General features: G+C 40.8%; 3 protein-coding genes, 1 long non-coding RNA gene and 3 pseudogenes across 8 annotated transcripts; 5 read left to right on the top strand and 2 right to left on the bottom strand.

Moving 5' to 3' along the window:
* Positions 1–119,102: 119,102 nt before the first annotated feature.
* LOC121483183 (60S ribosomal protein L17-like) lies at positions 119,103–119,669 on the bottom strand. The gene has a single exon (XM_041741525.1). It carries the CDS (start codon positions 119,667–119,669, stop codon positions 119,115–119,117), a length of 555 nt encoding a protein of 184 aa, XP_041597459.1. The 3' UTR covers positions 119,103–119,114.
* A 16,899-nt stretch (positions 119,670–136,568) lies between these two features.
* Positions 136,569–137,376, top strand: LOC121482683 (annotated as a pseudogene).
* Positions 137,377–185,759: 48,383 nt separating this feature from the next.
* LOC121483254 lies at positions 185,760–188,825 on the top strand (annotated as a pseudogene).
* Positions 188,826–274,870: 86,045 nt separating this feature from the next.
* Positions 274,871–789,419, top strand: FGF13 (fibroblast growth factor 13). Of its 5 annotated transcripts, none has more exons than XM_041741581.1 (7): positions 274,871–275,133; positions 301,134–301,346; positions 586,770–586,937; positions 720,314–720,424; positions 725,870–725,973; positions 786,500–786,698; positions 787,992–789,419. In XM_041741581.1, exons 2-7 carry the CDS (start codon positions 301,298–301,300, stop codon positions 788,126–788,128), a joined length of 768 nt encoding a protein of 255 aa, XP_041597515.1. In that variant the 5' UTR covers positions 274,871–275,133; positions 301,134–301,297; the 3' UTR covers positions 788,129–789,419. The 5 variants fall into 5 exon arrangements, with proteins under 5 accessions (XP_041597515.1, XP_041597514.1, XP_041597513.1 ...); XM_041741580.1 differs by lacking the exon at positions 274,871–275,133 and adding an exon at positions 299,823–299,987; XM_041741579.1 differs by lacking the exon at positions 274,871–275,133 and adding an exon at positions 300,326–300,457.
* A 27,000-nt stretch (positions 789,420–816,419) lies between these two features.
* Positions 816,420–952,308, top strand: LOC121483515. The gene is made up of 3 exons (XR_005985740.1): positions 816,420–816,535; positions 938,254–938,373; positions 952,254–952,308. It is a non-coding gene; the product is annotated as an uncharacterized LOC121483515 (long non-coding RNA).
* LOC121483514 (putative MAGE domain-containing protein MAGEA13P) lies at positions 908,496–909,539 on the bottom strand. The gene has a single exon (XM_041742127.1). The coding sequence runs from the start codon at positions 909,537–909,539 to the stop codon at positions 908,496–908,498; it is 1,044 nt and encodes a 347-aa protein (XP_041598061.1).
* An 89,151-nt stretch (positions 952,309–1,041,459) lies between the features above and the next one.
* LOC121483106 lies at positions 1,041,460–1,043,750 on the top strand (annotated as a pseudogene).
* Positions 1,043,751–1,153,433: the final 109,683 nt, after the last annotated feature.

The following is a 1,153,433-nucleotide window of genomic DNA, read 5'->3' as shown; positions in this document are numbered from 1 at the left end:
GTGCACAATGGGAATGTGTCAGATTGTGGCAGAGGCAGCTTGTTAAACTGCTATTAAGAGCTGTACCCTATTTTCCTCCTAGGAAAAGGCCAATTAAAAATTTTCTGGGAATTGACAGTTGTGACATGTTACCATTAAGATGGAGTTTGCCATTAAATTAATGTCTAACTCTACTTGCCTGACATCTATATTGTCTCTTTTTGGACAAAATGGAGCCTCTAAAAATGGTTTGTTTAAATGTCACAATACGCTTTCTTCCAGTAACCGCGACCCCAGAGAAGAATTTTGAAGCAGCTGCTGTTGTCAAGTGAATAAAATTGAGAAATAATACCACATTCAAATAAAATTAGCACTTTTTCAGGACTAATATTGGAAAAAGCTAAAAACCTCTGATTTCTTTCTGAGATGGCTTGATTTTTCAATCAAGGTTAGGTGGTACCTTGATTTTTCTCTACTATATTGCTTTTTACAAATCTTGATTTAATTTTTAAATTTAAGGATAAGGTAATATAAACACTTATTTTGCCCATGCCTTATTAAATTATAAAGCAAGAAGGAAGCCTAATGTTGAACACCTGTTAGATGTCAGGATCTTTATATACGCTAATCCCTTAAATCCTAGCAACAGCCCCATGAAGTAGGAATGATATGTTTGTGACAGGTGAGAGAAATTGACAGTTTGTAATTAGGTTCTATTGCTTGTCCAGTGCACACAAATGTTAATTGGGGGAGCCACAATTCAAATATAGAATTTTCTCATTTCAGAATCCTTGTGATAAGCTACTCTGTTGACACCTACCTCTTAGAGTTGTCAGGATTAAATAAAATAAGGAGTGTAAGGTATTTAGCAGAGCAATATACATGAATTACATAAATAACTCAATAAAAGGCAACTGCTGTCGGTACCACTACCACTATTTCTGCCTCCCAGGTAGTTGAGATTGGCTAAAATACAGGCTGTGTGAATAACTCACTACAGAGTCTGAATCATTAAGATATATTTAATGTATCAGCAACGCTGGGGCTCCTGGGTGGCTCGGTGGTTGAGTGTCTGCCTTTGGCTTGGTTAGTCATCCCGGGATTCCGGGATCGAGTCTCACATTGGGCTCCCCACGGGGAGCCTGCTTTTCCCTCTGCCTATGTCTCTGCCTCTCTCTCTGTGTCTCTCGTGAATAAATAAATAAAATCTTTAAAAAAATGTATCAGCAATGTGCTAAATATGAGCTTTATACCAGAGCCTTTTTCACATTCTTATTCTCTTTCCATCCTGACAACATTGTAGAGTTGGTAGTTTTGCTCTCTCTACTTTACAGAAGGGAGACTGAGCCTGAGAGAGATGAGTTAATTTGCTTAAAGTTAAACCTAGGTTGCTGAAGGGGAGGTGGGTGGGAGGGTGGGGTAACTGGATGACAGGCATTAAGGAGGGCATGTGATGTGACAAACTGTAGGTGTTATACTAAGTGTTGGCAAATTGAACTTAAATTAAAAAAAAAAGTTAAACCTAGGAAACGGCAGAATCAGAACTTGGGTCCAGGTTTGTCTGATTCCCAAATCTATGCTTTCTGTGCCCCACCTTCATGCCTCTCTGTGATTGTTAAGAAAAAATTACTGAGGTTATTTCTGAACCTCACCCACATGTTGTACTGTAGAAATAATACCCTCCACTCACTAGGCCATAATTTATGTGGATCCATTCAAAGATCCCACTAAAGAGAGTTTGGTTGTGATCACAAATTTGCAAGGACCATTATAACTTCTATTGAAACGGATTTGTTCAGTTTTTCTATAATGTGACATAATCAGTTGGAAGAAATCTGCGCGTGTTAAAAGCTCTGATTAAAGTCTTTGTCAGCCACCAGTTCTGATCTCTGTGGCTTCAAAATGGGATCAGAGGATGGCTCAGAATTCAATGCAGACCCAGTTCTCAGAGCATGCTTATGGCTCAAAGGAATACATCAAAGGGTGGTCCTGAGAAATTCCCACAATGCACTTTCCTGGGCAAGATAGCTCAGAGGCTTGAATAGTGAGGGCTGTGAAAGGGGAGCAGTTCTAATTAATCCATAAAGAAGAGCTTTTGAATATAAACAGTTTACTTTTCTTCACCAAAGCCTATGGAATGAGAATGATGATTAAATATACAAAGAATACTAAAGTTAACAAATTACTCTGTATTTCTGAGGTTGAAAAAGCAATTACTGAAAATGGTATTGGAACAACTGAGTTATTAGGAAGAGATGTGTTAGACTTCTCCAGATTTGCTTAGCCATCCACAAAACAAGTAACCCTCATGCTGCAGTATATCTGGGAAATAATTATTGCTGTCAAATGACCTCTTGGTTAGCAAGCCAAGCCAGCATACCCAGAAGATAAAATCCCAAAGAGCCCACCTGCGCAGAGCTGGGCAAGAGAATCTCATGCCAAGAATGATAATCTTTAGGGGGCTTTGCTGGAACAATTTCATCTCAACCTTTTCACTTCTCTCTGGGTCTTGCCTAGCTCAAGGAAAGAAAGCTTCTAGCATATGTCTCAGCAAAACACTCTCCTGCATTTCTCCAAGAGAAACAGCCCCACGAAATGATGGAGGTATGTCCTAGAAAGCATCGCACGATTTTTAGAGATGGGTTTATGTTACAGGGCATAACAGTGGGAATGGAATTGTTCCATTTCCATATATCAAATTCTGTAGGGAAACCATATTATTTTCCTCTATTCAATGAACTACTGAGTATTCTCTCAGCCCAGAGATGGCTCTGGTTGCCACGCTCTGCCTTCCCCAGCCTCCAGCCTATGGACTCCGTCCCAACCAGCCCTGAGGCAGAAAGGAGGTTAAGAAGTTCCATCCCGGGGAATCCCTGGGTGGCTCGGTGGCTTAGCACCTGCCTTCGGCCCAGAGTGTGATCCTGGAGTCCCGGGATCGAGTCCCTCATCAGGTTCCTTGCATGGGGCCTGCTTTTCCCTCTGCCTGTGTCTCTGCCTCTCTCTCTCTCTCTCTGTCTCTCATGAATTTAAAAAAAAAAAGTTCCATCCCTACCATCAAGTGAGGCCTGGACCTACTTTTGCTACAGCTTTACGTTCACTATGCCTGAGGTGAAACCCCTCTCCCCCAGTTAGGTGATATGACTGGGCTATTGCCTAGTTTTTCTCCACCTGACCCACCAGTTCTCCACTGTCATAAACCAGGCTGTGTTCTCCTTTACCCATTCTTTCCCTGGAGCCTGGAGTTAGCCTTTATAATCTCAGCTGCTCATCACTTCTCAGTCTCTTAGCTAAGATCAATCTCAGCTGCTCAGTTTCCAGTTCTGCAGTGCTGATGAGTGCTGCCAGCTGCCTTGGCCTGTCGAAGCTGGCCCCTCTTAAGAGTCCTAGAGCCCCATGAGCCTTGGAGTTATATGTAGTGGACTCTTGGCCACTTATTCAGAGACCAGACCTTTGCCTATTCAAGCTTTCTTCTCCACTCCTCTAGCTCACTGTAGAGGTCCTGTATGGCCCCTGTCTGAACTTGCACTGCTTTTAGATCATTGTGCATAGATGGATACTTGACCATCTCTGTGATATGATGGAGGCATTTTAGTATCATGGGAAGAACAGGAAAAGAGTAATTTTTCTAATTATAGTTAGCAACTATCTTTTTCTTCAAAGACCTTTCATGTGAGTTGGAATAGCTTCTCTTACATGCCATTTACTGACAGGTCTCATAATTTTGGGTGTGTTCAGGAGCTCAAGGCAGACAGTTGGGACAACAGACATGAGTTCAAGTTGCAACTCTATTAATTGTGTAGGACCTTAGGAAAGACTCATCACTCTACTGGATCCTAGTTTCCTCACCTATGAAAATGGTGGTGATTATTGCTATATATACCTCATAATAGTGATGAGATTAATGAAAGATTGGATGTGAAAATGTTTTGTGAACTGCTCTTTATCCTGTGGAAGAGAACCTTGTGAATGAATAGAACTTTATAAACTAGGACAGCTGAGTGGCTCAGCGGTTGAGTGTCTGCCTTTGGCTCAGGGTGTGATCCCAGAGTCCTGGGATCGAGTCCCACATCGGGCTTCCTACATGGAGCCTGCTTCCCTCTCTGTGTCTCTGCTTCTCTCTTTCTGTGTCTCATGAATAAATGAATAAAATCTTTAAAAAATATATAATGAAGAGTAGATCCTGTATTAGGATCACTAATTTTTTAAAAAGAGAACTTTATAAACTGTTTCTTACATGTGAAGAAATGCATCAAGGTATCAGCCCATCTAGCGACCAAAAAGTCTGACCATCAACTGACTGGTACTTATAAGACAAATAGTGGAGTTTCATATTTTAGCTTGAGATGTAGGCTTGTGACTTGGTGCATAGAAAATCAAAGATTATGGATTTGATTGCAGCCAAAGTTTGAGGAGGCAGCATGTAGGTGTAAAAAGAGCACAGACTTTAGAGTTAGGCGACCTGGGTTCAAATCTCAGCCTTGCTATTTAATGGCTAGATGAACTTGGGCAAATTCTCTCTGAATCTCTTTGACTCTCAATCTCATCAAAATACTACTACCCCTCCACTATTGGTTTTTTAAAAATCCAATATGATGGTCTTTGTCTATTAACTGTAACATTTAGACCACTTATATATAATGTATTTATGAATATATTTGGGATTAAAATTTTCATTTTATCGTGTAGTATTTTTGGGACCTTTTCTTCATCTTTAAATTATTTTTTATTTTTCTGTTATTTTCCCTTTACCAGTTAGAAAGTTACGTACTCTTTCTGTCCATTTAGCTATTAGCCTATAAATTATGACATACATGAATAACTTATCAAAGTCTAAAGTGAATCATAACTTCTATCCTACTCCCAGATACTATAAGAAATTTGGTACTTATTTATATTTTGTTCTCCCCCTGCCTTAAACTTAAATATTTTATTGCCTGGTATTTAAAATCTATCATGTTGGGATGCCTGGGTGGCTAAGCGGTTGAGCATCTGCCTTCAGGCCAGGGTGTGATCCTGGAGTGCCGGGATTGAATCCCACATCAGGCTCCCTGCACAGAGCCTGCTTCTCTCTCTCCCTCTCTCTCTGTGTCATGAATAAATAAATAAAATCTTAAAAGAAGATAAAGTATATTATGTTTCACTTTTTAATTCCTTTTTTATTTTTATTTTTTTACAGTTTCTTTTTTAATTTTTAAAAATAAATTTATTTTTTATTGGTGTTCAATTTGCCAACATATAGAATAACACCTAATGCTCATCCTGCCAAGTGCCCACCTCAGTGCCCGCCACCCAGTCACCCCCACCCCCCACCCTCCTCCCATTCCACCACCCCTGGTTCGTTTCCCAGAGTTCGGAGTCTTCCATGTTCTGTCTCCCTTTCTGATATTTCCCAATTGTTGTTATTGCTTTTATAGTCAATATTCATTTATATTTGCCCACATTTTTACTACTTTGTTTATTCTTCATTCCTTTTTACACCTCAAATATTCGATCTAGTATATTTTCTTTTGGCTTTAAATCCAAAGCCACCTGTGATTCTGATAGGGATTGCATTGAATTTGTAGCTAAACGTGGAGAGTATTGCCATCTTGACAATATTAATTTATCCAGTCCATAACCTTGGGAGGTTTTTCTATTTATTCAGGTCTTCCTTAATTTCCTTCAACAATATTCTGTAGTTTTCAGTGTACAAGTATTGCACTCCTTTTGACAGATTTATGCCTAAGCATTTTATTCTTTTTGATATTATTATAAATGAAATTGTTCTCTTAATTTCAGAATGTACATTGATAGTATATAGAAACACAACTGATTTTTGTATAGTAATCTTTAACCTGCAACTTAGCTGAACTTTTATTCTAACAGTTTTTTAAAAACACATTTATTTATTTTAGAGAGAGAGAGAATGTGCATGCTTATACACAAGTGGAAGGAGAGGCAGAGGGAGAGAGAATCCTCATGCAGACTCCCTGCTGAGTGTGGAGCCCAATGTGAGGCTCAACCCCAGGACCCTGATATCATGATCTGAACTGAAATCAAGAGTTGGCTGCTTAATTGACTGAGCCACCCAGGTGCCCTAATAGGTTTTTTTGGGGGAAGGGGCAGGATTTATTAGGATTTTGGGTTTATAAGATTACATCATCTGTGCATAGATAGTTTTATATTTTCTTTTTCAACTTGGTACCTTTTGTTTCTTTCTCTCTCTCCTTTTTTTTTTTGCCTAATTGCCATGGCTAAATCTCCAGTAAAATGTTGAATAAAAGAAATGAGAGCATACGTCGTTGTCTTGTTCATGATGTTAGGGGGACAGCATTTATATTTTTTCACTGGTGAATATAATGTTACCTGTAGGTGTTCATAAATATCCTTTTTCAGGTTGAGAAAGTTGTCTTCTGTTCCTAATGTGTTGAGTGTTTTTATCAGATTTTGTCAGATGCTTTTTTTTTGCATCTATTGAGATGATCAGGTGATTTTTGCCCCTTATATTAATATATTAATATGGCTTATTACATTAACTTTCATTTTTTAAATTAAGTTTTTATTTTAATTCCAGTTAGTTAATATACAGTATTATGTTAGTTTTAGGTCTACAATATAGTGATTCAACACTTCCATACATCACCCTGTGTAATTTTTAAAATTCAATCACCTAGAATTCCTGAGATAAATCTCTATGGTCATGGTGTATAGTCCTTCTTTAAAAAATAATTAATTAATTAATTTTAAAGATTTTATTTATTCATGAGAGACACACAGAGAGAGGCAGAGACACAGGCAGAGGGAGAATCAGGCCCCATGCAGAGAGCCCGATGTGGGACTCGATCCCAGGTCTCCAGGATCAGGCCCTGGGACAAAGGCAGCGCTAAACTGCTGAGCCACCCAGGCTGCCCCAATAGTCCTTTTTATATATGCTGAATTTATTTTGCTAGTACTTCATTGAGAATTTGGCATCCATATTCATAAGATATATTGGTTTGTAGCCTTATTTTCTTGTGATGTCTTTATCTGGTTTTAGTAACAGTGTGTATAATTGTGTTTTTGTTTTTGTTTGTTTTGTCTGGTTTTATAATCTTAGTCTTTTACTTGGAACAGTTAGCCCCTTTACATTTATTGTAATTACTGATGTGACTGAGTTTATATATATCATGTTATTGTTCATTTTCTTCTTGACCCATCCATTTTATATTCTTTTTATTACCCTTTATAAAAAAGATTTTATTTATTTATTTGAGAGAGAGAGAGAGAGAGAGAGAGAGAGAGAGAGAGAGGAAAGAGAGAGAGAGCATGAGAGGGGTGAGGGGCAGAGGGAGAAGCAGACTCCCCACTGAGCGGGGAACCTGACCATGGGTCTCAATCCTGGGACTCCAGGATCACAACCTGAGCCAAGGGCAGATGCTTAACTGACTGAGCCACCTAGGCATCTCTTTATTACCCTTTCTTACTTTCTTTTGGGTTAACATAAAAATATATTGTGCTGGTTTCTTCTTATAATTTGCAGTATATATATATTTGCAATTCTCTTAATGGTTAGTCTAAAGATTATGACATGCATTTATGAATTATTTCATTGGAATACAAATTTTTATTTTGCATAATCCACATAACCTTAGAGCCTTAGAACCTGTAAATTCTATTTACTTCTGTTATTGTTGTCATTTTGTTATTAATATTCTTGATGATATTCAATGTGAATTCTACAAGGCAGTGTTATTATTACTTTGTGAAGTCAATACTTATTTATATTTACCCACATATTAGTCCATTCTTGTGTTCTTTATTCCTTCCTGTGTTTCCACATTCCTTTTGGGATCCTTTTCTTCTGTGTCAAGGACTCCCCTTATTTATTTTGTGTAGGGGCTTGAAAAGGTTATATACACTTTAGATATGCTTTTAGGGTCATCTAGTCCAATAGTAACTGAAACTCCCTCAGACATTTAAATATGATTTTTGTAATGTATCCATATTTAATTAGTTGTTACAGCAAGAGTATTTATTTACTGTGATTTATTGTATTCTACCTGGATGCAGAAGTTGTGAGATTATTCTCAACATCTGTTTTTGTTTTTTAAGTAGACTCCACACCCAGCATGGAGCTTGAACTCGTGACCCTGAGATCATGAGTCAATGGTCTACTGACTGAGCCAGGCAGGCATCCCAAGACCACTTTTTTAAAAAGTAAGCTCTATGCCCTATGTGGGGCCTAAACTTATAACCTCAAGATCAAGAGTCATATGCTCTACCAACTGAGCCAGCTAGGCACCCCTAAATGTCTGTTTCTTAAACTTGATTGTATCCTGCCTGGAGGTAGGAATGTTGACTGGTGTGCTTATTTTGGGTTGTCTGACATTTATAAGTTACTTGGAAATAAATTAATGAATGAATAAGTGAGATAATGTCTGTAAACTGCTGGTCAGTTGGTAGGTACTTGATAAAATAAATGATGCTTCTCTATCCTAACTCCTTCATTCCTGTCCATTACATATCATACTAGGGTGGGGACTAAAATCTGCACCTATTATCAATTATTTTTGCCTGATGATGAATAGAGGGCAAAGAGAATGGAATGGAATACTTACTAATAGATACTACTAATAATAGAATATTCTATTTGAGTAGAGCAAGTAAAGACATCAGAGAAGGCTGCAGAGCTAGGATGTTGAGGTACAACTGACTAACCTTACTTATGGGTTTGCTGGAGCTCAGTAACTGAGAGCATGAGGATTGGCCTTTTTCATTTTATGGTTTTGAGACTTGGATTGCAGTACTGGATGATTTGTGAAGTAACTACTCTCCTATTTCAGCTGCAGAAATTTGTTTAGTTGTACTTTATCTATTTATGAATTCAAACTGGAGGATGCAATGATAATCATTTAGCATCTTCTCTGTGTAAGAATCTGCAAATGAGCAAAGGAGCCTGGGGAAAATGAGGTGCATAATGTGACTATGGATAAAAGGAGCAGAGAAGACCCCATTCTATCTAAGTTAGATAATAAAGTTTTTGATATATAAGAAAATAGTGCTGTATAAGTAGCTGGCTTTCAATATCTATCTCAGATCCTTGTAAAAGTAGCTGCTGCCTCCCTGCATTCTAGAATCAAGAACTGCATTGGTAGGATATAGCCAATTATAAGGCAGCCAACCACTCTGGTTTATCAATTGTTATGACACGATTGAGGGTAAAGGATTTGTACTTGATCATTTTTCAGAAAGGATGTTCTAAGAGACACTCATTGGCTTGTCTAAAATTCTTAAATTATTATCCTCAAAGTTGTGACATTTTTAGAAGAGAAGCATCATATTGCTTCCAAAGATAATACATCATAGCAGATGAAACATAAAAGGAATTTTTGAGTGATTCAACACAATGATGTTCTTTTGCTTTTTAAAGCACTTTATTTTGGGAGGGGGAGTCAAAAGTTTCTACATTTTAACAATTCCATTTGCTCCTCCATCTTGAGAATCAAGTTAAAATAAGTTTCTCCTAGTTCTCCCAGTAGTTTGGCTTATACATGGACAGCGTTGTTAAATTTACAGAGCTCACTCCCATTCATTTTCTTTTGTATCTCATAGTAATCTTTTAAGGTAGGGGAAAGAGTAACTATCTGTCTTACAGGTATGGAAACCAAGACTTTGAGTCCCGGCTAATGTTCTTGCCTTTATCCTATAGTGCCATCCAAGAAGCTGGGTTTATGTGGACAAGCTTAGTTCAGCCGTTTTAAGCCTCCACATTTCACTTTTTAGTATATTAGATAGGAAATGAACATGAAATCTTGCTGGATCAAAAGACCTTTTTTCTCAAATATTTAATTAGACTTGTATATAGCAACTGACCTTGAACTCTGCTTTCATCTGAGAGGTCCTGACACAGTAAAATAGGTCTAGAAAGAAAAATATCAAAAAGTAAAAAAAAAATGCAGGTTGAGATGAAATGCTTGATTTAAAGAAAAATTCTTGCAACAATAGCTTTCCCACTCAAATGACAGAAATAAGTACTGAGAAAGGCAAGGCTTTATAGTAGAAATGACAAACATGATTATTAATTCATTAGTAAACCACATTTCCCTCCTGTAGCATTGATCATTTTCCTTCTATTGAATCTCATCTGTTTTTCTGTTGATGATGAACTATCAGATGAAAAAATAATCAGGCTTGGTAACTGTCTATAACTGATTATATTCATTTGATGTATCAAAATGAAAAGTTTTCAGCCAGAGGTTGTGTGACTCTTTTTTTTTTTTTAGGGTGGGAAGAATGGCAGAGGAAGAGGGAGAGAGAATCCCAAGTAGACTCTGGGTTGAGCTCAGAGCCTGACATGGGGCTCAACCCTACAACCCTGAGATCATGACCTAAGCCAAAATCAAGAGTCAGACACTTAGCTGACTGAGCCACCCAGAGGCCCTTGAATCTGCCTTTTTTGTATGGTTAATTGAATTGTCAATAGTGCTTCATCGTAAGTGTTGCAAGTTATTTTTATAAACCATTAGGCCTACAAAACTGCCTTTTCCCTAGTAGTAACCTCAGAACTGGAAACACCTCTGCTCAGCCACCTCATACCCCTTCTTGTCTCTGTTGCTTCATTGCTGACTGGTATAAGGTGTGTGTGTGTATGTGTTCCCCAAATAATTGGCTGAGTGAACCTTTTATTCAGTGTATAGCTACTTTAATAGCCTTATTTTATTCTGAATTTACTATTGCCTTGGGATTTAAATTAATTTATTCATGTAGTGTTTATTGAGCACTCACCATGCAGTAGGTACTATTCTAGGACCTAGAGGTAAAGAAAAAATAAGATAGGAATAATTCTCTGACCTCATAAAATATACATTCAAGTGTCAGGGGAGACAGAATCAAACAGTAAATAAAACATACAGTATGTTGGTGAATAGTGCCATGAAATAAAATAAAGGAACATAGAGGGACAGGGAGTATACCTGTGGTATATAGGAGAAGGTGACATTTGGAATTGGGTGACAAAGGAAGGCCTCACTGATAAGGTGCCATTTGAATAAAGATTTACAGTAGTTGAGGGAGTGATTCATGCAGACCCCTGGGAGAAAGAACATTCCAGGCAGAGGGAGAAGAGCAAGTGCAAAGACTCTGAGCTAGGCCTACATATAGACAGTTATATGAAATGCCAGGTGACTGGAGCTGAGTGAGGGAGGTGGAACATTGTAGGAGACAAAATCATAGATCACATGGAGGTCCAGGATCATAGAGGGTTTTATAATCCATTGCAAGGATTTGAACCTAGATTCTGGAAGAAGTTGGGAACAATGCCAGAGTTTGCACAGAAAAGGGGTATGATATGACATGTGTTACCTAGATCACTCGACCTGCTGTATTGAAAACAGATGTAAGGAAGCATGGGCTAGAACAGCTCATTGAGGAGGCTCTTTTTAAAAAATTTATTTATTCATGAGAGACACAGAGAGAGAGAGAGGCAGAGAGAGAAGCAGGCTTCATGCAAGGAGCCTGATGTGGGACTCAATCCTGGGACTCCGGGATTATGCCCTGGGCCAAAGGCAGACACTCACCGCTGAGCCACCCAGGCGTCCCTGAGGAGGCTCTTATAGCAGTTGAGAGCAGAGATGATGGTGGCGAGACCAGGGTGGTAACCACGGAGGGAGTGAGAAATGATGGACTTCTACATGTATTCTGAAGGTATTGCCAGTAGGCTTTTCTTATACGTGAAGTATGGGTGTAAGAAAATGAGAGGAGTCAGGATGACTCTAAGGTTTTGGCTTAAACAACAGGAAGGATGGGATTATTATTAATGTAGATGGGAAAATTGAAGAGGAACAAGTTTTAGGGGAAATTCTTGTTTTGGTTTTAGATATGTTAGATTTGAGATGCCTGTTCAATATTCAGGTGGAACTATTGAGGCAGCTGGATACACATATCTGGGCTTCAGAAAAAATATATATGTTTGGGAGTTGTCTAAAGATAGATGGAATAAAGACATGAGACAAATGAGATTACCAAGAGAGTTAAGTGTAGAGAAGGGGAGATGTCCAAAGACTGGGCCCTAGGGCCCTCTATCATTTAAAGGTCAGGGAGATGGGGAAGAGCTGGCAAAGGTGACTAAAATAGAGATGACAGTGAGGTGATCTTAGAAACCCCAAGTGTGTCCTGACAGAGTAAATGCAGAACAAAATTTGTTTCCAGGAGTCCATCACTCTATTCAGTCTTTGGTGGAGGGACTTCAGAGTGTACTACGTATAAAGGGACTCTCACTTATTTTTCAAGTTTGGAGGGAGATAATCCCCTGATAATTTGGTTACAAGATGGCAAAGATAGTGGGCAATGACAGACTGTGTCAAAACAACTATTGTAATGGAACCGCTTTTTGTTCTAGTAAATGCAGTGTGTTTTAATTAAGACATTGTTGCATTCCATCATCATGACAGGTCAGTTTAGTACTTTGCCAATTTTTTTTTTCAATTTGGGGATAGAGTGGGGTAGGATAGGGATGTAAAGGTCAGCATGAAGCAAGAGAGACTAACCATTTGGACATTTGACATCGTTTATTCTGACATTCAACAACAGGTTACACAGAAGAGGACCAAAAGCTGTTTTTCCTGTCTGCCACCATTAAATGTCATGTCATCAGTGACAGCATGGAGGCTGATTCCATATTCCTGTTTGAAGAGCTATCCTTGATATACAAATGTCTTCTGAAGCAGAAGGTCAAGGCCATGTGTATTATGAATTGAACACTCAGCCCCACTTTTGGTTCTTTGCTCTTTGAATTTTACCTTCCCTCAACTTGCCTGCCAGTATCTGTCAATTGTAAGAATCAATTTAGAAAATCAGTGAACAGGTGCAAATTCTGAGAATACCTTTAAGTCCCAGGTGAGCTTCCCTAAAGCACAGTGGCACTGCAGCATCCTTGCTGGTACCTAGGAATAGTACTAATTAATTTTCAGTGCCTTTTCCCATCTGAGAATTTTGGTCCGAAAGACTCATTTCTAAAAGATGGCCTGGAGCAGATTTAAGCACAGAGCCCTTTAATTGGCGTGAGTGAGCAACAGTTGGACTTTCTGAATTGAGTTCTTCCATGGTTAACCAGAGCGCATAGAGACAGCACTAATTGCCTCTTAGTTCCCAAAAGGAGAAGAGGAGAGGGGAAAAAAGAAAGCAAAGCAGTGAATGGTCTGATTGAATTAGTCCACAGGCATTGTCTCTTGGATTTGTTTCTTCTTGTGAACCCTACTTTGAAAATAAAATACTTGAATTATAAACAGATAGTATAGCAGTTGGACTACATAACAATTTTTATAATTTGATATAAAGCTTCAAAAATCTGTTTCTGTCGATTATACCTGGTAGTGACAGGGCTTAATATTTGAGCGTGTCAGGTTTTCTGAAACCTTCATTTTTTTAAAGATTTTATTTATTTATTCATGAGAGACACACAGAGAGAGGCAGAGACCTAGGCAGAGGGAGAAGCAGGCTCCCTGTGGGGAGCCTGATGTGGGATTCGATCTCAGGACCCTGGGATCACGACCTTAGCCAAAGGCAGATGCTCAACCGCTGAGCTACCCAGGTGCTCCTGAACCTTCATTTTCTTTTTGAGATAGACTTACAGAACTAGGGCTCTTTTTGATTTAAAAACTGAAATATTCTCTTGGTTATTACACATGCATGCACACACACAGAAACAAAAGGTTCTGGTTGAGAGCTTTTAATTTCAAATGAGAACTGTCAAATTAGTGAAAGAATAAAGAGTATAGGGTATGTGCTCAATTATAAGATACCACATTTTATATGGAATGACTCATGCTCTTAAGCAGGTAAGCTATATATAAACTCTTTCCATAAATACGTACTATGTGTAGGAATCCAAGAGAAATTGTGATGGGAGAGAGAAGAACTAAGAGTGCCTCTGTGTTGTATTCTTGAGGCCACTGTTGTTCCTGGTTACAAGGCAAGCATGGCACCCAGGGGGCTTTTGGGTCACACTCTGTTCCCTTGCACTGCCTTGCTAAAAAGATCCTGGGGAAAGCACTTCAAGTTTCTCCATTAGCTTTCTCAATTTGTCGAAATGAATATGCTAAGATGTGGCAAGAGCCAGACTTTACCAAGTTCTAGGTTAGCAGCACCAGGGCTGACTCCATAAAGCACCACTAGAATCTCTGGAGCCCTGGTGGCAGGCCAGTCACCACCGTGTCCAAAACATCCATTTTCAAAAATGCCCATCGCATGCTTGCACTTCATCTAGTCACTTCCAATTTTGACAACTAGGTTGAAATACTGCAGTTTTAGGCAATAAGACATCCTTTTCATTAATTATAATTTCTCTTTATCTGATGAGGTATTGAGGTCCCATGCTTAATTAACTCCTGCTTGCCATAGCAGGAAAGGAGGATGGGGGGGAGGCTTTGCCACTGTTTTCTCTGAGTGTCCTCTTATTGATTGGAGTATGCACAGCTGCAAATGGAGGACTCGTCTTTGTCACATGCCTTGACTCAGGTTTTGGCTTTGTTGACACTGCTGTTCAGTGTCTCCCTGTCTGTCTGTCTGCACCGGCCTTTGCTTCCTGTTTAACCTCAGCCATGCAGAATAGTGTGTGTGGAGTTCAGATTTAAGTAGAGACAAGGCCTGGTTATTTAGTCTCCTTCTCTTTAGATCCATCACTCAATCATTGAAACATTTTTTAAAAGAAACTAAGAAACTAAGGGAAACATCCTGTGATACTTTGTATCAAGTGGTAAGTAGTCCCTGAGAATTATCAAGGGGTAGATAAAACTTTTAAAAAGTTATAAAGCTATAATTGCAAGTTACTGAAGAAATAGGCAGGCTTCTGGAGAATCTGGAATAAGATTTGGGCATAGGTGATGAAGCCGTCTTCAGAAATGCACATAACTATCACTTGTCCAGATCTTCTCTCCCCTTCTCATTTGTTTCAGACGTGGTGTCCTCCCTCCCTCCCTCCTTTCTTTCTTTCTTTCTTTCTTTCTTTCTTTCTTTCTTTCTTTCTTTTTGGGTGTTCTATATGTTGGCAAATCGAATCTTCCCTTCTTTCTGACAACTCCCACCTCCTCCCATTCCCTTCAGGACTCTCTTCTATCTTGTACCTTCTCTTCATAGTTCTTGAAGTTTTCTTTTTCTTCTGGGGCCTTTCTCTTACCTGGAAAATATTCTCTAGCTGCCACTGGACCCCAGCCAATGCCTGTGACCATAACACATCCCAGATCTTATCTGCTTTTAGTCTGCTTTCTGTACTTGCTACTGAGCTGAAAGTGCTCCTTCAGTAGGTGTTGTGGATTGAATTGTGTTCCCTCAAAATAGGCATGTTGAAGTCCTAACCCTCAGTACCTCAGATTGTGACTATTAGAAATAATCTATATAGAGGTAATCCACTTAAAATGACACATTCTTCAAAAAAAAAAAAAGATTTTATTTATTCATGAGAGAGAGAGAAGGAGGCAGAGGGAGAGGCAGGCTCCCCACAGAGCAGGGAGCCTGATGTGGGTCTCAATCCCAGGACCCTGGGATCATGACCTGAGCTGAAGGCAGATGCTCAACTGAGCCACCCAGGTGCTCTAGAATGATATCTTTAAGGTGGGCCCTAACCCAATGTGATTGCCGTCCACATAAAAAGGGGAAATTTTGGACACAGGCAGACATGTACAGAGGGAAGACCATCTATAGGCCAAGAAACACTGGAGACTACTAGAAGGTTGGGGAGTAACAAGGAACAGATTCTCACTCACAGTTCTCAGAAAGAACCATCCCTGTCAATACCTTGATCTTGGAACTCTAGCTTCTGGAACTGTGAGACAATACATTTCTGTCGTTTAAGCCACCCAGTGTTGGTACTATTGTTATGAGCCCTAACACACTAGTACAATGGGCACAACTATGGCTTCCTAATAATTAAATTCAAAGGCCCTTTCTTATTCTGGTCAACCTCTCTGTACCTTTTAGCCCTATTAGCCACCTCCCTTTTAAAATTCGAGAGTCAGCATGGTGAAGTGGCATAAATCAGAGCTCTGGGGTTAGGCCAAGCTGGGTCATTTAATTCAATTTCTCTACATCCATTAAATGGAATTTGTATCTACCTCAAATAGTGGTTGTGAGGATTACATGAGCTAGTGCATGAAAAATACATGTTTTCCAATAAGCACAATATAAATAAAAACTAAATGTAGCTCTGTAGCCAAGCTGGGAAGGACCTAGACACTGAGGAGCTGAGATGACATGTCAAATGGTAAGACCCTGGAAGTGAGACTCTTGGTGGTGCTTTAGCCAGGGTTGGTATTTGCTCTTCTTCCATGCTCCTACCATTCTCACTGTGCCTAGCAGGCTGGATACTTTAATTTGTGTGTTTCCTTTCTTATTAGATTTTGAGGTCATTGGTAGTGGACATAGTAAATATTTGATGAATGAAGAAAGCACTGAATGGAACAAATCTAACAGAGCATTCTTGGCCACTCCAAGGGCTACGTGCTCATACTGTTGTGTCCACACTCAATGTTGAAAGTAGTGAGCCGTATGAGTCTGCATGATAATAGAAGCTGCTGTTAATAAATTGATCATTTGGATTAAAATGTGTTTTCCTGAAGTTCTTAGCAAGTCTCTTAGCAAGGATTGAATTTTTAAAAATTATTTTTGGTAAATTATTATTGTAGTCAATCTGAATGATGAAAATGCACTTTCAACATAGTTTTTGAAATTGTGTATGCTAGTGTGTCACTGTCACTTCTGTGAATTCATCAGATTTGTCCACTTGTGCCACTCAGATGCAGAGATAACATCAAGATTCACCTTTTCCTTTTTTATTTTTTTTTAAATTTTTAAAATTTTTTATTTATTTATGATAGTCACACAGAGAGAGAGAGAGAGAGAGAGAGAGGCAGAGACATAGGCAGAGGGAGAAGCAGGCTCCATGCACCGGGAGCCCGACGTGGGATTCGATCTTGGGTCTCCAGGATCGCGCCCTGGGTCAAAGGCAGGTGCCAAACCGCTGCGCCACCCAGGGATCCCCTCCTTTTTTTTTTTTTTTAAAGCAGTTTCTCACTTTAAAAGTTCAGAATGCCAAACCAGAAAGAGCATTCAATTTATGGGCTTAAATTCTATTGACAGTAATCCTAGAAATCATGAATATGAGTGGATTGGAACTTAGTAGTTCCTCTGTCACCTCAAAAAGTAGGCTGACTGTGCACAAGAATGGACTTCTGCAGCTGATACTCATTTTCCATAATGAACAGTCTAGAGGCTTTTTGTATTCCTTATTGCATGAGACTCTGAGATAGACTTGCATTGATTTTCTTGTAATTCAAACATAAAGGTTTCCTTTCACGTCAATCTGAGGGCTCTTTTCTAGTTATTCAGACATCTAAATAGCTTTTCAAACACTTCAGTATTTGCTCATTTTACCCACAGCCCCTCTCCTACCCTCCATTTATTCTAGTCTAGGTACAAATATTTCTCCGCTCAAATATAGAAATTAAAAAATCATGGTAGATTTTTCTAGTGCTGTTCATTTCAGGCTTTATTATGGAGCTTAAGAAGCAGTATTTCTACTTCACTAAGAAGGTTTGCATGGCTGGATAAGATAGTAAGCATTATAAAAAAGTAAGCATTAATAAAATATTAATAAGATTTAAAAAGAGGCAATGGTTGTGTTACCCCCGCCCTTGAAAATAAAAACCACCCACAACTCTATGGTCTTTGACAAAGCAAGAATGAATATCCAATGGAAAAAGACAGTCTCTTAACAAATGGTGTTGAAAAAACTGGACAACGTCATACAGAAGAATGAACCTGGATCATTTTCTTATACCATACACAAAAATAAATTCAAAATGGATGAAAGACCTAAATATGAGTCTGGAAACCATCAAAATCCTGGAAGAGAACATAGGCGGCAACCTCTTTGACCTTGGCCATAGCAAGGGAAGGCCTCCTGAGGCAAGGGAAACAAAAGCAGAAATGAACTATTGGGACTTCATCAAGATAAAAAGCTTCTGCACGGAGAAGGAAACAATCAACAAAACTAAAAGGCAGTCTACAAAATGGGAGAAGATATTTGCAAATGACATACATATCTGATAAAGGGTTAGTATCCAAAATCTATAAAGAACTTAAGAAATGGGCAGAAGACATGAATAGATATTTTTCCAAAGAAGACCTCCAGATGGATTACAGATACATGAAAATATGCTCAACATCACTCATCATCAGGGAAATGAAAACTAAAATCACAATGAGATACCACTTCACACTGATCAGAATGGTTAAAATTAACAACATAAGAGATAACATGTTGGCGAGGATAAGGAGAAAGGGGAACTCTTGCACTGCTGCTTGTGAGTTAGGGACAAATGGGGCTAAGCAGGGCTAGGTAGGAGGCCAAGGAAGCGGGCTCACAAAAATCCCCAAAATGCTGAGGTATATAAGGAAACCAGAGATAAGGGAACAAACCAGTCCACCCCGCCCTAAGGTGTAGGTGGGGAGGGTGTCTTGTTATAATAGCTACTTGTAACCAATAAAAAAAAATCATCAGACTCTAAAAGATGTCTAAAAGACATTAAAGATGTTATCCATAGTCCTTACTCAATGGTGATATCAATAGTTATGTTAAAAGGATTTAGGTTCCCTGATTAGGCTCTCAATAAAAGACTGCCACTACAAGCCCTCAGTGGCACCCCTGTTAGGACCCCTCTCACTCCTGAGAGCTTTCTCTGTATCTTTGCTTAATAAATTTCTATCCCTTTACTCACTGTCCTGTTTCCGCAGGATTCATTCTTTGACTCTGTGAGACAAGAACCAAGCTCTCCTGTATCACTTGGAATGCAAACTGGTACAACCGCTCTGGAGAACAGTATGGAGGTTCCTCAGAAAGTTAAAAATAGAACTGCCCTATGATCCAGCAATTGCACTACTAGGTATTTACCCAAAGGATACAAAATTACAGATTCAAAGGGGTCTGTGTACCCCGATGTTTATAGCAGCAGTATTGATAATAGCCCAACTATGGAGAGAACCCAAATGTCCACCAACTGATGAATGGATGAAGTGGTATATACATACAATGGAATATTATTCAGCCATCAGAAAGGATGAAATCTGTGGGTGCTGGGGTGGTTCAGTTGGTTAAGCATCCAACTCTTAATTTTGGCTCAGGTCAGGTCGTGATCTCAGAGTCAGAGCTCTGCATCAGGCCCCATGCTCAGCGGAGAGTCCGCTAGAGATTTTCTCCCTCATTGTGTCCCCTTCCCTCTGCTCACACAATCTCTCTCAAATAAATAAATCTTTAAAAAAAGAATGAAATGTTGCCATTTGCAATGATGTGAGTGGGGCTAGAATGTATTATACTAAGTGAAATAAGTCAGTGAAAGACAGATTCCATATGATTTCACTCATGTGGAGTTTAAGAAACAAAACAGGGGAACACATGGGAAGGGGAAAAAGAAAAAAAGGAGAGAGGGAAACAAGCCATAAGTGACTTTTACAATAGAGAACAAACAGGGTTGCTGGGAGGGAGGTGGGTGAGGGATGGGCTAGGTGGGGCACGGGCATTAAATAGGGCACTTGTGAGGAGCACTGGGTGTTGTATGTAAGTAATGAATCACAGAATTCTACTCCAGAAACTAATATTGCACTTTATGTTAACTAATAAAATTTACATTAAAAAAAAAAAACCCGTAAGGTAGGGAGTGGCAGGAAATGAAGCTGAACAATGAGGCATTTTTTCAAGAAAAAGGAGTAGATTGCTTCCCAGCTCCAGGCCAGATCCTTGGCCTAACTCTGACTTCACTGAGTGCAAGTCCAGTGTACACTTTACTCTAAAACTCAGTGTACAGCATACATAATCAATATCCTTTTGTATCATATAACCCAGATCTTCTTTTAAATACCTTGGCATGCATGTTCTCATATTAGTGTTACTTATAACACTGAAAAATTAGGAACAGCTCAAATGTCAAAGAGTACAGAACTGGTTAAACTATGATATAACCATGTGATTTTATGTTATATAGCTGATAAAAATCTTTATAAAAAGAAATCGAATGGCATGGGATGATGTTCACCATATATCAGTAATGAGGAAAAAAGCAAATCACACAATCATAAGTATGGTAGGAGCCTAGTAAAATATGTACATACATTCACAGAAGTCTGGAATGTAATTTTTCAAATTGTTAACGCTGGCTACCTCTGGGTTGTAGAAATAAAGATAGGTTTTATTTTTGTGCCTTTTAAAATATTTTCTATACTTTTGGTAATGAACAGATATCAACTTCACAATCAGGAAAAGAAAAAGAGAGGATACCACCTCCTGTAAACACTATTATAGTGGGTTGAATGGTAGACCCCCCAAATATATGTCCATGCCCTAACCCCTAGAACCTGCGAACATGTCATTATCTGGAAAAATGTCTTTACAGATATAATTAAATTAAGGATCTGGAGATGAGATTGTTCTGGATTATCCTGGTGGGCTATATATACACACACACACTATCTCTTCCTTATCCATCCATCAGCTGATGGACATTTGGGTTCTCTCTATAGTTTGGCTATTGTTGATGATGCTGCTATAAACATCGGGGTACCCATACCCCTTTGAATCTGTAATTTTGTATCCTTTGGGTAAATACCTAGTAGTGCAATTGCTGGATCATAGGGCAGTTCTATTTTTAACTTTCTGAGGAACCTCCATACTGTTGTCCAGAATGGCTGCACCAGTTTGCATTCCAAGCAACAGTGCAAGAGTTGCCCTTTCTTCTTATCTTCGCCAACACGTGTTGTTTCTTGTGTTGTTAATTTTAGCCATTCTGATCAGTGCGAGGTGGTATTTTATCATGGTTTTGATTTGTAAGGGTTTTGCTTTCTTTTTGTTTTAATTTGTAAGGATTTTAATGGCTGACTAGGACCTCTGCATTTTCAAAGGAGACCCATTGACTGTCACCATTATATGGTCTCATTCATTTGGGGAATATAAAAAATAGTGAAAGGGAATAAAGGGGAAAGGAGAGAAAATGAGTGAAAATATCAGAGAGGGAGACAGAACATGAGAGACTCCTAACCCTGGGAAACGAACTAGGGAGGGTGGAGGGGGAGGTGGGCGGGGGGCGGGGGTGACTGGGTGATGGGCACTGAGGGGGGCACTTGATGGGATGAGCACTGGGTGTTATGCTATATGTTGGCAAATTGAACTCCAATAAAAAGAAAGAAAGAAAGAAAGAAAGAAAGAAAGAAAGAAAGAAAGAAAGAAAGAAAAAATAAAATATCTGCTTAAAGTGGCTCCCAAATGATATTGGCATACTTGGGATATATTATTATTCTCTTAGTGGAGAACGAGAAATTCTTTATAGCAGTATGAGGAAAAATATTCCCTGGTGTCACTGAAGACCTCAGATGTAGATAATTTGTAGATATGTTGTTGTTCCAATTTGCCAAGGAAGTAAAGATAGATCATTAGTGACTTGACTCAGTAGACCATGCGGCTTTATCTCCCATCCCTTGCTAACAATAATCTTTAGGTGCTGTGTGCCTTACCCCCGTATCACTCTGCTCTACCTGAAATGAGGCCCTCCTCCACCATGGTTCTCTTAGCCTAACTCACTCCTCTCCCTTTCTCCTAATTGTTCAGCTTTGGCTCAAGCATCACGTCTAAGAAATCTTTTGTGACCTCAGCTTCTCAGCCTGGGCCAGATACTAGGCCTGGCCTTTTGTACTTCTTCTTTAGCATGATCTCACCTCTAATTCTGCTCTAAGCACAGTGTGTGGAAGTGATCTCTTTGTGGAGGTGGGACATTTTCACATTCATGTTACCTGATGATACGGTTTCCACAAGACAAAGGAAAGAGAAAATTAAGCAAACTTTCCTGTGAATGGGATATTGTGTATGGCTGAATAATCTCTGCAAAGAAAAGGCTATAATAAACCACTGCCATAAAAATCTTTTATCTTCTGCCCACCAGATCTATATGCAAAATTCCCTAAACAAAACTCTCATTTTCTATTGTAAAAAAAAAAAAAAAAAGGTAGAAGCTGATGAGAAAAAGTTGAGCAGAGGCTTACATTACATTTCTCCCAAATGTAAGAAAATGCCTGCTTTGAATGATCATAATAAAAAAGGCTCTGTTTGGCTCTTTTCTACTGTACTGTGAGGTACTTGAGCGTGGCAACCTCTGGAATCCCTGCACTTAGTGCAGAGTTGGGAGATATCCTTTTTTATGGAATAAAAGAGAAAATAGTATCCTCATGGTCCTGTGCTTTTTGTTCAGGAACTGAGGGGAGAAACAGAGCAAACAATTTGGTACCAGATCTGCCATTTGTCTGGATTAGTGTTCCGAAGCCCTTTAGACAAGACCTTCCTATCACGCATCTGAGAAGCACGAAAGCATGACAGGATTTTTAGCAGGTGAGAATGGGGAAAAGCAGATTATACTTTCCCTTTTCAGCCTAGAAAAAGTACCAGCAAGGAGCTTTATGCTGGGAGGGCGGTAAGGACACCACACACAGTGGGGGAATCCATTCATAGTCCCTCTGTGGTCAATAAACATGGGCATTTGCTAAGAGACTAATCAACTTCAGGTCCTGACATCCCTCCACAATAGGACCCAGGATTTCAGGAATGATTGATAGAAAGTGGTGCACCCAGGCATTTTCAAGCTATACTACTCATGCTAAAACAAGATGGGAGCTGTTTTTCAGTTATTGCTCAGACCCAAGCACACAGTTGTATGAGCTTTCTGGAATGGGATAGAAGAGCTATGATTCCCAGTTAAAGGGTCCTCGGGCCAAGCCAAATGGTATCTTGGAACTGAGTCTCAGGAAGTTCTGATCCTGGAAGGTGAGGGTAATTTATAGCTGGCAGGGGATCCCTGGGTGGCTCAGCAGTTTGGCACCTGCCTTCGGCCAAGGGCGTGATCGTGGAGTCCTGGGATCGAGTCCCATGTCAGGTTGCCTGCATGGAGCCTGCTTCTCCTTCTGCCTGTCTCTGCCTATCTCTCTCTGTGTGTCTCACGAATAAATAAAATCTTAAAAAAAATTTATAGCTGGGAAAGAAAGCAGGATAATCAAGAGCCACAAAATTGACCAAATAGGTCACTATGCTGGAACGGCATTGTTAGCTAGAAGCCAGATAAGCATAAAGGAGCAGGCAGAGAGAGCAAACTGCAGGCTGCCGAGACAGGTGTCACAGGTCATTCCATGGACATAGCTGCCTTCTGTGTGGCCTGGTATGCTTCAGTGGTGAGGGGTATGCTCCTAAAGCTCTAGAATCACAGTCTTTCCTCTCTTCCTGGCCCAGTTAGGTTAGCCCAGGGCTGACAACCATCAGAAATTGTATGTTTTGGGGTGCTCTGAGATTAGGAGACTCCTGCCAAATGCAGTGCTTAGGATGAAGGGTTAATTTGAGGATTAATGATATGATATCCTTTGTAAAACATAGAACATCACACACTTGAAGTATTTACTGAGCTGTATGTATTGAGTGCAGGACACTCTAAGGAGAGTAAGGAAAGTATGGAAATGGGTATTACATTCCATGTTCTCAGTAAATATAGTGTGGCAGATAATAAAAGCAGGGAAAGCTATTAGAAAGCATTAGTCGCGTTCCAGGTAGAGTGCCAGGTAAAGGAGGGATGTGACAGGGAATGAAGCTGGAACAATAGGTCGGGGTAAACTCCATTTGCTGGCCAGATTAGCTATTACTCATAATGCTAGTTGGATGATAGTGTATAGAATATCTTGGAAGTGTGGAAGGCAGCTGGCTACTACAGTAGTCTAAGAGAGGAAGTGGGGCTGACTTACTCTGGTGGCAGTAGCAGTAGACTAGAGGAGGCAGGACTTATAGACATATTGGAAAGCTAAATTACCTTTGACTTGTGATTTTTGGAAATAAGGCCGAGAAGAAACAGATGACAGCACATTTGTAGGCCTGGGTGACTAGATGAGTAGGGTCACTCATAGGAATAGACAAATCAACTGCAGTCATTCATTTGAAAAAGGAGATTTGCCTGGCTTTGAACATGTAAACAGAGATCCCCAAATGGCAGTCAGAAATGTGGAGCAAGACTAGGGTAGATCCCACTGCCATAGGTTCCCATAGATATGTGTACTTTCCCTGTCTCTACACTTGCTACCTCTCCTTGTAGCTAGATGTGTAACGAGTTTGTGTTAGCTTTGAGTAGAGATGGACTTGGCTTGCTCAACGTGTACCTGAGAAATCATAGGTTCACAATATTGTTTTTTTGTTTTAAATCAGGGAACTAGCGATTGGGAGAGAGGTCAAGGCCAAGATTGATGGGTTATATTCACAGAAGTGATCCTTCAAGCCACTGAATAGAGGAAAGAAATCACTGTGGAATTATTCTTAGTTGAACTGTCTTCCCAACATTCCTGTGTTAAAGAGATAGCATCCAGTGCCTCAGAGTGTGACCTTATTTGAAGACGGGGTCTTTATAGAGGTAGTCAAGTTAAAATGAGGTCAGTAGGATGGGTCCTAACCCAATATGACTGGTGTCCTTATAAAAAGGGGAAATTTGGACATAGAGGCAGACATGTATATGTATTCATCAGGATTAGCTGGGTAATATTACACTAAATAAACCCTAAATTTCAGTGTTTTTTAGTCCATTTCTCAGAAATGCTGATTTCTCACTCATACTGTATGACCATCATAAGCCAGGGGAGAGGTCTCTGACTTGGGCTGACAGAGGCTTCCGTAATCTTACTCTGCCTTATGGAACATGATGTCTCTTTCATTGCTGCTTCAAGGAAAAGGTGCATGAACATTTTACACTGCTCTTCTAAGCGTATGTCCCAAAATGACATGTTGCTTCCATTCACAATTCATTGTCCAGAACTAACCACAGGAGCTTACCTGGCTGCATGGGAGTCAGAAGTGAAGACTTTCTATGCCTAGAAGAAGAGGGGGAAACGGATATTGGTGAGGATGAGTCAGGTTTGCTTGGAAGATGCAGAGAAGAGTGGTTTAGCCTGAGAGGGAACTGAGCATGGGTGTAGGCCAAGGGAAGGGTGCCAGAGGAGGAGGATTTGAAAGGGGAAAGAAGGAGGGTGAGGAAAAGGGAGAATTAATAGGATAAAGTCCTAGAAGAGGGATGGGCACAAAAGCCCCACTTAGGATGGGCATAGCCTTGGAGAGGAGGGTTGTGTTTCTTCTTTAGAGTCAAATGTGAACGAAAGAGGGAGAATGAGGCCTGTGAGCTTTTGTAGGGCACACAAATTCTCATCATCACCATTAGCAATATTATTCTGAGACTTGACCTGTCCTTCCTTTCTCCTTTCTAGTTTTCTATTCACAATTCTTTCATATGAGAGTTCAGACAGTTCCAGCATTTCCAAAATTAACCCAAGACGATTAGTCAACAGGACTAAATTAGCGGGGCATTTCAAGAGTCCATTGCATCTCTCTCATCTTAAAGGTGAAGGTCAGAGTTGAATCAAAGTAGATACTTAGAGTCGCCTATTGAGTGGCAGTTTGATGTTTTCCTTTTTGGGTTACATTTTCTTATTCGAGGTTCCAGAGTGTCAGCTCTCCTGGTCATTAGCATATTGTTACAATTTGAATACTGAATTACCCTACTGGGTTATGGAAATGGTAATGCTGTTGTTTCCACTGTACTTCCAATTCAGAGTTATGAGCAACAGGATTCTAGATCTGCAGGAGATGATGAGATAGGACCATACTAAACTGACTAAAGTAAATGAAAAACAATTTTTCTATTTTTAAAAGCCCACATCAGTAGCTGATTATCCAGTTGCTTCTTTACCACCTAGTACACTCATCTTGCATTTGAAATGTCTGTCGTCTTGTTTCATCCTCTATGGACATGGAAAACAACTGTACAAGCCTTTATATATATGAAGACCATTATTATTTTGTCTTTACAGTCTTAATTTCAAACTCAGAATATCTTTTCTCTTTACCACAAGTGTATCAAGTGGCTAATATGTGCCAGTTACTGGGGCTATAAAATTAATGAGAAGATAAATCAGTCTGTTTTCACAGAACTTGTAGGGGAGGAAAAATAATTTTCCCTGCACGCCTCTAGGTTCTTGGCTGAGACCCTGATCCCCCATCCCTGAAGAAAAAGTTTAATGACATCTACACCTCCAGTATATAGAGGCTGCTTTCAGGCAAACAAGCTTGAGCAATGAAATGTGGAAAAAGCCCATCGGATGACCCATCTCAAGATATCCATAGGCCCTAACTGACCAATGGGCTACTTACAACAACCAGGCACAGTTACCCAAAAAAAGGGACAATTCCATATGTTGTCATATGTCCTCATCTTCCTCCTTTAAAATACAGCCCCCACCCCCGGCCTCATGGCAGACAGCCTCTCCTCTGCTGGCCTGTCTACAGCTTCCTTGTAGTGTATGCGATAAACTTCTATCCCCTTTGGTCTGCCTCGGGTGAATCCTTTCAATCTTCTGCGCCATTAACTTCTTTTTTAATTTTTTAAAAAAGATTTTCTTTATTTATTCATGAGAGACACACAGAGAGAGGCAGAGACACAGGCAGAGGGAGCAGCAGGCTCCATGCAGGGAGCCCGATGTGGGACTCGATCCTGGGACCCCGGGATCATGCCCTGGGCCAAAGGCAGGTGCTAAACCGCTGAGCCACCCAGGGATCCCCCACCATTAGCTTCTATATGATCATCGCCCTGCATTTGGGGGCCCCCAACCAATCGGACAGATACCCCATTTTAACACCACACTGTATACATGGGAGATTGCCAGGATAACTGAATAACTCCCCCAGAGAACCCAAACTATCACTTTAAATACCACGTCCAACTAAAGACAAAAGGCGTTGGGAGTGGGGAGGGGAGCCAGATGTGGGAAATTTTCAGGCAAAGCAGAGTAAAGGAGGGCAACATAACAACATAACAACATAACAGATTATGTTATGTCTGTTGTTATGCAGATTTAAGTCCTGCCTTCTCTATTTTGGTAAGAGTTTCTAGAGATTTAGTCTTCTTCCTCTTCCAGGTACTGAGAGGGGGAGACACTCTTACAAATGGAGATTTCCCTTATAAATGTAAAATCCTTTCACAAAAGGGTCACTTCTGCAGGTTTTCATAGCTTCTCCAATGTCTGTTGTTTCTTAAAAAATAACCAGTTCAAGATAATCCATAATGCCAAAGAAACATCTTTTGGGGTGACACATTCTGCTCCCCTTCAAACTCATAGTCTAGTTGGAGAGAGTCACACAGTATATTCTGGTGGTTTCTTTTCCTGTGGCTTAACAGTGGTAGGTGCAGAACAGTGGAGCACAAAGAAGGAATAAATTTGCCCAGAGCCATCAGGAAAAGCTTCACACAGCTGGTAACAGTTGACCTCAGTCTTAAAGTCTGAGTTGGGGTTCCTCTCTCTCTGTGGTCTGTAAATCCTCATGAACTTGACTTCCCTAATCTTTAGTTACAGAGCCACATTCATAGGCCCAAATCTTCCCATCTTCAGGTTTCACCCTATCCCTGTGGTGGACTCTGATCCCGCCCAATACAAATGTTCTTGGTGAGGGCCGAGGACTGTTTTACTAAGGTGTCCCTGAATCCTTGCTGGCGGCCACCGAATCTTTGCTCTTTGCCCTGAGGTTTATCTCCTGCAGTAAACCTGCTTCTCTTTTCTGATATTTCTCCATGAAAATTCTGCACTGGGTTGGGGGAGGGCTTCACTACATCCCAAACCTTTGACTTAGAGCTGTGTGGAGTATGCTTCTCTGAAGGTTTGAAGACCTGGAAAGGAGGCAGGATTGAGGGGTGAGTGGGGACTGAAATTCAGCCCATGAGCGACTTACCAAGCCCTGTGCCCCAGCTGGGTCCTTGGAGGAAGTGGTACCTTTTTCTAGATAACTCAAATGTTTGGTATGGATTAGTGACAGCCCAGAGAAGGATTAACACTCTTAGTACAGCTAAACAACCTCAAACTGAAATTCTTAAAATATTTATCATTTCTGTTCTGGGTCGGATTGCCACATTTAGCAAATAAAAATATAGAGCACCCAGTGAAATTTGAACTTCAGATAAACCATGAATTTTTTTAAGTATGTCCCAGACAACATTTGGGATGTATTTATACTAAAAGTTATTCCATCTTCACCTGAAATTAAAATATAAGGTCCAGTTAAATTTGATCTGCAATCCTTGCATCTGCGAGACACTCTTCAGACCTCACTTATATTTGTGATTCAGTTGTCTGTTGTGCTGCTCGGCTTCTGCCCCTTCTCTCTCCCTCTCCAGGGCCTTTTTTCCTAACCACCTCATTTTTTTGTTGTTGTTTCTTATGGAGAACAGTTTAGCTGTTAAGCTGGTCTCAGCCTAGACCATTCAGGCTCTGCCTAGGAGCTCATGGTCATAACCAAACATGTTTTATGAATTAAATGAACAACAGTTCTCTCTTAGAGAGGCATCCTGCAGCCAGTTCGAAGTCCAAAGTGTCCCTGTTCTTCAATATAGTTGTGTAGCCAGACACTGAGCAGAGTTCACGAGGGAGGGTTGACCCATCATTGTTATAATAGTTGGCCCATCTTTCTTATGATGAATAAACAAATAAATGTGCTAACCTTAGTTGGGGAAGATAATGGCACTTCTGCATTTTCAATCTGACAATTGAATCATTGAGCTCAGGATGTTAGGACCGAGGGAGATTATTTTAGAGATTGCCTAGGCCATACTCCTTCCTCAATTTGTAGATAGAGGAACTGACCAATTGGGAGTGGGGAGGAGGTGGATGTGATTTGTTCAAGGTCACACAAGTTCATGTTAGAACTTGGACTTCCCTGGATTTTGCAGGGCCTATTCTTGTCTTTCAGGAGATGCAAATGATTTGGCAGGATTTGCTTTTTTCAAAGAAGTACCCTCTCTCCCCTTGGTTGTGATTTTGTCTTGTGGTTCTTCTGTATGGTGCTAAGGGGAAGGGAAGCTTCACAGTGTGCTACTCAGCCTCCCCGGGAGAATCTTAAGTGGTATGTTCCTTCCTAGGCCTCCCGTGCCCATCTCTGTTGGACCTCAGTGGCAGGTGCCCTGGGGGAGTTGCCTGCCCTCCACTTATCCTCCTGGTTCTGCCAGAGAGTTGGATTTATCCATGATGATTTTCACATAAAAACAAAAATGAAGGAATCCCTGGGTGGCTCAGCAGTTTAGTGCCTGCCTTCAGCCCAGGGTGTGATCCTGGAGTCCCGGAATCAGGTCCCACATCAGGCTCCCTGCATGGAGCTTCTCCCTCTGTCTGTGTCTCTGCCTCTCTCTCTCTCTCTCTCTTTGTGTGTGTCTCTCATGAAAAAATAAATAAAACCTTTAAAAAAATGACAGCTGCATTTACATCATCACTTTCATTGCAAGGAAGAGTAAGCACTCAGCTCTAAGTTGAAGTGTAGATGTCTTCTCATTGCAAATATATGCCCAGTGTGATTTCATGGCCAAAAAAAAATATGTTTTTAAGTAAGCTCTGTACCCACTGTGTAGCTTGAACTCAATGCCTCTGAGCTCAGGAGTCACACACTCCACCAACTGAGCCATCTAGTCCCCCCTCCAATATTTCTTGTCAATGTGCAATGGTGCAGAAATTGCTGTTTCTCCCTCAGCTCTTCACCGTGAAGCCATTTTGCAAGGGCCAGTCCAGCTGAAAGGGTTTCTTTCTTGTCACTTTTGTTTTTCCCAACTTTGTTGCTTCACTAAATGCAAAACACTACTTCCTGACCTTTCGAAATTAGACCATGCTGCTAAAGGGAGCCAATCAGTCATGCTGCAAAAAGACTCAGCCCCTCTGGGGAAGACTTGGACATTTTTAGGACTTCCTTGTCTTAACCTCCCCCTGGTGGTGAAAAATAATCCACAAACATTCTGTTCAGAAGCTGAAAATTTAAGGGGAGGTAATTTGAGTGTCATGGTAACAAAATGCCTTCACTCACACAAAGGTAATGCTTTTGCCTTTTAAATACAGAAAGATAAATGAATATTTCTTTCACCCTCCATTACCTGATCATTACCTAGCTGCTGCTACAAAGGAGCCTGGGTTTTCTTGCACAGTGTATTTATATATGACACATTTCACAAATGTCATGAAGTACCATAATCCATAGATCAACACTGTGTGTGTTCTTTGGCATTTATGATATATATATGCTTGTGGCTGTTGGAATTCCAGGGGCCAATGAGATGGGATGGAATAGCTTACTGTGGGGTGACCTGCTTGGGTGGGGAGGCCCAGCCATGTGGGAGGTAAAAGAATTCACGTAAGGCAGAACACAAGAGATAGAAGTTTATTGAATATACCACAAAGGAGCAGTGGGCAGGACAGCAAAGGAGAGACTGTCTGTAATGAGGCAGTGGTGAGGGACCACAGTTATAGGGTGGAATGAGGGAGTATGGAATGGATGGAATTTTCCCTGTATTGGTAATCTTAGGAACTATGGCTGGTTGTAATTTGTCAGTTAGGACCTATGGCTGTTTCAGGTTGGGTTGCTTAATGAGCCCATTTGCATTTACTCAGTGATCACTGTGGGCCCTCTTGCCTCAAACAAGTTGCAATTGCTCAAGCCTAGTGCCTAAAAGCAGCCCCTACACCTACTTCTGGCCGACCTTTTCCACCTTCTGTTTGCTGGTTTTCATTGACTATGGGATATGAAAATCGGATGTTTGTATCTGTTAGAACTTTGCCCAAACTCAAGAGTGAAGGGTCCCAGAGTGAGTTCCTTGCACAGAGAAGGCATGAACACTCAGTAACTATGGAATGAACAAACATTACAGAATTAATGCAGTGTATTTCTCTAGTGTCTATACTTTATAAAATTTATGTTGGCTGTTCAAAGGAATTTTATGCTTTTTTTATTTTAGGTAACTTCTTCATGGTTGAAGTTGATTGGTATGTAGGCTTTAGAAAAGTTAGAAATTAGTATCCTATTTGTAATTCTGGGGATGAAATTAAGAGAGGAAACAATGAATACATTAAAGGTTATCATAATAGAAAATGTTTTCTAAAAATATGTGATCCTTTCCAGAAGCTTAGCTCTGCAGTGTGCATCTGTCATTTATGAAAGCTCCTGTGCTGAGGAATGATGAGGGGGGATACTTTTAATTGTAATGTACTTTAGAACTGTTAAATATCTAGCCCTTTTGTTCATTTGAGATCTAATGGTGTACATAATACATTTTTCTTGTTTGCTACCATTATCAAACATTCGACCCATTTTGGGATTGCCTATGCTAATGCTGCAGGACATATAGAGGTGATTAAGATATAGTACTCTCAAGTTGATGACAGCCTATTAGGGAAAAGTAGCTATGGACACAGTGTTGATGACAAGCATAGATGGAGACCTATAGTCTGGGCCTTGCTTATAAAGGCATGACACTGAACTTCATGTGTATGAGTTTATTCATCTGTAAAATAAGAGCTTTTTTTTAATTAAAAAAATGTTTTGAAGTAAACTCTACACCATATATGGGACTTGAACTCACAACTCCAAGATCGAGGGTCACATGCTCTACCAACTAAGTCAGCTAGGCATCCCTGTAAAATAAGGGCTTAGATGACATGAAATTTAAAGTCATCATTCAATGATTTTAGGATAAATACTATAAAAATGTATGACCCATGAGATTAGTATTCTTTGTGTCACTCAGTGCTATTTCTTTAGTATCTGCCATAGAAGATAGCACACAGTAGCTGCTCAGTTGTTAATGACTAAATTCACAGAAAACATACTAAAGAACTCAGAGCAAGGGGAGCTAATTTTTGGATTGGATGATCATTGAAGACTTTATGGAGGGGATGGTATTTGAAACAGACACTTAAAAAAGATGTTTGTGGGCACCTGGGTGCCTCAATTGGTTGGGTGGCTGACTCTTGATCTCAGCTCAGGTCTTGATCTCAGGGTTGTGAGCCTCCAGCCCCGCATTGGACTCCTGCTAGGTGTGGAACTCACTTAAAAATAAGTTTAAAAAGATATTTTCAGTTTTCAGGTGAAAATTTGGAATGGGGTGCAGTTGAAGGGACTTCCAAGGAAGGCTATATGGTGTAGTGGGAAAAATACAGGACTTCGAACCAGAAGATTTGAGTTCAAATTCAAGCTCTGCCACTTACTGGAATGTGTCCTTGGGCAAGTCACTAAAGTTCTCAAAGGCTCAGTTTCTCATGTATGAAATAGGGGTGATGATACCAATTCCTTGACAGATTAGTTATGAAGATTAGATGAGATGGTACAAAGTGCTCAAAAAATTGCAAATCTGAAGGAATAACATCATAGAAGCATGGAGTTAGAAAATGAAGAGTATGTCTATGGACTGGTAGATATTCTGTGTCGGCATAGGGTACAGTTGCAAAAGAAGTTGGATTTAGGCTTGTAGAAACATGCATGATGTGGTTAAGAGCGTGGAGGAATCTTCTTTTTCCTTCTCATTAAATTAATTCAGTCATTTTCAGCTGAAGTTTCTTTACCTTTCTGCATGTGTTGACAGGGCTTTAAGAGAAAATTCCAAAAACCACTAAACTTTCTTTCCCCCATCCACTTTTATCTGCAATTAGCCACAGGTGTTGAATGTGCTTAATCCTTTTGGAAATAGGTAGCGTTCAAATATTCAATGATTCTAGTTTAAGTTACTTAAATAGATAAAAGTACCTAATAGACATATAATGGTAGGGGTGCTTCTTGGTCCAGGTCAGCTCTTACCATCTGAGACTGTCTTTGGGAACCAGGAGCACAGGGGTAGTTCTCTAAGCAGGACATCTCTCTCTTCAGAGACCCCTGCTAGCTGGGATCAGATGGCTTGTGTTCCAATCAGAACAGTTCTCCAGAAATGTCCATGTGCAAATCAATGATTGATTAATGGTGATTCACTTAAGCTTCTTTTAGATAGCCAAGGTGTCACCATGAAGGAAGGCTGAGGGAGGCCTTTAACAGCACCAAGAATCACCAGCAAGCAAAGCCAGTGAATTATTGACCATTATTTTGTCCTTTCATTTCTGCTTTATCCAAAAAAGGATTTTGAAGTGATGTAATAAAACAGTATAAGATAAAAAAAAATAAGTGAAGGCTTTCGGTGTGGGGATGGAAAACAGGAAATGGGCACATGCTTGTCCTTGGCTGTGTTCTGGTGAAGCTGAGTATGACTTCTCAACCTGGCCCCACCCTGGCTTTGATGGATGATTTCAGTTGCATGAGCACAAGCTCTTCCTGTTCTGACAGCCTGTGACTTGGAATTTCTGGCAAGATCTCTATTCTAGTAACATTGACTTGAAGACTTGGATCTTTACCAGTTTATTGGGTACCTCCTGTGCCAGCTCTCTTGGGTCTCTCTCCAGGAAGTTGGAAGCTTTGGCTAATTAATGCATATGGGAAGTACTAGGCTATTCTTCATTCTCACTCAGAACAGGGGTCTGAGTGTCTGTTGAATTGGATACTTATCACCTCTTAGGTTATCCACCTCATAGGATCAGAATTTATAGGAGGTATTGGCAACCTGTAAGTAGCTCTGGGCTTCTCACTGAAAGGATTTTCCTTCTCCCCATTAGACCTTTGATGATTTGTCTAATTTGATAATAGTAGTATCATTCATGTAGTCAATAACATTGAATGCAGTCATCATGATTATCACTAATGATAACTCAGGGCTGTACTAAAAGACATTACAACTATTTCCTGGTGAATGTACATGTGAGGAGTCTGACTTAGTGTCACTACCCAGGGAACTGTAGCATATCAGCAATAATATCATTAATAATTTGGTTTATGTTGCAATTGTCAAGAAGAGTTCAGAATTAATGTTATGGATTTATTTAGTTGACTTTCGAGGTACAGCCTAATACTACTTTTCTGGTTATCACACATCTCAATTTTTAATCATGGACTATCTTATAGGATTTATAACAGAGAATGAGAGATTCATTTTGCTAATTCATATGCTAGACTTCTAAATGGAATGTGATAGAAAGGAAAGACACCTCTAGATCTTTACACCTCCAGATCTCACTGTGGCATGCACAGTGTGGAAACTGAAATGATGAAATGTTTTGTTCTGGGGGGTTTTGGTTGTATTATTGCCAGACATTCAATGATTCATGTCCTGATGAGTTTTAGAAAGTTCTGATATAATTTTTCTATTTGCCCTTGTCTCTTATCAAAATTTTCCTTATCCCCAAATCAGTTTAGTTATTTTCAGCTAAAGTTTATCGTTCTGCATGTGTACATGAGTTTATTTATTTATTTATTTATTTATTTATTTATTTATTTTTAAGATTATTTATTTATTTATTCATGAGAGGCAGAGCGGGAGAGAGAGGCAGAGACACAGGCAGAGGGAGAAGCAGGCTCCATGCAGGGAGCCTGACGTGGGACTCGCTCCTGGGTCTCCAGGATCATGCCCTGGGCCAAAGGCAGCGCTAAACCGCTGAGCCACCCGGGCTGTCTGAGAGTTTTAAAAAATTATATAAGTTTCAGTTGGACATTATAATTTGACACTTGAATATGCTACAAAGTGATCATCCTCTAAAGTGTCATTACCATCCATCACCCTACAAATTGACCTCCTTCATCCCTTTTGCCCACCTTCCCAGCACTTATCCCTTCTGGTAACCACTGATCTCTTCTTTGTATCTGTGAGTTTGTTTTTCTTTTCTTTTGTTGGTATGTTTGTTTTTTAGATTCCACATCTAAGTAATATCATGCAGTATTTGTCTTTCTCCTTTTGACTTAATTCATAGCATAAACCTCTCAAGCTCTATGTGTGTTGTCACACGTGGCAAGATTTTTTTTTTATGGCCGAGTTTTATTCCAAGGTATAGATACACCACATCTTCTTTATCCATTCTTCCAGTGATGGACATTTAGGTTGCTTCCCTATCTTGGATGTTGTAAATAATGCCTCAGTGGTCACAGGCATGCATGTATCTTTTCAAATTGGCATTTTCATATTCTTCAGATAATTACCTAGTAGTGGTATAGGTGAATAATATGGGAATTCTATTTTTTAACATTTTATTTATTAATTTGAGAGAGAGAGAGAGAGAGAGAGAGAGAGAGAGAAAGCACAAGCAGTGGGTGGGGCAGAGGGAGAGGGACAAGCAGACTCCATGCTGAGTGCAGAGCCCAACATGGAGCTTGATCCCAGGACCCTGAGATTATGACCCGAGCCAAAGTCAGGTGCTTAACCAACTGAGCCACAGGTGCCCTGAAGATTTTATTTACTTATTTAGAGAGAATGAGTGCATGTGAGCAGAGGGAGGAGCTGAAGGAGAGAAAGAATCTCAAGCAGGCTCTGCACTGTGGGGCTCAATTTCACAATCCTGAGATCATGACCTAAGTGGAAACCAAGAGTCAGACGTTTAACTCACTGAGCCACCCAGGAGCCTTGGGAATTCTATTCTTAATTTTTTGAGGAATATCCATACCATTTTCCATAGTGGCTGCACTAACTTACAATCCTATGAATAATATACAAGGATCTCTTTTTTCCATATCCTCTCCAACATTTGTTATTTCTTGTCTTTTTGATAATGGTCATCTGACAGGTGAGGTGGGATCTCACTGTGGTTTTGATTTGCATTTCCCTAACAATTGATGTGGAAAATCTTTCTATGTGCCGATTGGCCATCTGTAGGTCTTCTTTAGAAAAATGTCTATTTAGAGCTTCTGCCTATTTTTTGAGTTCTTGTTTGTTGTTGAGTTGTATAAGTTCTTTATGTGTTTTGGATATTAACCTCTTATCAGATGCATGATTTGTAAATATCTTCCCCCATTCAGTAGGTTGCCTTTTTGTTTTGATGATGGTTTCCTTCACTGTGCAGAAGGTTTTTAGTTTGATATAGTCTCGTTTGTCTATTTTTGCTTTTGTTTCCTTTGCCTTTGGAGTGTGAACCACAAAAATGTCGCTAAGACCAATGTCAAGGAGCTTCTTGCCCATGTTTTCTTCTAGGAATTTTATGGTTTGGGTCTTATATTCAAGTATTTAATGCATTCTGTATTAATTTTTGTGTATGGTATGAGATAGTAGTCTAGTTTCTTTCTTTTGCATGTAGCTGGCCAGTTTTCCTAACATCATTTCTTGAAGAGACTGTCCCTTTTCTGTTGTATGTTCTGGGCTCCTTTGTCATAAATTAATTGTTTTTGTATGCATAAGTTTATTTCTGGGCTCTCATTTAATGTTCCATTGATCTGTATATCTGTTCCTATGCCAGTACCATTGTGTTTTGATTACTGTAGCTTTGTAGTATAGTTTGAAATCAGAGAGTGTGCTATAGTGAGCTTTGTTCTTCTTTCTCATGATTGCTTTGGCTATTCAGGATTTTTTATGTAGGTCCCATACAAATGTTAGCATTATTCTAGTTCTGTGAAATATGTCATTAGAATTTTTTTTAAGATTCTATTTATTCATGAGAGAGAGAGAGAGAGAGAGAGAGAGAGGCAGAGACATAGGCAGAGGGAGAAGCAGGCTCCTTACAGGGAGCCCAATGAGGGACTTGATCCCCAGACCCAGAATTGTGCCCTGAGCCGAAGGCAGATGCTCAACCACTGAGCCACCCAGGAGTCCCATGTCATTGGAATTTTGATAGTGATTGCATTGAATCTTTAGCTTGCTTTGGGTAGTATGAACATTTTAATAGTATTTTCCAATCCGTGAACATGAAATATCTTTCTACTATTTTTCTGTTTTTACTTTATCACTGTCTTATATTTTTCAGTGTATAGGCCTTTCACCTCCTTTGTTAAATTTAATCCCAATATTTTATTCCTTTTGATGTAAATATAAATGAGATTGTTTTCTGATTTCTCTTTCTGATACTTTCTAATTATGTGTGTAGTTTATTATATATGCCAAAACTCAGTTCTGATAACTAGCAGAAGTCACGTGAAAGCTTTATTCAGCCAGCTTTAGGCAATACCTTGGGGTTAGGGGAATGAAGGGACTATGTTGAGGGACTTACTAGACCCTCCTCAGTGGGCAGATATTGAGGGAGAAGCATTGGAAATAGTAGGGGAAGTTAAGAGACAAACCAGAGTTATAGGTTACGTTCCTAAGGTATGGCTATCCAGCAAAGGAAAGTGCAGTATCTCATGGGGTGGGGTGAATTCTTCTTTGCCAAAGGTTATATGGAAATCTTTAAAATTCCAGCTGAACATATGTGGGTTGGAGGGGGGCATGTGGCAGGATTGGGTGATGCTTTTAAATCAAGTAGAGAATATGTTTTGGTTCTTTTGGAGAAGGTCCTCAAGCAATAGATGGATCCACTGAGGACAGGGTTTAAAATCTTATAGGAAAGGCCTGATAAGTTATAGGTGTGGTATGGCTGGTTTACAGAGGTGATATTAACTCCTAGTAGGAAACTGGGACAGAAGCCCATGCAAAAAGACTACCAATTCAGAAAAAATTCTTAGAATATTATAACTGGGCATTTCAGAACTTAGTTCTACTCAATGTACATTTACCAAGCATTTGTAATGTGCCAGATTCTGAGCCAGGCATTAAGGGTATATAATGCCCATAGATTGTATGGAACTGAGAGGCCAGTGGATATAGTACATACCAGGCAGACCTGGGATCATATGAGGGCAGCAAGACACAGTCTTGATCCCATCTCTTGGTTTAGCTGGGGCTCCCATATGACTCTGAGGCCTAGTCAGGATTGGTTTTAACATTTAGCATATTCCCTGCTTAGCTCATTATCACACTTAGGACCTAAAGATAGATTAAAAATTTATAGATAAGTAGGTAGCTTAAAATGTGTAGGTGGATGGATGAATAGATGGAAAGAAACAGATAGATACATATATGGGCTGAAATGAAGCTCAGCAATTCCAGCAGAGGTGGGTTACAGAAGGCAAGGGCTTAACAGTTTATAGCAATTAAACACACTTTCATCCTTGAAGAGTTATGCAAGGAGCATTTAACACTCAAGATATCAGTAAACAGATTGGTGCAGCTTCTTGTCACTGTGAATGTTTTCAGAGCTATGAAAAATCTATAGCTGGCTAAAAATCCCTGAATAATCTTGCTTAGGATCAAAAAGCTTTCATTAACATGTTTAATCTGTGTAATGAAATCTCAAACTATTTTTTATGCCTTTATTGCTTCAGTAACCAAAATCTCAAGAGAACCCAATGAATTAGAATGTGACCTAAAATCAAGAGCAAAGATTCATCAATCAAAAAGGAAGATTATTTGGGGAACAGAAATGGTTTGAATACCAAAGAAGCAGTGCTTGTTGACAGAAATATATGTTTGTAACTATTGTTTCATTGATCATGAAGGCCACAGAACAAATCAAGATCCTGTGTCATATTAAAAAGAAATTTGATTTTAGACTTCCCTCTACCATCTTGATTTTCTGGAACTTCAACTTATTCTCTATGATCCTTGGTGCTTTGTTGACTCCTTGCCTTAATCCCCCATTTGTGATCTTCCCCATCTTTTCCCTCCTAAGTTTTATTGAGAAATAATAGTCTCCATTTTTTTCATTTTAAAAATAATTAATTAATTTAATTAGCCAACATATATTACATCCTTAGTTTCACATGTAGAGTCCAATAATTCATCAGTTGCGTGTAACACCCAGTGCTTATCATATCACGTGCCCTCTTTAATGCCCATCACCCAATTACCCCATTCTTCCACCCATCTTTCCCCCAGCTACTCTCAGTTTGTTTCCTAGAGTTAAGAGTCTCTCATGGTTAGTCTCCTTCTCTGATTACTTTCCATTCAATTTTTCCTTCCTTCCCCTGTGATCCTCTGCTCTGTTTCTTATATTCCACATATGAGTGAAACTATATGATAGTTGTCTTTCTCTGGTTGACTTATTTCACTTAGCATAATACCCTCCAGTTCCATCCATGTCCATGTAAATGGTAGGTATTCATCCTTTCTGATGTCTGGGTAATATTCCAGTGTGTGTGTGTGTGTGTGTGTGTGTGTGTGTGTGTGTGTACATCACATTGCCTCTACTGATGGACATCTCAGTTCTTTCCACAGTTTCGCTATTGTGGACATTGCTGCTATAAACACTGGGTTGCAGGTACCCCTTTGGATCACTACATTTGTATCTTTGCGGTAAATCCCTAATAGTGCAATTGCTGGGGGGTAGAGTAGCTTTATTTTTAACTTCTTGAGGAATCTCCATACTGTTTTCCAGAGTGGCTGTACCAGCTTGCTTTCCCACCAACAGTGTAGGAGGGATCCCCTTTTCTCCACATCCTTGCCAACATTTGTTGTTTCCTGACTTGTTAATTTTAGCCATTGTGACTGGTGTGAGGTGGTATCTCATTGTGGTTTTGATTTGTACTTCCCTGATGATGAGTGATGTGGAGCATTTTTTCATGTGTCTGTTGGCCACTTGTATGTCTTCTTTGGAGAAATCTCTGTTCATTTCTTCTGCCCATTTCTTGACTGGATTGTTTTTTGGGTGTTGAGTTTGATAAGTTCTTTGTAGGTAGATCTTCGATGCTAGCCCTTTATCTGATTTTTCATTTGCAGATATCTTCTCCCATTCCATAGGTTGCCTTTTAGTTTTGTTGACTATTTCTTTCTCTTTCTCTTTTTATCTTGATGAAGTCCCAATAGTTCACTTTTGCTTTTGTTTCTCTTGCCTTTGGATATGTGTCTGGAAAGAAGATGCTGCAGCCAAATGTTATTTTTTTCCCATACTCTGTCTCTCCCAGATCAAGTCATTAACAAACAATTTTCAAATCACAGTGGCTTAACACAATAAATGTTTATTTCTTGGTCATACAAAATCTAATGTTGATGTTCCAGGCAAATCCGTTGTCATGGGCAGCCTTCTTCAGTCTCCTTCCACCTTGTGATGCTGTCATCTTCAATATGAACCTCCATGGTTACTGGATTAGGGAAAGAAACTGCAAAGGTGGAATGCTTGACGGTCCAGACGTGGTTCATACTCTACTTCTGCTTTCATTCCATTGGCCAGAACTAGTCACATGGCCTCACATAGCTGCAAGGACTAGGAAATGTAGTCCTTGGCTGGACAGTTCCTTTCCTTTTTTATAGATTTTTTTTTTTAAATTTTTATGATAGTCAGAGAGAGAGAGAGAGAGAGAGAGAGAGAGAGAGAGAGAGAGAGAGGCAGAGACATAGGCAGAGGGAGAAGCAGGCTCCATGCACCGGGAGCCCGACGTGGGATTCGATCCCGGGTCTCCAGGATCGCGCCCTGGGCCAAAGGCAGGCGCCAAACCGCTGCGCCACCCAGGGATCCCTGGACAGTTCCTTTCCAATGACAACAGTGAACTTTGGTGTGCTGCTGGCTGTTTCTCTTTTACCATCCTTTGAAAACATTGTTCCATGAGAGTGTTTCAGCTCTTTTTTGGTTCCTAAGTGAGCTGTTCTGTTTGTAATCCAGCTGATCTATGGATAATCACAAAATCTTCCACAAGTCAAAACCACTGGTAAGAAATGCAATCCTTTCTTTGAATTTAAATAATATATCTTGAGAAGAATGGGTGCCTCGTTATATGTATAACTGCAACATCATGTATGCATTCTGGAGCCAGAAAACTCCTTTTTAAAATTGGACCATCACTTAGAGGATAAAAATAACAAAATGCAATAATTGACAATGATTTCAGCTCAAATTTTTATATTTGTTAAATATCATGAATTTGGGGAATAAAACCTTGATTTGCTTTCTCAGACAGAAGCTGGGTGTTGATGGGCCCAGTTAAGTCCCATGAGTTGTATTCTCTGGTAGTAGTTTCTGACACATGTATAAGAGTGACTCTCACATTTTGGTAAGGAGCCTCTGTCTTAAACACTTTGCTCTGGGGTCACCTTTCAGCATAACACATCAGCAGAAAAAAGGCTGAATGTATACATATATGAATGGATCCTTCTAAAGGCTGAAAATACTGCATTTGATTGTCCTGCCTCCTTGGATTCTATTAACTTGCAGAGACCAAGGAATAACCTGGGGTTCTTAATCTTCTGCACTTAATTCAGGTCCTGTTATTTACATAACCATTTATTTCCTACAAGGCCTGCTGTTCTCCAAAGATAGGGAAATGGTTAAATAAATTATGGTTCATCTGTATGTTGGTGTATTAAGAAAGCTTTAAATTTTGTTTCTCAGAATTTTTAATGGCCATAAGAAAATGCTCATTATATAGTAATTAGTTTTTAAATATATATAGAAGTGATCTCAATTTGTGTGTGTGTGTGTGTGTATGCATGTATAGCAAAAAAGATTGGAAGAAAATATATCAAAATGTCAACTGTGGTTATCCTTGGGCAGTGAGATTGTGGGTGACTCTCAGTCTTTATATTTTTCTGTGTTTTCCAAAGTTTAAAAATGAGCATGAATTACTTGTGAGAAAAATGTTAGAATACCTGTCAATCAAGTCCACCATCTACCCATTCTTGTGGAAATTACTAGAGGCTAGTAGAAAGGGGAACTTTGGCTACCTTAAAGTGGTTGAATCCTGTATCTTTAAATGAAAAAAAAAAAAAAGAATGACTTAGCATCCAAAAAATTGTTTTATCATTTTTCCCTTCTCTAAAATTTTACTGGTGAAACTTTCTAATCCTTACAGATAAACCTTTCCATGTCGAACTACAGTTTTGCTTTTTCATAGCAGAAGCTTATTATAGAATAATAAGTTGTATAAGCACGTGTCAGAAGTGTTGTGAAATGTGAGCCTCCCGGTGGATAGCCTCAGTCTTTTCTTTTTTTCATAGGAGGAGCCAGTAACATAGGCTTGAGAATCCTGGGCCACAAATCTTGGCTTTGTTATGCAACTAGCTATGTAAATTGGAGCAAGTTACTTAAAGTGTCTGAAGCATTGTGTCCTTATCTATAGACTATAGATAATACCTGTTTTACAAGTTTATTTTGATGATTAGAGATAATAGATAAGCCCGGCTCTTACTTGCCTAATTGCTCAATTGCTTAAGCAGCTTATTTGCTGTTGCTGCTGTTTTTGTTACTACTACAATTATTACTACTGCCACTGCTATGGCCATGCCTTCCCTTCCACCAGTAGAGATGGTAATTCTGTACACTCTAGCTGTGCTGAAGTCGGCCAGGTCAATTTGAGTACTCTAACTTCTAGTTCCAGTCAGGGCTATATTCAGCTGTTTTCCAAGAGCAGGACAAACCTTCTCAATCATTGCCCCCTCTCTCCCATCTAGCAATTAAGAAGTTAAGTTCTAGTGAAGCAAGGAACATCGAGTACCACCTAAGTCTAGCCCTCAAGCCCACATCTTTTCTGATTGTTGAGTGTTTGTAGGATACAGATTGTTAAATATTTTTAATATTACATCTGATTCCAGTCAAATAAAAACTAAGGGGACTAAGGACGCCTAGGTGACTCAGCAGTTGAGTGTCTGTCTGCCTTTGCCTCCAGAATTCTGGTATCAAGTCCCACATTGGGCTTCCTTTGTCTATGTCTCTGCCTCTCTCTGGGTCTCTCATGAATAAATAAATAAAATCCCTAAAAAACAAACAAACAAACAAACAACAACAACAACAAAAAAACTAAGGGGACTCATTTATTTCCTATGTTACAGTGGAAGACAAAACCAAAATGGCCAACTGTGTTTGAACGCTGAAACCTCAAAAAGAAGATTTCCAGTAACTATAAGTTGATAGATAAAATCTTTATTAATCCTCTTTTTACTCTGTGAGTTCCTCCCTCAAATAGCTCTGTTCAGGGCAGTATTGGTGAATGCAGCTGCTGTGGTCCTTGGGAAGCATCTTTTTTTACAGAGAGGGAAGACAGCATTGACACCAATTGGAATTTTTTCATTTTCTAAGAGATAAAATATATCTCACCACAGGCAAAAAACAACAAATAACTTCCACAACCTTCTTAACTATCTATTCTCTGGTTGAGATTTTAGGAGAGAAGTCAGAGACTGTTAGGAACCATGACACTACATGAACTTTATGTGTGATCTCTTATGTACATTGTCTGACCCCATTATTACATTGCAAAGCAAGATCAATGAGGACAATCTCACTCAAGCATTAAATTCTTGAACTGTCATCCATATTCTTATGCATTTTAATTTGAGAGCTTGGTTATAATTGCATTAAGAAGGGAGAAAGATAAATCTTCCTTGAATTAGGTGATCTGTATGAGATATAGTGTGGAATACTCTCCAAAAATAATTTTAGTCTAACCCAAGCTCTTAGAATTAAAATGTCTTGACTGTAAATTTATCTACTGTTCTCCAGGCACCTGTCTGGCTTAGTTAGAAGAGCGTACAATTCTTGATCGCACATTGGGTATAGAGGTTACTAAATAAATGAATAAACATAAAAACTTTGTCTTCTCTCTATCCTAGAAGGAGAGTAAAGGATGAGATTTCCTTGCCTCTGCATAGAGTAAATGAAGGAGTACTCTCTTATGGAATTAAAATTTGTGTCTCCTCAAAATTCATATATTGAAGCCCCAACTCCCAATGTGATGATATTGGGAGGTGGGCCTTTGGGATGTAATTATGATAAACTGAGGTCATGAGGGTAGAGCCCCAATGATAGGATTAGTGCTCTTATAAGTAAAGGAAGAAGTACCATAGCTTTCTCTCTCCACCCTGTGTAGATACAGTGAGAAAAGAAGGTGGCTGTCTATAAGGTAGAAAGAACCAAATCTGCCAGCATCTAGATCTTGGACTTCCAAACTTCCAGAACTGTGAGAAATAATGTTTGTTTTTTAAGCTGTTCAATCTATGTTATTCTGTGGATGCCTGGGTGGCTCAGCGGTTGAGAGTCTGCCTTCAGCTCAGGGTGTGATCCTGGAGTCCCAGGATCCCCATGGGGAGCCTGCTTCTCCCTCTGCCTATGTCTCTGCCTCTCTCTGTGTGTCTTTCATGAATGAATAAATAAAATCTTAAAAAAAATCTGTAGTATTCTGTTACAGACAAACTCTGTGACACCCAACCTTTCTATAACGTAGGTTCAGTTATATTGCTGGCCCAAGCACACACTCCAGATACAGCAATTCTGTATTGAAACTGATATCAATGCTCTCCTTCAAGGCTAGTGTTATATTGGGGTTTTAGGTCTCCATCTTATAGGGATAGGTTTCTTGTAGGAGAATGGATTTGTATTTTACCTGGGTGAGACAATTAGTGATGCCAGAGATTGCTGGTCCGTGCCTTGAGAAGTTCTTCACTAAGATCAAGTCATTAGGACAGTGGTTAAACTGAGCTAGTCAAGGTAAGTCCAGGTATTGGAGCCAGGAGAAGAGAGATCATCTTTTTGAATATCTGTTTTTGTGCCTGGGGAATTGACAGAACAATGTTAGACACTGTGGACATAGAGATAAGATAGTATTGCTCTCTAGAGACTCTTGTGCTACCAGCCAGGAGAGGCCTATGACAGTGGTCATTTGTTTTGACAACTACTTGAGTGTTTCTGCTATTTTTAAAGGTGAACCATTTCAAGCCTCCCCCGCTCCCCCCGCCTTTGGCCTACCTTGCCAGCCAATCTGCAATTAAGGATATCAGATTGTATAACTTTAGCTTCCAACCTTTCTGTGGTGTTTAAAACAAATTCTGCTATTAATATTTAATCCATAGGAATGTATTTTGTTTTCTGAATGTTCCTTTTTAAAATAGCATTGTGTCTTGTACACATGTACTATAGTCTTTTATCCTCATTTTATGGTGTTTAGGATGGAACCATGTGTGGGTTCAGTTCACCACAACTGGAAGCCTCCCAACATACACCATTTGAGCCTTTCCTAGAGACTAATGAGGTCCCTTCCCTCTCTATTCAATGACTCCATCAGACTTAATGCCCATTTAAATTCCAGCCTACTGGACTGTGTTCCCTGCAGTTCCAGCTGCTACTTTTAAAGGAGAGGACCTGCTTCACACAAAAAAACCACTGAGATACAAGTTTGGTTAGTTTGTTTTCTCCCTGTACAAGTCTTGGTCTAGTGGGTTTTGGAATTGGATGGAATTGAGTTCAGATCCTAGTACTGTCATTTACTTACCACGTGGAATAGAAAAAAAAAATCAATTGACTTCTTTGAGCCTGAATTTTTCTATCTGCAAAATGGACATAAAATCATTATCTAAGTTTTAAGGAAGACTATCTTGGAGAGGAAAAATTTACCTTTATCCTTCAGGATTCTTCTGGCTAGTCTAAGAATGAAATTGACATGAGACAGATTACTAGGAGAAAAGTGAACAGAAGCTTAGTAACATGTGTACGTCCTGTATACATGGTTGGGACCCATGAAATCTGAGTAACTCCCCGAAATGGCGGAAGCCATCACCTTAAATACCATCTCCAGGTAAAAACAAAATAAGTTGTTGGGGTGGGGAGTCAGTTATGAAAAGTGACCTGGAAAAGCACAGAAAACAAGGGTAAAGTTGTTAGGCAGATTTAAGTCATTGCCTTCTCTCTTGATGACTGAAGAGAGAAATTGAATCATTCCCCTCTCCCTGATACATCCTTACAAATGGAGATTTCCCTTATACATGTAAATGTCCTCTATAAAAGAGGTAACTTCTCAGTTTGCAGAGCTTCTGCTGTGTCTGCTGTTTTTAAAAAATTAGCTGCTTAACATAATCAATATGCCAAAAAGGCATATCTTTAGGGTGGCAAAATTTGCTCCCCCACAACTATGTAAGTTGAGAGTTTAGCAACACTTTACAGGTTACCAATGCTATAATAGATACAATAAAGGAGAGTTCTTCTTTTTTTCTTCTTTTTTAAAGATTTTATTTATTTATTCATGAGAGACACAGAGAGAGGCAGAGACAGGCAGAGGGAGAAGCAGGCTCCATGCAGGGAGCCCAGTGTGGGACTCGATTCTGGGACTTGATCCCGGGACTCGATCCTGGGACTTCAGGATCACACCCTGGGTGGAAGGCAGGGGCCAAAGGAGAGTTCTTCTTATACTGATATAAGGCAGGGGGAAAGGCTGAATAACTGTTTATGTGCACAACTGGTTACCTCAGGGGAAAAAAGCAGGCAAATCAGCTATTTGGTATTAAATGCAAAAGAAATATGTTATTAGATACTTCTAATTAGTCTAGAATTGACTTGTATAGCCATTTTAATCAGGAGAGACATTTGTGTGGAAAATTTCCCTAAGTTAAGACAAATGAATAATTTATTGTTTTTTTGTTTTTGTTTTTGTTTTTTTTAGAGATTTTATTTATTTATTTGAGAGAGAGACAGGGATAGAAACAGAGATAAGTGAGAGAGAGCACAAGTGGAGAGGAGAGGGAGCCCCAACGTGGGGCTCAACCCTAGGACCCTGGGATCATGATCTGAGCCAAAGGCAGATGCTTAACTGAGCAACCCAGGTGCCCCTAATTTGTTGGGTTTATCAACACACCAGCATCTTGAGATTAGTGGCTTACTAAAGTGGCAGCATTTTCTAGTTGAAATGTATCAACTATTGGGTGTTTGCAAATCTATTTCAAATGCAATGAATAAGCACAGAGAACTTGTGTGGCCCTTTTCTAGGCCATGAGATGAGAAGGTAGAGGGATGAGTGATAAATAAAACATATATTGTCCCTGCTCTGAAGGAACTTGCAAGAAGGGCTATGAGATGGATACTTATGTCACTATAACCAGCATAATACACACTGAATAAATTCTAAGAGCTCACAGGTGTCAGGGGTTTTCCCCCTTGCTATAGTTGTGGGTTGGAGGTGGGGATGGTATTCTGAAGGGAGTGGGCTTTCATCTGGGCTTTTAAAGGACATAGGCTTCTTGTTTGTATTCTGTTATGAAATGGTCAGTCAGGTGGTCAAAAGGGGAGGCCGAGGGGATGCTCAGGGAAATATATATATTTTTTGGAAATAAAATATTTTATGCTTATATGTACTAGAGACAGGAGTCACCACTCACCACATAGGGCCACATGAGGACACCAGGTAGTCAGAAGGCAGAAGGTGGGAATTGAGGGAAGTTTTATGTGAGGCCTTTATTGGGTTTCTGAGGGAAAGGCAAGGAAGGGTGAACAGTTTAGGACTGGCTCATTTGAATATTTTTCATGGGCTTTGAGCAGTAGGGATGATCTCTAGCTGTCTGGCCACTTACTGTGGGGTGATTAAGGCACAGTAATATTGTTTCTTGGGGTGTAGGGACCAGACAGAGGAGAAATGGCTCTACATTAGTTGGTTTGCATATCAAAGGCATGCTCCTGGCTGGCCCTTTATTATCTCTAAGAATTAGCTAGTCTAGGAGGGGCTGACCGTTTTCCAGCAAGAAAGGTTTTTTAGGCTGTCAAAACACCATAATATATAGAAAATTTAAAATATTTAAAATTTACTTTGGCTTATCCACATTTTGACTTCTGAATGTATAGTAAGCCACCAGCACAGTCAGCACAAAAGCACAGGAGGCAAACTGGTAACAGGACTTCTAACATGAGAAGCAAAGCTGTTCTTAGATGTGGTTGCAAATATTAAGGTTGATGATATACAGCCCCGTGGCCTTCTTTTGTCAGGGTCTGGAGGTCTGGGTCAGCTGATCTCCGACAGGCCCAAGGCAGCTGTTCTGTCTAATATATCTTTGCTTGAACAATTGGATTAAGGTGATGTTTTGATATATTGCTAGTCATCTTTTATAGCCCCCAAACTCTGACATTCTTGGCTTCCTAGATGATTGTATTCCTGCTAGCTGTGGCAGCCCTGTGAGTGCAGCCTTTTGAGAGTCAGAGGAACATAAATACACTTCCTAGCCCTTATCCGGGAGTGTTCTGAGATTCTGCTGAGTATAACCAGCTGTACAGTGGGCATTTGGCTTCTATTTGCCATCTTCTTGGTGAACTACTTTAGGAAGGAATACTGATGATTCACTTTCTTTTTTTTTTAAGTTTTTTTCCTACAGATTGGAGAGGTGTATTATTTTTTATTATAACAGGTGGTAAAATATTAGCATTAAAGAAAAATTCAAATCAGACTCTGATAGCTCACTGGTTTATTACGGTAGATATTTGTTCCTTGATTATTAAAGCCTAATTGCTAATGGTAGGGATGAGGCTCTGTCTCATACTCAGGGACTCTCACAGAATCTGCCATCTTCAATACATGATGTCTTGTTACTGACATGCAGCTGGCAGACAAGGAAAGAAACCACATGGGACATGTGTGTGGACCAAACAGGGGGGCCGCTGGCATAAATTCTACACAGGTCAATTGGCTAGAACTCAATCACATGGCTCTACAAGGATGCAAGACGAACTGGGAAATGTACTCACAGGGCAGCCTCTTCCCAGCATCAACTTACTTTGGTGTGGCTGCACATAGCTACTGTATTCAATTTGGCATCATTGCACTTATAATTATTGGGCATCTTACCTTTTCACTTAATATATTTTAAAAAAAATTTTATTATAAATTTATTTTTTATTGGTGTTCATTTTGCCAACATATAGAATAACACCCAGTGCTCATCCCATCAAGTGCCCCCCTCAGTGCCCACTAACAATGAGACTGAAGAAAGAGAAATTAAGGAGTCAATCCCATTTACAATTGCACCCAAAAGCATAAGATACCTAGGAATGAACCTAACCAAAGAGGTAAAGGATCTATACCCTAAAAACTATAGAACGCTTCTGAAAGAAATTGAGGAAGACACAAAGAGATGGAAAAATATTCCATGCTCATGGATTGGAAGAATTAATATTGTGAAAATGTCAATGTTACCCAGGGCAATTTACACGTTTAATGCAATCCCTATCAAAATACCATGGACTTTCTTCAGAGAGTTGGAACAAATGATCTTAAGATTTGTGTGGAATCAGAAAAGACCCCGAATAGCCAGGGGAATATTAAAAAAGAAAACCATAGCTGGGGGCATCACAATGCCAGATTTCAGGTTGTACTACAAAGCTGTGGTCATCAAGACAGTGTGGTACTGGCACAAAAACAGACACATAGATCAATGGAACAGAATAGAGAATCCAGGAGTGGACCCTCAACTTTATGGTCAACTAATATTCGACAAAGGAGGAAAGACTATCCACTGGAAAAAAGACAGTCTCTTCACTTAATATATTAAAACCTTTCCTATTTGCATGGTTTGCATGATTATTTTTAGTGCAATTATATTCTATTGATGAATCATAACAACTTAGGCCATTTCTTATTGGACATTTATTTTTCTGATTCTGAGAATTGTACATATTCTGTGAATATTCTTCTGCTTCGATGTTTATCCCCGTTAAATCGTTTTCTTAAAGTAAATTCTTGTAAGTTGAATTAGTGAGTCAAAGAAGATGGCTCTTACATATTGCTATCCTGCTTTCAAAATAATGTTTCTGGGGAATCCCCGGGTGGCTCAGCGGTTTAGCACCTTCCTTTGGCCCAGGGCGTGGTCCTGGGGTCCCGGGATCGAGTCCCACATCGGGCTCCCTGCATGGAGCCTGCTTCTCCCTCTGCCTGTGTCTCTGCCTCTCTCCCCCTCTCTCTGTGCCTCTCATGAATAAATAAATAAATCTTTAAAAAAAACCATCATGTCCCCCCTCCAAAAAAAATAATGTTTCTGTTTACAAGGCTGTCAGCAGAGTGTGGAGATTCTAGTTGCTTTTGAGCCTTATCAGGCACTGAGAATTAAAACTTTGCTTTTCTGATCTACAGTCTATTCCCTAGCTATTACTTAAAAATTAAGTATTAAATATTTGTGGAATGTTTCTTGGTCAAAAAGGGATAGTGAAAAATTCTTCTTCCCAAGTGGTTGAATGAACTGTGGCACATCCATACAATGAAATATTATGCAGCTATAAAAAATGAGGGAGATTTGTAATAAAGTGATTTGGAATCATTTCAAGGCTGTATCTTCCTCCCTTTTTTAAGAGAGACACAGGAGTCTTAAAAGGAGAGACACTTTTAAGTTCACACAGGAGCACAATGGAAGGTTGGGAGAGGGATAGTGAGAGAGGGAGAGAGAGAATCCCAAGCTCCATGCTCAGCACTGAGCCCAATGCTGAGCTTGATCCCATGACCTGAGATCATGACCTGAGCCAAAATCAAGAGTTGGACAGTCAACTGACTGAGCCACCTAGGTGCTTAAGTGAAAAAACAAAGCACAGAAATCTATCCTTCTATGCTATCCTTCATGTAAGGAAGAAAGGGTTATAAGAAAATGTACAGAGACCTACTCCTTTGTACAATGGATACAGGAAGGATAGATCAGAAACTAAAGAGATAGGGTCTGGATGAGAAAACGATGGAATGAAGATAAGAATGGAAATGAGGCAGTAGATATGAGTAGGCAGTGACACTTCTTAGAGTTTATCTTTTTGTATGGCTCTGATTCTTAGAATGGTGGTAATGTTAAGCATACCCAGCCCAAAATGAGTGATAATTAAAATCAACCAAGATGGGTGGGAGGGAGAACCCAATTGGTGGAATACAAGTAGTGACAAATGAACCTAACCATATTTTAAATGAATAATATAACCACACTGAAGGGTACGGTGAGAAGAGAACTGACCTGTTACTAGTCTCCAAGATGGCCCCCAGTGATCCCTGCCTCCTGGCTTTACATCCCTTGTGCAATCCCTTCCTTTTTTTTTTTTTTTTTAAGAAAACTCTATGCCCAATGTAAGGTTCAAACTCAGGACCCTGAGATCAAGAGTTGCATGCTTCACCAACTGAGCCAGCCAGGCGCCTCTGTGTAATCCCTTCTTGAGATGGACTAGATGTAGTTATTGCTTCTGGTGAAAAGAATGTGGCAGAGGTGATGGGATGTCACTTTTGAAATTAGAGTACAAAAAGACAGGAGCATCAGTCTTAGGCACCCTTTCTTTCTTGCTTACTCTTTTTTGTTTTTAAGATAGAAGCAGGGGGAGGGACAGAGTCGGAGAAGGAAAGAGAGAATCTCAAGCAGGTTCCATGCCCAGTGCAGAGACTGATGTAGGCCTTGATCTCACAACCCTGAGATCATTACCTGAGCTGAAATCAAGAGTGGGATGCTTAACTAACTGACTGATCCACCCAGGTGTCCCCATCTATTGTATTTTTAATTTCAGTTATCTAGTTCTTCATCCTCTGACTTGTTCTTTTTTTTTTTTTTTTGGTTTTGCATCTGCTTGTTGAGGGTCTCACTGAAGTCCTCCACTCTCTTTTTTTTCTTTTAACTCCAGTATCTTTGTGGCCATTACTTTAAATTCTCTGTCAAACATATTACTTATCTGTCTTTCATTTAGCTTCTTGCTGTGATTTTGTCCTGGTCTTTCATTTGGGACATATTCTTCTGTCTCCTCATTTTTGTCTGTGTGTCTATTTCTATGTGTTCAGAAAATTAGCTACGTCTCTTGCTCTTGAAAGTAGTGGCCTTTTTTTTTTAAAGACTTTATTTTTTTATTCATGAGAGAGACAGAGAGAGAGAGAGAGAGAGAGAGAGGGGGGGGGGGAGACACAGGCAGAGGGAGAAGCAGGCTCCACGCAGAGAGCCTGATGTGGGACTCGATCCAGGGCCTCCAGGATCACGCCCTGGGCTGCAGGCAGTGCTAAACCGCTGAGCCACCGGGGCTGCCCGAAAGTAGTGGCCTTATGAAGAGGTCTTGTAGTGCGCAACATCCCCTGTTACCAGAACCTGATGCTTCAGGGATGTCTCCTATGTGTATGTTGCTTGTGCCTTGTTGTGGCTGAGCCATGTTTTCCTTCAGTCCGATTATCTGCAATGGTGCACTGCTTGTTGTGGGCTGGGTCTAGTCCCAAATATAAAAATATCCATTTGTCCATACTGATATAAATAAATGATTAAATGAATAAATGGTAGGTCTCTCAGTCTCTTTGAGCTGCTATAACAAAGTACCATAAAGTGTACGGCTTATAAACAGCAGAAACTGATTTTTTACCTTTCTGGAGAGTGAAAACTCAAAGCCAGGATGCCAAGATGGTCCAGTTCTGATAAGTTCTGGTAACCTCTTTTGGGTTGTAAACTCCTTTTTTTGTGGGGAAGCCTGGGGGGCGGTTTGCAAACTTCTAACTTGTCTCCTCACATGGCAGAAAGAGAGCAGCAAGCTCTCTCTTGACTCTTTAAAGAGCACTAATTCCTCATGACTCATCTAAGCCTATTTACTTCCCCATGGCTTCACCTCCTGATATCATTACATTGGAGGATAGATTTCGATACATGAATTTTAGAGGAACACAAGCAACCAGTGCATAACAGAGAAGAATGGATAGTTCTTCTTTATTTTTTATTTATTTATTTTTTTTGATAGTTCTTCTTTATAGAAGAATTCCAGTTACTACATGTAGAGTGAATGAGCAAAATACAAAATCACCATTAGGTAAACACCATAGTGATAATTATTTATTGTAAGATCCACTGATGGATTCAAAGAAATCAGTAGGTGAAAATTTGAGGAAAGATATTGGTGTATAGTCTCAAAATATCCCAGAGGTGTTTATCAATTGCAAAGGGAAAAATATAGAAACTAATCAAAAGTCACCTACAACAAGTACTCAGGATTAACATCAGCTAATAAGACACATGGGCATGATGTACCTGATATGAGCACTAAGAAAGGCACAACATGACTTCTGTGGCATTCATGCCACCACCACGTAACCTCAACCTGGCCATGAGGAAAATCGGACAAACCCAAATGGAGGCTCATTCTGCAAAATAATTGCTTAGTTGTCTTTGGAAGTGTCCAGGTCATGAAAGACAAAAGAAGACTGAAGAATTGTTGTAGATTGGAGAGGAATGAAGAGAAATAACAACTGAATGCAAGGTGGGATCCTAGAACAGAAAAAGGACATTAGTGGACAAAGTAGTGCAACTTGAATACAGCGTGTAGTTAATAGTATCTCATTAATCTTAATTTCCTGGTTTTGATGATTATACTGTGGTTATGCAAGACGTTAACATTAGAAGAACCTAGATAAAGGGTAGATTTGAACTCTCTATGGTTTCTGCAGGGTTTTTTGCTGGGAAAATTCTTTTCTTTTTTTATTCTTTTTTTTCCAATTCTCTATATTGTTTGTTTTCTATTCCATTACTTCATTCTGTTACCTTTTAATCTTTCTTCAATTTTTTACTGGTTTATTCTGTTATTTTTATAGCTTCTTTTTTACATCTTTCATGATTTTATTTTATTATTATTATTTTTTATAAATTTATTTTTTATTGGTGTTCAATTTGCCAACATATAGAATAACACCCAGTACTCATCCCATCAAGTGCCCCCCTCAGTGCCCATCACCCAGTCACCCCCACCCCCTGCCCACCTCCCCTTCCACCACGCCTAGTTCATTTCCCAGAGTTAGGAGTCTCTCATGTTCTGTCTCCCTCTCTGATATTTCCCACTCATTTTTTCTCCTTTCCTCTTAATCCCCTTTCACTATTTTTTATATTCCCCAAATGAATGAGACCATAAAATGTTTGTCCTTCTCTGATTGACTTATTTCACTCAGCATAATACCCTCCAGTTCCATCCATGTCGAAGCAAATGGTGGGTATTTGCATTTCTAATGGCTGAGGAATATTCCATTGTATACATGAACTACATCTTCTTTATCCATTCATCTTTCGATGGATACCGAGGCTCCTTCCACAGTTTGGCTATTGTGGACATTGCTGCTAGAAACATCGGGATGCAGGTGTCCCGGTGTTTCATTGCATCTGTATCTTTGGGGTAAATCCCCAACAGTGCAATTGCTGGGTCGTAGGGCAGGTCTATTTTTAACTCTTTGAGGAACCTCCACACAGTTTTCCAGAGTGGCTGCACCTGTTCACATTCCCACCAAAAGTGCAGGAGGGTTCCCCTTTCTCCACATCCTCTCCAACATTTGTGGTTTCCTGCCTTGTTAATTTTCCCCATTCTCACTGGTGTGAGGTGGTATCTCATTGTGGTTTTGATTTGTATTTCCCTGATGGCCAGTGATGCGGAAGATTTCCTCATGTGCTTGTTGGCCATGTCTATGTCTTCCTCTGTGAGATTTCTGTTCATGTCTTTTGCCCATTTCATGATTGGATTGTTTGTTTATTTGCTGTTGAGTTTAATAAGTTCTTTATATATCAGGTTGTACTACAAAGCTGTGGTCATCAAGACAGTGTGGTACTGGCACAAAAACAGACACATAGATCAATGGAACAGAATAGAGAATCCAGAAGTGGAACCTCAACTTTATGGTCAACTAATATTTGATAAAGGAGGAAAGACTATCCACTGGGAGAAATACAGTCTCTTCAACAAATGGTGCTGGGAAAATTGGACATCCACATGCAGAAGAATGAAACTGGACCACTCTCTTTCACCATACACAAAGATAAACTCAAAATGGATGAAAGATCTAAATGTGAGACAAGATTCCATCGAAATCCTAGAGGAGAGCACAGGCAACACCCTTTTTGAACTTGGCCACAGTAGCTTTTTGCAAGATACATCCATGAAGGCAAGAGAAACAAAAGCAAAAATGAACTATTGGGACTTCATCAAGATAAGAAGCTTCTGCACAGCAAAAGATACAGTCAACAAAACTAAAAGACAACCTACAGAATGGGAGAAGATATTTGCAAATGACCTATCAGGTAAAGGGCTAGTATCCAAGATCTATAAGGAAAATTCTTTTCTAAAGATCTCTGGTCCTATCCTGAGGGCACAACTTGACTGGTTTTCAAGGGGAGGAACTTGATTCCGAGTCTGGTGAATATTTTCATAGGACACACAGACTTATTATATTTTCAATGGGTTAGTAATCTCTGGATTTGTAAGTCTGTAAGTAAAAATGATCTTGTATCACTTGACCTAGAACCTCAGAACTATGCTGTTTCTGCCTGCATCTAAATAGGTGTTGTTTCTCTCAGGCTCTACTTTGGGCTATATTTAATGACACATGGTATGCTCTTGTATGTTGAATGGTAAAAGGCCAGGACAGTTACCAAAATTTCTAGCATACTGCAAGAGTTTTGCAGAGCTATTGCCACTAGGATCCTTTTGCTTTCTATCTATGAATAGCTCCTAAACCACTGTTGTAAACAATAAAAGCCTTGGTTGCTCCTTTAACTCACCAGATAGTTTATGTCTTCTGTCAAGTGTTCTCTTGGCCACAGTTTGTTTTACCACAAGGAGGAGGAGAAAGAATTACATGTTGGAACAGTACAGGCAGCACATGTTCAATAACTTAAATCAATTGGAAATTGCCCTAAGTGATGACCCTGTAAAGCTGTTCTGACATGGAAGACTTGCAGTGAAAGCCTCATTTTAGGGTCAAAAATAAATATTTGGCTGTCTTTCTCCCTTTCCTCTTTATCATAGATTGACCCTCTAATTCATTTTAATAGGAATGAATATAATATAAAAATGACATAGGCTAGCTATAAAAATTCAAGCAATATAAAAAATATAAAGAATATATTTTTAAAAATCTGCAATCTCAGTGCTCAGAAATGAATGATATTATCACACTTTGTAGCCATTATTATAGATAGTCCTTTCTATAAAGATAGAAGTATGAATGGATGTGTAGGTGTGCAGATAGAAACAAATTTAAAAGAATTGGATCATATAGAAGCATGTCATTATTTTAATAATAAAAAATATTAGATTTTATTTTCCTGAATTTAACACAAGAAAAATAAAATAGAGCTGAAGAAATTGCTGAACGTGAGATAAAACTTTCTTTGCCATATGAGACCTTGGTTCCCAAAAGATCCCTTTAAGGTTAAAATAGATTTTAAAGATCATTAGGAGACTGATGTAATTATTTGTTATAGGACTCTATATATATTTTAATTTTAACAGTATGAATGAGCTTACCACCTTAAAAGACTAGATATTTAGTTCTCTCTCTCTTTTTAAAGATTTCATTTATTTATTCATGAGAGACACAGAGAGAAGCAGAGATATAGGCAGAGGGAGAAGCAGGCTCTCTGCAAGGAGTCGGATGCAAGACTCGATCCCGGATCCTGGTATCACAACCTAAGCCAAAGGCAGATGCTCAACCGCTGAGCCACCCAGGCATCCCAATATTTAGTTCTCTTACCACTTGTCTCACTTCCTTCCCTCCACATCTGTTTTTTTTTTTAAAGATTCTTTTTTATTCATTTATGATAGTCACAGAGAGAGAGAGAGAGAGAGAGAGGCAGAGACATAGGCAGAGGGAGAAGCAGGCTCCATGCACCGGGAGCCCGACGTGGGATTCGATCCCAGGTCTCCAGGATCGCGCCCTGGGCCAAAGGCAGGCGCCAAACCGCTGTGCCACCCAGGGATCCCCCTCCACATCTGTTTTGCTGCTTGTATTGGTTTTATGTCATCAAGGCTTATAACTGTTTATGTGTTCTTTTGAAGTTACAATTCCCTCAGTAGTTTAAATTTTATGTTTAATTGGATTCAATGCTTACTGTCCCATTACCTTATCTGGTTGTGTGATCTTCATTAGTTTCCCCCCCTTGATGGGGTGAATTTCATTATCAAATAGTACTTCTTTTGAGAGGAGCTCATTAGGGCTACATTTCCCAAGTTTTTAATTTATTCATATTTGAGAATATCTGCCTGTTGTTTTTATACTTGAACAGTTGGTCTGGGGTAGGCGTTTTGGAGTCCTATGTACTTTTCTTTAGGATTGTCTTCTACTAGCACTGAAAGTTTCCAGGGAAGAGTCCGAGATCAGAAAGAATCCCACTCCTCCCGCTGCTCCCTACCCCCCTTGTAGATAACTTGTTTTTATCTGCCTGGATACCTAAATAGTTTTTCTTCATAGTTCAGATTTTTTTAAAGATTTTATTTATTTATTCATGAAAGAGAGAAAGAGAGAGACAGAGACACACGCAGAGAGAGAAGCAGGCTCCATGGAGGGAGCCCAATGTGCGACCCAATCCCAGGACTCCAAGATCACACCCTGGGCTGAAGGCAGATGCTTAACCACTGAGCCACCCCGGCATCCCAGATTTTTTAAAAAATATTTTATTTGTAAGTAATTTCTATACCCAACATGGGGCTCAAACTTACAACCCCAAGATCAAGAGTCACATGCTCTACCAACTGGGTGGTAGAGCCAACAAGTTACCCCTTTCATAGTTGAGTTTTATTACTCTCACCAGAATATGTTTTGATGCTGGTTGCATTGTGTCAGAGTTTCTTGGTATACAATGTGCCCTTTTGGCTGGAAGATCCAGTTTTTCTCTCTGGGAAATATGTCTTATTTCAAAGACTCAATTGTTGGGTCATCTTTATTTGTCCTTCATATCTATTATCTTTTCTTTAGTTGTTTAATGTCTTTTTCCCATACCTACACTGTGATATCATGATTTATAATGTTAAAAACCAAAATTCAACCAAGTAAATTTGAAGATCTAGTTGGCTTTATTAAATGATTGATAAATTAGGCAGCTTTCCACCAAGCAAGTAGAGTGATGCTCTGAGTTGTACAAAATTGAAGGTTTTATTAGGAAGAAGGGTGGGGCAAGCAGTTATTAGAAAAAAAAGGGAAAGGATTGTATCTGGCAAGGTCACCTTACCTTCGGGGGCATCACAGTGGGTCTTACCATGTCAGTACTTCATCTCTGGGGAGTGGAGAGGGCCCATGTGACAGATGATCTTATTGGTGTTGGTCAGAAAATTCCAGACTGATTAACTTAGAATTGTTCTCCTGGAGAAGTTGAACTGTAATTAAGTCTTGGTTTGCTGTCCTAGGGGCAAGTGACTCTACTTGGGCCTATTGTGTTTTTTTTTTTAAACAATAATAAGAAATATGTATATTTGGTCTTTGTCCAGTTTTGGGCACAAAGCTCCTAAAACCCTTGGAATTTCTTTTTTTTTTAAATTTTTATTTATTTATGATAGTCACAGAGAGACAGAGAGAGAGGCAGAGACACAGGCAGAGGGAGAAACAGGCTCCATGCACCGGGAGCCTGACGTGGGATTCGATCCCGGGTCTCCAGGATCGCGCCCCGGGCCAAAGGCAAGCGCCAAACCACTGCGCCACCCAGGGATCCCAACCCTTGGAATTTCTTAAGTGAAAAGAGTTATAAGGGTGTGTTATGTTTAAATTAATAGTGACTTTTGGAATCCCCGTAGATTACCTAAGAATAGAGGCTGACCACCATAGGAACCAACCTGGTAATTAGAGGGTTGGAATCTTCAGTCCCACCCCTGTTGATGTTGGGGCATGGAGAGGGGCTGGAGGTTGAATCATTTACCAATTAATGATTTAATTGGTCATGGCTGTGTAATGAAGCTTCCATAAAGCCCCAGAATAACCAGATTCAGAAAGCTTCTGCATTGGTGAACATGAGGGAATTTGGGGAGAATTATGCTCCCAGGTGGGTTGGAAGCTCTATGTCCTTTCCCACATACTTTTCCCTATACATTTCTTCCATCTGGCCATTCCTGAGCTTTGTCCCTTTGTAATAAATCAGTAATCTAGTAAGTAAAATGTTTCTGAGTTCTGTGAGATGCTTTAGCAAACTAACCTACCCAAAGGAGGAAGTTGTGGGAACCTCTGATTTATAGCCAGTGGATCAGAAGTACAGATAACAACCTGGACTGGCAACTGGCATCTGAAGTAGTGGGAATGAGAACAATCTTGTAGGATGGAGCCTTTAACCTGTGGAATCTGATGCTCTCTTTGGAGAGATAATGTCAGAATTAAGTTGAATTGCAGGATACTCAGTGTTAGGAGAATTGTTTGGTGGTGATTAGGAAACCCCTCCTGCCCATGTATTGGAATTGGGATCTGGACAGTTACCCACTTTCATTAATCTCAAATCTTTCCTCCAGCAATCGATTCTGTTTTCTTGTCATTTCCTATTTATTTTTTATAATCTGTATTAGGACCATTTTAGTTTTTATTTTCTTGGTTCCTCTGTTTATCGCCTCTGTTTTTGTCTTATATTTTAATTCTTGTTTTATTCCCCCCTTTTTTTTATTAGCATGAAGTATTTCCAGAAAAAATAAAAACACTGCTTTGGTTTTTTAAGTTTTGTTTTCACCCAGATTTGCTGAGTTTTTTTCTTCCATTCCAGTCCCCTTTCTTCCCTTTCTTTTCTCATTTTCTGCAGAGTTTTCTTGCTTTGTAATTTTACATCTCACTCTTTTTTATTATTGGCAACTTTGTCTAAACCTTTTATTTCCTCTGCAGTAGGAAGTGATGGTGGTCTTTGATGCCATTCCTACTTTACCTAGGTCCATCTTTTAAACCTCAGTCCCATGCTAAGGTATAGCTCTGGATATTGGTTTCTGTAGCCTCAGTGCCGGAGGAAAGTTTCTTTAGCTGAAGTGGTGTTACTGGTGGAGAGCTTGGCTGGTGCAGTATTTGCAGAAAAACCTGTGGTGAGGACTTTCTCTTTTAGGATCTTGTTAAATGTGTTAGGGCCCCCCTATCCACTCAGGGATGTATTTCACTAGTGTGGGCTTTGACCTGTTTCTTCATCTCAACACACTGCTTTGGAAAAGGTGATGAATCCTGATGGTTTTTGCTGTCATTGCTGACGTCCCATGGGGACCAGTGTGCCACTTCATTCCATTTCTCTATAAGTTGAAGGTCATTTATAAAACTCTCATGATTTATTGGACTCGTCTTCCCTTTCTTCAGTTCTGTTTCTGAGATGTGGGATTGGGATCAGGAGTCCAGTGAGGGTATGCTCTGCTAAGATTCACTATCGCTTACCTATCTCATATCTTTTCCTCCTGCCTTTCCCAGCTTAATTTACACGCTGAATCATTTTCTTGGTCCTTGTAGATACCCTGAAATCACTTGCGTCCATCTCTCACATGGCAAAACTATAATACTGGCTAAATGCAATGCTGCCCTCTCTGCGCATTCACCTGTGGCTGAACGTGGCTGGATAAACACATAGCCTTGCTGACTGGTTTCATGAACCTCAAGTGGGTCCTTAGTGCCACCTAACAATCTCACTACTTTTCTCTAGTCCATTTGTGCACCCACTCTCCCAGATGACTGTTCACACATTCTCCTCTCTCCTCAAACACCCAACACCTCCTCCCTCAAGTTCCCTCTCAGATAATGTTCATGTTTCCTTCTCCACTGAGAAAATTGAAGCGATCAGAAGAAAACTTCTGCAGACTTCTACCAAAACATCTACCCACATACATTCATGTGTACTCATATTTTCTGCCTTCTAGTTACTAAAGATGAATTTCCATTGCTTTGAAAGCCAACCATTCCATCTCTGCATTAGATTCTATCACCCCTCTTACCTACTCAGGGACATCTCTTGCTAGAGATTGATTCTTTCTCCTTCGTGTATTTTTTTCCTTTATTCTAGATCAGTTTCAGCAACATAATGACATGGTTTAGTCCTCTGAGTTTAAAATAGACTTCTGGGGCACCCCAGGGTCATGAGTTCAAGCTGCATGTTGGGCATGGAGCTTACTTTAAAAAAATTGTCTTCCAGGGTGGCTGGCTGGCTGGCTCAGTTGGTAGAACATGCAATTCTTGATCTTGGGGTTGCAAGTTCTAGTCCCACATTTGGTATAGAGATTACTTTAAAAATCTTTTAAAAAATAGTCTTCTGTTGACCCCACTTACCATCCCATTTTCCATCTCCTGTTTACATAAGAATTCATACAGTTGTCTACATTAGCTGTCTCCCATTCATCTCTTCCCTTTCTCTCTTGAGCCCACTCCAGAAAGGCTTTCACTCCTACCATTCCATTAAATTGTCCTTCACAAGATGGTAATGACCTCTTTCTTTCAAACTTAGTGTTTTTTTTTTCTCAGTCTTCATTTCACTTGATCTATTAGCAGCATTTGACACAAATTCAGTATCTCCTCTGCTTGTAAACACTTTATTCACTCAGCTTCTTAACAATAGAGTCCACCTTTTTTGTTTTCCTCCTATTTTACTAGCCACTCTTTCTTAGTCTCCTTTAGTTGTTCCATATCATGCTCTGACTTCTTGACTTTGGCATGATGAAAGCTTAGTCCTTGGATTCTTTTTCTTTATTTAAACTTACTCCCTTGATAGTCTTATCCAGTCTCATGGATTTAAATACCTTACATGTGCTTTCATCTACCAAATGTGTATCTCTTGTCTGAATCTCTTCATCAAACTCCATGCTTGTATATCCAACTTCCTACTTGACATACTTACTTGGATATCTAATAACCATCTCAAAACTAATATGCTGCAAATAGGACTCCTGATCACCACCCATTCCTCATACCTGCTCCATTAACAGTCTTCTGTATATAATTTAATACCAACTCCATCTTTCCTTTTTATTAGGTCAGGCCAAAAACCTTGGAGTTCACCTTGATTCTTCTCTGCCTCATATCCTCTTATACACTATATCCAGTCCATCAGAGAATTCTGTTGACTTTACCCCAATTGATTGATTCCCCCCCTTTCTTTTTTCCTTTTTTTCTTTCATTCTGGAATCTGACAACTTTTTCTCTCTCTCATCACTATCATCCCAGTCCGAGCCACCGTCATCTTTTATTTGCATTTATTGCATTAAGTTCCCCACTGTTCTCCCTTCTTCCATGCTGCCCCCTATAGTCTTTTCTCAGAGTGATTGCTTTACTAGTGCATTTCTTTACTCAAAACTCTACAGTGGTATATGTGACCCACAAGGCTATACAGGATCTGGTTCCTTGTCTCTCTTAACCTCATCATCTGCTTTTCTTTTTCCTCGATCATTCTATACCGGCTTCCTATTCTTCACTATTTCTCAAATATGACAGACACACTCTTAACTGTGGTATCTGCAGTTTACCTCTACTTGGACTTTTCTGATATATGTTAGCAGTACTGGGCACTGTAGGCACTCAAATGTGTAGAGCTGAATTCACTGAGTTCACAAATTAAGCAATAGATTTTCTGAATGTAGAAGTTATAAGAGCATCCAGCAGATCCAGATAGTCTCTTTATTCTTCATTGTATTTTGGCTTCATTCTTTCCCTTGACTCTTTTTTTCATGTGTTCAGCAAGGAGAGGAGAGGACATTAGCTCCTTTAGATTCAGATCATAGCTCCTTTCCTCATATGTGAGAACTCACCCTTTCAGCCTGTTATGCACAAACACCAAGGATTTTATCTTGCTGACATTAGCATTCTGGGGCATCTGCAAAATATGAGTATTTTCTTGCTTTCCAGTTATCAGAGCAATAAATGAGTGCTCAGAGGTACATTTAATCAGTTTTCTTTTTTTTTCTTTAAAGATTATTTATTTATTTATTCATGAGAGGCACAGAAAGAGGCAGAGACACAAGCAGAGGGAGAAGCAGGCTCCCTGCAGGGAGCCCGATGCAGGACTTGATCCTGGGACTCCAGGATCATGCCCTGGGCCAAAGGCGGCACTAAACCGCTGAGCCACCCAGGCTGCCCTTTAGTTAGTTTTCTATTGGAATATTATTTCTGGAACTCATAATCCACCAGTTAGAACATTACTGCTCAACAAAAAACATTGCTTTAGTTTGGAGGAACAATGTTTGGATTGCAGTTTCCCTCATTCTGCTGGGTAAAGCCCTCGCCTTTGGTCTGACACATATGTATTTGTCTATGTTTCATTTAACAAATACTTGTAGTGAATCCTGACTTAATGCCTATGGAGACCTACTTGTGTGTTTACAGTTAACAACGTTGCTTCTAACTAATTAAACTCATTCTTAACTTTTTTCTCTAATGACTTTTCTTCATTTAACATGTATGTGCCTGCAGGGTTACTCTGTTATAAGCCTGTGTAATTTTTTGATGTCTGATCTGACTTTCAAAGCTTACTAACAAATTTTGCTGTTGGCTACCTCTTAACATTGCAATGAAATGCAGTGGATATTTAGTTTTAAGTCTTAAATGACATTACTGTGATGGGTAAATTGTATTCATTGGTAAGGAAGATTTGGAAAAGCAGTTGGTATGGTTGCAATGTAGCTCTACTTTTTAGAATCTCTTCCAGGTATATGTTGTGGGTATAAGTATAAAGACAAATGATAAAGAATGAGGAGGATAAATTTGTCAGATCTCTTATCCCTTGGGCTTATAAAATGGATTTTTAAGGACACTGCTCATATTCATCTGGTCTAAGAGAAAGTAACTTCGTGTCAAACACCTATTGGTACTACTTGGAAATCAAAGATATTGCTGTAGACATTACAGCTTCCATAAAAAATTCATTCTGCAAACACTTTCATTTCTGGAATCATCACTTTTTTTGCCTTTTGTTTTGTTTTTTTTTTTAAATCTTATTTGACTAACCTGTAAAAAGTGTTATGCCAGGGGCAAATCATTTATTGTGAAAAAACATATATTATTAGAATTTATCTGGCAACAAGCACTGGGACTTTGAAAACTGAAGAACTCATGAAGTGTTCTTATTTTGGGGGTTGTTTTCCTGCTTACTATGTACTAGCCTCTATCTGAGAAGTGTTTTCTTAGTAAGCTGTGTAGGTCCTGGGACTGTATTTCTGTGCAGTTATGTGGCACTTGATTGCAGTTATAAAACACTTCTAACGAGTCCAAGTTGTTTGACATATGCAAAAGTATTCCTCTCAGAGGTTTGAAGAAAAATACTATGTTAAATAAGAATCAGGTTATAGAACTGTGATGTACTTTTCTCAGCAAAGAGTGGTGAGGATATATATAACTATGTATATATAACTACAGTTATGGGTTAAACTGTGTCCCTCAAAAAGATACACTGAAGTCCAAACCTCCAGTACCTGTGAATATAACCTTATTTGGAGAATAAGGTCTTAACCAAGTTAAGATGAAGTCCTACTGGAGTACAATGGGCTTTTATCTAATATGACTGCTTTTCTTATAAGGAGAGAAGGGACCCTGACACACATAGAAGATGGCCATGCAAAGATAGAGACAGAGATTGGAGTTATGCTTCTGCAAACCAAAGAATGCCTGGGGGTACCAAAAAGTGGAAGAGCCAAGGAAGGGGCCTCCATTAGAAGGTTCAGAGGGAAGATGACCCTGCCAACATCTTGATTTCAGACTTCAAGCTTCCGTTACTGAGGAGATTAAATTTCTGTTACTTTAAACCACCCAATTTGTGATACTCTGTTACAGTGGCCCTAGGAAACAGAAAAAGTTACTGAAAAACAGGCAGGACATAACTCTCTAAAATGCATTAAAATTGCCTACATGAGGGCGCCTGGGTGGTTCAGTCGGTTAAGTGTCTGCCTTCAGCTCAGGTCATGATCTAAGGGTTCTGGGATCCAGCCCTGTGTCAGGCTACCTGCTCCTTTGCCCCTCCTCCTTCCTCATGCTCTCTTTTCTGTCTCTCAAATAAATAAATAAAATCTAAAAAAACACACACACACAAAAAAACACCTGCCTACATGGAGGCATAATTTGATGAACAATAAATTTCTAATTATGGCACTCTGCATATATTTCAAAAGTGAGAGGCAACTGTTTTTGTTGTAATGCTCCCCACCTGGTTTAGACAACAAGCAGAGAGTTGCTGAGCAGATGTGAAAGGAATCTCAGTGAATTTGATGGTCAATGAGAAGGCTTGGTTTCCCATAGCAATTTCATTTTCTAATATTGGGCATCTTGCTCTCTGGCCCTAAGTCCGCTAGTCAAATTAGTACCATAGCAATGATGACAGCATCTGTGTCAATGAGACAATGTAGTACAATCCACTCTGTAATCATGGAGATGGTTCAAAAGCAACATAATTAAAACTTGGATACCGAAGTTTCAGGATTTTCTATCATGAAAAATGTAACCTTTAGTCATGAGTGCAGAAAATTAGACAGGTTAGTCAGCCCTAGTTATCTTATATTACAGGGTTGCCAGCTGTAGGCGGTGTTATAAAAGTTGTGCCAGTCTTATACTGAATCTTTACAATATGGACTGACATCAGGGACCCCCTTCTAACTCCCTGTCTAAACAAGATGAAATAAAAATAAATTCGTGTTCCTAGGTCTCACTCAGCCTGTATGTAGCATATTCATCCACACTCTCCTTTTATAGAACATAGCCGATCTCTTTGGCATTAATGTTCCCCTTTCTGTTTAGCACTAGGTCATCTTTGCAGGAGGAATTACATGAATGGTTTTCCTTCATTACATATAAGTAAAAAAACAAACCGTTTTTTCAAAGTTGGCAAACACAAAGAAGAAAAGATCCTAAATATCATTGGCATCATTATCATGATCATCATCAACAGTCACTTATTTAGGATCCACTGTGTAAAGTAATTAATGTCTTGGGAATACAAAGAAGCTTAAGGCATTATGTACTGGCTCTCAAGAGCTGACAATCTAGTTGGAAAGACAGAGCATATAGAAATGAAGTAACAGTGTGACCTGTTATGATTTAAATGAATGAAACTTTTAAAAAAAGATTTTTAAAATTTATTTGAGAGAGAGAAAGGTAGTGAGTGAGAGGCAAGCATGAACAGAGGTGGGGAGACGGAGAAGCAGCCTCCCTACTGAGCAGGGAGCCTGATGTGGGGGCTTGGTCCCAGGACCCCAGGACCATGACCCAAGCGAAAGGCAGATGTTTAACTGACTGAGCCACCCAGGTGTCCTGAATGAAACTTTCAATAAGTTATACCAGCAGTTGATGGGAGATAGAAGTTTGCAATGAATTGTAGAGTGAACAAAGATTTCATGGAGGTGGGACTTGAGCTTGAACCACGGGAGATAAATATAGCTGATTTAAGAGGAGGTGGTAGGAGATTTTGTCTCCTTGTAGATGGAAGGAGTGTGGTGAACAAAACCCTGGACAAGGGAATGCATGAGGTATGTTTAGGAGACCACAGCCAGATCTGTTTGATTGGATTGGAAAGTTCCTAAAGGGGAGCAAATGGAGGCTAGATTGTGAAAGATCTTGAATGTCTGACTTAGGTTTTTTTAACCTGACCAGCAGGAAACTGCTGAGCATGAGGATATTTGCAAAGCAATATTGTCAGAGGTGTGACTAAAGAGAACCAAGTAGAAACTTCGGTGATACTTTGAAGATCTGGACTAAGGCACTTGGAACCAACAGAGTTGACTGATGTAACTGCTATCATTAGAACAGATTTTGGAGAGTTGACTTATTGGATTTGGGAATGGGCAGAAGGAACACGGGAAAGAAAGTAGTCAGAGATTCCTCAGACTTTAAGTTACCTTTTACACCAGCTTAAGAATGTTTGTATTTATTTTTTAGCCAACAATTATTAAACTCTGATAAGGCGGGATCCCTGGGTGGCGCAGCGGTTCGGCGCCTGCCTTTGGCCCAGGGCGCGATCCTGGAGACCCGGGATCGAATCCCACATCGGGCTCTCGGTGCATGGAGCCTGCTTCTCCCTCTGCCTGTGTCTCTGCCTCTCTCTCTCTCTCTCTGTGACTATCATAAATAAGTAATAATAAAAAAAAATTAAAAAAAAAAAACATAAACTCTGATAAGGCGTCAAGCAGCATGCTAGGTATTGAGGACATAATGATTGGTAGGGAATGGTTCTTAGTACCGAGGAGCTCACACAGAAACTTTTCAGTAATTAAAATCTGCCATGGCCAATGCTTTATCTAGTTAGTATTCATTGACTTTATCTAGTTAATATTCATTGATTCCTATCTTCATAGTGTGATAGATCCCTTTGAGAATCCAAGGAAAGCTACTGTTTAGAATTTCCAAACATACACACAATAAAGCACATGTGCCCATCCATAAACCCAGGTTAAGAAGTCTTATTATAGATCCAAGTGTTGGGTGTAGAGATTACTTTAAATAAATAAATAGTTAAATAGTTTTTACTTTCAGAACTTCTTTTACCTTACACTGTCTTTTACCTTACATTGTTCCCGGTGATAAATGTACAGTAATCTTTATTTTTTCCCCCTGTAAGTAATGTGTCTTTTTTTTTTTTTGAAATCTCTGGCTACTTTTATTTATTTATTTATTTTTTGTTTCAATTTTTATTTTATTTATGATAGTCACACAGAGAGAGAGAGAGAGAGAGAGAGAGGCAGAGACACAGGCAGAGGGAGAAGCAGGCTCCATGCACCGGGAACCCGACGTGGGATTCGATCCCGGGTCTCCAGGATCGCGCCCTGGGCCAAAGGCAGGCGCCAAACCGCTGCGCCACCCAGGGATCCCTCTGGCTACTTTTAAGACTGTTTCTTCCTTTCAGGAATTTGGAATATGCCTTGATGTTCTTTTTGTTGTGTTTCTGGAGTTTGGGATTTGTTGAGCTTCTTGAATATGTTGGTTTATAGTTTCCAACAAATTAAAAAAATGTGAGTCTTTGTGTCTCCAAATATTTCTTTAGCCCCCCTCTGCCAGTCTCTTTTTTCCTTGTGTGTGGGTTTAAAAATTTTAATTCCAGCATAGTTAAGATACTGTGTTATATTAGTTTCAGGTGTACAATATACTCATTAAATAGTTCTATACATTACTCAGTGCTCATCATGATAAACGTACACTTTATTTATTTCACCCATCCTCCCATCCACTTCCTCTTTGGTAACCATCAGTTTATTCTCTGTATTTAAGAGTCTGGTTTTTGGTGTGTCCTTTTTTTCTTTGTTTTGTTTCTTAAATTCCATATATGAGTGACATCATATGATATTTGGCTTTCTCTGACTGAGATATTTCACTTAGCATAATACTCTCTAGCTCCATCCATGTTGTTGCAAATGGCAAGATTTCATCCTTTTTTTTTTTTTTGGCTGATAATATATATATATATATATATATATATATATATATATATATATATATATACCACTTCTCCTTTATCCATTCATTTATTGAGAGACACTTGGGTTGCTTCGGTAATTTGGTTATTGTAAATAATACTAAAATAAACATAATGGTGCATACATCTTTTTGAATTAGTGTTTTTGTATTCTTTGGGTAAATACCCAGTAGTGGAATTACTGGATCATATGGTAATTCTGTTTTTAAGTTTTTAAGGAACCTCCATACTGTTTTCCACAGTGGCTGCACCAATTCTTATTTCCAACAACAGTGCATAAGATTTCCATTTTCTCCATACCCTCACCAACACTTGTTTCTTACGTTTTTGATTGTAACCATTCTGACAGGAATGAGGTGATAATCTCATTGTGGTTTTTTTTTTCATTGTGGTTTTGATAAGCATTTCCCTGATTATTAGTGAAGTTGAACATCTTCTTATGTGTTTGTTGACCATCTGTATGTCTTCTTTTTTTTAATCTTTATTTATTTATGATAGTCACAGAGAGAGAGAGAGAGAGAGGCAGAGACACAGGCAGAGGGAGAAGCAGGCTCCATGCACTGGGAGCCCGACGTGGGATTCGATCCCGGGTCTCCAGGATCGCGCCCTGGGCCAAAGGCAGGCGCCAAACCGCTGCGCCACCCAGGGATCCCTGTATGTCTTCTTTAGAGAAATGTCTCTTCACATCTTCCGCTCATTTGTAATTGGATGATTTATTTTTTTGGTGTTGAGTTGTGTAAATTCTTTATATCTTTTGGACACTAACCTTTTATTGGATATGTCATTTGCAAATATCTTTTCCCATTCAGTAGATAATCTTTTAGTTTTGTTGGTTGTTTCCTCTGCTCTGCAGAAGCTTTTTATTTTGAAGTACTCCTAATAGTTACTTTTTGCTTTTGTTTCCCTTGCCTCCTGGGACATACCTAGAAACATGTTGCTATGGCCAATGTCACAGAAATTACTGCCTATGCAGTCTTCTAGGATTTTATGATTTCAGGTGTCACATTTAGGTCTTTAATCCATTTTGAGTTTATTTTTGTGGATGGTGTAAGAAAGTGGTCTAGCTTCATTCTTTTGCATGTAGCTGTCCAGTTTTCTCAGTGCAATTTGTTGAGACTGTTTTTCCCCACTGCATAGTCTTGCCTCTTTTGTCAAAGATTAATTGACTATATAATTATTTTATCAGTTCTAGCAGTTTTTGGGGGAGTCCTTAGGGTTTTATTTTTTTAAAAAGATTTTATTTATTTATTCAGAAGAGACACACACAGAGAGAGAGGCAGAGACACAGGCAGAGGGAGAAGCAGTCTCCATGCAGGGAGCCTGACGTGGGACTCGATCCCAGGTCTCCAGGATTGCGCCCTGGGCTGAAGGCAGGTGCCAAACTGGTGCGCCACCCAGGGATCCCCTTAAGGTTTTCTATATACAATATCATGTCATCTACAAATAATGAAAATTTTACTTCTTCCTTACTGATTTGGATGCCTTTTATTGCTTTTTCTTGTATGAGTGCTGTGGTTAGGACTTTAAGTACTATAGTCAATGAAAGTGATGAGCATGGACATCCTTGTCTTGTTCTTAACCTTATACAGAAAAAGTTCTCAGATTTTACCGTTGAATATGATCTTAGCTGTGGGTTTTTATGGCCTTTATTTTTTTTATTTTTTTTATTTTTATTTTTTTATGGCCTTTATTATGTTGAGGTACATTCCCTCTAAACCTACTTTGTTGAGGCTTTTTATCATGAATGGATGTTGTACTTTGTCAAATGCTTTTTTCTGCATCTATTGAAATAACTTTATGGTTTTTATCCTTTCTCTTATTGATTTGATGCATCACATTGAATGATTTACAAATATTGAACCATTTTTACATCCTGGGAATAAATTCCGCTTGATCGTGGTGGATAACTTTTTTTTAAAGATTTTATTTATTTATTCATGAGAGACACAGAGATAGAGACAGAGAGAAAGAGAGAAGTAGAGACACAGGCAGAGGGAGAAGCGGGCTCTACGCAGGGAGCCTGATATGGGACTCAATCCCGGGTCTCCGGGATCAGGCCCTGGACTGAAGGCAGCGCTAAACCACTGAGCCAACCGGGCTGCCCAACTTTTTAAATGTATTCTTGGATTTGGTTTGCTAATATTTTGTTGAGGATTTTTCCATCAGTGTTCTTACTGGTATTGGCTTATAGTTGTCTCTACGTGGTTTCGATATCAGGGTAATGCTGGCCTCATAGAATGAATTTGGAAGCTTTCCTTTCTCTTCTCTTTTTTGGAATAGTTTGAGAAGAATAGGTATTAACTCTTCTTTAAAAATTGGGTAAAATTCACCTGTGCTGGTCCTGGACTTTTGTTTGTTGGGAGTATTTTGATTACTGATTCCATTTCATTGTTGGTAATCAATCTGTTCAAATTTTCTAGTTCTTCCTATTCAGTTTTGGGAGGTTATGTTTCTAGGACTTTTTCCATTTTTTTCTAGCCTGTCCAATTTGTTGGAATATAATTTTTCATAATATTCTCTTAAAATTCTTTGTATTTCTGTGGTGTTGGTTGTTATTTCTCCTCTTTTCTGATTTTATTGAGTCCTCCTCCCCACCCCACTTTGTTTTGATGAGTCTTAGTAAAGATTTATCAATTCATTAATCTTTTCAAAGAACAAGCTCCTGCTTTTATTGATCTGTTCTATTGTTTTTTAATTATTATTATTTTTTAGTTTCTATTTCATTTCTGCTCTACGTTTTATTTATTTATTTTTTCCTTCTGACTTTTTGGGTTTTGTTTGTTCTTTCTTGCACCTTTAGTTGAGAGGTTAGGTTGTTTGAGAATGTTCTTTTTTTTTTTTTTAAAGATTTTATTTATTCATGACACACACACACTCAGACACACACACAGAGAGAGAGAGAGAGAGAGGCAGAGACATAGGCAGAGGGAGAAGCAGACTCCATGCAGGGAGCCCAATGCAGGACCCAATCGTGGGACCCCAGGATCACACCCTGAGCTGAAGGCAGATGCTCAACTGCTGAACCATCCAGGCAACCCAAGAACATTCTTGCTTCTTGAATTAGGCTTGTATTGCTATGTACTTCCCTTCTTGAACTGCTTTTGCTGCATCTCAAAGATTTTGGGCCATTGTGTTTTCATTTTAATTTTTTTCCATGTATTTTTGATTTTCTCTTTGATTTCTTGACTGATCCATTCATTTTTCAGTAGCTTTTAACCTTGATGTATTTGTGATCCTCCCAGATTTTTTTCTTGTGATTTCTAGTTTCATACTGTTTTGCTCAGAGAAGATACATGGAAGACTTAATCTTTTTGAATTTATTGAGACTTGTTTTGTGGCCTAATATGTGATCTGTTCTGGAGAATTGCATGTGCTCTTGAAAAGAATGTGTATTCTGTTTTATGATGGCATGTTCTGAATATGACCGTTAGATCCATCTGTTTCAATGTGTCATTCAAAGCGACTGTTTTCTTGTTGATTTCCCGTTTGAATGGTCTATCAATGTAAGTGGGGTGTTAAAGTCCCCTACTATTATTTTACTACTATTGGTTACTTCCTTTATGTTTGTTATTAACTGCTTTATGTATTTTGGGTGCTCCCATTTTGGATGCATAAATATTTGCAATTGTTATATCTTGTTGGATTGTCCCATTTATGATTGTATAGTGTCCTTCTTTGTCTCTTGTTAGAGTCATTGTTTTAAAGTCTGTTTTGTTTGATATAAGTGTAGCTACCTTGGCATTATTTTCACAGCCATTTGCATGGTAAATGCTTTTTCATCCCTTAAATTTCAATCTGCATGTGTCTTTAGGCTTGGAGTTAGTCTCTTGTGGGCAGCATATAGATGGGTCTTTTAAAAAAGATAAAGAAGATAGATGTTTATTGAATATCCTGCAAGGTTGAGGCAGACAGGATAGTAAGACAGGCTGGGTCTTTTTTTTTTATCCATTTTGTCATCCTATGTCTTTTGATTGGAGTGTTCATTCCATTTGCATTCAAAGTAATTAGTAATAGGTATTTACTTAATTGCCATTTTGTTACTTGTTTTATGGTTATTTTTTCCATTTCTTTTTTTTTCTTGCATTCTCTCACGATTGGCTTTAGTGATATACTTGGATTCATTTCTCTTTATTTTTTGTATATCTATTACTGCTTTTTGATTTGTGTTGAATCACTATATGATACGTGTGAAACTAATATTACATGTGTATAGAGTACCTAGTTACATTGTTAACTAACTGGAATTTAAATAAAAACTTTAAAAACTTTTTACATCACAGTATTTAAGTTATACTATATCAAAGATAAGAGTGAATGTTGCTCAAGGGCTTTACCTCTTTTCCTGGGAAAGGAATTGATGTGTTTTTTGTTGTATGCAAGTATCTATATCATGTTAGGTGAAGCTCTGACCTTGTTACTATCTTTATTTGGAGATTAAGTATGGTTTAAATAGAACCCTATGGGTGCCAAGTTGAGAAGGGGTGCATTTGTGATGGTTGATTTTATGTGTCAGCCTTAGTAGGCCACAGATACTTGATTAAACTTTCTGAGTGTGTCTATGAGGGTGTTTCTGGATGAGATTAACATTTGAATTGACGGACTCTCTCCCCAATGTTGGTGGGCCTTATCTAATCCTTTGAAATCCTGAAAAGAACTAAAAGGCTCAATAAGTGAGAATTCATTATCTCTGCCTGACTATCTTCCATCTAGAACATTGATCTTCTTTTGCCTGTGGACTTGAAGTCAGACTGGAGCTTAAACTTGGGTCTGGTGGTTCCCAGGCCTTCACATTAGGACTGGCTAGACACTTGGCTTTCCTGTCTCCCGTTTGTCAACTACAGATCTTGGACGTCTCAGCCTTTTTTTTTTTTTTTTTTTTTTACGTCTCAGCCTTTATAATCATGTGAGTCAACAACTCCTATAAGTTTCTTTATCTAATATATATTCTCTTTCTCTGAAGGATGTTGATACAAGTAATAACTTGCTATAAAATCTAAAAAACCTCGGTGAATTTAGTATATATTGCTTCTTCACTTAATGATCATGTGCTTGGACAAAACTTTTACCTTTTACAATATCGCCCTTCTGTGGTTCCAGACTCTGCTCAGATGTGTTTGTAGGATGTTTACAACTATAACTTGGATAAGCTCAGCTAGGAAGCATGTTGGGAATTCAGTGAATGATAGGAAGCTGGGACTGAGGGAATTTGGGGCAGTGGCAGTGAGGAAGGTAATAGCCAGTGGTGCAGTGTGCATTGTTCTAAGGTCTTTTGTGAGATCAGACTTCTGTGAATAGCAGTGACCATGACATCTGGTATCTCAAGAAGTGGAATGGTTAATAGGAGGCTGCAATCAACATTAATTACAATTTCAGGTGATCCATCTGTTTGTAACAGAATGCCAGTGAGTAACAAGCTTGGTTAACTTAGTAACAAAGCTGGAGTAACAAAGGAAAAGAGGTTGTCAAGAACTTTGGTAGATGTCAATCAAGTGGGTCAAATCTTTGGACAAGTTTCTAGTCCCAGCAGAGGAACCTGGTGGGTTAAGTGGGAACCAGCAAAGGTAACTAAATATATACTGTGGGTGTGAAGAGAATATTACAGCTCAATAGAAATGGGGATGCCCAGGGCTCATTCCAGTAATCCCAGGTATAATTCTGTACCCTGCCCCGTGGTCCCGTGGTACTATTTGTTTTATTTCAGCCCCTTTAATGCAAACCAATGAAGGAGTTTCAAGAATCTGACAATCAGATTAATCATTCCAACCATCCTCTTGTAACTTTTACAGATTTATAGCCTTCTGAAGGGGACTACAATATGATTGGATCAGGAATTATATGAGCTTGAACCTGAATGAAAGAAAAGGAGATAATTCATCATGAAATAAACATGAGAAATTAGAATCTGAGCTCATGCCTCTTTCTAATAACAAAAAATGGAGCATTCTTATTAGGTGACTGGTCCAGGGCTAGCGTGAAGCAAGCAAGGTGCCTAGAATTTGTGTTCTAGATGCCTTGCTTGCTCACCCTAATAGTGGCCCTGTTGGTTGACAAGATTGCCCCAAAGTTATTTGGTGTAAAGCCTAAGAAATGGGGGGGGGGGAACAGCCAAGACGAGATAAAAGTTGAAGAAGGGAGGGGCACCTGGCTGGCTCAGTCAGTAGAGCCTGTGACTTTTGATCTCAGGGTTGTGAGTTCAAGCTCCCTGTTGGGTGTAGAGATTACTTAAAAATAAAATCTTTATAAAAAATTGAAAAGGGGACACCAGAATAGTAGACATTAAGCTCTGTGTTCTGGAGTTAGAGGGCCCAGTGGCAACAGCAGAGATGAAAAGCACTAACATGGAAGGGGAACTAAACATTCTCACAGGAGAGTGAAATTGCTCAGTGTTGATGGGGGGAACCTGAGTTGTGAAGAAAGTAGGATGCCAAAAGCAAAGGCTATCTAAAACAGGACAAGTGAATTCAGAGTCTCTGCGTGTGTGTGTGTGTGTGTGTGTGTGTGTGTTATTGACAAGGGAATAGTCAGTGTCCTTTTTAAATAGCTATTTCTGGACTTAGTTGTAACATTATACTTTATGGTCATGTATTTGCTTGTTTTTTTTTTTTTTTAGATTCATTTATTTATTTGAGAGAGAGAGACACATGAGTTGGGGGAGGAGCAGAGGGTGAGGGAGGGTCTCAAGCAGACTCCATGCCTAGCATAGAGCCCCACAGGGGGGCTCAGTTCCACCACCCATGTGATCATGGCCTGAGCTGAAATCAGGAGTGGGACACTTAACCAACTGAGCCACCCAGGTGCCCTGCCATTTGTTATTATACCTGGATTTAAATCAGGAGCTATCCCATTGTAATATTGGGCAAGTTGCTTAACATTTCCATATTTCAGTTTTCTCATCTATAAAGTTGTGCTAATATGGCACTTAATACATATAGTTACCCTGAAAACTAAATGAATTAAGGCACATAAAGTGCTTTGAATAGCACCTGCATATCATATGACATTCAATAAATATTGTTGCTGCCACTACTGTTGCTGTTGTTATTAGTAGTAGTGTATGAATCTAATTATAGCAGTATCAAAACATGTATATAATAATGACTATAGCTCTTTTTTAAGATTTATTTTAGAGACATTATATGGTTTCATTCATTTGGGGAATATAAAAAATAGTGAAAGGGAATAAAGGGGAAAAGAGAGAAAATGAGTGGGAAAAATCAGAGAGGGAAACAGAACATGAGAGACTCCTAACTCTGGGAAACAAACAAGGAGAGGTGGGCAGGGGGATGGGTGATGGGCTCTGAGGGGGGCATTTGATGGAATGAGTACTGGGTGTTATACTGTATGTTGGCAAGCCAAACTCCAATAAAAAATATACAAAAATAAGATTTATTTTAGTGAAAGCGTGTGTGAGTGGGGGGTGGGGAGAGAGAGAGAGAGGGGAAGCAGATTCCCTGTTGAGTAGGGAGCTGGATGCAGGGCTCCATCTCACATTTGCTTATATGGAAAGTTTACTTGTCTTAAATATGTCATTTTTAGATACTGTTGGTTGAATAAAATGTTACCATAAACTGAGATAAAATATTCTAAAGTTGTCTCTTTTGATGTTAATGACAAAAGAAGAGTCTGTTATCATACACACACATTCTCCTAGGCAACATTTCTGCTGGCATATTTTCTATGAGATGGTAGGTGCACCCAAACCTGCTACTCATAAAACTAAGCTCCTGGGGCCACCTGAGTAGCTTAATTGGTTAAGCATCTGACTTCTAGTTTTGGCTCAGGTCACGATCTCAGGGTTATGAGATTGTTGGGCTGCACACTCAACATGGAGTCTGCTTGCCTCTCTCCCTATGTTCCATCCCCTGCTCTCACACACTCTCTCTCTCTCTGAAATAAATAAGTAAAATCTTTAAGAAACAAACCAAAACTAAACTCCTGATCTCTTCTGAGGAACTCCAGTCCCCTATAATTAGATAAACCACCATGGCTTGGATTTGAGGGTAAAAACCATGGCCCTCTCATGTATTACTTCATCATTTCACTTTAATTGGAGGGGGATGTTGTTCCCACATGGAAGAGGGTACCATTATCAAGTTCCTTGAAGGAAGAATTATCCTAGGGCTTGTGGGTTGCTCCGTCACCATTCAACCTCCAAGTCTATCCTGAGACCAAAGAGGTATATGTAAGGCTCAGTAGGTGGGTGGAAAGTACTTGGCCTCAAAGTTTGGAAAACCATGATATATATTTTTCCAACTCTATAACTTGCTCTATGAACTTGGACATATCACTTAATGTCTCTGGTATTATGTGGTATATGAATTCAGTTTCCTAGTTCATAAAATAAGGATAATATCACCCTTTCTGTCTATCTCACAAGATTATTATAAGGATCAAATAAGGTATTAGATAAAGATATGCTTTTGACCTGTAATAGGCATTGATAACAAGGCTTTGCTCTAACACTATCTCATCATTCATTCACTTAACAAACATTTACTGATTACTGAATACATATTGGACACTCTTCTAGGTTCTGAGATACAGCAATGAAAATAATATACTTTCTATAAGGGAGCTTTTATTTTACTAGATAGGAGAAAAACAATAAACATGTTTATGATATCAAGTAGTAATAAGAAAAATCAGGTTAAGAAGATAAAGAAAAGTGGATGATAAGTAACAGGGCTATTTTATTATTTTATTTATTAAAATTTTTTTATTGGAGTTCAATTTGCCAACATATAGCATAACACCCAGTGCTTATCCCACCAAGTGCCCCCCTCAGTGCCCATCACCCAGTGACCCCCCACCTCCCGCCCACCTCCCCTTCCACTACCCCCTGCTCATTTCCCAGAGTTAGGTGTCTCTCATGTTTTGTCACCCTCACTGATATTTTCACTCATTTTCTCTCCTTTCCCTTTATTCCCTTTCACTAATTTTTATAGTTCCCAAATGAATGAGACCATATAATGTTTGTCCTTCTCCGATTGACTTATTTCACTCAGCATAATACCCTCCAGTTCCATCCATGTCAAAGCAAATGGTGGGTATTCGTCATTTCTGATGGCTGAGGAATATTCCATCGTATACATAGACCACAGCTTCTTTATCCATTCATCTTTCGATGGACACTGAGGCTCCTTCCACAGTTTGGCTATTGTGGACATTGCTGCTATAAACATCGGGGTGCAGGTGTCCTGGCGTTTCACTGCATCTGTATCTTTGGGGTAAAACCCCAGCAATGCAATTGCTGGGTTGTAGGGCAGGTCTATTTTTAACTGTTTGAGGAACCTCCACACAGTTTTCCAGAGTGGCTGCACCAGTTCACATTCCCACCAACAGTGCAGGAGGGTTCCCCTTTCTCCACATCCTCTCCAACATTTGTTGTTTCCTGTCTTGTTAATTTTCACCATTCTCACTGGGGTGAGGTGGTATGTCATTGTGGTTTTGATTTGTATTTCCCTGATGGCCAGTGATGCGGAGTATTTTCTCATGTGCTTGTTGGCCATGTCTATGTCTTCCTCTGTGAGATTTCTCTTCATGTCTTTAGCCCATTTCATGATTGGATTGTTTCTTTGCTGTTGAGTTTAATAAGTTCTTTATAGATCTCAGATACTAGCCCTTTATCTGATGTCATTTGCAAATATCTTCTCCCATTCTGTAGGTTGTCTTTTCGTTTTGTTGATTGTTTCTTTTGCTGTGCAGAAGCTTTTTATCTTGATGAAGTCCCAATAATTCTTTTTTGCTTTTGTTTCTCTTGAACAGGGCTATTTTAGATAGGATATGTAGGAATCAAGGGGCCAACTTATAAGCAGCTGAAAAATTAAAAAGAATTAAAGCATATGGAATATCAAAGAGAAGGGAATAGCATAGTGTCTCACAAATTGCCACCCACAGCTCAATCATATTTTAGTGCCAGGTGAGAAAAACTTTTTACATGTGTGTGTGCATGCATATGGTTTCAGGGTTAACAGGTACATGGGAGGAAGTTCAGGATTTATGGAGTGATATCCCTCCAAGGATTTTGAGATCTTAAAAAAGAATTTGGTATTTTCTTAATGTAGTGGGAGAAATCACTCGATGAGTAAACAAAGTTACAGTAGCACATTGTAACACACAGCATGTGACTGATAAAATGTTTTGGCAATTGATACTATAGCATTGCCAATGAGGAAAGCCTGTTTGTACAACCAGTTGAAGAAGTGAGAAACCTTAGTGACATGATCTCGCTTTTGTCTTTTGCCAAAAAATGGAGCAGGGAGGTAGATTCTCTCTTGTGAAGATGGTTGAGACTGATGCATTGTCTTATACTAAGCGACATAGGCCCTGCCTCCTGTGTAAATTATTTGGCTTCAAAACAAAAGTAGTATAGGGGATGTGTTCAGGAAATACTGGAGTAAGGAAGAAGGTCCACAGTCTTCTTGAGCAGCTCATTCTTTAACCATTCAGCTCTAGGAAAGCTAGCTATAGCACCAAAGCCAGACTGAATTAGAAAAATCAATCTAGAGGTGCGCCTGGGTGGCTCATTCAGTTAAGTGGCTGCCTTCAGATCAGGGTCCTGGGATCAAGCCCAGTGTCAGGCTCCCTGTTCTTGGGGAGCCTGCTTATCCCTTTGCCTCTGCCATTCTGTGTCTCCCATGAATAAATAAAATATTTTTTTAAAAAAGGAAAAGAAAGAAAAATCAATCTATTAATTTACAGTGAAAATATAACTATCAAATGATGACTCGTGTTCATATTAGAGCTTTACCTTTTTGGGAGAGAAAATCATAGCAGGAGTACCCTTCTCTACTGCACTGGAGGTGTGCAGTTGGTTGGTTCTTTCTTTTAAACTTTTATTTTAACAAAATAATTTTTTTTAAATACAAAATCATTGTGAGGAACTGCCATGTACCATGTATCCATTGCTCAGATCCATCAACTATTTACATTTTGCCCCATTTATATTCTCTTTTTCTGTAATTTATATCTGTCTGTACACAAGACACACATATATGCATGTGTATTTTTTTCAAATTATTTCTTTGGGCATCCTCTTTCTTTTACAGGGCCCCCCTTAATATTTCTTGCAGAGCTGGTTTGGTGGTCACATGTTCTTTCAGTTTCTGCCTATCTTGGAAGCTCTTTATCTCTCCTTCTATTCTGAATGAGAGCCTTGCTGGATAAAATATTCTTGGCTGCATGTTCTTCTCATTTGGGACCCTGACTATATCCTACCAGCCCTTTCTGGCCTGCCAGGTCTCTGTGGAGAGGTCTGCTGTTAATCTAATACTTCTCCCCATATAAGTTAGGGATCTCTTGTCTCCTGCAGTAACTCCTGCAGCTCCCTGTCCGCAGGGGCCTGGATGCTCTGGGGGTGGGGGCGCTGACATGCACAGCTCGGGGCCGCCCGGCGGCAGGAGCGTCCTCGCTGTCCTGGGCTCTCCCTGCCTTCACCTGTCCTGGGGGAACCACAGGATCGGGGCCGAGTCCCCCGTTGCCCTGGGCTCCGGGGCCTGCGGCCCTGGAATCGCGCTCCCAGGGCCGCGCAGCCCCCTCCGCGCATGGAGCCGCCGCCTGAGCTGCTCCCAGGTCCCCGCTGGGTGCGCTCCAGCCCTTTTCCGCGCTCGGCCCGCAGGGTGGGTGCTCTCCCTGGGGCGCCCCTCCTGTTAGTGACCCTGGGAACCTGGGGGCTCCACTGCCCCTCCTGGGTTCTGCCCAGTTTCCCTGAGCCCTTCTCCCTCTAGGAAGAATCCAGGGCAGAGTTAAATTTCCCGCTTCCCCAGGCGAGGCTCCCCTGTCCCAAGGCCCCCGCCCCCTTTAGCCTGGCTCCTCGTGGGCTCCTCCTCCACTGGATTCTTTTTTAGTTTTTCTTTTCCGCCTTCCTACCTTGTTAGAAGCGAAAACCCTTCTCTCTGTCCCATTCCGGCTGTTCTCTCATTAAATCTCAGGTTGAATTTGGGAGCTGACTCCAGGGCTGGAGAGCTGGCCGCGGCCAGTGGGGTTGTTCCTCCTGGTGTTACCCTGTCCCTCGGACAGAGTGGGGCCACCAGGGAGCAGGGGCCTCACGGGGTCAATAGCTCCCCCTGAGCCGTGCACCTGGCAGGGGGCAGGGCAGCTTCCCCAGGTGCGCACACCTGAGAGTCAGCACAGCAGGCCCCACCCCCAGAGACCAGCTGGAAGGACAGGGGAAGAGCGAGTTCTTGGCGGAGCAGCGCAGGAAAGCTCCAGGGGAAGTCGAGGGGCTTACAGTGTATAGAACCAGAGGGTACCCCTCCTTGTTTTTTTTTCCTTTTTCCAGTACAACTCGTTTTTATATCAGACTTTAAATTTCGAATTATTTTTCTCTTTTCCCACCTTAACAACAATATTTTCCCACCTCTTCATTTTTAAGTTTCTTCCTTTCTGACTTTCACATTCCTATGATTAGAGGTCTTAGATATATTTTCCACTTCTAGATTCCCTTCAACATACTCAACTTAATTTTGGGAGATATACAAGATATGTATTTTTTGTTTTCTCTGCCTCATGTTGTTTTACAATGGTGGAAGTTGATACCTCCTAAAACATGACCAGCATGCACCCAGAACCAAGTGGTATACTGTGCTGGTTCATTCTGTGAGATTCCTCATTCCCATTCTGCCTCCCTCTTTTATCTTGTTTATGTTTTGGAGGTCAATGTTGGGGCCCTCTACAAGTATTTCTGGTTTATGTAAATTTGGAACTAAGCATCTTCTAACATACAGAACTTAATATACTCAGACCAAGAGGATCACCATCTAGGACCCCTCAGGTAGACTACATTCTCCCTCCACTACAACTTCTTCACCACCAACACTTCCAGTCTCCTCCATTTTTTTCTCCTTTTTTTCCCTCTTTACTTTTGCTTTTTTCTCTTTCTTTCTTTCTTTCTTTCTTTCTTTCTTCTTTCTTTCTTTCTTTCTTTCTTCTTTCTTTCTTTCTTTCTTTCTTTCTTCTTTGGGATTCTTGGCCTTTTATTATTTACTCTACTTTGTTTTAAAATTTGTTTTTCACTTTAGTGGTCCTTTATTTTATTTCATTCTGATCTTTGTTTTCAATTTCTGGGCTGTGACCTTGGCAGAATCATCTAGAGTGGAATTTACATAGGTCATGGTTGACATTCTTGACTCCACCCACTCATACAGAAACTCTGCACTGAGCAATATGACTACAAGGAAGAACTCATCACAAAAGAAAGAATCAGAAACAGTACTCTCTGCCACAGAGTTACAGAATTTGGATTACAATTCAATATTATAAAGCCAATTCAGAAGCACAATTATAAAGCTACTGGTGGCTCTGGAAAAAAGCATAAAGGATTCAAGAGACTTGATGACTGCAGAATTTAGATCAAATCAGGATGAAATTAAAGATCAGTTAAATGAGATGCAATCCAAACTGGTGGTCCGAACGACGAGGGTTAATGAGGTAGGAGAAAGAGTGAGTGATATAGAAGACAAGTTGGTGGCAAAGGAAGGAAGCTGAGGAAAAAAGAAAAAAACAATTAAAAGACCACAAGGAAGGATTAAGGGAAATAAATCACAGCCTCAGAAGGAAAAATCTACGTATAATTGGGGTTCCAGAGATTGCCGAGAGGGCCAGAGGGCCAGAGGGCCAGAAAGGGTGTTGAACAGTTTTTATTGATTTTGGTTGGGGGGACCTCTCTATCTCCTGGATCTGAATACCTGTTTCCCTCCCCAAATTAGGGAAGTTCTTGGCTATGATTTGTTCAAATATGCTTTCTGGCCCTCTGGCCCTCTCGGCAATCTCTGGAACCCCAAAATCTATAAAGAACTTATTAAACTCAACAGCAAAGAAGCAAGCAATTCAATCATGAAGTGGCAAAAGACATGAACAGAAATCTCACAGAAGAAGACACAGACATGGCCAACAAGCATATGAGGAAATGCTCCGCATCACTGGCCATCAGGGAAATACAAATCAAAACCACAATGACATACCACCTCACCCCAGTGAGAATGGTGAAAATTAACAAGACAGGAAACCACAAATGTTGGAGAGGATGTGGAGAAAGGGGAATCCTCTTGCACTGTTGGTGGGAATGTGAACTGGTGCAGCCACTCTGGAAAACTGTGTGGAGGTTCCTCAAAGACTTAAAAATAGACCTGCCTCACAACCCAGCAATTGCACTGCTGGGGATTTACCCCAAAGATACAGATGCAGTGAAACGCCGGGACACCTGCGCCCCAATGTTTATAGCAGCAATGTACACAATAGCCAAACTGTGGAAGGAGCCTCGGTGTCCATTGAAAGATGAATGGATAAAGAAGCTGTGGTCTATGTATACAATGGGATATTCCTCAGCCATTAGAAACGACAAATACCCACCATTGGCTTCGATGTGGATGGAACTGGAGGGTATTATGCTGAGTGAAGTAAGTCAATCAGAGAAGGACAATCATTATATGGTTTCACTCATACGGGGAATATAAAAAATAGTGAAAGGGATCATAAGGGAAAGGAGAGAAAATAAGTGGAAAAAATCAGAAAGGGTGACAAAGCATGAGAGACTCCTAAATGATCAAGGGGTAGTGGAAGGGGAGGTGGATGGAGGGATGGGGTGACTGGGTAATGGGCACTGAGAGGGGCACTAGACAGGATGAGCACTGGGTGTTATATGTTGGCAATCTAACTCTAATAAAAAATATACAAAAAACCAATTAAAAAGGAAAAAATATATAAATAGATAACATGTAGGAGAACCTTGCCTTTTTTTTTAAACCTTGCTTTTTTTTATATAATTTGTCCACCTTTGGCTATTACTCAGCAGATTCAAGTCATTTTAATTTAGGGATGTCTGGGTGGTTCAGTGGTTGCGCGTCTGTCTTTGGCTCAGGGCGTGATCCTGGTGTCTTGGAGTTGAGTCCTGCATCAGGCTCCCCACTGGGAGCCTGCTTCTCCCTCTGCCTGTCTCCTTACTTCTATATATGTGTCTCTCACAAATAAATAAATAAAATCTTTAACAATAAATCATTTCAATAAATCATTTCAATCTTTAAAAAATAAATCATTTCAATTCAGTGTTTTTTAAGGTAGTTGGGTTAGTGTAATTATTAAATTATTTTGACTTAAGTCTACCATTTTGCTTTTTTGTCTATTTGTCTTCTTTTTCCCCATTTATTTCTCTTTTTCTCCTTTTAGGAGGTTAATTGATTATTTTTGGTATTCTATTTTAATTGCCCTATTGACTTTAAAATTTTACCTTTTTACTATTTTCCAATGATTACTCTACAGATTGCAACATGAAACTTTAATTTTGGTGGTCTACATAGAATTAATACTGCATTATTTCACATAAACTAAAGGAACTAACTTCACAATTTTATTTAACCTCATCTTTTGTCCTATAGTCTTCATATATATTACATCTATGTATGTTTTAAACACAAAATACTAAAAATTTAGGAAATAAAATTATGTATTTTTATATTACCTACATATTTACTAATTCAAGTGCTAGAGATGTGAGTTTTACCATTTGGTGTCCTTTCCCTTCAGCCTGAAGAACTTTCCTAGGTATAGTGGTGACATATATTCTCAGCTTTTTTTTTCCATTTAAATATTAAAATGTCTGTTTTGTCTCCATTTTTTTTGTCTTCATTTTTGAAGGATACTTTTGTGGATGTAGAATTTTGAGTGAAAAATTTCAAGCTTTTTTCAGCATCTTAAACATGTTATTTTTTTTGTCTTTTGGCCTCTCTGTTTTATTTTTTTTGCACTTTTTTTTAATTGGAGTTCGATTTGCCAACATATAGTATAACACCCAGTGCTCATTCTGTCAAGTGCCTCCCTCAGTGCCTGTCACCCAGTCACCCCATCCCCCCTCCCACCTCCCTTCCACTACCTCTTGTTCATTTCCCAGAGTTAGGAGTCTCTCATGCTTTGTCACCCTTTCTGATTTTTCCCGCTCATTTTCTCTCCTTTCCCCTATGATCCCTTTCACTATTTTTTATATTACCCATATGAGTGAAACCATATAATGACTGTCCGTTTCCGATTGACTTACTTCACTGAGCATAATACCCTCCAGTTCCATCCACGTCGAAACAAATGGTGGGTATTTGTCCTTTCTAATGGCTGAGTAATATTCCATTGTATACATAGACCACAGCTTCTTTAAATTCATCTTTCGATGGACACCGAGGCTCCTTCCACAGTTTGGCTATTGTGGACATTGCTGCTATAAACATTGGGGCGCAGGTGTCCCGGCGTTTCACTGCATCTGTATCTTTGGAGTAAATCTCCAATAGTGTAATTTCTGGGTCGTAGGGTAGCTCTATTTGTAACTCTTTGAGGAACCTCCACAGTTTTCCAGAGTGGCTGCACCAGTTCACATTCCCACCAACATGCAGGAGGGTTCCCCTTTCTCCACATCCTCTCCAACATTTGTGGTTTCCTGCCTTGTTAATTTTCCTCATTCTCACTGGTGTGAGGTGGTATCTCATTGTGTTTTTGATTTGTATTTCCCTGATGGCCAGTGATGCGGAGCATTTCCTCATATGCTTGTTGGCCATGTCTGTGTCTTCTGTGAGATTTCTGTTCATGTCTTTTGCCACTTCATGATTGAATTGCTTGCTTCTTTGCTGTTGAGTTTGATAAGTTCTTTATAGATCTTAGATATAGGTCATTTGCAAATATTGTCTCCCATTCTGTAGGTTGTCTTTTCATTTTGCTGTTTCTTTTGCTGTGCAGAAGCTTTTTATCTTGGTTAAGTCCCAGTAGTTCTTTTTTGCTTTTGTTTCTCTTGCCTTCATGGATGTATCTTGCAAGAAGTTGCTGTGGCCAAGTTCAAAAAGGGTGTTGCCTGTGTTCCTCTCTAGGATTTTGATGAATCCTTGTCTCATATTTAGATCTTTCATCCATTTTGAGTTTATCTTTGTGTCTGGTGTAAGAAAATGGTCCAGTTTCATACTTCTGCATGTGGCTGTGTTTTCTTTTGGGAATCCAGTTATCATTTGCATTATTGTTTTCTTATATATCATGTGTCATTATGTCTTCTCATTTTCAAGTTTATTTTTATGTTTTCATCACTTTGAATATGATTGATTCAAGTGTAGTTAATTTTTCAGTGACAGTTGTAGGGATTATTGAAAATGTTTATATAAAAATATGTTTTAATTTGAAACAAAAATTTACATTATTGATCAGTATTTAACGTCAGATTGAGTTTTTTCCTTTGCATTAACTGTACCTCCTTTAACATTTACAGTTTTTAATTCTTTAAACTGGGTAATGAATTTGATAATGATACTACAGTACAACTGAGTATAAAATCCTTCTAGGCTTTTACTATTCTTTTCATTAGTTCACAGATGTCTTGCCCTTAAGTGACTGGCATTTATAACATATTTTTTAAGTATTCAATTTAACTTGTTTAGAATTAAGACTATTTTTATAGCAGTTTTAGATTTCTTAAAAAAAAATTGAGGGAAGGTACAGAGATTTCCCATATACCACCTGCCTCCCCACAGGCATAGTCTTCCCCATTATCTGTATTCCCCACCACGGTGATACATGTGTCAGTGGAGGTTCATCATTTGTAACAAATCTGTCATCACCCAAAGTCCATATTTTACATTATGGTTCACCCATAGTGTTGTGCATTCTATGAGTTTAGACAAATGTATAATGATATATATCCCTGATTTTAGCAGCTTATGGAGTATTTTCACTCCCCTAAAAATCTTTTCTGTTGTGCCTGTTCATCTCTTCTTCCCTCTTCCAACTCTTGGCAACTACTAATATTTTTATAGTCTCCATAGCTTTGCCTTTATATTGCTGGAATCATAAAGTATATGGCCTTTTCAGATTGGTTTCTTTCACTTAGTGGTATGCACGTAAGGTTCCTGCATATCTTTTTTTGTCTCAATACTCATTTCATTTCAGTGGTGAATAATGTCCCATTATCTGGATGAGTGGCAATTTATCTCCTCACTCCCTGAAGGGCACTTTGGCTGCTCCCAAGTTTTGGCAGTTATGAATAAAGCTGCTGTAAATGTCCACATGCAGGTTTTTGTGTGGACATAAGTTTTCAACTCTTTTGGGAAGTACCATGGAGTATGATTGCTGGATTGTTTGGTAAGAATCAGTTTAGTTTTATAGGAAACTGCCAGACTATTTTCCAAAGTGGTGGTGCGATTTTGCATTCTTACCAACAGTGAAAGAGAATTCATGTTGCTCCGCATCCTCATCAGCATTTGGTGTTGTCAGCATTAGATTTTTACCATTCTGATAGGTGTTAGTGGTAACTCATTGTCTTAATTTGCATTTCCCGGATGACATGTGGTGGGGAGCATCTTTTCATATGTTTATTTGCCATCTGTATGTCTTCTTTGGTGAGGTATTTATCTGTCTTTGGTCCATTTTGTAATTGGGTTGTTTGTATTCTTGTTGAATTTTAAGATTTTTTTTGTATATTTTGTGTACTTCACAATTTTTTTCAAGTCTATGGATTTTCTCATTTTCTTGACATTGTCTTTCACCTAGCTATTGAGTTTAACTTTTATACAAAGAACAATGCACATTTTTACTAAACTTGGTTATTTGATTTAACTAGTATTTTAATTAAATCTGATAATGATAATTTGAATAAATCGACTGGGTATAAAATGAAACATATTTAGTATGCACACAGCGTAATAGTGGAAGCAGTGTGGGTAAATATACTAGAACATTGCTTTTTGTCCTTGGGCATTCAGCATACTATGACCATTGGACAATATATTTTACAGATGGAGCAAAGTATTTCATTAATTTTTTGAGTAATTTAAATGGAAATTGTTTAACAGAGATTCTGTTTTCCTTGGGAACTTTGGAAGAGCAGAAGGATACTTGATTAAAACAAAGTCATAGCAAATGGATTTGGATAATACTAAAGTGTATATTCAACCAGCTGTTGTGACCAGATAAATTACCCTTTTACATTGTAGGGATATTTATACCTGCCAAGTCATCTGTATACTTAAGTCACCAAGATGCAGGAGACATTCAGTCCCACTGATTAGATGGAGAATGTTATGGACTGAAATTAAAAACATGGGGAAAATGCCACGAATTAGGTACTACAGAGGAAAAAAGATAAAACCAAGTTATGCCACATGAAGCTTTTTGAGTATGAGGAAATAACTCTAGGACTCACACAGATGGTAGAGGAGTAGGAGGGGATTGGTATAGGGGAGGCTTCAGACCTACTCCAACTGCTTACCCAGAGCAACTATAATTTTTATCCATATACCTTTTGGGCTTCTGCTTAAAAATTCATTGAAGAAGAATTATGACTTTAAAAGTTTTTAAAAATTTCTGTAGAGGAATGGAAATGGAATAAGGTACCCAGTAATTCACAAGGTAAATATATGAATATAATTTCCCATGGCTTCAGATATTAATTTCCACTGTATATAGAATGGGTCATGACCAAAGTGACCTTAAAGATTTCATACATGGAGTTAATATTATCTCCTAGATTTTGCTGGGATATATGAGTGGAATTCATGATTAGAATACTGTAATAGGGGACACTAGGTGACTCAGCGGTTGAGCACCTGCCTTTGGCTCGGGGTGTGATCTTGGAGTCCCGGGATCGAGTCCCACATTGGGTTCCCTGCATGGAGCCTGCTTCTCCCTCTGCCTGTGTCTCTGCCTGTGTCTCTCTGTCTCTCATGAGTAAACAAATAAAAAACCTTTTTAAAAAACCAAATACTGTAATAGATGTATGCACTTTATCTAAAAAAAACTCATAGGGGTTTAGAGTCATAAGATGTACCTCACAATCTAAATACAAAGACACAAGGAGAAACATGAAAAGCAAGTGGGTGATGATATTTCTGGGAGAATAGTATGGACTTTTTGAACTGATAGCTGTTTTGGATAATGGTTACATGGTAACAGTAAAAAATATAAAAACAAGATAGAGCAGTGATGGTACCTTTCAACTATACTTATAATGGCCAGAGTTCTTCTCTTGCATAGCATCTGGAAGGTTCTTTACTTACCTTGCTGGCAATTTTGACTCTCAAAAAGAGGGCTTTGTGTGCTTGAGGTTGAGAAAGACATCCCATAAATAACAACTTGTTACCTCTTAAATACCTCTACAATAGTATTGGTCAAAATAGCAATACAAATTAATTTCTAGAAGTTATCTCATGATTTGCAGTGACATTATTTTTGCAGATGGAGGACCCCTCTCTTTGTGATGGTGTGTCCACTTTGGATTCTCTTTTTCCTTATGCTTTCTAATCAGTAATAGGAACTTAGGCCACATTCTTTCTTAGAGAAGGCCCCTTTATTAGAATTTCTTCCCTCTGCATCCTTAAACTCATCTCTACAAACCAGCCACATTAGAATGGTCTGGCAGGACCAGGATGGGGCTAGGGAGAAGTGCTTTAATTCTCAGAATTGGTTTTTCTGTACTACCCATGGAAGATTAAGTCAGAAGGCCAGCATTTGGGAAGGGAATGCCACCCACATTGTGGGTGGGAAGGTAGGTTGGACAGGAGAAAGGCATCAAGGCATAGGCTGCATGGCCTTTTCCATATCTGAGCAAAAGGAATTCTTTTTTTTTAGATTCATTCATTTGAGAGACAGAGAGGGAGGGGCAGAGAGAGAGAGAGAGAGAGAGAGAGAATCCTCAAGGAGTTGAGTACAGAGCCAGACACTCAGCTAGATCCCAGGCCCCCAAGATCACCTGAGTCACACAGGTGCCTCTGAGCAAAAGGAATTATTAAAGCCTCACCCTACTAATCAGATAAAAGAGCCCACCCACAGATTTGGGACAGTGTTCCAGCTCACTGTAACCAGTAGGTATTTGACTTTAATGTTATATTATTTAGTACAGTAGTACTAAAGTCAGTGGTACTGATTCACAGATGCAAAGATCTCAGCTTAGGTACATTGTACTAAAATTAAGAGAAGTAATGGTAACTGTGAAAGATGAGGAGTACTAGTGTTTATAAAAGCAAAGAAATGGAATGGGTCACCTAGCTGGCTCAGTTGGTGGAACTCATGACTCTTGATCTCAGGGTTGTGAGTTGAACCCTATTTTGGGTATAGAGATTACCTAAAATCTTTTTTAAAAAACAAAGAAAGGGGAAGCTGTGCACAAAAGCCCATCATAGACTGTGATTTCAGAAAGTTCAATAAAAAGTATTAATTCATTGCCCAAGACTCTAGAAAGGGAGATTAAAACAGGGAGATTAAAGCTCAGATTGAGTTGAGAGTGTCAAAAGAAGACAGTGCATGACTAAAGTGCTTTTATCAATACTGAATGGGAACATTGAAGAGATGACTTAATTCTTTTAAAAATATTTTATTTATTTATTTGAGAGAGTATGAGCTGGTGGTGGGGGGATGGGCAGAGGGAGAGGGAAAAGCCGGCTCCCCACTGAGCAGAGAACTCAACGCAGGGCTCGATCCTGGGGTCCTGGGATCATGACCTGAGCTGAAGGCAGATGTTTACCCAACAGAGCCACCCAGGCACCCCAGGTATAATTCTTAAGGCAAATGGCATATGATAAGAAATGGTGTCAAGAAGGCTGATTTGCTTAAATTTTTATTTTATTCCTCTCCCTTCTCTCAAGAGAAATGGCCTTCAACAAATTCAACCCTGATTGATAGTGGCCTCCATATTTCTTCAGGTCATTGTAAGCATAAGGACAACCACATCATAGGTTGTGATTGCTTTCTGCTTTACTGCCTCCATTCTTGACCTGCCACTAGCAGCACCATTCTACTGCTACTGGTAAATAGCAGTAAGAAGCTTAAATGTCACCATCCCCATAGCCATCCCTGGTGCCATTTGCTGCTAATCCTCTGCTTTCTGTCTAGCTGAGAATAATCCTAAATTGTTTCTGCGATGTTGAAATTTGGTAGTTAAAGGCAGCGGTTTGGGGTCAGAAAGACTTGGATTCCAAATCTTCACTACATACTACTTTATGAACTTGGATGCTTTCTAAACTCCAAGCCTCAGTTTTCTAATCTATCAACATATTCCATACTTCCCAAAGTTTCTGTGAAAACTAGAATGTTTTAAAACCTAAAGAATAGTGTCAGATTCATGTTAGGAGCTTAGTAAATATAGATTTCTATGTCCAAAGTATCTCTGGATACTTGGTCCTTAAGAGATGATATTGTGTTCACACAGTTGCTGTTTGCCTTAATTGCAGGCCCAATGCCTAGTAAGAAATTATGTCTCATGAGTCCTAGCCTGAAAATCCAAAACTTAAAAGTTGCTTCTGAAGCAGTTTTTTGATCATTCATTTTACTGCCACCTAAACTCAAAAGTGTGCCAGCTTACTTAAACAACAAAGACTGCCAAGTGTAAAAACCTTTCTTTTGGAAATATATTTTTTGAAGACTCAATTTAATTTAAAAATTATTGATGATCCTCTTTATATCTGTCTACATTCTTTGGCATATCAGAGGGTTTGGCTGGCTGTATGCTCCACAGATGGGCTCCACTATAAGAAAACCTAGTAAAGCAAAAAATCTGAATTTATAGATCATAATCAGTGTTACCTTGCCTCAGGGGTTTTCAGTGTGTGTGTGTGTGTGTGTGTGTGTGTGTGCGCGTGCATATGCATGTGTGTGTGTGTGTAGCCGCAGGTATAAGATTACCCTTTAGGGGTTTGTAAAATGATATATATTCCCATATTTTTCTTCTCCCCTTTTACTATCTCTAAAAGTATTTTGGCAGTAAAGCATGTATCTCCTTAGGGAGCAGCATGAGCAGCTTAAAAATTCAAAAAATTACAGGTGACTCTGAAACAATCCTAATGTATTTGCTTTACCAAGGTTTTGGTTTACAAAATTACTTGTCAATGATGTCACAGAGAAGGTACATATTGTAACTGCACTCATTGAGAAAATACAGCTAAATTTATAATGACTCCTTTCACACTCTGGAAACCTATCTACTGCCTAATGTAAGGAATGTGTGGAAGTGTGATTGTCACTACAAGCTCTCCAAAGCATCCTCTCTTTCAGTCAGCATTATTTTCTTACTTCTGTCAGAGAAGAGTTAGATGTTGGAGAACAAGGAAGGCATGAGGGAAGGAGTTGTCTACAAAAGGATTTGGGGTACTATATTGGTTATTTTCACCCTCTACCTATTGTCCATCCATAAAGCATAGAAGGATGTTATGCTTTCACAAGGAGGTGACATTTAGGCTGAAACCCAAAGGAACATCAGATTGGGGCAAAAGGACAAGAACTGGCAGAGAGCAGGACTGGTAACTCCATCGTGATCACATGTCTGCTGTTATCCAGAGACATAGAACCAATAAGAGGCATATATCTCTATGTAGATATGTCCCCTCCCTCTGTGTCTGTTTGCCTGTCTGCCTCTCTCTCTCTCTGCTGGTAACTCATGTTTGTGGTAGGAATGCAGACAAGAGATGAATGGAGCTCTCCATAAGAAGGAAGGAAAGAGAGAGTGAAGGAAAGGATAAATGGATACTTTTGAACATTTGCCACTATAGGGTTTGAGGGTATGACACTGTAACATTGCCTGTTTCTCAAAAAGCGGTATAAATAACATAGCCTGTTTAAATCTAGTTAGGTGCCCTCTGGCCCATATGAGTATAGATGTTAATCAGTATGCATGAGTTCAAAACATGTCTGACTAAATTTGACAAAGCAACAGGGAAAGGGTTCATTTTCATAAATGCTATTGAGATAACTTGACACTAGCATAGGGAGAAAGTAACTTATACCTATATCCATGCAACATATCATGATCAACAAAATAAAAATTAAAGTGTCAAATGTTTAGGAAAATTTAATTACAGGGAAGAAGAGAAAATAGAGCAATTATGGAGTCTATGGAGGGAGATAATGTTTGACTAAAGGAGAAAAATAAATTATAAAGGAAAAGATAAGCAGTGTGATTGAACAGAAAATTAAGAGAAGGAGTCCAAGATGGCAGAGGAGTGGGAGACCTTAGTTTCATTTGGCCCCAGGAATTCAGCTATATAGCTATCAAATCATTTGGAACTGCTGTGAACTCAACTAGAGAGCTAAGAAAATAGCTGCAACTCCACAAATAGAAAAGCAACCACTTTCTGCAAGAATGAAAAGACAGAAAACTTATCTCCAAAAAGGGAACAAGAGGCAGTACTGACTGCAAGGGACCGAACCAGTATGGACATAAGATGTCAGAACTAGAGTTCAGAATAACGATTATAAAAATAGTGGCTGGTCTTGAAATATGCATAGAAGACACTAGAGATAATCCCTTTCTGGAGATATAAAAGAACTAAAATCTAATCAAGTTAAAATAAAAAGGCTAATAATGAGATGTAATATAAAATGGAGGCTCTAACGGGCATCTGGGTGGCTCAGTGGTTGAGCATCTGCCTGTAGCTCAGGTTGTGATCCCTGGGGTCCTGGGATCAAGTCCCACATTGGAATCCCTGCAGGGAGCCTGCTTCTCCCTCTGCCTATGTCTCTGTTTCTCTCTGTGTGTCTCATGAATAAATAAAATCTTTTTTAAAAAATGGAAGCTCTGCTAGGGTAAATGAGGCAGAAGAGACAAATAATGATATAGAAGACAAATGATGGAGAATAAAGAAGCTGAGAAAAGGGGAGATAAACTACTGGATCACAAGGGGAGAATTTGAGAGATAAGTGATAGCATAAAGCGAAACAATATTAGAATAATTGGGATCCCAAAAGAGGAAATAGAGAGAGGGTTAGAAGATATACTGGGGCAAATTATAGCAGAGAACTTCCCTAATCTGGGGAAGGAGACAGGTATTTAAACCCAGGAGGCATAGAGAATGCCCATCAAAATCTATAAATTAGGTCAACAGCCCAACATATAATAGTCAAACTTGCAAATCTCAAAGACAAAAAATCCTGAAAAGCAGCTCAGGACAAGAGATCCATAACCTACAAGGGTAGAAGCATTAGATTGGCATCAGGCTTATCCACGGAGACCTGGAAGGCCAGAAAGGACTGGCAAGATATATTCAGGGTGCTAAATGAGAAAAATATACAGCCAAGAATACTTTATCCACCTAAGATGTCACTCAAAATCAAAGGAGAGATAAAAAGCTTCCAGGACAGACAAACAGAAACTAAAAGAATTTATCAACAATAAACTGGCCCTGCAAGAAATATTAAATGGGATCCTTTAAGCAAAGAGAGCCCAAAAGTAACATAGACCAAAAAGCAACAGAGACAATCTACAGAAACAGTGACTTTACAGGTAATACCATAACACTAAATTTATATCTCTCAACAGTTACTCTGAGTGTAAATGAACTAAATGCCCCAATCAAAAGACACAGAATATCAGATTGGATAAAAAAGCAAGACCCAGTGATATGCTGTCTGCAAGAGACTCATTTTAGACCCAAAGACACCTCTAGATTGAAAGTGAGGTGGTTGAAAACCATTTATCATGCTAATGGACATGAAAAGAAAGCTAGACTGGCAATCCTTATATCAGGCAAATTAGATTTTAAACCAAAGACTATAATAAGAGATGAGGAAGGACACTATATTCAATAAGATCTAACAATTGTAAATATTTATGCCTCTAATATGGGAGCGGCCAGTTATATAAACCAATTAATAACAAAATTGAAGAAACACATTGATAATAATACAATAATAGGGGACTTTAACATCCCACTCACTGCAATGGACAGGTAATCTAAGTAGAAATCAACAAGGAAGTAAGGGCTTTGAATGACACACTGGACAGGAAGGACTTAACAGATATATTCAGAGCATCCCATCCTAAGGAAACAGAATACACATTCTTTTCTTTTTTTTTTAAGATTTTATTCATGAGGGGATCCCTGGGTGACTCAGCAGTTTGGTGCCTGCCTTTGGCCCAGGGTATGATCCTGGAGACCCGGGATCAAGTCCTGCATCGGGCTCCTGGCATGGAGCCTGCTTCTCCCTCTGCCTGTGTCTCTGCCTCTTTTTCTCTCTCTGTGTGTATAATGAATAGATAAATAAAATCTTAAAAAAAGTTTTATTCATGAGAGACAGAAAGAGAGAGAAAGGCAGAGACATAGAGGGAAAAGTAGGCTCCCCATGGGGAGCCCAACATCAACTTGATCTTGGGACCCTTGGATCACGCCCTGAGCTGAAGACAGACACTTAACCACTGAGCCACCCAGGCATCCCAATGCACATTCTTTTCAAGTGCACATGGAACATTCTCCAGAATAGATCACATATTGAGTCACAAATCATGTCTGAACTGGTACTAAAAGAATGGGATCATTTCCTGCATAATTTCAGACCACAATGCTTTGAAACTTGAACTCAATCACAAGAGGAAATTTGGAAAGAACTCAAATACATGGAGGCTAAAGAGCATCCTACTAAAGAATGAATGGGTCAACCAGGAAATTAAAGAAGAATTTAAAAAATTCATGGGAACAAATGAAAATCAATACACAACTGTTCAAAACCTTTAGGATGCAACAAAGGTCTTCCTAAAAGGGAAGTATATAGCAATACAAGCTTTTCTCAAGAAACAAGAAAGGTCTCAAATACACACCCTAACCTTACACCTAAAGGAGCTAGAGAAAGAACAGCAAGTAAAGCCTAAACCGGCAGGAGAAGAGAAATAATAAAGATTAGTGAAAAAGAATCAATGAAACAGAGCCCAAAAGAACAGTAGAACAGATCAATGAAAGTAGGAGCTAGTTCTTTGAAAGAATTAATAAGATCAATAAACCCCTGGCCAGACTTATCAAAAAGAAAAGAGAAAAGACCCAAATAAATAAAATCATGAAAGAGAAGAGCTCACAACCAACACTGAAGAAATACAAATGATTTTAAGAACATATCATGAGGAACTATATGCCAACAAATTAGGCAATCTGGAAGAAATGGATGTATTCCTAGAGACATATAAACTACCAAAACTGAATAGACCCATAACCAGCAAAAAAATTGAAGCACTAATCAAAAATCTACCAACAAACAAGAGTCCAGGCCTGGATGGCTTCCCAGGGGAATTCTACCAAACATTTAAAGAAGAATTAATACTATTCTTCTGAAGCTCTTTCCAAAAATAGAAATGGAAGGAAATCTTCTAAACTTGTTCTATGAAGTCAGCATTACCTTGATCCTAAAACCAGATAAAGACCCCACCAAAAAGGAGAATTATAGATCAATATCCCTGATGAACATGGATGCCAATGCTCACCAAGATATTAGACAATGGGATCCAACACTACATTGAAAGGATTATCCACCATGACCAAGTGGGATTTATTCCTGGATAGTAAGGGTGGTTCAGCACCTGCAAATCAATCAATGTGATACTCCACATTAATAAAAGAAGGGGCAAGAACTATATGATCCTCTCGATAGATGCAGAAAAAGCATTTGACAAAATACAGCATCCTATCTTGATTAAAAAAAAAAACTCTCCTCTGTGTGGTGTTAGAGAGAACATACCTCAATATCATAAAAGCCATCGACAAAAAGCCCACAGTGAATATCATTCTTTATGGGGAAAAACTGAGAGCTTTACTCCTAAGGTCAGGAACATGATAGGGATGTCCACTATCACCACTGTTGTTCAACATAGTACTAGAAGTCATAGCCTCAGCAATCAGACAACAAAAAGAAATAAAATCCATCCAAATTGGCAAAGAAAGAGTCAAACTCTCTAGTCTTCACAGACAACATGATACTCTATGTGGAACACCCAAAAGACTCCACCCCAAAATTGGTAGAACTCATACAGCAATTCAGCAAAGGGCAGGATGTAAAATCAATGCACAGAAATCAATGGCATTCCTATACACTAACAGTGAGACAGAAGAAAGAGAAATCAAGGAGTTGATCCCATTTACAATTTCACCAAAACCCGTAAGATACCTAGGAATAAACCTAACCAAAGAGTTGAAGGATCTATACTCAGAAAACTGTAGTACACTCATGAAAAAAATTAAGACACAAAGAAATGGAAAAACATTCCATGCTTACAGATTGGAAGAACAAATATTGTTAAAATGTCTATGCTACCTAGAGCAATCTATAGATTCAATGTAATCCCTATCAAAATACCTTCAACTTTTTCACAAAGCTGGAGTAAATAATCCTAAAATTTGTATGGAACCAGAAAAGACCCTGAATAGCCAAAGGAATGTTGAAAAATAAAACCAAAGCTGGTGCCATCATGATTCTGGACTTCAAGCTCTATTACAAAGCTGTTGTCATCAAGACAGTATAATACTGGCACCAAAACAGACACACAGATCAATGGAACAGAAGAGAGAACCCAGGAATGGAGTCTCACCTCTATGGTCAACAGATTAATCTTTGACAAAGCCAGAAAGAATATCCAATGGAACAGAGACAGTCTCTTCAACATATGGTGTTGGGAAAATTGGACAGCCAAATGCAGAAGAATGTACCTGAACCACTTTCTTACCCTATACACACACAAAAAAACCTCAAAATGAATGAAAGACCTAGTGGTGAGAAAGAAATCTTTCAAAATCCTAGAGGAGAACATAGGCAGCAACCTCTATGACCCTGGCCATAGCAACTTCTTGCTAGACATATCTCTAAAGACAAGGGAAACAAAGGTGAAAATGAACTATTGGGACTTCATCAAGATAAAAAGCTTTTGCACAGCAAAGAAACAGGCAAAAACAAAACCAACGGACAACTGACTGAATGGGAGAAGATATTTGCAAATGTCTTATCAGATAAAGGGCTAGTATCCAAAATCTATAAAGAACTTATCAAACTCAATACCCAAAGAACAAATAATCCAAACAAGAAATGGGCAGAGGACATGAACAGACATTTTTCCAAAGAAGACCTATAAATGGCCAACAGACAAGTGAAAAAAATGCTCACATCACTTGACATTAGGGAAATAGGAATCAAAACCACAATGTGATGCCACCTCACACCAGTCATAATGGGTAAAATTAACAATTCAGGAAATGACAGATGTTGGCAAGGATGTCAAGAAAGGGGAACCCTTTTACACTATTGGTGGGAATGGAAGCTGGTGCAGCCACTCTGGAAAACAATATGGAAGTTCTTCAAAAAGTTGAAAATAGAGCTATACAACCCAGCAATTTCACTACTAGGGATTTACCCCAAAGGTACAGACAGTGATCCAAAAGGGCACCTGCGCCCCAATGTTTATAGTAGCAGTGTCCACAATAGCCAAACTATGGAAAGATTCTGGATGTCCATCAACAGACGAATTGATAAAGAAGTGGTATCTATATACAATGGAATACTACTCAGCCATCAAAAAAGTGAATCTTGCCATTTGTAATGATGTGGATGGAACTAGAGAGAGTTATGCTAAGCAAATAAGTCAATCAGAGAAAGGCAATTAGCATATGATCTCACTCCTATGTGGAATTTAAGAAATAAAACAGGATCATAGGGAGAAACAAAAAAAATAAAACAACAAAATCAGAGAGGGAGACAAAACATAAAAGTCTCTTAATGGTAGGAAACTAACTCAGGATTAATGGAGGGGGGAATTGTGTAACTGGTTGATGGATATTAAGGAGGACGCACAATGTAATGAGCCCTGCGTATTATATAAGACTGATGAAACACTGAACTCTACTTCTGAATCTAATAATATGTTAATTAATTGAGTTTAAATAAAAAATAAACAGAAAATTGATATAATTAAAATACAACAAACCAAGATAAAAGTTAGGTGACAAAATAGCAAGTTATATTTAATAATCTGATGGCATTTCTGAAAATATTGAGTTTTTATAAATTTGAAACAAGTCACTGTAGATGGTGGTCAAAGTATATGAAGAATCAAAAAAAAGTGTATGAAGAATCATTACATAAGATGAAACACCATTAGTAAATTAACACAGGGATCAGTGTGTAGTCTTGCCAACAATTAAAGAAATGCAAATTAAAACAATGATGAAATGTCACATTATAACTCTAAAGTTGGTAACAATAAAAGGATATTAATAAAACTAGTAAGACAGCTTTTGGGGAAATTGAAACATTTATACATTTTTGGTGACATAGTAAATTATTTCAGTCAATTTGATGAACAGTCTGGCAGTTTTTAGCAAGAGTCATAAAAATGTTCATACCTTTTTACTGAATAATCTCACTCTGGAGTATTTGTTTTAAGGATATAATTCAGAAGAAGGAAAGCATTATGGGTTATTTATGTATCATGGAAAACTGGATATATCCCAAACAGCCATTAATAGAGATGGTTATAAAATTATTGTATTTTGACTAATGGGCTTGTATGCAACCAATGAAAGTGATAAATATGAACATTTTTGAGACAGAAAATTATATACAAAATATTAAATAGTAACAAATTATAAGAGCCTATGTTAAGAAGGTCTGAAGGGGCTAGAGGTGTGTATTCTCTATGATCTATTAAAATTGACCTACTAGGACTCCCCATCCATGATGGAGCCTCATATTAAGGAAAAATCTTAGCAGTTGAATGCAATTTGAACGTATGAGCAGTAATAGAGAAGAGGGAAAGAGAACGTCCAGATAAGAGGTGGGGAAGGGAAACAGATCTAAGAAATCTCAGAAAATGAGAGGCCAGATTGTTTAAGAAAGACAGAAGATGAGACCCTGTAAAGTTAGAAAATCTTTCTGAATTCTTCCTCTTTCTAAAAGTTGAGTCAAACTGGGACACTGGGTAGCTCAGCAGTTGAGCCTTCAGCTCAGGGCATGATCTCCAGGTCCGGGATCGAGTCCCACATTGGGCTCCCTGTGAGGAGCCTGCTTCTCCCTCTGCCTGTGTCTGCCTCTCTCTCTGTGTGTCTCTCATGAATAAATAAATATAAAATTAAAAAAGAAAAAAAATAAAAGTTGAGTCAAACTAAATTGACATTAAAGTAAGCAAAAGAAATGTCTCATGTTAAAATTTCATGTATAGTTACTATAAGAAAGGAGAATAAAGAGCAAAATAATACCCATTCAGAACATGGAAACATATCAGAAAAGGCATGATTTAAAAACAGATCAGGGACACCTGGGTGGCTCAGCGGTTGAGTGTCTGCCTTTGGCTCAGGGCATGATCCTGGGGTCCCGGGATCGAGTCCCACATCGGGCTCCCTGCAAGGAGTCTGCTTCTCCCTCTGCCTATGTCTCTGCCTCTCTATCTCTCTGTGTCTCTCATGAATAAATAAATAAAATCTTAAAAAAATAAAAACAGACCAATATTGCCATGTATTAGTTTTTGAAACCCAAAATACATAAAAATGATAACAAAACATGAAAGAATTATATAAATCAGAATTAGACAAATGCATAAATGTTAGTACCAAACTTGAATGAGAACTGGAAATAGTTGGGAAAGTTCAAACTAGAAATGAATAATAAACTGGAAGAAATACAAGAGGGAGTAAGCACAATAAATAATGCTTTAAGAGAAACAGAAGATTAAGATCAAGAGAGCAAGATTTGTACACTCTGTTGACTGAGCCACCTAGATGCCCTGAGAATGAACTTTAGGTAACCAAAAGATCTGTATATATTTCTAGAGATATGTCAACATACGGATTAGTGGTGAATATTAAATATATTCTACAAGTAAGTCTAAATGAGAGTTAAAAGGGAGATAATATATGATGAGACATTGTATATGTGGTATAATCATAAAACAAATGGGGGAAGGAAGGGGTTAGCACATGCCAAATGTTTAAACTAGTCAATAATGATCTTGGTGGGGGCAGTAATAGTGTTGTTATGCAAGTATTACTGTGTGTTATAGGAGTGTGGAATAATCTGCAATATTCTCAATACTAATATCACCCTCAATGAGGGCAGAAAATGATTCTTGGAGAGTGAAAAAAAATTGACACAGAGTTCACCTATTGCAAAAAGACTTTTCCTTGGGGGTTTTTGTTAAATTTATTTAGGGACAATTGTTTAACTTCTCTTCTGTCTGAGCCAGTTAAATGGCACAAACAATAGCTAATGAAAAGCAAATGGGGCAAACTTTGGCCAATCCAAAAGCTTAAAAAAAAAAAAAAAAAGACAGCTGGGGAATGAGCAGTCAATAGGGACTTTGAAAATTTCCAACATATTCCTGGGAATTTATCTTTTTAATTTATTTATTTTTAAAAGATTTTATTTATTCATCAGAGAGAGAGAGAGAGAGAGAGAGAGGCAGAGACACAGGCAGAAGGAGAAGCAGGCTCCATGCAGGGAGCCCGAAGTGGGACTCGATCCTGGGTCCCTGGGATCACGCCCTGGGCTGAAGGTGGCGCTAAACTGCTGAGCCACCCAGGATGCCCTATTCCTGGGAATTTAAAGGACACATTCATTTTTAGGGCTGGTACATGCTCAATAAAAGCACGAGAAGACCCTAAACTCACTGCAGACTCACACTTGTTCTCTGCACAAGGAGGAAGACTGAGGCATAGTTGAAAACTGCCCAGCTGACTGTTGGAAGTGGGCCGCAACATGCACACACAACCTCTGGGAGACGACTGGGAGACTTCATGGTCCCAGACATCTGTGTACTCATTAACAGAGCATTAAGCTACCCAAGCGGAGACTTCAGCGACCACACACACAGCAAAGAATGCTGACTTCACGTAATTAGTGTAGGAAATTCTCCAAACAAATAGCAGTGGCAACAAACTGTGGTAATGATTGTGAAAACACTAAAAACCACTGAGTTGTAACCTTTAAAATGATTAATTTTATGATATGTGAGTTACAGCTCAGAAAACATCATTCTCGTCAGAGTGAAAATAAAATCGTAGAATGTGAACATTTGGAAATTGAGCATCAGTGGCTAGCTAACCAGGCCTGGGACTGATCCAGACCTGACCCTGCCAGGATATACAGAGGAATGTGGTGAACCTCACCAGGAGTATGCAGTCAGCAACATGCGGACACCGGAGAGCTCTGGTAAACAGCAGGAGCTCTTTGCCATATAAATTGTACAGAAGAAGAAATGGATTAATAGAGGCTTAAAATCAAGTTTTTAAAAAATTGGGCAGGATTATTCTGTAGTGCCTAGTGATTGACCGTTGGGTGATGAAACCATAAGGAATACAATGACATAATAACTCTACAATTGAGGCTAGTGGTTATATTTGGAGGGAAAGAAGGGGCTGTGTTTGGGATTGGGCATTTGGCAGAGTTTCTGGGGTGGGCTTTTTTTTTTTTTTTTTTTTTTGGTCAGGATGGTGGTTACAAGGCTATTATTCACATAGTTCACTGAGCTCTACTTTTTTTTTTTCATGCAGTTTTCTGTGTCTGTTTTAAAACAAGAAGAGGAGTACCTGGATGGCTTAGTCAGTTAAGCATCTGACTCTTGTCTTCAGCTCAGGTCACGATCTCAGGGTCATGGGATCCAGCCCCTTGTCAGGCTCCGCACCCAGCATGGAGTCTCCTTGTCCCTCTCCCTCCCCGCTTGCCCCTTCCCTCTCTCTCCCTGAAATAAATAAATACAATCTTTAAAAATTTTTGAATAAAGCAAGATAAGAGACCTACATAAAGCTAAAGGTTAGAAGAGGTTAGAAGGACAAAATATGGGTTATGGGCATATGTCTTCAAGTAAAAATAATAAGACTAATTATTAGGAATTGACCTTATATCCCATCCTAATTATTGCAGTGGAGGAATTGTAAAGGAGAATGACCTCACACTATATCTAGAATGATATTTTGGATAAAAGGAACTGTGTCCTACTATGCTAAAAAGGGAGCCTATATAATTGGGCCACTTTACACAAGAACATCCATCTTATACCCATGAATTGTCCAGGATGAATTTTTAATTTAGTCAGCCTCTACAGTCATTTTTCAAATATTACAAACAATGGGACCTTTATTTAAGAATGTCATGTTGATTCAGGATCCTTGATGTAGAATTTCAAGCTTCTCCATACCCAAGGGAGTTCCTTCGACCAGTTATTTCAGATCTCCCCTTCTCTCCTCAAGCCTCAATTCACTCCTAGTCTTAGCAGATGACCTCTTCTACTTTGTGGAGACTCAGTTCCTTGTGTGTCTTCTTATCTCAGCCTCAACACATCTGTGCCTCTATACATGTTTATTGTTCTTTCCGTTCTTACAGGAAGAACAAGGGCAACATCCTCCTCTCTAAAAAGTGGTCCTTCTGTCTCCACCTTAGTTTCCAAATGTGTGTTGAACACTTCAATCTTGATACATTGCCATGTACACCTTACTTTCATCAAAGACATCTCTAAAGTATGTAGCCTCAGAGACTGGGAGATTCTCTATGCCACTGATGCCAACAACAGAGGTGTAAGGGAGATGATAGAAAAGCTGGTTTTGGGAAATGAAGAGTTCCATTTGGGATATGATCCATTTGGAAAAATGGCAAATGAGCACAAACTGAAGATCCTTGGCCTGTGGTATGCCTGCTATTAACCTGTCACTGTTATGCTTTATTTAAACAACATTTATTATTCACCCAGTATGTAAAAAGTAATGCCCTAGGTACTGTGGGGCAGGGTGGACACTGAGATGAGTGAGACATAGTCCTTGTCTTCAAGATACTAACAATATGTAGCTTATTTTAATATTTATAATATACAGGGCAGTCGATAAAGTTCAGGGTGGGATGAGTGGGAACAAAAGAATACTAAGTGTGGGGTAAACATGGAAATAAGCATTTGACAGTTTTCCAATTGGAAAGTTCTAGGCAGCATTGGTGTGTTCTGTACTCAAGAGTCTTTCAGAACAGGTGGAAGAAAACATAGCTATTTTGGGCATTACTTTACCCCTCTTTAGTATTTCAAAATTCCTTTTCTTTTCCCACAGATGCTGTGGGAGGTAGATACAAAGACATAAAACCATAGCACCTGACTTCAAAGAGTTTACATTCTAGTTGAGATAAGGTACGTCTATGAACTTAGAGACAAATCATGAATTAAAGGGTGCCACAGAAGTAAATATTATTGAAATGCCTTTTATGAGTTAAACACTATTCTAGGAATGAGAAGAAAGATACCAAGATGATGAAAATAGATCCTTGCACCTATTGTGGTTAAGCCACGTTGATCTTGTTTTAGTTCTTGGAATATGCCAAACAGAATCTGATAAGATTTAGAGAGCAGTGATAAAAGCTATTAGTAAAAGCTGGGCTTTAGCAAGATTAACCTGAAAACATTTTGTAATAAAGGCTGAAAAGAGACAGTGAGGTCTAATAAGGCATTGGAGTTAGAGAAGTGAGAGTTAATACGGGGTCTTATCTGTCACGGTGCATGAATATGTACTTTGATGTCAGACATACGTGGGCTAGAACATCAGCTCTGCTGTTTATGAACTGCTTGAACTTGGACAGGTCACTTGTCCTGTCTGAGACTCGCTCCATGTACTAGTCAGGGTTCTGCAGAGAACAGAATATCAATATGTGGTGATTTATTATAGGAATTAGCTGATGTGATATGGAGGCCGAGAAGTACCACAATCTGCTGTCTGCGAGCTGGAGAGCTGGGAAAGCCAGTGGTATATTTCAGTGCTGGTTCTGAAGGCCTGAGGACTGGGGGAGTTGACAGTGTTACTTTGGACCAAAGGGGTGACAACCAGGAACACAGATGTCTGAGGGCAGGAGAAGGTAGATGTCAGATGTCTCAGATCAAGAGACATCTTGAATGATGAATTTGTATGTTCTCTGCCTTCTTGTCCGTTCAAGTCCTCAACAGATTGGATGGTGCCCACCTGCATTGGTGAGAGCAATCTTCTTTACTCAATCTACTGATTCAAATGCTAATCTCACTCAGAAACACCCTCGTAGACACACCCAGAAATAACATTTACTACCTATCTGGGCAACCGTTAGTCCAGTCGACAAAAAAACAAAACAAAACAAAAGCCATCACAGTACCTTCAGATGTTGGAGATGAAGAAGAGGGAACAGATGGGAGAGATACTCTGAAGGTAGAATATAGAAGACTTGACAATTAGTGGTGGGCAGTGAGGGGAGTGGAGGAGTCAAAAATGTCATGTCTTTGGACATGGATGACAGGGATGTCATTCATAAGTCCAAGGAGCAGAAGATGAGAAAAATAGGTGACGATGGCAGGCAGAGAGCTGGAAACTTAGAACTCTGGAAGGTGTTTGGGGCTGGGAATAAGTTTTTGGAGTCATACACAGAGTGTTTACTCTTAGGATGGCAGGAAGCTGTACGTATCTTACCTTTCCTCCTCAGCTTTCTGAGAATATTGAATAATGTACACAGAGATGAGGAAATCTGTAATCAGGGGCATATGCATTACTTTCAGAATCAGCTCAAAGGGCAGAATAGCTATTCATAGTGATTTATTTCCCCTGGGCCCTGATTCCCCTAACTGTAATCGTCACACTTAAGACAAATGGTGAACTAGATGACACATGGGAGGGCAGAGGTATAGGATGTGTCAGTCTTGTGAAGTTCCTAAGATTGGCTGTTAGTGGTTTTCAGCTCTGAGAGCCCAGACTTTCATCACTCCATGTTCATCCTCTTGCACAAGCTTGGCACATAGCAAGTGCTCAATAAATATCTGTGGGATACATGGCTATTGAGTTAATACCAACCCTTTAGTCCTGATGATTTTATCTTGGAAATATCTGTTCATTGTCTTCCTACAGCCATTGCCCAAGTTCCAGAAATAATGAAAATTATTTCTCATCTGATCTCTGTGGAGTCGAAAAGGCCTGGGGTTCTGGTCCTGATTCAATTCATTATAGCTCCTCGACTTGATAGAACTGTGTTTGGTTTATCTCCCTTCTTCTGAAACAAATATTAAACAATTCTCAACTAATGAAAATACGGCCACGGAATCACTGTGAGTTTGGTAAAATCCATGATTGATGCTGATTCCTTTGACAGAATGCTACTTGTATCTTAATGTTTCCATATTACAATTGATGGAGAAGAGAGAGCATTGTTTTTTGAAATTTCTCGACAAAGGAGAATATAAATGTCTTCTAGTCCTTTGTAAATTGTTGAGAGGACGTGGCAAATAAAGGGAAACCTGGAAGGTGCTCAGTCACCAAAAGGAGGTCCTTTGGACTCTTGATGGTAAGAGAACACTGATATTTTTTGGTTCTAGAGCAAATGGACCTCATATGTGGGTTTAGAGCTCAAGCAGGTGATTTATAGACCATTAAGAAGCAGCCATGCTAGGAAGCTTGCAGGAAGACAAATCTGCCTTGTTTATTATGTATCTCTAGCCCCTAGCACCGTGCCTGGTAGTGGTTACGTGATGTTCAGTTCGGTGGTCGTTGCCCAAATGAAACAGGGGGAGGGGTGCTCCTATATTTATGACTGAACTGAGTAGGATACTTGGCTTCTTGTCCTGGTTCTGCCACTCTACCACTTCTGTGACCTTAGGAAAAATCCTTTCTGTTCTTGGGACATCAGTTAGCCTATTAAGAAAATGATTTTCTTTGTGTTCTCAGGTTCTGCAGCTTATATCGGTAAGTGTGGTTTTTCACAACGAATCTACAGAAAGTCTCCCCAATTTGAATAAACTCTTGTTACAAAGCAAGGCACAGGAGCTGACTCTTTCAGTCTGACAGTACACAGTGTGATGTTTGGCTTCATCTTTCTGCCTTAAAAAAATTGTCCTCTGTGTGACCAGAATGTTGGACTCTTGTGAGGCCATATTAAAGAAGTAATCCTCTGAACAGGATAAAGACATGTCCTTCTGCAAACCCTTATTACCACCCAGAATCTTCAACTGCAAACCAGGCAGTCATTTATTCATGAGGCCATGGCATCAAGACATTCTACCAATGAAGTGTTCTGTCTCTGGTATAAAGCTTGTCCGAAGTGATAATTAGAATAGAGGCTCTTAATAGTAGAACCATTCAGTGTCAGCCTCAGGGGGCTACTAACTCATGTTGGAAATTCTCTCGGCTGCTTTTAATCAAGAACGAAGCTACAGAGACTTTTTAAAGTTGCTACTTCAGTAGGGAAAGAACAGTACAAACGTTGCTACTTTAATATGACCTTCAGCTTCACAAAGCATCATGGGAACTTTTTCCCCCAATGGTGCAGAGCAGGGATCCCAAAACAATTTATTAGAATGGGCTTGTGTATCTTGAAGCCTTATCTAATTGGCGTTCAAACCTGTTGCTGTCTCTTCTCCTTTCTCCTTATCTCTAAGGGCTCTCAGCAGAGAGGAGAGAGCATCCATTAATCACCCCTTCCCTCTCCCTACACACATACTTGCATGCACATGCTTACGTGAAGATGCCCACCTCTCCCATCCCATTCCACCCCAAACCCTAAACACACTCGGGACCTTGGAATAGAATTGTGTTAGATGTGGAAAGGACCAGAAACATCATCTGGGCCACCTCCCTCCTTTTATAGATGGGGAAGCTGAGGCTCAAGAAGAAGCTGTACACAGCAAAGCCAGCACCCAAACCCAGGTCAGGTGTTGTCAGTTAGCATCACGTTTCTATATTTCCCCACCATGAACTCAAGGTTTCAAAGAAGTATAGAAGCTTTTCAGTTCAACCCAATATATACATTATTCACTCTCTTTGTGTATGAAACATTATCCTAAATCCTTGGAGATATTCTATAGGGGGTAAGAACCATAATCCTGGTCTAGTGGAGGTAAATGGAGCTGTATATAAATGTGTTGAGTACAAGCAGATTGCTAAGTGTTTATATAGACGCACCAAGTAATTTGGAGATTAAAGTCAGAAGAGATTTGTACAGGAGTGAATTGTTGGTTGGAGGTGCCTGCTCTCAGTTTCATGAAGAGAAGTTTCATGATGCTTTGAGAAGCTAAAGATTATGTATTAAAGTATTAGCATTGGCATTGCTCTTTCTCCCCTTGTTTAGGGAAACTTCAAAAGTACTTCTAATTAAAATAAATACTATCCTTTAGCGTCAGCAAACATCAAGAAATGAAAGGAATAAAAGTAGGTAGTTTGGGGAAGTGCAAGGAAATAGAAATATGCATACATTACTGCCGGAAATTATGAGAAATTTCATAGTGTATACTCGGAGCTTTAGACATGCACCTATCTTGTTACCCAGTATATTCGACTTCTAGAAATATATCTAAAGGAATGAATATGAGTTTGTGTGTTTAATTGTGTACACACACACTGTGTATGTAAAGGATGAATACAAGAAATATTACAGTACTAAGTTAAATCAAGGGACAAGACAATTGTTCTGTTAAAATATCACTATATTTTTATATACTCATGTGTATCATACATAACCTGAATGTAGACCTGTCCTGTTTTTACCAGGTGTCCACCTTGAGGTCAGTAACATATATCATATTAAAAATACACCCACAAATCGAAGTCTAAAAATAGACAAATGATGTGAGTTTTAAGGATTCATGGGAAGATAGAGTTATTTCATTTGTCAAACAGCAAAACCTTTAAACCACTTTCCCTTTACCCTTTCTCCCTCATCAATGTTTGATGTCCTTCTGTAGCTACTTTTCTCCTTTTCTTTTCTCTCAAACCCCTTCAGAGATTCTCTCCCTTTCTGTTGCCAACATCTCCTTTTTTTCCTCCTCTACTACCATTACCACTGTAGCCTTCTTTGGTTCCCTAGTCAAGCATTATCCAATAGAATTTTCTGCAATGAATAAAATGTTTTCTAAACTTCTCTGTAAAGTATGGCAGTTGCTAGCTACATGTAGGTACAGAGCACTTGAAGTGTGATTATTGCAATTGAGAAATTGTTTTAGTCGGGACACCTGCACCCCGATGTTTCTATCAGCAATGGCCGCAATAGCCAAACTGTGGAAGGAGCCTCGGTGTCCATCGAAAGATGAATGAATAAAGAAGATGTGGTTTATGTATACAATGGAATATTACTCAGCCATTAGAAACGACAAATACCCACCATTTGCTTCTACGTGGATGGAACTGGAGGGTATTATGCTGAGTGAAGTAAGTCAATCGGAGAAGGACAAACAGTGTATGTTCTCATTCATTTGGGGAATATAAATAATAGTGAAAGGGAATATAAGGGAAGGGAGAAGAAATGTTGGGAAATATCAGGAAGGGAGACAGAACATAAAGACTCCTAACTCGGGGAAACGAATTAAGGGTGGTGGAAGGGGAGGAGGGCGGGTGTTGGAGGGGAATGGGTGACGGGCACTGAGGTGGACACTTGACGGGATGAGCACTGGGTGTTTTTCTGTATGTTGGTAAATTGAACACCAATAAAAATTAATTAAAAAAAAGAGAAATTGTTTTAAATTTTATTTGGTTTTATTCTTTTAATATTTATTTTATTTATTTATTTTCTTTTTCAAATTATTTTTTTAATTAGAGTTCAATTTGCCAACATATAGCGTAACACCCAGTGCTCATCCCGCCAAGTGCCCCCCTCAGTGCCGGTCACCCAGTCACCTCTATCCCCCGCCCACCTCCCCTTCCACCACCCCTCGTTTGTTTCCCAGAGTTAGGAGTCTCTCATGGTCTGTCACCCTCGCTGATATTTCTCACTCATTTTCTCTCCTTTCCCCTTTATTCCCTTTCACTATTTTTTATATTCCCCAAATGACTGAGACCATACGATGTTTGTCCTTCTCTGATTGACTTACTTCACTCAGCATAATACCCTCCAGTTCCATCCACGTTGAAGCAAATGGTGGGTATTTGTCATTTCTAATGGCTGAGTAATATTTCATTGTATACATAAACCACATCTTCTTTATCCATTCATCTTTTTTTAAAGATTTTATTTATTTATTCATGAGGGACACAGAAAGGCAGAGACACAGGCAGAGGGAGAAGCAGGCTCCATGCAGGGAGCCCGACATGGGACTTGATCCTGGGTCTCCAGGATCAGGCCCTTGGCTGAAGGCAGCACTAAACTGCTGAGCCACCCGGGCTGCCCCTCCGTTCATCTTTTGATGGATACTGAGGCTCCTTCCACAGTGTGGCTATTGTGGACATTGCTGCTATAAACATTGGGGTCCAGGTGTCTCTGCTTTTCACTGCATCTGTATCTTTGGGGTAAATCCCCAGCAGGGCAATTGCTGGGTCATAGGGCAGATCTATTTTTAACTCTTTGAGGAACCTCCACACAGTTTCCAGAGTGGCTGCACCAGTTCACATTCCCACCAACAGTGCAAGAGGGCTCCTTCTCTCTACATCCTCTCCAACATTTGTTGTTCCTGTCTTGTTAATTTTCCCCATTCTCACTGGGGTGAGGTGGTATGTCATTGTGGTTTTGATTTGTATTTCCCTGATGGCCAGTGATGCAGAGCATTTTCTCATGTGCTTGTTGACCATGTCTATGTCTTCCTCTGTGAGATTTCTGTTCATGTCTTTTTGCCCATTTCATGATTGGATTGTTTGTTTCTTTGGTGTTGAGTTTAATAAGTTCTTTATAGATCTTGGAAACTAGCCCTTTATCTGATACGTCATTTGCAAATATCTTCTCCCATTCTGTAGGTTGTCTTTTAGTTTTGTTGACTGTTTCTTTTGCTGTGCAAAAGCTTCTTATCTTGATGAAGTCCCAATAGTTCATTTTTGCTTTTGTTTCTTTTGCCTTTGTGGATGTATCTTGCAAGAAGTTACTGTGGCCAAGTTCAAAAAGGGTGTTGCCTGTGTTCTCCTCTAGGATTTTGATGGAATCTTGTCTCACATTTAGATCTTTCATCCATTTTGAGTTTATCTTTGGGTCTGGTGTAAAAGAGTGGTGTAGTTTCATTCTTCTGCATGTGGATGTCCAATTTTCCCAGCACCATTTATTGAAGAAACTGTCTTTTTTCCAGTGGATAGTCTTTACTGCTTTATCGAATATTAGTTGACCATACATTTCAGGGTCCACCTCTGGGTTCTCTATTCTGTTCCATTGATCTATGTGTCTGTTTTTGTGCCAGTACCACACTGTCTTGATGACCACAACTTTGTAGTACAACCTAAAATCTGGCATTGTGATGCCCCCAGCTATGGTTTTCTTTTTCAATCTTCCCCTGGCTATTCGGGGTCTTTTCTGATTCCACACAAATCTTAAGATTATTTGTTCCAACTCTGAAGAATGTCCATGGTATTTTGATAGGGATTGCATTAAATGTGTAAATTGCCCTGGGTAGCATTGACATTGTCACAATGTTAATTCTTCCAATCCATGAGCATGAAATATTTATTTATTTTAGAGAGGGAAAGAGCATACACGTGGCGGAGGGGCAGATGCAGAGAATCTTCAAGCCGATTCCCCACTGAGCATGGAGCCTGATGTGGGGCTCCATTTCAGGACCCTGAGATGAAACCAAGAGTCAGATGCTTAACCAACTGAGCCACCAGGCACCCCACAAATTTTATTTAATTTGAATGTAAGTTTAATTAACCACATGTGGCTATTAGGTTTTTGAAATATGGTTAGTGCAACTGAGGGAGTTTATTTTTAATTTTATTTAATTGTAGAGAATTTAAATTAAATTACCCATATGTGGCTAGTCACTATCATATTGGGCAACACAGCTCTAGTGCCTTCATAGGCAGAAAAAGCTAGGTTTCCTCTGGATCTTCAACTTTGCTTCGTTGAGTTCAGAGTATTTGAGGGGTGACTCAATGACTGTCCCTCAGCATCCACCTTACTTAGAAAATAGTGGAAAGGGTAGGAGGCATTGTAAATAAGCAGTAATTTTAGTTATTTTCACAGGTATCCACAGGGAAAAAAACAGATATAAATGAAAGTCATTGTTATGGTTAACTTGGATAATGATGACTTCTTTTTACTTTTCCTGTTTTTTAAGTAATATAGAGTGGGCATATATTACTTTTATATTTAGAAAACATGTAAAACAAATATTATTAAAATATCTCTCATACATGATTTAAAAAATCAAATTAAGGAAGGCAGCTTTTCAAGGGTCCTGTAACCAGTTCCCAGAGCAGTCTCTCACTTGGCAAATGGGGAAAAGCCCAATGGCAGGCCCCTCTGGAGCAGAGCCCAGGAATGGCATGTGTGTACATTCTCCCAGCTGCTTCCTCACATCAAATAGCTAACAAACCAGAGCTCCAAAGCCAACCCAGTTCCCACTGTCATCATTGATGAAGCCTGTACACAGATGGAGAAGTAAATAAAAGGGAGAGGTGGTGAATTTTCTATATTTGACCCAGTTACTATTTTTGCCGAATAAGGAGAAAAAAGCTTGGGATTTCAAGCATGAAGAAATAGATCCTGATTTTGTGAGCAAAATCTTGCAGCTCTCTTTCTTTTAGCCCTTACTGGATGTGTGTTTCCTTCTTGGAATCAGGGCAGAATTTAGCAGAATCCATGTGGACTCAGAGTTGTGACCTTACAACCCAGCCCAGAAGAGGGGGGCTGTTGGAGTTAGGCCCAGAGGAACCACACAGAGGGTCTGAAGAAAGCCAACTGACCTAGAGACCCATGGAGTAGACATGAAACTGAAACTTTCAGTTTAATATTTAGAATTGTCATTACCCAGCCTCCAGATTTGGATTACAAAGCTTCTTGAGAAAAGGGGTCCCCTCTGAAAATGGCAAATACAGAGGCAGTAGGATCAATGAGGCCTTTGTGCAGTCTTATATCTGGCTTAGCCGTACCAAGGCCAGCCAAATGCCCATTCTTTGGCAGTATCCTGTCCCTCTTCAAAGTACCTCCTCCTCAGAATACAATGCCAGAAGATAGCTGTGACCCTCATTTACTCTCTGCCTGGTACATGAGAACTGTAAGGGTTCATGCTTTGATACCTTCTAGCATTTTCCTTATTTATTACAGAGCTCTCAAAGGCTGAAATGCTTTATGATATTCAGAAGTATGAAGCTAGAAAGAGGCAAAATGTTATGGTAATTGGGGGTTACTTAGGGGCAAGGGGCAGGGCCTTTCCACCATCACAAAAGCAAACATTTCACATTGTACTTGCTTGCTGTGTGGCTTTATAGGTGAGCTGCTGTACTCTGGGCCTTGTTGTATAGCAACAGAAGGTAAACCACATTTTAGCTTTTGATTTTGTGTTCATTTTCACTAGTTATTTTTAGTTTTAGGTTCAAGTCTAGGAAAACTTAAAAATCACTCCTTCCTGAAATAGCTCTAGTTCCCTGAAATTGGAAAACTAAGATGCTCTCAAGTTGCATTGATGATTATAAGACATTCTTTCTATTAAACAGCCAGAGATTAAGTGAGCAGGAAATAGACCCTCTGGAGTCCTGAGGTGTTCAGTGTCTCTACTCTGCTTGATCATATTGCTCTTGAACAGTGCCCATGGAGCAGTTTCTGAAATGTTTTCTTCTGGCAGACTTCAAGTGGCTCTAGAGAGGCAAATGCACATGTTCCTTGTTTATTATACACAACATGGCTACCAGTGGGTTCTTGACACCATTCATTACAAAGCGCTGTCTTATCTCTAATATAGAAGTGCCTTGAGGTTATTACTTATAACATGCCCACAATGGGCCATTCAGCTCTCGGTTGGCTAGAGTCCAGCACTGAAGACGCCAAGGACATAGATTTAATCCCAAATGGACCATCTAGCTTTAGATAGGATAGAAAGTTAATAGTTTTGTGCTTCTAGATTGCAGCGGTCCCATTACCTTTCAAGTTGCAACACAGTATGCTCATTCAGTAGGACTGTGACCTGGAGTCCAGCCTGACTAAGGGTCTGTAAGAGGTTTTACCAGGAGGAAAACAGGGGCATGATAATTCACAACTCTAGGTCACAGTAGAAGGACCATATTAGGAAAACAGTGGAACCAGGAGATCAGAGATGAACCCCAGAGTAGTGCAGGTGTTTGGCGGGGCATACCCAGGGCCTCAAGTAGGAGATGGCTCACCACACAGATTGAGTATGGGAGCTAAAGAGTGGTGGGTCAAGGAATGGTGAGTTTGTGTGAAGGAACTACCAGAGTTGTGTAAGGAAAGTCTAAGAAACCTTACTGTGCCTCTAGAATATTTCTTTTTCTCCCTCCACCCCAGATTTATTGAGATATAATTTACATATGATATTGTATAATGTGATAATTTCATACACATATGTATTACAAAATGATTACCACAATAGGGCCAGTTAACCCATCTATTGCTCCCATAGTTACCATTTTTTTCCAGAGTATTAGAACTTTTAGGATCCTACTCTCCTCCTATACTTTCATTTTTTTAAAAGATTTTATTTATTTATTTGAGAAAGAGCACATGCACATGAGAGAGAGCATGACTGGGGGTGTGGTGGGGAGTCAGGGGCAGAGGAAGAGGGAGAAGAAGACTCTCCGCTGAGCAGGAAACCTGATGCAGTACTCAATCCCAGGACCCCAAGATCATGACCTGAGTGGAAGGCAGACACTCAACTGACTGAGCCACCCAGGTGCACCTCCTCATATACTTTCAACTATGTTACTATTAATCGTCGTCACCGTGCTGTACATTGGATCCTGGAATATTTATTATGCTGCTTCAGGACTCTATTGGTGTTGCCTCATTTCTGAAATTTCCAGACCACCAGTCTCCTATGGAGGCAGAATTTGGTATGATTCAGCTCAACTTCCATAGGATCCTGAGATTACCCCTATTATATAACTAACCACATTGTGTTTTACTTGCATTTGTATTTTCAGTTTCTCCCAGTAGACAGCAAGCTTCTTTGTCTTTGGATCCCTAGAACCCAGATATCATATAGGCTTAATGCATGTCTGTCGGCTGACTGAATGAATGAAGGAGTGGAGAAACAGGGATGAAAAAAAGAAGAGATATGTGTGGATTCTTAAAGAATGAGTACATGTTTGATAGGAAGAACCTGCTGTGTTCTGGAGAGAGGGAGACCTTACACTTGCAACCAGCAGAGATCCCCAGAGGCCGCTGTTGTGGAAATGGATCTCTAAGGGTCAGGGTAGCAGAAATTCCAGGTGACTTCCTAGAACCTGATATACCACTGCAATTTAAAATTTTGGATTCACAGTGCATTGCATATGGCAATCAACACCTTGAAAATTTTCAGAAACCCTCACTGGTCCTTCATGAAGAAATAAATGTTGTGGCTATATTTGTTTATCTCTGCTCTCCTCTCCCCATTTTGTCTGTGGTTGCATAATGTCCTGGTTAGGGGTCCATGGTTGGAGTCAGACCGAAGTAGTTTTGACTCCTGTCCCCATTGGCATCACGTCCTAATCTCATGCCATTCTGTAAGCCTCAGTTTCCTCATCTGTAAAACAAGGGTGTTAGTACCTTCCTCACAGGACTGTTGATGGTGAGGGTTAAATCTGCACATATATGTAAAGTATATCACAGTGCCTGAAACATTAGTAGGTGATCAGATGACTATCTGGAGGGTGACATGTCAAATACCCTTAGTGGTCACCTCTGGCCAGTGTGACTTGGGAGGGTGGAGGAAATGGAAGACTTTCATATTTGACTGCTGTATTGTTTTAAATTTATAGATGGCACAACTTACCTTTGTAATTTTTGAAAGTACCCCCAAAAAACAGACACAAAAGAAACTGACCTCCATGTCATGACCCTAGAGAGTCTCCAAGAAGGAAAAGAAGTCAGAGGTTGTCCAGTCTGGGGATCCCTGGGTGGTGCAGCGGTTTGGCGCCCGCCTTTGGCCCAGGGCGTGATCCAGGAGACCCTGGATCGAATCCCACGTCGGGCTCCCGGTGCATGGAGCCTGCTTCTCCGTCTGCCTGTGTCTCTGCCTCTCTCTCTCTCTCTCTCTGTAACTATCATAAAAAAAAAAAAATTAAAAAAAAAGAGGTTGTCCAGTCTGTGCCCTCTGCCTGCCATAAGTGCAAGAAATTTTGTTACCATCACCCTGAGATGCATACACTTTCTATTGCACATTCTTTAGGGCAGGAATTCATGTCCAGGCCATTTCATTTTTCATACAATTGAAAATGCTAGAAAGTTATCTATTTATATTGAGCCCAAATCGGTCTGCCTGGGATGCCCTCCCATTACACCTACTCAGTTTTTGCCTTGTGGGGGCTCCCAGAATAAGTTTAATAGATTCTGCTGTGTCTGATACCTTATGACAAGCCTTGATAAATTTAAAAAGAATTCTCCTGTCATTCTGAAATGATCTCTTTTCATAAAATCCCCAGATGTTTCAGCTATTCCTCTGAGGATATAGGCCCTCCCCCCACACCGTCACAGATTTGGTTCCGTGAAAGTAGACATCAAAATGGACTTCAGGGTGCAAGCCCTTTATTATGGATCAATGCTTGTGAAAGGATCAAGGAAAAAACCGATTGCAGGAAGAAGTGGAATTACAGTTCAGGCTCATCAGAGTTTCAGCTAACCAGGCAGGGAGCTCCGGAGAGAGTATTACCTGTCAGAGTTGCCCAGTGGCAGGCTGAAATGGCTAGGCATTGTGCTCTACCTCCCTCAGTCTCCATGTATGGGACGTATCACCTCGAATGAGGCAGTTCCTCCACAGTTGAGCCTGTCTGCCAACTGCACTACTCACAACTGGGTCACAAGTCCTTCTTTGGAGAAGGATACGGGTTAGCACATTCCCGTATCTATCACAGTCTACCCATTGTGTCATGTTGATTCAGTTCTCCACACAAATTCACTGACTGCCTTACCAGTTCTAGCATTTCAACTTCAACAAAAGTCTTCAACATTTCAACTGGGTGATCTTTGATCCTTTCTATGCTTGTAGGAGCCATCCTATTAAGGATTTCACACCATTTCCAGGGGTCCTCCCCAGGGTGTTGAATCCTGTATCTCTGGAGAATATTCACAAGTCAACAGACTCTTCATATCTAATTTTATGATTCCCCTCACCTTATCAAGCAACCTCCGAATCTAGCCTCCTGTGTCATTCCTCGAGGTCCTGTGGCACATGCTGCCTCTGCCGTATGGAACACCACCGTCCCAGCTAGGTTATGCCACAACTTAGCCTTAGTTATAGGTCTAGTTGTCAGGAGAGGGAGAAGGGGATACTAAGGAAAGAGCCTGCTGCCTTTTGGGTAGAGACTTTTGAATTATGTCCTGGCAATGACACGGAGAACTTACTCTTACTTTGATGGACCACTTCTGTAGGCTCACAAGGTTCAGAAGTAAGGACTATTTCCTCCTTAAAAGCTTGATACATCTTGCCCACTGGTGCCTGCCTTGCCACAACCACCCTCTCAGTTCTGGTGAATGTTTTAACACCCAGACCACTACTTTGGGGTGGGAGCCATTTGTGCCTCACCTATTACTAGTGAGGGGATCCTCCTTACTGCCTTGGCCGTGTGTGATCCAGCTTCAAAGACCTATCTTATTACCTGCTTCCTTGGACCACTCCCAGCCCCAGCTTCTTTACACTGGGTTTCTTGGAAGCAGACACTAAGATGGAATTTAGAGGACAGGATATTTTTTAGGGACTGACACTTGTGAAAGGAAGCACGCTTGAGTAGAGGAAGGAGTCCAACTACAACAGAGGCCAATATAGCAAGGAGCCCTGAGGCAAGTGTTACCCTTCACAGTTGCTCTGTGACAGGCTGAAATGCCCAGACCTTTTTATTCCCAAGCCCTCGGCCACTTGGCTGTTGCCAGATGATGATGGCAGTCTTGAGAAAGGCATCACTTCAGGTCACTTTGCTCTCTGCAGGCATTACCTCAGGCAAGGCAGCTCTCTGCTTCTGAGGCAGACCCTGAAGGAGCTGACAGCTGGAGGCCATGTGTGAGCACACTTCCCACAGGTGGGCAGCCAGTCCTTCCTTGAAGCGGGATCTGGGCAGTGTGTTTGACACTGCCTATTGACTCATTATATAGCATGTCTATTATATAGCAAGCTTTACGCATTTTAAAAAGCACACTCTTTCTACTGCTACAAGTTGTTCTTCCACTCTTCCTTAGCTTTGTGCCGATGTTTGCTGGTAGCTTGGTGAATGGAATGCTGGGAGTCTTGAGCATGGCCCTTCCAAAGGAACTGCTCCCATAGTACCAGCACATTCCATTTACTAAGCTCAGGTCCGTTAAATACCTTCTAAGAAAACACTGATTTCAGGATGCCCAAAGAGCCAGTTTGGGGCTCTTTGTTATTCTTCTCCTTTGTCCTTAGAATCCTGAATACAACAAAATGTTCTTTCTGGCCAGGTGAAACTAGGCCATAATTAGCCTTGCTCAGGGCTCTCAAATGTACAGGCAGCCCTGGATCTTCATCTTTAATCTGGAGACCAGAATCTCATGTGCTTTTCAAAGTGTGCAAAGCATGTTATATAATACTCATTTCGGTGTTGGCTCACAGCTGAGATTAAACCTTGACTGATGAATGAACCTTTCAGATCTAAAGGCAATAGCTAAGTATGAAAATCCTTGAACTGGCAGCAGCATGATAGCGTCCATGCTAGGAAAGCATAAGCAGCTTTAAAAACAAGCATTTTCTGCTAATTTTAGCTTTCCTACACTGTAAGAAGACTCACCAATTCTTTGGCTCCATATTTAAGAAATAATGAGATCCGCTATGCTCTTACCCCTTATTCTTCATTTTCTCACATGAGTGGTAACTTTTTCCAGCCAGCCACCATCAGATCCTTACTTCACGATCTGCAGATTATAGCCGTTACTATCATCATTATTATAGAACACGATCCTGCCCTTGCCTGAATATTCCCCACAAGCCTGCTATCTTCGGGACCCCTTGTCTAAGCCATTTCAGAATTCTGCACTCTGACAGCCGCCATCAGCACTCACTTAAAATTCAGTGACATTATATTCTTTTGGTCTAGTGTGTGCCTCTTCTGTTCTCACTCTACAAAAGAGAAAATGTGTGTGTGTGTGTGTGTGTGTGTGTGTGTTTATGGCATTTACCAGCAAATCCAGTTGCTACACTTTCAAAAAATATCCAGAATGTGATTGTGTGTACTCAATATTTTATATGTAATCTCTAGCCTGGCCCACAGCCAGAGCCTCCTAACTGGTCTCTCTGGTCACTCTAAGTGATCTTACTTGCTCCAGTAGCAGGCTGAATGATTCTCGAGTAATGCGAATGACATCATGTCACTCTCCTGTGCAGAAGCTCCTGACCACTTGTGATTATATTTGGAATAATACCCAGACTTCTTGCCATGTCCCACGAGGCCCGTCTGACCTCTTAAAGTTCATCTCACTCTCCTTTTCTCATGGCCTCAGCCATGCTGGATGAAATGAGTTAAGGCAGATGTTATAGCATACACGATGGGACATTTCCCATAGTCCTGGAAATTTGGCTGAGGCTCAAAACCAGGAGAAATGGGTGTTAAGTAAATTAATAATAATGAAAGCTTGCAGCCATTCATCACTTACTATGTGCCAGGTATGTTCCTAAGTGCTTTCACATGGGTTGACTCATTTAAACACAACCCTGCAAAGCTGGTACTATTATCACTCGCAGTTTGTAGATTAGGAAACTGAAGTACAGTTTCCTGAGAGCTAATAGGTCCCTTGTCTGAAGCCATACTCTGAGTACCAGAGTCGAGAGCAGAACCCAAGTGGTCTGGTTCTAAGTCCATGCTCTTCATGGCCACATTTCAGCTGCTCTTCACAGTGTTAAAGGTTCAGCCAAGGAGCCACCAAACATACTTTTCCAATATTTGCTAAACTGTGCCTTTTGACCCTCCCTCCTTCCCCCATCCAAGATAAGCAGAAGAATTTGGCTTTTTGAAGATAGGATAGTCTTGGAAGAGAGGGAATTTGTATTAATGAGGTGCTATCAAGCCAAGTGGGGGTTTCCACTTGAGGAAGGGAGTTTCCTTCCTCATAGGAGGCCAAAGACTCCTTATGTTCAAGCCACGTGAGACTGCGCTGCTGATGTGTCCTGGAGTATTAGTTGTACTGAGCTCTTTAATGGCAGGGGCTGTCTTTTTGGGTCTCTGTATCCACAGTTCCTAGCACAGTGTAAGGTAGGGGATAGGAGTTCAGTACATGGAGTGAGGCACAGATACACCGGGGAATTTGCATGTAGAGCACTTCCTTCAGCTGGCTGAGGAACATCCAGGAAATGAGATGGATGGGTTGGGCCTTGAGCAGCTTATGATCTAGACAGAGAGATGGAGAGTAGAGAGCATATGAGAGAGGGAGAGGGAGAGAGAGAGAGAGAGAACAAAAAGACACACACAGAAGTCCAATCACCAAGTATGAAAACTAAAGGAAATCAGCAAAGAGGGCTTAAGAGAGTTGTAGTTATTGTAATCTTCGTTTAGTAGTTGTCAAAATGAGATGCAGAAAGATGATAAAGGCCAGTGGATTTATGCCCATAGTGCAATCATACAAAGCAGGAAGATTCAGTCACTTTGGTTTGCTGGGTCTCATCTCCTGCTAATTCCTGTGATTCACGGGGCCCCAAAGACATGGGGGTGTTATTGCAGGAAAAAAGCTTGATAATGAAACTTGCTGGAGAATAATGACTACGTCTTAGAGCCGCATCTGATTTCACTACATCTGTGCCCATCAACTCGGTCAGCAGTACCAGAGTCACTTGAAGAATTGTAGCCAGAGTTAGGGAGGCTGCCAGCTATGACCCCTGCAGCAGGCACTAGAGCTGGGAAATTGAGTAAGGAGGTGAGGGAGACGGATATACTTTTGACAAGAACTGCGTGCAAGGGGATCAAAGAGGTCTTTTTACAGATAGGTGGCATGGTAGTATAGACAATCACCTCTGAGTTAGGGACATTTCAACCACAGTGTCTGGCTTCCAATTCTGACTGCTTTTTTTTTTAAATTTTTATTTGCATTTATTCTATGCAGAATTTACTCCCGGGCCATAAGTTTTTGTTTCTTCAGTTTCTTCTGGGATACCTTTTTCTTCTGTGCAACCTCCTCTTCTGGTTTAGGAACAATCTGCTCTTTTTCAGTAAGAATCATCTCGATGTGGCAGGGAGAGCCCATGTATGGATTAATCCGGCCATGAGCCCTGTAGGTTCTATGTCGCATCTCGGGGGCTTTGTTCACCTGGATGTGCTCAATGACCAGAGAATCTACGTCTAAACCCTTAAGTTCAGCATTACTCTCTGCATTTTTAAGCATGTGCAGTAAAAATTCAGTACTCTTCATGGGCCACTGACCCTGTGTCCAGCCCCACTGTTTGGTCTGCGCACATCTACTAACTCCACCATTGTAGCGATGGAATGGCACACACTGCTTCTGCAAGGTGACATCTTTAAGATACTTGGTGGCTTTTTGAATATGCATACCCTTGATGGCCTGGGCAGTTTCATGCATGTTCTTAAAGTGAACACGAAGATTTGAACCTCTCGACTTGAATGATTTTGTAGGGTTTTCTGGGTCCAGCGAGTAGCGAACCATCTCTGGATGTCACCTCAGGTCACTCGGGGGAAGAGCCAATTCTGAGTACTTTGTAACTGTGATTAACTTATGAATTCTAGCACCGGCATGTGACATGTTAATTAACTCCTATGTGACTGTTTTCTCATCTGTAAAATGGAACTATTAACATTGCCTACCTCATCAAATTGTTATGAAAGTTAAATGAAATAGTGTATGTACAGTGCTTGGTATTTAGTGGTGCTTAACAAATACGTCCTTTTATTATTAACTCCTACCAGTATTTTTGAGACTGTGGTTTCAACCCATTAGCAGGTGAGAAAAATCATTTAGGTAGTCATGACTTGGATATTTCGTTAATAAAATAGCATTGGGTGAAAAATATGAGTGCCTTGAATGCTGCAAATATTGTTTCATGAAACTTGTGGCAGATATTTATGTGTGTGAATGTGTAACACGCATAGATACAGGTATCACAAACAGATGCACACACAGGCATATGCAAAAATATGCACATAATTATATGTGTAAGTATACACATACACTTATACAAACATAAACCTAAAAACACATATTCCTGTGTTTATACATAGTTGCACACATATTTACAGATATACAAATACAGACACATGCACATATATACAGATACAAAATATCCATATGTATATACAAGTGTGTAATGCACAGATACATACAAGCATGCTCATATAAACATATTCATCTAAACCCATACACACAACACATACATGCATTAATGTACAAATATACATACATACTTCCCAAAATACAAATGAACATACACACAGTATACACACATATACAAACATAGCATACTTATCCAGATACATGTTCACACATATGCTGTTGTGGACACACATGTATACATCCACCCTCATACCACATGCACAGATACAAGGACACTCATGTATACCTACACAATACATATACATACATACACACAGAGCACTATTTTGTTGGCATGAGAACCAGGCTCTCGATTTCAGATATGCCTTTGCCTCTGATTCATTTTCAGACTAGATCCATCTTCAGACCCTAGCGCACTTGGTGTCAGTGGAGAAGAATATCACACCAGAAGCATTTTAAAATAATTATTTGCGGATTTCATTGCTGCTTTTAAACCAGTTACATTCATATTACTTACCAAAGCAAAGATTTTAAAAGTAGCTTTGACTGAATTCATTTACAGTTTTGCCTTTGAATCTTTAAAAGGAGGAGAAACAAAAGATGTCAGTAGCTACCTCTTCAGCCAAGGAAGTACACTTGGTGGAATTACTGAGTTTGGCTAACTACCACTCAGAAAAGACTGGTGACGGGTGCTTGGCTGGCTCAGAAGAGCATGTGACCCTTGATCTTGGGGTCATGAGTTCAAACCCCATGTTGGGCTTAGAGATTACTTAAATAAATAAACTTAAAAAACGACTTGGGGCACCAGTCATTCCTATTCAGATCCTTTAGCTTCTGGAGATGTTTGTACTGGTGTTGTATCACCAAAGCTTGACTCCATGAGACAGACTAATGCTTCTGGGAATTGTTTCAACTGACTAATTCCAGAATGGCTGATCCCTAACTAGAATTCAAGGAGAAAGGGAACTTAGATGAACAACACATATTACAAAAACAGAGAAATCCCAAATTAGAAGACCTTTTATATTTATGCAACATAAAGGAATTTTAAGATAAGTGACTAGAGAATATGAACTGTACTTTCAAACTGTCTTTTAAAAAATGTATGGAAGAGAAGCTCATGGTCTTCATTAGGTTGGAGGAGAGGGAAGTACTACAGGTATGTGAAAGCCAAGAATCCTGGACCCCTCTTCTGCGGTGATGGAAAAGGCTTGGGGAACTCTAGGCTTCAGTCAATATATGAAGGATGAAGGGGACATAATTATAAATGTTGAGGATGTAGAGTACCAGGTAGAGAGACCCAGTAGAGATAGTCACAAAAAAGAAGAATTTAAGATTATCCTGGCACATTTCCAACTTGACTTCTTTGTCCCCCACAAAGAAATCATCCCTGTGTTGAGTCTGAAGATACTGAAAGAATAGAAGACAGCCTCTGGTCTCTAAGAGCTTAGAGTCTTACCCTACCTTTACTCTGCCCGTTCCAAGCTTGCTACCCTAGAGCCTAGACAGAGATGGCTAGCTGTCTGACTAATCTTGTTCCCCTTCCACCATATGGAGTGGTTGCTGGAAAGTGGCTGCATACCCAGGGACTTCATTTCCCAGTCTTACAGTTTGATGGGGTCATGTGACTAGTTCTCATCAATAGCATTAGAGTGAAGAGATGTGTATCACTTCTAGGCCAATTATGTGCATTTTCTACATTCCATTTTCCCTTTTCACTGGCCTGATGCAGAGGAGCATGGCGATCTGGGAAGCCATGTATTGAAGATAAAGGGGCCCCAAGTAGAAGGAGCCTGGGTTCCCGAGTCGCTGCTTAGAAGACAGCTACCTACCTAATAATACCTATTTGGGCTTTTAAATGAGAGAGAAATGAACTTCTATTATGTTTGAGCCTATCACATATTTGAGTCTTTTTTTCTAATAGTTACCCTACTCTAGTTAATACAAATACTTTATGTGAGATGTATCTTTCTGGATTTATAATTTATATCAGAACATTCCCTGAGTTTGGACATTGTCTTAGTCCGTCCAGGCTGCTATAACAAAATTACCATAGACTGGGTGGCTTACAAGAAAACAAATTTATTTCTCATAGTTCTGTAGGCTAAGAAGTCCAGGATCAAAGTGCTGGCCGATTCCATGTCTGGTAAGGGCCCACTTCCTGGTTCGTAGAAGACTGCCTTCTCATCATGTCCTTTTTTTTTTTTTTCTTTTTTTTCCCCACCATGTCCTAATATTTCCTAATACCATCACATTGGGAGTGGATGTCAACATACAAATTTTGAGGGGACTATTCTGTCTATAACAGTCATGGATTCAAAGTAACATGAGGCTATCTTAAACCCTCTCTGCTGATTTTGGCTGCTAGTTCTTGTGCTTTGCAAGTAGGTTAAAGATTTTTAATAAAGGAGACAAGCAGCTGAATTACTCTTGACGTTAAGATACTTTACTTGGTACCAAACATGTAAAAATTATTAATTTTGTTTAATAAACAATTTAAAAAACACTCTGCCAGGCACTGTTATAACTGCTTTATACATATTAACTCATTCCATTTTGTAAACACTTGTGTGAGTTAGGCTCTATTAATGCCTCTGCTTTACAAATGAAGAAACTAAGGTGCACAGAGATTAAATCATTTACCCCAAACCACACAGGTAGTCAGCGGCAGAGTGGGGAGAAAAACGCAGACAACCTGGTTCCAGAGCTCATGCTTTTATCCACCACAGCAGATTGCCTCCATTAGTGGATGAGCTCCTAGTAGAGAGCAGATCCGATTCTTTCCCTCAACCCTCATAGGGGTAATGATTTCTCAAGCAGTAGTCAAGATCATAGTTTTGCTTTGAGCAGAAGACAGCCTCCAATCCCCAAACTCTTCCTGAATTAAAAAGTAGATGACTGCCACCTACTGCCTCCATGATACCATTTTGAGTGTTCCTTGGAGGTTGCATGTGTGCAAAGGGAGGGAGGCAGCCAGCCCCACAGAGTTGCTTTGCTTGTGAGAATTAATAGGATCACAGCACACAGTGGTATGATTGCAAATAGAAATACTGCTCTGTTCAAACAAATCTGTTTCTTTCTTCATGCCAAGAACTACAGTGGGTAAACTTGCATTCAAATTGGCCTTGGTGCATACAGTGTTGCTTCTTCTGTAACAAACCCTTGGCCTTGGCCAGATCTCACTAGTCCACAGTCCTCATCAGTGAGTGTTCAGTAGGGCAGAAATGGACCATGGCACTGAGTTGTCAAGGGAGCTATGACTTTGGATGAGAGGGGCGCAGAGAGGCAAGTAGCCCACTACCTGCAGTCCTCGCTTGTCATCACTGAGACTGACTGAGGTTGGGTTGTTGATTTTCATATATCCCTTTCTGTATTCCTTACTTAGAAGTTCCTGTGGAAATTTTCTAACTCTTTTCTTTATCACTTTTTATTCCTAGGGTTCAACTCATCACTACCTCCACTAGCCCCATTATTGAGGTACTTCTTCATCCTTCTGTCTCTATCACTTCTTTAAAAATCTTAACATAATATTTCTACATGTTTAAATCTCTATATATAAAATCATGAGAAATTAGAGAATTAGAGCTGAAAGGATCCTTAGAAAAGACCTACCCGACCCCTCATTTTAAAATTAAGGAGGTGAGAGGCACCTGGGTAGCTCAGTGGGTTAAGTGCCCGGCTCTTGGTCTGAGCTCAGGTCATGATCTCATGGGTTATGAGATCAAGCCCTGCGTTGGGCTCTGCACTCAGTGGGGGAGTCTGCTTGAAGATTCTCTCCCTTTGCCCCTCCCACCATGTGCACACACATTATCTCTCTCAAATAAATCTTAAAAAAATAAAAGTGAGATTGTGAGGTCTGTGGTTGTGTGACCTGTTGCAGAGTTGTACACCTGGAAGTAGAAGTGAGTAAAACCAGTACTGAGGGGGCAGCCTGGGTGGCTCAGCAGTTTGGCGCCACCTTCAGCCCAGGGCGTGATCCTGAGGACTCGTGATCAAGGCCCACATCCAGCTTCCCTCTGCCTGTCTCTGCCTCTCTTTCTCTCTCTCTGTCTCTCATGAATAAATAAAATCTTAAAAAGAAAAACCAGTACTGAGAATTGATCTACACTTGTAAGTCAGGGCTGCTACACTAATGAGCCACATTCTCCCAGATAAAATATTGATGCTCTTTGGGGTTGGCCTCCTAACTAGTATACTTGGCAGAGTCCTGGCTACCATTCAAAAGGCCACATGATTTAATGAGCGTTCTGGGCTGGTAAGCAGAGGTTGTGAGCCAGTGCAAAAAGTTAAAATAGATACAATACAAACATCATCCATGCTTCTCGTCCTCTCCCACTATTGCCTGCATCCTAAGCACATCTCAGGTTTCTCCCTCTGGAAAACAATGAAATCACAAATAAACTCCTTCTCTTTTGAAATGCAATAATTCCTCAGAAACCAAATCTATGAACTTTCCATTTCCTTCATGTGAAAGAGTTTATGGTGTAGATTATTTGTAGAGCAACTTCAGCAGGCCACCTGGCAGCTGGTCACCTGGGGAAGTGATGAGCTATCAGGGGCCAATGGACTGTGAAAGCCAAACTTCTGCTACAAAATGGGGCCCAACTTAAGGCCTGGTCACCAGCCAAGACATGGTTCTGAGACACTACTACTGATTCTTCCAAAGCAAACAGGCATAGAGCTGTCAGACTAGTGAAAGCAAATCTATACATACTTCTGGGAGCATCTGAGTATCTCATATTGTGGCCACACAGTCCCCACTTGGCACTGTGTAACATGGAGACTCTGAGGCCACACAGAGCTAGGTGTGAATCCTGGGTATGCCACTACTTGCTATATGATCCTTGGCAAGTTATTTAATAGATCTTTGCCTCAGTATACCCATCTGTAAAATAATAAAACCAAACTTGGAAGATTTCTGTGAGATGACAAAATGAGATACTCTAGCTGTGATAGTAGTTGCCTCAAAAAATTGAGGATATAAGCACACAGTACAACAGCTGAGCTAGAAGCATGGAGGGAGTTCTCACTGGACTAAAGCTGAGATTCCTTTCAGTACCATCTTGATCTTACCTGCTTCTGTCTTTAACCATTTAGTGAAGAAAAGAAATGAGAAATCAGTTTGTGTCCTCTGAGTATGTTCTTGAATGAAGCTGTGTGTCCTGGTACTTAGAGAACTGGGCAGAAGCCAGTGATAATAGCTGGTATTTATATAGCACTTAGTATATGTCAGATGCTGTTTTTAGTGCTTTTATATGTTCATTAATTCACTTAATCCTCATAATGACCTTAAGAGATTGGCACACTTATCATCATTATCATCACCATTTTATAGGTTTAGAAACTGAGGCATAGAGAACTAAAGTAACTTGCTCAAGATCACACACCTGGAAAGTGGAGAGGCCAGCCTTGTACATCCAGATGCTGTCTCTAGGGTGTGTGCACACGGTCATTCCACCATCCTGTCTCAAGGGGAGAGAAAGTCGTCAAAGTGGGATCAGCCTACCTTTTGAAAACAGGCTGTGTTATGACTCTAACTTGGTCTCAGTACTTGCCAGGCCATTGATAAAGAGTGGAGTGTGATTCATTGACCTTTATGGCATATGTATGTTTGTTTGTTTGCTTGTCTGCCATCCCTGCCCTGTGTGCCTCATGTCAGGGCCAGCAAGAGCAAGAATGGTCAACATCCAGGAAATAAAAACTTTGGATTTATCCCCTTTCTTCTGAAAAACTGCAAATTGAGCCCTTTTTCCTACTCCATAGATTCTATTCTTGCTAACTCTTTAATGGACCAAGTCAGCCTTTTGTTGACATGAGTGAAGATAAAACCAACGTTCACCTTGTTAAGTCTTCTCTCCAGAGAAAAGTGAGCAAGCATGTTTATAAGTAGTGTAGTCAATTAGACTACAGTCGTAGTTTGGACTCCAACTGGACAATTGAACTGGTAATTGTAGTGAATTGGATCAATTCTAAGATAACTTTCAGCTACAAAAGTATATGATGCTGCCAGTGAAGATTGGGAATTCCAAGCATATTTGTAATTTCTGCCAATTACAAAAAAAAAAAATTAAAGCCCGTCTTCAAGAATTTCATAGTCTTGAACTTCACAATTTCACTGCAAAGGAGAAGCAAGTGGCAAGGAAAATTTGATATTTGTTGCCCTACATTCAGAAAACTCAAATGGTTTTAAATATTACAAACATTTTTAGAATCCCCTAGCCTCTTACTCTAGGTTTAGAAGGCTGATCAAAAATAAGTCAATAGTGGTACCTGGTTAGTTCAGTTGGTTGAATGTTCAACTCTTGGTTTCGGCTCAGGTCACGATTTCAGGGTTGTGAGATGAAGCCCTGCATTGGCCTCCATGCTCAGCTCAGAGTCTGCTTGAGGTTCTCTTCATCTCCCTCTGTTCCTCCCCCTCATGCATGTTTTCTCTTTCTAAAATAAATAAATCTTGAAAAAATAAGCAAATCAATAAGTAATACATGCATAAATAAGTAGCTAGTTAGCTAGCAATGATTTCTACCTAAATTAGGTCTCTCTCAGTTTCCATGACATTCAGTCTATGAGCACCAATATTCTTTTTTTTTTTAATTTTTATTGGAGTTTAATTTGCCAACATTTAGCATAACACCCAGTGCTCATCCCGCCATATGCCCCCCTCAGTGCCCATCACCCAGTCACCCCCACCCCCGCCCACCTCCCCTTCCACTACCCCTTGTTCATTTCCCAGAGTTAGGTGTCTCTGATGATTTGCCACCCTCACTGATATTTTCATTTTCTCTCCTTTCCCTTTATTCCCTTTCACTAATTTTTATATTCCCCAAATGAATGAGACCATATAAAGTTTGACCTTTTCCGAATGACTTATTTCACTCAGCAAAATACCCTTCAGTTCCATCCACGTTGAAGCAAATGGTGGGTATTTGTCGTTTCTAATGGCTGAGTAATATTCCATTGTATACAGAGACCACAGCTTCTTTATCCATTCATCTTTCGATGGACAACGAGGCTCCTTCCACAATTTGGCTATTGTGGACATTGCTGCTATAAACATTAGGGTGCAGGTGTCCTGGTGTTTCATTGCATCTGTATCTTTGGGGTAAATCCCCAACAGTGCAATTGCTGGGTCATTGGGCAGATCTATTTTTAACTCTTTGAGGAACCTCCACACAGTTTTCCAGAGTGGCTGCAGCAGTTCACATTCCTACCAACAGGACAAGAGGGTTCCCCTTTCTCCACATCTTCTCCAACATTCATTGTTTCCTGCCTTGTTAATTTTCCCCATTCTCACTGGTGTGAGGTGGTATCTCCTTGTGGTTTTGATTTGTATTTCCCTGATGGCAAGTGATGCGGAGCATTTTCTCATGTGCTTGTTAGCCATGTCTATGTCTTCCTCTGTGAGATTTCTCTTCATGTTTTTTGCCCATTTCAGGATTGGATTATTTGTTTCTTTGCTGTTGAGTTTAATAAGTGCTTTATAGATCTTGGATACTAGTCCTTTATCTGATACATCATTTGCAAATATCTTCTCCCATTCTGTAGGTTGTCTTTTAGTTTTGTTGACTGTTTCTTTTGCTGTGCAGAAGCTTCTTATCTTGATGAAGTCCCAATAGTTCATTTTTGCTTTTGTTTTTCTTACCTTCATGGATATATCTTGCTAGAAGCTGTGGCCAAGTTCAAAAAGGGTGTTGCCTATGTTCTCCTCTAGGATTTGGATGGATTCTTGTCTCACATTTAGATCTTTCATCCATTTTGAGTTTATCTTTGTGTCTGGTGTAAGAGAATAGTCCAGTTTCGTTCTTCTGCATGTGGATGTCCATTTTTCCCAGCACCATTTATTGAAGAGACTGTCCTTTTTCCAGTCGATAGTCTTTCCTCCTTTGTTGAATATTAGTTGACCATAAAGTTGAGGGTCCACTTCTGGATTCTCTATTCTGTTCCATTGATCTATGTGTCTGTTTTTGTGCCAGTACCGCACTGTCTTGATGACCACAGCTTTGTAGTACAACCTGAAATCTGGCATTGTGATGCTCCCAACTATGGTTTTAGTTTTTAAAACTCCCCTGGCTATTTGGGGTGTTTTCTTATTCCACACAAATCTTAAGATTATTTATTCCAACTCTCTGAAGTAAGTCCATGGTATTTTGATAGGGATTGGATTAAACATTTAAATTGCCCTGGGTAACATTGACATTTTCACAATATTAATTCTTCCAATCCATGAGCATGGAATATTTTTCCATCTCTTTGTGTCTTCCTCAGTGTCTTTCAGAAGTGTTTTGTAATTTTTAGGATATAGATCCTTTACCTCTTTGGTTAGGATTATTCCTAGGTATCTTATGCTTTTGGGTGCAATTGTAAATGGGATTGACTCCTTAATTTCTCTTTCTTCAGTCTCATTGTTAGCACCAATATTCTTGCCAAGATCTGTGCTTAGCCTTTAGGATCTTGCCAAGATCTGTGCTTAGGCAACATTTGCTTTAAGGTTTATAGGACCTGTAAGACAATGGATTCCATTATATTCAAGGAAAAAGAGGATTGTGGAAGCCAACAGGTGATACTGTATTTGATTCCTGGCATCAGTGTTTGGTGCTAGCCTTCATGTGACTGGGCACCTGGGATTTGATAGAATTAAACATGATATATTCATGGTAAATGGCCTCTAGCTACATTGTTCCTCAACAACCACTGCAGGTAACATTCCTAGACTGACCCTACTGAAAGGGTACCCCAAGGAAATCATTCCAATACAGAGAATATAGAAACAAGCAGGGTTTGAACAATGTGCAAATATTAATTTTGCACTTCAATAAACTTAACTGCAAAGCTCAAGAGAACTTTTTCCTGTGTCAGTGGGTCCACACCAAATTTATTTTCTCAAACAAATAGACAAACAGGCAAACATATAAATAGTACCTTTGTAGGGCTACCTTTGGGAAGAAAATAGAATTACAAATTTTTTTAGAGAGGGAGAGGGACAGAGAGAGAGTCTTAAGCAGGCTTCATGCCCAGCCTGATATGGGGCTTGATCTTGCAACCCTGAGATCATGACTTGAGCCAAAATCAAGAGTTGGATACTTAACCGACTGAGCCACCCAGGCACCCTGGGAAGAAAATATAATTAAACTTTTATGTGCAATTTCCAAAAAAAGTAATAGGAAGGAAAGTGTGGACTTAATTGTTAAAGTACACATGACTGTGAAATAAAATAATGTATAATAAATTTACTAAATGGAATGGTTTTTCTTTTTCTCTGGACCTATCATTTAAAAGTATATTCCATTTAGAAAATACAGTATACTCCTGATTCTCGGAGTTTATTAACAATACTTTTTTGATCAGATGACATCTCTTAAACCTTGTCTTCAATTTCTTTTTTAAGGTTTTCTATTTTTAATCGAATTGTGATTGGAATAGATCATTGAGAAGATCAATTGAGATAGACCCTTACTGTTAGCTTCGTTGTCTTTAAAAGGAAAATGTTACATTAGAATACAGGTTCTTAGTCTGGACTCCATGGATTTGGGCTGCATGAGGGGTCTCTAAGCCCCAGGAAAGTGTATGAAAAATTGTGTTTGTGTGTGTGTGTCTATGTAAATACATATGTGCAGTGTTCTGAAGAAAGAGTGTGTGGCTTTCATTAGAGTCTCAGATGTTCATGTAAACCCCAGAAAATTAAGAATTTCTGAGTTAAGTGCTTTCTCAGTTCCTGTGTAACTCTAAAGTTCAAAGAGATTTGCCAAGCAGATTAATTACAGCTCTTCCTTGGTTGATAGGAAATGCAACAGGTGGCTCAGTGAAGGCTGTATCTCATGTACCATAGACAAGCATAAATGAAAATCTGTGTAATGAGATAATCTAATGTATGATTTAAAGTAATAAGAACCAATAATTTGCAAGCTCCAATAATTTTAGTCAAGTTAGTAATATTAAAAGATTTCTTTAAACCCACTTTACTTTCAGTGTTCTTTATTATCATGCTAACTGCCTACTTCTCATTTTTTTTTCTGCACATCCACAGATATCCCATGGCCTTTCAGAGTAAGCTACCCAAATGCAGAATAAACATGTGAGGGAGACAAGATGAGAATGAAGCTGAGTATGATTGCAACTAGGTCAAATCTATTAATATGTGATATTTATGTCTCTGCATGGTTGAAGCTGCAAATCCTTTTGCATAACATTTCCTCTCGCTTTGATAGAAAATTTCTCACTCAAAATACTTCAAAACCATCATTTAAATTTTTGTCACCCCTGAAAATTTCATTTTTAAATGGAGCACAATGTTATCATGCTGAAATAGATGTCATAGGATTACATCACTTCGCATGGTGTGAAACTTTGTCTCTCTAGAGTGAATTTCACTGCTGCATATCAGAAATGTGTCTGTGAACTTGGGAGGGGGTTAGAGGACAGAGCTAATGAGGACAAGGTCACAGGTTCAGTCTCTGTAAAAGTATTAATTCAGTAATGTTCTCTGGCCACAGACTGTACCCCAACCCCAGCCAGAAGACACTTGGGGTTAAGGGAATCCAGGAAAGAAAGGGAGATGATTTTGTAAACCTATCCCCCATGACTAGAGAGACAACTCAAAGGGCACCCATTTTGTAATCTCCCAATGTCAGTGTTGGAGAGAACCTCAGAGCTCTTCTTTTTCTTCCCCATCTGATGTGCACTAACTTTGTTAAGTCCTTATTGAGTCTCCTCTGGAATACCTCTAGTAACAGGTCATTGCTTCTCAGTACCACTCATTCAATCTTAGAGCAGTTCTGATAAATTCTTTCTTATGTGAATTACATAAGACAGTTTACAGAACTGTCATTCTGTAAAGTAGTCTGAGGCCTTCACTGTGAGATCCACAGAATATTCCAAGCCAATCTTTTGCAAGTTAGGAAACAGCAAAAGGGTTGAAGTAGGGGCTTCTAGCTTTACTCCACATTGTCATTCTTATTGGCTTATGTCAGCAGAGAGAGTCCTTGCTTAGACAAGCAAGCATTAGAGGCAGAGGTCATTTTTCCCTTTATATAAAGGACTTGGCGTGAGGCACCTGGGTGGCTCAGTGGTTGAGCTTCTGCCTTTGGCTCAGGTTGTGGCCCCAGGGTCCTGGGATTGAGTCCCACATCAGGCTCTCCGTAGGGAGCCTACTTCTCCCTCTGCCTATGTCTCTGTGTCTCTAATGAATAAATAAATAAAATCTTTGAAAAAAAATAAAAGGACTTGGCGTATAGCATGTGGGAAGGGAATCTAAATTCCCTTTCAGGTCTTGAGGCCAGTTCCACACAGCTTGGTAATACAAAATGGACCATTAGGGAGATATCCTTTAACCCTCAGCCTGTAAAGAATATTGCAATGGAGCACTGTCTCAGATTTTGCATTTGGGACATTAATGGGTGGTCCATACCAGTCTGTCCTTGCTTCTCTAAAGAGCTTAGTAGGGAGACCTTTGAATGATAAGATTGACTTTTAATCCCTCCAGATAACATATATTAATTCATTCATCTATTCAAAAAGTATTTATTGAAGGCCTTCTATGTCCTTGCTGATAGGGATATAGTGTTGAGCAAAACAGATAGGGCCAACTGGGAGAGATAGACATTAAACAAATAATCACACAAAATAATGTATAAGTCCTAACCATTATTGTTAGAGAAATGAAAATTACAGATGATTTTCAGAGCCTATAATAGCCCTGACTTAGTTGAGGGCTTCAAGACAGGCTTGCCTGATGTTTGAGTTAACCTGTGAAGGATGAATAGGAATTAACAGGAAAAGATGTAGAGATGGGGGAAGCAGAGAGGCAATACCTTCCTCAAACAGAGAAACTGAATCCTCATACACTGGTGGTGGGGATGTGAAAATGGTACAATCACTTTGGAATCAGTTCATTAATTTCTTAACATAGGACTCAGCACTTCTGCTCCTAGAAATCTACCAAAGATAAATTGAAAACATGTTGCACACAAACACATGCATTCAAATGTCTACACCACTTTATTCATAATGTCTCAAAACTGAAAGTAACCCAAACAACTATTAATACATATGTAATACAAAATGAAATGTGGCATATTTATACAATGGAGTATTATTTTTTAATTAAAAAGAATAACTATTGGTACATGAAACAATAGAAGTAAACCTGAAGAACATTGTGATAAGTGAAAGAATCTAGGCACAAAAAATCCCTTTATTGTGTATGATTCCCTTTATTGAAATGCCATTAAAAGGCATATTTATAGAGACTTGAAACAAATCAGTGGTTGCAGGGGGAGGGGATACATGGATTAGTTGTTAAAGGGTATGAGCAAACTGAGGTGATGGAAAGTTTCTAAAACTGGATTGTAATTCTGGTTGTAAAACTCTATAATCTTACACAAGTTATTTTTAAATGCTTACAGTAGATGAATTTGGTATTATGTAAATTATACCTTAATAGAAGTATTAAAACTAAAATAAACACTTTTATAAAGGCTGACAGAAGCCTGGTCTGGGAAGCACCTTTGTCCCAGTGAGCCAGAGAGTCTCTTCCCTGCTGAGAGACACCAGGACAGACAGAAAAAACTGGAAAAAGGAACCTAGTCAATAGCAAGTGGCCAGATCTTAGAAACCTTTTTATCATCATAGGTAAAAAAATTCTTTACCTTTCCCCACCAGAAACACCATAGCAGTTGAAGGCATCAGTTAGGGCATCCCAACATACCCTTCCCTTCTCCCACTGATAACACCTTGCAGCCTGACCTTATGGTAACCCTTCTGTGTACCCCTTCATCAGTCAGCACTAGCAGGAAACACAGGGAGCCCCAGTGGCACCAGATAAATGAGGTAGCCCAAAATAACACCGCAAAGTCTCTGAAAACAAATTGCCATTGGAAACACAGCCCACAAAATTAGGCCAAGACCTGCATGCTAAACTAAAACAGGGTGACTGCCTGCTGAAATAAAAGAAGTAAATAGTTCTCAGAGTGTCCTAACATAATGAACAAAATGTTCAAGATAAACTTGAAAATCACCCATCATAACAACCAGAAAATCACAACTTGAATGAGAAAAAACAATCCACTCATGCCAACACTGAGATGAATCAAATGTTGGAATTATCTGACAAGGATTTCAAAGCAGCCACCATAAAAATGCTTCTGTAATCAATTACAAATTCTCTTGAAACAAATGAAAAAAAAAAATAGAAAATCTCAGCAAAAAAAAAAAAAAAAAGTAATAGAAAAGAACCAAATGGAAGTTAGAGAACTGAAAATTTCGACAACTGAAATAAATAGCATGCTGAATAGGCTTAATAGTACCCTGAAGATGACAGAGGACATAAACTTGAGAGAATAATAGAAGCCACCCATTTTGAACATCAGAGAGAAAATAGATTGAAAGGAGACAGAGCCTCAGGGACCTATGAGATAATAAAATATTCCAACATTTGTATAATCAGTGCCTCAGAAGGATAGGAGACAGACAGTGAAGCTGAAAGACTATTTGAATTTGAAGAAATGATGCCTAAAAAGTTGTAATTTAGCAAAAGACACAAACCTACCGACCCCAGAAGCTGAATGATCCATAAATAGGAAAACTAAAGAAAAAGTCTAAGACAGATCCTAATTAAACCTTTGCAAAATAAAGACAAAAAGTCTTGAAAGCAGCCTGAGTGAAATGACATATTATTACCTAAAAGGGGATGCCATTTCAAAAGTATATTTCTGATCTGAAAATATAAAGGCCAGAAAAAAGTGACATAACATTTTTCAAGTGCTGAAGGGAAAGAACTGTCAATAAATTCTCTATCAGTTGAAACTGTCTTTCAGGAATGAAGAAGAAATAAAAACATTTTCAGGCAAAGGAAAAGGAGGAGAATTTTTCACTAGCAGACTTACCATTAAATATTAACTAAAAGAGATTGTTCCAACAGAAAGATCACGATAAAAGAACAAATTTTGAAGGATTAGGAAGGAAGAAGGAAAAATGAAAAGAGCAGAAATATGGGTACTTACAATAGATTGTCCATTCTCTCATGAGTTTTATAAATCATATTTGATGATTAAAACAAATAGTATAACGCTAATACCCAAAACAATGATATTTAAAAGTGAGGAAGGTAAAGAGACCTAAATAGAACTGAAGTTTCCACAGTTGAAATGGTAAAAAACTGATACCAGCAAACTTTTTTTTTTAAACCTTTTTTTAAAAAGATTTTATTTATTTATTAATGAGAGACATACAGAGAGAGAGAGGCAGAGACACAGGCAGAGGGAGAAGCAGGCTCCATGCAGGGAGCCCGACATGGGACTCGATCCTAGGTCTCCAGGATCAGGCCCTGGGCTGAAGGTGGCGCTAAACCGCTGAGCCACTGGGGCCACCCCAGCAAACTGTTTTTTATTTTATTTTTATTTATTTTTTATTGGTGTTCAATTTGCCAACATATAGAATAATACCCAGTGCTCATCCCATCAAGTGCCCCCCTCAGTGCCCGTCACCCAGTCACCCCCACCCCCCGCCCACCTCCCTTTCTACTACCCCTTGTTCGTTTCCCAGAGTTAGGAGTCTCTCATGTTCTGTCTCCCTTTCTGATATTTCCCACTCATTTTTTCTCCTTTCCCCTTTATTCCCTTTCACTATTTTTTATCTTCCCCAAATGAATGAGACCATATAATGTTTGTCCTCCGATTGACTTATTTCACTCAGCATAATACCCTCCAGTTCCATCCACATCGAAGCAAATGGTGGGTATTTGTCGTTTCTAGTGGCTGAGGAATATTGCAAACTGTTTTAAAGCATGTATTTGTGGTGGCTGCCACTGGAACTTCCACCACTATAGTCACCAGCACCGGAAATACCAGGAGTAAGGGTCAAATTCGTTAACTCTGACACTGAAAAAATGGATTTTTTTTTTACTTCGAAAAAGTATTGTCATAACTTTATCAACATACTCAAGCACCTGTGATGCATTTCTCTTGTGGATGGATTAAGTCTTCTCAGCAGCCTTGCCTGACTCTGTCCAACTTCATGCTCCCTGCAGCTTATCTTGAGAAACAAATCAAAGCACACCTACTTAAAGGTCCAAACACTCCCCACTATAAGCAAGGAGGAACTCTGTAGAGGAAGGGCCAGTGGGAAAGGACAGCTAAAACACAACAGCAGAGTGTGCACAGCACACACTAGAAACACTTTCTGAAGTTTTTCTTCACTTTCTGTTGTTTCTTTTTCTTTCCTGCACAAAATGACGAGATAGAGAAATACACCACAAAAGAAAGAACAGGAGGTAGTACTCACTGCCAGGGATTTAATCAAGGTAGCTATAAGTAAGATGTCTGAATAATAATTAAAAACAATGAATATAAAGATTTTGGCTGGGCTTTTAAAAAACATAGGCGACACTAGAGAATACTTACTGTAGAAATAAAAGTACTAAAATCTAGTCAGGCCGAAATTAAAAATAGCTGAGATACAGTCCCAAATGGAGGCTCTAAAAATTAGAATGAATGAGGGCAGAAGAGAGAGTCAGTGATATAGAAGATAAAATGATGGAAAATAAGGAAGCTGAAAAGAAGAAAGAAAATTACTAGACCACAAAGGGAGACTTAGAGAAAACTCAACCATTCCATAAAATGAAATAATATCCGGATACTAGGATCTTCCCAGAAGATGAAGAGTAGGAGAGAAGGACAGAAGGTTTATTTGAACAAATTTATAGCTAAGAAGTTCCCTAATCTTGGGAAGGAAACAGGCATTCAAGTTCAGGAAGCACAGAGAACCCCTCCTCAAAATCAATAAAAATAAGTCAACACAGTGACATATAATAGTGAAACTTGCAAACTTCAAAGAGAGAATCCTAAAAGTAGCTTGGAACAAGAGGTCCTTAACTTACAAGGATAGACACCTAAGACTGAACGCAGACCTCTCCACAGAGACCTAGCAGGCTGGAAAGGACTGGCGTGATATATTCAATGTGCTAAATGGAAAAGCTATGCAGCCAAGAATACTTTATCCAGCAAAAGCTGTCATTCAGAATAGAAGGAGAGATAGAGTTACCAGGATAACAAAAATTAAAGAAATTTGTGAACACTGAACCAGCCCTGCAGGAAATATTAAAGGGGATCCTCTGAGCAGACAGAGCCCCAAAGTAACAAAGACCAGAAAGGAACAGAGACAATCTATAGGAACAGTGACTTTACAGGTAATACAATGACACTAAATTTGTATCTTTCGGGCAGCCCAGGTGGCTCAGCGGTTTAGCGCCACCTTTGACCCGGGATCAAGTCACCCAGGTGACCTCACTTCCCCGAGGAGCTGAGCCTGGCTTTCGCCTATGGCTCCGGGGTGTACCGCCAGGTGGGGCCCAGTGCAGACCAGAAGAATGCCATGCTGGACTTTGTTTTCGCAGTAGATGACCCTGTTGCATGGCATTCAAAGAACCTGAAAAAAAATTGGAACCATTACTCTTTCCTGAAAGTTTTGGGGCCCAAGATTATCACCACTGTCCAGAATGACTATGGTGCTGGAGTCTACTATAATCCATTCATCATGTGTGATGGTAGGCTTATCAAATATGGGGTCATTAGCACTAACATTTTGATTGATGATCTCCTCAACTGGAATAACTTATATATTGCTGGACGACTGCAAAAACCGGTGAAAATCATAGCAATGAATGAAAATATTGCTCTTAGGTCAGCCCTCGATAAAAATCTGAGAAGTGCTGTGACCACAGCTTTCCTCATGCTCCCCGAAAGCTTTTCTGAAGAAGACCTCTTTATAGAGATTGCCGGACTCTCTTATTCAGATAAAAGCCCAGAAGGACAATTCACTCAGCTAATGACATTGCCCAAAACCTTACAGCGACAAATAAATCATATTATGGACCCTCCTGGAAAAAACAGATGTGGAAGAAACTTTATTACAAGTTGCTCATGATCCCGACTGCGGAGAAGTGGTGAGACTAGGGCTTACAGCAATTGTGAGACCTTCTAGTATGAAACAGAGCACCAAAGGCATTTTCACTGCTGGCATGAAGAAATCAGTGGTTTATAGTTCACTAAAACTACACAACATGTGGAAAGGATGGCTGAAGAAAACATCCTGATTGTGCTTGCTTTTATATGTGTTATGTATAGATTAATAAAGTGATCCTTTCTGACGGAAAAAAAAAGGCTCCCTTCATGGAGCCTGCTTCATGGAGCCTGCTTCATCCTCTGTCTGTGTCTCTACTTCTCTCTCTCTCTCTCTCTCTCTCTCTCTGTCTCTCATAAATAAATAAATAAAATCTTTTAAAAATAATAAAAAAATAAATTTGTATCTTTCAATAATTACTCTGAATGTAAATGGGCTAAATGCTCTAATCAAAAGACAATAGGATATCAGAATGGATAAAAAAAAGACAAGACCCACTGATACGCTGTCTGCAAGAGACTCATTTTAGACCCAAAGACTCTCCAGATTGAAAGTGAGGGGGTTGAAAACCATTTATCATTCTAATGGACATCAAAAGAAAGCTGGGCTGGCAATCCTTACATCAGGCAAATTAGATTTTAAACCAAAGACTGTAATAAGAGATGAGGAAGGACACAATATCATAATTAAAGGGTCTATCCAATAAGAAGATCTAACAATTGTAAATATTTATGCCTCTAATATGGGAGTGGCCAGTTATATAAACCAATTAATAACAAAATTGAAGAAATACATTGATAATACAATAATAGTAGGGGACTTTAACACCCCACAACGGACAGATCATCTAAGCAGAAGACCAACAAGGAAGCAAGAGCTTTGAATGACACACTGAACAGAAAGGACTTAACAGATACATTCAGAGCATTTCATTCTAAAGGTAGCAACACACATTCTTCTTGAGTACAAATGGAAAATTCTACAGAATAAATCACAAACTGGGTCACAAATCAGGTCTCATGGGTACAAAAAGACTAAGATTATACCATGTGCATTTTCAGACCACAATGCATTAAAATTTGAAGTCAACCACAAGAAAAAATTTGGAAGGACTACAAATACATGGAGGCTAAAGAGCATCCTACTAAAGAATGAATGGGTCAGCCAGGAAAGTAAAAGAAGAATTAAAAAAACAAATGTAAGCAAATGAAAATGAAAACACAATTTAGAACCTTTGGGGTGTTGCAAAGGTGGTTCTAAGAGGAAAGTATATAGCAATACAAGCCTTCCTCAAGAAACAAGAAAAGTGGGGAGGAGGGGCACGATGGCGGAAGAGTGGGGTCCCCAAGTCACCTGTCCCCACCAAATTACCTAGATAACCTTCTAATCATCCTGAAAATCTACGAATTCGGCCTGAGATTTAAAGAGAGACCAGCTGGAATGCTACAGTGAGAAGAGTTCGCGCTTCTATCAAGGTAGGAAGACGGGGAAAAAGAAATAAAGACACAAAAGGCCTCCAAGGGTGAGGGGCCCCGAGGAGCTGGGCTGAGGCCGGGGCGAGTGTCCCCAGGGCAGGAGAGCCCCGTCCCGGAGGAGCAGGAGCTGCACCGACCTTCCCCGCGGAAAGGCCTCCCGGGGAATTGGAGCAGGATCCCCAGAAAGGCGGGGACGCCCTCGGGCTCCCTGGGACAGTAACAGAGGAACTGCGCCCCGGGAGAGTGCGCCGAGCTCCCTAAGGGCTGCAGCAGGCACAGCGGGACCCGGAGCAGCTCGGAGGAGCTTGGGCGGCGGCTCCGCGGAGGGGGCTGCGCGGCTCCGGGAGCAGCTCGGAGGGGCTCGGGCGGCGGCTCCGCGGAGGGGGCTGCGGAGCTCCGGGAACAGCTCAGCGGCGGCGGCTCGGGCGGAGGAAGAAGCTCCACGCGGAGAGGGCGGCGCGGGTCCGGGAACAGCTCGGATCCGGGAACAGCTCGGAGGGGCTCGGGCGGCGGCTCCGCGGAGGGGGCTGCAGGGCGGGAGCGCGAATCCAACAGCGCAGGCCCCTGAGCACAGGGCGCCGGGACACAGCCCAGGATCCAGCCTCCCCCCGGGACAGGCAGAGGCCGGGAGGGCCCAGGACAGCAAGGACGCTCCTGCCTGGAACTGAGCAGATCAGCGGCCCCGCCCCGGAGCTTCCAGGCCCTGCAGACGGAGAGCCCCGGAGCTACTGCGGGAGCTGACTCCGGGGTCCCAGAGCTGCCCCCGCCACTGTCGTATTTCCTCCTGGGGCCTCACGGGGTAAACACCCCCCACTGAGCCCTGCATCAGGCAGGGGGCTGAGCAGCTCCCCCAAGGGCTAAAACCTGAAAATCAGCACAATAGGCCCCTCCCCCAGAAGACCAGCGACACGGACCAGTTCCAGGGGAAGTCAGGGGACTTAAAGTATACAGAATCAGAAGATACTCCCCCGTGTTTTTTTTTTTTTATTTCTGTTTGCTCCCCCCACCCTTTTTCCCCTTTCTTTCTTTTTCTTTCTCGTTTTCTTCTTTTTTCTTTTTCTCTTTTCTTTCCTTCTTTCTCTCCTCTCTTTTTCTCCTTTTCCCAGTACAACTTGTTTTTGGCCACTCTGCACTGAGCAAAATGACTAGAAGGAAAACCTCACCTCAAAAAAAAAGAATCAGAAACAGTCCTCTCTCCCACAGAGTTACAAAATCTGGATTACAATTCAATGTCAGAAAGCCAATTCAGAAGCACTATTATACAGCTACTGGTGGCTCTAGAAAAAAGCATAAAGGACTCAAGAGACTTCATGACTGCAGAATTTAGATCCAATCAGGCAGAAATTAAAAATCAATTGAATGAGATGCAATCCAACCTAGAAGTCCTAACAACGAGGGTTAACGAGATGGAAGAATGAGTGAGTGACATAGAAGACAAGTTGATGGCAAAGAGGGAAACTGAGGAAAAAGGAGACAATTAAAAGACCATGAAGGTAGATTAAGGGAAATAAACGACAGCCTGAGGAAGAAAAACCTACGTTTAATTGGGGTTCCCGAGGGCGCCGAAAGAGACAGAGGGGCAAAATATATATTTGAACAAATCCTAGCTGAAAACGTTCCTAACATGGGAAGGGAAACAGGCATTCAGATCCAGGAAATAGAGAGATTCCCCCCAAAAAATCAACAAAAACCGTTCAACACCTCGACATTTAATAGTGAAGCTTGCAAATTCCAAAGATAAAGAGAAGATCCTTAAAGCAGCAAGAGACAAGAAATCCCTGACTTTTATGGGGAGGAGTATTAGGGTAACAGCAAACCTCTCCCCAGAGACCTGGCAGGCCAGAAAAGGCTGGCAGGATATATTCAGGGTCCTAAATGAAAAGAACATGCAACCAAGAATACTTTATCCAGCAAATTCTGTATGTTGGTAAATTGAACACCAATAAAAATTAATTTATTAAAAAAAAAAAACAAAATGGAAGGAGAGATAAAGAGCTTCCAAGACAGGCAGGAACTGAAAGAATATGTGACCTACAAACCAGCTCTGCAAGAAATTTTAAGGGGGACTCTTAAAATTCCCCTTTAAGAAGAAGTTCAGTGGAACAATCCACAAAAACAAGGACTGAATAGATATCATGATGACACTAAACTCATATCTGTCAATAGTAACTCTGAACGTGAACGGGCTTAATGACCCCATCAAAAGGCGCAGGGTTTCAGACTGGATAGAAAAGCAGGACCCATCTATTTGCTGTCTACAAGAGACTCATTTTAGACAGAAGGACACCTACAGCCTGAAAATAAAAGGTTGGAGAACCATTTACCATTCAAATGGTCCTCAAAAGAAAGCAGGGGTAGCCATCCTCATATCAGATAAACTAAAATTTACCCTGAAGACTGTAGTGAGAGATGAAGAGGGACACTATATCATCCTTAAAGGATCTATCCAACAAGAGGACTTAACAATCAACAATATATATGCCCCGAATATGGGAGCTGCCAAATATTTAAATCAATTAATAACCAAAGTGAAGAAATACTTAGATAATAATACACTTATACTTAGTAACTTCAATCTAGCTCTTTCTACCCTCGATAGGTCTTCTAAGCACAACACCTCCAAAGAAACAAGAGCTTTAAATGATACACTGGACCAGATGGATTTCACAGATGTCTACAGAACTTTACATCCAAACTCAACTGAATACACATTCTTCTCAAGTGCACATGGAACTTTCTCCAGAATAGACCACATACTGGGTCACAAATCGGGTCTGAACCGATACCAAAAGATTGGGATCGTCCCCTGCATATTCTCAGACCATAATGCCTTGAAATTAGAACTAAATCACAACAAGAAGTTTGGAAGGACCTCAAATACGTGGAGGTTAAGGACCATCCTGCTAAAAGATGAAAGGGTCAACCAGGAAATTAAGGAAGAATTAAAAAGATTCATGAAAACTAATGAGAATGAAGATACAACCGTTCAAAATCTTTGGTATGCAGCAAAAGCAGTCCTAAGGGGGAAATACATTGCAATACAAGCATCCATTCAAATACTGGAAAGAACTAAAATACAAAAGCTAGCCTTACACCTAAAGGAGCTAGAGAAAAAACAGCAAATAGATCCTACATCCAGTAGAAGAAGAGAGTTAATTAAGATTTGAGCAGAACTCAATGAAATTGAGACCAGAAGAACTGTGGAAGAGATCAACAGAACCAGGAGTTGGTTCTTTGAAAGAATTAATAAGATAGATAAACCATTAGCCAGCCTTATTAAAAAAAAGAGAGAGAAGACTCAAATTAATAAAATCATGAATGAGAAAGGAGAGATCACTACCAACACCAAGGAAATACAAACGATTTTAAAAACATATTATGAACAGCTATACGCCAATAAATTAGGCAATCTAGAAGAAATGGACGCATTCCTGGAAAGCCACAAACTACCAAAACTGGAACAGGAAGAAAGAGAAAACCTGAACAGGCCAATAACCAGGGAGGAAATTGAAGCATTCATCAAAAACCTCCCAAGACACAAAAGTCCAGGGCCAGATGGCTTCCCAGGGGAATTCTATCAAACGTTTAAAGAAGAAACCATACCTACTCTACTAAAGCTGTTTGGAAAGATAGAAAGAGTTTAAGTACTTCCAAATTCGTTCCATGAGTCCAGCATCACCTTAATTCCAAAACCAGACAAAGACCCCACCAAAAAGGAGAATTACAGACCAATATCCCTGATGAACATGGATGCAAAAACTCTCAACAAGATACTAGCCAATCGGATCCAACAGTACATTAAGAAAATTATTCACCATGACCAAGTAGGATTTATTCCCGGGACACAAGGCTGGTTCAACACTTGTAAAACATTCAATGTGATTCATCATATCAGCAAGAGAAAAACCAAGAACCATATGATCCTCTCATTAGATGCAGAGAAAGCATTTGACAAAATACAGCATCCATTCCTGATCAAAACTCTTCAGACTGTAGGGATAGAGGGAACGTTCCTCGACATCTTAAAAGCCATCTACGAAAAGCCCACAGCAAATATCATTCTCAATGGGGAAGCACTGGGAGCCTTTCCCCTAAGATCAGGAACAAGACAGGGATGTCCACTCTCACCACTGCTATTCAACATAGTACTGGAAGTCCTAGGCTCAGCAATCAGACAACAAAAAGACATTAAAGGCATTCAAATTGGCAAAGAAGTCAAACTCTCCCTCTTCGCCGATGACATGATACTCTACATAGAAAACCCAAAAGCCTCACCCCCAAGATTACTAGAACTCATACAGCAATTTGGTAGCGTGGCAGGATACAAAATCAATGCCCAGAAATCAATGGCATTTCTATACACTAACAATGAGACTGAAGAAAGAGAAATTAAGGAGTCAATCCCATTTACAATTGCACCCAAAAGCATAAGATACCTAGGAATAAACCTAACCAAAGAGGTAAAGGATCTATACCCTAAAAACTATAGAACACTTCTGAAAGAAATTGAGGAAGACACAAAGAGATGGAAAAATATTCCATGCTCATGGATTGGAAGAATTAATATTGTGAAAATGTCAATGTTACCCAGGGCAATTTACACGTTTAATCCAATCCCTATCAAAATACCATGGACTTACTTCAGAGAGTTGGAATAAATAATCTTAAGATTTGTGTGGAATCAGAAAACACCCCAAATAGCCAGGGGAGTTTTAAAAAAGAAAACCATAGCTGGGGGCATCACAATGCCAGATTTCAGGTTGTACTACAAAGCTGTGGTCATCAAGACAGTGTGGTACTGGCACTAAAACAGACACATAGATCAATGGAACAGAATAGAGAACCCAGAAGTGGACCCTGAACTTTATGGTCAACTAATATTCGATAAAGGAGGAAAGACTATCCATTGGAAGAAAGGCAGTCTCTTCAATAAATGGTGCTTGGAAAATTGGACATCCACATGCAGAAGAATGAAACTAGACCATTCTCTTACACCATACACAAAGATAAACTCAAAATGGATGAAAGATCTAAATGTGAGACAAGATTCCATCAAAATCCTAAAGGAGAACACAGGCAACACCCTTTTTGAACTTGGCCACAGTCACTTCTTGCAAGATACATCCACGATGGCAAAAGAAACATAAGCAAAAATGAACTATTGGGACTTCATCAAGATAAGAAGCTTTTGCACAGCAAAGGATACAGTCAACAAAACTAAAAGACAACTTACAGAATGGGAGAAGATATTTGCAAATGACGTATCAGATAAAGGTCTAGTTTCCAAGATCTATAAAGAACTTATTAAACTCAACACCAAAGACACAAACAATCCAATCATGAAATGGGCAAAAGACATGAACAGAAATCTCACAGAGGAAGACATAGGCATGGCCAACATGCACATGAGAAAATGCTCTGCATCACTTGCCATCAGGGAAATACAAATCAAAACCACAAGGAGATACCACCTCACACCAGTGAGAATGGGGAGAATTAACAAGGCAGGAAACCACAAATGTTGGAGAGGATGCAGAGAAAAGGGAACCCTCTTACACTGTTGGTGGTAATGTGAACTGCTGCAGCCACTCTGGAAAACTGTGTGGAGGTTCCTCAAAGAGTTAAAAATAGACCTGCCCTACGACCCAACAATTGCACTGTTGGGGATTTACCCCAAAGATTCAGATGCAATGAAACGCCGGGACACCTGCACCCCGCTGTTTATAGCAGCAATGTCCACAATAGCTACACTGTGGAAGGAGCCTCGGTGTCCATCGAAAGATGAATGGATAAAGAAGCTGTGGTCTCTGTATAGAATGGAATATTACTCAGCCATTAGAAACGACAAATACCCACCATTTGCTTCAACGTGGATGGAACTGGAAGGTATTATGCTGAGTCAAGTAAGTCAATTGTAGAAGGACAAACATTATATGTTCTCATTCATTTGGGGAATATAAATAACAGTGAAAGGGAATATAAGGGAAGGGAGAAGAAATGTGTGGGAAATATAAGAAAGGGAGACAGAACATAAGGACTCCTAACTCTGGGAAATGAACTAGTGGTGTGGAAGGGGATGAGGGTGGGGGGTGGGGGTGACTGGTGACGGGAACTGGGGGGGCACTTGACGGGCTGAGCACTGGGTGTTATTCTGTATGTTGGTAAATTGAACACCAATAAAAAATAAATTTATTATAAAAAAAAAGAAATAAGAAAAGTCTCAAATACACAACCTAACCTTACACCTAAAGGATCTGGAAAAAGAGAACAGCAAATAAAGCCTAAATCCAGCAGTAAAGGGATCAAATAAAGTTTAGAACAGAAATCGATGATATAGAAATAAAAAAACCAGCAGAACAGATCAATAAAGCTAGGAGTTGATTCTTTGAAAGAATTAATGAGATTGATAAACTCCAGGGCACCTGAGTGGTTCAGTGGTTTAGTGTCTGCCTTTGACTCAGGTCGTGATCTCAGGATTCTAGGATGAGTCCCATGTCAGGCTCCCTGCAAGGAGCCTGCCTCTCCCTCTGCCTATGTCTCTGTCTGTCCCTCTGTGTTTCTCATGAATAAAAAAAAAATCTTTTTTAAAAAAAGATTGATAATCCCCTAGCCAGTCTTATCAAAAAGAAAAAAGAAAGGACCCAAATAAATAAAATCATGAATGAAAGAGGAGAGACCACAACTAACATCGAAGAAATTCAAACAATTATTAGAGAATATTATGAGCAATTATCTGCCAACAAATTAGGCAATCTGGAAGAAATGGATGAATTCCTAGAAACATATAAACTACCAAAATTGAAACAGGAAAAAATAGAAAACCTGGACAGACCCATAACCAGCAAAGAAATGGAATCAGTAATCAAAAATCTCCCAATAAACAAGAGTCCAGGCCCAGATGGCCTCCCAGGGGAATTCTAGCAAACATTTAAAGAAGAATTAATACCTATTCTAATAAAACTATTTCAAAAAATGGAAATGAAAGGAAAACTTCTAAAATCGTTCTATGAGGCCAGCATAACCTTGATCCCAAAACCAGACAAAGACCCCCCAAAAAAGGAGAATTATAGACCAATATCTCTAATGAACATGGATGCCTGAATTCTCACCAAGTTACTAGCTAATAGGATCAACAGGATCCTATTAAAAGGATTATCCACTATCACCAAGTGGGATTTATTCCTAGACAGTAAGGGTAGTTCAATATCTACAAATCAATGTGATACTCCACATTAATAAAGGAAAGGACAAGAACCACATGATCCTCTCAATAGATGCAGAAAAAGCATTTGACATAATATAGCATCCTTTCTTGATAAAAAAAAAACTCCCTGCTATGTAGGGTTAGAGAGAATATACCTCAATATCATAAAAGCCATCTATCAACAGCTCACAGCTCACATATCATTCTTTATTGGGAAAAACAGAACTTTTCTCCTAAGTTCAGGAACATGATGGGGATGTCCTCTATCACCACTGTTGTTCAACATATTACTAGAAGTCATATCCTCAACAATCAGACAACAGAAATAAAAGACATTCAAATTGGTAAAGAAGAAGTCAAACTGTCACTATTTGCAGATGACATGATACTCTATGTAGAAAATCCAAAAGATTCCACCCCAAAATTGTGAGAAGTCATACAGCAGTTCAACAAATTGTCAGGATATAAAATCAATGCACAGAAGCTAGTTGCATTTCTATACTCTAACAAGGAGACAGAAGAAAGAGAAATCAAGGAGTTGATCCCATTTACAATTGCACCAAAACCCCTAAGATACCTAGGAATAAACCTAACCAAAGAGTTGAAGGATCTGTACTCTGAAAACTATAGAACACTCATAAAAGAAATTGAAGAAGACACAAAGAAATGGAAAAACTTTCCATTCTCATGGATTGTAAGAACAAATATTGTTAAAATGTCTATAATATCTAAACCAATCTATACATTCAATGCAGTCCCTATCAGAATATCATCAGCAGGGCATCTGGGTGGCTCAGTGGTTGAGTGTCTATCTTTGGCTCAGGTACTGATCCTGGGGTTCTCAGATATGGTCCCACATCAGGCTACCTGCATGGAACCTGCTTCTTCCTCTGCCCGTGATCTGCCTCTCTCTGTCTCTCATGAATAAATAAATAAAATCTTTTTTTAAAAAGCTGTAGTCATCAAGACAGTATGATACCAGCATAAAAACAGACACATAGATCACTATAACAGAAGAGAGAACCCCAAAATGGAGTCTCAACTCTATGGTCAACTAATCTTTGACAAAGCAGGAGAGAATATCCAATGAACAGAGACAGTCTCTTCAACATATCGTGTTGGGAAAATTGGACAGCCAAATGCAGAATGAACCTGAACCACTTTCTTACACCATATACAAAAATAAGGTAAAAATGGATGAAAGACCCGTGAGACAGAAATCCATCAAAATCCTAGAGGAGAACATAGGCAGCAACCTCTGTGATCCTGGCCACAGCAACTTCTTGCTAGACATGTCTCTAAAGGCAAGGGAGACAAAGGCGAAAATGAACACTTGGGACTTCATCAAGATAAAAAGCTTTTGCACAGCAGAGGAAACAGGCAACAACAAAACCAAAAGACAACTGACTGAATGGGAGAAGATATTTGTAAATGTCTTATCAGATAAAGGGCTAGTATCCAAAATCTGTAAAGAATTTACCAAACTCAATACCCAAAGAATAAATAATCCAACAAGAAATGGGCAGAAGACATGAACAGACATTTTTCCAAGGAAGACCTACACATGACTGACAGGCACATGAAAAAATGCTCCATATCACTTGTCATCAGGATAATACAAATCAAAACCATAATGAGATACTATTTCATGGATGAAATTAGCAATTCAAGAAACAACAAATGTTGGCAAAGATGTGGAGAAAAGGGAACCCTCTTACACTGTTGGTGGGAATGCAAAATTGTGCAGCCACTATGGAAAACAATATGGAGTTTCCTCAAGAAGTTAAAAATAGAGCTACCATTATGAAAGCAACATGAAGAGATAGATTCAAAAATAGTGTAAATGGGGAGCCTGGCTGACTTATTTGGAAGGGCATGGGACTCTTGATCTTGGGGTTGTGAGTTTGAGCCCCATGTTGTATGTAGAGATTACCTCGAAAGAAAATCTTTTTAAAAAAGATTTTATTTAGGTGCTTGACAGAGAGAGAGAGAGAGAGAGAGAGAGAGAGAGAGCACATAAGCATGGGCAGAAGCAGAGGGAGAGGGAGCAGCAGACTCCCCACCAAGCAGGGAGCCTGATGTGAGGCTCGATGCCAGGACCCCAGCATCATGACCTGACCTGAAGGTAGGCATTTAACTGACTGAGACATCCTGGCACCCCACAAAAATCTTTTTTTAAAAAGAATTAAACAAAAAATTATTTACTCCAGCGAGAGTAAGTGAGCAGAAGGAAGGGCAAAGGGAGGAGGAGAGAATCTGAAGCAGACTCTGCATGAAACACAGAGGCCAATGTGGGGCTTGATCCCAGGATTCAGAGATCATGACCTGAGCCCAAACCAAGAGATGCTCAATTGACTGAGCCACCTACACGCCCCTTAAAAAGAAGATCTTAAAAAAAAAAAACCACTGTAAATTAATCAAGATGGAACCATTAAAAAATCTCTAAGCAACCAAGAAGGCAAGAAACAAGGAATAGTAACCAGAAGAATTAAAAAGAAAACAAAAAATAAAATAGTAAATTTAAGTGTTAATATATCAGTAATTACATAAAATATAAATGGTGTTAATACAACAATGCAAAGACAAAGATTTGACAAGTAAATAAAAAAACAAGTCCCAACTATATGCTCCTTAAAAAATTTCAATGCTTTTTCTAGTTTCTTGAGGTAGGTTCTTTAGCTATTGATTTAAGACTTGTGTTCATTTCTAATGTAAGCATTTAGGGCTTTAAATTTTCTTCTCAGCACTATTTTTTTTGATGACAAGTAAATTCAATGGCATCAATAAATTGAAAGTAAAAGGATGAAAAAAGATGTATATTGTATATATTAATTTAAACAGGTAGATATGACTTAATATCTGGTAAGATAGACTTCTGATAAAAATTATTACAAAGAGATATTATAGAATTATAACTTTTTATAATCATGCAGGAAGAGATTACTATCTTAAATGAAAGTATGCCCAAAATCAGAGCCTCAAAATACATGAAGCAAAAGCTGATGGAGTCAAAAATGGTGATAGGCAAATCCCTAATTATACCTGAGGACTTTAAAACCTCCCCTCTCAGCAACCAATAGAACTACTATACATAAAATCAGCAAGGATATAGAAAATTTGAGCAATGCTATCAACCAACAATATCAAATTGACATATATAGAAGATTCCACCCAAGAATGATAGAATGCACAATTTTTTCAAGCACTTATGGAACTTTACCTAGATGATACACCATATATATTCTGGTCCATAAAATAATCCTCAAGACATTTAGAAGAATTCAAACTATTTGGTGCATTCTCTGACAGTAATGGAAGCAAACTAAAAATCAATAACAATTACAATACGAAATTTCTAAACACCTTGAAATGAAAGTATCGTTCTAAATAATCCATTAGTCAAAGGAGAAGTCTCAGTGGAAATAAAAAAAATACATTAAACTGAATGAAAATGAAAATAAAACACATCAAGATAAGTAGGAAACAGTTAAGTAGTGCTGTGAAGGAAACTTATAGAACCAAATGCTTAAATTAGCGATTAAGACAGGTCTCAAACCAATAACCTAAACCCCTGCCTCAGGAAACTAGAAGAGCAAAATATAACCAAAGGAAAAAGAGGAAGGAAATTATAAGATCAGAAATCCGTGAAATGGAAAATAGGGAAACAGAGAAAATGAGTGAAATAAAACGATAAATAAAACCAGTAAATTGATCAATTGAAAATTGGTCTCTAGCAAGACTGATGAAATTAAAGACAAATCAGGAATAAACTAGGGGATACCATTACAGATCCTACAACTAAGAAAAAGATAAGGGGATACTAGGAACAGCTTTATGGCAATAAATTTGAATACTTAGAAATGGACTAATTCCCTGGAAATCAAAAGTCCAGAGACCTAAGGTGAAATAGATAATCTGAATGGGTCTATAGCCATTACAGAAGTTGAGTTAATAATTTAGAAACCCTTGAAGAAAGAATTTCTAGGTTTCACTGGGGAATTCTATTAAACATTTAAAGAATTACTGACAATTTTATGTAACCTCCTCCAAAATAAAGGGAGGAAGTACTACGCAGTATGTTTTTTTAAACAACAAACATTGATTTTTTATAGTTCTGAAGGCTAGAAGTCTAAGATCAAGGTGCCAGCAGAGTTGTTTCTCGGTAAGGGCTCACTTTGTGGCTTGCAGATAGCTGCCTTCTCATTATATCTATGTATGGTGGAGAGCGAGGGAGCTCTGGCCTCTTCCTCTTCTAATGAGGGCATGAATATGATCATGATGGTCCCTTACTCACAATCTCATCTAAATCTAACCAGCACCCAATGTCCCTACTTCCAAATACTATCACATTCGAGGTTAAGGCTTCAGCATATGGATTTGGGGATGGAAGAAACACAAATATTCAGTCCATAACCTCCTTTAACAAGTTTTCATGGTAACAGAATACAAGAAATTCACCAAAAATTCACATTTATTTAAAAAACTATTCAGTAATTTCACTCCTCCCCATATAATTTTTGGGCACCTGTTAAGGAATGCCTTAGTAACGATGGCAGAGCTTCTCAGCACATTTTATGAGGACAATATTATCCTGATTCCAAAACCAGATAAAGACAGTACAAAAAGAAAGAAAAAAAGAAGAAAATGATAGACCAATATATCTCATGCATTTAGATGCCAAAAATACCATGAAAATATTAGCAAACTGAATTCAGCAATGTATAAAAAGAGTTTTACACTGTGGCCAAATGAAATTTATTCCAAGTTGCAAGGCATGATCGACATTTGAGGAACAATCAATGTAATCTGCTGTATCAAGAAGCTAAAGAAAGATAATCATATGATCATATCAACTTATACATAAAAAGCATTTGTCAAAATCCAACATTCATCAATGATAAAAACTCTCAGGAAGTTTGAATTGGAGAAGAATTATCTCAAGTTTATAAAGAGCATCACCAAAAAACTTACAGCTAACATACTTAATGGTGAAAGAATGGTTTACTTTTTTTTTTTTTTGGAGAGAGAAGGGGAGGGGTGGTTGTGTGGAGGGACTGAGAAAGAATCTTAAGCATGCTCCATGCTCAGTGTAGAGCCGACAAGGGGCTCGATCTCACAACCCTGAGCCACAATCAAGAGTTGGATGCTTAAGCAACTGAGCCACCCAGGCACCCCAAGAATGGTTTACTCTTCATATCAGGGACAAATCAGGGATATCAAGGATATCTGCTCTTGCCACTCTTATTCACCATAGTACTATAACTTGTAACTTCTGCATCAAGGCCAGAAAAATAAAAGACATACAAATTAGAAATGAAGAATATCTTCCTGTTTTGAGGTGACATGATTATATATGTAAAAAATACAAGGAATCTATAAGAAACTTTTAGAAAAAAATAAGTGAATTCATCAGAGTTGCAATTTATAAAAGCAAAACACAAAAACCAATCACATTCCTGTACTAACCGCACCTGTGGAAAAAAATTAAAAACACAGTACCAGGGTGGCTCAGGTCATGTTTCCCCCTCTGTCTGTGTCTCTTATGGATAAATAAAATCTTTTAAACACACACACACACACACACACACACACACACACACACACAGTATCATTTATAATCACTCCAGATAAAGTGAAATCCTTGGAGCAAAACATGTACACGAACTATATGATTAAAATTACAAAATGCTGGTGAAAGAAATAAAAAAAGTGGAGAAGCATACCAAGTTTATGGAATGGATGACTCAACATACTAAAGAAAGTAACTCTCCTCAAATTGATCAATGCATTTGATGTAAACACTACCAAGTGGGTTTTTGGAGGAAGGGGGTACAGATATAGACAAACTTATTCTAATTTATATAGAAAAGCATGGGCCCTGGGACAGATTAAAGAATGTTTTTAAAGAAGAATAAAGTGGGAGGAGTTGCTTTACCTGATAATAAGTCTTACATATACCTACAGTAATCAAGATAGTATGAAGAGGTAGACACATAGGTCAGTGGAATAACATAAAGAATCTAGAAACAGATCCTCACAAAAATATGCTCAATTGTGTTTAACAATTGTATGAAAATAATCAATGGGAGGATAGCCTTCTCAATAGAGAGTGCTGAAGCAATTTGACATCTGTAGGCAATAAAACAAAAAGCTTCCTCCTAAATCTCATACTCTAAGACAAAAATTAACTCAAGATATATTAGAGACTTAAATGTAAAACATAAAAGCTATAAAACTTTTAGAAAAATCATAGGAGACAATCTTTGAGAACTAGGGCTAGGCAGTGTTCTTAGACTTGATATCAAAGTGTGATTCCTAAAAGGAAAAATAGAAAAATTTAAGTTCATCAAAATGAAAAACTTTTGTTCTGTGAGAATCTATGTGAAGAGGACGAGAGATAAATTATGGGCTGGGAGAAGATATTTGCAAACTGTATCTGAAAAAGGACAAATACTAAGAATATATAAAGAGATCTCAAAACTCAGCAGTAACCAGTAACCACTGGGTGGCTCAGTGGTTTAGCGCCTGCCTTTGGCCCAGGGCACGATCCTGGAGTCCTGGGATCAAGTCCCACGTCGGGCTCCCTGCATGGAGCCTGCTTCTCCCTCCTCCTGTGTCTCTGCCTCTCTCTCTCTCTCCCTCTCTCTCTCTCTCAAATAAATAAATAAATAAATAAATAAATAAATAAATAAATCTTCAAAAAAACCCAAAAAACTCAGCAGTAACAAAACAGTTATATTATAAAATGATCAGGAGACCTGATGAAGAGACATTTCACCAAAGTGGATACACAGATGGCAAAGAAGTCCATGAAAAGATGTTCAACATCATTGGCCACCAAGGAACTGCAAACTGAAACCAAAATGAAATGTGACTACCCATCTACCAGAATGGCTAAAATAAAAAATAGTTACAGCACAAGCCTCCAAGGTATTTTGGAAACAAGGTTTCCAGCACTTTGGGGGGACTAGCTATTGTTAGGAAAAGATCATTTATTACTATTTAGCAAAAACTCCTTCATGAGACCCTTCAGATGTGTATCAGTGGGTCGTGTTGGGGATGATTGCCAACATATATCTTAGGAGGTAAAGATAAAGGAAGTTTCCAAAGGAATTTTTATATGTTCAGGTAGACTTATAGGATCTTGGGGGTTGGGCTAAGATTGCCTATTGCCCTTAGCAAAGTATTAACATTGAGGTAGCTGAGTTCCTAGAGGAATGTCACTCTGCCTGTTTCAAGGATTTGTCAGTGGACTGTAGGCCATACGAAAATTTAATTGCTGAAAAAATATAAAATGTTACAGCCACTCTAGAAACTAGTTTTGCAGAGTCTTACATGTAGTTTTCATATAACCCAACAAGGGCACTCTTGGGCTTTTATCCCAGAGAAATGGAAAATTTATGTTTATACAAAAACCCATACACAAATCTTCATAGCTGCTTTATTCTTTTATAATCAGATGTGTTAATCCATTGTACATCTGGCTCACCACAGCTTTAATCTTAATAGGGAAAAACTGGAAACAGCCCAGATGTTCTTCAAAAAGTAAAGGATTAAACAAACTGTGGTATATCCATACAATGGAATACTGCTTCTCAGCAATTAAAAGGAACCAACTATTAATACATGCAACAACTTGAATGAATCCCCAGGAAATTATGCTGAGTGGAAGAAAACCAATCCCCCAAATTTTTTAAAGCATGATTCCATAATGATATCATTTTTGAAATGACAAAATTTTTAGAATGGATAATTAATTAGCGGTTGCCAGTGATCAGGGTTGAGGGAGGGGGCAACAAGAGGGAGATGAGTGTGATTACAAAGGGAAACAAGAGGGATCATTGGGTAATTGGAACTGTTCAGTATGTTGAGTTTTGTGATGGATACCTGAACCTACACAGCAGGGAAAAATGTATAGAAGTAAACACAGAACACATACACACTAGTGAGAATCAGTAAATGTAGAGTAATTTGAATAAGATTGGTGGATTATATCCATGTCAGTATCCTGGTTGTGATATTATACTGTAGTATGCAAAATGTTGCCATGTGGGTAAACTGGGCAAAGCGAGGAAGTGATCTCTCAGTTTTTTCTTTTATGGACATAGGACTTTTCGATTATCTCAATAAGAATTTCAATTAAATGTGCTATTGCAGAAATATAGAGAGGAAATGAGGAAATTGGATTTGAGTGATAATGGGGGTCTCAATCAATGAATTAGTCAATCAAAAAAAAACAAGGTACAGGATAGTTTGTGCAGTATATTCATGTTTATGATTTAAAAGGATGCATATGTACACATGGGCCTCTGCGAGGTCTAGCATGGGGGCAGAGGAGATTCACTTTTTAAAATATGCCCTTCTGTGGTACTTGGCTTCTTTTTTAACCACGTGTGTATATTACTTATGTTAATTTATACTAAAAATACATAAGAACTAGGCAAAATATAAACCTCAGTGTTTTAAAATATGAATTTTTATGGTCAGTATTACCGTAATTATTACAAGAGGTAAAAGAATATATAGAGATCTTGTAGGGGGCAAACAAATTTTGTTGGAGGAGGAAGCTTTAATTGAAAAATGATTCCTGGGCAGCCCCGGTGGCTTAGCAGTTTAGCGCCGCCTTTAGCCCAGGGCATGATCCTGGAGACCCGGGATCGAGTCCCGCGTCGGGCTCCCTGCATGGAGCCTGTTCTCCCTCTGCCTGTATCCCTGCCTCTCTCTCTGTGTCTCTCATGAATAAATAAATAAAATCTTTAAAAAGAACAAAAATAAGAAAAATGATTCCTATTGCTCTGATAACCCCAAACCCCTAGGCTCTAGGCCAGAGCCAGTCGCAGAGGAAGCTATCACAAGGGAGTGTAATAAGTTGTATTATCAGCTTCATGGTAGTTTTTTTTTTTTTAAAAGGTTTCTGAGGACCCTGTATTTTGATGTCAAACTGTATGGAAGAAATGAATTCTTTGTGCTGGTGTTTTGTCATTTATACTGTCTCACTGATAACATTTTAAATCTGTTCATGAAAAGAGTCATATATAATTTAAAAGCTTATATCCTCCTAATGCTCAGGTATAAATATCAACGATATTGACAACGGTTGGCATCCAGTATTTCCTACCACCTACCGGAAGGGAAGAGATAACTGATGTTCAGATTATACAAATCAACTGGGCCTCATTCTGGGTGCATCAGAACTCCTGAAAAGGCTGATCCATTATGATTAAATGAGGAACAGCTATGGAACAGGTCTGAAGTACAATTAATTGATGTATAAATTCTCCGAGACCTTTTGAACTAAATGTAAGCCTCAGCCGTATGCAGACAAACAAAGGAGTCTTTGTGCAGTTGTAAACAGCTAAGGTGGTGGGTCACACTTATGTTACTTTGGGCCAAAGTGATTTAGAAAATGTTGTTTTTTTTTTTTTTTTGACATTGATGAAAGATCTCTGATAAATGACTACTCCACAGCAACATTTTCATCATAAAACCTATATGTTTGTCCCCTTTACTTTTATATCCTGGTTTATACCTTAGGAAGGACTTGACAAGCAGCTGATTGAAACAGCTGAAACAGCTTTAAAAACAAATACTGTGGGCTTTTGGCTCCCTCTTCCACAGATCTTAAGGTTTGGAAAGCATCACTTTGCAACATTGCTCTCCCTGCTTTGGTTTTGTTAAGTGATCACACTTATGCTTAATCCTCAGTGACTACTGTGCTCTGCCTTATATCATTTGAGAGACCTTTGCAAATGGAGATGAAAACTAATCTTGGTTCAATTCAGCAATGCAACATTTGGCTTGAGTAGAACGTGTCTAATGAATTGGATTGTAGTTAAAGCTAGTCTCTAGGTTGGCCCCAGTGGTTAAGGTAGAATGGCCACCCCCTACCCTGTTCTGATATCTGGCTTCCAGAGGAACTCCTGACGGGTCTGGGTGACTGACTGGTGAATGACTTGGGATTGCAGATAATTTCTGACTGTGCAAGTCTTGGCAACCATTTGTTTGATACTGTTTTCACAACACATTGCTCTCCTTTCCAGTGTGTTGGCCAATCTATCAGGACAACTTGACTTGGAAGACTTGTAGGCATCTCAGACTTACATTATTCCAAAATGAACTCAGGACCTCCCTTCCAAAAGTTAAGTTTCATCCCTCACCTCTTCTAGTTGCAACTCTAACTTCTTATTCTCTAGTCCCTTGTACACTCAGTGAACAAGTCCTGTTGATAATCTCTCCAAATGCCCATCAACTGTTTTCTATTCCCACTATCAGTGCCTTAAGTCAGCCCCATAGCATTACCCAACCAGATGGCTTTAACATATTCTTTTTTTCCCATTCTTGCTCTTCCAAGAAATATTGGTATAATATTTAACGTATACAGAGTTCTTATTGTGTACTGGGTATTTTCTAAGAGCTTCATATTCATTACCTTGTTTAATTATCACAACACTATAAGGTAAGTGCTGTTATCATTGCTGTGTTACAGATAGAGGAAGCTGAGGGAGAGAGCAGTGGAAATACTTGTCGAGGTTTGCACACATCTAGTAAGTTCCCCAGTCCATCCTGTATTGCAGTTATTCTCATGCTTTAGTGAGCATAAACATCATGAAGGAGGAGGATTATGCTAAATGCAGATTCCCAAACTCTACTTTTTGATAGCCTTCTGCAACAGGTCTGGAGTTTGTCAATCTGTATTTATACTAATACTACCAATTCTGATGCAGGTGGTCCAAGGAGTATATTTTGAGAAACACTGGTCCACAGCTTTTAGAGTGAACTTACTAAAACACAAATCTCATAATTTCATTCTCTGCTTTTAAACTTTTCAATGGTTCCCTGTTGCTTTAAGGACAAGTTCCAATCCCTTGGTATGGCATACAAAACCCTCTAAAAGTAGCTCTTGACAGGCTCTCCAGCTTAATCTTCAGTGCCTTCTTCCTATACCAGACTTCTCATAATTGCTTAGGCTATTCATTAATTCACTCATTCACCCCACCATCACTAACAAAGTTTTTACTCATGCTGTACTAGATGTGGAGATATAACTAAAAAGATAGAGTACATTCTCTCAAGAAACTTAAGCTAGTGGAGGTTCATTTTAAGAGGGCAAGTACAAAACACAACGAAAGCAGAGTAGAAGAAGCACTTAACTCAGCACGGGAGTCAAGGGAGTCATCACTGAGGAAGTAACATCTGAACTTAGACTTAAAGGATCAATAGAAGTTTACCTGATAGATGGTGGGAGGAACATTCCAGGTAGAGAAATGCAGCATGTACCAAAGTAGGGAAATACATATTCCAGAATCTATATACATATTTCTGTAATTCTAGAGTGAAATTATAAAGGGATGACAGAGAGTTGTCAAAGTTGAAACTAGACAGGTAAGTAGGGCTAGGGACTTATATACTGTAAATAGGCAGAAATTTAAGATGGTCTCCAAGATTCCTAGTGTTAACTGGTCTGGTTTTCTTGTTCAAATTCTCCTACCCCTTGAATGCAGGAGGCAGGACCTATGACTATGATAGGATATCACTCCATTGTGTAGGTTACTAATTCACCAACTTTGAGTTGATCACAAAGGGAGAGTATATTGTGTGGGTCTGACACAATCAAGTGAGCTCTTAAATAGGGATTAAAAAGTCAGAGACATGCACCTCTGCTGGCCAGGAAGAAAGAATGAAAAATTGTTGTGAACTGCCTATGGGGAGCACATGACAAGGAATTGCAGGTGGTCTTTAGCAGCTGAGAATGATCTCTGGCAAACAGCTAGCAATAAAATGGAGCCATTATTCCTACAAATGCAAGGAAGTGAACACTGCTGACACCTGAATGAACTTGGAAGAGAACCCCAAGCTTCATATGAAAATTATAGCCCTAGACCACACCTCAGTTGCAGGGTGGTGAGACACTGAGCAGGGGACCCAGTTAACCTATGCCTGGGAACTGTGAGATAATACATAATTGTATTGTTTTAAAGTACTAAGTTTGTAGTAATTTGTTATTTGACAATAGAAAGCTAGCATATATTTCATGCAAAAGAATTTAGATTTTGTGCACATTTGAGAAATATGAAAGGAGTCTAAGCAGAGTAATGCCATTATATCCACGTTAGAAAGAAATCTGAAAGCAATATAGAGAATGAATGGTAGACAGTGAAGGGGGAAATCCAGGGCATTTTCCTCTCATTTTTGTTCTACTTTGGACATCATGTTCAGTAATGGCTGTGCTTTCTCTGTGTTTCCTCATAGCGCTTGCCTACATGATCTCATCCCCTACCAAGTAGTCGCCACCATGGTTCTAGTTCCCACTGGAAGGTTACAAATTCTGGCCTACAATAACCCTAACTACACTTGTTGTTCTTTAATCCTTGGTGGGCAGGTAGTAACTAATCTCTGAGTTACCTTATGATTGCCATTTGACTTCCTAGCAATTTATTTACCTATTCAACCAGTCCTCTCCTTTAAAGTCCCCATGTTTGAAATTTCAAGAATGGTTTCTCTTTCCTGACTAGGTTCTCACTAATCCAGGTGGTAAATTGACAAGTGTGGGTGATTGATAATATGTAAGATGGAGTCGACAGTGAAGGATCTCAGACTTAAGAGTCTGAGCAACCAGCTGGATGATAATGCTGGTGACTTTTCACTGGTGAATTGAATAAAATATTTAAGTAATAAATGCCACTAGTCATACAAAAACTTGTTCAGAAAATGGAAAAGGAATTTCATTTAATACATTTTTTCTATGAAGTAGCAAAACCTTTTTACTGAAATCTTGTTAAATGTTGCAGAAAAAGAACTATAAACCAATATACTTAGTGAACACAGATGTAAAAGTCCTTTATAAAATATTAAGTTAAAACCAGCAATATGTAAAAAGAATTAAAGGAAAAAAGTATGATCATTTCAACAGACATAAGAAGATTTTGACAAAATCCAACACCTGTTCATGATACAAACCAAAACCTCAGTAGACTAGAAATGGAAGGAACCTTCCTCCATATGATAACCCACAGGTCTCATGATATTTAATGATTAAATACAAATACTTTCCCCTTAACTCAGAATTAGGCAAGGATACCAAGTCTTACTGCTTCTATTGAACATTGTTCTGGAGATCCTAGGAAGTCAATAAATAAGATAAATCAAAAGCATAAATATTGGAAAGGAAAACCTAAAAGCATCGCTATTCATATATAACATGATTGTTTATGTAGTAAATTCTAGAGAATATACAAAACAATTATTGTAACCTACTAAGTGAATCAACCAAGGTGATGTGACTCAATATAAAAAAATAATAACAGTAGATTTCCAATCCAAGATAATGATGTAGGAAGCCTCTAAACTCACCGCCTTCATGGAACACACCAAATTACACCTATTAATAGAATAATTCCTCCTGAGCAAGAACAAGGATTGGCTGAACAACTACTGAACAATCAAAGATAGAATGACAAGAGAACAGTAGAGAGACAGACACACACACCATGGTTTAAAAGAGTACCTACCAATAGGCATTAAAAAGCCAGCCAGCCAGTAGAAGTCACTAAGCACACATAGTCTGCATACACAAGATTACTCCTTCAATTTTAGGAGAAGTAGAAACAAACACAAGAAGTCCTAATCCATAGAAACAAACACAAAAAGTCGAGCAAAATGGGGAGACAGAAATATGTTCCAAAAGAAAAAATAAGAAACAAACTTAGAAAAACAACTAAATAAAGATAAGCAATATGCTTGGGAAAGGTCAGTATCCCTGATGAACATAGATGCAAAAATCCTCAACAACATATTAGTGAGCTGCATACAATGATACATTAAAAAAATCATTCATCATGATCAGGTGGGGTTTATTCCCAGGATGCAAGGATGGTTTAATATTGGCAAATTAGTAAACATCATATACCACATCAACAGAACAAAGGATAAAAATCATATGGTCATCTCAAAAGATACAAAAAAGCATTTGACAAAGTATAACATTCATTCATAATAGAAACTCAACAAAATGGGGTTAGATGGGACATACCTCAACATAATAAAAGCCATGTGAAAAACCCACAGCTAACATCATCTTCAGTAGTGAAAAACTGAGAGCTTTCTCTCTTAGATCAGGAACAAGACAAGGATGTCCACTCTTACCACTTTTATTGAATGTAGTACTGGAAGTCTTAGCCACAGAAACCAGGTTAGAACAAGAAATCAGAGGTATACTGGTAAAGAAGAAGTTAAACTGTTACTACTTTACTACTTGCATACAACATAATACTATACATAAAAAATCCTGAAGACTCCACCAAAAAACTACTAGAAGTAATAAATGAATTCAGTAAAGTGGCAATATACAAAATTAATACGCAGAAGTTGGTAGCATTTCTATACACTAACAGTGAAGTCACTGAGAAATTTTAAAAAACAATACCATTTATAATTATCCAAAAAAAATCACCTAGGAATAAATTTAACCAAAGAGGTGAAAGATGTGCACTCTGAAAACTACAAAATGCTGATAAAAGAAATCGTAGATGACACAAACAAATGGAGAGATACTCCATGCTCACGGTTTGGAAGAATTAATATCGTCAATATTTCTATATTACCCAAAGCATTCTATAGATTCAATGCAATCTCTATCAAAATACTAACAGTATTTTTCAGAAAACTAGGGCAAACAACAGTAAAATTTGTATGAAACTACAGAAGGCCCCGAATAGCCAAAGCAATCCTGAGAAACAACAAAGCTGGAGGTATCACAAGTCCAGATTTCAAGATATACTACAAAGCTATAATAATTAAAACAGTATGGTACTGGCACACAAACAGACACATAGATCAATGGATCAGAATAGAGACCCAGAAATAAACTCATTTTTATGTGATCAATTAATCTATGACAGAGGAGGCAAGAGTATATAATAGGGAAAGGACCGTCTTTTCAATAAATGGTGGTAGGAAAACTGGACAGCTACATGTGAAAGAATGAAACTGGATTACTTTCTAACACCATACACAAAAATAAACTCAAAATGAATTAAAGACCTACACATGTGACCTGAAACAATAAAAGTCCTAGGAGAGAGAACAGGAAGTACTTTCTTTGACATTGGCCATAGCAACATTTGTCTAGATGACTCCTGAAGAAAGGGAAACAAAAGCAAAAATAAACTTTTGGGACTACATCAAAATAAAAAGCTTTTTCACAGCGAAGGAAATGATAAAGAAAACAAAAAGACAACCTACTGAATGGGAGAAGATATGGAAATAACATATCCAATAAGGGGTTAATATCTAAAATATATAAAGAACTCATACAACTCAACACCAAAAAACAAACAAACAAACAAACAAACAAACCCAAAACCAAAACCAATCTGATTTAAAAATGAGCAGGGGCGTGAACAGATATTTTTCCAAAGAAGACATCCAGATGGCCAAGAGACACATGAAAAAATGCTCAATATCACTCAAATCAAAGTCATGATGAGATATTACCTCATGCCTATGAGAATGGCTAAAAACAAGAAGAAACAACAAACATGGCAAAGATGTGGAGAAAAAGGAACTGTTGTTCACTCTTGATAGAACTGTAAATTGGTATAACTACCATGGCCAGAAGCACGGAGGATTAAAAATAGAAACACAATACTATATAATCTAAAAATTTTATTATTGGGTATTTACCCAAGAAAAATTAAAATACTAACTTGAAATAACCTGTGTTTATCGCAGCATTATTTGCAATAACCAAGACATGGAAGCAAAGTAAGTGTCCATCAGTAGATGAATGGATAAGGAATATGTTGTGTATGTATGTACACAGACATATATGCACACACTGAAATATTATATAGCCATTAAAAAGGATGCGACTTTTTGCCATTTTAGATAAGATGGATTGACCTAGAGAGTATTAAGCTAAGTGAAATAAGTTACTGAGAAAGACAAATACCATTTGATTCCACTCATAAATGGAATCTTAAAAAAGGAATAAACAAAAAAAATCCATAAATACAGAAAACTGTTGGTTGCCAGAGGGGAGAAGGATGAGGGGCGGTGGGCAAAATGAAAGAAGGGGAGAGAGAGATACAGGCCCCCAGTTATAGAATAAGTCACAGGAATAAAAAGCAGAGCATAAAGGAGTACAGTCAGTGATAATTTTTTTTAAAGATCCTGATTTTTAAAAAATATTTTATTTATTTTAGAGATAGAGTACACAAGTGGGAGAATGAGCAGAGGGAATCTCAAGTGGACTCTGCACTGAGCATGCAGCCCAATGGGGGCTTGGTCTCATGACCATGAGATTATGACCTGAGCTGAAATCATGAGTCAGACACTTAACCAATTGAGCCACTTGGGCACCCCACAGTCAATGATACTGTAATAGCAATATAATGTAACAGATGGTGGCTATACTTGTGAACATAGCCTTATATACTTGTCAAATCACCAAGTTGAAACTAATGTAACAAAAAAAAAAAAACTAATGTAACATTGTATGTTAACTATCCTCAAATTTTAAAAATTATAATAAAATACTAAAAAAAATAAGAACTGAAAAAATAGTATATATTTATAGTGGCACAAAACAATTGAAAAAATTTGAGAAAACAGTTATGTTTATAATTGCATCAAAAACGTGATTTGGGGAAAAATAAGACATACATGAGATCTCTACATTCAAAAGCACAAAATTACTGGTTAAAGACTTGGTATTATTAAGATGTTCATTCTCCCCAAATTAATTGCTAGATTTGTCCAATAAAATAAAAATCCTGAAAGTGTTTTCTAAAATTTATGTAGAGGGATCCCTGGGTGGCGCAGCGGTTTGGCGCCTGCCTTTGGCCCAGGGCGCGATCCTGGAGACCGGGGATCGAATCCCACATCGGGTTCCCGGTGCATGGAGTCTGCTTCTCCCTCTGCTTGTGTCTCTGCCCCTCTCTCTCTGTGTGTGTGTGACTATCATAAATAAATTTAAAAAAATTTAAAAAAATTAAAAAATAAAATAAAATTTATGTAGAACTTCGAAGGACCTAGAATAGCCAAATTTCTTCCCCCTATCTTTATTGAGGTATAATTGACAAATAAAAATTAGGTATGTTTTAAGTTCAAGACTTGATGTTTTGATACATGTGTACATTGTGAAGTAATAGCCACAATCAAGATAATTAACATATCCATTACCTTGCATACTGTTTCTTTTTTCTTCTTTACTTTTTATGGTGAGAACACTAAAGAACACCCTCTTAGCAAATTTCAAGTATACAATACAGTATTTTGGACTGTATTCACATTGCTGTACCTTAGATCTCTATAATTTATTCATCTTTTATAACTGAGACTATGTATTTGTTGACTATCTCTCCCCCCAACAACTCCATCACCAGCCTCTGGCAACCACAATTCTACTTTGTACTTCTGTGAGTTTAACTGTTTTTGATTACACATGTAAGTGAGATCATGCAGGGGTGCCTGGGTGGCTCAGTTGATTAGGCATCTGATTCTCAGTTTTGGCTAGGGTCATGATCTTGGGGTTTTGTGTTAGGCTCTGTGCTGGGCGTGAAGCCTGCTTAAGATTCTCTCTCTCTCTCCTTCTCCGTCTTTACCTCCTTCTATCCCCCTCTCAAACGAATAATAAGAACATGCAATATTTGTTTTTATGTGGCTGGCTTATTTCACTTAGTTTAATGTCTTCCACGTTCATTCATGTTGTTGTAAATGGCAGATTTTCCCTCCTTTTTAAAAAGTGAATGATATTCTGTTGATTATGCATACTAATTTTCTTTATAAATTCATTTGTTGATGGGCACTTAGATTGTTTACATATCTTGGCTATTTTGAAGTAATGCTGCAATGAACATGGAATGCAGATATCTCTTTGAGATAAAGATTTTAATTCCTTTGTATATATATCTAGAAGTGGGCTTGCTGGATCATATGGTACTTCTATTTTTAATTTTTTGGGGAACCTCTTTATTGCATATTCATTTCCATACAATAAAGTGAATATTGTAGTAAAGCAAGTCAAATTATTTTTGTGGTTTCCCAGTGCTGGAGAATCTCTAGCAGACTCCCCACTGAGTGTGGGCCCCACATGGGGCTTGATCTCACAACCCTGAGATCATGACCTGAGCCAGAACCAAGAATTGGATTTGCTCAAGATTGGTTTGTAAATGTATAAAAGCTATGTTTACACCATACTGTAGTCTATTAAGTGTGCGATAGCATGTCTGAAAAAAACAATTATATACCTTAATTAAAAAATACTTTATCACTAAAAATTTCTAACCATTATCTGATCTTTCATCAAGTCATAATAACTGATCCCAGATCAGCATAACAAATATGAGAATAATAAAAAAGTTTGAAATATTGTGAGAATTACCAAAGTGTGACATAGAGATGTGAAGTGAGCAAATGCTATTAAAGATGTCACGTTGGTGGGCAGCCCGGGTGGCTCAGCGGTTTAGCGCCGCCTTCAGCCCAGGGCCTGATCCTGAAGACCCTGGATCAAGTCCTATGTCAGGCTCCCTGTATGGAGCCTGCTTCTCCCTCTGCCTGTGTCTCTGCCTCTCTCTCTGTCTCTCTGTCTCTCATGAATAAATAAATAAGATCTTTAAAAAAAGATATCACGTTGGTATACTCACTTGACATGGGGTTTGCACAAACCTTCAATCTGTAAAGAACACAGTATATATGAAGTGCAATAAAACAAGGTATGCTTGTGCTGTTTTCTAGTGGCTGTGTCCAATTACATTGTCATCAGCAGGACACCAGGGTTCCCTTTTCTCCACATTCTCACCAATACTTGTTACTTTTTGCCTTTTTGATAATAGATATCCTAACAAGTGTGAGGTGATTTCTTATTGTGGTTTTGACTCACATTTCCTTCATGATGAGTCATGTTGAGCAAATTCTCATACCTGTTGCCTTTTGCGACATCTTCTTTTGAAAAACATGTATTCTGGTCCCTTGCCCATTTTTAAATCAGGTTATTTGGAGGCTTTTCTGTTTGTTTTTGCTGTTGAGTTGTATGAGTTACTTACATATTTAGAATATTACCCCACCCTTATTGCTTGATGTATGGTTTTCGAATATTTTCTCCCATACTGTAGGTTGTCTCTTCACTTTGCTGAATGTTTCTTTTGCAATGAAGCAAATTTTTAGTCTGGTGCAATCCCACTTGTCTATTTTTGCTTTTGTTTTCTCTATATCGAGGTCATATCTAAAATAATAATTGCCTGGATCAATGTGAAGAAGCTTTTCCTTTATGTTAGTTTTTATAGTTTCAGGTCTTATCTTTTAGCCATTAACCCCTTATAAGTTGATTTTTGTATATGATGTGAGATATGGGTCTAATTTCATTATTATGCAAATGAATATCCAGTTTTCCCAAAATCACATTTTTTTTGAAGTAGGCTCCACACCCATCATGGAGCCCAACATGGGACCTGAACCCACAACCCTGAGATCAAGCAGTCAGGCACTTAACTGACTAAGCCACCCAGGTGTCCGCCCCCCCCCCCCCCAGAATTACTTATTGAAGAGAGTATCCTTTCCCAAGTATGTGTTCCTGCCATTCTTTCAAAGATCTGTTGACTGCAGACATGTGAATTTATTTCTGGGCTTATTATTCTATTCCATTGGTCTTTGTGTCTATTAGCATGCCACTGCCATACTCTTTTTGATTACTGTCACTTTGTAATATGTTTTGAAGTAAGGAATTGTAATGTCTTCAGCTTTATTCTTCTTTTTAAAGATTTATTTATTTTGGGAAGGGAGAGACAGAGATTGAGTGTTCATGAGTGGGGTGAGGGGCAGAGGGAAAGAGAGTGGGAATCTCTCTGAAGAGAATCTCCAGCAGACTCCCCACTGAGTGTGGGCCCCACATGGGGCTTGATCTCACAACCCTGAGATCATGATCTGAGCCAGAACCAAGAATTGGATGCTCAATCAACTGAGCCACCCAGGCACCCCCAGCTTTATTCTTCTTGCTCAAGATTGGTTTGGCTATTCTAGATCTTTTGTAGTTTCATATAAATTTCAGGATTTTTTTATTTCTGTGGAAAATGCCATTACAAATTTGATAGGGTTTGCATTGAATCTTAGACCATGTTGGTAAATATGGACATTTTAATAGTATTATTTCTTCCAATCCATGAACATGGACTGTCTTTCCATTTATGTATGTGCTCTTTAATTTTATTCATTGATGTTTTATAATTTTTGGTATACAGGTCTTCCACTTCTTTGGTTAAGGTTATTCTTAAGTATTTTATTCCTTTTGTTACTATTATGAATAGGATTGTTAGTTTCCTTCTCAGATAGTTTATTGAATGCAGAAATGCTGTTGACTTTTTTGTGTCCATTTTGTATCCTACAGCTTTACTCAATTTGTCTTAGTTCTAATAGATTTTTTAAAAGAATAGTTCCCTCTATTCCCTACACTCTGAAGAGTTTTGATCAGGAATGGATGCTGTATTTTGCCAAATGCTTTCGCTGCACCTGTTGAGAGGATCATATGGTTCTTGTTTTTTCTCTTGTTGATGTGATCTATCACGTCGATTGGTTTACAAGTGTTGAACCAGCCTTGCATCCAGGGGATAAATCCCACTTGGTCATGGTGAATAATCTTCTTAACGTATTGTTGGATCCTGTTGGCTAGTATCTTGTTGAGAATTTTTGCATCTGTGTTCATCAGGGATATTGATCTATATTTCTTCTTTTTGGTGGGATCTTTGGTTTTGGAATTAATGTGATGCTGGCCTCATAAAACAAGTTTGGAAGTATTCCTTCCCTTTCTATCTTTCAGAACAGCTTTAGTAGAATAAAAAACGGTGTGGAGGTTCCTCCAAGAATTAAAAATAGAGCTACCCTAGGACCCAGCAATTGCACTGCTGGAGACTTACCCCAGAGATACAGATGCAGTGAAAAGCAGAGACACCTGTATCCCAATGTTTATAGCATCAATGTCCAAACTGCGGAAGGAGCCTTGGTGTCCATCGAAAGATGAATGGATAAAGAAGATGTGGTCTATATATACAATGGAATATTTATTACTCAGCCATTAGAAACAACGAATACCCACCATTTGCTTCGACGTGGATAGAACTGGAAGATATTATGCTGAGTGAAGTAAGTCAGTTGGGGAACGACAAACATTATATGGTTTTATTCATTCAGGGAATATAAAAAATAGTGAAAAGGATTATAGGGGAAAGGAGAGAAAATGAGTGGGAAATATCAGAGAGGGTGACAGACCATGAGAGACTCCTAAATCTGGGAAAAAAACAAGGGGTAGTGTAGAGGGAGGTGGGCAGGGGAATGGGGTGACTGGGTGATGGGCACTGAGGGGGGCACTTGACAGGCACTGGGTGTTATACTATGTTGGCAAATTGAACTCCAATAAAAAATATACAAAAATGTTTTTAAAAGATTATTTCTTTCTTCTAGAGAGAGAGAGTATGTGAGTGGGGGAAAGGGCAGAGGGAGAGTGAGAAGGAGAGAATCTCAAGCAGACTCACGTTGAGCATGGAGCCTGATGCAGAGCTCGATTCACAATCTTGAGATCATAACCTGAGCCAAAATAAAGAGTCAATCAACTGAGCCACCCAGGTGCCCCTTAATAGACTTTTTTGTTGAGTATTTAGTATTTTCTTTATTTATGATCATGTCACCTGCAAACAGAGATAATTTTATTTCTTTCCTTTCTGTATGGATGCCTTTATTTTTTCTTTCTGTCTAATTGCTCTGGCAAGGACCTCCAGTGGTACTAGTCTATGTTAAATAGAAGTGACAAATATAAGCACCCTTGCCTTGTACTGGAACTTGGAAAGCTTTTACATTTTTCCAACTGATCATGCTGTTAGCTGTGGGCTTTTTACATATTTCCTTTACCGTGTTGAAGTATAGAATAGCCAAATTTTGAAAACAAAGAACATAGTAAACTCATATATATTAATTCCAGTGTTACTATAAAGTTTCAGTAATTAAGACAGTATGGTACTGGCATAGGGATAGAAAAATAGATCAGTGGAACAGAATAGGGATTCTAGAATTAAATCCAAACTTCTAATGTCAATTGATTTTTGGCAGATGTGCCAAAGTAATTCAGTTGGGAAAATAAGTTTTTTTTTTCAAGAAATGATACTGGAATAGTTGATAAACATATAGGAGAAAAAAATGAATCTTGACCCCCAACCTCTCACTATACACAGAATGTAACTCAAGGTAGATCACAGATATAAATATAATGCTTCAACTACAAAGCCTCTAAAAGGAAACAAGTGTTTTTCTAATTTGGGGATAGGCAATGTTTTTTTGTAGATAGAACACAGAAAGAAAGAAATCTAGAAGTAAATATTTTGATCAATTAGATTTCATGACAATAAAGAATTTCTGTTTATCAAAAGATACCATTTAAAAATGAATAGGCAAGCCAAACACTTGGAGAAAATATTCACAAAACATAGTAAGCATAATACAAAGGTGGAAAAAAATTTCCCTCTATCATAATATCTAATTATTCAGTTGCTTGTTTACCTGTTTTTTCTCTCTCCCACAGAAATGAAATTCCCATGAGAGCAGGGTCTTTTATCAGTTTCTAGTTCAGTGCACACTCTAGGTACTTATGAAATATTTGCCGAATAAATAAATAGTAGTCGTTCATTCAGTTAGTAGGGGCTGTGAGTGTACATTTATTCACTGTATGAGGGTTGACATCATACAAAGAGTCAACTTGGCTGTGTGTGGGAGGCTGTAACTGTGTATTTCTCACAGCTTAGGGTGGATCTGCTTTGTATTTCCTGTTGTTGACAACTCGAGATGTCTTTATTCCATGCCTTTGCCTTAGAAAGTGAAATTTGATGTTTGTTAGTCACCAGGATACTGAACCAATCTTTGAGGCTTAAATTATTCCTTGAGTTATTCCTGTGCTTAGCTAGCAACTAAATTGGAATGGTCCTAAGGTAAATCTTTTGGTTTGTAGTATGGCAAACCCCATAATTTTGTCATGGTTTCAAAGTTGTTTTCGCATATTGATGAGGATATCCAAGTTTTGCAAACTCCAGATGAAAGCACTTAAGCAAACTGCATACCATCTTCATATAGCGGCTCATTAACAAACGGGACTTACCAACCTTATCCTATATCCCAAAATGCCAGCAAAGATAGTGAACACTGGGAAAAATTTGGCTATTGATTGTTTATATACCAGCCAGTGTGAAAATTTTGCTTTCAAATTCTCAAAATCAATTTCCATTTATTTGCACACAAGTAAAGAGGGCAGGGTTTTGAACTCAAATTGGCACCTAAATAAATGCACCCGATAAATGCTTGCATTTGGCCAGCATTTCTAGCCACCATCTGGAAGGGGCGAAGTGGGTAATTTGCAAAGCTGTGTTTACTCTGAATAAATTCGAGAGATTCTATTTCAGTCCAATATATACTTAATAATAAAACATTGGATTAGACAAACTGAAGACTACCGTTAGAGACACTTGTTACAGATTAGCTAGCCTCAGTCATAGTTTCACCAATCAAAGAAGGGATAATAGCGTGCTAGGTGGTGTGAGGAGAAAGCGACTAAGCTGCCTCTGAGAAGAGGATTCATCTGTGCTCTTGAGTGACTATTCAACATTCCAGTGACCCATCACTGAAGAACTCTCTAACTTACATTTCATTACAACTGAACATTTCTCTTTTTTTTTGTATATATTTTTTATTGGAGTTCGATTTGCAACATATAGCATAACACTCAGTGCTCATCCCCTCAAGTGCCCCCCTCAGTGCCTGTCACCCAGTCACCCAACCCCCCCACCCACCTCCCATGCCACTGCCCCTTGTTCGTTTCTCACAGTTAGGGGTCTCTCCTACAACTGAATATTTCTTGAACACTTTCTGTATGCCAGGCACTAGGCTGCCTACTTAATTTTTACATTTACAAAAGGCTTTTATATGCATATCCTCATGAAGTACCGATCAAAGTCTGCATCATGAGCCCCCATTTAACAGATGAAGAAACTGAGGTCCAGAGGGGATCAAGTGATACCACACCACCAGTGGGTGGAAGAGTGGGATTCTGATTCTTCTCTGTGTCACTCCAGAGATTTGCCTTGTTTTTTTTTTCTTCCCTATCACAGATATAACATCCACTAAAAGATGTGGTAGACTTAGATGAAGACAGAGACTAAGATAGCAAGAGGTATGCCAGGGTCATTCAGGGAGGCTCTTCTGAGGTCCCAGGGCTCTAGTGCTTTTCTGGAACTATATCAAAGGTGTGGATCCTATGAGAACTGCCTCAGAGAGCCTGCTAATTTCTCAGGGAGCCATGCAGAGTGATCCCTGAGGTCTTCTGAAACCCACTCCAACCTGTAGGAATGTGTCCAAATCTCTGACTCCCCACCTGGGAAGGGAAGTCTTCAGAGATGAGTCGTTCTACCTGTACCTCTCTGAGTAGACTCTGTCTTCCCTCTGCCAGACTTCAGGACATCTGAGCTGCATATGACTTGGGGTTCTCTGAATGTTAGAAGGACCAGTGAAGACAGATCTCATCCTTCAGGACTCATTTGAGATTTGTCCTGATGGGCAAGTGGAGAGGTTGTAGGATACAGTTTTTTTTTCTTAGTATGTGCACAGGAAATGGATGGTATGGACCAGGGGCTGGTGGGGGCTTTGGCCCCAGGTTCAGGAGATTTCTGACTAAGAGCAGAGGCTGACTGCTTTTTGAGGGTATTCACTGATTCCATTATCACTGAAGGACTTGACAGATGGCTAGGCCTCTTTAGTTTCAAACAGGACAATGGCCTAACACCCACAAATCAGAGATACTTCCTGGAGTTTCAATATTTGGACCGGGATTCTGACTCTGCAAATCGTTCTGGAACTCAGGATTCATTGAAGCCTGTCCCTAGAGCGCTGATAAAGACCCAGGGCTCCAGGTTTGGGAACCTGGAGCCTAGGGATGTTATCAGCAGGAGGCTTTGATGCAAAGGGAGGCAATACTCCTCAGCTAGAAGGGCCCAGGCTTGAGAGCCAAATAGGCATGGGTTAAAGCTCAGTTCTGCTACCATTTAGCTGTGTGACCTTGAGAAAGTTGCCTAACTTCTCTGAGCTTTAGTCTTCTCATATGTAAAATGAGGATAATAATGATACCAATTTTAAGGGGCTGTTGTGTGGTTAAGGGCATGTAGAGCTCTTAACCCACCACCTGATACATAGTAAGCATTCAGCCAATGATGGTCAGTTTTATTATTGTGAAAGATCAAACCATTCTTCTCTGAGGTCCTTCCTAGGTCTACAATTCTATCATTGTGGAATTCAGATCTTGCTGTCTAGGTCTGAATAGAGGACTACCTTCCGAGTCTACTTCTGTCAGAAATCTACTTCTGCCTATAGCCCTGTGAGGACGGGGACTTAGTCTTAATCATTATGTGTCTAGTAGCTAGCACATAGTACTTGATACATGTTGAAATATTTAAATTAATCTATCAATCAGTAGATTCCCATGAACTCCCTTAGTGCTGTCTGACATTCCTGTTCCAAGTGCCTACTTGGTGACACCCACTTCCTCCTCTCAGACAGTTTTGCCTGAAGGCCTAGTTAGGAAAGTAGGCTTGAGAAAGGAGAATATGGTATTTACACCATTGACTCAGTCAATGAATATATTCATTAAGCATTGTTGGAAAAACAGTCTTATCTGTGCATGCAGTCTTTTGACCCCTACTCGGCTGCATAAGAATGGGCCTTCAGCCTGGAATGCTTTCTTCCCAACAGATGAAGTCCTCACAGCCCGTGCTGGGCTTATCTCCTTGAGTGGGGATCTTTCCCTGTTTCAGACTTAATGCGTACCCCTTTGTTCTACTTAAGCATGTACATCATATGATACCTGGCCAGTTTCACTGCTCTGTTCCCAGTGAAGAGAAGACAGGGTTCTTTGTTTGCAACAGGAGAGTGATGGGTGCAGACCTTCTCCCTGTGCACCAAGATCTGCCAGCCATAAGGGACTGATGCCCACTACTGAAGCTGATCTTACTCTGTTTTCTCTGTGTGGGTAAAGTGTTGTTCTATTGAGTGCTTGTACAACTCATATCTTTTTTTGGTGACCTCAAACAATGGCTGATATAGTGGACTGCTGTTCCCAGTGGCAGGCATTTTTATCCTCTGTTCTATACTGCATACAATGGGACTCCTTCCCTGGAGGTGATGACAGGTGTCACTTGCTTGACAGGTCAACAACCATCTAATATTTTCCAGGCATCATGGAAGTGAAATTCTAGGAAGGTGTAAAAGTAATTAAAATTTGGTCTCCTCACTCTAGGAGGGTCATTATTTATTAGGGAGTACAAGTACACAAAAATAATAGTATCATGTCTTCATTTGAACTAAAGCTCATTCTCATTACATTAAGCATAAAGTTACATATATCTTGGTTTCCTTGGAAAGTACTGGTTTATTCTTATTCCAGTGAAATGATCAATAGCACCCTTTTTACTCTCAAAAATGTCTTGATTTGAACCATAAGTTATGCGGTCAGTTTAAGCCACATGAGTTTCTCCAATATGCTGTATTGGAAGTATAACCAGAGTATTGTGTGAATCACAAATATTTTCCCTGGAGCTGGATGAGGGAACATGATTATGGAGGAAGTAGAGTTTGAAGAGCATTAAATAGAAGTTTTGGCAGCACAGGTGGTGATTATTGATGTTTTCCCTTTTCTTTTGTTATGAATATTTTTGTACTTGGATGTCCATAGCTAGGATCCAGGAGTCTTGATAAAAAAGCTTAGGGATCTACATTTAACTTCAGAAAGCATATGATAAAAATTTAGAGATTCCATTTATTGATACACCAGGAACTATGCCAAAAATGTCATGCTTATCATCTCATTGGATGTTTACAAACTTATGTGATGATGTCTACAAACTGTCATTCCCTTTCTATGGGAGAGGAAATGAATACTACATGAGGTTAAATGACTTGTTCAAGGTCATACCCAATCTTGATGGAGTCAAGGCTCAGAGGTCATTCTGACTTCAGAATTTACATTATTATTTTCAAAATTGAGGTACAATTCTCATATAACACCTAAGTTTAAGGTGTCAGCACATTGATTTGAGATATGTGTATGTTGCAGTATGATTATCACCATAACATAGCTAACAGCTCTATCACATCACAGAATTTTCATTTCTTTTCTGTGGTGAGTACATTGAATATATAATCTCTTAATAACTTTGAATTATGTTATGCAGTATTGTTGACTATGATCGCAAGGCTGTGCGGTAGATAACCAAAACTCGTTCATTGTTTTATTCCAAGTTTGTTCACTTTGGCCAACATCTCAATTTTACCCTCCCTGGCCCCTGGTAACTACTCTTCTCCTCTCTGTTTCTTTAAGTTTAGCTTTTTTTAGATTTCAAATATAAGTCAGATCATACAGCACTTCAAGGTTTATTGCAGAATTAATTACAGTAGCCAATATATGGAAACAAGCTAAGTGTCCATCAGCAATTGAATGAATAAAGAAGATATTTTCCTATACATACATATCTATGATAAAGTTTAATTTATAAATGAGGCTGGGACACCCTGGCTCAGTTGGTCAAGCATCTGCTTTCAGCTCAGGTCATGATCTCAGGGTCCTGAGATTCAGCCCCATGGCAGGCTCCACTGTTGGCAGGGAGTCTTCTTGTCCTTCTCCCTCTGCCTCTGCCCATTTCCTCACTCATGCTCGCTCTCTCTCTCTCTCGCCAATAAATAAATAAACTCTTTTATTAAAAAGAAGATATTTTAAAAAGAAGATATTTTATGTATCTTCTTTATTTACTTTTATATATCTTATTTTATACATTTTATTTACTTCTTCTATATGTCTTCCATATATATACAAATGGACTATCATTCAGCCATGAGAAAGAAGGAAATCCTAACATTTGTGACACCATGAATGGACCTTGAAGGAATTATACTAAATGAGGTAAATCAGAGCTCACATCCTTAAATCTTTCACTGTCCTACTTCCAGAAATACCCATAATCTGGAATCCATAATTGCCTGTACATCTTTCAATTTCAGTTGATCATGGTAACTGTCTTAGGGACCACCATATATTGAGTATCCATTCAATATCCACTCAATATCCACTCCAGGCACTTCACAAAACTTATTTTGATCTTCATGAAAACCCTGCTAAATAGGTACTTCTCATTTTATGAATAATGAATCTGGGGTTCAAGAGATTAGGTCCCAACTCTTAATTGTAAACTTTCCATTTTTCAAGATGGAAAAGAATGGTAAGCTTGGTAATGCCTTTGTGGAGTACAAGGGTTGTACACTAATGGATTTCATTAGGTACTTCCTGAGCTGGTAGGAAATGCAAAACCTGTTCTTTTTAATCAGTGGACCTCTGAGAAATAACATGGGCAGTGGAATGTTATCTCTTTGCTTTCTCAGAGTCACCAGCCATGTCATCCTGGCTAAATTCATTCCTCTTTAGGAGTTTGTTTCTTCATCTGTATGGTGGAGATAACTCCTACCTCACAAAACTTGCCAGGAAGATGAAATGAGAAAGTGCATGCAGACTATCTAGCCCAGCATCTAACTGTTCATTGCCCTTCCCTTCCCTGTAATTATATATCTTGCCTTTCTGTGGATAGTTGGCAGGATTCTGTTTCACCTTTGTAGTAGTTATGAATGAAATTCAGCTCAATGCTTTTTCACATGAGAAATATATAATTTTTTTACATTCGAATTTGGGTAAATCAGGGAAATTAAGGTGGAGCAGTTCTTTTTTTTTTTTTTTTTTTTTAAGGTGGAGCAGTTCTGTACTTGATTTCCCCCTCTGTAAAATCCAAGAATTCTGTGCTCCGAGTGTTAACATGAAGATACTAACCTCTCAAGTAATGTACATCTTGGAGGATTCCATAATTTGACCTTTTTTCCTTTATGTTTTTAATAATGCATACACAGAGGAGAAAGGCAAAATCTTGCGAAGGTTATACACTGAAGGATAAATTGCTCTTCCGCAACACTCTCAATCCCCCAGTCATCCTTCCTAGAAGTAACCACTGCAATTATTTCGTGTGTCTCTGAAGAGATACTCTGCTCACATACAAGCATATTTGTATATTTGTATCTTCCTTTTTTTCACAAACATGATCTCATATTCTACACACTGTTTTGAGCCTGTTTTTATTATTTAGCAATGTGTCTTGGCATTCTTTCTGTTTACATATGAATAGATTTCCCTCATTATTTTTAATGGCTACATGATATTCAAATATATGGATATCCTATAATTTATGTAAACAGTCCCAAAGTTGTTTATGGTGTTTTGCTATTATGAATAATTTTGAAGGCATTATCTTCATACACACATCGTGGCTCACGTGCACAGTCATAAGAAAATGGCTGTTACCAAAATTCCTAGATCAAAGTATATGTACGTTTACAGTGTTGATAAATATTGCTGAATTGTCCTCCAAACAAGGGTGGCTTGGTTTAATTACCACAAATAATTATTGAGGGTGTTTCTTTACATCCTGGAACCCAGTATTGTTTTGTATCCTTTTTAATCCTATGTTGGAAGATGATCATTTATTTTAGTTTAATTTAGTATCTCTTTTACTCTGAGTTGATCATCTTTTCATATATTTGAAAGTCATTGCTTTTTAAAAAGATTTTATTTATTTATTCATGAGAGACACAGAGAGAGAGGCAGAGACACAGGCAGAGGGAGAAGCAGGCTCCATGCAGGGAGCCTGATGCGGTACTTGATCCCGGGTCTCCAGAATCATGCCCTGGGCCGAAGGCAGGTGCCAAACCACTGAGCAGCCCAAGGATCCCCATCATTTTTTCTGTATATATATTCTTTGCCCACTTTTCTTATGGCTTATTAAATTTACTTGTATGTAAATAATATATTAAAAGATTTAGATTTTTTACTGTGTATGTTGAAGGCAGTTTGCCACTTTTCTTTTAACTTCATGTTATTTGTGGTATTTTGATACATGAAATAATTTTAATGCCTCTGTCTCTTGTTTAATGGCTTTTGATGTATGTATTATACTTAAAAACATTCCTGAGGATATAATAAATCAGTTTTCTTTGTTTTTTTACTTTACTGGTATCATTTTAAAGAAAACACTAACAGTTATTGATCTGATGTTTATTTTAGTATAAATGAGGCAGGTATCCAACCTCATTTTTTTTCAAATGCCTATCCAGTTGGCCCAATACTATTTACTGAAGAATTAATTTCCTCTTGTTGATTTGAAATGCTTCCTTCATAATCAGACATATATATACACACACGCACACATCAGATATATATATATTCTCTATTCTGTTCCATTGACTTTCTGTTCATTTACCAGCATCAAATTGTGTTAATTACACAAGTTTTATAATATTTTAATAGGTGTTCTTGCTAGCCACCTCTCACTCCTCTTCTTTTTCAGAATTTTCCTTGGGTTTCTGACAAGTCATATTTCCATTTGAACTTTAAGGGTGGCTGATTCAAAATAGACTTTTATTTGTATTTTACTGGGATTGTTGAGATTTACAAACATTCACAAGAGGATTATTTCAGTAAGAATCATTCTGTTGCTAATTTAAATGGCTTATTTGATTACATTTTCTAACTGATTGTCGGATATAGGAAAGTTAACGTTAACTTTGCTAAAGAATTTCCTATGAAGTTATAAAAAGTGTGATGGGGAAACATATGTGTTGAGTGTACATAATGAGCACTCTAGTTCCAGTTTTGAAATACAGACATATATAAAGCCTCCTAGAAAATATATTGATAGGACATGAGCCAAAATGTCAATCTTGATTATCTCTGAAAGGTGGATGATGATTTAAGATGATCTTTGTTGTGTTTTTTATATTGTTCTATGTTTTCCCTAGTTCTTGCAGTAAGCACATTTTACTATTATGTCAGGAAGAAAAGAAATATTTTTACAGAGTGTTGGCAACACAATTAAGAAATGTAACTTTGGAATATAATTGTAATGCTCCTATAGGGAGGAAGGGAACAATATGTTCAACTGCATAATCAGAGTAGACTAAGTGGTATAATAAATTAACACCAAAGATTCAGCAGCTGGAAATAATAACAGCTTATGTCTTTCTCTCAGTCTCATGTGGGTCCACAGGGACTGTGGCATGGAGGGGGCAGCTGTTGCATATAGTAGGATTTGAGGGGCCAGCCCAGAACTGATAGGGTCACTTCCATTCACTTTCTGTTGGCTAGCACTTAGTCATAAAGACATATCTAAGTGAAAGGGTCACTAGGAGGTATGATCTAAGTGTGTGCCCAGGAAGAAAAGAACCTGGTGAGCACTCACAGACTCTAGTTAGTCTAGTGAGCGATTCCACTTGTACACTAGCAGTTTTGCATCATTTTCCAGGGAAGTTATTTGGGTTTGGGAGTGTTCTTCCTAGGGAGCTTTCTTAAAGTTGTTGAGCATACCCAGAATAGTTGAACAAGTGGAGATGTACTCCACCCCCCAGGATTCCCATGCAAATTACTCGGTTTCTTGTTACCTCTGTCCAGCATTGAGCCATCTCCAAACTTAAGTTAAATTTTCAGACCCTGATTCCCTACCCCTCATCTGCTCTGGCTTGGCATCTTCATTTAACTCAGTATCTGACCTTTGTCTATGCTGGGTGCTACATTTTCTGTGTGCAATCCTTTGATGAACTGTCTACATTTCCTTTCTTGGCTGAACTCAATCCATCTCCTGCTTCCTGACCTGACACTGGGTTGTGAGGCTGACATCTCAAAAGGACGCTGTGTCATCTTACCTAGGGCTGATTACTTCCTGGAGAAGGAGGGAATATGTTTTCTTACACTGGTTTCTAGCGAGTGATCGATGTACTGCTTATAGTTCAGTTCATGCAGTCACCTGTCCTGGTGGCCTTTGGTACCCTGAGTTTGTGTAAGGAAGCTGATGGATGTGTGCAGTACAGCCCAACATGGTTTATCTGGAAAGGATCACTGGTGGACAACTGACACCATCACCTTCTCTCAAAATATCAAAATGCAATGCATGATATATTAAAAATATTCTGTGGGCCCATAAAAGACAAACCCTCAACAAATATCACAGGAAGCCAGGATCCTATTTCACCAGCTCTGTGCTTACACAGAAAGAAACTATTTCTTTCCCATAGGGGTTTCAGAGTATAACTCCTTTTTCACCCAGGACAGGTTTTCTGTGATGTGTTTTAAATGGGGCCTTTATTTAAGCAGTCTGTACTCTGCTCATGTTTTGCTTTCCAACAAGCTGCTAGATAAGCAAAATGCCTTGAGCCTAAGACCAACCTTGATATTGAAGTCTAGAGCTATTTTTAAAGTACCATTTTATTTCTGATTATAAAAGCAATGCATAACCATAACTTATGCTTTTGAGTACATACGAAGAACTCAGTACTGGGTGTGGTATTTTGCACACATTGACTAATTTTCACAGCAACTTTCTGAGCAAAATATAATTTCCATTTAATTTAGAAGGAAACTCCGGTCCGAAGATATCCAATGTCATGTTCAGGTTCTTACAGTTGGGAGGTGGTGTTGCTAGAATTAGGACTTGGCTTTTCTGATACTGTTGCCTACAAACCTTACTGCCACCAAATCGTGCCTCTATACGTGACTCTTACAGCAAATTTGAAAGAGGTACAATATAATGAGGAAAACAATAAGAATAAATATTACCATAATACCTTAACTTAGAGATATCTATTGTATTTGGTACATTTTTCCCAAGTCTTTACCCTGATGGTTAAAGTAATAGATTTTTTTTTTTGATGAACAGGTTTTATTCATGGTTTTGTATTCTGCTTTTAACATTTAACCTCTTATTGTAAGCATATTTTCAAGTCATTAAATTTTGTTGAAAGCCTTTTCATGGTTGCAAACCATTTGACTGTGCCATAATTCATTTAACCAGTCCCTTATTACTGGACATTTTTCTGCTTTCCTTTTTTGCTATTAGAAAACCAATTATAAATAATTCTACCATGAACCCATTTGACTATATTTTGATTGATTATTTCCTTGTTGTAATGCATATGTTTAAGGGCCTGGCACATGTTGTCAAATATAACAGATTCTCAATAGTTTCTGTATCAATCAATCATAATTGACCTTAATATACTTCATAATTGATTCTAACCAACACTAGAGGCATCTTTTTTCATATGGCCATCGAATACCAAATAGATCTGGATTTTTTAAAAAAGGATATGGATTATTTTTAAATGCCATATCTTTTTCCTTTTCTAAAGATCTGTGTCTCGAGGATAAAGGCAGGATTGGGCTTCTACCCCACTGGCTCAGGAAGGGCTTGATGACCTCAGGATACCTGAGGTCAGGTGGGATGGCATCTGCAACAGTACATGGCTACTACTTAGGAGGACCTACAGAACAGAGACTGAGGGCATTCTGTGTGGTATAAGGATTGTGCATAGATACAACATTTGTAGCTACATTCCATTTGTGAGATTGGCATTCTTGAATAAGGAAGAGAGGTAAAAATAACAGCCTAGAGAGTCTTCCAGTTTAGAGACTGAATTAAAAATACTACCCATTTGAAACTGTTGCGCCTTTTCCTATACGATGCCCTTGTAACTGCCCCCATAAGGCACACAGATTATACACTATTATCTTTACTTTATGGAAGATAACAGCAATAACAGTGGAAATTGATCCAGCACATACTATGGGACAGGCATTGTGCTAATACTTAGCATGTATTATTCTCCTTAATGTGCAAAAGTACCCTATGAAATAGGTACTGTATTTCATGGATAAGGACAATGAGATACAGTAATTTAAAATAACTTATTTAAAGTCCCTAGTTTAGGGATCCCTGGGTGGCGCAGCGGTTTGGCGCCTGCCTTTGGCCCAGGGCACGATCCTGGAGACCCAGGATCGAATCCCACATCGGGCTCCCGGTGCATGGAGCCTGCTTCTCCCTCTGCCTGTGTCTCTGCCTCTCTCTCTCTCTCTGTGACTATCATAAATAAATAAAAAAATTTAAAAAAATATTAAAAAAAAAAGTCCCTAGTTTAGCAAGAGACAGAACTGGAATTCAAACCTACTTAATTAATCTGTCTCTAGAGAAATCTCAGGGAGATTAAGGGCCACATTTAAAGTCTCCTAGAGACTAAGCAGATGAACTGGAACCCATGTAGAGATCTGTGTGTTCAGTGACTTTTCCTCTAACATCAAGGCTCCACTGAAGCCATTTGGATATGGTTGGCAATGTAAGCCCTCATTGAAAGTGTCCAACACTGTTAAGAATCTCTCAAGCACAGACCAGCTTTGCTCACAGAGGCACAGTGGCAAATATTAGTTTTGTTCCCTGACATCTGTGCATGCCCCTATGTGTGTTTTTACCTGTGGGGACCTGAAAGTTCCCACAAGCACCATTTACCAATGAGTAGGTAGAGAAAATGAGAGGTGAAATAATGTGTCCAAGGTCACATAGTTGGTAATGAAAGCAGAGATCATAAAACCCATCTTTCACAGCTGTTGAGAGCTTGCTATGCAGGTTGGAAAGTGCTCGTCACAAAGCAAGCATTTAGTAAATAATAGCAAATATTAATAACAATGATAATAATAGAAGTTATCCTGTTAATATGATATGGTAATGAGTTCTTCTGCCTCATTAATCCTGTCCTCAACTAAGGACCACTGGAGTCATTCTTTGTCTTACTGGACCAAACCCTACCTGAGAGATTTGACAATATTTATTCTACCTTGTATGAAGAATGCCTCTCAGGAAGTTGCTGATAAGCTTGGAGAAGCTGGCTAACCCCAATACCCTCATATTTGTACCAAAGCTACAGAGGCATCTAAGCAGAAACATTATGTCCAATGTGTCAACCTCACACATATCTTTGATAAGCAGAGGGAGGCACTTCTACTTTTTCACACTGTACTTGGACACAAGTCTGCCTAAGCATGATAGGAAGCAACAAGCTATCCAGTCTCTGCCATTTGAAGTATTGAATAGCAAAACCCTGTGGCAGTCTAGGAAACTTACCTCTACAGAATGTGCTGACGTAGTGGAATGGAATTAAATGGGACCTCATACCTAGTGTATATCACCACCAACATGTTTTATTCATCCTTGCTTACTGTGTGAATGGACAATTTTCCTCCCAGATGAAGAGGCACTCTAAGAACAGAGCTATAATTTTCTAAGGAGAATTACTGGGCCCCAGTCTTGAAGGAAGAGGTCATTTTGGCCAAGAGAAATGAATAGTTTTCTGGTATAGTATTCTCTTTACCACTAAAATATATGCTGTGTAGATTCTAGCTTGAGTTTTCATATGAGCGGTGAATGCAAATATTGAGAGGCTCTAGTCCCCTGGTATCAAAGCCATATATTCTAGTGAGGCTAGAGCTAGACATGGCTCCTGTTTGGAGTTCTGGCTATAATTATACTAGGGAACACTTCACTTCCATGTACATTAGATTAGTCTTCTCACTGGGAAATGGGAAAGCAGAGCAAGTGATGGCTCTCAAAGAGTCATAGTGAGAAAAGTGGGTTTGTATTATTAGCCACCCAGGGTTCTATATTGACATGCCCAGGCCAGCCATTACCATGAGAGCAGGCAAGAGAGGTATGGCAAATATTATAAACCCCATTCCCACTACCAAAATAAATTGTTAAACTAATAGAAGACTTGGTTCTTACTGAGCATTGACTATGTAAAGGAATATTATAGTACATGTCTTACTAACAGTATTGCCAAACCTCAAAACAATCATGTAGGATAGATACTATACTACCATCATACCCATTTCAAAGATAAGGAACCAAGTCTCATCAAAATTAATTTTCCAAGGACAGCTTGTAAGAGACAAAGCTAAGGTTGAACCTAAGTAGTTTTATTCCAGAGTCTCTGTGTTCTTAACCACTAAGCCCTGTTATGAAAAACAGGTGCATTGCAGTGGATAACAGATCAACACAGACATTTTGCAGTGTATTCATTAGAATACTTGTGACCAGTTCTGTGTGGAGCATTTCATAAAAAGTAACCTCATAGTAGCCTTAAATGTTAAGTATTATTATCATCTCCACATACAGATAAGGAAACAGGCATCCGCAAGGCTGTCTACTTGTACGGAGCTGAGACTCAAAACTCTATAGTTTTTCTGGTTTGAAAACATCAGCCTACAAGGAGGCTACAAAGAGGAATCAAACAGGGCCCTTCCCTGTTATGAATGTGTTTTAACAAATGAGGGATGACTTTTAACCTGAATCACTGTGATGCAAAGTCCAGGGCAAGTTCCATATGAGTAATGAAAATGAAAAAAGAGAAGAAGGAGAGAGGGGAAATAAGTGGAGGGAAGAGGAAGGAGGTAGAGAACGAGATGTAATCCAGTAGAAGAGGGAGGTCTCACTTCTGTTCAGGACTGGCTCCATGAAAGAAGAGGTATTACATATATCCTTGAGGGATGAGTGAGACTTGAATAGACAGAGCTTTCTTTTATTTAGAGCATGCTAGATGCTGGGCATTGTACTAGGAACTTAATCCATTAAGACTGGGTATCACAATAACAGTGTCATTATTTCTAGTTTGTAGATGAGGAAGCAGAGGCTAAGCAAGATGTTGCCAGATGTGGGTGACTGGCATGAACAAAGTCCTGACCCAGGGACCATGAATAGAAGTGTTGTTGGAACAGAGAATTCACAGGGATACTAGAAAGGTCCACTGGGCCCAGATTACATGAGTTCTGGTCCTCTATCCCATTGCCAATGGAAATAATGAGAGCTGGGTTTTAGGAAGATTCTCAGGCATTGGTGTGCAAGGATGAATTGAATGATACTAACTAGAGTGGGTAAAGACACTTCTTCTATACTCTGAGCACAGGGTAATAGGCACAGTCCTCAGAGGGCTGAGTCTGAAGTGAAGCTCTGTCCTTGATTAGCTGTGTGTTCTTAGGCAAGTCGTTCTGTGTATCTGGACCCTCAGTTGTCTCAGCTGTAGATGAAGATTACAATAGAATGTCCCTGTCTCACGGGGATGCTGTGAGGAGTAAACAAGACAAACTATGTTGAAATGCTGTGCCCAGCGCTTGACCCATCATAATCATAGGCTAAACAGGAGTTTCTATTTATTTTCTTCATGAAAAACACTGAGACCAGCTTGAAAGCTTGGAGGCTGTTATTGTAACGCATGCATGAGGTGATGAGAGCCCAGCCTGAGGTGGTGGAAAGAGAGGATGAGAAGAAAAGAAATAATGATGTTAAGTATAAGACAGCAACTCCTCCTGACATTGTTAGGTTGTTGAGGAAAACAAAATCTTACTTTAGCCAGAATATTCTGCTGTGAATTGCAAAACAGATTTGAAAATGAAAATTATCTATCATGTGGGCTATATTCATCGGGCTCTTGTTAGACTATAAGACATTGACTCCAATTTTGTAGTATCTGTATCATTCTTTAAGCATTCAGCACGTTGATTTCCTATCTCTTGAAGACTTTCCATTTTGCAACTATTGAAATGAAAGGTTTAAGATAAAGCAAGGGATTGGAGAATATATGAAAATGAGTCTAAAAATGGAAGATTGAGTTTCATGTTTACCACCTTTTATTCTGTGATTCAGAAAGACTTGCATTTGCATCATTTCCATTATGTTTTCTGAACTGGTATTAATGTTGTAGATATTAGGTCTGATATTTAATTAAAGGGATGTTGTCTGTTCCTGCTATTGCTGTCCAGAGCTATTAGTCACTTGTCTTAGGTGGCTAGAGCTGAATCTTGCTACCAAAAACCCATGTCAGTTATTTGATACATAAATCAGGTCCTGGAGACAATGAGTTTATGAATTAAAAAGTGTCAGACATACCTTTGATTTAAATATTCAGCCCACTATTAAAAAATCCTAGAATGCCAATCTCCAGTCCTTTCTTAAAAATGAGTTTATTAGCTGGTCATTAAACATAGTGTATATGCCACACAATTAATTTTATAGGAAGTTTGCTGAAGCCTAGATAAATGGACAATTAGCCTCTCTTCTGAGAACAGGTCTGTTATCATAATCACTAATGAAAACAATATTCACATGCATACATAAGACAAAAATGGCCCCTCCTTCTCTCTTAGGTATTTGTTATAGAAGCCAAAAGCTCAATCTGTACCATCTAGTAGGAGTAGTTCACTTCATTTTTTTTTCTTTCCCTTAGAGTGATAATCATGTTTTCTCATGGAGCTCTCTTATCTATATTTAGTTCTCCAGCTTCTCTTATTTGAAATCTAAAGCTTGTGTTTAACACTGGAATATACATATATTTTAAAGATTTTATTTATTTATTCATGAGAGACAGAAAGAGAGGCAGAGACACAGGCAGAGGGAGGAGAAGCAGGCTCCAAGCAAGGAGCCCGATGTGGGACTCGATCCCGGAAATCCGGGATCGGGCCCTGAGCCAAAGGCAGACGCTCAACTGCTGAGCCACCCAGGCTTCGCTGGAATGTATTATTAACTAGATTTCAAATACCTAGATAAAATAAAGAGAGAGCATATAGATTTCAGTAGGAGGCTTTAAAATCATAAATAGATCAATTATTTATAATGTGTCTATACATTTATAGCTTAAATATCTTTGAATGAAAAATAAGAAGAATGACATATGTGGAGATGGTCCATACTTCAATAATTGCTATAGACAATAGCATGGATGGATAAAATATAGAAAAGATAAAAATGCACAGCTGATCTTAGGTGGAATACAAGTTTCTGCATGGATCAGACACAGGAAAGAAAAGCCTGAGTATGAGTAGAGTTCAATGTTGCTGGGCTCCTGCTCTAGTAATAGGCAGTGATAGCCAAGAATTTAGGCCCTTTTGAATAAGATAGCTAACATGTTCCAAGTATGAAGGAGTATTAAGACTAACTCAAAGCTTAAAATCAAGGACTGGAAATAAGGGGCAGAACACTTCATCTTGACTCATGAAAGGAAGCTACAAAAATGTTACCTGAAAACATATTCCCAGCAAGATACAGGCCTTAGGAAATACGAGAATATAGAAACAGCCTCATGACACAGGAATAAATCAAGTTGTCCATTTGTTTGATAAAAGCATCTGCCAAGTCTCCAATATTACCACAGGACAGAACTTCTGAAATGACACTAATAAGGCCTCGTTCTGGAATAGGGACCTGTAGGGCTGGGTGGAGACCAATATAAAAATCTAGATGGGGGGCAGCTTGGGGGGCTCAGTGGTTTAGCACTGCCTTCGGCAGGGCCTGATCCTGCAGACCCAGGATCGAGACCCACGTTGGGCTCCCTGCATGGAGCCTGCTTCTCCCTCTGCCTGTGTCTCTGTCTCTCTGTCTCTGTCTCTCTCTTTCTCTGTGTTTCTCATGAATAAATAAATGAAATAAAAAATATCTAGATGGGAAGAGATGAAAGTAGAGACAGAACAAACAAGCCCTAGGCATGTCCCTGTTTTCTTTCTTTTTTTTTTTAAGAATTTATTTATTTATTTATTTATTTATTTATTATTTAGAATGAGTGTGAGCCAGGAGAGGAGCAGAAGGGGAGGGACAGAGTCTCCAGCAGACTCTGCATTCCACATGGAGCCTGGGGTGAGTCTCAATCCCAGGACCCTGAGATCATGACCTGAGCCAAAACCAAGAGTCCAAGAGGCACATCACTTTTAAGGCCACTTGCGTAACAGTAAGAGGAGATACCTCCTTCATTTTTGTGCCCTAGCTAACTAACTTTCCTTCACTAGGCCCAGCTAGGAATCTGTGAGCCCATGCAAATATAAATGAAGCATAAATAAATAAGTTAATGACAGTGCTTTCTTACAAAAACTGTTAGTAAAGATAGAAGGAATAATAGAGGCCTCTGAGCACATGAACTCTGAGATCAGAGACCCCGGTGAAACTAAACCTCTGTTAAGCTGAAGAGGCAAAAACTCTCCAGATGTCTTCTAATAATGACCAAGTTTGTATCCCAATGTCACAAAGAAGCACCAATGACCTCTCCAGGATGACCTCCAATGACCTGAAGACATTTACTGAAGTAGCCATGTTAAGTTTTCATAACATTTACTATCGAGTAAAAGTGAAGAGTGGCTTTCTTCTTGGTCGAAAAACAGTTGAGAAAGAAATACTAACAAATATCAATGGTGTCATGAGACCTGGCCTCAATGCCATTCTGGAACCCACAGGTGGAGGCAAATCTTCATTGTTAGATGTCTTAGCTGCAAAGGAAAGATCCGCATGGATTATCTGGGGATGTTTTGATAAATGGAGCACCTTGACCTGCCAATTTCAAATGTAATTCAGGTTATGTGGTACAAGATGATGTCGTGATGGGAACAGTGAGAGAAAATTTACAATTCTCAGCAGCTCTTCGGCTTCCAACAACTATGACGAGTCATGAAAAAAATGAGTGAATTAAAAAGGTCATTCAGCAATTAGGTCTGGATAAAGTGGCAGATTCCAAGGTTGGAACTCAGTTTATATATGGCATGTCTGGAGGAGAAAGAAAAAGAACTAGTATTGGAATGGAGCTTATTACTGATCCAGCCATCTTGTTCCTGGATGAGCCCATATTTTGCTCCTGAAGAGGATGTCTGAACAGGGATGAACAATCATCTTCTCCATTCATCAGCCTCGTTATTCTATCTTCAAGTTGTTTGATAGCCTCACCTTGTTGGCTGCAGGAAAACTGATGTTCCATGGGCCTGCCCAGGAGGCCTTGGGGTTCTTTGCTTCAGTGGGTTACCATTGTGAGCCCTATAATAACCCTGCAGACTTCTTCCTGGATGTCATTAATGGAGACTCCTCTGCTGTGGTATTAAACAGAGAGGACCAAGAGGGTAAAGTCAAGGTGACTGAAGAGCCTTCCAAGAGAGGTACTCCACTCATTGAAAGAATAGCTGAGTTTTATGCCAATTCTGACTTATGCAGAAAAACAAAAGAGGAGTTAGATCAACTCTCAAAGAGTCAGAAAAGGAAGCGCTCAGCCTTTAAGGAGATCACATATGCCACCTCCTTCTGTCAGCAACTGAAATGGATTTCCAAGCATTCATTCAAAAATTTACTGGGTCAACAAAACTAAAAGACAACCTACAGAATGGGAGAAGATATTTGCAAATGACGTATCAGATAAAGGGCTAGTTTCCAAGATCTATAAAGAACTTATTAAACTCAACACCAAAGAAACCAACAATCCAATCATGAAATGGGCAAAAGACATGAAGAGAAATCTCACAGAGGAAGACATAGACATGGCCAACATGCACATGAGAAAATGCTCTGCATCACTTGCCATCAGGGAAATACAAATCAAAACCACAATGAGATACCACCTCACACCAGTGAGAATGGGGAAAATTAATAAGGCAGGAAACCACAAATGTTGGAGAGGATGCGGAGAAAAGGGAACCCTCTTGCACCGTTGGTGGGAATGTGAACTGGTGCAGCCACTCTGGAAAACTGTGTGGAGGTTCCTCAAAGAGTTAAAAATAGACCTGCCCTATGACCCAGCAATTGCACTGTTGGGCATTTACCCCAAAGATACAGATGCAATGAAACGCTGGGACACCTGCACCCCGATGTTTCTAGCAGCAATGTCCACAATAGCCAAACTGTGGAAGGAGCCTCGGTGTCCATCGAAAGATGAATGGATAAAGAAGATGTGGTTTATGTATAGAATGGAATATTACTCAGCCATTAGAAACGACAAATACCCACCATTTGCTTCAACGTGGGTGGAACTGGAGGGTATTATGCTGAGTGAAGTAACTCAATCAGAGAAGGACAAACATTATACGTTCTCATTCATTTGGGGAATATAAATAATAGTGAAAGGGAATATAAAGGAAGGGAGAAGAAATGTGTGGGAAATATCAGAAAGGGAGACATAAAGACTCCTAACTGGGAAACGAACTAGAGGTGGTGGAAGGGGAAGAGGGCGGGGGGTGGGGGTAAATGGGTGACAGGCACTGAGGGGGGCACTTGACGGGATGAGAACTGGGTGTTATTCTGTATGTTGGCAAATTGAACACCAATAAAAATAAAATTATTATTAAAAAAAGAGCAAACAAAAACAAAAACAAAAACAAAAATTTACTGGGTAATCCCCAGGCCTCTATCGCTCAGATAATTGTAACAGTCATCCTGGGATTGGTTTTAGGTGCCATTTTCTATGATCTAAAAAATGATTCTACAGGAATCCAGAATAGATCAGGGGTACTCTTATTCCTGACGACCAACCAGTGTTTCAGCAGTGTGTCAGCTGTGGAGCTCCTTGTGGTTGAGAAGAAGCTCTTTATACATGAATATATCAGTGGATATTACAGAGTGTCATCTTATTTCTTTGGAAAACTGTTATCTGATTTACCACCCATGAGGATGTTACCAAGTATTATATTTACTTGTATAATATACTTCTTGTTAGGACTGAAACCAGTTGTGGAGGCCTTCTTCGTCATGATGTTTACTCTTATGATGGTGGCTTATTCAGCTAGTTCTATGGCACTGACCATAGCAGCAGGCCAGAGGTGGTATCCATAGCAACTCTCCTCATGACCATCACCTTTGTGTTTATGATGATATTTTCAGGGCTGTTGGTAAATCTCAGAACTATTGGGCCTTGGCTCTCATGGCTTTGGTACTTAAGCATTCCTCCATCTGGTTATGCGGCTTTGCAGTATAATGAATTTTTGGGACAAAACTTCTGCCCAGGAGTCAACGTAACAACGAACAATACCTGTAACTATGCAATACATACTGGCAAAGGATTTTTGCTAACCCAGGGCATCGAGCTCTCCCCTTGGGGCCTGTGGAAGAATCACGTAGCCTTGGGATGCATGATTGTTATCTTCCTTACAATTGCCTACCTAAAATTGTTATTTCTTAAAAAATATTCTTAAATTCCTCTTTAATTTACATAATTGATTCACACATTAAAAAGGGAGCATCTTGATTTAAGTGAAAAAAAAAGAAGGAATAACAGAAAATCACCATTTGGTAATTGTCAATGGATGACAAAACTATTGGTTTACATTTTGATGAGGATATTTACATGATTTGAAAGGATCTCCTCTACAAGGTACTTTGTAATAACAAAGGGCAAATAGTATCTTTATAGTGAAGAAACCAGAAGACATCATAACTAAGTGATCAAAATTAGCATCCCCAAGTAATGGGACACATAGGTAATTGTGTGTATCTTGGTTAGACGTGATAGGAGGGGTGTATCATTTTTGAACTAGCTCTGCCAAAATTATATAAACTGAATTGAATCATGAAGAAAAATCAAATCCTAATTGATGGACATTCTACAAAATAAATTTGTGGAATTTGGGATGTAGAACATAAGAATTGCTTTTACTGTCAGTATTAAATTATTTGAAAATGAAACAAAAATCTATATGACAATAAAAGTACTATACTACCAAAAATAGTTTTATCTTGCTAAAATGATAATTAAAGGTAATTTTACAATCTTTACTACTTTTAATAGAAAACTAAAAATAAATGAATTAAGTATTCAACTTAAAAAAGAAAAATAAACTGGAAATATGGAAATTGTAAAGAGCGGAAATTAATGAGTTTGGTAAAAGACAAATAAAATGACAGGATCAATAGAAAATTGGTTCTTTGGGGAAAAAAGAATGAGTACAACGAGAAATATCAACAACAGTAAAGAAAAGACTGTATTGGGGGGAAAAGAATACAACAATTATGTAGATAAATTAGAGATTTCAGTGATCATAAGCTATAATAAACCTTGTGCCCATAAACATGAAAACATAAAAGAGTATTTTCTTAAGAGGGGTGTCTGGGTGGCTCAGTCCATTAAACATCTGCCTTCAGCTCAGGCCATGATCCCAGAGTCCTGGGATCGATTTCTGCATCAGGCTCCCTGCTTTGTGGGGAGTCTGCTTCTCCCTCTCCCTCTGCTGCTCTCCCCTGCTTGTGCTTCTCTCTTTCTCTGTAAAATAAATAAATGAAATCTATTTAAAAAATAATTTTTCTTAGAAAAGGTATCAAAAATGACTCAAGGTAAACACAAACCTCTATAAATCAATAAACTGAATTGATAGTCAAAAATTTTCTACCTTAAAAGACATTAGGCTCAGGGAGTTTTACAGAAAAATGTTACCAAGTCTTTTGGGGTCAAATAATTACTCTTTTACAAACTGTTATAGAGAATAGAAAAAACAGGGGAGAAATATCTAAAAGATTTTGGAAGAACTAAGCAGAGGCTCCCGCTCTACCTGCGATTAAAATTTTCTATAAAGCTATAGTAATTAAGACACTGTGTCATGGTGCCGGGAGGGATGAAAATACTGATAAACTAGAGTAGAGAGACCAGTAATATACTCATATGTCTATGGAACCTGGATATGTGTGAGGTGGGATATATCAAGTCAGTTGGGGGAGGAAGGATCATTCAGTATGTGGTTCTACTAGAATTGGGGATGACATGGGACCAAATAAAATTAAAACTCAGGGTGCCTGGGTAGCTCAGTTGGTTGAGCTTCAGATTGATTTCAGCTGGGGGTCATGATCTCAGGGTCAGGTTCCACACTCAGTGTGGAGTCCGCTTGCCTCTCTCCCTCCCCCTCTACTTACCCCCCATATACACTCAAGCACACTCCACACTCTCTCAAAATAAATAAAATCTTTAAAAAAAGAAATGAGGAGAACATTTAAAAATATTAAATATCTGTTATAAAATATTAAATATCTGTTAATCATAATATGAAACCAAACACAGACCATCTTTATCATTATAGGACAGGAAAGTTGTCTTAAATAAATAAAAAACAAATCATAAAGAGAACAACTAATAAGTTTGATTCTGTAAAAAAAATTCTGCAGAGACACCATTGAATATCTTGAAACCATAATGTTGAGTGAAAAAACCATGTTACCTCATGGTGCAATTTAACATTTGTTAAATGTTGAAAAATACACTCATGGTATACATTGTTCATGTATGTATATATGTATTACAAAACAATTTTTTTTAAATTAACTTTTATTGGTGTTCAATTTACCAACATACAGAAAAACACCCAGTGCTCATCCCGTCAAGTGTCCACCTCAGTGCCCGTCACCCATTCCCCTCCAACACCCGCCCTCCTCCCCTTCCACCACCCCTAGTTCATTTCCCCGAGTTAGGAGTCTTTATGTTCTGTCTCCCTTCCTGATATTTCCCAACATTTCTTTTCCCTTCCTTTATATTCCCTTTCACTATTATTCATATTCCCCAAATGAATGAGAACATACACTGTTTGTCCTTCTCCGATTGACTTATTTCACTCAGCATAATACCCTCCAGTTCCATCCACGTTGAAGCAAATGGTGGGTATTTGTCGTTTCTAATTGCTGAGTAATATTCCATTGTATACATAAACCACATCTTCTTTATCCATTCATCTTTCGATGGACACCGAGGCTCCTTCCACAGTTTGGCTATTGTGGCCACGGCTGATAGAAACATCAGGGTGCAGGTGTCCCGACGTTTCATTGCATCTGAATCTTTGGGGTAAATCCCCAACAGTCCAATTGCTGGGTCGTAGGGCAGGTCTATTTTTAACTCTTTGAGGAACCTCCACACAGTTTTCCAGAGTGGCTGCACCAGTTCACAGTCCCACCAACAGTGTAAGAGGGTTCCCTTTTCTCCGCATCCTCTCCAACATTTGTTGTTTCCTGCCTTGTTAATTTTCCCCATTCTCACTGGTGTGAGGTGGTATCTCATTGTGGTTTTGATTTGTATTTCCCTGATGGCAAGTGATGCAGAGCATTTTCTCATGTGCATGATGGCCATGTCTATGTCTTCCTCTGTGAGATTTCTCTTCATGTCTTTTGCCCATTTCATGATTGGATTGTTTGTTTCTTTGGTGTTGATTTTAATAAGTTCTTTTTTTATTTTTTATTTTTTTTTTTTAAATTAACTTTTATTGGTGTTTAATTTACCAACATACAGAAAAACACCCAGTGCTCATCCCGTCAAGTGTCCACCTCAGTGCCCGTCACCCATTCCCCTCCAACACCCGCCCTCCTCCCCTTCCACCACCCCTAGTTCGTTTCCCCGAGTTAGGAGTCTTTATGTTCTGTCTCCCTTCCTGATATTTCCCAACATTTCTTTTCCCTTCCTTTATATTCCCTTTCACTATTATTCATATTCCCCAAATGAATGAGAACATACACTGTTTGTCCTTCTCCGATTGACTTATTTCACTCAGCATAATACCCTCCAGTTCCATCCACGTTGAAGCAAATGGTGGGTATTTGTCATTTCTAATTGCTGAGTAATATTCCATTGTATACATAAACCACATCTTCTTTATCCATTCATCTTTCGATGGACACCGAGGCTCCTTCCACAGTTTGGCTATTGTGGCCATTGCTGATAGAAACATCGGGGTGCAGGTGTCCCGACGTTTCATTGCATCTGAATCTTTGGGGTAAATCCCCAACAGTGCAATTGCTGGGTCGTAGGGCAGGTCTATTTTTAACTCTTTGAGGAACCTCCACACAGTTTTCCAGAGTGGCTGCACCAGTTCACAGTCCCACCAACAGTGTAAGAGGGTTCCCTTTTCTCCGCATCCTCTCCAACATTTGTTGTTTCCTGCCTTGTTAATTTTCCCCATTCTCACTGGTGTGAGGTGGTATCTCATTGTGGTTTTGATTTGTATTTCCCTGATGGCAAGTGATGCAGAGCATTTTCTCATGTGCATGTTGGCCATGTCCATGTCTTCCTCTGTGAGATTTCTCTTCATGTCTTTTGCCCATTTCATGATTGGATTGTTTGTTTCTTTGGTGTTGAGTTTAATAAGTTCTTTATAGATTTTGGAAACTAGCCCTTTATCTGATATGTCATTTGCAAATATCTTCTCCCATTCTGTAGGTTGTCTTTTAGTTTTGTTGACTGTATCCTTTGCTGTGCAAAAGCTTCTTATCTTGATGAAGTCCCAATAGTTCATTTTTGCTTTTGTTTCTTTTGCCTTCGTGGATGTATCTTGCAAGAAGTTACTGTGGCCAAGTTCAAAAAGGGTGTTGCCTGTGTTCTCCTCTAGGATTTTGATGGAATCTTGTCTCACATTTAGATCTCTCATCCATTTTGAGTTTATCTTTGTGTATGGTGAAAGAGAGTGGTCCAGTTTCATTCTTCTGCATGTGGATGTCCAATTTTCCCAGCACCATTTATTGAAGAGACTGTCTTTCTTCCAATGGATAGTCTTTCCTCCTTTATCGAATATTAGATGGCCGTACATTTCAGGGTCCACTTCTGGGTTCTCTATTCTGTTCCATTGATCTATGTGTCTGTTTTTGTGCCAGTACCACACTGTCTTGATGACCACAGCTTTGTAGTACAACCTGAAATCTGGCATTGTGATGCCCCCAGCTAAGGTTTTCTTTTTTAAAATTCCCCTGGCTATTCGGGGTCTTTTCTGATTCCACACAAATCTTAAAATAATTTGTTCTAACTCTCTGAAGAAAGTCCATGGTATTTTGATAGGGATTGCATTAAACGTATAAATTGCCCTGGGTAACATTGACATTTTTACAATATTAATTCTGCCAATCCATGAGCATGGAATATTTTTCCATCTCTTTGTGTCTTCCTCAATTTCTTTCAGAAGTGTTCTATAGTTTTTAGGGTATAGATCTTTTACCTCTTTGGTTAGGTTTATTCCTAGGTATCTTATGCTTTTGGGTGCAATTGTAAATGGGATTGACTCCTTAATTTCTCTTTCTTCAGTCTCATTGTTAGTGTATAGAAATGCCATTGATTTCTGGGCATTGATTTTGTATCCTGCCACGCTACCAAATTGCTGTATGAGTTCTAGCAATCTGGGGGTGGAGGCTTTTGGGTTTTCTATGTAGAGTATCATGTCATCGGCGAAGAGGGAGAGTTTGACTTCTTCTTTGCCAATTTGAATGCCTTTAATGTCTTTTTGTTGTCTGATTGCTGAGGCAAGGACTTCCAGAACTATGTTGAACAGCAGTGGTGAGAGTGGACATCCCTGTCTTGTTCCTGATCTTAGGGGAAAGGCTCCCAGTGCTTCCCCATTGAGAATGATATTTGCTGTGGGCTTTTCGTAGATGGCTTTTAAGATGTCGAGGAAAGTTCCCTCTATCCCAACACTCTGAAGGGTTTTGATCAGGAATGGATGCTGTATTTTGTCAAATGCTTTCTCTGCATCTAATGAGAGTATCATATGGTTCTTGGTTTTTCTCTTGCTGATATGATGAATCACATTGATGGTTTTACGAGTGTTGAACCAGCCTTGTGTCCCAGGGATAAATCCTACTTGGTCATGGTGAATAATTTTCTTAATGTGTTGTTGGATCCTATTGGCTAGTATCTTGTTGAGAATTTTTGCATCCATGTTCATCAGGGATATTGGTCTGTAATTCTCCTTTTTGGTGGGGTCTTTGTCTGGTTTCAGAATTAAGGTGATGCTGGCCTCATAGAACGAATTTGGAAGTACTCCATCTCTTTCTATCTTTCCAAACAGCTTTAGTAGAATAGGTATGATTTCTTCTTTAAACGTTTGATAGAATTCCCCTGGGAAGCCATCTGGCCCTGGACTCTTGTGTCTTGGGAGGTTTTTGATGACTGCTTCAATTTCCTCCCTGGTTATTGGCCTGTTCAGGTTTTCTATTTCTTCCTGCTCCAGTTTTGGTAGTTTGTGGCTTTCCAGGAATGCGTCCATTTCTTCTAGATTTCCTAATTTATTGGCGTACAGCTGTTCATAATATGTTTTTAAAATCGTTTGTATTTCCTTGGTGTTGGTAGTGATGTCCCCTTTCTCATTCATGATTTTATTAATTTGAGTCTTCTCTCTCTTCTTTTTAATAAGGTTGGCTAATGGTTTATCTATCTTATTAATTCTTTCAAAGAACCAACTCCTGGTTCTGTTGATCTGTTCCACAGTTCTTTTGGTCTCGATATCATTGAGTTCTGCTCGAATTTTAATTAACTCTCTTCTTCTGCTGGGGGTGGGGTCTATTTGTTGCTTTTTCTCTAGTTCCTTTATGTGTAAGGTGAGCTTTTGAATTTGAGATCTTTCCAGTTTTTGAATGTATGCTTGTATTGCGATGTATTTCCCCCTCAGGACTGCTTTTGCTGCATCCCAAAGATTTTGAACGGTTGTATCTTCATTTTCATTAGTTTCCATGAATCTTTTTAATTCTTCCTTAATTTCCTGGTTGACCTTTTCATCTTTTAGCAGGATGGTCCTTAACCTCCACGTGTTTGTGGTCCTTCCATATTTCTTGTTGTGATTAAGTTCTAATTTCAAGGCATTATGGTCTGAGAATATACAGGGGACTATCCCGATCTTTTGGTATCGGTTCAGACCCGATTTGTGACCCAGTATGTGGTCTATTCTGGAGAAAGTTCCATGTGCACTTGAGAAGAATGTGTATTCAGTTGAGTTTGGATGTAAAGTTCTGTAGATATCTGTGAAATCCATCTGGTCCAGTGTATCATTTAAAGCTCTCGTTTCTTTGGAGATGTTGTGCTTAGAAGACCTATCCAGGGTAGAAAGAGCTAGATTGAAGTCACCAAGTATAAGTGTATTATTATCAAGGTATTTCTTGAGTTTGGTTATTAATTGGTTTAAATATTTGGCAGCTCCCACATTCGGGGCATATATATTGAGGAGTGTTAAGTCCTCTTGTTGGATAGATCCTTTGAGTATGAGATAGTGTCCCTCTTCATCTCTCACTATAGTCTTCGGGGTAAATTTTAATTTATCTGATATAAGGATGGCAACCCCTGCTTTCTTTTGAGGACCATTTGAATGGTAAATGGTTCTCCAACCTTTTATTTTCAGGTTGTAGGTGTCCTTCTGTCTAAAATGAGTCTCTTGTAGACAGCAAATAGATGGGTCCTGCTTTTTTATCCAGTCTGAAACCCTGCGCCTTTTGATGGGGTCATTAAGCCCGTTCACATTCAGAGTTACTATTGATAGATATGAGTTTAGTGTCATCATATCTATTCAGTCCTTGTTTTTGTGGATTGTTCCACTGAACTTCTTCTTAAAGGGGAATTTTAAGAGTGCCCCTTAAAATTTCTTCCAGAGCTGGTTTGGAGGTTACATATTCTTTCAGTTCCTGCCTGTCTTGGAAGCTCTTTATCTCTCCTTCCATTTTGAATGAAAGCCTTGCGGGGTAAAGTATTCTTGGTTGCATGTTCTTTTCATTTAGGACCCTGAATATATCCTGCCAGCCCTTTCTGGCCTGCCAGGTCTCTGTGGAGAGGTCTGCTGTTACCCTAATATTCCTCCCCATAAAAGTCAGGGACTTTTTTTCTCTTGCTGCTTTAAGGATCTTCTCCTTATCTTTGGAATTTGCAAGCTTCACTATTAAATGTCGAGGTGTTGAACGGTTTTTGTTGATTTTAGGGGGGGATCTCTCTATTTCCTGGATCTGAATGCCTGTTTCCCTTCCCAGATTCGGAAAGTTTTCAGCTAGGATTTGTTCAAATACATATTCTGGCCCTCTGTCCCTTTCCGCGCCCTCGGGAACCCCAATTAAACGTAGGTTTTTCTTCCTCAGGCTATCATTTATTTCCCTTAATCTATCCTCATGGTCTTTTAATTGCCTGTCTCTTTTTTCCTCAGTTTCCCTCTTTGCCATCAACTTGTCTTCTATGTCACTCACTCGTTCTTCCACCTCGTCAAGCCTCGTCGTTAGGACTTCTAGCTTGGATTGCATCTCATTTAATTGATTTTTAATTTCTGCCTGATTAGATCTAAATTCTGCAGTCATGAAGTCTCTTGAGTCCTTTATGGTTTTTTCTAGAGCCACCAGTAGCTGTAAAATAGTGCTTCTGAATTGGCTTTCTGACATTGAATTGTAATCCATATTTTGTAACTCTGTGGGAGAGTGGGCTGTTTCTGATTCTTTTTTTTGAGGGGTTTTCCTTCTAGTCATTTTGCTCAGTGCAGAGTGGCCAAAAACAAGTTGTATTGGGAAAAGGAGAAAAAGAGAGAGAAGGAAAGAAAAGAGAAAAAGAAAAAAGAGAAAGAAGAAAAAAATAGGGGAAAAAGAGAAGAAAAAGAAAGAAAAAGAAAGAAAGGAGAAAAAAGAAAAAAGGGGGGGTGGGGGAAGCAATCAGAAATAAAGAAGAAAGAGAGGAAAAAAAAAAGCACAAAACAAAACAAAAAAAACAAAAACAAAAACAAAAACAAAAAAACAAAAAACAAAAAAAACCACGGGGGAGTATCTTCCGATTCTGTGTAGTTTAAGTCCCTTGATTTCCCTTGGAACTGGTCCGTCTCGCTGGTCTTCTAGGGGAGGGGCCTGCTGTGCTGATTCTCAGGTGTTAGCACTTGGGGGAGCTGCTCTGCCCCTGCCTGGTGCAGGGCTCGGTGGGGGTTGTTGACCCCGTGAGGCTCCGGGAGGAAGCCACAGTGGCGGGGGCAGCTCTGGGACCCTGGAGTCAGCTCCCCCAGTAGCTCCGGGGCTCTCCGTCTGCAGGGCCTGGGGGCTCCGGGGCGGGGCCGCTGATCTGCTCAGTTCCAGGCAGGAGCGTCCTTGCTGTCCTGGGCCCTCCCGGCCTCTGCCTGTCCCGGGGGAGGTCGGATCCTGGGCTGTGTCCGGGCGCCCTGTGCTCCGGGGCCTGCGCTGTTGGATTCGCGCTCCCGGCGGTGCAGCCCCCTCCGCGGAGCCGCCGCCCGAGCCTCTCCGAGCTGTTCCCGGAGCCGCGCAGCCCCCTCCGCGCGGAGCTTCTTCCTCTGCGCGAGCCGCCGCCGCTGAGCTGTTCCCGGAGCCGCGCAGCCCCCTCCGTGGAGCCGCCGCCCGAGCCCCTCCGAGCTGCTCCGGGTCCCGCCGAGCGCTGCAGCCCTTAGGGAGCTCGGCGCACTCTCCCGGGGCGCAGTTCCTCTGTTACTGTCCCAGGGAGCCCGAGGGCGTCCCCGCCTTTCTGGGGATCCTGCTCTAACTCCCTGCGAGCCCCTTTCCGCGGGGAAGGTCGGTGCAGCTCCTGCTCCTCCGGGACGGGGCTCTCCTGTCCTGGGGACACTCGCCCCGGCCTCAGCCCGGCTCCTCGCGGGCCCCTCCCCCTTGGAGGCCTTTTGTTCCTTTATTTCTTTTTCCCCGTCTTCCTACCTTGATAGAAGCGCGAACTCTTCTCACTGTAGCGTTCCAGCTGGTCTCTCTTTAAATCTCAGGCCGAATTCGTAGGTTTTCAGGATGATTGGATGGTTTTCTAGGTAATTTGCTGAGGACAGGTGACCTGGAGACCCTACTCCTCCGCCATCTTGCCCCTCCCCCCAAAACAATTTTTAAAATGAAGGGAACTTTAATACTGAATTCCTAACAAGAAAAGTGGGGAATCGGATTGTGAAGAATACAATGGGGTTCTCAACTTTATCTGAAATGTTTTCTTTTTTATTGAGATATGATTGACATATAACATTATTGGTTTCAGGTATACACCATAATGATTTGGTAGATATATATATATATATACACACATAAATGATCACAGTAAGTCTGCTTTGCATCTAATACCATACATAGTGACAAATTTTTTTCTTGTGAATAACTTTTTTAAGATATACAGTACAGTATTATTAACTATAGTCACAACGCTGACATTATATCCCATGATTAATTTTTTTGTAACTAGAAGTTTGTACATTTTGACCCTCTTCATGCATTTTGCTCATCCCACTCCCTTTGCTCTGGCAACCACCACTCTATTTTAGGAATTGTTTTTTCTTTGTTTTTTTTTTATTCCACATATGAGTGCATAAATATTTGTCTTTGTCTGACTTATTTCACCTATTCCATCTGTGTTATCCAAATTGCAAAATTTCCTTCCTTTTTATGTTGAATAATATTCCGTTGTGTATCTATCATCTATCTATCTATCTATCTATCTATCTATCTATCTATCTATCTATCGAGAGATACCACGTTTTCTTAATCCATTCATCTATCGATGGACACTTTGGTTGCTTCCATGATTTGGCTATTATACATAATACTGCAATGAACATTGGGGGTATATGCATCTTTTTGAGTTAGTGTTTTCATTTTTGTAGGATAAGTGCCCAGAAGTGGAATTGTGGATCGTTTTGTAGTTCTATTTTTAAGTTTTTGAGGAATGCCCATATTGTTTTCCATAGCAGCTGCACTGATTTACATTCCCACTAACAGTGCATGATGATTCCCTTTTCTCCACAGCTTTGCAGACATTTGTTGTCTCTTGTCTTTTGGATGATCACCATTCTAACAGGTGTAGGATCATATCTCACTGTGGTTTTGACATGCATTTCCCTGATGGTTAGTGATGTAGAGTATCTTTTCCTGTACTTGTTGGCCATGTGTTTGTCTTCTTTGTAAAAATGTTTATTTAGATCCTCTGCCCATTTTTAAGTTAGTTTTTTTTTTTTGCCAATTGAGTTGTAGGAGTTCTTTATATATTTTGGATTTTAACCCCTTATCAGATATATGATTTGAAAATAATTTTCCCATTCAGTGAATTGCCTTTTCATTTTGTTGCTGGTTTCTTGTGCTGTGCAAAGGCTTTTAAATTCAATTTGTTCCCATTTGTTTATCTTGTTTTTGTTGCCTTTGCTTTTCTTGTCACATACAAAACATCATTGTCAAGAGTGATGTCAAGAAGCTTACTGCCTCTTTTTCTTCTAGGAGTTCTATGATTTCAGGTATTAGATTCAACTCTTTAATCCATTTCAAGTTAATTTTTGTGTGTTGTAGAAGATAGTAATAGATTTTCATTCTTTTACATGTTGCAGTACAGTTTTCCTGGCACCATTTATTAAAAAGAATGTCCTTTCCCATTGTATACTCTAGGCTCCTGTGTCATAGATTAATTGACTGTATGTGTGGGTTTATTTCTGGACTATTTCTGTTTTATTGATATATGTGTCTGGTTTTTGTTTTTAAGTATTTATTTATTTTAGAGAGAGCAAGAATGGGGGGGCACAAGGAGAGGGAGAGGGAGAGAGATAATCTCAAACAGACTCCTCACTGAGCACAGAACCTGATGCGGGGCTTGATCCCCTGACCCTGAGATCATAACCTGAGCTGAAATCAAGAGTCAGTCATTTAACTGACTGAGCCACCCAGGGGCCCCTGATTTATGAGTCTGCTTTTATGCCAGTATCATACTGTTTTGATTACTGTAGCTTTGTCACATAGTTTAAAATTAGGAAGTGTGAGGCTCTGGCTTTGTTCTTCTTTCTCAAGATTGCTTTGGTTATTTGGGGTCTTTTGTGGTTCCATACAAATTTCAGGATTGTTTTTTCTACTTCTGTGAAAAAAATGCCATTGGAATTTTGAAGGTAGTTGCATTGAATTTGTACATTGCTTTGGGTAGTATGGACATTTTAATAATATCCAGTTCTTTCAATCCATGATCATAGAATATCTTTACATTTATTTTGTCTTCTTCAGTTTCTTTCATCGGTGTCTTATAGTTTTCAGTGTATAGGTCTTTTAATTCCTTGATTATATTTATTTGTAAGTATTTTATTCTTTTTGATGCTATTATAAATAGGATTGTTTTCATAATTTCTCTGATAGCTTGTTATTAATATATAGAAATGTGGCAGATTTTTGTATGTATATTTTGTATTCTACAACTTTACTGAATTCATTAATTCTAACAGTTTGTGGTGTCTTTTAGAGTTTTCTATATGTGGTATCATCTGCAAATAGTGACAGTTTTACTTCTTCCTTTCTAATTTGGATGCCTTTTATTTCTTTTTATTGCCTAATTGCTCTGACTAGGGTTTCCAATACTATGTTGAATAAAAGTGGCAAGAGTGGGCATCCATGTCTCGGTTCTAATGTTAGTGGAAAAGCTTTTAGTAAGATATTAGCTCTGAGGGGATCCCTGGGTGGCGCAGTGGTTTAGCGCCTGCCTTTGGCCGAGGGCGCGATCCTGGAGACACGGGATCAAATCCCACGTCGGGCTCCCGGTGCATGGAGCCTGCTTCTCCCTCTGCCTATGTCTCTGCCCCTCTCTCTCTCTCTGTGACTATCATAAATAAATAAAAATTAAAAAAATTAAAAAAAGATATTAGCTGTGAGTTTTTCATATGTGACCTTTATTATGTTGACTCATGTTCTCCCTATACTCACCTTGTTGAGAATCTTTATCGTAAATGGATGTTGAATTTTGTCAAATACTCTTTTGAGCATCTACTGAGAGATCATATGATTTTTATCCTTTGTTTTATGAATGTGGTGCATCAAAATGACTTGCAGATGTTGAACCATTCTTGCATCCCTGGAATAAATCCACTAGATTGTGGTGTATGATCCTTTTCATGTATTGTTACATATATGTTCATCCGGGATATTGACCTATAATTTTCTTTTTTGTGGTGTCCTTGTTTGGTTTTGGTATCATGAAATAGTTTTTATTTCTTAAAAAAATAAGGTTTGAAACTAATATGGCTAAAATTAAGATTTGATAATGCAGAGCATAGGTAAATGGATGTTTGCTAATATCATCTCTTCACATCTATATGCTTGAAATACCAATACCCCATATCCAACTGGTGTACTATAGTGGAAAAGCATTAGTCTAGATCATGGTTGAAGTCCACTTGCTAGGTGTGTGACCTCTGCCAGATGACTTAATTTCTTAGTATCTTAGTTTCTTCACTTGAAAATTGTGGATAATCGTAGTACTTAAAGTGTTGTTCTGAGAATTATATGAAATGATTCCTGTGAAGTGTTTTGCACATTGTGTAGTACATAATAAGTACTGAATGCACTCAGGCCTTTGTATCATTCTCAACAAATCACCCAAATTTAGATTTTTGGGGCCATCTTTTATTGTTTTAATAATGTTTCATTTTGAAATAATTTCATACTTGCAAAGAACTCCCGTTTACCCTTCACATAGATTTTACCACAATCATTCCTATTGTATTGTTTGGATTAAAACATCTTCTTGAATGGGAAACCAAACCATCATAGAGCCTATGCTATGGTGAAACTGGACTATGTGGAAGGTAGTATGTAACCATGGTTAAGATTGTAGGCATTGTATTTTGACAGGCATCAGTGGGATCTCAGCTTTCCTACTAACAATATGTTAGTTTCCTAACAATTCTTAACTAACAATATGTATGTCTCCTACTAACAAGATGTGACTGGGTAAGTCACCCAACTTCTGTGAGTCTAAGAGAGAAAAAGTTAGCACAATGTGGCAATAGTGGCCAGTGGTCCATCCTATGAATCAATAAGTAGCCCCTACATTTCTGAGCTGGGATTATCTTTGTAGCATTTTCTGAAATGCTTAGAGAGGCTTATTCTGGTGTGTGGAGGAATCTAGGGTATGGCATTTTTCTCTGTGAACCAGAGTCACATGAATGAGACTTAGATTCAGATGCCCGAGGTCAAATTTTAAATTTCCTGGATTTTTCTTTTGGAATGTGTGTGTGTGCATGAGCACACATGTCCTCTTGATTTGTTTGATTTTTTTCCGACCCATCAAACCCAGCTTCCACCTTATTCTCCTCCTTGTTCTCTGCTGAGGCTTTTAGATATGTCTGTTATTTTTCTCTTGGAGAGGAGAAGGCCTGATGGCATCGTCTGTGATGGGTTTCTGACTGGAGTGGCAATGAGTAAACGTGGCAGAAGGGATCATCCACTTAGGGTGACTTAAGGGGAAACAGAAGAAAGTTTTGGTCCTGTAGAACATTGAATCCCCAAAGTGGGTCTGAGGGACTTTGTCAGTCTTTCTTAGACAGTGTTTCCCATGTCTGTATCTAAATGAGAAAAATAGACAAGTTAGTGCATTTTTCATGAAGCTTTTTAAAAGGAATGAACATAATGGCATGTCCTCTGTTTTGAGATTATGTTCTTCCAGCTCTTTTGGTAATATAATGTCTCGCCATTTTTGAAATTATCATGGTAGATTTTTTCTTTTTAAAGTTGGGCATGGAGCCCAACATGGGGCTTGAACTCAATAACCCTGAGATCAAGACTAAGCTGAGATCAAGAGTCAGATGCTTAACAGACTGAGTCCCTCAGGTGCTCCTATCATGGTAGATTTCTAACTGTCCTCATTTGGTGATCAAACTTTGTAAATCTTACATATGTGTCCAGTATATCCATGGGAAATGTTACTGGTTCATAAAATCAAGAAATCTGGGGACCATTGATTCGGACTGCTAAAGATGAAAAATTTCTTTGAAATTAAGTGCCATCTCAGTCATACAGATAATTGAGGAACTTAAACTCAGATAGCAAGTTTGTAGCAGAACCAGGACTCGAACCACTTTGCCTGATACTCAGCCTACTGAGCCTTCTCCTCTGCCTTGCTGATCCAAAGAGAAAGAAGCACTGAAGAAAACATCCCTTGACCTTACCATATAACAAGTTTTTACTATGCACAGTTTATTTCCTGTTTTGTTTTAATTTCAGGAACTAAAAGAACAGCCAAAATCCCAATGGGAAATGATGATGCCTAAGTTCCCTGCCTCATAATCGTTAACCCTGTTGGAGTGGAGGCGGGCAATAAAATGGTCACTGAAGTTTTTGCTGACTTGTTTTCACTGTTGAGTCAGAAGAAGCACCTACTCAGAGCATTAATTTCTGATTACCCCTTAATCCAGCCAGGTTAGAAAATAGGATGGAGAAGAATAAGAATTTACGTATCCTTTTCAGATCGTTAAACTAGCAATGGCTTGCAGAAGTGGGTCAGTGCTATTACAGGGAGGAAACCTGTTGGTTTCTGAGTGCTACCTAAAGTAAGGAAATCAGCTTCTGGCCTAGGGAAACTGATGGGTGTGAAAACGATTCAAAATTGGACCATCTAAGTAGCTCACACCTAGAATTTTGACTACAGTGTCAGTATTATAGGGACCCTAGAGTCATGAAGAGGCACTGCTCTGAGAAAACATCTGTCTACATACACTCTGGTTAAATAAGACCTGGCCTTTGATTAGAAGGGCCTCCAAACATCACAGTGTTTTATACTAGTGTATTCATTTCCTATACCTGCTGTAACAAATCACCACAAATTTAGTGGTTTAAAAGAACACAAATTTATCATCTTACAGTTCTGGTTGTCAAAAGTTGAAAACAATCTCACTGGACTAATATCCAGGCGTCAGCAGGGCTGTGGTCCTTCTGGAAGCTCTAAAAGAGAATCCATTCCTTTCCTATTCTGGTTGCTAGAAGCTGCACATATTCCTTGTCCTGTGGTGGGATCACTTAACCTTCTGCTTCTGTTGTCACATTGCCTTCTGTCTTTCTGACTCTAACCCTCCTGGCTTCCTCTTATCATTGTGATTACATTGGTCCTACCGGGATAATCTCAGAAAATTTGCCCTTCTCAAGATCCTTAATTTAAAACACACCTGCCAAACCCTTTTGCCCTGTGGGGTAGCATTCACAGGTTCCAGGAATTGAAGATTTTATTTATTCATGAGACACACAGAGAAAGGAAGAGACACAGGCAGAGGGAGAAGCAGGCTCCCTGTGGGGAACCCCATGTGGGATTCAATCCCAGGACCTTGGGATCACACCCTGAGCCAAAGGCAGATGCTCAACCACTGAGCCACCCAGGCATCCCAGTTCCAGGAATTGAGATGTCGATCTCTTGGGTGGGGTGGTGGTGGTGATGGCAGCATTATTTAGCCTACCACATCTAGTAAAACTACTTTTTCAGATGAAATCATATGAGGAACTCCAATACATAAATTGCATCAAAGCAAAGCAGCTATTTTTTTAAAGATTTTATTTATTTATTTGGGAGACAGAGAAGGAGAGAATGGGAAAGCACAAGTGTTGTAGAGGAAGAAGCAGGCTGCCCATCTAGCACAGAGCCCAGTTGTGGGACTTGATCCCAGGACCCTGGGATCATGACCTGAGCTGAAGGCAAGTGCTTAAACGACTGAGCCACCCAGGTGCCCCAAAGCAGCTATAGTTAAAGTCTTACCCATTTAGTCTCTACTACTATCTGTGACAATCCCAGTAGGACCAGTTTGAATACAGCCAATTTATACCTGAAGAGAGGACATCATTTGGAAACACCCCAATCACCACATCCTTTGTGTTCATTTTATTCTTCAGTGAAACCAGATGCCTCTTGATGCTAATCAATTAGATCCATAGGATAAGAGACCTTGCTCATTTAGCCCCACATCACCAGACTCTGAGGTGCTCAATGTTTGTTGGATGAATGAATAATCAATTAATGGTGAATGGAAATCCTTAGGTAGCACCCGTTTCCTGTTTCCCTGCTGACAATTATTCATGAGTCAGACCTATAAATCAGCATTACTGGAAAAAATAAAAATGGAACTGTTCCACCTTGTGCTCCCTCACTATCTCCTGCCCCAAACCATTCATACACATGCACACACACTGAATTTAACTGCTTGTCATGAATCTTCATAGAATGTATTGTTTCAGATCTTGATCATGGACATCTTATTTGCACATCATGGAAATACAGTGGTATTGTGGTGTCTTTCTCTTCTGTTTCCCAGAAACTCATTCCTAAGGGCAAGATTAAAATGGGAAAGAGAATATTAGAGACAAAGGTGCTTTATAGGCAAGAATGCTACAGATGAGGATTCTAAGGCCTAAAGAAGGTAAAGGACTTATCCAATATCATAGAGCACATTTTATAATTTTATAGGCTCTAAACTAGAGCCCAGGTCTTCTGCTCCTGAATAGTGTTTTTTCCATTCATCCACAGTTGTGCAAAGCTGAGTAATTCTATCAAGAATATGTTTAGCCAGAGAGATCATAAAGTCTGAAGTTTCAAGGATGGTACAGTAATCTCTTATCTCAGTAGATTAAAATTGGCAATCTGGTGGCTCTAAGGCAAATACAACCTACAGGCCTATTTAATTTGTTTCAGTTTTTAAAAATTAAATTGATATGTCTTCAAATAGAACAGGCACACTCCAGCTCACCAAGAACCCACCACTCCCGTTGTCTTACATTTACCCCATTTCACTCACTTATATATTTGACCTTGTAGACATTTGAGTTTTTAGCCCCTGACATAAACAATGAAAATGTACAAGACCTGTCAGTGTCTGGGGGTTACAAACTCTATTTCCTAGTGTCTTTCACATTGTAAGTGGTATAAACATTTATTTGACAGACCATATGTCTTGAGGATTGATGGTTCAGAAAATAATCACCACAGTTAACCCATGTTTCAGTCAGTGTGTGAGCAGGGAGGGATGATCAAGCAGACCATAGCTCCTTCTTTCCTCTAAAGCAATCATCACTAACTTCTCACCTGGATATTTCCTCACCAACCCCTTTGGAATCTTTGAGTCTGACTCTCATTGAAATAAGTCTTGCATCACATATAACTGTGACTTTGGCAGTGTAACCTTACAGCATATGCAAAAGATGATTGTGAAGCTAGTTATCATGTGAATTCTTGGGCATGAGAAAAATGTTAATAGTGGGGGCGGAACAGAGCTCCAGTCTGGGGGGCGGTGGGAAATGAAATGATAATTAGAAACTATTGTTGGACACATACAATGAGATTTGGAGTGAAGGCTTTATTTCAGTTGGAATATGAGTGCCCAGAGTCTCCTCTTAGATACACCAGAGAACGGGTTCCGGGTAGTAGGACTAAGACTAACCCTACCCTTAACTGAGGTTGGGCTTCTGGTATCCTATTTTGCATATATTTCATAGCTTTTTGTACTAAAAGTTGGGCAGAGCCGGGGAAAGTAGGGGTTGACAGTTACCACACTTCTGGGTACATCATTGGCATCCAGTCAAAACATTTTAATTGGAATGGTTTGTTGGAGGTGATACCAAATCTACTCAATAGAAATATAATTGGTTCCAAGATGTGGTTCTGGGCTTGCACACTGAGAAATATCGAAACGGCCTTAGAACTTTAAGCATGGTACACCATGTAGAGTATTTTTGGAAAATCTGGTTTTATTTGGAAAATTGTATCTGATATTTGGTCAAGGTTTAAAGTTTCCTGGGCTTTGAAGTAATTCTGGCTCCTAAACAGTGAGCCTTCAAAAGCTTTGACTCTGCCACAGGGCATTGATGTGATCTATAAATGAGAAGAGAACAGTATGTGAAAGGAAAAAAGTGCCAATTTTGACATTAGATATAACAGAGAGAATTCCTTCTCTAATTCAGCAAGAGTCCTATCCCTTAGGAGCACAAGTCCAGGCAAAGTTTAGGAAAACGCATGAGCAGGAAAACAGGGTGCAGCACTTAACTGGCTCTGTCGCTGATGTCATATGGCTGGGAGACTGCCCTGTTTGCCTACTTCTTGGAGATAACATGTTGCATAAGTGATAGTGAGAGAAGTTCAGTTCACTCCAGAAATGTCACCTGGAAGACTGGAATACATAAGCTCCATGAAGACAAGAACTCTGTTGATGACACTGTTATATCCCTGTGACTTGGACTATGTGCCTGGCACACAGTTGGTTCTTATGGAGGCCTCCACAGGCCTGAAAGTAGAGTTCCATTTCATCATCCAGATTCTGAACAAGTTAAGACATACACAAAACAGGAAATATCACTTCATTAATGATGGAGGCCAGGCTAGGACACCTAGTTTAATGAGCAAGCAAGATGTGTCTGTTAAATGAATTGTAAAAATTAGGCAAATTTACCCACTTAAATAGAAGCAGCATGGGACCAGAGCAGGCTGCCTACCTGGAGGAGCAGAGTAGAACACCTGCTCCCATGAGTACAATTGCTCCCAATAGAAGAGAGGACTGAACTGAATTGAGCATGTCCAGTAATCTACTGAAATTTACCAATCCAATAAGTGTTCCTTGCCTGTGGTGCTCAATAAAGATTTTATAAAGCCATACATGAATGGTACCTGTGGAAGGTGGAAAGTGAACTTGAACTACAAAAGGTCAGAAACACCACCTGTAGTAATTAGTGTAGCCCAAATACTGACATTCATGTTTGCTGGAATAGAACTGGGATAACCCAAATGGGGTTCTTATGTAAAGATCTCCTTGGAGCCCACAGTAAGTTTCTATAGCAGACTTTAGATCGTCTCACACGAAAATAAGATGAGAGGAAGGACTTCTGGGGAAGGAGAACTAGAAAAACCTCTTTCACCCTCAGGTAAGGTGAATTCAACTGGGGGTCAGGGCAGAGGACTATGGATATAGCCCAAATAAGAGATACCAGCTTATGTTTTCTCTGATACCAAACTGGATGAAGAAAAAGAGATTCAGTAAGCTAAAGCAAGTTTTATGCTTTGTTGTGCTTTGTAGAATGCCTCTATTTTCTAGATAGGTTTCTCATTGAACTAATCCAAGACAACAAAAAGAAGAGCCAAGGGGCCTAATGCTATCAGAAGGAGATCCTTGCAAGGGGCCTACCTTGTTTCTGAAGACCTCTCTGATTGAGAGCCACGGGCTAGAAGGGGAAAACATTTGAATCTTCATTTCCTTAATGCACCAAGTTCAGTAGTTGACAGTGATTGGAAAGGATTGTCAGAAGGGGTGCCACACTTTTGAGATAATGACTAGTGGGTTCTGCACTAGCATTATTTTTCCTCTCAGGGAGGGTGTATGCAAAGAAATCACACCATCACCATATGCCCTGGTGTGCGAGCCAATGTGCTGTGCTCAACTGTAGCAGAACAGAGTTGACAATCTTGCCATCCACTAATGAAAAATCACCCACACTTAATCTAAGTCTGTTTTTGCTTACAAACTTTGCCTAGACCATCCCTGTTACTCTAAATGATATCTGAGAATCAAATCCTTCCTCGGTCTAGGATTTGCCTTAAATCCGAATGACCTGTCTAGTTTTCCTTATGTCATGACTGTCCATATTCTCTCAGTCCCGCTTAAGCTTTAGAAACAATTAAATTCATTTTGATATTTATAGATGGTCACTAATTCAACATTTATTGAGTGCCTCCTCTGTGCTCTTTATTTATTAATTTTTTTCTCTGTGTTCCTAAAGCCCTTTGCATACACTATCTCATTTAACACAACAACCCTGCAAGATTTATGGTATTCTCCCAATTTCCCAGATGAGGAATCATCTCATTAAAGAGATGAAATCACTTGCTGAAGTTCCACAGAGAATAAATGGTGGAGCGGGGATTCATACCCAGGTCTGTAGAGCTGCCAAGCTCCAGAGGCTCTTTCTAATAATATGCTCAGCTGCTTCCAGCTGCCTTTCTAGCTCATCTCCAGATCAGGGGAACTAGTCCTGTTCATGCGATGTTTACTTTGTTTCTTCCCCCAGTTGAAACAGAAAGAGAAGATGCCCCCATCACAGTAGGATGGGATCCTTGATGGTAAAGGTTGCTTACTCATTTCACCTTTGGAGAAGAGCAGAATAGTCCTCTTTTTATGTTTTCTGCTTCTTTCTCTGGAAACTACCATATATGAAGAAACATAACATTAAAATGTGGTTCAGAGTTTCTTTCAGTAGCTGCTGGGACTAACAAATGGCCTTATTTGGCAGAGCTTCCAAGCACAAAGTGAGGCTTTGTTCCACAGCAGAACCTCTGTAGATGTTTTAATCTAATCATCGACAAAGGTTTTAAATGGAGACCGAAGCAGTTGCATTCAAGCCTCTAGTTGGCAGAAGTATAGAGCCCCATCTCCCCAGATGGGTGTTAAGGTCAACCACCATGGGTCTGGCAAGTCCTGACCACCAAACTTGCCCATCCCTATTATGGAGGTCAAAAGACAGGGGAGGATGCCTGGCTGACTCAGTTGGAAAAGCATGTGACTCTTTGTGTCAGGGTTGTGAGTTTGAGCCCCATGTTGGGTGTAGAGATTTCTTAAAAATAAATAAACAACAAAAAAAGGAGGAATGGTGGGAGAGTAGGGGTGTTATTATTTCTCAATCTCTGAATCGAAATGTCCCAAAATATTGTTTTCTTAGAATATTCTTCCTCACTTGGGCGCTCAGGAAACAAGAGTGGGGCATCTGGGAAATATGAGCTTAGAATTACACAGTGGATTTCAGGGTCCTGTTGGAGTCAGGCAGTGTGTTCCAGAGTGTGGCCTTCTATCCCAGCTGACCCGAGATAAATCATCCAATAGAGAGTGGATCTCATATTACCCATTGGAGAGTTCCTGTAGCTCTGGTACAAATTGGTGTTTTTATTTCTGTAAACAGAAATCTTGTACAAATGCTTTCTCATTAAAGAAGCCTTGTTGGTGAATCCTTTTTGTAAACTGAAGAGACCTTTTATAATGCAAATAAGCTCCCTCTAATCTATCTGTATTGTTTCTGAGTTTGTGTGTAGGATTTTCTTAAAGAGGATGTATTAGTAATGTCCCAAATCACAAATATATTGTTTATGTATAAGCGACTCATTTTAAACACAGCTCACCTAGAAATTCATATCCCATTGTTTCTCTATACTTTTAATGAGTCTTGCAAAATACTGACTTTAAGAGCCACTTCACCTTGCAACATCAAGCTTTGGAATACTTGTGGGAGATTTTCAAAACAAAATAAAAATCAAGCAGATCTTGAAATAAAACAGAAGCCAGGTATCAAATATCAGGATAATGGCACTAAGATTTTTGTTTTTGCTTTTGTGTTTGTTTTTCCTTTAAAGATGAAGTAGGTTGCCCTGTGTTCTCCAAATAGTAGCAGAAATGTTTTCCCTTTTTTGGTTCTTAAACTGGAGTTAGGGCACTGATATCTTAAAAAAGAAAGAAAGCAAGCAGTTAAAACCAGGAAGTTTTGCCTTTTTTTTTTTTTTTTTTTTAGATTTCAAACCTCTGATGGGTGTTGAGTTGATGGGTGTTGAGTCCTGTTTGCTTCTTAGTTGACTAATTTGTATGTTGTGCTCCTTTGGTTCCATCTCGATAGATGAGGCAGAAACAAGAGACTAGAGAAGGCTTTGAGATTTGGTTATAGTCCTCTAAAAAAGAAAGTACCCATTTTTAAGTGGTTTTGGAAGAAAAGTAAGTTTGGGCGACAGCATTGGTCACTCTGACTAGAGATCTGTTTCACTGATCACCAGCAATAGCAGCATAAGAAGGACTTTATATATGAAGAAAGAGATACATTTTTTTCCTGAGGAGACATTACACATGGGCTGGTGATCCCAGTGTGGGTGGCCTCTTTCTTTTTTTTTTTTTTTTAATTTTTATTTATTTATGATAGTCACAGAGAGATAGAGAGAGAGGCAGAGACACAGGCAGAGGGAGAAGCAGGCTCCATGCACCGGGACGCCAACGTGGGATTCGATCCCGGGTCTCCAGGATCGCGCCCTGGGCCAAAGGTAGGAGCCAAACCGCTGCGCCACCCAGGGATCCCTGGTGGCCTCTTTCTTAAAGGATAGAGCTTTCTAGAAGATAACTAGAAGCAACAAGGACACAAACCAGCAAACCTCAGGAGAACCTGGGAGACCAGACAGTGAGAAGGAAGACTTCTAGAAGCAGATCCTCATCTGAGTCAGAGGCTGAGCCCCAGAAAAGGGAATGGAGACCAAGTCTATTGTTGTGAGGCCAGTGTCAAACAGTAATTGTTTTTTTTTTTTAATTTTTATTTATTTATTTATGAGAGAGAGAGAGGGGAAGAGACATAGGCAGAGGGAGAAGCAGGTTTTCTGCAGGAGCCTGATATGGGACTTGATCCCAGGCCCTGGGATCATGCCCTGAATCAAAGGTGGACGCTCAACCACTGAGCCACCCAGGCATCCCAGTAATTGGTTTTTAAAGTTATTTGTAAATTCAGGGACACTGGGTGGCTCCATCACTTGAGCCTCTGCCTTCTGCTCTGGTCATGATCCTGGGGTCCTGGGCTCAAGCCCAGAGTAGAGGGGTCTGCTCAGCAGGGAGTCTGCTTCTCCCTCTCTCTCTATCCCTCCCCCCGCAAGTCCTGCTCTCTCTCTCTCAAATAAATAAATAAAATACTTAAAAAATAAAGTTATTTGTAAAATCAGCTGAAGAGTTGTTGGTAAAAAGTGCCCAGCTAACTGAGAGGATACATTCCCCACATTTGGGGGTGGGGCCAAATGTTTTGCCCAGAACAGTGGGCAAAATTCCTAAAAGAATCCTCCAGATTCCAGTGCTCCCAGTGAACCATACAGGAATTTGTACATATCACATTTTGTCTTATTTTCCTTCCCCATAACTATATGATATTTTTGAGATGCCAAACTGGGTAGATAATACTCAATTATATTCCTAATAAATGCAGACACAACTAGAGAGCAAGAGGAACTATTTTGTCCAAATGTTAGTCACTAATGACATCTTTGAAACTAAACTTGATGAGAATCCTCAAAGGAAGGGATAATGGATGAACTCGTACAGTATAAAGTAAATCCAACCGCAATTATGCTCTGCTTTCTTATATAAGGAAACAACTAATTTTGAAACAAATAGAATTGCGATCCTGCATTTGGTTTATTTAATCATGAATTTATGTGGTTTTTAAATAATTACCCATTTCTCAGTGACATCTGCATCATCAAATTTCCTACCAACGATGGATCTGAAAGTTCTTGTCTGCCACTATGATAATCCAGCCTTGTGCTTTAATTTTTATGTATTCATACAAGGGTGAGGAAGGTAGTTCAAAGTTACCTGAAAAGGAAGGTATCTGGAGTATTAAAGAATCAGATGGGCTTCTTGAAGTCTAAATAGCATTTTGCTTCGGATAATTTGCTCATTCACTTATTTATATAAGTATGTAATTATAGCCTCAAAAAAACACATTTTATAGTATAGGATTGAAAAGTACTATCATTGCTGAGCCCTTCAAAAGTAATTGTTGGAATAAATTATAGCTAATGCATTACTATTAGCCCTCAATGAAAGGCAAATGACATGAAGCCAGCAAGAGGACCAAACTAGAGGGAAGTGGTAGTTATATAAATGATGCTCAGAACGCTGGTTGGGCTGGCCTTGCCCAGAGACCTGAAGCACCCAAGGAGCTGTACCGAGTGGGGTTCTGCTCAGCCATTAGCATTGTCCTTAGCACATGGGTGGGCCTGGGAAAAGGGCAAAGGGACATGTGAAAAACTGAGCTTGCCTTCTGGCACGTAATGCCAGTCACCTAAAGGGTACCATTCAGCTCAAGGGGAGAATGGGAGTTGCAGAGCTGGTACTTCAGCCTGTCCCACTACCTCTATGTCACTAAGTCCGGTGGATGTTTTTCAGTCCTCATCTTCCTTAGTATCTGCCCCAGCAGCTACTGTTGACCACACTCCCCTTGAAGCACTCATTTTCCCAGCCACCATTCTGGCTGGTTCTTCTCAGCTTCCTTAGTTTTCTCCTCTAGCTGACCTGTAACTCTTTGAGCTCAGTAGGCTTGTCTTCAGTCCTCCATGCTTACTTTCCACAGCCCCCAGGTGGACACTCTCACCCCTTGGCTTCAGTTACCATCTCTGTACTAAGCCAACAGAATTCAGATTTCTCTTTTCCTCTGAGCTCCAGATTCCTAAATGCAACTGCCCACTGCCATGCTGCCGGGGCACCTCTGTTCAGCACATTTCAAAATGGACTCACTGTCCACCCCCTCCCCACCGCCCGTACACACCTGCTCTTTCTGCTGTGTTTCCCATGTGAGTGAGCAGCTCCTGCTGTCCCCCGCCCCCCAAGTGAGCAAGCCTGCAAATGAGGCGTCCTTCCCAACCCCACCTCTCCCTCACACTCTACATCCAGTTCATCAGGTCTTTTCAGTATAACTCTGACCCCTCTCAAATCAACCCACTTTTCTCATTCCCTCTTACCACCCTCCTATCCCAAGCTACCATCATCTCTCACTGGACATCCTAACTGGCCTGAGCCCTGCTCTTCTGCTCGGCCTTCCCATAGCCCATTCTCCTCACAGTAGCTAGATCTTTTGAAAACATCATTCAGATCATGCCACTTTCTGGTTTAAAATCCATCAACAGCCCCCCCCCCCCACTGCCCCTGAAAGAGAGTCTAAACTCCTTATCATGAACAAAAGGCCTTGTGTGACCTGTGCCTGTGAAACTCATTACTGCATTTTGTACCATTTCTTCCCTTTGTTGATTACCCCCAGAGCCAGCCCAGAGTTGGCAGTGTCTCAACTCCTTAAACTTGGCATGTGCTTTCCTTTCTTGGGGCCTTCTCTAATGTTTCCTCTGCTTCTAATGGTTTCTCCTACCCACCAACCTTTATCCTACTGTCTTTGCCTAGGTAACTCTGCATCCTTCAGAGCTCAGACCAAATGTTACTTCCTCAGGGAAACTTCTGTGATCATTCAAGCTGGGTCAGGTCCCCATTATCTTCTCTATTAGCAACCTGTTCTTTTTCTTTCTATCACCTAGACATCAAGCAAGTAATTACAAGAAGTATATAATTACAATTATATAGTCCCCTCCAGTAGTTTATAAGCACCATATGGCCAGGGATGGTGTCTGCTTTTGAATCACCAACATATTTCTTACACTGAGCATAGGACTTGACACAAAATATGTGCTCAAACTATTATCCGGGAAAAATTTGAAAAAGAAATGTGAAGAGCAGAGATAACCCTATCAGATATTTACATGTATTCTAAATCTATTCTACAGCTGAAATAATCAAAACTATGATACATTAATAGTATACAATGTAGAATGTATAGGAAGTCACCCAGTGTATATAGGAAGTTACTATATGATCAAGTTGTTATTTTAGAAAAAGGATTTTTATCCATGTTTGGTATGGATCAATTGGCTGCCCATCTGTAAAAGAAAGAAGTTTAGTTTATATCTTCACATATTATACCAAAATAAATCCCACATGAATCAAATATCTATTTATTTATTTAATTAATTAATTTAAAAAAATTTTTTTATTGGAGTTCAATTTGCCAACATTTAGCATAACACCCAGTGCTCATCCCGCCAAGTGCCCCCCTCAGTGCCCATCACCCAGTCACCCCATCCCCCCGCCCACCTCCCTTTCCACTACTCCTTGTTCATTTCCCAGAGTTAGGTGTCTCTCATGTTTTGTCACCCTCACTGATATTTTCACTCATTTTCTCTCCTTTCCCTTTATTCCCTTTCACTAATTTTTATATTCTCCAGATGAATGAGACCATATAATGTTTGTCCTTTTCTGATTGACTTACTTCACTCAGCATAATACCCTCCAGTTCCATCCACATCAAAGCAAATGGTGAGTATTTGTCGTTTCTAATGACTGAGGAATATTCCATTGTATACATATTTTTAGATTGTATTTATTCATTGAGAGACAGAGAGAGAGAGAGAGAGGCAGAGACACAGGCAGAGGGAGAAGCAGGCTCCATGCAGGGAGCCTGATGTGGGACTCGATCCCGGGACTCCAGGATCATGCCCTAAGCTGAAGGCGGATGCTGAGCTACCCAGACATCCCCTGAATCAAAGATTTAAATGAAATCCTTAAAGTACCAGAAAAAAATGGGATATGGGAACAATCGCCTTCCCCAGCTCAGTGCCTGATAATAGTGAGTGAGCAGTCCCAACTTGTGGGTTGTTGACTGAATGATGGATTGATTGTCAAGTTCTGTACTTGATGCCATGTAGGGGCTGCCAATATGAGGGCCTGGACCAGATTTGCTGCATGTAATTTGTTTGGTTCTACCAGTGTTAAAACAGTTTTGGTTTGATCTAAAACTGGAAGATTTCACATAAAAACCTGGATTTCAGACTTTTACTGAAATGTCTTTTTAAAAAGTGCTGAATTCATGGTGGTTAAATAAGTAAGTGAATAGCTCTAATACCCGTTATTGTTACCTCTTGCCCAGTCGAGTGTTGTTTCTGATCACTGAGGGCAGAGACTCTGTCCCTCTTGCTTACCACCGTAGGCTTAGTGCCTGGCAAAGGGGTAAGGGAGAGGTTCAGGGAGAGGCACCAGCCTTAGCTCAGGGGTACTGAGTAAGGCAGCTATAGGAGCCTGCTACTGAATGCCAAACCTGTGGGAGGCCCATCAGTATTCTCAGCATGAGAAGCCATAGCTGGTAGGGAAGATTTGCCCAGAGGGAACTCCTAGAGGTAATCCTTCTGGGGCTCAGCTGTCCCAAAAGGGGCATTCAGAATGGGGACACTGAATTAGGCCCTCCATTTTCCAGAGTCCCATAGAAATAGATACCTCACCAGTGTGAGCATTGATAGTGAGGGCCTAAATGTCATAGGTAATGGGTGTGAGCAATAGACAATGAGGCAAGCTTTGAAGGATGGTTTAGGGGCAGCAGTGATGAAGGACAGCAAAGATAAATGTGGCAGGGAGTAAAGCTCCAAAGAATTTGGAAAAGGTAAGTAGGAGCTTCTCCGTATTGAATGCTTTAGCAGGTGCCAGGCACTGTGCTAAGGGTTTTTCAGGCATTCTCTCATTTAAGCCTTGAACAACTCCATGAAGTAGGCAATTCTTTATAGATGAGGTAATTGAGGCATAGAGAGATTAGGTAGTTTTGTCAGGGCCATGCAGCAAGTAAGGTAGCAGAGTCATCTTGAACTCCAGTATAGAGGCCTCCTCTCTGGACATAAAATAGACTCACAAGGCCTGGTATCCCTACGGGAAAATTGCAGAGGTTGGACAAGATTGCCATCGAGGGCCTTTCTTAGCATTTTCATCTGGCAGTGACAGCTTGTTTTCCTGGCAGAAGTGGCTGAGGCCCCTTTCAGAGCCTAGCTATGACCTCCCTGGTCTCACTGTCCTGTGCTGTCATCCTGCACCTAGAAGCCTCTGTTCCACTTCTGTTAGCTATCTGCTGCTGCAACCCCTGGTGCCCAGGGCTCTTCTACACCCCAACACCAGCTGACTTAAGGCCCATCTTCCCCTTGCAGAGCACCTTTCCTGCCTCCATCTCTAGTCTCCCAATTGAGGTTGCAAGGGAGGTAGTTGAGTCCGGGGGGCGGAGCGGGGTGAGGGGGTGGGTGAGCTTTCTGGTGATTGGATGCCCAGCTTCATGTTTCACAGTCTCATGGTATGACTTGCTTCCCTGCGTTAGCATGTCCTCTGGGCCGGGCTCTGTGCTAGATGCTCTGTACTCCGGTTATGGCACATGACACTTGCCACAACACTAAGGTAGACATAGTCATGCACATTTTATGTGTAAGCAAACCAAAGCTCAGGGAACTGACGTTGAAGAGCTCACATCTAGAAAATGGCCATTGATGGAACTCAGAGGCCAATCATTTTCCTCTTACACAGCTTTCCTGTCACTCTCTGTGTGGGTTTTGGCAAGTGACCCAGCCTTTCAAGCCTCAGTTCCCTCATCTGTGCGATGAAGATGATAATAGTGTTTAGCTCATAGGGTTGCTGTGAGGCTCACAACACATAGTGTGCATATCTAGCATATAGTGAGTGCTCCATACACTGTGGCTGTTGTGCTTTCAGTGGCTATTGTTACTATTATGGTACCATTACCACTGTGAGCTCTTCCAGCCATCCCTCTGCCCTCACAGCCGGGGATCCAGGGTATAAGAGCAAAGCCTCTTTGTGGCAGGGGAACATGGTGACATTTTGTCTCTCAATAGTCAACTTCCCCTTTTCCATCCCCTCTTCCGTGGGAGAGTCGGCTTCCAAGTCCCGCTCTGCCCAGGTGACGATAATAATGAGGTATCTACATAATAGGCGACGGAGTTGCTCAGGCCTAAGAAAATGTGAAATTCCTGAGGCTAGGCAGCCAGTGCCTTTAAATAAAATGGAAATCAAATGAAAGAAGAGATCCTCACAATTGTTTAAATCATTGCCTCTTGCACCTGCAGAAGGGAATATGTGGAGCTCACATGTTGAAATCTAATATGCGGGCTCCTAATCTCTTAGAACTGATTAATGAATTTTAAAGATAGAGCTTTAATTAAAACAGGTCTCTGTGGACAGAAAGCATGCTATTTTGTGAGCTCTGTAAATATTGCCTTTTAAACTAATAAGTTCAGTTACCAGAAATACTACTGCATATAAACAGTTGGCTTTTTTTCTTCGTGTGCTGTGGAAACATAACTAGATATTGAAGAGAGGCTGCCTGCATTTCAAAGCCTCACATTTGGCTTTCAAAATAATAGCAATGTAGATGTGTAGGGCATCTTTTTCCTCTGGAGCACAAAGAACTTTCCAGGCATGATCTCATTCTGTCTTCAGACATCGCCCCTATGAGGCTGACCTAAGGAAGACAGCATTCATTGTGGCAGCATTGCCAGGCTTTTTTGACTCGCCTCAAGACCTCCATTGCACCCCCATCTCCTTCTTCAAGCCACTGAGAAAACTGAGGCCAACCAAAGAGATGCCACAATTTCTTTCCCTTTCTCCTCACTCAGCCAGTACCACTTCCCTCTTGTTCTGGAGAATAAATGAGTGCTGTTTACAGTAACACCAATACCTATGTGCTAGGCACTGGGCTAAACATGGTCATATTATTTTATATAACCCTCCAAATAAACCCATGAGCTAAGTACTAATATTAGCCCCAGAGGCTACTCCACTCCCTCAGAATAACAGTCAAAGCCTTTGCAATGGGCTGCAAGTCCCTGTTAGCTCTTTGATCTCATTGCCTCCTCTCTCTCCTTTGGTTGGATATCTGAGAGACAGGTTAGTGCAGCAGGCCTCACACTTAGGCGTTAGCTTGCCACTATTTTAAAAAGGAGACCCTCTATTGGGCATCTTCTCTATGCCAAGTTTCATGCCAATCTTTTTTTTTTAAGATTATTTATTTATTTGAGAGACGGAAAGAGCACAGGAAGGAGCAGAGGGAGAGGGGCAAGCAGGCTCTGTGCAGTGTGTGGAGCCTGATGCAGGGTTCAATCCCAGGACTCTGAGATCAGGACCTGAGCTGAAACCAAGAGTTGAATGCTTGACTGAGCCACCCAGGTGCCTCCCATGCCAATCATTTTTACATAAGCTATTTACTCTTCCCAGAAGCCCTGTGAGAAAGCTATCATTATTATACCCATTTTAATAATGAGAAAACCAAGGCTTAGGCCAAGTTCTTTTCCCAAGGCCATAGATTTGGTAAATGACAGGGCCAGGGTTTAAAACCAAAGTGCCAGGGTGCCTGGGTGGCTCAGTGGGTTAAGTGTCTGCCTTTGGCTCAAGTCATGATCCCAGGGACCTGGGATTGAGCCCCACATGGGGCTCCCTGCTCAGTGGGGAGTCTGCTTCTCCCTCTCCCTTGCCTGTGCTCTCTCTTGCTCTTGCTCTATCTTTCAAATAAATAAAATCTTTTAAAAAATAAAAAAATAAAACCAAAGTGTCTACCTCCAGAATCTGTTCTATTTTTTTTTAGAGATTTCATTTATTCATTCATGAAAGACACACACAGAGAGAGAGAGAGGCAGAGAGACAGGCAGAGGGAGAAGCAGGCTCCATGCAGGGAGCCCGATGTGGGACTCAATCCCGGGACTCCAGGATCATGTCCTGGACCAAAGGCAGGTGCTAAACCGCTGAGCCACCCAGGCGTCCCAAGAATTTGCTCTATTTCCATTAAACCCACTGCCTCCCAAAGTCTTAGTGATGTGCATTCCTAACTGAAAATCAAACAGTGGAGGATTTGACCTTGGAGTATGTGGAAGAAAGCCTTAGCAGTAACCAATATTTGTGTTCTCCTCTTCTTAGGCACACAGCTCACTATATCCCCAGGCTCCCCTGCAATAAGGGGGTGGCCATGTGACTATTCTACATAAAATATAAATGGAGAGAATATGAACTTTGTCCAGACTTAGCCCTTAACAACTCCATGTGTTCTTCACTCCCTTTCTTATATATCAGACTGATGGGGGAGAACTTGAAGAGTTGAGGAGCCTAGGTCTAGGATGACAGTGAGGGAACTGCTCTGTCAAGACTTATTGTGACATAAGCAACAAACAATCCTATTTTTGTTAAGCCACCAAAGTTTGAGTTAAAAGACTAGCTTTGCTTACCCTCACTAATACAGAGGAAAACAATAATTTCTGGGTGTCCATAATATAGATGGGAAGGATGGAAATATAATAAGCCAAAGAAAGTAGACTCCCTAATGAGGAGAAATCTGACATATGGTAAGTGAATAACCTCCTTTCTCCATTTTCATGTATTCTTCCTTTTATTTCTCTCTTCTCTGTCCTTCAGAGGAATCAGAACAATTTTTTGAGAGAGAGAGAGAGAGAGAGAGAGAGAGGGAGAGAGAGAGAGAGAGGAGAGAGAGAGAGAATGCATACATGCACACAAGCGGGGTGGGGGTGGGGGAGGGCAGAGGAAGAGAGAGAATCACAAGCAGATTCCTCACTCAGCAGAGTCCAACGCAGGGCTCCACCCCACCACCCTGAGATCATGACCTGAGTTGAAGTTAAGAGTAGAATGTTTAACTTATTGAGCCACCCAGGCGCCCCAAGAATCAGTAGAACTTTGAATGAGACCATTTCCTCCCTATGTACAGCTGATTAAAAGCAGTAGACACCAATGAGTAAATAACTTCTGTGTATATGCAAACGCATTGATCAACCTCAATGTCTCTCAAATTGGTGGAATATGGGAGAGATATTTTTGAGGAGAAATCTAATGTGTAGAAGTCACTACTGACCAGTCAGGGGTCTTCCTTCCTCAATACCAGTCCTAATGAGACTTTCTGGAGATCAACCTGTCCTCCCAGTCCTCTAGCAGGGACTCTGACCCATGAGAGTCAACATAAGCAGCATCATTCCATTGGATGAAGGGAGTTCTGCCTGTTTAATACCAGAAACCCTAATGGAAACGGCTTTGGGCAGGAATCCAAAAGTCTTCTATATTTTTCACAGGTGACACAGAGGCTTACTGCAGCTTTCATCCACCTGTGGAGTCATTACTCTTAGATTTGGAGGAAGTTTTGATAGACTGTACAGATGCAGACACGGAGACCTCGAGTGGGTGGACATGACCTATTCAGCATCTTATAGCTGGTCAGTGCCAGAGTGAGAACTAGGTTAAAATTCACTGCTCCAGATCCTTCCAAAGCAAACTTGGGATTAATCATTTCATAAAGATGAGAAGTCATTTTAATTTAATAAATCTTTTACAATGTGCTAGGCTTGGAGGCATATCTTCCCCCAAACTCAGGGAAAGTTGTAGAAATATAGCTGAGTGAGAATCTCTTTGTATATATATTTATTTGAAGATATCAGGATGTTATAAATGAAGTATTTCTGAAATATTAATTTGGAGATTTGCCTGAAATCATGCAGTTTTTGCCTCAGCTGTGTTTTGTAAAAAAAAAAAAGTTTTTTTTTTTTTTAATTAACTTTTATTGGTGTTTAATTTACCAACATACAGAAAAACACCCAGTGCTCATCCCGTCAAGTGTCCACCTCAGTGCCCGTCACCCATTCCCCTCCAACACCCGCCCTCCTCCCCTTCCACCACCCCTAGTTCGTTTCCCCGAGTTAGGAGTCTTTATGTTCTGTCTCCCTTCCTGATATTTCCCAACATTTCTTTTCCCTTCCTTTATATTCCCTTTCACTATTATTCATATTCCCCAAATGAATGAGAACATACACTGTTTGTCCTTCTCCGATTGACTTATTTCACTCAGCATAATACCCTCCAGTTCCATCCACGTTGAAGCAAATGGTGGGTATTTGTCGTTTCTAATTGCTGCGTAATATTCCATTGTATACATAAACCACATCTTCTTGATCCATTCATCTTTCGATGGACACCGAGGCTCCTTCCACAGTTTGGCTATTGTGGCCATTGCTGATAGAAACATCGGGGTGCAGGTGTCCCGACGTTTCATTGCATCTGAATCTTTGGGGTAAATCCCCAACAGTGCAATTGCTGGGTCGTAGGGCAGGTCTATTTTTAACTCTTTGAGGAACCTCCACACAGTTTTCCAGAGTGGCTGCACCAGTTCACATTCCCACCAACAGTGTAAGAGGGTTCCCTTTTCTCCGCATCCTCTCCAACATTTGTTGTTTCCTGCCTTGTTAATTTTCCCCATTCTCACTGGTGTGAGGTGGTATCTCATTGTGGTTTTGATTTGTATTTCCCTGATGGCAAGTGATGCAGAGCATTTTCTCATGTGCATGTTGGCCATGTCCATGTCTTCCTCTGTGAGATTTCTCTTCATGTCTTTTGCCCATCTCATGATTGGATTGTTTGTTTCTTTGGTGTTGAGTTTAATAAGTTCTTTATAGATTTTGGAAACTAGCCCTTTATCTGATATGTCATTTGCAAATATCTTCTCCCATTCTGTAGGTTGTCTTTTAGTTTTGTTGACTGTATCCTTTGCTGTGCAAAAGCTTCTTATCTTGATGAAGTCCCAATAGTTCATTTTTGCTTTTGTTTCTTTTGCCTTCGTGGATGTATCTTGCAAGAAGTTACTGTGGCCAAGTTCAAAAAGGGTGTTGCCTGTGTTCTCCTCTAGGATTTTGATGGAATCTTGTCTCACATTTAGATCTCTCATCCATTTTGAGTTTATCTTTGTGTATGGTGAAAGAGAGTGGTCCAGTTTCATTCTTCTGCATGTGGATGTCCAATTTTCCCAGCACCATTTATTGAAGAGACTGTCTTTCTTCCAATGGATAGTCTTTCCTCCTTTATCGAATATTAGATGGCCGTACATTTCAGGGTCCACTTCTGGGTTCTCTATTCTGTTCCATTGATCTATGTGTCTGTTTTTGTGCCAGTAACACACTGTCTTGATGACCACAGCTTTGTAATACAACCTGAAATCTGGCATTGTGATGCCCCCAGCTAAGGTTTTCTTTTTTAAAATTCCCCTGGCTATTCGGGGTCTTTTCTGATTCCACACAAATCTTAAAATAATTTGTTCTAACTCTCTGAAGAAAGTCCATGGTATTTTGATAGGGATTGCATTAAACGTATAAATTGCCCTGGGTAACATTGACATTTTTACAATATTAATTCTGCCAATCCATGAGCATGGAATATTTTTCCATCTCTTTGTGTCTTCCTCAATTTCTTTCAGAAGTGTTCTATAGTTTTTAGGGTATAGATCTTTTACCTCTTTGGTTAGGTTTATTCCTAGGTATCTTATGCTTTTGGGTGCAATTGTAAATGGGATTGACTCCTTAATTTCTCTTTCTTCAGTCTCATTGTTAGTGTATAGAAATGCCATTGATTTCTGGGCATTGATTTTGTATCCTGCCACGCTACCAAATTGCTGTATGAGTTCTAGCAATCTGGGGGTGGAGGCTTTTGGGTTTTCTATGTAGAGTATCATGTCATCGGCGAAGAGGGAGAGTTTGACTTCTTCTTTGCCAATTTGAATGCCTTTAATGTCTTTTTGTTGTCTGATTGCTGAGGCGAGGACTTCCAGAACTATGTTGAACAGCAGTGGTGAGAGTGGACATCCCTGTCTTGTTCCTGATCTTAGGGGAAAGGCTCCCAGTGCTTCCCCATTGAGAATGATATTTGCTGTGGGCTTTTCGTAGATGGCTTTTAAGATGTCGAGGAAAGTTCCCTCTATCCCAACACTCTGAAGGGTTTTGATCAGGAATGGATGCTGTATTTTGTCAAATGCTTTCTCTGCATCTAATGAGAGTATCATATGGTTCTTGGTTTTTCTCTTGCTGATATGATGAATCACATTGATGGTTTTACGAGTGTTGAACCAGCCTTGTGTCCTACTTGGTCATGGTGAATAATTTTCTTAATGTGTTGTTGGATCCTATTGGCTAGTATCTTGTTGAGAATTTTTGCATCCATGTTCATCAGGGATATTGGTCTGTAATTCTCCTTTTTGGTGGGGTCTTTGTCTGGTTTCGGAATTAAGGTGATTATGGCCTCATAGAACGAATTTGGAAGTACTCCATCTCTTTCTATCTTTCCAAACAGCTTTAGTAGAATAGGTATGATTTCTTCTTTAAACGTTTGATAGAATTCCCCTGGGAAGCCATCTGGCCCTGGACTCTTGTGTCTTGGGAGGTTTTTGATGACTGCTTCAATTTCCTCCCTGGTTATTGGCCTGTTCAGGTTTTCTATTTCTTCCTGCTCCAGTTTTGGTAGTTTGTGGCTTTCCAGGAATGCGTCCATTTCTTCTAGATTTCCTAATTTATTGGCGTACAGCTGTTCATAATATGTTTTTAAAATCGTTTGTATTTCCTTGGTGTTGGTAGTGATGTCCCCTTTCTCATTCATGATTTTATTAATTTGAGTCTTCTCTCTCTTCTTTTTAATAAGGTTGGCTAATGGTTTATCTATCTTATTAATTCTTTCAAAGAACCAACTCCTGGTTCTGTTGATCTGTTCCACAGTTCTTTTGGTCTCGATATCATTGAGTTCTGCTCGAATTTTAATTAACTCTCTTCTTCTGCTGGGGGTGGGGTCTATTTGTTGCTTTTTCTCTAGTTCCTTTATGTGTAAGGTGAGCTTTTGAATTTGAGATCTTTCCAGTTTTTGAATGTATGCTTGTATTGCGATGTATTTCCCCCTCAGGACTGCTTTTGCTGCATCCCAAAGATTTTGAACGGTTGTATCTTCATTTTCATTAGTTTCCATGAATCTTTTTAATTCTTCCTTAATTTCCTGGTTGACCTTTTCATCTTTTAGCAGGATGGTCCTTAACCTCCACGTGTTTGTGGTCCTTCCATATTTCTTGTTGTGATTAAGTTCTAATTTCAAGGCATTATGGTCTGAGAATATACAGGGGACTATCCCGATCTTTTGGTATCGGTTCAGACCCGATTTGTGACCCAGTATGTGGTCTATTCTGGAGAAAGTTCCATGTGCACTTGAGAAGAATGTGTATTCAGTTGAGTTTGGATGTAAAGTTCTGTAGATATCTGTGAAATCCATCTGGTCCAGTGTATCATTTAAAGCTCTCGTTTCTTTGGAGATGTTGTGCTTAGAAGACCTATCCAGGGTAGAAAGAGCTAGATTGAAGTCACCAAGTATAAGTGTATTATTATCAAGGTATTTCTTGAGTTTGGTTATTAATTGGTTTAAATATTTGGCAGCTCCCACATTCGGGGCATATATATTGAGGAGTGTTAAGTCCTCTTGTTGGATAGATCCTTTGAGTATGAGATAGTGTCCCTCTTCATCTCTCACTATAGTCTTCGGGGTAAATTTTAATTTATCTGATATAAGGATGGCAACCCCTGCTTTCTTTTGAGGACCATTTGAATGGTAAATGGTTCTCCAACCTTTTATTTTCAGGTTGTAGGTGTCCTTCTGTCTAAAATGAGTCTCTTGTAGACAGCAAATAGATGGGTCCTGCTTTTTTATCCAGTCTGAAACCCTGCGCCTTTTGATGGGGTCATTAAGCCCGTTCACGTTCAGAGTTACTATTGATAGATATGAGTTTAGTGTCATCATATCTATTCAGTCCTTGTTTTTGTGGATTGTTCCACTGAACTTCTTCTTAAAGGGGAATTTTAAGAGTCCCCCTTAAAATTTCTTGCAGAGCTGGTTTGGAGGTTACATATTCTTTCAGTTCCTGCCTGTCTTGGAAGCTCTTTATCTCTCCTTCCATTTTGAATGAAAGCCTTGCTGGATAAAGTATTCTTGGTTGCATGTTCTTTTCATTTAGGACCCTGAATATATCCTGCCAGCCCTTTCTGGCCTGCCAGGTCTCTGTGGAGAGGTCTGCTGTTACCCTAATATTCCTCCCCATAAAAGTCAGGGACTTTTTTTCTCTTGCTGCTTTAAGGATCTTCTCCTTATCTTTGGAATTTGCAAGCTTCACTATTAAATGTCGAGGTGTTGAACGGTTTTTGTTGATTTTAGGGGGGGATCTCTCTATTTCCTGGATCTGAATGCCTGTTTCCCTTCCCAGATTAGGAAAGTTTTCAGCTAGGATTTGTTCAAATACATATTCTGGCCCTCTGTCCCTTTCCGCGCCCTCAGGAACCCCAATTAAACGTAGGTTTTTCTTCCTCAGGCTATCATTTATTTCCCTTAATCTATCCTCATGGTCTTTTAATTGCCTGTCTCTTTTTTCCTCAGTTTCCCTCTTTGCCATCAACTTGTCTTCTATGTCACTCACTCGTTCTTCCACCTCGTCAAGCCTCGTCTTAGGACTTCTAGCTTGGATTGCATCTCATTTAATTGATTTTTAATTTCTGCCTGATTGGATCTAAATTCTGCAGTCATGAAGTCTCTTGAGTCCTTTATGGTTTTTTCTAGAGCCACCAGTAGCTGTAAAATAGTGCTTCTGAATTGGCTTTCTGACATTGAATTGTAATCCATATTTTGTAACTCTGTGGGAGAGTGGGCTGTTTCTGATTCTTTTTTTTGAGGGGTTTTCCTTCTAGTCATTTTGCTCAGTGCAGAGTGGCCAAAAACAAGTTGTATTGGGAAAAGGAGAAAAAGAGAGAGAAGGAAAGAAAAGAGAAAAAGAAAAAAGAGAAAGAAGAAAAAAATAGGGGAAAAAGAGAAGAAAAAGAAAGAAAAAGAAAGGAGAAAAAAGAAAAAAGGGGGGGTGGGGGAAGCAATCAGAAATCAAGAAGAAAGAGAGAAAAAAAAAAGCACAAAACAAAACAAAACAAAAAAAACAAAAAAAAAAAAAAACAAAAAAACAAAAAACAAAAAAAAAACCCACGGGGGAGTATCTTCCGATTCTGTGTAGTTTAAGTCCCTTGATTTCCCTTGGAACTGGTCCGTCTCGCTGGTCTTCTGGGGGAGGGGCCTGCTGTGCTGATTCTCAGGTGTTAGCACTTGGGGGAGCTGCTCTGCCCCTGCCTGGTGCAGGGCTCGGTGGGGGTTGTTCACCCCGTGAGGCCCCGGGAGGAAGCCACAGTGGCGGGGGCAGCTCTGGGACCCTGGAGTCAGCTCCCGCAGTAGCTCCGGGGCTCTCCTTCTGCAGGGCCTGGGGGCTCCGGGGCGGGGCCGCTGATCTGCTCAGTTCCAGGCAGGAGCGTCCTTGCTGTCCTGGGCCCTCCCGGCCTCTGCCTGTCCCGGGGGAGGCCGGATCCTGGGCTGTGTCCCGGCGCCCTGTGTTCCGGGGCCTGCGCTGTTGGATTCGCGCTCCCGGCGGTGCAGCCCCCTCCGCGGAGCCGCCGCCCGAGCCTCTCCGAGCTGTTCCCGGAGCCGCGCAGCCCCCTCCGCGCGGAGCTTCTTCCTCCGCCCGAGCCGCCGCCGCTGAGCTGTTCCCGGAGCCCCGTAGCCCCCTCCGCGGAGCCGCCGCCAGAGCCCCTCCGAGCTGTTCCCGGAGCCCCGCAGCCCCCTCCGCGGAGCCGCCGCCCGAGCCCCTCCGAGCTGTTCCCGGAGCCCCGCAGCCCCCTCCGCGGAGCCGCCGCCCGAGCCCCTCCGAGCTGTTCCCGGAGCCGCGCAGCCCCCTCCGCGGAGCCGCCGCCCGAGCCCCTCCGAGCTGTTCCCGGAGCCCCGCAGCCCCCTCCGCGGAGCCACCGCCCGAGCCCCTCCGGGCTGTTCCCGGAGCCGCACAGCCCCCTCCGCGCGGATCTTCTTCCTCCGCCCGAGCCGCCGCCGTCGAGCTGTTCCCGGAGCCTCGCAGCCCCCTCCGCGGAGCCGCCGCCCGAGCCCCTCCGAGCTGCTCCGGGTCCCGCCGAGCGCTGCAGCCCTTAGGGAGCTCGGGGCACTCTCCGGGGCGCAGTTCCTCTGTTACTGTCCCAGGGAGCCCGAGGGCGTCCCCGCCTTTCTGGGGATCCTGCTCCAATTCCCGGGGAGTCCCTTTCCGCGGGGAAGGTCGGTGCAGCTCCTGCTCCTCCGGGACGGGGCTCTCCTGTCCTGGGGACACTCGCCCCGGCCTCAGCCCGGCTCCTCGCGGGGCCCCTCCCCCTTGGAGGCCTTTTGTGTCTTTATTTCTTTTTCCCCGTCTTCCTACCTTGATAGAAGCGCGAACTCTTCTCACTGTAGCGTTCCAGCTGGTCTCTCTTTAAATCTCAGGCCGAATTCAAAGGTTTTCAGGATGATTGGATGGTTTTCTAGGTAATTTGCTGAGGACAGGTGACCTGGAGACCCTACTCCTCCGCCATCTTGCCCCTCCCCCCCAAAAAAATGTTTTTTAATGAGTGACTAATAGCTGCATATCTATTTATCATTATTCAGTCATTAAACATTTAGAGGCCACTTATTGGGGAACTGTGCTGGGTGTTGCTTGGAAGAGTATGTGGATACATGAGCCAAAGAGAGTGCCTTGCTCTGTGGTACAAGCCATTAAGCTCTTGGGACCCATCCCCTGTATTCCTCCACAGGAGCCTTCCAGAAAGCCAAAGCAGCTTTGACCATACACCAAAGTCCTGCCTTCCCCTGGTCAGCACTCCTTTATCCAGGATCCATCTTTTCAGGTTCATGGATTCATTACTACTGTTTTCCCCACTACTGAGCCTCTTCTGCTTTAAATGGTCTGTCTTACTTTTTATTAAGCATTAAACTTTTTTTTTTAGCATTAAACTTTTTGACTTTTACATTATCTTGGTACAAGATATACAACATATAAACAAGCAAAAGGAGGAAAAAAAGTGCTAACTCCACCAATCACAGGAAACCACTGTTGACATTTAGTGAACATACTTCTAGTCTTTTTTTCCTGTGCATAGAGATACATTTGTAATTTATACTCATGGAACTATATTTCAGACACTATTTTATAACCAGCCTTTTGATCTATTATGAAAAGTTTTCCATGCCCAGAAATACATACTACATTTTAATTTTTATTTCTAGTGGCTATATGACATTTCACTGTGAAGGGTAGCTATAATCTACTTAATAATGTCGTTGAACATCAGATTATTTCCAATTCTTCACTGTAATGCATAAGTATTTCTGTATTCATCCTTATATATACTTTTTATGCCTGATATTATTAATAATGTCTAATAAATAATAAATAAAAATATTTAATTTATATTTTATATACAATATATTTCAAACTGTATACTAATAATCTTATAAGTTCCTAGAAACTGAATTTTTATATCAAGGGTTATATACTTTTTCAAGGTTCTTAATCCCTATCTGTTTTGCCTTTGATCCAGCTTCTCCTAAAAATATTGCCTCCCAGATTGCTCCAGTTTTGGCTGCAGAAACCTCAGACCAAATGTTGCCCCACCAGTCAAGACCTCAGTTCACACAGCCAGGTAACTATTGTCAGGGCTGAGGCTAAAACCTGCATTTCCTGACCCAGTTGACTTAGAAACATTTGGGTTGCTCCTGAGGTTTAGCAAAGGCTGCTGCCAGTTCATTCCTTCCCACCAACAGTGACCTGGCTGGTCCCTGGGAGAGGAGAACCTGCTCTGTAACAGGGCTTATTTTAGCATTTTTACCTATGTCCAAATGGAGATCACATTACTAGAAATACAAAAATGATTTATTGATTTTAAAAATGTGTAGCTGTCTCCATTCTGACTGCCCACTAAGGTGGGGAGAATGCCTTTAGAATGATTTGAAGAATGATATACGGATAAATGTGAAACAGAGTGAAGGGATAAAGGAGAAGCAGCCTGGTCTGGCAGAGAACAGTAGATCATGATCCTGACTCACTCTACCACTAAATCTCTGTGTGACCTTGAGAAGTCCTTCTGCAGAGCTGGGACTCAGAGTCCCATTGTGCACAAAGAGGAGGTTGGTCATTGCTCTCTAGGATTCCTGCCAGTTTTAATGACCTAGGATTAACAATAGGTTGAAATTTACCGCTTTTTCTAAACTATGAAGTTTATAGAGAGGGCAGGCATTTGAGGAAGTCTAACAATAGACCCTTGGTCCAGAGCATGCAGAGAAGAAATAGGATATTTTCTGGTCACTCTTATGAAAAACCTTTAAATCAGCTCACTATGAATTTAATGTGCCTTGGGATGCTTGGGCGGCTCAGTGGTTGCGTGTCTGCCTTCGGCTCAGGTCATGATCCTCGGGTCCTGGGATCGAGTCCCACATCAGGTTCCCCACAGGGAGTTTGCTTCTCTCTCTGTCTATGTCTCTGCCTCTCTCTCTCTCTCTCTTATGAATAAATAAATAAAATCATAAAAACGAACTTAATGTGCCTTAAAGCCTCCTGAATTGAACTAACTTAACGTACCTCAGATAAAATCTAAAATGCCATTTTTGTAAGATGTTCTCTTAGGTTACCATTAAGAAATTTTTTTAAATGCTGAAAATTAAACTATGAAATAATGCTATCTTACACATCAATTATGTATTCCAATATCGGTGATGTTAAAATTGAAAAATAAGTATACCTTAGAATCAGTGAAACAATATTAATATATTTCATGATGAAAACTTAAACTGCATTGACTATGTAAGAAAAATGATCTTGAGAATATCTAGCCTTCATACCCACAGACTTTTCTGTATTGTAGAGAAGAAGAGAGCCCAGAGAAGTAATGAGAGTAACCCAAATTCACAGAGACAGTATGGGACTGGAACCAAAAAGCATTAGAGGAGAGAAACACTTGCAGAATGGAGGAGTAAGGACCTTCAAAAAATACTCCTTAATGAAAGCAAGGGAAACCATGACAAATTGTCAAAATAAACTTTTCTACAACTCTGGTAATTAACCAAAGACTTGCAAAAATCCATGGAGCATTTTATTCAAGGGAAAACTGTATCTTGATAACATCAGAGGCCTCTCTTGTCTATTAACTTTCTGTATTCACATCCTCCTCTTCACAACTAAATGGCAGCCTTGAAAAGCAGTAGCCTAGTAGCTACTGGAAGGAGAACAATAGAGCACCAAACTGTGTAAGGCAAAAATAATAGAATTGCACAGAGAAATAGCTGAATCTACTACCATAGTTGAAGACTTCAACATCCCTCTATCAGAAAAGAATTGATCCAACAGGGAGAGTATCAGTAAGGACAGAGTTGAACTTAAAATTACCATCAATCAACTGGATATAATTGACATCTATAGACTATTTAATCCAATAGCAGCAGAGTACACATTCTTCTCAAGCTTACATGGAACATTCACCAGGATAGACCACATTCTGGGCCATAAAACACACCTTCACAAATATAAAAGAATACAATCACACATTGTCTGCTCTCACACAGCAATGGAATTAAACTGGAAATCACTAAGAGAAAGATAAACAGAAAACTCCAAAACACATGAAAATTACACAACATACTTTATTTATTTATTTATTTATTTATTTATTTATTTATTTAGGATTGCAGATTTTTTTTATTGGAGTTCAATTTGCCAACATATAGGATAACACCCAGTGCTCATCCTGCCAAATGCCCTCCTCATTGCCCATCACCCAGTCACCCCAACCCCCCGCCCACTTCCCCTTCCACTACCCCTTGTTCATTTCCCAGAGTTATGTGTCTCTCATGTTTTGTCACCTTCACTGATATTTTCACTCATTTTCTCTCCTTTCCCTTTTTTTTCTCTCCTCTCCCTTTATTCCCTTTCACTAATTTTTATATTCCCCAAATGAATGAGACCATATAATGTTTGTCCTTTTCTGATTGACTTACTTCACTCAGCATAATACCCTCCAGTTCCATCCACGTCGAAGCAAATGGTGGGTATTTGTCATTTCTAATGGCTGAGGACTGTCCCATGGTATACATAGACCACATCTTCTTTATCCATTCATCTTTTGATGGACACCGAGGTTCCTTCCACAGTTTGGCTATTGTGGACATTGCTGCTAGAAACATCGGGGTGCAGGTGTCCCGGCGTTTCATTGCATCTGTATCTTTGGGGTAAATGCCCAGCAGGGCAATTGCTGGGTTGTAGGGCAGATCTATTTTTAACTCTTTGAGGAACCTCCACACAGTTTTCCAGAGTGGCTGCACCAGTTCACATTCCCACCAACAGCTCAAGAGGCTTCCCCTTTCTCCGCATCCTCTCCAACATGTGTTGTTTCCTGCCTTGTTAATTTTCCCCATTCTCACTGGGGTGAGGTGGTATCTTCTTGTGGTTTTGATTTGTATTTCCCTGATGGCCAGTGATGTGGACCATTTTCTCATGTGCTTGTTGGCCATGTCTATGTCTTCTTTGGTGAAATTTCTGTTCATGTCTTTTGCCCATTTAATGATTGGATTGTTTGTTTCTTTGCTGTGGAGTTTAATAAGTTCTTTATAGATCTTGGAAACTAGCCCTTTATCTGATACGTCATTTGGAAATATCTTCTCCCATTCTGTAGGTTGTCTTAGTTTTGTTGACTGCTTCTTTTGCTGTGCAGAAGGTTTTTATCTTGATGAAGTCCCAATAATTCATTTTTGCTTTTGTTTCTCTTGCCTTCATGGATGTATCTTCCAAGAAGTTGCTGTGACCAAGTTCAAAAAGGGTGTTGCCTGTGTTATCCTCTAGGATTTTGATGGATTCTTATCTGACAATTAGGTCTTTCATCCATTTTGGGGATCCCTGGGTGGCTCAGCGGTTTGGCGCCTGCCTTTGGCCCAGGGCGCAATCCTGGAGTCCCAGGATCGAGTCCCATGTCAGGCTCCCGGCATGGAGCCTGCTTCTCCCTCCTCCTGTGTCTCTGCCTCCCTCTCTCTCTCTCTCTCTCTCTCCGTCTATCATAAATAAATAAATAAATAAATCTTAAAAAAATAGATCTTTCATTCATTTTGAGTTTATCTTTGTGTCTGGTGCAAGAGAGTGGTCTAGTTTCATTCTTCTGCATGTGGCTGTCCAATTTTCCCAGCACCATTTGTTGAAGAGACTGTCTCTTTTCCAGTGGATAGTCTTTCCTGCTTTGTCGAATATTAGTTGGCCATAAATTTGAGGGTCCACTTCTGGATTCTCTATTCTGTTCTATGGATCTATGTGTCTGTTTTTGTGCCAGTACCACACTGTCTTGATGACCACAGCTTTGTAGTACAACCTGAAATCTGGCATTGTGATGCCCCCAGCTATGGTTTTCTTTTTTAATAGTCCCCTGGCTATTCGGGGTCGTTTCTGATTCCACACAAATCTTAAAATAATTTGTTCCAACTCTCTGAAGAAAGTCCATGGGCTTTTGATAGGGATTGCATTAAACGTGTAAATTGCCCTGGGTAACATTGACATTTTCACAATATTAATTCTGCCAATCCATGAGCATGGAATATTTTTCCATCTCTTTGTGCCTTCTTCAATGTCTTTCAGAAGTGTTCTGTAGTTTCTAGGGTATAGATCCTTTACCTCTTTGGTTAGGTTTATTCCTAGCTATCTTACGCTTTTGGGTGCAATTGTAAATGGGATTGACTCCTTAATTTCTCTTTCTTCAGTCTCATTGTTAGTGTACAGAAATGCCACTGATTTCTGGGCATTGATTTTGTATCCTGCCACACTGCCGAATTGCTGTATGAATTCTAGTAATCTTGCGGTGGAGTCTTTTGGGTTTTCTATGTACAGTATCATGTCATCTGTGAAGAGGGAGAGTTTGACTTCTTCTTTGCCAGTTTGAATGCCTTTTATTTCTTTTAGTGGTCTGATTGCTGAGGCTAGGAGTTCTAGTACTATGCACAACGTACTTTAAATAACATATAAGTCAGAGAAGAAATCTCAAGAGAAGCTTAAAAATATTCTGAACTAAATGAAAATGAAAACACAACTAACCAAAATTTGTGAGATGCAGCAAAATCAGTGCTTACAGGAAAATTGATAGCATTCAGTTTATGTACTAGAAAATGAGAAAGATCTAAAATGATTATTTAAGTTTCCACTTTAGGAGACTAGGGAAAAAAGAGTAAATTAAATCCAAGGACTTAGAACAAAAGAAGTAATGACAATTGGAGCAGAAGTGAATTTAGAATAGGAAATTAATACAGAAAATCAATTAAACCAAAAGTTAGGTTTTTGAAAAAAGATCAATAAAATCTAGGCAGACTAAATAAGAAAAACAATAGACACGAATTAATCTCAGAAATGAAAGATAGCCATCACTGTAGATCCTATAGATATTAAAATGATAAAGGAAATCACAAGGATAATTAGAAAATACTTTCAAGTGAATGAAAATGAAAAGACATTATACCAAAACTTAATAGATGAAGTGAAAGCATTGCTCAGAGGGACATGCATAGCCGTAAACTCCTACAACAAAGAAGGAAGATTTTATACTTTTTTAAAAAAAAGTTTTATGTATTTGAGAGAAAGACATGAGTATATGGGAGGAGGGGCAGAGGAAGAGAACCCTCAAGCAAACTCCCTGCTGAGCACAGAGTCCCTTGAGGGGCTGGATCCCATGATCCATGAGATCATGATCCAAGCCAAAACCAAGAGCCAGACATTCAACTGACCGAACCTCCCAGGTCCCCCTTTTAATACTTTTTTAAAAAGATTCATTAAGAAGAAAGATTGTAAATCAATAATCTCTTTATACCTTAAAGAACTAGAAAAGTAAGAGTAAACCTAACCCTACAATAGCAGAAGGAAGGAAATAATAGTTTTTTAAAAATTAAAGAATGGAATTTGGGGTGCCTGGCTGGCTCAATCAGTAGAGCCTGTGACTCTTGATCTTGATGTTGTGGGTTTGAACCCACAGAAGGTACTGAAACATAAAATCTTTGAAAAGAAAGAAATTAAATAAAGAATAAAAAGAAAATAGGATCAACAGAACCAAAAGTTGGCTCTTTAAAAGATCAACAAAGGTGGCAAACCTCTAGCTAGACTGACCATAGAGAAGATTTAAATTACTAAAATCAGAAATAAGATTGAGGGCATTACTACTGGCTTATAAAAGTAAAAAGTATTATAAGGCAATACTATGACCAGTTGCATGCCAACAAATTAGATATCCTAGATAAAGTGGATAAATTTCTAGAAACATTCAAACTAGCAAACCTGAGTCAAGAACAGATAGAAAAATCTAAGTAGATCCATAACTGAGGTTGAATTGGTAATTAAAAACCTCCCATCAAAGATAGCCTAGGACCAGGTGGTCTCACTGATGAATTCTATCAGACATTTACTGAAGAATTCACACCAATCCTCAAACTTCCAAAACATAAGACGAGTGAATACTTCATAACTCATTCTTTGAATCCCCCATTACCCTATCAAAGCCAGACAAAGATGTTACAATGATGGAAAACTACAGATTAATATCCATCATGAGTATGGATGTAAACATTCTCAACAAAATACTGGTGAACAGAATCCAGGAGTGTAGTATATTAAAAGGATTATAAGCCATGAACAATTGAGATTGGTCTAAGGAATACAACGGATTCAACATTTTAAATAAGTAGCCAATATGGTTAAGTCTGCTAGGGCTGCCATCACAGATGGGATTTGCCAGTTGTTTACATTTTCCTCATTTGTTTCATTATTTTATCCCTCATTCTCATTCCCTCGCTCTCTCTCCATATATACACTCTGTATACACTATGACCCTTGAACAATGCTTGGGTTAAGGGCACCCATCCCCATGCAGTCAAAAATTGTGCCACACAACTCTTAAATATTACAACGTGTATTTCTTTTTTTTTTTTTTTTTCAACGTGTATTTCTTAATAACAATGCCATTCTCAGGGCACCTGGGTGGCTCAGTGGTTGAGCGTCTGCCTTTGGCTCAGGTCATGATCCGGGGGTCCTGGGATCCAGTCCCACATCAGGCTCCCTGCAGGGAGCCTGCTTCTCCCTCCGCCTGTGTCTCTGCCTTTCTCTGTGTCTCTCATGAATGAATGAGTAAATAAATGAATCTTTTTTTAAAAAAAGAGCAATGTCATTCTCTCTTTTTATTGCATATCACAGATTGGGTGGCCTAAACAATAGAAATTTATTTTCTCACAGTTATACAGGCTTCAAGTCCAAGACCAAGGTGCTGCCAGGAGAATGGGCAATGGGGAAAGGGTAGTCTTTTAACAAGTGATCCTGGGAAAACTTGATATTCACATGTAAAAGAATGAAGTTGGGGGGCAGTCGGTTAGGTATCTGACTCTTGATCTCAGCCCAGGTCTCAATTTCATGTTGTGAGTTCGAGCCCTGTGTTATGCTTAAGAAAAAATGAATTTGGACTTAAGAAAAAAAATGAATTTGGGCCCTTACCTTCTAGCGTATTGATTGACTCAAAGAGGATTAAATTGACTCAAAGGGGATTAAAGACCTACCATATAATAGCTTAAAATTATAAGACTCTCAGAACAAAATGGGAAAAGCCTCATGAAAATGTATTTGGCAATGATCTCTTGAATATGACACCAAAAGCACAGGCAACAAAAGAAAAAATAAATTAGACTTCATCAAAATTAAAAACTTCTGTGCAACAAAGAAACGCTATGAATAGAGTAAAAAAGCAACCCACAAAATGGAGAAAATATTTGCAAATCATATATTTAAGAAGGGATTATTATCCAAATATATATTTTTAAAAACCCTACAACTCTACAACGAAACAATTAAAAATTGGCAAAGGGCTTAAATAAGGTTCTCCATAGAAAATATAAAAATGGGCAACAAGCATATAAAAGATGCTCAACATCATTATTATTAGGGTAATGAATATCAAAACCACAGTGAGATATCACTTCATACCCATTAGATTAGCTGTTGTTAAAACAGTAAGTGTTGGTGAGGTTGTAGAGAAATTGGAAACCCTTGTGCTCTGCTGGTGGGAATGTAAAATGGTGCAAAACATATGGAAAACCATTTGATGGTTTCGGAAAAAAATTACAATTGCCATATGATATAGCAATTCTACTTCTGGGTGTATGGTCAAATCGATTGAAAGCAGGAACGTGAACAGGTATTTGTGCACCCATGTTTATAGTGGTATCATTCACAATGGCCAAAAGATGGACTTAATCCAAGTATCCTCAATGGATGAAGGCATAAACAAATGTGGTCCACTCATACAATGGAATGTTAATCAGCCTCAAAAAGGAAGGAAATCCTGACACATGCTACAACCTTAAAGACATTATGCTAAGTGAAATAAGGCAGTTCCAAAAGGACAATACTGTATGAGTCCACGTATGTTATCCAAGGTACCTAGAGTAGGTAAATTCATAGAGACTGAAACTAGATGGTGGTTATTGGGGCTGGGGGGAGTGGGAAATGAGGAGTTATTTAATGTGTAGAGTTTCAGTTTTGGAATGATGAGGAAGTTCTGGAGGTGGATAGTGGTGATAGTTGCACAACAATGTGAACATACTTAATTCTCAGAATTAAGGAATTTACAAAGAGTAAAGATGGTAAGCTGTATGTTCTACATATTTACCCCAATAAAAAAAGAGAATGGCATTGTTCTTTTTTTAAAAAAGATTCATTTATTTATTCATTCATTCATGAGAGACAAACACACAGACAGGCAGAGACAGGCAGAGGGAGAAGCAGGCTCCCTGCGGGGAGCCTGATGTGGGACTTGATCCCAGGACCCCGGGATCAGGACCTGAGCCAAAGGCAGGCGCTCAACCACTGAGCCACCCAGGTGCCCTGAGAACGGCACTGTTATTAAGAAATACATGTTGTAATATTTAAGAATTGTGTGGCACAATGTTTTCATCTTACAGTGGTTCAAAATAATTATATACATGCATGTGCGCGTGTGTGTGTGTGTGTGTGTGTGTATACACAAATCTGTAGCTGACCCTTGAACAACATGGGTTTGAATTGGTTAGGCCCACTTATACATGGATTTTTTTCAATAAATACAGCACAGTACTGTAAAGTATTTTCTTTTCCTTATGATTTTCTTAATAACATTTTCTTTTCCCTGGCTTACTTTATTATAAGAATACAGTATCTAAAACATATAACATGCAAAATAGGTGTTGATCAACTCTTCTGTTATCGGTAAAGCTTCTGGTGAAGACTAGGCTATTTATTATTTAGGTCTGGGGGGAATCCAGAGTTATACACAGATTTTTGACTGCATGGGGATGGGTGACCTCAAGGGTCAGCTGTATACGTAGTGTATATACAGAGAGAGAGTGAGGGAATGAGAACGAGTGATAAAATAATGAAACAAATGAGAAAAATGTAAACAACTGGCAAATCTAGGTAAAGGGATACAGAAATTCCTTGTATTATTCTTACAAATTTTTGTGAGTTAGAAAGCATATAAAAAAGAAACAAATTAGATAAATAATCTGTATAAAGTGGTTAGCATGGTGCTCAGCCAAGCTCAGTCTTACCCCCACCCCCTTTATTTTCTTTAGCATTGCCTGAAAAGAAAAAGAGAAAAGAGATTTTTTCCCCCCAAATTAGTCAGTCTTTCTTCTTACTCCATTGCTGGTACACAGGCTGCCTCCAGGGCTGTTATTCTGAGGGTTTCAGGATCGTAAGGGCAGGTGGCTGGATGGGTAGGCTGACAGTATGGCTAGTAGCTGAGCCATCCCAGGATACACTTAACCCTGTTGGGGTCATTTGTCAGTTTGGGAATCAGCTTTCTGCAGTGGAATCAGGAGTACCAAGGACAGGTCGTGGCCACTCTTTCTTATGCCCCCTTGGAACTGCTACCCTGAACATGGCAGTTAGAGAATCTCTCCCTCCAGGAAAGTCTGCTGAAACTATCATCATGGAGATGCCAAGATGCCAAGGACGACTGCTGTACTTGCTTAACACCGAGCAGCTGAGGGAAAGGGTAGTACGCAGAAGAAACGTAAAGCATGGCCCTTGCTTTCAAGGAGTTAACCATCTGGAGGAGGAGGAGGACGGGCTAACAATTGCTGTGCTAAATGCTGGTGGAAGTAGACCTAACTGTCCTTGACCTGGAAGGGCTGGCCAGACCAAAGAGGACACCGAGAACTTCTAAAAGAGATCAAGGTCACAGCGGAGTCTTTCTTGAAAGTACTAGAGGGAGTTTTGCCTGCTACCAGGCTGTGAGACATTTCAGTGGGGACAAGAGTGTGGGTGGAGGTGTAAATCTGCACTTCTCACTCTATGATGTACACAGGAAACACCTGGGCATCGTGTTAAAATGCAGATTCTGATGCCATAGGTCTGGGGTGGGGCTTGAGATTATGCATTTTTAATAAGCCCTCAGGTAATACTGATGTTGCTGGTCCCTGCAGAACAATCTTTGAGAAGCAAGATTATGAAGGAATGATTAACCACTTTGGTTGTCAGTTAAACCATTCAGCAGTCTTTTGAGGACACAGCTGTAGTAGAAACCCATGTAGACATGGTTTGTTGGTAATAGGGTCTTGAATAAAATTAGGTGTGTACTTGTGTACAATAACCAACATTGTTTACTATGTGCCAGCAACATTGCTAAAGCCTTATACTGATTATCCCTTTTTAAGTCTTTATGACAATCCTGTGAGGAAGACACTTGTCTTTTAGTCTTGGTGGCTTAAAAACAAAGGAACTTTATTTGTCACAGAGTCTGCTTAAAAACAACGGAACTTTATTTGTCTAGAGTCTGCGAAGTCCTAGCAGATTCACTGTCTGGTGAGGGCATACTTCCTGGTTCATAGACGGCTGGCTTCTTGCTGTGTCCTCATGTGGTGGAAGGGGCTAAAGAGCTCTCTGGGGTCTCCTTTATAAGGGCACTGATCCCAATCAAGAAAGCTCCACTCTTATGACCTAATCACATCCCTAAGGCCCCACCTCCTAATACCGTCTCATTAGGAATTAGGTTTCAACATATGAATTTTAGGAGGACATAAACAGTCCATAGCAGCAGTATTACAGTTGAGGGATTTAGCACAGAGAGGTTATGTAATTTGTCTATGTTTATACATCTAGAAATTGGCAAAGGCAGGACCTGTACCCAGAAACCAGAGCTCTTTAACCAGTGTACTATCTCAAGCCTGCAAATGCTTGTCCACCCAGAACTCTCCAATGCCAAATTCCAGGTATCATCCATTTAATCTTCTCTATGCCCAATACCTAAAATGATGTGACAATGTCTTTTGGAAAATGACAGAATGGGGATCCCTGGGTGGCGCAGCGGTTTGGCGCCTTCCGTTGGCCCAGGGCGCGATCCTGGAGACCCGGGATCGAATCCCACGTCGGGCTCCCGGTGCATGGAGCCTGCTTCTCCTCCCTCTGCCTGTGTCTCTGCCCCTCTCTCTCTGTGACTATCATAAATAAAATAAAATAAAATTCTTAAAAAAAAAAAAGATTTAAAAAAAAAAAAAAAAGGAAAATGACAGAATGAAAGAAACATGTTTTGAGTGAATGCTTCCTCCAGGCTAGGCTTGACCAGGACCTGTTACATAAAAGCTTCTCATTTAATTTAACCCTCACAACAGTCTTTTCAGATAGGTGTTATAACCTCCAGTTTATAGGCAGTAAAACTAAGGCTTGCATTGATTAAACAATATGTTTAAAATCATTAAGCTGGCACATGGTAAGAGAACCAGAATTTGAACTCACGTTATCTGACTCCTCAGTCTGTAATTTTTCTCACCTAACAGGCTGCTTTTGCAATGATCTTTATAAAGCCTTGGTGTCATATGATCCAATGAATACTACTTGACTTTGGCTCTCTAACATGTGTGCTTGCGCTGAATATTTACTGTATATGTCACCTCCTCAGTTCATAGGCTAGATATCCTGGTTATCAAACCTTGGCTATAATTCTGTTTTCAAGGATCCCTCTGCACAGCACATTTTCAGCGTGGGTGTGGGTGTGGTGAGTGGTGATGGAGTGTTGGTGGAGGCTAGTTAAATATATATCCATGTAAGCCGTATCTGGGGCTTTCAAGTTTGACAAACCTCCATGTTCTCTACATGCTCTTCAGTGGATTTTAAATGGTTATTTCAAAAAGTACATCTTGAACTTCACAGTGAAATCTGAGAAATCAAAGCAGCCAAATGCCACAATGGAAACAGATGTGCTACACATTGGGTGGAGCTTGTACTATGACTTGAACGAAATGTTCTCATTAGGTGTTTTTAACCGTTGTCAAGTTGGAATGAGTTATGTTAAATGAATTATTTAAAATTCACAGAAAAGTAGAGAGAATACTAGAGAAAACATACCTATGTACTCACATCCAATATTAACAAATGTTAACATTTTTCCTTTAGGTTTTTCTAATTTTTTAATAAAAAAATTATGTTACAGAAACTTCTAGTTTTTTTTTTATTTTTTTTATTTTTTTTTTAATTTTTTTTTTAATTTATTTATGACAGTCACAGAGAGAGAGAGAGGGAGAGAGAGAGAGGGAGGGAGAGAGAGGCAGAGGCATAGGCAGAGGGAGAAGCAGGCTCCATGCACCGGGAGCCCGACGTGGGATTCGATCCCGGGTCTCCAGGATCGCGCCCTGGGCCAAAGGCAGGCGCTAAACCGCTGCGCCACCCAGGGATCCCGAAACTTCTAGTTTTAAGATGGTACAATAAAGCAGTGATTTTTGAGTTTGGGTGAATATACCCCTGGAAATACCTAGGTACTCTGTACCATTTTCTCTCCATATGTATTCTCTCCTGAAATTGATCTGCTTGAGAAGAGATATCAGGAGGACTTAATAGACTTGCTCACTGATAGAGCATTAAATATAATTTTTGATGAAATATGACTAAGTGATCTGGGCATATAATACAGAAAGAGTTTAGGGAATTGAGTGACTTTGCTACACCAAACTCCTTCCGGTAGTTGTTTATGGGAACAAAATTTCTTAGCCCTTACATATACAAAAATGTAAAAGAGGAATAGAAATGGTGGTGTACTCTGTCTCATTCTGTCAAAAGTTGTATTAATTCAGAGATGCGTAAATTAATCGAGAACCTATCCTCACCCAATGCACTAAGAGATGAATTTACAATAAAATTTTATTTTTAGGTTTATTAGAAAATTTTAAAAAGATTTTATTTACTTATTCATGAGAGACACACGGAGAGAGAGAGAGGCAGAGGCAGGCAGAGGGAGAAGCAGGCTCCATGCAGGGAGCCTGAGGTGGGATTCGATCCCGGGTCTCCAGGATCACGCCCTGGGCTGAAGGCGACGCTAAACCGCTGAGCCACCTGGGCTGCCCCGGTTTAATATAAATTTTTATTAAAACACTTAAATTGGTATTGTCTTAAACAATTATATAATGGCAATAATAATAATTATGAATCAATCCAGAAGAAGAAATAATACAGAGAACATTGTGCTCATAGGAAATTTTTAAAAATTAATTTCAATTTATGTATATCTTTTTCTGTGACTTAATTATAGATACTCAAGTATAAAAATATAAAAATCTTGACAACAGAATGGATGTACGATGTCAAGGAAGAACAGGAAGTATATATATTTAAAGTAGATAATGGTAAATAGTAAATACTGATTTAATAGTTTTACTCACGGTATGTGGGAAATTTTATGCCTTAGACCTACTTACACATATGACCAAAAAATGTCATTTTTTTGCTCATTTTTGCTCATTTTGAAATGAGCAAAGTGGCTCATTATTCTTAGAAATTCTTTTGGGGAATGAGAACAAAAACACTTGAAAACCACTGAAGTAAAGACTTCACTGCCTTCTCTCAGAAACAATCTCAAATTAACCACGAGGAAAAGGAATCAACATGCGATCTGTTTACTTTGAGTTTAGATATGTTTGATACTAATTCAGTTTTTTTAATGCTTTTACTCTGTATATTCTTGATCAGTTTAAGGAAATACTTAAAAATATGATTAATTTGTCTGATTTTCACATTTATTGGTACCTACTGTTCATAGTATCGCTTTATTATCTTGACATTTCTACAGTATCTTATTAATGCCCTCTTTTTCACTTCCAATATTTGTTTTTTCAGATAACGAGCTTATGATGTTATTGATCATTTATACTGTTTTTATTAATATTTCATTTTGAATTTTTTCTATCATTCCCCTTTTTTTGCTTGTGTTTATTGTTATTTTTTCTTGCCTCTTGATTAGAACTTTTACCTCATTAATTTCAATCTTTGCATTTCCTAAATAAGTACTTAAAACTCTAAAATTTTCCTTTAGGCTATCTCAGTCCATCCAGGAATTGCTTTTTAGAGCAGGAGAGCTTTATAGTACAGCAGGAGATCACAACACTTAAAGATGAGGATCTTTACTGAAACCAAGAACAGCGTATTGAATTGCCATCTCTAGCAGCACAGAACCATGCAAAGGACATAAAATGGAGAATTAGGCAGCTTTGTGACCTGGGACAATGTATTTACCATCATCTGTTCTAGTAGCAGTACTACCTGCTAAGAATTCTTGACTTATTTTATGTGCCATTATAACTGAACTAATGTGAGTTCATTCCTAAGTGAGTTATAGGTAGAGATGACACCAGGTGGAGTTGTCCCACAAAGGAAAACTTTATTTGCTGCAAATAAGGGCATCAGGGGGAATAGCTTCCAAACCCTGACTCCCTGAGCAAAGGTGAGTGGGTTCCTTTTAGTTATAAGGATTAGGACAGATATTCAGAAAGGGGAGTTTTGTCATCCTATGTAGAGGTGAGCACAAGGTCACACATGCCTCATAAGGTTGTATGTTATGTTAATGAGGTTTGTGCTTCTCCTTGAGGGGAGATTTTAACATTATAATGAGATAGACATCACTATGGGACACTCTGCTGTCCTTCTGCCCAGGTGTGAGTAGGTGGTGGAGCTCAAACTGGTCTAGGCCAGCAAAGCTCTTTCTGTTGTTTGCCTCTAAAACCAGGTTAGTATTCCCATGAAGAAAGGGGTCAATGGGGGTCTTGCTGGAGGGAGACAGTTGTAACCTCATTAACCCTATGGGGCACAGTTTCAATCCTGCAAAAACAACTCAAGAATGTGTGTTGGGTCAATCTTTACTTTTTTAACGGCCCTGGGAGTTTAACCATTGACTCCTCGTCTCTGATGCAGGTAGGCCTGGCAGAGGCAGTTAGCTTTTGTATTCCCTCTGTTCCCTTAAAATCCTTAACTACTGATGTTTTCGCGTTTGTTTCTCCCAACACTTGCTAGGAAGTTCTGCAAGAAGTGTGCTTGGGCAAATAGGGCCACTGAGGATCAGGAGAAATAGCCAGGGGCCAAAGATGACTTCTCTTGTGTCACAGAAACTGTATCTCATCTTTCTCTGAGGCCCCCTAACTCGTTCTGTTTCCACTAAGACCTTAATATGCAGTAGTAGCTCATTAATCCTCACAGTAATTACATGATATAAGCCTTTCATATTTAAAGTGCCCCCTACTTTAGGGACGCCTGGGTGGCTCAGCAGTTGAGTGTCTGCCTTCTGCTCAGGGAGGGATCCCGGGTCTGAGGATTGAGTCCTGCATGGGGCTCCCTGAGAGGAGCCTGCTTCTGCCTCTGTCTCTGCCTCTCTCTCCTTGTCTCGTGAATAAATAAATAAAATCTTTTTTAAAAAGTTCCCTTCTTTAGAGATGGGGAAACTGAAGTTTTTTTTTAATAAATTTATTTTTTATTTGTGTTCAATTTGCCAACGTACAGAATAACACCCAGTGCTCATCCCATCAAGTGCCCACCTCAGTGCCCGCCACCCAGTCACCCCCACCCCCTCCCTCCTCCCCTTCCACCACCCCTAGTTCGTTTCCCAGAGTTCGGAGTCTTCCATGAAACTGAAGTTTTTAATGTTTAAAAGATCTGCCCCAGCTCACGTAGCTAATAAGTAGTACTGCCCTAATTAAAACCTTGGAAATCTGAATCTTGATCTGAAGTCCTACCATTAGGTTGTGATGCTTATGAAATGGAGACACTAACACTTATTCCATATGATTACTGGAAGATTACCTTAATCCAGGACATGCCATGATACAGTGATTAGCACAGGTGTATGAAATTCAGTACTCAGTAGGTAAATGTTGGTATATTTTACTAGTCATGTTGATGTCATTAGATCAATTAGGATCTTTTAATACAATGTTCATCTCATGTAGATACTGAACTCATCCTATCCCAGACGGATAAAGAAGATGTGGTTTATGTATACAATGGAATATTACTCAGCAATTAGAAACGACAAATACCCATCATTTGCTTCAACGTGGATGGAACTGGAGGGTATTATGCTGAGTGAAATAAGTCAATCGGAGAAGGACAAACAGTGTATGTTCTCATTCATTTGGGGAATATGAATAATGGTGAAAGGGAATATAAAGGAAGGGAAAAGAAATGTTGGGAAATATCAGGAAGGGAGACAGAACATAAAGACTCCTAACTCGGGGAAACGAACTAGGGGTGGTGGAAGGGGAGGAGGGCGGGTGTTGGAGGGGAATGGGTGACGGGCACTGAGGTGGACACTTGACGGGATGAGCACTGGGTGTTTTTCTGTATGTTGGTAAATTGAACACCAATAAAAGTTAATTAAAAAAAAATAGACGATATTTTTATTGAGTGCTAGGCACTATTCTCAGCACTTGACACGTAGTGACTTCGTTAATCTTCATATCATCCCTCTGAGGAAGGTACTGGCATTACCCTGGTTTTACAAAGGAAGAAATAGAGGCTGAGAGAGATGAAGTAACTTACCCAAGGTCCCTGGCCAGTAAGCCAGGATCAGAACCCAAGCACGTTGTTCTCCAAAGTGCCAAGCTATATGCTGCAGATGTGTCAGCTACCAGTGTTTTTACTCAATTCCATAATTATATGCTAGAGTTCATATTATGGGCCAGAGTTCTCTTTCAAATCCAGTGAGTGACCAGTGTGTACTCATTTTGCTAATCCTTTAATAGAGAGGTTGGAATAGGTGACTTGCATAAAAAAATCAGGCGAAAGACTTTGTTGACAATTCAGGATCTGATTTCTGCTGAGGAACATTTTAACATAATAATAATTCAAGATGTAAATTAGTGATTTTTTTCCAATGCAGACAGTACAAGTAAAACAGAAATTATGTTCCTCAGCAGTATCTGAATTAAATATACACATGACGTGAATACTTAAATGATATTTTTAAATGCAAATAGAAATGTGATAATTTAAACTATTGTTTGATTAAAACTAATCTTGGAATTAGTCATGTGTCCTATTATCACACCAAATGCAGCAGGGGTAAAATAAAGGAAATTAAAAAATGAAAAATTGTATATGAATGTCAAAATATCAGTGTATCTGAAAGTATTTTAAGGAAATAGAAATGTAATTAAGATTCTAGAATGTTGAAAAGATGAAAGTTGAATTGAACTATCCAAATCTCAGTAGTTACATGATAAGGTTGGGGCCACATTTATCTAGAGAGCTACTCTGATGAAGATGGGAAGGGTGAAGAGAAATTCAGAAAGATGATACATGAATATCACCCTGTAACATTCCTTCTTAACCATACAAGAGTTCTGATAGAGACCAAATTTAATGTATAAAAACATTTATTATTTTTAATTACATTAGCTATACATGTTCATATATACAAATTAGGAAAAGCAGGTAAGTAGATGTAAGAATTTAAACACTCGATCTGTCATTCAGACATATTTGTTATTTAAATCTTGATGTTTATCATAGCTCATTCTTACACACACGTTAGTTTAAAAAATTACTACAAATACTGTTTTAAGCTTAAAAATATTTAAAACACATTTTAATAAATAATGATCTACAATGTCTTTTTAAATGATCGAATAGCATTTCTTTATTTGAAAGAACCATACATTATTCATCTGGTCCTCTATTATTGGCATTTTATCTAGTTTGTGGTTTATATCTATTAAAAACACTATACCTGAAACTATTTACTTTATGTTGGCTAATTGAATTTAAATAAATAAAATTTAAAAACAAAAAACCTAATACTATAGTGAAGATATATTTTCAGGATACAGATCTTGTACTTTGTTAGATTATACGGAATTATTTTATGATTTTGGTGGTACTGTAAAAGGCATTACTTCATTTTAAATTTCAATTCCAATTGTTCATTGCCAATATGTAGAAATACATATTGAATTTTTTTTAAAATTGAATTTTGTATTTAGACCTTATATCCTATAAGTTTAAGAAGCTCATTTTTTTCTAGAAGCTTTATAGTAGACTATTTGACATTTTTCACGGAAACAATCATGTCTTGTAAGAATGAAGGTGGTGTTATTTCTTCCTTTCAACTCTCTTTTGATTGGAGAATAGGAAAAAGTATTTTCTTCTATTTTATTTGTAGCTAGGACCTTCAGTACAATGTTGAATAAGAGAGGTACAAGTGGACATCTCTGTGTTATTCCTGATCATAGATGGAAAACATTAACTCTTACCATTTGAGTGTGATAGAGAAATTGCTTTTAGAGAGTATCTGCTGGCTGTCGTTTTTTGTAGATGCTCTTTTACCAGTGTTAGGAATTTCTCTTTTATCCTTGTTTCTTGAGAGTTTTTAACATGAGTGGGTGTTGAATCTTGTCAAATATTTTTGTGGCATGGAGTGAGATGTTTTTAAAAAATTTTAAATTCATTGTTATAATGAATTACATTATTAGTCTTTTGAACTTTGAACCAACCTTACATTCTTGGGTTAAACTCAACTTGGGCATATTATATTATTCTTTTTATATATTATTAGATTAAATATACTAATATCTTACCAAGGTTTTTTTTTCCAAGGTTTTTTTATATCTATATTCAAGAGGGATGTTGTTCCCTGGGTTTTTGTTTTTGTTTTGTTTTGTTTTTTACTTTTAATGTCTTTGGTTTAGTATCAGAATAAAGATGGCCTCATCAACTGAGTTGTTAACTATTCATTCCTCCTTTGGCTCAATAATTTTCTTTGAGGAGGTTTTTAACCTGGGACTGGGGCTTTGTTTGTGGGAATGTTTTGACTACAAATTCTATATCTTTAATAGCCATAAGGATATCAGGTGATTTCTTTTTCCTGGATAATGTTAGTGGTTTTGTTTTTCAGTGAAAATTTCGGTTCCATCAGGTTGCCAAAATTATTGCTACAAAATTATTCAGAATATGGCCTTAATAATTTTTAAAGCTGTAGTTATAACACTAGTCTCTTTTGGGATGTTGATAATTTGTGTCTTCTCTTTTCTCTTTTTTTTGTATATATTTTTTATTGGAGTTTGATTTGCCAACACATAGCATAACACCCAGTGCTCATCCCGTAAAGTGCCCCCCATCAGTGCCTGTCACCCAGTCACCCCAACCCCCTGCCCACCTCCCTTTCCACCACCCCTTGTTCGTTTCCCTGAGTTAGGTGTCTCTCATGTTCTTCTCTTTTCTCTTGAGCAGATTTGCTAGAGATTTACCAGTTTTACTGATCTTTTCAAAGGAACAATTTAGTTCCATTGCTATTTTTTGTATTTCTGTTTTTTAATATTATCTTCTCTTGATTATTTCCTTCTTTTTGTTTGCTTTGGGTTTAATTTCCTGTACTCTTTCTAGTTTTTGAGGTTGCAGCTTAGATTATTGATTTAAGACTTATAGTTTTTTTCTAATTTATGCATTCATTGACTGCTGTAAAATTTCCCTGTCTACACTGATTTAGATGAACATAACAGAGTTTGACTAACGTATGTTTTAATTTTTATTCAATCAAGTTTTTTTTTATTTCTCTTGTAACTTCTTTCTTGTTTCCTAAGTTACTTAGGAGGAATCTCTTAATTTCCAAATATTTGGAGATATTCCAGATAGCTTTTGGTTTTGATTTCTAGTTTAATTATTTTTCATCCAGAGAACATAATTTTTTTTAGAGATTTTATTTATTTATCCATGAGAGACATGGAGAGAGAGAGGCAGAGACACAGGCAGAGGAAAAAACAGGCTCTCTGTGGGGAATCCAATGTGGGACTCCATCCTGGACTCCAGGGATCACGCCCTGAGCCATGGCAGACGCTCAACTGCTGAGCCACCCAGGCATCCCCAGAGAACATACTTTATATGATTTTAATTCTTTAAATATTTTTGAAGGACTTCCATTTCAAAGAAGATGGAGTAGATATACTTTATCGTATCTTTTCTGTTAAGTACAACTAAAAGCCATGGAAGTTATAGATATAACAAATATAAGAAGACTTTGAAACAAAGAGAAGACTGCAAACCATCTATGGACCTCAGGATCTGAGGCACAACATGATAGTGAATTCCCTGGGTTTCCCTTTTCCTTGTATGTCTCAGACTTGGAGCTGGAGAAGTCAGCAACACAGAAGCAGCAGTGGGCACATATACCAACCCCCCCAAAAAAGAAGAAGAAGCCTTAATAAAAGTACATTCTCTCTAGAAAAAGGACTAGAAAAGAGGCAGCCTAGCAGGACAGAATCTTTAAGATAGTACTGCTACACTTCCTCCAAACACCATAGAAAAAACTGTGGCCCTAGCCCCACTCATACCAGTAAAGACAGAATGGGGAGGCTAGAGTGCCACCTTCGCAGATTATAACAAGGTGACCCAGTACTGCCACCACGTCAGTGTCAGAGAAGTCCAAGTAGGGAACAACTTTCATTCCTGGAAGCTAGAAATGAGCCCACTACCTCATGGTGTCAGTGAAGATCATTTGGGTGCAGTAACAAGGATGTCATACCCCTTCAAGCCAGGGATATATTAATTGAGACCTAATGGGAAACCCAGAACTCCTACTCACCATTTTGCAGTAATGAGCTGCCTCCTCTTGACTGTCAATAGAGGCCAAGAAGGAAACTTGGATTTCTAACCCCACTTGTCAGCTATGGGTATATTTCACCCTCCCCCTGCCATAGTAGTGTCAGAAAACAATAACTAAGTTTTAAATAAACTAGATTCAAAGTTTCATAAACAGTATGAAGTTCCCCAAGTTTCAATAGAAAAATATGAAAAGCCAGGAGGATCTCAAACTGAGTGAAAAAAGATAATCAAGAGATGCCAACACCAAGCTGACATAGATATGAGAATTATCTGGCAAAGATTTAAAGGCAACCATCATAAAAATCATATGAAGGGGCAATTGTCCCCAAGTACACTCAGGAATAGTGAAAAAATAAAAAGGCATAGCAAAGAAATACAAAGTCTTAAAGGTATAGAGGATGCAAAGAAGAACAAAATGTAACTTTTACAACTGAAAACACAACTGGAATAGAAAGCTCTGTATGGGTTCAACAACAAAATGGTGGCAGGGGCAGGGGTGGTGACTAAGGAAAGAATCCATGAACTGGAACAACAACAAAGAAAATATACTACAAATATTTTGAGTAAAGCTTCAGGAACCTGTGGAACTATAACAAAATATCTAATGTTAATAAGAGTCCTGATAAAAAAAAAGGAGATTTAAAAAAGATAACAGAGCTGAAAAAATACCTAAAGAATAATGGCTGAAAATTCTCCAAATGTAGCAAAGACAGAAACAAGAAACAACTTCAGGAATCTGAACAAACTGCAAAAGGAGAATCCCAAAGAAACCCATGCCAAGACACATTACAATCAAACTTTTGCAAAATAAAGGCAATGAAAAAAATCTTTAAAGCAGTAAGAGAAAATTGACACCTTGATTATAGGGAGAAAACAATTGCAGTGAGAGATTCCTCCTCAGAGTCCATGAAGGCAAGAAGAACATGGCATCAAATTTGGGAAGTTTTTAGTCATAATTTCTTCCAATATTTTTTCAGTACTGTACCCACTCTCCTCCTCCTTCTCAGATTTCAGTGACATAACTGTTAGGCCTTTGATTTTGTTTCCACATGCCTGAGGCTGTGTTTTTGAATTTATTTTTTACTCTTTGTTTTTTTCAGATTAGATCATTTATATTGATTTATCTTCAGTTTCATGGATTTGTTCTCTCTTCTCCCCATTCTGCTACTGAGCCTATCTAGTCTGCTTTTTACTTTAGTTATTGTGTTTTTCAGTTCTAAATTTACTTTTTTTGTATATGTATTTTATTTTTTCCCAAGACCATCTTTTTAGTTATTCACCCTTGTTGTGGCATTTTTATAACAGCTTCTTTAAACAGATAATTTTTAAATAGCTGCTTTGTCAGATAATTTTAGCATCTGTGTCATCTTGATATTGCTGTCTATTGATTATTTTTTTCCATGCAAATTTACATTTTCCAGGTTCTTCATTGGTTTAGTAATTTGAGGTTTTTATTGGGTGTCTTAAATATTATATTATGAGATTCTGGGTATTGTTTAAATCAAATGGAGAATGTTGATATTTTACCTTTTGCAGATAACCAACACTGTCTTGTTCAGGGCACAATTTCCAACCAGGCTTCTGTGAGTTGTGATTTCAGTGTTCCATTTTCTTTAAAAAAAAAAATTATTTGAGAGAGAGAGAGAAGCACGAGCAGGGGGGATGGGCAGAGAGAGAAAAGGGAGAAGCAGACTCCCCACTGAGCTGGGAGTCCGACTTGGGGCTCAATCCCAGGACCCTGAGATCACGACTTGAGCCGAAGGCACTTAACTGACTGAACCACCCAGGCGCTCCAGTGTTACACTTTCAAAGCCTTTGTATGATTTTTGTATCTGTATCATCTAATGGCTAGTCTGGGACCTGAGTAACGGGCTATCCTTTTTTTCAATTTTCAAAGTCTATATTCTATTGCTTAGGGTCAGATTCACATGTGCACATGATTCCATAAACAACTTCATGGGTTTGATATCCTGATCTCTCTCCGTGACCTCATGGGTACTTCTGGTGCCCTAGGCCTCCCTATTTTGGTCCCCTGGCTCAATAGCTGGGGCTGTATTTACCCCATGTTGCTGTGCACTTCCCAAATACACACTTGGCACAATTTGTGGGAGAACAGAGAGGGAAAAAAAGCAAAGCAGATTCAGCCTACCCATTTTGGATTTTAGCTCCTTTGATTAAAAAGACTGGTTTTTCTCCTTCAGAGTTTTTGGCTCTTACCAGACTCTTCCTGCTTTTGTTACTGCTACTTCCTCTGATACAGAATTTCTTGAAGGCTGGAGTGTGAGAGAATGGAGAAAAAATTTTAAATGTGGACTTCCTCCACTTTGTGGATTAGCAAGTTGCTTTCCTACTCAATGAGCAATAACTATAAGGTATCTCCTGAATTTCTCTTTGTCCATGTCAATTCTCACTTCCAGGTTTTAGGCTGCATTAGGTCTAGGCTTGACGATAGCAGAGGGAGTAGAAAATGGTAAATTCACTGCACACTTGGTAATATCTTGAATTATGATCTAGTGCTTCAAACCACCTGCTAATTATTTTTCAGAGTCCTCAAATAGAAACTCATACATTCTATCAAGATTTTACAACTGATCTCAGTGGGAAAGAGCATAGGGCTATGCTTTCTCCAAGTTACTCAGAATTTGAACTTATCAATTGTCTTTTAAACAATTATAATGTAGAAAGAATATATTTTATATTTACCTTAATTTTTATTGTTCCTTCCACTCTTAGTTATTTACATATACCGAAATTTCCACCTAGTATCATACTTCTTCAGACTTTAGCATATTAATAATATTTGAAGTCCCTGTTTAAAAGAAATAATAATGTCCCTGTTTAAAAATTCCAACAAGTGGGTCAGCTCTGAGTCTGGTTGTGCTGATTATGTCATCTCTTCACTGTGTGTGTGTGTGTGGCAGGGAAGTGTGCGTTTAACTTGTTTTTCTGTGTTTCTTGTAATTTTTAAATTGATCTCTGGGCACTATGAGTAGAAGAGCATCAGGAATAAGGGTGAATAGTATTTAGTTTAGCAATGAGTACATCTCTTCTGCTAGCCCATTAGTATTAGGGGTTGAATCAGTCTAGTCAGTCATTTTGTGGGGTTTGGGTTTTGTTGTTGCTCTTCCCCTTAAATATGCAACCATCTTCAAGTTCCTCCAGATATTTTGTGCTGTTACTTTGTTCTTATAATGGGACTGGGTGCTGATGGGTTTTCCTCAATGTTTCCATTATCCCCCTTGGTAAATTACTAGTTCTGATACACATGCCCTATGGAGGTTGACTCTCTCTACATTCTTGCTAAACTGCTATTGCTTGTTACTTAGTGCTACACTCATAGTAGGGGATAGAAGAGTCTTCTTTTGTTTTGGCTCAGCTTCTTTCTTAGGCAAGTGCTGATCACTTGGGTCTCAAGGGTAGGGCTTTCTCCATGTTCTTTCCCTTCTTGCCTATAGTAGCCAAACTTTGCCTTGTTTTTGTGGTTGATCTGGTAGGAGAGTTCCTTCCCCCTTTCCTAGATGATATGGGCCATTATTTGGTATCTTACAGTATCCTGAGCCTAAGATGGAATCCTGCCCCTCCTATAGGGACAAAAGGTTCTTGATTCTATCTCTGTCCTAAAGTGATAGATTTCTGCTTGGAGCATGAGTAAAAAGATTTACTGTCATTCCCCTAGTGACTTAAAACTTTTGTCATAAAATAGAAGGTTTAGGGAAGCAGGTGTGACTTTATACTAGTTCCTCAGCTGCAGGCTACCTACTTCCTCTATGCCTATGTTAATAAAGTGAGTTCTTTCCAGTCTCCTGACCTCCCTTTAGTATTTCTAGCGAACACCCAGTGGAGGTCTGTGGAAATGACTGTGAGCTCTCCTAATGTCTATGGCTCTTAGCTATTCCAAACGTAGCTATTCCAAATATGCTCATACTTGGCCTTTAAAAATTCATTAGAATGGGGACCTCTGGCTAGCTTAGTACTTAGAGCATGCAACTATTGATTTCTCGACCATGAGTTCAAGCCCCACATTGGGTATGAAGCCTACTTTTTAAAAAAATGCATTAAAATGTTAGTTGATACCACTTGTGTGGCAGCCTCATTTTCCCTCTGCTGGCCAAGGATGAAATAGATCATGTGCCTCATTTCTAAGAGGGCTTAGTGCCCCTGGAACTCATTTTACTTGCTTTTCCTGTGACTTCAGATTTCTGTTGGGCTCAAGATATATTCTGTCTTTATAAATTACCCAGCATTTTTTCATTGTCAGAGTGGAAGTGATATTCTCTTACACCTTTCTACATTCTGAGTGGAAGTACAGTCTTGTGCATTTATCTTGAATTATTTGTTACTATAAATTCCTAGAAGTGCAATTGAAACAAAGGATATGCATAAACACATTTTTAAGACTTCTTTGTACATATGGCTAAATTGCTGTTGGGAGAATTTTGAACACATGCTTCCTTCTTCTACTGCTATAATAATCCAACATTATAATTTCCATATCAAAAAAGCTATCCATTTAATTAAGATGTGTATGTATTTAATTTAAAAGCTTTGTCTTGGGGCTCCTGGGTGGCTCAGTCAGGTAAGTGTCCAACTCTTGGTTTTGGCTCAGGTCATGATTTCATGGGTTGTGGGACGGAGCTGAATCATGCTCCATGCTCAGCAGGAGGTCTACTTGGGGATTCTTGCCCTTAGCCCCTCCCATGACTTGCTCTCATGCTCTTTCTCTCTTTCTCTCATAAATAACTAAATCTTTAAAAAAGGAAAAAAGAAAAAAAGCTTTGTCTTTTGAACTAAGTAAAGATATCTTTGAAAAACAGTTATGTATTACTAAACTAATGGGAAGGACAATAGGCTAGTATTGTCATCATTAAAACATTTGCTAATGAGATTTTTGGGGGACTTCAATAATCAATCCTTCTGAGAGAATATATAAAGATCACCTTTCACGAACTTCTGCCTTATGGGGAAAAAGTGTTTCTTTGAAATGCCAATACAGCTGAGATAAGCTAATGCCTCAAAACATAACTGGAAAGATAAGGGAAAATAACAGAAATAACTAATTGATACTGGGGGAAGAAGAAAGCTCAGCTGATCTCTGGATGTCACAGTTTGGCTAGATATCCAAATCTATTAACTTTCAAGTCATTTCCTCTTACTGCTCTATAACCTGGAAGTTGTTGAAATCATCTCCAAAAACACATTAGTAGCTGGGGCTCTGGCTCCAGATCCCTATGTGACCAGTCCTCCTCTGGTGAGCTGGTCTGGATGACCCAGACTGTTTTTGGCCAGACCAGAAGCAAGCTAAGCAAACTGCTCCTTTTCTTCTTTTCTCTTAGAGCCACTCTGGTTCTTTATTTGTCATCTGAGGGCAGAGGCATCCCCTATCCTCTGATCAAGACATGTTCTGGGGCCAGTAGGGAAATGTACCTCCACCCTACCATACCTTGCTAATAACAAGGGCAGTATGGAATGGTTAGAAAGATGCTGCCTGACATATTCTCCTTGCTCTTGTTGTTTTGGGATGGTGCTTAACAGCGGACCAGTGGACGTTAGGGGGCTACACAGAGCAAGAATGATACAGAGCAATCTGCAGGGTCCAGGGCAATAAAATATTAGAGGGAAACATCGGCACTTTGGCAGTCAGTGGATTCAGCAATGTCCACTCAGCCTGGGCAGACCAGGATGACTGATCACCCTACTGTATTCCCTCTCGCCCATTTATTTACAGAGCTTACTTATCTCTCTTCCCACCCTTCATGTTGTCCTTATAACTCAACCTAGGGGGAAGAAGTGGGATGTCATTTGCCAAAGGACTACCAAGAACAGGCAAGCCAAATGGCATGGACAGTCCATGCCAGCTTAGAACTAAGACTGATCAAAGATAAGGAGCAGGTCACAGATCCTTGGAACCTGTGAAGTCTCTCCCTGTCTACCTAGCATTAAGAAAGAAATAAAACAAGGGAGAGAAAATATCCTGGATTTTCTAAGTATTTACTTAAAAGAGAATAAAAAAGGGAAATCACCCATAAATGACTGAGTTTACTTTGAACTGGTAAGGTTAAGTTTCCTGTCTTCAGTAGATATAGGAGGTCTAGAGCTAAGTTTAATATGTACACATAGGTATTTGTTTCTCAAATTCACATCTGCAACACAAGACTGAGAATTTTCTTCTCTCTCAACACATTCTACAATCCATCTAACTTCCGACCAAAGATTTTTCTTTGGTTTCTAGGAAAGTTGTAGACCATGACATTACCTTGAGCTTTTAAAGCATCTGGATTCTAAACATGAGTATTACATTTGAATTCAGTTTTATTTCTTCTGCCCTGCAGCCCAAGAATAAGATTAACCCCTGCCCCCCAAAAAGGGGTACCTATTCTGCTATTTCCCTTTGTTGATGAACTAGTATGAGACAAACCCAAACCTGGGATTCCTGAAATATTCAAGTATGATCAATTATCTTTAGAGGATGTGTGGGCCTTGCACTCCCCTTGATGACCTCAGGTCAGCAGGTTATTGGATGAGTGATTTTCTGTTGTCTGTCCAACCATGCTTATCCACAAAGATCAGAGCTTATTCATATGATGAACAGGCACCCTCAGGCTCACTTCATAGGCCCATCATACCAAGCAAGATACGGAGCAGAGGGGAAAAAAAGAAAAATTTACAAAGCTAGCCAGAAGGCAACCCACAGGGAGGAAGGGAAATGCATGGTACCTTCTCTTCCCCTCTGAAAACACAACTTCCTACTCACTGTGTGTTTCCTGCCCACATCAAAGCTCCTCTAAGTCTCCCCATCCCTCTCCTCTTCCATGCTTTTCCTCTTCCTTTTGGGAGATGTAGAAAGATGGGGGAGCTGGAGGTTATACCTTGTGTCTCTAAAAGTGCCCACAGCTGCAATGATAATGGCTAACTTTCTATAAGCAATGATAATCTTCTACAACTGCACCAAGAACATGAACTTTCCTGAGAATGTTTGGGAAGGAGCAGGGTTATGTAGTGCCCAAACATGAAATATGAGGAAGGCAGAAGAAAGATGCTGGACACTTGGGTGACCAGCCATCCCTGTTTGCCTGAGACTCTCTAGCATTTTGCACTGAAATTCCTGCATCCTGGGCAAGCCCTCAGCATGGGAGATCCAGGATGATTGGTCACCCTACCATGTTCTCTCTTGCCTTTCTATTTACAGAGCTTACTATCTCTTTCCTCACTATTCATGTCCTTGTAATTTAGGTTAAGGGGAAAAAGTGGGATGCCCTTTCCAAAGGACTGCATCCTAAGCCTCTAGCCTTGTGATCATAGCTTTTCTCTGCTCTACACATGATATATGACCTTCAGAGGCATGGCATGCACTATAGACAACTACACTGTGCTCGAGAGGGCAGCACAACCAGGGTGGAGTGTTCTTAGGGATTTGCTTTGCCAAGATGCCAGAAGATGCCATGTTCTTTCTTTGAAGCCCCAACGTCTCTACATCCTCCTGGACCTGGATTGGAGCTGTGATGGGAGGAACCCATATGCCCCTGCTCTGGCTGAGCCACGAAGCCAGCTAGATCCCACTCTGTGTTCGGTGGGAATGCTGGGCCTGGCCCACCCAGAAAGCACACCAAGTCCACCCCACCTCCTCCAGTTCCCTTAACACTGCTTTCCAGACACCACCCAATGCCTCTAGGGCCAATAACAACCTGGGGAACAAGTGATACCTTTGGAAGAGCAGCCTGTCCCTACCTCCCCCAACATTCCTCCAAGGGCAGCCCCTCCAGTCCTTACAGGGTCACCCATGTGGAGAGATGGCATTCTCTTGTTCTTCCCTAGGGCATGGAGTGTGAAGTCTTCTTGGTTTCCTATAACTCTCTGTATATTTGTATAAATAAATGAGATTTTAATGGATAAAGGAGAAAGATGATATGGCCTCTGAATCTATACTCAGTTCCTGGGAAATGTGCTATAATTGCATCTTTCTCTTATACTACACAAGTACTCAAGTTAAAGATTTTTTTAAATAGAGAAAGTAATGAATCTTCCCTAATTTGTTTTTAGAGAAAGTAATTAAGTTCTAAATTACTTGTGACACCTCACAATTGTCCGTGGCACATAAGTATGCCACGCCACCACAATCGAGAACTATTTTTCTAGTTCTTTTCCACTCGAGGTATGTGTAGTCCATGTGTAGTAACATGGGCATTGCCTGGGAGCTTAACAAGAAATACAGAATCTTGGGCTTCACCCCAGGCCTGCTGCATCAGAATCCACCTTTTAACAAATACTGCAGATGATTCATACTCATGTTAGAGTTTAAGAAACACACTAGAGCAGTGGTTTGCTAAGTGCAGTACCTGGACCAGCAGCATCAACATCACCTGAGAACTTGTGAGTAATGCAAATTCCTAGGCTTCACCCCAAATCTAAAGTATCAGAAACCCTTGGGGTGGGGCCCAGCAATCTGTTTTAATAAGCCCCCTGCCAGGTGATTCTGATGGGAGTTCAATGTTTGAGAACAATGCTCTAGAGGATAGTCAGAGATGTGTGCTGAATGTGTTCCCATGCCGCTATACACAACACATGGCAGGCAATGCTTATCAGTCATGCCCTTGTGTCTGACTGAACCTCGTCATGGCCTCAGAACTTTTCAAAACAGCACTCTAGGAGCACCTGGGTGGCTCAGTCAGGTAAGCATCTGACTCTTGATTTCAGCTCAGGTCATGATCTCAGGGTCGTGGGATCGAGCCCTGCATTAGGCTTCATGCTGGAAAAGCAGCCTGCTTAAGATTCTCTTTCTCCCTCTTTGTCTGTTCCTCCCCTAACCCCCTCCCCACCCCACCCCTCGCTATTGCTCAAGCATGAGCTTTCTCTCTCCCTATAACAAAACAAAACAAAAAATAGCTCTCTAGTCAATCATGACCACTGTAATGGAGGTGACCGACTTGTCAGGCCAACATAAGGGGCTACAGGACTGCCTCCACAGTAACGTGTGTGCATATCTTAACAAAGGAGAGAAGCATTCTTTTGGGGTGAGGGAGGAGCTAAAACAGCCTCTGTGTAACATTTATGAAGATGCTAATAGCCAGAAGGATAAGGATTAGATCCTTTAATCTTCAGTCTCATAAAGCAATACCATGATAAATTCATGTTTTCAGTGGCAGTGTTCAAGAGACATTCCTGCCAAGCTTGTTCAGTACACTAACTCTGTTCTAGCCCTTGCCCAGCCATCTCACCCTTGTGGCTGGTTCACATGTTGTAACGTTACAGGGTAGGAGAGCCATGGCTGTGAGCTTGCTAGTATAGAAACTCACTACCCATTTGTAATACTCCATGACCTTTCCGATGTTTTTAAAATTATTATCTGTCTTATCTGTTCCATGAGCACAGAGATCATTTACCTGGCTCATTGTTCGTACTAATTTCCTAGGGCTGCCATAACAAATTACCACAGGTTGGGTGGCTTGAAATAACAGAAATGTGTTCTGCCACATGTCCAGAGGTCAGAAGTCTGAAATCAGTATCACTGGGCCAAAATCAAGGTGTCAAGTACGGCCATTCTCCCTCTAGAGGCTGTAGGAGAGAATCTGTTTGTTACCTCTTTAAGCTTCTAGTGGCTTCCAGAATTCCTTGGCTTGTGACTGCATCACTCTAATCTCTGCTTCTATCATCACATCTCTCTTTGACTTGGATCCCTCTGCCTTCCTCCCATAAGGACCCATTGTGATGACAGTGAGCTCACCAGGATAATTCAAGCTACCTTCTGCTCAGGAGCCTTAATTAAATCACCTCTTTTGCTCTGTAAAGTAATAATCACAGGTTCTGATATTCAAATGAGGATGTCTCTGGGGGCAGTCCTTAGCCCAGTGCACTACTGAATCCCCATCAGTGCCTGGCTTACAGTAGGCACTTAGTGAAACTATGTGAAATAAGTGAATGCAAGAATAAAGGAATGAAGAGGCAAGAGTAGATAGGATCACCTAGGAATTGTCATGACAGATCTTGGCAATTTATCTAGCTTTCCTGAGCCTCTGTTTCTTCATCTATAAAATGGGTGTGACAAGACCTACTTTGTAGAGTTATTGTAAGACTTATGTGAGCTACCATGCATAAAATTCTTAGAATAGTGCCTGTCATGTTATCTAATATAATTTACTATCTCTAGCACAAAGCAGAGGGCCAATCATGCAGAAGGTGCTGAATAATGTATGTTGAATGAAATCAGGAAAGAAGGCACAGACCTTGTTTTCCTGACACTCTTGGCTTGGTAAAGATTTTAAGAAAAATCTCAGAATTGCTATAATATCCAGAAGAATGTGAAAAGTGGCCTAAAAAGGGAGAATGAAAGCAACTCTGAGATGGGCCTTAAAGAACCAGATGGATTTCCACAGTGGGCACAGGGGCAGTTCAGATGGAGGATCTGCTTGAACGAAGGGATGCATGGTGCATGTCTCGTATAGCTGGAACCTCAATAGCAAGTAACGAGAGGAGAGAAACCCATAAAGTTGCTTAGGCTCAGACTGAACAGCCTTGAATGCCAGGCTAAGAAGTTAATTGAATAGGCAAGGGGAAGTCCTCAAAGATTTTTTTAGCTGGGTAAATTATGTATCCAGTATGTTTTAGGAATACTGACTGGGAAATGATGGATTAGTGAGAGGAGAGTCAGGGGAACTTGGCAGGATGCTATTGCACTATACTAGGAAAGGGTTAAAGAGGCCTTTGTAGGAGGCAGATGGCAGAAAGGACAAAGGAAAGGATGATTGTAACACATGTTGCAGGGATTAAGTTAATAATTTTTAGTAGCAAGGGATAGGGGAAGAGCACAGATTCCAGGCTTTCCCACTGACTGGCTGTGAGGGTTAGGAAAATTAAGTCCTTAGTGGCTCAGCTTCCTCTTCTGTAAAATGGGACTGGCTGGCTCACAGAAATGTTCTAAGGCACCCCATGACATGGACTACATTGAATAATTGTGACTCTGCTTGGCATGTGGAGTGTATAGGAACTATTTCTTTGAAAGTAAAAGAAACACAATTCAATTGAGTTTAAACCAAAAAAAGAGAGGAGTGTAGGGGCACCTGGCTGGCTCCGTCAGCGGAGTGTGTGACTCCTGATCTCAGGGTTGTGAGTTCAAGCCCTACCTTGGGTGTAGAGATTACTTAAAAATAAACTCCTAAAAAAGAAAGAGAGAGAGAGAGAGATGTGTATTGGTTCCTGTGCTCAAGCCAGGGAAGCTGGCCTTGGGGACAGCTGGCAATCAGGAAGAAGAATGGTTTTAGGCATTTGTTCTTCCTCCACGCGCCTCTCTTTATGTGTCAGCTTCATTCTTTCCTGCTGGAGGCTGGCACTCTCCATGTGGTGAGAAACCTGACCACAGGGCAATCTCAAGCTCATGTCTTTCCAGGCCACTGACCCAAGAACAAAGAATGTCCTTAGAATGTCTCCAGCTCCAATTTGTAAAATGCCAGAAAAGGATGTAGATTGGCCAGGCTTTTATCTTACCAGTGCCATTTGACCTCTGTCTTCAGCCTCAGTGGGGATGTGAAGTAGGGTACTTTCTAGAGTCACATAGTCACCGTGTGGAGAATACTTTCTCAAAAGACAGGTGGGGTGGAGCACCTGGGTGGCTCAGTCAATTGAGTGTCTGACTCTTGATTTCAGCTCAGGTCATGATCTCAGGGTTGTGCAACTGAGCCTGCATTGGGCTCCATGCTCAGCGCAGAGTCTGCTTCTCTCCTTCTCCTTCTCCCCAGCCCCATGCCCATGGGCAGGCACTCTCTCTCTCTCTCTCTCTTTCTCTTAAACCAGTAAGTCTACCTATATATCTCTATTTCTCTTTAAAAAGGAGAGAGAGAGAAAGGTACGGATCCCAGTTCAAGCCCCACCCACCTTGGATGTAGAGATGTAGGTAGAAAAGAAGATTCCCCAAGGAAAAGTCTGAGGAAACTTCTGAGACATGGGCAACTACCATAATGCAGGGCCCATAAGAGTTGAGGGTGATGAAGGAGTGAAGGTGGGCTAACAGTTCAGGCCTGATGATATCATTCAAAATGAAACATTGGGGATTCAGGAGATGGAGCTCGTGTGTTGGGGAATGTGCCCTGTGTGGTTATATTCCTGCTGCCCTTGACCTCCAGCATATATAAGGGAACTGCATTCCTAATTACATCAACTCCAGCATCCCTTCAATCCCCAGCCCTGCCTAGCTTTGTTAATACCTGGGCCTGCCTTGAGAAGCTTTTGGCCATTGGTAATGTGTGGCTCTGTTGAGCTTCCCTATTCTACTTTCTCACTTCTTTGTATATGTAGGGGGTGAGTGGCTCTGTCCTGATCCTCTTTTCAGCCATTGCCAGGAGGCATACACTTGATGGCTAATTAGACACTCCAAGCATGACTACAATGTGACCGAACTCTGTGCTTCATGCCAACTCATCCTTCTTCCCTCAGGTTATGTAATTTTTTCTCAAAAGTGTTATCAAATCAGGGCTGTGCAAGCCAGTAGCACCTCCTGGGCATTGGTGACCCTGGCCTTGGACTTTTCAGGTTAAGCAAGTGTGATAGTACTTTAATAGTGATGACAACAGCAGTTAGGATGAGTTTAAAGAGGAAGAGTCCTATATGGACATAGATAATTATCTTCATAAGACCTGTCTTCTTTTCAAAGTAGTCCCAGTCACACTCCTTAGATCATCTCCTTAGATCCTCACGATGACTCTGGGAGGAAGTTAGGGCTAGTGGAAAGAACATACCTGGCCACTTGAAAAGACCTGGTTTATATCAAATTTCCGTCATTCATAGGCAGGCCATTGCACCCCTTTGAGCCTCAGTTTCCCTTCTGGAAACAGAATAAGATCTGTATTGCAAGTTTCCATGGAAGATTCCTTGTGAAAAAATACAAAGTGCCTGACATAGAAGTTCAGTCAATCTCCATTCCTAATCTTACAGATAAAGGACGTCCAGGGTTATGATCATTTAGCTGTATTACCTTGGACCACTTACTAAACCTCTCTGTGCCTTGAGTTCCTCATCCATAGAGAGGGGAAGGGCTACTAATAATGTATTTAACTTGTAAGGTAATTATGAATGTTAGATCATGTATTGATTTGCAAAGCACATAGAAGGGTGTATTGCCTAGGGTCAAGACTCTATAAAGTAAGTTTCAGAATCAGGTAGAAACGACTCTGAATGCAACTTCACTACATACTAGCTGTTTGACCTGGGGATAATTACTGAAGTACTCTCAGCCTCATCTGCAAAATAAAGGTGATTGTATCATCTGCCTCCTACAAAGGCTTGTGAAGATTAAGTGAGTTAATGCATATACAACCCCCAGAACTATGTCTGGCACTAATTTGTAACTGATAGATTTTCCCCCTGACTCAAAGGTAATGACATCATTTTAAAACAAAACAAAACAAAACACCTTATCACCAGGCTCATAAGAGCTGGACTTTATTCAAAGAAATAAGACCCGTAGTGGTGGATTGAATGGTAGACTCCCAAAATAATGTCCACGTCTTAATTCCCAGAAGATGAGAATGTGATCTTTTTTAGAAAAAGGGTCTTGGCAGATGTAATTAAGTTAAGGATCTTGAAGTAAGATCATCCTGGATTGTCTGGATGGGCCCTAAATCCAACATTAAAGATCCTCCTAAAGAAAGGAGAAAGAGATTTGACACAGAGCCACACAGGGAGGTGGATGAGAAGATGACAGCAGAGATTGGGGTGCTGCTCTATGAGCCAATGAATGCCAAGGATTGCAGGCAACTTCCAGAAGCTAGGAGAGAGAGAGAGGCAGTGAATGGATACTTCCTCAGAACCTCCGGAAGGAACCATCCCTTCTGGTTTATAGAACTATGAGAGAATCTGTTTTTGTATGCCACCCAGTCTGTGGTACTTTCGTACAGCAGCAATGGGAAATTGATACAGAAGTTAAGCTACTGATACTAGAAGTTGAGCTAAGAGATCAGTTGGGGTGGTGGAGGTATTTTCTGGCCTGACACAGCATCTCCAGCCCTTGTCCTTTCAGGTAGAAGAGAAGATTCCCCAAGGGAAAGAATGACTTCTTGCCCTAAGCAGTAATCACATCTCTATGGTATGGTACCCTAAGGGGCTCCAAATAATCTAAGATGTTGGCTATAAAAAGACAGTTGGGAAATGAGGCCAGACAGACTAGCCTGTATGATAGAAGAGGTGCGCGCGAGAGAGAGAGAGACTCCATAGGAATCAAGAAAAGATCAATCTACCCTTTTGGCTACATTGTCGTCTCATTGCTTTTGAAAATTAAATTCCACTTAGGGAAAGGAAAGGGAACTATGACTTATTGATTGCCAAGTCTCTGCAAATGCTTTACACACAATTTTTCATTTGATTGTCACAACTACCCTGAAAGGAAGACAAGTACTATTGTTCCTCTCATTTAATCAAAGAGGTAACAGGCCCAGAGTCTCATGACTAGTGAGTAAGAGAGCTGAATTTTAAGCTTACTTGTGAAAGGGGGAAATGTGTGTACAAGTTTATACATATGCCATTATCTAGAAAGATACATTTTCATCATATTTTCCCAGGTATTATGACTCCAGAAGCTGAAGAACTCTTTTTGCTGGGGAATCCCACTGTTATTTTCCCAGTCTCCTCTGAGGTGTGCTGAGGTGTCACTTTCTTGGGCAAGTCTTTATTGATACTTCCCTCTAAAAATAATTAAGGGAACAAAATTGGTAAGGTACCCCTCCTGCATGCCTTTATACTATTGTTTCACTGTGGTTTCCATGCAGGTTCATACTTACTCTTCTTTTGGAGGAACTGTGAACAACCCAAGCATGGGTAGTATGTTCTCTTCATCTCTGTATCACTGACACTAAACATAGGCCTTAGTTAATGGGATGGGCCTGGCATTATGTTGGATGGATGGAAGGGTGGGTATATGGGTGTGTGGAAAGATGATTGGATGGATGGATGGGTGGATGAATGGATGGTTGACTGGGTGGATGGATGGATGGATGGATGAGTGGATGGTACAGGGTCTTTTCATGGTCAATACCCAGGCCTCTTTCCTTGTTTGAAAGCTTGTGATACATTAAGAAAAGAAGTAATAGCAAAGTAGGGTTAAAACACTTATGCTATGTTTACAATATTATTACTATATTAACAATTTTGACATACACTTAAAATATCACTGTAGTATAACTTTATTTGGATTAAATGAGTTATTACCTACAAAGGGCTCAGAACAGGTCCTGGAATATACCAAGTACTGTGTGTTCACTGTCATTGTTATTATTTAAAGATGATGTCAAAAGATGAACTTTGAGGCCTTCTGTGAATATGTGGCTTAGGCCCAGGGGCTTCCTTCCCTCACACCCCCCATACCACATAATCTGCCCTGGTGGATGAATAGTAGAGTAACTTTCTTCTTTGAGGAGCAGTTCTCATTTAATCCCTTTGTCTCATCTCTGAAAACCCTTCTTGCAGATCCAAGTTGAAAAACATTAGTTTAGCTAATAAAGTATATTATACTTTATGAAAATGAAAAAGACTTATAATCAGCTGTGGGCAATAGAAAGAGCATAGGTCTTTGAGTCTCAATGTCTACTCCTGACTCTGTCTTTAAGATACCGTGCAGCCTTGGCCAATTCCTTTCCCTCTCTGGCCTCAGTCTTGTTATATGTAAAATGGAATAGAGAATTAGACCAGATGACTTCTTTTTTTAAGCTTAAAATTTTTTTAAAATTTATTTGAAAGAGAGAAAGCACACAAGTGAGGAGAGGGAGAAGCAGACTCCCACTGAGCAGGGAGCCTGACTTGGGACTTGATCCCAGGACTCTGGGATCATGACCTGAGACAAAGGCAAACGCTTAACTGACTGAGCCACCAGGAGCCCCTAGACCAGATGACTTCTAAGGCTCATCTGGTTTTGGAAATACTATGACTCTCTCAGTCCACTGGTAGAACAGGATGGGCAGAATGAGGTAATAGCATCTTCTGATTCTTGAGTAAGGCAAGATACGACTATTTCCATTCCCTCACAAAATAAGAAGAGATGGGCCATTGGGAAGTTCCCAGGGACCTCAAGGAGTGAGGAGGATCAGAAGGATAGGATGGTTTAGTTCTGTTTTCAGGATTTCAGACTATGGTTCAGTTGACTAGTTAACAGATGCTTTTAGGAAAATAAGTTGGCTAGAATGATCTTGGAACATGGAAGGGTAGAACAAAAGAAGAAATAGCCATTTTTGCATGTGTACCATGAACCAAATAGGATGCTAGGTATTTCCAAATACATCATTTTTTTGCATTTTTTTAGAGAAGGAGAGGAGAGAGAGAGAGAGAGAATCTTAAGCAGGCTCCACACTCAGTGTAGAGCCCGACACAGGGCTCGATCCCACAGCCCTGAGATCGTGGCCTGAGCCAAAATCAAGTCAGACACTTAACTGACTGAGCTACCCAGGTGCCCCTGCATTTTATAGGTAAGGAAGTGAAAGCTCAAAGATGGAGTGCCCCCATCAGGCTGATAGACTTTCAGTTTCTTGTTCCTACTCTCTCTCCTACTTCCCTGGTAACTGGTGGAGCCAGACTGGTGATACACGAGTCCTTTCCTGGTGTGCCTGGCTCCAGGATAGCTGTTGGATGGTATTAATTATTTTAGTCTTTGTGATAGCTGAGATCTGTGAAGGAGGTTGGACCAGAATGATTTGACAAAAGAACCGAAGAAATACCAAACAACAAAAAATAAAACACTTGCTTGGCCCAAGTACACCTGTTTTGCTGCTCCCCAACGCGTGTCCAGGTTGAGGCCCTCCTTGTTTGATTAGACCAGCAGAAGAGCATTTTCCACCAATCCTGTGAAGAATTCTGTTGCTGCCACAAGCACAAGGCAAAAATCTCTGAAGGCCATCCCAGAGTTTCACGAAGTACCCTTCTCTCCACTGACCTCCTCCTTCCTCATCCTCATCCAGTGCTGTTTCCTCATCCTGCCTGGGCTTATTCCCCTCAAAGGTTTTTTTTAAAAAAGATTTTTATCTATTTATTCATGAGAGACAGTGAGAGAAAGAGAGAGAGAGAGACAGAGACCCAGGCAGAGGGAGAAGCAGGCTCCATGCAGGGAGCCCGACGTGGGACTCGATCCCTGGTCTCCAGGATCACACCCCAGGCTGAAGGTGGTGCTAAACCGCTGAGCCACCCAGGCTGCCCCCCTCAAAGGTTTTTGAATGTACAGTTGACCCTTGAACAATGCTGGGGTGAGGTACGCTGACCACCCGCCCCCTGACTCAACCAAAAATCTATGTAAAACTTTTGACACCCCCCTCCAGACTTAACAACGGATAACTTACTATTGACCAGAAACCTACTGATAGCATAAGCATTCAATTAACCCATACAGTTGACCTTTGAACAGCAATTGTTGGAACTGTGCAGGCCCACTTACGCAGGGATTTTTTTCTAATAAATACAGCACAATACTATAAATGTATTTTCTTTATGATATTCTTAATAACATTTTCTTTCCCCTAGCTTACCTTGTAGTAATACAGTATGCCTTACCTAGAGCACACAAAATATGTGCTAATGGAAAAGAGGTCTCTTTACTAAGATTATATCTTTGAGGTTCTCAGAGAGGGACTAGCCTGATAGAGGAGGGGATTAGCCCTGTTTCAGTTGGGTTTCAGTCATTTGCAATGAAAAGTCCTAACGGATACATTCAGGGAAACCCTCTCTCCCTCAGCTGTCAAACCAGAAATCCACTGGTCTCTTAGTAAGGTTGCCCTAACCTTTTGCACGCTGCAGCCGGAGGGATCTAAATAGCTGAGAGCTCAGGTCTGTGCTTTCTGCCTCTATGGATCTCTGCACCAAGGAAGCAGTTTTCTTCTTTCACCATGCTCCTTTAACCCAGCCTCCCTATCTCCAGAAGTGCCTATTCTGTTGTCATCCTCATAGGACATTTCCGACCCCAGGCTCCTGGGATGAAGGCCTGCTGCTTCCCTTGCAAATTTCATTTTCCCAGATGACAGTCTCTGTGCCTATTGAAGGCAATTTCCTTGATTAAATTCTTTTTAATGATGGATCCTATGGCTTCTGGAAGGCTGGGTTCCACCATTTACTTTACTTGACATTTTGAAACATTTTAGGTATATAACAAATGACAGCAAATAAAATCAGTACCCCTCCCCCCCATTACCTATTTTGTGTTTCTGGGAAGCATGTCCAGATAGCTTTAGGTAGGAGCTTCAGGGAGCAGCTAGACAGCTTTAGGAAGATACTGCTGTTTCCTGGGTTTAAGGGGAACGACAGCATTTTCTGTCTTTCACCAAGTGCTGCTCACTATGTCTCTTTTCTGTACCAAGCCATGTGCTTGGGGCTGAGGCACTGAGAGAGAGGGAGGGAGAGAAATGGACAAAGAAGTCACAACTCCTGTCTTCAAACCACACATGTGACCTTATTCTGGAGAGTCCACATCTGTCAGCTATTTCATCTTCTGCCTTTGTCACGGTGCTGCTGTGGAGAACAAGTAGGTTTATGGCTGGGGAAGCACCCCAAGAGTCTCTCGGGTGGGAGGTGGAGGTAGTAGTATTCTTGTGGTCAGTCTTAGTTACTTCCAGGATGATCCAGGGTCTCCTTTTCTTTGACTCTGCCTATGCCATCTGACCTAGGGGCTGGACCCATCTGTGTGAGGTCCCAGAAACAAAAGCATCTAGAAGAACAGAGATCACGAAGAGCACAGACCCAGCATAGTCACCTCAAATAGTAATGAGGAGTGGGGTACCATGACACCTCCGGTTGCTCATTGATTTAGCCTATGGCTTGTGCTGAGTGAAAGGATGTTATCCAGACTTAGTCCTCAGCCTGGTGAAGCCACTATACCCTTGCTGAACTGCTCAGCAAGCACTGGACACCAAATACAAATCTGATCTCACAATCTTCACTGTCCCCTAAACTTGTGCACCCCATCCTCATCCCCACCCCTTCCATCTAGCTTTTCTGCACAAAATCTTAGAAGTAATCCCTGACTCCTCCCACTCCTTTCTCATTTTCAAATAGACACTGAATTCCGTTCATTCTATTTTCTGAATTCTGATCTCATCTGTCTGCTTCTTTCTCATCTCCCTATTCCAGGACAGGCCACCACTGTCTCTCATCTAGTCCTCTGTAATAGTCAACTAGTTGGTCCCATGCTTGTATTCCTACCTACATTTAAAAAGGAAAATCAGAGCATGTCAACCCCTTTCTTAGAACATATATTGGCTTCCCATTGCTTTCAGGAGAAAGCCTCCATTCCTTACTATGATCTCTAAGGCTCTGTGTGTAATCTGTTCCCTCTCTGCCTCTCTATCTTTATCTCCTACCAAACTCTCCCTAAGTCTATGCGCTGCAACCTCACTGACCTTCTTGTGAGGTTTATCCTATTTCAGAGTCTTGCTTGTACTTGAGAAGCTTCCCTCTCAGTCCTACCCTTTCACCATCAACTTTCTTTACTTTCTGGTCTCTGTTAAGACTGGATTGACCTTCCTCTCATACCTCCTTAGTACTCCATATATTGTCTTCTTCACATTTCTCAAAGTGGATTGAAATTAGTATGCAATGAGTGGTTGTATGTGGCCCTCATCTTCCCATATTGAGCTCCATGAGGGTGGTGGCCATGGCTCTGCTCACCACTGGGTCTACAGGCCGTGGCCAAGGCCTAGTACAAGTGTGGCGCAGAGCAGGAACATGCTGACTCATCTAAGTTTGGTTAGTTTTCTAAACCAGTTGACATCCAATCTCTCTGCTTGCTGTAGCCCTGAACCTGAGTGAAAACCATTAATAAGTCCATTTTGAGCTACATTCTTTGCCTCAAATCCTTCTACTATCTCTCTGTCCTACTCAAAGCCACCATCATTTGTCTCATCTAGATTTCTACAGCTGCCTTTCTATCTGGATACCTTTCAGCTTTTTCTCCTCAAACTCTTTTCACTTACCTTAGACTTACTTTTTTTTATGCCACTCTCATGCCTGTGCTTATGCTGTTCTTTTCTACTGGGAATGTTCTTTCCTGATATTTCATCTTGCCCAAATTGTACCCATTCTTTAGGACATACTTTAATTGATAACCTTTGAATTTAGTTTTCTCTTATTCTCTCCTTCTCCTAGCTGAAAGAGATTCTCCTCCTCTTCTGAACTCCAATGGTATTTTTATCAGTACTTCCTTCATGGTTCTGATGACTTTCTGTCCTGTATTAGTGTTGTGAGTGAACAAGATAAACTCTGACTACCACTTATCTGGGCACTGGGAGCAAAAGGTCATCTTTCTATCCCCCTTGGTACCTGGCACAGTGCCTGCCACATCAGAGGGTCACAATACATGTTTGTGGAATGAATCCATGAACTCTCCTTCAGCCTCTTCCTCCCCTACTCACCTGACTACTCAGATATGCTGTATTAGTTTCCTACAGCTGCCATAACAAAGTACCAACACTGGGTGGCTAAAACAGCAGAAATTTATTGTCTCTCTTTTCAGAGTCTTGAAGTCCAAAATCAGGGTGTTGGCAGGGTCGATTCCTTCTGAGGGCTGAGGGAAAGATCTGTTCCAGAACTCTCTCCTTGGCTGCTAGTTGCCTGTCTTCTCCTTATAGGCAAACTTCTCCTTTACATTGTCTTCCCTCTATGCATGTCTGTCTTCATGTCCAAATTTCCCCTTTTTATAAGGGTATCAGTCACATTGATTTAAGGCCCATCACCCTAATGACCTTATCTGTTAACTAATTACATCTGCAATGACTCTATCTCCAAATTTGGTCACATTTTTAAAAAGATTTATTTATTGGGGTGCCTGGGTGGCTCAGCGGTTGAGCGTCTGCTCAGTGGTTGGGCATCTGCCTTCAGCTCAGGGCATGATCTCAGGGTCCTGGGATTGAGTCCCATGTCAGGCTCCTTGCATGGAGCCTGATTCTCCCTCTGCCTGTGTTTTTGCCTCTCTCTCTGTCTGTTATGAATAAATAAATAAAATCTTTAAAAATATATTTATTTATTTATTTTATAGAGAGAGATAGAGAGCACGATGAGGGGAAGAGGGGCAGAGGGAGACAGAAAGAGTGTTAAGTAGACTCCGCACTGAGCATGGGGCTCAATCTCACAACCCTGAGATCATGATCTGAACCGAAACCAAGAGTCCAGCACTTAACCGACTGCACCACCCAGGGGACCCCCAAATATGCTCACATTCTAAGGACTCTGGTTAGGACTTCAACATAAGAATTTTATGGGGGACATAATACAATCTACAACTTGCCCCCCAATCAAGACAAAGAAAAATTGCTCTTCAGGACCTAAACCTTAATTAATTCCAACTCTAGTCAAGTGCTTACTGTATAGGGGATGTCAAAGTAAGAGTAGTAGAATGAAAGAAATACATATTTCTCTGCCTATTTGGATCTGAGGGTGGGATGACAGTATAATAGTGCCTAGCATGGTTCCTGGAGCATAGCAAGTATCCTATAAATGTTTAAAGAATACAGTGATGCTATGGGAGTCAGTGGCCCCAGATTTTAGACTGCCAATTTTGCCACTTGTTTGCCATGTAGCACTGAGAAGTCACTTCCAGCCTCTCAGACTTAGTTACCCCACTTTAGGATCTTAGGGTCTGTCCAGGTCAAACACAGCCTGGCCATTCCTGATGGAATGTCATGGAGAAGAATAAAATCATGATCCACATCAGTGAAGAATGCTCTTGTCCTGCCTTGTCAGTTCTACAGCCAACTTGTTTGTGGACCTGTGGCCCCATGCTGGAGCCCCACATTCCTTGTTCTTGGCTTCCATAGCACAGGAAAGGTTGTGCTTATTTCACATGGCTGTCAGGAAAACTCTCTAGGTGATTCAGACTCTTGGAATTCTTAAGAGCAGGTACCATGACTTTTGACTTTTTTAAAAAATTATTTTTATTTCTCTGTTATAGAAAATTTCAAGCAGACATGAAACTTAAAGAGAAAAGTATAGTGAGCTGCCCTTACCAGTTACCCAGCTACAACAATCATCAACTCAAGGGCATTCTTTTCTTTAAAAAAAAAAAAGATTTATTTATTTATTAATTATTTATTTATTTATTTATTTATTTATTTATTTATGAGAGAATGAGTGAGAGAGGGGCAGAGGGAGAGGGAGAGAAGCAGACTCCCCGCTGAGCAGGGAGCCCACAACAGGGCTCAATCTCAAGACCCCAAGATCATGACCTGAGCAGAAACCAAGAGTCAGACACTTAATCAACTGAACCACCCAACTCAAGGCTGTTTCGTCTATATCCCTACCTATTTTGTCCTATCAATCATATATTGTTTGAAGCCATTCTCACACATCAGGCCATTTCATCAATAAACGCTTCAAGATATGTCTCTAAATGATAAGGTAATTTTATCATCCTATCATATCTAAAAATTAATGATTCCTTAACTATCAAATATCCTGTTCACATTAAAAATCCCTCAGTTGTGTCACAAATGTGTTCTTACCTTTGGTATATTTGACCCAGGGTCCAAACAGGGTCCATACGTTGTCTCTCAAATATCTTTCAATCATGAAGTTCCCCCTTCTTTTTTTGTCTCCTTGAAATTTCTTCATTGAAGCAAACAGGAGACTATAAACTCCTGCCTCTCTGTTTCCCTGGTGCCTAGTGTGGCACTAATAAAAGAATCAGAACTTAAATGATGTTGAGAGAATGAATTAACAGGTACGTGAAGGCTCATAGCCTCATCAGCCTGGTGCCTTGCTTGGATGGGGCTTCCACTTCTCAGCTGCCTTTGCCTGTTGTCCATCCTTGGACTGGTGTCTCTTTGTCGAGCCTCAGTTTCCCGGTCTGCAGAGTGGAGCTGCTGATCCCTGCCTTCTGCTCCAGCTCCTGGGAGGTTGTGACAAAGGCTGGGATTTTAAAAATAAAGCCTAAAACAGCTTTGAGCAATTGGTGCTATAAATACCAGAGGAGGAATTCTATTATTAAATGTCCTTTGTTCATAGAAGCTTCAGGCAGAGTGGTAAGGTTGAGAAGTAGAACCCCTTTTCTTTTTCTTTGGTGCTTTTAGGAGTGTGGTGACTAGAACAGGCTGGGCTAGGCGCACGCCCCAGGGTGGGGAGTCCAGTCAGCGCCGCTCTGGCTGGGGCAGGCTTGCAATATCCTATTGCATGCTGGCAAAAATAGAATAGCCAGGAGAATGTGAGGACGGAGACAACTGTTCCTGTTTTGAAAAGCGTCGGAAGGATGTAGCTACAGGTGGGGGTGAAGGTCTGCCCCTAAGAGCAAAGCCCAGCCAGGAAGTTGCTGGGCCCCCATGCTGGAGAGCTGAGATTTGGGCTGGACTCCCGACAGCACCCGTGGCCCCAGTGTCTGGTCATGTCACTGATGACAATGGAGAACTTCTTCCCTGGAAATTCTGCACGTGTTTATGAGTCAATTAGTTTTCATTCCAAACAAAGAGATCAGAGAAGCTCTGATGAGTGGCCAAGAACTGCTACAGAAGAATGAATAGCCAGTTAGGTCAAGTTTCAGCCTTCCCTGGTTTGAAGAGAATTCCATGCCAGCAGCCATGAGATATTGCTCTGGCTCATGCAAGCAGCCAGGAAACAAAAGAGGGCCTCCCCTTTGGGGCATATTTGACCTAACCTGTACTCCAGTGGGAGGCTTTAGGTGGTATTTCCCCCCCCCTACTCTCCCCTTACTCATCTCCTCTCTCACCCCCAGCCCCACTTTTTACTAGGTGGCACTTGTTGAGACAATACCTCTGGTCTAGAATATACTGGGTGTCCCTGTAGGGTGTGTGCTATGGGAATTACAAAAATCACAACAGAACATGGGAGTTTGCAAAATGATCACTAGGAATTTAAAAAGTAAATTTAAAAGTAATGAGGACCTAAATGTACCCATATGTGAAGTGGGAAGTTTTAAAGTTTCAGCCTTTTCTGAGCTTTCTGTGTGCCCAAAAGAGGAGCTTATTTTGGAAGTGGAAGAAGTATGATTTTTTTCCTCATCAACTCAAAAGTGGTTGAACCAATTTAGCTCGAACTATAAAAAGACAAAAACCAAATGCGCTCTGGTACAAGATTTCTGTGTGGAATTAGAGTGGAAGCAACTAGAGGGGTAAGAGCATGGAGACCTAGTGCCTTGAAATCCTGTTCTTCCAGCTGATTTTCTGAGGCCCACCAGAGGGTCTTAAGGGTGGGTTTAGGGCCTGGGGTTCTGAGTCAAATAGGCAACTAATTCAAAATAAAATCCTCTTTTTAATAGGAGGTTACTGGAAGTTTCCTGGAATCTGAAATTATTTTTCTAAGCATTCTCATTTTTGTGTAAAGCTTCCAGCACAACCAGGATTTTCGTTATGTGTTTAATGAATGAATTTAACTATATATTGACCTAAAGAAGGAAATGGTCTAGAGCCATTAAGAATACAACTTTGGAGACAGGTGCATCTAGGTTCATACCCAGCTCTTACCCTTATCCCCCTTTCTAGCTGCTTGAACTTGATGCTGCGCCTACCACTTCTTCTGTAGAACCCAGATGAATTTACGTCAGGCTTTGATAAATATTAATTAAGATGATAAACATGAAACACTAAGAATAGTGCCTGACACATAATGAAACCCCAAAATAGTGGTTATAGTAGTTGTAGTAGTAGTGGTATTTACAACATTGGGGATGGTCTGAGGGCTTGCCTTCATGTGCTTTTCTACCAAATCATCTAAATTAGTGTTTTTCTTAAAAAAAAAATTTATTGGAGTTCAATTTGCCAACATATAGCATAACACCCAGTGCTCATAGGTTAGTGTTTTTCAAAAAAGTAAAAATTTTCTGGTGACCAGCAATAAGAAATATATTTTATGTGGTGATCAAGTACCCATAAACACAGAAGAAATAAAAGTTTCACAGAACAATACTCACCCTTACTGTGTGCAATGCATGCTATTCTAGTCTAGTCTACTTTATTGTATTCAATTCTATTCTATTCTACTCTATTTATTTTATTTCCTTTCATCTTTAAATGTTGATACAGCCTGCTATATAGCTTTCACCACTATCTAATAGGTCATGGCCCACTGGTTGTTAAATGCTTACCTAGATGAAGCTGGGGAAGTCACTTAGCACTCTCAGGATCCCAGACAGCCGTCTTCTTCTGAATTAACACCTCTGGCTAAGGGTTTGGAGCCAAAATAGATGTTTCCTGAATTTTCTTCCCCATTAAAACTACCTGTTGGAACAATGAATGACAGCTACAAAGTGATTAGACATCAGACCTCCTCATGCTTTCACCATTGTTCTGGCTCCTGGATGAGGACGTTCTTTTCAAGACCCTTCTTGCCAGTCAGGCCGGCATCCGGATTTGGCTGCAGAACCTGGCACAGACATGCAAGTGCGTGCGTGAGTGCATGCATGCATGCATATGAGCGAGAGAGGGAGAGGGAGAAGGAAAAACAGAGAGAGATTGAGAGAGAGAGAGAGAGAGAGAGAGAGAGGGAATGTGTGTTAGGAATTGGGGAAAACAGGGAAAGGACTGCCAACTTCTCAATGTTTCTCTCTAACATCTACCTATCAAGTTTCTGCCAGATTGGAGGGGAATGCCCACTCCTCTGGGTAGTAACACTTTCCAAAAGGATCCTCCTTCTCTGGAGATGCCTGACACAGTGGAAAAGAGCCAAAGCACCAATAGTCGCCAGCTCTTTGCTCCGCCTCCCTGGTTTGGTCCCTTCGCCTTGACAGAGCCTTGGTCCCAGTAAGATGATCTGACCACAGCTGGTCTCCTACACTTAGAACAAGTTGGAAGCAAGAGAACTTGGGGAAGGAATTTGGTTTCACTAAAAATAGCTGCAATATAGACCCTGTGACTTACCACTCCTCAGAACAGTCTGATGTGAACTGCACAGGGTCCTCTGACCCCTGCGATTACTTTGGACTTTTTGCTTTCCCTGCTGGGAGCCCTCAAAACCAGGAGGGGCTTAGGGAGTTGGGGTGCTTTGGCTCAGATGCAGACTCTTGCAAATCTCAGAAACGCTCGATGATGATATGATCAAGAAGCTTCCTCCCCTCCGGGAGCGCGTGACTGTTGGCACTAATAACAACAGGTCCCTTTAAGATTTTAGTTCATGGTGGGATCTTGTTTGCTCCTCACTGCCAGGCCCATTGCGTCTCCACTTCTAAGGTAGGTGAAAACAAACTAACTGGGGAAATGCTACTGGAATTGTGATCCTCTTGGGTAACCCCTGCCTGGGTTTCCTTGGCCGAGGGCCGGGGGGGCAAATGTCAGGACAGGACGTAGCTTATAAATAAAAGTCTAAGTCCATGCTCCCAACACCCACAGTAATGTTTGGGAAGTCATTCCTGTCCTTGATCAAGCCACGGTAATGTTTGGCGATTATTTCCTTTTCTCTCACCCTCCCACCCAAAAACCAAGGTAGGTTGAAAGCTAGCAGGAAAGCACCTCAAATGTTAAATTTCACCCTTTATCAACTTCTCTACCTAAAGCTGCTTTATTGTAGATGCCCTGTCCTTCTTGTCCTGCTGGTAAATCTGAGAATGTGAATTTGGCTCAGAACATTGGTTGTCTGCGTTTGCCTCTTTTGCTATTCAGCCACAGAGATATTATAGAGCTGCCTAGAGTAGGGATTCCCATAATCCAGGCAGTCGCCTCAAAAGAGGGAAGCCAGTCCAGGTACACAAAAGATTTGCTTGGATTCCATTTTCTTCCTGAAATGCTGCTGTCAGAACTCATCTCTGATTTCTAGCCTGTTTATAGCAGTGAGCCTTGGAAAAGGACTTGGAATCAAAGGGGAGCTAGAAACTTTTAGGGGTAAAATTAAGAGCCCTCAGAGAGAAAAAGAAACTGCCTTAGTTGTTGGGAGGTGAAACACTAACAACTTCTTGCTTAAAGTTGACTTTAGAGCACTGTGCTAAATGAACTCCTGTGCCAACATTCCAGCTTGCCAAACAAAGGTGTTTTCGTGTAAGCGAAGAGACACTTCAGTAACAGATATGCTTACTTTAAATGAAAAGCATAATCTTAAAATATTACATGGCTGGAAGAAATGAATCTTCAGATGCCAACTCATCATCCCTGTGCATTTTGTAGAGGGATGGATTATTCTAACTAACACTTGGACATTGTATCCCCTCCTCACTTTTTTTCTTTCATCCATCTTCAATGTAGATGAGTGGATGAGTGTCCAAAGAGCATAAACTTAAAATCTTAAACCTAGAAGAAACATCTTGGGAGTCATATGGTGTGTAATTCTTATTGGAGGATAAGTTGGGATGAGTGACCTCAACATGGATACGCGGTGGATATTTCCGTTTTGAAGCCAGGGCTCTATCAGCATCACATCCTACTAGCACTTTCTCCTTTCCCATATTATTATTTTAAGGTTCATTTGTGTTGCTGCAAAGCTAGATGAAACATTTTGAATTATTTTCCCCATGTTGCATTTGTGCAGCCATATGGCATCATCAATACCAGGTGCTGGTCTTACCACCCAAACATGTTGTCACATCTTATTGAAAGTTGTCAGGGGTTTTGCATTCAAATTGGGTGTGTGTTTTATTGAAGCATCTTGGAGAAAGTGAGTCTCTGAAGGTTGCCTCCAAGTAGCACACTTGCCTAGTACTTTGAACAAGGGATTCCACTAATAAAACCTCCGTGAACAAACAGCTTTTCAGGAATGCATTGTCAGTAAAGCAATGATTCTTAAACTCCATTTCATGAACTAGTGCCAGGCTAGGTGCTCAGGAATCACCTGGATTATTTAAGAATATAATTTCTGGGCCACACCCCTGGAAATGCAGATTTAAAGGGTCTGGGAATGGATCCCTGGAACCCGGACTTTTAGCAAGCAAGCATTCTTCTGATGCATGGCCAGATTTGGGGAGCATTGTAAAAATCAATGTCCTCCTGCTTTTGTTTTGTTTGTCTGTCTCAAATCTCTCAATGATTTTCTTTTGTCCTTAGAATAGAAACTTTATTCCTTAGAATAGGAATAGCCCTAACCCATCTTTTGAATCTTATTCCTCATTATGCCTCTTCACCAACCCCTGCCCCCTGTCAAGTCAAACGGAGCACTTCCCATTTTGCTTTCATGCCCAAGTACTTTACTAATGTTATTGCCTTCGACTGCTGTGTCCTTCCTCACTTTCCTGCACACCCAAATATGCCCCACTATTTTTGTGGTCTATACTTTAGTGTGCATAAGAAGGACTTGGAGGACTTCTTTAAAATACCACTCCTGGGACTCACTTCTGAGGATTCTGATTCAGCAGGTCTGGAGCACCTCAGAGGTTGTGATGCTGACCTTGTTTTCAGAAACAGTGCATCTAGCTCAAATGCCCTCTCTTTCTCTAAGTAGGCTCTATGCCCAACATGAGGCTTGAACTCATGATCCCCCCCCCCCCATCAAGAGTCACATGCTCTACTGACTGAGCTAGCCAGGTGCCCCTCCAGTGCCATCTCTTTATAAAACTATCTTTTTTTTGGTATATTTTTTTATTGGAGTTCGATTTGTCAAGATATAGTATAACACCTAGTGCTCATCCCATCAAGTGGGATCCCATCAAGATTTCCTCAGTGCCCGTCACCCAGTCACCCCATCCCCCTGCTCACCTCCCCTTCCACTACCCCTTGTTCATTTCCCAGAGTTAGGGGTCTCTCATGGTCTGTCACCATCTCTGATTTTTCCCACTCATTTTCTCTCCTTTCCCCTATGATCCCTTTCACTATTTTTTTATATTCCCTGTATGAGTAAAACTATATAATGTAAAACCATCTCTTGAAGCATTCATGTTTCCCCATGTCAACTTCCATAGCATTTTGTTTAGAGCTCTGAAATTAAAAATTTCATTCTCTTTTTATTTGAATTATTGCTGGACATCATCATTTGCCTCATGTGACAAACATTCATCAAGTACCTAACATAAAAGGTGTATCTTTCCTTATAAAACCCAAGCTTCTTAGGAGATAGGATCTCTGCTCATTGATCTCTGGAAACACCTTGGGCATGACTGTGGAGTGTGTCAGTGGGCATAGCAAAGCTTACATCACTCTGCGGTATATGAGGCAAGGAAATCACCTATCCCAAAATAAAGCTTTATTTTCCCTAAGAGATGTGGATGCGAGGCAGGTCCTTTTTGTCTCCATGCCCCAAATCTGAGATTTATGCACAAGAGTGGGATCTGAGAAGTCTTCTGGGGTTGGGCAATCTCAGAGCACAGCGATGACTGAATTCCAGGGAGTCTTTTGGCTTAGGTAGGATGGGAAAGTACCGGCTTTTCTAAATACAGTAGTTCCGTCCTAAGGGAGGGATGAACACAGTACCAAGGGGTGCAGAGGAGGTGCAGGAGACATTGGGTGATGGGGATCTGCAGGGTCTTCCTCCACTTGAGATGGGCTTCCTTTCGTTGCTTTACCAGGTGTAGCACTGCAGCTCCTCTGGAATTGTTTGTCATTGAAATGCTGAGGCTCCTTAATTATTTTTAATTAACTTATATACATATAAAATAACTATATAAAACATATGTAATAACCCATGTTACTAACTTAATATGTACCCTTCCATGTTTTATTTTCATGTAACTATGTGAAACATGCATATGTACACATATATACATGCATGTGTCTTTTATAGAGTATTTTACAGAAATTATATCATGTTACACTTTTCTGCATTTTATGCTTCTTGCCGTTTACCTTACCGTTTATGAGCTGTGTGACCTTAGGGCTTCAGTTTCCTCATCTAGGAAATGAAGATGGTAATACTGCCTGTCCATAGGGTTGCTGTGAGGATTCATTGAGTTAAAATACATAGAGCCTTAAGACAGGGCTCTATGTGAGTGTTTGCTATTGTCATCATGACGGCCATTCTCATCAAACAAAACCTACAAATCGGCTGCACTTGATTAAGTTCATTCTTTTTTTTTTTTTTTTAAGTTCATTCTTTTTGATGGCAGCACAGGATTTTGTGATATAGATGGTGACCAGGTTATTCAACCATTTGACTTTTAGCAGACATTCAATTTGCTTCCATTTTTTGGTCACTAAAGAGCAACATGGCAATACACACCTCTGTATATATACCCTTGTTTTTCTTGTGCTAGGAAAGATTTCTGGGAATGGAATAGCTGGGTTGAAGGGTATACATATGTTGCTTTAAATTTCACCAAATATTGCAATACTTCTTTTTAAAAAGCATGTAACAAATGCACAGTTCCACCAATAATATATGGATGTATGTATAGTTTTTCCTGCGATCCCAGGAACAGCTGATTTTACTACTCTTAAATTTTAACAGTCCTATGGGTGAAAAGTGTCATCTCATTGTTACTTAAAAGTTGAGTTTCTCTGGCTACTCATGAATGTGAGCATTTTTTGAAAAAAAAAAAAAAACTGTTGACCATTTGGATTTGCTTCATATGTTGAAGTGGTTCTTCATGTGCTCTGCCTATTTTTGGAATGGGTTGTTTTTCCTTGTCAATTTGTAAGAGCTCCTTGTACATTATAGCTATAAGCCCCTCATCTGTTCTTTGCATGCAGCTATGTTTCCAATTTCTTGTTTTATTTTAACTATTGTGCCTTGTGCCAAAATTTTGAAAAATTGTATATAGCCAAATTTCTTTTCTAACTTCTGGGTTTTAAGGATTGGTTAAGAGGGTATCCTTACTCCTATGTTGTGCATGTAGTTTCTCAGATTTTCTTGCAGGGCTTTTACTGTTTCTATATGTAAATATGTCTTTTTCTAGAAACTGTATTGATTTTTGGCATAAAGTATAGGTTCAATTACATATTATTTCAAATTAATAGCCAGTTGCATCTGTATTGTTCATTAACAATCCATCTCTTTCCCACTGAAATGAAATACCGCTTTGGCCATGTATTAAATGCTTATATATGGGGTTCAATTCCACATTCTCTATTCTATTCCCTTATCTAATTGCCTATTATTCCTATGCCACTACTAAGTTTCGACTTGATTATGGTGACTTTAGGGTATATTCTGATATCTGGCTTGAGATGTGTGTCTCTCCCATTATCCTTATTTGTCATGGTTATTCTAAGGGTTTTATTCTTCTGTAAAAGTATCAAGATACTTATATTATGTCTATAAATAAATGTTCTCTTCTTCTCTTGAAAAATGTCGGGAATTTTAATTGGATTAAAAATATTGATTTGGGGAGAATTAAAATTTTATGATATGAAGTCTTATGATTTTTTCATTTATTCCTTTTTTTTCAGATTTTGTTTTATGTCCTTCAGTAAGCTATTGCTGTTTTCTTCACACTGGTCTGGTGCTTGTTAAATTTAGTCCTGTGTATTATATAGGCTTTTTTCATTATTCTGAATGTCGTTTTTCCTATATTCATTTTGTGGTGTTGATCCCTTGAATAGAGAAACACTGTCTTGTATAGCAAACTTGTATTTCTTTACTGTACCACTTGCTCTAAATAAGTCTCACAGGCTTTACTATAGTGCTTTGTCTAGATGTACAAATATACCATTAACAGGCAAGGAAATCTTTGTACTTTCTGATATTTATAATAGTTCTTTCTTTTTGAGGGGAGGGTCAGGTCTTTTTTTTAAATAAATTAATTTTTTATTGGTGTTCAATTTACCAACATACAGAATAACACCCAGTGCTCATCCCGTCAAGTGGCCCCTCAGTGCCCGGCTCTCTTTATATATATATATATATATATTAGACTTTCCAAGACAATGTTGAATAATAATAGGGATGGGGGGATTCTTGTCTACTTCAGTATTTTATTTGAACAGGTGAGTGTTTTGTCATTTGAAATAGTATCTTGCACCTGCTTTTGGTAAATAGTCTGTATTAAGAAATTTTCTTCTAATCCTGTTTATTTTCTTTTTTAAAAGATTTATTTATTTATTCATGAGACACACAGAGAGAGAGGCAGAGACATAGGCAGAGGGAGAAGCAGGCTCCTTGCAGGGAATCTTATGTGGAACTTGATCCCCAGACCAGTATCACACCCTGAGCTGAAGGCAGACGCTCAGGAGTCCCCATAATCCTGTTTATTTCCAAAATGTATTACGAATTACAGCTGAATGTATCAATTGACTTTGAAGCTTTTCTTGATATCATTATTCACATGATTTTTCCTCATTAATTAATTGATGTAATTAATTATGCCAGTAGATCTGCTGATATTGAGCCTCCTTTACATTTTCAAGTGTAGTCCTATATGTCAGTTAGTAATTTCTGTAAAACAAGCCAGCCAAATCCCCAGTGGCTTCAAAAACAGCAATCATTTGTTTTTGCTCATGTTTTCTTCAGGTTAGTTGGGGTCTGGGTGATAGAGTCTGAGCTTGGCTTAGTGGCTTCGCTTGTCACTTTAGGTCTGTTGATCTTTTGAGGCTGCTTTGCTTCAGGTTGTTGTGGCTGGAGCAGCTCTGACTCAGGTAACTCTTATCCTCCTACTTGCCAGGGCAAGTAGTCTAGCCAGGCTAGTCTTAAAGTGATTGCAGAAGCTCAGGCAGGAAGGAAGATGGAAATGTATGAAGCCTCTTAATGCATAGGCTGGGTAGTGAGACACTTCTACCTCATTTTATTTGCCCAAAGTCATTTGGCTTATTCTAAAGTTAAGGGGCAGAGAAATGTATTCCATATTGATGGCAAGAACTCCAAAATCACTTATATCAATAAGATGTTTTAAGTAAACCTCAGGGTAACCACAAAATAAAAACCTGTATTAGATATGCACAAGAGAAGGAAATCAAAATTTACCACTATCAAAAAGCATCAATTCACAAAGGAAGAAAGCAAGAGAGGAAGAAAAGAACTATCAAGATCCAGAAGACAATGAACAAGAATGCAATAGTAAGTCCTTACCTGTCAGTAACTACTTGAAGTGGAAATGAATTGAATTCTCTAAACAAAAGGCATAGAGTGGATGGATGAACAGAAAATCAAGACCCATGTATATGCTGCCTACAGGAGACTCACTCAATTTTAGGGCACTCACAAACTCAAAGTGAAGGGATAGAAAAGTACATTCCAAAAGAGAGAATGTGTAGCTATACTTACATCAGACAAAATAGACTTTAAGTTAAAAACTGTAACAGGAGACAAGGTCATTATATAATGATATGGGGGTCAATTCATTAAGAAGATATAACAATTATAAATATATATGCACCCAATATCAGACTACCTAAATTTATTAAGCCAACTCTAACAGATGTGAGGGGTGTTATAGACAGTAATATAGTAATAGTAGGGGACTACAGTACCACACTCTCAGCAGAGAAAGGATCATCCAGATAGAAAATCAATAAGGAAACATTGGACTTCAACTATACTTTAGGCCAAATAGACCTAAAATACACACACAGAACATTTTACCCAATAGCAAAAGAATACACATTTTTGTCAAGTGCAAGGAACATATTTCAGGATAGATCATGTGTTATGCCACTAAACAAGTCTGGCAGTTTAAAAAGATTGGAATCATACCAATTATTCTTTCCAACCATAATGGCATAAGACTAGAGATTAATGACAGGAGGAAAATTGGAAAAATCACAAATATGTGTAAATTAAACAACATACTCCTGAACAACCAGTAGTGCCAAGGGTAAAATCAAAAGACAAATAAAAAAGTATCTGGAAACAGATGTGAAAATGCAAATACAGTATACCAAAATGTATGAGATGTGGCAAAAGCTGTGCTAAGAGGGAAGTTAATACTGATAAATGCCTACATCAAGAAAAAAGGAAGATCTCAAACAACCTAACTTTATACCTCAAGGAACGACAAAACAAGAACAAACTAAGTGCAAAATTAGCAGAAGGAAGGAGATAACAAAGATCAAAGCAGAAATAAATGAAATACAGAATAGAAAAAACAATAAAAATATAGCAATGAAACCAAGAGTTGTTTTTTGAAAAACAAACAAACAAACAAACAGAAAAACCATGGACAAACTTTTAGCTGGATTTACCAAGAAAAAAAGAGAAAGGACTTAAGTAAATAAACTTATAAATGAAAGGGGAAGTATTATAGCCAATACCACAGAAATACAAAGGATCATAAGAGAATACTATGAACAATTATATGGCAACAAATTGGATAACCTAGAAGAAATGGATAAATTCCTAGAAACATACAACCTACCAAGTCTGAATCATGAAGAAATAGAAAATCTAACCAGACCAATAACAAGTAAGGAGATTGAATTGGTAATCAAAAATGTCCCAACACAGAAAATCTCTGCACAAGATAGCCTAACAGGTGAATTCTATCAAATATATAAAGAAGAACTAATGCAAATTCATTTGAACGCTTCCAAAAAATAGAAGAGAAGAGAATACTCCCAAACTCATTTTATGAGACTAGAATTGCCCTGATACCAAAGCCAGCTAAAGGTACAATAAGAAAAGAAAACTACAGGCCAATATCCTTGATGAATGTAGATGCAAAATTTCTCAAAGAAATACTAGCAAACTGAATTCCACAGAACCTTAAAAGGATCATATTATCAATAGGTGCAGAAAAAGCATTAGAGAAAAATAGCATCCTTCCATGATAAAAATAAAACCTCTCAAAAGGTTGTGTACAGAAGGAATATACTTCAACATAATAAAGGTCACATATGACACATCTACAGCTAACATCATACTCAAAGGTGAGACGTTGAAAACGTTTTCTCTAAGTTCAGGAATATGGCAAGTGTGCCCACTCTTACTACTTCTGTTCAACTTAGGACTGAAAGTCCTGGCCAAAGTGATTAATAACAAAAAAGAAATAAAGGGCATCCAAACTAGAAAAGAAGGAATATAATTGTTTCTGTTTGCTGATGACATGATCTTGTATTTAGAAAATCCTAATGACTCCACCAAAATCTCTTAGGACTAATATGTGAGTTCAGCAAAATTTCAGGATACAAAATCAACATTTAGGGTTGCCTGGGTGGCTCAGTCGGTGAAAAATCTGACTTTGGCTCAGGTCATGATCCCAAGGTCCTGTGATTGAGCCCCACATTGGGCTCTCTGCTCAGCAGGGAGTCCGCTTCTCCCTCTACCTCTCCCCCCTGCTTAGGCTGTCTCTCTCCCTCTCAAATAAATAAAAATCTTTAAAAAATCAACATTTAAAAATCACTTGTATTTCTATACACTAGCAATGAACTATGTGAAAAATAAATAAAAAACACACTCTTGGGACGCCTGGGTGGCTCAGTGGTTGAGAGCCTGCCTTCAGCCCAGGGCGTGATTCTGGAGTCCCAGGATCGAGTCCCACATCAGGCTTCCTGCATGGAGCCTGCTTCTCCCTCTGCCTGTGTGTCTCTCTCTCTCTTGCTGTGTCTCTCATGAATAAATAAATAAATAAAAATCTTTAAAAAAAAACACACTCTTATTTACAATAGCATCAAAAAGAATAAAATACTTAGAAATAAATTTAACCCAGGAAGTAAAAAATCTATACACTGGCAACAATAAGACATTGATGAAAGAAATTGAAAACAACACAAATAAATAAAAAAATATCCTATGTTCATGGATCAGAGGAGTTACTATTATTTATTTTTATTTTTATTTTTTGTATATTTTTTATTGGAGTTCGATGTGCCAACATATAGCATAACTCCCAGTGCTCATCCCATCAAGTGCCCCCCTTAGTGCCCATCACCAGTCACCCCGTCCCCCCACTCACCTCCCCTACCACCACCCCTTGTTTGTTTCCCAGAGTTAAGAGTCTCTCGTGTTCTGTCACCCTCTCTGATATCTCCCACTAATTTTCTTTCCTTTCCCCTATAATCCCTTTCACTATTTTTTATATTCCCCAAATGAATGAGATCATATAATGTTTGTCCTTCTCTGATTGACTTATTTCACTCAGCATAATACCCTCCAGTTCCATCCACGTTGAAGCAAATGGTGGGTATTTGTCGTTTCTAATGGCTGAGGAATATTCCATTGTATACATAGACCACAGCTTCTTTATCCATTCATCTGTCGATGGACACTGAGGCTCCTTCCACAGTGTGGCTATTGTGGGCATTGCTGCTAGGAACATCGGGGTGCAGGTATCCCGGCATTTCACTGCATCTGTATCTTTGGGGTAAATCCCCAGCAGGGCAATTGCTGGGTCGTAGGGCAGATCTATTTTTAACTCCTTGAGGAACCTCCACACAGTTTTCTAGAGTGGCTGAACCAGTTCACATTCCCACCAACAGTGCAAGAGGGCTCCCCTTTCTCCACATCCTCTCCAACATTTGTTGTTCCTATCTTGTTAATTTTCCCCATTCTCACTGGTGTGAGGTGGTATCTCATTGTGGTTTTGATTTGTATTTCCCTGATGGCAAGTGATGCGGAGCATTTTCTCATGTGCTTGTTGGCCATGTCGATGTCTTCTTTGGTGAAATTTCTGTTCATGTCTTTTGCCCACTTCATGATTGGATTGTTTGTTTCTTTGGTGTTGAGTTTAATAAGTTCTTTATAGATCTTGGGTACTAGCCCTTTATCTGATAGGTCATTTGCAAATATCTTCTCCCATTCTGTAGGTTGTCTTTTAGTTTTGTTGACTGTATCCTTTGCTGTGCAAAAGCTTCTTATCTTGATGAAGTCCCAATAGTTCATTTTTGCTTTTGTTTCTCTTGCCTTCATGGATATATCTTGCAAGAAGTTACTGTGACCGAGTTCAAAAAGGGTGTTGCCTGTGTTCTTCTCTAGGATTTTGATGGAATCTTGTCTCACATTTAGATCTTTCATCCATTTTGAGTTTATCTTTGTGTAAGAGAATGATCTTGTTTCATTCTTCTGCACGTGGCTGCCCAATTTTCCCAGCACCATTTATTGAAGAGACTGTCCTTTTTCCAGTGGATGGTCTTTCCTGCTTTGTCGAATATTAGTTGACCACAGAGTTGAGGGCCCATTTCTGGATTCTCTATTCTGTTCCATTGATCTACGTGTCTGTTTTTGTGCCAGTACCACACTGTCTTGATGACCACAGCTTTGTAGTACAACCTGAACTCTGGCATTGTGATGCCCCCAACTCTGGGTTTCTTTTTTCAATATTCCCCTGGATATTCGGGGTCTTTTCTGATTCCACACAAATCTTAAGATGATTTGTTCCAACTCTCTGAAGAAAGTCCATGGTATTTTGATAGGGATTGAATTAAATGTGTAAATTGCACTGGGTAACATTGACATTTTCACAATGTTAATTCTTCCAATCCATGAGCATCGAAAATTTTGCCATCTCTTTGTGTCTTCCTCAATGTCTTTCAGAAGTGTTCTATAGTTTTTAGGGTATAGAACCTTTTCCTCTTTGGTTAGGTTTATTCCTAGGTACCTGATGCTTTTGGGTGCAATTGTAAATGGGATTGACGGTTTAATTTCTCTTTCTTCAGTCTAATTGTTAGTCTAGAGAAATGCCACTGATTTCTGGGCATTTATTTTGTATCCTGCCACACTGCCGAATTGCCGCATGAGTTCTGGCGATCTTGGAGTGGAGTCTTTTGGGTTTTCTATGTAGAGTATCATATCATCGGCGAAGAGAGAGAGTTTGATTTCTTCCTTGCCAATTTGAATGCCTTTTACGTCTTTTTGTTGTCTGATTGCTGAGCCTAGGACTTCTAGTACTATGTTGAATAGCAGTGGTGAGAGTGGACATCCCCATCGTGTTCCTGATCTTAGGGGAAAGGCTCCCGGTGTTTCCCCATTGAGAATGATATTTGCTGTTGGCTTTTTGTAGATGGCTTTTAAGATGTTGAGGAATTTTCCCTCTATCCCTACACCCTGAAGAGTTTTGATCAGGAATGGATGCTGTATTTTGTCAAATGCTTTCTCTGCATCTATTGAGAGGATCATATGGTTCTTGGTTTTTCTCTTGTGATATGATCTATCACGTTGATTGCTTTACGAGTGTTGAACCAGCCTTGCATCCTGGGGATAAATCCTATTTGGTCATGGTGAATAATCTTCTTAATGTACTGTTGGATCCTACTGGAGGAGTTACTATTATTAAACTGTACATACTGCCCAAAGCCATCTATAAATTCAATGCTATCTCTATCAAATAATTTCAACGTCATTTTTCATAGAAATGGAAAAACTATCCTAAAATTCATATGAAGCCACAAAAGACCTCAAGTAGCCAAAGAGATCTTGAGAAAGGAGGAAACTGGAGACCTTACACTCCCTTACCTCAAACTGTATTGCAGATCTGTAGTGGTCAAAACAGTATGGTATTGGCACAAAAACATACCAATAGAAAAAATTAAGAGGCCACAAAGTAGGCAAGAATACTTAATGGAGAAAGCACAGTCTTTTCAAGAAATGGTGCTGGGAAAACTGGATACTTATGCAAAAGAAATGCAGTTGAACCCCTATCTTATACCACTCACAAAAATTAACTTGAAATGGATTAAGTATTTAATTATAAGGCCTAAAACTGTAAAACTTGAAAAAACCCCAAGACATTGGTCTTGGCAATGACTTTTTTTTATATGATGCCCAAAATACAGGCAACAAAAGTAAAATTAACAAGTGAGACCACATTAAACTAAACACTTCTGCACAGCAAAAGAAACAATCAGTAAAATGAAAAGGCAACCTAAAGAATGAGAGAAAATATCTCCAAACTATGTATCTGATGAGGGGTTAATATCTAACATGTCTAAAAGAAATTCATACACTTCAATAGCAAAAAAAGAAAAAAATTTCAATTAAAAAATGGGTTAAGGACCCGAATCAACATTTTTTTGAAAAAAGACATACATTTGTGGCCAAGAGAGGGTGCATGGCTGGCTCAGTAGGTACAGTATGCATGTGGTTCTTGATCTGGAGGTCCTGAGTTCTAGCCCCAAATTGGATGTAGAGATTACTTAAGAAATAAAATCAAATGTTAAAAAAATTACAATAAACTAATGTGGCCAAGACATATGTGAAAAGGTGCTCAACGTCAATAATAACCATGGAATTACAAGTTAAAAACACAATGAGATATCACCTCATTAGAGTGGCTGTTGTCAAAAAGACAAGAGATAACAACTGCTGTAGACGATGTGGAGAAAAAGGACCCCTTGTGTGCTGTTGGTGGGAATGTGTATTGGTATAGGCACTATGGAAAACAGTATGGAGGTTCCTTAAAAAAGTAAAAACATGGGGATCCCTGGGTGGCGCAGTGGTTTGGGGCCTGCCTTTGGCCCAGGGCGCGATCCTGGAGACCCGGGATCGAGTCCCACGTCGGGCTTCCGGTGCATGGAGCCTGCTTCTCCCTCTGCCTGTGTCTCTGCCTCTCTCTCTCTCTCTCTCTCTCTCTCTCTCTCTCTCTCTCTGTGTGTGTGTGACTATGATAAATAAATAAAGAAAAAAAAAGTAAAAATATAAGTACCATATGCCCCAGCAATCCTACTTCTGGGTATATAGTTGAAGGAGATGAAATCACCATCTTGAAGCCATACCTACATCCCCATGTTCACTGCAACATTATTCACAAAAGACAAGACATGGAAACAACCTAGGTGTCCATTGATGAATGAATGGAAAAAGAAGATATGGTGTATATATACAATGGAATATTGTTGAGCCATAAAAAGAAGGAAATCCTGCCTTTTGTGACAACAGGGATGGACATTGATGGCATTACACTAAGTGAAATAAGTCAGATGTAGAAAGGCAAATACTGTACAATCACATTTGTATGTGGAATCTGAAAACATCGAACTCATGGAAACAGAAGAATGGTGGTTACTACCGGCTGGTGGGGGAGGGTAGAAACAGATGTTGGTCAAAGAGTACTTCCAGTTATAAGATGAACGTGTTTCAGGGATTTAATGTACAGCATGATGGCTGCAGTTAGCAATACTGTTTTATTTATTTTAAAATTGCAATGAGAGCAGATCCTTAATGTTCTCATTATAACAACAACAGCAAAAAGGTAATTATGTGAGGTGAAGAATGGGTTAACTAATCTTAGTTTGGTGAACATTTTGTTATATATATAAAACATATATAACATATATATAGATTATATATTTCAAATTGATATATAGATTATTTATTTCAAATTGTCTCATTTGTACACCTTAAACGTACACAATGTTATGTGCCAATTATATATAAAAAAGGGAATTTATACCCCCCTAAAGCTGGAAAAAGGGGAATTAAGGTGCTTTTCTTTTTCTTTTTTTATATCCTGCAGTAATTTAAATGATATTGAAACTACTTGTTTTAAAAAACAAGTTGAAGGGCACCTGGGTGGCTCAGTGGTTGAACGTCTGCCTTCAAGCTCAGGGCGTGATCCCGGAGTCCTGGGATTGAGTCCCGCATCGGGCTCCCTTCATGGAGCCTGCTTCTCCCTCTGCCTGTGTCTCTGCCTCTCTCTCTGTGTGTCTCTCAGGAGTAAATAAATAAAATCTTTTTTTAAAAAAAAGTTGAATTAAAACAGATGAACCACATTGTTATGATGATTTTTTAAATTTTATTTTAAAAAATATTTTATTTATCAGAGAAGAGAAAGAGAGAGAGAGAGAGAGAAAGTAGGAAGAGGGGCAGAAGGAAAGAATCTCAAACAGACTCCCCACTGAGTGCAGAGCCTGATGCGGGGCTCAATCCCACCATCCTGAGATCATGACCTGACCTGAGACCAAGAGCCATATGCTCAACTGACTGAGTCACCCAGGTTCCCCAGAAAGTGTTTGTTTTACTTGCTTTTAGATAGTTCATAATTTTTCCATCATCCAACAAGTGTTTTAGGAGGGTATTTCTTAGTTTCCAAACAGTGACTTTTTGCATTTTAAAAATTATTCAAATTTTATATTTATTTTATATTTTAAGTATTTAACATTTAAATATAAAACTGTATATTCAAATTTATCATATGCTATGCTCCGGAAAGCTCTTTTTAATTATCTTTTAGAACAAGTACTGCCTTCCTCTGTCTCTTCCCTCTTCTCCTTCTAGAAGACTTCTTCAGGATCTCTGCACCTCTTAGATTTTCCTTATTTCCTTCTCGTGATATTTTTGGCTTTGTGCTTTGTGATTCTTCTAGTTTATCTTCTAGGTTAAGTGGTCTCAGCAGTGATCATCCTCTCATTCTGTTCATCTACTGTACTGTCTACTTAGGAATCATGTTGTGTAGTTCCAGAAAGTCTGTTTTTTTTTTTTTAATTTTTTTATTTATTTATGATAGTCACAGAGAGACAGAGAGAGAGGCAGAGACATAGGCAGAGGGAGAAACAGGCTCCATGCACCGGGAGCCTGATGCGGGATTCGATCCCGGGTCTCCAGGATCGCGCCCTGGGCCAAAGGCAAGCGCCAAACCACTGCGCCACCCAGGGATCCCCAGAAAGTCTGTTTTTATGCTGCACTTGAATCTCACCCTGTGTTCCTATTTTGTTATTCTCGTTGTTGTCGAAGTGATCATTTGTGTCTCCTCTTGCCAGTCTATTTCTTTAGGCATGTGTTGCTTAGTCAACCTTTTTCTGGGTGCTGGTTGGTTGCTGCACCCACAGAAATGGTTACAAAGTGTTTTGTCATCAGCCCGTGGGGGTCAGCTGACGCTGGAGCTTTCTAAGTGCTGGTAGGCCCTCAAGCTGTGGGAAGCCATCTTCTTCCCAGGCCTCTTCACATGGTCCTTCTCTACACTGACCTGCACTGTTACTTTATTCTTTCTTGGCCCCTTGGAGGCCTAGGAGACCAGGGACACAAGTTTGATATTGTTTTCCCAATGTCCTGGTGTCCCTGTGCTGGCCTTGCTGGCACTGGATCCAGGCTTTGCTCAGCACACAAGGAAGATAGCCTGACAACACTTCTTTGTATGAAATTCCCCAATGCCTAAGGCCTCACATCCAGCTCTTCTCCAGAGAACTTGATAGCCATTTGGCTAAGGAGGAACAGGTAGGTTGGAGTTGGAAATGGGAAATAACCCATGCTTAGGTCACCATCTTTCCAGAACTTGCTATGGTTTCTTATAAAAAAGAAAGCAGGCCTTTATATGACTGGACCTTGGTTCTATTACTTCCCAGGGAGTTGCTTTTTAATAACATACGGCCAGTGGTGAAGTTCAGGGTGAAACCTATATCAGTGTCTGGGTAAAAATAGAGCTACTAAAATATTGCAATAAGGGGTTAAGTAAATAAACAGAGAAATAGAAACACACACAGACACACACACACACACACACACATGCACACACAGTAGCAGTGAGAGGAGCTTAGGAGAGTGAAGGTCCAGAAGGTTCATGCCAGAGGATCAGACAAAGGTCTGTAATGACTTCAGTTAGAAGCAGTGGAGAAAGTGAGGAAGCCAGAATGCACTGGAATCCTGAGAAGTCACCCAGAAGGTGACTGGGGAGTAGAAGCTCATAGGGAGATCTGTGAAACTGTGCGGTCTGACTGCCACAGGCTCTTGAGCACAGCGACTTCTGCTTCATTCCCACCTTCCAAGTCTCCAGTGAGTTTGTCTCAGTGGCAAATGCTAACCTGGAGCCACATGGGCAAGGGGCCTCTGGGTACCCTAGTTCTGGACTGGAGCAGGAGTGGCAGTGGTAGCTGTGCTGAAAACTGACCACGTAGCACAGTACCGCAGAGGCAGGCCAAAGAAGAGCAGTGTAGGATCATAGATGTGGCTACAGAGGCCTCTCAGAGGACTTCTCTCCTTTCAGTTTCAGTGCCATACCTCTTCTGACTGGCATGCTTTGTTATAGCTCTCAGGGATGTCCTCTGACACCGAAGCTAAAGCGTTATGCACTTGCTAGTCATGGATTCTTCCAGAATCCTGTGGCCCCTGCCAACCAGTGCCAAGACAGGTACCTAAGCCTTCTTGACCAGGTCAGCAACTGGAAGTGCAAGTGCACAGCCTTTGGCAACAGAACGACCTGGGTTCGAAGACTGTCAGTGCGATTTGCCAGCTGTGGGAACTTGAACAGGTGAATTGCTTTCTCGGTTCTTTTCATTATTTGTAAATAAAAGGTAGCAGTATGTAGCTTTAGGGACAGGAACAAGGATGAAATGACAGTTTCTATAAAGCACCATCTATTAGATGCCATCCTCTGTTTTTGGTTGTTAGTCTTGTGTGGGGGACCCTCAAAGGGGGCTCCTCTTTTCCCAGCCTGGAGGCAGGGGGCAAACCTCCTTCCAGCGATCTGAGATGCTCTGTCCAGAAGCGCACAGTAGCAAATGTTTGCAGGCTGGGTGACGTAGGGAGGAGGGAGGCTTTATGTAACAAAGGGGAATAAATATGGGAGGGGGAGTAACAAGAAACAGTCATGCTAGACCCTGGCAGTGGGTGAGGGGATGAGAACACAACCCGGAAAATGACACGGGGGGCTGCGCTGCTGGAAGTGGAATGGGGAAGGGTAAATAATTCCAGAAATGGGCAACTGAGTAGGGAAGTCCCTTAGAGAAGACACAGGTGGCTACAGTATGGCAGGTACAGTCACGTCAAGAGTGTGATGGTACAGTCACTTCAAGCACATGCATGTCCATTCGGTGCCGGGTCAACCCCACCAACTGAGTTACACATAGTTTCAAGGGAAGGAAAGTGCAGGTACAACTGTCTCATCGTTAGAAACTCAGCTTGGCATTTGTTAACCATCTGCAGGTTGCTCCTCTTTCCCTAAAATGTAATAGCTATTTACAGTACCAGCTGGGTATCAGTGCTCTGGGGAGCAGTAGAAAGCCAAGCTCCAAACCCTGGAGCTCCAAAGAAGGCTCCAGGCAACTTCCCAAGAAGACAGGGAAGTTGGAGACAAAAGGCACTAGCAATACAGTGGAGATCACTTAAACTGGCAGAGGAAGAGGAAGATTCTAGAATCTCTCTTTGTCAAAAGCCTGGGCAAAAAGACAGGGTTGGAGAGAAAAAGAGACAAGTCACAGGCTGCGATCTCTGAAAGATGAAATTTATGAAGGAAAATATTCATTAGGGCTCAATGGCTGCTAAAGGAAGGGGGAAGAGGCAGGACTGGGCAGAGGGTACAGTTGAACCGCAAAGCAGGCCCAACAAAGCCTTTGGCCAAGCAAAATGGAGTGAGCACTGCCTGTCAGAGAACTTGTGTTGGTTCTAAATGGCCAGGCCTCTTTCGGTCACTGGATGTGGCCTGCCCCAGGAAGGGCGTGATCTCAGGTGAGGTTAGGATTCTGCAGCTGAGGCAGATTCTGAAGGAGCTGACATCCAGGGGTGGCCCACAGCTGGGCAGCGAGCCCTTCCTGGGAGGGGAAGCTGGATGGCACACACCTGTTTCTCCCACACAGAGCAGCAGGTGCTGGTAGAAGGTGAATGAAAGCCCAAGAAGCCCCGATTGAGATCTCTGCTCTTGCTCTAATGCTTGGCTTTATCTTTGGAGAAATTTTAGAGGCACCAATTATTCCATAACACTTACAAAATATGGAGCATCATGTAGGGGAAAGAGGGGGGACTTGGGAAGCAGAAGGTGCTACTTGAGTCTTCATCCTGCGTGTACCTTTTTCCTGCAATCTTCACCTTTCAGAGCTTGTTTCCTCATCTGGAAAATGGAGGTAATCATGGTCACTAACTCAGGGTCGCCTTGAGTATAAAGTTGCATACTTTGGATAAATATTACTATGGAGCAAGAAACCCAGTATATTGAAGAAATGATGTTATGATGATGAGGCTGCTTATCATGCCTTTGATGTGCTCTGTGCTGTGTTACCACAGGGTGGGCATGGAAGGAGTTCGTCTGAGCAGAGTTTAACCCAGTCCTTCTCATCTGGGAGTATACAATCTCAAGGATGCTAGATACGAGCAAATCAAAGTGGGCTAAGCACTTACTACCATATCCAAATAGTTTTCAACAAATACAGTCCTTCTATCTGAAATATTTTTCATTGGCATCACCACTGTAACCACTGGAATAGAGGCAAGAGCATGATTTGAAAATCTTCTGGAAATTGACCAGAGCCAAAGTCTTTTTAAAAATTTTTTTAATTGGAGTTCAATTTGCCAACATATAGCATAACACCCAGTGCTCATCCCACCAAGTGCCCCCCTCATTGCCCATCACCCAGTCACCCCCACCCCCCACCCACTTCCCCTTCCACTACCCCGTGTTCATTTCCTAGAGTTAGGTGTCTCATGTTTTGTCACCCTCACTGATATTTTCACTCATTTTCTCTCCTTTCTTTTTATTCTCTTTCACTAATTTTCATATTCTCCAAATGAATGAGACCATATAATGTTTGTCGTTCTCCAACTGACTTATTTCACTCAGCATAATACCCTCCAGGTCCCTCCACGTCGAAGCAAATAGTGGGTATTTGTCATTTCTGATGGCTGAGGAATATTCCATTGTATACATAGACCACATCTTCTTTATCCATTCATCTTTCGATGGACACCGAGGCTCCTTCCACAGTTTGGTGCTTGTGGACATTGCTGCTAGAAACATCGGGGTGCAAGTGTCCCGGCATTTCACTGCATCTGTATCTTTGGGGTAAATCCCCAGCAGTGCAATTGCTGGGTTGTAGGGCAGGCCTATTTTTTAACTCTTTGAGGAACCTCCACACAGTTTTCCAGAGTGGCTGCACCAGTTCACATTCCCACCAACAGTGCAGGAGGGTTCCCCTTTCTCCACATCCTCTCCAACATTTGTCATTTCCTGTCTTGTTAATTTTCCCCATTCTCACTGGGGTGAGGTGGTATCTCCTTGTGGTTTTGATTTGTATTTCCCTGATGGCCAGTGATGCGGAACATTTTCTCAGGTGCTTGTTGAGCCAAAGTCTTTTGTGTGTTATTTACTGGGAGAGACGATGGCAAGGTCCTCTGTTTCAGATGTAGAGAAAAACAGGAGCTTGCTGTGAGGAAAAGGCCACCTTTGATTACCTATTCCCCTTGACACAGAAGATTCTTGAATGCTATAGAATGATGGGGATTCTGGGTGGGAAACCAAAGCTGCCCAGTGATGTTCTTTGTTTGGGAGCGAGACTGAATCCTTGAACAAGGTATATCTCATTGTTTCCTTCTTCCCTGGACAAGAAACTGCTAAAACATTTAAAGATGTTCATTTTATCTCCCCTTTTTAAAAGTTTACTTGTTTTAGTAGTCTTCTACGTCCAAAGTCACAACCCTGAGATCAAGAGTCACATGCCCTCTGACTGAGACAGCCAGGTGTCCCTACAGATGTCCATTCTTGTCCAGCCCAACATCACATCATAATGGTCCAAATGCTCAATTTCAAGAGAGGCAGAAACGTCACATTTATGTGGATTGGAAAGGTCTTGGTAGGAAGCTGTTTTTGGATAAATCATTGACATTTGTTTTATAACTGGCACCCACTCTAAAAACCCATTCTGGTCTGAAAAGAAGACCAAGGAATGGAGACAACTTGGTCCCAAAATGGTTCTAGGAATCTCATTTCAGTTATCTCTTGCTGTGTGTAACAATTTATCCCCGAACGGAGTGGCTTAAAACAGCCATTATGCACATAAATCGGTGGGTCAGGAATTTGGACAGTGCATGGCAAGACTGGCTCTTCGCTCCATGAAGGCTGGGGCCTCGCAGCTCACAGGGCTGGAAGCTGGCTGGGATGGCTTGACTGGGGTCACATGTCAGAGCTTTGTTCTTGCCATCTGCTGGGTTCCTCAGATGGCCTTTCCATATAGCCAGCTTGGGTATCCTCATGACACAGGTCTCAGGGTGTCTGCCTTCTTATAGGGTACCTGGCTCCCCCCTCCCCCGGGAGAAAGGAGAGCTCCCACATCTCTTAAATGCTAGGCCTTGAACTGGCACAGCATCATTTGGGCCACATCCTATTGGTCAAAACAAGTCATGAGGCCAGCCTGGATTCAAGGGGCCTTTACCCTCAGAGGGTGGTGTGGCATATGCCATAGGATTAGGAGAAACTCTTGGTCACTACTCTACTTACTATTTCCGGATAGCTTATTACGCTAAAACATAGCAGCTGAAAATATCCATTTAGTTTTGCTAGGAAGCTTGTGGGCTCGGCGTTGGAGAAGGGCTCCACTGAACAGTTCTCCACTGAAGGGTCTCTCACCAGGTTGCCATCGGACGTCAGCTGGGGCTGCAGTCATGTGGTGGTTTGGGCTGGATGCCCAAGATGGGTCTCTGGCTTGGCTGGCGGTCAATGCTGGCTGTCGGTTGGGAGCTCAGCTAGCAGTGTCAGCCCGAGAGTCCAGAGGTGAGCTCTCCAGCATGCCTGTCTCAGTCGGCAGATTTCATGCACGCTGCTGGCTGGCTGGCTGGCTTTCCCCAGAGCACACATCCCAAGAGGCCCAGGCTGAAGCTGCATGGCCCTTTATAGCCTAGCCTAAGAGTAATAGAGCATCACTGCTGCCATACTCTATAGACTGAAGCAGTTACAGGCCTACCCAGGGTCAAGAGGAGAGGCCGTAGGGCCCAGTGGCCATGTTTTAAAACTGCCACAGTGACCATCTTTGGAGATGATCTTACCTAACTCTTTTGTCACAGAAATCCACAACTCAAGATCCCAATCAAAAGCAATGTTAAATGGTGATGTAGATGAACACTGTAGGGTTTGAATCAGAAACGAATGCCTTTCAGAGCTCTAGCCTTTGGATACCAAAGTTCAAATCGCTAAGATGTGAGCTGAAAAAATGAAAGTGACTTCCAACTCCTAGATCTTGGCCCGATGGGCCTTTCTTTATCTCAAGTACCCGGGCTGCAAGTGTAGCTTTTGCCAGGCTGCCTCCTTTTGAACTAGCTTTCTGCTGTTAAGCGTTTTTGCGAATGAAAAACACATTTGGTCCAGGGAGAAGCTGTCTTGTCACTAAAGCGTCTAATTTGGTGGTGCCTGATGACAATGGCTTTACATTCAGTCAGTCCCAACTTGCCAGGAAGAAGCCCTAAGTGTATCTGTCCACCGTGCCCCGACTCACCCCAACCTTACCCTCCCGCACAGACAACGGAAGCATGTGGCATCTTGCCCAGAAACATTGCTCAGAGCTGCCGGAGGATGAGTGAACCTGGGATCCAGAGGCTGGTGTCTTGAGGCATTTGGGGACTGGCATGAAACAGACACCAGAGAGATGATGGGGCCAAGGGAATGAAACTCTCAGGACCTTTTCTGTTTTCCTTCCAAAGATTCAAGCCTCTGCCCATTACTCTTGAAAGCAACCAGGCCTCTTCAGAGGTGTGGCCATGCGACATTTTGCTTTGGCATATTGCTTTAATTCCGGGATCAGGTTACTCAGCTCTACCAGATAACCCTTGTGCCGCGTGTTTTATCAATTATAGTGGCGCTCTCTCTTGTAGGGTGGGCGGAGACAGGAGGGACAAGACCATGTTACCATAGTGACAAGGCAACCAGAAGTGAAGAGATCAGTAGGGCCAATTGCTGGGTTGTTGGCGGAAGGCCCTTCTACCCCAAGGGAAGGGGCAGAAGGATCTGGGTGGGGAAGGGGAAGTGCTACAGAGCTGCACTAGATGCTTTAAGACTACTCCTTTTGGGCAGCCCCAGTGGCATAGCGGTTTGGCACCACCTGCAACCCTGGGTGTGATCCTGGAGACCCAGGATCGAGTCCCAGGTCGGGGTCCCTACATGGAGCCTGCTTCTCCCCCCCCCCTCTGTCTCTATGAATAAATAAATAAAATCTTTAAAAAAAAGACTACTCCATTTGGTTGTGGGGGAAAGACTACCCCCCTGAATGCCCTCACACAGATGGCAGATCCTCTTCCAGCTGACCATCCCAAATTACCAAGTGACCTGGGGGCACTGGAGCATGCGTTCTTGTGAGCCAATACCAACAACATTCTGTTCGTTTTAAACACAGGGCTTTGAAACGGGGAAAGGCCCCATGGCTTCCACAAAAGAGGCTGCCTGTCACCTCCCTGGTAGGGTCTTCAGCTTTGTTTAGATGAGATTGCTTATCCTGGTACTTTGTAATCCTTGGGCTCTGGCATGAATGCACACACTTACGATGTCACTGATTTGCCCCCGTATAGACGCACATCATGGTTTTGGTTTTGCATGTGGTGTCTGTTGTCTTTATCCTCTGATTATTTCTTTTGCAGAGTAGCTTATGGTGAAGAAACACACTTTAGTGTTCATGGGTAGACAGATTCCTCAAATACTCCCAAAGTGACATCTCAACTCATCTGAATCATCTTAACTAACCCAGGTTTATTCATATGTTAACTAGTTAATGTTCTTCTAGGAAGAGGGTAACATCTGGCTTCCAGGAAAGTCAGCTCTACTAGAGATGCCATTGGTACTAGGGTATGGAGGGGAAGGGGGAAGTCTTATCGGTGCTGAGAACTTGCCTGAAAATCTGGAAATGTTAATGTGGCAGGAAGGCTGAGATACTCAGGACAGACCTAAGTGTCATGCTTAATATTTCCCAAGACAGAGACTGACCCTTTCCCCAAAAGGTCTTGTTGCTTATTGGGGGTATGTGGACAAAGAAAATGTGTGTGTGTGTATGTGTGTGTACACACATACACACACACAAATTTGAATGTGTTGGGTTAAGGGAGTTTGAAAAGTTTTAGGGGTTTAGGTCTGGCAGAGACAGGTCCAGTAAAAATGTACCCCCCCAACCTTTCAAGAGTCTAGTAGGAGTGTTGAGAGACCATGTGGTGTTATAGAAGAGCACTGTCTAGAATGACAGACTCATCTCGTTCCTATCCTGGCTCTCCTAGTTTTTTTGTTTTGTTTTTGTTTTTGTGTAGGCTTCCTCACTTACCAGCTGTGTGACCTCCAGGCAAGTAACTAACCTCTCTGAGCCTCAGTTTTCTCACTTGTAAAATGGAGATAACAGTACCAACACTCCTTAGGGCTGTTGTGAAGATGAACTAGGATAATGATGTAAAGATTTTAGTGTGCTGCTTGGCACAAGGTAGGCACTAAATCCATGGTAACCGACTATTGGGTGTTCACTCTCTAAGGACTCTATACCATCTTTCCCTCTTTCCCTTTTCCTCTAAACTCATCCAAGTCTCCACCCCCTTTGATTTCTGGTCATTTGAAGAGAGATTCCTTCTTTCCCAAAGTACTGGTATTAATTAATGGTCTAACCTTGGGTTGGATAATCACATTGTGTCATCAGCCTCCCGATTATTAGATATAATTTACAGGAAAAACAGACCTGGAGTTCCTCCCAGCCCGAGGACGGAGGCTGCAAATTGAGTTTAGAGGGTTGCTGACCTTTAGACCCGGGCCGGCTTGGGAGGCAGCCCACTCTCCCGGTCTTGAAAGCCACAGCAGGCTCTTGTAATTGAGTTACCGCCTGGGATTCAGTGGGACTAATCCATCTATATAATTTCTTTGCCTGGTTTAATGCCATTAACGAAACCGAATTAAGGAGCGGGTGGAGTTGGGTGGGACGAGGGGAAACGGATTTTCTGCGTGGGAGTCGCTGCCCAGTCTCCACCGCCAGGCAGGAGCCTCGGGTCTGGTTAATGGACAGCTCTGAGGACCAAGGCACGGTAGCGGCCGCCCCCCACCCACCCCCAGCCTCTCAACCGGGAGCCGGGCTCCGGGGTCTCCGCGCGCCCAAAAAGGGACCATCGCGGACAGGGTTCCCCAGATCGCCCCAGGGCTGATTCCTGTCTACTCTGTACCCCCCCTTCCATTTCCTTGGCTCTATCTCCCTCCCCAGTCGCCCCCTCCCTTGTACAATTTTCCAGCAGTTTTCCTTGTAGTTGAAATCTTCGGGGTCCCTCCCTGTGTTTTGTCGCTAGCGCGCCCTAGGCGACACGCCGATCCCACTGATCCCTCTCCAGCCCTCGCCCCCAGCGCCACCTCACTCTCCTTGCTTGGGGTTGGCTGTCCTGGATGGTGGGCACTCTTCGCGCGCAGCGTGCCAACCAGAGCGATCAGCCCTGGGAGGAGGGGCCTGCGTGAGGGGGTGGGGGTGGGGGTGGGAGGTGGCAGCCGCCGCGGCCAGTTTCACTCTCTGCCCTAGTGACACCCGGATCCCAGCGCGCCCTCCTCCCTGCCCGGAGAGCCCGGCTGTCTCAACTTGGGCAGCTGGCCGGAGGCGACGAGTCGCCGACTTCCCGGACTGAGATTCCGCCGCTCGCTGCAGGCAGTTGCCAACAGCGGAGTCCCCAAAGTGTAGGTGACGGCTCGCGCGGGCCCGGGCAGCGCTGCGGGGACCGCAGGTGCCGGGAGCAGCGGGGCTGAGGGGCGGGGTGGGGGCTGGGGGCGCGACGGGCTTCGATCCCGGCGGCGGACGGCGCGAACCGGTTGCGGCGGCGCCCGCGGGCCCTGCCCGCCCAGGAGGGGCCGGGGACGCCCGGCCGCCACGCTCGCCCGCTCTCCGCTGGGCTCGCCGGGGCTCTGCCAACCGGCGGCTGACGTCGGCGCGCCCCTGCCGAGCTCTCCTTTTACTACAGGCGGCGGGCGGCTCCAAGTGGGCCCCGCCCTCGTCGCCCCCGCCCCCCGCGTGCCCACACCTTGCCGTTTATATAGAACGCGCCGCGGGCTGGATCGCGGCTCTCTGGGACCGGAGAGTTGTCGGGGAGCAGAGCGCGAGCGAGGGAGCGGGCGAGCTCCGAGGGGGTGTGGGTGTAGGGAGAGAGCAGGTAAGGGCCCTCGGTTCCCGCTCCTCTGTTCGCGAGCCACTCGGGCCCCCCTTTTGGCAAAATCACAGCAACCTGAAAATTGATTAAACAGAAAGAAAGAGGCGACCCTCCCCTCTCGATTCTCCGCGGGCGAGGAGCTGCGCGGCTCTGCGGTGTAACAGGCTCACACGTTGCTCATCACATGTTCAAACATTTCCCTTTCGGGGAGGCTCGTTATTTTTAAGTGAATATTTTCGTCTTTGTTTTGATTTTTTTTTTTCAACCTTCCTCGGGTTTTTATTTTGATTGAGTTGGCGGCCCGCGGCGGATTGAGAGAGGCGGGGGCAAGGAGCCCGCCGGCGCGCGGGCAGCCCACCCAGGCGATTCCCCGCGCGGCCCGCGCCGGCCCGGAGAGCGGCCCGCGCGGAGCCCGGGGAGGCCGGTGGCGGAGCTCGGAGCACCGGCCGCACCTCTCGGCAGCCCCGGGGGTTGCGAGCGCGGCCCTGGGCGAGCGGGCGGGCGGGCCGGAGCGGCGGGCGCGGGGCGCGGAGGGAGCGCCGCGCCGCTTTGTCTCTTCACTTCTGGAGCAAGGCGAGCGGCTCCTCCCGTGGCCGGCCGCTCGGGCTCGAGGCGGCGGCGGCGGCGGCGGCGGCGGCTCCTCCTTCACCCCTCTCCTTTCCTCCCCACTCTCTCGTAGGCAGCGGCGGCGGCGGCAGCGGTGGGGAAAAGCGGATTCCGCCCCGAGCCACACCGAGGGGAGCTCGCGATCGCGACTTGCCGCCCTAAGCACTCTCCGAAGTCCGGCCCGCTCGGCGAGGACTTCCGTCTCCTGGGCGACCCTTGTCAAGCAAGCTGGGATCTATGAGTGGAAAGGTGACCAAGCCCAAAGAGGAGAAAGATGCTTCTAAGGGTAAGCCCGCCCGCCCAGTCCGCCGGCTTCCCTTCCCTTGGTTTCCCTCGCCCGCTCGCGTGCGCGCCGCCCTTCGGCGGCTCCCTGCCTTCCTGCTGGAGCCTAAGATGCCCGTGACCTCTGCGACCCCGGGCGAGAAGGGAGTGGGGGGGCTGGCCGCTGGGGGGGCCTGGGGTTGCACCACTTTCCCTCCTTCCTCGTGGAATTGTCGCCCCGCGAGTGCCTCCAGCCTCTTCCACTCCCCCTCTGGACGCACCGTGGTGGCGCTGCGGGCGACCCGAGCTGCTGCAGCCCCGAGCGCCGGGAACAGCGCTGCCTGCTACCGGCCGGCCGCCTATCTGTGCGAGTGCATGTGTGTGCGTGTGCGCGAGTGTGCATATGTGTGCTGCGCGGGTGCAACATGGTGACATACTCAGGAATCTGCCCCACTCTCAGAAACCCAAGCTCCAATCCACCTTCAAACCCCTCTCCCCGCCCCCAATGCAAACAAAGAGCCTGGCCGAGACGCCAAACCCCTCCCCCCACGCTCCTTTTCCCCTCACACCACCTACTCCCCCAACTCTCTACCCCCTCCCCAGAAGGCAGGAGCTTGCAACCTTCGACACGCCGCGTGCAAAAGTGAGCAATCCCGGTGCCCCGGCGCCGCCCGCGCCGCGCCTCGGCAGCGCAGCCTCGCCAAGCCCCGGGAGAACAAAGGCTGTTGTCCCCTTGCCACTAGTGCCCAGCGGGAGCGGGCCTCCGCGGGGAGGGAGAAGAGTCCCCTCCCTCCCCTCTCTGGGGTTCAGCCGCCTGGCCCGGGGCGCCAGCCGCCGGTCCCCCGGAGTGTGCATCTCGGCCTGGGGCCTCCCACCGGCGGGTTGGGGAGGCGCAGCAGAGTAGGGCTCACACCCGGGGAGAACTCAGAAGAAGGAAGGGGGGGTTCCTTCTGACCCCCGCCGGCACTGGCCTTTGCCTTGCGAAGGACCCGGCGTCGCTCCGGAATGCAGACTGGAGACCGCATCCTTGGAGACCCGGGTGCGGGGAGAGGCGCAGAGAGGGGTGTGGTTAGAGCAGTTGGGAACCGGCAGGTGCCTTAGAGTCAAGCGTCGGGCGGCCACAGAGCAGACGCTCTAGTGGGCTGGGCCGGCTCGAGGGCCCCAGGCGCGCTGAACCGCAGCGACCCACGCCGAGTCCACGCCTCCCGCCCAAGTGGGGCTGCACAGAGGGAGCCCCGGCTTTCGTTGACGGAGCCCTTCATTCCTCCCTGCACTCTGGGGCCCCCTTGCCTCCCACTCCTGTCCCTATTCCTTTTTCTCATCTCCTCCTTCTCGCCTCTCCCCATCTGAGAGCTTCCCTTCCCCGGGAGATTCTAGGGCAGCACCAGCCCTCCCCCGCTGAAAGTTGTCAAAGTCTTCAGCTCAGGGCCTTTATCCTTGTTTCTAAATGGAGTGGATCTTTTCCAATTAGGCAAAGCGTTGAGGAAAGGCGGGCAAGTTTGGGGGGGGGGTATAGATCTGTGGTCCTGAGGGTCAGTGTTGCCACTGGCCTGGCTCAAGGCTCCACCCCACCCACTCCCAGCTGCTGGCTGAGGTGCGCAGATTAATTGAAACAGTCACTTAGAAAGTAGAACTCTGGGTGTGCATTTCCAGAGCTTTCCTGATTGTAGTTTGTCTTAAACAGGCATTCATAGGTTTAAGAGAAAATGCCTTCAGATTTGCTGAAAGGTTTTGTTCTGCCGTGAGGGCCTGGAGAGGTAACTGCAGTGGAAGATTGTAGCGCCAAATTGTTCTAGGCCAGTGATTCCCTTCTGAATCTGGGAGTACTTGAGATTTGTTTCTGGGATTTTAGTTCCCGATTTCCAGCAGGTGGTTACCTAACGTTTATTTTAGGTTACCTTTGGGAGGACCCTGAATCCGAATTCATTCATGGGAAGTGAGTTGCTGTTTTAGGAATATAATTTGCGATTGTCCAGAATGGAGTAACAAGTCTGGAAACATTAGGACAGGTTTCTGTAACTAGGTAATGATAATTTTTACTAGGCGTATGTCATAATATTTTATCATGTTGACTCACCACATTTGAAACGGAATACCTCTCTGTAGGAATTATGTAATTAGCATTTGGAATTATGGTTGTAATTAGAAGAACTTAAAGTAATTTTATAAGACAACTTTTAAGAAGGGAGTTTACTTTCCCCAGGAGATGGGAATCTTATGGCTGCTGAGAGCGGGAGTCCCATTTCTGCCTCTGTTGGTTGTTGAATTTAGAGCATTTTGAAAATAGTCAATGTGTGATAGTTAGCTTTTCCTCCTTTCAAGTATGTTCAAAGCCTTATGTGACCAAATTTTAAAGACTACTTTTTATGTTAGAGATGAAAGATACCAGGTCTATTTCTATTTTAACCAATAAAGTTTCCTGACCATATATCATGAAGAGGTTTGGTTATTTACACATTTCCTACAATTGGATCATTTTTAATATTTTTTTTGAGTTTAAGGGACTCATGAGCACACTCTTTGCATCATGGCAGGATATAGAATTGAACGCTTAATAGATACTTCGAATATACACATATATGATTTTGAACAGTGTGACAAATGGTTGAATCAAGTCAATTATTTGAATGAATTTCATAATCTGCTTTCAGAGCCTCCTGTTCATTTAAATTCAGCCTCCCACCCCATCATCTGGGGTTCATGCCCACAGCCTAGAAGATTATAATACAGTATAGTGTTTCTAGAGTTCTTAAAGCATAGATAGTAGGGAATCACTAAGTTATTTTGTGCTGCTGAACGAAATATGGCTTTCACACACATCAATTGCCAGTTGTATTTAAATGACATTTTCTTCAACTCATGAAGTGATGGGCATTGATCCCTTTATAATCTTTTCAGTAACATAGGCAGATGAGATAGTCTGTCCCCTTGGGGGGTGAGGTGGGATGGGAATCTTGATTTTGTTTGAAACTATGAAAATGGCTTCTTGTGTAGCAAATCACCTTTTGTGCATTTCTTTAGGCTTTGTATAAACTTTTAATTTGGCAGATAGGTGTATAGTTAGCTGCACTCAGCTTCTGAACAGGAGGACCTATTTCCATTTCAGGGAAGAAGAAAGCATAACATTTGTTTGTTCAAGTAGATAGTCCCTTAGCTTTGACTCACTCTTCTCTACCTTGTCACATAAAATCTTCTCGGCAGTTCTCTGTTGGTAAAGCACTCGGTTAAGGCTGTGTCTGGTTTACTGCAACTGTGTTATGTGGCATTCAGAAAACGTGTAGCCTGCTGACAGATAAAACCAAACCATCCCTGGATTGAGTAAAAGCGCTAGCCAATTCTCGTTTTTTGGAATTACCATTTGGCTTGTAGCTACCTGTTTGAAGTTGAGTATGTGTTTTCAACCTTGTGCCTAGGGAGAGCCATCTCAACCAGGCAAGTTTTGAGGCCGTGTAATGTAGGCTGTGGCTTCTCTTGGTGAGACGGTCTGTAATAGCGTCAGGCTGGGCTTATGCTGGCTGCCGGTGATGGACGACAATTCCATGCATAGCCCAAGAAGCCAGCCACTTGCACAGCTGTTGCTGTAATAGATTGTGGTGCCAGCATGCATTTGTGGGTATGGCTCATTTTCTGCTCCCTTCCTGTCCATTTCCAACAGTCTCTCTAACCATACCTAAGGACAAGGCATTGTGGTCACACAGCCAGCATATCCAGTATTGAACCACGAATGCCATTCCCAAAGATCATCTTGGTCTTGGTGGATTACTGTAATAGCTTCTGTCAAGTGTCTCTCTCAGATTTGGGCCAGGCAAAGCAGGTGTTTAGAGGTATTTTACCCACAAGAAATCATGACGTTGGTGACTTCTCACTAAAAACTAACAATCATAACCTACCTATTACTCATGTAGGGACTTGTTTTTTCACCTTGTGAATAAATCATCATGGACCAGTGGTTTTACAGAGTGTCATAAACCCCATGTTTTCTTCTATGCTGAGGATAGTGGTCACTGCCTTGGTGAGAGTGTGTGGCCAAGGCGATCTTGAATCAGAAGTGTTAGTCTTTTTGTGGGGATAGGTGTAGGAGAGGAGTGCACAGTGCCCCCCCCCCAGTCCTCTTCATTATGATTTCTAGTGGTGTGCAGCTTCTTTATTGACAGAGGCTGAAGCGAGAAGGAGGAGCACGTTGGGACATGGGTTAGGGTTGCTGTATCTTCTTCCTTCCTGAGTGTTCCTTGAAGTCTCTTTCGGGTACAGTTCAACCCATTCAAGGCGTTTAGGGTGCATCCTTGGGGTGGAGATGTGGGTGAGGTTGGAGGCGGGAATGGACTTGGGGTTGGGGACAGGGTGAGAAGCAGAAAGTGAGCTGTGGGTGAAGGGGTTGAGGCCCATGCCTAGGGCAGTGAAATGTATGGTGGCCCTGAGAACAGGATCAGAACAGGGGACAGATTGGGGGTCACAGTTTGGGTGGTAAGCTGGGGGGCTGAGTTGTGAGGCAGTGAGTAGGGAGATGAAGCTGTTAACATTCCAGGTCTCTTTGCAGCTGTGCTGTTTTATGTTCAAATCAACTCCTCATTCTGGGAATTACAATCAACACAGAACAACCAGAATGTGTTGCAGCTCTTCAAATATATCCAATAAAAAGGCTTTCTAGTGTCTGGTTCATTATGGCTTATATTTTTGGAGTTGAGAAATTTGAAAGGAATAGAAAATAATTGCCACGATTAAATGATCCAAGGAGAAAAAAACCCATGAATTAAAATCCTGCTGGTGGAGGGGATCCCACTTGACTCTTTCCTGGTCAAGCTTAACACGCATGCTTTTAGCATTTAGTAAGGAAGATAAACGTCTGCGTAAATCATTGTCTGTGGTCACCAATTTCTGTTTGCCTCTCTAGAAGACACATTAGCCTCAGGATTTCTCAGCACAGGCTGAGGAGTGGACTTAAGGTTCATTGTACTGGGAAACAGGATTCATCTTGGTCCTTATCAACTTGAAAGATAGCTTATCTGTTTGTGATATACTGGTTCTACAAACTCACTTGAATCAGATTTTTGACAGTTTTTTTTTTTTTACTGTGGCAGTTTTGTCACTTTGGTGAATGCCATATCTCGATGAACCACTCATTAGGGATGTGGATATCTGGGTAAATGCATTAATTTCCTAAAGAACGTGCAATAGTATATAGTGATCATTATGACCACCACGCCAGCCTGCAGATCTATTTTCTCCTTGAATTGGAGGGCCATTTATTTTTTTCTCTAAAGCAGTATTTTCCACTGCTCCTGAAAATGGCAGTTTCATATTAGGAAAGAGAGAAAATCTTGGCTCTTGGGGCACGATGGGAATGGGGACTAGTTTATTAAAAATCTGGGTTTGTAATAGACAAGAAACCCAAATTACAATGACTGTATGTTGAGATTACTGTAAGTAAAGGCAGTCCTTATGCCCTATGCTTGCCTCTGCCCTTCCAAATTACTTTTAGCATTGAGTTGCAGATGGAAACGGTCTTAGTGTCATTGGCTAATGACATTCTCCAGAGGCAAAGGGCAGAGAGGGTAGTAGGTATCCTTGTTGATTCTTTTATTTTATTTTTTAAAGATATTATTTATTTATTCATGAGAGACACAGAGAGAAAGAGGCAGAGACACAAGCAGAGGGAGAAACAAGCTCCATGCAGATTGCCCGATGTTGGACTTGATCCCGGGACCCCAGGATCAGGACCTGGGCTGAAGGCAGACACTCAACCACTGAGCCACCCAGGGGTCACTGATTCTTTTGAACTCTGGCAGCACCCTTGGCTTTGGTTGGTGTAAGGCTGGGGTCGACATTCTAGGAGGTGCAGTAGGGTTGGTGTGACCTGGGTTGCTTGCTTGGCCTGCCTGCTCTCACCTTTCTGTGGAGACCTCAGATCTGGTTTGGACAGTCACTATTTGGCCTAATGGAATTCTCAGGTGTACATGTCTTTTCTTTCTGGATCCTGTCAGGAGGGCTGGGGAAAAAAGAAAAAGAAAATATCTTTTGGTGAAAGGCAGGCCTGGTCAGAGGTCAAATTAGAAAATAGTTCATTAAAAAAATTAGAATGAACCCAATTTCCTTTTGGGTAATTGATGATTATACACAGTAACTTACACAGATCTTAAGTGTGCCTCTTGATTAATTTTGACAAATGTTTACACCCATGTAATCAGTATCAAAATCAAGATATAAAATATTTCCATCGCCCCAGGGAGTTCTCGCATGTTCCTCTCTTGTTATTCCCTCTTCAAAGGCAGCTTCTCTTTTGATTTTTGTCATCATATTTTAGTTTTGCCTGTTATTGAGTTTAATATAAATGGAATCTTGCAGTATGCCCTTTTTGTTTCTGACATCCAGTCACCTCTCCTTTCAGGAAGATTCCTTTCTCATCCTTTCTCTGGTTTCTTGGGGACTCCCCCAGTACAAAACCCTGTTGAGTGCCCATAAGGAGTATTTGTTGAATGTTCTTGGCAAGGTAAGGAATTCCATTAAGCAAGGGTATGTTCGATTCATCATTTAATAACAATGACAATAATCATCATAGTTATCATTAGTATAGTAGCTTCTAAATTACCGAGTACTTGTACAGTAGGCATTTATTAGTTTTACATATATCTCATTTAATCCTCACGACAGCCAAAGTAGTGATTAGTGTTTACCAGCTATAGAGATGAGAAAATTGAAGCTTCCACATAGAATGTAGCGTTATGAGGTCACATAGATAGTGGGTTGCACCTAGCACTGTGACTGGCATTGTAGTTATTAATGAATAATTGTGGAATACATGTACCAAAACTCATTGGTCCTATGCTATGTTCTATGTTCATTTCCAGTTTGTTGTCATATCAGAAAGCTGTCAGTTACAGAATGGCTCTGTCACTGTCTCACTTTGGTTTAATCTGATAGATGCCTGGGGATATTATCATTTTAACTAAGGATTGCCGGAGGCAGAGGTTTAACCCAAAGGAACTGATAATGTCTAGTTGACTTTCTGGCATCTAGGTTGGTTGGGAAAATACTTTGGGTTAGGGTCTTAATAGTTTTTCTAAGCACTAAGGGATTTGGCATGAACTATCTCCTGAGATCTTCCTAACAGTTCTATCAAGGATAGATATACATACTAATAGTATTCCCATTTGACAGATGAAAAAACTAAGTCTCAGAGACTAAGGCCAGTCTTAAGGTCACTCAGCTAGCAAGATGGTGGAGTGAGAGTTTGAGCCAAGTTTGACTGACTTCAAATCCACGTCTTTTGGGGGTGAGGGAGGGGCAGAGGGAGAGAGAGAGACTCTTAAACAGGCTTCACCCCCAGCCCGGAGCCTGAGATTGTGACCTGAGCCGAAATCAAGTCAGACACTTCACCAACTAAGCCACCCAGGCACCCATCAAATCCACCTCTTTACCACTGTGTCATAGTGTCTCCCTAGGCAACACAGGTGATTCTTTATCTAATCTTGGTTTGCACAAAGACAAAATTGCTCCCTGTTTGCCCCTGTGGGCATGGTTAGGAAGAGCATGCCTGTGTATACATGCATGACTGCTCTAGGGCTATGGTCCTCCTGCAGCTGAAAGAATCTCTGAACATTTGTTGGGTGACTCTTCCCTACTGGGCACTATGCTGGGCCTCTGCACACAGAGACAGAAGAAACTCAGCCCTACCTTATAGTTACCCTTCCTTTTCCTCTGGCTTTGGACGTTCTTTTCTTTTTCTTTTTTTTTTTTCATTGTGTACATCTTCCCTCAATTGGCCACTACTGTGACTTGTAAGATTTAAGCATCTGTCAGTTTGAAAATAATGGTGCTTTTCTCCAGAACTGTGTCTTGGAGTTTGTTTCACCTGTGTTCTAAAGATGCCACTTCCTCTTAATTCACTGCTGGGTAAAACTCCCAGTTGTTTATTTTTTTCCCCTATTACATGGCATATGCTTTCAGCCTGCCTCTCATCAGAATCATCTGTCTCATTTCCTTCTCTTTCTCAAGCCTGCCCCATTCTCTCTGCTTCCCTCTCTCCTTTTCTTCCCCCTCCTTTTCTTGTCAACAGATGTCAGTGGTTTCATTAGCTGAATGGGGTTCCTTAGGACATATACTGGGCTCATTGGAGAATTCTCATTTCTGAATTTTCTCCCTTGACAGCTATATTAACTCGAGTGAAGAAATCTACTCCTTAAAGTGTAGCTCCATGGAAGAGGCTTTTCACTACTTATTATATAACTCATTTTAAATGGAAAAATAAAGTGTGAGCTTTATTTATTTATTCCTACTATTTATGCTGCCTTCAGTTAGATAATATCTCCAAAAATATATCTTGTTAATGGAGACACAGCCTTGAAAGAGCATATTAATTATAGTTTTCCCAAAGTTCGGAATCCTGTAGTTCTCTGTGCTGCAGAACCTATGTTTAGGGGCTGTAATGAGCAGTAAAGGGTGTATCGCATGGTTGTAGGTAAGTTGAATAACAAACATGAAACCCAGGGCTCAAACATCCCTCCAAATTGTGGAGGTGGCATTTCTACTGCTCTTGAACTGGGGGCTAGTCAACAGATCGAGTTCTTAAAATATTTAGCTTGCTATTAAAAGTAGAAGTAAACAACCGAAAGAAGGCAGGCTGAGTGCAGTTCTTGAACATGCCTATAGATATTTTCAGAATCTTCTTTCAAGCGTGACTTTGAAAGTATTGTGAACTGACCCGCTTATTTTGCCTTTGCCTTTGATTCTCTGTGTGTCTGCTTGCCTCTCCCCTCGGGCTGCGGGGGGCGGGGGGGGGTCGGGACCGTTCAGACTTCCAAGGGCTCTTGCGTTTGCGCGCGGCGTTGGAGCGCTGAGGACGCTGGAGCCATTCTCCGGGCTCCGGGCAACGGGGCCGGCCGCTCCTCGCTCGACGCTGCAGGTCCAGGGAGTGTTCGTTTCCCGACCAGCCGGGGACCGGACAGGACGGTGGCGCTGGGCGCTCGGGTCACCCGCGTCCCTCGGTCGCCGTGGATCTGGCAGGCGGGTCTGTTACAGACCTCGGTGTGCTCATGAGCCTCGTGATGTGGCGGCTGCCTAAAAAAGAAACACGGAAAAGTTGTGTCACCGAAGGTGAAACTTGGCGAAGCGCTGCTCAGCGCCGGGCATGACAAAGCGCCTTCCAGGCGGCGGCGGCGGCTGTGCCCACTTGCCCGGTGCCCACGGCCCGGCCCGCCGGCGCGGGGACGCTGCGGAGGGAGGGGCCGCCCGGCCCGGCCCGCAGGCGGGGGAAGGGTTTCGCGATCGCTGCGCGGCGGGCGGGGCGAAGGGCGCGAGGTGCTGGGCTGGGTGGGGGGGGGGGCCCTTCCAGGCCCTCCAGGCCCCCCTGGCGTCCCGGCTCCCGCTACCCCAGACCCACCCGCTGCGCCTCAAAGGCAGCCCAAGGAGACAGATCCCCATCAAAGCCTTGAAGTCAGGGCTTGGCCACCCGGAGAGCTTTGCTTCCTCTAATCCTCACTAGCTAATTCGGTTTTAGCTGTTCAGAAACCTAGGAGGAGTCTAGAGCAGAACATTCAGGGCCGATCTGAATTCATTTGTGCGCTTTTTACCTTGCTTCTGTTTCATTGCACTGATTTTTTTTTTTTTTCAGATTTACAAAATAATGCATGTTGACCGGGGACAATTTGGAAAATCTTACAACCAGAGATAAGAGAGTATCACCCAAGGGTTCCAATCCCAGGTTAATTTTCTGAGATTGTCCTTCCAGTCTTTTTTTTCTCTGAATTTTAGAATACATGCATATACATGGGTAATCACCTTTGAGTCTCGGTGGGATCATGCAGTATAGACTTTGACCTGCTCTTTTCACTCAATAACATATTAGAATGCTTTTCTATGTTATTAAATAATCTTCGGCGCCATCCTTTTTAGCATATGCACTCTGGGTGTGGACTCGAGGGTGAGGAAGGGGAGGGATGGTGATTTTGTGCCTGTGGGTGTGAACAGTTGTTCTGTACCACCTTGAACTCAATCTCACTGGGTGCCACAAACATTATCAGGATTTTATAAATGTGCATATATGAATATGCATATATAAAGATACATAATATATGCATGGGTAAATCTGTAAACATAAAATTAAATGCATGTAGACAAACATGCATATGTCTGAATATATGGACATGCAATATGCTTAGAGTAAATCTTGAAAGAATTGACAGTAAAAGGAATCTCTGAGTGGTTGGTTGGCTTATAGAATATTTATAGTTCTCAAAAATTTGTATCTTCTATTTTCCCTACGGTGGACATATATAATGATAATAATCATATAATAAAAATAATATAAACAAAATATTGCTTATGAATTGTCTTCAAACTGCCTTTTCTGCTCCAGCTCCCACTGTTTCTTGATCTGGAATGTTCTACCTATTATTTCTACATTTTCTGATTCTCCTCTTCTTCCTCCAGGAAGCCTGTCTTCCACCCTCCCCATAGGAACTGCTTACCTCCCAACACTGGGCTTCTGACAGTGCCCATGGGCTACTTTGGACAAATCTCATGATGAACTTTTCACTTGCTTATGTTTTAGCTTCCCAACTAGATTGTAACCTCCTCAAGGGCCCTTTTCGCCATACACATGTTCAGTAAATGTGTTACTCAACCACAGCGGTCAACATCCTTCTTAGGTTTCTTTTTTTGGAACTCCAGACCATACCAAAAGCCCTTAGAATGGCAGCAACGTTCCATCTGGATTTAATCTTACTAATTTAATGTGGGGTATAATTTCTACTTTACAGTAGGCCATCGTCCACGTAAACATGGCTACATGGTTAAAAGCATGGATTTTAGAGACTTGGGTTCACATCTGAGTTCCTGTACTTACTCTTTGTGTGATCTTGGGCAAATAATCTTTCTAAGCTTCTCCAACATGGAAGATAGTTATATTTTTCTCACATGCCTATTTTAAATATGGAACAAAATAATGTATGGAAAACATCAAAGACAGTGCTAGCAACATTGGGTTTGGTCAGTGGTGATATTGATAATACACAACTAAAATAGTAGTAATTTCCATATTGATTATTTGAGTTAGAGGGTTCTTATTAGTAGGCTTGTTGGCAACTGAAACAAATCTATAGATTCACACATTTGACAGTCATACTCCAACTTAATGGATTTCAGTTATACTAATTCATCCATTAATTTGCTTAATATTTATTGAATTTTCTATGTACTGTAGACACTGCTGTAGACACTGAGAATACAGCAGGTAGCAGACAGATAACAATCTGTGCCTTCATGGAGCTGATAATTTTGCAAGTTTACTTTGAAGAACCAAACTATCATTACACCAAGCACTCTACTCCATGTTGGTCATATGTCAGTGAATGGTGCCCATTATAGTGCCCATCATGGCCACTGTGGCCCTGGCCAGGCCAATCTACGAAGGGGGCAGCCTGCAGGGAGTCAGACATGGGTTATTCATCTTCAGTCCAGGGATCACCACAGGAGAGCTTCCTGAACCTGCCTGGGCATCAGCATCACTTCCTCCCACATATATCCCCCAGCAGAGGCTTAGGAACCCATATTTTTTATGTCTCATCAGTTAAGTCTAAGGCACAGTCAGTTTTAGGGACTTACTGCTTCTGGGCAGTGTTTCTCAAGCTTGCCTGAAGAATCACCTATAGGTTTTGCTAGAGAAAAAAATTGCCTACCCTCTTCCTGGCATGCCGAATCAGAACTTTAGGAAGAGAGCTTGGTAATCTAAATTGTAAACAGTGTCTAGGTGATTCTTAATCATCAGGTGAGTTGGGAAAACAGTATCCTGGAGACATCAAAGGATCCCTGGAAATTAGGTGTCATTGGGGTCCATAGCTTTCAACTCCTCACCTATATCCTCATTATCTCCACAACTGTTCAGTGAGTTGGAGCCCTGACGGGTCTGCCCAGCATCGTTAATGAACTGTGTGCTTCGGGTCCTCGGTGTTCTCCTGGGTTGGATTAATTAACCTCTCACATTCCCCCAGCCCTGCTCACCTTGCCCATGCAGATGTTCTGTTTGGGACCTTCCTTTCTCCTTTGTGTTCCTCTTCTCTCTCCTCCTTGACAGTATCACCTCCAATTCTTCTCACTGCCTCCTCTGTAGGAGAAACTAAGGAAGGAAGAGAACTTCACAGCCTTGACCCTTCCAGAGAGGGCAGGGCTGGAAGGGAGCTTGGGAGATGCTCTCAGAATGGTAGAGGTGAATGCTCAGTTTGACCATTCTGGTGGCTTGAGCCTCTGTGGATCTTTATGGGGTGGGCTCAAGGAGGTGAGAGTGGGACTTCTCAGATATCCTTCTGCCAGTCCAGAGCACATGACAAGGGAACTCCCCTTCTTGGGTACCACCACTTTCCTGTCTATATCTAAGATGACGTGGGGGCGGGTAGGAGTGTGAGGGTTAGGTCAGGCCTAGGTACACCCCAAGCTCTTCTCATCCTCTAGGCCCCAAGTGGTGTCCGTATAATTTGCTTATGACCAATCAAGTGCATTCACCTGCTACTGCTAGTTACTTTGAGTTAAAAATGGTTCCTATTTCCCCTACGGAATTGGGGGTTCAGGCTGTATAGAATGACCTGGTTTGTATCACAAGAGCCTTTGGGACTTTGACAGATTTCACCATTTAAAAAACACACAGCTTTCTCCCTCCACCCCACTGGACATAAAAGCAACCTTTGAATTTGCAGAACAAAGAGCATGTCTTTAAAGGGCAGCATGCACAGAAAGGGAGGAAGGGAAGTAAGATAGTCCATCCTCTTTTCGGAGGCCATTGTCTCCAGACAAGTGACAAAACCGAACACCTTGGAAAATCTTGTATTGATTTTTAGTGCAGAGAGTATCTCCCTAGGATCTGAAAAACCTGGCCAAAGATAATAAACTTGTCCTCCTGCCTTTGAGCCAAAAGTTGAGTTGCTTAGTTTCCATGGCTGGAGGAAATGAGAGGAGTTGCCCTAGTGAGAGTGACATTTTTGCTAGGGTGCATGGCTCTTGACCCTATTGTGTACAGGTGAGGCTCAGTTCATGAAAGCTTTACTTGTGCAGATTGGACTCAGATGGTGAATGGGAGGTAGTTCCAGTATTAAAGGAGTTACTGTTTTATGAAAAGGTTTTCTTTTAATAGCATCATCTTCCATGTATCTGAATATTTCTTTGGGGACCAAGGATTACTTGATTAAAAATAAAGAAATAAACGCCAAGCCTGGAGGAGGCCAAACCCCCCTCCTGGGTTTCCTGCAATTCTAAGTTATTGCTCAAAGTGGCTGGTTTTGCTTCCCAGATTGTTTTTGAAACACTTTCTTTGTTTTATTTTTTAAAAGGATTTATATATTTTAGAAGTAGGGAGAGGGACAGAGAGAGAGAGAGTGAGAGAGTCTTAAGCAGACTCTGTGCTGAGCATGGAGCCTGATGCAGGGCTCGATCCCATGACCCATGAGATCGTAACCAAGAGTTGGATGCTCACCCAGCTGCACCATGCAGATGCCCTGAAAAAATTTGTTTATTTAAAAATTTTTATTGTAGTAAAGGGACAGCATAAAATGTACCATTTTGATGATTTCTAAGCATGCTGTTCAGTGGTATTATGTACACTGGGATTGTTCTTCAGCCTTCATCACATCCTTTACAGACTCCTAATCAGAGCTTATAGCTATCGAAAGGGACCATAAAAACCATTTGATCTAACTTTCCCATTGTGGAGAAGAAGGAATCAAACTCATAGAGAGGCAGTGACCTGTTCAGGGTCATAGAGCCCATTAGTGGTAGGGCCCTAGCTTAGTGCATTTCCTTGTACCCAAGCTGAGAGACTGAGCCAGGTGGCATCCTTTACCTGATAGCAGTAATCAAAGCTTGGCATAGATACTTAGGATGCTTCCCTGATTTTTAAAATCAGCAATCAATTGTTGCGATTTATGGCCAGAAGGCCCTTCAGGCACCATCTAGTCCAAATTCCAAATTTAAAATATTGGCCCTATTTGCTGTTTCTAAATCCAAATTGAACATCAAAAAGATGCTAACATTCTAATTTTTAAAATCTGGGCAAATTCTCTCCTCTAAATTCTCTTCTTCCAACGACTCCATGGCATTCCATGGTTGAAACCAGGTCCTTTGTGGGTGGCTGTTATTAATAAGCTTTCCTTGGGATGTTTACAGTAACTGCTGTGACCTAAATAAGATTGCTTGTATTGTTTTCCCCCCACAAAGGCAAGAACATTTTTAAAAAGTATGTTCATCTCCTTTCATTGTACTTACCCATGACTGAAAGAACTGAAGCATTGCATTTTTTTCCCTATCTATGCATTAAATGAAGAAGCTTTCATTAGAAGGAGTAGAGTATTTCTACACGAGTTAAACATTTGGGGCCTTTGTATTCCATAAGCACTTTTTCTTAAAGTAGAGGTTCATGACACTGTACCATGTATCTTTATAGCATGTTCCTTTTTTAAAAAATTTTCTTTTATTTCTAATTGTGGTAAAACACACGTAATATAAAATTTACCTTCTTAACCATTTTTAAGCATATGGTTTAGTGACGTTAGGTATACTCACATTGTTGTGAAACCTATCTTTGGAGCTTTGTCGTCTTGCAAAACTGAAACTCTATACACATTAAATAACAACCCCTACCCCACAACGCCCCTTCTCCCAGCCCCTGGCAGCCACCATTCTATGTTCTGGTTCTAAGAGTTTGGCTAGAGACCTTGTATTAGTAGAATCCCACAGTATTTGTCTTTTGGTGACTGGCTTACTTCACTTGACATAATGTCCCCCAGGTTCATCCATGTTGTAGCATGTGTCAGAATTTCCTTCCTTGTAAAGGCTGAATATTTCATCACATGTTGTATTAGGGTTCTCCTAATACATACCTATCTGTATCGATATAGATAGGTAGGTAGATAGATACAGATCCATAAGAGGATATTTACTATAGGATTTGGCTCACATGGTAATTGAGGCTGAGAAGTGCCGTGCTCTGCCATCTGCAAGGTAGAGAACCAGGAAAGCCGATGCTGTAACTCGCACCAAGCATGAAGGTGTGAGAACCAGGGGGTCTGATGGTGTAGCTCCTAGTCTGAAGTTGAAGACCTGAGGGAGGGGGCTGGTATAAGTCCCGGCGTTGGAAGGGAGCCTGGAGCTCTGATATCTGAGGGCAGGAGAGGAGGACATCCTAGCTGAAGGAGAGAGAGAGAGAGAGAGAGAGATAGATAGATAGATAGATAGAGAGAAAGAGAGGGAGAGAGAGATTGCCCTCCTCCAACCTTTTTGTGTTATTGGAGCCCTCAACGTAGTGTATGATGTCTGCCCACATTAGTAAGGGCCATCTTCTTTACTCAGTCTGTTGACTCAGATGCTATTTTTTTCCAGGAACACCTTCTTAGATACACCCAGAAATAATGTTTTACCCAGCTGTGTGGGCATCCCATAGCCCAGTCAATGTGATACATACCTCTTTGGGTTTTTCCAGTCTTTGGTTTTGTGAATAATGCTGCTTTGAACATGGGTGTTGGTTCTTTATTTTTTTCAATTGATGCGAGAAGTTGTTTTAACATACTCAGTTGGTCTTCTCAATCTCTAGTCTTAGATCATCAAAATAACATGGTGAATATAGTGAAGGAAGAGCCCAAACCCTCAGTGACCTGGAGAGTTCCAATGACTTGAAAGTTTAAGAACCATGAGAAGAGTGTATAGGGCTTTCCTTGGTCCTATTAGATCTATTTATTGTTTATGGTGTTTTCTTGTACAGTGATTTTTTTATAAATTTATTTTTTATTGGGGTTCAATTTGCCAACATATAGAATAACACCCAGTGCTCATCCCATCAAGTGCCTCCCTCAGTGCCCATCACCCAGTCACCCCCCAGCCCCCACCCACCTCCCTTTCTACCACCCCTAGTTCATTTCCCAGAGTCTCTCATGTTCTGTCTCATTTTTTTGTAGAAATAATTTAGTTCCTCTGTGATAGCCTCCAGACCCTTCATCCCTGCATTTGGAGTGGATCATGCCTTCCTGTGCTCTTTGCAGTTTATTTCCATTTCCTCTTTGCTTTGTATGTCTCTCCTACTATACTGTAAACTTCTTGATGCTGTCATTCTTCTCTGGATTCCCAGTCCCTCGGACAGAGCCTAGCCCACAAAGCAAAATGCAATAAATGCTAGTTCGAACAGAAATTTGACTCATTCTGTCATTTGGAAAATTTAAACTTCCTAGTTAGTCTTGGAACAATTTGACATTTTTATTTGTTTTCTCTGTTTCTTTTATGTGTGAGACATGGCTTATGTTCAGGAGCACAAATTAGGTTTAAATATGTGGCAATTAAGTTTTTTTTCTCAATCCTTTGTGGGGAATGGGAGAAACATTTGCTGAGTTCTTGGCATCGTATTGGGGAAATAACCAAGCCTGGACTTTAGTTTTGGTTTGGGTAGGCCCCTCTGATCTTCATCCCTGGGCAGTCTCCTCTCAACCACCTCCCAAGATGGTGAGTACAGGTGCAGTGTGAATGCTGAATTTGTATCAGGGCACAGATTTCCCACTCCATGTCTTGGCTCCTAAGCCTTGTTTTTCATGCCCCCCCCCGCCATCTTCTGAATCCTTTCTAACATCTCCGTATGTTTCCAGAAATAGAAATCTCCAAAAGTGGGCTCTGGTTTCTAATAAAGCCTCTCAAAATGTTTAATATGTTCTGTTCCCCATTGGTGGGCGAGAGTGTGCAGATGCATTTATTGCAGGTGATAGACAACACTTTAGAAACACGTGCCTGAGAATCTGGACACCATTCAGAGAGCACCAGCCATATGGCAGGCTCCGTGCCAGACTCCGGGGAAACTGATGAGGGAGAGAGCCCCTGTTCTGCACACATGGAGCTGATGGTGAGAGGAATAGACGAGGCAGCAGTACCTTTGTGCGGGGCCAATGGAGAGGTCAGGAAGCTCACAAAAAGGGAGCTAACGTAGTTGGGTAGGGGTAGTAGTGAGAACCTTAACCCAGCACCTGAAGATGGGTAAGGGTTTGCCAGTTGATGAGAAGACAGAGATATGTCCTGGACCGTGGGGACAGTAGGCGCAGAACACGCGGCTTACCTACACAACCAAAGGAGGTCAAGTATTCGAGAGGAGCGAGTAGCATAGTCCATGGGCAGCCCTTGTGTATGCTGACTTAGGCCACTCTCCATTCAGCGGACGTTCCATTGATTCCAGTATATCAAACCTACCATTTCTCCGTGCATTAACAAGCAGGTTCCTTGATTGGAAGAGATCCATGAAAAGACAAGTAACTCAGAATTCAAGCAGGCTCAGTGATAACTTCATAATGTACATGTTTAAATGCCAACTGTGAACAAAACCATAGGATATCATCTTTTCCAACGAATAAAACTCATTAGATTTTAAGTGAAATCCTGTTTGTTGCTAATGTTTGTTTGTTTGTTTATTTATTTATTTATTTATTTATTTATTTATTTATTGCTCATAGGATCCGAGGCCTTGGAGCTCTGTCCACTGTGGGCTCTGTGATCAGAATCTATATATGTGTTTGCAGTGTGATTTTTTTTAAATTGATAACAGGAGTGAGAGGTAACCTTTTAGCTATCCAGGATAGGGATTGTTTAGCAGTCAGACACTACCAGTGCAGAAGGCAGCTTAATCAACTTTATTCTTAATCAACTTTATTCATGCAAAGGTACATAGTCATATGGCTAGTATTAGTAGATCATGAATCTCTATTAAGGCAAAAGACTCTTGATAGTTACAGATATCATTCTTGAGAGCTGGGGATATGGTTAGGCAGGACACAACTCATTTCTGACTGCAGGTTACATCTGTTGGCTTTCAGCTTTGACTTTAGCAGTGGTGTGAAAGTGAGTGTGTATTCACAAATACTGCCCAGATGTTGCCACGGAGAACTTTCGGGATGGCTCCATTCATATCAGTTGTTCATGCACCAAACGTGTATTGGGTACCAGCTCCATGTCAGGCATGATCCTAGGTGCCAGTGATACAAAGGTGAGCAAACTAAAGGTGGTCTAGTGGGCAAGACAGACCAGGAAGTAGCCAATTGGGTCAAACACAGTGTGAGCAGTGCTGTAATAGAAGCCTAGGACACTGTGCGAACCCAGAGGAGGGCAGCGAACTCTGCTCTGAAGGGTCAGGGAAGGCTTCCGGAGGAAAGGACATTTAACTGAGATCAGGACAGTGAGTTAAGAGCTGAGCAGGCAAAGGGAGGGGGAGAGAATTTCAAGCAGAGGGACCATCACACTTGAAGACAAAGAAATGGGAGGAATAGAGGGAAGGAAGAGACAGGACAAGGCAGAAGGAGAGAGATTGCAACTATAATTATAAATGTGAATAATTGAATAACACTGTGGCTAGAGAGGCATGAGGTGCAGCTTAAGATGTAGGCAGGGGCCAACATGCAAAGGCATTGAGGGCGAGGAGCTTGAACTTCATTTTGCATGCATTACGAAGCCCTTAGAGGGTTGTATGGTAGGAAGCCCTATGCTCTGATGTACATTTTTAGTTCTGTCTGGGCTGGGACAGCAGTGAGAAAGATGGCACAGTGGTCCAAGCTCAGACTCGGGAGGGTAGGAATGAAGATGGACAACATCTTTAGGTTTGACAGCAGTATTCAGGGGTTGGAGGAGATTGGGTATAATGCTAATAATAACATAAGTGGTCCATTCATATCTCAGTTAAGGGGGAGAGAGGAGTCAAGAACAATGGCTCTCATGTTTCTAAAACCCAGTTCCCTCGCTGGCACTTATAAACTGCGTAATTGGGCAGTATCACCTCTCCTCTCCTTCTATTCATCCCCTAAGTCTCCCCAGTGTGAGACCCATTTTCACTGGTGACTGGTAATGACCCTGATTTCATTTATTTCTAAGGTACGTAACAGATCCTCAGTAAATGTTGATCAAATAAATGAAGTAACATTAGCCAGTCACCCCTCATATTTTATGCAACTACATTTCTCAGTTATGTACATATTAGCATACGCAGTCTCTCTTATCTACAGCTTACTGCTGGGATTATTATTTTCAAATGAGGACTAACCCCATAAAAGTGGAAATCAAACCTTAGGTGAGTGTCTTATAATGGTCCTCATATTGGAGTGGGACTGGAGAGCTCAAGTTTTATGTCCTACTTTACTATTCTCCAGCCTTTATTTAATGCAAGAGAAAGTCTCTTAAGAGGTTGATTTCAATATTCGTGTCTGCAAAATGTAGATGATAATGCCAGATTCTGACTTGAGTTTTAAGGGGTGCTATTATTAACAAGATAATAGCATTTAGCATTTAGTGTTTATAATAGACCATTCTCCTAAGAACTTAAGGGTGGGTGTCATTGAGGGTGGGCCAAGGCTGAGAATAGAAGCCCTTGAGGTGCTTTTCCATTGAGTGTGTGTCCTGACGGCGCCGTGGAGGTGAGACTGGACGTGCACAGCGGTTGCTGCGGTCTGGGGAGTCCCTCTGCCTGGTCTCGGGCAGCACTGTCTTCCCTTCTTTTAGAAACACCAAATGTTAAAGCTGAAACTGCAACTGGTAAGAACCCAATCTCAGTTAAGGAGAAAGGTGCAAATACTGGTATTGCCATTTACAGGGGCTAGATTTTAAGATCAGCGCAGTGTAGTCACACTGCTCGGGAATCATTGCATCAGGGGATTGGTGTCATCTGAAGGGTAGAAAGGAGAGCAGGTATTATGTCATGGGGTGAAAGGAATACTTTCTTATGCACAAGCATGCAAAGTAGACTGAACTTCTAGCTGGCCCAGTTTTATAGATTTCATGGATTTTGTGATTTTGCCATAATGAATAAATACATAGCTTTTGAAATTTTCTTATTGTTTTTAGAACATATTTATTGCTAGAGTGTTTGGCCTGGTGTTGCAATGTACTCAGAGGATGCTACATAGGTAGCTCAGGGTTGGCTCCAGCAGGATTTGTGAATTCTGTTAACATTGAATCTCTTTTAATGAGTTTCACTCGGGTGCAAAACAGAGTTAATACAGGTACTGCCCAGGGCTGGTTTCGTCTGTGCATGCTAGAACTAAATGGTTTGTGTTTGAGGCTATGATAGTGAAAGTTGGCCTGATACTGTGTTCTGGAATATGTATTTGAGTGTTTTCTCAGAGGAAGACAGTTATGTTAAGACAGAAATGCATTCTGAAATATAACATTTGTTCACTAACTTATTGAATATCTACTATGTACCAGGCACTATTCTAGGTGTACATGATACAGCAGGGAATGACACTTAGATCCCTGCCCTTCTGGGCTTATGTTCACGCGTGTACGTGTGTGTGTCTGTCTATATGTATGTTGGGGACATATAATGAGTAAAATATATGGGCAAAAAACTGTCTGGGCACCCGGGTGGCTCAGTCTATTGGGCATCCCACTCTTGGTTTCAACTCAGGTTCTGATCTCATAGGTCCCGAGATGGAGCCCTGTATCGGGTTCCGCGCTCAGCGGGAGTCTGCTTGGCTATTCTCTTGCTCTGCCCCTTCTCCCACTTGTGCTTTCTCTCTGTCTCCCTCTCTCAAATAAATAAAAAGAAAATCTTAAAAAAAAAGATATGTTATCCGTCAACAAATGTATGGAGAAAAATAGATCTAAGAATGTGTGGTGGTGGCGGTGGTGATTGGCTGCAGTTTTGTGTCTGTGGTCAGAGACGGACTCACTAAGATGGCATTTGAGTGAAAACCTGAGAGACAGCCATGCGGATATCTGGGAGAAGAGGATTGCCAACTTTTGCACGTTGCCTGGGGAAAAAAAGTGTCCAAGAATAAAAAATGTATTTTCTAGAAGTCAGGCAGTCAGGGCTGTTTCTTTTTTACCAAACAGGAGTGAAGCCATCCTTTCTGCATTCCTGTATAAATTGTGCAAGGCAAAATTTCAAGTGCAGCCTACAGTTATGTGAAACTTAAAAAAATGCAGAGGTTTTTTTTATTGTGTTCTCTGAAATCTATGTATATATGTACACATAACATTTGCATGTACTAAATTGGTCTGTACCCATGTATACACCTGCTTCGGTGTTGAAAACTACCTACCGATTTGCAAATGCAAGCATGACAAATTTTCATTCATGCAAAAGAAAGCATGAACCACTCTGATGTCTTGGAAGAATGGGCATCTCCCTGGTATGGGAGGTTCAGTTTGAGCTACTTTGGACCATTTGACTTCTGAAAGGAAGGAGGAGCATCAGTTAGGTAGACAGGCATCTCTCCTAAGGACCTGAAAGGTGCAGGCGAGTGCAGCATTGAAGCACTCGCATTGAGTAGAGTCAAAGCCATGAGGAGAGGTTCTTGTTCAGTATTTGTTGTGGATTAAGGCTGGAATTAATAGATGCATATTCCCTTTCTTTCTCAATACTGCATGCTTAACCCTTGCCACTTGTGGGTAGATAAGGTGGGAGAGAGCCCACTAGGTATGGAAGCGCCGAGTTGATTCTATACTGGGGAGACAATAAATCCAAAGTGAAAAATATTGGCCTCTCCTGGACAAGATCTGGGTATGTGATGCTTTATCTTTGGTACAAGCAGCCAGCTTCTTGTGTGCAAACCGGCCGAGCGTGGGAGTGGATGGGTGCTAGGACAGTAGTAGCTCTTGTAGTTGGGAAGGGGCTGCAGACAGGCTGTCTCCTCTTGTCTTTATTTAAGTGCTCATTTGCTATAGAAGGATTTGAATGGGATGAGGGAGGAGGAGGAGGAGGAGGAGGAGAAGGAGGAGGGAATGGTGTATATTTGTGGAAAGAGGACAAGAATTGGGTGCCCTCAGGTGAGCTTCTTTGTTTCAATGGGTCTCAGTTTCATGAACCTGTACAATGAGAGTAATATTTTAAAGCACCTACCAAGCTTATTGGAGAATAAAATGAGATATGGTATGTGATAGCACTGTACATGTACAGGGACTTTTACAAATGAATAGATTTGCTTCTCCAGAAGGCCTTTATTTTCTTATTTATTTATTTTTAAAGATTTTATTTATTTATTCATGAGAGGCATAGAGAGATTGCCAGAGACATAGGCAGAGGGAGAAGCAGGCCCCATGCAGGGAGCCTGATGTGGGACTCGATCCCAGGACACCAGATTATGACCTGAGCCAAAGGCAGATGCTCAACCACGGAGCCACCCGGGTGCCCCATCCAGAGGGCCTTTTTTGGTGGAAGATTGTTGCAAATGACATGTGGCCTTTTATTGGGAAATTTCCCTAAATTAGCGTTATTCACGTATGACATTACATGTTTGTAACTACTAAGATTACATCACTTATTTAATTTCGATACTTTCCCCACCCTACCCCAAGGGAACAAGTGGGCAATTTACTTTTGACAAATAAAGACAAGGTACTGTGAAAGTGACAGGCCCAAATCAGCAGGAGAGCTTGCATTTCTGTTGCCTTGCTGTCATTCAGGGATGGAAATATTATAGAACGTTTTATACCACATGTATTAGAACAGTCTGCAATTTCGCGGAAGCAACCTTAGGACAGACACTTCAGTTTATTTAACATAAAAGACTGATGGTCCCATTGAAGATCCAAGATAGGAAGGTTCAGCTTAAAATATTTCCAATTTAAAATGTTTAGGGTAATGCCTTCCATTGCCCCCTTTCAGGCTTTGCCCTTTGATATTTAAGTGAAGGAACCCGTGAGACTGCTCACTAATGTCACTTTTGCTGTGTGGAGCTTCAGTGTCTCATGATAAAGAGACAGTGTGGTGTAATGGTTAAGCACACAGTTTGTGCCTTAGTTTTCCTATCTGTAAAATGGGAATAACAATAGCACCTACCCCAATGGGTCGTTGTGTACATTAAATCAATTAATGTATATTATACTTAGATTAGTGTCTGCCATATAGTGAGCATCATGTAAGTGTTTGCTGCTATAGTTATTACTTAAACCCTCATTACCAAGAATATCGGCCTAGAGGGTCCCTGTGAAAACCAAAGTCTGGATTCTGTTAGAGAGGGAAAAGGGGGTGATAAAGGAATTCTGTTCTGTAAGGAACCAGTAGGATCTGCTGCAAATGTTCTTTCCTACCTCATCCACCTGGCAAAGCCCTTCAAGTCTCTTCAAGACCCAGTTCAAACATCTACCTCCCCTACGTTCCCCACCCTTCTCCCTAAACCTAGTGGATAATTCTTACTATAATATCAACACTTCATCAGTAAGTTCCTGGATTATCTCATTTACTGTACTGTACTCTAATCTGTTTGTGGGTCTCTCCCCTTCACTAAACGCTGGGCTCCTTGAGGCCTGGGACTGCTATAATTCCAGCACGGTGCCTTGGTACCCAGTAGTTACTCATTTTGAAATTGTGGGATAGCTGACTCTTGCTGGGCAGGAGATTTCTCTTTCACTGCTGGCCTTCCTGGTGGTCACTGCCTTCCCCACGAGACTAGCATAGAGCCAGCCCCAAGTTGGCTTGATTCACTGCCTGGCCAGAGGTGTGCACTCTGCAGTGGGCAGTTGGACAGCTGAAGGAGGCGGTCATCACAAGCAAGGTGGGTGGCGGTGATGGCTGGAGCAGAAAGAGAAAGAAGAGGTGGTTACGAGACAGTACATCTCTCCTTCCTGGAGTGAAGGGCTGGAGGGGGGCTGCTCTCTCTCCCCCTCCCTCCTGCTAGACTGAGGGCCTCGGGGCAGGGCTGGTAGCTCTGAGCCCTGCAGGCCTCTTGTGTGGCTTTCCCAGGGCCCCTCCTCCCCGGCGCTCACTGCAGTGGGTGCAGCTACATGAACAGGTGAATTTACAGCATCGTAAGTAATAATACCTACATGGTACTTTGTTGGCCTGTCTGCTCCTCACTAGACTGTGAGCCACAAGAGGTCAGGTACTCTGTCTTTTTTTTTGGCTCTGTTGAGCAGCCAGGGGTAAATGGTCGGTAAATGAGTAAATGAATAAGGGAACTGGTTTATCTTTCTGCTGTTACTTCTATGATCTGCCCAAGTACATTGAAAAACGTATCTAATGACTTGTGTATCAGCCGGCTTTTCTGTTTGAGCCGACCTTCATTCAGCAGAGTGTGGACCCATTCTCTTTCACTGGCACCTGGCACACAGGAGGGGTTCAGTTGAATTGAATGGTCCCCAAAGGAGCACGGGTGTAGGGTACTTTTGTTTTCTGGGTGGGTGTATTGGGTGGCAGGAATACAGATCAGCAACCCATAGTGCAGTAGTCCCTGGGGGAGGACATTGTGCCAACCTGTCCTGTTTAGAAGCCGTCGGGGCGGTGACCACACACAGTTACGTGGGCACCAGCTACATCAGGCAGCCCCATTACACATCCTCTTCAGCCGCATCTTGTGTGTACAGCCCAGCCCATTGGAATACCAATGCACATAAGGTGGCCGATCATGTTTGAGATCCTCTGCTTAAGTAGCTAGAGAAGTATATCCTAGCTGCGAGAATGAGTTCTGTCATCCAGTGCTTCCGTCCATCTCAATAGAGCTAAGAAAAAACATTAACCCCTAGTATTTCAGAAGACTCAAAATTTGAGGCTTCTGATTACTAGAATTTTTGCAGTGGCCATTCCGGCTTAGAACAATTTGGGCATGGAATGCCCTTAGGGAATATCAGTTCTAGAAGGCCACTATTTAGCCAAGTGCCCAGCATGGTTCAAGTTCCACAGATCGATAAGGCCTGATCATTGTCCCCAAAGAGTTTGTGTTGGTCTCTGGAGGGGTTATATCTGAAAGGTCAGGGAGCAACCATGAAACAAAGCTGTGTGTTTTGCACACGTGTGAGGTGTTCAGGAGGAGCATGCTGTGGGAGGGATGAACCAGGGAAGGCCCTTTGAAAGGGGGGAGGGCGTTAGTGATGGGCCCGGCCTGACAGGATCACTCATTCATTCATCAGGTGAAATTTATTTGATCGACGACTATGAGCCATGTCCTGTGCTGGATACTAGGGAACAGAGATGCATAGGACAACGGTCCCTGCTCTTGGTGCTGTGGGGACACATGGGAACTGCATTCCTTCACTTATCACTCCTTTGCGCCTCCATCAAACATCTAATAAGTGTGTTGTTTGAGTCTCAGTACTGGATATTGGGCATACAGACATGAATCAGATCCATATTCTAGGTAGATGCATATATTAAAACATGCAGTCAGCCATTGGCTGTTTGCAAAGCACTTTTTCACAGATGAGGCAGGTCTAATCCCTGTAGCCATCCCTTGAGACTGTTTCCATTATTGTCCCCATCTGGCAGATTAGAAAACAAAGGCCTAGAGCAGTTAAGCGATTTGCCTGTGATCCTGCTGCTAAGAAGCAGTAGCAGCCGGGTTGGGACATGAACCCAGTTCTTCTGCACGTTTTTCCTTCTGCCCTGGAATCACAGGATTACTTGATTCAGAACTGTATGAGCAGAAATAAAACTGGAAACCAATTGTCTGTGGAAAGAGATGCATCTTTTCCTAAAGAGATGCAAGAATGATTTCTCTGAATGGGAAAATTTGCTGTCAACTCAGGGAGAGTTATGAAAAGTTTGAAGACATGTCACGGGAGGGCAACAAAAGTACTAAAACTCAGAGGGGACCACATCTGGGTACATTGTTTCCTCAGTCCATGGTGAGATACCTTGGATTTACCATGATTTGTGGTACATTCTGTGCTGTTCTTTCTTGCCTAGGAGCCTACATGCAATTGTGGAATCCTTCCAGACTGACTCCTGAGGACTAAAGCAGTCTTAATATTTGGAGCTGACTTTGACTAAAAACTGAGAACTTAACCAGACACGAGCCATTTGCATGTGAAAACTCTTTCCCCTTCACACCACTCTTGGGATGGTTGTGATCTCTGCCTTTCCCGAATAACCAGTGCTAGGCCACTGACAGATGAGTCAATTGGCATCATGGAATATTGACTGTAGAGTTAAATGTTCTGTAAAGTAAAACTATTGTTATAAAGTCACTTGTGATATCTTAACACGTGCAAGTGTCAGGTGTCATTAATCTTGGCTGGCTTGCAATTTATAAATAAATTTTTTAAAAGAGAGACTTTGTTAGGTAGTCTGGGTGACAGATCTTTCTCTCCTTTTCCTTCTTTCCTCCCTCCTTTCCTTCCTTTCTTCTTTCTTTGGCTGAGTCAGTAATTTTCAGATAAGGAAAGAGATATAAAAAGGGTCTAGAACACTGATGTGCAGTTTATTCCCTCATTCTTTCCTGCAATCAGAGGATAAAGTAGGGAAATAACTGGAATGGGCTTGTGAAAAGAATGAAAGAAAGAAATTGACTGTGATTACAGACCTCACACCAAAATTATGATTATAGACCTGACACCCAAATTATGCAGATTGAGACCACACAAAACACATGGTGTCGTGTTTTTCTAGGCGTCGTTCGCTTGGTCTTTCTTTACAGCCCTTAGACATAGAGCTGACTGTTATGAAATTCCGTCTCTGGTAATCACAGTCCAGGCCTGCGCCCCTTTGAGATTTTCATGGAGAATGTCCAACTTTGCAGGAGTGTAAAAATTTCCTTATGTGACGTGGTGTGGAGTGTGAACTGGTGGCTCTAAGTTGGAGATGGGATTGTTGGGGTGTTAGCATGAAAATACCATATACTTGACAGCATTCTCTCTGGGGCTGTTAGAGCTGAATGGATAGAAATATCGATTTGGTTTAGTTAGAAGTCTCCTCTGGCAATATGGCATTAGTGCTGTCTCTCACATCCCTTCTTCCCATTTTCTCTGTCATCATCCTACACTCAGTGACCTTAGAGATCACTCGGCGTTCTAACAGTTGAAGGAACTGAGGCACGGAGGGGGTAAAGGATGTGGTCAAGATGTTTTTGTACAGCAAAATATAGCTTCTGGAAATGCTTTCCATTGATCATATCACTTGATCTCTAAAACAATTCGATGAGCTAAGTGGGGCAGGTAGTTTTATTCCATTGTCCAGATGAGACACTTGAGAGCCAGAGAAGTGAAATTGCTTGTTCAGGCTCAAGGAGATAGCCAGTGGCATCGCTGGGCCTAAAGCCCAGCTCTTCTGATTTCTGGTAGGATGCCTTAATGCCTCTGAATCCTTTTCTTTCAGAGCAGACACTTCTGTTGTGTTGAGGTTGTCAGAGTACCTCCTACGACATTTTTTGGGCGCTGTTATTCACTGGTGCTTGTAAACTGCCTTAGATTGTAATTAACTTTTAAAATTGATCGATATTTTGTTTCTCTAACTGTCTTAGTGCATCTGAGCTGCTATAACACAACGCCACAGACTGGAAAGCCGAGGTCAGGGTGCCAGTGTGCTTGCGCAAGGGCCCTCTTTTCAGTGCAGATGTCTTGCTTTGATGGCAGGAAGGGGCTAGGGAGCTCTCTGTGGCTGCTTTCCTTTTCTTTTTTTTTTATTTATTTCAGAGAGAGAGAGAGAGAGAGAGAGAGAGAGAGAGAGAGAGAGAGAGAAAGTATGAGTGGGAAGGGCAGAGTGAGAGAGAGAATCCCAAGCAGAACCCACCGGGCTTGGGTGCGGAGCCTATCTTAGGGCTCTATCTCACAACTGTGGCATCACAACCCCAGCCAAAACGGAGAGTCGGGTGCTTAACTGACTGTGCCACCCAGGGGCCCCTCTGTGGCTGCTTTTCTAAGGGTACTCATCCAGCTTCATGACCTAATCACCCCCCAAAGGCCCCACCTAAAACGGATACCGTTGGCATTACATTTTCAACATATGAATTTTGGGGAGGATGCAACATCCAGACCATCGCACTTCCCATATTATAATCTCTCTGAAGATTGGAGACAGGCAGGTTTTGTACAGCATCTAAATCCCCCTTGGTACCAACCACATGAAATATGCTTTATGAATTTTTGTTGAATTCAGCTGGGGGCTGGGCATATGTCTAACATAAATCCGGAAATTAAAGTGTTTTTTGGTTCTTGGCTGAATATGAAAAAAAAAAAAAAAACCACGGGTAATAGACTTTGCGAGTCTCTTAGCCTAATCAGGTGTTATGTAAAATTTGTATCTTGATTTGAGAAAATCTGTGTCTGCCAGCAGATCTTGACTCTGTTGGAACATGAATATACAGATTAATTTGTGGTTGCAGAATTCTGGCGGAGGGCTTGTGTAAGGAATACTATCTAAATTATCCTCAGAGCTTTCTGGTTTCTGCCAATAATGAACAAATTGATTTTGTTTCTCCTTTAAAGATTTCTGTGTCCAGAGCTTTGTGCACAGGTTCACGGAGTAATATTCTACTCCTCAAACCAAGACCTTGGAAACCTAGGATGGATCAAATACCTGGTTTCTGCTAAGAGCCAAGAAAGCAGAAGCGAGATTAGGCAGGGGTGGAAAATGGAGAGAGAAAGAGAGAGACAGAGAGCAAGAGGAAGGAAGAAATGGAAGGTGTGAGTGATGTGAGCAGGAGTTTGGCATAAGCCTACATTGGAGTCAGGAAACAAGGTCCCCAGGGGCCTGGCTGATTGTCATCTCCCCACCAGCTGGCCAGAAAGAGTTAATAAGTGTTCCTTTACTAAGGCTGGCCTTCCAGCCTGCTGCAGAACTAGCTCAAGAACTATCAAATTCATCACATATAACTTTCTACTCAAATTGGATTTGGGTCCTGATATTAAGGAATAAAAAAATAACTACTTCAAATGTTTATGAAAGTATATGGGATTTTTATGGACCAGTAGGGAATGTAATACAAATGAAAGAGAAATACGGAGTAGTGTCTGAATTTTTACGTTGGAATCAAATCCAGATGAAGCTAGTTTTAAACAACGGTATTTATGGAGGACCCACCGGAGGCAAAACACATTCTGTGTATGCTTTTCAGTTTGTTTGTTTTTATTTTTTTTCAAGAAAGAGACAGAACCAGTCACTTCCAAGTGACTTGAATGTTTATAAAGGAAAATAATAGAACAATGCATGTTCTTTATTCTTGAAAAGTTTATGAATCAGCTGCACGTCAAAGCAATATCATAATCACAATGTAGAGAAGATAATCCATTGTTTTCTTGCGTAGAGTTGTTAACATCTTTATTCATTCATTTGGAAATCACACTTTGAAAAGAAAACAATTAGCATGCTCTTTCACTTGACTGTGATAAGTCCTCCTTACTCAGGAAGCTGATTTGTTATTAATGCCTTATATATTTTAGAAAAAAAGCAGCAGACTTAGATATGACACTGGTTTTCGTTTTTACAAAATAAAAGTCATTATGGATGGTTATAAGGAGACAAAGCAGGTAGACAAACAAGGCTGTAAGGTAGAGCTTGGATTGGGGTGTAGGGTCTGCTCACAGCCCCATTTCTGCAGAGAGGAGATCATAGTCTAAGAGCATTCAGCAAGGGGTTGGATTAGAACCTCAGATCAGAAGATATTCATAGACATCCCCTACCCCTACTCCCTTGCACTTGTTTCTTTAAAAAGCCTTTTAAATATTCTTTTGGTACTCTGTTGTACAACCTACGAGAAATTAGGCATCTAATAATAGTTTTCTTAAGGAGGAAAAGGAGTACAATCTAGACTTTGCATTTCACACATTCCTAATAAGGATCCTTCTTTTAAAAATAGCTGTAAGAATGGATCCTTCTTCCGTCAAGCTTGCGTTGAGCACCCGCTGTCCGCTGTGGGGACACAGAGATGAATGGGACATATTCTGCTTGCTAGGAGCTCACTATCTGGTAGGCCTCACAGGATGAGACACACATAAAGACACCTTCAAAGGCCTCTGGGAATTCAGGGGAGGTGGAAATTGATTTGTGTTGGGGGTGGGGACTCATGGAGGAGGGCAATCCAGCTGGTCCTTTACAGGTGGGTTGGATCTGGATATGCAAAGAAAGGGGAGGGCAGAGGGAGCGGTCACAGGGTTGTGAAGGCATGTGGCATGGTGGCTACCTGGGAAGTAGGTTTTTCTTGGGGTGTAGGGCTTGGGAAAGGGAATGGACAGAAAGGTTAGTCATGTAAGCTGAAGCTAGATTGGTAAGGACAGCCTTGGATGTCAGGCCAACGATGCCTTTTGGACTTTACTTAGCTTTATTTACCTCTGCCATGCTAAGACAGAGCCAGAGGATTAGCTAGACAGCCTTACAAACAGATATTTACAGCATATTATGGCAAGAAACATAATAGAAACAAGTACAAAGTGGTTGAAAGCACAGAGGAGGGAGCCACTAAGTTGCCAAGGTGTAGAAGCCCTGGCACACTCAAGAAAGGCTTCATGTAAGTGATGACACTTAGCTGAGTCTCAAAGGATGGCTACGAATTATCCGGGGTATGAAGTGGGGAATAGCTTTCCAGGCAGAAGGAATAGTACCTGCAAGGGCCCAGAGGTCTGTGAACATCGTCATGCTGGGAAATGAAGGCTACTTTGGTAGAGACAGTGTAGGTATGCAGGAAGCGGGTAGCAGGAGATAAGACTAGGAAGAGGGCAGGGACCAGATGGTGACAGACCTGACAGGCCTGGCTAAGCAGCTTGAACTTCAAAGGCTCACATGCAGGAAAGAGGCCTGTTTGGATGCCTGCTTTAGAAACAGCACTCGAGCTGGGGTAGGGAGGGTGTGTTAGCACGAAGGAGGGAAGGGTGGCTTGCTGGGTGGAGAGGGATGGCAGTGGGACCAAAATGTGTGAACAGTGTCTGGGGCTTAGAGTCCTGGACAGATGGGGAGGGTGGACTAAAACGATTTAGGGGAATGGTTTTAATGCCTTTAATTAATACTACAGTTTTAGCAATAGGTCTCTTGGTTCAAAGGAAATCTCATACAAACTCTTTCGCCAGTTTGGGCACTGAGAATGCAGGCTTAGCCGGGGACAGTCAGCTGGCTTTCCTTAAATGCTCTCTCTGTCCTTGGTGGCCCTCTGGCGAGTTGTCTGGGGGTATTCTTTGATACCTAGGTCATCGGTGATCCCCAGGCATTCTGTCTGTACTCCAACCGGGCTACATTTATGAAAGGGTTTTTGGAGCTCTAGGAAGAAAGCAGGTAAAAGTGGTACCTAGGCCAGAGGGCAGCAGGGGGAGCAGGTAATAGGGTCGCTGCACAAAGGCATCTGGCTCTTGGGGTGAATGGGCCTGAAATCCAGATAGCGCTTGGCAGCCTGGCAAGGGTCTGGGCTCTTCTAGAGGGGATGCACTTTTGAATTCACCCCAACACCTCATGCTGTAAGCCCTGGGTGTTTGGAAAGATGGTGGGAAGAGGTGGTGAAAAGCAGGAGAGGATTGAGGAATGGAGTTGGATTCAAATCCCTGCCCCACACCTTACGAGGTATGTGACCTTCTCTTAGTTTTCCTTACCGCGCTGCGCGTACGGCATCAACTTCATTATCAAGCAAACGTAAATCATACTAGTATCTTCTTCAGAAGGATTTTATGAAGGTGAAAGAAGAGAATTTGCATAAAGTGCTTCACACAGGGCCTGCCACATATTAAGTGTTGGATACATTTTGGCTATTGATATTCTTATTTGTAATCAGAAGACTGTTTCCTCATTTACACCAATGGCTTCGGCTTCATCTCCTGATAAATGTCTCTTGAGTACAAAAAGTCTTGGTTCAACAGTGTGAGCATCATTTATTTGTAGTTATGTCCCATAAAAGGAACTCCAGGAATTAACACCAGCACTGGGTTTTGAAAATTCTTAGGAAATACTTCAGATATAAAAATGGTATGAAGGGGTTGCCTAGGTGGCTCAGTTGGTTAAGCATCTGCCTTTGGCTCAGGTCATGATCCCGAGGTCCTGAGATCGAGCCCTGTATCAGGGTTCCCTGCTCAGCAGGAAGACTGCTTCTTCCCTTTCCCTCTGCCATCCCCTCCCCCAACTTGTGCTCTGTCTCGCTCTCTGGCAAATAAATCAATAAAATCTTTTTTAAAAATGGTATGAAGAATAATCTAGTGAACACTACTGTCACGTAACTAAATATTACAGATACAGTTGGAGCTCCTTGTGTATCCCTCACTGATTGTACTGCCGTCCTTCCTGGCTGGAACTTACCAAGATTTCTGAATTTGGCACCAGTACTTACATGCGTGATTTTATATTGCTATTCCATTTAGAACTATCCAAAAGAATATATCATTTGTTTTTCATCATTTCAACTTTGTATAGAAGACCTCTTACTGTATTTCTTCTTTCACAGATCACTTTTTCCCCCTCAGTGTTTATCCAGCATAGATACTAATATATACTTGTTGCAGTACATGAGGGAGGGAAGGAAAACTTTCGTTACTTATTATGGAGAAGACCATTGCCTATTTATTGTAAAATAGACAGATTTTATATTTTTTTAAATAGGCATGGTATTTAAAATTGGTTTTCTGCATGTTAAGAAACTCAGATTTTGGAATGTTCTCTGATACACCTATAGGCCAGTCCTGAGTCCAGTGTGCCAGTGCTTGATTAGATGGCTTTATCAATGAAACTTCCAGAATTTTGTTTACACAACAGTCACCTGGATTTAAAGACTTGGCGTTTTGACTAGTAAGCGTGAGACTTTCATGCTTAGTAATATGGAAAACAGTTCAGTTCACAAGTGGTTATAACAAAACACCATGCATCTGGAAACTGCCCTCTCACATTTAGTCATTTGAGCATGAAATAGTATCGTAGTGTCCATTTTGAATGCCAGCATCTTCTATTTATGAAGTATGGTGTCCTCTCATTAAGCGTGATTGAATAATTTTTGAAAAGATGGACGTTTGTAGTTTATATTCTGATAAAGTTGGCAGATCATTACTCTGCAGCATTTGCACTTTGGCATTTGGGAGGGGACCTATGCGTTGTTATTTTATTTTATTTTATTTTATTTTATTTTATTTATTTTATTTTATTTTATTTTTTTGCGTTGTTATTTTAAAAGCAGTATATGTTATGGGCATTATGACATCAACCCTCATTTTTGCTACATGGAATTTGTCTGGTTTTGTGGGATGATAAAGGATGCCATATTTATCTTCAGGATCAAACATGTGGCCGATCAGTGCTGATATACACAGGCTCTGAGATTGAGTGCTGGGACTCCACACATTGGCGATTAGAACATTCATCATTACATATCACACATGAGAGATTGGGGCCACCAGAGGTTTGGACACCTGGCCATGTATCGTGGGGATGGAACTCATCTGGGAAACTGTTATTACCAAATTCCAAGTGAGATGCCCACATTCTTGAGGTGTTGCCACCATTCGTATCTCAGATATTGGTAATAGTTGCCTGGAATGACTTGAGATGGTTGACATTGACTGAGTTTCTACTTTGCTGTAAGTAGTGCAATGTTGACATATTGGCTTGATGTGTGTGTGTGTGTGTGTGTGTGTGTGCGTGTGTGCATGCAGGAACATAATTGCTGACTTGACTTTTGCTTTTCTTCATCTCTGTAATTAGAATATATTTGGTCTTGATGTTTAGATGAAATCTGCCATTTTCCCATAAACATTTTACTGTGTGTCAGCTACTATGCCAAGTACAAGGTGTAGAGAGATTATTTTACCCTTGAAGAGCTCACAATCCAGGAAGGGAGACAGACAGTGTACTTCCACAAGGCCTTCATTTGAGTTACGTGTGGTGTATTAGAGCAACACGGAGGAAGGGGATGTTAATTTCTAAAGGATAATCTTCAAGGGAGGCTTCTCGGGGGAGGTGATGGTTGGCATGAGCGTTAGTGGAGGAATAGAAATTTGCCAAAATGAAATGCAAAGAGAATACTACTTGCAAAGGCACAGGATCATGACAGGAGGATGAGTTTGGGAAGCATGTGTGGGGGGTAAGAGAAGGAAATCCGAACCTGGGCCAGGTATAAAGGACCTTTGTTTCATGATAAGGAGCTTGGACACTATCTCTTAGGTAGTGGAGAATTGGTGGAGAGTTTTAGATGGCAAAGTGGAATGTTCAGATTGGGTTTTAGGAAGAGCTCTGTGGTGGCTGCTTGGGGGAATTATACCTGAGATGATGGTGGAAGGCAGGGCCCCATTAAGATCATTATGATCTGGTCTAACGCAAAGAGCCTGGGGCTAAGTCAAAAAATACCTTGGTTGGAGTCCTTGCTCTATCACTTACTGGTGGTGTGACCTCGGACAAATGATAGAGCTTCTCTGAGCTTCAGTTGGCCCTTGGTGAAGTGGGGGTGGCAGTTTGTCCCTTGCAGAGCTGTCATGAGGACTAAATAATGTCAGGCGTGTGCTACCTGCATCACGGGCCCAATGCATGGTAGCTGCTCAGCAAATGCCACTTCCTTTCCTGGTCTCACGTCTGCATTCCTATCTTTTGGATGATGCCGAGAATAGTCTATTTTGCTCTGATATTTTCCCAGCATCTGTCTGGGTCTTGTTTTTCTCAGATGACTTTGTGGGGTTTATTTTATTGCACTTAGCTTTTGACTCGTCACTTCAACTTGCCCTAACTGGCAGCTGAAGGACCTGTTACTTTTTCCTCACCTTCATTGATGATGGCCTGTAAAGCTCAAAGGTGTTGGCTTGTGGACCACACTGTACTTGCCTTGCCTTAGATTTTAAGTATGTTCCTCATGGTGATGCACAGTAATATCTACAGGCAGGAAATTTGTTGGATGGCACTCTTTTTCCTGTAAAATGCTGAATTTAATTAGGAGTTGATGCTCCATTGGATCCAAACCATACTCACCAGTTTCCAAAAGATGTAACGAGTTACTTTCTATAAATGCCTTATAAGTTTCATTTCATTTCAGCATTCCTTTTATTGATTGTCTGTGACATCCAGGTCTCTGGGTCAACTGAGGCAGTGAGTGTTGATTCACACATGCCTGTGCCTTCCCCATACTTGCTTTCCATGGTGTCGAGAGGCATGTGAACTGCCATGTGATTGAAAGTAGAATTGAATGAGTGAGATGAATGAGCAGATGAGCTAGCAAAAGACTTGTTGTAGGAAAGCAAAGGAGGGGGACAGTCATCAGGAAGGGATCAGACAAGTGCTTCTTGGGAGGAGGTAGCTTTTGACGTGACGGTTGGAAGTTGAGTAAGACATCTGAAGGTGGAGAGGTGGCAAAGGAAGGGGCTTCACTCCAGGCCAAAACAACTGTGTAAGCAAAGACAAGGCATGTAGCTGAAGAAGAGCACGTTGTTCTTTGTGATCGGAGGATAGATGTATTTGAAGACAAGACCAAATACAAGAGCAAGGGTCCTGGATGGCCTTGACTGCCAGCTCTAGCGGCATACACTTGACATTGAGGGGGTCCTAGACATTATCTGCAGATTATTTTGTTGTGTGCGTTTTTAGTACATGCTCATTATGAGAAACCTGGAAAATATACAAAACATTCAAAGACAGCATAATTTACCCTAGGGAGAAACCACTCAAGTTTTTGGTGGATTTCTTCTCAGTGTTGAAACTGTTCAGTGGGGATCATACATGTTTACAGCTATACTTCTTATATTTTTCACCTATCATTTTGTGAACATTTTTTGATGCGTTTAGAATGTCCTTAAAACATCATTTGTCATGACTGCATACTGTTCGATCACATGGGTGTGTTGCATTGTATCTAATCGTTCTTTTATTATTGGCTGTTTCAGAAGTGTATAATTCTGTATTTGAGGGCTGTGATGAATGACTTGGTTAATCTTTGCATTGGCGGTGAAGGTTTTTAAAGAAAGGCATTGATACGATCCCATTTCAGTTTAAGGACGATCTTTCTGGGGGTACTATGAAAAATCGATTAAAGAGATGGAGGGATTCAAAGCAGGGAGAAAGGGTAGATTGAAGACTATTCCATTAGTGTAGGTAAGATGAGGGATACAGCACGCAGGTGGCAGTGGGAATGGAGAAGAGGTGGCGGACTGAAAAAGACTCCAGACAAGAAAATGAACAGGAATTAGGATCCATTGTTGGGCAAAATGTGGCTTCACAGTCACCGTTTTGTGAAAAATGCTTTGGAGTCTTGAGCTACCTTCCCACCCCCCACTAGCATTCCTGAGGAAGACCTTCCCAGGGTGGGCCCTGATTTTTGGTGAGCTCCCTGACTATTCTTTGCATACCAAAGTTCGAGAACAACTTACTTAGTTCTATGGGTTGTCGGGCTGAGGGCCTCAGTTTTTCCCTGGCTGGTAGGAGATGTCAGGTAGGCACTTAGCTTCTTCAGTCTGGAGCTTAACAGAAAGGTCAGCCGGTGCCCACTCAATGCATGGGTAGCTGATTGCAGTAATGGGAAAGCTGTCCATTACCACCAAGCATACCAGGTCCCTGGAGCCCAGCCTCAGGTGATTTCTTTGTTCTTGTTGGAGGAATCTTGGCTGCCCAGAGCTCACCGTGACAAACAGCCCCTAGCTGTGGCTTGTGACACCTTGGCTTAGCAGCTGTTACCAGGAGGTGGTCATTAGCAGAGGAGAAATCCCTAAATCACCATCCCAAGCACTTTCTGAAGAGTGTAGAGGACAAGTTCCAGAAGACTGTGTCTGTATCTGGTCCAGCATTCTTTGAGGGCTCATGCAAAGCAAAGAGGGGGAAATAGAAGTCTCAGGCAAGCATTTGCCACACTTGTCTCTACGCATCTGTTTTCCACTAGGCGTCTGCATCTCCGAGGCGAATGTGCTGCTGGTTCCAGGCTCCTGTGCTGTGACCAGAAGAGCCTTTGAATGTTTCTGCACTTCTTTCTGTATCAGACTTTACAGGTTCTTACCCCAGGACAGTGACTCAGGGAGTCCACATTTAGCTACAGTATCCTGAAGATAACTCACATGGGACAAGCTAGCAAGTCAAATAAGTCGCATCCTTATACCTCCTCCCATCTGAGTACTGGGGGATTGCTTTGCCCAAGGAGTGGGGACTTGAGGGGCTTTTCTTCTAGTAGGTACTTGACCAGCACTGACCTGGCAGGGACCTCCATGGAGACGCACAACTGGACTAGGCTTTTGGGTATCTCTAGCACCAAGTCCCAACCTATGAGTCCTGGAGCCTGAGGATGGTGGGGGTGACATGAACGCCTCATACTAAGTATGTAAGCTTATATTAGCTCTAGACTAAGTGATCAACATGCTCTGCATGTGTGCTCCTGGCTTTCACATGGATGTGCTTATGCTAGTCACGGCAGATGAAGAACAGAGGCTCTGGCATCTGAACACTTGGTTTGAGATTCTCCATCTAGAACACACCAGTTGTGTGATGTGTGATGATGCTGGACAAATTGCTTAACTTCTCTGAGGCTCAGCTTTGTTATCTGGAAAATGGGCACAATAATAATACGTGCCTCAAAAGGTTGTCGTCAGGCTTAAGATAGATTTTCCAAGAAGGTGCTCAGAGCAGTGCTGGGTACAAAGTGTCTGCTATATGTGCTACCCTTTGTTATTACTAAGGGACACATGAAAAGAATTGCTCAGTGCATCCTAGCTGTTTTTGGTTCATGGTTTCTCAGTCAAAGGACACAAAAGTACAGCTGCCATCACATCCGCAAATTAATGCAGAGCTGGGCTGGGGCCCAGGGCTCCTGATTCTAGTTGCCACGTTGTTTTGCTATTGTGGTCTCTTTTTGTCTCTTAAAGCCTTTGCTTAATGAAAATACATTGAGCTTTTTGTTGTTTTTGTTATTGTTCAGGACCTATGGTTGTTTAATAACCCCATTTTGATATTAGGGAACCCCTCAAATTGACAAGCAGGCACTGGGCACTTTCTTCTCAGGTAGTAAATGCAGAAGAGCCCTTGTTCGTAATTGTTTCTTTCTATGGTCGTGTTATATGTTCATCCGACCCTTTCCTGAAACCATGGACGTGTTGTCCTGGATACCTCTCTGTTGCTGATTTGGGGTTGGTAAATACACTGTTACGTTGCTGCTCCAAAAATGGTGAGTTATTGTATGCTTTGTGAGCAGCACAAAATGTTCTGAATAGAAAAAAAACCTGGTAACTCTAAGTAGGGCGATTTTGAGTCCCCTTGTCCACTCCTGCACATGTGCCTGCTTTCTGTATAGCCAGAACCTTGTTTCACTAGCAGCTGTCCTAGGAAGTCCTGTTACTACCAGGACCCAAGGACATGTCAACCAGGGTTAGTCAAGGGGTGTTAGGTCCTAAGTAAAATGAGAAGACCTTTTCTGTTATTTGTTTTTGTTTTTTCCTCAAGATGGTACCTGTGTTAGTTTCCTAGGATTGCTAACAAATTACCATAAATGTGATGGCTGAGAATAACAGAAATTCATTGTCTCACAGTTCTGGAGGCTAAACACCTAGAATTCAAGGTGTCAGTGAGCCCGTGCTCCCTCTGAGGACTCTGAGCAGGAGTCCTTCCTTGCCTCTTCTAGCCTCTGGCATTGTTGGCAATCCTTAGCATTCCAATCTTGGCTCCCATCTTCCCATGGCCTTCTCTCCTGGATGTGTGTGTCTCCTTTTCTCCAGTGACCAAATTTCCTTCTTCCTATAAGGACACTGGTCATTGGATTAGGGTCCACCTTAATTCACTATGACTTCATCGTACCTTGATTACATCTGCAAAGACTCTGTTTCCAAATAAGATCATATTCACAGGTACTGAGATATCTTTGATTGAGCTACTATAACAGAATACCATATGTAGTCTGGGGGGCTTAACTAACAAACATTTATTTCTCGTAGCTCTGGAGGCTGGAAGTCCCAGATCAGGGTGCCATCATGGTCAGATTCTTGATAAGGGCCCTCTTTCTGGTTTATAGACAGCCATCTTCTCACTGTCTTCTCACATGGTGGAGAGAGAGTGAACTCGGGTCTCTTTGATCCCTTGCAGGGACACTGGTGCCATAATGGGGACTCCACTCACATGACTTCATCCAATCCTAATTACTCCCCAAATTTCCCACCTCCAGATGCCATCACATAGGAGATTAAGGCTTTAACATAGCAATTTTGGGATGTTACAAACAGGCAGTCTGTAGCATAAGGGTTAGGACTTGAACACATGTGTTTTGAGGACACAGTTTGACCCACAACAGTAGGTATATCCTTTTTCTTTAAGATTTTATTTATTTATTTATTCATGAGAGACACACACACAGAGGCAGAGACATAGGCAGAGGGAGAAGCAGGCTCCATGCAGGGAGCCCAATGTGGGACTCCATCCTGGAACTCCAGGATCATGCCCTGGGCAGGCAATCAACCGCTGAGCCACCCAGGCATCCTGGTATATCCCTTTCTTTTTGTTTTCCTTATTCTATTTTATGAAAGGAGAACTCCCCTCAACCCCATCCAGTTAATGATATAGGAATAACTTGATTTGTAAATTAGGATGAAAAGCCATCGACTGCTAGAGCTGGAGGAGGAATTAGAAGATACTGTCCTTTTATTTTACCAACTGAGGCCTAGTGGGGGGAGAATATTTGGTTGAGGTCAGATATCTGGTGAGGGGTAGAACCTTTCATCAATCTCCTTAGGTGGTTTCCTCACTCCCAGGTCAGGTTTTTTTTTTTCTTTTTTTTTTTTGCATTACTTCTTGATAACGATGTTGACAGTTGTGGTTGAAAACCTTCATGGCTCACCAGTGCATCGAGGCAAATTCCTGTAAAACCAGAAATAGCTGAGAAAGTAGAAGCCAAAGTTGGTCTGGCCAATAGTTGGAGTTCTTGGCTCTCAATTGGGGAAAGGGGAGCTGACAGCCAAAAAAGCCCTTGCCAGACTCCAAAGTCTGTCTTCTGCCCATTTCAGCTTGATCCATCAATATTTTTATTGAGTTATTAACCTAAAGGAGGCCTCAGGGATTGGCTGATAAGAAGAGTAGGTAGTGTTCCTGCCCTCACAGAGCTCACAGTCAAGTGAGGGCTGAAACAGTGCTAGACTCACCTGTCTGCTCATTTATCTGAAAGCTGTGACAGAAGAAGGGCCTGACAGGGTCCCCCAGTTCAGCTGGGGGCTGGGGGTGGGGAGCCGAGACCCAAAAGATGATTAGGAGTTCCAGAAAAGGAAGAATGGAGAAGGGTTGGAGGTATAGGAGCTTTCCTGACAAAGGGAAGGTGTACGTGGGGGCTTTGGAGGTGACAAGAACAGCATGTGTTGGAAGAACTGAATGGAAGTTCAGTGGTGGTGGTGGTGGGGGCATGTCATGAATAGCTTTGCAATTCATTCTTTGGATTTGATTTGATTTCCCCTGAGGCAGTGCGAAGTCATTTCAGGGGGGTCTGGGTGTTAAGTAAGCATTCAGGATGGGGACTCCAACCCCTAAGTGAGAACGAGCAGAGCTTTATTCTGAATGAAGAAAGCATCAGGATAGCTCCATTCAAGGTAGAGCCACCTTTCTGGACTTTTCTCTCCCATATATGTGGGTTCACAATTAGCTGCAGCATCTTCTTCAGGCCCTGGAGCTAGAGAGTTCTCTTGAGAGCGTGATGCACAGGTTCTAGTCTGTGGTTCTGTTCTTGGAGGGGGTGTGTACGTGAGCATGTGTGTGCGGGTGCACACTCAAGTGCACACATACCCTTATGCTGGCCCACACAAGAACACTTAAAGCCTAGGACACATTGGCCTTGTTTTTTAACTTAATCACCTTGCTAATTGCCCCAGGGCCTCTTCCATCTTTTTGCAATAGTTCACTCGTTGCTTAGAGTTTCTCTGGATCTACTTTCACCTTCCTGCACAGGATTTGAGCTATGGTTTCCTCTTTGCCTGTCGATCTGAGCTTTCCATCTCCAGGGAATTCCTCAAATTCTAGTACAGGGAGCATCCTCTTGCCTCCCAATTGTTCACGGTGCTGCAATTAAATCCTGTTAGACAATGGAGATTAGCTCATTGCCTTTTTAAACAACTATTCTCCCCTAAAGAGCCCTTTTAGCCATTTTTTCCCTAAACCCCCCTCTCCATGAAATTTTAATACCAGAGATATGCTGCAGTTCTCGTTATGTATTATATGTATATCTGTGCTTCATATAGAAAAAGAATAAGGCTTACTTACATTTTGATAACATGCAGGATTAAGAATGCCATTTTAAAGATAAAAGTCAAATTAAAAATGAAAAAGCTAAAAAAAAAAAAAAATGAAAAAGCTACTACCAATAAACTTATTGGTTTATTTGTATTTGCAGAGTAACTTTTATATACTTAAAAATTGTAATGGGTCAAATTGTATATACAGATTTACAATTTCTAGAAATGTGTAATAATAGTAACGATGTGATCAGATTTTTATTTTTATTTTTATTTTTTTTAAGATTTTATTTATTTATTCATGATAGACACAGAGAGAGAAAGAGAGGCAGAGACACAGGCAGAGGGAGATGCAGGCTCTATGCCAGGGGCCCGATGCAGGACTCGATCCCGGGTCTCCAGGATCGCACCCTGAGCCAAAGGCAGGCGCTAACCCGCTGAGCCACCCAGGGATCCCCTGAGCCACCCAGGGATCCCCAAGATTTTTTAAAAATAATTCTAAACTGTTCTAGTAAAAGTAAACAAGTGGAAAAAATAAATTCACTTAAGAGCACTTTTAGTGAACTCTTAACTATTGTTTGAACTGAGAAAATAACTTCTAATTTATCTCCAAGATACTTATTCAGATCTTTGCATATGACATAATTAATGGTGGTTGAGTGACCTTTTTAGAAATAAATAGTGTAATAAAATATAAATTGAGGGCGAAATGTAAATAACATTCCCAAGGTAGCCGATGGCAGCAGATTGGCACACATATGCCATCTCTTGCTATATGATTTCTGGGATGAACAATCCATCCAAAGAAGGTCTTCCAATCACAACTATGTATTGATTATAGTTTTGTAGTACTGATCTTGTGTATGTTTTTTGTATCAACTATGAATTAATTGTCATTGTTGTTCATCAGATAGCTAAGAAAACCTAACAGGAGAAATTAAACTCTAAGCAATGGGATTTTGTTAGGTAGGGTGAAGTTCGGAGGACCACAAGCCATTGTAATATGTAAGTTTTTTTGCTTCCCTCCCTAAGAAACAACTTTCACCCTCTTGGAGTCTGTGTTGTCTCCAAGAGACTGCGTGGTTTATCGGATTATATCCTCTTAGGAATCTTAATTCCCTAATATATAGGGCCCAGAAAAGCTGGGTATTAAAAGGATAAAGGGTGGAAGATTAGAAAAGACTCAGGGCCTGAACCATGGCCCTGGGAGAGCAGCCCAAGTAGGGTACTGAAACAAGGGGACTCAGCCTACTTCAGGGTGTAGATGAGGGCTGGATCCACTAGGAAAACAGAAGGTGCACTATTTGCTAAGAATCCCAAGCCACCACCTCCAGACAAAGCTTTCTCTTCCATACCAGCTCAGCTACCTGAGCCCCAGGAAGGAGGTCACTGTGGATAGCTTGAGTTTGACTATTTGCACTTTAGGTTGCCAAAGTAGTTTTAATGTGAAAAGTTGGAGCGAGTATCTTTTTAAGATGTCCTAGTCACCACTTGTAGAAAATATTGCTGAATATAACTTACCTTTGATTGGAGGCTTAGAAGCTTCCTAAGAAGAATCAAGTCTTGAGGTATGAGGAACACTTTATCTACCAAATGCTCTGAGACCACTTTGGGTTCTTGGGCTGATGTTTCTGAGTTTTGTTTTTGTCTCCTTCCCTGGCAGGCTAGTAACTGTCACTTTGAGTTGTTGTTAGTGGCCTACTCATAGCACTCATTCTCCTTCCTGTCATTTGATGGTACTCAAATGTTCACCTGGACATCAGTAGCCAACCCTGTTAAAACTTTGTATCAAGTAGGAGAAAGGAAGGTTTTTTTTGGATATTTTTTTATTGGAGTTCGATTTGCCAACATATAGTGTAACACCCAGTGCTCATCCCGTCAAGGGCCCGCCTCAGTGCCCATCACCCAGTCATCCCATCCCCCCACCCACCTCCCCTTCCACCACCCCTAGTTCGTTTCCCAGAGTTAGGAGTCTCTCATGTTCTGTCACCCTCACTGATATTTCCCAATCATTTTCTCTCCTTTCCCCTATGATCCCTTTCACTATTTTTTATATTCCCCATATGAGTGAAACCATATAATGATTGTCCTTCTCTGATTGACTTACTTCATTCAGCATAATACCCTCCAGTTCCACCCACATAGAAGCAAATGGTGGGTATTCATCATTTCTAATGGCTGAGGAATATTCCATTGTATACATAGACCACATCTTCCTTATCCATTCATCTTTCGATGGACACCGAGGTTCCTTCCACAGTTTGGCTATTGTGGACATTGCTACTAGGAACATTGGGGTGCAGGTGTCCTGCCGTTTCACTGCCTCTGTATCTTTGGGGTAAATCCCCAGCAGTGCAATTGCTGGGTTGTAGGGCAGATCTATTTTTAACTCTTTGAGGAACTCTACACAGGTTTCCAGAGTGTTTGCACCAGTTCACATTCCCACCAACAGTGCAAGAGGGTTCCCCTTTCTCCAAAAACTCTCCAACCTTTGTTGTTTCTGTCTTGTTAATTTTCCCCATTCTCACTGGTGTGAGGTGGTATCTCCTTGTGGTTTTGATTTGTATTTCCCTGATGGCAAGTGATGCAGAGCATTTAGGAGAAAGGAAGTTCTTAGTGAGGAGCTGTCCTGTGAATAAAATTTTGTAGAAGTGTGTGTGTGTGTGTGTGTGTACGTGTGCATGCATGTGCACACTTGTGCACATGTTCTGCTCCTCTTCCTGTTATCATCTGAGTTCTGGATTGGTGAAATGCACTAGTAAGTTTTGTGCTGGATAAGCAAGGGATTGGTACACTGTCTTCTCAGAAGAGTTTATAGAAAGTAGACATATGAAGAAGTTTACCTCAGTAGGCCATTCAAGACTACTTTTAAAGGGTTTCAGCCTTGGATCAGGGAGTACAAATTTCCAATTCATAAAAAAAAACAACCCGTGGGAGAGCTAGGTTGTTGTGTGCATGGTGATAGGTACCTGTTCAAGGAATCTTACCAAGTAGCATTATCCAGTGGTGGTTTTTTAGAAGTACTAATTAACATTTGGTTGGGAAAATGTAATTACTTGAATGGGAATCTTGACCCAGATACTTAGCTGGTATTCTTTTTTTTTAAAGATTTTATTTATTTATTTATGAGAGATACAGAGAGAGAGACAGAGACACAGGCAGAGGGAGAAGCAGGCTCCATGCAGGGAGCCGATGTGGAACTTGATCCTGAGACTCAAGGATCACACCCTGAGCTGAAGGCAGATGTGCTCAACGGCTGAGCCACCATTAGTGGCTTACCCTTAGCTGGTATTCTTAGGCCACTTTACACTTAAACACACTTTTCTTTCACTAAACATACTAACTGGATATAATGTTTGTAGCCCTTATAAGTATGAGCACTTCAAATTTTCCACATTTGTACAGATCAGGTCCTTGTGTATTGACCCTGTGTCTACTTAACAGAGTATTCTCTGTATAACACAGTACGTGGGCCCTCTTGATGTCAATTCCATGTGTCTGGCTTAATTTTTCAACCTTTAATCTTACGTATTGTAACAGTATATATTACGCAGAGGGGTCTTGAAATGGAAAGCCTTTGAAATGGGGCAAGTTAATGATGTCTTAAGTCTCACAGTTTGAAGAAGGCAGTGAAAACATCCTGAAAGAATAGAGGAAGAGGAAAGAAAGGAAGGAGAGCAGAGAGAGAGACAAAGAATCCTCAAGGGGAATAATAAGGCTTTGCAAGTACATTGCCAAATCACCAAGACTGACAGCAGAAAAGGTCAAGGCCATTTTAACATCGCTGGAGATGAAGTCCAGGTTGCCTTTGAGAAGAATGCCGTTTTGACTAACTCAGAATTGTACTAAAGATGCGGTGTTGGGGACAAAAGGGAATCACTGTAGGGCGGAGGCCCTCTACCTCATTGTCTGACAGATTCTTGTGTTCTGGGCAGAGGGGGTTAGGGCCCTCCTGGGCCTGTCCCCATGAGTGTTAGAATACTCTCTAGGAATCCAGGCCTCTGGCAACCGGCAAAGCCTGCTGTGTGTTGAGGGCAAAACTGACATTAGGACATCAGGGACTCACTCATTCCTGCCAACAGCTCAATTACAGGTCTCCCCTTGTGGGTGTTGTTGAACCTTCCTGGCCTTTTAGTGTTAAAGACAGACATGCCATATTTATGTCTTTCTGGTTCTCAACAGACTTTGTGGTGCTTTACCGCAATATTTCATGGTGTGTTGTAACCAGTGGCCACTGCAGTAGAAGCATGCTGGATTGGTGCTGATTTGGGAAGGCATTTTTAGGGTAATTATATTCAGAGTCATTTTTTCCCTTTTATTCATTCGAAAAAAGCTGGCCTTTACGATTTATTGTGTAGGCTGCATACACCAAACATATCCTCTCACTGGGAAATTCTACCCTTCTTGCTGAGAAATTTTAGCATTAAATTATAGTCCCTAAGTATAAGGAGGCGATTCCTGGATAGCATTTGAACAGGCAGGTGTGTGTTCTGTATGGGGCTGACCATGCGGGGTGGGCTGAGGGAATAAAGAAAACAGGGAGGCAGAGCAGTTGTGGGAGGAGGGTAGGAGCCGAGAAGAAAGGTGGTTATCATCTACTTCTGTCTTTCATTTCTGCCAGCCTCTCCCATTTGGCAAGTAAGCATGTAAGTAGAAAGCCTACGAGCCTAGGCCATCCCCCCAGTGAAGGGAGCACCTGGCTACTCATCTGCATCTGCAAAAGGAAGGGAGGATGGTCACCTCCTGGGTGGTGGTACCTACTGGGTACCAGGCACTCCCTCATGTGCTCTGTGTGTTCTCCTTCAAACTCATGTCTAATCACAACCTCGGAATGGGACTTGATTTGGAAATAGGATTCTTGTAGATGGGATCCCTGGGTGGTGCAGCGGTTTGGCGCCTGCCTTTGGCCCAGGGCGCGATCCTGGAGACCCGGGATCGAATCCCACATCGGGCTCCCGGTGCATGGAGCCTGCTTCTCCCTCTGCCTATCTCTCTCTGCCTCTCTCTCTCTCTGTGACTATCATAAAAAAAAAAAAGAATCCTTGTAGATGTCATCAAGTTAAGATGAAGGTCACCCAGAATGAGGCGGGCCATAGATCCAACGACAGGTGTCTGTATAAGGAAAACAAGATTCGGAGATACAGAGAGATCTATGGGGCCACGTGAAGATGGGCACAGAGATTGGAGTTACGCAACTACAAGCCAAGGAACCCTACAGTTCACTGGCAGGTAGGGGAAGCTGGGAGAGCCTTTGGAGGAAGCATGGTCCTATAGGGACCTTGGTCTCACACTTCTAGCCACCAGGACTATGAGAGAATAAATTTCTCTCGTTTGTGGTATTTTGTTATGGCAGCCCTAGGAAACTAATACCTTCTGTAAATAAGGACTGAGGACAACCCGCGTCTTCTCAGATGCCATCTGTGGCCTGAGAAGCTGAGTCTTCTGCCTCACTTGCAGCACCGGTATTTCGTGGACCCCTGCGATGTGCCAAGGGCTTGGAGGGTTGTGGTGGCTAAGTGTGGTCCTTGCCCTCAGGAAGCTCTCTGAGTGTGTATATGGAGTCGTGATCACTTCCTTTGTATGGGGGGGGGGCTGGAAATGGACTTGGATTTTCCTCAGAGGCCCTGTAACACTAGGCTGTTAGCCCTGGGCTGCCTTCATCTGCTTATAGGCTCCTTGGATCCCCCTTTTTGGGTGTCTCTTCTCGATTCACAGAAGATTAATAGGAGATAGGCCAGTGTGAGGAAATCCAGATGGAGATGTGTCCCCTCCCCCAGGTGCTCTCACTTGATTCTTTCCTCACCCACAAAAGTTGAGGGGACAGTAGCTTAATTTTCCTTCCAGAGTGTGTTGAGATCTGGGAAGGTTTCTTAGGCTGGTAATATTTGATGTGGATTTTGAGGAATTTCACTAGTGGGAGAAGGGAGGGAGGCAGAGGGTGGAGGCATTATGGGTGGGGAAGGCATTTCAGGCCAAGGAAAGGGTAGGAGGAAAGGTGCCAGGCTTGCTGGAGCTGAGGTGCCACTGCAAAGTACCACAGAGCTGGAGTGTAGGTTGTGTGGCTCTGTAGGGAGTGGAGGGAGAGGAGGAAGAAAGGGAGGTCGAGGCCATGATGAGCAGATTTTTTTCTTTTTTCCTGTTTTTAACAGCTTTATTAAAGTATGATTGACATAAACAGCATATATTTCAAGTATATAGTTTGTTAAGTTTCGATGCATGTGTATACCGTGAAACCATCAAGATAGTGGGGGAACTGTGGAAGTCCTCCCTTTCCTAATTACATCTCTGGGTAGGACTGGAGTTTCCTCACACACCTCAGCTATAACAGCCTATCCCAATGAATCGAATGCAGAAGCAAGTGTGAAAATCCAGCTGTCCTCTATTAAACCAGACATTAAAAAGATCTGCAAAAATACAAGCCTTGGTACTCTTGCCTACGTTTTTGGTTGTTTTGAAAAATATGGTTATTTTCAGTAAAATGTGGTTATTTTTAATAAAAATTGATATTTATGTATCCACGTAATTATGTTATTTATATTCACATGTAGTAAGTAGGTTTATAATGGCTATTTTTAAAAGATTTTATTTATTTATTAGAGAGAGAGAGAGAGAATATATATGGATGAGCAGAGGGGAGAGACAGAGGGAGAGGGAGAACCAAGCTGAGCAGGGAGCCTGATGCAAGGCTCGTTCCCAAGACCCTGGGATCATGACCTGAGCCAAAGGCAGACGCTTAACTGACTGAGCCACCCATGTGCCCTATTATGGCTAACTTTAAATGCATTAATACCTGAATATTTTACAAACTTTCAGTTTTAATTTCTTTTTAAAAGTTATTTATTTGTTTATTTAAGTAATTTCTACACTCAACATGGGACTCAAACTTACGATCCCGAGACCAAGAGCCACATGCTCTTCCCGCTGAGCCAGCCTGGTACCCCTCAGTTTTAATTTCTAGTGTGATAAATATTGACAGATATAACCCTATAAATAAAGGCCCTTAGGGCTCCTTACCTATTGTTTCAAGAAATTATCCTTTATTTCCCCCCTGCCACCTCTCTATTATTTTTTAAGAATCTGAGATCACCACATTTGAGGATGGTTGCTATAGAAGGCTTTGAATGCTATGCTGAGGTTCATGAAATTGATTAATTAATTAATTAATTAATTACCTAAGTGGCAGGGACATATTGAAGATATTTCCAACAGAGGAGTGATGGGCTCTGCCTTGAATGGTGCCTCTGGCAGCCTAGAGACTGGGGAAGACTGCAAGGGTCCAAGAGCGGGAGAAGGAGCACCTGCCCAAGGGGCATGGCCCTGGGGGCTGGTGGGAAGTGCTCTGCCTTGAGGAGTATTTGGGACAGAAGGTACAATCCCAAGACATTGTTCTTAGAGGATGTGGTAGTGAAGTGGTCCCCAGAAAGGGGAGGGTCTCAGGGAGTGGTTAAGAGGGAAGCAACTTCTTATCTCCAGGGTTTCTGACTGGACTGTGGCAGCTCTTCCAAAGGAGGGGGCCTATTGCTTGGTCATGAGTAATGTGGAATCGGCAACCCAGATTACCAAGTAAATATCCAAATATAAATGTGCTTAGAGACCCTGGCTCTCTTATCAAAATCTGCATAACAGGGCTCTCAGAGGCAAGAGGTCCCCAGTGGCCTTTTAATCTCATGGGTTCCTTGTACTGTTCATCTGGCTTATCAAACGTAGAGGGAATGAAGTGTGTGCATTGCTGAGCCCTGTCTTTGCCAGTGTGTTGTTACGTGATTATTTTGAATGGCCTTACATCACTCTCCAAATTCTCATTCTTCTTCCCATTAAAGGAAGGCTAGCAAGACCTCTATTTGCCAATATCTCTTTAGCTTTAGCTCGTGTTCTATGTGGATGATGGCAACTAGCACCACCATAATGAAAATAACATTTCAATGAGTGCTCATTCTGTTCTTTTCATATATGACTGCATTTAATCCTCATAAAACCTATGAGGAAGGTATTATTTTTATTCCATTGTACATATGAGGAGGAACCCAAGGCTCACAGTGGACCACCATTTGCCCAAGGTCCCATGGCTTGAAAGGGGCCGCACCTGGAATTGAACCCTGGCAGATCCTTTGGTGCCAAGTCCTTTTTCTTACCCACTGCACCAAACCTAAAAGCCATAAATCATTTCTTCCCCCAAACTGTTAAGAATTAGAGAGGTCTACTACTTAGTGGCAGTTTTGAAGAATCATGTACTTAATTAAAGTTTCCTTGGAGAGAGTACTTTGTTATTCTCTGGAAGTTTTCACCTTGTCTATTTTTATTATGTGCAGTTCCATTTATGATGTTTTTATGTGGTCATGTTTTTATCTTTCCTTTTCTGTTAGCTGTCATTTTTATCTAGAGAACCTATAGCTGATTATCTATTTTCTCACATGACAACTAAAATATTGACAGTAAACATCTCAGTCATTGCTTGAAGCTTAGAAAAAAAATGTGGTAAAACACATTTATGATAACTCCGTTTTGGGTATTCCTGTCTTCATATTCAGGTGACAGGGGCATTTGTGAATAACGGGTGTTTATAGCACTGATTTATTTATTTTTTTAAAAAGATTATTTATTTATTTATTAGACACACACACACACACACACACGCAGACACAGACAGGCAGAGGGAGAAGCAGGCTCCATGCAGGGAGCCTGACGTGGGACTTGATCCCAGGTCTCCAGGATCACACCCTGGGCTGAAGGCAGCGCTAAACCGCTAAGCCACCGAGGCTGCCCTATAGCACTGATTTAGATCTCATGAATGGAGTGTGGTGATCTCACTTAGCCTGTGTGCTCCTCCGCACAGCCTGTACCTTGAGTCCTTGAGCCCTGCAAAGTCATAACTGGGCCTGAGCTCCAGGGAACTCTGTTTCTGGTTCTCAGACTAATCAGTATGTCAGTCCCAGGGTGCACTTAACCCCATGACCTTACATTTGCAGAAGTGAATATGGTTTGAGTTGTGTTATCAGGCACAAGCTTTGAACAATCAGTTAAGAAGTATTTGCTGAGTACCTACTATGTGCCTTTTAGGCATCAAAGTACTGAATAAGATATGATTTCCATCTTCATGGTTTATTGGAGGAAACAGAACATCAAAGAGCTAAATAGAAATAAGTTAATAAGAGAAGTAGAGAGGGCTCCTGGGTGGCTCAGTCGGTTAAACGGCTGCCTTCGGTTCCAGTCATGATCCCAGATTCCTGGGATCCAGCCCTGCGTTGGGCTCCCTGCTCAGTGGGGAGTCTGATTCTCCCTCTCCTTCTGTCTCCCTCTGTTCAGCTCATGCTCTTCCTCTCACATAAATGAATAAAATCTAAAATAGAGGAGAGAGAGAGAGAGAGAGAGAGAGAGAGAGAGAGAAGTAGAGAAAGGCTATAGAGAAGATATACAAGACTGGGAGGGCTGCCCTAGTCTAGGGGTTCCAAGAAGGCTTCCCCAGAAAGTGACTTTTCAGCTGGAATGGGAAGGATGTGATGGAGTTAGTCTCTGATGAGAAGGGAGGAGACAGCATTGCCCGTGGAGGGGTCAGCAAATGTGAAGCTCCATCAGTGGAGGAAACAAGAACATGGTAGAGAACTGGAAGTCCAACAGAGCTAGAGCAGGAGAGTGAATGGAGGGTGGCCCGAGGTGCTGCTGCCTTGGTATCTTTTTCTCTGGCAATGGGAAGTCCTTAAAGGAGTTTAGGCCTGGGGTAACGTGATCCAATTTGCATTTACATTTTGTAAAGGTCAGTGCAATTACTATTCATTCCACAAAAAAATTAATGAGCATTTACTACATTTCCAGTTTTTGTCCTGGGTTCTGGGCATATATCATGAGATAAAATAGACCAAAAAAGTCCCTGCCCTCATGGGATTTACATTCTTTTGTGTGTGCACGTGCATGCGTGCACCTGTGTGCGGTGGGGGAAAGACAGTCAAGAGAGCAGCAGGTACATAGAGAAGAGCAGCAGTGGTGCGGGAGTGAGCCATGGGGGAAAGGGTGCCCGTTTCTGTAGAGCCGTGCTGGAGGAGCTCAAGCAGAAGGCCACGTTTCGGCAAAGGCCTGAAGGAAGTCAGAGACATAAGCATGAGAGGAAAAGAATGTTCCAGGCAGATGAGAGCGAGGTATGGAGGCCCTCAGGAGGGAAGATAATGTGGATGTTTGAGGCCCAGGAACAAGTCCAGTGTGGCTGGGATGGAGTGAGCAAGGGAGAGTGGTGGGAGCTGAAGTCCCTGAGAGGGTAGGGACCAGGTTGTGGAAAGTCTTGTTGGCTGGGGTCAGGATTTCAGTTTTCCCACTCGGTGAGAGGGGAGCCATAGGAGGAATGGTATCAGGTGCATGATGGTTTGAGAAGACCCAACTGGTCGCTGCCTACCTCCTGGATTCCCTGACCACTGTCTCGTGGACAGAAGGAGATGACAACTTGGACCAGGGATTTGAGTGCAGGAGGCGAAGTCAGAATGACTTAGTATAGACTGGATTTGTAGAAGTGGAGGAATAGAAGCAGGGTATAGACTGGATTTGTAGAAGTGGAGGAATAGAAGCAGGGAGACCTGTGAACCAGCTTCCCCGGGGGATGCTCAGTGTGGGCAAGTCTGAGAGAGAGTTAGAGCACACAGCTGCCCCGAAGGACTCGCTGATGGGTGGGATGTAGGGAGTAAGGATATGACTCGCAGGTTTCTGATTGGAGCAACTGTGTGATGTCATTAACTGGAAGCACTAGACTCAAGTAAGGTGGGTGAACGATTCCACTTTGAACCGGGGTTGAGCTGGAGACACCTGTGAAACCTGAAAGGGGAGAAAAGGAGTAGCTCATTGGATGGACAAGTCGGAATTTCAGATGCATGTTGCACGCTGGAAATGAAGATTTGGAGCTGGACGATAAAGATATGAATGCAAAGTTAAGCCATGGATTATGGATGAGCTCATACAAGAGTAGAGTGTTTACAGAGAAAGGGGCATGACCTAAGCTGAGGAACGCCATTTTTTAAAGTTGGGAAGAGTAAAATCAGTAAAAAATGGAATGTCCAAGGGAGTGGAAGGAAAATCAGAATGGTGTTTGTCAGGTAAGCAGAGCATTTCAAGAAGGAAGAATTGGCCAGTAGCAGTTGCCTTACTCTGTTGCTTCAGTGAGTTTGTACACACTGTTTTTAGTCCCTAGGCTTTCCTTCTCACCCTGCTCTGTGTATTTCTCCCACATTGTGCCTCATTTGACCTTTTGTGCCTAGCATCTAGCATAATGCCTGACATGCAGTTCTACTTCAGTGTTTGTTGAGAAAATGAATGAATGGATCTGTAATGGACCCATGGCGATGACAGGTCTTTCTACATTTAGTTTTTTTCTTTAAGGTACATACAAATCATTTTAAGATAGCCAGAACAAACCATTTCTACCCCTTTCAATCACCATTGTACAGTTCTGGAAGCCTGAACACTCTTAGTACCTTTAATTGGCTGCCCTCCTTTGTGGAGTCTATGTTTCAACACTGTAAGGAGTTTAACGCTTTATGTAATAAGCTCTTTAAAAAATATGCTAACATTCTGTTGTATTTTGAGTGATCTGACCATTCTCAAGTGTCTCTGTAATCAAGAGAGGGCACATAGCTCATGCCCAGTTTTGTGGATTCCCAGGTGTTTCTTATAGTTTTTTGTAGACAGTGAGGTACTCAGTAAATCTTTGCCTGACTTGCAGGGTGGGATGATGACAACTCAATATATATTTTTTAAAGCAGGCTTTATTTATTTTTTTAATATTTTATTTATTTATTCATGAGAGAGAGAGAGAGAGAGAGAGAGAGAGAGAGAGAGAGAGAGAGAGGCAGAGACATAAGCAGAGGGAGAAGCAGGCTCCATGCAGGGAGCCCGACATGGGACTCGATCCTGGGTCCCCAGGATTGCACCCTGGGCTGAAGATGGCACTAAACCACTGGGCCACTGAGGATGCCCCTCAATATATATATTTTTTAAAGATTTTATTGATTTTTTCATGAGAGACACAGAGAGAGAAAGAGGCAGAGACATAGGCAGAGGGAGAAGCAGGCTCCATGCAGGGAACCCGATGTGGGACTTGATCCTGGGACTCCAGGATCACACCCTGGGCTTAAGGCAGGTGCTAAACCCACTGAGCAACCCAGGGAATCCCCTCAATATTTATTAGTAACAAATGTGATTTCATATAGACAAGCTCAAGGTTTGGAATCAGAAGACTTGGGTCAGAGTCCACACACTGCCTCATACCAACTGTGATCTGGACAAGTTGCTTGACATCCTTGAACCTCAGGTTCCTCTAATGAGAAGTGAGGGACTCACACCTCACTCAGAAGGTTGCTGGGAGGATCAGGTGAGGTTGTGCAGGCAAAAATGCTCTGTAACCTGGAACTCCGTCCCCCTGCAAGGTATGATGCTTATTATTGAAACCCTAGCCAGAACATTCTGAGGCCTGGGGAGACATGATCCTAACCCAACCTGTGCCATCGTTTCTCCCGTAGTGTATGTCTCTAAGATGTGACAGTATTAGGTGAGTTTTGGTAGCTGTCTCAGTCCACTGTGCATTTGGGTGTGAATGGAGAGAAGCTGTTCTTGTGAAAAAGGCTGATGGGCTATGGAACACGGATCTTCTTTTTGGGCCCAGTGTAGACCTGCCATGACCACACTGTTTCGTTCTTAGTGCGGAAATAGTCCCTGGGTTGTAGGGGGAGGGAGGAGCAAATTGGCTAGATCCCACTGCCTTGCTTCCTCAGCCGGCCTTCCCTAATTCCACACTAACTTCTCTAAGGCAGTGAGTGAGGTGAATGGTAACTTGGGTTTTGAATTTTTTTAAAGATTATTTATTTATTCATGAGAGACACACAGAGAGAGGCAGAGACACAGGCAGAGGAAGAAGCAGGCTCCCCATGGGGAGCCTGATGCAGGACTCAATCCCAGGACCCCAGGATCATGACCTGAGCCAAAGGCAGATGCTCAACCACTGAGCCACCCAGGCATCCTGTGAGTCAGGTTTTGTAGTCAAGTAGAAGTGGGTTTGAATCCCAGCTTTACAACTTATTGAATGTTTGGGCTTGAGAAAGCTACTTAACCTCTCTAAGCCCATTTGCTCCTCCACAATGTGGGGCTAATATGACTTCCTACCTCACAGGGCTCTTATGAAGAGGAAAAGAGATGATGCGTGTCATGTGCTTAACACAGCACCTGGTGTACCCAGTAAGTGCTTAATAAGTGGTGGTTGTCATTGTTATTATGGTTGATGTTGGTTCCAGTGGGTCTTTTCAACTTTGCATGGGGAAAGGACAGTCCCTACAGTCAATCTTGGGAGAAGGGAGCAAGAGAACTTCCACTGTTGACCTCTTACTCTATGACACAATGTTCAAGGACGGTGACTGGAACTTGTTCATCTCTGTAATCCCGAGGCCCAGTGTAGTACTCTGACCAGAGCAGGCACTGAATAAAGGCAGAGAACTTGAACTGGATATCTAAAGGTCACTTCACAGTGATTTGAAAGTTTTTCTCTAAACATACATGACCCCTTGGTCATTACATGAGTCCGCTGCTGTCCAGTCTCAATGTTAGTTCCATCAGTGGGTGGGAGGGTTGACACAATCAGAATGTTTTTGGGAGGAAGTTGGCCAAAGTGAACGAATGTTCCTGAAGTAGGGCCCGGGGACTCCGGTGCTTCGGCTACTTCCAGCTCTCCTTCCCTGGGCCAGGTCCCAAGTGGAGCCTTTTGGTGGGCTGGTGTCTGCTTAGCCTGAGAGGCACGGCTGTGCGTCTGGCATGTTGCCTGAGTTCGACATGGTGGTTCAGTATATAACTTAGCCATTGCCCCTACTAAGTAGCTACCTCAGGAGAGTGGCTGGAGACCAGAAGAGAACCGAGCAACCTCCACATCAGACAATGCATGAATGCCTCTTGAGAACTTTTAAAAATTTCTTTGGCACATGTCCTGCAAGTCGCGTAGCTTCTGTGGGTGTGTGTGTTTTTCTAGCCATGCAGTTTCTGCTGTCCTACTCTATTTGTGTGCTGCTTGTGTAATCCCCGCTGGGTAAGCAGTTGTGGGAAAGCGCAGAAGGCTTGAGGTCTGGGTCAGGCACCCAGAAGTGCAAATCCTCATCTTGCCATTTTACTGAATATGTTGTTTAACCTCTCATCCAGTTTCTTGTCAATAGTTAGAATAGCACCACGTATGATGTGGAGTGATTGTGAAAAGTCATGGGCTTACCAAGGTAAATTGACTACTTAAATGTCTGATATTTATTCATTCTTTTTGCATTTTTTGAATGCCCCCTCTGAGTCAGGCTCAGTATGAGGTGTTAGAGATTATGCTGAGAAGAGTTAGCATAGCAGGCCTGACTGCTGTCCTTCAGAAGCCTACATATAAGGTTAGTGTGGTCCTTGGCCAGCATCTGATAATTTGGATTTCAGGAAGGTTCCCACCACTCCTGAAATGATAAGAAGGCTCACTGTGCCTGAACTGTTTGTACAAACATTGTGGTTTATGTTGAATCTGGGGAGTCGAAAATTTTGATAGGTTCTTGGTAGAGTATCTGTATTACTGTCCCCAAAGAAAAACCTTGGACATTTAGTTGAGTGAGCTTCCCTGGTAGACAACATCTCACTTGACTAGTCATAGCTTGTGACTATAGGAATTAAGCATGTGTACTGTGACTTCCCTGGTAAAGGACTCTTGGAAGCTTGCATCTGGTTTCCCCCCTGGACTTCGCCCCATGTGTTTTTTTACCCTTTGCCCATTTGGCCTTGTATCCTTCTGTTGCAATAAATTATAGCCACGAGTGCAACAATTTGCCAAGTCCTGTGAGTCTCCTAGGAAATCACTGAACCTGGGGGTGGTCCAGGGGATCTCTGGTACATGGATAAAGATGTAAATGTAAGGCACATTCTTTGCCCTCAGAAAACTCACACTTTTAAATAGAAAGATCATCATGTAACTACTTACTTATAATATAGTGAGTGAGGTTAATGCAGGGGGCTGTGCTAGCCCTGAGGAGGGGCATTGGCTCTGGCCCCGGGGGGAGCTGGAAAGCTTTCTGGAGGAGTTAACATTGGACTTGACTCTTGAAGGGTAATTAGAAGTTATTTATGTGGAGCAGGAGGAAAAGACATGATAGACCTCTAAAGTCTAACGTGCTCTTCTGAATCATTTTAGATGCTCTCACTCTTTTCTATAATAGTATTTAATGGCACTAGGCTCACTCATTCATTTAACCTGGGTTGAGGACTGGCTTAGACCTCTATGTGCTGAATATTTGGGCTTCAGGAGTAAAGAAGAATGGCCCCTGCTTTCAAGGCAGGTCTGGCAGTTTATGGGTTGAAATGGTCGGGCTTTGAGGAAATTATGATGCAAGGTGATGCACACAATGATGAGAACACCTAGGCTAGCCTGTGGGTAGGGAGTCAGGTAAAGCATTCTGTGAGAGGCAGTGTCAAGATAGAAGGAGATGTAAGCTTCAAAGAAGACAGGAGAAAGGCATTCCAGGAAGAGGAAATCGCATATGCAAAGTCCCAGTGGCAAGACAGACCGTGATGTCTTCTGAGAACAATAAGTAGTTCAGTGTGTTTGGAGAGTGGCCAATAAGGGGTGGTAAGCAGGAGGTATATTTTGCAGGTAGTAAGGTCAAGTGTAAGGGAACAGTTGAAAAGATTCAGTTGTATTATGGAATGGGAAAGAAACTAGAGTGGGATATATGAAAGAGCTGTGGGCCAGGATGAAGGCACAAGTAAGGTTGGACAGCATAAATACATAGTAGCACCACTCCATATTGCTCCATGACATATGTTCTGCTGTGTTGATCTGGAGTTGTGGGTTTGCCAGGTGGGGGAAACGGGAGGAAAAGGAAGCACAGGAGTTAACGATGTTGCCAAAAGAGGGAAGTTCAGGACTCCAGTATCTAAGACGGAGGCAAGAGTGGCCTAATAGACTTCTTGGAGCCTTCGTCATCTTCTGACTTCTCTACTTTTGAAGTACCAAAGTGTGAGAGTCACAGGCTGAGAAAACTAGTGCCCAGAAAAAGAAGCTCTTTGAACTGAAGCTATCAGAGTTGAACTTGAACTGTTGTAGGTGAGTACTAATTCTGGAGGTCAACCTGGATGTATGGATGTGATCTCTGGAAAGGAGGAGAGCAAGGAACCAAGAGGGCTGAGGTCAGACGTCTTATCCACTTGCACACTGAAGTCATATTGGGTGCAGGTGGGACTTACGGTGGAGTGGGGGGACTGGGAGCCCCCAGCGAATGTGAGGGAGTGCCTGTGAGGCCTGAGGTGATAGTGATGAGGAGCTGGAGAGGGCATGCTGCATGGCTGTGACCTGGGACAGTCTCTGTTTTCGGGCTCAAGGGATGGACACCCCTTGGAATCTGTGGAACAGTAATCAGTGCCCTCTTTTCACTACTTGCCCCCCTATCTTCTGCTTTTGTTTTGCTCACTGTCCCCTACTTGACTTCACTGGGTCTCCTGCTGGGGCCTTTGTGCTTGCCCGGGGAACTTGCTTCCAAAGGCCAGGCAAGCCTGCCTTTGGAGAACTGCTTTTGTTATTCAGCAGTAGTGTTTCCGCAAAGTGTATTCCATGAAAATATAGGGCTTCAACATGGTTAGCCACGATAGGTTTCGTGGTCAAATACTGGCGAGCCTATATCCCCTTAAAAAAGATTTTATTTATTTATTCATGACAGACGCAGAGAGAAAGAGAAAGAGAGAGAGAGAGAGAAGCAGAGACACAGGTATAGAGGGAGAAGCAGGCTCCATGCAGGGAGCCCAAAGTGGGACTCGATCCTGGGTCAAGCCTATATCCCTTTTTAAGAAATTCATAATCTCCATTAGTACAAAAAGACCCTAAGACATTTTGCAGTAAGGAAACTCTAGTGTAAACCAGCTTTCCCATTGTACCTGACCACTGAAGCTTTTCCCGCCATTAACCTATGGAAATACATTGGAAAGTACTGGTCAGCTGTCAGAAAAGAATTATGTGGGTTTTCCCCCGATCAGTGGCTATTTATCTAGAAGAGGAACATTATGGCAACACTAGTGTATTTTGAAACTACCAAAATGAGATTTCCCTGCCTTTCTGAGTTTGAGTACCATGAATTACTGCATTTAGTTAGAATTAACACATTAAAATATTTTGTTTAGACTGTCATTCTTACGCTAAGTGGCAACATTAGGAAATTAACTAACAGCATTTCATTTTCCTTTGGAAGAATTCCCATAACTAAGATTAGAATCTAAAGAAGAAAATGCACATTTTTCAGGGTCCTCTTGCTCTTACTTTAATTAAAAATGACAACATAAATTTCAAACTAATCACATTATTTACTCTTAAGGTGGTGATAAAATTTCTTTGCAAATGCATGCAGACCATTCATAAAAATTAATGATATGCCTAGATTTAGATACATTTAGGTACATATTTTGAAAATATAAAAAGACAAAAGTACTAAAAAAACACTTTATGAAACCATAAAGAAATGCGAAATAAATAAGAGAAGTTAACAACACACTGTCTTAAATAACATCTTCTGAGAGAAGTGCGGAACCCAGTAACCCAGACTTTTTAATAAGCAAAACAAACATAAATATGAACATATCAAAATACTGTGGGATGTTGCCAAAGTGGTGCTTACAGGGAGATGCATTATTCTAGGTGTTTATGTTGCTAAGAAAGGAAAGGCAAAGTATAATGAATTAAGCTTGCATCTAGATGTTTTTGAATAGGAGCGATGTCAGAAGCCAGAAACAGGGGGCAGAAATAATAAACCTAAAAGTAGAAAGAAAATAGAGAAAAAGCTGATAAACTCTATAGCTGAGTTTTGAAAAAATGAACAGTGGTTTCATCACAAATTCATTAAAAGAGAAATCACAAATTCATTACATTAGAAATGAGACAGGAGATCTGATATCGTAAAAGATTTAGAAATCTGCAGATAAACAGTACTCTTTACTGTATGCTAATAAATCAGATAAATCAGACTGGGAATGAATGATGCCTCACAAAATTACAAAATATAAAAGCTCATGCAAGATTAACCAGAAAACATGACCAGACCAATTACAGAGAAAGAAACAAGACGTTATTAAAGTCTTACAGTGAAAAACTCAAACAAACCATGGGTATTTGGACAAAATATATTAATAGAAAGATCCCGAATTTTGAAAGCCATGGTATGGTACGTTTTGACCACCTACCATGGACTAGATCATATACAAACACACACACACACACACACACACCTGTATAGGTTCTGATCCATACTATGATTATATTATGGGAGCTATTAGTAACACCAGTTTACAACTCATATGTGAGGCTTTGAAAAGTTAGATGGCTTTCTTGAGTCACGTAGCATATAAGTGGTGAGCTAGGATTTGAACTCAGATCTATCTGGCTAAAAAGCTTATAAGGGTTTCCTATACTGTATTTTCTACAAGTATGAAAAAATCCTGTCTCCACTAAATTGTTTTTAAAGTTGAATTGATGCTAGTTTACTCAATTTCCAATTTACTTTTTGAGAAAATATGATTTCAACCCCCAAATTGGTAGGAAGTACAAAAAGAATTACAGGCCAATTTGCTTATAGATATTCATTCTTTATTAACAATTATAAACAGAAAATAATTCCACTTAAAAATTTATCTCTGACCAAGTGATATTTAATCTCGGAACACAGGACTAACTGATAAAATTAAAATCATTTTGACAGTTCATCCTATTAATAGGAGAACACAGTTAAAGTAAGATCTCAATAGATGTTGAAAAGGCATCTAATAAGTGGAACAACTATTCTCGGACAGTATATATAGCAGCCCAACCCCCAAAAGAGTCTGGTTTTCATATATTTAAATATAAAATCTAACACTGTCTTTCATAGAGAATAGAGTTTCATAAAAATTGGAAAAATTATGACTGATGATGGTAGGACTCTTACTGTTTTTTTTTTTTTTAACACTGTACTAGAAATATAAGCCATAGTCATTGGTAAGGAAAAAGAAATTTGATGAACACCATCAGCAAAGCAAGCCATAACTTTTCTTCAGTAGGCCTATCACTTATTTTATGCCAGGCTCTCATAAATACTGGAGGGATACCCCAGAAAAACTGCATTTCTAGAACATCCAAGGTTATCATATACTAGTTGTATAAATGAAATTGACAAACATCTTGAAATTTAAGGCAAATTAACACAAATAATCATGTTCCTGGTTGCAAACAACTGAAGAATATACTGAAGAAGAGAATTCATTTACAATGGAGATAAAATATATTCAATACTTGGAGATTAATTGAATTTGGGACATGAGATTTATTTAAATAAAATTATATAATCCTAAAGGGAAGAATAGAAGGCACTAAATAAATGAACAGAAAGATACTTTGTTCCAGTTGGAAAGACAAAACATGGGAAAGATTACCACGTTCTTTGAGTTAATGTAGAGTGTTAATACCTGCCAATTAAAGACCTGGTGGGAGACTTCATGAGATGTGACAAATTGCTAGCAAAATTCATCTAGAAAAAGAAGCAGTAAGAAATACGAAACAGTTTTTAAACTAATCATTTGAAATGATACTTTCTGTGGTGTGTTTGTTCGTTATTGAGTTAGTCTTTCTTTCCATATGCATCCAGTTCCCAGCACTGTGCCTGACTCATGAAAGGTCCTCTGTAAATACTGAAAGAAGAGGGGGAGGGATCCTTATTGTTTTTTATTTTATTTTATTTTATTTATTCATGAGATACAGAGAGAGAGAGAGAGAGAGAGAGAGAGAGAGGCAGAGACACAGGCAGAGGGAGAAGCAGGCTCCACGCAGGGAGCCCGACACGGGACTCGATCCCGGGTCTCCAGGATCACACCTTGGGCCGAAGGCACGGCACTAAGCCACTGAGCCACCCGGGCTGCCCGGGATCCTATCCTTATTGTATATAAGCTTTGAAAATGAGGTAGAGACTGACTAGTGGCTTTCTCCAAGGTGTCAGAGAGCTAATGAGATAAAACATCAGTAACTTGGCCTCATCTTTAAGCAAGCAGGCAAGAGTGGTCATAATCAGAAAAGAGAATTTTCCAGGATCTTGTAGCTTGCTGACATTTTTCAAGCAGAAGGGATCTGCCTCCTAGTTCTCTGCCTGGGCTTTTCCTCAGCACGCAGAGTGCTCAGGCACTGCCATCATGGCATTTAGTGTTTATTTGTTCCGTGAAGAGCCTGAACCAGGCCATGTTAACTCATGTTAACATAACAGGTATGCTTCCCCACCAACTTCCTTGGAGGATGGGATTTAGGCCTTCCTTTCTTTTTCCTCTATCACATCAATTCTGAAGCTGGGCTGGTTCTCAGAATCACCTGAGCTTTAAAAGAGACCGATATCTCTGACCTTAGTGATTCAGATTCTATAGGTCTAGGGGTATAATATGTATACAATGAATATATTATGTTACATGTTATATTACATACACACACATGCGCACATACATACATACATACGTATGTAAATTTCCCAGATTATTTTGCCGAAGAATCAGGTTTGGGAAGACTGGTTCCATAGCATTGGGCAGAGTATCTTTACAGGGGAGGCCCCTGCACACAGTTGTTGAATGAAGGGATGAAATTAGGCACAGTGTTCAGTGATTATAGTGCGTTGCTATGACCACATGGATGATTCATCCAGGTGCTGGAATATACCTCAGGAGCTAGTGAACACTTACAATGGAATGCTCTAACCAACATTTTCCTTACTTTAACTAACAATTACAGAGCATCTGCTAATTTCTACTAGGATATTAGCACTAGGTGGTCCCACTATATCCTCCGTTGACTGACTAGCACAATGTCTTGCACATAGTACGAACTCAACTATTTAATGAATGAAAGCAATATTTATTTTATACTCATTCTCACAATGACCCTTTAAGAAGGGTACTCTTCTTATCATTTCATAAATGAGGAAGTTGAAGTAGGCCGATGTGTTCAAGATCATATAGCTAGTGAGCAGTAGAGCTGTGGTTTTCCTTCATGTCTTCGTCATTCCAAAGCCCAAGTCCCTAAAAGTTATGTCATAGCAGAAGGCACCTCTCCAGTCCTTGGACTAGGCAGTGGCCAGGCCAGGAAGTACATGGATGCAGGTAGCACACACCCCAGGCAGGATAGCACAAGTGCTGGGGAGAATAACATGCAGCAAGGCCTTAGAGAAAACTTAGAATATGGTATCTGGAGATACCACTGTGGGGTTGGTGCCTGGAAGTTGTGGCAGTATATAGTGATTGGGAGTCCAAGTTGGGGCTGAGAATATGCATTCCAGGCCCTCAGAGATGGGGAAAGAATAAGACAGGAGCCCAGGCCTGGAGGAACCAGGGAATACCATTAGTCTTGGATGCAGAGGAACAAGACAAGAAACAAGTGACTGGATTTGGGGGACATGGCAGGGCCTGCCTCTAAGGAACGAGGGATGACTCCTGCAATGAGAACTAGAGGCCAGGGCCAGTCCTAAGGGTGATGCTGGTGCTAATGCTGACTGAGCTCCTGAAGCCGATTGTGTTTTCTGACTGAGAAGAGGCTGGGACCCAAGTGAAGGTAGTGCATGCCTGTGAGTCCAGGCTGAGGGACTATTTAGAGATAGAGAGAGAGGTGGACTTGGGACACAGGGCCAAGAAGCACCCTCAAAGCAGGGCTGCTCCTAAGGTGACCTCTAGTCCCAGACCAAAGTGAAAAGCAGTGACACGAATGGCAACCATTTTAAAATGGTGAGACACGGTTTTGACTCCTTCTGATGTGCTGAGGGTCACTGGGGAAATTATGACAGGCATATACCTAACGCTGGTCTCGGGGCAGGTGGCTACAGCTGGCTTACTTGCTCCTGAAAGGTGGTCATATATCTTGAAGTTAGCAGCTCTTGCTGGAGCACAGCTTCCCAAGGATGTGCTGAAAGAATGAGTTAAAGTGTGTTCAATGTGTTGTTCCCTTCAACCCTCGTAATGGTGAGAAGTAGGGGCCTGGGTTGCCTGTGGTAGCTAGTAGCCTCAGCTGTTTGCCCCGGCATGCTAAGTAAGGTGGGCATTATGTGTAGATGCCATGACATGAAAATGTTAGGGAAACATCACTGGAGCCCCATGCCTTCTTGGCCTTTTCTTCAGCACTGACAGTCATGTCCACTTCCACCTGTCCAGCAGCACAGTGGTCCCATTCAACCTTCTTCTTGCCCCAGACCCTTGAGTGACAACACCCTTCCAGTGGGCCAAGGTACTTCACCACAGCTCTGAATGTCAAGAGAAGAAGGCCATGTTCCAGATCCCTCCAGAGCAGGACATGGTTTGAAAAAGCCCCCCAGATGACTCTAAAATGTCTTCCGGGGAGACAGGCCATGTTCCTATCATTTGAGAATTACTACTTCCTGGAGCGAAGAGCATTTTCACTCCTCTGGTCTCCTCACTTCCTCTGATCTGGTACCATTACTGTCTCCAAATTATAGATAAGGAAGCTGACTCCTGAGCTGCTCAAGGTTCTCACAGTTAGAAAGTAGGGGGAGGGGCAGCCCAGGTGGCCCAGCAGTTTAGCGCTGCCTTCAGCCCAGGGAGTGATCCTGGAGTCCCGGGATTGAGTCCCACATCTGGATCCCTGCATGGAACCTGCTTCTCCCTCTGCCTGTGTCTCTGCCTCTCTCTCTCTCTCTCTGTGTGTGTGTGTGTGTCTCTTATGAATAAATAAATAAAATCTTTAAAAAAAAAGGAAATAGGGGGAGCCAGTAGTTAACACCTGGGTCTTCTGACTCCAAGTCCAGTGCTTTTTTTCTGTGGCACTGTGCCCTATCCCTGATATTAAGATTAGTACCTAAGAAGAAAATGTCAAGGTAAAAAATCAGGCCGGTGGACATGCTAGCATACCTCTAGGAAATAGTACTCGAGACATGGTGGGTGTGGTGCAACTGGTGGGTGATTGGCCAAAGCAAGGTATAGGGAGCTGGAGTGAAGGAGGTAAGCCCTTTGGAGAGGCAAGAGAATCCAACAGCTTTCAGTGTGGCTCAGCCAACAAACCCCTGGGTAAGCTGTGCTCAGAGCTGAAAAGAGCCTTTAGGGCTGCAGGCCTGGTGGATGAACCTTCTCTGCAAGCAGCAGGGGCAGGTTGGACTCTCCTGATGATGTCTCTTTGGCCACACTTGGTTGTTGGAGAATAGCTTCCTCAAGTGGTCCTTATTCTTACTGATGGGCCATGACCTTGACTTCGACAAGTGTCATGGCAATTGTTGAGTAGGGGGTGGTGTAGCTTTGCGTGACATTGCAGATGCAGCAGAGCCAAGCTCGTTCATTCCATCAGGATTTATTTAGTACTCTTTCTGGGTCAAGCCCCGCGTGCTGGGTGGTCAGGGTCCATAGATGAAAGAGTCATAGCCCCTGCCCCCAGGGAGGTCACTGTCTTGAGTTTCTGACACATAATTCCAACCCAGTGTGATTAGTGCTTCATAGGGTCATGAACTGAGTGCAGAGTGGGGGTAGGGGTACATATTAGAGGAAGACTCCAATGTCCTTGGAGCGCTGGTGGGGTAAGAGGTCTAGAAAGGTTTCCCAGAGAAGAGGACTCGAGCTGAATTTTGAAACATGAATGGGATTAGTTAGAAGGAAGGAGAGGACATTCTGGGCAAGGATCTGCAAACTTTTTCTGTAAAGGGCCAGATAGTAAATATTTTAGGCTTTGTGGGCCACTCTGTCCCAACTATGCAACTCTGCCTCGTAGTTCAAAAACCTGCCATAGTGTTCCAGCCATTGCTGCCTGCCGAAGCGCACCCTGCTGTATGAGGTTTAGGTGCACTGAGTGTTCCCATTTGACATGTGAGCAGACGGAAGCTCAAAGGTGTGAAGTGACTTGCTCAAGGTCAACCAGTGGCTTGTGTGTTAAGCACCATCACCCGAGCAGATGAGAGATCCCTGGCACTAGTAGCAGGGGCCAGAGGGACACATGAGATATGCAGGTAAGTGAGCTGGAGGAGGTGGACATGGACTAGGCCACAGCAGCCAGGACTGGTCCTAGCACTTGGACCAATTGCTACTGTCTACCCTGGTCCTTTCCACTTGCTGGACTTCCCCTTTCCGAGGCCACACATGGGACCTGGCACTCAATAGGTGCCCAGCCTACATTTGCTCCATTGATTTACTTAGGATTCAGCTAAGGGTTATGGGTCATTTGAAGTGCTGTTTGTAATATAACTGGAGTCACAATCTTTTGCTGTTTCCATTCGTTTTAATTGATGCAGCTTACTGCTCATAAAAACTAAGACATTCAACTCTGTGGAGCTACATCACAAACATAGGACGTCTTCCAGATTATATTGGAGTTTCCCCAAGGGGAAAAAATAGTTTTCATTCTTAACTAATTATTTTTTAAATGAATGGCAGGTGGAACACTACAAAATCCATAATTCTGTAAGCTGAAAATAGACCCGAACATCATTTTCTTGCCAAAGAAAAATTTACTGGTGTTAGTGACAACAGTTTTTTTTCCCCCTGGATCAGATTGAAGACATTTATGAAATAATCAGTCCTAAATATGAATCTTCCCACACGGAGGCTGTTTCTAAGGATACTTAAAAATACCCTTGAAGTCAGATGTGTGGCACTATCTATTTCTGTGACTTGCCCCACCTCGCTCCCATAATGGATTTCAGTTGGTTGAATCCTTGTTCCATGTCATACCATTTTGGCTTCATGATTTTGGGGGGAAAAAAACTAAAAGGGTTTTTTTTCTGTCTCATGGAGAGAAGCATAAAACAGATTATCTGGTTTTTGTTGTTGAACTCTTGTTTTAAAACCTGAAGACAGTTCACTGTCCATGCAGCTGGAGTGAGAGTTAGCAGTAGCACCCTCTCCCCAGAGAGTTCATTTGGAACCCCAGGCCGCCTGTGCTCATCCTCAACTCACTCTTGCCCACCCTCCACCCCCGGCCCCTGTTCACTCCTGTGTACCATTTGTCTTGTCTGACTTGATCGTGGTAAAATAGCAAAACAGCAAGTGTTTAATGAGCACCAACTCTGGGCCAGACACCAGACGAACGTGCTTTCGGTCGAGCCTCACAAAAACCTTGTGAGTGTCTTGCTGTTAATCCCATTCTTCAGATGAGCAAACCGAGACAACAACTGGCCAGAGTGAGTGGAAGCTGAGGGGCTCTGAAATGACTCCAGAAATGGTATCAACTTTGGAGCTATGATGTTTACATTTTGGTGGCTAGCCCACTTGTGGCAGGAAGTGCCTATGCTTAGTTGTAGACTCTACACTGCAAGGCACATAGGATCTAGACTTCTTGAGTAGTGTGTGAGTGTGGACAGTCTCGAAGTCAAGGCCTGTGTGGGTTTGGAGGCACTGAGTGATGTTTGTCCTAGGGAAGAAAAGACTCAGAGGAAGTAATAGCTCAGTTTCCATCTGATGGGCTTTAGCATGAAGAGATTTATTTTTATTTTTTATTTTTCTGTAAAGATTTATTTATTTGAGAGAGAGAGAGAGAGAGAGAGAGAGAGAGAGAGAGAGAGAGAGAATGAGCAGGGGAGCGGCAGAAGGGGATAGAGAAGGGAAGCTGACTCCCCGAAAAGTGGGGAACCCAACACAGAGCTCTATCCCAGGACTCTGAGATCATGACCTGAGCTAAAACCAAGAGTCAGAAGTTTAAGTGACTGGGTCATTCGGGTGTACCACAGTGAAGAGATTTCTTTGTTCGTTTATATACTGTTTGAATTGTCTCCTAATTTGCCCCATTGGTGAGGGAGAGATTCGTGCCATAGGGTTATGGGTGTGGTCCAACACAACATCTGCCACTGGACAGATGAGATGGACGACATTTTATTAGTTACATATACTCACAGCCCAGGGCAGTGGGCCACCGCCCTCCATGCAGTGCCACGCAGGAGTTGCACTTGTGAACAGAGTGAGCAGCCAGGGACTGTGGTACACAGAGTTTGCAGCATCAAGACAGGAGGGGTGCCCTGACTCTGGGAAGAGGTGATTGGCTTGTTTGAGTAATTCTGTAGGGTGGCATGGAACTGAAACTCACTACTCCCATGTAAGACAAGGATCTAATGGTGGGTGGTAATAATGCCTTGGAGGCAAAAGAAGAGAAGGGGATAGTGACTAGGGTGCTGTTTTAGCTGGGAAAGGCCTCCTCAAGGAGGTGACATTTAAGCTGAGACCTACATATAGTAGGTGAGCCATCTGAACAACTGCAGAAGAGCCTGTCTGCAAAGAGAAGAGTGGGTATAAAGGGTCTCTGCTCAAGATCTGCTTGCTGTGCTTGAGGACCAGCAAGGGGGCCATGGTGCGGGGAAGCAAGGGGAAGTGGGCAAGGGCCTGATCATGTAGGGCTTTGTAAGCCATGATGAGGATGCCAGCATTTTTAAAAAATGCAATTGCAAGCCTTAAGAAGATTTTGAGCAAACAATGCCATAATTTGACTTATTTTGAAAGGATCAGTGGTTGTTCTTTTGAGAGTAAACTTAGGAAGGAGGGCGTGGGTGCAGGAATGTTGCCTATCCCAGGTGAAAACTGAAGGTGGCTTGGATTTAGGTAGAGTTGTTTGAGAAGTGACTGGTTTAGGGCAGTGGTTCTCATCTGGGGCAATTAAGTTTGGGTGGGAGTCACGACTTCCAGTGTGACCGTGTTACTTTTGAGAAGGCTATTATTAATCTAAATATTCTTCAGAGGAGCTTGAGGAGGGGTAGCCAAAGAGGAAAAATGGGAATCAAGAGAGTACTGGGTATAGTTCCCAGGTACCCAAGTGTCTCAAGTGTCATTGAGAATTGCCTATTGGATTTGGCTATGGGGAGATCATTGGCGATCCTCACAGATGTGGTGCCCGTGGAGTGGTAGGGGTGAAAACATGCTTGGAGCAAGTTCTTGAATCAATATCTGCCTTCCTATGATTTCTACCCAGCAGCTCAACTTGCACATGGCTTTGGGAGGTCATGGAGAAGCTTGCATTTATAGATAGGGTATGGACTCCACACCAACTCCACTCAACTCTTGGCTATCCCATGTTATAGAGAAGGGGACTGAGGCCCTTTATCAAGCATGCCTTCTATTTCCTCTGTTCTGGTGCTTTGACATCTTGGGGACTTGCTGACCTCCGAGGCACTGCTGTTCCAAGGGCACCACTTCCTGGAGATAGTAAGCAAGTTGCCTTCCAGTGTGCCTTTCTCATGCCAAGCAATCAGTTCAGAGTCCATACCCCCAACCACCATCCACAGGGGGCTTTCACACTCCGAAGATTATTCACCTGCCCTAATTACTCTAGGGCCAGGTACCAGACAACTACAGGAGCCTTTCTGCCCCAGAGCCTGCTGAGATGATTAAAAGGTAGCCCAAACTAAATCTGCTAACCTCACGTCACCTGTTCCTTCCCAAGGAAAGCACAATCAAGGCTCTTGCTCACATTTTCTTCTCATTCCCTCTGCCTCCTGGCTGGCCCCAGTTCTTTCCCATGTGGCCCTGCTGGAAGGGCGTGCATCCTGCTTCAAGGGGATTGTGAGTACTGTAATGAACTTCCTTCATGACAGTCACTTCCGTGTCTATGTGTCTTACCACGCTTGATTAAAACAAATCCCGGGTACCATTACAGCCACCCAGAGTAGAAACTGCCTTGCTTACGATCACACAGGTGGTGACAGAGTCACTTCTGGAATCCAGATCTCCCAAAATACAGACTCATGCTCTTTCTTATTTCACAAACAGCACAGAGGCGCTGGTCTCAAGAAAACACTCCAAACACTTAAAATCCTGTCCAATCTTTTCATGGAGGATGAAAATTGGTAACTCATTCTGTGACAGGCCGTATGGATGAGGAATAGAAGGAAATGCAATAAATTATAGTGATGTCAGAATTGTAACATTGGCGACCCTTAGGGGAAATAAAAACAACAATAAATGATTATATGCTTCTCCCCATACCACTCACTACTATAAAACGGTACTATTAGATACAGAGTCATCCTTACTTGTCAGAAGAGTGCCACCTGAAATTATTAGTGAGTAAGGTTATAATTGTACATTTGTGATTTAAAAATGAGTAATATGCTTGTCATTTCTCCCACCTCCTCTGCCTTCATTAGTCATCTGTATTACAGTAGTGAACCTGGTTGTCAGCTTGGGCCTGACTGCAATCTAGGGCTGGGGAGGCAGGGGCTTAGGGAGGCCCAGGCTCTGCAGCTGCCCTTGGGGCATGTTCGGAAGTAACTGAGACCAGGGCAGACCTCCTGGTGGGGAGCCTCCTAGAGCAACCTACCTCAAAAACCACAAATACTTTTTCTTTGGCTAGAACTTGCTATATTTGGGGATGGTTTAATAAGCGATATAGCTGGGAAATGAAGAGAACTCATTAGGGCTCATTAGGGTTATGCGTACAGTGTGGTGGTCAAGAGCATGGACTCTGGACCCAGACTGCTTGGATTCCAATCCCAGATTCTTTCTTATTGGCTGTGTGACTTCAGGTGAGTTACTTAACATCTCTGAACCTCAATGTCCTCATCTGTAAACTTAGAGAGGATGGTCCCTGTCTTATATGGCTGTTAGGAGATGAGAGGAGTTAGTATACAAGAGGGAAATACAGGGATTAGGGAGACTGTATGGGACCTAGACTGCCTAAATTCAAATCCTCACTTGACCACTTCACTAGTCCCAGGGCCTTGGGAAATTGTCTTCACCTCTTTGTGGCAATGGTAATAGGGTTGTTGGCAGGATTAAATGAGCACCCTATGTCAAGCCATTCAAAGGTTGTTGACACATGGAAGGACTGTTTCAATGTCTGCTATTGTGACTATGAGTGCTAATTTCAGCCCATAGCTAAGGCAGCATGGACTACAAGAGTTGCAGACCCTGTGTGCTTCAGAGTCCAGAGGAACAGGGTAGCTCAGAGGCTGGGGGTTCAAGGAAGGTGTCACAGAGCAAGTAGACCCTAGGGATACTGCCTGGGTTGCTGGAGGGGAGTCGGGCCATGGGGCCTACCGGAAACTAGGCTTGGCTCCCTGTCCAGCCACTCATTAGCTGTGTGACCTTGAGCACCTCGCGTCACCTCTTTGCGTCTCAGTTTCTCCAGCTGCAAGATGGGGATGAGAACAGCACATCCTCAGAAGGATTAAGTAAAGTAAGTGCATAGCATGTGGTTAGTACTCAGTAAATGAAGATGTTGTTTATTGATCACCACTCATTCTCATGGTTGCAATGAGTGCAAGGAGTAACTCCTTATTAGCGGGCAGAGTTCCAGCTGCTGCTGTGAAAGGTGGGCAAGGCCATGGGTGCTCTGGCAGGAGAGCTTTGGGTACTAGCAAAGGCTGGTGGGGAGGGGAGTGGTGGAGAGAAGCTCCCCAGGCAGTTCTAGCGGTAAGGAGCAGACCAGTTTGGATCCCTTAGCAGCTTCCTGTAGCAGGACGTGTGGCTTAAGCTAGGCATTGAAGGGCATTGGATGCCAAGGCAAAGAGTTTGGTTTTTATTTTGTTGGCAGTAGAGGCTATAAATCATTGAATACGGACTATGTTGGGGGTTTCCAGAAGATTCTTTTGTTTTGCTTAAATATCAAAAGCCCTAAAACTAGAGTTGGATGCAGGTTCCTTTGCTGCCTATCTCCTCCTTTGTGGGTTGATTCTCCCAGGTTCCTCGCACATGTCCTTCTGTAAAGAAACGCTCTGCTGCTTGCCTCTGGCCATGCAGGATACTTCCTCCAGGAAGTCTTCTCTGATTCTCCCAGATGCCAAATGTACCCCTTTCCTCCTGTGGCCTCTCACAGCACTGTGTAGCTTCCGGAGACTCTTATCCCAGTTTACCGGGTAGCAAACGGTTCATTGCCTTCCCCATCCCCTGTGAACCTGGGAGCCCCTAGAGGACCTGGACTGTGCCTTGTTTTTCTTCTAAATTTCCTTGATCCTCTGCTCCCGGCCCCAGTTTAGTGCCTTATACCAAGGAGATGATATAAAGAGGATTGACTGCATGAGAAAGCAGGAAAAGGGATGCTTCATTGAGCAACCAAGTGGGCAGTGATTGAGGGAGGGCAGGAAGCTTGTTGTCTGCGTCCTGAGCAGCAGGAGGGTATGACCTCAGGCATCCGTGGGATGTAGTGTGTGAGTTGGGGGGTAGGGGCGTGGCTCTCTCTGCTCTCATTATGGCTGTACTTCTCATCTAAAAAATGATACTAAGAGGACTTAACTTGGAAGATTGTATGTTTTTCTGGATAGTAATGGGCTTCTTGGAAAATAGAAGCACCTACTTCAGCTTCTCTGAAAATATATCTGGGGGTAGAGCAGTGGTTTTCACACTTTTCAAAGTAGCAGGGTCCTTTATTCAAATGAAATTTTTAACTATGGCCAATAGATGAATGGATAGAAAAATAGATATATAGATAAGAATGACTGTGGACAGAGGCACCTGGGTGGCTCAGTCGGTTAAGCATCCTACTCTTGGTTTCAGCTCAGGTCATGATCTCAGGGTCGTGAGATTGAACCCCACATTGAGCTCATGCTTATTGGGGAGTCTGCTTGAGATTCTTTCCCTTTCCCTCTCCTTCCTTCTCTGCCCTTCTCCCTGCTCAGCTCTCTCTCTCTCTCTCTCTCTCAAAATCTTTAAAAAAAGAGAATGGCTATGGACAAGACACGTTCCTTCTGGACTTTGATCTCCTCTGTACCATAAGGGGTAGAGCTCAATCTGGATTTCCCAAACATTGACATTTTGGACTGGATAATTATTTGCTGTGTGGGACTGTACTTCTCATTGTAGGATACCCAGTGGCATCCCTGGGTTCTATCCACTAAGACACCAGTAGCATCCGCTGACCCTCTGCCCAGCTATAACAACTAGAAATGTCTTCAGACACTGCCAAATGTCCCCAGGGGACCCAAACCTTTTCCAGTTGAGAACCACTGAGCTAAATGGTCTCTGGTGCCTCTTTTTTTGTTTGTTTGTTTTCTTCTTTATATTCTAAATGGTTATACCTACGAGGTTCTTAGCACAGTATCAGGCACATCACACATCGTCAGGGATGGTGGCTATTGTTATTGTTATTGTTATTGTTATTGTTATATAGGTGCTCTGCTTCAGTAGACCTTATAGCTTGACTAGTCCTCATCTCATACTGTTGCTATTTCTAATGTCTAATTTGGTAACATATCTCATCTTGGGAAGGGAAATGGTCTACTTTCCTTTCTCATTAGCAGTCTCCAGGGCAGTCTAACCATCAGTAATCAGGTGGTTGCCATGGTGGAGACGGAACATGGTCACTCTGTACTGTTCTCCCTCCTGCTGTATGTTCTTCAATTTGGCCTTTCCTGTCCTCACTAACATGCCCCCTGGTGTTCTTTTCTCTCTTCCTGGTTAACCAGACACAGTACAAAATGGAACTTTTTCCCACTCCTTGGTTTTCCTTTCTTTACCAACTAGAAGCAAAAAGCATTCAACCCCCAGAACAGCTTCCAGTATTCCTTTAGGTTGCTGCCGCTGAAAGCCCATTAAAATCAGCTTTTAGGTTTGTAAGGAGAAGGGGCATTTGCCATTTTTATATTAATATTTATGTTTTTTTAAAGATTCAAGAAAATGCCCAAACAATATTCATGAAAAGAATTCAACCACTAGAATAGACAAATCCACAATGGAATTATTATAGTCTGTCATATATTAATTACCCAAAACAAGTTGGTCTTTTGGGATAAATGAGAAATATTTGTTACTGTATTTTCTTGATCTAGGAGGAAGAATACCAACGGAAAAAATGTGTTAGAAATGAACGAAATAAATTAAGGGTATTAATCTTAATGCCACAATATGAGCATCCAAATTTTGGAGCTTGTACATTTTTAATGAAAATGAGCAATAATCATTCACCATATCTTCCTTGTTAAAATTTCAGAGTAGCCCATGATCAGAGTCTGGTTGCTTTTGCTAACTTGCTGTTGAGACAGTTTTTGCATGAAGTGCTATGAAATGAATATTTGGGAAACACTTCTCTTTAGTCTTTGGCATAGGGCTCGGTACCCAATGGGTGCTCAATGAACTTTTGTTGAATGGTGTTAACAAAGTGATCCTGGCAATCTATACATTACTCATTGGGTTAAAAGCTCCTCATGATTTTTCAAAATGGGAGTAGATCTGATGCACTCACTGTATATCATGCCATATTTAAGCTACTTTGAATCATTTATTTGAAAAATATTTATTAAGCCTCTTTTATTCTAGGCACATGCTAGGAGATAGTAAGCCAAAAAACAGTCTCCATAGTTATAGAGCTGACATTCTAGTTGGGAAGACAGACAAGCAACAATAACAAAACCATAAAGAAATAAACAATTACATAAAAAATATTAAGAAATGTTATGAAAGGAACAAAGTAATATTTGAGCTGAGAACTTATATCAGAAAAGTCATTTAATACCAGATAACAGAAACTTCTCAAAAATAATAGCTTAAATATGTTTCTCTCACATGTAAGAAATCTGGAAGTGTGCATTCCAGGAGGTAGATAGAGTAGTTCCATGATGTTATGAGGACACAGATACCTTCTGGCTCGCTTTTACGTCCTCTGGATTTAGGATGGGGCTTCCATAAAGTCATTTCTTAGTCCAAGAGGTCTGCTGGCCTTCCAGTCAAGAAGAAAGAGGAAGAGAGGAGGTAAAAGGGTCTGCTTCACAGCTAAGTCAGTCCTTTGAAGAGCAATCCTTGGAGGCCCACCCAAAAATGTCATTTACCTGACATTTGCAAAGGAGTCTAGGTCCTACTGTTTTTTAGCTTGACATGTGGCCAGAATAGAATGGGGGTTTTGTCAGTAAGAAGGAAAGATAATAGATTTTAAGTAGTCAACTAACAGAATTTTCAATAGACTGGAAGGATGAGAAGGAGGTAGCCATGTGAAGAATAGGTGTACTGAGTTGGGGGGAAGGCTGAAAGGAACAGGTTTGGGAGAAAGGCAAGAGTTCAGTTTGGGACTCGTTAAGTTTGAGATGGCTGTTGTGGTTTCTGGTGGAGTTTTCAGGTTGATGTACCACTGAGCTCCAAGCTGGCATATGCAACTACTTACTTCTTGTGCTACCTCCAGGAATTCATAAAAAAGCTCTTATGGTTGGGAGGGAGAACTTAGAGATTTAACTCAAAGATGTATAACACACACACTTTTTAACTTAGATTGTTTTTTATGGAATTTGCTAAAAAGAGTAAAGTTTCCTGATTGAACTTCTTCCCTCTCTCTTTCTCCCTCTCTCCTTCCTTCCTTCCTTCCTTCCTTCCTTCCTTCCTTCCTTCCTTCCTTCCTTCCTTCCTTCCACCCTTCCTTCCAGAACTATCTGATGAGCACTTACTCTAAGTAAAGCACTATTCTAAGTTCTGGAGATAATATATTAAGAACCAAACAGAGATCCCTGTCCTCATATAGGGCATTTTAGTGGGATGAGACAGACAAGAAATAATATAAAAAGAAGCAAATTGTATAGGTCATGCTTTGCATAAGATTGAGAAAACATCATGGGTACTACTATTGTTATGGATTTTTATTGTGTTTTGTTTCTCCACTGATTGCCTCATTGACCACTCACATCAGTTGTGTGAGGCTGACTTCATTCCCCCATTGAACAGATGAGGAAACAGCTGCGAATGTGGGTAAGCAAGTTCAAATCCTTGCTCAGATGTCACCTCTTCCAGGAAGGCTTCTTGTTAAGTGTCTGTCTCACTCATGAGACAATGAGGTCCTTGTGGATAGGGACTGATTAGACGGAGTTTAATCAGTGGATCCCCTGACCCAGGACCTGGCATCTGGTCAGTACCCAATAAATGTCCAGTTGTTGAATAGAACTGGTTCAAGCTCATATACCTCACATTTAATTTTCTGAGCCAGGATTTGATTCCATCCAAGTGTGTTGAACTACAAGCCCGTGTTCTTCGTCATGTGAGCAGTTGCCCATGATACATCCATCTTGTACATTTAGATTTTATTTGTTTATTCTTCCAGACTGCCCTGGATTGTTAATAAAATATTACTATACTTCTAGATTTTAGATAATTGTGTTTTCTTTAAAGATTTTATTTTTAAGTAATCTCTCCACCCAACATGGGACTTGAACTTAAACCCTAAGATCAAGAGTTGCACGCTACGCCAACTGAGCCAGCCAGGTGCCCCAATAATTGTGTAACTGTGTTTTCTAAAGCAGATCCAGTTCCCTTTTTTTTTTCTCTTAATATAGTTGATTCACTTCAGGGTAAAACAATTTGGACTCTCCAAGGCAAATCATTCTGCACAAAAGGCATTCTCTCTGTGCCCATGAATTTCCTTTCATTCCCTTTAGTGAGCCAGCTTCCAGTGATCCAGGCCCTGAGGCCTGGAATGGAGACCTGAACTCTCTGCTCTTTTCTGAGGAGTTCATGATTAAATCACTTGATGACTCGCCATCAAAGGCTGTAAAGACATTAATTATTTAAATTAAGTGGGTGTTAAGAGAATCTGGAGTCAGTTTTTCTTTGCCTAGGGACATCAGCGAATCAGAGACTATTAGAGCTGGAAGGGGCCTTAGTCATCCCTAGTTCAGTCCCCCTCACTTCCCAGGAAGAGGAAATGGAGATTTAGAGTAGCACAGGCACTTGGCCAAGGCAAGCTGTTAGTGCCCCTGTCATCTGACTCCCACTCCAACACTCTTTCTACTCGGTCATGCTGATGCTCATGCCACACGTTAAAAGGGATTCTCACCCAGTGGAAGGAATTGTGAATGGACTCTTCTTCTAAAGTAAAGAGGTTATTTATTACAATTTAACCAGGTATTTCAAATATAATAAGCCAAGTATAGTCAACCCCCCAACCTGGTTGGAAATAGCATTCGCGTTACCTGCCACCATTGTAGAAGACACTAAGAAAGCAAGTAGACTTTTTTTTTTCGGATTCCTGAAAAAATATGAATGATTCTAATAAGGAAGCTGTGGGAAGTAGCCAAGAGAACATAGACTCTGGAGTGAGGTGGCCTGGCTTTGAATCACAGCTTCATAACCTACTAGCTTTGTGAGCCTTTGCTAAGAACCTTCTGAAAGCTGTAGGTGACCATGGCAGGTGTAGGTTCATATACTTGAAAGATGTGACAAGGGCTTACGGTGAGGGGGATGATGACTTGGTCTGGATCTCTAGAGTGTGAGTTCATTCCATGTGGTCTCTGTAGCTGAGTTTAGACTGTGATTATGATCATTTGGAGCAGTGTTGATGGATACAGCCCTCGGATATGCTTGCCTGTAGTTGGCCTTAGATGTGAACACTTTCTTTTGCTTTCATACTATTTTACTAATATTCAATAAATCATTTGCATTTTTTTCTGGAATAGGATCTTGTCTAAATGAAAAGAAACACACATGTGTACTTCCATGCATGTGTGCACATATACACAACTGCCATATGATTAAGTGTTGAGTTCATGAAATACTTATTGTGCTTATTGTGCAAAAGAATTATTCTAGACCCTGGGGATGTGTTTTAATGGAATGATCAGGAAAAACAGGTGAAGAAGGGGAAGAGAAAATTAAGCAGAATGAATTGAAAGGTGCTCACTGGTGGGCCAGCCATTGGCTGGTCCTGTGTATGCATTGTCTCACCAGATCTTCACAGCTGGCATATAGGGTGGGTACTATTATCACCTCCCTTTTACAGTGAAGAAACTGAGGCCCAGTAAGGGTTAGTAACTTGCTGAGGATCACACAGTAAGCAGGTGGTAGAGCTTGGACTTCAGCTCAGTTGTGACTGGCTCCAGGGCCCAAGTTCTTAGCAATCTTTGACAAGATTAAAGAGGCAGTATATTGGCTGCTCAGGGTAAAAGGCTTCTTTTTGGGGTAACAAGAATATTTTAAAATTAGACTATGGTGATGATTGTCCAACTCTGAATTAATACAAAAATAATTATATTGCATACTTTAAATGAGTGAATTGTATGATATGCATATTATTATTTCAAAGCCATTATTATAAAAAGGCAGGTTAACTTTGTGATTAGTTCTGATTGAGAGCTTACTTTGTGTCATGCACTAAGTGAAGAGTTTCATAAATACTACTTTATTAAATATCCTAACAGCCCTCTAAAGTAGGTGTACCATAATCCCCATTTTACAGATGAGAAAATCAAGGCTTGAGTAAACTAAGACTTGCTTGAGATCTAATAAGCATTGGAACCAGGACTCAACCCCATGATTATTTCACTCTAAAGCTTGTGCTTTTTCTGTCTCCTGAGAACTAGAAAGAGATTGGTATTCTTTTTGGTATCACAGAAATATGGCTTCAGTTTTTATTGGTTTTAGAATTTATCATCATTTCTACTACTAAAAGGTCATGGCATAAAACTTTGCAATGTTTCTGCCACATTACCACTCACATGCATTATTTGTTCATGTAGAAGAAGCTGGCATGAGTAGGAGTGTTCATCTAGCAGTTTAGTGATTAAAATTTAATATGTCAGGTATAAGCTGAAGATTGGCAAATGCTTCATGTCTGAGGAATTGAGAAGGGGGAAAATGTATTAGCTAGTTCTTGTGCTCACTTTCGGTAGTACTGAAGCATTTTATTTTAAATGTACTGCTCGTTTTGGGTGTTCTGTTTTGTTTCTCTTATGTAAACTTTCCCCATTTATGACACATAGCAGAATTTTTTTTTCTAGAAATAGATAGCATTCATAAACTGTAACAGTTTCATTGGGGAGATTTTCTGTGGCACTGCGACAGACTGTCTTGGCAGAAATACTGGAATCCTATAAAATAGAGTTAATATTGATATACTTTAATCAAAAATTTCCGTTTAGAAGCAATAAAATTGTTCATTGTTAGGCGGGTTCAGTTCTATGCTTATCCCTCCTCAAAACATCTTTAATCTTTGGAGTACGACACCATAACTATGTATCTCCAGATTTTCCTTTCCCTAGTAGTGATAGAGAACTCTTTTTTTAAAAAAACTTTTTTGAAGAATGACTGACAAATACAATTGTATACGATTAAAGTGAACAGTGATTACCAAGATCAAGATAATTAGCACATCGATCAGCCCACATAGTTAACATAGGTAACCTGTTTTTTTTTGTGTGTGTGTGGCAAAAATGCTGAAGACCCACTCTTAGCAACTTCCAATTATATGATACTGAATCGTTAACTATTGTTGCCATGCTGTGCGTTCCATCTTCAGAACTTATTCTTTCTATACCTCAAGATTTGTGTCCTTTGACCTGCATCACCCCATTTTCCCATCCCCCTGCCCCTGGCAACTACCATTCTATGAAATCTTTTTTTTTTAAAGGGGGCTTCTGAGGCTGGTGATGGCACTAGTTGCCCAGCCTTGCCTCATGGGGGTGGCGTACAGTTGCTCTCAGCCCTCTCTGATGACTGATAACAAGATCATGGGGTTCATTTTGTGGCATGAGTCCCCAGAAAGCAAACCTTCATCTCTTTCTGCTCTGGCAGGAGGTACCTTCTTATGCTCCCCGGACTGCATCCTGCCCATTCCTGCTGTGCCCCATGCTCAGGTTAGTCCCACTAGCTGGGGTGGGTTACTTTCTCTCTCCACTCCATCTCTGCCTTTTTTTGAGGTCTTACCCATTTGTAGCAATCAACATTCATCTGAGGGCAACAAAAGGTGCTCTTGCTGTTTTAGGCAGGTGAGTATTTTAGTGCTGTTAATTAGGTGCTTACAAAAATCGCTGAGATGGGGGGTGGGCGGGTTGCTGAAGGCTGGAACTCCTGGAAGGATACCCAGGATACCACCCCTGAACTGGCCCACCAAAGGGAGCCACTGCTGCTTTCGCATTTAGGGAGGTGGGGAATCAGGAAGCTTCTGCTGGAACACGGGGCCTCCGGGCACTTAGCTAGTGTAGTAGTTCAGGAGGACTGCCACCATTGCCACCACACTTGTCTCTCAGCACACACACAGCAAGCACCTGGACCCTGAAACATTGCTGTGGAGTACTCCACGCCTCCTCTGCTCTGCTTGCCAAGAATAAAGAAAACAAAACAACCGACGATATGGGAAGACGGCCTTTACCTCACTCGAGTCTTCCAAATATACGTATAATATACAAATACATGACTTAATATATGTATACACATATATACCCACACAAATACATGTACACATATATTCCCAATTTGCAATATATTAAAATGTTAAAAATAGATATGCCTCACCTATTCATATAAAAATGTATATAGCTTATGTTCCAGGCAGTGTTCTAAGCTTTTAGCTCTTGACATGTAGTCACTTAGTTAACTCTTTGAAGTAGGTATAATTATTGCCCCCACCTTTTAGATGAGGGTGACTCTATAGAGACTCTACCCTCACCCATAAAATGAGGCATGAAGAGATCAAAGTATCCTGCACAGATTGTAAGCATTTTCACCTACAAGACATATTTTGTGACTGCCCCCTCCCCCTCTGAAAGTTCTAGAATAGTGTTTGGCCCAAATGTTTACTAGGTGTTTGCTGAATTAGCTGCAAATAGATGTGTGTCATTGGTAAACTGTCTTCCCCTCCTTGGGCCTTAGTGTTCTTCTCTGAGAAAGGAAGGGCTTAAACTCCATGATTCCCAAGTTGTTAACAGTTTTATGTACCTGAGGACTCCCTGGTTGAGCTGTGAGGATTTCTGCAAGAAGAGCTACCATTGTCATTCTCTCACTAAGCCCCAGGCTCTGTTCTAAGCACTTCATATGCTTTGTTTCATTGGAGACTCTCTGTAACCATGTGAGGGCGGTTACAGTTGTTACACATTCCTGTATCATATGTGAGGAAATGGGTGCTCAGAAAGGGGAAGTGACCTGTCCCTGGTCACACCACTAGTGAGTGGCTTAGCTCAAGTGCCAAATCATGTCTATCTGAGCTCAGAGCCTGTGCTCTTAATAATCACTCAGAAAGTCTTCAGTTTCTCGAAGAGAATCACATCTGAGGCATGGTTTTGTCTTCTCCTCTTTCCTTCCCATACATTCTTTTTTCATCCTCACTCTTTGTCACCATCATCCAAAAACACTGCAGGTGCCCTGGCTTATATCTTAAGATTCTCACCCTTTTCTTGGTATTGAAGTGAAGAGTACTTTTGTTGGTATTGAATGCACTTGACATGTGTTGACAGCTGGGAGCTTTTTCCTTGCTGGGCTGGTTGTTAATAAACACTAATGAGCTGGTCCCTTCTCCCAGAGCAGGGACAGATACCACAGGAACTACTTCTAACAGCTGTCAAGAGAAAAAACTAGAAAAACTAAAAAAACTAGAAAACATTGTGGTTTCCACACCATATTATCCCATTTTTTCCTTGTGTTTATTATCTAATAGTCTTCTTTTTATAAAACCCATCTATTTTTGTAATAAAATATCCTTACTTTTAAAAAAGATTACCATGTATCATTGTCATCTTAAAGATCCATGTTTATATGCATGAAATGAGATCTGAAAATACATGCTCAAAGGTATTACCCATGGCTATATGTAGGTAGTGCAGTTATGACTTTGTTTACTTGATTCTATTTTTTATATGTATATTCTCATTTTTTCTATCATGACTTGGTGTGGCTTCTGTAAGCAAAAGAATGATAAAAACGAAGTGTTGACTATGGTCTGTATTGGCATGTTCTTAAAGCTGAATCCATTCCATGTTTTTCATCTGTGTCTTGTCTCTGAGCTTGTCAGATATGACACTTTTCTGTGTCAGCGACCCAGGCAGAGCCAGGGTTATATGGCATGAGGGTCTCATCAGAAGCCCAACTGGAGCATTGACCAGACTGTCCATAGCATAGAACTTCCAGTGACCAGAACTCTGTAGGTTTGTGGCTGTTGACCTCCAGAATATATTTTCGTACATGGTTTCCTGTGCCTTATTTGATGTGGAAACAGCAAAACTGTACCTCTCTCAGATCTGGAACTCAAAGGGAACTTGAGAAGGTACATTATTTTATGTCACAGTTAAACAGTGTTCCCTATTGGGAGTAAAAAGTATTACTAATGTTTGACAAGACTTTAGAGTTTCTATGGCCCATTCATTCACTTGGAACATCTCATTTGGCTTTCACAGTCTGCTAGATGGTTAGGACAGGGATTGTTATTTAATTTTACAGATGTAAAAACTGAGGTCCAGAGGGACTAGCTAGGAAGTGGCAAAGCCAAAACTTGAATCCACATTTCTCTACCACTTGATCAGTGTTTTCTTTTTTAAAAAATATTTTTTAAATTTATTCATTCATGAGAGACAGAGAGAGAGAGGCAGAGACACAGGCAGAGGGAGAAGCAGGCTCCATGCAGGGAGCCTGATGTGGGACTCGATCTCAGGTCTCCAGGATCACGCCCTGGGCTGAAGGCAGGCGCCAAACCGCTGAGCCACTCAGGGATCCCTGAGTGTTTTCATTAGTTAAATAAGATGATACTAGGTATTCAACAAACTATGGCTGCCTCTCCTCCTCTTCCTTTTCTTTACCATCATCTTGTCTTCCTCTTCCTTCTTCCCTCTTCCCCTTCTTCCTCCTTCTATTCAGTATCTTTGTGGGCATTTATATTTTATAGATTTTGAGATACTGAATATCCATTCCCGAGGGAGCCCTTATCATTCCCATGTGCTAGAACCCCCAGAAAAGGAAAGGTGACATCAAAGGCAAAAATCATCCCTCTCAGGTCTCCTTTTCTGTCTTTCCTCCCTCCATCCTTCTTCCATTCTTTAGTTAATTCTATAAATGTTTATTTTAAACTCTCCTTCCCAAGATTCAGGGAGATGCAGACTTAGCCCTGGCAGATGGCCTGAGAGGCCAGCTTTCATAACCTGATCCTTCTCTTTTCCGCAGTGAAGGATAAATATTTCACGATCAGCATATTTTATCGATGGCCTAAGGCTTTCTGATTACTTTCCATCTGCGGGGCCTAGTTTATTTTGTTGCCTTGGCTTTTTACGAGGTTGCTTGTATGTAATGCATCCATGACAAATAACCAGTTGCTTTTGTTGCAATGAAACTCATCTTAGAGGGGCACGTTATGATATGCTTTCCCCCTACAACCATAATTTTGGATATTATAAAATACCATCTATAAGTACCACTCCAAGGAGCCTGGAGCCCCTTATGGTAGTGCCTAGCATGTGCCTCTGTAGATCATACTGTGTTATCCTTGTCAATATACTTGTCCACACCCCTCCTCCTCTCTCTACTGTGTATTCCTTAGGGGTAGGACTGCATCTTAATCACTTTCATATCCTCAGGGGCTGATACATATTAAAAGTAAAATAACGATGAGAAAATAACATGGCCTGTGTACAAAGGATATTTTATAAGCTTCCAAAGCCTTCTGGAAATATCCCAAGGCTTGAGTTCTGCATCTGTTCAGCGGGTACAATAGTGATTTTACAGAGTAGCTCTCAGGGACTCTTGCTGTTTACCCTCCAGCTTCTTCTTGGTCTCCATGGTCTCCTTCCTGTCCTTCAGAGCAGTGCTTGCAGTGGCACATCCAGCCTCCTTCACACTTGGCTATGAAGAACTTAAAATCCATTTGTAGATTGAAGGCCCATTTTAACTCTATATAGCCGCTTTCACATATTTTCATTGGTAAATTTGGAGTCCTAAGTAGATCTTAGAAGTTGTGTCTTTGTTCACATATTCTCTGAGCCCAACCCAATAAAACTAATTTATTAAAATATTTAAATCAGCTACCAGAAAGCATAATGAGGATATACATCTCGGAGGCCCAAATCGATGATCTCATGCTCCCATTCCATCTGTGAAGACTGGTTCTCCATCCGCCCCTACAAGTTTGAAAGTACAGAGGCCATGAGACCCTAGTCAGCAGGAAATTACAAAACCTGGGCTCCTACAAGCAAAGCCTAACCTTTTCTTTAGAAGTTTACAGCACTGGACTTAAACGAATCCATATCGCAGGTATTGTGAGTGGTAGCCCTGGATTTTGAACACCACTGCTGCGGCAGACATGCTGAATGGCCCTGGGTAAGTCACCAAACTTCTGCGTGGCTTGGTAGAGTCATCTGACAAATGGGTAATCAGTCTTGAGTGCCTCTGTGGAGTTACAAGGGCAGCTCTCAGGCGCCTCTGGGTCTGGAATGTGCTCTGTCGGCTGGAGGGCGCTGTCACACACAGGGGAGGGATGTGTTTTAGGATGATGACTCAGTCACAGTCTTAGATTAGAGGCACAGATTTGCTTTAGCTCCAGTTAACAAACATACAGGATTAGCATTCCCATGCTGTGTCACTCCCATTACTTCTGGAATCCTGCCTGTGATTGCCAACAGAAGCCAGCATAGTGTTTCCCCTTGATGTGTGTGAAGCCAGCCGCCTTGGTTTACACAATGGAAGGGAATTTGAAGAATTGAATGAAAATCACATATTCGTACAGCAACTCCTATTTACTTAAAGGAAGTTTACTTTTTGCAGGAAACTTGAAGTGAAACCTGATGAATTATTGGATAGAGGAAAAAGTACTTTTGTAATGGAACTAATCATCTTCTAGCTCTTCTATAAATTTAGATTCTTTCATAAATTTTTTTTGTAGTCATGCCAGCCTGTAATGTATTCTAAAGTATTTTTTATTCTAAAGTATTAGAATGTAAAATCATGCACTCTAATCTATTCTAAAAAGATGATGTCTTTTAAATATTTAGTAAATAAAAAGCCCATATTTAGTTATTGTGATAGTAATTGCTCTTGTTTATGGGGTGCTTACTATTGGGCCTCTTGTTTATGGGGTGCTTACTATTGGACCCCACACGGTGCTAACTGCTTAATATGCTCAAATGTATTGGATCTTCACTATTTGCTAGATGTCATGAAGGTGAACTAGAGTCCTTTATACTGTATAGAGTTTGGAGCTGGAGTCATGAAGCTGGGAGGGGCCATAAGGGTTCAGAGGGGGACTCTGTGGCCCAGAAAGGGAAAGCAGTTTTCCTTAAGTCACTCAGCAAGTTAGTGGGAAGGCCAGGATTACAATTTCAGCCTATTGGTTCCCTGTGCCCTGCCTCTTCCCCATACCGCCCCGTCTCTTCTGCATGCGGCACTTCACGATCTATACAGGCCAGATAGTGGCAGTTGCAGGTTAAAGAATGAATGAATCACCAACAGGTTTTATTTTTTTAAAGTGTCCAGCAACCTGAGGCACCTGGGTGCCTCAGTCAGTTAAGTGCCTGCCTTTGGCTCAGGTCATGATCTCAGGGACCTGAGTTCAAGCACTGTATCAGGCTCTGTACTCAGTGGGGAGTCTGCTTCTCTGCCTCTCTCCCTCTGCCCCTCTGCCTCCCCCTAAAATAAATAAATACGTCTTTAGAAACAGAAAAATGTCCAACAGCCCTGAGTCCAGTGCCTTTTGTACCTGAGACTTGTTTAGTATGGCCAGATAGGGAATCCCACTGGAAAACAATGTTGATATTAATAATGGCCTTGGTAAAACGCAGTAAAGAATCAGAGTTTAAAATGGGAAAAAGTCGAAAAAAAATTGAGAATCATACATGACATAGTAGCGTGCTCAATATAATTTAAACCAGGGTTGGACAAACTTTTTCTTTTTTCTGTAAAGGACTGCATAACATTTGAGGCTGTTGTGTGCCATACAGTCTCTGTTGCAACTACTGAACTCTGCCATTGTAGTATGACAAAAGCCATAGATCATGCAGAAACACATAGCCATGTCTGTGTTACAGTAAAACTTTATTTACAAAACAGGTGGCAGGCTGGGTTTGGTTTCTGAGCTGTAATTTGCTGGCCTCTGAATTAAACAATCATACAAGGAATGTGAGTTGGCGTGCTTATGAGCACTTTGGAGTGCGCATTCTCCTTTTGTCAGGCAGGCAGGAAATGGCCAAGCTCAATTTAGGGTTAAGCAGTCCAATGTTGCCCCATGTCCCTGGTTACCCTTGGGTATGCCAAAGACCACATTTCTCAGAGGGTATTCCTTACTAATAGCCCGCCTATTAAGTTTCACTGTTCTTTTTGGAAACCCAGTGTAAGAAGTATTTTGAGCAGTGAAGTCACATCAGCTAATGTGTATCTCAAATGTAATGACAAGAAACCCTAGTCTTGGCCTCACCAGATACCAGGCCCTCTGAACTTAATCCCCTGCCCCCCACGTTGTTCTTCCCATTTGGTCAAAGGCATTTCTGAATAACGATAATGATAGTTGATCATGGTGGTTGATATTTATTGAGGACCTTCCATGTGTCAGGCAATTTACCTGACATTAATACACTTTTTTCCTAACGCTCTCATTTATCCATTTATTTCTCAGAAACCTGCCTTTGGGAATGTGGCCCCTGGCCAGACCTTGAGTTGTGAGGTTTGTTCTCAGTACCTCTTCTTCCTCCTTTATAAGCCCTCTACCTGCTGGTGGCCAGTGGCCACTTCACCTTTCAGCCAGGTCCTGTGTTTAGAATGTTTCTTTCAATCACAGACCTCAGGAAAGGTCCTCAAAAACTGATATTAATGCATTTTTCATCGTCGAATACTTACCATGACTCTATGAGGTAGATACTATCATTTCTTCCATCTTTTGCTGGGAAACTGAGGCTCTGAGAGGTTTAGTGACTTGCCCAAGGTCAAACAGGAAAAAGTGGCTGAGGCAGATGGAAAGCCCAGGCTGGGTGATGATAAAGTCTATGCTCTTTACCACTGTGCTGCACTTCTGTCCCGGTCTCCGGTTCTTAAGGGATCCTCATCTTCCTCTGAATCTGGGTCTGAGAATAGTTTCTTACTTCTTCCTGTCCCATGCTCTTGACTCTTTCCACTTGGACTGCTGCAGTGCCTCCCAACTGGCCTCAGCACTATTAGGATATATTTCATAAATTGCCTATGGTCTATTTCAGAACATTCTTATCACCCCAGAAAGAAGCCCCCAACCCTTCAGCTATCATGCCTCTATCCCCCTGTCCATGCTCCCTCCAGCCTTAAGCAAATCACTAATCTCCTTGCTATCTCTACAGATTTCCCTGTTCTGGAATCATAGAGAATGTGGACTTTTGTGGCTGGCTTCTATCACTTAGCATAATGATTTTGAGGTTCCTGATGTTTTCAAGGCTCATTCCTATTGTAGTATATTTCAGGATCTTGTCCTTTTTATGGCTGAATAATATTCCACTGTATGGATGGACTATATTTGTTTATCCCTTCATCCACCGATAGACATTTGGGTTATTTCTACCTCTTGGATATCATGAGCTTATTGGCCTCTTAAATGTATTCTGGACAGGACTCTGGTTAATTTTCCTAATGTGTAGCTCTTGTCATGTCACTGTTCTGATTGAAAGTTGTCACTGATTTCCAGTGCTCTTGGATATTGTTTAAACTCCTCTGAGTCTGGACTTTGTTATGGGAAGATGTGACATGGAGTGGGTTCTTACGCTGGGGGAAGGATGGCAAGGGAGCTTTGCTTTCCTGCACATGGAGCCTTCCCATGATGGTGCAGCCTCTGTGAGCTCTTCCTCCCTTGTCATCAGCCAAAGCTCTCACCTCTGTTACTGCCCATTTGGTCCTCGCATGTGGGGCTGCACACTGGGAGGGAGGTGTGCTTCCCTCTGTATCTCATTTGCTTGGCTGGACTGGGAATGCTTTGAGGTCAGGAATCAAGTGTAAATAATAATCCTGATTGCAAGTATGATAATAATACTTATCATCTGTTTGAGGCATTGTTATGGTGTAGGCCCTCTATGGGTCATTTGGTTGATTAACTAACCAGGCAAGTCTTCAGGATAAGGACTATTATTCCAATTTCATAGAGGAGGAAATAGACTACGAGCACCAAAGTAAGTTGTATTTGATGACTTAGTAGGTAAATGACAGGACTCTGGTCCATCGGACTCCAGAGTTTGTCATTCCACAATACCATGCTGACAAGACCGTCTTTTCTTGCTCCTCCTGCTCCTTGCCTTCTTCCTCCTCCTCCACCATCATGCATCACTCCCATTTTGCAGATGAGGAAATTAAGGCCCAGACAAGCTAAGTGTTTTCTCCAGGGTTACATTCTTAGTAAATGATGAAGCAGGGACTTTAAAATTAGAACTTCTGTCTCTAAGCACATTTCTACTCTCCCCAACTGTACCATGGTATTAGTGTATGTTGGAGCCTCGGCAAGCTGTTTGATGATGATAATTATCATGTTATAAAACAGTAGGGAGGAGAAGATGCACATACATAAACAAGTAGGGGAACTATAAGATACTATATTGTGAGGATTATAAATTCCATAGAAATTTTAGAAAAGTTATGAAGCTTTGTGGATGAGGGTATACTGATGTTAGGCATGAGTTTAGTAAGGTAGAGAGGAGAGAGGCAGTGGGGGTGGATGGGGGGAAGAGATTGACATCTTCCTCTGGGGCCATTCTCCAGGCCAGTCCTCCACATTGACCCAAATTCTCTAAGAGTTTGGGCACTGGTCTCACCACCACTGGGACAGCTGTTAAGAAAGAAACAAGTAGTTGCATAATATGGAAATGGATATGTGGCTCTATAATATGCTTATATTTCTCAAAGGGACAGGCCAAGGACATTATACATTTGGACGAGGTCCGTCAGTATCGCTTGAAGTTCTATTTTAAATAAGTTTGTTGTGGTGAATGTAGCAACACCATTTTCAGTGACTGTAATTTGTGGGAGAGTTCACAAAAGCAACCAGCTATGGCACCGAAGTATGAGTCACGCGCAGACGTAGAGCAATGCTTGTGGCGGTAACAAGTCAGCCCTCTCAGTAAGGGCAGCAGCCTGAAGGAAGGGCCACGGCCTGTGTAGGTTCTCCCCTTTCCTCGTTTTGAATCTGTGCCATGAAATATGGAAGCAAGACAGCACATGAGCCTGAACTCTTGAATTGATCCAAGTTCAGAATAGGCCAGCATGATAAGGAAATATGGATAGCCCTGTAGGATGCCTTGGCTACGTGCTTCCACGAGGTCCCCCAAGAAGCCATAGGAAGGAAAACAGCCCATGACAGATGCCTGAGCCTCTAACAGGGTGAGCCTGGGCTGGGTTGGAAGTGTACTGTTGCTTTGGGCTTTGTTTTGCATTCCTCTGAAAAGCCTTTCTGTGTCCTCAGAACAAAACCTGACTCGATTTTGATCAATCTGTCCTTTCCTAGGTACTTAACTTCTATTCCAGAGTACTGTTTTCTCCTCATCTTCTGAAACCATTCTAAGTATAGTGTCACAGAGTTGTTTCAGGGACATGTCTGGCGGTCTGCTCAGATATAAGCCGATTTTTTAAATCTGCAATTAATTTCATTTACTACAGTTTTAAAGGGAATAGACTGCGGCCTTAATGTATTTTTTTCCATTGCAGAAGTATTTTATATTTATTCTGAAGGTTTTATACTTCCTTGAGTTCTATTTTTTATTCCTCAAGCATAATAGTTCTTTCAGTTCTCTTGAAAGGCAAGATAATACCCAACCCATTGAATATTCTTTGGCAAAATTGTAAAACTGTTTCTCACCTAAAAATATGATACCATGTCTGATTAAAACCCACAAATAATAGCACGTGTTCAAAACTAATGCTGTAGTTGGAAAAGCAGTAAAATAAATCGCACCAGTTTATAGGTGCTTGCAGCAGACTATTCAATAGCTTTTGGCTTCAAAGATGATTAAAAAGTACATTTATCGATTTCTAACCAAACCACTATATTAATAATCTCTGGAGGCATAGTAGACTATTGGCTTCTTGTCAGAATAGCTTTGAGGAGAATGTAGCCTTTGGTTCTTCTCAGCAGAGGTCAGAGTTGGGTCCCTGAGTCCATTGCATTTATGGCTTAGCAGCTAAGTTTCCCCAATCTTGGTGGATTTCTACAGTTTGAAGGGGCATGAGTCATATTTGGGGACCGGGCAGACTCAGGGCATCTCAACCTTATAAAAGATTGCTCGTCTTGCTCAATCTTTGGTTTGGATGCTAAGCCATAGCTGCTACCTTTCTTGGCTCATGGTATTGTGGGAAAAGAGTAAAGGATGAATGGTATCGAGTCCTTTTCCCTTGGGCCGGCCAAGGAGGGTGGCTCACATATAAAGTCAGTGATGCCTGTTTCCCCTTTGGCAGATGAGAGATCACATCCCTGCACCTCTGAGCTTTTACTTTTCTTATTCTTTTTTTTTCTAGAGAGGGACAGGGTGGGGGGAGGGGCAGAGGGTGAGGAAGAGAGAGATTCTTAAGCAGGCTCCACGCCCAGCATGGGCTCCATCTCACCACCTTGAGGTCATGACCCCCAGCCGAAATCAAGAGTCGAACACTTAACTGACTGAGCCACCCAGGTGCCCCTGAGCTTTTGCTCTTCGAGAAAGTGGGAATTACTAAACTTTTCACTTTTCTTGGCTAGTGGATGGATCCTATTCTTTGCAGGTGTTCATACTTTTCTTTTTTTTTATTTTATTTTATTTTATTTTTTAGTGTTCATACTTTTCAAAGGGAAAAAAAAAAATCTTCCATTCCTCTTCCTGGTAATAGAGCTTCCCTGAGGGATCTTCAACTTAGCTTTCTAGGTAGTCTGCCTTCCTTGCAGTGGCCACCTTTTGGGGTTTGGTCTGCGCATCACATTCCTAGTGTTGTTTATTGTCAGTGTCGCTCAGAGACTCTCACTCTTCTGATCTGCCTGTTGTCCCCCCTTCTCCCACTTCCTCCTTCTTTCCTGTCCTTCTGCTCTCCTTCCTGTCTTTGGTCACTCCCTCTTACTCCCTTCTTCCGTCTCTCCATTCCTCTCTCTGCTAGGTGCTAGGGTGTCCTTACTGAGGTACCTATTTGGTAGTTTTTCCTTACCTCCTTAATCTTCTGCTTGTGTGTCCTTAGTACATGGCCTAATGTGGTGAACCAAGCTGGGGCCATCTGCTCTGCAGATCCTGCTCATACCCAGTCTTTGTGTGTCACACTATGCATACCACGATGGCTTCCAGCCCCAAAGAAGTAGTTTTGCCTCGCTGCTGGTTGCTGCTAGTTGCTGTGTGTGTGTGTGTGTGTGTGTGTGCGCTTGCTTGCTTTCCCCACTAAGGGGCTGGATGACCTACATGGCTGTTGGATTATTCTGGGAACATGGATGGCCCAGAGTGTGAGGCGGGTCAGTTGCTGCCAGTACTTTGGGTTATGGTTCTGGGCTCGTTAGACTTACTCATCTTGGAGTAAGCTGTTATTTTCATGACCAGAGGTCTTCCAGTATAGCAGTTTTCACACATTTTTGGTATTTTGCTCTGTATTCTTCTAACAGGACTTTTTTGAATCCTCACGGAAAAATCTTATACAAAGTCCATTACGTCCAACAGGTCACCCTGGGGCTGCTGTGTTTGAAGTGTGGGTGGAAAATTCAGTTCCTGTCCTCCTCCTTCCCCAACCCAGGGGCCCGCTGAGGGATTCCATGGCAGAATGCTCTGGGTCTTTGGAGCAGAGTTTGATATATTCCTGGACTGGTCCCCTTTCTTTTCAATCCATAGGGGAGATCCAGAGAGCAGGGCAGGGGAGAGGGCATGGTACAGAAAGGCTTAAGGGCAGAAAGTCGAAGTGCCAGGAACCAAAAAGATAACCCTTGTTCCTACTTTTATGTCAGTATTCTGCTAGCCAGGTGGCCAGCCTTGGGACACAGGATATAGAATTATTCTTTCGGAGACAGAAAAGGTCCTCTCCACTACTATCCCCACCCACCAAAGCCCCAGACAGATTGAGCTATGGACAGCAACTTGACAGGTTACCATGCCTTTGCTAGAGATTAGTTAAGGAAGATTTGTGCTTATCTTATGAAGATGTTATTTCCTGTATTTATTCTAAGAAGAGAAGCTGGGTCATTCAGACCCAGGAAAGCATATTTACTCAATACATCCGGCTCTGTTTTTCTAAGGCCAGGGCTAGGACGGGCTGTGCTGGCAGGCAAGAGTTGCCAGAGTTAGCAAGGTAGGGAGCCTAGATGAGACCACCAGTTGTAGCCTTGGGGGGGGCACAAAGAAAGTGGTTCCCCCATCTACTACTTACAGTTACAGAGCGGGGCTGTCAGGAAAGGGATCCTGGGGCAAAGGCCTCATTAACACGGAGGTGAAGGGTGGCTCTGTGCTCTGTTCAGACTCTTCTTTCTCTCGCCTTTTCCCCTGAGCTCTGCCAGTTGTGGTTATATAGTGGGCTTCCTGCAGCAGCCCCCAGCTGGCCGTCCTCACTGTCCCTGCAATGTTGCAGACCCTCCCGTCCCTTACCTGAACTACCAGGAGAGCGCAGCACTCATCTTTCTGCCCCCAAACTTTTTGTTTGTTTTTCAGTGTTTATGATGAAATGTACATATACAGAAGCCTACATGTACCATATGCATGAAGGTTAAAAGAATTAAAATTAAAAAAAAAATGAATCCCCACCTGTCTACTGTATAGCCTGGACAATTGAATAATACCGCTTATACTTTAGAAGCCTGTCTCTGACAGCCTTGTTAAATTTGTTCAATAAAAATCTAATGATTTATAAGATTCTTTTATTCTATATAATTAATCAAAGTATTAGCAAATAATGACGGTTTTATTTCTTCTTTTCCATTGTTCGGCCTTACTGCACCAGTTAATCCCTGCAGTGCAATGTTGAGTCAAGGTGGCACCAGCCCAAGAGTGTATCATGAACATTCCTCTTTTGTTCCTGATTTCAAAAGAAATTCTTATAATATGTTACCACTGAGTTATCATGCCTCCAAAATATTTAGTATGGATAGCTTTTATCAGGTAGCTAGTAGATTTCATTGTGGATGGATGTTGATTTTTATCGAATGCATTTTTCCGTACCTTTTGCGATGTTCATATATCATAGTTTTTTCTTTCTCCTTTAATCCTTTGAAGCAATGCAGTGCTTTACACTCACAGAATTTTTAATGTTAAAACAAACTTAAGTTCTTGGAAGTAACCCAACATGGTCATGATTGATTTTCTTTTGTAGACATGGCTAGATTTCATTTGCTGGTATTTTGTTGGGCATTTTTACATTTATTTTCACAAGTTAGGTTAGTGTGCCTTTTGTCTTTCTCTATTATTCTTGACTATTTTTGGTACCAAGGTGAAAGTAGCCTCATAAAATGAGTTGGGAAATATTCCTTTATTCTGTTCTCTAGAAGTGTTTGTGTAAGATTGGAATTATCTGTTTCTTGAATGGTTAGTAGATCTTGCTTATAAAAAAACCCTCTTGGATCTGGCATTTGTTTAATATGATGCTTTAAATTTTTAAAATGGTTATAGGGCCATTCTTGGGTCAATTTAAAAATTTATGGTTTTCTGGTAACTTGCATATTTCATTGAAATTTCTGAACTTTTGGGATCCCTGGGTGGTGCAACGGTTTGGCGCCTGCCTTTGGCCCAGGGCGCGATCCTGGAGACCCGGGATCGAATCCCACGTCAGGCTCCCGGTGCATGGAGCCTGCATCTCCCTCTGCCTGTGTCTCTGCTTCTCTCTCTCTCTCTCTCTGTGACTATCATAAATAAATAAAAATTTAAAAAAAAAAGAAAAAAAAGAAATTTCTGAACTTTTGAGTATAAAGTTGCTCATAACATTATCTGATCTTTTCTCCTCTGCTGCATCTATAGTTTATACACCTTTTAATTCTTAGTATTGTTTATTTGCCACTCTGCTTTCAGTTCTTTCTATTCCTTTTTGTTTCAAAGCCCACATAGTCTTGCTCTGCATTAAAAAAAAAAAAATCTGTTTTCCTATTCATTACTTGGCATTCCAGCCATGCTGGATTATTGCCTTTCTCCTGATGGATGCATAATTTTCTTAAGCAGTGCCTTCATTTATGGCCTTCTCACCATTTCGATCACTCTTTCCTACATCTTCATCCTTTGAACTACTCATTTCTCAAGGCTCATCTCAAATTCCACCTGTTTTATGAAGCTTTCTCCTATTTTCCCTCAAACAGGATGAGTATCTCCTTCTCCTGTGTTAATCGCATATTCCCCCAACTACTCCATACCAGGTCTCACGTTCCATTTTATATTTAATGAATTGTTCACATGTGTGCAAGCTCCTGCAGGTCATGAACCTCTGGAAGGTGAGATTCTGGGTTATTCATGCCCACATTCTAAGATCCTAGCGGAGAACAACTCAAGAGTCTGTTAAGTTCTATCGAGCTGAATTAAACCGAGTGGAATTGAACAGGTATTCATCCTTTGGCAAAATGTAAAGTTAAGGAAGTGAACCGTAGGCCACACATTGTGATCTTGGGTAATGTGAAGATGTCCTTACCTCTGAAAACTCCCCTTTCCTCAACCGGCTGAAGTCTGAAAGTCCAACATTTGAATCTCATTCGTCTATATGTGCTTCCTGCTTACTAAAAATGCTCCCTGGTCTAAGGAAGCGGACCTCTCACCTCTCACCATTTTCCCTGCTTCCTAACAAGTGAGTGGATTTGCTAGATCCTTGCAATACCGAGGAGACATGGACATGGAGCATCTCTTTGAGGGAACAAGGATGCAGAAAAAGATGGCTAGGCATACTCAGTTGTTCCACTTTATTTAATATCTGCTATATTCCAAGTATTATGCCGGGTTGTATGTAATCTTTGTACCAATTCAAACAGGTAGGTACTATTATCATCTCTACTTTTACAGACAAAGAAGCTGAAATTCAGAGAGAGTAAGCGATTTCCTCAGTGGTGTATCAGCCACCTGTTATGTGGGTAGCCTCTGCCTGCCTCCCATTATCCCATGGTCAGTTTTTCAGGTATTTTAGTGGTCGCATGTGACCTCCTGTCTGCTGACTGTTCTTGGAGACTGCTAGATGAGGTAAGAATGTGTGCCGCTGCTTGGGTGGCTTCCTGCCCCAATAGCATCTCTGCCTACTTCCCGACTCAGAGCTTCTGGGTTTCAGAAGGGTCTGGAGTTTCCTTCGAAATAAACATCGCTGCCTTGTCACGTCATTCCCACCTCATCTACAGGCTGTCCCTGAAACCTTAGTGTACAACCTCTGGATTTTGGAATCAACAGCTTCCTTGATCAGAGGGAAGGGGGACAGCTGCTTCCAAGTAAGCTGGGAACTAGCTCAGAGGGCCAACCAGAGACTGTGAATGTTTCGGTACTGTGTATATTTGGAGGCAATTTGGGGTTTACTGTTTCCAGGTAGTTGTCTGCTGGCTGGGAGAGCACATTTTCCTCCCCTTACCCCACCAACCTACAGAGCCAATTCAGGAGCTTCTAGATCAAGAGGCTTACAGGTCATCTGGGCCAAACCCATCATTGTGCAGATGAGGAGCCAGAGGAACAGAGAGGGGCAGAGTCTCACCCAGAGACACATAGAGTGGGAGTCAAGTCTGCATTAAGACTCAGGGCTTTTGATGGAATGTCCTAGATTGGGAAACTTTATTGCAGGCTACCCTTTTTTTAAGAAATAAGATTTTATTTATTTGAGAGAGAGAGATAGCAAGAGAGCAGAGCAGGAGGGAAGGGCAGAGAGAGGAGCAGGCTCCCCACTGAGCAGGGAGCCAGACACAGGGCTCGATCTTGGGACCCTCGGGTCATGACCCGAGCTGAAGACAGATGCTTCACCGACTGAGCCCCTCAGGCACCCCTGGACTACCCTTTCTTATCACTTATCTCTGTAAGGGAACATGCTTTTTATTTTCAGTCAGGCTGTAAAGTGCCTTGAAGACAGAAAGCACATTTTCTAATTGATTTTGGGCTCCCTATCATGACTCGCACATAGTTGGCCCTCAGTGGGGAGTTGGTGGCTTGATTGGGTCAGCCTTCTCCTCTTCTGACTCTTATCCCACAGGACTCCTGGTCTCTCTCTATGGCATTGCCCTCAGCAGATGTAGCCCTCTGCCATGTGTAGATCCTCTCACCCGGAGGCGGCCCCTCAGCAAACTGAACCTCTGTTAGCTCCAGTTTCAGGAAATACATTCCAAATTTTGTTTCTAATTCATGCAGATCTGTTAAAATGGTCCCTCACTGCATACACACCATGTGTGGTGTGTCTTTTTTTTTTTTCCACCTAACTCTAGAGCTATATGGTGATTCTTCACACAGCACTAGTAATATGTATAATTGTGTTCACCGTGTCCATAAGATGCAGAATGATTTGCTTATGAATCTTGGTTTTCTGGGTCTTGTTACTTTAAGAAAGGAACCTTCCCTTGGGATGTTATTCCTTTTTGACAAAATATTTTATTTATTTATTTGAGAGAAAGAGCACACAGGAGTACAGGCAGGAGAAGGAACAGAGGAGGGAGAGAATCTCAAGCAGACTCTGTGCTAAGCACAGAGCCTGATGCAGCACTTAGTCTCATGACCCTGAGATCATGACCTGAGCTGAAATCAAGAGCCAGATGTTCTAAAAAAAAATAAAACGTTTTATTTATTTATTTATTTATTTATTTATTTATTTATTTGACAGAGAGAGAGAGAGCGAACGTGCGAGCATGAGAGTGCACACCAGTGGGGGGGGGGAGGGAGAGAGAGGGAGAGAGAGAGAGAGAGAGAGAGAGACTCTGCAAGCGGAATCCCTGATGAGCCCCCAACAGGACTCCAAGATCCTGACTTGAGCTGAAACCAAGAATCAGCTGCTTAACTAACTGAGCCACCCAGGTGCCCCAAGGTATTATTCTTAACTGTAAGAAAACAAATAGACAGTATAGAGGGCTTGTATGAGAGACAACCTTATTTTTGAATGGGAGATCAGATTTCCTCCTTTTTTTCTTCATCTAGATTTTTATATTACTCTGAGGTGTTACTCCGGCATCCTCTACCAAGCAGAATTATTTTGGTCATTTCATCTTTCCCAACCTCAGTCTCTTTATCCATTGAGAGAGATAAAAATGTTGGGAGGATTCAATGTGGTAATGTCTGTCAAGGCCATTGGACATGGTTTATATAGTCCTCTGGGCAGTAGCAATGTGATTGCTCATTATTGGCAATTGTAGAATATAATAAAATTTAGTTGTAGAGGATTGTTGTAAGAGCAAAGCCACTGTTGTGCTCCCACACACATCCCCTAAGCCCAGAGTCCTGAGTGATACCCAGTATGTGTATCTTGGCTCCATGGAAACCTAACAGGCTGAGGCCACTGACACTTCCTGCAGTCTGAGGGCATTAATTGTCCTGGGCCGGAAGAGGAGGTTAGAAAGGCAACTCCAGTCCCCCGGGTGATTCTGGGATCACACCTTCTGTTAACATCCAAGTTATAGCTGTCCAAGTACCGTGGGAAGTCCAGAGCCCCCTTCAATATCTTTGAGAGCCCCCTTGCTTTCTGGTGGAGGAGGGAGCTTATATTTTTCTTGAGGCAGTTCCAGCTGCCACTTGTTTTTCCACTGTCCCCAGCTCTCTTAGCCAGAGCAGATGGTTAAAAGTATCCATGAACATCTTGAAATGTCTGAAAGTTGTGGGCACGTGCAGGGCAGTAAGTTGGAATTACCAAGGGACAGCTTTGGAGACGAGCGATCCCATGGATGTGTACTCTGGGGTGTAATTGTGACGACAGCTATCCCCAGCCCACTGGAGCCATATCTCCTACCTGGTGTGATGCAAAAGGCCAACTGGCCCATTGATTTTACATCTCTGTCCATAGGGATGATTTTGCTTGTGGTTGGTTCTGGTAAATAGTACTCCACAGGTGTTTGCGGCATGCTCCAGTGCTCATCTCTGGAAGACTTTATTATTTTTGTCCCTGCTGATCACTCCAAGCTCCTTTGCTTGCTGGTGGGTGTTCCATTTTTAGTCTTGGTAAGGGTTGTGCAGCAGATTTTGTTATTAGGAGATTTTGTTATAGATTTGAAATGTGTTTTACTGGTGTAGACAAGGCTTTATCAAGTAATACTGCCTTATCCGAAGATCAGTAACTCATCAGAGGGGAGAAAACCAAATCCCCCTAGCTAATTTTCAGCAGATATCTTCAACAAACATGGGAAGGTTGTGCAGATTGCTGTGAGTAGGTCAAACATCAATATGTGGTGCTGAGGATTGGTCTCTCTGGTGGGGCTCTTGGGTTTCTTGCAGAGTCTAGGAGCTCGGTGGATCTTCCTCTGCTCTGTGCCTTCCAGATACTTTTACAGAGTTTTATTTGGGAAATACTGACTTCTGAATGGACATATCTAATTGCCAAGTTGCTTTCTCTGTTCGCTTTGATCCTGGGAGGCGGGTGCTTTTTGTTGAGGATTGGTGCAGCGAAAAGCTCCAGCTAGATCCAAGACCCAGGAAAAGCAGTGGTCACAGACAACGGGATGCAGTTGTCAGTTTGGTCACAGCGGAAGGGCTGTTGTCTGGAAGTGGCTGGCTTCTGTCTGTGCATCCCATCCTCAAGTTCCACTGGAAAAACAGTTATGTTGTGTTGATGTGAAGTCATTAAAGTTTAGGACTAGAGGATGTAAAAAGGCACTCAGTCATGTAAGATTGGGCCAAACACAGGCCAGAGGGACTGAGTATTCTGAAGCTAGACAGCCCCATCCCTTCAGGGAGCAAGAGCCTCTTTAAGGAGTAGGTTGTGCATGAGCTGCTCCAGATCACCGAAGTGTCCCTGCAGTGAAGCGCAGCGCTAGGGGAGGAAAGGACAAGTCTGTGGAGCGGGCCCGCTCCTCTACCCTTTCTGGGTCCCTGCCACACGTTATGCCACTCTCGTCCCCTCTTGTCTGTTGCAACAGGCTCCTGACTCTTCTTCTCATTCCCACCGCCCTTCTCTTGGGCCTCTTCCCCCCGCAGATGTTTACCAGAAAGCAGTGCCAAGGGACATCTTTCTGAGGCCGGTTGTAGTTGTCTCGGTCTTGTGCTCAGACTCCAACAGTTCAGGGACAGTCTCCCCTCTTCTTCCTCCCATCCATGGGCTTCCCAAACAACTGGACAGCCTCAGGTTCCTCTGTTCTCCTTACTTGTACTCATTCCCAGCCAAATTGAAGCCCTGCGAAGCTTCCTGAACACCCCCGAAAGGTTTCTCCCTATGGCTCCCAAACAACCATAGCTGTTTGCATTTCTCCTTCTCATAATTTGACTCGTTGTTTGCTGATATCATCTCCTCTACTGACCTTCCCCTGCCACCCCGCTAACCGCTGGAAAGGATTTTTCTTCCTCTGAACTCACTTAGCCTGGTGCCATTCAGCTTCCTTCTTGGCTTGAATTCCTGTTGCTTATGACTTGTCCATCTCCCTCATTGGACAGTGAGCAAATTGAGAGCCAGGGCCTGTGCTGGATTCATTGTCATATTCCATCTTGGAGCACTGACAGAGCCCTTGGTAAATGTTGGAGTGGCCCCACCTGCCACTCTGAAAAGCTTTCAGAAACCCTGAGCTTCTTTGGGAGGCGATGAAAATGCATTGCTCCCCTTCTCAGGACTTCAGATTTCTGGTCTACCAATGATGGGGTGGGGGTTGTAAAGTTTGTTTGCCAAGGTCTTGGCCATTGCCAGTATTCCATGACCCAACTTGACAAGAACATTTTATGTGACTGGATTTTCTCCTTAGGGCCCAAATTGTTCTGTAGCATGGGCTTGTGCTACCTTTTGCTATCTTTGTATAAGGACAGAGACCAAGGGACGGCCTCTGTTATTTTGCTTTCTGAGACTCCAATTCTCCCAGTATTTCTAGTGCCTTTCTGATTTATGACCCTGGAAACCAAGGCAGTATTTTATAGCTGTGCAGAATCTGCCTAACATAGCAATAAGGCAGGTTGAATATTGGGTACAGTATCTGATAAGTGCTCATTGAAGCTTTGCTATTTCCATTATTATGATTAATAGTCACTTTACAGTAAGAAAAACCTGAGTTCAAGTTCTGGTTTGGTCACTTACTAGTGATGTGACTAGTAATAGAACTTTTTGATCTATAGGAACCTCTTCTGGGCATTTAACACTGCAGATCCATTGTTGGTATTAAGTGAGTTACTTCATATTAAACTGCCTAGCATGGTCATGGTGCTTGACACATCACAGCTCAAAAATGTAGTTATTGTGGTGGTGATCATGATTATAGTATACATTACAGTATAGTAGCCTAATAAATTAATCCAAAAGCCAATTTTAAGTGCCTATTTATTCTGGGAGCTATGAAAAGCACCTTAATAGTAATAGGGACAAAGATGATATTACTATTACCTGTCACTACATTTATTAAATACTTTCTCTGCTGTGAAAAAGAGATTGAAAGAGATCCCTGGAGGTGCCTGGGTGGCTTAGTTTGTTAAGCGTCCAACTCTTGATTTCAGCTGAGGTCATGGTGTCAGGTTTGTGGGATTGAGCCCTACATCGGGCTCTGTGCTGGGTGTGGAGCCTGCTTAGGATTCTCTCTCTCTCCCTTTGCCCCTGACCTCCCCACCCCACCCTTAAAAGAGAAGAGATCCCTGGATTGGAGACTCTGAGTAGGGTTATATCATTGACATTTCTTTTGAAGTCTGGTCCATGTCTACCTATGAATAGTTGTCAAGTTTAATGTTGGGAGTTATTTGGCTCTTTGGGATTTTTCTTTCAGATGATGATGAGTGAATCCAACTGTGGCTGGCTTTGTTGAATCTGCTTGGGAAAGCTCTTCCATTTCTTTCCCTTGTGTCAAAAAACCCCACTGTAAAATTGGCCCTGGCTCTAGATTGATTATGTGCACAGATGGGGCTGTGTTGACCAAATACAACTCCCTCCGCTCTCCTTCCCACTGAAGTTGCCACTTAACATATCATCATTGGCTTTCTGATAGACAGGAAACAAGTTGAGCTCCTTTGTCTCATTCCAAAGTCTAGGGAGTGATGTTGAATCCCATATAGGGCTTTGGAAGCATAGAGGACTTCGCTGGTATGGTGTGCAGTGGGTAAACCTCTGGAGGCTAGGATCCAGATTCAATTCAGATAATTCCCACCAGATGTATCCAAACTCATCAGAGTGACCAGAGCTGCCCAGATGTTTTCTAAAACCTGCCATTTGCAGGAATGGGCACACCAGCTCGGACTCCAACCGTTGAATGAGGGTGTCACAAACTGCAAATTGGTGACACGTACATTAACAAAGTGATCAGAAAAATCTTTGCTGCCTCTGTCATGTCAGTACTCCTTTGATTCCAAGTAGATCACTGGCAACCTTGCAGTTCAACTATGGAGAGATGTATTTGAGAGCCATTTGATCACAGACCTTCTGAAAAATTAATCTGTACAAAATACAAGTAAGGTATAATTTTCTTGGCTGTGAATAGAAAGCTTTTTTGTCCCTCAAATAAACAATCTCACTGGGTTATGGAGTTAGGGCATTGTGAGAGATGCAGATCAAGAAACTGCTGTGTTAATGACAGTGTTTTTGAGACTCAGATGAAACCTGGATCTTTAGCTTTCCCAGGAATAAAGAAGGTGTGGAGCATTACTGGGTTAATCCACAAGCATCACCTGCTTCTCATAACTGAAATAACTATTAAACAAGGATGAATTTGCTCAATACAACTCTCAAAACACAAAGCCAATGTACAGTGTATCCAAGGATTTTGGGTGCACAAAGCAAAATCAGGAACAGGGCATGAGGCAGAGAATTTGATCAAACAGTAGATAGTTATTTAAAAATAACTTTAACAGGGCTCAGAAAATAAAAGACTAGTAGTGGATTATTGTGGCAAGAACACTGTAGAGACACTTGGCTTTTGTAAATTTACTGCTTTTGTAAATTACTTGCATATTCAAGTTTGCTCTAACCTCAGTTACCGATTCTGTAAAAGGAAGTGGCTGGTCAAACTATCTTTCAGTTCTAACATCCTGTGACTATGAGGACATGATAAAAACTACATATTCATTAATAACACACATCCCTCTGAAACAAAGTGAAAAGTGTTCTTTTGGGGTAAAGGTTTTTAAAAAAAATTTAAAAAATTTAAATTCAATTTGCCAACATATAGTATAACACCCAATGCACATCCCATCAAGTGCCCTCCTCAGTGCCCGTCATCCAGTCACCCCATCCCTCCAACCTTCTCCCCTTCTGCAACCCTCAATTTGTTTCCCAGAGTTAGGAGTCTCTCATGGTTGGTCTTCCTCTCTAATCTTTCTCCACTCAGTTTCTCTCCTTTCCCTTATGGTCTCTTTCACTATTTCTTATATTCCATATATGAATGAAACCATATGATAATTGTCTTTCTCTGATTGACTTACTTAACTTCTTCCAGTTCCATCCATGTTGATGTAAATGGTAGATATTCATCCTTTCTGATGGCTAACATTCCATTGTATATATACCACATCTTTATCCATTCATCTGTCGATGGACATCTCAGCTCTTTGCACAGTTTGGCTATTGTGGACATTGCTGCTGTGAACATTGGGGTGCAGGTGTCCCGGCGTTTCATTGCATCTGTATCTTTGGGGTAAATCCCCAGCAGTGCAATTGCTGGGTCGTAGGGCAGATCTATTTTTAACTCTTTGAGGACCCTCCACACAGTTTTCCAGAGCGGCTGCACCAGTTCACATTCCCACCAACAGTGCAAGAGGGTTTCCCCTTTCTCCACATCCTCTCCAACATTTGTTGTTTCCTGTCTTGTTAATTTTAGCCATTTTCACCACTGTAAAGTGGTATCTCCTTGTGGCTTTGATTTGTATTTCCCTGATGACAAGTGATATGGAGCATTTAAAATTTTAATCTAGGGGAGCCTGCGTGGCTCAGTCGGTTAAGCATCTGCCTTCAGGTCAGGTCATGATCTCAGGGTCCTGGGATTGAGCCCCATGTTGGGCTCCCTGCTCAGCGGGGAGTCTGCTTCTCCCTCTCTCTCTGCCTCTCCCTCTGCTCCTTCTCTCTTTCACCCTCTCTCTTGAATAATTTTTAAAAAATAAAAATAAAATTTTGATTTAGGTGTGCAGAATATTTACATGTTGTGCACACACAAACTAAAGAGGCACATTTCCCACATCCATAATGAAGTTACCTGTCCTGCACTCAGTGTTAATAGCTTAATTTTAATTTTAATTTTAATTTTATTGAGGTGAAATTCACACAACAGCCAGCCATTTGAAAACATATGCTATGATGATGTTTAGTATATTCACAGTGTTGTGCAACCATCAGCACTATCTAATTCCCAAACATCTTCATCACACCAAAAGGAAATCCCATATCCATGAAGCTGTCACTCTCCGTTCTCCTCTCTCCCCAGAACGGCATCATTTAAAAAATGTATCTCTGAAGTGATTTCAAAGGGGGATTGGTTGCTTAGGAAGCTGAAGCGGGGAAAGCAACAAATATCCCTGCCTTTATTTCTCTGTCAGAACACATTTAGGGGACAGCAAGTCAGCACCTGTCAGGGAGACCCAGGGCTCCCTGAAACCAGTATGTCTGCCTCTGAAACCAAGTTTTGACTCCTTGGCAGACTTAGAGACTTAGGGTTAGGGACTCTATCTGTCATGGTGTTGAACAAATATAGTTTCATTCTTTTCTTTTTTAAGATTTTAAAAATTTATTCACGGGAAACAGAGAGAGGCAGAGACATAGGCAGAGGGAGAAGCAGGCTCCTTTCAGGGAGCCCGACATGGGACTCTATCTGCGGACCCGGGATTATGCCTTGAGCCAAAGGGAGAGGCTCAACTGCTGAGCCACCCAGGCACCCCCAGTTTCATTCTTTTAAAAAAAATCATTTAAAAAAACTCAGAAAATTTCAGCTCAGTCCAAAGAAAAAGCAAAAAATCACCTAAATTCCTAATATCCAGAGAGTCACCACTTAGTGTCAAGTTTTTGAGAAATTTTCCATACGTTTTAACATATATGCTATACATTTGCAAAAGTGAGGTCATGTGGCATACACTTTTTATTCATTGTCAAGGTAAAATATGTTAAAATTAATTCAAGAGTGGTTTATAACATACAAAAGACGACATCTGTGGTTCTTGACTTCCCTTTCTTCCACTCAGCGTGTATCTTAGGCCTATTTTTTCTGTCAAATATGCATTCAGAGCATTGTTTCAATTGCTGTCCAGTAATCTCTTACATGCTTATGTTATGATGTCCTCAAACCTGGCTCCGTTTTTGAATGTTTGGGCGGTTTCCGATCATCAGCTGTCATAATGATGCTGTGGCCGGTGCCGAAATTTGTGCCCTTATCTATGTATTAGTTCTTTCGCACAAACGTGAATACGTGCTTTTCGCTGCTGCTGCTGCTAAGGACGCAACATAATGAAACCAAGGCAGAAACTTACTCACATTCGAGTCTGCTATTGCCCAAACACACTTCAGGAGTCTTTTTTTATTTTACGAAGCATGCCCATACCCATTATTTCATTTAATACTACCAGTGGCTACTAGCTAATACTTATACACACATGTACTAGACATTGTGCTATGTGCTTTAGACATAGGGATCTTATTCAGCCTTTCTCCTTATGCACAATTATACCTTTGTTCTAGAGATGGGAAGAGTCAGGAGGTCCTCTAGAGAGATCTGAATTGCCCAACATATGACAGTGGTAGAGCCCAAATTTTACTTTTTTTTTTTTTTAAGTAGGCTCCATAGGCGTGGAGCCCAAGATGGGGCTGGAACTCACAGCCATGAGATCTAAGACCTGAGCTGAGATCAAGCATGGACGCTTAGCCGACTGAGCCACCCAGGTGCCCCCCTCCCTCAGATTTTACTTTTGTCTTTTGGATTCTAGATCCAGTATTCTTTCCAGAATACCACAAAGCCTCTGAATTACAAGATATTCCAAGGTGATATATGGACAAGTGAGTTCAATTCCATACTGGTTAACTTGGAAAATTCACCAATAAGGAAGGAAAGTGGCGTTCATAGACCATGTCCCCTGCCTTCCCAGTACAGGGTGGCTTCCTCAGGGGATGCCTGCCTGTGGTTGATTTCACCATGTGGTCCATAGAACTTAAAGTGTGGTGCCTGCCATGCTGGAGCCTTTCCCAGAGTAAGACTAGAGTGGCTGTGCCTGAGGTGGTCAGGGATGATTTATGGATGTTCGAAAGGGGCCAGGAGCAGAGAGCATTTAGGGGGAGAGGTCTCATTTACATTAAGAGTCACTGCGAATTAGGTTCTGGGGTCAAGGGTTCCAATGAATTTATCATTTAAAGGGCCAATAAAAGTTATTGAAGGACAAATTGGCTGAATTCATTGGATTGTTTCATTCTGTACTGAGGAACAAATGATAGTCTGTGCTGTTATTCCTTCAGGGAAAAGAAGCTGTAAAGTGAGACATACATACCAGTAGGTTCCTGGGGAGAATGTCTTCCTGGAAAGTAAGTTGGGGGCTATGGGAAGGCAGCTAAGCCTCCATTCAGGAACCAAAATGATGTTGGCACTGGGAGTCTCTGCCTGTTTTCAAGGACATCTGCTAAAGCTCCAGACTGTGTTCTGGTTGGCCCTGGTGCCTGGTGGCTCCACTGACCCAGATCACGGAGCCAAGCTGGTGACTGCAAAGATTATGGATTTACAGAGGTCAAAGCCATGAGGGTCACTGTAGATCATCTTAGGATACCGGCTTCCTGTGTTGATTGGTGAAGAAACCGGGGGGGGGGGGCAGACAAGAAAAGGTACTTGCCCAAGGTGTCCACACCGTGACTCCAGTGTCAGAGTTCAGTAGCCATGTTTGCCATCTCCAGTAAAAGTTAGATTCACTGCTGACACGGCGAACTAGATCACTTTTCTTCCTACTTTTTTTCCTCCCTCCTCCACCTCTTCTACCTTTGCCACTCCTTCTCCCTTCCCCCATCTTCCCTTTCTCTACCTCTCCCACCTCTTTCACGTTCATCTTGTCCATTCTCATGTCCTTAGTGACCTCTCTGGTGTGTATTATGCACACTATCTAATTAACAGGCTGCTTTTACATCGATTATGTCATTTGATCCTTCATCTGTCTTGGCCACAGTGCTCAGAAATGGAACATTTTATGCATAGACAGAAAGTGCGAGCCCAAGACCCCCTCCCCATTCAGGCTGGCTGGCTTCCTGAGCCTGGTGCAGATGGTATATATAAGCCATGGACTTCCTCCCTGGGATACTTTCTCTAGACATCTGAGGGTGGGACTTTCCCTGGCATAGCCTCAGGCTCAGTGGCAAGGAAGGAAGGAAGGAAGTTAAGAAGCTTTCCTGTCATTGGATCCGGATCCTAAATAGACCTTTGCTTGGCAAGCATACTTCCCATATTCCTTGGCTGGCCCAGGGTGTGGGCCCCAGTGCCTGGCACCCTTTAGCCAAGAACAAATTCCATGGAGACATCATCACTCACATGGATGCCCAGGGTATGCTTCCCTGAAGAGTGTCCCTTTGTAATAACCTAGCCTCCTGGGACATTAGACCTCTATCCAGATGATGAGGGGGCTGGGGAGGGAGGTAGGGGTATGGGATTGGGGGGCAGAGAGAGAAAAACCTATAAGCATGCAAAAGGTATTTTCACCCACAGTGAGAAATTCATGCTTTTCTTTCCTTCTTTCAGTTTTCTTGTTCATTCCACAGGTAATCCTTGAGTGCCAAGTAAGGGCCTGAAACTACTTTTGGCTACAGACTACAACATTATCTGCTAGGAGTATATATTCCAATGGGGTGGGGAAGACAGTAAAGAGAGAAACAAGTAGACCTATGTTATTTTATCAGGTCATTTCTGTAATATAATACTGCGAAGACACTGAGAGCAGGTGTGATTGTTGCTCAGTATGGGTGGAGGGTCATCCTTAAGAGCAGGGACACGTCATCCACAGTTAACAAAGAGCAGGCAAAGTTTACGGGTACGGATGCTGGTAGGTGGGTAGACATGGTATTGGAGGAGGTGGAAGTTCTCCTAATTGCTTCTTTTTTCTCACTGAAATCAGAAGCCAGGTCATCAGCTGGGAGCGGTGAGGAGGAAGAAAGAGAGATATGAGCAGAGAGGAGACAGTACAAAATAGTCTCAGGATGGGCAACCAAATGGATGGGTGTGGGAACAGAGCAGGATGCAGACAGCATGGAGGGCCCACACTTAACATCTAGGTTTAACGTCTTAGTTTCAAGGACAGCAGACAATGTAGTTGTGTGTTTTTCAGCCACGTTAAGCTGCCTGGGAGCAAGTGTGGAGTCATTGTGAAGAGTTGGATTTAACTGGAGCTCCTGAGAGAAGAGGCAAGGGGGAATTGAAGGTGTATGCTAGCTTCTTCTCGGCTTTGTCTCCCTTGGCCTCCTTACTGTGTCCTCGTTACCTTTTTGTGTCTTCCCTCACTTTATAATGTGGCAGGTGCCTGTCCTACACAAGTATGAAATATGCCCTCCCAAGTTACAAATAGATACGGTGGAGCTCCAGAAGAAGCACGTGTATGGAAGTCAGAGGGACTGGCACTGAGTTTGTAAGATATTTAATTTTAAGGAACTCTAAGGCAGGTATTCTGGGGAAAACTCCCTACGATTCTGCTTTTAATGATCCTCTGAGGTGGCAGGGTCTCCAGTTTGGTCAATGTAAAAGCCTCCTGGTCATTTGTTGTTATGGATGATCATGGTGATGAAGACATTCCTTGAGTCCTTACCATGAAGAAGGCATTTCCCTAAGCACTTTAGATGCCTAAACTCAGTTAATCTTCACCACAGTCATAGGAGTCACACTTGCTCCCAGGCAGCTTAACGTGGCTGGAAAAACACACAACTACATTGTCTGCTGTCCTTGAAACTAAGACGTTAAACCTAGATGTTAACTGTTACCCCCCTTTTGAGATGAGGTGAAGTAGCTTCTCCAATATGACAGCCAACCAGCTTTAGAGCAGGGTTTTGAACCGAGGCCTTTAGGATCACATAGCCCACATTGTTAACCACTCCAGAACCGCCCTTCATCACCCAACATTTTGCATGTTGTAGTTGGTACACTCATCTGTCTGTCTGTCCGCTCAGTTCAGTGCAACTCCCCCTATCCCAGCTCCAGGCTAAGTCACTGTGTCAGTTGCTGGGTGGGGAGAGGGTGTGGGTGGGGCTCAGCCACCAATCCTTCCTCCCTTCTGTGCTCATTTAGAGGTTCTAAAAGAAGCCAGAGGGGGAGTTGCCTTTGTCCCCGGAAGCTGCTCTGGAAACATGAGTTTAAGGCTCTTGGTATATATTCTGATGACTAAGCCCGTGGGACTGTGCCTCTGCCTTCTTCCTCTCTGAGACCTTTATATCTTCTGGGTTTGCTGGTTCTGTGGATATCAGGCTTCTGTCTTGTTCTTCCTGCTGTCATCCTACCTGCTGCCTCTTCTCTGAGCTCTCACCTTTTATAGGAGAGCCCGAGACCTGTTTCTGGCTCCCACTTCACTAGGCTTGGTGTGACAAATTGACTTCTTATCATACTTAACGCTGGCATGTAAAATAGAATATGCTTTGTGTTTACATACTGCTACCATCTCCTGTATCCATCTAGATCCGAGAAGCCTGTTTCATCAACATAAAACCCATAGAAGCCACGCATGCTGGGAATCGGTCCTCCATATCCGAGCTGATCAGGATGGATCGGTGAATTCTATAGATCGCATCTGTCCTAAGCAGCAAATTAGCTATGCTTGACTTCAGCTACCACATTTTGCCTGCTGTGAGCTTGCTCTACCCTCCTATGAAATGTATTTTCTAACAGTGCGGAAGAAATACACAAGATTGATTAGAGTTGGCCCAATTTGTGCATACTTCTGCCGTTATTATTGTAGCGGCTGCTTTAAAAGACTCAAAAAAATATCTTTCAGCCAATTTCGTTCCTCTATAAAGTTCCATTTAAATTTTAGTGGGTATATTTATGTGTAAATCGGATCAACTTCCAATGATAGCTCCTTATTGTTAGGGTTTTGATGTTTTGTTTGCCTGAGCAGATTGATTTGCCATTATGGGAAAACGTTTGAACTAAAAAAGTCCTCTGAACTTTGTTCCACTAATCTTATCAAAGAAAATAGAAGCAGAACACGTAGGCAGAAACCTGCAAATTAAATTGACTTTTCCAATTGAGATGTATTTGATCTGCATTCATTACGGAACTAGGGTAGTAGTAGCGTCTTGATTCGGCAAAAGCATGGAGGTTTAGACTATTTTCCAAAAGTCTTTAAAAATTCACTTGGGAGAAGAATAGGCAGTATGAACTGCTAATAGCATCTTCTCTTGGTATGAAGTTAGGATACCTCACAGATGATGTCACTGTCTTTCCAGTCCCATCTGTCAGACTCGGTGAGCACCGTGCAATGGTGCTGTCTGTGGCAACAGCCGGGCCAGCCTTGCTATGTGGTGACAGATTGTTCAGGGCAAGCCAAGAGTGACAGAAGTGTCAGAACGCTTGCAGACATGGTTTGCAGCCACGCGAAGGTACTGTTTCCTTTGCTTGACTCTCAGGGATGTGTTAGTCCGCATAACTTTATTCAGATGTGGAGAATTGTGCTAATGGTCCCAACTGCTGGCTTTCTTCCTAGCTCACACATTTTTCATCATTCTCTAATTTACTCTTAACTAGGTGTATGAGTCAGGACCACCGTGGGAACTAAAGAAAGAAAAAAAGAAATGCAAAAGCTTAAGCCCTAGTGGTGGTAGTCAAGTAGCTCAAGTCCATGTAGCTGAAGTCGATGGAGGGTAGGAGGAAAGAGGAAGTCACATGGACTTCAGTCTGAATCCTGGTTCCATCACTTGATAGTCACGTGCCCTTGGGCAAACCAAGTCTCATTGTCTTCATTGCGCAAGTGGGTAAAATGTTAGCGCTGCTTTCATAAGACTGTGGAGAGGGGTGAATGTGAGGTAACAATATCCAGTGGACAGTACATTGCAAAAAAAAATATGCCTAATGTTTGAGTGCTATTATTAACTGAAAACAGAAGCACCTTCCTTAAGTCGGTGCTTGGGAGCCGGTTTAGAGTCCATGCTACTACAATGGCGCTTTCTAAAAGGATGTATGTATGTAGGTTTGTATGTATGTATGTCATGTTGATGGTGTGCTAGGTCCTGAGGACACATGAAACACTGTCCCTACCCTGAAGAATTGAGTCACCTAATACTGTGTTCTGCTCCGTGATGAAGTGGTGCAGTATTCCAAATACAGTATTAACACAATTTTTAATACAAATTACAGTATTAAAAGTCCTTGTGGCATTCAGAGGTGGGTTTTATTGCTAATAAGCTGAAGCTTCCTTCTCCAAACACAGTTGTTCTTTATTTTATTTTATTTTTTTTTTATTTATGATAGTCACAGAGAGAGAGAGAGAGGCAGAGACACAGGCGGAGGGAGAAGCAGGCTCCATGCACCGGGAGCCTGATGTGGGATTCGATCCCGGGTCTCCAGGATCGCGCCCTGGGCCAAAGGCAGGCGCCAAACCGCTGCGCCACCCAGGGATCCCCACAGTTGTTCTTTAAACTAATCAGTAACAAATTTTCCACTGGTAATCTTTATTTTGATTATCTTCCAGTGGCTTTTTAAATGGGGGTGCATTTTATTGAGGCTCAATTGGCATTAATTGACTACTACCATATGGCAGGCCTAAGTTTTACTGATATTCATGACAGTCTATGAAGTTGTCCTCATGAAAATTTATGAGAAACCGAAGGCTCTGATAAGTTTAGTAATGTGGTCAAGGTCACATAGCTAGGAAAGTGCAAAGTCAAGATTTGAATCCGGACCAGCCTGACTCCCAAGTCACATTTTCTGTCCCCTCTTCCCCCGTGCACACAGGAGTTAAAGATGGGAGCTAATTCGAGCAAAGTTGAAGGACCATCAACTTTTGGCTGATACATGTGAACAAGGCTAGGTAGACAGATGTGCTGAATGCATGGATATGCTCAAGAAATATTACCTGTGTTGGGGTTAGAGATCCCTTTTAAGGTCGAGAATGGCCTGTGTGTTCTCTCTAGTGTGTTCCACTGAGTGGATCAAGTTTTTTTTCACAGATGAGCTCGATTATTGGTATTATGAATCAAATTAATACTTTGTGGTTATCAGCTGTGTGATCCTCAATACCACTGTTTTATATGGCTTTCAGTTCAACTAAGTCATCTCCATGACCTCTGCTTGAACTATGTGTGAGGTTGCCCACTGAATTTATATGCAGCTGAATTGAATACTAACAACAACACAAGCCCAGTAAAACAACGTGTTGTACATTTTGGTCCTGAAGTGTCCTATTAAGGTGCATATTAAAGTTTCAGAGGTGCCTCCTGCTGCTTAAATAAGGACCTCCAAGGGAGCTGGTGAGTAGGCAGTCAGAGCCCACTAGAAAACAGTGCCGTCAACGTCCAACCAATGCCCTGGAACTGAAGCTGTGTCATCCGTCCCAGTCAGCAGCCCACCACCCTGTCCTTTTGTAGAATAGGAAGTCGATCCCAGATCCCAAATGTAGTTCAGGTGCAATGATCCAGGAAGAATGGTCCTGCGGTGCCACAAAACCCAAAACTCTTCAAATCTGAACATTTCAGGGAGTACATTCTTTAGCAGGTAAACACACCTGTGCTAGGCACCACCTTCCCCATGGGCTGTGGTCAGAGGTTAGGCCAGAATACATCCTCAGAGTCTCCAGGGTGGACTTCGGAGGCAGTTTGCTATATGTGCCAAATGGCCCCGCCACTTTCAAGGCCTTGAAAGTTCTCAGAGTTGCCAGAGGATCATGGGAGGGTGCTGAGGAAAACATGGGACTTTTTCTTCTCCCCAGTTCCCGGGTGAGAATCAGATTCTTCCAGCCTCAGTTAAGTGATTCTTTTCACCTCTGCAGTGTTCAGATTTCTGTGCGATCATAACTCATTAGAAACATTATGATTGCATAGAATTGCATTTTATTCATACTAATACTTGATGTTCTTATTTCACTGGTCAAAGAGATGATGGAGAGAACACATCAAATCGTTAAAAGAAAAAAAAATTACCACCCACCAAGGTTGATTGCTTTGAAACAAATTAATCTCCCTGCTCGCAGAAGATGCTGTGGCCCTTCCCTTTACTTTTTCTTTTTAGGTTCTGGTGAGCATGATGGACAGTGCTTCACGTAAATTGTTAGGTATCCAAATGAGTGCAAATTATGCTTCCATACCAGTGCATTTATTCCAGTGATTGCACTGATTGTATTTGACCATGGGATAATTAGGCCACATTCAGATCACAAATTCCCACTTTATACTTTTTGGGTTTTCTAATCCAGGATGCACTAATGGCCTCTGGAGTGCTTTGGTGTTGGGTGACCAGAGAAACCAGTTGTATGATGTTCTTGCTAATGGGGAGATTTAAATGTAGGGAAGGTGGTCTCCACACACAGAGGCTATAAAATGGTCAGAGAAGGGCACCACCATAATCATTGGAGAGCACTCTTTCTTAGGGGTCATGTCTGATTGTTAGAGATTCAAACTATATAAATGAAGATAATTGGAGAAATACACATACACATGCCATTTGCCGTGGGTTTAAAATGGGTAATTTAATATACAGGTATATACGGGTCTAACATGAAGTTATCCATTCCAAACTAATGGGAAAATAGGCTGGAATGGAAAGACAGATTTAGCCTATGGCCAAACTGAGAGCCTTTTCTTTTTCCTCCATTCCTCTGCTTTCAGTTTTTTCTTCCATTTAATTATTTGAGTACCTCAGCCAACTCTGAGCCAGGTGAAGTGTATGACCTCAAAGATGTTGACTCGGAGGGATGGCTAAGTCAAATGCTACCTTCCTCCACAGTAGGCCAGTGGGCATTTTGAAAGGGAGCTACATGAAGACAGCCATCCTTATTGGGAAGAAACAATATCCTGATGGTGGCATTTTAGGTATTAGTAGGTAAGTGCTCCTTCTTCCCATGACAAAAGCTGTCCCTAGATGAGGGGCACTTGTCAGTAAGTGTCTCGGTAGAACTGAGAATAACCCCCTAGAGGCACCACTGGAATTGGGCAATGCATGTTGTGAGAAGGCCACTGAGATGACTGAGGAACAGAAGAGTGGAGGACAGAGTGGGAAGGTAGAATTTGGGAATAGGAGGGAGTATGGGGAGATTGAGTCCTGGTTCAAATCCTGGGTCTACTACTTATTTATCCATTAAAAAAATAGTCCTGGTGAGCCTCTTAGGCCTTACCATCTAGTCAAGATGAGAGACATTAATCAAATGATTTGTGCATTCACCAAACAGGTATTGAACTTACTATGTTACAAACATGGTCAGTGCTATGAAGAAACCTGACCTTGTCTGGAGCATCAGTGAACTTCACTGATGGAACTACACGACCCTCAGATGTGAAACTTGAGGTAATATGAAGAATGAAGAGTCATTTAGGCAAAGGTGTGTAAAGAAAACATTCCTGAGAGAGGGAAGAACAGGCCTAAGAGAATACAGTATGTTCTAATGCATTACATGAAGGCCAGCATTCCTGGACCATAGCAAATGAGGGAGAATATGGCAAAAGTTGAGGCTAAAGGGATAGGAAGTGAGCTGAGTCTTCCAGGCCTACCTGTCCATGGAAAAGTGAACATTTCCCTAAGAACAGTAGGAAGCCATTGGCAGGTTTTATGTAAGTTCATATTTTCATTAGATGACTCTGGCTATAAGGAGGTGGATGGTGGATGAAAGCAGGAGCCATGGAGGAGAGAGGGAGACAATTTAGGAGGCTACTTCAGTGGACCAAACAAGGTATGGTAGTGGTTTAGACTTGGGTTGATGCAGTGGAAGAGAAAAATGGATGGGCTGTGTGACCTTGGGCAAGTAGCTTTAACTCTCTTAGCCTAATTAGGCTCATTTTTTCATCTATCATATCTAGTGATTTAAAAGTGGGCTTTGCTGCTCAGATCATCTGCTATCTACAACCTCCCTTTAGATGCCAACTATTCAACAAAATGTTTGTCCACACTTGATATGAGGGAAAAACAGAGCTAGCTTGGAAGCCCTTAGAATTGTATTTATTACAATTCAGTGAGGCTGGTGGCCTGGATGAGTTATACATTTTTATGGTAAAAATTGGCTTTGAAATGAATAAAGAGACACTGACATAACACACACCTGTTATTCCTTTCACTCTTAAGTGCTAAACAAAAGAGCCAACAGAAGTCTCCCCAGCATTGCACAGTAATTAAATACAACTACGCTTGTATAGGATAACAGTATTCTATTTACTGATAACAGTAAATAGAAATTTGGTGCCAGCTATCTGAGGAGAAACAGTCCAAGACTACCTTTTGTTCTTATAGTTAGAAACATTTCCAACACAAATTCAAAAGAAAGTGCCTTTCAGGGTTATAGTGTCTTCCCTCAAACTTTTGCAACTTGGCATGAATTTCTTGCCAGCTCCTCACCCTATGCTTTGTAATAAGTTTGCTCAATGTCCAAAAAGGAACAAATGGCTCTGTGAGTGAAGATTTTGATTATAGGTATTCAAACAACTTTCCTGGTGGGAGTAGGAAAACACTGAAGCTACATGCCCAAACCTTTCAAATGGTTCAATTCCATTTGATTGATATTTGTTGTTGTTGGCGTAAATTCTCTGGGTAATGCTTTGTACTAGACATCTTCAGGGAAGACAGTAATGGGATTTAGCAAGCAAACAAATATTGGTTAGAATAGAGAAGATTTAAATAAATGAATGGCTAAATCAGATCCAAAGGATATGTATAGATGAGAGAATAAAATGATTAGAGAATAAAAATTGTTTCCTAATAAATAGGGCACCTGTACAAAGATTGACCTTGTATTAAGCTTTAAAGGAAATCTCTAATTTGGTATTATATAAACCAAGTTATCTGACAAAAATGCAATACTGTGTGATATCCATAACTATAAAAATATATTAAGGGAGAAAAAGCCCTGTTGTCCTTTTGATAAGTATATAAATCATTCAGTAAACTTTAACAAACATGTATGATTAATAACAAACAACAAAGCCACTTAACAAACTAGAAATAGATCCTCTGATGAAGGCTATCTGCTAAAACTATAGCAAATATTATGCTTAATGACAAAATATTGGGTGTCCATATGTCTCTTTGAAGTCAGGAACAAGATTGACAAGAAAACCCTTAAAATTAAAAAAAAATTTTTTTTAAGTCATCTCTACACTCAGCATGGTGCTCAAACTCGAAACCCCAAGATCAAGAGTCGCATGCTCCACCAACTGAGTCAGCCAGGCACTCCAAGACAACGCTTAATCACCTTTTTATTTAGCTTTATAAATGAAATCCTAACCAGCTCATTGGGAAAAGAAAGATAAAAGTTTTGAAAGTATATTGTTATTTTCATCCATGGCGTGATTGCACAGATAATGAAGAGTACCTGTAAACACTAAAAGAACTGATACAGAGCTCAACAAGTTTTCTGGATACAGGGTCAGTATAGGAAAGTCGTTAGTGCCCTTCTACAACATTAAGAACCTAGGAGAATACATGGATAAAAAAGATGTGATATATATACACACAATGGAATATTACTCAGCCATCAGAAAGGTGAGATTCAGAATGGAATATTACTCAGCCACCATTTACATCAGCGTGGATGGAACTGGAGTGGAGGGTATTATGCTGAGTGAAATAAGCCAGTCGGTGAAAGACAATTATCATATGGTTTCACTCTTAATATAAGAAATAGTACAAGAAACCATAAGGGAAAGGGGGAACTGAGTGGGGAAAGATTATAGAGGAAGACAAGCCATGAGAGACTCTGAACTCCAGGTAACAAAGAAAGGGTTGCAGAAGGGGAGGTGGGTGTGGGGATAGGGTAACTAGGTGATGGGCATTAAGGAGGGCACATGGTGAGATGAGTATGGGGTGTTCTATGTTAGCAGATTATTTAAATTTAAAAAAAAAGACATGCTAATAACCAACATGGCATCCACAATTGTGCATTGGTATCTTTTCTCCCACCTTGTAGTTTCTTTTAGATCATGTTGTTTTTGCAAGATTTTCCTTGCTTTCCCCACAGTAAGCTTGGGCCCTGAGGTTTGTTCTTCCTTTCAGTCAGGCCCTCTAAAAGGAAATTAACTAACTTAAAGCAGTGAACAAATGAAGAGGGAACAGGGCCACTGGAAAGAACTTTGAGAATAGCCCTTTGCAATGGTTCCTTTCTCAAGTTTGTAGTGACTTCAATTTAGCCACTGCTATGAAAATTGAAAACCCATTAGTGCATGTGTTTCCTCAGTTGAGTGTATTTAAGTAAGAAGTTCATTAAAGTTACTTTCCTTTTAAACCAACTCCTTTGACTTTTAAAAGCTATTTTGGAAAAGTTCAAGGAAAAGAAGTACTAAAAAAAGGAAAAAGGAAGACCGAAAGTAAATATAAATATTTCAAGACTTTAACAAGTAAATAAGAAACTATTTAAAGCTCTGGGTTCCTGTGAGTAGATTCATAGAATTGAGGGAAGCCATTCATATAAAAAAAATTAGTCTTTGGGCAAAGCATTGCAAGTGGATTTTAGAACTGTATTAAAAAACTGAAGTATGATATCATTTTGAGGAATCTTTGAAACTTATGAAGGTTGTTGAAGATTTGGTAAAAAGAGATCTTGATGATTATAGATATGAAAATATAGATGGCTATGGATCAATTTCACCTATTGGAGAATCCATTACAGAGGATATATGTTATGTTTAGTATGTAGATGAGTATGATAGCAAGTTGGTGGAAGATGGTTCCTGAATAATAAGTACTGAATTACCGAAGAATATGAGCCTCTATATAAAAGAAGAGGAAATTGTTGAAAAAGCAGCTTTGTCTATAAAGAAAAGGATCTTCAGGGCAGCCCAGGTGGCTCAGCAGTTTAGCTCCACCTTTAGCCCAGGGCCTGATCCTGGAGACCCGGGATCGAGTCCCACGTTGGGGTCCCTGCATGGAGCCTGCTTCTCCCACTGCCTGTGTCTCTGCTTCTCTCTCTGTGTCTCTCATGAATAAATAAATAAATAAAATCCTAAAAAAATAAATTAAAAAGGGATCTTCAAAGATGAGAAAATTAAAAAATACTGTCACTTCCAATAAACCTTCCCCTCTAAAAAAAAAGATGAAAAAAATAATGTTTAACATAAGGACAGAGTGACTACAAATGGAGAACAGGGAGTAATATCAATACATAACAAGCAAAACAGTATCAAGAAGAAACACTTTATATATTGAAAAAAACAGATAAAGTGTGTTTGCCTGTGTATGCAAGTGTGTATATGTTTGTGTGTGTACACATAATATGTCCTCTAAACCCTTTTAAGGAGAAAGAAACATGCCTACAAACAAGCATACATATTAGAAAAAAATAAAGGACCAATACATAGTCTAAAGAATAAGAAAAAAAACTTTGTATTTAGAGCTACCAGTTGAATGAGCCCTATATAGGGAAAGTGGAAGCTTTCATAGGAAAAAATCTTTCTGAAACATAGAAACAATGCCAGACTAAAAAGCGGTCTCTGAACACAATGGGAATTGTTCTACTTTAATGAAAGAATAAAAAGTGACTCTAATTTGGTAAGCTCAGGATGTCAGCTACTTTCAAGCACATAAGCTCTATTTCCTTAGCTGTTTATGTAATTCATGAATATATACACTAGAATTAGAGTTTATTTGCAAGATAAGTCACTAAATTGGAAAGGAAAAAAATCCATTCACAATAGCAGCAAAATCCATAATAAATTGAGAAATACACCTAATGAAATACATACCTTTTAAGGAAATATTGTGAAATTTTATTGCTGAGCATAAACAATGACCTAAACATAAATAATGGAAGATATATGCCAACTTAATGGTTTGGAAGACCCAATATCATAAAGAAGTCAATTCTCCACAAATGAACTTGTATATCAGTGCAGTTCCCATCAAACCCTATAGATTTGTTTCATGAGACTCGAAAAACTTGTCCTAAAATTCTTACAGAAAGAGACAAGGCAAATATTGGCCAAGATTCTCTTGAAGAAGAAAAATGAGATGAAGAGACTAGCTCTATCAGATATCAAGAATGGTTATTAAACCATATTAATAAAAATGTGAAGTTGGTACAGGAACAGAGAAGTGTACCAATAGAACAAAATTGAAATTCCAGAAGCAGGCTCACACCTATATGAGAACTTGGTTTATGACAGGGGACATTACAAATCAACAGAAACAGGATGAATCACTCTATAAATAGTCCTGGGAGTATTGGCTATTTAGATGGACGAAAAGGAAAATTCTTTACCTTCTACTATACAGAAATGTGAATTCAAGGTAGATTAAAGACCTAAATGTTAAAAGCAAAAATAATTTGCTTCTGAAAATTTTGGAGAATATCTTAATGATTTCAAGGTGAGGAAGGATTTTTTTTTTTTTTAAATCACAGAATGGAAGCCATACATAAAAGATTGGTGAATTTGACTTCATTACAAATAAAACCCTTAAATGATGAAATATACCACAAGAAGGGTTAAAATAATGAGCCACAGGCCAGTAGAAGGTATTTTTAGTTCTTACAAACAATGCAAGATTAATATCTAGAAGCTATAAATACTCTAAAAATCATTGTGGAAAAGACCATTTGTGAGAAAAAATGTGCAAAGGATATGACCAGCCAATTTACAGAAGGAAAAAGCTGATTCATCTATAAACATATGAAAAGTATTTAGCCTTACTAGTAATGAGTTACATGAAATGTGAGTTAAATTCAAAAGAAGACAATCCTTCACAACCATCAAATTGGCAGACATTAAAAAGCATGATAATGCCAAGTGGGCATCAGAAGGGAAGATAGAAGCAACTGGGAGCTCTGGTGGGAGCATTAATGTATACATCTGCTTTGGAGAATATCTTGGCAATATCTAGCAAAGTGGGAGAAGATGTGTGTACATTATTGTGATCCTGAAGTCTGTCTTCTAGGTACTTACCATGAAAAAATCCTTGCACAGATAAGAAGACATAAACAAAACTGTTTACTGTCCTATAAGAAATTAATATCCAACAATACTAGGAATGGATTAATATCATAAATAGCATATTTAAGGACTAGAAGACTATATGGCAGTTTAAATGAATGAACTATATCCACATGCATCAATAAAGATGAATCTGGAAACTATGGTTAGGCACGCAAAGCAACGTGGAAAAGTATTGGAAAAGTACATTTGTGCAAAAGGACAGGAAAATACATTTGGTCATGCCTAGAGGGTCTCTTGGGGCCTTTGTAGTGGGCCACACAGACCCCATAATGTTCCCTGAGGAGACAGTTGGAAAAGTTTAATATTATCTCCTGGTGCCTGAAAACCCGAAGCAGGGAAGTAGGGAGACCTTCCTGGACATTTTTACTTAAAAAACATTCTTCTCTTTACCCTTGATGAAAAGTGTGGTGTAGAAACACCTATTTTTTGTGGCAGTGACTCAGGTATGCTGTGTGGTGGCTGTCTGCTGGGGAGTTGAGGGGTCAAATGACTCAGGATTCTAGATGAAAAGGCTGAAGTTTACAAGTTGCCATAGAGGAGCTTAAATTGTGTGGTTTTTTTTCTCTTTATGCATCACTGAAAACATTTTGAAAGAAAAGGACTCTGTGGTTATTTTTTTAATCACTTTTGGTTGGTTTTTGAAGATCAGATAGTCATATCTCAAAATTTCAGAATTTTCAGGCTTTTGGGCATATTAATAATGGTAGTGATGCTCAAAGTTTTTCCCATTTCCCCATACCTTCCTCGCATCCCTTTTTTTTCAATCTCAGAACACGAAAGATGAAGGCACTTCTGAAAAGTAACTTTTTGGCTGATTAATCCCCTTGAACTCAGTGTTACTTTCAAAGCGAGAAGAAGGGGAGCCCAGCCACAAACCAAATCAGAACCTCATCTCATGTGGTGACCCTGGATCCTGTCACCATATTTTAGGTGATAGGATTCATGGATTCATGGATACTGGTGTTTGTATCTCACATCCTCCCTGCACACATGAAAGAGCATGGCTGGGTTATGTGTTTATTTGGAATTTTTTCTGTTCATTCTTGGAACCTGCAGTTATTATATATATTTGTTGATGGGCTGCTTTGTGCTAATTATAGAAACCATTGCGATATCATTAGTGATGTATGGACTTTTAAAAAAAATCTCATTTCTCACAGCGTTATTTTGGGGATCAGTGAACACTGTTTTAATATGACTGAAGGTGGTCAAATCAGCAAGCAATATAGGAAATTGGCCCAGCCCACTGTCTAAGAAAAGACATTTTAGTCATTAAATGACTACATCTATGGCTGTGGAATTTAAAAAAGTCCCCAAAGCCTCAAGAAGATACTTGAGCTTAGATGCAATTTTAGAATTTTCAATCATTTTGATCATATTTTTTGGTAAACCCCATGAGGGGTTTGGCTGTCTTGCTCACTGTGGGAGGTCCTAGCAAAGTGCCAGGCATGTGGTAAGACCTCAGTGTCTGTTCAGTGAATGAGTAGGTGGACAGAGCGTGGATGGATGGATGGATGGATGGATGGATGGAAGGAAGTGAGAATGGAAAGAGAGTAGGACAAATTTGATTTTAAAAGGGCTTTCAGGGCACCTGAGTGGCTCAGTTGGTTCAGCATCAGACTTGATTTTTGGCTCAGGTGATGATCTCAGAGTCATGGGATCCGGCCCTACATCAGACTACCCACTGAGCATGGAGCCTGCTTAAGATTCTCCCCCTCTCCCTCTGCCCTACCTCGTTCCCCCCCACCCCAGCGCTCTCTCTCTCTCTCTCTCTCTCTCTCTCTAAAAAGAATAAACATTGAAAAAGGCTTTCATAAAGAGGGTATTCACTTTGCAGGAACATTGCCTTTTATATTTAAAACATCTGCCCCTTCTTTAGATACCCAGGGTGCCAGCCACAGGATGCTTGTTATTTATGATCCTGAAAATATTCGAAGCCCATTCCAGGGACTAAGGGAAGAAAACCACATCAAAACTAAACCGCTTCTTTTCTGTTTTTGAGTTCAAACAACATTCAAGATGATGCAGGTATTTGATTGTATAGAGTTAGCATTTTCCGATAAGATAGAAACAGCTGAATTATAAATAGCCTCTAAGTTTTTTAGTAAACTTCAGGAGAATGACATTCATATAGCAAAGTGCACGAATCCTAAGTGTATGATTCACTACATGTTTACAAATTGAACCAACCATTCTAACTAGCACCCAGATCAAGAAAGGTTCATTGCCAGTACCCTAGAAATATTTTCCCTGACCTTGTCCGGAACTTACTCATCACCATAAGAGTAGTAATAACTAGAGTTTCAAACACCAAGAGATTAGATTTTTATTCTAGACATTTATATAAATGGTATAATATGTGGCTTTTTTTTCATTTAGCATCATAAAACTTTTATGGTTCATCCACATGGTAGCATGTGTCAGTATCCATTCATTCTTACTGCTGAATAATATTCTATTGTATGGATACACAGGGGGAGATTTGTTTTTCTTTTCTCTTCTTTGGCTATTGTGAATAATGTTGCTATGAACAATTATGTAGAAGCTTTTGTGTGGACATATGATTTCAACTATTTTGGGGTTATACCTAGTTGAATTGCTAGACCATATGGTAACTCTGTTTAACTTTTTGACCTGCTGCCAAATGGTTTTGGCTTCAAAATGGCTTCACTGCTTTACATTATTAGTTGCTTATAAGAGTTCTGGTTGTTCCACATCCTTGCTAACACTTGGTATGGTCAGTGTTTTAAAATTTAGCCATTCTGATGGGAGAAAGATGGTATTTTTGTCTATAGTTTGTGTGTGTGTGTGTGTGTGTGTGTGTGTGTGTGTGTGTGTGTGTGGCTTTTATTTACTTAGAAAATAACTCCAAAGCTAACTTGTACAAATTAACTGATCTTAGGTCATTTCCAATCCAGGCTTCTAATTGGAGCAACCAGTATTTCCCTGTCTTTTCTAAAAGATAAGGGAAAAAAATTAAAGATGAGGATAGACCCTTCAAGATTTAGCTCAATTGCTGTTTCTATTAGAAGGCCTTCCCCGAGTCTTCTTCACCAAGGCTTCTCTCTGAAGACCTGTTTGTTTTATGTGTCTTTTGGCACATGCTTGGCACAAAGTAGAAACCCAAATACACCTTTGCTAAGTGACCATATTTTACTGGTAGAGTCTTATTCTGCACGCTGTTATGTTGAAGAATATTAGTACCCAAGTTCTGGGAGGGCCTTAGAGTTCATCTACCCAATCCCATCATTTTACTGATGAGAAAGTGGAAAGTCAGAGAGAGAGCAGGCATAGCCAGACAACCTGAGCTTAGTGGACAGGTCTCCTGACTCCTCCACTCATCTTTACTTCCCCTCTGCTGCTAATTTGCAGAGAATGAAATTAATCTTTGGCAGGGGAAAAACACACAGGAAAAACAACAAACAAAAATGCATATTTCCAGGGCTTAAATTCAAAGTCAAAGCAGCAGCCCTCCTATCATTGAAAGTTTGTGTGCTCCAGCACTGAGAACTACCATCGTTTAGGCCAGGGAAAGGAAACTTAAAGTGACTTTTCAGCAAATACAGTTTTTAATGATACACATATAATATCTTGTTCTGTTTTATACTCTGATCATGATTAAGAATTTCAAATAGCTCAGGAAGAATTAAGAAGATTTACACCCACATTATTACTCATAACCACTTAGAGCCAAGAAAGAAATCTTTTTAAAAGATGTTTATTGCTTTCATACCAAATGAGAATTTGAATTAAAATGATTCCTAGCACAATCTTTCGAGTTGAAAATACATTCAGCAGTTTTCAAAATCTCTTGTAATAACAACGATGCTCTGTAATTTCATATTGTTGGTATTTCTTCAAAGGAGATTAGGGGAAATGCTGTAAACATGAACTTCCTAATCCTAATCATGAACTGACTGCCCTAGATCAATCTTGTTACACTTGCTCCTCAGATGGAGATGGTAACACTCAGACTGGCTGGCCAGGTTTCGGGGTTCGACCCCTTGGTCCACTGTGAATTGATATCAAATGGAGAAACCTTAGTTCTTAAGTAATTATCTGACCTTTAATTTCTAGGCTGTAATACATGATGATCATATTCCCATTTCAAGGAGAGGTATGTAAAGTACCTAGTACTTAGTAGATCTTCCTTGTCTGGTAGCTACTGTTAGATTCTCTGCTGGAGAAGGCTATGGACTAGAAGAAGATGGCTTTACTGATTCCCCAACGCCCCCAAATTATCTCAAGCTTGTCCATTCATTCATTTATTTATTGATAATAGATTGATTGCTTTCTAATCCTGTAAGTGTGGGGGTGGGGAGTGTGACACAAAAAGTTTCCACATTCAAGCATGTCTCATCCTATTTTTTATTATTTTTAGCTTATGATTTTTATAAATAACCATTATTACCAGTGCTAAGGTCTAGCATACTAAAACAGGGCTAACAGTGTTGTGAAGAATGATTCAATAGAAAATCCGATATATCACATATCATAGACAGATGAGCTGAAGTAACTCCTCCTATCTAAGTAAATGTTAGTAATAAAGCTGTAAAGACTTGTAATTTATACTGATTCCTGAATCTGGGATACCCTGTTGTTAGATCAATGGCTTAAAACAAGTGAAAAAATGTAGGATTTTTTTGCCAGGAGGACTTTAAGAACATGGCTGAAATCATTCATATGCTTAACATGGAACTCTTGGGAACTAGTGCTAACTCCTATTTTCCAGAGCAAACACAGGGCGAGGGAAATTGCAAGAAAGACTGCTAGGGGTGGAGACCTGGCTTCTAGTTCCAGATCAGTCACTACTTTCTAGTGTGACCCTGAACAAATCATTTTGATAGTGTGAGCTTTAGTTTCCCAATCTGAAATGTACTGATCTAGCCAAAACTCTTAATTATAAATTTCATGCTCTAGATTCATAGAGTTCCACAGAGGTACCTCAGAGATCACTGAAGGAGCTAGTCTGAGACCTCAACCCCCAAACCCAACCCAAGTGATTCCATTTTACAGTGGTTTATACATATGGGTTCTTCCTGGGGTTATATTTGAATAAAGGATTCTGAGGTGTAAGATTGAAAGCCACTAGGCTAAGCGAGCCTCAAGATTATTCATGTTTTAAGGTTCTATGATATCTAAATAACCAAAGTGGATACCAGTGACATTTTTCAATTACTCATATGTTAGCCAGCCTTAGGGCTGAAATAACAATGGTAATAGATATGCCCACTATACTATCTAGGTACATCTCACACCTTGGATTACTGGATTCAGCAGAGCATCTGAAACATCAAAGATATGTTGAATTTGACTTTATGTAATTTTACTGTTGCACACTTCTGTGTTCAGAGTATTTATTGGGGCTCTAAGTATATTTGGTGAGTCTTCAATAAGTAGAATGTTTGATTAACCCACACATGCCATTCCCCACCTATGCCAGGCAGCAAGAAGTTTATAGAATCAGACAGTGAACAGTTTCAATTTGGGGCAGTGCTTCTCACACTCATACAGAAGATGTCATGATGAAGAGCCAGAGAAGAGGCGTGTGTATTGAGTGTTGGTTGATTTTTATAGACATATAGTAAAGGCTGATTTATTTGTGGCATAGAGTTATTTCAGACAATCTGAATTAACTATGACTGAAAATGGTTCTTCTGAGCTATTCCATTTCCAAGTGACTAAAAAACCCATGCACAAAAGGAGAAATATAGATTTTGTCAGGATACTCCCAGCATCTCCTGGAAAATAAACAGGAGGTCTATAACATTCCATTTTAAAACATCGTGGTTTCCCGCTGAGTGACAGTAGTGCTATTAGTGTCATTGTACATGGGGGAGAGAATCTTGTGGCACTGGTGATAATTTTTTGTGCATTTCTCCATTTGTTTTCAGCTTCCATGTCTATTTCCCTATTCATTCCTTCATTTTTTGCTTTGCCTTCTTCCTCTATACGTTTTGATGCTCTTGATAGTTGACTACATTCATACATTTGTGCAATCCAGAACACGGATAGGCTGGCTGCCCATATGGAGCAAGGTTGCGTGTTAGGCAGTGCAGGGATATAGAGAGAATGATGAGCTTCTTAGTATATTATCACATTTTGGAAGGGAGTATTTTGAAGGATAGCACTGTAGGTGAGGTTCTTGTTTAAGACTAGTGAAAGAAAATCAATTATTGTATCTAAAATGGAGGCTGAGGGGGAAGACTTAAAAGACATGGGTTCTGTACATCCTTCTTTTATCATATCGTATAATATTGATATGCTAACATATGTTTCCTCCTTACTAGACGTTGGGCTCCCAGAGCCTAATGCACTGCCTGTAGAGTTGGCTCTGCCCATTATATTCAATGAATGAAAAAAAAGAGGTCTGAGATATAACTTGGGAGGGACTTTTCTAGAAAAGGAAAATGTGATAAAGATATATTGCTATGCATTGTTTGAAATTTTATTGATATTAAGGGTGAGGGAAATTTTAATTGCTTGGGCTTTGAACTACCATCAGGTAGTTGAGGTAAAGATTTAGACCCTTCCCAAGTATTCATACCAGTCTGACCCCAAAGGTAGTCCAAATTGTTCTCCTGACTGCCCATTATACAAGGGCACTGATCCCAGAAATCAGAAGGAATGTCATGGGATTCCAAAACTTAATTGCCATCTGTGCCATGTATGGCTGAACTATGAAAAGTCATTCAGTCAGCAAGATAGAAATAACATCTGCATAGGCAGACAACAAACTCAGACCACTTTCCCTGTGAAGTCCAGCTGGCATTGTGCCTCATGGCAAGTTCCTGCAGAGCAGAGGCCCCCTACCCAGAGTGGAGACCAGAAAGGGCAGGAGCAGTACAAAAGCTAGTTTTTTTGACACCCTTAACAAATAGGTTTCCACGAACTCATTCATTTCCATGGACTCAGGTTGGCAAGTCGGCAGAGAAGAGGGAGAGGGGATGAGTGACAGAGATATTTTATCAAGTTGAGTTTATTCCAGGAATGCAAGGCTGGTTCAACAATTGTAAATCTATCACTGTGATAGATATAAAGCAGAAAAGCCATATTATCAGTAGATACAGAAAAAAGAAAATACTTTATAGAGTTTTTAAAAAAAAATTGTGATCAAATACATAAAATTTACCATTTTAACCATTTTGGGGAGTATACAATTCAATGGCATTTAGAACTTTCATAATGTCGTGCACCTACCACTTCTGCCTAATTCCAGAACATTTTCATCACCCCAAAAGGAAATCCCTGAAGGAAATTGTATACCCACTGAGCAGTCTCCCCCATAACCCTCTCCTTCAAGGCCCTGGCAACCACCAATCTATTTTCCTTCTATGAATTTGTCTGTTCTGGCAGTTTCATATACACAGAATCATATAATACATTGCTTTTTGTGTCTCGTATCTTTCACTTAGAATAGTACTTTCAAGGGTTCACCCATGTTGTAGGATGTATAAGTACGTCATTCCCTTTTATAGCAGAATAATATTTCCATTGAATGAATATACCACATTTCATTTATCCATTTATTCGTTGATGGACATTTGGATGATTCTATTTTTTGGCTGTTGTGAATAGTGCTGCTATGAACTGTCAAATTTAAGGATTTGAATACCTGCTTTCAGTTCTTTTTGGTAGATATCTAGGAGTAGAATCTCTGGAATTTGATAATTTTATGTTTAACTTATTGAGAAACAATCAAGATGTTTTCCCCACTTGTGGCCCTTTTTTTTTTTTATTTATGATAGTCACAGAGAGAGAGAGAGAGAGAGAGAGAGAGAGAGGCAGAGACATAGGCAGAGGGAGAAGCAGGCTCCATGCACCGGGAGCCCGACGTGGGATTCGATCCCGGGTCTCCAGGATCGTGCCCTGAGCCAAAGGCAGGCGCCAAACCGCTGCGCCACCCAGGGATCCCCACTTGTGGCCTTTTAATATAGATTACCCTTCCCTGATTGGGAAGTGTGGCCCAGTGGATGTGCCTCACAGTTGGACAACTTACTCTTCCTCTTTGTGGTAGAATAAGTAAGGGGTGGGGGGTTGTAAAAAGCCAGGACTATTACTACAGCTGAAACTCATTCACATGTGCACCTAGGTCAGAGAAATGGAGTACCTCTACCCCCAACAGATGACACATAGCTGGGGCTGACATCCACATATTAAACATAAACTTACTGAGGACCTATAATTGTGGGAGTGTAACAAGCATTGTGAATACAGAAACAAGGAATGTTCATGTTCATGTTCTAAAAGCTGAGCATAGATCTTTAAGAAATGAAATAAATAATTAAATAAATAAAGCGATATAAATAATGCAAAATAAATAAATGAAATAATGCAATAATCATAATCCACGATACATTTAAAAATCCAATTCTCTCAAATCTAACATTATATGGTGATGGCTTTCAATGATAAGTGAACTTGCTCTCACACTATGTCCATTCATAAAATATTTAAAGGGCCATGTCCAAAGAAATTACATATAATTCAGTTGAGATGAGCACTGCACAAAATTGAATAAATTCCAGTGAATCATCTGTCTTTTAAAAATAATATTTAAATTAAGAAACCAAATGGGATCATTAGCTGTACTTTATTATTAAAATCAAACATTTTTTTATATAAATGGATGTTACTAGGTAGCCAATGTTCACTGCACTGATTATATTTGTCAGCTGAGAGAATTTACCATCATCATGTAATATGTGAATCTGTCTCTAAATTCCTAAGTGTGGCTACTGCCTGTGAGCTGATTATATATTCCCATACTCAGCTAGACAATTGTCAGGCACTACCTTGGATATCATACCAGCACAACACTCCATTTTCAGAATGACTCCTGGTCCAAATGACTAATTTTTTTGGGATCGGTCTCCACATACCCCAAACCCATGTTCCACATGAGTGGGTACTACGTTAGTGTGGACCACAGAGAATACCCATCTGTGGCTAAAATAACAGCACTGTTCTATAGAGTATAGCTTTGGCTTTTGAAATGGAAATAGACACAGGTAACATTGTTTCCTTTACTGCTCTTGTAAATTTTATTTAAAATCTTAGGTAATGTAGATATACTCATTCTTCTAGTTAATGGCTAAATGCCCAGTTTTGTCAGATACCATGATGCAACATTCTGACAGGTCAGCAGTTTTACTCAATTTCCTCTGCATGACAAGCTACTAAACACCATAAATAATTTTTTGAATGTCTTCGATAGAAGAGTGAGCATCATTTCCTTTTTAGGGAGTAGATCCTGGGGATCCCTGGGTGGCTCAGCAGTTTGGCTCCTGCCTTCGGCCCAGGGCATGATCGTGGGGTACTGGGATCGAGTCCCACATCAGGTTCCCTGCATGGAACCTGCTTCTCCCTCTGCCTGTGTCTCTGCCTCTCTCTCTCTCTCTCTTTCTCTCTCTCTTTCTGTCTCTCATGAATAAATAAATAAAATCTTAAAAAAAAGAGTACATCCTTTTGGAGTTTGGTATCGAAAATCTAGATGAATTCTACTAGGGCATTTTCCATGTTGTTCTTCCACTCACAATCATTAAGTGTTGTGATGTGTTGTTCAAATGCTGCTTTTACAATTAAATTAAAATCCAAGTTGATGTGGTTAATGTAATTGGAAAATACCCATTGGGGTTACCTGAAAAAAGTTAGGGACTGTGATCCAAGCAGCTGAGTTCTATTAAAGTACCTGGGTTTAACGTGGAAGAACAAAGCTAAGATATGGCCAAGAGCTGTGCTGAAAATACACTAAGGGCTTAGTAGATGCCAGTTAAATGGATGAATACATGTAATTAACAAAAAAGGAAAGTAATCCAGAATATAATTTTAGGTGTCAGTAGGAGAAGTCCATCCTGTGGAAGAAACTCAGATTGAAATTCTTGTTCCAACAAGCTCACCATATATGAGCCTTAGTGCTTTTGTATGCACGTTATAATCCTCGCTAATCCTCTCAAAAGTGCTATCCCATTCATTTAAATGTGTTATAGTAGAAAATAGATCTGCCTATTTTATTCCACATAATAGGAGATTTAAAAAAAAAAAAACCTTTGTTGTATCAGCATACATATTGGTCTATGGAATGTTATGTGAGCTTGGGTTTTCTTAGGCAACTCTTGATCCCCCCAGTCATCCCCTCCAAGGATTTTGATTCTTAAGTGTCCCTAGATGCTGCCAATCTAATCTACATCCTATTCCCAGCTGCTGAACATCTCTCTTGCCCTCTGTCTCTGAGCTCCCCTCCCCTCACACAAGTAATGCTTCAGTGAAACCTAATTCCTTATTTAGCCAGCCTTTTAGTTGACCTGTACACCGACAAGTGTCTTCAGCTCCCCTGGCAGGTTTAGTCACAACAGGGATGAGATGGGGCTATTGTGTGCCTCACTTTCCTCAGCACTGAAAAGAAAATAGCGATAGTATTTTATGGGGCTACCATGAGGATTAAATGGGAAAACATACTTGAAACACCTACTACAATCCCTGCACAGTAAATGCTCAGTTAATGTCACAGAAGATGATGGTGAGCACTAGGGTTCCTCATCAAAAAGTTCTCCTCAGCCACTAAACAAACGGCCTTGGGAAAGTAGCCCATTGATCTCATTTGATTTGTTTGAGAATGTAAACATTCAACCCTTTTGAAAATTGTTTGCCCATCCCTAGTTCTCCCACATGTCTCACATTCTTTATCTTTCCTTATGTTCCAAAGGGCCATTCAGAAATCTAATCTGCAGGTGCTGTCTTTGCTGGTAACATTACCTAAATGGGCAGGTGACTTGATTGATTTATTCATAAAATAGAGTGGTATGGGACAGTTGCCATTCTAGGGATACAGAGTGAATAAAATAACACCCTTGCCTTCAGGAACCTTCTATCACAGTCTCTTCACCAAGCTTTGCCCCATCCTAACCATTACTCTCTTATAAACTACCTTAGTTCTGCCTTTTCCAACGGTCAGCTCATTACCTTTGATAGAGAATGTAGAAGCAAAGTAGGAGTTGAAAATCTCTGCTTTCCTTTTTCTCTGTTGTTCCCAAGAACAAGCCTCACACTTTGTTTTTCTTTCTGTCTAGGAAATAACAGAATAAGTAATTTCTAGGTAAACCTTAACTTATTCTTGATGTCAGTGTTTCTGACTCCTTTCTAAGGGCTCTTGGACTTACTGATGCCAAGGACAGAGCTTTGGAATCAGATCAAGCTGGACTCAAATCTTCATTCCTTTCTAGCTGTGTGATCTCCAGCGAGTCATTTTGCCTCTCTGAGCCTTATTTTCCTCCTTGTTAATGAAGGATAATGATTACTGCTTTGTAGGGTTGTTGTGACCATTAAAATGAAAGAGAAAATGTCTATTAAGCACTTAGTACAGGCCTGGCACAAAGTAAGTGTGCAATAAACATTAGCTATTATTAGCAAGAGCTGCAGAGTGTAAAGGATGCCTGGTTTCAATCCTCTGTTCCAAGCTTAGTAGCTGATTAACATTTAGCAAATTACTTACTTTCACAGAGGATTGGCTTCCTTTTCTGTAAAATGAAATTTAATATCTACTTATCCACATGGTTGTTCTACGGATTAAATGAGATAAAATTTTTAATGATACAGCAGAACATGGTCTTTCCACTCTTATTATGTCTGTCATTCACTATAAACATTTTTTAATGTCTTGTGCTCGGCCCTGGAGGTACAGTGGAGAGCAAGATAGACATGATCCCTTGCCCTCCTGGAGACAAATTAATTAATTAAATAAGCACAGATGGTGAAATGTTATGAAGGAAACAAGCAGAGTTATTATAGAGAAGAGTAGTTGTTGAAATCAAAGGAGCAGAAAGGACTTCTTTTATGAGATGACATCTAAACAGATCTATGTAATAAGAAGGAACTAGCAATGGGAAAAGCATTTAAGCCAGAGGGAACAACGTATAGAAAGATCCTGACATGGGAAGAGCTTGGCCTTTCAAAGAGCTAAATAAAGCCTGAGGTCTTGATTATATTTTTTAAAAGATTTCATTTATTTATTTATTTGAGAGAGAGAGAGCAAGAGAGCACAAGAGAGCAAGCGCAAGGGAGGGGATGGGTGGCAGGGGCAAAGGTAGAAGCAGATCCCCTGCTGAGTAGGGAGCCTGATGCGATGCGGAGCTCGATCCCGAATTCATGACCTGAGTCGAAGGCAGATGCTTAACTGACTGAGCCACCCAGGCGCCCCTGTCCTAATTTTTTAGAGAGTACATGTACTCTTTATTTAGAAAAGTAAGGAAAAGCTATTGACATCATCAGATATTCTAGAGAGGTCAAGGGAGTGAGGGCAGGTAAGATTTTAAGGTGGTGGTCATGGTAAACTTTCCAAAAGTAATGCCAGTATTTTTATCAGGTTCCCAGCAGAAAACAAGTGTACACCCAGAAGAGTAATTAGAGGATAATTTAATGAAAGAACTATTTACATAGCTTTGGTCCAGGTTTAGGGTTAATGGTTAAAGGAGACCAAGAAGCAAAGGGAAAGCATCCAGGGCAAGCAACAGCAGGGACTCATTATTACCCCCTGTTCTGATGAGGCTGAGGGAGGGGTGGTTACAGAGTCTGAAGAGAGCAGCAGCTGTTTGGACAGAGCTGTGGCCTTTGGTCGAGAAACACAGGTATCACCAACCTGTAGCCCAACACCAAGAAATGTGGTAGTGAGGACGCATACCCCATGCTTCATGGACTCTCTTGCCAATGCGTCTTATTGGCCAAACCTCACTGGAAGTCAGAGAGGAAGGGAGCTGGGTTGATGTAGACCATAGAGGTCAACCTACAGGAGTGTATAGTGAAGTGTGGGGGGAGGGTAATGTAGGTATGGAACGGCACATGGGGGCTATCACACAGCTCCTAATATAGTACTTTGGAGGCTGAATAATGCCCCTCACCCCCAAGACGCCCACTGCCTAACCCTGGATAATGTGAATCTTACCTTATGTTGTAAAAGGGACTTTGCAGATGTGATTAAGTTAAGTATTTTGAGATGGGAAGATTATCCTGGATTATCGTCCACATGGGCCCAATGTCATCAGAATGGTCTTTATAAGGGAAAGAGGGGCAGAGATCAGAGTGACATGCAGCTGTGAGCCACAGAACGTGGACAGCCTCCCAAAGCTGGACATTTTTAATGATGCTGTTCTCTAAGGGATCCTCCCTTAGAACTTTCAGAAAGAACACAGCCCTGCTGACGCCTTGATTTTAGCCCAGTGAGACCTATTTTGGAGCTTGGAGAAAATAAATTAGTGTTGTTTTAGACACTAAATCAGTGGTCAGTTTTTACAGCAATTGGAACCAAATACAATAAGCTCTTATTTCCATGTGATTTTTCAGTTGAACAAGCAGGTTCATGAACATCACCTCCTTTTAATGCTCACAGCAACTCTTTGAGGAAGGAATTCCTTTTATCAGTGTATAGAGAGGGAAGTGTGTGTGTGGGGGGGTCAGAGATATGAAAAGGCTGTGCCAGGAAAGGAGGCAGCTGGAGATGGAACCAGCTGTTTTGACTCTAGGGTCAGGGTTCTTTCGCTTGACACCATACTTACTGAACCACTGTAGAGAAGTGGCAGAAAGATGCCAGGTTGCAAAGAGTTAAGTAGGTGATGAAGAGTATAGAGATAGTAGAATAGTGGTCTTTATTGGGGCTCATAGAGTCTGCCACTTGATCTGAGCCCCCCTATCTTCAATTTCAGGGTGTCACCCCTCACCTAAACCTGTGCTTGTTACAAAGCAGTGGTTTTCAAGCTGAGCATCATAGAAACTTAGGGCTCTTTGCAAGAGATAATGGGTTTCCTTCAGCCAGAGAAGTTCTGTGTGTATCTATTTTTAAAATATTAGACTTCTAGGTCAGATTTCACTAAAACCAGATACTGGGGTTAAAAAGAAGTTGGAAAATAAGGTGGTCATTTTGCAAATTGTCACTGTAGAAAATAAAAAGCAGCAGAAACTCTGGGGTGATGGCTAATCAAACCTCATGGACCTCAGAGAAAGGGAGGAAGAGCAGACTTTTTGGAGTCCCCCCCCCCCCAGAGGCCTGGCCTTCCAGCTTCCAAGCAGAGGATAGCTACGAGAAGCAGCAGAATGTCATGCATATGACAGCATCTGGGCTGTTATTTGATTTTTAAAGTGGATTATAAAAATTGGAGCTCTGTCACCCATGAGGCTTCGACACATCTGTGATGCCAGGGTGTTTCTGTTGCATTGGTAAAGGTCAAAATCAATAGAATTCTCCAAACTTCCCCTATTTTATGGGTCATGTGTGCTATTATTCCATAGATCACTAGTGAGTTTCTCTGTGATCCTTAAGTATTTGCTTGACATAAAAATGACTTTTAAGGTTTACTTACTGGTCCCTTGGCAAATGAAGGGCATTTCATATCTCTAATACCTCAAATATATCATCTGGGATGATGGCACATTGAGCTGTTGCTTTGCCTGGCTGCTGAGAAATGTGCTTGAGTTTCAAAGGGCTTCTTTTTGGGGTGGTGAGTGAAGAAACTATATTTTTCTGTCTGCTTCTCTGGAAATGCTCTTTCTCAATGAAGTGAGCACGTCAGAGAGCTATGTCCCAGAAAAGCATCTCAGGCCTCCTGAGCCCGTCTTCTCGGAATTGTACTTTAGCCCTAGATGCTGGACGTCCATGCAGCTCTGTAAGAACTGTCCATCAGAGGGGCACTGGGGTGGCTCAGTTGGTTAAGCGTCTGCCTTCAGCTCAGGTCATAATCCTGGGGTCCTGAGATGGAGCCACACGTCAGGCTCCCTGCCCAATGGGGAGCCTGCTTCTCCCTCTCCCCGCCCCCCACTTATGCTCTCTCTTGCTTTCTCTCTCTCTCTCTCTCTTTCTAAGTAAATAAAATCTTTAAAAAGAAAAGAACTGTCTATCAGAGACCTGTCATTGTGTTAGTGGTAGGGATGGGGTTAGGCACATTGTCCACTATATTCCATTCTACACACTTCAGAAGAAACCATGAGAGAGGGGAAGTTTTCTCTGTCCTCACTGCCAGGAAAACTGTTTCTTATAAGCAACTGAGGTGTTTTTTAACAGATGGGCATTTGTTATTCAATGGTCAGATCTACTGAGTAACAAAAACCATAGCTGTATATTAGAATTATGAATGCATGGCCCCACTCTCAAGAAGTTGATTTTTCTAGAGTGAGGAGCATTTCTAAAAGCCTTCCTCCCTCCCTCTAGTGATTCTAATGGGCAGCCAGAGTTGAGGATCACTGTTACAACTGATTGGCTTTCTTTGCTTTGGCTACTAGAAAGCTCAAAATCAAGTTTGGGGCATTTTCTAATAGTTATACAGGCCTTCATGGTATGCAGTTCTGAGTGTGTTTCTGATCTGGAATTGATCTTAGTGACATATTTGGATTTACCTTTCATCCAAATTTTTTTACCTATTTAAAATTTTTTTTTATTTATGAGAGAGAGAGAGAGAGAGAGAGAGAGAGAGAGAGAGAGAGAGAGAAAGAGAGAGAAAGGCAGAGACACTGGAGGAGGGAGAAGCAAGCTCCATGCCGGGAGCTTGACGTGGGACTCAATCCCGGGACTCCACGATCGTGCCCTGGGCCAAAGGCAGGCACCAAACCACTGAGCCACCCAGGGATCCCCTTTACCTATTTTTTTTTATCACATTGTCACTATGTATTGGAGCTCTTTTTAAATGATCTTTGATATGAGGCGGCAGATGGATTGGTAGATGGAGCAATGATAGAAAGATCAGTGCCATACAGTGTTTACAATGGGTCTGTTCCCTGCCCTGGGATATTTCCACACATTAGACGCTGCAAATAGCACTGTACTGGCCAGTCCTGCTGCAGAGGTAATAGAATACATTGTCCTTTGTGATGCTATGATAAAAGCATTCCTCTAGTTCTTTTACTTGTTATTTGAGAGGAGAAGTATTAGCAGTCTTTTTAAAAATAAAACAAAAGGTAATTTAAAAAATCATTCCCAGTTCTACCCCCACCCAACATAATGAAAACATTTCTTTTTCTTTCAGAACACCAAATTGTCATCAGGGGGCTTTTCTTTCAGCAAAATAAATAGGAGTGGAAAATTCAGCAAAGCAAATATATAAGGAAAGTAAGCCCAGTATTCAAGATGCCCAATAGCCACATTTTCCACCTGTGAATCATGGAGCCTGAACTCTACGCCATTTGTTTTAGTGGCTTCCTACTGTGCTCCAGACACCATGGTTTATAAGCTCCTCTAAGATAGGGCCCCCATTGACCTCTTCAACTCTCAAACCATTCATTACCAGCCCCTCACCCTCACTTTACTCATAACGTACTTATTTCAGTTTCTAGAACATGTTCTTTCTTGCCTCTGGGTCTTCACACATGCTGTTACCTCTGTCAGAAGCATATTCTCTCCCTCCTGCCCACATTCACCTGCTAGCTTCCCTTCATTATTTCCATGTTTTAGCTTAGATGTCATTTCCCACTGGAGCTTTTCCTTGAGTTTCCAGATTATTTCTCTGCTATAGCTATGTTTCCTGTTGGGCTCCTTCTCCCACTAAGTGGTGATTGCCAGATTCAGGTCTGTCTCCCCTCCTAGACTGTAGGCCTCTAGGACATTGACTTTGTTTGTCACTGAATTTCTAGCAGTGACCACAGTGGCTAGCACAGAGTTAAGTACTCAATAAATGGAATTGGCTATTATGATTATAAAGTATCTGTTTCCATGTTTAAAGGTGCTCGGTAAATGTTGGTAATGCTGATAGAAGTCATTTTGGGAGCAGGACAGCCATGATCGTTCAGTGAGAGAAGATAGAAGCTCAGGAAACATCTTGACTCTGTAGCCAGACATTACTTTTCCTGGCTCTTTAGATATTATGTTAGGGATAATAAGGCGTACAGCAATAGAGAGAAATCAGCTCATTCCAAACTAATTTTCACTTTTATTTAACACTTGCTCTATGCAGTGAAAGGTCATATTAGTTGGGAGCTTGAATGCTTTCAAGATGATTGCCTATTTCCACAACTCGAAGGAGCTTCTGGCTTTGCCCTGTGCTTCAGTCATTTGATCATGAGGTAGATGGTACCTGAAATATGACAGGTGGGAGGTAGAAGCACAGTGGTGGGTGTCATGAAATACCATGTGCATTTATATGGCTTTGTGTTTTGGCCAATAAGATTTTGTCTGTTTCCTTGTAAGAACACAGCTCTGTATACTGGAAAGAGCTTTGAACCTGGACTCAAACTTCGTACCTTTCTACTTCCTAACAATATTACTTTGGGCACATTAGTTATCACTCTGGGCCTTTATTTTCTCATCTCTGACATGGGGACAGTAACTTAAGCCTCATGGCCATCTGGGGAATATTTATCACACACCTAAATAGGTGATTGATAAAGGCTTGTTAAATTCAAATATCAAAAAAAGACCTACGGTATTGGGATTAATAAGTGTGAACCTTCTGGCTTTTCTCTTTCTCAAAGTTTTTGGGTAAACTTAAACATTTTTATTGTTACTATTAACATTACTTATTTACACAGTACCCTTCTGCAAAAAAAGATACAAAAAATGTCATGTAACTTACCTTTCCAAATAAAATTTATTTGTTTAATAAAGCAATAGCTGCCAGAAACTCTAATTCTGCTCTGCTTTGATACAAATGTGAACTGCGGATCTCCCTACAGAGCTGAGGGGGAAAAGAAGGCCTGAAAATCTCTCCAAATTAGCCCCTGAATATCAACTGCGTTTCTTTTTAAGTATAGTCAGATACTCTGCCTCTAGTCTTCTAATTATTTCACCAGGCTGGGGAAAGAGAGCTGACAAATAAGCCTGATTCTTCCTTGGCACCACAAAATTCAAAGAACAGAGAGCCCATTGAAGTCCTCCTCTGTTCTTTGGAATGCATTCGATCTGTCTCCTGAGATGGCAAGGTTGTGAACTTGAAGCAGGAAGGTTGTAGAGAAATGAGTCAAGAAACATCCATCCATCTCATTTGTCATGGCTCGTCTGGCATTCAGAGCCCAGCAGAGCAGGAAGCACTGAGCTGCAGAGTGCAAACATGAGCTCCCACTTGCTGCTACTGATGTAGCAACACTCCTTAGGCTACTCAGCAGCTTGGCTCATGCCTTCCTACCTGTGCCTCCCAGTGTCTAACCCAGGTCCTCTTTTGCTGGTAGCTCTGAAGGCTCTGCTCTTTCCTTCTTGGAATCTCTTTTAGTCATTTGCTCTCAGTACCTAACAACTTCTTTTCTTTTCTTTCTTTTCTTTCTTTCTTTCTTTCTTTCTTTCTTTCTTTCTTTCTTTCTTTCTTTCTGAGATGTATTTATTTATATGAGAAAGAGAGCGAGAGAGAGCGGGTGAAAGTGCGACAGGTAGGTGGAAGCTACAGAGGGAAAGGGAAAGACAGACTCTCAAGCAGACTCTGCCAAGTGTAGAGCCCAATGTGGGGCTTGATCTCATAACCCTGAGTTCACTACTTGAGCTGAAATCAAGAGTCAAGATGCCTAACTGACTGGACCACCCAGGCTCCCCTCTCAGTACCTAACAGCTTCTTGTGTAACCTAGCTGGGAACACATCATAGGCTCATTTGGGACTTTGGTACAGTACATGGAGACATAGAGCTACAGGGCTATCAGGGAGCATCCTAACAGCTTACTTGGTGGTTTTCAAACTCTGTGTCAAAGGCCCTATTGATGTACTCTGGAGGAGTATCAAGGATGTCATAGAGAGCAAGTTGGTGGGAGATGAGTGTCAAAGAAAGGCTGAATAGGAAAAGCTATGGGCAGCTTATCATTGCTTTGACCAGAGAAGTTCTATTTTTGTCTACACTTCATCTTTGACATCAGCATAAGATTTCATTTAAAGAAACAATTCTATGGCCAAAACAATTAGTCAGGAGAGCATTTTCTCAGTTCTGTTTCCTATCTATAGGAGGATAAGGATATGTTCATTATGAATCATATTATTTTGTACCTGTTGGGGTTGCATTGATGCATTTTCTATCTCAACAAATGGAATGTGAGCTTGTGAAGACCAAGGTCTATATATCCTGACTGTTTTTATGCATAGACAACTAATCATCTCTCACTGGGCACATCTCTGGTCAGAGCAATACTGGAAAAAAACACTGGGCTTGGCATCAGCTGAAATGAGCTCCAGATCCTATTGCTGCCAATTTCTATGTATGTTTCCATAGACAAATCACTTATCTGAGCCTTAGTTTCCTTATCTATAGAATGAGAATAATGATATTGCCTATTTTATAATGATCTCAGAGGGTTGTTGTGAGATAATGCATGCAAATAATTGATCATGGAATAGTATACTTGATCAAAATGTCAGTTCCCTACAACTTATTGCAGAAAGGGCACCTGCATCGTGTGGGAAGTTGAAATGGATACTCTCTCAGGTCCCTTGTGATTCTGAGATTCCCTCCTGGTTTATCTTTTATGCCCTGTTTCTTAGAATAACCCAGAAACTGTTATTTTCTTGCCTCAGATTTACTCTCAAACAGGCTTTGTGACTAGAATCTTGGGCAATGATTACTTTTTGCCTCAAAGGTCAGCTTTTAAAAAATGTCTTTAAAAAATATCCTCAGCTTCTTTGAAGAGATTTTATATCTTTATTTGAAAGTGGCTCTACATGCCCCTTAAGAAGGTGAGGAGACTGACCAAGACTTCTGACATGTTGTACTCTATAGGAAAATAATCTAGGGAAGCACACATTTATGAGCAGATACTATAAGCTTAGTGTTTGTGATCTGATTTGGCTTCACACTTATAAATAATTCAACCAAGTACAGTTCCAAACACTTGATCTTCAGAATGGATACCTTTTGACAGGCCTGTGGTAGCTCATATCCAAAGATGGCATCTAAATGAACCATGCTTCTGTGTATTGGGGCCCTCTCTTTGAACCTGGGCTGGCTTTTGACCAATAGAATGTGGTGGAAGTGACACTGCATGACTTTCCAGAAGCCTTGCAATTTCAGTCTAAGTCTCTTGGAATACTAATTCTGGGAGAAGCTAGGTACCAGGCAGGAAGTCTGACTACTCTAGTTCCATCGTGCTCGAGGAAGCTCAAATATTAAATAGGGCCACATGGAGAAAGAGATGTTTGACCAGCTCCCCACTGCTCCAGCCATCCTAGCTGAGGTGTCAGATGGAGTGAAAAAGCCATCTTGCACATCCAGCCCAAGTGAATCTTTACAGGACTCCAGCTTCCATCTGAGTGCAAGTTCTTACTTTGGGAGAGACCCAAGGTAAGAACTCTTAGCATAGCCCAGTTAATGCAGACAACTGTGAGACAATAAAATAAATTGTTGTTTGGAGCCACTAGTTTGGGGTGGCCTTTTTTCTACAGCAATAGATCACTGAAAAGGATGTATAAATCACACGTGTGTGGTCAGACACAAACACTGGTGAATTGTATGCAGTTGCCAGCAGAATAGCTGGTAGAGTTGTTGGAGGGCCTGATGGCTTCCTAGTGAAGGGGCCACACTGGTTGCCATTGACTCCATCTGTTGAGCTTTAACCCTCAAATCAAGAAAGTCACTTGTAATTGGGTTAAGACTATTGTGGCAAGAATACAGCTTATTTCTCTCCCACTGGACCACTTGGTATCCAAGTTTATACCTTCTTTCTTATTCTTAAGATAAGTGCTTTTTAAAAAAATAATATATTTATTTATGAGAGACACACAGAGAGAGGCAGAGACACAGGGAGAGGGAGCAGCAGGCTCCACACAGGGAGCCCAATGAGGGACTCGATCCTGGGACTCTGGGATCACACCTTGAGCCAAAGGCAGATGCTCAACAGCTGAGCCACCCAGGCATCCCTTAAGATAGGTTCTGTAGAAGATTTTGTGGTATGGTTTCTCCAAATTACTTGCCAGGCTGATCTCATATAACTGTTAAAACCAGGGTTGGCATAGTAGAGTCTGCAGGCAGACCACCTATTTTTTTGAGTAAATTTTTACTGGAAACAGCTGATTTGTTTAAATATGGTCTATTGCTGGTTTCATACTGCATTGGCAGACTTGAGTAGTTGTGACAGATGGTTTGGTGTGCAAAGCCAAAAATATTTACTATTTGACCTTAATAGAAAAGTTTGCCAAGCCCTGGTGAAAGATCAGTGAGTTAACTGGTTGATGACATTTTAGACTGTGTACAATATTATACTTAGACTGGTTCTGAGAACTTGACTTCATGATGAAGTTCTTCTAACCTCATCTTTTCTTGGGACCACCAAGCAGGTAAATTTAGCTTCAGTCAACATTTTTAAAGACCTACTATGCACTAAGTACCTAGTGTCTGGGTATGTGTTTTATATTATTCATTACTGCATGTAGTAATCCTGCAAGGTGAGTATTTTGTCTTCACTTTATAGATAAGAAAATTTGAGACTTTGAGAGAAAAAAATGATCCCATTAAGGTCATGTAGCTGCTAACATGATTGAGCTAGGATGTGAACCCAGTTCATAGGCTCCAAGTACTGGATTCTTTTTCCTGCACCAGTGCTTTTCAAATTTTATGTTACTTTTTGTACTTACATGTATGTATGTATGTATGTATGTATGTATGTATGTATGTGTGCCTGCAATTAAGTGTTTGACAGCAGAACCTTCTTTTACTCAAAAAATGCTATCCATGAACCCCATATATATAAAACAGATTAAGGCAAAAATTTTTTGACAAAAGTACTCTGTAATTATACCCCTCCTTCTTGCAACATGCATGCATGCATGTGTATGCCACTCCTCTCTCCCGCCCCAACTTCAACCTGAACTTAAACATATTGTGGACCTTTTTAGGACCTACAGCAAAAGATGGAATGACATGAGATTTGGTCCATTATTATTTGCTCTTTGTTTTTCCCATAGCATAGATATCTGATTGCTGTTTTGCCTCAATGCTAGTGACCTTCAAGGCATTCCATAAAATTGCCGCACACAAAAAAGCTCAAGGACTAATATTTCTGTTTGTGTGACTGCTTTGACCACTTCCAAGCTTCAAATTTCCCTATTCAAATCCAAAGTAATCTGAATAGTATCATTTGGTATTTTTTTTTGTTTTTTGTTTTTTTGTTTTTTTTTCATTTGGTATTTTTTATCTTATTTTAGTACATCCATGTGATGGAGCTTTATGTATAAATATTAGCAATTATGTTTATAATGATAGTAATAGGAGAAAATACAGTGTAATGCTGATAAAACTAAAGAACTCTGTATACATTATGATCTCAGCTTTCATGATGGATTTGGATCAGGATGTGTATTAACTCACTCAGCCCTAGGCAAATAAAATTGGAGAGACCTGTGCGGAAATGTTGATGGTCATCTCTGGGTGGAGGGGTTCTATGTGATTGTTGCTGTTGGCTTTAGACCTTTGTGTATTTTCCCTTCTTTTGAAAGCTGTAGAAACAGTTTGCCAAATATAAGTTATCTGTATGTACTATATTGTGATACTTTCTGATGTTGTTTCAAAAATTGGAGAAGAAATGGCTAGGCTGCAAGAATCTAGGCATGCTTCTTGAATTCTTCCTGAGTGTCCCACTGTCCTTTCATTCCTTGTCTGTTGTCTGTCTGCATATGTATGCCTTATTTACAAGGACATTAAAGAAAAGGTACAAAAGGCCCCTGACCTTTTATTTTGCATGTTTAAAGATTTATCTCTACTTACAGCCTATCAGTAGTGAGTGAAAACTTGACTTGAGATAAACCCGTTTGTATCTCAGACAGAAGTAGTGCAGATGTTAATTGGCATTATATGTTTTAAATGTCACCATCAGTGTGTTCCTTTGGATGTAAACTGAATCCATGCAAAATATGAATGAGATGTTATTTAGGCAGATAAATGGCTTGAGAAGTTTAAAGACTTAAGGACTCACAAGAGATGATGCGTGACATGCTGTATCGCTTTGGACTAAAAGTTTCCTGCATCATAAAGTGAATTGACGATGGAAGTAGATTTTTAAACATTAAAATTTTTAGGAAAATGACAAAAGAAGCTGTATCCCATTATGGAAAAGTGTTATATATTAATGCCACTCTCGAATTCCAAAAGATCAGTGTCATGTTATGTAAACATCTCTGTATCAGTTAGATTGTAAGTGACAGTACATTTTATAAGGTCTAAGGAAGCTTACATAAGAACAAATATTTTCCCAATACAATCAAATGCCACTTTGAATAAGGGGCACAATAGAAGAGATGCAATGGATATGTGTAATGTGTGCTAAATTTGTGATTGCCTTGGGCACTACTAAAGCCACACTGGGTAATTTCACTTGACAGCCAAAAAAGAGGAGCTAAAGAAATGTGGCAGTTTCACATCATGTGTCTATTCACAAACTCCCATGGTGACCTCATTAATCTTGGGGAGGAGAAGCACTCAAAGACTGGCTGCATAATGCCAGAATGACTGCTTGCAAAAATCAAAATCCAGTCCATCTGCCACTGGCTTTCTTTATGCTGGTGTTTGGCAACATCATAAAGGGGTGTGCCAAGGTGTGCTGGGTCACAGTTGGGGGCAGGGGAGAATGTTGATTGAACACTGGTTGGAGTGGCAGCAAATGTTTCCCATGCCTGCTGTGCCTGCCAGCCATGGGAGCTCAGGCTCTAGTCCTCCCACCTCTTTGCTGCTACTGGTTCTCACCATGCTGCCAGCAGGAATGACAGAGAGAAGAATGGAGGCCGCCATTGGGCCTGCCACCAGAGACAGTGGACTGCCATGTCATCATTTGCATACTTTGGTACATATGCCAGGGGATGCTAACCTCTGGCCTTGATCTTAGTACGCCAGGCAATTTATTGGATGGATACACTTTACTTACCTTGACTAACTTGATGTTTTTTCTTCAACTGACCCATTGTATAACGTCCAGGGAGACTCGATGACTTTAGATTTAGATTCAACAAACCTTTGTCAGGCAATGTTCTGGTCACTCTGGCACTTTTACCTCATTTAATTCTCATAGTATTTTTAGGGTAATGGTACTATTCCCATTTTTAAATGAATAAACCAAGGCCCTTTCTACTAAACTATGCTGTGGCCCTCCTTACTTTAGCGGCATTAATATTAGGAAGAATATTAACTAATAATTATGATTAGCTTCAGAGGAGATATTAATACTTTTATTAAAAATTACATAATGTGAGATAAAATTATAAGGCCATAATCTTTTAAAAGATTTATCATTGTTAAAATCTTAATCAGGCATCAAAAATTTTAACAAGGACACATTTCACTGGTGAAGTGGTATAAAGGCAGGGAAGTTGGGACAGTGGGAATTGAAATATAATGAGTAACACTGAGTTTACACGTGTTGATATCAGTCTTGAATTCTATGGCAGACATTACAAGAGAAACTATGAGTCAGATAGATTAGTAGAACCAGGAGCATGCATTGTCATGGACACCAGAGAAAGAGGAAACTTCAAGATGGAACAAGTGTTCAACATTGTATGCCTAGAAGAGAGGTCCAGAGTGGTAAAGTCTGAGAAGAGCTACAGGATTTTTTTTTTGAGCTACAGGATTTTGCATTTGAGAGACCAATGCTGACTTTACCAAGAGCCCTTTCTATGAAATGAAAAGGGCAAGAAGCAGATAGTGTAGACTGAACGGGTGAGCATGAAATGAAGGAAGAGAAACTGTTAATGAGTAGTTGGGTACTTCCAATTGTTTTGCGGGGGCAGGGAGAGGAGAAAATGTGGTTTCTAGAGGGCATGTCCTTAAGGGAGGGGCATTTTGTAAAACTTTAAAGCAATGAGGGGATTATAGCATACCTATAGTTTGAAAGGGAAGAGCCTGTATGGAGAGAATGGTTTGAGATATGGGAGGGAACTTGAGAGCCAATGTCCAAGAGGTAGACAGGAGAGGATGCGGACCAGGGCACGCAGGGGAAGGGTTGCTTTTGAATTGGATGAGGGAACTCCCAAACCTTATTCTTGAGGGAAGAAAATTATGAAAGATGTGATTTGTGAATGTTAATGTTGGAGATATGGAAAATTCAGGAAATCATAGCCAAAGGTGCCAATTGTGTTAGTGAAACAGGGGGCAAGTCAAATATTGAAATGGGAAGGAGTAGGGTTGAGTAAGGGGCTTGTGAATGAGACAGTAGAGGCTTAACAAGATCCTCTCCTGAGGGAGAATAGAGTATGGACTAATGAAAAGTACAAAGGGATGTTGCTGAGACTCCAGCAAAGGTTGGAGACCATGAATTTATCATGATGCTAAACTGCCTGGTTTGCATGACTTTCTCTTGCTGGGTAGATCAGAAAAGTAGATTGTAATATTGGGCCAGGGCTTGGAATTTGTGATTGTGGCAGAAGGACAGTGGTGGAAAGAAGCCAAGGGGGCTGGAGGGCAAGTAGATTGGATTTGTAACCATCAGATCCAGGCAGCGTAGAGCGTGAAGACAGAGTCTGGTAGACTCAAAGGAAATGCAGGCATCAGTGGACTGCAGGACTCTCAGAGGATGATGTCAGGACTCAAAGTAGAAAAGGGAGGGGGGGGGCAAACCATAATCTAAAATCATCCTGAATAGATCCTAACTGGAGAAGAGTAATTAGAATGCACAGAAAGCCATAGAGCTTGAAGGCAAGCATTTCAGGAGAACAGAAGTTTTTCCATAAGGATTTCAGGAATAATGATCATGACATTGGGTTAGTAAACAACAGGGCCAGCTCCCCAATATTCCAATATGGAGATATGAAGAATAGATGGAAGAATAACCAGAATGAGACTATAGGTGAGGAAGGGTAATGACCAAGGATGACACTTCTGGAATAGAGGATTCATTGATATTTGCTGGCCTGAGGTTGGTGCATGAGGCCCGTGGGGAAGTTTGTGGAGTTTCTCTACAACCTTGTAAGTTGTAGATAAGTAAGTCATGGGTGAGAGCTCTTGGGGTCTAAAGCTTGAGTCTAGATAAGGACCCCAAACTTCAAAGTTAGGTACTTTGTCCATATTTCTTACCAGGCCATCGGTGTGCTTGGATACAGCTTCTTTGACTAGCAGTATCTTGAGCACATTATTTCTTTATTAATACTCCATCTTCTGATTGCTTTTGTAAAGACTTAATTGATTTATTCTTGAGAGACACAGAGAGAGAGGCAGAGACACAGGCAGAGGGAGAAGCAGGCTCCTCACAGGGAGCCCGATGTGGGACTCGATCCTGGAACACCCTGAGCTGAAGGCGGATACTCAACCACTGAGCCACCCAGGCATCACTTCTGGTTGCTTTTGCTATTTATTTGTGCCCCTGCCTTATTTCAAGGAAGATTTAAGGCAGAAATTTAGTATTATGAGGTCCCTGGTGTGAAGCATTAATGGAATTGACTGGGAATGTATCATTAGTTAATTTGGAAAAGCCTTTCAGGGGGTTGAACTGGCCTTTTCCCCACCCAGTTTTTGGATATTCTGTAGCCTGAAAATATCCCCCATAAGTTTGTAAAGAGAATATAATATCCAAATTACTCATTTTACAACAGTCTTTTTTTTTCCAGGTTAAATATTTATTTATTTGTTTGTTTGTTTATGCAACAGTCTTTTTAAAAAATGTCTTCCAGAGAAACTTCCAGTCAAAATGACTATCTGTGGATCTCACTGATTACTGCTTTCCTACTGCTTAGTGGCAGAACTATATGTACCTGATGGTCTTCTGTGGGTTCACTGATGTTGCCATGGATGTAAAAGCCAGCCCGTCAAGAGAAAAAAAAAAATGTGTTTTTTTTTCCCCATGGACCTAAGCCAAAGATGTTTAAAAGTAGGAGAAGCATATAGAAACTCTTCAGAAGTTTTTTTTTCTTTAAAGATTTTATTTATTCATGAAAGACACAGAGAGAGAGAGAGGCAGAGACAGGCAGAGGGAAAAGCAGGCTCCATGCAGGGAGCCTGATGTGGGACTTGATCCTGGGTCTCCAGGTTCATGCCCTGAGCTGAAGGTGGCGCTAAACCGCTGAGCCACCCAGGGATCCCCCCTCTTCAGAAGTTTTATAGCACTACCTGACTGGGGTGTAGGTGGTAGAAATTTAACTTCATTTTTTCCTAATTATGAAAATAAGACATATTCATTGTAAATATTTAAAAACAAAGGCTATCGAAAATCAAAAAAGAAAAATCACCTTTAATCATACCAGCTGCAGATTTCCATTGTTAACAGTTTGATATATATTATTCTATCATCTTTATGTCTGTATGGTTTTTAGCAAAAATGAGAACGTAGCAAAACATTTTTTTCTTGTCTTTTGAACATGATCAAATGTCATTAATACTCTTCCACAAGATGATATTCAATATCATATTCCATTGATTTATTGTATTTACTTCACCAGTCTCATGCTATTTTCTGGAGGGTTTTTTTTCATCTTTTTAGAATTATAAATCATGCTGATATGAACATCCTTGAGAAGAAATTAATCTTGCACACATTCATGGTCACTTAAAAAAAATCCTTAGAAATATAATGGCTCGATCAAAGTGTCTTCTCTCCTTCTTCCTCCCCTCCCGCTGTGTCTTCGCTTTCTCTTTTTCTCTTTCTTCCTGCCTTCCTGTTGGACTTTCTTTTTTGGTTAAAATTACACTTGAAATCAAATTTATCCTTGGGATTTTGGTGCTGTGGATTTGTTATCAGATACATTACTAATTTACACTGGTGGGGAGGGTAACAAATTTTAGATCACGTGCCAAATCCAGCCTGCCTCTTGTTTTTGTCTGGTCCTTAAGCTCAGAATGATTTTTACATTTTTAAATGATTAGAAAGCATCTAAAGAAGAATGATATTCTGTGATATGTGAAAATTATATTAAATTTAAATTTCAGTGTCCATTAATGAAGTTTGGAGTACAGCCATGCCTAGTTGTTTTTATATTTATAGCCTATGACTCCTTTCATGCTCATATGACTGAGTTGAGTAGTTGCAACAGAGACAATAGAACCTACAGTGTCTAAAATATCTACTATCTTGCTCTTTAGAGAAAAAGATTGATAATTCCTGATTTAGGACAGAAGGGTCTAGAAAGTTATTATGGATGATACCAAAACTTTATTTTGACTCTAGATACTTTCCTTGTATACTGTTCTCTATCTTATATTGTAAACCTGTGCCTATATTATTTCTTCATCTGTAGAATGAGGGTAATAATGACAGTCTCACATAGTTTTTGTGAAGAGTGAATGAGTTAATGCATATGAAGTGCTTAGAGTAGTGCCTGACTTAGAACTGATAAGTACTGTCACTGGAGAGTGTGTGGTTGTTGGCAAAGTGTTCACTAATAGGGTGTGCCATTCACTTCAAAAGAGGAAAGTCCAAGCTTGTTTATTTTGGTGAACCTCATATATGTATGTTAGACACATATTTAACTTCTGAGACCATTGAAGATGCTCCCTTATTTGGCTGGGGTGGGAATTGTTCTTGATCAAGTGGCATCTTTGGGTTGCTCCCCTTTGTGGAAGTACCTTGGGTGTTTCTGTTAGTTGAAAGAGATTAAGTGGGTTTCACTTCCACTACAAAGTCACCGTCAGCATCACATGGATTACAAATGTTCATACCATCAACAATAGTAAACAAGGACAGTGAGGGAAATGATAAGAACTTGGTTGGATAAAGAGTGTATAAAGAAAGAGAAGAGGGGCTTGCCAGAGTAGAGGAAAGCAGAGAGAAGGGAAAATATTGGAATGCGATGAGTTTTTTTTTTAAACTTTAACTGGATTTAGGACAATGATTTTAAAGATGGCTGTCAGTATTATGTACCCAGAAAAGAATACAGGAAAAAATATACCGAAAACATAGGCTTTTAAGTACATCACTAGAAATGACTTCAGAACCCAAAGATTGCCATGTAACCAAAGGTTGGTTGTCCTTTTTTAAATAACTGGAGTCTTTTCTGTGCTTCTTCCCACACTCATCATTTTATCATTGCCTCCCATCTTAGAAGAAAACAGTCCCTCCTTTTCTACCAAGATTAATCCATTGGTCTTGTTTCCCCTTTTTCCTCTTGCTCCTTTGTCAACTGGTAAATCTCCCATCTTCTTCATCAGGTATCCCTTAATCTTCAAACATTCCTGTGATATTTTCTATAGAAACTTTATCACTGGGTCCTCTTTGGTATTTGAGGACCACAGGGCAGGAAATTGAATACGGATGAAAGAGGCCAGTAACTGATGTTTCCTAATACAGTCAGTTCTCAGTCTTCCAGATCGATGGGATGCAAAGTTGATAAGGCAACTATTTTTTCAAGTAAGACCTTTTAAGTATATACCATGCTTACTCTATTCAAAATATTTTAAATCCCATTACAATGTTTTCTTTGATCTATAAATTATTTAGATTGCTAATTCAGTTTCCAAACACACCGCCTAGTAGGTCTTTCTCTTTCCCTCCTTCCTTCTCTCCCTCCCTACTCCTTTGTGGTCATTTGATCTTAGGATTTTTGGAAAGAGCTCATGTTCTTTTTGAAAGCATTCCTTTGGAATTTTTGAGAATGTCTTTATGGCCAGTGTGTGATCAGATTTCCTTAATGTCCTACGTGCGCTTGAAAAGAATGCGTATATGTGAATTCTCTAATCATTGGGTACAGGGTTCTTTATGGTTCAGTTAGATCAAGCTTGTTAATTATGTAGTTCAAATTTTCTATGACTGTATTAATTTTTTGCCTGATTGATTTGTCACTTTCTGAGAGACGTTTGATAAAATTCTTCCACTATAATTGTGGTTTATATTTCCTTGTAAGTATGCCATTGATTTTTAGGTTACATTGATATATTTTATAAATAATCATTATATAATGAACTTCTTTATTTCTAATAAAACTAATAAACATAAAATATCAAATACTTACCTTTTAGAAGTATTATAATATATAAGGGATGGAGGCATAATATTTATTTCTTGAAGTTTATTTTGATTTTTTTAACTTATAAAAAGCAATCCCTGGTCATTGTGGGAATTATTATTATTATTATTTTAAGATTTTATTTATTTATTCATGAGAGACACACACACACAGAGAGAGAGAGGCAGAGACATAGGCAGAGGGAGAAGCAGGCTCCACGCAGGGAGCCTGATGTGGGACTCGATTCCGGGACTCCAAGATCAAGCCCTGGGCTGAAGGCAGGCGCCAAACCACTGAGCCACCCAGGGATCCCCCTAGAATTATTATTGATTTCTTTTATCCATGCATACATTTTAAGTACAACCCCATCACCCTGTCATAATCACTGCCAAGATTTCACCATACAGTTCTTCATTCTTCTCTCTGTATGTTTTTTTCTAGTTGAGATCATATATAAAATATAATAATTGGATCTTGATTTATTTAAACTTCACTTTACCATAAACATTTTCTCAAGTTACGACAGCCTATTTTTGGACATCATATTTCTATATCTTTAACCACCAAGGGATTTAAAATGGACTTTGGGATACAATCAAATATACCTAAAATAGTGAATAGAACAGAATCAAATGGTGAAGTACTGATAACAAAGACTATGACTTGAACATTCATCACAATTAGATGCCAGAGTTTAGACAATTTGAATTCTAAAACTTGAATGATGGTTGTAGTCCTTGGCGAAAACTTCATTCCAAATGTGGGATTTAAGCTCAACATTGCTCTCTTCCTCAATGCTAAGTCGCTTCTATTTAATGAAGGTATTAGAGCTGGCATGAAGCAGGCCCCATAATACAGGATGGGTGATGGAAGGTAGAGCAGGAACCAAAAATGTAAAGGAAGACCCATGAGCTTCACTCTGGAGGGAGAAGAAGATATGGTCCACTAATCAGGATGGCACAAGATTCTGGAGGACCTAGATTGTCAAGACAGTTGCTACTCTCTGTGCGAAAGACAGATGCTTGTGGCTGTGTTGTTGCCACATGAAGAAGAGGAAAGGAACTTTTATGGCTCCATTGGTCATGCTGTCTTAACTACAAATCTTTGCAGAGAAGGGAGAAGGGAGGAACAGAACAGAACCACTTTAAGAAAGCAAAGTAAAAACCATTAAGCTGATTCTACTGGTGGATTTGTAATTCTAATTAAGTAAAACCCAGCATATCTTATCCTTTCAAAGCTTTGAGGAAGTAGTATAATTATTCTGATATTAAATAGGAAGTAACCAAGGCTTAAGGAGGTCAGTTGAGTGATTCTATATGCCCATACCATTAGCCAGATCTTAGGGCACCTAGTTTGATGGTCTTTCCGTCAGTCTGCACTGCTTTTCCGGGCTAAACATGATCGTTTTTAACAATGGCAACACTGGTTGCTAGTATTTATATTGCACAACTTTCAGGCCCTTAAAGTATTAGTTTTTCCTAGAAAAATTCTGCAGTTCTAAATATCAGGGGGTAAAAAACCACAAACATCCCCAGAGAATACCAAGCTGATTATTGTTTTATAATTGACCTCCTTTTTTCTAGACTGGATTCTTGTAGCATTTTACACACACACACACACACACACACACACACACACATGCGCGCACGCGCGCGTGCACACCCCCCCCCCCCATATTTATCTAGGTGTGGATCTCTTTTCACTGGTTTCTCCTGGAATTTGAGGCACCCATTTTATCAATATGCTCGGGTTTTCCTTCAGCTCAGGAAAGTTATCTTCAGTTATATTTTTAACCATCACATGTCTTCTAGTTATTCTGGTTTCTTCCTTAGGAATGCCTATGATGCATATCTATTATCCTTTATCTCTTTGCCATGTTTTAGTCTTTGTTACATTCCAGAGATCTTCAGAATGTGAATATTTGCTTTTATTTTCTGTGGTATTAGTTTGCCTCTTAATGTGTCTCTCTTGACCTACCTTACCTCTACTTTTACCCTCTACTTGACCTACCTTACCTCTACCTTTACCCTGGAACTTTCATCCATCCAGTTGCTCAAGCCAGGAACTCTCTGTCTCTGAATACCTACAGATAATTCATCACAGTCTTTTCTATCAAACATCCAAAGTCTGTATTGAATTATTTCATTTCACAAAGCAAAATACTGGCTAAGGCAAGGCTGGAATCCAGGTCTTCTGGAATGTATACGATGGAAAGATAAAAATAGCATTGATTTTAGATCCAGGCACACCCTGATTTGTTTCCTGGCTTCACCACTCTCTGCCTGTGAGACCATGGACAAATTATTTTTTTGAGCTCCCATTTACTTCTTTATGAGAAGTTAAAATAGACACATTTCAGAGTTATTTTTTAAGTTGTATAATTCCATTTATATGAAATGCCCAGCATCAGAGAATATACTAAAAACCACTGAATTGTTCACTTTAAAGGGTGAGTTATATGGTTTCTGAATTATATCTTAACAAAACGGTTTAAAAAGTTAAAAAAAATAGTAAATAAAGGAAACGAAAGTTTCTGAGGTGACAGTATAGTCCTGCAAAAGCCCAGTCCAACTTTCCAGCCTCCTTGAGTTTGGCCATGTGATTCTGTGGTTCAAAAAAGCCCCATGAGTACATGGTCCTGGGCCTGGACAAAGTCCCCTTGGCTGCAGCATTGTGGCTGTGGTGGAAGGATTGCCTCCCTTTAGGAACTACTGCTGGGAAATTTCTACCCCTTTATGGATTTTGGTAGTTGCTTTTTGCAGCTTCCTAAAGTAAGCACAGTGCAAAAATAATTTGTCACCTGGGGCTTCATAGCAGATGGGAGCAAGTGGCCTCCCAAGGTCCCCATCTGAAAAGTTGAGATATACCTCAGGCCCCAATTTTCTAAGGGATTTGATCTTCTTGTCTTCACTGCCAACTTCTCTGGCCTGCTACTGCCAGTAATTGCAATGTGAATTACTTGAGACGTTTGATAGAGTTGTTGACATTTGATAGGGTTGAAGGCATACCTTTAAGGAGTTTGATTTGCTTATCTCCACTAAGAAAGATCCTCCAAAGTGGAGTTACTTTGATGCAGCTTTACTAGAGACATCTGACACAATCTGGAATATTTAAGAGTTGGGGACACCACCTTGGGCCTCCATTTGTAAGGGGTTACATTGTCTGGTCTCCACAGGAAAACATGACCGGGGGGCTGAAAATAAATGGCACATCTTGGGCCTTGATTTTGTAAGGAGTTAAATCTATTTTTTCTCTCCTTGAAACCATCCCGTATTAACACAGCACAAAGCAGAGTCACCTGATACAAATTTACTGAAGACATTCCATATGATTAGAAGGAACCTGACATGTGAAAACGTCCAGTAGGTCTGAGAAACCAATCCAGCATCATGATGTCCCATTTATAGGATTACTTGAAAAGTTAAGTGAAGTAATATGATTATAGTACCTAGCACACAGTAGTCTCTGAATAAATGCTAGTTCCTGCATCCCTACCTCTGGCCCCATATTAGCACCTTCATTTATACAACAAATGGCCATTGTGTATGTGTGTGTGTGTGTGTGTGTGTGTGTGTGTGCATATATACATTTGTACATAATAAATCCTCTAGGGTAAAATGAGTAGCTATTTGCGATTAAGTCATTTGAAAAAATGCTGAATACCTTACCACAGAGGACAGTTTTGAGCATTTGGTATGAGAGAAGCAAACAAATATTTTGGAGAAACATAAAATAAAATGTGACTTTGACTGAAAGAAATCAGTGCATCTGCATCTTTCTTAATAACACAGAAACTAAAATTAAGAAATGTGCATACTTGTATGGTGTGGGGGAAAGCAACTGTCCCTTGAGTGGCCCATTTCTTTTTGGATCTTCATGCAAAAGGCAAACTGGAGTCATGCTGGGACCAGGGAGGCCAGAGCAACCTAGATAGGACATCGGTGGGGAGGCCATGTGATTGGCCCTGAGGCACCTCGCAGACTGTCATCTCAAGTACTGTTGCGGAGCCAAATGCTGAAGCGAATAAAATATGTTCTAGTTATGCTTGGGAGACCTCCCAGGCCCAGCTGCCTTACTTTCCTCCTCCCTTTGCTTTCTTTTGCCAAGATATAATCTAGAAGGGAAAGTCAAGAGGAGAGGAGAGGGCTGGGCTGACTCCATCACTGAATTATATATGTTACAGTTTTATTTGCATTTGGAAAAGCTTGGGTTTCCTACCAGCTCCATGTTTACTTAGCAACTTCAGGATGGGAAGGGACTAGGAAGATGCTAGAAGTCCTGATCTTTCACTGACCTTGGGCAAACTGCTCTGACTCTCTGAATATTCACTTTGTTATTTACAAAAATAGAGGTAGGGACGATAATAACTTCCTACCTTTTCCACATATTGCTTGTTATCAAAATATAAAGCACCAAACTTACTAACTTTAGATGATATTTTAAAAGACCGCTTCACAAGACCACATAATTCACATTTAAAATGAGACGAAAAGCTATAGCTCAACTAAAAGAAAAAAGTTAACACAAAATATTTTCTACATATTAAAAAAACAGAGTTTTTTATTTTTAAGATGACATGTTGGTAAGGGTAGAGGGAAGTAGGACTTTCATTGTTTTCTAGAGAGGCTTGAAACATAATGCCCTTTCTGTGGACAACTTGGCTGTGTGTTTGAGAGAGAGAGAGAGAGAGCAAGCACGTGAGGGGGGAGGGCCTGGGGGAGAGGGAGAGAGACAGAATCTCAAGCAGGCTCCCTGCTGAATCTAGAGCCTGATTTGAGGCCTGATCCCATGACCCTGAGATCATGACCTGAACCAAAACCAAGAGTTGGACACTTAACCAACTGAGCCACCCAGGTACCCCAAGCCTTTGACCCAGGAATACGACTTCTTGGAATTCATTTGAAATAAAGGATGAAAGATGTGCAGAAAGCCATTTTTTTTTCAAGGAACTTTGGGGCAGGGTCATTTCTCACAGCAAAATGTTAGATATAATTTTTTTGTTCAATAACAGGAAGCTAGCTAAGAAAATGGAATGCATGAGGAAATATAATGCACTTGTTAAAAAGCATAGTGTGAAAGAATATTTACTGACCTAGAGAAATGTTCCCAAAGATGAAGATCCTTGTTTATGTGTCTTTCAGCACCTTATACCATTGTTTTTAAGAATGATGGCAAAGTCAACTATGTCATATGCTAGAGTAGGGATAGAACTATAATACATGCTCTGATGAAATATTAGGTGGTTAAAAACCCTAGATATTTTGTTTCCTAAATAAATCCATAGGTATATTGATGCAAATGCTAAGTGAAAAAATACCATATATTTAGTATAAATCACAATATCTATATATACTCATCATATGTGTAGGAAAGAATAAAATATCTTAAAAATCAGCCTTACAGAATAATGGGAAAAAGACATGAACAGGCAAAAAAGATCTAAAGATCGCCTTCAATTTAAGAAACAAAACAGATGAACATATGAAAAGGGGGAAAAAAGAGAAAGGGAAACAAAGCACAAGAGACTCTTAAGGATAGAGAACAAATTGAGGGTTGCTGGGATGGAGGTGGGCGGGTGATGGGTTAGATGGGGGATGGGCATTAAGGAGGGCACCTGTGATGAACGCACTGGGTGTTGTATATAAGTGATGAATCACTAAATTCTATTCCAGAAACCCAATATTGCACTGCATGTTCGCTAACTAGAATTAAGATTAAAATGTTTTTTTAATTAAAAATTTAAAAAATGAGGATGGCCCTCAAACATAGGAAAAATGCTCCAGCTCACTCATAATTAGAGAAGTGCAAGTGAAAGCAACACCAAGATGCCATTTCCCACCTATCAGAATGGTGACAGTTTCAAAGTATGACAACATATTCCGTTGCTGAGGCTGTGGGGAAACAGGTGCTGTCATACATTGCTGGTGGGAATGCAAACTGATACAGAAAGGGACTTTTTAAACTACCTAGTACAGAGGTTGTACAGAAGTTGAAAGCAGAAGTGTGTTCCTTTTTCTAGTGAAGTTTGGGAAAAGGCTGGTTTACAATATTCCTAAAGGTCACTGGAAATGTAAGTTATATTACATAAGATTGTCCGACAGGCATTTATAGGTACTTGAAACACTTTTCCAAATACTCCCCATCCCCTATTTTTTAATCATTAAAGAAACACATTCATGATTGGGAAGCCATCATTGTTGGTTTTGCTTCCCCTCCCCACCCAACTCTGGGATCTGATGCCTCTAGAAAATGTAAAGGGAGCTATAGAGCCATAAAGGTCAGAGCTGTTAGGACCCTTGGAGATGATCTAATCCATTCCTGAATGATCTAAAGGAAGAAATGAGCCCCAGAGAGTGTCAGTGACTTGCCCAGGGTCACACAGTGAGCCAAGCCTGGAAGAAAAGAGTCCTGACCAGAATACTTCATAGTCTCTTGCAAGGTACTGTAAAGTACGAGACAATCAGGCACACAATCTATGAGAGCAATAATAAGCTCTTCAGTTCTGTTCCACGAGAGGAACTCGTATTCTGAGTACCAAAGTTGAGAGAAAGTGTATACTCTATTTTTGTGAACATCAGGAATCTTCCCAGAATCCTTATGTAGCAGCAGTTCATTAGCAATTACATCCATAACATCATGGAAAGGCACCAACAGGTGAGTTGTGTGTCCACCACTAAATCCTGGACCAGCACCATTATCCTTTGCGACAGATGGTTTAACTCCCAAGTCTCAGTGTCCATGGGCCTTGCACTGGGCCTGGGACCTCCATTTCAAAGGCTTGCAGTTTGTGCAATACATAAAGATGCCTGAGGAGGGAGTTGATGGGGGCTAGAATCCAGCCTATGCCCTGCCAACGAAACCAGAGCCCTAACTCAGAACTGCCTCCTTCTACGAAAGGGGCACTGTTCTCCCATAGGCTCAGAATTCCTGTGCCTACAGGGCTGTAGCCAAAAAAGAGCTGAGGGGATATCTAATCCAAACCTTACCAGTTAGAGATAGATGAAGTGTAGGCTCCTAGTGGTTAAGAGACTGCACATGGTCACGTAGTACAGATCCAAGCCTAAAGGTCAGGACGGATAGTCCAGGACTGTTTGTACCATCAAAAAGGTTCATACAGTGCAATTCTGGAGAAAAAAAAGGGAAAATTTTAATTTCTCAAATTAAGAGGTCTCCAGGTCTGGACACATCCTGCCCAGACAGATTATTTTAAGATGCCCAAAAATTTCTCCCAGATTTATTTCTCCAAAATCTTTTACAAGCTCTGCTTAGAAATCTGTGCTAACGCTTCATTCAGTTCAGCGCTGGTCGATGTCATAGCTTTTTTGGGGATTCCAACCTTGAATTTGGGGCTGTTGTTGTTTTTTTTTGAGAAAGAGAGTTGGGGAAGAGCAGAAGGAGAGGGACAAGCAGACCTCTGTGCCCAGCACAGAGCCTGGGGCAGGGCTCCATCCCATGATGCTGAGACCAAGACCTGAGCCCAAATCAAGAGTTGGATGTTCAACCAAGTGAGCCACCCAAGTGCCCCAAATTTGTGGGTTCTAATGTGACATGGGGATGTGAACATGGTTTGAGGTTAGATGAATATTGCTTCTTATCCTGGCATTCCCCATGGTAGTTATATAACTCTAGGCAAGACTTTTAACCCCACTGAAATATGTAAATTGCTTTTTCCCCATTTAACAGTACATCACGAATATTTCCCCATGTCATTATTCTTTTATGTCATTATTTTTATGTCTGCATAATATTCATTGCGTGACTCAATATCAAATTAATCTGTTTCCTGTTATGGTTAGATGCCTGTGCTGTTTCCCGTATCTGTGATGATTTCCTTTGTAGCTCCAGCTCTGTGAGACTCCCTAGTTTTGAATGTTATTTTCAGATGGCATCTTTCCACTCCAGGTATCTATGACAATAGCACAAAGTTTCTTTAGCTTGGAAATTTCTAAATATGAAAAATCAATAATAATAGTTATTGTTTATTGAATATTACCGTGTGCCAGGTCCTTCCTAAGGAAATACTTTGGGTTAGGAAAGTTTCAGAGAAACACCCCCTGAGGCTCTTGTGTGAAGTGTAGCTGTGGCCAGCATAGCCTCTGGTGTACTGGCCAGGACATCTCAGCGGTAAAATAAAATCCCAGGACACCAAATCGGTTGACTTGCTAAATGGAGTCCTTCCCTATTGACAAACTGGCTTATAGGGGACAGAGTTTTTATTTTGATACAATTCATAATGAGCCCTTCCTGATCCTTAAATACAAGTACCATTTCTCTCTTGGTTCTTGGCATTGTTCCTGGTTGGAGATGTTAAAAATGTAGCATTCGTATAAAGGAAGAAATCTATCTCCCAACCTGGTATGACAAGACAGGATAGGTCTGATCCACCTATAAGTGGTGGCAGATGTCCAAGGATACAAGTTAAAGGGAAAGGGTAAAAACCCCAGTCCTCATTTTGCTTCTCAAACTATTACTTAGGGACGCCTGAGTGGCTCAGTGGTTGAGCATTTGCCTTCAGCTCAGGGTGTGGCCCCAGGGTCCTGGGATTGAGTCCCGCATCAGACTCCCCGCAGGGAGCCTGCTTCTCCCTCTGCCTGTGTCTCTGCCTCTCTGTGTCTCTCACAAATAAATAAATAAATAAAATCTTTAAAAAAAACTGATTAATTATTCTTATTTCTAATCTCCTCAGCAGTCTTCAGGATATTTGTATATGCCTTGCAGTGGCCAGAAAATGAAGTATAGAAATTCACTGAGACAGCAGCTACCATAGAGAAGGTGTCAGCAGGCATGCTCAGAATGAGGCTGTGGGTGTACAGTTTCCTCTTTTACCCCATACTTAAACCTCAAAACCCTCTTTATGCTAGTTCTAGGTCCTTCTTTTTGTGATTGTTTTTTTAAATGATGCAGCTGGATGGACTGGCTCCCATTTACCTAAGTTTTTTCTTAATCATGACATGAACACTTAACATGAGACCTACCCTTTTATTTTGAAGCGTACAATACTATATTATTAACTACAGAAGCTATATGGTACAAGCAGACTTCCAGAACTTACTTTCCTTACGGTTCTTGGTTCCAGAAGTAGAGGAAGTCCGGGCCTCCTGTGCAATGTACACGATGTAGCAGTCCTTTCCACCAATGCTCTCATACTCCCTCAAGCATACTCCTTCTGCATGCTAATGACACAGCAGAGTTGTTTGGAATGACAGTATTTACATTCGAAAACTGGAGCCTTTTAGGAAAATAGTAGCAAATTTTGGTACATTTCCAATCTGTGTGCTTCCTTACACATTTATGCAGCATGATTTGGAGATCCCAGCTGAGGAGCCTGTGATAATAGCCCATCATTATATAATATAGATCCATTCACTTTTTCATTCGTTCATTTAACAAATATTTATGGGGGACCTGATATGTGCCTGTTCACCTGTGGTGAGAATTAGAAGTCTGATTTGCTCACCTAATTGCCTTGTTAGTCCTGTTATAGAAAATAAGGCCATTGGAGGGTCCGTAGCATATGGATAGCTGAATCCAGAGAGCAGATGACGTTCACAGCAGGAGAGAGAATAGAGGGAGAAGAGAAGGGGCTTAATGAGGGAGGTACTGGTACGCCTAGATTTAAATGAGAGGTGTAGAAATGAAAAAGGGCCCACCAAGAGAACACATGGTGAGTTAGGTAGAAAATGATTCTGCTTATTTTTGTTAACTTAGGGAAGTCCTGAGAACTAGAGAGTGAGTAGTGACTGAGCTTCGTAAATCAAACTATTATTTTGATCTATGATAATAAAACCGGGCAATTTCCATTATAATGAGGAGATTCTTTCCTATCTTTAAAGGTGTTATAAGTTACTAATGGAATCCTATAGATTGGATTTTTGGCTCCTCATCAGCATTGGAAGTGAACTCACAAATGAAGAGCATATGTTTTATATATACTTAGTTTATCACTAAAATGCTGTACATGTATTTTATAGCCAAAACCTGAATAATAGCTATCATGAAAACAAATATTAACCTCACCCACCATCCCTGAGAAATTTCCAATATGAGTTCAAGAACTCATCCCCCCCCCCATGTATCTGAGTACAATTACCATCAGCTAATTCGCTAATGTTAACATTTTTGTTTGTTTATTCATTTTTTAGACCAGCAGTCTATCCACTATTCAAGCCAATAAGAAGTCATTCTGGTCATTGTTGAGGTTATTCAACTATGGGAACACCAGCCAAATCTTTGCTTTAGCTGAGGATTATCCGATTTTGAATTTCAAGATTTGATTTAATGAATTTAAGTCATGAATTACCTCTGTGGAGCTGCACATCTAGAGCTACTTGCAGGATTTGTGCCTTGCATTTTGCCGCTGATGCTGGTTCCAGCAGTCCTGACAGGTTATTCAGAAGAACCCAGGGGTTTATTAGTAGAGGAGGAAGAGAGTCTAAGAGCTAACACTCTAGGGGAAGGGGAAGGATGAGGCAAAGCATACAATGACCCTGGGCAGATCTGAAAATTTATTTATTTGAAAAAGTTTTAATTTAAATTCAATTTAGGTAACATATCCTGCATTATTAGTTTCAGGGGTAGAATTTAGTGGCTCATGAGTTACATATAACACCCAGTGCTCATTCCATCAAGTGCCCTCCTTAATGCCCATCACCCAGTTACCCCATCCCCCCACCCAGATCTGAATATTTAAAATAATGAGATCCCTAGAAAAGCAGAGGTGGCTTGCATTTCCTCCCACTGAAAGTGCTGCTGCCTTTGTGGCCATATCACAACATTCTTGCTCTGCCTTCCAAAAATCTTAATGAGCCCTTGTCTTTTGTAAGTTGTCTCCAGCCAGTTCCTTGGTATGTAGGGGTCAAATCTCCTGGAGTGTGGTTGGGCCATTGAATTCAGTACACACCGCCAGAGGGACACATGCGTTTACAGAGCTGTGCTTTGTTTTATTTCCTTAGAAGTGTTTTGAGGTTTTGTTCATTTTGAATATTTGTTGCACAAGCAACATTATAATGGTATTAAATATTTGGCTTGAAGAGATGGCAGGATAATGGGTGATTTTTAAAAAAATGTTCATTCTATTTCTGTTAATTTTCCATATTTCCTTCCTGTGACTCTTTATTTTGGTACACTTTTCATAATATCCTGTGACAAGAAAATCGAATATAAAATATTCCTATTTTTAAAGTGGATTCAATGGGAAAATTGGGTTGCTTTACAGAAGTTAACTCTAGAGCCTCTTTAGTGGGTATGCCAGCCTTCTCTTTAAAAATATTTCCATTATATGGGAAAATGTACCCTTTTCCCTTCCTATGTGTAGCAGTATCTACTCCTGGTGATATGGTGATTAACTGGATTTGCTAACCCAGCGGAGGGCATGTTCAGCTTTGACTACATGGTGTAGTGGAAGAAATTCAGGCTGAGGTGATGTAGAGTCTTGGCATGTCTGTGCCATTCACTGGTTGTTTGATCTTGGACTTTGCTTGCACTTCGGTTTCCTTATGAGTAAAATTAGAGAAATTATGACACATGAGTTCAGAGTACTAGTTTGGTTGTAATTACCATGCTCAGTCATGGAGCTGGGTTCTCTTAAGGAACAAAAGCACAGACAGGAATGATCCCATTTTTGGTAAGTTTCCATTCACACAGGCAGAAACACATGATGGTTAAGGGCATAGGCTCTGGAGCTCGGCTGCTTAGGTTTAAATCTTATTCCTATCACTTACAAGCTCCATCATCATAGGTGAGTTTCTCCATTTCTCTGTGCCCTAGATTTCTCATCTGTCAAATGGGATAATACAACATAACAACAAATGATTGTTCTAGGGGTAAAATAAGCTACTGTATGTAGAACCTGCAGATTCAAGAGTCAATTACAAACAAGGCGCTAAATTTTATTCAAGTAGTCAAGCTATATGGTATCTGTATAGATCACATAATACAGCAGTCTTTTTATCTCTTAAGACACCTTGTAGAAAAAATGCCATGTTTAATTTTATGACCAGAGGGCTTTTATTCATCAGCAAGATAATAGTTTCTCCTTATAAGATTATTCTAATGCTAATCATTGCATTGAGGAAATGGTATTCTAATTTACTAATTTATTTTTGTACAACAATGATTGAGTAATAATTATTCCATTCCTTTAAGACCAGTGTTTGGTAAATTAGCAATTGCATTCAGTAATCACTCATATTTGTAGACAACTGGCTTCTTAGGGTTTGGGAAGAGTCAAGGTCCTTTTGATGGCTTTTTTCTTCCTGGAGACTCTCAGCTGGAAGCCAGCACACTGGGGTGGGTGCAAAGCTCAGTGGAGGGTCCTCTCAGAGTCCCCACTTGTCTAGAGTGACCTTGGGCAAAGCCTTGAGGCACTTTCAAGCTCTTTTAACCTGTTCAGCCGGCAACAGTTCTCATCTTCTAAATTTTCCTCAGAACAAAAGGATAGTAGAGGATTTTGCTTAAGGGTCACTTTTATTTGTAATCTATGTGATAAACCAGAATAGCTGGGGAGGTATTGTTGCAGTGAAGTCCATCATGTTTACCAGATAGATTATGTGGGAAAAGCATCGGCTGAGAAACAGCTGACCTGAGTCCTGTTGCATCCCCTCCACTGTTTACCGGCCCCCTCTCCTTTAGGTATCTCTGGAAGACTGTGATTGGATGAGCTTTGTTAGCTCAATTGGGTAACACACACACACACACACACACACACACACACACACACACACGTACACATACACACACAGCCAAAAAAAAATTGCCTAAAAAACTGGGACATCAGTCCCTCTCTGTGAATCTGTGAAGCATTTAGTTCCTTGCCACATGTTTGCTGTGATCTAGACTTAGCCTCGGTTTTGTCTTCCACGTAGTCCTATGGCCCCATCCTAATGGCTGATGCTCATGTTCTTCCTTCCTTCACAGTGGCATCCTGAGGACAAGCATGCTAAAAGTAGGGGCCATGCCATTTGAGCTCTTTGGGAGGAAGCAACTATATAACAAAAGGCATTAGTATGAATACGGGCGATGCCATTAATATTTGCCCAAACTGCCTTAATCCTGTTTGTGCTGTAGGTAATTTTTGTGGCTGGGGAAAATCTCCAGTTGTATTTTTATTTTAATGAGGACCGATGACAGTGTCACTTCATAGCTCTTAAAGGGAAGAAACAAAACCAAATAAAAAGCCCCACACAGGGAACTGACACAGAAGCTTAGTACATCACGTTTTTACCTTGCTTCCAGTTAACACACACACACACACACACACACACACACACACACACAAGAAAATCAAATGCTGAGGCCCCTTCCAGCTCTGGTCTTCATTGGCACCAACTATTCAAAGCTCCTCATTTTATAGATAAAGAAGCTGGGGGTTCTGAGAGGAATATACTTTTCCTGAAGACTGTCAGCTAGGCTGGTGGCAGAGCCAGGATGAGGATCTTAGCCTCCTGATTCCTGAGTCGTGCCTTTTCCCACTCCAGCTTGTGCTGATTTTTCCTCCACCACTGGATCATACATGTTCAGGTTTCTCTTCTCTCAGTCTGTGAAGGCATGTATTGGATCATATTTGGCTGAAAGAATGATTTTTTTTCAACGTCCCTTGTACAGCTTCCTCTATGCCTTCTTTCTAAATGCCTTCCTGAGTTCCAAGCAGAAATCTGTTACTGAAACACAGAGTCCTTTTCTTCCCACTTCTTTGGTGAGAAATACACATTCTGAGTTTGGGCTTTATCTTTGGTTTTCCCTGGCATGGGTGTGCTGTGACTACAGGGACAGGCTGGATGAGGATTGTGACATTCCATAGGAGAAAGGGTTAGAGATAATGGCAAAGTAGAGAAAATAGGCATGAAATAGAAAAAAAAGAAGTGTAATTATTCCATTCACAAATATTCTCTTAACTTCAATCAGATTCATGAATTTTGACAGCACCGGAAAACTCAGATGATTTCCCCCACACCTGTCTGTACCCTATCTCTGGTCCCACCTGCATTCCTGACCTTAGGGACCTTCCCCCAACCCTGATTAAATCTTGCAGTCTGAAAGAGCCACTTCCACTGAGACTTCCATTCCATTCACTGAGACATCCATTTACCCCATTAGTCAAATCCTTAACTGTTGACTATACCTCTACCCTCATGCTCCCCAAAGTGGCCACACCTCAGTTGTACTGGAGGTACGCATCCTGACTCTTCTTCCAATACTTGCCAAACTACTCAGCCCTGATCAGAAGCTCAGTCTGATCCCTGATCCTGCCTAGCTACTAGTGACTGATTCTGGAAGCCACTTCTAAAGCAAAGATGAGAGCAAGGGAATTAAATGAACCAAGAGGTTGTGTGTGAGGGAGAGAGAAAAAGAAGGTGAGGAAAAGGGTGGGGAGTGCCGATTATGAGAGGTGCTTTGTGATGTGGCTTCTGAACCTAAAATTAATGCCCTGTGGTTTTGGATGGAGATTGAGGATGAGTTAAATAAATGATGTAGGCTGCTTCCCAAGTTCTAAAACTCTGTGGACTATGGACCAAGTGGATTCTTGGACATTATCATCTGAACCTGAAAGGAAGGACTGATTGAAAATTCTGTGGAAACCTATTTGTTGAACACAGGTATAGAACTGGTGTAGATAGTAGATAGTGTATGTAGTGTAGAATTGGTCTGTGGCCCTTCATGGAATATGTCCTACCCCTCTTCATGTCTTCCTCCTCACTCCTAGCATAACGGCATATAGCTGGTATGCAGTATTTGCTCAATAGAAGATCTCTTGTTTGGGAGAATTCTCAAATTTGTTAGCATGATACATGGAGCCATGATTCTTGCCTGCTTCATTTCATACCATTATAAGCCTCCTGTCTGATGTTCATACACACACATGCGCACACACACACACACACACACACACACGAACACTTCCATTTCAGCTGTGCTTCTTTGAGCCATATTCTTTTACATTTCCTTGCCTTTGCACTGGCTCTTTCTCTGTCTAGAATGACCTTTTGCCCTAACTCTCATTCAATCTTCCGGTCTTAGGACAAGCATCACTTTGTCCAAAAGATGTTTTCTGCTGACCCTACAATTCCCCCAGATGTTCCTTCTCTCTGTTCTCATAGTATTCCACTCTTAGGGCATCGTTGTCATAAAAGTGAAATAAACATAACAGTTTTGTTTCTGATCTCATCCCATATTGAACTATGAGCTCATGGAGGGCAGAGGCTGCATCTTATTCATCTCTTTCTATCCCTAGTGCTTAACCAAGGCCTGGCGCATATTAAGCCTTCACCATCTGTTTCCCAAAGATGTGAATGTAAACCTTTCTACTTACCTTGTCTGCTCTGTTTGACTCTTTTGTTCACCTCTTCTATTGTTTTTGTCCGTGAACAGAATACATAGATCATGAAGGCGCCAAAATTAATGAGCATTGACAAGCAAACCCTATTCATTCTTATCATCTAGGAAAACAAAAGATACCTGTATCTCTCCAAACATGAATTTCTCCTATGCTTCCCCTCAATTAGTGCCAAAAAGTACGTCTGAAAGCGTCTATAGTGCTGACTATCGTTACTACTCACTAGAGATTATTAGCATTTATCAACCAGCTGTTTCATGGGAAGAGCTTTAGCAATTGTTTTTGCATTTTTGTAGCTAATTGCAGGGACAAAGTGGATACCAATGCAAAATTTGGTTTTTAAAAGAAAACATTTTCTCTCTAATCAAATCCTCATGGTAAAGACAACATGAAATTATTACTGATCGGCACTCATGAGCCAGGGAGAGATGAAGGGGTAAATTCTTTTTGATTCCTACTTAATAAATTGAAAGGTAAGATGTCACATGTTTCAAGGAAATTTGCAGGATCCAATGATACAAATGCTGGAGACTTAGAATGAGATAAGGTTTGGCTCAAGGATTAAAAGGAATGGGTAAGGAGTGCTTTCTGAACATTATAGAAACCCAGACTAATAGAGCTGGAAAGGCTTCTAACATCTAGTTCAGTGATCCTCAAATTTTTTGCTCACATTCCCTCTAAAATGATGAAAGGATTTTGAAAAACTGCATAACTATTCACATAATTATTTTTATTTATATAAACCAGGAGCTTAAATTATTGCAAAAGGGAATGCCAGTCTGGGTCAGTGAGAAGAACATGCGACTCTTGATCTTGGGGTCGTGAGTGGAAGCTCCACGTTGGGTGTAGAGGTTACTTAAATAAATACTTTAAAAACTTTAAATGGTTGCAAAAGACATAATTTTCAGCATATTGTGTATTTTTTATAGCATTTAAGTCTATTTTTGTCACAACCTTGGAAATGGCTTAGTTAGCTCATTCAGTTTATGGAAAATGTCCACCATATAACCTCTAAGATTAGTGAACCCAGTCTTCATTGTCAAACCAATCAGTCAACTCAGATAGACTTTCTATTAGAATCTGATTTTATTATATTCTCCTGTGACAAATGTTACACTACCAAATTCTGACGTGAAGATAGGTAGGCAAGCCACAGAGCTTTGCCACGGTTTGTCAACTGGATGACATAAAGGCTCTGCCTCATCAGTACTTTTTACCTGAACACTTTGCTTTGCTCTACTGGGACTCTCCTTCAGGAGCTTCTCTGTTCTTGAATTCTTCCTTTGTTGTTTGGTACTCCAGAAGGTTTTACTCTCTTCAACAGTGCTCCAAAGTAAAATTCAGGATGGTCAAGGGGGTCTATCTCTCTTTTGTCAAACGGGAAAAGGAACACCCTGGAAGTGGAAGTGAGGAAGGAGAATCTATAAATGAGTGGCAGCTACCCCAGCCTACTTACTTTCAGGAAAGTCAGATACCCAAATTTGAAAATTTATGATCTTATGTACTGTTCTCTAATTTTCCTAATGTTTCAACTAAGCCCTAAAAAGGAGCAAGTACTGATTCAAAGCGGCAGTGCTTGTTAACCAGTGGTGGAGCCAGTCCTGGAATATAGATGTTTTGATTTCCTAGTTGGTGTGTGCTTCCTATCCCATGATGTCTCATTAATCTGCCCTACATTTCAGTGACTGTAGTCTCTTTAGACAATCACAGTGGAGTTTTCTCTTAGAAGATAAGAGGTCTGACCTTGACATTTCTTCACAGGGAGATGTGTAAACAGAGAACTCAGAGGTGGTAGTTATTTGTTTGTAACTGCTCTGACATTACTTGCAGGCTAAGCGGGTAGGGTTACCACTTAGCAAGCTTTCATTCAAATGTCTGTGACTTAACAGGTCTGTTCTATGTTCGTGGAAAAGGTACTTTTAACATGAGACCAAAACCTCTTAGTAGTTACCAATTTTTTGAAATGCTTACTGTTTACCTCATTTTGTTAGCTTCTGGGATTACGTTTTCCAAGTACATAAACTCTGTCTTGTTTCTTTACATCATAGTCCTCTAAAACACTGTTTTAGCACTATGATGCATAGATGTTTTTGGAATCAGAGTGCCTCGATTCCAATATTGGTTCTGTCACCTGCCACCAGTATGGCTTTGGGTAAAATATTAACCTCTCAATACCTCTGTTTCCCCGTCTGTAAAATGGGTAGTAAGGTTTGGGTATATGGTAAGAATCAAGTGCTTAGAAGTATAATTATAATAAGTACTCAGTAAGTGTTAGCTATTTTTATCGATATAGTTAAATGAAACCACCAAGTAATCTAATCTTAAGAGCATGAGGGGAGCTAGCCCATGAAAAGAAAGCAGGTTAGAAAGTACATTAAATTCACACAGAGGTAAGCTCTGAAGGAGAGAGAGCAGGCCTGCAGAAAGGAAGGGACTGGACAGTTTTATGGAAGGTTCGTCAAGCCACATATGAAATAATCTTTTAAGACCATGCTGACCAATAGAACTTTTTAATAGAATAGAAATGTTCTGTATCTACGTTGTCTGATATGGTAGCCACTAGTCACATGTGGCTCTTAAACACTTGAAATGTGACAAATCCTAATGAAAAATTGAATTCTTCATTGTATTTAATATTAATTAATTTCCAGTTATATTTAAATGGCCACTTATGGCCATTGGCTACCATTTTGGCTAGTACAAGTTTAAGACTCCAGCTTTGTTTTTGTCTGTTACCTTAAATCTTTGAGTAGTAAGATAGCTTAAATAGACTATGAGAATAGTGAAGGTAAAAGTGACTCCAGGATAGCAAGTGCCATGTGTAAGTAAAGGCCAGTTCCAAGTGGTATGCCATATGTCCCTCTTCTGGCTCTGTTCCTCCTTTCTTACCTCCTTCATCTCCCTCTAGACTGTTTCCTTTCTCACCTTTCCTCTATATACCCCTCCATCATTCCTCCTTGTTTCCCTGTGGTCAGGCCCCTCAGCCAAATATTTTGAGACCTATATCCTTACCAATTAAGTCCCAACTAATTAAGGTCAAGGAAGTGTATTAAGATACCTGTGGTACAATGGCTGATTGCTTAGGAATGGAAGCTAATTGTGAAAACGTTGCAAGCTGTGGCAAAAAGAGATCTTTTCCCACACTATTTCCATATGAAGTACCTTTTTCTATCAATTTACTGTTAAGTAGTAGATCCATTAAGTAGATCACAGGCAAAATCATTTAAGATTTTGTAAGACTGTTGGGGCACCTGGGTGGCTTAGTCGACTGAGCATCCAACTCTTAGCTTTGGCTCAGGTCATGATCTCAGGATCATGAGACCAAGGCCTGCGTTGGACTCTGTGGTCAGCATGGAGTCTGTTTGAGATTCTCTTACTCCTTCTACCTCCCCACCCCCTGCCCATGCTCTCTCTCAAATAAAATAAATAAAATCTTAAAAAAAGATTTTGTAGACTATCTACAAAGGCTACTACTGTATACCATAACTAGATACAGATGATATTTCAATGCCTTCCTCATCTCACGACATATTATATTTTGAAAGTTTAGTCCTTTAAGGGAAAGAAAAACATTTATTTTTTTCAAGATTTTATTTATTTATTCATGAGAGACACAGAGAGGGAAAGAAAAACATTTAATGTAAGTCAGGAAAATGAATTGCACTTAATGCATTTGGAAGACAAAGAAGTACTATCTGGACCCTACGGATTGAGAATCATGCATATTGTCATCTGAGCACTATTTAGGGCCAGTGTTTCCATGTGAACAAAGTTATAGACCTTCTGAAAACAACCCCTTTGTGCATTTCTAATATTCAGGTTAAAGTAGTTCATTGTTAGTATTTTGAATATCTTAAATGTGCACTGAGTCATAGTTAATATCTTAAATGGCTTTAACATTTGCTATTGTAAAAGAAGCTATTTTTTAGAGCACCATAAAAACTCTTTTATCTGTGGAACCCATCTATATTAAAATTATAACTTTATAGCAGCTTTCTGTGGGGGAAAATGGTGACTCTGACATTTTGTTCCATTTGACCATGGAGAAGAGGACCATAATTTCAACAGTCAAGTCCCAAATGCATTGTTGTGCCCATTTTCTTTATACAAAATGTCATTTCATCTGTCTGCTAATAACCCACCTTAATCCATTTTCAACTGCCACTTTTTCTTTCAAGAAATTCTCACAAGCACTTTTCATTTTCTTTAAAATAGAAGTAACTGTTGTAACTTCTCACACATGTTCATAGAATAAATGTATTTAGTAAAATTGCAAGTCACTCGGAAAGTCATAAGACAGTGGGCCTTGCTTTGGGGTGGCCCCCAGGGTTCAAGATCCTTTCTGAGTCCTGTGTCTACCACAGGTAATACAGTGCTAGAAGGCCAGAGTGAGAACAGTAGTTGCCAGTGAATGGCCATGAATGCAAGTCCAGGCTTTCAAAAATCTTTTTTTTCCTAATTAAGACAGTGTGAGAAGTATCTAATGAACAGTGCCTCAAAATCTAATACTGCAGGTCCCAAATAACTTTCTCAAATCCCATTTTTCTATATAGGTCAAACTGCAGCCTTTCCAGTATATTCTCAGTGCTACTACAAGCTTAAGCTCCCTAAAGCATAGCATAGTGTTCTTGCCCTTTGCTATTCTCTCAAACCTCTGTACCACCTTAATGTCTACCAGATACAGTCTTTTCTAACCTAAAAGTTCAGATTCTTTACAGTTGTGCTCTTACCCTTGTTCTCAGCCTTTCTCACTGTTCTACTCCCCTGAAGCCCCAGTGAACTGCTTTTGGTTCTCTTGTCATCCCCCATGCTTTTTGGCTATCCCCTCTTATTCATAGCATTCTTCCTCCAGGATCCTTTGCCTCCTCTGGATTCTGATGGCCAAAGAACTATCCATCTTCTAATCCTGCATCATATCCTGTCTCCTCCAAGGAACCTTCCCAGAGTCCCCAGTGGAACAATGGAAGGGCTTTTTCTCTGTAATTCTCTCATATTTTTACATTATGGTACATGGAAGAGCTTGAAATCAGCAGCCCTGGATTTGAATCCAAGCTCCACCATTTGCTAGATGTATGATCTTGGACAAGACATTGAACCTCACTTTCAGAGCCTATGCCTTCATTTGAAACATGGGGATCATAATACCTTCCCTGCACATGTCATAAGCTTGCTGCACACCTCGAAGGAGATAGTGCATGTGAAAGTTCTGGGTATACAATGAACATGGGGAGTGTTGTTCCTTTTGTAATTGTTCTTCCATTGAAAAACCAGCCAGCGCTGCCACGAAACAATCATTTTGAAAGGTTCAGAGAGGACAAGTGTGTCATGTAATCCCTTGGCATGATTATCAAACTGTCCCAGAAACTAGGGTTTCAGCCTCCAAACTCTACTTTCTAGTTGACTTCCAGCACCAGACAGGCCCGAATACATTAAGTCATACTACATGTTCTGATTTAGGGTTTGAAAATCAGGGTGGCTGTAGTTACAGCACTTGCTTGCACTAGTGAGTTCCATGAGGACATGAATCGCAGCTGGTTTAGCTCAGTGTCTTCTACACTGCTTAGCACCATGCTGATGCTGATACATACGATGTGCTTGTTCTCGTAAGTCTCAGTGAGCTGTGACGAATGCCAGAAACTTCTGCTGGAATGCGTCTAGCTGAAATCCTAGCTGTTAGGTTCTAAAACCCTTATTTTGCCAGTCTGATGTAATGTTAGGCGTTTCTCTTTCCTTAGTTGTCTTACAGGGTTGGGGGGAGGTGTCCCAACCCTCATTAAATATTTAAGAGCTGAAGACTTCAAAGTAGAAAGGAGATAATGACTCAGCGAAAAGGGAGTTGAGAGGTGGGAATGAGGTCTCAGAGTAGAGACATGGCAGGGTGGAGGACTTGCTGGAGCTCTTGTTCTCAGGGTCAGGAGCTCCTAAGCGGGCTGTATTATAAAATAACCAAATGGCACCAGCCAGGGAGATCCATTCTCCATCCCACTCGTTCTCTTTTGACCAACTCACCATGTCCCCAGCAACCAATAGCAAAGTTATGGGGTGGGGTGGAGGGCTTGCCTGGGTGGCCCAGTCAATTGTCTGACTCTTGATTTTGGCTCAGGTCATGATCTCGGGGTTGTGAGATCGAGCCCCGCGTCAAGCTCCAGGCTGGATGTGGAGCCTGCTTGAGATTCTCTCTTTCCCTCTCCCTCTGTCCCTCCCCCACCCACCTCCTTAAAAAGAAAAAGAGTTATGGGCAGCCTAGTTCTGTTAACACCATAGACTTTTCTGCTTCATATATTCTTTCCAACTTTCTCCCATCCCACCCTCTCCAATTCTGCATCCACCCAACTGCTGGCCTCTGATCCTTATTCTACTTTCTAGCCCCAAACTCACTATTGATGTGACTTTGATACTCAGGAAGAAATTGTGGGCTCAACCTTCAAATTGTCCTCTTGCTCAGCCTAATTCAGGTGTTCCAGCACTCAACTCCAGCATTGGCTAACCTGACAGGCTCTTTTGCCCCCCACTGAGGCCAAGGCAACTGCTGTGAGGAAATTAGCACGCCCTGGGTCTGGTGACCATTTGGGGGCTCTCTATCCTAGAGGCAACGAATGATCTGTTTGTCTTATCCTTCCCCCCTTCTGCTGAAGTTCAGATCTCATGAGCTGCAGTAGGCTAGCTCCAGCCCATCATGCTAACCTGAGATCAGGAATTGCTTTCTGAATGAGCTTCATGGTAATAACCTCCATGCCTGGACTCCAGTGATTTCTTCCACTTTCTACATCAAACTTTCCTTCATTCAGTTACTCACAAAATAAACACTAACTGCCATTCAGGTGGTGTAATCCTGTATGTCTCATGTATTTGTCTTATCTGTATAGCCAAAATGTAAGCTTCAAAGGAAGGATCCCCTAAAGGAAAAATATCAAACCACCCAACTGATTCCTATGATTCTATTAATGTGCTCAAGATAATATTAAAAACACCTAGTATTTATTCATCCCCACTATGCAGTAGGCTCTGAGTTAAGTGCTTTACATGGAACATTTTATTTAAGTCTAGCAGTATCCCTTTGAGGTAGTTGCTGTTGTGTGCATTTTCCAGATGAGGAAGCTGGAATCTTGAGAGTGTAAGTAACTTGCCAAAAGCTGCACAGCTAATAGACACTAGAACCAGTTATTAAATGTATCTCCATTTGACCTCAGGGCCCTGAAGTCAAAGCAGTAAAAAAAGTCTTACCTTTCCCCAGGGAACACTGGCACAGTTGGCCACCATGGTTAGTTCTGCCCAAATTTGCTTATACCAGGTTTCACTACTTTTCTAAGTAATATTCGCTTTCTGAAGTCTAGCTGAATAAAGTGCATTGTGAACAACTGTAGTACCTAAGAGTGTTTTATTCCTTGCCATATTTGAAAATAGAATGTGATTGCTGCAAAAAGTATGGGTAGTGGGTGGAAACTTAAAGACTCCGAAAGGCCACATGAAAACTCAAGTAGACAGAGGTTAGTTCAGAAATTATTTCTGCCATTCACCATGGAGACTTGTGTGTTAGTCACTAGCAGATGTCATAGGCCCACTTGGTGCTTTGTAGGAACAAACATTTCTCCGAAAGTTATATTTGGTATAAATAGAAACACTCTTGAACTAGGAGGATCAAAGGCTTTCATGGAAGGCTGTTTGTGGGGTATCTGAATTGGCACTGTTTCTACAGTACACCAATCCTTGGGCAGGGTTCCTCTTGTCCTGATCCCCATCTCATTGAGGGGAACAGTGTGACAGCATAGACATAGCATAGGCTGTAGGAGCCAAGAGCCTATAAATCCCAGCTGTGCCCCCTTTCTAATTGCCCGAGTTACTGGAAAATGGGGCTTGATGCCCAGCCTCCTTCTCTTCCCCATTCAGTTATATTAAAGAAAGCTTCTTTTTTTTTTTTAAAGAAAACTTCTTGAGAGCCAACCATGTGCCAGGCACTGTGCTAGGAAGTATGGCTATAATGGAGAATAAATAAAACATGCTCCTTGCCCCCGTGACACTTAAAATTTAACAGATTATACCTATCTTGCTGTCTTTCTTCTTTTCGTCCTTTTATTTTGGCATACCCGACCCAAGCATGCACACCTGCACATGTGCGCACACACACACATTCAGATCTCTGTGACTTGTGTCTATTTTAGTTCAAGATTGTTGCCATTCGCATGCACGGCCCTTCTGGCAGGTGAATCAGCCAGTCAAAAACAGGCTTGATTGATTTGCTTGAGTGACTTGCCTGCCAACAAAGTATGGATATAGTCCTTGAGTCAGGTGGCTTTCAGGGTTTCCACTGGTGTTAGAATTTCAAATTTAGTTCCCTGCTGCTGGTTATACAAGGGAGGCAATGACAAGCTATCAGCTCTGCAATTTGTTGTAGTGATGTGCTAATTAAAAGGCATCCCTAATACGTTGAATTTTAGGTTCAGAAGCCAGTGCTCTTATAAGAAAATGACACTAGTAATGAAAAATGCACTATGCTTTCCTGTGACAAATTACATAAATATGACACCTCACAAATTCATTTGATTTTGCAGGCATTATATAAGTTATATTGCTGTACTGCGATTATATGTGGCTGATGCATCATCCTCTTCCACAAAGTGCTCTGCCCAGTGGATTTCAAATCTCTGTGAAGGATGTTACCGATTAAGTCCGAGACCTGGAAGTCAGCCTGGACGTTTTGTTCTTTGCCCCCATCCTCCCCCAAATGTGTTTTATCCCAAAGTTCTCTTGAATTTGCTCCTTAAATAGGTCTCCTCTCCGTCCCCACTGCCACCACTATAGTTCAGGCTGTTGTCACTTCGGTCATCAATGACAGCAATGACATACAAGGCCTCTTGCCCTCCGGTCAATCCTCCTCTTTCTCTTTTCCCACCTGCTGCCAGCCTTCTTTCAGAATACATTTCCTACCATTGTGTCCCTTTCGTCTTCAGCGTCATTCAATGGCTCCATGTTGCCTACACAGAATAAAGCCTAAATGCCTTAGCATGATGTGTACAACTCTGCCCAACTTTGCCAACTCTATCCAGCTTCAACTCTCATCATCCCTGTTTATTTCCCAATCATACCCAAATACTTCCACTTCCAAGATATGGCGTTCATTCACTAAGGAGTTATTTATGTCTGGACACTGGGTATGCCTCAGTGAACAAAACAGACAAAAGTTCCTTTCTACATACAGCATATATTCTAGTGGGGAAACAAGCACGAACATTATTTTTACAACTTATCTTTTCATCTACCCTTTCTTCTGTCTGAGGAAACTATCTAGCCCTCTGTCTAAATATTGCCTACTCCCCTTTCAGGAATGAGCTTTTTTTTTTAAAGGTTTTAAAAAATTTTTTTATTTTTAATTTTTTGAAATACTTTTAAATTTAAATCCAATTAATTAACATATAGTGTATTATTAGTTTCAGAGGTAGAGTTCAGTAATTCATCAGTCTTATATAACACCCAGTGCTCATAATGTCACATGCCCTCCTTAATGTCCATCACCAAGTTACCTCGTTCCCCCGATCCACTGCCCCTCCAGCAACCCTCAGTTTGTTTCCTATGATTAAGTCTCTTATGGTTTGTCTCCCTCTCTGATTTCATCTTGTTTTATTTTTCCTCCCTTCCCCTATGGTCCTGTTTTGTTTCTTAAATTCCACATATGAGTGGGATCATATGATAATTGATCTTTTTCTGACTGAATTATTTCACTTAGCACAATATCCTCTAGTTCCATCCACATTGTTGCAAATGGCAAGATTTCATTTTTTTGATGGCTGAGTAGTAGTCCATTGTATATACATACATATATACATACCACATTGCCTTTATCCATTCATCTGTTGATGGATATCTCAGCCCTTTCCATAGTTTGGCTATTGTGGACATTGCTGCTATAAACATTAGGGTGCAGGTGCCCCTTCAAATCACTGTATCTTTGGGGTAGATACCTAGTAGTGCAATTGCTGGGTCATAGGACAGCTCTATTTTCAACTTTTTGAGGAACTTCCATACTGTTTTCCAGAGGGGCTGCACCAGCTTACATTCCCACCAATAGTGTAAGAGGGTTCCCCTTTCTCTGCATCCTTGCCAACATCTATCATTTCCTGACTTATTAATTGTAGCCATTCTGACTAGTGTGAGGTGGTATCTCATTGTGGTTTTGATTCACTAATCACTAATCACTAAGGCCAAGTGATGTTGAGCATTTTTTCCTGTGTTTGTTGGTCATTTGTATGCCTTCTTTGGAGAAATCTCTGTTCATGTCTTCTGCCCATTTCTTGATTGGATTATTTGTTCTTTGAGTGTTGAGTTTGATACACTCTTTATAGATTTTGGATACTAGCCCTTTATCTGATAAGATATTCGCAAATATCTTCTGTTATTCTTTTTTTTAATTTTTTTTTTTATTTATGATAGTCACAGAGAGAGAGAGAGAGAGGCAGAGACACAGGCGGAGGGAGAAGCAGGCTCCATGCACCGGGAGCCCGATGTGGGATTCGATCCCGGGTCTCCAGGATCGCGCCCTGGGCCAAAGGCAGGCGCCAAACCGCTGCGCCACCCAGGGATCCCATCTTCTGTTATTCTGTCGATTGTTTTGGTTTTGTTGACTGTTTCCTTTGCTGTGCAAAAGTTTTTGATCATGCTGAAGTCCCAATAGTTCATTTTTTTCAGGATTCAGCTTTTAAGCATTACACCTAAGGTAGACTGGAGCCTGCTTTCCTCTTTTCTCTGGACTTTTGCATCCTCTAAGTAGGGCTCTTATTTGTCATTGTTGGTTTGTCTTACCCAGCCCTCATGATGTTCTCCATTTAATGGAGCACTATCTTTTTTCAGTTTGTCTTCACAATAGCCAGAACTGAGCCAGCACTTCATCAGGACTCAAAAAATGTATTTTGGTCCATGAAAGAATGAAAAGAAGGAAAGAAGAGTGGAAGAAGGGAAGGAAGAAAACAAATTCTTTTCCATTTCTTCTTAGCTTGGAAAAATTTTAAGTAGTTTTGAATTATGACCGAGTAGGATTGCAGTCAAGAAAATGCCACTAAATTTGACAACTAATGATAATTTCCTAAAAAGTATGGAAGGAATGAACAGTCCTCTGTGATTTGGTGTATAAGTCATTGTCTCAACAGCTTTTTATTCAACTAAGAAATTAAGCGATATCTTTCTCACACACAGCTTAATTAATCTTTGCCTTCACATCCTCTATGTAATAATTGTCAGAATTTGTAAGACGTTAGAAAAGCAGAAATCACAAAGAAAATGAGTGATACACTCGACATACCAAAATTAAAAAAAAAAAAAACCTCCATCCATCATAATACCAAAAAAAAAAAAAAAAAAAAGACCCAGGTCTTCTCCAACACTCCCTTTCATTGGCTGTAGATGTTAAAGAGACTTCTGGTCTTTAAGAGTGTCTTCAGGGCTGGCTTCATGCATGTGTGAACTGTGCTTGGTTTAATGCTCTTCTGTCACCATCTTGAAGTTCTCTTTGAGCAAGGGACAACCCACTCTTTCATTTTGTACTGAGCTCCCCAAATTGTACTGAGCTCCCCAAATTATGTACCCAGCCCTGAATCTCTTGAATCATTCAAGAACCTCCCTGTTCCTAGTGATACTTCTTACATCAGGCCCACATGTGTGAGGCTTAGCAAAAGAATTAGGAAAGCACCTGCTCAGTAAATCTAGACTTAAAAGGGAGTATTGAGGGGCACCTACATGTCCCACACTTTGGCAATGTGCCATATATCCTGGCATTCGTTTATTTGTGCCTTCATTAATTTAACAAAACATTTTCCGATTCTACCCTTGGTGCCAAGCACTGACTGTACTTTGCGCTGGGGATAAAGCGGTGAGCAAAATGAGTGTTGTGAAAGTGATGTAGATATAAGTGAACAGATCACAGTACAATGTGGAGGTAAGTGCAGAGGGCAGCCCAAGCACAGAGCAGTGGCCCCTAACACAGCTTGAAAGAAGATTTAAGGAAAGCTTCTGAAGGGAGAAGACATCCAAACTGGCCTAAAGGAAGAAAAGAAGTAGATTTGAGAAGCACACCCTGGGAAGGGTAGTCAGGTCATGGAAACAGCATGCTCCCACGGGGCTGGAACAGCTGGCTGGCCTCTACTTGGGATGTTGACCCCAGTCCGAGCTGTATACTGCTGTGCTTGAATCCTTGGATGGGTAGAACTACATATTGTTTGATGTCCAGTATATTCTGCAGCAGAAGAAAGTGGAAATATCCACTGCATCCCATATCCCTAAGGCATCAGATCACCCATCTGGATATTTAGAAAGGCCCAGATTTCAAGTAGACTCAGATTCTCCTAAATTTATATGAGCCCTTGAAGAGCCAAGCTTCATTCTTAACTTACGAGCCATAGAAAAACAGTTAGTGGGCTAGATTGGGCCATCGTTTGCTGATTAAGACCCCAGATCCTTTATTTGCATTTGTTTTTCCTTTGCCAAGAAAACTTTCCCTCCACCTCCCTTCTGTCTTAGGGCTGTCCTCACTCTCGATGAAGCCCTCTTGCTCTCCAGATCGGGCTTGAACTTCATTCACTCCTGCTGTATGTCTCTATAGCATCCTTGGATCTCTCTTATCAGGTCATACATCATATTTTAATGTTTAACTCTCCTTATACACTGGAAACTGAATGGAAGCAGAGTCCCCAGCTGTATTCTCTTTCCACAGTTCAACCCATGCTGTGCTCCTAGCTAACTGCCTGCCTGAGAATAGCTGCTCAACAAGTGTTTGCCGAATGTAGGTATGAGTGAGTGAGAGTACCCCTGTCCTCATGTTACAGGTGATGAAAGTGAAGCACAGCTAGTTGATCCTGACCAAAGTCAAAGAACTGTTAGGTGGTGAAATAGAAATAGCTTTCTAGTTAACCACACCCCTTTTGTAAACATTCAGAGGGCGTGTTTGGAAGCGAGACAAAGAAAGCAAGTTAAATAGGACTTTCTATAAGTAAAACATCAACTCTGAAGATTCTGTTTGATTTGTTTTCTCCTTGTTCCCATGGGGAATTCAGTGAAATAAGGGATGTTAAATATCTGCAGAGAAAAGAAGTCCAACAGTCCAAGGCAGTAGGCAGCAAGGACCAGGAGGATTTGTGTAGGTGTGGGCTTCTGTGGTGAAGTGGGGACATGGAGAAGGTTGGAGGCATGCAATGACTTAAGTCACAGGAGTCACCTAGGCTGTGTCACTCCAGAGAGACCCTTCCATGGGGACTGGCTAGCCAGTACAACAGGAATAAGAACCTCTTAGGCAGATGTGTAGGGACACGCCTGGACTCTTTCCCAGGTAATTTGTCCCCCAGAGTGCCACACAACACACCAGTCTGTCACTGCAGGAGCACTGAGAGCAATGACAGTGGTCAGAGGGCCTTGCCAGGAGGAGGGTGGTTTCTAGCGGCTGCCCAGAAAGTTAGAGTAGGGATTTCATGACTCACAAAAAAAAGGACTCTGGGGCCTGAAAGACTTTAATCTTTCTACCGCTGAGTGATTTGAGAGAGTCTCTTAAGCCATGTTTATTGAGTGCCTACTGTGTGCCAAGAAAGTCAAATGGGGATTCTATTTCTGGTGGCTGAACTTTTCACTCCTGTCCCTTTTCTTCATCTTGAGTTGAATATAAATCTGATTTAGAGGTGAAAAGCAAATCTATTTCTGTGTCTGTTCATTCTTCATCCTCCTCTCCACTAAACAGTCCCCAGCAGCTGTGCCAAGCCTTTCTGAATGCCATGAAATCATTTATGCACTTTGATACTGTATTATGGAAGTATTAATTGTTTCTCCTCACTATAATGTGTTCTAATTAGCTTGGACAATGCTCTTAGTGTCCTCTTTGAAGAGACTCAGTGTGGCTTGCAATGATTTCTCTCATTCTGATATGGGAGGTTTAGTGATGGGCCTGATCTTTCCCCTGCTCTCCTTTTCTTCTCCTTTCTTTTCTTCTTTGTTTGTAGATATATATCTATTCCAATATCCTAATTTATACTCAATATAGATTTACAGTGAAATGGATTTATATGGTAAGGGGGCTTTTGAACATTCCATATCCCTTCTAGCAGGGATCATGGATATCTTGAGTATCTGATGAAAGATATTAACCCTTTCCCAGAAAAGTATAATTTTGCATCTCTGCATATAATTCAGCCTACAGGAGTCTCTTGATCCATGGATGTTTCCCCACAGCACATGAGAACTACAGATTTTTCCATGGTGGATCAACTCTACAGGTCATTGAGTTCACTAGATTTTAAACACATAATTCCCTGGTCAAAGGTAGTAAGGAAGGAGAGGCTGGGTGGTGCTCACCCTTCCCCTCCCCCAAAGTGCTTCCTAAGGACGTTCTGAGGAAACCCAGTGAACTAGTCCAGTCCCTTCATTCCTTTGCATGAGAATATTGATCCAAAGAGAGCAGAAATGACTAACACAAGGTCATGCATTCAGTCAGTGGCAGAGCTGAGATTGGAACCCAGGCCCCTAATCTCCAGGGCAGAGTTTCAACTATCCCTCTTTTCTCTTCTAATTGCAGACCTCCTACCACCCATACCACATTAGCGTCATGAAGAACCTGGACATGACACAGTTTAAACTCACAATTATATAAAGTCACCACTCTCTCAGCAGCAGGAAATGGAACTAAAGCTGACTTGTGTGCTGCTGTTCCATCAAGGTCTTAATCCTCTCTCATTTCTGCTAGTTCTCTTGTCCTTGTCACCTGCATCCATCCGGCAGTATGGACTTTAGTAGAATACCCATCACAATCAAAAGCATCCCCTGTGTCCTCAACAAAGCACCATCTCGTTGGTTTTCCACAAACACTCTGCCATAATTCTTAAAGAAGTGGCAGCCAGTTATGGTCCTGGCATGTTGCCTGCTTGGCTGCAGGTCAACCTAGCTAGGCAACCCAGGCTATTATTGGGCTGGTTCTACCCCCATCTTCCAACCTACTTTGTCACTGTCAGAAAACCTGACTGAGTCCCAGCTGTGGTCTCCAGACTCATTATGAACCTGAAAATGGGCAAACCAAGCCAAGTCAAGTCTGTTTTGGTCTCCTTTGCTGTTTGCTGGTCTGAGATGAGGACAACTTTGTATTCTGAATGTTGCATTCACCACTGATCCTCTATAACTCTCTGTTGCATGGAGAGAACATGGGAACTGTGGCAGGGTGTGGCAATAAGAGCCCTGGTTTAGCCACTAGCTATTGTGCAAGCCATGATTTAGTTCCCTCTCCCCTGTTTGGCCTCAGTTTCCCCAATAGGGGAGGAGGGATTTGCACCTGAACAAATTGTTCTGTATGTGATCTAGGACTTCAGTATATCAAAATTATCTTAAGAGGGTTTTTTTTTTCTTTTTTAAAGTACAGATGCCCACTGGAAAGTCTGAGGGGATCTAGAGTGTGGTCACAGATCTCTAGACCTTTCAAGTCCTCAGGTGATTCTGATGGGTAGTCAAGTGTGGGAACCGCTGATTTGGGAAGAGTTCTCCAGATCCTCCCTTCCCTGATTTCCTTTGGTCTTAGTACTTCTTACTTTCAACAAAATTCTCTCCCCATTAATCAGGCCCACCACTCAAACATGGTGGTTTTCACACAAAGTATTTGACACAAAGAGTATTTACAGTTTTTCTAGAGGACCTCAAAGATGAGATTCTCTTCCATGGAGAATTCCTTTTGTTCTTGCTTTAGTGACTTGGTATCAGATTTCAGGGGATGTAATACTAGAACAGGGTGAACTTTAAGGGATCACCTTTCTGTTGGCTTCCCCAGATGATCACTCACATCATCTTAAAACTGCATTTTCTCTATTTTATACTGACGCCGAAGTACTGAAGTTTAACAGTAAATGTAATGGAGTTAGAAGTACCTCAGAGTAGATCATAACAATAGCTATTGAGCATCTTCTAAATGTCAGTTGGTACCTGTATTTCCATAATCCTTATGATAATGCTTGAGATAAGCATTAATATTTTTAACAAAGATAAAGCTCAAAGAGGTAAAGTGACTTATCTAAGGCCACAAAGCTGATAAGTGATCTTCACTTGCTGAATGGGAAAGAATGATCTTTTGAAAATGCAAATTGGATATAGCTTTACTTCCTCTCTTAAAGTCTTCCAGTGACTCATTATTTATCCTTAAAAAAGTATCCAAACAACTGTATGAGGACAGTGGTTTTTGCCTGTTTTGGTCACTGCTGTATCCCCAGCAATGAGAACAGTACTTGACATATAACATAGGCTCAATAAATACAGACTTAAAGAAGAAGTTACATGATGGTGCCTGGATTCAACCCACGTCTGTTTGACATCAAAGCTTCCTTTTAAGTAGTTCCTCCCTATACACACATCTTTGACCTAGGTTAAATTTACATGCCATAAAATGTACTAATATTTAATTTGCATAAAATGTATAATTTAATGAGCTTTGACAAATCCTTGCACCTATGTAACCCACAACTCTATCAAGATCTCAAACCTTTTCATCACCCCAGATGGTTCCTTTTTGTCCCTTCCCGGTCAACTTCTCCACACACACTGGGGGCCAAAGCTTTCTGTTTTTATTTGCATCACATGTAAGTATTGTGTTTTCTAGAATTTCATATAAATGGAATCATATATGATGAAGCCCCTTGTATCTGTTATTTTTCACCCAGTGTGCTGGTTCTGAGATCTGTCCACATCATTAGTAGATAAAAGTAATTTCTTTTTATTAATAAGTAGCATTCCAACGTATGAATATACCACAGTGGATCATTCTCCTCTTGATGAACATTTGGATTGTTTTTAGTTTGGGGCTTTTCCAGATAAAATTGCCATAAACATTGGTGTTCAGGTTTTTTTGTAGACAGGCATTTTCATTTCTCTTCAGTATCTATCTAGATATGGATTTCCTTGGTTATTTCTATTTGGAAATAAATAGACTGCCATAGCAATGTATGAGAGTTGTGGACACCCCACATCCTTGCCAGCACTTTGATAATTGTGGTCCCTTTAATTTTAGCCCTTCTAGTGGGTGTGTCATGGAATCATTATGTTTTTAATGTGTATTTCTCTGATATGTCCCTGATGAGCACAGTTTCATGTCTCTGGTCATTCATATATCTTCCTTGTGAAGTGTCTGTTAAAGTCCTTCACTATTTTTTATTAGCTTGTTTATATTCTGGATGTAAGTTCTTTATTAGATCTTTGTTTTGTGAATATTTTTCCCCAAACTGCAGCTTGCTTATTATTTTTCTGCTCTTCTTGTGTATAGGATATTTTCATTTTGATGATATCTAATGTATCAATTTGTCAACGGTTCACATGTTCTGTGTCCTAAGAGATATTTGCCAGCCCCAAACCATGAAGACATTCTCTTGTAGTGTCTTCCAGAATTTCCATTTGAACAACTATAAAATGTACCCTCTCTTTGACCTTAATTTTTATGGTGGATACATTCATTCATCAGATAATTTTTATCAGAATGAGCTGATGGGAGGCAGTATACTGCTGAATTCAACAGGATGGCTTTCAAGTACGACAGACCTGATTTCAAATCCTGACCAGCATTGTGACCATAGCACATTGATCTTTCTGTGCATCAGTTCTTTAATTTATGTAAAGGGGATGATACCAACAGCTCAATTCACAGGGTAATTACGAGTATTAAATGAACAATTGTATGATCAATTCTAAGCACAGGGCATAACACATAGTACACCCTCAACAAACGGTTCCTGCTGTAGATAAAATAATTTTCATTCATGTTCTACCATTCTCACCAAGAGCAATTAATGCTAGAGGCAAATAAAGGGGAGTTGCCTTTTATGCCCTTAGCAGACTTGAAACGGAATTATTGAGCATAGAGATGATTCACCATGAAGAGACAGGCTGTAGTTATGGACATAGTTCTTTATATATAAGTCTAAAATCACATCTTTATACTTTTTTTGATCATTCATTTTATTTTTTTAAGATAGAGAGAGTGAGCACCCAGGCGGGGTGGGGAGGGACAGAGAGAGAGGGAGAAAGAGAATCCCAAGCAGACTTCCCACCAATTGTGGAGCCTGACGTGGGGCTTGATCTCACAACCCTGAAATCATGACCTGAGCCAAAATCAAGAGTCAGATGCGTAACTGACTGAGCCACCCAGGCACCCCACATCTTCCAGATTCTCCCAGCCCAGATATGACAGATACAATTATACAACTCCCTGGCATAAGAGGACATTTTTTTTTGAAACTGAAGTTGTGTAAAAAAACAAACACATGAAGTGCTTTTGCAAAAATGCAATTTGGTAGTTAAATGTGGTTACATGCAGGTGTTTAGGAGGTTTTTAAGTCATTGTTATAGAGTGAAAAGAGCAGAGTCTTGAAGATGAAACAAACATGAAACTTGAATTCTTGAACAAAGTACTTGATTTTTGTGAACCTTACTTGTGTCTCTAAAATGGAGTTTAAGTAAGTACTGGTGAGTGTGTTGTGAGTGTTCCATAGAATACAAGTGCACAGTGTGGCACATAGTAGGTCCTCAAAATGGTATTTATTGGTTAGCCTCATATTTAATGACTTCTATTACTACTTTTATACATAATAGCAAACGAAAGTGAGATCGAATTTCAAATGAGTTACATCCTAAGAGGAAAATAACATTTTTTGATGAACTTCTTCTCTGTGTTTGGAGAATATATTCACAAAATATATTTGTTTGATATGTGAAGCCGTGTGCAGATCACTCATTGATTTGGTGCATTCCTGAATCATAGAGGAGGATCCCTGGCTATTTGTCATGTTCGAATGATGGAAACACACATTCAAATGATTCTTTGTAATGGAGAAAAATGTGGTGTTTGCTCTGTACATTTACCCCTTTAACACCTTCCCTTCTAACATCTTCCTCTTGTGGTGGGGAAGGCAAAGGGAAGATGGTGCAGGTAAGTGGCTTTCTGCTACTACTACTGCTGCTGATTTCAGAATGAAGTGTATACACACAGCCAGAACATAGAAAGCTGAGCATTCCATCTGCATTTTGAAGGCATCAATCTGGGCCCTTCATGCTCTGGTCTCAACCTATCTTCTTAGTCTTACCTCTTTTCTTACCAGAGTAAAACCATTTACCAAATAATTCCCACGTCTTACTGTTTCTGCATCTTTGCTCATGCTGTTCCTTCCCCCTGACTTGAGAAGCCTTTCTTCTCATATCAGTTTGTTGAAACCCAAATGGCTGTACTGAGTTAGAGTTCCCCTGAAAGTCACATCCACCCAGAACCTCAGAATGTGACCTCATTTGGAAATAGGTTCTTCTTTTAAAAATACTTTATTTATTTATTCATGAGAGACACACAGAGGCAGAGACACAGGCAGAGGGAGAAGCAGGCTCCCTGCAGGGAGCCTGACGTGGGACTCAATCTCAGGATCCTGGGATCATGACCTGGGCCGAAGGCAGATGCTCAACCACTGAGGCACACAGGTACCCCTGGAAATAGGTTCTTTGCGGGTGTCATTCGTTAGGATGAGGTCATACTGGATTAGGGTGGACCCAAATCTAGCAACTGGTGTCCTTATAAGAAATCACTGACAACACAGAGGCTCAGACACCCAGAGAAGGCCATGTGAAGACAGAGATGGCAACTGGAATGGTGCAGCCACTCCAGTTGCCAGGGCATTTCAAGGATTATTGGCAACCACTGGAAGCCAGGAAGGATTCTCCCCTAGAACCTCGAGAAGAAGAATGACCCTGCCAACACCCTGATTTTGGACTTCTACCTTCCACAGCTGTGAGAGAATAAATTTCTGTTGTTTTAAGCAACCTTGTGTGTGGTAGTTTGTTACAGCAGCCCCAGGGAACTAAGACACCATGTTTCAAGGTCCACCTCAAATATGACACCTTCCCAGGTCTTCTCAACTAGATGTCATTTCTTATTCTTCTTGACCTCTGTAGCAATAGCATCACAGAAATATCCCAAACTTTGGTGCCAGAGAAATCTTGGATCTAATCCTAGCCCACCTGCTGACTGGATTTCTTCATCTGTACAATGGGAGTCATAATGTCTACCTTGTAGGGTTGTCATGTCCATAAATGTGACTCCCCCTACTCTCTTAATTGACTCATCCACTCTGCCTTACATACTGTAATAGTTTTGTTAGAAGAGCAGTAGTTCTGTTACTACTAGTTCAGGCGCTAGAGGGAACATGGATGGGTATGCAGGCAGTTTTGTCTACTGTAAGAATGCAATCCCTGGTAGAGACAAGCAGTGTTCAAATAGTCTACCTTTCCAAAATGAGGGTAGCAAGAATCCAGTTTTCTCTACTAGGAGTTCCAGCCATAAATTTGTAAATTGAGTTATAAAAAAGGGGGGAAGTCTGCTTTTAGTCTCAAAACTCTGGAATTATAAGATCTGGGGTGGCTTGGGTCTCAGGGGCTAAATGTGGAGCAAGACCTTTGGGAACATTAGAGCCCTGTACTGATTGCATAGCTCAAATATATGGTGGTCGAACATCCTTACACCTGGCTGGACATGATAAAGCCAGAAGTTCTTTACCTGGTGTTCTGGTCTGTCTTCCTGCAGAACACCTTCCCAAAAGGCCTCATCCCTTAAGTATTTTTGTTCTTTTAGTCCTGGAGCCTTCACGGCCAGGCCCAAGTCTCTTTGACTGTCTGGACTCCTCATTCCCCACCCTCACCAGTCTCTTCTAAAAGGTCAAGAGCAGCAGCATCCTTTTAAGACTTTTTAGTCCATCATCTCCTTTTCTAGATACATCATCAGAATTATTTGAGAGCCTTTTTGTGAAATCACACTGAAGTGCTGATAAACATTGATTTGCTCTCTGGTTAGCGTGGCCGAGTGAATAAGCACAAAACACCTTCCCGCTCTGCTGGGGAAGCCCTCATATTTGTTTGCTAGGTGCTGCCATAACAGAATAGCACAGACTGGGTGGCCTGAACAAGACACATTGATTTCTCACAGTTCTGGACGCTGGGAAGTCTGAGATCAAGGTGCCAGCAGGGTTGTTTTCATTGTCAGGTCTCTCTGGCTTGTAGATGGCATCTTCTCCCTCTGTCTTCCCGTGGTCCTTCTTTTGTGAGAGCACACATCTGTGTCTAAATTTCCTCCTCTTGCAAGGACACCAGTCATGTTGGATTAGGGCTTTCTTTACCCTAACAATCTCATTTTACCTTAATTACTTTCTAAAAGCCTTATCTCCAAATGCTGTTACATTCTGAGGTACTGGGGTTAGGACTCCAACATAAGAAGTTGAGGAAGACACAATTCAGCCCTTAACAGGCCTGTAGTTGTTTTAGGATCAGGATCAAAAGGCTTGGAGATCTCTTTGTGATGAATTTATTGTTTCAACTTGGTTCTCTAGCGATCACATCTTGTGAGGCCTGAGACTAGACTCATGGCATATACATAGATATTACTCAAGTACAACTCATGGGCTTTCCTTATCAGGAGAGGCAGACGAATCATAGAAGTTGACACTTGTTGAATACTACATGTGCCAAGCACCGTAATGGGATTTTTTATTTGCTCCTCGCAGTCACTCAGCAAAATAGATATTTATACCCTCAGTTTTCAGATGTGGAAATTAAGATTCAGAGAGGCTAAAGTGATTTGCTCAAAGGCACAAAACTAGTAAGTACTGGTGTTGGGATTTGACTGTAAATCTGTCTGATTGTAAAGCTGTGCCCTTTCTACATGCATCCCTTATCTGAAATTGAAAAACAAGTTTTTTTTTCTCATTTCAAGCTGTTGCATTAAAATGGAAAAAAAATACTTTTATGAAAGAGTTTCTCAGTGTTTATAGTCATCATTTATTCATACTTCCATTTATCCTATACCCATAGTTGACTATGCATTCTTTGTAGTATCATCTCACCTGGTGACTCTGTTTTAAAGCCTGTTATGTAAATTGCACACCTGAAGAAGTAGGAAATGGTGACAGCAAAGTAGCTAATTTTAAATTGAAAAGAGAATGAGGGGTGAGAGTGCACAGAGCCCTTTCAGCCACACCGGTGGAATGAAGTGATTCAGTTTCATCCTATGGCCTCTGCAATCAAGCTCCAGCTCACTTTGTCACAACACGTGGCTTATGGTACAGAAAATGGTCTGTTTCTGTGCCTTGTTCCCTATGCAGTTCTGTTCCCAAACTCTGAAAGCGATCAGAGATTATATAGGAAAAATCAGGAGCATCCCAGTTCTCTGGATGTTTTCTATGATTGTGATACATTTTGTGAAAGTATTTCTACCCAGTGAATCGATCGGTTCCTAGGGATGAATTCTTTGCAGAGGAAGGGGGTGATGGCAGTTCAAGGTGACAGATCAAATACATTTCAGGAGATTGGAGGGCCTGTTAAAAATGATGAGAGCAATGATAATAGCAATGCTTCGTAGTGTTGAATTCTTTACAGTTTACATGGATCTTCTTGGTCTCATTTGATTTTCACAAAAACATATTGAAGTAATCAGTCTGGGCTTGTTACATCTACTTTCCAGATGTGAAAATTGAGGTTCAAAGAGGTTAAATGAAGGCCAAGCCAACTCCCAAGTCTTTTGATCACCTCGACTCCCTTACTAAATTACTCTTTATAAGTCCAGCACACCGACTTCATTCACTTTCAACTCTTGAGCATTTCCAGGAGCATTTCCTCCCGGGAAAATTTATAAGTGAATTGGGGCCATGAATAATCACTTACTAGTTTCAAATGCCTAGTGCATGCCCATTAAGATAGGGGGGCTCTTTTCTGCCTAGGTTGTGTAAAGCAGAGCATTTAGTCAATTCAGTCCATATTCCATTCTTCCATCCACTGCTTTCCTCTTGCTGCTAATAATTCATAACAAATAGCCACTGTTTATTGAACATTAGCCATGTGTCAAGTGCTATCTTTGCATCCCTTCTAATTTTCACAAGGACCCTGAAAGAGAGGTATTGTAACCAAACTTATGTGAATTCAGCTTCTTGGTGAGTTACAGGTAGAGACTACACCAGATGGAGGGAGTTGTTGCACAAAGAAAGCTTTATTTGCAGCAAATCAGGAGATCACTAGGGAAATCACTTCCAAAGCCATGACTCCTCCAGCAAGGGTGAATGGGTTCCCTTTATTTAAGGTTAGAATAAATATTTAGAAAGGAGAGCCTTGTCATATATGTAGAGGCCAGCATAAGGTGGCGCATGGGCCCTGAGGAAACGTGCCTATATATACATTTTATGTTATCTAAGTGAGGCTTGTGCTCATCCTTGGGCTGAGATTTTAGTATTATAATGAAGTAAAGGTCATTGTTGGTCTCTCCATGGTCCATCTGCACAGGCATGAATTGGGGGTTGAGTTCAAGCTGGTCTGGGTGGTGTGGGCTGCCAGAGCTCTTTGTCCTGGGGGTCATTATTGCCTGAGGGGTAGTTTCAGTTCCCATTGTGGGACACTATGCCCCTTGAGTCTTTTGCCTGAGTTAAGAGATAAGCTGGAAAGAAGAGCTTAAGGAAAAATGTGGGACAAAGATTACTAAGTACAAGCAGGTGAGCAGTAAATGTCAGGTCTTGGGGTCTCGCTGGTGACAGTATTATCATACCTACCTTACAAATGGGGAAACTGAAGCTTGGAGTTGTTAGTAACTTTCTGAAGGTTATGCAGAGAGTAAGTGGCAGAGCCAGACCTTGAAGTCATCCAATCTGCCTCCAATTCATTGCTCTTAATCACTATACGCCCTAGACTTGAAGGAGTCCGTTCCTAAAGAAACAGATTGGCAAACATAAATAATACTCTTGGAAAAGTATATGGAATGTGTACCTGGAAAGTGGAATTGTCAACTTATCTACATTGTCTAATTAGAGAATAGTCTTCTACAGGTGGGTAGAAATCTTATGGTGTAAGCCACGCTTCTCGGTCACTATGAGTGCTCGGAGGCCTTCGTTGCTTATCCTGATATGAAATCATTTCTGACCTCATATCTACCTAACCCACTGAATTTTTTTCACATACCTATTACTTCTAGTTCATGTCTAATCACTTAATTGGAAACACTGACCAATAGGAGTCTCAGTTCCTGGATGCTTTCCTGGTGAAGGGTTAATCACTTCTGTTGGCAAGAGGTGTTAATAAGCATCATAATAAGGAGCCCTAGGTCTGTAGAGTCCTGGGTAGGCTGATCCTTTCCCCTAGGAATAGTCCCCACTGTTCATGGAATAGGCAGGAGTATTGAACTAAATTGCCTTCCTTCAGACTCCATTGCCTGAATGATCTGTAGACATTGGACTACCTCTTTCGTTGCTACCTATGATTTACCCTCACTGTGCAGGATATTGGAGGTCAGCATCTGTACTGGAGAAGCAGAGGAGGAGTCCCTACTTAAATTGTCTTGAAGATTTAACATGCTGTTAGGACTTAGAATATTGCCCAAGAAGAGGACTAGTGCACATCCACAAACTCGTCCTTACATAGCAGTGAAGAACACCACTTGTGGTATAAATGTGTAGGAAATGACAATCCAAGTACTCCATTACACCACAGGCCTGATATGGGACTGCATTTCTAACTGCAGTAGCTACCTTTTCCTAGGCTGTTCCTTGCAGGTACACTTGAACTTCTCCTTAGTGTAGGCTGCCTCTGTATACTCAATACCTCATCTCGGACTACGGACCACCAACACAGTCTTCTTTTTTTTTTTTTAAAAAAAAAAAAGATTTTATTTATTTATTCATGAGAGACACACACAAAGAGAGGCAGAGACACAGGCAGAGGGAGAAAGAGACTCCGTGGAAGGAGCCCGATGTGGGACTTGATCCTTGGTCTCCAGGATCACTCCCTGGGCCGAAGGCAGGTGCTCAACCTCTGAGCCACCCAGGTGTCCCCCACCAACACAGTCCTGAGAGCAATGGTGACCAACAGCTTTTGTGGGAGGCCAAAATAAGAAAAAGAAAACAATGTTTGGGATAAATAGTAGCCATTTCAAATACATAGGACCAAAAGGAAGGAAGAAAGGAATGACAGATGAATGATTTTTTAAAATTAAAATTGCTTTATTGGGGCACCTGGGTGGCTCAGTCCGTTGAGCACCTGCATTCGGCTCAGGTTGTGGTCTCAGGGTCCTGGGATTGAGTCCCACATCATGTCCCCTGCAGGGGGTCTGCTTCCCTCTGCCTATGTCTCTGGCTCTCTCTGTGTGTCTCTCGTGAATAAATAAATAAAATCTTTTAAAAAATAAAATGGCTTTATTAATCCTATGAGGGTGGTGGGAATGTTTATTCTTAAAATTTTAAATTACCTCTTTCCCAAGTAGAATAATACTAGTGAGAAAATTGCCACTGCTTTTCAGCTACTAAAAAATTTAATATCTAAGCAGGTCTGAGTAGCAGCAACACAGTAGCTGCTTTTTAATCTTTCATCCTGAAATTAGCCTGCCTGGCTCTACGATGTAGCCTATGATCTATTGGCTGCCCGGGAGTACTTTAGAGGATTTTAGAGCTGGAAGGGCCCTTGGAGATGATCCAGTCTAGTGGTTCCAAAAGTTTTCATCATCAAGGGCACCTTTAATTAATTTACACCTGCATTCCATGTTTTCAAATATCTGGCCTACTAAATAAATTACATTTATCACATCGTAATTTATTTTCCCATTGCTTTTTGCTCAGAGCCATTGATAACTGCCTGTTAGAGTATCTGGTCAGCATGAAATAATCAATATGACCACAATAAGCTGATAGAATTCCTTCCCAAAGCAAATGGTTGAGTTAGCCTGGGGTCTGCTAGACCTCTGGGATCTTTACAATCAATCCATCTCTCTTTGGCTTATTGAAATGTTAAAAATAGCTCTTAGAGCTCCCATCATGACCTTCTCTTAATCCTTATGGAGAGCCATTCATCTTCTCCTCCTATAAGGGCAGGCAGATGAGGAGACTAAGATTTAATAGCCAAAGTGATTGGCCCAAGGTCACATAGCACCTAGGACCAGAACTCATGTCTCCTGAGCCTCCATCCACTTGATCCACATCCTCGATTTGCACATGCTTTAAGTATAAGAGCTTCATTAATATTGTCTTTTCCTCTTTGGTGACAAAGGCTTTTTAATGAGGAGATGGGAACAAGAAAATGACACATTGTATCTGGAGAACTTTGAGGATGGAAATGTTGGGTACAGACCTTTTGGAGAACAGAAGGCACTGGGGAAGCTAAGGTGACTATGTAGTTTTCTGGATAGGGCATAGGATTAGGAGTCAAAAATACATTGTGTTCATTGTCTGGCTCTGCCACTTAGTGGCTGTGTGACCCTGGGTAGGTTCCTTATTACCCTGAACTTACCTGTTTCGCACATAGAGGCATCCCGTAGATATTTGATGAGTCCGTAGAATAGAGACTATGAAGCTTAACTCATGGGGTTGTGTGTATATTGAACGAGCTGACAGAGATGGAGTGGAGTTCCCATAATGTATCTAACACATAGGAGATACAAAAAATAAACATCCATCGTGAATTCATTAAGCAACCTGTAAAATAATACTAATAGTCAATTCTGAGTCCTGAATTTGTACCAAGCCTCCTTTCTGTAAATTGTTTTGGGCATCTCCCTAAAGAGTGTCTCAGGTGCTGTTGCTCTCAAAAAGATTCACACAGGCAGTCAAATAGCATCCCTGTCATTGTGTTTTAGTTTGTCCCCAAGGGCTGAAAAAGGCATGGAGTTATTCTCAGCAGTGAACCTCATGCAGGCTCCTCTTTTGCCTTCATCCCCTTTATGGTGCTGATCTTTACTAAAATGGTATTTGAATAAGAATACCTCAGGAAGGCTCATTCCCACTCCTTCTAAATGGAGTCCTAGTGAAGATCCACTCTTTGTTTTATTTTTTTTTCTTCCCTTAGTGAAATGGCTCTGTTACCATTTAGATGCCCTGTAGTTCCCCATATGGGACACATCCATTGGTCGTTTAGTTAATGACATTTTTGACAGGCAGACAGATAAACCTACTTCCTAGTAGGTCAGGTAGTGAAGTTTCAGTGGTACATACTTTATGTGATTTTTATTGGAATTAATATTGGGAGCCCTGCCAAACTCATACTCTTAACTTAGTGACATGTTGAGGCATGGGTTTCATTGTAGGGCTTTGGTTGCCATGTACTTCCTACACGTAGGGTGCCATTCATGTCCACCAGACTGAGCTGTGCACAGCCCACAGGACTAGATGGCCAGGCCCTACTCCACATTCCATATTGGAGCCCACAGGGGACCTCTACAGGCCCCTCTCACTGGTTGTTGGCTGTGAGAGTGAGCCGACACCATTCTCATGCACATTGATGGCCAGGGGAGGAACAGCTGATCCCGACTCATCTCTGATCAGCAGACTCTCTCACGTCCCCCACAATGCAAAAGGAAATATGTAGTGTGATTCTTATAAGGATTTAGGGTCAAGAGGAGAGAATTGGTGAGTTTTTCTCCTCCCTCATAATTTTAGGTAGTGTTGATATAAATTTCATGAGCAGAGTAGAATCTTGGCTGGTCTAATGCTTGCAGAAACTGTCAGGCTCAAATAAAATTTTTCAATCTTGTAAGTGGCCTAGAGCAATCTTGAAGATGAAAAGTTATATGTTGAATGGCAAAACAAACAAACAAAATACTCGAAGAGCACAATGTGCCGGTGTAATGAGAATTTCTCCAGTTTTGTTTTTCTTGCAATATTGAGGGTTTTTTTCTCCCATTGTGAACTAAGGGGATAGAAAATACCTTTGAGTCTAGTTAAGAATGGATTCTTAATTAACTGTCCAGAGATTTGTTATGTGAGGGGGAATTCTGAGAAGGGTTCTTTCTATGGACAGGAAGAATTAGCTCTTTAGCAAAGAAAAAAAAAAAAGGTGTACTTCTTCTTACTGGTTTTTCTGATCAAGCCAGGGGAGGAGAGTACCTATCCTATTGTTCCAGTGACCAGGATTTTTTAACCTGGAGCTATGGCTGAGTCACAGGTGACCTAGGTCAAGACTTGTAGGCCACCTCCACGATGTCCCTTTCTTTGCCAAATTGTTACGTAGAAGTGTATATCAAAAACACGCTCCAACTTTGGCTGTTTGGGGGGGCTTCTTTCAGGATGGAGATGGCACTATGTTAATTGACTCAGGCATGCATTTTGTTCCAGACGGAAGTATGCAGGAGTGGGAGCATGGGCTCTGGGGTCTATGCTCTGATATTTATTATATACATTGTATATATGATCTGGCGTGGATAGCTTACCCTCTCTCAGCCTCAGTTTGCTCACCTAAGAAATGAGGAAAATAATAATACCAATGTTTTGTGGATCAAATGAGATGCTCCATATAAAAATCCTTCTCAACATTCCAGGCATATAGTAAGTAGTTGCTTAATTAAAGGTCGATGATAACAACAGTGTTTTGTAGAATAAGGACTGTCTGGGTTTGTAGACTATTTCTTTGAATGTGACACTAATGAGAAGACCCCATCTTTTGGGCCACTGGGTCTCACTCAGGGAAGAATTCTGATGCACATCCACTGACTACAGGCTTAAACTCTGTCCAGTACTCGTTTAGATTGAGTATTTGGTTGCAAGGGAGTCCAGGTGAAACTGAGTATAGACACAGTAGTGAAGAGGGGGCATCAGGCACCTGTAGATCAACAGAAGTGCCCCGTTTTCAGAGGAATGAAAGGCCATGGCTACAACCCACTCTGGTCTCCAATTCCAGGAACAAGGACCGCCTAGTTGAACTGGATGAGGTTTGAGGACTTTGTCCGTATAAGAAAGCATTTGTAATTTGTGAAATATGAAACAGCATCTGTAGTTTCTCATTTTTACCAGGTGAATAAAGGTGAGATCATTTGACTTAGGTCCTGTCCTGGGGCACTTGACCCATGGCTTGGTTTCCATCAATAAATTTTCACGAGCAGCATTGGCAACGTCAACAGATGTCAGGCTAGGCCCAGATTCATTATTTCCTGGCAGTGCCTCAACCAAGCACGAACATCTTCAGATAAATCAGATTTTTGTTTTGTTTTGTTTTGTTTTAGGAAATGGCTTTAAATACCAGCCTCTCTTACCCAAGCCCTTTAAAAGCAAAATAAAATTAAAATTGCACTTAAACCCAACCAAGCTGGGGAAACAACAGCAAATGTCTCTCAAGGCTTAATGGACAAGCTTCTCATCAGAGCTTATCTGGCCTTCGTGTTATTCTGCACTCCAGCCCACATGAAGAACTGGGTAGAAAAGACTACATTGTGTTCTGCATGAGAGACTTACCTAAGCATCTAGGTTTAGGGCCCAATTTGTAATTAGACAGTTTCTTGGCAGTACATCAAGCTCAGCCTCAAATCAGAACATCTCTTGGGGAGAAATCTGTATTTAGATGTTTCATTTAAAAATTCAGCATTGAATAACAAAGTATTTTGTTGCAACTCCTACTTGATGCATTCCAAATTCTCCCTAACTCTTTTTTGATTACAATGATATCATTAATAATAGATGGAACTGGGAGGGTGAGAATGTGCCAGGGGCTAAGCAGCAAACAGAGGGCAGCACAGGCTGATCATTCATGGCTCTTTGGGGCTGGAGAATCCAGTGAATCTCAGGCCAAAAGCTTGCTACCCTGCCCCCCCCCCCCTTTCTGGATGCCTGTTATTTGCATCCTAGAACTGCTCTAAGTTGGCCAGGAGAGAAATGTCTTTTTAAGTAGTGGGCAGGAAATGAACTACTAAAAAGGTATTTGGCAAGCAGATTAAATTTCCCCGAAGGTTGGAAAAAGGACTTATTTTTTGTGTCTATAATGACAGCCTACTCTTCCTCTTCTCCCATTCTCTAGTGCCATTCTAGCCATCCCTCCATTGAGACTACTTTTGGTGAAGGTCGCCAGGGACCTTGCTACCTGTGTTACCTAATAGAACAGTCCTCTCTTTCCGCGTCTCCTTTGATCTCTCAGTAGCACCTATCAGTTGATTGCTGTCTTTTTTTTCGATTTACTTGATTTCACGAAGTTCTCCTGGTTCTCCTTCCTCATTGGACACTCTTTTGCCATCTCCCTTGCTGGCTTGCCCCCTTCTAACTAATCTCTGAGTGCTTGCCTCTGAGCTTTTTTCTCCTCCCCACGTGAACGCTGCCCCAGTGATCTCATCTGGTCTCAGTGCTTTCATGTTTTATGCAGTTTGGCTTCCATATTTCTTTCTCCAGTCCTAATCCTTTCCCCCAGTGTGTCGTGCCCAATATTTTCTCTAAAGCAGAATACTCAAGTAAAGAACTGTGGGGGCATTTCTCACTGTGAAGAACACCGATTGCTTACTGGCTTTCTCTTTTTCTCCATGGCCTTTGATTTTCCATGTCTAGATCATTCTCCTATAGGTATTCTTTCAGCAAATATTTTTTATTATAAATTTATTTTTTACTGGTGTTCAATTTGCCAACATATAGAATAACACCCAGTGCTCATCCCCTCAAGTGCCCCCCTCAGTGCCCGTCACTCAGTCACCCCCACCCCCCGCCCACCTCCCCTTCTACCACCCCTAGTTTGTTTCCCAGAGTTAGGAGTCTCTCATGTTCTGTCTCCCTTTCTGATATTTCCCACTCATTTTTTCTCCTTTCCCCTTTATTCCCTTTCACTATCTTTCAGCAAATATTAACAGAGAGTCTGCACGGTGTCAGACACAGTTGTTAGCTGCTGTAGAGATTGGGGATGGGGGGGGTAGACAATAGCAGCATACCGGGATATGTGGTTTCGTGGGATGGCAAAGAAGGATATGTTTATTCATGCAGTCATTAATACAAATACTCATTCAGCAAATATGAACTGGAAAGCTACAGTGCACCAGATGCTATGCCACACACTAGGTACACCGTGAGGACTGGGGCACAGCTCCTGCTCACAAGCAGCATACAGTTTAGTTAGGGAGTCAAAAGGCAATCATAGGCAATGTTAAGGGTCCCACAGAGATGATTTGGGTACAGGGATGAATATAGCTGAGGGTCTCAAATTCAGCCCTCATGTATTTTTGTGTATGTTTTTGTAGGCTGTGTTGGAAATACTGTTTTTTGCCAAGTCCCTGCCAGCTTGCCCCACAATATACACAAAGGAACCCTTTCTGGGGCTCTGGATCTCAACCTGACACTGTAACTCTAGTCTTGGTGAGCTGAGCTGGACTTCCAAGACCAGAAGGGATCATGATGTCTACATTCAGTCTATCTGGGTTTCTGTTAAGCTCTCTAAAGGAGAGGATCGGAGATGGGCTGGAGGGCGGGGAGGGCACCTCTACTCAAGCAGAGGGAGTCTTGGGCCTGCTCCTGTCACACTAGTCAGGTAGAGAGAGATGACCTGCTTTTGTAGGGAGGTGTTCTCTCAGGCAGAGACAACAAAAGCCATAGTCACTCTCATTCTTACCCCCACCTTGCAAAGACACAGATCTCCAATCTTTCTCCTCACCAAAGTGACAACTCTGTCCTAGAGCATTGTGACCCATGCCCCCACCCTTGGTCTTGCACTTTGTCAGGATCAGTTCCTGGAGTCTTAGTGCAGATAGGGGAAGGAGAGTGGTAGGCCATTGGAGCAAACTCCTCATGGAGAACAGTGTATGTGGATATTCATGGAAATTTTCCCGTAGAAGGTGTGCTTTCCTGGGGAGGAGCACATAAGAGGTGCTCAATTAATGTTTGTCGAGTAAATGACCGGATATAGTCTGAGCAGGAGTTAGCCTGAATCGATTCTGGCTAGCTGTTATGCTTGAACACTAGGAAAGCAGAGATGAATGACACCAGGTCCCTGGCTCGGGGGAAGGAGCTTAGTTCACGATCGAATGTGAGAGACTGAAATGTTAACAAGGAGATGCCACGTGGTCTTATAATTATTATAATCACAGCTAATGCTTATGGAGCCCTGGCTGTGTCCAGGTATGGCTCCATATGAATTATCTCCTTTCATCCTTACAATAACTCTGTGTGAGATGTTTTATTAGTTCCCACTCTTTGGTACAGAGTCAGTCACAAGGAAGTTAATGTTTTGTTTTTTAAAAAGTGACAAAGCTAGGATTAAAACCAGGCAGATGAACTCCAAAACTTGGGCTTTTCGGTGCTATTGACATTGCTTGTGGGTCTGGATGGAAGCTTCTGGGAGTTTTGACATGTACAGAGAGAGCTTTCTCTTGTGCAAGGAGAGGCAGCCCAGGGATGGAGTTTTAGGGAGAGGCCACGGAATGTCACAGGCTTGGGAGTCTGTGGCAGCACCCATGGCATAGACTGTGTGGCCTTCTCTCCCAAAGGTGACAGAGCCTTAGTGAGAGTTTTGAGATGATTTCATCTTTGCTCAGGTGCTACTTTGGGGCATTGGGGTCAACCAGTATGCCTGTCCCTTTCTATGGCCGTCAGAATGCCCAGGGGACCCAGGAGAAACAATCTGAGAGGTTCAGTCTTCACAAGTTTTTCTTGACCTGTCAGCCCAGGCAGGCTTAAATTCCTCACATTTAAAAGCACCAGGGCCTGCAGTTGTGCCTCGTGCACATCGGGATGAAACACCAGAGAGGTTTCATTATTCTAATTTGTGTGACGTTCTTAAAAAAAAAAAAAGCCCAACCCATAGTGATGTAGAGAAAGCGATTGTTAGGATGCAGAAGGGGGCAGGTATGACAAAGAAGGGCTGGGACGAGGGTGGGCTGGGGAGTGACAGATGTGGTGGTGCTTCCCCAAACCTATACACGTGTTAAGACTCATAGAACTGTGTGTTAATTTTGAAAAACAGAATTTTGAGAAGAACCAAGCGTACCCTACATAGATTTGATTTTTCACTTCTTACCTCCTCCTGTACAAAAACACAGGTACTCAAAGCTTTTAATGATCTTGCAGGGCTGGGAAAAGGATGGTAAGAGGAAGATTGCCTAAACCTGGCACCTGAGTCTTTTCAAGTCACGAGAAACGAATTTATCCTTCCACGTGCCATCTATATTGATAAGGTGTCGAAGGTCCTTATTTGTGAATGGCCATGAGAGCGATATGGGGTCTTGCGTGATGATAGTGTGCGCTCCAGGGAAGTAGCGTGAAGCTGGGTGGAAGAGCGTCTTGCCCGTGCTGCTGCCCGCAATCCTCACATGCTCTGCTTCCCAGCTGTGTGTCAGTATTTGTCACGACCTCAGTGGTTGTTTCTACTTGCGGGACAGAACAGGTGGATCTGGATTTACGTGGGCCCCTGATCCATTGGAGGGCACCCATAAAGTTTTCTGCAAAGACTAACGATTCTGGGAAGTTAGGGTCTGCTGCTACAGGGCCAAAGGACCACTCATAGCTGCCAAACTGGAGAGCTGTCCTTTCTCCTCTCCTTGTTCCTCCCCCCGAGGTCTCAGGTGTGCCCATGTCCAGGGCAGGGGTGAGAAGAGAGGAAAAGCTTGGTCACTACCCTATTCCGTCTAGACTAGCTTTACTAACACACACAGTATTTCTGCCGACTTCTTCTGTTATTGGCTGTGGGACTTTGCCAAGGCATTTAGGCTTCTTTGATTCCTTCTTCATCTGGGGCATGTGGATAATAATACTTGCCTTGCTCAACTCACAGAAGGACTCCTAGAATCCAATGGCAAAGTGCTGGGTGATAAAGGTACATTGAATAGGACTTAGGATGGGCTAGCTTGGATACCTACCATTTCTTTCTGTGGGATCATGTGATTTGATTTCCAGCCTCCTAAGCAACCAAATCACAGATGCATGTTTGCAACCTATGGCACATTTCATCCAGTTTATTTTCAAAGCTGTGAGCAGAGAGCCACACTCCCTGAGAAAAACACTTTTGAAATAAAACACAGGTTCCCGTCAAGGTACTCTGACACATTAGACAAGATGCCAAATTGTTACTGTGCTGCAAGAACAATTAGACAAGATTGAAGAGCAGTTTTTATCATTATGGCAATTCATTTGTGCTTGCCCACGTTCAAACCAGACATTTTTGAGGTGTGGTCATGTGGGATGAGAACATTCCTGCTTCTGCATCCCTATCAGCATTTTGAGGAGAAAGCATCATCTCCTGCTTCCTGACTGTGGGCCCATTCCCTCCTCTGAACTCCTATAACATCGTGCCACGACCACTCTTCCAGCTGTTGCTGCCTTTTGCCTTATGGCATCATTGTTCCTCTAGTTGCTGCATCCCCCAATTAGTCTAGAAACTCCTCTAGGGCAGCCACAACTCGCTCGGGGCTCTGTGAACAGTGTCTCATGCATTGCTGATATTTGGGACTGAGCTCTTGAGTTCAAAGTTGAAAGCCAAAGGGGTTGCACTGGAGTCTAACAAAGCAACCTATTTTTTTTTTCAGTTAGAAAAGTAAAACTGAATCTTTTGATTACAGAAACTTTTGAAATAGTAATTAGCAAAAGTATGATAATTAAAATTATCAGTACTCTACCACTTAAGTAAAAAGATTCATCACTGAATCTAGCTTCATGTGGCTCGCTACTGTGACTGATGTGAATCTACAGAGGACCGTGGCATGGTCAGTGTACTGACCTCAGTCCCCTCACAGACTGGTGGGAAAGGCAAATACATGAGCTTAGACCTGGAGGCAACAGGGAGGCAGTCCAAGTTCTGAGCAGGACGTTGACAAGACAAAACTATTTGAGGAGTATTTGTCTTACAGCAGTTTGCAGAATTGTGTGAAGAAAATGAGGCCTGAAGCCTAGAGGCCAGTTAAGGAGCCATTGCTAAGAGGCCACACATTTTACTATTTGGCCTTAAGATAAAGACAATGCCATTCACCCAGAGTGACCTCCTTCCCAAGTCACTCACCCGGGGGACTTCCAAAAGTGAGACTTGGAGGATGGCCTTTCTCCCTTCACATTTTCTGAGCAACAAGGAGCTCAGAGAGCCCCTCAGTGTAAGGGCAGCAGGCATCTCTCTCTATTTCTCTCTCTCTCTGTCTCTCTCTCTCTCTGACTGGCTGGGCTCCCAGGCCACACTGCAGAAGCCGAGTCCTAGGGGACAATACCTTTAACCCACAAGTCAGCCAGTGGGTGTCTATGTTAAAAAATGTCTCAGAGAATCTTCCCAGGTCTGTCACTGTTATCCTCTAAGAAATTCAGATTTTCTTAAAAATCTGGATGCTCCTGGTTAGAAAGGCATAGAACCAAAGACATATTTCAAGCTAGAAAACACATCAAGACCTCTCTTTTTATAGATGAGGGAAGGAGCTCTGGAGAGGTCATACTTGCCCAAGGTCTCATATAGTGAGTAAGTGATGGCGATGGGCCTCAAATTTAGCTCCCAGCTACTTTGAACAGCCCGGGCCAATAAATGGAAGTTGCTCACAAGCTGGAGGAAGTGGCTGAGCCTCTGCACGCCTCGGTCGTTGGAGCTGGGGGCCAGCAATGAAGCCCAGGCTACCGGGATTCCCATTGATTCTTGCAGACACCGAGCAGCGATTTAAAAACAAGAAGCAAACTCACAACTTAACAAACCAAGGCATGACACTCCTGGCAGACTTTTTGCCCCTTCTACTTTTTGCTGGGATTATTTTTCACCGTATTTCAGGGAACAGGTTTAGTTTTAATGGCTCAGTAAGCTGTGACCTGGTGTGGAAGGAGTGGGGGGATTCTTGGGCCGTTTTGTTGCAAAAGGGCCTAAGCTCTTCTGACTCTACACCAGGTACCTCCTATCTTTGTGGAGATGTTCAGATTTAAGACGACACTGTTGGGAGGGACAAGTGCACCACTGGAACTGATCTCAGGAACAGTCAGTGGCCATGAGCTCATTTACAGAGGATACTCCATTGGCTAAAGCCAGCATTTGGGAGGGGTGAGCTACTCTCAACTCCATGGAGGAGTGACCTTTATAATGTCGTGTGCGTTGAGGGGGTGTGCAGGTGGCAGCTGGCTTTTCGATCTGTGTGGCCACCTAAGCTGCTGGGAAACGCGCATGGGAAAACACTAGCTACAGAATCAGAGTGCATCTGTTAGAAACCGAGCTGTGGTCATTCTTTCCTATTTAGATATGTGATGGTTTTTATTTGTGCATGCAAACCTATTTTTGCATGCTGCAAAGCGCCCTTTCTTAGGCTCTTCTCCCTAGGCTCGTGTGTTTAGGGTATAGCTGAGTAGAGTACACACAAGTTTTTGGAAACAGTAAATTCTCCCATTTCTATATCCTGGGGTAAAATGAAAAATACACAGGCTTTTGTGTATCAGTTCGCAGAATTTGATGACTGTATTCACAGAGAGCTACATTAAGGCTTTTGGAGGCCTGGAGCAATTTGGCCATGGCGAGCTGTTTTTCGGTGTGGAAGACAGCTCAGCCCCCAAACTAGATAATGTGACATGTTCTATTTTTAATGAGTGTATTTTCCTGTTTCAGCTCAGAGGTGTTGGTTTTGATTCTTGACAAAAGGATTCTGCTCAAAATCTCCACTCCCTGGTGGATTGGAGTTTTCACAAAAACATCTGCACTGACGCAAAGGGGATTCAGACCATCCTAGACAGTGTTCACCAGAAGATTTCCCATAAACATCTGTAGCTAGAAGAGTCCCTGTCAGTCCCTACTCCACAGCTAGGGATGGGTCTGCAGTCCTCACCGCTGGCTGGGGGGAAATCGGCAGTTATTAAAAAAGAGGATTCTTGTCTATCAACAAAGAATCAAGTCTGCTATGGGCAAATGGGCCATAACCAGTGCCCAGGTATTTCTCTGAGTACCTCCTCCAGCACGTACTCACGCTTGCTGAGCAGTGTGGGTAGTTAGGGAGTAAATAGCCCCAAAGATGGGCCTTGAAGGAGAAAGACATGATGAGAATTCTGATTATGGTAGCAAATCCTTTTCAATTTATAATCCGTGAGATATTTACTCCAGAAGAGAATTGACTCGAGAGTCCCCCCCACCCCCCGACATGTCTACTGTCTTTTCTTTTCATTTTCTGTTTCCTGCAGACAACCGGTTATTAAATGGGGGATACATGTGTACCTCGGTGACCCAAGTTGCTAGGGATACATCAAGTGCATCAGCCCGGAGAGGCTGAGGGAGGTGTGGGGTATCTCCATAGCCCTTGACTTTTCAACTTCAATTATAAATCTGTTTGGTCCAGTTGTGGTTTACCCTGTGTGTGGTCCCAGTGATGGGTGCATGTGGTAAACAGCTACAGTGCAGAAGTTTCTCAGGCTGGTGTGTTATCCTGTCTACTAAGCTGCCCGGGAGGGGGATTTAGCAAGGGAAAGGAGGTCAAGTTTTATTTTTACTTTTTTTTTAAGATTTTATTTATTTATTCATGAGAGACACAGAGAGAGGCAGAGACATACGCAGAGGGAGAAGCAGGCTCCTTGCAGGAGCCTGATGTGGGACTCGATCCCAAAACTCTGGGATCACGTCCTGAGCCGAAGGCAGCGTCCCAGGAGGTTGAGTTTTATTTTTAAATTTTTTGTATATTTTTTATTGGAGTTCGATTTGCCAAGATATAGCATAATACCCAGTGCTCATCCCGTCAAGTGCCCCCCTCAGTGCCCATCACCCAGTCACCCCAGCCCCCCGCCCATCAACCTCCCTTTCTACCACCCCTTATTCATTTCCCAGAGTTAGGTGTCTCTCAGGGTCTGTCACCCTCACTGATATTTCCCACCCAATTTCTCTCCTTTCCCCTTTATTCCCTTTCACTATTTCCTATATTCCCTGAATGAATGAAACCATATAATGTTTGTCCTTCTCTGATTGACTTCACTCAGCATAATAGTCTTGAGGTCGAGTTTTAAAGTGTAGGTTCTTAAGTTCCTGAAGGGAGACCACGCTTGGCAAATGACTCTGACTTTATTTATTTATTTTTTTTTTGACTCTGACTTTAAAGAAAAAAAACTAAAAGACTTTCACATCTGTCCTCCCAAATCTCAGCAGAATGTTTTGTTCATATCCCTTTATTCCTGCCCATTCTCTGGAGTTGGGGGAGTCCTCTTTGTGGGGGGGGGGAGTTTGCCCCATTCAAAAAACAGTAGATCATATTTTCCATACTTTATGCATTTTACTAGCCCTCTACCTTGTTTCTGTGAACATTAAAATGAACAGAGCTCTATAACCTAAATTTTGCTTTTACTAAATAAGTGAACACAGTCATTATTAGTTGAATTCAAGTAGCTTTTAGATAAAAACATTATTCTATTATGGCATAAACACAGCAGAAATAAAAATCCGACGCCCTACCACAGCACATGTTTCATTGGGAGCTTGACAAATATGTTGGCCTCAAAGTAAACAAGCTATATTCTTTCCGACTCCCTGAAGCGCATTAACTCTTTCAGGCCACTTGCTGCTAGGCACCCAGTACCCTGCTGGCTTGAGTCCATGGCTTCGAAAACTATCAGTTTCCTGCCAAAGATTGGCTCAGAGACTGAAAAAGGCAAATTTAGACTCCATGCTGCATTTCTTAGGCAAGTATTTATTTAGCGCCTGTTCAAGCCAAAGATAGTGCTAAGGATTGGAAATATACAGAGAGGTAGAGAACAGGGTAGCCCCTGCCTTCAAGAGCTTTCAAGCTGTTGAGAAGATTGAATGCATGCACACATGCATGTGCACACAGACACACAGCTAGGGCAGGGGCATAATAGTTCCTGACAGTATATGCCTGAGGATCCGCATGAATGGTGTGGACCGCACAGTTGCTGTAGAGTATTTTAGGGAAAGGAGGTCATCGCTGTGATCACGGAGCCAGGGAAGGAGCTCTGGCAAAATGGAGCTTGAATTGGACCAAGGAGAACTAGGAGAATATTGTAAACACAAAGCAGAGGGAGTCATGATATTGCCCAACTAAGGCAAGCAGTTGTTTAGGGCCTCTTACGTGCTGAATGCTAGGGGCAGAGCGAAGGACAAGCCAGGCATTGTCTGGGCTGTCGGGCTTATCTAGTATGAGGACTATTATTTTAATTATATTTTACTGGCTGAGTTAGTACAAATGTGTAAAGTGCTGTAAAGAAGTGGAGAATCCATTTATAAACTGCTTCAATAAAAGAGGCGACCAGACTGGGGGAGTCTGGGAGTATAGCCTTCCCCAGATCCTGTGGCAAGACCCAAGAACTGGAAGGTCAAGGACCAACATTACTTGTTCCATCATGTCAGGTCATATAGACATTCATCTCTGCTTCTCACAGCACTTTCTCTCTCCTCCCCTCCTCCCCATACTAAATACACACACCCACACACACCCCTCCCACACACACAAGTTTTGTTTGCTTGTTTGCTTTTTGTTTTTCTGCTTTCACACACTTACGGCCACATCAACCTCAACTTTAAATCCACTTCCTAGTTCAAGGATCCAGCAGGGATTGGCCAGAAGTCCTGGGTTCTAATGTCAAAGTGGCCTCTCTTGGATCAGCTGTCCCAGTCAGCTATGCCTAGTGGGGCAAGTCATATGATCTTGAGAAGAGAGCAAGAGAAATGATTGCATTTGTGGTACAGACAGTCACTGTTGGGGGATAGAGCCAAAGCCCAAGCAGAGGCTAAATATCTGACTGGAGTATGTATGCTTGATAAACAGTGGGGCGACTGCTGTCACTGAAAACCAGGCTCACTGTGGTAGGAAGTGGTGAGAGGTGGTGAGATTGTAACTGGAAAGAGAACTGGAGTGGGCCTGTGTGTTAGGAGATTGTTTTCATGTGGGCAAGGGAAGTGTGCATGTCTCATTGGTGTTGAAGCATATTCTGACTGCCTGATGCATAGAGAAACGGTGGAGAAAAATCCTGCCCTGGCTGGGAAGCTGTGGATCTGGAGTAAGCCTTTTCTGAGATCTCTTCCCAGTGTATGGGTCTTTGATTTGAGGTCCCTTCAGATTCCTCTCTGAGAGTGATTTTGTTGATTCTTCTCTCCTGTGGGGAGCGTGGTGTCCCCTGGGGATCGGGAGACTCTGAGGAGGTGCAGGCACCCCCAGGTTTGGCCTTATACCTTCCTAAAGCACTGTGCCAACACCTACCCACAAGAGGACTGTGTCCTTCAAAGGCAGAAATGGAAGAGATTCAAAACTCTCCTGTGCTCCCCGCCACCATCTAGGTGCAATGCAATACACCGACGTAAGTAACACATACAAGCCAGTTTTCTTGGAGATCCCTGTTCCCAAAATTGGGTCAGTTTTTTTGTGTTATGCTTCTTGCTCGTCTTAGAATATTTAAATTATTTATTTAATTTAAAAATTTATAGATTTTACATGCATAAAATTTTAATACAGAAATTAGAATGTTTGCTCATTATGAGAGATCAGGAAAGTGCACACACAGTGCCTGAAACTCTGAACAGCGAAAGAGCAAGGTGGCATTTTGTTAGATTTCTTTCCATTATTTTTACCTCTCTGTGTCTCTCATGGATAAATAAATAAAATCTAAAGAAAAATTAAAAATAAAAAAAATAAAAAATGGGCAGCCTGGGTGGCTCAGCGGTTTGGCGCCTGCCTTCAGCCCAGGGTGTGATCCTGGAGTCCTGGGATCGAGTCCTGCATTGGGCTCCCTGCATGGAGCCTGCTTCTCCCTCTCTGCTTGTGTCTCTGCCTCTCTGTGTCTCTCATGGATAAATAAATAAAATCTAAAAAAAAGTAAAAAATAAAATTATAACAATGTAGTATGTACAGTTTTTATCCACTTTTTTCTATAGTTTATAATGAGCATTTCTCCATGTCAGTACATATTCCTGGTGGTTATAGTGATAGAAAAATATATTGAAATATTTACTTATTTGGAAGAAGTTGTCCACTTCCCCCTCCCAGATACCAATGCAAGTAAATATCTGTGTGTGTAAACATTTGACCACAGCTCTGTTTCCTTAGTCCAGCTTTCCAGAATTAAGTTTACTACGGGAAAGGAAGTGAAATGTTAAGGTCTTACTACAAGTTCCAAATTGCTTGCTACAGAGTGTATCAACTTATACTTGCATGGGCAGCTCATGGGCATCGCTGACCTACCCTATTCTTTCTGGTGCTGCGTGGTAGCATGGCTTGTAATCTGTATCAGCTGGATGGCTAGGAAGCTTCTCTAGGGTGGGTACTGTGACATTCGCTTCTTTAATGGTGCCAAACACATATCAGGCACAACACGCATGTTTGTTGAATAAACCCCAGTCAAAAGGGAAGGTGGTAAGATCTGTTGGGATGGTGTGTGATTTGCTCCAGGTGTATGGGAGAGTCAAGGGGAAAGTCCTTAAAGCCAGTGTAGGAATTGGCAGTGGAGGGATGGGATTGGGAAGTGAAGGGCTAGTGAGCCCATGGTGTGTTAGGTGCATCGGAATTTAATAATAAGCAAATAGGGACAGAGAGAGAAACTTCTTAAAGACACAGGTTCTCGGAATGCCTGGGTGGCTCAGCGGTTGAGGGTCTGCCTTTGGCTCAGGGCATGATCCTGGAGTCCCAGGATCGAGTCCCACATCGGGCTCTCTGCATGGAGCCTGCTTCTCCCTCTGCCCGTGTCTCTGCCTCTCTTTCTCTGTGTCTCTCATGAATAAATAAAATCTTAAAAAGAAAAAAGATATAGATGCTCTACTCCACATAGCAGATCCCAGGTGACTGCACAGTGGACTGTGAATCATTTCAGTCTAAAAATCAGTAGATTGAACTCTGGATCCCAGTTGGATAGATTCGAGGGTCCCCGGGACCTAGGGACAAAGTGAGTCTGGATAGGCTCCAGGGAGATCAGGTTGTAATAATAAAAGTCAGATTTTTCTATTCATTGGATTCAGTCATCCATTTAACAATTTCTTTTTGAGTCAGCTTTCTTTTCATAGTGGGGATGCCTTCTTTGAACATCACCTTGGGGCTCTCTCGTTCTGGTAGTTTGTTCAAATGCATTAGGTAAGGAAGCTGGTTCAAGGTTTGCACTCTGAGCCTGAAGGAATCATCTTGGCTTTCTAAGAGGCTACCTGAACAAGACTCATTCATTCTTCTCCAGCCACAGAGGCCTCCTTGCTGTTCTTCAGAAATGCCGGCTGTTCCTTCCTGAGGGCCTTTGTGCTGAGCCTTTGGGCCCTTAATGTGGAATGGCCTTTTCTCAGATACCCACTAGACTAAATCCTTCAGGGCTTTGGCTCATCTCTTACAATGTCAATGATGCCCAAATCGACCACCCAGTTGAAAACCACAATCTCCTTAAAACCCTCAGCTCTGGCACTCTTGATCCCCCCCTTATTCTGCTCACATTTTCCTTTTTTCCTCAAATTATACTATGTATTATACTGTACAATTTACTTATTTATTATGCTAATTACTTATTCCCCCCCACACACACACACACACTTTATGGAAAGAAGGATCTTTGTCTGTTTTGGTCATGTTGTGCCTCTGGAGTCCAAGCAGTGTTATATACCTAGTAGGGAGAGCATTATATATGTGGGATGAATAACTGATCATGGGATTGTCAGGTGCCACTGAAGAGGAATTTGGAAGAACAAGGGAGAAAAATCCTCTATCCCCTGGGCTGTGGATCAAAGTCTGATGAAACACCCTCCTCTATTTCTCAGGGGTGGTGGTCGTGAGATCAATAGGAGAATTGGGATAAAACTGGGGAGAATCAAGGGTTCGAATGTTCTGGACAGCTTTGTCATGCAGGCCAGCTTCTCAGAGCTGTTTACATGAGGGGCCGCATCTAAATGTGGAGACCAGATTTCCATGGCTGCTATTGCTGCTTTTACTACAATCTGAATCTTTCCTTGACTACTTCCCCCTCTGATCAGTGGTCTCAGCAAACAGATGCTCACTGCCACTTATCATTTGCATAACATGTTCCATAGCCCAACTGTGCCCTGCCTTCAACACCAGGATGCCAGAAGATTATAAGAAAAAGATTGAAGAGGAGTAGACTCTTTGGGAAGTGGTGCAGAAGCCTCAGTGTTGGGGAATGTGTGTGTGGGGGGGCATCCTGAGCAAGTTTTGAATTCTTTAGTGAATCTTAGGGCTGTTACTCATCCCTTTCGGGGTGTGGGTAATGGGATGCAGAGAGATCCACAGCTGGTTTGTGCTGAGTCATACACTTGTATTTGTACTTTGCCTTGCATGGAGGAATCCAAGGTTGCTTTACAATGACTTGGTTAAAATTAGCACTGTCAGAGAGCTCCTTAAAGAGTCTTGTGAAAAGCCTTCCCAAATAAATCAACATGGGCTTTAGTCATCCCCCTTGCTTCTTTCTTCAACTGGAAATGATTTTAATGTGAAGATGAGCCTGTAAGATTTTTGTGGTTGCCAGCTTTGAAAATACAGGTTGTGGTAAGGCAGAGGGGTGAGGTGGAAGGGGTCAGATAGAGGGTCAAATGCTGGCTTGGTCACTAACTTGCTATGTGACCTTAACTAAGTTCTCTAACTTCCCTGATATTCATGTGTTGCATAAGTAAAAATCTGAGAGGCACTGGCTGTGTAATTAAGTGGAAAAATGTATATGAAGTGTACTTCTTGGCACAGATGGGCCCTAAACAAATGGGAACAGAAATGATAATGATAACTGCTTTCCTTATATCCTTCAAACAAATATGTCCCAAACCATGCTCATCACTTCCTACCCTACTATTCCCATTGAGAACTGCTACTCCTTGAGTTCCCTGTAGCTGTCAGCGAGCACCATTCTCTCTGACGCCGTGATGGCTCATCATTTCCTTTCTATCACCACTGCCAATACTCTAGTTCTGCCTTTCATCACTTCATACAGTAGTTTACCAGTATTTTTTCTTGACTTCCCCCCTACCTCAACCACTTGGAAGTTTACCTACTAACATGGTCCATAGCTCCTGGTTAGGATATCCCTTATGGTTTCCATCCTATTCTGCTTGCTGGGTACATATTTGAGTTATTTGGGAATAGTACAGTACTGTGTGTCTTTCAAGGACAAGGACTTGATTGTTACATTCTGCTCCCTAACCTTTTGATCTGGGATGGCACAGAGTTGGTACTCTGTAAAAATTGGCTAGAATTCAAATATATGAGAAGCTGTGACCATTGTGTCCCAAGGATGTGTTTAATACCACTATTAGAAATGATCATATTTATTTCTTTATAACCATCTATCTGTCTCTCTCTCTTTCTCTCTCCTTGCTGTTTGCATTGTAGCCTCTTCCACTCCTGTGGCATGTCAGATAGGAGAAGATGCCCATATAGCTCATCATTCCCCAAGTCATGCCTCCAAGAGAACAGGGACCGTGTCTTTCTTATTGTTCATTGCTATGTCCCTAGCAGAGAGCCTAGTGCTTCTTGTGAGCATCTTTGCCAAATGTGAGAAAATTCAACAGAAAATGAAAATGAAGTCAACAGAAAAAAGAACTGAGATACAGAGAAGAGAGGAAGAAAACTGTTGACATTGCTCAAATCCTCAGAACCTGTCATGCCTGAAGCCAACTTGAATACCCCTCTCAGATGCCCCATTTGTGAGCCAATACATTCCCATTGTTATGAAAGCTAATTTGAATGATGTCCCTGCCATTTGCAATCAAGAGAGGACTGACTAATACACCGTTTCTCCTGTACCTCATAAAGCCTTGGGAAAATCAAAAGGAACATTTCATCAGCAAAAGGTTATAGGTTCTAGTGTTAAAATTTCTCCATGGTTATCCTCTTCTGCCTTGATCAATTCAGGAATGCAGAGATAGTGATGCCACTGGAGACAGGATGTCTTGGTAATGGGCTAAGGCACACCTGAGGTAGTGGGGAGGTTTGCTACTTTAGATAAAAGAAGTGACATTTGAGCTGACATCTGAATGCTGAGAAGCAGCCAGACATGTGCTTATCTAGAGGAGGCACATTCCAGGTAGAGGAGGCACCAAGAACAAAGGCCCAGAGACAGGAAAGAGGTTGGTGTTGGTTTGAGAACTCCACAGAAGGTCCATGTGGCTAGAACTTTGTGAAAGGGGAGATGGATGGGAATGGAGAGGGAGCCGAGGGAATGGAGAGGGAGCCATACATCTTTCAGGAGAAGGCATGATGGCGAATGATGAGTAGCCTGGGCATCTACCCCCTCTCATATGAGACAGGAGTGAGAATTGGCGACAACCAAGACAGTGAGGAAGTCCCATATTCATTCAATAACATCACCTGGTGGCTTGCCTGGCTGGTACTGTGTCGTTCGGTGTAGCTGTACAAGATGGCTTCTGCAAGGTTGTAGGAGCAAATCAATTGCTGTACTACCAACCTAAAAAAGTCAGTGAATCATCCTTCTGTTTTGATCATATAGTTAAATATATTCTGTTTGATCCTTTAGTAAGTTAGCAGAGCTGGGAATAAATGACTCAGGTTTGAGAAAGAAATTAACCTCTCACATTCACTAGGGCTTAATTTAGTGATTGCCTCCTCATTGCCCTAGATGGGCCAGTAGGATGCCCTATCTCAGTGTGAGCACCTTACTTTCAGAATGTTGCATAGTTTCCAAAGGGCAGTACCATAAAATATGAACTCATAACATTAATAAACTGGTATTATGAAGTTCATCATACCTCAAATATGCTGGCAATTTAATGGAATGTGAATATAATAGAAGTGCATTTTTCTTTTTAAGTCCTGGGACATTATGCTTGCAAAATACCTTGAAATCATGTTTATTCCCTGGCACTGAAAGCATCCCTAAATCATTCATGTGCACATGTTCTGAATAAGAAGTTTTACTGCAATTTAATTTACCTCAATTCAGTGAACACATATGAAGTGTCAGGTATGGATTTGCAGTGTGGACAGAAGACTCTTCCCATTAGGAAGAATGACTGGATGGGGGGAGGGGCAAGAAATGAAGCAGGGAGTCCTATTTTTTTTTTTTTTTGCTGTCTACAAAAGACTAATTTTATTATTTATTCATTTATTTTTATAAATTTATATTTTATTGGTGTTCAATTTGCCAACATATAGAATAACACCCAGTGCTCATCCTGTCAAGTGCCCCCCTCAGTGCCTGTCACCCAGTCACCCCCACCCCCCGCCCACCTCCCCTTCCACCACCCCTAGTTCGTTTCCCAGAGTTAGGAGTCTTTCATGTTCTGTCACAGGCAGTCCTATTAAGAAACACTTCCAGTCCTCTGGGGAAGGGAAAATATTTGCATGAGCTGCAAAGATGACAGTAGAGATGGTAAGTGGACAGATAGAGATATTTAGGGGCTAAACTATCAGGGCTTGGTGACAGATTAGATAGGGAAATAGGGAGCAATGGGAATCAAACGTGTGTCTGTGGAGTCTGTTCACTGATGGTACTTAGACTTGGGAACATTTGAGGAAATCTAGTTTGGGATGGTGCTGCCTAATGGATATCTGGAAGGCGGGTCTAGAGCTGAACATGAGGTTAAGTCTTGAAGATGCAGCATTGGAGATTACCACCACCACCACCACCCCCCACCTCCACGAAGGATGGTCACTAAGGCCATGGAAATGGATAGGCTCATCCTATAAGGAAATGAAGAGAGAAGAGAATTCCCACAGATTGAGGCTTGCAGAGAGAGTTCTATGCAGGCCATACTCCATGACTTTCCCCATGAGGTCCATCTTGATTTGGAATTCAAGCCTTATACAATGGAAGAGGGAAATTTATGGGAACATTCACATTTTGCCACTGGAAGCCTGTTTGATGGTTGAATGATGGACCTTAAACACTGAATATAAACATTGCTTCCACCAAAGTTACAGTTAGGAATCATTAATTTAACATTTAAGTAATATTAAGTATTTTTAGAAATGGGTAGTGATTTCTTAGGCTCATTTGGAGGCATAGCCAGCAGCAAAATCAGCTGTTGACACCCTGAACCATAGACCAAAATGAGGAACAATAGTGCAGGGATTTGTATCTTTTTTTTTTTTTAATTCCATAAGAAAGACCTGATTGGCCCGTTCTTTTGGCTGTTTTATGTGTGTAAATTTTATCTCCACAATGAATTTTCAGTTCTTTCGAAGCCTGGGTTCCACCTCATAATTGTGGCACCTTCTTGCAGCTCCTAGCACACTACAGGACTAGTGCAACAAAATTCACGTATCTCTTGTGGGAAAGACTACATCCCAACAAGTGCAATTATAAGGGCAGATGGAAAGATCTTTGAAACACCATCAAATCTGTTCATATGCCTGTGTGCAATATTGCAATCAAGCTGTTCCAGGAATATTGACTTCCTTCTTATAAATCACAAGATATATTTCTTAGGCTGAGGCAAAAAAAAAAAATCATGTGGAGAAACCATAGCTTCAAGGGCTCTTTATAGCTAGCAGTCAGAAAGACCAAGGGAATTAGCAGTCATAGAGACGGGAAAGAATAATTGTAAGACTTACCCTAAGGAATGTGGTAATAGCATTTTTTATAATACATATCCCATCAACATAGTCACTAAAGAGGCAAGGCCACTTTGGAATTAGAAATACCATAAAATGAAATAATAAATTTGCAAAGAACTTGATAAATATGCATAGTATCACCACCTAAGTTCACACAGTAAAATAAAGCCTTTACGTACTCTGGAGTTCATATTACACAAGTTCTGCGTGGTAGCAATGATGAGGGGGTAAATGTTCTAAACCAATTCATTTCTTATGACCTGTTAATTCCCTGTAGGAACTTTTTTTTTTAAAGATTTTATTTATTTATTCATGAGACACACACACACACAGAGACAGAGACGAGACAGAGGCAGAGACACAAGCAGAGAAGCAGGCTCCATGCAGGGAGCCCGACGTGGGATTTGATCCAGGGTCTCCAGGATCACGCCCTGGGCCAAAGGCAGATGCTCAACTGCTGAGCCACCCAGGGATTCCCCCTGTAGGAACTTTTAAGACATGATATTGTTGTCAGTAGAGTTTGCTTTTGATATAAGTCATACTTAATGGTTGGAAAGATTGACATTGGCTAATTCTTCAGTGTTACAATATACCTAGCGCCATGCTATGTGTTATATATAGATTATTTCATTTAGTCCTTAAAATAACCCTATGAAATAGCTTTTATCATTTGTATGTTTATAGACAAGAAAACTGAGGTTCAGAGGGGTAATTTGTCTGAGGGCATACAAGAAGTAGTGGCAGAGCCAGGTCTCGAATCCAGAGCTAAATCTAAGATCCATGGTCTTAAGAGCTGGGCTGGGACACCTGGCTGACTAAGTTGGTGGAGCATACAGCTCTTAATCTTGGGGTTGTGGGTTTGAGTCCCACGTTGGGTGTAGAGATTACTTAAAAATAAAACCATTTTTTTAAAAGAGCTAAGCTATACTGCTTACAGACTATATTAACTCCCAGCTATTAGTCACATTCATGCTCTATGCCAGGCATGTTATATCCATTATTTTAATTAATCTTACAAAAAGAAATCTCTATAAGGCAGGGATTATTATGCTAACTTGATAAAAGAGGAAACTCCTATTCTGAGAGATTAAGTAATTTTGTCATGGTCACACAGCTAGTCAGTGACAGATCTATGATTTGAAATTAGATATGCTTTAGTCACTGTACACAAGACTTCCTTGGGTTATCCTTTATAGCCCCACCTGCATCTTCTCCCCTCTCCCTAATCCCTGGCAACAAACCTATTCTCTCTTTAACCTGTGTTTTTCCTGTTACTGTTATTATTTATTATGGTCACAAAACAATCCAAACATAGAGTATTGGTACAGAAAATAATGTTACCTGCTCTTACATGCCCATCAAAAAGACAGTTAACATTTTGTCTACTTTGCTTCTGATCTACCCTCCCCATTTTGAAAATTATTTTAAAATGTTATATTTTTAAATAATTATAGATTTATAAGGGATTGTAAAGAAGTGTACAGGAAAGTCCTTTACACCCTTCCCTAGCTCCTTCCAGTGTTAACGTCTTACACAACTATAGTGTAATATCAAATCATTGATACAATCTTTAGAGCTTTTATTCAGATTTTACCAGTTATACATGCACTCATGTGTCTGTGTATGTATGTGTGTATAGTTCTTTTTTTTTAAGCCCAATGCAGGGCTTGAATTCATGACCCCAAGATCAAGACCCAAACAGAGATCAAGAGTTGAATGCTCAACCGACTGAACTACCTAGGCACACCTGTGTGTGTGTAGTTACACGTAATTTCATGTTCTGTATAGCCTTGTATAACCACCACCACAGTTAGCACACTCCACTATACACAAGACTTTCCCATGTTACTCCTTTATAGACATATTTGTCACCTCTCCCCCTCCCTCATCTCTGGCAACTAACCTGTTGTTCATATCTATAATTATATTATTTCACAAATGCTACATAAAAGGAATCATACAGTATGTAACCCTTTGAGGTTGGCTTTTTTCACTCAGCATGGTTTTCTTGAGGTTTCTCCAAGTTGTTGCACATAGCATGCTCTAGTATGGTATACCACAGTTTAACCAGGTAACCATGGAAGGACACTTGGACAATTTATGGTTTTTGAAAACAAGCCTTCATTTCTCTGGGATAAATGCCTGAGAGCGCAATTGCTGGGTTCTATGGTCTAGTCCATTTTCAGTTTTGAAAGGCACTGCCAAACTATTTTCTGAAGTGGCTGAACCTTCTCCCTCTTGTTAATTTGCATTTTCAAGATTATATTGGAAGTGAAACATCTTTTTATATATTCCTTGGCCATTAGGGCTTTCTTTTCCTTGAAATTCATATTATCTGCCCACTTTTTTCTGATGAGCTTTTTGGCCCTTTTCTTACTGACTTGTTGCAGTTCTTTATTTATTATTAATAGTTATCCTTTTTTGTTAAATATTACAAGTGCTTTCTGATCTGTGACCTGTTGAGTTAATTTTTCCAGGGTGTCTTTTTTGTGTACACATTTCACATTTTAATATAGTAATATTTGTCATTCTTTACCTTTATGGTTTGTGGTGTTTGTGATCCTGAATAGAAGTCCTTTTGCACTTTATTCTTAGGTACTCCCTTTAGAGTCTCAGTCTCTTGGCTCTTAATTTATAAATGGTACTAACACTCCTACTGAACTGATTTTGATGCACCTCACACATTAGAAGCAGTACATTGGAAGGGGTAGGGAAATTCTATAGACAGATACTCTGATGACAGCAAATAATGATTTTCAGTTCATGTCAATTAATATTACTATCTGCCAGCCAGTCGTTCACTTTTATTCATCCTTCAGGATTTAAGTTAATATCTAATCCTCTGGAAAGACTCCCTTGCCACTTCTCAAGTCTTGTTCTGAGCTCTTCCTTTATGTTCCCATGTCATCTCATGCTAGCCTCGTTATAGCATTTCTCACACTGCCATGTAACTGCACATTGACTCATCTATATCCCCCATATGGCTTCGGCTTCATGAAAGAAGAGATTGTGCCTGTCTGTCTAACAGATATATCCCTCAGTACAGTGTCAGATCCCATGGTAAGTGGTCAGTGACCTTCACTGAATATGGGAATGAGGGAGAATCATTTAAAATAAGCAAACACCAGACCTCACAAAGCATCGTGGCTTAGTGTACTTCATGTAGAGAGGCATTTGCTTGTGATCCAGGACTCCTTTTCTCCTGGGAGAAGTAGGCTGGCCAGAGCTCTGTGGGCTGAGATGCTTAGGGCAGAGAACAGGTGTCATAGGCTACAGTGTGGGGGGTTTCATGCTTAAGGCAGTGTGGGGCCTTGGTAACGGAGGGGGTCGGTTAAATTAAAGTGAAGGAAAGTGAGAGAGAACATTATGAACAACAAGCTTCAGTGCCAAGAGCTACATGAAAATAATAGTGAAGAACAAGTAGACAGGGACTCTTACATTATTTTCTGTGCTCTATGTAATGAGACAGAGAAGTGAGCCAGTTGTTTTAGGAAGGTTTTGCCCCAAGATGTTTAAACTGTCTGGTGGTATGGTTCCCCTTCCCCATCAGATACATACACGGAGACACAGAGACACAGACACATGTTCTTTCTGAGGGAGATGGGTCAGACCTCATAAAACTCCCAGCAGCTTCTGATTTCAGATGACGTGATCATGTACTCTCTTTTCGGAATCCTTGTAACTCATGAAAATTGTTCCACTGGCAAGCACGAAGAATATAGGGCCTCTTTTTTGGTACCTCATGCTGCTTTGGGGCTTCAATCTAATCACGGAGTGAGAAGACTCTTTTTAATTAGAGAGCTGAAAGCCGGATCTTATGTCATGGCAACCTGTTGCAGATGAAACACACACTCCTGGATGCTGCCGGGAGCAAAAATATGCCCATAGCAAGGCGACTTACAAGTAAAAACAGGAAAATAAACAGCAGAATTCAAGAAAGCATGAGATATGATGAACACAATCGGATAATCTTTACTGAACCAGAAGCAATTGTCCAGAAGTGAACTATCATTTAGCATTTGTGGTAAATTATAGGAAAGTAAATTCCCTTAAATAGGTCTTGCTGCTCAAAAAGTGAAGTGAAGGTGCAGGAGGCTCACAGCTAAACATGCATTTATTTAAGTCTTAGACTACTTAGTTATTTGGTCTAATGCTGCTCCTTTTCTTTTCTTTATTTCACCTTATTCTTGCATAATTAGCAGTGCTCTTTGAAGCCAGTACACAACTATAGTCAGAGTCAGCTTCAAAAAAAGCTTTTACGTTTCATATTGTCTTTCTCTTATGCTCTCCCACTTTCTCTCCTTCACTCTTGCTCCCCCCTCTTCTTTTTGTTTTTGTAATTTAGGAACCATCTGGCTTAGTAAAAGAGCTTTGGTCCTGAAGCTAAAACACATTGGCTCTAGTCGTAACTCTGCCCCTAACTCACCATGTGAACTTCTCCTATGTAAAAGTCAGTCTTCCCATGTATGCAGAGAGGATCGGACAACTCGATCTCTAAAGTTCCTTCTGCCTCTGCTCATATTGGTCTCATTGAAATACGATCACTGCTCAATTGGGTATTGATGTGATGTCTGAACAAGCAGTAATATCATTCTCCTAACTGAAAGTGCTTTTTTAAAGCAATCAATTTGTCAAAAATGAGTTAATGTGTTCCGCCTGCTTCATATTAATATTTCTATTAGTGATATCTCTGTCCACATCAGAAATAGGAATTTATAATCAACACAATATGCTGCAAGCTAGCCCTTCTCTGACTCATTGCTGCCCCCTTCTGATGGTGGTCTATTAGAATGTGGACCCTTAGCACTGTAGTCCAAACACTCCTGCAAATTTCTTTGTGTTATGAAGCCTGTTTTGTTTTTGTTTTTTTATCTAGTCTATCCAGATCAGAGATTTCAAATGGACTTCCTTCACTTGCTAACTCCAGTTAATTGGTGAAAGATGCCAGAAGTCTGTGTTCAGAAGCATTGTGAGGATTCTTTGGCCACTGTGGATTTAGAATTGTCGGAGTGGCTGATATGTCAGGAATTTGCCATCCCAGACCTGGCATGAGATTTTCAAGTCATCTCCTGCTGTCTGACAATCAACTCACTGGGATTTGTGGAGCAGATGTTGCTCTTTGATCGATAGGCCTCCCAAAGCTCTGGGGGCACCTTTGTGTGACACCAGCAGGACCAATTGAGGGAAATTACCCAAACATCATAGAGCTACTTGTGGTTCACACTTTGCAGCTTCTTAGGATCCAGGACAAAAAAGAGTTTATGGAAGTATTTGCGATGAAATGGATAAGAAGGAAGTGTGATCAGTGAGGGTGCTTGGACTAGAAAGAGATTAGAGAAACCGAAACTGTTCACCGTGGATATGTATCGATCATTTTTTGTATGCATATTCTATGCTAGACATTTGGAAAGGGAGCTTATAGCTAATCCTCGTGACAATCCTATGACTGAGGTGCAGAAGTTTTAGGTAGCTTCCCAAAGTTCACATGCCAAGTAATGAGTATCTTTGCTTCTCTCAGAGGGTGTAGAAATTGATGACAATGATGAAGAGAAGCCCATGAACTCATCAGCTGGAATCCTTGAGGATTTGGAATTCCTCACCTGTAGATCCTTTCTGACAGTGGAAGGGATGACAAGGCACAAGCTCCCGTTGAGGCTTTAGTGGATCAATAAATAATACCCCTTCATTCTCCAAGTTCTGAACAAAATGAGAAATAGTGAGGTAAATGGATATGAACATAACACCTTGATTTCTGATAAAACTATTTAGAGATCATGGCTTAGGTCCCTGGCCAAACAGACCAGAATACATGTTCCTTCAAGCAAGCAGGTTACAAGAGAAGGTGGGTGGGGAGCTGAGCTGAATATGCCCAGTTCTTTCTTCCAAACTTATAAAATAGACTGGTTACTCTGTCCCTGGGGAGGGGTGAATGAGCTCATGGAAAGAGACCACAAATGTTATACTGCAAGCCATCCTTCCACATGGAATCATGAAGACGGCAGAAAACATTTCGCCTAATAGGTACAGAGAACACAGTTGAATGGCTGAATCACATGGGGTCAGTCACAGCAAAGCAACGTTCTCCAGACCAGAGCCAGGAAGTATGGTCCTGACTTTGAGAATCTTCTAGAGTGGCCAGTTGGGTGGACGAAGTGAGAAATCTTAGCATATAACTCCTAATAAATGACTCCGAGTAGCAGTTTTCATATCATATCCTTCAGTGAGCATCTCTAGCCAACTCACCAAGTGTCCCTCCTTGTCATAGACGATAGAATCCTCAGAAATGCTCTAAGCCCCTCCCCCAGGGCAGAGATCGGCCTAGCAAGCCTCATAACTACCGTGTGTAAAGTGTGCGTAAAGTGCACATATGAACAGTCCTTGGAAAGAGCTGACAAGAGCTGTGGGCAAGAGGGTTGCTGTCCACAGCACTGCTCCCAAACCCATTGGCTTTTTAGCAGACATGGTCATGTGGTGATGGCAGCAGCGATTGGGGAGGGGCAGTCATGGGCCTGGGGATGATAATGCTAAGGATCTTCAGTCAGCTTCTCCCTGAAGTAGACACTGAGGCAGGACCTGAGCTCAAGTGGTTTACTTGGGAGGGGATTCCAGGAAGCACCATTATTGGAGTAGGGAGGTTTAGGACAAGGAAGCAAGGAATGGAAGGTTATTTAGCAGGTTCCAACTGCGGGCATCTGGGATTCAGTCATCCCGGGGATCGTAGGAGTTGTGCAGAACATGCCTCAGAGTTTAAGAAACTAGAGTATTTATTCACCAACTCCTATCACCAACTCCTGTGTGTTAAGGGCTACTCCTGGAAATGTCAACTGCCTGGCAATTACCAACTCTCCAGCCTACCCTGAGCCCAGGCTGAGCAAGTTCCCATGGTCAGAAAGTGCACTCTGGCTGGCAGAAATTGCAGGTATGTGAAGTAGAAAGGTGTCCATGTGTGCCGAACAGGGAGCACCAAGGGGATATGGGTAGGGTAGACACGGCACAGCATTTGCTGTGAGACCTGACGGACCTGACCAGGTGGATTTTCTAAGAGCATTAACCAAACCTTTGCTTAGAACAGCTTTCTTGCTACTTGCTTTCCTCTGCAAGGAGTTCTCACCAGGACTGTCCCAACCTGAGCATGAGGTTTGGTTGGGGCACAAATAAGAAAGGTTATATTTTTCCTTCTTTCTTTTATTTTTCTGTTTGTAAGGCAAGACAGGTCCAAAAGAAGCTCAGAAACAGCAGCAAGGTCTTGGCTTTACAAAAGCTTTGGAAACCATTAGTGGGTTTGGAAGCTGTCAACATGCTGTCAGGCAGATTGGTTTTAAAGAAAAAGGGCAGAGATAAATGTATCCTGAGCCATGGATGACCCAGCCCTACTGTCTAGGGAGGCCGAGAAGGAATGCATAGCACGAGGAGCTAGGCTTTATTCTTTGCGTGTGGGGAAAGAACAGGCAGGGGCCAGGGAGTTGGCCTACATTACAGTGTGGGGTACCTGCAAAATAATGGCAAGAGGAAGATTCAAGAAAAGGACTGGCAGCATATTTGTGGGAAAGGCAGTAGCTGCTCAGGGGAGCGGGAGTAGGTCAAACCATCTGCTCCAGTGCCCCTTTGCCGTCATCTTAATACTTCCTTGGCTATTAGCTGCTTGCTGACCAGGGCAGTGGTAGAAGTGAAGGTGGGGAGCTGTCTCCGGAGGAGCCCAAGACTAAAATCTCTGAGAGAACTTATGATTGATCTGTAATTAGTGAATGAAGTTTGTCAAAGGCACATGTAATATTTCTGTGGCTTTTTGTATTTTCTTTATTTATAAGGCCTGGAAGGGGAGGAATTATCTCAGTGGTCGCCTTGCTCTCATTAATGAGGCATTAGCTCACCTGGTTCAAGCACAGAACAAATAATCCTAACAGGATAGCGGTGAGAGCCTTCCCTCAGGGTCGGTCTGGATTTAACCCTGGGTTGGAGGCATGTTGCCTCCATTAAGTATTTCTTTCCGGAGCCTTATCTTTGCACCAAAATCCAAAAACAAGCTATTGAATTCTTCCAATCATTAAGGATTTGCAAAACCGGTCAAATCATATTATTTTTTTTGAAGGATGATTTAAAAATGCTAGTTATTAAATGTGGTAGTCCTTTTTCTGTTTGGTTGGTTGGTGGGTAGGCTTTTTTTCCCCTTCCTACCCTGTTTATCATTGTTAACTCTGGGTAATTTAATTCATTATATTTTCACAAATCCAACAGTAACCCAATTATAATTGGGGTTTCTAAATAGTAGAGGCTTTTTCTGCTCAGGTGCAAGAGAAGAAAATCATAATCATAATATGGTCCTGTCCCTAAAAGGGGAATGATGCTGTCTGGTTACAAATGGGTTTTAAGATGATGTAATGAAAGCAGTGTTTGCAGTTTATTGCTGTGGAATAATAGCCTGGGTTCGAATGAGTTGTCTTTGCTAGCAGGTTGTTTTCTCTTCATACCAGGATAATATAAGAGTGAAAAGCACATCCTCAGGAAATGTCAGCGCCAAATACTGGGTGCAGCCAGAAGAAGGATCAAGATACTCTCTCCCAGAGACTTGTATAGGGCTCTTTGAGGAGTTCTTCTTCCCTGGATGCAGCCTGAGGACTGTCCCCACCTTCTCCCATGCCCTACTGCCATTTTGCGTTGGGAACTTCAGGGCAAGGCAAAACAGAACCTCGATGAGACTCCAAATCTGACACCTTTGTAGTGACATAATCCCATGGGCTCAAACATAGTTGCACAGCAGAATCACCTGGAAGTTGATTAAAATGCAGATTCCTGGGCACTGGTTTCAGGATTTGGTAGGTGTTGGATGGGGCATGGTAGGTAGTCCGTGCTCTTCCATCCGCTCCTTGGCTTGCCCAACTTTGGTCAGTTTGTGTCAGTCTCTTCCTCGAGTCAATTAAATAATAGTGTGTTGATAGAAGAGGTTTTAAACTCTAATTCACTTACATTTTTATTCCTTTCCTTTGTACGGACAGCTGGCTGGTTGATTAATATGCCTTCAGAGCCCAAGTTTCGATGTCAGTGTCCTGTTCTCAGATCTGCCTCTGATTTGAAGGATGACCTTTAACATCTCCGTGGTTGAGTCTTTCCCTGTCTTTTGTGTGGATTTAACCACTCTTGTTTAGCATGCTGAATGCAAAAGGAAAATGACTGTGAAAGGTTCAAGATGTAAACTGCCATGGAAACATTATAGTGTCAGTAAAACATGGACACTCTGCGGACAAAGGGGGAGACAGATCAAGGGGATGAAACTTTCCACTCACCAATGGTGGATTAATCAGTCTCTCCTTGTTGCCTTAAATAAAGTGATTTAAGAGGAAATTACAGATTTGGGGACCAAATTTGCCCAAGTTATTATTTTTTATACCAACCCCAAACATTTTTCATAAGATGTATTGTGCTGCTTCTGGGATAGACACAAAGACCAATCTCTAAAAGAGCAGGAAGTTGTTTGCTAAGGGACCTCGGAGGAGGTGTTACTCATTATTCCCTTTCTCCGGGAAGGGGAAGGAGCTGTTCTTTCAGGATCCCTGTTGGGCATTTATACATCCTTTTTTAAGTCATGGATTTTTTTCTGAGTACTTTCCGGGGACAGGGGTCTTTCTCTGGGTGTTTATTATTCTGAGTGTTTTAGGACTTATAAATGTGGGGAATATGCAATCTCTGCTTTGACAAGCTCACAGCAATGCTTGGGAAGTTTAGAGTAAATGTAAATTATGAGTTGCTTGTGATACAAGACAGTATATGCCCTGGAGATTCAGAGCAGTGAGGGGTCCCAGCGTGTTGGGAGAATGAACAAATACTTCATGGTGGGAAACATAATTTAAGATGGACTCTGGAATTTAAATAAAATCTTGGAAGAAAAAAATAGAAATGAGCTCTGAAAAACACATAAAATGTGACCAAATGTAGACATTCACACTACAGGAAACAGCTAGAACAATGGCCTGGCAGTGGGCACAGGCAAAGTATATTTCAAATTGTCTTCAAAATCTACTGAAAGATTTTCAGAGTGTCTGGAAAAGGGGGTAATTTTCCCTTTATTGGCATAAGCTGGGACTTCTTTTTACTACTTAGTCATCCAGGGATTTATTAGGCATCACAACACCTCTCTTGCATAAAAGGGGCCTGGGTTGTCAGGGCTTGTGAACTGTAGGAAGGAACAAATCAGCCAGCTGTAGGATGCTGGTAAGGATCCAGCCCTGGGACAAGTTACCACAAGAAGTCAAGAGGTTTAGGAAAGCCAAGCAACCTGCGTCTCTCTCGGTGTCAATGAAAAAGCCTAGGCTTCAGAATCAGGTCAACCTGGATTTCAGGCCTGGTTCTGTGACTTACTTATCGGTGTTACCGTAGGCAAATGATTGAATAATAAAATATACTGTGCATGGTGTAGCTAGTATAGATGGTACCTTGTAAATTTCAACAAATTAATTGCCCATGTCATATCCGTAGAGGCCAAGTTTCAGAGGAGGATGGTGGATGCTCACTTGGGTTTCCATAAGGCCACGTCTGTTTCTCTTGCTGTTTTATAACACGTATGTCTCCTTGCATTTTTTAGCTGATGCTCCCATTTTGCTGTGCTTTGCCATTCTGGCCCTTACTTGAACTTTCTACTCTTGCTGGTTTTGCCCAGTCTGCATGGGAGCCTAACCGTAACCCTCCCGAGGTACCAGTCTTTTCTCTGGGCTAAGCTATGTTAATGTCTTCTTAAAGGTACTCCAGTGTTTGCATGTGGCAATTATTGCCAGCCAGTCTTACTGATGGTGGTCAAGGGTGACCAACCTGGTCGTGGCTGGGGGCCTTGGGCACTAGCTTGAAACCAGCCTGTGTGCTTGTTGACCTTGAGCTGGACTCCTCGGCCCTGGTAGCTCCTGACAGATGATGCCCCTTAGGCGAAGGTAGGAGGACCTGTGGGTCATAGCTTGATCAATACACTTGGTCTAGACACTCTCAAGAAGTTGGTGATCCAGAATGGTTCCCTTGGGTCAGCCTAGTACTCTTGGCTGGCCTTGAGCTGTCCACAGCACTTCTGAGCAGATTCTAGACTTCACGATAGACTGAGAAGTTGGTGTGTAAGACTACAAATACAGTAACTTAATTATTTTCAGAGATCTTTAGATCATGGTACTCTTCCTGATTCACATACATAGCCACCAACTACCCATTAACATATCTAGAAAATAGCTTCTCCATGCTTTAGGAAAATGTGCACATTTAATCTTCATAAACATGCTGCAAGATAGATTTATTATCTTAATTTTATTAGTACAGAAAATGGAGTTCAAAGAGATTATAGGACTCATCCACTGTCACTTAATAAGCAAGTTATGGAGTCACTCACACCACTTGGAAATGCTGCTGTTTTTCTACCACACTCACTGTCACTGCTGTTACTGGCCCTTGTGAGAGAAACATCATGTTAGCCCAAAGTTGGGGAGGAGTACCTTCCATAGGCTGCCCGTGTTCATCACAATCCAGTGTTAATTCAAAGCCCTGAATCTTAACGGCTCTACTTTGGGACTGAATTGAACTGGGACCATGAAACAAAGTCAGGAAGTTTCTTACTGACATGTCATTCAGTCTTACACCCAGGAGCCTGCCATGGGGCCTTCTGTCATCTTTCCCTCTCTCCTGCATTTAGAATTCTCAAACGGATCCCGGCATAATCACCACCTGCTCTCACTGGGGATTCTCGGCCTCCTCCACACTCACCCCCAAGCCTCCCAGGCCTCTGGCCCTGGATGGGAGTGACTGTGGTAGAGGCTCTTGCAGTGCTGATCATTATCTTTATGCCCCAGGGACTGAGGAAAAAAGCACAACAATAACAAATCCTTCTTCCAGAGGATTTGAAGTCCCTGAGTCACGGTGGAAAACCAGATAGAGACAGCTAGAAGCTCTGTGACGCCCCCAGCAAACTCTACTGCCCACAGTTTTGTTTCAGCCACATTGGTGGAGTTGCACTTAGCATGTCTGAGCAGACGTGGGTTCAAATACTGGTACCTAGGTGCGAGCCTCTCGGAGCCTGTTTCATCACTCACAAAGTGGGGGTGATAATGCATATCCCTGTTTAATAGTGTGATTGCAAGGATTAAATGAGATAATTGACATACTTTGTTATATATGTTTCTGATGAACACTCCAAGGCGGGATTTGAAATAAACAGATTGCATCAGCTGAAGGCAGATGTTCTGAATAGTTTGTTATTAATCCCACACATCAAGGCCCAAGACCAGGCTGACTCACAAGCAAATGTAGGATAATAGCAACACCTGCTAGCTCTTGGACTCAATGTCAGAACCCTGCGGAACGGATTAGCTCCTACAGCGCACGGCAACTCTGGTCAGTGACTTGAAATCGTGGTAATGTTCCAGCTCTTTAAATTGCCTAAATCTACTACTATTACCCCCCCCCCCCAAATGTGTTAGTAACACTGGACATTAGAGCTAAAGTCTCCTGCTCCAATTTCGCCTTTTCTTTTATAAATGAGAAGACTAAGGACCCAAAGAAGGGACTGTACTAGGCTCCAAAGTGACACAAGTCATAAATGATTAAAAATGACTTTTTTCTTAAATGATTTGTTTATTTGTTTATTTGAGAGGGAGAGAGAGAGAGAGAAAGAAAGAGAGACAACGTGCACATGAGTGCAGGAGGGAGGGGCAGAAGGAAAGGGAGAGAGAAACTCAAGAGACTCTAAGCTGAGCTTGGAGCTTGATGTGGGGCTCCATCCCAGGACGCTGAGATCACAAACTGAGCTGAAGGGACATGCTTAACTGCCTAAGCCACCCAGGCGCCCTTAACATGAGATTTTAATGCCAGTCTTTTATCTTATATGATGTCAGCATTCTGATTTGACATGCTTACTAGATAAACTCTGAAAAATATGGAAAATGATAAAGAAGAAAAAAACCACTCATAATCCCACTCCACAGATATATCCACTATTACCATTTGGGCATATTTCCTTCCTTTCTGTCTTCTCCCAGTGCATTTTCTTGCATCTACTTGGGGATATACTGAAACCCAGGTCTTCTGGCCTCACATGCGATGCTTTTCTTGACCATGTCAGGCTGCCTTTGTTTTATAATTTTCTTTTTTATCTTTTTAAGGATTTATTTATTTATTCATGAGAGACATAGATGGAGAGAGAGGCAGAGATATAGGCAGAGGGAGAAGCAGGCTCCTCACAGGGAGCCTGATGCAAGACTTGATCCGGGATCCTGGGATCACGACCTGAGCTGACGGCAGGTGCCCAACTGCTGAGCCACCCAGGCGTCCCATTTTGTATTTTTATTTATGTTTTAAACTAAGTTCTATATGCAACGCGAGCTCAAGCTCACAACCCCTAGATCAAGAGTCACACGCTCTACCAATTGGGCCAGCCAAGTGACCCAGGCTGCCTTTCTAATCAGCATCCTTATTTGATTTTTGATAAGCGGTAGTTAGGTTTTTAATTCTCAAAACCCAGTCAAGGTGCCAGTGACTTCCCAACCCTGCCCCTCCCCGCCCCCATATGGCTCAGGAAGAAAACAGGTGTAATTATGAGATCAGAAACAAATGAGATCACTAGGACGACCCAGAACAGAAAGCCAAGAAGGTACTAGATTCTCAAGGGAAATCCCCAAAAGCACCTCCCAGCCCTCCCCCTCGGGGAGCGTGCTCAGTGGCAGTGGCCACTATCTGAATGAAGCTGGGCCTCTAAGCCAGCCCTCTTGCCAGCTGGAAACCAGAGCAGAAAATGAAAAGGCCACAGGGGATGCTTTCTACAGTCCTGTTGATGTCGGGAATGTGATGCCTAGGCCCCCAGGGCATTTTGACTCAGCTTCTGTTCTTTCTCCTCAAGGTTGAGTTACTGGAACTCCAGCTGCAGCGCCCGCTTTAACTCCTGTCCCTTCCCAGCCCAAGATAACAAGATAACAGTCTTGTTATCAATCTGTTAGGGAAGGGGAGTGGGGGGGCGCTCATGGGGGTGTGACTGGGGGGGACCAACACAAGGCAGACCGTCCTTCCAGTTGATTCTGCCTTAATGGAGTGATGCTGTACCATCCTGTGCACTGGGAGAGAGTAGCTCCTGCTCCAGTTAGTTAAGCTGAGCTAAGAAGCTCCCCTGCCACCCCCAGCCGCCCCCCGCCCCCTGCCACACCTCCCCAAGGCTTTTCCTACCAGGCGTCCTATGCGCCTCACTGTCTCATCATGTGGCCACAATTCCTTGGGGAGGCAGGAGCCAATGAGACTATCCTGGCCGACTTGAATAATAGGAATTAAATGGGCTCGAGAGCCATGCAGCCTCTTTGTTACACAGCACCTTACTGAAGCAGCCATCTATTTTTAGAAGAGGGAAAAAAAAAAGGTAGTAGCTTACTCTTTAGGGATCGGCAGGTGGAATAACAATCTGCCAAACTCAAAAATTCTTTTTTTTCTCTCTTTTTTTAAAGCTGGGCTGCAAATGAGGCTTTTTTTTTTTTTTGCCTGCCATTGTGTGGTGCTGGCAGCAAAATCGCACAACCCTGGGAGACCAAAACCTGAATGCTGGGGGAAGGAGACACAGAACTGCAGGCCCAGGGAGCCTGCATCACCAGTTGCCTAAGTGATTAAGTTGAGGAAAAAATCGGTGGCTTGGTCCCTGGGAGCACTGAAACCTCAGTTCTCTCCTCAGATGTCACCCTCAGTGAGGTCTTCCCTGACACCAACTGTCTCTCTGTCCTCCATTATTCTGACTGGCACACATCACTACCTGACATTAGGCTTTCTATCTGCTTACTTATTTTTCTCCTTGTCTGTCTCACCAGCTAGAATGTAAGGTCCAAGAAAACAGGGACTTGGTTTCATTCGTTACTGTGTTCTCAGGGCCTAGAACCGTGCCTGGCACGTGGCAAGAGGCCACTCTCTCACCGTCCATTCATTGGTAAAGACTGAACCTAGTATCGACAAGACAATGAGTACACCAAGGGTAACAATATTTTCTGAATGCTGCACATGAACCCCCTACCCTTTCAGCAACTGCGCTCTCCTTATCCCCATTTTGGCAGTTCAGGAAATTTTGATTTAGGGCTTAAGTGACTATCCTATGTGACTTTGGGGTCACAACATGAGTAAGTGGCAGAGCTGGGCTGTGATCGCCAGCCTGGAGGCAAACCATGGCTGACAGGCCAGGCTGGGTTTTCATTCCCTGTATAATATTTTAAATTGAATTCTTTGGGATTTCTTTCCATGATTCTTCCCCAACTCTATAAAACTCTTTCACAAAAATGGCCTCATGGGGTGGATAAGCTTCCTTTGTATCTCTTTAACCTATCTCACACCCACCCACGAACTGGTCCCCATGAATCCAAACTCACAGAGCAGACTATGGCCATGTGGCTCTGTCGGTGGAAAGAGCCACATTCTTCGGCACAGTTGTGGCTTGCTGGCGAAGTCATACTGCCAGATAGATAAAGAGAGTCCCTTTCCTTGAAGATTTGGGAGCATTATATGTTCTCATTCATTTGGGGAATATAAAAAATAGTGAAAGGGAATAGAAGGGAAGGGAGAAGAAATGGGTAGGAAATATCAGGAAGGGAGACAGAACATAAAGACTCCTAACTCTGGGAAACGAACTAGGGGTGGTGGAAGGGGAGGAGGGCGGGGGGTGGGGGGGAATGGGTGATGGGCACTGAGAGGGGCACTTGATGGGATGAGCACTGGGTGTTATTCTGTATGTTGGCAAATTGAACACCAATAAAAAATAAATTTATTATTTAAAAAAAAAAAAGATTTGGGAGCAAAGATTAATGACCATTCGGACCTGCTATGTTGTTGACTTTCTCCTGCAGGAGATGTGGCCCGGGCCACCCTGTGTACTGACATGCTAGGGCCTCTTCCTCAATGTCTTAGTCACATTTATTTATCAAAGTGCAATGCGCATCTATTCCTCCTCCCAAAATAAAATGCGACGAAAATGCGTCAAACCCAAACACCACATCAAGTAAAAGCAGCCCACCAAACTCCTGAGGTCCCCAAGGGCAGCGAACATTGATATGTGCATTTGAAAGTCCCTAAAGCCCCCTCAGAGATCATTTCCTTCCCTGGGCTCTGTGGTTCTGTGAGCATGCTGGCTGGGGAAGCACAGGGAGTCTTGCTTGTTTCCATCCTGAGCATAGCTTATCCATGAGCAGCACTTGGTGCGATCCATCGTCAGAGTAGTCACATCATTATCTTGTGTTTATGAAAATTAAAGTCTCTATCATGTGTTTGTATTCTAATTAGCCAATTACAGAGTTCTGTTATTCCTTTTATTTTTTTTTTATTTTTTATTTATTTTTTTTTTTATGATAGTCACAGAGAGAGAGAGAGAGAGAGAGAGAGAGGCAGAGACACAGGCGGAGGGAGAAGCAGGCTCCATGCACCGGGAGCCTGATGTGGGATTCGATCCCGGGTCTCCAGGATCGCGCCCTGGGCCAAAGGCAGGCACCAAACCGCTGCGCCACCCAGGGATCCCTCTGTTATTCCTTTTAGAGGAGACCTACATATGAGAGAGAGAGAGAGAGAGAGAGAGAGAGAGAGAGAGAGAGACTCTGTTTCCATGGAAGATTCAAGGGGTCCCTGCCTTGTTATCAAAGGCAAGCTTCAGCAAAAGTTATTCCGTGGATTCTGTGGACAGTCAGATCCTTGGCCCAAGAATCCCCAATTGTAGGGAAATTCTGTGCTACCCAGCCCTCTCTGGACCTAGGTCCCTTCTCAGCGTTCAAATCACTTAGATTTCCTGAGCCATTCTTTCTTTCCTTCCAGTTGGGTTGCAACTGTATTTACATCTATTGTGAAACTACTGAGATTTCAAAGTACTTTTCTATCTTTCTTATTGATCTGTAGATAATAAGTAAATCCCTAATAGTACAGACTCCTGACACTTGGATTCCTGTCATGTAAGAGAAAAAATCTTTTTTTTTTTTTTTGCTTTCCAACTATCTTCCTTATTTTTTAACAAACTCTTACTTTTCATTTTTAAAAGATTTTATTTATTCATTCATGAGAGACAGAATGAGAGAGAGAGAGAGGCATAGGTTGAAGCAGGCTCCCCGCTGAGCAGGGAGTCTGACGTGGGGCTTGATTCCAAGACCCCGAGATCATGACCTGAGCCAAAGGCAGATGCTTAACCCACTGAGCCACCCAGGCACCTCATACTTCTCAATGTATTCCATCAGTTCAAGTCATAAATCATCAAGGAAGAAAATTAGCCCATGTGATTTGTTCTCTTGGAATGCACATGTCTCTTCTCCCAACTAGCTTGGGAGTTCTCACCCTGGTTGTACATGAAAATCACTTGGGAGGGCTTCTAAAAATTACCAGTGTGCTGGCTCTGCCACTGGCCATGCATGTAAGCCAGAATGTCTGGGGGGTAGGCTGAGGGGATTTTATTTTTTTTTTTAAGATTTATTTATTTATTTTAGAGAGGGGGACAGAGAGTGAATGTGAACAGGAGGAGGGTCAGAGGGAGATGATGAGAGGGAGAGAGAGAGAGTGAGTGAAAGAATCCTCAAGCAGACTTCCTGCTGAGCACAGAGCCCGACGTGGGGCTTGATTCTACGACCCGAAGATCATGACCTGAGCTGAAACCAAGAGTTGGCCACTTAAACAACCAAGTCACCCAGGCATACCCAAGGCTGAGGAGATTTTATTGTGTGTCTAAGATCAAGAATCACTGAATTACAGAATTTTCATTGTTCCCACCCAGAGTTTTACTGTGCATGCAGCCAGTGCTGTTGAGAACCACCGTGCTGGAATGAGAGTAGCTGATGGGCAGGTCCTCCATTTGAATCCTTCTGTTTTCCCAGTACCTAACAAAGAGCCTAGAACCTGCCAGGTGCTCAACACATGTATGCAAAGGATAATAGATATTCTAAATAATTCAGTTCGCACCTGTCACCTTGTGTCATTGTCGGAAATATTGTTGCTGTTCTGATCATGTTTCATTCTGAACCCAGCCACAGGCCCCCTCCCAGCCCACCCCTTCCCACCCAGACACACCAATGCAATTACAAAACCTGTGTCCTCCTGGAAATGGTGCTGTGCTTCCTTGGAACTTCAGCCGCACTGCTTCTGTGTCACCACACTTAAAATATCCTGACACAAGTCAATGTCCTTTTGACCTACTAGTTTGGAGTTTGGGGAATTCTTATTTGGAAGGAGCAATAATCATGATACAGCCTGAAGACATCTTCCTGTTTCATGAAACAATGATACAAACCATGTGAATGCAGATGCTTTAATTACTTGAGAAGTGTTCTCAGACTGACTTATAGTGTGAGTGAGATACGTGGGGAGCCTCCAAACACTAACACCCCAGGGTGCTGGGTTATGCCCTGCTAAACAGTTGTGGACGTCACTGCACCAGGAGAAACAGCTTCCCTAGATGAGGTGATTGCTTTTCAGCTGGTAGAGTATAGTTTTATTGGCCCCTGTTCATTTTACCATTTTAATTTTTTATAGACTTGTCAGTTTTCTTGTCTTCTGTTCTACAATAACATTTTCCAGCAGTATAGCAACCTAAAGATTTAACTATTGGCATATTCAGTAGTGGAAATTTGGAGAGCCACTTTTTTATTGATGTCCTAGAAGCTTGTTAGCAAGGGACAATCACCAATGCCTGGTAACTAGTATTTTTTTCCTGTTTTTAATTGTTAAGCTTCTTTTAAACTGGTAGAGATTGGAAATTGTTTCACTAGGAACCAGATCATTTTCCCCCTCCTTTTTCAAAAATAATCTCTGCACCCAATGTGGGGCTTAAACTCAACAACCCCAAGATCAAGAGTCCCCCACACTCCAATGACTGAGCCAGACAGGCACTCCTCCTTTTTCTTTCCACCATTCCCAGAAATAATAGCGAATCTCAGCTTCTCTGAAATTGATCTTCATTTAAACTCTTTTCCTACTGTAACAGATAATGAAAAGTTGACTGTCTAATCCAGTTCTCTAGATTCAAATATTAATCATCAGGCACTGATATATTCCACATGAGACATAACATTTTTTTTCTGTTGGTTCTTTTGATACTTAATTAAATGTCTTTTTTTTTTTTAACTAGGAGGATTTAGCAAAATGTAGTGATGGGTCTCTCAAAGGTGCCTATAAATGATTTTATGGTTTTATGTAAGCATTTAGGTGATACTGCACACCATTTATGTTTTGCTTTCACTACAGAGGCTAGTAGTCAATACATCTAGAATTCCTTCATAGATTTCAATAAACCACTGCCTGCATAAATGTCATTATGGTATTTAAGAATTCCTACCAAGGCATTTCTTTTTTTAAGATTTTATTTATTTATTCATGAGAGACAGAGAGGCAGAGACATAGGCAGAGGGAGAAGCAGGCTCCCTACCGGGAGCCTAATGTGGGACTTGATCCCTGGACCCTGGGATCACAACCTGAGCCAAAGGCAAACACTCAAAACACTGAGCCACCCAGGCATCCCTACCAAGTCATTTCTTATGCAGAGTTTTCATCACCATGGTTTTTCAGTTCTTCCTCTTCTTTCCTTCCTATTCGTTATTGCCCCGACAGAAAGTTGGGGAATAAGCAGAGCTCCAATTTGTTTTAGAATTTTTTTCCTTCCCTAAAAGTCGGTAAAAAGTTGATGGATGGAAAGTAAAAGGATTAGTGAAAATGAGATTGTGAGAATATCTTTGGAAAGAGAGGTTGCAAGACGGAGTGAATCCTGTTAGAAAAGGAAGGATGGGGGCTCCCGAGTGGCTCAGTCAGTTGAGCCTCTGACTCTATTTTGGCTCAGGTCATATCTCAGGGTTGTGTGATCTAGCTCCACATCGGGCTCCACGCTGAGCACCGAGTCTGCTTGTCCCTCTCCCTCTGCTCCTGCCCTGACCCAAGCTAGTTTGCTCACTTGATCTCTCTCTTAAAAAAAGAAAGAAAGAAAGGAAGAAATAAAGAAATAAAGAGAAAGAAAGAAAGAAAGAAAGAAAGAAAGAAAGAAAGAAGAAGAAAGAAAGAAAGAAAAAAGAAAGAAAAAGAAAGAAAGAAAAAGAAAGAAGAAAGAAAGAAAAAGAAAGAAAAAAGAAGAAAGAAAGAAAGAAAGAAAAAGAAAGAAAAGAAAGAAAGAAAGAAAAAAAGAAAGAAAGAAAGAAAGAAAAAGAAAGAAAGAAAGAAAGAAAGAAAGAAAGAAAGAAAGAAAGAAAGAAAGAGGGGCAGCCCCAGTGGCACAGCGGTTTAGCGCCCCCTGCAGCCCAGGGCGTGATCTGGAGACCCTGGATCAAGTCCCACGTCAGGCTCTCTGCATGGAGCCTGCTTCTCCCTCTGCCTGTGTCTCTGCCTCTCTCTCTCTCTGCATCTCTATGAATGAATAAATAAATAAAATCAAGAGAGAAAGAAAGGAAGGAAGAAAGAAAAGGAAGGAAGATCTCCTTCAGAGAACAAGGGGCAGATGAGAATGAGATTGAGTAACTATGGTAAGTGAAACATTCCCTCTGTTTCTTTGTCAGTTGATCGGCAACATTAAGAACATTTGTCAGGAAGACACGTAACAGGTGCCAACATTTGTAAGGAAGACACATAACAGGTGCCACGTTTACCCTTTGGTATAAGCATCAAAATAACCACTCTGGAATGCCCTGCTCCAGCAATCTAGCAGAAGTATCTGACATCATTAAATCTGCAAGTCAGTGGGCTCAAAGGTTTTTGAATCGTATCAAGACATCCCAGAACCTAGATTTCTACAACCAAGAACAGACTTCCCTTAGGTGTCTAGTTCTGTTATTTTACTGGTTTGTCTTTAAATGTTAAGACTTATGATTAGCTTTACAAATCTAAAGCTATTCCATTTCTCTACGTTCCTCCCAAGAATTGTAAGGAACTTGGAATGTTTTTTCTTTGATCTCCCAATCAGTATTTATTTAGATTCACTAGCAACTTCTTTGTCTGCCATTTGTTCCCTTACATTCGACTCCTTTCATTTGCATTCAGTTGCCTTCCTTTTGAACCATAGTATATCCTTGTAATGAAGTTCTCTAAGAAGTAAACTAAGTCTCCCTTTGTCTGAAGCTGTTGGAATGTTACTTTCACTCTTTGACTGATGGGTTAGAGACCCCTTAGATCTGGCTGCCAACCTTAGTACTTTAAAAACACTACTCCGTTTGCTGCCCATGAGAAGTCTTTTTTCAGCCCAACTGTCTATCTTTTGTAGGCACTTTTTTTGCTCTTCTTCACTTTGAATATTTTTTGCTTTTCTTCAAGCTCCTATAATTTCACTACAATGTACGAATTTCATGACAAAGGTATATCCTTCCTGGAACTTAGTATGTTTTAAGTCTGAGGAGTCATATCTTTTTCTTCAATTCTGGAAAATGATTTCCATTACATCTTAAATTGTTTTCTCTTTTCCCCTTCTCTCTGTTACCTCCTTCTGGAAATCCTGTTAGATGTCAGTTGGCCATCCTCACTTTGCCTTACATGCCACTAACTTGGTCTTCGTAATTTCCATCTGTGTATCTCTCTGTACTACAATCTGGGTTTCTGTTCTCAGAAAGCTTCCAGTTTACTTGATTCTTCAGATATGCATGGATTCAAAATAGCAAGGAATTCATTATTTAATTTTCATGATTTCTGACACCTTTAAACTAACTAGAAATTCAACTGGACTCACTATCAGTAACTGTGATGTGTGTCATCATGGAAAGAACACTGGTCTTGGATTTTTTCCTGATAGCAAGTGCTCAAGAAATGTCTAATGAATGACTGAATTGAAAAATGAATCAACAAACCCTGTGTAAATTGGAAAACCTAGTCCCTGACCTCATGGAGCTTACACTTTAGAAGGGAAGTCATCACATTGCTTTGTGATTTTTTAAAAAAAGATTTTATTTATTTATTCATGAGAGACACACACAGAGAGAGGGGCACAGACATAGGCAGAGGGAGAAAGCAGGCTCCATGCAGGAAACCTGACATGGGACTCGATCCTGGGTCTCCAGGATCATACCCTAGGCCGAAGGCAGCGCTAAAACGCTGAGCCACTCAGGCTGCCCTGCTTTGTGATTTTTGATTGACCTGTAAGATATATTGTGAGAACCAGTGGAAGGAATGAGAGTAAGAGAAAAATTTGCAGATGCAGCAATGTTTATACTGGATTTTGAAGGATCTGTAGGAGTTTGGGATGTTGATAATGCATGGAAGAGAGAAAAGAAGCACTGTGTATTCAAAAGCTCAGAGGTTCGCAAGAGTCCAGGATGGCTCCTGACAAGGGGACTGCTATGGACATAAAGGGAACATGGAAAAGGTGCATCAAAGTGGGGGGAACTTGTAACCCTCTGCCTGGCCCCTGCCACAGCCAGCTCTGTCCACAGCATGCTAAGCTCCCCAGTGTGCTGTGCAGGTTTCCTGGTGATGTATGACAGAGAGAAATGCACGATGGTCACCAAGCTTAGGGCCTGCAGAACTCCCAGGCTTGGGTAGGAATCCAGCAAGCAGCCCCACCCTCTGTGTCATAATTTAATCAACTGCATCAGTCCAGATGCTAAATACTGAAACTGGGGAGGAAAGAGGAATTACCAACTTCCAAAAAAAAAAAATTAGAAACAGATCTAGCATGCCTTTCTGCACATACTCGCTGATTATGTGCCAGACGATCTGCTGGGGATACAGCAGCGCAAGAGACAGACCACATCCCTAGTCATGTGCGGATTATGTGCCAGAATGAGGAGGTGTGTAAGACCCATGTGACCCAGTGTGGAGCGAATATCATAAAGTCCTAAATGCTCTGAAGAAACTACAGCAGGGGGAATGGGTGGGGAGTAACTGGGGGGGGCAGTTTCTTCAGCTAGGCGGCTCTGAGGTGTAAGAGTAAGACCTCAGTGAAGAAAGAGTGGTCCAGGCAGAGGGCAGAGGAGGTGCGAAATGCCTCCAAGGCTGACATAAGCAGCTTGTGTCGGAAGGACAGAAATGAGCAGTGACCTTGGGGGAGAGTCAGAGGAGATGAAGCCAGGAAGGTGGACAGGGCCTGTGTCATTTAAGGCCTCAAAGGCCACGCTAAGGAGTTTGGATTTCCTTCTAAGCAGCATGAGATACCATTGGATGGTTTTAAGCAGAGAAGTAACACAATCAGATTTAGGGTATAAAGGGTTGCTCTGGGGAAAAAAATTAAGGGTCGCTCTGGAGATTATGTGAATAACTAAGTAGAAAAGTGCAAAAATGCAAGTAGAGAGATAAATTAGGAAGCTAGCGGAGGAGTCCAGCAGAGCGCTGGTGGTGTGAAGATGATGAGCATGATCGCACCTGGGTGCTGCTTTTTGAGGTAGAACCTGCTCGTGGATTGGAATTCAGGGAGTGGTACAGAGAAACCCAGGTTCTGTACTGAGTTGCCAGATGGTGAGGCCTGGCAGGAGGAAGACAGGTGAGGGGATGAGGATCAGGAGTTCCAGCTTCCACATGCCAGGGGACAGAGGGTAACAGTGGAGAGATCTGTGTATGATGTGTGGTGAGGGAGTTAGGGCGTGATTCTGTGCGGAATTCTGAGTTACTGGAGGTTTGCACGCTGGTGGGTAACACAATCAAGCCTAAGGCATGTAAGAGTGTAGCCGGGCGGAAAAAAAAAAAAAAAAGAGTGTAGCTGGGCATCCATTGGGAGCCCTGAAGTGTTGGCAGATGTCTAGTAAAAATGGTTTTGACTCATGCACAAAAAGAATCTTGCTGACTTCTTTGGCCCGATAGGACCTGTGATCATCTGTAAGGTAACTCCTAGTTCTTTTTCTCTTCTCCCATTCTCTTTCTCTCAAACTTAGCTCCTTCCATGATAATAAACCCAGGGCACATGCACATAGTCTCATGTGTGTGAGGACCCAGGGGCACACACACACACATACATACACACACACACACACACACACAGAATCGTATCATTTCCAGTTTTCTGAGAATGAGCGATCTCACTTAGGGAGCTGGCCTAGCTCTCTGCTTCATGCCTCTAATTGCGGGCAGTCTCCTGGGGATGTGAGTTAGTTACTCACTTATTAGTAACATTAGGAAAGGCTAAAAATAGGCTTTTGGGGGAGGGGATGGCAAATATGCTGCATGGAAGTTTCTTTGGAGAAATCAGAGCCTTTGCCACGGCCTGCCACGTGTGTAATCATTTTTGTAACTCTGGTTTCTTTCTTTTTTTTTTTTTAATTTTTATTTATTTATGATAGTCACAGAGAGAGAGAGAGAGACGCAGAGACACAGGCAGAGGGAGAAGCAGGCTCCATGCACCGGGAGCCCGATGTGGGATTCGATCCCGGGTCTCCAGGATCGCGCCCTGGGCCAAAGGCAGGCGCCAAACCGCTGCGCCACCCAGGGATCCCCTCTGGTTTCTTTCTGCTTAGAGATATAGAAGGCTTCTCCAGGCATGTGTCATTTGGGCCCCAAAACATCAGTTCCTCATGAAACCTCACCACACTTTCCTAGAATGGCAACTTTGGTACCATTGTTCCAGAAATGGAGAGAATAATGCCAATATGACTGCAGTTTTGTGCTAAGGAACAGGCTGAAAAGATGACATTGCCCAGCCAAGAAGGCTGCTCTGTGGGATGTGAGGGCAGTGTACATCCTGGACAGTGTGCTTTGCTTTGCCTGGCAGGGGGAATTGTAATCGGCTTAACAATCATTACACTGAATATTGTATTTAAATATAGGCTTCCATTTCCTTGTGTTTCTCCTACTCACACATATCAGCCTCAGCCCACGGTCAGCAAGTGTTCAGGTTCTCCACGTTCTGATAAGCCCCCACCTCTACACACACACACACACACACACACACACTCATACGAGCTTTTTCTCTTTTTTTTTTTGTATCTAAGCCCTTCCAATACGTAAGCCACAACAACAACCGCCTCAGCCCTGAATAAAACACTAAATAAAGGCCAGAGGATCCAAGGGAAAACAACAGAGCACTGAATCCTGGTTCTGATTCTGTGGACCTGAGTGGATTGTGAAGGAGCAGGGAGGGGAGGACAAACCCACCAGCATGAAGGCAAATGCCAGAAAGATCTTTCCTCGGTGAGAGGAAATGTTCCTACAATTTCAGTGGGACAGTATCCTCCTGAGCCCTTGCTATGGGCCTAGGAGAGACAATAGGAATAAAGAGAGGGTGACAACAATAAATCATCAAACAGCATCATTCAGCTATTTCACTTGCCAGCTGCCCACTGAATGCAGAAGGCAGGTGATGCAGATTCTCTCCTTTCTTTCTATAACATCGCCCTGATGGTTCATGAAGATGTTAAAAGAAATGATTCTCCTTTTGATTTTCTTCATCTCACCAATCTGCTCCTCCCTAGCAAACTCGGGGCATTGAATCATCTCTTAAGTATTCTTGGAACCTTCTATTTAAAAAAAAGGTATGAATGCTTGAAAATAATAAGAGGGCATCGAGGAAAAGGGAGTCTTGACACGCTGATTGAGGGTGAACAAGGGCCTGTGTTTCTCCCTCAGAGAACCAAAGTATAAAGTGGGTGCGTGCCCCCCCCCCAGGGTCTGCCCCAGTGACTGAATAGAAGGAAGCGTGACAACCATCAATTCGCTTCACCACACGTATACTGAGCACCTGCTTAGCACCTAGTAAAGTGCCTGACCTGGCCCCTAATGGGTGTTCAAGAACTGTTTATGGACCACCTGTTCTTAGCTTCGATCCTGTGGTAGTCACCGATGACACAGGTGATAACACAGATAGTGCCTGCCCTCAAACAACCTACAGATTTTAGCTAGTTAAAAGGTATGCAATGGAATAAAGTAGGGCTCTTTCCCCTCCCTTTTGCCCTGTTTGTTCCCAGCTCCATTAGGAAATCTTAATTTGTGCTCTTATTGTTTTTTTGTGTGTGTGTGTGTGCTCTTATTGTTAATGTCAGAGAGAGCATTTTTAAACAGAAGAGTGAATGTGCCTCTTGTAGCTGGAGAAAGATCCCATGGCATGTATTTAGGCAAGTGGAATTGAACTTCAGAGGCCGCTGATATTATGGCTAAGCTTTGGAAATGTGCAAGAATTTGTCAGCAGTGTGCCTGAGAGCCTGAGGGGTTGCTCCATGATCCAGCAGGTGTCTGAGAGAGTCCCGTGAATATTTGGCCTCATCAAACAAACACATGAGCTTTTTAGTTCCTTTATCACGGAGGGAACAGTCTTGGTTCAGATCTGAATCTGGACTGGTGCCCTGGCCAGGGCATTCACATGACAAACTACTAGAGCTGGCCATGCAGACCCTAGACGTGGTGGAAGGACAGAGACCCATCAGCCCCATAGTGGTTTGGCAGGACGAGTTCTCTGGGCCCGTGTCCAGGTTAAACAAGCAAGTGTGCCCAAGAGTCTGGTGGCCTCCTAAAAATCTGCTCCAACCAGGCCAGTGGAAACAGTGCTAGTCCCGCAGACAGAGGTGTGGCAGTTGTGCAACATCTGCCATGGCTTGTTCTGCTGCTTCACTGGTGATTTCCCTTCTAGATTTCTTTTTTTTTCTTTTTTTTTTTCCTTCTAGATTTCTAACAACTGTACCTGATGTCTTGTGACCTTAGGGTCCACTCACATAATTGTCCATAGTAGTTAGCGATCAGTGGAGTGTGAGCCATTCCAAGCCTGGGATCCATGTTCACTTAGCCAAGCAAAGCAGAATTAAGCACCCTCCCTCTCCTGAACTTTGTACTGGATCAGGGATTTAGACCCTCACCGTCATTGTCCATCATCTACATTATCTCTTTACTCTTCTGCGTGATCTGCCACTACTATTGAAGCATTGGTTGAAGGATGAGTGGGAGCCATTGAGACGGAGGTGACAGAGGAAGGGTTGAGAAAGGCATCCCAGGCTGGGGAGGACCATGTAAAAGTCCCAGATGTGGAAGAGTAATTGTTTCCTTATTTTACAAGTAAGGTCACTGAAGTTTAGAGGAGCTGGAGTTTACATATCCAGTGAGCAGCAGAGCCCAGATTTAAACCTATCTGTGTCTAACTCCAAACACTGTTGTATTTGTACTTATGGCGCCTTATGAAGGCCAGGCTGAGGAGTTTGGATGTCTCTCGTAAGAAGTGGGCAGCCATTGAAAGGTGATGGAGGAGATTTACATGAAGGAAGCAATGTTTTAGGAAGATGAATTCGGTGACCATGTGCAGGCTGGATTAGCAAAGCAAGAGGCTAGTCATAAATGGTTTAAGACTCATTACTGTGTACTAAGCTACTGATATGTAATTTCCCCATCATAATATTGATAAGAGTTGTATTTTTATAGATTTTATTTATTTATTATTTTTTTAAAAAAGGTTTTATTTATTTATTCATGAGAGACACACAGAGAGAGGCAGAGATATAGGCAGAGGGAGAAGCAGGCTCCCTGCAAGGAGCCGGATGCGGGACTTGATTCCTGGGCCTTGGGATCATGACTGGAGCCAAAGGCAGATGCTCAACCACTGATCCACCCAGGCATCCCAAGATTTTATTTGAGAGCAAGCAAGTGAGGGAGAGCACATGAGCTGGGGAGTGGGGAGAGGCAGAGAAAAAGGGAGAATCCTCAAGCAGACCCCCTGCTGAGAGAGGAGCCTGATGTGGGACACAACTCCAGGACCCAGGGATCATGACCTGAGCCAAAGGCAGATGCTTAACCAATTGAGCCACCCAAACACCCCTTGAGTTGTATTTTTTAAAGCAGGTCTTTGCCCACTAGATTGTAAGCCGGATGAGGCCATGGACCATGTCTCTCTTCGTCCTTGCTTTGTCTTTGATGCCCATACAGTTTCAGGCACATAGTAATGCACAATAAATACATGTTGGATGAGAAAATTAATGCAGATGCAAGACAGTGAAAGAAGATTTGAAATGGTTTGGCTGACGTGAAGTAGATAAACATTTAAAAGTTAGAGTAAGGATGATAATAGCGACCATCTCATGAATACATGTTTTGAGTAAAGCAAGTGCCTTAATTACATTTTCTCAATTCATCTTCACAGCCACTGTGGAAAGAAAGTAGGTCCTATGATCATCCAAATTTAAAGCTAAGGAAATTCCCTTTCAGAAATTGTAAAATGGAGCATGGTGACGATAGTTGACAATGCTGTGTTGTATACTTGTAACTTGCTAGGACAGTGGATCTCAAATGTTCTCACTACACATGCAAAAAAAAAAAAAAGGTATCTTTGTGAGATAATGGAGGTGTTAAGTAACCTTACTGTGTACATCATTTCATAATATATGTGGGTTTTAAGTCATCATGTGGTACTTCTTAAACTTACACAATGTTAATGTTATTTGTCTACTCTATCTCAATAAAGTTGGGGGAAAAAAAGAGTACAATGTTTGGTTATGATACCAAGAAAAAGCTGAGCCAGCATTTGAATCTGAGTCTGACCCTAAGCCTGTAATTATAAGCATTATATTTGAGGGTCTGGGCGATCTTTGGGCCGAAGGTTGAAGCTAGGAAGTAAGGAAAGAATGTGCTCTCTGAGGTCCCTTTTGACTTATTAATCTGCGACTTTGAAGATTTGGGTTTGATTTTGGTAGCAGGCCAGTCTAGTACAGATGAGATGCCCAGCTGATGATACAGAAATGAGGCTTAGGGACGCCTGGGTGGCTCAGCGGTTAAGCGTCTGCCTTTGGCTTAGGGCGTGATCCTGGACTCCTGGGATTGAGTCCCACATCGGGCTCCCTTCATGGAGCCTGCTTCTCCCTCTGCCTATGTCTCTGCCTCTGTGTGTGTGTCTTTCATGAATAAATAAAATCTTAAAAAAAAGAAATAGGCTTAGATGAAAAGTTGGGCTAGGGATAGCAATTTAGCAGCCATCAGCATGCAGGCAACAGTTGATACTTGGAGAATCTTTTCAAGACAAAGATGTAGAGTGTGAAGACCACAAGCCCAAAGCCTTCACCTGGGCTGATATTTGTATTCAGCAGACTGGAGGAGGAAGAGGAGCTAACAAAGGATGTGCCTTACACAAGACCAGGCACCTAGAGTAGTGTAGACAGAGAACCCAAAACCATACCAGGAGAACCTGGAAAGTAGATACTCATCCCTTCCTGCAGTTGGACATCTGGGTAAGGTCCAAGCCCAATAGATTGGGCTAGAGCAGGGACCTCAGGTTATTTTTAAATATTTCTGGGCAATGATATGCATACCAAAGATTTGTTCTGAAGGAAATTGCCATGATAGAACCACTAACATAAACACACTTCCAAAATGAGCTGCCAAGTAAGGGGACCTAAGAGAAATACTGAGCACATATACAGAGCCAAACGGGGTCCTCTGTATTACCAGTCTGAATGCATAAGTGTGGACATATCGGGACCATTTAAGGGGCGAGACAAAGTTTATACTTGGGAGCTGAGTGAGGAGGAGTTACAAGAGGAAACAATTATTATTAGTGTTTCATGCTGACAAGAGGTCATATGGCCAGTAAATATACTAATAAAAGCCCTGGAGAGAGTCTCTTTAATTGTTATTTAATTGTTCTTGCTCTCAGTAGGCATAAATGAACACCCTAATGGTATTACTGTCCAGAGAATCACTAAGTCAGTATTACTCTGGGGTCTTGTCTTGTCTTTGGAGCCCTTGGGAATCGTCTTGCAGTCATTTATTTGATTCTGTGTCCTCTTACTTGGGCCACCCATCAGAGAGGACAGATATGCTCTTCCCCCTAATGGTTGCTGAAGCAGTAGGGGCAGTATTGATACCCACTAACACCCAACCACCTGTACAATATGGCCTTGCATGAGTATTTATTCTTGGCTCCATTGCAAGTTTTTTGCTTTATGTTCTAAGTAGTTCCTGGTCTTAGATTCTCATAATGTTATTAACTGAAAGGTGTCTCTAGAAGAATCACTTCTTCAGCCTGTCTCCTTCAGCCCACTTAGGACAAAAATATCAAATGTATTAAAGAAGCTGATAGTCATGCTAGCTGGACCATTCCATTCCATAGACTGAGACAGAAATAAATTCTTTCAACTTTTCTAACAGCTTCCCAACTATTAATGCAGCTGTTTTCATGGTGAGCCCTCCTTCCTTACTACAGCTTCATTGCCAGAAAGGAAGAGAAAAAAAGCCCAAGGGTCACTGAAACTCATAGTGATGAAAATATTAGTGTACTTCCACACAAATTTCCCTCTAACTGCCAAGAACTGTCCAATGTATACCCACTGTTTCACCCTGCCCATTCCTGATCTTGTGTGGTGGACATTTGAAGAGAACATATTCCACATATCCCTTACCCTCCAATGCCAGCAGCTACCTGTCTGCCTAAAATCAGAACCATCCTTGACATAGGATGACAGCTTTGGCAAAGAGAGTAGCAAGGCCTTTATTATCTGAGAGGTATGAGAGCAGTCGTTGTTTAATATAAATCATTATTTAGCTTTCCAGCTCCTTTTTGTTTTTTTTTCCATTGTGCTTAGAAAGGATACTAATGCGTAGATTTCCGAAGAGAGATACTCATATGCTCTCTGTTCGACACTGCCATTTTCTTGTATGTATGCAAAGCATCTTTGTCTTCTTTGCAGAATAGCAATGACAAGTAGATAGAAGGTTGTTAAAAAGAAACAAACATGATATTGGACTAAACACACACACACACACATACACACACACACTTTAAGTGTCTCTCAGGAATCTCAGCAGTGGTCAGATGTACTCTAAAAATTTGAGCCAAAGGGACTCTGGCAGTGCTTCATGCCCAGGGGCAGTATGGCTCTTCTACAAGGCATTTGGCAAAGTGGTGGGAGTGTTTTTGAGTTGTCACACTGACAGAAGGCAACTATTGGCCCAGGGAATCCCTGAGGAGGACACTGGCGAGGAGGGCACAGGAGAGTTCCTATGGGATTTCTTGGATTAGCAAAGATCAGTGACAGGTGGTTAAAGCTGCTTCTCAAAGTGTGGTTTCTAGATCATCAATACCAAAATTTCTTGGAGTGCTTGTTAAATAAAATACACTTTCTGGATCCCAACCAAGATATGTTGCATCAGAAGCTCTAGGAGATGGACCAGGAAATCTGTATTTTAACCAGTACTCCAAGTGATTTTTATGTGCACTAAGCCTTGAGAACCATTGGACTAAAGGATCTTAATTTTAAAAAAGAGGAGGCTGAAGGTTGAACTAATTGATCTCTCTATATAAAGTAATAGAAAAAGTTGGCTATCCTCATTGAAGAAAGTTGGAAGTAGGTTTGGACAATAGAAAGCAGTATTTAGTATAAATTTAGGGAGAAAGAAGGAATCATTATTTCTTCTTCTTTGAAAATATTTAGAATCTCATTGACTTAAACATGGCCCCAGCCTCAGAAGGCTTCACAGAGTCTATTCACAGAATACAATCTACAAAAAGCCAATAGACCTATGAGAAAATGTTTAGCTTCCTTTTCTAGTAATCAAGGGCATGCAATGTAATAAATCATTTATTTCTTAGATAAATATATTTTAAATAGATAAATATATTTATCAAGTTGGCAAAAGGTGAGTTCATTTGTTTGTATTTTACTGATAATACACATTGTTAAAGAGTATTAAGTTAAGGCTGGTATTCAAGTATACTTCTGTTGGAAAGGTACATTCAAACAATCTTTCTGGAAATCACATCGACCAGATGTATCTAAAGCCTTAAAATGTATATATCCCTTGATGTTGTAATTATACATCTAGAACAAAAACTAAGAAACTTCATTATCATTTGCAGATCTGACTTAGATGCTCATTGCTATCTTATTTATGATAACAAAAATGGAAACAACCTAAATGTTCAACATTAGGGGATTGTTTGGTAGCACATTATGTGGCCATTTAAAATTTAAGTGTATGATAAATTTTAATTAATTTGGAAAAATAGATAATACCTGTTGTGTCATGTTATGTGAATAGATTGAGATATGAAAGTTTGAGTGTAGTTGTATGGGAGAAAAATTAACAATATGTAGGAAAAAGGGCTGGAAGAAAAAAATAAGTGAAGATATCAACAGAGGATTATCTGTTGTTGGTGGGCTAGTGTGTAGCTATTAGCTTCTTTCTGCTTTTCCCAATTTCCAAATTTTCCACAATGGGCATGTGCAACTTTAGTAAGCAGAAGTTAATTTAAATATATCTGTGGCACAGACTAGAGGCAGAGAAGGATGCAAAGTTCTTTAATTACATTTAAGTAATTTGAGGTGGGATGGGGATCCTAGATTTCATTTAACATAATGTAATCAGTTCTGTGCCCCCTAGCTCGTATCAATATAGCATTATCTAAAAAGGAAATTTGTTAGTGCTTGCTTTCCCCTTTTGAGTACATTCTATTACTGGTCTCATATTGATCTAACTCATGCCATTCCCAATGGAAAGGTAGTTGGAATTGAGTAGCTCCCTGGGTGGTAGTGGAAAGTTGGGCTTTATTTATTTTAATTTACATTTCATGAATATCAAATAAATTAGATTGACCAGTAAATTTCAGTAAGGCATCAGGAACCTTTGCAAATGAATGTCACCTTTTGTTTAATTTTTTCTGAGTATGCCATTTGCATTCTATTCCCTTGAGCTATTTATTGTTTGTAGCCTCATAGAATTGCTAAATTAAATCTCTGTAGTGCCATTTATGAATACAGTACAGATGCAATGATATACTTATGGGGTCATTTTGGCAAGAAGAACTTGGTTTTTCGATAAATAAAATACAACTAAAAGTATTCATTAAATTCAAAACCACCAAGACCATAGTAATTACATTTGGAGATTAAGCCTGAAAATGTGAATCATTGCTACCGATTACATTTAAAAGACATTGATTGTGCATGTATGCAGCATGATTTTACAGATTCCCAGGAAAAAATAGAATGAATTGCTGCAAATAACAGGAATTGACAGCTAGAGATTTAGCAAAGCAAATGGGCTGTTGATGGTATGTCACAACATGTACTTTGTTCACTTATTTTGATAAAGGGAGTTAGATTCTAATTATTTATAGAACTCTCACTGCATTCTTAGTAATAATAACATGGTCTTTATAATCAGATACCTTTGACTCTGTCCTATGAACACGGGGCTGAAAAATAAGGTGTAGTAGCTCAGATACTGCTTTTCTTCTTCTTCTTTTTAAAAAGATTTAATTTATTTGAGATAGAGTGAGAGTACCAACAGCGGAGAGGAGTAGATAGAAAGAGGGAGAAGCAGGCTCCCCACTGATCAGGGAGCCCACCCAAGGAGAAGCACCATTCCTGGACCCTGAGATCATGACCTGAGCCGAAGGCAGAGGCTTAACTGACAGAACCACAAAGGTGCCCCTCTTTTTTTTTAATGAAATATTGCATCTGGAGACTAGTCAGAAAGACCTGGAAGAAGATTCTCGAAATCATACATGTGAAAATATTAAGATGCTTCTATGTCACAGGAAATAGAGCCTAAGGGGACCAAAGGGAGCCAACTTCAGATACACCTCTATCTCTTGATTCTGGTGGAGATGATACACACAATAGCCACTGGAACCCTTGCATGGGGAAGTGAAATACAGAGTTCAGGCTAAACCTACTGAATCTTGTTACAGAGTCAGTGGCTTGCCAGCCTTCCTGATGGATTGAACTAATAGTCTTTTCTTTTGCAATGATTTGACAGTCATTGCCACCACTTAGATTGTTGCTGTTATAATACAAGCTCAGTCACAGCTGCAATTCCTAACTATATGATAATCATTTTGATTTTCACACAGCCCTTTTTCTTCTGAACTCCTGGAATATTTATACCAACTTAAATTGTCTCCTTAGAAGAATTGTGTAAGATAAGCAGGGAAAGTAGTACACGTTCCCAGTCTTCTATCCAAACCCCTTGGAACCCAGTGCATTTTGGAATACAGAACTATTTTGGAGTGAGAATGGTAATAAATATTATGAAACAGAAGCTGTTCCTGGCACCCTGACTACCCTGATCACCTCTTGTGGGCTTCAGGTTGTTTCCTGGGCTGAAATGCCTTCATTATTCTTCTTTGTTTATTTTTAATCATTCTCCAGTGCTACCATGAAGCCTTCTCTTGCACCTGCTGTTAATATTGATCCTCACTCTGTGGAATTTCTGCAACACTTGTCTTCAGTACCACTGATTCCCTACTTAATTATTCTCTGTTTTATGTGATATGCATATATGTTTCACTAGTATACATTGTTTGCTTTTGGTCAGGCACTGTTTTTACTATTTTATATCCATCATATCACTTAATCCCTACAGCTCAGAATTGTCATTCTGGCCATCTTATAAGGTTCAGAGAGGTTAGGTAGCTTGCCACATGGCTACATAGTTTATTAGTGATGAGACTGGGATTTGAACTCAGTTCTCATATGAAGTCAGAACCTATACCCTATACTTAACTATTACATTGTTGGGTATTAATCTATACCATAAAAGAGCTCAAACTATAACTGGGAAGACAAGAGTTTTACATCGTGTATCTCATTTAAAGACTGAATGTTTGCATTCCCCCAAAATTTATATGTTGAAGGCCTAAGTCCCAATATGATGGTATTAGAAAGTGAAGCCTCTAGGAGATAATTATGTTTAGATGAGGTCATGATGATAGAGTCTCCATGATAGAACTACTACCCTTATAAGAGGAAGGCAAAAGAAAAAAATACTAAAATAACTTCAACCACATACAAAAGCTCTACACTTTTAATTCCCCTTCCACATTTTGTTTTTGATGTCATGATTTACATCTTTTTATACTGTGCATCCATTATTATATTATTTAGTTATAGTTAAGTTGTCACCCTACAATAGACTTTTAGTATGTTTTGGGTAACTTTCATGGTAAGTACAAAACAAAAACATATAGTAGAAACAAAAAAAAAGAGAATTCAAAGCATACCATTAGAGACAGTCATTGAGTCACACAGGAAGACAGCAAGAAAGGAAGAAAGGAACAAAGGATCTACATAGCACCTGGAAAGCAACTAACAAAATGGCAGTAGCACTCCCTTGTCTATCAATAGTAACTTTAAATGTAAATGGACTAAATTCTCCAATCAGAAGACAGAGAATGGTAGAATGGATAAAAACAACAACACTAGCACCACCAATAAAAAACAAGACCCAACTATGTGCTGCCTGCAAGAGACAAAATAGACTTTAAGTCAAAAACTATAACAAGACAAAGGAGGTCATTATATAATGATAAAGGGATCAATTCATCAAGAGGATGTAATAATTGTAAATACTTATGCATCTGACATCAGAGTGCTTAAACATATGAGGCAAATTCTAAAGGACCTAAAGGGATAAATAGACAGTAATGCAATAAGAGTAGGGGATTTCAATACTTCAACTTCAACAATGGATACATTATTAATACAGAAAATCAATAAGGTAACATTGGACTTGAACTACACCAGATCAAATGGACCTAAGAGACATATATAGAACATTCCATCGAGCAGCAACAGAATGCACATTTTCCTCAAGTGCGTAAAGAACATTCTGTAGAATAGATATTATAGGTAGCAAAACAAGTCAAAAAATTAAGGAGATTGAAATCATATCAAGCATCTTTTTAACCACAATGTTATGAAGTGAGAAATCAATAATAGGAGGAAAGCTGGAAAAGTCACAAACATGTAGAGATTAAACAACATGTTCCTAAACAACCGGTGGGTCAAAGAAGAAATCAAAGAGCAATCAGAAACATCTTGAGATAAAAAAAAGGAAACATAACTTACCAAAACTCATAGTATGCAGCAAAAGTAGTTATAAGAGGAAAGGTTATAGCAATAAATATCTACATTAAGAAAATAGGAAGATTTCAAATGAACAACCTAATTTTACACCTTAAGAAACTAGAAAAAGAACAAACTATAGCCCAGAGCTAGTAAGGAAAGAAATAACAGAGATCAGGGCAGAAATACATTAACTAGAGACCAGAAAGGCAATAAAAAATGAGTAACAAAACTAAGACTAGGTTTTTTGGAAAATTAAACAAATTGAATAACCTAGGAAAAAAACAGAAGAAATGGATAAATTCCAAGAAACACACAACCTACTAAGACTGAATCATGAAGAAATAGAAAATTTGACCAAATCAATCATAAGTAAGGAGATTAAATCAGTAATTAAAAATCTCTCAAGAGGGATCCCTGGGTGGCTCAGCAGTTTGATGCCTGCCTTTGGCCCAGGGTGTGATCCTGGAGTCCCAGGATCGAGTCCCGCATCGGGCTCCCTGCATGGAGCCTGCTTCTCCCTCTTCCTGTGTCTCTGCCTCTCTCTCTCTCTATGTCTATCATGAATAAATAAATAAAATCTTAAAAAAATAAAAATAAAAATATCTCAAGAAAAGAATCCCAGGACTAGATGGATTCACTGGTGAATGTAACAAACATTTAAAGAAGTGTTAATACTGATCTTTCTCAAAATCTTCCAAAAAATTAAATTGTAAGCAACACTTCCAAACTTATTTTAAGAGGCCCACATTACCCTTAATAGTAAAGCTAGACAGAGCACTATGAGAAAAGAAAACTAGAGGCCAATATCTCTGGTGAACATAGATGCAAAAATCCTCAACAAAATACTAGCAATACAAATTTGATCCCAAGTGAGAGTTATCCCTGGGATGCACGGATGGTCTCACATACACATGTCATTAATGTAATATACCACATTAACAAAATGGAGGGTAAAATCACATGATTGCCTCAGATACAGAAAAAGCATTAGACAAAATTTGACATCCTTTCATGATAAAAACTGTCAAGGGGCACCTGGGTGGCTCAGTGGTTGAGCATCTGCCTTTGGCTCCGGTTGTGGTCCTGGGGTCCTGGGATCGAGTCCCACATCTGGCTCTCTATAGGAAGCCTGCTTCTCCCTCTGCCTGTGTCTCTGCCTCTCTCTCTCTCTCTCTGTCTCTCATGAATAAATAAATAAATAATCTTTAAAAATAATAAAATTAAACTCCAACAATTTAGAAGAAATGTATCTCGGAACAATAAAGTCCATACATGACAACCTCACAGCTAACATCATAGTCAAAAGCTGAAAGCTTTTCTTCTAAAATCAGGAACAAGACAAGGACTCCCAGCCTTACCACTTCTATTCAACATGGTACTAAAAGTTCTAGGCAGAGCAATGAAGCAAGAAAAAGAAATAAAAGGCATTTAAATAAAAAAGAAAGCAGTAAAAGTGTCTTTGTTTTCAGGTGACATGATCTTATATAAGAAAATCTTAAAGACTCCACAAAAAACAGTTCAAAATAATAAATTTAGTAAATTTTCAGGATACAAAATCAACATACAAAACCCAATTTCTCTTCTATACACTAACAACAAACTATTCCTAAAAGAAATTAGGAAAAACAATCCCATCTACAATTGTATAAAAAATAATAAATTATTCAAGAATAAATATAACCAAGGAGGTGAAAAATCAGTACACTAAAAACACTAATGAAGAAATTAAAGAAACCACAAATAAACGGAAAGATGGATTGGAAGAATTAATATTTTTAAAATGTCCATACTACCCAAAGTAATCTCCAGATTCAATGCAATCACTATGAAGAGTCCAATGGCATTTTTCACAGAAATAGGAAAAACAATACTAAAATTCATATGGAACTATAAAAGACCCCTAACAGCTAAAGTAATCTTGAGCAAAAAGAGCAAAGCTGGAGGCATCACACTTCCAGATTTCAAACTATATATTACAATGCTATATTAATCAAAAAAGTATGGTATTGGTGTTAAAAACAGGCACATAAAGCAATGAAACAGAGTAGTTGCCCAGAAATAAACCCATGAATATGGTCAACTAAGTTTTGACAAAGGGTGGTCAGGAATACATAATGGGGAAAGGATAGTGTCTTTGATAAATAGTGCTGGTAAAACTGGATATCCACTTGAAAAAGAATGAAATTGGGCCCTTACCTTATACCATACTCCAAATCAATTCAAAGTGGATTCAAGACATAAATAGGAGACCTGAAACTATAAAACTCCTAGAAGAAAGCATTGGGGAAAGCTCCTTGATAACCATCTTGGCAATGATTTTTTGGGTCTGATACCAAAAGCCCAGGCAACTAAAACAACAATAAACAAGTGAACTACGTCAAACCAAATAGTTTCTGCAGAGCAAAACAGATAATAAAATGAAAAGGCAACCTGCAGAATGGGAGAAAATATTTGTGAGCCATATATCCCAGAAAGAGTTAATATACAGTGTAAATAAAGAATTCTTATAATTCAATAGCAAAAAACCCAAACATATAACCCAATCAAAAAATGGACAAGGGACCCGAATAAACATTTTCCCAAAGAAGACTTAAAAACAGCCAACAGATAATGAAAAGGTGCTTAACATCACTAATCAGGGAAATGTAAATGAAAACCACAATGAGATATCACCTCACACCTATAAGGATAGCTATTTTTCAAAAAGTAAAAAAATTACAAGTATTTGCAAAGATGTGGAGGAAAGGAAACCCTTATGATTAGAAGTTTGTACAGCCATTATGGAAAAGAAGGTGGAGTTCCCTCAAAAATTACCCTTATCTCAGACTTCCAGCTTTCAGAACGTTGAGAAATAAATTTGTTTCTTTTTTCTTTTTCTTTTTCTTTTTTTTTTTTTAGTTTCTGTTTCTTAAGCTATCCACTGTGGTATTCTGTTGTGGCAACCTGAGCAGGCTAAGTCACTTCCCTTAGCATATTGAAACAAAGCCAGGAACCTCTTGGGTGGTCAATATTTGTATGTTGTCTAATTGCTTACTGAACCTCTTTAAGGGCGACCATGGCATATCTTACTTTGGAACATGGAAAGTGTACTGAAAACATTTCTGGGATGATGTATTTTAATTCCAGATTGTGTAATTATGCAATAAAAATACAACTTGGCCAAGTTACTTAACCTGTGCCTTAATTTACTCACTTGTAAGATGGGAATAATAATAGTACCTCCCTCACAGGGTTATTGTGAGGAATAAATGTATTAATATATGCACAGTACTTAGTATGCAAAGAGAAAGCCCTAAAGGTTTCTGTTGTTGTTGTTGTTTGTGTGTACAGTTTTATACAAACTGGAAAGGGATGTTTTTGATGATGATACCAGTGGTCCATATGTCTTAGGGAAAGAGAAGTCCTAGCACTGTTTCATATGCAACTTGGCACAGTGCTTAATGCCTGACAGGCACTACAAAAATATTTGTAGAATGAACAAGTTCTGGAATGATCTCAAACTTCAAAGTGCTAAGATATCTATGTAGAAAAAGTTCAAAAGGTAGAGGTTAGATATCTTTCCCTCATTTAAAAAAATGATTGTGTTTCCAATCTATGCTAACATCCAGTCTTTCCCTCCATTCTGAGCCCCCAAAGCCCAATTTCTGGCTCAGCACCATGGCAGTGCCCCTCTTTCATGACAGATATTTTTCTCTTCTAGCCTTGATATACAGTTATAAGCAAGGATGCCACAGTAATAACTCTGTTCTCTGGCATATGAATGAGAATGATTTTTCTTGGAGCTCTCCGTGCCTGCTGCTTTGAGTTATTTGTCATTTCCTTTATGGGCCTGTTGAAGAGATCTGGGCTGTGGGATGTGTCATGAAAGCCACATGCATTGTCTTCTCTAAGACACCAGGGAGATTTGATGGGTTTTCTTTTTGTAGGATTCTAAGGAGATACCCCTCTAATCTTGGAAAGACTGCCTATTGTTACCCTTGAGATTTGTCATGGTGGCATCAAATCAAAAGACTTTTGTTCTGTTGGGAGGGAAAACAATCAAATATTCTTGTTGGGAGGCACCTTTGAGACCATCTGGCTGAAATATCTACCTAAGGGCATGGACCAAGTTTGCCTTGTTTTCCTTTTCATCCTCAGTGTATAACATAGAGTAGATATTTGATAGATATCTGTTGATTAAATGAATATTTTGCAAGCTGAGGTCTGGAAATAATTTATGTGGCCTATTTGGATTTGGCCATTTTTGTCTTTACTGCAGCAAAGAAAGCCTTTTCTCTCCACCTGCACCTCAGTCTGAATTATCCAGCTCTCTTCTGTACCCCCAACACATCCTTAATTTCCTCCATTGCTGTATAATAATGTCTCTGTCTTTCTGCCCCTTTTCGAATCCCTATAGTTCTGTGTCTGTTTTGTCTACTGCTGTGCTGAGCCAGTGGTTGGCGCTGAAAAAATGTTAGTTGGATGAACAATTTTAATGCCTATGGTGTACAGCAAAAACAATTACCATGCCACACGTCATATTTATGTCACACAGAGGACTTCTTGTTGACAAAGATATCAGAAGAATGGTGGAATTCATGGGACATCTACTAGGGGAGTGGTTGGTCATTGAGTTTCTTCATTTGCAACATAAGAACAATAATAAGAGTGAATTCCCAGGAAGGTTGTAGAGGTTCAGTGGGGAGATCCTCTAAAGGGAGCTAGTTCATGACTTTTATGGTAGCAGGCAAAATTTTGCTTTTCCCCTCACCTAAGTTCTATAAGCAAGCAGAAGAATGGGGAAGAAGCAAAAATGGCAGTGCCTTGGGAAGCAAGCAAAGATGACTCTCTTTCCTCCCCTTACTTCTTCCTCCTCCCCATCATCTTTGCTAAGCCAAAAGGAGTGGTAAAGGCCAGCCATCAACCTTAGAGAGTCTGGGAAGCACCCTAGATGAGAACCTGCTAAGCATGGATCTTAGAGGCTTAGAACAGTAGAGCACTAAGCCAGGTTCCAGGTAAGCTGGAGAAATGGGAGCCTAGGGGATCAAATGCTAGAGGTAGATAGGGAGGGTCCGAGGATAGGAACGTTTGTCATCATAATGAGGTAGATGGATGTCCACAAACACTGAGGTTGAGTGCTGGCTTTCTCAGTTTCAGTGTCTGAGAATCTGTTCTAGTACACGTTTCCTGTTAAGTAGTAGGGCTTGCAAAGTGATATTCTTAAGAGCATTAGATTGGAATGATACTACAGAATGGCAATAGTCTAACAACCAGCGAGATCTGTAAAAGGGCAAGGTAGAAAGGAGGATCATTTTCATTGCATCTGCTTCTCATTCATTCATTTACTTTTCCATTCACTCATTCATCCAACAGTTTAATAAGCTGTTCAAGTAGGTTAACAATTGGCCAAGAAACAAGAAATATACTGGTGATCAAGATAAACATGAGGCCCTGCCCTGGTGATATTTACAATCCAATGGGAAGGATGAAATCACCATACAAATGTAATGTAATTTGAGTTCCATGGAGGACATATAGGAAGAGCTATAATGGCAGGAGGAGCTATTAAGAGTCGGAGAAAGGGCATTTTGAGCTGAGAACTGATGGATGAATAGGCATTAACTAAGAAGCGGGTAGAAGGAGGAAGGAAATCATAAGAGACATTCTACTAGGCAGGGGGAACCAACATAAAAAAGCAGTTACAGGGATGCCTGCGTGGCTCAGTGGTTGAGCGTCTGCCTGCCTTTGGCTCAGGGCATGATCCCGGAGTCCCGGGATCGAGTCCTGCATCAGATCAGTCTCCCTGCAGAGAGCCTGCTTCTCCCTCTGCCTATGTCTCTGCCCCTCTCCTTGTGTCTCTCATGAATAAGTAAATAAAATCTTAAAAAAAAAAAGCAGTCACAATTGAGTGAGATAAATGATAAGGGAAGGAGTGGTTGCTACGAGAGCCACTGCCTAGTCTCCAAACAAACTTGAGAGAGGAGAAGGAGAAGGTACTGCAAGAGTCACTGCCTAGTCTCTGAACAACCTTGAGTTCAAGGGCAACAATTGTTATCCCTTTGAATGCATAAGGAAGTTGAGACTGTGACATATGTACGTCTTTAAGTCATTTATGAGTCATTATCAAGCACCAATTAGGTTTAAGTCACTGTGCCGAAGCTTTTTTTTTTTTTAACTTTTTTTTTTATTTATGATAGTCACACAAAGAGAGAGAGAGAGAGAGGCAGAAACACAGGCAGAGGAAGAAGCAGTCTCCATGCACCAGGAGCCCGACGTGGGATTCGATCCGAGGTCTCCAGGATCGCGCCCTGGGCCAAAGGCAGGCGCCAAACCACTGCGCCACCCAGGGATCCCTATGTGCCGGAGCTTTATGACCATGTTTAGATATGATCCCTGCTCTTCTTACTTTCTTGTAGGAAAGTAAAATGGGTTAGCCTAGGTCACAGAGCTGAGAACTGGTAGGGCTGAAACTTGAAGTCTTCTGACTCCAAGTCCAGCGCTCTTTCCATGTTGTCACATTGTGGCTCCACAAGGAAGAGATCTTGTCAGTCACATCCATGATGGCTCGGTCAGATGAGGCAGTTTAGCTTTTGTTCTAGCAGCTGGTGTTTCCCAAGATTTCATTGAGCATGTCAGGAACCTGGGACTATAAAAGGTAAAGTTGAAACAGAAACAGAATTTGGACAACACAGTTCAACTGTGTGACAACCATAGCTTCCTCTTTTTGAATTATTTCTGTGGAATAGACATTTGACACACATCATGGATCTAATCCTAATAACCACCCTATGAGTGAGGTACATATTCATACTCATTCACCTGTTTTATGAATGAGGATGCTGAGGCTCAGTGAGGTTCTACAGCATTGCTAAGGTTGCTCAGTTAGTAATTCAGTGCTTTAGAAAGCAAACCCATGGAGACTCCATAGCCCGTGCTGTTAGTTGCCATGCTATGTTGCATCTGTCTACCAGACTGGAATGAAGTAGATGACACTAGCCCAGAGACAAAGGGCAGTCTGGGACAAAAGCCAAAGATTACTCTTTGTGGCAGGACTCCCATAGTTGTTTAATAGGTGAAAAAGCACAAGGCATAGAAGAGCATATTGGCCACACCTGCTAATTTCAAATGTGAGGTGACTATTATTGACTTTGAGTTTCCCACTGTCTTGCCCATTGTGGTCATAATTTATAAGGCCTTTCTATTGTCCTAGTGTGTACTTTCTCCTAGTAATTAAAGCTACGAAACATAACTTTAATCCAGGCTGAATTTTAGAAGCTTGCTGAGAGGAAAGATTTACCTCAAACTTCATGTGTGTGTCTTGCTTTATGAAGTCCCTTCACATTCAATCCCAGTGAGGTTCTTCCTGTTTTATAGTCAAGGAAATGTAAGGCTGAGAAAGTTCAAGGTCATGTAACCAGGAAGGGTTTTAGAATTATTGCAGGGCTGTTTTGCTGTTGGAAATGGGCAAAAGCATATTCATTTTTTGGGAAGCTTATCACCACTTGCCAATTCTGTTTTTGTGCCCCCACTGGAATGAACTAGTCAGAAAAACATTTGACTTTTCAAAATATGTACTGTGTATGTAGGTGCACAGTGATTTACTAAGATTTATTTTCCATTCCAGATTCAGAAAACTCATTCAGTAAGTATTGATTATATTCAGAAACATTGTCATATGTATTACAGAAGTAATGCAAAAAGTAGCATGTATTATTTTCTAGGTTTCCTAAAGTAAGTAGCATATCTGGATAGCTTTAGTTGGTAGAAACTATAGGGATTTCTATTCAGATGCAACATATCTGGGTGAGGGTGGTGGTTTTGGTCCCTTTTAGGATATACCACATACCTTCAGTCCATTTAGATTTTATTTGTCTACTTGGTGTCAATGAATTCTCTCTTGCCGTGTCTTATCCCTCATGACTGGCAGGATCAGTTACTTTAAACATTTTCACTTTCAAAACAAACATGACTCATAACCCATGTGGATATGATGACTGTAGTTGATTTGGGGAACATTTGAAAATATGAAGTGGGAATAAACAAGACCATTACTGTAAATGTTTTTTTTTAAAGCGAACCTAATGCACTGGAAATGGTGTAGATGAAATAGAGGGAGAAAATGTGAACAATAGAAATATATCCCAGTCAGCTCAAGCTTAGGGGAGAGGGCATTATAATTAAGGAGATATTCATTCACTTTGTCAACAAATATTTAATGAACTGGGCATTGTTCTAGGAACTAGAGATACCGCAGTGAACTAAAAAATAAGTCAAAAATACCTGCTTTGTTGAAGCTGACATTCAAGAGGGGAAAAGAGACAATAAACATAAATAAAACACATTTTATGCCAGATAGTGATAAGTGCAATGGAGAAACATAAAGCAGGGGAGAGAGATGGTGTTGCTCGAGTGTGTGCATGTGTGTGTGGGTTTGTGAGTGTGCGTGTGTGTGTGTGTGTGCGTGTGTACGGCGGGGCTAGAGAAAGCTGAATAGAGAAGATGACATTCAAATAACGCCCTGAAGGAGGTAAGGGAGGAGTAGTGCAGATATACGCACAGAAAAAGCTCCATGTAGAGCGAACAAGTACAAGGACCGTAAGATGAGAGCACGTTCAAGGACCAGCATGGAGACCAATGTGGCTGGAGTGGAGTGAAGGGAGAGAATTAAGAGGAGATGAAGTTGGAGAGGTGGCAGGGAAGCTGGCCCACCCATGGCAGTAAGTTTTGTTTTCAAGGTGTCTGGTGGATGTTCAGCCAGTGGACACTGTTGGTGCCCTGCCCATGTTCTCTTTATTACTCATGTGGACCTATCCCTTAGCTGCTGAGAGCATCGCTTCCTAAGGCTCTCTGTTGCCCCCTTCTGCTCAGGCAAGAGCAGGAGGCCTCTTACCTGAGAGCTACTGCTTCCCCATCCCCCTGGGGGCAGTTCACAGCTCATGCTGGTTCGACCTTTTTGCCTCACGGTGGGTCCAACCACCTGATGCAGTTTGTGCCCCAGAACTCCTCAAGGGGTCCAACCACCTGATGCAGTTTGTGCCCTAGAGCTCCTCAAGGGGTCAGGTTAAAGCTAGACTCCAGCTGAGACCAGCCTTGCTTGGTCAGCTCCCTTCCTCCACCCTTTCTTTGATCACTCCGGCTTTCCCCAGAAGAATCCCTTACCTCAGGATCCGCTTTTAGGGAACCTAGCCAAAGAAACCAACTTGCAGCAATATGATTTCAGAAAGCTAATATGCTCCATTTTTCTTTTCAAAGGTCAACTTTGGGTTATATTTTATTGACCCAGGCACCCCCTGGTCGTGAGGCAGATCATCAATGCCAGTCTCTACTACCTTCCATTTAAGAAGCCGGGAAAGATATCTGTGAGCTAGATGGCACTTGAAGAAGTGCCATTGTTGACACCTGTGACGGTCTTTTTAATTCTTCTCAGCAGAGGAGGGCATTTGAACTAGTGTCTTTATAGTATTGTGTTACAGTGATTGATTTGTTTTTACATGGGCAAGTAAATCCACAGGAGAGTCCCTGTAGATGCCTCATTTTGGTTATTTGAAATCCCAGTCGATACATATTGACTTCCACCCTGTGGTCCTGCATTTGTGTGTGAGTGAATGCAGTACCTGCCCTTTTCTGAGAAACACCAGTGTTTTACACACCTTTTGTCTAACTGTAGCCTCTCATTCCTGGTCTCCACTTTAGGAAGGGGAAATAAGCTGTGGCTGGAAAATCTGAACCCATTTCAAAAATAATCAAGTGATAAATTTGCCTTTCCCCCACTTCTCACTAGTGTGGGCAAACTGACTTGGTCCTCAGGGACAATATTTCGAGAACAAATGTTTTGGGTAACAAGTGCCTGGCTATAAATCTGACCTTTAACAATTAGTGTGAAAAGAACTCCAGCTGAAGGCCCTCTCTCCTGCGTGGGCTGTGAATGAGCAAAGCCATGTTCCCGAAGGGCCTCTCCAACTCTCTGAGGTTCTCCACTACCCACTTTTGACACAGGATTTGCCCGTGTTCCTGAGGACATTTGATTCCCCTTTCACAGAGCCACGTGTAAACCACTGTATAAGAGACTTTGGAGTTCTTTGGGATCATTGCAACATAGTACCATCAAGACCTTAGTTAAAATACCCTCAGTCACAGTGGCAATAGGGGCATCTCTAGTGCTATCTAGCTCACAAATATCTTCCTTTGCTCCATGATACAATAGAAGGTAGTGAAGACTGGCATAAATGATCCGCCTCACCATCTGGGGTGCCTGGTTCAGTAAAATATAGACCAAACTCAAGCTTTGAGGAGAAAATAGAGTATATTAATTTTCTAAAGTTGTGTTGCTGAAAGTTGGTGTCTTAAGTCTGGTTCCCCCAAAGCTGATCCTGAGACAGAGATTCTCTGCAGGAGAACAAGAGTGAACAGAAGAGGCTAGGCTGTGGTCTCAGCTGGAGTCTAGTTTGAACCTGACCCCATGTATTCAGGTCCTTTTGCCCTGCTCTCTCTTCCCCCAACATACTCATCTAGAGTCCAGATGGTGTGAGGTGCCCTGTTTCATACCTCATTTAATACTACCCTGTGAAACAGGCAGAGGAAATGCAATTGTCCCCACTTTGCAGATAAAACAATAAAGATCCAGACACTTAAATGACTCACCTAAGATCACAAAGCTAGTAAGCAACAGTCAGACATAGAGCTCAGGTCTTTTTTTCCTAATGTTTTAGTTATTTATTTTTAAAGTAGGCTCCACACCCAATGTGGGGCTTGAACTCATGATCTCAAGATCAAGAGTCACATGCTCTACTGACTGAGCCAGCCAGGCACCTCGACCCCAGGTCTTTGAATGGTTGTGCCCTTCCTGAGAAAAGTGTTATAAAAGTGCAATGACTTATGTTTAGCATTCTGCTTGTTAATACAGTCATTCTGCTTCCTCCTGGTGAGGGGGGTGTCAGCGCATCTCTATTTATTCAAGCCACATCTTTGTTCCCTCCGAGTAATCTGTCTACGTAGTGCTCTCCTCATGAAAGCCTCCACGTAGCCTGCTGTGCTTCCCTTGCCATGGGCCCCCAAGCCTGGAGCTGTTGGATCGTGGCTGGGATGCACCTGTGCTTTATCTTGCATTCCTTTTCCTCTCTTGCATGGCCTCCAGTGTCCTTTTCCATCTCCAGCATCTGGCAACATATTTGCCTCTCCAGCTTATTACCTTGGCTCCTAGTTGATTATTATTGAGAAATGTCATCAATTAATGCCATGCTTTGTGTAGAATGCTGATCCGGACTCTTGAGAACCGGTCCCAGGGCTGCCCATGCTTATATACTGAGGCTCCAACCTATTCCACCAGGATTTGCCAAAAGCAAACAAGCAAATAGTCAAACACATTTACAACCCACCTCCTTATGTTTGGATCAGCTTGCTTCCAGTTCAGTTGGAAGGTTAAAGTCTTAGAGAGCAGGGGGCTGGTGGTGAGCTGTGGAGGGTAGGTAATGAGCAAGTACTCAGTGTCTGCTGGAGAAGTTGTTGGCTGTACCTTTTATTTTTTCTTTTACAGAGGAAGGAAAGTAGATCCCTCCCAGTGATTCAGAGCATCAAAGATGGCAGGGGACCTCTCTTGCCATTATTTTATAGGTGGCCAAAGGGAAGCAATTCCATTATAAATGTTGACTGAGCCCCTGGGAAACTTTCTAGGGACCTTGACTTACAAGACCTCAACGGGCTGTCTTTGTGGCCCATCACACCTAAGATAGGGCAGCTCCCTGGAATTTGATTCCTTAGGTAATTAATTGCTAGGCTTAGGCAGACACTGCACGGCCTCTGTTTCCGTGTCACCACTACCCTTGCACTTGGTTCTCCTTCTGCCCAGGGGTATATATCGGTGACATGCTGGCCAGGGCACAAACTGAGACTCTCACCTTAAATTTGTCCATTCTGTGTATGAAGTGGCCAAGCTGACTGAGGACAGACCCTGTGGTGAAGCTGGGTATGTGAGAGAAAGCTCCCACACCTCTGTGTAGATGCCAGGGCACCTGCTAGGTTGGCACTATGCCCTTTCCAGCAGGAGAGAAGCCTGGTCTTGGCAAAACACCATTTGTAAAGCAACCATTTGGGCTTGGGTGGCCTCTCTGGGGCATTTGGCTAAGGAGAGATTTTAGAGGCCTCCTAAATAATGCATATACCGAATGCTAAGTAATGTGTGGACCTCTAAATGACAGCATTCACACATTTGGGGTTATGTACAGCCGACTGTATTTAGATTCATGCCAAGTCCAGGGGGCACAGCTACTTATAATTTTCTCTCCAAAACATGGGAAAATTAGAGGTTTGTTACATTTTAATTCAATGAGGAAAAATACTACCATCTCCTCCAGCAACTAAGTATGTAGAGGTGCTGATTCAATCTTTGTGTTCTTCTCTGGAAGTACAGTTCCTCAGTCTGGTTTTGGGGACTCCCCCTTCAACTCTTTGTTGTTGCTGCTGTGTTTAATTTCAAAAAGGAAAAAGATAAAGAGTTGTCTGGAGTAATTTTCTCTCAAGAGGCAATGCTGACAGATCTTAATTGAATAATCCCTGTCTAATGGTGTTTTCTTTACCAGAGTTGCTTATAAAATCACCACTAGCCCTCAATTTGCCTAGCTCAGAAGGTTTTCAGGTTGGCTATGTTGGGCATGGTGTCCAGCATTGTGTGTCAGATGTTGGATTTAGGATCGGAGACCTGGTTCTGTTCCTAATTCTGGTATGTATTTTCCAGGCAGCCTTAACCAAATAACTCCTGGAGCCTCAGCTCCCCTCACTGTAATGATTAGGATAACACTTGCCTTGTTTATTTCACGTAATTGTTAGGAAGATCAAAATTAAATCAAAATGAGGAACTAAAGGGGAAAATAGTTCTTAAACTGAAATGCTAATAAACACATCGAATTGATTACTATTCTACTGGTCACATGTGACATTAGGTTTGGGTCTCCGCCGTATCATTATGATTACAGTGTTTTTCATTCACTGCCTCAGAACATCTTGATAGCATTCAATAGAATTGTTGCTGATTATTGACAAATTTCAATTACAATAATTACCTCAGAGCAAAGAGAGCACAGAATTATGTTGAAGTGTTGATTTTAACCTTTTCCAGTGTGTATTGACACATGGATATAAAATATGGAGGAAAAAGCAAAGTATTTTCCCATCCAACAAAAATGTACTCTCTCACAATACCGAAGGAGTCAGAGGGAAGTTTCCAATTCTGCAGACCCAACGTACTGCCTAGGACATGTGTGACTCTGGCAGTAGGGATGGTGAAAGCACCAAAACCCACAGTTACTGGATTTATGATTGGGATGGATAAGTCTCAAATCTGGAAAAAGAGGAAGTGAGATGGTGGGTGTTAGGAGGGACAATGTCCTGCAACATTTGAGTAGGTCTGCCTCTTGATCTTCTTGCTGCTAAAACATCTACGGGCTTTTCCACATCAGGCATTCTGGCAAGACACTTGTGAAGATTCATAAAATCGATCACATGGGAAGAATGCCTGTGACCTCTTCAGCATTCAGTAAGCAGTAGCTGCTGTCATCATTGATATTTTGTTATTATTATTACTATTTATCATTATCATCATCACAACATGAGAGAGATTGAAGCTTATATAATCAACACTTTGGGACACTCACCCAATCCAGAGTTTGCTTTTCAGGGCTATTCTCCTATTGACTATGAAGGAGTCCCTCATCTCCCAGCTGTCTCATTTCACAGAGGAGAAACTGGGACCCAGATAGGAACCAACGTGCTCTAGGTCCCACAGCAAGAGAGAGGTAGAGATAGGACCAGAACTTGGAGTTCTTTGCTTCGTGCAACTTTGCACATATCATTGGCTGTCTGCTCTGGCTCTTACATCACCATTGGAGACATGGGGATTTTGCAGCCTCATGGATTATGAGTCTTAACATCAGAAAATTCTATGAATCCTGTATTTCTCTTAACCACATATTACTCTGATTGCTCTGGGCATTTCCACTCCAGAGGGTGCCTGGCTCATAGAGGCTGCTCAATAAAAAATGTAGAAGAAAGGGGTGATTTCTGATTTTCCATTCCCCACAGCTGAAATAACTGAGCTCAGTCTCCTGTTTAATTAGCCTTTTGGTGGCAATGACTTGTGACCCCAGATTCCTGGTGGTATGCCTTGAAAAGGTTGATCTTCCCTCTCTTAGTTCTGATTGCGCTCCCAAATGCAGACCTTGATATCTTAGTTTGGAGACGAGTTTACTTTATGGACCTGGAGGAAAGCTGTTTTTAATGAGGTGGTATCACTTGTGCTGCTCTCTCATCTTGTGACCTCTGCCGCCTAATGCCTGACTCCCATACGTTGGCTGAAGATATGGCTCGATACAAATTGTGGCTGATAGAGATTTGGTTGGGCTTTACCTCCAAACCAGAAATGGCTTACTTTTGCTGTCTCTAGGAATTTTGTGTTAGAAAATGTTTGCACTGGGCTGGTTTTATTTGCATGGTGCACAGAAGAATGGAAGTGAGATAAGTGCTGACACTGCAGTATAGACCCACTTTGTTGAGGCCAGTGCCAACCTTGGACAGCTGATGCTAAAGATGGCAGCACTGCAGTTTGCCTGGGCTGTGTCTTGATAGAGCCATGTGTCTAGGTTTCTTCTCACATCTGCTTTGTGCCTGACTTGGAACTCCAATTGCAAGGGGTGGCTGCTACTGTCCTAGAGAATACAAATGTTTTCTGGGGCAGGCTTTTCCATCTTTTCTCCCAGCCTCAAAGCCTGTGATTTAGGGCAGTGGTTTTCAAGGTCAGTTTGAGGGAGGGGAAGCAGAGGAGGAAAGCCAGCAGGGCTCTCTCTGTACCCCCTCCTAAAACCAGTTCATTTATTGGGTTTCATGCAAGAGTTTGTTTGAAACAAAGTTCTACTATTGAAGGAAATTTGAAAAACACTGATCTGGTATACTGACTTCAGGCCTAAGTATCAGATGACCTGTGTTCTGAAACCAGCCCCATTCATGTGTCCTACAAAATGAGAGCTGAAGCTAACCACCAGTTGATTTTACATGGCTTGACTTTTCTGAGCCACAAAATGATACCATGCTTTTGTTGATGTAACACTTTACTTAGTGAGGGGCTTAAGGTTTTACTGGTTATCTATGAAGAATTTGGAACCCTTTGAGGGTGAAGGAGAAAGAAGGAGAATTAGTTTTTTAGAAAGTCCTGTGATTCCAACATGAAAGCCATTTGATTCCAAACTTCTCTTAAAAGGATTATTGTATAGAGCAACACTGCACACCAACTAGACCTAACAAGCATATATACAAAACACTTTGCCCAACAACAGAATTCATACTTTTTCTCAAGTACACATGAAACATTCTCCAGATAGACCATACATTAGGTCTCAAAACAAGTCGTAACCATTTTGTAAAGATTGGAATAACCAAAAGTATCTTCTCTGACCACAGTAGAGTAAAAATAAAAACCAATAATAGAAGGAAAGCTTGAAAATCCACAAATATGTATATATTAAGCAAACCACTCTTTTTAAAAAATTCCATTATAGTTAACATTCAGTGTTATATTAGTTTCAGGCATACAATATAGTGATTCAACATTTCTATACATTACTCAATGCTTATCAAGGTAAGTATACTCTTTAATTCCCATCGCCTATTTCACCCATCCCCCCACCCCCCTCTGGTAACCATCAGTTCTCAATAATTAAGAGGGTTTTTTTGTCTTTTTTTGTTGATATTCATTTGTTTTATTTCTGAAATTCCACGTATGAGTGAAATCATATGATATATGTCTTTCTTTGACTGACTTATTTCACTTACCATCATACTCTCTAGACCCATCCAACTTGTTGCAAATGGCAAGATTTCATCCTTTTAATGGCTAAGTAGTATTCCATTGTATGCATATGTACCACATCTTGTGTATCCATTCATCTCTTGATGGGTACTTGGACTGCTTCCATAATTTTGCTATTGTAAATAATGCTATAGTAAACACATGGGAGCATATATCTTTTTGAATTAGTGTTTTTTATTCTTTGGGTAAACACCCAGTAGTGGAATTGTTAGATCATACAGTAAGTTATATTTTTAATTTTTCTTTTAAGACTTATTTATTTATTTGAGAGAGAGAGTAGGGGGAGGGGAAGAGGGAGAGAATCTCAAGCAGACTCCCTGCTGAGCACAGAGCTTACACGGGGCTCCATCTCATGACCCCTGAGGTCATGACCTGAGCTGAAACCAAGAGTTGAATGCTTAACTAACTGAGGCACCCAGGCACCCCATGTTTTAAAATTTTTAAGGAACCTCCATACTGTTTTCCATGGTGGCTGTACCAGTTTGCATTCTGAGCAGTAGTGCACAAGGATTCCTTTTTCTCCTCATTGTTCCCAACACTTGTTTCTTGTAGCTTTGGTTTTAGTCATTTTGACAGATGTGAGGTGATATCTCATTGTGGTTTTCATTTGCATTTTTCTGATAATGATTGATGTTGAGCATCTTTTCATGGGTCTGTTGGCCATCTGTATGATTTCTTTGAATAAATATCTATTCATGTCTTCTGCCCATTTTTAATTGGATTATTTGTTTTTTGGGCATTGAGTTGTATTAGTTCTTTATGTGTTTTGGATACTAACCCTTTATCAGAATGTTATTTGCAAATATCTTCCCCCATTCAGTAGGTTGTCTTTTAGTTTTGTTGATTATTTCCTTTGCTGTGCAGAGAAAGCAACCCATTCTTAACAACCAATGGTCAAATAAGAAATCACAAGGGAAATTAGAAAATACTTAGTAATGAAAATGGAAACACAAGAGGCGCCTGGGTGGCTCAGTGGTTGAGCATCTACCTTTGGCTCAGGTCATGATCCCGGGGTCCTGGGGATCGAGTTTGCATCAGGCTCCTGATGGGAAGCCTGCTTCTCCCTCTGCCTATGTCTCTGCCTCTGTCTGTGTGACTCTCATGAATAAATAAATAAAATCTTTTAAAAATTGGAAACACAAAATATTAAAACTTACAGGATGCAGCAAAGGCATTGTTTAAAGGGAGATTTATAAATGTAAATGCCTGCATTTAAAAAGAAGAAAGACCTTAAATTAGTAAGCCAACTTCACACCTTGAAGAAACAGGGAAAGAAGAATAAACTAAATCCAAAGCTAGCAGAAGGAAGGAAATAAAAAAGATTAGGGTGGAGATTTACAAAATACAGAATAGAAAAACAACAGAATCAATGAAACCAGAAGTTACTTGTTTGAAAACAACCATTGAAAACAAAACTGACATGGGATGCCTGGATGGCTAAGCAGTTGGGCTCTGCTTTCAGCTCAGGGCCTGATCCTGGAGTTTAGGGATCGAGTCCCACATTGGGCTCCCTGAGGGGAGCCTGCTTCTCCCTCTGCCCACCCCCTGTGTGTGTGTGTGTGTGTGTGTGTGTGATGAATGAATAAATAAAATCTTAAAAAAAAACAAAACTGACAAAACTTTTACTAGCATGGCAAATAAAATAAGAGAGAAGATGGAAGTAATCAAAATCAAAAATGAAAATGGAGACGTTATTCTTGACCTTACAGAAATAAAAAGAATTAAAAGAGGACCTTAGAGAATAAAAAGTACTATGAACAACTGCAACAAATTAGGTAACCTAGATGAAACAGACCAATTCCTAGAAACATACAACTGGTCAAGACTAACTAATGAAGAGATATAAAATCTGAATAGGCCTACAACTAGTAAGGAGACTGAATCACCAATTAAAAACTTCTCAACAAAGAAAAGTACAGGGCCAGATGGCTCCACTGGTGCATTCTACCAAACATTTTAAGGAGAATTATCAATATTTCACAAAGTCTTTCATAAAATAGGAAAAAATACTTCCTAATTCATTTGATAAGGCCAGCATTACCGTGATACCAAAGACAGATGAAGACATCATAAGAAAAATTACAGACTTGTATCCCTTATGAATACAGATGCAGAAATCCTTAATAAAATACCAGCAAACCATACCCAACAGCATATGAAAAAGATTACACATCATGACCAACCTGGGTCTATCCCAGTAATGTAAAGGTGGCTTAACATAAGAATATCAATCAATGCATCATATTCATAGAATTAAGGAGGAAGAAATCACATGATTATTTGAACAAATACAAAAAAGGCATCTTATAAAATCCAACACCCTTTCATGATAAAAACTCTCAGAAAAACTTAGGAATATAAGGGAACCTCCTTAACATGATAGAGGGCATTTCTGAAAAACTCAAGGCTGACATCACACTCAATGGTGAAAAACTGAAAGCTTTCCCCCTAAGTTCAGGAACAAGACAAAGATGCTTACTCTCACTACTGCTATTCCACATTGTACTGGAAGTTCTAGCCAGAGCAATGAGGTAAGAACAAAAATCAAAGGCATCTGAATTGGAAAGGAAAAAATGAAACTATTTCTTCACAGGTAACAGATACCATATGTAGGTAATCCCAAATTATCCATGAGAAAGCTACTAGAGCTAATAAACTCATTGGGGAAAGTTGCAGGGTACCAGATCGACCTACAAAATCAGTTGTGTTTCTATATACCAACAATGAACAGTCTATAAAGCAAAGTAAGACAAGAATTCCATTTATAGTAACATCTGAAAGAATAAAATATTCAGGAATAAATTTAAACAAGGAAGTGAAGACATATACACTGAAAACTATAAAATATTGCCAAGAGAAATTAAGACCTAAGTATAAATCAAAAATCATCTTATGGTCATGGATACAAAGACTTAATATTGTGAAGATGTCGATACTACTTAAAGTGATCTACAGTCAGTGTAATTTGTATCAAAATCCAAAAGCTTTTTTTTTTGCAGAAATGGAAAAGCCAATCCTCCAATTCATATAGAATGACAAAGGGCCTCAATATAGACAAAACTATTGTGAAAATGTAGAACAAAGTTTGAGGACTCGTGTTTACTGATTTCAAAACTTACCACAAAGCTACAGTAACGTAAAACAGTGTGGTATTGGCATATAAACCAATGGATAAGAATTGAGAGTCCAGAAATAAATGCATACAACTATGTCCAGTTGATTTTTTTTGAAAAGCTGATTTTTTAAAATTTATTTTAGAAAGATACTGTAATGCATACACTATTTGCATAACATATTCTACAGAGTTTGGAACACCATCCCATAATCAGACACATTTGTGTTTCTGCACAAAATGTATGAATAGTCACTAAATAGGATAAAAATAAAAGGCTACAATACAAACAACCTTACAGAAAAAACAAACAAACAAACAACCTCACAGAGGTTCAAGTCAGGTTTTGCTGCTAAATAAGATACATAAATTTGAAAACCAAGATTTTCAGAGCTTTTTGGAGTTCAGATTTCAATAGAGGTAAAAATGAGTTATTAGACTACCCATTGGAGTCCTTTTTCTCCATGGAGATGTGATAACTTTATTAGAATGATGACAGGTGCTCTGGCAATGGTACCAAAGGAAAATATAATACCATGGAATTAAAGAAAAACATGCTAACTTATGTGGGAACAGAGATCCTTAACATGCTAAATCTGTAAACAGTTGCATAGACTGTAGGTACTCTAAAAAAGTGCTGCTCAGCACTGTAACTCTCAAGAAAACAGATTTTCTTTGTGGAGAACCTATTCCCATACTCCCTTTGACCTGAAAATGATGCCCACAGATAAAAAACAGGACACAATACCAAGATATACAGCTTTTTCTATATATATAAATATATTCCTCTCACGGTCACCTACAATCTACTTATTAATACACAACTGGAGACAACTTGTAAATTCTGGCAATATGTCAACATAGCCCTTTTGGATTTTGAAATATCTATGACATTTGTACAAAGCCATCTTAATCGTGGACAAAAGAATATATATATTTTCAATGAACCTCTAGGGCCTAACAGAAGGGAAAGATTTTGGAAAAACATGATCTGTTAATCAAAAGTTAAAAAGTTGGTTTTTTGACAAGGGTGACAAGTCGCTTCAATGCAGAAACAATTGTTCAATGGATGGGGCTGGGACAACTGGAATTCCACATGCAAAAGAATCACATTGAATCCCTACTTCACACTATATACAAAAATTAACTCAAATGGATTAACAAACTAAATATAAGAGCTAAAACTGTAAAATTGTTAGAAGAAAACGAAAGGATAGTTCTTCATGTTCTTGGATTTGGTACCAGAATTTTTAGATATGATGCCAAAAGCCTGAGCAAGAGAAGAATAAATAGATAAATTTGAACTTCATCAAAATTAAAACTTTTGTGCAAAGGACAGTGTCAAAGTGAAAAGACACCCAACACAATGGTAGGAAATATTTGTAAATAATATATCTGATATGTGTTTTATATATTAAAAAACTCTGTTTTAAAGATTTATTTATTTATTTATTTATTTATTTATGAGAGAAAGAATGCACAAGCATGGGGAGGAGTGGAGGGAGTGGAATCTGACAAGCAGATTCCCCACTGAGCAAGTTGCCCAGTGTGCAGCTCAATCCCATCATGACCCCGAGATCATGACCTGAGCTGAAATCAAGACTCAGATGCTTAACCAATTGAACCACCCAGGCACCCCTATATAAAGGACTCTTAAAACTCAGCAACAAAATGAGAAAAAAATGGGCATAGGCCTTGAACAGACATTTCTCCAAAGAAAATATGTAATATCCAGTAAGCAATGATAAAATGCTGAACATCATTAGCCATTAGATTAATGCAAATCAAAACCACAATGAGCTACCACTTCATACCCATTAGGAAGGCTATAATTTTTTTTAAAGGAAAATAAGTGTTTGTGAGGATGTGGAGAAATTGGAACCCTCATACCATGCTGGTGGGAATATAAATGGTGCAGCCACTGTGAACAACACTTTGGCAGTTTCTCAGAAGGTTAAGTATAGACTTACCTTATGACCCACCAATTACTTTCCTAAGTATATAGCCAAAGCATTGAAAACAGGAACACAAACAGATAGTTGTATGCCAATGTTCATTTCAGCATTATTCCCAAGAGCCAAAAATTAGAGACAACTCAAGTGTCCATCAACAGATGAATGGATAAACAAAATGTGGCATATACATATAGTGGGAGTTCTGATTCGTACTACAACATGTATTAACCTTGAAAATATTTTGCGAAGTGAAATAAGCCAGACACCAAAGAATAAATATTGTATCATTACACTTAGGCAAATTCAGAGATAGAAAGTAGATTAGAAGTTGGAGGGGGTGGGGAAGAGGAGAATGAGGAATTATTGCTTAAGAGTTACAGAGTTTCTGCTTGTGGTGATGAAAAAATTTTGAACTAGATATTGGTGATGGTTGCACAGCATGGTGAATATAATTAATGCCCTGAATTGTACACTTGAAAATGGTTAACATGGCAAGTTTTATGTTCTATATATTTTACCACAGTAAAAGATAGGAAAAAAGAAAACCTTCTCTAATTAAAAAGAAAGTTCTTCAAAAGTGATTATGTTATTTAAAATGAAATGACCGTATTTTCAAATCATGTTTTTCTCTGAAAGAAGAAATAAAGCTAACCACAAACGAGCTTCTTTTAAGAATAGAAAACTTCTCCTAAAAAAGAGGCTTTCATATTTCATACTCAGAATGACTTTACTTCAAGTGGAAGAAATGTTACTGACGCTTTAGTCTACTCACATTCTATTTAGAAATTTTTCTTTTGTTGTAATCCTTCTAAGGTGACTAATGCTAAATATTGAGATAATTGTTTTTCTTTATCATGGTAATCTTTATGGAACAGGTAGAGATCCATCCTAATTACTCTGGCCCAACAGCCTGGTCCTTCAGTCTTAACAATCAAAACCTCAGGATAACAGCACATTTGTAGCTGATAAAGTCCCTACCAATAAATATTTGGAGGCCGTGGCATAGCTGGCTTCTCTGTTCAGGATCTCACAAGGCTATAATGGAGGTATTGGTTGGGTTATCTTTCTTTCTGGAGGTCAGGGTCCTCTTCTAAACTCATGTGACAATTGGCAGAGTTCAATTGCTTGTGGCTATAGGCCTGAAGCCCCCATTTTCTTGCTGGCTGTCATCTGGGGGTCATTCTCAGGTGCCCAGAGTTCCTTGCTCCATGGCCCCCTTCTAAGGCTGCTCACATGGCCAGCAGGTGAGTCTCTCACTTTTAATGCTTTTGCTTAAGTCAGGCCCACCCAGATTTATCCCTTTTGCTTAACAAAATCAACTGATCTGGGAGCTGAATTACATCTTAATTTTTTTTTTAACTTTGCCATCTTCTGTTGGCTGGAAGCACATCACAGGTTTCATTCACATTTTAAGGGGGGGGGGGATGAAACAAGGGCATAACTCATTGGTTGTCACCTGAGCATCTGTCCACAATGTGGAGTTGTCACCCAGCATTGGTAGTAAATGGGGAGAAGAAGGATTATTCTTACATCAAGAATCAATGTGGCTAAGTTGCAGTTTGGTTAGAGAAATGGACAAATGATATTCTATGTCTCCCAGCTTCCTGTGGTGTTTGCATTAGTCAAGGTTCTCCAGAGAAATAGAAACAATAGGATTTATTTGTTAATTATAAGGAATTAGTTCACACAGTGATGGAGGCTGGCAAGTCCCAAGGTCCATAGAGTGAGTCAAGAAGCTGGACACACAGGAGAGCTAATGGATTAGTTCCAGTCTGTGTCCTAGAGCCTGTGAACCAGGAAAATTGATGGTATAGCGCTAGTCCAGAGGCCAACAGACTCGAGACCGAGGAAGAGCCTATGTTTCAGTTTGAGTTTGGAAGCAGAAATGAAGCTGATGATTCACTTCAAAGGTCATCAGGCAGAAGGAGTTCCCCTTTACTATGGGAATGTCTGCCCTTTGGTCTATGCAGGCCTTCAACTGATTGGGTGAGGCCCACCGCATTAGGGAGAACAGTCTCCTTTACTCATTTTACCAGTTGAAATGTTCATCTCATTTCACAAACATCCTCACAGAAATACCCTCAAATGTCTGGGCACACTGCAGCCCAATCAAGTTGATGCATAAAATGAACCATTACAGTATTCAATGATTGCATGCCCTTTTCCCTGACAAGTGGGACTAGTCCAATTATCATGGCAATAGGACTCCTCTAGTTCCAGATTTTTCCAGGAACCTGAATCGAGCCTGAGGGACTTACCTCAGATTGTTCCCAACAGCCGTGGCTGGAGCATATTACAAGTCTGGTTAATATACTTTAGTCCACATGCCTCCAGGGAGCTTTTGGGAAAAGAGAAGCAAGTGGTACTTGCTCAGGAGCAAAGAGGCAAAGGTGAAGCCAGGAACATGGGCAGGAGCCTTGCTTTCCTGGGGAAGCAGGCTCCATGGGGGGAGCCCAATGAGAGACTCGATCCTGGGACTCCAGGATCATACCTGGGCCAAACTGCTGAGCCACCCAGGGATCCCCGAATGTCCACCTCTTCACAGACAAAAACTTCATCTCCCAATGTCAGATTTATTTAGAATAAAGGTAATATTTTATTCTTCATACACCTTTCTCTTTTGACTTGTTTCTTAATTTGTTCCCAACTTGGACAGAGGGAGAAAGAGTGTCCCCGCCCACCCCCGCAAATGCCATCAATATTTGCGAATGCTCAGAATCATGGCTTCTAGAGTATTGGACAAGTCCTAAAACCTCTACAAGAACGTCAAATTCTGTTGGCCAATTTGACTTACAATGGTTACCACTGTTTTTTCATGGCCAGGATCAGTACCAGGAGACTTCTACTCCTAGGACAGGAAAAATGGTAAGGAGGAATGAGGAATAGGCAGAAAGGAGGGGAGACATGAGTGCTAGCTTGCCCCCTCCACGGATGGAAGGAGCTGGATGTTAATTTAAAAACCTTCTGCTTTTGTACTGGAGGGTATTATGCTGAGTGAAATAAGTCAGTCGGAGAAGGACAAACAGTGTATGTTCTCATTTATTTGGGGAATATGAATAATAGTGAAAGGGAATATAAAGGAGGGGAAAAGAAATGTTGGGAAATATCAGGAAGGGAGACAGAACATAAAGACTCCTAACTCGGGGAAACGAACTAGGGGTGGTGGAAGGGGAGGAGGGCGGGTGTTGGAGGGGAATGGGTGACGGGCACTGAGGTGGACACTTGACGGGATGAGCACTGGGTGTTTTTCTGTATGTTGGTAAATTGAACACCAATAAAAGTTAATTAAAAAAAAAAGAAAGGGAATATAAAGGAAGGGAAAAGAAATGTTGGGAAATATCAGGAAGGGAGACAGAACATAAAGACTCCTAACTCTGGGAAACAAACTAGGGGTGGTGGAAGGGGAGGAGGGCAGGTGTTGGAGGGGAATGGGTGACGGGCACTGAGGCAGACACTTGATGGGATGAGCACTGGGTGTTTTTCTGTATGTTGGTAAATTGAACACCAATAAAAATTAATTTAAAAAAAAAACCTTCTGCTAACAGACCCATAAATACAAAGAATAAACTGATGATTGTCAAATGGGAGGTGGTAGGGGAATGGGCAAAATGGGTGAAGGGGAATGGGAAGTACAGGCTTCCAATTAGGGAATAAATTATAAGGATGAAAGGTAAAGCATAGGGAATATAGTCAATGGCATGTAATAGGGCTGTATGGGGACAGAGGGTAGCTACCCTGGTGGCGAGCACAGCAGAACATACAGACTTGTTGAATCACTATGTTGTACACTTGAAACCAATAAAACTGTTTGTGTTAACTATATTTAGGGGCAGCCCGGGTGGCTCAGTGGTTTAGCGCCACCTTCAGCCCAGGGCCTAATCCTGGAGACCCGGGATCGAGTCCCACGTCGGGCTCCCTGCGTGGAGCCTGCTTCTCCCTCTGCCTGTATCTCTGCCTCTCTCTCTCTATTAAATAAATAAATAAATAAATAAACAAACAAACAAAATATTTTTTTAAAAAAAGAAGAGATGGACATTCTAATAATGAACCCCATAATTAGATGTATCTACCCAGCCGCAGGCAGCTCTGGATCATTGCAGATCCCTGTCTTACTCTTCATTCCTTTACCTGGCATGGACCTCTACCTGCAAAGCTTAAGGCATAGAGGAGCAGAGCAGAATGCATGCTTTCTGTGATGAGCTGGCTCCCAAGGAGAAAGGAAAAAGGAAGGGGCTAGGCTAGGGCTGCTAGTCTGTCTTTTAAGACCTCAGCAGTACCCCATCCAGGAAAGAGTGAATGATGGACCAGAGAGAAGCCAACAGTCTTATGCTAGTGAGCTTCATATTGAAAACATTATCAAGGAGAGGGAAGAACCCCTGACCCTTACCCTGAACTTAAGCAGTAAGAAGACCTTAGAGATCATCTGGTCCATTCCATTTGAGGTCCAAATTTGGGCTCATACAGATGGTGTGACTTATAAGGCAAGGGGAAGGCTACTAGGCTGGGCTTGGAGTCCGGGCACCTGGGTTCTAAGGTTGTTTTCCCACCATTCCTCTTCTCTAGTAGCACTTGAAGTGTTAGACTTGTTGGGTGGAGTCTTTGACATGGCAGAAGGAAACTAGATTTATAGAAGAGAAACAAGAATGGTGTAAAGGGTCAGGGGAATTGATTTCTCAAGAATGTTGTTTTGCAAACTGCCCATCATCATCTCCATCGATGCCATTAATACTCTCCTGCAATGTTAATGTTTGCTGGATACCTACTTGATCATATTCCATTTAGATGTATTTAGTCCAATGAGATACCACAGGGGAGAGCTAAGGGCGAGGTGGTATCTCTCCAATGTCTAAAGAACAGAATTAGCTAGTCCACAGTAAATATTTTCCCTCTGGGAACTATATAGTCCAAAAGGTATCTGTATTTTTTTCAAAAAAGGTATCTGTATTAGTGTTGCTAGATGTTGCATACTGTTACATATAACTTCTTTTTTAATTTATTTTTTATTGAAGTATAATTGACATACAGTGCTACATTAGCTTCAAGTGTACAACATAGTGATTCAACAATTCTATGGTAAGGGTAGTGCTCACTGTGATAAGTGTAGTCACCCTCTGTCACCATACAGTGTTAGTAGAATATTATTGACAGCATTCTCTGTGCTGCATTTTTCATTTCCTTGACTTGTTTTATAACTGGAAGCTTATACCTTTTAATCTCCTTCACCCATTTTGCCCATCCCCCACCCACTTCCCTCCGGTAATTACCTGTTTTTCTGTGTTTGAGTCTTTTTTTTTTTTTTGGTTTGTTCATTTGTTTTGTTTTTTAGCTTACACACATAAATGAAATCATATGGTATTTGTGTTCCTCTAACTGATTTCTTTCACTTCACATAATATCCTCAAGGTCCATCCATGTTGTTGCAAATGGCAACATCTCTTTCTCTTTTTATAATTGAGTAGTATTACATTATATAATATATATATAATCAGATATATATATATATATATATATATATATATATATATATATATATACATATATATCTCACTTCTTTATCCATTCTAGATGGAACTTCTGTTCATAAGAGTCTATGTTCCTAGAATGTGTACCCAGGATCCTTTCCACCTATACCACTACGTACTATTATCAACTCTTACCTAGATTATAACAGTGGCCTCCTAAGCAGTCTCTCTGCTTCTTCTTCCTTGAAGTCCCTTCTGTACATAGCAGGAAGAGTGAGCTTTTGAACACGTGAGCCAGATCACATCACTCTTCTGCCTGAAACCATGCCATGGCTTCCTGCCACTCAGAGTGGAAAGCCAGTTATTACCGTGGCCTGCATGAGCAGACTTCCCATTTCTTTTCTGACCTCCTGTCACTCTTTCCCCACATTCTCTCAATTCCAGCCACATTGACCTCCATTTTCTACAAAAATAGCGATTCAGGGGTGCATGGGTGGCTCCATGGTTGAGCGTCTGCCTTTGGCTCAGGTCGTGGTCCTAGGGTCCTGGGATCGAGTCCTGCATCGGGCTCCTTACAGGGAGCCTGCTTCTCCCTCTGCCTGTGTCTCTGCCTCTCTCTCTGTGTCTCTCATGAATAAATAAATCAAATCTTTAAAAAAAAACCCAGCAACTCCTACTCCTACCTCAGAGTTTTTGCATTTTTGATCCCTCCACTGGGAATGCTCTTCTCCTAGATGTCTCCATGGCTCAGTGTCTTCTGCACTTCGTTCTTCCAACATCATCTTCCCAGTGACTCTGTCCATATTATTTTGATGAGGCCAGGTTACACTATAGTGACAGAAAGCTCACACAGCAGACCCTTACCTTGTAAAAGATTATTTCTCACGTATATGGGTCCAGCAGCAATTCAGAGCAGCTCTCTTCCTGCGAGTGACTCAAAAACCCTTGGGGGATTCACCTTTCTGATTTGTTTACTGCTTATCCCCTCCCCTCAATGTGTAAACTCCATGAGGGCAAGGGTTTTTGTTTTTTTCCCCATCTGCTGTATACTGTATGCCTTCACTAGTGAGTGCCTGACATATGGTAGGTTCCCAGTAAGTATTCGTTAAAAGAATATTGAAAGGTACTATTATGTTGGGAATAGAAAATGAAAAGGCCAAAGGAAGCATCTTTGTACATAAATTTTCTTCTCAGGCTGAAGATCAAGATATGTCAATTCCATATGTAATATTTGATTACTGTTATTAAGTGATATTTAATTACAGTTATTAAAATAACTGTAGAAGGCTTATGAGTTATAAACCTGAGTTAGGTTTTCAGCATTAAACTTTGAATATTGTATTCGTTTTCGATTTCTGCCATAACAAATTATCACAGACTTAGTGGCTTAAGCAACATAAGGTTTTTATCAGAAGACAGACACACATATCACTGGGCCCAAATGGAGGTCTTGGCATGGCTACATTCCTTTCTGGAGGCTCTAGAGAAGGAGTGTCCCCTTGCTCTTTTGGGTTGTTAGCAGAGTTCAGTTCCTGGTTGCCTAGAGATCCTTGTTTCCTTGCTAGCTGGCATCTGAGGGCTTTTCTCAGCTTCTACAGGCTACATGGATTCCTTAGCCCCTAGCCTCCTTCCTCAGCATTAAAAGCCAGCCACAGTAGGTTGAGTCCTCTCATACTTTTAATCTGTCCTGCCACTTCGTTTTTTTCATTTCTTTGACCCACTCTTCTGCCTCCCTCTTTTGATTTTAAGAGCTCATCTGATTACAGTGGAACTACCTGGATAATCTAGGCTAATCTCCATCTTAAGGTCAGCTGATTAGCAACCTTAATTACATCTGCTGCCTCAAGGTAACATATTCACAGATTCCAGGGATTAGGATGTGGGCATCTTTGAGGGGTCATTATCCTGCCTATCACAGATACACAAATGATTATCAGATACAGTGTTGTAAGAATATAGGCTATAGGGGCATGAAGACCTGGGTTTGAATCCCACTCTGTGTCTTGATAGCTGGGTGATTCTAGGCATGTTCCTTAACCTTTCTAACATCGAATCTCCTCTGTGTCTCGTGGGGATAATAATGATACTTGTTTTGTGGGGTTGTTGTGGATATTAGAAATGATATGTGAAAGTGCATAGTAAACGCCCGGCACTCTATTTTACTCCTTTTAAAAATATAATGTGAGTACTCCCAATGTTTTAAATGTGAGCACCAGACCCAGCTTGGAGACCCCCCTCCAATGACCTTATCTTGAAAAGGATGAAGCAGACTGAGTGCTCTTTTGTTAAAACCTTACTTAACCAGCTGGGTTTGTAGGGAATGAGGAGGAAGTTTAATCTAAGTGTTTATGATTCATTTACACCTAAATCATTAAATGCTATTTAAAGGACATTTGATGGCTTGAGGCTTTTAAAATAATTGTAATTCCTTTTTCTTAAACAGAAATGCTGCCAAGAGTAAACAAACTCAAATACCATGTGCTTTGAAATTCTTCTCAAACAAATTTAGAGTGGGTTCTAACCTGGCACAATATCTTCTCCCATCTGTAATTCCTGCAGGGACAGCCCTCCTGAGAAGAAACACCAGCTCTATTTACTGAATGGAGAGTTAGAAACTGCGACAGGCTTGAGTGCAAAGAAAGAAGCTCATTGAATTAGAATGCTTCTTGTTTAGAATTATTTTCTGGATTTCAGCTATTGTAATTGGGGACTTTGTTGTAATGCTTTCCATTAGCTAAAAATGTGCCTCTTTTTTTTTTTAATGTGCCTCTTTTAACTATCCAAAGGGTAAGAATTCTTCTGCAGCATCTATGTGAGAACTGTGTTTCCTGGAGGTGTTGAGGGCCATTTGAGCTTGCACACTGAATAATATGATGTTGCAGCTGAACTGAACTAACTGCCTTTTGATGAGCTTGAGTACAGTTTGTGACTAACTAGGGAGAAAAGGATGTAACCAGTGCATATTTTAAATGAAACAAGACCTGCCAGGACTCACATCTTGATCAATTGGAAAAGCCTTCTCCTCTTTCTTTTCCTGGACCTTCTTTCTCCTTTACCACTTCTCAAATCACTGGCACAGTCACGTTATGTAGAATGCCAGGTAGCACAAAGCCACGGTGACATACATGTTTTTTATTGTTTATGAGAAATGGCTTTTATAGATCAGCCCATGTGTTGGTATTTGCTTTATGGTTCCTGCCAAAGGGTCAGTCATGTCGGGCTGCTAATGGATGTGAGTGAACTTTCATCCATGTCACCTTGGTTGAAGGAGTGCCAGTAGGTGATAGAGGCACATATGACCACAGAACACTAGCAAGAATGGGAAATAAGGGAATTCCTTTTGCTTGAAAATAAGGGTACTATTTCCTGACTAATAAAGTATAATGAGTTTGCTACTTAGTTACCTTTTGGGGACATATAGGGAGAGGGAGAGCTGAGTTTGATGGCATTCATCACTCTCCCAGTCATAATTTTTAAGCAGCATTATAATATTGTTTTCCAGTTACGATCACCAGGACCAAGGACTTCCTGGCTGTCAACAGAGCCTGTAAAGTGGGGTTTCCTGAGCTCTCCAGAGACTTAGAGCAACCATGAAATCTATATCACAGATTAGCTTTCAAAATATGAAATAAGAACTCTAGAGAAATAATGACAACGAGTAGTGCAGGACTCTTCAAGCATGCCATGTGAAGAAGTATGGTGTTGCTGAGCACATTTTCTAGGAGGATGTGGGTGTGGTGCTTGAGAGTGTGCTCTTTAGTATATTGGTGAGGAAACCCCAGTCCTCTGAGAGTTGGTGCTCTAAAAATGGAAACGATTGATAGGAGAAAATAGGCTTTCCCTAGCAATTTAGCCTGTGATATTGCCCAAGAAAGGTCTTAAGATCGAAGGCTGAGAAGACTTCAGGCTGTTGCTATGAGTAGCTATGACATCATTTTGTGAGCCTAACCAGAGCACCTTTACTAACAATTATTAAAAGCAAAGCCTCAGACAGACAGAGACACACACAAATAGAGCAAAGCTGACTGGAACAAACATGCATTAGACAGTGAATTATATGGGAACTGTCCCCTAGCTTATTGTGTCTGAAGAGAAAGGCCACTTATTGAATGATGCCATTGCCTCCCTATTTATGCATGGATGAAGAGGCAGAAAATTCGATGCAAAAGTAGTACCCAGAGTCTGTCTTACAGTAATCTTTACAGGCTGCCTAGAGTTTCAGTCTTTTTTTTTTTTAAGATTTTATTTATTTGAGAGAGAGATAGTGTGTGAGTGGGAGGGAGAGGGAGAGAGAATGTAAAGCAGACTCTATGCTGAGCACATGGACTAAAGTGGGGCTCAGTCCCACTACTGGGAGATCATGATCAGACCTGATACCAAGAGTTGGACACTCAACCGACTGAGCCACCCAGGCACCCATAGAGTTTCAGTCTTTAAGAGACTGGCCAGAAGCACTCTGCATTAGAAAGAAAATAAGTGAGACCAAATACAATTTTTTCAATGAAGCCAATCATAGGTAAACATTTTCTAGAAATTCCATATGTATGGGATGCCTGGGTGGCTCAGCCATTGAGGATCTGCCTTGGGCTCAGGGCATGATCCTGGAGGCCCAGGATCGAGTCCCACATCAGGCTTCCTACATGGAGCCTGCTTCTCCCTCTGCCTGTGTCTCTGTCTCTCTCTCTCTCTCTCTCTCTCTGTGTCTCTCATGAAAAAATAAATAAAATCTTAAAAAAAAAAAAAAGAAATTCCATACATCATTCCAGAAGAAATACCTTTTGTCAGTCAATTTACTGCTCTGTGAGTGGTACAGCCACCTTTTTTCTCCTGCGGGCCAACCCCCTACTTTGATTAGAAAACTAAAATGAAGATTGTGTAAGCCTTATGGAGACTAGGGAAAGGCACTTTTGCATTAACTGTGATTCAACTTCGGTCAATACTCAAGGAGTACTTCGTGTGTATGGAGTACCTATCAAGGGCTAGGCATTGTGCTGGATGCTTCTACCCACAAAATCTCTCTTAATTCTTAAAACAGCCCTGTTGAACACTGTAATTCAGTTTGGTCATCTATAAAAGATGGGATATGGATGTGCCCAAGGTCATAGCAGAGGTGGCAGGGTTGCCACAAATATACATTGAAGTGCTGCCCAAATAGTTGTTTGGCCTTGAGAGAGAAGGAAGTAAACCCAAACAGAGCCTGCACTGTGTGCCAGCCACTGTTCTAGGCAAATCTTGACTTCTAGGTGTGTAGCAGTCACCTCAGAATGTTTTGAAAAGACTGATGCTGATTCTCTTGGTCTGAATTTGGTGAGGCTAAGAGCCTGCATTTCTAACAAGCTCCCATGTGGTATCTGTGCTGCTGGTTCATGGCCTTCCTTTAAGAACAGCGGGCATCGGGATCCCTGGGTGGCACAGCGGTTTGGCGCCTGCCTTTGGCCCAGGGCGCGACCCTGGAGACCCGGGATCAAATCCCACGTCGGGCTCCCGGTGCATGGAGCCTGCTTCTCCCTCTGCCTGTGTCTCTGCCTCTCTCTCTCTCTGTGTGACTATCATAAATAAATAAAAATTAAAAAAAAAAAAAGAACAGCGGGCATCCCATTTTATGGGTGAAGAAACTAAGCCTCTGAGGGGGTACATGGCTTGCTCAAGGCCATACTGTGGAGACCACTTATGGTCTCAGACCTGGGATTTGAAACCAGGACAGACTGGTTGTAAGGCCTTTGCCAATACACCCCTCTGCATTCCCTAAGGTTTTTGAGACTTTCTCCTTGAAATATCCATTTGTATTCCTTACTCAATTATAGGGCCTAGCACCTGAAAGTCCCAGTTTCTTTAGAGCTCTTCCTTCTTTGCTCAGGAAAACATCTTTGCAGTTAATCATGCTTACATTTGTGGCTTTATTTTTTCTCTTGTTCCCTCAATTAGACATATTGGTTTGCCACCTTAGCTGCACAATTAGAAACATCCAAGAAGCTTTTTAAGGACTACTATGCCCCACACTGTGCTATGCAACCAATTAAATGAGAATCTCTAGAGGTGAGCCTTTTTTAAAAAAGCTCCCCAGGCAATTCTGATTCTGGGGCTAGGGTGGAGAACCCTTGAATTACAGGGTTCAAAGAAGCAATTTCTGGGAAATGTATCCCCAATCTCTAATTGTCTGATGTCATGAAAGAAGTCCCAGCATATTTAGCCAATCACCAACAAAGTTCCCATTGAACTCGGCACCATTTTGTTTTGTGACTGGGAGCTTAGACTGTATTTGGTTAAGGCTGTAGCATATGGAAACTTGGAAATAGCTGTGTGGATCTTGAGGGTGAGGAGCCTATGTAAGGAGCTGATGTGGAGGGACCAGGCTAGTGAGATGAAGCATCATGGGCTGGCTTCAGGCCAAAGACATATGTTGTCACCAGCCTAAGACATTCACCTTGAGGGGTGTTGATAAGAATATAGCTTCGTTTGACTCAGTTCAACAAAACTGGCTGGTGAGAGAATCATTTTGAAAAAAAAGATAAAGAGAACAGAGGGCAGGGATGGATTAATGCACTGGTAGAGCTGTGGGCAAGCCATGGTGGTTGCTCCAGCTGGAACGGGGCTGCTATGTGGAGATACGGACTGCTGTACAATTTTATACCTCATATAGCACCACCGCACAAGGCATGGTGGTAATGCTGGGCTGAGATATGGAAAGAAATGGAAATCATAAGATGACAGGGGGCCAGAGCCCACCCTCCAAGGGGGGAAAGAGGACTTTTCACTGGGGACAGTGTGGAAGGGCTTGAATTATTCTGTACCCCAGTTGTGCAGTTGAATCAGCTGAGGAACTTGGAAACCTACCAGTGCCTGGCCCCAGCCTGGAGATTCTGGTTGAATTGATCACCGTGGGTATCTTACTTTTTTAAAGTGCCCCAGGTCACGTTAATGCTCCACCACGGCTGAGAACTGTGGTTTAGACTGTGGTTGCACCAGGCTGAGGGGAACTCGGCCAGGTGGAGATGGCTGAAACAGGCTGTTTTTCTTGTTAACGGACTCATTTCTGTCTTCAGTAGGAGGATGCTTCCTCCCTGGTGACTTGGGCTTTTAGAAGATGGGAAGGCCAGGCTTCAAGAAAGCTCCCTGGATAAGGTCAGAGAGAGTTTCCCAGCCTCCTCTTTGCACTTCTCATACCCATCCAAGCCAGGTCTTTGGTTGGCTGTGCCCCACCTGTTATTCACAGCAGGTGTCTGAGGATGCTCACCATAGGTGCTGCCCAGTGTCATCATTTGCCGGAAAAAGCCTTTTCCCTAGGCTGAGCAATGACTCCACTGATGTGTAGCAGTTGTGCTTGACATCTTGCCAGTCAAAGGCTTTCTGTTACCGAGGTGATGGGGCACGCTCACCGATGCATTTTCTTCTCTTTCTTGTCTGGACTGTGCGGGGTAGTAATCATGCCCCAAACAGAATAGCTGAGTCCTGGCAGGATGCTTAGCATCTCTAAGGGTCACAAAGGGACTTCCAGGATTGGTGCTTATTCTCTATAAAGAGGTTTATAAACCAGAGGGGCTTTATCCATCATCAAGTCCAGTGATTCTCAGCTAAGGTGATTTTGCCTTCATCTTACTAGGAAGGGATATTTGGCAATATCTGGAGACATTTTTGGTTGTCACAACTTGGCCAGGGGGGGAGGGTGGAGGGATAGTACTGGCACCTAGTGAGGAGAGGCCAGGGATGCTGCTAAACATCCTTTGGTGCACAGAACAGCCTCTTAAAACAAAGAATTATCTAGCCCCAATGTCAAAAGTGCCAGTGTTGAGAACCCTTGGCCTAGTACCCATCACTTATTTTTGAAATGGGAAAATTGAGGCTCACAGGTGAAGTGGCATTCCAAAGGTCCCCCAGAAGGTTAGCAGTGAGGCCTGATGTCCTCACTGCCAGAATGCAGTGCTCAACAGTTTCATCTCTCTCACAGACAGCATTTCTTCCATGGCTGTGTCCACTGTGTGCCTATCAGCAGCCAGGCAATGTGCTGAACCCCTTCCATTTATGATCCCTTCTCAGCACACACTTTCAGGGTAGGCATGACTCTCCCTAGAAGGGAGTGATCTTATGCATGCAGAGCTACCATGTGCAAAAGCATTCAAGGCCATTAGGGAAAGCAAAGATGATACCAAAAGACATGGTTCTTGCCCTCTGGAACTTACATTTAAGTTGTGGAGGAAAGACATACATATGAAAATAATTATCAACCTAACGTTTCAGTAAAAGCCTACTATGATAACCCAAAAACTATAGAGTGATAAATAAGACAATTAATGTTCCTGCTTGAGAGAGCTTCTCAGTATGCTTGTAGGGAGAGTGAGACGAGACACACGCACATGTGCATCCCTGCGTGCATGCATACACATACATGCACACATACATGCATTTACAAATTATAGTTGTGTACAGACCTACCTAAGGTAGCCGAGAAGACACCTCTGAGAAGGTGACATTTAAGTAGAACTTTGAAGGACATAGAGGGGGAGTCATAATCAGCAGCAAGTATTTGGTCTTCGGGCAAGAAAATGTTTACCATATTCTAGATACTAATGGAAAAATCTAGTGTGAGGAAGAACAAGAGAGGTATTGATGGAATTGAGGAGGTGGGAAGCTACCACGACAGAGAGTCTGCATTTAATCCTACCGAGAAAAGAACAAAACAGCCTGAACAAACAAAATTTGGAGGAAGTCCTAATAGTGGCTGAGGGGGCTGAATGGAGACGGGGGAGGTTGCAAAGAAGAAGGCAACTGAAACTTCTGGAAGAAGTATTTTAAAGTTGTTTTTAGGCTGATCATTAGTATTCAATTCCGTTAAGTGAATTACTTACTTCAGTTACTCATTTACCTTTAGACCTGCCATCCTGATCATTTTCACTCTGGCAGTAGAGTTTAAATATCATATACAGATAAGTAATAGGTAGTTAGCCGGAAGGCAAAATGGAGGTCTTGAGCTAACTCATCCTGTGGTTGAATGTACTTTTCAGCATGACAGGTGCTCGGTGACATGGAAGAGTAATTGCTCCAATTACTCCTATTTTCTTCTCACTTTTTTTCTCATTATGTGAGGACATTTGATAATGTGTATATTTTGCCACATTTTCTGATTCATAGGTGTTTTTATGTAGTTGCCTCTTGGAGTCACTAATATGTCTAATAACTTTGATTGGTAGTTCCAATCATTTCATTTCTGTTGCTCTGATGATCTCAGATTCGCTTTGATTTAGAATCAGGTACCATTAATTACGTATGTTGAGTCATCTCTGTGAAGAGTTCATTTGAAAGCAAAAACAAAAAACAACAAAAAAAAAACCCACCACCATCAAATAATTTTTTTTTTATTTTTTTTTTATTTTTTTTTTTTACCATCAAATAATTGAGGGATTGTTAACTGCTTCCAGTTTGAAACCAGCAAACCTTGAAAATTACAGTGACCTGGCAAGGGGGCAAGGGCCTATGTGGCATTGTCAAAATAGTTTCCTAGGCTGTCTCTGGTTGCCTTTCTGTCTTTGGATGAAGAAAGAAAAATGTGTTAGAGGCAGGGGTAATCTTTTAAGCTAAGTCATACTGAAGTACCCTATTCCTTTTTAATATATAGTGTTTGTACAATGTAGTCTTACTTTAGATTTTGCTGGTAAACACGCTGGAATCATGGCTCTCAGGCTGGGCTTTGTTAAAGTACCCTTTCCTGAGCTTTATTTTTCTTATGTTTTGAGACAAAGGGGTTGCTTTTAATAATCTCTGAAGAAATTTTGTTTGGAATGACACGGAGGATTACATTGTAGTGTTTGTGATATTGCTAAATATTTAGGTAGCTGTTTTATGTAGCCAATGTTATACTTATTGGTAAAGTTCTAGAGCAAAACAACTGGATTTTTAAAAATAGGGATAAATGTTAACTTCATTAATTAAAAATACCTTTAAAAGGTACATTACATTGGGATTATTTTTAAAATTTTTTTAAAGTTCAATTTGCCAACATATACTATAACACCCAGTGCTCACATTGGGATTATTTTTTATTGGTGATTAAGTTTTGCTATGGATTATTGCTTTCTCTGTGTCTAGTTGAAAATGGCAATACTGTATCTCTGTGAACATGAATAGCTTAGACCAGGTCATCAGGCTTAGACTTAAACCCCCTTCCCTTGCCCTAACTGCCCCCCTACCCCTGTCCTTGATCTTGGTGATTGCTGAAAGACCTAGAGGACAGTGGAGATGGTTTAGTAACAATCCAGTATTGCCGCTGGGACATCAATTCTAGATGCAGGCTTACCTACCTCAGTGGTTAGTCAATAGAACACCTTTTATAACAGGCCCTAGTTCCCTCATAAATTGTGCTCATAACAATCATCCCCTTCCTAAAGTCACTTATTCTTGTCACTTCCATGTCTGAGTATGCCACCTGCCAGTGTCTGCGTGTCTGGATGTGTGGATTTGCATGTGTGCACTTGTCTTCTCCCAGCTCTTGACCACTCCTGTGGGACTTTGCAATCCCGAGGAAATGGGCTGGGTGATCAAGGCCAAGGTCACTGGCTATATGGGTGCAATTTCCCAGGAAAGGCCTACCTCTTGGTAGTTGTTGTCATGGGGCTCGGCAACCTTCCTCAAAGCATGGGGCCACATGGTCTGGAAATCAACCATGGGCTACTCTTCCGGTCTTATTTGTCTTGAAGAATTAAGTTGAGCCTCTGAAACTGGAGGAAGCTTTGTGTAAATCCACTGTCTACCTAATCACTGGAGTCATTTATCTCCCTCCAAGATCGGATAAATCTATTGTTGGGGAGGGCAGCAGGAGTCATTGCATAAATCTGGACAGATAGTTCAAATGAACAGAAGAAGGAGTGGCCTACAGAGGATAGAGGTCTTTGGTAAGAAGGGAATATACTAGAAGGAGGAAGATGGCAGAAAACATTGGGCTAAGTCAGGGAAAAAAGAGTCACATTCTTTTTTTCCTGTTTTGATGTGTTGGTTACTTTATAAGCCTCCTCTCCCTTTTATAGAGCTAATGCTCCTTGAAAGCTTTGCATCCTCATCCCTTTTCAAGAGAAGTAGAATTAAGGTGCTCACCTGCCCTAGTGCTGGGGTCCTGTGGGAAGTCCCCTGCCAATCCTGTTGCTGTCATTGCACATATAGCAACTGTCCTACCTGAGGGAGCCCTGAGAATAAGTGGATTTGATATAATAGTTTCAATTTTTCATGTAGAATATCCTCAAGTTCGGAAATTTTATAGACCCAAGTGAGGTGTTGCCTATGCAGTGTCACTTCTGGTTAAAAAGTCCACGGTGTTTCTAGCTCTTGTGTCAACGTGACACCAAGCTATTGATAAATTGACTTTTTTTTTTCTGTTTTGCCTGAATTGACTGATGTTTGGGGCATTGAGTAGCGACAGGCTGAGACCCAAAGCTGAGCCATTAACTCCCAGATGTTCACAATTTCCAAGGAAATGTTCTATGCCTGTGGTTATTACTCACATGGCTCCTTAAACGCTCTCATCTTGGCACCTTTTGCACTTGCTGAATTCAATTTGAAGAAAGAACAGGAGAGAGAATTTTGTGGAAAGCAATTATCCTGCACTTTTGTGACCTTCATGCTTTCCCCATCATGATGAATTTTGGGACTGGTTCTTGTATCGGACAGCATGTCGCTTTTATTAGGATTTTGTTGTATGTTACAGATAACCAGTTGTATCTAATTAAACAATAATGATGGCAGCGCAAGGCATTTTCTGGGAATTAATGACCAGCTGGGAAAAGTTGATGGCTGGAGAGTCAGCAAAAGGCTATTAGCTTCAGTCTGCCATTAATCTCCAGAAATGCCCATTTGTGACGTCATTGTTGGTATTGCAAAATGAGGGTGGAAGTCAATTTCCTGATGTTTATCATGGGCTTCTGAATGACAAGTTCTCTATGTATTATCAAAAAGTTGTTCTTTTCTTCTTATTCCTCCAATTGTCCTTTCATCGTAAAATATATTTTTTATATACAGTGCGTGAAAGTGGAATTTCTTAGCTTCTATATAATGATGGGAGTTCCTTTTTTAAAAGAGTTCCAAGTTTGGGAGGTTTTCTTTAAATATTTTGGGTGGTAGAACCAGAATTGTTCTTCAGCTGTGATGCTGGAATTTGATAAGTGTCTATATTATCATAACTCTGCTCATAGCAGGAAATGGTTGCAAATGTTTTGAATAGCAGCTGTTGCTAGGAAAGATGTGCATTTCACAACGAGATTCTATGGAGTTATAGTCACATTCCTAGTAGATGAAGGGAACTCTCTGCCAGGAAAAACTGTGATGGTGTGCCTATATAATATTTTTGATTACTGCTGCTGAATGCTAGAGGAAAATAGAGAGCTGACTAAAATATTCATCACCTTCTTGCATAATTTAATGACTTATAAAGGAAGACAACAATTGCACATACAAGCCATCTATCAATAACTAGTTTTAAACTCATAATTCTAATTTAAAAGTTTTATTGGTTTTTACACCATTTTTTTTTAGCCCAACATGAAAGAAAGTTCTTAAAGGTCATTAAAATCCCAGCCAATGAGCTGGAATGCTTTGCCAAACACAGAAGCTTCAGGTCCCACTGAATACCAACCAGAAGCTGTTTATATTTTACAAACACCACAGAATTATTCTCCCGATAAGAGGGTTGCTGGTGGTATCGGTCCTTCTAAATGCATGCTAAGTGTATGCATTTGGGGGAGTAGGATGAGTCAGCATGCCATTAATCACAGCTTTAGAGGCACTGACTCACTCTTGGCAAAATGGAACGGCCTTATTGGGAAGGGTGTGAAAGAGAAAAAAAAATCCACTCTGGGGTCAGTTCCCTGTTTCTGCAAATACAGATCGAATTTGTACCCCACTCCCTTAAGTGGGTGGTTTTCAGGCTGAAGAATGTTGTGGTGGACCCTGTAAAAGCAGAACCCATGTTTTTTTTTGTTTTTTTTTTTTTTCAGGGAGAAAGCGCTAGTTATTGACAATCTTGGTTAGGAAATCCAGAAAGGGTCTGGAAAGAAGGTGAGAGGGGCTTGGGATATATCTAAGGACAGGCCAAATTTCGTGAACCAGGTAGGTCTTTGAATCAGATCCCGTGTTGATTGTTAGGTTCTCAACTAGAATTTCTTGTGCTCATTAAGGGGTTCTGAATATCTGAAGAATATGTGCAACAGCCCCAGTTCTCTTTGAAAATCAAAGATTAAAGAGCAGCGCCCTTGAATCTTCTCTGTGACTGAGTATATGTTGCGCTAAAGTCAGGTTCTCCCGGGGAGCAGACCAAGGAAAGAAACATCAACTAAGACACTGATAATTGGGGGACATCAGCCAGTTCAACCTGCAGATATTTATATTGTATCTTAAGCTGAAACATGTGAGCGAGAGTATATGGTGTTTATTTAGATACAATATGGTTATTGACGTTAAGGCTCCTGGCCTTATTTTTTATCGGCCTTCTTATTTATTTATTTATTTATTTATTTATTTATTTATTTATTTAGGTTTTATTGTGCTCCTGGCCCAGTTTCACGCCCTTAAATTTTCGTTACACTAGCAACAGAGTTCTACGTAGTTGAGGAAGCTATTCCCAGGGCTTCGTTATTTTAAAGTCAGCCCCTAAGAATAACATCCGAAAGCCATTCAATGATTTGCTTTGCGACTTTTCTTAGGAATGTTGTTTCTTTGGTCTTCCCTGGGAGTAGATGTGATTTAAGACGTTCGCTGCTTTCATGAAGCTCTAACTCGAGTTCATTTTGTTATGTGGTGACCACAGTTCTGGATGACGCCCCCCCTGGCACACAGGAATACATTATGTTACGGCAAGATTCCATCCAATCTGCGGAATTAAAGAAAAAAGAGTCCCCCTTTCGTGCTAAGTGTCACGAAATCTTCTGCTGCCCGCTGAAGCAAGTACACCACAAAGAAAACACAGAGCCCGAAGGTTTGTGCACGCCGGCCGCGTGTTTTGCTTGTTTTCTCTCCTTCTTTCTTTCTCTTTCTTTTTGACTGTGCATTGCCCTCTGGTGTGCTGTGTGGTGGCGGGCCCCTGGCAGGTAGGAGGGCCCCCGGCGCGCCGGTGACTGTGTCGTGCGGGCTCGGAAGGGACCCTGCGTGACACAGTCCCTGGGGCGCAGCGCGCAGCAGCCTCTGCTTCTCGCCGCTGAGCCCGGTTCGGCTGCCCCATCCTGGCTGCCGACGTTGCTTGCTCCCGCAGCCAACCTCTGGCCACGTCTGGGTCCCATCACCCGGTATTCCTGAGACAGGAGTGGGCTGAGGAATGACACTTCCCAAATGACCGAGTGAGAAGATGGTTCCAAATTCTCGGGCTCTCCTCCGCTACGTAAAGCTTCCTGCATTGTGCTTGAAGAATGCTCGCGATCTCCGTAGTCCGCTGAAGCCGGGCCTGCCGTCTCATGTAATGCACGCCCCGTTGCACTTTGCCATGGTGAAATGCATGCCTCCAGGAAACCATGAGTGGTTTGGTGGGTTTTTTTTTTCTTCTCCTTTTGCAGCTCAAGGACAGGTGTGGAAAATTCGACTTGCTGGTACTTAAAGTGGGGTCTGTAGCGTGTCCATCGCCATCCGCGCTGCGGATCTATTGCTAAAGTACCTCGTCTGTCTAGAGAGAGTATTCTTCTGTTTTCCCCTCTTTTTTTTTTTTTTTGCACATATCAAACGGGAACATTTTTCACGTGACAAAATGTGGTCTTTGCCATTTGTGTACATTGCAACTCCCAAGGTGCCAGTTGAGAAGCCCCCTGTGTGTGCTAATTCCTCATGGTAAAACGGCCTGTGTTCCCTCCAGGGCAGATCCTAGTGATGCGGTTGACCAGGGAGTGACATTGGAAGTGACAAAATGCACCTGCCCTTCGGCAGTGGGTGTACACTTCTGCATAAATGGCGCTGGTATGATTTCTAAAAGCGACTTTGTTCCTATTTCAGATTGCCCTTTTGCAACATTTCGGGTATCTGCCTTACAACTGTCTTTCCGACATAGAAAAACTGCCAAGTGGTTCTGTTTAAAGTTTGGTGTGGAAGGAGACGACTCCACATTGACTCTAGTCCGTAATTCTGGACTCAGTATTTTACATCTCAGAGGCCCCCTTCCCCTCACTTCCAACGAGTGTTTTAAATGTTCACTGGCAGAAAAGGAGTGGTGTACATTTTACTATGTTCGTTTATAATTCCGCATTAGAATAGAATGTTTGCCTTTGTTTCTTACCCATGCTTTGGCATCCCAGCTGTCTACTTTGGGCATGAGTTCTGATGTCAACACTTAACCCATCTGGAGATGTAGATGATGACCCTTTACAGTGAGTAAAATGAATCTTTTGGTGGTTTGGTATTGAGGATACCAACTTGACTTTATGCTTCCATGAAACAAAAACTTTCAACGAGTGACAGTTAATTATTTATGATGCATTCCAATATTTTCTGCTTTCTTTTCTCTAAAATGACATATGTGTGTATTTGCAAGTATAAAACCAGTATCTGTGTTATAGATATAGAGTGTTTATTATATAGTCATATATGTGAAATATATATAACATAATTAAATAGATGTGTGACAGATACTATACTATTTTTCTACTCGCACATCAACCTGAAAAACAGATTTGGGTGAGAGGAAGAAAAAGAAGCGATTTGAGAAGCACCTGGTTAAATTCAGTCAAGCAATCAGAAAGTTAATTCAAATTATTTTAACAGTACTCAGACTTAAGAAAAATACAGTTGAATACATGTAAACCCCCATCCCTTTTCTTATTACAGACAATTTTGGCAGGATCTGTGAATTTTTAGAATATCACCTGGAGCATATTGTGTATACATACTGTTATGAATGTTTTCAGATATGAAAAATTCTATAGGAATGGGTAGTGGTAAAACTCCTTATTCAAGGTTTGGATAGTTTTTAATCTGTCGTTTCATCCACACGTTGAGTGGCTGCCATCATGCTTTAATGTGACTGTCATCCTTTCAGTTGTACACTTTGATGATGGGCATTGTCTTCTTTCAGATTGAAGATTTTCCTTATCTCGCTCTCCTTCCAGGTCCTCTGGGATAGTGAAGTTAAAATTTCCCTCCTTACTACTATGGCTTATTCATAAATAGTATTAGACTCATTACAGGCTTTCTGGAATGACATTTGAATACTGTTTACACTTTTACTGTACCCCCTTCAAACGAGGTTCTCAGAAGTTAATGGCAAACCCAGACCTTGAAATGAAAACACTTGATCTCTGTACAAATTAGAGCTGTCCAGAAGATCTTAGATGGGGTGAGAGCAATCATGCTGTGGAAGCGATCTAGGATAAATAAGGAGACTCTGCCAAGAAACTAACATGCTTGCTTCATGTAGGATGCCAAAGCTCGTCATTTCCAGGAGGTGAAGGAACTGCAGGTTTGGAAGGGTTCAGTGGTCACTCTGGCAACCTGGAAGATTTTTGCAAGACTGGTTTTTAAATGCTGTAAAGTACAGTCTTAAGTTTTCTCTTATAGGTGCTGTAACATGTTATTGCAATAAGTGGAAATAAAAGGCCTCTTACAAATAGAGTCTTAACTGTAAACTATATCCATACTTTGAAATATTTTATTCCCATGTGAAGCATTTTGAAGAGAGTTCCTCACATGGTTTCTGGGCCACAGCATGAGACCCTAACTGACCTTGGCTGTGGATACCTACCAGTTCCACGGCCTGTGAAGGCAATGGACAGGATGACCTCTTCTAACCTGGTGGTTTTTTATATAACCCTCAAGTGAAAAATGAAACCTTCGTTGAAATTTGGGAGGAAAATAAAAGTTTGAGTTGGGTGTTTTAGAAATGATGAAATTAGGTCAAAGAGCTTTATGTGTATTACGATAAAGTTGCAATTAATTTTTGTCTTACTGAATTGATAAAAATCGACCAACCCTTTTTCTATTATTTCAGACAAAGTCTTGGTGTTTCGTTTGATTGGTGATGTCTTTGTGAGGGCCAGATTATCCCCGTGAGACTTGGTATAGACCATTTATTTACAGTTCACAGTCATCTGTCTTTTAAAAGGTATTTTTATATCCTGTCCAGGGCACTCAGAAGCCATGTGAAACAATGCATTGAAGGATGGAACTATCCCACTGGCTTTTCAGGATACACTAAAGCCAAATCACACTTTGCCAAAAACAGGTTTCTATTTCTGAGCAGGCAATTCCAAAATAAGTTCTTTAATCTGTTCCAAACGCTTGTGATTTTGAGAGATATGATTATTTCCATAAAAACCACTTATGATGTAATCTTATGTGAGTACTGGAATTTGGCTGAAGACGCACATACAAGTATCTGAGAGTCTAATGTGGCTCAGTACCAGCAACGTTCTTTGTTATAAGAAAAGCCACATGGAGAGTGGCGGTTGTTACCAAGATCTTTTTCCTTACTGTTCCAGGAGCCTTTTGAGAAGAGAAAATACAGTCTGGTAGCTTTTATTCTTTCCTTTCATTGTGATGTGTGCCAAAATGAAATCCCTGATTTTGAGTAACTTCTGAGAGCCAGCCTATTATCCTCATACTTGTTGTTTCCTAAATGCCTGTCTCAGGGCTTTTTACAGATGTTTGAAGATTGTTCAAAGGAATCATACCAAGATATACAGGCTTGCAGGTCGATACTGTTGAAAATCTACTGAGAAAAATAAATCCTGGATTTTCAGTATTTGCTTTTAGGATTAAAAATCCTGTTTACAATAGTAAATTTGAAGGAGTCAACACAATATAGAAAAAATATTACAGAGCTCGGGGGTTTGTCACCCAGTCTTTTGATCAAGCGTTTGGCCTTTTTCTTACAGTCTTGTTTATATTTATATTCCATCTCCCTCAGGGCATCTATAACCTTTTAATTCAGAGAGGCATCCAACCATAGTGACTTTGGTTGGAGGAGAAGAGAATCTGTGCTCAAGAGTGGTGATGAAGGATGGCAGCTTTTACCAACCAAAGGAAAGCAAAATTATGTGCCAAATGTTAAGGGGGCATATTTGTAATTAGTGCCAACGACTGTTGCTCTGATGTTGGCTTGCTTTCTTTACACCCGAAAGAGAATATGTCCCCATGAATAGCATCAGTGTTTCCTAAATGGAAGGAGAGGAAGAAGGTAGAAGAATAGTAAGGCATGTACAAAGGGAAATGTCTTTATTTTCATCCTTACTTTTTCTTCGACTTTGTTGTCTCCTGTCGTGTGTCTTCCTCATTTTTAATAATAATTGGCCTTTTGAGAAAAATGGGTCTGATACTATTTGAATTAATAGTATGATAAAAACTAAGCAACCTCTGATGCTTGACACCTTGAAAATGTCTTGACTTGCGGAAGGGATATGACGATTCCATATCTGTCCCCTTGAGGGTGAGAACTGAGAGATATTCCTATTAGAAGAACATGGAGTCATATGTTTGGGTGACTCTGAAGAGATAAAAGACTTTATTCTTAAACTTTTAATTTCGAAATAACTATGACTTAGGGTCACCTTGCCTTTTGATGTATTACCTGAAGGATGACAAAATGACACCAGAGGGTTTTCTTTGCTCATTGAAGCAAATGGCAGCTTAATTGCAGAGTCACCAGAAAGATTTTAAAACTGGTCCAAATTGAAAACAAATTAAAGCCAGAAATCTGAAGGCCTTGGTGATTAGTAATGAGTAAATACTATCTTCTTCCCAGAAGGTATTCAGATGTGTTTCTCTCGGTTGCATGTCAGCTATTTCTTAATAGACGACTTATATCCTAAAACATTAGGAGACTAGTAATGGCACATTCTCTCTTGTGTCCTATTTCCCACCTACGGCAGCAAACAAAATTAAATCATATTTTGGGGATAGTTTCTACTCTCTAGAAAACTCATAATTTGATCAAGGAAGTATACTTAACAGCCAGTAATTCAATTTCAGGCCAGGATGGGCATTTATTATTCTCTTTTTAGTTACATGCATCTCAACTCACTCTCCAGGCTGGCCTTTGCAGTGGAAACTAGCAACCATTCGTTTCTAGAAAATATGATTCTCTTTTTAAAGCAACAGGCCTCCTTTCTTACCTGAGCCTAGGTATTTTCATCGAGCTGGCGGTTAGGTTTTCCTGCGGTTTCCCTTTGTTAGTATCGAAGGTAGATATTTCTCCTATATGAAGCCAACACTGATGACCCATTGCAAGTTTTTTTTTTTTTTATGTTTAAAAGAACACTGCTCTGGGAAAATGCTCCAAAATATCTTTTGGATGAATGACAGTGTATGGCGATGATTTTGATTAAAAAAAAAAATGAAGTGAAAATCTAAGTGCCGATACTTGAAAACCTCATCCAGCCATATGGGTACTGCCCCGTCAAAGCTATTATTTCTGAGTAATAGTAGTGTAGTTTAATACTATATGGCTTCTGAGGGTCTGATATCTCAGCAACTCCTCTTGTTTGTTTGTTTGATCTTCAAAGCCAGTGGATAAACCACTTAAGAAAATATGCCATTCTGACTCACCATGGTGAGACCCAGGGAGGCTATGTTCCTTTGTCCAAAAAGACATAGCCTGAATGACTTTCATCCATTTCCCAAAATCCAGCCGAACCCTAATGTATGAAGGCCTCACCATGTTAAGGAGATACCCAAGATTGTGCTGTTGCCTCCGTTCTACTTTTCACTCTGTCTTTTGTTTTATTTTATTTTTATTTTTATTTTTTTTTTTGTCTTTTGTTTTAAATAACTTGCTTGCCTGGTTGAAGAGACTGTGGGGACTGACTATACTCTCTTCCACATGTTCTTAAATAATTAGCAGATCGATATTTTCCAAATTAATGTTTCATGAAATATTGATCATACATCTATGTGAAAAGACAGATTCTGTGATCAAATGCGTGTTTCCTAAATTCCACACCACTCTTAGAGGGTCTCACTTCATAAGAATATATTAAAAGTTTTGAGGAGCCTTATGAATCAGGAATCTGACTTTGGGCAAAAATCTTCCAGCTACCAAGCACTTTTTGTTCATAATTCCTATCAACGTCCCACAAATACACTTTGGGAAACACCATGCTGGCTCCACTGAGCATCAGCTATTCCCCATCACAGCTGGGCTTTGACAAGTAATACACTTTGGGAATGAATGTTGTTCTCTATCTCTCTGCCCCCACCCTTTCCTAAGATAGGAAAGCTCCTCAAAGTGGGGTTCCATGGATCAGTGCTGGGTCTGAAATTATTTGTTTCAAGTCAATGATGAGATAAGGAGCTTGTGCCAGAATATAAACCAATGCAGTGCTTTCTTCATCAAGAAAGTATTGCTGTCTTGCTGTGAAAAATAATGTCAGTTGAATGAAATAAAAAATGTGTGTAGTGACATAGTTCACAGATCAGCACTAAGTCTGTGGACCATACTTTTGAGTGACACTGCTTTAGATTATTTAGATGATTCTCAACCTTGGCTATGCACTGGAATCACCCGAGGACCTTTGGAATAGTATTGATGCCTGAGCCCAACATCAGATCAAAACCAACCATCTAACTGATAACTTTTCCAAAAAGAAACCCTGTAGAATCTCTCTTGGCAGAGGTAGTTTTAAAAAACTCCCCAGGTGATTCTAATGTGCTAACAGGGTTGGGATCACTGCCTTAGGAAAAAATCACCTTGGCATAAGGTCTGGAGTGTGATGTCAACTGTCAATTCAGAATTCTTATCGTGCTGATTGCATGGGCCTCTTTAGGAGGTGCCCTGTGATGAGAGGGCACTGCTGAACAGCCAGCACTTATATGACCTTTAGAACTTGTGGCCATGTAAGGTATCCATCATTCTCAACACACACGCGTACGCACACATGCATGCGCACTCACACACACCCCTTTCTGTTGATTGTTTCCTTTACTGTGAGAAGCTTTTTATTTTGATGAGATTCCCAATAGTTTATTTTTTGTTTTTGTTTACCTTGCCGCAGGAGACATATCTAGCAAGAAGTTGCTAATCTGATGTCAAAGAGATCGCCTGTGTTCTCCTCTAGGATTTTAATAGTGCCCTGCCTCACATTTAGGTCTTTCATCCATTTTGAATTTATTTTTATGCGTGGCATAAGAAAGTGCTCCATTTCATTCTTCTGCATGTTGCTGTCCAGTTTTCCCAACACCATTTGTTGAAGAGACTGTCTTTTTCCTGTTGTATATTCTTTCCAGCATTGTAGGTTAATTGACCATATACTTATGGGTTTATTCCTGGGTTTTCTATTCTGTTCTATTGATCTGTGTGTGTTTTTGTACTACTACCATACCATCTTGATCACTACCGCTTTGTAATGTAACTTGAACTCTGGAATTGTGATGCCTCCAGCTTTGCTTTTCTTTTCCCAGATTGCTTTGGCTTTTCGGGGTCTTTTGTGGTTCCATACAAATTTAGGATTGTTCTGTGAAAAATACTGTTGATATTTTGATAGGGATTGCATTTAATGTGTAGATTGCTTTGGGTATAGACATTTTAATAACGTTTGTTCTTCCAATCCATGAGCATGGAATGCTTTTCCATTTCTTTGTGTCATCTTCAGTTGCTTTCATTGGTGTTTTATAGTTTTCAGAATACAGATCTTTTACCTCTTTGGTTAGGTTTATCCCTAGGTATCTGATGGTTTTTGGTACAATTGTAGATGGGATTGATTCCTTGAATTCTTTCTGCTGCTTCATTATTGGCACACACCCCTTTCTGAAGTTCTCTTGCCTCTGCCACTCTCTGCTTTTAGATGAATTAATCAGGCTTCTCCATAGGAGCATGGTAATCTGCCACCTTGTGACCAACATCCTTTCTTGCAAGCAATTGTTGCAACATGTGTCTTCTCAAACTACAATTCAGCTTGCAAATGCAAATGGAAGAGTTTCTTGGGACGACATAGGAGTGCACTTGAAGAAGAAGATGGAGAAGAAGGGTGTATCATATGTCAGAAAAGTACTATTACTTCTTTGCTCGATTGTTCCTGCTCTCGGTGAGATTGCAAAAGTTGGTTCAAACTGCTCATGACCTGGGTGTCTGTCCCTGAGTTACACGAGAGGCTGTCATCATCAGGACATTGCCCTCTTATCGTGCAGACATCACCAGCTCCTGCAGCATAAAATTCTTACAGCAGCATGTATGTGCTGAAGAATTTGACACAATCGGGAGATTTTAATTGCTATCCATGTTTCTAAATCCTGCCTAGCCCTATACTACATTGATTCGTATTCATTTGTTGTACTCTACAGCATTTCTTAGTGTGCTCCAGAATACGCAGCTTGAATAATGCCCATGGGAAAGTGCGGAACAAGAGGTATAATATCCTGCATTTTATCAACACTTACCCTTGTCTTGCTTCACAGCTGATATCCACACTCACTCCAACACATCAAAATCACATGTCCACTTCCAGCCATGTGCTAGCATATTTCTACTTACGAGCCCCAGCTATTTTAAGATATATATTCTTGGAACAGCTCCAGGTCATCCTTCAAGCCCATCCAGCTTTGGAAGCGACAAGTGTATGTTGGCTGGAAGACCAGATCTCCACAGAAGAAGGGAAAAAGCACAGTTCCACTTAGCTGCTTCTCCATATGAGAACACTGTGCGAAGCAACCTTAGAGGCATCATCACAAAATCCCTGTACGGTAGGGGCTGCTACCAACAGTTTATAGATAAGCAAACTAAAGTACGGAAAGGTTAAGTCACTTCCCTGTTAAATGACAGGAATTGATTTGAACCCCATTTTTCTGCCCTCTGAAGCCCATGCCCCTTTCTCTCCATGGCCTCTCCACATGCTCCATTTTTACCATCTTGCCTTCCATGTGAGTTTATTGTCTAACAGCAATTTAAGTGCAGAAGAGACATGTTAGGTTTAAAGGACTAAAATGCTATCCACACTCCATTCTCAGGCTATGCTATGAAAAGGAGTTGCCATATGTGGAAGGAACTCAGGAGGTATTTGTTAATTCCGTGGGCCTAGAGTTGGATGTAGTGCAGCACTCAAAAGAAGTAGGTGAAATGTCCCTTAGCTTTAAGGGTGTGATGACTTCATCTAGGACACACAAAAAAAGAAGAGAGTGATTAGCTCTCTCTCTCTATTCTCTCTTCAGTGAATAGCTTAATTCACTTTGAATGCGATAAAACTGTCCTTAGGTAGAAAACATAAACAGGTTACTTGGCCTCATCTCCTTTCTTTAAGTCGGGAGATGCTTTTCACCTGTAATGGTAGAAATGAGGAAAGGTCATTTCGAAGTATTAAACAGCTGATTGTATTGCTGAATTTTTTCTCAGCTCAGTAAAATTGCCACCATTGACAGGAATGTTATTAAGACTTGCCCAATTCCATAAGATTAGGTATTACCTGGAGGTCTGGATATTAGCAATGAATTCTCTTTCATCACTTGTTGGAGCCCTACTCTCTAGCCTAAGGTAAATGATAATAAAAACAGTAATTGACAATTATCCAGAATTTACTATGTGCCAAGAATTTTACCTAACACTAATTCTCACAACAGTCCTTGGAGGCAAGTAGGTATTTTTTTTCTCTCTGTATTATGAATGGGGAAACCAAGAGTCAGGGAAGTGAAATAACTTGTCCAATGTCACCCGAGTGGGCAGTCGTAGAGCCAATATTCTAATGCTGCCTGTCTCACTCCTAAGACCGTGGTCTCTCAATTACAAGAGACTATATCTCATAACAAGGCTGAACCTAGAAATTACTTCCATTTTGTTCTCCAGTTACTCCAGTGTCCTCTTATTGAGACAAATTGCTGTATATACTATGTAAGCAGGAGGGACCTTGTGCCTGCCGTCGGAGAAACAATAGACTTAAAAGGTGCCTTGCTCTTCAGAGAAAAGAGAAACAGCTAGATTTAACTTTAAAATATTTACAGGACAAATTCTCATCAAATTTGACTTGGTCAAAATGCTTTATATCTTGCAGTATCAGAATTCAGATTTATTCCCTGAGCTGGTATATGTTTATTTAGCTGCAGGCCCAATCTTAATCCCCCAGGCCAACTGACCTCCCACTTCAAAACATTGTCTCACAAAATATCTGTTGCCATAAGTCCCTGGATGATAAAACCTTCATTACAAGGTGAGAACTGACTTAAGGCATGTGAAGAAAAAGTCCTTCCAAACTGGGTTGGGTCACTGTCAAGATATTGTTCTGTGTGACTTTGACAAGGAGCGAGATTGCGTGAAATGGTCCATTTCCCTCCAGAAGCATGAAGAAGTAGGTCTCAGGAATTTGTGTGATACCTTCTTCTCAGGACATTCTATAGTGTGCTTTGGTGAGATGCTTCGCTATCAATTTTTAACATCTTTTATATGCCAGGCACTTCAGATTTATTATTGTTAATCTTCCCAACCCATGAGGTAGGTGTCATCAGTCTTCAAGGGCACAGTGGGGGAAACTGGAGTGCAGAGAGATGAAATAACTTGCTCAAAGTCATACAACTAATAAGTGTCTTAATTGGGATTTGAAGCCAAGTCTTTTTCTCTCCCAAGCCTGGTTGGTTTCTTCTACGTTGTGCTGTCTCAGCTTGTTCTATACCATGACCTCTGACTCCCCCTTTTCAGGTACAAGGCATGAGAAAAGAGCTCAGCACCATCCTGTCCACTGCTGGTGACAGGTGCTGTTTGGAAGAAAACTCTAGAGCTGTCTTTAACCACCCAACAGAGGACATGTACCCAGTGCATCCCCTGGGAGGTGTGTCATGTGTTTCTCTACAACCTAGTTTGAATGCTGATCTAAGCAGGAGGCCAGGGGTTAAACAAAGCACTATCTTTGAGATTTGTCACATGTTTTTTGTTTTTAACTTTTGTTTTGTTTTGTTTTGAAATTTTCACTGCCTTCTTTGAATTTGGATAATCTTTCATGCACCCTCTTCTTTCCTTCTGGACTTTATTATTTAAATGGAAGTATAGTTGACATACAATGTTATATTAGTTCCAGGTGTACAACATGGTGAATTCACAGTTCTGTACATTATTTAGTGCTTACTACAATAAGTGCAATCACCATCTGTCACTGTGTGTTATTACAATATTGACGTTTCCTGTGCTATACTTTTCATCACCCAGATTTCTTTACTTATTGATTTATTTTTATTGAGGTATAATTGACACACAATGTTACATTAGGCTCAGATGTACAACATAGTGATTTGACAACTCTATACATTATGCTGTGCTCACAAGTGTAGGTAGCATCTGTTACCATACAATGCTATTACAGTATCATTGGATTTTTCACACATTCTTGTCCTTTGTTCCCTATATTCATGTCTACTAACTGTAGGTCATTTTTCCTGTAGTACTTCCTTAGAAGAAACAATGCTTCAGAGCCATAGTTTTCCTCATGGAGCCACTAGACCATAAAGCAGCCTTAACTGGTTGTGCCATGAGCCGCCTCCCCAAGAAAAGAGAAAGGGTGATGTATGGTTCTAGGAGTGCCATGTTTCTGAGGTGGGATCCACACAGATAAAGCCCATTTTGAGACCATCCATCTTGAGCATTCCCAGTGGGAACTCAGGGGTTCCATTCTGATGCTGGATTTTTGCAACCACCTTGGAGGAGAGCAATCTTGTGTGCCAAAGGTGGCCCCCCTGTTAGAGTAGTCTATCTGTAGATACAGGGAGATTACAGGGACAGACATGTCTGTAATGGGGTTATTTGTCCTTCTGTCCCTCTCTCTTGGATCTGGTGCAGAGCCTTGACTGAGGACCTCCATGTAGCCAGAGCTGTCCGGATTCAACTCAATCAGAAATCTGCCATTGTCCTTTACGGTGACACTGTTGACTTTGCCCCTTCCAGAAACACAGCAAACTGGGACAAGTGAAATGTGCCCCTTGTGGTTGCTAATTGCCATTCGAAAACGGTGTGAGCCCACGCATGCATGCACACACACACACACACACACACACACATATATGCACATCTCTAGTTAAAATAACTTATTGAGAAAAACACAGACAAATAGTAGAGCTCACGTGGTCCCTCTACTGGAGCCCTTTCTAGGAGACAGCCAGCCCAGCAATGCACAGCCTAATCACAGACCTCTGTGGGATAATGTGGACTCAAGCAGGCCATTCACAGTGAGGCCATTTGTCTAGCAGGCTGCCTCAGGCTGTGAACAAAATCTCTTTCTTTTCATGCAACAAGGAAGGAACAAAGGACATTTCAAAAAGTAAGGGTAATAGACACTTCCAGCTACTTACTTTTTCTCTTTTGTTCCTTCTTCTGCCACTTTTCCTCTATAATCACTTGATTTTTCTCCAAGAGGATAGCATTTTGGATCCGTGTTAGAAGGTTCACGAACTGATTCAGTAAATTTCTAATTGGCATGCATGGTTAGCTGTTCACTTAGTGGATAATTGGCTAAATATATCCAGAATATTTACTGAGGGAGGAAAAAAAATCCCCAAAGCAAGTCAGGATAGTTTGGGAACCTTTTATTTTAGGGCAGCTATTTCTTTGGGAGCAGTTACCAGTGTTTTAAAAGAGGTCTGTCTCCCTTCCCAATTAGGACTCCATTTAAACATACATCCTTTATTACATCCCTACAGAATAAGCTTTGTTAAAATAGATGCCATAGGCAGAGCAGTGTCTGGCAACAATAAATATTCAATAACATTTATTATCAGTTACTTCAAATAACCAATTTTGATATTCTGAGTTCAACCAGCCATTTGCCCTAATTCTAGACAGCAAGTGACAGACAACACTTTCAGTCACCATTAGCAGAATTAATACATTTGCCGATAGAAACTTATTGTGTTATACAAGCCAAGAATTTTGCTGGTTATTAGGCACAGCATTGAATAGGGGCGCTCTCTGCCCTTGAGGAGGAAAGACTGGAAGGGAAGGCAGACTGAACTAGTCTATCAGTTAGTTCTTTGCATTTTAAGTCATCCTAAAACAGGCTTAAAACAGGAACAATTTTTTTCTTTCTAATCGTCTGTAGGCTGGCTAGGTCTGCTGTATAGGTTTTGCTGCTCTAGACTGAGTTCATGCATACATTTGTGGTCAGCCGCTGAGTCAGGATGGTTTGATGGTTCTAGGATGGGCTCATCTAGGACAACTCCGCTTCTGCACATGTTTTCAACTGAAGTCCTGTGAACCCATTTTTATGTTTCATTCGTTTATTCATTTAACACTTACCAAGCAACTTTTACATATCAGAAACTACAGGGTCCTGCTTTCAAATGGCTCAGGAATGAGTTCCAGGTTGGTGGCAGACATGCCACCCATGGCATGGTATTAAAACCCAAGAGCAGAAGAGATCCCCTAGGGAGGGAAAATAGGCAGAGAAGCGAGCCCTGGAGCATACCAGTATTTGAAGGTGCTGTAGAAGAGACTCCCAGAAGTAAAAGAAAGGAAAAAAGGAGAATAAGGTGCTGAGGAAGCCAAGGGAAGAGTAAGCTTTAAGAAGTAGAGATAGATTAGTGGAGCAGAATGCAGTGTGGAAGTACTAATTTATTGTAAGCCACTCATATATTCCTTTTTTTAGGAGTAGGAGGGGCAGAAGAAGAGGGAGAGAGAGAACCCTAAGCAGGCTCCATGCTGGATGTGGAGCCTGACATGGGGCTCGATCTCACACCCTGAGATCATGACCTGAGCCAAAATCAAGAGTTGGATACTCAACCAACTGAGCCACCCAGGTGCCCCAAGCCTCTTATATATCCCTTTTAACATCTAGATTTTGTGGCCCAATTCATTTCAATATAGAACAGGTATCTCTCCACTTCTCTCACGCTAGTAAATAACTGGCATAAATCACTGAAGTACACTTGGTTAGAATGATTCCTGATAGGATGGGGTGAGGAGGAATTATATCATACCTGTTATTCCTTTAGCAGTAGGTCTTTATAAAGATGTCATTGATTTTTCTTCTCCATAATGCATCTAAAGTTTTAAGTCTTTGCCAAGACTGATTTATTCTTTTGTTGTTTGTCCTTTTTAACGTAGTTAAGTTTGCTCAATATTTTTTAATAGCCTCAAAATATTGGACCACTGGGAATTCAAATTAAAAGTAAATTGCCTCTTGAGTTCAGTATTTAAAAACAGATATACTTTGGAGTTATATTAATATGCTGCAATCAAGGATGACATTATGTGAGTTTCCAATAAAGCACGTTTTCTGCCAACTTTACAAACATGTGCATTTTTGCTAGACTATGGAAATTGATTCCTTGTCTAGCAGGGAAGGTTTCTTGCTGAATCAAAGAGCTAATGCTTAAAAAGAACAAATACACAGTTTTGTGGTAAAGAACTGTTGAGTTGACAATATGATATCGAGTCTATATATTTGAGCTGAGTTCTCACCTAGGATTTGCGAATTTGGATCCCAAGGAAATGTTAACTTCCCATGCAAAACTGGACAGCAGTTTTCGGTATAGGGTGTCCCCTTGTCCAAGGTCAAATAAGTCTTCCTTAGTGGTCTCTAGAGAGTCAAAAGAAGCTTTGTGTTTCTAGGATGAGAAAAGAAAATTTCAATTAACTTTTCATGGTGCAGGCTGATCCACAGGGTTTTGGGGGAAAAGTTTGTTTTGAAAGAAGCCTTGTACTTGGCTCACCCCTTAATTAAGACTATATTAGGCAGCTACTCATTTCTAAACTAAGATCAGAGGCTATAGTTACTAAACCCTTTTTGTTCAGTACCCTTTTTACCAAGACAGGAAAATGTATAAAATACTGCATTCATGCACCTACCCCTATCAGCATTCAATTTTGTCCTTAGCCTATCTAGTGCTAACTTTCCTTCCTGCATCTCAATTTAATCTCTGCTGAGACAGCAATCTGTACCATAAAATGTGGGTGGGGTCTCAGTAGTGGAACAAGGAGGCTAACCAAGGAGACTATATATCTCTATGGCTTGTCAAACCATTTGGTACCTGTCAACCTTTTCTCCCTGTCTGCTGGCCTCGAGAAAGGGCTTTAAAGAGGAAGGAGCTATATCTGTGCACACAGGAGGAAGAAGGTTCGATTTAACACATAATGTGAACTTTGTCTTCTCTCCTGTTTAGTATCATTCCCGCTGGCTGTAGAGGAGTGAACACTGGAAAAATCAGAAATGGACCCACACCCCTAGAGTGCTCCAAGTGGTAGTATCCATCATCCTTGTGCACTGGTGCCTAATTTTTTCTACATGGAGGATCTAAACAAATCAGCCAACACATTCCAATACTTGGTAATGAATGACACTGGATTAAAAATGATATCAAATTAATGTGGGAAACCAAGTGAGAACCCAGTGGGTATATTTTTTAATGCTTCTATCCTGCTATAAGAAGTAGTTGACATAACTATTTTTTTATTCGGTCATGTCATGCCAGGCTCCGTGTTGAGCTAGAATAGGGATTCTCAACCTTGGAATTCCTGACCTTTGGGGCCAGATAATTATTTGTCTTCAGGGGCTGTCCTGGACTCCACACACTAGATGCTAGTAGCATTCCCCAGAGTTGTGACAAAAACTGTCTGTCAACATTGCCAAATGTCCCATGAGGAGAGACATCCCCTGTGAAGAACCACTGGGCTATATAACAACAATGTAAATAAGAAAGATACGGTCTACAAATTGCTCTTTCTTTAAGAGCCAGTCCAAATGCTTCCATTTAATATGACCAGTGTTCTGCTTCCTTGGAGAACTTAATCCAAATTCTGCGTCACCCCTCCCAATCTTTCCCCCACCTCTCCAAAAGCTTTTCAAGTTTTGTAAAGTATTTAGAAGACATTTCAGTAAAATTGAATGCAGTTATTTGGTAGAAGAAAACTTAGGCCTCTGGTTAAACTAATGATTCCATGGTCATTCATTGAGTACCTACTTGGTTTTTCCTGGAGTCTTCTCTGGGAGATCTGGACGTATAAAAAGTAGTGTAAATCAGTTTGTGTAAAGGGCCCAGGCTCAACTACAGCCTACTTCAGAAAGTTCTTTTCATTGTGGTCCTTTTAGAAAGCTTCTGTTCAGTCCACTCTCTTCAGCAGAGCTGATGATGAGCAGAGGTGAAAGTATTCCTAAATATTTTCTTTTACATGTTTTCATATATAGTTGAGAATTCAAAAAGTTTTGAACATTAAATCTAACCATTAAGACTCAACTAACGTTGGCTGCACTGGACTTGTTGCTTCCCTTGGGGTCCTTAAAACAACCCTAGAAGATGTACTATCAACTTTTCCCTTTATCCTCTTGGTTCCTTTTTCAGCAACAAACATGAGATCAGGAAAAAAGGAATTTTGTGAAGCCTTGCATAATATTTTAGGGGATATACAGAAATTAAACTCATCAAAGTTCAGAAAAATTAATATTCTAAAGGACAAAGAACAGAATTAAATTTACCTCTCAGCTAATTTAATTTTTTTTTTCAAAAGCATTTGTGGTTTATCTAGTTCCTGTTTTTTAGCTTTGCTTTTATTCCCTTATCATAGTAAAGTGCCCCTGGTGGGTTATATAACTTTGGACAAGATCCCTTCCTTCCTTGGGCCTCCGTATCTTTTTCTGTAAAATGAAAACGAAAATAGATTGAATATGTACTGATTTCTCTTCTTGTTTTAAATATCTCAGATATATAAAATAAGAGTCAGTAGGTTCCTAGGTTTCCTTTTTTTTTTTTTTTTTTTTTTTTTTTTTTTTTTTTTTTAATTAACTTTTATTGGTGTTTAATTTACCAACATACAGAAAAACACCCAGTGCTCATCCCGTCAAGTGTCCACCTCAGTGCCCGTCACCCATTCCCCTCCAACACCCGCCCTCCTCCCCTTCCACCACCCCTAGTTCGTTTCCCCGAGTTAGGAGTCTTTATGTTCTGTCTCCCTTCCTGATATTTCCCAACATTTCTTTTCCCTTCCTTTATATTCCCTTTCACTATTATTCATATTCCCCAAATGAATGAGAACATACACTGTTTGTCCTTCTCCGATTGACTTATTTCACTCAGCATAATACCCTCCAGTTCCATCCACGTTGAAGCAAATGGTGGGTATTTGTCGTTTCTAATTGCTGAGTAATATTCCATTGTATACATAAACCACATCTTCTTTATCCATTCATCTTTCGATGGACACCGAGGCTCCTTCCACAGTTTGGCTATTGTGGCCATTGCTGATAGAAACATCGGGGTGCAGGTGTCCCGACGTTTCATTGCATCTGAATCTTTGGGGTAAATCCCCAACAGTGCAATTGCTGGGTCGTAGGGCAGGTCTATTTTTAACTCTTTGAGGAACCTCCACACAGTTTTCCAGAGTGGCTGCACCAGTTCACATTCCCACCAACAGTGTAAGAGGGTTCCCTTTTCTCCGCATCCTCTCCAACATTTGTTGTTTCCTGCCTTGTTAATTTTCCCCATTCTCACTGGTGTGAGGTGGTATCTCATTGTGGTTTTGATTTGTATTTCCCTGATGGCAAGTGATGCAGAGCATTTTCTCATGTGCATGTTGGCCATGTCCATGTCTTCCTCTGTGAGATTTCTCTTCATGTCTTTTGCCCATTTCATGATTGGATTGTTTGTTTCTTTGGTGTTGAGTTTAATAAGTTCTTTATAGATTTTGGAAACTAGCCCTTTATCTGATATGTCATTTGCAAATATCTTCTCCCATTCTGTAGGTTGTCTTTTAGTTTTGTTGACTGTATCCTTTGCTGTGCAAAAGCTTCTTATCTTGATGAAGTCCCAATAGTTCATTTTTGCTTTTGTTTCTTTTGCCTTCGTGGATGTATCTTGCAAGAAGTTACTGTGGCCAAGTTCAAAAAGGGTGTTGCCTGTGTTCTCCTCTAGGATTTTGATGGAATCTTGTCTCACATTTAGATCTCTCATCCATTTTGAGTTTATCTTTGTGTATGGTGAAAGAGAGTGGTCCAGTTTCATTCTTCTGCATGTGGATGTCCAATTTTCCCAGCACCATTTATTGAAGAGACTGTCTTTTTTCCAATGGATAGTCTTTCCTCCTTTATCGAATATTAGATGGCCGTACATTTCAGGGTCCACTTCTGGGTTCTCTATTCTGTTCCATTGATCTATGTGTCTGTTTTTGTGCCAGTACCACACTGTCTTGATGACCACAGCTTTGTAATACAACCTGAAATCTGGCATTGTGATGCCCCCAGCTAAGGTTTTCTTTTTTAAAATTCCCCTGGCTATTCGGGGTCTTTTCTGATTCCACACAAATCTTAAAATAATTTGTTCTAACTCTCTGAAGAAAGTCCATGGTATTTTGATAGGGATTGCATTAAACGTGTAAATTGCCCTGGGTAACATTGACATTTTTACAATATTAATTCTGCCAATCCATGAGCATGGAATATTTTTCCATCTCTTTGTGTCTTCCTCAATTTCTTTCAGAAGTGTTCTATAGTTTTTAGGGTATAGATCTTTTACCTCTTTGGTTAGGTTTATTCCTAGGTATCTTATGCTTTTGGGTGCAATTGTAAATGGGATTGACTCCTTAATTTCTCTTTCTTCAGTCTCATTGTTAGTGTATAGAAATGCCATTGATTTCTGGGCATTGATTTTGTATCCTGCCACGCTACCAAATTGCTGTATGAGTTCTAGCAATCTGGGGGTGGAGGCTTTTGGGTTTTCTATGTAGAGTATCATGTCATCGGCGAAGAGGGAGAGTTTGACTTCTTCTTTGCCAATTTGAATGCCTTTAATGTCTTTTTGTTGTCTGATTGCTGAGGCGAGGACTTCCAGAACTATGTTGAACAGCAGTGGTGAGAGTGGACATCCCTGTCTTGTTCCTGATCTTAGGGGAAAGGCTCCCAGTGCTTCCCCATTGAGAATGATATTTGCTGTGGGCTTTTCGTAGATGGCTTTTAAGATGTCGAGGAAAGTTCCCTCTATCCCAACACTCTGAAGGGTTTTGATCAGGAATGGATGCTGTATTTTGTCAAATGCTTTCTCTGCATCTAATGAGAGTATCATATGGTTCTTGGTTTTTCTCTTGCTGATATGATGAATCACATTGATGGTTTTACGAGTGTTGAACCAGCCTTGTGTCCCAGGGATAAATCCTACTTGATCATGGTGAATAATTTTCTTAATGTGTTGTTGGATCCTATTGGCTAGTATCTTGTTGAGAATTTTTGCATCCATGTTCATCAGGGATATTGGTCTGTAATTCTCCTTTTTGGTGGGGTCTTTGTCTGGTTTCGGAATTAAGGTGATGCTGGCCTCATAGAACGAATTTGGAAGTACTCCATCTCTTTCTATCTTTCCAAACAGCTTTAGTAGAATAGGTATGATTTCTTCTTTAAACGTTTGATAGAATTCCCCTGGGAAGCCATCTGGCCCTGGACTCTTGTGTCTTGGGAGGTTTTTGATGACTGCTTCAATTTCCTCCCTGGTTATTGGCCTGTTCAGGTTTTCTATTTCTTCCTGCTCCAGTTTTGGTAGTTTGTGGCTTTCCAGGAATGCGTCCATTTCTTCTAGATTTCCTAATTTATTGGCATACAGCTGTTCATAATATGTTTTTAAAATCGTTTGTATTTCCTTGGTGTTGGTAGTGATGTCCCCTTTCTCATTCATGATTTTATTAATTTGAGTCTTCTCTCTCTTCTTTTTAATAAGGTTGGCTAATGGTTTATCTATCTTATTAATTCTTTCAAAGAACCAACTCCTGGTTCTGTTGATCTGTTCCACAGTTCTTTTGGTCTCGATATCATTGAGTTCTGCTCGAATTTTAATTAACTCTCTTCTTCTGCTGGGGGTGGGGTCTATTTGTTGCTTTTTCTCTAGTTCCTTTATGTGTAAGGTGAGCTTTTGAATTTGAGATCTTTCCAGTTTTTGAATGTATGCTTGTATTGCGATGTATTTCCCCCTCAGGACTGCTTTTGCTGCATCCCAAAGATTTTGAACGGTTGTATCTTCATTTTCATTAGTTTCCATGAATCTTTTTAATTCTTCCTTAATTTCCTGGTTGACCTTTTCATCTTTTAGCAGGATGGTCCTTAACCTCCACGTGTTTGTGGTCCTTCCATATTTCTTGTTGTGATTAAGTTCTAATTTCAAGGCATTATGGTCTGAGAATATACAGGGGACTATCCCGATCTTTTGGTATCGGTTCAGACCCGATTTGTGACCCAGTATGTGGTCTATTCTGGAGAAAGTTCCATGTGCACTTGAGAAGAATGTGTATTCAGTTGAGTTTGGATGTAAAGTTCTGTAGATATCTGTGAAATCCATCTGGTCCAGTGTATCATTTAAAGCTCTCGTTTCTTTGGAGATATTGTGCTTAGAAGACCTATCCAGGGTAGAAAGAGCTAGATTGAAGTCACCAAGTATAAGTGTATTATTATCAAGGTATTTCTTGAGTTTGGTTATTAATTGGTTTAAATATTTGGCAGCTCCCACATTCGGGGCATATATATTGAGGATTGTTAAGTCCTCTTGTTGGATAGATCCTTTGAGTATGAGATAGTGTCCCTCTTCATCTCTCACTATAGTCTTCGGGGTAAATTTTAATTTATCTGATATAAGGATGGCAACCCCTGCTTTCTTTTGAGGACCATTTGAATGGTAAATGGTTCTCCAACCTTTTATTTTCAGGTTGTAGGTGTCCTTCTGTCTAAAATGAGTCTCTTGTAGACAGCAAATAGATGGGTCCTGCTTTTTTATCCAGTCTGAAACCCTGCGCCTTTTGATGGGGTCATTAAGCCCGTTCACATTCAGAGTTACTATTGATAGATATGAGTTTAGTGTCATCATATCTATTCAGTCCTTGTTTTTGTGGATTGTTCCACTGAACTTCTTCTTAAAGGGGAATTTTAAGAGTCCCCCTTAAAATTTCTTGCAGAGCTGGTTTGGAGGTTACATATTCTTTCAGTTCCTGCCTGTCTTGGAAGCTCTTTATCTCTCCTTCCATTTTGAATGAAAGCCTTGCGGGGTAAAGTATTCTTGGTTGCATGTTCTTTTCATTTAGGACCCTGAATATATCCTGCCAGCCCTTTCTGGCCTGCCAGGTCTCTGTGGAGAGGTCTGCTGTTACCCTAATATTCCTCCCCATAAAAGTCAGGGACTTTTTTTCTCTTGCTGCTTTAAGGATCTTCTCCTTATCTTTGGAATTTGCAAGCTTCACTATTAAATGTCGAGGTGTTGAACGGTTTTTGTTGATTTTAGGGGGGGATCTCTCTATTTCCTGGATCTGAATGCCTGTTTCCCTTCCCAGATTCGGAAAGTTTTCAGCTAGGATTTGTTCAAATACATATTCTGGCCCTCTGTCCCTTTCCGCGCCCTCGGGAACCCCAATTAAACGTAGGTTTTTCTTCCTCAGGCTATCATTTATTTCCCTTAATCTATCCTCATGGTCTTTTAATTGCCTGTCTCTTTTTTCCTCAGTTTCCCTCTTTGCCATCAACTTGTCTTCTATGTCACTCACTCGTTCTTCCACCTCGTCAAGCCTCGTCGTTAGGACTTCTAGCTTGGATTGCATCTCATTTAATTGATTTTTAATTTCTGCCTGATTAGATCTAAATTCTGCAGTCATGAAGTCTCTTGAGTCCTTTATGGTTTTTTCTAGAGCCACCAGTAGCTGTAAAATAGTGCTTCTGAATTGGCTTTCTGACATTGAATTGTAATCCATATTTTGTAACTCTGTGGGAGAGTGGGCTGTTTCTGATTCTTTTTTTTGAGGGGTTTTCCTTCTAGTCATTTTGCTCAGTGCAGAGTGGCCAAAAACAAGTTGTATTGGGAAAAGGAGAAAAAGAGAGAGAAGGAAAGAAAAGAGAAAAAGAAAAAAGAGAAAGAAGAAAAAAATAGGGGAAAAAGAGAAGAAAAAGAAAGAAAAAGAAAGGAGAAAAAAGAAAAAAGGGGGGGTGGGGGAAGCAATCAGAAATCAAGAAGAAAGAGAGAAAAAAAAGCACAAAACAAAACAAAAAAAAAAAAAGAAAAAAAAAACAAAAACAAAAACAAAAAAACAAAAAACAAAAAAAAAACCACGGGGGAGTATCTTCCGATTCTGTGTAGTTTAAGTCCCTTGACTTCCCTTGGAACTGGTCCGTCTCGCTGGTCTTCTGGGGGAGGGGCCTGCTGTGCTGATTCTCAGGTGTTGGCACTTGGGGGAGCTGCTCTGCCCCTGCCTGGTGCAGGGCTCGGTGGGGGTTGTTGACCCCGTGAGGCCCCGGGAGGAAGCCACAGTGGCGGGGGCAGCTCTGGGACCCTGGATCCAGCCCCCGCAGTAGCTCCGGGGCTCTCCTTCTGCAGGGCCTGGGGGCTCCGGGGCGGGGCCGCTGATCTGCTCAGTTCCAGGCAGGAGCGTCCTTGCTGTCCTGGGCCCTCCCGGCCTCTGCCTGTCCCGGGGGAGGCCGGATCCTGGGCTGTGTCCCGGCGCCCTGTGCTCCGGGGCCTGCGCTGTTGGATTCGCGCTCCCGGCGGTGCAGCCCCCTCCGCGGAGCCGCCGCCCGAGCCTCTCCGAGCTGTTCCCGGAGCCGCGCAGCCCCCTCCGCGCGGAGCTTCTTCCTCTGCGCGAGCCGCCGCCGCTGAGCTGTTCCCGGAGCCGCGCAGCCCCCTCCGCGGAGCCGCCGCCCGAGCCCCTCCGAGCTGTTCCCGGAGCCGCGCAGCCCCCTCCACGGAGCTTCTTCCTCCGCCCGAGCCGCCGCCGCTGAGCTGTTCCCGGAGCCCCGCAGCCCCCTCCGCGGAGCCGCCGCCCGAGCCCCTCCGAGCTGCTCCGGGCCCCGCCGAGCGCTGCAGCCCTTAGGGAGCTCGGCGCATCTCCCGGGGCGCAGTTCCTCTGTTACTGTCCCAGGGAGCCCGAGGGCGTCCCCGCCTTTCTGGGGATCCTGCTCCAATTCCCCGGGAGGCCTTTCAGCGGGGAAGGTCGGTGCAGCTCCTGCTGCTCCGGGACGGGGCTCTCCTGTCCTGGGGACACTCGCCCCGGCCTCAGCCCGGCTTCTCGCGGGCCCCTCCCCCTTGGAGGCCTTTTGTTCCTTTATTTCTTTTTCCCCGTCTTCCTACCTTGATAGAAGCGCGAACTCTTCTCACTGTAGCGTTCCAGCTGGTCTCTCTTTAAATCTCAGGCCGAATTCGTAGGTTTTCAGGATGATTGGATGGTTTTCTAGGTAATTTGCTGAGGACAGGTGACCTGGAGACCCTACTCCTCCGCCATCTTGCCCCTCCCCCCGGTTCCTAGGTTTCCTAACAGATTTATGTATAGTCAGGATGGAACTTGGATTAATAGATATTGCCAAAGTGTATGATTTCATAAGTTTCAAGTGTTTGCTACCTTCAAGTGGGCCATTCATGGATCAAAAGCTAGAGCACTCCATGGTCTATATGCCGATGGCCATGGGCTTTTCCTTTTCTAGATTCTTGCTAAAGCTGGTGATCTTGATTCTGGGCTAGCTTTGAGAAGAATGAAGCCTAGGCTTGGACTGGGGTAGGGATAGGGAGGAGTAACATTTTCTGAGTACTTGACTGTCTTCATGTCAAAAATTAATTCATATGATCAAATTAGCTAACTAACTTGCCCAATATCACACCATTAGAAAATGGGGTAATTGAAGTTCAAACCTGAGTGTGCTGCTTAAGTGGTGCTCTGCTTTCTCCATGATGGGGGGCTTTCAGGACCCACCTAGAAGAGGTGACCCATTAACTCCTCCCTTTAGTTCTTCTAAACTGGACCTCAGGGACCTAATGTGGTCATGGCCCTCATGTAAAGAACCTCATATTTGTACCATTTTGTGGAGAAGTGCTTTGGAGCAAAGAGGATCCCTTCACACAGACAGTCAAAAGCTGGGAGCAGAGAGAATGGTTGGTTGGTTGGTTGGTTGGTAGGTTGGTAGGTTGGTAGGTAGACCAGCACAGCTTGCCAGCCCCTGGACTTCACACCTCTGTTTCCTGGCTCAGAATCATAGGCATCAAACTTCACATCACTCCTCAACTTCCCATCCCTCATAAATGCCAGGGGCTGTCCTGGCATTTATGCTCTCCTTGCATCCCCTTCCGTCTCTTCCAGACACATGGTGAGCATATGCAGGAGGTGCGGGAGAGGCTCTGTTCAGAAAGTAGCCAGGTATTCTTTCATTTCTCCCTCCCTGTTTCATTTTGAACCCCACTGTTTCATTACAATTTCCCCTGTGGAGAAGCAGAAGTACATAGAGGCAGGGGGACTTGCACACGTCAAATTTTACCATCCATCTACTCCCATGTTTTCCTGTTTCTGCTGGAAATTGAATAACAACCCATATCCTCCCAGTGTGTAAACTAATTCTGGGTGAGCATTAGGTATAATGGTGGGACGTTTATTCACCTAACTAAGTTTTAGAGTCTTCCGAATGACCCAGTTTTCTTCCAGATGACAGCCTATCATCCAGAGAACCAGCACCACTCCTCTGTGAGCACCACACCTGCTCTGATATTCCTACAACTGTTCCGAATGCTGGTGGTTTCAGGGACAGAGGAGTTTAAGGAATGGTTAGAAAACCAGAGTGACATGCCAGGTTGATTGGAAATGAGAGAACCTTGGGGAAAATCACCTCAAGGCGGGCTCTCTAATCTTATGTCTCCTCCCTACTGTCCCCAGCACCTTGCATTGGCCCGGGAGCAGCAGTAACCATAGCCGCTATTTGTTTGAAGGCCCATCCAGGCCAAGTAAATGCCATGTCAAGTTTCTCTGATATCTCTATCAATCCTTTAATGTAGGCATATTTTATCCCAATTTTATACCTCAGGTAACTGAGGCTCAGAGAGTGGAGGTGAGGCAGAACTAGAGAAAAGTAGGTACTTAAAAATACAATTTTTAAGAAGATTTTATTTATTTATTCATGATAGAGAGAGAGAGAGAGAGAGAGAGAGAGAGAGAGGCAGAGACACAGGCAGAGGGAGAAGCAGGCTCCATACCAGGAGCCCGATGTGGGACTCGATCCCGGGACTCCAGGATCATGCCCTGGGACGAAGGCAGGCGCTAAACCTCTGAGCCACCCAGGGATCCCCTTAAAAATACAATTTGATTTGAATTTTGAACGACAAGGGATCTAAACTGCTCTTCTGATATGTCAGCCTCTCCATCTGAGGTATCACCTAGGTTGGTGACTTGAATTGTTGATTAAGATGTGACTACATTTAAATGTGTATTTTTTATATACAAAATAATTTTCTCTAGAGTAATAGGTGTACTAGATGCATAAAACTCTGCTTTAGTAAATCTCTTATTAGCTCTAAAGATAGTAGCTGCATACATATGCATTCAAATCTGTTTGTCCATAAATAGCAGATCTGATTTGAGTATCTTCATCTCTGGACCTTAAAAAAATCCCTGAAGATCTTTCCATTTTCTTTCACCGTGGATGTCATCCCTGTAAGTTCGAAGTCAGTCAGGTTCAAAATTCTTAAAAGCCTTGCTCAAATCCAACCTTAGCTTTTGCTTTCCCAGATCTGTTCCCAACACTCCCACTCAGAGGCCTCTTGGGATTAGTCTGTCCTTATTGATTTCCCTCCCTGTTAGGCCTTACTACTGCCTGCCGAAGAATAAAGGGTTTTGTCTTCCCAAAGAGAGCAGGACCTGTGTCTTCCTCCTGGCACGTAGTAGGCATAAGTTCTCCATTGAAGACTGCAATGTTGCTATGTTAGAGATGAAGCAGCGTGGCATATCAAGTAAACAGAACCTTCTGCTACCTCTCGATGCACAAAAGAATACTTCTCAGCATTGGAAAATACTATGTGTTACGCAAGGCTATTAAGGGCATGTTTGTCTTACTAGCAAGAGGCTTTCACAGAATGTGTTGTACAATAACGTCTGTCTCTTGAGTGCTATTTTACCTTAATGGAAATTTTAAAATGCAGAGTGAACAATAGATTGATTACTTTATCAAGGCAATTAGACTCCACATAGAATTTGCTTGCAGGTTACTTCAGGTTAAAAACATTTGGGTTGCTGATTGTATTTTTTTTGTATTTTTAATTCTCTGCTGTGAGAATCCACTCATATATATCATTTTCTCCTAGTGCCTTCTGCTGGGTGCAATTAACTACAGCATAAACCACTGTACATGACATCCTACAGGCCCTTCAGGATTTGTCTTCACCAGTGTGTTCATGAGAGACAGCTGTAGTGGAATGGAAGGAACACAGAACTCATTGTGGAGCAGACCTGGCTTTCACTCTGACCTCCCTGACACTTGCTGGGTGATTGTGGCACACGAGGGGGAAATAGAGACAATACTAGGATTGAAATTATAGGGCTCTCTTGAGGACTGATTGACCATAGTACCTGAAACATAGCAAGTGATCAATAAAGGTGAACTATTTTATTATTATCATTGTTAAAGATAATGAAAGTTCAGCTCTGGATCTTTTAACCCATCAGCCCATCCATAAGCCAGTCCAGCCATTGTCATGTATAAATGGACCTCAGAGCCCTCATCAGTTTGTTGCCACTATCCTAAACTATTTATTTATTTTTTATATATTTATTTATTTTTAAAGATTTTATTTATTTATTTATTTATTTATTTATTTATTTATTTATTTGAGAGAGTGAGGGAGAGCGCAAGCAAGGGGGCAGGGGCAGAGGGTGAGGGAGAAGCAGACTCCCCAAAGAGCAAGGACCCCAATGTGGGGCTCCATCCCAGGACCCTGGGATCACGACCTGAGCTGAAGGCAGATGCTCAATCAACTGAGCCACCCAGGAACCCCACATCCTAAACTATTTCATCGGGCCCATCTTGGCACTATGTTTTAGACTGGTTCCTGAGTTTCACATACTTTGTCCTTGCACTTAGTAAATGCTAGTTATTATTGTTATTAAGATTGTCTTTAGAACAGCAAATATGGGGCAGCCCGGGTGGCTCAGCGGTCTAGCGCCACTTTCAGCCCAGGGCCTGATCCTGGAGACCCAGGATTGAGTCCCACATCAGGCTCCCTGCATGGAGCCTGCTTCTTCCTTTGCCTGTGTCTCTTCCTCTCTCTCTCTCTCTCTCTCTCTCTCTCTCTCTCTCTCTCTCTCTCATGCATAAATAAATAAAAGTCTTTTAAAAAAGGGATCCCTCAGTGGCGCAGCGGTTTGGCGCCTGCCTTTGGCCCAGGGCGCGATCCTGGAGACCCGGGATCGAATCCCACATCAGGCTCCCGGTGCATGGAGCCTGCTTCTCCCTCTGCCTGTGTCTCTGCCTCTCTCTCTTTCTCTCTGTATGACTATCATAAATAAATAAAATAAAATTAAAAAAAAATTTAAAAAAAAGTCTTTTAAAAAAATAACAGCAAATATGTTACCCACATGAAATGCTCCCCTAGGAAAGGTCCCAAGTGTCAAAACTTAGAAACAGCTGCTTGCCACATCCCTGCCCTGGAGATTTATACTGTGCTTTAGAATATTAAAGATGCCAAAGAGTCCTATATCATTCTTATTTTATGCATATGAAGTTGCTTTTGCAATTACAAGGTACCTCCATCCAATGAAATTTCTTTAGTTCTTGCCATCTTCCTTTTTGTTTTTGCTATCTTCACTTCTATATCAACAACCCTTACCATTCTTCCATTGTCTTTCCACTTCAAGGGAGTCCGTCAATAGCCAGGTGCTGTGAAGTTGCAATCACTGCAATCAGACCACCAGGACCATAGAACGTGTCAGTCTGTTTACTGGAAGCTTCCAGGTGGTTGGTATTCATTGCTTCTTTCTAGCTTGCATGCAAGTTCTTCTAACATCACAACATGCTCTGGTAACTGGAAGACTTCCTTTGAGATCAGCTGAATTTTAAAGTGCAGCCAATTAAACAGGAAGTACACTCTCACATAGAGAAGACTATATATCACATATTCACCACTATGCTATGATTCTGTGTCACAAGCTTATGGCTTGTCTTTCAGTTTCCTATGCATTAATATACCAGTGTACCAGTTTAGAGCCATAATGCAATCTTGAAATAAAAGTTGCTCTTGGTTCATAGCTATTAAGCTAGGGTCTCCTGGGTCATAAGTAAATCCCACTTTAAGTATTACTATTCAAGCATTAGAATTTGTAGAAGAGGTAAATGGGAGTAATTATTCATTTTACTAATGGATCCACTGCAAGATTGATTTGTAAAGCCTTTGCAAAATATATTTAAATAAGCACTGAGCTATATACAACTTTCCAAGATCAAACCATTTTATTAGATAAAGTAAGAAATAGCTGCCTTGGGCTATGTGGTTTGATTCCTTCCCTTAGCAGCATTCTTTGAATCTGATTTTCTTGTTTCTGCATAGTTGGCATATCATGAAGAAGCTTTCATGACTAGAATATTTTGTGAAATATTACCATTCAGTTCTCTCCTCCCGTTTGAGAAATCTGTGCTGTAGACCTGTGGTCCTAGGTTTTGTTTTCTGTGAAAAGGCACCATTCCTTGGTTTCATTTTGGATGGATTTTGTTTGAACACTATAAATGACTTGTAGGGAAATGAGTTAGGCATTTAAGGGATGTGCCAACTTTTAGACCACCTGAGTGCTGTTAGTACATTACAGACATACGTTGCCAAATGCTATTCATTTAGCCTAACAGAGATAAGAGATTTTCAGAAATAGCAGACTCATTCCCAAGAGCACAAAATGCATCAGGTGAATTATCCCGAAACTCTGAAGAATTATAATACTAAAGTCCTGTGGGAATTGGCACAGCCAAATATTTAAGGCCAGATATCATGATCTTCTAGAAAGGATCTTTATAAATCAGAAAGGCGACCTGACAGGGAGTAAGAGGATAGATTGCTTTTCAGTCAGGAAAAACTTTTCATTTAGGTGCTATTTCTGTAAATACTCTCACCCATTCTGTGAAAACCACCATTGTGGGAGGAGGGGGTTCACATTTTCTAGAATCCGTCACAGATTGTTCCAGCATGGCCAAACTATTTCTTCATTCCCTGAGGAATTAGAAACTCCCTATTTAAGACGCCAAAGAATTAACCATCCTGATGTGAGTTTGGCTGCTAGCATGGAACTGAGTATAGTGCAGGGCTCTGGACACTATTGTTGGGAAATCTAGAATTTGTCTAGATTTTGTCTAGAATTTGTCTAGATTTGTCTAGATTTGTCAGACTGTCCCCGGAAAATGTCATCTTTACTTCATGAGCTAAGAGTGAGCATACTCAGTAAAATATCAATTGCCTACATTTTTAGCATGACCATCTACCAATCACTGTACTTTACATAAATGACTTTATTTAAAGAAAATTGGAGCTTAGAAAGGTAGATCATAAGTTGCAGAACAAGGACTCAAACTGGGGCAGTAGAGTCCAGAGGTCAAGTTCTTAATCATAGCAGTCCACTTTGAAAGGGTTTGCATGTTTATCATGAGGGCCTGGAAAGGTAAAGGACAAGTTACTTTTCCTTCTGAAACCCAGGCAAGAGGAGGTACTGAATTATTTTCACTTACCTGCATGATCTGGAGCACCACTGTGTGCCAGGTACCATGGAAAGGCTTTCCATGCATTACCTTTTGTGATTCCCTCCAACAATATTGTGAGGTTGCTCTTACTATTTGTCCTCAGGTTTGAGATGATAAAATGGAGATTTGGAGCATAAATTTGAATTTACTCACCCAAGACCAACTAGCTAGTAAATTGTGGAGCTGGGATTTGAACCCAGATCTGCATGACTCCATAGACCATGGTATTTAACTACTCTTTCTTTGTATATATTTTGTTCCAATGAGTAGCTCCTAAAACCATCAGAACAAGTCATTTTGACCACCACATTTATTACCCACAACCGAGGTGCCGTAGTAACAGGTAGGAGAAGGGAAGATGAGTGACATTGACAGTCCATCCTTCCTGTGGTCTTTTTCAGTGGGCTAAGAGTCATCCTCTTCAAAGGAATGCTTTACTCAACTCCTTAGGCTAGTGGTCCTGTCTGCATAAGACATGGACTGGGAGCTACCTGTGTTGGGGAGGAAATGCCCAAAGGAGAAAATGTCTGAGCACAAATACCATTCTTAAGCACAAATCAAGTAGGGCGTATAATTCCTTTGCAGCAAGATGTAATAGCCTGCTCTCTGAAGCAGAAAGACAGCATTGCTTTTCCTTGGGGGCTGTGAAGCTATAGGGTAAGCGAATGAAGGGATGTGAGTTTAGAGGGTTTTTAACATAGAAAGTCCTAACCACTCCCTATTCCTTCTCTTTAAAGACCAAATGTTATATTATGGGCTCTTTGAATACACTTAAAGAGAATATAGGCAGAATTCTGTGAAACTAGGCCTGTATTTATGGCCAAGGTCTTTGACACAACTCTACTTTTAAGATGTGTTTTTTTATCCCTAAGAAGTTATTAGTACACGCTCTCAATTGTCCTTTAACTTTTGACCTCCATCAGGTCAGTTTTTACAAAAAGTGTCATAGTTGGTCATGTTCTAGTTTTTTAGATTATTTATAATTTGGGACATAGTAAAAGAATTTCACCCTTTATAATGGAAAGTAGGGAAAATGGATCCAGGATGTATAGCCTTGCCACTGAAGGTTATCAGGTCAGTCCTATATCCTGTGTTGTCTCCATTTCATCTCCCACAGCGGATGTCCTAAACCTCTGCCACTTAGCTCAAGTTTCTGCCCTATCTGAAGCCTACCATATTGCTCAGGATTCTCCAGGGAAACAGAATGAATAGGAAGGGAGGGAGAATGAGAGATTTTGATTCTAAGAACTGGTTCATGTGCTTATGGAGGCCAGGAAGACCCCCCCAATCTACCATCCACAAGCTGAAGAACCAAGAGAGCTGGTGGTATAATTCATTCCAAGGTGTAAGAACCAGGGAAGCCAATGGTAGAAATTCCTGTCTGAGTCCAAAGGCCTGAAAGTCAGTGTGAGGGGCTTGTCAATGGTGTAAATCCTGGTTAGAGCTGTCAGGCTGGAGAACCAGGAGCACCAACATAGGAAGGCAGAAGGTGGATGTCCTAGCCCATGCAGAAAGCCTATTCACCCTTCCTCCATCTTTTTGTTCTTTTTGGGCCCTCAATGGATTGGATGATACCCACTGACATTATGGAGGGTGATCTTTGCTCAGTCCATTGATTCAAATACTCATCTCATCTGGAAACAGACACACTCGGAAATAACGTTTTACCAGGTATCTGGGAATCCCTCAGCCCAGTCAAGTTGCCATACAAAATTAACCATCACATCTTCCCAGTGGAGGTACTCACAATGTTGCAGGAAAAAGTCCAGGTAAACTCCCACAGCTTCCCCCTTCTGCACTTTCAGACTTACCAGCACTTGCAGTCATCGTCCTCTGTCTCATTTCCCTGGTCACAGGAGATGCATCTCTTCCTGCTCAGAGGTTGTAATCCCCCATCCTGTGTGTGCTGCAGACCATTCTTCCTGCCTCTTGGCTGACCTTGTTCTCAATCAGTCTTCTGCCCCTTACAATTCTAGCATTTTCCTTCCCACTGGCTATGCGGTCTTTCAGAATATAAATATGTTCAGATAAAGGAGCTCTGGAGACAGGACACTTTCGGTGCTAATTTGCAGGGGTATTAAACAATGTAGGAAAATGAGTTTCAGTTTACTCCCATTATCTATCCCCTATATAAAAATAATCCATTAAGGAAATGTTCTGATCTCCTAAATGGGTGTGATGAAATGGACATGATATGGTTCTTTTGAGGATCAAATGAAATAATGCTTATCACTGAACAAAGGTGTATCATCAAACATAGAAACCAGCACCTAGTAGGTGCTCAAAATGACAAAGGCTGTCATCATGGTATTATTTATAGTACTTGTACTAGTCATAGGAATAATTTTTTAAAAGATTTTATTCATTTATTTATGAGAGACACAGAGAGAAAGGCAGAGACACAGGCAGAGGGAAAAGCAGGCTCCCCATGGGAAGCCTGATGCAGGACTTGATCCCGGAACTCCAGGATCACACCCTGAGCCGAAGGCAGACGCTCAACCACTGAGCCACCCAGGCCTCCCTCATAGGAATGGGGGAATTGAGCTGAAATATCTTGAAGGTGCCCCTTACCTCTCTACATACAAGTCTGGATCTTATAATGTCCTGTCCAATCCTTTTCACAGTGTTTAATACATTGTAACTAAATCCAAACTCTCCCAATTTCATATCCTCTTGAAGCACCCTTGTTCCAGGCATACTGGACCATTTAGCATTCCCCAATTATGCTATTGAGTTTTGTGCCTCGTGACTATGTTCATGCTGGTTCCCCTGCTTTCCCTGCTTTTCTCCCTTCTTTACAAGACCTGGAATTGTTCACCTTAATCAGTGATGTTTTTCTCATCCCCACACCCCTCTGGGCAGAATTGGTGATCCCATAGCCTTTATATATACTGTCCCACATTGTATGTTCCTTGTGGACTTGCTTTTCCATCTGCTACTCTTGGAACTCCTGGAGGACTTACATGAGTTAAACTTGACATCTCCAATGGCTGGGTACTCCTTAAAAGCCTCACAGTCCTGGTAATGGGCAGCTAATAGGACCTCGTGACACTGCCCACCAGTTGAAGAACTCTGCGTTCACTTTAACCAAATTTTTTATCCCATGATTGGAGAGTCGTCTTCTTTCACTTTTCAAGCCATTAAATAGCAATGCTCCTTTCTCAGACATTCTAAAGATGGGAAGTTAATACAATATTCAGTTCCCTCCTTTCTATTCCAATGGATGCCAAGAAATCGAACCTTTTAGCTTCTTGATTATAAGGGGGAGGTAGCTTCTTAGAAATAATTGACTTCAATAAACAGAATCCCTTCTCAGCCACTTTTCCCTCATCTCTCTGTGAGGGCATGAGTGATTTTACTGATTTCTCATCAACTTGAAAGACAACTCTGCCATCTTCCCTGTTCAATGTGTATGAGGCCACTTAGCAAGCTTGGAGCCGGTGATCATCATCAACTTACTCTTTTATCCAAGAGGCAAAGCATGGCTTCAGCATTTAACAAACAGTTGCAGACAAGAAGATGATCCGATTGGTTCAGTCTCCATCCTGTTGGCAATGTCAGGGGCAGGATGTTGATAGGCAAGAAATTGATTGAGGAGGAAGAAAGAAGTATGCAGGGCTCCCTTAGCCAAGGGACTGGACTGTTGATTACTTTTAAGGTTGGCAATCTTGCAATAACTAATAGTTTATTTACATCTTAGTCACTGGCTACAGATACCCTAAAAGCCTTGCTTTGTTTTTCCTGCAGGGAGAGCAAACCCCTTCTTCCAAAAGTGGATTTTCTACTTAGTTCTTCATTCGTTGGCACCCTCAGTTTTAAAAAAATGACCCAAAAGGTCAATTTCTTCAAACATCCTTTTATTCTTGCTTGAATCATTTCATACTGGGTGTACCTCTATTTTGAACATAGTGGTTAAGATCCCCCCACACACACCAGCTTAGCCACTGAGCACATATTTGACCTTTGGCATGGCATTTAACCTCTCTGAGCCTGAGTTTCCACATATGGTAGATTGTCAGAATATGAGTACCTAATGTTAGGATTGTTGTAAATATTCCTTGGGAGAAGACAGAGGGAATTGACTTTTGTTGTTATGAATTGATTTTAGTTTTTCTTTCTACCCCTACTACCTCCCATAGGACTATGCAGAGCAAGCTCAGTCGCCTTCAGATAACCTAAAAACATTTACTAATGTCCTCAAGAGTCTCAGTGAAGAAACTTTACCTTGTGACCATTACCTCCAGTTGGTCACTGAATGCAAAGGTTCAGTCTGAAGCAAGTAGAGTGAGAGATACTGTATGTTGTTACCAGCTTTCCAAGAATTCTCAAGTATGAGGAGAATTACCCAATCAGTGAGCAATCTCACAGATGAAGGCCTGGCTTCAAAATAGTCATCTGAACACTTTAAGAAAGTCACTTTAATTTCAGGGCTTACTTTCATTTCATGTTGCAGAAACAGGCTATCTCAGAGTAAATGCATTTTCTTTTAGGAAGTTAAAATATCAGTGGTTTTTTTTTTTTAAGTTCTTTGGCATACCAAATCTCTGAAAATTTTTTACCCTCTTTTTTCACATTCTCAAATCTTAATGTTAAGATTGTTACTTAAATCAACCACAATACTTGCTTTTAAAACATGGTTTCTCAACAGTATTGACATTTGGGGCCAGATAGCTTTGTTGTAGGCAATTGTCCTTTCTGTCATAAGATGTTTAGCAGCATCCCTGGTCTCTTACCCTTGACATACAAGCAGTACACCACCCTCAAGTTGTGACAACCAAAAATGTCCCTGGAATACCATGTGTGCCCGGGGGTGGAGTGAGGTGGGGCGGAGTGGCAAAAACACTTCCAGTTGAGAACCACTCATTTAACACATTTTGTCCATTTTGAAGCCTCCATGCCAGAACATAGGAAGAATTCTCTATTTTAGAAAGGAAAACAAAAAAAAAGGACGGAAATGATAGGCTGGGCAGGTTGTTCCAAAGAATAATGCAAGTCAATCTCAATTAATTTCCAGATATTTTTTAGTGCTTATCTAGTGTAAAGAATTGTGTGTTTACATTTTTATCCTTATTAATTGATTTCTCTTTTGATTAGGTTCCTCAACATAGGCTATGCCTGTGTTTTAATTTCTACTGTAGATTTACAGATTCTATACTTGGCCCAAAGAATGAATTTGGAAGGCAAAAATATTAACCATTTGCCCCTCTACATCCATTCTTTATCCTCTTTTTTTCTTTTGGACCTCCTCTGACCATAGGGTGTGGCCTAAGTGAATCATCCAAAAGCCTTGGCCCTCAAGCTTCAAGATGGTTCCATTAGAACAGGCCATTATGGAGCACTGACAAGAGATGGAGGACAGGAAGAGAGAGAGGACAGGAAGAGAGAAAGGCTGATATTCCTCTATCTTTGGCCAGAGTTTCTTTCAGGTGGCCCTTCTTCCAAGGCTACAGCTCTCTCTGGCTTCCAGTAATAACTCATCTCATGCCCTTTCAGGTTTAAGTGAGATAAGGACTTTTTACTCTTCCTCATCCCTGGGAGCTTCACTATTTCATAAGGGTCTTCTGAATGCTGTCCTTGTTTCTCTAAATGGTCCACTTTTTAGACACTCTTCAGTTACTCCCTTGAATGTGCCATCTCTTTCCTTCTAGAAAGCTGCTCATACAAGATGACCCTTCTCTTTCCGTGAACCCAGGTAGCTTTTAGTAGCTTGTTTCCATCAGGGCCTTGACTGCCTTTGAGGTGTCTTGTAAGTTTCCCATTCCACTACTTGTAACTCTGGTCCTGAAAAGCTGTTGACAAACCTTAGCATTGCTATGAATAACAAAGTGAAACTAAGGAATTATTTTGACTGCTTTAATAGGAATATGATGGTTACATCTGTCTTTGTTTATGCAGGGAGATATAACGGTGGCTTTCTATTTGCTTTAGAGTGGTTCTAACCAGGCACAGATAACCAAGACAGAGCTACCACATTTCTTGACTGATCTGAATTTGAGGTTTGATGTGTATTCATGATCATGTGATCTTCACCATCAGGAATAGCCAACAGATATCATGTGTCCTCCATATATGAGGACCTGTACTAGGTACTAGGTATAGGGTGCAGAGTATATGAACCTTGGTCTTCCTTCCCAGATTGAAGAACCTGGCTGGGCATGTAGATTATGAGAAGGTCATTTGTTTTTTTTTTCTTTTTAAAAGCATTGAAATCATCTTTCTTTTATACTCTTCCTCAGATCATTCAGTCTGATCACTGCCGTTACCCCTACTCTGTCCCATGTACTCATTAAATTATAGAAATCCTCCCTTTAAAGCAGTGCTGTCCAATAGCAACATAATATGAGCCACATGTGTAATTTTATATTTTCTATCAGCCACACTGAAAAAGTAAAAATAAACTTAATTTTCTTTTAGGTGAATGTAAACTTAATAATATATTTTATTTAGTCCAAAATAGTGTAAATATTATCATCTCACATTTAATTATTATAAATAATTTTACTAAGTATACTCTTTAAATACTAAGTCCTTAAAATCTGTTTACTTCACACTTACAGCACATCTCACTTCCAATACCAAATATTCATTGGAAATATTTAGCCTGTATTTTGATTTCATCAAATTTACTGTTAAAAATGTACATCCATATCACCCAAGTTGTTCCAGGCATACTTGAATATCTGCAATAACTGAACTGAATACTTGTTTTTACATTTAAATTTAATTGAAAGTTTAAACAAATTAAATATTCAGTTCCTTAGTTTTATTACCTCATTTCAGTGCTTGTGGCTGCCATATTGGACCACGCAGGTCGAAATTATCCCCAGAGTGCATTTCCTCTTGTCATGTAACCAATAAAGCCCTAATGTAACCAAGCCTAATTGTAACCAATGAGAGCTGAGATTGGTTGTTTGGACTATTACCATGTTCTCCTATCCAACCTCTTTGTCATTTATCTTCTCCCACTTCATCTGAACCCATCATCCTCACTGGTTGATGAAGGGTTTTGGTAAAATATATATCTGATCACATCATTTCATGGCTTAAGAATTCTTCAGTGCCCACTCTTGACTGCAATAGAAAGCCATATTTCCTCAATATGGCCTGCTAGGCCCTCTCTGACCTGGTCCTGGTCAACTTCTCCAGCCTCTTCTGCTGATCCTCCTGTGCTTCAGACACACTGCATTATTCCCTGTTCTCTAAGAGCATCATATTACAAACAACTCTCTACAAGGAGAGTTGTACTAGGTTCTCCCAAATCCTACTCTTTATTCAGGGCCCAGATTAAATGCTATTTACTAAAAGAAGCCTTCCCTTAGCCCTCTGCCAGGCAACACTAATGTCCCTACTCCTATCTCAGATGAAATGCTTTTCCCATTGTATTACCTTCAGACGTGAGTTGATCTGGCTCATGAGCTAATCTCAGAACTCAGAGCAGGTCACAAACTATAGACTGCAGGCCAAATTGTATTATGCTTTACTAAATAAGCTCTTTCATTTACATATTGTCTGTTGCTGTATTTATGCTCCATGGCAGAGCTGAATAGTCACAAGAGAGATGGAATACCCACAAAGGCAAAAACTTCCATTATTTGGCCTTTTATAGGGAAAGTTTGCCTACCTACATCCTAGAGGATGGGACTTGCATCTTATCCACCTTTGGTGCCTAGCACGGTGATAGGCTCATGGCAGGTTCTCAGTAAATGTGGAATTGAACAATAGGTGAATTGGATGAAATTGCATTGATGAGTTGAATGAAAGTTGATATTTTTGTCTGTATTTGATAAGATTTTTGAGAAAAGAGAATCCTTTTTGCTACCTCTTTAGAGTTCTTTATGATCTCTACCTTATTGCCACTTTGTCACTATTTGCTTGAATAAAACAAGTTTTGTTTTACCACCTTCATTCTTTTTTTTAATGCTATGTACCACCTACCATTTGTACTGTGATTTCTATTTGATTTCACTTGTTTCCCACAGATACAAATTGATTAACTCCTGAGAATTTGAGTGCCTTCAACACACAGAAGTGGTAGAAGCTGTGAATGCAAGTTTTGGCTTGATCTTTGGCCTGATTGGTTACTTTATAAAAGACACTTGACCTAACTTGTTAGTGTTATTTTCTGATTCGTTAGTGCAAATTACAATATCCCACCTTCAAGTTATTGCTTGTAGTGTGTGTAAGTATAATATGCAGCTTTGTAATGAGTATATTATTAACATAACACATTTTGCTAAAGTAAAAGAAGCTATTTTTCTTCTACAGAGAATGGAAAAATAAGCAGTATGTGTACCAATATTAAACATTGCTTAGAGTCAGCCTCTAATACTAAAAGTTTCCTGTTTGGGGGAAGAAATTACTGGCCATCAATAATCCTATAGTAATTGGGTACTAAATACCAAATGGCCACTTGGCTATTCCTCCTAATGTTGCATTTTAAAACTAGAATTTTGAAAGCAAATATTGGAGATGGCTTCCACACTTGAGCCATACCTTTATGAAGCTACAGATCCTGTAGAAAGGTCTAGAGGCTTTATGACATGAGGGCAAAAGATAAAGGGGCTGTCATTGGGAAGTTTCATTTCTCGCAGAACTTTCTTGTAGCAGCTAGAGGCATTCATTATCCACACCCACAGTTTGCTTCTGCCTCACAGTTTGCCCCAAAATTCTTAGGTCAGTGACAGATTCATTTATTGAATACTACTATATGCTATTTATATATTTTGTTTATGTAATGCATCTCTTATCCTCACAATAGCCCTGTGAGGTAGGTACTGTTATCTTCAATTTACAGATAAGGATACTGAACCTCAAAGAGATGGAATTCCCTGTGCCCAGGTCATGAAGCAAGTAAGTGGCAGATCTGAGATTCGAACTCAAGTACCAGGGGCCCCTGGGTTTAACCACTATGGAAGCTGAAATATTTTCTGAAATGAAAGAAATTAGGTTTTGCAGGGGAAAAGTTGCCCATTCTGTGCTTTTAAATATTCTACTTTTTTCATTTGAAGGACTTCATCCTCGAACTAGAAGGGGCCAGAGAAATCACCTAATTTAATCCAAAGAGGTTGAACCACTTGCCTGCATCACCTCAGCTGAGTTAGTAATAAATACAATAATCACCTGACTCCTAGCCCAGTGCTTCCTATACTACATCCCAATTCACATTTCTGGCTGCATATAAACAAGTGTACACCCATTTCATTTTATTTTAAGATTCATTTTAAGAAAAGTATTTCTGCTGAAAGAAGAGGAAAGAAAACAGTACTCCAGAAGTAAATGAAAGATGATTTATTTTTACCAAATCTGCGGGGAACACAGGAAGGGATGCCAGCACACATCAAATTACCTACTTAAGAGTTTTGCTGCTGACAGTCTGGGCTACTGTGAGTAACTCTCCGGATCTCTTTGAGCCTTAATTTCTTATCTATAAAATGAAGAATCTGAACTAGGTGAAATCTAAGGTCCTTTCTGGCCCATAGTTTACGATTTCAGGAGAGCAATTAGGAGGTGCCAGGATCGATTAAAGGAAACAAATTTTGGCTCAGTGTAAGAAATTCTTTCAAAAGGGCACAGCCTTCTTAGAATGAATTGGGGTACCTTAAGAGATGGCCAATTTCCATATCCAAGCAGAGATGGGCCGCAACTTGGTGGGAATATTGTAGAAGTTATTCTGATGTTATAGTGATGATTGGATGACAGTTAAGCTTAAGGTTATTTCTATACTTCACACTCTGTGAGAAATACATGGAGATTTTCAGACATAACCACACCATCTAACCTCCGGCTGCCTGCGTAGTCATTCAACAAGTAGTTATTGAATACTGCTGAAGACGTGAGGTACGGTGCTAGAACTGAGGATGTCAAGGCACGGCTTCTGCCCTGAATGTCACAGACTAGGGATCAGCACATTATGGCCCTCAGGCCAAATCCTGCCCATCACCTTTTTTTTTTTTTTTCTAAATGAAATGTTATAAAAAAAATAAATAAATGAAATGTTATGGGAACACAGCCACATCCATTTACTTTCATGCTGTTGATGGCTACTTTTGCACTACGATAGCAGAGCCAAGTAGTTGCAACAGGGACCACATGGCCCACAAAGCCAGAAATATTTGCTATTCGATTCTTTATAGCAAAAGTTTGCCAACCCTTGTTGTAGATGCACACGTACATCTTTAACTTCAGTCTAGTGGCCTACGTACAGAATCGGAGGAGGCACAAAGGCAGCACATGTAATTACTTCTTCAAGAGGGATCAGAAATTTTTCAGAGGAATTAAACCATATAATCATGATGTCTTTGAGTGGGAAGAGACCTTAGCGGTTTCAACTAATTTTTCAGCCATTCCTCTATATCTTGCCTCTCCAGCATCCCTGATGTACTGCATTTCTTGAAGAAGGAAAGCATTCATGCTCCCTGCAGAGAAGTGGTAAAATCTTATAAAATTTAGCCTGCCAATTTATGCAGAAGTGCAAGAGATTCATAGGTGACCTCTGCATTCTAAAAGGGATTAAGAACCACCAGTCTTAATGTTGCTGTCTGAATTTCAGATGAAGCAAGTTCAGACTCTAGCTGGCCTATGCTGATGCCATCAACCTGCAGGAAGCTTGAGGGAATAAGGGCTTGGGGCCTGCCCTCCTTCCCATACACCAGGATGAGAGCCCAGCTTCTGCAGCCATGCTTTTATCTCCCTGGCAGTTGACAGAAGTCCTGCAAAACTGGACTCAGAGGTGCTCAATGACCTGTCGTAGGGAGACAGAGAAGAACAACCAGAACCACCTCCATCATTTTTGCCCTAATGTCACAAAGGACCTCCTGGAGTACTCCCTTCACAGTAGGAATTCTCTAAATAAGTGGCATGGATTGATTGACTGACTTCTTCTACAATTTATTGTCAGTCTGAAGAGGACTACAACAGTGTGATTAATGATTTGTTAAATATCCTGCTCATTTATATGTCAAAGCCTTGATTCTCTATTTTTAAAATGCAATGTGAGATAGATACTTCGACAAAGGGAGTCTTGAAAATTCCTGATTCATGAGGGTCTTTTTTTTTAAAATTTTTATTTATTTATGATAGTCACACAGAGAGAGAGAGAGAGAGAGAGAGAGAGAGAGAGAGAGAGGCAGAGACATAGGCAGAGGGAGAAGCAGGCTCCATGCACCGGGAGCCCGACGTGGGATTCGATCCCAGGTCTCCAGGATCACGCCCTGGGCCAAAGGCAGGCGCCAAACTGCTGCGCCACCCAGGGATCCCTCATGAGGGTCTCTTTAGAGGAAATCACTCCCCCCCCCTTTTTTTAACTTTTAATTTTGACATGATTTTAGACTCCACAAAATTACAAGAACAGTACTCTCTGGTATATCCCTGTTTCCCATATTTTTGCAATTACACTGCTGCAGTAAGTAACCTTGTGCTTCTGTATTTTCATATTGTTGGAGATATATGTTCAGGATAAATCTTGACAAATGGGATTGCTGAGCCCAAACGTAAGTACACATATAATTTGGTTAAATATTGTGAAATTCCCATCAAAAGACTTGCACCAGTTTCCATTCCCACCAGCAATATGTGAGAGGGCCTGTTTCTTGACAGCCTCACCTACAGAGTATGTTATACTTTTTAATTTTTGCCAATATGGTGGATGAGAAATGGATTCTTAACGTAGTTTTAACTTTCATATCTTTGACTTACATATCACTTGAGTGAGGGTGAATGTTTTTTGTGAGCTTAAAGGCCATTTTAATATCTGTTTTGTGTGTGCATTACCCATATCTTTGTACATTTTTGTATCTGGAATTTGGTTTTTTTTCCTTCAAAATTTAAGATTTATTTTATTTATATAGTATAGGTAGTAGTCACTTTTCTGCCTTACATGTTGCAGTATTTCTCTTGGCTTGTCAGTTATCTTTTCATTTTGTTTATGGTATTTATTGACATTCATTAGCTGTTTTAATTGTTATGTAGTGAGGAGGTATTGTTATGTAGTGAGATTTAATAATCATTTGTTTTATTGTTTTTGCATTTGGCGTTCTAGTTAAAAGATTTCTTACCACACCCAGCTTAAAGAGGAATTCACCCATATTTTCTTCCAGTGTTTATATGGTTTCACTTTGCATTAGATCCCTGACCTACTTGAAATTTATTCTTGGGGTACCTGGATGGCTCAGTTGATTAAGCTTCTAACTCTTGATTTGGGCTCAGGTTATAATCTCAGGGTTGTGAGATCAAGCCCCAAATCTGGCTCTGCACTGGGTGTGGAGCCTGCTTAAGATTCTCTCTCTCCCTCTGCCCGTCTCCTGCCAAAAATTATTCTTATGTATGGTCTGAGATATGGATCTAACTTATCATTTTCCAAATGGCTAACCTTTGTCCCAGCACCAGCTGTCAAAAAAGCCTGTCTTTGCTCTAGTTATTCAAGATATGACTTTTATTATATACCAAAGTTCCATATTTACTTGGGTCTCTTTCTGAACTTTCTTTTTTTAAGTGTCTCTATTGATGCCCTACTACCACACCTATTCAATTACAGAGGCTTTATGTTTCATTATACTGGTAGGGCTATTGCATGCTCATCCTTTTTTAACTTTGTGTTTCCATGACTATCGTTAATTTTTTCACACGAGGTTCAGTGACAACTTGTCTAACTCTATAAGAAAGCTTGTTGATATTTTTGGGGGGATACATAAAATTTATAAGTTAAATTTATAAATTAAACTGATAGATTAAGTACTCTCTTTATACTGTTGAGTCATTCCATTAACAAAAAAGAAATGTCCTTCCATTTCTCCAAGGCTATCTTTGTGTGTTTTATAAGTAAAAAAATTAAAGAAAAGTAGGCTTTTCTTTGGACCATTGAAGTTATTCAGAACATGAGAGATATATTTCATGATAATGCCATTTACATTTAGAACAAATAGTAAAGGGAAGGACAAATCTGCTCCAAGCCTATTCCAGTTGTATTCCAAGATGAAATGTCCAGTGTTCACTCATTCATTCATTCATTCTCATCAGTGACTTCACTGAAACCAAGGAATAGCTTATCAAAAGCCAAGAGAATAGTTATAGAAGATGAGAGTCATGACAGGTAATAATGAAGATTCAAAAATATTTTGGCAGTCTGGAATGGTCAGCCCAAACTCAACAAGTAGAGAAAAATCTACCCTGAGCTTCAACAGTAGAATCACATATGTAAAATTCAAGAAAAAAAAAAACTGCTCTAGCTGCAATACTTTTGATATCTGAAGGAGAATTCTAGATTGACCCATAAACTTAATAGGAGCCAATACTTTCTACTTAACTGTTAAAATAACACATTCATCCAAGCTTCATTAAAACAAGTGTAGTGACCAGATCAGGCAAGCAGTGCACTGCTTTGGTTGGACCCACCTGTAGGTAGCACTCTCTTCATTTGAGAAAAAGAATCATAAATTAAGGGAAATACAGACAACAAGAGAGAATCTAGAGGAGAGCTCCCAGACATGTCAAGGTGTCAAAAAAGGTCTGTTGTTTGGAATTGTTGGAAGAGCTGGGGATCTTGGAGAAAAAGAGAGAACTTGGAGCTTTCTTTGATAAATGGGTGTCAGGAACTCAGCACTCCTCTAGAGATCAGAACAAGGAAGTGAAACAAGGTGACAGCTGCTGGTTCAACTTGGATTTTCTAGCAAAGTTTCAGTTGACTAAAGAGTTTGTGGGAGAGGGGTAAGAGGTGGAGAAATGGGGTAGGGAGAGAAAATTAGAGTGAATGTACTATAATGGAGCAACCGCAGAAGCAGAGAGTTCAGTTAGGAGGATGTTGGTACAGTATAGACTAAAGACAATAGTGGTTTGGTCTAAACTCCAAAGTGACAGTGGAGAAGATGAGAAGTGTTGGATTTGACGTTTATCTTATAGGTAGAAGTAATGAGATTTACTGTTGGATTGAATGTGAGAGTTGAAGGAGAAACAAGAGAGAAGGTTTGAGAGTTAACAACTGGATGGATGAGGGTGCCGTTTTCTAAGGTGGGGAATATTGAGGGGTCAGGATGGAGTTGTGGTGGGGTTGGAAATCTAGAGTTCTTTTACGACCATGTGAATTTTGAGATGTACACTAAACATCAAAGCAAAGATATTTGGTATGCAATTGGCTTTATGAATGTGGAAGTAAAGGGATAAATTGGTGTTGAAGCCATTGTTTCTTCACAGCTCCCTCCTATATGGTTGATTTTCAGAAGTTTGACCTCGAGCTAAGTGGTTCATTACTATATGTTATACAGTGTTTATTCTAAAAGAGCCTTCAGTCTGGCTTAAGAGACAGAAAACCATCTTAGAACAATTTAGGAAGCAAACGTGAGCAATTAAAAAGAAGTGTGGTAGAAATGGTAACTGCAAATGGAAGTCTGAAAAGAGGGAGATTATTGAAGACTACAGTAGAAGGAAGAGGGCTTCCTGCAGAAGGTAGCATTTTTTTTTCTGGGCCTTGAAGACTGTGCCCAGGGAGAGAACAAGGGTTTGAGTGTTCAAAGCTCTGCTAAAATATAGCATAACCTTAGTTTTTAGTGAGAATGTGCTTCGAGATAGCTTCATTTGATGACTTTGACATTTCGTAAGCATGCTCTGGGTGCTCCATTTTGCTTTGCGGTAGAAATGCCCTGATTCTGCTATAGTGTTTGCTCATGGTTAAGAGCTGTGGATAGTGGAGTGCAGCAGGGCACATGACTTTCAAAGAATCTCAAATACTTGTGCCCTATATGGCCTATCTTTGGCACTGGAGATAATAAGCTTCTCCTGGGATTACAACCTCTGATTGGACCATGATGCAGAGTGGTTTCCTCAAAGTAGTATCAACGCAGTTTCTCAGGTAGAGAAGCTATGGAAGGAAATACAGATGTGTGGGTGGGAGAGCACATGGGGAAAAAAGCACTTCCCACACTTGGAAGTGTTGACAAGGGCTGCATCAATGCACTCTGAATATAGACAGCAGGTTGTGTGTTTCTGCTAAGGCAGCTGCCACCAACAGGAGCACAGGCTGTGCTATTCTAGGAAGCCACCATAATCTGATTGTAGCTCTTGCTCATTTTACCTTGTGATACATTCTTTCAAGTCATTCCATGTTGTCCAGCTCCAGATTCATGTCCTCACATTCCCACCCTGAGATAGAACTTGGCTTTCCTTCTCTCTTCTTGTTGGAGGTAGTCCTAGAGTACCAATTTTCAAACTCTGATTTTGGGAACTCTAGGGATTCTGAGTTATGGGATGCTAGGACAGAGCTCTACTTTTTCATTGTTTTGTATTTTGAGTTGTGGTTTCATTAACATAGAGTTGAAATTTACTGTTTTAAAAAGTATAAGGCGTAGATTCAAACTCTTGATTTGACTAGATTCAGATCGGCCACCCCAGATTTTTAACAGTGCCCCAACTTTCCCTCTTTCCTCTACGATTAAAAGCCGCTGGGTCTTGGGGCACCTGGGTGGCTCTGTCTGTTAAGTGTCTGCCTTCAGCTCAGGTCACGATCTCAAGATCCTGGGATCAAGCCCCATGTCGGGCTCTGCACTCAGCAGGGAGTCTGTTTGTCCCTCTCCCTATACTCTCTCTCTCTCTCAAATAAATAAATAAATAATATATTTTTTAAAAGCAGATAGGTCCTAACATTTATGGAACTCAACTGGCCCTACACATTTTCGAATCATGAAATTTTATTCTGTTTTCATTCAAGCCACTTAGAAGAGGATTAATTAGATTGTAGGGCCCAACGGATTCCTCCACCCCTGCCTCCCACTTTAGGTTGCTGGAGCACAGGACCAACCAAATGTTGCATTTAAAAACTACAATCCATCTAGTCAATTTAATAAGAGCATCAGCCATTTTTATATTTATATTCCTTCCATCAGTGTATGTGTACACTTATATTTATCACAATTCGTCTCATTTTAGCTATAAAATATCAAGTATCTGAAAATATAGGAAAGAATTTTGAAATACCTTAAGGACAGGAGACAGATTTCTTCAGGCCCCAGTATCTGAAAATAACTTGGCATCTGATATTACCTCGTACAGTTATTTCCCTGAAGTCACTACATATAGATGGGTTTTCTCCTCCATATCCAAGTGTGTTTACTTAGAGTTGAATGCATAGGAGGTTATATGTACACTAATTTATATTTATATAACATATATAAACCCATGTCAGTTTGACATCTGACATAAATTTTGCACCTACCTGAAATGTCTGCCTTTTCATTTGATTGGTATCATCATTGTTATGAGTCTTTCTTTTTAATCTAAGTTGATTCATTATTAGGTAATCATTAGTCATACATTAGATAGTATGAAATCATATTAATGTTTGCCCTACTATCAGGTTATTAAGTTGATATTTCAATATTTCTTTCAAAAGTAATGCGGGGGGCAGCCCCGGTGGCTCGGCGGTTTAGCGCCGCCTTCAGCCCAGGGCATGATCCTTGGAGTCCCGGGATCAAGTCCCACATTGGGCTCCCTGCATGGAGTCTGCTTCTCCCTCTGCCTGTGTCTCTGCCTCTCTCTGTGTGTGTCTCTCATGAATAAATAAATAAAAATCTTAAAAAAACCCACAAAAGTCATGTGGGATCTTTTAGTTCCCACAGTCTGAAATGAACTTGTAAGACTTTAGAGAATCCGTTTCTAGGGTTAAAACTATTTGAATGTAGTTCAGTGGGAAAGACAGCCTCAGAAATTGAATATCCATCTGTTTTAAAACTTACCACAATGTAGTACAAAGCAAAGCTGAATTGAACTGTTTCTTCTGATACACTGATGCAACGTAGATATGAATTGCAAAGAAGCCTTTTAAAAATAAGATGTGTGTATACAAAAAGAGCCTAAGTCACATTGACAAAGCAGAAATGCCCATGAAGCACAGAGATAGAGTGATAGGTCATGTTAATGATTCTCCTTTTATGAACAATGAAGATCTAGAATATATATCTGGTTTCAGGTGTGCATGTGCATGTGTGCATACACATCCCACATAGACGTGTAGAATATTGGACTAATCGTGATAAAGAATTATGGTAGAAGACATCACTGGCTCCTATGAATGATTGTGTCCACCTACCCTCGGTGCATGTAGGTGCGTACTGAAAGTGAGAGTCTGGGCTTCTGAGTGATGCTTTCAGGCCTACAGTGTATTGCACCAGTCAGGTGCATGTAACTTATGACAGGTAATGATGGTGATAGGAGGAGCTGTGACAATGAGATAGATAGCATTTTATGAGAAAACGTAGTGCCACACTTGAAGCATCTAGCTGTCCACCAGAGGAAAGTGAATGGTACTAATTAGCTAAGGAAAGGGGTTTGCGAGGACAAATTCGAAGCAGAATGCTTGCTGTTTAGCTTCCACACTTTTTCCTTGTTAGGGAACTGAAGATATTTTAAGTGAATGAAGAGGAAAATTTAAATTCTGTGGGAGCAAAGTGTGTCAGGTTTTATAAAGCAGAATAAGTCTAAATGTGGTAATGTGTGCTTCTCTTCAGAGGGGTCACCTCGAGAACTGGCTCCTTGCTGGAACTCAGGCAGAAGGAATGGCGCTGATGGCACCCAAGTGGGCACTGCTTTTCAGAGGGTGGGTTTACGTTCTGATTTTCTTCTTAGTCCCAAACTGGACTGGGTGCTGCCACCCCATCTGGCATCCAAACAGCCAGCTCTGTTGCCCAGGAAGCACACGTAGCTGCAAAGCTGCACCTTCCTGAGGGCTACGGTGTTGCCATTTTTTCTGAAGCATTGTGGAACTGGGAGGATGAGCAGAAGGCTTCACCAAAGCCTTGTCAGCCAATCCAGAAGGACATGCAAAGAGATGCCAATAGTTGGCAGGAGATCCAACAGTGACAACTTTAGATAATTGAGGCACTGTCTTACCAGTTTCATACACTCTTAACCTAGAAATCACATTCTAGGGCTCAAGTACCAACTATCAGCTTGGCCTCCAGAATATATTTATTTATTTATTTGCTTGTTTGTTTATTTATTTATTTATTTATTTTTATTGGAGTTCAATTTGCCAACATATAGCATAACACCCAGTGCTCATCCTGCCAAGTGCCCCCCTCAGTGCCCATCACCCAGTCTCCAGAATAGATTCTACAGGGAGTATGCATTTGGGTCTCACCCAGTAGGCTGTGAGACTGGGAATCCTGAGGGTTCAATCTGAACTGCCAAGGCCTCCACCCAAAACAGTAAGTGTATGCAAGAGTCTAGCCCAAGCAGAGGTGAGTGACACAAAATGGGCCCAAGTAACTCCTACTCCCAGGATACTCACCCTGACTCATTTTCCAGACCCTTGTCTCCTACCTGATACTAGCTACATAAAAGAATCAGAGATTTCTGCTCAAATTCTTTATCTGTGTGCTTGGATCACCTCTGCATCCCCTCCCCCTATACACACACACACACACACACACACACACATACACACACACTTGCTTTTAGCAGTAGCAATTATGCAGCTAAGGTGGGTCATGCTTTGACATCTAAATAGAGGAGACTTCAAACCCTAATGATTTGAATTGGGAAGCTAGAAATGAAGGCAGATAGGCTAATTAAAAGGTACATAAACTATAACAAGAAAAAGATGCTGAGCCAGAACCAAGACAATTGCCATTAGAGTTGGACAGATGTAGCAAAAATTGGGAGACCTTGGTATTGCCCTAGATGTGTGGCTTAGAGAAAGGGAAGACAAAATGATGAACCTGGGGTTTCAAACCTTGGTCCCTTGACAAACGAAGATACCCTTCACAGAAAGACATCAGAAGGAAGAGTTGGTTTAAGACGGTAAATTCTGTTTCAAATATTATGAGCCTGGGGTACAAATGGAATACGACATTGCAGAACTGATGCTTTGGAGGGAGACCCAAGTTTGAGAATCATGTGAGTAGTACTCAGAGTAGATGAGACCACTAAAGGAACAAAGAAAGAGAGGATAGAGTTGAGGATAGATCTGGAAATACCTGGTTGTGGGGCAGAGGAAGAAAAAGGCAAAGAGGGACTAGTAAAGGGGGCCAGGGAGCAGTGGTCAGAAAAGTAAGAAGGGAAACAAAACAGCACAGTGAAGTGGAAACCAAGATAAGAGAGATTGGCCAATAATATCCAATACTTCAAAAGATCAAGGAGTGTGTGAGCTGAGACAAAGCCATTGGATTTGGTGGTTAGAAGTCTGTTCTCTCCCTTTATGATAACACTGATGAGCCAAGACTATCACCATCACCAAGTCCTCAATAATGGTATACTAACCCCAGTGGTTGGTGACTAAAAGACTTTGGAGAAGTGATACAATTTTACTATACCCATGTATTCAGTCAACAGACCTTTATTGAACTTTACTACACACCAGGCCCTGTGCAAAATGTCCTCTCTCTGATGCCAACCTGAGTTATATTAGCAGAACCCTCCCCCTGCCTTCTAGCTAGGTCTTGATATAATTATTTTTTGGATATAATTATTAATAGCTCCTCACTTCATCCTCATCAATGTCCTGATTTGGACAGTAAATTATATTATTTGCCTATGGTCCACTTCTCCAGACTCCTACGGCCTAGTCCACTCCTATGATTCTTTTTGCCTGGGCAAGAGCTCCTGAACTCAACTGGAATGGGACCCCCATGTGTGCCAAGTTGTCTATGAATCATAACCATCATTGTTGTCTTTACAACATGGGTCATTTGTTCCCATACATATGTCTTACAACATAGGCTGCATGTGTTTCTGAGATTCACCTGCCCCAGACCCACTATTCACATGTTACCTGCCAAGAATCCATGACAGCCATTCAGTTTGGATTGATCTAGCTGATTCAGAGTAGGTCTGTCACTTACTCGCAGGAATAAGTCATGGTACAAACCAGCCTAGATTCATTGTGTTTATTTTAGGACTGTAGACATCTTTGCCAAATCATATAGTGTGAAGAATAAGTGAGGATAGCAGAGCTGACTTGGCTATACCAAAATTTCTCAAGTAGAAGTGAGGATTAGGGTATTTTTAGCTGGTCAGTAAAGAGTTAAGTGTGTTAGCTAGAGGCACTTGGGAATCCAGGCTGTGCTTATTTCTTGGGTTTATAAATAACTTAAACCTATGTAGGAGTTAATTAATTTGACTCCTTTCCACCTACGGTTTAGCTTCTTGAGGGAATAACTTGACCCTTCTTATACCCAATGTTTGTAGTTGTAAAGAGAACTCCCAACAGAATGAATAAAACCTCTCTTGGATTGTGTGAGTTTGGCTTCCTGTAAACCTCCACGGAGAAATTCTGAGATGTCAGGCACAGCACAAAATGTCAAAATACCTCTTCAGTTAGGGACAAACATATGCCTTGTATTATTCCTGGCTGGACTTATTTGTGATTCTGGGAGTTTTTTTTCTTTTGAGCGACTGACATCCTAAGGCAGGAGCTAACATGTAACTTAGTAACAGTAATAGAGACCTGTTAAAAGTACTCCGAATTTTGCTCACTCCATCCAGACCTCTCCTTTCCCTGGAGAATACTTTAAAACAAAATTATTGCCTTTGGGACGAGAGGTCAGTTTCTTCACCTCCGAGGTTCTCCATGATTAAATAAGAAGTTGCAGGAGTTTTCTCAGTTGTCAGAATCCCAGAACACAGGAACACTGAACAGTAGGAATACAAAAGCCCACTTGTCCTGCTGACAGATCTTCCTTGTAACACCTCTAAAAGGATCTGATAGATTAGACTGCAGGTAAAGCCTGTGAACTGAGTGGAACAGACGAAAATGAATTGAGTCGTTTGATGTCACAATGCAAATGGAGTGTGACTTCATAGAAAGTACTCATTCCAAATGCCATGTCCCTTGCATCATCCAATTCCCAGCTACTCGAGTGGATGCCATCACGGAGTAGCATGACCACATCGAGCCCATTAGCTGGGATGGCCATTTGTATTGTTTTGTGGACCTCATTTTAAAAACTGTAATCCCTATGAATCATCCCTAACATGAATGTGACTAAATTTTATCCTGAGTTACAGAAGAGCCATCCTGTCTTTTCAGAGCTATGAAATACATTGTATTTCACTATGCCTCCCCCCACCCCCCGCCCCACTTTGGGAATTGGGCCCAGGATGGAGAGGAAGCTGTTGCTCTGAGCCGTCTTCCACTTAGGTAGCAGCATTGAGCATGAGAAGAAGCCCACCCCTTACTCCTGAACCAGCTCAAGAACAAGACTCCAGTAATGGGGCTGCACTCTAGGGGTCTCATGACCGAACAGAGTAACTACATTTTTTTTAAAGATTTTATTTACTTATTCATGAGAGACGCAGAGAGAGGCAGAGACAGAAGCAGGCTCCATGCAGAGAGCCCGATGCGGAACTTGATCCCAGGACCCCAGGATCATGCCCTGGGCTAAAGGCTGCGCTAAACCACTGAGCCACCCGGGCTGCCCAGTAACTACCATTTATAGTGAGCGCTTACTTTGTGTCAGTGATACTACATGTAAACTTGGAATATTTAATTAAATCCTGACAACATCTCAGCGAGAGAGTTCCTGTCATTGTCCCAATTTTGCAGATAAGGGAACTGAGACACTTTCTAGTTATGTCAGCTCAATGACTATAGCTTTGGTCAGGGCCAGCATTCAAGCCCAAGGTTGTTAGACCATGCTCATTTCTCCACCTCATACAGCTTCAGATGAAGTTTAAAGGCAGGGTAAATTGCCCTAATTGAAGCCTCGCTGAAACCCACATGTTTATAGGTTAGTACATCTTGTGTGGTATTGATTACCAGGTCGTTAGAATCCTTCACACCTACCAAGACTCTCCTGGCACACATGTTAGACCAGCTGTTTCCAATCATGGGGACTTTGCTAGGCCCCAAATGACACCCACATACTCCCTGAGCCTTAAAGTCCAAGAATTTGGCCTGCACCCTGAATTCTAAGCATCCTGGATTCTCTGACTGGGGATTTGTCATGATCAAGCTACTCAGCCCTAGAGGTAGACAGAGCTCTCCTTTGGTGTGTCTGCAGATGGAGACACCTCAATCCATACTCAGGGCATGTAACAGCTTCCGGTGGCAGCCATAACAAATGACCACAAACTCAATGGCTTGAAACAAATTTTATTCTCTCATGTTTCCAGAGGCCAGTGACCACAAATCATGTTGTTGGCAAGGATACACTCCCTCCAGAGGCTCTAGGGGGGAGAATCTATTCCTTGCCTCTTCTAGCTTTTGGTGGCTCCAGGCATTTCTTGGCTTATAGCTGCCATCACTTCTATCCCTGCCTCTGTCTTCATGTTACCTCCTCTGTGTCTTCTCTGCTGTCTCAAATATCCCTCTGCCTTTATTTTGCTTTTTTAATATTTTATTTATTTATTCATGAGAGACAGAGAGGCAGAGACATAGGCAGAAGGAGAAGCAGGCCTCTCACAAAGGAGCTCAATGCGGGACTTGATCCCCAGGCCCAAGATCACACTCTGAGCCAAAGGAAGATGCTCAACCGCTGAGCCACTCAGGCATCCTTCTGCCTTTCCTTTATACGGACATTTGTAATTGGATGTAGTGCCCACCCAGATAATTCAGGATGACCTCATCTCAAGATCCTTAATTTTATTATATCGGCAAAGACCCTTTTTCCAAATATGGTAACATTAACAGGTTTGGGGATTAGAATGTGGTCATACGCTTTGGGAGATAGCCATTCGATTTACTACTAGGGCTTGATGTCCCCCAACAGTGTCCTGAACCACGGGGAATCAGGCTATCTAAGGCCAAATTGAGTCACTAGGATCATGAGGATAGTATTGTGGCTGCTATCCTCTCCAACCTTTCTAAATACTGCCCCTCACCCACTGCACCCTCCAGTCCCCAGGCTTTCCTGACACCCTATGGGATCAACCTCAGGTCAACCTATGTCCATTTGTCAGGAAAACAGGTTAGTTTAAGAGGGAGCATGAAATTAGGAATCAGGCATCTGGTTACAAATTACTCCAACACTTCCTTGTGAGGTGACCTGGGACAAGTTACTTTAACCTATCTCAGACTCAGTTTACTCACCTATGAAACAGAAAGGAGATGAAATTCATTGTGGCCAGAGGCTCCTGCAAGAGGAAAAATACCTTGGCTTTGGAGATAGAGACATGAGTTTGTTTCCTGGCTCTGCCATCCACCAACTATGTGATTGGAGGCAAGACCCTGAAACTCTCTAAACCTCTCAGTTTCCTCATCCACAGAAGAGGGATAATACCTCTTGACCTACAGAGATGTTAGGATTTAATGATAAAATGCACAGAAAATATAGATGGTGTCAATGCGCATTTATTAAACTTATTGTTGTTGTCATTTAGCTGCAACTTACAGAGTGCCGGATCTATGGCAGACATCCTACCATGCACTTTGCTGCAATGCTTGGGTGCCCCCTGGTCCCCCCGGAGAGGTGGTTAACTTAGAATGGGAAGGTGGTATTATTGTGAAAAACTAGAAACATCACTCGATTTGTGCCCCTGAAAACCAGTTCCTTGGGATACAGTTAAGTCATCTTCACTCTTCGGTGAAATCGCATAACTTTGTGGAGTTCAGAAAAGAATGAAGAAGCTGGGGCTGAATTATGTTTTAACAAGCAAACATTTTAACCCTGGTGAACATTTTGATATCAAGACCACAGATCAAAGCTAATGTCTTTCCTGTCAAAATTCATAGATTTTAAATATATCCCGAGGATAAGTTCAGAAATGTAGCTAACAAATGAACCCTTTTTAATTGCATTTCACTTTTCTAGCCGAATGTGCATGGAGTTCTTGTTTTACTGGCAAATTCCAATTAGGGTCATTAGAGTGACAAAACCAGCTTGACTGTTCATAAATATCTTGCTTCGTACAGAAATTAAAATGTTGCTGCAGACATCAGGATATTACCATTCATAGATAGACCACCGAGGGAGCCTTCCAGGACAACAATTGAGAATTCCACATTAACCCTTCCCCCTTTGATTGCAGTTAAATACACAATAGCTGCTAAATCTTCCAACGTCAGTTCAAATGTCATAGCACCACCAATGATGGAGGAAAAGGACTTCCCTAAGTAAAACAGCCAATGAACAGTTTGACATATAAAAGGCAGGTCTTGCCATCATACTAAGTCTGTGGTCTAGGAAGCCCCATTTTTGATTCCTGAATGAGCAGATCCAAGATTAGAGGATCCATTCCTCTGCTCTTTTATTCAATAGGTAGTGACTAAGTACTTTGAAAATGTTACCAGCCTTATGCCAGGTGCTGGCAATACAGAGCTAAAGGAGACTCAGCCTTAACAGGTAAACTCTAAAGGTTATTATGATACACTGCTGTGCACATTAGGAAGGGTACGGGCAGCATGCAGGACATGCTGGAGAGTAAAGCGTGCCTATGCCTTGCAGACTCAGGGGAGGCTTTCCAGAGGAAGGGCCACTTCAGCTACATTGGAGAAGATGGATGTGAACTAAGAATGGGCATGAGGCAGAGATTTTACTAAAGGCAAAGGACAAAGACACAGAAATGTAAAAGCACAAACACACACAAAAAGCATGGGGGGGGGGTCATGGTGCAGGATGAAAGGTTTGGCTCTTGAGGTTGTTCCTATCTCTGAAATGTTTTTTTGAGGCAGATTTGCCAGGGCCAGGTGTTGGATAGGCTATAGGAAGAGTAATGGGAGGGCATGGAGGCAGGAAGGCTGTGAGGCTTTAGGCTTGGGCACTGGGGTGGGGGCCCAGCTTGGGTTTGCTCTGGTGCACTTGGTCCATGAAACAAAACCTGGGCTGCCAGAGCTGATGCTCCTGAAGCTCCCACAGCCCCATCTGGCTGATTAAGGGCTAATTCAAATATCAATTAATCGTTCCTCATTTAATTTCTTTTAAAACATTTTTCACAGTGCAGATAATGAGGAAAAATCTTCTCCTTTGAAATATCAAGCGAGACCCACCACTTTAAAGAAATTAGTCCAACACTGGCAAATTGTAAACAAGTAAGGGAGCAGCTGTTTGGTTCAGGAGCTTAAGGTTTCTGTCTCGCAAAAGACCAAATCATTGGTTAATCGTTAAGGTTTTCTAAGAAAAAAGGAAAAGCCCAGCTTCCCCGCCCCCCCCCCCCAACTACCTATTGTTTCCCATCTTTGACCTGGTGCTAATAGAATTGGTGATGTGTTGCGACTTGAAAACAGTTGATTCTTGAATCGTAAGTCAGCAACATTAAGGCTCAGAGAGGTTATGTGGCCTGCCCAGGGTCACACAGCTGGTTAGTGTCGTCTAGCTGGACCAGAAGACAGAAGGCCAAAGCTTTCCTTGCCTTTCTTTTGATCACTGTTGCCCTCTGGCCTTGGCAGTGAATGATGCTTGCATTTGGCTAGGTGGTGAGGAAGACAGTAGGAAGTGAGGTAAAGATAGGGGGTGGGGAATTGTAACAAATTCTTGGAGGCAGGAAGTTCTCTCGAAAGCAGTCTCCCAGGGAAGGCCCAGATTGGTGGATTGATTGACCCATGCTTAGGAAGAAACTGCCAAAGGTTTTTAATTTTCTTTGTTAAAGATTTTATTTATTTATTCATGAGAGACATAGAGAGGCAGACACAGGCAGAGGGAGAAGCAGGCTCCCTGCGGGGAACTTGATGCAGGACTCGATCCCAGGACCCCGGGATCACGACCTGAGCCAAAGGCAGATGCTCAACCATTGAGCCACCCAGGTGTCCTGGCTTTTAATTTTCTTCAAGTAAAGCAGTCTCCTCTTCCTCAGGTACGGATACTGGGTAAGTGTTTATATGTTACTTCCTTTACCCTCTTCCCCACTTAGGTTTTTCTTTTTTCTAGAAAGTGAAGACCAACGTGCCTCCCTGGCTTTTCCCAAAGGACTCGTTGGAAAGAGTTAGGAAAGGGAGTTTGGATTTTATTCTGTGTCTGCTGGGTAGTCTCTGGAAGATTTTAAGAAAAGAAGTGAATGATTTGATTTTTTCAAAAATTACTCTGGTGCTGAGTGGAGAATGGATGGCAGGGAGTTACAGAAGCTAAGAAAAAACATCAGAAGCAATTGATTTAGGCCAAATGAGTATGGTGGATCAGATCAAGATGGTAATATTAGTGATGGATAGAAGTAGACAGAATCAGGATGCAGTTTTGGAGGTAGAATAAGTAGGATTTGTGAAGAATTGAACATGAGGTGAGAAAAAGAATGTAATCTATCCTAGAGTTGTGATGTGAGCAAGTGGGAATGTCTAGGGGAGAAGAATTTTGCAGGAAGAATCATGAGTTTGGGGATGACCACATTAGTTTTCAGGTACCTATCAGACGTCCAAGTAGAGATGGCCAGGAGGCACTTGGACATATGACTAGAAATGTAAGCTTGGGAAGCATCAGCACATAGATAGTATTTAAAGCCATAGGACTGAATGAGGTCACTTAGGGTGAGAAGGAAAAGAGGCTACAAAACAGATTGAGGAGAGGCCAGTGAGATAGAAATAGAACCAGAAGAGTGCAGTGTCCTGGAAGCCCAGGGAAGAACAGGTTTTAAAATGGATGGAAGAGTCAGCTGTGTCAAGTCCTGCTTGGAGTCAAGTAAATTAAGAGCAGAGAAGAGAGCACTGACTTTGATTACAAGAAGGTCAATGATGACTTTGGCAAAAGCAATGTTTCTAGAGTGGCAGAGACAGAAAGCGGATTAGAGTGAATTGAGGAGAAAACAAGAGGCAAAGAGTGCAAGTTATAATGATATAGACTTATAAAAGGGATTTGGTTGTGAGGGGAATGGAGAAATGTGGGGTAAAAGGAATTTTTGGTAAAAGTAAGTGATAACTAGGGCATGCTTGTTTGCTGATGACAATCAGGTAGAGAGGGAGAAATATAAGACTCAAAAAATAGACTAAGTGAGAGGAGAGAAACCCCTGAGAAGGCTGGAGGAGATGGGATGGACCCTGAGCCCAAATGGAGGAGTCAGCCACCGAGAGAAGCAGGGACATTTCACTGTCGTGCTCCTGCTTTGTCAATTAAGGGAGGCAAGGGCATCATCTGTGAGCACCAGGCTGGATGTCAGATGTGTTTGTAGGTTTATAGCTGTGAAGTAGTTGTTTTGGAGAGTGGGAATGTGGACAGTAAAGCTAGTGTGGTAGGATGTCTGGGCAACATAGAGGGTTCATTTGAAATTTATGACCATGACTTTAAAATGAAACCTGTCAACACAGCTGTGTGTTTTTCAGGAAATATTCAGCTGCGAAAATACAGGGATGAAAGGGGTACATGGGTGGCTCTGTCAGTTAAGCATCCAACTCTTGATATCAGCTTAGGTTATGATCTCAGGGTTGTGAGTTCACACCCCACGTTGGGCTCCGTGCTGGGTGTGGAGCCTACTTGCAAGATAAATAAATAGAAGGGGGCACCTGGGTGGTTCAGTGGTTAGGTGTCTGCCTTCAGCTCAGGTCATGATCCCAGAGTCCTGGGATCGAGCCCTGCATTGGGCTCCCTGCTCAGCAGGGAGTCTGCTTCTCCCTCTCCCTCTGGCCCTCCCACTACTCATTTCTCTCTCTCTCTCTTTCAAATGAATAAATAAAATATAAAAAATAAATAGAATACGGGGATGAAGTAGGCAGAGAGAGTTGACTGAAAGTGGGACTTTGCAAGAGATGTGATAGAAGCAGAGAGGAATTAGGAAGTTTAGCTTGTTTGCAAGACAATGAGTATAATGATGGACGGTTGAATCTAAGGTCTGGATAGAGTGATGAACTACTAGGAGAAGGCGGTAAGGCCAATATCTTGCAGGTCTTAATGAAGTTCATCATTAGAATGAATTACACTTGACCTTTGAACAACATGAGGGTTAGGGGTGCCAACCCCCCCCCATGCAGTTGAAAATCCACATATATCTTTTGACTCCCCCAAAACTTAACTACTAACACGCTGCTGTTGACTGGAAGCCTTACTGATGACATACTCAGTCCATTAACATGTATTTTGTATGCTATATATATATATCATATCCTGTATTCTTACAATAAAGTAAACTAAGGAAAATAATATTATTAAGAAAATCCTAAGGAAAATACATGTTTTGTATTTACATTTATATTTTTTGTATATACATGTATAGTATTGTAGTGTATTTTTAAAAATCTGTATATTAGTGGACCTGAGCAGTTTAAACTCCTATTGTTCAAGGGTAAACTATACTGTGTTGGGGGAACTGGAAGGAAAAGAAATAGGCAAATAGAAAAAGAAGAACCCAAAGTGAGATTAAGGAATAACCAGTAAGATAGGAGGGGGAAAGAGTGTTTCTAGAAGGAAGGAGCAGGCCACAGATTGAGGCATCTAGTAAGATCGGGACAGAAAGGTGAACACTGAATAGAAGGACAAGAAGTTCATTGTTAACCTTGACAAGAGCCATTTCAGTGTAACATGATAGGATCCATTGTGGTGGATTGAGAATTGATTGAGCAATAAGGTAGTTGACACAGAAGTCAGAGGACCTTTTCAAAATGTTTGGCTGTGAAGGGAAACTAAAACAACAAATAGGGTTGTAGAGAAGAGTTTGGAGTCTTAAATGAAGGCTTTTTAAAATTGAGCAACACTTGGTTATGTTTTTCTTTTTAGGGAGGGTGAGGGAAGGAGCAGAAGGAGAGGGAGACAGAGAATCTAAAGTAGGCTCCACGCCCAGCATAGAGACTGATGCGGGGAATGATCCCACGACCCTCAGATCGTGACCTGAGCCAAAAACCAGAGTCCAGTGCTTAACCCACTGGGCCACCCAGGTGCCCCTTGATTATGTTTTTTTATTTGAAATTGCTTTTGAGGTAACTGTAGATTCACATGCAGTTGCAAGAAATAATACAGAGATTCTTTTGCACCTCCTGCCCAGCATCCCCCAGTGGTAATATTCTGCAAGAACACAGTGCAATGTCACAACTAGGATGCTGACACTGACATACAATGCGAGTCCTATGCAGATTTCCCCAGCACCACTTACATCCACCTGTGTGTATATATGTTAAATCCTATACAGTTTTGTCATTTGTGTATGTTATGTATGTGTCACCACTGTTAAGACTCCACATGGCTCCATCACAGGAGTCGCTCTTGTTGCCCTTTTATAACCAACCATACCTGTCCCCCTCCGCATCCTTCTCACACCACCACTCAGTCCCTAACTACCTTACCTGTAAACAGTAATCTGTTCTTTATTTCTGTAATGTTGTCATTTCATTAATGCCCTATAAATGGAATCCACAATATGTAAGCTTTGGGGGTTGTCTTTTCTCATTCACCCTATTTCCTGGGGATTCATCCATGTACTGTGAGTATTAATGGTTGACTCCTTTTCATTGTTGAGTTCCAAGATACGGACATACCACAGTGTGCTTAACCATTCACCCACTAAGGGACATCCAAGGCATTACCACTTTCTAGCTCTTACGAATAAAGCTGCTACAAACATTCATCTGCAGGTTTTGTGTGAAGACAGGTTTTCATTTATCTGGAATAAATGCCCAGGAGTACAATTACTGGGTCATACAGTGGTTTCATGTTTAACTTTTGAAGAAACTGCCGAACCATTTTCCAGAGTGACTGCACCATTTTATATTCCTACTGGCAATATATAAGGGATCCACTTTCTCGACATCATCACCAGAATTTTGTGTTGCTATTATTTGTCTTAGCCATTCTGAGAGGTGTATTATGGTGTCTTACTGTGGTTTTAATTTGCATTTCTCTGATAGCTGATCATTTGTAATACATTCATGTGTTTGTCATCTGTATGTCTTCCATGGTGGAATGTCTCTTCATGGCTTTTGTCCATGTTTTCATCAGACTGTTTGATTTTTACTGTTGAGTATTGACAGTTTTCTGTATGTTCTAGGTAGTCTCGATCATTTTTGTCAGATAAGTGGTTTGCAAGTATTTTTCTCCCAGACTGTAGCTTGTCTTTCATTCTCTTCACATGGCCTTTCTCAGAGAAAATGATTTTCTTTTAGTACTTGAAAAATATTGTGCTACTTCCTCCTATTTGCCATGGTTTCAGATGAGAAGTCTGCCATCATTCAAATTGGTGTTTCTCTATGGGTAATGTGTTGTTTCTTTTGGGCTGCTTTCAAAATGTCTTCTTTGTCTTTATTTGTGAGAAATGTAATGATGATTTGTCTCGGCTTGCATTTCTTTGGGTATGTCCTATTTGTAGTTTGCTCAGCTTCTTCCACCTTTCACCAAACTTGGGACATCTTTAGCCCTTATTTCTTTACATATTTTTTTCAGTTCCACTTTTTCCCCCCTTTCCTCTGGCATTCCCATGATATGAATGTTGAATCTTTTCTTGTTGTTCCACAAGTCTCTGAGGTTCTGTTCATGTTGTTTCCAGTCCATTTAATCCCTGTTGTTGATATTGCGTGAATTCTGTTGATCCATTCTCAAGTTCATGGTTTCTGTCCTCTGTCATCTTCATTCTGCTATTGATTCCATCCAACAAGGTTTTTTTTTTATGTTTTTGTAGTTTTCATTTCTATAGTTTCCATTTGGTTCTTTTTTTATCATTTCTATATTTTTTCTTTTATTTCAAGAGAATTTGTATTTGCAGTTTAAGCATTTTTATGAGGGCTGTTTTAAAATCCTTGTCTGATCGAGGTGCCTGGGTGGCTCAATTGATTAAGCATCTGATTCTTGGTTTTGGCTCAGGTCACGATCTCAGGGTCCTGCCCTGAGATCAAACCCCACTTCGGGTTCCATGCTCAGTGGGGAATCTGCTCAAGATCTTTCTTTTCCCCTACCCCTCCGTCCTTCTCTGCTCCTCTCCTTGTTCATGCTCTTTCTCTCTCTCTCTAAAATAAGTAAATAAAAATTTGAATATCCTTGTTAGGTCATTCCAACATCTAAGTTACCTCAGTATTGACATTACTTGATTATCTTTCCCTGCCCCCCCCCCATTCAAGATGTGATTTACCTGGTTCCTAGTGTGACAGGTGATTTTTTTTTTATTATGTACTGGACATTTTGGCTAATATGTTAGGAGACTCTGAGTCCTAGCTAAATCTTTTTTTTTTTTCCTAGAAAGTAGGCAGTCATTCTGTTTAGCTTTGGCACACAGGTCCTGGCCTATCTTGTGGGTTGTAGTTTCAATGGAAATTTAGTTTTTGGAGCCTTTGCGGTGTTACTTCGGTTGGCTTAGTTTATCTATACAGGGGGTTCCCACTGGCTCCTCCTTCTCCTTGCCTAAGGGGTCAGAGGTTTCTCCAGGCCCACATGGTTGAAGAAACTTACTGGAAGTCTACTTGTAGTGACTGGGTTCCCCCTGCCAGTTCCACCCATCTGCCCCAACATCCCTCAGCAAGGGAAAGGAACTCATGTTCCTCTGTCCCCTTTATGGTGACAAAAGTGCTGGTAGCACAGGGTACTTGTTAGGTAAGATCCTCCTACCTTGCAACCTCATGTCTCTCAAAGCAGAAGGGAGTGTCAGGTCTTCAGGAACAGAGAATCTTTCTGGACTAGGCCTGTTTATTGGCAGGATGCCCCTTACCCATGCTGTCTGGCTATGTGGACTTTCTCAGTAAGGGAGGAGAGTCTTAGGCCAGCAGTAAGGGAGGAGAGTCTTAGGCCAGCAGCAAGGATGCTTTCCTTGCTGGTGCCACCGGGCTCACTTGATGTGGTCAGAAGGATGACCATTTGATTTGGGGAAGAACGAAGCCTACCTGAGATCCCTTCTGTTATTCAGGCCAGGATCAGGAAATGGCAGGTCTGGATCACCTTCTGATGGATAAAAGTGATCCTGTGACAGCCTGCACTGTGCTGTTCTTCCAGTCTTGAGATCCTAGTCCAGTTGGCTTTCTTTTTTGCCACTTTTCAGAGTTCTCCTTTTCTTGCCTCTTACAATATTCCTAAACTCTATAGTTACACCTTTTACAGAGGAGCAGGGAGAGATCCATATGATTGTTTTATTTATTATTTTTAAAGATTTTATTTATTCATGAGAGACACACAGAGAGAGGCCGAGACATAGGCAGAGGGAGAAGCAGGGTCCATGCAGGGAGCCCGATGTGGGACTCGATCCCAGGACCCCAGGATCAAGACCTGAGCCGAAGGCACATGCTCAACCACTTAGCCACTCAGGTGCCCTGTCTGATTCTGTTTTAAATGCCAGTAAGTGGAAGCCAATAGAGAGAGGACAATGAATAGGGTGAGGTCCCACGCATAGCTAAGAGGGAGGGGATCAGAATGCAGATGAGAATATCAGCATTAGCAAGAGTTTGGTTGGAAGGAGGAAAGGCGCAGATTCAGGTAAGTTTATAAGTTTAGTAGCAGGAATTTGAGGAGTTCTTTAACGGATGGACCTAATTATTTTTCTGTGAAACCAGGAGGCAGCATAAAGCCCAGACCCTGCAGTGTGATATCCTTGACTATGAACCCTGGTTGTGTTTCTTACCAGTTGTAAGACCTTTGGCAAGTCACTTAATCCCTCTGTGCCTCAGTTTCCTGTAAAAAGATGATGATAATAGCATGTATCCTCATGGGAATATTAGGATGATTAATTGAAATAAATGAATATTTGTGAAGTGCTTAGAATCAGGTGTTACATAAGCATTTCGTACACAAACGTGTAGGGTTCTCTTGAGCATTAAATGAGGTAAGTTTGCTAAGCAAAGCATTCAATAAATGTTCCTCTGACTTTCATACTTATTCTTTTCAGCCTTAGGCCATTTCTTTGAAATAAAATCATTGGCTGAAATCTGCCAAACTCAGCTCAGGCTTGTGCTTTTGGTGGAGAGGGACCAGGTGAGGGCAGGCTTAGGCACCAGGAACCAGTCTGGGTGGGAACAGTGTGGGGAGGGAACAACTGAACTCCAAGATTCAGCTGGACCATTGACTTCCCTGGGAAGCTTTAGGGTGAGTGCCTTCTGCCCGCTGAGCAAATCCTTCTGGAGTGCCTGTTTGCCTGCAGTGTTATATGCAGCTTTCTGCCCTTCTTTTTCCATAAGCCTGAATGTTCCTCCAGGGACCAGCAGTAACAGAGGATTGCAGCCTCTTCACAGCATGCCCTCCATGTTGCAACATGTATCTTCTCCCAAAGTAACATTTGAAAGTCTCTGAGAAAACCATTTTCAAGTGTCTAAAATATGTTCATATGAGCAGTTAGCTACAGTAGTTGCAAAATAAGTCCTGGTTCTGTTCTGTTCATTCTCCCACAGTGGAGAAATCAGGCTCTTTCAAAATCATGATGGAGAAGGAATACAAAGAAGAATTAGGAGTGCCATCTTGTGGAGGGATCTATCATTACCACTCGAAAGTCACACACACACACAAAAAAGACCCCACCAGTGGGAACTGAATCTGTTTGCTTAGTATCCCCCAAGGCCCAGTCTGGAAGAAATATTTGAGAATAATTTGCCAAATAAATGAATGAGTGAGAGAAGGGGATAAGGATGGAGTGGAGACTTGCTTTGAAAAGTTAAGCTGGATGTCATATCAATAAAATGTCTGATGCACTGACCATAGTTGGTTTGGAGACCTTTAAAAAATAATGTTGTAGATACCTAAAGGCATAATTAAATACCTACCATAGAGGAAAATGAAGAATAAAATATTTGCATGGGGAAATCAAGGAGTTCCAACATTGTCATGTTCTGGCCTTTCCAATGGTAGGTGAGTAGACTATCTGATGGTATTATTCTCTTCCTATAAGTAGCATTATGCCACAAATTAATAAAGCATGCAAAGGGCATAAGAATATGGCTACCTTTAGAGCCATCTGGACCTATAACAATGTCAGTTTCATATGGCTTGGCATAATATTTCAAATTGGTTTACTTTTTTTAAAAAGATTTTATTTATTTTAGAGAGGGGTGGGGGAAACAGTATGAACAGGAGGGGCAGAGGTTGAGAGAGAATCTCAAGCAGACTCCATGCTGAGCATGGAACCCGACATGGGGCTCAATCTCTTGACATAAGCTAAAATCAAGAGTCGGATGCTTAACGAACTGAGCCAGCCAGGTGCCCCTTAATATTGGTTTACTATCAAAATGTCTTCTGGACCTATACTAGGCCCTGGGAGATACAGAGATAAATGAAACATAGGCCTTGCCTGCAAGTGTGTCACCATTCCGTGGGGGAGGTGGACACGTAGATAGCATGCCTCATATTCCAGTCATTTCTACTAAACGCCAAGAGCGTTAGGTTAAGCCAAAATCTGTGAAGGTGCTAGGAGAGCTGTGGGAAGGGCACAGCAGTTTAGCATGGTGGAGGAGAGCATGGACTATGGCACTAAGCTGTCTGGGTTTGAATGCTAGTTTTACCCCTTAGTTGTTGGGTGACTTTGGGCAAGGTACTAAATTTCTCTATACCTGTTTCCTCATCTGTAAATGGGGCTCATATAGTGCTTGCTTCCTATGACTAAAGTAGGGACTAAGTGACTTCATATGTACATAGCACCTAGGATAGCTCCTAGCACAGAGCAAGCACTGTGTGAATTTTAGCTGCCGACATCATCATCATCTCTATTCCTGCCGAGGAGGCATTTCAGGTGTGCTGTGTAGGGTAGGCTAAATTTCATTATTCATTCTTCTGTCTTTGTACTTGACAGGGATTTGCTTGTGAGATACTACTTTTTTTTGCCAGTTTCTGGGAATAGCTGGACAAAAGCTTATCAAAATAAAGATTAAGGGGCACCTGGCTGGCTCAGTCAGTAGAGCACATAAGTCTCAGTCTTGGGGTCATGAGTTCAAACCCCACATTGGGCCTAGAGCTTACTTTCAAAAATCCATAAAAAGTAAAGGATAAGGGTATGTCCCATTACTGGCATATTGTACTCTAAGTGTCTCTGTAGACACTTGATGAATGCTGAATGCTCTGCGTTCTTATGCTGTGGAATTGTCCCTCCATGAAATACATTTCCTACCAAATTGCTTGATGGTTAATTACTTTTGCTATGGCACAAAAATTATCGACAGCTAAGAAGTAAGGTTATAAAAGTTTGCTGCTACGGCGTATGGACAGTCAAAATCTTACTTGGGTTGTTAACGCCATAGCCATCTAAAATAGAGCACAGCATGGCTTTACAAAAAGTAAATAGTATACATCATTTGATTGTTCAGTATTTCAAAGTTCTCAGGCTAGTGGGCAGTTGTTATTGGTATTTAATGTTTCATAAAATGTCCAGTGTCCATCTGAGAAGAGTGATATGTTTGCACTACCCCTTCCAACTTGGACACTGAAATATGGGAAGCCCATCAGCTTTGTCCATTGCTGAGTCTACCTTTGATTCTTTATTCTCTAGAGGCCCAGTGTGATCAGGATTTCTCTGGAAGGCCTGCATGTGACTCCCTGGCAGAAGCAGCACTGTGCATCAGGCCCAATTCCCAGGCACACCATAGACTGTGGGTAGTACAGGCCATATGGGTGGACTGATTAATTTCATGGTTCTATTTGAATTAACTTGCCTTTTACAATACCAATCCTTCTTTTAATTTTATGTGGCAACTATCATTTGCTTGAGCTGAGGCTCAATTGATCACCTCTGTCATTTTTCAGTAAGGCCATTTTTTAAACTAAATATAGGCCAGCCATCAGCTTGAACTTAAAATGACACAGCAGTGAGCTCAGTCAATGGTGCAGAAATAGTCTTCTGATGCTGTGATTTGAGCCCACTATATACATTCATATCTAGCTCTGCCAGCAAGACTCAATGAATAATACTTTGTCCAGATTCCTATTAGGAACTAATAATACGAGAAGTAATACCAGCTTAACACAGGATCTATTTGTAGCTAGAGTACTTCATGAGCTTTAAAAGTTTTCAAAGCTAATGGTGAGTTAAATAGGTCACAGGTAAGAGGAAAAGTGGCTTGCCCCAAACCATAATGGATCAATTTGTGGTAGAGTTTGAGTTGCTAAATTACAACCTGGCTATCAGAACATGTTTTGGAATAGAAGAGGAGATCCAACCTCTACCCATATTTCTGTCTCTACAGCTCACTAACAAAACTAGCAGAGTTAAATATGGTTGAAAATGGTGTGGAAGCAGAGGACTGGCACACAGAATAAAAAATAATCAAAACTGAACAGCATCAAGATTCTGTCTGGGTAGAATATTTGCTCTTGCTGTGGGTGCCACAATTTGAGGGCACAAATCCAGCCTTGAGGGTGAAACGTAAGGCGTGGTAGCCCACTCTTCTCTCCTTCCCCTGAGAGTTATGTTTGTGCTGTATTCCTTCCTTTGATGTTCTAAAAGAAAGGCAGCTCATCATAGATTGCTCCAGATTTAGAAATAATACCAACAATAAAGATGATAATAGTATTAGCTCCAATTTCTGGAACATTTGCTCTGTTTAGGAGCTCAAATTGTGTTAGCAAATTCAGTTCTTGCTAAAGCCTTAAGACATAGGTATTTTTAAATTCTCTTCATTGTAATATTCTAAAAATTTCATTTTAAAGAAAAATATACATTTATATTTTCTCTAAAAGCAAAGAGAACAAAACCAAACAAACCAGCCGCAAAAATGAAGGCACTCTCTGCTTTTCATGTTAAATGTGTTCTGTTATCACAGCCTCCCCAGAATTTAGCAACCAAACCTTGATGTTCTAAATCCTTCCAAACTGAGTATGTTTCCTTCCTTTCTGGGAGAAGAGATTCTTTCTCTTAAAGTATCCTGGCAGTAATGCTTCTATTTACTCCATCCTGTATGTCAGGGAAGGCGTTGAGAGGGTGTTCTCATGTGTATCCATTAATTATTGCCCCAACTACCCTGTACCTTTCTCCAGAGGTTCAGTAGCCGGAAAATCTGACTTTTCTATTCTAGCTATTGATACAAAACGGTATCATGTGTGTGGTTGCCAGATTTAGCAAATAAAAATAGAGAATGCCCAATTAAATTTGAAATTCAGATAAACAGCAGCAACAACAAATTTTTTAGTACAAGTATGCCCAAACAGTGCGTGGGACATATACTAAAAAAATTCATTGTTATATGAAATTCAAATTTAACTGGGCATCCTACATTTTTCTCTGGCAATCCTGAAGCTATTTATAATTTCCAAATTACATAAATGAAATACGGCAGTAAGGCCAATTTTAACTTGTTTCTTTATAGTGGGAATCCTACAGAATGAGCTCTGCTTCCTTAGAGACAAATGAGCAGCAGATGTCCGATTTGGTTAATGGGCCATCAGCTGAGTACAACCAACTTCTATGATAATTTAAGCAAGAGAAAGGAAACATGCTAATTACATTCGGGCTTGCATAGAAATGTCTCTTTAGTTTACTTATTTTAAACTTTTAGTGTTTCAGGTCTGAAAGGGCAGTGGAGGTCAAACTGTGTGGCATTCCCTCCAAACTCCCACATCCCGGCTGAAACCCTGTTCTTTCATCCCAGGGTTGCTGGCAAAAACGGTTCCAGGCCAAAGGGGTCAGTTGGAGCTGAAGCCCGGCCCATATTCTGCTTCCCATATTCTGCACCTAGAGGACAGGGCACCTCCCACCCACCCACACGTGGGTGTGCCTTGCACTTGCCAAATCATGCGCTCCTCGTCTGAGCCTGCTAAAAGCAGGTACCTTTTTATTTTTTAATTAATTAATTTATTTGAGAGAGAGAGTGAGCGTGCATGAGTAGGAGAAGGGCAGAGGGAGAGGGAGAGGGAGAGAGAGAATCTCAAGCAGGCTCCACACTGAGTTCAGAGCCCAATGCAGGGCTCCATCCTGTGACCCCAAGATCATGACCCCAGCTGAAGCCAAGAGTCAGACGCTTAACCAACTGTGGTGCCCAGGTGCCCCGAGTAAGTGCCTTTTAAAGCAATAATTTGCATAAAAGTCACCAGGCTGTTGGCCCTGGTTCACACAGGCATTTAACATTTATTTGCAAAGTCACTACGAGAGCCAAGAACTGTGCTAAATTCTGGGAATATGGAGATGTATTGGGCATGGTCCCTTCCGTCTTGCAGAATCTGGCAGGGGACCAACAAGTAAAAAACACTATAATATGTGCTGTGATACGGGGTATGCACAGGGCACAATGAGAGCACCAAGGAGAGGAAGCTACTTCAGCCTGGTGGCTTGAGCTAAGGGGGCATTCTCAGAGAAGTTGGAGCTTGAGCAGAATCTAGATGGAACAATGGGGCAGGGCAGGAGGGGGTTGAGGGGAGATGAGGCATCCCAGGCAGAGGGCAGAGTGGCACAAGCAAATGCACAGAGGTGTGACACTGAATGCCATGCTTTGGAAACCTCTAGATACTCATCTCAGCTGTAATAAGAGTGGGGCAATCAGGAAATGTCCAATCATGAAGGGTCTCTAAAATGAGAATGCCTTTGGAAAACACTGGGCTAGACAGTGCCCTGTGGGGTAGTTTTTTTCCCTGCTATATTCCCCCCTCCCCGCCCCATGTCTAGAATAGTGACTGGCAAATAGTAAGCACCCAATGCATATTTTATTAAATTAACAAATGAATAGGTGATCAAATGAATGGCAGGACTTTGTCAGAGCCTTTAATAGGCCAATGGCAGTTACGGATATCAAGAGGCATGGGGTATGTACAATCTGCACCGCATTTGACCACAGAACTATTTTCTTTCACTGAATATATTTTCAGAGACTGTTATTTTTTGGAACACATTTGGGGAAGTCATGTTCTAAAGGAGAGAGGCAAGTGAATAACTGCATGAATGAATATAAAGTGAGAGAAATCCAGGCTGAGATTTCAGGGGTTACACTTGGGTAAAATGCTCCGCTTTTGCTGTAGATTATCCCTGAACTGGATGATCGATTGCAGGTAGGCAGCATGAGTTAGCTGGGCCCAGTCCCAGGAGGCTTTGCAAGACCTTTTCAGGGAAAATAATTTATAGTCACTTTTTCCTTTCCTTCCTTTCCAAGTCCAGATGATACCCCAAGCTAGTCAGGAAAACATCCAGCTGCCCTGTGGGCCAAATGTTCCCACACCAGTGCTAATCTCTGAAACAGTGGTCTCAAGATAATAACAGCATTTATCAAGCACTAACTTTACATCAGGAGTTTTCTGCACTCTATCTCATTGATTATCCAAGATAATTAAGGGCATGATAATGCTATAATAATAATTACTTACGGAGTGTTTACTCTGTGCCAGGCAGTGGGCTCAGTACATTCTACAAACATTATCTTTTTTAATCCTAACAACCTGACTCATTTATAACAAAACTGAGGTACATAGAGTTTAATTAATGTGTGCAAGGTGACACGGCTAGTAAGTGGCAGAGCAAGGATTCGAACTGGATCTGACACCAAAGCGCTCTTAGGTCTACTATAAATCCTTTGTGTATAACCAAATAGAAGCTGAATATACTTCCTCCCTGTGTTTGCACAAGTGTATCTTCAAGAAAACAATCCTAGCATCAGTGATTACTATGCAATAGGGTCCATTGAGGACTACTTGCCAGGTAGTCGTGGATTGAATATGTATCATTGTCATATACGTGATAGATCGAGCTTGTCGCCCATGTTAACTGGATTAGAACAGTCAGCTGAGTCATGGTCAACACTGACTCGTAACTGGTCGCTGATGCAGAATGTTGACTACCACAGCATAACACAATTATATACCCCCTGGGACAGAACCAAACCAAACCAGTCAGGACCATGCTTTGCAGGACCCCAAACTTCCCAGTTGTTCTTCCTCTCCCCACAGAATTCTAGGGTTCCATGATCCTGCTTCGTATGTCTTCTCATACGTAGACCAAAATAAAAGGAAGTAGGCTGATTGGCAGAATTAATGAGATGTCACCAAGGCTGTTGGCACAGACACTGGCCACTTTTGAGGGATTTTTTTTTAACCCTACTACTTGCATTTTGAACATAAAAGCATTTATTTACATCATTGCATAGTCTTTGTAGATGAGTTAGTAGGAACTGCATGTTTTAAAATTCATAGTAAGGTGGTTTCAGCTCAGGTCATGATCTCAGGGCCTTGAGATCGAGGCCTGTGTCAGGCTCTGCACTTGATGCGGAGTCTGCCTGGGTTTCTCCCTCTGCCCCTGCCTCTTCTAAAAAATAAGTAAATAAATCCTAAAAAAATAAAATTCACAGTCAACTATAGCATACATATAGAAGAGTACACATATTATTAGTGATTCATGTTTACGGACTGCACACACTTATGTAGGGAGCACCCAGAAGAAGAAACAGAATATTACTAGCACCCTGAGCAGAGCCTCTCTGGTCACTAATCCCTACAGATGACCTCCATCCTGACTTTGAACAGCACACAAGCCAAAAGAGGTATGGCAATGGCCTATTCCAGAGCTGACACATTAGATAATGCATGCCGAAAACTATAGAAGTTTCTGAATCCCATAGAAAGAAGAATGTTTCTAGATTTTTAAAAAAGTGTTTGATGGGGTCTGAAGATAAAATGATAGGTGCCTTAATCACCAGGCCTGAAAGAGCAGAAAGGGGAGTCTGGGAGGATGCTGTCTCTGGTAGGGCTGATGGCAGTAGCGATGTCAAAGGGCTAAGGGCCAAGCCCTAAACCTCTGAAGCTTTGAATTACCTGTAGAAGGCTCACCTCTTAGCAGGTATTCCCACAGAGGAAACTGCCAACAAGGAAGCTTAGTAGGCCAGCTAGTGTGGGTCTTAAATGTAGCCAGGTTTGCTGGAGCCAAGGTGATCCTTAGATGTGCTGATATAATCACTGCCAGGCTCTGCCCTGTATCTCTAGTCTCATATCTTCCAAGCTCCTGTCTGCATTTGTGATCCCTTTTCATAGATGAGAAAACTGATGTTCAGAAAAGGCAAATGCCCTGGCCAGGGTCACACAGCTAGTGAGTGGCTGGGCCAAAATGACCAGTCTGTTTTGACTAGCACCTCTGCTTGTAGTCATCATTAACCAAGGTTAAAACACCTCTTAGCTTCCCAGAGAGTTGCTTTATTGTAGCAATGCTTAACCATGACCCCCGGGAGTTTCCAATTGGTGACCCAAATTTTTCTTCTTCGGAGGATGGTTCAGAAGGAATTTGCAGGGGAACCTGGTTGGTTCAGTTGGTTAAGCCTCCAACTCTTGATTTCGGCTCTGGTCATGATCTCAATGTCATGAGATCAAGCCCCAGTCAGGCTGTGTGCTGGTGTGGAGCCTGCTGGAGATTCTCTGTCTCCTTCTTCTTCAGCCCCTCCTCCTACCCTCCACTTGCTTCCACTTGCTTGTTCTCTCTTTCTCACTCTCTCAAATGAAAAAAAAAAAAGAAGGGATTTGCAGGGCCCTCATAATGGTCACTGATCCCATCAATCACTACTGATGATATCAGGGAATGATATCCAAGCAGTAGCCCTTGGAAATGTCAGATCTCAGGCCTGCCCAGGACCTCCTGAGTGGAGATTTGCATTTTAACAGGATTCTCAGGGGATATGTACACACATTAAAGTTTGAGAAGCATAGTTGAATGCCAGAGAACAAAGTTCAGTGTAGTCTGCTCAAAATGGGCTTATGTGGAGCTTATATCTATCTTTGGTAAGAGACATGGAAGATATGAGTGAGATTATTGATTGCCTCATTTCAAGAGGAAGAAAAAGAAGCTGCCTCCCTCTCGCTGAGGCACTGGGAGATTGTGAGCAGGTTATAATAGGAACAGCCTCCTTCACTCACTTTGTTCTCTTTGTAGGCACGTGCTATCATTAGCATTAATTGGATTTACAGTATTCACATACCTGCTGGGGAAAATAGACACCTTAATTTGCTGCAGTGTAAGGAAACATCAGCCATCTCAGCTGTGCCTTTGCATAAATCATGTGCAATGTCAAAAACATACTTAAACTCCCTAAATATGGGCTGCGTTATATGGCTTCTAATGGCATTTTGACTAGCAACAGCGAAGAGAAATAGGTTTGCCGTGAAGTTATGTCAGCGAAGAGGTTGGAACTGCTGCCTGTTCTCCAAGTCATTTTGTCATCAGTGCACTGACCACTATGCAGACGTTTGCCTTCTGGATCTTTGGTATCTGTGAGATGATAAAGTTAATAGTTCTTTTTTTAAAAAAAGATTTATTTATTTATTTATTCATAGAGACACACACACACATACACACAGAGGCAGAGACACAGGCAGAGGGAGAAGCAGGCGCCATGCAGAGAGCCTGACGTGGGACTCGATCCAGGGTATCCAGGATCACGCCCTAGGCTGCAGGCGGCACCAAACCACTGCACCACCAGGGCTGCCCTAAAGTTAGTAGTTCTTAAGAGAGAGAGATGCCACAGATCATTCATTCATTTATCCAATAAGTATTTACCTGATCACCTATGAGGTAGCAAGCACAAATCCTACTGCTAGAGATAAAATGGTGGGTGGCCAGACCAAGCCCTTCCTCTCATGGATGAGACAGACGCTCAACAAATAATATGTAATTTGCAATTTTTAAAATGGAGGTATCTATATCAAATGGTAGTACCCTTGGGTGCCTGAGTGGCTCAGTGGTTGAGCGTCTGCCTTTGGTTCAGGTTGTGATCCTGGGGTTCTGAGATAAAGTCCCGTATCAGGCTCCCTGTTGGGAGCCTGCTTCTCCCTCTGCTTATGTCTCTGCCTCTTTCTGTGTATCTCTCATGAATAAATAAGATATTTTTAAAAAATAGTAGTACCCAGAGGTACCAGATGTGGTGATGGGTTCACGAGGAGGAATCAAACTAGTTGTGTGGATGTGGTGGTGGCATTAGGAAGAGCTTTCTAGAAAGAATGACATCCACACTAATGACATCCAGAGCGGAAATGGAAGTTTTATTCCCAGCAGAGAAAGTAGCAAATGCAGAGTCCCTTTGGTGGGAAAGAGCACGGAGCATTCAAGGACCTGAAACAGGTCCAATAAGGCTGAAGAGAAGAGAGGGAGGGAGAGTTGCAGATGAGCCAGATCCTGCAGGGCCTTGACAGTCATGGGAAGGATGGTGAATGTTGTCTGTGGAGTAAGGATTCTCGATAGGCTCAAAGAGATCATGACTTGTTCGAGGCCTCTCAGCTGTAACGGGCAGAGTGGGGACTCGAATCCAAGCCCATCTGACTGCTTAGTCAGCTCTCTTCACTATGACAACATTGCACTTGTCCGTTTCCACGTGGCTACATTTTTTCAGAAATCTCCAGGCCACCTCTCATTCAAACTCTATGCTTTGATTTGTCTTGAAGTATGTCTTGGGTGCTTTCTGCTATGTGACTAACAGGAACTGGGTAGGTTGCCTGGCATGGTACCAGTGAGATGAAGGAGTCTAGCTTTCCATGTCAAACAAGTTGGCAACACGACTACAGATTCCTATGTCATCGCAGCAGGTGTCATTACTTTCTGTCAGGGGAAGCCATGCTTCATAGTTCTGGCAGTTTTGAAGGGGTTACTAAGCAAGCGAGTAAGGGAGAGACAGTACATGTAAGAATAATCCCACTGGCATAGAAGGAATTTTATTCTTGCATTTCGGAAGCACTTTGACATAGCTAAGTAAGACTCTGGACTGCTGGGAACGCTAAATGGAATGACATATTATTAACCCATTTTACAGCCACAGATCAGGAAAAAGGATCTGTAAAGTCACAGGTCTTCTCTGAGTTACGTATTGAGCACACGGTAGAGCTGATATCCAAGACAAGATCCCTCCAACTGTTGACTTCTTCATTTTTCTTTACCACTGGGGGGTTTAGTACATGTTTATTGCATTGAATAGGTCCTTGCCGTTATCATGAAAGAACTAACTAAAGAGAGGAAGCTAACAGCCATCTCTCAGAGAACCCCAGATTTCTTTCCTGTCTCTGTGTTGCCTCTCAAATCCCCAAGAAGGCACATTTATATACATCAACTAATTTGATTCCTACAAAGGTGTTAAGGTGAAGATCGAGTTAACAATAGCATTCTATAAAAGAGGCCATTGGAACACTAAGGGGTTGGCAGATGTTTTCCATAGAGGGCTAGACAGTGGATATTTTCAGCTTTGCCATCTCTGCTCCAATAACTCAGCTTTGCCACTGTAGTTAGAAAGCAGCCACAGACAGTACCAGAACAAATGAGTATGGCTGTGTTCCAATAAAACTTTGCTTCTGGACCATGACGTTTGTATTTCACATAATTTTCATGTATCATGAACTATTACTCTCCTTTTGATTTTTTCAACCATTAAAAAATGTAAAAAACCATTCTTATGGCCATGCGAAAACAGGCGGCGGTGGACTGGATTTTATCTTTGAACCATAGTTTGCCCACCTCAGCATTGAGAGGGTGGAGCAGCATGCCTAAGGATGCCTACCTAATAACTGTTGAACTATTAATAACAAGTTGGGTGTTTGCATCAGCAAGAGTTAGAGGTTTGCTCTCTACCTAGATTTTATTCCAGGCAGAACAAGAGAATTTGATTTTATTCTAGAGTATCAGAGGCTTAATTACACATGCTTCCATCTTGAAGAGCTGCCAAGAGTCCATTGGCGCAGGTTCACAGTTGACATGCTACCTGACCATAGTTTGTGTCTGTGCCGCTGGACTGTTCTCATGGGGCCCCGGATCTGAGGCCTCTTGGGCAAAGGAAGGGGCCTCTCAGCTCAGGGTATAAGCCAAAAAATGCCACCCACGCAGGGGGAGAAGAGACCGGTTTGGAAGGCCTGGATCCACCGACTTGATATCATCTTCCTACTGTGCCTCAGGCACAGAGTGGAAAGCCAGGTATCTGGCTGATAACCACTTGCTTCTGTCTAAAGAGCAACCAGCTGACAGTGTGAGCACTTACTGTACTTAGGTTATCCTGATTCAGACACTTCCCCAGCTCTGTTTTCTCTCTGCCCCATAAATACAAGAGTGACAATGCCGTCCCATTGCTGAGGATGTAGTCTTGGCACTGGATGTAGCACATAACTGCAGCTTACCATGTGGAAACAACTGGTGAATTTGATGCAGGGAAGAGGTGGCGCTCAAGGGAGGGGAATGCCAACTTTGTAGTATCCACTGAAGCAGCCCCCGTGTTGCAGTTCATGATTTAGGATAGAAGAGAATACTATGAATGAATATGCTAATTAACTGGTACCAGCACACTCAATCAAAAAATGAATGTTGACTTTAAGGTCTTATCCAATTATCTTGCTTGCTATACAGGAGACACAGTGTCTATGGGTACAACAGCCACAATTTTGTGCACAGGTGAATATAGTAGGTGTGACATGGAAGGACAGCAAATACTGGTGAAGTGAGCCATGGGTCTGTCCCCAAACCAACAAAGACACACAGGTTTCCCAACTAGAGTTGTAGGTACTAAGGATTCACTCACATGGGGAAAACCCCTCCATTATTTAGGATATGCATGTGCATATGAGATATATCTCACATAAGATATTATATATGTATAATGTACACTTACATGTCTAGATACTTAGACTTCAACTAGAGACAGTGGAGCCCTCTGCTTGGCTCATAGCAAGCTTGGGAAAAATAGCTTTATGTGAGTGTATATATACATGTATATGTATATATTTATGTATTATATATGTATATATGTACATGTTTCTATATTATATAAAATATATATGCAATATAATACATATTTGTATATTATCTGAACATATATATTTTTCTCCCAAGCTTGCTGTGAGCTAAGCAACGGGCTCCAGTTGTCTCTAGTTATAGTGAAATATGATGGAGTGACTCAGCCATTTTGGAAACTATCCTTTCATAAACCCAGAATATCTTGAAGTCCCACGGGCTAACAGAGGACGTGTCTAAGGCAGATTTAGTGAACTCAGAGGGTTGTGCTCCAGATCAGTATTAGCTACCACTGTTACCATCAGCATATGCCAGACATGGCACTAGGTGCAATTTTACACATGACCTCACCTAATCCTCACAATCGGTCTATGAAGTACGATCATTATCCCCATTTTGCAATGAAGAAACTTGCCCACGTTTACATCTCGTAAGTGGGAAAGCCAAGATTCATACCTAGACATTCCGACTGCGGATATCAAGGTCTTACCCCCAACACTATGCTGCTCCCCAAAGGACAGAATCCAAGTGCTTCGGGTCCTATGTGTGATGACAGAGTGTAATAATTTGGAGAAAAGCGTAGGTTCTGTCTTTTACAGCCAGCTAACTGATTTGTTCTTTGTTTGAACAGTCTAATTCTCAGTCCAAAAATCTAGTACTCACAAGATTGGATGAAATTAAAATTCACTCACTGTTTTTATGCGTCCTCTCATTTAACAAGTATTTATTGTATGTGCTGAGTCTGTAAGTAGAGCTTTTACTGCAGGTAGGATCTGTGCAATTCTTGCACTCACAGTTGGTTATCAAGTCAAAGGACACCAGGGAGTCATAAACACGGAAGTGCTACCTACCTAAAGCCATGCGAAGTGATCAGACTGCCACATGCCAGAGTCTACAGCTGCCCTATCCAGTAAGGTAGGCAGTAGCTACATATGCCTAATGAAGTTTAAATCAATTGTCATTAAATGAAATTTAAAAATCGGTTACACTAACCACACTTAATTGCTCAATTGCTGCATGTAACTTATGGCTACCACGTCGGACAGCAATGGTATAGAAGCAAAGGTGTAGTTCCATCATGGCAGAAAGTTCTATTAGACAGCACTGATCTCAGGAGAAAGAAAGGAAGAAGAACTGAAGAGATATGTTGACAGGATCTTGGCTATTGCCTACAATTAGGAATTGGGAAGTAGAAAATGGGGCACCGAAGGAGACAAAGGAAGACGTGGAAAAGTTGGAAAGATGAGCAGGATAATGCGGGCTCAGGAAAGCCGAGAGTGGGGGTATCGAAGAGCAAGGTTCTCAATGTCAAATGCTGGTAACAGGTCTTTTGAAGTTAAGAGTTGAGAAATCTCTTCTGAGGGCGCTTGGATGGCTTGTTGGGTAAACGTCTGCCTTCGGCTCAGGTCGTGATCTCAGGGTCCTGGGATCGAGCCACACGTCTGGCTCCCTGCTCAGCAAGGAGTCTGCTTCTCCCTCTCCCTCTGCCCTCCCCACTGCTCATTCTCTCTCTTAAATGAATAAATAAAATCTTCAAAAAAAAAGAAAAATCTCTGGATTTGATCAGTAGGACACTTGGTGCCATATTGGTGGGCATTGATGATAGGACTGCTTTCTTTCTTTTTTTTTTTAAAGATTTATTTATTTATTTGAGAGAGGGCAGGGGAAGAGGCAAAGAGAGAGGGAAAGGGAAAATCCGGAGCAGACCCCTCACCGAACACAGAGCCCAGGAGGGGCTGCATCCCATGACCCTGAGATCATGACCTGAGCTGAAATCAAGAGCCAGGCACAACTCAGAGCCACCCAGGTGTCCCGGTGGGACTGCTTTTAGGACAGACATTGTGCTGGACAGTGGAGGGCCCCAGGCCCTGCTCTGGGGCAGACATCACACTAAGTGCACTATGGACTTGCTTTTTGAGAGCCTGGGTTAACCACTGGCGTTAACAGCATGGAGGGCAGCATGCCTCCTGACTACCCTGCTGCCTCAGTGGCCCTTTCAAAGCCTTTGGCCTTGAACATTTTCACAGCAGTTCCAGGAGTGGTGAAGTGCTCTGAGCTCTGGGAGAGCAGTACTATTCAATCCAAAGGTGATGACTGAGTTTGGTAATGAGAGTAAAAAACTGTCTCTGCGACCTTTGTCAAATTCATAAGTAATCATTAATAAGAACTGAATGGCAAGTAAGGGAAGACCAGACAGCATCATAGGGGATATTAAATCTCAAGGGCCATAAAAAGCATTGGCAAAGGTCCTCTCCTTGACTTAAATTAACCCCCTGGGGTTCTTTCAGGCACACTTAACATGGTGATTCTGCTGAGATCAGAGCCAGAGAGGAACATAAATCTGCATGTTCAGGATTTTGATCCAGTGCCTGTGATAATGCAGTGTGTGTCCAGACATGTGTTCCTAGAAGCTGGAAGAAAGTTTAGCTTTCATTTTGACCTGTCCGTGCTCGACTATTCCAGATTTTCTTTTACTTGTAGCTGTTGGTAAAGTCCCGATGATGTACTAGTTTACAGGAGTAGAACTGGAGGCCTTGATGGTGAGCTGTAGTGGAATCCAGGATGAGGTGGGATAGTGTGGACAAAGGCAAGCCTGCTAGCCTCACTCTTCTAATCTGCAACGAATGCTCCACTTATTTCTTCTTTTTTTTGGCCACATCCTCCGACGCTCTACCTCACCCCCATTGAGGGGTTCTGAAATCTCAGTTCCTTAAGGGGACTGCCTGGTCCTTGATTCCCAGGAATCAATCCTGGAACCCAAAGGAAAGAACTTTACATTTCTTTACAGTAATGGAAAGCAACCACCTTTCAGATGCTTGCAAAAGGCTTTCTACTCCTGGCCTTTCTCTTTGGCATGAATGCGCACGCTCTTATTCAAACTGCACAGCAGTGCCCTTCCACCTCTTCCGCTGACAATGAACACAAGGACTTTTGAAGGAGGGCAGATGCGTTAGGTGGACTACCATGTAAATAACTTTGATCTGGATTGACTGTGCATTGTTCTGGGACTCTGACATGAACATTTCCAAGATTAATAGCGGTTGCTGAGGTTGGCAGAAGTTCAGGAGTCAGCTTATTCCTTTAATTATAATAACCATCATCCCCCCCCCCGCCCTTAACCCAAATGCACCCTTGGATGGCCCAATAAGGCACACGTAGCATCTAGCACACTTCCTGGCATATAGTGGGGATTCATCAAAGGCTACTTTTATTCATGAAATAACTGTGCTAATCAAAATGTGAAATGCAGGGTCCTGATCTGATTCAGTAGTAGCAGCGACAGCTGCCATTTATTGCAGGCCTATCATGTGTCAGCTGCTTTACCTGAATCATCTCCTTGGAGCCTCACAACAAACCTGCAGAGCCCCCAATTTACAGATGAGGAACTGAAGTCCAGAGAGGTGATGTCATTGCCCAAAGTCCCCCAACTCCCAAGCAGCAGAGTCAGTCTGGGTCTCTGGCTCTGGAAACTGTATACCCTTTCCACTTCTACACATTACACTCAAGAAGTAGGACAGAAGAAGCGATGAAGAGCCCAGGATTAGGCCACATAGTGAGGCAGGCAGGACTGTACTGAGCAGGGTTCAAGATCATCCCGTTCCTCTTGTGACCCACAGCCTGGGATAAGCCAGTGGAGCCTTTGTGGCTGTTCCACACATTTTCTTTCTTCTCAACCTATATTAGAACTTCATTCTTCCCTCGTTTGCTTGTCCAGAGAGACAGGTGATGAAGAAAGCACACTTGAGATGTCTGCAAGAGCAGTGCCCTGCTTTGCTGACTATAAATAGCTCCCACTCTGCCAGTTGCCATAAATGGCATTATATAGGGAAGGTGACCAGTTTGAAATAAGCCCTAAGGAGATGTCAGGACACCGAGGATCACTGGGTATATGCCGTGCTCCCAATCTGTTGCAGCAAGTTAGGAGTTTGCAATCTTGAAGCAAAAGTGGTCTGATGAGATTCATGATATTATCCCAAGCCCTTGGTCTGGGGATCTACAATTAACCAGAAATTTGCTTCTCGTGAACCAAAAGCCAACAGTGAGTTAGACTAACCTGCGATGGAAACCAAGTACGGGCAAAAAAGATTGTTTATTCATGAGAAACACACACAAAGAGGCAGAGACACAGGCAGAGGGAGAAACAGGCTTCCTGTGGGGAGCCCGATGTGGGTCTCGATCCCAGGACCCTGGGATCACAACCTGAGCCAAAGGCAGATGCTCAACCACTGAGCCATCCAGGTGTCCCAACATCTTTACCCTCTTAACGGAAGGTCCGCGATATTCTCTGTGCCGCCAGGCAGTCTGAAAGAGTTAATGCTGTGCAAGCAGCCCTAAAGTGTGAACACATTTGTATTAGAGTCTGTGCAGACCATCCCAAGATGATTAAAAAGGGAGGGGGTGTGAATTTATTCACATGAGCCACTGTCATTATTTTCCATTAGTGAATAGCCAAATAATTGATTGTAGATCTATTATTTAATTAGCATGAATAAAATGACTGTTACAAGATAAAATGCATCTATTGATTTGGGCTGCGTCCTTTAACAAGGATAAATGATTTTACTTCTGAGAGTTTTTGTAATCACAACTTGCAGCAAAGCAGAATGCTTCAGGGCAGGCAGCGGGAGGGGCCCCTTTGAGGAGGGGCCCCGTGGTGTGCCAGGGGGCCTTGCCCTTCTTGAGTGACCAGGGGAGGGAGTTGAGAACCTGGCTGCCGGGTATGGGGACCCAAGGAGCCTTCTGTGTTTCTGTGGACCCGTTCACAGTGGCCCAAGTACTGTGCCTAGAAAGGTCCAGCTCTAATTTAGCAAAGGCTGTGTGAACCCAGAGCAGGCCCCCTTCCCCTCCTGAGGGTGCATTCCCTCAATTTCAACATTGGGGCGGGAGGACTGGCTCACAAAGGCCCTCTAGGCTCTGGTGGGAGGAGGAAGTATTCAGATGATGACACCTGGGGACAGCTCCAGCTTTTGCATTTGCTCCTCCCCTCTACCTTGACTTAGAGGGGCAGTCAAGTCAGCAGGCAGTCAGAGCATTAGGTGATGCTGGTGTTCGGTGCTGCAGGTGGCAGTTCAGCACAGCGGTTAATGCTACAGCCCCTGGGAGGCTAACAGACCCAGGCTCAAATCTTGCCCCTACTGCTTGTTGGGTGTAGGGTTTCCGGCAAGTCAGTTGGCCTTTTTGTCACATCCGAAATGGGTGTGGTAACAGGACCGACTTCACGGGGCTGCTGAAGGAATGGGTTCAAATAATGCACGTTGGGCCGCAGTTGCAGAACCTGGTGCAGAGGGGGCTCTCAGTACATCGCCTCGCCCTCCCCGCTCTGCCTGTCTTCCCACTGCTCCCGCATCTCCTTGCCCACCCTCACGGCAGAGCACTCAGCCGTCTTCCTCGGTTATCTGAGCATTTCCAGGCCGGGGACCCCGGGGGAGGCATTTGGTGCCATCCTCCAGCCTCTGCCCCTGCCCCTGCTGGCACGCCGCCAGCTCCCGGTTGGCTCCCACGCATTGCTTGTCACAAGGAGCACCTAGCTCTTCCTTCAGGCCCTTGACTGACATTTCAACGGTGGTGGAAAATAATCGCAAGAGACTTATTTTTAGGTTTTCTCAGAAATGCACCAAGGTGCCATGCTGGATGTGAATTCCCTTCTGCATGTATATGCAACATCTACAAAGTTCAGAGAATTACAGGCAACTTGGGACTATAGCCAGTGACACACGCCCTAGGTAGAGCACGGGTGATGGTGGGGGCGTGGGGAGAGGGGTCGTTGTGGCAGGGGGAGCCTCGACGGAGCAGCGATCAACACACCAGAACGGACGGGATGACAGGGACTTAGTTCAGCCTGGAAGTAGCTGAAGGATCAGGGAGTAGACAACGGGAAGGTGGGCATTCCAGATGGAGTAGACAGTAGGAACACAAGCCCGGAGCCAGAATTATGCACAGCCCATTGCCACGGGGTGTGGGAGGTAGAGGGTGGGCAGGAGTGTGAGTTCACCAGGATAACTGAAGTGGGGTATTTGTGACCCGTCCTGGGTGATGCAGTGGCATCATTGTTTCCCCCCTTGCACCCCACCTCCACCCCACCCCCGCCCCCAGCATGGAGGCTTTGCTCTGCTAAAGGTCCAGGCGTTGGAGGTGGTGGGGGGGGCAGGTATGGAAATTAGCCAAGAGAAAAAGATTCATTCTATAAGCTCTATAGGGCTCCCCATCCCGGTTAGAAACATATGGCCCTGGCAAGGGTCCTTGCTTTATTTGGGCTCATGCCTTATTCTCTTCTTGCAGCAGAATGTTAGGGAAAAAGCAAAAAGGCAGCTAGACTGCCTGAAGGAGTAATCATTAGCTAATGCTGCCATCTCCAGGAACCTGCCTGCTAATAACCAGCACACAGCAGGCCTGCTGCAAACTGTCTGCCCAGGCAGGCTCCTCCCCTGCCCCTACTGCAACCCCCACTGGCTGGCTTGGCTTCTCTAGCCTGAAATTTGACAGGGCAGCTGGAGGGAGGGATGAGCTGCCCAGCGCTCCTAGAATCTCTGACTGCCAGCTGCCTTCTCTGATCCGACGGGGATGTGTCATCTGGACAATAGAAACCCCTTGCATTAGTTTGCTAAGGTTGCCATAACAGAACACCACAGACTGGGGGACTCAAACTACAGACCCTGATGTCTCACGATTCTGGAGGTTAGAAGTCCAAGATCAAGTTGTCAGCACGTTCGGTTTCTATGGCGGTCTCTCTCCTTGGCTTGCAGACGGCCACCTGCTCACTATGTCCTCACGCAGACTTTCCTCTGTGTGGGCACATCCCTGCTTCTCTTTGTGCATCCAAATTTCCTCTTCATTTTTTTTAAAAAAAGATTTTATTTATATTAGAGAGCAAGAGAGAGCACGAGCCAGGTAAAGGGGCAGAAGGAGAGGGAGAATCAGACTCCCTGCTGAGCAGGTCCCCCCATCCCACAGCTCTGTCTGAGATCATGACCTGAGCCAAAGGCAGATGCTTAACTGACTGAGCCACCCAGGCACCCCTAAATTCCTGTTCTTATGTGGACACCTTTCTGTTTGGATTAGGTCCCACCCTAATGGGTTCCTTTTAACTTAATCATCTCTTTAAAGGCCTTGTTGTCAAATACAGTCACATTCTGAGATGGTGGGGGTTGGAGCTTCAACATAAGAATTTGGGGGGAGACACAATTTAGTCCCTATCACCCCTTATACATTGAAGAGGGTACCCTTGATTCCTTGGGACTTTGGCAAGTTCTTTCCCTCTATAGATCTTTATTTCCTAATCATTACAATAAGTGGATTAGAGCTAGAATCTTAGAAAATTTGTCCAAAAAATCAGTGATTCTATAAAATACAGATAAGTTTTGCAGAAAAGAATTGCAAACCTGGGATCCCTGGGTGGTGCAGCGGTTTGGCACCTGCCTTTGGCCCAGGGCACGATCCTGGAGACCCGGGATCGAATCCCACATCGGGCTCCCGGTGCATGGAGCCTGCTTCTCCCTCTGCCTGTGTCTCTGCCTCTCTCTCTCTCTCTCTCTGACTATCATAAATAAATAAAAATTTTTAAAAAATTAAAAAAAAAGAATTGCAAATCTGTGATGACTTGCTAACAAATGGATTTTCACAGTCCAGACTGATTTCTTCTTCTGAGAGCCAACTAATGTAGCAATTTCATTATAGAGTTTGAACTTGGTATATATCGTCATCAATTTGTTTATTAAATAGCCATATTTTAGTGCCTTCTATATGCCAGGTGCTAAATGCAAGAGAAGAAAGCTGAATGTATTAGATCATCTTTTCTAATTAGCTCTTATTATGATTTTAGACATGCATTCCACCAGAAATTGTTGGACCCTGAGGTATAAAAATCAACCAATACTTTTTAAAGATTTACTTATTTATTTTAGAGAGAGAGTAGCATCTGAAACACACTCCATACTGAGCATAGAGCCCATCATGGGGCTCAATCTCAAGAGCCTGAGATTGTGACCTGAGCCAAAACCAAGAGTTGGACACTTAACAGACTGAGCCACCCAGGTGTCCCCAGAACCAATATTAATTAAGTGTAACCATTCTTTTACCTTTAACAATGAGTTTGTAAACATAGTCTTAAGTTTTTATTCCCCGTTCTTAATTCTCTATTTGTTCTTTCATTGATTTTGTACATTCTGAATATTTTAAATATCCTCAGTTTGCCAGGCATGGTGCTAGGTGCTGACAATACTATGGTGAATGAAGCCTCGTGGAGCTTACAGCCTAGGGTGACTGAGGCTGGTTTGTTTATTTTATGAAATATGATGAGTATACAGTGGAAGATATGTTGAGAGGAGCCAAACCCTTCCCCAGGTTTGGTGATTTCACTAGAAGGACTTACAGGATTCAGAAGGTAGTTGTGCTCATGGCTAGGATTCATTATAGCAAAGGAATAGAGAGCAAAGTCAGCAAAGGGGTAAGGTGCATGAGAAGAAATCTGGAGGAAACCAGGTGTAAGCTTCCAAGAGTCCTTCCTCATTGGAGTCACATAAGACATGGTTATTTCTCCCAGCAATAAGTGTGACCACATATGTGAAGGGGATGCTCATTGGAGACCCACTGTGCAGGGTTTTTATTGAGGGCTGGTCATGTGGGCACCATCTGCCTGGTACATACCAAAATTCCAGATGCCCAGAAGGAAAACAGGTAAGTATTCAGCATAAACCACATTTTTTGCACAAAGTTGTTTAAATGGAGTGAACCACTTTTATCATTTAGTGAAGGTTTATATCAGTGTAGGGAATGTAGGGGACTGTTTGCCAGCTGAGCTCCCAGACACCAGTCAAGGGCCAAAATGTGTAAGCAGACCTTTCTAAGGACAGCAGTGTAGGGGCAGTTACCTTGGTAGCATAATGTATGGGGAGTCAAGGGGCTAAATTTCTGGAAGTGAGCATTCCAGATAGCAGCAAGGAAAGATACAAAATCCCAATGGGAAAAAGAGCTTGGCTTATTCACGAAACAAAGAAATTTGGCCTGCTTGAGGAGAGAGGGGAGCAATCCAGTTAATCAAGCAGATAATCTTCGTGATACTTGTATCCATTCATTTATCCAAAAAATGTTTATTAAGTGCCTACCCTGTGCCAAATATTATGTGAGGCACTGAGGACATGAAAGGGAACCAGATAAATGTCCCTGTCCTCACAGAGCCTACATTTTAGTGCATTTTATTTGCCTATGCTGAATTATGCTCCATCTATTTTACTGGAAGTTCTCTCTCCAGTTTTAAGCAGAACATCAACATTTAAGTATATTTGTGGCATGCTCCCTAATTAAAAGAAACACGAGGTTTCACATTCTATCCAAAATTCCAGTTCAGCCTGTGTGTTATAACCTATTACACATACATATTGATTGCTGATAAAGTAGAGTTTAAGTAGAAGCCATTTGTTGCTGCTATGATCAGACACTTTGGCATTATTTCACTTGTGGGTCTCACAATCTGAATCCATTTGTATATTGGCAGCAGGCTTTTGTTAGGTGGTGGTAGTGGTGGTGATAGTAAGTGAGGAATAATCTGTTAGCTATTCAGAAGTGATAAGACACAGCCAGTCCAGAAAACAGATTAATTAGCTTTATTTGAACAAAAAAGCACTGTTAGAAGTCTACTATCTGACCAATTTTGATTAAGTCAACTAGAATACCATCACTTAATGGACTAAAATATTCTCATTAAGTGTCTAGTGTAATCAGCCAGGACACATCTCAATCCCATTTCTATATTATATTACTAATGGTCTAAACTTGAGACATTTCACAAAAGAAAAATTTATTTCCACAGTTAAGTCAGAGACTCAAATATTGCCCAGATTTGGTCACACAACTAGAAAGATTGGATGGTTATAGGATTCATATATTCATGTCAAAGGTTCCAGGAACCTTTTAGTTTGATATTGTTTATTTTCAGCTGAATTAGACTCTCTTGAAATTCTAACATACTGATAGGATAGATGTTTGATAATTCAGACACAGCTTCATCTTTGCACGCTAAAAATTCCAAGTGTAGCTCATAACCATCCAAAGGGAAACCACTTCTGGAACTGTGGATTCATTTCTACCAATAAAACTAATTTCCACAATATTTCCAAAAGTCTTATCTAACAACTAAAACTAAGCAACTGACAGAGCCTCCCTTTTTACTATAGGTGGTCAAGAAGCTCAGAGCAAGGGAAAAACAAGACTCCAGATAAGTAAAGCTTCCCCTACTATGTAGCTCCTGGAAAAGACAAAAATTTGATATGTGCTGACATAGGAGTTGAATGCTTGAATTCCTTAGGGCCTAAAACAGTGCCTGGAACCCAAAATAAGTCTCAAAATAAGTCTCAATAAGTATCTGACGAATGTATGAGTAAATGAATGGATAGACTAAATATATAAAGGTCAAAGAGTGCTTAGGAAATGTGTGAAAATATGAAGCTAACCTGTAACGTGGTTGGCTCTCTGGGTACATGTTTTAAATTTTTAAATTCTTTCCATGTTTCAACTATAAAACAAATCATCATCAATAAAAATGAGTAATGGAAGGTGCCGATTCAAACATAGATGCCTCTGATTTTTTTCTGACAATGAGGAATAGCCTCAGAAGATAAATGTCTGGAAAATAAATTGTTCACAAAACTATATTTTAAATTAAAGCCATGGTCTGTGCTTCAGTCCAAACAATACAAGGGATTTGTGCTAAGTCCAAGTGGTATGAAATAGAGAGGCTTGGGAGCATGGGCTCAGGGGACAGACGGTTCTATGTGTGACTTCTAGGAGGTCAGGGCTACTGAAGTCTCATTTGTCACTATCTCTACACCTCATCTCGCTCCATGTGTCCTTCCTAGGGCGTCTCATCTACCCCACTGGCCATAAGTGCAACCACCATGGCTTTGCTCTTTGCCCCACCATCTAAGTTATCTCTAGTCCAGGTACCTCTTCCCTCTTCCAGACCTACGAATTTTAGATCATCTCTACTGCCATGCCCCACAGGCATATCCAAAACTGAATCCGTGCGGGTGTGAAACAATTAGTTGGCAAAGAATCAGAAAACATCTTGTAGTGCCAGCGATCACTCACTTTTTGAATGATGTTAGGCAACTTTAGGTTCCTCACCTGTAAAAAACAGAAAACTGGCAAAATGAACTCCAAGACGCCTGATCTTGGTGAATGACAACACCCCAACCATCCAATTGCCCAAGTCAGAATCCTGAGAGTACTCCTTGACACCTGCCCCTTTCTTACCTTCCATCTCCAGTCCATAACCTGGTTCCATTAATTCTGCAACCACAGTGGCTCTGAAGTCTCTTGCCTTTTCCCCAGTCATGGTGTTGTCACCTTAATGTAGGCTAGCAACATTACTCTCTGGACAATTGCCATCCTCTTCAAAGGTCTCCCTGTGTCAAGTCTTGCACTTGGAACCACGACGCTAGTCTTCACACCACAGTCCCTGAGATCTTTCCAAAATGCCAATCACATCAGGCCTGTCCCTTGCTTAAAACCCTTGCGTGTTTCCCCTTGGCAGACAGGATTGTGTCCCATCCCTTTCTGTGGTTCATGAGGCACCACATGATCTGGCCCCTGGCAACTTTGCAACTTCATGTCTCATCCCATCCCTAGAAACCTGTGCTGCTAGCATTCCAAGCTGCCTGCACTTCTTACCTGTGTCAGACCCACTCAAGCCTGTATGTCTTTGTACCTGTTGCCTGTGTTTGGCATTCTCTTAGCCCTATGCATTTTCTTACCCACTTGCAACTGACTTGACCAATGACCACTGGCCTTCAAAACCCAGCTGCCACCACCTGCTCTGAGAAAGGCCCCCCTGGCCACCCCTGAGGCTGGGTTCAGTAGGTGCCTCCCCGCCCCCATGCTTGCATAATGGCTTGTGCCACATCTCTGTCATTTCACTTAGCACCTTATAAGGTGATTGCATGTGTGTTGGTCTCTCTTCTGGGAGCTAAGAGCTCACTTAGGGCAGAGAGATTGTAAGATTCCTCTCTGTACCTGGTTGCTTTCTGCTCTCCTTCAAGTCTCAGCTTCATATCACCTTCCTGGGATGCCTTCCCTGCCCCACCCCACACCTCCCAAAGTTAGATGCCCTGCCTCTATAACACAGAACTTCTCCTTTGCTTTTTAAATGCCTGTTCACTCATCTCTCAACCACTAAGCACTGGAATCCTTGAAGGAAGGGGCTAGATTTTATTCAACCCCAGTCCGGCCCCCTACGGTCAAGCACTGAGCCAGGTACAAATTGGGCACTCATCAAATATTTGCTGGTTTCATTTCTCATTTGGAGATTGTGATTTTGCCTCATTCCTACTTCATTAAAATTGAATTTCTGTTTTTAAACCACTCCGGGTTGTATCTGCTTATCCAAGCATGATACACTTTTACAAGTTTGGACTACTGTTTTGTCCTCTAGGTGGGGTTGTTTGGGAGGGAAATGGCAAAGTTATGTATGCTTTAGAAGAATAGTACTGGGGGCACCTGGGTGACTCAGTTGATTCCCCCAACTGTCTCTAAAATAAATAAATCTTTGTTTTTAAAGAAGAAGTAGTAGTACTATATTCGTCTGCTAGGGCTGCCATAACAGAATATCAGAAACTGGGGCACATAAACCACAGAAATTTGTTTCTTCCCAGTTCTAGATGCTAGAAGTCTAAGATCAAGGAGCCATAAGGCCTGATTTCTGGTGAAACCTTTTACTGGCTTATAGATGGCTACCTTGTCACTGTGCCCTCACTGAGCTTTTCCTGGGTTTCCCTCACTTCATGTGTCAGAAGAGGGAGCTTCTGCTGCTGGAGCAGTGCAAGGACAAGTGAGAACCCCAGGGAACCCTTGGGCTGGGGAAATGATATTTGAATTCTTTCCCTTTCTAGCCTTCATTGCCTCAAAAGCCTAGAATTGCTGTGGCAGGCCAAGAAGCTCCATTCTCTCTAGGTCAAGTGGACTACCTTCTTCAAGGGCTTTAGTTTTACCATTTTCTAGGTACCAGAGATATAAAACCTCCCTAAGGGAGGCCTAGCTTGGAAACAAGTAACACCAGAAGCAATGGTGTTGGCCCCATCAGAGGCAACTTTCTGACCTCATCCCTGCCACCATTGGATACATGGGTTGAAAATACAACACCAGCCTGGGATTTGGGCTCTTGGGAGGCCACTGACAGGGGCCTCTCTACACCTCTCTATGTGATCGTGTCTGCCCTGGCAAAAGAGGCTGGTGCCCAGGAGACATTAGCCTGGCATGCACTCAAACTCTTCACTAGATATTATTATTAAGGAATATTAGTAGTTTTTATAAGACATAAAGGCTTCTGGGGGGCAAATTAGTAAGGTTAGCCCAAAGTCTCTCATAGTTTATGGGTTTCTTTAGTGTTGGCTTTATTAGAACCCAAGTCAAATGTATAATATGAATCTCTAAGAAGGGATGTACTGAACAGTCTTTCCCAAACTGACTGATCACAGGATATGAGTTCTCAGTCAGAGAATTTTGGCTGGAGTATTCCAAGGACTCAATTTGATGAATGCTAATTCTGGGAGAATCACGTTAAAAACCATTGCATGAGCCATCTCTCCCAGCACCAGCAACCCAGCAGCTCTCAGGGATACCAAATCCACCTGGCCTCCCATCATGGCTGGGCCTTTTCTTATTCACCTCTCTCTCGTTCTTGGCCAACTTAGAAATCCCACAGGATGCTGCCGCCAGCCTTGTTTCCAGGCTCCGTGGTCCTGGTGAGAATTGGCAGCTATGTCGACCAGGCCCTCTGGACCATGATAACCTGGCTTCTTCTCAACTCCATCTGTAGATGTTTCACTCTGCTCTGGTTAGGAAGGAGACAAACTGCTGAAATCACCTTTCAAATAGAAGTTTTCCTTACAGCCCAAGGTAGGGTACCTTGGAGAAGACTATGGAACTAGCCATCTTACAAAAGACCAGTTTGCCTGGTCACACTGTACAAGGAAGAGAAAGATGAAAAGAACTAGCTCTTATCAATTGCTTCCTGTGTGCTGGGCACTGCAGCAAGGGCTTTGTACGTTACTTAATTGAGCTGGTACAACCATCCTACAAGTTAGATACAATTACTACATCCATTTGACAGAAGAGGAAACCAAACCTCAGAGGGTCAAGGAAACAGGCCCAAGGAGGCATAGCTGACAATGGGTAGTAGAGCCAAGTCTTGTCTGAGTCCTCTGGGGCCCAAGCTTTTCACCACTCTGTTCAGTTGCCTCCTTGTGAATCTACAACTGGAATGGAGCTCAAGTGCACAGTGTTGGTCAAAAGAGCAGCTTAGATCACTATTTGAAGTAATCACTGCCTGCCCCTTTTCCCAACCCAAAAGTCCTCTTTTTATGGTAAGCAGAACTAAGTTTTTTTTTTAATATTTTATTTATTTATTTATTTATTTATTTATTTATTTATTTAAGAGAGAGCACATGTAAGCGAGTCTGGGTGTGTGAGCAGGTGGGGGGGGGTTGTGCAGAGGAGGAGGGAGAGGGAGAGAGAATCTGAAGCAGACTCCCCACTGTCAGCGTGGAGCCCAACATGGGGCTCGGGGCTCAATCTTACCACCGCAAGATCCTGACCTGAGCCAAAATCAAGAGTCAGACGCCTAACTTACTGAGCCACCCAGGCGCCCCGAACTATTTGTTTTTTTTATAGACAATGATCCAGGCTTTGGTGGGGTCTTCAGAGGAAACCTACGACTGCGGTTTCCATCCTTACAGTAGAGTACAATTTAGATCATCATCATCTCTCACCTGTATCCCTTAACAGAGCTCCTTGTCTCCAGGCTCACCCCCTGCGCTCTGATCTTCCAGGCGGCAGCCCAAGTCATCCATCTGAAAGCATTCTCGTGTTTTCTGGTATAAAACCCAATCGCCCTTGGGATAAAGCCCAAGCTCCTTAAACCAGCTTTCTAAGTTATCCCCTTAGAGGCCTTACCTCTCCAGTTGATGCCTCCAAAATCCTTTCCTCTATGCCACTGTCATCCCTTAGCCTGTGGCCATGCCAGACAACTTTTAATTTATGATGCGATCCATCCGGTTTCAGGACGTTCCATACCTCTGAGTTTTTGCTCTCTCTATTTTTCCCACCTGGAATATCTTCTCTCCCTCACCAGCCTCATCTGCCTTGGGAACACCTGTTCAATTTTCAGTGCTTACGTCTGCTGTCACCTGCTTTATGTGGCCTGGCTGGTTTCCACTCACCTTTGAGTCTTATCAGGCCTGGTTCAGCCCCTCAGCCTTGTGCTTTTGAAGATGGCTTTTCACGGTTATCTCTCAGCTTTGGACAAACTCCTCCCCAGCAGGGACCCAGGCTGATTTATTCCTCTGCCTCAAGCACCCAGAAAAGACCTAGTACATAATAGGCCCCCAGGATATGTTTGCTGAATGAAAGAATGAAAAGGAAGTTTCCCTAAAATAGGCAAGTACTTGACATTAATTTTTAGATCAGCCAAGAGAATCTTCAGAATAAGTGAACAAAAGTAACTGGAATTGGATTCTCTATTCCTCTGGTCATGAGATATGAATCTAAAAAAATTGAAATATTTAATTTCTCCCTCCATAAAGCTCTTGAGAGGAAAATAAAGATCATGGTGGATTAGCATGCAACGGAAATATGCTAGTTCTCCACCAGGGGGTGCTATGAACACAAAGAGAAGCCAGGCGCCGCTAATTTGTTCTTCCCTCAGAGAGAAACTGCAGAAACCAAATAACTTTTTTTAAAATTTTCCCTGCATTGCGTACAATTTTGCAAGGAATGAAACACTCCCCCTTCATGCTTGAAAATCATGTATGCCTGGAACAAGCCTCCTTGCTAATAAGATGAACATGTGCACATACACACACACGCGCACACACACGCACACGCCTCTAGCACCTTTAAAAGATCCAGGCATTAAGTTTGCAGCTGAGTGATTTGTTGTAAATCTGAAATTTGTGTATTGACCGATGTAGGTGTTATGTACTAGGCCGTCAGAAGCAGAATCAAGCAGCATAAAATGTGCTGCGCTTTTAACCCTGACATTCAGTGGAGTGTTACAGAAGACCCATCCAAGTATCAGAGATGGGTTGTCAATCGGCTCTTGTTACGAAGAGTACAGACACAGCAGTACCAGATTGTGTGTACTCGTTCAGTTTTGATGTTTTGGAGGCCATAATGGCAGTACACCCACAATGTGGTCAATATTTGGGGAGTTGTAGTTTGTACATCCAGTGACTTAGGCAAATCAAATCTCGTTTTCAACATCATAGCTCCAGCTACTGCCTTCAGGCAGCACGTCCCTCCAAGTTTATCTTCCTTTTAGACTCTGAGCTCTATTTATGTGTATTTGTATCTTCTGCATATGGCAAAGGTCCATTAATACAAGGGTACACTGTGAGGACTCAGTGTTCATAGATTGCTTGCTTATTGATCAGTTTCCATAAAAATGCTGCCAAAAACATCAGGAAGGATAATAGTGAGATTACAGGGGATACAAGCAAATGGGCCAGAAGGGACTCAGGGGAAGATGAGAAGAGGACTAATTTCCATTGACGGCTCACACTGTGCCAGGCGCTGCCCTAAGCACTTTCTGTGAATTTCTCATTTCATTCGTGTAATAGCCCAGTGAAGAAATGATTATCATCTGAATCCAACAACCTATCTTCTCAACCAGTCATGGCTGGACATTAAAATACTCAACTACGCAGCATTCCTGGGAGTGGCCAAGGTTTCCCCTGTACCTGGGAGCCGTGGTGGCACGGATTGGATTGGAGCTGTGGGCAACAGAGTCAATGGGCTGTTACTGAAACTGAATCCTGTGTTTCTTGGAGTAGGGGGCAGCGTGCGTCTCCCTGGGGTACTGAGGGCAGCCTGGGTCTCCCTGGATCCCTCTCTGGCGCCTGCTACTCTGAGAAAATGCGAGGGAGGTACAGCCATTGGTAGTTGCCAGCAGTCAAGTGGCTCCTGTCTTCTGACTGGGCTGGAGGCTTCCCGGGTCACATTCTCTTTCCTTCCTGGGACTCTTGCCTGTTGTGGGAAAGGAGAGACATGGGAAGTGCCAGTGAACTTGGAGCAATTGGTACACTGCAGAATGCTTTATGGAGGAGAATGGACACGGAATGATGAAAACTCTCTGTTGGGAGAAACCATAAAGTGTGTCCAGTTTAACCACCCAGTAACAAAGGAAGCCTTCCAGGGTTGCCATAAGAATTCAGAGAAAACATGTGCTCCGGGAACATGTTAGGTACCAGTACTTCTGATTTTTATTTTTAGAGCAGTTTTAGATGCATAGCAAAACTGAGGGGAAGGTACAGAGATGCCCCATGTACCCCTGTTCCCCCTCTCACACACACAAACAGCCTCCCCCATAATCAACATGCCCCTCCAGAGTAGTTGGTTGCACAATTGATGTACCTCCATTGGCACATCATTAGCACCCAAAGTCTATAGTTTACATTAGGATTTACCTTTGGTGTTGTATACTCTGTGGGTCTGGACAAGTATATAAGGACATATATCCATCACGATGGTATCATACAGAGTGTTTTCACTGCCCTATACATCTTGCATTCCATCTACTCATCCCTCTGTCCCCTTCCCCCTTAAACCCTGGCAAGCACTTCTCTGTCTCCATTTTTTGCCTTTTCCAGAATGTTATACAGTTGGAATCACACAGTATATAGCTTCTCAGATTGGCTTTTTTTTTCACCTAGTAACATGCACTGAATGTTTCTCCATGTCTTTTCTTTTCTATTTTTTTTAGATTTTATTTATTTATCACAAGAGACACAAAGAGGCAGAGACATAGGCAGAGGGAGGAGAACCAGGCTCCATGCAAGGAGCCCGATGTGGGACTCGATCCCGGGACTCCAGGATCACACCCTGAGCCAAAGGCAGATGCTTAACCACTGAGCCACCCAGGGGCCCCCCTCCATTTCTTCTCATGGCTCGATCACTCATTTCTTTTTATCATTGAATAATACTCCATTGACTCTACGTTCCACAGTTTATCCACTCACCTGCTGAAGGACATCTTGGTTGCTTGCAAGTTTGGAAAATTGTGAATAAAGCCATGGTACACACCTGAGCATTGGTTTTTGTGAAGACAAGATTTCAACCCATTGGTACTTTTGAATAAAAAAGTATCTGTCCTTACTCCCATAAATTCTTCCTCCCATAACTTCTTCCCAACGGGAGGGATCCGCACAGCCAAGATGCCCAGTAGCAGCAAATTGCTCTTATTAATTAGCCAAGAGACTGAGGGCACAGCAAGTAAACAATATACCACAAATCTGTTTACATCAGCTTCTCCAGACATTTTAAAACAATTAAACTGTCAAGGGGACCTGGAGACAGAGCTTTGCATTTTAATGGGAAATGATTAAATATCAGGCATTATTACTTTTGATGTGTCTGGGCCCTAAGAGGAGGGCAAAGTATTGATTGGGCCCTCCAGGAAAGCAGGAAGCTTGCTTGGGCCACTTGACCATAATGCCGTGAAAGCTTGGAGATCTGTAACTTCAGGGGTGGGGATTAGAGGCCACTCACCGGAGAGTTAACTAGATTTGTCAGCTTCTGTTGAGTTGTATTCTGCCTGTAGGGACAGATGACAGATAGTGACCTTAGAGGCGCACTCCCTGTCGAGGAGCAGAGAGAGTTAGTTGTTGATGGCATCTATTAGAAGAGGATGAGTTACTCGGCACTGAACGCTGACCCCAGTATCAATTCTCTCTGGATGAAACCCATTGTAAAGCAAGTGAAGGCCGCCCATGCAGCCCCCACCTAAGTCAACTAATGCAAACCTGCACCCTACCACCTGTGAATATGTATGTGCCACAATCATGGAAGCCACACAGGTTCGGACTTCTGGTGCATTCTCCATAAGGATACATCATTCTCCAGCGATGCCCTTTATTCTCAGGTGCTTGTCAGATCACCTGTGCCCCTTGCCCTCTAGTCACTTACTTCCAGTAAATAGCGGGGAGGCGGGTGAGAATCGTGTAAACAGCCAAACGCAATCAAGTCTGATCATCCAGTGATAGAAGTTTGTGTTGGGTGCAGTGAAGGGACCAATGAGACCACTCTCAAGGGTCAACTTGAGAGCCTTCCTCGTAGATGTCCTACTTGAAAGATAAATAGGGATAAGGAGAAGGGGGGACCCCAAGGTGGGGGAAGATCCAGAACAGATCTTCGAAAGTGCAAAAGAACATGATCCAGACAACTCAGTCTGGTGTGTGAGGTTGGGAGTGGTGCCCTGAGCCAAGTGGCTGGATCAGTTGAAAACCTATACCCCCGTGCCACTTTTTAAAGGGTGGGAGGACCTTAGCCCTAAGATTTAGAAACCAATACCAATAAAGATGTGATAAAGACACGGACGTATATCACCAAGTAAGGCTAAGTAGGACAGGTGAGCACTATGATCCCTTGTACCTTTCTAGCATTTGTTCACAAATCTGTGTAAAGCATGGAATCTGATGGCTTTCCTCCGTGACACCTGGCCGAGATCAGACACACCGAGGACTAGGAGGTCGCTATGGAATACAAAAGAAGGCAGAAGCAAGGGCACTGAGGGGGGCCTCCAAGCCTTGTGGGGGTTACACCTGCAGGACAGGTCTAGTAGCTAGAGAGCAGCAGGAAGTCCCTGAGTGGCTGAGAATTCATTGGAGAGAAAGAACAGCCGAAATACATTTCACCTACCTTGCAATTTGGCTCTATGTCAACCCTCACTCTGTTTATTTCTGTGCAGTCTAGACATCCAAAGATTGAGTTACTGTCATCCCAGGGGACCTCCCCTTCTTCCCCGCTGCCCTGAGCACTGCAGCCCCTGTAGGGCCATAAGAAGCCATGGCACAGTGAAAAGACGAGTCTCTTGACTAGACCTGAGAAGACCACTCCTCTTGAGATGACTTAATTTTGCCCCTTGGGAAATACTCTTCTTTAAGAGCCCTTATATTGGCCAAGAGACTCGGCCTTCATGTTAGGGTTTTCTATTTTTGTTTGGAGGAATTTGGCTTCTCTCCTGTGTAGGGAGTTCACTGAAGCCTAAATTCTTCCATTAGCCACTTTGGTTTGCAAACAGGGATCTGCGCATATACGACTGTATGCCTGGTGGCCTAGTCAGAGGGCAGTGGGGAAGACCCGATGGCCACACTCCAAAGCGGATCATCTGCCCCTCTAAGTCTGACTGACTAGTTAACAAATGCTGTTTGCAGGGCCCAGGACAAAATGAATATGTTCAAAAATTGTACCTTCTGTGAAAAACCTTTGGCCAATAAAAACCGGTGGCAGGAGAGCATTACATGAAGTGCAGGGTCTTTCTCAGAGTGTGTGTGTGTGGGGGGGGGGGGTTGGGGGGCCGCCCTGTATAATGGCAGGAAGTCTGCTGAGAAACAACTCTTTGGCGCATTTGGGTTTTGAGGCCTCCTGATGTTCAGGCCCCTGGGCTGTGGGCGTCTGGTGGGGGCTGGGGGAAAGTGTTTGATTTCAGGGCAGAACAGATTTTCTCCACCCTCTGCCTACTGCTGAAATCCTGTCCTTACAGCTAAGCCAGTTTCGCTGGAGGCTGGATCCCTTTGGGAGGGGCTTACGTTTGCAGCTGTTGTCTATTACACTCTTTAGTGTTGGATGGAAAAGTGGAGGCAGAGAGAACAAGGCAGTTCTGATTATGCAGAGAAGCTTAAGGGGAAAAATTATGTAAGTTTATGGAATGCTTTGGGATATACATGATCTTCCTTTCCATATAGCGCTGAGCATGGGTGATGGGGCTCAATAAATATAGCTCCTTGTAGGTGTCGGTAATTCTTCAATATTCATTGATAGTGACGATATTCAGACCTTGAAACAGATTTCCTTTCTCTCTGACTCAAGGGAAGTTTTCCCAGAGCTACACAGAAGGAGAATCCAATCTGTTCAATAGGAAAGACTCATTTGCTCCCGGAATAACTAAATTTCCATTTTCATTTCAATTTTCAACCAAAATAGTGGGTTTTCCATAAGGCAAAAATAAAAAGAATGGCAATTTGGTGTGGGGTTTCACTTTTTCTTAAAATTTTGATTCCTATATTAACACTGTTGAGTGCTTCAGTAACATGTATGGTATAATGCTAAAATAGTCTGTGTTTCTTGCTTTTGGTTTTAATTAGCTGAAAGCCTTGTCATAGGCTGCTCGTAGAGTCTCTGAATTTTTAACAAAGGACTCTGATATGAAAATGTGTTTTTTGGCAAGAATCTCAAAAGTCAGGTAGAATTTCATCATTTTACAAGTAATTGTTACAGAGGACTGAGCAACTGTGATTCTTATAAATGTCTGTTTTGCTTGTAGCATTTTCTCTTCATCAATAATTCAATTTCAAAATAAAAGACACATTTTCTACATCCCCAAAGCTGTTGGGGAGCATTTCAGGCTACAAGATTCCTGACAGTGGGAGAAGCGTCTACTAAAGAAGGCAGCTAGTTCCAGAAGCTCCTCTGATGTGCAGAAGGATCCTGTTACAGACCTTTTTTTTTTTTTTTTGTAATTCTAGAAGGCAAAATAAAATTTTATGCTTGGAAATAATAAGTTTAAGCAAATAGTATGGGTGAAGCTTATATCTGAGTCCAAGCAATGGTCTGATTATTGCCAGAACAATACTGCTACATGATGAATCATTAATGATCTGTGAGAGTCATAATGGTCTGTCACTAATGCCCATTAATGATCTCTCTATACCGCGAGTATGGGCTTGATGTTTCTGGCCAGTACCTTGGAGAATACTTTAGATATGCCTCAAACTTTCTCTGATCTCCTTTCTCTGTGTCTGCTCCAAATGTAGACAGCAATTGTCTGGGTAGGACCAGCTTATAAAGAAGCATGGCTTTGTTAAGGAAGTCGTATTCAGGTAAGATTTTATTTAAGCAATGTTTTTGAAGGACGTAAATGTAAAAGCTTATCCTGGACGTTAACGCCTTTATAGAAATTAACAAAATTATGCCGGGGATCTTTCTGTTGAGATCTTTTCTTTCCGGATGGGACGAGGGCTCTGGAGTTTTCCCCGTACTCCATGATGTTTGGCTAGTGAGCAGACTCTTTGAAAAATGCTTCCTTTGTTTTTATTTTTCTTAGAAGAATTGTAGGGATTAACTGTGAGAGAAGAGCGAATGTGTCTATCTGTCTGTGTAAAGTCCTATTCGTCTTTAGAAAACTGTGACACCAGCAGATTCTGGAGAGATTTCCTCCCTCCAGATCTGCATGTACCCTGCCGACAGCACAAAATATTAGTTTGAATTTCTCAAGTAAGAAGCAAGAATAAATCATTATGATCAGCTTTAAATGTATTTTGCTCTTAGCTTAGGAGAGAAAGAGAAGGCTTTCCTTAGAGCTAAGGAAAGGTGGACACAATCGCTTTAATTCTGAGAATCATATTAGGTGCATCTTCAGGGAAATAACAGAAGATGGGCACTCCGCAGTGTCTGCGCGAACCCAGGACAGGATCTGTCCCTCCATGGCGGCAGGGGAGATGCGGCAGACAGCTAATGGAACCAACGCCCAAGAGCCTCTGGCTCACCCAGAAAAACAAGATGAGAGATGGTTGCTGGAGCGGCCAGCTTCAAGCCTCTGAAAATAGCAAGACAGGGATGCTTTTGGATGGCTGGAATCTCTCCACTGGCTACTTTTTGATGAGAAATTTTAGCACAGAACTAAATGGAAAATGACATCTTTTCTTGGAAAACATCCTGCCCATTTTCGTATTACCTGAGCGAAGTAGCTTCCTCAAGCAAACGCTTCCATTGAAAACCCTTTGCACTTTATAGTTGAACTCCCAACGGATCCCCGAGAACGCTAACTAACCCCTCTCACTGTTGTATTTTGCTAGAACCTTTCCTCCGGATAAGTGGTGACTCTTTGCAGTTTGTGTTTCTTCAAAGTCCTTCCACTTGTCCTCAAACTGCTGAGTAGCTTGAGTTTATTTGTGGAATTAACTGGGATTTATAGGCTTTCCCTTCTGAGGATCTCCTGAACTACTTGGGGTGGGCCCAGAGCATTCCCAGAGGAAGGGTCAGGTTGATCTGTCCTGTCGCATGGGCATTGTTTGCTTGGTAATTTTCAGTTGATTTCCCCATGAAAAGGAGGGTGTGGGGAAGCTCATTCGAATGGTGAGGGCATCAAGGAGAAGATTAGTGATGAAAATCCTAGAATCCGTGAGCTGAGTCCCGAATTTCATTTTTTTTTATTCTCACAATTCATGCCTCTAATAAACCCATGAAAGTTTCCTCCTGTCAAGATGGGAAACAGCTTATAGCCATCCTTAAAGGATGGAACTACAGACTCTATGTCCCTTCTCCCAGGACATGGTACATGGGGCAGAAGCATTTAAACCCATTGCTCTGCTTGTAAAGTATTTGAGTGGAATGCACACATTAATTCTTTGCTAAGTAAGGTCTGTGACACAGGTAATTTCCACCCCCCCCCAGACAATTATTGCATTGACATGTGATGTATTCATTGGAAACAATCAGGTTGCCATCTGAGCTGTTTGGTTAGATCTGAGCACAGAGCAACTCTATGCTTACAAAAGACTTCTAGATTGATTGATGAAATGTTATAAATAGACGTGTCTGTTTTAAATAGATGCATGGCAAACAGAGCCCCCTTGCAGAAGTGCATGCCAACTAGGGGACAGACTGTCAGGGACCGGGAACATTACCATTTCTCTTTGAAAGGAATTTGGAAAGTACCTGGTGCATATAGGAGAGGTGCCGAGTCCAGGGTAGCACTGCGCAAATGAGACCAGAAGAGAGGATTATGCTACTATGAAAGAATGACAAGTCCCAAGAAAGGTTGGGTAGTTTGTCCCTTTGCCTTTTGATAGGAAACACTTTGCCCCTCATATACAGATGAGACTGTCCCAGCCACGGCACCCATGAGCCCTCCAAAGGACCCATTTCAATAGGGGAGGCAAGAACATTCCCCTAAATCCCTCATTCTCTAGTTGAGTCTGGTGCCTCTCATTTGATCCTCTGGGAAGTTAAAGACTGGGCGGTCACCATGCTCTGTAACCCTTTACAGCCTGGAAGCCCTCATGATCATGCTGATTGCCGTTAAAGGAATCCAAATTTCTTTAGCCTACCCTTTTAGTCTTGTGTCTAACCAGCCCTGTTTTAGCTCACCTATTTATTGCTCCAAGTGCTATGTCTTTGCCCTGCCACCTCCTGCATGCCCGTGACTCCTTCTTCAGCTTTTCAAGGTCGCTTCATGCTCTTTCCTGTTTCTGGTGGGTTATGGGCATGCTATTCCATGGCCATGCTTACACCTGCCCAATAGTCCACATATCATATTGACTTAGAGCTTCCAGAATTTAGAACACATAAGACAGATAAATGTCTCTCTCTTTGGGCACTAGAGGAAACAATACATTTGTTAATTGTTTTCTTATTGATAGGCACTTAGGAAATGATCTATTTATTAATTGTGTTCTTATCAGTAATTGCTTAGTCCATTTATCAGGGGATGCAGATATGCACTTTCAGCTGTTCCATAGATCACTGTTTCTGAACACTGAAGCCCTTATCACCTGGGCAGTAAGTCAGCGTGCCTTTTCTAATATGCAGTTCTGACTGCCTGGCCCCAGGCCTGGTGCTTGGTAGGTACCCACCCAGCATTTGTTGAGCAGACGATTATATCCACAATGGTTGCATAGGATACTCAAAAATATTTCTATACATTTGCTTTGGACAAATGATTAAATGATCTAAGCTGAGCTTACAAAACTGACCGGAAAGATTGTCTTCAAATTGTGTCTTTAGAATGTATAGTGGAAGTCTGTATTTGCCTTGTGCCATTTGATTTAGAAACTGGAGGCTCTGGAGTCGTGGATACTACTGCAAGGGAAGAGGTCTCAGGTGGTAGGACAGTTCGCCCTGGCAGCTAAGCTCTTGTGAACAAAGGAGAAGTATCCACAGGAAGCAAGTGCCTCCTGAGTAGAAAAGGTTCTGTTGGTTCCCTGAGAGAAAGATGAATATGCTGTAACTTTCCTTTTACTTCCAGCAGTGCCACTGAGCATGGCCTGAAAGTTTGAGCATATCTCAGTCAACAGCACAGGTATATCCCGCCCTATACAATTAAATTGTTTCCAGAAAATTATGTGTAAATCAAGTCCCATTTGAATTCTGCACGGAGTGTGTCATAAGGAAAGGAACCTTTTGATGAATGTTTTTGTAGGGTGAAGACTTCTTTTATAGTGGACAGATTTAAAGGATTACGCTTTAACCTGTCCATTTGAAAGCTTAAATTTTTTGTACCAGAGTGAAAACATGATATCTACATTTTGTTCAGAAGGCATTGTTTGACTAGGACTTGCTGAAGTATGTTTTAATATAACAATGCTTCATTTGTAAGAATGTGAAAATGGTCACATTTAAGTCTACTCACTTTGTTTTGCAAGTTTTTGAATAACTCATTAGTGTTTCTTCCGAGTTAGTGCCTATTATCTGATATGACATGATACTCTTGCCTTATAAAATAGAATTTTTAAATATCCTTACTCGGAGGGAGTTGTAAGTAACTGGCATGATCATTTCCATTTTTAAGGAGGGCTTACACATGCCTCCTGGGCCCGAAACTCTTAATTGGTTACCCATGCCAATTCCCTGTCTAGTTCAACATGGAGCTGCACTGTCCAAATATTGACTCTTTTGCAACATATTCCATCCTTTACTCTGTTTTGAGAGGACAAAGAATTATGATCCAGGGGCCTTTCCTGGCTAAGATGGCTGCTAGTTAGGCATACACGAGGGCTCCAGAAGACCCAACACTCCGTCATCCTTCGTACATTCATTGTTCTTCTTAGGCCTAACTGCATAATTGAGTAAGAAGAAGGTATTTTTCAGCTCTAATACCAGCTGTTATAATGGAATATGATAAGGTCTCCAAATGCCACATTCATCATATTCCTTCCCTGTTTAAAAACCTGTCTGTACTGACTTCATTCTGAATGCCAACCAGTTGGGGGGGCAGGGGGTGGTTGACTTTATCCTGTAAGCAGATCTCACAATAGTCTGGCTCAGCATCCCTTTCCAGTTCTATGCCAGGAAGGCATAGTCCGGTTGCCCAGCTAGCTAATACCAGAGGCACTGTGATGAGTGATCTAATGGAAATACACAAAAGCCACAGGGGATGAGGAATAGGAGAAACGCCCTCTGCTGGCAGGATTTGGGATGGCCTCATTGCAGAGGTGTAATGTAACCAGGGACTTCAATGTGACTTTGGTTCATGTCCTCTGAGTGGTTTTTCCTGTCCCTTCCCCCAACTAGAGAAGATTTCTTCACCGCTGCTAGAACCCTCATAGTGCTTACTGACTAAACCAGTCATGACCCTCATTCTAAACTCCTTCATAGTGTATTAAACTTGGTGCTCATTTTCATCACTAGATTAGAAATTCCTAAGAGGCAAGGTTCATGTTCAGTCCTTCATCTCCCTAATCAAGAGCACAGGACTAAGAAGAATAGTAGTAACTAAAAATGTTATTTATGTGGGGAAAAAATCCCTCTTGGTTGGGTCCTGGGACTTCCTTGGCTTCTTGGTTAACCACTCATACACGTAATATGCCAAGATAGAGAACAAAACTAGTCAATTTCACTATTCCTGAGCTCGACAAGAGTGCGTACCGACCATGAAGATTCCTTTTGCCCCCTTCCATCCACTTGACAAACATGCCCTGGCAACCTCCTATGTTGCAGGCACTGTGTAAGCTTCAAGATGTACAATGCTGAATAAAACAAGGAATGTAGTCTAGAAGCAGCTCACTCAGCCGTTTTAGTCCCTTTCCCTTAAATCACATCATAATCCTATCCTAGAGACCTTAACAGTCCCAAAACAAGGAAAGATGAGCTCATAGTATTTCATTCATTATCTTTCCTCTTCATGATATTTCAGTCTCTAAATATGTGATCCACTTGATCCTTGCTCTTCATAAACAGTTTCTTTGTTGTCCTCATTAGGAAAGAGGCTGATATAATCACCCTCATGGTTAGACTGTGTGAGCAAGTGCAAACAACTACCATTTGCGAGCATTGACTATGGGTCAATCCCGTTTAAACATGTACTGGTGTGTAGCTCTAATTTTTAAAAAATATTTTATTTATTTATTCATGAGAGACACAGAGAGAGGGGCAGAGACAGAGTCATAGGCAGTGGGAAAAGCAGGCTCCTTGCGGGGAGCCCTGGGATCACGTCCTGAGCCAAAGGCAGACGCTCAACCACTGAGCCACCCAGGCATCCCTGTGACTCTAATTCTTAACAACCCTGCAAGGTAGGTGAATAGGCCCTCATTTTACTATGGAGGGAACTGAGAGCTGAGACTCAGAGAGGTTCAACAATGAGACAGAGTTCCCCATTAATGAACATTAGAGTCAGTCTTTAAAACCAATCCATATAATGCCATATGATCCCCAATATAACAGATTTTGAGCAAATACTGGTTTGCTGATTGGCTGATTATTACTGCTCTGATTGCAATATCTTTATATATTTAAAATTCCAGTGGAAGAGGTTGGTAGTCTTTGGTCACTGTCAATCCCAAGCAGGTGTCTTTATATTCTGATGGCAAATCTACAATGTTTTATGCTTAATAGAAGCAAAATTATTGTTTTGATACAACATAACTCACTTACCTTAAACATTTTTACGTGACTCCATATTGACAATTCATCTAAATAACAGGAAAATTTAGAGTCTTGGGTAAAGTTATAGTTTCTGTCAGATGCTTAAAATTTCAAGCGTCCAACTAAAAATTATGATGTCAACCCTTCTCAATAAAATAAAATAATCTGATTTTATAGACATATGAAAGCTGACTCATAACATTCATAACTTGTGAAAATATCCAAAATCACATTCCCAGCATTAGCTTCAGTGTTGTCTAACTACACTATCTCTATATGGTAAAATTCTGTGTTCTGGACTGAAAATTCTATAACCCAGCTGTTCCCAAACTTTAGTGTGTGCCATCAGTTTCCTCTGTGAAACTGGTTAAAATTGGAGATTCCTAGCTAATTTGGTTGGAACCCAAGAGTCTACATTTTAACAAGTACTCCATGAGATTCTGGAACAGGAAAACCACACATATATCACTTAGAGAAATCCTCCTCTTAGTATTCTTCTTCACTACTCACTGTCTTCCCAATCTTCATTGTTGTCTTTCCCTTACCAGTCCCCCACACCCAAGAAGTTGAGTGTATGTTACTTTCAAAGCTTTCTGCCATTTAGGTATCATTTATGTACATTTAAGTGTTCAGATCTTAAGTAGACAGTGTGATCAGTTTGGAAAAATGCATACACTCAAGTAATCTATATTTAAGATATAGAACATTTCCATCACCCCAGAAAGTTCTCTTATACTCCTTCCTAGTCAACACCCCTCTGTTGCCAGGGCCACCATTGAACTTACTTCTATCATCATAGGTTCATTTTCCCTATTCTAAGAACTTCATATAAGTGGAAGATTATAGTATATTGGTGTGTGTGTGTGTGTGTGTGTGTGTGTGTGTGTGTTTGTGTGTAGCTTCTTTCACCCAGAATAAGTTTGGAAATTCACCTATGAGTCTGTATCAATAAGTCCTTACATTGTTTCACTGAGTAGCATTATTACATTGCATGAATTTGCCAGTTTGTTTACTTATTTTTTCATTGACTGACATCTGGACTGTTTCCAGATTTTGGCTACACTGAGTAAATCTTCTACAAAGAATTTTTGCAAATATTTCCATGGACATATGTTTTAATTTCTTTTTTTAAAAAACATTTATTTATTTTAGAAAGAACACAAATGGAGCAGGGAGAGGCAAAGGGAAAGGGAGAGAATCTCGAGAGTCGGGGCTGGATCTCATGACCCTGAGATCCTGACCTGAGCTGGAATCAAGAGTCAGACACTTAAGCTACTGAGCCACACAGGAGCCCCTTAGTTTCTTTTGGACAAACACCTAGCAGTGAAATTGTTAGGTCATAAGACTGATGTAAATTTAATTTTCAAGCCGCTGTGAAGCAGGTATGTGATTGTTCCATATAATCACCAACACTTGGGCTTGTCAGTTATTTTCATTTCTATGTATTCTTGTGTTGTATACTGATATTACATTTTGGTTTTAATTTATGTCAGCCTGATGACTAATGAGGTTGAGTGCTTTTTCATGTGCTTTGTGGCTATTTGTAGATCTTCTTTATTGTAGATCTTTATTGAAATATCTGTTCAAGCATTTTGCCTATTTTCACTGGGTTCTTTGTCTTATTGAGTTGGTCACAATAGCATCTCATTGTCCTTTAAATGTCTGTAGCATTCCTAGTAATATCCTCATTTCCACTTATTTTATTAATAGTTTATATTTTTCTCCCTTTATCCTGATCTGTATTGCTAACGGTTTCAAATTTTATTATTTTTTTCAAAAAATCAACTTTTGCTTTTGGTGATTATCTCTACCTATTGTCCATCATTGATTCCCTTTTCATTTTTATTATATCCTTCCTCATACTTATTTTGGATTTAGTTAGTTCTTCTCTTTCTAGTTTCTTTTTTGTTTAAAGATTTTATTTATTTATTCACGAGAGACACAGAGAGAAAGGCAGAGACACAGGCAGATGGAGAAGCAGGCTCCCTATGGGGAGCCTGATACGGTACTTATCCCAGGACCCTGGGATCACAACCTGAGCCGAAGACAGACACTGAACCACTGAGCCACCCAGGTGCCCCTCTTTCTAGTTTCTTAGGGTGGAAGCGTAAGTCATTTATTTTGTACCTTTCTTGTTTTTCACTAATGGCATTTAAAGCTATACATTTCCCTATAAGATGGCTTTAGATTGGTTTCTTTTTTTTATATCATACTTTATCATTCAATTCAAAAGATTTTCTAACTTCCTTTTTTTATTTTTCTTTTACTGATGACTTTTTAAAATGTGTGATATTTGATTTCCAAATTTCGGGGGATGGTCTATTTATATTCTTTTTTTTTAATTTTTATTATTTACTCATGATAGTCATACAGAGAGAGAGAGAGAGAGAGAGAGAGAGAGAGAGAGAGGCAGAGACACAGGCAGGGGGAGAAGCAGGCTCCATGCACCGGGAGCCCGACGTGGGATCCGATTCCGGGTCTCCAGGATCGCGCCCTGGGCCAAAGGCAGGCGCCAAACCGCTGCGCCACCCAGGGATCCCTCTATTTATATTCTTGATGTTGATTTCAAACTTGATAGTTTTACAGTCAGATAACATATTCTGTTTGATTTTGATCTTCAGAAATTTATTTAAACTTGTGTTATGACTAAGCTTATAGTCTATTTGGTGAATATTCTAGGTACCCTGGAGGAGAATGTGTTTTCTGCTGTTGGTTAGTGTAGTGTTCTGTATATTTATGTCAAGTCAAATTGATTGATAGTGTTGTTCAAGTCTATATTCGGAATTTTTTTGTCTACATATTCTATCAATGCCTTAGAACTAAGTATTGAAACCCCCAACCATGAGGGTGCATTTATCTCAATCTTTTTTTATTGATATCAATTTTTGCAATATGTATGTATGCAATATGTATGTAGTATGTTTCTTAGTAAGTACAAACTTATATTTCTGATAAGTTGACCACTTTATAATTATCAAGTTTCCTTCTTTATCTCTAGTATCATTCATCACTTCTAAGTCTACCCTATCTGATATTAGTAGAGCCACAGCATCTTGGATAGGCTTAGTGTTTGCAATATGTATATTTTCTATCTTTTGACATTCACCCCCTTTGTGTCTTTCTGTTTAAAGTGTGTTTCTGGTGTGTATATGATTGAGTCTTTCCTTCCAGTCCTCACCCTTTTGTTTAGGGTTTTCACACCATTCATATTTAAATAATTACTGATACATTTTAATTTAAATCCTCCATCTTGATCCTTGGTCTCTATTTGTCCAGTATTCTCTGTGTCCCCCTATTTCTCTTTTCCAGCATGTTTGGGGTGAATCAAATATTTTTTCTCAGATTATGTTCTAGGTATTGCTTTTAGCAGTTTCACAAGATTACAATATGCACCTTTACCTTTACTACTTTGAATATATATTCTATTCACAAGCAAGGTAAGAAATTTACAGCATTATTCTTCCAATTATCACATTCACAGCCTTTATCATAATTTTCTCATCTACTTTATTCTGTATGTGCTTGTTACTTGATTATTAATTTTACTATAAACAGTCAGTAGTCTTCGATGTGATTTCTACATGCACAAACACATAAACACACAATACTATTTTTAAAAATAATGATCCTTTATGCTTACCAATATGTTTACTCCTACTGCTGTTTTTTTTTTTTTCATTTCTTCCTTCAGAATTAGATTTCTATGTGGTATAATTTTACTTCAGCAATAGCTTTTTTTTTTTGAGCATGTCTTATAGTGCATATCTGCTGGATAAAAATTCTTTCGGCTTTTTTTCTTCCTAAGAAATTTCTTTATTTCACCTTCCTCCTTGAAGAATATTTTTTTGCTGGGTATGTAATTCAGGTTTGACAGGGTCTATTTTGCTTTCAGGAGATGAGATGATATTCTATTGTCTTCTGTCCCTCCTTGTTTCTGATGAGAAGTTATATATGGTTCTTATCATTGCTCCACTGGATGTAGTATTTCTGTTTTTTCTGGATGCTTTCAAGATGGTCTCTTTATCTTTGTTTTTTTGTAGGTTGACTATGATGCCTAGCTAGGTTTTGTTTATCAGTCTTGCTTGGTATATTCTCTGAGCTTTTTGGATATTTAAGATTGGCTTTCATAAAGTTTGAAAAACTGTTAGCCATTATGCTCTCACACATTTCTTCTGCTCATTTCTCTCATTCTTCTTCTCCAGGGACTCTCATTACTCATATGTCAGAGGCTTTCTGTTGTCCCACAGATAGCACTCTGTTCTAGTTTTGTCACTGCTTTATTTCATTCAGTTTCTTTTTTGAACCTTTCTTAAAAAAAAAGATAGATTTTTAAAATTAATTAATTAATTAGTTGATTTATTTATTTATTTATTTATTTATTTATTTATTTATTTATTTATTTTCGAGAGTCTGTGTGCACACAGGAGGGAGAGGTAGAGGGAAAGAAAGGCAGAGAATCTCAAATAGACTCCGTGCTTATTGTGAGGAGTCCAATACAGGGTTCCATCTCAGGATGCTGAGATCGTGACCTGAGCCAAAATCAAGAGTCAGGCACTTAACCCACTGAGCCACCCAGGTGCCCCTCTTTTAGATCCTTTCTATTCACATGTATCCAAGTCATAAGTTCCATTCTCTGCTCTATCCAGCCAACTGATAATCCGTTCAAACAAATTCATCCTTTATGATACTCCACATTTCATTCCTAGCTTTTCCAGTTTTCTCTATTTATAGCTTCCAGCTCAATGCTGAAGTTCTACATCCATTTGTGCATGTTACTTACCTTTCCCACTAGATCTTTTGAAATATTTATCATAGTTATTTTGAAGTCCCTGTTTAATCATTCTTCCATCTAGTCCATCATTGGAATTGGTTCTGTTAACTCTTCATCTCATAGGAATGTTTCCTGTTTTCTTCTCTCTCTCTCTCTCTTTTTTTTTGTAAGTCTTTTGTTTGTTCCTGTAATTTCTGTTGGAATACAAGTTACTGTGTATAAAAGAACAGAAACTGTGGTAAATTATGTCAGTACTCAAAATGGGAACACCTTTTCTCCTATTAGGCTGTGAGTACTTGATTTGGGATCAATCTTCTGTTAGGTGGACCTGGATCTGTGCTTTGTTGTCACTTGAGTTATATTTAACCCATAAGCTTCATCTTATTTAAGAGCAAGAACACAACCTTCTCCTCAGAAGGGCTTTCTTTTTTTAAATTCATTTTTATTGAAGTTCAATTTGCCAACATATAGTATAACACCTAGTGCTCATCCCATCAAGTACCCTCCTGAGTGCCTGTCACCCAGTTATCCCAACCCCCTGCCCACCTCCCCTTCCGCAACCCTTTGTTCGTTTCCCAGAGTTAGGAGTCTCTCATGGTTTATCTCCTTCTCTAATTTTTCCCACTCAGTTCCCCTCCTTTCCCCTAAAATCCCTTTCACTATTTCTTACATCCCTGTATGAGTAAGACCATATGATGATTGTCCTTCTCTGACTGACTTACTTCACTCAGCATTATACCCTCCACTTCCATCCACATCAAAGCAAATGGTGGGTATTCGTCCTTTCAGAATGGCTTTCACTCTGAGTCCCTGGATAGTTTGTGTCTGTTCTTTTTCCTTAACCCCATACTTCAACAGGTTCTGTAACCTGGAGCCCTGGCTAGAGGGGCATTATCTTTTTAATCTCCTGCCCATCATAGCAGTAGAGGGCCACTGAATGGTACTCAGTATTCTCAATGGACTCAGCACCTGTGGGGGTTCTCTCAGTCATTACTCTGCCCCCCACCCCACCCTATACACCTCAGATGGAGGGCTTCCCTGCACTATGGCGCCTCCACTTCCCCACCCCTCCTCCAGTGGCAGATGACCACTCCTATTCATTGTGAAATCTAGAGTGTGAAAGGAGTTCTAATTTATATTTTCTGAGTTTTGTTTACCATCCTGCCTTAGATTTGTGCCTGAGTAGCATTCTTAACAAAGCAATAGAGCTCAATATGATGTTAGTAAAATATCCATCATCCACACAATACTCCAAAATTCTGTGCATGCTTGACTAAAGCAAAAATGACGCATATGGCCTACCTCAAAAATCTCCAGTTTAGGGGCACCTGGGTGGCTCAGCAGTTGAACATCTGCCTTCAGCTCAGGGTGTGATCCCAGGGTCCTGGGATCGAGTCCTACATCAGGCTCCCCACAGGAAGTCTGCTTCTCCCTCAGCCTATGTCTCTGCCTCTCTCTCTGTGTGTCTCTCATGAATAAATAAAAATTTTTAAAAAGTCTCCAGTTTTGAGATCAGAGTTTTTTCATGGTAAATCTTCAGTGAAAGGTCTTTGAAGAGTCAAGAGGCCATGGCTCAAGAGATGGATTATTTGGGAAAAGGAGAAAGGGGAAACATGGTCTCTGTCCACCCATATTTAAATGCTAGATGAGAGATTGACTCCTCTTTGAAATTTCAGAGAACCTGGCAGTATAACCCAGAGCACCAAAACAGGAAAGCTGCAAAAATTGTATCACCTTAAGGTAGAGTGTAAGCAATAAGCCATCGCATGACAGATTATTATTCATAAAAGGCTTTTATTTCATATAAATGTCTTCATAATTTACTGAATATAAGGTTCCTCAATGGAGTATGGATTTGTACATTTTTTCTTCAGTTTTTGCTAACTGTAGCTTTGGAAAGAATAATATAATATTAAAATACTGGGCAAGTAAAAGTTACTGTTATGAATAAAAATATAAGTTCCCCCATCTGTCTTCTTTTCCTGATTCATGGTATGACCCTGTTGAACTTGAGAGACTTTTCTTTTTTACACAAAATTAAAATAAGGAGTTATATACAAGTAACGTCCAGTAGCAATAGCATAAAAGCCACAGAACTTACATGTTTTTCCAATTCTTTGTTGTTCGCTATGATGCCCTCTGGAGCATTCTTTGTGGGCTATACTTCCAAACTCTAAAGAGAAGGAAATAGCAATCACTGGCTTCACTACCCATTTTCCTAGGTACATTTTCTTAGTAGATCACAAAAAGTATATTGGTTTCATTGATATCATATGTATTTTTAGGGTAATCAAGAAGAATTGTACTCCCACAGAATTAAATAGGGTGAATTTGTTCCACAGTTATTTCTTCCATGCATCTCATTGTATTTCATCATGTAAAAAGTGATGTGATTATGGGCTTTAGTCAGAATGTTATTTTGTTCACTTAGGATTCATTCTCGGGAAGGTTGAACAAATTTGAATTTCATATGAAAGCTTTCTTTATGTGCTTCAGTAGCTCTTTCCCTTTATGTTAGAGAAGATCTTCTTGTTGGAGAAATCTACAGATCTCCCCAGTGCCCATGAGACCTGGACCAGCAACAGGGGGCCTCCCTGAATGCTACTGCTTCCTGAGCCTCATTAATGAGAGTGCTCTGCTTATTTCCCAGAGAGAATGTTGGTGTTGTAGTTATCCAAGTCTCCCAGAAATTTTACACTGAGTTAAATTTGCCTTCATCTCCTGCTAGAAAGCCTCTGAGTTAGAAACCAAAATAATCAGGAGTCCCATTCTTGCTAAGAGACAACACAGAGGAGTAGAGGTTTGTAATCATATGGCACTTAGTAGGCACTTAGCACACACGAGCTGTTATTAGGGTGGCTAGCCATAGTGTTAAAAGCAGGGATTCTGGAACCGGACAGTTTGGGTCCAAGTCCTGCCTCTGCTATGTACTAGCTGCCACTTAAGCAAGTTGCTTAACCTCCTTATACCTCAATTTTATCATCTAAAAACGAGGGATGATAATAGCACCCACCTCATCAGTAGGATTAAATTAATTCATACATGACAGGTCCAGTGTTTGGCACACTAAGTGCAGTATACATATTTGCCAGGATTCTCTTCCATTCCCGACAGCCCAGACCAGGGCAAGCTCGGGAGATGGGAAACCATCGGAGATCTCAACTAACATCAGTCCCTTCTCTTGGTCTACAGTAGATGGAAGGTTCTGGCTAATTTTGTCAAGATAGGTATGCAAATAAAGTTGGCTTTAATAACCTACATCAAAAAAAAAAACCTACATCAACATGACAAAGGCAACAACAATTTACTGTGTGTGTACTGTATGCCAAGTACATACTGAGCTCTTTTTTTATAAACATGCTTTTTTATAAAGATCTTATTTATTTATTCATGAGACACACACACACACACACACACACACACAGAGAGAGAGAGAGAGAGAGAGAGAGAGAGAGAGAGAGAGAGGCAGAGACACAAGCGGGCTCCCTGCATGGATCTCGATCCCGGGTCTCCAGGATCACATCCTGGGCTGAAGGCGATGCTAAACCGCTGAGCCACCCAGGCTGCCCCATACTGAGCTCTTTATAAATATTGGCTCATCCAGCTCTCACTATTACCCTAGGCGGTAGGTACCATAGTTCTTTTCCCTTTACAGTTGAGGAAGCTGAGGAACAGAGCAGTTACTTGGCATTCTCTGGTCACACATCTAACATGCTATGAAATCAAGTTTTCTAGTTGCAGAGCCCATGCGGCCCACTATCTTCTGTATTAAGTGAAGGGCCTGCCCTGGGGTTTCAGGCTTCCTCTGCCTCATGACTTTTTCCATATGATAAAACAACTAAATATGATAAACAAAAAAGACTATGACTACATGATAAACTCCCACGACCATTGTTTTCTGATTAGTTGTGGATTAATTAAATTCAAGGAGGTTTGGTGTACATAGGTCTCTTATTTTATAGATGAGGAAATAGAAGCCTGAAGTATAGACAGTTTTCCTAAAGTCTCAAGATTAGTTAGTAGGAGAACTGAGACTCGAACCCAGATTCTTGTTTTGATCATTCTGTTAAGCCTATAGTTGTTGTTTTTAAAGTAAACTCTACCCCCCAAGATGGGGCTTGAACTCACAACCCCGAGATCAAGAGTGGCATGCTCCATTGACTGAGCCAGCCAGGCAGCCCTCCAGGCTATGGTTTGCAAAGTGGAAATGACAGTTTACCTTGGACATAACTAAATACTCTTTCTAATTACCACGTGCAAACCCATAACAAAAGTTACCATATTACAATGCAGAGTCCTTATTTTTGCAAATGCAAAGTCATGCTTTGTCCATTGCTAATAATATCAATATTTTTGCAGGGAGGAGAAAAGGATCTTCAAGCTTCCTGGGCACATAAAAGTAAATATCAGTGGAAATGTGTGCCAAATACCCTTAGTTAGGGAAGAAGCCATTATATTATCAATATTCCTTGCCCTTAATGGCATCTCCTCTGCTGCAATCACAAACACCATCTGAAGAGGTAAAGACTTGAAATTCATAATGCCTGGTGCTGGCAATCTTAATGCTGAGAAATCTCACAGTCCAGCTTAGAAGAACAAGGGTGCAGTTTCTGATTCAATAACCGTGTTATGGGCTTTTCCAGTTTTTACAAGTTGCTTTGCTGGTAGCAGTGAAAGAGGAGGTGCGTGCCTCCCCCTTCCAGACTTAGCAGCTATCTTTCTGCTTCCCTGTTGGTGTGGGATCATTGTGTGTTCATGATCATCCCCTTAACTCAGGAAATTATAAAATCAGAAAAAAAGAGCAAGTGAAAATAGGTCTCATTTTCAACGCTTCTTTTCCAACCCCATCAAAATCTATGACTTATTTCCCTGTAGGTTGGGTTAAATAGAAACTCTTTTCTGACTAGAGGGCCTCTGAGATGTTTTCTAAATCAAGGTGAGAAACAGACCAAACCATGAGTTACAAAACAGATTAAACTATTACTCACAAGATAGATAAACTGAAGCAAGGCACAATGTGCAAGACAAATGCAACTGAAGCTGCCTTTTAATAAACTTTCAAATTTGAGGAATAATTTCAGATTTACAGAAAAGTTGCAGAAGTCGTACAGAGACTTCCCATATATCCTTCACCTGGTTTTCCCCAATGTCAACATCCTAAATCACAATGGTACACCTGTCAAAACTAAGAAACCAACACTGGCGTGTTAACTGTCAAACCCCAGACCTTGTTTGTATTTCACTATTTTTTCCACTAACGTTCTTGTTCCCTTCCAGGGTCCCATCCAAGATATCATATCACATGTTGTCAAGTCTTCTTCTCCTCTGGTCTGTGACAGTCTCTTGGTATCCTGGGTTTTTTTGTTTGTTTGTTTGTTTGTTTACCTCCAACTGTTTTAATGGTAACTACACATAGCTCATGTGTCCCCAAAATAAGACCACTGTAGCCACTCACCAAGTTTACAAAATCTGAACTGAATTTGTAAGGACCGCGCTTACAAAGTTCTGCCTTAAAACACCTTATGATCAACCTCAACCCCTAAAACCCTGTAAGTACTCTTCAGCAATGTTTGAGCTACTGCTGAGACTCTGTCTAGGGGGTACTTTCTCTTCCACCGCATGTTTCACATGCTCAGCTTTTTATGATCAACAGGTTTCTCTGGTGGTCTTTGTGTTGGGGTTTTGACAGGGGGGTTCATAATGATTCAAATCATTCACTTAATGCAAGACTCTCTTCTATAACATCTAATTAAGTCTTTACCAGGTCTTTGTGAACCCCACAGGCCCACTTCCAATGACAGAGCCCTGGTTACCTCCCAAAATAATCCATTCTCTCCATTTTTGGACACCCCCCATTGTTAGAAATGGCTTTGTCAAAGTGAGCCCTAACCTGTTTCCTTGCAGCTTGTCTTTATTGGCCTTGTTTCTGTCCTCTAGAGGATCAAGATATTGGATAGAAAGTAAGCTCCATCTACAGTCCCACTCCAGTGGTATGGAAGGAGTCAGACACATTTCAGTGGTTCAGCTTTGTTCAGATGGTTATCCCTTGATGTGTCTGAATCTGAGAGTGTGATTCAATCTCTCTTCTCCTGGCTTCATAGGATTATTGTGAGAACAAAAGGAAATAATACTATGAAAGCACCTAGCACACTGCCAGGCACACAGAAAACTCTTCTTAACTGATAGTTGGGATGCTCAACTCCTGAATACCCAGATTGAAATGTTCCACTTAGGTTGTTTTATATTCTCATATTCTTTGCTCTTCCTCACAGCAGTGAATTCTAACTTCCCCTTCTCATTAGCTAATTTCCTAAAAGATTTATTTTTATTTTTCTGATGACCTTCCCCCTCCCCCCCACCCCCGGCAAGGTTTAATTAAGCTGTTACTGAACAGAACTGAAGTGTTAAATAACATGAGAGGATCAGTTCCTAACATTCGTAAATCCCATACATCACCAACACATGAGATTAGTCATGGTAGTGGATGGGAGGGATTAACAAGTACCCCTGCTAATCAACAGAATATGCAAATTAGGTCTTGATTTAAATCTCCATGGCAACACCAGGGCTAGCTATATACATGTGAAGAAGTGATTTGAAAGCCACAAAGTATGATGGCAATCACTGCAATGAGCATTGAGGGGAGAAAAACAGAAGTATTCCCACCTTTTGAAAGAATTCATGGAACTTTCTAGAAGTTTAGTAGTATCCTTACTTTCCCTGAGCCTCTACTACTGGAATGTTTGTTAATTGACAATGATATAAACAGCAAAAGGTAACAGGGAATATAAAAGATCAGAAATGATTCTCAAAATATATAATCCATCTATTTGACCAAGCAACTATAGATTAGGATTATTTGCATGTCTACATGTAGCAGGATTATGTAGATTAGTACCTCAGTTCCACCACTCATTAGCTGTATGACCTTAGGCAAACTTTTAACCTCATTTTATGCCTCTTTGTCCTCATCTATAACTTGGGGATAATAATAATAATAATAATAATAATAATAGTTCCTACCTCGTAAGATTGTTGTGAGAATTTTGAATAAGTGAACATATGTAAAGTGTTTAAAACAGTGCCGGGTCCTTAGTAAATGCTCAATCAATGTTGGCTGCTATTATTAACACTCTCTCATTGTGATTATCATCCCTGCTAGGTGGTCATGATTCTGGAATAGAGACTACCTTTCAATTTTATATCCTGTGAAGAAAATACAGGGCTAGAAAGGTTATATTTTCCATTTTCTAATTTTGTTTGTGCTGGGGAAGAGACTTGGAAATGTCAGCAGTAGAGAGCTTTATAGGTATTATCATTTTCAATTTCAGTAAAACACTTAGGAAAATGGTAACTGTGAGTCTGGTTGAGGCATAGGATACAAGTAAAGCCACGTTATTATTTAAACTGTCATCAAAATCTAGAGCAGATGGATGTCTACAAAACATGATGTGATCAAAACTGAATTCGTTTATCTCAGAAACCGAGTCACCTCTTGATCTAATTAATTTTATAATATATATGTAGTTCTGAAAAACAAGGCCTGGTCCCTGCCCTCTCATGGACCAATTTTCTTTGTGGTCTCAGCTCATTTCACCTTGCCTCTCTCTGTTGCTTGATTAGGTCTCTAGTCCAAGCAGGATAATTGCAGTGATTCAAGTTTGGCTTTAATTTTCAGTGTTTACATTTGATGGGAGAGTATTCCAATAGATACCAGGCTACTTGCTTTGTGATGTCAAAATTGTTGCTGCTTTTTTTAAATGCAAACAAAACTACGGATCACCACCCAGTGGTTCAAAAGCTTCCGGAGGCAGCCTAATAGGACCTTGGGTTTGAAACCCTGCTGGCCATCTCTGGTGTCTGACTCTTCTTTCTTCATGCTGATGCCCTTTGCTTTGCTTCCCAAACTTATTTTCCTGTACACCTTGTAAGCAACTACATTCCCTCTTTGTAATGAGATAGGGGCTAAACTGATTAATAAATAAATTAGTTGTGTGGTGGAAGGCAAACGATGACCTCTCAGTAAGAAACATTTTTCTTGTCTGTAAAATGTATACAGTTGAAACCTACTCTGGCTACCTCACTGGTTCCCATGCAGATCAAATAAGACAATAGCTAGTGTAAAAGGGCTCTGTCAGTCAAACCTTAAACTATTGTAGACTTCTAAGAAATATTTTATTGATTAAAATAGGGGCCAATCTCATTACTAACCTGATTTAACTTTCCCTTTCACAAGAATCCAGTAGTTCCCTACTTCTAGTGCAATGACTGAATGATATAGTTATGTTTATAATTAAAACGTGGCCACAGTGAGACACCTAGGTGGCTCAGGGGTTGAGCTTCTGCCTTCATCTCAGGATGTGATCCTGGGGTCCTGGGATTGAGTCCTGCATTGGGCTTCCCACAGGGATCCTGCTTCTCCCTCTGCCTATGTCTCTGCCTCTCTCTGTGTGTCTCTCATGAATAAATAAAACCTTTTTAACAAAGAAAAAACATGGCCACACTCTACCATGAGTTGCACATTAACCTACTCTTATCAAAATAGACCTGCCCTGCATTTCACTGCTCTAGGTGTGCTTTTTAAACAGAGAAGGAAGAGTTGCCTAATTTGTTTAGCCATGAAACTATAATTTATTGAGTCCCTACTGTGTCTAGATGTGGGGATCCAGAGATGAAGTCCCAGTCCCTGTGTCGGGGAGTTCACTGTTTAGTGGGCATGCAGACAAAGTAGACAGAAATAAATAGTGCAAGTGCCATAATAGCTACATGCATAGGATGCTACAGAGCAGAGGAGAGGAAACTGTCTTTATACAGGGATTTTTGAGGAAGGTTTCCCAGGGGAGATGATGCCAGAAATAAATCTTGAATAGTTTGCCGAGGAGGAGGGAGTGGAATTTTCAAAGGTACAGCAATTGGAGTGGCTAATGGGCTGGAGGAGGGTGTTTGGAGGAAGGTAAGTTCTTTGGTATGTCTGAAATACAGTGTGTCTGAGGCAGGAAATAAGGGTGACAAGGATGTCTGAGGCCAGATAATGGAGGACTTGTAAGTAGAGAGCCACTGAGACTTGTTAACAACATGATCAGATTTGTCTGTTAGAAATGTAGCAGTGAGCAAAGTAGTTTGATCATAGGCCACAGAGGAGGCTATGGTAAAATTCAGGCAAAAAATGAAATAGATATAGGCAAAAATTTTAATAGGAATCTAGAAATGATATTAAGAAGGTAGACACTGCAGTACTTGGTTACTCCTTGGATGTGAGGTTGGGGAAGGAAGAATTCAGGATAATGCCCAGATTTCTGGCTTGGGTGAGATGGTGGATGAATCCAGAAAGGAGTATGATACAAGAAACAAATTTAATAGCCATATGGAATAAGAGAAGAGGACTCAGTTTGGGGAGAGGAGTTCAACTTTAGATTTGTTAAGTTTGTGGTCCTGAGTGCCCTTTGGGTAGAAGTATCCATATAGAGAGCTCAGAGGAGCTGTCTGAGCTGATGAAAGTGTAGGGGAGGAAAACGTTTCCTCTACCCTCTTAGCATCGTCCCTCCCCGGATCTGAAAATTAGACAAAAGATTAACAAGAGAAAAACATACAAAATAATTTCATACAAGTTTTACATAAGAGTCTTCAAAAGGAAATGAAGACCTGAAGAAACAATTAGACCAGAGTATTTTTTTTTTCTTATTTATTTATGATAGTCACAGAGAGAGAGAGAGAGAGGCAGAGATACAGGCAGAGGGAGAAGCAGGCTCCATGCACCGGGAGCCTGACGTGGGATTCGATCCCGGGTCTCCAGGATCACGCCCTGGGCCAAAGGCAGGCGCCAAACCGCTGCGCCACCCAGGGATCCCTAGACCAGAGTATTTTTATACTAGGTTTGGTGAAGAATGCACAGTCCGAACTATGATAGGCCCAGGAGTATGAGGTAAGTGTAGTAAACCAGGGGAAACTTAGCAAAGTCTCTCAAGATTCTTCTTGGTGTCTCTTTGTCTTCAGAGATATGATATTTTCCTGTTTGTACAAGGAGGTCACTTTTCACATGAGAGGTTTATGGCCTGTATCAGGGGAGAAGAGAGGAGGGAAAATCAGAGTGACCTTTCTGCTTCGGCTGTTTTCTCAAACTCCTTTAGCTTTAAACATTCAATATGCCAAAGTACCATATTTTGGGGTAGCATGACCTGATTCCCATAAAAAAAGCAGTAAAGATTTTCAGACTTGTTTCAGTAGAAAAGGTAGTGATATCCTGCAGTATTCATAAGGCTGAGCCAGTATCATATTTCAAGAGTCAACAAAATGTTGGAATAATTCCAATCTCAATTAGCTTTTTCTGTATTACTCTTGAATGACATTCTATCCTTTTGTGTTATAGCAGTTATCACGATTTATAACTGCATATTTATGTTTAAGTGTTTACTATCTAGCTCTTCATTAAACTGTAATTTCCACATGAGCAGGATCACATCTGCCTTGTTCACTGCTGAATACCTACAACTCAGTCTGGCACAGAGCAACTGTTCAAATAACATTTGTTGAATGGTTGAATGAAAAGTAAATACCTAGAAAGAGAAGAATAAGGGAGAAAATTAGAGGGCATAGGGTAGATCCTAAGGAACTCAAATGGTCAGTAGGAAGAGAAGACTGAGAAGGTACAGTCAAATATAGGTAGTAAGAAAATCAGGAGAATGTAGTCTGGGAGAAGTCTATGGAAAAGTATCAAGAAGCTAATGGCCAATAGTGTCAAATGCTGCTGAAAGATTATGGGAAGTAATGACTGAGAAACAGTCATCAACTGTGACAATAAGGTTATTGATCATCTTGGTAAAAGCAATTTTACTGTCATGGTGAAAGTAGGTTGAATAGGGACTTCCAGTCAATGTATTGAACCCAGATATGGCAAAAAACCCCATCCTTCCATGAAAACATAGAAATAGTGGATAAAATATTACCTTAAGTCTGACAATACACACAAAAAAAAACAAAAGTGAGAAAGGGAAATTTCCTGGTGATAGGGACAAAGTAGCAATTTAAAGCCAAAGCAAAGTGTCACAGTTGGAGCTAATTGGCCATTAAGAGTATCATATACTGAAGGCGAACCTAGAGCCCTGACACAGAGCCCTGAGCTTTTTATATAAAGCGAGGAGCCAGGATGTCCTGTCCAACTGGTGATAAATCAGGACTCAAGGCCTAAGGTCACAGAATGTAAGCAGAGTATTCATTCTGTGCCCGGAGGACAAGAAATTGGAACCCCACATCTTAATTTGTATTTAAAAGCTGGGAAATTAAAATGAAAAACTGGATCTGCATCCAGTGGAATCCATAGCGTGCTGGCAGAGAAAGAACACAGAACCATAGAAATAGATAACTGTGCTATCCAGGGCTCACATGAGGCTTCTGCAGAAAACAGCTCTCATGCTGAAGATGAGCCCACAGTCAAGTTTACAGAGCAAGAAGAGAAATAATCCACTGCAGCAACAATAAGGAGAGTAATGCACATTCCAGAGAAGTTGTATAATAAGGCAGTATAAAAGGGACTTTAACATAAGCACCTTCAAAACATTCAGTGAGATAAAGGAAGGATTAAAATCCATCAGGTATGAACATCACATAGTGAAAAGAATAGGAGGCTTATTAGAAAAAATGAAACAGCAATTGTAAAAATTATATATACATATGTATGCCCACGTGTGTATGTCTGTCAATGTATATAATTTCTAACATGTCATATATATTATTGGATAATATTGTGATATGGTATTGTGTGTGTGCATGTGTCAATGAAATCAAACAAACAATAGACTAAGCCCAAAGTGGGGGATCAGCAAAGCACCCAGATTCTACACAGAAAAATAAAGAGAAGGAACTGGGGAAGAGAAGTGAGGATTCATGAGGAGAGAATGAGCTGTCACATAACAGAAGTTTCAGAAGACTAGAGAGATTTAAGGAGAGGTAGCGGATGAAGTGTTGATGGTAAATTTCTATAACTGAAGAAAAATAATTGAACAAGGGAAGGAGCACAACTGAAGAGAAATACAATGACTAGGAATATTTTTAATGTTTTATATATATTCAAATACTGAGCAAATACTCATCCATATCTAAAAGGGATATTGAAGGATATTGAAATCTATATATAAAAAAAGAAATCTGTATAGAGGAATGGCTAGGAATACACACACACACACACACACACACACATATATATAATTTATAATAAAATCAGAGTGAATGGGGAAAGGAAGTAAGGAAGTGGGGTTCTTTTTTTTTTAAAGATTTTATTTATTCATAAGACACACAGAGAGGCAGAGACACAGGCAGAGCGAGAAGTAGGCTCCCTGCAGGAAACCCAACGCAGGACTCGATCCCAGAACCCTGGGATCACGACCTGAGCCAAAGGCAGATGCTCAACCCCTGAGCCACCCAGGTGCCCCAGGAAGTGGGGTTCTTGGTAAAGACTTCAAATAATCTTGGCTGTGAAGAGAAGGAAAGATTGAACAGGAGCTAAATGAGTGTGTCTGACACATGAACGTGTGCTGTATGAATAGCCAAATCAGCACAGCAGCCTTATGTGTTCACTCACGTGCACACACAGTCATAGAACCAGTACTCTAAAGTGGCAGGGAACTTTTCAATTGAAGTGTTCTCTCCAAAGCTCTTCCTGCCTCCAAGCTACTCCAGCAGCCTGTTCTGTAATTTAAAATATCACCACTAGGGATCCCTGGGTGGCGCAGTGGTTTAGCGCCTGCCTTTGGCCCAGGGCGCAATCCTGGAGACCTGGGATCGAGTCCCACGTCGGGCTCCCGGTGCATGGAGCCTGCTTCTCCCTCTGCCTGTGTCTCTGCCTCTCTCTCTCACTGTGTGCCTATCATAAATAAATAAAAATTAAAAAAAATAAAAATAAAATGTCACCACTAGAGGCACTCTTTTGTAGTATAATATTGCCTCCATAAAATCCCGTTAGAATGAGCCAATTGGGGGAAAGGGAGTGGGTTATGAGGATATATTAGTACTTAACCCAGCTCTGATGAGAATTTCTGATCAACTAGCTGTCGTCTTGGAAAGCAGTGATGCAGGGATGAGATATAGGAAAGGACCATTTGAATGAAGAAGAATTAGGACAACTTGGATCCTAGAGCCTTATCTGCGAAAGCAGGTTCCTGTGGGGCCTTATAAGGACAGTGGGCATCTGCGCTGAGGTGCTGGCTTTTCAACATTGCCTGAGGCCTGCCTGGAGTACACACACACACACACACACACACACACACACACACAAACACACAATGTGTTGTTTGGTTCTTTTTTTTTTAAAGTAGGTGACATACATATATTAGTTTCAGATATTCGATAAACTGATTTGACAATTATATACATTATAAAATGTTCACCAAAATTAATATAGTTACCACCAGTCCCCATATAAGTTATTATAATATTATTGACTATATTCCCTATGCTATACTTTTCATCCCTGTGACCTATTTATTTTATAACTGGAGGTTTGTACCTCTTGATCCCCTCCATCTTACACCCATCCCCTAAGCCCCCTCCCCTCTGACAACTACCAGTGTGTTCCCTGTATTTATGAGTCTGTTTTTGTTTGTTTGTTTTGGTATTTTGTTTATTTATATATGGTATTTATCTTCTCTAACTTACTTCACTTAGTATAATACCCTCTAGGTCCATCCACATTCTCAAATGGCCCTATTTCATTCTTTTTTATGGCTGAGTAACAATCCATTGTGTGTATATATGACATCTTTTTTACCTATTCATCTGTTGATGGACACTTGTGTTGCTTCCATATCTTGGCTATTGTATATGATGCTGCAGTGAGCATAGTGGTACACACATCTTTTCAAATTAGTGTTTTTGTTTTCTTTGGTAAATACCCAGAAGTGAAATTACTTTATTGTGTAGTATTTCTATTTTAATTTTTTTAGGAGCATCCATACTGTTTTCTCCAGCGGCTGCACCAACTTACATTCCCACTAATAGTGCACGAGGGTTCCCTTTTTTAAAAATATTTTATTTATTTATTCATGAGACACACACACACACACACAGAGAGAGAGAGAGAGAGAGATACAGGCAGAGGGAGAAGCAGGCTCCATGCAGGGAGCCTGACGTGGGACTCAATCCAGGGTCTCCAGGATAACACCCTGGGCTGAAGGTGACGCTAAACCACTGAGCCACCCGGGCTGCCCAAGGGTTCCCTTTTCTCCACATCCTTGCCAACACTTGTGATTTCTTATTCTTCTGATAATAGCCATTCTGACAGGTGTGAGGTGGTATCTCATTGTGGTTTTGATTTGCATATCCCTGATGATGAGTGATGCTGAGCATCTTTTCATGTGTGTGTTGGCCATCTGTGCCTCTTGCTTGGAAAAATGTCTATTCAGGTCCTCTGCCCATCTTTTAATTGGATTATTTGTTTTGGTTTTGTTCTTCTTATAGTGAAATAAGGCACTGTTGTTTCCCTTAACGATTCTGTTAAATATTTATTTTTTCAGACTGAAGGATACTAAGATTCGGACACAGCAAGTAGGCCTGGTATTTTAGTGGCAGAAAGAGGAATGTAATAAGTAGGAAGACTTTTCAAATAGGTTCTGAATATATTCAAATACCAACCAAATCCTAGTTGTCTCTCTCTAATAGGAATTACTAGGATTATCTATCTGGCTTGGACAGTCATTTTCTTATCATCTTTAATTCATTTGTAAGCTTCGTTTATCATAATCATCATAAAATTATTTAATAACTGCCCACATACAAATCTCTGGTCTCCAAGCTCACCCCAGTTATTGCAGGAGGAGACTGCCTGACTCACTGTGGCATACATACCAATTGAATTTTCCTTTTGATTGGCATCTTTCCAAAGGGGTTACTTCTACTAAACCCTCTACTTATGGCAGTTGTAAATCAATAAACTACTGTACACTTGAACATCACCAGTGACAATATGTACGGAACACAATCAGTGAGAAAGGGAAGATGATTGGTTTACAAGCATGGAATAAACAACTCATGAATGTCCATTGGAATAGCCACATAGTATATTTTATTTCTCCCAATCCCCACAATGCTTCATGACCACACCAGTAATCAATATTTCACAAAAATGTAGGTTCCCGGAGAATGGTTGCAATAGGAGATCCACTTGTTGCCAAGTGATTTAAAGTGTAGGGCCATAAAAATCCAAGGTTTTGTGGGACACCTGGGTGGCTCAGTGATTGAGTGTCTGCCTAGAGCTCAGGGTGTGATCCCAGGGTCCTGGGATCAAGTCCCACATCAGGCTCCCTGTAGGGAGCCTGCTTCTCCCTCTACCTACGTCTCTGCCTCTCTCTGTATGTCTCTCATGGATAAATAAATGATTTTTTAAAAAAAATCCAAGGTTTTGTAAGTTCTCAGCTGAGGGGATGTCATACAGCCTCCTAAGAATTTAGCATCAAGAGTCAGTTTAAGCCAGGTTTGAAATCTGGCTTTACCTAATTTTGTTCCCCAACTTTCTAGCTCTTCCTCATGCTCCAAAATTCATCTTCAGTGAGATGGTTTTGTGTGGTGGTGGCGATTTTTCTGAAGCTGATCCCAATTCCTGCCCTCCTACCCACAGAGTTAGCTGTGCCTTTTTTTTTTTTTTTTTTGAGTGCCCCACAAACTTTGGACATTTGGCACCGCTCTTACAGTGCTCAATCACATTTGTATTTTAGTTATTTTATTTACTTCTCTTTCTCCTCCATTTGTAGCTAGGGGCAGTCATGGAGGGGCAGTCGAGCAGTTTCAAGAACATGGGATATGAAGTCAGAATGCGTGGATTTGAGTGCACTTAGCTCTACCACTTCTTACGTGAATGAACTCATTAGCCTCCCTTTGCCTTAGCTTCTTCATCTGTAGAATGGGGATGAGTTCCTAAGGTTGTTGTAAGGATTAAGTGAGTAAACCAGGATAAAGTACTTAGTGCTGAGGATATAGGTAGTGATCAGTACATACATTATAGCTAATCGTTCCTTTGCATCCTTTAGGGTGCAACTAGTACATGGCAAAGAGTTCTCAGTAAATTTGGAATGAATGAATGAATAGCTTAGTCTAGGGCAAACTCATTTACTTCTCTCACCTCACATCTCTTCTAAAATGAGATTGCTAATTGAGCATCAAGGTCCCTGTTACGAAATCAGGTTCTAAAAATTGCTCGAGGTCTTCAGTGGTTGCAGGACAAGTCACTAAACAATTTCAAACTGTTGATTATATGTTTCACTGTTTGTCAGAAGGGACAAGCTAGAGCAAATCAGAATGGACACTGGAGACACCCCTGAGCTCGAAAGCATAGTCCTGGGCTTCAGACCATGCAAGTGAATACACTGTGTGCAATATTTTTCTCTCTTTTGGCTGAACTCAGGCTTCCCATAGCTGAAAGCAGATGGCACGAAGAAGCTTATGGTGTGGAAAGCCAGTTTTCCGGGTATGAAAAGAACCAAGAGAATTGGAGCACTTCAACTTCCTGCCTCTGCTAAGTAGTGATGAAGATAAAGTCCAGGAAGTGTCTTTTGGGTCTCATAGCACTCCAAAACCTCAGATTACCTGACTCAGACCAGGTCCTGGTGTTTTTTTGTTTTAAGATTTTATTTATTTATTCATGAGAGAGAGAGAGAGAGAGAGAGAGAGAGAGAGAGAGAGAGAGAGAGGCAGAGGGAGAAGCAGGCTCCATGCAGGAAGCCTGATGTGGGACTTGATCCCAGGTCTCCAGGATCACCCCCTGGGCTGAAGGCGGCACTAAACCGCTGAGAAACAACACCTCCCACCCTGGGCAGCCCACCAGGCCCTGGTGTTAAAGAACTCCTAAGGGTGAGAAACCCAGAAGGATATTAAGCAGTGATTTGTAATCATTTAGTTTTAGTGAGAAAGGTAGTGGTGTTTTCTTAACATATCACTCACTCAGAAGTTATTGTTCACAGGGTATGAACCAGGCTAATAACTGTGTATAGATGATATCTATTGTTTGTTTCAAAATTCGCTTTTGTTTTAAAAGAACGAGAAAACATAACCAAGTTAAGTCATGCTATGTTCCATCTTCTTCTGTTACCTAAGCCAAGAGAGAGCCATATCCAGACACCACTGTTCAGGAACCCAAATTCTAGACCAGTGCCAAGGAGGAAAAAGTTGTAAGTAATGGGCAGGACTTATACACATATGTATTGGCTGAGGACCCTTGGTTGAAATCTTGGCACTGCCACCTGTAGACATGCCAGGAGATCATAGATGTATCCCTTTGTCTCGCTAGACTTCACTTTCCTCATCTGTAAAATGGCAATACCTACCTTACAGGTTGTTGGAAGGATTAAAGAAAATAGTGTAACAGCACTTAAGTTGCTTGTCCAATTATAACCACAGCATTAATTGACTACCCTCACCATTTGAAACCCCAGCTTCCTGGGGGAAAAAAATAAAGCATAGTGAGGAGTTTGAAACTTCCTACAACATCTGCAGAGTCCTCAGATGAATCATGGACCTGTCCTCCGTCCCCTCTTTTGAATCTGGAGGATACTATTTCTCCCAAGTTCAGCAGGTTCCCCTGCCCAAATCCTGGTTGGTGTCTGAAAAGAAATATGTTAGGACTGTTAATCCTGAGAGAGCACTGAAGCAGTTTCCCATTACCTCTCTGCTCCTTTAAAAAATGGCAAATCTTGGTAGGAAATTGGTGGAAACAGTGCCACTGACAAATAGGAAATCCATCCAGAGTTGCTTATGCTGGTTGCCAATCCCACCCCCATAGGGTAAGTAATACTGAACATTAGATCATTTGCAAACACTGCATTCCCTTCTTCAAATTTTGAGTGTAGGTCACCTTCCTCCAGAAATCCTATTTCCTGAAACAGCTTAGATCCAGAAAAATTACTGATTGCCTGCTTTTGCCTCAAATCCTCACATCATTTTTCCCCTAGCTTTTCATTTAGATTATTTAGTTCACTGGGCAAGAAATGAACCCAGAGTTACAGATATTTTGCCTCTGAGTCTTGCACATTTTTAGTCTGCCATAAACGTTTCATCATGGAAACACTTCATTTATGTTTGTTAGCCACCAGTCAGTTCATAAAATAGCAACCATTCCTTCAAAAATCTTTGAATATTATTGAAGAAAACTAAATAGAACTCGGAGAAACTGGTGCTTTTGTTGCCTCTGGATGCTCTGTCACCACTGAGGCAACTCATTTGGTTAAGAATAAATTTACCGTTACCTGCAAAGTATTTCCTACCCCCTTGGACAACAGAAATTTTACAAAATGATTGTGCTGCCTTGACCCACATGATCCGAGTTCACCCAGTATGATCTTCCAAAAGCAAAGGCGCTGTCTCATGCCCCCTTCAGAGAGGGCCTTGGACTTTCTCAATAACAGTGCTGCTGCCCCTTTTCCAGTGACCATTTCTTGGGTGCAGCTCATGGGTATATTAATCATAGTGTGGCCTGATGGTTGAATGAGAGCCTTGACGGGAATCAACCCACATACCCACTGAGATAGATAACGTTTCTGTTGTATTCATAAAACTTCCATAGGAGGGATGTCTGGGTGGCTCAGCAGTTTAGCGCCTGCCTTTGGCCCAGGGACTGATCCTGTGGTCCTGGGATCGAGTCCCACGTCGGGCTCCCTGCATGGAGTCTGCTTCTCTCTCTGTTTGTGTCTCTGCCTCTCTGTCTGTGTCTATCATGTATAAGTAAATAAAATATTAAGAAAAAAAAACTTCCAAAGGAGAATCAGCATTCAATTACGTTTTCTTAAAGATTTTATCTATTTATTAGAGAGAGGGAGAGAGTGCATTCAGACTGGTGAGTGGAGGGATGGGGCGGGGGGAGAAGGAGAAGCAGACTCTGTGCTGAGCACAGAGTCCTATTCAGGGCTCCATCCCAAGACCCTGAGATCACAACCTGAGCGGAAACCAAGAGCCAGACTCTACACGCTCAACGGACTGAGCCACTCAGGCGTCCGTCAATTATGATTTTTAACAGCCTTTACTGAAAAACATGTTTTCCTTGTGCAAAACTTAAATCCCCACATATTGAAGCTTAAGCTCATTTCCTGGTGTTCTCTTTTTATGATCAAGGGAGAAACCTCCACCCCAGCAATCGGCTATTTCTCTCCAGGTTTTCTTGATTAAATGACCAAGCAGGTAATCAGAGGCCTTGAACTCTTGATGTTGCAGCTGCTATGGCTAATTAAATGGCAAAGAGCTGAATTCAGAGATATGATTAATACCATCAGGGTGCCCTCTGGTTTTAATGTTCATAAATTATGACTGAACAATAAAATTTTTATATGGGTTATAGGATTTTTCTTAAGGATCAGACTTCATCAGTGTGTTCCCCATTGAATTTACTTGCTTGTTCATTTGCTTTAGGAAACTCTAGAACTTATGTATTTGGAGAATGATCCCAGAGAAAGGACACGGTGAAGACCAAGCCACCATCCTAGTGCAATTGCAAGTGTAGGATTCTCTGGCTTTTCTTTCTGAATGTAAATCAAGAAAGCCAATCCATTTCTATAAAATTGGTTCTGGAGACCTTTGTTTCTGAAGCACAGTTCCCCCAAATGATCTGACTAGGAGAGACTCTTTGTCAGCTAATAAATGTGTCAGGTTGTATTCCAGAATACAGTAGTCACTCTTTCTGTCCCTGGAATTCCAGTGGGACTTTGACAAGATTTCTTTAAATTGCATTTTTCTCCCTGCTTGGAGTTAAGTGGCAAAAGCCTTTGGCAAATGGCTTTTCTCTAATCTCCTCATTTGTAGTTCTATCCCGTCGTTCCTCTGGGCTTTTGGACATAATTAGATGGACACGAAGGGTGGTACTTGCTACCTGGTCTCTTAAACACCTCCTCTCCTGCCCTACCTGGTTAATGGTGAGACCTCAGTGTTGGTTGACCTTGGTACACTTGAACCTGTCCCCCTGTCCTCCCTCTGAGCTCATCACCAGTCTTGACCTGATAACTGGTCACTGAGAGGTTCTGAGGGACCGTCTGTGAGGATGGAAAGCAAACTGGCAAGTGGCACCAATTATGTGTATCTTCACGAAGGATGGGTGTTTGAAATCTCTCATTTTCAGAGTTTCAGAAAGACGGCCAACTCCTTTCTGCTCAGATAGTACTGAGACTGCTCCTGATTAGACTGTCTGAATTCTCTCATTTTTACTCATCACAGTCACATCTGTTTGGGTTTCTGTCTCTCTCCTGGAGATGCCTCTTGAGAGCAGATCCCCTCAGCTTCTTTACAGCTCATCTGAGGCCTGCCAAAAGAGATTGGCAGAGAACGATCAGCATTCTATGCTCTGATAACTCACATAACTCTCCCTGAAAAGAATGCTAAAACCTGGTTCTCAAGTGAACCCAGGAGGAATGGAGCCAAAGAGACTTGTGGTATTTTTCTTTGGAATCCAATTTAGAGTTTATGTTCCTGTGGGGCAAGAAGGGAAAGCGAAGAGGGGGGCCATGAGGAGGGTAAGGAAAAGATAGAGCAGGAACAGGGGAATGTACCAACAAATCATAGGCTCCAGAATCAGAAAGACTTTAAAGAACATCTCATCCAGAGATTTTCAAATGCCTTGTTTTGAGCAGTGGAATCTTTCTAATTTTTTTTCTTCATAGGAAATTATACAGGGGTGCCTGGCTGGCTCAGCAGGCTGGGTGTGCGACTCTTGGTTTCAGCTCAGGTTATGATCTCAGGGTCCTGGAATGGAGCCTTTCAGCGCTTAGCAAGGAGTCTTCTTAAGATTCTCTGCCTCTGCCCCTCCTCCAGCTTGCACTTGTGCGTGAGCATGTGCGCGCTCTCTCTCTCCTCTCTCAAATAAATAAATAAGTCTTAAAACAGAAAGAAATCATAGTCAGTCCCAGTGTATAAAATAGATGAAAGCAGAGATGCTGTGGGTGAAGGAACTTACATCACCTCCACGTACTCTTAGGGCTCTGCAGAATACAATTTGAAAGCCATTAAGGTTGTCTAAAGGATGAGTTTAAGGATGGGAATACGGCAGCCCCAGCAGGAGAAATGGCATGCCCAAGGTCACACAGCCCATTAGCAGCAGAGACAGAATGAAAATATATGCCCCCTGTCACCCAGGCTAGAACTCTGTGTGACTTGAGCCGGAGAAATGAGCTAAGGGTGCTTTCCCACCGAACGTGATCAGGGAGGGAGCTCGGTGGACAGTGCACTGGGAAGAGGGGGTCTGGGAGGAGCAAAGGTGAGTGGACCCACCCAGCACAGAGCAACTGGGAGCCCTGGGCTTAAGCAGGGTGCAGTGTAAACAGGGAGGAACAAAGCAAGACAGGAGAAAAAGTCACTGTGGAAATAGGTGTCAAAGGAAGATTCTTCACCCTCCCACTCAGATGCCATCCTCCTGGTGGGGTGGCAGTGAGGCAGAAAGGCAAGGCAGAAAATGCTTTTCCAGGGTGGGCTGTGGTTCTTTCATTATGCCTTCCTAAGGTGGATGAGGTTTGGGCACAGTTCTCCTTTGAGAGTTTGAGACTTACACTCACTCTTTGAGTTGAGAAGCACCTGCGAAATATACATGGGCATTAGGAAGGGATGAGAAATATCTGTGTGATTAATGGCTAAGCTGATTGCATGGTATGATTTGGACCCAAAGTCAAATGGCTTTCCTTCCTTTTCCCCCTGGATGATTCCCCCCTCTAGTCACAGGTCTCTGGGAATTCTATTAAGGAAGGAGACAGGAGAATTCTTGTGTGGTCTGTAGGCAGACAGGCCACAGGTGCCCAGTAGAAGTTAAAAGCATGCTGAAAGGGAGTAGGAACCCCTTAAGGTTCATTCCACACCCTGAATATTTTGCCCCTGGTCAGATCTTCTGAGGCCTCTTTGGTGAGATTATTTCCCTTTATGGGAAATCAATAAATTGGGATTTGAGTCCCCTACATCCAGAGCCAAGAAACATCCTCCTCCCCTTAAGAAGCAATGTAAATCAGTCACTCGTCAATTATTTTCAACAAACTGTTTATTGAGCATCAACTATATGTGACAGGAACTGCACCAGGAGATGGGGGATCCCTGGGTGGCGCAGCGGTTTGGCGCCTGCCTTTGGCCCAGGGCGCGATCCTGGAGACTCGGGATCGAATCCCACGTCGGGCTCCCGGTGCATGGAGCCTGCTTCTCCCTCTGCCTGTGTCTCTGCCTGTGTCTCTGCCTCTCTCTCTATCTCTCGGTGACTATCGTAAATAAATAAAAAAAAAAATTAAAAAAAAAGGAGATGGGAATATAGTGGGGACCAAGACCCAGTCCCGAATTTCAAGGTGTTCCAAGTCCAGTGGGGGCCCACCAGGGTTTTTCCCTCCTGAATTAATGTCTGGAGAAGTGGGTACTGGAGTTGACTTGTGCTAAAACTCTCTTCGAAGCCCATCCTCCCTGTGCTTTCAAGAGAGCCAAAAACACAGAGTCGGCAAACCTGGGGGGAGTTTCAGCCGTTCAGGCATGATTGTCCTGTAACCCTCCGCCTCAGTCCCTGCAACCTTCACCCCAGCCTGCCTTTGCAGGCTCCTATCAGTGCTTCTGATAGGGCCACAGACATTTCCAGACTGGGGACAAGTGGAAGGGGAGGTGGCAGCAGCTTCCCCTGTGGAGCAGTGAAATCTCCAGAAGGGTCAGGTGCTACAGCTCTGATGTGTCAAGAAGCCCAAAGGAGTTTCTCCTAGTTGGGAGCTCGGGCAAGAAGAGACTGGGCTCTGGGCATTTGGTTTTGCATCTGTATCAATTCTGAAAAGATCTGGAAATGGTGGGGGTGGGGGGTCCAGTAAGGAGCATAGTGGCAGCTCCGAGACAGAGCAGCCCTACTGTTGGCAGCTTCCTTTTTGGCATTAGAAATCAAGTAAAATAGTAAAACGCTAGTGTCTGTTTGAAGATGGCGACGGGGATGGGGCATTCTCTTTGTTGCATCCTTGACCTCGAAACTCCTTTTTCTTCTCCAGATTAAAATATAGAACAGGGAAAGGACAGAACTTGTGAATAGAGTGAGGCGAGGAAAAGCCACACTGGATTCCTGAATTGAGGGAGAGATGCTGCTAGAACTGGAGGAGGAAAAAAAAAAAAAAAGACGTTAGAGGAGATTGGAGATGGGCCAGGGCTACAATAACGAGACTCTGCGCTGCGTTTCCCCAATACTGCTTTGTGCACACGACACGAGCTCCCCGGCTTGGATCCCAAACCCAAAGGAATGATTTGGGGCAAGAGGAGAAGCGGGGTTCGGACCGCACAGATTGGCCTGTAATGAAAAGTCAGCAGAAACCACTGGGTGGCAGCGTGGTGTGCGAGCGCAGCTCTGCAGTGCCCGCCGCCGCCGCCGCCGCCGCCGCCGCGAGGGCCGAACCGTCTGCGAGCCCTGGCCTCCCTCCCGAAGGGCTACAAGTGTCGCCAGGCGAAATGGCTCAGCGGGTGTGCTTGTCTGGGGGAGGGGGCGGTTGTGAGTCGCACACAGGGGCCCGGCGAACTTCCCAGGGGCTCCAGCCCGGGGCGGTGTGGCCCGCTAAGAGTCCAACTTTTCCCGATCGCCAGGCCCCGAAGTTGCAAGGACTAGTCGGAGGCTCGGAGGGGCCAGGGCGAGGGCGCGCTCCCCCGCGCGCTGCCTCCTTCCCCCCTCCCGCCGCCCGCGCTCGCGGCCTCTCTCCCGCCCGCGCCGCTCCCTCCGCCCGCCTCCCCGCTCCGGCCCCCTCCGCGCGGCACAGGGCGGGGGGTGCCGCGAAACTCCGACCCGAGCCACTTGGACTCGCAGTGTCCTCGGGGCGCAGGGGCCGAGCGCACGCAGCCGCGCCGCGCTGCCTCCGCCGCCAGTGTCGCCGCGATCCCGGCCCGGGCTGTGGCGTCGGCTCGGACCCAGGCAGCCCGCAGCCCGCGCGGGGGCCGGACCACCGCCGGAGGAGCCGGGACGGCATGCTGAGCCCCCTCCTCGGCTGACGGCCGAGCGCGGAGAAGCCCGGGCGAGCGCCGGCCAGGGAGGCGAGGGCGGCCGCGGCGCGAGACCAAGCGGACGCGCCGCGGAGGAGCGGGAGGCGGAGGCGAAGGCGAAGCCGGAGAGGGGCCGCCAAAGAAGTGGTGGTGGTGGGCGTCGTGGCCATGGCGGCGGCTATCGCCAGCTCGCTGATCCGTCAGAAGAGACAAGCCCGCGAGCGCGAGAAATCCAACGCCTGCAAGTGTGTCAGCAGCCCTAGCAAAGGCAAGACCAGCTGCGACAAAAACAAGTTAAACGTCTTTTCCCGGGTCAAACTCTTCGGCTCCAAGAAGAGGCGCAGAAGGAGACCAGGTTGGAAGGGGCGCTTGGACGGCTTTGGGGCTTTTTAAAATTTCCATACTTTACGAGCGTGGAGGGGGCTGGAGGGCGGGTATGTACGCGTAGGTGAGTTTGTCGGGGGCCCATCTGGTGCGGATGCGGCCACCTCGCCGGTGTGCGTGCGTGGGAAGCGATTGCTTTCTCGCCACGTTCCTAGCGGTAACTGGCTTGCTGCATTGCAACTGCCGTGGGACGGACGCAGAGCCCGGAGCCGCGCCGGCCCGGGGGTTTGGGGGGCGCCCTCCGCTTCGGACGCGCCGCATTTGTGCAAGCCACGGGGGGCTCTGGCACGCGTGACCCAGACGTGGCTGCCGTGCGGGGCTGTGCGCGTGGCGTGGAAACTGCCGGCGCCGAGGCAGGCAGACACCGCCGCCCGCCCTGGTGAACCCGGAGAAACCCTCCTTTGCCTTTACCCCTGCAACTCTGACCCTTCCCCCGAGCCAGCTTCCACCCCCCGAGGGACGCGGGCTTCGGCTCTCTTGGCCTTGTGTTTCTTTGATCACTTTTAAGCTTATCGGGACAGACTTGACTTGTGGTGCACCCTGGAAATATTTGCTGGAGTGCGGGGGGCGGGGGGAGTGGATTCCTAGAACCTTGGGGCAAAGAGCTTGGTGATCTGGTTAGGCTAGTGAAACTGGTTACTAAATGCTACAAAAATGCTGGATCAAGGAGAGAATTTAAACTCATCTCCAGATTGTAGGTCCTTTGGAACCTATTCGGTGAGAAGAGTAGCGCGGTGTTCCGGTGCCAGGGAAATTCACTCAGCTCTAGGTGTCAGGTTGCGTCAAGGTAAAGCTTCAGGGGAACCTGCAGCTTCTGTGGCCATCCTTCATCAAATGAATCCTTGACGCTGTTTTCTTACTTCTAACTAGATAAATAATAGAGAATTTCAGACTTATTCTTCAATTTGTGCCCTGTGTGGTTCACACGCTATGGAACGGAAACACAGACATCCATTTTCTGTTTGCTCGAAGTTTTTAGGGCGTTCGCTGTGAATTGGGCTTGTTTTAAAAAAGGCTTCAGCGGTTGCAAAGCATGATTATGTGGCCTGAATAATCACACATTATTTCGGTGCAGGTGTCTGTATTCAGTAAAACCAAATTTTGGTAGCGCGGCTGTTATTGGTAAATTTGGTGTTTTATTAAATCTATGGGGATTCATAATTGAGAATCATTGTAATTGAGGACCCATATTTTAGATCTTCAGATTTCTGATACAAAATTTGAAAATAAACGTGAACTAATTTTCTTTCCTCCCCACCAACAAAAACACTGCTCTTGCACCCATTCTCCCTAAGGTAATTTAACACGATAGAGTATGGTAACGGTTGTTTTTTTTCCCCCTTCTCCCCCCTTTTTCTGTAGCACAGCTCAGTTTTCTAAATGTGAGTCCTTTGATGGGGTTCCAGATTATTTATGCATTTTCAACATTATGATGGGAGGAGACTATTTATTCAAAGAGCAGTAATTCCGAGAGAAGTCTTTGTTAGCGTGTTTTTGGTCCCTGGTTGGCAAACCACTCTAAATTATCTTGATTATTTCTCCTTCTCCTTCCACACGCAAAGTGGCACATGGTTAAAAGGCAGAACATAACATTTGCCAACCCCTTCCGAATGCTCAATGAGATAGAGTACCACTCTGTAAGCCAAGGCACTCTCTATCAGAAACTAGCTACCACTGTCAGAAGAAGCTTTAGGGCTTGTCCCAGAGTGATGAGGTCAAAATCCTATATATATTTTTTTTCCGGTCTGGAGATTCACTCTGAAACTTGGAGTTTGTTGGCTTGTTTTCTTTCAGAGGACTCTTTAAAGTTGGGGTGTGACCTTTTACACGAAAATTTGAAACTAGAATTTTGAATTCTGCATCTTTTCAGCTACACATGCACAACTTACCAATTGATCCCAATCCTCGTTGTCTTTGCAGAGCCACAACTTAAGGGTATAGTCACCAAACTCTACAGCCGACAAGGCTACCACTTGCAGCTGCAGGCAGATGGAACCATTGATGGCACAAAAGACGAGGACAGCACTTACAGTAAGTGACTGCAGAATAAATAGCATAGCCCCAGCGTGTCTTGGCATTGTGTTTTCTTCGTTTTTCTTTTAAGCTAACAACGCTTGCGAAATTCGGACCTGAATGCAAAAAATACAGTCAACACTTGTAATCCTGTTGATGCTGGTGAACCTAAAGGAAGTTGAACGTGAAAATATGTAAAGTAGTGAACTAGAGCAGATAATGTTGACACCATCGGAAGAACAATCCAAATGTCATCTCCATGGTAATCTGGATATTATGGCTGTCCTTTGGATTTTATTACTTTTTTCCCACAGAAAATTTACTCACCCCCACACTGATCCTGAAATAGCATGCTATCTCTACTCTTAAGAACCGGTCTCATCCCAAGAGAGAGGAGTGGTTTCTTGTCATGAGAACTCATCACTACAAGCTTTCACTCCTGCACCCCTCACCCCCTCACACACACTGATAACTCTGAGACTAATTGGGATTTTAACAACTGAGATACCTCCACAGGTGGGTGAAGGGATTTCTTTTAGTGATTGATTGATTGATTGATTGATTACTGTGGTTTAAGTAAAGACCAAGTTGGGACCATAATGGTGAACCTACAAAAAGGAAACACATCAAAAATCAAGGCAGTTTTATTTCTAATTATTGAAGTAATGTGATGATGAGATGTTATATAACCTTTTTATCACATATGCTTTTATTTGTTTGAAGTAATAAAAACAAACTTGCAAATAGTGAAGCCTTCTCTTCCCTAACGACTGCTGTTTTCCTGAAATTCATAGATTTCTGCAGACCCATTAACTGTTCCATGAGGCTGAAACACCTAGTTCTCACAATTCACTCTCTATTTCCCCTAATTTATATTGCAATTCCATCAGACTTCGATAATTTCCCGGAAACATCCCCTTCATGGGCTAAGAAAACAGCTAAGGAAAGCCAGTCAGAAGGCTAACAAGTCCTCTGCAGCATTTTTAGAAATGTTGGGCTGTAGACAGCAAAGCCATAGACAGGGGTCCTCATGCTAAGTGTCAAAGGAGTTTCTCACCTTTTAAGAATGCCTCCTGGGCTGATGTCCAAGCTAGGACCTCAAGAGGAAGTCACCTTTAATTATCCTTGAAGAAAGCCCTGGTGGTACCTAGGATGAAAAACATCCATACCAGATGGGGTCTTCACTGCTTTTGCGAAATGCTGTGGTACTGTTGTGATATGAAAGTTCTACAGTGAGTATCCTAGATGTTCTTTTGTACATACTCTTCTATTTGAAAAAATTAGTCAGATGTAACTAGAGGATTTTACTGTAATCATATAACAGACAATTAATACATAATGATCAGTAATAAAACATTCCCATAAATCATATATACAAATCAGTGTTCGGGGAAGGAAATGGCAGTGGGGTGAGCCGGTCTGTTTCTTCGAAGTGCCTGGGCAAAACGGATCCAGTGGGCATTATTGAAAGCAAGTTTATGATTAGCTGCTAATGAGCACCGTCAAGTTTTCCCCCATCTGTTTCTAATGTCTTCTCTCCATTAAAATCAGAGAAAAAATTATTTGGGGGGTCCAGTGTTCACATGTGTTTTCTTGAAAAGGAAGAACTTTTTGAAATCAGACAGTGCACTTGTATTTTGTAAACAGCAGCATACCAAATGTATCAAGATCACATGGTATATAGTCATTTTAAGACATGTATACACTTGCACACTTGAATGCATGCACACAGGCAAACACATATATGTATGTAAATCAAGATTCTGTTTCCTACAGTGGAGCTTTAAATCACGTAGTAGGTTTCATTCTTCAGTTCCTATATACTCATAGCTTCTGCCTTTGTCTTATACCTGTGACTGATACGAATGGCATTTCTGTGTACTAATGATATTATAAGACCTTGAAAGAGCATAGCCTGATAAGCAGAGTCTGTTTTGAGGCAGAATGAAATAATAAGAGGTAAGTCAACCAGTGGTAAGTATTACCACAACGTGAAGCATTCAGATGAAGAGGATTTCGAAAGACATAGCAAGTCTGTGCGGCTTGACCCTACCCCAGATACCAAGTGTGGCCAGAGGCTGAGGGGACCAGCTAATCTCCCCAGTTGAGGATATTGTAGGGCATAAATCATCATGAAAGAAGAATGTTTAATGATTAAAATGATTATTAAAATGATCATCATTACAATGGAAGTCTAGCCATGTGAATTCATTCTTTTTTCCCCCCTAAAGCCAAGCAATTTTCTTGGCATTCGTTCATTTTTTTTAAATGAATAGAACAAGAATACAAGTTGTTTTTTCTTCAACTGTAACTCTTTCATTTATATAGCGTTTCCTTAATATGTATTCTGGATACCACGTTTATATTTTTCTTATATTTATTTATTTTTAGGACCTTTCATCCTTTTTTTTTTCTCATTTTGTTCAAATTGAGTTGATGATACTTGAATTCTGACATGGTAAGCAAAATCATGACAAAACAAATTCGTTCACATTTGTCCAGATATTATCTATTCCTAAAAAACATATGTTGGATATTATGCGTTTAAGCTGACCTTTGATATATTATTACAATGGTTGATGTCAGTTCAATAAAATCTCATTGTGAGCAAATCATCCGTTGTAAATTATGTATTTTCCCCCTGAAAAGGATAAGATGATAGATACTTCGTGGCAGCAGTTTTATTCTAATCTACCTTGGGTGGGATGAAGGCTATTTTCAAAGAATAGGCAACTTTCCCTTCAAATCTCCAGCCATGTTACCCGTTCATTTTGTCAAGTCTTCCCAATCTACATTAAGATACACTTCTAGTAATTGCTCCCTTTGAGAAATTGACCTTAGCCCAACGAATGAAGAAGGATGACCTCAGTAATCCTATCCAGTAAACAGTAAGTGCCAACTTGTGCACATCTCTGAGAAGATGATCCCTTCAGGGTAGAAGGAGTTTAATTAGTTTTATGTAGACACACAGAACAAACAAGAAACAAAAGCCTTTTTATTTATTAAAAGATTCTTCAAAACTTTGATGGAAATGGAAGAGATTTTAGGTGTTGAATGGATATGTTTTAGACACATGAATGAAATCAATTATTTTCTTCTCATTTTTAGAATATTTGCATCCTAATTGAAATAGTATCTTCTGTCCTTGAGGGAGTACTCCAGATTTAGAGGAACATAGGCACACAGGAAAATATTGATTCTGCCCAAGCTTACCGCTGATAACATTTCTTTGCATTCTTATCTGGAAAGGGTGCCCCTTCAGACTTTCAGCCAACCCAGTTTATAATCTATCTGGAATGTCTAAAGAAAAGAAAAGACTGGACTAGGATGACCAGGCACTGTTTACTTTTTCTGCTTTCTTCAATTTTTTTTTTTGTTTTAGGGTGCTGATTTTTGTCACAGAAATTTATGGTACATAATGAAAAATTCATGTTCTACCAGCTAGTTTGTGCCATTATTCAGGAACAGAGAATCTCAGGCGTGGATTACTGATAGTTTTTGCTTTTCTTCTACCTCATGCTATCTGATATTTGGAATTCAAGCATTTTATTGCTCATTAAAACCCACACCAGAGAGTGATTGAGGCATGTGGTGAAAATCAAATCTTTTTCTCTCTTACTTTTGTCTTTTTTTCTTTTTTGCTTGTTACAAGCTGCATTGAGAGAATTAAGGAGGTTCTGAATGTTGTGAAGAATGAGGTTCTAGAAACATTCTGAATTTCATTTATCATTCCCTGTCCTCTATTACTATGACTGAACACAGGCTGGTATTCTAGTTGTCTGGTGGTATGCAGTGGTATGGCTTTTATGCAAAACCCATATGGAAGTTTTTGTTTTCTAGATCCCAGATTTTTTTTTAAACGAGAACTTTTATATAATGGGATTGTGATCTATCACATTCCAAAAATATGATATTATCATGCTTTCACTGCACAGATTGCTATCAATACACAAATGTGTGTTGAGCACCTCTGTGAGCAAGGCATCATCAACAGAAAGAGATATATACATGACATACGCAAAAATACAGACTCCTTTCCTATGCATTGCATTGTCAAATATAGCATGAGATCCTGGCTTGCAATCTGTGCAATTACTTTCCTTTACCTCACATAACAGAAGGGCACAGCTTTTAATATGATGAGCATTGAATGAGGTGCCATCAGTGGCATGTGGTAGGAACACTTGTATTTTGAACTGTACAATATGTCCTAGCTGCTCTCTGGTAACACCCTGATTTTAAGGGAAATATACATTGTAGGCTCCCCAAGGAATATTTAGTTCTTCATTAATATTTCTCATCCACATTACCCCACCTACTGCAGCAGTGTGTGTGTGTGTGTGTGTGTGTGTGTGTGTGTGTATCAAGGTAAGAGATCTCAGAAAAGCTATTCTTACCCATATGGTGACTCTCTTATATTCTTGTTCACAGAAATGATAGCAGACCGATATATCATCTTCAGTAAACTTACACACCAAGGCAAAAATCATCAACATTGGTCTATGACTCTTGAAAGGTGCACAGGCTAGCTTCAAAAGATGTGTGGCAAGCACTACGTTTTAAAAATGTACTGTTTTATTTTTATTCACAGTGTAGGAGGGAGTAGACAGCTGGTAGGGGGAGGACGCCCACTGGTTTTCTCCAGTGAGTGGTGTGTGATTGTGAGGAGAGGCTGGGTGTAAGTTTCACGCAATCAAACCTTCAAATGGAGAAATGAAGGCCTCTTTGGTACCAGCTGGCTGCCTACTTACAACTATTTTGCTAAATAAACAAACAGACCTCTTAAGTTCATCATTTGTACTCCTATCACCTTTGTTACTAGACACTAAAAGCTAGGCACGGCCCCCCACCGCCATTCCAAACCTATCTTGGAAAATGTTGGTTCTTTAAGAAATGCTGAAATACTACTCCAGGAACACAAGACTACAAAATGACTTTTTTTTCAAGGCCTGGATTTATTTTTGGGTTGTTGCATTGGAAATAATACAGATAATTTAGATGAGGGAGTTAGACTAGTATCTTTTCTAAGATTCTAGGAATCTCTCCCCAACTGGTAGATCATAACCATTTCTGTGAATTTTAGCAGTCATCTGGGCGGGGGGAGCAGTTTAAAATAGTTCGTTGAGGATAAAGTTATTTAATATATCGACCAATTCCTGAAACTGTAGCTCTCCAAAAGCATCGGGATTCCCTACTTCCAACACTATACAAACCATGGGATTGTCTTTCATTTCCCTGGGATGTTTGACAATATGCAGCCATAGCAGAGCGCCAGTTTTGTGACTGCAAGCAGACACACAAGCATACTAAGGGGTAGAAGAGGGCCTATCTATCTGTCTATGTGTGAATATATAGACATATTTTTACCAAGCACACGTTACTTTTGGAGGGCCAGACCTGCTGGAAACAAAAGCTATGAAACTCAGAATGATAACATTATTTTCACATTCTCTTTGATTTTAGCCCTATTTAACCTCATCCCTGTGGGTCTTCGAGTGGTGGCCATCCAAGGAGTTCAGACCAAGCTGTATTTGGCAATGAACAGCGAGGGATACCTGTACACCTCGGTAAGCCTTTCACTGTGCTCGTGCTTTGACTACTCTGGTTTTCATCGGATGTGAAATAAAATATGCTGCATATATGTTATCATTGCAGATTTCTGTGATGAGGAAGAATGTTCTTGATGGAAATATCCCATCTGAAAGGACAAATTAACTTCCAGTGAAAATTATATCTATTGCTGGTTAATCATTTGAAACTAACATTTTTGGTATAAAATCAAAGAGCCACTAAACTTTTTTTGCATACGATGACACTTGGGTTATTATTTTATGTAGCGTATAATATAATGCTCTGCCTTGCTGTCTTTCTTTGCAGCTGTGGGAAGCAAAGCCATTTCTATAGCACAGCTCAACATGTGTTTATCCATGTTTACTCCTCAAGAAATCAAGGAGACCTCTTTCTCAAATTAACTGTAAGACATAAAAGACAATTCTGGAAGTGTCTCTATTTCTTATCTTCAGTTCAATTCAGTCACACTGGCTATCTCTACTCTTTTTCCATCAGGCACATTTCAGCCTCTCCATGTGTGCAAATTCCTGCTTTTCCCAAGAAATTTGTGGGCAGTGTAGATAACAATTGAGTTAGGAACCTGAGGCTGAATTCCACTTTTTAAAAATGTTTAACATTTAAATACAGGCAGAAGTGGTACAGTTATCAGGGTGAGGATTTCACTCTTCCCACTGAATGTAGTTCCCTATCACAGGAGACACCTTAATCTGTGGATAGTCTGTAATCTTCATTTGGAATTTCTTATCTTTCAAGAAAAGGCTAGGATGTGTAAAATGGAGAGAATTGCTTGTCAAGCTTCCCGCTGGAAGCTTGTCATGGAGGCTGTTCCAGTGGTTGGAGAAATCTTTTCCTCCAACTGCCAGAGTGCTTAACCTGTAAATCCTTGTGCTCTCGAGTCTGTTCCCTGAGGTTATTGCAAAGCCAGGTGTGTAGAAAGACTTTTGGCAGGCGTGGTGGAAACCATGACATAGCCCTGGTTTTCAGAGTCCAGGCTGAGAGAGAGTTGGGAGAAGAGTAAGACCACAGAGGGCCCACTCATTTGCCAAACTGGGTAGTCTGTTTCATATTTACCAGAGAAGAGTAATCACCAGCATGATCCTCTCACCCTGGTCACTAACAGCTTCCTATCAGGCCATTTCAATGGTCTTGTCAAATAAATGCAGGGGCTTTATCATGTTCAACAAATGAAAAATTTGGATTTATTGCTATATTCATGGGCTCTGCCATTTATCAATACATTGCTCTTATTATAAAGGATAGGAAAGGAGATTTGTTTTTCAGGTTTGTGTGTTAAGGTAAGAGAATTTAATAATGCAGGATTTTAACTAACATCACTTAGATCCACAGCCTACCTCAACAGGACCAGATACAAAGGTAGGTTCTTAATAAAAAGTAAATGCTTGTTTTCTGAAACTACAGTGCAGGCATGGGAAGGAAATGGAATATACAAAGCATACTTTTGAGAGGGTAAATACCAGATGGCATAGAAACTAATTATTAGCACTACTGGTCAAAGATCCAGAAGGTTGATTTTTTTAAATCTTGCAACAGTAACTGTAATTTTGGAAATAACACTTAAGTTAGAGTGCGGAAAAAGTCATGTAAGTTAGGTAATATGTCAGGTGCCCCCACTCAGAAAATTAGGGCACTCAGTATTACATTTAGGGAACTGAGATAAAAAATTTATAGCCTACCATTTAGACTGACCATTATTTTAGCAAACAGGTAAATGCCAACATGAGCTCATTTCTAAGGAAGACTTCCCAGGAGGAATCAGCATTATAGATTGATGGGCTTCCTTTCCACGCTTGGGCAAACTGATAGCAAAATGTGGGACACTTTGTATGTATTTCCCTTTAAGGAAAAGGAACCTTGAGTAAGCAAAGGAAAGAACCTTTGTTTCATTGAGGGAGGAAAGCTGTCTGATTGATAACCCTGGAGTTCATATAGGGAAAATATCCAGTTAGTCTGCTCCAGGAAAGAATCTGAATCTCCTCCAGGATATATTTTCCAGTTCTCCTTATTACTTCTCTTGGATCATGGCTTGGAATCCCTTCCCTGTGTTGATCACCCATTTCGTTATCATTTAAAGTATGGTGCCCAGACTCTGTTAGGATAGAGTCTATCTTAGTGACTTTGGCATCTTGTGGTGTTGCGACCAAAAAGCTAAAGGAAATAACCCTCATCAAAAGAGAGAGGATCAGGCCACCTGGGTGGCTCAGTCAGTTAAGTGTCTGCCTTCTGCTCCGGTCGTGATCTCGGGGTCCTGGGATTGAACCCCACATCAGGCTCCCTGCTCAGCAGGGAGTCTGTTTCTTCCTCTGCACCTCCCCCACCCCCACTCCTGCTTGTTCTCTCTCTCTCAAATAAATAAATAAAATCTTTTTAAAAAAAAAAAAGAGAGAGAGAGGATCATTCTTTACTTATATGAAACCGTGGCTCTTCTACTGCTGAACATTGTATGCAGTTTTGTGAAGTGCCACTTAGCAAAGAGAAAATGGTTTTGGACAACGACCTAAGGATGAAGCAAAAATAGGGTGATGTGGGCAAGTAAAAAAAAAAATCTATTAGAAAATGATCTCGGTGAGGCATGACTAAGGTGTGCCTTAGAGCATTTGCAGTGGCACTGGCTAAAAGGACATGCATTCATGAGCTGTTTTAGAGGTGGAATCATCAGGATTTGGTGGCTGACTGGATTTGGAGGGAAAGCAGGACCACCATGTATGGTCGAACATGTACGCTTGCCATTCACTGCCCAGATGGGAGTAAAGTAGCTTCCGGTAAAGACACTTCTTAAAATTTGCACAATGACGGGTCATGAGGGACCGTGAGGGGTGGGGGAGAGGGAAAATCCTACCTTGGGCAGTTTGATGGTGAAGCTATTAGCCAACATAGAGAATAAAGGAAAAAGCAGACCTGGGAAAGAAGATACCCAAACATAGCTTGCTATCGATACTTGAAAATATGAATGTGGAGTTTGAGAAAGATATGAGCTAGAGATAAAATGTGGGAGTTATTGCATGTAGGTGGTGGTTGATGCCATGAGAATAGTTGGGAGAATATGTAGCACAAGAAGAAAAAGAGAGTTTGTCAAGTAATATTAGGGAATATCATCATGTAGGTGGCCAGCAGCAGAAAAAGACCTAATTGTGGCAGATATCATGGTGTTACAAAAGCTAAGAGAGGAGAGAGTTTTCAGAAGAGTCAGCAATGTCAGATGCTTCCGAGAAAATAAGGAAAACAGAAACTAGGAAGAGGTCATAGGAAGGTCTTCAGTGATCTTGACAAGAACAATTCCAGTGGAGTCACGGGGACAGAAACCATGGACTGTACTGGATAACTTGAAGAGTGAATGGGAAGGGAGAAGTAGAGGCAGTAGGTATAGCATCTCCAACAGGGAGACATGAGTATTTAGAGGAGGACACAGGATGGAAGGTTCTTTGGTTAAGACACTTGAATATACCGGTCATGCGAAGGGAAAGAGCCAATATAGAGGCAGGAAGTAAAGACATGGGAAATGGGATCGTGTATGGAGTGGGGTCCCAAAGGAGTGGAGGAGACTGATGGAATTGAGTGTTTTAAGTGAAAGGATTAGGTTCACTTTGGTAAGAAGGAGGCCACCCTGACAGTAGCAGCCAAAGAGATGAGGACAGACACAAGCACCAGTGTCCTAAGCCTGCAGCTGATGGATGAGAAAGTTGAGGAATTTGTAGCCGAATGACCTGCATTCCCCCTCAATGAAATAGAATGAAAATCAGCCCCCCCTCTCCCCCGGTGAGGAGTGAAGATTGGGAACAGCCGTTTTGGGAAAGGGACATGCAGTCTACTGACCAGGGCTTCGGAGACTGCAGCTCCTGAACCCGGTCCAGCCCAGGACCTGTTTTTTGTAAATAAAGTTTTATTGGAACACAGTCACACCCGCTCACTGACTCCTTGTCTCTGACTGCTTTTGTGCTATCACAGCAGAGTTGTTGCAGAGCCCATAGGACCCACAGAGGCTAAATTATTTACTATCTTCCCCTTTACCAAAAAAAACTTTGCTGAATCCTAGTCAGACCGTGGTTCTCAGCTTAGCTACCTACTAGAATCACCAGGGGACCTTTAAAAAAAATTCTATTCTACACTCAAACTAATTACATCAGAATATTTAAAGGTGATGTCGGTGCACGACATTTTTTCTAAAACTCCCCAGCTGATGCTACCAGGTATCCTGGGTGGAACAGCACTGCTCTAGGGCCAAGACAACTGATTGCCAAATGGCACCGAGAACTGCTCCTGCCCCCACCATGAAGTCAGAAACCATGAACTCAGGCGCACTTTGGCCTTTAGCCGAAATTTCCAACGCTAATCTTGTTTTTCTGCTCTTTGAAACAAAACGACTTTACATTTCTGAAGGACTCATTCTTGAGATGAAGGAAAATGCTGATCCTTGGAAGAGCCCTCTCACTTTTTTCCCTTGTATTTCTTTCTATGCTTTTGCATTTCCGTTTGTACGACTTCAATTTCTCTGAAGTTCCATTTTATGTTTTTTTTTTTTTTTTACTGTTTCTTCCCCTCCTTTTTGCCCATTACATAAACAATACCTCTGTGTCGTTGTTGCCACAGAGATAGTAATTTATTTTCCATGATTAATCCTAGGATTCCTGCACTGCACCCTCCCCCCTCCTTTTTTTTTCTTGTTGCCACGGTGGACAGACTTGATGTAGGCTCAAGTGGCAGTGAGAAACCATCTGTGGCACAGAGAATCATAATTAGCCATTATTTCATAACATATTTACTTTTGTCGATGATAGAACTCAGGCTTTCTGGAGCTGTAAGGAAATTAATATTCATTGAGCATAGAGAACTTTGTTTATACCTTTGGCTTTTCTTTACCAATGATGAGCTGTACACAAGCTTTTGAGAGTTCCTCAAAACTTTATAGTATAAATATTTAATAACATAAAGCTGTTCATAATCCATATTTCAGAACCAGTTGAAATAAATAAATAGTAACTGCAGAAAATCAAGAGTCTTAAATGTGAAAATATTATCAATGTCCTAGTATCTGTTTTTAGTAGAGGAGTAATACCAGATACTAGAAACAGAACACAAACTCAAAGCTATACCAAAAGCACTTTATTTTGATTTTGGAATGTTCCAGAACTCAGCAGCAGCCTTTTAACCTGCCTCATTACTTCACCTCTCATCAACACCGCTTTTCCATGTCCAGAGTGCACAGTGTTGCTTGAGTTGTTCGTTGGAGTTGGGGCAATAATGTGGGGTCAAGTAGAAACCCTTTGACAAGTAAACTGTTTCCATTCACACATTCCTAGAGAGGACTTACTGGAGTGATTTTACTGCCAGGTTTATGGTCCTGGGACTACCACAGCAAATCAGATGCAAGATCAGGAAGCAGGTCTCTCTGAGAGTCAGCTTGATGCCATGGGAATGAGGCGGGCTGTGTCCCTGATCCCAGGGGCCCAGTCAGACTTGGAATCTGAACTACAGGGACAGATTTTTCCTTCTCTGCTGGAGTATTTCCAAATACCTTAAATTTACTAAGTTTCTTCTCCCATCACAGATGTTCATCTTGATTATCCAATCAAGATATTGTCTGATTTTCCACCATATAGTTCTTGCTTTTTTTTTTCCTTTGCAACTAGTAAACAACCCATCGGCAGATGCTTTGAGTAGATATCCTACTCCTTAAAAACCCAATTTTTAACATTATATTTTCAGGAATCCCAAACCTCTTTAGAAAAATATGATAAGTAATCAAAAATTTGAGAAATGACCATTGATTCTTAGCTATGTCATATAAGTTTACCAATAGGTAAACCAAGGTAGAGAAAAATGAACATTTTTTTTACAAAGTGAAGAAGCATCATAAAAAATAGGATCCAGAAGCAAAGGGTTTCTTGGGTTTAGCATTCTGGTCACTGGGCTTAAATATCAGCAAAAGGCTAGTTTATATCATTTGGGGGAATTAAAATCAGTTCTGAGGGGATCCCTGGGTGGCTCAGCAGTTTAGCACCTGCCTTCAGCCCGGGGCATGATCCTGGAGTCCTGGGATCGAGTCCCAGGTCAGGCTCCCTGCATGGAGCCTGCTTCTCCCTCTGCCTGTGTCTCTGCCCCATTCATTCTCTCTCTGGAATAAATAAATAAAATCTTAAAAAAATAAAAAATAAATAAAATCAGTTCTGATAGATGTTTGTGGGTGAGGGGCTCATTTGTGTTAAAAGGCCTCAGATGCTCAGCACACTTAGCTGTCAACTGTGAGCTTACTCTTGTGCAGACTTGTTTTGTTTCTCGTATTTCAGTATGTGACAATTTAAGGTCTAATTTTAAGTGATATGACTTCCCAGCTGTAGCCCATATTCTAATTAAGAAAGGATGTTAAAGTTTTGATGAATTCCTCGATCAATTCAGTGTGATGAATGTCCTCCAAGCAAACATTTGTAACATATAAAATGTTTGAGTTCTGTTAAATCCAAATATCAGTAAATCCATAAAATTTAACTTCTAGGGTTATGGTCATAGAGGCTTATAAATTTAATTAGAATTAAATGAAGGGCACTGGTTTAAACATGACAACTGTAATGTTTAGGGAAGTACGAATGACCCAATTATATAAGGAAATAGATTTAAAATAAACACAAACGCTATTAATATCCAGGACAGAAGAACATGATCATTATCTAATCAAAATTGATTTCTTCGATGGATTTTGCATGCAGCCAGTAGCCATCATGTAGAACTCCCCTACAGAACTAGGAGACACAAATTCTAACATGTCATTAAAAGTTTAGCTTCTTTGTATAGTTCAGTTAGAAATCCACAAAGTATTGGATTTGATTTATTTAATATAAAATTAGAAAAAGGTTGACTGAAAACTTAGGTCCCCAATTTTGGTGCCTATATCCAGCAGGCTTGTTGGATCAAATTATTTTACAGAAAGAAAAACAGAAAACAAGCCCATTTTATTTGTTAATGAATAGCTCTGCTAGCTCAAGAGCTAAATTTTATGTTTTAAAGAGGCTTTCAGATATTGGGTTGATACTATTGAGGTAGATATAATTATTGTATTGAAAAATATGCTGTATATGGTTGTATTCATCTTCAATATTCTTCAGAATACCGGTGAATCAGCATAATTTTCAAACTCAAAATACATTTCCCAAGTCACAGATTATTTCAAATGTTTAGTTCTCTTTCCATTTCGTGGAAGTTTCATTCAAATGTGAAAGAAAATCAAGCTTGGCAGTATTTGAATATGAAATTAGATAAATCTGGTTGTTTGTACCTTCACAGTCAAGTGCCTTCGCTTTATGGTCTCTGTAAAAACAGAGCCCAAACTGGTAAATTATTTAGAGTGAAGGTATAGTTTCTCAGATAGAAGAATGACTGAGGATGGTACTTTCTCAGAAATCAAAGAGACAATAGTAGTTGTAGCTAAATAGAGCGAGATTGGCTCCATATTCTGTTTTTGAGGCCAAGTTGAAAAAATCATCCAAATGAGAGGTCATGGGGCACATATTTAAAAGAGTGTCTCACGGCTTTAATTCAGAAGCTGCATTCATATTTGTAGGAAAAAAGCCAGTCTCACGGAGCTAAAGAATAAAATAACTGGCAAGAACGAAGAAGAGGAATTTTAGCAAGTATAGCCAGATGTAGGGGGGTAACCCATGAGTGCTCACACGCGTGCTTGTTCTTATGCACACACACAACACACATACACAAAGACAAATGGAAGAAGCCAGTCTTGCATTCATTGCTCTGTTGCTATTATGGGACTAGTTATTTTGGAATTCCCAAAATAAATCTGTTTTAAATATATACCCTACACTGAACATGCAATACCTTTGGAGATTGCTCTAGCAACATTCTCAGTGATGCTTACTAGCTGTATAGAACAGAGCACATGAGACCTTGTAGGGACATTTCATGCAGTTATCCAATGAGTCTCATGTCTTGGTTCAGGCAGTGCTTTTAGTCCCTCCCTTCTTACTTGTAGAACTTTAATCCACAGTGTGATGGAAAAAAACAGACGCCATCAACGCTTTTTTCTTTTTTAACCATCCTTTCCTTCATAATTAATAAAGTTGTGTTTTCAAATAGTTTACCTACCAAATCCTCTACTCATTAAGTAGTAATTGATTTCTCTCCACCCCCCTTAGTCAAAGATCAACATCTGCCAAAAACTACCTTTTTAGTAAGTTTTAAACTTATTAATAAAGATGTGTATAATAAAAAATAAAAGCAAATCATGCTATTTGTGTCAGGCCTTTTGAATATGTGAAATAAGTGACAGGGCCCCATTATAACCCTTCATGGATCCTCTCAAGTGTTAATAGTTCCAGGTTACCTAAGAAAGTGAATTACTAAGGGGCCCCTGGAGGGCTCAGTTGATTAAGCGATTAAGTGTCTGACTCTTGATCTCAGCTCAGGTCTTGACCTCAGGGTCATGAGTTCAAGCCCCATTTTGGGCTCTGTGCTGGGTGTAGAGCCTACTTAAAAATAAATAGTGAATTAGTGAGACCCAAAAAAATTGAAGGCAGCAGCACTGGTTTTAGTGGTTACCCCACTCAAAGGGAATTGTGACTTCTGAACAGGGAAACTTTAAATGAAAGCATTTCTCTGATCATTATAATAGCTGTAACCAAGGTTAATGACTGGCAAGCCCCTGACTAATACATTTAATATGTTTTACCCAGGCAGAATGTGTGAATAGTTAACACGTCCATGCTAAAATTCTGATTAAGTTATTCATCATATACCCTGATGCTAACTGCTTTTGACAGTCTGGAAGTGGAACTGCTTGGAAAGCCTCAATTGATTTCTTGGATATATTTTGCATATAGCCAGCAGCCATAATTTAGACCACACCCTTCTATAAGGGCCCCAGATGTGGATAGGAGATCTGGCTCAGCATATAATGGGTGTAGCCAAAATTAGAGGTGACGTGGAGTTTTACCCAAGAAAAAAATTATTACAGGTATTTGGAAAAGTCAAATGTAAATAACAACCCCAAGGCATGAACAACTTAGCAGTAATATAGAGGATGAAAAAGGCTTAACAGAGGGAGGGTATGAATCATCCCATAATACTTTCATAATTGACGATGAGACACCAGAAAGCGACAGTGATAGCTTTCGGAAAAGAGATTCCAACTGGTAAAACTCCATTATATATAGCAAACACTATAACAGAAAAGCCTGTGCGTAACAAATCCATTGCTCTAATCTGGCCAGGAGATCAGCAAGGTTACAGTAGCAACAAAAATTATTTTGGTTGTTTGGTTAAAGAATTCTCAAAAATGTTGTGTAAAATATTCCCTGATTCCTGTCTACGTCCTGATGATTCCCTGTAATACAAGTGCTAACGAAAGAGCCTCTCTGCAGGCTGTTTGCACTGAAGAAGACTGAAGTTGAGCCTACAGGCAGAGATCTCCTGAAAACTCCTCCCATGCCTCTGGTCTCAAAAGCCCAGTCACATGTCTCAACTCCCAGAGAACCAGAGGCATGAGATGGTCTAGGAGCTCGGGCAGCCAATCAGTGACCAGATATCCGGGGAACATCCCCAAGGTACCAGGCTATAATCTGGCCACAGTGATCACATTGCTCCATACAATGGCTGTCCTATGTTCAGAGCCCTGATTCTTTTTTTTTTTTGTAAGATTCTATTTATTTATTCATGAGAGACATAGAGAGAAAGGCAGAGACATAGGCAGAAGGAGAAGCAGGCTATCCCCAGGGAGCCTGATGCAGGACTCGATCCCAGGACCCCGGAATCACTCCCTGAGCCAAAGGCAGATACCCAACCACTGAACCACCCAGGCGTCCCCAGAGCACTGATTCTTAATAGTTGATCTACCAGGGGAAGGATTGGCATGAACTGTTCCTCCCCAACTTCTGCAGCCTGGCAATGCTATTTTTACTCCTGAACTCACTGTAAGAAAATGCCATATAGGGAAACAATTTGAATGTCCTTGGGGATGGGGGTGGGTTGAGGGTGCTGCTTTATGGAAATTTACCAGTTGTATTAAGCAGTATATATTGGGTATTTTGCACTGAAATCTTAGGAGATCACATTAAGACCATGTTTATATGTCATGGGATGGTTAAATTGAATACAATGGAAAGATGGTTTTCAATTATATCAAGAAATGATGGAAGTTGAAAAGCTTTAAAAGTCTTGTGAATGTGTTGAGCACCTGGGAAGGTCAGGGGTTGAACTTCTGCCTTTGGCTCAGGTCATGATCCTGGGGTTCTGGGATTGGGTCCCACATCAGGCTCCTTGCAGGGAGGCTGCTTCTCCCTCTGCCTGTGTCTCTACCTCTCTCATGAATAAATACATAGTTTTTTTTTTAAGTCTTGTAAACGTGTGACTCCACTTGCATAACATAAGTGAGTTACAGTGGATTCAACGAACCAAAGCTTTAAGATATGTCACATTCCACCTGTCATATTTGGACAATGCCACTGGGAAATCTTTCCCTCCAGTTTTCTACAATTTCATCCTGTAGTAGTAGCCATAGCAAAGAGAAACGATGCCAGCCCATAGACCCAGATACAACTTCTTGGGGCTATAAATGCAAGATATATTAACACCTGCTATTTTGAGGAATACAAAGTACTTATTTCTCCAGAACGGAATGATCATTTCCTACCAGTGACTTTCATGATTGCTGAAGAAACAGTCAGATTTTTGACTCTACGATCTCCTTTTGTTCTGAAATCCTTGTTACTCATGTTCCTTCTCTCTGATTAGATGGGTGGTTACTTGGGAGGTTAACAGTAGAGACATTAGGTAGATAAAAAAGCACATTTATTAAAGTCGTTTATTACATTTATATCCCTAATATCCTTTCCAACAAGGGAAGCCACTTAGCCAACTCATTGTGTTTCTTCATACTCTTCTATTCTCAAATAGGATTATTTGCTCAAACAAAAAGTTCCACTCCCAGTAGGACTGTCAATAAATCAAAGCGTTTGTCTGCCACAAGGGTATTTGAATCTAACAGTTCTTAAATTGCACATAATATGGCACACAATGGCACACATAATAGGCTCAGGAAACACTTTAACTGCTAGTGTCTCTGATCTAGGTGTGAGACTTGATTTAAACCGATAGTTAACCTTGAGAGTGGAGCTCAACAGAACCGTGATAAGTGGTTTTGCTCAGTACGTTTCTTTGCTCTGGACCTTGCTGTGATTTCTGTTCACATGGAGGACATGCAGAACAGTATTTTATTTTACAAGATGTGGAATCTCTTGGTCTGCCTTCCCTCCAGATTTTGAGGTGATGCTCTTTTCCTCATCATAACTGATCATTTTATTCACCACCCCTCACTAATAGCATCTGTCTTGAAGCCCTGAAGCCTTAGCAGAGTTTTGACATCAAGGGAGGTTTTTTTCTGTTTTATTTGTTTTCCGGTATCTGTAATACATTCTGGTGATGTTCATCAATTGGCATGAGCCACTGCCGGTTCTTGCTTTCAGAGAGGTGCGGGCCCTGCCTCTTGGCGCTCGCACCTGGATGTGGACACACAGAGACAGTTGTTCTACAAGCTGCCGGATGGTAGTGTTGTTTTTGTAGTTGTGTACCATCAAAACACGCAAAAGAAGCAAGCAAACAGGTGAGGAATAATAGTAGTAAAGGAATGTAAGAATTCCACATGTGTTTGAAAGCGTTCTGGATTAGGGACGCCTGGGTGGCTCGGTGGTTGAACGTCTGCCTTTGGCTCAGGGCGTGATCCCAGGTCCATGGATCAAGTCCTGCGTCGGGCTCTCTGCAGGGAGCCTGCTTCTCCCTCTCCCTGTGTCTCTGCCTCTCTCTCTCTGTTCTCATGAATAAATAAAAAAAAAGAAAGAAAAAAGAAAGAAAGAAAACCAATTCTGGATTAGATTCAATTCAGACTGTTGGTTTGGCAGTGAGGACCTTTGGTCTCGGCAGTGTTAGGGAGCTGAAATGAAAATAGAATGTGATTTCTTCCCCAGTGTTATCAGTACTCTGAAGTTCTGCCTTGCTCCCAAGCGCTAGGTTACACCCTCAGGTTCAGAAGTGTGGGAGCAAGTGGCCCTGGCCCTCCCTGATCCCTGCCCCAGCCTTAGTGGTAAAGATCTGCCAGGAGATTGCAGCTACTTGGTGAATCAGGAGAGGAGGTAACAGGATGGCACACATTTTCAAGTAAGTTCACCATCATTGCCTTTTACCCCTCATTTGTGCTACTATTCAAACAAGTAGCTGTGCCAACAGGGTTTTTTTTTTTTGTATATTTTTTTATTGGAGTTCGATTTGCCAATATGTAGTATAATACCCAGTGTACATCCCGGCAAGTGCCCCCCTTGGTGCCCATCAGCCAACAGGTTTTAAATTATTTGATTACCTCCTTAAAGGTCAGGTTTTCCTATTTTATTTCACATTTTACCAGAATATTTGACAAAGGGTGTTCTGTGGTGGTAAATATAGAAGCATACGTATGATAAATAGTCTTTTTATGTGGTCATTCTCCCATTTGGGAGGGGACTTGCCATTTTTGTCAGAATAATTATGAACTACCATAGTTTAAAAATGGGAACCATAATGAGATTTGATTGGTGCTATGGTAGGTTCTTGTACTGGCTACAGATAATATAAAAAAAAGAAAGCAGGCTGAAATAAGATGGACGGTTAGTTGGTTTGGATCTTTGCTTTAACCACCAATGCTTAATTGAGTGGGTTTTTAAATATTTTATTATTATTACACATTATTGTTACACATTCCTGAATGGTGACCTAAGTCAGCCTTTGAGAGGCTTTACAGACATACAATCTAGCCTTTTTCTATGTATAATTAAGTAATCCTAAAGAATAGGTGTCATTTACACAATTTGTTGGAATCACTCCTTTAATGATATATATTTTTTAAGATTTTATTTATTTATTCATGAGAGAGAGAGAGAGAGAGAGAACGACAGAAGGAGAAGCAGGCTCCATGCAGGGAGCCTGACGTGGGACTCAATCCCAGGTCTCCAGGATCAGGCCCTGGGCTGAAGGGTGCGCTAAACCGCTGAGCCACCCGGGCTGTCCAATTGTATAGTTTTTTTTAGCTGACATTGCATAGACTTCATCAAGTCCAAAATTCAGTAATCCAAGAAATTCTACCAAGATACCAAATGTCATTTGTATAGAGGTAAAAGCATATTGAGGTTTCTCCGGGTGAAGCATGTCATGAGAGTATGAGATACCAACCCACTGATACACTGAATCAAGAGCATTTATTAGTAATTAAATCCTCCTTTTTATATGGCTCTGCACTTCTCAACCTGAGGGACCTGAAACCTCATATGGTGTGTCCCAGTCAGGGGAAATGAAAATGTGAAAAAAACCTGGCGAATGTCTTCAGCAAGTTGCTCATTTCTGGCACATTAGTTAATTACTTCGCAAATTGTTCATCATGTTCCCATTTCACTTTTATAAGCACAATAACACTTCTTTTTCTAAATGTTAACAACGTTTAATTTCTTAATGAATCGATGACTATTCCATAGGTTATAAATTAGCATATGGATTCACCCAACCAACTGGCTACTCTACATTTTCAAACATTTGTTGGAGCATGAGGGAAAAATTGAAGCCAACTAGTGATACTTTGACATAAGTAATATATTTTCTCTTAGAGGTTAAGATTAAACTTTGTTCTTGGGCTGCCTGGGTGGCTCAGTGGTTGAGCATCTTCCTTTGGCTCGGGTTGTGATCCCGGGGTCCAGGATCGAATTCTGCATCGGGCTCCATGAAGGGAGCCTGCTTCTCCCTCTGCCTATGTCTTTGCCTCTGTGTGTGTGTGTGTGTCTCATGAATAAATAAAATCTTTTAAAAAATAAAATAAACTTTGTTGTTAAAAGCAGCAAGATATTAAAAAAATACTCTTTTTTCATGGGGAATTTAAGTATTACATTCATGAAAAAATTTTGTCTTTTCTACTCCATTTTGTTAAACCTCTATTTGCTCTTACTATTGCCACTCAGCCTATTACCATTTCATCACAAATCAGTGTTTTATTCAGTGTATTGAGGAAATTAATCTTTCAGGAAGCTACATGCAGGGCTGCTATACCAGAATCCACGATGAGTCAAAAGTTCCTGGGGGTCCCTTGATATAAATACACTCTCTTTATATAGGAAGATCCCATTTGAGAGAGTTTATTTAGTTTGTATCATGCCAGAAAAATTTGGCTATAAAAAGAATTTCCATTCTAAGTTTGTCCCATCTCTAGGACTCCCAAGAATTTTATAGAGGCCCAGTGTAATCATAATATTAAAATAATAATATTAAGTATGGTGATATATTCGTTTGGAGCCCTGCTGCCTACATCACCTTACATCACAGTCTGTGTCTTGAGAAGTGGTTGAGAAAAATTATTGAATTTGGATTACTATTTTGTGCTGCTGAATTAAATAAAAAGTCAAAATAGGTATGTTCTGTAACAAATAAACAGTAGTCTGAAATTCATCATTCTATTTAATTTTTTTGTCATTATGGCTTAAGTTACACTAATATGGTTCTTTGTCCTTCTAGAAGTTGTAGGTGTGTATGTCATCTTTATATATTAGGCAGTGCTGGCCAGGAAACATGAAGTGGCTTTCTCGCAAGATACGTGAAGTTTTCTTTAGCTGTTTCATGAATTTTGAGTCTTCCACTGAATCCCACAATCTCTGCCTATGTTATAATCTTGTAGCAAATTCATAGAGTTTCCAGAGTTTTCCTAGCTGTGATGTTAGCAATCATTCCCAAGGCAATTATGTATCATGAGTGGTGGTCCCACATAATGCAAGAGCAAATTTTTCCTCTAGACAGTTTTGTTGTATTTCCTTGTGGGTGATAAAAGAAGCTTCCTAGCCAACAGAGTTTTAATTCCTGCTTTTAATTGAAATTTTCTTTTGTAAGAATATCTAGTAGTTCATTTTTCCCTTCAGATGTGATGTTGTAATTTCAGATAGGAGGTTTTTTGTGCTGTTTGGCTTTCTTGTGTGTTTTGTCTGCAGTCATTTCCCTTTCTCTTGGATTGCTCCTGGAAGGACTCACTGCCTCTACATTTTTGTTTAGCACAAGCCCCTCAGTAGAAGCTAGATTACACATCTTACATCTTTCAAGGCCGTACTTTGTTGGGGCTTCATTGAGTTAATTGTAAATATAGAGATTTAAGAAGGATCTGATAACACCAGACTGTTTCCTGGTAATGTGGCAACCTTGCCAAAGCCTGTACAAGCATCCCAGACCCCTCACTGTATGTGCGTAGAGTACAAGTGTCGTATCTTCAAGTACCTCTCATATTGCCCAGATGTTCTCGTGTGTGAATCTGGTATTCCCCTCAATGATACTTCAAGCTTTTTGTGGCTAAGAATAGAGCCCTCTCCTTCTTTTCCATTCCCAATAATGCCAAATTCATTACTGAGGACCCAGTGGACAGACATGAGACTAATATTTTGTAAGTAGGCGATAGATGGAAGTTTTACCATGTGAGAGGCCAAAGATAAAGAATAAATAAATGATTTCTTTCTTTCACATAATAAGAGGTGACCAAATCAAGAGTGGTGCAGTGTGGGAAGGAACCATCTAGAAATCCAATTTACATGTGTTTTCATGCATGAGCACATGCCTGGGTCTCTCCCTCTCCCTCCTGGAGGTGTATGTGTATTTCAGGTCTCTGTCATCATTCTAAAATAGTGGTGAATAAAATGCTATTTGATGAATCATGTAACACACACACACACACACACACACACACACACACGAGAAACAGTGGTTGAACTGGTAGTGATGTCACGGTGGCACCAGATGTCACAATAGGGGCACACTGAACCAGAAATCTAGAAATGCAGTTTCTGAGCCATGCTCAAATGAATCTATGAATTTGGGCAGCCCCTTTCCTTTGTCAGGATCTCAGTTACCTCAAATATTAAATTTAATTCCCATGGTCCTTAGAATCTGTTTTGCAAGTAATAAATACCTCAGCTTTGCATCCATCATTAAATGTTTAATAGAACCCATAGTAATGGGGTTGAGGAGAGCGCAGATCTAATGAGTACTCCTTAGTATTGGTGGGTCAGGGGATCATCTTTGAAGCAGTTCTTTTTTTTTTTAAGACTTTATTTATTTATTTGAGAGAGAGAGAGAGAGAGAGAGAGAGAGAGAGAGAGAGAGAGAGAGAGGCGGAGAAGCAGGCCCCATGCAGGGAGCCTGACGTGGGACTCCATCCTGGGTCTCCAGGATTACGCCCTGGGCTGAAGGCAGCGCCAAACCACGAAGCTACCCGGGCTGCCCCAGGGGATCATCTTTGAAATAGATGGGTTCTACTGGGGAAGGGGACAGTTATTTTCTATTCAAAATAGTGGACATGGGTTTCTAATGCATCTTTCATGATAACATTTTCTTTTTCTCTCTCTTGGATTATCTGGTTTACTTCGATAAAAGTAACATTAGGATTCTACTGGGGACATAATTGGGCTTGACCAATAAAGGATGACAGTTTGTGTCTTCTAATTGCCTCCACTTAATGGTCCTGCTCTTCATCGCACTGAACTATGGAAAATGTCACATTTCCATGGTCTGTGACTCAGATAATAAATGAATGTGTGAATAGTGTCAAAATACAGCAATTTTCTGTATGTACAGGGATGTCGACAGCTTTTGAAAATGGTAAGGTACATAACTAGATATTTCTAAGCTGAAAAATATCTCATTCGGCCTTTGGAGTACATTTAGTTATTGCATCCCCTAATGAGGGCTCATTTGCTTTCTCTGTATCTGTGTCCCACTGGTAATGACCCAGGAAGCAAATCAAGTAGATTTAGGACTCAGTTGTCATTACCCCCTACAACGAGGGAAAATACATGATTTTCCTTCCTCTTTTAATATCAAGTTTTCCTTTGCATTGGTTTGTTTAGTTTCCCCCATAGCATAGTCTTCCAAACATTTGTTATTTCTCTTTTCATGCAATTTGAATTAATGTGGATAATTGTGGTAGTTAGAGGCTTTACTCTCTCAGATGGTAATTATCCATTCTGTAGTTTCATTCCAAACCCAGTAAAACAGTATTAGAAAAGTTGATGTTAATCAGAAGGGATCTTGGGTATGTAACTCAATATGTAAGATTTAACAAATATATGCTCATAGATCACATTTAAATTAAATTAAAACAAATCTACCCTCAAAGTTACCCCAGTTATATACTATGTTAACAGGTTTTACTAGTGTTACTACAAAACATCAGCAAGCTTCCAGAATATTCATGGCAATCTTCTGTCTTCTATGAATTTATAAAGTCATGATTCTCCAGAATTTATATTGCTTTGGCTTGCAGGAAAACATGCTTGAGATTTCTTTGCCGGAATTGTTGGCAGATAAAACATCAAAGTTTTGGTGGTCTGAAGGGGAGTAAGGGCTAATGTACCCAATTTGACTTAGTTTGCTTATCTGTCCTTTTGTATCTAATTTCATTGAGAATCAAAAATGCTGATGTTTGGAATTTCTGAAAATTAAATGCAAAGAGTTCTGTCCTATTCCCTTATAAATGAGCCGGGAAAAGCTGTTTCATAGCATGGTCTCCTCTCATCCATCTCTAAATGGCAGTGAAGTCAAAGACAACTTTTAGAGGACATCGAATCTGTCATAAAATTCCTATTTATGCGCAAGTTATTTCATTTTAGAGAAACATAATGAGATCAATGTTCCCAGGTTCCTCCTTTGAAAATATATTTGGAGATGGGAGTTGTGTATAATTTTGCTGGAACTCCTGGGTGGCTCAGGGGTTGAGCGTCTGCCTTCGGCCCAGGGCGTAATCCTGGAGACCTGGGATCAAGTCCCACGTCAGGCTCCCTGCATGGAGCCTGCTTCTCCCTCTGCCTGTGTCTCTGTTTCTCTGTCTCTGTCTCTCATGAATAAATAAATAAAAGCTTAAAAAAATAATTCTGCGAGGTACTAAGAAGAGTCTGAATATGTTTAACTTGCAGGATATTGCTGAGGAGTTCATGGGGTAGCTTTCCAGTGTTAACAAGTTTTCTCTGTCCTAGGAAGACAGCCCACCTCAGTGGTACAACTTTTAGGGACAGTGTAATACTCCTTAGACATGGCAATGCACAAAATTTTCTCTAATGATATATTTATGGAGAGTTAGCAGAAGGGATTACAGGGGTAGCCACAAACAGCCTTATTGTCCATGTTCATAAGGTCACAGAAAATAGGAGAATAGGGAGACCCACCTCTGAGACCCAGTACAGGCATCATAAGGAGATACATCCTTTACTATCACTCGCCAGCCATGTAGCCTTGAGCAAATTATCCTGTATTTCTGACCTTCAGATTCCTCATCTTATAAATGAGGTATTACATATTCCTGAGGTTCAGTAAGATTACTTCTATGAATTTTCTGGTACATCTGGGTGGCTCAATAAACATTTGCACTCCCATTACATTGGTTGAATGAACATCAGACTAAGGCAGGCTTCTCTGTAACAAAAGTTTGGGAAACACTTCTTGAGGTTCATGCATTTATAGTTGTAAAATATCATTTTCGCTAAGAAGTGTGTGGCTTATGGAAAAGCAATCAGTTTTTTAGGGGTTCTTTTGTGAAACATTTTTATAAGGAAAAACATCTCTTGTGGGTGCTTTGTTATCGTGGTTTTCTTGGTTGAGTGTACTTTGTGATTGGCTGAAAGCTCTTGTAAGTTAAATTAATTAAGGAATATCAGTGGGGAAAAAAAAACAACACTCATGTAAGTTCAGGTTACATAAGTCTGGGATCATTTCACAGCTAGGAATTTCCCCAGCTCACCTCTCTGTCATGAAAACATAAGGTCCCCTCATAAGTGTGCACAAAAGGGTTGTTTGTGACAGCTCACAGTCCTAGATAGCTTCTTCTTTCTAGCTTTATTGCAGACCTGAGTTAGGTGTGAGTGGTATATGCCCTATATTAGAAAAGAACAAAGATTGTAGGAAAGCTACGAAAAGAAAAATCGACATGACCGAATCTAACAGATTAAATTATCCATTCCACAGGATAATTTATTTGGAATGCTACTTTATTTCCCAAGATGGCATCCCAGAGTTCACCACCATCCCTGCTATTCTGTTTTGCAGAGGTGTTTTAGCAGTGCATGATTTTAACAGGCGGTACATAATCTGAAAACAGGCAGTGGAATATGAAAAGCTCTCTGGGAAAGGATCAACTAAATTTGAAGGAAAAGCTGGTTTGAAATGTTAATCGTATTCCCAACCTTAGAAATTTCTTATTGGCTGATTGATGGGTAGGAGTTCAGAGTTTTGTGAATTCCTTACAAGGAGATTATGACAGTCCCCACAAAGATAGTCTACTGGAATTCAGATAATAGACCATTTTCCCTTGGTATCCTACCTTTTTGATAGATGAGACTGAGGATCTAGTTCATGCTTTCTGAATTCAGTGATCATAGTGGGGAAAAAATGTGTATTCAGGGAAATAAACCATTAGCAGACATGTAGTTGGGTTTTCCATGCTCATTAATCCCATCTTTGCCTTTGAACCCAGAATGGCCCCCATGAACCTGTCCTGTATCTGATTCCAGCTCACCCTGTTTCCTTAGGCTACCAGGCTAGTATATCTCATAGGGACCAGGAAGCTGCAGACTCACTGGAGTAGGGGTTTTTCAGCTTTGGTCATCCATCCAGCTTATAGTACATCTATACTAAACCATTTGACTATACACAGAAGACGTTTCTATTAATTTAAAACAAACATTTTTCCTCTATGGCAAAAGCTTTCATTAATAGTAATGCCTTAGCAGCTAGCATGTATTCGCCCCTTTATTTAATGGGAGCTAGAATTACTACAAAATGCAGAGATTGAGAAGTTACAAAGAAATGCCTCTTGGAGGACTCAGGCCCCACCTCTTGACTCTCGTTCCCTGTAAAGAGGCACATACCTCAAAATATTCGAAATGGTTATTATCACATGATAGAATTGTGTAGTTCTTTTTATGCCTTTATCAGATTTTCTAAAATTAATTTTATTGTATTACCTTTATAAAGGATAGAAAAGCCAAAAAATGGGCTCTTTAGACAGTGTCTAACTTACCTCAATTTTCCATCCCCCCCTTTGTAGGTGTTGATTTATTTATTTTTTAAAGATTTTATTTATTCATTCATTCATGAGAGACACAGAGAGAGAAAGAGAGGCAGAGACACGGGCAGAGGGAGAAGCAGGCCCCATGCAGGGAGCCTGATGTGGGACTCGATCCCAGGTCCCCAGGATCACGCCCTGGGCTGAAGGCGGTGCTAAACCACTGAGCGACCCGGGCTGGCCATAGGTGTTGACTTAATATGTGACATTGTCACTAAGATGCATAGTAGATGATCAGAATTGCCCCAATGTGAAGAAAGGGAGTAAAATAAATGATAAATTAGACATAAAAGTCATGAGAATTTTCCTTTTGTGGAATTATTATTATTACATGTGGTATACTATATAGAATTAAAAACATAACAGATGACTGTTAGGAATTCTCCAGCTTTTCATAGTAAAATTACAAATAGTTCAAAGTTCAGGAAGATTTAGATTTTCTTTCTCCTATTTCTTGGGCTAGGTGATGAGGACTTCTGAAAAAGTATGTATATCTAACCAACAGTTCTGTTGGGAGCTATTCACACTTGAGCTGGGCTTTTGCATCATACAGAACCTAGCTTGTTTCATTGGAATAAAAAAGGGCATGAAAGAATATTCATAGAATTCACAAGCTCAGAGCTGCAGAAGTTAGCAAGTAGCAAATTGATGGGAACAGTGAACTGATTACTTAGGAAAGTGGCCAGAGTTTGGGGTGCTCTTCAGAATCCTAACCATGAGAACTCTCCAATGTTTGTCCTCCATCATTAGCTTACCTTGTGCTACACACACACCACTCTTCCATTCTCCTGTTGTACCTCCTGTGAAGGGGGCATAAGGGGAGCTCACTTGCATTTGGTTGTCATTCTAGCACCATTATCCATTGCCCCTTGACATTTTTTTAAAAGATTCATTCATTCGTTCATTTGTTTGTTTATATTAGAGAGTGTGTGTACACGAGAGAGGGGGGAGGGGTTAGGGGGAGAGAACCTTAAGTAAACTCCCCACTAAGAGCAGAGCCCTTCCAGTGCTCACACAACCCATGAGATCATGACCTGAGCCAAAGTCTGACACCCAACCGACTGAGCCACCCAGGCACCTACCCCTTGACAATTTTAACTCCTAGGTCATTGCCACACCCTGCACCCTTACTCTTGCTATAAATCTTAATGATTTCAGTATTCATGTAGATTATTTTCAAGTTCTCTAACCTCTCAGTTCCTTGACCTTTTTCTGTAGTGATCTTGTCTATCTTATCTCAGCCATCACTCTGATGGAAAACTTTAAAAGTAACCTCTACCCCCCATGTCAATTTCAAGCATCTAACCCATTGACTCTCACCTTCTACCTTTACAGTCCATTCCTTCTAGTCATTATTCTCTAACAATTTCTTGTTCCCACTAGGAGAGCTGTGTGTTTACTCAAAAACCTTCTTACCTTCCTCAGAACCCCCATGCCCCTCACTCATCTCCTTCCCCAACTTAGGTGACACAGTCCATCATGAGAATTGCCTTTTTGTATGTTACTGGTTTAATGCAATTTTCTTTCCCTCCCATTTTAAGTGATTGGCCACATCCCAGCCCCAGTAAAATTCACATCTATATCAATTCTCCCATCTATACCAGTGCTACTGGAAGAAAGCAATTCTGCTGATTTTGCTTTACATTCATGACCATTGGTAGGCCACAAGTGCTGCCCAATAAGCTTGCTACACGGATCGGTTGCTGACTTTTGTTTTGCCGTCTGTAATAAGGGGGATAGTCTTAGGAAACTGTGTCTTAGAATGGAGAGATTTAAATAGGTTCCCATAGATAAAGCCCTTAAAATGGTGCCTTGTACATAGCAAGTGCTTATTTCTCCTTCTCCTACCCCCTCTCCTCATCCTTTACCTCCTTCTCCTTATTAGTATTATAATTTTCCTAGCTCAATTACTTTTACACCAACCTAGTTGATGATTTCATAACTTCTTTCCCCTAAAATCCTGAGTGTCTCATCCCCCTTCTCAGGCTAAGATCCTTGTGTCACAGAGAAAATAGAAAGAATAAAATCGCCTTGTGCTTCACCACCATATCTACCTACTCACGTATATGTGTACCCATATAGTGTGCGTTTTTCCCCCTTTATTATGGATCACTTTTCTTTGCTCCCATATAAGGCCAGCCCGTACATTTTTTTAAATAATAAATTTATTTTTTATTGGTGTTCAATTTACCAACATACAGAATAACACCCAGTGCTCATCCCGTCAAGTGCCCCCCTCAGTGCCCGTCACCCATTCACCCCCACCCCCCGCCCTCCTCCCCTTCCATCACCCCTAGTTCGTTTCCCAGAGTTAGGAGTCTTTATGTTCTGTCTCCCTTTCTGATATTTCCCACACATTTCTTCTCCCTTCTCTTATATTCCCTTTCACTATTATTTATATTCCCCAAATGAATGAGAACATACAATGTTTGACCTTCTCCGATTGACTTACTTCACTCAGCATAATACCCTCCAGTTCCATCCACGTTGAAGCAAATGGTGGGTATTTGTAGTTCTAATGGCTGAGTAATATTCCATTGTATACATAAACCACATCTTCTTTATCCATTCATTTTTCGATGGACACCGAGGCTCCTTCCACAGTGTGGCTATTGTGGACATTGCTGCTATAAACATCGGGGTGCAGGTGTCCCAGCGTTTCATTGCATCTGAATCTTTGGGGTAAATCCCCAATAGTGCAATTGCTGGGTCGTAGGGCAGGTCTATTTTTAACTCTTTGAGGAACCTCCACACGGTTTTCCAGAGTGGCTGCACCAGTTCACATTCCCACCAACAGTGTAAGAGGGTTCCCTTTTCTCCGCATCCTCTTCCAACATTTGTGGTTTCCTGCCTTGTTAATGTTCCCCATTCTCACTGGTGTGAGGTGGTATCTCATTGTGGTTTTGATTTGTATTTCCCTGATGGCAAGTGATGCAGAGCATTTTCTCATGTGCATGTTGGCCATGTCTATGTCTTCCTCTGTGAGATTTCTCTTCATGTCTTTTGCCCATTTCATGATTGGATTGCAGCCCGTACGGTTTTGCCATAGATTCAACTCTACATCTCTTACTCAAGATCATCACTCCAGAAATTGTCCCCCTCCTTCCTGTGTCATCAGATTTCCCTCTCACGTATAATCCCCATCAGTACATAAACATGCTCTGGTTTTTCCCATTTAAATGAGAAAAATCTCCCTTTATTATGTATCCCTCACCAGCTACCATCCCATTTATTAGCATCCTATTAGAGCAAAATCCCTCAAAGAAGTAAGACTTGTCTTCACCTCATCTCCTTGCAGTCCCTCTGAAGCCTATTCCAGTCAGGCTTTTACTACCCCCAACCCTATTATTCTACACAGTGATTCTTCACAAGTCCACCAAATATCTCCATATTTCCAAAATCTAGTCACCAGTCCTCAATCCTACTCTTACTTGACCTAACAGTGGTGTTTGATGCCATTTACACTCCTTTCTCCTGGAAACACTTTTTTTCACTTGGCTTCTAGAACACCACAATCCTTTGGTTCCCCTCCACTTACTGGCTCATCCTTGCTTCTCCTTGGCCAGCTCTTTCTCATCTTCCTCACCTTTAAACTTGGGTAGGTCTTAGGGCTCAGTTCTTGGACCTGTTCTCTTCTGTCTGTATTCTCTCTCTTGCTGTGCCATTCTCGTGACTTTAAATACTGTTAGTATGTGGATGGCCCCCCAAATTCTCCAGCCTGGACCTCTTATCTAAAATCCAGAATTGTATGTCCAATTACTTCCTTGACAGCTCCATTGGAATGCCTAATTAGCATCTTTTGTTTAACTTGTCCAAATAGACATCTTCATGTCCCTCCCCAAGAGTGGCTCTTCCTACCATTTTCTCCCGGTCAATAAATGGCAGCCCTAGCCTTCCAGGTGCTGAGGTCAACATCTTTGGAATGACCTTGCCTCTTTTCTGCCTCTGACATTACACACCCAATACATCAGCAAATGTTGGCTTTTTCCTCAAAATACATACACTTGAGATACAAACCACTTTTCATCCCCTTCACTTCTACCTCTTAGGTCCACCCTCTCATACCTGGATTATGGCAGCAGCCTCTTAATTAGTCTTCCCTCTTAACATTCTCTGCCTTCCCACTCTGTTCTCCATATAATCATTCTTTTCAAATGTAAGTCAGATAATCTCCTAACAACTCTGTTGAGAGTCCTCCAGTGGCTTCTGCAGAGTCAATCAAACTCAGAGACCTTAGTAGGGACTCTGATATGCTCTGTGACATGGTTGCCCAGCTATCCGGCTGACTGCACCCTCCTAACACTCACTGCTTCTCACTCACCACTCACCACTCACTATGCTCAAGTCACATTGGCTTTCACACTGTTCCTTCATCCCATCATGACAAGCCTTCCTCTGCTTCAGAGCCTTCATACGGGCTGTTCCCTCTGCCTGGACTCCTCTTCCCCACATATCCCCGTTGCTCACTCCCAGTACCTTCAGATCTCTTTTAAAATATCACATTACCAAAGAAGCTTCCCCAACTAACTTAAAATAGCACTCCCCCCCATTCTCTGTCTCCCCATTATGCATGATTTATGTAGCGTATATGAATAGGTCAAGTCATGATAAATATGTTGAATTTATATTTGCTGACTAAAATGTTGATTGGTATATTTTGTTTATTTTTAGAGTTCATATCTATGTACTAGAATATAAATTACTTGCTGGTGGGAATTTTGTGTTCACTGTTTTTGTTGAATGAATGAATATGCACATGTTTGTTTATTGCCTCGCTCTACTAGAATGTCAGCTCCTTGAGGGCAGGGTCTTTATTTATTGTTCAGTATTCTATCCCCATTGCCTGGAACAGTGCCTGATTTATAGTGTGTGCTCAATACATGTATGTCGAAATATTCGACTAATTGGTTAATTTGTTTAGGCTTTCAAGTTGATTCAACTTGTTGCAACAACTTCTAAGAGTAATGTGCAAACTTATATCAATGTGATGGATAAATATCCAAGTGTTCTATGAGGAATATGTGTTGATAACTTTTGACTGTCTTTTTAAGATTCATAATTTTATCTGGCTCCGTGATATGGAAATGCTGATTTATATTTTTTAATTGCCAAATACAAATATAAAAACCAAAGTTTTTTCTTTATAAGAGTATTTCACTATATGAAGCAGAGATGTCATTCAGCCTAATTTATATTGAACCTCTATAGTCCAACCATTGATTCCTTTCTTACTTGTTTAGATTTGTTGCTAGGAAGCACTGTGAGTATTTTAAGTATACGTTTATTTCCACTAAGAGTTATGTGATCAGTTTTAATATCTTTAATATTCTTTATGATGATATAGATTAATAACAGGAATGCTGATGGTGGTGGTAGTGGTGATGTGTGTGTGCATGCGCACCACAGCTAAAGAACAACTTTGAGACTTGCCATCCAATTCACACACATACACACACACACACACACACACACAACCCACTCACTACTAAAAAAGAATTACAAAGTGGGTCAGTCTTACAAAGTATTTTTAAAGAGATACAATTATACCTATTCCCTAGATTAACTAAACTATCTAATTCCTTTATTTAGTAAGGGTCCTGAGATGACCCGACTTAATGAAATGATATATAATTAACACCTCAGTTATTTACATGTGAATTTAGGTTATTTGAAGACTCCAGAAAAGTTTGTTCACAGGTACTTTTTAACTTCCTAATTTTTATTTTATATGAAAATGAAATTTAACATCATCCTAAAGTCACCACCCACAGATTTTTGTGTCTGTCATCCATATGCCTCTTTATGTATATATACACGTCTATGTACTTGATTGTACATAAATGTGATAGTACTTTTATCACTTATATCTTGTATACATATATTTATGTCAATAAGTATATTGACATTTTTAAAAAATAATATTCTATTGTATATATGTACCAGAATTTGCTTATGCAATCCTCTGTGGATGAATATTTAGATTGTTTCCTTGTTTATTGTTGTTATAAAACTATTTGTGGTGCACATCCTTATGCATACATGTTTTTAATTTTAGTTAAAATTATTTTTAAAGTTTCTTCTTCAGTGTCATCGTTTTGTACTCCATATAAATGGATTGTTAAACAAAAGTAAGTTTCTCCCCTATTTTGTTTTTTAATTATTGTAAGTTTCAAAGTAGTGAAATTTGAATAAAGGAGATTTTACTCTGTACTTTGCCCCAGAGCCCTCTCTTAAAATATATTCAAAGGGAATGAAAGGGCTCATTAAGAGATAGAACTATTTGAGTTAAAGATCAAATCTGTTGAACATTTTCACTTAAATATACCAATCTTATCTTCTTGACATTTTTGTTATGTTTGATGCTGACAATAAAAACTTTGGAATAAGCTATAATTTCTGCATCTATGCATATTCAGGTCTGAAAATGAAAGAAGAATATGACAGGTTTGCATGTAGCAACTTCCCACCCACACATTTCTTTCCTTTCTGATTCTGACACTTCAGCCTTTGAAACAGTTCCCATGAGCAATACTGAGATTCAGACTATTTAGATCTAAAGGAAAAAACACAAGATCTTCTACTGCTTGTATCTAGCACCTGGAAACCTCTTTGAAGAAGTGCTGAAATGTACATCATGCTGGTATTTGTTATGCACACAGGAGAAATACTAAAGGTATTTTAGGGGGAAGCAAGAGGGGCTGTCTAGAGATAGTAAGGACTGCTCAGGGGCCAGAAGTGAGGGAGGGAACCCCAATCCACATTATTAAAATGACATATTTCCAATATATTCTTGTCAACTTAAATGGAGATTGTATGTCACTCTAAAGCAAAGGTATCAAATTTCATTCTTGGCTCTTAAAAGAAACCAGGGAAAGAGAGACCTTTGTTGGAAAAAGTCTAGGTTTAGCTTCCAGGGAAGGGGTTTATTGATAGTATTGATAGTTGTCTGAAGTAGATTGGATCCTTGTAACATTACCTTGTTCTGTGACAGATAGAGCCAACCTGAGTCCATAGGAGTACACCTCCTTCCTAGGAGTACACCTCCTTCCTAGTTTTCCAAAATTCAATACAATAGCTATAAGATTTTTTTCATCCCTTATCAAAGAATATTAGTATTGTGAAGGGCCTTAAGAGGTCATTGAGCTCAACTTCCCTCTCCCAGAAGAAGGCTTCCTCTTCCTTTTCAGCGTTGAGCCCTCTGATCTCTCCCTTCCCTAAGCAATATAGATCTAGATCCATCCATTATCTTTTTTTCACATGCTTTCACTATTTCCTTGACTGCTGGCATTTCCCCATTGGCATTCAGATCATTCCAGAACTACCTATCCTAAAAAGTCCCTCCTGGGACTCTATTTCCCCCTCAGACTGTTTGTCTATTTTGCTTGATAGCCAAGGGGCAACTTAATGCTTTCTTTTTTTTTTTTTCTTATCTGCATCCTAAGTCCTCTGCCCTTCCCATTCTATCTTTGGCCCTCATTACCATCCTCAAACTCCCGTTGCTGAGGTCACCACTGACTGGCCAATTAAATCCAATGTTCCTTTCAGTCCTCCCCTTTCTCCTTTCTGCAGTACTGGACTATGTGGATCACTTCCTCCTCCTTGAAACTAACTCTTCTCTTTGGCTTCCCACTGTTTTCCTTTTGATTCCTCCCTTTCTTTCACCTTTTCTTAATGTAGATGTCTTCCCTGCCCCCAGGTCCCAGCCACAGTCTTCTGTTCTCCAGATGATTAAATTCCTCCTCCTGGCTTCAGTCACCATCCATATGCAAACAGCTTCCCTCTTGAGAGCCAGACCTGTATATCCAACTGGCTACGGCACATCCCCATTTGTCTATCACTGATGGTTCCTCAGACTCAAAATAGCCAGCGGTGGATCATTGCCTCTATCTCCAAAGTCGAACAGAATACCCTGCTTGTCACGCTGTGGTGTCCTAGGTTTAAGCAGTCCCCAGCATCAGTAATACGGGACTTAATATTTGCCCTTAGGATGCTTGCAGCAGGTGAGAGGGATGGCTCTGTCAGACAACATCAATTAGAGTCCATATAGTGACATAAGACTTCAGGCCAATACGTAGCAACCTCTAATTCCAGGAAGACTGTGAAGATCTTATCATGTATTTAATTGTCGTATTTTGCTCTTTTTTTTTTCTGAGACTGAATTAATAAGATTTATATAAAGTCCAAGAGCACAGGGATTCACAGGGAGCAGACTGATCCACAAGGGCAGTCTACCCTCATCAGCCAGTGCTCATCAATGCAATGGGACAATTCAGAAGGAAAAGTAACTCACCGAGCCATCCATTTCTCACGCACAATCACAACTGAAGAGAGAAAATCTGAAGTGGAATGTTGAATCAGCTGCTGTTGGGAGACCCTGGTCTGCACTCTATCTGTATGCTTACTGAAGGGAGCGCAGGGCAGGGTTTCCCATACAGAGGGCACAGGCTACCACCGCCATTTCAACTGGAATCCACCTCACCAGTCCAGTGCTTCACGACAATTCAGCTGCTCTGCTCCTAAGAAGAAGCTTCAATCCTGATAAGTCTCTTCAGTAGTTACGAAATGTCCTTGTAACTCTCTTAGTCTTCTTCCGAACAAGAATTTTAACTTTTTAACTCAATCCTCCCCCCTTCACCTCCCTATCTCTAAAGGAACAGTGATTTTGTACGTTTCTTTTCTGTTTATCAATGTATTCTATGTTCTCTGTAGAAAAAATGGAAAATACAAAAATGTATACATAAAAATATCCCCTGAACTAGAGACAACCAATGTTAACATTCTATTATAGATTCTTTTATTATAGATTCTTGTAGTGGTTCATGTGCGCATGAGTGTACATGCGCATATACTCTCTCTCCCCCTCCATATATATAGACACACACACACGCACAGTTGGCCTTTGAACAACATAGGAGTATGGGGCAACAACCCCCACATGGTTGAAAATCTGTGTATAACTTTCGAGTCCCCAAAAACTAAACTACTTCTAACCTCTTAGTGAACAGAACCTTTACTGATAACATAAACGGTCAATGATCACATATTTTGTATGTTATATGTATTTTGTACTATATTCTTAAAGTAAGCTAGAAAAAAGAAAATGTTACTTGGAAAATCATAAGGAAGACAAAGTACATGGACAGTACTGTATTTATTGAAAAAGTCCACATACAAGTGGACCCACACAGTTCAACTTATGTTGTTCAAGGGTCAACTGCATATATAGATCTCTTTTTTTTTTTTTATAGATCTCTTTTTTGATATATATGTGTATATATCAAGGAGGGGTCATATATATATATATGTATATATATATATACACACACAAACACACACTATACATACCATATTTGAAACCTTTTGTCATTATCATTAATATTCCCTCATATATAAGAAATAATCTCCCATGTCATCATTTTAAAGGCCGAATAGTTAACAGTCTATTTAGGTTGTTTTCTGATTCTTTGATTTTGTTTTTGTGAAACATCTGAATGTATGCAACCTCTGTGTCTAGATCAGGGCATTTGAATCCTTGAAAAAGTGTGAGGAGGTGGAATAGTTAATAATGATCTTTTACTTACAAATTATAAATTCTGTATCCTGTTCATCCGTAACAATAGAAATTGACATATGTCTGACTAACGCTTTAAAATATATAGTAATATATATAGTTTTCACATTCATCTCTTTGTTGGATCCCTGCAGCCACCTTGTGAGATATACAGGGCCATGGTTATGATTATGTCTTCGTAGATGAGGAAACTGCCGTTCAGAGAGATGGAGTTATTTGCTCAAGGACACATGCTTAATAAATATGTGGCAGAGCTGGAATTTGAACTCAAGTCTTCTTACTCCAAACCAGTCCTCTCTCCAGTATGTTTTGCCATGTCCCAGTGCCTCTATTTAAATGCTTCTTACTAAAAAGTCTTATTCACATATTGTCTTACACATTTTTTTTTGGTCATAACCCAGAAGAATGGCTTTCTCACCTTTTTCGTCATTAGCAGAAAACAGAATATGGGTAAATTCTAACTATAAAAAAAACACATTCGTCCTTTCAGAAATGCAAATATGCTGTGTAATGTATCTACAAAAAAACTCTTCAATGCAGAATTCTCATTGCTGATGTTTATGAGATACCTCATAGAGCAACTCAGGCTTTTTTCAGGAAGACAAAAATCCGTTCTTTTTCTCTAATAGTTTAGGGGGACAGGACTGCAGCTGTTCAGAGTTGGAACGTCTTGATTTCAAAGTGTGGATAGTCAGGTTAATAAATCTAATAGAGGGATCCCTGGGTGGCTCAGCGATTGAGCGTCTGCCTTTGGCTCAGATCGTGATCCTGGGGTCCTGGGATCAAGTCCCACATCAGGCTCCCTGTGGGGAGCCTGCTTCTCCCTCTGCCTGTGTCTCTACCTCTCTCTCTGTGTCTCTCATGAATACATAAATAAAATATATTTTTTTAAAAATTTATTTATTTATTTATTTATGATAGTCACACAGAGAGAGAGAGAGAGAGAGAGAGAGAGAGAGAGAGGCAGAGACACAAGCAGGCTCCATGCACCGGGAGCCCGACGTGGGACTCAATCCCGGGTCTCCAGGATCGCGCCCTGGGCCAAAGGCACGCGCCAAACCGCTGCGCCACCCAGGGATCCCATAAATAAAATATTTTTTGAAAGAAGACATCTAGTATAAATGCCAGGCAACTAAACCACAGGGCAAAAACTCCCTATCAGAACTTCTTAGAAAGAGGATACATAGTCAAATAAAAAGACACTGACTAAAGGGTGCTGGTGAGCATAGCCTGCCCAGTAGTCAGCCTATTTAAGCTGTTGTAGGTGAGCTAGTGCTCTTCTCAACTACATTCCCAGGCCGTGTGGAGCAGAAGTGAGAAGTGTGTGCATGCATGAGGGCAGGTATGTGTGTGTGAGAGAGAAAAAGAGAATGAGAGACACTAAAGGTGCCTTTGCCCAGAGTGGGGTCTCTCCTTACCTGATTTCCTGGGAAACTGATGACCATGTGCCTCCCAGTGCTCTATCAGCCTTAATTTAGGTGATGGCAGTTTTTCTCCTTGCCTTTTTTCCCCCTTTACAGCAGATTGGTATTCTTTTTAATTATTTTTAAATATTTTATTTATCTTAGAGAGCAGGGGGAAAGGCAATGGGAGAGAGAATCTCAAGCAGATCCCTTGCTGAGTGCGGAGCCCAATGCAAGGGCTAATCCCATGACTCCAAGATCATGACCTGAGCCAAAATCAAGAGTCACCAGTAAACCAACCCAGCCACCCTTGTTCCCCTGGTATTATTATTTTTTTAACCTGGTATTCTTTTTAATTAAAAAGCACCTTTTGATGCCTTTTTTTTTTTTTTTATCGTGGTGCCTATTTAAAAAGTGGTAGGCATGCACTTTTGCCACCCGTTCTGTGTGAGGGTAAAGACTTTGCTTTTCTTTAGAGAATGAAGCCATTACATCTCAGCTAAATTGCCTGCATTTAATGAGCACTTACAGAATGCTAAAACTGTCTACTGCAAAACAATCCGCATATTCTTTGTAAACAGCAATGAAATACTTTTAATAGTATTCCTTTGCTCAGAATTAATGTTTGGGCATGAAGTGCAGTCTACTAGGTACTGATGCTTCATTTTCAAAGGCCCGACGAGAAAACGTACCTTGTAGATACACAGAACCTAAGGGCTTATGAAATCTTCCAAAATTGTTTTCCCTAAAAGGCACAAATATTGGCTCACCAGCTATCCCCTCAAACCAACCAGGACCAATTGCAATAAGTATAATGGCTGTTCAGTGCACAAGGTTGGAACAGCCTTGATTACATAGTCAGATCAAGAATACAGGGCGCCTGGGTGGCTCAGTCAGTTAAGCCTCCAACTCTTGATTTCAGCTCAGATCATAATTTCATGGTTGCGGGATCAAGCTCTGCGACAGGCTCTGTGCTGGGTGTGGAGCCTGCTTAAGATTCTCTCCCTCTCCCTCTGCCCATTCCAACCCCCTCCCTAAAAAAAAAAAAAAGAAAGAATAATTTGGAACCATAGGAATCTCAGCTTGAACCATACCCCAGAATCAACATGATATTTAAAGGAGAATTGCCAAGTTCCCAAGCCTCCCAAGACCAAAGAAGGCAGGTGGTCTGGCATTGTCCCTTCAAATTAGTTGTGAATTAAAGGCATTTGAGGCTGAAGTAAGGCCTGGGTCTTGCCTTGAGATGATCTCTGGAAACTGAGCTTTAGAATACTCTCTAGGGCCAGATGCCTCTGAAGGAACTGAAGAAGCAGACGCCAGATCACTAAGAACCCCTTTCATAGAGAGACCTTGGCCATCTGCCCTCACTTCCAGGGAGCTTGTTGCATTCAGCATGTCCTTGAGCCTTGAGGTCAATGCACAGCCAAATTTAAAACAGCCTGGGGAGGGGCATCTGGGTGGCTCAGCGGTTGAGCATCTGCCTTTGGCTCAGGGCGTGATTCTGGGGTCCTGGGATCGAGTCCCACATCAGGCACCTCTCAGGGAGCCTGCTTCTCCCTCTGCCTGTGTCTCTGCCTCTCTCTGTGTGTGTTTCTCATGAATAAATAAATACAATCTTAATCAGCATGGGGATAACAGTGAGTGGGGCAGTGGTAAGGAAGGTAGAAAAGGTTGAGTAGGGGACTGATTTCTTATGCTTTGGATTTTTTGGACTTCTTAGAGCTGAACCAATTGTTCTGTGTTGCCTAGCTTCTTGGAGCTAGACCACTGTTGGATATTTGGTTCTGTTTTGTCACTTCTTTGTTTCTTTCCCCCATTTCTTGGTCTTTCTGCCAGTGCTTCTTTTAAAAAGAGGTAAAATAATTTTTCTTGGCCCTACGTGGGAAACCCTCTTGGCATTTTCTAACTGCCAAGTGTTCTATAACCAGCCATCTGTGGAAGGAAGGTTTTTTTTCCCCTTAATTTAATTTTGTATTAATTTATTTTCCTTTTCTCTCTCACATATACACACAACCTCAGATTAGTGTTTGAGGATTAATGAGCAACCAATCTCTCTTGTAACAAGTTCCTTTTTTTTAGCTGAACTTTGTTGCTTGCTTTTCTGAATATTTTCTCCTGAAATATCCTAAATGAGGTAATTTCACTGAAACAAAGGCATGATCTGTCTTTCAGTGCCTGTACAGGTATTGAGTATAACATTTGAGAACCAACTCATAATTTGGACTAGATTTGAGCTTCAGGAGGGCCCTAAGCACCTCTCCTCTCCCCATAAAAGCAAGGTGGGCTTTCACATTATCGTCCTTAACAGATTATGTTAGTCAAAGTTTCCTCTCAATCTGGATAGGGAGCTTCATGCCATCACAATTTGCAGACTTCACTGCATCAATCAAACAGATTGTTCTTGTAGTGGTTACTTCCTGGGGAATTTGCCAGCTGGGAGTTTGTACCAGTGAGCCAAAACAGGCCACTGGGACAGCCATTCTCTTTACTTACTCATTTAGGGAGCTCTTTAAGAAGTAGCTCTTGCAGGGGCGCCTGGGTGGCTCAGTCGGTTAACCGTCTGCCTTCAAGTTAAGCATCTGCCTTCAGCTCAGGTCGTAATCTCAGGGTCTTGAGATTGGGCCCTGCATCAGGCTCCCTGCTCAGCAGAGCACCAGCTTCTCCCTCTCCCTCTGCCACTCCTCATGCTCGCTCGCTCACTCTCTCTCAAATAAATAAAATCTTTTTTTTTTTTTTAAGAAGTTGCTCTTGCAGCAGCTGCTCGTTTGTAAGAGCGGCCATGGAGGTGAACTAAAGGAGTCCTAAATGAGGCTGGTAGACGATCAGATGACAAAGGATACCAAAGAGGCAGGTGAATCACAGAAGATGATGCTATGGGTCTTTCTGTAGTGCTTCCCTCCGTGACTAGAAATAACTAAAGTTTCAGCTGCAGTGACGTTGAGTGAAACATAAAGCGTTGAAAATATAAACCAGATTGTGCATGCCTCTCTCCTGGTCTTTCCCTTCCTTCCCCTGCCTGCACACACACACACACACACACACACACACATACACACACATTCACACTCACACAGAGCAGCCTTCTGATTTTTTTAAGATTTATTTATTTATTCATGAGAGAAAGACAGAGACATACGCAGAGAGGGAAGCAGGCTCCTTGTGGGGAGCCTGATGTGGGACTTGATCCCCGGACCCGGGATCACACCCTGAGCCAAAGGCAGATGCTCAACTGCTGTGCCACCCAGGCATCCTAGCCTTCTGATTTCTGATATAAAATTGGATTTTAGGGGATCCCTGGGTGGCTCAGTGGTTTAGCGCCTGCCTTTGGCCCAAGGCATGATCGTGGAGTCCTGGGATCGAGTCTCGAGTCAGGCTCCCTGCATGGAGCCTGCTTCTCCTCTCTCTCTCTCTCTCTCTCTCTCTCTCTCTCTCTCTCTCTCATGAATGAATAAATAAATAAATAAAATCTTTTTAAAAAATTTTAAAAATTGAATTTTAGATAGTCGGTCAGTTTGCTTTTTAATAAATGAAACATATGCCTGCCTATTTATGTGAACATCTGTGGCTGAGGTTATCCATGACCGTATGTCCATTCATGTACTGTATGCTTACATATTGGCAAGTAAGGGAGAGTAGTTGACGATGACTCATTTGGGACTAGATACAGCATGCACATATAACTCAAACGTTGTTATTCTTAGGATCTTAATGGATGTCTGTACACAAGGCCTCAGTTTAGAAATGGCCATTCTGGTTTCTGGTGTGTATTTAATGTATACTTTTCTCCTGAAGGGCAGCAGTTGCTTTGTAGATGTTGTTTCTTAAGACTCATTAGTCAACTTCCAGCTACCTGTGTATAAATAAGGAAGGTACTCTTAACTACTTTATGGATTTTGTTGAGCATTTCAGCTCAGAATTGATTGGAGACAATTAGGACGTTGAAATGATGGTTTGAATTTGTACAAGATGTTACATACTGGCCATGTCAGGCTCTGCTCACTCCCAATTCTTCCGCCTTATCTAAGGAGGCTCAGAAGAGACACACAACCTTTTTAATATCCACCTAAGCAAAAATATAATTAGGAAGATAAAAACTTCTGCCCTGAATCCTACATTGCACAATAGAGAACTCCAGCAGAGACACATTTCAGGTCATCTGTTCTCTTGGATAACTTACACTATTTTGTTTTCTTCCCATTAGTCCAGAATCTAGCTTTTAGGAGTGAGAAAGGGGCTAGTCTCATCCAAGCTAGAGCTCCTTACAAAGCACAGGTCGTTTAGAAACCCTGAGGACAGCTTTGGACCAGATAATAAGAAAGGAAATGTGAACACTGGGAGCTTCTGGAGCAAAGAGACACTCCAGCTATCACGTCTGTCAGCCAGCTGGTGACAGCCCCCAGCAGCTACTCAGTAGACACTAGAGCCTCCAGCCCCCAGCCGATGCATTCTTTGGACTTCGAGAGAATGGGCGCTAGCCCAAAGCTGTTCCCTCCTCCTTAATGATTATCCATTAGTACACTGTGGGGGTTTTTTAAATTATTATTGCAGAATAGATTAGAAACAATTAGCAAATGGAAAACTGAAGCGGGCCCTTGCTGCTTTTAGTGTTGAGAAGCAACTTTTGAATGGAAGCAGGATGCTTTTTTCAGAGTCACATGTGCCATTTTACCTGAATTACATTTTATTCCTCTGTCATGGATATGTACTTTCTACCATCTAAAAACGGAAATTTTCCAGACATGAATTCAGTGTATGTATTGCTGATTGCTGCATTTATTTTCAGATGCTTTTTGAAAACATTATTTAGTAAGCTAATTTCCTCATGCTGAACAACATATGTATTAAAATGATGGTTAGAGCATATTCCAAAGGCATCTTTCAACTCACAATAGCAAGAATAGGGAACTGTATTGACCACTACTTAGTTTAATCCTTCATTGTTAACTGAGAACATTTTCAATTTTATTGTATTTGTCATTACTTATCACTGTACTCTTGCGTAAAAAGGAACTTCTTTATAGGGAAAAATAGTAAAATTAAAGGAACAATGGATCTGATTTTGTCAGTGCTCAGGAAGCAAATCATTCAATGCCAGGCCTGTAGAAGTCAGGGGAAAGTCATTAGGACCTCATGAATTTCAGCTTTAATAATGTGGAGTTTTTTATATTTCTCACACAGACTTGGATGATGTGTTATGTAAATACAAATCCCCTCATTTCTAATATTGAGGCTTTATTCATTGTTTGTTATTTTACTTCCTCCAAAGAGAAGCAAAACTTGATTAATATGCAAGTTAGAATTTTTGTTAAGGATTGTGTTTTAGTTTTCCTGACAACTCAGGCGGTAAAGGTTAGAACCACCTGATGAAATTGCATCACATTGAAAGAAATAGTGCTTAGTGAGTGAGATTTTGTCATGAACGTTTTCACAGCTTGATTCTCTTTCTCATTATATCCCAATTATGGAATCAAGTAAAACCATTCCTATAGAATAAAACACACAAAAATGGCAAACTACCTGTGACAACGAACAAAGATACATTGATCGTCACCTATTCCTATACCTTATTTCTCACCTATGTGAGAAGCAAGGAAAACCTCCAAACAGAATTGTGGTGCCTCTCAGATTCCCTAGTGTGGAAAGCATCTAATACAATTAAGTAATGCAGCAGCAGTGACATCATCATAATTCACCATGAAATATTTTCGTTCATTCCCACTGGAGTTCCAAAGCACCAAGTAGACTCAGCATCAGAGCTTAGAAAACTCGAGCCTTCCTAACTTGTAGGTGCCTTGATAAAGAAAATCATTGTTTCGATTTATGTAAGAAGCACAAAACATTTTATTAGTCCATGTCCATAAATGTGAATCATAGAGGAGTACCAAGCCACTGAGAAGGTGAGATTTGAGGGTCATACTGCTTTTAATAAACTTTCCCAAGCTCTTCTTTATTCAGTGACCAGCCAAAGAAGAAGGCTGAGTAAGACAGCTGTGATGGAGAACGGGGCAAGGATGGAAAGTGACATGCACGTATACTGGCTAAGTATCACCATGCAGTTTGATCCATTTATTGATCCTAACTCCTCTAGCAAATGAGTAGCAGTAGTAGACTTCCAGAAAGACAAACACAGTGTATGTTGTCTAAGGCAGTAGAACTCCTCATATGTTTTTATTGGAGGACCTTTGGACTATAGAAGACGGTCGGGGGTGGGAGGCAGAAATTCTTCCTGTTTATAGTTTGCTTCAGTGGATACTAGAGTGTGTGTTTCCTATGTGACTCCCCCAAATATGATAAATTTCAAACCACTTTGTTCTAAAAGTGAACATTTCTTATATAGAGCAACATTCAAATAAAATGTATGTCATAGTGTACTTCTAGGGAGGGCACTCCAAATCATGAGCGAGTATATCCATATAGGTTAAACAAAATATACAGATAGGTTAAAAAAAATACACAGGTTAAAAAAAAGATGGGGCTTCTGTCACTTATTCACAGCCCAGAAGATTTTCAGGGAAGGCTACAGCATTTCACTTTTAAAGGAATAGGTTCTAACAATGGTTTCCTTTTATAGATTAAATTGGAAATCCAGGTAAATTTCATGTCCCCTGAGCCATGTTTACTAAAGTCTGGTGACAGAACCAAAGGTCCTTCCCCACTATAACCCCTTGATCAAACAGGATGTAACTAGACTTATATAAGCTTCTCCAGACACTGGAATGCTCAAACATTTTTCAGACAAACTGAAAAGTTATCTCCCATAGTATTTCATAAGAATGATTCTTCTGCTGTACCGGTAAATTGAATTCGAATTTGTCATAATTGTAACTTTTGAATTATCTCCCTAGCCAAAATAAATCAAAAAATGTAATTTAAAAAGTACAATTAAAATAATTGGATTAGCTAGTTGCATTCATTTAAGCATCTGTACAAAAGACACAAGGTTTTAAGGATTAGTTTCTTACATGTGCTGTGCAGCCTGGCTGATAGCTATTGTAGTGAGGGCAATTTCTGTTAGTAATTGTTGCTTGTATTTGCTCATACCTTTCTTTTAAAGGAAACTTGTCTGTTTTGACAAGCTCACATTTTTTGCTCATTCTGAAAATTACTTGGGAAAATTACTTGAGTGCAGAAATTTAGTTTTCCTTCTCTCTTAGAAGAAACATCCCTCCCTCCTGAGCACAAATATTTTAGTCCTGGTGAAATCTAAATGCTCAGCCTCACTGGTTGGCTTTGTCTCATGGGGTTTCATAATCAGAACTGGGGGGCTTATTTCAGTCTCCGTTTTCATGACTCATTCTCAAGAAAAGAAAACAACCTTTTGGGCATAATAAATATTCCATCGATTTGTACATGGTCACTTTAAAAATCTGGAGCAAATCAGTAAGTCAAGGTCTTAGAATCTCCTGCTGTCTTATACAGTAATTGAAAAAGAAGGGCAGCCCAGGTGGCTCAGTGCTGCCTTGGGCCCAGGGCCTGATTCTGGAGACCCAGGATCGAGTCCCACATCAGGCTCCCTGCATGGAGCCTGCTTCTCCCTCTGCCTGTGTCTCTGCCTCTCTCTCTCTCTCTCTCTCATGAATAAATAAGTAAAATCTTAAAAAAAAGAAACAGTATCATCAAAGACCTATATTGATTAAGTATTTCAGGTTGTGATTTGTGGCATCAGAGCAGTAATCATAGTGGGGGGTGGTGGTTTCTTCTGACAGGCAAAATGCTAGGAAATAAACAATTTCTGTCGTGGATTACCAGAATAAGCCTTCATAAAGCCCAGTCATCAATAAAAGATCTGGTTTCTTTTAAGCATCTAGCCACAGCTGTAAAGTTAAAAATTGAGAAAATCAAAAGTAGGCAGGGTGGCACAGTTGGTTAGATTGTCCAGCTCTTGGTTTCTGATCAGGTTATGCTCTCAGGGCTGTGGGATCGAGCCCCATGTCAGGCTCTGTGCTCAGGGAGGATTCTGCTTAGGACTCTCTTTCCCTTTCCCTCTGCCCTTCCCGACCTCCCTCATGCTCGCTCCCTCTCTGGCTTGCTCTCTCTCTCTCAAATAAATCTTTAAAAACAAGTGGGCAGTGTGGTTCCAGCATCACATGCTATATAGTTGTGTAACGCTGTGTCATTGTTTTCAAATAATATTTTCCAATAGACCATGTATACCTGTGATTTGAGGGGAAAGCTTCTAATACTGGATTTTTAGGGGAAAAGGCAGGTGCCCATCTTTAAATGATTGTGCTAGTATGAAGTCAGTGATTGTTGGAGATCTGTGTCTGGTTCTAATAAGATCATTGGAGAGTGTGGAGTGATTAATGTTATTTTAATAGTAGATGCAGTCACGTAGACACCTAATCTGTAAGTTAGTGGCTTTAATGGGTTGTGTTTATTCATGAAAAATGAGACCCTAGGGGATCAAATTAAAACTAAAGATTCAACTAAATTTTTTCATTTGTTTCCGAGAATCTGGTACAGTACCCTGCCCATAGGCAATCAATTAACATATGCTAATTAATTAGCTTTGTTTTTGTAAAGATTGATTTCCTAAAATTTCTAAAGAACAAGGATTTATTCAAGAAGAACAACATAAAGAAGTCATTTTACCTATAATTGGGGCCTGAGCGCAGAGCGTGCAGTGGTGTTGCTGTGAACTGCCATCGTGTCTGAAAAGCTTCGGTAGGGGCCATTAAATTGCAAGGGATTATTCCATTCAACACTGTTGGTCAGGTTGAGGAAATTAGGCCTTACCAGTGCCTGCAGCTGGCACTTTATTTCCATAGTTAAGATGCCTCACCGTGTTCCCAAACCAGGATTGCCCAGCCGTCCTGTTTTCCTGGACGTTGTGCCGATTTTTCCAATGTTCAGAAAAGTGTCTGTCATTCAACTTACAGTTTAGTGGTACCTACACAGAGGATGGAAAAAGAGGTTGTGTTTCCCCCACAGTTTTTTCCATTTTTACCCTCCAGCATTAAATGAGTGGTCCTCAGGATAAAACAACTATTAAACCCGGGTGCGGGATGGTCTTACTAGGCAGTCCTTGCCTGCCTAGAGAGCCACGTGTTCTCCAAGATTCCCTAGCGCCCTGTGATTACTCCTTCAATACTTAGCTTGCCAAACAGTACTTGCACGGCTCACTCTCCTGTTTCCTTAACCAGGCTGTGAACTCCAATGAAGAATATAGCTACATTGCATCCACTGCTCTAGGCCTGGTGCTTAGCCTAGCATCTGAAATTTTCATGTGTATAGTAGGTGTTCAGTGTTTGCTGAATGAATGAAGGAATCAAGGGTCCTAATAGGTACTGAATGACTCCCACAGAGTGAGAGTAGTCCCCAAAGAAGGTGTTCGTTCTCTATTTCCATCCTCAAAACATAGGGGTAGCATAATCAACATGGGTGCTATGAATACATGCAAAGCATTAATATTCTCAGTTATGCTCCACATGTTAGCCTCGGGTTAGATGCCATATAATAATCATACTTAGATGTTAATTGCAAACCCTTTTGATTGGACAGTAAATAATTATCCTTTCACCATCATTATGCAGTATCACGACTCCCTGGCTGAAATCTGCTCAGGGTAGCAGCCCCTAAAAAGGCATAGGCACTTTCCCTACTCTCACCAAATTATACACGTCATCTCAGCTTCTCCTGTTTTTCTTTAACAAGGTGGTAAGATCCTGAATAAATGTTTTTTGCTCCTTTTTCATCTGTACTATTTCTGCTCCTTTCTTAATAGCTTCCCAATATATGTATGTATGTGTGTTTCCATCCTTCCATCTAAGCAATCAGTAATCCTCTGATTGCCTGATACTTGGCAAACACAGCCCCTGCCCTCTCTGAACTTATAATCAAACGGGGGAAACACACTTTGAACTGCTGATTACAACCAGATGTCTACCCTGGGTCCCCTTTGTACCAGTATCTGACCACTGCCATGAACAGAGGACTGTTGAAGAGCAACATTCTAAGAGCGTTCATAGACGTGCATATGAACAAAGAACAAGAAAGGCCTAGGAACGAGGATGCAGACAAGGAGGTGCACTAGAATGAGACACATTTTTAGTAGTCACTATCCAAAGTTAAGCTCTTGCAATTCATTGCCTGGCAACAGGAAAGGCGGCTTCACTCCTCAAAAGCTGAGAAAGAGCAGAGGAGGGGAAGAGCATCCCCAGAGAAATCCCCCAGGAATTTCTTAGCCAGATGTTTACAAACTATTGTTTAAATTCTGGAAGGTAAGGATCCTAACCTGTGCTCTAAGGGTGATTGATTAAGGACAGAGGGAAAAACAGAATTGACTCCAAAAATGAATTCACTTGCCACCACCCCATTTTAGGAACCAAGTGCCTGGATCATCCACCCTGAAGCAGATTTGCTAGTGACTGCAGGCACGAATTGATTGGCAGTCCTGCTGTGGTTTCTACATGCGAGCAATGTGGCTCTGTTAGCAGCGGTCACTGCACTGCTCTTTCACTCAGGCGCAAAGTAATCGTGCTTTATATAAATCCAAATGTCCTGCAATACTGCCATTGGGTCCTGAGTTGAAGACATCCGCTTAGAAAATTCTATACCTGATTAGGGGCGAGGCAGCCCTTTACATGTTGTCTTCACCTATTTATCAATCCTCCCGACAACCCTATGAAGAAAGTACTAATATTTTTCTCATTTTAAAGATGAGAAAACTAAGGTTGGAAGTTCCAGTCTGTGCCCAACATTACCCAGCTAGACCTGAGTTCTAACCATTGCTCTGAGTTCTAATCATTTCTGACCTGAAAGCCTGTTCTTTCAATCCGTATACAAAGTTGCCTGAATATGGAACATAAAATGAAGAAGAAAAGAATGTACAGTGCTGCAGTTCTGGGCAGCCATTTGCTACTAGCCTTAGTTAGGATCGTTTGTCTACTTTTTCCTTCACCTGTGTGCTGAAATCAACAACAAAGACGTTTGATTGACATGCACAGATTTTTTTAAAAAGGTTTTATTTATTCATGAGAGACACACAAAGGCAGAGACATAGGCAGAGGGAGAAGCAGGTTCCCGGTGGGGAGCGTGATGCAGGACTCAATCCCGGGACCCCAGGATCACGCCCTGAGCCGAAGGCAGACATTCAACCACTGAGCCACCCAGGCGTCCCGACGTGAACAGATCTTAAAAACCAGTTTCCATGAAAAGAACAACTAGAGACTTAATATACTTGTTGCCTCACTCTGTCGCATAAGGGACCAGGATCTAGTTCATTAGTTTATATCCAAAAGAGACTGTCTTGCAGGGAATATAGCTGAACCTCTATACGGAGATCAGGGCCCTGAGCCTCTGCTCCTGGCTAGCCCATCCCAGGCATCTGGTTAGATACCATTACTTATGGGTCCACTCATTAGCATTGCAGTGAACTCCTGGTGTACCTACCTATCCACTTTCCGCAGCTGGCCGTGGTCATCCAGTGAGTGGAATAGTGGTACACTTTGCATTTATTGCTGCTGACAAAATCAAATAAATTTATTTCAAATGTGATTTATAATTTAAACCATTCTTTTCTCTGTTTCCTTCACTATGTTTCCTTTCAAATTATTCCTTTCTCTAAAGAATATCTGAAGTGTAGCACCAAAGTGAGTTTTTTATCCCATTGTACTTAATTAGCAAGTTGTAGCATTTATTTCTTCTTTAACATATCTCTTTCTTAAAAAAAAAAAGTCTTTATTTTTGTTTTCATGAATTGAAGACAAAATGTGGTCCAGGGCAAATGCTATTATGACTTATTTTTACGCTCTTGAAAACCATCCCAGGGGATCCCTGGGTGGCGCAGCGGTTTAGCGCCTGCCTTTGGCTCAGGGCGCGATCCTGGAACCCGGGATCGAATCCCACATCGGGCTCCTGGTGCATGGAGCCTGATTCTCCCTCTGCCTATGTCTCTGCCTCTCTCTCTCTCTGTGACTATCATAAATAAATAAAAATTAAAAAAAAAAAAAAGAAAACCATTCCAGGCAGAGGTACGTACGTAGCTGGCGATAGCTGAGTTCTGCACAGAGCCCATCTAGGCACAGACCACATTGGTTTGTAAGCCCCTATGAAAAATACATTGGAGTTAAACACTAGGTCCCTGGCTAAACTCCTCTTGATATTTTAGTGTTTTCATCTTTCTTTAATATGTTTTAATTAAATCATCAAAAATAATAGCGTCCTCTTTGGAAGCAAAGTATTTTTCATTTCTTCCGTTGTTCGGTACAGCGAACTGACATTTCTCATATGCTGAGGAGAAGATTGCACTTTCATATATTTTACCAAGATAAGCCCATGAAATTTACTAGCCATCAGGATTTGCTGCTTTTTTAAAAAAAATGATTTTATTTATTTATTCATCAGAGACACACACACAGAGGGGGGGGGGCACAGGCACAGGCAGAGGGAGAAGCAACCTCCATGCAGGGAGCCCGATGTGGGACTCGATCCTAGGTCTCCAGGATCAGGCCCTGGGCTGAAGGTGGCGCTAAACCACCGAGCCACCTGGCCTGCCCAAGGATTTGCTGCTTTCAATGATTAATTACCTGTTGGCAGGTAATTCTTTTTAGCTATTCAAAGGTATTCTTTTTAGCTATTTCCTTTCATCTTGACCTACCCTTTTTTATGAGTAACCTTTCATGTATAGCTCAAAAGAGTTTTGGCAAAGGTTTATTTTGTTTCTTTTGGCAGAGATGCTAGTTTATAATTATAATGCAGATCATAACCACAGTGAAAATGAAAGCCTCAATAGCAAGAGGAGCCTAAATATCAGTTTTTGACAGATCTATTTCTTCAATGCTTATGCAAAGGCCTTATTAATCTGGAATAATTTGTCCTTTTAATCCATCAGGCCAGTGGCATTCATCCGTCTATTCGTTCAGCAGATCAAGGCACTGTTCCGCACACTGGAATAGAGCCGTGTACAAAAAACATAATCCCTGCCCTTGTGGAGCTTATGTTCTAGAGTAGGTTGACAGATGGTAGATAAATAAATTAATACATAGTTTGCTTTGGTGAATAAACAAGCTGGATTAGGGGATAGGGCATGCTGAGAAATAGGGACAGCTTCCACATCGGTGGTCAGGGAAAGGTGCTCTGTGGAGGTGGCATCTGATAGACAAGAGGGAAGGGTTCAGGTGGATATCTGAAAGGAAAACATTCCTGACAGAAGTGCCATCGAATTCAAAGTCCCCAAGGTGAGAAGATGCATGGCATAAGGGACAATCTGGTAAGCCAGTGTGACTGGCATAAAATGCAAAAGAGAGCAAGTGACAGATGAGAACTGAGAAGTAGCCGTGATCTGAGAGCGTGTGGTCTTACCGCCCAAGGCTCGAACTTTGGCTCTGGCTGCAAGGGAGACAGGAAGCCACTGGAAGGTGTCGCGTGGAGGCGCGGTATGATTTGCCTTATGTCCTAAATGAAGGTTTCACTAGGAGTATGGCTTTTATCCACGATATCCCCCAGCCCTCACTGGCTGTGCTTTGTTCCACAGCCGCAGATCCAACCTCAAACTTTAACCCCGCGTTGTGGGCATTCACTCTGTGGGTCACCACGGAACTGGCAAGAATGTATAATTAGTTCAGTCATCCCATCCCCACTGCAAGGAGGAGAAAAACTAGTGCATTCATTTAACTCAGCCGTCAGCAATGCAGGAAAAACGACTCCCACTGAAGTGAGTCAGTAGCATCTTCATAAACCAAAGCAAGCATATTATGCCTTAAATGATGGCTCAGTGGCCTCAAGGAAGTAGCGCACCTTCCTAAGCACCTAATTTACTACCAGGCTGTGACTTAGGCTCAGGGAAAATTGAACCTATTATTGCTTACTGTAAGCAACTGTGGATAAACATTGACAATATTTAGGACAGAGTCAATGCTGCGAAGAAGACAGATCTGTGATCTGCAGCAGTTCCCACACTGGCTTTGCATGTACGTCTGTCCTCCAGTGGTTGCTGCTTGCACACTCATCTCTTTGCTTTCCTGTTGGAGTTGCATATGTAATTTAATGTGTTTGCGCAAATACAGCACTGCAGCCCTAATGGCTTCACACCTATTTAATCTGCCTTCTCCTGTTCCTTTACTAATGCTAGAAAATTTGCAAAGTCCCTGACAACTGGGCATGGCCTATGGAGCCACCACCAAAGCTATGAGGTTTGAAACTGTGTTAGTGTTTGCTCAACATATTTGTACTGTCCTTTATTCTAGTCACTTAGCTTAGAGCCTCCCTGTTCATTCCTTTCCCCTATGATTTTCAGCAAACATCCAGCTTCTGTAAACATTCTCTCACTAGATCAGAATCGCAAGAAGTATAACTTCAGTGGTGCCAAGGTGTTTAAAGCATACTGTTTCTGGTGGTTGGCATACTAGTAATCTCACCATGCAGGAGGGTGATTGAAAAATGGAGCCTTGTTAACTCTTCCTCGGGCGTATACTGCACAGTATCACTTGTAGTTCCCTACGATTACACTGACTCATGTTTGACTAGTCAGAGAATAGACGACTTTTATGTTCTTTCAAGTACCATCATAATGGCAACTTTGGTCACTCCCTTGTGATCCTGAAGGATCAGTTTTTAGGTTTCAACATAAGCTATTGCCATTCTAACCTACCTCTTGACCTAGGACAGCCATACTTTTTCCCGAGTGGTAAATGCTTAGCTGCCACTGCTGATGACAGTATAACACTTAACTATAAGAGCTGAAATTACCAAATGAATCGTTTTTGAATGAAAGAAATGCTCAGTCAGGAAGCTGGTTACCCATCGTGGGTCTCTATCTGGCTGGGCCCACCGTAGACTCTAGAAGTTAGTTTGGGTCCATCGTCTCTGACTCTGAGAGCATAGCTTGGGGCGCTGCTTGAGTTATGGTGGCAGCTTGGGGAACCTTCTTTGGACAACCATCTGGGGAAGGCGACTGCTATTTCCCAAGTGCAAAGCATCACAAGCGTCAGCATCTGGTGTAGGAAAGACAAAGCACCTGATAGGCCCTCAAGAAGTTTTTGTTGACTTAAGTGAGTATCATCCCCATAAAATGGTATCTAAAATAACCAGCCTTCGCAAGTCAGCCAGAGATTGGTACTGCACAATAACAATAACCGTTATATAAAGATGTTCCAAGAAGCCGTGACTCACTAGGCAGATCATGCCACTGTGATTCTGTACACAAACCTGACTCCTTCCTGGGGCCGGAACTTTTACCTGCTTTACCTAGAGAACAGGGTAGAAGAGGTGGCGCCTCCGAAAATGCCTTGTTTGATAGAAGCCAGCACGTGTGATTGAACGTCTGGTCACCAACCCTGAACACTTGGTGTTTGAGAGTCAACCAGAGAACGAGTCCGCGTCTTCTCTCTCCAGCGGTGGATTTCAGAGCAGAGAGAAAACGGATCCGTGGCAGGGAGGGGGAGGGAAGAAGTGGATGTCGAACCCACACCACCAGCTCCCTGGAGAAATAATTCGGGTAGAAAAGGAAAAGGCTGTGCATCTGGTACGCCCTGTCTTCCTGACAGCCATCACCTCTCCGTCAACTATTTCAGTTGGAAGTCCCGCATTTAACCAGTTCTGCCTGAAGCTAAGTGAGGAAGTTTAATTCTGGGGACTGTGATCTCCCCGAAGGGCCACATCCCCCTCTTTCTCTTGGGGAAGGAGCGTCGTTTGCACCCTCCTAATGCTGAGGAATAGAGCAGGCACCGTCACATGGCGATATCCCCAGTTTGTTCCATCTGAGAGGTTAAAAAAAGAGAAGCAGCCCCAGTGCTAATGTGATTCATGGGTACGTGATGCCTTGGTGAGACAGTCTCTCATCGACCGGTCACGTGCATTAGGAAGAACCTCTCTGTATGGAGTCTCCAGGAGCCGTAAGACCAACCGCAAATCTATTGCAAGCATTTATAGTTCTAGCACCCTCGATTATCTTTTAAGTAATACGGAGTGCATATTTGCCTGTATGGATTTTTCATCACCAGCCACCTGGTACAAATTAGCACGAGATAAATAATTGAGCTTTCTTCTGTACAGATGTAATTTCATTACCCCCTCTCTTAATGCTGGGAAGACTCTTCAGAAATAATCAGTTACAAAGTGCTTTTGCTTTCCAGCCAGTGCTGAGCCTGGACGTTTCTGACATGCTGACATTCGGCCCTTTTTCCTCTGCGTGCTGCGGAAAAAAAGAGGTGCTGATTATTAGCAAGCGCCCCCCCCCCCAAAGAATTGCTTGCTTGGCGTGTGGAACCATGACAGGAGGCAGCTCGGGGGCTCAAGAAGTGAAGTGCAACTCGTTTTTGTTTTCTTTTGTTTCATTTTTTGAATGCAAAACGTCCTAGTACTGCAGAACATAAGGAAGAAGCTCAGGCGGGGATGAGTTACGTTTGCCCTGTGACCCAGCACTTCTCTCTTAATCACGGTGACCGTCCCAGCCTCTGAAGCACAGGAATTGGTTTGGAGGAGAGACTTTCCCATTCACAAGACAGATCTCTGCTACTTTTGGTCCTGGCCTCATTTCTCCAATCTGGCTTAAGTGGAGGAATGCTATTGCTAGTTGTAGGGGAACATGTGCGAGATTGTGAAAGACCTTGAGAACTGTAAAAAATAGGACGTGATTTGGATGCATGTTTAGTATAAAAGTGCAATGATAAGATATATTAAGGGAGTGTCATGGCTCTGTTCACGGCATGAATATGACTGCAGAATTCATCTCTACTAGCTGTCTGGTTCAGCTTTTACAGCATGCAAATTTTCAGGGCCAGCTGTAAGAGCTTGATGGTAAAAGAACAAAGTAAGAATTGATAATGTGAATGTAATTGTAAAGAGAGGGATTTTCGTGATCGAGATCACCGGAAGCACAGAATAATACTTGTTTTCACGGGTGACTATAGAATTATTTGTTATTTTGTTTGAGTTCTTTGAGACCACTCCTATGCTATATAATTACCTTAAGTTTTAAGTGTTCCCTGCAAGGATAATTTATGCATTTTGCATTCTCATGCAAATGCTTTAACAGTCTACACAGTTGAAAGTGAAAGCCGAAAATTATTCCAAATAGGTCGTGGTTGTGCAGAGCTTATGAAGTATTAATCATTTTTACAGATTCTCATCGTTTATATTATTTTCTCGCATTGTGTTTTCGACTACAGTAACACTTAGGTAACAAATATTTGAAAATTTAAATTACATATTTTGATAAAGAAGCGTAATTTGCCTATTTCAAAATTTAATGTCCTCAAAATCCCTTTAAAATTAATATAAAAATGGTACAGTATCTCAGGACAGACAGAACAAACCAAATTGAATTTAAGCTAAGCTACTGAAAGCTTTTTTGTGAATCATGGCTGGATACCTGGTCTAAACTCTCCTGAAAAGCATATTTTTAGAATTCAGGCTTCACTGCAGTGGTTTCTACACAACCATAATGTGAGATGATGGTGAGAATGCATGGCATCACTGGTGACGGCACTTTGGTCATAAATAGGGAACTGTTGTCGTGTTTACTGTGACATAGCTACACATCTAAGCATTACATTTCTCTTACGAAAATCCAATCCACTCTATGATAGCAGCATCCATTCAAAGTGTCTTATTTTAATGAATTTGCCCAGGATTTCTCTGCCATAATCCTGAGTTTCTCAAGAGACCTGGAGCTCTTGTTGTCATTGTTTTTCCAGAGTTGGGTGTGTATTGCACATCGGAAAATCCCCAGGAAGAAATAGGCATATTCTTCTGTCTGGCTCCTCTAGAGAGGCTCACTTCATGGGAGAACATAACCAGCCCTGGGTGGCCTTTCAGATTTTACCCTGAGCTCAGAGCACAACTGGGAGTTTGGACAGGAAACAGAGAGATTTGTTTCCACAGAGGAAAGACAATTCACTTTTCCACCTTAAACCTCTGTGGGGAGTGCAGGGAGGGCAAGCATTTCTCAACGGTCACAGGATTATAGAATTAGGGGAAACAAATAATCACACTGACTTTCTCTGTTTTCACTTTTTATTGTCTTTCTCTGTCCCCCACCTCATCTCTCTGTCTCTGTCTCTCTCCAACACACACATACCTTATCAGATGGATCTCTATGTCTCCTTCCCATTACCCACATCTACACCTAAAGAGTCAGAAGCCTAGTTTCAGTAAATGTGCTCTGGGGTCGTCCCCTAAAACCCCCTACGGTAGAAAGGTCACTGGAAAGGAAAAAAAAACTAAATTTGCTGAAATTCAGTCATGAACATTTTGCAGTAAAAGAATGAGCTTTTTGTGGCATAATGTAGGAGAACATCAAATCAACACACTCACGGAAAGCTCTCTGGCGAGGTGGGAAAGCAGTGGGCTGAGACAGGCCAACGGGCTTAGCCTGAGCTCTGTGGTAAAGCTACAGGGTCCTAAGGGTTTGGCAGCCCTGGAAATGTCCCAGAGAGAGCTCCGGTTGCCTTTATAAGGACCTCTCACGTGTCAACACTAGCTACCTGAAACACGTTCCGGCTTCCTCTAGAAGTTGCTGCTTCCCTACTCTGGAGTTATTCTCTAAAACAAAGTATGAAAACCAGGTTCCAGTTGATTAGCATCTCTGGTTCCATTTTTTTCAAAAGTAAAAAGAGTTCTTTAGAGAGAAGAAAGAAGCCTACCAAAATCCATTGTAATCATTACCTTTGTTATCATCATCACTATTCAACTGTCCCTTATCTGTCACTTGCATGCCATAACTGTGCAAGCAGTTGTAAAAAACTTTAAAAGTAGGCACTGCTTCAACACAAGGTGCTATTAGATTTTTCATTATTGTTGTTATTAGTAACCTACATTATGAAAGTAGAACCAGCAAAACAGTAGTTTAGAACAAAAGAAGTGAGATAATAATGTTGTACTTTCTTGTGGCATAGTAATTAAAATGAGACATGCAAATGTCATTTGGCCCATTAATACTGGATTATTTCACCAATCTCTTTAATATCATGTGGGTTCCACTGATACACATTATAGTAATGCAAATTTTAGAATCTTGGGATATTTTAAGCCCCAAATTCAAAGCTCATGTATTATTAGCCTTGAAAAGGAATCGCTACTGAAAGCAATTCTCATGCATACACTTAATTTGTAACTTGAACCCCTCCCAAAAGTGGAAAGGTGCTTCTTTGCTCATTTGTTTTCATTGACAACTGCTAGTTTTCTTTTTTTTAAGATTTTTATTTATTTATTTGAGAGAGAGAGAGTATAGGGGAAGAGAAGGGACAGAGGGAGGGAGAATCTCAGGCAGACTCCTGCTGAGCATGGAGTCTGACACGGAGCTCGATCCCACAACCCTGCGATCATGACCAGAGCCAAAACCAAGAGTCAGACACTCAATCAGCTGACCCAGCCAGGCTCCCCCAACTGCATTTTCATACCAGTTTCAAGTTGGGGTGAGGAGGATGCCGCATCTTCTTACATATCACATGATCTGAAAATGAAGGTGAGGAAAGGGACCCTATGGCCAGTGATCATATACACGTATGCTCGCTGCCTTCCACGGCCTCTGCAGTCCCCGCCATGAGGCACAGGATTCCGGTCTCGTCTCACAGGTGCTGCAGCAGAGCACAGGTGAATTGCCCAAATTCAGAAAGCTGGAAAGTGGAAGAGGTGGGTTTGAGCAGAGCTCAGGGTTCAGAGAGGCAGGGCACGCCAGTAGGAGGAAGGGCTGGATGTTCAGCAGACATCAGAACGGTCGTTTAGAGGAGAATTGACATCACAGCTTGTCCGTCTGTACAGTGACTAGCAAGGCACACTTGCGGCCAAATTTATAAAGAAAGGACTGGTTAAGGGCTTCTTTCCTGTTGTGGTTTTGTCTCTTGTGAAGTGGAAGTCTCTTCTCTCAGGCCAGAGGGATGTATTTATCACAGAGAGCTGCCATCTGGATGAAATCAGATCATTATATATACACAGGGACCTCCCATGGTGCTTGGCACACAGTAGGTGCATGGAAAATAGTAGTTTGGAATAAATCCTTCCATTTGTATCTTGAATTAATGAGCTGAATTAATTAATTCAGACTTGTGGGAAGTGACTGTCAGTAGCATCCTCATGTTAGCTCCTTTCAAGGGGCAAATGAGTTAGAAATGCACTGCCTTCGTGAAAAGATGACTGTCCTTACAGCTTCCTATCCCCGGAAGCAGTTTGCAGGTGTCATACGATGTGGTGGTGGTCCAGTAGCCCTCTGTCACTCCTTTCTCATCCTTGATTTATTCTCATCCTTGACTAGGCCTTTGCACCTTGTCCTGCAATTCCAGGTTTTATGGTTTGCGGTGGAAAGTGTTAGTGACATGTTAGTGACTTCCATTTGAGCAGTCAGTGTGGTCCAGCATTGCTCTCCTACTTGTGCAAGAGAAAAGATAAGTCTTCTTTGAAAGTCTTTGAAGAAGTAGACTCCTGGTTATTCTAAGTGTCTCTTCTGCAGACGCAGACCCTATCAAATTTAACACAACCGCTGTCCAACACAAATCAAAATGACGATCCTCAAAGTTGCCTGAAGTACTAGAACATCCTGTGCACCCATCTTGGTATGACTTCATTTTTAATAGGCCACCTACCTTGCTAGAGTTTTTTATTTGATCTACAAAGGAAGAACCTTTCTCCTTTGCATGACAGTTCATTGGATCTCTGGGAAAAGTTTTCAGAGTTCCCAGGCTTTGAATTTGCACACAAGGAACTTGCAACAGCCACTTAAAAAGATACAACCTACTAAGCTTATTCTCTTGCTGATTACAAATACTTCCCAGGTCATTCTCTTGGAGATAGATTTAGATCCCACCCTGAAGTTATTACACTGAAGAGTACTGCCACAAATGAGAGAGCACCATAGTAACAGAGAATATTTGCCCAATGGGCACAAATTAATTCTGGTAAGCAGCCAGAAGACAAGGAAGTTTATTTTTAGAAAGCATATCTGATATTTGATTCCCCTCTCAAAACACATAGGTCAGCCATTCTGTAGGAAAAACCAACATCCAGAGGTAATGCACATCACAGACAAAAAAAAAAAAAGTTTTAGGGAGTTATTCAGCTAAGAGAAGTATTCTTCCCTTGGGAAAAAAAAATACTTCGCTGCAGTCTTTCATTATACAGTGATTCAAGATTTTAATCTGGTAAAATTTGAAAATTAATGTGCTGGTCACACAGTCTCTCTGCAATGTGTCTTCCAGAACATGATGTCTTCTGCTACCTAATTGCATTGCCTAAACAAGCTATATTCTTCCGCAAGGGGTGGGTGGCACCAATACTGTCTTGAACCAATTACATAGCCTTAGAGACATGTGGCCCATCCATCTTCCTTACAAATCCTAGCAAATTACTTCCATTCCAAAACCTATTTGCTGACCAGGTTTGGAGCTGCGTGAGGCCTTGGGATAACAGAATTTTTCTATTTTGACAAAAACAACCCCTCTTAGGCTTTGTATGGCATGCATTGTTTTTGTTTTGCCTCCTGCTTTTTTCTAGCTTATTTCAGTGTATGTAAAAATAAAACAAATCGCTTAGTAAAATTTGGCAGCCCGAGTAATCCACTGCATGAGACTGCTTTACAAAAAATACATGAAAATCCAGAACAGGCCATTACAAAGGACTAAATGAACCCCAGGCCTAAAATGTGGTCAGATCTGTGCCCTGATTGTTTTAAACAGGCCACTGATTGATAAGGTCCTTAATACTTTTGTTGTTGTTGTTGTTGTTGTTGTTGTTTTGGTTTGCGAAGAATTGAGAAAAAGCAATACTGTGCCGGCATATTTTGTGGGGTCAACATAATAAATTTTTGAAAAATCAAAATATCTTATGAAATATCCTGGAATATGTAAATGCTATCAAGAAATTTCACTGTACCATATGAGGAAAAATCATCCCATATCCATTTTCTTAATTATAATTTGCATTTCTTTACAAACGGTTGCTAAATAGCATGTGTACTTTGAAGTCATTTTGTTGCATGGTATTTCATGAAGCCCATTTGTAAGCACCTCATTTCTTTACTGCTGTGGCTGGAAGCAGTGCAGCCTTTGCAGCCCGCTGCAGACAGAAATGAAAAATGAAAGGAGGCAAAACGGTTTTCTGGGAAGCAGGCTTGGAGGAGAGCACTAAACACAAAGTGTAATTCATGTACAGTCCTAATTTGGGGGCAGAATTTATCTTCTCCCATGTTAATAAAACACGTATAAGCAGACCCTTTATAAATGGATTTCCGGAGTGAAGAAGAACCTTGGAAAGAAACAAGAATGTATTTCTTTTGCCCTGGTTTTCTGGGCATGTATTTTGAGAAGTCATCCCACATTTCATGTTTATGGAGCTGTTTTCACACGCCTCATCTCATTGGATCCTTGTACAACAATTCAGTAGGGTCAGCAAGACTGGCAGGGTTACCCACCTCCCATTGTAACAAAACTCAGGCTAATAGAAAGTAATTGAAATGTTTGGCTATTTGCAGACCCAGAGACCAAGAGGATAAGTTTAATGCCCCTATCTTGGTTATTAACAAGGAAATCTCTTTATTCTTACAGCTTACACAGTGTTTTGTCTTTATTATTCCCTCTTATCGTTTTGCATCCCGTCCCTCCCTCCCTTTCTCCTTCCTTCCCTCACTGCCCGTCCTCCCTCTTCCTCTCCTCCCTCTGCAGTCGTCTATGCAGAGTATTGCACACTTCACCCCTGGTTGGACCTGTACACAGGAGCTTCCAAGCTCCCTTCATATGTTATTCCGCTCTTTCATTTATTTATTTCATCCTGTGTGTACTAATCATGGACTCTAAGCCAGGCCTGATGCTAGGAGCTGCCCTCAAGTATCTCACAGTCCACAGGATATTTGAATGAACAAACCATTGACTGTTGATCATGAATTAATAATTTTGCTTACCCGTGTTGCACCAGGTGAATATCGATTCCTTCCCCTCCCCCCCAGCCTCTCCCTTCCCATTCTTTGATCTTAATAATAATGAAGTTCATTCACATCACATATACCCTGGGAGAGAACATCAAAGTCCTGAATATAATAATTAATCCTGGAGTTTGAAATTACTGATCGAGGGGAGACCTATATTAGAGAATATAGGTAGTTACAGTGTCACCCCCATGGGTCTGATTTATGTTTTAAGAATCTATTTTTTAAATTTTTTGACAGAGTTGAAAATCTAATTTTAATTTGCATAGTATTTTCATGAGGCTGGGGACTAATTGACGCACACGAGTCAGACGTGCTTAAGTAACCTGCAAACTTTAAATCTGGAAAATTAATTGTCATCCGACCATGGCTCAGAATTAGAAGAGTGACCCTTGCTTTTGTCAGTAATTGTGAAAATAATTGGATTGTCAGGCTACTGAAAATGTGGCTGGAAGACAGGACCAAGTGAGAAGATTAAAGGGAAAGATGAGTACTTACAGTATGTTTATAGAACCTGATGAAAGGAAGATACCGTGTTTTACTACATTTGGTTTTTTTTTTTAAGTTTCTCTGAAAGCCCACTCACATATCTATAGACTGTGTTCATCTCCGTGTTCTGTGGTACCTGATGTACAAAGCGTTATGTGTGAACAAGACAGAATGTATTGAGAAATACTCATCTAGAGCAGGATGTGTACACTCAGCATGTGTGTATGTGAAAGGCTACGCTGGACGTGTGACACTACTTCTGTCACAAGCTGTGTTCACTGGCCCAAGGCTTAGTGTTGCCATCTTACATATGGACATCCTCAGCAGACTCTATTACTCTCTTGAGACCCAAGGGAACCAGTGCAGCCCATTTGAAAAATATATCTTTTGGGGCACCTGAGTAGCTCAGTGGTTGAGCATCTGCCTTTGGCTCAGGTCATAATCCTGGGGTCCCGGGATCGAATCTTGCATCAGGCTCCCCACGGGGAGCCTGCTTCTCCCTCTGCCTGTGTCCCTGCCTCTCTCTGTGTGTCTCTCATAAATAAATAAAATCATCAAAATTTTTTTAAATTAAAAATACCTCTTTCAAGAGAAGTGCATTAAAAGGAAACATTTACAGTATACGTGGCAATCTTCAAAGCTTCCCATCCTACTGACATATCGACTCAAATGAAGCACTGCCACCTCATCAGTGGTACCAGAGCTGAAAACACAACAGCAAGGGGGAAAACGTACGAAAAACCTGCTACTAAGGCCCATGCCTGCCACATTAATCAGAAAGGCATTTTGTCATGGCATGTGTATCTTGCTTTTGCAGCGGCGTGAAGGGCACTGAGATGATGGAAATGACACACAGAGACATTTTACTCTCACCCTTTTGGTTCTGGTGACCCAGGGTGCAGGTACACACAGCACCTGCTGAGTGACACGGCCCCTGCTTGGCTCCCCCCAGCCGAAGCACCATCACAGCCCATGCTGCTCCCAACCTGGCTCCCACTCCAGGAGGCCAGAGACGTACTGCACCCTCTCCATCCTTTGCTTTTGGTGCCAGGGCCCTGTTGCTCCTTCTGACCCTAATAGACAAAAGCAATTGACACAGGTCCAAAGCCTTTTGTTCCTGGGGCAAAGATACTTCTGGCCACCATTGGGTCTGGGAGTTGTTTGCACATAACCGACGTTACTGATTATATGAATGCTTTCATCATTGCCTCTCAGAGTCTGTGTAGACGTCATAAGCCCTGATTAGGGCAGCTGACCATGACCGTTTGTGGCTGTAAATATTCTCCAGTCCATTCTGTGAATGTGATGCGGATGGTTTCAGATGTTTTCTCCATGTCAATGATATTCCAAACTCCAAAAATCTATTTCCCCCTTAAGAGTGAATAAATTGGTAAAAAAGAAATGCTGGATTTTGCTCCTGGATCTGCTCACTCTTCATGGATTCTTCTTCCTTATCCAACATATAATCATTGTAACTAACTGGTACGGATTCCTCATATAAAAAGGTTCAAAACTCACTGAGAAAACACTAACCTTGAACTTCAAGGAGAAGAGAGATGATGCATCAGAGGCGATTTAACGACAGATTGATTACTTCACGAGCTAAAAAGACATTATTCCTCTGGGAAAAAAAATACAGGTATGCGAGAGAAATAACTTTTAGGAGAAATCCATGTGTAAAATGTTGTAAGATATAAAGCACCTTTTCTTATGTACTCATGCCAAGTCACTTCTCAGTGGTTGCCCAGGGAATGCGTGACATCTTTTGCCACCGTTCGTTCATTCATCATGATAGCAGATATTTATCTCATGCATATGGAATACTGACGAGTGATGCTGTCACTCTTTTGCGTCTACGGTGTGTCAAGGCCATGATGGAATCTTTTTCAAGAGCACGAGTAATCCTCTTCCCAACAATCAAAGGAGCCGAATGCTTGCCATATGTCTACCTGGGCATCCTCCGGATGGGGCTTCCCTGATAGGGTCAAGCCCACTATCTGTTATTTATGTGAATCAGTGCTGAGGCCCAGAGAGACAACCATACCCCTTTCCCTTTGCTAGTCCTTCCTGTGTTGGGTGGGATGTTCACATTTTTCCACACTGGGTAAAAATGAAGCCTCCCCTGCCTACTCATTCCAACACTGGATAAAATGACACTGTCACACACAGAGAACAGAGCACTCCTTTGGTTACTTCAACATTCTTTTTTTGGCCTCATTTTCCTCTGTACTGAGTTTCTGAGTCCAAATTTAGTGGTGATGACTAAGAAATTGCCAGGATGTGACAGAGCATTCAGTTCATTGAGTCCTTCCTTGCCATTTTTCAATAGTTGTAACAATCGCCAAGTTTCTCCTCCTAATGTTGTGCCAGTATCTGTGTAGTATCTGTTATTCTTAACAGATACTAAATCGCGCATGCAGGATCTGTCCGTGCAATGACAGCCTCCTTCTGCAGACAGCCGATCCCATATGGTATTAAGGAAGTTCCCTGCAGACTTTTTACTGGTTGAGACTTTCGAATCCTGGAATTTCTCATGCTGAAATCTGACTCTCTGCAAGCCAGATCCTATAGACAATGGTCAGGTGGTCTACTGCGTGCTAGGCAATATGACCAGTCATCGGTGAGAGTGGAAGGTGGGTCCAGAAAATGTTCCCTGCCGTCTGGAGCCCGTCACGAATATGCCTGAGTCACGGGACCAGCTAGAGATGTAGGTAGAGTTTAAGGAAGCACAGAGATCAGTGTCATGCAGTTCTGACTGAGAGAGAGCCTCTATCTGAGCCGGGCCATGAGAGGTGAGAAGACAGCCGGCGGGCAGAGAGACAGAAGTGTGACATTCTCGGGAAGCCAGATTTGAGGTGAATAGTCTGGAAATAAGGATCTCCTACTGAGCGGAGACTTGGTATTCCCTCACTGCCACTATAGGGCTCCCATGTGCCCTGCCCACCTTTCTGCAGGTGGGAGTGGACACCGGTTGGTTGACAGGTGGAAAGCATGGTGTAGAAAGAGGAGTCACCTGAGCCCCGTGTCTTTGGTTTAAAAGACACACACGTACACACAGAGGTTTAGAAATAAAGAGTTGGCTGGTCAACTTGCATGTTACTGACAAGGGGTTATTGGGATTATTTTCTGATGGGACTAGCATGTCACTAAAGCAGGCCTTTTGATATATTAAAATCTTTTTAAAAATAAAAAAAAAGTGTGACATTCTAAGCAAAAGAAATTAGTGGCATCTGGAAAGGGACCGAGGCACCCATGAGCCCGCGGCAGAGGATAAGGCTGAAGTCGTGGTAGTGGCTGAGTTGTGGAGAATTTTAGATGCCACATCAAGTCGTGGTTTGTACCACAAAACAGGCGGAACTGTCCACTATGCCTAAGGAAGGGGATTTTATGTGCCAGCAGAAGGGAAAAGGCCAGTTAGCGAGGCTATTACCGCAGGCCAGCGGAGAGGTCAGAGGGCACAAACTACGACACTTGCAATGGAAATGGAAGGGAGAGATCGTGGGCTGGAGGGATTGTGGGTGAACTTCAAGGTCGCCTCAAGTTTTCCGTGGGAGCAGCTGCCAGGATAGGGTGGTGGGTGATACTTACTGAAACACGGGGGCCCCAGAAGTGGAAGTTACAGGGACTGTGGCCCTAGGCTTCCAGTAATATCCTTCTGCTCTTTCTGTTCTGAATTCCTACCCACCCTTCAAAGCTCACCTAGTATGACACCCTCCCTGTGAAGCCCATCCCTCCGTTGTCCCCCAGTCTGAGTGAAGCGGGCTTCCTCTGTTCTCGTAAAACACCCCCTGCCCATCTCCCCTGCTGAACCGAATGGCAGCACACCTTGTGTTCCAAATCATTTGGGTATCTGGCCGACTCCTGCAAAGACGTGGCAGGTTTTTCAAGGCTACTTGTTTACCTGTGAACTGTGACGCCACCCAAGCATCCAATGGATCGTCAGAAACTGCGTATGAATGAATGAATGCGTGAATGCTGCCGTCACACAGAACATTAACTGCAGCCCTTTTCGGGGACCAACCTCAGCACATGGTCATCCCATCCCACCGTTTGGGAGTCAGTGATACAGTATGTTTATGCGCCTACCCAGTATCATTCACCTCGATCATATATGTTGTTGACGATATTTATTTTTGAATGGTTTCTGAAAGTAAAACTCACCTTCCAAGGATGAGATTTTTTTTATTTCCCATATACTGATTTCTTTTTTTTAAAGATTTTATTTATTGATTTGAGAGAGAAAGAGAGTGCAAGCAGGGAGAGAGGCAGAGGGAGAAGCAGACTCCCCGCTGAACTGGGAGTCCGGTACAGGGCTCCATCCCCGGACCCTGAGATCATGACCTGAGCTGAGGGCACATGCTTAACCTACTGAACCACCCAGGCAGCGCCCCCAAAGGGTGATTTCATTCCTAAAGAATTTCAACAATGTTCTATGCAACAGTCTTCATCACTAGAGGAAACGTGGAGATTTTAGTCAGATTTCTTTGTAGGCATTCATTGGATTTCCCCGTGTTCCCCTACAAAGGGAAGTTTTCACAGCCCATGAAGAAACGTGGGTTCCCACATGTGATAGTTGCCTTGGAAATACATTTCTTCTTGAGCAGGTCGAATTTGTGTGAATCCTTGGAAGAGCTACCAAGTGTGGCTGAAATAACCCCAAAAGATGACTCTCATCCATGCTGTGGAGGCCAGATGGGGAGAATTGGTGAGATAATGGAGTCAAACTGATTCTGTGGATTCCTGGAAAAAAATGTGGCTTAACTTTCAGCACAAGGCTGCCTCATTTGAGGAATCTGTCCCTCTTTGCTGAAGTGACCCCAGATTCTGAGAGCACTTCAGATTCTGTTCTGCAGATAGCATGCATTGCTTCGACTGAGATCTAACATGAAAATGAAGGAAGCTAGGGCCATGGAGGCATTGTTCAGAAAGGGCTGGTATCCAGAAACCATACGATATTTTTACAAGGTTTTTGTTGTTGTTGTTGTTGTTGTTGTTGTTGTCTTAGGGTTTTGTCAGAAGGTATTCCTGATAACAGCAACTTAGCCAATACCTAAGATGGCTTCCTCGGTGCCACTGACACACGTAGCTCAGTTCGCATTCTTCTTGTTGTCTTCCACTGCACATGGACCCCCTGCTACTCTTTGGGTTACTTAGGGATTAGAATCTGCTCTTCATTTCATTTGGCTTACAAATGGCTATTTTTAATGGCTGGTTATTGCATATGCACAAATCCACAGAACTTAAAAGAAGGTTTTTAGTTTGTTTGTTGTTTTGTTTTGTTCCTGAAATAGTCTGTTGGATTGAGAACCCTTCATTTGTATGGGCAGATCCAAAGAAAACATGGCCAAGAACATGGCAGAAATCCCATTCCAGGGTTCAAAGTCCCCTGGGCTTCTCTCTCATGTCTGCTTGTAGAATTACTGTAAATTCCTTGCTTCTCTATTGATTTGCTTGTAAACATTACTGTAAGCCAAGGATGAGGTGAGGGGAGAATATTTTTTCCTTTTTTAAGTCAAGGTCCAATGATTAAAAAACAAATCAATTTGGTTTCCCTAAAAGCGAAGGGTAGCTTTTCTTGGTAACATCTCCCTAGAAATGTAGGCAGCCAGTAATGTAACATTGTAACACAGATTTTAGCCTCGGGCAGTTGACAATTATAGTGTATGGTAACTGGAGAATCTATGAAAATTAAGTAGAAGGACCAAATGTTTATTTTCTCATATTTAATCCTGAAGGAAACAAAGCTCCATGTGACAGCTTTATACTTGTCTTTTCAATATTTAGCTCTTGCATTTGTCCAATATATTACAGTTATGTAGCTCGTTCTAATTTTTCCATTATCTTCTTACAAAGAGAGATAGTCATTGATCAGTAGCACTTGCACTTAGGGCTTTTTCCAAAGCATCACGTGAAATGTTATATATAGTCTTGGTTTCCAATGATAATAGTTTATGCTGTTAAGATAGAGCACTGGTCATAGAAGCTTGCACAAAGTATGTCCTCAACTCCTGAAGGACAATACCACAGGCTTCCCCACAAAATTCAGAGCTGTAAATATTGAGCTTTGGTTTATTGACTTTTCTTGCAGGAACATTTTACACCTGAGTGCAAATTCAAAGAATCAGTGTTTGAAAATTATTACGTGACGTATTCATCGATGATATACCGCCAGCAGCAGTCCGGCCGAGGGTGGTATCTGGGTCTGAACAAGGAAGGGGAGATCATGAAAGGAAACCATGTGAAGAAAAACAAGCCTGCAGCTCACTTTCTGCCCAAACCACTCAAAGGTAAACCTCATACGATTAGGAACTGTGGATTTAGAGTACCCATACTTAACTCAATCCTTCATCATGCTTCTCTAAGTAGAATGTAATTCTTCCCCGTTAAAGGCAATTATACAGAAATTCAGTAACATTTTATAACACTTAAAACATGAAGCATTGACAATAGCATCCAATCTTCTGATCTGAATTTTCCCACAGTACACCTATAGATAGTAACACCTTGCTTATGTGGGAGCAGCTTGATGGCTAACTCAGGACAGCCAAAAACCCCAAATTACACCAAAATGGTTCCTGGACAGAAACACAGATGCTAAAACGTGCACACACTTAACACTTAACCCCTTTAAGGGCCCAGAAATATCATCCCAACAGTTTTCATTATACTTTGTCTTGCAGCCATCGTTGGCAGATTAGTAGCAAACTAGAAAGGGTAAGGGATAGAAGTGGGATGCAGAAGATAAGGATGTTGGAAGTAGCTGAGACATGGTAGAGAAGGGTTAGAGCACACGGGCAAGGCAGAGCAAGACATCCAAGAGGTTACCAGCCTGGGGTTCGGATCAAGGTGAAAGTGGCAACAGACAGCCCCATCAGATCTGCAGAGCACTGCTGAGCAGCACATGTTCTGTGGCCAGGCTGCTTGGATTCGAATCCCAACTCCACTCTATACTAACAGGGTGGTCATAGATGGATTATTGACCTGTGTGTGTGCCTCAAATTCATCAACTGTAAAGTGTGGATAGAGCACTCGAGTCACAGGCTTCTCAGGTGGAACAAATGAGGTAGTGCATGTGAAGTGCTTTGGATAGTGTCTAGTACGCTGTAGGTGCCCTGTAAGTATAAGCTAGTATTGTTATTCACGGCACCGCAATAACAAGATTTACTGCTTCCTGCATTAAGAATTACACTAATATTTAGATCATTGGTGAGCAAGCGTCCTTTTCAGTATGATAGAAATCGGTGTTTTAAAGTGTTTTAAATTTTAACATTTGGCTTGCACAGCCTGCTGTAGATTATATTTAAACTTCTAAGAGCTTTATTAAATGCATTTTTCATCAGTCCCCTCATGTACATAACACATAAGTGAGGGCAACGAGGCATTAGAATTCTTTGCACACGACTGCACCAAGCCCAGATCTTGCTTAAGCCGAGCCAGCCTATTGTCGGCCGAGTCGTTGAAGGCAGCATTTTCAGGGTGCGGCCTAAAGCACGGAAGCCTTAGTAACCGGACGAGAAGCTGAGGGCCAGTGTGGGGTGCACGTCCGAAGGCCACTGACCCGATGTTTCTGTGCATTCCAGTGGCCATGTACAAGGAGCCGTCATTGCACGACCTGACCGAGTTCTCCCGATCTGGAAGCGGGACCCCTACGAAGAGTAGAAGTGTCTCTGGCGTGCTGAATGGAGGCAAATCCATGAGCCACAACGAATCAACGTAGCCAGTGAGGGCAAGACAAGGGCTCTGTAACAGAACCTTACCTCCAGGTGCTGTTGAATTCTAGCAGTCCTTCACCCAAAAGTTCACAGTTGTCAATGACGTTTACCAAACAAACAGGCAGAGTGCACTAGTCTCTCTGCCACTAAAACCTTCCTATCATCCATACTAATGCCCCATAATTTCAATTGAGCTTGTGCAGCAGACTGCCAAGCGCCATCAGTGGTGAACTAAATCCTGGAGAAGGACTGCCCAATTTCTCATGATCTCACCTGTGCTTTGGGGATGACAAGCCAAAAACATTTCACAGCACTAATGCCGATAAAAATTTGCTCTCCAACCAAGAAAATTTAAAAGACCACAATTGCTCTTCAAAAACTAAACTAAACTAAACTAAACAAAAACAAAATTAACTGCTTAAATGTTTTGTAGGGGCAAACAAAATTATGTGACTTGTGTTGTTTTCTTGGCTTAATGTTTTCTATCTACGCTTGATTCAAATGTATTTACTTTGGTATAGTGCAACTTTATGATTTCTGAAATTCAATGGTTCTATTGACTCTGTGTCACTTAATCCAAATCAACCAAATTCAGGGTTGAATCTGAATTGGCATCTCAGGCTCAAGGTAACAGTGTTCTTGTGATTCTACCAATTTCTTTCTTTCTTTTTTTTTTTTTAGATTTGTAGTGTATCCTGGTCAAGTTCTTGTGCTGTATTCTGTGCATAGAAATTGAGGTGTATTGTCAACCCCAGTCAGTAAAGATTACTTAAAAAAAAAAGATTATCCTCAAGTGTAGATTTCTCTTAATTCCATTTGTGTTACTATGTTAAACTACTGTTGTGGCTTCTTGTATAAAGACAGGACCTGTGAAACTGTGATGTCGTCTTTTGTGTTGTTAAAATAAGAAATGTCTTATCTGTATATGTACGAGTCCTCCTGTCATTGTATTTGGCATGTGAATATTGTGTACAAGGAAATATTAAGACTGGTTACCCCTAAACAACATATACTTATACTTGCTTCTGGAAAAGTGTTTAAGACTTAGCTAGGTTTCCATTTAGATCTTCATATCTGTTGCATGGAAGAAAGTTGGAATCTTGGCATAGAGTTGCATGACATGTAAGATTTTGTGCATTAATAATTGTTAAAATCTGTGTTCCAAAAGTGGACATAGCATGTACAGGCAGTTTTCTGTCCTGTGCACAAAAAAAGTTAAAAAAAAGTTGTTTAATATTTGTTGTTGTATACCCAAATACGCACCGAATAAACTCTTTATATTCATTCAAAGAAAAATCCTTCGACGTGTATTTATTGTCTGTCACGTGCCATTAACCATCATAGAAACTGGTGCTAAACGTTGAATTATGTATATAAGGTCACTGCCTTTGGTCTACAGTCTAGAGATTCAGATTAACATGAACACCCTTTAACGTGAGGCTGTTACCAGTTATTGGACTTGGACTTCAGATTGGAACAGAGAATTCTCATTCCCAGTGAGTGATGGAATTATACAAATGAGACCTGTGTTCTGGTATTCTCTCTGCCATTCACACTGTCAGTTCCCCTCTCCCCTGCTCATTTCTCTCGGAGGAGGGGGAAGGCACAGGACTGCATAAAGGCTTTTCCACCTCCAAAAGCTGAAGGAAAATGTAAGCATTTTTTTTATTTATTCATGAGAGACACAGATCAAGAGAGAGAGAGAGAGAGGCAGAGACACAGGCAGAGGGAGAAGCAGGCTCCATGCCGGGAGCCCGATGCGGGACTCAATCCCGGGACTCCAGGATCGATCGCGCCCTGGGCCAAAGGCAGGTGCCAAACCGCTGAGCCACCCAGGGATCCCCAGCACTTTTAATGTCAATGAGTTCACACTAGTTCCCCAAAGCTGCCACCACCTGGCAACACCTGCTTCAGGAGTAGCCGATACATGAAGGAAAGAGTGGAGAACAGGTAAAAACATAATCGACTGGTGCTTTCCATGGCATCCATCAAATAAGGTTATTGGGGCCCCGGGCAGCATGCTTTTGCACAGAGGGAAGTCTCCCCGTTCCTGAGATGTTTGGGCCAGCTTCAGTGCGAGCTCCTCGCCAAGCACAGTCATCCAGAAATGGCATCCTAAGCCCTCACCCTGCCTGAGCTCCGAAGTCTGCCTGCATGAAGTGAGGCTGCCTGCCTAGCTTGGATTCAGGAGCCTTGTACTAAGTACCAGGAATAGAATCACTCAACCCTCAACCACTCAACCCTTATTAAGTCTTACTGATTTTCAATCAGTAGAGAAAAGTAATGCATTGTCTCCCTCTTGTTCCGAGGACTTTCAGGTTTGGTTACTGACTATTTTGGTTGCTTTAGCTTTCTCATTGTTCAGAAACAGCTGTAAGTCTGCTGGCTATAAACAAATCAGAGCACTGGTGTCTCAGGGAAGGCTGACATAAATAAAAAGTGGTCAGAAAACCCAGGAAGAATCCGTTATTCCCAGCATTCTCTTTGAATTGTTTCAAGTTGCTTTTAACAGAAAGCGATGCTTAAATAAATCAATAATTCAGTAGCCATCAAAAAAACCTCCCAACAAGTGATGATACTTTCACACATCTTCACACACACTTACTTCCGTGGTAGAAAATATTAGCCCTGCTACACGCTTGATGAAAGAACGGTTCTGGGAAACACTGCAGAGACTGGGCTCTCAGACACATCAGACCCACCTAGAGGGCCTATAGGAGGTTGCTGAACCTCCAGAGTCTCTGATTGAGTAGGTCTGGGGTGGGCTCCAGAGTATGGATCTCCAACAAATTCCTAGGGGATGCTGAGGCAGCTGGTCCTGGGGAATCACTCTCCGAGAACCACTCACATACACTCTTCCCTTGTTTGGGATTCAAAATGTGTGGTAGCACACTGAATTCTAAGAAGTCCCATGTCAAGGAAGCCTGCTTGACTTAGAGAAATACTGGGATAAAGAAATTGATCTGGGGGATCCCTGGGTGGCACAGCAGTTTTGCGCCTGCCTTTGGCCCAGGGCGCGATCCTGGAGACCCGGGATTGAGTCCCACGTCGGGCTCCCGGTGCATGGAGCCTGCTTCTCCCTCTGCCTGTGTCTCTGCCTTTCTCTCTCTCTCTCTCTGTGACTATCATAAATAAAAAAAAAAGAAAGAAATTGATCTGGCCACGAAGCCAGAGTGTCAGAGAGCACCTATTAACACTGCGGCAGAGCAGTGATACTCCAGCCTTTCCCGGGCACCCAAATCGCCTGTGGTGGCCACCCACTGCCTGGTTTTAGGCTAGGCCTGGGAATCTGCTGCATCTGCCACCCAACCCAGCCCATCTCCCACTCCTTGATGGCAGAGCCCTCGATTTCATGTTGTCTCCATGGTTGGTGAGCATGTAGCCAATCCTTGCGTTGTCATAAGCCCAGGGGGACAATACAGGCAGAAACAGCTTTTACCAAGCTACTTGTAAGTAAAATTTAGCAAAACAAATGCTGACTTTTTCCTTCAGGAGATGTGTCTGTATCTGGAGGGAATACACACTCCTTGCCACAGAACCCTCAAAGGCCCGAGAGGAGCCGTGACCTCTAACGCTTCTTCCCACCTCCCTCAGCAGCACGATGCCCCGTCCCTAAGCCAGCCAAGTTCGCGGAAGAATTTGTTACAGACCCCAGCTACTTGTTTCCAAATTTTCCAAGCATCCATTGTCCAAGTGAACACCGGGGAGGGGGAATGGATGTCTTTTAGGATTACCTCTCAATCGGAAGCAGCCGATCATAACCAGTCTGGGGATAAGGGATGGCAAAAGCAGAACTGATAGCCACTTTGAATCGATGTCATTCAAATGTACCTTAGGAGCCTCATGTAGCCGAAAGTGCCATTCACAGGTTAAATTGAAATGTGCCCTCATTGGCATGTGCATATTTCTCCCAACAGTCCTTTCCAGGCAATCTAGGCTTTTCTGTCATGCTTCTTAAACTTCTTCCAGCCCCTACCCAGAGCCATTTCCACACTTTAGGTACTGATTATAAGCAGCAGCCACTTGCCAGTCCCAAAACGTACAAGGATATGGCAGTGGTATAATGGATGACCATTTCTAATCCCCAAAACCAGTAGAGCATTCAACTCTTGATCTCTAGGTGGTGAGTTCAAGCCCCACATTGGGCATGGAGCCTACTTTTTAAAAAAGGCAGTGGAGAACTGTAGCTAGGGCAGGTCACTAGCACCCCAAATTAGGAACCATATTTACAATGACAGCTTTTCATACTTTTTATCCCTCTGAATGCAAAGATGTGGTCCCATGGTTTGGCTTGATGCATTTAGTTACCATGGAATGAAAGCAGCAGGCTGCCACCTTGGGTTGTGCCTTTTCCCCCCTAAGGATTGAGAATGCAATCAAGCTATAGTACACACAACAGGATGTCTCTAATTCTGGGCTGCTTTTTAGCCCTGAGAAGAAAAAGAGGAAAATCTAAACTTAGAGAAACAGCATTTGGAGATGACTCTTTCATAGACCATCCTGGATCTTTTCTTTTTTAAAAAAAGTTGTGTTTATTGAAGTAATCTCTACTCCCAACATGGGACTTGAACTCACGAACCCGAGATCAAGAGCCCCGTGCTCTTCTGACTGAGCCAGCCAGCTGCCCCTATCCTGGACCTTCTGAATCTCCTAAACATTGTGCTCCTTTCTAAATGTTAGTTTGAATCTGTTGCACAGAGAACAATAATCTTTGCCAAATCAGCCAGCCCTTTTGCTAATATCACATGAGAACAAGTGTCTGGTATTTTCTTCATCACAATTACTCTAATAAAAAATACAGAAAAGTACATGGCATCATCTTGGGAATGTTCCAGTTTCTATGTGGGTATTCTTAAAGAGGGTTGTAACAGCTGCAGTTCTGTCATTGTGCAGGAAGTCTTTCTGGAACACTCAGCATGGATGGCTTTCGGTATTAAAATTCTAAACTAACCAAATATCAATCCAATTTCTCCTTTTCTATTTATTTGTGTTTCAAACAATGCCTCTCTCTCTCTCTCTCTCTCTCTCTCTCTCTCTCTCTCTCTCTCTCTCCACACACACACACACACACACACACACACACACACACACAGAGTCACTTCACACATGCACACACATGTAGAGGTGCCTCCTAAAGGTCTCAGAGATGCTCTATCCTTTGGGGAGATGAACAGAGGTCTATTCAGTAGGGAGCCTGGGACAATTAAGTTAAAAAAGCCAGGGCTCCCTGACTTCAGAAGCCGTCCCGCCTGCTGTGACACTTAGGTACACTAGAGTATCACCCAGGGTTATCCTTCAACATGTTCACATGTGTGCATGTTTGGTACCTTAAATACTTGCACTGGCTCTTGCAATAATTTGTTTGCAATTCTGTAAAGTTAACAATTAGAGTAAGAGAAATCTACAAGGGTGATGAATGAGTGAAAGCTCAGCTCCTTTAAATCAATTGCTCAGCTTGTTGGCTCAGTGGATGTTTATTACCTTCTAAGCTGTCAATGCTGCACAGCAAGTAACTGAGGCCCGGATAAAGCATTCACGCAAGGACAAATGGATTGAGACTGAGTCAGTCTTGCAGGAAAAGAGATATTCTGGGGTTTAGCAACAGGGGAATTTTATTTCCTTATTGGAATTAATAAAGTGGAACTACAGTTGGAAATAACAATTCATTTCTACATTCCTCACATATGTAAACCTCTCTGTCACTAATACCCTTACACAAACTGGATGATTACTACCCAAGTGTTTTTTCCTTCTTTAAAAATTGCAAAACCAGAAAGAATTCATTCTCAAAGGCTGGCTATACTACAATTTTCCTCTAATGTAAAACAGCTGAACAAAACAGTTTGAACAACGTTTGAGTTTCATGGGCTTTAGGGGCATTTCAAAACACATCATCATTACATTAACCCATACACTGAAGGCCAAATACACACAAAATACTGCCTATGAGGTGTGTGTGTGCATGTGTGTGTTCATGCATGTGTGTGCACACCTATGTGTGCATGTGTTGTGGGGCAGGACACAGTCTTGCTGTGTGTACTCTCAGGGAGGTTTCAGTAGAGATCTTCACATTTCCTTGGAGTCACATGTGTTAAGTGTAACATCATATGACTAAACTGCACTAGAAACCAAATACATAGGTTCTACTTTCTAGAAACTCTCAGTGTAATATAGATAGCAGATATAGTCAGATTTCAACAAATGCTATAATACGATCAAGATCCCAGGAGAACGAAATGGGGAAGAAAGAGTTAATGAGGGAAACTAAAAGTTTCAAAGGGGAGTTAATTTTTACTTGAGCCTTGACAGTGGAATGGGAGGGGCACCTGGGTGGCTCAATGGTTGACAGGCGCCTTTGGCTCAGGGCATGATCCCGGGGTCCTGGAATTGAGTCCCACATTGGGGTCCTCACAGGGAGCGTGTGCTCCCCCTGCCTATGTCTCTGCCTCTCTCTGTGTGTCTCTCATGAATAAATAAATAAAATCTATTTAAAAAAAAGAAAGAGAGTGGAGTGGGAATTCAACAGCTAGAAACGTAGTGTAGACAACCCTAGGCCAAAAACCACTCTAGGGAAAGGTGCAGAGTCCTGAAATAGCACAAAGCATCCAGAAAACATTAACTAGACTACAGTGTGGTTGGACAAAGGAGGCACAGCCCCTGGTATGGGAATGACACTCGGAGAAGGATGCTCTCCCCACAACGTTTCATTCTCTTACTGTCTCATTGCCTGAAGGACACTATGAGCCTCCCAAGTCTGGATTCCTGGAGTGTCTCTGAAACCTAGTTACTCTCTGTTATGTAGAAACCCAATGAGTAAATTAGTCTCTTTGGTAGACAGAAACCAAAGGAAATAGTTTATGAGCAAAGTATGATTCACTGCCTGGCTTATTAGACTGGAGTGGACTTAATAACAGTGCGTTCTTTGCCTGCCCTGAGAAGAATTTGTCAAGCAATATGGGTGGTTTGGCCACTACAATCTTGTAGAGAAAAAAAGGAAGCAAGATGACAAAAGGAAACAGTCCCTCAAATGATTTAACAAGTGATGAATATATATGAATATATATAATCATTTCTAGTTGGCAACACCTGGTCTGTTTCCAGATTTGAGCTGTTTTGAACAGAACTGCTATAAACAGTCTTATGCAAGGTTTTTGTGGAATTCTATTTACATTTACCTGAGATGAATACTGAGGAGCAGGTTTTCTGTGCCCAGGGTAGGTGTATGGTTCATTTTATAAGCTACTGTTAGGGACACTGGAGAGCTCAGGTGGTTGAGTGCCCCACTCCCGATTTCGGCTCAGGTCGTGGGCTCAGGGTCTTGAGATCAAGCCTTGCACCTCAGGCTCTGTGCTGGGCGTGGCACCTGCTTAAGATTCTCTCTTCCTCTCCCTCTGCCCCTCCCTCCTTCATGCATGAATATGCTCTCTCTAAAAAAAATTAATAATAATAATAATAATAATAAGCTACTGTTAAAACTTTTCCCAAAGTAGTAATACTATTTTTACACTCCTACTAGCAGTGAATGAAAGTTCCAGTTGTTCCAAATCCTTGTCAACATTTGGTGTAGCCAGTCCTTTTAATTTTAGTCATTCTGGTATATGTGTCATGGTGTCCGTTTGGTTTTAATCTCCACTTCCCTAACAATTAGTAATGGCAGGCACATTTTCACCTCCTTATTGGCCATTCCTGTGTCTTCCTTTGTGAAATGTCTGCTCCTCTGACTTGTGCATTTATATGGCATTTTCTTTTTATTATTGATTTTTAGGAATTCTTTATATAATCTAGGTACCATTTCTTTGTCAGGTATATGGTTTGTGAATATTTTCTCCCAGTTTACCGATTTGTGTCAATTTTCTTAATGGTGACTTTTAGTGAGCCGAAATTTTCATTTTGATAAAGTCTAATTTATAAATTCTTTTCTTTTATGACTATTGATTTTTCTGTCCTGTCCTTAGCTTTTATGTTTACATCTATGATGCAGCTCTAAATTAATTTTTGTGTATGATGTAAGGTTCTAGTTGAGGTTATGTTTTTTTCATATGTGGATATCCAGTTTCTCCACCTCCAGTGGTTGAAAATAATTTTCACATTAAGTTGCTTTGGTGTCTGTGTCAGAAATCAAATAGCCATGTTTGTGTGAATCTATTTCTAGACTCTCTATTCTGTCCTGTTGGTATATTTATTGATTCTTATGCCAGTAGTACCTCGTCTAAATTATAGACTAATTTTGTACTAGGTCTTGAAGTCAGGTAATAATTCCTTCAGCTTTGTGCTTCTTTCCCAGATAGCTTTGGAAAATTCTAGGTCTTTTGCAGGTAGCTGGAGGTGTCCCTCTAGGCTCACTCTTGAATCTTCTGCCTTTCTACTATTCCATCCCCTTGAAGGGCTCACTTCATCTCATATTTACACTAATCATTGCTGACTAATGAATCTCCAAACCTTAATCTCCAGCTAAATCCAATTCAGGGCCAAACCTTTGTATACATTCCCCTAAAGCTTAGATATTTCTCCATATCAATAAGGGATTGAACTCATTAGGTTTCTTCCAAGCTGGTCCAAATCAGGGCCAAGGTCATCCTTACCAGCTTCAAGTTCAGACAAAGGAGGTCTTTGAATTGCCTGTCTCCCATTCTCAGCCAATCGTTGAGGGTCACCAAGTATTTATTTGTTCTTTCTTTTCCTTTTTTATTTTTTTCACCATTCTTACTGACACCTCTGGAATATTCTACCTAGATTAATGTTACTGTCTCTCACTATCTCCCCTTCATATCCTGGCTAGATAATCTTTCTAACAATCCTTTAAGCTGTATTATTCCCTCATTTAATAAAGTATGATCGATTCTAAACCTCTGGATTTGGCCTTGGAGGCTTGCCTATGTATGGTCTTTCTCCAACTCTCACACTTCATCCCCTAGTCACCTTTATAAGTAAATGCGTAATCTGGTAACTAGTTGAGCCTTTTAACAATGTCATTTTGACTACATAAAATTCAGCCTTTCCAGATATTACAAGGTGTAACTATAAAGAGTTTCCTCTGATGATAAGTAAAACCCATCCCTATTATTTAATAGCTACACTATATTAAGAATTTTCACCCTTCAATGATCATTTAAGCTCAAATTTAGATTATTTAACCAATAGGTCCTATCTTTTCAAAGTATTCTTGGGTCTGTTGATTAGTCAAGTTCCCAGAGCCACTTCAGTTCCCTTCGTTACACTGTGACTTACTCTTCAGCATTGAGCAAGTAGTTGGTCAGAACTTCAGATCATCCTCAACCTGAACAATGATGCTGATCAGGAATTTTCTCTTGGGACACCTGGGTGGTTCAGTGGTTGAGTGTCTGAACCCAGAGTTCCAGGATTGAGTCCTGCATCGGGCTCCCAGTGGGGAGCTTGCTTCTTCCTCTGCCTATATCTCTGCCTCTCTGTCTCTCATGAATAAATAAATAAAATCTTTAAAAAATAAAAATTAAAAAAAGGAATTTTCTCTTGGTTTTATTCCTTAACACTTTTGTAGGCAGCAGATTAAGGGTGTTCTTTTGTTCTGTTACTTTGACTTCAACAAGAAAGTTATTATCAAAATGGGCCTTAGTAAACTGATAAGTTTCCTTTTTGCATTTATATATGATGAATTTCTCACTGCATCCCTTTCAATCCATACTCATTGCTCCCTGATGAAATTCTTATCCTTGTAGAAAGAAGCTTCAAGTGATTTTAGTTTTATTAGAATTGGGGAGATAGGCACTTTATCCAGTTCCACCCCTTTCATTCATTTGCTTGATGGCCTAAGATAAGACATTCCTCCTTTCTTAGTTGTTTCATTTGTAAAAATGTGGGATTTTGAACCAATGGTGTTGAAGAACACTCTGATTATCCTAGTCTACAATTATATTTAGGGCTGCTATGATTGGAATGTCTGTGTCCCCCACCCCACCAGATTCATATGTTGGAATCCTAACTGCCAACTTGATGGTGTAAGAAGACAGGATCTTTGGGACAGGCTTAGGTGGTGAGGATGAATTTTTCATGAACCAGATTAGTGTTATAAAAGAGACCCCACATAAATCCATCATTTCTTCCTCCATATTAGGACACCACAGGGAAGTCTGCACCCCAGAAGAGGGCCCTCACTTGACAGTGCTGGTGTCCTGATCTCGGGCTTCCAGGCTCCAGAGCTGTGAGGAATAAATGTCTATTGTTATGAGTTATTTGGTCTGTAGTATTTTGTTATAGTGGCCCAGATGAATTAAGACAAAGGCCTTTTGGGTATCTGATGGAAGATATTTGAATGAAGTCCACCCCTCAAAACACCATACGTAGGCAATTCCCAGTCTATTTATACATTAAGTTGGCCCAAAATCTAGAACTATTCCACTACTGGACCATATTTGGACCTCATGTTCTGAAAGTGAAACTTAAAATGGTAAAGAGATGGAATATGTTACTCATATAATCAAGACTGGGGACCAAAGAATAAACATCTTCCAAGACTGATGAGTTCATCTGCCATACTCAGTCATTCGTTTATCAAAAAATTATGGGGTTCTTACTAAGGCCCAGTTCTCATGTAGACACTCAGAATACAGGAATGAAATTAATATGGTCCTTGTCCTGGAAAAAAATACAGCCTAATGAGAAAGACAGGATGTCTACAAAGAAATTACCCTCCTGACTGGAATGTAATATAATATTTACAATGTGTTACAGGACCACATTCTGATAGGTTAGCAACATCACAGCAAATAGTAGGGTTTCTGTCACCAATTATGGAAACTGAGTCAGTTTAGTCCCTTGGACTGTAGGGCTTTTTTAAGGAAAACGCATCTGCCCCTTCTTTCCTGGCATTGCTAGCATAAGAACACATCAAAGATTTTACATTTTCTCAGAACCAGAATTGTTCACACAGAATAAAATAGAAACATAGTGGGAGAATGTCCTAGATCTAAAACTACCCTTAGTGAGGTTGAAAGACTATCATTTTGAAATCCAGTATTAGACATTTCCAGGGTAAAAATTTAACAACACACACACACACACACACACACACACACAAGCAAACCTATAGTCTTTCAATTCTCTCCATTACTGCATTATCCTTGTTCTTTACTAAAAGATAGTGGTACCAAAAGATAATGTTTCAGAACCTTTCTTTCTGCCATGGTATGCACTCAAATGGATGTACTGTGGCTCTTTTCAATTTCCTAATGACTAGCCCTGACCTCTTCCCACCTCCTCTTTCTGAAGAAAGCTATCAGAATGTAGTTGGGTGCAACACTATGACTGTAAGAATAAGTGCAAGTTTTCTGATTGCTTCATACTTTTATCTTGAAATAATTATAAATTCATAGAAGATGCAAAGAGTACAGAGAAGTCCTATGTGCTCTTTACCTAGTTCCCTCAATGCTCAATGGTAACAACTTACATGACTATAGTACAATATGAAAACATTGACGTAATTATAGTACAATATGAAAACAAGGAAAATGACATTGGTACAGTCCACAGACCATATTCAGATTTCATCCATTTTACAATGTGCTCATGGGTGTGTGTGGTTCCAATTTTATGACGTGTGTAGATTCCTGTAACTACCACAAAGATCACAATATTATTACCACTGAGATCCCTTGTACTATTCCTTTAGAGTCACACTTGTTTCTCTCATCTGCCCCATCCATAAAAGCCATAAAAGCCACTAATCTGTTCTCCATCTCCATAATTTTGTTATTTCAAGAATGTTACATATAAATACCATTATACAGTATTCAGACTTTGACATTGGCTTTTCTCAATCAGCCAAATTCCCTTGAGATCCAACCAAGTTGTATGTATCAATAATAATAATAATCACTAAAATCAATCAATAATCATTTAAATCAGTGAATAATCCATCCAGGTTGTTGCATGTATCAAGTGCATTCCTTTTCATTGCTGCATGGTATTCTCTGGAAGAGATGTGCCATAGTTTGTTTAATCACCTACCTGCTGAACAGATTTGTGTCATTTCCAGGTTTTGTTTATTACCAATGAAGTTGCTATGAACATTCATGTACAAGATTTTGTGTGAACGTAAGCTTTTATTTCTCTGGAATGAATGCACAACAATGCAATTGCTGAACCATATACTAATCATGTTTAGTTTTTTTTTTTAATTTTTTTTAAATTTATTTATGAGAGTCACATAGAGAGAGAGAGAGAGGCAGAGACACAGGCAGAGGGAGAAGCAGGCTCCATGCACCGGGAGCCCGATGTGGGATTCGATCCCGGGTCTCCAGGATCGCGCCCTGGGCCAAAGGCAGGTGCCAAACCACTGCGCCACCCAGGGATCCCTCATGTTTAGTTTTGTAAGAGATGGACAAACTGCTTTCTGCATGGCTGCCATTACTTCAGGTTCCACCATCAATGCATAGGAATCCGATTTCTCTGCATCCTCACCAGCTTTTGGTGTTGCCCCTATTTTATTTTGTTATAGCCATTCTGATAGATGCATGTGATATATGATTGTGGTTTTAACTGCATTTCCCCAGGGCTAACGATGTTCCCCATTTTTCCATGTTTTCATTTTCCATTAATACATCCTATTTTGTGAAATATCTATTCGTGGCTTTTGTCTATTTTCTATAGGGTTTTTAAAAATCTACCATTGAGCTGTAAAAGTTTGTTATATATTCTAGGTATGAATCCTTTGAAAGATGTATGGTTTGCAAGTTTTCTTCCAGTGATTGATTATTCAAAGTATATACTTAGGGGAGCCCCTTGGGGATGGTAGAGTAAGGACCCATGAAAATATTTTCCTCCATAAAAGCAATGAGAATATTGGCAGAAATTCTAAATCAGCTTTTTAAGAACTCTGGAAACTAACCAGAATACATAAATAACTCTTACAACTTAACAATAAAAAGACAGCAAGTCACTTAAAAACGATCAAATGATTTCAATAGACATTTCTCTAAAGACACCATAAAAATTGCCAATAAGTATATGAAAAGATGCTCAATATTGTCAGTCATTTGGATAATACAAATAACAACCACAGTGAAATTATAATAAACCCACCCACTAAAATGGCTAAAACAAATACAGGGTAATGACACATATTGTTGAGGATGTGAAGAAACTGGAACCGTCATACAACTGATGGTGGGAATGTAAAGTGGTGCCACCACTTTGGGAAAAAAACGTCTGGTCATCCCTGAAAACCTTACAAGAGGTTAGCACATGACACAATTCCATTCCTAGGTACAGACGAAAAAGAAATGAAAACATCTGTTCTCAAAAAAACTTGTGCGTGAATGTTCACAGCAGCCTCAGTCACAATAACTAAAAAGTAAAAACAATCCAAATGTCTACCAACTGATGAACTGATAAACAAAATGTGGTATATCTATAGGATGGACTATTATTTGTGCATAAAAGGAGTGAAGTGCTGCTCTATCTACGACATGCAGGAACCTTGAAAGCATGCTGCGAGAAGCCAGACACAGAAGGCCACGTAATGTATGATTCCATTTATAGGAAATGTCCAGAACAGACAAATCCTTAGAGACAGAAAGTAGATTTGCAGTTGCCATGGGGGGAGGGGGGCAGGAAGGGGAGATTGGGGAGGTGACTTTTAATGGGTCTGGGGTTTCCTTTGGAGATGAGAAAATATCCTGGAATTCCTAGTGCTGCTTGTACCACATTGTGAGTATAACAAAAACCGAAACAAACTGATGGTTGCTGGACGGGATGGGGGATGGGTGAAACGGCTGAAGGGGTGTGGGAGGTCCTGGCTTCCAGTCATGGAATGAATACGTCCTGGGAATAAAAGGCACAACATAAGCTGTAGAGTCAATGATATCGTATTAGGGATGTAATGGGACAGACAGATGGTATTTACACTTGTGAACACAGCATAATGTATACATTTGCCAAATCCCTAAGTTGCACACCTGAAGCCAATCTAACATTGTGTGTCAACTCTACTCAAAAAATAACTAAATAGATAAATAAACCTGTGCCATTGTACACTTTGAAAATTCTAAAAACTTTAGAAAAAAGCACATAATTAGCTCACTCTGGTCTTTGAACTAGTATTAATAACAAAATATGCCTGATATCTTTCACAACATCTTTCACAACATCCAGACAACACAGCAGAGACTCGCAGCTCTACGGAACAAGGAGGGAGAGCATTTCCTACATGCTGTCACCAGAAAACGAGTTCTTTGGGTTGATGTGGTTCCCCCCTCTGCTCTTTCATATGCTGGGGTGGCATTCTGATGATCTAGAACCCCATTTCCCCAGTTTTTTTTAAGACATTATAGTTTTCTTACGAAGATTAAAGCCAAGAGCTTACAACAGGCACTGGCGCCTGGCAAATACGAAATATTCACTCTGTAATATAACGCAAAAACACAGGTATAAAACAAAAACAGGGATGGAATAAGAGCTTAGTGTTTTCTATCATTATTATTGCTGCTGCTGCTGTATTTTCCCTTTTGGAAACTAACAGGAGCATATTGTGTAGCCCATTGGTTTTTGTTAGACAACCCCCTGTGCAAGAATGATCATTTTCTTTTTTATTATTAAATATGTGATATGTTGGGTGTGATGTTATGATTTATAGGAAATATGCTATTTGGTCATCTAAGTGACCAAGTATATAGTTCCTATATGTTTTGGCTTTTGTCCAAGTTCCTGGCTCACAGCTCCTAGAACACTTGGCATTTCCTGTGATAAGGGTGATAAAGATGCCTTTTGTTATGTTAATGAGATGATTTCTGGATCTCACCCAAAGGCTGCCAGGAGGACCTACTAAGTGACTAGAGGGTTGGAACTTTTAGTCTCATTCTCCACTTCCTGGGAGAGGCAAGGGCCAGGAAGTTGAATCAGCCAATGGCCAATGACTTCCTCATGAATATGCAATAAGGCTCCATAAAAACCTAAAGAAAGAGGCGGTTCCGAGGTTGGTGAATACATGGGAGATGGGGAACAGTGGCATACCTGGAGGGGCACAGAAGCCCTGTGTCTTTCCCCAGTCCTCACCCTCCCCTCTCTTCATCTGATTGGTATCCTTTATCATATCCCGGACTGGCATGTGTAGATAAGGGTTTCCCTGAGTTCTGAGAGCCACTCTAGCAAATTGAAAGAACCTGAGGAGGAAGTGGTTGGTACCTCCAACCTGTAGCCTGTTGGTCAGAAGTATGAGTAAGAGCCTGAGGCTTGCATCTGGTGTCTGAAGTAGGGGGCCGGGGGAACAGTCTACTAGGATGGTGCCCTGAACCTGAAGAATCTGATGCTAGCTCTAGGTAGTGTCAGAATTGAGGTGCATGGCAGGGGGATTCCCCCACGTTGGAACTGGCTCTGGCAACCCCAAAAGAATGACTATGTGGAAAATGTAGACTCTAAAATATATTTAAAATATAAAAAAAATCACCAAATTAAAAATAGCCAATGTGTATGCAAAGATATATATGTATATATGTAAAATTTTATATGAATGATTGTTTATATAATTTTTATTTATATTATATATATATAAATAATTATATATAAATTATATATAACTTGAATGTATTTCTAGGGAATGTGGAAGCCCATTTTTTACGAGAGTGTGGTAATTTCAAAAAATGTCTTGTCACACACTGTAACAGGCGATGTAGTAGACTATCAGAGCTAGAAAGAATCTTAGTTTGTTGTCTGTTATTTCATGCCTTGAAAACAGGCCCTCTTCTGTCCCTTTCTTCTGTTCATTTATACCCAAAATTCGTGGTACAAATTTTGGATAGTTTAATCTTCCTCTGTATAGCTTTGCTTGAGAACTAGATTCTCCTCCAAACATCTATTTTTACAGACAACGAAATGGAGACATTGAAATTTTAATTCCCATGCCCTTGGTCACAAACTTCCTAACTGAGCCTCTGGGTCCCAGTCCAGTGAGTCCCCTCGCTGATTGGACCAAGATGCATTTGATTCGATGTCAAGTGTCCTTTAGCAGGATATTTGGATTTGGAGGTGAAATATTTAATTTCCTTCTGAAAGCTTATGTGTCTTCATGTGTTTAAAGTGAACTGCAGGAGGGGGACCTGGGTGGTGAAGTCGGTTAAGGGTCACCTAAGCATGGGTTAAGCCACTCTTGGTTTCAGCTCAGGTTGTGATCTCAGGGTTGTGAGATTGAACCCCACATCAGGCTCTACACTCAGAGCAGAGTCTGCTTAAATTTCTCTCTCCCTCTGCCCCTCTCCTCTGCTCTCTCTCTCTCTCTCTCAAATAAAAAATAAATAAAGTGAACTTCAGGAACTCTACATAAGATGGGATGTGAATAACAGTGTCTACCTCTTCCCAAATATATACCTGTGGAATAAGCAAAGGAATTAAAAGGCTGGCATGGGACCTGTTTCATCCCTGGAAAGCAGGTAGGAGTGCTATTCACACACTAGAAATTTCAAGGAATTTCTTCTAAATATTATGAACACATGTATACATTCAGCATCCTGAAGAAAGGTGAAAATCCCAGTCTCTCTCTTCTAAAAAGATATGACAGAATTATGGCTCCATGTAGAGGCCATGATGAAAAAAGCCAACCATTACCATTTGGAAGGGCAAGGCTGCAGGCAAGGGTGAGCCTTAGGGCAGATGTGAAACAAGTGTCATCTAGCCCCTATTGCCACTAAAGAGCCACAGTATCAACAAGCAGCTGCTCTGGAAGGCTCCAGGATGCACAAAACTACTAGAAGCAGATAACCAGCTCTACAGATGGCTGCATTTCTGACAACAGCCCTGGGAAGAAGGCCAGACAGAACCATCAAAGAGCTGGAATGGCAGCTAAGCTGAAAGACATCTAAATACAAAAAGCTCTGCCCCATAGCTGAGCGGCTTTACCAAACAAGAAGGAAGTAGTAATCAGAGAGAGATGAAGATATTTCTGGAACTTCCCAAGGCACCATCCTCCTCTCCACATTCTACTCCCTCACCAGCTATTACATTGAATATACGTATCAGCCCATTCTCTTGAACAGCAAACTGATAGATAGTAAACATATAAAAGGAAGATCCACTCACATTTGTCTGTGTGTGAGAAAGACTTAATTTGACCATAACCGCTCCCCTTTCTCCATGTAATAATAATCAGTATTCTACATTCACAAAATGTGTTTTGGGAAATAGTTTTGAGGGAAATGTTTTAAGCTAAATAATCTGTTCGTGTAAGGTCTTATCGATATATTTTCTGAACCTTTGCATAACTGAATGACTAAATTATCCTTTCTGATAAATATGGTATGTGTGTGTGTGTATATATATATATATATATATATATATTCAATGACATATATATGTCATATATAAATTCAATATATATATTGAATTGAATATACATATTCAATGACATTCATCAACCAAAAGTTATATATATAAAAGTGAATAACCCCAAAATAGAAAAGTGTGACTTTTGTAACCAGTTAAATACAGTTAAATAACTTGAATCTCATGTAGCTAGTTGGTTAATGAGACATTTCATACACTCCAAAGGCTGAGATAAATAGGTGTCCTGAAACCTCTGCATCCTAAAGTGAGGAGCTAAGTCACCTATTAGGCCTTGCAAAGGCTGCGTCCCCAAACTAGATCTACCACCTTGTGTCTGGCAATCATGTCTAAGTTATATAAGCAAAGGCCAAGAATTCTTTGAGAAGTTGAAGAGTGTGACAAATATAGAGTTTTGGTGTGATGTATATAGACCCTTATGGAGACTCACAAGGGTGGAGAGGAAACTATTTCTTTCCACCTGAAGCCTAAGTCAGGGTGACTTCAAGAGAACTGTTTGGAGACCTTGGCATATGATGTTGATACTACACTGAACCGGACTCTTCATTACTTGAACGTCCTTGGAGGATTTTCTGTTGCCCGAGGATGACCAGTAGAGATATGGGACAGGCCCAATATTTTCTCTAAGGAGACAGAGGAGTACACTGATAGAACAAGTTTAGTAGAAGGTGGTGAGAAACAAAGAGCTTCCTCCAATCCCTATTGAGCCCAGGTCATTCAATAAACAGGTTCAATACATTTACAAAAGATAATTTAAATGTCACGAATAATTCTCAGAATTATCTCAGAAAAGATGCACAAGAAAAACATCTAACTCTTTAGTAATCAACTTGATCTCGAATACCAGACTCTGAAAAAATACCAGGGAGTAAAAGGGAGAGAGAGTTAAGAAGAGCAAGTGTGCTCATAAGAGTGTAATTTATATGGTGTTTGAGTTCATAGCACATTTCCCATCCCCTCTTTTTCTGGTAAGAACCATTTATTCCTTTTGGGAGCCTATTTTATGTGCTTCTAATGAGATTGAGCTTTCCTTGGACCACTACATGACTGAGCATATGGCTCAGGCCTGGACCTAGCCTACCATGTTCGGGCCCAATATAATTGGCTCAAGGATGTACACACGTCCTGGGCTAAGGCGATCTTCCATGGGACTTTTCCTGAAGTGGTATGACAATAGGTGCTCTTATTCTCTGGGATCAATAGGTGTGGTGATATGTGCCTAGAAGTTTTGTAGGCCATCTTTGTCACCCAATGATTCAGCCTGAAGTGAAACCAATCAAAAGAAAAGTAGAACTAAGAGCAACAGAGGAGCGCCTGGGTGGCTCAGTCGGTGAAGTGTCTGCCTTCGGCTCAGGTCGTGATCCCAGGGTCCCGGGATCGAGTCCCAGGTCAGGCTACCTGCTTAGTGGGGAGTCTGCTTCTCCCTCACCCTCTGCTCCTCCTCTTGCTTGTGCTTTCTCACTTCTTTCTCAAATAAAATTTGTTTTAAAAAGGAGCAACAGAAAATTGATGGTATCATTTGTATCTCTGACTATAGTATTGCCTAAAACTAGTATCACTGCACTTTCCAGTTACATAAACCAGTAAGTGCATATCCCTGGTATTCAACTGTTTAGAAATGCTTCCAAATTTATTTATGATGTTATCATTATGACATTAAAACCCAACAAATATAATAGGACATGAAAATCACTGACCAATTTTATGAAAACAGATGCAAATACCTTGAATGCTACCCTAAAAACTGAAATCTAGCAATACAGTAAATTAATACTATATCAATATTAAATATGCTTTACTTCAGAAATGCAAGGAATTAAATATTAGGAAATGTATTAATATATATCTTGCATTAATAATAGAGAAGAAAAACCATAAGATTACCCTCATGGATGCCAAAACACATTGTCTTTTTAAAAATATATCACAGTATTATTCATCTACAATAAAATACAACTTTAAGTGTGCAACTTTTTGAGTTTTGACAAATTGATACGCTCCTATAACCACCACCACAATCAAGATAGAGAACTTTTCTATTATCCCAGAAAGTGTCTTTGTACCATCAAAGTCCCATCATGATCCCATCACTGTCAATCCTCCCCCAGCCCATACATCTGGCACTAGCTCCAGGTAACTTCTGATCTGTTCTCTGTCACCATAGATTATGTTGTCTTTTCTCTAGTATTATATAAATGGCATAATACACTATATGCTCATTGCGTCTGGCTTCTTTTGCCCAGCCTAATTTTTTTGAGGTTCATCTATACTGTATCCTTTATCGGTAGTTCATTCCTTTTTTATTGCTAATAGTATTCCATTGCATTGATGAATTGAAGAATATTTGGATTGCTTATATACTTTTTGGCTATTACCGACAAAGCTGCTATGAACATTCATGTAAAAGTCTATGTGTAGACATATGGTTTTATTTCCCTTGGATAAAAATGTAGGTGTGGGATTGCTGAGACATGGTAAGTGTAAGTTTAACATAATAAGAAGTTTCTAAATTGTTTTCCAACGTGGTTATACTATTTTATATTCACATCAAAAATGTGTGACTGTTCCAGTTGTCATTTACCATCTTTTTGTAAATATTAGCCATTCTAATGGTATGTGGTCATATCTCCTTGTGGTTTTAATTGGCATTTTTTTGATGACTAATGATGCTGAGCATCTTTCCATGTGCTTACTGACCATTCATACACCTTCTTTCGTGAAGTGTCTGATCACATCTTTTGCTGATTTTTATTTGGTTGTGTACTTTACTGTAGAGCTGTCTTAATAGAGTTGTAAGTTGTAGAGCTCTTTGTATATTCTGTATGTAAGATTTTTGTCAGTATGCTTCATAACTATTTCTCCAAATCTAAGGCTTGCATGTTCATTTTTTTAACCATGTGTTTTGAAGAGCAATACTTTTTAATTTTGAAGTCCAACTTTCCAAATTTTCTTTCCTTACACTTCATGTCCCTTTTAAGAAATCTTTGCCTAACCTAAGGGTTGGAGTGATTTTTCTCCTTAATCTGTAAGTTTTATAAGTTTAGATCTTAGATTTAGGTCTATGGTGCAGTTCAAGTTAATTTTTATGTATGGTATGAGAAAGCATCAGGTTGTTTTGCATCCAACTGTTTCAGTACAGTTTGTTTAAAAGATTATCCGTTCTCTGAATTTTCTTTGCACCTTTGGCAAAAATCAACTAATCATATATGTATGGGTCTATTTCTGGACTCTGTTTCATTCCATTGATGTAAATGTCTATATCCTTATGCCAATACCACAATATCTTGATTACTGTAGATTTATATTAAGTCTTCAAATCAGATGAAGTAGATTCTTCATTCTTTTTGAAATTTGTTTTAGTTATTCTAGATACTTTGAATTTCCTTATACATTTTAAAATAATCTTGTCGATGTTTACCCTAAAAAGCCCCAAATTGGTCTTTAAAAGTTTTTCAGCATTTATTCCCAATAAAAACTTGTACTAAATTAGAAGTAAGTCTTTTTTTTACATTTTCATAGCATGATTATGTCTATTTCTCTATCATCTAATGTATGTGCCAACAGCCAGCATCATACTCAATACATAAGTGTAAAAGGTATTACAAAACCAAAAATGACTACGATTAACATTACTAATAATTAATACTACTTTGGCAAAATGGATAATGCTTAGGAACACAGATTCTGACTTCTGAATTCCAGAGTTCGAATACAAATCCAAGGCTCATAAACTGTGAAATTTTAAGCAAGCAATGTAATTTATCTGGCCTTTAGATTTGCATCTGAAAATGAGGATAATTTTTGCTTACCCCTAAGATTAATATGAGGACTAAATTGTATAATACATGGAAAAGGCTTACCCCATGTCTAATTCATACTAAGTACTTAATGAATTTTAACTGTTAATATTGTCACTGTTGGAGTTTCTAGACAATGCAATAATAAATAAACGAGATATTAATTTTAGAGCATAGAAGTCAATCCCTCCTTGAAATTCTCTCTTTTTTTGGCTCCTGTGACACTACTTGGTTGTCTGTATACCTCATGGGCTACTCCTTTCTGGCTCCATTTCTGGGTCTTCCTCATTTTCCTGAGTGTTGGAGTGCTCCAGGGCTCAGAGTTTGAGATCTGTCTTCATATGCAAAAGTATATGGTGACATCTAACCCAATGGCTTTAAAAAATAGATAAATCTTGAACTTACATCTAGCCTGGACATACCCCTGAACTTATTCTTCGTATTTTGAACTGTCTACATGCATCTCCACTTGGATGTTTATTTGGAAACTTAAACTGCATACAAGGCAGAATTCTTGAGTCCTTTTCGACCCCAAAACCTGTGTTTCCCCAGACTTCCCCATCTGCTTAACAGATAAGCCATTAACCCAGTTGTTCAGGCCTAAAACAGAGAAATACTTCACCCTTCAGTTGATCCCCTTTCTCTCATAATTTAAATCCTGCCCGTGAGTAACTATTATCAGTTCTGTTTTCAAAATAGAGAGAACCCTTCTGCCACAAGCATCCTAGTCATAGCCAACATTGTCATCTCTTATCTAGACTATCGCCTTTTCTCTAATAGTTTCCAGGCATCCATCCTACCCCATCAGCCTATTCTTCACCTAGTAGCCAGAGTAATCACTAAAATTTAAGTTGGATCATGTCACCCTTTTCAGTGAAGTTCTTTAGTGGAGAAGTGAAGTTCCCAAAACTTGCTCAGAATAAAAGTGAAAATTTTGCAAGGTCATACACATTCTACCGTCCCCTACTTCTCTGACTTCACCTCCTTATTCTCTCTCTTGCTCACTCCACACCAGGTACACTAGCCTTCTTATTATCACGAATTCCTAATGTAGGGCAGCACTTTTTATGTGCTGTTCTCTCTGTCTGGAAAATAGTTTACCCAGATGAAGATCTTGCCATGACTTACCCCCTAACTTCTTTCCAGTCTGTTCTTAAATGTTACTTTGTCAGAGCATCCTTCCTGAACCACCCTACTTAAAATTGCAACCTCTCTCTGCCATCATCACTCAATATCCTCTTTCCCTGCTTGATTTTTCTTCATAACGCTTATCACCACCTGATATATTGTAGAAGGTCTTGTTTGATCATTATCTCTTTTCTGCTGTGAAGGTAGAGTCATCGTCTGTCTGGTCCCGTGGTTGGGGATATATCCCCAGTGTGAGGAACAATGTCTGGCAGAGATTAGGTACTGAATAAATGTGTGTTGAATGAAGGAATAAATGAATCATTCTATTCAAGTGACATGATAATCAACATGGAAATAAAAGAGAATAAACTAATAAATAGTTATGAAAAGTCAAAGTGGACTTATTACAAGAATGACAGGGCAAAAGTGAGGAAGAACTTGAAACAAGTGACAGTTGATGAAAAAATGGAGAGGAGAGAGGCTGAAAATAGAACAGTGATCATGATAAAATATTAGAAAGAAAAGGAAAGGAACTGCATCGGGGAAATCATTAATGAGAGCATACAGTGATTGTATTTTTGCAAGATAAGAATGTGAGCTTCGGTTTTTTTGGCCAGGGATGGAGTGGCTACAGATTTTGAGGAGGGGGAGTATTTTCAATTCAGGGCCATTGCAGTTGGTTTTATTAAATTTTGAAGCCACAACTTGCAATCTTCAGAAAAGCACATGGGCAGTTGGGCAAATACTCTCTGTATTTCATTTAACCACATGCTAATTTTGATTATGAGTTTTAGAGTTTGAGGATCTGCCTAGGAAATAGATCCATAAATAATGGGGTAGGTTCTGCTGCTTACTTTTTCATATGAATAAGTATTTTCATATTTTCTTAACTTTTCTAAACAGACACCAGAAATAATGCTATATAGAATAAAGAAGAAGACTTACAAAATTTAAATATCCAAGCCTTTTTTTATATACCAATATTATTATTTCAAAAATATAAGGAACAAAAATCTATTCACAGTAGCAAAAAATGTATAAATAATTAAACAAGTAATATTGAATGTTTATGTCAATAAAATGGTGATATTTGGCTGCATTAGAAATTAAAACATTAAAATTTATATTAAAATAGAAAGGAGGAACCATGAAAGCTTTGATGTTTAATAAAGGATTATTTGCTTAAAGAGTACTCCCTCATCAATAAGGAAAAATTGAATAATTAAAAAGTGTTTAAAATGAAGGGATGAGTCGGGACGCCTGGGTGGCTCAGCAGTTGAGCATCTGCCTTTGGCTCAGGGCATGATCCCGGGGTCCTGGATTGAGTCCCACATTGGGCTCCTTGCAGGGATCCTGCTTCTCCCTCTGCCTGTGTCTCTGCCTCTCTCTCTCTGTGTCTCTCACGAATAAATAAATAAAATATAAAAAAATAAAGTGAAGGGATGAGTAATCATAAAATCAAAATGAACATTTTTTTAAAGATTTATTTATTCATGAGAGACACAGACTGAGAGAGACAGGCAGAGACACAGGCAGAGGGAGAAGCAGGCTCCTCACAGGGACCCCAGTGTGGGACTTGATCCCGGATCTTGGGATCATGACCCGAGCCGAAGGCAGGCGCCCAACCGCTGAGACACCCAGGTGTCCCCAAAATGAACATTTTCAATAATATAAGACTGCTAGCTTTATTAGCATTTAAAGAAATGGACATGAAGATGAAACATTGTTTTGAAATAGGAAAGCATTCAGGGTTCGAAAGCCTTGAGGGAGGGGCAAATGACTGGCTCATTTGGTAGAGTACACAACTCTTGATATTGAGGTTGTGAATTTGACCACCACGTTGGGTGTGGAGATTACTCAAAATTTAAAAAATCTTTAAAAAAAAGAAAGTTTGGAGGGAATAGGAACGCTCCAACACTGTTGATCAGGGTATAAGTTAATAAAATCATCTCTTGAGAGAAATTCAATATGTATAAAAATAATATGACATTTTATATATTCCATGACCAGAAAATAAATTTATTTATTTATTTGTTAGTTTTTTAAAAGTAAGCTTTATCCTCAACATGGAGCTCAAACTCATGACCCTGAGATCAAGAGTTGCATGCTCTAGTGACAGAGCCAGTCAGGTGCCCCTCCATGACCTGAAAATTTAATTGTAGGATTCTTATCTTAGGAAATAGCCATAAAAATGAAAAATAGATTTTCTACAAAGATATTCATCACAATTTCAAAAAAAATTAGAAGCAACTTAAATGTCCATCAATAAGGAAATGGTTAAACAAATTATGGTTCACACACATATAGAGATATGTTCAGGTAATAAAACAATCTTATTCTGTAAAAGAAATTTGTATGATATATAACAAAATGTTCACAAGAGTATCTATGGGTAATTATTCTTTTCTTTCTATGTTTCTGGATTTTCCATATTTAATTAGTATCTACTACATTAATAGTCCTACAAAATGATGACTATTATTTTATGAAAAATAGATTTGGTTGAGCCAGATATTTTATTTTGGGGAAGAATAAATTAAATAGTTCCAATTATTTATTCATTCCACAAATAATTATTGAGTTTCTACTAAATGCCAGAGAGTGCTATATGAAGGAGTTAAAACTGTAAAGAAAATTTACAGTCCTCCTCCTTACTGAGTGACTCTAGTCTAGAGGGAAAGACAATGATTAAGTATATAGCACAATGTCAAGTGCTATGAGGACAATATAGCAGGGTAGGATGATGGGGCTATTTCAGAAAGAGTAGATGAGAAAAGGTCAGTCTGAGGAGTGACAATGTTAGCAAAGATCTGACTGAAGTGAGGTAGACAACTATGCAAATATTCACAGAAGGAACATTCTAGTCAAAACAACAGCAATTAAGGGACATCGGCGGGAATAGTGGAGTAAGGAATTTTGAAACCCTTTTCCTCCATAAAAGCAATGAAAACACTAGCAAAAACTGTCAGTATCAGTTTTCAGAACTCTGGAAATTAACCAAAGGCGTGGAACAATCTGGGAACATTTATTTAAGAAAAAAAGCTGAATCTTGGTCAGGACAGAGAGCTTTGTGGCATTTTAAAGTTTAATATTTTAAAGATTTTATTTAATTATTTGAGAGAGAGAGCATGAACAGAGAGGGGAGGGAGAAGCAGGCTCTCTGCTGAGCAGGGAGCCCGACACTGGGTCATGGGTCATTCCCGGACCCTGAGATCATGACCTGAGCCTAAGGCCTCAGATGCCTCACTGACTAAGTCACCCAAGCACCCCAGCTTTGTGGCATTTTAATCTGCCCCATTCCTCAGCCTCTCTTCTCTGCTCAACAGTAGCCTAAAGAACTAACAACCTGCAACCAAAGTGAAAGGCAACAGTCTGGCTGCCACCAGAGAATGCAGTCCCATTCCCATCATTGTTTAATCTGGCATTCCCTGTGTAGTATAAGCCCTGACAGTTATGAGGGTTTTTTTCTGTTTTGTTAACACAAGTGCTTGACTTAAGCTTTGGTTGCTGAGGCATCCACTTCAAAGCTGGCTATCAGGCTATCTATCTGGAATTAAAACATTGTTAGCCACATGAGTAGACAAAGATCTCCCTGCACTGAAGCTCCTTGGTTTTGGGGCTGTTGGTTGATTTCAGTAACTGACCATTTGGGCCACTTGTCTTTTCCCCACTCTTTAAATTCTTGCTCTTATGTTTTAAATTTACCAATAGAAATGAGCCCATGAAACCCTATGCTCCGCTTTTGACCCCAATAAAAGCAGAGCCTCAGCCCATTTGCTCCCTCACTTTCTCTCTCCTCACCCCCTCCCCCAACCTGTGTGGCCCCAGGTGTGCTGTGTGATATCCTACTTTTAGAAGTAATAAACCTGTATTTTTCAAAGTTTCCTGAGGGTTGTCGCTGGACAGAATCTTTCAATAATAAGAACTACAAGGGTCAGTCCTAATATTGATTGGGAAAAAGATGTCTACAGAAGGATCTCCAGAGACTTCTAGCCCATAACATTTCTAATAATAGGCTGAGACCAGCGTAAAACACACGAGAAGACTCCATTCCTGAGGCCTGACTTTCTTTAACCTAATTCAAAACTCACCCAGTATTATCTTGTCTTGAAGGTATTTGTTGAAAACAATTATAGCAGTTGTTTAAAATTATAGCTGTTAGAGGCAGTTGGTAACAGGGCCACAATAGGCCAACCAAAAAGCTTAAAAGAAAAGTTTGAGGGGCGCCTGGGTGGCTCAGTTGGTTAAGTGTCTGCCAGTAGCTCAGGTTATGATCTCGGGATTCTGGGATCGAGCCCAACATCAGGCTCCCTGCTCAGCATGGAGTCCACTTCTCCCTCTCCCTCTGTCCCCCGCTCATGTTCTCTCTGTCTCTCAAATAAATGAATAAATAAATAAATAAATAAATAAATAAATAAATAAATAAAAAGGAAAGCTTGGGAATAAGATGTCCATATGGGACTTTGAAGAACTGACAGTTTCCAGAAAATCTAAAAGGTTATGCTGCACATGTGTAGAGAAGTGTGCATTCCTAGCTAGGATTTTGTGAATGCTCTGTACAAAATGAGAACATGCTAAGTTGCCACCTTGAGTTAAACTCTTCACAAGCAGGAAGTAAAGACTAAAGCAGTGTGGCAAACAGTCTCGAGTGCCTGAACAGGAAAGCAGAGCCCCTAGGCTAACACGGGGAGCCTTTAGTTCCAGCGTTTAGGGAATCTCTGGGTAGTCTTTAGTTGACCAATAATCTAACTAAGCAGAGACTTAAATGGCCACACACCACAAAGAATTTACTTATAATAGACACAAAACCTCAGAAAATTGGTTCGGGAAAGTAACTAGACCAGCAAACAACAGACAGCAAAAATATCAAACCCCAGGGAGGAGGAAGAAGCCGATTTCTGGCCCTGTCACATTGTTTTGTATAAAATGCCCAGATTTCAACAAGTTGTGAGACATGCAAAGAAACAAAAAAAATATGGCCCACTGACAGGCAGAAAAGTCGTCAATGGAAACTGTCCCTGAAGAAGCACAGATGTACTTCAGTAAACTTTAAATCAACTATCTTGAGTATACTCAAGATCTAAAAGGAAGTGTGGACAAGGAGCAAAAGGAAACCAGGAGGCCCATGTATCATCACATAGAGAATATCAATAAAGAGAAATTAGGTATTTACAGCTGTAAATTTCATTTAAAGCACTGCTTTAGTTTCATAAATCTTCGTATGTTGCACCAAAATGCCAGTGGTGTGATGGGTGAGTGGGGGTTGAATTTGGGATATTTTTGAAGGTAGAGTACAATAAATTTGCAGAAACATTGAATCTGGGTACGAAATGAGAGAGAAAGCATGAAGACACTGAGGATCTTTACGGAAGCAATATGGTTTATGGTGGTACTGTTCAATGAGATGGGGAACACTGGGGAAATCAGTTTTATGGGTAGAAATCAAGGGTTTTATTTGGGGCATTTTAAGATTTAGGTGATTATTAGATGTGAGTCTGGATGATATAACCTTGGTAAGAGAGCCCCAGAGGAAATCCCTTAGAGACTCCAATATTTAGAGATTAGATGAAGAGAGCCAACAAAGGAAGTTGAAAGGGAAAAGCCAGTGGCGTATCAGGAGAATCATGGGACTGTGGAGTCCTAGAAGTCAAGTGAAGAAAATGTTTCAAGAAACAGGATATGATTAACTGTCAAATGTTGATAAATCCTTAATATGAGGACTTAGAATCGATCGTTAGATTTGGCAAGGTGAAGGTTGTTCCAAAAGAGTGGAGGAGGAAAAAACCTTCTAGGTGTGGGAAGTGAGAAAATGAAGATAGTAAGTCTACACTACACCTTTGAGGGGAGTGTGGTAGTGAGCCTCTGAAGTACGTACTCTCCCCTAATTCCCTGACTTGGTATTCACACCCCTGTGTAAGCCTCTCCCCTCAAGTTCCGGCTGGATATAGTGACTCACTCCTAAGAATAGAATGCGGCAGAAGTGATAGGGTGTCACTTCAGGAAGATTAATTTACATAAAGGCTGTAGCTTCTTTCTTGGCTTTTCTCTTTCTCCGTCTCTCTGAACACTGGTGCTGGGAGAAGCGAGCTGCCATTCCAACTCTGGAGAGGACCAAGTAGTGTGGCAAGGAACTAAGGACTGCACTCCAATAACCCACGAGAAACAAGGCCTCCCAACAACTTGGTGAGTGAACTTGAAAATGAATCCTTCAGCTCCCTTGGTGGTGGGACTGCAGCCCTGGCTAGCAACTTGATCACAGCCTCATGAGAGAACCTGAGCTATAGTCACTAACTAAGTTGCTCCCAACTTCCTGATCCAGATGAACCATGAGATAAATCCATGTCATTTCTAGCTACTAAGTTTTGGGGAATTTGTTACACAGCCCTAGATAACTAATACAGGTGGAGGGAGGAGTGTGAAGAGTAGTTATATAGTCAAAGAAGGGTTTCTTTGGGTGGTTGTATAGTCTAAGAAGAGTTTTTTGTTGTTGTTTTTTTTTTTTGACAGGGAGATTTCATAGCATGTTTGTTTTCTCTGCTTGTCATAGAGCACTCTCATCTGCATATAATGACACAGTATAGAGGGGTGCTGATTGTAAGCCTTGCACAGGGGTCCAGGACAAGTGTGCAAAGGTTGCTGTTACATAGGAAAAAAGGATGAGGTAGTGTGTGTACAATGTAATTGGGTTAGTATATCTGAAGGTAGGTAAATTCTCTTCTGGTTGCTTCTATTTTCTCAGTAAAAGAAGGGAGGTCACCACCTAAGAATGAGTAGAGAAAATGAAACTAATGATAAGTAATTTCTTTTAACAATTAACCTATGGTATAAAGACAGTTAATTGGATTTGAGAACAATAAAACTGTTGCCAGTACAAAGTAACTATGATTTCTCTCAGCTGTCCTCAAAATGCTCCTTTAAGCTTTTACATCTCCTATCCTTTTCCCTAAATGACATAAAGATCTAATAAATATAAGCTTCCCCGCAGCCAAATACAATGGCTGAGGAAATTCCTGGGAACTCTTCTTTGGAGCATCTCTCCATGAGGACCATATGCACAGACAAATAGTACTGAGAAGAATATGCATTTGAGGGTGCCATAAGTGGACTTGGGGGCGCTTAGACCTCACACAATTGAGGCGATCACTGGGACTGGGATTGGAATTTCATGAGCTAAGAAATCTGTGTACACTTGAGTCTGGTCAGGGTAATTTGAACTAAGGAAACTGGTCTCAGAACTGGAGAGCAGAAAGTGGGCTGGGAGCTCAGCTAAGGATTAGCAAGGGTTACAAAATAATGAAAGAATTAGAAATCCACAAATACAAAAGCAAAAGCATCTAAGAAGCTACACATATAATGAGGCTTGGAATTGACATTCTAATAGCCCCATCATTGATAAATGAATAAATAAAACATGCCATAATTCCAATCCACTGAGAAGTTCTCAGAAGCATGATTAATAGGAATTGAACAGTAATTCGGCGAACTCATACTGCAAATAGCTTCAAAGTATAATCAATTTTGATGCTCAAGGTCTAACTATCATCTCTGAAAAGTTTACAATGAGTCACTTTCACTTTGCCAGTGTTGGTGGGAAACATTTCAGATATGAGTCCACATATTTGGAAGCCAATCTGAAATAGATAGAGGCTCCAGAGTAGCTCAACAATAGCAGCAGTTGAGCTGACTTGACTATATGAACCAAAAATGTATTCCCCCTTCTAAGCTAAATCATAGCTTGAGCCCAATGGTTGATGAATCTTCTAGCCTCATCTCACATTTATTTTTCCCTTGTCTATGCAGTGCACCTGGAAATCTTTCTGCTTATGTATAGTGTGAGGTTTCTGAAGTTCATGTCTACATAATGGACACAATCCCCATAAAGATCAATTTAGTCCCACCAACTAGAAGTAAGGGGAGTACCTTTAAAGAAGGAGTGTTATGCTTTTAGGGCACCATGACCCAATAGATCTCTTCCTCCTCTAAAGTCCCACAGTATTTTATTTAATTACTCTTTGGCTTTTATCATATCTGCCCACTTTGTAGTTATTTGTGGGTGTGAGTAATGGACTTAGAGAAACTTGAAGGTATATATTACCTCATATTCATCATCAAATATGGTATTTATTATAGCTAATAACCAAAATATTTCTGATTCTCCTTCCAGAAATGGTAGGAGGTGGGTGACACTTCCCTGTCCAGCCTCTAAGTTACATAGAAGGTAGAAGAGAATTCCCAAACTATTAGAACTACCTGAAGAGTTCAAAAAAGTTGCTTAACACAAGTCAACATAAAAACCCGTAGCATTTCTCTAGATCAATAATAACCAATTAGAAAACACAGTAGAGAATAAGATGCAATTTATAATAGTAGGCACCACTGTATAGCATCTGAAACTTAATCTAATCACAAAACACAAAATCTAATGAAGAAAATTTAAATGCTTACAAAGGACTTTGAAGAATGCCTTAATAAATAGAAGTACACAAAATCTTTTTGTATTCATTTCTACCCGAAATGGTCTACAGCTTTGATGCAATTACAACAAAAATCCCACTGTATTTTGGGAGTAATTGTGCATACAGACTCTAAGATGTATAGGAGAAAGTGAATGTCCACAAATAACTAATATAATTCTAAAAAATAAGACCAAAGAAGGGTCTTGCCCTACACAATTTTAAAATATATTACAAAGTTGTATCAAATCAAGGACAGATTATTTAATAAGTGGTAATTAGAAAAATGGACTTAACCATATTGAGAAAATGAAATGAAACCTGTACCTGTCATCATGTACAAAAAGCCCCCAATGGAAGGCAAAGTTGTAACTTTATTGGAAGAAAATATAGAAGATCCATTTGTTGTTGGCTTTCAAGAGGATTCCTTAAGATGCAGCAAGCACAAAATATAATGGGAAGAGTTACACTTGACCACATCAAAAGTCAAGGCACAATTCATTAGAAGACACCACAGACCAAGAAAGATGAGGGACATATTAGGGGAAAATCATTTGCAATGTCAAAAACACAAACAGATTAATATTTGGAACAGTACATCTCAATCCTTTCAGATCTAATGGTCTCTTTTAAAAAATTGTTGTGTAACCACCTTATATTACCCCAAAATAAAACTTGTAGATAATATTATCTACCAACACACATCATTAAAAATAATTATTACAATGTCCTAATTGTCATATCAAAAGAAATAAAAAGTGTGTTTCACTTTTGTGTTTCAAAAGGGCCAAATATATTAGAAGACATAGGAAGTAGAGAGATAGTTGCACACAGACATAGAATCACTAGGAATGGTACAGCTACAAATGTAAATTAATGTATGTTTTATTTTAAGTAAACTAGGCATGTTTTATTGGAGTCACAAATTCTTGAGCCTTGTTGCCTTTGGTTACCTGCCTTTCCAAAATGATAAGCGAACCTAGGTAATCATTCAAACAAAAGAGAGTTGCATTCCTGAACAAGATTCAGGACTACTTTGTGCTTTAAATGATCTGAACTCAGAATCTACTGTGTTTCATATACAAACAGATCTGTCATCTCCTTAAGTATCTGACAAGACATTTTAAAGTTAGGAGAGAAAAAAGAAAAAGAAAAAAAAGAAAGTTAGGAGAGATAGGGCAACCGGGGTGGCTCAGCGGTTTAGCACCACCTTCAGTCCAGGGCCTGATTCTGGAGACCTGGGATCAAGTCCCACGTCAGGCTCCCTGCATGGAGCCTGCTTCTCCCTCTGCCTGTGTATCTGCCTCTCTCTCTCTCTGTGTCTCTCATGAATAAATGAATAAAATCTTAAAAAAAAAAAGAAAGTTAGGAGGGATAAAGGAATATTTTGTGTGTGTGTAAGATGTCTAACATTCCTGGCCCTCACTCCCAAAAATCCAATAATACCCTCTGACCATTGGGATAACTAAACACGCCCCCACTAATTTCCAAAATATCCTCTTGAAAGGAATACTATCTCCACTGAGAATAGTTAGTCTAGATATATAAGAAACTTGTACAAGTCAGCAAGACAAATGGACTCTGCAGTATAGAAAACTGGGTAAAGATTATGAAAAGGTGGTTCACAGAAAGGCAGCATGATGCACAATATATGTATGAAGGGATGATCAGTTTCACTAGTAATTAGAAATATGGGTGACAGACACTGAGGAGGGCATTTGATGGGATGAGCACTGGGTGTTAATACTATATGTTGGCAAATCGAACTTCAATAAAAAATATATATCTAAAAAAAGTAATCAAAAATATGTGAGATGAAACAGCAACATTATTTTGCTTTATGCTCACAGCCCAAACTTCAAAAAATGGATACTATACAGTGCTAGAAAAGATATGCATAATCAGGAATCTTCAAGTATGCTTGATGGAAATGTAAACTGATGGCAGCTATTATAAAAAGATATTTGGAAGTTTCTAGCAAAAACAGAAATGTGAATTTCCCAGGACCCAGGAATTCCACTCCTGAGTATTGAGCCCAGAGAAATTACTGTCTAGGCACACAAACACACATAAAAGTATGTTCATGATAGCAGTGTTAGTAACAGAGAAGTATAAGATGCCATCTAAATGCAAGTAGAGAAATGCATAAAGTAAGGTATGTGCAGAGGATGGAATATTATATGGTAGTAAAAAATGGAATCAGTGTAGGTTTCAACAGCATAATGTTGAGTGAAAAGAAAAGGAAATGAAAAGAGTTAAGATGTGTAACCCAATATTATTTGTGTAACTATAACACCAAAATTAGACATTGCTGGAGATACTTATTGCATGTACATTAATGGTCTGGAAGGCTGATTGAAAAGGGCTGTGTGCATTCAAGATGAAATCAAATGAAATTGTGTTAGTTTAAATTCCCTTTTGCATTTTGTGGTTGAGAGATAGGGGAGGAAACGGGGGAGGTTGTGCTTGGAGAATTGGAGGCAATAGACACATTCTGAAAAGCAGAGATTGTACGGAAAGATGAGTCATCAGTAGACAAACCACTGCATTCCCAGGGAAGTCTATTAGTAACTATTCTCTCGAAGTCCACAAAGGAAAAGCTAGAGGGGTCCACATCAGAATGACAATAATATATTCACATAATTTTGCAGGAAATCATGATGGTGTCAGAAATTGACAGTCTTTTTCTTTGGTTTCATCTCCATTGAAAGCAGAGCCAAAAAGTCAGATTTTATGAAGCTGAGATTTATCTGCTGCTTAGGTGCCTAACAAGACACTAAATGCCAGAAGATTTTTTTGAAAGAATTATGAAATCATTTTTTAGTTTCTTCTAGATATTGTCAAAGCTTAGGAAGCATAGGCCTTAGGGAGTTTGAAGGATTGACAGGTCTATGATGGTAGCACAGGGGTTGAGGGAGTCTGTTTCAATCCAAATGGACTTATTAGGAAAAAAGTACCACCACTCTCCTAACTTGATCGTGTATTTCTATTAGCTGCTGTCATTGCTCATGGTCAGCCCATTATGCTTGATTAACACAAATTAATCTCAATACCAATTTTCCTGTATGTAGAGTGACTCATCCCTAATCGTTGTGATATTGTGTAATTACCAAATAGACTTTTTTAAAAAAAGATCTGAGCTAAATTTATAGCTAAGGGGTAGCACAAGTAGTCACTGCTCTAATCTGCTCTTGCTTTACAGAAAGAAAATAGTTGCTCCACCAATGAGTAGAGGATTTTGTTATCATATGCTATCCAGAATAGTATCCTCTGCAGCCTGTGTATGGTACATTTCATTATCTCACAAAAGCATTGGAAAGACTGATTGTGAGACTGCTGTATGATCCCAGGTTACATATATAATTTTAATAAATCTTTGTTTTCTATAAAATAAGAAATCAGCGGGGCACCTATCTGGCTCGGTTGGTGGAGCATGCAACTCTTGATCTCATTCATGCTTGTGTGTTTGAGCCCCATGTTGGGTGTAGAGATTATTTTTTTTTAATCTCAAAAAAAAAAAAAAGAAATTAGATGATCTCTAAGCTTGCTTCAAGCTAAAAAAAATCTGACACTGGCTTTCAGGATTTTTGAGGTTTGGTAATTTGGGTGAGAATAATTCAAAGTCACACATAAAACTGAATCACAACCCTTCTCTAGAGGTACATCATTATTTTTGAATGGTAATCTTCACATTATAAAATTTGCTCCATTGTTTAAGACAAAACTGCATACTTAATGATGCATACACAGAGTAACAAATAGAAGGTACTGAAATTAAAAGCAAATATGCAATTCAAAAGAAGTTTCTTTTTGAGGTGTCAAAGCAAGGTATATTAGGAGAAAATTGCAATGACCTTCTAAGAGAGCCTCACTTCCTAATCTCTACAAAAGCTACATGTAACTAGATGTATCAGTCCATCCATTTTATTTTATTTTATTTTTAATAAATTTATTTTTTATTGGTGTCCAATTTACCAACATACAGAATAACACCCAGTGCTCATCCCGTCAAGTGCCCCTCTCAGTGCCCCTCACCCATTCACCCCCACCCTCCGCCCTCCTCCCCTTCCACCACCCCTAGTTCGTTTCCCAGAGTTAGGAGTCTTTATATTCTGTCTCCCTTTCTGATATTTCCCACACATTTCTTCTCCCTTCCCTTATATTCCCTTTCACTATTATTTATATTCCCCAAATGAATGAGAACATATAATGTTTGTCCTTCTCCGATTGAGTTACTTCACTCAGCATAATACCCACCAGTTCCATCCAAGTTGAAGCAAATGGTGGGTATTTGTCATTTCTAATGGCTGAGGAATATTCCATTGTATACATAAACCACATCTTCTTTATCCATTCATCTTTCGATGGACACCGAGGCTCCATCCACAGTTTGCCTCTTGTGGACATTGCTGCTAGAAACATCGGGGTGCAGGTGTCCCGGCGTTTCATTGCAGCTGTATCTTTGTGGTAAATCCCCAGCAGTGCAATTGCTGGGTCGTAGGGCAGGTCTATTTTTAACTCTGAGGAACCTCCACACAGTTTTCCAGAGTGGCTGCACCAGTTCACATTCCCACCAACAGTGTAAGAGGGTTCTCTTTTCTCCACATCCTCTCCAACATTGGTGGTTTCCTGCCTTGTTAATTTTCCCCATTCTCACTGGTGTGAGGTGGTATCTCATTGTGGTTTTGATTTGTATTTCCCTTATGGCAAGTGATGCAGAGCATTTTCTCATGTGCGTGTTGGCCATGTCCATGTCTTCCTCTGTGAGATTTCTCTTCATGTCTTTTGCCCATTTCGTGATTGGATTGTTTGTTTCTTTGGTGTTGAGTTTAATAAGATCTTTATAGATCTTGGAAACTAGACCTTTATCTGATACGTCATTTGCAAATATCTTCTCCCATTCTGTAGGGTGTCTTTTAGTTTTGTTGACTGTATCCTTTGCTGTGCAAAAGCTTCTTATCTTGATGAAGTCCCAATAGTTCATTGTTGCCTTTGTTTCTTTTGCCTTCCTGGATGTATCTTGCAAGAAGTTACTGTAGCCGAGTTCAAAAAGGGTGTTGCCTGTGTTCTCCTCTAGGATTTTGATGGAATCTTATCTCACATTTAGATCTTTCATCCATTTTGAGTTTATCTTTGTGTGTGGTGAAAGAGAGTGGTCTAGTTTCATTCTTCTGCATGTGGATGTCCAATTTTCCCAGCACCATTTATTGAAGAGACTGTCTTTCTTCCAATGGATAGTCTTTCCTCCTTTATCGAATATTAGTTGACCATAAAGTTAAGGGTCCACTTCTGGGTTCTCTGTTCTGTTCCATTGATCTATGTGTCTGTTTTTGTGCCAGTACCACACTGTCTTGATGACCACAGCTTTGTAGTACAACCTGAAATCTGGCATTGTGATGCCCCCAGATATGGTTTTCTTTTTTAAAATTCCCCTGGCTATTCAGGGTCTTTTCTGGTTTCACACAAATCTTAAAATAATTTGTTCTAACTCTCTGAAGAAAGTCCCTGGTATTTTGATAGGGATTGCATTGAATGTGTAAATTGCCCTGGGTAACATTGACATTTTCACAATATTAATTCTGCCAATCCATGAGCATGGAAAATTTTTCCATCTCTTTGTGTCTTCCTCAATTTCTTTCAGAAGTGTTCTATACTTTTTAGGGTCTAGATCCTTTACCTCTTTGGGTAGGTTTATTCCTAGGTATCTTATGCTTTTGGGTGCAATTCTAAATGGGATTGACTCCTTGATTTCTCTTTCTTCAGTCTCCTTGTTAGTGCATAGAAATGCCATTGATTTCTGGGCATTGATTTTGTATCCTGCCACGCTAGCAAATTGCTGTATGAGTTCTAGCAATCTTGGGGTGGAGGCTTTTGGGTTTTCTATGTAGAGTATCATGTCATCTGTGAAGAGTGAGAGTTTGACTTCTTTTTTGCCAATTTGAATGCCTTTAATGTCTTTTTGTTGTCTGATTGCTGAGGCCAGGACTTCCAGTACTATGTTGAATAGCAGTGGTGAGAGTGGATATCCCTGTCTTGTTCCTGATCTTAGGGGAAAGGCTTCCAGTGATTCCCCATTGAGAATTATATTTGCTGTGGGCTTTTCGTAGATGGCTTTTAAGATGTTGAGGAATGTTCCCTCTATCCCTACACTCCGAAGAGTTTTGATCAGGAATGGATGCTGTATTTTGTCAAATGCTTTCTCTGCATCTAATGAGAGGATCATATGGTTCTTGGTTTTTCTCTTGCTGATATGATGAATCACATTGATTGTTTTACCAGTGTTGAACCAGCCTTGCATCCCGGGGATAAATCCTACTTGGTCATGGTGAATAATTTTCTTAATGTACTATTGGATCCTATTGGCTAGTATCTTGTTGAGAATTTTTTGCATCCATGTTCATCAGGGATATTGGTCTGTAATTCTCCTTTTTGGTGGGCTCTTTGTCTGGTTTTGGAATTAAGGTGATGCTGGCCTCATAGAACGAATTTGGAAGTACTCCATCTCTTTCTATCTTTCCAAACAGCTTTAGTAGAATAGGTATGGTTTCTTCTTTAAACGTTTGATAGAATTCCCCTGGGAAGCCATCTGGCCCTGGACTGTTGTGTCTTGGGAGGTTTTTGATGACTGCTTCAATTTCCTCCCTGGTTATTGGCCTGTTCAGGTTTTCTCTTTCTTCCTGTTCCAGTTTTGGTAGTTTGTGGCTTTCCAGGAATGCATCCATTTCTTCTAGATTGCCTAATTTATTGGCGTATAGCTGTTCATAATATGTTTTTAAAATCATTTGCATTTCCTTGGTGTTGGTAGTGATCTCCCCTTTCTCATTCATGATTTTATTAATTTGAGTCTTCTCTCTCTTCTTTTTAATAAGGTTGGCTAATGGTTTATCTATCTTATTAATTCTTTCAAAGAACCAACTCCTGGTTCTGTTGATCTGTTCCATAGTTCTTCTGGTCTCAATTTCGTTGAGTTCTGCTCGAATTTTTATTAACTCTCTTCTTCTGCTGGGTGTAGGATCTCTTTGCTGTTTTTTCTCTAGCTCCTTTATGTGTAAGGTGAGCTTTTGTATTTGAGTTCTTTCCAGTTTTTGAATGGATGCTTGTATTGTGATGTATTTCCCCCCAGGACTGCTTTTGCTGTATGCCAAAGATTTTGAAGGGTTGCATCTTTATTCTCATTAGTTTCCATGAATCTTTTTAATTCTTCCTTAATTTCCTGGTTGACCCTTTCATCTTTTAGCAGGATGGTCCTTAACCTCCACGTGTTTGAGGTCCTTCCAAACTTCTTGTTGTGATTTACTTCTAATTTCAAGGCATTATGGTCTGAGAATATGCAGGGGACGATCCCAATCTTTTGGTTTCGGTTCAGACCCAATTTGTGACCCAGTATGTGGTGTATTATCAAGAAAGTTCCATGAGCACTTGAAAAGAATGTGTATTCAGTTGAGTTTGGATGTAAAGTTCTGTAGGTATCTGTGAAATCCATCTGATCCAGTGTGTCATTTAAAGCTCTCGTTTCTTTGGAGATGTTGTGCTTAGAAGACCTATCGAGTATAGGAAGCGCTAGATTGAAGTCACCAAGTATAACTGTATTATTATCTAAGTATGCCTTAATTTTCGTTGTTAATTGATTTATATGTTTGGCAGCTCCCACATTCGGGGCATATATATATATTTTTTTTATAAGTTTAAGAATTTATTTTTTTTTTTAATTAACTTTTATTGGTGTTTAATTTACCAACATACAGAAAAACACCCAGTGCTCAACCCGTCAAGTGTCCACCTCAGTGCCCGTCACCCATTCCCCTCCAACACCCGCCCTCCTCCCCTTCCATCACCCCTAGTTCGTTTCCCCGAGTTAGGAGTCTTTATGTTCTGTCTCCCTTCCTGATATTTCCCAACATTTCTTTTCCATTCCTTTATATTCCCTTTCACTATTATTCATATTCCCCAAATGAATGAGAACATACACTGTTTGTCCTTCTCCGATTGACTTATTTCACTCAGCATAATACCCTCCAGTTCCATCCACGTTGAAGCAAATGGTGGGTATTTGTCGTTTCTAATTGCTGAGTAATATTCCATTGTATACATAAACCACATCTTCTTTATCCATTCATCTTTCGATGGACACCGAGGCTCCTTCCACAGTTTGGCTATTGTGGCCATTGCTGATAGAAACATCGGGGTGCAGGTGTCCCGACGTTTCATTGCATCTGAATCTTTGGGGTAAATCCCCAACAGTGCAATTGCTGGGTCGTAGGGCAGGTCTATTTTTAACTCTTTGAGGAACCTCCACACAGTTTTCCAGAGTGGCTGCACCAGTTCACATTCCCACCAACAGTGTAAGAGGGTTCCCTTTTCTCCGCATCCTCTCCAACATTTGTTGTTTCCTGCCTTGTTAATTTTCCCCATTCTCACTGGTGTGAGGTGGTATCTCATTGTGGTTTTGATTTGTATTTCCCTGATGGCAAGTGATGCAGAGCATTTTCTCATGTGCATGTTGGCCATGTCTATGTCTTCCTCTGTGAGATTTCTCTTCATGTCTTTTGCCCATTTCATGATTGGATTGTTTGTTTCTTTGGTGTTGAGTTTAATAAGTTCTTTATAGATTTTGGAAACTAGCCCTTTATCTGATATGTCATTTGCAAATATCTTCTCCCATTCTGTAGGTTGTCTTTTAGTTTTGTTGACTGTATCCTTTGCTGTGCAAAAGCTTCTTATCTTGATGAAGTCCCAATAGTTCATTTTTGCTTTTGTTTCTTTTGCCTTCGTGGATGTATCTTGCAAGAAGTTACTGTGGCCAAGTTCAAAAAGGGTGTTGCCTGTGTTCTCCTCTAGGATTTTAATGGAATCTTGTCTCACATTTAGATCTCTCATCCATTTTGAGTTTATCTTTGTGTATGGTGAAAGAGAGTGGTCCAGTTTCATTCTTCTGCATGTGGATGTCCAATTTTCCCAGCACCATTTATTGAAGAGACTGTCTTTCTTCCAATGGATAGTCTTTCCTCCTTTATCGAATATTAGATGACCGTACATTTCAGGGTCCCCTTCTGGGTTCTCTATTCTGTTCCATTGATCTATGTGTCTGTTTTTGTGCCAGTACCACACTGTCTTGATGACCACAGCTTTGTAATACAACCTGAAATCTGGCATTGTGATGCCCCCAGCTAAGGTTTTCTTTTTTAAAATTCCCCTGGCTATTCGGGGTCTTTTCTGATTCCACACAAATCTTAAAATAATTTGTTCTAACTCTCTGAAGAAAGTCCATGTTATTTTGATAGGGATTGCATTAAACGTATAAATTGCCCTGGGTAACATTGACATTTTTACAATATTAATTCTGCCAATCCATGAGCATGGAATATTTTTCCATCTCTTTGTGTCTTCCTCAATTTCTTTCAGAAGTGTTCTATAGTTTTTAGGGTATAGATCTTTTACCTCTTTGGTTAGGTTTATTCCTAGGTATCTTATGCTTTTGGGTGCAATTGTAAATGGGATTGACTTCTTAATTTCTCTTTCTTCAGTCTCATTGTTAGTGTATAGAAATGCCATTGATTTCTGGGCATTGATTTTGTATCCTGCCACGCTACCAAATTGCTGTATGAGTTCTAGCAATCTTGGGGTGGAGGCTTTTGGGTTTTCTATGTAGAGTATCATGTCATCTGTGAAGAGTGAGAGTTTGACTACTTTTTTGCCAATTTGAATGCCTTTAATGTCTTTTTGTTGTCTGATTGCTGAGGCCAGGACTTCCAGTACTATGTTGAATAGCAGTGGTGAGAGTGGATATCCCTGTCTTGTTCCTGATCTTAGGGGAAAGGCTTCCAGTGATTCCCCATTGAGAATTATATTTGCTGTGGGCTTTTCGTAGATGGCTTTTAAGATGTTGAGGAATGTTCCCTCTATCCCTACACTCCGAAGAGTTTTGATCAGGAATGGATGCTGTATTTTGTCAAATGCTTTCTCTGCATCTAATGAGAGGATCATATGGTTCTTGGTTTTTCTCTTGCTGATATGATGAATCACATTGATTGTTTTACCAGTGTTGAACCAGCCTTGCATCCCGGGGATAAATCCTACTTGGTCATGGTGAATAATTTTCTTAATGTACTATTGGATCCTATTGGCTAGTATCTTGTTGAGAATTTTTTGCATCCATGTTCATCAGGGATATTGGTCTGTAATTCTCCTTTTTGGTGGGCTCTTTGTCTGGTTTTGGAATTAAGGTGATGCTGGCCTCATAGAACGAATTTGGAAGTACTCCATCTCTTTCTATCTTTCCAAACAGCTTTAGTAGAATAGGTATGGTTTCTTCTTTAAACGTTTGATAGAATTCCCCTGGGAAGCCATCTGGCCCTGGACTGTTGTGTCTTGGGAGGTTTTTGATGACTGCTTCAATTTCCTCCCTGGTTATTGGCCTGTTCAGGTTTTCTCTTTCTTCCTGTTCCAGTTTTGGTAGTTTGTGGCTTTCCAGGAATGCATCCATTTCTTCTAGATTGCCTAATTTATTGGCGTATAGCTGTTCATAATATGTTTTTAAAATCATTTGCATTTCCTTGGTGTTGGTAGTGATCTCCCCTTTCTCATTCATGATTTTATTAATTTGAGTCTTCTCTCTCTTCTTTTTAATAAGGTTGGCTAATGGTTTATCTATCTTATTAATTCTTTCAAAGAACCAACTCCTGGTTCTGTTGATCTGTTCCATAGTTCTTCTGGTCTCAATTTCGTTGAGTTCTGCTCGAATTTTTATTAACTCTCTTCTTCTGCTGGGTGTAGGATCTCTTTGCTGTTTTTTCTCTAGCTCCTTTATGTGTAAGGTGAGCTTTTGTATTTGAGTTCTTTCCAGTTTTTGAATGGATGCTTGTATTGTGATGTATTTCCCCCCAGGACTGCTTTTGCTGTATGCCAAAGATTTTGAAGGGTTGCATCTTTATTCTCATTAGTTTCCATGAATCTTTTTAATTCTTCCTTAATTTCCTGGTTGACCCTTTCATCTTTTAGCAGGATGGTCCTTAACCTCCACGTGTTTGAGGTCCTTCCAAACTTCTTGTTGTGATTTACTTCTAATTTCAAGGCATTATGGTCTGAGAATATGCAGGGGACGATCCCAATCTTTTGGTTTCGGTTCAGACCCAATTTGTGACCCAGTATGTGGTGTATTATCAAGAAAGTTCCATGAGCACTTGAAAAGAATGTGTATTCAGTTGAGTTTGGATGTAAAGTTCTGTAGGTATCTGTGAAATCCATCTGATCCAGTGTGTCATTTAAAGCTCTCGTTTCTTTGGAGATGTTGTGCTTAGAAGACCTATCGAGTATAGGAAGCGCTAGATTGAAGTCACCAAGTATAACTGTATTATTATCTAAGTATGCCTTAATTTTCGTTGTTAATTGATTTATATGTTTGGCAGCTCCCACATTCGGGGCATATATATATATTTTTTTTATAAGTTTAAGAATTTATTTTTTTTTTTAATTAACTTTTATTGGTGTTTAATTTACCAACATACAGAAAAACACCCAGTGCTCAACCCGTCAAGTGTCCACCTCAGTGCCCGTCACCCATTCCCCTCCAACACCCGCCCTCCTCCCCTTCCATCACCCCTAGTTCGTTTCCCCGAGTTAGGAGTCTTTATGTTCTGTCTCCCTTCCTGATATTTCCCAACATTTCTTTTCCATTCCTTTATATTCCCTTTCACTATTATTCATATTCCCCAAATGAATGAGAACATACACTGTTTGTCCTTCTCCGATTGACTTATTTCACTCAGCATAATACCCTCCAGTTCCATCCACGTTGAAGCAAATGGTGGGTATTTGTCGTTTCTAATTGCTGAGTAATATTCCATTGTATACATAAACCACATCTTCTTTATCCATTCATCTTTCGATGGACACCGAGGCTCCTTCCACAGTTTGGCTATTGTGGCCATTGCTGATAGAAACATCGGGGTACAGGTGTCCCGACGTTTCATTGCATCTGAATCTTTGGGGTAAATCCCCAACAGTGCAATTGCTGGGTCGTAGGGCAGGTCTATTTTTAACTCTTTGAGGAACCTCCACACAGTTTTCCAGAGTGGCTGCACCAGTTCACATTCCCACCAACAGTGTAAGAGGGTTCCCTTTTCTCCGCATCCTCTCCAACATTTGTTGTTTCCTGCCTTGTTAATTTTCCCCATTCTCACTGGTGTGAGGTGGTATCTCATTGTGGTTTTGATTTGTATTTCCCTGATGGCAAGTGATGCAGAGCATTTTCTCATGTGCATGTTGGCCATGTCCATGTCTTCCTCTGTGAGATTTCTCTTCATGTCTTTTGCCCATTTCATGATTGGATTGTTTGTTTCTTTGGTGTTGAGTTTAATAAGTTCTTTATAGATTTTGGAAACTAGCCCTTTATCTGATATGTCATTTGCAAATATCTTCTCCCATTCTGTAGGTTGTCTTTTAGTTTTGTTGACTGTATCCTTTGCTGTGCAAAAGCTTCTTATCTTGATGAAGTCCCAATAGTTCATTTTTGCTTTTGTTTCTTTTGCCTTCGTGGATGTATCTTGCAAGAAGTTACTGTGGCCAAGTTCAAAAAGGGTGTTGCCTGTGTTCTCCTCTAGGATTTTAATGGAATCTTGTCTCACATTTAGATCTCTCATCCATTTTGAGTTTATCTTTGTGTATGGTGAAAGAGAGTGGTCCAGTTTCATTCTTCTGCATGTGGATGTCCAATTTTCCCAGCACCATTTATTGAAGAGACTGTCTTTCTTCCAATGGATAGTCTTTCCTCCTTTATCGAATATTAGATGACCGTACATTTCAGGGTCCCCTTCTGGGTTCTCTATTCTGTTCCATTGATCTATGTGTCTGTTTTTGTGCCAGTACCACACTGTCTTGATGACCACAGCTTTGTAATACAACCTGAAATCTGGCATTGTGATGCCCCCAGCTAAGGTTTTCTTTTTTAAAATTCCCCTGGCTATTCGGGGTCTTTTCTGATTCCACACAAATCTTAAAATAATTTGTTCTAACTCTCTGAAGAAAGTCCATGTTATTTTGATAGGGATTGCATTAAACGTATAAATTGCCCTGGGTAACATTGACATTTTTACAATATTAATTCTGCCAATCCATGAGCATGGAATATTTTTCCATCTCTTTGTGTCTTCCTCAATTTCTTTCAGAAGTGTTCTATAGTTTTTAGGGTATAGATCTTTTACCTCTTTGGTTAGGTTTATTCCTAGGTATCTTATGCTTTTGGGTGCAATTGTAAATGGGATTGACTTCTTAATTTCTCTTTCTTCAGTCTCATTGTTAGTGTATAGAAATGCCATTGATTTCTGGGCATTGATTTTGTATCCTGCCACGCTACCAAATTGCTGTATGAGTTCTAGCAATCTTGGGGTGGAGGCTTTTGGGTTTTCTATGTAGAGTATCATGTCATCTGTGAAGAGTGAGAGTTTGACTTCTTTTTTGCCAATTTGAATGCCTTTAATGTCTTTTTGTTGTCTGATTGCTGAGGCCAGGACTTCCAGTACTATGTTGAATAGCAGTGGTGAGAGTGGATATCCCTGTCTTGTTCCTGATCTTAGGGGAAAGGCTTCCAGTGATTCCCCATTGAGAATTATATTTGCTGTGGGCTTTTCGTAGATGGCTTTTAAGATGTTGAGGAATGTTCCCTCTATCCCTACACTCCGAAGAGTTTTGATCAGGAATGGATGCTGTATTTTGTCAAATGCTTTCTCTGCATCTAATGAGAGGATCATATGGTTCTTGGTTTTTCTCTTGCTGATATGATGAATCACATTGATTGTTTTACCAGTGTTGAACCAGCCTTGCATCCCGGGGATAAATCCTACTTGGTCATGGTGAATAATTTTCTTAATGTACTATTGGATCCTATTGGCTAGTATCTTGTTGAGAATTTTTTGCATCCATGTTCATCAGGGATATTGGTCTGTAATTCTCCTTTTTGGTGGGCTCTTTGTCTGGTTTTGGAATTAAGGTGATGCTGGCCTCATAGAACGAATTTGGAAGTACTCCATCTCTTTCTATCTTTCCAAACAGCTTTAGTAGAATAGGTATGGTTTCTTCTTTAAACGTTTGATAGAATTCCCCTGGGAAGCCATCTGGCCCTGGACTGTTGTGTCTTGGGAGGTTTTTGATGACTGCTTCAATTTCCTCCCTGGTTATTGGCCTGTTCAGGTTTTCTCTTTCTTCCTGTTCCAGTTTTGGTAGTTTGTGGCTTTCCAGGAATGCATCCATTTCTTCTAGATTGCCTAATTTATTGGCGTATAGCTGTTCATAATATGTTTTTAAAATCATTTGCATTTCCTTGGTGTTGGTAGTGATCTCCCCTTTCTCATTCATGATTTTATTAATTTGAGTCTTCTCTCTCTTCTTTTTAATAAGGTTGGCTAATGGTTTATCTATCTTATTAATTCTTTCAAAGAACCAACTCCTGGTTCTGTTGATCTGTTCCATAGTTCTTCTGGTCTCAATTTCGTTGAGTTCTGCTCGAATTTTTATTAACTCTCTTCTTCTGCTGGGTGTAGGATCTCTTTGCTGTTTTTTCTCTAGCTCCTTTATGTGTAAGGTGAGCTTTTGTATTTGAGTTCTTTCCAGTTTTTGAATGGATGCTTGTATTGTGATGTATTTCCCCCCAGGACTGCTTTTGCTGTATGCCAAAGATTTTGAAGGGTTGCATCTTTATTCTCATTAGTTTCCATGAATCTTTTTAATTCTTCCTTAATTTCCTGGTTGACCCTTTCATCTTTTAGCAGGATGGTCCTTAACCTCCACGTGTTTGAGGTCCTTCCAAACTTCTTGTTGTGATTTACTTCTAATTTCAAGGCATTATGGTCTGAGAATATGCAGGGGACGATCCCAATCTTTTGGTTTCGGTTCAGACCCAATTTGTGACCCAGTATGTGGTGTATTATCAAGAAAGTTCCATGAGCACTTGAAAAGAATGTGTATTCAGTTGAGTTTGGATGTAAAGTTCTGTAGGTATCTGTGAAATCCATCTGATCCAGTGTGTCATTTAAAGCTCTCGTTTCTTTGGAGATGTTGTGCTTAGAAGACCTATCGAGTATAGGAAGCGCTAGATTGAAGTCACCAAGTATAACTGTATTATTATCTAAGTATGCCTTAATTTTCGTTGTTAATTGATTTATATGTTTGGCAGCTCCCACATTCGGGGCATATATATATATTTTTTTTATAAGTTTAAGAATTTATTTTTTTTTTTAATTAACTTTTATTGGTGTTTAATTTACCAACATACAGAAAAACACCCAGTGCTCAACCCGTCAAGTGTCCACCTCAGTGCCCGTCACCCATTCCCCTCCAACACCCGCCCTCCTCCCCTTCCATCACCCCTAGTTCGTTTCCCCGAGTTAGGAGTCTTTATGTTCTGTCTCCCTTCCTGATATTTCCCAACATTTCTTTTCCATTCCTTTATATTCCCTTTCACTATTATTCATATTCCCCAAATGAATGAGAACATACACTGTTTGTCCTTCTCCGATTGACTTATTTCACTCAGCATAATACCCTCCAGTTCCATCCACGTTGAAGCAAATGGTGGGTATTTGTCGTTTCTAATTGCTGAGTAATATTCCATTGTATACATAAACCACATCTTCTTTATCCATTCATCTTTCGATGGACACCGAGGCTCCTTCCACAGTTTGGCTATTGTGGCCATTGCTGATAGAAACATCGGGGTGCAGGTGTCCCGACGTTTCATTGCATCTGAATCTTTGGGGTAAATCCCCAACAGTGCAATTGCTGGGTCGTAGGGCAGGTCTATTTTTAACTCTTTGAGGAACCTCCACACAGTTTTCCAGAGTGGCTGCACCAGTTCACATTCCCACCAACAGTGTAAGAGGGTTCCCTTTTCTCCGCATCCTCTCCAACATTTGTTGTTTCCTGCCTTGTTAATTTTCCCCATTCTCACTGGTGTGAGGTGGTATCTCATTGTGGTTTTGATTTGTATTTCCCTGATGGCAAGTGATGCAGAGCATTTTCTCATGTGCATGTTGGCCATGTCCATGTCTTCCTCTGTGAGATTTCTCTTCATGTCTTTTGCCCATTTCATGATTGGATTGTTTGTTTCTTTGGTGTTGAGTTTAATAAGTTCTTTATAGATTTTGGAAACTAGCCCTTTATCTGATATGTCATTTGCAAATATCTTCTCCCATTCTGTAGGTTGTCTTTTAGTTTTGTTGACTGTATCCTTTGCTGTGCAAAAGCTTCTTATCTTGATGAAGTCCCAATAGTTCATTTTTGCTTTTGTTTCTTTTGCCTTCGTGGATGTATCTTGCAAGAAGTTACTGTGGCCAAGTTCAAAAAGGGTGTTGCCTGTGTTCTCCTCTAGGATTTTAATGGAATCTTGTCTCACATTTAGATCTCTCATCCATTTTGAGTTTATCTTTGTGTATGGTGAAAGAGAGTGGTCCAGTTTCATTCTTCTGCATGTGGATGTCCAATTTTCCCAGCACCATTTATTGAAGAGACTGTCTTTCTTCCAATGGATAGTCTTTCCTCCTTTATCGAATATTAGATGACCGTACATTTCAGGGTCCCCTTCTGGGTTCTCTATTCTGTTCCATTGATCTATGTGTCTGTTTTTGTGCCAGTACCACACTGTCTTGATGACCACAGCTTTGTAATACAACCTGAAATCTGGCATTGTGATGCCCCCAGCTAAGGTTTTCTTTTTTAAAATTCCCCTGGCTATTCGGGGTCTTTTCTGATTCCACACAAATCTTAAAATAATTTGTTCTAACTCTCTGAAGAAAGTCCATGTTATTTTGATAGGGATTGCATTAAACGTATAAATTGCCCTGGGTAACATTGACATTTTTACAATATTAATTCTGCCAATCCATGAGCATGGAATATTTTTCCATCTCTTTGTGTCTTCCTCAATTTCTTTCAGAAGTGTTCTATAGTTTTTAGGGTATAGATCTTTTACCTCTTTGGTTAGGTTTATTCCTAGGTATCTTATGCTTTTGGGTGCAATTGTAAATGGGATTGACTTCTTAATTTCTCTTTCTTCAGTCTCATTGTTAGTGTATAGAAATGCCATTGATTTCTGGGCATTGATTTTGTATCCTGCCACGCTACCAAATTGCTGTATGAGTTCTAGCAATCTTGGGGTGGAGGCTTTTGGGTTTTCTATGTAGAGTATCATGTCATCTGTGAAGAGTGAGAGTTTGACTTCTTTTTTGCCAATTTGAATGCCTTTAATGTCTTTTTGTTGTCTGATTGCTGAGGCCAGGACTTCCAGTACTATGTTGAATAGCAGTGGTGAGAGTGGATATCCCTGTCTTGTTCCTGATCTTAGGGGAAAGGCTTCCAGTGATTCCCCATTGAGAATTATATTTGCTGTGGGCTTTTCGTAGATGGCTTTTAAGATGTTGAGGAATGTTCCCTCTATCCCTACACTCCGAAGAGTTTTGATCAGGAATGGATGCTGTATTTTGTCAAATGCTTTCTCTGCATCTAATGAGAGGATCATATGGTTCTTGGTTTTTCTCTTGCTGATATGATGAATCACATTGATTGTTTTACCAGTGTTGAACCAGCCTTGCATCCCGGGGATAAATCCTACTTGGTCATGGTGAATAATTTTCTTAATGTACTATTGGATCCTATTGGCTAGTATCTTGTTGAGAATTTTTTGCATCCATGTTCATCAGGGATATTGGTCTGTAATTCTCCTTTTTGGTGGGCTCTTTGTCTGGTTTTGGAATTAAGGTGATGCTGGCCTCATAGAACGAATTTGGAAGTACTCCATCTCTTTCTATCTTTCCAAACAGCTTTAGTAGAATAGGTATGGTTTCTTCTTTAAACGTTTGATAGAATTCCCCTGGGAAGCCATCTGGCCCTGGACTGTTGTGTCTTGGGAGGTTTTTGATGACTGCTTCAATTTCCTCCCTGGTTATTGGCCTGTTCAGGTTTTCTCTTTCTTCCTGTTCCAGTTTTGGTAGTTTGTGGCTTTCCAGGAATGCATCCATTTCTTCTAGATTGCCTAATTTATTGGCGTATAGCTGTTCATAATATGTTTTTAAAATCATTTGCATTTCCTTGGTGTTGGTAGTGATCTCCCCTTTCTCATTCATGATTTTATTAATTTGAGTCTTCTCTCTCTTCTTTTTAATAAGGTTGGCTAATGGTTTATCTATCTTATTAATTCTTTCAAAGAACCAACTCCTGGTTCTGTTGATCTGTTCCATAGTTCTTCTGGTCTCAATTTCGTTGAGTTCTGCTCGAATTTTTATTAACTCTCTTCTTCTGCTGGGTGTAGGATCTCTTTGCTGTTTTTTCTCTAGCTCCTTTATGTGTAAGGTGAGCTTTTGTATTTGAGTTCTTTCCAGTTTTTGAATGGATGCTTGTATTGTGATGTATTTCCCCCCAGGACTGCTTTTGCTGTATGCCAAAGATTTTGAAGGGTTGCATCTTTATTCTCATTAGTTTCCATGAATCTTTTTAATTCTTCCTTAATTTCCTGGTTGACCCTTTCATCTTTTAGCAGGATGGTCCTTAACCTCCACGTGTTTGAGGTCCTTCCAAACTTCTTGTTGTGATTTACTTCTAATTTCAAGGCATTATGGTCTGAGAATATGCAGGGGACGATCCCAATCTTTTGGTTTCGGTTCAGACCCAATTTGTGACCCAGTATGTGGTGTATTATCAAGAAAGTTCCATGAGCACTTGAAAAGAATGTGTATTCAGTTGAGTTTGGATGTAAAGTTCTGTAGGTATCTGTGAAATCCATCTGATCCAGTGTGTCATTTAAAGCTCTCGTTTCTTTGGAGATGTTGTGCTTAGAAGACCTATCGAGTATAGGAAGCGCTAGATTGAAGTCACCAAGTATAACTGTATTATTATCTAAGTATGCCTTAATTTTCGTTGTTAATTGATTTATATGTTTGGCAGCTCCCACATTCGGGGCATATATATATATTTTTTTTATAAGTTTAAGAATTTATTTTTTAAGATTTTATTTATTCATGAGAGACACAGAGAGAGAGAGGCAGAGAGACAGGCAGAGGGAGAAGCAGGCTCCATGCAGGGAGCCTGACTTGGGACTTGATCCCAGGTCTCCAAGATCAGGCCCTGGGCCGAAGGCAGGCACTAAACCGCTGAGCCACCCAGGGATCCCCCGGAGCATATATATTGAGGATTGTTAAGTCCTCTTGTTGGATAGATCCTTTAAGTATGATATAGTGTCCCTCTTCATCTCTCACTACAGTCTTCGCGGTAAATTTTAGTTTATCTGATATAAGGATGGCTACCCCTGCTTTCTTTTGAGTACCATTTGTTTTTTTTTTTTTTAAGAATTTTTTTTTTAAATTTTTATTTATGATAGTCACACAGAGAGAGAGAGAGAGAGAGAGAGAGAGAGAGAGAGGCAGAGACACAGGCAGAGGGAGAAACAGGCTCCATGCACCGGGAGCCGGACGTGGGATTCGATCCCGGGTCTCCAGGATCGCACCCTGGGCCAAAGGCAGGCGCCAAACCGCTGCGCCACCCAGGGATCCCCTCTTTTGAGTACCATTTGAATGGTAAATGGTTCTCCAAACTTTTATTTTCAGGCTGTAGGTGTCCTTCTATCTAAAATGAGTCTCTTGTAGACAACAAATAGATGGGTCCTGCTTTTTTATCCAGTCTGAAACCCTGCGCCTTTTGATGGGGTCATTAAGCCCGTTCACGTTCAGAGTTACTATTGACAGATATGAGTTTAGTGTCATCATGATATCTAGTCAGTCCTTGTTTTTGTGGATTGTTCCACCGAACTTCTTCTTAAAGGGGAATTTGAAGAGTCCCCCTTAAAATTTCTTGCAGAGCAGGTTTGGAGGTCACATATTCTTTCAGTTCCTGCCTGTCTTGGAAGCTCTTTACCTCTCCTTCCATTTTGAATGAGAGCCTTGCTGGATAAAGTATTCTTGGTTGTATGTTCTTCTCATTTAGGACCCTGAATATATCCTGCCAGCCCTTTCTGGCCTGCCAGGTCTCTGTGGAGAGGTCTGCTGTTACCCTAATACTCCTCCCCATAAAGTCAGGGATCTCTTGTCTCTTGCTGCTTTAAGAATCTTCTCTTTATCTTTGGAATTTGCAAGCTTAACTATTAGATGTCGAGGTGTTGAACGGTTTTTATTGATTTTTGGGGGGGATCTCTATTTCCTGGATCTGAATGCCTGTTTCCCTTCCCAGATTAGGAAAATTTTCAGCTATGATTTGTTCAAGTACATATTCTGGCCCTCTGGCCCTTTTAGCGCCCTCAGGAACCCCAATTAAATGTAGGTTTTTCTTCCTCAGGCTGTCGTTTATTTCCCCTAATCTGTCTTCATGGTCTTTTAATTGTTTGTCTCTTTTTTCCTCAGTTTCCCTCTTTGCCATCCACTTGTCTTCTATGTCACTCACTCGTTCTTCCACCTAGTTAACCCTCATCATTAGGACTTCTAGTTTGGATTGCATCTCATTCAATTGATTTTTAATTTCTGCCTGATTGGATCTAAATTCTGCAGTCATGAAGTCTCTTGATTCCTTTATGCTTTTTTCTAGGGCCACCAGTAGCTGTATAATAGTGTTTCTGAATTGGCTTTCTGACATTGACTTTTAATCCAAATTTTGTAACTCTGTGGGAGAGGGGACTGTTTCTGATTCTTTCTTTTGAGGTGAGGTTTTCCTTCTAGTCATTTTGCTCAGTGCAGAGTGGCCAAAAACAAGTTGTTTTGGGAAAAGGAGAAAAAGAGAGGAGAGAAAGAAGGAAAGAAAAGAGAAAAAGAAAAAAGAAAAAAAGGAAGAAAAAAAGAAAAAAAAAGAAGAAAAAGAGAAAGGAAAAAAAGGGTGGGGGAAGCAAACAGAAATCAAAAAGAAAAAAAAAAAAACCCACCGGGGAGTATCTTCTGATTCTGTATACTTTAAGTCCCTTGACTTCCCCTGGAACTGGTCCGTCTAGCTGGTCTTCTGGGGGAGGGACCTGTTGTGCTGATTTTCAGGTGTTAGCACTTGGGGGAGCTGCTCAGCCCCCTGCCTGGTGCAGGGCTCAGTGGGGGTTGTTTACCCCGTGAGGCCCCAGGAGGAACACCCCAGTGGTGGCGGCCAGCCCTGGAAACCTGGATTCAGCCCCCGCTGTAACTACAGAGCTCTCTGTCTGCAGGGCCTGGAGGCTCTGAGGCGGGGCCACTGATCTGCTCAGCTCGGGGCAGGAGCGTCCTTGCTGTCCTGGGCCCTCCCGGCCTCTGCCTGTCCCTGGGGGAGGCCGGATCCTGGGCTGTGTCCCCGGTGCCCTGTGCTCCGGGGCCTGCGCTGTTGGATTCGCGCTCCCGCCCCGCAGCCCCCTCTTCGCGGAGCCGCCGCCCGAGCCCCTCCGAGCTGCTCCGGGTCCCGCCGTGCCCGCTGCAGCCCTTAGGGAGCTCGGCGCACTCTCCCCGGGGCGCAGGTGCCTGTTAGTGTCCCAGGGAGCCTGAGGGCATCCCCGCCCTCCTGGGTCCTGCTCTAACTCCCTGCGAGCCCCTTTCCCCCGGGAAGGTTGGTGCAGCTCCTGCTTCTCCGGGACGGGGCTCTCCTGTCCTGGGGACACTCGCCCCGGCCTTAGCTCGGCTCCTCGCGGGGCTCCTCCCACTTGGAGGGCTTTTGTTTCTTTATTTCTCCCCCCCCCCCGCCCCCCGTCTTCCTACCTTGATAGAAGCGCGAACTCTTCTCACTGTAGCATTCCAGCTGTTCTCTCTTTAAATCTCAGGCCGAATTCGTAGATTTTCAGGATGATTGGAAGGTTATCTAGGTAATTTGGTGGGGACAGGTGATTTGGGGACCCTACTCTTCTGCCATCTTGCCCCTCCTCCAGTCCATCCATTTTAATACTGCTTTAGCGAGAAAATTTAAAGACCTTTTTTACCAACACGTGATACGTTAGAAATGAGATCTATGTACAGTTGTTATTTTCTTGCGCTGACCTTAATTTCTCTGTAGGTGTCATCCACCTTTCTTTTTTTTTTTTCTTTTTTTTAATTTTTTTTTTATGATAGTCAGAGAGAGAGAGAGAGAGAGAGGCAGAGACACAGGCAAAGGGAGAAACAGGCTCCATGCACCAGGAGTCCGACGTGGGATTCGATCCCGGGTCTCCAGGATCGCGCCCTGGGCCAAAGGCAGGCGCCAAACCGCTGCGCCACCCAGGGATCCCAGTGTCATCCACCTTTCAGGGTGATTTTACCCCAAGCACATTAACAACTACAAGGAGTCTGAAATGCCTGCAAGCCAAGAGGGCAGAACTGATTCCAGGGCCTTCTATTTGAGCTCTTTATAATATTCCCTTTCCGAAAAAGACCTAACTCACAATTGTGAAAACCAGGGCCCAAATAACCTTTGCTTTTAGATGTGACAGAGCTTGTTGCACCCAGAACCCAGTCCCTGCTTGTCATATTCCTTCCTTCTGTATCTGGGAGTAGGTTACATGTCCTGTTTCAGAGATCTGGGAGAAATACAAAAAATAAAATCTTTTGTCCAAAATGTCCAGAATCTTTGACCAGCTTCCTAGAGTGACCAGGAAGCAGAAGGAATTACTGATCTCTGAAGGAATGTTATGAAAGAGAAAATGCCTACTTAAGATACCATCACATATATGACAGCGAAATTGTAAATCCACAGTAATAATTTTTCCCGTAACATTCAGCTTTAAAATGACTTCAAACTCTCTCTGGAAAGAATTTCTACAACTTATAAGACTGATGGAGCTCTGAGAAAAATGATCAGTGCCCCATCAATGTTCTCCCTAATGCAACAGAGCAGCCTCATGTGCCTGCAGGAAAACAAGAACTAAAGATTAGGTCAAGTCATTAAATCCCAGGGTCTGCCTAGGGTGCAAAGATTGAATAGATCACCAACCATTCCACGCTGGGAAACCAAACAGTTATAGCTTCAGGGTCAAGTTGAGCCAGAAGTGAAGTAGACCTAATGGGTAGTCTAGGCAAGATGCCCTGTGGAAAGGAGTGTGGAATATTATGGGGCTTGAGAGCGTCCCTGAGCTGCCAGTCCACAAGGAAACTGTGAACTCAGTGCTACAACTGCAAACATTTTAATTCAACCACAACAGTGACAACTTGAAAAAAGCCTCTCGGCTGCAAATGAGAATGCAGCCTGCCCCAAACCTCGATTTTTGCTGATAAACCTCAAAACACAGAGTTGTGTCTGAATTTCTGACAGAACTGTGAGCTAATAATTGGCTATTGAATTAAGGGAATAAGTTTGTCGTCGTTTGTTAGGCAACAATAGAAAAATGATAATCAACAGACACCTGGGAAACTGGAACTATCTGTCATCAACTGTAAGACAGATGTGTTCACTGTGCTTAAAGGAATTAAAGAAAAGCTTTAAAAGGTCAGTGGGAAGCGAGAACCCGTGAAATTTATCACAGATTCCTGCCGTCATCTATGGTAAGGTCATAAGGATCTGATTGACTCTCCTGATTTAAGCAACTAGAAAACTTGATAAAATACATGCACCAGTTGCTTTCAGGCTGGACAGCAGGCAGCACAGGCCTATTATCGCAAAGAGAAGAGAAATAAATGAGATGATCCCTCCAATTCCCTCAACCTATTGCCAGGAGGCGTTTCCAAGCTACGGTGCAGAGGAAGGGGGGAGTGGAGTGCAAAGACAAAGATCAAGATTTAGGAAGGCCGATGCTGCTGGTAATCATGGATCAGAGCCCCAGAGAGGAGAAAACTGCAGACAGAAGACTCCAGAGATCTGCCGACATGTTCCCTTGAGCCTTTGGCTGATTACTCCTGTGCATGCATGAGAGGAAACTGCCAGACTCAGGAAATAGAATCACTGTGAAGCACTAGGCCGAGCAATTTCCAGAGGTCCCAGAGGGCTGAGAATATTTTGTGCTCCTACCAGCCAGAGCGGAAAAACGTCATAACACACAGTGCATGGGGTAGAGTTGTCAGAAGGATAACACCACGGTAGAGGAGATAGATCAGATCTTGAGTGAAGAATACTCTAAGAAGGCTCAAAGGCTCCTAAAACGTTGGTCTTAGCAAAGACTTTTTGGATATGATGACAAAAGTGCAGGCCACAAAGGCAAAAATAAACAAGTGGGGGCTACAGCAAATGAAAAAGCTTCTGCACAACAAAAGGAACAATCAGCAAAGTAAGAAAAACAACCTGTGGAATGGGGGAAATGTTTGTAAACTATCTATCTGATAAGGGGTTAATATCCAAATTATGTAAGGAACTCAAACAACTGCATAGCAAAACAAAACAAAACAAAACAAAACAACCCAACAATCAGATTTAAAAATGGGCAAAGGACTTGAATAGATATATTTCCAAAGAAGATATACTACTGATACTATTGCTACTAGGCACATGAGAAGATGCTCAACATGGCTCATCATCAGGAAAATACAAATCAAAGTCATGATGAGATACCACCTCACACCAGTTAAAATGGCGATCATCAAAAAAAAGAACTGTTGGCAAGGTTATGGAGAAAAGGGAACCCTGATGCGCTGTTGGTCGGAACGTAAATTGGTACAGTTGCTAAGGAAAACAGTACGGAGGTTCCTTAAAAATTAAAAATAGAACTACCATAAGATCCATCCACCCCACTTCTGGGTATATATCCAAAGAAGATTAAAACACACCCCCATATTCATTGTGGCATTATTCACAACAGCCAAGACATGGAAACAACCTAAGTGTCCATCATTAGATGAATGGATAAAGACAGTGTGAGATATGGATATATATATATATATATATATATATATATATATATATATTCCTATATATATATTCCTATATATATATATACATACACACACACACACACACACACACACACACACACACACACACCGAGGCACCCCAAGAGGGGCTTTTCTTTCTTTCCTTTTTTTTTTAAAAGATTTTACTTATTTATTCATGAGAGACAGGGAGAGTCAGAGACCTAGGTGGAGGGAGAAGCAGGATCCCTTCAGGGAGTGCAATGCAGGACTCGATCCCAGGACCCCAGGATCACGACCTGAGCCTAAGGCAGGCAGTCAACCACTGAGCCACCCAGGTGTCCTTCTTTTTTTTTTTTTAAGAAGGGTATTTCTTTTTTTAAAAGATTTTATTTATTTATTCATGAGAGACACACAGAGGAGGCAGAGACATAGGCAGAGGGAGAAGCAGGCTCCATGCAGGGATCCCAATGCAGGACTTGATCCTGGGACTCCAGGATCATGACCTGAGCCAAAGGCAGATGCTCAACCGCTGAGCTACCTAGGCTTCCCAAGAAGGGTATTTCTTAATGATAATAAATAATACATCAGGAAGACAGAAGAATGCCAATTCTGAATGTGCCTGAAAAGCAACCAAAAAAGTTAATGAAACAAATTTGACTATATATTAAAGAGAGAAAATATACACCCATAAACATAATCAGAGATTTTAAAACATCTTTTCTGAATAACTAATAAAACTAGATAGAAAATAAGTAAGTATATAGAAGATCTGAAGAACACTATCAACCACCTTAACCTAAATTGACATTTATAGAATTAAACACCAAACAACTGCAAAATAGGCATTCTCTTTACATGTATATGGAATGTATACCGAGATAGACCATATTCAGGGACACAAATCAAGTTTCAATAAATTTCAACAAAGTTTGAAACTTTACAGAGCATGTTTCTAATTAAAATGAAATTATATTAGGGGTGCATAGGTAGCTCATTCGGTTAAGGACCTACTTGGGCTCAGGTCATGATCCTGGGGTCCTGGGATCGAGTCCCGGTCTCTGCTCAGCAGGGAGGCTGTTTCTTCTCCCTCTGCCCTTCCCCCTCCCCATCCTGAGCTTGTGTGCTCTCTCTCTCTCTCTTTCAAATAAATAAATAAAATATTTTTTAGGAAAAGAAAAGGGGGAACACCTGGGTGGCTCAGCGGTTGAGCATCTGCCTTTGACTCAGGGCATGATCCTGGAGTCCCAGGATCGAGTCCCACATTGGGATTCCTGCATGGAGCCTGCTTTTCCCTCTGCCTGTATCTCTGTCTCTCTCTTTCTGTGTCCCTCATTAATAAATAAATGAAATATTTAAAGAGAAAAAAAGGGGGCACCTGGGTGGCTCAGTGACTGAGCATCTGCCTTTGGCTCAGGTTGTGATCCCAGGGTCCTGGGATCGAGTCCCGCTTTGGGCTCCCTCCTGGGAGCCTGCTTCTCCCTCTGCCTAAGTCTCTGCCTCTCTCTCTCTCTCTGTCTCTCATGAATAAATAAAATCTTTAAAGAAATAAAATTAAGAAAAGAAAATACATATGACTTAATGAAATTATCCTAGCAATGTAATAAGATAAACATAATTCCATGTAATACACAATTTAACAGAAAATAAGATCAAATATTGAAGAATTATATTTCATAAAAATTAAAAATTTCTCCTCCTCAGAAGATATCATTAAGAAATGAATAGGCAAAGTCCAGGCTAGATGCTATGTTTATCTTGGTCCCCATGTTTCCTGTAAAAGCCACAAGGACAGCTGAAACACAGTTCTTTAAAGGCATTGGTGGTATTGCTCTGCCCCTTGTCCTCACACCTGTGGGACTCCCCATAGGGCTCAGCCTTCAAACTTCACTGAGGCCATCAAGGAGTATCTGAAAGAGTCTCAGAAGCCTGCCTCCTTACAAGAGTCATGACTGACCATTACTTACTGGCTCCTGCATGGACTGCAAAGTCCTGGCTGTAGAGAATGCTAACCTGGACATGGTCCACCCACCTACTGTGGCTTCTTGATACCTTTAACAAATTCCCTTTGTTGGGCTGCTCAGTGGAGTACCTGGGAGACTGTGTTTCATGCTATAAGCAATAGCTGTAAGTCCAGAAAAGAGCAGTTTTTAAAAAGTAGCTATTTAACCAACATGCTACAGTCTTAAGTATAATGATTAATTCTCTGGCATCCCCTACCACACAGGCATTCGCTGTAGGCTGAAGGGCATTGTAATACAGGAAACCAATGCCCAGGGCCAACAGATACTCCATTTTGGGGTGGGGTGGTGATAGCAACGTTGGTGTTATTATCTTAAGGTGACTCTCCACTGGCAGTTACTGGGGAGAGGCCTGCTTAGGCAAGGAGGACTTTGTGGGCTTAACAAACCACGATTTCTGTGGGTGAACATTCTGACAGTGAGTTATCTGTAAATATATTTAATGAGCATTAGGTGACAAGGAAGATTTCCTGAACTTATTTATATAAGTACATGTTTCAAAGAGCTGCAAGCCCACAACCAGTACTATTACTTTCATTCTTAGAGTACTCCTGTGTAGCAGGCAGAGGCCACGCAGAGTCCTTCTGCCTTGACAAAGGGTGGAAAGCAGAGACAGGGGAGGTCGCCAGGCAGTGGGGAGCCAAGAGGAACCCAGTGTGTGGACTGTCTAGTTCTGTTTGAACTCTGACTTCTTATCCTCATGGTACTCTTTTGTCTCTCCATGAGGTTTAGCAGGGTATGGCTTTCAGAGCCAGTGACCCCAGCATCCAGCGATCACGGAAGAACCAGGCCTAGGGACACCTGGGTGGCTCAGAGCAGTTAAGCATCTGCCTTTGGCTCATGTCTTGATCCCCTGGGGTCCTGGGATCGAGCCCCATGTCAGGCTCCCTGCTCAGGGGGTAGTTGGCTTTTCCCTCTCCTCTGCTGCTCCCCCTGCTTGTGTTCTCCCTCCCTCTCTCTCTCTCTCAAATAAATAAAATCTTTTTAAAAAAAAAGAAGAAGAAGAACCAGGCTTAAACATCTGGTATATGTGGAAGAAGATAGATGTAGCTACTCATTAAGAGTACTCTGTGCTAAACGACAGTTTGCAGGCATAAATTTGCTTCATTCTTGTAAAAACCCAAAGATGGATGAACTCGTAGTTCCCATTTTACATATGAGGAAACTGCTGTTCAGAGGGAATAAGTGGATGTCCAAGATCAAATGGCCAGTGAGTGGTGAGCTGCTATTTTGAACTCAGTCCATCTAATTTTGTTGCTCAAGTTATCTGGCCTCAGGTTACCAGCCCTCTACAAAAAGGTCAGAGGTGCAGGAGAGAGGGGCCTTGGAGCATTGACTGAACAAGTAAAAACCTCAGGTAATGACACAGTGGAGGGTGAATGGTTATTGCTCATAAAAATTCATCTCTGGTTTCTACATGTAACACAACATCTATTTTTGACTTCATACAGTGCATGAAAGTGTTTTTATAAGAACTGTATTTGCTTTTATTCTTTGGAGCAGAATTTATATAGGATATACATACATCTTTTCAAACACTTATTTAAGCACTTTTAACTCTGATGTTCTATCAAATGTATGATCATTAGACTCATTGGTATTTCGTCGAAGAATGAGATTGATAATTGCATTTACAATGGAATACATTAACAAATCCATTCATTAATATTTGATAACCATTGAGAACTGCTTGTTTTGCATGCCTTAGGCCAGAGGATGCTTATATGCAATATTCCTATTTTTTGTCCGCTAGAGAGGACAGAAGGATATATTCTACCAGAAGAATCACAGCACTGTTTAATAATCCCTGCTTCGAGTCCTTCTTTGGGATGAGACAGGGTATAAATAATCAGTGAAACCAACAGGCCTGTAATTTCTCTGTATACTTGTTTACCATTTCCTTCATCGCTCCCCAATCTTCATGTAAAAGTGCATGTGCCATTAAGTGCATGCCAGTTGCTATGCCAGCCTCTCCCCCAGCCCCATTGCTGTCTCCTTCTGATCTGTTGGCATTCCCTGGCATGAATGAAGCCTTCTCTACCTCCTCATCTTCGGCCCCACCCCAACTACTACCAGTGTTCTGGGAATTCAGCAAGCCTTGAAGCCTCACCTGACCCCCCACTAGCCAACTTTCTGGCCTCACCAGGTTTTCCTTCCTCAGAAGCAATGAGGAAGCCTTCTTACTCCTGCTATGTCAGCCAGGCGCCCCCACCAGGGCCACCCCCGACACTGGTACCATTGCAGACTGCTCCTCTGAAGGCACCTGATTCAAGTACCCCACATGGACCACGTCCTCTATCCCTCCCAACTACTCATGGAACTTATTCTCTTAGATAACACATGGACGACTTCACCTCGGTATGACTAAAATTGAGGAGAGCCAGAAGCCTGCTGGAATTCAATTGGAATTCAATTCTTTAATGGCATGCGTAGGTGTTAGCAGCACAGGCTCCTTCTGTGAGAAGTCTCAGCACTGGATGAGGTTGTGTGGACTCCTTCCAGGTTCTGGGACCCAGGCATCAGCAGTTCTTGCTGGATCAGAACATTTCAGAGACCTGAGAAGTGGTGTCATCCTCAAAGAGGTGGCTGCTCTGCATGTTGTTATTCACTGCCCTTTGAACCCTGCAGTCATTGTGGGCCTCATTGCCCACCAGCTCCAGAATGTTGGTGGCCACGTATTTCAGAATGGCAGAGAGGCAAACCTGGCTGGAAAAGCGTAGGTGCTGGGCAGGGTGGTTTTCCTGCAGGAGATGGTCTTCATGGCTCACAGAGAATTTCAACTTGGTTTTTGTGGAAGAGGAGAGTGTCTGCTTCCCAAGCCTGCAGGAGTTCTGACTACTTCTTTTCCCGGACATGGTGTTTTGCTCTGATTGGTCTACCTCGAGTGTCCAGCTGGCCTGACTGTCCCAAGACACCAGTGCCCAGTGCTCATTACCGCCCTCTCTATTCCCATGCTCCAGCCACTCATTGGTCAGGGAGAGGCCTTTGTGACACCATAGACATTGATATGTCATTGATGTTCACTGGGCCCTGATCAGGCCTCAGCCTAGAAATGTGTGTGCTAGCACATGGTCACCCTAATGACTAGATCAGAATGTGATACCAGTATACCCACCAGCATGGCTGATAACGCTAACGTGGATGAGGTTGTATAGCAACTAGAACTCTCATACACTGTTATCAGGGTGGGAAAAGTCTGACAGTTTCTTATATGAAACTAAACATACATGTACTATATGGCCCAACCATTTTCTTCCAGCTATTCAAGAAATGTAAAAATCTATCTACACATGCACAGACACACACACACACACCCACTCACACACACAGACACAGACACAGACACAGACACATGCACTATGCACCAGAATGTTTATATCACTTTTATTCATAATAGCCCAAACTGGAAATAGCTCAGGTGTTCATCAACAGAAAAATGGATAAACAAACCATAGTATATTCATAAACTCAGCAGTAAACAAATGAACTACTGATGTACACAATAACTAGGATGGATCTCAGGTCACCTGGGTGGCTCAGTCAGTTAAGCATCTGCCTTCGGTTCAGGTCATGATTCCATTATCCTGGGATTTAGTTCTACATTGGGCTCCCTGCTCAGTGAGGAGTCTGTTTCTTCCTCTCCCACTTCCCCTGCTTGTGTGTTCGCTCACTCTCTCTTTCCCTCTCCCTCTCCCTTTCTCTGTCAAATAAATAAATAAAATCTTTAAAAAAAAAAACAAGGATGGATCTCACAGGCACTATGCTGAGCAGAGGAGCAGGACACAAGTGTATATACTATATATGTATGTGTATATGAAGTTCTAGAAGACTCAGAATTCTGGATGTCTCCAAGGTAGAGGAGGGGCAGGCTTGTTTATGAAGGAAACGTTCTGAACAGAGGTGTGCATTGCATGGATGTATCTACCTTTCAAAATTGTGCAGTTGAAATGTGTACATTTTAACATATGCCATTTTTAGTTATAAAAGAAGTGCATGAGGGCACCTGAGTGGCTCAGTCATTTAGAGAGCTGGCTCTGGTTTCCTCTCAGGTCATGATCTCAGGGTCCTGGGATCAAGCTGTGTGTTGGACTCAGTGGAGAGTCTGCTTCTTCCTCTCCCTCTGCATTTCCTACACCCCACCCCTGCTCATGCTCTCCCTGTCTCTCAAACAAATAAATAATTTTTTTTAAAAAAGAAGTGTATGAATGTAATAACCAAGTGGCTTGGGAAGTAGAAGGAACAGATACAGTCGAAGCAGAAGTGGCAGAAAGTTGATACTTGCTTAAGCGAGGCAAGTACATGGGGTTTCATTATATCATTTTGATTCTTTTATGTTTGAATTTTTTATAATACAAAGTCATGAAAAAGAAACAAAGGATAAAAGAATAAAAGAAATAAGGCAGGCATTAGTAATCCATCATAGTATCCTTGTCTCAGAATCCTCTTCAGTACATCAGTCTTCTCTAATAAGCAAAAGAGCACGTGAAAGAGAGAACACCTATTTTCCATCCTTGGTCTGAAGCATACACTCCTGAGTTCATTCCACACACACACACACACACACACACACACAAACACACAGCAAAAGAACAACTCAAACAACTTATTTCAGTATATTAAAGTACTTAGCTTCAGGTAGTAGGATTATGAGTGATTTTTACCTGGTCTATATTTTGTTGCATCTTCCTAATGTAAGAAATAGTGAAAGGGATTATATGAGGAAAGGAGGGGAACTGAGTGGGAAAAATTAGAGAGGGAGACAAATCATGATAGACTCCTAACTCTGGGAAACGAACAAAGGGTTGTGGAAGGGGAGGTGGGCGGGGAAGATGGGGTGACTGGGTGACGGGCACTGAGGGGGGCGCTTGATGAGATGAGCACTGGGGGTTATACTATATGTTGGCAAATCAAACTTCAATAAAAACAAATGGAAAAATATATATACCACACAATATTAAAATATTGTTTTTCATTGACTTTTTCCGGTATTGTTACTATGGTTTGAAAAATTCAACAGGCTTTACCACATTATCACTCTCAGGAAAAGCAATGCTGCTAATCGTATTATTTGTTAGCAAAAATCTTTTGCCAAGGTATGAGCCTCCAGGGTACTTTTTTTGTAATGATAAAAATGCAATACCGCACAGGAGATCTGCTTATTAGACATTGGGCACGCTCTCTGTAGAACCAAAATAACTCTTCAGAAATTTCCTGCCAAATTCACAGCTAAACTGTTATGCAAATGTAACTACATCTAAATTAAAAGTGCTGAGATGATACAGCCAACAGACTTTGAAGTTTGATTGCTTTCGGTGGTGTAGGCAGAAAGGTTGGGATGTTTCAAAGTAAACAAGACGCATCACACTTTATTTGGTTTCCTGTTTGACTGGGGGTTTACAGGATGCAGGAAAGCCAAGATGATAAATGAGAATCACATAGAGTGAAGGAGAAAGGAGAGAGTAGGATTAAGTGTTTGAGGGAAGAGCCTCTGAGCCCTCAGAAAACAAAACTGGACATGAACTTAATTGCAGAGAGAATCTGTAAAGCTTAGGACTATACCTAAAAAAAGGAATGACCGCCTTTGAATGATCTATGTGAGAAAGTCTCATTATTTAACTTTCTTACATTTAAGTCTGGCCTTCTCAACTCGATTTTAAAATAGCTAGCTCCCAAGAGCAGGGAATCTATCTTTTACTTCTGGCCACTTGTCATTGAGCTGGCTAGAAGCTCTAAGAAGGCACACTAAATTTTCCATAGCTAGACCCTTTGAACCTAGCTCAGTGCCTCAGACATAGACATGCTCTCCATTGAACAAATGAAAGACCAGTCCCAATAGCATATGACCTGGTACCTGCCCCCAGGAGAAACTCAGTAGGTCTGTGTTGAAGTAGTTCGCTGTCCATCCATGTAGTCATTGCACAAATATTCCTGAGTGTCCGCCATGTGCCAAGCATGCTTCTGGGTGCTGAAGACATGGCGTTGAGCAAAGGAACATCCCTGCTTCCATGGCACCTACATTCTAAGCAAAAAAATCACCCTCTAGACAACATCACAGAATATAATTTTGGGTTTCCGTGGCCATTATAACAACTATCTCCCATTTAAAATGTTACAATACTAAGCAACTCCTGGGTGCGCTGGGTGGACATTTCACTTCTGTGGCATTTCACATGAGGAGGTGAATGTGATTACAAGTGGCTTAAGATAACAAGTAGAAGCATACATAATTCTTGCAATTGGAGGACTTTCCAAGAAAACACATGAAAATTGCTACAGAATATACAGTTCTTGAAGATTACATCCTACGGACCAGGAGAGAGATGGTTTCCCATAGAAACAGAGATTCCTTTTATTGACAAAGATGAATTGTTCCACTATGACTCTCCTCTTTCTAATTTCCTGGCTAGTCGAGATCAATCAATACTCCTTAGACAGTACCCATTTAAGGCTCTGACAAGTGTGATTTTGTAGAGGCCATGCTTTGAGCTTCTCATTAATGAAAAGCAGTACTCTAGCATTCATTGCTACTTCCACTCTGTTTCCTGGCCTTGCTCCGTCTGATCCTGATATTACAAACAGCTGAAATCAGTACATTGCGATATTATGCAAATGTGCTCTGGCAGATTGAGCTAAGAATAGTGTGCATTGGGCTATTTCAATTTATTTGGTGTATAGATGAATTTGGCGTTTTTTAATTAAGGAACTTTACAGACATTTAAAAATACCTCTGCATTAGAAATATTTTTCCTTACAAAAGTTAAATAAACACCAGTCCAGTCTGTGAAACCACTTGACTGAGTTTAAAAGTAGGAATTCAGAGAGGAACTAAAAAGAGGGCATCCAGAAAGCAGATATTAGCGTTTTTCACAATGTCCTTTTGGATGAGCTACAGAAGCATAGGCTGGATGCCCAGTAGAGCTTGGTGAATTCAGCCTTGGTCAATTTACTGTAGCCAAAAGGTGCTGATTATGGCTCCCTGCAATCCTGGAGGGAACTTTCTAGTGTCATACTGCAGAGCTGGAAATTTGGGATTGTCTTGTTCAACAATTTTTTAATGACTTGGAGGAGGACATTTGTAACATGTATAAAATCTGCTTATCACAAGAATTTGGTAGGGATGGTGAATGGATTGTTATGACATAATCAGGAGCCTTAAGGATCTCTCCAAGGCAGACTCTTCATCTGAATCTAGAAGATGAAACTTGATTGATATAAATAAACATACAGTTTGATATTTATGTTGAACAAAAAGCTGGTTTCTTATTTCAGGGGAATTCTTAGTCGAAGATCAGAAGATACTTCTTTCCAGGCCCTAAATTAATTGATTGATCATTTTTCATAAAGCAGCAAGTGAAAGATTTTGGACTTGAAAATAAAGTTGAAAATTTTTCAACAAAAGATATTAAGATAATATTTATTTATTTACTTATTTTTATTAGTATTAAAGAACTATTTGTTTTTACACGTAATGGATTTTCAACCCTATGCTGGTAACATTTTTTTTCTTTTTCAAAAGAGTCTGGAAGGGGTGAACCCCGCCCATCTTCACCTTGTCAGGAGAACCAAGCTGCTTGAACATTTCATATTTATTGCGTCTTTGGGGAGAGTACACCTGACTCCTATAACTGAGATGATAGTCTTATCTAATTACCAGTTTTCCTTTTTCATTTGGAACATAAGAAGTGGGCTTCCTCTGTACTGGAAAATGGCAAAGTAACCAACGTACATATTGTCTCAACAGAAAACAAGATTGAACATTTTTGCAGAACATCTCATGTTTTGTTCCCTTCCCTGGTAAAGTATGTGATGCTTAAATTATCATTTGAAAACAAGATGGCCAAGTACTGGTAATACCACTTTCTAGGAATATGGATGAGAGTTTATTAAGCCAATTTCCCTTTTTTAAATGAAGGATTGTCACAGGGCACTTGGATGGCTCAGCTGGTTAAGCATCTGCCTTGGCTCAAGTCATGATCCTGGGGTCCTGAGATGAGCCAGCCAGCATGGGCTCCCTGCTCAGTGGGAAGTCTGCTTCTCCCTCTCCCTCTCCCTCTGCCACTCCCCTACCCTCTGCCACCACCACCACCACCACCACCACCGCTTGTGCTGTCTCTCACTCACGCTCTCTTTCTCAAATGTATAAATAAAATCTTTTTAAAAAATTAAAATTAGAGGATTGTCACATGGAAAATGACAAAAAAACCTTTCAAGTGTCTCTTGGCACAGTACTAAAAGGAGCATACTTGAAGAAAAAACACATAGGTTTTTAATTCACTGACAGCAGATATGAATAAAATATAAAATGCAACTTCTAAAAAAGTTAGTGTAGCCTTGGCTCTCTTAACCAAGATGGAATGTCCAAGGAAAACAAGTAATGGTTTTGCTTTGGTATACTAGTCAGACCATCCTCGTGTACTGTCTTCTGTTCTGGACACTATTTTGAGAGAGATTGACAAAGAGGAGCATATCCAAATGGTGCTATCAGTAGAGAGGATGAATGTTCTAGAAAGTATGTGATCACTACAACTTTATAAACAAGTCTGAGCTAACCTTCTTAAGGAAGAGACACCACAGAGAGATCACAGCCTTCCCAGGTGTAGCAGCCCCCTGGAGCCAGAGCCCTGATGGGATAGAGAGAACATCTAGGAACAACCAATTCCCCAGCCAACCCACCAACAGCATGAAAATGCATCACTGCTCCATGTTCTCCCAGCTCCACGTTGAATGTGGAGCAGAGATGAACCATGCGACTTGAGCCCTGCCCAAATTGCCAACCCACAAAATCATTAACAAATAAATGGCTGTTGTTTTATAGGGCAGTTTTGTTATGCAACAGTAGAACCTGGGATGTAATTTTATCCAGCAAATTGTGCTTCTAAAAATAACTCGATGCAAGACATACATACACATATGACCACTGTGGTACTTCTGATAAGGATCTGACTAGAAAGAAGAGGACTGTTTAAAAATGATGGAATATCCAGGTAATGGAACACTTAGCAGTGGAAAAGAATCAGGTGGTTCTCCTTGTATATATGTGGAAAGATGTCTGAGGTATGTTGTTAAGTGAAAAAGCAATGTTTAGAACCATATGAACAGTTAACCACGTTTGTGCCAGTAGACAAGCATAGGCACACATGGAAAAGTATACACACAGAAGCCATCCAGCAGAATGCACAAGGAACTAGGAGCAGTCATGAGTTAAGGAGTTGGGATGAAAGTTGAGCAGGAAGAGGACTTTGTACCTTTTATTCCTTTCAAAATATTTTTAAATGATTTTATTTATTTATTTGAGAGAGGGGGCACAAGTAGGAGGAGGGGCAGAGGGAGAGAGAGAAGCAGACTCTCCACTGAGCCAGGAACCCAATGTGGGGTTCGATCCCAGGACCCTGAGATCATGACCTGAGCCAAAAGCAGACACTTAACCCGCTGAGCCACCCAGGCGCCCCTGTTCTTTTCAATATTTTACTTTGAGTGTATATCACTTAAGTATACTAACTAAAAAATGAATGGAAATAAAAGCAAACACAACCTCTGACTCTTCTTCCCCCTGCCTCTAGTCACTGCTCCTTGTGACACAGGTTCCAAAGCATCACCCTGTAAATCTAATTATCATACCCTTTGTAATTATGTCACTCCTGCTCATCAGGTTTCCAGAACTCTCCACCACTTCACGATGGTCTTCAAAGTGGGGTATGTCCTATTCTATATAGTTTCTAGCTCGAATAGTAGGAAGGAAAAAGAGCTATATTTGTATTGTATACGTGGATATAGGCTGGTGCCTCACTCGGTATTCACGCAACCACCTATTGCACAAGGGAAGCCCAGGAGTCCTATGGAAAGAGTGGCAAGTTCTCCATACGCAGGGGTTTATGGTGGGGCCCTGGCTCAACATTGCACTTTCCCCCGATTACAATTAATTACAGTTTCTGTGAGCCCCAGTTGACTTGTGGATTTTCAAAAATCTAGCTTGAAATAAAGAAACCTTAACAAAACTGATGAGTGACTTAAAAGAAAAAAAAAGATTCCTTCAGAGAAACTCAGCTTTGAGGCTAACACAAATAACATAAGCACAAATTAATGACAAGGAAATGGCATATGTGACACATGTTCTGACTCCCAGTACAAGCTCTCGGTCAGCTAGATTACAAGGTAAAAGCAGTGACTACCTAATAGATATGCCAGACTTTGCCAAAAGGAAAAAGAAGAAGGGAGTTAATGCCAGAGTTTCGAACGTGTGAAAAATTGTGTGATACTCCAGTATTTCACCCAAGTTCATTAAACAACGATGAAAGTTTTGAAGCCTCTGCTGAGGATTCTTGCTTATTAACAAACTACAAAATTTCGCACACTGCTTGGAACACACTCATTTGTCACAACAAAATGATTGACATAATACATGGAAAATATGACAATAAAACAGAAATGCGTCATCAGCAAATGCTGTTGGAGGAGACATAAAAATTATTGGGGCAACACGATAACCAGATGAAGAGCTTTCAAACTCAATATGCTGAACAAAAGAAGCTAGGTGCTGTATAATTCCATCTATGTGAGACTCTAAAAATTAGAGAGAAGGAAATTTTGTAGAAATTGTAGGACATGTAGACATACACATTAGTGGTTGCCTGAGGCCAGGATCGGAGATAGGGATGGATTGAGATAGGAGGGTCAAGAGAACTTTTTGGGGTGATGGAAATGGTCTGTATCTTGGTTGTGGTGGTGCTTCTGTGGCTGTATGCATCTATCAGACCCTGTACATTTTCAATGAATTCAGTTTATCGTATGTAAATCTTATCTAAAGTTAAGTAAAAAGAACTATTAGGAAGTAAAGAAAGAAAGAAATATTAGGAAGTATACTAACTGGAGTACATGAGAGGGAAACCAAATACTCTGCTAGGTGCTGGAGATGCAGTGGTGAACAGAAAAATGCCCTTGGTCTTTTTCATGTTGATTACAGGTTATACAGTGAAAGTAACTACAAAGAAAATAATCATGGAGAGTTATAGACTCCAGAAAAGGACTAGTAGGGAAAGTGGAGGTTTAAGGAGAGCCTATAGTGAAAGGACCTGCCTTAGATTGTAAAGTCAGGGAAGGAAGGTAGAAATCGGCCCAAACAGATGGGGTGTCATGAACTCCTATGAACCTTTATAAGCTATACCTCTCATGTGGCACATGGCATAAAGTTCAGGGTAGGGTTCTCATGCATAGATATCTTCACTGCCTCCCCAGCCTATAAGCAACTAGAGGCTAGAGTCTGGAGCCCATGTTACATATCTCTTTGTATCTCCCTCTTATAGTACTTAGAGGAGGGTGTGCACAATAGGCAGTTCATATTTGCCAAGTAACTACTTTGCCTGTAGGTCAAAGAGACTAGAGGCATCCAGTGTTGCCTCCTATGGGAGCTAGTGGCTGTGAGAGGAAACAGACAGGATGCCTGGCCCTCCCCCCTTGTCTCCTTGTCCCTTTCTAAGACCATCCCCATCTTGCTGCCCCTTGCTTATGGCTTTCCCAGTGCCTACTCTCTGGACACACCATTTGGGGGAACTTTTAAGCTATCACTGCGTTGTTCACCCAGACATTTTTTTTAATTTTTATTTATTTATGATAGTCACACAGAGAGAGAGAGAGAGAGGCAGAGACACAGGCAGAGGGAGAAGCAGGCTCCATGCACCGGGAACCCGACGTGGGATTCGATCCCGGGTCTCCAGGATCGCGCCCTGGGCCAAAGGCAGGCGCTAAACCGCTGCACCACCCAGGGATCCCCACCCAGACATTTTCATTTTAACTTCTCACTTCACAAATTTGATCTGTGCTCTAAAACTCATCTTTCGCCTTCTAACTCAATCAAACAATTTAGTCACTTTGACAGCCATGGACACATGGCGGGGACTCAAGAAATATCCTATCAGGCAGTTGAAATATCAACCTCAGCCCATAAAAGGCCTCACTCCACTGTCCTAGACCACGTATTCAGCGTCTATCTGAACCTGAGCTGAAAATAGCTCTCCCAAAGTTGTGTGGGGGGCGCCATCTTTACACAGTCCCGGATTTAGCCGTTAACCACATAGAGCTTTTAACAGCCAGGATTGGGGACTGTAACAGTGACTCTACATGTCACCTGTCTTAACATGCTGTTTCAGGTCACTGTTTGGCCAGGTTGCTCTATTGTGTGAAAATCGGCCATTAGCACGGCTAAAAATAGATAAGTGGCTCTTCTGTTAGACACACGACTTTAGCAGGTATGGGGATATGAAAATGGTTGATGTCCTAGAACAAAGAGAATAACTCACAGACTTGAAGAAAGAATCTCCCAGAAAGTGCTGGGGGATTTTTCTTTTAAAGCTACAAGTAAGCAGACAAGCCATAAATGGGATTACCCTCAGCATGACCATTGATTACTTTCTAGGCTGCTCATTCAATTAAAAGTCTTTTGGTGGTAGGTCTTCTAACTCAGCCTTGCTCTTTAATAAAGAAAATTAAGAAGGGGAATACTTTGTGTCACCACTAATTATGTAAATTGTGCCGGGACACGGTTTCTTATGTAAACAAGGGCATGAAAACTAAGAAAAGGATTGAATTAGTCTACAAACCCGAGTTCTATAGTAAATGTCAGAGTCCTTGGCCCTCAAAATACAGCATCTCTTCAGTCCAAAGCCACCATGCTTTAGATAACTGACAGGGCACATTCAAAGTTAATATAGAGGGGAACCATAGACCTTCGGAACTTCAAATAAAGGAACAGGGCACTACCAAAACTGCATCGATGAATCATGTTAGGAGGTGTAGTGTATGCTGTGGCCGATTGGCTATTATTCATGTCACTGTGCTGTATTAGTCTCGATATTGACATGAAATATAAAGGCAGCCATTTCTGCATGTAAAAAAAAATCAGAGTGATGGTGTAATGGGAGAGATTGTAAGTAAAATATGGCAACAGCCAGTTAGCATGAATAATTAATCTTGCTAGGAGGCCCCAGGAGCCACAGGAAACTGGGATTTGGCACAGTACCATTATATTTTAGATAATCATTTTCTTAGCCACTTTTTAAAGTGTCAAAAGCTTCATTCCTTTCATAAGTCTACTTATTTGTCTTTACTGTTCCAATCAGGATGGATTTCCTTTGCTTGAAAAGTGTTTTTGCTTCTGTTGTCTTGTTTCATTCTCACAACTGCCCTAAGAAATTGGCAAGAAAGGTGCTATCCTGTTTTATGCATGAGGAATAGCAGCCCCTAGAAATTAAGAACTTTCCTAGCATAGTCAGCTAGTATGTGGCTGAGCCTGGCCCTGCTGACACCTTGGTTTCAGCTCAGTGAGACTAATTGTAGACCTCTGGCCTCTAGAACTTACAGTTCAGAGAACACATCTGTATTGTTCTCAGCCTTCAGGTTTGTGGCAGTTTGTTATAGCTGCAATAGAAAATTATTTCAGGGAGATATATAACCAGATAATAAAGTGAAGTGCGAGTGCCCACTTTGTCAGCATATATACTAAACTTGGAGCCATAAAGAGAAGAGAGGCCTGAAGCAAAAACACGAAGTGTTTCATAGTAGAGAAAAAAGAACAGTTTAATACTTTGTTCTAGAAAAACAGATTACCCATAGGAAAATTAAGTACATGTGGATTTCTACTCCACACTACATACAAAACTCAGTTCTAGGTGGCTCGAAAGTCTAAGGTGAAAAGCAAAACTTTTATTAATCATCTAGAAGAAAATCCAGGAAAAGATCCTTATGACGTTAGGGTAGAGAAGTAATTCTTTAAGAAGACAAAGGCAACATACACTGTAAAAGGAACAACCTGATAAATAGAACCAATATAATTTTTAAACATTTTAATTAAAAAAATAGCGTTTTTTGTTTTGTTTTTAAGATTTTATTTTATTTATTCATGAGAGACAGAGAAAGAGAGGCAGAGACACAGACAGAGGGAGAAACAGGCTCCACGCAGGGAGCCCGATGCAGGACTCGATCCCGGGACCCCAGGATCACGCCCTGGGCCGAAGGCAGGTGCCAAACTGCTGCGCCACCCAGGGATCCCCCCCAAATAGGTTTTTAAGTGAGAAGACACACCACACGTTGGGAGAAAATATCTGCCATGCACATACCCAAGAAAAAAAAATATTAGTGGCCAGAATTTGTAAAGAATGCCCACAAATCAGTAAGGAAAAGTCTCTCCAGTGACAGTGAAGGTATGATTCTAGCTTGTGCTGTGGTGGCCCTACAGAGAAGGGACTGAAGGAATGAAAATTCTGCCCTCCATTCAATTTCCTTCTGATGCTCCCCACATGAGACCAAATAGAAATGACATAAGACCCATCACACTTTAAGTCTAACCACACTAAGTGTTGGAAAGTATGGAAAGCTAGGGCAAATCCAAGACAATTTTGATGGGAATATAAATTCCTATGACTGCTTTGGCAAGCAGTTTGGCAATATTTGTTGAAGCTTAGCTCACACATACTTTCTTTTTTTAAAAATTTTATTTATTTATGAGAGAGAGAGAGCACGCTGAGTGGGGGGAGGGGCAGAGGGAAAGGGACAAACAGACTTGCCACTGAGCAGGGAACCCGACTCAGGGCTGGATCCCAGGACCATGAGATCATGACCTGAGCTGAAGGCAGACACCCTACCGACTGAGCCACCCAGATGCCCCTCATGCATTGTGACCCAACAATTGTGTTTCTATGTATATTCTCTACCAAAAGATATACACCAGTGCAGAAAAAGACAAATATAAGAAAGTTCACAGCACAATTATCTTAAAATGTTTTGAAAAAAATCCATCCATTAGAAGAATTCATGACTATCTTGTAGTAGACTCAAACCTTGAGTACATAGTATACTCAAGGAAACAACACAGGAGAATCTCACAAACAACATTGAGTAAAAGTGCATACCACAGAAGGATACTTTGAGTATAATTCCATATAAAGTTTTAAAAACGTAGCAAATCATACTATATGGTGTATAGTTCCACATCTTGTGTGTAGCTAAATGAGGTAGAATTGCATGGAATAATGGACATCAATTCAGAATAGTAGCTACCTCTGAGAGTTATGGAAAGGCTGCCTAGGAGGGGTCAATGTAGTGATGATGTCATGACTTTTTAACCTGATGATGAGTAAATAAGTGATCAAATATTGTTTTATTCAATTTTACATCAGATATATTTTGTAATGCTCTTTTGAATGTGAAGTGTGACAGGTACTAGAAAAGAGATATGCTCCAGGGGTCTCTGAGAGCACAGAGGAGGGGCCTGTACCCTAGACCTGGTCAGGGTGGTCAGAGAAGGATTGCTAGAGGAGCCAGCATTAATCAAATGATTTAGACCATCATAAAATCTCCGAGACATCAGTGTGTGAAGAAATCAGTGTTGTGTGGCTATATCATTGAGGAGCTAGACTTTATTATTTTTTTAAGATTTTATTTACTTATTCATGAGAGACCCAGAGCGAGACAGAGACATAGGCAGAGGGAGAAGCAGACTCCCTGCAGGGTGCCCAATGCAGGACTGGATCCCAGGACCCTGGAATCACTCCCTGAGCTGAAGGCAGATGCTCAACCAGTGAGCCCCAAGGAGCTAGACTTCACACCAGCCTAAAAGAATGGGGAGGAATTGCATGGAGAGAGCAGTAGTTGGAAATAAGTAGCTAAGTCAGAGAGAGGGGAGAGAAGCACATTTCTAGAGAGAGCATGTTTCCATGCAAGAAACAAGTTTTAGCCAGCAAGGCTTTAAATTTTATTCACTTAGGAATCAGAATTTCCTCGAGGAAAATTTATGCTTAATCCATAAAAGCTCAAGGTAGAGGAATTTTTTGTGTTATGGTTTGACTGTCATCCCTTAAGTGTATATTGTGCTCTCCTGCTCACAAAGCTTGTAAATGGTCACAGACCTGAGAGGTAAGAGGACAGGCAGCATGATCTCCCCATTTTACAGGAAACAAGTCAAAGCCTTAGAGAGACAAAATGACTTTCCCAGCTTACCTGACTAATAAGTGATGGGGTTAGGTCTAGAACCAGTTCTTCCAGGTGCAAGCTCAAAATTTATTCTACTAATGTCAGCCTATTCCACATTTTCACAACTGAAGTTAGATCAACAGTTGAACACATTCTCTTACATAAACACAAATCAGCTGAAGAGCTTTTTAGCAAATTTGAATGGAAAGAGTCCTCATAGACACATTGCTGATAATTTATTTGTAAGGGGCAATGATTTATTGCAGTAGAGTGAATTGCCCAATCCCTTGGGAAGGGTGGGTTGGCAAGTAATTGGGATATTCCAATATGCATAACCTTTTTTAAAGTACACAGCCTGATTAAAAGCATAGTCCTTCATAATAATGGGTCAGAGGTTATATTTCTTCTATTAGATGAGAAATTCTATAAATGAAATTAACAGAATAAAGCTGATGAGGTCTTTTAATAGAGTAGTTATGAAAATTGTCCTTTGGCAGATTGGTAAGGCAATCTATGAGCCTGTGGAGGGGACAAAGCATGACTTCAGTGCAGTTGTAGGTGGCCAATTGGGTTAAAAGATTAATTTTCCTCGATTTTATACTCGGAGAGAGCCATATAGCGTAAATGCCAGTAGCCAGGGCATTGAACGAGAAATGGTGCTGAAACCTGTCAATCACTTCACATTTGGGGACCCATTCTGACCCTAAGATTTCACTTGATCTTATGGGGGAAACAAAGGCATAATATAAGTTCTCTGCCTTCAAGAAGCTTACAGTTTCAACATTGCAAGACAGTAGATTATGAGGAGTCTGCTGCAAGAGCTGTTTGGAAGAAACTAATTACAATGCCTAGCAGATAGTTTTTACTCGATAAAAATAGGTGGGCTGGCATCTTCAGAAATTTCGTGCCAGTGGTTGGTTTCTTTGTAAAATATTTGAGAAATATGGTGAAACCACCATGCTTCTCAGATGGTTTGAGCCCCACACAGTATTAAAGGCAAGAAAGTACAAAATGCCTCTTGGACTGATTATTCAGTCAATAAAGGGGTTTGCTTCTGATGCCATTGATCTGCAAAAAAGATGCAATATTGTTTAAATTGCATCTACCTCGAACTAGTAATAGTTTAAAGAAATAAAAGTGGTTTTTTTAAAAAAACTCCAAACAATATTCTGTAACTCACATTATTCCCCAAGTAACAATGATACTTTATCCACTCTTTTAATACATGCCAAAATACGAGGCATTTAACCATGATTTTAAATACAACTGGAAATACTTCATAATTAGAACAAGATCTAAGAAAAATCTTATAAGGAAAAAATAATAAAACTAGTGTTTAGGGCTAAGAAAACAAAAGCAGTATGCAATAATTGGATGAGCTCAAAGAAAAAGAACAAAGGATAAGCAATAACATATTAAATTATTGTTAATTGGAAAAGCCAAGATGTTCCTCCAGGCAGAAATCAGTAATTAGAATGTGGTGAAGCTCATTATCATCATCTGGGTTGGAAATAAAAAGTGGATTGCATCTCCTCTCTATTCAAGTTTCTCCCAGTCAACAACATTTGGATATTTCTAACTGGTGAGATAAAGCAGTTGGAGAAGTAAAATCTGGCATTTCAACCTTTATCCCCCTTGGAGACAGAGTATCCCTGTAGGCTTCTGAAGGCTGCCGGGACCCAGCAGGCAAGGCAGAGAGCAGCCTGCGGTAGGAACAGGTTTCAGCTCTTGTGGATATCACAGATTTCCTGATATCTGCTATTTGGAACAGTGTCTGACTAGACCCGCGGCCTACACTCTCCTCCCTCCGTCCCCTCTCCAGCCTTGAGTAACAAGCCCACAGTATTCCACCTGGCCTGCCCATTCCCCTGTCACCCCTGCCTCTGGGCTTATAAGATTCCATGGATCCTTTCTCTAGGCCCAAAGCTCTGGATTCCCCAACCCGTTTTGGGCTTTAGTATGCAAATCATCCCACACACCAAGAAGCAGGCCCTAGATCCGTGTTTCTCGAAATAGGATTCATAGACCACCAGAGTCAGAAATGCCTTGGGTGGGCACGGAGCTTGCTAAAACTCAGATTTACTGAACCAGAATAGTGAAATTGGAGCCCAGAAATTGTCATTTAAATCAGTACTCTGGGAGACTTTACCATACATGAATATTCAAGAACCGGTCCTTGCTGCTTGTTGTTGTTTCTTCCCTTGGAAGCGCCTTGTTCCAAATCCACATACAACTTTTTCTCATCTTCCAGGTGTCAGCTTTTATGTCACCCCTTTCCCAAAGGCTTTCCAGGGCCACTCCAGAGCAAGGTGCCCGGCCCCCTACTTGAAGTCATTGTCACATCATTGTCTTTCATTTTTCTTCACGGTAGCTAACATCATCTAAGGTTCTCTTACTGTGTATATGTTTACTCACGTATTGTCTATCATCCCCCATGAGAATGCAAACTTCACAAAAGCAAGACCTGATCTTTCCGAGCACTTCCATCACTGTGCCTGTGATGGGCCCCGACACATAGTAGGTAGGTTCTCAATAAATATTTGCTAAATTAAGCAAACACAGGTCTAATGGAAACACCCACATTCCCAGGAACAGTGAGGTCTTTTTTATTTTATTCAGTTGAATTTTGTGTTTTAACAATCTGAACCTCGTATGTACGGCATTTTGTACCTGCCACTATAGTTGTGTCGTATCTGTGTAAACTTCCAGCAGTTGCATGAGCCCTATAAAACTGAAGTCTGTGTGTGCGTCAGCTATACTTCGATGAAAAGAAAAAAAACACTAAAAGCTTTGGAGAAGTAGTTGTTTGGATAAACTCTTTTTCTAGGTAGATGAAGATTAATCCTTAAGTTTAATGGGATTCTTTCTATAATGTTTTATGCACTTGCAGTATTATGATTTATAACAAATATATCTGAATGACCAAAATACATATTTGGTTTTTGTCCACAGGTCTGGTCTCACAGTTCCCAAAACCTTTGGGATTTCCTAAGTGATGAGAACTTAAAAGTGTCTTTTGTTATGATAATTAGGTGACTTGCAGAAAGCACCTGAATGGGGGCTGGTTGCTTCTGGAGACCACCTTGTGATTAGAGCAAGCTTTGAAAGTCTAACTCCCACCCTCCCAACCTCAGAGGGAGTGGGGCTGGAAATTGAGTTCCATCACCAATGGCCAAAGATTTAGTCAATCACGCCAATATAAAGAAGCCTCCATAAAAACCCCCCAAAAGAGGCCGGGTTTCTGAGAGCTTCTGGATTGGTAAACACTTGGAGATTTGGGAAGAGTGGTGGCCTGGAGAGGGCAGGGAAGCTGTAAGCCCTTTGTCCAGACCTCACCCTACATAACTCTTCCTTTTGGCTGTTTCTGAGTTACGTCCTTTTTCTTTCTTTTTTTTTTTTTTAAGATTTTATTTATTCATTAGAGCCAGAGAGAGAGAGAGAGAGAGAGAGGCAGAGACATAGACAGAGGGAGAAGCTGGCTCCCACAGGGAGCCCGATGCGGGACTCGATCCTGGACCCCAGAACACTCCCTGTTCCGAAGGCAGACGCTCAACCCCTGAGCCACCCAGGGGTCCCTGAGTTACATCCTTTTATAATAAACCAGTGCTCTATTAAGTAAAATGCTTCTCTGAGTTCTGTGAGTCGCTCTAACAAATTAATTGAGCCCAAGGAGGGGGTCTTGGGAACCTCTGCTTTATAGCCACTTGGTCTGAAGTACAGGTAATGGCCTGGGCTTGCTACCTGTGTCTGAAGTCGGGGTAGCGGGCAGGCTTGTGAAACAGCCTCCGGAATCTGACTCTGTCTCCGGGTAGATCATGTCAGAATTAGGGTGAATTTTCGGACACCTCGCTGGTGTCTGAAAATTGTTTGTTGGTGTGGGTGGGGGAACCCCTTTCCCAACACACATTGGAAATTGATTCTCAGAACACCCAAAGAGCACTTCTTGGCTTTAACGAATTTTTTTTTTAAAGACTTATTTATTTATTTTAGAGAGAGTAACTGGCAAGGGGAGGGGCGGAGACAGAGAAACTCAGGTGGACTCCATGCTGAGCGCAAAGCCCAATGCAGGGCTCAATCTCATGACCTAGAGATGGAGACCTGAGTCAAGATCTGGAGTTCCCCGCTGAACTGACTGAGCAACCCCAGGCGCCTTGCCCTTAGATGTATTAGTGGCCCAAGAACTTGGCATATGACTTGGAATCACCTGAGCAAAGATACTCAGGCATTCAGATATGAGGGGTTCATTAAGGATGAACTGAAGCTGTTATCAGCATGTGTAGAATGCAGCAATCCTTTGAGTTAATAAATTTATTCTGGCAGTTTATCAATGCTTTCCTGAGCATCTGGGCACCTATGGTGGCTCATTTGAAGAAACGTTCCATGTTTTATTGAAATCCAGTGGCTCCAACGATCCTCAATGCACTGATTTTACCACTCTGTTTTGGAGTTTGTTGTCACGGGGGCTAATACCATTCTGTAGAACTTGTTACACCCATGCCATTTAATTAAGAGTTGCAGCATTATATCATTATCATTATTTTACAGGTAAGCAACAAAAGCTCAGAAAATTTAAATAATTTACCTAAAGTCCACACCAGTATATGACTATGTGTAAACTGATCTTCCAGAAATTGTTTATTTGGTTGCCCAGATGAGCAGCAAGACCTTGTTGGATTCCCAAATTCTAGTCTTTCCTAATAAGCTTTGTGCATTGCTTATTAAATACAGAAGAGAAGGACATGAGTGGATTCACTTTTATTTTCTTTATTTTTCGGTTTTTACATAGGCCTTTTTTGAGAAAGTAATGCATTATCATAATAAATTCCATCCAGTATAGAATGGTGAGATATACCTGAGGCAGTGAAATATACCTGAGGCAGGCACAGTGTGACCACCATTAATGGTCTCTTGTCTATCCTTCCAAAATATTTTGTGCATAGAATACAAGAAACTACACACACATAATACACACACACACACACATATAATATAAAAAAATGTGTACATATGTATTACACAAATGGAAGCATCTGTACCTTGACTTTTTTCACTTAATGACATATTTTAGAGACCATTACTTTTTAAAAGCCTTTATTTGAGAGACAGAGCAGGAGCAGGGTGAGGTGCAGAAGGAGAGAGAGAAGCAGAGCAGGGAACATGATGCAGGGCTCGATCCAAGGACCCTGAGATCATGACCTGAGCCGAAGGCAGACGCTTAACCAACTGAGCCACCCTAGAGACAATTACTTTTCATTGTAAACCTATGCATCTCCTGTTGGTTTGATTTTTACCAGCATCTTTTAACTAAATCTTTGAAGCACACACAAATAATTAAAATAACGAGACAGTGAGTACAAATATACACATTATGTAGATTTTAAAATGAACAGTTTACAATACCTGTTTTATCTTGGATCTTTCCACCAATAATTCATCTTATTTTCTGTAATGCATTTCAAAATAAATGGCAGGCATAGTTCACTAAAGAAGGAAACACCACAAGATGCCTATTGTCAACCAGAGTTAAATGTTTGTTTACAGTTCTTTAGGTAAAATTTTCACAAAATGAAATGTAGAAACCTTAAATATAACATTCAATGAGTGTTGATAAAGGATCCCACCATGTAACCCCAAACTCTCTCAAACTATAGAACATAACCATCACTCCAGAAATTTCTTTAATGCCTCATTCCCTGTGACACCTTACCTACACCCTCACCAGAGGCAATGTTCTGATTTTTTTTTCACAGTAGATTCGTTTTGTCCATTCTAGAACTTTATATAATGGAATCAGACAGTATGTATGTACTCTTGTGTAGAAAGGCTTTTATTTGACACAATACTTTTGAGATTGGTTCATCCTGTGTTTATCAATAATTTGTTCCTTTTTATTACTGAACTATATTCCATTGTATAATACACACTATATATAGTATTTTATTTATTTATTTATTTATTTATTTATTTATTTATTTAAATATATAGTATTTTACATTTATGTCAATGATCCATCTCAAATTATGTTTTTTTTTTTTATGATGTGAGGCAGAAGTTAACCTTTATTACCTTGCCATATGGGTAGCCAGTCATTCCACAGCCATTTGTTGAAAAGATATTCCTTTCAACATTGCATTGCTTTAGTGACCTTTTTCAAACAGTTAAATAACTATTGTAAGTGTGGGTCTTTTCTGGGCTCTGTTGCATTTTTTCTTTATGCCAGTACTATGCTCTCTTAGTAAAGTAATGTAATGTACTACACTCTCTTAGTAATATACATATAGAGGAATATACATTACTAACTAATATACATTACTAATTACATTACTTAGTAATATACATATACAGTAATATATATTACTTGAAATAAGGTAGTGTGTTTCTCCAAATTTGTTCTTTTTCTAACCTATTTTACTATTCTAGATCCTCTTAATGCCACATACATTTAGGGAAGTGTCTTGTCAGGTTCTACAAAAAAGCATGGTGGGATTATGTTTGAGATTTCATTGAATCTATAGATCAATTTGGGGATTGGTAGCTGACATCTTAGAAATATTAAGTCCTCCAATTCATGAACATGGCAAATGTCTCCATTTATTTAGGTGTTAATTACCTCCAGTAAAGTGCTAAATAGATATGGTGAAAGTGGTCATTCTTCCCTTGTTCTGAAGGGGAAAGCATTCAATATTTCACCATGAAATGTGATGTTGACTCTAGGTTTTTTTGGTAAATGCCTTTAATCTAAATAAAGAAGTTTCCTTCTATACCTAGTTTGCTTATGGTTCTAATGATGAGTGGGTGTTGAATTCTGCCATATGTGGTTTTTCCTTTATTTAATAAATATGGAAAATGACATTGTTTAATTTTTTGAATTATACCAATGCTATATTCCTGCTATAAATGTTTCATGGTTACATCTTTCCATATTTTTGAGTTTTATTTGCTTATATTGTGTTAAGTGTTTTTTTGCCTCTACTCATGAGGGATACTGGTCTCATAGTGTGTGTGTGTGTGTGTGTGTGTTTTACATTTTATTTATTTACTTTTAAGTAATCACTACACCCAATGTGGGGCTTGAACTCATAACCCTGAGATCAGGCACTGTAGGCTTCTCTGACTGAGCTAGCCAGGTGCTTCTGTTTTTTTCTTTTTTTCTTTTCTCCTTTTTCTTTTTTTGGTAATGAGTTTCTCACATTTTAAAATTATGTTTATGCTTTGTCTCCTGCTTTGTGAATTGATCCCTCTTCCTCTAATATCTGTGAATCAATCCCTCTTCCTCTATTATCTGAAAGAGTTTAAGATTCATGTTCGTTCCTTCTTAAATATTTGATATAATTCACCGGTGAAACCATAAGAGCCTGAAGTTCTCGTTTTGGACAGTTAAAAAAATAACAATGTCAACTTCTTGAAGGCTTATTGTGTAATTTAGGTTTTCTGTTTTATTTTTTTGTCAGTTTTGGGAAATTGTATATTTCAATAAATTTGAGGATTTCATCTAAGTTGTCTACTTTGATGTTCTAAAATTATCCATATTTCTTTTTTATACTTGAATATAAGATTTGTAGAGATAACCTCTCTTTCATGACTTAGATTGTTAATTTATGTTCTCCCTCTTTTTTTCCTTAATCGGTCTAACTAAGGGGTTTATCATTTCTGTTAGACTTTTCAGAGAATCCAATTTTGGCTTTGTTTGTATCCTCTGAGGGGTGTCTATCTTCTATTGCATGGATACCTGCTCTTCCTTATTTATTTTCTTCTGCTTAATTTAGAATTAAAAGTTGTTGGGATGCCTGGGTGGCTCAGCAGTTGGGTGGCTGCCTTTGTCTCAGGTTGTGATCCTGACATCCGGGATCGAGTCCCGCATCGGGCTCCTGTGAAGAGTCTGCTTCTCCCTCTGCCTATGTCTCTTCCTCTCTCTTTCTCTGTGCCTCTCATGAATAAATAAATACATCTTTAAAAATAAAAAGAGGGATCCCTGGGTGGCTCAGCGGTTTACCGCCTGCCTTTGGCCCGGGGCGTGATCCTGGGGTCCCGTGATGGAGTCCGGCGTTGGGCTCCTTGCATGGAGCCTGCTTCTCCCTCTGCCTGTGTCTCTGCTTCTCTCCCTCTCTCTGTGTCTCTCATGAATAAATGAATAAAATATTTTTTAAAATTTTTGAAAAAGAAAAAGAATAAGAATTAAAAGTTGTCCTCGCATTTCTTTTTCTAGCTTTTGGAGTGGAATGTTTTTCTATTGCAAGCATTTACAACTACAATGTTTTCTCCAGGTGCTGCTTTATCTACATCCCATAATTTATGTATGTTATATTTTGATTTATTTATATTTTATTACTATTGTGATTTTTTGTTACTATTGTTATTATTACTCAGTTCAAAATATTTTCTAATTCCCCTTATGACTTATTATTTCATCCCCTATCATTTAGTTGCAGGTTGTTTAGTTCCCAGATACTTATTTCCTTTTCTAGATATATGTTATTGTTATGAGTTTAAAAGTCAACTCCCTTGTGATCAGAGAACTTATTTTGTATGATTTCAGTCCGATTAAATGCACTGGACTTTTTCTTTTGGTCCAGACAGTGGTCTTTCTACACTCAGATGGAAACATGCACTCTACTCTTATGAGGTCCCATGGCGCATAAATACAAAGCAACTCAAAACGCTGGCTAAAAGTTGTTGGAGTCCTTTGTCTCTTTACCGATTTTTGTCTTATTCTACAGTGACTGAAAGAGAGATGTTAAAATCTCTAGCTATGAGTGCAGAAATGTCAAGCTTTCTTTTTTACTCTGTCAAACTTGTTCATTACTTTGAAGCTCTGTTATCAGGTGCATAAACATTTATTATTGTTACATCTTCCTGATGAATTGACCCCCTTTTTTAAAATTATGAAATGCCTCCCTTTTATCTCTGGTAATACTCTTTTATTGAAGTCTTTCTTATCTGATATTAATATAGTGACCCATATCATCCTGGCATACTTTAATATCCTATATCTTTTTTTCCCAGCAATATATTTTTTAAAAGATTTTGTTTATTTATTTGAAGGAGAGAGAGTGAAAGCAAGAGAGTGAGCACAATCAGGATGAGGGGCAGAGGGAGAGGGAGAAGCAGACTCCCCATGGAGCAGGGAGCCTAACGTGGGGCTCCATCCCAGAACTCCAGGATCATGACCTGAACTGAAGGTAGTTGCTTAACTGAGCTACCCAGGCATCCCTCAATATTTTTAAATCAATTTGTTTCTGTACCTTTAAAGTGTATCTCCAGGGGATCCCTGGGTGGCGCAGCGGTTTGGCGCCTGCCTTTGGCCCAGGGCGCCATCCTGGAGACCGGGGATTGAATCCCACGTCAGGCTCCTGGTGCATGGAGCCTGCTTCTCCTTCTGCCTATGTCTCTGCCTCTCTCTCTCTCTCTGTATGACTACCATAAATAAATAATAAAAAAATAAAATAAAGTGTATCTCCAGTCGATAGCATATACTTGGATCTTGGTTTTTATCCATTCTGACAACCTCTGCATTGTAATTGGAGTGTTTGTTTATCATCCACATTTACCATACAATTTGATACAGTTGGATTTAGGTTTACCATTTTACTATTTATTTTGTGATGTCTCCTTTGTTGTTTATTCTACTAATCCTCTTTTCCTTGCCCCATTGGATTAATTGAATATACATTTCTAGAAATCCTTTTTGTTTGCTCTTTTGGCTTTGTAGCTATATCTCTTTCCTATTTTTATTTTAGTATTTACTCAAGAGATTACAGTATACTTTAACTTTTCAACAGTCTACTTAGGGATGCTTGTGTGGCTCTGTCGCTTAAATGTTGGATTCTTGATTTCCACTCAGGTTGTGATCTCAGGGTCATGATTTTATTGATTCCAGGGGTTTGTAGTTTACATATTAACATAGTGACTCTAAGAGAGGCGGGATCACAGGATCACAGGATGTCAGAGCTGGGAAGGATCTTAAAATCATCCAGTCCAGTGTTTCCCCTAAGGGACACTATTGGCATTTTGAGGGAGACAATTCTTGATTGTGCAGGACTGTCATGCACATTGTAGGACTTTCCATATCACTGGCACCTGCCTTCTAAATGTAAAAAATGCCACCATACATTTCCACAGTCCCAAAGAGGGGTATTGAATCAATGTTAAGCTATTAGGTATCACTGTTACAAAATCACATTGTCTAGGTGGAGAGACTGAGATTCAGAGAGGGTAGATAACTTACTTAAAGTTGAACACCATTTTCTTTTTTTTTTTTTTTTTTTTTTACAGAATGGTCATTATACCCTAGTTCCTATTTTATTTTTTAAAGATTATTTATTTATTTATTTATTTATTTATTTATTTATTTATTTGAGAGAGAGTGAGAGAGCACAAGCAGGAGGAGGGGCAGAGGGAGAGGGAGAAGCAGGCTCTATGATGAGCAAGGAGCCTGATGCGGGGCTTGATCCTGGGACCTCGGGATCACTACCTGAGCTGAAAGCTGGTTTTTTACCGACTGAGCCACCCAGGTGCCCTCCTCATTCCCATTTTAATTCTTTTAACTGTGTTGTCCTCTGAGATTGGTCAGGGAAATGTTCCAAGTATACCTAAAATGTAAAGCTAGGAGATATTTTTATTTCTTGTGTCCTCAATCAATACCACGTGTTGGGAAAATCCCCCTGGAGAAGAGGTGGGGCTCTGAATAGGACTTCAGTCTACATTTCATGGACCTTTCAGAGCATGAGAGTTGCATTTGCTCTTATTCTCTGCTAGGCTGATTTAGCTACGTTTATAAAATGCTCCATGCAAAACCTTCACACACACCAAAAGGCTCAATATAATCTCAGTAGAATAATTAGTGCTTTATTTTGGTTCTGTATAAATATGTATACATTTCTATTTTTAAATTCTGTAAAGCTCAGTGCTTAGTATTTTTTTTCTAGAGTTTAATGGGCATGAATACAATCTTTTGCTGCTTTCTGTCATCAGCATGGCTTCTCAAACAGCTTCTAAAAGCAGCTTGAAAACTCGCTTCTACAGCTGTACCTGCCCACACACAGCTCAGCCTGTCCGCACATTCCCAGGATGAGGCAGGTATTTAGCTCACTCGGGACAGGAGCTGAACGTGTGTCAGATCAGAAATGTGGTGAGCCAGGGCAGGTGGCCCAGACGGAGGATAACCACTGTGGAGAGGAGGCTGTGGTTCAGAACGCCTAGGATAAGAAAGAACACCAAGTCTCAAACAGGAAAAGGCTAAATATGTACCAGACACTGAGATTATGCTTCTTCCTTTGGACAAGAAAAAGTTTAGATGGGACTAAAAACAAAGCCATGAGGCAAATACATGAAGAGAAACATTTAGCAGATGGATAGGGCAAAGGGGGTTCTGCGTGGGTGTTGGCAGAGATTGTCATAATGCTTGGATCCTATCCAACTGGATTGAGGCTGCTTAAGTATGTAGGACTTTCTTTGTTAGCCTTTGCTAGTAATTAATAGGAAGAGTTTTCACTAGGGTATTTCGTCATTAGGTGACAGGAGATAATGTATTCCTTTTTTTCATGTAACAAATATTTGTTGAGTACCTACTAAAAGTCTGACATAAAAATAAATAAATAAAAGTCTGACATTATTCTAAAATTCTGTAATGAGAAAAACAAATGCTGCATCATCTAACTTACATGTGGAAGCTTTAAAAAAAACCCACAAAACAAAAAACCACTGTTAGGTACAGAGAACAGATTGGTGGTTGCTAGGGGTAGGGGGGGTAAGGAGGGGGCAAAATGGGTGAAAGGAGTTAGAAGTACAGACTTCCAGCTATAAAAGAAATAAATGCTGGGATGTCATGTACAGCATGGCGACTCATTATAGTTAATAATGCTGTATTGTGTGTTTGAAAGCTGCTAAGAGAGTAGATCTTAAAAGTTCTCATCACAAGATAAAATTGTGTAACTGTGTGGTGACATGATAACTAGACTTCTTGCGATTTTTTAAAAAAGATTTTATTTATTTATTCATGAGAGGCACAGAGAGAGAGGCAGAGACACAGATAGAGGGAGAAGCAGGCTCCATGCAGGCAGCCTTATGTGGGACTGATCCCAGATCCCAGGATCACGCCCTGAGCCAAAGGCAGACGCTCAACCACTGAGCCACCCAGGCATCCCGACTTCTTGTGATTATTTCACAATGTATACAGATATGAAATCATTATGTCTTACACCTGGAACGAATGTTATGTGTCAGTAACACCTCAATTTTCAAAAATGCTGTAGGATACCCTGGGGTGAGTGAGGAGAGAGAGAGATTAGACAAGAGCTTACTCTTCTGAGGCTAACCCCCTCACTGGGTATATCGATAATAAAGCGGAATAGGAAGTGCAAGTGAGGACAATTAGGGAAATTTCTAATAAAATATTGTGTGAGCGGAGACATGAAGGAAGTAAAGAAGACTGGCCCAGGCAGAGGCAAAAGCAAGTATCTCTCTAAGCATGGGGAAAGCCTAATATATTCCAGGGATAGCAGAGAGACAGTGTGGCTGGAGGGAAACAAGAGAGGTGAGAGTGCTAAGAGATGAGGAACACTTCCACTATTATAGGCTCATGTCTAATTAGAAATGTATGATGAGACTGATTTTGTGATTCTGTAAGAGGAAGAGGTAGGCTATGGGTGAACCATGTTCTCACTGTTTCAGATCATCTTATGTGTCTCTTTCTTTTCCAGTATTGAACCTCTGTTCCCTTTATCCCTGTCTTCATCCACATCTCTGTTGATCCTTTTCCTTCTGCTAGAGAATTGAATTTAGTAGATGTAGTCGAATAAATCCAAGAACTAGAGCAGACAGTTGTTGAAGATAAATGCAAGTTCTGAGTATTGTTTTTAAGATGGGCAAGTTGTATTCTCAAAGGCAGGTTCAGGGTGGTCATAAGAGTCATGGGTGCAAGTTAACTTCTCTCCAGAAAAGGAATCCAGGCTTCTCAGCTCTGAATCTTACCTCCTAGATTCTCTATTAATATTTTCCTATCAACTACGACCTTAGACTGTTCTGTAGAGGGCTATGTGTCTTTCACAATAGTCTGCTTAAAGATGAGCATCTCCTCTTCTACGATTCCAGTAACTGATTTAACTCTTGATCACCTGATTTTACCCCTCTCCAGTGCTTGACAACTGCTGATTTGAATAACTCCTCTGGGCCGCCTTAACATCACACTCTATGTCTACCGTGTAGAAAGTAAATTATAGTAGTCCAGGTGCAATAGGATCATGGCCTAGACTAAGGGAAAAGCTGTGGAAAGGGAGAAATATGGATAGATTTGAGAAATCCTTACCTGAGGATACTTCCAGGACTTGAGGATGGATTAGCTAGCAGGTGTTGAGGGAGGCGATGTTATAGCTGACTCTTAGGTTTCTGACTTTCCAAACACAATGGAAAGTGGAAATACTCACTGAGGCATGGCATCTTGGGAGAGGACCTGGCTGGGGGAAAAAGGTTATAAGGAAAAATTGCATTTAAAATGCCTTTGAGGGGATCCCTGGGTGGCGCAGCGGTTTGGCGCCTGCCTTTGGCCCAGGGCGCGATCCTGGAGACCCAGGATCGAATCCCACGTCGGGCTCCCGGTGCATGGAGCCTGCTTCTCCCTCTGCCTGTGTCTCTGCCTCTCTCTCTCTCTCTCTCTCTGCGACTATCGTAAAATAAAAAATAAATAAAATAAAAAAAATTATAAAATGCCTTTGAGGGGATCCCTGGGTGGCGCAGCGGTTTAGCGCCTGCCTTTGGCCCAGGGCGCGATCCTGGAGACCTGGGATCGAATCCCACGTCGGGCTCCCGGTGCATGGATCCTGCTTCTCCCTCTGCCTATGTCTCTGCCTCTCTCTCTCTCTCTCTGTGTGTGTGACTATCATAAATAAAATTAAAAAAAAACACAGATTAAAATGCCTTTGACTCCTAACTCTGGGAAACAAACAAAGGGTTGCAGAAGGGGAGGTGGGTGAGGGGATGAGGTGACTCGGTGATGGGCACTAAGGAGGGCACTTGATGGGATGAGCCCTGAATGTTATACTATATGTTGGCAAATTGAATGTAAATAAATATTTTTTAAAAAAATAAAATGCTTTTGAAAAAATTGAATATCAAATAGACAAAGGAAGAGCTGTTTCTTTGGTCAGAGGAGAGATTTGCCTTGAAAGTATACATTTTTGGAGTAATCAATATATACATACAAAATGGAGCCTTCCAAGGAAGTCTCTAAAAAAAAAGTGTAGAATGAGAAGAGATGCCCCCATGACTGAGTCCCAAAGTGCTCCATCAGTTTCAAGTCAGGTTGTGGAGGAGGGGCCAACCAAAGGACTCTGGGTGGGCTGGGAGGTAAACCAGGAGAATATGTGGTCACTCTCAGTTTCTTACATTCTGAATTGCTTTCTTGAATGAAAAGAATTGCAATTATGACTAGTGCCCTGGGGCTTTCTCAGAGGAGCAGGGTAAGCATATTCATGCTTTCCATTCCATGTACCATGGGAGAATCAAGTTGAGAATTGTTGCTTTGAGTCATGCTATCTTTCCATTTACAGTAGCCGGATAAATACGAAGATCTTTAAAATAGATCTCTTTTTAACTACAGCCTGGAAAATTTAAGAATGCTAAGACAAAACTGTTTTTGCAAGCTAAAAAGGAGTAATTTTGGAGAATGAATTGGTGGTGGGAGGAACTAGGGGATTTGAAGGGATGGACTCTACAGTAATCTAATGATATTGGTGAAATGCTTGAAAAATAAATTGTTTTTCAACAACTGAGTCCTGTAATTCCTGGGAATATTCTAGCCCACAGAACAAAAACATTCTGCAGTTTAATCTCAACCATAACTGGGCCAATATATGTCATGGCAGAGTCTGCAGGTAACAGCTTGTAGGGAGGACAGAGCTATCGAGCCAACAGCAGTAGTGAGGGTGGAGGCAGTGAAGTGGCTTTTATAGTTCACACTTAGTGGGAAGTAATGGCCAATATCATAAAAAATGCTGCGAATGCATTTCTTTTGTGCTTTTGGCTGCTAATCAGCTGGGGCAGCCAATGGTCTTTGATACATAGTCACTCTGACCTCTGTGGTAGCCAAGACTAGAGAGACTGAAATGAAGGCCAAAGTGGTGCCAGAGATGGAAGTTCTGTTTTGTATCCAAGAAGGGAAGGTGGCATGTGGGGTGGAGGGGAGAAGGGAGACAGATTGGTTTCCTGATGCATGGCCAAGAAATAGCTCCCGTCTGACTTGAGTATCATCTACAGAAATTGTCTAGGATAATGTCCGGTTCCCACCGAATACTTAATAAATGTTTGTTGGAGCTGATCTTCTCTTTAACTACTTCTCTCACAGGGAATAACTGCAAGTGACTCATGATTCTGATCAGTATCTGGCATACTGATACCAGATCGTTAAATGAAACAAACAACAACCTGAGAAGCAGTGAAATATTAACACTTAAGCCCAGTATTCTGCATTATGTTGTGTGTTTGTGGTTTATCTTACACCAGTAACCTGGTTTCTCACAAGTCTGACAATTCTTCAATACTTCCTAGTAGGCAATTGAGTAGGAATGTTCTGCAAGTATAGGAATATTGACCTGGTGATGCTGAGCAGCTGTTTATCTTTACTGAGACAAGGACAAGAGAAAATGGATTTCAATTGTATAAATTAAACATCTCCTGTGACATCAGATAAAACTTACCTATATAGATTATGTGAAACTGACACAATACAGCCAGATTAAACTTCCAAAAGCATAGCTCTGATCTAATCATTCTCTACTCTGAAAGCTTTAATGGGTCTCCATTGGCTGGGGAATAAAATTAATCCCTTAATCTGGCTCTGTTATTTGTTCTGTCTTTCCAGGTTATATCCCGCTCTTCCTCTTCACAAACCCTAAAACTTGATCTAAACTATTCTTTCCGTGTTCCCTTGATTTTCTCATGCTGTGCTTTCTAATGTACATGACCTTTTTTCACATTCAAGTCCATTCCCATCCTATTCATCCTTTATGTTGAACTAGGTTTAAATGTTACCTTTTTTTAGTAAATTATGGTTGATCCCTTCAGAATAATCGTATTCTCCTTTCTCCAGAAACTTTAGAGTTCTTATGGTGATAACACAGGCCAACCATTTCTTTCTTGCAATTCTCAAATCCCCAAAGCTATGAAAATAGAAAACGTATCATAATTCACTAAAGAATCAAACTGACCTGAATTTATTTGGTAGTAAAATCATACTTGAAGTAATGCGAGACTCTTTCTAATCTTTATTTATCTCATCTTCGTGTTAATAGTTGATTATTTCAGTTCAGAAATATAGATGTGTTTGCTAATGGGCTACTGCCCCAAATCCCACTCAGTGTGTTACTTAATATATAATATATGGATCTTATTACTGTTCTAAGTCTGAAAATTTATGAATTATGAAATAATCTGTTTCCAAGTTTTTTAGATAGGGATTGTAAACTTCATTATAGTTATGTACAATTGTCATTTTTTGCCACCCAATATCTCAACAACCATTTAGTTCTGAGATAATTGGCCACTGTGTGAGTCTTGGGAGCAATTAGTGTTCTATCTCCATCATGGATTTTGAAGTGGCCGGGTACTTCTACCTCTTCCTCCCTGGTGCCTAGTCATGGAGACGCGACCTAAACTTCCAACAAAGCCTAGGCTATGCTCCCTCCTGGGACTTTGAATTCAGAGGAACTGATGCAAGGAAACAGGAAACGTTGGAGATTATTAATTGAGGTGGTAGAGTCAAGTGGCCAGCGGCAGTGGTACCAGCACCAGCTATTCCTGGGGAGTGATATTGGCTGTATTTCTTGCTTCCTGGTTACGTTTGGTGCTTGACTATTTCTTGACTTACTTTGCGAGACTCCCTGTTGGTCCTGTGAACTAGCCAATGTTCGCTCTTTTTTTTTTTTTTAAGATTTTATTTATTTACTTGAGAGAATGAGAACCAGAGGGTTAAATGAGTTTATTTATTTATTTGAGAGAATGAGTGGAGGGTGGAAGGGCAGAGGGAGAAGAAGAAGCAGACTCCTTGCTGAGCAAGGAGCCCAACGTGGGGCTCAATCCCAAGACCCCAGGATCATGACTGAACTGAAAGCAGCTGCTTAACTGACTGAGCCACCCAGGCGCCCCTCCAGTGTTCTTTCAAGAAACATTTCCCTTAAATTAGCCAGAGTTAGTTTCTATTATTTGTATCCAAAAACTGTAACTTCTTATAGACTATATTATCTTTCCATCTTTGCCTGACTTAGTCCATTTAGGCTTCTATAACCAAGGTCCATAGACTGGGTAGCTTATAAACACAACAGAAATTTATTTCTCATAATACTGGAGATCGCAAGTTAGACATCAGGATTTAACATCAGGAGTTAGTTTCTGATAAGGACTATCTTTCAGGCTGTAGACTGCTGACTTCTTGCTGTATTGTCACACAGTGTAAAGAGTTGGCTAGCTCTCTGGCCTCTCCTTTTTTTTTTATTTTTTTTTATTTTTATTTATTTATTTTTATTTATTTATGATAGTCACAGAGAGAGAGAGAGAGGCAGAGACACAGGCGGAGGGAGAAGCAGGCTCCATGCACCGGGAGCCTGATGTGGGATTCGATCCCGGGTCTCCAGGATCGCGCCCTGGGCCAAAGGCAGGCGCCAAACCGCTGCGCCACCCAGGGATCCCTGGCCTCTCCTTTTAAGGGCAGTAATCCTATTAATGAGGGCTCCATGCTCATGACCCAATTGCCTCCGAAAGGCCTCACCTTCTAATACCATCACATTGGGATTAAGGTTTCAACAGAAGAATTTTTTTAAAAAGATTTTATTTATTTATTCATGTGAAACACACAGAGAGAGGCAGAGACACAGGCAGAGGGAGAGCAGGCTCCCTGCAGGGAGCCTGATGCAGGACTCGATCCCAGGACGCCATGATCACAGCCTGAGCCACCCAGTTGCTCTCAACAGAAGAATTTTGAGGGGACATAAGCATTATTGGTCCATAACACCACCCTCATGTAGATTTGAAGGTCTTTAAAAATAAGAATCACAGGTTTTTCATCTTTGTATATTCAAAGTCCCTACTAATAACAGATATTTGATTACTTTTATGTTTGGTAGTGACAAGATCATACTGGCATTTTAGAAAGATCACTCTCTTTGATGTATGAAAAATGAAGTAGAAGAGGAAAGGTAGGAGTATTCCAGTACTAGAATACCAGAAAGGTCAGGATTTGGTGATTGATTGATGATGGTGGATAATGGATAGGGAGGAAGAAAGATGACTCTGGCTTCAGTCACTGTTTGGATGGTGGTGCCATTTAAAGAGCTAGGAACATAGGAACAGTAGGCGTTTGGGGGGATGTTGAAGGAGATAATTGGGTCAGTTGGAATTGTGTTGAGTTTCAGGACCATTAACAAGGTCCTGTCGACAATGGGTGATGGGTCTAAAGCTCATTCAGAGTCAGATTAGGTATCATCACAATATCCATAAGCAACTGAAAGTGGCTGAGTATGGACTTGACAATCTTCATCTTCTTGGCTTGCTCTTGGCCCGTGAGTCTTTTCCTTTTCAGGAGGGATATTTTAAAGCACAAAGAACTCAGGAGTGAAGAGAGGCATCCTTGTTTATGATTCCACTTCTGTTGCTCGTTAAATTTGTAATCTTAGAAAAGTCACTTTTGCCCTCTGGGCCTTGAGCTGCTACATCTTTACAAGGGAGCTGCTACCTGGCCCAGACACCTCCCACGATAGCTGTGGGAATCAAGTGAGAACTTGACGTAAAATCGCTTGGATAACATAAAAGTGCTTGTGGGAGACTCTAGTGCTCTTGCACTTTCCATATGCTCCCTTACAGATCCCAGGGTCTTTTGAGTTCTGTTGGGATCATGTGAATACTCTGGCTAATGAGCTGTGAGTAGGTGTGACACGTGTCACTGCTAAGTCAAAGCACTAAGAGTTCGTGTGCCATCTCCAAGCTCTCTGTTCCTCTTCTTTAGTAACCATGGGGACGATATGTTGAGATGGTGTTATTGTAAAAGAGAAGGAGCATCAACCTCTGAGTCATCAAATGGAGGAAAGAAAACCCCATCTCCCTCATGACCCCCAACTGACTTCTTGTGAGTGAGAAATGTTTGTGTCTTAAGTCTGTGATTTGGGGGCTATATGTTATGAAAACATATCTCAGCCTCTCCCGGTTCACATGGTGTTGCAAGCATAAGGCATTGTTACTTGAGATTTTCTGTGGAAGATAACTTGGAGTGAGGGAGAACTTGGAACCTGGGGGATTGACTAGGAAGCTGTGGCAGTAATCCAAGGATGCGGGACAGCTATTTGAAAATGGGCATAGAAGAGGGAAATAATATGAATGAAAATGGTCTTTTTGAAAGAAAATAGATAGATAGAGTCTGTGACTAATTGGAATGAGAGCTACATCAGTAGAAATTACCAAAAATGATTCAAAGTTTTGAGCCTGAATAGTTTAAGAGAATAAAAATGATATTAACATGGACAAAGTTATTTGGAATGAAACAGAATTTGATTGGAGAAAGTAGTGGTGGAAAAGGAAGTTCACTTAAATGGTTATAATTTGTTTGGGTGAAAAGAGCTCAGAATCCAAGAAAATGTCTAGTATCCAGGCAGAGCTATTAGCACTGGGACTGAAGTGAAAACATCAAACTGGAAGCATAAATGACATGCGAAGCCATAGAATGATACATTGGTTACTGCTCCTAAACATGGGAGGATGGGATGGAGGATGAGAAGTCCATGAGAGAAACTGGTAAAAACCAACCAGGGATGTTCATTCATTCATTCATTCATTCATTCAACAAACATTTACTAAGCACAAAGTATGTGTCATGTATTTACTCACACATATTTATTACTCCACAGACTGGTCATTGTGATTTGGGTTAATTTTATTATCTCAGTACTTCCAAGATGGAAGGCAGCACAATAGTAAAATTGGCACACATATTTGAGAAGTTGTTTTGTAGACATTCTATTCAGAGCCTACCTAATAAAAAGGCAACAAATACAACGAGGTAGCCTGCTGAGACTATAGCTATGACTTTAATGTCATTATATTAATGCAGCATGTCACTTATAAACTTAGTGATTGTGAACATCACATAGTAGTCTGGACAATATTAGACATTTTCAACACTTTCCTCTTTCATCAATAAAGAGGGAAAACCATTTTAGTTGCAGAAGAAAAGTTACAAAACCTAGATGTAGAAGATTGTTTTATCTCAAATTCCATTAAATACCCTATGGATACATAAGATCTTTTAAAGAAAAACAGGCATGTTAGCTAAATGTAATTTGACATTAAAATATATGTAAGCAGAGAACTGAGAAACATATTTTAAATTAAATAATCTCCAAACCTTCTTTTATGGACAGGAAAGTAAAGTAAAGCCTTTACCACCCATAAAATAGGAGGGTGGACTATTTGATCACTAAAGAAATTCTTGTTCTGACTTTCTATAAATATGGAGCCAAGCCTAGAATCGTGGGATATCTTGAAGTTACAAAACATTGCTGCTAGTTTGTAAGCACTCCCACACAGCTTCTAGTGATAGCCACTTTTAAAAGACCATTCAATATTTTAATTATCATGACCACAAATCTGAGGCACTTTTTCGCTAAGAAATGAGGTCATTTGAGAAATGAACAAGATGATCCCGTAGGGGACACACAGCTTACTTTCAGCGGAATGGTGACAAGAATAGAGGACAGAAGAGTGTAGAGGGTGTCAACAGAAATAAAGAGGAAAGAATGGGTTTTCATAAACCAGGTTATCACCATAGCCCCAAAGATTTTGGTAGGAGAACCCTGGCCTAGCAAATGACCATGCTTAGCCCTCAGTTGAGATACAGTCTTTGGAAAAATTTTCCATATTGCATAATTTCTTTACACTACCCTCCTGATCCAATTACAATAATTATTAAGTAACAAGTCCTTTCGTTGCTGGTTTTCAAAACTCCAGGCAATATGCAGCCTCCATATTACATAAATATGCAATTCCTGGAGTGCCCTTGGTGGTGCTTCTCCAGTAGTGCATGTGGAAATACACTGGTTCTTTCACTTTTCTGCCCAGTGGCTGCATCACAATGCAACTACCCAGGGTTGAGTGGAATATTGAAGCCCTCCATAAGCTTCGACTTGCTTTGTACAATTTTTAACTGATCAGGTCAGCTGGCCATGGATCACATAAGGGTTGGTCGTCTGAAAGATGAAATCTGTTCTAGGAAACCTGCTGGATGTCAGATATTTTCAGAATATTGAAGGACCACTCTACAGATAAGGATTCAGGCAAGACATTTGCCGGATTGAACTCACTTAGCCATGAATGTGTTTGTGATGAGAGCAATAGGATACTTTTGCTCTTTACCTTTGACTAAAGCTTAGCTACTTTATTTAATAGTGCTTTATTGATTTTATGGTTATTTTTGAAACAGTATGTGTTTCATATCAGTATTTAATTTATTTCCACAAAATGCCAAGTTTACCTTGAGAAGAAATTTTATCGTGTTTGAATGTTAGCTAAAATAGTCCAAACCAAATATCCCTGTACTAAGAAAATAACCCCATGATGGAGGGGAAGCTTTGCTCTTCAGCCAGTAAATCCTGCTTCCTAAGCTATAGTGTGCATAAGGCTTTCCCACACATCTCCTGTTGCTACGGAAACCTCTTTCAGTGTCTGGGCTCTAAACAGCTGACTCATTTCAAAGTCTGGCTCTCAAACTCTCAGCTCACAGCTTAGAGAGACGAATGGAAACAAAGAAAAACACAGAAACAATGAAATATCAATATATACCATTTCATTAAAAAGTTAATAAATTCCATGCCTTGACATATGGGGAAATGGTAAGACCATGAAGATCGTTGGTCTCTACAGAGTGCAGTAAAGGTACCATGGAAACACAGCAGAAGCCACAGTCACTAAAAAGAGATTTCTGTCCTTTGGACTTAGTGACACAGAAGAAAACCAAAGCTTAATGAGAGATTCTCAGTAATTCCCTCATATCAAAATGGCCTAACCAGATGCAGATGTAAGCACAAGCAAAGAGCATGAGCAGCAAAGTAGTTAGCTTGAGATGGGAGTGCAGGGAGAGAAGGAGGGGGTAGAGGTATCTTAGAAAGACCAAAGCAGTCTTAGGAAGTGTCCAAACAAAGCTCGAAAGCCTGTCTTCTGGGCATGTTCCAAAGGGGCCTTCCTGAGGTAGTGTCTTTGGTCCTATTAAGTCAACATATTCAGTGAATACACAGAAGTGTGTTTGGAATCTCAGGCCAAGGGAGTAAATGTCCCAGGACTCTCATTCCTGTCAACTGGTCCAGAAGTTCTGGTCAGATTTTCTATATTTTTTACGTGTACAACTAATAATAGTCATATGTAGTAATGGCACTTTGAATCTGAACTCCTGAAAAAGTGATTTACTTTTATATATTGAGGATCAACTCTAGTTCACTAGTGAGAAAATTCCTTTTGAAGACCTAGGATGGTAGAGATTAGGAAAAAAATGCTGCCATGTGTATATGCCTTCACATTTTAATGTGGGGAGTTATATATGTAATAATATATAAATTACATATAGAATTATATATATAATCTTTTCTATTTTATGTATATTTAGAAGAATTGTTTAGCTTTTGTGAGGTTATATTGTCTGTTATCTTGCTCTGAAAGTACTGGTCATAGCATAGCTCAAATGAGCACCAGTTATCAGTTTGTTCTATTTACCAGTGCAAATTATTTGTGACTTTATTTTATTTTATTTTTTGAGAGAGGGAGGGAGGGGGGTAGAGGGGCAGAGGGCGAAAGAGAATCTTAAGCAGATACCATGCCCAGTGTGGAACTCAACGTGGGACTTGATCTCACAACCCAGAGATCATGACTTGAACCAAAATCAAGAGTTGGACACTTAGCTGAATGAGCCACCCAGGGACCCATATTTGTGATGGTGGAAAGTGCAAGTCAATAATACATGCCATCAAAATAATATCTTGGTGAAAAGATGCAGAAAGAATCATTAACCAATGCATATCGAGTCTGAAAAATATCCCAAGCACTGCTCCTAAACAGGCAGAGTGTGAATGGCAGTAAGCAAGGCTTGTACTTTAATAAAAGTTATAACTCTAGAGAAGTCATTTTGTGCGTGTTCAGACGGTGGTGCAGGATAATTGGCATGTCCAGTTTATTGTGGTACTTTATATTCAATTCATTCAGTGCATTGCAGTTAAATTAATGGGTTCTGTTGATGATCCTTGAAAGGCTAACTAGCCTGGTAAATCAGGGGAATACTGTTGAACCAATATGTCTGGAATTCAGCAAAAAATACTGTACTAGGCTGAATAATGGCCCATAAAATATGTTTGCATTCAGAACCTTGGTATCTGTGAATATGTTAATTTACACAACAAAAAGGACTTTGCAGGTGTAATTAAATTAAGGAACTGAGATGGGGAGATAACATGAAATACCCAGGTGGGCCTAGTGTAATCAGTCTTATAACAGGAAGCAGAATTAGAGTCAGAGACAGAGGGGTTGTGATAACAGAGGCAGAGTTGGAATGATGCTTTGGAGATTATTGAAGCAGCTAGGAGGCAAGGAATGTCGGCATTCTCCGAAACCTGAAAAGGGCAGGGAGATATATTCTCACCTGGAGTCTCCAAAGGAAATGCAGCCCTGCTAATGCTTTGATTTTAACCAAGTCAAGCTGACTTCAGACTTCTAACCTTCAGAATTGTGAGATAAATTCATGTTGTTTTGAGCTGCTAGGTTTGTGGCAGTTCGTTACAGCAGCAATAGTAACTGATACAGATGCTCATTAAATTCAGCAAAGAATTTCACCATAGCCTTAGAAACAAGAAAGAGAAACATGGACTAGGTGATAGGATAGGTAACTGGCATCACACCTGGAGGAAATGTACACAGTATGAATGGAGCAATGTTAATTTGGGTAGAGAATGCTAGCTGGCTTTGTGTTTGGTTTTGGCCATTTCATCAGTTTCTCTGAAGACACAGAAGGCAGATGGCTTGGATGGATCTCAAGGGAATTATGCTGAATGAAAACAACTCATCTCAAAAGGTTACGTGCTATATGATTGCATTAGATAGCTTTCATTTTTTGTATTGAGGTGAAATTCACATAACATAAAATTAACCATTTTAAGTGTACATTTCAGTGGCATTTAGGGCATCCATAGTGTTGTTCAACCACCATCTGTCCTGTGTCAAGTTCAAATCATTTTCATCACCTCACAAGGAAACTGTGTACCAGTTAGATGGTCACCCCCCACTAAACCCCCTCCCAGCCCCTGGAAAAACCAGTTTGCTTTTTGTCTCTATAGATTTACCAAGTCTGCATATTTCATATACATGGAATTATGCAACACATATGATCTTTTGCATCTGGTTTCTTTCACTCAGCTTATTTTCAAGGTTTATCCACATTGTAGCATGTATCAATACTTCATTTTTTCTTATGGCTTAGTAGTATCCTATTGTGTGGATATGCTTCATTTGTTTATTCCCTCACCCAATGATGGACATTTCTGTTGTTTCCACATTCCAGTTATTGTGAATAGTGCTGCTAAGAACGTTTGTGTATGAGTTTTTGTTTGAATGTTTTCAAATCTCTTGGGTTTATTTGTTCTCAGAAGTGGAATTGCTGGGTCATATGGTAATTCTGTGTTTAACTTGAGGAACCACCAAAATGTTTTCCACAGTAGCTGCACCATTTTACATTCCCACCAACGTTTCACTGCCCTTGCCAACATTTGTTATTTGGTATTATTTTTTTATTATAGACATCCCAGTGGGTGTGATGTGATATGTCCTTGTGGGTTTTATTTGCATTTCCCTAATGACTAATGATGTTGAACATCTTTTCAAGTGCTTGTCATTTGGATATCTTTTAGGATAAATGGCCATTCAAGTCCTTTATCCATTTTTTAATTGGGTTGTTTGGGGCTTTTTGTTTTCTTGTTGAGTTGTATGAGTTTTTCTATGTTTTGGACGTGAGATCCTATTCAGATATGTAGTTTTCATAGAATTTCTCCTATCCTGTAGGTTCTCTTTTCCCTGTCATGGTAACATCCTTTGCACACACGTTTTTAAATTTTGATGAAGTCCAATTTACCTATTTTTTCTTTTGTTGCTTGTGTTTTTGATGAATCTAGGGTTGTGAAGTTTTACCCTTATGTTTTCTTCTAAGAGTTATACTTGTAGCTCTTTCATTTAGAATATTGATCCATTTTGCGTTAATTTTTGTATGTGGTATGAGATAGAGGTCCAAATGTATGTTTTTGCATATGAATATACAATTGTCTAAACACCATCAGTTGAAGAGACTATTTTTTTTTATAAAAAAAAATATTTATTTGAAAGAGAGAGAGAGAGATAGCACAAGCTGGGGAAGAAGTAGAGGGAGAGGGAGAAGCGGACTCCCCACTGAGCAGGGAGCCCAATGTGGGACTCGATCCCAGGACACGAGCTGAAGGCAGATGCTTAACCGACTGAGCCACCTAAGCACCCCTGAAGAGGCTATTCTTAACCCCATTGATTGGTCTTGGCACTCTTGTTGAAAGTTAGTTGGCCGTAGATGCTTGGATTTGTTTCTGGACTATTTTATTTATTTATTATTTATTTCTATTCCATTGATCCATGTATCTATCCATATGCAATGCTACACTGTTTTGATCATGGTTGATTTGTAGTAAGTTTAAAATTGGAAAGTGTAAATTTCAACTTTGTTTTTTTTCCAAAATTGTATTGGCTATTTGGGACTCCTGGCAATATTGGATCAATTTTTGTATCAGCTTTTTCATATCTGCAAAAAAGGATGTTGAATATCAGTGGGGTCACATTAAATCTGTAGATTGATTTTGGTAGTGTTTGAATATTATCTTTTTAAAAAAATATTTTATTTATTTATTTATTTATTTATTTATTTATTTATTTGAGGCAGAGACTGTGAGAGAGGCAGAGACATAGGCAAAGGGAGAAGCAGGCTCCATGCAGGAAGCCCAACATGGGACTGGATCCTAGAACTCCGGGATCACTCTCTGAGCCTAAGGCAGATGCTCAACTGCTGAGCCACCGAGGCGTCCCAAATAGTATCTTTTTTTATAAAAGATTTTATCCATTCATTTTAGAGAGAGATAGAGAACATGAGCAGAAGGAAGGCAGAGGGAGAGAGACAGAATCGCAAGGAGGCTCTGAGCTGAGCGTGGAGCCCAAAATGGGGCCCAATCTCAGGACCCCGAGATCACGACTGGAACTAAAATCAAGAGCTGGATGCCCAACTGACTGAGCCACCCAGGTACCCCTGAATATTGTCTTAGCAATATTATGTCTTCCAATCCATAAACATGGAATTTATTTACATTTAGTTAGGTCCTCTTTCATTTCTTTCAGCAATATTTTATAGGTTTCAGGGCATGAACTTTTACGTCCTTGGTTAAATTTAGACATAAGTATTTTATTCTTTTGGATGGTATTATAAATGGAATTTTCTCAATTTACTTTTCTAATTGGTCATTGCTGGTATATAGAATAACAACTGAATTTTGTATGTTGATCTCCTATTTTGCACTTTTGCTGAATTTCTTTTAATAGCTTTAATATTTTGTGTGTGTGTCTGTGTATTCTTTAGGATTTTCCATGTAAAAGATACTATCTACAAACATGGATAGATTTACTTTTACCTGTAGATTTTTAAAAAGATTTTATTTATTTATTTATTTATTTATTTATTTATTTATTTATTTATGAGAGATACACAGAGAAAGGCAGATTCATAGGCAGAGGGAGAAGCAGACTAGACTTCCTACAGGGAGCCTGAGGCGGGACTCCATCCCAGGCCCCCAGGATCACGACCTGAGCCATGTGAAAGTTAGGTTCACTTCATAATCAGATTAATATATTATATATTTTTAAAGGATTTTTATTTATTTATTCATGAGAGACAGAGAGAGAGAAAGTTAGAGACACAGGCAGAAGAAGAAGCAGGCTCCTTGAGGGGAACCTGATGTGGGACTCAATCCCGGAACTCCAGGACCATGCCCTGAACTGAAGGCACATGCTCAACCATTGAGCCACCCAGGCATCCCTTATGCTCAGATTAATTGAAAATATAAATAATATTAAGATCAAAACCAGTACAGATCTTCATAATGTATCCTTGCCCTCCATCCCCACTATTAACAGTAAAGCATTCTTCTTGATGCATCAGCAAAAAACAAACATTATTAGGAAAGTGATTTTTTTTACCCTTACGGTATTCTCTGAAGTCACAAGGCCTTAAAAAGTAATGTTTAAAGTACTCCTAGTTCCCTAAAATAAAAGTGAAGCACAAAGTAGAGTCAAACAAAGTTATAAAATACTGTGGAGGAGTCAGAAGAAAAAATACTTTTAAAAAATGATCTGAGTAGACATTTTTCCGAAGAAGACATACAGATGACCAACAAGTACCTGAAAAGATGCTTAGCATCACTACTCATGAGAGAAGTACAAACTAAAACCCCAATGAGCTATAACCTCACTCCTGTTAGAGTGGCTAGAATAAAAAAGATAATACATAACAAGTGATAGTGAGGATGTGAAGTACAGGGAACTCTTGTGCACTGTAGGTCAGAATGTAAATTTGTGCAGCCACTATGGAAAACAGAAATGACCTAAGTGTCCTTTGGGTGAATGAATGAAAAAATATGGTGTACACACACACACACACACCCCCCACTGGAATATTATTCAGCCATAGAAAGAATAAAATCGGGCAGCCTGGGTGGCTCAGCAGTTCAGCGTCACCTTCAGCCCAGTGCGTGATCCTGGAGACCCGGGATTAAGTCCCACGTCAGGCTCCCTGAGTGGAGCCTGCTTCTCCCTCTGCCTGTGTCTCTGCCTCCCTCCCTCCCTCTCTCTCTCTCTCTCTCTCTCTCTCTGTCTCTCATGAATAAATAAATAAAATCTTTTAAAAAAAGAAATAATAAAATCTTCTATTTAAAACAACATGGGTTCAGACAGTCTGGCCTAACTTTAAGCTTCTTGGGTGGACATGTAATTCAGACCTGATCAATCAGCATATCCCATCTCCTTCACCATAGTGATTGGTTCTGGAATGGTTGTTTGATTCAAATTGGTCCAGTGATACTCAGCTGTAAGAGTTTTACTGAACTGTGGAGGAGAAGCTCAGAAGCTATCTTTACTGAGGTTGTTTGGCTTTGTAGTATGAAAGCTCTAACCAACAGGACCCACCATATCAAATGAGCCAGAAAATAAAGCCAGTGCAGAGGAAAGCAGAGCCAAATGATGGAGAGACTTGAGTCCTGATGACAATGTTCATGCCCCTGGATCCAACCTTGCCTGAAGCTAGTATATCCCTATGGACTTTTCAGTTATGTGAGCCAATAAATATCCTTTTTTGCTTTAAGAAAACAAAACAACATGGGTGGACCTGTAAATCTTTATTTTTTAAAAAGATTTTATTTTTTTTATTTATTCATGAGAGACACACACACACAGAGAGGCAGAGACACAGGCAGAGGGAGAAGCAGGCTCCATGTAGGGAGCCCGATGCAGGACTCCATCCCGGGTCTCCAGGATCCACCTTGGGCTGCAGGTGGCACTAAACCGCTGCACCACCAGGGCTGCCCCCTGTAAATCTTCAGAAGTAGATTTAGGACCTACCACAGCTGCCCAACAATGAGATTGGTGACCTTTTGTCCTCCTAGTCACTGTGAATATTTGAGCAGGGACTAAAAATCTCTGTGTCAAGGATGTCAAAGAGGGATTCCTACACAGAAGAGGAAGTTGGACTTGATAAACTCAAGTTGTTTTCAACACTGAGATGCTATGGCTCAAACCTAGGAAGGTAAATTGACATATGGCAAAACAATATGTTGGGTATTTAATTTCATTGCTATTCAGAGAGGGAGGGATCCATGTTACACCATTCCCTTTGAAGAACATTTCATAATGTGAACTGTGAATCAACCAGTGAAATTAGAGATGGTTACTTTGACCATGATAAGAAAATAACTAGGGGTATATATATTTTACATATATGTATGTGTAGATATATTTATATATATGAAATTCTTAAGTGTAGACTTTGGAAATGATTGTGTCTCTGTAAATATTGAGCAACTTCTGAGTTTCAGTTTCTTTAATGATGAAATGAAAGTGACCATATACTTAGCTCATAGAATTTCTATGGAAATTATGTGAGATAACACATCAATTGTTTAATTCTGATTGGCACATCAGGTTCTCAGTAATTCACCTATAAGCTTATTATTGATATACATACGTTAGCACCTTGATAGGTGGTGAAAGACTCTGTTTTATTGGACACACAATGTCTTTCTCCAGGTTAAACTGCTTTTCATATGAACTTCACACTCGCATTTTACTCACATGTGATTGAATAAGCTCCTTTGCTACATAAGACTACAACTCATGTTTCAGTGTAGAAATTTTAAACTCTATTAAAGACCAGAAATTCAATTTTATAAGTGCCTATATTGGCCCAGAGAAGTCATCTTGATTGCACCTTGTGATGAGGATAATTTATGCATTCTACAAAAATATGGTTACCTTTTTCTACAAGTTGGCCTATTCCTAGCTGTAATCTCTCACATTATGCTCAGGTATATTAAATATGAGATAATTCCACAAATAAACAACTCCACCACATGGTTTGCAATAAGTACAAGGTCCTGCCATAATTGTGTATTCTCTGTATTGGATCTTTTTATGGTATATTGTTGAGTTGAGATTAAAACTACATTGAGTGGCAATTTTCTTTCAAGATTTTTAATTCTATCAACTGCAAGAATGAGTGCTCTTAATTGGTTCTCTGGCTTTTATAGTTTTAATTCTATCCTGATGATTCTCAAATCTCTACTGTCAACATAGACTGCTCCCCTGATACTTTTCAGTCATTTTTATTTGGCTGGTCCAGTACTTACCAGCTTAACATGCCCAAAATATAATTTGTCCTCTTCCCTAAAAATCTTATCCCTTCTCCTACATTTCCCATGTTATTTTTCTAGTCACTAGGATAGGACATTTGGAGTCAGCCCTGACTCACTCTCTCTCATCACCCCATGTAAGTCAACCACTTAGACTTCTTGATTTTACTCCTGCTAGTTTATTCTATGATCTTATCTCCATTTCTCCCAACTATTGCACTGGTTTAAGCTAACATCATTTCTCCTGGACTAACCTAACATTAGTCTATAGTAATTTCCCTGTCTCTACTCTTATGGACTTGAATGCATATTCCATGTATTTTTCAGAACCACTCATCTGAAAGAGACTATTACTCTTATGCTAAAAACTTTTCTCGGGGCACCTGGGTGGCTCAGTCAGGTTAAGCATCTGCCTTTGACTCAGGTCCTGATCCCCAGGTCCTGGGATTGAGCCCCGCATCCAACTAGCTCCCTGCTCAGTGGGCAGTCTGCTTCTCCCTCTCCCTCTGATCCTGCCCCCTGCTTATGCTCTTGCTCTCTCTCTCAAATAAATAAATAAAAAACCTTTAAAAAATAAAATAAAATAAAAAGTCTTCAATGATCACCATTGCTCTCAAAACTAAGATCCCTGACTTGGTAAACATACTTTTTCATGATCTAACATCTGCACCTTTCCAGCCCTGTCTCTCATAGTCCCTGAAGTGCACTTGACATTCCAACAACCCTGAAATATGTTTAATTCTCTACATAAAGAGCTGCCAGACATAGAAAATATAAATAGAGGACACCCAGCTAAATTTGAATTTCAAATAAACAATACTTTTTTTAGTATAAGTATATCTCATGTAACACACTGTGTCTTATCTTTGCCTTAGTTCCTGCTAATCACATCTCCCTGGAATGCACTTGCCAATTTTAAGATCCAACTGAATTATTATCTCTTGTAGGGCACCCATCCTCCACAGTCTCTCCCACAAATACTGAATGAATTAGATGACTGCTGTCATCACATACTATAATTGTTGGGTTTTGTGTCTTTTCCTATCAGTGAAATTCCTTTAGTGCAGGGACCATTTGTCTCTGCCTTGCCATTGTCCAGCAGGGTGCCACATATATAGTAGACACTTTCCAAATATTTGATGAATAAATAATTATTTTAATATTAATATTTATGTTTTCTCTTTCTACCCAACATGAAGAATATTTTCACCACTATACAAAAGAAAATTAGAAGAAAACTCTTTTTTAAAAAAGATTTTAGTTATTTATTAGAGAGAGATGGTGAGAGAGAGCACGAGCAGGGGGTAGGGAGAGGGAGAAGCAGGCTCCCCTGAGCAGGGAGCCAGAGGCAGAGCTCCATCCTAGGACCCCAGGATCATGACCCGAGCCAAAGCCAGACACTTAACTCACTGAGCCACCCAGGTGCCCCAGAAGAAAACTTTTCTTAAAACAGAGCCTCAAACTCAAAGTTGATAGGACAGTGTATTTTCCCCTAGAGATTAAGAAATTAAAATAAAGTTAATGGAAACAATTTTTCTTTATTTTTTAACATTGAGATCTGTCTTTTTTTCATGAATTTTTTAAAAAAGATTTTACTTATTTATTTGTTCATGAAAGACACACACAGAGAGAGGGAGAGGCAGAGACACAGGCAGAGGGAGAAGCAGGCTCATGCAGGGAGCCCAACGTGGGACTCGATCCCAGGTTTCCAGGATCAGGTCCTGGGCTGAAGGCGACGCTAAACTGCTGAGCCACCTGAGCTGCCCTCATGAATTTTTAACACCTTTTTTGACCTCAAAAAGATATAATGTACTGGCTAATATTATTTGATTTTGCATTTCTGTACCCACGCATCTTTAAACTCATATATTTTCCATACTTCAAAGATCTGTGGGCATGGGAAACTGATATAAATCCCAGCTAACAACCTGAAAAGGAGCTCACACTAACAGTTTGGTAGGTACAAGTATATTTGCCTATTGCCTACATTTTATTTCCCTAAAAATAAGTTTTTTACTTAGCGGTGGAAAAAGTGTTTGAAGATCCATTCAAAAGTGAGTCAGCTGCAAATTTTATATTCAACTCTATGCTCATGGAGCAGACAGGTAAACACATTAATCAATGAGTAAGCAAATGTTAGTCATATGGAGAATCTGAACACTGCAATGAAGTTTCTGCTACCAGCCTATCCTGTTTTCAAAGCACACTCTTTAGTGGTTCATTAAACTGTGCGGTGCTTCCTAAAAGGTAAAATATTTTGTAGTTTTACTCATAGAAGTTGCAGCAAATTTTCCTTTATACTCTCCTCAAGGTATCTTACGTCTGGCTGCTGAACAAATACCTGAAAATGGAATGATCCTAGGTTTCATAGGTTGCTAAAAATATTTATAATAATGGACGGGACTTGAAAGTTGGTGTATTGGTTTGCTAGGGCTGCTGAAACAAATCACATAGCACAAAATAACAGAAATCGATTGTTTCACAGTTCTGGGGGCCTGTAGACTGAAAGCAAAATGTCAGCATTGTTGGTTCCTTTTGAGTGTTCTGAGGGGGAATATGTTCCATGCCTATATTCTAGCTTTTGGTGACAGCTTCGATCTTTGGTGTTCCTTGGGTTATGGGAGCGTCACTCCAATCTGTCTTCATCTTCATATAGCATCCTCCTTGTGTGTCTGTCTCTTCACATTGTTTTCCCTCTTTCTGTAAGGACTCCAATTGTATTGGGTTATGGCCCACTCCTAATGTCTTGATTACATCTATAAAGACCCTATTTCCAAATAAAGTCACATTCATATGTACTGTGGTTAGGACCTCAACATGTCTTTTGGGGAACACAAGTCAACCTGTAACAGGGAGGAATCTATCAACCCTTTGAAATTATAGACGAAATTGTGAGTTTTGTGCACAAACTAGAGAATTTTCTTGGCAAAAGTTTTCATCTCTCCTACTTCCATCAGATTCTGAAAGGGATCTGTAACCCCAAAACATTAAGGGTCACACTCTGAATGAAAGCGACATTGATGGGAATGGCAAAAAGGGTGTCCTTGACAAAATTGTGGAGTATTCTTTGAAAGCTGCTATGTGACTTCAGGATGAGTGTTGTATATCCAATTCAAGATTCAAGAGTCTCTCTTATGCTTACTGTCTGTGAAGAGCCAAGTAAAGGAAAGTGAAAGCCTTACTGGATTTTTTTTAAGTGCAGGGCCTGGCTTCAGATGCTCTGCCCATCTCCCATTCATGGCAAGTAATTATTCCTATTTCCTCATATAGACATTCCAGAGAACATTCCAACTTCCTGCCTCTATAATATGGACATTGTCATCTTTTGCTGTATTGAAAAAATATCAGAAGCCTTTAAAACTGCAGAATCTTTGCTGAATAGAATGTAATGTTATTTTATTAACCCAGCCCAACTTAGTTTTGATTACTTTTTAAGTCATTCATGTTGGCTGATGATTGTTCCACTTCCATGGTATTTGTAAGTTCCAATAAATTTGTTGAGATAAATGTTTTGATTTAAAACAGGATGAAAACTTATGAAAATATATAGCAACCAGACTTCTAGGTATATGATTCAGAATAATTAGACTGAGATTTATAAGATTCTTATTTCATACTAATTCGATCTCATGACAATTATGTTGTAGGTTCTGAGTACCTAAATTGCAATTATGTATAGTTTGAGATGCATATATTAAATGTAAATATCTATTCCACTAACAATGATTTTAGCCCAATTTGAGCAACTTGACTGGCTTAGCTGTAATAACGGTTAAGCCAGTTATTTGTGTAGATAGTTCAAGTTTGTGCTAATTAGGTTTGCAGATGACACTAACTAGTGAATTTGCTAGTACATTTAAATTGGGATTTGAATTCAAAGTGACCTAACTACTTAGAGACATTGTCTTTCAGAAACAGAAATTTAATAGTTGTAAGTGCATGATATGGCATAGTTGAGTAGAAGGAGTTACCTGCTACCTACCTACTTCCTGCCTCCAATCCATTGTATCCTTCAGAATTGTTTTCTTTTTTTTAAATCAAACATACCTCTGATCATATCACTATACTTCTCAAAAATCATCAGTTGCTCCCCATTGCTCAATACATTAGGTACAAACTCCTCACTCTGGAATTTAAGGCTTCAACATTTATTTATTTTTTTTTATGTCAGATATTTGGAATAATAATGCATTTTTACTAACTTAGATATTTGGAATTAAATAATGAATTTTTAAAAAAAAAAAAAATAAATAAATAATGAATTTTTTGGAATTAAATAATGCATTTTTACTAACCCATGTTTCAAAAGAAAAATTGAAAGAAATTAGAAAATGGTTTGAACTGAGTGAAAATCTAAAGCAGTGCCAAGTGTGAAATTTATGTTATTAAATGCTTGTATTAGGAAAAAGGACTCAATCTGATTAATACCAGCTTCCACCTTAAACTATAAAAAGAAAAAGTAAATTAAATCCAAAACAAACAGAAGGATATAAGAGCAGAAATCAATGAAATTGAAATTAGAGAAATGGTAAATAACATCAATGGGACAAAAACTGTTTCTTTGGAAAGATCAGAGAATCTAAAATAACCAAGAATTTTTAAAAAGACTGTTATAAAACAATAGCTTTGGACATTGTCTTGGCTTAGACAGGTTAGGCTTCTGTAACAGAATACCATAAACCTGCTAGCTTATCAACAACAGAATTTTATTTCTCACAGCTCTGAAGGCTAGAATTGTGAGATCATGGAACCCACCTGGCTGGGTTCTCGGGAGAGCCCTCTTCTTCCAGGTTCTAGACTACCAAATTCTTGGTATATTAACATGGCAGAAAGATGACCAGCTAGTTAGTTCTTCAGCCTCTTATGAGGATTCAGTCCCATTCATGTGGGCTCCACCTTTGTGAACTAAGTACTTCCCATAGGCCCCACCTCCAAATACATGAATTTGGGGAAGACATAAATATTCAACCTATTGTAGACATAGTTTAAAGTACATGAAACTGTTCATATAGAGAGATTTACATAAGCTTGCAGAAAGGGCAAAAATTACAGGACACTTAGGATCATAAATGATGTATTAGCAATTTGTAATTGTTGGGCTATAGACATCAAATTATTTAGATCTACACCAAATGCATATAAAGGTGACAAGGTAATGTGGGAAAATAAGGAACAGTTTTAATTTTGCAGGAGGGAAATGCTAGCTCAGTATTACGTGGTGTTGGTAAAAAAAATGGTATTGGCAGATACTTGTGCTTATTAATTTACTTGTATCTTTCTTTGGAGAATGTGAACCTATATTTTAAAAGGGAAAAAATAAAAGTATTACAAGGGGTTTCCATTGCAAATAAATGAATAATGTGTATATATTTTACTACTTAAAATCTATAGAAACACCTTCGGATCCCAATCATCTGGTAAAATTTGGGAATTTTCAGTTTCAGAACGAGTGCCATGGTCCAAAAAATGAAGAGAAAAGGCTCACATGAGGAAAGAGGCTGTGTAGTTCTTCTAAAATAAAAGAACAAGTAGTCCAGTGATGAGAAAAATCCTAAGGTACCCAAATAATCTTGGGTGATATTGATGACCATTAATGGCTTTGTTTGGGCAGTGTGTGAATGAGATCATTAAAATGGTGGAATTATCGCATGCAGAATGGGAGCATGTAAGGTATAGCTAAAAACAAAGCACAGAACATATAGAGAAGCATTACCAAAATGATGAGTCAGCACTTTTAACATGATAGTTACTTTGTGAAGGATAATTGTGTGTTAAGAAACTGTGTTGATAGTTGTGTGCTAGTCTCTGAAAGAAGGATAAACATTCTTACGAAAATGTTGCATCAATCAGGAAAATCTAAAGTGCATTTCAGGCGTAATTTGGAATTAATGCAGTAATGACTGAAGAACATATTTTTAAAATAGCATGATTTATTTATTATGAGCCTTGACAAGAGACATAAACAACACTTCTAGTAATGAATGTGGTAATTCTAATTCCTTCTCCTAAAATTACTTGTATACTATGCATCCTATAAATATTGGATCCAATCAAATCATGGAGAATATGATTTAGATGTAAATATAATTTCCCCTTTTAAAATATGTGAATACTTTTCTGGAGAGAGGGCTTTAAAAAGAAGATAGATTCTTAGCATTAACTTTGAAAGTGTGGGGAAAGTTGCATTACTACACATAGCTATATGGATTGCATGTTTTTTTCTTTCTAGTCAAACAAGCAGGAGGCTTGTCAGAGGTGGGTAGAATCTGGCAAGAGGTTGATCACTGTTGTAAACAAACCATCTAGAGAATGAGTATTAATTTTTGGTAGTCAAAAACACATTTAAAAATACTTATATTTTATCATGGGACCCCTGGGTAGCTCAGCGGTTTAGCGCCTGCCTTCGGCCCAGAGTGTGATCCTGGGGTTCTGGGATCGAGTCGCACATTGGGCTTCCTGTGTGGAGCCTGCTTCTCCCTTTGCCTGTGTCTCTGCTTCTCTCTGTGTGTGTCTCTCATGAATAAATAAATAGAATCTTTAAAAAAATAAAAATACTTATATTTCATCATAATAAAGGTAATTCATATGCTTTACAAATGTTGGAAATTTTTAAAACCATACATAAGAAAATAAAAGGATGACTTAGGCTTCCACTAGCAGAGAAAAACACTGTTGGTACTTTACTGTATATTTTTTTGGTTGTAAATTAGTATGTCTATGTTTACATAAATGTCCACAGCCTTTCAATTCTGATTTTAATTTGAAGAAGACTGAAATTTTGGGGGCATTAATCATGCCTAGATAATTTAGATTTTAAGTTTGGATTATAGGTCTTCCAGCTACAATGAAGTAACAAGAACCAAACTCCTACATAGTATACCTAAAAATCCAGATGAAACATATGAAACAAGGGGTAGTGGAAGGGGAGGTGGGCGGGGGGTTGGGGTGACTGGGTGATGGGCACTGAGGGGGGACACTTGGCAGGATGAGCACTGGGTGTTATGCTACATGTTGGCAAATTGAACTCCAATAAAAATTTTTAAAAAAGAAACATATGAAACAATTTTCAATTTATTAGACATCAGGTCATGAAGGACATTGATCTCTAAGAAATGTAAACCCAATGAGGTCAGTTCTACGATACCCTAGCTTATTTGTCTGGGGAGATAATGCATGCCACAGTGCACAGATGGGGAAGCCTGGATAATCTCCTTGAGTTGAGATGAATCTGGGAGGCCAGGAAGGCCTAAAATTTGCAGGACCGAATACTAAGAAGAGATTGCTACACAGAAAGAGAATTCTGGAACTCACACGAGGCTGGGACAAATTCCTGTTCTCATCAGAGTAGAAATCCTCACAATTCGTGTGGCATACTTAAGGTTCTTGAAAGGGTTCTGCCTTTGTAGGGAAATGTAGGTGCAAAGTCAATGAAGGCCCTCCATGTTATTTGATGCTAAGAAGCTCCCGCAGAAAGGCACTAGCTGGGACCTCTTTGCAGAAGAGAGATTGAAGCAAAGCTAGGAAGGAAGGAAGAGACCAGGATTGGGATCAGCGGCAAGAGCCTGTGAAAAATCCTAACAGAATCCTGAGGGGGAGAGTGTGGGTCACAGGGAAGGCAGCCGGTCCCATGCTGAAAATTGAGACTCGATGAGTGGGTAAGACAGCATGTGCCAGTGTGTCTAGGTCAGGGGTGGGACAGTGAGGAGTTGGGAATGAGAAATGGGGTGGTAAGGTATGCTGGAGACACAGAAATTGGGGCTCACAAGTTGTTGATGATGCTGCAGAGCCAGGCAGCAAAACTAGGATTCAGTGCATGGGGTGGAATGGAGTCCACACAGATACATGCCTGTGAAGGGCATGACAGTCAACGGCCCAGGAAGGGGCTTCTAGCACCAGGCTTTCCCCGGAGTGCTCAGAGGGAAACTAGAGTTCTGTGGTTGGGTGACAGGGCCACTGTCTCATAGGAAGAGGGAAGGGTAGTGAGTGGACAGGACTCCAGGATAATAGCTCTCACTTCAGTTAGACTGCTGTGCCTTCTCATGTTCATGGATTGGATTTCTTTTGAAGCTTCATTTGAAATGTGATGTCCCACGTTTACAATTTTGACAATCATCATCAACCAATTAGGTATAAGACAGATTAGGGAAACTCTACCTCCAGTTACCAGGGACCTCCAGCCCCTTGTTGTGTTTATGATGAGAAGCTAGTTACGGCAGAGCTTCCAGCTACTTGCAACAGATGCCCTAGGTTAGAGGAGATGAGTTTCCGGGTATTGGTGGGTGGAAACTCAGAGTTGGACAAAGGATGCCAAGAGTAGGTGGTTTGCAATATTTGCACAATTACCCTTGGTTTTTTAATATTTTATTTATTTATTCATGAGAGACACGCAGAGAGAGGCAGAGATATAGGCAGAAGGAGAAGCAGGCTCCTTGCAGGGAGCCTGATGTGGGACTTGATCCCAGGACCCCAGGATCATGCCCTTAGCCAAAGGCAGATACTCAACTGCTGAGCCACCCAGGGATCCCGAGACACAGATTTGAATACATATTTGTACATTCATTTTTATAGCAGCATCGTTTACCATTGCCAAAAGGTGGAAGCACAAAAGTAATTGTACAAAGGGGCACCTGCTTTCAGGTAACTCAGCGATCCAGGCTCCTTCCATCTGGTAGCTCTACCTCTCCACCTGGGTCCCCAGGTGTGCTTCTGAACAGCAGAGGAAGCATGAAAATGGCACACTGGCTCCTGCCTAACTACAAGTGGGCCACCCAGGAAGGAGAGAAAGACAAGATGTGGGTGAGCACTTGTAGTTTGTCTGGGAAGCCACCATGTAGTAGGTACTCAAGAAAAAGCAACTACTGTAATCTGTTATGATGCCAATTCCTTTCATTTCTTGGAGGAGTTCCTGAGAAAGCCATATTTGCCTTGTACCAACTTTTTCAAGTACCTACTGTGTGACAAGCATTCTCAAATATAGGGTCACATCTAGTTTTCAAGTGACCCTGTCAGCATTGGCAGGGAGTTCTGCTTTGCCCTTTCCAATAACCTCTATAATCTCAGTAGCCTGGGAATGTTCTCCTTTCTTTTCCTTATGATGTGTAATCACAACCTTAACCTGAGAGGTTCTGCTCCCCTCTGAATGACTGAATCTTCCCAAACACCTGCACAGGCATCATGAGGCATACTGCAAACTGGAATTTTCCTGTGGGCAAGATGTATGTACAAGAAGCAGTGGAAGGATGGAAGGATGGCTAACTTGTTTTTTTTTTCTTTGAATTTTTTAAAAAGATAGTTTGGATTTGTCTTGGCTTAGAGACACAAAGAAGAAGCAAACATAGGACAGGAGAAGCAGACTTTTTCCGCTAGGGAGGCTATGTGGGATCATGCCCAGACCTGGTCTGGGCCGGAGAGATGCCCCACTGACCACTCAGGCTACCTTATTTTTGTTATTAACATGCAGTCAAAGAAAACCAGTGTTACCTCTTAGCCTCTCGAGGTTTTAGTCATTCGCCCACTTTGTTAATATGGTGTTTCCCTAGGCTGTTCCACCACTTAAAAGGAATTTGGGGAAGACATAAATTTCACCTGATTGTGACATAGTTTAAAGTACATGAAACTGTTCATATAGAGAGATTTACATAAGCTTGCAGAAAGGGCAAAAATTACAGGACACTTAGGATCATAAATGATGTATTAGCAATTTGTAATTGTTGGGCTATAGACATCAAATTATTTAGATCTACACCAAATGCATATAAAGGTGACAAGGTAATGTGGGAAAATAAGGAACAGTTTTAATTTTGCAGGAGGGAAATGCTAGCTCAGTATTACGTGGTGTTGGTAAAAAAAATGGTATTGGCAGATACTTGTGCTTATTAATTTACTTGTATCTTTCTTTGGAGAATGTGAACCTATATTTTAAAAGGGAAAAAATAAAGTATTACAAGGGGTTTCCATTGCAAATAAATGAATAATGTGTATATATTTTACTACTTAAATCTATAGAAACACCTTCGGATCCCAATCATCTGGTAAAAATTTGGGAATTTTCAGTTTCAGAACGAGTGCCATGGTCCAAAAAATGAAGAGAAAAGGCTCACATGAGGAAAGAGGCTGTGTAGTTCTTCTAAAATAAAAGAACAAGTAGTCCAGTGATGAGAAAAATCCTAAGGTACCCAAATAATCTTGGGTGATATTGATGACCATTAATGGCTTTGTTTGGGCAGTGTGTGAATGAGATCATTAAAATGGTGGAATTATCGCATGCAGAATGGGAGCATGTAAGGTATAGCTAAAAACAAAGCACAGAACATATAGAGAAGCATTACCAAAATGATGAGTCAGCACTTTTAACATGATAGTTACTTTGTGAAGGATAATTGTGTGTTAAGAAACTGTGTTGATAGTTGTGTGCTAGTCTCTGAAAGAAGGATAAACATTCTTACGAAAATGTTGCATCAATCAGGAAAATCTAAAGTGCATTTCAGGCGTAATTTGGAATTAATGCAGTAATGACTGAAGAACATATTTTTAAAATAGCATGATTTATTTATTATGAGCCTTGACAAGAGACATAAACAACACTTCTAGTAATGAATGTGGTAATTCTAATTCCTTCTCCTAAAATTACTTGTATACTATGCATCCTATAAATATTGGATCCAATCAAATCATGGAGAATATGATTTAGATGTAAATATAATTTCCCCTTTTAAAATATGTGAATACTTTTCTGGAGAGAGGGCTTTAAAAAGAAGATAGATTCTTAGCATTAACTTTGAAAGTGTGGGGAAAGTTGCATTACTACACATAGCTATATGGATTGCATGTTTTTTTCTTTCTAGTCAAACAAGCAGGAGGCTTGTCAGAGGTGGGTAGAATCTGGCAAGAGGTTGATCACTGTTGTAAACAAACCATCTAGAGAATGAGTATTAATTTTTGGTAGTCAAAAACACATTTAAAAATACTTATATTTTATCATGGGACCCCTGGGTAGCTCAGCGGTTTAGCGCCTGCCTTCGGCCCAGAGTGTGATCCTGGGGTTCTGGGATCGAGTCGCACATTGGGCTTCCTGTGTGGAGCCTGCTTCTCCCTTTGCCTGTGTCTCTGCTTCTCTCTGTGTGTGTCTCTCATGAATAAATAAATAGAATCTTTAAAAAAATAAAAATACTTATATTTCATCATAATAAAGGTAATTCATATGCTTTACAAATGTTGGAAATTTTTAAAACCATACATAAGAAAATAAAAGGATGACTTAGGCTTCCACTAGCAGAGAAAAACACTGTTGGTACTTTACTGTATATTTTTTTGGTTGTAAATTAGTATGTCTATGTTTACATAAATGTCCACAGCCTTTCAATTCTGATTTTAATTTGAAGAAGACTGAAATTTTGGGGGCATTAATCATGCCTAGATAATTTAGATTTTAAGTTTGGATTATAGGTCTTCCAGCTACAATGAAGTAACAAGAACCAAACTCCTACATAGTATACCTAAAAATCCAGATGAAACATATGAAACAAGGGGTAGTGGAAGGGGAGGTGGGCGGGGGGTTGGGGTGACTGGGTGATGGGCACTGAGGGGGACACTTGGCAGGATGAGCACTGGGTGTTATGCTACATGTTGGCAAATTGAACTCCAATAAAAATTTTTAAAAAAGAAACATATGAAACAATTTTCAATTTATTAGACATCAGGTCATGAAGGACATTGATCTCTAAGAAATGTAAACCCAATGAGGTCAGTTCTACGATACCCTAGCTTATTTGTCTGGGGAGATAATGCATGCCACAGTGCACAGATGGGGAAGCCTGGATAATCTCCTTGAGTTGAGATGAATCTGGGAGGCCAGGAAGGCCTAAAATTTGCAGGACCGAATACTAAGAAGAGATTGCTACACAGAAAGAGAATTCTGGAACTCACACGAGGCTGGGACAAATTCCTGTTCTCATCAGAGTAGAAATCCTCACAATTCGTGTGGCATACTTAAGGTTCTTGAAAGGGTTCTGCCTTTGTAGGGAAATGTAGGTGCAAAGTCAATGAAGGCCCTCCATGTTATTTGATGCTAAGAAGCTCCCGCAGAAAGGCACTAGCTGGGACCTCTTTGCAGAAGAGAGATTGAAGCAAAGCTAGGAAGGAAGGAAGAGACCAGGATTGGGATCAGCGGCAAGAGCCTGTGAAAAATCCTAACAGAATCCTGAGGGGGAGAGTGTGGGTCACAGGGAAGGCAGCCGGTCCCATGCTGAAAATTGAGACTCGATGAGTGGGTAAGACAGCATGTGCCAGTGTGTCTAGGTCAGGGGTGGGACAGTGAGGAGTTGGGAATGAGAAATGGGGTGGTAAGGTATGCTGGAGACACAGAAATTGGGGCTCACAAGTTGTTGATGATGCTGCAGAGCCAGGCAGCAAAACTAGGATTCAGTGCATGGGGTGGAATGGAGTCCACACAGATACATGCCTGTGAAGGGCATGACAGTCAACGGCCCAGGAAGGGGCTTCTAGCACCAGGCTTTCCCCGGAGTGCTCAGAGGGAAACTAGAGTTCTGTGGTTGGGTGACAGGGCCACTGTCTCATAGGAAGAGGGAAGGGTAGTGAGTGGACAGGACTCCAGGATAATAGCTCTCACTTCAGTTAGACTGCTGTGCCTTCTCATGTTCATGGATTGGATTTCTTTTGAAGCTTCATTTGAAATGTGATGTCCCACGTTTACAATTTTGACAATCATCATCAACCAATTAGGTATAAGACAGATTAGGGAAACTCTACCTCCAGTTACCAGGGACCTCCAGCCCCTTGTTGTGTTTATGATGAGAAGCTAGTTACGGCAGAGCTTCCAGCTACTTGCAACAGATGCCCTAGGTTAGAGGAGATGAGTTTCCGGGTATTGGTGGGTGGAAACTCAGAGTTGGACAAAGGATGCCAAGAGTAGGTGGTTTGCAATATTTGCACAATTACCCTTGGTTTTTTAATATTTTATTTATTTATTCATGAGAGACACGCAGAGAGAGGCAGAGATATAGGCAGAAGGAGAAGCAGGCTCCTTGCAGGGAGCCTGATGTGGGACTTGATCCCAGGACCCCAGGATCATGCCCTTAGCCAAAGGCAGATACTCAACTGCTGAGCCACCCAGGGATCCCGAGACACAGATTTGAATACATATTTGTACATTCATTTTTATAGCAGCATCGTTTACCATTGCCAAAAGGTGGAAGCACAAAAGTAATTGTACAAAGGGGCACCTGCTTTCAGGTAACTCAGCGATCCAGGCTCCTTCCATCTGGTAGCTCTACCTCTCCACCTGGGTCCCCAGGTGTGCTTCTGAACAGCAGAGGAAGCATGAAAATGGCACACTGGCTCCTGCCTAACTACAAGTGGGCCACCCAGGAAGGAGAGAAAGACAAGATGTGGGTGAGCACTTGTAGTTTGTCTGGGAAGCCACCATGTAGTAGGTACTCAAGAAAAAGCAACTACTGTAATCTGTTATGATGCCAATTCCTTTCATTTCTTGGAGGAGTTCCTGAGAAAGCCATATTTGCCTTGTACCAACTTTTTCAAGTACCTACTGTGTGACAAGCATTCTCAAATATAGGGTCACATCTAGTTTTCAAGTGACCCTGTCAGCATTGGCAGGGAGTTCTGCTTTGCCCTTTCCAATAACCTCTATAATCTCAGTAGCCTGGGAATGTTCTCCTTTCTTTTCCTTATGATGTGTAATCACAACCTTAACCTGAGAGGTTCTGCTCCCCTCTGAATGACTGAATCTTCCCAAACACCTGCACAGGCATCATGAGGCATACTGCAAACTGGAATTTTCCTGTGGGCAAGATGTATGTACAAGAAGCAGTGGAAGGATGGAAGGATGGCTAACTTGTTTTTTTTTTCTTTGAATTTTTAAAAAGATTTTATTTATTTATTCATGAGAGACACAAAGAGAGAGGCAGAGACATAGGGACAGGGAGAAGCAGACTTCCTGCAAGGGAGCCCGATGTGGGACTCAATCCCAGGACCCTGGGATCATGCCCCAAGCCGAAGAGAGATGCTCAACCACTGAGCCACTCAGGCATCCCTGTTTTTTTTTTTTTAAACCAGAACATGTCCACCAAAAAAAACCATTGTTCACCTGCTAGGACTCCGAGGTTTTAGGCATTCAGCCCCTGTAGCTCTCTGCTTACATGGTGGTTTCTGCGCTGTTTCCTACCACTTAGAGGAGAGGTGTTTTGGTTTTTGACTATCCAGGTAAACTTGCTCATCTGCTGATGTGATCAGTGTCCTATTTTAAATTATACATCTTATTAGACTCTTATTCCAAATATTAGTGTGGTCTCAAAAACCCTCTCTAACATCAGGGTTACATCCTGAGAGCCAGAAAATTATGTGCAAATCAGACTCTGCTCGCCAGCTCATTTGAAAAACAATTTAGGAGTGTGTGTTGAAGAGGCCAGGACAGGGGCAGCTTGGGTGGCTCAGCGGTTTAGCACCGCCTTCAGCCCAGGGCACGATCCTGGAGACCCGAGATTGAGTCCCACGTCAGGTTCCCTGCATGGAACCTGCTTCTCCCTCTGTCTGTGTCTCTGCCTCTCTCTCTCTCTCTCTCTCTCTCTCTCTCTCTCTCTCTCTCTCATGAATAAATAAATAAAATCTTTTTTTAAAAAAAGAAGAGGCCAGGCTGGGTGCTCAGGCATCTAACCATCCTCCAAAGTGCACTTTTATTGCTAAGAGGCTGTTGCTATTGGGGTTCCAGAAAGAGGGATGGATGGACAGCCAGGGGGACATCCTTCTGTAAAGAGTAGGGATGCTCCATGACAAGGTGGGGAAGATGGGTGACTAGGGCTGTCCCACTGGGAGCACAGGGCTTCAAAGCTGGTCAGCAGGTCAGATTCTAGAGTGGGACAGGAAGGCAGGCAGAGGAAGACGGGGCAAGGGTGCTGTCACACAGAAAAGTGCTGGGACCGGACACACACACAGCAGCAGGTGGGCTGCATCAGTTCTCCAGGAGCTCTGGGGAGCTCAGGCTGGCAGACCCGAGGGAAAGAAAGCCGAAAGTCCCCAAATCATGTCTGGTATCATTGACTTCTTCTTTCTTTAGGCCTACTTTGGCCAAAGGGCCCTTCTTTTTGTTACCAGAAAGACATATAGAGCATGGAGAAGAGAAATGAGCAAAGAGACAAGAGATCAGCCTCAGGCTGGGAGGAGTGAGAACCGACAAATTTGGACCCAGAATCTAGTCCCAGGGCAAACTTCCAAGTTCTCTGGGCCTTCGGTTCTTCACCTGTGAAGTGAGTTTGATAAGCCCTGTCTCGTAAAACTGATAGAATGTATGTAAGTGAAGTGCCTGGCACAGTGCCTGGTATTTGTTGGATCTTTAACAAACAGCAATAATTGCTAATATGACTTTGACCCCAGACTCTATCACTCTGTCCTCTGGGATTGACTGTTTCTTTCCTCTGGGATTGACTGTGACTAACTGTGACTATGTTTTCCATGACATCTCAGAGAATATGTAGCACTCCAGAACACAAACCACCACATGAGCCAGAAATGGTGCTTTGTAAATAAAACTCTGTAAAATGTCCCTGTTAGTGGATATATGATTTAATTTGGATATGGGGGAAGTCTACCCCAGCTGAATGCAACTCAAAGCTCCTAGAATTTGAGTCAAGGACTAACTCTGTTCCTCCCTCCCAGCTGTTCTTCCATCCAAACCACTATTTTCACTCATTTCACTCCCACCAAAGGTCTAGCCCTTGCTTAGAGCTGGCCAAATCACACTCAAGATAACCTAATTAAAACGTCCTTTCCGGGATCCCTGGGTGGCGCAGCGGTTTGGCGCCTGCCTTTGGCCCCGGGCGCGATCCTGGAGACCCGGGATCGAATCCCACATCAGGCTCCCGGTGCATGGAGCCTGCTTCTCCCTCTGCCTGTGTCTCTGCCTCTCTCTCTCTCTCTGTGTGTGTGTGACTGTCGTAAATAAATAAAAATTTAAAAAAAAATGGTCTTCCCTTTAAAAAAAAATAATAAAATAAAATAAAACGTCCTTTCCAAGGAGTGGGCTCTGGGCTTTTCCAGGCCAGGGAAAAAGTGCTAGCCCCTGGGCACCACACCAAAGAAAATCACCCTATTCTCCAGAAATATTGTAGACAATGCATATAGAATGCATGGTTTGAACATTGTGTTCAGTGGCATGGGGACATGGGTGCAGGGCACTTTCCATACTTGCCACAGGTGGAGATTTCTCTCTGGTTTACCCATGATTCCAAAGGAACGGCTAAGGGTAATCTTCCTTTCTAGACTTTTCTCTCATCTGTAAAACACTTGTAAGAATAAATGAGCTAGTGAGCCAGGATTTTCTTTTATTAAGATTTAATTTCTCATGCATTCTTTAGCCAAACAAATCCAAGTACAGATCTTCAATTTCACTAACCAACAGACTAAATGGGTTACAGGAATCCTAGGATAACCATCTTTTACATTTTCCCCTCTATTTCTTGAGTCCATCTATTTTATTGCTGGGCTCTTGCATATTTCTTTTTTTTTTAATTATTTATTTATTTATGATAGTCACAGAGAGAGAGAGAGGCAGAGACATAGGCAGAGGGAGAAGCAGGCTCCATGCACCGGGAGCCCGACGTGGGATTCGATCCCGGGTCTCTAGGATTGCGCCCTGGGCCAAAGGCAGGCGCTAAACCGCTGCACCACCCAGGGATCCCCTCTTGCATATTTCTAAGGAAATTCTGCTATCAATGCTATGCTATCCTACTCCAGATCAGAAAATAAAAGTTTCCCAATATGTTTTCCAGAAGAGCAAAATTCTTATTCTTAAACCTGAAAACAGCAATAAACATGTGACCAGTATCATTCATGGACCTAGTGTCTGAAGCTCAAAAACCTTTTAGAAGAAAGAACATTTGAAAAATATCAAAAAGAAAAAAAGATAAAATCTGCAATTCAGCCCTCCACTATTTAGAACCTTGATTGCCCTCTTGAAACACATAGTGGAGAATCTTCCTCAGACTTCACTTAGCGCAAGAGAAGCTGCCAGATGGGACACTGGAACTTTCTCTGGCCATGGCAGTAGTATCATCAGTGGCAGCAACTCTGGCCTCAGCTCGTGCTCTCTCATCTCTCACGGCTTCCTCATACCAGGATGAGAAGGAAGTAGGGACAGTGCCACTGACCTTGGCCAAAAACTGCAAGACTTGCATCTTGCTGGTTTCAGCGTGGGCCCTGGGACCCCACAGGAATTCGTAGTGCGGAAGGTCACTGTTGGGCACCTGCCGGTACTCCAGGTACTTCTCCTGCACTAAATCTTTGGTGATGAGCTTCCTGGGCTCCCCATAGATGAAATCCTTCTTCCCGGCAAACACCCCGATCTTATTCAGCATATCCCAGATCTTCTCCTCAGGGGCACAATTGCCTTCCACGAAGATTACGCCCAGGATAAGGATCAGGAGGCCGGTCTTGGGCATGCCCTGCTCATTACTCAGCATCCCATCGTAGGTAAGGTTGAGGATCTTGACAAGCTCATAGGAGTGGTTGACAGGGTCTACTTCCTTCACTTCAATGCCAAAGACAACCTCCATGCACTCACAGGCTTTCTTGAAGATCACAGGGAAAAGGCCCTTGTGCTCTCGGATGACACTCTGCAGCATTTCTGCCGCCATGGTGGGCTTCTTTGTTACATACCTGACACTCAGGAACCGCACCAATTCAGCCACTTTCTGATTTAGCACTTCACTGAGCAAGGAATCAGGATCTGGTGGAGCCTGGGAGGTACTTGGACCCTCTTTGTGGCTGCTGGAGCCCTCATTTGTCTTGCTCAATGGAGCACCTTTGATGGTGGAAGGGGAGGAGCAGACTCCCTGAGAACTCTGGCAAACACTTGGTTTTCCAGCAGCCGGCACCACCTTTGGGGTACCCTGGATCAAAGGGGAGAGAGAGGAGGTGGTGGTTTCCTTCTCTGTTACAGGAACCTGTGCATCCACTGGGTCCTGAGCCCTTCTTTGGGCCTCATGGCTTTCTTCAAGCTTGCAGCACTGACTCTTCTTACTGTGAGGCATGTTGACTTGTGTTGGGGGCAGCAGGCAGGAGTGTGGGCAGAAGGTAGATGATGGCAACCAACTGGACTGAGGAAGAGAGGAATAGTGTGAGAAACTCAACTTTGTCAGCTCTGACAAAGGCCATCTTGACAGGTCTCCTGTTAGATAGTACTCTGGGGGTCTCCCGTCTTGACCTATCCCCTAAGAACCTATAGAAGAACCTGAGGAAGCTCCTCAGGAGCCAGCAGGCATAGCCTGCGGATTTTAGGTAAGACAGTAGGGTGTGGAAAGTCAGGTGCTGTGGTGTCTCCTCTGTTCTGGCATGAGTGGAGTCCTTGGTAGATATTCTCCCATTGATAGAGTTCTCACCTTGACTGACTCCTTGTGCTGCCTGTGCTTCCTCTGGTCTGCTGGCCTGAGGACACATGCCTCAGACCAAGACCCTCACCCCTGGGATTACTTGAGCCCTATAAGGGGAGCTGAAGGAACCCCTCAGGCTGTAAACTACAATCACAATTCTGGCCCTCCCAGCACTGACAGGAGAGGGAGGGCCAGACTTTGTGATATCTCTACTATTCTGGGATAGATGGTCCTCTCAATGCTCACTCGGTACAGGTATCTGCGGGGACCTCTCTGGGGGTGGAAACTACCTTTGGCCTTCCAGCAGCTAGTCATAGTTACTCCTGACTGGGCCTATATTCTTTCCTTTCTGCAGACCTACATCCCTTGTCCCAAGCTTCTGTCTCCCAGAGATGCCAGATAAGGAAGTGAGGGGGAGTTCAGGGGATTACAGAAAGATGGTTCTGATTAACAGCCCTACTTGGAGTCTCAAAGGCTTGACAGCAGGAGCAGAACAGGGCTGGAGACCCTTTTACAGTTGAAGGTCCTCTCCACCCCACTTCAGAGTCTTCACCTTGACTCTTGCAGGACTGGGGCTCTTTCCTCTGTCCACCTGAGGTTGCACCTCTCAGACCAAGGCCATCACCTCAGTAATACCACCAAGAAGCAAGTAAAACCAGGCCTCAGCCTGCCAGGCCTGCATGGTATATACTAGGGCTGACAGATAGGGTTGTGTTGGGATCTGCACCACTCCGTGTTCTGGCTTGATGGTTACCCTCAGCTCTCCTCAAGGGATTCGTATTTATTCCTGATAGGGCCTAAAGCCACATTTTGCTGACTTTAGAATGTTTCCCTCAGGCAAAGGCCCTCATCTCCCAAAGACACCAGGGCAAGGAAGTGAGGGGGAGTAGAGGGGACATCTGTGTCTGACAGCCTTTACTGGGACCTCTCACAGCTAAGAAAAAGAACAGGTTTCTGTGGGGCCCTCTCTATCTTCTCAGCCCTACCTTAAGATCCTCATCTCTTTATCTGGTAGGGCCTGAAACTCCTCTCTATGATTACCAGATATTGGGTCTTTCAGACTGAAGCCCTCACCTCTCCCAGACCCCCGATTTGAAAATAGAAGGAAGTTTAGCCTGACTGTATCTCCCGAGGTCCCCAGGGCTGACATAAGGGATCAGGATAAATTTCTGTGGAGGTTAGTCCAGGTTTAGTGGTGGGGCATACCTACAGTCCTTCTCTTTTTTTTTTTTTATTTTTTATTTTCCTACAGTCCTTCTCAAGGACTTCGTATTCATTCCTGACAAGGCCTGTACCCTGTGTCCTTTCTTTTTTTTTAAGGTTTTATTTATTTATTTGAGCCAGAGAGAGAGAGAGAAGCAGAGATGCAGGCAGAGGGAGAAGCAGGCTCCATGCAGGGAACCTGATGTGGGACTCGATCCTGGGTCTCTGGGATCACGCCCTGGGCTGAAGGCGGCGCTAAACTGCTGAGCCACCGGACACCCTGTGTCCCTTCTGCTCACCTGGGAATGACCCTCAGGCCAAGGCTCCCATCTCCCAGAAACGACTCACAAAGAAGTACCAAGAATTGTGCGAGGCGCTTCCATCTGACTGTCCTGCCCGGGGCCTCCCTAGGCTGACAACAGGGAAGGGTACCCGTGTGCTCCTTTTGTCTGGAGGGAGGTCCCCTGAGCCCGCCACAAGGCTCTTCATCTTCAGGCACAGCAAAGCCTGCGACTTGTCTGAGGAGTGGCTTGAATTCATGCCCCTCAAAAAAATGCCTCATTCCCTCAGACTCCCAGGATGGAGGGCTGGATACACCACATCTGGGGCTCTGTGTGGGGCTTTTAAGGCAGACAATGGGCAAGGTAAGAGTGAGGAGTGATGTCCCCCTCAATCCTTATTCTGGATCTTCACCTTAATGCCTGCGGGAACCTGGGACACATCCCTCTGACAACCCGAGTCCGGAATCTGCTACTGTCAGAGAAAGCTTCTCGTCCCCTCAGACTCCCAAGATACACCACGTCTGGGGCCCTGCCCTTGAGGAGCCTTTCGAGCAAACAAAAGGTGGGGGGGGAAGGCTTGGGCACCCACTAAGCGGTAAGAGCTCCCCTCCGTCCTTTCTTGGAATCCTCACCTTAGCACCAGCCAGGGCCTGGGACTCCTCCCTCTGGCAACCTGAATCAGCGGCTCCCATCAGAAAAAGCCTCAGTCCCTCAGACTTCCAAGATGGGGGTCTGGATAAAACACATCCGGGGCCTTGAGTGGAGCTTCTGGGCAGACAAGGTGCGGGGGGCGGGGTGGGGGGAACGAAGTTGTTGGGGGATTGGGGGAGGAGAGGCGCAGACCCTCCGAAGTGAGTGTTCTCAGTTATTTCTCAGGAGTCCTTACCTTAACGACTGTCAGAGCCTGGGACACGTCCCTCCTACGATCTGAGTCTGACCATCTGAGTCCACACCTGAAGTGACAAAGCCTCACGTCCCTCAGACTCCTAAGGCGGAAGTCAGGATACGTCACTTCTGGGAACACTGACCGGGGGCCTTCCAGGGATGACTTAGGTGCAGGGCGGAACCGAGGACCCTTTGTGTCTGGTAAGAGGTCCCCTCGCCGCTCCTCCTCCTAGTTCTTTATTTTGAAGCTTGGCAGGGCCTAAGACTCCTCCCTCTGCTGATGGGAGTCCAGTTGCCTCAGAGGAAACCTCATCTACCTCAGATACCCGAAGTCAGGACTCCACACATCCCTGGGTTCCCCCAGGTTGATGGTAGGGTCAGAGTGTGGTGGGTTCCAGTCTACTCGGGAGTCCTTAACTTAACTTCTTGCACTGGCTGAGCGCCCTGTTGAGCTGAGACTTCATCCGTCAGGTTAAGGCCTGACTGCTTTCACCCACATACTAGTGAGGCTGAGCCTTAGCATGACAGGCCTGTGTGGGGTCTGTAGGAGCTGAAAGCAGGTGTACATTCCTGTGGGGCCCCTCTGTTTGGGGTCAGTGGCTAATTCAGCCCTCCATAGGGGTCCTCATCTTGATGCCCTGCAGGGCCTGGGATTGCTCCCTCTGCTGACCTGAATCCTGCCCTATCGAGGTAATCAGCATATCCATCACCTCACATAGTTACCGTTAGTGTGTGTGTGTGGTGAGAACACTCACCGTCAACTCTTTTAGTAAATTTTAAGTATATGGTAGAGTATGGACAACTGTAGTCATCATGCTGCTTATTAGATCTCCAGGACTTATTCATCCCATGTAACTGAACCTTCATACCCTTTTACCACAAGCTCTCAATTTACCACACACCTCAGCCCCTGGCAACCACCATCTCGCTCTGCTTTTATGAATTTGACTTTGTTAGATTACACAGATCATTGAGATCATGCAGTATTTGTCCCTGTCTGACTTATTACTCTTAGAATAATGGCCTCCAGGCTCTCCATTATTGTCACAAATAGCAAGATTTCCTGCTATTTAAAAATTGGATAATATTGCAGTGACACAGTGGAATATATGTATTGATTAATATAATAATATATTAACATATATCACATTCCCACATGTAGCTCACATTTTTATATATATCGCACATTTTCTTTATGCATCCGTCCATTAGCTGACACTAGGTTATTTCCTTGAGTATTGTGAATAATGCTACAATGAACATGGAATGCAGATAGCTCTTTTAGATACTGATTTCATTTTCCTTTGGATATATACCCAGAAGTGGGATTGCTGGATCACATGGAAGTCCTGTTTTTTTAAAAAGATTTTTATTTATTTATTTATTCATGAGAACATAGAGAAAGAGGCAGAGACTCAGGCAGAGGGAGAAGCAGGCACCATGCAGGGAGCCCGACGTGGGACTCCATCCGGGGTCTCCAGGATCCCGCCCTGGGCCGAAGGTGGCGCTAAACCGCTGAGCCACTGGGGCTGCCCGAAGTCCTATTTTTAATTTATTGAAAAACCTTCATGCTGTCTTTGATAATGATTGTACCAATTTACATTCCCACTGACAGCCTACAAAGATACCCTTTTCTCCACGTCCTTGCCAACCCTGTTATCTCTTGCCGTTTTTGATAATAGCCATCCTCACAGGTGAAAAGTGCTATTTCATTGTGGTTTGAGTTTGCATTACCCTGATGATTTATGATGCTGAGCACCTTTTCATATACCTACTGGACATTTGTATGCCTTTTTTGGAGAAGTGTCTATTCTGGTCCTTAGCCCATATTTTACAATTCAGGTTGTTCTTTGCTTTTGAGTTGTTAATATTTTGGATATTAACCCTAATCAGTTAGATGATTTACAAATATTTTCTCCTATTCAGTAGGCTGCCTTTTCACGCTATTGGTTATTTCCTTTGCCTATGCATAAGCTCTTTAGCTTGATGTGATCCCATTTTTCTGTTTTTGCTTTTGTTGTCTGAGCTTTGAGATTATAACCAAAAAAAAAAAAAAATCCTTGCCAAGACCAAAGTCTAGTCCTAGTAGTTTCTAGTAGTTTTAAAGTTCCAGATCTTATATTTAAGTATTTGATCCATTTGGAGTTGATTTATATATGTTGTGTGAGATAGAGGTCCAACTTGAGTCTTCTGCATGTGTATATCCCATTTTCCCAATCATTTATTGAAGAGACTATCCTTTCCCCATTGTGTACTCTTGGCACACTTGCCCAAGATCATTTGACTGTAGATATGTGGACTTATTTTTTATCTTTATTCTCTTTCATTGGTCTGTATTTTTTTTTTACCATACTGTTTGATTACTGTAGATTTCTAATGTAATTTGAAATCAAGGATTGTAATGCCTGCAGCTTTGTTCTTTTTGCTTATGTTTGCTTTGGCTATCCAGGGTCTTTGGTGGTTCCATATAAAATGTTAGGGCTGTTTTTTTTCTCTTTCTATAAAGAATGACATTGGAATTTTATTTTACTTTATTTTAAAAAGATTTTTATTTATTTATTCATGAGAGACACACAGAGAGAGGCAGAGACCCGGGCAAAGGGAGAAGCAGGCTCCCCTCAGGCAGCCCGATGCAGGACTTGATCCTGGGACCCCAGGATCATGACCTGAGAAAAGGCAGATAGATGCTCAACCACTGAGCCACCCAGGTGCCCCACCATTGGAATTTGATAGGGATTGTATTGAATCTGTAGACCACAGATTTTTTGGGTGGATTGTTTTTAGCAATATCAATTCTCACACTCCATGAACACAGAAGTCTTTCCTTTTATTTTTGTGGTCTTTAATTTCCTTCACTGATGTTTTATAATTTTCAGTGTACAAGTGTTTTACCTCTTTGGTTATATTTATTCTTAAATACTTTATTCTTTTTGTTGCTATTGTGAATTGGATCAATTTCTTAATATCCATTTTTAGTTGTTCATTGTGCATAGAAACACCACTGATTTTTTTATGTTGGTTTTTGTATCCTGAAACTTTACTGAATTTCTTTATTATTACTAATAGTTTTTTGTTCTTATTGAGAATTTTCTGTTTATATGATCATGATATGATCTGCTTAGCATTGCTTCTAAGGCAGATCTAGTGGTGATGAACTACTCCCTAAGCTTCTGTTTGAGAAAGTCTTCATTTCTTCTTCCTTTCTGAAGAACAGCTTTGCCAAGTATAGTATTTATTTATGTTTGTGTTATTTCATTATTATCCTTTTAATGTCCGTGAGATGAGTAGTGATGATCCCTATTTCATTTCTGATATTGGTAATTCTGTCTTCTTTTTTCTTGGTTAGCCTGATTAGAAGCTTATCAATTTTATTGATCTTTCAAAAGAACCAACTCTGGGTTTCATTGATTGTCTTTATTGTTTTCCTGTTTTCAATTTCATTGATTTTTGCTCTATTTTTCTCTCTGCTTTCTCTAAACTTTGTTAGGTCGTACTTTTATTGTCACTTAAGACAAAATATATATTTTAAATCTTTCTCTGGGCTTTTTTCTTTGACCCACAAATTATTTAGAAGTGTGTTTTTGAATTTCCAAATATTTGGGGGGTACTCGGCCTTCTTGCTTTTGCTTTGTAATTTAATTGCAATTGTAGCTTGTGAACATGGTATGTATGAATTCTGTTCTGCATTTGTTAAGGTGTGTTTAATGGCTCTGAATTTTTTCTGTCTTGATAAATATTTTATGTCACTTGAGAATAATATACATTCTGTTTTTGTTGGATGGAGTATTTTATAAATGTCAAGTAGATCAAGTTGATTGATAGTGCTCTTCAGGTCACCCGTATCCCTACTGATTTTCTGCCTGTTTGATCTATCAACTACTGACAGAGTAGTATTGAAGTCTCCAAATAGAATAGTGGATTTGTCTATTTCTCCTTTCATCTCTATCAGATTTTGCTTCACATATTCTGACATTTTTGTTTTTAGTTGCATATGCATTTAATATCTTCTTGGAGAAAATTGACTCCTTTTTCATTATGTAATGCCCTTCTGTATCCCTGATGTTTTCCCTTGCTCTAAAGTTGGCTTCTATGAACTTAATATAGCTACAACAGCTTTCCTTTGATTATTGTTAGTATGCTATAATTTTTCCATCCCTTTACTTTTGGCCTAACTGAATCTTTGTATTTAATACTAATTTCTTATGGATAAAATATGATTGGATATTGTTTTCTATCACTTTGGCTGTGTCTTTTAACTAGTGTATATAAGTCATCCACATATAAAGTGATTGTTAATGTAGTTGGATTAATATTTATCATATTCATAACTGTTTTCTATTTGTTTTGTTTATTTTACATTTCCTTTTTCTCCCCCTCTTTGATTTTGAGTACCTAATATTCCATTTTATCTCCTCTCTTATTCAGTCACTCAGTATATCAAAGAAACTTTTAATAGCTTTACTGAAACATAATTGACATAACATTGTGTAAGGTATAAAACATAATAATTTGATATACATATGTATTGCAAATGATGACCCCATTAAGGTTAGTTTAACATGTCCATTATCTCGTATAGTTACAATTGTGTGTGTGTGTGTGTGTGTATGTATGGTGTGAGAACTTTTAAAAATCTATTTTCTCAGCCCCTTTCAAGTATGCAATACAGTATTATAAATTGTAGTTATCATGCTGTGTATTATATTCCTAGAACTTCGTCATCTTATAACTAGAAGTTTGTACCCTTTGTCCACCTTCACCCATTTCCACCCTCGCACTTCCACCCCAGCAACCACCAACCTGTTCTCTGTTTCTGTAAGTTTGGCTTTTTGGATTTCACATCTTACTTATAGTAAGATCTTAAAGTATTTGTCTTTCTCTGTCTGACTTGTCAAATATATGTCTTTAAAAGTTTTGAACAGTTTCCCTAGTTTACAATATACATTTTTAATTCATAAAGTTGAAAGAACATTCAACTGCTTCACATGTACTATATGTATTTTTTATTAAAGAGTGTTCCCAATTCCTTCCTATTATTCATTTTCTTATGCATATACTATAATCATCCAATACATTGTTACTAGGCAATTATCAGTTAGATCAATTAAGAATAAGAAAAATAAATCATTTTCTTTCTCTTTCATTTACTCCCTCTCTAATGCTCTACCTTTCTTTATGTTGATTGAAAGATTTGACCTATGTTTTTTCCCTTCTGCCTGAAGAACTTCTTTTTAACATTTCTTTCGATGTGTGTGTATAGGCAATGAATACCCTTAGTTTTTGTTTGTCTGAGGAATTCTTTATTTTCTCTTCCATTTTTTAAAAATTTTTATTTATTTATGATAGTCACAGAGAGAGAGAGAGAGAGAGAGAGAGGCAGAGACACAGGCGGAGGGAGAAGCAGGCTCCATGCACCGGGAGCCCGATGTGGGATTCGATCCTGGGTCTCCAGGATTGCGCCCTGGGCCGAAGGCAGGCGCCAAACCGCTGCGCCACCCAGGGATCCCTTCTCTTCCATTTTTTAAAAATATTTTATTTATTTATTCATGAGAGACATAGAGAGAGAGAGGCAGAGACATAGGCAGAGGGGGAAGCAGGCTCTATGCAGGAAGTCCGATGTGGGACTCGATCCTGGGACTCCAGCATCACGACCTGAGCCAAAGGCAGATGCTCAACCTCTGAGCCACCCAGGTGTCCCCTCTTCCATTTTTGAAGAACAATTTTGGTGGATATGGAATTCTATGTCGGTGTATTTTTTTTTCTTTCAATCCTTATATGTTTCACCTCACCCTTTTTTTCTGAGTTTCTGTAATTCCACTGTCTACTGTAATTCTTACATATGTGTATTAGTTTCCTAGGGCTACCTTAACAAATTACCACAAACTGAGTACCTTAAAACAGAAATATATTCTCTTTTTTATATTTATTTATTTGGGAGAGAGAGAGAGAGAGAAAGAGGGCACGTGTGTACATGGTAGTAGGGGGAGAAGGGGTAGAGAGGAAGTGAGAGAGTCTTAAATAGAATCTGTGCTAAGTGTGGAGTCCAACATGGGGATTGACCTCAGAACCCTGAGATCACAACCTCAGGTGAAATCAAGGGTCAGACACCTCACCAAGTCACCCAGATGCCCCCCAAAATGTATTCTTTTATAGTTCTGGAGGCCTGAAGTCTGAAATCAAGGTATTGGCAGGGCTGCATTTCTTCCCAAGACTCTAGGGAAGAATCCTTCCTTGCTTTTTCCATCTTCTGGTGGCTCCAGGCATTCCTTGACTGGGGGCTGCATAATTTGAATATCTGCCCCCATCTTCTTATGACCTCCTCCCATGTGTCTCTCCTTTGTGTATTCTGTATCTTTTCCTGTTCTTTTTTTTTTTTTTTTTCTTTTCCTGTTCTTATAAGGACATTTGTCATTGAATTTAGGGCCCATCCAGATAACCCAGGATGATCTTATCTTGGTCTTCTTTAATTAATTGCATTTATAGATAACTTTTCTTTTTAATATTTATTTTATTTATTTATTTATATGAGAGAGAGAGAGCACAAGTGCATGTGCATGCATGAGCTGAGGGAGGGACTGAGGGAGAGGGAGAAGCAAACTCCCTGCTGAGTGCGGAGTCCAATGCTGGCTCGATCTCCCATCCTGGATATCATGACCTAAGCTGAAACCAAGAGTTGGATGCTTAACCAGCTGAGCCACCCAGGCACCCCAAGGTTTCATTCTTTTTGGTGGCTGAGTAATAGTCTGTTGTATATATACACACCACCTCTTCTTTATCCATTTATCAGTTGACAGACATTTGGGCTCTCTCCATAGTTTAGCTATTGTTAATAATGCTGCTGTAAACATCAGGGTGCATGTACCCCTTCAAATCTGTATTTTTGTATCCTTTGGGTAAATACGCAATAGTACAATTGCTGGATCATAGGGTACTTTTATTTTTAACGTTTTGAGGGACCTCTATACTGTTTTCTAGAGTGGCTGCACCAGTTTGCATTCCCAACAGTGTAAAGGGGTTCCTCTTTCTCTCCATTCTCACCAACATCTGTGGTTTCCTGTGTTGTTAATTTTAACCGTTCTGACAGATGTGAGGTGGTATCTCATTGTGGTTTTGATTTGTATTTTCCTGATGATGAGTGATGTTGATCACCTTTTCATGTGCCTGTTAGCCATCTGTATCTTCTTTGGAAAAATGTTTATTCCATGCCTTCTGCCCATTTCTTAATGGGCTATTTGTTTTTTGGGTGTTGAGTTTGGTAAGATCTTTGTAGATTTTGGATACTAACCCTTTATCAGATATGTCATTTGCAAATATCTTCTCCCATCCTGTGGGCTGCCTTTTTAGTTTTGTTGGTTGTTTCCTTTGCTGCACAGAAACTTTTTATCTTGATGTATTCCCAATAGTTCAGTTTTGCTTTTCTTTCCCTTGCTTCTGGCGACATGTGTAGTAAGAAGTTGCTGCGGCTGAGGTCAAAGAGGTTGCTGCTTGTGTTCTCTCTAGGAGTTTGGTGGTTTCCTGTCTCACATTTAGGTCTTTCATCCATTTATTTTTGTTTCTGGTATAAGAAATTGGTCCATTCCATTTTATTCTTCTGCATGTTGCTGTCCAGTTTTCTCCACACCATTTGATTGTAGTGTCTTGAATGCAAATGCTCAGAACAACTTCTAGCATGTGAATATCTGCCTCCTCTCCATCTATCCTGCAAAAGACCTTAAGTCTGGGTAATACAGTTTCTGAGATGAATATAACCCTTCGAGTTTAAAAGAGTACTAGGCTACTTGGTAGGGCACGTTTTTTTTTTTTGTTTGTTTGTTTTGTTTTTTTTTTGTTTTTTTTTTTTTTTTTTGGTAGGGCACGTTTAATTCAGTAACGTCTTGACAAAAATGATGGCATTGAAGCCTTGAAGGCAGTGCTTTTAGGCTGGAAACAGAAATCTAGGAAGTGTTCCATGACACTGGGAAAATGATAAGGGATGGAAAAGTTACTTAGAAGTAGCCAATAAGTAAATGGTCTTCAAGGCACATAAGGGAAATTTGTAGGAAAGAAGTGAGATGATTCACATATCTATGGAGACTTAAATATTAAATGTCATATTACCTTGAAGGGATCTTAGGTAAGACATTCAAAATAGTAGGTCTAACTTGCTGAAAGGTGGGAGAGAACAGAAAGAACCACTGAATGGGGTGGCTGTGATGAAAGACTTGGAAGAAGCATCCTGTCTTTGCTTTATGGGCAGTCACAATGGAACATGAGATGAGGAAAGGTGGAAGGTCATTTTGGGAAGGCTCTTTAGAGTTGTTATAAATACTCCTGAGATCCCTGGGTGGCGCAGCGGTTTGGCGCCTGCCTTTGGCCCAGGGCGCGATCCTGGAGACCCGGGATCGAATCCCACGTCGGGCTCCCAGTGCATGGAGCCTGCTTCTCCCTCTGCCTATGTCTCTGCCTCTCTCTCTCTCTCTGTGACTATCATAAATAAATAAAAAAAAATACTCCTTTCTCCAATTAGAGAATATTGTCTTTCAGGGTCCCCTTACACTGTACCCCCCACTCCTTGAAGTATCAGGAGTGGTGCTTTTTAATATCCAAGCTGCCCAAGAGTTACCATTGCTGGGGAAATCCCTTAGTGATCAAACAAAGCCTAAGGTATGATTCTTCACTGTCCTGGGAAGAGAAATATCTATATATAGGGAAATGACAAAAATCATTCATTCAGAGAACTGAAACCTTTGTCATTTGGCTCTGATCAAATACATAATCAATTTTAGCATGCACCTAAAAAGGTGAACTAAAACTTTAATGAATCACCATTCCAAAGTTTTCATGTTTAAAAACTAAACATCCTATCCCATTGAATTTGGGGAATCTTTAGTATTTCTTCAAATAATTTAAGACAAATAGTTTAGCATTTAAGTGTGTATATATATGTATATGTATATATGCTTTATATATATTATATGTATATATAAAGTGAAGAAATATGCTTAACAGCGGGAACCGCATGTTAAATAAAACTTAGCAGAAGTATATCTCTTTTACCATAAAAACAATGCACTCACCTTGTAATATTTTTAGACAATTGAAACATGCTTAAAATAGACGATAAAAGCCACATGCATTTCTTCTCCATTTACACTTCCAGAATTTACCACTGTGAACAATTTCTATATATCCTTCCAAGGAGTTTTATACATATACTAACATTTATATGAAAAAAATTAAATTATGATATCTTTTTGGACTTTGTGTTCTGCATCCTGCTCTTCCACTTAACATTAGATCTTGGACAGTTTTCCTTGTTAATATATATCTGTCTATCTCTTTATTTTCATCAACTGAGTAATACAGTCTTTAGGAGTTTTCCTACTTCTTATATTACAAGTAATATGGCAACAAACATTCTTCTATCTTAGTGTATTTACGTGACAGTTTTTGTAGGATGAATTCCCATAAATGGAACTGCTTGATCAAAAATGTATGCACATTTTTTAATTTGTTAGTTACTGTCACATTTTCCTGCAAAATTGTGCCAATTTATACTCTCACAGTGTTCAAAAACACTTGTTTCTCTTACATTCTTGCCAGCACATCTTAATCTTTGCCAATATGATTGGAGAAATGATATCTGAGAATTTTAATTTGCCTTTTACAATTATTAGTAAAGACGGTTTTAAATGCATATTGGACAGTTTTACTTTGTTCTGTGAATTCCTTTTTGTTTGCTTGCCCATTTTCTTTCTTTTTTTTAAGATTTTATTTATTTATTCATGAGAAACACAGAGAGGCAGAGACATAGGCAGAGGGAGAAGCAGGCTCCATGCAGGGAGCCCGATGTGGGACTCGATCCCAGAACCACGGGATCACACCCTGAGCCACAGGCAGATGCTCAACCACTGAGCCACCCAGGCATCCCTCTTGCCCATTTTCTATTAGGGTTATTTGTTTCTTTTCTTATGGATCTGTAAGTGTTAATATAACAGCAACAATGATAAGTAACATTGTTAGAGCACCCGTGTGCCATAAATATGGTAAGTACTTTATATTTATTATTTTATTTATTTTTCACAAGAAAAGAATACATTAGCTCTACCTGACAACAAAACTGAAGTACAGAAAGGTGAAGTAACTTTCCCAAGGTCACATAGTAGGTAGCTGCATTATAGTTTGAACCCTCAGAATTTGTATCCGTAGCTTACTCTCCTAGTTGGAATTACATTGAATTTAAACATTAATTTGGCAAGAATTGATAGCTTTACTCTATTGAGACTTCCCACGACTATTTATTGCTTTCCATTTATTGAGATTTTTAAAATACTTTTCAATTAAAATTTTACAATTTTGTATATAATGGTCTTGCACATCTTTCATTGGATATATTTCTAGGTATGTAGTATTTTTGTGGCTAATATAAATGATACTAAAATTTTTCTTTTTTTAAAAAAAGATCTTTTTTCTTTAAGTAATCTATACACCCAATATGGGACTTGAACTCACAACCTTGAGATCAAGAGTTGCATGCTCCACCTGACCCAGCCAGGTACCGCAATACTAAAATTTTTCATTTGCAATTTCCAACTCCTTTTTGCTAGTGTGTAGAGATGAAATACCTTTTTGTATGCTGGTATCGCTTTCAGCAAGATAAATGAACCCACTCCTTAGTTCCAAAAAAAATTGTCAGTATATTCTCTTGATTTTCTGTGTAGATCAATATATCTGTGATTAATATCAGCCCTGTTTTCTTCCTTTCCAAATCTAACACCTTTTATTTCTTTTTCTTGTCTTATAGTGCTAGGAATTCTACTACAGTATTGAATGATAGGATTCTGGTCCATTTTTAACAACTAGACTCATAGATTCACAATGAACATAACCATAATAAAGCTATTGTGAAGCCCCTCGGTTAATCAATCTGCTACCAGTTATATAGCATTACTATGTGTCAGGCACTATTCTACATGCTTTCTATATGTTAGCTCACTAAATCCACCTAAAATTCTGTGAGGCAGGGACCGATATTGTCTTTATTCTGTAGTTGATGAATCCAAGGCACAGGGAAAATGTATTGTTTGTTCCATGTCACATGACTAGTAAGGAATGGCATTCACATGGTGTGGTTGTAGGGTCTATCCTTTTAACTACCCTGGCAGACAGAATTAAAACTTTATTCTAATGCATTTACTTTTTTTAATAATAAATTTATTTTTTATTGGTGTTCAATTTGCCAACATACAGAATAACACCCAGTGCTCATCCCGTCAAGTGCCCACCTCAGTGCCCATCACCCATTCACTCCCACCCCCTGCCCTCCTCCCCTTCCACCACCCCTGGTTCGTTTCCCAGAGTTAGGAGTCTTTATGTTCTGTCTCCCTTTCTGATATTTCCTACCCATTTCTTCTCCCTTCCCTTATATTCCCTTTCACTATTATTTATATTCCCAAAATGAATTAAAACATATAATGTTTGTCCTTCTCCGATTGACTTATTTCACTCAGCATAATACCCTCCAGTTCCATCCACCTCGAAGCAAATGGTGGGTATTTGTCGTTTCTAATGGCTGAGTAATATTCCATTGTATACATAGACCACAGCTTCTTTATCCATTCATCTTTCGATGGACACCGAAGCTCCTTCCACAGTTTGCCTCTTGTGGACATTGCTGCTAGAAACATCGGGGTGCAGGTGTCCCGACGTTTCACTGCATCTGTGTCTTTGGGGTAAATCCCCAGCAGTGCAATTGCTGGGTCGTAGGGCAGGTCTATTTTTAACTCTTTGAGGAACCTCCACACGGTTTTCCAGAGTGGCTGCACCAGTTCACATTCCCACCAACAGTGTAAGAGGGTTCCCTTTTCTCCGCATCCTCTCCAACATTTGTGGTTTCCTGCCTTGTTAATTTTCCCCATTCTCACTGGTGTGAGGTGGGATCTCATTGTGGTTCTGATTTGTATTTCCCTTATGGCAAGTGATGCAGAGCATTTTCTCATGTGCGTGTTGGCCATGTCTATGTCTTCCTCTGTGAGATTTCTCTTCATGTCTTTTGCCCATTTCATGATTGGATTGTTTGTTTCTTTGGTGTTGAGTTTAATAAGTTCTTTATAGATCTTGGAAACCAGCCCTTTATCTGATACGTCATTTGCAAATATCTTCTCCCATTCTGTAGGTTGTCTTTTAGTTTTGTTGACTGTATCCTTTGCTGTGCAAAAGCTTCTTATCTTGATGAAGTCCCAATAGTTCATTTTTGCTTTTGTTTCTTTTGCCTTCATGGATGTATCTTGCAAGAAGTTACTGTGGCTGAGTTCAAAAAGGGTGTTGCCTGTGTTCTTCTCTAGGATTTTGATGGAATCTTGTCTCACATTTAGATCTTTCATCCATTTTGAGTTTATCTTTGTGTGTGGTGAAAGAGAGTGGTCTAGTTTCATTCTTCTGCATGTGGATGTCCAATTTTCCCAGCACCATTTATTGAAGAGACTGTCTTTCTTCCAATGGATAGTCTTTCCTCCTTTATCGAATATTAGTTGACCATAAAGTTGAGGGTCCACTTCTGGATTCTCTGTTCTGTTCCATTGATCTATGTGTCTGTTTTGTGCCAGTACCACACTGTCTTGATGACCACAGCTTTGTAGTACAACCTGAAATCTGGCATTGTGATGCCCCCAGCTATGCTTTACTTTTTTTAAGTTTTTATTCTTAAATAATCTCTACACCCAATGTAGGACTCAAACTCACAACCCTGAGATCAAGAGTTGTGTGCTCTACCAACTGAGCCAGCCAGGCACCCCTTCTAAAGCATTTATTTTAAGTAGTACATGGAACTGTGGTACCATTTGCCTATATTAAAACAACAATTAGTATAGATTATGTTTATCTTGAGGTTGTAGGAAAAATGCAAACCATCTTAAATCATATGCATATGGAAATATAAAAAGAGGTCTCTTCTTGCCAGTTAATGTCTTAATCTTCCTTTGCCTATATGATCATATGCAGACTGTGTGAGCTGGGTTCTCAAATAAGGTGAGTAAATACCAAATAGCTGTCTAAAGTAGAACAGTGATCAAAGCATAGTGAGTAGACGGCTTAAGTGTATGTCAGAGTGAATAGTATATTTTTCCCTAGAGTTTATAATCAGAACTTTTACATACAAAAATGGTTAATTTAAGAAGACTCATTGGTGTCCAAAATTGGTGTGATATCACCAGCAGATCTTTTTGTTCATGTGTAATTATACTTGAGTAGCACTTCTAAAGTAGAATGGAACATTTTCCTGCCCAGAGCCAGTCAGAAGCAAAATGCAAGTGCCACTCATATGGACTGAGTCCATTTTGAAGCCTCTGTAATGGAATGATAGGTTGACAGCTAACAATATGAACTGGCTTATGGGAGTTCTGAGCCACTTATTTTATGTCGTCTGCTTATTTATAACTTATGAGTGACAATGAGTGGGTGAAAATCATGCAGGTTTTTTTTTTATTACATTTCCTCTGTAAACAGAAATGAGATTTTTATATAGGTGACATTTGCTATCATTTTATATAGGTGACATTTATAGGACTTCTCCAACTAACCTGGTACTAGTGTCATGAGACATGGCAATGTGTGGTCTGTGGAAAAAGAAATTCTGTGGTCAAATTAATTTAGCTTCTTCACCCTGTCCTGCAGCTTGATCATACTTCTGCCCTGCATAAGATTATTTATTTATTTATTTATTTATTTATTTATTTATTTATTTACATAAGATTATTTAAGTGAATACTTATAGCTATACTATATCAGCGCAATTTCAGATATCCCTTTTCTTTTTTTTCATCAAACCCATAAGTAATAAATACATCTTAAGAAAAATGAGTATGATCTTTGTATTTTATTAAGATATTTTTGGTCATAGCAGAAAAAAACATGTAAACCAACAGTAACAATACTGTATGGTAAGTGGTAGACTAAAGCAGATAATGATATAAATATATATGTAGTAGAAAAGGGGGAACCCAAGTCTTCCAGGGAATTTGGGAAGGCTTCATAGAGGTGGTGACCCTGAGACTGAGAGAGCAGGTTATTTTTTTTTGAAGATTTTATTTATTTATTTTAAAGAGAGAGAGAGGGAGGGAGAGAGCACATGCATGTGAATGGGGAGGGGCAGAGGGAGAGAATCTCAAGCAAACTCCCTATTGAGCATGGAGCCTGACACAAGGTTCATCTTATGACCCTGAGATCATGACCTGAGCTGAAATCAAGAGTCGGATGTTCAACTAACTGAGCCACCCAGGTGCCCTAAGTTCAGGTTATTATTTTTTTGAAGATTTTATTTATTTGTTTGAGAGCCATGAGAGCTGGGGAAAAGGGCAGGAGGAGGGTAGAAGCAGGCTCTCCACTGAGCAGGGAGCCCTTAACTGACTGAGCTACCCAGGCGCTCCAGTGCAGGTTATATTTTTAATTCAAGGATATAGTTGCTCTCACTTTTTAGTGCTCAGCATTAAATCATTCTTCTACTACTGACTTCTTTCTTGGCCTATTCCACTGTACTTTAAGAATCTTATTCCATGGCAAATAAATCTCCCTATACCCAGAATTTCTACATATAATACTTTGCTCTCAAGACATGAAGAAATATGAGAAACCATGGTGAATTGTCTCCTAATGCTGTCATCTGAACTGTAGACTGATACATATTCAACTGAATGCTGGATAGCTCTACTTGGGTGTCCTAAAAGAAATTTCAGATTAAACATGTTCAGGGGCACCTGGGTGGCTCAGTGGTTGAGCGTCTGCCTTTGGCTCCGGGCATGATCCCAGGGTCTTGGGATCAAGCCCTGCATTAGGCTGTGCATTGGGAGCCTGTTTCTCCCTCTGCCTATGTCTCTGACTCTCTCTGTGTGTCTCTCATGAATAAATAAAATCTTAAAAAAACAAAACAAATTAAACATGGTAAAATTTGAATTCTTTTTTTCCCCAAACGTCTACATAACCCTTTCAGGGATGTTTACTTCTTTTTTTTATTAAGATTTTATTTATTTGAGAGAGAATGAGAGAGAGAGAGAGAAAGAGAGAGAGAGAGAGAGAACAAGCAGGGGGGAGCTGCAGGCAGAGGGAGAGGGAGAAGCAGGGAGCCCGATGCAAGACTTGATTCCAGGACCCCAAGATCATGACCTGAGCCAAAGGCAGACACTAACCCAACTGAGCCACCTAGGTGCCCAGTATGTTCACTTCTTACCCAGTGACTGAAGACAAACCTATAAGTCACATACAGAGCCCTATAGAAACAAAGAAAAAGGAGGACTCTGCCTTTGGTGTCTTGAGGGTGGGCATCAGGGAGAGCTGTACAGAGGACATGACACTGAGAAAAAACCTAGTAAGTAAAATAAAGGTTGAAGAGTATTGAAGGAAGATAGAATAGTGTGCCTAAAATACATACATTTAGGAAATTATGGAATGTTGAAGACTTCCAGATATATGGTATGGTTAGGTAAGGTGGGTAGGGACAGAATCAGATTCGGGAGGAGGGCAGGCAGGCAAATGCACGGGGTGTCAACCTATTACAGGCACTAAACCACTGAAGTAAAAAATAAATAAATAAATAAACCACTGAAGTGTTAAATATAAATGACATCAGTTAATTCAAGTTTCTATTCACAATTCATCATATAACAGGCAAAACCAGAAATCAGACCCCTTCTGACTGAAATATTCAGCACCTCAAGTAGAAATAAAAATGTTCCTAGTGAAACTGACTTCTAATTGTTTTTTTTTAAGATTTTATTTATTTTTTTGAGAGAGAGAGAGACAGCATGAGCGCGGGGAGGGGCACAGGGAGAGAGAGAAGCAGACTTTCCCCTGAGCAGGGAGCCTGATGCAGGGCTCTGATCCCAGGACTCCGAGCTCATGAAGGCAGACTTGAGCCACCCAGGAGTCCATGACTTCTCATTGTTGAATGGTTTTTGCAACAGACTCATGCAAATGGCAAGTTCCATCTATAGGTGACACAGTTAAACCTAAGACCAGTTATATACAGCCACCCAAATTCAGCAGCAAAGTATAGGACTATTTATCTGGAGTAAGAAATTTCATCCAGTAGCTAAATTTTAAATGATTCAGTGTGCCTCCCAAAAAGTTGTCAGGATTTGGAAATTGTATGGAATAAATTAATGTCAAGTCTTTTACCTTAAACATAAAGAAGAATAAAATTTTACTATTAGGAAATTCATTTCTTCCCATTCTCATTTTCAAAAATGGCTGAAGAAGTATTTAAAGAGTATTTTGTATTCAATTCGGTGCCAAACTATTAGCCATTCTGGGAGTGCTAGTTTTTACCATTCTGACTCTGATTATAGGGGAGATATGAGGCCGCAGAGATCAGCAGGGGGCAAATACCTAGCAGGCCATATAAGCAACATAAATAGGAAATTTGTTTCATATGCCAATGGGATCCATGGGAAGGATTAAGCTAAGAGATTCGAGTAATCCCATTTTCATTTCAGACAAATCACTCTGCTAGTCCTGCAGAAGGTAGCCTGAGTAGGGAGAGGAGGGAGTACAACCAAGGGCCAGAAAACCACTTTGGAGGCTGCTGACACAGTCTAGGTATGAAATGATGAGGTATTGAACTAGTCAGTGCTTGCGGATATGAAGAGGATATTCAGAATCTTTTTTAAGAGGCAGATGCTGCCAGACTTGGTGACTGGTTGGGTGTGGGGGATGAAGTGGAGGTATGAGTCCAGAAAGACTTATTCATCCATTCATTCCAAAAATATATTGATCTCCTAATTTGTGCCAGGAATTGCTAGAGCCTAGAAATCCAAGGATAAGAAAAACACAGTCCTTGTTTTCTGGTAAAAGAAATAGACATTCATATAAATAATTATAAGGCAGCATGATAGTTCTATAGTGAAATTATGTACAAGCTAGTAGTGGGGAATGAAAAGGAGGAAGTGATTTACTGTACATCGGAAATTTGAGGAAGGCTCCAGAGAGGAGGTAGCCTTGAGCCAAGTCTTCAAGAGCATATAGGCGTTCCTATGAAATTGTTCCTTGAAGAGGGAGCTTTGTGTGCAAAGAAAAGACTCATAACTTTAAAGCCATATAACCATATTTGGGTAATGAAACTTCACATTGTTCAACCTGACCACGTGAGTGAATGAGGGGGTGAGGGATGAGAGAGGCCATATGCAATTAGAATGGCTAGCTCAGAACGTGCTTTGGAAAACCCCATGCTATTGAGTTTGACCCCATCTTAAAAGCCATAAGTAGTCACCTAAGGCTTTAAAAGAGAGAAGGTCTGCATTGTGTTTTAGAAAAAAATCCTACTCTATGAGACAGAATTATGTGAACAAATGATTGTTGTTTATGCTTTTTTTTTGGTGTGTATTTCTACAGTACTTACTATTTTATCACTTATTACACTTAAGTCAGATTGAAAAGGTTTGAATCCTGGATCCAACAGCCACTTACCGTTGGACCTTGGGCAGGTTAGTTTCCCATTGATTCTTTTTCTTCTTCTTTTGAACAAGATATTGATAGTACCACCCATTGGTGGGGATTAAAAGAGATAATGCATGTAACAGTGCCTTAAATACAATAGACAGAAAACAAATAACACTATTATTTTTGTTTATGTGTCACCAAGACAATCTACCCTATCAGACTTTGACCATCCCAAGGGTAAGAATTGTGCCTATGTTTGTTTCCAGGCTCTAACGTGGTACATAACTATGGTGGACAAGATGATGTGCCATCCAGATCCCTCTTTATTGAAAGGCTTGCTGCCCCAGCTGTTAGGAGAACTGTCAGCAGACTGTCTTCAGTTAGCCCCTTCAGGGATTACGTCAGCTACACAGAGCTGACTTGTGCAAGGTCACATCCCTTACCAAGGTAGCTCAGACACTGTGAGTAGTTGATTTAGACATATATAGGCCTGGTACTATCCACCCATGGAGAGGGCAGTTCTGAAGGGCAGCTATAGCTTCAGAGTACAATTGGGTTAGACAAGGCTGTCATTGGCTGCATCGTAACTTCTCCCTCTGCCCACTCCTACTCTTCCTTTCCCTTCCATAGATGTTTATCTCAAGGACAATCCTTAGTTAACATCCTGCACATTGAAGTCCATCTCAGAACTGTCTTCCTAGGTAATGCAACCCACAACTGTGGCATTTAGTAGGTAGTCAAAAAGCTAGTTAAATAAATGAATGCTCATCCTATTTCTGCTGCTGAATGTGAAAATCATGGGCTTTATGTGGTATTTAACCTTTCCTCCTTTCATCTTTATGGGGTTGTAGTAAACAATGTGCTCCAAAAGGAGAATATACTCTTAGGTATGTGAATCCAGGAATAAATTATTCTCTGGCAGAGTGCAGACTTTCTGTGCCAAAAGTATTTCTGTTGGCTTCTCTCCTTATAATTAAACCATGTTCATCCTTAAGGATGTCTTAAAAAGAAATGCTTAGATTTTAAGATAATGCAATATGAATCTCTGTTGATAATATCTTCCTTAAGGGATATCTACTACAAGAAACTTTAAAAATATTACATAAAGTAAATCAACTCACTATACCATATAAAAACGTAGTCTTTTGTTTTTTTAGGTTTTTTTTTTTTTTGGTGTGAAAAGACCTTTAATTTCTTTTTATTCTTTTTTTTTTTTTTTTGATAGAGAGAGAGTGTGTGTGCACGCAATTGGCTGCAGGGAGCAGAGGAAAAGGGAGAGGGATGATTTTAAGCAGGCTCCGCATCCAGCACAGAGCCAGACAAGGGGCTCAATCTCATGCCCCTAAGATCATGGCCTGAGCTGAAATCAAGAGTTGGACGCCTACCAACTGAGCCATCCAGGTGCCCCAGGACCTTTAATTTAATGTAATTTAATTTCTTTATTCATCATGTAGTCATATATAACAAGGTGTTTTATATATTTTATATATTTCTGTGTAACTATGTCTATTAATCTATTGTTAATCTAATATACATATAATCTAATACATATATTGAAATCATATATTATTATATATATAATATATATGTATATAATATATATATATGTCACACAGAGCTCAGTTCTGCTGTCCTCTGGTGAGAGAGAGGTTCAGTTTCAGGTTGGAAGTTCCCTCTTGGATTTTGTCACAGTTTTGAAGGCATGGTTCTAACAACATTGGGCATGCATATAGATAGCTATTCTAATTAGAATTTTCTCCCCTAAGGAAGGTATAGATGATTCCAGAGTTATAGATGTGGATAAATATGTAGGTGCACAGTATAAAACTATGCATTTGAATGAAATTTCTGGACTGTGCTAATTGAAAGCTGACCTGATAAGAGGCAATGATTTCAATGTATTATGACTGGACATGTAAATTCTGGTTTCCAAGTGAAGAAATGAAATTATGAAGATATGATATATTTGGAAAATGCAATTTAAGAAGGAGTAATCAAATTAATCACTTTATAATGAATATCACTGAGCATGAAGAACCAAATGAACCTTTAAAAATGGTCAGGCAGATGGACTTTCTAATTTAACAAATATGTATTAAGCTGCTGCTAAGTATAGTCATTACTAGATTGTAGAGGAAGGAATCATACCAGACCTGGCCCAGAGCTTCTTTTTTCTTTTTCTTTTTTTTTAAGATTTTATTTATTTATTCATGAAAGACACACAGAGAGAGGCAGAGACATAGACAGAGGAAGAATCAGGCTCCTCGCAGGGAGCCTGATGTGAGACTCAATCCCTTGACCCGGGATCACACCCTCAGCGAAAGGCAGACGCTCAACCGCTTAGCCACCCAGGTGTCCCCGGCACAAAGCTTCTACACTGCAGGGTGCTAGGCCTTAGTGTGGTCTTGGCTTATCTGGTAGCCTAAGCATACTGATGGCATGACTAATAGCATAGCATGGATCTATAGGACCTGTGTATTTCAACCATGACCTAAACTCATCATTGTAGATAACAGCTTCACTCCTGTAACAAGAGGAGTTTTGAGCCCTAAATTCCTCCAAGAGGAAGAAAAATTCCTCTGAAATTTCACATAAGGAAGGGATGTTACAGAAGAGAGATATATGCCATCAATGTATGCTTTGTGTGGTATAGTAGGCCCATATGCCAGTGAGGAAACCAGTTACTAGATATGTTTGTAGAGTTCAGGAAAAGAACTTGAAGTTGCTTTTATATTTATGAACACTATGGAAGGAGAACAAAATTGAGACTTGTTTTGAATTTCATAATACTCAAATTCAGCAGATAGAACTGATCAAACTAGATAAAGAGCTGGGTGCCAACTTGTACTTATAAGAGGTACTTCATGATATTCTTATAGTACTTTTGATGTAAATAGGAAGCCAGTAGTTCAAATATATATCAAAAAATACCTTTCAATAAGTTGAAAGCAGCAAATGAATCCTGTGTGTTGGTTCAAACACAAGGAACAAAATTTAATAGTAAAGAAAATAAGAACTAAAGAACAAATGCAAAAAGTCCAGGAGTGGTGTCAGTCTTGCCTTGGATTTGATGTATAATGAGGGGCTACAATACTTCACATTGATCAGAGTTGATAATTTCTGGGGTATCCTCTGAATTTCTTTTTTTTAGAGATTTTTTAAAGATTTTATTTATTTATTCATGAGACACACACACACACACACACAGAGGCAGAGACACAGGCAGAGGGAGAAGCAGGCTCCATGCAGGGAGCCTGACGTGGGAGTTGATCCCAGGTCTCCAGGATCAGACCCTGGGCTGAAGGCAGCACTAAACCACTGAGCCACCTGGGCTGCCCTGAATGTCTTTATAGTCATTGACAGAGTAAGGGCTGTCCCAGTAGTTCACTTTCATCCAATTTTTAGCTTCAACATTTATTTTCCTTTGTCAACACATAGCCATTACTAAATGTAAACATTCATTAAACAGAAAGAAATAGGATAGCTTATCCCATTTTATAGCATTTAAGATTAAAATGATGGCTCTTGGGATGCCTTGGTGGCTCAGTGGTTGAGCATCTGCCTTAGGCCCAGGGCATGATCCTGGAGTCCGGGGATCAATTCCCACATTGGGCTCCCTGCATGGAACTTGCTTCTCTCTCTGCCTATGCCTCTGCCTTTCTCTCTGTGTCTCTCATTAATAAATAAAAAAATAAAACCTTAAAAAATAAATAAAATGATGGCTTTTAAGTGAATTGTTTCTCCAGAGGTATTAGCTGTGCAGTTACATAAGCATTCATCTATTCAGCAAACTTTTAAGGCAGCTTTATTATCACTGGCATATAAAAATTGTATATATTTAAGGTATACAACCTGAATTTCTGGTAAACATATACATTGTGAAATCATCATCAAAATCCAGCTAGTTGGCATATCCATCAATTTTATGTGGTTACCACTGTGTATGTATGTGTGTGTGTTGAAAAGATTTAAGATATATCCTTTTAGCAAATTTCAAGTATACAATACAGTATTATTCACTATAGTCATCCATGCTGTACATTATATCTCTATAACTTATTTATCTTGTGTAACTGAAAGTTAGTATGCTCTGACCAGCATCACCCCATTTCCCCTGCCCCCGCTCCAGCCCTGGCAACCACTATCCTACTGTCTGCTTCTATGAGTTTGACTATTTTAGATTCCACACATAAATGAGATCATGCATCACTTATCTTTTTGTGTCTGGCTTACTTAGCATAATATTCTCCAGGTTCACCTATGTTGTTGCAAATGGCAGGATTTCCTTCTTTTTAAAGGCTGAATAATGTCCCATTGTGTATACCCCACATTTCCTTATTCATTCATCTGTCAAAGGACATTTAGGTTGTTTCCATACCTTGGCTATTGTGAATAATGCTGCAGTGAACATGGGGGTGCAGATATCTCTTCACAATCCTGTTTTCAATTCCTTTGGATACATACCTAGGAGAGGGAATGTTGGATCTAGTTTTAATTTTTTGAGGAATCTTCATACTGTTTTTCATAATGACTGTAAAAATTTACATTCCAACCAATAGTATACAAGGGTTCCCTTTTCTCCACATCCTCATAAATGCTTGTTATCTTTTTGTCTTTTTTACAATAGTTATCTTAATATATGTCTTTATATATATTTTTATAATCATCCTGATAGATGTGAGGTGATCTCATTGAGGATTGATTTGCATTTCCCTAATGATTACAGATGCTGTGTACCTTTTCATGTACCTGTCTGCTATTTGAATTTCTTTTTTAAAGAAGTGTAGATTTGGGTCCTTTGCTGATTTTTAAATTTGGTTATTTATATTTTTGGTTTTGAGATGTGTAGGTGCCTTACATCTTTTGGATATTAATCCCTAATCAAATATATGGCTTGCAAATATTTTTCCCATACTATAGGTTGTCTTTTCTTGATGTTGGTTGTTTCCTTTGCTGCGCAGAGCTTTTTAGTTTGACATAATCCCACTTGTTTATTTTTGCTTTTGCTGCTTGTGCTTTTGGAGTTATATCCAAAAAATCATTGCCAAGACCTATGTCAGGGAACATTTTCCCTGTTTTCTTCCAGGAGTCTTGATTTCAAGCTTTATGTTTATTAAGTGTGTAATCCATTTGAGCTGATTGTTGTGTATTGTGTGAGATAAGGGCTCAGTTTCATTCTTTTACATGTAGATATCCAGTTTTCCTAGCACCATTTGTTGAAGAGACTATTGTTTCCCCATGGTGTAGTTTTGGCACCCTTTTTGGATATGAACTGACTGTAAATATCTAAGTTCATTTTTGGGTTCTCCGTTTTATTCCATTGGTGTACATGTCTGTTTTTGTAGCAGTGCCATTACAATTGCTTTACAATATAGTTTGAAGTCACATTCAACATACTTTCTGTTGGATATGTAGTTACATGGATAAATGATAATAAAAAAAAAGTTGAGGACCCAAAGGTGAGTAAGACTGTCCTTGCATTCCTGGAACTCACAGTCATTGAGACATGAGAAAGAAACAGAATACTGCAACATAGTATAACAACTATGAGAGAAGATGGAAGTGAGAACAAGAGGCTTTGGTTGCCCACAAAATGTATATTTAATTAAGAATGGAGAAGCATATTTTCTAAGGTAACTTACTGGAGAAGATGGTGATGCCCAAGCCAAGTCTTGCATGACTGACTATTAGGAGTGAATTAAGCAAAAAAACAGAGGAAAGGCATTCCAGAAAGAGAAGTCAGTATCCAAAACAATAAGCTGATACTAAGAGAGTCGAAATGGGAATTCTGGAGGTAACAAAACAAGAACTTCAATAGGATAGGAAATTTCATTTTTAGTCCTAATGTGATATTTCATCACCTCTTTGAACAATTCAGTTCAGAATTTACCTCTATATGGATGGTATATTTCTTTCACTTTATAACTCCTAAAGTTCCCTGAGGAATCTTATGATTCCTGAATGTTTACTATCAGTTTTATTCATTTGACAAATACATTTCAAATGGCTCAGCTTTTACAAACATCTACATGGCACTGATGGATTAATATAGCATTGATGCAGTAGTTTTACTATATGTTTAATACTGAAATTGGCCCAACCCTGGGCTTCTCAAGATGACTCTCTTACCCATGCACCCTGGAGCCAGCATACCATAAGAATGGAAACTTGTGGCTTTCTGAATAATAGCACATGGCAACACCACTTAGGTAAACTTAGAGATCTCAGGGTTATAAACTTATCACCCCCTTCTAAACACTTTTATGGCAGACCACTGCCTTAAAAAATAAAGCCTAATTTCCTATGAAAAATATCAAAAACCTGGGATAAACTCCCCAAACTACTACTTCAGGCATGTTTCCTTAAATTTTTCCTCCCCTTCATACCCTGAATGCACCGACCATGACAGAATTCCTTGTCATTGCCAGAATGTGTTCTGTAGAGTTTTAGTTTTGCTAATGTATCCTTCTTCCTGAAATTCCCTTCCTCATTGCGCCCCACCCCTCTATGGCTCCCTTACTTAGTATTTAATATATCACTTCTTGGGATCCCTGGGTGGCTCAGCGGTCTAGCGCCGCCTTCAGCCCAGGGAGTGATCCTGGAGACTGGGGATCAAGTCCCACGTCAGGCTCCCTGCATGGAGCCTGCTTCTCCCTCTGCCTCCCTCCCTCTGTCTCTGCCTCTCTCTCTCTCTTTCTCTCTGTCTCTATCTCTCATGAATAAATAATAAAATATGATATTTAAATATATCGTATATATTATATCACTTCTTTTTGAGCTTATTGGGCTTTATTTCTAGTAGGGAACACTTAATCCTATTGGACGGTAGTGGTTAATACTGAGTCCAACAGGACATGTTCAAATTAAAGCTCTACCTTTTTAAATAGCTGTGAAACCATGCATCAGTTAATTGACCATATAAAGCCTCTGTTTCCCCATCTGTAAGATAGAAATAATTATAATGCCTTTGTCATAGGGTTGTGGTGATGATTAAATGACATAATGATAACACACTTCACGAAGTGGCTGGCACATAATAAATACGCATTAAATATTGAAGAAGTACTCAGTAAATATAAGTTCTTTCATTAGTATTTCTCTAGGTATCTATTCCCCTTTATAGATTTGGCCCTTCCAAAACTGTCTGGGTATGCACAGTACCTGTCACAAGCTTTGTAAATCATGAGGACCCAATAAACAGAGGTTAAGATGAATTAATTCTGAGTGGGGAAAAATTAGAGAGGAAGACAAACTATGAGAGACTCTTAACTCTGGGAAACAAACAAAGGGTTGCAGAAGGGGAGGTGGATGGGGGGGTAGGGTAACTGGGTGATGGGCATTAAGGAGGGTGCACCATGAGATGAGCACTAGGTGTTATACTATATTTTGGCAAATTGAATTTAAATAAAATTTTTAAAATAAAGTAAATATAAAAAATTAAAAATGCCAATTCCTCTTATTTATTAAAAAATGAATTGATTCAAAATGAGATATGTGGTCAGTTCCTTAGTGGATAAAGACTTTTATGAACATATGAGAACTGAGCCAATTTTTCTTTCCAAACATATATTTAACTATAACCAAAACTTTCAATTCTTCTAGGTTCCATAGCATTCTGTAAACACGATATTATCTGGGTATCATGTGACTTCTTACGGGGTTTCAGATTATGAAATATTGTGAGGCTTTTGACTAACAGAAAAAGATTTGTAGGAAATTTCAAATTTACATAATTGGTTCTTGTTTTTCTTTTTTTTTCTATATTTAGAGTTCACTGAGTGAAATAATTTCCTAGTCACAGTTGAATGGAAAACCATAGTCAAGCTACAAATTAGAGTAAAATACTAGCTTCTTGATATATTTGTTCAAAATGCAATTTCCCTCTGCTCCCAATATAATTTACCAAATAAGTACAGTCTAATTACATGTCAAATATTTTTTTCTTTTTGTGATGAACCAAGATATTTTTCTACCATCTAGTGATTACTTGGAATCTTGCCAGCTAGGAATCATATACCAACTGCTGAACATCCCACTCAGAGTCTCCTCACTCAACACAAGAGGCTTAGGGAGTGTTGAAACATACATCCATTAGAGCTGGATAACAATCAGAGGGAACAATGTACAAATGGCTAATAAATGCTTAGAGCACAGTTTCAAAAGCACAAAGCCATTTGTTTTTCTTATCAAATTAAATATTCCAAAGCATTATTTAAATAAATGTCTCTGGTTCTGGGCATACTGTGTAGGTCAGCACACCAATATAGCCCTGTATTAGAAATGTATGTATTTACTTATGTTGCAGAAAGTAGAATAAAGGCACAAATACAAAGACATTTTCCGAAGTCTGTGACTCTGAGTTGGCATTCTTGAAAGTAGTTTTGAGGGAGTCTCAAAAGTCTTTAAAGTTTTGTTGAAGATTGCATTATTTGATTCAGGCCTCATCCTTCCAAAAGTGTATGTTGCAGCAGTGTCCTTCCAAACCCAAATTTGAGCAGAACTGTGTAATTTGCCTTGGGCTGCAGAATAAGATGGAAGTGACAGTGAGCGAGCTCCAAACCTAGGCCTCAACACGTTTGCTTATTTCTGCTTGCTTTTAGACCTTTGCTGTTGCCAGAACATAGCTCAGGATAGCCCACTGGACTCCAAAGGAGGATGAAGGAAAAGTGGTGCAGAGTTGAGACCATAGCAAAACTCAGCCTAGATCAGCCAACTCCCAGGTATGTGAGCAAGCAAATCGGAGATTGACAGAGTTGCCCAGGCTATCCCAGATTAGATCAACCAATCCTTGGATGTGTGAGCCAATACATCTGTGATAAGAACTGTCCAGCTGAGCCTGACCTAGATACACCAACCCTTAGATGTATGAGCAAACAAAATTGTGATTAGCAGATCTGTCCTGCAGCTTCCAGCCTTGATTACTTGAGCCACAGTGTTGTGAGCCAAACAAAATGCTTACCATTTATGCCACTGAGATTTTGTGTTGGTTTGCCACATAGTGCTACTGTGGCCATAGTTGACTGATAAGTTGTGTACAAACATGTAAAAAGTTCTGTAATATTATGTCATAACAAGAATTCTATTATCATGAGTGAAGACCAAACAGATTTACATTATCTATATCTATTTATGTTACCTGTATTTATTATCATGGATGAAGACCAAACAGATTTGCAGAATATTACACAGATGTGTACAATCTGAATGATTTTATTTCCATCTCTCAACCTGTTTACTTATCATAACTCTAAAACTAACTATATTGTCTAATAAAAATTGTCAGGAATTAAGCCAACTATGAGAATCTAAATTCCTGAAAATCTAAATCTAAATTCAGAAAGCTCTTGTTTTAAATCACAATTTTAAGCATCCAGTTGTTTATATGAAAGTTACTCTTCAACATTCAGCCTTGGATTTCGGAGGAAGAGGATACGTGGAGTTATTGTACACAGTCCTGGAAGCCATATATGTGCAGATTTCTACATATTAACATGCAGTTAGCATTTGACCTGAAAGGGCTGGGAATGACCATCATAAGGTATTTCATGTAAGGCAATGAATAATCTGAAAATAAAATTTTAAAAGGTTTCATCCACACAAAAAAATTTTAAAAATAAAAAGTTTCATTCACAATAACATTAAAATGAAAACATGCTCAGGAACAAATTTGACAAAATAAGTGCAAGTCTTATATACTGAAAACTATAAAAGGTTGTAAGAAATTAAAGAAAATTTAAATAAATGGAAAGACATTTCACATTCATGAATTCAAAGTCTTAATATTATTAAGATGGCAAATTGATCCATAGATTCACTGCAATCAAATTCTCAGGTGGCTTTTTGGCAGAAATTGACAAGCTATCCCTAAAATCCATGTGGAAACGCAAGGAATCTGGAATAACTCAAAAGATAGTGAGAACAAAGTTTGAGGGCTCACACTTCCCAATTTAAAGTTAGGATAAGGCTACATTAGTAAACAGTGTGGTAGTGGTGTACAGATAGGCATATCAATTAATGGAACAAAACTGATGGCAAATCGAACTCCAATAAAAAAATATACAAAAATTTTTTTAAAATAAAATTATTTTGAAAACATTAAAAAAGCCTGAAATTCTTGAAATATCCTTATATTTGTGGTCAATTGATGTTTGACAAAGTTGTAAAGTCCGGTTTTTTAAATTAATTTATTTTTTTGTGAAGTCCTTTTGATAGAGAATGGATTCTTTTCAATAAATGGTCCTGGAACAATTGGATAGCATATGCAAAAAAATGAACTTATACCACTTACCTCACACAATACGCAAAAAGCAATTCAAAATCTAGCATACCAAATGAAAGATATAAAACTATAAAAAAAATTTAGAAGAAAGTCTTTGTCTCCTTGGATGAGGCAAATTCTTTTTTTTAATTTTCTTTTCTTTTTAAGCAATCTTCACATACAACGTGGGGCTTGAACTCACAATCTGGAGATTAAGAGTCACTTGCTCTATTTACTGGCTGAGCCAGCCAGGTGCCCCTTGGCAAATTCTTAACTATAACTCTAAATGCATGGTCCATAAAAGAAGATACTGATAAATTGGACTTTATACAAGAAGTTTTTATGCTTCAATAGACAACATTAAGAAAATGAAAAGATAACTTACAAACTGGGAGAAAAATATTTGCAAGTCATATATCTGCTAAAGAGCTGATACAAGAATAATTAAAGAACTCTTCCAACTCAAGAAAACAACCAATTAAGAAATAGGCAAAAGATTCGAATGGACATTTCAGCAAAAATGATACATGGATTGTAAATAAATACATGAAAAATGCTCAATACCATTACTCATTATGAGAATGCAAATTAAAACCACAATGATAGCCACTAGAATGGACATACATTGCTGGTGGGAATGTAAAATGTTGCAGACAATTTTAAAAACAGTTTGACAGTTTCCTGGATAGTTAATCATAAACAAACCACACAACACGACAATTCTTGTCCTTGATATCTATGAGACACGAAAACATGTTCCCGCAAAGACTTATGATGGAATGTTTATAGAAACTTTTTTTTCATAACATTTACAAACTGGAATCAGTCCAAGTATCTTTCAACTGGTGAAAGGATAAACAAAATGTGGTTTATCCATACAATGCAAAACTATTCATCAATAAAAAGAAATAAACTATTTATAATTCTGCAACATGAATGAACCTCAAAAACATACTGTTAAATGAAAGAAAGCCAAATGCAAAATATTATATATTGTATGACTCTATTTATATGTAATTTCCAGAAAAGATGAATCTATAGAGGCAGAAAGCAGTTAGCTGGCTACCTTGGACTGGGTCTGGGAGTGGGTATTGATTGTGCATGGACATGAGGAAACTTTTTGGAGTGATGGACATATTCTTGAGCTAGACTGTAGTGATAGTTTAACAACTATGTAAATTTACTAAAAGTCATTAAAATCTGTATTTAGAAGGGGTAAATTATATACTATAGAAATTATGCCACAAGAAAGCTATAAAAAATGGCACATGCCCATATTTATGCTACCACCCCAAATCACATTAAAACAACAATAAAGAAATACCACACATAAAAACCACAGCAGGGATGCCTGGGTGGCTCAGTGGTTGAGTGTCTGCCTTTGGCTCAGGGCATGATTCCGGAGTGCCGGGATCGAGTCCCACATTGGGATCCCTGCATGGAGCCTGCTTCTCCCTCTATGTCTCTACCTGTTTCTCATGAATAAATAAATAAAATCCTAAAAAGAAAAACCCACAACAACAAAAGAAAAAGATATTTGAAAAATATACAGTGGATGGAAGATTGGTAAGTGAGTTAACAGAATATAGAGAACGTAAGCCTAGGTAGCTATGGAGGCGAATAACAACAAGAAGTGAATTAATCTTTCTTTGTCAAAGCAAGGCTTTGATTTGGGGCCCCAAGTACTTTGGAAAGCGTGGGTGGACTTGAGGGGATAAGAAAGCATAAGGACTGGATAGAAATATAAAGAAAATGCTGTTAGACTTCCTGGTCTCCAGTACCAACTCACGTGGCCACATGTCTCTCCCAAGAGGTTAAGTGACATAGGTTTATTTTCTGGAAAAATTGTACACGCTAAAGAGGTTCTAGACTGTCTCATGTGATGTTTAATCAGTGGAAAACTTAGAATATTCCTCATTCTAAGGTCTTAAAAGCTTATGGTGAATTTTTAGGATGTGAATAAAAGTCACTGGTTCAGTAGAAACTGAAAAATAAACTTTCTCTGTGACTAAAATAGTAAAAATTGATCATCAGTGGAAAAACGTAAATTTTTGGAGATAATCAGGTTGAGGAAGCTCCTTTCTACTACTAGGTTTGTAGTTTTTTCCTTTTTTTAGCATGAATGGATGTAAAACTTTGTTAAAGGCTTTTTCTTCATCTATTGAGATAATCATATGATTTTGTCAGTTGGTGTGGTGAATTCTTCTGATTGATATTTGAATGTTGAGATAGTCTTATATTTCAGAGATAAACCCTGCTTGGCCATGATGCATTATCCTTTTTATGTATTGTTGGATTCTATTTTTGTGCCTCACATCTATTTTGTGTTTCATAGAGGACTTTTGCATTCATGCTTATGAGGAATATTGTGTAATTTTCTTTTGTTGTAATGTTTTTGTCTGGAGTCCTTAACAGTATAATGCTGGTCTCATAAATTGAGTTAGAAAGGGTTTCCTCCTGTTATATATTCTCGAGGAATTTGTGTGGAATTGTTATTATTCTTAAACGTGTGATAACATTTGCCAGAGAAGCCATCTGGACTGGAATCTTTCTTTGTTGGAAGTTTTTAAACTACACATTCAATTTCTTTGAATAACATGGCATTATTCAAGTTATCTATGTTTCCTTCGGTGAATCTTGGAAGCTCATATCTTTTGAGGGATTTATCCATTTCATCTAAGTTGTAAAATGTATTACCATAGTGTTGTTTGTAGTATTCTCTATTTTTTATTTTTTGTTTTTATTATTTTTTAAGGATTTTATTTATTCGAGAGAGAGAGAGAGAGGCTGAGACACAGGCAGAGGGAGAAGCAGGCTCCATGCAGGGAGCCTGCTGTGGGACTGGATTGAGGATCTCCAGGATCAGGCTCTGGGCTGAAGCCGGCACTAAACTGCTGAGCCCCCAGGCTGCCTGTATTCTCTATTTTTTAAAAAAGATTTTATTTTTAAGGAATTTCTACACCCAACATGGGGCTCGAACTCACAACCCCAAGATCAAAGAGTCATGTGTTCCTCTGACTGAAGCCGCCTGGTGCCCGTGGAGTATTCCTTATGTCCTCTTAATCTCTATATTGTCTATGGTGATTTCTCCTCTTTCATTCCTTACATTTGTACTTGATGTCTTCTTTTGCTTTTGGTCAGTTCAGCTAGTTTATCAATTATATTCAGTATTTTATTTATTATTATTTTTTAGAACATAACTTTTTTTGAGAGAGCACAGGCATGTGAGTGGGGGTAGAAGGGCAGAGGGAGAGGGAGAGACTTAATCAGGCTCCACGCCCAGGGGGGAACCCAACACAGGGCTTGGACCCCATGACTCTGAGATCATGACCTGAGCTGAAATGAAGAATTGGACGCCTAACCAACTGAGCCACCCAGGTGCCCTTAAACAGACTTTTTAAAGGAACCTGCTTTTGGTTTCATTGATTGACCGCTATTTTTGTTTCTCAATTTTACTGTTCTCATCTTTTTATTTTTTCTTCTTGCTTTTTCTTAAATTTGCTATTCTTTAGCTGGTTTCTTTTTGTGAAATCTTAGGTCTTTGATATAAAACCTTTCTTTTATGATATAAGCCTCAAATAATACAAATTTTCCTCTCAGCGCTGCTTTTTTTTAAAATTTTTATTTATTTATGATAGTCACACAGAGAGAGAGAGAGAGAGGCAGAGACACAGGCAGAGGGAGAAGCAGGCTCCATGCACCGGGAGCCCGAAGTGGGATTCGATCCTGGGTCTCCAGGATCGCGCCCTGGGCCAAAGGCAGGCGCCAAACCGCTGCGCCACCCAGGGATCCCTCAGCGCTGCTTTAGTTATGTCCCACAAACTCTGGTTATGTTGTGTTTTTGTTATACTAAAACTCAGAATATTTTCTCATTTCCTTTGTGATTTCCACTTTGACCTATGGGGAGTTTCCTGAATACTACTTTTTCTGATGTTTCGCTTAATTCTGCTACAGTTAGGGAATATGTTTTGAATAGTTTGAACTATTTTAAGTTTATTGAGCTTTTTATGACCCAGAATATTGTTCTATCTTTGTGAATGTCAGTTGTATACTTTTCTTAACAATACCATATAAAGAACTAACGTTTTAAATTTTGATGGGGTCCAGTAGGAGTTGCTGGTTGTTACTCAGTTGCCCTAATACCCTGCAGAGAGATAATAAGAAACTAAGGGTGGTTAACAAATGGCTAAAGGCCATGTGTGAGAGCCAGGTAGTTTGCAAGGAGGCTTCTACCTCTGCCAGTGAAAAAACAGGCATAGCTGAGGAACAAATTCAGGATCTGCTAGTTAGGATCTGACAGCTCCACTCCAGAGATGTCTGAATTGTCAGCCAAAGGCAAATCTGTTGTTGGGAGGGTCCCTGGAACATGAGATGTAGATATCTGAGAGGATGCTCTTGAGGATTCTGGCTCTGTAGATTCCCCCCTAAACTCCTCAGAGCTTGCAGAGATGGTCCACCATGCTGGAGTAAAAGCTAGTACTTCTCCCATGAGGGAAGAAACTGAAGTATTCTCCAATGCAAGGCAACAGGTGCCCCTCAGTCCTCAGAGTTGCCTCATCTCCTCTCCTGTTTGCCCGGGCAACAACTTAGGGTTAAATATGAGCATAACATAACTTAGGATGCAATGGGTCTGATAAGTAAGAAAAGGATTACACACTGAAGGAGCTGAAAGAATTTGCTAGCATGTCTTGTAGAAGCCATACTACTGTCTGGGATTGGATCTTAAGGGTGCTTCTATAAAAGAGCTGGGATGCAAGATTGGATTATGGAGAATTAATTGACTCAGGGCATTTTCTTAGAGCACAAGATTTAACACCTTGGCAAGGACCCCTGTGCATGGTACAAATTCCCTTAGTGTGTCTCTTAGAAACCTGGAGAAAGATACAGCTGATGCTTTAGGAAATAGATCCCAGAGTTTCCCTAGCAGGGGGTAGAGGAAGGACTAAAAAGACTCAGGAAAGTGGGATATATTATGTAGGGCCACAAAACCCACCAAAGAATTGTATTTCACAGGGGAACCCAAAGGACTAACCAAGGTTATTAGGAATGTGCTAGTGTAAGGGATACTAACATCATTAAGAAATTAAATGGTAGCTCTCTTCTGCAGGCCAGGAATGATGGTAGAAGAGGTGATCACAGAGTTTGGTTTGTTAACAGTCATGAGGATGATGGGTAATTGAGTAATAAAGGCTTGGAGCCAGAACAAACACATTCTTCAATAAAGGTGATTTTTTTTTTAAAGAGAGTTATTTGGGTGATTCTAAAGTGCATCTAGTTTTGGGATCCCTAATCTCTGGTGACCAGCCCAGTGTTCTTTCTGTTAAATCATTATGGCCCCTCTCTCATTTATTTAACTCTGCTCATAAACTGACAATTATTTTTCTCCTATAACACAAGTAACTGTTCATTGTAGAAAGTTAGGGTGAAGGAGATCAAAAAGTAGATTTAAAAATTTGGAGTATCACGTATAACACTGAAATGAGCTGAATCTCTATGTATTTCCATGATTATCTCCTTCAGATAAATTCCAAGAAGCAGAATTTCTGTGTCCCGGCTGATGTATATTTTTAGGGTTTTTTGGTGCGTGCTGCCAAAATGCCTCCAGAGATTCACCAGATGACTTTCCCAATTTCAGGAATCAGGATTCCCATTCCCTACTTCATTGCCTACACTAGTTATAATTTTCTATGGTTCTGCCAGTATGATAGGTGAAAATTGTCTTTATTTACATCTCTCTATTATTTGTGAGTTTGAACTTTTTCATGGTTTCTCTTCGTGTTTGTTTGCCTTCTGTCTTTCCTTTTTGAATTCATATAGTTACCAAGTTGGGAAAAATGTTACTTTTCTTCTTTTTGACTTGTAATAGTGGTTTGCACAGTAGGTTTCTTCCCCCTGATTTTTCATTTGACTTCAATTTTCTTCACAGTATTTTTTCCTTACGTAAGATTTTATTGGTTTGCTGATTTTTGTGACACCACGTATGACAACTTTCCTTTTCAAATTAAATTGACATGACATTTTAATCATATATTTATATTTGATGCATTCTTCAGTATCTCTCAAGAGTTTCTATTGTATTTCATTGAGCACACTCTTTCTGTGGTAATATGATGCTTTTAAAATCATTTTGTGGGGCCATCTGAGTGGCTCAGTTGGTTAGGTATCTGCCTTTGGCTTGGGTCATGATCCCAGGGTCCTGGGATTGAACCTCGGGTCTGGCTCGCTTGGCAGGGAGCCTCCCTCTACCTGCTGCTTCCCTTCCTTGTGCGTGCTCTCTCTCTGTCAAATAAATAAATAAATACAATCTTTTAAAAATTAAAATAAAATAATTTTGTTTTTTTAAATTTTTTATTTATTTATGATAGTCACAGAGAGAGAGAGAGAGAGAGAGGCAGAGACACAGGCGGAGGGAGAAGCAGGCTCCATGCACCAGAGCCTGATGTGGGATTCGATCCCGGGACTCCAGGAACACGCCCTGGGCCAAAGGCAGGCGCCAAACCGCTGCGCCACCCAGGGATCCCAAAATAAAATAATTTTGTAATACAAGTACCCTTTAAATTTTTTCTTTTACACAATTTCTTGATGGGTCACATTTATTCTTTCTGATGAGCGTAAGATTACTTTTAAGTCCCAGAGTAATTCCGCTGTTTTCAAAATTGCATTCAATGTATAGAATAATTTGGAAAAAAGTTAACATATGGGAAATGGCACATCTTCACATTTAGTAACATGTCATGAGACTTCATTTACTCTTGTGCAGTTTTGTTTCCTTAAATAGGTTTTGTGATAATTTGGTGTATTTTAAATATTTCTTAATAATTTATTCTTAGAATAATCAAGTTCTTAGAATTATCTATTCCAATAATAATATTAGAGTAATCAAGTTCTTATTTCTTCTTCCTGCCACCCTCGTCATATGGTTCTCTTCATCACTAAAAATTTTATTTAGTGGTCTTATGCTAACAGCCACTTCCTTGGCCTACCAAATAAATATACCATACTTTTCTTTTTTGCCAAAACAGAAAATGGACAGATATATAGGAGAATTCAGAAGGAGGGAAAACACTAAAATAAATGGATGTCCAAGTCAAGGATGGTTGTATTTTAGGGCCTTAGAGTGGATACTTGATGAAAGTTTGACTCGTTGATTCAATAAAGTGCTTTAATTGATTCTCAGGGTTTGGTGTAGTAGATTGTTAGCTCCTGTCTCCAGGCAGTGGTTATTATAAGCCTGGCATTTCACTTCGATGACGAGGAAAAACTCCCTTCAGCAACTTGAAAAGCCATTTGGGCGGAGGACAGAGATGGCAGCACTCAGTGTGAAAGTGTTTGAGGAAAGCAATCACAGTTTCCATCAGAGGTATCATTCTCATTATTGAGCTTGAGATCTTAATGGAATTGTACGGCATTGTATGTATTTGAGTGTATGAGTGTGCTTAAAGGATGAAAAGAAAAACAAAATAATGTGAACACTTGAAAGATATACTAGTTATCTAGTTTTTTAAAAATTATTTGTTTTTCAAAGCAGCTTTTCAAACCAAGAGAATAAAGCCTGTGATTCTTTGTTGTATGTTCTGGCTCTTAATTATTTACAGTTCAGCATTTTATCATATACTCCCTTTCTTTGAGGGGGTTATTGGTGTGGAGAATGTTAATTCCATCTTCCCAAAAAGGTTGTAAAATCACTGAACGCATAGATCCACAGAGAGAGAAACACTTGCATGGCACTCCGTGGTTGCAGTCCCCGTAACAAGGTGTAAATGCAGTTAGACTCAAATAGTGCCAATTTTTGACTAGTTCTTCCATTTTCACTTGCTGTATCTTAAATGTGTGTTCAGATTTGCATTTAGATCACACCTTGGCTATTGCATGAAGGCCATATTTTAGAGAGATGAGAGTGGAGACGGAGAAAAGTTAAGGTACCATTGCAACAGTGCAGGGGGAGACACAGGAGGAGCTCAGATTAGGTAGGCTAGTTAGACTAGCATGGAGAAGAGGGTACAGATTTGAGACCTGCTTAGGAAGCAAAATATGTGGGATTTGATTAGTATAGGAAGATGCAGTCAGAGATGATTGCTAGAGTTCATTTGAAGCCAGGAAATTTAGATTTGAATTTTAGTGGCTTCTTAGTTAGTTGGCCACTTGGGGATTTATTTAAATGGTCTTTGGTCTTGTTCCCTCATTCACAAAATTGGAGATAATAATACCTGCTGCATAAGGTTGTTGTGTGGATTAAATTGAATACATAACAATGCTTTGTCAATTCTAAAGCACTACATAAAATTTAGACATTATTTACTTCATTAAAAATGCTATATCTTGGGGTGCCTGGTTGGCTCAGTTGGTTAAGTGGCTGACTCTTCATTTCAGCCCTGATGATGATCTTAGGGTCCTGGGATCAAGCCCCATATTGGGCTCTGAGTTCAGCGAGGAGTCTGCTGTCTGCTTCTCCCTCTGCCCTCCATCCACAAATCACTCACTTGCACTCTCTCTCTCTCTCTGAAATAAACAAACAAATCTTAAAAAAAATACTGTATCTCAAGAGGGTACTGATAAGATATTTATAGATCCCTGTACAAAATAGATCAAATAATGAAATCTGTATCTTTTTTTCCCTTGCTGTGTGAGGATATCTAAAAGGAGACATCGATGAACTATTTTCAGTATCATATAACTTGTTTCTCTTTCTGCCTAAAAAGACATTAAGGTCTAAGAAGGAAAAAGAAAGAAAGCTAGAATGTCAACCATTTCTTAAGCCCTAGCTCAAATTCTAGATTCTTAATATATTTGGTGGTGAAGTCACCTTCTCTCCCTTGGCCTTGTTTTCCCCATCTGTAAACTAGAGTATGGGTCACGGTCTTATTTTTACACCTGGTAATAACTACTTCTTAACTCCCAACATCTGTATTAGTCCACTTCAAGAAGAGCTACTGAACTAGTTTCAGCCCTTGCCAAACTAATGGAAAGGATAAGCTTCTAGTTGGAGAAAGTAACTCTCATGTTCCTGCAGCTTCATCTGGAAATAATGAGTGGTATAATTTTTCCTTTGCCCTTCTTCCCCAAACAACAATTGGAGTCTGGTATCTCAGAGGCTGATTTGTCCTAAATCCATGATTAAATATTGTTATTTCCTATAGTGTGGCCTCCTTGTTTTCCTCCATGGCAAAAGCTTTCTTCTTGGGACACCTGGGTGGCTAAGTTGGTTGAGCGTCTTGACTCTTGGTTTCAGCTCAGGTCATGATATCACGGCTGTGAGACCAAGCCCAGCATTGGGCTCTGTGCTCAGTGCAGTCTGCTTGAGAGTCTCTCCCTATCCCTCCCCCTCCCCCTCCGCCTCTCTCCACATGCTCTCTCTCAAATAAATAAATAAAATCTTGTAGAATATTGTGAAAAAGTTTTCCTCTCTCCTTTCCACTCTACTATTAAAGGTTAGTCTTCCCATTCTTTAAGGCCCATCTCAAATTTTAGCTTCTCCGAGATTTTTCCCTCTTCCCCAGCGTTTGCTTTTTGATTGCTGAAATCTATAATAGTCTGTTTAGTGACTAACCCAAATTAACTTGTAAAGACATGTATTCCTTTTCATTTCTCTGAAATCTCTGTTCTTTAGCTCGTGTTCAGCTAGTGTTTTGACAGAGATCTCCTTGTCCTCCCAGAGCTAAAACAAACAAATGATCCCTCTCTCCTGCATTGCAGATTGTCTCTGTGCTAGGGCACTCCAACACTTAAGCTTACACTGGTTCTAGGAGCCAGCCCAAGATCAAACCTTAGGGTATTCTTAGATCTTTTAGAAGCCTACTAAGTCTTGCCCAGGACACGCACATGGCTTTCCAAATTACCACAGGTGCACACCTGCTTTCAACTATCTTTAGTTTCACAAAGAAACTGTCCTCACCACCTTTCTAGCCTGACTCTGGAGTTCAGCAGACCAGAAATGAGTCCCTTGTGTCAGTCGTCCAGAGGTTAGATCCAGCATTCACAGTGGTTTGGGTGGAGGGACTCTGTGCTGCCCTGTCCAGAACCTGGGACTGTGGTCCCATAGCGGAAATGCAGGTTGCCACTGCTAGAGAGCAACACCACTACCATGGAGTGGGGGGAGGGGGGGAACGCCACAAAACTTTCTTTTCTTTATTTAAATTGTCTTTTTCTTGATTCAGTGTTTGTTTGGTTGCTTTAAAGTTGTGACTGTTTTCCAGAACCCTGACAGGGTTGGTTCTGACAGTTTCTGCTTGTTTTTGATGTTTCTTTGGGGGCGGGGGTGGATGTAAGTTTGGAGCTGCCTACATGATCATTTTGTTGATGTCACTCACCTATACTGTCTTTTATAATTACATAATTACCTTAACTTGTGCTGTGTGTGTGTGTGTGTGTGCGTGCACACGCGCACGTGCATACACATGTTCTTGAATTACTGTCTCGGCTTACTAACTTTCAGCCTGAAAAGCTTACTTTAATATTTATTGTATGGAAGGTCTGCTAGCAGTGAATTCTCAGGTTTTTTTTAATGTGGAATGTCTTTATTTCCTCTTCATTTTTTAAATATAGTTTTGCTGGATATAGGATTCTTGGTTGACAGGTGGTGTTTCTTTTTTGAGCATTTTGAATATGTTCTCATACTGCTTTCTGGCCTCCAATGTTTCTGATGAGAAGTCAACTATTTATCTTATTGGGACTCCCTTCTAACCAGTGAGCCATTTTTCTCTTACTGCTTTCAAGATTTTCTCCTTTTTGTTTTTTCAGCCCTTTTGCTATTATGTGTATGTTTTGGGGTCTCTGCTTTTATCCTATTTGGAATTTGTTGAGATTTTTGGATATGTTAATGTTTTTCAAGAAATTTGTCAAGTTTTTTTTTAAAGATTTTATTTATCTATTCATGAGACACACAGAGAGAGAGAGAGAGAGAGGCCAAGACACAGGCAGCGGAGAAGCAGGCTCCATGCAGAGAGCCCAATGCGGGACTCGATCCTGGAACTCCAGGATCACACCCTGGGCCAAAGGCAGGCACCAAACTGCTGTTCTACCCAGGGATCCCCAAATTTGGCAAGTTTTGAGCCATTATTTCTTTTTAGAGATTTATTTATTTATTTATTTATTTATTTATTTATTTATTTGAGAGAGTGTGTGCACATGCAAGTGAGCATGAGTGGAGGGAGAGACAGAGGGACAGGGAGAGAATCTCAAGCAGACTCCATACTGAGCATGGATCCTGACACGGGGCTCAATCTCATGACCTTGAGATCATGACCTGAGCTGAAATTAAGAGTTGGATGCTCAACTGACTGCACCACCCAGGTGCCTCAAACCATTATTTCTTTAAACATCTTTTTTTTTTCCCTTTTCTCTCTTCTCCTGTGTCATTCCCATTGTGCTAATGCTGGTGCCCATATAGCAGTATCCCACATTTCTGTGAGGCTCTCTTCATTTTTCTTCTTCTCTCTGTTCTTCAGATTGCATAATCCCTATTGATCTACAGATTCACAAATTATTTCTTCTGCCAGTTTATGTCTCCTGTTCAGCTCCTCTCATGAAATTTTTGCTTTAGGTATTTAACTTTTCAGCACCAGGATTTTCATTGAGTGCTCTTTTATAATTTCTACTTTTTATAGATATATTCTCCATTTGCTGGACATTGTCACTTAACTACCTTTATTAAGTGTGGTTCCCTTTACTTCTTCGAATATGCTTCTATTTTTATAAAAGCATTTTATTTATTTATTTGACCAAGACAGACCATGAGCAGGGGGAGGGGCAGAGGAAGAAGCAGACTCCTCACTGAGCAGGGAACCCGATGCAGAGCCTGATCCCAGGAACCTGAGGCCATGATCTGAGTGGAAGGCAGATGCTTTGAGCCACCTGGGCACCCCGTGAACATGCTTTTAATAACTACTTTGAAGTCTTTGTTAAATAAGTCATCTGTTCCATTTTACAGGCTGTTTTCTGTTGCCGAATCTTCCTCTTTTGTGTGCATCAGTCCATCCTGTTTCATGAACTATTATGGAAACTGGACATTTTAGATAATATACTGTAGCAAGTCTGAGTGCTGACTGCACTCATAGCCTCTGGTCTTGTTATTATTGTTTTCTTGTTTATTTGGTGACCTGCCAGATTACTGTAGTGAAGTCTACTTCCCTTGTAATATGAAGCCTCTGATGTTGTTCCCTAGAAGGTATGGCCTGCTGTGCACATAGTCACCCTAGGATGACAGTGGTCTCAGCAGGGCTCCCTCTGATTATCTCTTTCCCTGACTACATGCAGATGATGATAAGCTCCATTGATTGCAGGTTTATTACTCTACTACTTTAATTTTGTAAACTGACAAAGTAATTCCACTTTACTTCTTTACAGAACACTCTCAACTCCTGGAGAAAGAGGTTGCAGAAAGCATGGTGGCATTGGCTCTCAGAGGAGTCAAGACCTTGGGGGTTAGCAGGTATGACTTTAGCACAGTGACAGTTGAGCAGTGGTAATAGTTGTAGTGATGCTGATGGTAAGAAATGGGTGGTGAGGTTAGAATTTGACTGGGTGACCGACACTGAGATGGGCACTTGATGAGATGAGCACTGGCTGTTATTCTATATGTTGGCAAATTGAACACCAATAAAAAATAAATTTATTAAAAAATTTTAGAAAATCCTATTGTAAAGGGATGACAATGATTAATAAACCAAGTCTTCTGGCATTTCCTTCCTCCCACTTGTTAAAGAGAATTCTAGTTTGCTTGGTATGTGTCAGTCTCTTCTTCTCCTGTACCCTGGAAAGACAGCTCTGCCTTACCAGATCCATTCTTGGTGCTTTGTGACATAGAATAAATCAAGGGTAAAGGGGGAGAGGGGTGCCTGACTGGCTCAGTTCGTAGAGCATATGACTCTTGATCTTGGGGACATGAGTTCAAGCCCCATGTTGGGTCCAGAGCCTACTTTTAAAAAGAGTAAAGAGAGAGAACAAGAGCATAAGGCATTAATAGGAAGCATACAGAGTAGAGTGCTGGACGGATGTTTTAGGGATTATGAAAAGAAGAGCTGTGACTTACGAAGGAAGTGGATGAAATAGAAATGGGACATTTTAAGGAAGTGTTGATACGGCTTATGAATATTCACAGATATGCTGGTTATTCTCCACTTGTTTGTACAGAGTCATTCTCCACCCTTCTCTGCTCTGCTTTGTACCCCTGGAAGCTCTAGGCACTGCACCTCCTGGGTCTGTAGATGGGGCTAGGGTCAGATTCAGTCATTGGGAGGCACTAGCATAAGGTCAGTGGATGAGAAAAGAGAGAAGTGGGGGTAGGGCTTTTTCCCCTCCTATCCTTTGATGGCTACAGCTCGCACTGAGTTCTAGTAACATCACTTCCCTTCCCTGGCTCCTTCAGTCCTAGGCATGGTAGCAGCTTCCCTCTGCTCTTACTCTCCAGGCCCTTTATCCTCTTTGTTGGATTCTTTTAACCTGCCTAGCCCTTTGTGAAAATGACCTCTATATTAAACCTTCCTCACTTACACCCTTTGAGTGTGCCATCTGTGGCCTGCCGGGACTCTGACTGATACAGCAATATTTAAAAAATACAAATAAAAACTTGGCTTGTTTTGAAATTACTCATCACTGTATAGGCTCTTTTTGGCTACCATCTAATTCCAGGAATAAACACAGAATAACAACCTTGTATATGTCTTACAATATAGGATAATTGCAGTTTCTTATATAAAGTTCTATAACTCTAGCTAGGAAGGGTGCATGATAAAATGAATTATATTTCTTGTAGAGTTTTGAGGAAATACTGGGTAAATTTAGAAGGGAAATAGATTCCATACTTATTGCTCTATCTGTGGGCTTCATGATTTTAGACACGTAATTTGATTTCCTAATGGCTCTGACTCATCTTAATGAAGTCAGCTAATGCTTTCCTTTAATTTTAATGGAAACTAATTTTATTCCCTTCTTGCCTTTCTAAATTATAATTTTTCCCCTATCACCAAAAGAACTGTAGCTAAGATGTGTAGACTTCCTGGGCCCTAGAATCAGTATTTAGGAGGTTTAACAATAGTATATAGTTATAGAACAGAATACTTATTACAAGAAATCCTGGTATACATAGTACCTTTGTGGAATGTTGATTGCAAACCACACTTAAAATTTCAGCTCCTTGGGTAACTTTCAGCTCTTCCTAGTAATTGGCTATTAACACAGGTTGACCAATGAGAAGATGGTTGGACAAATAAGAGTTGTGTCCAATTCATGCTTTCCTTGGCTCTTCATAAATCATCACTTCTTTCCACTTTTTTTTTTTAGAGAGAGAACAACCAGAGGGGCAGAGGGGGAAAGAGAGAGAAAATCTCCAGCAAACTTCCAGCTGAGCATGGAGCCCAATGCAGGGCTCGATTTCACCACCCTGAGATCATGACCTGAGCCAAAATCAAGAGTCAGATGCTTAACTGACTGAGCAACTCAGGCACCCCACTTCTTTCCATTTTTGTACAAGACTTTCTGCCTTTGCTCAATAGGGACATTCATGAGAAGTTGCATATGGATAAAGGCTATTCTAAAATGCACAATTGAAAAAAAATCCTAGTGTGAATCTTTTTGTTAAAAAATAGTTTCTAATTTATCTTCAACTGATCCAACATAGGGAATTCCAGTGTTATGTATAAACTATGCTACATTTGTAACATGTTTGCTTTTCTCTAGCATTTCTGAAAGCACAGGCAGGGCCTATTTAGAGGAACAAATTGACTTGAATAAGCATTTGTAACTTTCAGCTATTTTTCTGAACTAAATTCTGTGTAAGGTCTGAGCTTTAGGCCTCTACTCCATTAGGCTTGTCTAAAAGAAAACTTTGTGGCTGATTCTAGACAAGGGAAGTAGGACTGCCTGCTTGGCCACACCGCTGTTTGCACCCTTCTTCCTTGGTCTTCCTCCTCTCCATCCTCACAAAAAAAGGCTGCTTGCAAAGAATTTTAGCTTGTCTCTTCAATTCATAAACTTCTCCAATCAGTCAATATGTGTGGGGGTCTTTATGAAGCATTTGGGGCAAAGCTGTGGGGCTTCTGAGTCTCCTACAGCATACCCTACTCTGACAAGCCCATCTGGTTGAATTCTTCAATGTAAAGATGCACAAAGCAGACCAAGGAACCTTGAGAGTTCATTAAATTTTCCTTCCAGCGTCTTGTAATAACATATTAAATGTTCTGGTTTAATGAATTGTTTATTGTAACCTCCCTTCTATACACCCCAGATTGTTAAAGGAAATCCTTTCAGAGCCACAAGGCAGCAATGGTTTATCTTTAGCTATAGACTGGAGAAAAAAAATGTCATGATCAGTTGCCCTTTACATTTTTTGGACTTCTTGGGCCCATGTCTGTGTCTGTGACATAAGCCCTTGGACTCCAGGAAGCCAAGAAAAAAAAAAATGTGGGCAAAGTGTAGGGGATGTTTTTTTATTATTATTATTGGAGTTCAATTTGCCAACATATAGCATAACACCCAGTGCTCATCCTGTGAAGTGCACCCCTCAGTGAGCGTCACCCAGTCACCCCATCCCCTGCCCACCTCCCATTCCACTACCCCTTGTTCGTTTCCCAGAGTTAGGTGTCTCTCATGTTCTGTCACCCTCAGATATTTTCACTCATTTTCTCTCTTTTCCCTTTATTCCCTTTCACTATTTTTTATATTCCCTAAATGAATGAGACCATATAATGTCTGCCCTTCTCTGACTGACTTATTTCACTCAGCATAATACCTTCCAGGTCTATCCACATCGAAGCAAAAGGTGGGTATTTGTCATTTCTAATGGCTGAGTAATATTCCATTGTATACATAGACCACAGCTTCTTTATCCATTCATCTTTCGATGGACGCCGAGGCTTCTTCCACAGTTTGGCTGTTGTGGACATTGCTGCTATAAACATTGGGGTGCAGATGTCTCAGCTTTTCACTGCATCTGTATTTTTGGAGTAAATCCCCAGCAGTGCATTTGCTGGGTAGTAGGGTAGCTCTATTTTTAACTCTCTGAGGAACCTCCACACAGTTTTCCAGAGTGGCTGTACCAGTTCACATTCCCACCAACAGTGCAAGAGGGTTCCCCTTTCTCCACATCCTCTCCAACATTTGTTGTTTCCTGTCTTGTTAATTTTCCCCATTCTCACTGGTGTGAGGTGGTATCTCATTGTGGTTTTGATTTGTATTTTCCTGATGGCCAGTGATGTAGAGAATTTTCTCATGTGCTTGTTGGTCATGTCTATGTCTTCCTCTGTGAAATTTCTGTTCAACATAGTACTAGAAGTCCTAGCCTTAGCAATCAGGCAACAAAAAGAAATAAAAGGCATTCAAATTGGCAAAGAAGAAGTCAAACTCTCTCTCTTCTCAGATGACATACTATACGTAGAAAACCCAGATGACTCTATCCCAAGATTTCTAGAACTCATACAGCAATTCAGCAGTGTGGCAGGATACAAAATCAATGCCCAGAAGTCAGTGGTATTTCTATACACTAACAATGAGACTGAAGAAAGAGAAATTAAGGAGTCCATCCCATTTATAATTGCACCCCAAAGCATAAGATACCTAGGAATAAACCTACCCAAAGAGGTAAAGGATCTATACCCTAAAAACTATAAAACACTTCTGAAAGACATTGAGGAAGACACAAAGAGATGGAAAAAAATTCCATGCTCATGGATTGGAAGAATTAATATTGTGAAAATGTCAATGTTACCCAGGGCAATTTACACGTTTAATGCAATCCCTATCAAAATACCAGGGACTTTCTTCAGAGAGTTGGAACAAATCATCTTAAGATTTGTGTGGAATCAGAAAAGATCCTGAATAACCAGGGGAATATTAAAAAAGAAAACCATAGCTGGGGGCATCACAATGCTAGATTTCAGGTTGTACTACAAAGCTGTGGTCATCAAGACAGTGTGGTACTGGCACAAAAACAGACACATAGATCAATGGAACAGAATAGAGAATCCAGAAATGGACCCTCAGCTCTATGGTCAACTAATATTTGACAAAGCAGGAAAGACTATGCACTGGAAAAAGGACAGTCTCTTCAATAAATGGTGCTGGGAAAATTGGTCATCCACATGCAGAAGAATGAAACTAGACCATTCTCTTACACCATACACAAAGATAAACTCAAAATGGATGAAAGAGCTAACTGTGAGGCAAGATTCCTTCAAAATCCTAGAGGAGAACACAGGCAACACCCTTTTTGAACTTGGCCACAGCAACTCCTTGCAAGATACATCTATGAAGGCAAGGGAAACAAAAGCAAAAATGAATTATTGGGACTTCATCAAGATAAGAAACTTCTGGACAGCAAAAGAAACAGTCAACAAAACTAAAAGACAATCTACAGAATGGGAGAAGATATTTGCAAATGACATATCAGATAAAGGACTAATATCCAAGATCTATAAAGAACGTACTCAACTCCACAGCAAGGAAACAAACAATCCAATCATGAAATGGGCAAAAGACATGAATAGGGGATGTTTTAAGGAAGTGTTTATATGACTTTCATTCATTGAGCACCCATTATGTGCCAGACCTTTATGCTAAGGGCTTATACACAGTATTTTAGTTCATCCTAATTAAACCTTCATAAATGCTAGATAAAGTCCCATCTAACAAATGAGAGGACTGAGACCATGTTGATTGAAGTCACAGAATATATATTCAGTGGCAGATCTGGGATCTCAACCCTGGGTTTCAAAATCTGTGCAATTTTCATCATACTATGGATACTGCCCACTTTGTAAGTCACCCATCTCTCTTAGTTTCCTTTATATTTTGAGCCACATCTTTATGGCTGGGCAGTGTCTCTGACAGAATTATACCACGCTAAAAAATATATTTGGGCATTACGGCCCACTTCTCTGACTCTTGGTAAGACCATACCGACACCATGAAAGGACATTCAGGAATCATGAGCTTCTGAGAACCTTCTATACTGGCTTATAGGAATGAACTTAATCTTCTATTTTAGAATCAGAATGTTTACATTTCATGCTACTTGTCTCACACTCCCAGCCTCTCTCACACTTAGCCCTCAGATTGCATAGGCAAATGGCTGGTATGGGCATTGTCCTTTGTGCTTTTCTCCTCATCCCATAACCACAAGCTGGACTGAAAAGGTGGCAGGAAACAAGTTATAGCCATGTGACCAGAGACAATGAATACTTCCAAATCTCAAAGAACCATGGAGGATGGGGGGGTCTTACCCTGCTAACTATTTTGTACTACTACTGTTGTTTTAGCCGCTCCATCTACCATAGGTGCTGTTCGGGGGAACCCACCCAGCATGTCCCTGCTGTTACTTTAAGTTTTCTAGAATTTTATCTGCATGGCTTTTGAAGTAGTAGCTAGAACTCCTGGGGTCTCCTGGCTTTGGTGGAAATGAGCAGCCATGAGAACGCCCTTCAACCAGAAGAAGACAGATGTGGTGAGGAGAGGCTTAATAGGCTCCTGCTGGGACTCCTATACCATCTCGTATTTTACCTATATGGACCCCTTCCTTAAGTCTCCCCTGTCTTACTAACTTTGTCAACCCTTAAATAGCTGGTGGCAAAGGCCTTTCAAATGTGAAATAAAGAAGTGTGCTTAATGTGAACACCCCAGACCTCTCTCCAGTGACTCTCTGGAAGAGGGCTTCCTATCCATGAGCAGTGTATTTCAGGCAAAATCCTGAGAGGAAACCTTATCTTTTCAAAAATTGCCTTAATGAGTACTATAACCTAATTGGATGCTGGGTAATTAGAACAGATACAAACAGTAGATGGGACTATATAAGAATATCTTGGCTGAATGTTAGCTTTAGTAGGGGTTATCATTTTACTGTTGGGGTTGTAGAACCAGAAAGATTGGAGACATGCTTTAGCAGCCATCTGGCTAACCCTTTGTTTCCTATTAGGTAGAAACGTGAATTTTCATTTGTCTCAAGGCTCTGCCAAGAGCTCTCTTGGAGAAACTTGCATGGGTGTGAACAGAACACTTAACAAAAGTTGGAGATTTGGGATGGTTCTCTAAATTTCCTTCCCCTTATGACTCCCTTATCCCCTTGAGATGCTGTGAACCGGCCACTGAGCCCAGGCAAAGTCATCAGTCCCCTGTGTTTCCCTATGACGTCCTCAGCTGGTGTTTATGGCTGTGCTGCTGGAGACTAGTGGCATGTTTATCCAGGTGTCAGTGAGAAAGGTTGATGTGTCATCCAGTCTGTCTTCCTGCTGCCCCACTTGAGATCACATGTGACAATGCTTTGTCATGTCCCTCACAGTTCCCCGCATTGCTCAGAGAGAGGCCCCTGCAGATCCCTGAGAAGAAGAAGAATGATGCTTCCTGTCCTTCACTCCTCCCTTCATCTGACACTCAGTCCTGTTTTCCTGGCTTCCTGTGGCCAGTGACAGGGAATAGCAGGGCAATGTCCTTCACAGGCAACATCTCTGATGCCCCCAGAATTCTCAGATCTCTCTCCACCCCTCAAAGACTTCTTGCTGGCTCTGCGCTTTGATAGGTCAAAGTAAACCAAGGAGAAATTTGAATGAAGGGCGGAGAAACCAGGTCTAAAGAAGGCAAACACGGGAGCAGTGCAGGGGAAGGGCAGGTGTCCAGGAGAGTGGAGATTCTCTCTTATTTTGGAAATATGGCTGTGATTAGTGTTGAAGACTCAGAGATTTGTGTGACAGGGATTTGAATTTCTTAGGTTTTTGCTTGTCTCTGGCCCCAGTGCTTTACCACTGTGAGACATTGTCAGAGCTCTGCTCCTTTGTATCATTCATAATATACTCTGTCAGCTGTGAGGTCTTGAAGAGCCACATCATGTCATTCTCCAGCCTTGAATCAGTAATATGGAGACCCCCAAAGCCAAAAATAGGATGCCTCATTAGTAAACCTTATGTATGTAGTTGTTCTCTCAGTCCATTTTAAAAGGAATTAAGAGCAGATGTAGTTCAGGAAACATTAACCGTAACTACTTTATAAGAATATGTATAAGACACATGATATTACAATTCAAAACCTTAATATAAAGAACTACCCAGCTTGAGACATCTCTCGATGTTTACCATGGGCCTATACTGATACATTGCTGTGGGATTCAGATGATTTTTTTTTTAAAAAAAGGAATGTTATGATAGGAAGAGGTGCATAGGGAGTCAAGACTCCAACCTCAGCAAATCTATGACCTAACATTGTCTGATAATTATTTACAAATATCTATAGTTGGAAAGGAGACTTGTATTTGTATTTCTTATTGAAAAGCATTTTTAGAAGGACTGTACATTTTTCTTTACTCTCTCCCTCCTCTCCAGATAATTTAATGCTATAGCTATAACTTCTTAATATCATAACCTTTTTGAACTGGACATGCTGTTCAATCATTCAACATTCAATATGTAATACACTGATCACCTGTACCTTCTGTCTAGATCAGAATAGGTTTTGTGATTAGTTTTCTTATCGTTTCAAATATTCTCCTCCTAACACCTTCCTAAATCCATATCCAGATAAGATAATGACATTAGCAGTGATTTAGAGGCAGAGTCAAAATCAGAGCTCAAATCTCCTGATGCCTAGACAAGCAGTTATCCCAATTTCCAATATTCCTCACCATACGGGCTCCAAGAAGTAAGACACTCAGTCTTCCCTGCAAGGGGCTTACTTGGCACTTGCTGACAGCTACATATTTTATTGGAGATTACCATATCTTCTGAGGTCCTTTTTTTTTTTTCTTCTGAGGTCTTTTAGAAAGGAGCTTCACAATAGTTGTCACCATTGCTAAACTAACACAGTTATCTTGACAATGCATATGCTCCTGACTTTACCTGTTAGAGCACTAATGAAAATCACCAAAAAGATTAAAATTGATAAGAATAGATGTATGAGTGTTAGTCAGTGTCAGTGACATGAGAAAATGAAGAACAAAATTTTTTATTATAGAAAATATTTCTGGGCACCTGGGTGGCTCAGTTGGCTAGGTGTCCAACTCTTGGGTTTGGCTCTGGTCATGATCTTGGGTCATGGGACCAAGCCCTGCATCGGTCTTCTCACTCAGTGCAGAGTCTGCTTGGGATTCTCTCTCTCTCTCTCCCTCTGCCCTTCCCCCAGCTCACACACTCTCTCTCTCTCGATAAATCAATAAATAAAATCTTTTTTAAAAAGAAAATATTTCCTGTGACAGTATGCACAATAATAGCCCTATTTGTATAAAATATATTAAAATTACATAGTTTTACCAAATGGTAATAGGAATAATATCTGAATAGTAGGCTTCCAGTAGGAAAATTTCATTTTCCTTTGTGTTTATGTGTTTTCCAGATTCTTTACAATGATAAGGAATCACTCTAGTAGTACCTAGAAAAACATTTTTAATTGCTTTGAGACAAGATAAACATATATCATATACAGGATTCGGAACTACTGAACTATGTGCCTCATGGAAAGGTTCTCCCACAGAGTGATTATTCTTATTTTTTTATGTCATACAAATGAGGCATATTTATGTACTAATACCTCAACTCTAAAGTTATATAATTTATTTTTACTATTCTAGCACATACATGGTGCAATATCAGGCCGTCTCTCCTGTTACTTGTATTTAGGTCATATGGTTCAAAGAGGTTGGGTCAACTACATTGACCTAATAAGTGTACACATATTGACTGTTTTTAGGAACTGCCTAGTCAGATGAATGTCCTTACAAGAAAATACTTAATCATTTTATTTTTCATACATCTATTAAGCTGGCACCATGGTCCAAATGGAAACCATTTTACTATGCTTCAGCGTTATCTGGTTTTAATGAGTCTCTCGAGGTCTCTGGATGGATTTTGCTGCCAAGTATGATTCAGCCTAACACTACAAGTGAAGCATTGGACTCAGGGTGTTTTGTCTGCCAATAGATTTTTGCTTGGACTAGCATCCTATACATTTGGAAGATTTTCAATTGACAAATTCTTAATACTTTACCACAAGACCACTCAGATGAATTCAATATGGTTCTAAAAAGTTGCATATACTTATTTTCACATAACTAGAAAAATATTTGATACTACAAAAATACCTCATACCTACCTTTAATAAATGAGTTGATTCAATAAGTATTTGATTTCTAGTTAACAGCTATATGCTGTGTTTGTGTACTGTATAGCTATTAAACAGATTTGTGATATTTGTGTGAACAATGATGGGGGTTGATACTATAATCTTTGCTTTCAAGTTGCTTACAAAGGGTTTGGAAGAAACAAGAAATAGTCCTCCCCCCAAATGTCTGCTAAATGTGTACAGAGGAAATGGGTGAGTGCATTTTAGATAGGTGTGACAAGAGCAAAAGAAAGCCATTCTTCATAGTGTCACTACATAAAAGAATGAGGGAAATCAGTACAGCTTTTGCAGTGGTCCATGTCTGAAGTGATAAGGGCCTAATCCAAGGTGGTAAAGGTGCAAGATAGAGACATGAGTTCCAGAGAATTATAATGAAAAACACATAACTGGCTTAGGTATTAATTAATAATGAGGTAAACATTATTGAAAGTATCAGAGATGGTTTAGCTTTCAATCCTGGGTTGCCTGAAGGAGAGAGGGCCTCTCTGTCGGGAATAGGAAAATCAAAAGACAGAGCCTTACGGTAAGGTGATGAGATGGACTATGTTGAATTTTGTCAGACTGTTGGATAAGGGGAATTCTGTGAAAACAGTGTGACTGGATTTCTATGTGGCATTTTACAAAGCCTGATCTAATATCCTATGCATAAGATGGATAAACTGGGACCAGACGATTGTGTTGATATATATCGGGTTAAATTATCTTTGTTCTAATTAACACATCAATGTTAACCCATCTCTAATGACTGTCTATCTTATGCCTTGTCATATTAATCATTTATATTAATGAATTCAGTGAGAATATAGTTGACATGCCTATTCAACCATTGGTAGATACAAAGCCAGAAGGGATAATGACTTAGATTGGAAAATAGATTTTACCCATTTCTTGAGCCTGTTGATATAACAGATTTTGGATTCTGATTTTAAAAAGGTGATACTTAAGGGTGACATATTTTGATGTTTTGTTTTTGTGTATAAAACAGGCTTTGTAAGTACAGTAATACAGTTTTGGGGTGACTTGCCTTATAAAAGTGAGGGACATGTAAAAGAGATTTCCTTTCTTACTCAGAAGGTTCCATGAACCAACAGTGTTATGTGGCTATATCTATAAGATATTTAGTTTCTAGAATTGGTGATAAGCCTGCTCCATTTTGCACAAGTTAAAAGATAACTGAAAAATGTACCCAATTTTTGGTTTGACATTTTGGAGGATTTATACCAGGATATGCTCAGAGAAGTACCAGGAACAGACTCAAAAGCTCAGCATCCTCCAACATTTCAAGGATCTAGAGATGTTTAATCTCAAGAAAGCTCATAGAGGAAATCTGAAAAATATTACAAATTGGCTCACTCAATACCCCTTGTAGTCCTCTTCTACCATACTTTTCTCTGCCATAAGAGTCATGCAATCACAAAACTGCATTTCCCAGATTCTCTTGCATCTCAGCATCTGCATGTGATCTAGGCTTCACCAATCAGATGCACTTGTTCACCAAATTTGGTGGCTGTGAATAGAGAATCTTCTAGGAAACTATGGCAAAAGGTCCTACAGTCTTTCGTCCAAAATCATAGGTGCTGAGTGACAGTGATGTTAGTGGTATTAGCCAGTGCTCATGGTATGGCCGGGTGGTCCACTTGGCCGTGCTGTAACTGGCTGGATAATATCTGAGGTTAGGTCCCGCACACTCCCAGACATTCTGTAAGTTACCTAAGTAACCTGTAAAAATTCCCTTTCTGCTTCAGTTAGCTATAATGGATTCTGTTATCTGTAATTAAAAACTCAGACGGATACAGGTATAGGTCTCAGACCAATGGATAGGTGTTACAAGGATAATGATTTCATTAAGCTGACCAACGATGGAATGGAATACCTCAGAAAAATCATTCGTTATGCTCCATCATAAGGTGGGCAATCACTTGGTGGAGACAAAAGCACTAGGATGTGCTTAGATGAGACAACTTTTAAGTCTCCTTCTGATCACCTGAGATTGTATTGGCACACATGAAAAGTATCCAGTTACCTGCTCAAAATGATTCTCAGTTTGATGTGAGTGGCAGATAGATTTACCCTTTTACTGAGGCCTATAAAAACAGCTTTTTACTTTCTATTAGTCCCATTGTGAAGTTACAGAGCAAAGGTCTTTGAGGAAAGAGGACTTTCTAGTACTTTGTACGTACTCTGGATAGTCCCCCCGACCACCTCACCCCTCTTCTTCCTGGTCTCAGACAGAGAAGGCTGATTGACAGATACTTCATAATGTATGTAATTGCTCATTACTTGTGCAAAACTGGAAAGGAAATAGAAGACTTCAGACAAAAAAGATTGCAATATATTTGAACTCCTCTGACTCAATATTATGAAGCCACGTGAATATGTAACCAACAGTCTCTGTAGACAGTTTTGTATTTCTGAACCAGCACTTCTTTATCTTTTCCTAATCTCATAAAAATCTCACCTTGTCTTCAAGTTCCTTCACCCACACCACCTCTCAAAGAGATTTACCATGAACACCCCAAACTTATGTCTTCTTCAGAGGCTTTACATTTGCTATTCCCTCTGCCTAGAATGCTGTTCCCTTAGACACAGGCATAGATGACTCCTTCCCTTCATTCAGGTGTCAGCTCAAATGTCCCTCTGTAGAAAGAAAGGTCTGGCTATCCTAACTTAAATAGCAATACCAGTCATCTTCATTCACATTACTCCATCTTATTTTTAAATTTAACTTACTACTCTCTGAAGGCTATCAGGCCCTAAAAGCACTTTGCTTACTTGTTTTCATATTTGGTGTGAAACTGAATTCCATGAGGGTGGGGTGCCTGAGTGGCACAGTTAAGCATCTGACTTCATTTTGGCTCGGTCATTATCTCAGGGTCATGAGATCGAGCCCCGTATCAGGCTCTCTGCTCAGCGAGGAGTCTGCTTGAGATTCTCTCTTCCTCTCCCTCTGCCCCCGCCCTTCTCATGCTCTCTCACTCTAAATAAACAAATAAACAAACAAATAAGTAAATAAATGATTAAATTCCATGAGGGCAAGGAGTTTTTCTTTTTTTTTATTACTGTATTTGCAGAGCCTAAAATAGTAATTGACTTAGAGTAGAACTTAATAAATATGTGTTGAAGGAAAGAAGGAAGGAATAGACATATTCTCTCAATCGGATATGATGTCTCCTTTCTCTAAATTTCCCTTCTTTGTGCTCATACTTCTTTTAAAAGAGTATTAACCATCTGTCATGTGACAACAAAGACAATGTCTTGTTTTTTATTTCTCCTGCAATCCCTACCAATATAATAAGGGCTTAATATATACATTTGTCAAATTGGACACAATCAGTATTTCCCTATAGGTTTGTTTTTATCATATCCTATACAAATAGAAGATAAAATAACATTTCAAACATGTGGATGATTTATATGTTATTATCTTTAGTTTGAACAGAAATGCAAACAAAACAGGATCAAGTATAATAAGGGACACAAACCATATAAGAAGTAAACAAATAGAACCATATTCTTTTTTTTAATAAATTTATTTTTTATTGCTGTTCAATTTACCAACATACAGAATAACACTCAGTACTCATCCTGTCAAGTGCCCCCTCAGTGCCCGTCACCCATTCACCCCCACCCCCCGCCCTCCTCCCCTTCCACCACCCCTAGTTCGTTTCCTAGAGTTAGGAGTCTTTATGTTCTGTCTCCCTTTCTGATACTTCCCACACATTTCTTCTCCCTTCCCTTATATTCCCTTTCACTATTATTTATATTCCGCAAATAAATGAGACCATATAATGTTTGTCCTTCTCCGATTGACTTACTTCACTCAGCATAATACCCTCCAGTTCCAATCATGAAATGGGCAAAAGACATGAAGAGAAATCTCACAGAGGAAGACATAGACATGGCCAACATTCACATGAGAAAATGCTCTGCATCACTTGCCATCAGGGAAATACAAATCAAAACCACAATGAGATACCACCTCACACCAGTGAGAATGGGGAAAATTAACAAGGTAGAACCATATTCTTAACAGTTCTTATCAAAAGTGTGATTATTAGTTTTATGTGTGAAGTGAGAGGATGTTTTTGGATGAGATTAACATTTAAATCCTTGAACTTTGGGTAAAGCAGAGTGCCATCCATAAAGCAGGTGGGCCTGATTTAATCATTTGAAGGTCTGAATACTACAGAAAGACCAGCCCGCTTGAGCAAACAGGAATTCTCCAGCAGACTGCCTCTGAACTGGAACTGCAGCATTGGCTTTCCTGGGTCTCCAGACTGCTGGCCCACACTGCAGATTTAGACTTGTTAGACTCTATAATCTTGCAAGCCAATTCTTTTCTTTTTTAAGATTTTATTTATTTATTTCTGAGAGACACTGAGAGAGATGTGGAGACATAGACGGACGGAAAAGCAGGCTCCTTGCAAGGAGCCCAATGTGGGACTCAATTCTAGGACCCCAGGATTGTGACCTGACCCAAAGGCAGACGCTTAACCACTGAGCCACCCAGGTATCCCTGCAAGCCAATTCTTGAAAATAAATCTGTGCGCACATGCGCGCATACACGTGTGTGTGCACACGCACGCACACACACACACACACACACACACACACACACCTTAATGGTTCTGTTTTTCTGGAGAACCCTGACGAAATCAGTGGCCATTTGATTTAATTGCTGTGCCCATTTCCTTGATGGACAAATTCTACAACTGAGATTTTATTCTTTTGGCTCAGAATTTCTTGTTTTCCTGATAAAATGAGACTGTTCATGGAGGAGCAAATACCTGAAGCCTTATTAGACATGTATACTTTTGCAAGTGACTTTCAAATCATTTCCTTAGAACAGGATTTGACAAGAGAGGGAAGCGAAGGAGAAACAAGGTTGAGAGAGAGTGATCCTCCAAGTCTTGGCAAGCTTTGTTAAATGAGGTTTGATGAAATATTGGCTATATCTTGATTTAATCTACAAAAGAGGTTTTTAGATATATTGTGCCTTACATCTAAAATGCTTAAAACTACGATTTCATCATTTGGACCTAGTCACAGCTAATGCACTCATTGACCAAACCATTACTGTTACTGCTTCCCAGAATAATGTAGTCTTTACACCTGAGATAAAAGCCTAAGGACATCCAGGAAGAAGTCTTAGGTCATTAGAGTGATTGAACATTTATCAGGCTTTCACAGCATACTAGACTGGCTGGGATGCACAGAAGACATATGCTTTGCTTATACACAGTCCCGTTTGAAAGGAGAATGGCAGTACTCTGCTAAATCACTCTCTATTAAAGAAGCAAAAGAAAATTTAAGTTCATTTGACTGAATTCTATGATCTTGTTATTTTGAGCGGGGGACGTCAGTTGGCAGATAAAGGGGAAAACCATCTTTGTAGTTGTAAACACTAATAATATCTCTCAACCTAGAAGCCATGTAATGTCTGTCTGGCTTTATTTTATGAGCAGAGTTTCTAGGTTAAATTGGCCTCCTATTCTGGAAGAGTAAATATCTGTTCTCTCAAATCTAGAGACCATCTACTGTCTAAAGCCCCTAACTGTGGCAACCCACTTGGAGGATACCCCTCAGCGCTCCATATTCCCCAAATATCTTTCTGAGTCTTCCTTCTTCCCTCTCTACCTCGTCCTTCACCCTTCTCATTTCTCTCCTCTTCCCCCTTCCACAAATAAAATCTTCACTTTCTCACTGCTACAACTGAAACTACCTTCTTAAAAGGTAGACACTATTTGCATAAGTTTAGTCAAAGAGGCTTGAATTTTCATCCAGATTCTCTCCTTACTGGCTGTGATTACCAAATATACCCCCAATCCACTTACTTCTCATCATCTCCCCTACCCCCAAGTCTACACAATGCCTCCATCATTTCTCTTGTGAACTACTGCAGTGTTCTCCTAACTGGTCTTTCTGCTCCCACTTTTAAACCTATAAAGTTCTTTCTCAACAAAGCAGCCAGAAATAACTATTTTAAATTTAAATCAGACCATGACACTCCCCTGCTAAATGCCTTCCATGACTTCCCATTTCAGCCAGAGCAAACTTCCAAATCCTTCTATGTAATCAAGGCCCCTCTGATGTTGCTCATCTCATGTTCTGATATTCCCCCATTCTCTACATTCCAGTTGCCCTTGCTTGCTTTCTTTTCTTTTTTTTTTAAGATTTTATTCATTTATTCATGAGACACACACACACACACACACACACAGAGAGAGAGAGAGAGGCAGAGACAAAGGCAGAGGGAGAAGCAGGCTCCATGCAAGGAGCCTGACGTGGGACTTGATTCAGGAACTCCAGGATCATGCCCTGGGCTGAAGGCAGGCCCCAAACCACTGAGCTATCAAGGGATCCCGCTTGCTTTCTTTTCAAAGTCATTACCACCTTAGAGTTATGGCTATTCTTATTTTTTGATAGACTCTGTCCTAAAGCTTTATACATGGCTACGTCTTTCCTCTTACTCCTATCTCAGCTCCAGTGTCTTCTCCTCAGAATGGTCTTCCTAGATCCCAAACAAAAGCAGCTTTACCCCCATTACTGTCATTCACACAGCATTTTCAATTGTTTTCATATAACTTATTACTAAGTGAAATTTCCCTTTCTTTTTATTGCTAGAATAAGAACTCCTTGTGAGGAGAGACCAACTCTGTTTATTACTATATCTCCAAAGTTGAAGAGCATCTATAGTATGCACACAGTAAATAATTTTTGGGTAAATAAATAAATTATCTTGGATAAGTCGTTAAGAGCATAGGCCCTTAGAATCAGACTTGCCAGGACATGAATCCTGACCCACTGGGTACCAGTCCTCTGTCCTTGGGCAAGGTACTTAACTCTTCCATCACTTGGCTTTATCATCTTTAGAAATGGTAATATAAATAGAAGCTACCATGTAAGGTTGATGTGATGATCAAATGAATTAATATATGTAAAGTACTTAAAGCAGTGTCTAGTATATAATATGTGTTACAGAAAGGTTTATCATTACTATCATGAATAGTACTGCTGCTCCTACTACTATCACCACTACTACTATTATAACCACCTAAGCCATATGGCTCTGATGAAGATCAAATAAGCTAAAGGAGGTAGAAATAATTCCCAACGTATATAGTTCCCAAAGTGTAATTGTTCTCTACAAAATACAGAACACTATGCATATTGTAGAGCCTGTTACTTGGCTTTATCATTGGGTTGATGTGGTTACCCTTAGATAGTTTACATTTTAAAAGAGACTGCCAATCAAAATGGGTGAATTAGAAGCAGTGAGAAGTGTGGGACACAAATAATTTTGGGCAGAAGAACATATCTAGGTTTCCTTACATGATATCACCAATGATGTCTGTGTTATCAAAAACCACTTCTTAATATTGGCCTAGTTTCTTTCTTTGGAGCTACAAAAGCAGATTATTTTAGAAATGCCATATATGGAAATGTTTTAGCTAAGAGATAGCTATTGCACAGTGAAAAACCACTGGACATGAACCTCAGTTTTAGTTATCCAAACATTGTTTTTAAGTGTGATTCCTGGTAAAGGCTTATATTCTTATAAGGGGTTATTTACAGACACAGAGTAACATGATGATAGAGACAAAGCTTCATAACTATTATACCAGGAAGGATTACTGTATTGTGACTTACAAAAATGTATCTTTCGAAGTGGGGAAATTCTGATTAACTACAGATAACTTCTCAATATGACTAAAATCACTTAATATGACTAAAAACAGAATTTTATTCCCCCTAGTGCTCTATGACAAAGGATAATTTTCATGAATATATTTATAAGTAGAGTACTAGTGTAGGAAGAGCTGCAATTTTCGAGTCATGGGTTTACCATAATTTGGCATTTTTGTCATAGCTAAGATCATCTGTTGTGTTTGATGGAAATATAATACATTATGTTGGGTGTTCTTATCCTATCTAATCATATTTGGGAGTCAGTAGCAATAGGATTTGGGGTCAGAAGTTCTGTAATGTAATTTTTGTTTACATATTTCTGTACTTACCCAGCCACTGTTGATGTGACTTGAATCTGAGAGGGATGTTAAAATCTTTTAGCTTTAGTCATTTCTAATTTTTCTCTATATTTTGAGTTTCGGTATTTGATAAAAAAAACCATAGACTATCAAGCACAAAAGTAGGCAGCAACAGGTCCATATGTAATAAGGAACTTTCGGGAATCCCTGGGTGGCTCAGCAGTTTAGCTCCTGCCTTCGGCCCAGGGCATGATCCTGGAGTCCCAGGATTAGAGTCCCACATCAGGCTCCCTGCATGGAGCCTGCTTTTCCCTCTGCCTGTGTCTCTGCCTCTCTCTCTCTCTCTCTCTCTCTCTCTCTCTCTCTCTGTGTCTTTCATGAATAAATAAAATCTTTAAAAATAAATAAATAAAAAATAAGGAACTTTCAAGAAGTTCAAAGGTTAGGCCTACATATAAATAAGTATCAAAATGATGAAGCTAGAAAATTTTGCTGCTAGAGATTTTCCACCTCCTTTTTAAGTACTCCACTATCAAGATGCAGAAGAAAAATGTTGACGTTGGAGTCAGCTGGCCTATATTTGAATACTGAATTTGCCACTTACTAGCTGAGGGAAACTGGGCAAATAACTTCAACACTGAAACACAATTTTCTTATCTGTAAGATGGGAAAACAATGCCTACTTTTTTTTTTATAATGCCTACTTTTTAGGAAAAATAATAGTCAGTAATGCATATAAAGTCCTTAGCACATAGTAGTCCCTTAATAACCGGCAGCAAGTAAGGTTGCTTTTGCATTTGAAAATCGATATAATTTTCTGATCATTAACATTAGCAGAATAAAAGAGAGAAATTATATGGACATTTAAGTAGATATAGTAAAATCCTTTGATAAAACTGAATACTCTCTCCTGATAAAAACATTCTCAGCAAACTAGGAATCCAAGGGAATTTGCATAACATATGACAATTACCAGAAACCTATGGCTAATGTGGTAGATTTTCTACAAATACAGCTACCCACAAGCAAACACATATCACTTCTCCCAAAAAGTAGTGAGGCCTATTTCCTCTCTCTTTGAATGTAGGCTGGTACTGCGGCTTCTGTTGACCAGTAGGTGTGGCAGAAATGTCCTCCATGACTTTTGGGCCTAGGATTTAGAGGCCTTATAGCTTCCATTGTTGCTTGCTTGAAATCTTCTTGCAGCCATGTAAGGAAGCATCATCAGACTATTGAGAAATCAGAGACCACATGGAGAGAAAAGTCCTGAGATTTCACGGAGAAAGGCCTTGGCTGTGCTAGCATCCAGTTGAGCCAAGTATGTTATGCTGTACATCACACTAACCCCTGTGGGTTAGCCTAGGAGAAACTAGCAGAGTAAGGCCCTATCTGCTCCACAGATTTGTGAGAAGTAATAAATCAGTGTGCTTTTTAGCCACTAAGTTTTGTGTTAGTGTGTCAAATGGTAATAGATAGCATTACACATAACCATGAAGTATAGAATGCTTTCCCTCTGAGATCAAGAACAAAGCAAGAATATAAACTTTAACCATTTCTATTTGACAGTGATGGAGAGGACATAGCCCATGAAGTAAAGTAAGAAAATGAATAAAAGGTATTGGTAGAAAAATAATAAGTAAAATTACTTTGTTCACAGATGACATGATTATTCACATAAATATCCAAGGAATCTACAAAAAAATTACTGAAGTGTAAGTAATTCAATAACATTGAAGAATACAAGGTTCAATATATAAAAATCAATTGCATTTTTATATACTAGCAGAAAAGATGGAAAATAAAATTTTTAAATATTACCCTTTACAATGGCATCAGAAATACTTAGGACTGTATTTAACAGAGGAAAGTTGAGACTTCTATACTGGAAATTATAAAATATTGGTGACAAAAAATAAAAAAAAATATTGGTAACAGAAATCAAAGAAGGCCTCAGTATTTGAATTGGAAGACCCAGTATTGTTAATATTAATGGTCTACAATTCATCTGGAGATTCAGTACAATCCTAATTAAAATCCAGTTTTAAGAAACTTTTTTTTGTAGAATTAACAAGCTGATTATATGATTGGTACAGAGATGCAAAATATATGTAACAGACAAAACAATGTTGAAAAAGAACAAAGAAAACTCATAGTATCTGATTTCAGTATTTACTGTAAAGCTGTGGTAATCAAGACAGTGTGGTGTTGATGTAAGGACAGACATATAGATCAATGGAACCCAAAAGGAGTACAGAAATTATTTAAACATATACAAGAAATCTTTGGAAAACACAAGTAATTGAACGGGAAAATAACATATTTCTGACATACAGTGCTAGAATAATTAGATAAACATACAAAGAAAAATTGAAACTTGATTCTCTACTGAACACTTTACAAAAGTGATTTATTATTGGTAATAGATCAAAACATAAAAGATAAAATTATACTTTTTCTAGAAGAACACATAGCAAAATACATTTATAGACCTAGGGGTAAGTGGATGTTTGTTAAACCAGAAACAGAAAGCACTAACAAGACAATGAAAAAAAAATGTCTTGTGTTAAAATTAAAGTATTCTTTTTAAAGAGATGATGAAAAAAAAGCAAAGAATGGGCAGATAAACTGTGGTACATCCATACAATGAAATACTATTCAGCGCTAAAAAAGAAATGAGCTATTATGCCACAAAAAGACATAGAGGAACCTTAGATGCATGTTAGTAAGTGAAAGAAGCCAATCTGGAAAGGGTACATATGGTTTGATTCCAACTAGATGACATTCTAGAACAAGCAAAACTAAGGAGATATTAAAAAGGTCAGTAGTTACCAAGGGTTTGAGGGAAGGAGGAATGAATAGGCAGAGCACAGAGGATTTTTAAGGCAGTGAAACTCCTCTGTATGATACTAAAATGGTGGATACCTGGCCTTACGCACTTGTCCAGACTCAGAATGTACAACATGAAGGGTGAATCTAATGTAAACTGGACTTTGGATAATAATGGTATGTCAGTGCAGCTTCATCAATTGTAACAAATATACCACTCTAGTGGGGGGATGCTGATAATCGAAAAGGCTATGCATGTGTGGGAGCACACGGCATATGGAAAATCTCTATACCTTCCCCTCAATTTTTCTGTGAACCTAAATCTGTTCTTAAAAATTCAATCTATTAAAGAGAGAGAGAGGATGGAGGGAAGGAGGGAGCAATAAAGAGGGAGGGAGAGGAGGAATGAAGAAAAGGAAAGAAGAAAGAAGGGAGGGGACAAAGAAAAAAAGGAGGAAGGAAAGGAAGGAAGGAAGGAAGGAAGGAAGGAAGGAAGGAAGGAAGGAAGGAAGGAAGGAAGGAAGGAAGGAAGGGACAAGCCGGAGACTGACAGAAGACTTAAATAGAATATACAAAGAATTCCTAAGATCAAAATGAAAAAGACAGCCTAATAAAAATGTGCAGAATACTTGAACAGAAATTTTACCAACAGAGCTCTACATGTAACCATTAACCACGTGAACACGTGCGCAATATCATTAGGCAGCAAGGGAATGCAAATGAAAACCACAGTAAGATATTACTACACACCTACCCAGATGGCTAAAATTGAAATACCTGACAACGTCAAGTATTGGTCAGGATGTGGAGCAACCGAAGCTCTCATACTTTGCAGGTAGAGGTATAAAATGATAACCTGTTTTGGAGCATCATCTGGCAATTTCTTAAAAAGTTTCCTATACACCTACCCTCTGACCCAGAGAGTCCATTGCTAGGTATTTACTCGAGAGAAATGAGGCATATTTTCATCCTAAGGGTTGTAAATGGATGTTTTATAGGAGCTTTACTCATAAGAGTCTAAAACTGGAGGCAACCTAAAAGTCCATTGAAGAGAGGATGGATAAACAAATTGTATTATAGTCATATAATGGAACACTCCAGTAGGATTTAAAAACCAAACACTGATACCTACAACAACTTGAATGAATGTCACAGTATATTGAGTGAAAGAAGTCAGAACAATAAACAGGTAAACACTTCATGATTCCATTTATATTAAGTAAAAAACCAGGCAAAATAAATCTATGGTAATAAAAATCCAAACATGGTTGTGTTGGGGTTGCATTGGAACTGACCTGAAACGTGGACAGGTGTACTTTCTGAGGTGATGGAAGTATTCTATGTTCTTGATTAGGTTGTATTTACACAGGTATGTAGAACTGTCAAAACTAATCCAATGCTACACTTAAAATATGTGCATTCACTGTATGTAAGTGTTACAATAACAAAAAAAGGACAAAAAGTAAGTAAGGAAATATAGTTGTTGACCCTTGAACAAAAATGGTTTGAGCTGCCCACGTTCAGGTATATGTGGATTTTTTTTACTGTACAGGACTGTAAATGTATCTTCTCTTCTTTATTATTTTCTTAATAATGTTCTCTTTTCTCTAGTTTACTTAATTCTAAGAGTACAGTATATAATAAAAATATGTGTTAATCAATTGTTTATATTGTCGGTAAGGCTTCCTGTCAACAGTAAGCTATTAATAGTTCAGTTTTTGGGGGAGTCAAAAGTTATGGGTGGATCATCGACTCTGTAGGGGGTCAGTGCCCCTAACTCCCATGTTGTTCATGGGTCAACACTTTTATTATTGGTGGTATAATTATTATTGTGTCCCAGTGCTGAAATTATAACCTAAGTGTCCTTTGTATTCATGATATTTACTGTGTCGTTCCTCACATGCCTGTGATATGCACAACAAAAATGAAAGTAATAAACTCCATGTAGGGTTTACCTCCATTCTTCATCTGATCAAAATTATCATTTTGCCAATGTCCCCACTTCAGATGGTTCTTGCAGAGGAATATAACTGCATTTCAAAGTAATGTACAATAGTTTTTTCAGGTTCTGGATTATGGCATAATTGTATTTGTATTGAATGTGACCAAGTAGCTCTGTAAATATCAGGCAGGTCATTTTACTTTCCTGAGCTTTGGTTTCCTCATTTGTAGAATGAAGAGATCTAGTGTGGATGTTTTATAAATTTTTTGGCTTATAATATTTCTACAAAATATTACATACATTATATAACATAAATATATGCTATACATGTAAAATATTAAATATGATATTTAATGTTTATAGTATTTCTACAAAATCAGTGAGGTAATTTCACAAGGGCTTTAGCAGAGGGGTGTAAAGGAGCACATGCATTTGGAGCGCCAGCCTATGAGAGGTCACCAAAGGCAGTTTTTGCCAGTCCTAACATGGAGGTGGCTTGTAGGGAGAGATGGAACAAAATCACTGTGTTGTCATTGGACCCCACTTCTTGCTTCAAGTGGGTTGCTAAAGAGATGAGGTAAAGTTAACTTCTGTAAGCCACCTCTTTTATTTTAGCATGGTCAATACTTGGATATTCAGGAGGAGAATCAATTTGGACATGAATCAGGCTCACCGACTTTCTGCAGTTGTTTGAGGTCACAGTAATATACAAAAACCGAGTTAGTTATGTGGCTGTAAGCTACAATTGAACTGTATGTTTTTACTACAATTTACTTCCCATCTATACAAATACAGACACTTAGAAAGAACAAGGTAAACCAGAAGTGACCAAGAATAATAAGCACATTCAATGAGCAAGAAAAATATGCAAAGCATCACCTCCCCTATGATTTCCTTTCTTTAACTCTTCTCCAGATAATGGGAATGGAGAAAAATGTAGGGGCACATGTTATTTGTGGGGGGCGGTATCCAAGCTTTTTATTGGTCACAATCTGATGCTGCTGTTTTTTTTTCTGGACTGTTTGAATTCATGTTTACCTCCAATTATGGTTTCTATAGAGCTGATCATTTTTAAAGGTCTCTAGTATATCTTTTAGATTAAAATTAATCTCATAGAATATATTAAATATTATTTAATCAGTTCTGCAATTTAATTTCTAATTAACAGTCTCTTCACAGCCCCTGATTTTCTGGTAATCAGTCTGTAATTCACCACGAATCTACTCAGAGCCCACAGCACTACACTGGCCCTTGAAGGTCTACAATCAAGGTTAATTAGGTTTCCATCCTTAAAAAACCAACAGCTTGAATCAAGAGGTGGTTCTTTGTCTTCAGATATTTGGAAGGGAATTCCACCATCTATTCAGCACATAAAACAAAATTGGGTACATGAACGTGGGGAAACTGCTTTAAAATGTCAGCATTGGCACCTACAAATCCTTTTCTTGTACCTATGGCTATTACTAGGACTACTGGCATTCAGGTTTACAGTGGCATAGAAAAGTGGACAGATGGGGAAAATGCTTGAAATACTGATCCTAAAACACCTATGTTGAGAACATCTAGACAGATAAATGAATGATCGTCATGATTTTGATAAATGCCTTCAGTTGACCACAAAGACTGAATCAGTTCAAACAAATTTCAGGTAAACAATCCACATGTGACAGGCTAGAAATAGCCACACAATCTAAATCAATGTAAATAAAGATCCTCCAAGGAATCCTGAGGAAGAAAAGAAATATAGTCCGGTTTATGGTGTAAAATGACATTTGCATTTCTTGTTTTCAAAATCTCAGGCAAATCAAAGGAGAAAGCTAGCTCTCAGCTACATACATCAAGGGAAAAACTGACTGAGGGGGAAAAATGTGATCAAGGCAGAACCATCTATGGCAATTTAATGATATTTCAGGCTTGTACCAAAAACACACTTAATAAGAAATTAACAGCTAAAGGGAAGACAATTTCAAAGGGAATTGAACACTGAAGGAAATATCTGTGTATATAGATACAGTTAACTGATTATTTGATTTTAATTCTCTTAGAACAGGATGTCATCAGTGGAATCAGGAAGATTTAAGAAGAGAAAATAAACTGCCTTAAAGCCTTTATTTGTTCTTATTTGGGGCAATTTTTTAAAAAATTTCATTTCTGTACCTCTTTTTTGACATCTCAGTCACCTAAGGTAAAAACAAATAGAGACCCAGCTTAAAAAGAAACAAAAACAAAAAACTAGACAGGTCTACACATTTTTAACTCAATTGTAACACATCATTTGCTAAAAGCATTTTTAGCACATTGTTCCATGAATCAAAATGCTGGTGTTCTCTCAGTTTCAGAAGTTTGTCCCTACTTAGTGAGAAGGGGTTGCTCTGAGGCAGGTGCACACAATACCTAGTAGCCTGCGGAGAGGAGTAGGCAGGGACTCTCGGAACTCTGTCATCACGTTATGGCCCTGTCCTACTTATCGAAGTAGACAAACCCAAATATAATATAAAAGAGGGCATGAGTGGCCTGGCAATTTCAGAGAATTATCTTTTCCATTGCCCACTGAAATGAATGAAATAGCAATTTTATGAGTCAGAAACAAGGTAGAATCTTTCCTTAGTCCACTGAGAAATTCATCAAAGTAATTTCCCTGGGTGAAAGTCTTACTTTGCAAGTAATATCAATAATAATACTGAGGTCAAGAAACCTAAGATTGATCTCTGTTAGTTTAATGTGCTCAACAAGTGATAAATACAATAAAAGCAAAATTAACATTCTGATTTGGCTAGCTGCCATTCATTGGGGAACCTTTCAAACTTTATTAGTGCTCAGTCACCTTTCATAAATGGTTTTCCTAACTGTCTGAGGAGCATAGTTATAATTTTCTTAAGTCAATGATTACATTTTGAAGGAAGTAGTTAGGTCACACCCTCCCTTCTTAACCCAAATTTTCTGATAACACACTGTAGACCAGTTTTCAAAGAATACAATGGAAGAGTGCCCCACTTTGCAAATAATTTTTTATTTTATTTTATTAAGGGGTAAATATGTGTGTATTTATATCATGCATCATATCTTTAGCATTCTAGTAACAGTACAAGTGACAGGAAAGAGAGCTTCAGGTGGAGAATCCACAAAGACAACTCTAGACCACTTAAAATCTCACAATGGCAAAAAAAGCAAATGCTGTAAATATAGGGTATTTACACTGTCCCTTTTGTTTTCTAGAAGCTTGTCTGGAAGTTGTGGTATGAGAGGACAGGAACTTACATTCCCATGACCAAGTCAACCTCTTTGTCAAGAATGCCAATCAGTGAGTGAGAAAAGGAATACCCACCCAGCCAGGGAGACTGAACATCCATCCTGCCAATCCATGGGGTATAAATGGTGCCACAATAGTGCTCTCACCTTCCCTTACAAATGGTTAAGTTAGAGGAATGAGGGTATGGTTGGCTAGTTCATGGCCGTACAAAGCTCTCTGCTAAATTCATGTGGCCTCTGTAGTATTTGGGTCGCCATAAATAAATCATTTTCCTGATTATCAAGGGAGGTTGGAAAAAAGCAATCATTAAAATACAAGGCAGACAGTATAAATACATGGGATCAGTAACTAAATCCACCTCTATTCAAATATGAGCTGGCTCAATGCTTGAAATGTCCACTCCGATGCACAACAGGGCCTTTGACTGCACCAGACTAATCCTTCCAGTGGAATTCTTTCCGCAGAGAAATCCCTTAGAGACTAAAACCTGGTAAAGGTTCATGAGCACAATGCTGAAGGCCACAATGTTTGTGCTCCAAAAAAGGCCAGAAGGAGTGAAGCCTCCCACTGTCCCTGCTGCACCCGAGTCTCAGTCATTTGATAAGATTCTGAAATCAGTGAAACTTCTCACTTAGCATTAGCATCGTTCAATGATTTGAAGCCCCAAGATGGAATCCGCCAGTTGGAATGACTGCTCTGTGCTTCACAGGGCAGTATCACCCAGCTCTACTTTGGGGTCAGAGAGATTTCATCGATTTCATGCGCTAGATTTAGCTCATTTGGGGAAATGTTTGAGGAAGCTGTTCCTTCAGCTGTAAAAAAGGATAACACCAGTACCTACCTCATAAGGCTCTGGTATTAAATAAGTTATTGTAAATATAGTGCTTACTCCAGAAACCAATGTTGCAGTGTATGTAAACCAAGTGAGGTTTAAATAAAAAATATAGTGCTTAGAACAGTGCCTTTGACAAATTAAGAATTGAAAGGATGTCAGCAGCAGCATCCTCATCCTCTTCCTCATCATCAGTGCTAGTAAGATTATTTAACCCATTCAAAATTATTTTACTGACTGATAGCGTTAACCAAAATAATGTGACAGAGGAGAAATGGTACAAGTTCTGAGCCCAGGCCTTCAAAGACTTGGTGATTTCCTTTTATGCTCTTGGGAACCCTGTAACCACCTTTATATAGGTGAGTGAGCCCAAGAAAGTCTGCTGGAGGATGAGAGGCCACATGGAGAAGGTCTGAGGTCATGTCAGAAGACAGATTCTGGGATTGAGACTTTCAAGCGGGAAGTTTACTAGGGAGTGCGGTTGGCAACAACTGTGAGGCAATAATAAGTGTGGGATTGGTCATGGGGAAGTTAGGCTGCAACACAATTGAGACAGAGGTCTCAGCTGATCCCTTGGCGGGGCTTTAGAGCTGAGATGGCCCTTGAAAGTTGTTTCAAGTTGAGGCCAAGGGGCCAGGCATTTTAATGTCTACATCAGTCAGTCATTGGATGAGGGCTGCCCTTGAGGAAGGAATATAATCTTGGGTAAGGAAACTCCTTTTGGCAATTATTGGGGTAGAGACTCAGCTGTAACTGTTAGTGGGCAACACTTCTAAATACCATGGGGGAAATGTGTCCCTGAAGAGGGGGACTTGGGTTGCATGTATAGTATGCACTATAGAGGTGAACCTAGATGTTCCATTCAAGCCTGACAAGTGCCAGTCATGTGAGTGAGGCCATCCTAGATCATCCAGGTGCCATTCAACCCACCAATTGATGACAGACATCAGTGAACCTGGAAAAGCTAAATCAAAGCAGCCCAGATCAGACAAGTATCACAGAATCTTGAGGGACAAGAAATAGTTGCTTAATCAAGCCATTAAGTCTTGAGGTGAGTTGATTATGTAGTGATATATAACTAATACAGAATATGACATGATGATAGTAATCATTAAAAGCCAAGAGTATATAAGATTAGGGTGATTCTACCTGTAGTTTAATAACAGTTTTTTCCCCAAATGCCCATTGCCAAGGGCATTACGATCAACATACATTTGAAATTAAATCAGCAACGCAGATGACACTGATGGAAGCTGGGCTGTAACTGCAGTACACTTCTTACACCCAGAGGATGCCAATTGCCAGCACATGGGGTGGGCACGCAGGCCTCTTGGGAAGGACTAGTGTACACTTCTGGGAATCCATGTTCAAATCATTTATGTCATCCAGACAGCATAACTGCACAGAGTTGTCAAGAGCTTTCCCCAAGGTATTCTTTGAGAAATTGGAAACTTACAAAGGGGAACCAATGTCACTCTATTTAAATATTGGTATTGTACCAATTTACATGAAGGCTGGGAATATTTTTTTCTGTAAGGAAAAGAAAGTTGAATCCATTGAAACAGGAACTTTAAAAAGTTTATTTATTGAGCAAACATAACTAGGAAAAAATCACCTACAATCTCACCATTGTAACAAATCATCTCTTTATTCTCTCTCTGAAAATGAATATCTTCAGTTCTTGTCCATATCTATATAAACGATTAGATAGTTTAACGATAAGGGAGATATAGGTTTGTATTAGAGTAAGACCTTTTGAAGAAAATAATCCGAACTGGGAATTTTTTTACATGGAGCCTGAAATCCTTATCCATCAAATGAGATTAGGAACTCTAAAGGCCTTCAGGAATTCTTTGCTGTCAAAGAGTGCTTATGCTTTAGAGACTCTCTGAGAGACCTGTCAGAGGATGCATTTCAGAAAGAAGGAAATTGATCCTACAAGGAGTGGGATGCAAAAGTTAAAAAAAGAAAAGGAAGGGGGTGGGGAGAACTGAAGTGGAAACTGAATAAACTCTGAGTCTATAAACCAGGATTCTGCAAACTCTTGCTCGTGGGCCAGATGCCACCCGCTGCCTATTTTTGTACATACAGTTTTATTGGAACACAGCCATTTGCTTTCACTTACTTATTGTCCGTGGCCACTTTCATGCTACATCAGCAGAATTAAGTTTGTGGGGTCTACAAAAGGGACTGCATGGTCTGCAAAACCAAAAATATTTACTGTCTCATCTTTACAAAACTAGTTCACTAACTTCATGTTAATGACTGATCATTAATGAATAATATTGAGGTAATGTGATTCTAGAAAAGGTGTGGACTATGCTAGAAAACAATAACGTGGAAAGTGGGAGGGGTGACTGGAGCTATTTATAAGTTCCTTGTATTGCAGTGCCTCAATGGCCCAGTCACTGAATTGTCTAACTCTTGATTTTGGCTCAGGTCATGATCTCTAAGGTCCTGGGATCGAGCCGCGTGTAGGGCTCTGTGCTCAACGGGGAGTCTGCTGGAGATCCTCTCTCTCCCTCTCTTTCTGCCTCTCCCCCTGAGCTCTCTCTCTCTAATAAATAAATAAATCTTCAATAAAAAGATCCTTGTATTGTTTAGAAAGAAAGAAATTTCCAAGAATTCAAGTTAAAAAAATAAGGCTATCATTTTAAAAAATATATACTATGGTACAGCAATCTTAGATTTCATATTGAAAGCTTAAAGTAATTTCAAGTGACCCTTCAGGTGGATGTGATAATTTATCTTTTCCCCACACCACTAGCAACTTTTGGGATTCACTCAGATGGCAGGTAAAGCCAGTGGACTGGCAAGCGCTTCCTCTGCCAATGTCATGCTTGTTCTCTAGTCAACCTCACATAATTCTTTTTTTAAAAAAGATTATTTATTTATTTATCCACTAGAGACACAGAGACAGAGGCAGAGACATAGGGAGAGGGAGAAGCAGGCTCCATGCAGGGAGCCTGATGTGAGACTTGATCCCAGGACCCTGGGATCACAATCTGAGCCAAAGGCAGATGCTCAACCACCAAACCACCCAGGTGCCCCAACCTCACATAATATTAAGTGATTAAAACTTATGTGGTGGAAATGTAGCCCCCAGGAGAAAGTCCACTGTTGGTGATGTATGTAAAAAAAAAAGATCCAAAAATTCATGATTCTTAACCATAAAACAGAAGTTTGAGGGGGAAATAATTTGCAATCTTAGTATTTGTAAAGTTTAGAACTTGAAAAGAAAATGCCCTTTGTAAATATACAAACTGCCTAATGTAACTGTAAGAAGGCAGAAATGTACTGATGCAACAATTCTGTGAATTGGTGTTTGAACATTGCTGTATTTATTAAAAATATTGTTATACTAAAATCAGAATGAAGTAGATGAAAAACAGTTGATCATATCTTATACTTTCAGCTGGTGATTTTTGACATTGCGTGTACAGTCTCATGTCATAAAATTGGAATTTAATCCAAGGAAAATATTTGAAGCAACTTCGCACAAGTTAATTTATAGAAATCGTAATTGCATTGTGAATCGTTTTGGAACTTGAGCTTGCAGATTATTTGTGTACACAGTACAACTCAGTAAAATTGCTTGCTAACCTTCCTCTGACATTTCTGAGTCTTTGAAATATACATAGTTCATGCAGAATTTTCTATTTTTTAACCTTACATGGGTGATATGACTTTTGGAGGGTTGAGGGTTCCAAATATTTTAAGTTTTTTGTTGTTGTTGTTGTTATGATAACCCATCTGATGCAAATATTTTTAGCACTTTGCAATGCATGGCTCTGCTGAATCATGAGCTCCTCAACAGAAGGAAACATGTCTTACTCCTCTTTTTCACCCCACGGGCTGGCACATAGTGGGAACTTATTAAATGTTTGTTGAATGTACTAGTTGGCAACATCTCACGTCCTTAGCTCTTTGGAACAAGTTGTGCTTCTCTTCACAGTGCTTCTTCTATCTCTATCTAGTCCTACTCCATTGGAAACATTTCTGTTCTGTCTTCACTAGGTACATCTCATTTGTCCAAACAAAAACTTTATCCAAGTACTCCTACTCACTAGCACTGTTACCAGTACTCTGACACATAGTAGTAGGTACTCAGGAGGAGTTTGGTGGGCATTGTTTTCAAGATTTTATTTATTTATTTATTTATTTATTTATTTATTTATTTATTTGACTGAGAGAGAGGGAGAAAGAGCCAGAAAGCACAAGCAGGGGGAGAGGGAGAAGCAGGCTCCCTGCTTAACAGGGAACCTGATGTGGGGCCCGATCCCAGGACCCCAGGATCATGACCTGTGCTGAAGGCAGGCCCTTAACTGACTGAGCTACCCAGGCACCCCAGGAGATTGTTGAACTGAATGTATCTTTGGAAGTTCTATCCTCTTCTGGAGGGTGGACTTCAGACTGGGAGGAAATAGAAAGTCTTGTCCCTTGTGATATTCTCTCTCTCTTCCCTTTGATTCTTCTCGATAGACTGTGGGCTCCTTGACGGTAGGGTATTAGGCCTAGCCATCCATCCTTAGTACCCAGCACTATATGGCACACATGCTCAAATGTTGAACTGAATTGAACTCCCACCTCTAATCTTTATTACAGATTAATCCAGCCCAACCATTAGAGGCAAATAGCTTCCTGGCTTGATTCAATAAATGCAATCAAATGCAAATCTTGAATGTCTGCAATAAATCTTAGGGTTTAAAGTGCCAGATTAGACTATTCTGCCTTAATTAGTTTAGCTTTCTTTGATTTGAACACGGCTCATTAATTTAAATTAAATAAGCAATTCACAGCCTGTGGACAATAAATTAGATAAATGTAAACGTCAAGGACTGCAATCCCCTGGCTATATTTTAAAGATAGTAAATATGTAAGACTTCAGAACCAGATATTCCTTTTGATGATGATAATGAGATGTTCCAGATCGGGGTAAAACCGGAACTTATTTTTAAAACCCACAGACACTAGAAGCATCCTGGCAACAAATTCTCTCTATTTCTGTGCATAGAAGTTGCCCTAGTTCAAGTACAATTTTAGAAGTTATCGCCAAATTGTTGCATTGTTGTGCTATTTTTAAAGAATGGGGTTGCGATGGTGGTTCAGGAATCTTTTTGTCATCCCTTACTATATGCCTTGTTTCTGGTAATCATTTGTGGATGTGCATTAGAAAGTCACCTACATTGCTCTCGTCCATGCACTAGAGTTTGTCACAATGTACCCCCAGCTACAGAAAACCCCAGCAACTAGTAATTTGGTTGGATGTGTCAAAGGCGGCAAAATATAGGAGTTATTTGAATCAGCTGAGAGTTTGGTGTAGGGCACTAATCAGTAAATCCATCAAAAAGAACTGATGCAGTTTTCTAACACCAAAGAAGCATGTTTGTTGACGTATTTGCTCACGCTTTCTCTGTATTATGCTCTTCAGAGGGAGGACTTCAGAAATTCGACTCTGTCACCAGAGCTCTCACTCTTCAAAAGTTCATGCTCATTTGAGCTATTTGGTGAGCATGTATATCTACAAGCTTTGCTCCTCCATATGGATAATTGCTCTCAGTAGCTCCCTGATTTTTATAGAGGCTCTTTTGTTTGAGTCGTAGGTGCTAGCCTGCAACACAGTAATCCGTTTTCAAAGGGCTGCCTTATAGATGTAGAGGAAAGAAAATGTAGTCAAGGAAAAGCGAATTTAGGTTGAGAGTACGTGGCAACATCAGTACTTCAAATAATAGCTCTCTTCCCATAAACAAATATTCTTTGCATAAGAATTCACTGTCAGTTTTCGTTCCTTCTTTCAGTAAAATAGTATAGAGAAAGGCACTGTCCAAATGACAAAAGCAGTTTTTTGGATTCATGGTTATCAAAATGTAGGAGTATGGTGGATTTTTCTAGTGCACGATCAACTGTTTAAGGTTGATGGTTTTAGGGACACCTGGGTGGTTCAGTAGTTGAGCATCTGCCTTCAGCTCCGGTCATGATCCCAGGGTCTTGGGACCCAGTCTTGCATCCCTATCCCTGCTTCTGCCCTATGTTTCTGCCTCTGTCTCTGTGTCTCTCATGAATAAATAAATAAAATCGTTAAAAAAGTAAAGTTGACAGTTTTAAACAAACCTAGACCCAGCTGATACATATGCCCTGTGTTTGTGAAATGGGTCACATTGAGTCTTGCCATTAAACTCACACAATTACATTTGAAGCACCAACTCCATCGCTCTTAAGGGACTAAAGGGTTGTATCCTTGACCGCTAAACGCATCCGCATCCAAAGAGATATTCAAATGAATAACTAAGAGCCAGCACTGGGACATGATCTGGGGCACGGTAGCTTGAGAATACCCTGGTGAATATCTGATGATTATTCAAAAATCAGGAGAAGATTGTCAGAAATGGACACAAGGAAACAAAAAGAAACGCTAGGAGCTTCACAGATGGCATACTCTTCTATCATATGAGGATTAATTAATACAGGAATTATTGACAAAAGCATGGGTGGGGTTTAGGAAAAGCAACAAGGAATTGTTACATACCCCATGGATAACATGGGATTACCAACCCTCGGCTTGAGGGGACAAAGGAGGGAATGATTATTGGGAGCCAAGGGGGATAATTATAGGGCAAGGGCCACATGACAGGAGCTGTGGCTGTTGGTAGAGGGTCCTTGCCGTCCCACCGACCGGGAGGGAGGCAGGAGGATACATACCCCAATCACACGTCACCTTCTTCCCTTGCCCACCAGTGCCTCCCAGCTGGCCAAACCCAGCAGGAAGCCAAAGGCAAAGGAGCTCGCTGGTGTCAGTACAGAAGTCAAACTCCCAGGGCAATTAGCAAGGTGTAGAAGAATGCAGTTTTCCACTGCAAGGATTTTTAGAGAAAAATGACCTCATTGTCTATGTGTCTCTCCAGGTGGATATGATTATAAGCAGATTTATAATAAGTAGGTTTATTGTGAGGAAGTGAATTAATTCAATTTAATTTTAATTGATATAATTGAAGATTACTGTAGAACAATTTAAGTACAATTACAATTGTGTGGCATAATTTGCTCTGTAAATGTGTTGCACATTTGGGTAAATAAAGTGTATGGCTGAGCAGAGAAAAAAGAGTTTAGCACCAGAAGATCTGGATTTTAGTCCTGGCTCTGCAAGCTGACAGGCTCTGTGACTTTGGGCAAGTTACTTTACTTCTCTGACCTTAATTTAAATATGAGTAAAATGGATAATAATACATCTATTTTTCTATATCTCAAAGGCGGGTGAAAACATATTTAAACACCACTTTATAAACCAAACTGTCTCTTCTAACACAAGTATCCACTCTTCTAGCATTGCAGAATGGTGTTTAAAGATAAATGCTGGGCTTGTAGAGAAATAAGCTGACTTTTCGATATTTTTTTTTATACTGACACATCTATCTCCTTCCACCCAGACGGGACTCAGCCAGCTCCCCACCAGATCTAATTAGGTTTTAAATGAGATTCAGGAAGACATAATAGCTTATTCTGATTGTTCTTTTTATATCATACAGTCTCTAAATATTCATTGTGCTCATATGATTAAGCTGTAAATCAATAGAAAAAGCCAATGGGCTCCTTTGAATTTTTTATTTTGCCCCATATATTTGGTTGTACAGGTCATCTCAACTTTATATCAGTTTTTACTTTCACATGGCCCTTACCCATTTTTCCATGCCCAAAGAGCTCCTAATTATATTTCAACACCCTAAGTAGATACCCCTTCCTCGGGGAGCTCGATGTGGGACTTGATTCCAGGACCCCGGGATCATGACCTGAGCCAAAGGCACCTACTCAACCACTGAGCCACCCAGGTGCCCCCCAAGAGGTGCCATATCCCATCTGAGTTTCTATCTCTGTCGACTGGCACTGGTGCTTTGTGTGGGCTCAGTTAACTAGGAAGTAGGTGTAGACCTGCAACAAGAAATGTGGAGGCCTGCTTTAACTGAAGGGTCATTTCCCCTCCTCAGATCAGTTCAGCAGATTCAAACTGCTAATGTTTGGGATGAGACACTCACTCTTTTCTTTCAGGGTAGAGCTTCAGCAGAAGATCAAACACCAGACTTCGATGAAAGTCCTCAGAAGGGTTCTAAGCTGAGAGTGATCACAAACCCATGTGTTGAAGAAAACCTTGCCTGAAAAATGAACTTGAGAAAATTTCCCAAATACTTTAAAGCTACACTCATTTGACATGGGTGGGGGAGTGGAGAAGATTTTTGTAAGCTTTTTTCCTGTTAGTACCTGCTTTCTATTTGCTAATTAGTTTTTGTTATCTATGAGTACTCACTAGCAGACATGTTGTGGCAGGTGCCAGAGGTTAAAGAAAAAAACATTTATGTGAAGAAATAATTCAAATGGGAAAAATTATATCTATTGACTTAATTCCACCCCCTTACACACAGAGAGACAGACATCTCAGTGGTAAGCACACGTATAATCAGTGTTCTGGGAAGCCTAGTTTGTTATGTTGGCCTTTTTCTTAGCCTGGATTTGTGAGGCTTGAAGATAAAGCAGTGGCTCCAAAGGCTGATTGCTCCATCTCTGCCTCAATGAGATAGATTAACTGGAGGCAGTAGAGAACATTTCTGAAAGTTCTATTTGTGATTATCTGATCTTAACTGGTGGGCTAAAGAATAGTGAAGTCGATTTTAGACTTTGCATGTGAGTTTCCCCATTTTGTAACAAAGCCAAATAAAGGCTAAACTGGTGCTCAGATTTTAACTGTTTTGTTTTAATGTGTTCTCAGAATACCTCACATTTCAAAAGATGACTCTGTACTGGTCAGTATGACCCAGTCAGAGGAATGTTTTGAGTTAAATTTTCTCCTTAATGAAGATAATATAGCCAAACCAGTATTGCTGGATCTTCCTCTCCTTTGTCTATGTTTTAGGAAGCAGTAAATCAGTAAGTCAGAAGTGCCTGTCCCCGCTTCTAATGTTCCAGGCTTAGGGGAGTAGGACCAGTGGGAGGTTGGTTGTTCTCAGATGGGCAAGATTTATAAAAGGCATTATGAGCATCCATGCCAGCAGAACCAACTCTGCGACCCACTAGTGCTCCCAGGGATGGGGAAAAAAGAATGAGGGTCAAGTGCTATCATGGTACTCAGGCAGCTGACTCAGTGGTCCAGTAGGAGCTATTTACATCGTCTGTCATAAGAACATTCATCCCTAAAGTGGAACATTGCCCAAACCATAAAAAGTGTTCCATACTGCAGCTATTGGGAGATGGAAATAGTGATTGGTCTCGTTTCTGTTTTCCCATTTTTAGCAATCCTTTCAACACATAAGCTTCTTTTTCAATGCCCAATTTTGAGGACTGCTTAATTTTGTTGAATCATGTGATTGTGTTAGGGAGAAGTGAAATAGAAGGTAAATTATTGAAACTAGCTCACAGAAATTCTGTGATACATGTGATACACATGTGTCTCCTGTTTAATTTTCATTCTAACTTTTGGAAAGAAAGCTAGCAGATCTGATTTTCAAGAACCCAAATCCCTGTAATATGTTCATCTACTGTTGCATCCTCTAAGCTAGGTTCTTTATAGGCAATCTTAATTTCTTCAAAGGCCATGACATTTTAGTAACCAGTATAGTACGAGAGACCTGGACTAAAAATCAGAACAAATGAATCCCACCCTAACTCCATCTTGTAGCTGTGTGGCTTTGGGCAACTCACTTCATCTTCTTCGACCTCAGTTTCTTCATCAATAAAATGGATATATTACTGTTCTGCTTACCTCACAGAGTGCAATCATAAGAGATTATGGATGTGAAGAGTACTTTGTCTGCAGAGGAGTAGGAAAATATAAAGAACTCTGTCTCTGTTCCTGTCAGATGGTAGGAGACAGCACAACCGTCTCCTGCCCAAGAATAGTCTAGGGCTACAAAGTAAAATGAATAACATTTTTTTTTTTAAGATTTTGTTTACAAGACACACAGAGAGAGGCAGAGACATACGCAGAAGGAAAAGCAGGCTCCCTGCAGGGAGCCCAATGTGGGACTCAATTCCAGGACTCCGAGATCACGACCTGAGCCAAAGGCAGACGCTCAACCACTGAACCACCTAGGCACCCCACGATGAATAACAATGAGTAACATTTAATAGCCTCTCCAGCCCTAGCCCCCTGAGAATGGGCTTATTTGTTGAAACGGTGCATGCACAGGCCTAGTATACATACAGATGTGTCTAAGACAAAACTCATAGAGTCAGAAAAATTGAGAGCTAGAGGTCACCTTCGAGAGCTAGTCCAACCTCTTTCACATACAAAGAAACTGAGGTTCTCTTCTCTCCGAAAACAAGGTGTTCCTCCTCATTTTCCAGTGTATCTTTTGGCCAGGCTTCATTTTTGACTCTCTCAACTTTCATCCAGCCCATAAGTTACCCAAATTGCAAGGGCTAGTAATTTCTTTCTATTTAGTCATGCAGCTGCACGCTGCATATGTCATGCCTGCACCCTTACAGTAACCTTCTAGCATGATCCATCTTCCTTTCCCTATTCCTCTTCCTGTTCCCAGGGCGGTAGGACTAAATGATTACTTTTCTCATGTTGCTGCACTAACAAATATTTGTAATGACTCCTGTGGCTGTAGGATAAAGAACAAGCTCTTTAGTCCAGCTTTTAAGAGTCCTCACAATATGGTCTTGATATCCCTCATCTGTCTCCTACTACAACTCCACATGAACCCCGTGACCCTGGGAAACCGGGATCCTTACTGTCCTTCCAAATGCTTACCTCTGGCAAACCTGCCCTTCCTTTGTTTTTTCCTACCGATATCCAGTCATCTTTTTCTGGTAGCACATTTTGCTCTGGGAAACAGCCCAACCCCTATCAGGCACAATCTTGGCGGACATGGACCATCCAATGAAGTACTGCAGTGGGAATGTGGCCCTCATTTGGCTGTCGCCCTCTCTGGAATTTTCACTCAGAATGAAGTTCTAGAAGTATCGAACGCAAGGGCCAGGCCTAATTCATTCAGAAAGTGATTCCTGAAATATTGTGAGATTTTACTGCCCCGGATTCTCAGCTCTCCATCCTTTCTGAACTTTTTGGTTCCTTGGCTTTCCTTCGATTTTTCTCACCCCTCTCATATTCTTTCCAAGAAATGTTCCCTTTTGTGCACTTAGCCAGAACAAGGTGCTCTTACCTGCTCTCAAGAGCTTGGCTGAGGGATCCCTGGGTGGCGCAGCGGTTTGGCGCCTGCCTTTGGCCCAGGGCGCGATCCTGGAGATCCGGGATCGAATCCCACGTCGGGCTCCCGGTGCATGGAGCCTGCTTCTCCCTCTGCCTGTGTCTCTGCCTCTCTCTCTCACTGTGTGCCTATCATAAATAAATAAAAATTAAAAAAAAAAGAGCTTGGCTGAGCCTGGAGAGATGGTTGTGCTGTCAGGTGTTAGAGTCGCTGATGGAAGCCACAAGCCAAAAATGAAAGTGTGAAGCCTTTAATGGTTCTCTGTGAAAGCCAAAGCGAGAGACTCATGCTGAAGCAAGTGCTGAAGGCCCCACCCCCACCCCGTTTCATTTTTGTCTGCAGAACCTCTCATCAGTTGAGGGTCAGATGATCAGCACAGGTGTGAAGGTTATTTACTTCGCTGTTGCTGAAGTCCAGAACCAAAGGCTCCAGCGGTTTTATGAACCCTGAGGCTGAGGAGAGAGGGACAATGGAGAAGGGCTCTAAGTGGATCAGTCCTGGGACGTAGAGTGGGGAAGTGTAGGAATGCAGGGATCTAAGTCCTTGACTGCAACCCCCCTGAGAGACTGCAGTGCTCTGACTGCACCACCATCTGGTGCCAGGAGGGCAGCACCCTACCCACCCCCCCACACACACACCCCTGCCACGGGGGACCCGTAAAGATGTAACTGCCTCTGTTTGGGCCTGATAAATCACACGAAGGTTTTTTTTTCCCTCGTGCCTTTCTCTCCTTCCTTGTTTCTCTTCCTCTCCAAGGCTAAGTTTACTTTTATGTACATAAAGCCTTGCAGATTATCTCAGACCATATTGAATCTTTTCCTTTGAAGCCTCATACCACCTATTTTGAATAATTCTTTTGAGAAGTTATTGGCAGGTAACTCTCTTGATCACAGCAAAAAATTACCGACTTTGTATTCCTGTCTCCCCACCTCAAATGCCAGTGTCTTTAGGCAAAGTTGTTTATACCTTGCACACATCTGTAACCCTTGACAAAATTCCATGGGTAACAAACAATACAGTTGTGAAGGAGTAGTCTGTAATGTGTGGTTGGAAAGGCACATGTCCGAAAATCTCACCCAAATAATTCTTGAGATGACTATCATGTTAAGAAAATTTTATCTGCTACCTACAAGGGCAGCATGGTATCAGTGATTGGTTTTCCCATTATCCATTGGCATTCATCTTAAGGAAAGATTTATTATCTATCTGAACAAAGGGTAAAAGGAAGAGTAGCATTTACTTAATGACCACCATGTGCCAGAACCATGCAGACACTTTCCGATACTTATTGATTCTTTATGGTAATCCTGAAGCAGGCATTTTCTCCATTTTCAAGAAGAGAATATTGGGGCATAGAAAATGATCTAATTTTCTCATGATCCTGCAGTTCTTAAGTGACAGAAGTGGTATTAAACTAAGTCCACTTGAATATCAAGGCTCTTATATATTTTCCGAGAAAAGACCTTAAAAGCATGGCCTAATGTGGATGCCAGAAGGAGGTGTCACAGTGTGATCAGAGATGGATGACTGCCAGAGACTATCCCTTCCAAAATTTTCCTTCTATGAAATTAAGTTATTAAAGATTATTAAGTTGAAAGAAATGAAAGAACAGCTAATCAACTGAAAAGACATCTTGTGTTCTTGGATTGGAAGACTTAATATTATTAAGATGGCAATAATCCCCAAATTGATTTACAGATTCAACATAATTCCTGTCAAAATCCCAGCTGCTGGTTTTTTTTTTTTTGCAAAGATTAATAAGTTGATCTTGAGATTCATATGGAAATATAAGGAACCCAGAATAGGCAAAACAGTCTGGGAAAACTTACCACAAAGCTAGAGTAATCAAGATAGTGTGGTACTAGCCTAAAGGAAGACTTATAGATCAATGGAATAGAATTGAGAATCTAGAAATTAATGCATACATCCATGGGCAATTGATTTTTGACAATGGTGCCAAGATCATTCAACAGGAAAATAGTAGTCTCTTTAACAAATGATCTGGGGACAACTGGATACCCACATGCAAGAGAATGTAGTTGGACATCTAAACTGCCTTACACCATATACAAAAGTGAGCTCAACAACATAAATTTAGTAATTAAACCTATACAACTCTTAGGAGAAAATTTAGGAATAAATCATATGACCTTGGATCAAGCAGCGGTTTCTTAGATATGACACCCAAAGCACAGGAAACCAAAAAAAAAAAAAAAAAAAGATAAATTGGACTTAAAATGTTAAGTTGTATGTCAAGAGGTAGCAGTAGAGAAGTGAAAAATAACCCACAGAATGGGATAAAATATTTGTAAATCATACATCTGATAAAAGACTTATTTTTTAGAATATATAAAGAATTCTGATAATGATACAATGACAGGTAACCCATTTAAAATTGGTTAAAGCATCTTAGTAAATATTTCTCCAAAGAAGATACACAAATGGCCAATAAACACATGAAAAGATGCTCAATATCATTATTAATAGGAAATGCAAATGAAAACTACAATGAGATACTACTTCACATTTTAGGATACCTATAACCAAAAAGACACATAATAGCAAAGGTTGGCAAGGATGTGGAGAAATTGGAAAGCTCAAGCGCTGCTCGTGGGAGTGAAAATGGTATAGCTGCTTTGGAAAACAATCTGATAGTTCCTCAAAAGGTTAAATGTATGAGTATCATAATTCAGGAATTCTAGTCCTAGGTATATACAGCCAAAGTGAAACGAAAAATGTATGGCTAGGACACCTGGGTGAGCATTTGCCTTTGGTTCAGGTCGTGATCCCGAAGTCCTGGGACCTAGTTCCACATCTGGCTCCCCACAGGGAGCATGCTTCTCCCTCTGCCTATGTCTCTGCTTCTCTGTGTTTCTCTTATGAATAAATAAATAAAATATTAAAAATAATAAAGTTATAAAAAGAAAACGTATGGCCACACAAAACTTTCCATGAATATACATAGCAGCATTATTCATAAGAGCCTTAAAGTAGAAACAACCCAAAGGTCCATCACATGATGAATGATAAATAAAATTTGGTACATCTATATGATTAAATGTTATTAGGCAATAAAATGGAATATGTCCTGATGTGTGTGTCAACATAGATAAGCCTTAAAAGCATTATGCTGAGATAAGCCAGATACAAAAGGCCACATACCGTTTGATCCCATTTTATGAAATGTCCACAATAGACAAAATTATAGAGACATAAAGTAGATTAGTAGTTTCCAGGGGCTTAGAAAAGGAGGGGAGAATGGGAATTGACAGCCTAATGAGTACAGTATTTCTCTTTGAGGCAATGAAAACATTCTAGCATTGAATAATAATGATGGTTGCACAACACTAGGAATATAATAAAACTGGATTCTCTATATTGGTGAATTGCACTTCAATAAAATTATTAAGAGTAAGTTATCTGCACTAGTTTTGCTTCCATAGGGAATAGCAATTTTCTAATCAGGTTTTTTGTGGTCTTTGTTTTTGTTTCAAATTTTGCGTCCTCCCCCCTCAACTTGGCCCAAACTCATTTGGACATTTAATAGTTCCATATTTGCTTCTGATTCTTGATGCAGCCTAAAATGAAATAGGTCAGTTTCTCCAATTGCACTAGTTTTGAGGGAAGACTTGGGTCATTGAGTGACAGGCATCCATGTGCCTATCTAAATGAGCTTAGTCATCTCCATTCCCCTTACACATAGATGGCATAGTTTTGAAAGACAGGATAAATTCCTAGCCACCACATTTCTAATCTAAAATAAGATAGCTACAATTCTTTTTTTTTTTTTTTTAGATAGCTACAATTCTTTAAACCAAGTGACACAGCTAGATTTTCTACTCACTGGAAGCTACTTGAGTCTATTACTTATATTGCAATCTTTCAAAAAGAATATTTCATCATTTTGGCAAATACTTTTTAGAGTAAGTATGTTGCTCTTCTCTGGAAATGTAATGATAATGTTCAGCACTTTCTCTACTAATCTGGAGAAGTCCCATGTATTAGTGAAATGTAATTAATTATACTAACTAGCAGCCAACTAAAGAATCCAAAAATTCATGTATCTAAAACTCAAAATTATCTGTAACTTTCACTTCTCTTTCTTACTTTATGTGATAGGTTTAGAATAGATAAAAAAGAGGATTTAACACATAAGATACCACTTTAAACTTATATTATCTGGATATTACTCCTTATTTTACAGATGAAAAAACAGGTACAGAAAAAGGGATTTGTTGAAGGTCATATATGACATACAGATTCTGATTCTACATCTTCCTGACTTGAACACCTGTCTTTTTGTATCTACTCCCAATTAAGTGAAACTAATTTCATAACAGAATGTTAATCACAGATTTTTATTAATAACTGGCATATATGCCTATATAATGGAAAGACAAACATTTATTGGGTCATTGGGTTAGAAAGCATACTGAAAATGAAACCCTTTCATAACTCTGGTAAGAATGCCATAAATTTCAGATAATATCCAAATGTTATCACCATGGTAATCTTCAAAGGCTCAGACCTGGCTTACTCTCCTACTTATATAGACCAGAGTTCACTTGCCCGCATAATGTATACATGTTGGAAGGTCGCTGATTATTTTTGCTCCTATTCATCTGGGGTTTTTGCTGTAGTTTTATACAATTACAATTTACTACCAGCATATTCTGGCCCTTTCTTCCTTCATTTTGTTGTTTCTTTGAATATTGATAAATTATGAATTTTTCATTTATTTAATATTTTTCAAGAGGAATTGTTTCAAGTAAGAAATATATTAAGAATAAAAGGGACTGGAGCAGTATCAACATATTTATGGGTACTTTTTAAATCAAGTTAATGAGGATCAAATGGACATTGTAACACTTTCATGAAAGAAAAAGAAAAAAATCAAATGCCTTTGGTGAATATTATTGCTGTATCCAGTAGTCTTAAACCAACATATATTAAATAATGGTCTCCACGAATAACATTTTCAGAGACATACTACCTATCAGAAACATTATTTTACATCATCGACAGGATGAAATAATTTAGAGAGAAACACCCAAAGGTTAAAACCAAAACCGCATGCCTTTCTATGTATTCCAACTGGTATGTTGTCGGAGAGCCAGTTACTATCTCTCTGCCCTCTAGTGGTCAGGTATTGTACCTGTACTAGGTAGGAGCAGAGCCAGAGCAACCTTTTCCCTCATGTGACTCTGTTGTTGACTACGCTCGTTTTTTTTTCATTGAGAAATCACTAATACCAGCCAACACCATTCTTGATGTGACCAATTTCTCTATGATTTTATGCCAGGCGGGTTGGATTTCATTCATTCATTCAACATTTATTGTGTTTATTATGTGCCTGGCATTTACAAAGGTGTTCGGGGCACGATTACAAATAATGCACAGTTTAAACCCTCACAGAGTTTCCATTTTAGTGAGCAACATAACTTACATTAACATATGCCAGAATTCATCATAAGCACTTTATACACATAACTTCATTAAATCCTAACAACACTAAAAGAAAGATACTCTTCATTACCCATTAAAAAAAATAAACTGAGGCACAGAGATATTAATAAATGAGAGATGTGATGTGAACCCAAGTAGTTTGGATCACAAATTTTCACACAGAATCGATCTTAAAAGACCACACAGAAACCTGTATTTCAAAAGTCTATTTCGGTCTTTTGATTAAGCAATCAATCACTCATGGTATTTCTAAAAACGTCCAAAATAGAAAAGACATTCATTTTCTTTCTTCTATTATCCCATGCCACAAAGACCAAAAAACAGTCACTTTTTTTCTCCCACTGATACTAAATATTTGCTACTGAACTAATGCAATTTTTATGTTCCGTAAAAGTATTGAGAACCTAGATGCTCTAAGACAAAAGTCAGAGAAACAATAGTAACAAATAAGTTATCACTGAAATTATAGTCCTACCATCTTCCTACATGTTTGGATATTCTTCATTTGTTTCCTCTTCATTTTTGAAAACCCACTCTTTGCTCTTTAAAACTCAATTTTCTCATTTCCTCTAAAATGAAGTTTTTATGGATGAGTCTGAATTGTACCAAATATAGCACCATGAAAGGCCCATCATTTGTACTTCATCAATTAGCAGTTCTTTTTAAGATTGGTTACTTGTTATTCAATATGCCTCCCATTTCCTTTCGCATTTAACGAGCTGAGACATTACCATGTAGGTTTTTCATGTGTTGGGTGATTCTGAACAGTATACAGGAAAGAGGGGGGCGGGAAGAAAAGTTGAAGCAGGAGTTTTAACAAGCTCTTCTCTCTCTTCATAAACCTGATTAAACTGCTGATGTTGGAATAAAAGGGCAGAAAAAGTCTCCAGGAAGCCCAGTTAGCAGTTAAGCAAGATCATTGCTTATTTTTCATAAGAATGTTCTGAAACTTCCTATTCCAGCACATGAAAGAATCCCTTTAGCTTTCCTGTCTTTGATCAGGTCTAGGAGTTTTATAACGGTATAGCAACCACACTTCAACTTCTTTCCACCAGGCTTACCCCTTCTTCCCCGGCCTATTTTCTCCACTTTTATAGGTCAGTACTTAACCCATCAAATAGAACTAACTATTCCAACCCTTAGCCTTTCAATAAAGTGGGACTAGGTGTTTTATGTGCTTCTTCTCAATGCCTTCTGTCTCACCATACATTTGGAGAAGCCAACTATAGTATCTTCAATTGTGGATTAATCATAAAAAGTACTGTGTATTAAATGAATGGTTTTGTTATTTTTCAGAGAAAGGAGCAAAAAAATTGTGTTTATTCCTACTAATGTGATTGCATATTTATAAGGTTTGATAAAAACACCTATTTAAAACTTAGCTCATTTAAAAAATAAAAATAAATGAATAAAAAAATTAAAAAACTTAGCTCATTTATATTTGTGTCTAAAATTTTATATCTGAAAATCTGAAAAAGTTTATATTGTGTTATTCAATGTAGCAGAAATTGAGGTAACTAACTTTGTAGATGCTAAACAAATATCCAGGAAGATTTTTGAACGACACACAAGTTTGAGCATGAGCTGCTGGAAAAATAAGATGTCAAAGAATAATCAAATTAATTGATCACTTATAACAGATGGAGAAAGGTCTCAACACTTTGCTATTTGTCAGTTTCCAGGCATTATGCTAATTCCCACAATTTGGACATTCTGTTAATAATCTACTTGCTTGTTTGCCTCCCTCACTAGATGGTAATTTTCTTGAAGGACTGCATTTAATCTCCGTATTCACAGTACACAGTACAATTGACCTTTGAACAATATAGGGGTAAGGGGCACTGACTCAGTAAAAAATTTACATAAAATGTTTGACTCCTCCAAAATGTAACTACTAATAGCCTACCATTGACCAGAAGCCTTACCAATAACATAAACAATTGACTAACACCTATTTTGTATGTTACATGTTGTAGGTACTGTATTCTTATGATAAAGTGAACTAAAGAAAAGAAAATTTTATTAAGAAAAATCATAAGGCAGAGAAAGTACATTTACAGTACTGTATTAATTGAAAAAAACACTTTAAGTGGACACCCAGTTCAAATCTGTGTTGTTCAAGTCAACTGTGGTGTGTGTGTGTGTGTGTGTGTGTGTGTGTGTGTGTGGTATTACATAGTAAAGATTCAATAAATGTAGTTTGAAAAATTAGAAAGCTCATTAATGTGAAGGGAAATAGGAGGCATAATGAATAACAAGTAACCAGTCTTAACAATAACTGCTAATTGATGAAGCATTAAACAGCAGCACAGATGATGGACTTTTCATAGTTCTATCTTTAGTATAAGTAACACTGTCTCCTTACCGTCAACTGAGTAATTCTGGCCTTGTAAATATATAAAGGGATGATAAGTATATTGAAAGTAGATCACTTCGATATCCAGAAGTATACCCCATGTCACTGACAGAGACATGGTGATTGCAAACAGCTACCACTAGGAAAGGAAATGAATGAAAAATAATATGATTTCCAATCATGATGGAGTAACTGGTACCGGATTAGCCTTCCCAGTATAAGCAACCGTAAAACTGGATAAAATATATAAAGCAAGTTTTCAGAGTCTGGACAACAAATGGCTCTCTGCCTAAAGACAATTTCTCGAACATGGTGCAGAGGATTGGAATTCAAGCTGAGCATAGTGGTCCCATTGAACTGGGAAGGAGGAAATGGGAGTTCAAGGAAGCTGAAAAACCTGGAATCTGAAAAGGCAAGTGCAGGGCACTGGAGAGAAAGGAGCTACACAGAGGGAGCATGGCCAGGAATCTGAGTTATGAGGACTCCCCAACTTCTTGACTGCCCTGTGCAAGTTGTATGGTGAGAGTGTGTGATGCTTACTAGAGAGCAGCTGCTATGAGCCTGAGAAGAGAACAGAGAGGGAGCGGCACATGGGTGGCTCAATTGGTTGAACATCTAACTCCTGTTTTTTTCTCAGGTCATGATCTCAGCGAGGAGCCTGCTTAGGATTCTTTCTCTCCCTCTGCCCCTCCCCACACCCCCACTCAAGTTCTCTCTCTCTCTCTCTCTCTCTCTCTCTCTCTCTCTCATAAGTAAATAATTAGGTAGCAAGTAAAATATTAAAAAAGAAAAGAACAGAGATACGAGAGGTCAATTGGTGCTGGGAAACATTGAAGTCTGACCTCGCTAGTGTATAAAATTTTAATTAACACTTCAATAACATCCTGAGCTGAGACACCAGAAAGGCTATACCTTAAGATCAAGAACTACACTATGGCTGACTCTATATCTGCTTTAACAAAGACTAGAAACCAAACCCTGACGAAATTTGCAGGGGATACAAAGTTTGGAAATTGAGTACTACCAAGTAAGAAGAGCTTAGGAAACACAGTGCAATTTCCATAGATCTTACCAACCAAAGTGGAAGCCTAGAAGCTAACACAATTTTAAGATGATGGGTCAGCAATTAAAAAGAATTCAACACTTTCCAGATGAAAATAAAAGAATCTAAAGTATTTAAAATGTGTCATCAGCAATATCCAAAATAGAATTTTAAAAAAATTAGTAGACTTGCAAAGAGATAGGAAAATGTGAGTCATATTCAAGGAAAAAAACATGTATAGAATCTGACCCACTAAAGGTCCAGACTTGCATTCAACAGATAGACTGTAAAGCAGTCATTATAAAAATGTTCAAAGAACTAAAAGAAGGTGTATTTAAAGAATTAAAGGGAAGCATGACCTTAATGATTAGGAGTAAAGAATTTTAGCAGATAACGTGAAAACATGAAAATGAAATTTCTAAATGTGAAAAGCACAATAACTGAAAGGGATAATTCACTGAAAGGAACAATATCAGATTTCAGACTGGAGATAGCACAATTATGAGTCAGTGACTTTGATGACAAAACAGTAGATGTTACCAACCTGAAAGATGGAGAAAAAAAGATTGATAAAATAAGAGCCTCACAGACTTATGGAATAATATTGAAAGATATACCATACTTGCATTTGGAATCCCAGAAGTAGAAGAGAGTAGTAATAGAGTGGAAGAAATTTAAAAATAACAGTCAAAAATTCCCCAAATAAGAAAATATTGACTTGGAGATACAAACAGTTAAAAAAAAAAACAAGCAAAGCCATAAAAAAATCAAAATTGCTCATATAATAATCAAATTAATGTTAAAAAAATTAGAAAAAATCTTGAAGGTAGCTGCAAACTGGAATGTCATTACGTATGATAAGAGTGGCTACTGGCTTCTCATCAGAAACTGTAGACCAGAAGATTGTGATGTAGCATCTTTAAAGTACTTAAAAGGATAACAATAAAACCTATCTGTATCCAACAAAAATATTTTTCAAGAATAAGGGTTTAAAAAAGGTATTTTCCAGGTAAGTGAAACTGATAAAATTTTCACCATCTGAATTGTAATATAAGAAATGCTAAAGGATCCTCATTAAATTAAAGGGGAATGATACCAAATGGTAAACAGCATCACTGGCTATCAGGGAAATACAAATCAAAACCACAAGGAGATACCACCTCACACTAGTGAGAATGGGGAAAATTAATAAGGCAGGAAACAACAAATGTTGGAGAGGATGCGGAGAAAAGGGGAACCCTCTTGCACTGTTGGTGTGAATGTGAACTGGTGCAGCCACTCTGGAAAACTGTGTGGAGGTTCCTCAAAGAGTTAAAAATAGACCTGCCCTACGACCCAGCAATTGCCCAGCTGGGCATTTACCCCAAAGATACAGAGGCAGTGAAACGCCGGGACACCTGCACCCCGATGTTTCTAGCAGCAATGTCCACAATAGCCAAACTGTGGAAGGAGCCTCGGTGTCCATCGAAAGATGAATGGATAAAGAAGCTGTGGTTTATGTATACAATGGAATATTACTCAGCCATTAGAAACGACAAATACCCACCATTTGCTTCAACGTGGATGGAACTGGAGGGTATTATGCTGAGTGAAATAAGTCAATTGGAGAAGGACAAACATTATATGGTCTCATTCATTTGGGGAATATAAAAAATAGTGAAAGGGAATAAAGGGGAAAGGAGAAAAAAATGAGTGGGAAATATCAGAAAGGGGGATCCCATCCATCCCTGGGTGGCGCAGCGGTTTGGCGCCTGCCTTTGGCCCAGGGCGCGATCCTGGAGACCCGGGATCGAATCCCACATCAGGCTCCCGGTGCATGGAGCCTGCTTCTCCCTCTGCCTGTGTCTCTGCCTCTCTCTCTTTCTCTCTGTGACTATCATAAATAAAAAAAAAATTTTAAAAAAAATAAAATTGTTTTGTAAGTTAAGTCAGATGGGACAATGGAGCATGCATCAGAGGCTTGGGTCTTGGCTCACGTGAGGTCTCACCTTTTGCAACCTCTCAGAACAGGTTCTTGGCTATGCGCTCCTTATCCTCTGACACCCTGGACCCTGCCTGGTCTCCTATCTTTCTCTAGGCTCTGCTGCTCTCTTATTTGAGCAAGAACCTGGGTGCAGGTGTGGGGAGAGCTGGAGTCAGCTGTGCATGTCCTATGACATCTCAGGGTGGGGCATAGGGGCAGCCATCCCCACACCAGGATGACAGCACCACAGCATGGCTGCTGGGTGGCCAGCCTGAGTTTGCATTTTGGTGAGGGCAAGCCTCTTGCCCAACCACCTCCAATCCAAATACAAAGTACGGCCCCATGCAGAAGTCTAAAGATCTTTGAGAATCATTTGTCTGCCACGGGTTGTGTGGCAGATGCCTAAGTGGACTTCCCCAGACCACTTCCCCATCCAGGGTACAGTGCATAGGTCTAGTGGCTGGTGGGGGAGGCAATCCAGCAGCATTAATGCTTCATGATGTGATACAAGGCCTCTGGACACCTGTGAGGGTGACCTCTCAAATTGCTAGTATCCCGGTGCCCAGGAGCACTCCTTCAGCCAGCTCCAGACCTGAGGGTAGTCTCGTAGTCTCTCTTTCTCCTTCCAGCTTTCCCTATTCTGACTTTTCTCTTCTGGCCAGCTAGAAGAACCCTCCAGAAATGAACCACAGAGTACTAATGTGTGACGTTAGCCATCTTGCATACATGTTTAATGCTCTGATATTTGCATGTATACTGGCATTGCACAATATAAAGATGAATGGTAAAATTCATGTTAATAATTTAAAATTCTAACTTTTCCTTACTCATAATGACATTCAATAGCAAATATAAAAACACCGTGACAAGTTGAGAGGCTGAAGAAAAAAAGAAACATATCTTTATATGTACAATTAATGGCATGTTTTCTTTCATTTTGAACAAGGAACCCCAGAGATTATGGCTCTGCCTGCTATACGTCCCTTTGAAAAACAAAAATAAATTGACCATGCCTCTCCCCTGGTGAAGTATCTCCTACAACTCCCCATTGTCTATAATATAAGGTGCAAAATTCCTTAGATTGAACTTTAACTCATTTTTGCACATATTATTACACTATTCAAGAAAAAAAATGATCTACACAATATTACCTGAACTCATGTTGTGATTTCCTTCCTTCATGGCTTCTCATGCCCATTTTCTTCTCAATTCTAACTATTAAGACTAATCACCCACCAAAGTTACACAAATTTAGCCTTTCTCATTACCCCTGGATGGAAGTGACCTCTCCATCTTCTGGACATTCATAGAAATTCTGTGTTTGGACTGTTTGAGCAGAAAGGACCTCAAAGATCATCTGGTGTAAGTGGTTCTCAACATCAGTCACATATTAGAAAAATTCAGGGAGTATTTCAAAATACTAATAGTTTAAAATATCAGTAGCCAGGACCAACTTCTGCACAATTAAACAGAATCTCTGGGACAGAGCCATTAGGATTTTAAAAATATCTCCCAGATGATTCTAATGTGTAACCAGAGTTGAGATCCAACTTCTTTCACAGATTAATAATTGACAACCAGAGAGTTGAAGTGATTTGGTCAATGCCAAATAGCTATTTGGAGAATTATAGGATTAGAACCTAGGGCTCTAACTTTTCCGACTTCATTACATATTGTCCATTTCACACATTCACCACTTATTTACCATATGATATTGTCAATTATGATCCCCTGTATAGATCCATATCTTGTCTTTTAAACTAGATTGTGAGTAACGTGAGGGAAAACAGCTATGTGTCTATTCTTTGTCTATAACGTAAGCACTCAGAATATATTTGTGGATTGGATTTGTTTTATTTTATTTTTTTTTAGCCACACATTTCTGACATCGGACAGCAGCCATCTTGTTTCTCAGAACTCAGAGGATTCTGGTGACCTTAAGATTTTATAGTTTAATCAATTAGTAGAAATGGAGGAAGACCAAATTCTGGTGAATATTCTTTTTGTTGATTTGGGCAACAAATCACCACTATCCAACATTATCATTGACTTATTTATAAGCTGTTAATCTATGTGCCCTTTTTTAAAGATTAAAATGTTATATTAAATTTCCTTTCCTGAAGGAATGAAGATAAAACGATTGCCATTTTCACTTCCTTTATCATATGAAAATTATCTCTGCAGAGACCAAGTGATTTTTATTTGATTCAACAATAAAGAGGTTTACTGTAGATTTTAATCATGAAGAAGTGTAAACTATGCAGTGAGTGGGGTTGGGGTTTGTTTGGAGTTTCTTTTGGTGTATTAATGAATCATGAAAGAATTTTTGGTAGCCAAAGAATTTAATCCCAGCTAAGGTATATAGGAAGAAATTCCAAATGCCAATGGCTCATCATAAGCTTCAAAAACATCTATACTAATGCTCAGACATGGGTGTCTTCAGTGTATTTTTTAGCTTCTGGCCTTTCTAGTATTTCATTAACTAGGATTATGAATCTAACAAACCTAGTCCTTGAACAAGTTGGTGCTCTGTGACTATAACAGAGCTTAGCACAAACAATTCAACAACAAGGATAAGGATGAGGAAAACAACCTCATAAACAAGGGATCATCCCACTATCTTCACCAGAAAGCACTCAGTATTTGCTATAAAAATAAGAAATGATAGAGTTGTTTTTTCTAGGATCAATCCCCAAACATTAATTCCTATACTACAGAAACATAGAGTCATCTCTGTAATCTATGTGCACTTTTTTCCTGGTGAAATTTTCATTATGTAGAGCTTTGTTTGGCTACACACACACACCTGCATATATTATATTCTTTTATTCCTAGCTGTAAAAACCTAAGCAAAAGACAGATATGAATGTAAGACTTTTTTGTAAAACATGATCAAATAAGCCAATGACTCAAGAAATGACACTTCAAATATATCACTTCATCAGGAATCCTTCCTGATCTCCCCAGTCAGACAAAACTCAATACTTTTGCTACATGCACTCTATCCAAATCTCTGTTATGGTATTGCACAGCGAGTCCTAATGTTGGACTTATGTATATGCCTTATCTCGACAACTAGACTATCTGTAGGCTCCATGTCTCAATCACTCGAGTATTCCTCCAATCACCTTAATACATCATCTCTCAGCGAATATATCATACGGCTATATTCTGATATGTACCACACATTAGTAGTCAAGATAATACAAATTAAAGCAATGATGAGATATTATCTTTCACCCATTTGATTGTCAAAAGACTATAAAAACAATTACTTCTTTTCCTGGTGAGGATGCAGGAAAAAGAATACTCTGATAAATTGCTGTTCAAATATATAAATTACTAGTCTTTCTGGAAATAATTTTGTAATATCTATTAAAATAAACATTTCAAATACCCTTTAGCTTGATGATTCCCTTAAGAAATCTATCTTAAAGAAATAAAATCACCATAGTTATATAAATATATTTATTATAGCATATTATGTAGTGTCCAAAAAAACTGCTGTGATGTATTGTAAAAGTGATTAAATTCTTCTTCTTCCAGCAAAGAGTAGATTCTGTTTCTCTATCCTTTTCATTTGGGTTGACCATGTGACTTGTTTGGCCAATAGGACATTAGCTAATATGATCCAAAGGCCTCAAAAGTGCCTGTGCCCCGGGGCTTGATTGTTTGCTTTTCTGAAAGCTTAAGGCTACTATGTGAATGGACCTAGCCAAAATGCTAGATGCGGGAGATCTGTGTACTTGCCAGTCCTGTCACTATGTCCAACTGTCAGTATGGCCAAGAGCTTTCCAACTGTCAGTGATGTGATTGAGGCCATCCTGGACATCCAACTTTCTGTTAATTTTCCAGTATATCATAGAAACAAGAGTGAACCCAGAAGAGATGAGCTGAATTGACCCAGATGAGAAAAACTTTCCAGCCAACCCAGAGAATTGTAGAAATTAATAAATGTTGCTGTTTAAGCTACTAAATTTTGGAGTAGTTAATAACACAGCAAAAGCTAACTGATTTTTTTAAAAGCTAACTGATAAAACTGGTAACAATATGATTGCTTGCTAATACTAGAATAAATAGCGGCACATTACGGGAAATTATGCAGCTATTAAGAAAAGTAAGTTAGATACCTATCTATTGATCATCCTCTGTTTCTACCTTTCCAACTTCACTGTGAGCTCTTGGGAGGACAAGAAGCTTGTCTCTCTCTCTACCTTTGTTGATTTCCTCCAAAGCACAGTGGTAGTTCACGTATTTGTTGATCAATTTGATTGTTCCATGGCTCCATTCTTAAAAGTGAAACAAGTAGCGTGTAGCTGGAAGAGTTATTCCACAGGTATAGTCTCGAGAATGTACCATCCAGTGGAATTAGCTCAGTATGTTTGCCTATTAAAGCTATAAAAGTGTAATTGGCAAAAGCTCCCATGTAATGAGCAATCATTTGATCCACCTGGTCTGGCTTCATGACCACATTATCAGTGCAGTTATTTGGGGTCCTGTGCTCTGAAGGGCCCCACACTTGGAGCCCTTGAAGCTCTGTGGTTGCAATCTTGAAACTCCTAATAATTTTATCTGTGAAAATGTGTTTTGTAAGTGAATTAAGATAAGACAATGGAGTCTCAGCTCACATGTGGTTCCACTATTCCATCTGGCTGAGATGGGTTCTTAGCCACAGGGTTAGAGCCCAGAGTAATGATATAACCAGTACTACATCAATTATATTAGAAACTGCAAAGGAAAGAAAATACATATTGGTTCAACACAAACAGAAAAGCCATGGCAGTGTATGAAATAACAGTGTTGCTACCTTTTGCTTGTGGGGGGAGAAATGAAATTAGCCTAAGATGGCACATTTGATAAAGAATATAAAGAAATGTTTCTAGGGCACCCGGGTAGCTCAGTAGTTTAAGCTTCTGACTCTTGATATTGGCTCAGGTCATGGTCTCAGGGTCCTGGCATGGAGCTCTGTGTTGGGCTCTGCCCCCAGCAGGGAGTCTGCTGGAGATTCTCTCCTTCTCCCTCTGCCCCTGCCCCTATGCTCGCTCTCTCAAATAAACAAATAAAATCTTTTTAAAAAAGAGAAAGAGAGAAAGGTTTCCTGGACCTGACAGTAGCTCTTGCTAGCTATTTGTCTCTTTCCACCCCCCTTCAAAGAATCAGCTTTTGCTTTTGTTAATATCCTCTACAATTTTTGTGTTTTTTGTCCATTTTTGCTCTTGTCCTATTAATTTTTCCCTGTAGTTTGATTTTACTCTGTTGTTCTCCTTGTTTTTTGGATTAAATGCTTGATCTATGTACAGCTATGTGCCTTATTAACAAGAATAGTTCTACAAGTTGCCTGATACTATGCTTAACCAATTTTCTGGAGCAGGTGGGGAGAGTTCCACAGCTACACAACTATAGCTGAAGTTTAGTTTGAAAACAGATTTACGTAGAAAAAAACAGTTTAATGGAAAATATGGAGTGACACACCAATCAAATGCTGTTACAGTTCTTCCTACTGTGAATCTTTACAGTTAGGTTTTGTCATCTCTTTATAACTTGGGACCATACCATAACTCCTGCTCACTGTCAGCAGGTGAAGCAGTGCTAGAGGTTAAGTGGCATGGACAGCCCTTTTGCTGAGAATACACATAAACCTGAACAAAGCAATTCAGGGAACTCACAGGCACCTGTTCATCAAGCTGATGCTCAGTGTAGGCTAGGAGCTAAGAGCATAGGCTATAGTATCAGGCAGACCTGGTTCGATTCTTTTTCTTCCAATTACTAGCTGAGTTAGTGGCTGACACTTTCTTTACTTACTAAAAATCTCCCTATTTCATGTTTGTAAAATGGGGATAATGACACTTTTCACTTACAGTTATCTTGAGTTTTAAATGACATGAGTCTCTTCCTCCAAAAAGCCTTCCCCAGCATACAATCAACTTGTAAGTACCCATGTTATTTTCCCTTAGTGCACACAATTATTTTCCTTTAGAGCACCTATCTCAGTTTCTATGTATATATTCATTCATATATTGTAGATTAATTTGTGTAACATTTGCTTATCCTATTAGACTGTTCATTTGAGGAGTACAGGGACCATATCTATTTTGTTCATCACTTTATACCTGTACCAAGTAAAGTATCTGCCACAAAACAGTTGCCCAATAAATATTTGTGGTGTGAACAAACAAAATGCTTAGCATTGTGCTGTGTGTTTAAAGTGATAAAGTAGCCAACTTAGGACCAAAGTAAATACGAAAAAAAAAAGAATGGTAATTTCTTTTCTAACTTACTTGACCTAAAGTGGCCTTGACCTTCTCCCTCAGCCCATTCTTGGTCAATTTAAGCCCTGGAAGTCTCAGCAGGGTTCAGTGTCAAGCTTACTTTATTTCATTGCTCACTCATTTATGAAAAGCCTTCTTTTGCTGAATTTCCTGTGCCTGACACTTTACTATTATCAGGAGAGCCATGGTTTCAGGTTTCTGGGGGCAGTCTCCCACTAAGAGAAGGATGGCCCTTGCATAGACCCAATATATTAGTCCATTCTCCCTGACTCTTTCGCTGCTTTTTTATACTGAAGGGATGCCTGTCACCAATTGCTCCTGACTGACTCACTTCTGTGTGAATTATGCCTTTTTTAAAAAAATCAGTCTACATTGAAACATGTTCAACCCAATAAATCCACAAGTAAAAAAATAGAACACTCAGTTTTTACTTCTTATTACCCACAACCCCCCATACCCAATACAAACCTCTGTGTAACAAAGATTTCAAAGCCTAGATTCTGACTAATGTATTCTAAAGAACATTTTTAAAAAGTATTTTATCTATTTATTATAGAGAGTAAGCAAGAGAAAGTGTACATGCGAGGGGAGGGGCAGAGGGAGAGAATCTCAAGCAGACTCTGTGCCAAGTGTGGGGCCCATTGAGGGGCTTGATTCCGCAACCCTGAGATCATGACCTGAACCAAAATCAAGAGTCAGACGCTCAATCAACTGAGCCACCCAGGAGGCTCATTGGAATATATATTTTTAAATATTGTATTTATTTATTTTAGAAAGAGCAGGTAGGTGCACATACAAGTAGGGGGAGGGGAAGAGAGAGAAAGATAGTCTCTAGCAGACTCCATGCTGAGCATAGAGCCCAATGAGGGGCTAATCCCACAACCCTGAGTTCATGACCTGAGCTGAAACCAAGAGTCAGATGCTTAACTGACTGAGCCACCCAGGTGCCTCTGTGTTCTAAGGAAGGTTAGGTGCATTCAAATACTTATACAAGAAAATCATATGGCCAGTGTCCTAGCAGACACTACAGCATTGGCCAGCACCAGCTTGATTTTAACCAACAGCCAGAGACAAAAGTCCCTTTATGTAGTTAGCAATTTCCTGTGACATGAATAGAGATCTCACTTATATTTACTTTGCCTTAAAATCTCAGTGTCAAATTAATATCAGTATCTTTCCCAAGCTTTCTGAATTTGGTATCTGATTTTAGGTATGCAGAAACAAATCAATGAAAATTACTCTTAAATTTCCCTCTACATATCTAATGTTTCCCATGTGTTGTTTCATTGAATCTAGGCATTTATCTGAATCAGACTTGACTTGGAAAATGCTAAATCACTGTGTGGCCTGTGTCTTTTTTTTTACAATAAATTGATTTTTTATTGGTGTCCAATTTACCAACATACAGAATAACACCCAGTGCTCATCCCGTCAAGTGCCCCTTTCAGTGCCCCTCACCCATTCACCCCCACCCTCCGACCTCGTCCCCTTCCATCACCCCTAGTTCGTTTCCCAGAGTTAGGAGTCTTTATGTTCTGTCTCCCTTTCTGATATTTCCCACTCATTTTTTCTCCTTTCCCCTTTATTCCCTTTCACTATTATTTACATTCCCCAAATGAATGAGAATATACAATGTTTGTCCTTCTCCGATTGACTTAATTCACTCAGCATAATACCCTCCAGTTCCATCCACGTTGAAGCAAATGGTGGGTATTTGTCGTTTCTAATGGCTGAGGAATATCCTATTGTATACATAAACCACATCTTCTTTATCCATTCATCTTTCAATGGACACTGAGGCTCCTTCCACAGTTTGGCTATTGTGGACATTGCTGCTATAAACAGCGGGGTGCAGGTGTCCCGGAGTTTCATTGCATCTGAAACTTTGGGGTAAATCTCCAACAGTGCAATTGCTGGGTCATAGGGCAGGTCTATTTTTAACTCTTTGAGGAACTTCCACACAGTTTTCCAGAGTGGCTGCACCAGTTCACATTCCCACCAACAGTGTAAGAGGGTTCCCTTTTCTCCGCATCCTCTCCAACATTTGTGGTTTCCTGCCTTGTTAATGTTCCCCATTCTCACTGGGGTGAGGTGGTATCTCATTGTGGTTTTGATTTGTATTTCCCTGATGGCAAGTGATGCAGAGCATTTTCTCATGGGCGTGTTGGCCATGTCTATGTCTTCCTCTGTGAGATTTCTCTTCATGTCTTTGCCCATTTCATGATTGGATTGTTTGTTTCTTTGGTGTTGAGTTTAATAAGTTCTTTATAGATCTTGGAAACCATCCCTTTATCTGATACGTCATTTGCAAATATCTTCTCCCATTCTGTAGGTTGTCTTTTAGTTTTGTTGACTGTATCTTTTGCTGTACAAAAGCTTCTTATCTTGATGAAGTCCCAATAGTTCATTTTTTCTTTTGTTTCTTTTGCCTTTGTGGATGTATCTTGCAAGAAGTTACTGTGGCCAAGTTCAAAAACGGTGTTGCCTGTGTTCTCCTCTAAGATTTTGATGGAATCTTGTCTCACATTTAGATCTCTCATCCATTTTGAGTTTATCTTTGTGTATGGTGAAAGAGAGTGGTCTAGTTTCATTCTTCTGCATGTGGATGCCCAATTTTCCCAACACCATTTACTGAAGAGACTGTCTTTCTTCCAATGGATAGTCTTTCCTCCTTTATCGAATATTAGTTGACCATAAAGTCAGGGTCCACTTCTGGGTTCTCTATTCTGTTCCATTGATCTATGTGTCTGTTTTTGTGCCAGTACCACTGTCTTGATGACCACAGCTTTGTAGTACAACCTGAAATCTGGCATTGTTATGCCCCCAGCTATGGTTTTCTTTTTTAAAATTCCCCTGGCTATTTGGGGTCTTTTCTGATTCCACACAAATCTTAAAATAATTTGTTCTAACTCTCTGAAGAAAGTCCATGGTATTTTGATAGGGATTGCATTAAACGTGTAAATTGCCCTGGGTAACATTGACATTTTCACAATATTAATTCTGCCAATCCATGAGCATGGAATATTTTTCCATCTCTTTGTGTCTTCCTCAATTTCTTTCAGAAGTGTTCTATAGTTTTTAGGGTATAGATCCTTTACCTCTTTGGTTAGGTTTATTCCTAGGTATCTTATGCTTTTGGGTGCAATTGTAAATGGGATTGACTCCTTAATTTCTCTTTCTTCAGTCTCATTGTTAGTGTATAGAAATGCCATTGATTTCTGGGCATTGATTTTGTATCCTGCCACTCTACCAAATTGCTGTATGAGTTCTAGCAATCTTGGGGTGGAGGCTTTTGGGTTTTCTATGGAGAGTATCATGTCATCGGCGAAGAGGGAGAGTTTGACTTCTTCTTTGCCAATTTGAATGCCTTTAATGTCTTTTTGTTGTCTCATTGCTGACGCTAGGACTTCCAGTACTATGTTGAATAGCAGTGGTGAGAGGGGACATCCCTGTCTTGTTCCTGATTTTAGGGGAAAGGCTCCCAGTGCTTCCCCATTGAGAATGATATTTGCTGTGGGCTTTTCATAGATGGCTTTTAAGATGTCGGGGAATGTTCCCTCTATCCCAACACTCTGAAGTGTTTTGATCAGGAATGGATGCTGTATTTTGTCAAATGCTTTCTCTGCATCTAATGAGAGGATCATATGGTTCTTGGTTTTTCTCTTGCTGATATGATGAATCACATTGATTGTTTTACGAGTGTTGAACCAGCCTTGTGTCCCGGGGATAAATCCTACTTGGTCATGGTGAATAATTTTCTTAATGTGTTGTTGGATCCTATTGGCTAGTATCTTGTTGAGAATTTTTGCATCCATGTTCATCAGGGATATTGGTCTATAATTCTCCTTTTTGGTGGGGTCTTGGTCTGGTTTCGGAATTAAGGTGGTGCTGGCCTCATAGAACGAATTTGGAAGTACTCCATCTCTTTCTATCTGTACAAACAGCTTTAGTAGAATAGGTATGATTTCTTCTTTAAACGTTTGATAGAATTCCCCTGGGAAGCCATCTGGCCCTGGACTGTTGTATCTTGGGAGGTTTTTGATGACTGCATCAATTTCCTCCCTGGTTATTGGCCTGTTCAGGTTTTCTATTTCTTCCTGCTCCAGTTTTGGTAGTTTGTGGCTTTCCAGGAATGCGTCCATTTCTTCTAGATTTCCTAATTTATTGGCGTATAGCTACTCATAATATGTTTTTAAAATCGTTTGTATTTCCTTGGTGTTGGTAGTGATCTCTCCTTTCTCATTCATGATTTTATTAATTTGAGTCTTCTCTCTCTTCTTTTTAATAAGGTTGGCTAATGGTTTATCTATCTTATTAATTCTTTCAAAGAACCAACTCCTGGTTCTGTTTATCTGTTCCACAGTTCTTTTGGTCTCGATTTCATTGAGTTCTGCTCGAATTTTAATTAACTCTCTTCTTCTGCTGGGCGTGGGGTCCATTTGCTGTTTTTTCTCTAGCTCCTTTATGTGTAAGGTGAGCTTTTGTATTTGAGTTCTTTCCAGTTTTTGAATGGATGCTTGTATTGTGATGTATTTCCCCCTTAGGACTGCTTTTGCTGTATCCCAAAGATTTTGAATGGTTGCATCTTTATTCTCATTAGTTTCCATGAATCTTTTTAATTCTTCCTTAATTTCCTGGTTGACCCTTTCATCTTTTAGCAGGATGGTCCTTAACCTCCACGTGTTTGAGGTCCTTCCAAACTTCTTGCTGTGATTTAGTTCTAATTTCAAGGCATTATGGTCTGAGAATATGCAGGGGACGATCCCAATCTTTTGGTATAGGTTCAGACCCGATTTGTGATCCAGTATGTGGTCTATTCTGGAGAAAGTTCCATGTGCACTTGAGAAGAATGTGTATTCAGTTGAGTTTGGATGTAAAGTTCTGTAGACATCTCTGAAATCCATCTGGTCCAGTGTATCATTTAAAGCTCTCGTTTCTTTGGAGATGTTGTGCTTAGAAGACCTATGTAGTATAGAAAGAGCTAGATTGAAGTCACCAAGTATAAGTGTATTATTATCTAAGTATTTCTTCACTTTGGTTATTAATTGATTTAAATATTTGGCAGGTCCCACATTCGGGGCATATATATTGAGGATTGTTAAGTCCTCTTGTTGGATAGATCCTTTAAGTATGATATAGTGTCCCTCTTCATCTCTCACTACAGTCTTCATGGTAAATTTTAGTTTATCTGATATAAGGATGGCTACCTCTGCTTTCTTTTGAGGACCATTTGAATGGTACATGGTTCTCGAAACTTTTATTTTCAGGCTGTAGGTGTCCTTCTATCTAAAATGAGTCTCTTGTAGACAACAAATAGATGGGTCCTGCTTTTTTATCCAGTCTGAAACCCTGCGCCTTTTGATGGGGTCATTAAGCCCGTTCACGTTCAGAGTTACTATTGACAGATATGAGTTTAGTGTCATCATGATATCTAGTCAGTCCTTGTTTTTGTGGATTGTTCCACCGAACTTCTTCTTAAAGGGGAATTTAAAGAGTCCCCCTTAAAATTTCTTGCAGAGCTGGTTTGGAGGTCACATATTCTTTCAGTTCCTCTCTGTTTTGGAAGCTCTTTATCTATCCTTCCATTTTGAATGAGAGCCTTGCTGGATAAAGTGTTCTTGGTTGCATGTTCTTCTCATTTAAGATCCTAAATATATCCTGCCAGCCCTTTATGGCCTTCCAGGTCTCTGTGGAGAGGTCTCCTGTTACCCTAATACTCCTCTCCATTAAAAGTCAGGGATTTCTTGTCTCTTGCTGCTTTAAGGATCTTCTCTTTATCTTTGGAATTTGCAAGCTTTACTATTAGATGTCGAGGTGTTGAACGGTTTTTATTGATTTTAGGGGGGGATCTCTCTATTTCCTGGATCTGGATGCCTGTTTCCCTTCCCAGATTAGGAAAGTTTTCAGCTAGGATTTGTTCAAATACATATTCTGGCCCTCTGGCCCTTTCGGCGCCCTCCGGAACCCCAATTAAATGTAGGTTTTTCTTCCTCAGGCTGTCATTTATTTCCCTTAATCTATCCTCATGGTCTTTTAATTGTTTGTCTCTTTTTTACTCAGTTTCCCTCTGTGCCATCAACTTGTCTTCTATGTCACTCAGTCGTTCTTCCACTTCGTTAACCCTCGTCGTTAGGACTTCTAGTTTGGATTGCATCTCATTCAATTGATTTTTAATTTCTGCCTGATTAGATTTAAATTCTGCAGTCATGAAGTCTCTTGAGTCCTTTATGCTTTTTTCTAGAGCCACCAGTAGCTGTATAATAGTGCTTCTGAATTGGCTTTCTGACATTGAATTGTAATCCAGATATTGTAACTCTGTGGGAGAGAGGACTGTTTCTGATTCTTTCTTTTAAGGTGAGGTTTTCCTTCTAGTCATTTTGCTCAGTGCAGAGTGGTCAAAAACAAGCTGTATTGGGAAAAGGAGAAAAAGAGAGGAGAGAAAGAAGGAAAGAAAAGAGAAAAAGAAAAAAGGAAGAAAAAAGGACAAAAAGAAGAAAAAGAGAAAGAAAGGGAAAAAAAGGGTGGGGGAAGCAAACAGAAATCAAAAAGCAAAAACAAAAAACAAAAAAACAAAACAAAACAAAACTCGGGGGAGTATCTACTGATTCTGTATACTTTAAGTCCCTTGACTTCCCCTGGAACTGGTCCGTCTAGCTGGTCTTCTGGGGGAGGGGCCTGCTGTGCTGATTTTCAGGTGTTAGCACTTGGGGGAGCTGCTCTGCCCCCTGCCTGGTGCAGGGCTCAGTGGGGGTTGTTTACCCCGTGAGGCCCCAGGAGGAACAACCGCAGTGGCGGGGCCAGCTCTGGAGCCCTGGATTCAGCTCCCGCAGTAACTCCGGGGCTCTCCGTCTGCAGGGCCTGGAGGCTCCAGGGCGGGGCCGCTGATCTGCTCAGCTGGGGCAGGAGCGTCCTCGCTGTCCTGGGCCCTCCTGGCCTCTGCCTGTCCCTGGGGGAGGACGGATCCTGGTCTGTGTCCCGGCGCCCTGTGCCCCGGGGCCTGCGCTGTTGGATTCGTGCTCCTGGAGCCCCGCAGCCCCCTCCGCGGAGCCGCCGCCCGAGCCCCTCTGAGCTGCTCCCGGGTCCAGCCGTGCCCGCTGCAGCCCTTAGGGAGCTCGGCGCACTCTCCCCGGGGCGCAGGTGTCTGTTAGTGTCCCAGGGAGCCTGAGGGCATCCCCGCCCTCCTGGGGTCCTGCTCTAACTCCCTGCGAGCCCCTTTCCGCCCGGGAAGGTTGGTGCAGCTCCTGCTCCTCCGGGTCGGGGCTCTCCTGTTCTGGGGACACTCGCCCCGGCCTCAGCCCGGCTCCTCGCGGGGCCCCTCCCCCTCGGAGGCCTTTTGTGTCTTTATTTCTTTTTTCCCGTCTTCCTACCTTGATAGAAGCGCGAACTCTTCTCACTGTAGCATTCCAGCTGGTCTCTCTAAACCTCAGGCCAAATTCGTAGATTTTCGGGATGATTTGAAGGTTATCTAGGTAATTTGGTGGGGACAGGTGATTTGGGGACCCTACTCTTCCGCCATCGTGCCCCTCCCTCTGTTGCCTGTGTCTAATGCTATAATTTATAAAACTTTCTTGAGGAAAATAAATAGGGTCAACTCATATAGCTATTATGCATAGCAAGGCATTTGCTAGTTACTATGAATTATTATATTTTGTGAACTCATACTTTAATGTTTTCATTTTTATTTTTCCCAAATTTCTCATATATAAAGTTGCACATGTTGGTATCTTCTAAAATGGAAGTAAACGAGTAGTTCAGCATATAAATCTTAGTATCTGCTTGTGGACTTATTCCTTGATGTGCCTGCCAGAGTGATAAAGGCACACTGACTGAAATATGGGCAGACAACCCTACCATTATTTTTGCACTTATTTTTCAAACTTCTCTGCAAGGACATCTTTGTTTGGTTCATATATTTCAGGTATGTTCTTTTTTTTTTTTTTTTTTTTTTTGCATTTCAGCTATAGAAAGAATTCTCAGGGTCTGAGCAATGAGTGGCTGTGTGGTTTGTCAGATAATGTCACTTTAGAAACTATGATCCCTACATGACAATATGTAGCTCCTACCTAGATTCCTGACAGTCATTCCTTTTAGGAGTTATTTTGAAGTGAAAGGAAAGCTTTATAGGAAAGGGTGACTGTGAAACCTGGTGCATACATGAAGACAGGCTTGAATAGCAAATATCCTGAAGCCTTGCTTGTAACACTGACCATGGGGTCAGCACCATCTTACTTGTGGACTATTGTCATAGTGGCCAAACTGATACCTTTGACTTTAACCCCCACACCAACATGTCCTTCTCAAGTATTGGGTTTCCCTTATATTACTGTTATGCTCAAAACCTTTCAAAAGTAATTATGGTCACCATATTACAAGGCCTTGGCTGTGTATTTAATGCTTTATTTCTCATTGTAATGGTTATACTGCAGGAGAACAATTATGGCACCCATTGTATTTCCTATGCAAATGATGTGGCATTAGTTAACAGTGATCGTGTTAAAATATTAGCCAGATCATATCCACTCATCTGCTCAACACCCTCCAAAGATTGCCTTCCCTGCCACTGCTTAAAAATCAGAGTCCCCCCTCCAAAAAAATCAGAGTCCCTGCTATAAAGCCTTATGTGATCCAATCCCCATCACTTCTCAGACCCCATCTCCTCTTTCACTCTTGGGTGATGGTTTCCCTGCCACCCATCCTCCATCTTTTTTAACTCCTTTCCTGATTTATGTTTTATCCTTAGCAATTATCACTCTCTAAAATACAAACGACTGTCATGATTGGTTTTATGTATTGTTTGTTTCCCCTCACTAGAACGTAAGCACCATAAAGAACAGGGATTTTTGTCTTCTTGTTCACTACCATATCCCCAGCACCTAGCATATGGCAGGCATTTACTAAACATTTGCTAAATAAAATAATAAACTCTTTCTTTTACAATTTAAACGGATGAAATGTATCATCTACACAAAGAGCCTGTATAATGATATGTACAGTTTAAAGACTACTTCAAGAATCACCAATACCTTAGATGTTCCCAGTATGTCCCTTCTCTATGGTGTCCACTTTCATCCCTCCAGAACTCTAGATCTAATGCCACTGGTCTGATCTCTGGATTCTGAGAGCTATATTCCTGAAATATAGGGTTGGGTCAAGGAAGCTTCTAGATGTTAGGAACCATGAACTCCCTGTAGCTCTAACACAACTCATGTTGAAAGAAGGAGAAGGGGAAGGGAAAGAAGAAGAGGAAAGAAGGGGAATAAGAGGAGGAGGAGAAAGAAAAAGCAGTAGCACAAGCAGAATGTGGAGGGGACTGTTTCCTCCATTTCAAGTAACAGAGCCATCATCAGGTGTTTTGTTTTGATAAATGAAAATTATACTTATGATCCTCTCACCTCTTCTCGGTAATGCTGCTATAAACATTGGGGTGCATATACTCCTTCAAATCTGTATTTTTGTGTTCTTTGGGTAAATACACAGTAGTGCAATTGCTGGATTATTGGGTAACTCTGTTTTTAATTTTCTGAGGAACCTCCATACTGTTCTCCAGAGTGGCTGCACTAATTTGCATTCCCACCAACAGTGTAAAGAGGGCTCCCCTTTCTCTGTATCCTTGCCAACACCTTTTGTTTCCTGTATTGTTAGTTTTAGCCATTCTGACATGTATGAGGTGGCATCTCATTGTGGTTTTGATTTTTTGCCTCTTGTTCCTTATGTTTGGGGTCTAATACTGCTCAATTCTGTTCTAGTCCTCCACTAAGGAAAGCCACCCAGGTTGATACTACCAACAGTACTGCAGGACACAAAACTATCTTCTTCCTCGTCTCAACCCAAATCTCTATCCTTACAAAGCAAGGGTTAAGAGGAAGTTCTCACATTTTCAAAGAAGATGCATATTAATACAATGGAGCCTATAACCAGTAGGACTTCTTGCAGTGAAAAATTCAGCAGGGTGTGTGAAATTTAGGATTTAGGCATCAACTACAGGGTGTGACTGTGAATCTGTCATTGGGTCTCTTCTTAAAGTGATTGCTTTATTAAACAGAGTCTTCCCTTCCATTTGCAAACCTACAGCTTGTTTAAAAGTTCCAATTGTTTTTACATTGACAGCAACAGTTGGGGTAACTGTGGTAAACTGCATATATGAATCATTTATGACTCAGATGCTGCTAAGTCAGGGATCGCTTATCTTTCTATTTAAGAGTATTCTTAAATTTTCTCTTTGAATGTTGATTTTGAAGGGTTTGTTAAGAGATAGACTCCTCTGGAAAATAATAAAGGTGTATTTGTGTATTGTGTCTCAGTTTCCACAGGCATTTCCTTTGAGCCTTCAGTGGGCCTGAGAAATGACTGAACAGCATTATCACACGTCCTTTCCAAATGAAGACATAAAAGCTCTGAGTCTAAATGGCTTGTAGAAGGTTAACCACTGTAAATAAAAGAACAAAGCTTGGACTACAATCCAGGTTCCTCAATCCTGTATTGAACTCTTTCTACCACATCAAGCTTCCTCAAAAAGAAAGTCTAGGTGAGGCCAATATCTGGATAACTGTAAGCTCTGGATTTAGGAAACATAGCCCAATTATTGGTTGCTAAGGAGAACATGTGATAAAAATATTTTACACCACAGTCAGGTACAGAAGTACATATGATAGGTAAGGTGGGGAAGAGCAAATGAAGAAGATAAATCTCTTACTTCTTTACAGAGAATAAACGAATCATCACTTTTCCTCTAAGTGAACTAATCCTAGGAGGGGGAGTTCTAGTCACAAAACCATGACTAAGTTGCCACTGCTCATTTGGTACATAGTAGTTTACCCAAATTACACAGAAAATCCTTCAGAGGAGATGGAGTTTTGGACATTGAGCTTGTAAACACTATGTATGTAGTGACAGTAACATCAGAGGAGTCATAAAAATAAAATATTTATTAATTTTAGGGAAACAAGTTGCTAAGTTCCTCTTAATGCTGTTACAAATTCTTTAGGGAACACTAACTGTTAAGGAGTTAATGTTGACTTAGGGAAAATATAAGTTGAGGCAAAACTATCTGGATAGAAAATACATATAAACTATGAAAGTTGGAGAAGAGAATTAAAGACAACTTTTTTTTAGATGGATTTAAGACAAACATATTGTTCAATACAGAAACATTGGGAAAAGACAAGAGAAAGCAGGAGCACTTAAAATAAATATTCTATAGCTGTAAATCCAAGAAGGTTGTGATTTGTTGTCCAATGAAGAACAAATATCTTCTGTCAAATACCGGTTGATTTTTGTGTTGCCATATATGCTTCTTTTTACAAACTATACTGGCATCCTGTTATAAAAAGCAGTATCATTGCATGTATTCAGATAGAGTTCATGTCCGGTCATTTCTTTCAAATATAAAAGTTAGAAGCTGCTGCAGGTAGTGTGGCAGACAAAATCCTGAACTATAAGTTAGAACACCTGAGTCCTGTTTCTTGTTTTGAAAGCCTACTAACTTTGGTTTGTATTCTAGCAATGCCCATTATTTCACTATGCCTGTTCCCTTCTCTTAGAGAATCTGCCTTACCAATCGCATAAAGTGAGCAGCCTACTTCCCATGTGACCCTGTGCCCCTGTGCCCCTGGCCACAGCTGAATGTTCCAGGGATGAAAACCTGTCTAAAAAGAAGAAAGAAGAAAGAAAGAAAGAGAAAGAAAGAAGAAAGAAAGAAAGAAAGAAAGAAAGAAAGAGAAAGAAAGAAAGAAAGAAAGAAGAAAGAAAGAAAGAAAGAAAAAGAAAGAAAGAAAGACAAAAGAAAGATGAAAGAAAGGGAAAGAAAAAAAACTGTCTCAAGCTTGGACAATCAGTTTCTCTTTTCTGGAAATTTGATCATGTAGACTTGGGGCCCAAGCTGCCATTTGCTGGAGGCAGGCATGCTGGCCCATATGGAATGGTTAATTAAGCAGAAAAGAATAAAGTAGAGGTGTAGAGAGAAACAGGTGTGATGTATATATGTAAGTAAGAGAGAGAAAGAGCAAGAGAATGAATGAGAGAGAGATAGAGATTGGTTACTCTGACAGAGGGAAGAGAGAATGTGTTCAAGCATAGACAGGCTGTAAAAACTTCTACCTAGAAATGACACATGTGTTTACATTTCATTGGCCCAAACAAGTTATATGACTACACCTAACTTCAGGAGGTAAGGGCAGTGCAATCTTTCCACATGCCAAGAAGGAGAGAGAGCTTAAACGTTTGTGATCAGTGCTAATGACTACCATGTTCAGGTATCATCCCTGGAGTTCAAGGAAAATCAAATGAGGTAATGAATAACAGCAGGCCTTTTGTAACTTTAAAGTGGCACTTAGATGTATGAGATGATTATAACTACATGGTACAAGTCTGCTATAATTTAACTATCATACATCTGGAGTTCATTACACCCATCAAGCTTCAAAAATCAGTTCAGGGTAGGGAGTAATATAGGTGTGATGGGATGCATTTTTTTCCCTTTATTCCGGCTTTCCTTATTGGTGTACGAGGCAAATCTAGGCCAGAATAACTAAAGTTGTTCTCTGGTTCTACAACTCTATGCTAAGAAGGAACTAGAAATTCTTTTGGCTGAGTAATGCAGAGTGAAAGTGCAAGGAGTAGTTTGATCTTGGGCATATTAAGTATCTGATTGTTTTGTAGATGCTCCACCCTGAAGGCAAAGCTAATAGCTTCTTTCACCTTTTCCCTTTTTATCCCTCAGAATCTAAAACTTCCATTTTTCTAATACACCAAGTAATCTTCCAAGTGTCCAGGGATCAGAATGCTTGACAACCCTTTTCACAGGGTAAGAGGAAAAACCGGTGGGTTTAAGTAGCTGCATGTGAGAGAAATGAGACAGAGTGGTTTCAAAAGGAAGAGGTTTCTCTCCAGTGGGAAAGGGTTGGCAAAATGGTTCATAAGCTGAAAGAGTAGAATGAAGACCTCATGTTCATTAGGAAACTTGGCATGAATTGAATGATATAGAGAAGACGATCTTTATTCTGTAGACAAGGTGCAAATGATTTGAAATATATAGATAAGCTCAAAGTAGAGAATATTTTTATCTTCTTTTGGACTCCTCTGACAATCACACATTTTGGTTAAGGTCTGCATAACTCTCCATTTTTTACTCTTAAGGGTTAAATTCTGATCCTACCTCTATTTGATGAATTTATTTTTCCAAATGAGGATATGAAGCAAATTAATTGGGATCAAATTACCAGCTATTATCATCCTCACATCACAAAAGAGGTCATTTGATTACCAAAAAAGCAGGAAGGACATGATCCGAGACTAGACAGTACAAAACACAAAATGTTTTTAACAATTCATATGAATTTGAGGAAAATGTCATTTTGGAAAGTTGGAAAGGTAGAGACAGAGATATTGTTCAGTGTCATGTGGGCACTTATTCTATGGCCTTACCATATTTCATGAACCATATTTTGAGACTGCAGTATTTTGAGAACATTACTGGAATAATACTGAACACTGTTGTAATTCTTCTAGCCTAGCTATGTAAGCCTCAAGTATGAAAATTCTTGGGTGCAATAGGCATTGATTTCACAAGCAGTTATGTACTCAACATCCATTTTCCACTTCTTCCTTACTTACAGAACTCAGCTTTTGTTTGGATTGACAATTTAGCCTCTCTTGTCATAAGTGGCTATGTGACTCAATTCTAGGAAACAAGATGTAATCTGAAAGTCATGACTCTTTTTAGAGGACAGATAGATAGTAGGCAAAACCCTGGCCAGAAGTTGCTTACTGTGTGTGTCTATTGGGTCCATAAACCGATGCAATGTCTTTTTCCTGGTCCTAAATGTATTATTGGATTGGCATACTTGGAAGCTGAAGCAATCCACACACTGAGACCTTTGCCTATAGGGTAAGAGCTGCCCCTATCCCCGCTCCAGATGAAGATAGTAAATTCAAACCAGTTATGACATCCTGCAGAAATTCGTACCACCAATAAGGATGTGAAGGATGCAGAGGTTGTAGTTTCCATCACATCCCCATTTAATTCACCAGTCTGATCCCTGCGGAAAAGCAATTGATCCTGGATAATGACCATAGAGGACCATAAACTCAAGCAAGTGGTAGTTGAAATTGCAATCACAGTGCCAGATGTGTTTGTTAGAAGGAATTAATATGGTCTCAGGTACATGGCATGTTGCCACACTTTTGGCAAATTCTTCTCTATCCCAGTCAAAGAGGATCAAAAGCAGTTCACATTCTCAAGGATGAAAATCAATATACATTTACAGTTTTGCTCCTATGTTATGTAAAATCTCTGGCTCTTTGCTATAAAGTAGCCTGAAGAGGTCTGGCGGTCTGTACATCCTGCAGAATATCACATTGATCCTTTAAAGCAATGACTTCATGCTAATTAGGTCACAGCAGCACAAGATGGTTAGCATGCTGGAGATGTTGGTAAGACATGTGCAGTCCACTCTAAGAGGTATGTGATAAAGATTCAGGAATCTGCCATGTAAGTATAGTTTTCAAGGGTCCAGCTGTCAGGAGTATGCTGGGCCTTTGTCATCAAAGGAAAAGATGAAATTTTTCACTTGTTCTGCCTACCACAAAGAAGAAAGCACTGTGTTTGGTCAGCCGTCTTAGGTTCCTCAGGCAGTATATTTCACATCTTGCAATACTGCTCCAGCCCATATATCAGGTGAAAAGCAAAGCTACCACCTTTGAGTGGGGGCACAGAGCAGGAAAGCTCTCTATAGCAGGCCAAGATGCAAGCAGCCCTGCTGCTTGAGCCTTACGGTTCTGCAAACCATCTGGTTCTACAGATATCGGTCGTAGGGGGAGATGTTATGTGGAGTTTGTGGAAAGTGTAGTGGGGGAATTATAACATGAGACCCTGGAGTTCTGCAGTAAGGCCATTCCCTATACATTGGAGAGATAAAAGCTTCTTGAAAAACAACTCATTATGGTACTGGACACTGGCAAAGATGGATTATGTGACTTTAGGACACCAAGTGACCATGCATCTGGAATTTCCCATTATGAGTTGGGTTCTGTCAGACATATCAGTCATAAGGTCTGGCAAGCCCAGAAACAACCTATCATCAGATGGAAGTGCTACATCTGAGATTAAGTGCAAGGAGAAACAGAGGGTACCAGCAAACTGCATGATGGTAACTCAGATCCCTGTGTCATCCACCACATTTGTACTGTCACTTCTCCCTCAGCCATGCCTATGGCTTTTTTGGGAGCCCCTATGATCAACTGATGCTCAAGTTTTGAAAAATATCAAGCTTGGTTTAAAGATGGGTCAGCTTGGTAGATGAGTGTAGACCAAAAATGGAAGGTAGCTGCATTACAATCTCAGGGGAAATTCTCCCAGTGGGTAGAGTTTCAGGTAGTACACCTCACTGTCCCTCTTTTGTGGAAGGAGAAGTGGTCAGATGTTAGAATATATTATAGACTCATAAGCAGTGGTGAATGGCTTGTCTGGCTGGTATGGGCCTGAAAAGAAAAAAGATGGAAAGGTCTGGGAGAAGAACACCGGAATAGAGCCATGTGGATAAACATATTTGAGTGGGTGCAACGTGTGAAGGTCTTTGGTTTGTATTTTAACATACAGCAGAAAGCATCTACTATGAAAGAGGCACTGAACAACCAAACTGATAAAATGAATTGATCAGTTGCTATCAGCTAGCCTTTGATATCAGCCACCCCAAAACTGGCATGTGGACACATAGAGGCAGAAAATAAGGCTATACATGGACACAGCAGCATGGGCTTCCATTCTTCAAGGCTAATCTAGCTTCTGCTGGTGTCAAATGTCTACCTGTCCAGCAATAAAGGCCAACACTGAGCTTCTAATATGGAACCATTCTTTGAGGATATCATTTGGCCACGGCTGTGGCACACTGGTCCCTTTCCATCCTGGAAGAGACAAAGGGATTCTCAGAACTAGATAGGTATTAATTTGGCTGTTTTTAGTCTGCAGGGCCTCTGCCGACACCATTATCTGAAGGTTCATAAAGGGATCCATCAAAATGGGATCCTACATATCATCAGAAGATGGCACCCAGGAAGGGGCACTTAGAAAAGGAGTATGGGAGTAGGGACCAAACCATGAGCTCCACTGGTTGTTTCCCATATTGCATGGCCCAGAGATTGCCAGCCTGACAGAATGTGGGTGGGCCTGCTGAAGACACAGCTGGAGTGCCACCTTGAAGACAAAACTCTGAAAGTCCCCTGTTCTAGGATGCGGTATATGAATCAAATTAAAGACTTACATATGGTTCTGTGACCCAACAGGATGCATATATGGTCTGGGAAACAATAGATATAAAAGTAGGAGTGCCCCCACTAACTGGTACTTCCTGCTTCTTGTCCATGGAACTGTGGGCTCATCAGAATTGGAATAGAGGTCCTTGTCACCAAAGGAAGCACACTTTTACCAGGGGACACATTAGAGGTAACACTGACTTACAAGCTACAACTAGCAGTAGACCACTTGGGGATCCTTGTGTTCTTGGACCACAAGAGACAAAAAGAGTCACCATCTTGGCAGGAGTCATTGACCCTAATCAATCAAAAGGAATAGGTGGGGTTGTTTCACAATGGCAACAGGGTGAATACTTATAGAACACAGATGATCAACTTGATCATCTCTTGATACCCTCACATATCCATTGTAAGTTGCAAGTGTACAAGTGCAGCAGTCCCTCCCCACCAAAAAACAAACAATCAAACAAACAAACAAACAAACAAAAAAAACAAGTGCAGCAGTCCCAGGCTGAGAAAAGTATGGTGACCAGGGCTCAGACCACTCAAGGATGAGGGTCAAGTTTACACCATAAGGGAAGCACCAAGTCCAGTATGTGTGGTAGCTGGCAATGAGAGGAATGTAGATTGGATAGTGGACAAAAGAAAACAAGTATCAGTGGCAACTCTGAGCTTAACTGCAGTGGCAGATGCTGTAGTTAGCTCCACTAACTTCCTTTTTCTAGTGTCTCCTCAGGGAAAAAAAAAACAAAGCACCAAATGATTGGGGGAGCTTCTTCTCATACTTGTGAAGTGGGTCCCAGTGGCAGAAGGGTAGACTATGGTGTACACAGAGATGCTCAGTCTAAGTTCCCCTTCAAGGAAGGACTGACTGCCCAGCTGCTAGCAGTGGAGAACCCAACTGCCAACTCCTCCTGGGCCTGCTTCATCTGAGCCACCTCACCAATGAGGATGCATTTCTCTAGGGTCCCAAATCTGATGACTGAACGAGGTGAGAGTATAAAAGCCTAGTATAAAAGCCTATGCCGATTGGAGGTACCCCTTGTCAGGTTGAGCACAACCCCACTTCCTCCCTTTTCCTTCCAAAAGTGCTAAGCCAAAACATACATTCACAACATTCTGTCCTGAAGTATGCTTCTGGAGAGCTCTGTTAACGGTCTGTTTGTGCACGCATATATGCATGTGTATACATATCTTACCTTTTTCCAGTGCCTAAATGAATACCTTCTCACAGACCAAAGCCAGGTAAGGGAATGGAAATTGGAACCACTATGACATAGTGCTTGCTATAACCAGGATTTTGTGCCACCTGCTTCCGACCTTACCTTGTTGCTATTTACTGGTTAGGGGTGATATTGGAGAACAGAATGTGGACTGACCAAACATCTGGCCACCCTGGTCTCCTGACACACACCTCCATTGCTGACTTGGCTTCATAATTTGATTGAGTGGCAGTGGGAGGGTGGCAAGAGGCAAATTGACAAGGCACTAATCTGGTCCTCAGTAAATGGCTCATGGTAAGGAAAAAAGTTGGTGGATTCCTCAGGTATGTGGTCTTAGGTTTGCATTGCTAGTCTTTAACACTATACATAAAATTTATTTTCTAAAATAGCTATGTTTCAGCATTGCTAAAAATGCATACACATATCCAGGGGGCAATAATAAGCTACAGCTAAAATACTTTAATTGAATTAATGAGCCAGAGATCTGAGTTATTTCCCACCCAAAGCCTAGCTAATTGATTGATTAAATTCATACCCAACTTTATATATTTGGTGTTTACAAATATAAGCAGCAATGCATCCACAAACTGGGTTTCTCTGAATGCAGTAGACAAACCTCTGGGGAAAAAAAAAAAACATTTCCCTGCAAGGCTCTAATTCTGAACAAGGGAAACTATGAGATATTTTTACTGTGTGTGTGTGTGTGTATGTGTGTGTGTGTGTGTGTGTTGGATTTTGATGTCCTACAAGGGTAAACTGAGTCTCTTCCTCTGTATTTGCTGTGGCTTCTCATGGATGGACACACATGCCCCAAACACCACATGAAAGGATAATGGAAAGGAGTGTTTCTCAGACCCATTGCAAGGACCTAGTAGCAGTAAGTACCATCTCATATGTGGCTTCTAGGATGGCATGTTCTACTTCTTACATATATACACCTCACCGGATGTTTGTTTTCTTATGTAGCTAGCCATTTGGACGTTATGTATAGGATCGTGGTTAAAAGAGCAAACTTTGGAGTCAGACATATGTGGATTCTAGTCATGGCTCATCGCTCACTAGCTGTGTGACTTTGGGCAGACTACTTAACTTATGAGACACAGTTTCCTCATATGCACAATAGGTATTCTAATAGTACCTACCTCACAGGTCATTGAGGAGAGGAATCAGAGCAGTGGTTTGTGGTCTTTACCAAAGCCAGAGCCTATGTACTTATTTATTTTCTTATTTATCCTGCTCTAATTAAACTTACCCTATGTGGAAGCACTGTTCTAGGCACTGGGAAAACAGATACATGAATGAAATCCAAGATCCTGTCCATCAGCATGCTCATGTTCTAAAGGAGAAAACAAACATGCAAATGTATACTTAGACTAACTACCACATGTTAAGGACAACAACAGGTGCTAGTATGGGATGCTCTAGCAGCACAGATAAAGGGCATCTCCTGCAGATTAGTTGTTGAGAGGAGGATTCATGTAGGTTATAGATATGACGGGTTTTAAAAAATAAATCGGGAGTAACCGTATGAAGAAAGCCTTCTAGTGGGAGCTCCAGACGGAAAAATATATGCAAAATCACAGAATCATTAAACAAAAAGCAAGAATAGAGACCATCAAGCAGTTTGACAAGGGAAGGGATGAGGTATGAGGCAGACAAAAAGAGCAAGGGCCAGGTAATCTAGAACCTTGCTAGCCAGGTTAAGGACTTTATCCTAAGGCACTCAGGAGATATTGAGGGGGTTTTAGCAGGTGACTGATAGATTTGCCCATCAGTGGTCTTCTTACAGCAAAAGTGTCACAGATTCTCAGACCTGGCCTGAGACCTGCTGATACTGAGCCTGTGGGAGTGAGCCCAGTGATCAGTGTTTTAACAAGCCCTCCAGGCAATTCTGATGCATACTCGATTTTGAGAGCCATTGATTTACAGCACTTAGCTGCAACAGAACACAATAGATTGTCAGATGTGGGAGGGGACAAGACTGAATGTGGGAATAGTTAAAAAGCTCTTATGATAATTCAGTTCACAGTGGACGTGAGCCCTGAAGATCCTACATCTAAAAAGCAGATCATTCTTTATCAATCTTGTAGGTTTTTTTGTTTGTTTGTTTGTTTTTAAAGAATCAGTTCCTGAACAACAAGTGTTGGTGAGGATGTGGAGGAAAAGAAGTGCTCATGTACTGTTGGTGAGAATGCAAACTGGTGCAGCCACTGTGGAAAACAGTATGGAGGGTCCTCAAAAAGTTAAAAACAGGGGAACCCTGGGTGGTTCAGCGGTTTAGCGCCGCCTTCAGCCCAGGGCCTGATCCTGGAGACCCAGGATCGAGTCCCACGTCAGGCTCCCTTCATGGAGCCTGCTTCTCCCTCTGCCTGTGTCTCTACCTCTGTGTGTGTGTGTGTGTGTGTGTGTGTGTGTGTGTGTGATAAATAAATAAATAAAATCTTAAAAAAAAGTTAAAAACAGAGCTACCTTATGATCCAGCAATTGTACCATTGAGGATTTACCCAAAGGATACAAAAACACTCATTCAAAGGGATACATGCATGCCTATGTTTATAGCAGCCTTATTTATAATTGCCAAGATATGGAAGCAGCCCAAGTATCTATTAGCTGATGAATGGATAAAGAAGATGTGATGGAATATTATTCAGCCACAAAAAGGATGAAATCTTGCCATTTACAACATGGTTGGAGCTAGAGAGTATAACGCTAAGTGAAATAAGTCAGAGAAAGACAAATACCATATGATTTCACTCTCATGTGGAATTTAAGAAACACAACAGATGAGTAAAGGAGAGAGAGAGATAGGATGAGAGAGAATGAGAGAGAGAGAGAAAGGGAAACAGAGAGAAACCAATAGAGTCTCATCTATGGAGAACAAACTGGTGGTTACCAGAGGGGAGGTGAGTGAGGGATAGGCGATAGGGATTAAAGAGGGCACTTGTGATGAGCACTGTGTGATGTATGGAAGGGTTCAGTAACTATATTGTACACCTGAAACTAATATAACACTGTATGTTAACTAACTGGAATTTAAAAAGAAACAAAGAGAATCAGTCCTGGAGCTTTCACTTGCTCCAACCCCACTTCCTGACTGGTTTTTCTTATAAATTTTTCCTGAAACTCCATAACTGCTGTTGAAAAGAACACACACTGGACTGAATCCTATAGGCCTAGTGTTTTGGAAGACCCTTAGCATGATACAGAGGGATCTCACAGTCTGGCCTCATCACCCACTATTCTTTGCAAGCTCTTAGGATGCTTTATCTTTGCATAGGCTCCTCTCTCTGCTTGGGTACTAGAATAGTCTTCTCAGGCTGTCACAAAATGTTATAGACTGGGTGGCTTGAACAACAGACATGTATTTCCCACAGTTTCCGGAAGCTGGAAGTTTGAGATCATGGTGCCAGCATGGATGGGTTCTGGTGAGGAATCTCTTCCTGTGCAAGAGTGTGCTGGTGACCCTTCTTCTTATTAGGTTACCAGTTCTATTGGATCAGGGCTCCATTCTTATGACTTTATTTAACCTTAGTCACCTCCTTAAAGACTCTATTTCCAGTATATAGTCACATGGAGGGTTAGGCCTTCAACACATGAATTTGGGAGGAATGAAATTCAGTCCATAGCAAATCCCATTTCTCCCATTTCTCAATTGGCAAACTTCTACCCACCCCTTCAAAATTCAGCACATATCTCTTCTGCTTGTGTACTGTTCCTTGGTGTCAAGCTCTTAATGGTAGGAAAGGATTAGTCTTCAGCCCTTGCTAATGAAAACAACAAACTGTTGATGTATGGACAAGTTCCTGGTGTAGTAAAATTCTTCATAAAAGACCTTTATTGAATCTTGAAAACCTGATTCTTAAAATAGATTGCTTGGTTGGTGCTCCTATTTTAAATAAAAGAACAATCCCAAGAGAGATTGGAAACTGACAAGGAACTTTAATTCATAGTGAAAATTTAAGGTGTCTTCAAGATGAGCTCTAATGTAAACCAGAGATTTTGGGTGATAATGATGTGTCAATGTAGGTTCATCAGTTATAACAAATGTACCACGTTGGTGCAAGATGTCAAGGGGGGAGGCTGTACATATGTGGGAGCAAGGGGATATAGAACTATCTGTATTTACCACTTGGTAAATCGAAAACTCCATAAAAATAGTTTATTAGTAAAAATTCAAGTACACAAGCTAAACAATTGAAGAACTTCAGGTTTTCTAGGAAACTTGTAGCTGAAAAAGCACATGGGTCTAAGGAATGAATAAACTACTGACATCTTACCCAACCACTTTTTGGAAAGTGGTACCTGGCTTTGATGCCAAAGAGACTGATAAATTGGTCTATCGGTGCTCAGGATATGTTGATAAAAGTAGTATGAAGAAGGGTTCTATGGTCGAATAAGTATGGAAGCACCGGGCTTACACAGATCAGGTTTCTTATAGTACTCTTCTCAGAGTTTTCAATACACCAGAATGCATGGAGAATGCCCAGAAGCAAGAATATTTTAAGAAGAACAGCTCAAACTTATTTAACAACCGAATCCCAGAACACATTTTTGGAAATGCAGCTGAGGTTATAGGGAACCACTGGAAAGGGTATTCCGAGGATAGTAACATGGTCAAATATTTGAATTTTAGAAAAATCACTCTGGGAACAGTGGAAACGAAGAGTTGCAGGATTCAAAAATAGAGCAGGGGACCACCTCAGGGGTTATTGTGAGAGCCCGGATGAGAAAAGAGGAGGGCTTCCTCAGGGCAGGAGAATGACAGTTTAGTGGAAAAGCTGACCTATTCAAGTATGGAACTGAATCCAACTCAGAGTTTTCTTGGAGAACATGAAGGTTTGGTTACTCAGTATATTTGCTATAATATAGTCCCCAAAGGGAACCTTACGGACGATTTCAGGGATTGTGTATTAAAATGGGCATTTATGTGTGGCAAGAGTTGGCATAATTATGCTCTGAACCATCTTCACATAGAAGTGCGTGGGGTGCTTGGGTCCTGTTGTCCACTTCTATAAGCTATGCTTATTGTGTTTCTATGGTAACAACGCCTCTGCAGCTGCTGCTATTTCAATGTAATTGATTGAGACACCACATTGCAATTGCAAGGCTCCTGAAAGCTGCCCTACACTTGTTTCATAAAGGTGATTGCTGCCCCTTTAGCATCCATTCTAGCTGTAAAAAAAAAAAAAAAAAATCCTAGGGTAACAGTTTCTTAATAAAATAGAGGCAAGTGACTTGGTTTCCTGAGGAAAAAAAGATGGTTTAAAGAGCTTTAGAAGAGCCTGGCTTCCTGTCAATTGTCTGATTATCTGTGAATAGTCATTCCTGCAAATATTTTTAACCTGAGTTATTTGGTAGCAGTTTCTTACTGAGCTGGACTCTGTTCAAAAGTTGTGTCCTTTGGCATTGACTTTCCTGGCCTAATGGATTTCTTTACAATCAAACTGATTTGTAAAAAAGCTACAGAATGGGACATCTTATACTCGATAGGGTCTCTGGAAGGCCTAGGCCAGATTGGGCACTATTGTAACCTCATCCCACATGGCCCAGGGTAAGATATCTGAAAACTCCAACCAATAAGAATAATAATACTGATAGCAAAGTTAAAGACCATACACTATAGCAAATGAGCTGGACAAGAGATAGGGGCTACCCTTCTCCTTGACCCACTCATTGTATCACCTTGGATGATGAAGTATACTTCACCACCTGTAAAATGGGTATGCAAATGCCTGTAATACTTGCCTCAATAGAATATTTTCAAATAATTTCAAATATATTTTTATGTTCCGAGAGCACTTTCACAATCATTACTTCAGTCATTCATGTGCTTATAATTTCAACAAATATCACTGAGAAACTACCATGTGCCGGGCCTTCTGCCATGTTCTGGGGATACAGTGGGTCTTGCCTTCAGGAAACTGTTACTCCATTGGAAGTACACAGATAAATAAAAGAAATTAAAGCACAATTTAAAATGCTATGAGAGGCACAAGTGTAGAATTCTGTAAAGTCTTTGCATGAACTCTGTGAGACAAGCAGAGAAGTGTTGTGCCCAAGATCGCGAATCCGGGAAACCGCCAAGGAGCCGACACCGATGCAATCACACGTGGGTTTATTTACAAGCTCGAGCCTGGGTCCAAGTATACCCCACGCAGCGGAGCAGGGACTTGGACCCCGAGACTAAGAGGCTTAGCAACTTTATAGGGGCCAGTGGCCAATGGGATACGCAGAAAGTTGCACAGTCATGCTCGTCCGCTGAGCCAGATTTCCGATTAGGGTGTGTCCTGGTCTTTGACTAGGGCGGGGCAGTGCCCTAAGTAATAAGCAGGTCAGCACAAGGCGGGTGCAACCCAAAATAGAGTCAGTCCTACTCTGCTTGTTCAGGGGTAGGAGATTTTGTTCAATTTCCTGGGCCCCACAAGAAGCAGTGATCATCTCAATTTTACAGATGAGAAAGCAGGTTGAACAAATAATGTGATCTGTCCAAGGCCACAGAGCTGGTTAATGGTATCCTGAGAATTTAAACCCAGTTTCCCTGATTTCTCGGTATAATACTCTTTCCAGTGCAGAACCCCATTTCAAGTGTTTTCCAAAACAGTCAAAGGGAATTCTGTGTACTGACAGTGCATGGCCGATGTAGAACACAATCTGGACATGTCAACAGTTCTAGAGCAGGACTTACAAAGGAACTGGTTGGGTGTAGGCATGAGTAGAAGGTATGTATACACTGGAAATCAACTGCAGAATCACATGATGAAATATCACATTGTACAGAGACCTGGTGACCTCTGGGGACTATAGCACCTTCAGCCCTGAACAATGTAAGTGAACTAGTATGGTCCCTACCCCACTGGAGGGGATGAGAGGACTTTAGAGCAAAGGCTAAGGTTATCAACCTAATCAAAGGCACATATTTTTGACTTGACTCATTTTACATTCATGTGTATTTTAGGGGAGTAATAAGCAAAAGGAAAATGGTAGGAAAAAGGAAAGGGGGAAAGAGGAGAAAGAAAGTAGAGGAGGCCTTGGCAAATTAAAGGAAGGTATTTGTCTCCTGGGGGAAGAATGACTCTGAAATTAATGGGGACTTTTAAACTCAACAGCAAAGAAACAAACAATCCAATCATGAAATGGGCAAAAGACATGAACAGAAATCTCACAGAGGAAGACATAGACATGGCCAACAAGCACATGAGAAAATGCTCTACATCACTTGTCATCAGGGAAATACAAATCAAAACCACAATGAGATACCACCTCATACCAGTGAGAATGGGGAAAATTAACAAGGCAGGAAACCACAAATGTTGGAGAGGATGTAGAGAAAAGGGAACCTTCTTGCACTGTTGGTAGGAATGTGAACTGGTGCAGCCACTCTGGAAAACTGTGTGGAGGTTCCTCAAAGAGTTAAAAATAGATCTGCCCTACGACCCAGCAATCACACTGCTGGGGATTTACCCCAAAGATACAGATGCAATGAAACACCGGGACACCTGCACCCCGATGTTTCTAGCAGCAATGGCCACAATAGCCAAACTGTGGAAGGAGCCTCGGTGTCCATTGAAAGATGAATGGATAAAGAAGCTATGGTCTATGTATACAATGGAATATTCCTCGCCATTAGAAACGACAAATACCCACCATTTGCTTCGACGTGGATGGAACTGGAGGGTATTATGCCGAGTGAATTAAGTCAATCGGAGAAGGACAAACATTATATGGTCTCATTCATTTGGGGAATATAAAAAATAGTGAAAGGGAATAAAGGGGAAAGGAGAAAAATGAGTGGGAAATATCAGAAAGGGAGACAGAACATGAAAGACTCCTAACTCTGGGAAACGAACTAGGGGTGGTGGAAGGGGAGGTGGGCGGAGGTGGGGGTGACTGGGTGGTGGGCACTGAGGTGGGCACTTGACGGGATGAGCACTGGGTGTTATTCTGTATGTTGACAAATTGAACACCAATAAAAAATAAATTTATTTAAAAAAAGATAATCATGCATAGGAAAAAAAAGAATGCGGACTTTGGACAATAAATCATTGGTAATTGTGGCTGAGAGGGTTTAAGAGATAGGCCGGCGACAGAGGTATCCTGAGACATTCCTAAACCAGGCAGGGAGGTCCAGTTACAATTGGTGAAAAAGAATGTAAACTGTGGTTCTCCTTTTTCTGTAGCCCACATCCATTCACCATTTTGTCACTTCATCATCATCATCATCATCATCATCATCATCATCAAACTAATATTTTAGGGCCCATGTAATTTACATACCATTTTCAAATGGATGTTTTCATATGATACAGCAGTTCTATCAGGTAGGCATTCACCTTCACTATAGTGCAGATGAAGAAACTGAGTCCCAGAGAGGTCAAAGAACTTGCCCAAGGTCACTCAACAAGTAAATGTAGGATTCCAGATCTTACTGACTCCCGGTCTAATGAACAAGTCTGGGATCACAGCAGATCCTAAAGGCGTGACATTTTGATTGGCATCTTCCTGAGGAAATTTTAGGGACTTGCTTTCATTTCATTAGTAACACATTTTCAAGTCATCTCCTAGGGTTGGTTGCTTCTGAAAAGATTTCCACAGATGGCTAACCCCATCTATTCCGTTTTCAATTCTTATTATCCCAATCAGAGTGACACTGCCTGACCTTGTCCCCCAATTCTGGAGACTCATCTTATAAGGCAGCTTGTAGTCTTCTGTCCCTGACTAACTTGCCTTCCAAATATAAGGTAGTGAAATGATTTTAATGATGAGTCTCGAGAATGCCCTCTGTTTCACCTTTTGTTACATGCTGTTTTCATTAATGATGCAGCTAGCCTGATACTTGGAAAAACACAATTTAAGCTCTGTAATCTCTTTCTTGCCCCACTGACCACACTGAATAATTCCCAGCTCTTCCTTTTATCGTTTCTCCTCCGATATTTAGAGACAAATATCCTTTCATTTACCAACTTTTTTCTCAGATGCACAGATTAAACCACAGTAGTGGAGGCAGGATTGATGGCAGGGAACTAATGTCCTAAAAATGCCCAATTAGTTCCTGATTATAGGAGTCATATCTTGCACTGCATGAGGTCAGGCCATATAACTTTTATAGGTGCTTAGGCTATGTTTTTTATTATTTATTGTCAGCTTATGGGGTCTTCAGGGCTGTGCTAGCCAGAGTCTGACCTCAAGGCTTGTTCCCAGAGATTCTTCTCTGTCAGCCCAACTTGCCAGAGGACTGGATGTAGAGGAAGCTGGAATGCAGGCTGGAGCCCTGTGATTTTAGGTGCATGCTACTCAGAAGTTAAGTAACAAACCAGACTAATCATTGCATTCTAATCAGGACCTCCAGGTGATGATAAATTCCCGTGTGTGTGGGGGGGGGGGATTTTTCTTCTTGTGATTCTGGCTGATGAGAAGTGCATTTTCCCCCATCTTTCCTTTTACTGAAGAAAGAATCTTGATAACACCTGATCAGGAAGCAACATGGCTACCTAAGGAAAATCCCAAGAGACTTTATCCCATTGTACTAGAACAAGCTGTGGGAACATGGAGTATTGTCAAAAGAGCCGCAGGATGGTCTAGAGAGAGGGCAATAAAAACAAGCAGGAGTTTGATTTTGGAGGCTTTTGCTGCTGGTAACAATTTGGAAATTTTTTGGAGTCATTTTGAGGAGAGCTATAGACATGATTGTGTTGCAGAAAGAAAGAAAGAAAAAGAAAAAGGAAGGAAGGAAGGAAGGAAGGAAGGAAGGAAGGAAGGAAGGAAGGAAGAAAGAAAGAAAGAAAGAAAGAAAGAAAGAAAGAAAGAAAGAAAGAAAGAAAGAAAGAAAGAAAAAGAAAAAGAAAGGTTGCAAGCAAGGGGGCTTGGGATGTGTATGAAGGAAGGCTTGCTAATGGTTTCTACATTTGGGATGGAGTAGAGCAGCATGAAGTACTTGTTGCAGACTAGATAAGAACTTGAAACATAATAGGAAGCACTTGGGGAATGTGTGTGGAGCCTCTGACACACAACACACTCATGACAGTTGTCATCCTGGAGCACCTACTATGAGTCAAACACTCCATTAGGAGCTTTATACCCATGATCTCATTATAACCACCAATCAGGTTGGCACTATTGTCATGACCATTTTACATATAAAGAAAATGTGGCTTAGAGAGGTAAGTGATTTTTTTCAAGATCATATACAGCAAGCAAGAAGTTAAGAAGATTCCAACTCAATTCTGACTCTGTAGTCTACTCTGCTACTCTTCTAGGAAGGTTTTCACACCATACCAAAGATCATTGGTTATCTTCCTCTTCTGGACTCTGAAACAGTAGAGTAGCTGTGGGCTGGCCTCAGTACAGGTTTTTCTAGCTCTTTAATACCTGGGCAGAGACCAAGAACACCATGGCCTGGTTTCATACAGCTTTGCCTTCAGGAGATTTAAGCTTTCTGTCAGAAATCCTGGATCACTGGTCCTCACCAAAGACAAAAATGGGTGAGAATCAGAGATTTTCTAAAATTCTGCCACTTGCTGGCTTTTATTCCCAGAATAATGTAAATCGAAGATGAAAATAAATGTCAGAAATGCTGACATAATAGGGGATATTATCTCAAAGCATTAAGTTGCTTGGTAAAATGTTCTGATTGGCTGAATAGGCTTACTTTAAAATCTATACCACTCATTCTCCTGATCCCATCTGGGACACCAGTGACAACTGCCCAGGCAGAAGGAGCTTGCGAAGGCCCTGTGTTCATGGAAGCTAAACAGACTGCTTTCAAGTGCTCTTCACAAAGCACATAGCCAACCTGGAAGCCATGATCATGGAAGCACTTTTACTATTTCAGATGTTCTTTCTCTGCTCACCCATTCATAAACTACTTCTGTTGGTTGCAGCAATTCTGTTCACAAATTGGTCAACTATTGTGTTAGATTATATCCAATTAAAAATGAGAAAATCTTTATAAACAACTGTGGATCAAAGTTTCCTGTGGCTTCATAGGGGTTTGTGTGGAACTGAAATGATAGGCTCTTTCATTAATTAGAAAATCTTCCACTCTCATTTTACGGCTCTTCTAATTCACTCAACAGGCTTTTATCAAGGACCTACTATGTATCTGGACCTGTAGTCAGCACTGGAGACACAAAGATAAATAAGACAATATTTCTGTCTCCAAGGACTCACAGTCTAATTAGATGAGGTGAACACATACCCAGGCAAATGTAATAAAGACGTTACAGGTGATGTTAAAATAATGCAAGAACCAAACTAAAATAGCTCCTATGTCTAACACATGAAAATTTGAGCAACAAAATAAATTGCAATAGTATTAGATTATAACCCAAAGTATAAAACAAATACCCATAAGACCACATGGATATAAACAAGTGTTTAAATAAATAGATGGGGAGAAGGGACAAATCTTCCTTACAGAAGAACTCCAATTACAAATGTGGAAGGAATGGGAGAGAGATGATTGCTATTAGAACACTCTGGTGATTGTGCTGCAGGCAAGATATAATGGATGCTAATGTTAATATAGGCAAAACAGGGTATCTACATAGCCTCAAAGTATTCCCTCAGATATTTAATAATTACCCTGGTGGTTTTAACAAATGTCTACAAATTATTTGATGCTCTTTCCCCCAGGAAGAGTAACTTCTTTCCTCCCTTCTTGAGTGTGGGCTGGACTTAGTGACTCACTTCTTATGAATAGAATATAGAAAGGGAAAGATAATAACTTTACAGTGGAGGAACATGACATTGTGAAAAATATCTGACCAGTACTCTTCAGAAGTGTCAAGGTTATAAAAAACAAGGAACTGTCATACATTGGAGGAAGCTAAGCAAACATGACAGCAAAATGTAATGTGGGATCTTGGATTGGATCTTGGAACCGAAAAAGAACATGGATGAAAAAACTGGTGAAATCTGAATAAGTTTTGTAGTTGAGTTAGTAGTATCATAACAAGGTAGATTTTTTAGTTTTGATGAATGTACAGTGACATTGTAAGATGTTGACATCAGAAAAAGCTGAGTGAAGGGTTTATGGAAACTATCCTTGCAACTCTTCTGTAAACATAAAAGCATTTCAAAATAAAAAGTTTTAAAACATCAAAGGTGCGTGAAAATAAAGGCAGTCTTCGAGTATTGCTGGAGGGTTTTCCACAGGAGGTAGGACTTGCATTTTGAAAGAAAAGTAGATGTTTTCTAGGTAGACAAAAAAAAGGGAGGCCACTCCAGAGAGGACACTCTAGATACAGTGAGTCCCTTGGGGAAGCTGTAGAGGAATAAATTAGCTAACTAGTTTTGGAGAAATGAACTAGCTGCAGGATTTGGAATTTACATTTCTTAGAGACACATTGTCCTAGATTTCCAACTCTAACTGAAAGTGTTCTCTCTTCCAAGATCAGACTGCATGGAGGCATGTATGTTGAACTTCTTGGCTAGTTTCATTTTCTCTTCTGGGTGTTTTCTTCCTCTACCTGTGTTTGCTCCCTGATAGCGAGCTGTCATTCTGGGAAGCACAGATACTGTACATAGGTGAGAAATTAAAATGGAAAGAGCTAGTGATGAAGCATTATTTATAATTTGAATTAGTGTCTGTTGAATGTAATAGCCAAGTTGTTAAGCCCGCTCCTAATGCCTTCAAACAATTGTGAAAAGCTCCTCAATTATAATGGTGTGTTTGTTAGACTGATGTTGCAAGGACAGCAATGGGGTTGGAGATACAGTGGGGGAAGATACATGACAAGAATAAAGCCTAAAGCAAATTAAATGTTCCAGGATATCCCATCCTTTTGGCCTACTCCCCTTAGCCCCCCACCTCCCACCCCGCCCCCTGTTTTTTTTTTCCCTAGCATATCTAATGAGTTGTTGGCAGGGAACATAAATGTCAGCTAAAGAACAGAACCATATTCTCTAGGAGTTGAGAGAGTAGAACATTTATTTCCGGAGGCTCAAATGGGAAATAAAACAGTCTCCTGATATGCTAAGTGACAGAGTAAGATCAGAGATGGTACCCTCTCCTGTTACCCCCACGTGCCTTCTGAAGCAGGGTGACCATGCATCATTCCAAGGAGATTTTAGGCACCATTGTTGAAGGATAGCTTATGCCCTACTCTGTTTGAAGAACTACAAATGGACAAAAACATGAGTATGGCAGTGCACAGGAAAGCAATTTTAAGGCTCTAGGCCTTAGGGTGAAAATAGAGGAACCAGGGGTTCCATGGTCCTGACTTACCTCTATGACACTACCTTCTCTCATCTAACTAGGTCAGGGCTCCTGTCTTCTGAAGATCATCAGCAGCACAGAGAACCCAGAGCTAGAGGCTGAACTAGAGACATGCCATTCCAACAGGAGAATCCAATGTTAGGGAGGCACAGTGAAGTGCTAGAAAAAGAAGACAAAGCTATTGGAAGTGGGTATGAGGTCTAGGTAGGCCCCAAAGAAGGCTGACTTCATCCTTCTTCTACTGGTTACTCCTATTCCCATCCTACCACGGTGCTGTATCCCAGGAGACCTTTTGTCAATAACACTTGTTTCTGCCAAGTAACTCTCCTTTCAGAGTAGAAATGACTGGATCTGCATGCTTGTGGGGTGGTGGAGAGGGACAGGTGTTGAATTTGACACATTTAGGCAAGATTTATTTAGGGTGATCATGAAGGGCCTCTTAGAAGAGGTGACATTGGTGTGCGGACCAAAAGCATTAGGGTACTATTTGGCAGAAGAGCTTTCTAGACTGCAGAAGAGCAAGTACAAAGACCTAAAGACAGAAGTATCCCTGGCACATCTGTGAAGCAGCAGGGAGGCCACTGAGGCTAGAGGCAGAGGTAGTAAGGGCAGAATGGCATAAGATCAGAGAACTAGCCAGGGGATAGAGCCTTTGTCACTTCTGGCTCCATTTTTGGGGGTCATTATTAGGACTTTAGCTTTTACTCAGAGTGAAATGGGGAGCCATGAGAGGGTTTTGAGCAGAGGAGAAGGGCCTTATTTACATTTTAAAAGGATCCACTGGCTTCTGTATGAATAAAATATAGAACAGCTTAGGAGGGTACTGTGGGAGCCCACTTGACATCACATAAGTCAAATAATTTGCCAGGACTCTGGAGACAATGGGACTGGTTTGGAATCTACTGCAAAAAAATCCATATTCGATTATTTTAATCTAAAAATCTCCAAGAGATTCAGGAAATTGTTTTTGGTACTAGTGTGTGCAGCTCTGTTGTGTCATTCTAGATTGCATCCAGAGTGAATCCAGGGAGGAGGGCAGACAATCATTAGATCATAGGAACATAGGAGGAATTTACAAGTGTACTTCCCTCTTTTTTTAAAATATATTGTATTTATTTATTTATTTATTTATTTATTTATTTATTTATTTGAGAGAGAGCGCGCACCCTCGCTGGGCTTGACTCCACGGCTCTGAGATCAAGACCTGAGCCAAAATCAAGAGTCAGATGACTAATAAACCGAGTCACCTGGGTGCCCCAAAGTTTACTTTCCTGATGAGGAACTAGAACCTCATAGGATCTCGAAGTCAACATGTGTAAAATGAACCGTCATCATTTCCCCCAAACTTCTTCCTCCTTTTCTTTTCATCTCAGTAAATTAAATCACTATCTACCGGGAGCCCCAACCAGTAAACTGGGTGTCAACTTAGACTCTTTTTACCTCCCTAACATATTAAATCCATGACTAATTCTTGGGACTTCTACCTCCAAATTATCTCTAGATTACAATCACTTATTTCTATCTTCAATATCAACCCCTTAGTCCAGGTGGCCACCATCTAGTACTTGAACCACAGTAACTGTCTCCTCTCTGGTCTTCTTGTTGCTAGTTCTCCATTCTCTGCCCTCCCCAATTAAGTTTCCACATCACAGTCAAAAGAATTTTTCTAAAATGAAAATCCAGTCCTTCCATGGCTCTTCACTGCCCTCAGAGTAAAGTCTTCAGTTTTTGGCTTGACTTATAAGATCCTTAGGGATTTGTACCCTATTTGCCTTTTTTGTCTCAACTCTTAGAAAACCTCCCCCTCCACATGAGTTCTGCTCCCTATGGTTCTGCTCCCTCAACCATGTTTTAGCAACTGTGATGGTTAATTTTATGTGTCAATTTGGGTAGGCTATGGTATACAGCTATTTGGGCAAACATTATTCTATATTTTTCTGTGAAGGTATTTTTTAGATTAGATTAAAATTTCTATCAGTAGACTTTGAGTAAAGCAGATTACCCTCTGTAGCTGGGTGGTCCTTGATAGAGAAGACTGAACATTCCCTGAACAAGAAATGGTGCCAGCAGATTGCTCTCAGACTTGAACTGCAACACCAACTCTTCCCTGGGTCTCCAGTATACTGATGTACCCTGAAGATTTGAATTGCTAGCCTCTAAAACTGCATGAGGCAGTTCCTTAAAAATTCTCTCTCGTTCCCCATTCACACATGCACGCATGCACACACACACTGTATTAATTCTGTTTTTCTGAAGAATCCTCACAATACTCACTAATACAGCAACCCAAACATGCTTTGTTATTAGACTTTGCGCTTCCTTTTCTGGCTACCAGGAGTGCTATTTCTTCCCCCTCACCCATGTTTCCATCGACTTAGTAACTTGTACTACAGGATTATGATATTTTACCTCCTCTGTGACATTTTTCTTCATTCTCCCCTCACTACAGACTTTGAGATAGGTGCTCACACTACTTGTACTTCCAGAGCACTCTAGGCTTACCCCACCAAGGCTCTCATCATACTCCATTGTTCTAATAGGCTTGTTTGCCTTTCCCACTAAATTGTGAGACCCACAAAGGCAGGAACTTTGTCTTACAGTACCCCAACAGCTAAGGTAGAGCCTGGCACATAGTAGATACTGAGGACTATTTGTTGAATCCATTAATCTATTTCATAATTATTTGTGGTATACCTATTGTGATAGTTAATTTCATGTATCAACTTGAGTGGGGCATGGGATGCCCAGATATTTGGTCAAACATTATTCTGGGTGTGTCTGTAAGAGTATTTATGGATGGGATTAACGTTTGAATGAGTAAACTGAGTAAGGCAGATTGCCCTCCATAATGTGGGTAGGCCTTATTTAATTAGTTGAAACTAGAACAAAAAAACTCTGACCCTCTCATGAGTAAAAGGGAACTCCTCCTGCCTCACTGCAGAGCTGGGACATCAGTCTTTTTTTTTGCCTTTGGACTTGAACTGAAACATTAATTCTTCTTGGGTCTTGAGCCATAGGTTTTTGGACTGGAACTTACACCATCAGCTCTCCTTGTTCTTGGGCTTTCAGACTTGGACAGGAGCGGTATCATCCTCCTGGGTCTCCACCTTGCCGACTGCACATCTTGAGACTTGTCAGCCTCCATAATTGTGTAAGCTGATTTCTTATAATAAATCTCCTCTCCCTCTCTCTCTCTCTCTCTCTCTCTCTCTCTCTCTCTCTCTCTCTCACACACACACACACACACAAATATATATTTCGGATAAATCTTTTATATGTATATATGTATATACACACATATATAAATAATAAAATACATAAAATTTCCTGTTGGTTCTTTTTATCTAGAGAACCCTAGCTAATATACCTACTAAATGCCATGGCTTGTGCCAGATCCTCTGGAGATTAAGATGACTTAGACTATGTGTGTAAGTATAAGGTATTTTTACTGTTATTAATATCATCATCATCTGGATGAGTTACAACTCTTGTGTCAAAGAGCTTTCAACTTAGAAGGTGATACAGACTGTTGCACCATCCAGCTATTGCCCTATTGGCCATCCAGCTCTGTGCACTTGTTAAGTTTCATCTTGCTTTTACAAGAAGGAAGATACTTACATTAAGACAACAAGCCGAAGGAGAGAAAATGGCGTCCACGGATTACAGTACCTACAGCCAAGCTGCAGCCCAGCAGGGCTACAGTGCATACACTGCCCAACCAACTCAAGGATATGCACAGACCACCCAGGCATATGGGCAGCAGAGTTATGGAACCTATGGACAGCCCACTGATGTCAGCTATACCCAGGCTCAGACCACTGCGACCTATGGGCAGACCGCCTATGCAACTTCTTATGGACAGCCTCCCGCTGGTTATACTACTCCAACTGCCCCCCAGGCATACAGTCAGCCTGTCCAGGGGTACGGCACTGGTGCTTATGATACCACCACTGCTACGGTCACTACCACCCAGGCCTCCTATGCAGCTCAGTCTGCATATGGCACTCAACCTGCTTACCCAGCCTACGGGCAGCAGCCAGCAGCCACCACACCTGCAAGACCACAGGATGGTAACAAATCCGCTGAGACTAGTCAACGTCAGTCTAGCACAGGGGGTTACAACCAGCCCAGCCTGGGATATGGACAGAATAACTACAGTTATCCCCAGGTACCTGGGAGCTACCCCATGCAGCCAGTCACAGCACCACCATCTTATCCTCCTACCAGCTACTCCTCTACACAGCCGACTAGTTATGATCAGAGCAGTTACTCTCAGCAGAACACCTATGGGCAGCCTAGCAGCTATGGACAGCAGAGTAGCTATGGTCAACAAAGCAGCTATGGGCAGCAGCCGCCCACTAGTTATCCCCCCCAAACTGGATCCTACAGCCAGGCTCCAAGTCAATATAGCCAACAGAGCAGCAGCTACGGGCAGCAGAGTTCATTCCGACAGGACCACCCCAGTAGCATGGGTGTTTATGGGCAGGAGTCTGGAGGATTTTCCGGACCAGGAGAGAACCGGAGCATGAGAGGCCCTGATAACCGGGGCAGGGGAAGAGGGGGATTTGTTCGTGGAGGCATGAGCAGAGGTGGGCGGGGAGGAGGACACGGTGGAATGGGCCCTGGAGAGCGAGGTGGCTTCAATAAGCCTGGTGGACCCATGGATGAAGGACCAGATCTTGATCTAGGCCCACCTGTAGATCCAGATGAAAACTCTGACAACAGTGCAATTTATGTGCAAGGCTTGAATGACAATGTCTCTAGATGATCTGGCTGACTTCTTTAAGCAGTGTGGAGTTGTTAAGATGAACAAGAGAACCGGACAACCCATGATCCATATCTACTTGGACAAGGAAACAGGAAAGCCCAAAGGTGATGCTACAGTATCCTATGAAGACCCACCAACTGTCAAGGCTGCTGTGGAGTGGTTTGATGGGAAAGATTTTCAAGGAAGCAAACTTAAGGTTTCTCTTGCTCGGAAGAAACCTCCAATGAATAGCATGCAGGGTGGTATGCCTCCCCGTGAGGGCAGAGGGATGCCACTGCCACTCCGTGGAGGTCCAGGGGGCCCAGGAGGTCCTGGGGGTCCCATGGGTCGCATGGGAGGCTGTGGAGGAGACAGAGGTGGCTTTCCCCCAAGAGGACCCCGGGGTTCCCGAGGGAACCCATCTGGAGGAGGAAACGTCCAGCACCGAGCTGGGGACTGGCAGTGCCCCAATCCGGGGTGTGGAAACCAGAGCTTCGCCTGGAGAACAGAATGCAACCAGTGTAAGGCCCCGAAGCCTGAAGGCTTCCGTCCACCACCCTTCCCGCCCCCGAGCGGTGACCGTGGCAGAGGCGGCCCTGGTGGCATGCGGGGAGGAAGAGGTGGCCTCATGGACCGCGGTGGTCCCCGTGGGATGTTCAGAGGTGGCCGTGGTGGAGACAGAGGGGGCTTCCGTGGTGGCCGGGGCATGGACCCAGGTGGCTTTGGTGGAGGAAGACGAGCTGGTCCTGGTGGGCCCCCTGGACCTTTGATGGAACAGATGGGAGGAAGAAGAGGCGGGCGTGGAGGACCTGGATAAATGGATAAAGGCGAGCACCGTCAGGAGCACAGAGACGGGCCCTACTAGACGCAGAGACCCCACAGAGCTGCATTGACTACCAGATTTATTTTTTAAACCAGAAAATGTTTTAAATTTATAATTCCATATTTATAATGTTGGCCACAACATTATGATTATTCCTTGTCTGTACTTTAGTATTTTTCACCATTTATGAAGAAACATTAAAACAAGTTAAATGGTAGTGTGCCGAGTTTTTTTTTTCCTTCTTTTAAAGATGGTTGTTTAACTAAAGACTAAACAATGGGAACCCCTTGTGAGCATGCTCAGTATCATTGTGGAGAACCAAGAGGGCTTCTAACTGTAACAATGTTCATGGTTGTGATTTTTTTTTAATAAAATTCCAAATGTTTATAAAAAAAAAAAAAAGACAACAAGCCAAGAGCTGTTTTTTGAATGGTATGGAAGGGTTATAGCATGTTGTTATCCATCCACTCTTCTCAGACCCTCTTGTCATTCACCATGCTTTAAGGTATCTAGGCAGGGCTAAGCGGTCTGGGTCATGAACAGTTAAAAGTCAGCTGATTCAGTCATAAATACAGTCTGCTTAGGCCTTAAGGCCATTCTCACATATTGTTTCAGGACAGAGCAAAATGAAATTTGCATAGAATGCTATGGCTTGGCATAGGCTTTGAAATGGTCTTTGGGATTTTTAGAAAATTGAAAGAGGCATATGGATTTGCAGAGGCTGCTTTACTAGTAGAACTGTCATTGTTGGAGCACATTATGGAAATCAAGGCTTAGCTTTTGACTATCAGTGACCCAAATCATCTCTTGACATAGTCCCGTGATACCAGCTGATAGACCACTAAAGATTTGACTCTAGGATGTTAACTACTAAGTCCTTAGAACACAGAAAGGGAAAATGGGAGGAGAAATGGCATAAAGGATGGTAGCAGATTGTATTTTCCAAGATATTCCAGCATCAATATATTTATCCCATTTGACATGATCTTTGTATAATGTGACTGACATTCTTCCCACTAGGAAAGCTTCTTTCTCAAGTATGGATGGGGGTTTGTCACTTCCATGTCCAACAGACTTTGGGAGAAGTGATGATATGTGACTTCCTTGGTGAGATTATAAAAACAATATAATTTTTTATTCTTTGTCTCTGCTATTCCTCTTTCTGCCTATGTGTCTCCCTACCTCTGCCTGCCCGTCTGTCTCTCTGGAGTGCAGCCACCATGTTGTGAGGAAACCCAGGCTAGCTAGTTGTATTCTGGTTGAGCATACCAGCTTGGCCATCAAATTAGTCAGCATCAACCACCAGCCCTGTGAGTGAGTGAGCCAGGCCTCAGATAATTCTAGTCATCAGTCTTCCAGCTGAGGCTCCAGGTGTTGTGGAGCAGAGATAAGTTATTCTCACCGTACCCTATCTAAATTCTTGACCCACAGAAACCATGAGAGATAATACATGATTATTTGTTGTTTTAAGTCACTAAGGTTTGGAGTAATTTGTTTATGCAATGCTAAACAACACAGGAGCCAAAAGCACAGATGCTGGAATGAATGCCAGAGAAATGGTGCCTCCTCCAATTCAGTCAGTTTCATTAGTCTAATGGGACTGACACTTAGTATTTTTTTTTTTTTTGGTCGAAGACATTGTCTTAACTAATGAACTCTACATAACAATAGGATTTCTGTATGATGATTCCTGAAAGTTTGTACAGTAATTTTCAGCTATTGTATCTCTCAGACTAGTTTAACAGTGAGACTACAATAGGCAAGGTATCTGTGGAGGCCAGCCGATATGAATGACTAGCGCTGGCCTTGGACCCTGGGACTCTGGGTTCTCATGTCATATCTGAGCCTATGTACATGACTACAGCCAAGTTTCCTAGCTTTTCTGATCCTAGGTGTATTCAATTATGAAAAGGAAATAAGGCCATTTGCTCTGTCTTCTTTAGAAAGTTTGTATGAAAATCAAAAGCAACAATAAGTGAATATACTAAAAGACCATGAAACACTATGTCTGGTAGTTTTTCTTATATAAATTAATTTAATTTTTATATACCTTGGAACTTATGCAAATTTAATGAGGGGAAAGATAAATGCCACCCAATACATTTTATTTTTTTAGTATGATACATTTTAAAATACTGAATAGTTAGGTTCTTCAACACTTGCAGTAATATTTGGAAAGTCCTATCTATATCCATCCTAAATATAATATCTTTCCATGTCTATGACCCTTTTGGTCAGTGCTAGCCCTTAGGACTTCTTTGTGTGAATTAGAACACAATGCCTCTTTATCCAGAAGGGTAAAATCTCTTCCCAAGGCACTGTGACTAGAACACAGGCTAGATTTCAGCTCCCATGGGCCCCCTTAGCAAGGCACCGTTGTGCAGTAAACAACCTGAACAACTATATTCAGCCACCCTTACTGTCCTCACTCAAGTCCATGAGATCACACCTAGATTATGACAATAGTTCTTCAGTATACTATCTGATCCTGCCTCTGCTTGTACTCCCCCTCAACTCACCAAACACATTTCTGCCAGAATATAAATCTGGCCATAGTATTCTCATGCCTGAAATCCTGTGATGGCTCTCCATTTCCTAGAGAATAAATTCCTGATTCCTTGGCTTAACACAAAGGGTCCAAGAGCTAAGCCCTATCCCCTAGACTTGTCTCTGTGCTTCACACTCCAAGCTCCTCATCAAAATGTATAGTTCTCCACGTGCTTCCTGCTGTTTTATGCTTCTCAGCCTTTGTCCCTACTGATTCCTCTGCAAAGACTGCCTCATAGGCTCACACCTCTTCTTTCCCTTTACTAAATCCTGTTCATCTTTAAGGTTCAATTTGGTGTTACCTCCCCTGGAAATATTCCCCTTGACAAGTCAGCTTGTGCTAAGGATGGCATGAGGATAGGGTGTCCTTCCACTGTGTTCCCTTAGCCCCCAGTGCAAAGCTCTAGCTCTCTACCACTGTGATAGAACTGACCACATGGATTGTCAATGTTCTACTTATGTCTCTCTCTTCTCTACTAAAAAGATCAGTGAAACAAGAGTGGTTTCTTATTGAATATTTAATCCCAGCAACTAGCAGAGTGCTTGGCACGTATTTGGGGCCCAAGAAATATGTATTGAATACATGAATGAATGAAGAATCATAGAACGTTAGCACCAAATGGGATTTAATAAATTATCTGTTCCACTTTCTTTATGAAATCTGGAAGAAAACTCAGGCTCAGAGAGGGTAGATAGCTGATGAAAGTCACAGAGCTAGTTAAAAGTCAAACCAGGCTCAGGATCAAAACTCCTTTCCTCCCTATCTTTCCATTTTCTTACACTAGCCCTAGATTGATTATCTCTTAAATATATGACCAAATAGACAGGTACTATTCTTGAAAGAATCTTCAATTTCTAAATCTCTGTTCAAATGCTTTTCTCCCCTATTTTCTGGCAAATACCATCTGTCAACTGGTATTTTATGTGAATGGAATAACAGAAGGTTTGTGCTCTTCAAAAAGTGTTAGAAGTTAATACTTCCCGCTGTGATCCATATTTGGTTTCTTAAAGAGAAAAGGTCTTTTTAAGCACAAATAAGGAAAAATAAACTGGAAGCTTAACTAATTCTTTTACAAACTGATTGAGTTCGAGGTTGCTTTGATCATCATGAAAACTTTTTGGAAGTGTGACATGTTCTTTTTTTTTCTTACATAGCTTTATCCCCCCAAAATTTTAGAACAAGAGATTAATAACATTATTAGACTGGAGTCAATTGAAGAAGCTACAAGGGAGAAATGGATGGTGTACACACCATCTACATACACTGAAAAATGGTTAAAATAACAAGGCAAACAACAGATGAGGAAAAGTTATCAGTAAGTATGACAAAGGGTTAATATCTATATAAGCTAAGAAGTTCATACAAGAAAGACATTAAAACACTCAGTAGGTAAGTGGACAATGGAAGTAAACAATTTATAAAAGGAAGTGCTATTAGTAAACAAGCATACAGGAAAATATTTGAACCCTCTAGCATCAAAGAAATAAAAATGAAAACACTAATGAGGTGCTTTTTGTAGCCATTAAATTATTCAAAACCAAAATGTTATTGACTATCCCTGATGTTTGTAATGTTGTGGTAAAATTGGCACATGCCTGTATCACTGGTGGCAGTGTAGATTGGAATAAACATTTTGGGTTTGGATGTGTATAGCCTTTGGCATGGTAATCCTACTTCTGAGAATTCAACTTCAGGAGACAATCCAAAAGAAGAAAATATACTGTCATCATAAAAATGTCTATTTAAGTATTATCTAGGGTAGAAAAATAAGAAACCACCTAAATATTTAATAAAGGTAAATAATCTGGTGAAGCAGTAATTACCTAAGTGATGATACATTTATGCAATTATGATTTGGAAGACAATGTAAATGACAGAAAATGTTTATGACATAAGTGGAAAAAGTATAATGTAAGAATATAACTATAGTACAAACATAGTTATGACAAATGTTTTGTCAGTGTGGATCTTATTCCCCTGTCCTTATGTTCCCATGAGAGATCTTTTGCTCTACTCCCCAGGAGGAAGTAGTATCAGAAAAACATTTTTTTTAAAGGTAGTTTTTTTAAAAATTTTTTTTATTTATTTATGATAGAGAGAGAGGCAGAGACACAGGCAGAGGGAGAAACAGGCTCCATGCACCGGGAGCCTGACGTGGGATTCGATCCCGGGTCTCCAGGATCGCGCCCTGGGCCAAAGGCAGGCGCCAAACCGCTGCGCCACCCAGGGATCCCCAGAAAAACATTTTAAGGTATTCTCTTCATCTCTTTTTTTCTCTTCTAGGGAGGAAAAACTATGTATATGATTAACAAGGTAAGGGGAGGATCACTGGATACATGCATACATATGTTTCTTACTTGCTCTCTTTGGGGGCACTTGCTCTTTCCTCTAACACTGCTTCCATATGTGGAAAAGACTGCTGGCTCAGGGTTCAGAACCTAGCTTCTCCAGGTAAGAGTAGAAGTCTTTCTTCTTTGACTCCTGCCCATCCAAGATATATGTCAAGCCATGGCCTTCTGTGTGGCTAACTAGGTAATGCTTGGTCTAAAGACCCAACTCTCATTTAAGTCCCATGATATAGACCTGAAAGGAAGTGATATGGAACCTCTATTTTGGCAACCAGTTCAAACCACTTCTTCCAATCTACCTTTACCACCTATAGACAAATACATCAATTTTGCCTGGTTCCTGTGTCTATTTCTCAGCTGTTTTCAGAAAGAAAAAAAAAAAAGCCTGAGTAATGAGCTCCTCCAACCCCAAAACGGTTGCCTTGTAGGCCTAGAAGGGAATCTAGCAAAATGAAACCCATTTGATTTATTGGAGAGATAAGTATGGTTGTAAATTCTTTCCCTTTCTTTCATTTGGTTTTACATTAATCTTGTTTGAGATATGAATAGCTCCAAACTCCAGGCAGGTAGTAACAACTTCTCCTGGACTTAGTCCAGGTAGTGCTTTGTGTCTGGCATACACCCAGAAACCACTTTTCTAAGGTTTCTGCAAGCTTCATGGGGGCATGGATGATCTTATATTTCCCAGATGTAGCACTCAAGATCATTCTTTGGTACAAGACTGGGAATCACACACAAGCAAGAGCAATAAGCTCTCTTTCCAAATATTTTAAAAGCAAACCTGAGACAATAAAACTGATGTCGAAACTGACTGGCAATGGAGAAAAAGAGCATATTTAAGGGCCGATGAAGTCCTGGTTCCAGTCATTGCTGACAACAAGCTATGCTCCTTCTTCTTTTATACTTGGTAACCTCAACAGATGAATTCTCACTTTTGCATAAACTGGCTTGAGTCAGAATACTGACTACTGCAGATGATACCTGCATCTGTGAAACTGTGTCCCATCAAGGGGTGCTTTTGTGGCAGTAATGAAGCTGCCTTGATCACCATCCCAGGTGTCTTTAAGAAAGTTGTACCAAATTACATCATTAAACTTAATTTCTGTCAGAGAAAGACTATTCTGCATATAATCCATAAGAAGAAGTCATATTTTAAATAATCTCAAGACCAAGTGTTTTTTTTTTAGAAGATTAAATCAAAATTTTTCAAAATCACTTACGATTGCATTTCATCAACTCTGTTAGAATCACAGCAGGTATGAATGAGTAGCAAATTCATGAATTGTGCATTAGTTTATATCTTTTCCCCAAGGCTAATTGTTTGCTTTATTTTTTCTTCTATTAGGGCTGTCAGCACAGTGATATATGGTAAGCCTTGCATCTTGATGAGAAACAAAAAGAAAATTTTGAATGTGGGTATAATTATACAATGCCATAGAGTTTGTTTCTTTTTCCTCCCCACCAGCTCTCATCAAGGCAAGAGTTTTGGGAAATTAACACAATCAGCTTTGGGAATAAATATGTCAACAAACAGAGTTTATGTGTCTGCCGACTGCTCTCCTCATGAAGAACATTATCCAGAGTTGATCTTTAACTATTGGGTGGCACAAAGGTTGTGATGTGTGTGTATGGAGGGGGGCTGTTTTCCAAGCTGAGAGCTCCCTTTTTTAATATAAATGGCTGCGTGTGATGATTATAGACTCTGCATCTGGAGACAGGATCCCTTTCTCTCCTTTGCACATTGGGGATTCTTAGCTTGTACCAAGCCCACAGGATAAATCCTTGAGATGGTGGTCAATATTTACTTTGCCTGAGGTCAAATTCTGTTTCTCTTTTACTGTAAGTAACATTTTAGAATACAGAGAATATTGGCGACGCCCAGGACCTCCAGAACTAATTAATACTGTCCACTACATATTGACTTAAACTCCTCCTCTGTCTCCATTTTGTAAATGAATGGGATCAGGTTCTAAATAAGTCCTTGGACACCATGGAACGAAAAAAAAAATGAGGGACACCTGGGTGGCTCAGCGGTTAAGTGTCTGCCTTCGGCTCAGGGCGTGATCCACATTGGGCTCCCTGCATGGAGCCTGCTTCTCCCTCTGCCTATGTCTCTGCCTCTCTCTGTGTGTGTCTCATGAATAAATAAATAAAATCTTAAAAAAAAAAAAGAAAAAATGACATCACATAGCTATCCCTCAAGGTCTTTTTGAAAGTTTCATTTCAATACAAGTTTTATTTCTCTTTTCTTTCCATGACTGTCTCATTTTTAAAAAAGACATTATATTATTATTTGTTTAGTTTTCTAATCTGATGCTCCTCTTTCCATAACTATGACACTGACCTCAAGCCGCTCTCCAGAAATTTGACTCATTCTGCTTTATGTTTCTCCCAGATATTATGCATCTATTGAAGACAGAAAAGAAAGTGTAATCTCTCTGGGTAGTATAAGTATCAAGATATATATATATATATATATATATATATATATATATATATATATATATACTGATGGGAAAATTTATTGACATCTTCTTAGATTCTGGCTGTTAGTGAACAAAGACATCTATGGTGCCAATAAGTATGTGGCAAAGGTTTGGATTTCATATCAGGGGGTCCCTGACTCAGTCAAGACTGTCATGTGCTTAAAATACAGATGAAGGTGGTCAACAAAAAATATTAATAAACCTTCTTAAAGGGTGAATGCATAGAAATGTGTAAAGTGAATTTGCTAGTTATGGATATTAGGAAGTGATTGCCTTTTATCATAGCCAAATTATTTGTGCATAAACTTGACAACTTGCAAAGCACCTTCATTGTAATTGAGTAAGATCAACATTGTTAACACATCATTTTTCTGCTCCTATTCATAACAAAATTCCTTAAAATAGTTGTCTGTACTCATTGACACTCCTTCTTCACCTTCCCTTTCGTTGTCTCCTCAACCAACTTCAATAGGCTTTCACCAAGCATTCTTCAGCAACCATCTTTATTATATTTCTCCATTACCTCCACGTGGCTCAGTCTGTTGGCCAAATCTCAGGATTTCAATCTTTCAGCAAAATTTGACATGGATTTCCACCTTCTTCCTGCCTTGAAATGCTTCCTTCTGAAGCACCACTCTTACTTCTCCTCCTACCTCACTAGCTGTTCCTTCTCAGTTTTCTTAGTTGGCTCCACCTAATCTACTTAATCTCTTAATGTTAGGGGTAGCCCAGGTTCAATCCTGGAACTTCTTTCCTTCTTCATCTACACTTTCTCCTTTAGGAGGTGATTTTCCATTTCTGTGGCTTCCCAAACCACTATTACACTGAAATTTTTCAAATGTCTGTTTCTCCATATCTAAGCTCTAAGTTCCAGGCACATATATTTAACTCCTGACTTGACACTTTCATTTAAGTATCCAATAAGAATGTCAAACTTCACGTGTCCACGGGAACTTATGATTCTTCCCCCCAAACTGTGTCCTCTCAGTCTATCCCATGTCGGTTGATATCAATTTGAACCTTTCATTTGATCAGGCCTAAAACCTCAGAATCATTCTTGGCACCTCTCTTTCCCTCATACACCATATCTAATCAATCAAGAGACTTTGTTGGCTCTGCCTCTAAAATATGTCCCAAATCTGACTGATTCTCACTCTCTCTGTTGAAAACAATCAGGATCTAAGCCAACATCATTTCTTGCCTGGATTATTGTAATAGCTTCCTAACTGCTCTCTATTTCCACTCTTGCCCCACCTAAAACCCATTCTTTGCATAGCAGAATTATCTTTTTAAAACTGTTAAGTCAGGGACACCTGGGTGGCACAACAGTTGAGTGTCTGCCTTCGGCTCAGGGTGTAATCCCAGGACTGGGGATGGAGTCCTGCATCAGGCTCCCTTTGGCCTGCTTCTCCCTCTGCCTGTGTCTCTGACTCTCTCTCTCTCTCTCTCTCTCTCTCTCTCTCATGAATAAATAAGTAAACTCTTAAAAAAAAGCTCTGTTAAGTCAGATAAAATCACTTCCTTCGTTGAATTCCCAATACCTTCTCATCATACTTAGAATAAAACCCAAAATCATGACCTAGAAGGTCGTCTATGACTTTGCCGTATCTCCTACTGCTTTCAATTCTCCTACTCTGTTCCAGCTTATACCTCCAATATATTAAGCATACTCACCTTAAGGTCTTTGTGTTGTCTCCTTCTAGAAGGAATACTTTTCACCCAAAATTTTTGCATGACTGGATTACTTATTTCATTCAGGTCTCTGCTCAGAAGTCTCTGACTCAAAGAAGGCCTCATGGAACATTCTATATATGTAAAAAAAAGTCCATCTGTTCTATTCATCCCTCACTATTCCCTTATTATGCTTTATTTTCTCCATAGAACATACTATCCTCTGAAATACTACATTATATCATTTGTTTATATATTTATTGGCTATCTCTCCACTTAGACTATAAGCAACGTGAAGCCAAGGGCTTTGTCTTGTTTATCATGACAATCTTAGTGTTGAGCATATAATAGGTATTCAGAAACACCTGTGGAATTAATAAATCAGACATCCTATTTTACACAAGAGAAAACCAAGGCATGAGAGGTTAAGTAATCTTGCCTGAGGTCACAGAGAATTTTAACTTGAAGTCATATCTCCGTGGTATTTACCCTGTTTGAAATTACCCATACACCAAGTTCTTTCATTATAAATACCAGCAATGTGCTGAATAGCACAAAGCAAAGCCCAACAGAAGAGCTAGCAATAAATTTCTAATGCACACACCAATAAATGAGATTTAAGTTAGCTTTCCAAAGACAAGCCTGTTACTGAACCCAAACTTCAACTGATGATGATTGGGTTTTTCCTTAGATATATCCTGTTTTTTAATGGATGGGTTAATTACAAATAACTCATCTTTTCAGTTTGATCATTACTTAGAGAAACAGAGAGACAAAGCCAGCATCCTTACTGCTGTCTCCCATAAATGGAAGTGGGGCTCAGACCTCCAGGACTGCATATTAATTTGACTTTTTAAAAATAGGGACTGACAACTTTAATAATTCAAAGAATAGATGTCTCTATCTTTGCACATGAGCTTTTTTAATCTTTGGAGACTGGGATAGAAATCATTTCTTTGGTACAAAGTAAAAGAAAGTTTTCTTTAATTGTAGTCTTTTGTAGATAGCTCTGCCTCATGGTACATTAGTGCCAAAAAGCTTTTATTATTCCCTAAGAAAAAGAATGCTCTGCAGTCCTAGATCTGCACCACAGTCCATAAAATGTCTTTCAATGTATGAAATTCTCATATATCTGATTCATTTTTTTTTAGATTTCTTAGGTATCAGTCTTCAATTATTTATCTCTTTGAATGCAAATATCGAGGCCCAGAGTCCCCTCTTCTCTCAACCAGCACTGTGCTTAAATGGTCTGTGAAATCCAAAGGGATCTATTTTATCCGCGGTGCTTTGATGGTATGAGTGTTGGCAAAGAATCATTTGTATCTGTAAGTGATATATGTATGCGCAAAATCTTCAACTCTTTTGATGAAATTAGTCGGTTAAGAATTTTTTGGAGTTAGAATGTTGATATTAGCATGTTTCCTCCTGGATTGATCCCTATTTACAGAACAGAGCCAAACACTATATTGAGTGAAGTGGAAACATGTAAGTCTGTGTGCAGAGAGAGTCTTGGGCTTTTGGAAGCAGAACTACCAACCAGAAGCATAAAGTAAAATTTTAGATCTTTGTTCAGCACTAAGATTATTTGAACATGCTTTTATAAACTGGATGGTCCTTGGAGTCCATCTTGAATTTTGTCTTCTATTTTAGAACAGGACTGTTAAGAGTTTGGGAGTCAAGAGAGACCTGAATTTAAATCCTTAAATCCCAGGTTATTGGCTATTTGCTTGTGGCAGGTTATATAATCTTTGTGTCTCCATTTGCTCACCTGTAAAATGGAGATAACATTAGCTCCTGCCTCCCAAGGTTTGTGAGGATTAAATGAACTGATGCTTGTAAAATGCTTAGGGTAGTACCTGACACATAATACAACTCACTAAATTGATGGTGGTGGTGGTGGTGATGCCTCCCTTAAGTGGTGTCATGCTGTATCTTCAGCACTTACCAGTTGTGGAACTTCAGGCAGGTCAGTTCACATCTCTGAGTCTCTGTTTCCTCACCGTTCAAACAGGGAAAACAACAGCACCTACCTGAAATGGTAGTTTGTTGTGAGGATTACATAGAAAAAATCCACGTAAAGCTCTTAGCAAAGTATCTGGTATATTGTAAAGAGATATATGTCAAAATTATTCTTTTTTAAAAAGATTTTATTTATTTATTCATGAGAGACACAGAAAGAGAGAGAGGCAGAGACACAGGCAGAGAGGGAAGCAGGCTCCATGCAAGGAGCCCGATGTGGGACTCCATCCTGGGACTCCAGGATCACGCTGTGGGCTGAAGGCAGGCGCTAAACTGCTTAGCCATCCAGACGTCCCAATGTTGATATTATTCTTGTTGCTCTTGACCAACCCACATCTTTTCTCTGAAATAAGAAATCTCTTAGTAGGGAAAATAGCGGGATGAGAGGGGGGAGAATCTGAGTGCGTGGTTTCTGGATACAGAGAAAGGTGAGGGATTGATGAAGCATCAAATATCTTGACACAACCACATAATTCATACATAGGAAGAGAATATAAATTAAATTAAGCACTAAAATACATTTTTATTTTTACATTGTAGGAAATGACAACATAATGCACCAAATTTGATTAAGAATGAAACTGAGACTAGAAATTATTCCACAGTGTAATAAAACTGGAAGACTTGTTCAAATCATTAACTCCCCCATCCCTTTTTGGGAATTGAAACTCTTGTCTGCTTTGAAGTTACTGAAGTTACTGGAGTATTTAATCTACTTATGTGCCCAGTGGCACAACCCTGTTCTCTGTCATCCTATTACACAATCCTCACTCTGAATCCTGCCCATAGATCAGTTTTTGCCAAAGTAGGTGCTCAGTCTATACACATTGAAGAAGTGTTTGATGTTTGTGCCATATATGAAGAAAATATTCAGTACCTTCGATCACAACTGCAATTTCTGACTTAAAATGAAATACAGAAGAAAAGAAAAGGATATATCTAAAATAGTCAAATGCCTGCATCAGTCAGAACTGCCAGTCTCACTGTATCAATTGAATATTCTTTTAGAAACTGAAAGCTGGATATCATTTTGGTATGTGTCACTTATCAATGCTCTAAATACCCTTTAGTTGTCTCTAGATGACTTTTAGAGCCTGTACAAAAAACATTCTAGACAGACTGTGTGCTGATTCTAATCTAATCTAATAAATACACAAATAACATAAAAATATTTCCCAATACCCAAATAGCTGAGTTATAGGGCTGGTGGACCTTTAGAAGTCTTGCATGATGTAGTTCATGGTTTAAAATAACATATTTTCCTATGAGTGTCAGAAAATTTGATCTACCTAACTTTCTGTAAAGCCAAATGTAAAGTACTCAATTCCTATTTAAACTATTTTTTCCAAGAACTTCTATTATAAATACCTATTCCTAAGCACTCAGATATATTTATGGCATTGATTTTTGCTAAGAGTAGTTTTATAGGAAACTGGTGACCCAACAGACTCATGTTTTTAAATGATTTTTGCTTCTGCTGTTATTGGTCTTTGATTGCCGCAACTGGTTAGAAATAGAAAACCAAAAATAAAACAGAACAGGTTCAGGTAGCTTAGGTACAATTTAATTGGACCATAACCCAAGTCACAAGTCACAGGTCATAACTTAGCAGTTGCTCAAAAAATCTTGGGAGGTAACCAAAGGGGTTTGATTTCAAATAGTTATTTTTTAGTAGTTAATAATCAGTTTGTAGGATACTATTGATCTCTAGTCAATTCTTTCTCTTTTTTGTTGTTGTTCTAAATTGCTTTTTATGTAGAAATAGAAGCTCTTACTTTGGGGAGTCTCATGATTGTTTTTTTAAATTGATTTTTAACTATATTTATGAAGGAGGTGAATATTTTACCAGAAAACAAATGATTACTGAAGGAGATCTGTATGGATTCCCAGAGCTGCAATAAACTCATGGTGGTAATAAATTGTGGTTCCTAGCTTTGATTTTTTCTTTTCTTTTTTTTTTTTTTTCTTGGTGGTGGTGGTGTGGGGACGTGATTGTTGTTTACAAGGAAACATCACACTTTAATGAATGCTTTTTAGTGGCTATCATTGATGCAGCCATTTAGGAAGAACAGAAATATTTGTTACATATCTTTATTTACACATTTCACTTTTTTATTGTCAGATGATACATGGTGCAGTGAACACATCATGGATGTAATACTGCCACCTCTTGGTTATGTAAATGAGGTGTTCCACAGTCATAATTCTCTGTGTTGAAATTTGAAAATGCAAGTGCTTAAAAGTCAACCAAGGCTTTTCTCTTTTGGTTTAGCAAAAACAGTTGTAAATAAATATCTATGCATGTGTGGATGCTTTCAGAGCCTCTATAATATAAAGTACATTATCTATGCATTAAAAGATATCTGTGCTTATGAAACAAAAGTGACAGTGACATTTTGTGCTGAAGCATTCCAGAAAACAATGTTCATACTTGGAATAAGTTTAGAGTGTCCTTTATTCAATCAAGATCAAGTTAATTTAATCTGTGCCTAAGTATAATCTAAAGCATAGAAATCCAATCATTTTCTTTTTTCTTTCTTTTTTCAAAAGAGCATTCCCTCCTCATTTTAATCAATTTTAATCACTTTAGCAAGGTATTAGATAACCAGATTACAGGCTTGGAAAGCTGGCATTTTCTTATTAAGGAAGGTCTAAAACCTTGCCTAAAAGTGCCCCAGGAACATAAAGGCTAGATGACTATTTTTTTTTTCTCTCACTCAGGTAAGGAGGAGCTTATGAAGACAGCATGCTGGGTTATCTTCCTGTGGTTAGGTGGATGCTCACTAAGATCAATCACCCATTTCAACAAAACTGGCAAGACCTAACCACAGTGCTACATCAATACTGCCATCTGGGTAAATGTTTTACTCTTTTAATAACAGCTCTCATTTCTACCATGCTTTATATTTTACCCAGCCCCTCCACATCAATCAGCTCACATGATCAGATAGTCAGTTTCCTTGACAGTGGGAGAGCACTCAATGCCGTCATAAAGGACCCGCTGCCTTTTTGTCTGTCAGGTAGTCAGTGGCGCTGTTATTCAAGTTGAGCAATAATACACATATGCTGTTGTCCAGACACAAAGCTGACCCCACTGACACTGTCAGCGGGATAGATACACACTTGGCAAATGTCAGGGGCCGTAAGAATAGTCATACGCTTCTGCTTGCCTGTTTACCCTAGCAACCAAACACTGGTCCAGGACTGAGGACAGAGTGTGTGACTTTAGAATGGGTGATACTCTGTGTAAAAGCTTTAGGGAGAAAAATCAAATATCAACATCAGATTAGACCTTAGAGAACATCCATTTCCACTCTCTATTTCTCAAAATGGAAAAATGAGTCCTCATAGTGGACGTGAAGAGGTCACCCAGCAAGTGGGTGGCCTAGTGGGACCAGAAGTCCGGTTCTCTGACTGCAAGGCTGGTCCCCTTCCATGACATCAGGCTTTCTCTGTGCTTTTTAGCTCTGGCTGCAGCCTTCAGGTAGCTTCACTTCTAGAAGTTGACATCTGATTCCTTCAGAGTAGCTTTCTAATCACAAGAGGTAACCAAAGGCTTTTAGGTCACCCTCCCTCACTCAATGCCCTGATCAGTGAATCCTGTTGGTTTTAGGAAATGATTCTAGGTACAGGAGCAGCTTCTAGGTCAGGGATACTTTTCAGATCTGGGACATAATCTCCTCCAGTGTTAGAAGTAAATGGGTACACCTCAAATAACAAGTCACGGAAGAGGAAGTTGCAGAACACGGCCTCTGACCTTTACATAGCCAATGGAGAAACTGCCACCTCGAAGTGAGTGAAGAGGGGTCTTGCACCAAGTGTCACAGCAGGGTTGGGGTCCTTTGGAGGCTAGTGCTTTTCCTGAAGCAGGGTGACACCTGTATCATTGTTCTAGTGCAACAACTGACAGGGCACTGGGGAGAAAGAGTTTTTTTTTTTTTTTTTTTTTTTTTTTTTTTTTTTTTTGAGAAAGAGTTTTTAAAGAAGGAAGGAAAATTTGAGACGGGAGGGTGCCCCATGGAGGCTTGGTAACCCTGAAGGGATAGTCATTGTGTAAGGCAACAGCTGGAAGAGGGGGTACTCATTTTCTTCAACTGAATTTCTCTCAAGTAGCAGGTTTGTCTGCTTCCCACTGTTCTCACTGACCAGCCTGAGACCTGATGCAGTGTTGTGCAGAATTCAAGATATCCGAATAAGTTGGAGTCCAGCCCCACTGTGTTCTTCTGGCCCAATAACCAATACCTGGCTCCCGAACTATGGAAGACCACAGAACATTTGTCAAAATGACTCTGTTTCCACAGGCCACAGAGGCCCTCCTGTTCTCTGCTGTGATTCTGTATGGGCCTCTGAGGCAGTGATTACAGCTGTGATGGTGAGGCAGGAAGGGACTCTGTGTGATCGGGCGCCCATACAGTGTTGAAAAGGGAAGAGTTTTGAACTTCAGGTAATGAAGGCCTCACTCAGTCAGTAAATATGAGACATTCTCATTCATTCAGCAACCAGCTGGACAGGGGCCTCGCAAGGCCAGCTGCAGCACATAACTTCCATTAAGAGATGACAGGCACATAATACTGTGGAGGAGGTGGCCTCTAGGGGCACAGTGTAGGTCCGGGGCACTATTCTAAGCCTACATGTTATAAGTGTCATTATTGCTTTTAATGGTCCTGGAACAAGCAAGAGAGAGAGAGAGAGAGAGAGAGAGAGAGAGAGACAGAGTGTATGTGTGAGCAGTGTGGGAGGTGTGTGTGAGAGCATGCTCTGAATGATGTGTGGAAGTATGATGTTGTGGGCCTGCATGCGTTGTGTGTCTGTGGATGTCTTTTGTGGTTCGGGTGAAGCACTGTAAAGGGGTGAGAATTATAGGGTGTGTGTAGTGTGTTGGGGAGGGGATGGGGAGGGAAACATTCCACCCACCAATGGCCCAGCTAGGTAAAGAGGATAGTGACTTAGTATCCAGCAGTCCCACTGGCTGAGGGATACTGAGTCACCTGATATTTTGGGCTCTCTGGGACTCTAGAGCCACGCATCACCCTAATCCAAAGTTCTGAACTTTCTTCGCTTGCTGACCACTGGTATCAATAATAGCTATAATTTATTGAGCATTTACCATGTATCAGGTACTGTGCTAAACTCTCTCCATATAAGAGTTTATTTTATTCTTATAACAATGCTGTGACATAGGCTTTATTACTGTCCAGTTTCTGTGGATGAGGAAAATGAAGCACAGAGTGTTTAAGTAACTTCACCAAGGCCACTAGACTTGTAGATGACAGGGCCAGAATTTGAACCTAGGCTACTTGGCTACATAGCCCATGCTCTTTGCTACTATTTTCTACAGTCTCTTATCTATCGCTTCCTTATCAAAGCCCACTCTTTGGAGGATCCCAACCCCCTCCTGTTACAGATGAGAGAATGGAAGGAGAGGAGAGGCAATTGGCCTTGGGCTCAAGTGGTCATCGGTAGAGCCCATTGTTCACATGCACTCTGCTCCTTCCTGGATGTTGGGCAGCCAATCTCCTGGGGGGAGGCATCTACTCCATGAGAACCATACACAATTCTGTCCCTGCTACCATTAGCAGCCTTTATTTCAGGGGCTTGAGCACATTTGGTTAGGAACAGAGTCCCTTTGCCAGTTTGAGAGCACATAGAATCATTCTATTTTGTTTCTCCTTTGTCATTGATATTGTGAATGGGGGTGTATTTTGCTTAAAGCTGCACACATATGCACCTCTCAAAGTACCATAATATATCGGCCTTGGAGTATTAGGGGGAAAGCAAGTTTGACAAATCTAGTGAAACACCTCAGAGGACACTAATCCAGAAAGGTTATAGCCTTTAAAAAAAATAGCCAAAGTGCTAAAGCAGGATCTGTGATAAGACTAGAGGCTAAGCCATAGGAATATGAAGATTCATTTATGAATGGCTCTTGGTGATATGACAAAATGAAATGAAGTATAAGGAACTGTAAAATTGCTTTTTAAGTTTAAATTTTACACTGTGTAGCCATGTGTATCGGATAAGCAAAACAAGACTGCAAATGGTTGATCAGTGTTTTAGACCATCTTAATGGCCAAATTGTATGGACTGTTTGGATGCTAGAATAATTTGTGCACAGATCAGGCAAGGCTACCATGTCCAAAATGAGCTGCCTGGGGAAAAAGTAACCTTAGCAGTAATCATGAGATATCCCCTCTCTAAGTTTTTTGAGCAGCATATGGCCCATCTAGTTGTCTACTAACTTGGAAATATGATGTTTTTAACCAAAAAGCAAATTCTAGACTTAGAAGAAATAGATACAAAACCCAGCTTGTAAATCAGGAACACACATTATGCTTTTTACTCTGGAAATGTGGCAAATGAGCCCAAAAATGAACTCACTATATAAATCACTGGATGAACCAACTTTCCAGAAAAGTGTCAGAACAACCAGGGAAGATAAAAGGGAGCTTATTTAAGAGTACAACCTTCAAAAATGGCTAGGCTCCTCACCTCATACCAGCTAAGAAGACAGGAGACTGGCAGCTCTGGCGGGTTCAGGATCCTCTGTGTTTTTTTCCCAACTTTCAGTAAAAGTGATACCAGGTAACTGCCCATCCCTGGCTGGAAATGGGGGGCAGGGAGTGGGAGATTGACAGTGGCTTTTGACCCACAGGAAAAATACTATTTTAAATATTTATTTCTTTTTTTTTTTGAAAGACAACAACAACAATTTAATATCAGCTGTCAACAGACAGAAGGACAGGAGAAAGAGGAATACAAGGCATTTGGAAATTAGACAAGTAGGCACAGATTCCTCCCCAATATTTCCATTCCTGCTTTCTGAAGAGTTAGGCTAATGTTCAGAAAAGCTATAGACTTGCAGCTGAGAAATGATGCTCCTGAGATCTTAATTGTTATTTAAAAATAATGCAAACTGCAGCAAGAACTTGACAGTATCATGGCTGTTAGTCACTCTGGTAGGTTCCAACACAAGACATGTCAGGCATTCTCTGCAAGGTTTCCTGTTCCTTTTGATCTTTTTCTTTGTGTGTTTCCTAACTTACAGTTTTCTTTAATAACCATCACCATTTATTCTGTTAAACAGGACAACTTTTAAGCTATTGTACTTAAACCTTGGAAAGAAACAATTATCCTGGTCCCAAAAGCTTGAAATGGCATTCAAAGGTGTTCAAATACACAATCTCATTTGAGCCTTACAAACGTCCCTCAGGTATGTATGTAAGGCAGACATGATTATTTCCATTTTCTAGATAGAATACTGAGGCCCCAAGACATGACGCGACTTACTAAGATTATCTTGTGAGTGGGTGGTGGAGCTAAATGTAAGCCACATCTTCTGACTCTACTTCTCTATCCCTGGACTATGTCTGACTGCAGAGCAAATTGCAAAATATCTGATAACTCAAAGATGTTTACCACTGGATACTGGAGAGAGAGCAGACTTCCACTGAGTAAGGCCAATTGGACATGCATCTTCCCACCAGCCTTCAATCCTCTAGGAGGGACCTGGGGTGGGGCTGGGAATGATCGTTTGTGTGAGCATAGCTCCCCCTGGCTGCAGTGGGCCAAGGCCCCATCTGGGACTATGTGATTTGTGAGGCCAAGCATAAAATGCAAATGCAAGGCTCCTTGTTCAAAAATCATTAAGAATTTCAAGATAGTAATAGCAGAGCATCTAACCAAGTCCGGGGCCCTTCTCAACACAGGCCCTGTATGACAACACAGGTTGCCCTGGAATCTGGCCCTGTCCCCGCCCAGAGCACTGAAGGTGAGTCCAGAAAACTTCTTCTCAGGCACTAGCTCATCAAGAAAGTGACCAGACCATGCCTGATGTGGCTAGCCCAGAGTGCCCAAGAGAAACTGCTGCGGAAGTTTCTGTTTTTCCAACTACACAGTAGAGGAAAGCAAGCAACAAGATAAAAAAAATAGTTGAGGGAATCCCTGGGTGGCTCAGCAGTTTAGCGCCTGCCTTGGGCCCAGGGCATGATCCTGGAGTCCCGGGATGGAGTCCCACATCGGGCTCCCTGCATGGAGCCTGCTTCTCCCTCTGCCTGTGTCTCTGCCCCCCCGCCCTGTCTCTCATGAAAAAATAAATAAAATCTTTAAAAAAATAGTTGAGGCTCCAATGAAAGAAACAAGACATCTGTGCAAACACAAATGACAGCGACAAGGGCTGATCAAACATGACACCGGACACAGACGAGGTACTCAAAGAGTATTTGCCAAAGGACTAGCAGGATAGAAGCTGTGCTTTGTCACATTCCCCACCCCCAGCCCCTAAGCCCAGAAGGTTCTGTAATATGGAAACATGGGGAGACACGGATTATGCGAGTAAGTGATCTCAGCAGCTTAGCACCTGGGGTCGATATCATTGGGGAAAGAAGCAGTTTTCTACCAGGTAAAACCCTCCAAAGGCTTGGCCAGGGCTGGTTCTCACTGGGCTGGCGTCCCCGGGATTTACGCCTTTGAAGTCAGCCACAGGGTTGCTCACCCCACTGATGGCTGTGATCAAGGATTCTATAGGGTTGCTGCTACTGAAAGGAAAAGTTACATGGGCGCTGGGAGCGAGACACTAAATAGGAACAAAAATAGCTCCTTTCCTGTTAAAGTTGAAAATAGTATCTTGAGAGTCAGTTAAGAGTTCAGACACAGGAATGAGGCCAACCCAAACCTGAAATCTCCCTCTGCTACTTATGAACTTGGTGGTCTTGGTTGAGTCACTAATCTTTCTAGCATGGGGTTCCTGCTATATAAAATGAGGATAATTCCTATCCCATTAGGATGTTGTAAGAAATTAATGAGATCATTAATGTATGAAAATTGCTCAGCATGGTACCTGGCATTTGGTAAGCATGCAATGGAGGCAACTGCTATTATTCTTGGGAGAATTAGATAAGCATTGCTAGGGTTAGGGCAAGACATTAAAGCCCACGTTTTCAAGTTTTTATTTAAATTCCAGTGAGTTAACATACAATGTGCTTTTAGTTTCAAGTGTACAATATAGTGATTCAGCACTTCCATACATCACCTGGTGCTCATCACAAGTGCCCTCCTTCATTCCCATCACCGATGTCACCCATCCCCCCCCACCTCCCTTAAAGTCCATTTTAGCTCATGATGAGCATAATGGTCCTACAAAAATATCAGGTATGTTTTTTGGATGTCAGGTTTTAGGCTTGTGAAATATGAGTGGATCTCCTAACAGCTTGTGTGACTTTAGGTGTAGTTTAGAGAGAGTTTGGGGATCATTACAAAGTTGTGTCAATACAGCGATTTATTTTAAACTCTGTTTTGTGACATTTTTTTTCACTTTTGTGAGTTTTCAATTAAAAAGCATTCTTTTACTATATAGGTTTAAATGATAGTTATATAAATAACTGCAATGACAATCATGTAAAACAAATTTATATAGAGAGATTAAGTCTGCAAAGGAAGATGGAAAATAAAAAGGGTTTTGCTCTCAGGGGCAAGAGCTTATTTTTTAAAATTCACTTTATTTTTTAAAAAGATTTATCTATTTATTTTATAAAGAGACAGTGTGTGTGGTGGGGAGGGGCAGAGGAAGAGAGAGAATTCCAAGCAGACTCTCTGCCCAGCGTGGAGCCCCACTCAGGGCTCGATCTCACGACCCTGAGATCACAATCTGAGCTGAAACCAAGAGTTGGACGCTTAAATGACTGCACCACCCAGGCACCAGCTTCCACCACAAAAAGACATAAAAATTAAAAATTCACTTGAATGTTATAGAATTGTTAACTTAGCAAGAAATAGTGTTTTGGTTGTATTTATGTTTAAAGAAGGTAAGATATTCACAAGAATATAAGACACTTTTACTCATGCATAACCAGAAGAAATCAATATTCATCCTGTTCTTATATTTCCTTTAAAACATGAAACTGGAAGAAGAGGTCAAGTACGTCCAAATCACTGAAGAATTGCTTATTGATTTTATGTAAACAACATTCTTTGATTTTTGTGTTTAAAATATAGTGTCTTGTTTTCCATAAATCCCCACACTGAAACAAGGGCTCCAGTTTTACTTGTTTCTTCTCCCTGAAATCCACATCTCCAGGTTTTGGCTTCATATGTCCATCTACATCATCATTCCCCCACCACTTACCACCAACAAATCATAACTGGAAGTCAAATGAATACTCCTACAAAACTTTTTGCAAAGTGTATCCATCTCTTTTTCCTATCAAAAGTCCTTAGTGGTACCCAAGTGGCTATAGGATAAGGTGCAAACTCCTTCTTTAATGTGTCATCCATGGTCTTTCACAGTTGGGCTTTTCATTGTCATCTCGTAGTAAAGTTAACCTCCTTTGTCTATTGCTTCCCACACCTGACATACCTTTTACTTCTCAGCCTCCCAGTTATTCAAGGAACAGCCCGGGACCAGCATTCTGCAGGCAAGCTGCTTCTTTCTCTTCAGGCCCTCAGGATCTCTGCTTTTGCAACCTCCTCTGAACATCGATGTACCTGAACATTCTTGGCCCTGGTCACTTGCTGCCTGAGGCGTGGCCTTGATCTCCGTCCTGACACGGATGCTTCCTTTATTACCCATCCAGCAAGGCAGACGCACATCAATGTTTATTGTTGTTGTTGATGATGATGATGGTTGAGCAATCATTGGGGGGGAAAAAACTGATGGAAAAATAGCCCTAATCTTTTGCCTTAGTATCCTAAGCTGTTACCTATAGTTCCAGTTTAAAGCATACATCTGGGTCCGTGCTACCATGTTACCTATAGTTGGTCTCAAGTCATTTTCTCACGGGCATGCTATCTTCCCAACCAGATTCTCAGCTCTCCAAAGGCAAAACTGACTACTTTCTTTTGTTTCTCTTCATCTTGCATTGTATTGGACTTGGTAGGGCCAACCCAGAGATTCAGTTAAAGCTTCTTGCCTAAATAACCATAAGTAATCAAGAAAGGAGGCATGGATAGCACTTGAAAGGTTAAAAGTATTGGCCAAACTCCCTGATTACCTCCTTCCATGCTTCGTTATTTTCATTGACAATGGTATACCCAGCGGCTTGGCACAAAGGCATTTCTTGGTAAAGAATTTAATGCCACCCCTTCATGGGTGTGTGAGTAAGAGTCATTTATGGTGGTGGTGGAATTTTTCACTGTCCCTGAGAGAAGATAAGGTGTTATACTTAAGGTGGAATGCAACTTAGGCTGAAACACGTTTAATCAAGAGAGCTTTCCAGAAGGAGTGAGATTGATGGTGGGTTTGGGGCAGTCTTATGCTATAGTGAGAAAAAAACCTTGACTAGAAGTCAGGACACCTAAGCTTTTGTCCCTGTTCATGTACTGACATGCATCTTTATAAAAATCTAGCCTTAATTTTGTCATTTGACAAATGAGAGGCTTTGACTCACTGAAGTTTATAGGATCTCAGAATCCTTAAGGGATCCCATGAGATATTTAAACCTTTCCTCCAACATCTACACCAATGGGGCATTGAAGCACTACTTGTGTCAAGGGGATCTCACAACCTGTTGAGGAAGTCCATTTACTTTTCATGCAACTTTAATTCTTGGGCAGTCTTGTTTTCTCCAAGATGTCCTTTCTGGCTGCAGACCCCTAAAATTGGATGAGATGTCTGGGGTAATCTGGCAGATCAAATTGGAGACCACATTGGACATGGGAAAGTAAACAATGTGTTTGAGAAATGTGTTTGGGAAAATAAAAAGCCTGGAAGAAGGGAGTTCACAAAAGGCAAGGGAAGAAGGAAGAAAAGGACAAAAGTACAAAAGTATCAGGTAGGATGCAGAGAGGGTCAGAGAGGCAAGAAAAACATGGGGAAGAAGCATGTCATGGAGAAGCTGCTAAGACAAGCGGCATAAGACCATAAAGAGGGCTACATTTCATCAACACCAGGTGGGCTATGAGGCTCTTCAGTGGCAGCAGCTACTCTCCTAGCCCCCATTTTCTTAGCACATCACTGAGCACATATCAGCTCTCAAGGAAATCTGAAACCTAGTTTGAAACCTCTGGCACTATATGTAAATGATCAGGTTTGCTTCTGCTGAGATTTCTCTAATTTGGCAAAGTATCTAAATGAGTCGGAATCTTGAAATATTCTAAGAGAATCCATCTCTGCAAGACCTCCAGTCACCCACAGGGCACCTTTTCAGCTTGCTGAGAAAAATGATCAGTGGGCACTTGAGCTCACAGAGTTATTTCTGCCTCCAGACTACCCTCTCGTCTGGTTGCAGTTTCCATCACCCTGTTGACACTGTCCCTGAGTCACTTGATGTCTGAACGCGCACACCAGCTGCGTGGGAGGCAGTCTCTAGAGGTGCTGAAGGAAGACAGCCTGGAATGAAATGTTTGCTGCAGTAGTCTGAACAGGGCTGCCTGGAAGGTGGTGAGGCTATGTGTGTGCCGGGGAGTGGGGAGAGGGGGTGCTAACATTTACTGAAACTCTTGCTGCTATGTGCCAGGAGCAGAGCTAAAGACATGTTATCTTCTCATTTACTTCCCACAAGACTGCTATAAACTGAGTGTTATCATTATCCTCATTTACATTCATGTATTCATCCATTCAGTTAACACGCATCATCACATACCTTGTCGGACAAGGACGCTGAGCCTGGGAGGTAAAGGAACTTGCTGGAAGGCACAGAGCTAGTGTGCCACTGGGGAGAAGGAGGGTAAAGCAACTTCTTTCCTCATTTTCTGAAAGTGATAACAGACTGTAGTGAGAAAGGCAGAAGAAATCAGGTATTTATGGGAAGGGGTTCTGCAAGCATACTAAATAAGAGGACAAAGTGACTTGTGATTTGGCAGTTCATCAGCACACCGAATGATCTGGTGGTTAGTTCCACACCCACGTGTCTTCCGACGCGCCACTCTGCTTTGTAAGAGTATGTGATATTTTGGCCTGTTCCCTTGACAAGGCCACCTCTAAGGTAGTCCTGCTATTCCATATCTACTCCAACTGGAGTGACTTCCAAAGGGTCATTTGACTGGATTTTTTCTTCTTTCTATCACTTGAATTAGGTGTAAAGGAATTCAGTAAAGTTAAATTAATGCTGTTACTCCCTCCTAGCTCTGTGAAGCATTGTGAAGCTTGGAGGCCTTCACGGTGTTCAAGCCCAAGAGGCCAAGACTACAATCTAAACATAGGGCTCCAAAGAACTTGGGCATCAGAAAGTAGGCAGCTGCTCCTAGGACCTCTGCTGTTCCCCCACCTGCCCCGCAGTGGGGCCCCATGAGGCTGACAATGACCCTAGCCATGCCTTAGTCAAGTTAAAGCTCATAAAGCTGTAGAGTAAAAGAAATAAAGCCCAATGCCTCTCTCTGCTGCCTTGAAGCTGGGTCTTGGGCATGGCCAGTCCTTGTGGCATTTGGTTAGAGCTTTGATGGAAGCCATAAGTTTTGATAGCCTCCTCCTCCCTTACCAACTTATCCAGAATCAAGGATCTGCCAGTGCAAGAAAAAGCCAGGGCTTAAACAGGTTGCCAATTTACCAAAGGCATCAGTCTCACTAAAGAGGACTCCAAGTAAAAGAAGAGATTAATCTCAAGATGCTATAGACCAAGAGTCCTGGACAATTGTGACAACAGGGGCTGCTTTTATTTTCTGGAAATCCTTGGATTCCTGATAAAGGAGTAAGGGGTCCTGACCAAGAGGGGAAATCTTAGCAAGTTCCCAAACAGAGGTAGGGAAGGCAGACAGGTAGCAGGTACACACTACAGCCCTTATGTGGGCCAAGGGAACAGGGAGGACTGGGGCATCCAAGTGATCCCAGAGAGGTGTGGGAATTACTTCATGCTTAGAGCAATAACGGGGAAAGAGTAATATTTGCAAAGTGACTACTAGATGCCAGGCACTGTGCCAAATGGTAGATACATTCTTTCATTTAATTCTCCTGTCAACTCTATGAGTGAGCTCTTCTTGTCTTGATTTTGTAGATAGGAAAATGAAGCTCAGAGACATGAAGTCACTAGCCCAAGGACACACAGCTAGTGAGCATCCAAGTCCAGGAGTGAAACCCAAGTCTGTTTCACTTTATAGTTCCTTTCACTGTATCAGCTGCCTTTAAGAAAAGGGAGCTAAAAGTGCTGAAGCATGCATAAGTCCATCCAGAGTTCCAGAGTCACCACTGGGAAAACAAGAGGACAGTGTGGGCAATAGGAAAGAGGTGGGATAAAGAAGGCGGTATTGCTGCAGGATGCTGAGAGAATTTGGGCCAATAAACATCTTGTCACTCCCCGGTGGCCTCAGAATTCTCAGGAACAACACAGGCAAAGGCCAAAAGAATTTGCACTCAATACTGGAAAAGCAGGAGCAAGAGTGTGATGTCATTAGCACACTATCTTCCTGGCCATTTTCACTCAGTTCCTGCTGCAGGAAGCAAGTCCTCCACATCGCAGATGCTGGCCTAATGAGAGTACGTGCCACAATGCAGCAAAGGGCTCTTGAATCAATAGTGCTTTCTGGCATACACCTCCTTAGTAAGCACTTTTGCAAGGTGGACATAAAAATAAATGTGCAATGTAATATTTAAGAGTAACCTTTAGCTATTAAGTTGATTGCCTATCAAGCTGTTACCTTTGCAATAGAAGCTCACTAATTTACGCTCACATAAAGTCCCAACAGGCAGATATATCATGCAACCTATCCTAAATCTACTGCCAGGGGAAGAGGGAGGGGGATATAAGTAGGGAGGGTTTGCGGCCGCCTTAACTCAGGAAGCACACCATAAAGGACTTCAGTCTCTGACTTTCCACTGTCCTAATAAACAGCAGTAAAATGTCTGTTGCCTTTCTGTGTTTCTGCATTTATGTGCTTGTCCGTTATTCCAAATGAAGCAGTCTGCAACAGACCTTTCAGTCCCTAGCAGGAATCAGCCGAATTTAAGGAACCTTACAAATAAGCCCAGCTCAGAGAGCTGGTATCAGAAAATGAAAAACTCTTTCTGTGCTTTTACCAATCAATTCTTCATGTGGAATATTATCTGACCCAACAGCTACTCTCATTTTTTTTAATCTTTTCCTGGCAAGGAGAAAATTCTTCACATGCTTAATTATCACCTTTCTAGCCTCATGTCCAGAGATCTCCCAGGATTTCTGATACAGCACATTCAGAAAACGATGTAAGGGGAGAGGGGGATGGGTGAAACAGGTGAAGGAGATTAAGAGGCACAAACTTCCAGTTATAAAATAAATAAGTCACTAGGATGAAAATTACAGAATAGGGAATATAGTCAGTAATATTGTAATAACTTTGTGTCCTGACATATGGTAACTAGACTTATCTTGGTGAGCATTTCATAATGTATATGAATGTTGAATCTCTGTGTTATACACCAGAAACTAATGTAGTATTGTATGTCAACTATACTTCAGTAAAACCAAATAGAAACAAAAAATGATGTGACATTTTCTTTTAGGAGGCAGAGATGGCAAGTCCTGAATTCACCCTTAGTCATTCGGCTGGCCTAATGAGCAGGGGCATTTGAAACAACTGTCCTTTCCCTGAGCACATCTGCCCGCAGTCTCTGCACAGATACTTAAAACAAAAATTGAATGAGCAATGATTAAGAAGCATCTGCCTATTCTAATCCTCATCAGTTATCTATGGCTTTTCAAGTCTCTCATTGATGGCCCAAATTCCAAATACATACATATGTATATGCATGCATATGTACATACACACCACATGAGACACAGTCCTGACTTCCGTGCTTGAAAAAGACGAATTCTAAGCATCAGACCAGGCGAACTGTGCTTTATGAAATAAATGATTAGAACATGCATTTCTTGAACACACCCCATGGGCCAGGCAAACTGTCAAAATGTTTTCCTGACATTATTGGATCTGATCCACACATTTTATTTATCACCATTTCGTATATGAGAGAAATTGAGACTCAGAGACTTCAAGTAATTTGCCCAAATTCACACAGCTAGTAAGTCAGAAAACTCGGCCTGTAGCCCAGATTTCTCTGACCCACTCTGCAGATTCTTTAGTCATTGATTTCACTGCCTACAGAAAATATGGCAACCCCGTTCAAGATCTGGAGGGTTTCTCAAGGCTCTATCAACTCTCACTGTGGATGGAACAAATGAATGAAAGTGCAGGTCTTATGCAGTGATCAACAACCACTCTAGTTAGAATAGTTGCCTCACATAGCACTATATCCATTTGATGTCTTCAATTGCAGATGTGAATGAAGTTTAATACAGTGCCATTAGAATACTTTTCTATGCAGACTGTGTTGTGGCATAAATTAGTTATTCACCTACGCTGATGTGCCTTAAAGACACTTGGGCAAATTAATGGGCAAAAACATGTATATTTTTCAGTAAGTTTCACTGAGAAAAACCAAGAACACAGAGGGAAAGAAAGAAATTGCCCAAGCAGATTATGAGTTTTAAATTGAGCTTTTTCAGAGTAGGGACAAAATGAATTAGTACAGGAGCTAACCAGATGGTGGGAAAAAGACATTGCTTGACTCAGTGGTCTCTCAGGAGAGGTAAGGAAACAGGTTTTTTGAAATATATAAACTAACCCAGCTGTTCCATTTAGGCTCTCTGGCTGAGTCGAGTATCTGATGTTGAACTAAATACTGAATCTGAAAATCTACCCAGCCACATGCTGACATAAATTCTTTTGCTGTAATGTTAAAAATGTTAGAAGCTAAAAAGTTACTTGAATACTGTATATTTAGTTGAATGCCTTCAACTAAATGAAGAAGAAATGCATGATGGAATTAGAGGCTAATTGTGAGATGTTGGACTTTTGCATAGATTAGTACTCTTCAAACTTTAATGTGCTTACCAGTCACATGGGATCTTATTAAAATGTAGATTTTGATCCAGTTAGTCTGGGATGGAGCTTGAAATTATGCATTCAATGTTCCTATGTTCCCATAACATGTTCCCATGTTATGCTGGGTAGCAAGGGTCAGTCTACCTTCTTAGGAATAAGCTAGCTGGGCTGCTAATTGAGTGAGGGAACCACCTATGTTGGGGAAGGATACTACTGCATATTAGTGTTGAATGCAAAACCTGGACATTGTTCTACAGTTGATAATATGGGTTTCATCAAAATCAAAGTTTTTTGCCCATCAAAAGATACCATGAAGAAAACGACAAGCCTCAGAGTGGGAGAAAGTATTTGTGGTAAGTATATCTGGTAAAGGACTTGTATGAAGAATGTATAATGAACTCCTACAACTTGATAATAAAGAAAACAACCCAATAAAAATGGGCAAAAGACTTGAATAAACTCTTGGGGAAAGAAGATACATGAATGGCCAATAAGCACTTGAAAATGTGCTCAACGTCAATAACCTAGGTTCAGCCATTAGAGATATGATCTCTTACATGCAAGAGAGACAGCAAATGCTAGCAAGGATGTAGAACAACTGGAATGCTCAGACATTGATGACGGAGGTGTAAGGACTTACAATCACTTAAAAAAAAACTGACAAATTCTTGTGAAGTGAAACATATATCTTCCCTATGAGCCAGCAACTCCACTCATTGGTGTTTATTCAAGAGATGAAAAACATACTTACAACGACTTGGACAAGAGCCTTCATAGCAGCCTTATTCACAATAATATCAAAGAATGACAACACAAACATTCATCAGCAAGAGGATGGAAAACAATTTGTGCTATATTCATCTGATAAAATACTACTCAGAAATAAAAAGGAATGAACTGCTAAATATGCAACAACATGGATGAATCTGGAAACCATTATAAAAAGTGGAAGAAGTCCACAAAAGAGTTAATACTTTAGATTACCATGTCTATGGAATCTCTAAAAAATAAACTTAATCGGCTGTGACAGATATAAAAAACTGCTTACCTCTGAGTGGTGAGAATTAACTTGGAAGGGGTACAATGGAATTTTCTATGTCTTGATTGGCTAGAAGTCACTTGGATGTATACGATTGTCAAAATTCTCCAAACTGTGTACATAATATCTTTGCATTTTATGTAAATTATACCTCAATTTTAAAAACCCATTTTACTTCAGAATAGTTCAAAAAATAATTTTTCACAAATGATGATTGAAACAATGAAATTCTAAAGCCCTTTCTTTCCGAGCAGAATCAGTGATAATATTGATATACATATTCTCCACTTTTAATAAACATTTTCCCTCTAGTTTATAATTTCAAAGTCATATTAATGACTTATTAATGCAATTAATTAATGCAAGTCATATTAATGACTTATTAATGACATATTAATGCAAGAAAATCCTGAAAGGCAGAAAGAAGAAGGAAAAAAATTAATCCCTTTTTCCATAGAAAGTCACTATTAATGTTCTGGTATATGTTCTTTCAAAAATGTTTTCTATTCATACTTATAAATTTTTAAAGCTTATCTGAAACTTATTACTTGTAATAGTTTTTCAATTTTTTTTTCAATTTTTTTTTTTTTATGATAGTCACAGAGAGAGAGAGAGAGGCGCAGAGACACAGGCAGAGGGAGAAGCAGGCTCCATGCACCGGGAACCTGATGTGGGATTCGATCCCGGGTCTCCAGGATCGCGCCCTGGGCCAAAGGCAGGCGCCAAACCGCTGCGCCACCCAGGGATCCCAGTTTTTCAATTTTTAAAACGTTCACATGTCGATATTTTCCACTGGAATGGTTTTTAATGGCTACATAGAATTCTACCATATGGACATACCATGATGTATTTATTAAATCTCCTATGAATGGACATCTAGGTTTTCCCACATTTGTACTATTATTAATAATACTGAGATAGGCATCCATGTCACCCATTACTTGTACACATTCCTGATTATTTCTTGAGATTGAATTTCAGCATTATCAAGTCAAAGAATTACCACAATTTTATGATATTTATTAACAAATCAATTCCCTTTTGGAAAGATGTATTCACTACTAAATATACATGATAATAGTATTTATCTCATTTGTTTACATACAATGTTGATAGAACTATATATATCATATATATATATATATATATATATATAGTGTCAATTTTTTGTTACCTTGATATAAAATAGTAACTCATTGTTTTAATTTGCTTTTCATTGATTATTTTGTGATTGAATATTGTTTACATTTTTTGCCACTTTTATAATTTTTTAATTGCCAGATTAGAGTGTTTATCTACTGGCATGTTTACTTTTTTTCTTTTTTTTTAAAGACTTTATTTATTTATTCATGAGAGACACATAGAGAGAGGCAGAGACATAGGCAGAGGGAGAGACAGGCTCCTCACAGGGAGCCAAATGCAGGACTCAATCCCAGGACCCTGGGATCACGGCAGAGGCAGACACTCAACCACTGAGCCACCCAGGCATCCCTACTTTTTTTTCTTAGTGATTTCTAAGTGATCTTTATATATTAAGGCTATATCTTTTTATCATATGTGTTGCAAAAGTTTTTCCTATTTTATCATTTGAACTTTACTTTTCTTCATGATAAATTTGTTATACAAGTTAATTTTTACGTTATCAAATCCATCAATGCTTCTCAGTTTTAATGACCTTTTCTAGTAATAATGGGAAAAAAGAATAATAAAAACCTCTACATTAATTGGCTCAGATATGACCTAGAAATATTGATACCCAGAGAGTATAAAGAGCTGGTTAGGGCCAGGGAGAGAAACAGGGGTGGACTTGCTGAGTATAACATCCTACCAGTATCCTCTACATGTCTAATGAAAACAAACCCCATTGACCACTTTAAAATATGGGTTATTCAACTGTCCGGCCCCAAACCTGACCAAGGAAGAGAGTTCGAGAGGTTGGCCATCCTGGAGGATTGTTAGAAGCTGTGGAAGGGGGACTGTAGAAGTTTGGAACATAATTCCAAACCTTTCAGCAACATTAACAATTAGACCTCAAATATGCAGGATGTCAAAGGTCAGCTGGCCTGATGATGGAGATCTGTCTAATCTACTTCTCTGTCTTGCTGTGTAGTACTCTGAGGCCAAGTGTCCTACCAAATAATTACTATGGAGTCAGCTCACTGCTTGTGGCACAGGGTACCAGATATGTCCCTCAGACTGCTCATTACCTAGACTGACCCTGTTAAGGATCATTGCTGTCATTAGGGTAAATGGCTTTATCAGTGAGGCCTAATTACCACTCAGCACAATAACGATTTTGTTTGTCATTATATATGTGACCAATTAATTCTGATGTAAGTTCCATTGATTCCCAACACACTATGCCCCTGTGCTCAGTCTGTAATTTGTTGTTCCTTGTTTAGCAGGGCCTTTTGACCAATTCCACCTAACCCATACTTCACCTACCCCAATTTTGATGAACCCTGAGGAATTACAAAGTCCAAGGTCAGTATCTGTATTTACAAATCACCTCCATGGTTTTAATGTCTACCTATCACAAACTCATGAGTCTGGATTTAAAAACTCCTAACTCTGGGAAAGGAACAAGGGGTAGTGGAAGGGGAGGTGGGCGGGGGGGTGGGGTGACAGGCACTGAGGGGGGCATTTGACGGGATGAGCACTGGGTGTTATACTATATGTTGCAAATCGAATTCCAATAAAATCTGAATAACTTAGACATTAAGAAACTAGGAGCCAAGGAGCCATCTTCCTCTGCTTCCAAATGTGTATTCTTTACCTTTTTGCTACTCAAAGTGTGGTCCAGGGACCAGCACCATGGCCGTTGTCTGAGAACTTGTTAAGTATGCATAATTTTAGAAGATATACTAGATCAGAATCTGCATTGTAACACTGAACATTTTCACAAGTAATTAGTATACACATTAACATTTGAGAAGCATTTATCTAGGGATCGCTGGGTGGCGCAGCGGTTTGGCTCCTGCCTTTGGCCCAGGGCGCTATCCTGGAGACCCGGGATTGAATCCCACATCAGGCTCCCGGTGCATGGAGCCTGCTTCTCCCTCCGCCTGTGTCTCTGCCTCTCTCTCTCTCTCTGTGACTATCATAAATAAATAAAAATTAAAAAAAAAGAGAAGCATTTATCTAGACTAAATTAAGTGCAATTAAAAAAAAAACATAAATTAAGAATTGCTATGCTGGTCTAGCCCAGGAAATGTCTACATAGGTACCTAACTCATACTGATACATCCAGTATTTTGATGGCCTCAGTACTTCATAGAAAAAAGTCTACTATCACTATCAGACCCCTCTTTCTGAAGAGTAAATACATCTTATAGGCTCTCCTTTCCTAAGCCTGACTGACTTCTATCCAAAGTTTTTGCTTCTCAGATACTCAGTTAAAGGCAATACTGTCCATTCAACAACTTCAAGTGAGTTTTCTACAATTTCTTCCTATTGGCTTAGAGTTTTATTACCTGAAATGATTTGATATCCATTGCAAACTTGGACAATTTTCTGGATACTCTTATTTCCAAATTAACATTTTAATTAAAATACCGGTACCAGAGTTTACTCAAAGAAACTCTACTGTTTGTTCATTCATTCAACAAATACCTAGGAAAGATTACTAGCTAGATATACAATGACAAGTCACAGAGATCACAATCAAGAACAGGAAATTCACAGATAAACAGATCCTTGGTAATCCAATATGATGTGTTATGATGGGGTAAGTATTAGGTTGAACATATATTGCCAATGCTAGATCATTTTATAAAGCACTATTTCATATGATTTGACATAATATGGGGAGAACCCAGCAATGTCAGGGAAGACTTCCTTAAAAAGTGATTATTAAGCTGGGAAATTAAGGGCAAGTAAAAGCTGGCCATGTGGAAAAGGATAACAACAACAAAAACCCTCTGCATACAAAGTAGTCTCTAACTGTACCCTTTACTTCCTATATCTAAGCTGATTTCCTGATGATGGATAAAGCTCTCTGTCTCATCACTTTATTCTTTTAAGAAGTAGTTTGTGTTTTCTGAAAAAATGTCACCATTGTTTAGACACCACTTCTTTCCTGTTGATGACAGATATCTAGTCATTTTTTTAAAATTATCTGAGTAAGTAAATACCTACAGAATTTTGCATATATAGGTATATGTTTTAAAGAACACTTCAGGTTTAAGAGCTGTTTCTAGCTACATGAAGGAGATAAGTTTACACACACATACACATACACACACTCACTCACACGCACACACACGGATTGCAAAACCCATTAAAAATACCACAAGCTATACTTCCAGTGAAGAGGTTCTTATCAGGGGTAAGAAGGAAAAACTTTGAAAATTTAATGAAAAGCTTGTGTTATTACTGTTTCCCAGTAAGAAATAACTGGTACCTTTTGTGAAAAGGATGGGGAAAGTAGATAGCTCACTCTCTACTTTCTTAAGAAATTCTGAATAGTTTTTGAGTATAGTCAGTACATTTTTTTAAGTCAGAACATTTAAATAATGTCTACTTTTAAAGCAATTTTAAGGGGGTCTTGGCTGGCTCAGTCAGTGGAGCATGTGATTTTTGATCTCAGGATTATAAATTCTAACCCCATGTTGTGTGTAGAGATTACTTAAAAATAAAGTCTTTAAAAAATAAATTTTAAGCACTGAAAAATTAAGTGCCAGTTTACTGAGGCTTTAACCAACATGTAATTTGACATCATACTGTACACATACATATGTGTGTGACTACAAATGTAGGAGAGGGGTATAAGGAGGGAGGGAGGGAGAGAGAATGAAGCCTGGAGGTATTTTCATGTTCTAACACTTCTCAAATCTGCTTTTTCATGCTATGATACCATGAATGTGTTTCATTCCTTCATTCATCTAAAAAATATGTACTTGTGGCTACTATGTTACAATGTGCCTGTACTATGCTAGGATACAGAATCTGTTCTCTTGGAGTTTATATTACATACTAGTTGGGAAGACAGATAATAAACAAATGAATAAACAGAATAATTAAAGAATTTTAGACAAAAATCAAAGGAAATAAACGAGTAATCGGGGCATGCCAAAATGAGAAAGAATGGGTAGGCAAGGTGCCTATAAGAAGGTGCCATTTCAACTGAGAGTCAGAGTGAAGATACTCTGGGCAGAGAAAATTGCAAACACAAAACTCTTGAGATGGAAAAAGGTATCAAGGAACGTAAATGAAGTTGTTGGAGCTAGCTAGAGTACAGGTGGCTAGTGGAAAGAGCAGTAAGATATGAGATCAAAGAGGTAGGTGACAGGCAGATCACATAAAGCTTTGTAAGCAAATATGACAGAAAGCCATGTAAGGGTTTGAAGGAGGGTAACATACCTTGATTTTCATTTTAAAAATATCACTCTAGCTGCTGGTTGATGTATGGTGGTTTGGAATAAGGAGACCCATTAGTACTATATGGCAATAATATAGACAAGACTTTTATATTCTGCTTTTCTACCTAATATGTACAGAATACCGTTTCATGTCAAACACTGTAAATCTTTACCATTTTGAATGAGGGCCATACAGTACAGTATTCTACTGTATGTCTATAAGAAAATTTAGTCAATTATTTCTCTATTGTTGGACATATGGACTATTTCCAATATTTTGTTACACCAATAACATCAAGAATTGGGAGACACCATTTTGACTTGTGCTAGTAGCTTCACCACATAGGGTCAATCTTGGGCATATTCTGTAGCATGCTTTATATCACTGGTTGGCAAACTATGGCTTTCAGGCCCAATCAGGCCCCCCAGTTGTTTTTGTAAATAAAGGTGTTTTGTTTTGGGAGTTTTGTTTTTCCTTTTTGATAGAGAAAGAGAGAGAGAGAGAGAGAGAGAGAGAATGAGCAGCATGCGGTGAGGGCAGAAGGAGAGAGAGAGAGTCTTAAGGAAGCTCCATGGCCAGCACAGGACCTGACATGGGGCTCGATCTTATGACCCAGAACCTGAGCCAAAATCGAGAATTGGATGCTTAACTGCCTGAGCCACCTGGGTGCCCCTGTAAATAAAGTTTTATTGGAACACACCTAGACTCATTCATTTACGTATCATCTATGGCTGCTTTTGCTCTCAGTGGCCAAGTTAAGTAATTACAACAGAAGCCATGTGATCAGCAAGAACCTAAAATAATTACTATCTGATCTTTTTACCAAAACAGTTTACTGATTCCTGCTTTGAAGTATGAATTTATTAGGGTACCTACTGTATGTCAGCCTTATGATGGACACTGGGTAGACAGACATGAATAAAACATTTTCTCTTCTTCCTCTGGGATAACTGCCCAATTATCCAGATGTTGAGAACATCTCCCAGCTCCCTTCTCTATGTGCCTGTTTGAAATCAGTGAGGATATAGGAAACTTAAACACCATCAAATAACTTGACCGTGCTCAGAGAGCATTCTATAATGCTAATCATATTCTGCCTTAGGATATGCTCACTTGAGTACACTTTCTAACTCCTACCCCTGTATTGAAGCTTAAGAGAAGGGCTGATACTATCTATGTAAAGGAGATACTGGTCTGTAGTTTCCCTTTCTTATAATGTCTTTATCTGGTTTTGTTATCAGGGTAATTCTGACCTCATAAAATTAGTTGGGAAGTATTCCCTCCTATATTTTCTGAAAGAATTTGTGAAATTGGTATTATATCTTCCTTAGACATTTGATGTAATTCATCAATGAAACCAAGTGGGCTATGGTTTCTTTGTTGAAAGGTTTCATTATTTTTATTTTTTAAAAAAGATTGTATTTATTTATTCATGAGAGACACAGAGAGAGAGAGAGGCAGAGACACAGGCAGAAGGAGAAGCAGGCTCCATGCAGGGAGCCTGATGTGGGACTCGATCCCAGGTCTCCAGGATCACACCCTGGGCTGAAGGCAGAGCTAAACCGCTGAGCCACCCGGGCTGCCCTGTTGAAAGGTTTTAAATTAAAAATTCAATTTCTTTAATGGATATAACGATATTCAGATTTTCTATTCATTCTTGTGTCAGATTTGGTAATGTATATTGCTTATCCATTTCATTTAAGTTAAAATTATTGTTATATATTCGTCCTTATCATACTCTTATCTCCCTTTTATTATCTGTAGGATATCTAGTGAGTCTCTGGATTCATTCCTGATATTGAGAATTTGTGGTCTCTCTCTTTTTTTTTAAATCAGTCAGAGTGGAGGCTTATCACTTTTATTGATATCTTCAAAGAAACAACTTTTGGTTTCATTAATTTTCTCCATTATTTGTCTTTCTATTTCATTGCCTTCTCCCTTGTTTTTATTATTTCCTTCCTACTACTTTGGTAACTTCTTTTTTTTAGTTTCTTATGATGGAAGCTGAGATCACTGATTTTGAAACTTTATTGTTTTCTAATGTATTCATTCAATGTTATAAATTTCCTTCTAGGCACTGCTTTAATTGCTTCCCACAAGCAGTGATATATTGTGTTTTTATTGTTACTCAGTTCAAATATTTCTAATTTCCCTTGTGCTTTCTTCTTTGACCCATGGTTATTTAGAAGTGTGTTGTTTGTTTCCAAATATTTGAAGATTATAGTAATTTTCAATAAGTTTTTATTGATTTCTAATTTAATATTGTGGCAGGCAGAAAACACACCCTTTATTGTTTCAGTATTTTAAAAGTTATTTAGACTTATTTCATGATCTAGAAAATGGCCTATGATGAATGCCCCATGTGCCCTTGGAAGGAATGTGTATGCTGCTGCTAATGGATATAGTAGCCTATACATTTCAGCAAGGTCAAGTTGTTTGATGGTGTTCACGTCTTCTATATTCTCATGGATTTCTTTCTACTTGTTTAACCAGTTATTGAGAGAGCAATATTAAAATCTCCAACTAAGATTATGCTCTTGTCTAATTCTTATTTCAGTTCTATGAAGTTTTCTATATAATTAGATGCATAAACATTTATGATTGTTGTATCTTCCTGATAAATTGATCCTTTTATCATTGGCAATGTTCCTTATTCTAAAGTCTACTTTTTTAATATTAATTAGCTACTTAAGTTTTCTTAAGTGATTAATATTTACATGGCATATCTTTTCGATTTTTTTACTTTAATCTGTGTGGGCATATTTAAAGTATGTCTCTTATAGAGAACATATGGTTGAGTCTGTCCTTTTTATTAATTTGACAAAGTTTGCTTTTTAATTGGTATGTTTTGACTATTTAAATTTGATGTAATTATCTGTATGGTTGGGTTGAAATTTACCATATCAATATTTTTATTTTTATTTTTTTTATTTTTTTTTAATTTTTATTTATTTATGATAGTCACAGAGAGAGAGAGAGGCAGAGACACAGGCAGAGGGAGAAGGCAGGCTCCATGCACCGGGAACCTGATGTGGGATTCGATCCCGGGTCTCCAGGATCGCGCCCTGGGCCAAAGGCAGGCGCTAAACCGCTGCGCCACCCAGGGATCCCATTGATTTTTTTTTTTTTTTTTTTTTTATGATAGGCACACAGTGAGAGAGAGAGAGAGAGAGGCAGAGACACAGTCAGAAGGAGAAGCAGGCTCCATGCACCGGGAGCCTGACGTGGGATTCGATCCCGGGTCTCCAGGATCGCGCCCCGGGCCAAAGGCAGGCGCTAAACCGCTGCGCCACCCAGGGATCCCTCCATATCAATATTTTTTTTCTATTTACCTTACCTGTTCATTCCCCCCTTTCCATTTTTTTCCTGCTTTCTCTGGAATTAGAAGTTTTGTTTTTGTATTTTGGGGGGTTTTTGTTGTCTGTTTTTTTGGTTTGTTTTAGGATAGAATTTTTTCTCCCCTGTTGGTTTATTAGTTTTATTTTTTGTTTCTCTTTTTAATTGTTGCTCTGGGGTTTGCAATATGCATCTTTAACTTGCTAAAATCTGCTTTGTATATTAATATATCACTTCATGTATAATGTAAGAATTTTGCAACATCCCTCCTCAACTTTATGCCATTATTTTCATACATTTTACTTCTACATGTTACCTAAATCACAATACATTGCTATTTAATTTTTTAAAAATAGTCATGCATTTTTAAAAAAATAATTGGAAGTTTTACAATTTCCAGCATTCTCTTTATTTCTTTGTGTAGATCTGAGTTTGCACAGGTGTTATGCCCCTTTAGCCTGAAGAATATTTCTTGTAGTCAATTCTCTCAGTTTGTGTTTACCTGGAAAAAAAACAGTCTAGATTGACAGGCATTTTTTTTTCTTTCAGCATTGTTTCTGATGGAGAATCAGTGTTTGTTTTTATCTTTTGTTTTTTATATGTAAAGTTTACTTTTTAAACTTTTTTAACATTTTCATTTTATTGTTAGTTATGATGTGTCTTGATGTGGTTTACTTCATGCTTTTTTTCTGCCTGTGCTAGGTTGAACTTCTCATATCTGTATATTTATATTCTTCACCAAATTTGAAAGATATTTGGCCACTTTCTTCAAATGTTTTTCTGCATTCTCCTTCCCCTTCTGGAAATGTGATTATACATTTGCTCTATATCTTTTTTTAAGATTTTATTTATTTATTCATGAGAGACACAGAGACATAAGCAGAGAGAGAAGCAGGCTCCCTGAGAGGAGCCCAATGCAGGACTCAATGCTGGAACCCCAGAATCACAACCTGAGCCAAAGGCAAACGTTCAACAACTGAGCCACCCAGGTGCCCCATTTTCTTTATCTCTTGATATTGTTCCATATATCATTGAAATTCTGATCTTTCCAGTTATTTTTCTGTATGCTTCAGTTTATATAATTTCTACTGCTACATCTTCAAGTTCAATTACATTTTCTTCTGCAGTGTTTCATATGCTCCTAAAATTATCTGGTGAACATTTAATTACAGCTATTGTATTTTAAAGGTTTTGAAGTCCCTTATAGAGATTTGATTTCTTCCATTATGTTTTTCCTTTACATTCTTTAACATATTTATAATACTCATTTAAAACTCTTCATATGCTAATTGCATCTGCTATTTTTGAATCTAATTTTTTTACTAACTTTTCCCTCTGTTATACATCACATTTTCTTGATTCTTTCAAGGCCTATTAATTTTTTTATTGGTTGGTGAATATTATAAAAGTTATTTTGTTGACTGTCCAGATTTTATTATCTTCCTTTAATGAAGAACTTGTTTTGACAGGCAGTGATTTTACTCATAAATCAGCTTGATCCTTTTATGGCTTTTAAGGAAACTTTGTTAAGTGCAGTCAAGTGTAGCTTTTTTCTGGGACTATTTTAATTTTGCTACTAAGGTGTGATCCTTTTGGAGGTGAATTCACTTGCCTAAGGGCATGTTAAGCCAAGGCTAAAGCTCAGGTGTGCCTTGACAAGAGCCTGTGCTCCTAACCAACATGATGTCCAGAAATAAAGCTACTGAAGGGCTCAGTTGATGGCATTGGCAGTGATTCCTACTGGAGATCAGAGGGGCCATCAGTTTGAGCTGGGATGGTCAGAGACCTTGCTATGCAGGGGGTACTTGATCTGGCCCTGGAGGGTAGCTAGAACTCAAATAGGCAGAGAAGATAGCAAAGAGTTTTCTAGGCGAGGAAAATTCCAGAGGCACAGCTATAGACATGGCAATGCCCAAGGCAGGACTGTTCCTGCGACAGTGAATTATCCAGCTGGGTTGGACTGGGTAAAATAGAAATAAGGCAAAACAGCAGTAATGAGGGCCAATTCTATCACTCCTCAGTGGTGAAAATTGGAGCATGGACAGTTTGGGGAAGCTTTATACTTCTTTAAGATCCACCTGGATTCACATGGTGGCTCACAAAGCTTTACTGGGCAAATTTGAGCAATGCAAAGCCACCCAGCCTATTAACTGAACTGGAGCCATATTCAAGGGCTAATGAGAAACACATAATGTACCATTTCTAGTCCAGCTTTTTGTAAAGTAATAAATTGCTTTGAAAATACAGTACTTATGCAAATGTGGTATTACTATCAGTTACCACATTTGCATAGCCATCTGCTACATTTTTAGAGCTAAGCTCAGAAATCTTTCCATTCCAAGACTCTAGATAGGCCTTGCAGTATCTATCAGGTTATGTGCCACCAATGGGCTTTGAGGATCACCAGGAATCCATCCTATGACCTAGTTTTGAATAAAGAAACTATCTGGACAAAAAGATTATTAATAGATAGTCAATTAATGTGATCTTGGGCTTAGATTTTATGCACCATTTCTACCCAGCCATATGCTAAATATGCACCATGATAGCCTGGGAACTTCCTCTGGCTGTTAAATACTCAGGGTCTAGCAAGGTGCAAACGGAAATCCACTCAATCATTCACTCAATCAATCAACCAATGGCAAACATTTAGTATCTATTATGTGTCAGACACAGCTCTAGGAGTTGGAGCTATAGATATGAACAGACAAAAATCCCCATCTTCATAAATCTTATATTCTAGTGGGGGAAATGGAAACAAATTGGTCTAAAATATGTCACATAGTGATAATGAAGCAAGACAGAGGGACAGTGTGACTGCAGTGGTACTCCAGATAAACTAGCCATGGAAAGCTTTTCTGATGAAATGACATTTAAGCACGCCTGAAGGAAGTCAGGGGATGAACCATGCATGTGTCTGGGGAGAGGGAGAGCTCCAGGCAAAGGGAACAGTAAATGAAAAGTATCTGAAGGAGAAGCTTGCCTGGCACATTTGAAAAAAAAGCAAGAAGATGTTGTGTTTGGAACATAGTGAACAAGGAGGGAAGTGGCAGGAGCTCGTTAGAGAACAGGCAGCCACCTAATCATACAGACTATGGTAAGAAGTTGTCTTTCACTCAGAGTGAGAGAAGATACTAAAAGGTTTCAGCAATGGAATAAAATGTTACATCAGGGGTTCAGATTTAACTTTTTGGAATAGGGTATGTTTTAAAGTTCCTCGAGTGATTCTAATGTGCATTATGGTTGAGAATCATTGCTTAGCAGGATCACTATGTCTGCATTTTGAGAACAGATTTTGGGCCGAGGGAGCAAGGGTGGAAGCAGGAACACCAGTTAGGAAGCTATTAAATAATCTAGGCAAAAGTTGATGATGGCTTGGATCGGAGTAATTTGAGAACAGAGGATCATGAGCAGCTCTGAGCATCCCTGCCAACATCTTGGCTGCTCTATCCCTTCAGCCTTTCTTTCTCTATAGCTGCATCAACCGAACCCACCCCCATGCAGACTCAGAGACTTATTTCCACCCAGTATGTTGGACTCGGGGAGTCTTGGTTAACCATTTCAAGGACCTCAGCATAAAATCATTCTCTAATACAGTGACAAAAATTCTAGAAACTGAGCTTCGTTCTTATGGCTTCACTTCCCAACCCAGATTAAACTAAAGTTCTGTGATAAAATACTTGGTCTCCCTGGTATCTGATTACTCAGTCACTTCAGCTCCAGGTCCACCCTTTCCCAACCTTCTTCCAGAGTCTCATTTTGATAATGAGTACTACTTATTGAGCATTCACTCTGGGCTATGGACTGTCCTAAGTACCTTATATTAAAAATTCAATTCTTACCACACACCTAGGAGGTGAGTGCTGTAATTATACCTGTTCAACAGAGAATATAACTAGGATATAACTGAGGAAGCAGAGAGAGTTAAGTAACTTGCTCAAAGCCACACTCTAAGTGTGAAGGCCAATATTTAAACCTAGATCTGTATGATTCCAAAGATTGTGTGCTTCTAATCACTTAACCATCTGCCATTCTAGAACCCAGCTTTCAGGCAAGACCTGAAACCTGCTGACAAACACTTTGACTTTACTGCCTCCATAGATCTCCGCCTCCTGTCTGTCATTCCACACAGGCACTTTTCCTCTGCTTCCACTGCCCTGAACTCCAAGCTTGTTTGATGAGTTCAGATTTTACCACTCCAGTTTCAAAGAAGCAGCTGTATCTGGTTTCTAGGTTGCCCTTCAAAGTGGGGTGACTCTCACTACATCTCCAGAAGTTTGCCTTCTTCCAGAACAGTGAAGTTTGAGTGTGTATCAGCTGGACATCCTCATTCCTTATAGTGACATCTCCTCTTGCCCCTCTGGGGAGTTCAGTTTGCTCTTACTCTGGGAAACCAGCAAATTCTTTTGGAAGAGATGGTGCCTTTTCCTCTTACTAGTGTTCTAATTTGCACCCTGGGGAATGTGTACTTGTAAAGGCCTTCATAAAGCCAAAACTCTGTCAGCACCTGAAATGTTTCAACATCTCTGACAAATGGAAGCAATGCTTTCCTCAAGGTTTACTCTTTTCCTCCCATAGGTTATATATATATAATGCATGTGTGTGTGTGTGTGTGTGTGTGTGTGTATAATGTACATTCTTGCACAGGTCTGTGCACATACATTTCTTTTAACAATGCACAGTGAATTATATAGTGGATTATCTGTTTGTAACTGACGAAATGCATTTGAAGGGGGAGTTCCTTGACATCTTCCAAGTGCCTAGGTGTGGAACAATGACCTTGGGTGGCTTCAGAACACCCAAGGTGTATTGACCTTGGGTGTTGAGTGTATGACAACAGACAACAGAGAATGTTGGAGTAGGCAAGCTGAGCACCATCAAATGATTTATTAAAAACTGCCCCAGAGACAAATTTAAAAATGTTAATATAAAATATGAGCAAGGAAAAGTGATTGAAATATAAACTATTAAGAAAACTGGGAGAGGACCTAATTTGTGTCTGATATGCAGAATTAAAATGTAATGAATTTTGTAAAGCCTAGATTTTACTGCAACTGCCTGTAAATATATAGAGAAATAATTCATCTTCTCGTGCAAAAAAAAAAAGTGCTCAGATTGAAGAGTCATTGTGATATTTGAAGGGAAAAGAAATGTTGGGAAATATCAGGAAGGGAGACAGAACATAAAGACTCCTAACGCTGGGAAACGAACTAGGGGTGGTGGAATGGGAGGAGGGCGGGTGTTGGAGGGGAATGGGTGACAGGCACTGAGGCGGACACTTGACGGGATGAGCACTGGGTGTTTTTCTGTATGTTGGTAAATTGAACACCAATAAAAATTAATTTAAAAAAAAAAGAAGACAGCAAACAGAAAAAAAAATCTGCTTTGTTTTCAGAGTACAGATCTTTCACTCTTTGGTTAAGTTTATTTCTAGATATTTTGCTATTTTTGGTCAACTATAAGTGGGATTGTTTTAATTTCTTTTTCTGCTGCTTCATTATTAGTGTATAAAAATGCAATGGATTTCTGTACATTGATTTTATATCCTGTGACCTTACTGAATTCACTTATTAGTTCTAGTAATATTTTTGGTGGAGTCTTTAGAGTTTCCTATATATAATATCATGTCATCTGCAAATATATCAAAATTAAAAGCTTCTGCACAGTGAAGGAACAACTAACAAAACTAAAAGACAATCTATGGAATGGGAAAAGATACTTGCAAATGATATATCCAATAAAGGGTTAGTACCCAAAATCTATAAAGAACTACAATTCAACACCAAAAAACCCCCCACAAAACAATTCAATTAAAAATGGGCAGAAGACATGAACAGACATTTCTCCAAAGAAGACATACAGATGGCTAACAGACACATGAAAAAATGCTCAATACCACTCATCATCAAGGGAATGCAAATCAAAACCAATGAGATGTCACCTCACACTTGTCACAATGGCTGAAATCAAAAACACAAGAAACAACAAGAGTTGGTAAGGATTTGGAGAAAAGGGAACCCTCTTGCACTATTGGTAGGAATGCAAATTGGTGTAGCCACTGTAGAAAACAGTATGGAGCCTCCTCCAAAAATTAAAAATACAATCACCATATGATCCAGTAATTCCACTACTGGGTATTTACCCCCAAAATATGAAAACACTAATTTGTAAAAATATATATATGCCTCTATGTTTATTGCAGCGTTACTTATAATAGCAATATATGGAAGCAGCCCAAGGTCCACAGTTGGATGAAAGGATAAAGAAGATGTGGTTTGTGTGTGTATACACATTACACATATATAAACATATGTGATATATATGTATACACACACAATGGAATACTATTCAGCCATAAATATAATGAAATCATGGTGAATAATTTTCTTAATGTACTGTTGGATCCTATTGGCTAGTATCTTGTTGAGAATTTTTGCATCCATGTTCATCAGGGATATTGGTCTATAATTCTCCTTTTTGGTGAGGTCTTTGTCTGGTTTTGGAATTAAGGTGATGCTGGCCTCATAGAACGAATTTAGAAGTACTCCATCTCTTTCTATCTTTCCAAACAGCTTTAGTAGAATAGGTATGATTTCTTCTTTAAACGTTTGATAGAATTCCCCTGGGAAGCCATCTGGCCCTGGACTTTTGTGTCTTGGGAGGTTTTTGATGACTGCTTCAATTTCCTCCCTGGTTATTGGCCTGTTCAGGTTTTCTATTTCTTCCTGTTCCAGTTTTGGTAGTTTGTGGCTTTCCAGGAATGCGTCCATTTCTTCTAGATTGCCTAATTTATTGGCGTGTAGCTGTTCATAATATGTTTTTAAAATCGTTTGTATTTCCTTGGTGTTGGTAGGGTTTATTCCCGGGACACAAGGCTGGTTCAACACTCGTAAAACAATCAATGTGATTCATCATATCAGCAAGAGAAAAACCAAGAACCATATGATCCTCTCATTAGATGCAGAGAAAGCATTTGACAAAATACAGCATGCATTCCTGATCAAAACACTTCAGAGTGTAGGGATAGAGGAAACATTCCTCAACATCTTAAAAGCCATCTATGAAAAGCCCACAGCAAATATAATTCTCAGTGGGGAAGCACTGGGAGCCTTTCCCCTAAGATCAGGAACAAGACAGGGATGTCCCCTCTCACCACTGCTATTCAACATAGTACTGGAAGTCCTAGCGTCAGCAATCAGACAACAAAAAGACATTAAAGGCATTCAAATTGGCAAAGAAGAAGTCAAACTCTCCCTCTTCACCGATGACATGATACTCTCCATAGAAAACTCAAAAGCCTCCACCCCAAGATTGCTAGAACTCATACAGCAATTTGGTAGAGTGGCAGGATACAAAATCAATGCCCAGAAATCAATGGCATTTCTATACACTAACAATGAGACTGAAGAAAGAGAAATTAAGGAGTCAATCCCATTTACAATTGCACCCAAAAGCATAAGATACCTAGGAATAAACCTACCCAAAGAGGTAAAGGATCTATACCCTAAAAACTATAGAACACTTCTGAAAGAAATTGAGGGAGACACAAAGAGATGGAAAAATATTCCATGCTCATGGATTGGCAGAATTAATATTGTGAAAATGTCGATGTTACCCAGGGCAATTTACACGTTTAATGCAATCCCTATCAAAATACCATGGACTTTCCTCAGAGAGTTGGAACAAATTATTTTAAGATTTGTGTGGAATCAGAAAAGACCCCGAATAGCCAGGGGAATTTTAAAAAAGAAAACCAAAAAAAAAATAAAATAAAATAAAAATAAAATAAAATAAAAAAAATAAAAAAGAAAACCATAGCTGGGGGCATAACAATGCCAGATTTCAGGTGGTACTACAAAGCTGTGGTCATCAAGACAGTGGTACTGGCACAAAAACAGACACATAGATCAATGGAACAGAATAGAGAATCCAGAAGTGGACCCTCAACTTTATGGTCAACTAATATTCGATAAAGGAGGAAACACTATCCACTGGAAGAAAGACAGCCTCTTCAATAAATGGTGCTGGGAAAATTGGACATCCACATGAAGAAGAATGAAAATAGACCACTCTCTTGCACCATACACAAAGATAAACTCAAAATGGATGAAAGATTTAAATGTGAGACAGGATTCCATCAAAATCTTAGAGGAGAACACAGGCAACACCCTTTTTGAACTCAGCCACAGTAACTTCTTACAAGATACATCCACGAAGGCAAAAGAAACAAAAGCAAAAATGAACTATTGGGACTTCACCAAGATAAGAAGCTTTTGCACAGCAAAAGATACAGTCAACAAAACTAAAAGACAACCTACAGAATGGGAGAAGATATTTGCAAATGACGTATCAGATTAAAGGGCTAGTTTCCAAGATCTATAAAGAACTTGTTAAACTCAACACCAAAGAAACAAACAATCCAATCATGAAATGGGCAAAAGACATGAACAGAAATCTCACAGAGGAAGACATAGACATGGCCAACAAGCACATGAGAAAATGCTCTGCATCACTTGCCATCAGGGAAATACAAATCAAAACCACAATGAGATACTGCCTCACACCAGTGAGAATGGGGAAAATTAACAAGGCAGGAAACCACCAATGTTGGAGAGGATGTGGAGAAAGGGGAACCCTCTTACACTGTTGGTGGGAATGTGAACTGGTGCACCCACTCTGGAAAACCGTGTGGAGGTTCCTCAAAGAGTTAAAATAGACCTGCCCTATGACCCAGCAATTGCACTGTTGGGGATTTACCCCAAAGATACAGATGCAATGAAAAACCGGGACACCTGCACCCCAATGTTTGTAGCAGCAATGTCCACAATAGCCAAACTGTGGAAGGAGCCTTGGTGTCCATCGAAAGATGAATGGATAAAGAAGATGTGGTTTATGTATACAATGGAATATTACTCAGCCATTAGAAACGACAAATACCCACCATTTGCTTCAACGTGGATGGAACTGGAGGGTATTATGCTGAGTGAAATGAGTCAATCGGAGAAGGACAAACATTATATGTTCTCATTCATTTGGGGAATGTAAATAATAGTGAAAGGGAATAGAAGGGAAGGGAGAAGAAATGGGTAGGAAATATCAGAAAGGGAGACAGAACATAAAGACTCCTAACTCTGGGAAACTAACTAGGGGTGGTGGAGGGGGAGGAGGGCGGAGGGGTGGGGGTGAATGGGTGACGGGCACTGAGGGGGGCACTTGATGGGATGAGCACTGGGTGTTGTTCTGTGTGTTGGCAAATTGAACACCAATAAAAAATTTATTATTAAAAAAAATAATGAAATCTTGCCATTTGCAACAACATAGGTCGAGCTAGAGAGTATAATGCTAAGCAAAATAAGCCTGTCAGAGAAAGACAAGTATCACATAATTTCACTCATATATGGAATTTAAGAAACAAAACGAAGCAAAGAAAAAAAGAGAAATAAACCAAGACTATTAACTACAGAGAACAAATTGAGGGTTAACAGAAGAGAAGGAGAGATGGGTGGATTAGGTGATGGGGATTAAGGAGGGCACTTGTGATGAGCACCAGGTGGTGTATGGAAGTGTTGAATGACTGTATTGTACACTTGAAACTAATACAACACTGTACATTTAACTATACAGGAATTTTTTTTAAAGATTTTATTTATTTATTCATGAGAAACACCGAGAGAGAAAGGCAGAGACACAGAGGGAGAAGCAGGCTCCATGCATGGGCCCGACGTGGGACTTACCAGGTCTCCAGGATCAGGCCCTGGGCTGAAGGCGGCGCTAAACCTCTGGGCCACTGGGGCTGCCCACTATACTGGAATTTTGTAAAGCTGCTTTGTACTTTTTTGTTCACAAGTAATGGTGGGTTTATTTTCTAGTGCTTTCAGTCAATTCATCTATGTGTCATGGGCCTGATAAAAGCCTTCAAGTATCAAACAGAATCTGTCACTGTAAAGGGCATGAAGTGACACCTTGGCTGGTTCCTATTGCAAGTAACAAAGATGTAGGGGGGGCGGGTTCAAGGAATTGGGTATCTCTCACTTTCCCTTTGTAAGTCAAGGAAACTGAATTTATTGGTAAAGGACTTTTCCTTCTTCTGTTCTTCCCAGCAAACAATCTCATAGTAAGCACTTGGCAAGCCTGAATCTGTAGCTGCGCCAAGTGTAATAATCTTGTCTGTGACTGTTTTCTTTCTATCTTATATCTCAAGATTCTTTTTCATCATACCCCAGTGACATTGGGGATCCTGGAAGGTCCTTTCCCCTAGCTTCATGATTGCTTTCTTCCTATTTTCCTTCACTCCCCTTCTTCCATACCCAAACCAAATTCACTTTAGCATTGACCTGAAGTAAACAAAGCTGAAAAGAACTAGTTTCTAACTAAAATGACATTTATAGGCGCTATAGGGGGATGACAGTGCATTATTGGCTACTCTGGGAGGTGGATTAGCATGTTATTTTAACAAGTTTGACAATCAGGCAGATCTATGTTCTCATAGGAACTGTGCTATTTTTTTTCTAGTTTTACTGAGAAATTATTGACACACACCACTGTATAAATTTAAGGTGTACATCACGGTGATTTGATTTCCATATATTGTGAAATGATGACCACAGTAGGTTTAGTTAACATCTATCATCTCATATAGATAAAACAAAAAATTCCTTCTTGTGATGAGAACTCAGGATCTCCTCTTCTAACAAATTCCCTATCTATCACATAGCAGCAGTAACTATAGTCATCATGGTGTACGCTATATCCCTTGTATTTACTTATCTTATAACTGCAAGTTTGGAATTGTACCATTTTAATAGCCAATTTACTCTGTAGAACTGTTGTGAGGATTAAATTAGATGATGCATGTTAAGTTTTCAATACAGTACCTAGAATAGTAAAAATAGCAATTACTACCCTGAATCATGCCACTAAGGGCAACCTCAGGAAGACTTTTCAGCACTGAGGCCCTACTGTATGATAAAGCATATTCTGTTCTTAAGTTTCTCACAGACTACCAGGGGAGATCACACTTACACACATGTATTTGTAATATAAAATAGATATTGGCCAGGTTTTTTTTTTTTTTTTTTTTTTTTTTTTTTTTTTTTTTTTTTTGGCCAGGTTTTATATGAGGAAACCACAGAAGGAGCTGAGAAGGGAAGGGTAGGGAAAGGAAAGGAAAGGAAAGGAAAGGAAAGGAAAGGAAAGGAAAGGAAAGGAAAGGAAAGGAAAGGAAAGGAAAGGAAAGGAAAGGAAAGGAAGGGAAGGGATAAGATTAGATGGGATCGGATAGGATGAGATGAGATGAGATGAGATGAGATGAGATGAGATGAGATGAGATGAGATGAGATGAGATGAGAAGAGAAGAATAAAGGCAATGAGCACCATTTACCAGAGCAAATTTCATGGAAGAGGCAGTGTGGACCTGAGCTTTGAAGGATGAATAATTGTTTGAGGTACTTTGAAGCTCAAGGGAGAGATATTATCAATAAAAAGGGGGTAAGATGGCTCTAGACTGTATCATTATACCATTGTTATATCCTTTCATAGTGTCTGGCACATAGTAGTTGCAGGGTCAGTATTTGGGGAAGGAATAAAAATAAGTGCAGAACTTTGTGAATGGAGAGAAGAGACTTGCAGGACATGAATGACTCTGGTTAGGTAAAGTGCTGAAATGCATTCCTGCACATACAACTTCATCTCAGCCCAGGCATTCAGAGTCTCTGGACTTCCCAGCCAGAGCATTCCAAGATATTTCGCCTTCTCATGGAGCTTCATTCACTTTGACACTCCTCAGGATCCTGCTTTTTAGAAATATATTGGCCTGAATAATGGTCATCAATGGCTTAAATCTTTTCTTGCTTTCCAAAGGTCCTGGGCTTTTCCCTGGTAGTATTTTTTAAATTTTAATTCAATTAGCCAACATATAATACATCATTAGTTTCAGATGTAGAGTTCAACAATTCATCAGCTGCATCAGAGCACCCAGTGCTCATCACATCATGTGCCCTCCTTAATGCCCAATCACCCTGTTATCCCACCCCCACCCACCTCCCCTCCAGAAACTCAGTTTATTTCCTAGAGTTAAGAATTTCTAGGGATCCCTGGGTGGCGCAGCGGTTTGGCGCCTGCCTTTGGCCCAAGGCGTGATCCTGGAGACCCGGGATCAAATCCCACATCAGGCTCCCGGTGCATGGAGCCTGCTTCTCCCTCCACCTGTGTCTCTGCCTCTCTCTCTCTCTCTCTCTCTCTCTCTCTCTCTCTCTCTCTGTGACTATCATAAATAAATTTTTTAAAAAAAGAATTTCTTACGGTTTTTCTCCCTCCCTGGCAGTATTTTGTAAGGCTCCATCACATGTTTTGAGGTCAAGGCTATGTCTATATGCTTAGCATTTTCTGTTGGAGAACAAACAATGTCATGAAATTCAAATAACCAGGGATCTTTTCTCTACCAAATACCCAATCATGACATTTGTCTGCATTGTTGGTTGCTCCTTTTGTTAGAATTGCAGGACTTTGAAAATGGCCTAGAGATTATGTAGCATTCAAACATATCTTCTTCATTTTACAAAGAGAAACTGAGGCTCAAAGAAATAAAAAAACCATTTGTCCAATGTCATATATTAAGTTATACTAGGACTGGAGCTATACCCATATATCCTTCCTTCCTTTTCTTTGATTATTTTATCATGTAATTGGAGTTACTAACATTTGTTTCATTCTTCTCATGAGAATTCCTACTTTTCTCCCAATCCAATTCTCACCTCTACATAGGGATATATGCAGGGAATTTCATCCCTAAGATGTTAGTGATGCTATCTGACATTTAGCTTTCCAGTCTGAGAATATTAATAGCCCTCAGAGCGTGGCTACTGGGGATGTAGATGATCATTTAAGACCCCCGGCTTGCTGAGAGGGCTTCAGAACATGCTTCTTTAGAGACAATGAGGTAGCATATCTGGATTCAAATTTTAACTGATAAACTTAATCACCTTAGGTGAATTTAGCTAACTTGTGGATGCCTCAGTTTCCTTATCTATAAAATGGGGATGAAAGTTTATTCAAAGATTGTCTTCAGGATTAAATATAATAATGCACCGTAGAGAGTTTAACAGATGGAGAGGAAGCCTCATCTGTACCTGATATAGACAATTTAAATGATGAGATTTGGATCTTTTAGCTGATGAGATTTAAATGAGATTTTTGGATTTGAGCTGATGAGATGATCAGATTTAGATTTAGGTGGTGTGACTTTGGACTTTGAGCTGATGCTATAATGGGATGAGACTCTTGAGAACACTGTGAATGTATTTCACACTTAGAAGGGATGTGAGTCATTGGAGGTCAGAGGGCAGGTTATGGTAGGCAAAATTCTAAAAGGGCTTCCAATATTCTTATCCCCTTGGTGAATGATCTCTTCCAAGTGGGCAGAATCTGTGACTATGATGCACATCACATCTGTGATTACATTATGTTGTGTGGTAAAGATGAAGGGGCTTTGCAGATGTAATTAAGATCCCTAATCAATTTGACTTTGAGTTAATCAAAAGGAGATTATTCTAGGTGAATCTGATACAATCAGGGGAGCCTTTTAAAGGAAAGTATAGAGATCAGAGACAGAAGTCTCTTCTGCTGGCGCTTCAAGCAGATAAACTCTGCCAACAACCACCTATAAGCTCTGAAGAGGACTCCAAGCCTCAGGTGAGACTGCAGTCCTGGTGACACCCTGACTGTAGCTTGAAACAGCAAAGGACCCGGTTAAGCCATTCCTAGACTCAACTCATAAAACTGTGAGATAACAAGTGGGTATTGTTTATAAGCAACTAAGTTTGCAGTAATCTGTTACACACCATAGATGCTTAATACATAAGGGTTCCCTGGGACACCTGGGTGGCTCAGCGGTTCAGTGTCTATCTGCCTTTGGCTCAGGGTGTGATCTTGGAGTCCCGGGATTGAGTCCCACATCAGGCTCCCTGCATGGAGCCTGCTTCTCCCTCTGCCTATGTCTCTGCCTCTCCCTTTCTCTGTGTCTCTCATGAATAAACAAATAAAATCTTAAAAGAAAATAACAGCTCCCTTCTACCACTTACTTGGTTATTTGAGTGCTTGACACTTATTACTTCTGTATTCTGTGTCATTGATTTCTTCTGAGAAAGCTCCCATGCTTCTCATCTCAAAATGACTTTTCTAAAGTGCTTCTGGTATCCATATACCCAGCCTTGTCCTGTCTGAACTCTACCTGGAGGTCATAGCATCTGCCCTGCTTCTCTGTCCCTGTAGCCACACCTACTAAAGGAGCTGGTGCTCTTTATTCTGGAAAGACTCTTCTCTACTTTTCTTGGTTCTTACTTCAGTTGGTAATTTTTGGTGAGACCTCAGAGTCCCTTTGGCTGTTCCAGCATTAGGCAGCTCCAACGGAATTCCTTGGGGACCAGATGTCCTCCACTCAGGAAGTTTCTGCTGCCATTGTTGACAGTTTCTTAATGGGCTTGTCATAGAGAACTGAGAGCTCCTGAGGGTGCTGTCCTATTACTTCAATGCCTACTCATTGGCGCCCCACAGTAATTAGTTAATCTTCCAAATGTTCCTCATGCTTTTGACTATGCCAGGCAGGCATGGGAGCACTTGCTTAATCTCAGGCCTATGGGAAAAATCTAGGACACATCTGTGGATGTGCTTGGCCATGGCCTCCCCTTAGCATATCCAGGGGCATGCATAGCCTTGGACCTAAGCTGATGGTTGGATCTTTTCCTCCAATGTGGGAGGCACCACAGATTATAAAGTGTACTATATCCTTGGCTGGCCTCACAGGTCTGCAAGCAGGCTTATTATGCACATAAGAAACTGAGGCTCACTGGGGTTGAAATACTTGGTCAAGTGGCAGAACCAGGTCAGTTGGACCCTTAAACCCCATGACCATAACAGTTTATCATATTGTATAACCTGCTATCTTGGGTTGTGGAAAACTTTGGCTCAGCAATTTGGAGACAGTTTCTGGTCCTGACAGTGCCATTCATTTAATGTGTACATTCAGCCAGTCTTATTTGTTCCTCTGTGAATCTCAATTTTTCCATCAATAAAATGGGGGAAAGAAAGAGGACTGTTATGTGATTGGGCACGTTCAGGGTGGTATGGCCGTAGACAAGGACTGTTATGTGAAATGACCTTTTCGGTTCTGCCCTTTATAGACTTTATGAAACATACATTAGGGCCTGGAGTTTACCTGACTATATTGGAATATCATGCTTTGTCACTATAACTGTTCAAGGACCCAAGGCCACTACTAATTTTAATTGACAGATTATGGTAATGAGACAATGAGAATTGATGTTTTATGTCAGGTTGTGATGTATCATTTCTGGTTCAATCAATACATATTTGCTTAATGCTTATTCTGTCCAAAGCAATGGATTACATGCTGTGGGGAATTCAGAGAAGTAGGAGAAATATCACCTACCATCCTGGAACTCAGTACTAATCAAGGATGTGGGAACCAACTGCTTATCTATATTCTAAGACAGCAATGTATAAGAAACATGGGGTACATAAAAAGGCATTCAGCTAGGGTAGTTGTCAGTGTCTTGGCTTGAGATACCAGAGACCTAGATTCCAGACTCACCTTTGAGTCATCAACTCACTGTGCCACCATTGCAGGACACTTTTCCTCACTGGGTCTCATTTTCCTGAAGTGAGAAGGTCGGGCCAGAGTATATTTGAGAGAATTTTCAGTGTTAGTATTATGATAGTCTATAAAATGAGATAATTTTTAGTAGAGATGAATGAAAAGTCTTGTTCACTATTAGATTCCCAGAATCATTCCTGGAAAGAAGGGTGGATGGAACAAGGGTAACCAAACTGGGCTCCAACAGATGGAAAGAATATTGGTAAATGGTAAGAATAAGTGAAAGAATTGCATTTCAGTTTAGACAGACAGCATGAGTAGAAGACTGGCAAATGGACTTTGAGACTGAGGTTGAGGGCTGGCAGGACACCTGTATAAAACAAGTAATCCAAAGTACCAAACTGAAGCTCATGAGTGAGGTCTTACCTGGAGCTGGAGCTGTGAAGTTTGTTAATAAAGAGGTGGTGATTAAAACTGTGGGAATGACTGAAATATTTGAGAGTGTGTAGGTACAAAAAAGAAAACTGAAGACAGACATGTGGGAAAACTATCACATTTATGGGAAGAAAGAAACTATTTTACTCCTGCTCAGTCTTTCAATTCTTCCACATACATTTTCTGCTCATTTTTTTATCCTCTGCTCACAAACATGCCCCCAGCATCTCCATTTTTGAAGTAACATTGTTTTTGACTCCTCTTCCCAAGTCCTTCCTCTATCACCTGGGTACCTCTCCTCAATCTCTCCACATGTTATGTACTTCTCATTCATCCGCATCACGGACTTCTGATCTAAGCAAATTCTAGAAACAAAAATCACTGAGATCCTCGATGATCTCATATCACCAAATTCAACATGATTTTTCTTAGTTCCTTCTTCTTTAACCTCTGAATATTTTGATACTGCCAATGGCCTACTCTTTGTTTAAACCTGTTTCCTTGTATCTTGATTTTTTTCCTATTCTTCTCAAGACTATTTCAAAGAATGTGCAAATATTGAGTGAGAAAGAGAAGTGGTAATGAGGAGATATAACCAACTGAAGAAATTGCAGGTCTAAACTGGGATAGAAGCAAGATCCTGGGGCAGCTCTGGTGGCTCAGCGGTTTAGCGCCACCTGCAGCCCAGGGCGTGATCCTGGAGACCCTGGATTGAGTCCCACGTCAGGCTCTCTGCATGGAGCCTGTTTCTCCCTCTTCCTGTGTCTCTGCCTCTCTCTCTGTGTCTCTATGAATAAGTAAATAAAATCTTTAAAAAAAAAGAAGAAAGATCCTTATTTTTAATATATTTATAATAGTAGCCTTGGAAAATGTGTTAGCAAGCTTTGTGCTTGATTGCCCCTAGCAATATGTGGACACAACATTCGTGGACTTAATCAGTCCCTTCCTTTTTTTATCCCTAATAAATTATAAAGGACTCCCTTCCCTTTCTTCTTCTGTCTTTCAACTTGGCAGGAATAAACACTTGAAATCACAGGCAAGAAACATGAATAATCTTTCAGGGAAGTACAGGTTCCTTCAGAAATGTTTATACTGAGCTATTAAGAAGTTTGTATTATTTAATGATTTTATCATTCTTGTCTATAGCTTGTTTTTGCCTGTTTTTTGAGAAGATATTCTAAAGAAAGGAGTCATCAGGTACCCCAATTTTCTCATAACCAGAGGAACAAGGACATAGAGATAGAGGACTACCCTTGGACAAACATGAGACATACGTTTTGCTGAGAAGAGAAGGTGAGTAGAGGTGCAGATACAAATTTATAAGAGTAAGGGCAGGAAGTTGAGAATATCGTGTCTCAGAAAGCCTTTATTTGCTTAAAGGAAAAGGCAATGCCACATGTTAAGACATACTGAGGCATGGGGCTTCTGGTTCAATATGGTAGTATAGGTATCTGGAAATCCCATGAAAATTATAGTAGTAAAGCTATTGATAATTCAATAGGTTTGAATGTCCAATAGAAAGAGGACTGGCAGAAGGATCATCTCTGGATGAGAAATAGCAGTAAATTTCTAGAGGATAGAAGATAGAAAAGTGGTGACTATCAGTGTAAATCAGAGGAAAATACAGCTGAGAATCTGTGCAGAGGCAACTGCAGCTTAGCAGGAAACTGAGCTGCCTGCTGGGCTCACAGTAAGGCTCTGAACTGGGAAACACCAGGAGACTCCTGCCTCATAACATCTCTCTGTTCACTTCCCAAAGGCAAGGCCAGTCAGGTGAGAAGTCATGCATCCCATATGCCTAGAGTTTCCAGTCAGCTTTCCTACTGTTTGACTCTTTAATATGGATGGAAAACCAAAGACCACTGGCACACAGTATGAATGAGAAAAATCAAGATAAGTAGATCAAAACCAAAAAAGGCCAGTAAACAGATTATTCAGGAAACAAGATCTTATGGTGTTGTATTGAAAAGAAATGGACAGACAAAAAGAAAGTACTCTACAAAAGAAAATGATTGTTAAAATATTATGTTTAACAGAAGGATTAGAAGATCAAGTTGATATAATCTCCAAAAGAGTTAAATGCAAAATGACAAAGATGACCATAACATTCACTACCAGCACCCAATTCTATCGATGAGGAAAACAGACATGTGGTGAGACCCCAGGTCACATGGCTACAAAGTAGTGCAACTAGGACTTGAATCCAGATAGTCTGGCTCTATGCTAGCCTTCTATTGCTGCTGTCACAAATTCAATAGTACTCATGTTTTAGCTCACAGCTCTGAAGGTCAGAAGTCCAGGCAGGCCCAACTGAGTCAGAATAATCTTCATGCTGAAGTGGCCCATCTTGGCATCCCCTGTTCTCAGCCCCTACAATTATATGGGTATATATGCAGTTAAAATAAGTGCATATTATCTTACCTGAGCAATAGTGCACTACAGTTGATTTTTTAAAACTCACACCAGGAGGTCCAACAGCTGACTAAAAAGAATTCCAGAAGAAAGAGCAGAGAAAATAGAAGGAGGTTGTCCCTAAACAAAAGGGCTTATCTAGTGCTCAAAACAAATGCTGACAAATGATTTGCTTTCTCTCCTGTACACATACACATTACTGAAAAATTTCAGAACAGCACAGATAAGGGGAAAATCCTAAAGACTCCCAGAGATACAGAATTGGTCACCTATAAAGGAGTAAGAATCAGACTGCCATCAGATTTCCCATAAACAACACTGGAAACTAGAATACTATAAAGAAATACATAAAAAACTATAAGGAAAACTTAGAATTTTATCTCACTGACACTATTAGTCAAACATTGTAGTAGAATAAAGACTTTTTCAGACATTAAAGGACTCAGAAAGTTCATCCTTGTAACTCCCTTTTAAAAGGCATTTCCTATAACTGTAACCCAGTAAAATAAGAGAATAAATCATAAAAGAAGATATTAGATCAATCCTGGAAGAGTATTGTAGAAGAAATTACTAGGATATCACCATAGGCCTGAAACATAATCAGTTTGAAGTTTGAGTTATAGTGGATAGCTAGAGTGTTCTTTAGGGCTTACCCCCACAAACACACAAACACACATAAAAGCTCTCCACAGATCAAATCATATGACTGAAAATTCAAAAGGACTGCTAAGCTACTGAAGCAGTCCAACCCCTATAGGCTCTCAAAATTGGATGTGGTTTCTTTTGAGTCCCATACTGAGGAAAAGTTAGTGGTAATGGAATCAAAATTGAGCAGGACAGGGACCAGAGACAAAGCAAAGTGAAAGTCCAGAACAAAGTACATGAGAGGAGAAGGCCAGGGAATCTCAGAAAGCTAGCCACCATGTCTGTGAACACTACAACCACAATATAAAATTAGTGGCTCAGTTGGTTAGTGTCCAACTCTTGATTTTGGCTTAGGTCATGATCTCAGGCTCTGTGCTCAGTGGGAGTTTGCTTGATATTCTCTCTCTCTCTCTCTCTCCCTCTCCCTCTGCCTCCCTCTGCACACACACTCTCTCTAAAATAAATAAATCTTTTTTAAAAAATGGACAACCAAAGTTTACCAAGGCCAAATCTCATACAAAGTCATTATAAGAAAAAAGAGGGACGCCTGGGTGGCTCAGCGGTTGAGCGTCTGCCTTTGGCCCAGGGCGTGATCCCAGTCCCGGGATCGAGTCCCACGTCGGGCTCCCAGCATGGAGCCTGCTTCTCCCTCTGCCTGTGTCTCTGCCTCTCTCCTTCTCTTTCATGAATAAATAAATAAAATCTTTAAAAAAAAAAAAAACAAAGTCATTATAAGAAAAAAGAAAATAAGAGGCATAACATCACATGATGAAAGCATGCCAGAAAGACCTGCCCACAAAATAGATAACCATGGTAACTTATGATTTCAGACACACTACAATGTATTAAGAAAATGATACAACAAATAAAAGAACAATACCTATCAAAATTTAACACACTCAGAAGGAGGTTGATAGAACTCAGGTAAGAACTATAAATAAAAAATAATCATTTGAAAAAGGGTCACTAGAAGGAATAAAGGAGTGAAAAAATGCAAGTGTCCTTTAAAATAAAAGATAAAAAAATGCTTTGTAATAACAGAAAGAAATGGAAATAAGATGGGTTTGGGAGAAAATATATTGATTATAGACAGAGGATTCTTTTTTTGTAAATTTATTTTTTATTGGTGTTTAATTTGCCAACATATAGAATAACACCCAGTGCTCATCCCATCAAGTGCCCCCTCAGTGCCCATCACCAGTCACCCCCAGCCCCGCCCACCTCCCCTTCCCCCACCCCTAGTTCTTTTCCCAGAGTTAGGAGTCTCTCATGTTCTAGACAGAGGATTCTGAACACAGAAATAATAAGAGTTCCTCAAGGAGGTCAAAGGAACTGAATGCTGAAAACTATAATTCAGAAAAAAACTTCCTTGAATGAAAACATTATTTGAAACTACATATTGAAAATGCTCACTGCATATCTTAGAATATTGACCCCAAACCAACAACACAAAGGCACATTCTAATAAAACTAATGGACTTTAAGGAAAAATAAAAATCATTTGGACATCCAGAAAAACAGCAGTTTATTTATAAATGACAGAAAATTAGATTATCATCAGACTTTCTGCCAGAAAAAAAAATGAAGTAATATATTTAAAACATCTAGGAAAGAAAAGCTGGAGCCAAGAACTCGATATCATCCAAACTAACTTTTAAGTCTAAAGGGCCACAAGTTGTTACAACATGTAAGAAATCAGGAGATATTACTCCCATGAGTACTTCCTGAGAAATCTATCAGAGAATGAGCTTTAGACAGCCAAAATAACTAGAGAGACTTCAACTGGACTGGTGTGTAAACAAAGTAATATGTAAAAGTAATGAATAGATGTTAAAGTTTATTTTAAAAATTAAAAAGAAATCATACAATCAATCTATAGAAAAAGCATGGAAAATTTAAACATGGTTGCCAAACAAAGCACATACCTTATCAACCTTGACAACACAAAAAGTAAAAAGGAGCAGCTTGATACAAGCTGGAAGAGGGTGAGGAGATGTAAGACGAAGGGTACCACATAAGAAGCCAAGGGATTTTGTTCATTGCCTATGGATCCACAAATGGAATAGGTTAATTATGCTATTTGAAGTTGCAGAGGTGGTCAGTGAGGCTTGCCTTTCCATTATAGAAGTCAAAAGGGTTCTTGGAGACTCCTTCTGCCTACACTTTTTCCAAATCCAGGAGGCCAGCACATGACCCAAATGGAAACATCTGGGCTCTAAACCCAAGAACTTCCAATGTGAAGCAGAGCAATGCAAGGACAGAATGTATATGACTGGGATTCATCCATGCACATAGCAGCACTCTGAGTTCAAATTGTTTCTGCGCCGGTTCCTTCCACTTTCCTAGCCTTGTCTCCAGCCTCCCACTGCACCTGCAAACTTCCCAACATCCTGCCAGTAAAGTCCTTTGTTGCTGTTCTTTAAGTTACCATGAGACTATGATTTATAAGAAATATATATTTGGTCAGATGAACAAAATTAATTTCTCATATGTATTTGGTCTTTGTCCATTGTTCCTGAGTCACAGCTCCCCAAACTCTTGGAATTTCCTGAGCAATAAGAGCAATAGGGGGCATCTTTTATCATAATATTTGACTTCTTGTCCTCAGCTCCTGAAATCCCTTCAGAGCCATAATGGTGAAATAGGTATCAAGATATTATTCAAGATGCTCCTTTCCACCACAACTGGATTTATGTTAATGAGGCGACTTTGGGAAAGCACCATAGGATAGGGCCAGTTGCCAGGGAACTAACCACGAATGGAGGATTGGAACTTTCAGTCCCACCCCGATTTACCTGGGGGAGGTTGAGTTAATTACCAGTGTTCAATGATTTAATCAATCATACTTAATGAAGCCTCCATAAACACTCTAAACGACAGGCTCAGAGACCTTCTGGGTTGGTGAACACGTGGAGGTGGCTGGGAGGGTGGCACTCCTAGAGAGGGCATGTGAGCCCTTTCTCCAGACCTTGTTCTGTGCATCTCTTCCATCAAGCTGTTCCTGAGTTATAACCTTTTATAAACAACCAGTGATGTAGTAACATGTTTCTTGGAGCTTTGTGAGCCACTCTAGCAAGTTAATCCAACTGAAGGTGGGGGCCGTGGGAATCTCTGATCTATAGCCAGTCAGTCAGAAATTTGGTGATAACCTAGGCTTGTGATTGACGTCTGAAGTTGGGGGCAGTCTTACAGCACTGAACCTTTAATCTGTGGAATCTGATGCTGTCCCTGGGTAGATAGTGTCAGAATTGAGTTGAATTGTAGGAGAACCAGCTAGTGTCAAAAAATTTCTTGCTGATATAGGGAACACCCCTCCTTATGTTGGATTTGGTTGTAGAACTCCTTTAATTATTGAGAGACTTTAGTATTGTTGGTAGTGATGGAGGTAGGGGTGAAGAATAACCAATAACCAATCCAGTGGATTCCAGAGTTCCTCCTGGTTCTCCTCTAGATTACTCAATTAACAGAGAAGATTGAGACAAAGAGAAGGAAAGAGACTTTCCCAAGTCATACCTTGAATTTATAATAGACATACTAACTTAATAAGTGCACCAAAGAAAGTTGAATGGGGGAGAGATAATGACAGGAAATGTTTCTGGGCTTCCACATACAGGTGCTGAGTGTTAGGCCACTCCTATGGTAGGAAATTAGAAGTGCTGAGAGTCTTCCCTCTTTCCTAAGCTACTTCCTTTCCACTCACTGAGAGGCCTGAAATCCCAACAGACCTAGGCTTTGGAGTGCTGCCAATCCCTGGCCCAAGCCATTCAGCCAACCTGCTGGAACACACTGATGCCAAGAAGATGCTAATTACTGGAGATTTGTTTTCATATGGAACATGAAACTTTCTCATTATCGGAGAAGTTGCATCAGTTAAATTATATAGATTCTCAATGATGACAGAACATGCTCATTTGACTGGGTTGTACAAATACTGCATAGACACCTTACCTCCTAATTGGCAGCAAAACAGAGACCAGAATGAAGCAGTAAAAACCTGAGGGAAGGTCAGGAGGAATTCTGGAATTTCCTAGGTATATGATGGGAATAAAGAAGGAGAAAGCAAGCCCAGGCAAAAACAGAGGTCTAAGCCCAGAGAAGGAAGGTGCTCTCAGTGTCCTTATGGCAAGGTGAGGGACATGAAGGAGATGGACAACTATCAGTTGTCTACCATGTGTCAGATCCCTTACATGTGTGATCTCATTTGATTCTCCTAATCCTATGGGGAGGGGGATAATAATTATTATTCCCAGTCTCAAAATGAGGAAATTGAGATTCATAGAGCTTAAGTGATTTTCCAAGGTCAACAGCAGGTCAGTGGCATGCCCAACTCCAAAGCCAATGCTATTTCTAATATACCATTCCTGAACATAGTAGATGGTTAATACCTGGGTGTGGGTGGGTATCCCACTATGGACTTGGAACCCCAAGTCTGATTTTCATCCTGGTCTCTGGCCTGCAAAGCAAAGGAAATGCTGAGTGAGGCTGTGTTTTTCATACTCATTTTAATCTAAAATGTTTGACAGGTATTAGATGCTGTGGAGGATAAAACGCCATGGCAGGCCCTTTGAAAAATGTGGCTGTATTATCTACTTAGTCAGAGCCTCTCTGAACATCAGAATTGCATTTCATTGAATATGGTAGGGGAGAGAAAGCAAGCGCAGACTTTCTCTAAATTGTTCCTGGGCCTTTAATATTCAGAGAAGATTGTTTGTTCTTGGGCTGGGCAAGAAGACGGATGGCTATCACTGCTCCCTCTGGCTGCCTGACTTCCTGGCTGAGGAGATTGCATGTCTGAATATAGTGTCTGTCTGTCTTATTTTTTCTCCCAAAGCATTAGGCTTTGTATAATAGAAAATACAGTAATCTTTACCCAGTCACAAGGTTATGTTCCTGAGGGAGTGAATTGAAAATCTACAGAGAGACACAGAACATGGTTGTAAAAGAGATCAGCTCAAGGAAATTGGTGGGGCGACTGGGGGGAGGGCTACAGGGTTCTCTCCCCTCTCCTGATTTTGATGGCCCAGTAGGCTGTAAGCCTCATTAGGTCTGGGAGTCTATATATAATACACGAACTTACAACTCCATGCCTAGCACTTGGCACATGAGCCTGGCACATGGCTGTCATTGATAAGTATTTGTTCTACAGATGAAAGAATTTCCTGTCATCTTGTGAGATATACTAGATTATGAGCTCCTTGAAGGCAGAGACAGTGTCTTATTTGTCTTTGGATTTCCTTCTCTAGCCTAGCACAGCATGGGCTCTTAATAAATGTTGAATGAAAAAACTTTTTGCCAGAAAATCTCAGACCAGCCCACTCCTCCACTAAATCTAATTTTTTTAAAATTTTTATTTATTTATGATAGCCACAGAGAGATGGAGAGAGAGGCAGAGACACAGGCAGAGGGAGAAGCAGGCTCCATGCACCGGGAGCCCGACGTGGGATTCAATCCCGGGTTTCCAGGATCGCGCCCTGGGCCAAAAGCAGGCGCCAAACCGCTGCGCCACCCAGGGATCCCTCCTCCACTAAATCTATCCTCATTTACCACTTGCTCGCTCCCAGTTCTTCTGGACTCTGCTTTGCTGTCCAGTGTGCTAAAATGCCTTTTCCCTTTAGTAGTTTCCTAAGGGGCCAAACTCAATGCATGGTATCCAGTACCTTCACAAGAAATGAGAGTTTTCCAAACTAGGAGCATTTCATCACTGGAAGAAAATTGAATTTGCCGGTGGCCCATCTTTGCTATCCAGAGCAGGCTTTCAGGTCAGAGAAATGTGTACCAGATAAAGAAGCAGCTTTTGTGAACACTAAAGTACACTCTGAACCTGATAGTTCTATTTGCATCTGATAGCCTGATTTGTATGTCTGGGCAGTGCCATTACTTTAAAGGGCATTAGGGCTTGGGCTGGATGTGGCTACAACCTGGAACCACTAGTAACAGTCGTATCACTGATAACATTTCCACTGGTCACATTTTGCTCTGTGCAAATGGAGAATTTAGACAGGGATCTTGAATCAGCCTGGGGAAGGGGAAATGCAAAGGTTAACTCTGTGCCTCACTGTTTTGTCTGTTAATTGTGCATAATAATATTTAAATCTCAAATAATTTTTTAAAGAATTAAATAAAATATGTGACTGTATTAGTCAGAGTTCTCCAGAGAAAAAGAACCAATAAGACGAACCTATATAAAGAATGAGATTTGTTATAAGGAACTGGCTCATGTGATTTTAGAGATTTGGCAAGTCCAAATCTGCAATGTGAGCTAGCTGGCTGGAGACTCAGGAATGCCAGTGGTGCAGATGAAGTCCAAAGATTGTCAGCTAGAGAGTTCTTTCTTAGGGGGAGGGTCAGTCTTTTTGTTCTATTCAGGACTTCAGCTAATTGTATGAGGCCCAGCCATATTAGGGAGGGAAACTTGCTTTACTCAGAGTCCACCAATTTAGATGTGAATTTCATCCAAAACACCCTCACAGAAATACCCAGAATATTTGGACAAATATCTGGGCACCCTGTGGCCCAGTCAAGTTGACATATAAAATTAATCATCACAGTGACAGAGGCAGGCACATAGTAGATGCTTAACAAATAACAGCTTTCTTTTCTTTGTTTTTTAACAGTAATGATATAGTCCACATTGGTTAAAAGCAACCAAAACGCTTCTTTATTTAATGAGAACATAATTTAGGCAAAGTGTGGAGAACTTAAGCTCCAAATGCCATTTTGCTCAATTTGAAGAAAACTTCAAGGGAAACATATACATACGCATATGTTGCAGTGTTCCTGTTTTGTCGTGCACACAATTGAGATTTTCATGCAAAAAGAGGACTTTTAATACCTAGAACTGAAAGAATTCTGACTTTGTCTCCTGTCTAAAAAGCACATTAGTCCCAGAATGAAGTGCGGGGTGGGGGGTGGGGGGGATCCGAAGCAGGCACAAGTGCAAGCAAGTTGTCCCAGAGTGTTTCATACAGAAATGCCCTACCAAGGGCACTTGACAGGATGAGCACTGGGTGTTATTCTATATGTTGGCAAATTGAACACCAATAAAAAATAAATTTATAAAAAATAAATAAAAATAAAAATAAAAAATGAAAAAAAAACAAAACAAAAGAAATGCCCTACCAAGTTGGGGCTGGGGTCTGGTAGCTTCCAAGGGGAATGCAGTCTCATGCTAGTGCAGTGGTCCTGAACACGGGAGTGGTGGTAGGAGTGACTCAATCTGAAATTTCAGCTTGGCCATTTCCTAGCCGTGTAAACTTGAGCAAGTGTAGTACTCAGGGTTCTCCAGGGAAACAGGACCAGTGAGACTGTGCATGTGTGTGTACACACTCTTGCACATTTGCACTCATGTAAATTATAAGGAATTGGCTCGTGTAATTATGGAGGCTGATAGGCAGGCAGCAGGCTGGAGATCCAAGAGTCTGTGGTGTGGTTCCAGTCCAAGTATGAAAGCCCGAGAACCAAGGAAGCCAATGGTGCCATTCCAGTTTGAAAGCCAACAGGCTGGAGACCCAGGAAACTCCAGGGTTTCAGTTGGAGTCTGAAGGCAAGAAAAACCCTGTAGCTCAGCCAAAAGGCAGGCAGGCAGATGTTCCCTCACACTCATCCACCGCCTCTTCTTCTTCTTCTTCTTCTTCTTCTTCTTCTTCTTCTTCTTCTTCTTCTTCTTCCTCTCCTCCTCCTCCTCCTCCTCCTCCTCCTCCTTCTTCTTCTTGTTCTTCTTCTTGTTCTTGTTCTTCTTCTTCTTCTTCTTCTTCTTCTTCTTCTTCTTCTTCTTCTTCTTCTTCTTTCTTCCCTTCAATGGGTTGGATAAGGCCACCCACCCAAGGGAGGGCAATCTCCTTTATTCTGGTGATTATAATGTTGGTCTCATTTGGAAACACCTTCACAGACACCTAAAGAGCCATTTGACCAAACACTTGCCACGGCTCTGTAGCCTCGTCAAGCTGGCACAAAATTCACCACCACGGTGAGCTAGTTCAACCCAGAACCTCCTATTCTTCATCTGTAAGTGGAGGAGAGCAGCAATTTTCTCTGAGTCGGTGTGAGGATTTAATGAGATAAAGCATGTGAGAGAACGTCACCCAAAGGCTGGTGCGGGGTAGATATGTGCATACGTGTGTATGCATATAGCATGTGCAGATGTGGGTGCGCACACGCGTACATGTTGGATTCCCAGCTCTCTCTGAGGCTCAGGTAGAGTTGCCGGCTTTAGTGACACAAAGAGCAGCAGATGGCGATAGTAGTTGTGAGATTGGTTTTCCAGAGCTGGTAGAGCCAAATCAGCACAAGAAAGACTTCTGGAAAAATCATTCCCTTTTTTTATCTCCTTATGGGACTAGGATGGCAGAAACCCGAGAATGCATGAGAAGAATACTCTCTGTCTATAGCACCCGCTGCTTTAAAAAGAAGGAAATGAATAAATATATACTCTTTTCTTTTCCAAACACTTCTTGGATGACGGAAACTGTGCTGAGCACTTTCCATGGATTGTTCATTTCATCGCCACACCCCTATGAGGTAGGTTTCCTGTGTTACAGAGGATAGTTCTTTTGTGGTCTTATCTGTGGGGCCCATAGAAATTAGTGACTTGCTCACAGTCGTACACCCTGTAAGTAAGTGGTAGAGCCCAGATATGAACTCCAGCTAGTCCAACTGCCTGATCCCCCTGTAGGAAAATTTGCCCAGCTTCTCCTGCTGCCAGGTAAGACCTGGTTGCCCTGCTCTGCGCTCCTACAACCGCCCCCCAAGTCCCACAAAAGCACAGCGCTTGTTGCAGGGTACTCTAAGTTTTCGTCTGTATCTCTGACTTATTCTACCGTGAAGCCCTTGAGGGTAGGGATGCTGTTCGGTTCACCAGCGACTCTCTGGAATTCTTTGTAAACATGTGTTGAATAGACAAATGGATTCAGAAAAATTCTAAGCTGCATTTGCCTATTTCCAACCTGGAGGGGTCGGTGGTTGTGTTAGGGCTTCTGCACTGGAGCTGCGTGTGATTCTGATTCATAGCTCGTACTTCCAGCCCCGAATTGCACATGAGCTATAAAGATCCCTCACTGAATGCCTGCTCATTACTTGCCTGCATTTTACTGCTCTTGGCCATAACAAGTCCCTTTCACATTCCAAAGATCCTTTTTATTAGAGAAAAGTTTCCCTGAACCAAGCTGAACCCATTTTCCTTTTATCGTCCTTGTCTCCTTCTATCTTTCCCTCTTGTAATTTTTATTTGTCCCCTGGAACTCATTTAAACAATTAGTCTCCATGCTGGTTGTTAGCCATTTATGTTTGGTATGCTGGCTTGATCCGGGTTTGCTCTGAAAAACATTCCATATTGATTTTAAAATGTAGGGCTGGTGTTCGCCACATTTATCAACTCTGTCAGGTACAAAAATGCTTTCTTCCTGTCAGGGCAGATTAATAACTAGCAAGCTTTCCAACAGGTGTAAAATGGGCCTTACCTCACTGACAATGCATTGTCTTTTGGCTTTAGTTTTGACTTATTTTTTTTACTCTCAATAAATTAATTATTTGTAATTAAATCTTCACATCCAACTATTGAATGATGGACATATGCATCCTTTGGCATATGTTTCTTGGTGCAGAAACTGGTGCCCTTGGCTCAGGATCTATAAACACTACTTTAGTACAGATTTTTTTTTCCTCCTAGAGGGAGGGCAGTAGATGGGAAACAACTGCTAATTTTCATGAAATATCACAGGAGAAGGTATGCTGGAAAATTGATATTCAAAAATTTTTAAAGATTTATTTATTTATTTATTTATTTATTTATTTATTTATTTATGAGAGACACAGAGAGAGAGGCAGAGACATAGGCAGAGGGAGAAGCAGGCTCCCCACAGGGAGCCTGATGCAGGACTCGATCCCAGGATCTCAGGATCCTAACCTGAGCCAAAGGCAGACACTCAACCACTGAACCACCCAGGCACCACTGATATTCAAGATTTTATTTATAACCCCCCAACTTAGATTTTATAACTTTGGATAAAATCAGCTCAGAAAGATGGATCTCCTTAAATTGGGACACTAGGTCATGTTTGGCCATTAACTTCTTTTCCTCCATTCTCTTGAGAGGACTCAAAATCCCTGAGACTCCCTGAAGAAACCATGGCCAACAGGTTTTGCATTATTTAGTAGGGTGATTACCGATGGCCTGTCGGCCTGAAGGTCATCTAGAATGCCAGGTAATAAATCTTCAAAGCTTCCTCTTGCATCTTCCTCATGATGAATAAAAGCAGTCTTTTTGACACTGTATTTCCAAGCTCTTTTCCCACCCCTCTTTTCTCCATCAAACTAGTCAAAAGGTGAAATCTACGTCTTTGCCTTTTGGCTTTGAACACTGATGGAAGCCTTCAACTTTGGGTTGTTGGATGGAAGAGCAAAGCACTCTAGGACCCAATAGGGAGAAGCCATCAGTTTGCTCTGGGTGTATCATACAGAGTACACAGTGTGTCTGTTGCAAGCTTCATCCCCCGAGCTGGCATGGAGGAGACAACCCTGGAGTTGTGTAAAGAGGCAGGCTACAGAGGTGGTGCTTTGACTCAGTGAAGCAGTTCTTTGGTTAGTTGTGATCGGAACATGGAGCTTGAGTGTGCAGGCCTGTCAGGGCAGCTGTAACAAGCACAGGCTGTCTCCTCTCAATTACCTGAGATGTAAAAGCCCTACAGTCTTAAAATGTCAGGCTGCTTGTTCTGAGGTCCTTTGCCTTCAACAGCGCCGACCCCTGAGCTGACTGTCCCCTTGCTCAGATGCCTTGATGGTCAGGCAAAAGGCCTTGAACTCAGTGTTGGGGCTTCACTGGGGACAGGTCTGCCATCACACAAATGCCATAGCCCTGAATGGGATGTGGAAATGATCTCTTTATACTGTAAGTGCTAGCTGATCCAGGGAAGCTTTACCATTTATAGCACTAGAATCCTGGTTCTCAAACTTTTTCCACTTCAGAATCATGGTGGGGGAGGGGAGGAGAGAATTCAGATCCCAGTGTCCCACCTTTATAAATTCTGATTTAGCAGGTCTGTGTGTGTGTGGGAGGGGGCGTCTAGGAATCTATGTTCTTAACAAGTCGCTGCCCAGGTTGTTCCTGGACCATACTATGAAAGAAGAAGGCCCAGAATTTTGGGGAAAGTTCTTGATGACCATCTGAGCAAAACCACTATTTTATAGAGGAGTTAACCAGAGAGGAAGGTTTATCTGAGGTCACACAATGATGTAATGCCAGAGACTTTTTAGAAGCAAAGTCTATCACCCCCTTCATGCTTTGTCCTGAGGAGAAAGAGACAAAGTGAAGCTATGACTCTGTATTCTTCTAAGTGGGCATGGCCTGTTGTAGGCCTGCAGTGATTCTCATAGGGATATGTTGGCATTTTGTAATATGTGAGGGTCTAGTTCACTGCAAGCCCGAGTTTTAATGCCAGTAGCTCTCCTACCCTGAGTCATTCTGACAACTCAAAATAACTACACACATTTCCAGATGTCCCTGAGTGGTAGTGGGGAGATGGTGCTGCCTCCAGTTGAGAATCACTGGTAGGGAAAGGAGCTATAATTGATTATTCATCAAAGCAATTCTGATTTTGAGTCTTAATATTGCCATGAATTTCCTGTGACCTGTGGGATATCCCTGACCCAACCAATGAGGCTGTGTCCCCGTTTCTTCAACTATGCAATGAAGGGTCAGAAAGATCTCTTGGGAACCCCACAGCTGACTTTGTAAACCCAAGGTGCTGGTGGAGTACACAGACAGGAAGCAAACACTCATGTTCTTTCTCTTGCATGGATGTAGTCAGCACAGACCATGAATAACACTGTCAAGAAATGGATCCATTTCCAAAAGAGATGAACAAGAGGCACTCCAGGGCCTTAAGCCCCATATCTGGAGCCATTTATCAGGCACTTTAATGTCTCCTGCCCTACTCAGTTTGCTTTATACCTTTGATTCTTCACCTTTAAGAGAACATGACTTGGCTGTGTTCATCATGTCAGCTCTGGGTTCACAGCGATGGAGAGCCTCTGTATCCAGAGGTAATGTGAACCCCCATCACGATTCAAGTGTATTGAATTCAAGGTGATAAGTTCCTGTAATCCCTAGCCAGACTGCAGAACTGTTAGCTACTCCACCTTCTTTATGAAATTGGGAAGGCTGTGCTTGCTGTGTTGAGAAGTAAGTCCTGGTACATTGTGAGGGTACTCCGATTTGTTTAGGGGGAGAGGAAAGGGCACTCAGGGATTTGTGTGTGTGTGTGTGTGTGTGTGTGTGTGTGTGTGTGTGTGTGTGTTGGGGGGCGCTCCATATACCTCCTCTTTCAGTATGGGAGCCTTTACCCAAGTCTACAGCCACCTTTTGCATTAGCAGTGGCTTCCCAGCCAACACTCTTGGGCGACACTCTGGCCAACTGGTGTTCTCTCAAAAGAACACAGAGCTTTTTACCTCTCAGAACTGCAATTTGGCTCCTTCAGGAGAAAGGCATCAGATTAATTTCTAGGATGGGAACATGATTAATGAAAATAATAAGCTAGTTTAATTATCTTTTCATCTACTGGTTACTGCCTTCTCAAAGGGCTCTGCAGCAGAGCTGTTGACCAGAGCTGTTATGCATTTTCAGCTCAGCTCACAGTAGTTCATAGTAGTTATGTCATCATGACTTTATTCTTCATTCATTTTCCCAGAACAGCAGTGTTGAAAGGGACAGATATTAAGTCCAGTTTTATTATTTTATATCTGGGTAAACTGAGAGATCTAGTGAAGAAAAGGATCTTGCTTAGGGTTATATAGCTAGTTCATGATAGAGGTAAACCCAGAACAGAGATCTTCTGACTCCCAGTCCAGTGCTCTTCCACATGTAAGTCCCTCATGGAGGTTGCCTTTGTACCAAATTCCCACTTTAAATTCTGTTACTAAAACTTCTAGACCAAAACATACCAACAAAGCTCCCCAGCCCCACATATACACAGGCACATACCAAATGTTGTGCTATGGCCAGTTTCAACTGACAAAATCCCAAAGATATGTCACTAAGGAAACCACCAAGAAGAAATTCCAGGCAGGAGAACTTTTCTCTGGTAATGTGCTCATTTTTCATCTTACTACCTGATATAATGTTTGGAGATGTGGCTCCATTCTGCTGAACTTAATTGCCATAATGGTGCTAAAAAGGAACCTTTAAGAGAGTGATAATCTCAACGCTTCAAGGAGTCGCAGATGAGGCAGGGCTTTGTAGATGAAAGGAAAACCCTCTACCCATCTGTGAGCAGAGCTACTGAACTGACATTAGGTGAAATATCCCCAAGTATATTTTCTCTTTCACCCCTTTGGAAACCTTAGGACATTACTCAAGCATTGGAATTCCTGAATACAGAGACAGACACTACTTACTAAACACACACACACACACACACACACACACACACACACACACACCTGGATTAACTGTGTGTCAGACTGTAGACCATTCTCAGGTTCTACTTCCTCTTCAGAAAGACCTGAATTCTTTCTCAGGATATGACACAGACACCTGGGACAAAAACAAATCTAGAAAGATCAGTACCACAGTCAGCTCCTTTGGCCAGTTCCATGCCTTACCAGGCTTCCAATCTTGATTTAGCAGTCTCTGTACTTGCCTCAAGCTCCTGGGCTCTCTCTTTGTGAATGATATCACCATCCACTTACTTGCCCAAGTCAGAGGGCTGAAGGTTTTTCTTGATTCTGCCCTCGGCTCTTCCCTCCAGCTCATCACAAAATGGGGTGTAGTCTCTCTCTGTCCTTAATATCTCTGATTCTTCCACTTCTCTCTTTCTCTGAACCATCATCTGGTCTACAACAACCTCTTGTACCAGGTCACATACTCAACCTGGGGGAAACGGCAGTAAGCGAAGCAGACTAGAACACTGTCATCGAGTTTGGGCATGTATTCTAATTGGCCATTTATCCATTTGCCTCCTTCAGTGGGCCATGAGCTCACTGAAAGCATGGCCCACATCTAACTCACCACTATATCTCTAGACTGTGGCAAGGTACTCAGTGCATATTAGGCACTAAGCAAGTAAATGTCCATGTTTGAATATTCAGTTTTCACAACTGTGTAGTAGCTAAAGCATGGCTCTGCCTATTATGAGCCCAGAAAACGGCCCAAACTTTCCTCCTTCCCATTCCTGACCTGTTTCTCCTGGTCAAGCCAGCCCTTTGGTACACTCTTGTGTTATCCTATTCATTTCTTTCATGTCCTATGCTGTTAGCTGGAGTTCTGGGCTGTATCTCTTTTTCTGGAGAACCCTCTCCAGCTTCTCTTCTCTCTCCAGGCAAATTGCTACCAGTCTTGTGCCTGGTGGCCCAGCCTAGAGGTATAGCCAGTTGGGTTCAAGGCCTCTGGTGAGGTTGCAGGGTTAACTAGACAAGGTCTGAACAGACAAGGTCTAAAAGCTTGGCAACTCTGGCCCAAACTGGAATCTCCAGCCTCCAATAATCTTTAAGTCAGGAAACATCTTCCACTTGAACACTCAAACTGTATGTTCACGACCACCACAAAAACAGTTTCTAGGCCATGTAAATATTAACTTAAGACTTGGGCAGAATTTGTACTATTGAAAAGAATCGCCTAAAATAGTAATCGAGCATTGGTCCTATCACAGTGCTTCCACTTCTCTGAAGCAAGGGAGGGAGGAGAAAGACTATGTCTACCTTGCGGGATCCAAGAGGTGAAGGAGCTGAGGCTGTCTTTGTCTATCTTTGAATTCCCAGTGCCTAGTGCATAGTGGTATCTCAAAAAATATTTCTTAAAGGATGAGAACCATAGGCAGTCCTATGGGTTTATGCATCATGGCAACTGAATTCTTCATTCATAGAAAGTGGGTGGGAAAAAGTCTTAGAGTACAACAAATTAAAACTCTTCATTTTACAAGTGAGAAGACTCAGGGCAAAAATGACTCAGTAACTTAGCTAAAATCACAAAGCAAGTTAGTGGCAGAGCCTGGACTCAAATCAGGCTTCCTGGTCTCACTGCTCTTTCCCCAGCACCAAATCACCCACCTCAAGCTTAAACTGAAGCAAGAGATCTTTATAAAGATTTATGACCAAAGTCAGGCCTATTGTTCCAAACTTATATTGTGTATGTTTTGATGCATTTTTTAAAAGATTGACTGATTGATTAATAAGAGAGAATGAGAGAGCGAGTGTTCATGGAGGGAAGGGGCAGAGGGAGAGAATCCAATGCAGATTCCCTGCTGAGCGCAGAGTCTGAGGCGGGGCTGGATCTCAGGACCCTGAGATCACGACCTGAGCCGAAACCAAAAGTCAGTCACTTAACTGACTGAGCCACCCAGGCACCCCTGTTTTGATGCATTTTTAAAAAGCACAGATATTAAACTTGTCAGAGAGCTGCTCCCCTTCATTCCCATCCACATTCCCCTATAAAGCTATTTTTTTTTCTTTTTGCAATAAAATTAACTTTTAAAGGGCTCTATATTTTTAACACATAGAAATGAAGCCTATCAAAGCCAGATGCACTAGATAACTATAGATAAATAAATCACTTGCTCTAGTGTCAGAGAATTCTGTTTGGTGCTGATTTAATAGATTTTGGGGAAAATAAGCAAAGAAATTCAATAACTAGCACCTGCTCTTTGCAATAAACTTGCCGGGAAACAGCCAAATGTGAAAGGAATTAATTTAGATGTAAGTGACATGATAACCGCCTATCTGCTGGGAAGACTTGAAGCTGCCTCAGCTTTGCATGTAGCCCTTTGTCCTCTCCTGTCCTGGTCTCTGCGTCATGAGGGTTCAGTGCTCTATCTCAGGTGTAACATTTCCATCTATGCAGAAGAGCATCCCTCTCACCATTCTGGCTTCCATGGAGAACTAGATCTGTAATGTTGGGGCTTTTTACCAAATGCTTTCACATCTCTTATTTTGGTCTTTTTAGTTTACTCCCCTGACAGTCCTGCAGAGTCTGGTAGAGGAGGACTTGTCATGCTGAAGCGATGAAATGATTGTGAGGGGTCACTGGGTTTGTCAGGGGCAGAGACAGGGACAAGAAGCCAGAGCTTCTGACACACAGGCTAGTCCTCCTCTATGAATGCCATTTTGCCACTGAAGGAGACACTCTACAGGGCAATTTCTTCCTTTTCACAAAATTTATGGGCTGATATATTCTAGGGGAAGCAATTAAAAGGTCACAGGTCAGCATCACTTTACTTCGGTGTTGGCAATAGGGAGCCCTAAATGGAATAATGAGATAGATTTATTCATTTCTCTCTTCTGGTTCATGACAGTGATGCCCAAAAATGTGGCTCTAGGATGACACTGCCCAGGAAATATCTGGACACCAAAATTTTGGAAACAGGAACATGCTTCCATAGGTAGCAAAGTTCTAGTTCTTTTATGCTACATACCAGGGGTTGGCAAACTATGGCCTACAGGCCAAATCTGGCCACTAGCTATTTTTTTTGGAGAAAGTTTTACTGGCACCCCGCTCCAGTCATTCATTTCCGGATGTTCTAGAGCCACTTTTACACAGCAACAGCATGACTGAGTTGTAGCAGAGATGGCTGTCAAAGCCTAAATTATTCACCCTCTGGACCTTTACAGAAACATGCTTGAAATCAAACTCTAACCCCACTCAGGAGGAAAGGTTCCTTTTGTCAGGATAGGGAAGTTCGGTCTAGGACAGAAATTGCTGGGGCTTAGAAGAGACTCCAAATTGCGGAAAATCCCTGCGCAGGTTTGTGGGAATGGGTATTGCACCTGGGATAGGCACAAACATTTTTTTCTTGCCCTTCTTTATAAAATCAGTCCTGAGCCCTCATTTCTATTGTGAAAAGATCTACTCTAGTGTCCTCCAGCTATGTAACAATTCTTGGCAGGATTCTCTTTGTTACCAGTAATATAATATCAGCCTGGTGCCAGAGGGTTAAAGGACAATGAAATCAATAGCCTGCACCAGACATTGCAGAGATTACGGATGTCTCTTCCTTCAGTGTCCTGTTTTTAGCTTATTCTTTCAAGCAGGGCCATCAACAGATGATGTGTGAAGGATCTAGCTTCCTGGGATCTTCTGAAGTTCATGCACATACAAAGATGTGGGCTAATTCAGGGCAACACTGGCCTCAAAGAGGCCACAGTCTATGAAGTCTCTGCAGACTTTTGTGTAAGAGTCCGTAAGTGGCAGTTCCCATACACTAGGATCCAAGGGCCTGGACATCAGAATTAACAAGGAGAATGAGGAAATCCTCTTCCTCTTCTAGGAAATCACTGCTTCGTTTCCAAAAGCCTTCACAGGGTCTTGCCACAAGGAAGCTACATCTGCATCTTCAGAATGCCAGATTGGGTTGTGGCTGAAAGTAGGAGAGGCTAGGATGAAATATCAGCCAGGATGCCTACCAGGAGCTGTAAGGTAAGAAATACCTCAGTATTTCCACTCCTACTGTATTCCTTTGCTAGGGCTGCCGTAACAAAACACCACATACTTGTGGCTTAACCTACGGAACTTTATTCATGTGTGGGCAAGGTTGGTACCTTCTGAGGCCTGTAAGGGAGAACTCTATTCCATGCCTCTCTAGTAGTTTGTGATGGTTTGATGGCCATCATTCCAATCTGCCTTCATCATCCCAGAACATTCTCCCTATGTGTGTGTCTATGTCCAAATATCTCCCTTTTGTAAGACCACCAGTCATATTGGACTTAGGTTCCACCTTACTGAAATCTGACCTCATATTATAGTAATTATATCTGCAGAGATTCTGTTTACACATAAGGTCACATTCTGAAGTACTGGGGTTAGAACTTCAACATGTGAATGGGGCGCACAATTCAACCTCAGACACCTACCCACCAACTCTCATCCATCCTTCCTCCACTCTCACCTCTTCAGGGTTCTACTTTTCTGCCTCCGATTCTGGACATGTTCTAATACCACTAAAGCTTGTCAGAAGACTATAGCCAGAGAACATGAGGTATATCGTCATCCTTCATTGGAACTCAGTTACTTCTTAGGTATGTGAAAGGAATAAGTTTCATAATGTCTTAAGGCCTCAGTTGCTGCATTGGGAAGCTGGGAAGAACAACATTCTTTACTTCATGGGATGGTTGGTTTGGATCATATTACATACCCTGACTCATAATAGCAAGGCTCAATGAACAGTAACTACTATACTTATCTGCAGTAGCTAACTATGGCTTTGGCACTGGGGACAGCCTTGGCCTCAGAAAAGTAGGAGAGAGCTGAATAGAGCAGATCTGGCAAGAGTTCACTCCTTTGTCCAAAAGAATATGTGTTGAGCTAGGGACTTTTGTAGGGCCTGGGGATTCATCGGTGTAGACAACAAAGTTCCTGCTGTCAAGGAGCTGACAATCCAGTGGGAGAGATGGACAAGACACAAAACAAGGAAACACATATGATCAAATCATATTGTGATAAAGGCTATGAAGAAAAAGACCATGGGGTGAGGGGATAAATAGTGCAAGTGGCTGGCTAGTAAACAGTCCTGAAAGGGAGTAGGAGATTGCTGAGAAGCACAAGGAACTGACTAGGGGACATTTGTCCTCATCAATTGGCTTAGATGTGAATATTGATTACAGTTCACCTCTTCTCTGTCTGCTGAACCCTAATGTCTATTCAAATCAGTACTGTACCACCGAGTGCTCAATTATGTTCTCCCCAGCATTCCTGACTATTATTTCTCCCATGCCAGTGCCTTCTTGGCCTGGCTGTTGGCTCCTTGGAGGCAGGGTCCCTGTATCACACATCTTTCGTAATGGTCTCATTCTTAGTACAATGCTAAAACAGGTACCAGTTTCTCCATAATACTGGTGCATTAAATAATTAAACAGAAGAAAACAAAGTTCCTCTATTTTTATAGGAGGTAGTGACTAGAGCAGAACTCCCAGATTTATTAGGCCTATCTTGAAAGCAAAAAGGAATCTCTGCCTCCGGGGATCACCAACTGATTGAATAGCATCATCTGGACACTGTTTGAAGGGGCCCAGTATTCCCCATGCTACAGTTGATAAGACTGAATGGCCTGAGAGACAGTATAGCAAAGTGGCCAAGGGACTGGCTTTGGGATCAATTCAACCTGGGATCAAATACCAGCTTGGCAACTTCAGAGATGTGTGACCTTGAGCAAGTAAGATTCCTTGTCCAAATCTCAGCATCCTCCTCTGTAAAATTAAGAATAAAACTAGTACCCACCTAATAGGATTTTAGGAAAATCAAATAAACTAATAAAAAGCGCATAGCATAGTGTCTGGCATATGATAAGGACAAATAAATGTTAGCATAAGTTATCCAAAGTACTTAACAGGCAACTGGTTGAGGGATTTAATCATTGACCCTTGGAATTACGTAGACTGGATACCATCCAGTTGGGTTTTCAGCCAACTGGGCAAGGTAGCACACCTCTTGGGCTTTTCAGAAAGATGTCATCACAGTTTGGGTGGCAGGTTGTAGTTGTGGCTGAAACTGTGGCAGAAACTGGGGTGTAGGATGGGGACTGAACATTCTCAACTTGATTTCCTCTGTAACAGATTTTGCCAACACAGACAATCCCTAACCATGCTAAAGAAGGAATGAGCCTTCTAAAAGCCTCATGGAAAGTACGTGGTCTCCATACATTTCAACTATCGAGCCAGAGCTTGTTTCTGATTAAGCCGGGGTAAAGAGGATGGGCATGATAAATTTTTTTTTCCATGTTCCCATAGGGCTTATCAAAATGTATCAGGTAGGGCATAAATATACCTGTTAATGTTTCTTACAAGCAGAGGAAAGGCAGCCCATATGTGAAGTAGCATACGGTTATTGGGCCACAGTGTTATTTCTCTCTGCCCTCTGCTTCTTACAGCAAGGAGAGGGGTCCAAAGTTCGCAATATATGACTAAAGAGCTTGAAGCAAAAGACCATTCCCAGATACTGCTTCTTTATGTGTGCTCCCTCAAAAGGCCCTGCAGCCTTCTGCCATGCTGGCCTCTGACCCATAATCCTGCATCCAGATGTATGGCAATCTAAGGGGCTTCTCCAGGAAACCATGTAGCCAGCTTTAGACAGAATTTGTCTAAAGATAACTTCCTAACTTTATTTTAATCTTACTTTTCCCCCTGGGAAATTTACTTTAGTAATTTTATACATATTTTTGAAGCAATCCCAAACTTACACAAAAGATTCAAATACAGCCAATAACGTTCACAGACCTTTTCTTCCCCCTGAATCATTTGAGAGCAAGTTTCCATCGTGATGCCCTGTTGCATTACTATACTTCAGTATTTCCTATAAATAAGGGAATTCTCCTATATAACTGCAATGTGACCATTGAAATCAGGGAATTAATGTTAATATATAACTCTAATCTTATCCTTAGACCCCACCCAAGCTTCACCAATCAATCATGTTGTCCCAATCATGTCCTTTATAGTAAAAGGATCAAGTTTAGAAACATGTGTTGTATTTAGTTGTCATGTCTTTCGAGTCTCCTTCCTATGTAGCCCCTCAGCCTCTCTTTCACTCTCTAAATCTCAACACTCTTGAATATTTCCAGCTAGCTACTTTATATAATGCCCTTTCATTGGAGTTCGTCTGATGTTCCTTCATTATTTGATTCAGGTTGTGCACCTTTGGTAGCAATACCACACAAGTGATGCTGTGTTCTTCTCATTGTGTCCTATCAGAGAGTTCCAGAAGAAACAGTTTTTAGAGTTAGCTGTCATAGTGAGCTCCTGAATCTGTTTCACCATAAGTTGTGACAAACATCCAGTTGCACTTGACACTGGGCTCAGAATGCTTAAAGTGGGGGCACCTGGGTGGCTCAGAGATTGAGCATCTATCTTTGGCTCGGGTTGTGATCCCCAGATCCTGGGATCAAGTCCTGCATTGGGCTCCCTGTGGGGAGCCTGCTTCTCCCTCTGCCTATGTCTCTGCCTCTCTCTCTGTGTCTCTCATGAATAAATAAATAAAATCTTAAAAAAAAAAAAAAAGAATGCACAAAGTGATCTGACAGGTACTTGTAGTGGCTCCACACTAAAATCTACTCAAGTGTGGTCTTCATCTACCTTTATAGCTTTACCTCCTGCAGCCTTACAGGTATATACCACACCAACTTGCCTTTCTTCCACATGCCCAGGAACACGTTCCCATCTCCATTCTTGCCAATGTCTCAGGCCAAAAGCTGATTTGTCCTTCAGGGGCCACTTCAAATGCCACACTCCACATGAAGTTTTTTTCAACACCCCCCATCCCTAACTTGGAATTTTACCTTTCCTTTAGCATATTTTGCCTTTAAAATTTTTTAATCATCATATTATCCCTTATACTAAAAATAGATAATAGACTGCAAGCTTTTTATAAGCAGTAGCTTTGTGTTATCCATCTCTATTTTGCCCCTAATCCTGCCCCCCTCCACCCATGCACTGACCATTTTATGTAATGTTGTGTGTGTAGTAAAAATAGCTAACATTTTTAACTGCTAACTACGTATAGGCACTGTTCTAGGTTGTCTGCATGGATTATTTCACTTAATGCTTATAAAGCTCCATAAATTAAGGGACTATCATTGTTCCTATTTTATAGAAAGTAATTGAACAATAATGAATGATAAATAAATATCCACTGATGGCAAGGATCATTTCATGAATCCAAAATATATTTAACAAAAAATTATTATGCCATGCTATCCTCAGGGCCTTTTAGTCCATGATCTGGAAGGTACTGTTTCTAATTAGAAGGTAAGATTCACTATTGGGCAGGAAAACCAAGCCATTGAAAAATGAAAAGTCAGAGTCATTTGGAAATAGAGAAAAAAAAAAGCAGATGATGAGTAGAAACCAAAGCACCAAGAGCTAGGCAAGGTTGCAACAAACGGAGTCAAGCACCTCAGATCCACAGACAAATCCCAAGCACAAGAGACTAGCTCAACAAAGAGGCATATGTTAACATTGACAACAGGACTGGACCTTGGGGCCCAGGGGCTCCTTAGAGTCGCTTCGCAAGTAGCAGCTCCAAGGACCACTTGGAACATAGATACCACAATAATCTCATACCCAGAGTTTACTCTCTATACCTTTGGTCAGTGGTCTCTGTGTCCAGCCCTGAATAAGTTGGCTTTCTCAGTATACAACAGCCAGACAGCCTCAGGGTATCTGGGTGGCTCGGTTAAGCACCTGCCTTCGGCTCAGGTCATGATCCCAGAGCTCCAGAATCAAGCTTGGCATCAGGCTCCCTGCTCAGCAGGGAGTCTACTTTTCCCTCTGTTCCTCACCCTGCTTGTGCTCTCTCTTTCTCAAATAAATAAATGAAAATCTTTAAAACAAAACAAAGGCCAGACAGCCTGGATAAGAGATGGCTAAGATGTGAAAATTCCAGAGGAAGTATCCTATGGCAAGTCATCTTACCTGTGTGAGCACCAATTTTATCTTCTATAAGATGGGATTCATACCCACACCACCTATCTCATGGTGACTATACAGCACATATAATTGATAACTTACATTAGTCCATTATCAGTATTTGTTCATTTCTCACATATGCAAACAGCTATTTCTTATGGTTCAACCAAACAGAATGCAACTGTGAGGCCGTCTTTATTGGTGTATTCTCAGCATCAAGTACAGTGTCTGGCACAGGGGAAGCATCCAAAAATCATTTTAACAGATTTATCGAGGTATAATTGACACAATAAACTGCCCATAGTTCAATTCTACAATCTGACGAGTGTTGATATGTATATACCTGCAAACCACCATCACAACCAAGATATAATGAACATATCTACACTTCCCAAAATTTCCTCTTCAAGAAATATTGGTTGGAGAAATTAGAAACACATCCTACTGCTCTAGAGATTACAAAACACCAACACCAAGGGATTATTGCTAAAGCCTAATGAGGAGACTGTTATTCCTCACCTCTATACCTAGGGTGCAGGGCCCTGGGAAGGAGAGCAGACAAAGGAACCCTGGATCATGATGGGTTTGGAGGTCACAGCAGAATCTACTGCCTGTCTGGAGGAATTAATACATTGATGAAGCTTCAGGTCATGTTCCCAGCTTTGGTGCCAATTGACTTATAATGTTCGGTAGTTTTGTTTGCCTAATTCTCCTTCTTTTTTTTTTTTTTTTTTTCAGAAAAAGCCTTATTGATCAGGAAAACATTTTAGAGCTGATTGGGTGGCTTTAAATCTCATTCTTTTATGAGATTTTCTTTTTACATTGTCTTTAGCAATAAACTTGGACAGAGATGGATGGTAAGGAGTGCTAAAATAAAACCGAACTGTAACTTCGAGTGATTTCACAGCCAAGATGGGGTGCTTTACTCATATTTATGACAGTATGCAATACTGGAAACTTCCACAGGGCAGTAAGGGCTGCCTAATTAGCTAGGGAATTGGAGATTGTCCCGGCCTCATCTAAGTGGGACAAACCTAATAGCTCACCTCTCCCTCAAGTGACTTAGAGAACTGAGGACAGTCCCAATTTCACCCTGAACTTTTGCTTTGCTTTGCCTAGGACACTGAGTCTAAAGGTATAAGCTTACCCAGCCACTCATATTTGCATTTCATCTTGGCCCTGTCCAGATCAACCTGGCTTTCTATGTGGAAGTCAAAATACTGTGAGTCATAACAAGTTCAGGAATGTCTGTTTCTATAGTAAGAGCAAAAGAACAACATAGACTATTTCAAACTCATGTGATAAATTGAGGCTCCCTAATGAGAGGGCCCAGCAGATGTCTACCTTTTAGTATTTTCTTACAGAGACTAGATATTTTATGTCATGTTGGAGACAGACAGGATCTTTGAGATTACTACACTCAATTGTCTTTCTATAGCAGAATCTAGAATACAAAGAAAAATTTACATGGAAATTCAATATATACAACTTTATATATATATATAGCTTCATATTTTATATATATATAATAAAAACTATATATATAATAGAAATTATATATGTACAAATACACATATAAAAGCAAAGTAGGTTTCATTGAAACTGGGGGTCAAGGTATCTACCCTTTCACTACCTTGAGAGTTGCAGAGGCACCTTCATGGACTCTTAGGATTGTGTTGAGCAATATTTGAAACTTCTAGTTTCTCTGAGCTTTAGCTTCTTTGTAAGATGGAAGAATGATAGTGTTGGGGAGACTAGATGGCTCAGTCGGCTAAGCAACTGCCTTTGGCTAAGGTCACAATCTCAGGGTTCTGCGATAGAGCCCCATGTCAGGTTCCCTGCTCAGCGGGGAGTCTGCTTCTCCTTCTCCCTCTGTCCTTCCCCACACCACCCCCGCTTGTGGATGCTTTCTCTCATTCTCTCTCAAATAAATAAATAAAAATATAATCTCAAAAAAAAAAAAGAATGCTAGTGTCTACCTCCTAGGATAGTTTTGAATGAGATAAAGTATTAAAGAGTTTGCACAGTGTCTATTATATGGAAAACTTTCAATAAAAAGAAATGTCCTTCTCTTCTCATGCCCCGGGGCCTGTCACCTTGTAAACAGGAGAACCACATCCTAGAGAGTGAAGTGATTGCCCTCCATTAGATAGCAAGTTAGTACTGTTCCTAAAGCACCTTCCACAACTCCCTCCCACTCCAGGGCGCCTTTCAGTATGCTACAGTTGTTCCCTGCCCTCTGCTGAAACTGTGATGGGAAAAGACAGTGCCTGGTCCCCAGTGCCTCTGAGATGCTATCTGGTCAAATCCTGAGAACAGAATAAAGAAAGTTGCCCTCCAAGGTTCACATAAATAAGAAGCCTGGGTGTTTTTCAAACATAATCACAGTTCTGTTAGCTGTAAGTCAATCTAAATCCATAGATTACTAAATTCATAGAACCTAAATGATAGTGACAGTCTCCCAGAAAGCCAATCCACCTAGACAGTAAGCAACTTAAAGAGGTGCTGCTAATAAAGTCACAAGCAGCATTCTGTACTACCTCTACATGGTATCAAAACCATGTATCGAGGCATTAATGTTGAGTGACCTCCAAAATGGCAGAGCCCTGCATATGTGATCTGACTGCATTGGTCTTTGAACACGACTTTGAATGCCTTTCTAAACTGAAGAGTCCTTGCCCATTAGCATTTGGTGAATTAAGGCAAGCAAGACTCACAGGAACCCCAAAAGCACTCTATTTCAGTATGTTTTTATCACAGTAGAAGTGTATTTAAAGTAGCCCAAGGGGGATCCCTGGGTGCTCAGTGGTTTAGCGCCTGCCTTGGGCCCAGGGTGTGATCCTGGAGTCCTGGGATCAAGTCCCACTTCGGGCTCCCTGCATAGAGCCTGTTTCTCCTTCCTCTGCTTGTGTCTCTGCCTCTCTCTCTCTCTCATGAAAAAATAAAATATTTTTTTTAAAAAAAGTAGCCCAAAGGGTGCCTGGGTGGCCGCAGTTGGTTAAGTGTCTGACTTCTGTTTTCGGCTCAGGTCACGATCTCAGGGTCATGGGACTGAGCTCCATATCTGGCTCCAAGCTGGTTATGGAGCCTGCTTGGGATTCTCTCCCTCTCTTACCCTCTGCCCCTCCCCACTATTCTTTTCTCTCTCAAATAAATAAACAAATCTTAAAAAAAAATAAAGTAGCCCAAGAAGCTCTTCTGCAGTCCCTCTATAACTTCAGCCTTTTTTTTTTTCAAAAAAAGAGTAATTAATGTCATTATTATTCAACATGTGGAGTATTCCCACCCTCCCCACACCAACATGAAATGTTATTTAGAATCAAGTAAGATTCTAATTTCCATACTCTGGCTGAGATTCGTAGTGTGGAGCTAGGCAGCTTGAAGGGAGGCTTTGGCATTCCTCTCAGCCAGGCCTCTCTGCTACTACATAATAAAGCCATCTTGTCCATAAATGGAGATACTTTGCATATTGGTTAGAAACTCCTCAGGCATGCCAGTAAATTGCACCAGCCCTGCCAATAAGCATGGATAATCTATGCCATCACTTTCCCGTGAGCCCAGGGCCAAATGTTTTCCATGTCTGTACAAAATGTATGTGTCTCTGGTGGATGATGACATTCCTTTTTCACTTACAAACACAGTAACCCATGAAATCCAGGGGAATTACAGAAAGAATTCAGATGACAGATGTAATTCTATATGCAAAGAATTGGTTTGGGGGGCAGGATTCACACACTGGAAGGTTTAGGTTATGTTGCTGGAATAATGGATCCAAGATTTCTGTGGCCCGTGATTTACCATGCTGAGTTAAAATAAGAGGTGGAAGAGAGCACCCGGCTGGATCACTTGGTAAGGCACGTAACTCCTAATCTCAGCCTCATGAATTCAAGCCTTACATTGGGCATGGAGCCTACTTAAAAAAAGAAGGAAGTAAAGAAGGAAGAAAGGAAAAGAGAGAATGAGAGATGTAGGTCATTGTGACTTTCTCAACACCAGTTGTCATGTAGGTTGTCATAACAAACTTCTGATTCTCACCTCTAATGAGATAATTATGAATTAACAAGGAAATTACTTCTTGGAATTATTAAGGCTCAGAATCAGGTGTGACTTTTCATAATTGAAAAATGGGTAAAAATGAATTGCTAAAATCAAACATCATTTGGAAATTTCATAAAACAGAATATTATAGCTGAGAGGGACTTTCAAGGTAAAACCAGTCTAGTGGTTTCCAGTCTGATACCATGGGGTTCCTATTGGCTTTCTAAGCCAATAATAGGATATATGTAGCTATTTTCCATTGGAAACCCTAGCTTCTCAAAAATAAAGTTACATAGGCTAACTAGAACATCAAGTGTCTTTGCTTTGGTTGAAGTTTTATGAGCTTAGTATGATTTAACTGATCACCTCACATTCATCAGAAGCTCTTATTGACAGATCCCTATGTAGCTAATCACTTAAATATGAGAAAATAAATTACTACTTACTAAAAGGCAATTTGTATAGTGGATTTAGTATTTCAAATCATGGGGTCTGTGGTATTATTGAGGGTGAGAATAGGGATTTTTTAAAAAGTCTCTGGTTGTGAGAAGGTTGTATCGCCCCAAACTTATCAAAAGTCTTTATTTTCAAAATGATCAAACTGAGGCACAAAACATTCCTGTCCCTTGTCAGTAATCCTGCATCATTTAGAAGTGCAAGGGTAATAGCCTATGTATTAATAATGTCTGTCTCAGCACCTCCCTTAATACATTCCTTTTTCTCTGTCCATCAGTCCTTTATTTAATCACTCACTCTACTGAGGAAAAAAGTTTCAAATTTATGAGTCACGTAAGTCTTTAGTGGTTATCCTTAAATTCCCCAGTCCAATTTGATTCACTTTTCTTTGGCTGTTATCTACACAGTTGAGGGGGTCTACCATTTTAACTGAATTGATTAGTCAATTCAGTTAAAATATCACAGGGTATTTCATCCATCCCAATGGAGTCACACTAGATGCAGTGGAGTATAAATAGATCAGAAACATCCTCAGTACTGGTAAAATCTCAGCAACTCCTAGGCTGAAAGTAGTAGGCCAGGAATACGGTATTTTATTACTAATCCAGAAGAAAGGAGGAAAACCGAGCTTTAGAGACCTTCTGTTTCTAGCTAGCGCCATCTCTACTTTCCCCTTCTGGCTTAGGCCAAATTTTCCAAGAAAGAGACTTTGAGATGAAAACTTGTGTGCAGGTGTTTTCTTGGGTAGTGCTGTCTGAACAGTAATGTAAAGGGGTGGAGAAAGCAGGATTTAGTAGAGGGAGGGTCTACTGATATGCAGGTGCAACAGAGGCCTCAACTGATCTAGAGTTCTACAGCTGGGATGGGCCTCTTATATTGTTCTCAATAAACATAAAGGGTACTGGCTTTCTACACCCACATTGCCAAGTACTGGATGTGGACTGTCCCTGGGGAGTAACAGTAGCCTCGGGTGAGGAAATTACCTTTGGATCACAGTGATTCTCAGAAAGAAATTCAGTTTGAAGCTTTCAGAAGCTAACACTCTAGTTAGGATAATGAACACCTCATTCCTGATGTGGGAATCTGAGGATACACCAAATATGTATCACACCATCTTGCCCTTAACACTCCCTGTGTACCCCCATCTGTAGACAATGTCCCCTCTGCATCATTCCCATAGAAAGAGGAACCTAGATAATAGACCTAGACTTCCTTCCTTTCCCCACAAATCTTCCTTATAGATGGTACAGCACTTTTGAGAGCTGGCTAGCTAGGGTTAATGTAAAGTTTATAGCTGATGGACAGAGAAAAACAGAGATGGAATAGTCCCTGTGAGTGTTTGAAGTTCCTTTCATTATTTAAGGTGCTTCTTTTGCTATTCAGTTATATAAAGATTAGAAGACAAAGTGGAGTCAACAAAAGAAATGAATCATTTGAATAGCACGATTGCCATTCTGCAGTGATCTGAAAAATCCAATATCGCCATTTAAATCAGATTCACTTTTGTCTAGAGAAAGAGACTTGACCTTTTCCCGTGGACCTAAGTAGAAGGTCAGACAGACTAAGAAAATGCTTCAACCTTCTTTAAGTTTCTTTTTATTCTTTTAGCCTTCCCTTGTTCCAATCTATTCTACATCTTTAACATTTTTTCTGCACTGAAAATCTGTTTATCAGACCATGTCTACATGAAGCCAAAGTAAGTATCTGAAAACAAAAATTCCATTAGTTTAGTTAGCTGAAATAGTTTATAATCCCTTCACCCTTGCAAGTACTGGATGGACTTAAATAGGCATGTGTGTAGGGGCACAGCCATTAAAGTTATGCGGAAATTTTAACATACCACATTTTAGAAGTATCTTTACATAAGCTATGGCTCTTAAGCTACAGATTATAGTTTATCAAGCAAGAAGCAATTTGGATTGTAATATACCCGATCTTGCTGTGTTTTAATAGACAGCATCAAAGATCATTGGTCAGTGAAACTTCATCGCCCTTCAAAAATCCAAATGGTATGTTAACCATTTAGAAAAAAATGAAGGCAAAAGAGCTGTCATTTTGAGGGTTATTTCTTCTTCATTTGGTTTGTATTAAGAGGCCTACCAGAAGAAAGTGCACAATTTAGAGCTTTACATTTGAAGGTTCTAATCCCAGCAGAAGATAACTACCAGTAACATATTTGGCTGAAGCATTTTGTGAATCCTAACCTTATGCCATTGAGCCATGTTTTTCTACTATGGGAAACTGGTTGTTGTCGGAGGGGAAGAAGAGATTGTTAGCGCAGATTCTTCTTTCCTCTTGTGAAATAAATCGATAATGTAATTTTCGAAACATCAAATACTTTTGCAAAGAATGATCTGGTGATGTGCCCAAAAATCTCTGGCTGTGGAAATGTTGACACATCTCTAGGATTTGACTACATCAAAGAGTTGTCTTAATACCTGTCAACACATCATGCTTCTGCATCTCAGTTTTCATATATTGCAAGAAAACTATCAACATTTGCTTCGTTACATAGTACATTTGAGGGAGGAATGAGAAGAAAAAGTAAAACTGTGTTGTTGGAGGTCACACTTCCTTCTTTGGTTTTAGCTGACACACTCATTCTCACATTCCTTGAAACTCCTCCCACTTTTAAGCTCCAGGACAATATAAGTTAATTTCTCTCTGATTTCCTTTTGATCTCACTTGATAGTTTCCTTTTTTCACTCTCTAGTAAACCATGAGCATCTTCAAAGATCTGATCATCAGCCTCTGCTTTTCTCTAGCCACACTCACACCTTTGGGAGAGGTGGTCTATCTGAGACCATAGCTGCAAATCCAGCTGACCTCTCCCTCCTTTATGATCCAGTCTTATATCTTCATCTCAAGATTTTCTGTTATCTGTGAGCACTCAAGTCCTATGACATTTTCTTTTTAAAAAAAGATTAATTAATGAATCTGAGACACACAGAGAGAGTCAGAGACAGAGAGACAGAGAACAGGAAGATAAGAGGGAGAAGGAGAGAAGCAGACTCCCCACTAAGTGGGAAGCCCAACATGGGGCTTGATGCCAGGACCTTCAGATCATGACCTGACTAGAAATCAAGAGTTGGCATTTGCTTCGATGTGGATGGAACTGGAGGGTAATATGATGAGTGAAGTAAGTCAATCAGAGAAGGACAATCATTTATGGTTTCACTCATATGGGGAATATAAGATATGGTGAAAGGGATTACAGGGGAAAGGAAGGAAAATGAGTGGGAAAAATTAGAGAGGGTGACAAAACATGAGAGACTCCTAACTCTGGGAAACAAACAAGGGGTAGTGGAAGGGGAGGTGGGTGGGGCGAATGGGGTGACTGTGTGACGGGCACTGAGGGGGCACTTGATGGGATGAGCACTGGGTGTTATACTAAATGTTGGTAAATCGAACTTCAATAAGATATATTAATTTATATTAATAATTTATATTAATATTAACATTAATATATATTAATATGTATTAATATATATTTAAAAGGAGTTAGCTGCTTAACCAACTAAGCCACCCAAGTGCCCCAACATTTTCTTCTTATAAATGTCCATGGTACTTACTCTCTGACTATATTTCTTATTTATTCAAAAGTTTTATTGTGTGCAAAATGGGGATACCTATATACCTATTTCATAGAGTTAGGTGCTCAATAAATGTTTGCTGTAATAATTATTAAAAGTTCTAGCTCCCAGAATGTCCAGTGTAGAGTTCCACATATAGCAAATATAGTGTCCTTGAAACATACCTATGCACATTATGACACTAAAGTCCTATCTTCTTCAGAATATTAACCACTTCTCAGATCTTTATCATTCTTTACTTCACATTATACTCTATTTGTACATCACTTCTTTAAATCTCTTTATCTAGCAAGCCTTTTTCCATGTTTTCTCACTCTCTTAATCTTCTTTGTATATGCCATTCCCCCTACTGAGTACATAGTGTTGTCCCTCACTTTTCACCTTCCTTAGGCCTTAACTTAGATATCACTTCCTCTAAGAAGTCTCATTATTCCCCAAGTCCAGGTTGGATTCCCTTTCTAGTCACTCCCATAGAATCCATCACTGTACAGTGGATTATAATAGCCTGTTTATCTGTTTCTGTTTCCCACTAGGTCATAAGTTCTCTGGGGTCAGAGACTTTTTCTGTCTTATTTAGTATTATAATACCATTGTCTGGCCCAGAATCTCATACATAGCAGTTTCTTTTTAAAAAATGAGCAAATGTTGTTTTTGTAATATCTTGCAAACACAAACATACACACACAGTTGCCTCTTGTGAACTTCCCTTGAAAATCATTTAAACCTTATTCTGCTATGGGAAAGTCTGACACAGGAGCATATACTAAGCTTCACTTCTCCAGAAAGAACATTTACTCACCCAAAGTAGATATAGCAATAAAATCTCTAGGGTCTTCACAGACTCCTATATCCCTGATTAACTGTAGCCATTACCAACCTCTGCATATCTCACCCTGCCAAGGTGTCTAAGTTTCTCCAATTCAAGGCATTGCCAATCTCAAACCATGGGGCCATTCTCAGAGACAACACTCAAAAGGTACTAACAAGGAGAGGAAAGAGGAGACAAGTTAAATCCTTTCATTTGTCATAAGATTTTCTCCAGCCAGAATAACCCAACAGCTTGGCACTTAATAGAGCCTTGTATTCCCTGATATCTTTTTGGTATATAAGTTAAATAATGACTAAGAGGACATGCCAGCTACTGAATCACCAAGAGATACAATTATCAGCATAGCTGGTACTTTGGGAGAAATAGATGCAATTGCACCCAATTCTTTTGCTCCTGCCATCTTTTTTTCGATAAAAATAACTTAATAAATTTGCTGTTCTTACAGGAGCTGACCTACCTTGCCAGAGAATTGACATCTTATAGCCAGAAAGCCTGACTATGAAACGTTTTAGAAAATTGAAGGTAAGTAACTAACTCATTTCCAATTTCTGGAGCTTAGGGTTCTAATAAAATCAGAAATTACTAGGAAAAGAAGTCAACAGCACTTTTCATGTTTAAATTTGTTAGGGAGTTTCAGTATCAACTAATGAATGTGTCATACAGCAGATGACCCTCTAGGATGAATTTGATTAATTCTCCACAACAGCAAAATTGCGTAATCAGATGGTGCTGCTTAAGGCCTTCTCTTGCCTTGTTGTTGAATAACCTAAATTGTGCAACCTCTAGTGGATTTCTACTCTGTCAAGTATCAAAGATCATCCCTACAGATGGAAAGAGAAGATTTTCTTTTGGGCTGCATGTGATCTCAGTGGGAAAGGTAAAAACTGGATGTATGTACTTTATTAAATTTAGCTCCCTCCTGACAGGAATATGCTAGAATCAGTGACATTTCAAGTATGGTGACCATAAAAATGAGACGGAGGGAGCTCTATCAGAAAAAAAGGATTTCAGTTCCAATCTTAACTACTAGCTTGCTGTGTGACCTTGGGCAAGTCTTTTGCTCTCTTTGGGCTTCAGTTTCTGCTCTGTACAGTTAGGGAGATTAGACATTTTCCTTGATGATCTCTAGGTTCTTTCTACCTCATGAAGCCCACTAAGTCAATTAGTTAAATGTCTCGGGTGATAGCATTTAGGGTGCAAATTAATTGGATGGTCCTCTCAATTCTGCAATTAACTTTGTGTTTGGCTGTCTTACAACAAATATCTGGATGGATGTCTTCTTTTCACTTTTCATCTGGATGTTTGAGTGCCAGGTAGATGTTGAATTTGTGAATCTAAGCCACAGTGGCTAATATCAGTTGAATAAAGGGCTAACTTTTTTCTTACAGAATACACTTGATCTCTGAAAAATGAAAGGATTTAGGGGTGCTGACGCCCTGCACAGTTGAAAATCTGTATTTAGTTCCCCAAACTTAACTATGTATAGCCTACTGTTGACCAGAAGCCCTATCAGTAACATAGTCAATTAGCACATATTTTGTATGTTATGTGTATTATATACTGTATTCATGCAATAAAGTAAGCTAGAGAAAAGAGAAAGTTATTAAGAAAATTGTAAGAAGGAGAAAATACAGGGGGAGGGGCAAGATGGCGGAGGAGTAGGGTCTCCAGGTCACCTGTCGTCAGCAAATTACCTAGAAAACCATCCAATCATCCTGAAAACCTACGAATTCGGCCTGAGATTTAAAGAGAGACCAGCTGGAACGCTCCAGTGAGAAGAGTTCGCGCTTCTATCAAGGTAGGAAGACGGGGAAAAGAAATAAAGACACAAAAGGCCTCCGAGGGGGAGGGGCCCGAGGAGCCGGGCTGAGGCCGGGGCGAGTGTCCCCAGGACAGGAGAGCCCCGGCCCGGAGGAGCAGGAGCTGCACCGACCTTCCCCGCGGAAAGGGGCTCGCAGGGAATTGGAGCAGGATCCCCAGAAAGGCGGGGATGCCCTCGGGCTCCCTGGGACAGTAACAGAGGAACTGCGCCCCGGAGAGTGCGCCGAGCTCCCTAAGGGCTGCAGCGCTCGGCGGGACCCGGAGCAGCTCGGAGGGGCTCGGGCGGGGGCTCCGCGGAGGGGGCTGCGGGGCTCCGGGAACAGCTCAGCGGCGGCGGCTCGAGCGCAGGAAGAAGCTCCGCGGAGGGGGCTGCGCGGCTCCGGGAACAGCTCAGCGGCGGCGGCTCGCGCAGAGGAAGAAGCTCCGCGCGGAGGGAGCTGCGCGGCTCCGGGAACAGCTCGGAGAGGCTCGGGCGGCGGCTCCGCGGAGGGGGCTGCACCGCCGGGAGCGCGAATCCAACAGCGCAGGCCCCGGAGCACAGGGCGCCGGGACACAGCCCAGGATCCGGCCTCCCCCGGGACAGGCAGAGGCCGGGAGGGCCCAGGACAGCAAGGACGCTCCTGCCTGGAACTGAGCAGATCAGCGGCCCCGCCCCGGAGCCCCCAGGCCCTGCAGACGGAGAGCCCCGGAGCTACTGCGGGGGCTGGATCCAGGGTCCCAGAGCTGCCCCCGCCACTGTGGCTTCCTCCCGGGGCCTCACGGGGTCAACAACCCCCACCGAGCCCTGCACCAGGCAGGGGCAGAGCAGCTCCCCCAAGTGCTAACACCTGAGAATCAGCACAGCAGGCCCCTCCCCCAGAAGACCAGCGAGACGGACCAGTTCCAAGGGAAGTCAAGGGACTTAAACTACACAGAATCGGAAGATACTCCCCCGTGGTTTTTTTTGTTTTTTGCTTTTTTGTTTTTGTTTTTGTTTGTTTTTTTTTGTTTTGTTTTGTTTTGTGCTTTTTTTTTTCTCTCTTTCTTCTTGATTTCTGATTGCTTCCCCCACCCCCCCTTTTTTTCTTTTTTCTCCTTTCTTTCTTTTTCTTTCTTTTTCTTCTCTTTTTCCCCTATTTTTTTCTTCTTTCTCTTTTTTCTTTTTCTCTTTTCTTTCCTTCTCTCTCTTTTTCTCCTTTTCCCAATACAACTTGTTTTTGGCCACTCTGCACTGAGCAAAATGACTAGAAGGAAAACCCCTCAAAAAAAAGAATCAGAAACAGCCCACTCTCCCACAGAGTTACAAAATATGGACTACAATTCAATGTCAGAAAGCCAATTCAGAAGCACTATTTTACAGCTACTGGTGGCTCTAGAAAAAACCATAAAGGACTCAAGAGACTTCATGACTGCAGAATTTAGATCTAATCAGGCAGAAATTAAAAATCAATTAAATGAGATGCAATCCAAGCTAGAAGTCCTAACGACGAGGCTTGACGAGGTGGAAGAACGAGTGAGTGACATAGAAGACAAGTTGATGGCAAAGAGGGAAACTGAGGAAAAAAGAGACAGGCAATTAAAAGACCATGAGGATAGATTAAGGGAAATAAATGATAGCCTGAGGAAGAAAAACCTACGTTTAATTGGGGTTCCCGAGGGCGCGGAAAGGGACAGAGGGCCAGAATATGTATTTGAACAAATCCTAGCTGAAAACTTTCCGAATCTGGGAAGGGAAACAGGCATTCAGATCCAGGAAATAGAGAGATCCCCCCCTAAAATCAACAAAAACCGTTCAACACCTCGACATTTAATAGTGAAGCTTGCAAATTCCAAAGATAAGGAGAAGATCCTTAAAGCAGCAAGAGAAAAAAAGTCCCTGACTTTTATGGGGAGGAATATTAGGGTAACAGCAGACCTCTCCACAGAGACCTGGCAGGCCAGAAAGGGCTGGCAGGATATATTCAGGGTCCTAAATGAAAAGAACATGCAACCAAGAATACTTTACCCCGCAAGGCTTTCATTCAAAATGGAAGGAGAGATAAAGAGCTTCCAAGACAGGCAGGAACTGAAAGAATATGTAACCTCCAAACCAGCTCTGCAAGAAATTTTAAGGGGGACTCTTAAAATTCCCCTTTAAGAAGAAGTTCAGTGGAACAATCCACAAAAACAAGGACTGAATAGATATGATGACACTAAACTCATATCTATCAATAGTAACTCTGAACGTGAACGGGCTTAATGACCCCATCAAAAGGCGCAGGGTTTCAGACTGGATAAAAAAGCAGGACCCATCTATTTGCTGTCTACAAGAGACTCATTTTAGACAGAAGGACACCTACAACCTGAAAATAAAAGGTTGGAGAACCATTTACCATTCAAATGGTCCTCAAAAGAAAGCAGGGGTTGCCATCCTTATATCAGATAAATTAAAATTTACCCCGAAGACTATAGTGAGAGATGAAGAGGGACACTATCTCATACTCAAAGGATCTATCCAACAAGAGGACTTAACACTCCTCAATATATATGCCCCGAATGTGGGAGCTGCCAAATATTTAAACCAATTAATAACCAAACTCAAGAAATACCTTGATAATAATACACTTATACTTGGTGACTTCAATCTAGCTCTTTCTACCCTGGATAGGTCTTCTAAGCACAACATCTCCAAAGAAACGAGAGCTTTAAATGATACACTGGACCAGATGGATTTCACAGATATCTACAGAACTTTACATCCAAACTCAACTGAATACACATTCTTCTCAAGTGCACATGGAACTTTCTCCAGAATAGACCACATACTGGGTCACAAATCGGGTCTGAACCGATACCAAAAGATCGGGATAGTCCCCTGTATATTCTCAGACCATAATGCCTTGAAATTAGAACTTAATCACAACAAGAAATATGGAAGGACCACAAACACGTGGAGGTTAAGGACCATCCTGCTAAAAGATGAAAAGGTCAACCAGGAAATTAAGGAAGAATTAAAAAGATTCATGGAAACTAATGAAAATGAAGATACAACCGTTCAAAATCTTTGGGATGCAGCAAAAGCAGTCCTGAGGGGGAAATACATCGCAATACAAGCATACATTCAAAAACTGGAAAGATCTCAAATTCAAAAGCTCACCTTACACATAAAGGAACTAGAGAAAAAGCAACAAATAGACCCCACCCCCAGCAGAAGAAGAGAGTTAATTAAAATTCGAGCAGAACTCAATGATATCGAGACCAAAAGAACTGTGGAACAGATCAACAGAACCAGGAGTTGGTTCTTTGAAAGAATTAATAAGATAGATAAACCATTAGCCAACCTTATTAAAAAGAAGAGAGAGAAGACTCAAATTAATAAAATCATGAATGAGAAAGGGGACATCACTACCAACACCAAGGAAATACAAACGATTTTAAAAACATATTATGAACAGCTGTACGCCAATAAATTAGGAAATCTAGAAGAAATGGACGCATTCCTGGAAAGCCACAAACTACCAAAACTGGAGCAGGAAGAAATAGAAAACCTGAACAGGCCAATAACCAGGGAGGAAATTGAAGCAGTCATCAAAAACCTCCCAAGACACAAGAGTCCAGGGCCAGATGGCTTCCCAGGGGAATTCTATCAAACGTTTAAAGAAGAAATCATACCTATTCTCCTAAAGCTGTTTGGAAAGATAGAAAGAGATGGAGTACTTCCAAATTCGTTCTATGAGGCCAGCATCACCTTAATTCCGAAACCAGACAAAGACCCCACCAAAAAGGAGAATTACAGACCAATATCCCTGATGAACATGGATGCAAAAATTCTCAACAAGATACTAGCCAATAGGATCCAACAACACATTAAGAAAATTATTCACCATGACCAAGTAGGATTTATCCCTGGGACACAAGGCTGGTTCAACACTCGTAAAACCATCAATGTGATTCATCATATCAGCAAGAGAAAAACCAAGAACCATATGATACTCTCATTAGATGCAGAGAAAGCATTTGACAAAATACAGCATCCATTCCTGATCAAAACCCTTCAGAGTGTTGGGATAGAGGGAACTTTCCTCGACATCTTAAAAGCCATCTACGAAAAGCCCACAGCAAGTATCATTCTCAATGGGGAAGCACTGGGAGCCTTTCCCCTAAGATCAGGAACAAGACAGGGATGTCCACTCTCACCACTGCTGTTCAACATAGTTCTGGAAGTCCTCGCCTCAGCAATCAGACAACAAAAAGACATTAAAGGCATTCAAATTGGCAAAGAAGAAGTCAAACTCTCCCTCTTCGCCGATGACATGATACTCTACATAGAAAACCCAAAAGCCTCCACCCCCAGATTGCTAGAACTCATACAGCAATTTGGTAGCGTGGCAGGATACAAAATCAATGCCCAGAAATCAATGGCATTTCTATACACTAACAATGAGACTGAAGAAAGAGAAATTAAGGAGTCAATCCCATTTACAATTGCACCCAAAAGCATAAGATACCTAGGAATAAACCTAACCAAAGAGGTAAAGGATCTATACCCTAAAAACTATAGAACACTTCTGAAAGAAATTGAGGAAGACACAAAGAGATGGAAAAATATTCCATGCTCATGGATTGGCAGAATTAATATTGTAAAAATGTCAATGTTACCCAGGGCAATTTATACGTTTAATGCAATCCCTATCAAAATACCATGGACTTTCTTCAGAGAGTTAGAACAAATTATTTTAAGATTTGTGTGGAATCAGAAAAGACCCCGAATAGCCAGGGGAATTTTAAAAAAGAAAACCTTAGCTGGGGGCATCACAATGCCAGATTTCAGGTTGTATTACAAAGCTGTGGTCATCAAGACAGTGTGGTACTGGCACAAAAACAGACACATAGATCAATGGAACAGAATAGAGAACCCAGAAGTGGACCCTGAAATGTACGGCCATCTAATATTCGATAAAGGAGGAAAGACTATCCATTGGAAGAAAGACAGTCTCTTCAATAAATGGTGCTGGGAAAATTGGACATCCACATGCAGAAGAATGAAACTGGACCACTCTCTTTCACCATACACAAAGATAAACTCAAAATGGATGAGAGATCTAAATGTGAGACAAGAGTCCATCAAAATCCTAGAGGAGAACACAGGCAACACCCTTTTTGAACTTGGCCACAGTAACTTCTTGCAAGATACATCCACGAAGGCAAAAGAAACAAAAGCAAAAATGAACTATTGGGACTTCATCAAGATAAGAAGCTTTTGCACAGCAAAGGATACAGTCAACAAAACTAAAAGACAACCTACAGAATGGGAGAAGATATTTGCAAATGACATATCAGATAAAGGGCTAGTTTCCAAAATCTATAAAGAACTTATTAAACTCAACACCAAAGAAACAAACAATCCAATCATGAAATGGGCAAAAGACATTAAGAGAAATCTCACAGAGGAAGACATGGACATGGCCAACATGCACATGAGAAAATGCTCTGCATCACTTGCCATCAGGGAAATACAAATCAAAACCACAATGAGATACCACCTCACACCAGTGAGAATGGGGAAAATTAACAAGGCAGGAAACAACAAATGTTGGAGAGGATGCGGAGAAAAGGGAACCCTCTTACACTGTTGGTGGGAATGTGAACTGGTGCAGCCACTCTGGAAAACTGTGTGGAGGTTCCTCAAAGAGTTAAAAATAGACCTGCCCTACGACCCAGCAATTGCACTGTTGGGGATTTACCCCAAAGATTCAGATGCAATGAAACGTCGGGACACCTGCACCCCGATGTTTCTATCAGCAATGGCCACAATAGCCAAACTGTGGAAGGAGCCTCGGTGTCCATCGAAAGATGAATGGATAAAGAAGATGTGGTTTATGTATACAATGGAATATTACTCAGCAATTAGAAACGACAAATACCCACCATTTGCTTCAACGTGGATGGAACTGGAGGGTATTATGCTGAGTGAAATAAGTCAATCGGAGAAGGACAAACAGTGTATGTTCTCATTCATTTGGGGAATATGAATAATAGTGAAAGGGGATATAAAGGAAGGGAAAAGAAATGTTGGGAAATATCAGGAAGGGAGACAGAACATAAAGACTCCTAACTCGGGGAAACGAACTAGGGGTGGTGGAAGGGGAGGAGGGCGGGTGTTGGAGGGGAATGGGTGACGGGCACTGAGGTGGACACTTGACGGGATGAGCACTGGGTGTTTTTCTGTATGTTGGTAAATTAAACACCAATAAAAGTTAATTAAAAAAAAAAAAAAAAAAAAAAAAAAAAAGAAGGAGAAAATACATTTACAACCTTGTATTATATTTATCGGGGAAAAAATCCGCATATAAGTGAACCCACATAGTTCAAACCCATGTTGTTCAAGGGTCAACTGCACACATTTTCTAGAATAACTTGTACCATTTATTTATATTGGAATTTGGTATACATTTCATATTTGGAAGCAAATTGGCACTGATAAGTGCCTGTTTATACTCATCTTCTGTCCCCCTTCAAACAATGGAATAACTAAATTGACTTTTACTACCTATAAACAGTGTTGTCCTGACTGGAACTATATCAGACCCTAAAGAGAATAAATTTTAAAAGAGGTTGTTTTTCTCTGAAAACCCTTATATTATTTCCCTTTTTTCACCCAACATGGAAATGTGGCTTAAACTATATGTCAGTTAGGCTCTCTCTGCAAAGCAGATGATGAAACAGAGGAGTGCAGAGGTTTATTGCAAGTAATGCCTGTGAAGAGTAAAAAGAAGAGTAGGCAGAAGTGGGTAGAGAAAGACTTTAGACTATGATGCTACTGTGAAAGGAAAAGGGACAGGAAGTAGGATTAGACAAGAGTCAGACTGAGGCTCAGATCTCACAAAGCCTCATCTATGTTAGGTTGTAACATAGAGCTCTCAAGCAAAAATGTTGCATTAAAGAGTCTCATGATGGAGAGAAATGGCCAGGCCCTAGTACCTCTACACATGCTCAGTCATTGACTGGAGGATGACCATGAAGTCATGGCAGAACCTGAAGGTAGAGGTTGTCAGATAAAGGCTTTCCTTACAGCTAATTTACAAATGCTTGAAGAGGGCAGCCCAGGTGGCTCAGCAGTTTAGCGCCGCCTTCAACCCAGGGCCTAATCCTGGAGACCTGGGATCGAATCCCACGTCAGGTTCCCTGCATGGAGCCTGCTTCTCTCTCTCTCTCTCTCTCTCTCTCTCTCTCTCTCTCTCTCTGTGTGTGTGTGTGTGTGTGTGTGTCTCATGAATATATAAATACAATCTTTAAAAAAAATGCTTGAAGAGAGATGCAGGCAACATGCCTCCATAACTGCCAGAAATGCCATTTTTCTTTATATTCCAGTTTGAGCCTATAATAATATGCCTACCACATTAAACCTAAGCTTTTGTTTCATTTCAAAGAGAAAAAAATACTTAGGATTAAGTTTCACAAAGAAGTGTAAAATGCATATTCTAAAAACTACAAAATATTGTTAAAAGAGATTAAAGAAGACTTAAATAAATGGAAGCCTATCTCTTGTTCATGGATCAGGAGATTTAGTATTGTTAAAATTACAATATGCCTCAAATTGATCTATATATTCAAGGCAATATCTGTCAAAAGTCTGACTGTCTTTTTGATTCTTTTTGCAAAAATGGATGAGCTAATCCTAAAATTCCTATGGAAACTCAACGGATCCGAACAACCAAAACAATCGTGAAAAAGAATAAAGTTGGAGGATTCACACTTCTGGTTTCAAAATTGTTACAAAGCAACAACACTCAAAAAAGTCTGGCACTGGTGGGGCGCTTGGGTGCCAGTTCGTTAAGCGGCCAAATCTTGATTTCAGCTCAGGTCATGATCTCAGCATTGTGAAGTCAAGCCCCGTGTTGGGCTCCATGCTGGGCGTGGAGGCTTCTTAAGACTGTCTCTCCTGTCCTTCTACCTCTCCCCCATCCCTCTAAAAAAACAGTCTGATACTGGCATAAGGAGAGATCTATAAAAAAATGGAATAGAACTTCAAATTCAGAAATAAATTCATTCATCTATGGTCAATTGATTTTCAACAAGGATATCAAACCTATTTAATGGTAGAAAAAATGGTGTTTTCAACAAATGATGCTGGGACAACTGGATATCCATATGCAAAACAATGAATTTGGACACCTTCTTATACCATATTTAAAATTAAAAAGTGCTTCAAACGACACTGTCAGAAAAGTAAAAACTTAATCCATGGAATGGGAAAAATATTTGCAATATATCTGACAAAGATCTAATACCTAAAATATATGAAGATTTCTTTTGACTCAATAGTAAACAGGTAAACAACACTATCATAAGTGTCCAAAAGATTTGCACAGGTATTTTACAAAAGATAATATGCAAATAGCTAGTAAGCACATGAAGAGGTGCTCAACATCATTGGTCATCAGATATATGCAAACAAAACCACAAGAGGATATCATTTCATAACCACTAGGATGTCTATAAAAACATATACTTTTTAAAGTGGAAAAGAACAAGTGTTGGTGAGAACGTGGAAAAACCGTTCTATAGGTTGTCTTTTAGTTTTGTTGACTGTATCCTTTGCTGTGCAAAAGCTTCTTATCTTGATGAAGTCCCAATAGTTCATTTTTGCTTTTGTTTCTTTTGCCTTTGTGGATGTATCTTGCAAAAAATTACTGTGGCCGAGTTCAAAAAGGGTGTTGCCTGTGTTCTCTTCTATGATTTTGATGGACTCTTGTCTCACATTTAGATCTCTCATCCATTTTGAGTTTATCTTTGTGTATGGTGAAAGAGAGTGGTCCAGTTTCATTCTTCTGCATGTGGATGTCCAATTTTCCCAGCACCATTTATTGAAGAGACTGTCTTTGTTCCAATGGATAGTCTTTCCTCCTTTATCGAATATTAGATGACCATACATTTCAGGGTCCACTTCTGGGTTCTCTATTCTGTTCCATTGATCTATGTGTCTGTTTTTGTGCCAGTACCACACTGTCTTGATGACCACAGCTTTGTAGTACAACCTGAAATCTGGCATTGTGTTGCCCCCAGCTATGGTTTTCTTTTTTAAAATTCCCCTGGCTATTCGGGGTCTTTTCTGATTCCACACAAATCTTAAAATAATTTGTTCTAACTCTCTGAAGAAAGTCCATGGTATTTAGATATTTGCAAATGACATATCAGATAAAGGGCTAGTTTCCAAAATCTATAAAGAACTTATTAAACTTAACACCAAAGAAACAAACAATCCAATCATGAAATGGGCAAAAGACATGAAGAGAAATCTCACAGAGGAAGACATGGACATGGCCAACACGCACATGAGAAAATGCTCTGCATCACTTGCCATCAGGGAAATACAAATCAAAACCACAATGAGATACCACCTCACACCAGTGAGAATGGGGAAAATTAACAAGGTAGGAAACAACAAATGTTGGAGAGGATGCGGAGAAAAGGGAACCCTCTTACACTGTCGGTGGGAATGTGCAGCCACTCTGGAAAACTGTGTGGAGGTTCCTCAAAGAGTTAAAAATAGACCTGCCCTACGACCCAGCAATTGCACTGTTGGGGATTTACCCCAAAGATTCAGATGCAATGAAATGTCGGGACACCTGCACCCCGATGTTTCTATCAGCAATGGCCACAATAGCCACACTGTGGAAGGAGCCTCGGTGTCCATCGAAAGATGAATGGATAAAGAAGATGTGGTTTATGTATACAATGGAATATTACTCAGCCATTAGAAACGACAAATACCCACCATTTGCTTCAACGTGGATGGAACTGGAGGGTATTATGCTGAGTGAAGTAAGACAATCGGAGAAGGACAAACAGTGTATGTTCTCATTCATTTGGGGAATATAAATAATAGTGAAAGGGAATATAAAGGAAGGGAAAAGAAATGTTGGGAAATATCAGGAAGGGAGACAGAACATAAAGACTCCTAACTCGGGGAAACGAACTAGGGGTGGTGGAAGGGGAGGAGGGCGGGTGTTGGAGGGGAATGGGTGACGGGCACTGAGGTGGACACTTGACGGGATGAGCACTGGGTGTTTTTCTGTATGTTGGTAAATTGAACACCAATAAAAATTAATTAAAAAATAAAATAAAATAAAATTTTAAAAGATTAAAAAAAAAAAAGAGAGAATGTGGAAAAACCGAAATCCTCATGCATTGCTGGGAGGAATGTTAAATGGTGGAGCCACGCAGCAAAACGGTTTCCAGTTCTGCAAAAAAATTCAAGAGTTACCACATGACTCAGCATTTTCACTCCTAGTATTATATCCAAGAGAACTGCACACACATGTTCACACAAGAATGTGAACACTGAGCGCTCATGACAATCTTATTCTTAATGGCCCCCAAGTGGAAACACAAAATGTTTATCATCTGATGAATGGATAAACAAAATGGGCTATATTCATATAGTGGAATATTATTTGGTCATTAAAAGGAATATTCTGATACATGCTACCACATGGAAAAACCTTGAAAATGTTATGTTAAGGGCAAGAAGCCAGACATTGTACGATTCCAAGTGTATGAAATGTCCAGAATAGAAAAACCTGTGGACACAGAAAGCACTTGGCAGGGGGATGGGGTGAAAAGGGAATTGAAGATGACTTCTACGTTACTGGGCTTCTTTGGGAGTGATGAAAGGATTCTGAAATTAAGGAACATACAGGGAATATAGAAATTCATAATGTACTAAAAACCACTGAGTTGTACACTTTATTTTTTTAAGTTTTATCTGTTTGTTCATTAAAGACACAGAGAGAGAGAGGCAGAGACATAGGCAGAGGGAGAGCAGGCTCCATGCATGGAGCCCGATGTCAACTCGATCCTGGGACTCTGGGATCACGCCCTGAGCCAAAAGCAGACGCTCAACCGTTGAGCCACCCAGGCATCCCTGAGTTGTAGACTTTAAAGGTGAACTTTATAGTATGGGAATATGATCTCCAGAATATAGTTAAAAGAAAGCAAACAAACAGTACACAGAAAAGGACCTTGCCATGAGGACAAACTAAGATTTTAACAACAAAGAACTTGTCCCAGACAAAGTATATCCATCCAATAAGAAGCACAGGACAATTATGAACTAGAAAATGTCATGGAATCTAAGTAAGGTACTGAGTTAAACCAATAGATTTCATTTATCTGTTCAAAATAAACCTACTTAGTACATATTGTGTTCCAAGCCTATTTTAGGGTCTGGGATTATGGACAGGGACAAAATATGGTCTCTGCTTTCAAGGATGTGACAGTTCAGAAACAGGCAAGAAAACAGGTAACCTCAATATGACACGATAAGTGCTATGAGAATTATACACGGGGAACATGGGAGTTTAGAGGAGCAGCACCCACCCTAGTACAGTCAATAGATGCTTCCTGGAGGATATTTAATATGAGCTGAGTTTTGGGAAAAATGGTCACATAGTGGGTGTGGGAAGATGGTAGAGGCAGCATTACAGCAAAACAAAATAGTATATGCTCAAAAACCCAAGAGTGCAAGAGATAAATAATAGTATATTTGTGGAACTGCAAGAGTTTCAAGATGACTGGGGTTAAGGGTGAATATGAAGAAGTGGTGAGAGATAGGATTTCAGTGGTTGTGGGTGCTTGCTCATGAAGAACCTTGAGTACTACTTGAAAAGGTACGAGCCAAAAGCCTATCTCTCGAGACATGATTCCTTGAGGAACTCCCCGGTGGAAAAATCCAAAAGACTTTAAAAATTGCTGTTATAGGGATCCCTGGGTGGCGCAGTGGTTTGGCGCCTGCCTTTGGCCCAGGGCGCGATCCTGGAGACCCGGGATTGAATCCCACGTCAGGCTCCCGGTGCATGGAGCCTGCTTCTCCCTCTGCCTGTGTCTCTGCCTCTCTCTCTCTCTCTGTATGACTATCAAAAATAAATAATTAAAAAAAAATTGCTGTTATATTTCTTCCCCCTCAGGAATAGAACTTTCACCCACATCTGCCTATTTTCTCTAGATTATTATTTCCTTTGGGCACCAGACATCTTGCTTTCTCAGACATAGTGACTCCGTTTAACATGGCGGCAAGGGCAAATGTCAATTTGTGGAGCGTCATAGTAACAGTAAAGACACTGAGACTGGAATTCTCAGAGACAACCACAGCTCTTGATCTCTGCCAGGAGCATCTCTCCTGATGCCGGGAAGAAAAAAAAAAGGTCTGTCTTAGCTTTTGTGTCTCTTTGTGCACCCGGAATAATGCTGTTTTCTTGCCAGGCATTTCACTGACGCCTGCTGTGGTCTCCTATCCCTTCTTCTCATTTATTCAAGAGATCAAGGCAGCAAATATACTAGCACTTAAGATTTTAAAATAGGGGGGGCACCTGGGTGGCTCAGTGGTTGAGCGTCTGCCTTTGGCTCAGGTTGTGATCCTGGGGTCCTGGGATCGAGACTCGTATCCGGTTCCCCTCGGGGAGCCGCTTCTCCCTCTGCCTGTGTCTCTGCCTCTCTGTGTGTGTCTCTCATGAATAAATAAATAAAATATTTTTTAAAATTTTTAAAATAGGGCTTTGTGTTATTTCATTCCTGGTTAGAGATGGTGACAGAACACCGAGAAGTAAGTTGGGTAAGACAGAGACGATCTTACAGAGATAAACAGCACTGGGTGTTGTTCTCTAATTAAGAACACTACCTCATCACTGGGGAACAAATGTGAGAACAATTAGGACTATTAATAAAGAGCATATAGGTTGCGTCTGCAACACAGCCTCCAAAGTGTTAAAATTGGTTTATTTTTTTCTTAAGTACAGTGATAATTTGATAAAGATACCGTGTGCATTTTTCCTCCTTCAGAGGCACAACAGAGCTTGGTCCTCCACTTTCAGCTTCCCTGCTTGCTATGTGCTTCACCAGTTACCGGGACTGACCAACAATTATGGGTACTCTCTCAACTTGGAACACTTTTTCAGTTAACTTCCGGGAGGTGGCCTTTTCTGCTGCTCCTCCTCTGTTCAACTTCTAAATACTGAAGGTCTCAGGGCTTGGCACTAGTCCTCCTGGTCTTCTCTGACACACCCTCCCTAGTGAGCTCATCCAATTATATGACTTTGATATTGTCTATTAACTAATGACTTCCAAAGATTATGTCTTTAGACTTGACCTGTGCTCCAGGTTCCAATCTTGTACATCTAGTTGCCTCTTTGTGTGTCTACTAGCCAGCTAAAACTTTTTTTTTAAGTATAGTTAACGTACAGTGTTATATTAGTTTATTAGTTTCAGGTGTATCACAGTATAGTGATTCAACAATTTGATACATTTCTCAGTGCTCAGCAAGATATGGGTACTCTTCATTGCCTTCACCTATTCTACCCATCCCCCTACCCATCTCCCCTCTGGCAACCATCAGTTTTCTGTATAAAGTCTGGGGGTTTTGTTTTGTTTGTTTTTCTTTTTTTGTTTGTTCATTTATTTTGTTTCTTAAATCCCACATATGAGTAAAATCATATGGTATTTGTCTTTCTCTGATTGACTTAATTCACTTACCTTTATACCCTCTAGGTCCATCCATGTTGCTGCAAATGGCAAGATTTCATTCTAGACAGCAAAAATTTTCTTATGTCCCAAACAAAACTTTTTTCTATCCTGCCCCACATCCTGCTTCTCTAATCCCTCTCAACTCTGTGAATAACATCACCACCTGCCCAGTGGCTCAAGCTAAAAACTTTGGATTCCCCCTCTTTCCCTTTCTCATCTGTAATTTCCATTGATTCTACCTCCATAACAGATGCTGAATCCACCCACTGCTGTCCATCTCCATCATTATTACTCTAAGCAACACTGCCATCATCTTTCATCTGGACTAGCTAATCTTCTATTCTTCCTACAATCCACTTTCCACATGGCAGCAGATTTTATTTTTTGAGATGCACATCAGATGATACTGTTCTCCCATATTTAGAACAAAATTCAAACTCCTTACCATGGTCTACAAGGCCCTATGTGATCTGACCACTCTTTACCTTTTTCTTAAGCTGGTATCACTCTTTTTTGCTCATTATACAACAGTTATACTGAACATTTTGTTCCTAAAAAACACCAAACTCATCCCTGATTTAGGATTTTTTATTTTGCTATTCCTTTTGCCCAGAAGATTCTTCCCCTTTCATAGGCCTATTTTTGTAAATAAAGTCTGATTGTAACACCCAGCCATGCCCATTCATTTACAATTGACTATGGCTGCTACTATGCCACAATGGCAGAATTGAGTAGTTGCAACAGATACCATATGACCCACAAGCCCTTTGAGCAAAAGTTTGCCAAACCCAAGTGTGTCTTTGAATGGCTGTCTCCTTTTTTTTTTTTTGCATTCATTCTTTTTTTTATTTAATAAATTTATTTTTTATTGGTGTTCAATTTACCAACATACAGAATAACACCCAGTGCTCATCCCGTCAAGTGCCCCCCTCAGTGCCCGTCACCCATTCACCCCCACCCCCAGCCCTCCTCCCCTTCCACCACCCCTAGTTCGTTTCCCAGAGTTAGGAGTCTTTCATGTTCTGTCTCCCTTTCTGATATTTCCCACACATTTTTTCTCCTTTCCCCTTTATTCCCTTTCACTATTATTTATATTCCCCAAATGAATGAGAACATATAATGTTTGTCCTTCTCCGATTGACTCATTTCACTCAGCATAATACCCTCCAGTTCCATCCATGTTGAAGCAAATGGTGGGTATTTGTCATTTCTAATGGCTGGGGAATATTCCATTGTATACATAGACCACATCTTCTTTATCCATTCATCTTTCGATGGACACCAAGGCTCCTTCCACAGTTTGGCTATTGTGGACATTGCTGCTATAAACATCAGGGTGCAGGTGTCCCAGTGTTTCATTGCTTCTGTATCTTTGGGGTAAATCCCCAACAGTGCAATTGCTGGGTCGTAGGGTAGGTCTATTTTTAACTCTTTGAGGAACCTCCACACGGTTTTCCAGAGTGGCTGCAGCAGTTCACATTCCCACCAACAGTGCAGGAGGGTCCCTTTTCTCCGCATCCTCTCCAACATTGGTGGTTTCCTGCCTTGTTAATTTTCCCCATTCTCACTGGTGTGAGGTAGGATCTCATTGTGGTTTTGATTTGTATTTCCCTGATGGCAAGTGATGCAGAGCATTTTCTCATGGGCGTGTTGGCCATGTCTATGTCTTCCTCTGTGAGATTTCTGTTCATGTCTTTTGCCCATTTCATGATTGGATTGTTTGTTTCTTTGGTGTTGAGTTTAACAAGTTCTTTATAGATCTTGGAAACTAGCCCTTTAATCTGATACGTCATTTGCAAATATCTTCTCCCATTCTGTAGGTTGTCTTTTAGTTTTGTTGACTGTATCCTTTGCTGTGCAAAAGCTTCTTATCTTGGTGAAGTCCCAATAGTTCATTTTTGCTTTTGTTTCTTTTGCCTTCGTGGATGTATCTTGCAAGAAGTTACTGTGGCTGAGTTCAAAAAGGGTGTTGCCTGTGTTCTCCTCTAGGATTTTGATGGAATCTTGTCTCCTTATTTAGGTTTGTGTGCTAGTGTCATCCCCGTAGAGAGACATGCCCCCTAGTCACCCTTTCATATTACCTTCTCGATTTCTTCATAACACTTCTCTGAAATTATCTTATTTGTTCAATTGGCTATTATCTGTTAATCCCCATTAGACTATAACTTTTTTTTGTCATATTCCCGGTGGCTCCCTAGGTTCTGGCACTGTATTTGGCACACCATAGGTCCTCCATAAATATATGTTGGATAAAATAATACATGAATTTAGGTGGGACATCAAGATGTTTACAAAACAATGAATCCATATACATATAACCATAGAATTTATTTAGATATAGCTTATGAGCAAATGACTGGTCAGGAAGAGAAAAATCTCTTAAAATAAGGGTACAGGAGCATTAAAAGATGGATGGAGAAACACTGTACGGTAAAACAAACCTCAAATTAATTTATAATTAACTGGATCTTGACGAGCAAAGTTTTAACATCTATTTTGGAGCGATGGTTAAGAAATCAAGTAGAAAGTTCCCACAATTGCTTAGCTACTCCCTCTGTTTGGAAAAAGATGTTAATATTACCTTGTTGAATTCATTTTGATCAGCAGATGGAAGGCAGTGGGAGGGGTAAATGTGGGTGTTGAAGAATGACCCTTTTAATAGATTCCCAAACTTGGCTTCATTTATGTCATCTCTGCACTTTTTTGGGCAATTATTTTTGCTGCTGTCTTTCTTCCCAATGATGCACTTTCTTGAGCACCCTCCCACCCACCCCCAAAGGCTTTCCTTCTCCTGCGCATTGCTGCAGCTTCGCAACTTAGCTTTGAGCTCCCTCTGCTGGCAACAAAAAGGCTGCTCAGTTGGTTTCTTCTGGAGTCCATACCCTAAACTAAAGGATGCAGGATGAAAATAACCAGATTAAAAGTACAACCTTTTCTCCCTTTCAGTTCAAGAAAATTAAATGGAGTCTTGATTTATACATTGTAGTCATATCATCAATTGAAGCATTTAGCAGGCATAGCCTGAATGACTGGCTCAATCAAAATCCATGTTAATGAAGCTTTTCTCTATTCATCTGGAGCAGTATGATTACCTTTATTCTTTCTTCCTAAATATTGGATCTGTGCAAAAGTCCACATAGCCTGTGCAGATTCTCTGGATGTCTGGTGGGCATGATGAGATGTATACACATGTGTTTTTAAAGCAACACAAAGAAATGTGATGCATATATCAGTGCAATTACCTCTTTCAGTTGCTGTTCTTTTAGACTCCTTTGGACATGGGTTTGGGGATGCTGATAATTTCTATATTCAACATGACTGATAGCTTGGTTTTTTTCTTTTTTCTTTTTCTTTTTTTAAGATTTTATTTATTTATTCATGACAGACAGAGAGAGAGAGAGAGAGAGGCAGAGACACAGGCAGAGGGAGAAGCAGGCTCCATGCAGGAAACCTGACGTGGGACTCGATCCTGGGTCTCTAGGATCACACCCCAGGCTGAAGGTGGCACTAAACCACTGGGCCACTGGGGCTGCTCTTGATTTTTTTCTAATAACTGGATGTGCAGTAGAAAACATTGGTTGAGGATTGATTTTCCAGATAGATAGCACTAATTTAAAGGAAAGGATGGGAGTTACAAGTTCCCCCACATATAACTTTAATAGCCATAGGCACTCCACTGTCTGTCCTGCACTGCAACCGAACTGGCAATATGATCTCAGGAAAGGAGTTTAACTTTTATGGATCTATTTCATTAAGTACCAAATGAAGAAATTGTATGAGGCCATCTCTAATGATTTGATGATTTGGTGTTAATTGATACACCATCCACAAAAAGACTTTTCCAACTGTCTGGTAAAGATTCATCTGAACATTTAAACTATTTTACATTTTGCAACTTGGATGTTTTATGTTTTGACATTTGAAAAGAATAAGGAAACAATGATGCTCATGGAAAACTGCACATCATGAGCATTCACTCCAGTTATATACATTTCACTGGTGTATGAACAGTCTCTAGTAGGCTGAAAATAGCTTAGCTGTGGACAACAAAGAGTAAAAGGGATGGAATGCATTAATTTTTCTGTTCTGTTAGTTTTTGCTGCATAATAAATAACTCCAAACGCAGTGACTTCAAATAACAACATTTTTTAGTTCAAAAAAAATGGATGGAATGGGAAAAGATATGAAAGGGAATCTTTTCCCCTGGAAACTTGCTGCTGTGAGTGGAAGGAGCTGGCTATTGGAAATTTTCCCCAAAGTTACCCATCTAGCAAGATGACATATTACTAATAAGATTAAAATGTCTCCCTAGGAAGCAGCCAACCTTAAATGCAATCAGTGTAAAATAAGTTATCAACCCGGAAGTTATAACAGGTTCTACAAATCTATTAAAATAAGAAGGATGATGTAATGACAAGTACCAATTGGGCAGCACTCGTGTCAGAGTCTAGAAAAAGAGTAATTGGAGTGGGCCCTTGTCAATGTCTCTGGCTACATCCAGGGAGATAGTATCTTGACCTCTTAACATCTGGTTTGGAGGCACGTGGAGTGGAGGGAGCACTCATTTGTCACCATGGCTGGTGACCTTTTCTGCATCCTATTTCAACGAGGACATCATCTTCATCTACCTTTAGATCACATGATCTTGGGATGCCTGGGTGGCTCAGCGGTTGAGCGTCTGCCTTTGGGTCAGGGCATGATCCTGGAGTCTCAGGATCGAGTCCCACATCAGACTCCCTGCATGGAGCCTGCTTCTCCCTCTGCCTCTCTCTGTGTGTCTCTCATGAATAAATAAATAAAATCTTTTAAAAATCATGTGATCTCCCTTCCGGAAGGAGACTGGGCTTATTTGGCCAACAGGGACAGGGACATTTCGGTTTCCTTATAACTTTTATTTATTGTTCTAAATTAATTGATTTTCTGTGTGATTTATCAACAAGTCTAATGAAAACTTAGGTAACATGAGTTGGATCATTCCTTCTTCATGATCATTTACCATTCCAGGAAAAAGTGCTCAAAAGTGAAACATAAGACCCTGGTGACCTACACAAGAGGTGTAGTATCCCTTAATGTCTATTCAATTTCGAATTCCCAATCTCTCACTCTCAAAAGCTCCTATAATCATCAACACTGAGCGTATAAGACCACAACCTGGACTTTGTAATTACCAAAAAACGTTCCATCTCTTAAATCTCAAATGTGAATACCAGTTTCAGAGCTACCTTTTATATAGCTCCCTCACTCCCTTTACTACTGCTCTTCATCTTAACTAAAAGACTTTGTTCCCTTGATTCCTTCATCAGCTTCCAGTTTAGCAGTGCCTCAATCTCACTTTCTTCCTAGTGCTACCTGGAGCCCAGGCCAATAGCATGAATTTCTGTTTCATCAGTCTTCTTAGCTCCCCCTAACCTCTGTTTTAGGTTTTTTGTGTGTGTTTAGCTATTATTTATTGATGGCTTATTAAGTGTCAGGCAATTTACATTGATTCTTCCACCTAATTTGCCAACAGTTAAGTCGTTACTATTATTGCCCCATTGTAAAGATGAGGAACTGAAGTTTTTGAGAGGATAAGCAAATTGTCCAAGCTAACACACTTTAGTAAGCAGTAGAGCCAGGACTCCAAGCCTTGGCTGTGACTAAGACCTTCACTCTTAACCACAACACAATACTGCCCCCTGCTGCTGGATCTGCCCTACGGATTCTTAGCATAAAACCTGCCTTCCTTCCTAGAACCAGAAGGCTAGTAAAGAAAACCTCGTAAAATTGTGCAAATGAATGCCTCTACAAATCCCTAATTTCTGACCTCAGTGGAGCCTACCAATCCCTTTACCTATTATGAGTTTATTCCTATTTCTCACCATAACCATTCCAAGTCTTTGTCTCTCAAGTTTTCTACCCAATTCCCAATTACCTCACTTTCAGATTCTTATATCATCAATTCTCGGCCCACTGGGGGAAATCCTTCATTGTCCCAGTATTCCACCTATGGAATTCTCTCAGTACCACCCATTCTTCTTCTCCATTGCATGAGCAGGAGCATCTCTCTTCCTACTGAAGACCAGCCTCTTCACTTGTGCCCTCTGTTGTTTCTTCCTGAAACTTGCTCCTTCGTATGTTTTCTCTCAGTACTTGATTTGCAATTTCTTTCCATTATCTTCTTACCTTCAGTATGTAAGTAGGTTTAAACACGTTCTAACCCCAAAGACTCAATTGGTATTGAGTGTAACAAGTAACAAGGCACTGCCCAAGTTACTTTCTCCCTTCTTCTCTTCTCAGCAAACCTTCCATAAGAGTCACCTACTTTGGATATTTATTTCTCTGCCTCTCCTTTCCTGACATTAAGCCTTCAATACTCCACTTAACCTTTCTCCATTTGCCTTCATAATGTCCTACATATGGATACTATTTATCTTTTTTTTATTATTCAAGCTTAATTGACATACTATGTTATATTAGTTTCAGGTGTACAAAATATTGATTCGACAATTCTCTACAATGGCTACCATCTATCTTCATTTTGCCTGACCAATGCTAGGTCATTTGGTTTTTATCTCTTTTAAAAACTCCTATCTCCCTCAGTTTATATGACATCAGATTCTCCTGGTTGTTTTTCCTTATCTCTCTGTTCATATCTTTTTGGTCTTTTTTCCTGGTCTCATCTTGGCCTCTCTGCCCCTTAATATTACTTTTCCCAAAGACTTTAACCTTGATTCTCTTCTGCCTCTTTCTCCTCACTTAGGAAAGTACATAAAATG

The sequence above is a fragment of the Vulpes lagopus genome, chromosome X (assembly GCF_018345385.1).
Source record: "Vulpes lagopus strain Blue_001 chromosome X, ASM1834538v1, whole genome shotgun sequence".
Lineage (NCBI taxonomy): Eukaryota > Metazoa > Chordata > Mammalia > Carnivora > Canidae > Vulpes > Vulpes lagopus.
The sequence above is the reverse complement of the archived record's forward strand: the minus strand, read 5'-3'. Positions and strand labels throughout refer to the sequence as shown.

Bases quoted from the DNA above. Each gene is read 5' to 3' on its own strand.
- LOC121483514 (XM_041742127.1), bottom strand. From the start codon at position 909,539: ATGCCTCACAGTAAGAAGAGTCAGTGCTGCAAGCTTGAAGAAAGCCAT.
- LOC121483183 (XM_041741525.1), bottom strand. From the start codon at position 119,669: ATGGTTCGCTACTCGCTGGACCCAGAAAACCCTACAAAATCATTCAAG.
- FGF13 (XM_041741581.1), top strand. From the start codon at position 301,298: ATGAGTGGAAAGGTGACCAAGCCCAAAGAGGAGAAAGATGCTTCTAAG. The intron at 720,425-725,869 runs GTAAGTGACTGC...CTTTGATTTTAG, and splicing joins AGACGAGGACAGCACTTACA to CCCTATTTAACCTCATCCCT. The intron at 725,974-786,499 runs GTAAGCCTTTCA...CTTTTCTTGCAG, and splicing joins AGGGATACCTGTACACCTCG to GAACATTTTACACCTGAGTG.